Source organism: Halichoerus grypus, chromosome 8 (assembly GCF_964656455.1).
Source record: "Halichoerus grypus chromosome 8, mHalGry1.hap1.1, whole genome shotgun sequence".
In the NCBI taxonomy this organism is placed as follows: Eukaryota; Metazoa; Chordata; class Mammalia; order Carnivora; family Phocidae; genus Halichoerus; species Halichoerus grypus.
Window position 1 is genome coordinate 85,093,906 of NC_135719.1, and position 1,127,888 is coordinate 86,221,793.

Below are 1,127,888 nucleotides of genomic sequence, written 5' to 3' on the forward strand. Positions count from 1 at the left end.
AATTGTATTAAAGCACAGGTAAGTCATGTTACTTATCTGCCCTTAAACTTCCAATGGCTCCCATCTCACTAGAATAAAATCTGTTCTTCACCATGTCGCTAAAGGCCCTCCATGATATTGACTCTATTTCCCTGACTCTCTACCTATGAATCCTGGCTCACCATTTTTTAGCTACCTTGACTCCTTCTTATTTCCCAAATAAGCCAAGCATGCTTCCAAAGTAGGGCATTTCCATGCTTTGAGAGATACTTTCCTTGACCACTAAGTCATTCTCAATCCATTAGCGTGATTCATTTTTCTTTATAGAAATGTCACCTCCTGGGTGGCTCAGTCCATTAAGTGGCTGCCTTTGGCTCAGGTCCAGGTATCAAGCCCAGCATCAAGCTCCATGTTCAGCGCGGACCCCCTCTGCTTCTCCTTCTCCTCCGGCCCCTCCCCGCCACTCATGCTCTCTCTCTCAAATAAATAAATAAAATCTTAAAAGAAAAGAAAAGAATGGCACCTCCTAATTCGTATTAAGTATGAATTTATTTTTATCTCTTCCCATTAGAATGTAAATTCCATGAGAGCAGGGTCTTGTTCATCGTTAGTTTATATCCATTGCAATTTCCTTTTCCTTTAAATTATCACCATCTTGGGTGGCTCAGTTGGTTAAGCATCTGCAGTCGGCTCAGGTCATTATCCCAGAGTCCCAAGATTGAGTCCTGCCATCAGGCTCTCCCACTCACCGGGGAGTCTGCTTCTCCCTCTGACCCTTCCCCCTCTTGTGCTCTTTCTCACTCCCTCTCTCTCAAATAAATAAAATCTTTAAAAAAATAATCACCATCCTTTTACCTATTCTTCTAATCAGATATAAATGACTAATATTTATTTTTTTGAAAGGTAACTTTTCATCACTGAGATGTATTTTTCCTCAACCATGATACTTTAATTTCCCCCCCTCAAGAGAACATGTTCTTTATAATAGTTTTACTTTCTCTCCTCCTATCCACTAGTTGTTTTTTTTTTGTTCCTTTTCCATGATACCTTTAGAATACATTTACTTCCTCCCTCTTGACCTTCATTTCCTAGCATTTTTCTTTCCTGATCATTCATGTCTGATAGAAATTTTCTTAATTTCTGATTCAGAAAACTTTCCTTAATATTGGTATTATATATTTTTAAAGAGACTATCTTTATTCATTAAATACCTATAGTCTGTCAAGGTTCACATCATACCACTATTTCCTCTGCTGTTAATCTTTCCCCATGTTGAGATCTCTGTTTTGGTTTCTTCATTATTTTGGGTGAACTCTTTCCTCAAGTACTTGAGTAATAAAATTTCTCCATTTTTTAAATAACCCCTTATAATTTTCCCCCTTCCCATGCCAGGTATGGTATTGTTGGAATAAAATCTTTTTCTCTCTCATTTTCTCATTTCTCTCATTTTTTCTCTGGATTCATTGTTTTCTACATTCTATTTTTGCAAATGAGAAGTTCAGTGCTAGTTTTTTAGTTTTTTTGTGGCCCCTTGAATTTGAGTCATATGTTTTAAATATCATTAAGGGTAGAATCTCCCATTTGGTAAAAGGCAGAAAAATTAATCACTCTCTCCAGACCATTTTCAACATTAAGAACACCAACCTATTCACTCCTGTTGAAGTTCTCTTTAGATGTAGGTACTCAGACTAAGCTCTTCCTGATGTCTATTGCCTCCAGCTCTGCCCCAGCTTTCTACTGATTTTTTCCCCCAAGACTACTAAGGAGGGAATCCTTTGGAAATTTAATAGAGGTAATGCCACTACAAGTTTTCTAGTTTTAGCGGAATCCTGGCTAAGAAGATACAAGTAAATTGTAGTTAGGATTGGAGGGTAAGGAAGGTATACTTAGGTTTTCATATTCCTGGAATCCTTCAGCAAGAAAGGATCTCTTGTTAACAGCAGGATGTTGAGATTAAACAAGATATGGTTTTTCTATCCTCATAGTGATTTCCAAACAAAACAATAAATTATAAAGTGTTTATATTGAGAATATTTACTTTCAAGTGATTAGATTATTAGCTATGGGAATTATTTATTCCATAAAATAAGCCTTTTGTTGGAATAATGAAAATGATTAAACTTTAGTTCAAAATGAAGGTAAGAACAAAAATAAATTTAATTGTTAAACATTGAGTGGGTACACTAATGTTATTATAAATCACAATGACTTTTACAAGTGAACTTTTGAGCAAAGAAAGGTTAACCTAATTATTCTGTTCTGGCAAGATTTTTTTTTTTTATCTGAAAAGAAAGAGGTAGGAAATCTAATTAAGAAAAATTCATGGACTTCAGAGAAAGATAGTAGCATAGGAATAGACTTACAAAGGTGTTCTTTAAAAATCTGACCTAAATGATTAAAAAAAGATGAAGATATTTAAAATTATTTTAGCATCATGGAAACTAAAAATCCTTTCTAACTATGAGTTTGAATCTCATGCAGTTGCTAATATTCAACCATTTTTGATTTACAAAAATAGTAATTTCATTATCGTTCAGCTTAATATCAAATACATCCTTAGGGAAAATTCTACAGACACACTATAGCTTGATGACATATGATAGAAGAAATACAAAACTAATATTATGTAGAGAATTATTCATTGTTGTAGGAAGTTTTAAAAATGTAATAAGTATTAAGTTTTTCATGACACCACTACCCTATTATAATTTCTTAATTTTAATTAGTTGGCTAGATTGTTCAAAACATTTGTTCTTCTTTTCAGAAAGGATATGTGAATGCTATCTTTTCATAACTCCTGAGAATTTAAGAGTATATGTCTTATATTTCAGTTATATAATATGAGAAATGTTGTTCTCCATCAAAACTTTGGACATAATCTTTGTTTTTCCTTCTTCAGAGGCAAATTCCATGGACAAAATAATTCTTTATAGAATCTTTTTTAATCCATTTGGATCAGCATGCCCGCTCATTAGGATATGTCTTAACCATTATGCTCTTTTTGTGTGTGTGTGTGTATATTGGATACTTTTTATCTAAATTTTCAGGCATTCTTTATCTCAGGAAAATTTCATTAAATTTTGAAAGTTTTTTCCTGTACCCATTTTTTCTTTTTTTTTTTTTTTTAAGATTTTATTTATTTGAGAGAGAGAAAGAGAGAGCACAGGAGTGGGGGGGAGGGGCAGAGGTAGAGGGGCAAGCAGGCTACCTGCTGAGCAGGGAACACAATGTGGGGCTCCATCCCAGGACCCTGGGATCATGACCTGAGCCAAAGGCAGATGCTTAATGACTGAGCCACCCAGGCACCCTGTACCCATTCTTTTCCTGTTGTCTTCAGAAATACTAATTATCTCTATACTGAATCTTAGTTTTCTGTCCTCCATAATGATCATCGTCTTACTAAATCCCTTTAATTCTACTGGAAATTTACTCTGATTTTCTGATTTTTCTCAAGTTTTTCATTTACTACTTTAAAGAATATTTTTACTGCATAATATATTCTCTAGCATTGCTTATAGCAGAGGAAATTAATACTGTTCAAATAATAATATAAATACATATGTATTTACAAACTCTGAAGAAAAAGTACATGGACTTTTAAAGTGTACATGAGAAGAATCTTACATTTTTCAGGTGAAATATGAGGAAAATTAATAGGAACTTACTAGCAAAGGTAGTAAGAAGAAAAGACATCTCCACACAGTGAGAGAATTGAGTGGAAGATCCTGAGATGGGAAGGATCACTTCACATTAGAAAAAATCCTACCATGAAGCTAGTGCTGCTAGACTACAGAGATAGAGTGGGAATTCTTACAAACAGCAGGAAAAAAAAAAAAAAATAGGGCATTTGGGGCATTGTTTGTTTACTTAAATTTTAATCTAAAACCAATGAGAAACAATTATAATCAGGGGTATAATCAGACTTTAAGAATGTATCACTCAAGCTGCAGTACTAAGAATGAATCTGATGGAGGAGCAGAGGAGGATGACTATTTAGAAGTCTATTGAGGTAGTAAAGTGAGAATTAGCAGAATACAGAAATAGAACATAGCATAGAATAGCTCTATGGTATTAATGTTATTTTTCCAGTAGAGTTCAAATATCCAGACAAAGTCATAGACAAAATATGTTTGATTTCATTCGTATTTGAAATATAGACACATAATTACAGTGATAAAGCTTATGGAAATGATATTCCATAGAATCTAATCTGGAAAATACAGGTAAAATGAGAAAAGGATATAAACTGACACAAAAAAGGAAAGATTAAAATAAACTGGAGTTTTCAATACTTTGCAGATGGCTTATATAATTATCACCACAACACTGTAAGTTAAGTACTAGTATTATCCTAAATATATAGATGAGGGAAATAAAGTACAGAGATATTAAGTCACATGTTTTAGCTTGTAAATTTGAGACATGGTATAAATCAGACAAAGCACAAAGAGAAGAAGAGAGAAGGAAACCGGACTGAACATCACATCTTTACTGGAGAGCTGATATAGGCAACACATATCCATGTTCCCCATAAACCACAGTGGGATAGTCTTGGTGTAGTTACAATTTTTTCTCTTCTCAATTCTAGTAACTTCCCTTTACTCTCTCATTCCATTTTACTATAACGCCTTTTTTGGTTTCTTATTTCATACCTACCATGAACTATAAAAATTCTCTTACAGATCAAAGCAGTAGAATGTTTCTTCTGTTTTCTAAACTAAATCATCTTTCAAAGTGGTCTCTTCTTTTGCTGTTGTTGCTTTTCTTGTTTTTGTTTTTTAGCATACCGTATTCCTCTTCCATTTTGAAGAGATTCCATATTGTAGCTTTTCTCTCATATGACTGATACTTCCATGAGGTGGCATTCATGTAGATTATGAAGTATATGGTGCTTCATAACTCATGCAGTGAGTGTGCCCTGCATTTGGTCTTCCCATTTTAATAAGAGCAATATAAAAGTATTTTTCCTCATCCCAACAGGCTGGTTTACTTAACTTTAGGGGTTCTTGCCTAAACATTGAACTATAAAATGGCTTTTTTAAATGTCATTTAGGGTTTAAGTTACTAGGGAGAAAATTGGAGTAATTACAGTCTCCACAGCTGTTACCCTTCATTTATCAGCTCTTTTGCTTTATCATATCTATTCTTGGTAGAAAAGGGATGCCTCCCTTCCAGCACTCACACCTGCTCACCTGCTTCTTTGCAAGTTTACCCTTTCTCTGACACAAGGCCAAGAGTAAACCCTTTCAAGAGGTTAGACCATTGTGTCAAACATTTGTGTCAAACAGACTTAAACAAAACAAAAATTGAGGGACCACTAAGCCTTCTTTTCAGCCTGTCTCCCTTGTTATTGAACTTCATCACAATTTAAAACATTTGCACTTTAAAAGGTACTATTATTTACTTTTCCCTGTAAGTACTATTTCCATCTTTGTACTTCTCCTTATATTAATCCCTCAAACTATGAAGTCCTTCCCTCTTTTCTCTACTGTAAAATCCTTCTTGCTCATTAATATTCAGATCAAATACCATTTTCTCTAAGAACACTATTCTGATTTCCAATGTAGAATTAAATAATTCTCTTTCCTCCCAAATACTTAAAATCATCCCTTAACACTGACAATTAGTTTAGTACTGAATATATCCTGCTGCATCTTACAGTTTCTTTAAGTTACAATCTGGTGGCCAACAAGCGCGTGATCCCTTGAGGAGAGATCATGTCCCCTTTTTTATTTTAATTTACCACAATATTAAGCATATTGGTTTGTTCATTGGTTAAATAATGATTCTTTTTATAGATAGCAAATAAATAAATCAATACAGCCAATACTTCTCTCTTACTTAACCGAATAAAAGAGTCAATATAAAAATTCAGTTTCATAGGTATAACTGGAAATAGTGCCAGTCTCTACATTTGAAAACGATGCAAATCAATCTAAATTTAGACTGTTAAAACAAAACAAATTGTAAATAAATAGATGAAAATAGATTAAAAATAGATTAAATAGGTTAAAAAATGTTTCCTGGTCTTCTGTAACTGAAAGCTTAATTTAGGACCCCTATTTCTTGGAATCACCCTCAGTAATTGTCTACAAAATGAACTGAATCTTGACACTGTGTAACACAGTTATCCTTGTACAATGGGATCTTTTACTTTTCATGAGAAAAACATTGAAAACAAGCCAGCATTATGAGGAATTATGAATCATAAAGGTAATTCACTTTTTATTTGAAAAGCCAAGTAGGATTTATAAAATGTCCACTAGCTAAAATACAATTAAGTAAGCTAATTCTAGAAATGCATCCTAAATAAACAATTTAAGATGTAGACAAAGATTGATGTGTAAGATTGTTCCCTGAAATATCACTATGGCAAAAAGTGAAAATAATAGGCCAAATATCTTCTTTTGCACCTCCAATTTGTTCTCCATCCTTCCTGACCCTGCTTGGACTTGGGATACTGACTTGTAAGGATTATATCAAAAGACTCCCCTTGCCTGCTGGCTTCGGGTTAGGTTCAGTCTGTGAGGACCCTTGGCAGGAGATAGAAAGAATAGAAGAGTGAGATATCATAGTATTTATTTTGCTGATTCGTCCCCTATGAGGTCTCCTTAGCTAGGTGTGTCTTTCCACAGAAAGGCATTGTTCTTGAGGCAGCCCATTCTACAGCTCCCTTTTCTTTCCAGGTTTTACTAATCTCTTCTTTTCTCATCTAGCCCCAGTTCCAGATTTATTGCTTGTAATTTCCTTACGCTCCTTCCTTTGTATTATAACATTCCTCAAGTTGTTCTTAATTGTTTACCATCTGTTTCCTATAGAGACTCTGACTAAGACAAAATGTAAAAACTCTGAGAGTCAGGTCATGCTTCCTTATGTTCCCGTTCTCCTATTTCTGTGACCATAGAGACATGTGTCAAATGGATTCTCCAGCAGCTTGGATCCCTGACTGACTACATTGGAAGGAGGAGCCCCTCCTTGTCCTATTAGGACATGTAGTATACACTAAAAATAACCTTTTATAAACCACTGATATTTGAGGTGTTTCTTATGATTGTATAATAGCCAAGTCTATCATGATTAATAAACATTCCACTGTCAGGTAATGTTCTAAGTGTTGTGAATAAAATAAAAAACAAACCCAAGTTCCTGCCCTCAGGGAGTTTACATTCTACTAGGTGACAAAGATAATAAAAAAAATAGAGAATATGCTATCTATTTTTGAGTAATAAGTATTATGATGAAAAATAAGAGTAGAGGTAGTTTGCATATGTTACTATTTGTATTAGTTACCTAGGGATACTGTACAAAGTACCGTACACTTAGTTGCTGAAACAACAGAAATTTATACTCTCACAGGCTATTAGTCCAAGATCAAGCTATTGGCAGCACAGTGCTCCCTCTGAAATCTGTAGGGGAAAATTCTTTTTTGCCTGTTACTAGCTTCTGGTGGCAGTCATCAATGCTTTGAATTACTTGGCTTGCATTTGCATCATTCCAATTTCTGCCTTTGTTGTCAGATGGCGTTCTCCCTGTGCTTCTATGCCCTCTTCTTATAAGGATACTGCTCTACTCCCATATGACCTCATATGGTCACATTTATAATGACCCTATTTCTAAAAAAGTTACATTCTGCAGTACTGGATGTTAATACTTCAATATATCTTTTTGGGGGACACAATTTAACACATAACTCTACTAGGGTTGGTATTTCTAAATGCAATAATGTAATAATAGCTATTAAAATAAATATTCAAATGAAGAACATACTCCATTTGATATATAACTATAAAATAATTTGTAATTTCTAAAGACCTCATTGCTATCATATAATATTTACAACAAACCACTGTTCTTCATGTTCCTATAAATATTTTTTTGGTTGTTACAACCACAATGTCCTCACCAAACTTTTATATGTAGAGAAGTGTCCTGAGAACTTTCATCAGGACCCAGTCTTTTAACAAGTTGAAAACATAAGAAATAATTCAACTTGTCCTGAGAATGTTTTGTTTTTATTTCTTTGGACTGAGTATCCCTGTGATTGACAGGATGAAGTGTTTAACTATGAAAAAGATCCATATTTCTTATTGTGACATTCATCACTGGGTAATTTTACTTTTAATTGTATTTTGCTTGGAAACAAAAATTCACTGAATATTACAGCATATAAATGTTAATACACCCTTAAGGATTATATCTTCTGAATAATAAAAGCATATTTAATTGATACCTTTATCTATTAGAAAAGATCCAAGCTAAGTTAGAAGTTATTAGAAATGCACCTGAAAAAGAAATAACATGGAAGAAAAAATTAGGAAATTTTTATATATTTAAAACAAATAAATTGCATATTACCGAGACAGTATGCTTGGCTTGCAGCATGTTTTTTGTTTGTTTGCTTATTTCTATTAATTAGTAGGTTTTATTTATTAGAGCAGCTATAGTTTACAGAAAAATTCAGTAGAAAGTATAGAGTTTTCATATACCCTCCCCCTTTACATCCCCCCATTTTTCTATTATTAACATTTTGCGTTGATGTGGTGCATTCATTATAATTGATGAACCAATATTGATACATTGTTATTAGCCAAAGCCCATAGTTCAAAGTTCACTCTTTTTTTTAAAGATTTTATTTATTCATTTGAGACAGAGAGATACCAAGAGAGCATGAGCAGCGGGAGAGGCAGAGGGAGAGGGAGAAGCAGACTCCCTGCTGAGCCTGGAGCCGATGTGGGGTTCGATCCCAGGAACGAGGATCATGACCTGAGCCAAAGGCAGACGCTTAGTCATCTGAGCCACCCAGGCGCCCCCAAAGTTCATTCTTAATATAATATAGTTCCATGGGTTTTGCCAAATGTGTAATGTTATGTATCCACCAGAGAGTATGACACACAATAGTTTCATTGCCCTGAAAATCCCGTGTTACACCTGTTCATCCCCCCCACACGCACATTCTGGCAATTACTGATTTTTTAACATCTCTTTTTCGCTTTTTTCCAGGAGGTCATATAGAATCATGTAATAGGCAGACTTTTCAGATGCTTCTTTCACTAAGCATTATGCATTCAAGATTCTTCCATGTCTTATGACTAGACAGCTTATGTCTGTTTAATTCCTGAATGATATTCCACTGTGTTGGGGTTAATGTAGAGCATGAAATCATTCATAATACCTGGCTTGCTAAAATGTAGCACAGAGGCCGCTGGGGTTGAGGGAAGGTTTTGGAGAAGGGTGTAGGCTTTTGGAATGCCAAGGCCTGCTTAACCACTCAGCGCTGGAATGCCCCAGGGAGTTGCCTTCCCCGAAGCTGTCCTAGTGCAAACAGCCGTCCTGGGATCTAAGAGATGTATGCATTGTCCCTTAGGCTATGTTTAGCAGAACTCGTGGAACATGCAGATTAGCATATCGCATTTTTCCCGTAAACAGATCCTCCCAGTTCCAGTAAGACCCCTTTCCACACATCCCATGCTTGAGTAACAGTGATAAGGATTTGTGATTCTCCTGAAGGACCAATAAAAGCCAGAGCAAAGAAGATCAAAGGGTCTTCGTCTCTGAGTGTTGACCCCCCCTTGCCTTCTCCTCTCTTTCACGTCAAAGTTTGGAGTCATCTTTCAGCCATTGGTAGTTAGTACAGGGGTTGCTGGCCATATCTGGCACACTGTATGGATGTACCTGAGTTTATTCATTGTTTATCCTTTACCTATTGAAGGACATCTTGATTGCTTCCAAGTTTTGACAATTGTGAGTAGAGCTACAATAAACATTTTTGTGCAAGTTTTGTATGTATGCATGGTACAGTATGCTTTTTCTTTGTTCTTAAATAATACTATATAAACCAATCCGCAGCAAGCATTGCATTGCTGGCTGGTGTTGGTTCCTAATCCTAAAAGCAACTTGTTGTTATAATTTTTGAAGAGAGATTTTTTTACTGCCAATTTTGTAAAATAATATACTTTTCTGGCCTTGACATAACAATGTACTATGGTTCACTTTCTGTTCTTAATATGTCAAGAAATGAGACAGCAACCATATCCTTAGACCAGCATCCAGATCACAAGACTATCACAGAAGCAATAAATAAAGGTAGAATAAAATCTTTTCTTATTCTTAATTGATCTAGCAGATAACATCTTGCTTAAAGTAACAATAATAATGTATTGGGTGATTACAGCATATAAATAAATGAAATAAATGGCAACAGTGTCATAAAGAATGGGAAGGAGGAATTGAGAATACTCTGTTATAAAGTATTCATATTATGCGTGGAGTGATATTTGTGTTATTTGATTTATTTGAAGTGTTATTTGAAGGTGGACTGAGATTAGTTAAAACTGTATATTAGAAACCCTAGGGCAACCACTAAAAAATATTTTTAAGTATATTAGCATTCTAAGGAAAGAGATGCAGTGGAATCATGTAAAATGTCAATTGAAACCGGACAAGGCAGAAAAAAGAGGGGAAGGGGCAGAACGAATGATATTAATGGAGAACAGCTACAAACATGGTAGATCTCAATCTAAATACATCAGTAATCACTTTAAATGTACATGGTTGAAATACACCAACTGAAAGACAGATATTTTCAGAACAAATAAAAATATAAGACCCAACATCTAGTTGGCAGGTTTCCCTTTATTTATTTAATAAACTCAACTATCATTTCAAATCTAATTCCTAAATTTAAAATAAAATCTCATGTTGATGAATGTACTTTGTCTTATATGGTTCAATAATATTTATACAACTGATCTTTCACATTTAAAAGCACAGCATATATGTGACACGGTAGTCTTTCTTGTGGCTATCTGCTGGGAGCTTACTTTAAATCTCTTCCCTACTGAAATTCCATGAAGGTCATGGATTGAAAAAAATATAAATATATTCATATTGAGGTAAAAATAAAGCTTATCCCTAAAAAATGTCTACATATCCAATTTTTACTTGCTCTTCTATAACAGATTCTAGAGAGAATTACTTTTAGAAAAATCACATAAATTTTAAGAAACTCTGAGCCTTTAAAATATGAGATTCCATATTTTGTGTTTATTCTGTCATTTACAAGAACTGCATATTACTTTTATATTTTTTCCCTCATGTTTAGCATTGATCCATGGTTTCTGTATCAAGGGAGGTAATTTATTTATTTAACAAGGCATTTATTCAACAAAGTTTGAGTGACCACAATGCACATATAGAAAACTGATCAACTAGCTTCTTTCTGCTTTTTTTTATTATTAAGTAAATACTTATAACATATGAAGAATGACAGAAAGTAATGTGAGAGAAGGAATATGAGGGATAGTTGATTGAAGAGAGATATGTTGGAAAATATGGAATTGGTTAATGTACAACTCAGTAGTTTTGAAACCTACTTGCTATTCTATGCTGAATCGTGTGTGAATTTTATCAGGCTAAAGTGGTCTTTTGTGCCAGAAATGATAGTGTAGAAATAGTAGAAATGTTTTGTATTTCTAAGTAGTAATAATAAGAAATAGATAGATCTCTTCTTTAGAGTTAAAAAAAAAAAAGTCAATAACACCCTAAATCTATAGGCACACCAGTGTGTCTGATTTACACCTTTACAAAGCATTCACATTATTGTCTCCTAGAAATGATGATTATTGAGCCTATGGAAATGTGATGGAAATAAGAAAAGGGACCCTTAGTCATAGGCACATAAGGGGAAACACATAGGTGACAGAATACAGACCTTGGCCCTAAAGTCTGCTGTAGTGCCCAAGTCTCCCAGTTAATGTTTGACTTCATCGGTGTTTTTATGAAGAACATTAGCTAATTTAAGTACTAGGGACCATTTGTTTAGGAAGAGCATCTTCAGTGCATGCCAATTCTATGTAAGCTTCTTTATTGACCTCCTTTCAAGCAATGAGAACTTTCTGGAAAAGAAAGATGCTTTTTTGGCAGATCCATGGAACGATCCACAGTTTATAGTTGTCATTGGTCTCTTACAACACCCATATTAATACTCAGGTAGAAAGTAAACCAAAAGTCAAAAGAAGTAGCTGAAAGCTAATTTTATCCTCAATTTGGGCAAACTTATGTAAAAATTGATACAGTAACCATGACATCTAGAAAAAATAGGTAATTGGAAAGAGCATTTGACAAACCTAAAATATTATTATGGATTTAATTTTTTTCTTTCAATTTATTTAGAAATAAAAGCCAAACACATCATCCACAGTAACCACATAGGAACTAATTACATTGAAATCTTACATTGACCCACCTAGCTGACTGAGAATGAAGAGTCAGAAATTCATGCCAGAGGGGCGCCTGGGTGGCTCAGTCGTTAAGCGTCTGCCTTTGGCTCAGGTCATGATCCCGGGGTCCCGGGATCGAGTCCCACATCGGGCTCCCTGCTCGGCGGGAAGCCTGCTTCTCCCTCTCCCACTCCCCCCTGCTTGTGTTCCTGCTCTCGCTCTCGCTCTCTCTGTAAAATAAATAAAATCCTTAAAAAAAAAAAAAAAAAAGTTCATGCCAGAAACAGAAAGACCTTGAATTTCTTGGTCATATAATAATCTGAATTTCAATCAACTTGGAATCATAGGATGGGGCTATCATTCAATGGAGAATATTAAAACTAGTTTTCTCACTTTTGCAGTGATTTTATACAGAAGAAGAAACATCATTTACATAAGTTTCTACATATGAAAATACATTTTGCTTGTGAAATCTGTACTATTTTACATTTTGCTAAGTATATTTAACCACTTGACAAAGATAGAACAAAAGCTATATTTTGATTTGTCTTCTGTCTTCATAGATTCTAAAGGTTGAGGTAGGATTCAGAAAAAAACATAAAGCACTTAGTGAATTTGAATGTTGTATTCTAAATAAGACCAGGCTGATTTGATCTTGCCCTTTGCTGTTCTAATGCATTAGAGTAGCAAATTAAAGTTTCTATTGCTATAAAGGATAACTAATTATTGCCAAAAAATCTGTCATTTTTTTCAATGGTTGCAACAACCTTTAATTATCAGTACAAGAAAAGCAAGTTATTTCCCACACATGAAAATATTATGTATCTTAGGAGTATAATGCATAAAAAATGATTAAGTATAATTCAATGAGTATTTTGATTTAAAGAAAAATGAACAAAGAACTTTAGACTACACTTCTGATATAGGCACACTGCCAAAATATTAGCAATCTGACTTAAAATATATTTTCATCTCATTATATAATAAACATTGCACATCTCCTATGCAAAAGATGAATTTGTTGGGAATAATGCTTTGAAGGCGTTATTTTATTTCTCTCCTTCTAGAGTAGCTATTCCTCCCATTCTTATAAGTAGAAATTGATTTATTTTATGCAGAAATGCAAACACTTATTTCTAAATGCTATCTGAAAAAAATTATACTTGAATATATATCGTATTGTTATTCAGCAAGTTTAAGGTACTTCAGGTGTATAAACTTATATTCTAAGTTATAGGGAAAAGATATTTTTCAGATTTAGAATTGTGGGAAGATGGCAGCAGAGTAGGAGATCCTAGGCTCATCTCATCCCATGGACACAACTAGATAACTATCAAATCATCTAAATATCCCAGAAAATGACTTGAAGACTGACAGAACAAACTGCACAACTAAAGGGAGAGAAGAGGCCACATCAAAGAAGGTAGGAAGGGCAGAGACATGACTTGGGGGAGAAACGGATTGTGGATGCTACGGAGGGGAGTGAACTGTGGTTGCAGAGAAGGGCGAGAGAGAGAGAAGCACACAGGGAAATGCACAAGGAAAACATTCCCCAAAGCTGTTGGCTTAGAAAAGGAGAAGGGCTGAATTTCGTGAGTTCTTACAACCAGTGGGACTTAAAGCCTGGAGTTTTAAAGATCAGTGGGCTTGGCTGGGATAGAGCTGGGAGGATAGTGCCCTGCTCTGGGAGAGAAGGCAGGCAAACAACCTGGGGGCAGACAGCATGGAAACAGCGATCTGAAGAATGCCTAGGGTACATATTGTGGAGAGTTTATTCCTTCTCAGAGCATGTCCCTGAGAAAAAGTGTTCACAGAGATGACTCTCCAGGAACAAAGTTGCTGACCAGCACCATTTCCCTCCCCTGCCCCTCAGCATAAGCATAGAGCCACCTGCTGGAAGCAGCTCAGCACAGACACTGGCTGCCTAACTTGCTTACTCCAAGCCCCACTGGTGCTCTGGAGGAAGTACCCTTCTCAGTCAAACTTGCCTCAGTCCCATTGAGGTGGGCCCCTCCCTCAAGACCAGCACCAGCCCCTGCCCACACCACCTCTCCCCACCAGAGGGTTCTGCAGGGCCCCACTTGTGATGGACTTGGTGCCAGGTCTCATTTCACAAGCAAACAAGAACACACCTAGTTAAAAGTCATCACATTCAGGCCAGGGACCAAACACTGCCCATAGCAGACAAGGAGAGCCTCTGCAGACAACTGCACTGAAGGACAGAGCAGCAGAGCACACACAGCACACACCAGAGATACTCCCTGAAGCACCAGGCCCTAGGCACTCCATGACCTCTTCTTCATAAGGCCAGTACTTTCAGGAGCAGGAAACATAACTGACTTTTCTAACACAGAGAAGAAAGCAGAGACATAGACAAAATGTCAAGAGGGAGGAATTTATCCAGGTTGAAAGAACAAGATAAGGCCATGGCCAGAGATCTAAGTGAAAGGGATATAGTAACATGCCTGATGGAGAATTTAAAGCAACAATCATAAGGATAATCACTGGGCTTGAGAAAAGAATAGAAGACATCAGGGTGTCCCTTACCACAGAGATAAAAGAGAATCAATCAGAGATGAAGAATGAGATAACTGAGATTGGAAACAGGTTTGATGCAGTGAACAGCAGGCTGGAAGAAGCAGAGGAACAAATTAATGACCTAGAAGACAAAATAATGGGAAATAATGAAGCTGAACAAAAGAAAGAAAAATTATGCAACACGAGAATAGACTTAGCGAACTCAGTGACTCCATCAAATATAATAACATTTGTATTATAGGAGTCCCAGAAGAAGAAGAGAGATAAAATGGGGAAGAAAATTTATTTCAAGAAATAATAGCAGAAAACTTCTCTAATTTGGAGAAGGAAAGAGATATCCAGATCTAGGAGGCATAGAAAACTCCCATCAAAATCAACAAAAGCAGGCCAACACCAAAATATACTCTAAATTTGCAAAATAGAGTGATAAAGAAAAAAATCTTAAAAGCAGCAAGACAAAATAAGTCCTAATTTACAAGGGAAAACCCATAAGGCTAGCTGGAGATTTCTCAACAGAAAACTTGGCAAGCTAGAAGAGAGTAGCATAATATATTCAAAATACTGAATGGGAAAATTTTGCAGTCAAAAATACTCTATCCAGCAAGGCTATCATTGAGAATAGAATAAGATATAAAAGTTTCCCAAACAAAAACTAAAGGAGTTTGTGACTAGCAAACCAGCCTAGCAAGAAATATGAAAGGGGACTCTTTCAGTACAAAGGAGATATCAAAAGTGACAATGACAAGAAAGGATCAGAGAAAATCTCCAGACACAAGGACAAAACAACTAATAAAATTACAATAAATACATATGTATCAATAATTACTTTGAATGTAATTAGACTAAATGCTCCAATCAAAAGACGTAGGGTGTCAGAATGCATAAAAAAACAAGACCCATCTATATGCTGCCTTGTTTTAGACCTAAAGACCCATGAATTGAAAGTGAGGGGGTGGAGAAACATCATGCAATTGGATGTCAAAAGAAAGCCAGGGTAGCAATACTTACATTGGACAAACTGGACCTTTTTGTTCGTGTATTGTTTCTATTCTGCTTTGGTATTAGGGTAATACTGTCCTCATAGAATGATTTTGGATGTGTTTATTCCCTATATTTCATTATCTGTAAGATTTTGATAAAGATTGTTATTGTTTTTTTTTAAATCTTTGGTGAAATTCACCAATGAAACCATATAGTATTGAGCTATTCTGTGCTGGCAGATTTCTTATTCCTAATTCAACTTTCATTCTTGATATTGGTCTAAGAAGATTTCCTATTTTGGGAGTTCAAGATTCATAATTCAATCTTGGTAACTTATGTGTTTTTTAGGAATTATCTGGGTTTTTTAAAATCTAAATTATCTGATTTGTTAGTATATAATTGTTCATAGTAATCTATTATCACACTATGTATTTCTATGGTTATCGGTTGTATTATTTTCTATTCCATTTCTCATTTTGGTTTTTGAGTCTTCTCTTTTTTTTTCTTAGTTAATGTAATTAAGGCATTACCAATTTTGTTTATTTTTTGGAAAAAAATGGTCATTACTTTCAATTTTATGCTATTGTTTATTCTGGTCTCTGTTTCTGGTTTTTCTTTGTTATTTTCTTCCTCTACTAAATTTCAGCTAAGTTTCTTCTTTTTCTAGTTCCTTGTGATGTAATGTTGTTTATTTGAAATTTTTTCTTAATACAAGCATTTACAGCATAAATTTCACTCTAACATCTACTTTTGTTGCATCACATAGGTTTTGGAATATTGTGTTTCTTTTTCTTTTGTTTTGAGGCATATTTTGATTTGCCATTTGATTTCTTATTTGACCCATTGCTTATACAGTAGTGTGTTATTTAATACTTACATATTAAATATATAATATTTACAGTGTTAAAAAAAGGTGATATATATGTATATATACAATGGAATATTACTCAGCCATAAAAAGAATGGAATCTTGCCATTTGTAACAACATGCATGGATCTAGAGGGTATAATGCTAAATGCAATAAGTCAGTCAGAGAAAGATAAATATCATATGGTTTCACTCATCTGGGGAATGTAAGAAACAAAAGAAAGAAAGAAAGAAAAAAAGAGACAAATGAAGAGACAGACTTTTAAATATAGAGAAGAAAGTGATGGTTACCAGAGGGATAGTTGAAATGGAAGGGGATTAAGAGTATACCTTTTGTGATGAACACTGAGTAATGCATAGAATTGTTGAATCACTATATTGTACACCTGAAATTAATATAACACTGTATGTTAATTAATTTATTTATTGTTTTAAAGATCCTATTTATTTATTTGTCAGAAAGAGAGAGAGAGAGAAAGCACAAGCAGGGGGAGCGGCAGGCAGAAGGAGAAGTAGGTTCCCCGCCAAGCAGGGAGCCCAATGTGGAACTCGATCCCAGGACCACGGGATCATGACCTGAGCCGAAGGCAGACGCTCAATCAACTGAGCTATCCAGGCGTCCCACTGTATGCTAATTTAAAACACACGCACACGCACACACACACACACACACAGATATTTCCAGTAACATTAAGACCTATATAAATTTGGATAATTTGTAGGTCAGGATTCTAATAAGTGGTAAGTGAAAAATTACTTATTTGTGTCCATTGCATGCTTGAATCTTTACAATAAATAAAGTTTTATCCTTTTCATGGTTTCCAACTAAGAAAGTTAGGGAACAAAACTGCTACATATATGTAGGAAATAATATATGAACAATACTAAATTATACAACTATTTTATTCATCAAATAACATTTTTTGAGCAACAACTTTGTTAGGTGCTGCAGGAATAAGGAAATGAAACAAGTGTGCATTTAAGGAAGGATAATGAAAAAGAAAGCAAAAAAAATAAGGCAGAATCAAATAAAGCATGAAGAATATACATGCAAAAAGTGAAAAATCATTTCTTTGGGAAAGTGATAAATCTTTATGATGAAATTGCACTTAATTTGGACTTAGGGTGAAAGAAATGCTTTTAATTCTAAAGGTATAAAATAATCTGAAGTACAGAGGGAACATAAAATGAGTAATTACTTCAGGAAATATTCATTCACTCATTCACTCACTATGCATGCATAAATCTAGAAGGGGAAAAAAAGAATTCTCTTATGACTGGAGCATGAAGGGGGAAAAAGTAGTAAGGGCTAGAAAAGGACAGGATGAAACCAGTGGGTAGAGAGTCTTAAATGCTTTCCTAAATGAATGTGCTATAATCTGTAGGCAAGTTAGGGCCAGTTCAGTCTATTCTAGGCCTCATCGTAACAGTCTGGAAACTCCCAGGAGATAAAATGAGCACAGAAAACAAATTAGTATGAATGCAGGCCAGTTTACACCAGATACCTTATTTCAGACCATTGTACTTCCAAACAGTAATACAAGGAGTATAACAATTAAAATAATACTGATAATATGCTTTATTAATTATTTTGATTCGATCATAGTCTATCCAAGAAGTAATGGGCTATTCGAGCTCAGAATGTTTCTACAGCAGATGATCTCAAAGAAATTCTAATCTGTATAACTAAAATTCTTCCACTTCATAATCAAAGCCCTCCTAAACTGTACCCCAGCCTTCCCCCAAGGTGGGACACAAATTACGATTGTGCTCTTTGAAATAGAGCATCCAATGCCAGAACCCAATCTGGGCTAAAGAGAATCTGGTGCAGAACTTTGGTTTTAATTGTACGGATAGAAAGCTTTTCTTAGCACTAAATTCAAAGTGAGTGAGATATTATATGGTCCTATACATGAGGGAAATGTTTCTGTGAAAATGGGTCCAACCACATGGAAGGATAGATGACAAAAATAAGCTGAATTCTGATTACTTCTTTTGGACCCTGACAACACCTTTACCTGAATCCAGATCACCCCTGGGCTTCGTTATATAAGTCAATTTTTTTTTTCTCATTTATGTTAATTGCCACCAAAAGAGTCTTTTCTTTTTTGTCTGAAAATGTCTTTTATTTTCACTTTTTCAAAATGTTATTGAGGTATAATTGATTTACAAAACACTGCACATAGTTAATGAATACGATTTGATGAGTTTGGGCATATGGGCATAAATACTCATGATACCACAATCAAAATAATAAACATATCCATCACTCCCAAAAGTTTCCTATGTCTCTTTTTGTTTGTTTTTTACGCTAAGAACACTCTACATGAGACCTAACTTTTTAACAAAATTTGAAGTGCACAATGCAGTATTAACCAGAGGCATTATGCTGTACAGCACAGATCTTATTCATCTTGTATAACTGTAATTTTATACCCGTTGCATAACTTCTCATTTCTCCCTCCCCCCATCACCTGGCAAGCACCTTTCCATTCTCTGCTTCTATAAGTTTGACTATTTTAGATACCTCATATAAGTGGAATCATGAAGTATTTGTCCTTGTGTGACTGACTTATTTCACTTAGCATGTCTTCTAGGTCCATTCATGTTGTTGCAAATGGTGGGATTTCCCACTATTTTGAAGCTGAACAGGGATAGATGGTCATTTAGGTACAGGCCTCAGAAGAATACTCAGGATGTGAAGAATCACTTCTAAGAGAATGGTAATAAGATGATTATCCAGTGACAGGATGGATAAAGGAAATACATTTGAAGAAGTTCTATATTTCATGAACAGGCAGAGAAAGAGAAACCAATGAACAGCTAGTGGAGGAGCAGTAATTAGAAGGGAAGGGAAAACTAATTTCTTTGAAATTTATATGTGTTGGTTATTTTTTATCTTTTCAATCTCTTTATTCATATTTAACAGACTTGAAATTCCAGCTCTATTACTGATCTTTCCTAGTTGAAACTACGCTTTTCCAAATAGAAATGGGGAACTATATTCTATTGAGGAAGCTGTTATTTTCACTGTTCTAAAATAGAGCTGTTTTTCTAAGCTTTCAAAACTATTTTGTAAGATCAAAGAGCAAAATAAAACAAAATGTCAGCATATATGAGTTTAAACATTCAGACTTAAGAGAGTCAAGGATCATCATCAATTTCTGCCACAGGTATTGTTCGAAAAGAGAACTTTATTCTTTATTTTCCTATTTGCTAGAGGCAACCACCGGTAATTTACTTCGTTTATTATTTCCTTTCAATAGTTGTTCCTAGCAGGACAGAATCTCTGAGAGTGAAAGAGCCATTGAGGGCTGAGGAAAATGAAATAATTTAAGTACAGATATAAAAGCACCTTCATAATCACAATTCATTCATTAGGTATGCCATCTTAAATTGTGTCTTGGAGAATAAGCAGGGATCTTACTTTCTATACAGGCAGTCCTAACCTAATCATGGGAATTCTTTAAAAGCAGAGTTTTCTCGGGCTTGCAGTAGGAATAGTCACAGAGATTTGAAGCGTAAGGATTTAGTGCCTCGGTGCTGTTTTAAAGATGGAAAGGATTTCATGCAAGGATCAGGGAATGTCCTCTAGCAGCTGAGACTGATCCCCAGCTGACAACCAGAAAGGAAATGAGATCCTCAGGGTTACAACCATTAGGAACTGAATACTTCCAGGAACCTAAAGAGCTTAATGGTGACTTTCTCCCCAGAGCTTCCAGGTAAGTACCAGCCTTACTGGTAGCTTGGATTTGGGCCTTGTGAGTTTCTAAGAATCCAGTAGGACCTGCCTGGACTTCTGGTCTACAAAACTGTGAGATAATAATTGGATATTATTTTAAGTTACTAAGTTTGTGTAAATTTGTTATGGTGCAGTAGAAAACATGGGGAATGGAACCTATGTAATCATTTTGTTAATTTTTAGATGGATTTCAAAACAAATAGGCAGAAATATGTAATTATATATTTTGTCATGATTTGTTTCCTACTATTCCCTATGCTAATAAATTCAAATATCCTAAAATACCCCTCCACAGAGTTGGTGAGAACATATACACTTATATTTTGAAAAATGATTGTGTATTTTATATTTGAGTTATGGGTTTTCAGTTGTAGTACTATTCCTTCCATATTTTTCTTATTTTTTATAAATATGACAATTGATTCTTTGGTCAAATACAGCCAATAAACTAGAAAATAATTAGTATCATACAAAATCAATTTTGTATATGTTTTTAAGTATTGATTTATGTCCTATAGTCAACACTCATTGAAATCTTTTTGTATTCTGTGACATTGCAGCTTTCCAGTTTTGTTTCTATTTTTTGAAGTTTTTATTGTGTTCTCTTCATTGACTCATTTTATTTCTCTAATCTGTGTCTGGGGGACATTCACTAGGGCTCTGTCTTTCCATCTTCACTGTGAATTCATTTCACCCACCCAAGTTAATTTCTTCTCCACTTTTCCATTATACTAAGTGATACTCTCTTTGGTTTTGAAATCCCGTGTCACACTGAAGATTACACCCATTTTCTTTTAATTTCTCCTTTTTCCATTGCTCCTTTCATAAGTCTTATCTAATCAACCAAATTGTAAAGAAGCATTGTATTGACAATTATCATGCTTATCTACATTCCTGTAGTCAGTGTCTCTTTCAAACCTTATTATTTTATTCCTGAATTGCCAAATTCTAGACTGCACTTTACTCTAAGACAGAGTAAATATAACCACTGGAAGAAATTAACTATCAATGTCAACTTTGAAAATTTTTAACCTAAGTTTGGGGAAATGATCAGAGATGGATATAATCATTAAATATATTAGCTTGATCCTTGTCAATCAGAAACAAGTATTAAATAAGTTTAAAACCTGAGGAAAATAATAGGCTTGCACCAAAAAACAAACAGTAAGAACAATAAGAAACAACAAACAAAAACAAAACAGTAATCACTAGCATAAGAGGACAGAAAAGAAGAGCTAGACCAATTTAATACTTTCTGACATTAATCAGAAAGAACAGGATATTCTATCTCTATACTCTGCAGAATTTGCAACAGAGAAATAAAATAAGATGCTTTTCCCCAGATATTTTGGCCAGAGAACATATCTGAAAAATTTAAATACCTTGAAATTCATTTACATTTCCTATATGGCCAGCATATGGTCATTTTATTTTGTAAAGCATCCTGTATGCTCTTGAAGAGAATGTGCCTTCTGTATTTATGTCAATTAAGTTAAGTCAAAACGAAATTCTAACTACAAAAGCTGATCACCTACAGAGGACTGAAAATGAGCTTTATATCAAGTTTTGATACTTGCAACCTAGATGCAGGAAGATAATGGGATATTATTGAAGTATTGAAGGAAAATAACTCTGATGTAGAATTTTATATACAACTAAAATGCTAGTGAACATTGACAATATTAAAAAATATTCTCAGACACATTCAGCCTCAATTGGTTTAGTATATAAAACATATACCAAAAATATTTTAAAGTATTCAAATAAGAAAATCAAATATAGATGGTATGCCAAGAGATATAAGATGTACAAATCATGAAATGTCTTAATAAAATTTATTGTTACTTCTTAATTTCTTTTTAATAAATGTTTTATTGATGTTTCACATGCATAGAAAAATACACACAAGCTATAAATACATATCTTAATGGATACTGTATAATAAACATTTCAATGGATATCACAAAATAAAAAGAAAAGCAGACCAGAATTTTGCAACAAACGTAAGTTAACAGCTACCTAAGCCAGAAAATTAAACATGACTAGCAACCCAGAATCCCTTTCAACTCCTTCCCAGGATAATTTGCTCCTACCTTTTCTGGGTAACTAATAGTCTGAATCTCAAAAATATCTATATGATGCTTTGTAGGTTTCTATTTTGAGGACTTATACTCTATTAATAATTCCTGGATAATTGATATTTCTGATTTTATTTTAAGTAGCATAATATTTTCAAACTTTATTTTTGTAAGCTCCTTTTTTCTGATAAATGGAAATGCAATTGATTTTCCATATTATCTTGTAGCTAACTATCTTGTAAATTTATTCATATATTAAAAGTTTATCTATAAATTACTTAAGATTTTCTGTGAAAAATGAGAACCATTTCTTCCTTTCAAGTTCTTACATCTTTTTTCTTTTTGCCTTTTTCAGAATCTATATTGTCGAGTATAATGTTGAACAAAATTGATGATAGAGGGTATAATTATTTTGTTCCCAATATCAGGAGGGAAGTGTCCAATAGGTCACCATTACAAAAGATGTTTGTTACAGCCATTTTGTAGATAACCTATAATAAATTAGGGATGTTTTCTTCCCATTTATAGTTTGGTAGTAGTTTTTGTCATGAAGAACTTTGGAATTTATTTAGTGTTATTTACTTATGGAGAATTTCATATGATTTTTCTCTTTATACTGTTAAGGTGATGAACACATTCATTCCTATAGAGTGTAACGATGTTGATGGTTTATATGTTGCTGGATTAGATGTATAATATTTAATTTAGAATTATTGCATCTCTATTCATAAGAGGAATTGGTCATAATTGTCTTTCTTGTAATGTTCTTCTCAGGTTTCCATATTAAAGTTATGCTAGATTCATAAAACAAACTGTGAAGTATTTCCTTTTTATCTCTGGAAATATGCCTATAAGATTGGTTTTATGGCCTTCTTAAATGTTTTGAAGAATTCAGTCTCATAAATGTTTTGAAGAATTTACTATTGAAGCATCTGGACCTAGAATTTTTGCATATGTATGACAAAATTATTTATTATGCATTAATTATTTTAATAGGGATAAGAATACTTTCATTTTCACATCTCCCAAAGTCAGTTTTGATAAATGGTAATTTTCAAGAATTTTTTCCATTTAATTTAAATTGTTACACATGTTAACATCTCATATCTTATAAATTCCTTAATTCTGTAGGATCTGTAGTTATACTGTGTTTTAAAATTACTGCACATTCTCCTGTCCTGCTGCTCCCTCATCACCCCACCCCCAAGTTTTGCAGAAGATTAGTAATTTTATTTTTCTTTACAAGGGAACAACTTTTAAAAAAATCCTTGATTATGTGATTCATAGTGTACCCACTTCTGTTACTATCTTAATTTTTAAATGGCTTCTATTTTCATTGGATTTGATTTACTATTTGGTTTCTAGCTTCTTTAAGATTTTTGGGCTTACTCTGTTTTCAACTGTTGATTTAAGTATTTAGATTATTGAATTTCACCTTTCTTGTTCCTTTTTTTTTTCTTGTTCCTTTTTAATATATACCATTAAGGTTATAAATTTTCTTGAGTTTCAATGTCATATTTTCATTCTCATTCATTCAAAAATGTTTTCATTTTTTTTGTTAATTTTCATTGAGATTTATTTTGTGAATTATAGATCATTTAGAAATAGACTGCCTGACTTTAACACATTGGGGGGATTTTTATGTTGTCATTTATAATTGATTTCTAGCTTAATTCAACTGGTGTCAGAAAATATATTATTTCATTCCTTTAAAATTTGTCAAGACTTGCTTTATGGGACAGCATATGGTGCATTTGAATAAATATTAAATGTGCACATCAAAGAATGCATTTGGCAATGATCGAATACAATGGTCTATATATGTTAATTATGTCAAAGTTTTAATAGAGATATATAAATCTAAACTCTTACTGATAATTTTTTTTATTTCTTCCAATAGTTAATAAGAGAAGTAGATAAAAATTTCTAATATGATTATGGATTCATATGTTTCTCCCACTGTTACATGCATACAAATTTTAAATTGCCATATCTTCCTGGTATACTGCTCCTTTATCATGCTGAAAAATATTTCTTTATCCTTAGTACTCATTCTTGCCATGAAATTTACTTTTATCTTTTATTACTATAGCTACTCTCAATTTTCTTTGTTTATGTTAACATGATAGAAAATTTTTTAACTTTTTATTTCCAGACTTTCTGTATACTCACATTTTGTGTGTGTAAAAATACTGTGTAAAAAGTATTGAAATATTTTTAAAATTAATTTTGGAAATTCCCCTTAATTGGAGTATTAAAATCATTTACATTTAGCTAAAGATACTTAGATTTTAATCTACTGCCTTGTTATTTTACCCATCTGTTATATGTTCTTTTTATTCTCTTTCCTTGCTTGCTTTTTTTTTTTTTTTAAGTTTTATTTATGAGGGCAATCTCTACACCCAACATGGGGCTCAAGCTCACCACCCCGAGCTTACGAGTTGTACGCTCTACTGACTGAGCCAGCCAGGCACCCCTTACCTTCTTTTTTATTAAGCATTTTTATTCTTCAATTTGCCCTTTTATTATCCTACCAGTTTAATAACTTTTGATTTTACCCTAGATATTATATATGACTCCTTCACTTATTAATGTCTAATATAAAGTAAAATTTTAATCACTTGTTTTAAACTATAAAGATCTAGAATACTTTGGATGTGTTTTATTAGGTAGTTTTTGTCAATTTTTATTTAAAATTTTACATTGTAGCATTTTTTGTTTATATGGTCAATATTCACTTGGCTTTATCCACATATTTTATCCTTCCCTTCCATGATATTTGTTTCTGAATTTCTATGTCTATACTTAGATTTTTTTTTTTTTTTTTGCCTGAGGAAAACTCCTATTTCCTTTCATGTAGTGTATATCTGTTGTAGACAAATACCACATCTTTTGTTTTTCTGAAATGTCTTTTTTTCCCCCTTTTAAAGGATATTTTCAGTGTGTATAGAATTCTAGTTGGTTGGGAGCCTGGGTGGCTCAGTCGTTAAGCATCTGCCTTCGGCTCAGGTCATGATCCCAGGGTCCTGGGATCGAGTCCCACATCGGGCTCCCTGCTCGGCAAGAGGCCTGCTTCTCCCTCACCCACTCCCCCTGCTTGTGTTCCTGCTCTTGCTATCTCTCTCTCTGTCAAATAAATAAATAAAATCTTTAAAAAAAAAAAAAAAGAATTCTAGTTGGCATTTGACTTTCATCTGAGAAGTCATCTCTAAGTCATATTGTCACTTCTTTGAAAATAACATCGTTTTCTAGAACTACTTTTGTTTTTAGAACTACTTTTAAGATAGTCTCTGTCATTAGTTTTCCTTAGTTTTACAATCCTAGCTATGTAATTATCTCTGTTTTTATCCTGCTTCATTGTGGTATTTCTTGAATCTGTGACTTTTTCAGCACTTCAGAAAATTCTAAGTCTTACCTATTTAAATGTTGCTTTTGCCCATTATATCTCATATCTCCTTCTGGAATTCTACTTACTAGTTAATTCTGGTTAATTCTAAACATATGTTACTATATATAAATGCCATTAGGCCTATCTTTTCATTTCTTAATATTGATTACTATTTTAAGCTTAGAATTTCTATGTATTTCTTTATTGAATTACAAGTACTTAATGTCTAAGTCTGCTAACCTGAGTATTTGGATCTGGACTTGTTCCTATTGTAAATATTTTTTCTTAGCTTTTAGTCAAACTCATCTTTTATTTTTTTATTGTATATATACATATTACATACCCCTATATACACACATATATTTAAATGATGTTCATTGCTTATGAAAAATTGTTTGATAAGGTAAAAAATTCTGGTTTATTTTTCTCTGAACTAATTTTGTTTTTTGGGGACGGTCTAGGGGTCAGTGCAGATCACTTTCAAGCAAGTAGCAGTTAAGCTGATTTGCAGTTGGGTTACAGTTCTTGTAAAGAATAATTTGTTTCATTTCTATCCTTGTTCTTAGGTCTTTGGTGTTTTCTGATGAAACACTTAGATGTTTTAAAAGGGGCCTTCGGGGCACCTGAGTGGCTCAGTCGTTAAGCGTCTGCCTTCGGCTCAGGTCATGATCCCAGGGTCCTGGGATCAAGCCCCACATCGGGCTCCCCGCTCGGCGGGAAGCCTGCTTCTCCCTCTCCCACTCCCCCTGCTTGTGTTCCCTCTCTTGCTGTGTCTCTCTCTGTCAAATAAAGAAATAAATAAAAATAAATAAATAATAAATAAATAAATAAATAAAAGGGGCCTTCCTCCGTGTGAGTTCTGAACCATATTTTTTATCCCTCTCAGCACTATAAGACTATCAACATTCTGCTTAGTTTCTCAGCCTATCAGTAGACATTTATAGATGGGAAAATCCTTCAAGAGGCAAAGGATAATCAACAGTGCTTATCTCCTCTCTGAAGTGACCTTTTCTTCAGTATTTTAGCCCTACAATCTTTAATGGCTTGGTATGTTTTTGACCCCATATATATTTTTAATACAGTTTTTCTCAAGTAGAGAGTTAAATCTAGAGTTAGTTTATGATTGTTTAAAGAAAAAGGTAATTCAAGAACAAGAAAATAAAGAGGGTAAAATTTATTTATTTATTTATTATTTATTTATTTTTAAGATTTTATTTATTTGACACAGAGAGAGAGAGAGAATGCACAAGCAGGGGGCGCAGCAGAGGGAGAGGGAGAAGCAGGTTCTCCACTGAGCAGGAAGTCGAATGAGGGGCCAGATCCCAGGACTCTGGGATCACCACCCGAGCTGAAGACAGACCCTCAACCGACTGAGCCACCCAGGCACCCCAAGAGGGTAAAATTTAAAAAAAAACAAAAAACAATTGAAATTAGAGGAATGTTAGGATTTTTATCTACTAGATTAGGGAAACTTTCTTTTTTTTTTTTTTAAGATTTTATTTATTTGAGAGAGAGAGAGTGTGTGCACGTGCATGGGTGGGGGGAGCGTAGAGGGAGAGGGAGAAACAGACTCCCTGCTTAGCATCGATGCAGGCCTCGATCCCAGAACCCTGAGATCATGACCTGAGCACTGTTGGATTCTTAACCAACTGAGCCACCCAGGCACCCCTAGGGAATCTTTCTTGAAAAAATTTTATAGAACCATGAAAGACAAAAATGAAGTTGCACTGAGTGACATCACAAAGACTGGTTTGTTTTTATGAAAACATTGTATCATTGCTCTGTTAATTTTCACCAATTTTAATTTCCTGAGTTCTTTCTATTTTTGTTATGTAGAAATATAAGTTCTGAGATGTATCCAAGATATCAGAGAATTATTAGTAATGATATTGAGAAGTATCAACATATAATTTTAATTTGGAATTATAATCAAATTGTTATAACCCAATTGTACTTCTGTCTTTTCAAACTGATATACAGCTAACCCTTGAACAACACGGGTTTCAACTGCACAGGTTCACTTACATGCAGATTGTTTTTGACAAATACAGTACAGTACTGTAAATGTATTTTCTCTTCCATATGTTTTTCTAAATAACATTTCCTTTTCTCTAGCTTACTTTAGTATAAGAATACAGTATATAATTCATAAAACATAACGTATGTGTTAATTGACTGTTCATATTATTGCTAAGGCTTCTGTCAACAGGGTATTATTAGTTAAGTTTTGGGGCGAGTCAAAGTTATATATAGATTTTTTACTTTTTTTGGGTGATTTTAGTATTCAGTTGTTTTTTATTTTCTGCCACTACTGTGGGTTTTTGTGGTAACTGAGATGTATTATTTATGTATATAGCACAGACCCCTGAGCCATTGTAGTTCAACACTAAAATAACAATGAAGGGAAATGGTACTAATAAAATCTTTTTAAAAATCAACAGAAAACATAATAAACCCAAATGGTGGTTCTTAAGTGGATAAGAGTAAAAGAAAATTATAAACAAAACAAAGAATGTATGTTTACCTGTCATTATATTTCATCACAAGTAAAGAAATTCCATGAGCAGTATTGAGTATATTGGACTTTCAGGTTCAGAAAGTTGGAGTTTCTTTTTTTTTCAGTAGGTTGATATTCAGGCATTACCAATTGAGAGAATCATCAGGATCTTTACATTCTGTGTAAATTCAAAGGGGGCTGACCAATTGGTTAAAAAAAATTGATAGATTGACAATTCCCTGATTTCTTTCATAACTATTCACTCAGATTACTAACTGTAATCATATATATACATAGATAGATATACATACACACACATACACATATATATACACACGTGTATATATGTGACTGCATAGTTGTTAGATTTTTCAGAAATAAAGAGATACATTAGAAAAGCACACACAATAATTTGAATGTTACAACCTTTTTTTTCTTTTTTAAATCTTGCAGCTGAGTGCAGACTGTGCTGTTTCACCTTTTATTACAAGACTCAATGAATAAAACATATTTGATAGCTTGGCAATAGAAGAAAACTTTATATTTAAATGAGGACAGAAGACATTGGGAGAAATTGATATTATTATACCACAACTGATGAGTCATAACTAATGACACAGTCTAGTGCTCCTGAAGCAAATCTGCTGATGGGAGGGAGAGGAATGCAATCAGTAAGCCTGGAGGTGTGCACAAGGGAGACAGGAGCACATCCACACGTGTGGCAGGGGATTCTTTAACAGAAAGCTTGTTCCTAATGGTGTATCTGTGGAAAACAATTTGTTTTGTTTCTCAATAAAGGTCTTTGGAGTGAAAGATATTATATATCGTGAAACAAACACAAAAAAATTGAGTCTAAAGTATAATATAATCTCACTGATATGAGGAATTCTTAATCTCAGGAAACAAACTGAGGGTTGCTGGAGTGGTGGGGGGTGGGAGGGATGGGGTGGCTGGGTGATAGACATTGGGGAGGGTATGTGCTATGGTGAGCACTGTGAATTGTGCAAGACTGTTGAATCACAGACCTGTACCTCTGAAACAAATAATACATTATATGTTAAAAAAAAAAAAAAGATAGCAGGAAGGGAAGAATGAAGGGGGCAGAAATCAGAGGGGGAGACGAACCATGAGAGACTATGGACTCTGAGAAACAAACTGAGGGTTCTAGAGGGGAGGGGGTGGGGGGATGGGTTAGCCTGGTGATGGGTATTAAAGAGGGCACGTTCTGCATGGAGCACTGGGTGTTATACGCAAACAATGAATCATGGAACACTACATCAAAAACTAATGATGTACTGTATGGTGACTAACATAACATAATAAAATAAAATTAAAAAAAACTCTAAAAAAAAATTTGAGTCTAATAGCATTTGAAAATACACTGGTCTTGAAATACAGATAAAGACAAATATGATGGATAGCCAACAGAAAGGGTTTGGATATTTAAAAATCAGATTTCATTTTCTGTCCTCTTATATATAATAGTGAAATGATGAATAAAAAATTATAAATTTTTCAGAAATAGCCACTCTTACCTTTATCATACATTTTGAATGATTCAACATTGACATTGTATTATTACTTTCTTCTTTCTTATTGAAGTTTGTCTCCTATCTTGTCTAATATTTTTCTATTCTTCTGATCATTTACACATGATTAGAAGAAAACACTAACAGTCCTGTATTTTGTTGTCCCTATCCTGAGAAACCCTCTATGGGAATATATTGTTCTTTTTCTATGTTTATATCTAGGACCGAGTAGGATGCCTTGTTCATTGTAGTTGAAACATAATAAATTTGGAATGCCTGTTAAAAAAAAAAAAAAAGAGCACATATGAAAACAGCTTGAACATGAGAAGAAACTTCGGATATTTATATTATAGACATCTGTTTTATTTTTTCCTAAAGCAAAGCTATTGCTATTAGTTAGAGATTGTATTAATATAAATTCCCTTATTAAAAAAAAAAAAAAAACAGAATAAAACTAGTGGATTAAAAAAATAGCTTCCCTTCTTCATTCTTCTTACCCCTGAAAAGATGTTTGGAATTGCTAGTCCAGGACTGGTGCAAGGATGAGCAAGGACATGATTGAGAACCAAGACTCTTGAAATCTTCTCACTCCAGTATTCTTAGAGTCTTACTTAGTCCTCAGTTTACATCACTTAACATTGCATCTATAGCCTAGGCAATAAGAAGACAGAGGGACAAAGGGCAATCTATGCTGGATAATTCTATTTCCTTTTAAAGAACTTTCCCAGAAGTATCACCTAGTATCTTTTATTTGCACAACGACATCAGGTCTCCTCCTAACTGCCTAGGTGATTGGGAAGTGTTTTTTTTTTGTTTTTTTTTTTTTGACATTTTCACACCACCACAAACACAATCAGGCTTCTCTTAATAGATAGAAAAAAAGAATTGATTGGGGAGGCAACTGATGGTGTCTATCGCAGTCATTGTTGACTCAAATAGGCTTCTCCATTAATTTCCTTGTTGACAGGGAATTATTTTGCATGGATATGGGGAAGAATGTTCTTTGATTACCCTGTCAGGGGACATTTGGCAATATCTGGAGAAATATCTGGTGTCACAAATGTGCAAGGGGTGCCATTGGAATCTAGTGTATAGAGACCAGGGATGCTGCTAAACATTTTATCAAATGCAGGACATCCTCCAACAACAAGTAATTTCTGGCCTGAAATACAAATAGTGCTGAGGTTGAGAAAACCTGGTCTATACCACCTGGCATTGGTATATGATCTCCAAAAGAAATCTTAAAAGAAATGCCAGGTGAAGAAGCAAGTGGGGTAGCATAACCATAGCTACCAAGATCAACCACAAAACTTAATGATCTCCAAATATCTAAGACAGACTTGTTAAAAATAGAAGCAGTATTTTAGCAGTATTGTTTCAGATAGCAAACCTAAAACAATTTGAAAAGCTTTAATTATGAATATATTAAAATCATACAATCATTGGGACTGTCCAATGGTAAAATATTAGGCACCTTTACAGTATTCACTGTAATTAGAGAATATTGTTGTGACCATTTGTGAAGAATTCTTTATATTAAGAAATCTTGAAATGTATGAGCATTTGAACCAAATCAACACAAAGATCATTTTCTAACTCTTTAACATAAACTACTTTTAGACGAGAAAAGCTATCAGTGTAGGTCTATGCGGGCCACTAGTCTGTGCTCCAGATAATTTATACAAGAGAAATGTGAATGAGGAATAGAGTAATGGCCTTCTCCTGGTCTCTCCTGTACATGCTGGTGGAAGAGGAAGAGGAGCGGCTGTTCTTAATCCCCTCTGCACAACTATACTAGCCTAGTCTCTGAATCACCTAGAAATACTGAGCTGAGTTAGCACTGTGTTTCAGTTAACAATGAGAATTACATATTGGAAACAATGTGGTAAAACTTTGACCTTATCAGAAGCATTCTCATGCCAGCGAATGATTTTTCTGTCCTTGCCTCTTTTTAAATCCAAGCTAAGACAGGCTAACAGTAGACTCAGACTGCAAGTGCACAGACTCCCATTGTTTTAAGTCAGCAGTAAGAGCAGAATTAAAAATTTAATGCAGGAACTAGGAATATTACTACTGCCTTTCCCTTACGGTCTCTTTCTTCGTCTTTCCCTTTGTAGTTATTTGCTCTTTCTCATTAATTTCTGGTGGAATGGGTGATTATGATTTATAATAAAATATGCTTGAGAATACAACTGCATAACCCTTCTATATAATTATAATCAGCAAATGCAATTCTTTAATATATTTATGTTAAACATCAGTCTACATAACATTTGTGATCCATATAGGAATTCGTTTATAAGCATATGTTAAAAACAAAATCAATTCCTTTTGTACTTCAGTGACTCAGCTTAATGAGGGTGATGTAATTGACAAAATAAATGCATTTTTAAAGTTTTTATAATTCAGTATACTTTTTAAAAACTGTATCTTCTAAAATGAGCAAATAATATCCACTGATACATACTATCATTTTCATAATTTTCACTTTTAACCAATAATCTTCATGTCAGAATTTATCTTTTATAGCATGTCAGCTTTGTTTGCTGTTTAAATGCAAAAATTTAACTTGTGTGTGTGAGAGAGAGAGAACTGGGAAGTTCCTACTTATTTCCTCTGCATCCCTTTCCATTCATTGGCCATGATAGCATTTATATTATGCCTCTTTCTATTGAAACAGTGGGCTAAATTTTTGAAATGTGATAATACAGTCTCAGTTTGCAAAAAGATACTTGAATGAACAGAGAACTTTTTATTAAGGTATAAGATGGTCACATTATTTGGTGATCTATGACAACTCACCTCTGAAGTACATCATGTTATAACACAGAGCCATTTACTCTGGACAAAGTCACTTTCAGGAATGGTTTTATTACCATGAAAATGAATAGATGTACTGGCTCTAAAGTGCCACCATTGCCCTTTATGAGAATGGTGAACTAGATTAGTTGGCACGCTTGCTTCCTTCACTCTTTATGAGTCTACGTGTTTGGGGATATTTTCAACATTTTTATCTGGATGATGTTATTTTCAGAAAAATCCTATAACAGTTTTCACATAAGCAAGGAAAAAGTAAACACTGAACTTGTTTAATAAAAATTCAGCCATGAAAATGCATGTGAATACATTTGTTTAGCAATCCTAACATAGTGATCTTTAGACTTTGCCCAGAGAAATCTTGTGAGGTTTCATGTTATGGTAACTTACAAAATCATGAATGTAGAAAAAAAATGATAGGAAAAAAAGAGGCTTAAAATGATAGGGAATATGTTTATTTGGTTCCCTGATTAAAATTAAGTTTTTCAGTTATGCAGAATATAGATATATTTGAATAGTCATATAAAAGCAAGTATAAGACAGAAGTTATTGGTATGTCTAAGCAGAGAAAAGGCAGGGTGGGTTTTTGTTGTGGCAGTGGTGGTTAGCATTAATACATGTATATTGAATGAATATCTTATTCTCAAATCAATTCAACAGTGCTTTCCATATACCTGGCATTTTACATAATACACTAAAGGAAACACTGTTCATGCAAAAAGAGAATTACAGAGAAGAAATTGGTAAGTGTAATTCGTGAAAAATAATTTTGTGGGATGAATATTTTTCAGATATTCTTGTGGAAATTGATTTGTCTAAAATTTTAAGGAGATAATCTTCCCCTACATCATTTGTACTGCCACTTTTGAAAGAAGCTAACAGTAGTACTTAATTCTTTAGCTTGCTAAGACTTTTTTTTCATTTTACTCTGTATATCCGATACTTCACTGATTGTGTGTGCAAAGAGTTCTCTATCCAGAAAGTGTCAACATGAAAGTCTTCTTCCTACTGAGGAGTCCCTCCATTACTGAAGATCAGTTGGTAGAGGTTATTATGTCCCCAGTAATAACCGTTTGATCCTTTGTTAGACTTTTGTTCACTCCATTGTTAAATGAACCTGTTGAAAATTATGAAATCAAAACTACAGTACCTTAATAACAGAGAAGGAATGTGGTGAGGCAGTCTCTCACCATCAAAGCATCAGGGGTGTGTCTTTTCAAAGTGAAAAATATAGCTTATCTAGTTAACAAAAAGGGCAGCAAGTTCTTTTATAGGTGTGAAGTGGAATCAGCAAAGTGGTGCTTGTCAAGCAGATGCCAAAGTTCCAACTTCTATGTTAGATGATCAAATATGTATCTAGTCTGCATTAAAAAAGCTATTATTAAAGGATCCAACACACTGTATCAAAAAGAGGCAAGTCCTCATCCCAAGTAGAGGAATTTTCTTTTTGCCTTTCTTTCTGTACTTAGAGACCTCTCAACCGGAGTGGAGAAAAATAGGGGGAAAATAGTTCAAATTAAGTCTTGAAGGATGAGGACAGTAAGTGAAGTCAATGCCATTACATAAAGGCTTAAAAACATGATATTGTGTGTGACCTTTGTGTAAGGGTGGGGCATTTCCGCACTAGAGATGAGAACAAGTGGACTTTTATATTCTGCACCCTAAATTTACAACTGCATAAGCCTTCTCTCTTGGTCCCTTCGTTGACATTATTTCACTAAATTGGCCAACAAAGTGTTTAGGTCTTCTTTTATTGAACTTTTGTTTATTTATATGCATTCCACAAGTGTACATAGTCCATCCCTCCTTTTCACAAAGTAGCTGATGTGTGTAATCCATGTGACCCAGATGTGTAAAGGGATATATGCAATCAACTGAGGGTTGATTGAGGGTAAATTTTGAAGTTTTGAAGAAATTATATGAGTCCCTATATCAGTTGCTTAGTAAGCTAGTGGTAAAGATATATACAACTTAGGTCAAAGCAATGCTAAGATTCAGTTGTAAAGTATGACGTTTCTATATCAGGATGTCACCAATTAAGCATACAGATAATTTCTATTTTGAGTTTAAACTTTGGAGCAGCAACTTAATCGAAAAGTCTGTGATGATGGAAATGTCTATGATATAGAAACAGCCTTTTAAATATGGGTAGCGCTGTGGAAGGCCATTTTTTATTTCATTTAATTTTGATTAAATATAAATGTAAATAGGTGCATGTGTCTAATGGCTATTTTACTGAAGAGCACATCTTTAGAACATCAATAAGACTGATGCAGATCCACAAATAGTTGTAAATATAGGATACCAAATGTATTGAAACAAATAGATAGGACATACACTTATTTTTGAATAAAATTAAGATGACACTTATATTTGCTTAGCCATGACCATATGTAGCAACCTCATCAACAGTGTTGCCTAGTAAGCATACGACTAAAGGAATTCTAAATATATTTGGCTAAAAGCAAGGCAAACAAATTCATCGAACACACTTTTATTAGGAATCCTGAGAATTCATTGATCAATTGAAGGTAGGTCCTGATTTCAAGAAACTAATTATTCAGTGAAGACAAAACAAATAAAAAATCAAGTAAGGTAAATACAGATGAAATAAGATCTCTATTATAGATCAAGCATAGTATTCTGGGAGAACAAGAGTATTTAATTCCATGGTCAGATAAAATAAACCATTTTTCTCGAAAGAGTGATATTTGTGGTGAACTTTGAAGGATGAGGAGAATAAAAGAAGTAAATGACATAGTAAAAAGACCAGAGGTATGAAATAGCATATTATATTCATGGAAGTTTCAGAGTGATTGGAAAGTTGTAGTTTAAAGTGATGCTAATAGGCAATCTGGTACCAGGACAAGAAGGGTCCTTGATGTTATGCCTAGAAATTTGAAACTTATTCTGTGGAGCCCACAGATATTTTAATGGGTAAAGCAACATGATTTCATCTATGCCTTAGGAAGCAAACGCCATGACAATGTATGGGGTGACTGCTAGGGTAAGAAATTAGAGCCAGAAAACCCAGTGTAGAAGCTACTAACTATATCCAAGCAAGAAGATACTAGTAGCCTGAATCAGGCTAGTAATTTAGAAGGAACGTAAAACAGTATCTTTGTGGGACAGCGCAGAGTTTGGAGTTGATTATTTAAGTTAAACATCTTCAGGAGCGGGAGAGGTTAGACATGGTTCATGTCATCTCATTTCAAGGCCTGCATAAAAGGTGATGTCCTTAAGGTTTGGTTTTAGTTTGCTTACTTCCTTATTTTGCTTCTTTTTATTTTTTGGTTTCTTTAACTGGTGGGATTCTGATATTATTGCAAAGTCAGTGCAGAAACTGATCATTAAGGAGAGAGGACATAAGTTAAAGAGACATACAATTCACAAAGTAGAATCCCAATTATAGTTATATTTTTAAGAAAAATATTATGGAGGTAATGCAAATCAAGTTGAAAAATACAAGCAATACAAAGGTGTAAAGCAAAATGAAAAGCAAAATGAAAAGCAAAATTAAGCTCACCTCTACCTCTTCCACCATCCTACCTATGAGGATTTCCATGGTTGATAATTTGCAGTTTTTACTACCATAAATTTTTCTACATAAATATAAACATATGTATACATTTTTAAATGGTAACAATTTCTCTTCACTGTGTAATTGTATGCAGAAATGTCTATAATGCATACATAATAGCATTACTGAATTATATACCTGCTAGAGTTGCATAATGCTATAGTTCTGCAGGTATATTAATTTATTTATACAAATAGAATGAAATTCAGTCAAAGAAACAATTTATCAATTTATCAGATACTCCTTCTGTGTCAGCATGTATAGATCCATGTATGTCATTATTTTCAATGGTTTGTAGCATGGATGTATCACTATTTACTTATTCTCTTTGTAGTGCACAATTAGGTTGTTTAAAATGTGTTTATGTTAAATAATGCAATATATGTTAAGAAAGAAAAAAAGAAGAAGAAGAATGTAGCAGGAGGGGAAGAATGAAGGGGGGGAAATCGGAGGGGGAGAAGAACCATGAGAGACAATGGACTCTGAAAAACAAACTGAGGGTTCTAGAGGGGAGGGGGGTGGGAGGATGGGTTAGCCTGGTGATGGGTATTGAGGAGGGCACGTTCTGCATGGAGCACTGGGTGTTATGCACAAACAATGAATCATGGAACACTATATCTAAAACTAATGATGTAATGTATGGGGATTAACATAACAATAAAAAATTTAAAAAAAAATGTGTTTATGTTATAAATAATGGTGATAATTTAATACCTTGGTATCTTTAAGGATGTGTTCGTTGTTAAAAAACAAGAGTCTTGATTTAATATAAGTCCTACTGGGAAATATATAAATTAGGCAACATTCAAATGTCAACATGGAAATAAAAATTCTAACATATTTGCAGCTACTTGTAGTTTTTAGAAGCTCTCCTGAAACAACAGAGACAATGGTAGAAATTATCAGATATAAAAATTCTAAAATTTTTAAAAATTTGCTCTGTATTATTTCCAGTGAAGATACAATCTCATTTTTAATTATTCAAGTCATGTTATATATGCATGTGGTTTTAAGTTTTATATTTAGCCATTCATACAGCTTCCAGGCAACACTGACACGCACCACATACACGTGTTCACACAAACTTCAGGTCTTTTTACAATATATCATTTAAAAGTGATATGTTTTGTTTGAGGTTCAGTCTATGAAATAGCCACCCAATTGCAGTTCAGAGAATTTCCATTTGAAAAGAGGTGAACACGTTTTTCACCTTGTGAATATTCAGAAATTGAATCTCAGGAAGAAATTTACTCCCAGGAAACATTGTTTTTATACGGAAAATGAGGACCTAGGAAGTGGCTATTTTCAGAATGATGCAAATCTACAAACACAACTAGAAATATGTTATAGCTTAGTGGGAATTGCAAAGAACTTTCTACTTGTGTAAATGTAATTCTTCCCTGGCAGGGAATTCGACACTGCAGTTTCTCTTTAACTTCATTCAACTTAATTCAAATCTGTAATTACCACTTCCCCCCAAAAGAATAATAATCTGTTCTTCTGAAGATAGAAAGATGAAACTATAATCAACTAATTATCAATATTTTGGAAGCCATATCTGTAAATTATATAAATCCAAATCATTCTCTGTCAATCCTGTGACCCTCTATGTCTCAAATTGCTGAAAACAGAGACTTATGCAATTATTTGCTCATATTTGAGATCCCTAAATGTTGGAGTCAGAGATAAGTAAGTCTTAATTTTTTCATACACAAACTAAAACTTAAAAAAACAAACCAGACCCCCAACTCATGGGGTCTTCATGTGCCTTAATATACTGCCCTCCTATGTGACTATACAAGCGTATCCACTGTACACATGGCTTTGAAATGCTTTACTATGCAAAAGATACAAGTGTAATTTGGTCAGCCATAGGGGATTCCATATATCAGGGTTTTTATTTTTGTTGCTGTTGTTGTTGTTGTTTTTTTACTGCCAAACCCCTCCAAAAAGATTCTAATAAGTCTCCCAATGCAACTTCTGTGTTGCTATACTGAATTTGAAAGTTTTAGCATATACTAAGTTCAAAAATCCTTCATTTTTTGAATTGGAATTCAGCAGAGTGAAAACCCAGAAATGCCCTGATAGTTCTAGAATCTCTTCAGCTTTAAGCTTGTGGGCACAGCTAGAAAAAGATGCAATTTTCTTACACAAGTCCAATTAGAATACAAAAGCTTTCTGTTAATTATAAGATTCAATACATTTTACAGAGGTTTAACAGAAATTATATGACCCTCAGTGCCTATCAATAAAGAACTAGCTAAATAAATTTTGGCATATTATGGAATGAAATATTAGGCAATTTGAAGAAGGAAGAGGAGGGAGCAGACAAGAAAAAAATCTATATATGCCTTTGGGAATGAGCCCCCAAATGTGGAGAAATACAGGGAAAGAAAGGGAGAGGTATGTGTACATGCTCTCTCTCTCTCTCTCACACACATGCACACACACACACACACACAAACACCATTTTAAAAAGAAGATAATGACCACATTCAGATGTGTGTGTACATGCACACAAAAATATGAGAAATTAAAACAAGAAAGAAATAGCAGTTGCTGCTGAGGAGAAATCTGTACACATACTCAGAGAAAGCCTTCCTTTTCCTGGCCAATCATTTGGCACTATTTTTTTTATCTCCTTCATGAATCACTTGTCTAATCAAAATTTGGATTTTTAATAAAAACAACACATCTCTAGAAATCTGGATATTAATTGCTTCCCTTTTTTTTTTACATATTAAAGTAAGTAAAGTAATATGCGTACAAGTACTTCATGTTTCAATTTTGAGATGTTAACAAATTAAAAGAATGCTACTAACCTGTTATCATTATAATAGATTTATTCACTTCTCTTCTAAAAATAGTGTTTCTTAGTGATTTTTCAACCTATGATTTATCCATTGTTGTTAAACTATGTTCCTTTGGTTTCTAAAACACTGCATCGGGGCGCCTGGGTGGCTCAGTCGTTAAGCGTCTGCCTTCGGCTCAGGTCATGATCCCAGGGTCCTGGGATCGAGCCCCACATCAGGCTCTCCGCTCAGCGGGGAGCCTGCTTCTCCCTCTCCCACTCCCCCTGCTTGTGTTCCCTCTCTTGCTGTGTTTCTCTCTGTCAAATAAATAAATAAAATCTTTAAAAAAATAAATAAATAAATAAAACACTGCATCTTTCTTGCACTTTCTAATCCCTTATACTACTATGACTTAACTTTTTATTTGATTTATATTTGTAATCCACAACAAAATAGAAATATTTATTCAGTAATAATTTGTATTCTCTGTCTCTCTCTCCTCAAACATACACACACATGCACACCCACACAGACTCACATAATCCCGTGAAGTAGATAATATTACCCCCAATTTGTGGATGAATAAAATGAAGCTGAGAGGAAAGTCTGAGATGACATAGCACATACTGAAGCCAAACATGAACACTATTCAGTCTGATTTCAGAGACTATGTTCTCTCATAATACCACCCTGCATCTTCCTTTAATGATGGCATTTCTCAACATTCTTACTGTCATCATTTATAATTACCCTTTTAGAAATCTCATCCACTCTTAAGATTTGAATGTCCATTTTTCTGTGAATGACACTTAAAGCTATATCTTCAGTCGTGGCATTTCCCACATATTGCAGCCTCGCAGTGACAAGTGCATTGACTCTCAATAGTCACAGAAATGTCCAGCCATTAAGCTCAAAATTATTTTGTCTTAACTGGACATCATCCCAAGTCATTTTCCCCCCCAACAGTCCTGTAGCACTTGTTACACAAATCTTCCCATCGCTCAGGCTAGACATTTTGAAACCTTTTTCTTTCATCATTCTTCACTGTAAAATTTAATTTATTATTGAGTTATTTTTAAATTATTTTTAAATTTTTTAAAAATTATCATACGGTGTTATATTAGTTTCAGGTGTAAAATACAGTGATTCAGCGATTCTATACATTACTCAGTGCTCATCAAGATAAGTGCACTCTTAATCCCCTTTATTTCACTCTCCCAACTTCACCTACCTCTCCTCTGGCAACCACCAGCTTGTTCTCTGTATGTAAGAGTTGTTTTTGTTTGTTTGTTTCTCTTTTTTTCTTTGTTTATTCTAATGTTTTGCCTCTTACATTTCACATGTGTGAAATCATGATATTTGTCTTTCTCTGCTTGACTTATTTCACATTAGCACTCTAGGTCCATCCATGTTGTTGCAAATGGCAAGATCTCATTCTTTTTTGCAGCTGAGTAATATTCCATTCTCTCTCTCTCTCTCTCTCTCTCTCTCTCTCTCTATATATATATATATATATATATATGTTATATACATATTGGGTTGGTTCCATATCTTGGCTATTCAAATAATGCTGCAATAAACATGGGGATGCATATATCTTTTCAAATTAGTGTTTTTATTTTCTTTGGGTAAAATAGTGAAATTTCCCAGTAGTGAAATTACCAGATCATATGGTAATTATATATTTAATTTTTTGAGCAACTTCCATACTAATCCCTTTTCCACAGGGGCTGAACCAATTTGCATTCTAACCAACAGTGCAAGTGTTCCTTTTTCTCCACATCCTCACCAACACCTGTTATTCCTTATGTTTTTTATATTAGCCATTCTGACAAGTGTGAAGTGATATTGCATTGTGGTTTTGCTTTGCATTTCCCTGATTAGTGATATTGAGCATCTTTTCATGTGTCTGTTGGCCATTTTGTATGTCTTTGGAAAAACATCTATTCAGGTCCTCTGCCGATTTTTAACTGGATTTGGGAGGGGGGATTTATGGGTTGTATAAGTTATTTATACATTTTAGATATTAACCCCTTATTAGATATATCATTTGCAAATACTTTTTCCCATTCAGTAGGTTGTCTTGTCACATTGTTGATGGTTTCCACCACTGTGCAAATGCTTTGAATTCTGGTGTAGTCCCAATAGTTTAGTTTTGCTTTTGTTTCTCTTGCCTGAGGAGACATATCTAGAAAAATGTTTCAACAGCCAATGTCAAAGAAATTATTGCCTATTTTCTTCTAGAGGCTTTATGGTTTCAGATCTCACATTTAGATCTTTAATCCATTCTGAGTTTCTTTTTGTGTACAATATAAGAAAGTGGTCCAGTTTTATTCTTTTGCATGTAGCTCTCCATTTCTTCATCATTTGTTGAAGAAGCTGTCTTTTCCCTATTGTATATTCTTGCCTCTGTGGTCATAGATTAATTGACCATATAATTGGGGGTTTATTTCTGGGCTCTATTCTGTTCCATGGATCTATGTGTCTAGTTTTGTGCCAGTACCATACTGTTTTGACTCCTATAGCTTTGCAGTGTAAATTGAAGTCTGAGTTTTCATTCTCTCTATTCTTTATTCTTCACTATAAAATTTAATCTATGACTGAGTTCTTCCACTTATCACTTTAACCTCTTTCACATTTGTCTCTTCTTATCCACTTTTACTTTCAAGATTTTTACCTAAGGCCTTTATCCCCAACATTTTTATTAATAAAATGATCTTCCAATTAGTCTTCCTAGATCTAAATTCTGCCTTCAAACCTATGTCTTATAAAATTGTCAATATTTTAGGGCGCCTGGGTGGCTCAGTTGGTTAAGCGACTGCCTTCGGCTCAGGTCATGATCCTGGAGTCCTGGGATCGAGTCCTACATTGGGCTCCCGGCTCAGCGGGGAGCCTGCTTCTCCCTCTGACCCTGCCCCTCTCATGCTGTTTCTCTCTCTCTCTCTCAAATAAATAAATAAATAAAATCTTTAAAAAAATAAAAATAAAATAAAATAAAATTGTCAATATTTTGGGCTCCTGGGTGGCTCAGTCGTTAAGCATCTGCCTTCGGCTCAGGTCATGATCCCGGGGTCCTGGGATCGAGTCCCACATCGGGCTCCCTGCTCGGCAGGAAGCCTGCTTCTCCCTCTCCCACTCCCCCTGCTTGTGTTCCTGCTCTCGCTATCTCTCTCTCTGTCAAATAAATAAATAAAATCTTTTAAAAAAAATTGTCAATATTTCTGTCAATATGCTTTTGATTGCATTCAAATTTTTATTTTTTGGACAAAAAACTTAGGACAATGATTTTAAACAATAAAATGTGGTATATTCTAAACCCTTTTTTTAGACAGTTTATTAAATTTGGGTTCCTCCAGTTCTATTATAATGGTTTCTTCAACATTTGTATTATTTCTTACCATTTTATCGTCACCCTAAACTTGCTAAACAAAGAATCACTCTGCTTAATGAAGCTTCCACTTTAAGGAAATAACCCACTACCACATAAAACGCATACACAGTCATTTTTAAAATATTTACAAAATATAAGAAATCTTTCTAGCCATTTTGGTTTTGTTTTTATATTACATTGTTGATACTGAGATCAGCAAGAAGCTAAGTAATAAGATTTCACTTCAGCAGTGCAAGGGATAGAAATCAAAGGCTTTTGAAGAAAAGTAGGGTCATCAATTTTGACAAGAGGTCCATATGAAAAGCTAATATAAAAACTGAAAATAGTTAACTGGACTTGAAACAAAGGAGATATTGGTGTTCTTTAGAAGAATAGTTTAAGGGGAGGTGTAGAAGTAGAAACAAGTTGGAGTGAAAGAGTGGGGCATAAGCAGCTGTAGTCTGAGTTAGTAGAACAGTGGTTTCAAATCTGGCCATCTATTAGAATCACATGGGAGTTTACAAATAAAATACCAATGCCTGTGCTCTACTCTAGACCAATTGAGTCAGAATTTCTGGGGTAGGGGATTGGGCATCAGTATGGTCCCAAAGCTCCCCATGTGATTCTAATATATAGTCAGGTTTGAAAACCATTGCATAGAGTATTCTTTTCAGGAACTTGACTGTAGATGGAAAGAGAGGAAACAGAGAGAGGAAAGTAAGAGACTTGACAATACAAAATATGAGAGAGCCAACTGTGTCTGAACAGAAGTTGAAAATACATGAGGTTAGGGTCAGGTTATGGAATAACTACAAGTACAGAGATCAAGGCACTGGTGGAGAAATCATCCCTAAAAAGAAAATGATGAACAGCTCATCCTCCGTGACTGGTAAAAAGGTGTGAAAGTGAGTAGTTATAATCCTATTGTTTTTCTTTATGTGTAATATAAGGAAATCAGGATAAGAAATTGAGGGAATTTGACTGATAGCCACAATTTTCCCTAAGATTATATTTATCTTCTTCAGTAGTGGCAATAAGGTGAGGGATTTGAACAGATTGGTAAAAGTTTGGAATAATTTACATGGGGAAAGGTAACTGATCAAGATAATTTTCAAGTAGTGCATACTGACCAGGTGAGATTTAGAGCACTATAAGCTACATAAATATATGACATTTTCTCCAATATTACTCTGATATCAGGATATAAGAGGAGAAAAAGAGATTGGTTGGAGAGATCCAATACTTGTCCTTATCAGGGAAAATAGGACACAAGGATAAGAGATTTAAACATTGAGAATACTGGTATGAAGTTGCTTCAAATAGACCATTATTTCAGTAGATGAAATGCTGAAGTTTCAAATTTGAATTTTTTTTATATTTTATTTATTTGAGAGAGAGAGAGACAGAGAGAGAACATGAGCGGGGGGGGGGGGATAGGGGAAGAGGGAGAAGCAGGCTTTCTGCTCAGGCTCGATCCCAGGACCTCAGGATCATGACCTAAGCCAAAGGCAGATGCTTAACTAACTGAGCCACCCAGGGGTTCCTCAGTTGGTTTTGTATGAAGTAATATCCAAGACATTAATAAACCAAGAGACTGGTTCTCTGTTGTGAAGTATGGGGAAAATATGTCAAAGTGTTTGAAATCACATTATTTATGTTTATCAACCTAAATATTATCCATGATGAAAGCAATAGTTAGATTGGAAAGAGGTAGTAAATATCCAATGAGAGAGACAGAGGAAAGGAATGAGAGAGAGGGAGAGGAATGAAGAAGGAAGGAAAGGAGCAGAGAGGGAGAGGGGGAGAAGGTGAAAGGCAGAGGGAGGGAGGGAGATGAGAGAATATGAATAACCTGAGTACATGATTCTTAGCTTTCCAAATCCCTTTGTTTTTCTGTATTTAGTTGACTCTTCATCCTCTTCCTTCCTCTGAAATGTCATTGTTTCCTGAGCTTTTGCTCTTGGCCCTTTTCTTCTTTCTTTATAAGGGTCCCAATGATTCCCTTCTCTCTTCAGTGTTCCATTATTATAAATATATTTCTGTAATCCAGGTTTTATATCTAGACTTGTGCTCTATAGCTTCAGATTCATAGTCAAGTGTCTACTAAGTACTTCCAGCTGGGTGTCCCAGAACCCATTCAAATCCAGTATTGCTTTCCAGCAACAGCTCCTTCCCCTGAACTACTCTTCTCCTTGTGTCAAGACTCTCAACCCTGACTCACATGAGAATCAGCTGGAGAAATTTAAAAATCTGGAACCCACTTTTGCAGATGTTGATTTAATCAACCTGGGGTGCTACCTGTGTATTGTAGGAGTAAAAAAAAAAGTTTCAGGTGCCTCTAATATTCAGGTGAGGGTAAGAAGCACCATAATGATTCTAATATCAAGGTTCTAAAGTCTAGCTTCATATTAGAATTGGCAGGGGAGCAATTTTTAAGTACCATTCTAGACCCAACCCCTTAGCAATTGAATAAAAATCCCTGATGTTGTATCTCAGGCATTAGTATATTTTTTTAATTGAAGTATAGTTGACACACAATGTTACATTCGTTTCAAGGCATTAGTATTTTTAGAAGCTCCCCAGATGATGTTCATGGGTAGCCAAGATTGAGAACCATTGCTGTAGTTGTTCCAATCTCAATGAATGACTATAACATTAATGACCTGTACTCAGGCCTGGGAGTCATGATAAACCCTGAATTTATCCCCACCTTCCTCTCATTCTACACTCAATTAAAAACCAAGTCTTGTGCATTCTGCCTTTGTAAAAGATGCCTTAAAAACATCTCCTCTTGAATGTCTAATAGCCATTTTATGTTTAACATGTATAAAACCAAATTTTTGATAATTGCCTGTCAAAGCTAAGCTTGCAAATTTCAGAAGATCATTTTGATATTACTCTACCTGAAATGGTACTACAGGAAAAAAAAAATCAATATTGTTAATTTGATTAAAGCTAACTTATTTGAATGGTAGGGATTTAAAAAATCTGGCAGGGCAAAATTTTTCTTTGGATTTTGTGTATCTTTTTTCCCTCAGGATAAATCCTTAGATAATAATATTTAAGATTCTAGTACCTTAAGTATACTTTCATAGAATGACAGAAGAAGAAATTTATATAACTTGTTTTTGAAAGAAAAGAGCCTATAAATCTGCTGCTTCATCTCTTTGTCATGAGTCAGGCACAGAAATTTTAAGTGCCAATGAATTGCCAAAGGAAATTTGATCCATAATAAGATACAGGAAGAAGTAGGATTGTTGAGTTTGAGCTTCCTTGAACTTGAGAAGTTTTCATGCCTGCTTGTTATCTTTTTTTAAAAAATATTTTAAGCTTAGAGCAATCATAAAAGTTGTATTGCCCTCTTTGCCATTAATATTGACCCATATAATTTCTGAGTATGACACTGCTTTGTTTAAAGCAAAATGAATATTACCCCAATGTGGGTTTCTAACACAGCTTTTCAATACCTTTATGCCCAAGTCAATGAATTCCGTCTGCTGTGATAATATTGTAGCCATGACATAGACCAGTCACTGCAAGGAAAAAACGAATTTTTAATAAAAGAAATATGTACATATTTGTGCAACTACCAGGATCTATCACATCCAGTGTTTATTTGGCAGTTGTTAATATATAATATTCCATTGCTTACTCTTCCATAAATTTGTAAATAGGCAAAGGGAAAGAAAAAAAATAAAAGTATTCTTCTAGTCACACAAGTGGCTAAAAAGGCCTAATCAATATTACCTTTACAGTTTCCCCATAATACTCTATGTTTAGCTTTTGGAAATCTGTCTTTTAAGTATGCGATTTTTCTTAATTTTGTGTTAATCAACTAAAATAGGTTCATCCCTTTCATTTCATCAGGACCACGAAGTGACTCTCTGGGAGCCTGAGTTCTAATGAGGCAGCCATTCCAAACACGTACAGACAAAGCAGTGGTTTCCCTGGCAACGAGCACCATGAAAAAGCTCTTAGAATAGTTATTCCCACCCTTACACATGAGTCCTTTTCATTTCAGTAAAGCTTCCTGTCAGAATGCATTCATCAATGTAATTTACCAACGAAGTTTGAGAGATTAAATCCCTCTCCCCACAAGAATTAAAAAATAAAAACTGCAACTAAAAATCAGCAGCTATGCTGGAATTGTACTTGTGTTGCCAAATGATGCTTCAAAGGAAGTAAAGGACATCATAAGATTCCCGAATTCAGTTAACATCACTTTGAACGTGAGATTAATTTTCATTTGATTTTTATCTGAGGACATAGAAGGTAGATGTATCAGGAGGAGGGGTAAGTGCATTTAATCACTACCTCTAAAAGTAGTATGATCCAAAAGCAATTCTCATTCAATAGTAAAAGTTCATAAAAAACTTAAATCAATATATCAAATTAAGATTTATGGTATTCCTCATAAGGATTAAATCTTTTTTAGGGATGTTTACCAAGAAAAGCAAATTCTGAAAACATGATGTTATCTCGTCAACTGATGGAATTAAGTAAAAGATTTTTGAATGAGGTACTTGGACCTACTTTCCATCTTTGTTCACAATATAAAAAGGCACACAAAACAGGCAGCATCTTGTGTTATATGGTATTTCAAACAAGGAGAAAAAACACATCAGGAAATAAAAGGAGTTCAGTTGAAAGATTTGCCCATAAATAAAACAATCGCAACACTTTATTTGGCTTTCTTACTAGAAATCAAATTCCTTGAGTTTAAAATACACCCACCATATGTAATACAAAATGAGAATAACACACTTTCATCATTTCTCAAAATGTTAGCATCCAACAGATGCCGACATAGTTTATATGCTAGTGATCCACCCCGGTCTCTTCACTGAGCATGTATCTATGCCTGTTTTTCAGCCAGCACGCTACAGCAAAGGACCATTCATGTTGCCCAGGGCTATTTCTTTAAACAGTATCAAAATTACTTTTACCATAGATTAGATTGTGTTTTAGTGCTGAGGAAAGTCTATCTTGCCTTCATTTTTAACCCATGACACACTTAGCCTTATAATAGCATTATGAGGTCAAAGCTACCATTGCAAAATAAAACAAAACACACACGATTTCTTAAGAGGTAAGAAGAGAAATTTATATCAGACAAGGAAAGCAGGGCAAAAAAAAAAAAAAGGAAAGCAGGGCCTTCTCACTGTTTTTTTCACCTGAAGATTGAAAAGGAAATTCATTTCAGTTTGTAACATTGCATGGATTGCTCCAGACATAAAATGAATCAGGTCTCCTGTTGGATTATGTGGGTGGTAGTTCTTCTCTTCCCTAGTGAAATAATTCTTTGCTTATAGCTGTGGCATGCAAACTCAAATACTGTCTTTCTCGGAGTAGTTTTGAACAGTGGGTTCCCATTTTACTGTTGTTTGGGCATAATAAAATCACAAATTTCATTAAGCATCAAAAAGAATATGGAATAAAATAACAGTGTAAAAGAAGTGACAATTTAGGATACAATAGATGAGAATTTTATTCAATGAATATCTATCAATTACTTAGAAGTTGCATATTATATACAGGCTACAAGAAAAAAAATGTAGTCTGTGTTTAAACCTCAAAATATTTCTTCCTGCTGCTTTATCTTTTCAGCATAGGAAAACATCCACATTATAAAATATAGAACACATACTTTTAAACATTCAAATCTGTGTTCTAATCTAACCAATCTGTATCCGTAATTTATATTAGTTATCAAACCTTTTTAAAAAGATAAAGCACAAGGATTTTGTTTATTACAATTATTTTTTTTAAATGGACATTCATAATTTTATGCCTATAAGACAATCCATAATTCAAGTACTTCCATGCAATAAAGTACCATAATACACAGTTCTCTATAATTAAACTTACAGTGCAAAACCTCAGCTGAAAATTACTTATAAAACTTCCAATTACAGTTTTACTAGTTTAGGTATTTTCTTCACAGCTGAGAAATAGAATGCAAATAAAAGTTGAGTGTGCTTCTGTGCCTTTCCAACTACAGCATAAAGTTGATCTTCCATGTCATGTTTCTTAAAAGTAACTCTAAAATAAGTTTGCTCCAGATCCTCTAAATTATTCTCTTTCCCTAATGGCTTGTTGTGTTGTTCCCCAGCAGAATGACTAGAAAAGCCCTACTGCACTTAATCTAATTAGGGATTTTCAGAGAAACAGAGGTTACATAGTTCTCATTAACTGACTAAAAAAAACTGTACCATCTCCAGAGGTATAGAAACAAAACAACAACAAAAAAAAAAAAAAAAAAAAAAGAGAGAGAGAGAGAGAGAGAAGAAAAAAAAAAAGGATGATTCCTTTTAAAGTTCCAGAAATGAGTGTAAGTGTTCATATTCTGGTACATTAACAGTTTGTTCCAGTACATTGATATTTTATGTGGAAGCCCTACTCTGCAATTAATATGCCTGATGCAAATTGAAAAACCCATAATCCATCCTTCTCTGTTGGAATGTAAGAGTATATTATTATTGAGAAGCTACAGGATACCAGAACCATTTTTTAAACTTGAGTGCTCATTACCTTAAATCTGCATATAAAACAGTTTTGCATTCAGACGAGGTAATACATAATGGAATATATTGTGGCGCATATAAAAAAAAGTGCTCCAAATAAAAACGACCTGTGGGCTTCCTTTGTAGAAGAAATTTATGCCGTTCCAGGCATTAGGGATTAATGAGAGCTAACAGCGAAAGAGGAGGAATGAACATTAAAATACTGTGCCTAACTTTCCTGACTACCCCAAGGCTACAGGACAAACAGAATTGTCTAAATTTTCTTAAAAGTAAGGACTAGGTATTTATCATTAAGCAAATATGGTATTTGGGTATTGCATCTGATTTTGTCACATTAGTATTCAGGAATATTTCTTATAGCTTTAAAGGAGAAAGGACAACATTAATGGAAGTAAGAGAAGAAAGAAAGAAAAAGATATCCTTTGTTTCTAACAGCTCAGAGAATCTCTTTCCTTGTATCTTGTTTCCAAAATTACACATAGTTATTCACAGGACAAATAATTCTGCTGTTGTCTTCTATGATGAACAGAATCCATGATTTTAATGAAAGTTTTATTGTAATTATTTTAAAGGGAAGATTAATCACACACCACTAAAGAAAGAGATTCAAATGTATTATGTTCTCATTGAAAGATCCCATGAATACAAGTTTAGTTCACGGATCTCTCCTAAATACGTTCAATCCACTTGATTCCTATTCATTTTAATTCATTTAAAACTTGTTCAGTTTATTTACGTCCATCACCACCACCTGAGATCTGAGCCTCGTTAGCATTTTAGCATTTGCATGGACCCTTCTTAGTCCTCTTACTATCTGTTGTTTAGGACACATAATGCTTCCTACTGGCAGTTACCTATAATTGTTTTATTTTACTTACCAAGTGATAAGATTCTTAAGGCAAGAAGCTGTGTGATATGGCCTGTGTCTTTCAAAAAAAGCAGAGGGGCAGAAAAATTTTCCCTTCTTCCCTTCTTAGTTATTTGGCTGGTCTAATTATTAAATGGAAGTAAGATGAACAGGAAAAAATATTTTGTATGTACATGAGCCTCATAAAAATATGAGACACAATAGGCCACCAGGTAATTGAGACTTGCACACAACATCCTGAGCTTAGGAAAGAGGTAGGGGTCTAGGAATAGAAAGGGCAGGAAGGCCATTTACAGGAAGATAAGAGATGTTTGCAAAACAAAGGTTGCTCTCTTCAGATAAGTTTCTTATGTAAAAAGAAATTTCTGGCAACAGCTCTCTTCCTGGTACAGACCCTTTTCCAGGGTAAATTTAGGCATTTGAAGGGGTTGGGTTAGGGGTGGATGTAAAGAGCTTTTCCTGAATCTGCTGGATTTTGATTGCCTTTAGCTCAAAATAATGCTCATGCTAAAGTCACCTATGACAAGGTGACAAGTTCTGCTCCTCTTGAGTCCTGCCTTTGAAACTTCCGATAAATTTCACAGTACAGAAGCTAAATTGAGACATTGCTCCATATCTCATTAGACCAGTCTGTGTTGAGAATAGGCCAGTTCAGTTAAACAGTTGTGTTTCATTTCAGAAGGAAGGGGTGCCACTGGTCTCCCAAAGTTAGGCCTATATTGTGTAAGCAGTCAGGTAATTAATATGTGGCATTTCTATGGGAATAAAAGAAACACAAAGGGTAACAGTTGGGGCAGATTAAAACCCAGTGACAGGGGTGCCTGGCTGGCTCAGTTGGTTAAGCGACTGCCTTCAGCTCAGGTCATGATCCTTGAGTCCCAGGATCGAGCCCTGCAGCGGTCTCCCTGCTCAGCAGGGAGCCTGCTTCTCCTTCTGACCTCCCCCCTCTCATGCTCATTCTCTCTCTCAAATAAATAAATAAATAAAAATCTTTAAAAACAACAACAACAACAAAAACAACCCAGTGACAGTCCTGAGAGCTGCCAGTCAGGATTTCTAGATGTCATGCCCAAAGCATCTTCAAATAGAAGAAGGGCAGGCAGTGGCAATCTGACAGATTTTTCTAGTCCACAGTTTGAATGTCTCTGATGATGTCTTTGGGTACACTGGTAAACTTTGACTGGTCCAAAGAAGATTGTGTGAACATAAGTTATTGTGGCATTTCTCTAAAGTTTATATCAAGCGTTTAGCTTCAGTTGGCAGTGTTTCAGGAAAAAGGGCAGTTTTAGTTCTCAATCATTCTAAGTCAAAAGGATGGGGTTGGAAATTGGGGACATTAGTTTGAAGTGCCATAGCCAGATATTGGAGGAAACTGGAAGAATTCATGATCCAGCCAGTTTATAGGTAAATAGCAAAACCTCAAAGCCAATAACAGCACTAGATTCTAATAGTCACAAAATGTGTGGCTGACGCATAATTTTTCTCACTAAAATCACCTTCATTTTGACCAGAAATAGCCAAATTAACACTAATTTGTTTGTAAAATAACTCTAGTTTTGATAAACTAGGCCTGATTACTTATATACATGTAGCAAGAATAGTGAATGGCCAGATAGACTCAAAGTTTCCTTTGCTGGAATTTTTTCACAAGGAATCTCAGATTGAACTTCCAAAAACCTCTTGAGGCCAGGAAACCAAGCCAAGGACTTGCTATCAGACTTCACCTGCAATACCTATAGATTTATGTGAATTCCTCTCTTCGAGGTCCCAAATATATCCCAAGGTTCTTGCACGTGCCAGAAAGTGACCTTTCTTACTCACCTGGTCAGGTTGTCAGAAACTCTGTAAGTAAGGGACTTTATTGGCTCCATAAAGTCAGCCTTAGTTACCTAAAGTTGTGGCATATCTGCTTCTATGCTCATCTCTCATCGCTCATCTCATTACATTCCAGTCAAAGCTTTGGTAATATAACCATTGTTACCAACTTTGTCCTGTCACAAGGAGAATAGATTCTTATCGAACTTATGCAAATAAATATATTGCCATGAAATAAGAATATTTACTAAGATTTTCCAAATTCTGGAGGGATCAGGTAGGGAGATAAAGTAATTGTTTCAGCTTTGTTTACAAAGGTACACATAACCAAGTTTGTCTAAAACATAGGCATCTTAAGAGAAAAAGTTTCCTTAAGTCTGGAAAAGCAAAACATTAAAGAGTCAGCAATGTTTCAAACAAAAAGGTCATAAAAATTATAACCATCTTATCAGTTCATTCATTCCCATTAATTCATTCTTGTTCTTTTTCTTTTTTTAAAGATTGTATTTATTTATTTGAGAGAGAGAGAGTGCGAGAGAGCATGCACATGCATGAGAGTGGGGAGAGGGGCAGAGGGAGAGAATCTCAAGCCGACTCCACGCTGAGTGTGGAGCCTGACGCAGAGCTCAGTCCCATGACCCATGAGATCATGATGTGAGCCGAAATCAGGAGTTGGCTGCTCAAACGACTGAGCCATGCAGGCACCCCTCATTCTTGTTCTTGAATCCAGTTTTTCCATTAGTTCTGAAAAATCCTTACCCAGTTTAGTTTTATGACCTTAAAGTTAGAAACTTGTGCTTGCCAGAGGCCTTTCCATGAATCCCCTTGAATGAAGCACTTTTACCAGACTACTTTTGCACAGGCATCAGAGTAAAACAGTAACTGTAAACAATGACAAAATATTTTAACATGTCAATTGTTAAAGACCATGTGATCCATTCGACATGATAATACAATTGACAAAAAATGTGGTTACTTCTATGACATACCATATTTTAAGAAAACTAGATATACAAGTTTTAACTTGTATTCTGTTTATAACAAGTTTTAACTTGTATAATTCTGTTTATAACAGAATTTTAGGAATTTCATACAATTTCTAAAACACATACATACTTGTAAAATATGACATAAAAAGGCTTAGCATTACTTCTTATTTGACAATGCTTCCCATGTAATTTAACATATTAAGTAAGCCTAGTATAACATCTTCCTTCTTATAAAGAGAAAGCACACATCTTTTGCTATGTCCCATGGACCCTCTGGAAAATTCCAAAGCTGGTTGAAGGTTAAGAAGACTTCATTTAGGGCGCCTGGGTGGCTCAGTCGTTAAGCGTCTGCCTTCGGCTCAGGTCATGATCCCAGCGTCCTGGGATCGAGTCCCACATCGGGCTCCCTGCTCCGCGGGAAGCCTGCTTCTCCCTCTCCTACTCCCCCTGCTTGTGTTCCTGCTCTCACTATGTCTCTCTCTGTCAAATAAATAAATAAAATTAAAAAAAAAAAAAAAAAAAGAAGACTTCATTTAGACATTTGGAGTTTGATTTTGGGAAGTTTATAAAGTATATTGAAAGGTTTGGACACTTGAAGCCCCTCATAGTAAGGAGAGAGAAAACAAAGATTGCTCTATAATATAAAAACTTTCTTAGGTAAAAGGGAATATGTGGTAATAGCTCTCTTCCTGGTACAGGCTCCTTTTGCAATGTTAATTTAGGTAGTTGAAGGGGGAGGCAAAGCTCTTTTCCTGAATATGCTGGGTTTTGATAGTCTTGAGCTCAAAATAATGCCCATGCCAAAGTGACCTATTTAGGGGTAACAAAGTATTCTCCCTTTCCAAGCAATAACATTAATCTGCATGATTTGCACAATAAATTTTTGTTGAAAAAAAGTTTTATTTTTATCCATTTTGGAATACAGATTTTATATCCAGAACAAAAAAAGGAATATTAAGTGCCTCCATATTCTACTTTGTCACCTAATTTTAAAAGGCATGGGGAAAAAAGTCAAATGGGACTTCTCAGCATGGAGATTAAACATTGTTGTAGGAAAACAAAACAAAACAAAACAGGAGTATGATATTGGCAGGGAACAAGAATCCCTGACCCTTCAAAGGTCCTTCCTTCTAGCTGGACTATGAATCAAATCAACATCAGACAAATCAGCAGGAGAAAATCAAGTTTAATAGTGTACATATGGAGAATCCACACAGACATGGAAATTCCAAAGACACTGAGGAGAAATAAGGTATATATGTCATCCTGAACTAAAGAGAAGGTGGTAGGGGTCTGGGACTTCAGAGGAAAGAAATGCAATTCATAGGGCAATTAGAAGAGCAGATGTTTGGTAATTAGATGTTTGCCTGACCATACAGATAGGTCACTCAGATAAAATTTATCTCTGGTAATAACACTTATTCTGTAAAAGACTCCCCTGCCCATCACTATAGATTCTTCTAGTTAAGGGAAGGACAGAAGTTTCTCTTGAACCCATAGCGTCTTAATCGCCTTTACCTCAGAATAATTTCATGCCAAAGTGGCTCATCTTGGGGCAGCTTGCCTTTGGTTCCTACAATATGATAATGTTTATGGTCAACAATTAAATTTTCACCTGCTGCTTTTCTCATGTGGTAGGCTAGGACAAAAAAATCAACTAGAGCTTCATCAGTGTGGTCAAGTTCACATGTTAAGTTAGTTGCAGAGTTAAATTTCTTCCTCTCATTGCAATGTATTTTTTTATTTTACAATGATGCCACTATCAGGAAAAAAATACATACTAGATTTTATGAGAATAACATGTATTTTTATAGTTTAGATCAGCATATAATTTCACACTGACTTGGAAAGACAATAGTTTATATCACATGACTACACAAACCCACAACTAACTTTGGCTCCAATAAAATAGGTTTGGGTGGTTCACATATTTTCTCTCTCTTGCAAATGTTTAGAGAGTGCTCAAGAGATCTTTTATGTGAAATTTCTTTTGATAAACTAAAGTTCATTTTCTTCAAACTGACTAACATAGTTATTACTCAAAAAATTCTTTGGGAAGGAAGTGAAAATAAGAATGTAAAAATTGAGGGGAAAAAAGAGTAAGGCATGGGAGGAAAGAGGTTCTCCCACAGATCAAGTTCATTGCATATGTATGTGTAATCAGAGAATCAAATTGACTGCCATGTGATTCGATTCTGCTAAAATGACTTTCAATATGAGAAATATCTTTTTTAATAGCCTTCCACAGTGTTTGACATTTTCACCATTAAAACAAAACCTTTGGTTTAAGATACTGCATCTATGACATCTTTGTTACATAAAGAGTAAAATTAAAGGAGGAAGGTAGATAGTATAACAACTCCGCAGGCTATTGCAGACGATTGAGGGAGAAAGGGAAAAGAGAACTGGAAAAAAACTGTCCTGAATACAGCTGAATATTTTAGTTTAGACATAGAGTATTCTGAATGTAAATAACATTACGTATAATGCCAAGGGAAGTTGTGGAATTGCCTTCCCATGACAATTTTTAAGAATAGTACAGCTTCACAGCTGGCTAAGGTGTAAGAATAGAGATGTGGGCAAGATAAAAATCCTTAATGACAAATCCAAACACTATATAGTTCTTTTCAACTGGTATGGTGCTTTTTTTCATACAGATAATCACTTTGTATATTTCATTAAACTGTTTTCAAAATCTCTGTGAATGTCATGAGTAGAGTTTTAAAGGCAAGTAATGCTTTCTGTAACCTAATAAAAGTAGTTTACAACAACCAAGGTGAACTGGCACTATAATGGAATAACTTTTACTCTTTTATTATTAAAAGTATACACACACACACACACACATGCATATTCATATAAAATTCACTGGCATAGAATACAAATAAATACAGGAGGGGACTTCCAATAGTGAGCAGCTGTTCTTTCTCTCCACTGAGAACAAGAGAGTAGGAATGTTTTCCATTTACAACAGGAACAGTTTACATTGAGACGTTAAGTATATTATTTTGATGGTTAAGGTTGTTAGACCTTGTGATACATGACTGCAGGATGTTTGGAAGCTTCCTTTGGATATGTTCTATGTTTAAGTAATTTTCTCTTTTTGATGTGTTTAATCAGAAGTTCTTGAAATAGAGGACTATTTAAATATGATCTCTCAGACTCACTTCCAACACAATTATTATTTGATAAATAAAACTGAAAGTAGTTTCAAAAAATAAAATGGAACATGGTTTCTATCTTATGCTTGGTAGATTATACCATAAAATCAAAGTGTTTCTGCTTCATTGGATATTCCTACCAGTTAGGCTGATGTGTATTGTTGAAGTCTAGTCACTTTGTCTAATTCCCACATGTAAACACTTTTAATGCCTTGGATATATAGAAAAGTCACTGCTCTGTTTCATCATTACCTAATTGTGGCATATATTCTTCTCCAAATAAACTTAACATAGAAAAACTCCAACCCACTCACCTAGGAAACTATATTTTCTATACAGAATAACTCCTACATTTTATCAGTGTGATAATTCAAAGAATCAAAATGTCAAATCAGACACCTATGACCCAGGGATTTTACTAATCATTCTGATAACAAAAGTGACTAGGATCTAGAGGCCCAGGGAGAAGCAGAGAGATCATGACTCTCTGGGTCTTTTCTTACTGCATCAAATAGACTCTGGTACATTACACGAAAAGTAAACAGTATCAGTTATGAAACATTTCCATTTTATATTCATATGGGCACATAACCTATTTTCCAGGAATCTATGCCCCATATATACACAGATTATAGGTTCGTTTAACATAAGGAATGCTAGGCAATCAGGTGCATCTGCTAAAATCATCCCCTAGATAAGAACTCTTCCACCAGCTAATACTGTTAGCTTGTTTGCCAAGAAGTCTGTTATTAGTATATTTACAAGCGTATTAGTCTGCTAGGATGCCATAGTAAAGTATCACAGACAGGGTGGCTTAAATAAGAGAAACTTAGTCACAGTTCTGGAGAGGGAAGTCCAAGATCAAAGTGTCAGCAGATTCGGTTTCTCCTGAGGCCTCTCTTCTGGGCTTGCAGGTGACCACCTCCTCACTGTGTCTTCATAGGACCTTTTCTCTATACTTGTCCACCCCATCATCTCTTCCTCTTTTTATAAGGAAAACAGTCCTATTGGATTAGGGCCCTATTCTTATGACCTCATTTAATCTTACTTAACTCCTTAAAGGCCTTATCTTCAAATAGTTACATGGGAATTAGGGCTTCAACATATGAATTTGGGGGGGGGGGAGCACTATCTAGTCCATAGCAAAAAAGATACAACCTTTTTTTGTTTTTTTTTTTTTTAGGATACAATTTTTTAAATTTCCTAGGTGTCCCCCAGATAAAGGGAGAATATGGATAGAAGACCTGCTTCTTATCTCTTAACTTCTAATGCTTCAAAATCCTGTAGAATAGAGGAACTTTGAAAGGACAACTAGAAGTGGTGAACATAGAGATAGGCTAAATCTTCTCAAAGGCTATATTAAAACAAAAAAGAATGTTTACCACCAGAGAATTCTGAGGTGATATAAAATATTTCATTTATAATCAAACCTGAATTTATGTGTAGTAAAAATATAAAATTCATTTTTTGAGAGCTACCAAAATATCTCTTCCTCTAAAAACAAATGTATTCCTGACAGTAATTCCTCTGTAGTAAAGTGTCCACCATTTTAATTATAGCTTTGAATTTAGCAAATCTTAAGAAACCTGTGTCATAATATAGACCATAACACAAAATGTGGATTCGCACAGTAACCCATCTCACTTTTACACCATGATAAAGTCATTAGTTTTCCAAGTCATTTCTACAATTACAACAGATACGTTTAATCAGGTATTCAAAATCTTAGGTTATCAAGTAGTTAGCTGCCATTTTGGAAACACAGAAATTAGAGCTACAAAACCAATTCTCATACAGATAAATTTTAATAGGTACAGTAAAGTAGATCAGCCACAAATATGGAGTGGGAGCATTCAGTGAATGCCTTTAATAGAATTCTTTTTTTTTTTTTCCTCTAATAGAATTCTTAAGAAAACAAAGTGTAATGGACATGCTGGTTGCCTAACCCATGGGCAGATTTCTTTGTTAACAAGACCCAAACTTCATTCAGATGTGTGCATAGTCCCTGTGTCTTGGGAAGGGTTGACCTTATTTCCTAGATTCAGAATCGAACCTAATTCCTCTAAGGCAATCCTGGCAATTCCTTTCCATTGCTCATGATTATTTCAGAAATCAGACCTAAGTCAATCAGTATGTGAATTTGTCCAGTTGTTATGCAGGGATAAGTAGATTAATTTATCTCAATTATATTGAAGCAAAAGACTTATTCATAAAAGAGTAATACCCCTTACCTTTTATTCTCTGGCTTTGAATGTGAAATCCTTTAGTACTCTTGACTTACTCATGGCAACTATTACCAGGGGAACCAGATGCAGGATGAAGCTGATGGGCAGATTGCAGAATAGAGAGCATAAAGAATGCGGTTTCTTGCTAGTATATGGGAACCATGAATTGACCAGAGCTGAAAACTTTACCTATTTACTTTTTAATATGTAATCTCTTCATTACTGAGGTAGGCTTTCTTTTACTTTCAGCTAAAAGCAAGTTATATAAGGTATAATGAAGAACCAAGGATGTAAATAAATGTGCCCAATAGAGAAGAGCAATAAAAATTTTCATTAGACCATGCAGAAATTTTACTAAATCCCTTAATTCTTGAGAAAATCAGGACTTGTTTTATTTTTCCAAAGAAAATCCCACAAATCTGGAGATTTTCCTATTTTTATACTTATTTTAATCTCCCAGGTTTGGAACTTCACTGTCTGCTTGTACTCTTTCCTGGTCTTTCCTCAGTATACAACCATTGGCAAATGGTGTACATTTTCTCACCACAATACCTTTCCCAAATTATGTCCATTCTATTCTGTGCTATCACCATATTTCAGATGTTTATTACTCCCTATCTCTTCTCATTCTAATTAATCCTTTAAAACATGATAGGCTATTTGGTAATAATGCTCCAGAAGTGAAATATAAAAATATCGTACATGAACAGAGAGATGGTAAATGGAAAATAATAGAAAATCCAGAAACAGCTAAATACTAAATCTCAAATCAGTGAAGAAAAATGAGTTGCCATTTTGCAGGAAAATAATATGAGTGAATCCATACCTTTTATTGCTTATAATAAGATTATTTCCAACAGATTAAAACATTGACTGTAGAAAAATTAAACCATAGAGGCTCTAGAAGAAAACATGGGAAATTTCCTTAATGACCTTGAAGTAGTTAAGATCTATTTAATTATGACTAGAAGTCCAGAAGTCATATGATTAAAGATGGATAAATATGAATACATTAAAAAACAAATTTATTTTAAAAAACAGTATGGAAAAACAAAGTGAAACTACAAATGATCAATTGAGAAACAATATTTACTCCTTATACAGTATAATTTCTCTAATACATGACGGGTTTCTAGAAATAGATGAGCAAAAGATTCACAACCCAAGAGAAAAATAGGCAAACACAAACAATTTATTGATAAGTAAATTCTTTTAAACATTTGAAAGAATATTCAAGTTCACTCAAAATAAGAAAAGTGTAATTAAAACTGTAGTTTGATTATATTCTTCTACCTTCAGAATGATACATCATTTGATAACCTAAGCTTCTGCAAATATATAGAGAAACGGGTATTCCTATTCATGTGAACCCATGGTTGGAATATAAACTGGTACACATTTGTCTATTGGCAACTTGATAATGTTTACCAAAGTAAGAAATTCATATATGCATTTCCAATTAATTAGACTTGAGGTAAGTTATCCTAAATAAATACTTACATATGAAGTGACATATATAAATATATTCATGGCAAAAAAAGATATATTGCAAAATTCTGGAAACAAGATCATCAATACAGTGTTACTTAAATAAATCATACTTCCCTTTGATGAAATATTCTGTAACTGTAAAAAGTAATGATAATCTCTATTTGTATTAGTATGAAAACTCTTCAAGAAATATTGTTAATGAAAACAAGGTGCAGAAAGGACATATAATATGCTCCCAAAATAAGGGGTATTGATCATTTATATTGCTATTTCTTATATGTGCATAGAACTCTTAAGACACAAAGAACAATATTCACTTATGGTTAAGAGGCAACAACTTAGCAGATGAGAGCCCAGGATAAAATGGAGAGTTTTTTTCTAATTTTGAATCATGTAAATATATCAGCTATTCAAAATATAAAATAATGTTCAGTTGTCCTCTACACTTACTAATATCCAAATTCTTTAGCTAGTGCCAGTTATTTATAGCCCTTCATATTGTTCTAGTAGTATTTCTTCTTTATTGCCCATGCTAAACCACCTGCTCATCAGACTCTTCAATGCCTTAAATTTACCTAGCATTTTTCTACCCATTTAATGTTGCACAAATACTCCTTTCAATGTTCTGTCCATCTATCCATTATCACCCATAGAAATCCTACATGTCTTTTGTGACATATCTCAAAAGACAGCTCTTTCAAAAACCCTTCTCTGATCACCCAAGTAGAAATGATTTTTCCTTCATCAAACTCCCTAGTGTACTTGTACTCTTTCCTACACATAAGGTATATTCTTATACAAGAAGACTATCTTCTTATTAGTTTTGAAGGTCCTTAACAAGAAGGATGCTTTTTATCTATCTTTATTTTTCAAAGTATTATATGAAGGGTACTATGCTAGAAACCACATTTTCTCAAAAATTTTAGCTTAAAGAATAAAAAATAATTCAAAATGGAGTAGTAAGTTGTTTCATCTTTATACATTAAGAAATAGCATCAACAGTATCTACACCAACAAACTGATAGCTGAACAGATGATGAAAGAAGATGAGTTTCCATAGAAATGTTAATGGACTCTGGTGTCAAGTCTATTAATAGACTATTAATAGACAAAAACAGAAAAACAGGAAGAATCAGGGACAAGATTTGCCATCAGTCTTAAGATTATCAAAATCTGGGGACCTCACTAAAGACCCAAGCAAACCCTGGCTTTTCTGGGAGCTATAGCTTATGTTAAATAATGAATTTGCAGGATGTGCCTCCTAGAATTTGATATTTCCTTCTTGAGAATATGCCAATAATTTCCACAAAGAGTGGATGGATTATGGTCATTATTTGCAAATGTATGTTTAATCCATTAGCAAATGATTGATACCTAGTACATTTTTAAAATTAAAAAATCTACAATGTACTCTAGAATTTCTTGATTCTGGTAACTGTATATGACATCTCCAATTAACTCACAAATGGTTCAGAAAGGAGAGTATGAGAGATAGCTGACAGTACATCAAAATGTAATCAAAAGTGAATCTGGATGGGGCGCCTGGTGGCTCAGTTGTTTGAGCGATGGACTCTTGATTTCAGCTCAGGTCATGATCTCAGGGTCCTGAGACTGAGCCCCGGGGCAGTCTCCACACTTAGCAGGAAGTTTGCTTGAGATTCTCTCCCTCTGTGCACACCCCCCCCCAACCCCCACCACCACCAGCTCTCTCTCCAAAATAAATAAATCTTTTTTTTTTTTTAAGTGAATCTGGATGAAGAGTATATGGTTTATTCTTATAACTTTTTATAAGCTTAAAATTATACCAAAGTAAGAATTACACACACATGTACATGTACAACCAGGCAAAATGAATCTAAAATTTAGTTAAAATTGAATGTTAAAATTCAGGATAATTGCTATCTTTGATGACAGAGTTGGAAGTAAATAGTGACAAGAAGGGAGAGTTAGGAGGTCTTCATGGGAAATCTCAAGACTCTGTTTCTTAATCTACGTCTGATTACCAAAAAGTATCATTCACTTGATGAAATTTCATCAAATTGTGCATTTATAATCAGTATATATGTATTGTCATGTTTTCTGTATGTATATTATCCTTTAATAAAGTTCAAGAAAAATACTACCAAAAGAGGAAAAAAGGATTTTCACTTGATTAACTATTACAGAATGTTTTAAATATCTTCCTATGGTAATAAGAGAAAGGAAAGAAAATCTCAAATAGGATTTAAAGAACTTTTAAAGAAAAAAATCCCAAATAGGATTTAAAGGAATATAACCAGATATAAATGCCACTTTTGCTTAAAGTGTTTTAGTCAATACCAGACTTGGTGGCCTCCTACCTAAATTAAAATTCACAATAAACCATCTATATATTTATTCTGCTGATTCTAAAACATTCCAAGTAATCAAAGTGTGTATGAAAGTTATAGTATTGGGGGATACCTGGGTGGCTTCTGGGATCGAGCTCCGCATTGGGCTTCCTGCCCAGCAGGAAGCCTACTTCTCCCTCTCCCACTCCCCCTGCTTATGTTCCCTCTCTCTCTGTGTGTCTCTCTCTCTGTCAAATAAATAAATAAAATCTTAAAAAACGTTATAGTATTGGGACATGATAGTCTTTATTCATTCTCACTACTTGACACATATTTACATATATTTATATCCTGAAAGTTTCCACAAATAAAAGTGGGCATACTTACATTTGAATTATTACATATGTATCTACATGCCTTTACAGGACATTTTTTTAATGAAACTTTTAAATTTCTACTTTTGGTCCAAACTATAACAAAAGGTTTTACTTTTCTTTGTTCTTTTGTTTTTCTTTTCTTCTGTCCTTTCATTTATCTGAATATACTTAAGAAACTTTAATGTGACTTTTACCTGACAGTATATTTTTATGTATACAGCATCATGTAAATAGAAAACATTTTTAAAAATGCATCCATTATCCTAACTCAAACTATGAGGTCTAAAGGAAGCATTTAAAGGTTGTGGTGTATGTGCATTTTTTTTTTTTTTTTTTCTGAAAAACCCGGACAGAAAGATTAACTTTCTTTGGAATTGGTATGAAATATAAGTTATCTTTCCACTCAGAAGAGAAGTCAGAATATACCATGATGAGTTCATTGGCTTCCAAAATTTTAGACAATTACTTTCAGGTGGATCTTCTCACCTGCTAGGGCCTTGTATTCTTTTTCCTAAAAAGGGCCCCCACATTTTATAAGCTTCAGTTCCCACTCAGCTTGGATCCCTTCCCTTCAAAACTGATCTAGATAAATTTTAATTGGGAAACCAGAAGTGGAACACTCCTAAAATGAAATGAATATATGGAAAAATGTTCTCAGAACCTCACACTAAACTTCCGCCAGTGGAAATGGAGATTGAAACCAAAAAAGTATTTTGTAACCTAAAACACAATATGTATACATTGTGTCCAAACCTGCATGCTCCCTCCTAGATTGAGCATAACAGTGCACTGGAACATGCTGGTTATGATTTTACTGTGTACCTAGTCCTTAGCACAGAGCAGGCATATAGGCATAGAGTAGCTGAACAATAAATATGTACAAAATTGATGAATCAGCATTTCTCTGCCCTGCCATTACCCTGTTTGTGGAAAATCTCTAAAATGCCTCTGACTCCGGGATATCCTCCTATCTTCCTAGGACAGAAAGTAAAGACCTCAATGGTAGGAGGCCCCATGATCCTCAGTAGGTGATAATCAACCCAAGGGGATAGAGGAGCAAAGCTGGAAGACCCTGTGATACTCTTTTCAAGTAATTTTTATTCATAGTCAATTGATTGTTAAAGCACCCCAGGGCTTGATTTCTTCCGAGGCTTTTTAATTTTTTTTCTACAACAAATGAGGAATTACTCACTATTGATTGGGCACATATCAAAAAGCAAAAAGGAAACGAAATGAACAGTTGCATTTCAATTGTGGCCACTACATAACTAACGGTTATTGTAATTCTCAAGGGTTTGGTCCCAAATGCTCCTACAGGTTCACCCTTTGCTGACCTCTTAGAATCTGTCTGTCAGCATTTTGAATGTTACTGATTCTGTGAGTAGTACTCGCCATAAAGGTCAGGCAGGCCAGTAAGTTCAGCGTGCCCTCTCGCTCATGAATTCCCCTTCTTTTATGGCTTTTCACCATGAGTTCACGTGTCACGGCCGCTACATCCCAAACTGCAGTAAGCAAATTCCAATCCCAAGAAAAAAAGAGAAAAAAGCAAATCCTACTGGACTATTGCTAGCTTGTTTACACCCTAGGTCTAGAGCAAGCTCAAATCAACAGGGTATAAATAAAAGAAAGTCCCCTTGCCGTAACATACACACAGTTTCAGATTCTTAGTCAAAATGCAGTTTTTTATTTGTCACTAGCACGGCATTGTTATCAGAGGATTGATACGCTTGTAGCTGTCAGATGTGTCAGCAGCTTGAGCTGTTTCCTATTGCTTAGTCCATGTATGGCCTGGATGAAATGTGGGTGGACACAAAGCTGATGAGAACTCAGGCCCACAGGATTTGCCCCGCTAATGATCTGCGTAAATACTTCCGATCCTTGCTGCTAATACCCCTGAATGCAAACAGAGACCTGTGCTGCCTTCTCTGGAGATGCACAGCAATCTCCTTCCAATGATGAAGCCAATGAAAATCCCCTTGTTGCCGATCTTCCAGAGTGCAGTGACCTGAAAATCAATGCTAGCATAGGTTTTACTTCTTTTTCTGAGCTTTAATCTAGGGATGATGACAATGATAATGCTCTTTCATTACACAGTTAGAGAAAGAAAGAAAAGCCCAACAAACCAAGATATACAGGATGAAAGAATAAGGTCTGTGTGGCTGCCTTGCTGTTTGCTTTGGCTTTTAAAATATCTTGCTACTTTTCCTGGCAGCTGCAGTTGCTACAGTTGCGGTCTGCAGAGAGTGAAACCTTAATCGCATACTCACACTGAAACATGTTAACAAAGGTAAAACTAATAGACACAGTAAGCAAGATGTATTTCTCTGGAATCATTAATATGCTTCAGAATTTTAAAGCAAATGTGTTTTTTATGCTTTCAACACATTGGAATTAGATTTGGAGTCATGTCAAGATGTTCCCATTGTCGAAGACATGAGGAGGTTAAAATGGTTCTGTGTAGGGCAGTAACCTCAGGAGAAAAAGAACTAATAGAAAATAAACGGCATTTTTTTTTTTTTTTTTTGCCATCTTTTGTATGATAAGCTTATAATGTACTGGTTTCAATGCAGAAAGCCCAGAGAAAAAAAATAAATATGTGCTCACCACATTGTAGACAAAGCACTAAGCACGTATGTTGTCAGAAATTCAATATCCCTTGCTTTCCTCTATATCCTCTACCAAACAGAAGATTTCACATAAATCAGAGACTTTAGATGTCTATGTGACTTGAGTATAATTTTCTTTTTCTTTGTTTTTCCTTGCTTACTCTTTTCCTTTTATTCTTGCCTGAGACTTAGAGAATGCAAGATAAAACTGTAAAATCAGCCCCTTTTTTCTAGGTAATTTAGAATAAATTATCCAAAACATAAAGAGGATAATGATAGCACTGCATGAATTTTAAAACCAAAGTTTTCTAGACCAAATCTTTTATTTTACCTGGATAATGGTTCACTTCTGATTGGGAACAATTAATAAGTTTGAATAAATGAAAAGTAGTTTTAGTAGTACAGCAACAACAAATAGTCTTCATGAGTTATCTTATTTAATCCAAATATGTAATTTTTATAATTTGCACAAAATCTCAATTAGAATGTAATTATTTTCTCTACAAAGAAATCAGAATAGAATTATTTTAATTAAGAAACTGAACACATAAATTATTCTATAGCCATACGATATTTTTTTGCAGAAGACATTTATATAAAAATGTCAGTGGTCAAACACTGTAGCACAAAAACAATATTAAAATTTTAAAACCAAGCATTATAACAGAAAAGTAGATGCAAAAAGAATCAGGCACTCCTCTTATAATTATGGTGCTTTACAATATTTATAAAATACTTTCATAAATATCCTTTGCCTTTTATTCTCACGAAATTTGTGTCCCATTTTATCTCTATAAAACTGAGACTCAGAAGAAATGTGCTCCCCAGAATTATGTAATAATTAGGGGCCAGAAACAGTGTCTGCATATTTTCAAATCACATTTTGTTTGGCTTAAGTGTACTCTTACTTTTGGGGCTACTCATTTCATTTCACTGTTCATACCTTTTATATTCTTATAGCAAAGTAATTGACAAACTCCATTTTTGGGGATCATAAATAAGGATCTGAAAGCTACCAATTGCTGATGCTTTATCACTGGCTGTCTGATAATTCAGAAAAAGGCACTAAGGAAGATATTCATCATAGATTCATCCTACAGAACACAAATATAAATCCTGGCTTAATCAATAACTGATTAGATTCTTGAAATTTTAAAATTATTCAAAGAAATTTGCATAAGGGGGAGTAACTTAAACAAGAAAATAGACATGAGTGATATGGATGCCATGAAAATTTTAAAGTAAACTAAACTAAGCTTTCTCTGATAAGATGGAAAAGTGACATGAAATGTTCTCCCTTCCATGAATACAACCCTGGAAATGTCACAGAAATAAGAGAAAGGCTGATGCACCTAATAGTGAAGATTTGAGAAGCCCTCGGAGTTAGGAACTACAGTGAGGTCATGAGGAGAGAAGAACAGCAGGGAGCAGAAAAGTAAGCTCTAAGGATACCAATGTAGGCTGAGATACAGGTTTTTAGTTTTACCAATTTCTTTTCCTTGCATTCATTTTTTTTTCCTGCTCATTCAAAATTTAGAGCACTCACTATGTACAAAGTATTCTAAGTGGTGAGAATACAATAGAGAGCAAAAAAAAAACCCCAAAAAACAAAAAACAAAAAAAAACCCCAAACTCCTGCTCAAATGGAGCTGCTATTCTAGTGGGAGTGGAGTTCAAAGGGACCATTGCCAACTACTTCAAAGTCATTTTGGAGTCTGCCAGGCAGGATGTTACAAATAGAGTGAAACTCAACCCAGCTTGAAAATGAGGGAATAATGACAAGTGAAGAAAAACTATCTGAACCCAGAGCATTCTTTTCTAAACCTGCAGCCACACACACTGAGAGCAAGGTGGCTGATTACAACTGAGGGAGGGCACTCTGGACAAAAAGCAATACCTTGGGGGCATGTATGTATCAAATTTCAGAATGGAGTGGTTATAGGGGAAGAAGGCAAAGTAGAATCTAGCTATTTTCCTAAGGTGTCCCTCATTCTAAATTCACTATGAAGGGGCCAAGCTTGGTCCTACTTTTATTTCCCTCTGCCATGTTTCCTTTTCTACCTCAACATAATAAAGTTCACAAAAAAAAAAAAAAAGAGAGAGAGAGAGAGAGAGAGAGGGAGAGACCTCAGAATTCAACCATGTTAAAAGAAAGTCAATGTATAACAAAACGAGCCAGATAAATGTAGCCAAAATGTCAGCAATGTATAATATGTATATCAAATGTTCTCAAAGATATAAAGGAGGATACAGGCATACTTCAGAGATTCTGTGGGTTCAGGTCCAGACCACTGCAGTAAACTGAATATTACAATAGAGCAAGTCAAACGAGCTTTTTTTTATTCCCAGTGCATATAAAACTTATGTTTACACTGTACTATATAGTCTATCAAGTGTGAAATACCATTATGTCTAAAAAACAATGTACATGCCTTAAATACCTTATTGCTAAAAAATGCTAACCATTATTTGAATTTTCAGCAAGTCAGAATCACGGATCATGGATCATCATAACAAATACAATAATAATAAAATTTGAAATATTGCAAGAATTACCAAAATGCAATGCAGAGACCCAAAGTGAGCCAATGTGTTAGAAAAATAGTGCCAGTAGACTTGCTCGCCACAGGGTTGCCACCAAACCTTCAATTTGTAAAAAATGTAGTATCTACAAAGTACAATAAAGTGAAGCTCAATAAACTGAGGTGTGCCTGTATTTGAAAACTGAAAAAGAAACAGTCATAAGACAGGTATCAAATATGAAAACCATATCTCCTGAAATGAAGGATGAAATGTATGGTGTAAATAGAAGGGATCAGTTTGAGGGGCACATTTGCAAGGCAAAAGGTGAAATTCAGATAGCCAGCAGATACCAAAATTTCAGGAAAATAGAACACGTGTGCACTGCTGAGGGGAGTACAGACACACAGCTATACTGGAAAGCAATCTGCAAGTACTTAGTGAAATGAAACCTAGAGCTATGAAATAGCAATCCTAGTCCTGATCTACTTGCCAGAGAAACTCCCACCTAAATCTATAAAAAGGACATAGTGGTGTGCATTAAAAATGTATTTGTTGCAAAAAGTCCAAGAGAACCAAAGAATTCATCACTATGAGAACTTTACATATATGGAAAATTATGTAGCATAAAAAAATAGAGATATACACAAAAACTAGGATAGATCTCAATAATATGTTGAATGAAAACAAGTAAAAAAACCAAACAAAAACGAACAAATTCCCCCAAACTTCGCGAAATACATACATACATCTTGAAGGGCCTACAAACACATTAGTGTAATTGGAGTGGGAGGGAAAGGCAGAGGGAAGCTAGAGTAAAGATGAGATATTAGGGCAAGAAAAACAATTAAATGAGTACAGAAATGTACATGTTACTCACCAGGATAAGAATGTACTTTAAGAATTATATGACTAACTCAATTCTTGAATGAATGAATGAATGAATGAATGAATGAATATCAGTAAGACTTGATTTGTTACTTCCATGATATGCTTCAGGCTTTGCGCAACCACCTTAGGCTTCCAATTAATCCACTTCCTTTATATTTGACACATGGACTCATTTCTATTTAAAGTCCGTTATGACCATTGGTGGACAGCTCCCTCAAGTACCCATAGTTCTCCCCTTCTCACGTTTTCCTATATTTGGTCCTCAACCATTCTTGGATTTTCAAGAGCCTCATTATCCAAACTAAACTTTCCACCACAACTTTAAATCCAATCTCCTTTCATATCTAGAATCACATCTTTGTTTATAAACTTTAAGCTGTTAAAAGTCACTGCAGAAGGTAGAAAAAACGTGAATGAAGGGTTATGTATTGTTTCTCAGTGTATGGCCTATTTTTAAAGTAGCACACAAGGTGTTTCGCAAGCAAATCTCACCACCAAATAAAATTATATACAGGAAAATCCTCACGTTGAACTTGAAGAATTCCCCATTTCTTACTGACATATGCATAAAGTGATACTGTCCACTGATATCTTTCTGTAACTATTTAGTGTATTATTTTCATTAACATGTATGTATGTTACTATGCAAACTTTTCCCAAGGTTATATTTTCATTTTCTACTTTTTAAAAAAGTTTCTGTCTTTTTATCTAATGTTGGTTCAATTTTGGTATTTTACCCAGCTGTCTAATACTCCTGCCATTCAGCATATTTATCCCCCCACCCTTGCACCTGAGTGTAGTACCCTTAAAAAAGAGTAAGTTATCAGAAAAGCAAGAGGTAAATATTTCAAGAAAGTATATATATACTATATATTATATGTAAGAAGTTGTATATAAGAAATTATATAAAAGAAATGTATATATGTATATATAGAGAGAGAGTAAGAGAGAAAGAGAGAGGCCATGAACAATGAACTGTAAAGTCACAGTAAGTTGAACATATGGTGATTTATAAAATTTTACAGGATATTATTAAGAATAGGCCATTTAGAGTAGCCTATTTTAGTCCCCTAAAAATCAAGGAAGCAAAATACATAAAGTATCTAAGTTTTGTACAGGCTTAGATGTTGCCTTCTGTAATTTTTTTTTTTTTTAAAGATTTATTTATTTATTTGAGAGAGCGAGAATGAGAAAGAGAGAGTACATGAGAGGGGGGAGGGTCAGAGGGAGAAGCAGACTCCCTGCTGAGCAGGGAGCCCGACGCGGGACTCGATCCCGGGACTCCAGGATCATGACCTGAGCTGAAGGCAGTCGCTTAACCAACTGAGCCACCCAGGCGCCCCTGTAATGTTTTTTAAAGAAGTGATATGTATAACTTAAAATCATTAGGCCATGAAACCCATGGTAGAGAATATTATAGCATCAGTAACAATGTGCAGTGATATCATGATTGTTACTATTTTTTATTTCAGCATATAACATTATTAGTAATTATTTAAATAGTTAAGTACAGTTTATTCAGTGAGTCAGTAAACAGTAAACCACTATGGAAGGGTAAAGCACCTTTTAAAAGTGTTTTGGAAAAAGTAATAAAAAATCAATATAAGATCAGTAAGAATTCCTATACATTCATTGAGGAATTGGAATCATCAGTATAAGAAACATGTGATTTAGCCCATATTATTTGGGCTAGAAAAGTTTTACTTGCAGCCTTCTGCTCATTGTGGTGTTTCTACTCAAGTCACATTTAGAATCCTTTGACTTGAAATCAGTTGACCCTCCTTAGCAGTGATGCCCATACCCATCTTTTGGTTTAATGTTAAGCAGATATTAATGAGTTTAAAAGACATACAGTGATGTACTTTTTGTATATGAACATGACCAAACACTACAAATTAGTTAATAATGTGTTTTCTGTGGTGAAGGTTTAGCTTCTATATCTCTGTACAGGTTTAGATATTGCCTTCTGTATTGTTATTTAAAGAAATGATATGTATAACTTAAAATCATTAGGCCATGAAACCCCATGGTAGAGAATATTTAAGAATCAGTAACAACCTGGGGCGCCTGGGTGGCTCAGTTGGTTAAGCGACTGCCTTCGGATCAGGTCATGATCCTGGAGTCCCTGGATCGAGTCCCACATCAGGCTCCCTGCTTGGCAGGGAGTCTGCTTCTCCCTCTGACCCTCCCCCCTCTCATGTGCTCTCTCTTTCATTCTCTCTCTCTCAAATAAATAAATAAAATCTTTAAAAAAAAAAAAGATCAGTAACAACCTGCAGTGATGTCATGATTGTTGTTATTTTTTATTTCACCATACAACATTATTAGCAATTTGTGTAGCTTTTATATCTCTGAACTGTAAATCTGAGTGATTTTCTATAAACATTTCAAAGTCTGACCATTACGGAATTAAGTAGGGGATAAACATTACAAATAGGGCACCATGTCTCCTTGGAAGGGACATACAAATCATGAAAATATTTTATTAAAAAGGACTCCACTGGAACTAAAATATAGATGAAAAGATTCAAAGCAAATTCTGCAACTGTACTGAATAATCCTACAGATACCATAAAGGCAATTTTCTAAATGTTTCCACATTCTTGGAGTGGCAGATAGTGTGGTAACATTATCTAATAAATATTAGCTAATGAGCACTAGCTAAAATAAATATTCTCTGGTACATGTGAATATATTTCTTGCCCTTTCATTAAAGAAAACAATAATCATCTTGTGAGAACAACAGAAATGGATCCATTTTTACTTGAAACTTTTATATAAATAAAAATTTTTTAAAATAATTTTGTACCTATAATGGGTACAATCTTCTTTACTTATGTTCATAAAGTAGATTCACTCAGAAGAAAGAGCAATCGGTATTAGAAAGGAGTAAGAAATTCACAGCAGAGTTGCAGTTAAAATATATTTAGCTAAAACTCTCTCTGAGGAAGCTTTTAAAGTTTGATGTCCTTCTTTCTACTTTTCCCACATTTTGTTTCTTTTCATCTCCATTTTTCCCCAGTAGTTAATGATTATCAATGATAGTCTTAATGTCTGAATGGTTTAGGATGAAAAGACTATTCACTTATATCCTAGAAATAGGATAGAACTTTTCTGAGATGACTGGCTTTCTAAAATATCTAACATAAACTCTTTATTACTTCCCCTGCTCTTTAAGCATTTTACTTATTCAGTTACAAACTTAATTCTCTCATGGATGCCTTCACTTATTTTTATAAGCACAATATCTTATTTTTCTATCATTCTATCTTCCATATGTAACTATTAGTTTATTGATATTTCTATTAAGATTTTTTTTAAAGATTTTATTTATTTATTTGAGAGAGAGATAGAGATGAGAGAGCACACACAGAGGGAGAAGTAGGCTCCCCTCTCCCCTCTCCCCACCAAGCAGGGAGCTGGTACTGGGACTATGACCTGAGCCGAAGGCAGACACCCAACCGACTGAGCTACCCAGGCGCCCCTCTACTAAGATTTTTATTAACTGTCAATATTGAAATAATTATAGATTTAAAGAAAGTTGCACTCTTGTACAAAGAGGCCCCTCATATCCTTCACCCAGTTTCCCCAATGGTTATATTTTTAGTTACTATAGAATAATGTCAAAACAGGAAATTGACATTAATATAATGTATACATATAACTCTATGTCATTTTATCACATGTGTAGATTCCTCTAACCACCACTGCTATCAAAATACTGAATACTTCTAGTGATAAGTAAAGTCCTCACCTCTTTCAAAATCTCTTTCTCTTTACCCACCCCTGTTTACTATATTTATAAATCTTTCCTTTAGATACATGGAGAACCACATCAGGCAATGTTACTTCTTATTTTGCTTCAAGTCAAAGAATTTAGAAAACTTACAAGAAGAGGAAAAATCTGTTATATTTACTCATATTTTTGCTCTTGTTTATGCTTTCTTCCTGGTGATTTTAGACACCTTCTTTTGTCATTGTTTTTCTGTTTCAAGAACTTGCTTTAGCCATTCTTTTGGTGACAGGTCTGCTAATGGCAAATTCTGTTTTCCCTCTTCTGAGAATGTCTTTAATCTTCCTTCATTCCTAAAGGACAGTTTTGCCCAATACAGAATTCTGAGTTGACTGTTTTTGCCTTTCAATACTTGAAACGTCAGTCACTTATTTCTGGCCTTCATGGTTTCTGATGAGAAATCCACTGTCATTCAAATAGATTTTCCCCTACAGATAAAGTGTTTTTTTATTCTCACTGCTTTCAAGATTTTTTTCTCTCCTTTATTTTCTGAAGTTGTGTGTTTGTATTCTCTTTTGGTGTGGATGTCTCTTGGTTTATCCCTTTGGAGTTTGCTCAGTTCTTGAATCTGTAAACTTATGTCTTTAGCCAAACTTGGAAATTTTCCAGTCACTTCTTTAAATACATATTCAGCCTCACCCTCTTCATCCTTTCTTTCTCAGACTCTGAGGATGTGAATATTAGATTTTTTGTTATAGTCCCACAGTTCCTTGGAGCTCTGTTTTTGTTGTTCTTTGTAGTCTATTTTTCCTCTGTTCCTCAGATTGTATAATGTGTTTTGTTCCTTTTTTAAAGGTTTTATTTATTTATTTGAAAGGATTGAAAGCGAGACAGCATAAGCAGTGGGGAGGGGCAGATGGAAAGGGAGAGGGAGAAGCAGACTCCCCACTGAGCAGGGAGCCTGGTGCGGGGCTTGATCCCAGGACCCTGAGATCATGACCTGAGCTGAAGGCAGATGCTTAACCGAATGAGCCACCCAGGTGCCCCTTGTATTGTTCCATTTTCAAGTTCACTTATTCTTTTCTCTGTTCTTTCCATTCTGTTATTGAGACTATCATAGTTTTAAAAATTTTTAGTTATTGTAATTTTCATTGCCAAAATTTCCACTTTTTCTTTTGTATTTTCTGTTACTTCGTAAAGCTTTCCATTTGTTTTGAACATATTCATAATTGCTTATTAAAATATTTTTATGGTTGTGGCTTTAAAATCCCTGTTGGCTACATCTAATGCATGTATCACCTCCATGTTGCTGTGTGTTATCTTCTCATTAAAGATGTGATTTTTCTCCTTCTTGGTATGCTGAATAATTTTCAATGTATCCAGGGCATTTTGAATATTATGAGACTGCATTTTATTTAAATTTTAGTTAGTAAACCTCTTCTGACATGACACAGGGTGAAAGTGGGGGCTGCCTTGTTATTGTGAGATTAGTGTTGAAAGTCCTGGTTCCCCACTCAACCTCTTTTGGAAAGTGATGCTTCTTAATTTTGCTCCTATATGACTTCACTGATGGGAGGGCAAGTATCGCCTTGGTATTGTTACCACTGGATGGTAGTGAAAGTTCCAGTTTCTTACTTGGTCTCCTATACACTGTGGTGAGAAAGGAGAGGGGCACACTGTTACCACTCAGTAGGAAGAAAAGTCCTGTATTCCCACTGGCCCTTCTCAGATACCACCAGTGCAGAGGTATACTAGTTTGTGGGCTTTTGGTTTGTTTGTTTTTTATTACACATTACCAAGTAGAATAGTTTTGCATAAATATATGCTAAACTAAAAGGTAGACCCCCTCAAGATATGTAATTAAAATTATAGTGTATATTTATAGGTCATTTTCATAGATGCATTCAGTGTGTGTTTTAAAAAGGAAATGAAAAGTTTAGTCTTGGAGCGCCTGGGTGGCTCAGTCAGTTAAGCCTCTGACTCTTGATTTCAGCTCAGGTCATGATCTCAGTGTCATGAGATTGAGCCCTGCATGCAGCTCCATGCTTAGTGTAGTCTGCCTCTCTCCCTCTCCCTCTGCCCCTTCCTGCTTGCTCTCTCAAATAAATAAATAAATAAATAAATCTTAAAAAAAAAAGTTTCGTCTTAGCCATCATGGTAGAAGAATTTAAAATGTATAGAATGGTATAAAAATGGAAGTCCTATTTAAGATCTCAAGTATTTTTCATTGTATAACATGAAATTTTAGTTATCTGTTGCTTTTCAGTAGTCACTTTTTTCCAAGTTTGAATAATATATATTGAGATTACTATTTTCATTAATCCCAATAGTATTGGTACTATTCATATTGCATTTACATTATGAGAACATATGTTTCAAGCAATCATTTATTTTTCATTTCTTCAAAATATATCAAAAGCAGTATACTGTATAAAAGGAAGCTATTCACTGTTCTAAAGCAGCTTGTAAAATGCAATGTACAAATTGGACAAAATACATAAAAAAAAATGGGGAAAATCTTTCTAAGCAACTCTACTGAAAAAGAGGAGATACAATCTCTCAATTGAGTGGATTCACTAAGGGTCAGTGCATGTAGTAGTCAGTGGAATAAAAACCAATAAAAATATGATAAATGAGTGGAATGAAAAGTATCCAAGGGTCAAGTGCCAAATCTTTTCTGCTGATTCTGGTGGATATATATTTTTTAACACATAGGAAGACATTCTGCTAAAGACTCACATATGTATCAGACGTAATAGTTTTCATTTGCAATTTTCATTTTATTTGCACTTTTGGTTTTCCCATTTCTGTCCAGATTTCTTCTCATTGGTTGTCTCACCATTTCTGCTATGTGCTGAATTCTGCCTTCACCAGTGTTGAGCATATATACATTTAAAAGTATATTAATCTACTTGTCCTCCTCATGAACAATATAACATATATAAAAGGCAAACTTAGTATTATGTGTCATGTTTATCCCTACTTTTGTCCAGAGCTTATTTTAACTTTTAAGTTTATTACAGAAAACTAATATCAAATATTGCCATGGATTTAACTGTTTATTGTAGCATGAGCACAAGAGAGCAAATGAAACTTTGTGAAGCCTATATTCCATCACTCTAAAGTATCTATACAGATCATTATATATTCCTCACCATAGGCCAGTTGCTTAGTGACCAGAGAAGTAGAGAACTACTAACTGAAAGTATTCAGTATTGTTGGCAAGGCTTGGTGCAGGACATTGAGCTTAGAAATAGCAGAGACTTTCTCAGATAAAAATGTAGCAGGGGATGAAAGAAAACCAGTTGCAATATTATCTATCTAGAAGTGGTTATCATTTGCTTATATATAATAAATTTTGTTTGCAAAATATTTTGCTGTGTTTCTTTCTCATGAAAAGTAACTAAAATAGATTTTATCATTAAGTGTCAACTGCACAGAGTAAAAATCCGAGTTATATAGCATTTATTGAAAAGAAAAAAAAAAAAGAAGACAAAGGAGGAAGAGAAAAAGAGGAAGAAGGAGAAGAAGTAGCACTAAGTTAGACCCAGCTTCCTTGAGGTTAGTAACAATATCTGTATGGACTTTTCTGTTTGTGTATTATATTTCATAATAAAAACAAAGGAGGAAGAAGAGGGAAGAAGGAAGAACAAAAAGGGAGAAGAAGAAAAGAAACAATGTCAAGTATGTAGGGGAAAGAAAATTAGAAAGAAAAAAAGAAAAAAGGTAACAATACTGTAGATGAATTTATTCAAAACACTACATATTCACAGAAAATAAATGAGTGATCATTGTAGGTCCTTCATTTAATAGAAAAGACTAGGACAGAGAAAGAAAATGTCCTTCATAAGACCAAGACTAAGTTACCAAATTAGCTCAGTTCCCTTGTTAGCTTATTTGCTACAAGACATCTAATATAATTCCATATTTATGGACTCTCACTGTCCAGAAGCATACATGCATAAGTGTGTGTGTGTGTGTGTGTGTGTGTGTGTGTGTGTGTGAGAGAGAGAGAGATATTTGAATAATTTTTTCATAAGAGTTCATGTGTTGCAATAGTCAGTTGTCAATTGTATCTTTAAACAGATTATATCTAATAATGGCTGAAGACAGCATATACATTAATTCTATGTCTGCTCACCTGCTGGTTAACTATACATCTTATGTGGATTGCAAATATTTTAAAAAATTGGCACAGAGCTAAATGTTTAAAACCACAACTAATCAGAATGTAATTGTTAATATCCAGACACCATATCAAGACATAGAGTCATTATGAATATGAATTGTCTCCAGTGATTGAAGATAAAGGAGGTAACATAAGAGATGGTCTTAGTCTATGCTGTACCAGTGATACAACCTTTTAAAATAAATCCTAGAGATTAGGTTATCATTTGTCTGTTTCTCATAAAAGGTGAGTATAAAACACACTAAAAATCAAGATCAGCTCTTTGTATTCTGGCTATACCTATGCGTAATTTAAATATAAACTTTTATTTGGTTGTTCATGAACAGCAGTCTCTATTTACATACAAGTAGCATGCATTTTTTTCCCAAAGATTTAAAGTTAATGAAACACAGGAGAGTTGATCAAAATTCTGAATAGCTGAACAGAAGTTCAAATGCCTTTGCTATAACATACCAACTGACATTCTATCCAGAATCTGTTCTGTCTATCCTTGTTTTAAAAATAAATACTTGAAGGGGGCCTCGGTGTATCAATCGGTTGGGCATCTGCCTTCAGCTCAGGTCATGATCCCAGAGTCGTGGGATCAAGTCCCACATCGGGCTCCCTGGTCAGTGGGGAGCCTGCTTCTCCCTCTGCCTGCTGCTTCCCCTGCTTGTGTGCTCTCTCTCTCTCTCTGTCAAAAAAAATAAATACTTGACGATATTACTAGATGATTATAACTTTTCTGTTGCTGCATAACAAACCACTTCAAAACATAACAGCTTAAAACAACTAAGCAGTAAGCATTTATCTGCTCACAGTTCTATAATCTGAGCTGGACACAGCTGTGTGGCTTGTTTTTCCTCCAGATGGTATTGGTGAGGTTCTCCCATGTGTTTGTATTCAGTGAGTAGCTTCACTGGATGGAACTGGTGGATCCAAGATGGCCCCATTCATAAGTCAGCCTGGACTGACTGATGCTGACCAGGCTTTCCTCTCTGGCATCTTGGTCTTTCATTCTCCTGGTCTTTCATTCCCCTTTTCCACCATGGGGCTTCTCATCCTCAAGGAAGCTAACTGAATATCTTTACACAGTGGCTGAGGGCTAAGAGGGAGTAGATGGAAGCTATGAAGCCTCCTTTCGACCTAGTACAGGAACTTGTACAGTGTCACTTCTGCTGTGTCTCTTGGATCAAGTAACTCATTAGGATAATCTATGTTCAGGTTGGGAGGTCACTGCAAGGATATGAATTCAAGAGGCATCATGATTCACTGGGGACCATTTGGTAATATGTGTTAAGGTAAAAAAATTGTTGGAATAGAACATGTATATAAAAGCAGTATATCCTTATATTTGGTCCCTACCATTGTCATAACAAATTACCACAAACCTGGTGGCTTGAATTAATAGAAATTCATTCTCTTGCAGTTCTAGGAGGCAGAGGTCTGAAGTCTAAGTGTTTGTGCTATTGGTTCTTTACAGAAGGCTCTGAGAGAGAACCCATTTCATGCTGCCAGGAATTCTTGGTGTTCCTGGGTTTATAGGCATATCACTTCGATCTCTGCCTCTGTCATCACATGACTTTCTCCTTCTGTCTCTGTCTATTCTATCTCTTATAAGAACATTCATCATTGGATTTAGAACTCATTATAATCCAGGACAATTGCAATTTAGATCCTTACCTTAATTACATCTTCAAAGACACTTATTCCAAATAAGGTCACCTTGTAAAGTTCCAGGTGGCCATGCCTTTTGGGGGAACACCTTTCAATCTACTACAATTCTCTGTCAAACTTTATAATTACCCCCCCCCCATGCTTTGTCAGAAATTCCTACTACAAAGAATCTGGATTTGGAAAACCTTATACCCACACATATTTAGAGCAGCATTTCTCAAAGCATATTCCTCACGAAACTAGTGCTAAGAGTTCTTCAAAGAGTAAAGGGTTTCTTGGTCACATAATTTTAGAAAGTACTGCTTGCTATTAACACTTCCTGGAGAGTCACATTGTACATTAATTTATTAAAGAGAAACTGTAGGAAAAAATACCAAATTTTTAAGAAGCACTTGCTTTTCCTTAACATGGACCGAGAACACCTCCATTTTTATTCAAGTAATACCTATCAGTACCTCACAGAACTGGGGTTATATGTATCAAAGATTCTGATATGAACTGTGGTGTAAACTACATATTAGTTACAAAATGTAAAACAAAATCAACCCGTACATTATTGAACATTTTAATAATCTGCCTCCTGGCCCCTGAACTTTTGATGCCTGGAATGTTCTTTCTCCTTTTTCTGATTAACTCCTACTTGTCTGTTAGAACTCTGATTAGAGTTCATTATCAAATGATAACTTTTCTTAACTACCCAAAGATGCAGTTAGATGTTCTTCCAGTGTTGTTGTTTTTTTCTCCCTGTTCCTAATGTTAACGTATCACTAAGGCATTCTATTACAATTACCTTGGTTTGTGTTCTTTATTTAGTCTTCAACCATATGTTTGTTGGGGGTAAGAATCTTATTTGTCATTGATTTCTCAGACAGAACTGGTATCCAATACTTGTTGAATGTATGGATAAGAAAATTTGACATTGTGTAGAAATAGATCAACATAGCTCAGTGGTATACATAATCCTAAAAGAGCATTCAGTTATGGAATATTTTGCATGGAAATCACTTTATGCTTTCAGAATAATGTCATCTGAAGTGTTTTATTTTCCACAGTTTGCAACAATCATCCTCAGAACTTAACTCTCTTGTGTTGTGAATGCCCAACACTAAACAATGGGTCAGTGGAATTGTTACAAAAAAAACATCAAATAGATCATAGAAGGTACTTGGTAAAATAATTTAAAAAAATGAAATCCCTTTGATTCAATTAATCAAGACTGACTCTATTTATATTACTCAGATAATCAGTTTTCTCCAAGAAACAGTGCTAAATTTGGTCAAGCTACGCATTAAGAAGAAAAAAAATATTTCTCTTTTAACAGCCCCTGCATAAGTAAGTTTATACCTCTTTCTATAGTCTTTAGAAACAAAAGCTCTGTTGTTTTCTATACTCATTCAGAATTACCCAAACGTGTAAGCCATTAAGCAACAAAGTTATGGCAGTCTCATTAACTGAGTCAACAAGAGAAGGAAATTTTAGACAGTGGGCATATCATCCCACTGGTGAGATATTTACCTCCAGCCTTTCTGCCCCTATACCACTAATACGCACTCACCATTAGATAAAACTTATTTAATTACATATAACTAATTAAGAACTCTATGTTCAGAGGTTTCCAGAATTTCATATCTAAATACTTCTCTCAATATAAGATTTCACAGCATGAGGGCAAGTTTGCACAGGGATCATTCTCTTTTACATGGGTTGAAAATAAGTCTTAATGAAAGTCATTTCTAATAAATAATGTGTCAAGGAATAAAAACCATTTTCTTGATGTAAATATTTCATCCATTTGAGTATATTATCCCTGAAATCTAGGTTTCAATTAAACAAAGCAGATTTATCAGTTCACTGAATATTACTTAAGGAAAAAACGAAATAGTCCAAAAAAGTAATTTACCCGGTTTATCCCAAGATTTATACTATTAATTTTCTTGAGTACAAGTTGAGGACTAGAATATATAGTACGTTCCTAAAACTCTGCCAAATGTTATTTGTACTGAGTAGAATTAAAGTAAATCATTGTGTTAACTTTTTAAATTCTTTTTTAAAGACTTTTCCCATTTATTCTTCTCCTACTTTGGATATAATAGCAAAACTAAATGTATATCCCTCGTTGCCCTCTTATCAATTATAGCTGGGCTGCACCTTCCTAAGTATTGTTCTATAATAAATGCAAGGTAAGCAAATTCATTTTTAACTCTCAGGACTTCATAGAATAGAATTTTGGAGCACTTAGGCCTCAGAAAGGTAATATTTTTAGCATTTTGTGTTTGCTCTTGTTCTTTAGATATACAACTTATGAAAGCCCACCTAAATGAAACCACAGGCAATCTTTCAGTAAACTGATTTCCACAGATTTCTTCAGTTCATAGAAGTATTTTCTTGCTTAATTTGCCAAGAGAGACCTGACCTGAGAAAGGCTAGGTACTATTTTATGAAGTGAGAAAACATGTATGTGAGACTCTTTGTTTCCCCTTGTCATAATCACATGCCATCCCAAGTAGAGAGTTATAAACTAAATTTAAAAAAAATGGTTTACATCATACCCAATAATGAAAAACCTCACAAACCTGTAGCTGTTTTGTGGCCCCAGAATTCATCACTTGGTAATTTGCAAAATCTAAAATAATCCATTACACGTAGCAAATTTGAAATTTGTAGAACATACTTAGTTTGCTTAAGCCTCTTCTGATGGGGTTCATTATCTATTCTACATTGTAAGACAGTTAGTAGACCCAGCAGAAAGGACTTCAAAATATTTTTGTTTCCTATGGAAGTTTGGAAATCTGTTGACTCCCTAGATGTTCTGTTTATAAGTCTTCCATGCATTGTTTTCCCTTACTTATTTCTCCTCACACAAATGCAAGCTATTTTCTTTTCTACTGTGTGTACTTGGCAGATTTTCTGGGCACTGTGCCCAGTTGGTTTAATGTGTGCTTATTATTTTCTATAGCATCTTTGATTCTGTTTTGGAGATGGGCATTCTATAAATTATTAATGATTATTATTGTACTTTAGATTCCACTTTCCTTTTGGAATTTAGAAACAAAGAATGAACATTAAACCCAATTGGCAACAACCAAGAATATCAAAGCTATACCCAATGTTCAACTGTGAGATAGGAGAATAAAGAATGTTTTGTAGTGATTAAAACAGGATTATTCCTATAAATAGTTAAAATAAACAGATGTAAACATAAAAGACTAAATTTATCAATTGACAAAATCCTCACCCATTTCACCATCCAAACATTACCAATAAGTATTATGATCAATGTTTCCATGGGTAAACATATCCTTTATATATATGGAGCTGAGAAAGTGCTAACTTTCTCCTCCAATTCACAAGAATTTGTGCACTTGATGTAGTAAGTATGACATACTATCAAACACTTAATAGGACATTGTTGAATTCTGTCAGATAGTAAAAGCAATTTGAATTTAGCTATCATTTCAAAGAAGAAAAAATGTCACATTTATACATAATTTATACACACACACATTTTTAAAGGAGTCAATACCAAAGAAAAAAAGACAGAGAAAAGTATGTGGGGAAAAAGCCTCTGGAGGTACAGAAGAAGAAAAAAAATTTTTATTGGCAGTGAAATATAGCTACTAATCTACTGCACAAAAGTGAAATTTGGGTGTTTACCTTATAGCTGTAATGATTCACATTTTGAAATTAGAGTTTACCTAAAGGACAATATATCCCCAATAAAGTGGAGCTAAGAAGATGTCATAAGAATTGTGAAGTAAGTACTGTCTTATTATTTTTATACTGGAAGTGTATTGATTCTCAATTATTTTCATTCTAATGTAAAAAAAATGAAATTACATTTTATTTTCCAAAATCATCCTCCCCCAATCATATAACTTTTTTCTTCTTTCTCTCTCTTTATCTGTCTTTCTTTTGAGCATTGTAAATACTTTTTTAATCCATTCTCCTGAAATTGGATCTGGATCTAGTGTTTTGATATACTTTGCTGTAAGTCTTTGTTTTCTTTAAATAAAAATATTTTCTACATTTTCATTATTCTAATATTGATTCAGCTTTAGGGTTAATTTATATGCAAAGCAAATAATTTACCCAAACTTGTAAGGGATATGCATTATCAGAACACAACACCTGCAGGACAAAAGAGAGGTTAATTTCATTGTTGCTCCGAAGCAAAAGGAGATCATTATGGAGCCTGCAGGAACCAAGCTCTGTGAAATAGCTGCATTAGTCATTAACTTTCCAGCACTAAATTTCATATCAAACTCAATTAACTACTACATAGCTTTTAATGACAATATTTTTTCAGATGCAGCTCTTGTTTACTAATAAGATTTCACATCACGACTATCTGTTCCATTACTTTCTCCATGTTAATATTCAAGTCTTGATTTTCTCCAAAGAAAATGGGGCAATGAAAATTGCATTTGCTAGTAGTTCTCTTTGAATTATGCTTCAACATTTCAAGTGTGTTAATTTAATGGTTTAGAAGCTAAAGGGAACGATTATATAGGAAGCCAAAGTCCTCTATGTCTATCCCCAGGATTGATTAAATTTGCTGTTTATGCATATTTCCCCACAACGTTGCTTCTGTGTTGGAATTTATCAGGATCAGAACTATCTAAATTGGAAATGTCCCTTAGTATATTTTTATCACAGTGGAAGTCAAAGCCCAGAATAACAAAAAGGCACAAAATTAATGTCATCAGGAAACAATTTACGCAGCTAATTAGCATAGCATTCTCATATAAAAAGACAGATGGATTAAGGGATCAGGTCATTCATAGCCTGCAGTAAACTGCTTCAGTCTTTAATCCCCTGCTGTTACCTATCAACGGGTGCTCCTTTTATGGCCTTAGATGGATCCTTGGAAAGATTTAGATTCTTCCATTAGATTGATTCACCTTGTTCCTTTAACTTTTATTGATGATATATTTCATTATTTTCTTATGAAAGAACTCGAATTTAGTTAACAGCTGGAGAATTGAAATAAAAAAAATCTCTGAACATTTCCCATACAATAGCTTCTACAACAGAGACACACACACACACACACACACACACACGCACGCACGCACGCACGCACACACACACACACACACACACACACTGCTCAGTCCTACTAAGAAACAGGCCTTGGTTTGAAGGCAACGTAGAAGAGTTATTTCCTACTTCAACAAGAGTTGGAATTATTTTTCAAGTGATAGACACAGCATCCGAGAAAATGAGCAGCCGCTAATGATCAACCATGAAAAACATCAAATTCTTTAAAGAGAAGCAGTCAATCAGAATAGATTGATTTCCATAACTCTTCTTTAAAATGTTTATAGGAATAATGTCTTCTTAAGAAAAGTATCACTAAAGATATTTGATCTAGTATATATAAAACCCACACCAACAAATGAAAAAAAATTGTCTTTTTTTTAAGTTGCAGAACATAGAGAGATAAATTATTTCCTTTGATTATTGCATTAATTTCCTAGGACTGACATAACAAAGTCCCACAATGTGGGTGTCTTAAAACAATAAAAATTTATCATCTTATGGTTCTGGAGAGAAGAATTTTGAAACCAAGTGTTGACAAGGTTGATTCCTTCTGGAGAACTGAGGGACTGTCCACTCCATGCCTCTCTCCTAGTTTCTGGTGGATGCCAGTAATCCTTATTTTTGTATTCATAGGTGCAATCTGCCTCTGTCATCACATAGCATTTTTCCCTATATGTCTCTGTTTCTCTGTGTCTAAATTTCCTCTTTTTATAAGGACACTAGTCATTCAATTAGGGCCAACCCTAATCCAATATGACCTCATCTTAATTTGATTACATCTGTTAAGACCCTATTTCCAAATAAGGTCACATTCACAAGTACTGGGGTTAGGATTTCAACATACCCTTTTGGAGATATAATTCAACCCATAACAACAAAAATGCCATCAGAATGTTAGTTTATTAATTTATAAGAAGAACTATATTATATGAAATAAAATTCTTACTCCAGCATGTCAAAGGCACACCTGTATGGGAAAACAAAATATAGTCACATGAGAGCTGGGTATGTATTGTACCAAAATAAAACAAAATATAGTCACATGAGAGCTGGGTATGTATTGTACAAAAAAAAAATTAGATAACTAGAATATTTTATGCCATCAAGCTAAAAATAAATGGACACATGCATTTTAAGGCTTGCCAAGGGAATTTCCCTAGAAAGTCTAACTTTCTCCCTATTTCAGAACTTGGAATTATACTTGAAGAAAATGCAGATTTATACCTTAGGGGCTCATCTGCACCTCAGTTTCTGTAGGTGACTAACTCTCCTGTGATTGACAGACTTTCTTTAGCTATGTTGATGAATTCAGTCCCAACGCTACACAACTTCTTGGCTTTAGATCCTTTAGTTTGCTTTAAAAAGCCTAAGTCTCAGATGGCATTCTTCCTTCTCTTAGTTTTTGGGATTACGTTTTTGCAGTTCTTCTCCCTGTGACACCCTGTGCTAGGAATTTGCCTCTCTATATAGAATATATATATATATATATGTGTGTGTGTGTGTATATATGTGTATATATATATATATATATATACACACACATTCATACAAATTGTCCCATTTGGAGAGCCATGAAAGTATTCCTTTCCCCCCCCCCATTTTCTCTCTTTAACAATGATACGCAACCCTGTACCTATCTATACATTTGTAACTGTATATATATAATACATATTTTTGTATCTGTATATATAATATGTATTTTATATGCTTATATATTATATATTTTTTGTATCTGTATATAAAGTATATATATAATCACTGTTATCATTTATTGAGAACATAGTATTTACCACAATATATATGATGTACTTTGCATTCATTGTCCTGTTTAATTCTTAATATCTCAATGGGATAATTATCATTTCTCTTTCAAAGATAAGGAAACCAGGGCTCATATTGCTGTTCTACATTGCTCATTTTCTTCATAGCAGGCATAATAGAAATTAAAATTCATAGTTTTTCCACAATTTCAAAGGTTTTGCATCATGTTACTTTCCCTTTAGCAACCTGCATTATTCCCAACTTTATTTACTTTACGACCTGGGAGTTTTGCACCTCCATGCCTTTGTCTTTGCCTTTCCCATATGTAAAATGTTTCATTTCAACATATCTAACTCCTGGCTATTTTTTAAGGTAAAGTGAAAGTGAAAATATCAACTTTTCCAAGAGGTTTTTAGAAATAAGTTGAAATTAATAACCCCCTGTTCTGTACTCACTTAGCCCTTTGTTTATAATAATATTAAGCATCCTATTATCCCATGCCATTAATAGTCATTTGTTGTATATATTTATCTCCTTCAATAGAGTTTAAAGTCCATTAGAGGGTGCCTGGGTGGCTCAGTTGGTTAGGCATCTGCCTTTGGCTCAGGTCATGATCCCAAGATCCTGGGATCAAGTCCCACATTGTGCTCCTTGCTTAGCGGGGAGTCTGCTTCTCCCTCTGCCTGCCACTCCCCCTGCTTTGTGCTCATGCTCTCTCTCTCTCTGTCAAATAAATAAATAAATCTTTAAAAAAAAAGTCCATTAGAGACTTGCTTCTTAATTTACTAATTATTCAACAAATATTGGAGGGACTATCTAGAATAACTGGTATATTATTAAACACTGGATATACTGATATGAACAAAAGAGGTAAAATTCCTTCCTTCATAATATGTAAATCTTAGGGAATATGACATTTGTCGGATAAGCATACAGATAAATAAAATTATATAGAAGCTGGAAGTAAATTATACATTTAATAAATATTTTACTGAATATTTAGTTTAAAATTAAAAATAATATCAAGTAGTTATTTTGGTTTAAATGCATTTATCTTTTTTTTTAAGAATCTTTTTTTAAATTTTATTTTATTATGTTATGTTAGTCACCATACAGTACATCATTAGTTTTTGATGTAGTGTTCCATGATTCATTGTTTGCATATAACACCCAGTGCTCCATTCAGTACGTGCCCTCTTTAATACCCATCACCGGGCTCACCCATCCACCCACTACCCTCCCCTCTAGAACCCTCAGTTTGTTTCTCAGAGTCTATAGTCTCTCATGGTTCTTCTCCTCCTCTGAATCCCCCCCCCTTCATTTTTCCCTTCCTTCTCCTAATGTCCTCCATGCTATTCCTTATGTTCCACAAATAAGTGAAACCATATGATAATTGACTTTCTCTGTTTGACTTATTTCACTTAGCATAATCTCCTCCAGTTCCATCCATGTTGATGTGAAAGTTGGGTATTCATCCTTTCGATGGCCAAGTAATATTCCATTGTATATATGAACTGCATCTTCTTTATCCATTTGTCTGTTGAAGGGCATCTTGGCTCTTTCCACAGTTTGGCTATTGTGGACATTGCTGCTGTGAACATTGGGATGCATATGGCCCTTCTTTGCACTACATCTTTGGGGTAAATACCCAGTAGTAAATGCATTTATCTTAAATTAATATTCAATCAAAAATAATTCATAATTTATTCATATATAGCTTTAAAATAATGACTAAAATAAAATAAAATTATGAATAGATCATTTTCTTCCAACAATAGGATATATTTGTTTATGTTATTGCCACTTTGCTATCATCAGGTTAAGGAAAAAGAAAGCATTTTATATTGTACTGCCATAGAAGAAAGAGTTACATAGGAAGCACATAAAAGAAGTTCATTCTTCATGTTTCTGTATCTGTAGATATAATTAAGAACAGAGTCAGGTCATGTATCTTTATGATAATAATGATCTTGTGTAATCTTTGTTCTCTACACGTTGTTGCTGTTGTTGTTTTACTTGTAAATATTACAGATATCTGAAAATTATTGTCAGTACCTAGCAATAAATAAGAAATGTGTAATTTTTGTGAATACACAATAGTATTTCGATTGACAGAGCTCATCTTTTATTTTCCTACCAATAAAGTAAATTGGAGATTAAATTTTGGAGATTGTATAACTGGGAAGGAACTTCAAGATTATTCAGTCCAGAGATTTTATTTTATAGATGGAACAAATGGGGCTTGTAGAAAAAGTTACTTAAACAAACTTGCAGACCCAGTGAGGGATATAGCAGTAGCTCAGACCTGTATTTTTTCACTTTAAGTCGACAATTAGGAAAATCAGCTATGACTGATCAATAACATGTAAGAATTATAGAAAATTATATAGATAAATATTTGTACTTTTAAAAAGAATACATTAAAGCACTGTAATTTATCAGTTTTTGCTGTCAACATCTTATCAGCTTTTTGGAGAACTCACATTTTCTATATATTATTTTCCATTTTCACTAGCAGTGATGCATTTGAAAGACATCTTGGAGGGCAAAAGTAGAGTACTATTATGTTTTACATTAAAGTTGTGGTTCTGTTTGTCCTCTTCCTGATGCTCTTTATATTTGATTCATTTAAAAAAAAAAAAAATCTGGATCCTATGTTAACCTAGGAAGATAATGTGTTTTCAGAAAGAAACATGTAATTGATTTCTAGCATACGTTCCATAGATAAAATTTCACCTTATACAAAACTGTTGTCTTTTTTATGGCAGAGAAAATCATCCTTTGTCACAGAGCAATGCAAATACTAGTCTCCTTGTGTAATGTGACCTGTCCAAACTCAGGGAACTCAGGTGGGTGTCTCAGTACTGTTTCAGGCTTGGACCATGACCATATATCATCAATACATGTCCCAGCAGGAGTATCAGCTGTGTTGAGTTAGGGTACCACTATAAAGCTAGTAAGTAATTCCCCATTGACTTCCTTTGTGTCCTTTCTACAGGTTAAAACCAGAAGAGGGGAAGGGTAAATAGGCATGCAGATCTACCACACATCATCCCGGCTGGGAACTGATGCAGGTCTCTGCATGGAGCTAACATGGGAGGCACAGCATCCCCCATGTGAAGGCTGTTAGTGAACTTCCTATATGTGACATTGTCCTGTGTGCACTGGAGTTGCTTGGAATCACAGCAGTGCAGAAGTAAGTAACTGTTTTTGAGGAAATCTTTAAAGTTCAATTCAAATAAGCAGAGTGCTATATACCAGATTTTCAGCCTATGTTGTTGCAGCGGTTTGTGCTACATCGGATTACTTTTAGTGTTTATTATATTTTTTTTAGCCATAATTCCAAACCAGATGGTAAGTTTTAAACTAAACTGAGTACAACAGGCTTGGACCTTTGCTTGTTAGGTCTGGGCACTGTTACCAAGGAATTAAATTAGCAACCCCCATTTATCTTGTTCAGAATTACATTTCAGGCCAAAGAAGGAAATACACAAGTATTAGATATATTGATCATTTCCCCAGATTCCTGGTATTACCTCTTCCCTTTCTTGCTAAAAAAAAAACAGGGTATCAAGTTTGTTTAATAAACTGATAATATTTATGTCTTCAGAAACCTATACTGTTATAGAAACATTGTAGAGGGGTGCCTGGGTGGCTCAGTCGGTTAAGCGACTGTCTTCGGCTCAGGTCATGATCCCAGGGTCCTGGGATGGAGCCCAGGGCTCCATGCTCGGCAGGGGGCCTGCTTCTGGCTCTCCCTCTGCCGCTTTCCTGCTCTTTCTCCCTGTCAAATAAATAAATAAAATCCTCAAAAAAAGAATCATTGTAGAGTGGCATGTTTTATTTGTAAATAGTTAAAGATAAATAGAATTTTTCTGAAGGGGCATAAATGTACATTTTGTTGGGTTGGAGTAGAAAAATAAAACTGAATAATTATAAATCAAATAATAAGAAATTGATAATGTTTAGAACTCACTGTCTCTATGTAGCAGTCATAAAGAGACACACAAGAAGATTTAAAAGATACTTTTTGGTCTTCACACATAGTGGTCAAGCTTGAAGAACAACCTTTCTTTAAGAGAGAATTTGAGGCTGAGGCTTGACATATATGAATGTGGAAAGGAGAAGCACTTATAGCTCAGGGAGGGTAAAAATGCCATTTATGTGGATTCAGAATCCACTGACCTCCAATCTCTTACTGTGTGAGATTCTACAAGAAATAATCTAAAGTATATTAGGGGAAACATAGGCCCCGAACATAGAGGAAAAAGTAAAGAGAGGGAGAGAGATGAAAGTTTTTTGGACGAGTAAGTAACGTCAGACCTACACATGTGAGAGAAAGAATGAAATAAACATAGAAAAGAGTTGAAAGGTTTAGGGAACAACAGAGAAGCACTTTCCACTGCTACAGGAAGAGAATCAGATAGGAGTCTCCCATGCTGGCACGAGAATGATACAAGTTTTTCAAGATCTAAAAAGTCTAAAATTTGAGGGCAGGAAAGATTTCAAGGATCACTGGAAATACTGATCTTCTCTGGGTATCTGTGGACACAAACTATCAATAATATCTTGAAGCCAAAAGCTTTATAGGTGATTCTCTATTTGTGGTTAAATGGAAAAAAAGACAAAGGGATTTCCTTTGATATGAGAACCTTGGAACACAAAGACAGAAAGGCAAGAATTGGGATATAGGCAAAGTTAGAAGAAATGGTTATAAATGCTAGTTACCCACAAGAGATGAAGGTAGTGTGGAGGTATGGACATATTTCATACTAAATTCAGAACCCAGGTAAACGTGGAAGACTTAGTAGGGAAATGCAAACATAGGTGTTTAAACTAGAGCTGGAATATTGAACAGGGGAACCTTTTTTGTCCTAAGAGGCAGTGTGGCCTTGATGTGGATCTAGACCTTTTAAGAACCTCCAATGGCAGCACTGAGCTCATAGGAATTAGGAGAATATATCAATGAAGAGGCCTTATGAGAGTGGGTATGGATTTGTCTATGTCAATCTCCTTTATCCCAAAACAAATAACCACACATTGGTTGATGATAGCCCTATTATTTAGGCTCAGTATACTGAAAGGCAGGGGAGACCATTTCTTTCTTCATGTTATTTGCTGAGTGAAGAGAGACTTCTACCTCAAACTCCAGACGAAGTGTTTTTGCAGTGTCCTTAAATATCCTCTGTCTACTTTATCTACGAGAAAGGAATTACTAATTTTTGGCAACAGATTCATAAAAACCTCTTACTTTTTATTGAATATTTAATTTATTCAGTACATTTGCATATGGCATGGCTACCTGTGTCCTGTTCCTTGACAAGCTAGGTTTTAGGCTGTGGGCTTGACTTGTGTTTATATTTTGTATGTGGTGAGCAGACAAGGGTAGACCTTTCTCTGCATTGCCTAGTTCTGTCTTATTCTCTCCTTCTCAGTTTATCAGTCTCTAATTGGGTAGCTTAGTCTGAGACACTAGCTCTGTCAATTTATGGTAGGGATTTAGTGCCTTACCCTTTGTACAGACCTTTTAAATTTATATTGGTAAGTAAGGAGTTTTTCAATAGAGCCATTAAAGAAATACCTTGCATATTGGGGGTAATGGGATTGTTTCTTTGGCCTAAGACAGCTTACATTTTACTCATATATGTCATTAATTCTTGATTGATTTGTGTTGACTAGGTTGACTAAAACCTAGATCTTGAAAGGGATTTATTTCAGTTCCTTCTACATCCAAATTTTACATATTCTGCCGTATGCCTATATGTTTTACAAAACTTTTCCATTTGACTTCAGTTATTTGGGGAAAAACCAGAATTAACTAGAAATCAACCATCAGATAAAAAGAGTTCCCCAGCTTGGAGAAATCATTTCCCCTTAAAAATCCTGCCAAATTTGTGGAAGGGATTGTAAATTTGAATATAGCCTACTGAATAAATGAGAATTTACTCAAAGAAAATCTTCATTTAGTTATTCCTTAGGTAGAGCGTACTTAATAAGATATTTACATGTATTTCCATTTGAACAAAACTTATTTCACTAAAACCAAGAATCCTTAGTGTCATGATATGGTATTTTATTTATCCTTTTTTTAATGAGAATATGGAGGGATTTCTGTAGATTGGTAATTTTTGGAACCATTCTTGAAAAAATGATCCTTTTATCCTTGAAAACTGTACTTTTAAAAACATAATTGGAGTGCCTGGGTGGCTCAGTTGGTTAAACGTCTGACTCTTGGTTTCAGCTCAGGTCATGATCTCAGGGTCATGAGATCAAGCCCTGTGCCAGGCTCCACACTCAGTGCAGCATCTGCTGAAGATTCTCTCTCTCCCTCTCTCTCCTCTGTCCCTCCCTGCACGTGCATGTGTGCTCTCTCTCTAAAATAAATAAATACAATTAAAAAAACCCCACACAATTAAATCAATTTTTGTAGAAACCTTGGCCATATAAAATATAGCATTGTAATTTTGACTTTTATATAATAAACGAATATTATAAGTGGATAGAAACCCACATTTTAAGTAATTAATGCAATACCTTTTATTGGAGAATTATATTAGAAACCAGACACGGAAACTAGGTTTGCTCGCTGCTGCTAGATACTTGCCGCTCCTAACATTCTCAGCTGACAGAGCAAGGAAAGATAGCCTGTGTATATATACACAATTGTAAATATTTCTATAAATAACCATGCATATCTCTATTAAGCTAAGCATGAGTTCATACTGATATCTTCATCTTAAATACATTACCATGTGGTGCATTCTAGCCTTCTCACCTTGTTTTTTTCACTCAAACAGTGAAAAATATGGCTTCCACTATCCAGCATCAATTAATCGTTCATTTGCAATGTACATGTATTGTGTTATCACAATGATTAGCCTGTACCCCTGGGAGGGGGAATTTCATTAACTGAAGTACTGTGCTTATATACAATTTCTTTACCTATAATCTTATAGTCTCCTCTCATTTCCAAAGCTACTTAATTAAGCACATTTCCCTCACCCACTTCAGTGAGATTGTTTCATACGTTTTAAGAGTTATATATTTTTGTCATATCCTGCATTCCAACATTTTGTAATCTCTCTACTTCCTAATTGATAATTTTTAAAAACTACGTAAATGAAGGTTTACTCTTCATGCTCAAAAATTCTATGGATATCAACAAATAATGTCATGTATTCACCATTACAATATCATACAGTTTCAACTTCCTAAAAAATCCCTGGTGTTTCACTTCTTTAACCCTCTTCACTCTACTCTCCCCTCTGATACCACTGATCTTTTTACTGTCTATAGTTTTACCTTTTACCAACGTCATATAGGTAGAATCATACAGCATTAGCATTTTCAGACAAATTTCTGTCACAGAGCAATAGGTATTTAATAATCATTGATTCCTTCTTGCAGCCTGAAAGTTTGTTTTTGTTTTTGTTTTTTAAGTGCTGAATAATAGTCTATCATATGGGTGTACCACAGTTTATCAATTAACCTTTTTATGGTCATTTTATATGTTAATCTGGTAGGAGTTGGGCTATATATAATGTTTGGTGTAACTCCAGGTGTCAGAGATTTCAAATTCCTCTAGTGTCCTTGTTTGTTTTTTCCTTCTCTCTTGACTTTGGGCTTCCCTAAGCACTTCTCTCCAAAAAGTGTCTACGTCTGCAGCTCTTTCAGCTGTAATCCTGTTGTTATACTGGAGTCCTATTGGTTTTAGTTGTAAGGTGTGGAAACATTATAATGTTATAATTAAATCTCAGCCTGTGTACTTTTATGACCTTTACAAGTATTTCTCCACTAGAATATCTTTTGTTTCCTTCTCTTAAGTGAGACAAGATTAGGCAGAGAAGGATGCCCTCCCTCAAATGTGATAACTCTGGTAATGTCTTTTAACCTGGACTGTAAGTCTTTCCTATGAAGAAGGCAGGTATTTCATAATTACTCTTCCTTTGCCCTTCCAGAGCCCTAAAGAATCTTTCTCAGTCTTTACCATAAGAACTCACTGGGGTTTTTGGAGATAAAACCCATGAAAGTTTGGGGGTATCCATAAAATTGCCCCACAGCAGCTTCTCCTCTCGCATTAATCCATACTCCATCTCTAGTAACTAGTCAAAATTACCACTTAAGTGTTCCTCCAAAGTTTGGCTTTAACTTTTACCCCAGTAAGTAGATCTTGGCTGATTTGCCTATCTCTCTCAATTTTGCAGTGATATTTGCTCTGCAGTCTCAGTTCTCTGATAGATTCAAGAAAAGTCATTAATTTTCAATTTGTTCAGATTTTTCTCATGGTAAGGACAGGAGTGACAACTCCTGAGTACTTTGAATGTTAAGAGTACATTCAGATATCTTTCTGTAATATATTTCTTCTCTCAGTTTTGAGAGATAACACAGTTTGAGGCTGTGTTATTAGGGTCTCTTTTCCCTAAAAAAAAAAAATGCATTAAATATGATCTAGATTTTTCTACCCTCATGAGAAAGGTTATTCTGTACATTCAGAAGTAGCATAAATATCATTGCTTTGGATATAGTAGGTAATGAGAGATCTTACTGTTAGTCAAAATCCAAGTATAAATTTAGATCATAATTTTAAGTTGGTTATTCTTCAAAGCTGACATAGTTTTAACTTACAATGTGGACTCAAGAGTGAAAGAGCATTAAATAACTCATTGATCCATAAAGGCAATTTCAAATTTTACAGTAGATAGTGATGTGAAAATTTTCCATATTTGGATGTTTAATTTATCAGTGTTTAAAAATATTTAATCAGTTAAGAAGAATAGTCAGCAATTATTTATTTAAAAGGTGGCTTATGTATTTTTCTTACAAGAAAGGCTTGTTGTAGATAGTCTGGAGCCAGTATGCTGCCTCTAAGATAGCATCATCACCCCGATCATTCCATCTTTCTGCTCAGTCATATTCAATTTGTGTTTATTTCTTCATGGTCACAAAATGGATGATCTTCCTCAACCATTGTATATATATTCCAGGCAGGAAGAAAGAGAAAGACAAAGGTTTGCATTGTTGTCCCATCAAAGTATAGGAAGTTTATTTGATATGAAAATCAACTGCTAAAAAATACCTTGTAAAAAACAGAGTAAATACAGGCTACGTAAAAACGAAACATGGGACTTTGTAAAACTGTGAAATCTATTAAGGATTTTGTGAATTTTTTGGTTTGTTTTTCTCTGCTCCTAAATTAAATCAGTCAAAATTTTGTTCAAAACACATAGTTGACAGAACATAAATGTACTAGAAGAGTGCAATTTATAAGTAAAATAACTCTGAATATTTACCTGAAATAGTTTAAAAACTTCTGAAAAATTAATGTCATTATTGTTTATCTAGTCAACATATTTCTCAGTGGGAGAATTTACCATTTGGTATAAAAAATTACTGTCTGAAACTTCTCTTGGAAACTTCACATGGGAAAATGGGTAGGTATTCTAAGCAGAAGCAAAGTTTGGTAAACAGAATAAATAGAAATTTTAATATTTAATATTGTCAAATGATTTTTGAAGGATTATAAAAACATTCTTATTTCAAAGTCCAGATTTATATATCTATTAAGATATAAATTATATTATACAATATATCTATTAGAGTGCTGACATAAAAGGACAATTCAGTATTAAAAATTTCAATGCTGAAAGATGGATAAAGAATTGAAAACAAATTGTTTTTCCAAATGAGAAATTTGGTTGACATATTTGAAATTATGGGAAAGCAAAAGGAAACAAATGCACTCCAGACTTACCCTAGGATGGAGTGTGTATGTGTATTTATGTGTGTGTTTCTGTTAAGTGCAGAAGAAGGTAGCAGAGAAAAATGGATTAGATTTCCACTTCCAATTGAGAATGGGTAAAGACAGAGAAGATCAAGAAAAATCTGCATAATGTTAAAGTCCTATCAATCTATGTGACTTTGATTTTACCAATTTTTTAAAGGTTTTATTTATTTATTTATTTATTGTAATTTATTTATTTAACACAGAGAGAGAACGCCCACAAGCAGCAGGCAGTGGGAGAGGGAGAAGTAGGCTCCCCACTGAGCAAGGAGCCCGATGCCAGGCTTCATGTGGGGGCTCGATCTCAGGATCATGGGACAGTGACCTGTGAAGCTTAACTGACTGAGCCACCCAGGAGCCCATGATTTTACCAATCTTTTAAGTAGTTATCAATTTCTTTAATTTTTTAATGCACCAACTTGTACATATAGTGGGTTTTTTTCTAGTTTTTTTTTTTCTATTTCACTGATTTCTCTCATTCTTATTTTCATCTTTCTTTGGTTTAATTTGCCCTTTTTTTTTTCATTGCTTCTTATGTGGAATTTTTAATCTTTCTTTTATCTTCTAATATAAACACTTAAAACTATACAATTTCCTCTTATCAGTACTTTAGCTATATTCCACATATAGATACATTGTGTATTCTTTATCATTCGATTCAGTCTTTCCCCAATTTTCTTTGTGATTCATTCTTTGATCCATTCATGAAGCATTTACAGTTTATAAAGTGCCTTCAATTTCAGATATTTTATTAGGTTATTTTCATTCTTCCGTGGAACACAGGAATATCTTCCGTTCTAATTTTTGTATTTTCATCTTTTTGGAAAACAGTTTTAAAAACAATACATCAGGCCAAGATATCTTCACTAGAAAATTAATTTAAATGTTTAGTAAAGAAATGATTGTTATTTATTTCAGAAAATTGAGGAGGGACCATTTACCAATTTATTATGAGTCATCATAAGACTAACACCAGACATTGCCAAGAACTTATGAGAAGAGAAAATCATAAATAATCTTCATGAACTTAGATACAAATATCCCTAAGAATATATTAACATACTAAATCCAGAAAGACATAAAAACAAAAAATAATTTTGACTAAGTGGGGTTATTGCAGGAATACAAGATTTAGTTTGTATTCAAAAATCAATCATTGTAATTGGACACATTGATAGTATAAAGGCAAAAGAAATGCTCATCGCAGTAGACACAGGAAAAAAATTGACAATAATCAACCCTTCTTCATGTTAGAGAGTCTCAGAATATTGGGAATAGGAAGAAATTACCTCAATTTGATAGAAGACATGTAAAATTCTGTAGCAAATATCATACTTAAAGGTAAAATATTATGCATGTCCCATTTAAGATTATCTAATCTCAAAAAGTCACATCACCCAATTTGAAAAAGAGAAAAATTATTTGCACACTTTCACACACACACAAATGATATACAAGTAGTCAATGAGCTCATGAAAAGATGATCAATATAATTAGATATTAGGAAAATATGATTAGAATTAGAATGAGATTCCACTGCAGTTTCAGTAGGATTTCTAAAATAAAAACAATACCAAATGATGACTAGGATAAGGAGCAACTAAATCTCTCATACATTACTGGTTGAAATGTAAATTCTACAGTCACTTTGGAAAATAGTTTGGGAAACAAACATATACAAGTCTCAATTCTAGCAACTACAATTTTAGACAAAAAATTAAAACATATGTTTGCTAAAAGACCTGTACAAGGATGCTTATGGTAGCTTTATTCATAATGGCCCAAATCCGGAAACAACCCAAATGTCCATCAACCAGAGAATGTGTAAACAAACTGTGGGTTATTCACACAAGGAATACTTCTCTGCAATAGCAAGTGAGAAAGGCACTGGGATACACAAACACGTGGAAACATTTCTTAAAACATCATGTTGAAGAAAAGAAATCAGACCCCAAAGAGTACATAGTTTACAATTTCATTTAAAGAAAGTTTAGGAACAAGTAAAACTACACCATAAGAATTGTAAAGTGAATAGTGGGTGCCTATAGTTGGGGAGGGATTGGACTGGGAAAAGATTCAAGAAAACATTTTAAGGGCTGTTAATGCTCTATAACTCTCCTGGGGTGTTGGGTATGTTGAGGAGGAAAAATAATTTCCCCTCTACCCTTCTAGGTTCTTGGCTGAGACCCCCCCACCCCATAATAAAATACAGATTAACAGGAGGAAAACAAACAGGAGTCTAATAACATATATACTTGCTATATACATGGGAGAGCACCAAGAAAACTGCGTAAATCTCCAAAATGGCTCAAACCACCACTTTAGATACTATCTCCAGCTAGTGATAGAAAGATGGTGGTGGCAGGAGAACAGAGGGGCAGTTATGGAAGGTTTTCAGGCAAAACACAATTAAAAGAGGGTATAGTTATACAGATTTAAGTCCCTGCCTTCTTCACTGGTAAGTTTCTAGAGATTTAACATCATCTCTTCTTCCTGGTGTGGCGAGGAAGACACCCTTACAAGTGGAGAGTTTCCTTATAAGTGTAAATGTCTTTTATAAAAGGGTAACTTCTACTAAGTTTTCAGAGCTTTTCCTGTGTCTGAAGTTTCTTAAAAATAACCAGCTCAAAATAATCCTTATGTCAAAGAGGTATATTTTGTTTTGGGGTCACATATTCTGCTCTCCTTCAAGTATATGGGCATACATTTTTTAAACTTAATATTTGTGTACTTTACAGTATGCTTTTATGTCTAAATTTTTAAAATGCTCTCTTAAAATCTGTTTAAAATCAGGTATCTTGAGTTTTCTATATTTTAGTATAGAGAGATTACTTTTATTTGTTCAGTGATATTTTAATTTCTTCTTTTATAAATTGCTCATGTCACATATTTATTATTAATTTTTCCTCACAACTTTTTTCCAGTTAGATATTTTAATATATGTAAATTTTCACAAGTTTAGAATACATAAAATGAGGGTAAAGTATCGGTTTATTTTAAAGGCATAGCTTTAGTGCCTGATTGGTTATATTCAAATCTGACTCTGCTACATGCTTTCTTCATTTGTAAAATTGGGATGAAAATAAATTGGGATAAAATTGGGATAATAACCTTATCAGGCTGTTATAACTATTAAATATATTGACATAAAAGTTCATAAAATAGTTCCAGCACATACTAAGTGCTATAATTTTTTACCATTAATTTTTGTACATGCATATACATGCAAACCACACAAACATTACATATATATATACAGATATATATATTCTTGCTTTTTGCATAATTGGAATAAAGAATAAATTATATTGGAAACATGCATATTTCTACTTAGAAGTATTGCTTAATCATTTTACCTTGACTCTGAAACACAGCTTTCCCCTGTTCATTAGGAAATACCATTTCTACCATTAGGGTTTTAAGTCATCACTGTGTTTAAAAAATACAAATAGTCCTGTGGCCAAATAATTTTGGGAGGTCTAGGTGAAACACTGTTCGGAAGGCTTTTTAAATAAAGATATGACTGAGGCTTTAATATGATAAGGTGCATTGTGAATATGCAAATGGAGAATTTAGAGTGTGCAACATCTCCCAACTACATTAGTTTTAAAAGAAATTTTTAAGTGAAATATCTTAAATATTTAAGGTTCTGCAATGGGAACTTTAGAAAATCACATTCCAGGTGCAAAATTAGCACAGTGTCTGGCACATAGAAATGTAGTAAGTCAGAGCATAGGCACTGGTGTCAAAAATAGCTGGATTCAAAATTGTCCCTGTGCAACTGTGTGAACTGGGACAAGATGTTCATCGTCTCTAACCACCACTCACACAGCAGAGTAATGAGAGCAGAGTGATTGGACTCTAGGAAGCTCACAGTAAAAACTGTTTGTATCACATTATCATCTAAGTAATATTTGTTGAGTTTGGGTTAGATATTTGTTCTGGTTCCCATTTACAATTAAGGAGGTCATTATGGAAAACCATTGATTAAAATAGTTGATTTGTAGTTTTCTGCTGATTCTCAGTAAACTGGGAAGTTCTTTCCATTCCACGAGTTAGCAGGATTGTGCAACAAATCACAGAATTCCCTAGATTATTTTGACTGTAGAGAGAAACAATCTGGCTGAAATAGTCTAAGCACATTGAAAAGTGTAATCTAGTTTTGAGCATTGATAAACAGAAAGTGATGTTAAATCTGTTCACACAGATGTTAAAAAAGTTACATAAACTGACATTACACTCACTATTTTTCTTCACATCCATATTTATATTGTAATTTTATTAAAATTCCTTCTCATATCATGGTTTCTCAGAACTCTCTGCAATTCTTCACTCCTGGAATGCTTTAATATCTGATTACTTCTTTTCAAAATATGGGGAAGAAAACTGCTTTCTCTCTCAAATCACCTCTGACTTCTTGAGGCCCCAATAGCCATGATTCTGCATTTATATGTATATTTTATCATGTATATATTAGTTTTAATAACAATAGAAACATCATGTTGTAATTGCTTCTTTACGTGTCAGTTTTCCTACTAAACTCTATTTCTTGAAGTCACAAGCATTTTTTAAGTGTTTATGTTCCCAATGCATACTATACATTATAGGTATTCAAAAATGCTTGTGATTAATGACTTCTAATTTTTTTCATATTTTATTAATAGTTAAGTGATGGTAAGTCCTCTTTCCAGAAATTCATTGTTTTCCTTCCTTGCTTTAAATATACAAATTTCAGGGTGCCTGGGTGGCTCAGTAAGTTAAGTATCAGACTTTTGATTTTGGCTCAAGTCATGATCTCAGGGTCATGAGACTGAGCCCAGTGTTGGGCTCTGGGCTCAGTGGGGAGTCTGCTTGGGATTCCCTCTTTCTCTCTCTCTCTCTCCCTTTGCCCCTCCCCCCCATTTTCTCTCTCACTCTCTCTCAGAAAATAAAATAAAAATAAATGAATATACAAATTTGATGTGTTCGTAACTTGTTTTTACACCATATTGTTTCCCAGATATATAAGCTTAATTTCTTTTTTGAGTAAAGATAAGTATATATACTTCTATCATCTCTATTTTCTTATTCAAAAAGAATAGCTAATTCACATGTATTTGAAATTCTGAATTATACTGTGATGGTATTAATATTATATTGAAGATACACACACACACACACACACACACACACACACACACACACACAGATCATCAGTATAAAACTCAATGAAGTAGAAACGGAATACCTCCATGAAACCTCCCAGATCAAGAAATAGAAAATTACCAGAGTCATAAAAGCTTCCCTCTACAAGTTGCCTTCCTCCAATCACAAATTCCTGCACTCTAAAGAAACATCTATTTTCTCTTCAGAATGAGATAAACCAGTGGATTCATTTTGCCTGTTGTTAAACTCTATGTAGATGGAATCACACACTACAGGCTCTTTAATGACTATCATCTTTTACTCGGCATTATATTTGTGAGATTTATTCATGATATTTTAGTAGTGATTCTAGTCGTTCTTTTATTTACAGTGTTCCATAGTTGTTTCATTTAAACTTATCACCATTCATTTATCTACTATGCAGTGGATTTTTTTTTTTTTTTGAGGTGCTTCCATTTGATAGTATTAAAAGGAGTGCCATCAAGCACACACTTTTACATATCTTATGGTGTATATATGCAAGCATACCTAAGAATGCAGTTGCTGGGTCATCACGTATGTGTCTGTTCAGCTTTATACTAAAGATATCACTACACGGTTTTCTTACGAGGTACACCAAATTTCATTTTCACCAGTAGCATAAAAGACTCCACTTGGCCTACATCTTCTTCAAACTTGGTATTATCCATCTTTTATTGTTTTCCAATTTTACATGTAGATATATATTCATACGTTATACCTTTTTCATATGTAGGCATGTATTTTGTATATCTCTATATACATATTTTGTATCTATATATAAATACTACAACTCCTAGGAGTTTAGCTCCATGCATTATTACAAAGCTAACGCATTCATATAAAGAGCACCCAGTTCAAGAAACAGAGCGTTACCATTACCTCAGATACCCATTTGTGCCCTCCAGCAGTCACTTGCCTTCACAAAATAATCAGTATTCTGAAATCATAACTGTATCAACTTTCTTTTGATTAGGGTTTGCATGGAATATTTATTCTTTTAATTTCAAACTTTCTGTATTTTTATTTTTGAAGTATGTCCTATAACTATCCATTTCTTTTTAATCAAGAAGGGATAAGCATATTAATTTATGTTAGATTTAATATGGCAAGGTTGTATAGTAACATAACTACTAAAAGTATAGTAAGAGAATGTAATACTACCATGCTGTAGAAGTAAAAGTAAAAGGAAATCATAAAAAATATTTGACTCATCCTAAAGGACACAAAACAGGAGAGAAAAACAAATAGACCAGGTGGGAAAAATAGAAACCACATAATAAAATGCCAGATCAAAATCTTAATATTTTAATAATTACATTGAATATATATGGGCAACATACTCCAATTAGAAGACAAAAACAATTTATTCTCTTTGTTGCTATGTCTGATATTACTATTTTTCATCTGGACCTTTGATTTCTTTAAGTTGTTTTGTTTTTCAATCCCTAAGTTGTTTCTTTTCCAGAGATGCCTTTCCTCTAACTGTGGACTTTGCATTAGAATGTTCTGTCTGTTTTCACTGGCTACTTATGACTTCTACCCCCTAAAATTATCAGAAAAGTTACTTCTTTTAGGAGTATATATATGCATGCACATTTCCAAAAACATCAATGTATTGAAAGATTGCTCAGAGAACATTAATTGTTGTGTATTGATTAAATTTATCATTAATATAAATAATATTTTTGGAATAGATTTCATGGTTACTACTAAGAAAACATAGCTTGCATCTTCAAGTAGAAGACATCTCACTGTAAAAAGAATGGACTACGGATTTTTTAAAACAAATTTTATTTATTTATTTATTTATTTATTTATTTATTTATTTGTTAGAGAGAGAGCGCACAAGCAGGTGGAGGGGCAGGTAGAGGGAGAATCAGGCTCCCAACTGAACAAGGAGCCCGATGCAGGACTTGATCCCAGGACCCCGGGATCATGACCTAAGCTGAAGGCAGATGCTTAACTGTCCAGGCATCCCAGGACTATGGACCTTAATACAATATACACTTTGTATCTCTCCCTCTCATCTTTCTATCCATTTGTCCGTCCATCCATCCATCCATTCACCTCTCTCTATCTATCCTGTATGTGTAATAGTGGCAGATCCTATCTGTGGTATTCTCTTAGGGAGGATTTGATTACAAACTAACCAATAAATTTAAGTAAACTCATTTAGTAATAGAGGTTGGCCAACTCCTATTATTAATTGTTAGCTGTTTCCTAAGCAATAACCCCTCTCAGCTTAAACTCTACATACACATTACAAGAATTTTAATGACTTACAACATATATAACTGAATAATATATTCAGTTTTTAAATAACCATAAATCTAATATAGATATTAAAATGACAGAAATGAAAGTAATTTAATTTTTAAGTAATGCAACTTGTTCTAAAAAATGAAAATGTGATGATGCATTGATATGGCAATTCTGAATCCTGTCCTCAGGCAGCAGCTGAACATTGTGCTTTATTAGCCACCGACAATCTGCTGTACATGTGGATGGTTTAAAGACAGCGATGTTAATGCTATGTTCAAAGTGTCAGTCTGGAGGGAAGGCATTAATTGACCTCATGAGATTTAACTATAAAAATAGTATCTTTTATTTTGGGTATTTCAATTATAGACAGAGCTTCAGCCCTTGGTAAAATGTTAGTAACATAATCCAAAACTGATTTTCTCTCAAAGTTTACCTTAGAGAAATTGTTTTCACTTAGACTCTAAAAGTGAGAAGAAAGCAGGAAGTGTTAAGTATGGAATGTCTTTCTCTCCCACCTTTCTCCTTTGCAGGGTTCACCCATGACATATACCTTGCTATATCCCCATGTGTGGGGTGTGTGTGTGTCTCCTTGCAGATCATTTACCTCATTTGATTGGATTTCACCTTCCTCTTATAATATGAGAAGAGGGGCGCCTGGGTGGCTCTGTCGGTTAAGCATCTGCCTTCGGCTCAGGTCATGATCCCAGGGTCCTGGGATGGAGTCCTGCATTGGGCTCCCTGCTCAGCGGACAGCGTGCTTCTTCCTCTCCGTCTGCTGCTCCCCCTGCTGTGTTCTCTCTCTCGCTCTCTCTGTCAAATAAATAAATAAAATCTTTAAAAAAATAATAAGATGAGAAGAAATCCTGAAATCATGGAAAAATACATATGGACTATATCATGCTGTGAACTACTATCAATCATTGATTTTACCTTTTTTTTTTTTTTTCTTTTTACATTTCTGAATAAGCTGTGGACGATTTATTCTATAACTTGATTATTCCAAAACTTAATTTTAAAAATAGATTCACATTTCTCCTCCTCCTTTCTAAAACACTGGACAGTACAGTCAGAAAACAAAAACATATGAAACTGTAATACTTCTATGGTTGTATTATTTATGTATGCCTCTTTGGTTCCACAAAGGATATGAGAAAACATCTGCCTATGGTTTTAAAATTTCTAAAAGTAGCCCATATCAATTATCTCATTCATTATCATAACTTGTGAAATAAATATTTTCATCCTAAAGTAATATCTAAGAAGTCTTATATGCCTGTAATACCTGAACCTGAAAACCTGAAAAGCTGGAGTTTAGCTAGCTACTACATACTAAGACTGGAGCCTCAGGCTGGCTCATCGGATTCTGAAAAGAGTTTTGCTATGAAAGTGCTACAGGCAATAAAACATTTAATTCTATACCTTCACATAAAAAAAATATATATCATTGAACACCAAACCACACTGTTTAGCTTTCACGGTCTGTTTTTCATTTCTCTTTTTTGTTAATACATGTAATTTAGATAATAACAAATACCCAGAGATACCTTAAAAGCAATTAGTTAAAGCTGAACCTAACATCGTATCGAGATCTATAGAATGCTTCTAGTACCAGAGAAGTCATTGCTTCAGATGGTATTTGGGGGCGCATGTGCTGGTAGTAAATAAAAAATAAATTACCCTATAATAGAAAATAATATTCATCTCCCATTACAAGAGGGAAAATTCAACTTTGGAAGCCGTATAAGATGAACTTTGACAAATTAAGTTTATCAAATGCAATTGATAATTGATGAAAGATCTGGAAACCCTGAAAAATGGGCTACAGTGGAGTTCATTAAAGATTGCTTGCTTTGAAAAGAGAGGTACAGCGACATGATACTGGTCATATGGCATTTGAAAGCATGTTATGTGATAGAGCAATTAGATACTGAGATTGGCTACTAAAACCTTTGGATAGCTATTCAGATCTTGGTTGAGTATAAAATCTAAACTTTCTATCAGTTCTAGCTCTCAAAAATCAAATAACCTGCCTCCTAAATGAAAAATGTCTTCCAACATGGAAATGTTAGGTCAAAGTCACAATTCAAGTAATGTAAATATGGCGTTAATCAATTTCCAAGGTGCTTTCCAAACTTGAAGTGTTGTACAAGTACTTTTTAAAAAAAATCCTTCATTTCAATTAACTTTAGCCACTTTTATTATTTTTGAGGGTTTTTTTTTCCCATGTTTCCTTTTTTTTAATCTCACAGAGTGTTATTTTACCTTTTAGAGTAAAATACAAAAACAAATGTACATCAAGACATAATGTGGCAAATCTTCCCCAGAAACTTGGGTTTATTGATGTTGACAGTATTTGAAAAGATGGGTATGCCACCACAGCAGTGCTTGGGTGCACTTACGCTTTTGGCCTCTCTTATGTGTTCTGCTCCACATATTTTAAGAGAGTTTAATGTGGGTTTTCCAATTCAATCTCAATAGAGTACTATGTATATTATTGTTACTAAATCTTGTCTTCATAATAATTCCTGTGTTATGTGGCCTATTGAAAAGCACACATTTATATCTTTAGGAGGATAAGTGGGAAGTCACAGATCTAGAACAATAATCAACTTGAGCTCATGCTGCTAGCACAGGTATGGATTTTTAATATAATCTCAGGCAGGGAAACACTTTCAGGCATGTTTCTCAGTCGGGAGCTGAGGAGAGCATATGCACAATGGCAGACGTCAGAAACTAGCCTTTGGCTGGTGAGCGATAGACTCACTGTAACCTTGGCTTTTAAACCAAACGTTGTGCTGGATGCTGTCTGGACTTAGGCTTACAATGCACACCTTGTTTTAGAAGGAAGGTTGATAGTCACAGAAGTAAATAACTAAAAAAGCTGTCACTGTATATTACCTATTCTTTATAATGACTGACAATTGATATTCCAAAGACCTCGGTTTCCCTTGAATTGAAATTCTGTTTCTTTTGAGCAATTAATAGACTTATCTATGGGCATGATTTTAAAAGCTTAATAAATAAAAGAATGGAAATTAAACTCTATATAATAAAAATTTAGTTACTTGCTCCCGATTGATCTTTTACTATGAAGACGAGGAGCAGAATCCTTTCCTATTTTACCTAAAAAAATATGGTCATTGTCAACAATTATCTGTGTATATCTGTGTCTTAAATATAACTATGTAACTCTGAAAAATGCCTATATTTCTTAGATATCTGTGCTGAGACCCGTGAATTTTACCCAAGAAAACAGGGTCATCTAAAATTGTGTTAATTGATAATTTAAGAGGAAAATGCCAATGAAAAATTTCTCATTTTGTCCATCAAAATAAGCAGCAGTGATAAGTTTACCTGCAACATAAACTATATATTAGCAAACTTATTTTTTAACTAGTAAAATTTTATATGTATATATATATATATATATTTTTTTTTTTTTCCTACTCTAAGTTCAGAGGTGTAAAGAGAAAGCCATTCACACTGGCATAGGTCAAAGTGTGAAAGATTTTCTCATAAAGTTAGAATCTATATTCATTTTTTAAGAACTAGGTATGAAAATGTTAAGAACTGAACTAAAATTTTACTAATATACTTTTGTCAATATCTATCTTCTATGTTTCTTATTTAAATTGTCAAATTGCTACATGTCATTGAAAAATGAATGATCTTTTATATATATTAAAATTCTATTCTAGGTATAATTTTGTTCTGCATTAAGTACTCATGATATGAAAAAAAATCAATGACAAAGAAAAAATTGAGACTGAATTTGTAAAATTGAATCCTTTGAACAAGTCATAGAATTAACATGAGAGAACAGTCTGATTGTGTCATTAGTAATGTTAGAAATTTGTGTATGGGGATTGGTATAAACAACATCCTGAAACACAGGTCTTCTATAGTTAAATACTTCCTTCAGCATCTGTTCCACATAGGTCCAAAATGAACATACTGATGTTCATCTGATCTGATGATGTGGGGGAAGACGATAATGATCACAGGTCTCAGCTAATGAGTGTATAAATGTCCTTATTATCACAGGTTATGCATATCAATTATTTAACGCTCACTATAGTCTAAGAAGGACTTTAAGGGAATGCCTAATACACAATAGAGCCACATAAATGTTACTGATTCAATATCATAAGTTATTGTCACCATTTTGGTATAAAATAACTATGGCTTAAAGTTTTGTCTGATACCATACAGTGAGTTAGGAGTCATGATGTAGAACCAAGATGTCCCAACTTCAGTATTTTTCACTCAATCATGCATCCCTAATAATTTAGGATAATGTCTCCTCTTAAAACCCTCTTCCTTTTCCTCTTTGAGCCTAATCGAAGGCCAGAAGACAAGACTGAAATAGCATACAGGATATAATATTTTCATTTGCTTCAGATTGAACGTTGTTTGCAGCCCAAAGTGGTAACTGTGTATGGTGATAATTTCGGGGCGTTGTACATAAGCTCACTGCTTGCAGCTTGCTGTGAACCTGAGGAAAGAATTTCCTATCTACAGCATCTGTGTTTTTGATTCAACTTTAGATAATTTGGGGTCAAAAATGATGCTTTGGAGAAATAGTATGAAATATAGGATCTTTATCAATGATACCTTTCCATTTTTCTAAGGAGATGAGAATTTATTTTATGTTTGCCGAATTCTATGTGTAATATAAAATTCTGCTTTAAATAAGTATATTCTTAATTTTCAGCTACAGAACGGTTCTCTTTTTCCTGCCTTTAACTTTTCCACAGTTACAATGAACTGTCAGAAGCAAATACACTACTAAGACAACCAGAGCTTTATGAAATATTCCACAGTAGTGTGATACTATAACTTACTTTGTCTGTCAGCATTATCCTTTTATTTCTCATAGACCCTTGCACTTGGGAGAAATAAAATGGTCTACATCATTAATTTCTATGCCCAAATAAAGAGTTTCTCAGCAGGTTGCACATGAGCTATTTAAACTGGAGTGGCGGTAAGACAGTCATTAATTATCCAGAAATGAATCTTAAGAATGTGAAAATTGCATTCGTAAGAGTGCATATCCTCTGAGAGGGGCTGGCTAAATGCCGGACAATGATGTACTGGTACCATCCAGCAAAAAATAGAGTGTTATTTCACACAGCTAGGGACTTTAGGCCATGGGTTTGCCATTTAAGATGATCTTAGAGCAGAGGGTGGGAGTGGCCCATGTGTAATGCATTTCATCTCTGTCTAACCAAAAGTCATGAGTGTTATTTGCTTTTACATATAGATATATGTACATATATATATGAGTAAATATAAGATTTAAAATATACAAAACAAAACAAGCATAGTCATCAATTCATCTGGAATTCCTGGATTGTGTATCTTTTTATCCCTTAGAATAACCAGGATGTGTAGTACTTCATGTTTGTTCTTCTATTAGCACTTAGCATATATTAATTCATTTAATACTCAAAACAACCCCACGAGCTAGGCATCTAATAACAGTCCCGTTTAACAAGTGAGAAATTAAAGCAGAAGTTAAGTTACTTCTGAGAGCTGAAATTTGGACCCAGGTAGTCAGGCTCCAGAATCTATATTAACCAGTACACATGGATATAGCATATAAGCCTGCTTCTTTTGACCTGACCTGAGGGTCTTTTGGATCTCTGTTCCACTTTTACTAATCTTTTGTGTTCAGCAAATCATTAGTTCTAAGCAGTGAACATTATGAATCCTCTGGTAAAAATGGTAATGTCAGAGACAGAGTAGTAGAAGATAATTTACCTCCAAAAAAAGACAATTTAGCTATTTCTAGGACTCCTTTGCTTTTTTGTTTCATTTTTACTCTACTTGTCTAATGAAAGGGGGCAGAATTTCTTTTGAAGACTTTTCTAGTTAGAAGTCAAAACTCCTCTAGGTTTATAAAGTACCTTGTCAACTTGCTACTAAATGTTTTTTTAATCATTCTTTATTTTAATTTCTCTGACAGAAGCCTTATAAAGAATATACAGATGTAATGAATATTTCATAAAGATATGATTTATTAGGACTTCTCTGCCTTTGCTTCAAAAATTATCCATCCTTCAGAAAGCAAATATACAAAAACTACCCGCTGGTATAGTAACTAAACCAAATCCCCTGAAGGCAAACCCAGATTTCATAATAACTTCTGGGCCTTATAGACTGTGGAAAAGATAGTTAGTCAATGTTCTATTAATATTTTAGCTGGCAAAGGACTATAGTTCTAAGCTACCACATGTGGTGTCAGAACTGTCAGGTATGCCACTGTAAAATTATTAATGATTTAATTTTTTATGAGCTCCGTATCTTTTTATATGAAAATAAAATTGATTTAAGGGCTTGAGGTAAAGAAAATGCTTAGAACAGTTCCTTAGGGTCCCTTACCAATCCCGCCAATTCCTTTCCAAATACTCTCTGTAACTGGTTACTTCTCCACCCTTGGTAATTACACATACATGGATCTGGCCTATTCGTTTATGAATAGAGTTGCCTTCAAATGAACCCCTTTTACTTTTACTACAATATTAATATTATGGCATGGTCTCTGTTATCTACAGTGAATTCAGGCACAATTTGTCACCATTATTAATTATTATTTATAGAATATTCACTAGATAAATGCCTTAAAGGGCAACAGAAATACCTAAAGCACAAATGAAGACAAATAACTGTAATCTATCTCATTCTTCTTTCGTGTGACTCTGATTTAATATCTGACTCATTCTCAGGTTGTGGTGCACATCACTTTTAACAAAAATATACTATTGAAGGCCAAATTTAAAATTGCCTCATTGGTGCCTGGAACATTTCTCTTATTCCCAATATGCAATTGGAGGTATTTATTTGTTACAAACACTTCTTAAGGTACTCATTTAGTTGATGTGTTGGAATACACAATTAGTGATTTTGTTCTGACAAAGAAAGAGACAGACCTACATATGTCACTTTTTAGACACCCCAAAATACCTTAGGTGTATCCTGAAGTTAAACATTAATGATTCAAATATTGCTTCTACTTGCTATTTTAAGAATTCTGCTTTGGCCTGTTAATAATATTACTGAAAAGCACATAAAGTGACATTACTTAAAAGCACCAAAAAAGAGAAAAAAATTGGATATAAAGCATTTGCTACATTTTGCTGAAACAGAATATGCTAAAATTATATTCCCCTTGGGCAGTGGTTCTCACACTTTAGTATGCCCAAGGATGTTTTAAAATACAGATTTCTGGACTTCACCCCTAGATGTTTAAATTCTTTCAGTCTGAGGTGTGGCCCAAGAATTTGCATTCCTAAAAATGTCCAGGTAATACTGGTACTGCTGGTCCTGAGAATATACTTTGAGCACTGCTGTCTTAAGAGACTGGATGTAAACACTGATTGTTCTGCTATGAGGGCATAAATGTTCCCATCACAATCACAGATAGTGACATAACATAAGTAACTTGACACTATAGGAGAAGAAAAAACAATGAAATTAGAGACTCAATGTGATCTAATTCAGATTAATATTGTTCATGTCTTGAACATCATTGGATAAGGAAAGAAATCAAGTTAAATAGGGAAAGAAAACACACTGATTTAATGCAAGCCATATTACTAACATAAAATAAGGAAATTAAATGAATATGCATTAGGAAATATGTTTTTTTAAAAGATAAAGATGTTACATTTAGATATTGAAACTGAAATGAGATAACTATAGTTATTTTATGTTTCTTGATAGGCTTTTTTAATAAAATATATGAAAAGTAAAGGCATGAGAACAACACTGAAACAAGGAAGATCATTTGGTATGTAAGATGAGTCTTATAAAAGAAATGCCAATCCAACAATTAAACCTGCATCGTAGAGATTGGCTCTGCAGGTGGTAGGATTTTTCGGTTACCAAATGTGCTTCATCTACGACCTCTGCAAAATCTACCACCATAGGGTATAGCTAATGTCAGTGCAATGTCGTTGTGAGAAAGACCACTAGTAACCACTCATGGATGGCCAACTCATTCTCAGCCACAGCGGGTTTCTAAAAAGCTATTACTGTTTCTACTGACCAAGGGATCACTTACATTTCTAAGAAAGACCTCTTTAATGTGTCACTTCTCCAGTTTTGTATAACATCAGTTCCACTCCAACCCAATTATTCAGCATTTTTTTTTTTTGAACTATCAAATTGGAAAGCTCTGACTTTTCTATTACTGAGCAACACAACTTTCTCTTATACTGGACAGGGAAATTTTAATATATTAATTTAATCATTCATAAATCACTGTAAGACCTGGGGAAGACAATGGCAGTTTGCCTCTGAGTCTAGACTGACTTATTCTTTTACTAATTCATACATTTATTCAATCAACCTAAATTTGATAAGTACCTATTTCTTGCCAGTCTCCAATATAGGCAGTGTGTGTACAAGGATGAATAAGGCAGGAGGACAGTATGCTTTTTAACCTCAATTAGCAAATGGTTTCATTGGGCCAGAGGGAAGATAACAGTTTTATAGCCTGCTGTGTTGTTAGGCAGGGACATGTGACTAATTCCGACCAACAGGTAATACTCAGAAAGGATTTGGTTCCCATTTGAACTAGAGTACTTGCAAGACCCTTCAAAGTCCTTTCTGTTACCATTAAAACAGATGATTTCTTGTATTACATTTTTGAAATAGTCAAATCAGTTCTTCGTTGAACTTTTCACTTGAAAATTATGATTTTGAGACTATTTTAACTTTGGAGAGTATACTATGGAATATAAATCCTTGATAGCCAGTTTGTCCCACACTAAGGCTTATGTGGGGAGAGAGAAGACCAAGGAAATGGGTGAGATGAGCCTTCAAGGTCTGGTTTAATACAATCATTGTGTTTTGCAAACATTAGTTTAACCCAGAACCCAAATTCTCCTAGATTTCAGACCTTGAAGTGGAATGGGAAACCTTGGTGGGTAGAGGCTGCTTTTGCCCTTAACTCTTGGACAGTCTGAGAAGAATGCCTGTGCTGATCTTGTTGCTTTCTGTGACTGTTTTTCTTCCCTGTTCTTGTGGGTAGAAGAGGTGCTTTGAGTGGTGTCCCTTGCCCCTCCCTGAAAGAGGCAGGAGTCACATCAATTTGTAATGCTTTTTTTTGCTCAGAGTCCGTTGTGGTACTTCCAAGAACAAGGGAAAAGAAAAAATACGTCCAATATTACATAATCCTAGCTTTCCAGAGGGAATAAAATTTTCAGGAAATGAATCAAAATTTTGTAATATATCACATAATTATGTGATATAATTTTGACTATTTCATAATTTAAAAAGCAACACACAAAAAGCAACACATAATTTAAAAAGCAACACCCAGGTGCCCCATAAAATACTTTAAGGGGCACCTGGGTGGCTCATTCGGTTAGCATCCAGACTCTTGATTTCGGCTCAAGTCATGGTCTCAGGGTTATGAGATCAAGCCCAGTGTCGGGTTCTGCACTGGGCGTGGAGCCTGTTTGGAATTCTCTATCTCTCCCTTCCCTCTGTCCCTCCCCACCACCTCTCTCTCTCTCTCTCTCCCCCCCCAAAAAAAATTACTTTAAGAATGGTTAATATAATGAATAAACTGGAATGTGGCAAATAGTCAAAAGTTACCACATTTGTATATTAAAATCATGAAGTTCAACTGAAGTTGTATTTGTTGAACTAAAAGCACCTATCATATAAAGTAAAGTTTGTAGAAACACAAATATTACTATCACTATTTTATTGAAAATCCTTAAGTGGCTTCCCATTTTGTACAATATGTATGAGAACCAAAAGTCTGAGCATGGCTTCAGAGCATGTGAATGGTGCAGAAATTGCTGGTATTTTCTGCCTTATCTCACAGAACTCTCCTTCCCCTGGCTTCTGTAGCTATGTTGCCCTTACTTCACTTTCAGAATTACTCCATGGTTCTTCCTTTATTGGGAATTTGCTCATGTTACTATCCTTTTGCTGGAATTACCTACTACAATACATGGTAACTTCTCATTAGGTCTGAAATAATCAGGTGTATATGTGTATTATGTATATTATGTATTAATGTGTGTATACATGCACTTATGTGTAAATATATATGTATACATACAGTTTCAATAATGAAAAGTACCAATTAACCCTTAGGATCTTAAATTTTATATCCAAATTTCATGGGTTCAAATCCAAGCTCCATCACTTGTTAGCTATGAGAGTTTAGGTTGTTATTTATTGTATTTTTATCCCAGTTTTCTTATTGGTTAAATGAAATCAGTAATATACCTATCTCATAGGTTTTAAAAGCTAAATAGTTTATGGGGTGCCTGGGCAGCTCAGTCAGTTAAGCATCTGCCTTCAGCTCAGGTCACGAACTCAGGGTCCTGGGATCAAGCCCTGCATGGGGCTCCCTGCTCAGTGGGGAGTCTGCTTCTCCCCCCCCCCCCCGCTTACCCTTTCTCTCTCGTGCTCTTTCAACATAAAAATCTTAAAAAAAAACTAGTTTAATTAATACTTAGAATGATATTGAGTACATGCTGAGACTTCAATAAGTAATAGCTATTAGATGATAAAAATAATATTTATTATTATTAATTTACAGAATAGAATAGTCCTCAGAATAGCCTTCCTCGTCTATCCACCCAGGCTTGCCTTCTTATATCATCTCCAAAAATCTTATGGTTTTCTTTGAAGTATTTATCTGTATTTTAATAATATATTTGTGTGTCATCTGCTTACTATCTCACCAAACACAATGAAAGACACATACAAGCATTAAGCTTATTTGGTTTGTTCAAAAATATATCTCCAATGCTTTATGCAGTGCCTAGTAAGTCCTCAATATATATGTGTTAGATAACTATATTCATTAAACTTCAAATAGCCATAAAAATCCCAAGGAGTTAATAAATCTACCTTGATAATAATACTGAGATAAGAAAAATTTATCACATTTTGAAATTGAATATCTTATAATAAAGTGAATAAAAGGTACATAAACACCTAAAAGTAATCAATTTGATGATTAATTTGGCAGAGAAAAAAATAAGTTATTTTTATATAATCTGTAATTTCCTGTGTAATTAATTCTTTTCTATTCCTGAGGTTGTATAAATCTGTGTCATAAGTAATTCTCAATTTGTTTCCTTCTGGACTGGATTATAATTTCTGTATAAGAAACCATTCTAAAATTTATCAGCTTAAAATTACAATTATTTATTACTCCTAACTAACCAGCAGGTTGGCTGGGGACAGCTGATCTTGGCTGCATTAGTTGGAGCTGCCCTACCCCATGCATCTCTCTGTCCTAGGACCAACTTACTAGCCTGGGTGTGTGTGTGTGTGTATGTATCTGAACAGACTGAAAAACCAATAACCTTCCTTGCATCCATAACAAGGGAGAACAGAGGACAAACCACTGCCCAAAAGATTGGAGAGAGAGACAGGCAAATATAAGGAGTCATTGCTTACTGGAGCAGAGACTCACAGGTGGAAACCAGAAACAGCACAGGAATCATTGTCAGGTAAGGGATACCTAAACATTAATCTGTAGAGTGTTATTTGAGAGTAGTACATCAATAGTAGTACACAAATACCCCACATAACACAAATTTGCCATTTTAGCCATTTGTAAGTACATTGTTCAGTATTGTTAAGTATATTTGCATTATTGTGAACCAGATCTCCAGAGCTTTTTCATCTTGCAAATCTGAAATTCTATACCTATTAAACAATTCACCTATTCTCCTCTTCTCTAATCCTTGATAACCACACTCTACTTTCCATTTCTATGAATTTGACTACTTTAGATAACTCATATAAGTGGAATCATACAGTATTTGTCTTTTTGTGACTGGTTTATTACACCCAGCATGATGTCCTCAAGGATCATCCATGTGTTGTCATATATCAAAATTTCCTTCCTTTTTAAGGCTGAAAAATACTCTATTTTATGTATATACCACATTTTATCTATCCATTCATCCACTAATGGATATTTGGGATTGCTTCCACCTCTTGGCTATTGTGAATAGTTCTGCTGTGAACACAGATGTGCAAATATCTCTCTGTGACACTACTTTAAATTATTTTGGATGTAAACCTAGAAATGGGATTGCTATAATATAAGGTAGTTCTATTTTTAATTTTTTGAAGAAATTCCATACTATTTTCCAAATGGATGCACCATTTTACAATCCCACCAACATACAGAGATTCTAGTTTCTCCACATCCTTGCTAACAGTTATTTTCTGTTGGTTTTTTTTTTTTTTTTTTTTTGATAGTAGTCATCCTAATGGGTGTTAGGTGATATTTCATAGTGCTTTTGATTTGCACTTCTCTAATGATTAGTAATGCTGAGCATCTTTTCATATGCATTTTAGCCATTTGCATACGATTTTTAGAGAAATGTCTGTTTAAATCCCTTACACATTTTTAATCAGTTTATTTCATTTTTTGTTGTAGAGTTATAGGAGTTCTTTATATATTCTGGATTTTAACCTCTTATCAGATATGTGATTTGCAAATACTTTCTCCAAATCCCTAGGTTTCCTTTTCATTCTGTTGATTGTGTCCTTTGATGCATAGAAGTTTTTAAGTTTGATGTAGCTTAGTTTGTCTATTTTTTACTTTTTTTTTATGATGTTAGGTTAATCACCATACATTGCATCATTAGTTTTTGATGTAGTGTTCCATGATTCATTGTTTGTGTATAACACCCAGTGCTCCATGCAGAACGTGCCCTCTTTAATACCCATCACCAGGCTAACCCATCCTCCCACTCCCCTCTCCTCTACAACCCTCAGTTTGTTTTTGAGAGTCCATCATCTCTCATGATTCGTCATCTCCCCCTCTGATTTCCCCCCCTTCATTCTGCCCCTCCTGCTATCTTCTTCTTTTCTTTTTTTTTTTTTAACATATAATGTATTATTTGTTTCAGAGGTACAGATCTGTGATTCAACAGTCTTGCACAATTCACAGTGCTCACCATAGCACATACCCTCCCCAATGTCTATCACCCAGCCACCCCATCCCTCCCACTCCCCACCACTCCAGCAACCCTCAGTTTGTTTCCTGAGATTAAGAATTCCTCATATCAGTGAGGTCATATGATATATGTCTTTCTCTGATTGACTTATTTTGCTCAGCATAATACCCTCCAGTTCCATCCACGTTTGCTGCAAATGGCAAGATTTCATTCCTTTTGATGGCTGCATAATATTCCATTGTATATATATATACACCACATCTTCTTTATCCATTCATCTGTCGATGGACATCTTGGCTCTTGATGTCTGTGCTTTTCATGTCATGTCCAAGAAATCATTGCTAATTCCAATATTATGAAGATTTCTTCTGTCTTTTCTTTTAGGAGTTTTAAAGTTTTAGTTCTTATGTTTAGGTCATTAATCCACTTTGGGTTACTTTTTGCATATGAAGTAAGTTAAAGGTCCAACTTTATTATTTTGCAAGTGGATAACCAGTTTTCCTAACACCATTTGTTGAAGAGACTGTTTTTTCTCCCATTGACTACACTTCATACCCTTGTAGAAGATAATCTGACCATTTATATATTGATTCATTTCTTGGCTTTCTATGTTATTCTATTGGTCTAGGTTTCTGTCTTTATGCCATTTTGATTCCTGTATATTTTTCCCACACTGTTTTTGATTCCTGTATATTTTTAATATGTTTTAAAATCAAGAAGTATGAATCTTCCAGTTTTGTTCTTTTTCATAGATTTTTTGGCTTTTTGGGATCCATATATATGAATTTATACCTCATCCAAGTCTACTCTCAAATAACACTCTACAGATTAAAGTGTAGGTATCCCTTACCTGGCATCGATTTCTGTGGCTGTTTCTGGTTTCCACCTGTGAGTCTCTGCTCCAGTAAGCAATGACTCCTTATATTTGCCTGCCTCTGTCTCCAATCTTTTGGGCAGTGGTTTGTCCTCTATTCTCCCTTGTGTTATGGATGCAAGGAAGGTTATTGATTTTTCAGTCTGTTTATCTTTGTCCTTTCTGTTAGAATACAGTGGTGACTCTCAAGTCCTTAAATGAGGAAACAAATTGTTGTTGTTTGTTTTTTTGAGTGTACCTCCATCTTATAGAATCTAATAATATGTGGCCAAAAGAAGCTAGTTCATGCTTTCAACATTCTGCCTGGCAATAATCTGCTTCAGTTCTTTAAGTACATTTTATGTATATACCACATTTTATTTGGTATTTATTTTAGTATTTTATTTTAGTTACTGTGGGTGAAACAGGACAGGTTTCTATTTTTCAAGCTTCCAGTAATAGTTTTATCATGCTTCTCATGTCTTCACTTGTTCTCACTTCCAAAGCCAGTGCTACCTATTTTAGGATTTTATTATCACAGCTCTCCATTTCTAGTTGCCAATTTTAGTAATGGTTGGCTATTGATACATAACAAAACACTCCCAAGTTCAACTGAAGGTTAGTTGATCCAAGATGGACTCAATCAAATGTATCTGATCCATATTTTTCTCATACTTTTTGTATCAACAGGCTAGATCTTAAATGTTTTTCTCAGTTAAATGTTTTTCTTAGGGTGATGGCAGAAGTTCAAGAGGGATTAGTAGTACATGTGTTTTTAAGCCTTTGTCACTTTATACCTGCCATATTCTACTGACAAATGCAAACATGACTGATCTTAGGATCAAGTTTGGCAGTATATCTTCTGCCCAGAGATGGAGGACAGTTGAAGTAAATATTTTTGAATAGTTATCAAATCTGCAACAACTTTTTTTCCATATTGGCATATATGCTTTTAAATAAAACTTTCATTTATGTCTCTGTCTCTCTCTTTCAAAAAACATACATGCATGCAAGTGTGCACACACACACATAACGAGCTACTACTAGCCCATGTGCAAATGAGGAAACAAGGGGTTCTTTCTTGTGAGTGGACACATTTCTGATGTACAAGGTTTGGTAAGTGAAGTGACTGCTAATTTAATTGTCATTCTTACCCTCATACTGATAGGTCCTCATGGACTGAATCAGTTGCACTGCTAAGTATCGATATCTTACATGAACACAAATCTAACAACAGAAATTACAAGTGTATTCTTAACAACTCATAGCTTCCTGGACTTGTGGTATGTAAATTCTTCTGCCAGCTTCTCTAAACTACATTTTTTTCACATGAATCGCCAATAACACATTCAAAATAGGATCTTTTACATTGAGAGAACATTATGTTTTGTTACTATGGGAACTGTCTGCTCTTCCTGAAAAGCTTTCACAGTTCTTTCCTCCTGCACCCCTCCAACCCCCGCTTTCTGCATGTTTTACCCCTCATATTCTCTAGCTGCCACTTTGTATCTGCCTTTGCTCTGACTTTGATGGAGTGGAGTTTTATGACCTTTATACTCCTAGTATAATCATTTCTTTGATCTGAAATTTTGCTTTCTTTTCCAAGAAGGAAGAGTTTAATAATTATTTGTCATTTATTTCTACTATATCTTTAATTTTTTAGGTAGAAAATTGTCATACTCTAAATAAATCTTTTGCAGGAATAAATATTTAAGTAGATAAAATAATTGCTAGTCACTGGACATAGATTATATGATCATTTTCCATCTTTCTTTGGAATGATAAAGCATTAATCAGAAACTTTAACACAGCCAAGAAAGCCCTGCAAGCCCTGATTTTCCCTAAGGCATTTGTGAGTGATATAAATACTGCCAGAAATTGTGGCAATGGACTGCTTAAAAGATTTGAGACACTCCAAGTATTAAAACCTAAGAATGCTTCAGTAGAGTGTTTTGTCTATAAAAACATGACTTACTTGGGAATAAGATGAGAGCAATAGGTCTATCAACATTTTTGGAAAGAGAATGAACCCTCTACTTTCCTGTCTTATATAATGTTTACTCATGAAGTTTTTTGAAATATTAGATCATACTCTGGATTTGAAGATCATTTTCAAAGAATTAGCCAAATATCTATGAATAATGGAATATTTATAGGGACAAGGTAAAGGATGTCAATTCCATATTTAAATAGAGTTGTGATATGCTTTTTAATTATTCATACACTTTTTTTTTTTTTTGGCATGGTGACTTTCTGTTTAGAACACAACAGCTTGTAATTGTAAATTACATGTGTCAACTTGGCTAGCTTATGGTATCCACTTGTTTGGTTAAATGGTAGTCTAGATGTTGCTGTGAAGGTATTTTGTAGATCTGACTAACATTTACAGTTAGTTGACTTTAAGTAAAGGAGATTATGTTCAGTAATGTGAGTGGGCCTCATCTAATCAGTTAAAGGCCTTTTAAGCAAAAATTGAGGTTTCTGGAGAAAAAGGAATTCTACCTCAAAACTGTAATGTAGAAATCCTACCTAAATTTACATTTTGTCAACCTGCCCTGTAGATTTTGGATTCAACACTGCAACTTCAGTCCTTTCCTGAATTTCCATCTTGCTAGTCTGCTCTTCAGATTTTTGATTTGTTAACCCTCAGAATCTTATCAGCCAGTTCCTTAAACTAAGTCTCTTTCTCTCTATATATTTACATCTCACTGGTTCTGGTTTTTTTGTTTGTTTTTGTTTTGTTTAGTAGTCTTAAAGGAAAAAATATTCTGACACTTGTTAAAATGGAAGACTTTATTAAGACTGTTGCAATAGAGGAGAGAGCTCAGGTTCTACTCCAAATACAAGGACAAGTGGGAATTTATGGCCAACAAACAGGGTGAGAGGGTGAGGGACTCAATGGGTGGAAAATTACTAAGAAGAGACATCCGAGGGTGGGTGGGGTTCTTGCTAAACCAACTTAACAAGATTCTTCTGGAAAGCACACTGGATGATTAGATATCAAGGGTGGGAGGAATTTTTGCTAAACTGACGAATAGGATTCCTGATAAAATTGGATTTGTCTAGAACACAGAAGCCCAATGTTGAGGACTAGTAGTGAAGAGGGCTCAGAGGAGCCTAGCTAAACCCCAGTCAGGGAGAGTCATTGGCAGAAACCATACTGATGCAGTGAGTGCTTCCCCCCACCTCCAGATATCTTTTATTTATGCACCTAAAAAGCATAAGCACATTTTAGCCACATTTTCTAGAAGAACATGAAGTATGACATAAAATATAAATCTTAGTTAAAGAGTTTGTGTATATGCACCAAGATTTGAGAATTCCAGCCTTTTTATAAGTAATTGGCTAAACAGAAATATTTAAGCATCCATGGAAATATCTACTTGCCCACAATGAGTAGAAATTTCACATCTATGAGGGTAAATGTAGGACAATTTTATTCATTTTTTTAAGCAGAGCATATTTTAAATATATGGACCAAGTTTTAATCTTATTATGTAGAATGGTAAACTATGTTCTCTTTCTTATTATGCCAAATAATAGTATTCTATATTATTAAATATTTCTTTAAGTGGCAGCAGCTGGCTTACTGCTGTGTAAAGTGCAATCTCAGCTACATCCATTATTTTGAAATTGCTAGAATTGGAACTGAAAATAAGAGTAGATAAAACTTTATTAGCAAATACACAAAAATGTACTCACTTAAATATAGGCACATAATTCTAAGGAATGGTTTAATAGTATATATGAAGACCAACTTAGTAAGTGGTGAAGCTGTAAATACTCATCTCTGCACTACTATCTATAACAATGAGCCATTTCTATTATCAAGATGAAGAGGTAATAATAGTGTCAAGGGATTCTATGTAAATGAATCTCCTAGGCATTGTAACAGCACATAATAGAAATGACTTTCTCACCTGGTAAATGACTTTCTAAAAGGCCAGTAGTGGCACAAATTCAATTATTGCAAATCTGAGTTTCTTTCCTCTCTCCTAGTTAGTATGTCTTTTTTGTTTCCTTAATAATAGGAAAGTGTTTGTAAAGTAGTAATGGAGAAAAAAATTATGGTTGGCTGATATAAGGAAGTGAGAAATGGAATATATCTCATTATATAGCAAATTTGCCACTCTCCTTTGAAGTGGTGGAGATTATTTCTAAGACAATAAATAACCAAGAGGCTTCGTGTGCATTTATTATATTACTTTTTAAGAGAGTACATGAATAGATGAGTTTTCTGTCAGCCTGGAACTTTCTTGTGCAGTATTTCAGATCCCAAATATTTGCTAAAAAATAACAGGTCTTTGTAAGTGATAGGAGATAAAGTCACCACCTACAAGACTTAATGTACAAAGCAGATCACTGTGAAACCCTCCATTAAAACAATAAACCATCCACTTTTACACTGTAGAAAAAGTGAATACATTTACTATATTAATATACATTATGATCTGCAAATAAATATAACTTGTAAAATTTCAAAGGCTTTATTTTTTAACCAGACCTTCTCATGATGCTAGTATCTAATAATTAAATGTTATAGACTGAATTATTGTAACCAATGATTGGCTCCCTTGCCTGTAAAAAAATGACTCATTTGTATCAGGAGCTATGTTAACTGGAAGAACCTCATTGTGAAGGGAAGGTGGGTATATTCTTGCCCGGTTGACTTGAGGCTTAGCAGTATGACTTGCTTTGTTGGATGAAATGTGGGTAGAAATGATACAGGCTTAGCAGGAGGGCAAGTTTTAAGAGCCATTTTATGGATTGTCCATACCCCCTTTTCTCCTCCAAGAGGTCATAATTGATTGAGGATGTTCTTTTAGCCTGGATCATAGAAGGAAGAGGAACCTGGAAGAGAGCAGCAGGCAATCCTCTAAGGGTGTGTATTATGAGAGAAGTAAACACCTTTGTTGTAGATTGCTAACATTATTGGGTTATTTGTTACAACAACATAAAATATGTTGGCTATATATACTTTGGGAAAAATTTATCCTAAGTGAGTATTTGTGTACTACACAACCACAGAATTTACAAATTTAATATTAAAAGTGTGACATCACTGTTACTACAATCATCCAAATGTATATTGGTCATATAAATTTATCTTAATATATTAGGCTCCAGTTACTGTACAGTGTCAAAAAGACACAATCTGGCTTTAAGTAGATTCCAGACAAATAGAGAATATACATTTTGAATAATGTGAACACATTAATTATATAAACTCAAACTTGTATAAATAATATTCTTCATATAGTAAATATAAATATGTATAAAATGTTATTTATTCATAACGAAGATTTTGTATCATTAGTGGAGATAGCATTATTTAACATGATTAGATAGCAATAAAAATTAGAAGAAAGTTTTCTAAAATAAATATTAATAATTAATATACCTATCATATATAGTTACCTAAAACTTAATCAAAAACCTATTACTAAATTACTGGTCTATGGTAACTCCATTCTCAACCCCATCCAGATACTTTTAATGCTTTTTCTTGTCTATACGTTAAATCTTAGAGTTGTTGGCCAGACAGTTTAAGCATTAGTTCCAAATTATTTTTCTTAATCTAATGGAAAAAATTTTCTCTTGTATTACTTTTCATGACTCACATTTCTGGCCAAACTAGAGATTTTCTAGCCAATTTTAGGTTTTCTGATAAAATTCAAAATCCAATTTTTGATACCAATTTTTTATGCTTTACAATTCTCAGGATGTCCAACACTTCTTATGGGATGCTTGCCATCTATTTTTCTTTGTCTCATTGTACTTATTCTTCATGTCTCAGTACCAGTATGACCCTCCCAATGAAAACTTATTTGATTCCACCAACTAGAAGCACTAACTGTGTGCGAAAATATTTTCTCTTAAAGGACTCATAATTTTTCCCTTATATTATAATCTTATGTGCTTGCCATCCATTCTGTTATACTGCTATTTCCTTCAGGATTGTAGTTACTCTTTATGTTACACTCAGATACTAGGCTATATTTTACAGGATGAGTTCTATTTTCTACATACCCTGTCTTAGAATTCCATGTTATGCATGGTATGCATATTGAATAAAAGAATGAATTAGAAGTCAGCATGCCTTGTACACAAATATTAATTTTATCCTTTTATACATTAGACCACTGAAAAAAGTCTAATTTGAGAATTCACTTTACTGAAACACAGCTTTACGTATTGATTCTATAATTTCGTGAGTTAAAAAATGAATTTTATAGATATGATATTGTAGGTTATTTATACAAGGATTGGAAATTAATAAGCCTTTTCTGATTTTAGCAGGACTTTATATATGCTTGATTAAAACTATCAGATACACAAAACTTCCTTTTTCATAATAACTAATCATCAGCTGTGGATGAGGAAAAAGTTTCCTGAGTTTTATTTTATTCCCTTGAAATGAACATAAGGACAGTTATATATTCATCTCTTAAACATTTTTCTCTGGCTAGTAATAGTGTATAAAATACATCATTTATTTATGTGACTATAATAATTTTAGTATTTCTCTATACTTTATTATTTTTTGCTCTGAAACAGAAAATTAGAATTTGCTAAATTCTGGAAAAGACATTTTTCTTGTTCAAGTATCAAAATACACTAAAGGGAAAATCATTCATTTAACAATCTCATAAGGCAATGTACAACAGCTTGAGTTTTATATTCTGTACTTCCATTTCAATTTCCCTGTCATGGGCACCAAATTAATATAAATGTTGGTGCACATATTGGTGCTATTCTATCCGAGAGATACTGAATGAAAATCCAGTCATATAAAAAATAAATAAATATAGTTAAATAATATTGGTTATCCATATTTGATAATGTAAACAATTTATTCTAGTTATATTGCTAATATTATCAGACATGTGCAAAAAAGATAAAATGTTTTAATTTGGAGCTTATTTCTAACACTTATATTGTATCAGCCAATTCAAGGGCCCACCATTAGAGTATAAAAGAAAAAAAATTTAAAAATCTTAACAGTACACACTGAAAAAATGATTAAAAAATAGAGAACAGGAGAGAAAACAAAAATCCAAATGAATTTGACATGTTGACAAAAAAGTAGTGAGCAATAAAACCAGTTAAACTCCTATTACTCCTTCAGAAGGAAATTTTGGAAGGAAATAGGAACTTAATTAATAGTGAACGTATTTTGTCCATTTCTTTAAAAGTAGAAAGACAATTAGAAATACTGTTAAACTCTCCTTAGAGCTTCTTTTGAATTTGCCTACATTGGTTTTCTATCACTGCCATACAAATTGTATGAACCTGGCAGCTTAAACAATACCTACTTATTATATCACAATTCTGTAGCTTTCAAATCTGACATGAGGCTCACCAGGCTAGAATCAAGATACTGCAGGGCTGCATCTGTACTGAAGGCTCTGAGAAAAAACAAATGTTTTAGGTTGTTAGCCAAATTCAGTTCTTTGCAGTTATAGGACTGATGTCCCCATTTTCTTGCTGGCTGTCAGCCAGAGACCTCGCTTAGCTACAAGAAACTTCTCTCCAGTCTTTGCACATGGGTCCCTGCAACTCAGAATCAGCAATGGCAATTGGAATTCTTCTCATGCATGGAATCTTCTTGACTTTTCTTTCTGCTGTAAAGGTTTCCAAAGACTTTCATTAACTTGGAGACCAAGGAAATAATGTACCATGAATTTAATCTGAAGCATAATGGAAAATTCTAGTGTTCGTGGGGTTAGGGCCACTCTTATCTGGTTATTTAGCCAGGACACAGGTATTGATGCAACAGATATTTAAAAAAAAAAAACATTCCATATGCTGAACTTGGTCTCAATATGTTATTTAATAGATAAAGGCAGAAAGATTAATAAGTGCACATATGAACAGAATAATTAATAAGCTTAATTAAGCCACATGCAGAATCTGCACCTAAGAAAAAGAAAATGCACAGAATGGCATAAACAGAGGTGTTTAACTGCTGGAATTCTTCAAAGAAAAGTAGACATTCTTCTATATTTGTGTCATTTTGTTTTAGGGATACATCTCTGTTTTGATAATTTTTCAGAAAACTATCAATGCTGATTTAGATTTAATTTTTTAAAAAATATCAATATATCTGTCTATTTTTTAGTTTACTTTCATTAGCATTTCTGTCACACATCAGGGAAAAGGCAAGTGGAGTATTACATCCTTAATTCTCTACCATCTAACACTAGAATCTACTATATTCCTTTATTTTAAATTAAACCTTGACCAGATAACTAATAGAAGATAAGTAAAGAAGTATTTTATGTCAGAAAGGGTCATTTATAGTAAAATAAAAAGTGTGACAAGAGCTTTAGAGAATACTGCGAGGACGTTTTATTTGGGGCTTTGTCTTTTGTTTCAATCAAGTCAGTTTTATAAGGCTTCTTTCCCCAAGAGATAATAAATGATCTTGTTTTTTACTCCTTAGAAGAATGTAGATGGTATTGCAGAAACTAAAAATGTTTGTAGGGTACTCAAAATTACTGATACTTAAAAGAAAGTTTTATTCTATACATTAACCTGTATGATCCAGATAAGATTAAAGCACATATCACTGTGACTAAAATTACAAGGTCTAAACAAGTGATAATTACAAATTTGCCAAGAATCAGCCCTCCCAAAAAAGCACAATTCTGTTGTGATTTTAATGAGGCAAGTTTCACTTTACTTTTATGTCCTTGATTAAATGTCTATAATGGATTAAAATGAAATTAAGCAAAATCATCTGTACTATTTATCATCATGATAAAATACTTCATGAACACCCTCAAACAAAACATGCAATCATATATAACAAATGTAGACAATTGGCTTTCACTTCAAATCTGGATTATTTTCTCCTTCTAACAAAATGGAATTAACATTGAAGTTACAAAGTAGCTTTTTAAAAATTTTATAATATGATTATCGTCATGAATCCTAGAATAAATCTTACTATCCAATGAGGATTAATCACTTGAAAGCTAGAAGAGTTGATTTCAGGCAGAAGTGGGACAAAATTATAATCAGTTATGTTACTTTAAAATATTATTTAGTAAATAATTCTTATATAGTTATTAGAAATAGTGGTATTCTTCTTGGAGAATGGTAGGAAGAGGAGGAGAGAAAATGGAATCAAATGGAGTATGGGCAGAGTTTTAGAATATGTGTACACATGGGGTGACTTATCTTCCTCTAAAATTTACCCCTTAAACACAACCACATATATATACAAACACATACACATATAGAAGTTATGAAAAACTATATTTGTTGCTAGAATCTATTATAGATGGGCAGGTATAGATATCCATATGTTTTATGAACAAAAAACCAAGTGTAAATGAAAGTAGGAATGAATCAAGGACATCTATGTCTAATCTGACATAATATTTTTAGATATGTATTATTTGTCTGAATCCCTTGTGTTCACATATTAAAAAAAATCTTTCTGAAAACTTGCAATGATTAGCCCCAAATTTTGGTAACCATATGGGAAAATATTGAATTTGAAACTGGAAATGATTCTCCTTTCATAAAAAAGGAAAAACAGGGGTGCTTGGGTGGCTTAGTCAGTTAGGTTAAGCATCTGCCTTTGGCTCAGGTCATGATTCCAGGGTCCTGGGGTCCAGCCGCATTTTGTGCTCCCTGCTCAGCGGGGAGTTTGCTTCTCCCTCTCCCCTGCTCATGCTCTCTCTCTCTCTCTCACTCATTCTCTTAATCTCTCTCTCTCTCTCTCTCAAATAAATAAATAAAATCTTTAAAAAAACAAGGAAAAACATATCTTCGGGGCGGTGGCTTCCGAGTACACTGTGTGTTTGCATGTGTAAATGCATGCAAGGTGGTACATATCATAAGTGGCTTTTACCCTCTAAAACAGTTGGAAATACATGTATAATTTTGACTCCCCAAAAACTTAACTACTAATAGCTTACTGCTGACCAGGGCCCTTACTGTTAACATAGCCAATTAACACATTTTATGTTATATGTATTATATACTGTATTTGTACAATAAACTAGAGGAAAAGTGTTATTAAGAAAGTCATAAGAGAAAACGCATTTACAGTACTCTACTGTATTTATAAAAAAAAAATCTGTGTATGAGTGGACCATGTAGTTCAAACCCCTGTTGTTCAAGGATCAACTGTACTCCAAAATATATAGATTATAAATAATTTTATGAAAACAAATTTACAAATTAAGTTGAATCATATTTGAAAAATATAATTCTTTAAAATAGACACCTAAAGAAGTAGGAAATTTAATTAGTTCTATAACTGTTAAATAATTGAAATATTATTTTAAAATCTTCCCCCAGGATCACCTGGGTGGTACAGTCGATTGAGTGTTGGACTCTTGATTTCAGCTCAGGTCATGATCTCAGGGTCGTGAGATCGAGCCCCACGGGGAGCTCTGTGCTCAGCAGGGAGTCTGCTTGAGATTCTCTCTTTCCCTCTCCCTCTGCCCCTCTCCCCTGTGTGTGTGTGTGCTCTCTCTCTAAAAATACATAAACAAATCTTTAAAAAAATAAAATAAAGACTCCCCCCAGTGAAACCTTGGGGATAACGTAGTTTCACCAGTGCATTCTACTACAATTTTAAAGAAGTTGATAGAAACAAAGCGAACATAATCTAAATCAGTTTATGAGACCCATCTTATCTTTATATAAAGACCTTAAAAGGCAATCACAGCATGGGCTATTATATGCCAAACACTTATTCAAATTCGATATCCCTTAGACAACAAATCAGAACAAAGATATTTGAAATATGCGATATGAAGATTTGCGGGGCAGGGAGCAGACAACCAATCCAGGTGCTTCTCAGCTATGCCACACAGCTATTCTCTGTCAAGTCTGGACCTCAATCCCCAGCCTTTTTACAGCGAGGGGGCATGGTGGTGAGGTCACAGGGTAGTTCTCTAAAGTGGCACCATGTACCAGAGGATCTCTACTAGGATCGTTATCTAAAGTGGAGCCTTCCATGTGCCACTTTAGGGAAGATCTGAACAAGCCTTACAGCATTCTAATCAGGGCATTCATTAACCTCCACAGTGCCTGGAAAATGTAGCCCCAAGGGAGGTCATTGCACAGGCAAGAAAAAGATGTAGGGCCAAAGATGGAGTCAGTGTTGTAAGCACTCCTATGAAGTTCTGGGTGAATAAATTTAAAAATGACTTGGAAGTTGGATATTGATTTATGAAGTGTTGCTGAGAGTAAAAGGGAGGGAGGCAGAGAGACTTTGGATTTGTCCTTTTCTTCACTCAGTGATTTAACCATGAAAATACTATCCAGTTCATGTCTATATTTTAACTACACACACATACACCCACCCACCCACCCACCCATACACACACACACACACACACACACACACTATGCACATATAATATTGTTTAGTAGGTGTTTTCAATTTTTATCAATTTCTATAAATATAATAATGAGTTATGATATTTGAATTTTTCACCCAACATTAAACTTCCTAGATACCTATGGGGATACATATAGATTTGTTTAATGGGTTATAACTCCTAAATATAAATATGGAAATATATCAAAATGTATTTGCTCATTCTTCTAATTATTGGCACCTCACTTATATCTAGTATTTCTCCATTATAAATAATGCTGCTATGAACATCTTTGCACATGACTCCTTATATGTTCTCTGGGGCATATAACTAGATACGGAGTTTCTTGGCTATAGCATATGTCCACTGAAAACTCGACTAGATATTGCAAAAATGGTCTCTGAAAAGATTTTACCAATTGTCTCTATAACTGACAATGATTGAAATTTCCTATTCTCTTATATGTAAACAAGAGGTATTTTAATGGAGTGGAGGGACAAAATGCAGATTGGAGTTTGAAAAAGAAAAAGTGGGAGATGAAATGTAGAAATACTGTACACAAACATTTACTTTGTGACATGCCATAGGAAAGAGGAGAGAGTTATTTTATGTTATTAATTATTCTCTAGGTATTGAGATAACAGCTGTGTTTCTGCCTTTTGGGGACTTACTTCGTTGTTAGGGACACAGAATATAATCAAATAACTATATATGTTAATGTCATTAATAAATATTATAAAGAGGAATAAAATATATAAGATGGAGATACTGGATAGAGATGATTTACAGATGAGGCACAGATACGGGTGATAGAATGCTCCAGTAAGGCCTCAGTGAGGAGGTGATATGTGAAGGAATATACCTAAATGGTGAGTATAGCAGGCTATACCAGGTGACTATACAGAGGACATTCTAATGGTGCATGCAAAGGCTTTAAGGCAGAAAGATGTTTGAAGTGTTCAAGGCATGACAAAAAGAGCAGTGTGGTTGGATTGGTGAGCAAGGTAGAGGGCCTTAGGAGATGAAGTTAAAGACTGGCAGAGGTCTGCTCACATAGGGTCTTTTGGATATATTATAAACTTCAAATGTTATTCCAAGTGTGACCTAACATCCTGAGAGTTGAAAGCACTCATGATCTCTTTTCCTTTTAAGTATCTTACATTCAAGGTAGTAGAGAAAAATTATAGGGAGATAGAACAGAGTGGAAATAAGAGGCTAGGGTAGATTCAATTACTGTAGTTGAGGGGAAAAATCATTATGGCTTAGAAAACAAACCAGAAATGGAAGAACCAAACTTGATAGAATTAACAGTACAGTTTCATAGTATTTGCTGAAGGATTGGTTGAAAAGTAGGACATAAAGAGAGGAATAACTTTTTGCCATGAGCATCTGGGATAAAGGCAATGACATTACCTTTGGTGGGAAGGCTTGGTGCAGGGGATATGAGGAGGCAAAGGAAGAAGTAAGAGTTGTGATTTACATGTTAAACGTGAGATGTTTCTTAAGCATCAAAGGGTGGATGCCAAGTAGAAGTTTAGATGTTAGTCTGGAACTCAAAGGGGAGCTCAGGGATGGAGATAATCTGGAAGACCATTGGTTTATTTAAACCCATTGGAAAGTATGAGATCATCAAGGAAGGAGGGGGTGTAGATAGAGATGAGAAAAACTCACAATGGATCCCTGGACTCTCCAAATTGCTGGAAGACAAGAAGCAATAGCACAAGCTCTGAGAAACTGTCACTATGCAAGTAGCAATAAAACCAAGAGGGCATGGCACCCTGTGGGCTAAATAAAAATATGGTGTTTGTTTTATTCCTGGATATCTCCTGTTTCTTATTTGTCTTTTTTTCTATGTAGCCAATAGCCTATGAGCTCTTTAAAGGAGCTTTGGTTCCTAGAACTTGGCGTCAGTGACTTGCACCCAGGGTCTACTCAATTTATGTTGAATAAATGAAAAAGCAGATGTCAAGGTATAAATAATTCTAGACTGTGTAGCACATGATTTTGAATGAAGAATGAAAATAGTACGCAAAGTGTCTTAAGAACTTAGCCTAGGAAACATGATAGAGCTGAATGAAGATGTGCTACTCTGGGAGAAGAGTATAAAAGAGGGAGGCTGAAAATTGTACAGGCAAATTTCAAACACCTCACAGCTTTGCCTTTGGCTAAACCTGGGGCTGAGACTCTTAGATTTAGCAAAAAGAGGTAGCAAGTATTAGAATTTTGGAATATAAATTACTAGAAGCCTAGATAGTTATAGATTATTGTAGTTTTTTTATGTATAATATATCTGCCATGTTGGTTACCTGCCAATTTCTTAAAGAGATAATAAAAGCCTTCATTTTCCACTTTGATACTTTGAGAATGTATCATAGATTCATGAAGGTTAGTAGGTGATACTTTCCAATAATATATGCATAGTAGATAACCCCAAATCTTATAAGTAAGATTTTTTTTCAGGCAAAATTTGATTAAACTAGATTCAGCCTAAAGCAAAATTTCATTTATGATTTATTGATATTTTTGGTCGGTTAAATCTCTGCAGGGAAATTATGTTAGAAAAGCAGTTTGTGTCATCCTAGTGAAACTTAACCCTGTATCCAATAAATGACAAGCAGCACTTATATTTCACTTTGCTAGGTACCAGAGAGCTGGGATTTATAAACTATTCTGAATATAAACGCTTCTTTTACCTTGGAGCAATACTAAAGAACATAAAGGCATCAACATACCAAATACAATAAAATATAAGGTTCTACTTTAATTAGTGATCTGGCATCATTTAAGATGTTTTTATGTCAAGGAATAACTGCACATTATAGGATAAATAATGAAAATTATTCTTTTGAAATGTCTCTAGAAGGGCTAAAATAATAAACAAGGCAATTTCGTTCTTTAGTGTTCTTCCTACATAATAAAATTGAATGAATCATTATCAGTGAAATATAAAATATGTATAGGATTTTTCTGGACTTACTAATAAAAAATGTTTTAATGTTAAATTAATCAGTATATTTTAGTTTTAGATAATTAATATCTTGAAGTGCAGGTGTGCATGCATAAAATGAAGGACATGGTGAATATTTACAACATTTAGATAAGGTAGGTAGCTATATGCAAACATTTAAAAGCATAAAAAGTATGTAAGGGAAGAATATAGGTTCTAAAATAAGACAGATCAGCATTTAATAGAAGTATCAGCAACTATAAGGCCTGAGGAATTATCTGAGTTTCAGTTTCTTCATTGCCATTTAATGAGGGAAAAAATACGTGTATCTTTCAGTTAAATGAAGATAAAGAAAATTGTGAAGTAAAATTGACCAGATTTGACTAAATTATAGAATTAACTAAGAAAGTATGTCTTGTAAAGTGCCAAATTTCATTTGGTATTGCAAAGCATTAAATGATCTTTGAATTGAAAATGATTTCATAGAGTATTTTCCCAAAGGGAACTATGCAGATAAAACCTTGGTCTGTAGGAGTTCACAAACTTTCTTATGTGTCTTGAAATCAATAAATGGAGGGCAGTGTGTTTTATTAAAGAACAATCTTGAATTATTGAGTTTTTAAAAATCTATCCAATTACTCATCAAGTCTATGTTAGAGCATAGTTTTGACGCAGGCTGAATATAGGGTTGCCAGATAATAAACAAAATGATCAGTTATATTTGGATCTCAGAATATAACACGTTTTTTAGTATAATTTTGTCCCATGAAATAGTACACAATTATACTAAAAACTTATTCCTCATTTATCTGAAATTCAAATTTAACTGGGTCTCATATATGTATATTTGCTAAATATGGCAGCCCTAACTATGAAGTTTCCAGGTTTTAGAAACAATGCAGGATAGTATTGCAGAATAGCCATAATATTGCAGAGAGTAAATGAATCTGATTGTCAATTCTCCCTTTTCCTCCTACTGTTAGTGGAGTGATTTAAATTGTCTGGGTCATGTTCACCTTATTTACTGAAAAAAGTATAGTAATTCAAAAATTATTTGTAGATGAGTATGTACTTGCCTAAGGATAAACATACAGAGTAATAAAAATGGATGGAAATTTCAGAAATAAACCTTTATATTTATGGTCAATTGATTTTAGACAGGGAGTCAAAACAATTTAATAAGGGAAAGTAAAGTATTTTCAACAAATAGTTCTGGGGCAACTGGATATCTACATGCAAAAGAATGAGACCTGATTCCCAGCACACATATGCAAAATATAACTCAAAATGAATCGTAGACCATATTTAATATATAAAACTATAAAAATCTTAGGAGAAACCATAGGAGTAAATCTTTGAGACATTAGATTAGGCAATGGTTTCTTAGATATGATACCAAAAGCAAAAGCAACAGAAGCAAAAAAAAAAAAAGATAAATTGAACTTCATCAAAGTTAAAAATCTTTGTGCTTTAAAAGATACTACCAATAAAATGAAAAGACAATCCACTGATTCAGAGACAATATTTGCAAATCATGTATATAACAAGTAACTTGTTTCTAGAATATATAAAAAAGTCTTACAGATGAACATTAAAAATTGGGCAAAGATTTGAAAAGATATTTTTCCAAAAAAGATATACAAATGGCCAATGAGCACATGAACAGATGCTCAACATCATTAGTCATTCATTAGGGACATGCAAAACAAAACCATAATGAGATATAATTCAAACCCACTAGGATTGCTATAATAAAAAAAAGCTGGACACTAACAAGTGTTAGAAAGGATATGGAGACATTTTTACCTTCATAAATAATTGGTGAAAATGTAAAATGATGCAGCCACTTTGGAAAACAGTTTGGCAGTTCTCAGAAAGTTATACACAGAGTTACCATAAAACCCAATAGTTGCACTCCTAGGATTATATACAAGAGATCTAAAACATGAACATAGCAAAACTGGTACACAGGTATTCACAACATCATTATTAATAATAGCCAAAAAGTGTAAAAATCTCACATTTCCATGAATTGATGAATAGATTAAAAAATGCAGTATATCCATACAATGGAATATTATTCAGCAAAAAAGGGAATGTACTAGCAAAATTTGCTACAACATAAATGAGCCTTGAAAACATTATGTTAAGTGAAAAAAGCCAAATACAAAAAAACAAAACAAAACAAAAAAAATTTTGTATGATTCCATTGATATCATATCTAAAGTAGGCAAATCAATAAAGGCAAAAAAAGATTGTGAATAGACCAAAAAAAAAAAAAAAAGCAATAGTCAAGTTCTGGGAGAGGGAATAATGGAAAGTGATTGTAAATGAATACGGGGTTCCATTTTGGGGTGCTGAAAATATTCTAAAAGTAGATAGTGCTGAGGGCTACACATCTCTGTGAGTATACCATAAGCCACTGAATTGTATACTTTAAATGGGTATATTTCATGGATTAGTATTTTATCTCAATAAAACTGTTATAAAAATAGAAAAGAATGGGTGCCTGTGCGGCTCAGTTGGTTAAGCGACTGCCTTCGGCTCAGGTCATGATCCTGGAGTCCCGGGATCGAGTCCTGCATCAGGCTCCCCGCTCAGCGGGGAGTCTGCTTCTCCCTCTGACCCTCCCCCCTCTCATGTGCTCTCTCTCTCCTTCTCTCTCTCTCAAATAAATAAATAAAATCTTAAAAAAAAAATAGAAAAGAATGACTTTTGAAATGAAAGTTGTTCACCTTGTTGACTAACATAAATTTTTTAAGAGATGCTGATTTACTTTACAGTTAGCATAGGTGTATAGAAGTCCACCTGAGAAGTTGGAAATCAATACATCTGTGAAATTCTTGTGCAACAGGAGACTGAGTCAAACTAGATTATGCTGCATAACCAGGCTCTTGGTTGGTTATGTCTCCAGATAATCTTCCCACTGTTGACTGCCCTGGTGTTTTGTTTGTTTGTTTTTCTTATAGTACTTTGCATTTGTATAACTAGTGGTCTCCTACATGCACTTTAGAAGAGCATAATATAATAAAAACAGGAAGATAAAGTTGGACAATCTATTTGTATATATTTAATTAAAATTTAAAAAGGTTTACTTAAATTTAATATGCAGGTGGTATGAACTGATTAATGTCATTGATATGTTGAAGATCTAATCCCCAATGCAAAGGTATGTGGAGGTGGGACTTTTGGGAGATTATTAGGTCATGGGATGGGAGTCCTCATAAGTGGGATTACTGTCCTTAAAAGAAAAGACAAGAGAGAGAGGAACTCTTTTTCCACCATATAAGGCAAGGAGTCTAGCTCCCCTAGAAAGAGGGCCCTTGCTGGGAACTAAATTGGCCAGTACCTTGATCTTAGGACTTACCAGTCTCTAGAACTGTAAGAGTAACTATCTGTTGTTTAAGCTACCCAGTCTATGATACCTTGTTACAGCTGCCTGAACTAGGAGAGGGGGCAACACCCACACCCTTCTACTATGTATGATAAACCCTCTGATTCATAAATACCTAAGTGAAATTTCTGCAAACATACTCTCCATATATCTTACATATACATATACACACAGATACAGATAAGATACATATGATATATAAGATATGAAATATATATACATATATACTCTATATAGAGTCATGAATTATATTATGTAATTTTTAACTAAATATTACCAAACAGAAAAGCAGCATAAAAATATCTCTGCACAAAAACATGGATTAGAGAAAATACTAACAGTTCAATCAAAAAGAAACAGTGACAGAAAGTAAGCTGAACACTACTATCCCTAGAAAGAGCTCTTGGTTAGCCAAGATTATAAAGTATAAAACGTGAGAGGGCAAGATAATATTAAAAAATATAAAATTTAAAACTGCTCTGCAGTGTAAGTATGATAATAAAAGAGATTATAAGTTTTTTTTTTCAAAGAATAACCCTTATATTACAGAGAGGACAATTTAGAAACATTTTGGAAATAGTTCCATTATTATATGTTAGTATGCCCCAAGGAAGTATAAGGATGTCACCATTTTATGAAATCTACAATTGAACATTTGAAAGACATAGAAAATATTTTTTAATCTTCTAAAAAATCTTTTAACCAAAGAAATTCTACTAGTTTTGTAATTTTTTTTAAGTATAAAACTCCAACACTCTGCAATCAGTTTTAAAAAATCATTGATTTGCATTGGGAAATTGATATTCAGTAGTCAACTTTCAATGATAAGAAAAACCAGTAATTGGTTAGCATGACTGAAAAAATGAATATCATAAGTACTCACAGAGTACAATGTCCCTTTACAATTTGGCACATCTTTGAAAAAGCATTGTTTTCATTTATGATGAACTTAAGGTTAAAACAATGAATTTAGACTCAGACCTTTTAATCACTTTTGAATGAAGTTAAGAAGGGAGACAGAATCAGTGACTTACTGTCATCGTAAGTGTTCATAGGATGAATATTATCTTCATTTTGCAGAGGGAAGGCTAAGCTTCAGATACTTTGAATAACTTTCCCAAGTTGACACAGTTATTGATCCAGGGTTCAAACCCGTGCTTCCTGACTCCCAGTCAGCTTTGCTGAACTTCCCTTAGAAATTACTGTTCCTGGGGCGCTTGGGTGGCTCAGATGGTTAAGCGTCTGCCTTCGGCTCAGGTCCTGATCCCGGGGTCCTGGGATCGAACCCCACATCGGGCTCCTGGCTCAGTGGGAACCCTGCTTCTCCCTCTCCCTCTTCCTCTCCCCCTGCTCATGCTCTCTCTCTCTCTGTATCTCTGTGTCTCAAATGAATAAATAAAGTATTTTAAAAAAATAAAAAAGGAATTCCCTCGAATAGAAAATATTTCACTCTGTTATGTACAAGTTAGGTAGAAGTTAGGGAGAAGTATGTTTTCCCTACTTATAATTCATCTTATAGGTTTGTGAGTTCCTGTCTCATTGACTTTAGGCTTGGCCAGATGACACGCTTTGGCCAACAAGACGCTTGGTCATAGAACAGCATTGCCCCACCAGAGCGGACGCTTTAAATATGATTGTGTGATCCCCTCACTCTCTTGTGCTCCTCCCCTTTACCACGAGGCTACTAAGCCTGGAGAGTAGTTGCTGTTTCAGTCCAGGTCCTGGATGAGGAGACACAGAAATCTTGGTAGAGTCCAGTGGAACCACAGCCAATACAAGGAGACCTACTATGTATTACACTTAATCGGAACTGATTTTGCCTTTATAGGTGAAGAATATTATCTTGCAATTATACTATTTATAATAGAGGAATTTAGAAAATAGCTGAGTAAATGTTTATTGGCATTTCTGTGGTTTAGATCACTGGGGAGAATAAGTATCTTATGTTTCTGTTATCACTTTTAGGGTGCGTAGCAAGATTTGTTGTCAGGAGTATCTAATCTTCCCTGCAATCCTCGGGAATACAGTGAGCAAGTGTGCAAACAAAACTTTTATGTGCACCAGTTGTGCTTAGGATGACAAAAACAATAGTTACAATCAAACAATATTTAGAGAAAGTAATTGCCATAAAACATTCTATAGTTGAAATTTACTTACTCATTGGTTGCAGTCAGATCAGCAAAAACTCATTATTCAGATCTCACTGGCCCACTAACAGAACTGTTTACCCAAAATGTAATTCTACATGATATTGCCAATTGATATTAAGTGCCATTAGAAGAAAAACAAATACAGTCTCATGAAACTCATTCTACCTGTGTCTCTTTTAAGAATAATTTGAAGATGTTGTTTATTACACAGCAGAGAAATTTCTGTCTGCAATTTGTGCAAAGAATAATATACTTCTCATTGGTAAATGGTTTGTTTTGATCTCATCTTTGCAGTAAATTTGTCTAACTAACCAGGTACCTTTTGTTTCATTGAAACTAAAAATCTTACACCTAAATTTGGCATCTGTTTTTCTTAGCTATATTTTTCCTGTATGTCTATGGCACTACATTCTTTTTCCTTGTTTCTTTTATTTTAATTTTATATATCATGCTAAATTTTGTGTATGATTGTAAATTCTTTAGAACCTTTCCAGAACAAATTATAGCATCATTATAGAAATGTATTTTTATAATTCTGACATGAATCCATATACATTGGTATCTGTAAAAAAGCATTATGCGGGGGCCTGGGTGGCTCAGTCGTTAAGCATCTGCCTTCAGCTTGGGTCATGATCCCAGGGTCCTGGGATTGAGCCCCGCATCGGGCTCCCTGCTCCGCAGGAAGCCTGCTACTTCCTCTCCCACTCCCCCTGCTTGTGTTCCCTCTCTCGCTGTCTCACTCTCTGTCAAATAAATAAATAAAATCTTTTTAAAAAAAAAGAAAGCATTATGCTTTCTCAAAATACCGATAGCAATACCAGTAAGTGACAAAATAATATATCTTTAGTTTTCTCATGTAAAAATAGGATTACTAATGATCTAATATCTAAGGTCTTTTTTAAGCCCAAATAATATAAGACTCTATGAACTCTTCTTCTTAAGCAAAAGCAACAATTACCCAGTCCTTTCCATCCCCACCTAATACCAGTAAGAACTAATATAGGAATAAACTGTTCTTGTATAATATCTCCTTCATCACCTTGTTCTCAGTAAGATCATGCTTCTCTCACTTTTGTGTGCATATTAGCTTCCCTAGGATCTTCAGTTTCTGATTCTGTAGTTATGGAGGGGTCTGAGATTCTGCATTTCTTAGGCTGACACTGCTTGTCAGCAAACCACACGTGAAAGGGATTAGACTCAACTAAATGTTGTGGAAAATAATTTGATGTTAGCAAGTCAAGCCGGAAAAATTTTACAGGTGCTCTCAAAATTGAAAAATGTATCAGGGACCTGTCACCACATTATAGGTCTGATGTCCCCAAAAAGGGTAAAAATGCCACATTTAACTGGCTGTTAACCTGAAATTACCCTATTTTCAATAAAGTGGATATTTGCATTGTATAATTTATAAAACCAAAACAATATGCAGCACAGGAACCTAAAGAATAATAAATGAGTAAGCATTCTTCACCTTGAGAAAAAAGAAACATAAAAGGAAGTGGCTAGGACCAGAATCAGAATTTTAAAATTACTAAATTTCAGCATATTATAAAAATAAGTTCTAGAATTTAGGTTGTATAGTTAGCTTAAAGAAGATGTGATTGTTTATGCATTTTGTTTTGGTTTAAACAAATCTGTTGGCATTCTGCAAAGAGAAACAGAGACAAATGGTTTAAACAGAGCTTTGCTCTGTGTTTCAGCACACTGCCATAAAACAAGTTAGATGAAATTAAGCATGCAGTAAGATGGAAAAATTTTGCTGGCGTTATCACAAGTGCTTACCATAAATATATTATAGTACATGCAAAAAGACTGCAGGGAAAGCTAGTGCTATCAAACTGTGAATTGATTTCATCCATACTTTTCATACTGGCTGCTTTTGTTTGTTTATTTTGGTTTGCTTTGTTTTGTGTGATTATCATTCATGACTGAAATATGCAGAAAAACACACCATTAATTCTCTCCATTATTTGTGAAGCATTAATGAGGAATTATGTAAACATTGATATTTTTAATGAAGACAGCTTTCCTTTTAGTGAATTTATTGGGGCTGGGGGATAAGAGTGTTTCATATTATTAAAAATAAATCTGCAGAAAAAATATGCCTGCCTTGACACTCTAGACTGTGATCTTCTTAGGGGATTTTCATTTTATTCATCTTTGGACCCTCAGAACCTAGCATAACTGTTGGTAAGTAATTATTCGCTACATCATTGCTTCTTCATGCTGTATCATATGATAATAAGAAAAATCTTATTAGGTCAAATTAATGCTGTATTAAACTCAGGTTTCTGTTATTTAGAGTATCCTCTAAGCCAAATTATAGAAGAATAGAACAGCAATGAAGGAAGTTAGGACAGAAACATGTTGCCATATGATTTATTTTTTTATTATAGAAACGAGTTCTATGATCAATGGAAAAGTCAAACTCTTTACTTCTCTTTTTAATTTCATGAACTATATAGGACCACTCTTGGCTTATAACAAATATATTATGATATTATTTTCATGATGCTCTGGGTTCTTATTTTGTCCCTTTATTTGACCACCATAAAGCCTATAGGCCAAGGGATTGGAGACCTTTCCTATAGTCATACACTCAAAAACTTTGTTTCTTTTCAATTTTATCAGTTTTCTTCCTCTCTTGATTATTAATGTTGATCATGTAGATACAACATCTGCATATATTGTACAACTGATTTTTAAAAATTTATTGAATGCCTATTTGTGGCAATTACTGTACCAATGAATGAGACCCAAGTCTGCCTTAATAGTGAACATAATGCAGTGGGCACTACCAGACTTTTCATTGCTTTTCTGAACTTGTGGTTCATGATCTTGCTAAAAGCAAAAGTCTAATTTTGTGATTCTCTGAATTTTTTTCTTTATTAAAATTTTATACTTCTTCATATTAGCACTTGTAACAATCCCACTAATTTTACACTTTTAACTCACCTTAGACTTCAATATTTACTACATACCTCAACATTAAGGACAAATTCAGCAAAAGAACTCTGTTGACTGGTGAGTGCGTCTCCACCAGAGCTATTAAATCAGATTCACTCAGAGAGCATTTAAAAGTATTTATGCATGATAAACTTAACAAGAGTGTCTAAAATATATATGAGGAAAAATATAAAACACTCCTAAAAGATATAAAACTGGAATTGAAAAGTGAAAAAAAAACTATGCTGTGCTTGAATAATGATAGACATAACAGATATTAAAATATTTTATAAAGTCCCTTTAATCAAAGTTAATTCATTAATATATCAAATGGGTAGCAATGGAATATTCAAAAGTAGATTGAAGTAAACATTTAACATATGAAAGGGTAGCAAATAAATCAGTGGGAAATAGGGACACCTGGGTGGCTCAGTTGGTTAAGTGTCCAACTCTTGATTTTGGCTCAGGTCATGATCTCAGGGTCATGAGATCAAGCTCCGTGTGGGGCTGTACACTCAGCAGGGAGTCTGCTTGGGATTCTCTCTCTCTCCCTCTCCTTCTGCGCCTCCCACTTCTCGTACATGTGTGCTCTCTCTCTCTCTCAAATAAATAAATAGATCTTAAAAAAAATCAGTGGGAAATGAAAGATGTTTTAAGAGGTCTTAGATAATTTGGTATTTGTATGGAGAAATTAAAATGTGATCTGGTTCAGATACCACATACAAGAAAATAGATAATTTATAAGTGGATTAGAGATATGCAGATAAAAGTAACAATTTATGATTAGTAGAAAAGTTTGGGCAATTTTTTTTATAAGATGGCTGTGGGGAAATGTACTCAAATAAGGCTCAAATTCAGGAGTAATACTAGAAAGAATAACATACATGACTAAATAGAAATAAACAAAAATTACATATAGAAATACACCAAGATAAAAGTAAAAAAAACAACAGTGATTTGGAATTGCTGGATCATATGATTACTGTCTGTTTAACTTTTTGAGAAACTATCAAACTGTTTTCCGAAGTGTCTATACCTTTTTACATTCCTACCAGCAATGTATGAGGGTCCCAATTTCTTCACATCCTCATCAACACTTACTACTTAAAAAAAATTATTATTATAGCCATTCTAGTGGATGTGAAGTGGTTTTGATTTGTATTCCCTAATGACTAATGATGTCATTTAAAAATAATAATAATAAAAATTATATAGTGTTGTTCAAAAAAAAAAAGTAAAAAAAACAAATGGAATACTGAGGGAAAACTGCAATGATATAACAGAGTTAATATGATGAATATATTATAGAATATGGATAAGATATGGACACAGAAACTGTTCTCATTTATAATTAGGAGAGATGTACATTAATATTACATGAAATACTACATTTTACCCATTGATACATTTGTCATTTACAACATCCTTGATGAGCTAATGGGGAACAAGTAAGCTTCTACACTATTGGTGGTAATACAAAATGTTATAACCTCCTATGGAGGTGAATTTGGCTATCTCAAACAAAATTACACCTGTATTCACCTTTTAACCCAGTAATTCTATGTCCAGGAATTCATTCCAAAGATACATTGCAAAAATTCAAACTGACTATAGGCTAAAGGCTATTAATTACAGTGCTATTTAAAACAGTAAAAGACAAAAAGAACCCAAATGTTCATCCATAATGGAATGTATAAGAAATTATTATACATAGATACCATGGTACCACCTTTAAAAGGGACAATGTCTACATAACGCTTTGGGTTGATCTCCAGGATTTGCTATTCCAAAAAATGTAAATAGTATAATATCTTTAATAAGAAATTGATGGAATGAAAAAATATGTATGTATTTGTTTATAAATCCAAATAACTCAATTGAAAGATGAACAGCATTAATAAAAGTAGTTAATTAAGGGAGTGGAGGGTATCAGCTGGAAGGGATATTTTGGAAGCTAGACTCTGAATGTATCTTGTGTAATACTGACCTTAAGATCATGTAAAAGTTTTACATATTAAAAAATACTGAAACAAAATGAAAAAGAACAACTCTGTGTATTGAGATAGTAGCTTAACTACATAGGGGGTTATTTTCTGTTTCTTTAAAATATAGAATTTGATTGAATATACCTGATGAGATATATCCTAGGAAAAATTAACAACTGCAAATAATCTTAGCCTGTATTCAGAATTCATGTTTTAATAATAATATTGATATTTGTAATCTTCATTAATGTGTGTGTGCATAATATAGTAGATATCCACTACGTGTGTATTGTATTATATTATATATATATATATGTATATATATAATTATATATTGGTTAATTCTATATGGTTAATTTTATGCATCACCTTGACTGGGCTAAGGAATTAAGATAGCTGTCAAAACATTATTTCTGGATGTGTCTGTGAGGATGTTTCTGAAAAAGATTAAGATTTGAATTGGTGAACTGTGTAAAGCTGATGGTCTTCCCCAATGTGGTAGGCATCATCCAATGTGTTCAGTGCCCCTGAATAGAAGAAAAAGGCAGAGGAAGGGCAAATTTACCATCTTGTTTGCGCTGAGACATCCACTTTCTTCCCTCTGATGTCAGTACTTCTGGTTCTTGGGCTTTTGACTCAGATGGGGACTTAAACCATTGGGCCCATAAATCTCAAGCTTTTGGACTAGTATTGATTTACACTACTGGTTTTCCTGGTTCTACAGCTTACAGATGGCAGATCATGGGACTTCTCAATCTTCATTACCATGTGAGTAAATTCCTGTCATAAATCTCCTCTGAGATATATATATATATCTTATTGGTTTTGTTTCTCTGGAGAACCCTGACAAGATATATACAAGAAAAAAAAAAAAAAAATATATATATATATATACACATACACACACACACCACACACACACTCTACTTGTACATAAAATGAATGATTATGCTGACATTGTCAAAACAAAGATTTTTAAGCATAAAATAAAAACTTGATATATTTTTAATCAGATTATTAAGTACAACACCATAATCTTAACTTTGATTTGAATATGCATTCATGCAGTATTTTTCTCTTTCAAAAAAATTGTAATTCTTATCTCTGTTTCCTTTAAAGGTATAGATGCAGTGACTAACCTTTTAGCAATAAGCACCTTTAGTGCTTATCTTATGATCTCTAATTACTATTGTTTCATCCAAAAAAAGAAACAAGTCTCTTTAAAGAAATAGTAGGACATGTACAACATGAAACTAGAACTTCATGTTCTAGAAACTAGAAACCAAGGAAGCTATTAAAATTCCAGTGTTGTGCCATAAGAGGACAGATGCTCCTGTGAAGAGGCTTCCACTAGCTATAGTGTTGCAATATGAAGACCATAAAAACACCTATGGAGTATTTTTGCCAAAAAATAAAATATGATCTAGTTTCTAGATAAATCAATTTACAAAAACCAGGTGGAAGAAAATGTTAAGTGACACCACAAGTATACAATCAGGGACATGTGCATATGGGGTATTCTATAAGACAAATGAGAAGAATAAAAAGGAAGCAAATCTCTTATGAAAGAGTTTTAAAATGCATGTAGTGTTTGAACCATGTTTGATCTATGATTTGAAAAAACTTTTAAATTGCATTTCTTTTTTTTTTTAAGATTTTATTTATTTATTTGACAGAGAGGGAGAGACAGCGAGAGCAGGAACACAAGCAGGGGGAGTGGGAGAGGGAGAAGCAGGCTTCCTGCGGAGCAGGGAGCCCGATGCGGGGCTCGATCCCAGGACCCTGGGATCATGACCTGAGCTGAAGGCAGATGCTTAACGACTGAGCCACCCAGGCACCCCTTAAATTGCATTTCTAAGAAAATCAAGGCTCTGTGAACTTAACAGGATATTTGATGCTATTAAAGACATTATTGTTAAAAAATCTAGGTGTGATACTGTTATTATGGTACTGTTTTTGAAAGTGTCCTTGTTTAGCAATATGTATCAAGTTATTTAGAATGATGTCATTTCCAAATTTGCTTTACAATTACCCAGCAAGTGTGTGTGTGCATGTGGGGTGGAGAGGAAGAAAGATAAAAAGATGAAATAAGTATGGCCATATATTAATGGCTGTTGGAGAAGTGTCCCAAGGTTTATTGTATTATACTTTCTACTCATGGGTGCATGTTTGAAAGTTTTCATAATGAAAACTTGAAAAATAAATAAGCAAACAAACTATTGAATGTTGCAAAACAAATAAAACAACAAAATAACCTAATGAATCAGTATTCTTAGAAGTAGGGCCTAACAGACACATGAAAAGGTGCTCAACATCACTAATCATCAGAGAAATGCAAATCAGAACCACAATGAGATATCACCTTCCACCTGTCAGAATGGCTAGTATCAAAAAGATAAGAAATAACAAATGTAGGCAAGGATATGGTAAAAAAAGAACCCTCGTGATGTGTTGATAGAATGTAAATTGGTACAACCACTATGGAAAACAGTGTGGAGTTTCCTCAAAATACTTAAAAATAGAGATATCATATGATATAGTAATTGCACTACTGGGTATTTACCCGAAGAAAACAAAACAAAACAAAACAAAAAAGATATATATATCCCTCTGTTTATTACAGCATTATTTACAATAGCCAAGACATGAAAGCAATCTAAGTGTCCGTTGGTAGATGAATGGATAAAGAAGATGTGATATATGTGTGTGTGTGTGTGTGTGTGTGTGTGTGTGTGTGTATACACACACAATGGAATATTTAGCCATAAAAAAAGAATGAAATCTTGCATTTGTGACAACATGGACAGACCTAGAAGATGTTATGCTAAAGGAAATAGGTCAGACAGAGAAAGACAAATCCCATATGATTTTGCTTATACATGGAATCTAAAAACAAAACAAACACAAAATGAGCAGAAACAGAACCACAAATATAGAAAACAGACTGGTGGTTGTCAGAGGGAAGGGGATGGGGGTGGGCAAAATGGGTGAAGGAGAGTGAGAGGTTCAGGTTTTCAGTTACAGGATGAGTAAGTCACAGGAATGAAAGGCACAGCATAGAGATGGTAGACAATGGTATTACAATAGCATTGTATGGTGACAGATGGGTGCTACACTTGTGGTGAGCATAGCCTCATGTGTAGAGTTGTCGAATCACTGTGTGATACACCTAAAACTAACATAACATTAACTATACTTCAATTAAAAAAGAGATTAGAAAACTTAAAAATAAAAAAAAAGAAGTAGGGCTTGAATGTTTATGTTTTAGGAGTTCCCAGATAATTTAAATGTGCAAACAGAGTTAAAGACCACCACTAAGAAACAACAAGGCAGCCAAGGTTGAAGTGACCACGAACAACAACATATCTGTTGATGTGAGCTGGTTGGACACATTATAGCTTTATTTGTGATATGAATATTAAATAAGACATTTCCTGTCCTGTGAGATTTTTCAAAGGCACTAAAAACTGATAACAAAGCAATAGCTTTCAAATAAAGTTCTTTTTTGGCATCTGTGAAGTAACTGAGCCAAAATCAGTTTTACAAACCTGAACTCACCTTTCTCCCCAGGGCTTTTTAAGCCAATTGAGAATTCTGTAGAGTGAGGAAAAATTAAAGAGTAAGAGCTTTAGAGTGAGCTAGAGGTATGTGTGGTGTTTTCCTTAGACATTTAGGAGAAAAGAGGTGTACTTTCCCTTCTTCTCAAACCAAGTGAAGGTATCTTTAAGGCAAAATTAGGAGATATTGGCTGGTGCTAGTTGAAGTTGATGGGACATATGGACCGACATAGGCACTGCAGGGACAAGTATAAATGCAAAGGACTATGGCCCTAATGGCTTGAGATGGCCAAAAAAAGAAAAAGAAAAAGAAAAGGAAGAAAGGCACTGCTAGAAGTCAACGCTTCCCTACTTAGACCTGCCCATTTGCAAAGGACCAGATGTGGATCTGCCAGGAGATTTTAAAAGGAATTCTATCCAGGAGGATACCTGGAAGGGCAAGGAAATCTCAATGAAATGGTGAACTGCTAAAGGTCCAGGACTAAGAGAGTACTGTAAAGCAGTTAGCTAGAGGAAGTACAAAACTACTATAGTTGGAGGTCTCGGAGCTTCATCAAAAATCTACACACACACACACACACACACACACACACACGGGGCGCCCGGGTGGCTCAGATGGTTAAGCATCTACCTTCGGCTCAGGTCATGATCTCAGGGTCCTAGGATCAAACCCCACGTCAGGCTCTCTGCTCAGTGGGGAGCCTGCTTCTCCCTCTCCCTCTGCTACTCCCTCTGCTTGTGCTCTCTCGCTCTCTCTGTCAAATAAATAAATAAATAAAATCTTAAAAAAAAATATCTACACACACACAAAATGTCAGAGAAAAAGACTCAGCAACTAAACACCCAGCACCTACAGGGCACAAGCACCCAGACTGGAAGTAGAAAAAGTAGTTTTTCTACTTTTCTACTCTTTTTGGAATCTATCCAAGAGGAGCCAAGATACTTGGGTGGTACAGAGTTTTGGAGTTAGGGCATAATAACCAGCTTATCAAGCTCCTCTCTCCACTTTAGGCCTTCAAGCCTAGATTAGGCATGAGCAGCAGAAGGGAAAAAGTTTGAAGTTTTCATGTGTTTTGAACATTCCTATGATATAGGCCAGTACTTTTCATTTATGAACTGAGGCAATTTTTGTGACTGAAGAGTGATGTGGTTTGGAGTGGTGGTGTTGGGGTCTGGAGCCCACGGGCAAAAAGAATTCTTGAGACCTCTTTGGTGCAAAAAGGTGGTTTTATTAAAGCACAGGGACAGGACCTGTGGACAGAAAGAGCTGCTGCACTGGGGCTGTGAGGGGTGACTGCTTATATACTTGGGATTGGGGGAGAGGTAGGCTAAAAGGGAGATTTCCAAAAGGACTTCCATATGCTTAAAGAAGACTCACAGGACCCTGGGGGCCTGGCTATAGTCAAGCTAAGGTGGTTTTCTCCCCCCCGCCCCCATAAGGCATTAATGTTAAGAGTTGCGAGTTTCCTGGAGGAATGTTATACTCTGCCTATTTCAAGTATTTGTCAATGGGCTACAGGTTATAAAGAAATTTAATTTTATTTACATTCCCTTCTGCCTTTGTTTCCCACATCTCTGTGGAGGGGAGGGTAATGTTAGAGCTCCAGGAAATTGAGTCTATGGGTCTTTGAAAGTTAGGCTATTGATAGGAATGCTTTTTTCTTATAAATTACTAAGACATTTGTAAACTGATGGGGACTCTTGTCCTGCGGGACTGTGATCTCTATCAGTTAAAACATTTGGTTTGGTTTTGCTTTTTCCTTCCCTTAGCTTTAGTGCAGCCAGGAGTGCCTGAGGAATGTCACACATATCCCACCTGGGGGCAGAAGGGGTTGCAGGGTTTTAGCTTGTGCTTTGCCCTCCGTTCACCTTCTGCTCCCTCATCGAATAGTATCTAAAAAGCAGTAAGTCCTCCTCGAGATTTCATCCAAGTTTGGTAGACATGGAGACTAGAAATCAGATTTGTGAAAAGAGAAAAAATAAGTAAAATGTACTGAACAATTTTTATAACAAGTTATAAATATGTAAGTAAAAGAGATATCACACTTGCTTATTTGACTAATATCTGTGTGACATCTAAAAGAACTAGAGAGAATGAGAAATATTCAGTTTCAAAACGATTTTTCTGAACTAATGTAAAAAATTAAATATCCATTAAAAGTCTAAGAATTCTTTTTTTTTTTTTAAGAGGTTTACCTTTTTCAGACTCTCCCATGAGCCCCTTGAAGTTGACAACGGCAGGATTTTATTTTATTTATTTTTTTAAGATCTTTATTTATTTGACAGAGAGAGACACAGCGAGAGAGGGAACACAAGCAGGGGGAGTGGGAGAGGGAGAAGCAGGCTTCCCGTGGAGCAGGGAGCCCGATGCAGGGCTCGATCCCAGGACCCTGGGATCATGACCTGAGCCGAAGGCAGACGCTTAACGACTGAGCCACCCAGGCGCCCCAAGTCTAAGAATTCTTAACATAAGAACATTACGTACACCCCCTACCCTATGAGGCTGTGTGTGTGAAAGAGGGGGCGGGGGGGAGAGGGAGAGAGAGAGAGACTGAGACTTCATTCAGACATTGAAGGAGAAAAATGTGGGAGAATATAAAGCGCACCTGGATCTTAATCTCATGGAGTTACATAAACGTGCTTTGGGCCTCTCATCATAGAAATTCGCAAAGGGTTGATGGTGAGTCTGATCTCATATATATGAATCTCTGAACTAGTGTTCCACAAAGACACAGAAAGGGATCAACCAAAGAACAGCAGAGGAACCATGCTGGTGTTCAATGAATGCACTAACTGCTTTTTTACAGTGTTCCTCAATGTGTTACTTCTATCATGCTGGGACCTGCATAAAAATGAAATGTCATACTTCACTACCCTTCCAGCCAGTGGTACAGTTTATTTTCTTGTCTTCTGATAGAGTTCACAAATTTAATAACTGCCTTTTATCCTGGTCTCTATACTCCCTTTCAGCTTCCTATTCAGTCTTCTCTCTCTGCAGGCTTGCAGGAAATGCCTCATTTTAGGTTTTCTATAAAGGACATAATAGACAAGAAAAGCAAAAAAGGAGAGGATATTATCTGTCATTTAGAAATGGACAAGGGGCAATCAGACCATTTTAATAGAGAGAGTGGGGGGGGAAGCTCCTTGCTATTGTAGTATTTACCATGTTCTTTTGGACGAGACAATTTAGACTGAAATAAATTGAGCAGTTTGTGTTGAAAAGTATGTTATGATTCTTCTGATCAGTGTCCATTTTGAAAAAAAAAGTAATTGATCCTTAATCAAAAAAATAATAGGGTTATTTTCAGGGAAATCTGACAAAATGGGACTGATTTTTCAGCTAATTAAGAAATACAGTGATGGATTTGAGTGTTTCTGCTTTGATGCATGTGGCTATAATTAATAATGACTTTGCAGGTCTCCACATGTTTCCTAAATGACAATGACAATATCATTAATGAGGTGCATTATTGTACAGATTTTTTTGGAAGTTGGGAAATAATAGAGTAAGGTTCAGGAAATATTTCTAAAGAAATATCATCTGCTGGTGAAACCAATAATCCTTCATTTACATTCTCATTAAGGTCTGAATAGGCAGCACACCACATTTGAGTTCCTTGTAAACATGCAGGCAAGCACATTACTAGCAAATTGCAAGAGTGAGTTTGTAACTAGACATCTTTGTTCCTGTCCCATGCTCTATACCTTTCACCTCTTTGATTAAAAACACAGCATGTAGGAATGAATCATTGTTAATCTCAGAGAAAATGGCTTCTAACATTGAATTATTTAAATGCTAATTGCAGTGCATTGCCTACAAATAATCAACCGGAACTTTTAACTAGATGATGTTTAATTCTCTTTTGAAATACCAAGTGCCTCTCAATACTTCCATAGTTCTTCTTGCATCCCAATAAGTAAACATCAAAGTGTGTACTTTAGAAGAAGTACGAGATTGACAATTGCTGGAATTATTTTCTATCATATCCTATTCTTACTCTATGGCATTAGAATTCAGGAACATAATGTTGTCCTATGTACTCATAAAAATTTCAATACCAGATACATTTGATATGAATGTACTCTTATTATAATCTTCAGAATTTCATCAGAATGCATCTCATGCCATTTTATTTTTTCTCTTGCAATGCTAAAGATATAACGGGCTTTGTAAGAAAATTGTGAGGTGGCTCATAGTTAAATCATTCTCTCAGTGAAATTTTCAAAGAGTTGATGAAAGGCGATATTTTTAAGTTGGAATATTAAGAAGCTGTTCTTAAATTTCGGTGTGCATAAGGCTCATTTGAGGAATCCATTAAAATTACATATTCCTGGGCTGCATCTCTAGAGATTTGGAATAAATATTTTGGCAGGAATCCCCAGACTTTGCATTTTAATTGTCAACTCCTTATGTGATTCTGTTACATTTACAAAAACACATTTTGAGAATTTGTTTTTCATTACAATAGCAACACTTTTATTTATTTTTTATTTTTATTTTTTTATTATGTTAATCACCATACATTACATCATTAGTTTTTGATGTAGTGTTCCATGATTCATTGTTTGCATATAACACCCAGTGCTCCATGTAGTACGTGCCCTCCTTAATACCCATCACCAGGCTAACCCATCCCCCCACCCCCCTCCCCTCTAGAACCCTCAGTTTGTTTCTCAGAGTCCATAGTCCCTCATGGTTCATCTCCCCCTCTGATTTCTGCCCCCTTCATTCTTCCCTTCCTGCTATCTTCTTCTTTTTTTTTAACATATAATGTATTATTTGTTTCAGAGGTACAGGTCTGTGATTCATTAGTCTTACACAACTCACAGCGCTCACCATAGCACATATCCTCCCCAATGTCTATCACCCAGCCACCCATCCCTCCCACCCCCCACCACTCCAGCAACCCTCAGTTTGTTTCCTGAGATTAAGAATTCCTCATATCAGTGAGGTCATATGATACATGTCTTTCTCTGATTGACTTATTTTGCTCAGCATAATACCCTCCAGTCCATCCACGTCGTACAATAGCAACACTTTTAAATATCTTTATATCTTAAATACTATCATAACATTTCCAGTTCTTCTGAATTTACCAGTTTACTTCATTTTATTCTTTCTTTCCCTAGTCTTAAAACTGCTTCTTCTCTCCTTAAAATAACTTTTAACTTATTATCTATTTTTTGTGCTTATATAACACAGCATCTACCTGGTTGACTTTCCTATGCCATTTTTCTCTCTCAATACATTATAAATATTGTTATTAAAACAATTCTTAAATTTATTTAATATCTGTTGAGCCACATTATTGCCAAAGCAATTATGCATAGATTAACACAACTGCTTTCAAATGTCAAGACTATGACTCACAATAAGAATGCCATTTATAATGTGATGGTATATACATATATATATTACCGCAGTACACATATACATATGTAAAATTTGTTTTGTGAAGCAGTACTTACCCCAGTCATATGTGATTCAATTCTTTTATACTGTTTTATTTCATCCTTTGATTTTTTAAATTATTGATAAAAGTTTACCTAAATTGACCCACAAATAGCTTTTGACTTGCATTTTGACTATTGGCCATAGACATTAGTGACCACCTCCAAGAGTCACTTTCTATGTGGAGACTTTATTTTTAATTGCTACTTACTGTTCAGGAAGTCATTGCAGGGAAATGTAAATTTATTTGATGGTGAAACAGAAGGCTTGGTTTTGTCCTGGTTTTCTAAGTACTGGAACACTGCAAATATATATTAGTTTATATTCCCTGAGACTTTATTCTGTAAATATTGTAGTATATTATCCACAAGTGATCAGTTCATTTTCTCAAAGGGATTATGATTTTATTATTCACCAGTAACCTAATTCCTTTGGTTATTTGCTATTCTCAGCACTTTAATTTACCTAAAGCCGGTACTTATACCTATTTTTACTAATAAACCCTTCTCCCCAGGAAATCAGTATTGTAGACATACTATAATCTGAATTTCATAGAATGTCAGAGTTTTGGGGCACCTGAGAAGCCAACTATTCCTATGATTCATGAGTTTCCTCAACAATGTCTCCAATAGATACTGATTGTAGTTGAAACACTTCCAGAGACAGAGGGAACAATGATCAGACAGAAAAATGGAAGTTACCTGATATGGGGAACAAAGGCAAAAGAAATGTAGATAAAATTATATTTTCATATAATCTGCAGCGCATTGACAAACACTTGAGGCAAGCAGAGTATAACATTCCTCCAGGACACTCCCAACTGTCTTACTGTTAATGCTTTGCTAGAGGAAAGACAACCTTAGCTTGACAATAGCTAGGCCTCCAGGATCCTGGGAGCATTCTTTAGCATATGAAAATCCTTTTGGAAACTTCCCTTGTCTTTACCTCCCCCAACTCCATGGTATATAATCAGTTGCTCTTCACAATCCCAGCTCAGCCCTTTCTGCTTGTAAGTCCTGTCCCTGTGCTTTAATAAAACTACCTTTTGCACTGGAAACATCTCAAGAATTCTTGGCCATCAGCTCTGAACCCCAACATTTCCACATCATTACCTAAAAGAGACTAGAAAGACAAAATAGAGTAAAACTTGTCTGAAAAAAATATCAATTACATACTTAAAAGTAGGAATTTAGGGGCTCCTGGGTCACACAGTTGGTTATGCATCCAACCGTTGGTTGTGGCTCAGGATGTGGTCTCAGGGTTGTGAGATCAAGCCCTGCATCAGGCTCCATGCTTAGCATGGAGTCGGCTTGAGTTTCTCTCTTCTACTCCCTCTGCCTGCCACCCCCATCTCAAATAAATAAATCTTAAAAAAAAAAAAAAAGGGGTTTAAAAAATAGAAATAACAAATTTAGAAAAATAACATATAAATCAATAAAAATTAAGTGGATTTAGTGTCAAGATTCTCTTTTCTATCTTGTACTGTTGTAGATCCTTGGATCCATCACTCAGTAGCTGGCATTTTTCAACTTTCGACCAACTTTAGATTTTCATGTTTATATATGAATCCCTGAAGTAAATTCCAATAATGAATACACTGACCTACTCTTAATTAAAATATTATCTTTCATATAATGATTAGTGTGTTTCAGCAGACTAATTAAACTGGCAATAGACTTTTCATTTTCAATTCTTTGTATTTGATAGCTTTGGTTTGCCTCACTCCCCACCACCCACCCCCAGGTTTGATTTTCAATGCTTTTCAATTTGTGTCAGAGGCTTGTGAAAATAGTTTCTTGTGGTTGATTCTTCAGGTCCCTTGGGTTGTAAATGTTTTTCTGTCTTCCACCAGAAATTTCTGGTTTGATATTTTTTTTAACTATTTTCAAGATGTGGGTTAGATGTCAACATTCTGTAATTGTTCCTGTGAATTCAGCTAGAAAACTTTTCATCTGATGAAGATATTCAACCTATTTGCAGTATAATTGTATTCATGAAAATGAATTATCATGCATGATAATCCAGGCATTTCCACTGGTAGGAAATATAATTCTTTCTATGTTAATTATTTTAAGTAATACATTGTTGACATTTCCTTCAGTGAACAAAACAATTAAAAAGGCAAAAAATAAAAAGGCAACATTAGAGGTAGAGAGTGAACTAATATAAAATCATTTAAAAGCATCATATCATAATATTTACGAATAAATTATTCATTTACCTTCACTTTTGCCTGCGTGAAGCAAATATAATGCTTCCTCAATTAAATCAAAACTGAAAATTCTTATTTAAAAAAGTTGCTAAGAAAAAAATGACTTCTTATGAAATTGTCTGACGAATTAATTATCCTTTTATGTCAATAATATTGTAATTTACTATATTCCTTGTCAGCAAAACAGTATTTTTAAAAGGTGAAGCCTGACAGAGTAGTTTCCAAATCAGATATATAAATTCCTTATGGGTTTATATACTGACTTGATATAAAATACATTTCACATTAGGCAAAGTATTAACAAGATTACAAATAACCTAACAGTGGATATTAATGATGTATATGTAGAATTTAACATTTTAATATAGTGTTAACAACTAAGTCATTGCTAAATACATTTCTAATAGATAACAAAAATTCTTTGCAATATCAAGCCTTCAAGTCATCTCTTTCAGCGTACACACACACACACACACACACACACACACACACATTTGCAATTCATGCATTCAGAGTTTTAGAAATTTTCATTATTAAAGTTTCAGAAGACTGAGTAATATTATGAATTTGTCAGATTAATGCATATGCATATTTGATTGATGAATTATATTTTCTTAACTCTTTCAAATTTAGTTTTTCCTTTTAATGGGGTGGGTGGACTTGAATGAACATAAATAAATATAAATTCATTCTAAACCACCATGTGTTCAACAGTCCTTCTCATGACATCTCATATAGTTAAAAATGTTTCCAGTGAAGAGTAAACAAACAGGCTAACAAACCACTATGAAATAATTCTAAATTAAATTTTTAGCTACTCAGCTGTTGCATTCATGGATTTTGATGATTTAAGTTAGAAAGTTTGTATTTCTGATGCATATGATTGTGGTTAAAGAAAAATAATCATTTTGGAGTTATAGTTGGCTTTTCAAAGTAATCATTTTCTTTGTTTCATACAAATAAAACAAATAACTTAGTTTAGATCTGATAGTTTAATTTGTGTGGACTTATCATATATTTATTATCCCAATTTTCCAGTCAAAATGGGTTGCACCCAGCAGTGGCATCCCAAGAGAAGGACAATGTAAGCAATCGGCTACCATGCAGAGAAGCAGCGCTCTATCAAGACAATGTTCAAAACTGCCAAGACCGTCTTTTAGTTGGTCTTAATATTGTTTTAAAATTTTCAACATAAAACACACTTCTTATTACGTGTGCCCTTGGTCCTTCCATTACCTATGTTACGTAGTTGTTAAGATTAAATACAACTTTGTGGACCTCGTATTCTGATATTGTCGTAGACATTTTTCTTATCTTAAAACTATTAAGAAAACCTAGACATAATTATAGTTTTAATATTTGGAATAGCATTTCTTTTGTAATCTTACTATATGTTTTTAAAGTAAAAACCTAGGATTGTCTCCTTTTGTTCAATTTGAACTGTAAGATTGGTCATGATTCAAAATATGTTCAGAAGATACCTGAAAACAAAACATGTTTGCCAAATTAGTCCTAATGAAAATAGTTTTTTCCTAAACTTTCCAGATAGTTAGCTCTTAACTAGTACATGTGTTATGAACTTAGAGTTAGGCCATAATTTTATTTTATTATTTTATTTTATTTTTTAAAGATTTTATTTATTTGTTTGAGAAAGAGAGCACAGAGGGAGAGTGAGAGGGAGAAGCAGACTCCCCACTGAGCAGGGAGCCTGACGCAGGGCTTGAACCCAGGACCCGAGCCGAAGGCAGCTGCCTAACCAACTGAGCCACCCAGGTGCCCCTAGGCCATAATTTAGAGCATATCTATGTCTACTGATGACTGATGATACTGAATACCATTTCATATGCTTATTGGCAATTTAGATCTCCTTTGCTAAGGGCCTATTGAAGCCTTTTGTCCCTTTCAAAAATTAGGTTGTTGATGTTTTTATTGATTGATTGATAGGAGTTTATATATATGAGGATATATGGTTGGATATGAGTCCTTTTTCTTACATACATACGGAAGATATCTTCCCCCATTTGTTGCTTTGCATTCTCACTTTGTTAATAGTGTCTTTGAGGAACAGAAATTTCCTTTTAACAAAGTACAGTTTATTGGCCAGATCCTTTATGATTAATGTCTTTAATGTTTTTCTAGCCTATTCATAAAATCTTTACCTAGCCCAATGTTAGGAAAATATTCCATCTATCTTCTACAAACATAATTGGCTTACTCCAAATTAATTTTATAATCCATATAAATTTGCTTTTTTGTATATGGCATTAGATAAAGTTACATTTGTATGGAGAACCAATTATTATAGTTAGCTTGTTGAAAAAAATCATCCTTTCCTTCCTGTGCTATAGGAATATCTTTATCATAATTCTGGTGATCAGATATGCATGGGTCTGTTTCTGAACTCTCTGTTCTATTGTATTGGTCTATTTGTCTCTCTTTGCACCAATTCCTCACTGTTTAATTTTCTTTGAAATAAGTCTTGAGGGGCACCTGGGTGGCTCAGTTGGTGAATCTGACTCTCGATTTCAGCTCAGGTCATGATCTCAGGGTCATGAGATGGAGCCCCAGGTTGGGCTCTGTGCTCAGCAGGGGGTCTGCTTGAGATTCTTTCCCTCTGTCCCTCCCTTGCTCCTGTGCATATGCTCTCTCTCTCTCTAGAATGAATAAATTTTAAAAAAATAATAAAATTAAATAAAATAAGTTTGATATTTGGTGGTGTATGTTCTTCAGCTTTGTTCTTCATCAAATGTGTCTTTGATTCTTTTTTGCCTTTCCATTGCCATATATACTTTAACATCAGCTGGTCAGTTAAAAAGCTTCTGGGATTTTGATTGGAATTGATTAAGTCTATAGATCAATTTGGGGGAAGTTTTCATCTTAACAATATCAAGATTTCTAATTGATGAACATACTGTGTTTTCCAATGGATTTATGTCTTCAATTGATAGTCTTTTTTTAAGAAGCATTTTAATGGTTCCTCTAGAATCAACAACTTGCATTAGGGCCTACCTTAAATTATAACTGTTACTAATGCCAGACATGGCAAAAACCTTAAAACAGTTTAAAATTTCTTCCCCACTTTTCTCTTTTATACTATTACTGTCATAAAATGTATTTCTACATATATCCTAAATCCAAGAAACAGTATTATCAAACTAAATGTATTTATTGAATTCCTAATTTTAGCCATGGTCAAAAGATCTAACATACATGTAAATATCCAATTTCATCACTTGGAAGGTCTACCTTTTACAAAAGACTTGATTACAAACACAATTCAGCCAAATTCTTTGCCACTTTATGACAAGGATTGCCTTTCTCCATTGTCCAATAACCTGTTCCTCATTCAATCTGAGACTTCATCAAAATGGCTTTAACTGTGCATATTCCTATCCACATCTGTCCACGATTATGTATTCTCTGAGAAGATGGACACTTTCTTGGCATCTTTCCTGTCCCTTCTGATCTCTCACCAGAATCACCTTAAAATGTCCCGTCACAACAGTCTCCACTTCAAGCCTAAATTCCAGTGTCTACTCAATTCCAAAGTCACTTCCACAATTTTTAGTTTTTTATAGCAGCAGCCAACTTCTCAGTACCAATTTCTCAGTCACTTTGGCTACTATGATAAGGTACCATGGACTGAGTGGCTTAAACAACAAACCTTTCTCTCTCACAGTTCTGGAGGTCATAGATTTAAGATCAGGGTGCCAGCATACTTGGGTTCTTGCTGAGTGCCTCTTTCTAGTTGACAGAGGACTATATTCTTGCTGTATCCTCACATAATAGAAAAAGATCTAGTTAACTTTTCTTATAAAATTCCTAATACCATTCATGACATTTCTATCCTCATGATCTTGGGTTGCTTCCATGTTTTAAGTATTGTGAATAATGCTACTATGAACATGAGTATACAAACATATCTTCGAGACTCTGCTTTCAATTATTTGGGGTATATGCCCAGAAGTAGAATTGCTGTGCCATACAGTAAGGTAATTCTATTTTTATTTTATTTTTTTGAGAAACCATCATATTTTTTCCTACAGCAGCTGTACTATTTTGCATTTCTACCAACAGGCAACAAGGGTTCCAATTTCTCCACATCCTCATCAACACATTATTTTCTGGGTTTTTTTGTTTGTTTGTTTGTTTTTGACAGTAACCATCCCAATGGGTATGAAATGGTATGTCATTCTAGTTTCTAATTGCATTTACCTATGATTAATGATGTTGAACATTTTTTATGTGTTTACTGGTCTTTGTATAACTTCTTTGGAGCAATGTCTATTTAAGGCCTTTGGTTATGCTTGAATCAAGTTGTTTGTATTTTTGTTGTTGAGTTTTAGGAGTTCTCTATATATTCTGGTTACTAATCCCTTATCAGGTATACAATTTGCAAATATTTTCTCCCATTCTGTGGGTTACCCTTTTACTCTGTTGCTATTGTCTTTTTTTTAAATTTTATTTTATTACATTAATCACCATACATCATCTTTTGATGCACAATTTTAAAAATTTTTTGTGGAGTTCAATTTGTTGAATTTTTTTTTCCTGTATCTCGTATCTGTTTCCTGTATCTTTGGTGTCATATCCAAGAAATCACTGCCAAATCCAATGTCATAAAGGTTTTGTTCTATGTTTTCTTCTAAGAGTTTTATAGTTTTAGGTCTTATATTTAGGTCTTTCATCCATTTGAGTTAATTTTTATATATGGTGTTAGGTGAGTGTCCAACTTCATTTTTGTACATGTGGCTGGATATGTAGTTTTCCCCATACCATTTCTGGACAAAACTGCCCTTTCCCCATTGAATGATGTTGACCCTTGTCAAAAATAATTTAGGTGTTAGATTTTGAAATAAAACAATATAGTTTATATGTAGAAACATAGTATATGTGGTAGTTACTAGAGCTGATCATAAATTCTAGTTATCTGTCTTATGAGAACCTGGTAAGTTTGCATGTTTCTGCTATATCTGTATGCGTTTTGTCAGGAAATCAGAATCTTTCTAAGTATTCTTTTTCTTTTAAATCTATTCTTTTTAAAAATTTTATTTAACTTTTAACATTTTTAAAAACTTATTTTTGAAGTATCATTGACATGTATTATTTTTGTTTTGTATTATATTTGTTTCAGGTGTATAACATAGTGATTTGACATTTATATACATTACAAAATAATCACCATAAGTCTAATTGCCATCTGTCATCATACAAAGTTTTTATAATATTATTGCCTATATTTCCAATGCTATACATTACATACATATTTTAATATACTCCCCTTTCCTCTAGCAGCCATCAAGTATCTATGAATCTGTTTCAGTTTTGTTTTGTTTGTTCATTTTGCTTTTTAGATTCCACATATAAGTAAAATCATATGGTATTTGTGTTTATCTGACTTACTTCACTTAGCATAAAACCCTCTATGTCTATTGTTGTCACAAATGGCAACATTTCATTGTTTTTATGGATGGGTAATATGTAAGTGTATATATATATATAAGTATATATAATATATATGTTATTACATCTAAGATATCTATATCTATATATATCTTCTTACCATCTTCTTCACATCTTCCTTATCCATTCATCTACAAATGCACACTGACATTGCTTCCATATCTTGGCTCTGATAATGTCATGATAAACAATGCTGTGAATAATGCTGTGAAAAACAGGGGTGCATATATCTTTTTGAATTAGTGTTTTCATTTTTTTGGAAAAAAACTCTGAAGAGGTATTGCTGAGTCATATGGTAGTTCTATTTTTAATTTTTTGAGGAAACTCCATACTGTTTTCCACAGTGGCTGTACCAGTTTACATTCCCACCAACAGTGCGCAAGGAATATGAGCTCAGGGTCCTTCTATGCTACATCTGGAACACTTTCTACCTTCTAAGTATTCTGAATATAAAGTAATACAGAAATTGAGGTTTATTTTAAATGTGGAAGTAATAAGGGAGCAAAACACAGGGAAGTTTTTATGAAAAGGCAGAGAAGTTGCCACCATAAGGTTAGGGAAACAGAGCTGAACCCCTGGCATGACATATTGAAGAAGGTGTTTTTCAAAAACTAAGTGGAAATTATAGCCTTTTTTAAAGGAATTTCTAAGAAATCTCCCACCACTATGTCAGTTGGCAACAGTGTAGTGGTTGTTCTCAATTCTCACCAAAAAGCAGCTGTGAATCTCACATCTGCTCACTTGTGTGCTTGTAATCACTTCCAGGGAATAATGACCTCTGATTCTCTCCTGCTTTCTAAAGGAGGATTCTAGGAAAATATAGTTCGTAGCTTCTCTACTGTTATGTAGAGGTTTTAAAAGAATTTGGTGATTATATTGAATTGCTAACAGAGAATTGAAATATCCCACCAATTTGAAATTAGATGTAGCTGTATGATTTCCTTTGACCAATGAAATATGTAAAGTTATTTGTATCATTTCTGGGCAACACACTATTGCTAAGAGTCTAAGAATAGGGGAGGCTTCCCTCATACTTTCCCCACCAGGAGATGATAGAAGTATGTGTCAAGATAGACCACCATCAGCCTGGGTCTCAGAACAAAGCTGCCTTGAAAACCTACATTGGACATGTTGGCTGCATTTTATGGGACAAAGCAAATCACAAGAATGCACTTAACTTCCAGAATGCAGGGAAAGTAATCCTATCATAAGCGTGGAAGAAAAGTGAACTATAGTATTTATTAATATTCCTAATTATTGTCACAGTGGCATGAAACGCAAAGAGATAATACATTACAATTAGAGGTTTTTGAAAGGATTTTCACAAGCTGGAAAGATAAATTGGTTACAGGATATAAAATTCAAGAGGGATATAAATAAAGTTTCATATTCAGTTCCCCAGAAATAAACTCTTCAAGTTCTCAACAAACTGCACAAGTAATCAACTAACAAACCAAATACACAAAGCATTTTTAATTAAAAATAAACGAATTTAAGCCCAGAATACTGGTGTTACTTCTTAAAAAAGTTTTAATTCCTAGTAGTACATTATCTTTAAAGAACAAAAGTTGTTCCATATTCTCATACATTTCTAAGATAGTCCTGCCATTTCTAAGCACTATATTCTAAGGGGTATAACAGTATCCCAGACTGTGATTGAGCAAAAGGTATTCTAACATAATTTGGGAGGAGTGATGGAATGAATTGTTGAAAAAAACCAGAAATGATTATTCTCTAGAATAAATATTTCTCAATTTAATAACAGCTATTTGGAGATACTTGGAAGAGAATTGTACTTGCTCTTTATTCAAAGTAAAGAAAGAAAAAATGTATAGAAATAATGAGAGTGATTTTAATCTAGTATAAGGAAGAATTTTAAGACACCTTTTAAAGCAAAAAACAAACAACAAGAATAGCAATAACAATAAAAGAGAAAACAGACCCTGGTAGAAAATACCATCTGTAAGTAATTTAAAAAGTAAGTGCTCAGTATCAAGCACTGTCATATTGATGTTATTAAAATATTCCTATTGTATGAGAGTTGGTTATGTCTGAGATGGTTAGATATTATGTTACATGAGGCATTCAAAAAAGCAAATTATAGGTCAAGCAGAATAAATAGCAAGTGAAAATGGAGATAATTTTGAACTTCAGAATTTTAGATTTCTTGATTGTCAGACAAAGTAGTTTCATATGCAATTATTATGTCATCTGGGCAAAGAAGTGTAATTCTCATATTTTAAAATCTTAAGAATCAGGCTAAAACAAAAATAAATTATATTTTAGGCAAGAAAAAGTATTGGCAATGATTAATGTTCATTTTAATATGACTGTGCATGTGAAAATTAGAGGCCAATATTTTGCAATTTATAAATGTGTTTTAAAATGGACATAGCAAAACATCTGTTCTCAAATATGTTTTAATATATTTATTCTTTCTTAAACTATGAAATATCTAATGAACAATCATATATTTTGCATAGAATATACTTTAAGCAATGAAAAGTGATCTAAATATTAGACACTATTGCCTTAGGAGAAAATGATACTCATTTTATAAAAGTAAGAACATGAATTTTAGTAGATGCACACTTTCACTTATATGTCCTCATAATCACATGATATAGTTAGCTTTACATTTATTTTCCTTATAAGGGTGAATGACAGCTTCTAGAGATACATCATTGAGGAGTTCCTTAACAAGGAATTGTATCTTTTCTGTATAAAAGATCTTTACACTATTGGTCAAGGTTAAGAATAATACATTCTTTTACTGAATCATAAAATGGTCATGCAGTCAGTCTTAAAAAGCCTAATACTCATGCAGATAAATAAACTGTATCTATCCAGATTAGAATTGACAAAAAGGTCGTTTCTATTCAACATTATTACAGGCATAATGATGTAAAACAGTCGTTGAGGGTCATATAATGGATTTGAAGAGTGTATTGATGGTAAGGCTATGGTTAGGGTTTGGGCTGCTATAACAAAATACCACAGACAGGGTAGCTTATAAACCACAGAAATGTACTGCTTATAGTTCTGAAAGCTGGAAGGTCAAGATCAGGCACCATGGTCACCTTCTGGTGAGGAACCTCTTTTTGGTGCAGAGCTGGAACCTTTTCCCTATGTCCTCACATGGTTGAAGAGATGAGAGATTCTCTGGAGCCTCTTTTATAAGAGCATAATCCTGTTCCCGAGGATTTACCCTCATAGCTGAAGCACCCCCCAAAGTCCATGCCTCCTACACCCAGGGGGTTAGGATTTCAACATATGAATTTTGGAGGGACACATTCAGACCATAGCATGCATTTTTTTTTAAGTTAAAAGGCAAAAATTCTAACATATTTTTGTTCCTAAATACATTCATGTTTTCCACCACAGAGATAATGAAAACTTAAGTTTTTTACTAGTTAGGAAATAGACCACATAAAACCATGTAACAGGTCACTGATATGATATCTAGTATCAATATAAATTCTAAGTGTAAAGTGAAGGTGGAAAATATTTGAATATGTATTAATTAGAAAACTTTTAATGAAATGTCTTCAAGAAAATGAGTTGTTTATTATTTTAAAATAAATGAAATTCAAGAAGCTAATACTTACACAGGTAAAACATATATATAGCATTACAACAATAGAATTTATGATTAATTTTTTTCCAACTTCAAGAAATCACAGATGACATGACAGTGAAATTTAAATTGGACCTATGCTAACTGGGATAATTATATTCCATAACCTGAAAACTGAATGTCTTTAATAAATCAGTTGTGGGTCCTCTGTGTCATGATTGCTGTATATCGTCCACTTATTAATGTGTGGAATCATTTTTAAAAAAGGAGTTGTATATCATATCCAATGAAGAACTGAAAGCGATTATTGTAATCACATGACAATTCTTCAGTTCACAATAATTTTTCCTAATTTTCTTTGGAAGATTTGTAGCTGCTACTCTATTGCTAATGTAGACTGAAATCATTAGATGAAATCATTAGATGCTTTTACAAAATCAGCATACAATATATATTTTAAGTGAAAACCCTGCATTTCCCCATTGTAATAGAGAACTAAAAAGCTCTAATTTGAATAATTAATCATAAACTCAGTACCATTATAATTATTGGTGGAGTGCAAATGTGACATTTGGTTTCACCCCAAAAAAGATTCTACAGTGTTACTGGGAAATCGGGACTTATGGCAAAAAACCAACTGCTGTTTTATCAAAGAATGTTAGAGTTGCAAGTTCCCTTAAATACCATATAACTTGGCTTTCTTATTTTGCACAATGAACAGGAGCAAAAAAAAAAAAAAAAAATATATATATATGTTTAGGAACTTTCTCAATGTCATTCAGTCATTTGGTCAGAAATTAATGACCAAAACAAGAGTAAGACCCAGGTGGGAAGCAGAATGTGGTAGGCAGTGTTATTGATTTCATAGTGAGAAAATTTCTGAAATGACCACTTCATGTTGTAAGAGTATGACTCACCCTTAAACTCACTGAGCCTCAGTTGCCTCCTATATAACCCTCCTGTTACTATCTGAATTATGTCCCTCCAAAACTCATGTCTTAAAATCCTAACCCCCAGTACCTCAGAATGTGACTGTATTTGGAGATAGGGCTTTTCAAGAGGTAATTAAGGTAAAAATAGGACTTTTGAAAATAGGGCTTTAAAGATGTAATTTAGTTAAAATTAGTTTATATGAGTTGGGCCACAATCCAATATGACTCGTGCCCTTATAAGAAGAGGTTAAGACACAGATAGACACAGAAGACCAAGTGAAGACATAGGAAGAAGACAGCCATCTACCAAGCAAGGAGAGAGGCCCTTAGAAGAAACCAACCCTGCCAGCACCTTGATCTCAGACTTCCAGTCTACAGAACTGTGAGGAAATAAATGTCTGTTGTTTAAGCCAGCTAGTCTGCAGTACTATGTTATGGCAGCCCTTGCAAACTAATAAACCTTTAAAAGCATAGAGCTGACAGTGATGATGAAATAGGATTATATGTAAACCACATAGCCTATAAAAGGTGATCAATCTGTTTTAGTTACTTTGCCCTCTCTAATACTCCCTTCTTTTTTTCTCCCTCTTCCCCTCCTGCCCTCCTCCTTCTCTACTTCCTCTTCTCCTCCTCCTCCTTCAAAAAAAAAAAAAAAAAAAAGCCTGAGATGAAGAATTCCCAGCATATCCAAAAAACTCAATAGGCAAAAAATTTACAGGTGAAGATGTTCAATTGTCTCAAACCTGCAGAGAAGGAAAATAGGAAGAGCACCAAAGAGATAATTATACTTATCATTTCAGAACCAGTTGGTCACCTTTCCAAAAGGAGCTGAAATTACATTTCTGAATTGATCAGGACATTGCAGAGGTGAATTTGGTGTAGTATTCCTAAACATGGATTCAAATAGGTGTGGAAAAGCTAAATAAGGGTCAACGGAGCTCCTTCCTGTTATCTTCTCAAAATGAGTTACTAGGAAATATTTTATCTTTTATCAAAACATCATATTTGAAAACATTGCTAAACATCCTAAAAGCTTATGAGTTGAAAACAAGTAAAAAGTAGTCTAATGTTAATGTTTTCAAGTTTCAGAAAAAGATCAAGACATGATTTTTCCTTTGTCCAATCAATCTTCTCATTGACTAATTATTATTGACTAGAGATAATTACTTTTTAAAAATCCTTTATTTCTTTTATGCTTATCCTAGGCCCTCCAGGGAGTCTTGTATATTAACTAGGCAAACAACTTGAGATATTGCCTCAAGATAGATTTATTTAAAATAAACAGATACCATTAATCTGACCATTAATCTGGCCAGGCAGATATTTCTGTTTAAGTGTGCAATTGCATACTGCTGAGCCGTCATGCTGGGATGCAGAATAGAGTTCTGATGTTTGAATTTAGTAAAGTGTATCCCCTCAGGTCTCCAAGAGATGAGAAGGTAAATTTGACATATGGAACACTGTCTTTATGACCCATCAGCACCTTCTATAACACAGTGCTATGTCCAGGAGACTATGAAATATGCCCTATGAAATATCCTTTATATCTAACATGACTTTTCTTGCAAAAAGACAAGGAAAGTATATAAAAATTTTCTCAATACATTGCCTTTCTTTTTTAAAAAAAATAAAGAATAATTCTTTAGTATATATTGTACAAACAGACTGGTTAAATTGGCTGCGCTTTTCTCTGAATTGGAAGATCAAAGACAAACCAAAGCCAAAAAAATAAAATAAGATCAAACACATCATGATATGATGCTAAAGTTAGATCAATCTCTGTTCACTGATTATTGTGTGATCAGATGGGCCCTTTGGGAAGGGTAAGACATTTGAGAGTCTTGCAGTCTGAACCGATGAACACCAGTTGGTCTTTCTAAGAGTTATCTAGATCTAGGTCTCTAGATCTAGGAGCCAACAGCAATGACCCATTACAACTTCAGGCAGTGTATTTTTTTTTTTTTAAGATTTTATTTATTTATTTGACAGAGAGAGCACAAGCAGGGGGAACAGCAGAGGGAGAGGGAGAAGCAGGCTCTCTACTGAGCAGGGAGCCCCATCTGGGGCTCGATCCCAGGACCCTGGGATCATGACCTGAGTCGAAGGCTGACACTTAACTGACTGAGCCACCCAGGTGCCCCCAGGCAATGTATTTTTTTTATCATTTTTTTTTAATTTTTTTATTGTTATGTTAATCCCCATACATTACATCATTGGTTTTAGATATAGTGTTCCATGATTCATTGTTTGTGCATAACACCCAGTGCTCCATGCAGAACGTGCCCTCCTCAATACCCATCACCAGGCTAACCCATCCTCCCAACCCCCTCCCCTCTAGAACCCTCAGTTTGTTTTTCAGAGTCCATTGTCTCTCATGGTTCTTCTCCCCCTCCGATTTCCCCCCCTTCATTCTTCCCCTCCTGCTACATTCTTCTTCTTCTTTTTTTCTTTCTTAACATCTATTGCATTATTTGTTTCAGAGGTACAGATCTGAGATTCAACAGTCTTGCACAATTCACAGCACTTACCAGAACACATACCCTCCCCAGTGTCCATCACCCAGTCACCCCATCCCTCCCACCCCACCCCCCACTCCAGCAACCCTCAGTTTGTTTCCTGAGATTAAGAATTCCTCATATCAGTGAGGTCATATGATACATGTCTTTCTCTGTTTGACTTATTTCGCTCAGCATAATACCCTCCAGTTCCATCCACGTCGTTGCAAATGGCAAGATCTTATTCCTTTTGATGGCTGCATAATATTCCATTGTATATATATATCTTAATAAGATTTAAAATGAAATTATGATACAATTATAATAGTGAGTCAGGAGCAAAAAATGTAAATATAATAGGTTATCTGAAAACTCACTGGATGAAATGTCTAACAGAACACTTTTTTTTTTTTTAAGATTTTGTTTGTTTGTTTATTTGAGAGAGAGAGAGAGATGAGAGAGGGAGAGAGCATGAGCCAAGGGGAGAGGCAGAGGGAAAGGGAGAAGCAGGCTAGCCGCTAAGCAGGGAGCTGATGTTGGGCTTGATCCAGGAACTCTGTGATCATGACCTGAGCTGAAAGCAAAAATGGTTAACCAACTGAGCCACCCAGGCACCCCACAGAACACTTTTTATTATGATTTTGTGGACTTACACAACATAACGGCATATGCATAGTAAGATAGGGATAATTAATCAATGAAAACACAATTTCTTGAGATTTATCATGTGCAAGACACTGTACCTAATACCGTAGAAGCTGATAATTTTTTGCCAATAGTTAGTAGATGAGAAAACTGAATTATTGGGGCAAATAATTTACCCAAGGACATAAGTGTTAGGACCTAGATTTCAGGACCTGGATTGAAAGCTGGGTTTGTCAAACTTCAGAGCTAATATTCTTAGCCAACATGGTTTGAGTGTAAATCCCCAGAAAATATATGCAAAAATAAAATTAGCCAACATATCATGGGCAAATGGAAGTTTATTCTCTCAGGTAAAAGCAGTGTTCTTGAATGTTCTCAAATTTCTCTTTTCAGTTGTACTAAGAAAGGCCAAAGTCTTAGTTTACATGTACAATGATTCTTACTTAAACAACACACACACACACACATCCCCATATATATGTGTATAGATAGATAAATGAAGGAGAGGGAGTTTAGTTAGGGTTCTCCAGGGAATCAGAATTAATAGGAAATATATATATATATATAATATATAATATACAAAAATATATAATAAGGAATTATCTCATGCAATAATGGAGGCTAACAAGCCCCAAGATCTACAGTCCATAAGCTAGAGAACCAGAAGAGTTGATGGTGTAGTTCTAGTGCAAAGGCCAGCAAACCTGAGATCCAGGAAGAGCTAATGTTTCAGTTTAAGTCTAAAGGCAGGAAAAAAATCTAAGGCCCAGTTGAAAGGCAGTCATGCAGGAAAAATTCCCTTTATTCACTGGGGGATCAGACTTTTGTTCTATTCAGGCCTTCAATTGGTTATATGAGGCGCACACACATTGGGAAGGGCAGTCTGCTTTACTCAGTCATTTACTCACAAGTCAGTTTGCTTATTTAAATATTGAACTCATTCAAAAACACCCTTACAGAAACACCCAGAATAATATTTAACTGAATATCTGAGTACCTTGTGGCTCAGACATGTTGACACATAAAGTTGACCCTTGCAGACAGTTATATGGATAGATAGATACAGATGGAAGGAAGGAAGGAAGGAAGGAAGGAAGGAAGGAAGGAAGGAAGGAAGGAAGGAAGGAAGGTGGGAAGGAAGGAAGGAAGGGAGAAAGGAAGGAAAGAGGGAAGGGAAGGAAGGAAGAAAAGAAGATATACAAACCCAAAATTGGCTTCAACATACAGAGAAATCACAGATACAGCAAATAGAAACTGTAGTAAGATTAACAGTGCTCATTCCCTAGAAATATCAAAAGTTTAGACCATGCATAAATGAAGTTAGTATAATCTCCAATCTAGCTTTATTTTTAAATCTCTAATTTTCAGTCTGATTTTAATATTTTTATTCTATTTAATGGAAGATTATCTGGCTTTGCAAATATTTTTCATTAATCAAAGAATTTTTGTGTTGTTAAGTAGATATCATTAGGGCCAATTCTATTGGAAAGATAAAAGGTCTCATGCGTTGAAATTTCATTCCCTTGACATTAGAGCCATTGATTTTTCTTAAAAGATGTTTATACACATCAATTTTACAGCTTTTTAGAGGAGAGAATATAATTAAGTATTGACATTCTGAAATGCATATATTAAAATAGAAGATTTATAATTAAAAAATTTTAATGGTCAAAAATAAAAAGATTTGGGATATTTCTTGCTATTCATGATGATGTTCATTTGCTCCTATATTCTGCTTCAAAGCAGATCATGATTAATTCATTGCAAAAATCCATAGAGGATTTCTTGCAATTACAATTAAACATTTTTGTCTTTATCAGATTCTTAAAAAAAAAAGATGATTGATTTTTAACCCAGGGAATTGCTTCATGTGTCAAACATCAAGACACATTTCTTTATTGAGAAAGACATTATTCAATATATATTGGAATAAAAGATCATGGATATCCTATTACATTTTTATAAATTTTTCCTCCCTCCTGGTCTTTCTCCATGAATTTCAGTCTTACAGTTTTTATATATGTAAAACTTAATTATTTGATATAAGATAGAGAGGAGCCAATTTACCTGCCAGTGAAAAAGCTTTAATTACTTCCATCTTTGTCTTGTTCCTCCGCCTCCCAGCATACAGAATTTGATGTAAGCATTTATCATTTAATCCCATGGAATCAAAAATTAATTAATATTTCCCTGTCCCCCATCTCTCCACGTATTTCCCCAGGAACTTCAACTGTGAAATGGGCTCTTCTGATATCAATCCCAGAAGAAATAGGAAGAAATTGTGCACTATTAATAGAAATTTATTTCTTGATAACGTAATTTATCATATTATTTGAGAACCTAGTAAAATGTATATAAATACTGTACACTGTAGTGGAGCATAGTCATTGGAGGTAAATTGCCTAGGTTTGAATTCTGTTTCTGTCCTTGCTAGTTGTGTGACCCTTCTGTGTCTCCATTTTCTCATCTTTAAAATATGGATAAAAATATTAACTGTGGTATTAATTGTAGTATTACAACATTAATGAAAGGCTGAAATGAGTTAATTAGAGGTAGGTATTTGGTAGACTGCCTGCTAAAAAAGTACTCTTTCCATGTTTGCTACCATATTATTAATTATTTGAACAATGCACTTAATATTATATGTCTATTTCTGTATAGGAACAATGCATCTCTGTTAAGCACAGGTTTGGTTAAGGTATTTGTGCTTGAAACACCACAGAAAGACATTTTCATGCATCATCCCATTTAAAAAATTAAGAAGGAACTGCCAACCCTAAGCAATAAAATTCTTGGATCTCAATATTTGATTTAACCCATTATTTGACTCTGATCACATAGATAAAAGTGAAAGTAATTTCCTCTGATTACACATTTTGTTATAAGGAGATAAATAATTTTATTGATTTTTGGGGGAGACAAAAACTTATTACAGCTGGGCTGCATTTAGTATAAAGAGCATCTCTGTACTTGTACTTTTTTTATTAATTAGGTTTTATGTTTAAATGCATGTGTATGACAGAAAATGAAAAGACTTTGGGTGGATAATTAATCAAAAATTAGCAAATTTTTAGTTTGATTATGTCAGCAAATTTTTACGTACTCCTAAAATGTTAAGACATTTTACAAAGGCCTTATCAGCATAATATTTTCATATATAATTATTTGTGGGTGGAGAAATATGTCTTTTTGTATCTTGTTATATGTATTTTGTTTACATTTTAAATTATTGGTTAATACTCCTAATTCAAAGCCATCCAAATGTGGCTTTTCTCTTATGCATAAATTTGTTCAGTTGCTGATGAATCATGAAGAGTTTAGATTAAATGAATTGAACTAGTTTTTTCTTCTTCATGGAAACTAAGAACAAGTTTATATAAATAAGCTGCAAAAGTTTCTAGTTTTTATTTAAACCTCTGACCATTTGGGCAAAATTTTTAACTTATCCTTGGTCCATACACATTTTATTATAATTAGTGACACGTAAACTAGTTTTATCAAAATAGAGTTTTAATTTTGATTTCTGAAACTCACTATCTTTACATCTCTGTTGTATTTTTTTGAAATACAAGTGATTACTAAGAATAATAGACCATAAACAAAGAAATCTGTTATTAGTATGTGTATAGGAAAATGCTGAAAATCTACCATCAAATATTAAAAAGTAGCATTGAATATCAGATCATATACAACAGAAATTACATCTTAAGTTGTGCTTGGACCAGTGTAAATAGGTTCAGATAACCTGTACTCTGACCTGAAAAATTCATGTTTATCTGGGTATTGAATGGAGTTTCTTGTCAATAGAGTAAACAGAAATATTTTGATGGCATCTCAAAACTAAGCATGACGCTCAAGGGCTATACTTCAAGATTTTCTGCTGCTTTTACCATGAAATATAGCACTATTGTATTAGTCCCTAAATAAATAATTGAATGCCCAATTCTACTGGGATAGTCCAAATTTAAGCACAAGAGCTTTATGTTTAATATAAGATTAGTGGGGTAAGAATGCTACATGCATTCTGTAACACTGTATGTTTTGTTGGGTAGAGATGAACTGTAAAAATAGAGGAATGGATTTATACATGTACTTCTGGCCCACTTTCTAGTCAGCTCCTTATGTTACTTATGGATTTTTCTTTAATATAAAAGAAGAGAAAATACTTCACAGTGATGTCTTAATTCACTTAAAATATAATCTATAGGGTGCCTGGGTGGCTCAGTTGGTTAAACGACTGCCTTCGGCTCAGGTCGTGATCCTGGAGTCCCGGGATCCAGTCCCGCATCGGGCTCCCTGCTCGGCGGGGAGTCTGCTTCTCCCTCTGACCCTCCCCCCTCTCATGTGCTCTCTCTCTCTCATTCTCTCTCTCAAATAAATAAAATCTTAAAAAAAAAAAATCTATAAAAATGTCACAATATTTTTTAAATGATTATTAGAGCACTTATTTTTATTTATTTGTTTTTATTTTTTTTAAGATTTTATTTATTTATTTGACAGAGAGAGAGCGTGCGCACCAGTGGGGGGAGAAGCAGAGGCCGGGGAAGAAGCAGAGGCTGAGGGAGAAGCAGGCTCCCTGCTGAGCAGAGAGCCCAACGTGGGGCAGATCCCAGGACCCTGGGATCATGACCTGAGCAGAAGGCAGACACTTAGCGAACTGAGGCACCAGGTACCCCGTAGAACACTTATTTTTAGGTATCTCTTCAGTTGTTTGAAGGGAAAGGTAGAATGATGTATGTGAGGGTGTTGGTAAATCCCCTTTCCAAAAACCAACTATAACTACTGAACAGTATTGCTGAAAACAAACACTTAAGGGCTCTAGAGATTGACCAAACACAAATAAATGCATTCTTGAAAAACTATTGAACTTTGAGTAAGAACAATGTGGCATACTTGACTGAGGCCATTTCCATCTATCCAGTGCAGTAGGGCTGTAGTTCTACTGGGTTAGAGAAAGACACAAAACCCCTCAGCTTCAGTACCAGAAGTGACTCACTTGATTTAGAGTGGAAGGCAGGAAAAAGCCATGCTCAGGTTGTAGTAAAAGTAGCAATCCCAGCGGCAAGTGAATGGACACATGAGCAGCTCTGATGGCCTGAGGTTGCAGTTCCAATTAGAGCAAGCAGGGAATCAGGGAACTAGCAAGAATTTTAACAGGGAAACCCTGAAAAGAAATAGCCTTATATAAGGTCTCCACACATCCCAGGCCACCTTTTGCATGCACAAGACCTAGAGGGTGTCAAAGATAAACACATCCCTGGATGACCAGCAGGCTTACATGTGTGGAGGTGATGCAAAAGGGCTCAGAGAAAAGCCTGACAGGTCTGAAAACTGCCAGGGGTTTGAAGGCACTCTCTGACTATCTTGAGCACAGGTTCTGACAAATAGATCATTGTCCTGACCACCAAGCAATGCAGACTAAAGAATGACCCCTAAAATGCCAGGTTCAGAAAAAATAAAAAGAATAAATATGTAGAATTGAGCAGAGACATTAATAGCCACACACTGCTGTGGAGACAGATTTTACAGATTTATTACAGGAAAAACATTAAATAATAAAAACAGCAATAGCAAATCTTAAGGGGGAAGTTAAAATCCAAAGTTGCTTATATATGTATAAGATTTTTAAAAAGACTTATTTATTTATTGTAGAGAGAGAGAGAGAGCAGGGTGGGGAGAGGGAGAGAGAAACTTAAGCAGACTCTGCACTGAGCACGGGGCCCAAGGCGGGGCTCAATCTCACAACCCTGAGGTAGATCACAACCTGAGCCAAAACCAAGAGTTGGCTGCTTAACCAGCTGCACCACCCAGGCACCCCTTGAAGTTGCTAAAATGTATTACCTAAGTGTACTTTTAAGTGTTCAGATTTCAAGAAAAAATCATAAGATATGCCAAGAAACAAGAACATGTAACATATACTTATGGAAAGTCAATAAAAACTGTTTTTTAGTGGGCCCACATAGGAATTAGCAGACAATGACTAAATATATATATATAGCTAAAAATGTTCAAAAGTTACAGGAAAGTATAATGTCAAGGCCTCCACAAAGGAAGAATTTTAATAGAAAATTAGAAACATAAAATAATGGAAATTTTGGAATTAAAAAGCATAATTTTGAAAAGTACATGTTGGTAGACATAAATTTTCTCATCTCAGGACTTTTTATGTAGGTACATAAATGAGTGTAACATTGTATTAGGCACGTAGATAAATGGAACAAAATAAAGTCTAAAAATATATCCACAGATATATATTTAATTTTCACTAAAAACACTATTCAATAAGTAATTTGCCAGGGGATTTTTCACCAAATGCTGCTGGAAAAACTAGATGAATTTATGGAGGAAAAAATAAAAAAAAACTTTGATCTTTGCACCATCCACAACAAATTAATGTAAAATGTGTCATAGACCTGAGTAAAAACTACAACTATTATTTCTTGGAAGATTATAGGATAATATTTTGGACACTTTGGGTAGGCAAAAATGTTTCAAACAGGTCACAAACACACTAGACATACCAAAAAATGTAAAAATAAACCTATTCACCATAAATATTCACACTGAAATATGTACAAATTTGTATATAGCAATGTTATTTATGATAGCCAAAATGGGATACAACCCAAATGTCTATCGACAGGTAATAAGATTTAAAAAATTGCAGTGTATTCATACAATGGAGTATTACTCAGCAGTGAATAGGAATGAATTCTTGGCATGCAACAACAGGAATAAAAATATTATATGAATGAGACAAAACAGACATAAAAAAGAGCATATACTGTATGAATTAATTTATATGGGCCATCTAACAGCAAAACTGTAGTAATAAAAATCAGATCAGTGGTTGTTTAGGGTGAGGCATGGAAGTTTGGGAAAGGGTATGAGAAAAAAATTCTGGATGATGGCAGTTTTTTATATCTTAATTTGGCTGTTTGCAGTAGTGTATACATTTTTTACAATTGACCAAACTGTATACTTGAAGTATGTGCACTTTATGTAAATCATGCCTCAATAACCAACTTTAAAGAAAAAAACATACGCAGTCTCATCCATAGTCATGGTTTCAAAACTTACCAAACTATGGCTCAAATCTTAATTTCTTTTGGACTCTGTATCATGTATCTTTCTCTTTGACTTATAAATTTCAATATCAAACAGTATTCTTAAACTTATCTAAAAAATAACCAAATAAACAAAAATATCAGTTTGTTTGCCTACAACTTTCACCATCTCTATTAATGGTACTTGTATCTATCTACCATATCTGTTTTATCTATCATCTACCTATCCTCAAATCAGAAACCTGCCAGCTATTCTTGATATTTTTTCTCTCCTTTATTTTTTACATCTAATTTGTGTTTAAAGAATTAATGGAAAGTATGATGACAATGACTCAACAGAGAATTTCAGATTGGTATTTTTCACATCTATTCTTGTTGATATACCTCTATGTTATCCACTGTAGCCCTAGTCACTGTCTCTTCTTCCAGAATTATTGTCCTCATCTTGGTCTTCCTGTTTCTTTTCTCAGCCTATTTAAAACCATTCTCCATATAACAACAGCACAGATATTTGGAAAGTGTAAATGAGGTCATAAAAACGACTGTTTATATCCATTTCATAGATTTTCATTAAATTTCAAATAAAATGCAAACTCCTATCTGTATGAGGTGTACCTCTCCAATATGAAAAACAACTTTCCTAGTATTCACTACATTGCATAGATTTATCTTCAGAGAGATTCCATTATAAAGAGTAATATTCATCATCTAGTAGACACCTGATAAATATCTATTGAATTAATAAATTAATAAATTCTTGTAATCTATTTCAAAATACCCCAAACCCTCCTTTTATGGTATTTATCACATATAGTAAATATTTATATTTAAATTTAGTATTAAACATTTAAAATACACAGAAATGTTCAGGAAACAATGCATTACATATCTATATGCCAAATTAACAAGATAAGAGAAGGGTTAACATTTTGCCATATTTGCTACATTTCACTCTTTATCTTTTCGTCTCCCTCTCCTTTTCCCTCTTTCCCTCTCTCTTTTTAAAAATACAAATGTACAAATAAAGGCAAAGTCTGTTCCCTACTTTGCTGTTATCACTGCTGTTCACCAAATATCTGACCCCTCTGAACCTGTGGTAAGATTGCACTTCCTGGCATCCTTCTTGTTTGATAGAGCTATACCCATGGTTCTGGCCCATGAGTTGTGAGTTTAAGTGATGCCTGTCACTTCTGGACCTGGCAGTTGAATTACCCATGTAATCTTGTTTCCTTTGGCACAGTGAATAGTGATAGTTGAGATGCTGCTGCTCAGTTGAGCTTGAGTCACTGAGTATGAGCAAAACCATTCCCTTTCCACTCCTAATCCACAATAGGTAGTAGCATGTATGAAAAAGGTTTTGTTGTTTAAAGATACTAAAAGTTGGAAGTTGTTTTGTTCTGCAGAATAGTCTCTCCTCACTGGTAAAGTCTTTGTCTCCTTATCCTTTCTCCATCCCTATGTGAAAACGAGTCCAATGTTTATCCATTAAAATATACTATTATTTTAAGCATATGATATATATATCATATATAAGCATATGTATATATATATATATATATATATATACACACACACACACCTTTCTTTTTTCACTTTACCTTTTATTTTTAAAAACTAGCAAAATTACACTATTGTATAATTTTTTTTGTGGCAAATAACATTTCTTTATCCATTCACCTCCTGAAGCCTGGTTGTTTTCCTTTCTCAGTAGCAAAGCTTAGGAGTAAAAAGCTGTGCAAAGGATTCCTTTTGCATATGTGCAAGAATTTCCCTAGACTAAAAGCTAAATATATAATGGACCAAGTTTTGGATCACTTTTTCAACTTTACCAATTTTTCTGCGAGGTTATTGTATCAGTTTAGGTTCTCATTAGTAATATATGGCAGTTCCCATTTCCTATATCCTGTCGGGTCACAAGGGAAAGAGTGAGAATCTCAAGCACCCTCCCCACTGAGCACGGAGCCTGATGTGGGGCTTGATCTGACGACCCTGAGATCATGAACTGAGCTGAAATCAAGAGTCGGATCCTCAAGTGACTGAACCACCCAGGCACCCAGTAGAATGTTTTTAATATAGCTTGGATACCAAAAAAATTCTGATACTTAATCTTATACTAAATGTTGTATTTTTACTTCCCCTTCATAATCTTTTAATAAATGTTTCTATCTGGTAAGGAGAATCTCTGCTTGGAATTATTATTGAAAATTATCTTGATCATTCTTACCCTTTCCCTTTACATTTAAGTTTAGGATTAGTCAAATTTCATGGAATTCCAAGGTATTTATAGATTAATTAGGGGAGAATTTTCATCTGTGTATTATTGAAGACTGTTATTTCAATTGATCTAGATCTTGTTCTATGTCTTTTGTTTTATTCAATGTTAAAATTTTCTTTATATAATTATTTCACATATTTAAAAGTTTATCATAAGTAACATATAATTGTTGCTATTGTTTATGGCATATTTTAAATTTTACATTTTATAATTTTCTTAAAGCTACTATATATCGAGAAAACTTGCCATTAACTTACACACACACATATATATGCATAGCTAAATTATATTTGCCCTTATTTAATTTAGGATTTTTATATTCACATTATTAAGTGATATTTTTCTTTCTCATACAGTCCTCATATGAGTTGTTATATAAACTTCATAAAATAACTTGAAGTTCTTTTTCTATCTTCTTATTCTGTATAGGTTATTTCCTTGCAGTTTTGGTAGAATTAACTGGTAAAAGCAAATGGGAATGGAATGGTGACGGAAGGGGGATCCCAGGATATGTGGAAGATTTTTGATTAGTGGTTTATTTTCATTATTGGTCACAGGTCTTTTCTGGTTTTCTTTTTCTTATCAAATATATTTTTAAAATTGTTTTTCCAGGAAATTATCTTCTTGGATAAAATAGATAATATTGATTTAAATATTCACTTGTGACTTAGCTTTAATGATACCCAAGATTTGTTTTAATCAGGTATGGTAAGACATGCAGTTGTGAAATGCTTGTCATAAATGACATTTTCATTCTACTTACAGTCCCCAGGAGACAGGAGGAAAGGCACACTTATGTCGGGTCACATGCGAAAGCACAGAGGTATGATGAGCAGGCAGAGAAAGAGAAAAGAACTGCTTGCTGGTGCTTTTATCGTGGTTTTCATGGGAAGGAATGGGGGAGGCAAAGCAATACATACTGTTAAGTAGATTTAGGATTGGATAATTTTAGTAATTTTGGTGAGTTCTGAGATGTAGGAGTGGTCCCTAAATATCAGGGACCTGGCCCTGGAGTTATGAGGGCAGGGCAATATTGTCCCAGGGTGGGAGAGCCCTTTACAAGGAGGAGGTTGAGGTAAGGGCTCTGGATTGGTTGGTTTACATATTAAAGGCATGCTCCTTAACATCCCTTTTACTACCTCTAGCAGTTAGCTAATCCTGGGAGGGACAGGACCTCCTGAGTCAGCAAGGCCCCAAGCAAGTCAGCAACATGTTAGTGCATCAAGAATAGAAAAAAAAAGGGGGCGCCTGAGTGGCTCAGTCGTTAAGCGACTGCCTTCGGCTCAGGTCATGATCCCAGGGTCCTGGGATTGAGCCCCACATCGGGCTCCCTGCTCACTGGGAAGCCTGCTTCTCCCTCTCCTACTCCCCCTGCTTGTGTTCCTGCTCTCGCTATCTCCCTGTCAAATAAATAAATAAAATCTTTAAAAAAAAAAATAGTTGATACAGATGATTTTTTCTTGCAATTGTTTTTTATTTATTTACATTTATCTCTGCTTTCTATCTCTATCACAACACTAAATATCCTTGAAGGCAGTGTTCACACTTGGTTTTTATATCTATCACCTCATACAATGCTTAATGCACAGTAATACCAAACTAACATTTGTTGAATGAATGAGGAAACGAATAGTATTTTCTTTTATATTCTATTATATCTTGTATTATTTTGCTTTTAGTCTGCTGCTTAATTTAATTAACTTTATTTTTCTATAGAAATTGTGCTCTTCTTTTCAATTTTCTGGAGAATAAAAAAAGCTGGATTTAAGAATGTAACTTTTTAACTAGAAGAGACTTTGACTTCCATCTTTTGGAATTGCCATTGGACAGATTTGCAGAGCCAACCCTGCCTATAAAATTTATATTTGATGATAGAGATAGGGAAAAAAAAAAGAAAATATTAAACCTACCTCCAAAATGTCTCTTTTCTTTGGAGAAACTGGTATGGAAAGGAAAAAAAAAAAAAAAGCTGTGAGGAAAGAGGACATAAGATATTCTTTGGCTCACACATAGCCCGAAGGATAGATCTCAAGCTATTTGGCCTGTTAGATAACTCTACCCCTGAAACACAAAGTTTATAGTTTTAAGATGTGCAAAGCAGCTTTTAATTGGAAAACAAATGTTTGGTTATGATTTTTGTGAAACCCACAATTTTTTTAGAAGAAAAAAGACAACATAAGAAGAAATTATAGAAACATCAATATTGTGAAATATCATGGTTTATAATACACTACAGAAGTATAGAGATTTTCATTAAAACTAAAGCAAAAAACTGGCACTGCCAATAAAGAGTAATAATAAATTATTCTTACAAAGTCATGGCAAGAGCAACAATCTTTACAGGGTCAAAGATATCTAACATTGCACAATGACAAGAAGCAGCTAGTAAACTATAGTATTGTGATGGCAAATGAGTGTGATTTTTTTTCCCTAACCTACAAAATTATAAATAATACTCATTTTTTAAGAAGAAAAATAACAATTCTCCTGCATCTCGAAAATGTGAAACTTAGTATGCTTGAATAAAGAATAGTTTCCCATGTCACATGAACCTTATTGCTCATAACTTTATTGATGGTATTTTTTATTAGTTCCCAATTCAATTCTACTTGTAAGAGGAAAAAATAATTTATTTCATCATTTCAGCTCTTAACATATTATGACCTTCATCTTTCACTACAAATACATTTATCCTACCTTGCAAAGCTGTAAGCCCCATGTTAAAAGGAACAATACATTCTTCTTTAAAGTGGGGAACAGACTGAGATCCTTCCTAGAAATATTGCCTTTTTATGCTATAATCTGTCCCCCCATACACCATATGTGATGTTGGCAAGTAGTGATGTTAGTCAGAGTAATAATTGTCAGCAATTGGTGAGTATCCTAACAATGACATTGAACTTTAAGGTTCTCAGAATGTTTGCAGTTTAGCAAGTTAACACATATGATAAGTTTGTCTCCATTTTTTAGAGTAAATTTCCTTAACACACTCTGCTATCATATTTAATTCTTTCCTGCATTGTATGTATACCAGAATAAATGCCTTTTTGGAGGCATAGAAAGGCAACGGGTTAGCCAGATTTAAGTCATGACTTGATGGCTACTTGGTTTAAGTATTTCTAATTTATAACATGTGCAGTGAATTTTTCAACATGGAACCTTGGAATCAAAGGGATAAGGAACCAAAGCATAACTTTGGAGAACTTCAGGTCTCATTACTTTAAACATACGTACAGGCATAATGCCTGTTTGGCTGCCAAATTTTCATAGTAAGGGTTGGTGAAAATGTGTAGCCAATGGAGGTTAGGGACAGATCTATTTTCTTCATGGGCATCTTCTTTTAATTTAAGCAGAACAACAAGTTGAATAAACAAGATGGTCAATTTCTTTGACCGTATCTCTGGAAATTTGCAGAGCTACAGAGACCCTTGGAACTTTTCCTGTACTTGCATATATAACTATCTTGACTATGTAATGTTGACTTCCAGACCTCTTATGTCCATTTTTTCATCACTAGCCCTACTGCCACTGTTTCAGTTCAGTCACAAAGCCTTCCTTTTGTGGCTTACTCTAACAGTTTCCTCTACCCACTCCTACCCATATCTTCTTTTTTTTTTTTAAAGATTTTTATTTTTATTTATTTGACAGAGAGAGACACAGCGAGAGCAGGAACACAAGCAGGGGGAGTGGGAGAGGGAGAAGCAGGCTTCCCACCGAGCAGGGAGCCCAATGCGGGGCTCGATCCCAGGACCCTGGGATCACGACCTGAGCCGAAAGCAGATGCTTAACGACTGAGCCACTCAGGCGCCCCCCTACCCATATCTTCTACACACCTTAATAATTTGGTCATTTCATGAATACTTAGTATCAGATTTACCTTGTTCTTCAAATATGTTAATTCCTCCTTGTCTCTATTTTCTCAAACTGGGGTACTCTATACCCTACAATGGGCCAAGAGGCACTTGAATTCAAAGGACACACATGGCACACAGCTATTGAGTGTCAGGGTTTTTGTTGTTACTGTTTGCTTGCTATTTAGTATTTATGGAAGAAAATATTGTTATTATATGAAAATTATACCTACATATGAAATAAAATGTAAAATGGGCATTTATTTAAAGGTCACTGTAAATTCAAGATTTACTTTCGGCTAACCATGTGGATGATGGGTTTTATGTATTCCTATTATCGGTTTAAAATCTTCATGTGTTGGGATGCCTGGGTGGCTCAGCTGGTTAAGCGTAGGACTCGTGATTTTGGCTCAGGTCAAGATCTCATGGGTGGTGAGATGGAGGCTGCCTCCCCACCCCTAGGGCTTGGCCTGGGATTGTCTTTCTCCCTCTCCCCCTGCCCCTCCCCTCGCTTGCTCTCTCTCTCTCTCTCTCATTCTCACTGTCTCTGAAATAAATAAATAAATCTTAAAACAAACAAACAAACAAACTTCATGTGTTAGTTACTACTGTTTTGCTCATGTTATAAACAAAGTACTGGAGCCCAGCTGTGGCAGGAGCAGGGAGCTGCAGAGGAGGGGGAGGAGAGCAGCGGGAGGAAAGAAGCTAGAGCTGCGGCACTGAGAGAGAGGAGCTACAGGAAGAGCTGCTGAGGAGGAGAGTTTGTGTCTTTTTTGTTTATAATCATTTAATGACTGTTCCAAATACACCCTTCACTGAGCTGCAGGTGAAGTTCATGATGAAGAAAGAAAATTCACAAGGATACAGTCTCAGCAAACTATAGACTCAGGAGCTTAGCTCTTAACCAATGACAAATGGTCTTATTGAAATTTTGTTTTAGGAGAGATTTGAGAATTCACCTCCCTTTATCTCCACCTCCCTCAGCCTTCACCTCCCTCTACCTTCACCTTATATAAGGTTATGCTTCTACTCTCTGCTGCCCTTGCAGTATTGTGCAAGGGACATTTGAAAAGCACTGTCTATTTCATTTCATGCTACACAAAGGCCTTTAGGAGATGGCCCCTGCACACATGTTCAATGTCATCTTCAGGATCCTATGTCTACACACTCTAATTCTACTGACACTTCTTGCCTCATTTTCTTATACTTTGGCGTCACTGACAATGCTATTCCTGCTGCTTAAAATCATTTCTCCCCTCTCCATTTAGTTAATTTTTATTTACTGCCCAACTTTCATCTCAAATGATACCTCATCGACGAATCCCTCATCCTTGAAAAACAACTCATTTCAGCATTAATTCCAAGACATCTTGTACTAAAGAAAGGAGTCCAGCATTAGACAGAATAAAAATAAAGATAAAACCAAAAAGGTGTGGGATGCTGGTAAAATGGAAAAGATAATCTGAGAAAAGAACTAGGATGGCTCAAAATAGCAAAAATAAACTATCATGCACCTCCTGATGCTAGGACACAATACCATTCATAAACTTGCCAATGTAATTAAACCTGAGCATGAGCAAAATTCTGGATCTAGCTCATTCTTTGCGGGTGATAGAACAGAAAAACATGTCAAAGTGCACTGTGAGAATGAATCTGCAAAAGTAAGACTGGAAAACTCTACAGGTCAAATGGCCTAGTTTTTCAACACATGAATTCTAAGGAAAAGGAATGAAGGGAGAACCCATGGATTATAAGAAACATGAAATACATAATGAGTTTAAGATTGGGCAAGGCTAAACTATAATGTCAAAGAATGCACATGGGTGTAGTAACAGCTAAGAAATCTAAGGAAGTAATTACTAAACTAGCCAAGAGAGTGGATACTTTTGGAGAGAATAAAGAGGCTGTGAATAAGAATAGGAATATAAGAATGTTCATATATAATAATTCATTAACACATTTTTGTATTGTGGGTTTTTCTGGCTAGAGGCTGGTCAATTCCCCTTTTTGAGCAGCTGATTAATTCCATACCCCAAACCCTTCCTTTATCTCTGTATGGAGCCACTATGCACCTGTACCAATTACCCAAGGGCTAGGTACCAGACGGCTAGCCATACTCCTGTTCCCCAGAGCCTGAGAAATTGTTCAAATTAGCAATCTACAAGGAGCCTGTAAATTTTAGTTAACCCCATCATGCTTGCCATATATAAACTGCCTCCCTACAGCTCCAGCTTGATGATATTCTGTCACCAGATGCTACCCTTTTGGTGAGGTCCTACATGGCAGCCTTCTCTTGGGGTTATAAGTAAGAGTTTTGTCTTTCCTCCACTCAGGTGTCATTATGTATTATTTTACCAAAAGAACCTTTTGGGGCGCCTGGGTGGCTCAGTTGTTAAGCGACTGCCTTCGGCTCAGGTCATGATCCCAGGGTCCTGGGATCGAGCCCCGCATCGGGCTCCCTGCTCGGCAGGGAACCTGCTTCTCCCTCTCCCACTCCCCCTGCTTGTGTTCCTTCTCTTGCTGTGTCTCTCTCTGTCAAATAAATAAATAAATAAAATCTTAAAAAAAAAAAAAAGAGTTTAAAAAAAAGAACCTTTTAATCTATAAAAACAATATGTAATCTCATCAACTGTACTTGAGTGCATTCTACTGTAGAAATTCAGTAGAGGATATGTGTCACACAGTAAGACCCAGACAGAAAGACAGAAGGTCCTGGAAAAGTGAGGTTTAACCCAAGGGACAGATGAAGAGAAATGTGAGGTGACATCTATACAATAAAACTAAAGAGCAACTTGTCAGGATGGGAGAAGGACCATGAGCTCTGGGAGGGCAGTTCTTGGGACAAGGGAGGGTGGGGTAATGATGTGATACAGTATTTGGAAAATACATTGCTAGTTTATTTACAGGTCTGTTGAGGCAGGGAGAAAAAGAGGTTGGAAAAGTGAAGACAATTTTTAAAAATAATTAAGAAAAAAAGAAAAAATCAACTTATAATTTTGATTCTGTTGCAACAATATTTACATATAAAGATTAATGTAACATTGGTCATTTAACCAGTGGACAATAGATATAACTACACTAGGAAGATGGAAGGAGGGCAAAGAAGGGTGTAGAATAGAAACTTCAAACATAGGAAGAGGAATTCAGTAGAAAATTTGATGAACCAAGAAACAGCATTCTACAGACATTATATAGAAATAGACAAATATCAGAACAAACAACTAAAAGAATTGAGAACATTTGGCTCCAAGAGTGGGACTATAAACTCAAAATCACAAACATTTCCACTCTCAGTAAAATGGCAACAGACTTGTTAGCTAAATCATTATTTAAAGTGATTAGAATATTTTCCAGTATTCTCTTAAACTTCCTAAGCAATAATGTTTTGTTTTGTTTTTTTCATATTTGGTTTTGTTTTACCCTTTTTTGTTATAGATACTTTAGTCATGCCTGGACTTCCCCAAACTGAAAACATTAAAAGTTTATATATGACCTAATAAGTTCATATATGATCTAACTGGAATATCTAAAGGATGTATGCAATTTTGAATTAGTATCAGCATTTCATATTTCTATTTTCTGAATAAAAAGAAAATATACTTTCCTGTTATGAAGTAGATAAATCCTAAATGCTGTTTTCCCATATTGGTTTGAGTAATAGAAGTAGATTTGGTCCATGGAGCAAGACCATCTGCATTTAGTTTTAAGAATCACAACAAATGATAGGATTACAAACCAACTCAGATTTTAGAAATGCCCACCATTTTGTTGTACCATTCCATAGAGGAGAACCCAAGGCTGACTTTTTCCATTACAAAGAAATAAGAATTTTCTGGGTAGTTAAAATAGTGAATTTTGTTTTGCATTTTGTCCATGAACTCAGGGACCCAGAGATGAGTATATTTTCAGAAAGTCAAATGAAATAAGTAGAAGTAGGTTATTTCATAATTGGAAATATCATACTGCTCAAAAAAATTATAGACAAGGAGAGAGGAAAAGAAAGAGGCTAAAAACATGGACTGTAATCCTTCTTACTATATTATTCATTTTATTTTTAGCCAATAATCCAAAACAGATCATCAAGGCTGAGATGCCTATTTCATGGTATGTACATAACACAAAAATTAATTAGCATATATATATGTATACACACACATATATACATCTATTCATGTATTTGAATAAGCTCAAAGCTCAAATATCTTAAGGCTGTGTTTTGGAATCCAATTGAATCATTTAATTTCAAATGTTTTATGCAGCAATATCCGAAGTCACAGGCAATATTTCAATTACTAAATCCTCGAGGAGACTGTGTGTGGTGTGTGTGTGTGTGTGTGTGTGTGTGTGAATCTGACTTGGACATAGAAAAAGTTGGAAAAATACCATTACCTAATGGTTGTCCAATAATAGCTTTAAGTAAGCAAGAAAACAGAACACAGAAGTTTTAGCAGGGTCAGGAAAAAGATTCTCTGACCAATTATTATGAGGTCTTAGGATGCACATAGCAGATTGTAGGGGCCTGGAACCCATTTATAGTTAAGATAGGACTGCAAGTAGAAGGTGAAAAAAATCATCTATAAAGTTGTTGAAATAGGCCAGATAGATACATAGATACACAGGTTTGGGAGGCAAAGCCTGATACTGTGACTCTCAAACTTCAATGTGCATGAGAATCACCTGGATGGTTTGTTAGACTTTAGCTGCTTCAACACAATTCCAGAGTTTTTGATTCAGTAGGTCTAGGGTAGAATCCGAAAATACTGAACATTATGTGAACCCTGTGCCCCCAGAAAATAGTAATGAATAAGAAATACTCCCAAAATTTTGTTTCCCAAGTTCCCCCCTCCCTTTTGGATTCTAAGAAATGGGTTCTTGGAAAGAACCACTGATTTCCATATGACTTAGAAAAGACTCACTGTCCACACCTTCTCATAACTCACTTAGACTTGCAGATGACTCTTGTTAGTTTGCGTCAAGGCCAAACACAGGTCGTCCAACTTTGTGTTCTTTGTCTCATGAATGATTAGCTAATGTTAGAACTGTTTGTCCCCTTAAAACTAGCTATATGCAGACACAAGTTCCTGTTCAGCTGACTGAGACATCCCCTGATTGCAAAACAATTACAAATGTAAATCAACGGTTCCATAGCTTGTGTTCCTCTCACTGCAGAAGTCTAAGGAGAAACCACCCTGCTGTGACATTGTGATCTTCTGTCTTCAGTGTTTGCACTATGGCAGTAGTCTGAATAAAATCAGTCTCCTTACTTACGTTTTCATCCTTAATAAGCCCCCAATTTTACATTTATAACAAGTACCTGGATGATGCGCATGCTGCTGACTTGGGGGCCACGCTTTGGAATGCAATTATAAGCAATTGGAAGAATATTCGATTCACACTGTTCAGTCAAAAGGACGCTAAGTATGTGAAGCTGGTGAGTAATTGAGCTAAGTAACAATGTTTATCAGGTGAAAATTAGGACCTGATATAAAAATGGAGGAACCGCCTCCCAGTTCTTTCTGGTGAATGGGTGAGGTTACCTTTAAGATTATGACTTTGCGACCTTTCTCTCAGTTGTAAGGGGTCATCCCCGTAAGGAGTGTGATTTCCTGCCCACAAAGAAGGCTAGGGGCCCGAAGGCCTGGAGAACCTGAAGAAGGAAAAGAGTCCTTCAAAATTCAATAAGTAGTGCTAGACCTAGAGAATTCAGCTTTATGCCTCCATTATTATTGCCACTAAAGTAGTGAAGTAACTGATATTTTCTTCATTTCTGAAGGCATTTTTATCTCCGATTTGAGCAACATTTCTATATCCTCTCAGATAAACACCAAAACAAAACAAAAAGAGCCCCAAACTCTATTTTAACTTGAGAAAACAGAGCTGAAAATGCCTAACAGAATTCATGCTTAACTAAACACTCAGCAATGTTTTAACTATTGCCTCTGTATTCATCTTTCATGACAGCAGAGTTAACAATTTTGGTGCTGTAGCTGAGAACAGCGGTGCAGGCGTTCGCTTGCGTTACAGACCTCCTGGCATGACATTTCTATCTTTGGCCCAGTGTTAATGATGTTCCATGCTGACCCTCCTGTGTGAAGGCAGAGCTGGAGAGCACAGCTTTGATAGCAGTGTTTACATGAATGTTTGATAAGCATCTGTCAGCTCCTAGCATTCTACAAGCCTGGGAACACAAAAGAAGCCAGGGAACCCTGGAGCTTTTGCCACCTGAAAGCATAATCTGGTGTGTTTGCTGAATTTCAAATCAGCACTGAGATTGTTCCCTTTGTAGCTCGGATTGTAATTTATGTATTATTTACTCAAAAAATAGAATGAACGATAAAAGACAATTACTTTTTCTTAAAAAGGGTTTTGAGTATGGAGGCCAGAATTCTTTTAACGTGTACTTATTTGCTATGTTTTGTTTGATCCCACTGGACACAAAATATCATGAATATTGAAGTATATTTGACAGACTAAGCAGTTTTAAGAACATTGACTGGGTTCCTCTTCACCCCACCTTCCCACCCCCACCCCACCTCCAAATCATAATGTATTTCTCCCTTAAAAGAAAAGATGGTACTTAGGAAAGACTTCGTATATACACAGAGCAATCTGTATTTTAGGTGTCTCAATGTGGGCAATACAGAAAAAAAAATTGTGCATATTAATTGGCTTTGAAACTGTCGAGACCCCTACACCTTTATTTTGGCTATGCACTTTGATCAGTAATTCATGACTCTTGATCTAGGACTGGAGACACCTTTTTGTTTTTGACGGTTTAGGTATGTAGAAAGTTAAAAATTTTGTGGTGCCAGAAATACCAACTTCATTCCCTTAAAATAATATCTGCAAATTTAGTGGCATTTCAGCCAAAGAGAAAATGTATAAAATAGCTTACTGGTGTCTGGTATTCTATAAATAAGAGATAAAAATATTATAAAAACCCTGCAATTAGTATTGCAATGGTCTGTACATTTTGTCCTGATAAAGTTGTATATGTAAGTGTGCTTTCATTAATAGGAAGTTGCTCAAAAATAAAAGGGAAATAGTAAAAAGAAAGGACAAGGCATGAAATCTGATGATCTGGAGATCTCTCTCAACTTTCTTGCTGACTAGTTCTGTTAAACTGACCGCGTTGTGTGATCTCTGTCAGCTTGATAAAATTACTTGAATTTCTGGGTCAAGATGTTCCCGAAGCTAGTACTATCCCTTTTCTAGTTTACTTAAGCCAATGCATTCTTTAAAATACAACAACAACACTTAAACTAGATTGAGATGATTTTAATTTGCAAAAGAAAGACTTATGAATAATATACAATATTCATTTTAGGGTGAGTTCACCAATATAATTTTATTAGGTAGTGAATTTCATCTTTTTAAAAATTTTTTACCAATCTATTTCCTCTTTCTATTATGATTTGGATTTCCTTATAGATATGGGTTAGAATTGGCCATTTATACTCTACAAATATTTTCAGTATTGTATATCTTTGAAAATTCTTTAACTAGCATTCTTTTTCTGTATTGACTTTCTGCATGGGGATATGCTGGGCTATGATATCACATACACATACATTCTGGCATATAAGAGCTATCAGAGAAAGTTAATTCTAATTAATAAATTGGAATTCTGTTGACATAAACTACTCCTATGAGCAAGATTTAGGTTTATATAAAACCATTGAAAGACAACTTCCTACTAGATTAATAGGACAATATCAGGTTTCTGATCAATGTTTTAAGGCTCAACCCTGTAAAATGGTAGATTCACTATAAAATGACTACCTTCCTACCTCCCATCCTTACTGTGGCTCCTGTTTGAATATATTACCAGCCTTAATTCTGTATCATTCCAATTTTAGTATATGTGCTGCCGAAGCGAGCACCAGCCTTAATTCTGAAAAGGAAGCATGCCTCAGCTATCTGAGCATGATTTTTAATAAGCTATTTCTTTTACATCTTTACAACATAGGTGTGGAAAAGTAGGAACAATGTGTTTTTTCAAAAGTTGTTTTTTAGATATCACCTGAAAAAAAAGTCAAAAGAATAGGTAAGCTTGAGAAATGCTAAGTTCTATTCTATTAGATGTTCTTTGTTTTTTTGTTTTTTTTTTAATTAAATTACACCTAGGGTATTGAGGGCACTTGTTGTGATGAGCACCAAGTGTTGTATGTAAGTGATGAATCACTAAATTCTACACCTGAAACTAACATTACACTGTATGTTAACTAACTGGAATTTAAATAAAAACTTGGGAACAAAAAAATTACATCTAAAAATGGCTAAGACTTTTTGAATATCCAAGACCTAATTTGACCATAGCACTTTTTTTTTTTTTTTTCCAATGGAATGTCTTGAGTGTACTTGGGAAAGATTTGACAAGAGTGAGGGTTGCATGAAAAATAGTAGTGGTCATGAGGACTAAATAGTTTGCAGCCAACTCATACATAGCCTTGAATTCAGGCCAAATACTTCATATTTTATTTCTTTGTAAAGTAAGAAGTTACTAAAGCTTTAGGATTGGGTGTGATACTTCCAGATTTGCACCCAAGGATGACTATTCTGAGAAGCCTTACAGAATTAAATATATATCATGGTACCAATCCCTTAAAAGTCAAATTATGTTTTTTTTTCTCTAGGTGATGATGAGAGCATACACAAAAATTTTGTTTAGTCTATTCTTCCATACTTTTGAAGTTTTACATAGTAAGCAATTTTACTATTTAAGTTTAAAAAGTTGAAACTCTTCATTTAAGAAACATCAAAAGCCTTAGTTTTAGAACAGTGAACTAAATATTGAGGAAAGATGGGAAAATGGGTGCAAAATAATAGGAAAAATTTATAATGACCTAGATATTCAAGGAAATGAATAATTGTAAAATGTCTTGAAAATGTATATGTGTTAACTGATAGTTAGACTTGGCAAAGGATGGGATGACTAGGTTTCTTGGACTGTGTAGAGATGAAGATAAATCACTGCCATCAAAAAGTTACTTGAAGAAAGCAAACTAATATACATGAATCCACTTAACATGTGTAAATGCTACATTGTGTAGAATTGACTAGAAGAGGAAGTAGAGTTTATAGAAGTGGAGATCAATGTTAGAAAATCCTAAAGAGAAAGAAATAGGAGGTAAGCAGGTTTAAAAGTGAGATTGGTATCAGAGAAGGTGCGACGCAAGGGTGACTGAGCACAGCTGACGAAACAGCCTGGAGTCTGAATGAGGATGGCAGACAGAGAAGAGACCCAAGTCCGATCTTGCTGACACTGGTGTTCTTAAGATCTAATGCATGTCACCAGGGAACAAACCAGCAAAAAACTTTTTTGCGGGGGGGGGGGGGGGGTCGGAGATACTTGATTCATCTATTCCCTTGGAAAGTTTGACTAATTTAATTAGGTATCTCTTCCTTAAATGTTACATCTGAGTCCTCAGCGGGTTCCTTTGAAGAATGAAGGGGCTGATCCACCAGTCTAAGAAAAGAGCTTGGAAGTGTTTAGGGACCTAACATAGTAACATAACCAAGCACAGTGATAAAGCAGAAGGAGCTGTGAACCTGAGAAAGGTTTGGAGAGAATATCAAGAGTGACCTCAAGCAGGCTATAGGGATGATAAAATTTGAAATTCTACTTTAAATGGAATGGGAGGACATTGGAGAATATTTAGAATATTATAAGTCATTGGCGAGTATTAAGGCAGAAACAACCTTATTTACATTCCATAAAGCTTAATCTATATACTGAATAACAAATTGAACAAAGAATAAAAAGGTGGAAATGGGGTCAGCTTGAAGGTCAGTACTAAGCTCTGAAAAAAAGATGCCAAAGGACTGGTTGAAAGACCTGCTAACATATAATAAAGACCGTGGAAAGACTGGTGATAGATGTTTTAGGTAAATCATCAGAGCTCAATGATGTGGATGGAGGGTGAGGGAGAAGAAATCATCAAGAGTAATTTCAGGTCTTTCAGGTTAGTAACTGGGTGACTATTGGTGGTTAACATTTATTGCAAAGGAAGAAATTGATTAAATATGGTGAATAATTTTAAACAATTCTAGATGTTTTAAGAAATTTTAAAGTACACGCACAAACACGAAGATGTTACTGGAGTTAGTATACAAGATATTGAAAGAAGGGAGAACATTTTTACAGCAGAAGCATTTGGGAATATGGACCTGGATCAATATTGTGGGTGGAAGTGGGAATTTGTAGAAAAAAAAAAAGTGGCTCTTAGAGGAACATCTTTTTTTTTTTTAAAGATTTTATTTATTTATTTGAGAGAGAGAGAATGAGAGAGAGCACAGGAGAGGGGGGAGGGTCAGAGGGAGAAGCAGACTCCCTGCCGAGCAGGGAGCCCGATGCGGGACTCGATCCAGGGACTCCAGGATCATGACCTGAGCCGAAGGCAGTCGCTTAACCAACTGAGCCACCCAGGCGCCCCCATCTTTTTTTTTTTTAAAGATTTTATTTATTTATTTGACAGAGAGAGACAGCGAGAGAGGGAACACAAGCAGGGGGAGTGGGAGAGGGAGAAGCAGGCTTCCCGCCGAGCAGGGAGCCCGATGCAGGGCTCGATCCCAGGACCCTGGGATCATGACCTGAGCCGAAGGCAGACGCTTAACGACTGAGCCACCCAGGCACCCCTCTTAGAGGAACATCTTAAGAAGTTCCAGGAAAAGTTACCTATGATATCTTCCTTATCATTTACTCGGAGGATTAATGATTTATCTGTAGTCATTTGGCAAGTTTAACCTTTGGAAAGTCCTTCCCCTTCAGCTGTTTCCTTAATCTTGAGAGGATAAATAAGAAGATATACCTCATCAAGCACTAGACAGATTTAGTTTCTGAACCAAATGATAAATTTAGTCTTTCCTTGTATGTTAGTGGAAAGAAATCACATACCTTGAACAAGTCTGTAAAAGATTCAGGATTAACAACCGAGATTTACTCTCTGATAATAGGTTGGGGATTTGTAGAGATGATTTCTGAAGGCAATTAATACAATATATATCAATAAATAGGCAAACAACACTTCAATGAGCTTTAAGAGCATTTTTTTCTAAAATACCGAAGTTGTTGGGCGCCTGGGTGGCTCAGTTGGTTGGGAGACTGCCATCGGCTCAGGTCATGATCTGGGAGTCCTGGGATCAGGTCCCACATTGGGCTCCCTGCTCAGTGGGTAGCTCCCTGCTTCTCCCTCTACCCCTCTCCCCTCTCAAGCTCTCTGTCAAATAAATGAATAAAATCTTTAAAAAACCTATACTGTTGCTAAAAGTAAGGTGTACACTTTGCAACATAATATATATTAAACATTTAATATTACTATAAATTCCTTTAAAGTGACTTAGAGAAGACAGATCAGAATTAAAAGCCTACCAAAAAATAGTTTTCATGGTGGAGTTATGTTACTTTAGTGTGCATATAACTTTTCAAAATAATAAAAATTTGCTATACATTGTATACCCAAATATGTTTAATGAGCTGAAAAGGATCACTTTAAGTTAGTATATAGCACTATTGGCAAACATCTTTGAGTGCATTTAAATTATTTCCAAGTTCATGAAGAAAAAGTTTTCATATAAAAAAAATTCACCCCCAAACAAGTGTATAAAACAATAAGTTTGTTTACTATAAAATAGGTAAATATTATTTTCCCAGCATTCTCTGAATTAAAACCAATTTCAAGTCACTGAAATTTGTGTTCACCAACTATTCTATGAATGATCATTTAATATTTTAATGTTCATAAATGAGAAGCAGAGCATTTTTCTTAATGAAGGGTTTCTATTCAGATATATTAGAGCTTAAAACGTAAATCAGTTTTAAAATTGGCATTAAAACAAAATATTAACTTAAAATCAGAAACTATGTAGACCTTTTGTTTGACATATTTCTTTAATACTTTTTAATCAGCTAAAAATATATTTATTTTCACCCCCATGGGTAATAATTTATATAGTGTGTATTATCAGTTAAAATTTTTTTTGTGCCAGCTCTTTAGAATGCACACAGACAAACCCAGGAGGAAATTTAAATAGTCTATATTATTTTTCCTGGAAGAATAAACACTAAAATGCTAATTGATATTTGTTCTGTTCTACAAGCTGTGAAATAAATTGGGCATTATATACTATACAACTAGCTTAGAGTAACAAACTCCAGGAGGGGGTAAACTCTAAGAGTTATATGTAGATACAATTTTTCTATATAGATGTATACATAATCTATGTAGGCATATTTGTCAGCATATATATTCATTATTATTCATAAAAGTCTTAGAAAATGTCTATTATTTCTATTAGAAACTTTATGAAAACTCAGGCCATTTCGAAATATTATTTCCAACACTACTTTAAAATGCTAAAAAGCAAAAGCAATGTGGAAATGCATTAAATAAAACCCAGAATGATGACCTTCAAAAGATTTCATTCTTTATGTGTGGAAGTGCAAATCTCCAGAAACTCCTTACCTTGTCTCTGTTTCTTAAACCTATGCTTGCTTCTAAAACAAACAAAAAAACAAACAAACAAAAACTAGTAATCCAGGAATTCTGGTAGTGTGCCCACATGACTTGAGTTCCTTCTATATACCATACGACTTCCCTGAACAAACTCTGACGTTGCCTGTGTTATCTATAGGAAGCCCAGCCTCCTTTACAAGTAAGGCTCTGAGGAAAGTGGTCTCTGCTAACACCTCCAATGTCCATTCCCCACCACTCTGTATCATCCCATACCGCAGGAAGACCAGCCACTGGGATGATCTCATGTTTCTTTCTTATACTATTTTCTTCACCTGGAATTTCCTCCCCATGGATAAGTTCATTTTGTTATTGTGAATAAATTCAGGTACCATCTCCTCAGGAAACCTTTGCTAATATCTCTGCCTTACCACCTATTTGTGCTTGCTTTTTCTTCTGCTCTCATAAACTCTTGTATATGTTGCTAGCATTTTACTACCCAGAGCATAGTATGTCTATCTCTTTAAAATTAATATACTCTAGGGCACCTGGGTGGCTCAGTTGGTTAAGCGACTGCCTTCGGCTCAGGTCATGATCCTGGAGTCCCTGGATCGAGGCCCGCATCGGGCTCCCTGCTCGGCAGGGAGTCTGCTTCTCCCTCTGACCCTAACCCCTCTCATGTGCTTTCTCTCATTCTCTCTCTCTCATATAAATAAATAAAATCTTTAAAAAAATAAAATTAAATTAAATTAATATACTCTATTTATTAAGCAGTTTTAGGTTTACAAAAAGAGTGTGAACTACAGAGAGTTCTAATATACCCTCCCCCCCTTCCATTATCTTTCATTAGTGTAGTACATCTGTTACAGTGAGGAGCCAATACTGATATATTACCAGCATTGTCCATGGTTACATTAGGTTCAGTTATTGTATACATCTTAGAGGTCTTGACAAATGTATAATGACAGGTATCCACTGGATAATTCAGAATAATTTCATTGCCCTAAAAATTCCCTATGCTCTACCTATTCATCCGTCCCTCTTTCTACCTACACCTTTGAAAATCAGTGATCTCTTTGCTTTTGAATCATACAGTATGTTGCATTTTCATATTGGTTGCTTTCACTTAGCAATATGCATTTAAGTTTCCTCCATGTCTTTTCATGGCTTAATAGCTCATTTCTTTTTATTGGTATTCACATTTTATTGGTATTCACATTCAATTTTGCGGATGTACTACAGTTTTCTTACCCATTCATCTATTGAAGGACATTTAGATTGCTTCCAAGTTTTGCTAATTATGAGAAAGTACCTGTAAACATTCATGTGAAGGTTTTTGTGTAAACATAAATTTTGAACTCCTTTGAGTAAATACGAGGGAGTGTAATTGCTGGATTATATGGTAAGAGTATAAGATTTGTAAGAAATTGCCAATTTTTTCCAAAGTGGCTGTACCATTTTGTATTCCCATTAAAAATTAATGAGAATTCCTCTTTTCCCATATCTTCATCAGCATTTGGTGTTGTCAATGTTTTTTGATTCTATTTATTCTAATAGATGTGTAATGGTATCTCATTATAGTTTCAATTTGCAATTCCCAAATGGCATAGGATGATGAGCATGTATTCATGTTTAATTGCCTTTTATATTTCTTCTCTGGTGAGATATCTGTCCAGACCTTTGGCCTATTCAGTTGCGTTGGTTGTTTTCTTACTGCTGAGCTTACTGCTGAGCTTTAATCACATATTTTTTATACCAATTCTTTATCAGATAGGTTTTGCAAAGATTTTTCTCCCAGTCTGCGGCCTGTCTTTTTATTCCCTTAACAGTATCTTTAGCAGAGCTGAACTTTATTTTTTAATGGAATCAACCTACTAATTTTTCTTTCATGAATTGTATTTCAGATGTTACACTTTCAAAGTCGTCAACCATACGCAAGGCCACCTAGATTATCTCCAGTTCTCGGATAGGAGTTTTATAGTTGTGCATTTTATGTTTAGATCTAGAATCCGTTTGGGGTTTGGGGTTAATATTTGTTAAAATGTAAGGTGTGTGTCTAGACTAATTTTTTTTGCATATGGATATCCAGTTCCAGTATTATTTATTAGGAAGATTTTCCCCCCCCCCATTGGATTGCCATTGCTCCTTTGTCAAAGATCCATTGATTATATTTTTCTGGATTTTTCTGTGTTCATTTCCCATTAATCTATTTGTATAGTCTTTCACCAGTACCACATTGTGTTAATTAATGTAGTTTAAAATTATGTCTTGAAGTTGAGTGTCAGTGCTCCAACTTTGTTCAACGTTATTTTGACTTTTCTGGGTCTTTTGTCTTTACATAAGACTTTAGAATCAGTTTGTCAATAACCACATGATTCTTTGCTGGAATTTGAATTGGGATTGCATTGTGTCTTTAGATCAGGTTGATAATAGGGAATATCCTCCATTTCTTTAGATCTTCCTTGTTTTCTTTGAACAGTTTTTTTGTAAATTTTCTCATAGAGATTTTGTACATATTTTGTTAGGTTTATACCTAAGGACTTCATTTTTTAGGGGGGGCTAATGTAGATGCTATTGTGTTTTTAATTTCAAATTCCAAGAGTCATTGCTAGTATATTAGAAAGCAATTAATTTTGTGTATTCAACTTAAGTTCTTCAACCTTGCTGTAATTGCTAATTAGTTCAAATAGATTTTGTTGTTGAATCTTTGGGATTTCTGCACAATCATATCATTTGTAAATACAAGTTTTATTTCTTCCTTCCATTTATTTTCTTGTTTTATTGCATTTGCCAGGACTTTTAGTACAATGTTGAAAAGGAGTGGTGAGAAGTGTGTATATTTTCATTGTTCCTCATATTAACAGGAAAACCTCTAATTAGGTTTGATATTTGCTTTACGGTTTTTTCTCTAGATGTTATTTAATGAACTGAGGAAGCCTCCCTCTATTCTTAGTTTGCTGAGTTTTTTTATCATGAATGTATGTTGGCTTTTTTTCAATGCTTTTTTTTGGCCTCTATTGATATGATCATATGATTTTTCTTCTTTAGTCTGTTGATGTGATGTATTACTTTAAATGATTTTTGAATCAATTAATGTAATACATTAATTTTATGTGATGTATTACATTAATTGATTTTTGAACCAGACTTGCATACCTGGAATAAATACCACTTGTTTTGGTATATATCTCTTCTTATACATTGTTGGAATAATTTGCTGGTATTTTGAGGATTTTGGCATCTAAGTTCATGAGAGAGATTATGTTTTCTACTTACTGCCCTTGTTCCTTTTTTCTTTTTTTGTTTTTAAATCTTCCACTTTCTTTCTGCTTTCTGATTTTGAGCATTTTAAATGATTCCATTTTTTCCCCTACCCTCTTAGAATATAAGTTGTCCTTCTTTCACTTTTTAGTGGCTGCCCTGGAGTTTGCAATATACAATTTACAAATAATCCAAACTTTTCAAGTTATACCAAACCATTTCACATGTAGTGCAAGTAACTTATAACAGAATATTCCTAATTTCTTCCTTCTTTTCATCCCTTATGTCATTGTTTCATTTGTTTAACTTATCCATAAGCTATAATCACCAAATACATTGTTGCTATTAATGTTTTGAAAAGCTGTTATGTTAGTCAATCAGAAAAATACTTTTTTTTTATCTTATTTCTTCTCAGGTTCCTCCTTTCCTTAAGTAGACCTAAGTTTCTGACCTATATAATTTTCCTTATTGCTAAATAATTTCAACATTTCCTGAAAAATAGGCCTACTTGTGACAAATTTACTCAATTTTTGATTATCTGCACTTCCTTTTTCACTTTTTTTTAAGATTTTATTTGAAAGAGAAAAGCGTGAGCACACAAATGCTTGCGTGTATGCCTGCACAAACACAAGCACGGGGGAGCGGCAGGCAGAGGGAGAAGCAGGCTCCCTGCTGAGCAGGGAGTCCTATGTGGGGATCTATCCCAGGACCCTGAGGTCATGACCTGAGGTGAAGGCAGATGCTTAATGGACTGAGCCACCCAGCTGGCCCCCACTTCTTCACTTTTAAAGGATAATTTTGATAGATATAGAATTCTAGGTTGCTCAGGTTTTTTTGTTTTGTTTTGTTTTGTTTTGTTTTTCCTTCTAACACTTAAAACCCTTCACTTTATTCACTTCTTGGTGGTATAGTGTCTGAAACACAGTCCAGTGTAATTCTTAACCTTGGTCCTTTATAAGCAAGGTCCATCCCCATCTTCCCATCCCTAGCTTCTTAAAGATTTCCTCTTTGTTTTTGAGATTTTGCAAGTTGAATAGGATACGCCTATACGTAGATTTTTTTTTTTAATATTTTTTTTGCTTGTTCTCTAAGATTTCTTGGTTTGTGGTTTGATGTCTATCAATTTTGGAACACTTAGAGTCATTAATGTTTCAAATATTCTGTTCCTTTTTCTCTTTTCTTTCTGATAATCCCATTATGTATATGTTACCACTCTGTAGTTATCCCACTCTGGGGGGGATCTTTTTTATTTTATTTAATTTATTATTTAATTTTACTTTTCTCTTTGCATTTATATTTTGGGAGTTTCTATTGACATTTCTTCAAGCTCCCTGATTCTTTCCTCAGAATTCTGTCCAGTATATTCATGAGTCCATCAAAGGCATTCTTCATTTCTGCTACAGTGTTTTTAATCTCTAGCATTCCTTTTAATTCTAAGAATTCCCATCTCTATGTTTGCATTATCAATATATTTTCATTTGCTATCCACTTTTTCCATTAGAGCCCTTAGCATGCTAATCATAGTTGTTTTAACTTCCTGTTACGATAATTCCAACATCTCTCATATCCAAGTCTGATTCTGATGCTTGTTCTTTCTCAACAAACTGTGTTTTTGTGTGTGCTTTAGTATGCCTTAAATATATATATATTTTTTTAAAGTACAGGACATACAGGTAAAAAGAACTGAGGTAAATATACTTTTAGTATGAGGTTTTATGTCTAGGGTTCACTGTAGCTGTGGGTATCTGAGGCTAAAATCCCCTCTAATGTTCTTGTTTTTGTCTCCCCTGTTGTGAGTTTCCCTAGAGTGTTGTAGGGAAAAGGTCTAAGATGTGCCATTCTTCTGCTTGTTTTCCTCGTTATTATACCAGAGCGCCACTGATATCATGGTAAGCTGTGGGAGGGGAAGCTTTCCATAGTCCTATGATTAGGTCTCAGTCTTTTAGTGAGGCTGTGCCCCTCGGCTGTGACCTTCACAAGTGCTTCTGACCCTCCACCTCTGGCACACTTAGGTGAGACAGGAAGGATAGAAGGGATTGGTGTTGGCTCTTTCTGGCCCCTCACCCAGTCACTTAGAAGCAGGAGGTGGCTGGGGTCAGTTTTTCTTTTTCCCAAGGTCAGTTGAGCTTTGATAAAATAATTCATCTTGAGGACATTCCTTGTTAAGGAGAATCAAATGTTCTGGGGGTATTTCAAAATGGCTACTTTCTCTTTCTCTGGTGGAAGCATAGGGGATTTTTCTGATATTTACTGTAAAGACTTATAGGACTACAGAATGTAAAACTCCTACAAGTGAAGGACCTCCCTAAGACTGCCCCCTCCACCTGTCCCAGAATTTTTAACTCTAAAACATGCCCACACTGAACCTCCAGTCATGTATCAATCACCATTTAGATTTATCTAGCCAGTGCAGGTTCCTGTGGAGATTTCTGTTCCTGGGTTTCTGCTCTGCTGTTTTGAGTCTCTACATCTGCCTCTGTCTCCGACTTTGGGGGCAGTGGTTTGCTTTGTGGCCTTAACTAGCCAGTGGATCTAAGAAGAATTGTTGATTTTTTTTTTTAAGTTTAGCTTATTTCCTGTGAAAATTAGAGTGATGATTTCCAAGCCCCTTATGAGCCAGACTGGAAACCAGAAGTCTTATATGTACCTTTCCATGCCTGGTACCTCTGAAGGACCAGAAGGTCATAAAATGTATGTAGAGTGCAAAAATTGGTTCTCTGTGACCACTAATCACTAATGTCAGATTAAATTCCTTAAGATGTAGAGCATTTTTTTATTTCCCATATGCCAATACACAGCATCTAAAAGCATTTTCAGTGAATAATTGAACTTGATTTAAGAGCACGCCTTGGTGGTATGAACCAATGCCCCTAGATATGCTTCAACTTGTGCAAAAGAACAAAATGCACTAAAAAATTGACTTCACATCATATTACTAGAAAGATAGGTACTGGCCACCATAAAAATGATGAGACACTAAAGGATGCCCTGATAAACAGATAACTTTTCTATTGTGAGATTCTCTACTTAAAATTTTGTACACAGCTTTGCAGGAAATAATTAAAATTAAATTCATAAATACAAATTAAAATAGGTGAAGATAAAGAGTTATCGATCAAGAAATAGTTAGGTGATTCTATTTAGTTTACAATCTTTCTTTCACTGCCTAGTCTCAATCTATAAAGACTGGATTCCTGGGGTACAAAATGTCTCTCTTTATGCTTCCTCACCATTTAGCATCCTTATGAGGGGATTCACCACAGAGTTCTTCAAAGGGAAGCAATTCAGCACCCCAGGGCCAGGCCAGCAACAGCGCTTCCCAAACCATCATCAGGCACTTTTAAGGATGAACAACAGCTCCCCGGGAGGTGTAGTGCAAATCCAGCCCTTTAAACTCATTTACTTTAATTGCGCAACATTTTAAATACTGCACGCCAGTGAGAGGCAGGTGGATCAGCAGGTGCAATGTGGCGATCTGCCAATAATGGCATCAGAAAAACAGTCCCTCACAGAGGCAAGAAGCAAAAGAGACTGAGTGAAGAACTCCTCTGAGCTTAATGTCTATTTCATCCGGTAATTGCAGCAGAGGGGAGGATTTCCAAGCAATCTAAACCAAAGCTGTTTTATTCATTTTTAGCTATGCCTTTTTTTTTTTTTTTTAACAGGGGAGGTCTCAGAAATAGAAATTTAGTTCAAATTCAGCCAAATCCTTTGCATGCACCCAACTGAAACCCATGTATGGGTAAAGATGTGAAAGAAAAGAGAAATCATGAAAACAAATGTTTTCTTTCTAAAACTTTTCCCGTGAACAATCTGAAGCATATCCTGCCATATTTTGTATTTGGGTATTAATTTAACCCAAGTAAAATTTGAAGTCAAATTATTAAAAGAATTTATGACCTTAATTTCTAAACTAATAATGAACTTTAAACTTTCTATTTTCCTTTTATTGGCACTTTTATGTATAAGGGAGAAAAATAGTATAAAGTATAAAAAAGAGTATATTATCTAAAGTTAGATACTTGTAGAAATACCCAAATAGGAGATTAGAGATAGGTAAATGAACACAGATTTGTTCTTATTTGTTTATGTAAAAAGGCAACTCATTATAGGTACTGTTTTTTTTTTTTGGTTTTGTTTTTGTTTTTAATCGCAGGCATGATTGAATGACTCTTTACATTTTGACCAAATTGAACTCTGAAAATAAAGCAGTAGTGGTGAGTGGAGGAAGAATGATTTTTTCTTTCCTATTTCAGGCTTCCCTTTTGCTGAAGTGGCATTCTTTAAAAGTTTATAAAGAATTGGCAATTAACAATGTATCATCAGATATCATACCCTCATCAACAGTCCCAAACCATTCAGGATAAGACCGAGGAGGGCAAAATAGAAAGGACCAGTTGCTAAAATTTAAGAGCTATTTTCCAGGCCTGTGGTTTATCTGTTTTATCTACATATTGTGAGGGTGTATATTACTGTTTTTACTTTTCACTTTCTTTGTACTTGTTACTTGTGTTAACTGAGGCTAAGAGGTGTTAGCCCCACCCATATAGCTGTTGGGTTGTAAAGAACAGTTTTAAACACTTTTGTCTTTATGCCACAGTGAGCTGCTGGCTTGGCACATACACTTCCCAAGATAAATCAATAATTGAATTTAGGGATTTTGTGCTAGAAATGAGAGTATATCTTCATATGTTTTTATTACCAAGATGATGGCAGTAATGAAAGCTCCAAGAAGAAGATAGGTCTGAAGAAAACTATAAACTGTTATCAGAGTGCTGCCTACATGTAAGATAAAAAGAGGCTGTTGTCTAATTTTTTTCATTTCTGTACTTTCTAGTAATAAAAATACTTGGGCCACCTAAGTCAGAAAACACATCCCATATAAAAACATTCAGTCCCTAATATTGTACTAGCATTTCTTTCTGGCCACTGTGCAATCCAGTATTTTCTTTTAACTTACACTCTTTTCACATCATCGTTCAGGGTATTTTTTCAGTGATGGCAGGACACAGGGAAGAAATCAGGCAAAACAGGGATATGAGGGTATGTGTATTTCACACCAAAATAGAAGTGAGATCAGAAAAAGGAACTTGTATAATGAAAAACTATCCATAATGTTAACCTTAGAAATAAAGGCGTTTCTACCAGCAAATAAAGTTTTTTTTTGTTTTGTTTTGTTTTGTTTTGTTTTTTTTCAGGAATAGGCGATAACTGCAATTGGGGACAAGCAAGCTATGGTGAAACCTTAGGCAAATCCCATAAACAAAGACAGGAGTCTTACTTTATGGAAAAGGGGAAATTAGGGAGGGGTTGTTTTGAATGAAAATTCATTGGAGAAAAGTAAGAGTTCAGGGTAATAATGGTTTCTCATTGGCTGAGTTGCAGGGGTAGTCAATTTTTTGAAGGAGACATTAGTACTTGTTTACTGGTTGGGACCTGTAATTGATGATTCTTTCCTGTACTTGACACTGAGTGGTACAGTTCCTCTCTCCAGCCTCTCTGATCATCCCAAGTCCACTTTAGTGAGCTTTCCATTTACTAATTTTCACAACAGCATAACTGTGTTCCCGTTTAGATTTTCAAAAGTAATTAGAATTGCCGTTTGCACAATTTTCCTGAAATGATGTCTAGAGTGACTTATTCTTGTTTCTGAGACTGAAAACTTTCTCTGGCGATATTATCGTATCTCTCCTTTCTGTCCTGGCACTTTGAGTGCCTTGAATCATCTTCCCTGCAGCAGGGGTCATAAAGCTAAGTTAGGCAGATGCCAGAAGGAACATTCCTGATTGCTGATGAGGCCTCCTAGGAACCATAGATCTGTTTTGTAGGGATTTGAGGCTTCTTACCAGATACCTGGTGAGAACAAAAGACTGGTTTAAAGTCAGTAATACTCTGTCATTTGAGGGGTGAGAGGCTGGGTAAATGAAGATGCAGTTTGTGGATTACCCAGATTCTGACTCCATCATCCCAATCTTCGGTAGTAAAACACATTTTATTCCTTTAGGAAGATAAAGGGGAGAAATAATCAGTCTATTTTTTCATTAAGCAAAATTCTGGGTAAAAGAAGCTAAAACCACATCAAAAATCATATTGACGTAAAAGAGGGATTTGATTTATCAGATTCTAACATTATATTGAATGACAGAGTTTGCCATATTCATGTGGTAAAAGTGTGGTAAAAGACAGTATGTCTGGTCGGTAAGAAAAGTGCAGCATAATTTTTGCTTTCATTGTTTACAACAGGATTTGTCTTAACATGGGAGATAGAGAAGTCAGAAAGGCTAGGTTAATTTCCATTACAAGGGGCAGAAAGTTCCTAGGCATAAGGTGTGGGTAAATCTAAGAGTGCAAGAAGAAGGATTTGAATGAAATAAAATAGAGACAATGAGTTTTGAGAAATTTGGAGGATGTTGGCAGAAGTTAAACATCTTGTATGTTTAAACATATTTTGAACTCACAATAAATAACACTTGCAGAATTATAACCAGATTATAGTCCATGCATTGGGGTTTAGTATAAGTAAAACTTCTTGGGGGTCATGATAAAATACAAATAACCATGTTAGAAATTAAAGGATGAATGTTTGACTCAATATTATGAGTCAAAATTTGTTAAAATGTTGTTTGTTAAAATGCAAAAATTCAGACTCTGTTCAAGATTGACATTTGTTTTCGAATTAGTACATTTAGTAAAATCCGTGGCATGAGAAACTGTTTGGAATATACCTTCAAGGCTCCTTGGTGATAAATGAGCCTTAAAAGGTTTAGTTAAATCCATCTGCCTCACTCTGTGCTCAGCATTCATTAAATCTATTGGATTGGAAAGTCTCAAAATAATAAGGAAAAATCCAGAACTATTTTCCATTTATCAATTCCTTTGTGACAAAGAATTTCAGTGATTGAAAGTTGAGGCTTTTCAAAATGTGATTTTTGTATTTTTACCTATTGAAATCATTGGCATGTAATAATTTTCAGGTATATGACATAATGATTTGGTCTATGTATATGTTGTGAAATGATCATCACAGTAAGTCTGTCACCACAGATAATTCTTTTTTTTCCTTGGGATGAGAACTTTTAAGATCTACTCTCAAAGCAACTTTCAAATATGCAGTATCGTTAACTATAGTCACCATGCTGTACCTAACATCCCCAGGACTTACTATTTTATAACTAGAAGTTTGTACTCTTCCACCTTAACCCATTTTGCTTTTACACCCTCTTTTGGCAAGCACCACTCTGTTTTCTGTATCTGAGTTTAGTTTCATTTTTATTTTTAGATTCTACATGTGCGATCATACAATACTTGTCTTTGTGAGACTTATTTTACTTAGGATAATGCCCTCAAGCTCCATCCATGTTGTTGGAAACATCTGGATTTCCTTCTTTTTTTCTGGCCAGATAACATTTCAGTGTGTGTGTGTGTGTGTGTGAGAGAGAGAGCGAGCTAGTGAGAGAGAGAGAGAGAGAGAGATAACTTATCCATTGGTGGACACTTAGGTTGTTTCTATGTCTTGTCTATTGTGAATATGCTGGAATAAACATGGGTGTGATATCTTTTTGAATGCTTTTGTTTCCTTTAGATAAATAGAAGTGGAATTGCTGAATCATATGGTAATTTTAATTATTTTTTGAACAATCTCTATTTTTTAATGGTGGTTACACCAATTTATATGCCTGCCAGGAGTGCATAAGGGGTCCCTTTTCTTCACATCTTTGCCAGCAGTTGTCATTTCTTGTCTTGTTGAGAATAGCCATTTTAACAAGTGTGAGGTGGTATCTCACTGTGGTTTTGATTTATATTTCCATGATAATTGATGTTAAGCAATTTTCATGTGCTTGTTGACCATTTATAGGTCTTTTTTGAGAAAAGGTCTATTCAGATCCTTTGCCCATTTTTAATCAGCTTTTTTGGGGAGTTGGTATTTATTAAAAATTTGCTACTGAGTGGGCGCCTGGATGGCTCAGATGGTTAACCGTCTGCCTTCGGCTCAGGTCATGGTCCCAGGGTCCTGGGATCAAGTCCCGCATCGGGCTCCCTGCTCCTTGGGAGCCTGCTTCTCCCTCTGCCTCTCTGTCTCTCTCTCATGAATAAATAAATAAAATCTTTAAAAAAAAAAAAATTTGCTACTGAGTTATACATGTTCTTCATATATTTTCTATATTAACCTCTTACCCAACTATGACTTGCAAATACTTTCTCCCATTGCACTGATTGAGTTTTAACTTTTTTAATGTTTTTTTTGCTGTACAGAAGCTTTTAGTTTGATATAACTCCACTTGTTTGATTTTGCTTTTGTTGCCAAATCCAAAAAAAATATCGTGAAGACTGATGTTAAGTATCTTACCCTGTATGTTTTCTTCTAGGAGTTTGATTTCAGGTCTAATGTTCAAGTCTTTAATCCATTTTGAGTTGATTTTGGAGTATGCTAGAAGTTAGTGGTTCAGTTTCATTCTTTTGCATGGAGCTTTCCAATTTTCCTAACACCATTCATTAGGGAAACTATAAAGGTATTTTTATATACTGTGGGTATGTAAATTTTATTAAATGTCTTCTTTTCCCCCCCATCTGATGAAAGATGATTTGGTAGTTGTCTATTTGGTGTACTGTTCTGCATTAATAGATTATTTTTATACTGGACTATTCTTTTAGTGTTAGGATAAATACAACAGTTCATTCTTTTTTTTTTTTTTAATTTTATTTATTTATTTGACAGAGAGAGACACAGCGAGAGAGGGAACACAAGCAGGGGGAGTGGGAGAGGGAGAAGCAGGCTTCCCGCAGAGCAGGGAGCCTGATGTGGGGCTCGATCCCAGGACCCTGGGATCATGACCTGAGCCAAAGGCAGATGCCTAACAACTGAGCCACCTAGGCGCCCCTGCAACAGTTCATTCTAATTTGTTAATTTAAATTTAGTATTTATGATTTTGACAAATAGGTACATACATACACACACATATATGTTGTGTTTTAGTTCCTGTGTGCATATATTATCTGTTTTGAGTATCAATTCTTAATTGTGGAGTGATTTGGTAATGTAATATCTCTTTCCTACATTTGAATATATTCTGTATTCTATACATCTTGATTTTTCTATTTCCTTGTTGTGTAGAACAATTCACAAGAAAACAAGGCTGACTTGTTGTTCCATTAACTAATTCATTCTTACACTTACTCAAAAATATATTAAGGCAAGGCATCCAAAACATAGAGTAATGTGATGCTCTTTTTGACTTCAAGAAACTTAAAATTTGTGAAACACACATAAGAGAAAATATAATTTAATGTCCTGGTTAATATTTTTAAAGGGCACTATGAAAAAGATAGGGAGAAGAGATGAATAGCCTCCAAGTACATTGATCAATCCATGGGAGGCCCAGATATCACCTGCCTCTTGATGTGATGAAATAGAAAATAACAACACTGTGTAGTATTCTTAGTTACAAACAAATAGTAATAAATGAACTTCATTCATACTAGTCCCTCAATGACAGGGTAAAGAGACAATTTGAACAATACGGTATGGAATCAGACAAATCCAGAATTTGGGACATTCCTGAGTGCAAACGGTCTTAAAATTGGGTTCTTAAAATGACATTTAAAAAGTAAGGTGTAAAAAAAAATTGTTATGAAGTAAAGGATACTTAAAAACAGGCAAACAATGCAGTGTGTATACCTTGTTTGATCCTGATTTAAACAAATCAACTATAGAGATATTTGTGAGACAATCTTAGAGATTTTAATACATTCTGGGTATTGGATGATAACTTTGACAAGTGTGATAACATGGCTTCATGCTTAAACATATTTAGAAATATTAAGAATTAAAGGTAAAAGAATGGTTATGTGGGATTTACTCTAAAATGCCAAATCACAACAATGATACAGAGATTTAGATAAAATTGGCAAAATAGATTTATTGGGAAGGTTTAATAGGTACATCAGGGTTCACTATACTTTTCTGTCATTTTTTAGATATTTGAAATTTTCCATGAGAGAATTTAAAAAATAATGAAAGACCTGAGGGAAAGATAAACCTCTGTTCTGAAAGAATAAGGAAACATTTCTTCATAGTGTTCAAAATATTTATGTAAATGGACATTTTTTTTTTTTTTGTAACCTGCTAAGACTCATGCTATGCTATTTAGAATCAATGGTTATATGCCATCTGAAAATAATCTTTGAAGAGACACTACCCAGACATTATACAAATAACATTCAAAAGCCCTCATTCAAGATTCTTGTTTGGATTATAAAACACAATTTTATTAAATTATTATGGACTGTGGAGAAAGAAAGGATATAACAATTGAAGTGCCGTTTTCTCCCCATCAGTGTTAATACAGATAAAAATTTGTTTACTTTGTATTTTTCCAAAAAAAGTATAAAATAGTACCTAAACATTATTATGCTTTTTTTAAAATAATAGATAACTTTGATCTGAAAACAGAAAACACAGCAAAAAGCTTCAAATGTATGGAACTACATTCAATATTTAAAAATTACTCTTAAATAACTTAGGTTATCATGCCCTGGAGTAAAAGCACCCCCAGCAACTGTGCTAACATAATCCACCTTTCTGAGAAGGAACTTCAAGAGTAGGTATTTTCCATGATTTATTTTTTCTAATAAGTGAAATCATGTTAACTTCTATCACCCAATGAAGACATGACTTTGTACAGAAGACTTTTTTTTTTTTTAAGATTTTATTTATTTATTTGACAGAGAGAGAGATAGAGAACGCAGGAACACAAGCAGGGGGAGTGGGTGAGGGAGAAGCAGGCCTCCTGCCGAGCAGGGAGCCCGATGTGGGACTCGATCCCAGGACCCTGGGATCATGACCTGAGCCGAAGGCAGACGCTTAACGACTGAGCCACCCAGGCTCCCCAGACTTTTTGTATCATGAATCTTCTCTCCATGGTTGAGGGCCACATTGGAAAGTCCAGGGAGTTAGAGAATTGCCATAGATTATGTATGCTAAACATTTTTCACTGGAAAGTTAGTAATGCTTGGACAGGAGGAGGAGGAGGCAAGAAAGAAGGGGATAAGAAATAGTCCAACTCATTAAAAGAATAGATGATCAAAGTGGATTCCTCAGATGATGAAAGGCCAACTGTGACCCAATATATAACTGACAAAAGTAAAATCATTTTTTTTTTTTTTTTTTTTAATATTGAGAGAGAGCATGTGCGCATGGGGAGAGGCAGAGGGAGAAAGAATCTCAAACAGACTCCATGCTGAGTGCAGAGCCCAAGGTGGGGCTCCATCCCTGGACCCTGAGATCATGACTTCAGTGCAACCAAGTGTCCCACGCTCAACTGACCAAGTCATGCTGGCAGCCCTAAAATCTTTTTTTAAAAAACCTTTTTTTTTTTTTTTTAAAGATTTTATTTATTTGACAGAGAGAGAGCGGGAGAGAACCGGAGAGAACACACAAGCAGGGTAAGCGGGAGAGGGAGAAGCAGGCTCCCTGCTCAGCAGGGAGCTCAACATGGGGCTTGATCCCAGGACTCTGGGATCATGACCTGAACCGGAGGCAGACGCTTAATGACAGCCACGCAGGCGTCCCCAACCCCCCCCCTTTTTTTAATCAGAGCCGATTTTTCTACATGAAATTTCTCTAAGTAGTTTCAGAAAATATATATGGACATTCCTTACTACAGAAATTCCAGAAAATTCTTGAATACCAGGAAGTTTCCCTACTATAGAATGGAAAGAGTTTAATGAAAGATATTTAGGCCAGTAGTACCTGATTATCTTTCCTGAATCATTCATTACTATAACCATGAAGGCATCAGAGATAGCTTAATGGGAACACAAATTGCAGCATATATTCCAGCTTTGCCAGACTCTTTGAACAATTTAAACCAAGTTTAAATCTACAAAATAGTAAATTAAGGACAAATGAGATAAAAAGAATGAGGCTTCTGTGGTTGAAACATTCAAAAATATCAGCGGTAGCTCCTCCCACAGAGCAGAGTGCCTTTTGACAGGTGAGAGCTCACAGGTCCTCGCCCTCATCAGTAGGACTCTGTGCATCCAATCACGCGGTAGTCAATCCTCTGACAGGGCGAGGAGCCGCAGAACGCGGAGTAGCCCACAGGCACTAACTCTTCAGGGCATGGGGGGGGGGGGTGCGCTTTGTGCCAATTTTATAGACGTTTGTGCACTTTTTCTCCTGGGGCGGGGCAGGGAAAGCCTCAAAAAAAGCACTAGGGTGCAAAGTAGATTTTACAGAAGATTCTTGGGGCACCGAAATGAGGATTTATGCCACACACTAAAAAGCGAACAACCTAGTAAAACATTTTTAGATTTGTATTTCCCTCCGCATTCCTCTTTTACTTAGGGGCCACCAAGCCCCTCCTCTTTCTTCCCTGAGTGCTCCCCACAAGATAACATCCCTTGCTTTTCTCTAACTGGAGCTATTTGAGGACTTACAGGTCCTACAGGCCCAATTCAGAGCAGGTTTATCAAATCATTCATCTAATGAACTCCTCTAACTGCCTAGAGGGACGCTGCTGCTGAGAAAACTCAGTTTTGTTTGTCATTATCTTTGTGTCCTGGAATGTGAAAGAAGCAGTTGTTAGGACAGAGGCTGGAGGGGCCCTCAGTGAAGTGCAGGCAAAGGAGGTATGCTTTCCTGACCTGCAGAAAGCCTGTGCACACCAACCACTGTCCTGCCTTGTTTAGAGACAAACTCCCCTCATAGCAAGAGAACCAAGCAAGTGGAGGGAGGGGAAGTGATCTATACTGCAAAGCTGATTCCCACAAATGTCTGCCTTATCTAGGCTCCCGGGCCCGTCACTTGCAGAGGCCATTTAGGTGTTGTGAGTTGGCTGGGCTACGCAGCGTTTCTCTAACCTTGAATGTGCACACGAGTCACCTGGGGATTTTGTCAAAATGCAGATTCTGATTGTCTAGGTCTGAGCTGTGGCCTAAGGTTTGACGTTTTAAACGAATTTCCATTCTTCTGGTCTGTGGATTACACCAGGAGAGTGTCCTAATAAGGGTGGAGGTGGGGACAGAATGGTGGAGAGAAGGGTTAGCAACTTGGAATTAGAAGGCATTTCTGTGGAAACTGGTAAGTTAACTAAAGGGAAAGATATTTCTATTTCTAGGGTGTCAGTAACTTATTTTGATTTCTTTACTCATTCTAAATACTGTATCCATCTTGTGACTAATTTTGTATTTGCGATTTCATATTCTTGGCCTTGAAGAGGACCCATAAAATTGTATAGGCTTCAGGCTCCATAAAACCTGCATCTCTCATTGTTGGACACCAGAAATTTGATTTGGAAATGCATACATTCACTTAGATTCCTACTCTCAGATGTTTACCATGAGGCTATTAGTAGGAATAGGTCAGTAAGGAGGCAAAAAAAAAATCTCTGTATATGCCAAAAACAAAGCCTAGAAATATTTTTCAGTCAAGCCTGAGTAAAAGATAGGAAGTTAAAAAGCAATCTATGGCTTATTTTTCTGAACGTGGAATTTTTTCCTTTTCCCTAGATGGAATTTTTCAAGACTTTCATGGTTTTGATTTCTTATATTTGACCCATCATTTAGTCCCTTTTTTCCTTTCTCCTAAGGAAAAAATTCCACGTTCAGAAAAATAAGCACAATGTATAGAGAATGTTAAATAAAATTACATGATACCAAGTTACAACCTCAGAATATAAACATTAAAACCTGGCCTCAGGTATCCGGGCCGAAAGGAGGTTACTTTTGCTATAGTGTGTCACTTACATGAAAAGACACTGATAGAACTGATAAGTCTGAAAGCCACTTTAAGCAAACCTATCAGGTAATTGTAGAAAATGTACACTTAATCAAACAACTGAAATTCAAAATGGAAATTATGAAGTCTTTTAGTAGAAACAGAAACTCATGTCCAACTTCTTTAAAGGGAAAAAGGTGAATATAATTGCTGATATTGGATTATATCATAGAAAACTGCAAAAAGATTATGAAAGGACAGGGATGATAAACTAAAATGGTGTGGAAATGTTGGGGTTTGGAGCAAATGATCAAGGAAGAATTCTTGAGACCTCTTTCATGCAAAAAGGTGGTTTTATGAAAGCATGGGGACAGGACCCGTGGGCAGACAGAGCTGCACTGGGGTTGTGAGGAGTGGCAGGTTGTATACTTTGAAGTTGAGAGTGGGTTAGGGACAGCACAAGCCTCCCAGGTATTTTGCAAACAAAGTTTCCAGGACCCTGAGTAGGCTAGCTATTGTTAGGAAGAGGTCATTTATTACTGTTTAGTAAAACCTCAGTCATGAGGTCCTCCAGATGTGTGTCGGTGGGCCATATGCTTGGGGGATGACTGCCAGCATAAATCTTGGAGGGTAGAGACAAAGGAAGTTTCCAAAGGAATTTCTGTATATTTAAAGTAGACTCACTGGATCCGAGTGGGGGTGGGTGGGTTGTGTCCGGCTAAGATTGCCTTTTGCCCCGAGCAAAGTGTCAGCATTGAGGCCGCTGAGCTCTCAGAGGAAGGTCACTCGGCCTGTTTCAAGGACTTTGTCAGTGGGCTGTCAGTCGTAAGGAAATGTAATTTTTCTCTTTTGCCTTTGTTTCCTACATCATAAAACAAGAGCCTTCAGGTCAGAAAGCTTCTCCTTAGGGGTTGGGTACTTAAGGGCTTTATTTTAAGAGCTGTAGCTTATTTACCAGGACTGATTTTTTTTATTTATTTTTTACAGCTTAACTCCCATAAAACTTGTGTCAGTTGCTTATGATTTTGATTTCTGATAATTCACTATAAAAAAACAACGAGAAATCTTGTGGAGTCATGCACTTGTGTTTTTTGGGTCTTTTGTTTTGTTTTCTTTTTAACAATATATTATCTGAGGCTGTACGCAACCCCAATCTAAGTTTCTAGAGGTTGCTTTCCCTGGAATAATTGGGCAACTGTGTCTGGGAAAGTCCAGCATTTTCAAGCACATATATACTCTATAATGTTAACTCAGGCAAGTGGATGCATTAGACCTAACTTGACAAAGGATACGTTATTCCAAGAGAATGGGAACAACAGGAGTTGATATGTGGGATTATCAGATACACTGAGATTTTTAGCTACTCTGTAGCTCTATTCCAATGGCCACGGGCCCACAGTTTGATTATTAGCACACTGACTGGAGGTTGCAAGTAAATCCGGGCCTTATACGTAAAAATATTTCTCACCAGGTGGTTTTAAATCTTTTACCACAAGAGAAAACCTGTCCTTTAACAAAGTTAAAAGTTAGCATGCTATTTTCTTCCTGGTTTTGTACATGAGCCCCCGTGGATTTGAACATGAACATCTTGGTTACCTTGATTTAGGCCATAAGGAATAGTAATAGACTTTAATCTGTACCTTTCTATAATATGCAAGAGTGTTTCAGTCTTAGGAGTCACCTGCCCAAGACCTACCTATTGTGTTTTATTGTTTCACTGTATAAATAGGTCCGTCAACTGCCCAGTCTAGGATTAGGGACACTCACTATTCCTACCCAATTCAGGGAGGAAATACAAACAAATGAGACCTTTGAAATCACATAGCAAGCTGGTAGACTTAAATCATGTTAAATATGACTTCCACTTCTGGGCAATATGGAGCAATAGGAACTGGATTTATCCTCTCTCCTGAAACAACTAAATAAATACAAAATAACAGGTTTCAGGCATTAGCGTCAGGTGGTAAAGAACAGTGATTCCTAACACAAGGAAAATGAGTTCTACAACTGCTGCAGCTACTGTCTGGAGAGACTTGTCTAGGCTATGTTGAGATAAGTGGGAACCCAAGCAGACCTGTGACGCCTCTCTCAGTTGAGGAGACATGTGAGAGTCTGTGAAGGCCATAATGGCTAGGGATCACAAGCCAAATAGTGTATGTTGGATCTGTGCATTTACCTCTACTAACGTCTGCCTCAATTAGAAAACTCTAAAGAAAAAAAGTTATCTAAAGGTATAATTGAAAGAGTGGTACGAGCGTAAGACTAGACAGAAAGATCAGTAAAACAGAATGGATAGTTTGGGATCCTATTCCAGTATTTGAAATAAAGGTGATAACACAAATCAGTGAGAAAAACTTAAGAATATTTGAGATGGCATTAGGTTTTTAAGGAACAGTGAAATTGTAATCACATAACATTAATTGCCAAATGCTAAATTAAGTAATGCATTTTACCTGTAAGTGTTAGGTGTGTAGGATATTAGGAGTTCTGCTAGATTCTAAGAGTCAAACGTGGAATAGGGAGAAACTTAGTTTCTGCCATCAGAGATTACAGTCTAGATACGAGGGTGAGGGTAACAAAAGTGTGACAAACCATTTAGAAAGAGAAAGTATGAAGTTCACAGAGAGTGCATTTCAGTTGAGCCCGTCCTAGTTCTAGAGTCAAGGAAGGTTTTCCTGTAGTAATTTGTTTAAATAGATACTTCAAAGAGTTACCAAAAGTATGAGCAAGGAGGTCAGGAGAGTGTCTCAGTCAGCAGTAGGTTCATACATGAAGGCTCTTAGATAATACAAAGTTTTAGAACTGAAAAAACAATTACGAACATACAGATTTTAATAAAGTACCATATGTCTGAAGCTAAAAGGCAGGAGAAAGTATTGTGAGATCTGATGATAGATTGCTAGGAATAAGTTGATAGCAAGTAACTTTTGAAGTCTTGTGATAACAAGAGGCTCATTTTTCTCACATAAAATGAAATTACTCTCTCATTAGTTGATCTGCTCAAATACTGCAAGAGCTACCCAGGCTATTTCTGTCTTTATGGCTCTGCCATTCTTAATGTTTGCCTTTTGCCCTCCTTTTAAAGCCTCATAGTCCCAGGATGGTCACCGTAACCCCAACCATCTTTTCCCCATTCAAGGCAAAAAGAGTGATAATGCCCTTTATCAGGAAAGTTAAACGAACTCATTGTTCCTTAAATACCTAACTCCTATCTTAACCCAACCCCACAAACAGCATATGTTACATTACTAATTTTAGTTTCACCTTAAATACACATATACCTATATGTGTAGGAAAATGTCCATGTTGAAAGGCTTCCCACTTGACAGAGAAGCTGGTAAAGTGAGTAGCTTTTGCAGCAAGGAGAAATTGTGTTGGAAATGGTTGTGGATTACCCAAACCACAGTGTCTGCCACAAAGAAGGCTGAAGCTTGATCCTGGAGGGCTTGCATTTCTTAAGGACTTAAGTCTTTATCTTTAAGAGAAATTAAGAGATATTAAAAAACTCTAGGCTGGGACTACTGGGTGGCTCAGTCGTTAAGCGTCTGCCTTTGGCTCGGGTCATGATCCCAGGGTCCTGGGATCAAGCCCCACCTCGGTCTCCCTGATCCATGGGGAGCCTGCTTCTCCCTCTCCCACTCCCCCTGCTTGTGTTCCCTCTCTCTCTGTGTCTCTCTCTGTCAAATAAATAAAATCCTTAAAAACAAACAAAAAAAAGCTTTAGGCTTGGGGGGTGGGAAAAGCTTTAGGTGTGAGAATTTCACAATCTGATGTGTTTTTGGAAAGCATGTTATTGTTGCAGGAGTACAGAGAAGAGAGAAATATGGCATGGGGTAGATGATGAAGGTAGTAGAAAAGGATGTAAAATGATAATTGGAGAGAGATTAAGAAATGGCATCACCAAGGTATAAAGATCGATGGGATTTCAGGAGTAAAACAGATGAGGTGAATGATTTTCAGGTCTTCTGTTTGAATATTTGAGGGGACTTTAGTGCTGTGGATTCATATAGGAACCACAGCTGGATGGAAAATAGGTTTGAGGTGTAGAGAATATGGACTTCTCTTTAGTAACTGAATTTGAGTGCCTCAAAGAAGTCCACCTAGAGATGATACTTAGAGAGCTATTTGGAATTGGAATTCAAAGGAGATCTTGAAATATGTGCATTAATAAATATGCCATAGAGTGTTGACTGCCATGCATAAGAGGACCTCAGAAAGAGCTTTAAGAAAGTACAATAAAAAACTGATTGGTGAACAAGTCAACAAAAGAAATTGAGAATGTATAAAGTAGAAGAAAACCAGGACTGAGGATTCCACAGGAATCAAAGAAAGTGAGTTGAGAAAGAACTGATCAGCATGCCAAAGGCTGTTCTGATGTAAAGAAATTAAAGGAAGAGTAAAGAGAAAAGTGTACCTCACAGAGACGTTGTAACGGGAGAGATTGCAGTTGAATGGTAATGATCCCTATGTGTTACAATTTGTTTCTGAAAGAGTGCAGGGGAAGCAAATGAATGGAAAAGGCTTTTTTTTTTTAAATACATTTCATGGTTAAAGCAAGTAAACAGAGGGGGGAAATGGAACCAGCTTGAGGAAAAGGTATGTCTGTGCTTTTCATGAGTTCAGAGAATTAAATATGAAATAAAGGCTGAGGAAAGCCAATTAGGAGATGGAGGGACAGCCCTGGTGTGGGCGTGGCAAAAGGATAAAAGAGGATAGGATGAAGTAAGCTGCTTTGAATATATGAACACAGACGGGGCGCCTGGGTGTCTCAGTCATTTAAGTGTCTGCCTTCGGCTCAGGTCATGATCCCAGAGCCCTGGCATTGAGCCCGACATTGGGCTCCCTGCTCAGTGAGGAGCCTGCTTCTCCCTCTCCCTCTGCAGCTCCCCCTGCTTGTTCTCTCTCTCTGTCAAATAAAGTCTTAAAAAATATGCACATGGAATGTTGTGAGTTTTCTTCCCTTATTCTGGCTAGTTTTCTTTCTGAAGTAGAGGCAAAGCCATCTTCTGACTAGAAGAGAGGATGAAGGGTTTGAAGAGAGTAGAAGTTTGAAAGTCATTTTGAAGAATGAGAGAAACGTCTGACAAGGAGAAAACAGTTGCCAGAAAGTTTGAAAATCTGGTTGATGCTGAACCATAAATTTATACTGGCAGCTGGGTTAACAACCCAGGTGCAAGCTTAGAGAAGGCAGCTAATCGGATTTGTCCAGCTCTGTAGTTTTGCCAGGCAGGTGTGTTGAAAGGACAAAGGCTCAAAAGATAGTGTAAATTTTGCAGATTGTGGTTGAAATGATGAAACATGGAATCTAAAATATCTGGGGGATGGGTTACATGATGATTTTTATTTTCATAATTTTCAAAGTCGCCAAATTGTCTAGAAATGAACATATTTCTTTTAAATGCAGCAGGTCAATTTTCAGTAGTTTAAAAATTTTGAGTAGCTCAAGAATACAGGCAATGTCTGACAAATATTACTAGACAGCCTGTAACACTACAGATTCCTGAATATCAATAGTTATATCTCTATGTCGCTCACCCTCCTCTGCAGCCAAGAAGATTTGATCCCTTCCTTGGGGACAGCATGTTTATCTTGAACTTCACTGCCTTTCCTGTTCAGGTCATAGACTTGCAGTTTGTTCTGGTCATCATTTTTATATGCAGCTCACAATCTGTCTTTAGACTGTCTGTGAGGTAGCTTCAATGGTCAGTGTAGCTCATCCTTCTCTCTCTGTAGTCCCTACTCCAAGTATCCATCAGCTAGAAAAATACTCTGAGTCTTGTTCCCACTGGCTTTTCATCTACTCCTCTCATGGCTGTCTCTGGTCCTGCATCCTAACTGTTTTAAGAGAGGTTGTATTTCTACCTTTTGAAATGCATATGCCAGTTAGTGGTTGCTACCTCTATAAGCTCAAAGACTCTCTGATTTATCCAAAGGCATTGGAAATCCCATTCATTTAACAGTGGTTGCCATCTTGTTTTTATTTCTGTGTCTTCCTTTTTGTTACCCAGAAAACTTCATTATATATCCTTTCATCATAATTAGATCTCCGAGGGCCTCCCTATTTCTAGATTCTTAATTTTCTCAGTCTGTTCTTTCTAATAGTATTATTTGGAAGTTTGACTACTTTTATAATTTAAAATTTTCTTTGCTGATTTCTTATTTAATATTTGAACAGTTAATTTAAAAAATGATAGCCTGTATCAGTAATACTGAGAAGAATGAAGGAAACACTTTTTAATCCATAATTGAGCAAGGTTTTAAATTTGTACATTTATTTAGAGAAGTTTACTTTTTTTAGAAAAAGCAAATGACAGAAGCAAATACAATAACCTGTATGTCGACCAGCAGAGAGCTACTTTTAGTGCCTCTCTCAGTCTCCTTCCAGAAATACTATGCAGATACTGACAAATGTATGAGATCAAGATATACTTTTATTTCTTGGTTTGGTCATTTACCTAGAAATTTTGAAACTCTTGGATTTATACTGCATTGTTAAAAAAAAAAAAACTGGATGACAGATCATTTTCATTAAGGGTTTTTTTCTTCTAGGAATCCTACAAGGCAGCGGACCTAAGAATTCCTTTCAAGGTTCTCTAAGTCAGTTATGGACGTCTGTCTTTATTCATGGGATGATAACCTGTTGGAATAGCAGAAGTCAAGGATATGTTATGGGAAGGCCCAATAATTTTAGTCACAAATTCCTGTGAAGATTCAGAGTTGATTCCCAACAACTACAGGACTAGAAAAATGGAACAATTCAAAATGTAAGTTATTTTATTTGTATAGGTGGAAAAAGACATAATAAGGAAAACTTAAATGCACTTTTTAAATATATTTTTGTCATGTTAACATTTAAAAATGATCATGAATGTAATTCTACTCTCTTCGGTTAGAAGTGTTTTATGACTTACAAAATAATTTTAAAGGTTGCATAGTATTCTATTGGATGCATAGGACTTGTAATATCCATCTATTATTGGACATTTATCTTTTTCTAATTAATTTTTATGTGATGAATAATAACCAACATACTTTATTACTTGGATGAGCCTCAGGTAATTTCATTAGGATGAATTCCTAAAAATAGAATTGCAAAGTCAAAGTCATGCACATAATAAGAATTTTGGCCTACGTTGCCAATTGGCTTCTGGAAAACTCCTTCCAAATTTTGTTTCCATAGGCAGTACATGATTTTAATGGAAAATTAATGGACAGTGTAATTCTTTTGTCTGAGCATGATGATAACCACTGTTAGGGAAACCTCAGGACAAAGTAAAAACCATGTGGAATGAGTTAAATCCATTTCTACTTCTCCATCTTTCTTTTAGAAACCATGAAGGGGTGTGACATCTTTGTGTTGCTGTTGATGATGATGTCATTCATAACATAAGGAAATCTATCTATATATACATGTATAATGGGAGAAGGTTTCATTCTTCATAGAGTATATGCTTTGTTTTCAGCTCTGACAAATCTTTGCTTCCTGGTAGAGCCTTTTCACATATAGGGGTGTGTGTGTGTGTGTGTGTGTGTGTAATACATATATGTGTGTATATATAACCTACACATACCTTGTTGAGGCTCTATGTAAATTTAAGTGAGGAAATTTCAGGAAGAACATGTTTTTAGAAGGCAACAGTTAGTCATGTTCAGCACATCTGAACTTACCTGCACAGGAAGGTGGGAAAGACAACAAATAGTCATGGAGGTTGTTGCATGGCACAAGCACCATTGGATCATTATTTACTATGCGCGGAGGGAAGAAGAAAGATGGTTTCCAGGAAGTATCTCACATTACGCTTTCTGTTATACCCATACACAAACCAGACAACTCCAGTACAGGTCAAATAAGCGGTCTTTTACTCAAATCTCTAACCTGTCAGTAATCTCAACTGTGCAAATTAAATCAAAATTCTGTTTTAAGGGCTCCCATAGAAGGTTGTTCTATACTTTTTCTCAGGAGTTTATTTAGAAAGTTTTCCCCCTGTAACGAATCTAAACTCACTGTCTCTTGGGATCTCTTAAGTACTTTTGCATTGTGTTTCTTTCCTGGTTTCAAATAATGCATTCTCTAATCTTAAGATTATCCTTCATTTAAATTCATTTCCAAGATCTATGTTAATCTGAATAGATTTTTTCCCTCTCTACAAATCAAATTAAAAATATCTTTTGTTGCTTTACAACCAAAATTTTTAATACCTCTTCTAAATGAAATTTCACTTATTAACCCTCATTTTCAATATTCTCTACAAATCTAAGTGGTTGTTTAAGTTTGAATAATTCACTTGAATATTTCAATTGTAATTCAAAGCTAATGGATATGAAATATGTGTGCCTTGGTGAATGTAAAAATATGTCTAGGAATATTTCATATGCAGAATAGAAATATTAATTTATGATAAAGCATGCCATATTAAAACAATATAAGAGCATGTGAGTCAGACTGTACAAGAGAAATGCATCAGTTAGATGTTTACTTAAAATTAAAATTTAGATATATTTACTTTAATATTGGTATTCTTATATTCAGTTTCTGCATTAAAGAGATTGAATAAAGTATACTTTGCCGGTAACAAACTATTATGATGAGTCATTTGGAGCCTAAAATGTCAGTTTTAATTTAGTCTCCTTATGGAGATCTGAAAATGGTTTTAGGCACTGTTAATATTTCTGCATTAGAAAATTGTTTACTTTCAAATGACTCTTACAGGCATAAAACTCACAAACAATGAGAAACTCATAAAGTTTTAGAAATTTTCAGTGTTAGTTTCTGAGAAAGCTACTAAATGAATAAAGAAAGTTTGGATATTACCATTGTTTTTTTAAAAAAATATTTTGGTATTACAGAGTTCATCGGCTCAATAAGGAGAGGGGGAAAAGAAACACAACACTTGATAAATTAAAGGCTGATTATTATTATTATCCATACTCTTCCTCCCATTTTTGTTTTATAATTAGAGGAAATGGAAAAATGAAAAAAATCTTCAAACTCCTTTTTTTTTGTTTTGGATATAATGATTGATGCAATTAAAATTCTATAGAAGGAAGATGAGGATTTAATTTTTTTTTTAATTCTTATTTATTTATTTGACACAGAGAGAGAGAGAGACAGCGAGAGAGGGAACACAAGCAGGGGGAGTGGGAGAGGGAGAAGCAGGCTCCTGGCAGAGCAGGGAGCCCAATGCGGGGCTCGATCCCAGGACCCTGTGATCATGACCTGAGCCGAAGGCAGACGCTTAACGACTGAGCCACCCAGGAGCCCCATGAGGATTTAATTTTTGGAGTCCTTTTTCCTGCTTTCACTTTTACTCATTACCATGGATGATTGAAAATTAATTATACAATATATCTCTCAACGTACTCTCATAAAATTGCCACAATCTCTAACTTGTCATCTTCTATGTACTGTTCGTACTCTGTATCACTGTGATGACATCAGATGTCATCTGGTTCTCTTATTTTTATTCTTTCTAACTAAATCTTCCCTTAGTATAAAATATGCACAGTGTCTTTCCATAGGTAAAACTGGTGTGTCTAGTGAATGTGTCTTTTGAAAAATGTCAAAATTTGATGGGGTGGAAATGTTTAATGCTTTTTTTCTATGCTGTCAAAATGTTGACATCTGACAGAGTGGGAAAAACTTTAGTATTATTCCTGGAAGGCGTTTGTAATTCTTGCCTAAGAAGATTTCATTTTTTTTCCTATAACCCCATTTTTACCCCATAAAACTTTAATCGTCAAGTAGAAGGCCATGGGTAATTGTTTTGACTCTGAGATGCTGAAAAGTGCAACAATGTGTCATTCATTCTGCAATGCCGTAGTTAGAGCAAACGTCTGTTCTTGTTGGATAATATGATGTAAAAATTGATCTTTCAATGGCATTTTTTTGTGTGTGGTAATAGAATCTTCTGTAAGTATTGATGCAACAGAACTGTGGAACTGTCGTTTTGCAGTTGTGTAATACTATCGTTCCCAGCCCTATTATTATGCAAAGACTAACAGAAATTTTAAAAGCAGAGTTGCCCCAAGGAAAAATATCTAGAGGATTGTACCAATTTATCTTAAAATATTAAGATGAATGTGTGTGGCTAGAGAGATTAGTGAAGAGAGCTAGAAATTGTTACAAGTCATTTTGGGATCGAGGTAGTAGACAAACTGTGGACAATTTTAAAGCAGTGAAAGAGTTTTCACAATCATAAAGAAATAAACATTTGCAACAAATGGTAATAAAATAGATAGGTTGTATATTTGTAATTCTGCATGGTGTAGCAGGGTAGCAGTGATTTTATGTTGGTGTTTGATATGGTTTGTTCAGTTTTTTTTGTTGAAATAGTTGCCGGACCATTAGTCTGAGAAGTTCTATACCTTTAGATTCATTGATTCTTCTCTGGTAGCAGCAAAGTATTAACTTTTGTTTTTAAATTGGAGTATAATTAAGTTAACATTGTTTTGTAACGCAAGAACAACCTTAAAAAATTGAAGCTGATGAAGGATAAGGAGAAAAAAAGTTCCAGGGCTAGAGCATAGATACCTAATAGCAAAGAACAAAGGTTTAAAGTGATACATGTTATCATTCCAGTTGTCAATGAATTTCTACACCTATTCAAAACATAGCTAGGTACGGATACAGAGACAGCTCTAGCTTAATCTTTGATCCAGGGACTAAAGAGATACTAATTAATACATTAAAATACATTAACAAGCTCTTGAATGATCTCGTGAACAAGAATTTGTTTTAAAAGAATTACTATGACCATGTAATGTTCTGTAGGCTGGTACTCTCCTTATTAATGCCACTTTGGATTTCTTGAGACAAGCATATGGGAGAGAGCTAGATAACTGAGGAAAAACTGAAGACTTTTAGGCTTGATAACATGCATTCTATTCTGTTAAATGTAATAATATCCAAAATAACACAGTGAAATAGTATCATGGATCTTAGACCCTAGACCGAATCATAAAAATATTTCAAAAGCTATCCTATCTTTTGCAACTCAGATTTGACACTATGGCTTTGGCATGTACCATGAGCCATCATGGATAGGTTTTATAAAAGGTATTTGTAGATTTGATGGTTTAGAATTTTTTAATCAATTATTTTCAAGGCAGTCCATACAGTTGATGGGATTTATTAAAAGAAACTGCCATGTATACAACAAATAAAAATCAAGATTTTAATATCTTTTTAAATTAATTGTTTTACCCCAGGTAGATAGAGAACTCAAAGAGTACTTGATAATAAAACTTGCTGATAATGACTTGCACATTTGCTGATACAATTTCCTCAGTGAACATGAAAAAAGCCAGAGAACTTTCTATAGATACTAATGTAAATTTTGATTCCTTAAATATGGATACCTTATATCCAATTGTATGCTTGTACAAAGCTTTATGGAGTCAGCAGAAGTATTTCAAGAACTGTTGTAAGCATCCAGGAAAAATTAGGTGTAGATCTGAGCCATCAACCTCAGTTAAACTCTAAATATTGAATAAAAAGAAATGTGTACAAAACTATTTAAATGTGTTGTATTAAAAAAAAAATTGAAAGACTCCAAATTTAAGGCACTTCATTAACTAATAAAAGGAAAGACCCCAAATGTAAGGCACTTTATTAACTAATGAAAGAAAAAATAATTAAGTATCATGTTATTCTAGATAAAGCAATAGGCAATTAGAATATAAAGGCTAGCCCATCCCTTATTCATTGTAGTGGAAAAGAAGACATAAAAACCTGCAGCTGATGAATGTGACAAGTGAGCATTTTAAAATTAGATAAAAGTTTTTTGGAAGACCAAAAGTAATTTTGCCTCAGAGGAAAGGAGAGAAATAACACTAAATTAGTACCTAAAGGGTAAAAAGCATTTCAGCTAAGCCAGATGCAGGGGGAAACATCAGAATCAAAGTGAACAGAGGCAAATAATATTAATTATTATTAATTATTAATATTAATATATTTCTAAAAATTAACATTTGAATTCTAACTGTATTAATAGTAATACCATTGCTATTAATTATTATGTCTGGTACTTATGGAACACTTACCATGTACTAGTGCTGTGCTACACAATAATTCATCTAATCTTCAACCCTATTTGATAGGAACTATAATCAATCTTTAATGATGAAAAAAATTGAGGTACAGAGAAGTTATGTAACTCTCCCCAGATCACATAGTGGTAAGAGATAGAACCCAGGTAGGGATGCTGATAGTTTCTAACTTTTATAATTTCAAATAGACCATAATAACAGAATAGCAGTCTGAAGTAACATCTGTTAATACGTTGATAAAATATTTATCAATCCTCTTATATTCTAGTGTTGTCCTAGATATTGGTACACAAATATCTGTTCTTTGAAAGCATGCATTTTACCTGGGCATATGTACACAGGTAATTATACTATAATATGCTAAGTAATAGCTAACACTTATATAGTTTTTAATATTCAAAATGCTTTACATATATTAGTTGATTCAGTGTTGATAATCATTCTAGGTCAGAAGAACTATTATCAGCCTAATTTTTCACTTAAGGAGATTGAGACCCAGTGGCGTGAAATGACCTAAGACCACACAGCTGGTAAATAATGGAACCTTGCTAGAAACCCCAGCAGGGTGGATGCAAAGCCAATGCAGTCACAAGAGATACTGGTTCTATTACAGCATCCTCAGATGAGGAGAAAAAATATACTTAAATAGTTGGTTTCAGCTTGGAGAAGGAAATTGGAAAAAAAAACCCTGCAAATTCTCAGGTGAATAATAGTAACAACAACAAATAATAATGCCAGATAAAACCTCTTACAACTTTCTTGACCCCAGGATAATGAATTAGCCCAGAATTTAAGGGGACACAGCTTACCTGGGCACTGGCTTGCTTAGCAACTTGAAGCTAGACACTGGTTAAGAGTTCAATTAGGATAATTAACAAATCTGTGGAGGATAGTCACATGTGTGATGGTAAGAGAAAGAGAAGGTCCTTTACTCTCTGAATCCTCCAGGTACTCACAAATAACAAATACAATTCATATGAAAAATGAAGGAATACATATGTAGGTAGATAGGTAGTTAGGTGGATGGAGGGTTGATAGAAAAAGCACTAACAAAAGCTCTTTCCTGCTGCAGAATTGGGTGAGAGGAACAGCTCTTGGGAAAAGAGTGGGGAGAATGTCCGGAAACTCCACTAGGAAACTTTTTCCAATATCTCACTTACAGATCAAAATCCTTAGTCTGTGAGAGTAAGGACAACGAACATGGTTGCCATTAGGACATACGTGAAAGTCCATTGCCATGACAAAAGGGAACAGAAAGCAAACCTTCTATCCTATTCCGGGCTTACAACTAGACCAAGGGTGTGGCAGGACCACTAAGAATACCAACTCCCTGACACTTGGGATCTGGTTCCCACTTAAAACAGAGAATTGATAAAAACTAGTTAGAATGCACTTCCCACCCACATCTTCATCTTCAGGGTGAAAATTATTTTGTACCAAATACCTTGCAAGATATTTCTCTGGTTGTGTAGCATAAAGGAGAGACCTAAGGCTGAAGGTAGAATAAACATTGGAGAGGAAAGAAAAACACTCGAATAACCCAGTTCCTACCATGCCAGGTATAACTGAAGAGATTTAGAATGGAGGGTATACTAAGGGTAAACATAGTAGTGTCAACTTCTCGAACTTCTAATTGGATGAATTGTAACCTCCCACACCAAAGGCCTAGCAGAAGTGACATGACCATTTCTGGTTGTAAAGGCTATTTGCCTCAGTCTCTAATATCCTTTACAGGATGTCCATTTTTTTTTTTTTTTAATGACGGTTTCTTGGGTGACAGTAGTGTTCTATATTTTGATGGGGGTTTGGGTACACAGGTATGTTAAGACTCAGAAAATGTACACTTAAGATTTTACATTTCATTGTGTATAAATTACACATCAAAAGAAAAATTGAACTGAAATTCGTAGGTGACAATTGGTTGATGCCTACAATTAACCTTTTCTTCTTTTTGATCTATAATGTATAACATATTAGTTTTAGATATAACATGATTTGATATTTGTATATGTTGCAAAATGATTACCACAGAAGTCTAGTTAACATCCATCACTGTACATAGTTAAATCATTTTTTCTTGTGATGAGAACTTTTCAGATCTACTCTTAGCAACTTTCAAATACACAATCCAGTATTATTAACTATAGTCATCATGCTCTCCATTACATCCCCTTGACTTTTTACTGGAAATTTGTATCTTTTCATTGCCTTGACCCATTTCACACACCTCTCAGCCCCTGCCTCTGGTGACCACAAATCTGTTCTCTGTATCTATAAGCATAGTTTTTGTTTTATAGTCTACATATGAGACCATACAGTATTTGCCTTACTCTGTCTGATTTACTTCACTTATAATACCCTCAGGTACCTTTCATGTCACAAATCTCAAGATTCGTTTCTTTTTGGCCAAATAATCCAGGGTATGTGTCTGTACCATTCATCCATTGATGGGCACTTGGATTGCTTCTGTGTCTTGGCTGTTATAGTGATGCCATGAATATGGGAGTGTATACATTTTTTCAAGTAAGGATTTTCATTTCTCTCAGATTTCTGGATTATATGGTAGTTCTATTTTTAATTTTTTAATGAACTTCCATGCCATTTTCCATCTTTCAACAAAAAATGACAAAACACTACATTTCAAGGAGACAAAACTGTTATCAAAACTAGACTAAAAAAACAAACAAACAAAAAACCCTCCAAAAAACTTGACTCAGATATGACAAAGATCTTAGAACTGTCTGACAGGGAATTTAAAGAAATATGATATGTTAAAGGCTCAAATGGGAAAGATGGACAACATGCAAGATCATATAGTTAATTGTAGCAGAGAAGAAAACAATAAAATAATCGAATGGTAAGGCTGGATTGAAACATAGTAACAAGATGAAAAATGCCTTTGGTGGCTCATCATTAGACTAAGCAGAGGAAATCAGGTGAATTTAAAAGGTGTATTGAAATTGTGCAGACAGAAACAAAAGAGGGAGAGCGTAGACCCAAAGCCTTTAGGACAACATTAGATGGTCTTTCATATATGAAATCAGAATCCCAGTAGAAGAGAAAACCAGGCCAAAGAAATACTTGTAGAAACAAAAATTTTCCCAGAATAACAGATCCAAACTACAAATCCATGAACTCCTAGGAAAAAAAAAAACAAAAAACAAAAAAAACACATACCCGCCCCCGCCCCCAGGATTAAAAAAAAAATCCAGGCATCTTATATTTCAAAAAATGGGAAACTTGAAATATTATCTTGAAGGCACTCAGATGAGACACCTTACATTAAAGGAATAAAGAATTACTACTAGTTCTTAGCAAACATATTTCACCAAGTAAGTTATACAGATGGCAAATTTATGAAGAGATAAACAATGTTATCTTTCATCAGGGAACTGTAAGTTAAACCACATCTATTAGAATGGATTAAAAAAAGGCAACACCAAGTGCTAGAGAAGGTATATTGTTCATGGGAATGCAAAAGGGAAGAGCCATTTTAAAAAACATTTTAGCTATTTTTTAAAAGCTAAACATAAACATAAACTCAAATATGCAGGAATTCCACTTCAAAGTATTTACACTGGGAAGTCAAAACTTATGTTGACACAAAATATTGTACATCGTGTGTGTGGCAGCTTTGTTCATCATTGCCAAGGAGTAGAAACAACTCCTATGCCCTTCATCAGGTGAATGATAAACCAGATTAGTCACACAATGGTATACTATTCAGCAATAAAGGAACAGATTATTAACCTGAAACATAGATGAATCTAGATATATTTTACTAAATGAAATGACTTGGACACAAGAGTACATGCTGTAGGATTCTATTGATAGGACATTCTGGAAAAGCAGAAGTGTAAGGATGGTAAACAGATCGTTGGTTTGCAGGGATACGGAGTGGAAGAGGGATTAATTACAAAGTGTTAGCATGGGAGAAATTTTGGAGTGATGGAACCCTTCATGAATATTACATGGTGGTAGAAACAGGATTTTAATATTTGTCAAATTCTTCAGAATTGAACACTTAGTTTTACTGTATGCAAATTAAAAAAAAAAAAAGGATGTCAGGGGGAATCCAAGAGGGAATGCAGACTATGACAAATGAATCTACTTGTATTACAAATGAATGATAAAGCCACAATAAAGGAGATATAGAGGAGAGTAGAACTAATCTAATTAACTTTGGGAAATATTTGTTTTGAGTTGATTCTATAAGGCTAAAGAAAAAAAAACCATAAACAAATACTTTATTGGTTTTGTTTTTTTCCCCATGCGCATTTGTTTATGTATGTGTAAACAATTGTGAAAATACCTGAATAAAAACTAAATGGGGATAGGGTACAGAGGGTCTGGGAGTGTGGTTTTGCTGGATTTTGTTTTTTGTTCCAGTGTGGGACGTAATGTACTTGTTTAGAGAACCGCTGAAGAGGTCTAACACAGGGAAAAGGGAGCTGGGTCCTTGTGTAATCCTAGAGCGGTTAAGAGGGAGAGAAGCAAAGAGCTTAGAGAGTAGGTTTTGAGCAGTAGAGGCTCATATTCTGGAGCTAGAACAGAATGAAACTAAGTGTGAGAGAGGAAGACAAAGAACTTAAAGAGGCAGAAATGAGGAAGCTCATGCTTACTGACTTCAATTCGCTCAATAAAATAGAAGGAAAAAACATCTCTGAGAATGAAAAGTGATGACCTGTCCAGTATGGTACAATCCTTATTGAAAAAAATATCCCGAAAGATAAGACTAATACAGTCTTCTATTGAATGTTCTGGGATAGGCAATTAATTTTATTTGAATATCTAGGAAAGTATCTGCCCACTAGAGCAAAAACAAAGACCTTTTTATTCAACAGAAACAAAGATGTAGTCTATTCAGTGACTTGGCTTGCTTGATATTTTTAAGCAAGTGTTTAAACCATCTTTAAATTTGCAAACAAAGAAGCAACACTGGAAAAGTTCATGCCTACCATACTTGGGGAGGATTAAGTAAAACAGGACATTGCATAAGTCTCTGTATCTATTAAGTCAAATTATGTTTTTCTGAAGTAAATATTTTAACCTGAAATATTCAGTGTTTTCAAATGGTGGGCTTCTTAAAGAGGATCCAAGGGGTGCATTAGTTCAAGAAAAGGAAGCTTAGTGTGCATATGTTGAGCATCTAAATTTACCTAAGATCTCCAGAAGCTACCCATTTCAAAGTGGAAAGGGATAGTGTAACTAAATGCATATGATTGAGATGTTGAAATGACAGACTTCAGATTTGGAAAGAGGTAATATCCTCTTAAAAAAAAAAAAAAAGCAATAAATATCACATGGTAGCAATTTAAAGATGTTGACCACCCAATGCAATACAACTAACTAAGAGAATCCCAGTACAATTTCATCCTCTTCCCTTCATTAGCTAATTAATAGCCAGTTGATATGCCTAACATGGAAGAATTTACCAAACCAATTTCAGTGGCAGTCTCTGTGGATCACAGGGTTAAATGGTGTGGAACTATGGTAGGCGTGAATTCTGTACAGTTTACTCAAGCTTATGTGAAGCCACAGTATAATTCAAAGAACATTTTAATTTTCTTATATTTTTCTGGTCAATGTTAAGCTTACTTCACTTCAAAATATTTTATTAAATCCAATTAACAGAGTTTCAGTGTAACATGCTTAGATTATATTTCAATTTCATGTAACAATATAAAATGTTCTAATAGTTATCAATTATACATCAGTTGCTAAATTAACAATTCTTAAGTGCTGATTCATTTTCATGAATCTCAATCTTTCTAAATACAATTCAGTTAATTTTCTATTAAAAAATACTTGCCATCCTTTTTGTCACAAAACCAAAAATTAATATTGCTCAATCTACCTTTCTAAAAATGTCTAATTTTTAAGTGGTGCATTCTTGGATATCCATGTTTAAATGAACATCCTTAAGAATGTGAAATAATTTGTACAGAGACAATTAGTGGTTTTAAGTCATTAATATAATTTATTTTAAATATAATGTCTAAGTGGAATTTGCTTAATTGTAAGGGACAATAGCTCAGGTTTTAAAATGCATGCTCTTATATTTAAGCACTAATGGAGAGATAAAGCAATCAACTGGTTCTGTTTCTGGTTATAAATGCAAATATTCTAATCTATTTCCTGAAAAGTTTCCAAGGCACATATGTGTTTGTTTCCTATATCCTAAGTGATTTTTTTTTCAGTTTCTTTGAAATTCCAGTATAAGCAGGTTATGCAACAGTCAGATTGTATGTAACTGTTTCCTTTCAAAATGAAGTCCAATCTCTGAATTACTGCCAATTTGGAGTAAATTCGTATTATCTGTTTCTCAAAGCTGTGTTCTGCCTGCAAGGACATACACTCCAACATCTATAGGTTACACGGTGCCCAGCAAGTGTAGCGTTGCCTTGGTGGATCTGGCTAGTCCCAGAATCTCTCGCTAATCTGGTACCCTACAACCAAGTCCATAACTGGCAAGTTTTCTTGTTCTATTTGGTGGTGGAATTCTATAATTATTAAACTAAATGCTAATAAATTATAAAATTGCATTAGGATCTTAACATTCATACAAGATGATAAAGAACTATGCAAGGCAACTAGGCTTTTTGTTATAAGGCCACTATGGTAGGAATAGGACAAATGTTTGAGGGAAGCCTAGGAGTTTACAAGCTATTATCTACAGCAGAGTCTTTGGGAATTATTATAGATAGTACTTAAAATGGTACCAGCATAAACATGGCTTGTCATTATTTAGTAAGATTAAAACCAAAATATAGTCCAATGAGCACTTGTCAAGATTTTCCATCAAATAGCAAAAGGTGAGGGGTGCCTGTGTGGCTCAGTCAGTAAAGCATCTGACTCTTGATCTCAACTCAGGTCCTGATCTCAGGGTCATGAGCTCAAGCCCCATGTTGGGCTCCACAGTGGGCATGGAGCCTACTTAAAAAACAAAACAAAAAACAAATAGTAAAAAGTGATAATTATTCATAATGGAGAAAAAAGGTTAAAGTTTTAAAGTCTTTACATAGCTGTAATTATTCTGTTATTCGAGGGCATACCTCCTACAATTTTGCAACAATTGTCAGATGGGGAAGTGCAGAAAAAATTCCTGGCTCACATATGTGTTGCTCCCAGTGCAAAATCTTGTGTTACAAAGCAGCCTGTTTGAAATACTATATCTCTTGTGCAGAAAATGGCTATCTATGCTGTGCAAGTTGGCATGGAGGTTTTGTTTCTATGAAACTGAAATTTAAGAGTGTCACATATGGTAGATCATGTGTTTCAAAGTCTAACTCAAGTGATCAAAATCAGCTGAATATATGTTAAATCTGTGTAAGAAACAAAGGAACTCCTACTCAATGATAACTTTGTAGAATCTATATGAATAAGATCAGGATGTAAAATTTATAAGGTTAAAATCTTTTGAACTCCAGTATAACATACAGTGTTAGTTTCAGGTGTACAATATAGTGATTCAGCAATTCTATGTTAATCAGTGCTCATCACATTAAATGTATTCTCTAATCCCCTTCACTTATTTCACCCATTGTCCCACCACCTCCCTTTGGTAACCATCAATTCTCTATACTTAAGAGTCTTTTTTTTTTTTCCCTTCCTTCCTTCCCTCTCCCCCCCCCCCCCCCTTCAATTCCACATACGGGTGAAATTATATGGTATTTGTCTTTCTTTGACTGACTTAATTCACTTAGCATTATATCCTGTAGATCCATCCCTGTTGTTGCCTGTGGCAAGATTTTATTCTTTATTCTTATCCCATTGTTTATACACTACTTCTTTATTCATCTATCGATGGACAGAGGGCTGCTTCCATAATCTGGCTATTGTTAATAATGCTGCAAAAAACATAGGAGTGCATATATCTTTTCAATTAGTGTTTCTGTAAATATCCAGTAGTGGAATTACTAGATGATATGGTAGTTCTACCTTTAATTTTTTGATGAGCCTCCATATTGTTTTTCACAGTGGCTGTACCAGTTTGCATTCCTACCAACAGTGCAAGAGAGTTCCTTTTTCTTCGCATCCTCACCAACATTTATTTCTTGTGTTTTTGATATTAGCCATTCTGACAGGTATGAGGTGATATCTCATTGTGGTTTTGATTTGCATTTCCCTGATGAGTGCTTTTGAACATCTTTTCATGTGTCTATTGGCCATCTGTATGTCTTTGGATTGCAGCATTTAGTCCATTTACATTCAAAGAAATTGTTCATAGGTATGTACTTACTGCTATTTCGTTATTTGTTTTATGGTTGTTTTAATAGTTCCTTTCTGTTCCTTCTCTTGCTCTCTTTTCTTGGTTTCTTGGATTTCTTAGTGTTATACTTGGATTCTTTTTATTTTTTGCATATCTATCACTGGTTTTTGATTTGTGGTTACCACTGGGTTTGAAAGCAGTCTAACTTAAGTTGATGTTTGCTTAAGTTTGAACCCATTCTAAAAGCACTAAATTTTAACTCCTCTCCCCAGTTTTAGGTATATAGCATTATACTTTATACCCTCTTATTTTGTGAATCCCTTGACTGATTTCTACAGATACACTTAATTTTAGTGCTTTGGTGCTTCCTACTTTTGTTACTCCTACTTACGGTCTTTCTTTCCACTTGAAGAATCTTCTTTAACCCTTCTTGTGGGGCTGGCTTAGTGGTCATGAATTCCTTTAACTTTTATTTTTCTGGGAAATTTTCTCTTCTATTCTTAAGGATAGCATTGCTGGATAGAGAATTCTTGGCTACATTTTTTTTTCCCCCTTTCAGCACTTTGAATGTATCATGCCACTCTCTCTTGAGCTGCACAGTTTCTGCTGAAAAATCTGATCGCCTTATGCTGGTTTCTCCTTGTATGTAACAGTCTTCTTTTCTCTTGCAGCTTTTAAAATTCTCTATCACTACTTTTTGACATTTTAATTACTGTGTGTCTTAGTGTGGACCTTACTTCGATTGATTTTGCTGGGGGATCTCTGTGCTTTCTGGATCTGTATTTGTTTCCTTCCCCAGATTTGGATAGTTTTCAGCTATTATTTCTTCCAATAAATTGTCTGCCTCCTTTTCTCTTCTTCTGGGATCCCTACAATGTGAATGTTATTACGGTGGATGGTGTTGCTGAGGTCCCTTAATCTATTTTCACATTCCATTACTATTTTTTCTCTCAGCTGTTCAGCTCGTTTGCTTTCCATTACTGTGTCCTCTAGGTTGCTGATCAATTCTTCTGCTTCTCGTCTACTATTTATTCTATCTACTGTATTTTTAATTTTAGTTAATGAGTTCTTCATCTCCTTTTTGTTCTTTTTATGTTTTGTACCTCTTTGTTGAGATCCTCCACTCTTTTCTCAAATCCAATGAGTATCTTTGTAACCATTATTTTGAATTCTCAAGCATATTACACATCTTTGTTTTGTTTAGGTCTCTTGTGATTTTGTCCTATTCCTTCATTTGGGACATCACATGTCTCATCATTTTGTCTAACTCCCCATGTCTGTCTATGTGTTAGAAAGTCAGCTATATCTCTTGCTTTTGAAAATAGTTACCTTATAAAGAAGACCTGGGGGTGCCTGGGTGGCTCAGTCTGTTGAGCGGCCGGCTCTTGGTTTTGGCTCAGGTCATGATCTCAGGGTCCTGAGACTGAGCCCCATGTCTGGCCCTGTGCTCAGTGGGGAATCTTCTTCAGGATTCTCTCTCTTCCTCTGCCCCTCTCCCTACTTGCTTGCTGTCTCTCTAAGATAAATCTTTAAAAAATTTTAAAAAATAAAGAAGTCCTATAGTGCAATGTTTTTTGTTCACTATAACCTGGGGCTTCAGGGGTGTCTCCTATGTTTGTCACATGCACCCTACTGGTGGGGCTGCACTGCGTTTGCCTTTAGTCATATGCAGTGTCTCTCTTTGCCTGTTGATCATACAGGCAATCTGTGCCTGTTTGATCCCTCTGGTATTAATGGGCCAGTTTGGGGCTGCCTTGGGCTTGATTTAGGTCAGACAGGCATTTCCCAGAGCTTCAGTGACACTGAACTATAGGGTGCTCTCCATGTGTTGTCCCCTGAGAAGCTTTAGTTGGTGGGCAGGTCCTTCAGTTGCACTAGATGTCTTCCCCTAGCCCACTGCTGGGGCTACAAGTGGAAGTGGTAAGTGTGGTTTTCTTCCCCTCTCCCCAGGGCAGGAGTTACTTTGGAATGGTGCTGGCCTGTGTCAAGGCTGCTTTGCTGTGTATTCCAGCCAAGAGCATGTTGGAGGGAGTGGGTCCCCAGAAAAGCATTGGGATGGGGTGCGCTGTTAGCAAGTTAAGTGGAGAGTGTTCATGCTGTGCTGATTCCTGCAGGTGTCCCTGTATCTAGGCTGGGGGTGTGGGAGGGAAACTGTGCGCACCAGCTCTTTTGTTCTTGGAGAAGTCTCCCAAAGATACCTTGCCCTCTAGCACATGCTCTTCTTCCTGTATACTCTAGGCCTTTTTCAATGCTGCTTCTATGCTGTATCTCAGTGAGGTTGTTTGTTTTGCTGTATTGTTAAGGACAGGGACTCTGTGTCCTATCTCCTTGCCCTTTGGCTCTCCCAGAGGTGAGTATGCTGATTTTTAAAGTTTTCAGGTGTTAAGACCCCCAGATTATAAGAACATTTTAAGTCAGGCCCCTCTGGTCTTCAAAGCCAAATGTTATGGGAATTTGTCTTCCCAGTGTGGGTCTCTTGTACCTGCAGTATCTGGTGTGGGGTCTGCTCCTCTCCCTTCTCCAAGTCCGCAGAATCCCTTCCTCCTGTGGAGAAGTCGTGGCACTTAACCACATCTCTGCCCTTCCTACCCCCTCTTGTGTGGCCCTTTTTTAACATTTAGCTGTGGAGAGTCTGTTCTACCAGTCTTCAGGTCATTTTCTGGGTTATTTACTATGATGTGGGTGTTACCTAGGTGTATCCATGGGACTTAAAAATTATTTTGGAGGGTATAATGTTGAGGAAGATGCTGATCTAACATCTCCCAGGGTTCCTTTGTTTGTGGCTGGACAAATGCTATTGACTTGCACTCTGCAGATGGGAAAAGAAAGTTCCAGATTATTGCTGTCATTTTATTTAAAAATATTACATGGGCCATTAAGAAATGGAAAAATGCTCTTTTATTTTCTTAATGTGTTAAGAGAGGTATATGATGTATCCATTAAGGGAACATTATTATAATAATCATAACCATAATCATAAATAATCATCTTTGTAAAGTGACTATTGGCCAAGATTTATCTACACGCTTACATTTATTGTTACTGTCAGGTAGGTGTAGTATTGACCATAAAGCCCAGTGTCTTCTCTGGAGTTGAATTTTACCTTGTATAAGTACCTAAGTAATGCATCTGTGTTTTAGGATGTTTTGGTAAAAGGGCACTTCTGTTCCTCTCTCACAATATTAATTAAATATTTTTTAATATTTTCTTTTGTGTGCTCTATTTAATCTCACTACTGACATTGAAAATGTTTATTGTCTAATTAATATTATCTCTATATCAGTTTGTCTAGCATCTAAAGGATTGTTGGTGCTTAACAGATATGTGTTGAATTAAATTTAACTGAAAGTAGCATTTACTTCCAGGTAAGATTTTGGTTTTTTGTTTTTGTTTTTTAATTAATTTATTTATTTGACAGACAGAGAGAGAGAGCACACAAGTGTCAACACATAAGCCGGGTCAGTGGCAAGCACAGGTAGAGGGAGAAGCAGGCTCCCTGCTCATCAGGGAGCCCGACACCCGGCTCAATGTGTGGCTCAATGCATGGGGCCCCATCCCAGGATCCTGGGATCATAACCTGAGCCAAAGGCAAATGCTTAACTGACTGCCACCCGGGCACCCCAAGATTTTGTATTTTTTAATGAGAAGAGCTTTCCTGTTAGTTTCTTTTCAGAGGAGAGAGACTTCACTGGTAAATTTTATGAATGTTTAAGGGAGATATTCAGTTGCCTAAATCAGTTGAGAGAATACTACCTAAAATTAATTTGTGCTGGCAAGGACTCCCTAAATAAATAAGAAATAAGAAATAAGAAATACAGAATTTGCTGATTCTTTTCCCCCATTCAGAAAACCACATGATGTGAACAAGGGGCCTCTCAAACTATTCCAGTAGAGAAAAAACCTAATACTTTGAAATAGTCTTTGGCCAGTGAAGTATTCTTGCAACACAGGCATCTTTCTGAGATTAATAAAGTATTGTTTTCAAGTGTGTTAATAAGGTCAACTGGCACTTATATTACGTTAAGTCAAATCATTATTTTCAACATTCTTTGCTGAGTTGAGATTTAATTTTCATTCAATTCTAAAAATTTAATCATGTCAACTTTAAATTTTAACCCTTTCTCGAAGACAGAAGTTTTTAATAATGACTTTTCTAACTAAAATTGCTCATATTCATCCTGAGACATATGTCATTGGTGATGCTGATGCATTATATGTGTATGTGTGCACATGGACACACACTAAAGTTTGTGAAAATATAAAACAATCATATTGATAATGGTGGTTAGGTGTGCATTTTGATAGTATTTCATGTGATCCATCACCACTTGGTATATTAGCTAGCCAGAGTCACAGGGCTTTTGAGAAAAGTGAAAAAAAGTTTTCCCTAAAGAATGAGCCTGCTCCCAAGGAAGTAGATGAATTTTAATATACATAAAAGCGGTTCAGCAAATGTATTATGTGTACACTGTGTAGCTGGGAGGCCACATTTTGCCAAAGTATGTCTTAATTACAGTGAGCACTATTTCAAAGTTAATGATAACAACAAATATATATATATATATATATAACCTCTAAGTGACCCAGCATTATGCCAAAAAATTTATGAAGGTAGATGTTTAGAAAATGTATTCTAATGTAAGATTCTAGGTGCTGATATAGAGACTGTTTGTAATTTGTTTATTGCAATCCTTTAGCTTTTAGAGACCTATGTTCTTTTGGACTAATGATCTCTTTGCTAGTACAAAAACTATATTCTATTTCAATTTTTTTTTTGTCCTAGATTCAGATCATTATATTTGACTTAAGATTATTCTATATAAAAATATTTTTTCAGAGATCCGAATATCAGGAACAATACATGGATGCCTGCTTTTACTACTTCCATTCAACACAGTACTTAGAAGTTATAGCCAGGAAAATTAGGACAAAGGCATAAAAGATGTTTAAATAAGAAAGGAAGAAGTAAAATTATCTCTGTTAGCAGAATACATGATTTTATATGTGTAATATCCTAAGATTCTCCCAAAAACCAAAAAACCTGTTAAGAGTAATAAATTAATTTAGCGCCATTGTGGAATACAAAGTCACTAAACAAAACTCAGTGTTGTTTCTACATACTACCAATGAATAATCCAAAAAGGAAGTTAAGAGAACAATTCCACTGATAATAGCATCAAAAAAAGTAAAATAGGAATAAACTTAACCAAAGAGGTGAAACACTTGTACAATGAAAACTACAAGATGTTACTGAAAGAAATTAGACACAAATAAATGGAAAGACATCCTGTGCACATGGATTAAAAGACTTACTATTGTTACGATGTTAACATCACCCAAAGCAATCTATAGATTCAAAATACAATATCAAAATTCCAATGGTGTTCTTTTGCAAAAATAGAAAAATCCATCATAAAATGCATATGGAATCTGGAAGGATGCCAGGAGCCAAAGAAGTTGGAAAAGGACACATTTGGAGTTCTCACTTTTCCTGTTTGCAAAACCAATTACAAAGCTACAGTAATCAGAACAGTGTGATATTGGCATAAAGACAAGATGAATGAAATAGCCCAGAAATAACCCTAATAATGTACATGGTCAAATGATTTTCAACAAGAGTCCTAAGACCATTCAGTGGAGAAAGGCCAATCTTCTCAACAAATGTTGTTCCACATGGATATCCACAAATGAAAATCCACATGGAATAAATAAAGTTGGACCCTTATAGACAAAAAGTGATTCAACATGGATCAAAGATTTAAAGAACTAAAACTATAGGTTTTTAGAAGGAAATATAGGATAAAATCTTTATGACATTGGATTTGACAATGATTCCTTGGATGTGATACAAGAAGCACAAGCAAAAAAAGAAAAAATAGACAAATTAGATTTCATGAAAATTTAAAACTTTTGTGCATCAAGGGACGTAACAATGAAAAGGCAAGTCACAGCATGGGTGAAAATCTTTGCAAGTGATATATCTGACGGGGGTTAATATCTAAAATATGTAAAGAATTCCTATGCTCAAGAACAAAAACACAAACAGATGCCTGGGTGGTTCAGTTGGTTAAGCATCTGCCTTTGGCTCAGGTCATGATCCTGGGGTCCTGGGACGAGTCCCACATCCGGCTCCTTGCTCAGCAGGGAGCCTGCCACTCCCCCTGCTTGTGCGTTCTCTCTCTCTCTCTAAAAAATAAATAAAATCTTCAAAAAACAACAATAACAACAAAATAAAACAAACCCTAGTTTTAAAAAAAAGAGGCAGGTGTGCCTGGGTGGCTCAATAGGTTAAGAGTCGGACTCTTGATCTCCACTCAGGTCTTGATCTCAGGGTTGAGAGTTCAAGCTCCACATTGGGCTCTAGTCTCAGTGTAGAGCCTAGTTAAAAAAAAAAAAAAAAAAAAGGACAAAAGATTTAAATATTTCCATTCATTCTTCTCTCCTTGATTTGAATTCTTTAGTGGTTTCCTTAACCACTTTGTTCATGTTCTGTATACACTTTGCATTTGCTCAGTGACAATATATTTTTCCAATAAGTGTTCTTTATCTGTTTTTTTCTTCCTTGAGCTTATCTTCTATCATCATCTTTGTAGATCTGTTTTTTTTCAATATGTTACCTTTGAACAAAGTGAATTCTTACTAATATAACTGGCAGCAGTTAATACTGGTTTGTACTATACACTACTTTTCCTATAAAACATAAATGTGTGTATGTTTTTGTGTATGTAAAAGAGTCTTTTTTTTTTTTTTTAAGTAATCTATATCCCAAACATGGCACTCTAACTCAAACCCAAGATCAAGAGTCCGATGCTCTACTGACCGAGCTAGCCAGGGGCCCCTGTAAGAGTCATTTTAATCCTTGTTTCTTTCACCTAAATGAGATTAGCATTTGTACGTTGTTCATTGTTTACCAACTAAAAATGACCTTGCTGATGTGCTGCATACTAAAAAGATTGTGGCTTTGTGTTTACTTATTCAGCACCACCTCCCATATACTCAGTAGACCCAAGAGGGTCCAGGGAAATGTTCACCACCAGCCCGGGCACTCTATGCTTGTTTTGGCCCTCAGGATATTCCTCCTTGGGGAATTGCATTCTACCATTTGTATCTGAAATCAGCTGCAATCATCCTTTCCTGACATTTTCCATGCTCATTTGATTTTTCCTGTTTTTGGCAGCCTACAAATATTTTGGTTTGGGACTACAGATGTAGTTCCTTCAGAGAGGAGGTTTTTATTTCTGTTTCTGGTTTTGCTGTTTACTTGGAGATTATTTCTAAGAGAATGTGGCAAAGACTACTAATTCTTCCACTTAAAAAAAAAGAAGATCACCATTCTTTGTAAAGATCTATTTTTCAATATTATTTAAAAATATATATTAATGCTGTACCCAAAATTTTAGAAAACTTTAAGATACCAAATTATGTCTTTTTCATTCTCCACAATGAGTCTGCTTCTATTCTGTTTGTGTTGGAATTCTTCCTAATGATTTTTTGGTGTTACTGAATGATACCATCATAGATTTCTTGTGCTCCTCCTGAGCGTGACAAAGTAACTTAAACACGGTTGTTGTTCAAGTCCTAGCTGGAAAACTTTTGTAAAATTTTGTTTTTAATCAGAAAAATTTAAGAATGGTCTGTTTTGAATAATATTTGCACACACATGCATTTATCTACTGTAAATTATTATTACATGTAAGGCTTGCTCATCCTTCGTATATACGTAAAATAGGAAATCAACTATACAGTATTGGTTTCAACCTCATGCAAAATTTTAGCTTGTTAAGAACATCTTAATGATCATCTGATCATCAATTGTATTTTGTGGCTTAAGAGGGAGAAATTTGATATATAACAGTTCTCATCACTTCAACCAGTGAGCATTGCACATTCATTTAATGTGTCACATAAGTGATAATATTCAGTACTTGTGAAATTCTGAACTGCCAACAGATGCCACCAATTTCTGCCTGAATGAGTCATATCTGACCCTTCCAAGCATGAGTGGATCATATTTTCCTTAGTTCATTAAATATGCAGCCATCGCATTTATCTGTTTCAGAGTCATTTATACATTCACTAATAAGCCATTGAAAATACCACCAATTTTACTAATCACTGGGAGGTGCATAGAAATCATACATTCCAGCCTCCTATCCATTGCAGGAAGACCTGATACAATGTGTTGATTTCAGCTTTTGTTTGAATCCAGATAGGAATGTTGAATTTGGATATTACTTTTAAAAAAACAGTTTAACACCAAACATTTAATACTTTAGAGAGCCATAGTAGTAGTAGTATTAGCAGTGGCAGTAATGATGGTGATGGTGGGGGCACCTGGGTGGCTCAGTGGTTAAGCGACTGCCTTCGGCTCAGGTCATGATTCCGGAGTCCTGGGATCGAGTCCTGCATCGGGCTCCCTGTTTGGCGGGGAGTCTGCTTCTCCCTCTGACCTTCTCCCCTCTCATGCTCTCTCTCTCTCTCAGATAAATAAATAAAATCTTTAAAAAAATGATGGAAATTGTGGTAGTGGTGATAGTAATAGTACATGTAGTCAGGACTTGAATTCATTGAATGTCAATGCACTTTACCTTGATTATTTTACTTAATGCTTTCCACAAATCTAAGACTTCTGTACTGTTATTTTCCTCATTTTGTGAATGAGAAAACTTAGAAACAAGAAGGTTAAATTTAAAGGGTAAAGTTAAAATTAAATTCCAGGGCAAATAATATTTGGAGTAGCCAGTTCTTGAGGGCAGGCATTCTCTTTCCAGGGCCTGTTTTGTGTCTGTTCTGCCTCCTTTTATGCTAAGCCATGTACTTTTCTAGTTCCATTAAAATATTTTGTAGTGATTGACAGCAACTTGTTTTAGAGTTTTGAGAATCAAAAAAAGTTTTTTTCATTCATGTTGGAAAGAAAGTCAACTTTTTTCTACTCCTAATTTTCAAACACTGTGCTGTTTTTTGTAATTTTTTTAAGAATGGCTGACAGTAGTTGAACTCTCCTAAGGGTGTATTCTGTCTAGGATGTAGTTCATCTGAGTCTGAAGTCCTGTTGGAACTTTCATATTATTTATTTGCTTCTCATGGATTGAATTGCTTCTGAAACATGCTTATTCTACCCTTTCTAATTTTGAAATTCTCTCAGAAACAGTATTGGGTAATTCTTTTTTCATTCTGCCACCAATTATCTTTATCTCATCACAGAAAAATTGAGTCTTACGCTTTATTTACCCTGTTGCCTTGGATACTGCTTTTAAAAAGCACTGTTTTACTGTCTTTAGATTATTTTGGTCTTTTTAAAATTTTCCTAACAACATACTCTAAACATTCCTTGTGAGTCTTTGATTCTCCTTTGGTCAAATGCACATTCTCAAATAAAATTATTATATACTTTTAAGTTCAGGGAATTCCCTAGAGTTTTTTTTCTTTTTCTTTTCTTTCCTTTCCTTTCCTTTTTTTTTTGATGGGGGGGGTCCTCGTTTATTTCCTTTATGTTCTTTTTAAATGTATTGCTAGAAATCTATTTTTGAGAATGCCCAGAGGACTTTTGTATAGTCCTATCTTTTTCAGTTATGGAATCTTAGCTATCTACTCATACATATAAAAAAAACCTGCTTCCCTGTGGTGGAGATTAAATGCCCTACGATGCTCACAGATTCTTTACTAATTTAATGTGTATTAAAATTTCATGATCATTTTGTTACCAGCATTCTGTTTTCTAATTTATCAAAAAGTTTTTTCTCAATTTTATTAAAATTCAGATTTACAGGTTTTCTTACTGCTAAGTATACTTTAGTAAGTTGTCATCAATGGCAACTTAAAAAATATGTATTTGTTCTGCTTTTCCTAAAATAATTCTAATTGTTATTATCTAATTATTATGTAATAATTCTAATTAGAGGCTTAATATTAATATAATGTTGATATGCCGTCTGTTGAAATTTTGTTATATTGATTAGGAGATAATCATCCATACTTACCATCTGGTCAAGTGTTTTATATCGTGTTCTCGAACTGCCTTAATTCTATTTCCTTTCAATTCTAACCTAGTATTTCCACCAAATACTTGATTCATCTCTGCAGAACAGGATTGATATTTTTGTTATATAGAGACTCCAACCTCAGCCTTTCTGATTGATGTGTTTTATTGGAACATGACCTCCCTCACATATGCAATTTGACCTGTGGATCTGTCTCATTAAATCATAGTGCTAAGTAGAGGATTACATTAGTATCTTTGAAAACAAAAAAAACTTGTTTGATTTATTGCAGTGTAGCTGTACAGTGGCTTCTAGAGACTTGAGTTTGTAAGTCCTTTCCAGATCTTCTCTTCTATAATATATTCCTTTCAATTATTGGACTCCTCATCTGTTGTTTCTTTTTAAATATTATATTTCCATTCAGAGTGTCTAAATGACAATTTTTTCTCAGCTCCACAAATTTAAATTTGACAGAACAATTTTCAACATCAATTTTGGATGAGAAGCAACCATTTAATGAGTAGTAAACATATATATGTTGACAATGAAGATACATTTATTACATGTGGTTACATGAGGAAAAAAAACAGATTATTAACTATTATGCTTTTGTTTTTAGAGTAGATCAGAAGAAAGGAAAAGACAAGCTACCTCAAGGAAGATGGGTGGAGGCAGGGGAGAAGGGCCGTTATTCCGAGGGAAACATGTGGACCACAAATAGCACTGGAGACTCAGGGAGCTAAGCACTTTTGTGGCCTGGTCTCTCCAGCGTCCCTTTGCTGCATTCTCCTCTTTACACCAATTAACACTCTGTATTAACGCATAGATACTCCTTCCTTGCATTGGTTTCACATGGATTTTTTTTTTTAGATTTTTAAAATTTATTTATGAGAGAGAGAAAAAAAGAGAAAGCAGGGAGGGAGGAAGAGGGAGAAGGAGAGGGAGACTCTCAAGCAGACTCCACACTGAGAGTTGAGCTGGATGCGGGGCTCGATCTCACCACCCTGAGATCATGACCTGAGCTGAATTCAAGAGTCTGACGCTTAGCCAACAGAGTCACCCAGATACCCCTGGCTTTGCATAGCTTTAAATAGCTGCATTCAGTTGTATTTTGTTGTTTTTTGTTTTGTTTTGTTTTCCTAATATCCTTTCTACATCATAATCTTTCTGCTTTCAGTTACTCTGCTACTGACAGGTTCTTAGTAACCCAAGTCTGAAGTCTGAAGAAAGAATCTGGCTGACCTACCTCATCTTTGCATATTTTACACAAAGAGGTCACAAGGCAACCTAATAGATCAATAGATTGACTCTCCATAGTTCATGTACCCAACCTGTAGACAAATCAGCTGTGGCCCGGGCAAGACAGTTATATGAAGAGTACGTTTGTTTAGATATCAGGAGGAAGCAGGCAGATGAGGATGCCCTTTGCAGATGCTTAAGCCAGCTAGACATTAATTGATGTCCCTTTGTCCATATTCACACATTATCTGCTTCACAAAACAAACCCATATATATATACCCCTTTTCAACAGGATCTACCTACCACTGAAATACCCTCACTTTCTTAAAAAGGAAACATCTGACACTAATGCTGGGATGATACCAGAGGCAGAGTCACAGGCCAGGTGAATATCTGCTGTCAGTCTCTGGATCTACACTTTCCAGCCGGTACCCATGTATCTTCTTTCTCTGGCACAATCTTCTGGTACATTCTCCACACCTGGTCTAAATATGATGCTTAAACTGCAAATTTAACCACTAGTAATATTCCTTTTTAAAAAAATCATAGGGCGCCTGGGTGGCTCAGTTGGTTAAGTGACTGCCTTCGGCTCAGGTCATGATCCTGGAGTCCCGGGATCGAGTCCCACATCGGGCTCCCTGCTCAGCAGGGAGTCTGCTTCTCCCTCTGACCCTCTTCCCTCTCATGCTCTCTGTCTCTCATTCTCTCTCACAAATAAATAAAATCTTAAAAAAAAAAATTAAAAAAAAATCATAATGCCATTTAGAAAATAAAGAAAATCTTCTGAATTTCTGTGCCGAAGAACAACAAGTTGCCCTGCAATGTAATCCCCCATTTAAGACTATTAATAGCAACATTATTGTTAAAGCATGGTCTAAGACGGGTGAATCCCATGGATATCTGATTGTTGCCTCATTCAGTGAAAGTAGAGTCTGTCCCTTGGTCCACAGTGCTAATTCTTCCACATTCTCCTTTTTGGGGGATTGATTTCCCCCAAGGGGACTCTCTAGCGAGAAGTGACTTGGATTGCTAAAACATCTCTTATAACCTGGTCAAGAAATTGCTGAGCATCTAAGATTTGGTAAAGATTTGAGGCCATCTTATTAAACTATGCATCACACAACCATGTTAATTTGACCAGTGAAGCATAACTACTGTGAAGGGGCCTGGAGTATTATATCTGCAAGTTTCATGTTGCTTAGGGACAACCCAGTCCTCAAAAATCCATCTTCCTAGTAATGGTAAATAATCCATGATCTTTGAGGGTGGGATATAGAGACACAGCATCAGAGAGCCTTCATTTACATTTGACTATTGCTCTTTGGATCTCACTATATTCAAGCCTTAGGCCCTAACTGATAAATTTGGAAATACCTACATTTATCAGGGATTGGTAGGTTGCTGAATCTGAGTAAAAAAAAAAAAAAAAAGGGAGGGTTTCATTCACTTTGATCCTCCTTCCTAGTACAACGGGTATGTTAGGATAGAAACGTTTCAGAAAGGTTGGAGTTTTGTGGAGGGTCCAGCCCCTCCTGTGAACCTCTCTCTGTACTAAGATTCTAGCCTTCAACATACCAGGAATTAATTTTTAACCATTGTAACATTAGTGGAAATTTGTTTGAATTCAGTAATGTGCATAATGAGTTTTTAATGATTTCAGAATTTGCCTACAAGCAGGAAGTGTTTCCAGAAACAGAGTCAGAAGCTATCTCTGCCTTTTCTTATCTGTTTCGAGCAGGCAACATGGTCTGCAGTTAATCCCTTTCTCACCAGTGCGTGCCTTATTCTCTTGGAACTTTTCTCAAACATTAGCTACAAGGTCCTTCAGAACCTTACACTCAATGGGCATGCGATCCTTACACTATAGGTGGACAGCTTAATTACTACACTGTATATATCAGCACAGGATTGAGAGGGGTATCTCCTGATTGTATACTTCACCACCATCCATAGTCAACAACTTTTAGTTAGTAAGTTTAATTTTCTGTTTTAGATTCCTCTGGTCATAAGGATAGAAGCCTACTAAAGTTACTTCAGAAGATTAAATGAATCTATTATGACAGCAGGTTTTGAATTTAGTCCCTAACTTAGGTCTAAACAAACCTAAGGTCTAAAAGAATTATAGGTCTAAAAAATTCTGTCTTTATTTTCTAAAAACAACTTTAATTTTCATTCTGTGATGCCTTTTACTTGGAGGGAAATATAACTTACTTTTGTAACAGCACATCTCTCTCCTAAGTTTATGTCACAGTCCAGGATCCCCTGGACACTTCCAGATGTTACAGAAAGGGAACTATTCAGGCCCTTAATCATCTGTCATGTTGTTACTACTGGGAAATCCACTGTCACTGATGCTTAGATCCCTTCAGATCTTTTCCTACTGATTGCAAACCACTCTTAGGGCAGAAGAATTTTTTGTGCCTATGGACCTGTCTGTCAAGAGAAAGCATGTAGTTAGACCCTTTCTGCAGCTTGCTCTATGAATCCCCTGGTGGCACTGCCTGTTTTAGTTCACATGCTCCTCTACTCTTAGGAGCCATAGACCCCTTTCTGGTGGGGACTTAATGGTGTAACTTTCAATTCAATAGACCCCTTTTTGGTGGGGACTTAATGGTGTAACTATATGTTGAGGTTGTAACCTCTAGTCCCTCAGAGTGTGACTGTTTTTGGAGATAGGACCTTTAAAGGGTAAGTTAAAGTGAGGTCATATAATGGACCAATATGACTGGTGTCCTTATAAGAGAAGATTAGGACACAGGCACAGAGAGAAGACAGTGTGAATACAGAAGACAACCATCTATAAGCCAAGGAACAAGCTTGCTTTTTTTCTCTTTTTCCTCACCCTTCCTCTCACCTGTACCTGGAGTAATAGAAGAGGTAGATTTATTTTATCTTTTTTTTTTTTTTGTATACACACATTATTTCTTTTTTGTGGCCAACATGCTTCACGCATGCCCACAGATTCCTTTCCCCTTAACTCCTCTAATAAACTTATTAAGTTCTCCTAATATATAGTTCGGGAAACTAAAAACAAACATAAAAAAGCACGTATATCTCTAAGCTATATCTTCTTTCTGCCCTACTGAAACTCCTACCTTTCTCAAAGTAATGTGCACAGAGCTATATATTTGCTTGAATAGAGGTAGGGGAAAGGGAAACAGAAAAAAATGCAAACAATTCAAACTATTTTCCTTCTACAACTGGAAGGACACATATAAGATAAAACTGCAAACTGAAAAATACAGAAAGATTTACAAAAAGTAATCCAACTCCTCAGATATCTTTTATAATTACCTATGTGGATTTCTTTTCTCTGTCTTTATGGTCCACTTTCGTTTCTTTACTAATTGGTGTCATTTTCTTTTTCATAATTTTACTCCCCCACAGCATGGTCTTTTTCTTATCCTATGTTGGCTACCATCTGATTTATAGATGAATCTTTTATGTATATAATGGTCCTAGTAGTTCCATTCTCATTGTCAACTGATGGAGCCCCAGAATTTAAGTTGTTTGGCTATGGGTCAAGTACCAATTACAGAAGGATAAGACTGAGGATACAGAATACAGCACACCGTTCTGTCATAGTATAGTGCTCTGGTAGGGCTGGTGGCAAGGAGGAGAAGGTCTGGAAGTGTCCAGCATGACATGAGGAATAGAGAAGGTAAAAATAAGAAACATCCAGAGATGGGGAGAAGATTTCATGATTGACCAAAAATGGTATAGATAGATAGGTAGCTGCCATGAATGTTGTTTTGGGAGAAGAAATTAAGTTTGGTATGCCTCTAGGAAACTTTTTCTGGGGTGAAAAACCTACAAGTTACACCCTTAAAACTTGTTAATATCTGCATTAATCCTCAAGGTATATTTTAGATATGTGTTTTTTGTTTTTTTTTAATGTGTCTCTAAGCTAAGAAAAGGACCCTATAATTAGAGTTGTATTTTGGGGGCTAATGTCAGTATTTAGCACCTCATAAGTAGTGTTCAGCTACCTTGTAGGTAAAATGTTTAACCTTAGACATAAACTAAGAGCATCTTTGACAATGACTTCCCAGTCGGAGGATTCAAGGTAAAAAGGAGTTGTGGGATGAATAAATACATGCTGTTGTGCTTCTTGGAAACACAACTGAAAAGTCACAGAGACTTTATAGGGTTGGTGATGATGGAGTCAGAATTATTTTAGAAATAAATACATTTGGTAACACTATGGTCTAGAATAAGATGATTCAGATCAAAGATCAGGTTAAGGCGATATTATGAAAATATATTGAATTTAGGTATAAAAATCTCACGAAATGGAGGCTGTATTTTTTTTTACCCACATCTCAAATAACAAATTTTATCAGGAAAAAAAGTGCTGCTTTTAATAGTAAAAAAAAGTCTTTGTCAGACATTTTCATAATAGATCAAGGCTACTAAACAAATTCACCACACAAGACTTAGTACACTTGAGTATCTAACAGCTACTGTAGAACCTATGATAAATATAAATGAGGCTATGGGAATATGGTACAGACTAAATTTCTCTCAGAAACTTGAGAAATTAATGGGAAGTACCATGCCATGAAAATCAGTATAGGATTTTGATTTATCATTAGGACTTGACTGAAAATTGCACAGAGATACACTAATACATAAGTGAGGGTGTATGTCAAGGCTCTACAGATTTATATGCTTAAAAGGGTTAGGAAGGCAGTGTAAATAAGTAAATTGATCGAGTTTAATATAATAATGATAGAGATGGTAGTAAACTTAATATTTCTTGCCAGAGGTGAAGGGGAAATTGCTGTGAAATAGATTTTGTTGCTATAAGGGAATACATGTCCAGTTTTGGTATCTTTTCTAATAAAACTAGAAGTCAATCCACATTTTGTGAGAAATATTTGAATCTTTACACGTTGGCAACTAAACAAATTTATTAAATAATTGGTTTGCCAAAAACATATTTGTAGACCAAATCTGGTCTGCAAATAGTCCCTCAATTAAGTCATTTTAGGGCTGCAGATTTGGCTACGTAGTGTTATTCATAGAACCAAACTCATATCAAATTCTATTTCTTTAGGGCACTGCCTCCTTTCATTGGACCATGTCTATGAAGGGTGGACAGTAGCCAGAATTAATGGGTCAAGTACATGCATTGGCATCATTCCCAGGGAGAAAAAGATTTAGGCTCTGTAGTCATTTTGAACAAAATTACTCTTTAACTGTCCACTAGAGGTCACTTGAAAGGACATGGTACCTTAGAGGTATCTGAATAAAGTTCACGTGGGAACAATTTATAATGAGGTCAAAATTTTAACTACTAAAATTGAGGCTTTGAAACCATTTACTGCATTCTTTCTATAAGTGCCTTTATCTTTATTCATACAATTATCCTCTTACTGGATACCAAAGTAGGAGTTAAATGGGTCTTAAAATTGCCACAAAGATATCTCGGTCTCCTTTTTAAAGCAAGCTTTTTCAAGTTGAAAAGGCTTTCTTCTGACATGGTCAGAGCCTAGAGTCCAAGTTGTGAGTCATAACCAGGCTCCATTAAGTTTTACGGAAGGCCAACTCTTTTTCTGGGAATTTAGTTGGCAGGGAATCAGTCTTGAATGACTTAACTCTTCTTACTTTAGAGTAAAGCTAGATTAAGAGTACAAAGGAAATGACTGGCATTTAGAAAAGACATTCTTGCCACAAAACTTGTCTTTCAAGACAATTTTCTCACTATATGTTTAAAAGAGTAACCTTAGAAGACTCAAAGAGATCTGTTGCTAGTTCTAGTATCAGTCATTTCCGTGGACCATGAGCTCTAGATTCATATATTCATCTTGCTTATCAGTATCTATAGTGGACATGTAATAGGCATCTCAAGTTTGGTACATGTACAATAGATCTCTTGATTTCTGGTCAATATCCATGCCAATCCTGAGTCATCCCAACATCTTTTCCATCCTCGTAATTGCCACCTCTATTCACCAGTTAAATTAGGTTAAACAAAAAAGTCAGTCTCAATTAATCTAATAATCTTATTATAACTCCTACCCAATCAATCAGCAGCTGAATCTAAATATAACTTTTTAGATCTGTCTCAGTGTGACCATTACATCATCTTGACAGGTACTCTGAATGTCTGGCCTCCATTACTAAAATAGCCTCATGATTTCTCTGCTTTTCTTGACTCTTTAGACTGCTATTTTAGAACAGATTCTAGAGTCTAGAATAACAGTTTAAATATGTATGTCATATGTTTCTTTTTTTTTTAAATTTGACCCCCTTCACCAATTTCTCCCCACCAACACTCCCCCATGGCAACCACCAGTCTGTTCCCTGTCTCTGTTTTTCCCCCATATAACAGAGATAATATGGTATTTGTCTTTCTCTGTCAGACTCATTTCACTTAGCATAAGGCCCTCAAGCTCCATCCATGTTGTCACAAATGGCAAGATTTCATTCTTTTTTTTATAGCTGAATAATACTCCATTGTATGTATTTATGTATGTATGTGTGTATGTATGTGTATATACACACACACACACACACACACCATGTTTTCTTGATCCCTTCACACAATGATGGACTCAGATTGTTCTCATATTTTGTTTGCTGTAAATAGTGCTACAGTGAACATGGGGGTGCATGTATCTTTTTGAGTTAGTGTTTTGTTTTCTTCAGATATATACCTAGAAGTGGAATTGCTGGATCATATGGTAGTCCTATTTTAATATTTTGAGAAAACTCCATACTGTTTTACATAGTGGCTGTACCAATTTACATTCCTACTAAGAGAGCACAAGGGTTCCCTTTTTTCCACATCCTTGCCAACACTTGTTATTTCTTGTCTTTTTGATAATAGCCATCCTAACAAGTGAGAGATGATATTTCATTGTGATTTTGGTTTACATTTCCGTGAAGATTAATGATGTTGAACACATTTCCATGCACTGGTTGCATTGGTATGTGTTCTTTGGAAAAATTCAGATCTGCTCATTGTTTATATTGAATGAATTCTTTATATATTTTGGATATTAATCCCTTATCAGATACATGATTTGCAAATATTTTCCACCATGCAGTAGGTTGTCTTTTCATTTTGTTGATAATTTTCTGTGCAAAAGATTTTTAGTTTGGTGTAGTCCCACTTATTTTTGTATTTGTTGCTTTTACTTTTGGTGTCAGATTCAAAAAGTCATCAACATGACTTATGTTAAGTAGATTACCACCTATGTTTTCTTCTAGGAGTTTATGGTTTCATGGCTTGTGTTCTAGTCTTTAATCCATTTTGATTTAGTTTTGTATGTAATGTAAGATAGTGGTCCAGTTTCATTCTTTTGCATGTGATTGTCCAGGTTTCCAGCATTATTTATTGAAGATAAATGAAGAAAAACTATTATTCCTATAATATATCATTGGCACATTTGTCATAAATTGACCATATGTGCTTGTGTTTATTTCTGGGCTCTATTCTTTTCCATTGATGTATGTGTTTTATGCCAATATCATACTGTTTTAATTACTATGGCTTTGTAATAGGATTTGAAATCAGGGAGCATGATGCTTCAGTTTTGTTCTTCTTTCTCAAGATCACTTTAGGTATTTGGGGTTTTGTGGTTCCATACAAATTTAGGATTGTTTGTGCTTTTTTTGTGAAAAATGCCATTGGAATTTTGATAGGGATTGCACTTAAACTGTAGATTTCTTTAGGTAGTAGGGACATTTTAACAATATTAATTCTTTCATTTCATGAGCACAGCTTATCTTTCCATTTATTTGTGTTGTCTTCTATTTCTTTCCTTAAGGTTTTATAGTTTTCAGTGTATAGGTCTTTCACCTACTTGGTAAAATTTATTCTGAAGGATGCCACAAGAAAATATAATTGCAAATGAGATCGTTATCTTAATTTCTTTTTTGATCATTATTTGTGTATAAAAATGCAACAGATTTTTGTATATTGATTTTGTATTCTGTAACATTACTAAATTTATTAGTTTTAATAATAGAGTCTTCAGGGGTTTTTATATATAATATGTCATCTGCAAATAGTGACAGTTTCGTCTCTTCCTTTTCAATATGGATGGTTTTCTTTTTCTTTCCTAATTGCCCTGACTAGAATTTTCAATAGTATGTTCAATAAAAGTGGTGAGAGTGGGCATCATGTCTTGTCCCTGATCTTAGAGGAAAAGCTTTGAGTTTTCACCTTTAAGTATAACATTAGCTGTGGGTTTGTCGCATATGGTCTTTGTTAAGTTGAGGTAATTCCCTTTCTAACCACTTTGTTGGGAGTTTTTATCATAAATGGATGTTGAATTTTGTCAAGTGCTTTCCTACATCTATTGAGATTATCATATGATTTTTATCCTTCATTTTGCTACTGTGGTAGAACACATTGACTGTCCTCCATATGTTGAACCAGGCTTGTGTCCCTGGAATAAATTCCACTTAGGTATGATCCTTTTAATATATTGTTGAATTTGGTTTGCTAAATTCAAATTGTTGAGGATTTTCACATATTTTTATCAGGGATATTGCTGTAATTTTTTTTCCTCTTAAACTTAAGACTTGTTTGGTGGCTTAACATATGATCGATCGATCGATCGATCGATCTATCTATCTATCCTATTTATCTTTTTCAAGATTTATTTACTTGAGAGAAAGAGAAATCGAGAAAGCATGGGGGGAGGGGTGGAGGTACAGGGAGAGAGAGTCTTAAGCAGACTTCATGTGGAGCATGGAGCCCAATGCGGGGCTCGATCTCACTACCCTGAGATCATGACAGGAGCTGAAATCAAGAGTCCCACACTCAACTGACTGGACCACCCAGGTGCCCCTATCCTGGAGAATGTTCTATATACACTTGAAGTATGTGTATTTATTGTTGCCTTTGGATTAAATGTTCTGTAGGTATCTGTTACAGTTTTCCAGTCTAATGTGTCATTTAAGGACTGATGTTTTCTTTTTTTTAAAAATTTTTTATTGTTATGTTAATCACCATACATTACATCATTAGTTTTTCATGTAGTGTTCCATGATTCATTGTTTGTGTATAACACCCAGTGCTCCATGCAGAGCATGCCCTCTTTAATACCCATCACCAGGCTAACCCATCCTCCTAACCCCCCCAGAACCCTCAGTTTGTTTTGCAGAGTCCATCGTCTCTCATGATTTGTCTCCCCTTCCGATTTCCCCCCTTCATTCTTCCCTTCCTGCTATTTTCTTCTTTTTTTCTTTAACATATATTGTATTATTTGTTTCAGAGGTAGATCTGTGATTCAACAGTCTTGCGCAATTCACAGCGCTCACCATAGCACATACCCTCCCCAATGTCTATCACCCAGCCACCCCATCCCTCCCACCCCCCACCACTTCAGCAACCCTCAGTTTGTTTCCTGAGATTAAGAATTCCTCATATCAGTGAGGTCATATGATACATGTCTTTCTCTGATTGATTTATTTCGCTCAGCATAATACCCTCCAGTTCCATCCACGTCATTGTAAATGGCAAGATCTCATTCCTTTTGATGGCTGCATAATATTCCATTGTATATATATACCACCTCTTCTTTATCCATTCATCTGTCGATGGACATCTTGGCTCTTTCCACAGTTTGGCTATTGTGGACATTGCTGCTATAAACATCAGGGTGCACATACCCCTTCGGATCCCTACATTTGTATCTTTGGGGTAAATACCCAGTAGTGCAATTGCTGGATTGTATGGTAGCTCTATTTTAAACTTTTTGAGGAACCTCCATACTGTTTTCCAGAGTGGCTGCATCAGCTTGCATTCCCACCAACAGTGTAGGAGAGTTCCCCTTTCTCCGCATCCCCACCAACATCTGTCATATCCTGACTTGTTAATTTTACCCATTCTGACTGGTGTGAGGTGACATCTCATTGAGGTTTTGATTTGGATTTCCCTGATGCTGAGCGATGTTGAGCACTTTTTCATGTGTCTGTTGGCCATTTGGATGTCTTCTTTGGAAAAATGTCTGTTCATGTCTTCTGCCCATTTCTTGATTGGATCATTTGTTCTTTGGGTGTTGAGCTTAAGAAGTTCTTTATAGATTTTGGATACTAGCCCTTTATCTGATATGTCATCTGCAAATATCTTCTCCCATTCTGTCAGTTGTCTTCTGGTTTTCTTGACTGTTTCTTTTGCTGTGCAAAAGCTTTTTATCTTGATGAAGTCCCAATAGTTCATTTTTGCCCTGGCTTCCCTTGCCTTTGGCGATGTTTCTAGGAAGAAGTTGCTGCGGCTGAGGTCGAAGAGGTTGCTGCCTGTGTTCTCCTTTAGGATTTTGATGGACTCCTGTCTCACATTGAGGTCTTTCAACCATTTGGAGTCTATTTTTGTGTGTGGTGTAAGGAAATGGTCCAGTTTCATTCTTCTGCATGTGGCTGTCCAATTTTCCCAACACCATTTGTTGAAGAGACTGGCTTTTTTCCATTGGACATTCTTTCCTGCTTTGTCAAAGATTAGTTGACCATAGAGTTGAGGGTCCATTTCTGGGCTCTCTATTCTGTTCCATTGATCTATGTGTCTGTTTTTGTGCCAGTACCATACTGTCTTGATGATGACAGCTTTGTAATAGAGCTGGAAGTCCGGAATTGTGATGCCGCCAGCTTTGCTTTTCTTTTTCAACATTCCTCTGGCTATTCGGGGTCTTTTCTGGTTCCATAGAAATTTTAGGATTGTTTGTTCCATTTTTTTGAAAAAAGTGGATGGTATTTTGATGGGGATTGCATTGAATGTGTAGATTGCTCTAGGTAGCATTGACATCTTCACAATATTTGTTCTTCCAATACATGAGCATGGAACGTTTTTCCATTTCTTTGTGTCTTCCTCAATTTCTTTCATGAGTATTTTATAGTTTTCTGAGTACAGATCCTTTGCCTCTTTGGTTGGATTTATTCCTAGGTATCTTACAGTTTTGGGTGCAATTGTAAATGGGATCGACTCCTTAATTTGTCTTTCTTCCGTCTTGTTGTTGGTGTGTAGGAATGCCACTGATTTCTGTGCATTGATTTTATATCCTGCCACTTTACTGGATTCCTGTATGAGTTCTAGCAGTTTTGGGGTGGAGTCTTTTGGGTTTTCCACATAAAGTATCATATCATCTGCAAAGAGTAAGAGTTTGACTTCTTCTTTGCCAATTTGGATGCCTTTTATTTGTTTTTGTTGTCTGATTGCTGTGGCTAGGACTTCTAATACTATGTTGAATAGCAGTGGTGATAGTGGACATCCCTGCCATGTTCCTGACCTTAGGTGGAAAGCTCTCAGTTTTTCCCCATTGAGAATTCACTGTGGATTTTTCATAAATTGGCTTTTATGATATTGAGGTATGTACCCTCTAACCCTATACTCTGAAGAGTTTTGATCAAGAAAGGATGCTGTACTTTGTCAAATGCTTTTACTGCATCTATTGAGAGGATCATATGGTTCTTGTTCTTTCTTTTGTTAATGTATTGTATCACGTTGATTGATTTGCAGATGTTGAACCAACCTTGCAGTGCAGGGATAAATTCCACTTGGTCGTGGTGAATAATCCTTTTAATGTACTGTTGTATCCTGTTGGCTAGTATTTTAGTGAGAATTTTTGTATCCATGTTCATCAAGGATATTGGTCTGTAATTCTCCTTTTTGATGGGGTCTTTGTCCAGTTTGGGGATCAAGGTAATGGTGGCCTCATAAAATGAGTTTGGAAGTTTTCCTTCCATTTCTATTTTTTGGAACAGTTTCAGAAGAATAGGTATTAATTCTTCTTTAAATGTTTGGTAGAATTCCCCTGGGAAACCATCTGGCCCCGGGCTTTTGTTTGTTGGGAGATTTTTGATGACTGCTTCAATTTCCTTAGTGGTTATAGGTCTGTTCAGGTTTTCTATTTCTTCCTGGTTCAGTTTTGGTAGTTGATACATCTCTAGGAATACATCCATTTCTTCCAGGTTATCTAATTTACTGGCATATAGTTGCTCATAATATGTTCTTATAATTGTTTGTATTTCTTTGGTGTTGGTTGTGATCTCTCCTCTTTCATTCATGATTTTGTTGATTTGGGTCCTTTCTCTTTTCTTTTTGATAAGTCTGGCCAGGGGTTTATCAATCTTGTTAATTCTTTCAAAGAACCAGCTCCTAGTTTCATTGATCTGTTCCACTGTTCTTTTAAGGACTGATGTTTTCTTAGTGATCTTGTGTCTGGAAGGTCTATCCATTGATGCAAGAGGGGTATTAAAGTCTTATACTATTATTGTATTGCTGTCTATTCTTCCCTTTCAGATCTGAGGTCTGTTAATATTTGCTTTATATATTTAGGTGTTCCTATGTTGGGTATACAAACATTTTGAAATGCTCTATATTCATGTGGATTAGCCACTTTATCATTAGTAATGCCCTTCTTTTGTTTCTTATTACAGTTCGTTAAAATACTTAGAATGTAATCCAAACTCTTCAACATCGTCTAATGGGCCCCATATAATGGAATGCCTGTTTTCCTCTCCAACCCTGTATACGATTGCTCCTGCTCTTTCTCAGTGTGCTGCAGTGATCCTAACCTGGTCATTGAAACACCCCAAGTTCATCTCCACCTGTCAGCTTTTGCTGCCTAAAACCCAGTTCCCAAGTCTTTGGATGGCTTATATCTTTAGTCCAATTAGGTATCTGATCAAAGAATTTTTCTGAATTCCTTACTTAAAACTTTTCTTTCCTTCTATTGCCCAAGTTATTTTCTAACTTATGTTCCCCTTTTATTTTTTATTATAGCACTTACCAAAATAATTTTTGTACATTTATTTGTTTTTGTTTGTTGAAGATTTCCCCTATTTCATAGAAATTTATTATTTTTTTTCTTTGTTATGCCTCTAGTTATCCATATTTCTCATCCTTAAGTCTTTTTTTTACCTGCTATTTTTCCTGGTTAATTTCACTGGATATTTGATAATAGTATTCATCTTCTCAAGGAACAATTTTTTTATCTCGTATCTTTGCTTTCTTCCTTAATAGTATCTGTTATTTGTATTATTTCCTGCATTATAGACTATTACATTTATTTATTCTTCTGAATTCTTGAGTTGTGGAATGGCTCACTTAATTTTGCCCATTTCCTCCTAATATGACCACTTAAAGTTATACATTACCCCCCAAAGAACCACCTTATCTGAATCATACAAGTTTGCTATGTTTTATGACCATTTTATTCAGTTTTATTCAGTTCTACATATTTTATAATTCTCAGTATAATAGCTAATTTGACCAATGAGTTATTTAAAGTTATTTGAAGTATGTGTGTTTTTGTATTTCTTAGTTATTCATTTAAAATTACATTAGAATCCATATTTTGGTATATTAACTTCTTGATATGTGTTGCAATTGCATCATGGCCTAGTACATGGTCAATTTTTATAATTATTCCATGTGTCCTAGAGGAGCACATGCACTTATCAGTCTCTGGATACAAAATTCGATGTATTCCCCATATTAATGATTTGTTCAAATATTCTATGTTCTTACTAATTTTTTTCGCCTATGAATTATCAAGAAAAATTTCTTGAAATCCCCAGTATGATGGCAGAATTTTTTGTTTCTTGCATTATTTTGATAATTTTATATATATACATTATATATATATATATATTAAAGATTTATTCATTTGAGAGAGTGAGGGTGCAAGTGGTGGGGGGGCAGGGTGGGGACAGGCAGAGGGAAAGAATCCCAAGTAGACTCCCTGCTGAGCACAGAATTGAATATAGGGCTCAATCCCACCACCCCATGATCATGACCTGAGCTGAAATCAAGAGTCCGACACTTAACCGACTGAACCATCCAGGCACCCCTAGTCCTATATTTTTAAATAAAATTTTTATATTACCCTAATTTTAAATTTACAAAAACGTTGCAAAGATAGCATAGAGGTTCCCATATACTCCATACCCACTATCCTCCATTATTTGCATCTTAAGTTAATATAGTACGCTGATCATAATTACTGGATCCATACTGATACATTATTATTAACTAAAGTCTATACTTGTCAAATTTACTGATTTTTTTTTTTTTTTAGCTGGTCTAATTTTTCAATTATCATATATTCTATCCTGGGTACTATTACATTTAGTCATTGTGTCTCTTCAGGTTCTTCTTGTCTATGACTGTTCCTAAGTTTTTGAGGAGTTTTAAGGCAGTTTTGAAGAGGTCTGGTCAGGTATTTTGTAGAATGTCTTTCAGTTGGGATTATCTGATTTTTTTCTTATGTTTAGGTTCAAGTTATGAGTATTTGGGAGAAAGACTACAGAGGTAAATTGTCATTCTTATTACATCTTATTACATTCTTATACATTCTTATTACTGTATGTACAGTCAATACTGCTTAATCTTGATATCGATCAATTGACTGAGGATCACATCTGTCAGGATTCTCCACTGTGAATTTCCTCTATTTCTCCCTTTCTACTACATTCTTTGGAAGGAAGTCATTAAGTATAGCTCACATTTAAGGGAGTTGTGTTCCACCTCACTGAGAACAGAATATCAACATAAACTATTTGTAATTCCTCTGCATTGGAGATCTTTTTCTTCTCCCAATTTATTTCTTTAATAATTATATAAATACAGCCTTATAGAAAATAGTTTTATATTTAGGGTTATGATCAAATATTACGTTTTTTATTTTTGCTTCTTAAATTATTCCAGCTCTGGTCATCAAATATTGAGCTCTTTTTTTTTTAATTTTTTTTATTATTATTATGTTAATCACCATACATTACATCATGAGTTTTTGATGTAGTGTTCCATGATTCATTGTTTGCATATAACACCCAGTGCTCCCTGCAGAATGTGCCCTCTTTAATACCCATCACCAGGCTAACCCATCCCCCCACCCTCCTCCCCTCTGGAACCCTCAGTTTGTTTCTCAGAGTCCATAGTCTCTCATGGTTTGTCTCCCCCTCCGATTTCTCCCCATTCATTTTTCCCTTCCTGCTATCGCTATCATCTTCTTCTTCTTCTTCTTCTTCTTCTTCTTCTTCTTCTTCTTCTTCTTTTACATATTATGTATTATTGTTTCAGAGGTATGGGGTGGCTTGGAGATATTGAGCTCTTTTATTTGAATTCTGTGTTCCTTTAACCTAGCCCCATAATTGTGGATGGGTTTTTGTTTGTTTTTGTTTTTATTTTTTTTTAGCATTTCCATATTTTCTGCCACTACAAGATGCACCAGTTCATCATCTTGTATATTTCTTGCTCCACTCCTAGAATAGTTATTTCTCCAGAGATCTCTGATTCCTTTAATTGGACCATGGTATTCAAAACCAAGATTTGGGTGCTCAGTATACTCGTTGCAGCTGAGGTATCTTTCCCTCCTTCTAGGCTTTCTCAGTGGACAGTGGAAGGAAATATGTGTGTGTGTGTACTAATCCATATATGTATATTTTTCTATAAATACTTCTCTGTGTAGCCATCTATATTTACATTAAGTTTTAAGCATGAGTTCATAGTGATATATTGAATTTTAATCCATTACCACATGGATCATTCTAGGCTTCTGTTCTTGCCTGTCTATAAGCTCCCACTCCAACAGTGAAAAACCTGGCTCCCATGATCATCATTCATTTACTGAATTTTTAATTCTAGTATACATGTATTGCAGTGTCAGGATTGTTAATCTGTACTCTTGTAGAAAACAAGTTTGTCAATAGAATTCAGTGCTTATGTGAAGTTCCTTTCTTTTTAGTCTGGTATCAGTCAACTTCAAGTTTGGATGGAGCACCATCTCTCCCTCCACCCACTTCAGTGAGGTTGTTTCACATACTTTTAAGACAGATTATTGATAACATTATGAATTTGATCCTGTTACGCCCCCACCACCTAAAGGATTTTTTTATTTGCAATAATTAAGGTTCATTCTGCACTGTGTGTTTTGGTTTTCACAAATGCATAGTGTTATATATCCACAATTATGGTATCATACTGAATAGTTTCATTTCTCTGAAAAATCTCCTGTGTTAACATCTATTCAGCTCCTTCTTCCTAAATTCCTGGCAACCACTGATATTTTCACTTTCTCTATAGATTTGCTGTTTTTAGAATATCATATATTTGGAATTACATATTATGTACCCTTAACAGCCTGGCTTCATCCACTTAAGATTCATCCATGTCTTTTCATGTCTGATATTTCATTTTTTATTTTTTGATTAAAATACTTTATATTTTAATTTTAGAGCATTTTTAGATTCACAACAAAATTACTGAATTTTAAATTCCTAAATAACATTCCATTGTATGAATGTACCACAGTTTGTTTGTTCATGCACCTGTTGAAGGACATCTTTGTTGCTTCCAGTTTAGAGTGACTATAAATAAAGCTACTGTGCCCTGTTTGTGCCCTGTTTTTGTCTGAACATAAGCTTTCAGATAAGTTGGGTAAATATCTAGGAGTATGATTGCTGGATAACATGGCAAGCCAATGTTTAGCTTTGTAAGAAACTTCTAAACTGTCTTCAAAGGGGTTGTACCAGCCTGCATTGTCACTGGCGTGTAAGTTCCTTCCATGCCATGTCTTTTTTTTTTTTTTTAAGATTTATTTACTTATTTATTTGAGAGAACGAAATAACACGTACAAGCACAAGTAGGGGGAGGGGCAGATGCAGAAGGAGAGAAGCAGACTCCCTGCTGAGCATGGAGCTTGACATGGGGCTCAATCTCCCCACCCTGAGATCATGAACTGAGCCGAAATAGAGTCGATGCTTAACTGACTGAGCCACCCAAGTGCCCTTTGTACTACGTTGCTATGTTTTTGTCAGCATCTGGTGTTGTCCATTCTTGAGCCGTTCTAATAATGTGCATTGTTATTATTTTTGTTTTGTTTAAGTAGCAGTTCCCTAATGGCAAATGATTATGAGCATCTTTTCATGTGCTTATTTGCCATTTGTATAATCTTACTTTCTGGGATGTATGTTCAGAATTGTTCATTTTTATTTTATTTTTTTAATTTTTTTTATTTTATTATGTTATGTTAGTCACCACACTGTTGTTCATTTTTAAATTGGTTGTTGTTTTTGATGAGTTTTAAGAGTTCCTTCTATGTTGTAGATACACAACTGTAATCCAATATGCTCTGCAAATATTTTCTCCCATTGTATGATTTGTCTTTCTACTCTGTCTACAGTTTCTTTCACGAAACAGAAGTTTTTAACTTGAATAAAATTCCAATGATCAATTTTTATTTAATGAATTGTGCTTTGATGTTATACGTAAAACTTCTGCACTAAACCCTAGGTCACGTAAACTTTCTCCTACTTCTAGGAATTTTATAGCTTTGCATTTTTATATTTTGATATAATTCATTTTGAGTTACTTTTTACCAATTGGGCAAGGTCTGTATCTAGGTTCTTTTTTTTTTTTTTTTTTTTGCATATAGATGTCCAATTATTCAGGTTTTTTGTTAAAAAGACTATCCTTTCTCCATTGAATTGCCTTTGCCATTTTGTTAAAGATCAGTTGACTGTATTTGTATGAGTCTACTTCTGGTCTCTATTTTGTTCCCTTCTTCCATTTGTCTATCCTTTCACCAATACAACGCTGTCTTGATTACTGTAGCTTTATAGTACATTTAGAAATTGAGTAGTGTGAGTTTTCAGCTGCTACCACCTTCTTTCCCCTCCTCTTCCTTCCCTTTTTGTTCATCAGTATTGTATTGGCTATTCAAGGTCTTTTTGCCTTTACATTTAGAAATTAAAATTAGTTTGTCCATATCTAAAAACTAGCTTGCTGGAATTTTTATTGGAAATCTGTAAGTTGTTGAATTTGTCATTAAATCTGTAGATCAAGTTAAGAAGAAATAATATCTTCACAATATTGAGACTTCCAATCCTTGGACATGAAATATCTCTTCATTTATGTAGATCTTTGGTTATTTTTATCAGTGTTTTATAGTTTTCTGCATATTAACTGTATATTTATATTGTTAGATTTACATCTGAGTATATAACATTTGTGTGTTATTATGCTATACATATAATGTATGTACATATATATATATATTTAAGTTCAAATTCTAATTATTCATTGCTGGTATATAGTGAGTTAGGTTTTGTACATTAACCTTGAATTTTGAGACCTTGTTAAACTTGTTTATTACTTTCAGGAGATTGTGTGTTGACTTATTAGAACTTTCTACATACACAATCATGTCTTCTGAAAATAAAGGAAGTTCTATTTCTTCTTTTAAACTGTCACCTTTTATTTATTTTTCTTACTTACTAGCTAGAACTGGCAGTATATATTAAACAAGCTGATAGTGAATGCAGATTGGGCTTTTTGGGGGTCTTTCTCCCTATTTCAGGAGAAAAGCAACCAATCCCTCAATATTATGTATGATGTTAGCTGTAGGTTGTTTTGAATATGCTCTTAATCAAGTTGTGGACATTTCCCTCTATTCTTAATTTCTTAAGAGTTTTTAATCATAGTGGCGCCTGCCTGGGTGGCTCAGTCGTTAAGTGTCTGCCTTCGGCTCAGGTCATGATCCCAGGGTCCTGGGATTGAGCCCTGCAACGGGCTCCCTGCTCCGCGGGGAGCCTGCTTCTCCCTCTCCCACTCCCCCTGCTTGTGTTCCCTCTCTTGCTGTGTCTCTCTCTGTCAAATAAATAAATAAAATCTTTTTTTTAAAAAAAGTTTTTAATCATAAATGAGTGCTGAATTTTGTGAAGTACTCTTTCTTCATCAATTGATAAGATCATATAATTTTTCTACTTTAGCCTGATGATGTGGATTATATTGATTGATTTTTGAATGTTGAACTAGTCTTACATATGTGGAATAAATTCCACTTTGTTGTGGTGTATAATTCTTTTTCTACATTGTTGGATTTAATTTCTAAATACTTGTTGATAATTTTTGCATCTATATTCATTCATGAGAGATGCTGATCTGTAGTTTTCCTTTTGTGCAATGTCCTTATCTGCTTTTGGTATTAGGGTAATGCATAAAATGAGTTGAGAAGTGCATTCTATTTTCTGGAAGAGATGATGGAGAATTGTACAATTTCTTCCATAAGTGTTAGATAAAATTTACCAGTGAAACCATCTGAACTTGATGCTTTCTTTCAGAAAGTTATTAATTATTGATAAAATGGGGTGTGTGTGTGTGCATGCGTGCGTGTATAGTTCTATTCAGGTTACTTCCTTCTCCTTATATGAATTTTGGTATTTTTTATCTTTTAAGGAATTGGTCAATTTTGTATAATTATCAAATTTGTGGTGATATAGTTGTAGAGTTACTTTATTATCCTTTTAATGTCCATATGATCAGTAGTGCTAACTTTATTTCTAGTAATGGTAATTTGTCTCTTTTCTCTTTTCTTTGTTAGCCTGGCTAGATATAACATTAGTTGGCTAGTGTGGCTGTGACAGAAAACCACAGACTGGGTGACTATTAAAACAACAGAATTTATTTTCTCTCACAGCTCTGGAGGCTGGAACTCCAAGGTCAAGGCATCAGCAGGATTGATTTCTGGTGAAGCTTCTCTCCTTGGCTTGCAGATGGTTGCTTTCTCACTGTGTCTTCACATGGCCTTTCCTCTGTGCATGTGCACTTCGTGTGTCTCTTCCTCTTCTTAAAAAGACACTAATCCTCTTGGTTAGGGCCCCACTCTTATGACCTCATTTAACTGTATTTATGACATTAAAATCCCGATCTCTAAAAATAGTCACATTGAGAGTTAGTACTTCAACATGCGAATTTTGGGAATGTGGGACACAATTCAGTCCATAACAGAACCTTATTAGTTTTATTGATGTTTTCAAAAAGCCAGCTTTTGATTTTATTTCATTGATTTTCCCCATTGTTTTCCTGTTTTCAATTGTATTGTGTTTTGCTCTAATTTTTATTATTTGTATTCTTCTGCTTGCTTTAGACTGATTGTTTTTCTTCCCTAATTTGCTGAAGTTGAAGCCTAGTTACTAATTTTAGATCTTTCTTCTTTTCTAATGGATGTATTTATTGATATAAATTTTTCTTTATGTACTACTTTCTCTACATCCCAAAATTTTGGGGAGATAAATTTTCATTTTTATTTAATTCAAAATATTAATTTCTCTTGAGATTTCTTATTTAACCCCTGGATTATTTAAATAAAAACTTTAACAAGAAAATAAGATTTCTTATTAAAACCCCTGTCTAAGAAAGTAGTTTCTCATCTTTGAAGGATAATTTTACTGGGTATAGTAGTCTAAGTTAGTGAGTTTTTGTCTTTTGCTCAATTTCTAGAGATGGGGGATGTTTCCAGCTATCTTTCTGTTACTGATTTGTAGTTCAATTCCATTGTGGTCTAAGAATATACTTTCTATGTGTTCTATTTATTTAAATGTTTTGTGGTGTGCTTTGTGGTATATCTTAATGAATAAAACATGAGAGCTTGAGAAGAAAAGTGCATTCTGCTCTTGTTGGATGGATTATTGTAAAAGTATCAGATCAAGTTGATTGTGCCAATAGATCATTTAAATCTGTGCTGATTTTTTTTATTATGTTATGTTAATCACCATACATTACATCATGAGTTTTTGATGTAGTGTTCCATGATTCATTGTTTGCGTATAACACCCAGTGCTCCATTCAGTACGTGCCCTCTTCAATACCCATCACCAGGCTAACCCATTCCCCCACCCTCCTCCCCTCTGGAACCCTCAGTTTGTTTCTCAGAGTCCATAGTCTCTCATGGTTCATCTCCCCCTCCGATTTCCCCCCCCTTCATTTTTCCCTTCCTGCTATCTGTGCTGATTTTTAAAAAAGATTTTATTTATTTATTTGAGAGCGAGAGCACACACAAGCAGGGGGAAGGGGCAGACGGAGAGGGAGAAGCCAACTCCCCACTGAGCAGGAAGCCTCACTACGACGCAGGGCTGGATCCCAGGACCCAGAGATCATGACCTGAGCCTAAGGCAGGCGCTTAACTGACTGAGCCACCCAGGTGCCCCAATCTGTGTTGATTTTTGACTGCTTAATCTACCACTTCCTGTCATAGAGATATTAAAGTCTCTTAATGTAATAGTGGATTTTTCTGATTTTCCATTTAGTACTATTAGTATTTGCCTGATGTATTTTGACTCTCTTTGGTTTGGTAGATGCATGTTAAAGATTGTTATGTCTTCTTGGAAAATGGACCTGTTTATCATTATGTAATGCTCCTTTTTATTCCAAATAATCATCCTTGTCCTGAAATCAGCTTTGTCTGACATTAATATAGCTACTCTTATTTGCTTTCAGTTAGTGTTAGCATGTTATATGTTTCATCCTTTTTTATTCAACCTAAATATATTTTTATACTTAACAAAGTGGGTTTCTTATGGGCAACGTACAGCTGGGTCATGATTTTTGTACTTACTCTATAATTCCGTCTTTTAAGTGGTGGATTGAGGTCATTCACATTTAAAATGATTGTTGAGGGGCGCCTGGGTGGCTCATTTGGTTAAGTGATTGGCTCTTGATTTTGGCTCAGGTCATGATCTCAGGGTTCTGGGATTGAGCTCTGTGTGGGGCTCCTTGCTCAGCAGGGAGTCTGCCTGGGGATTCTCTCCCTCTGCCCCTCCCCCTGCATGCTCTCTCTTTCTCTCTCTCATTTAAATAAATAAATCTTTAAAAAAATAAAGTGATTATTGAAATAGCTGGGTTAATACCCACCATGTTTGTGTTTGCATTTGTTCTTTTTTTCCACTTTTTGTTTTGCCTTCTCAAGTTTTACTGAGAATTTTATAAGCTTAAACTACTACCTACTTACCTAGCATATTAATTAGACTTCTTTCACTAATTTTGGGTGGAAACTGAGTACTAGATTTCCCAGTATACATTTCTATCTAAGGCCACCTTCAAATAACACTATACTACTTTGTGTAGCGTAGCTGCCTTATATCACATATTTGTAGTTCTTCCCACTGTCTCATCTGACATTGAGTTACTCATTTCACTTATCCACATGCTATAATCACCAAATAAATTAATACTATTATTACTTTAAACAGTCATATTTTAGATCAGTTAAGGATCAAACATTATTTTACCTTCTTTTCCTCTATTTATGATGTTCTTTTCTTTATATAGATCCAAGTTTCTAACCTGTATCATTTCCTTCTGACTCATGAACTTTTAAAGATTCTCCTTTCAGGTTGCTGGTGATGAATTCTTCTGCTTGTCTAAGAAAGTAGTTTCTCATCTTTGAAGGATAATTTTACTGGGTATAGTATTCTAAGTTAGTGAGTTTTTGTCTTTCGATACTATATTTACCTTCCCTGTATTCTTGCATATATGATTCCTAATGGGAAGTCCATTGTAATACTTACTCCTTTTTTTTCTCCACATACAAGTTTTCTTTTTTTTCTCTAAATTCTTTTAAGTTTTCTTTGTCTTTAGTTTTCTGCATTGGAATATATTACGCCTGTTTTTTGTTTTAACTTTGTTCGGTTTTATTTGGTATTTCTCTTTCTCAGTCTTCCCTGATCCTCTTGGGTCTTTGGCTTGGTGTCTGTCAATTTTGGAAAGGTTTTCCTCACTATTTTTAATATTTCTTCCCCCACTTCCTTTTTCATTTCCTTCTGCTCTTCCAACTGCATGTATATTATACCTTTTGAAATAATTCTATAGTCCTTGGATGTTCTGTCTCATCCCCCCACTCCTATTTTCTCCTTGACTTTTGGTTTGGGAAGTTTCTAGTGATCCATCTTACAAGTCATTGGATCTTTCCTTGGCTTTGTGCTGTCTATTGGTTAGCCCATCAGAGGCTCTCTTCATTACTCTGTGTGTGTGTGTGTGTGTGTTTTCTTAATTTCCAGCATTTCCTTTTGATAATTCCTTGGAGTTTCTGTTTATATTACCTATCTGTTCTTATATGTTGTCTACTTTTACTATTATTGTTTTTAACATATTAATCATAGTTATTTAAAATTCCCTATCTGATCATTTCAATGTCTGTGTCATGAGTCTAGTTATAATACTTGCTTTGTATCTTTAAGCTGTTTTTTCCCTTTTTTTTTTTGTGGTCATTCTTCTTAATTATTTATTGAAAGCCAACACACTGTATCAGATAAGAGGAACTGAGGCAAATAGGACTCTTATATGAAATTTTATGTCAGTCTGGTTAGGAATGGGGCTGTGTTTGATGTTTCTGTAGCTACAGGTGGCAGAGGCCTTCAAATACTTCTAATATCTGTGTTTTTGTCTCTCCTCTTAACATTTTGCTTCCATAAGCACTCCTCTTCAAAGTCAGTCTGTGTCTTACAGTTCTCTCTCTGTTACAATCTACTGTTAGGATGATGAGACCCTAATTGTTGTGGTAGTAATATTTGGGAAAGAGAAATAATCTTTGGATTAAATCTCAGTGTTTCAATGGGCCTGGGTCTTGGGGCTTGTTGTAAATAAGGGTTTTTCTAGTGGTTTAGCTTCTTTTCCCTACTGATTGTCACTCTCTTTCCTGGCTTCACTATTCCCAGTCTGTTTATTTGAAGTCTTGACCCCAGTTAACTATGTTTCTCCTTCCTTTAGGTAAAAGAGGAAAGCTTTGGTGAATTAACATTTTCCCTAGCTCTGATAAGGCTCTACTAAAGTATTTTACTCTGGATAGTAGGCATTTCTCAAGAAGGTCCTGGGCCTATTTCTTAATGGTCTTCCTTCCTTTCTGCTTCCAGGGCCACAGTGCAATCTTTCTCAATCCTAAGTATTTGAAGTTGGTGGGAGATAGTGCCCATAGATATATGGCTGTACCCCTATGATCATAGCCTCCAGGAATTTCTCATTCTCATCCTAGTTCATACTCAGCTTCCAGCAATTCCTTGAAATTATAATTTGTGTTCCTACCAGTGATTTTCTGCTATAGTGGTTTCTGCCCCAGGAAAGCAAATTTGCAGATTTCTTTTACTATATCTCTCTGAATCTGCCTATCTCTCTAGATTATTGGAGTGGCAGTTATCCCTGAGACTTTAATTCTCTGATGGGTACAAGAAGGTCACCGATTTTTAGTTTGTCCAACTTTTCCTTTTCTAAGGATAGGAGTGACATCTTCTAAGCTCTTTACATGTTGAAGCCGAAACTGAAAGTCCCCATGTTCTTGTATTTCTGTGTTTGAATGGATTATTTTCCCAAGAGGGGAGGAGAATAAACTATAAGCATTTATGTTGCTGAATACTTCTTTTACTCTCTTTTGAGCTCACCTATGCAAAAGAAAATATTTAATACTGCTCTCTAATAGTAGGCCAGATAGTCTCAATGTGTGAACTTCTTACTTATGATAGATGCTGATGTTTGCTAGTGAAATTTGAGGAAGAGAAGAAAGTGGCTTCACCAGCTCTCTATGACTAAAACAGCAAGTGGAGCTCCTATTCATAGTGTCAAGGCAGAGTTGAGAATGTAAGAAAATGAATGTCTGCCCCAATCTCTTGAGATTGGAAGTAGACAAGTGAGGTGCTATTGTGTGTATGGGGAAGGCTCAATCTGAAAGCCCAAGAAACAACCCTGAATTTAAGTTGGAAACTAAGGTTGCTAATTTCCAGGTTTGGGGTAGCAAAGTAATGCATAAACCAAATTATTTTGGTTGCTTAGACAGTTCTATCTGTTATCATGAGGCACAGACATAATTGGGATCAATATAATGATTACTTCTGAAATTTTCAAACTTTGAATTTGGAAAGAACTCCAAACCTGTCATAAGTGTGGCAGTGAAGGATAGCTTGGAGTAGACTATATAGAGATACTTCCCTATTGCTAGTTCACTATCTCCTCAGGCCACTTCTGAGTTAACCAATGGGTGTTTTAAATAGTTGCTAGTACTCTGGTAGCTTCCCAATTCAAGTCCCTGAGCCTCTGCTTATCCATCTGGGAGATTTCTCTAGTGCCAGCGGACTTGGGTCAGCTCACATGCTTGACATCACAGAAATGCCAGGTATTTGCCAGGTATTGAATGCCCCAGCCATAATCTTCAACTAGTGAAGGTTGGGAGTCAGTGGAAAAGTGAAAAATAAACCAGCTACCTTTTTGCTTTATAGGAAAATTATGGGAACTGCTCCACAAAGCTTTTCCAAGGGTTTGCAGAGAGGTACTATCTCAGTGGCACACATTGGCAACTTGATTATTAATATAAATTTTAGTATCCTTCCGGGCGCCTGGGTGGCTCAGATGGTTAAGCGTCTGCCTTCGGCTCAGGTCATGATCTCAGGGTCCTGGGATCGAGTCCCACATCGGGCTCCCTGCTCCTTGGGAGTCTGCTTCTCCCTCTGCCTCTCTCTCTCTCTCTCTCTCTCTCTGTCTCTCATGAATAAATAAATAAAATCTTTAAAAAAAAAAAAAAATTTTAGTATCCTTCCATGCGCTCTTTCTCACTTTCCTTCCTTACTCACTGTGCCACTAGGGATAACCACCTAGATAAATTAAATACACATTCCTTGAAGGGACTTAAAATTATGTAATTCTTTTCCTGACAGAACTCAGTGGCTGCAGCACATTCCTCAACTTTTAGAAACACACATCTGTGGCCTAGAGATGATAAATGTAATACTAGCATAATGCCCCTTAGGTTTTTATCTACATTTTCCAGCTCCAAGAATTTCAAGAAGGAAACTCAAATGACACAGTAAAGCTTAGCTTACCAGTGTCTTTAGCATCACCTTATGGGGAATGTAAAAAGATAACCATGCATACTCGAATTAGATGAGCCTCTGGAAGTCCTAAGTAGGTATGATAGTCTCTGTGTATATGCACCAAGTTTTCACTGGAGAGAGCTATTATATGGGTCATTTCTTTCCAGCTAATTTATTCTATATTTTTTTTAAAAATCAAGAATAAGATTCAGAGGCAGACAAGGCTATGTTTCTTAAGGTTTTCCTCATTTTACTCTAAGAAGAAGAAGGTGGTACGGAGAGTATGCAGAAATCCCAGAATGGTTAGTCTGGTTGGGATGGAGAGGTTATAGGGAACCAGAAGTCTCAGCAGACACATCAAGCCTGGAGACATGTGGGGAGCAAATGTGGAATTATGGAATGGAATGGTGGGTCAATATGGCAACCCCATGGACAAAAGAACACAGGGGGATTTCCAGTAGTTTTCCTCACTGGGAAATAGCAATTGTACAGTGGACTAGGCACCATTGTCAAAAATAGTTAGCCATAAGTGTATGAGTTTATTTCAGGACTTGCAATTCTATTCCATTGGTCTATGTGTCTATCCTTATGCCAGGACCATACTGTCTTGATTACTGTGACATTGTAGTTTTGAAATCAGAAAGTGTGAGCACTCCAACTTTGTTCTTTATCAAGACTATTTTGTCCATTTGGGGCCCCTTTGGATTCCATATGAATTTGAAGGTTATTCTCCATTTCTGTGAAAAAGGCTATTGGAACTTTGATAGGAATTGCATTGAAACTATAGATTGCTTTAAGTGGTATTGACATCTTAAAAATATTAAATATTCTTGACCATGAAAATAGGATGTCTCTTAAGTGTTTTTTAATTTCTTTTAGCAACACTTTTCAGTTTCTGGTATATATCTTTCACCTCCTTGGTTAAATTTAATCTAGATATTGTATACTTTATTTTTTTCCTTTTTTTTTTATTAGGTATTGTATACTTTAAATGCTGGTGAAAATAGAATTGCTTTCTTAATTTCCTTTTTTGGATTGTTCATTACAAGTGTACAAAAACACAACGAATGTTTGTGTGTCGATTTTGTACCCTGAAGCTTTGCTGATTTTTTTTTTTTTGAGCTCTAGTAGCTTTTTGTGGATTCTTAAGAGTTTTCTAAAACTAGAATCCTATCATCAGAGAATCAAAATTTTATTTTTCCCTTTCCAATATGGATGCTTTTTACTTATTTTTCTTGCTTAATTGCTCTGGCTAGAATGGTAAGTATGGTGTTGAACAAAAGTGGTAAAAGTGGGCATCCTTGTCTTGTTCCTAATCTTAATGAAGCTTTTAGTCTTTCACCATTGAATATATTAGTGGTGGATTTTTCAAAAATGTCTTTCATCAGGGTGCCTCGGTGGCTCAGTCGTTAAGCGTCTGCCTTCGGCTCAGGTCATGATCCCAGGCTCCTGGGATCAAGCCCCGTATCGGGTTCCCTGCTCAGTGGGAAGCCTGCTTCTCCGTCTCCCACTCCCCCTGCTTGTGTTTCCTCTCTCACTGGTCTCTCTCTGTCAAATAAATAAATAAAATCTTTAAAAAAAAAATGTCTTTCATCATGTTGAGGAAAGTTCCTTCTATTCCTAGACATTCCTATTGAGTTCTTATAAAGAATACTGTATTTATTGATAAAAGCCATGATTTCAGTCACTTAAGCCTTAATGCGTGAAACATGTTATTTAACATCATTAATATAACCTGTGGTTTAGTTCCTCATTTCCATGAAAATTAAGGAAGAGATGCACAGATTCTTCAGTTGCCTATCCAAATTCCAAAAATACCAAAGAGGCAGTCCAGATTATTTTGGATGTCTCCTTCAATCCCTCTGTAAAAACAAAACAGGTTACAGCTTTTGGATTTGATGTCTTAGAAGACTATTGTAACTACAGTATAGTTAGCCATGTATATATCTAGACCTCTCTCCACATTCTTTAGTCTCTCAAGATTTCCTTTAAATTTTTCGTATCTTTATCATTCAGACTGCCTTGTGAACTACCTCATTCCCTAAATGGTTTGCTTGTCTTATATGTATGAAATTGGTTATTTCTTCATCTGTATTTTAAACTACACACCTTATTTTTACTCCTTGCATGGTGTTTGTCACATTTTACCTGTTTGTCTCTACCACTACATAACTTCCTCAATGGTGGGGTGGTAGGCAACTTTTCATTTTCTATCCACCTCCATATGTTTGCCTTTAGTCTGGAAATGTACCTGTTCTCCTAATTCAGCATCTGTGGAATTGATTCCCAGTCACCATCAGCATAACTCAACCTTTTAATCAACATAAGTTATTGAAGGATTGGTATATGCCTCAGCCTTAAGCAAATTACTGTATCACATTACCTAACCAATTTGACTGTTGAAGGTGATGGTCAGCAAACTTTTTCTAAAAAGGGCCACATAAATATTTTAGGCTTTGCAGACTGTAGTGTTCTCTGTTGCATATCCTTCTTGCTTTTTATTTATAATCATTTAAAAATGTAAAAATCATTCTGAATTTCCCCTAGGAAAACAGATCACTTGCTGGATTTTATCCAAGGGCTGTAGTTTGGTGATCTCTGTAAGGAAATATGACCTAAACCATTGTGAGCAGAGTCAGGACTTTTACTAGCGTGCTGGCTTAAAAACCCTTTCTTCTGCCAGGAAAAGAGAACGTTTATCTCCCAAAGCTACTGGAAGCTGTCTTGAAATTATGAAGGATTCAAACTATAAGTATATTTAATACTAAGATTTCAAAGAAGCAAAAGAAATAAAGTTAATCCATGTTGAGCTATAGAGTAAACTCTCTCCATCAGTTATTTCTACACACAAATTTTACAATTTAAGTGAGCCAATAATTTCCACTTATTTTTTAGAATCATACTTTTAATTTTATTTTTAATCAAAATTACTTTAACTGATAAATGTAGTAATCTTTATGATCCTAGCACATAGGACAAGAAACATTTGATGAATGTTAGTTGTATATTTATGGGAAAAGCTGCATACTTATTCTTTAGTTCCTTTGGCAATGAATGTTAAAACCTTTTATATATGTGTTTTAGGGATTGTGGTCAACAGATTTTGCTCAATGAGCTTTGAAACTCAAGTAATGCCACATGCTATACCAAGAGAGATGAAGATACAAGTAAATGAAGTCAGAGTCTACATTCAAATGGTAATGGGAACATAATCAAATGTCAAGTCCACAGAGACTGAAGCATGATCAAAATCAGGATCAGATTATTTTCTGTCAGAATTGGGAATATGGGAATTAGACAGTCATAAAATGAGGGCAATACAGAAACAAATTCTTGTAGTTCGAAACAGTTCCCTAAAACTTTTTTATATAGGCCCATGAAGGTGATTGTTTTAAAGTTTTTGAAGATTTTCTTGTATTTAAAGCTCTATTACTCTGGATTCTTGCATTTATTTTCTAGACAGTGTTAGGTCAAATCACCTCAGCTTTTCTATGTATTGATTTTGGCTACAAACTCAGCCCAAAAATACTCTTCATTTTATTTATTTTTATTTTTTTAAAGGTTTTATTTATTTATTTTTCAGAGAGAGAGAGAGAGTGAGCGTGCACACACAAGCAGGGGGAGGGGCAGAGGGAGAAGCAGGCTTCCTGCGGAGCAGGGAGCCCAGTGTGGGACTCCGTCCCAGGACACTGGGATCATGACCCGAGCCGAAGGCAGACGCTTAACCAACTGAGCCACCCAGGCATCCCTACTCTTAATTTTGGTTTTCATTTTGAAGAATGTATGTTGCCTTTAAAAAATGGTTGTTTGTTCTAATTTTATGGTTTTATAAATCTGTAGTTCAGAGGCTCGGGTATATGTAGAATCAGGTGGTTCAGGAAAAAGAATAAATATCAGATTGTGTTCCTATCCTTCAATCTTAAACCTTCTTCCTAATCCTGAAAAAAATGCAAAGATTCATTGCATATGGAATCATAAAAATCCTCGTTGTAACCCAAAAAGGGTAAAACAAACTTTCTTTGGTGTTAGCAGTAATAGTGGAAATAACGAAAGAAGAAAGAACAGGACAATAGAAAAAAAATTACTCTGAACACTTGAAATAGGGGAGAGGACTTCCTTCTTTTGAAAGAAGAGTTAGAACTTCAAGGAGCATTTCACAACTAGGAGTAGCTCACATTAGTTTGAGAACTTTACATTTAATAGAATATGATATTTAAAGAATATATAGGGTTGCCTGGGTGGCTCAGTCAGTTAAGTGGCTGACTCTTGGTTTCCGCTCAGGTCATGATCTCAGAGTTGTAGGATTGAGCCCCGCCTCAGACTCTGCAGTCAGCATGGACTCTGCTTGGAATTCTCTGTCTCCCCCTCTTCCGCTGCCCCTTCCCCTGCTTGTGCGCTCTCTCTCTCTCAAATAAATAAATAAATAAATAAATAAAATCTTTTATAAACATAAAGAATAGTTAAAGAAACTTTTAAAATTAATTTCTTTATAACTGAACATTTTCAAAGGTCAACTCATAAAAATAAAAAATTGAACATGATTGTTTCTGTCATAATAAAATATTATATTAAGAAAGACCAACTGTCATCTGTATAAACTGATGAAAATTTAGATATGTACTATAATACTGTTATTTCAAATGCAGTTGAAAATCAGTACAGATTATTAATTTTTTAAAGATTTTTATTTATTTGATGGGGGGAAGAGCAGGGGATGAGAGGGAGAGAATCCCAAGCAGACTCCTTCCTGAGCATGGAGCCCAGCATGGTGCTCAGTCTCATGACCTGAGCCGAAATCAAGAGTCCAGCGCCCAACCCACTGAGCCACCTAGGCGCCCCCACAGTACAGATTATTAAACTGGATTTTTCCTTCCTTCTCTATTTTCTTCACAATTCTTTATTTTCAAACCTGGATTATCTAGATAATTTTCTCAGGTCATTGCTATGTGATTTATCTACATGATAGCAATCTATCTCAAGTACAAAGTGTGGCAGGTGTATTGAAGTGCACTGCCATGTTTTTATTTAAAACACAAATGAATAATTCTATGGATACTAGAAGGATTAATTGCCTGAGGCTGTCTTTATAACCTGGAGTGTAATATGGTATTCTACATACAGTAGGTGCTCAATTAATAACTACAGAATGGTTTTCCATTATGATTAATATTAAACTTAGGTAACTGAGAGTGTGAATTTTGAAAGAATCTCTAAAATATTTGCAGCACAGTCCTTATCAATACACAATACTCTGCATTAACATACATGTTACATGCCATAAAATTGAAATCTATTTTGCTGAAATACTTAAATGGCATTCATATAATTTATGGTGAAAAAGAGAAATAGGATTTATGGAAAAAAGATAACCTCATTTAGGGCTGTAAGGTCACCTATGAGTTTGTTATTGGTAGAAAGACTGTTAGAACTTTGGAGTTTTTCATCACTTTTGACCAACATGCCTGTGGAATAGAGCATTCTGATACTGCATTTGTTAAAGGACATTGGGAATGGATTTCATCTTACTATGCCAGTTATCAGCACTGCCTTGTGATTTTCATCTGCTACACATTTTCTTTGCCCGTCTTCAAAATCTCACTTTAGTATTATCGCCTTGGCCTGTTGACATAGGCCACTGGTCTAGCAGAAAGCATACTATCAATCTAAACACAATAACAAAGAACAGATTACAAAAGAGAAAGATAGTTGTCATAGCCACTTTCTTGAATTTCATTCCCATAGGCTCTGGACTCAAAAGATTCCCTTGGCCCATCAGCTGAACCCATGTTGTAGAGTAATACCATATCAATGTTATAATCTAATCTATAGATGAAAATATTTCCTCCTTGGAGACTTGATATATTCTGACTTTATTTCTAATCTCTTTCTCCTGCTTATCCTTTATCACAGAAGGAAGAACTTGTCAAACTCATTAATTCTCTTCCATTTGAGTGAAATAATGTTATCAGTGGGTACACTTGTGAAATTTTAAATGTTGATTTGTTCCTTTTGGGGGATAGGCCACACAATGTCATTAAGGTCTTTAAATGCTTTCATATAAATACTTTTCTTATATACTTGTGCATAAATTACAGTGACTACTAAAAGCAGAGTTTAATCACAAATCGGTGGAACTTCTTAGCGTGGTAAAATAAATTTGCTGTAAAGGTTTATTGTCAGTTATTCCAAATGTAATTTAGTTTTATATTCTAATTGGCTTAATATAAAAGAATACTTCATATTAATCCTATTTGAAAAAAGTGCTATTATAAGATATTCCATTTCTCTTTGCTTCTGGTTTTTTTCTCCACCTCACCTCCCTTACTGTGTTGGTGAGTTTACACCTGCTTTCCTCTAGTGAAAAAATTAAAAATGTCTTCCTTAATATTCATCCAAAACCCAACTGTCACTCTTATCTGCTACTTTTGAATGAATATAAAAGAAAAATGCCTGGTAATTGTATAAGGCAATGCCACACTTGCTTTCACCTTACTGTTTTTCCTTAGTTCCTGATTCCTATACAGTTTATCTGCTTTAGGCTCTTCAGTTTGTGGGAAACTTTCAGACACTATTCAGTAGCTAACAGGATTTGTCACTGTTTGAATTTAGTTCAGAATATTCTGACATTGGACCTTGGTCTTATGCATAAACTTGGAAAAAAAACTGATAAAGAAAATTGATGGCATATTGCATATTTCTTTCCTTTTATTTCATGAGTATATTAGGTTTTCCATTATGATGTTTGATATGCTAGTGGTTTCTAAGTGAAAGTTTCCCATCCATGTCCCCTACTAAAACGGTACACCTTCTGTGGATGGTTTGCTCCAGCCACAGTTTATTAGATTAACCCTGGGTTCTTGCCATAGAGATAGCAGACATACAGGTGGGAGAATGAACTGATGTTACCTGGGGAAACAAACAGAACAACCATGACTTTGATCAATCCATATCTCCCTATGAAATTTGAAATGAAAAACACATAGAAAATAAGGCAATTAGAAATGATTTCTATAGATGAAAGTTTCTTTAAAAAGACATGGCAAAAGGAGAGAGGAATAAAAAAAGATAGAGTAAGAATAACAGATGATATCTGGATGCTTGGCTTCAGAAATCAGACCAAAGACCCCAGATGGAAGTGTGTACCCAGGGATCACCTATTTCCCACCAGTTTCCCAGGCTCAAAGAGCCTGAGGTCTAGGGATAATACAGTATTATTAGTGAGGGAATGACCCAGAAATGACACCAGAAGGGATAAAATATATTCACAGAGGAAATGCAATGTCCGCATCCATGTCAGCTGTGGTCCAGCATAGGTAGCAGCTCGTCAAGTACAGACACTAAGACACCAGAGAGAGCTGTTGCTTAACCCTTTCTGTCTGACACATATTTTCCTTGTTTTCTTAATTGAATCCCAGTTTCTTGAACTACAAAGACCCTAATTTAAATATAAACAATGTGCATTTTTTTTTTCAGGAAACAACAAATTAAAATGATAAAATAATTGTTAAAAAATGTGGTTTTTAGACTGTGTGCATCAGAATCATGTAGCATGTTTATGAAAAATAGAGATTCCTGAGCCTCCCTCAAACCTGAGAAACCTAAAGACTTAGAATCTCCAAAGGAATGGCTCGGGAATAAACATTTTTTAACAATTTATAGGTGATTCTTTTTATGTATTTATTTTTGGTGTATTGAAACAACACCCATTTATTATCTTACAAGTTCTGTGGGTTAGAAGGCTGGGCACAGAATAACTGGGTTCTCTGCTCAGAGTCTTTCACAAAATCAAGGTGTCAGGAGAGCTGTATTCCCATCTGGAGTTGCGGGTTCTCTTGCACACTTCCAACTCTGATTGTTGGCAGAATTTAGCTTCTTGGGGTTGTGGACCGAACCTCATTTTCTTGATGACTATTGGCAGTGGTCGCTTTCAGCTCCTAAAGCTGCTCTCGGTCCTAGCTATATGATCTACTTTGTAGGAAGTTCAAAACATGGCCGTTTGTTTTCAACCAGACAAAAACAGGGTGTCTGTTGTTGCTTCTTGTCTCTTTTCAGAGCTTAGGTCAGGTCCAGCCAAGATAATCTCCTTTTTGATTTATTGTGTTAGATATTGTCCTTTTGACTCCCCGTATTTACTCAACCATGTATTTAAAGCCTGGCCTCAATGATTGCAACAAGAAGGAAAGTTGGGGTGTGAAGACTACCCTGGTGGGCTGTAGAGGAAGGAGCTGGGAGACTCAGAGAGCTGGAAATACTGGAATATATCCATTGCAAGTTATTTAGATACCTCCTAACCAAACTACCCTCTCCCATATGAGAGAGATCGGAGTGAATGCCTTTCACCAAGTTTTAGAAATAGAAGCAACAAGAACCCCAGTAACCTGGAAATTCTTTTCTGGTGGCATTCTTCTGGGCAAGATATATCAGTGGGAGAGTCTATAATTTCTTTCTACCTAATGTGGGAACACAATTAATGTGATCCCAGAATGGTAGAGGCCAAGTGGTGGCTATTTACTCTAGAGGCAAAGATAAACATCAACAAACGGGGCATTAATCAGTGTTTTGACGTAAAGTGGTGGTTCTCAACTGGAGATTTTTGCCCTCAGGGAACATTTGGCACTATCTGGAGATGTATGGTTATCACAACTGGGGAGTGATGGATGCTACTTGCATCTACTAAATAGAGGCCAATAATGTTGCTGGATATCTTATGATGCACTGGAGAGCCCACCTCAGCAAAGAGTTATTTGGTCCTGTATTGCTGAAGGCTGAGGCTGAGAAACTCTCACCTGAAAGAAAAACAATAAATGAATAGACATAACACAAAAACAAATTACTGACAAAGTTGTAAGGCAAATAGCATAATACAATGGTAAACAATTTTTAAAATAAGAGAGAAGATTATTAATACATAGTACTACAAAAAAGGAGAATCACAAACTGTTTCTTTGAATCTCTGAAGAAGCAAGCCAAACAAATGAAAACTGAAAATGATTCTCAAGTGAAAATACGATAGCCCAGTGATGAGTATTAAAGAGGGCACATTCTGCATGGAGCACTGGGTGTTATACGAAAACAATGAATCATGGAACACTACATCAAAAACTAATCATGTACTTTATGGTGACTAACATAACATAATAAAATAAAATGAAATTAAAAAAAAAAGAAAGTACAGGATACTTTCTCTGAATTCAACAGAACAGAGATAGCAGGTAACAAAATGCCTTCAATAGTGCCGGAAAACTGCATCAGAATGATCAACTTTTGAGATACATCCTAGTCATGTGATTCAATTTAAAAAATGTAAAATATTCAGGATTCCAGGCTGAGAAATGCAAGAGCTTGGGAAAAAAATGCGGTAATCTGAAATTTCTTCAGAGCTGCATCCATGGTCTGAAGTGAATAGATAAATGTCTACAAAGTGCTAAGGGAAAGAAAATAGGATTCAAGTGTATTGTATCCAGCCGCCTTGTCGATAAAGTGGAAAGGGAACAAGCACTTATTTCCAAATGTAGAAACTATCAAGGAATATAGCACCCAAGAGAGGTGCCAAAAAAAAAAAAAATCCAGCCAAACCAGGAGCTCTAGTTAGAGGACCAGTGATCACAAGAATACCAAGAATGTTTAGTACTATAGAACTACGACAGCTTATTAGATTGATAGTATGGAGGTTTTCTTCACTGAAGAATATTCAAAGCTCCCTAAATTATGAAGCACATCATTAAAACTGAAATATTAAATATTTAAAATTGGGAGGTAGTGGTGAATGGATTTCTAATTCTCTCATTGTTTATATTTGACTCTGCAAGTGTATCCTGTGTTTTCTTGGAGCCTTTAAACTAAAAAATACAAGCTTGAACAATATAGTGAGAAAATGGGCAAAAGACATGGACAGATATTTCAATGAAAAGGGATTACAGATGGCAAGTAAGCACATACAAAGATGTTTAACATCATGTGTTGTTATTAAAATGCAAATTAAAACTACAATGAAATCTCAGTACAAACCTATCCGAATGGTTAAAATTAAAAAAAAAAAAAAAAGATAAAACTGAAAGCTGGTGAGAGTATGGAGAAACTCCTTGCAATAGGTGTTTGACTCCATTATTTGTTTGACTGCTGACAACTTTTAAGCTCCACAGTTTTGTGCCAGAGGCATATTTCTTAATCTCCAAAGAAATATACACTGCTATTGCATACCAAGTATCATTCCCCATTATTTGCTTAATACAGTGCTGATTTTGATTTTTATTAAAGCATCAATTATACCCAACTTAAAACTCCATTTCCTAGCTTCCCTTTCAGGTAGGAGTTATAGTTGATGCGATCAATGGCAAAAGTCAGCTGAATGACTTCTGGAAAATGCTTGTGTTCTTGATAGAGGCTCTGCTTCTACCTCTTCTCGTTCATCTCTTCCTGCCTATAATGTTGGTCTTATGTCTTAGGGAAGAACACAATTTTGCAACTATGAAGGTGAAACTGAATGCTAATAGATTAAAGGAGTCTAAGTCCTTGAGGACTGACTTAAGCAAGGACATGAATCCCTGAATTGTGTACTGTCTGACCTTGTTTTATGAGAAAAATCAACACCCCAATTTTTTGGAGTGGTGGTGGTGTTATGGAGAGCCAAATGCATTTCTTTAAGTCTCAGTTTCTCACCTGTAAATGAGATTAAAAAACACATTACACAAATACACAAATTTTTTGGAAATAGGATTGGCTTGTTTAGTCATTATTATTTCTATTTCTTACTATTAGCAGCAAAAGCTTATTTTAGCTGTCACACTAGATTTGGTCACTGCAGTATCCACTACAAATAGCCTGACACATAGTAGGCATTAAGTATACATTTATATAAACTCATACTATCTGTGTGAATGAATCCCACTGAGAAATTGTGTTAATAAATTTTTCGCTTCTTTATACAACTTTCAGTAATTGCTGGTAAAGATAAATATTATGGTATGAAGTTAATACAGGCATACCTTGTAGATAATGCAGGTTTTATTCCAGACCACCACAATAAAGTGAATAACACAATAAAGTGAGTCAAATGACTTTTTTTTTGTTTCTCAGTGCATCTAAAAGTTATGGTTACACTGAACTGTAGTCTATTAAGTGTGTGATAGCGTTATGCCCAAAAAATCAATATACGTACCTTAGTTAAAAAATACTTAATTGCTAAAACATACTAGCCATTATCTGAGCTTTCAGCAAGTTGTTATCTTTTGGGTCCTGGAGGGTCTAGCCATATTGATGGCTGCTGACTGATCAGGTTAGTGGTTGCTGAGGGCTAGGGTGGCTGTGGCAATTTCTTATAATAAGAGAACAGTGAAGTTTGCCACATAGATGGGCTCTTCTTTTCACGAATGAGTTCTCTGTAGTATATGATGCTGTTTGACAGCATTTTACCCACAGTAGAACTTCTTTTGAAACTGGAGTCAATCCTCAAAACTTTCCACTGATTTACTAAATTATGTCATATTGTAAATCCTTTGTTGTCATTTCTACAATCTTCACAGCATCTTCATCAGGAGTAGATTCCATTTCAAGGAAGCGTTTTCTTTGCTCATCCTTAAGCAACTCCTTATCCATTCGAGTTGTATCATGAGATTGCAACAACTCAGTGACATCTTCCAGGCTGCACTTCTGATTCTAGTTCTCTTGCTGTTTCTTCCACATCTGCAGTTACTTCCTCCACTGAAGTCTTGAACCTCTCAAATTCACTTACGATTTTTGAAATTAATTTCTTTTTTTTTTTTAAGATTTTATTTATTTGAGAGCAAGAGAGCACAAGTGGGGGGGGGCCGAGTGGCAGAGGCAGAGGGAGGAGCAGACTCCCCACTGAGCAGGGAGCCGGATGTGGGACTCCATCCCAGGACCCTGAGATCCTGACCTGAGCTGAAGGCAGACGCTTAACTGACTGAGTCACCCAGGTGCCCAGTTGGCATTAATTTCTTCCAAGTTCCTGTTAATGTTTTGACCCCTTCCCATGAATCGTGAATAGTCTTAATGGCATCTAGAATGGTAAATGCCTTCCAGAAGGTTTTCAGTTTACTTTGCCCAGATCTATCAGGGGAATCACTATCTATGGCAGCTATCACCTTATAAAATATATTTATTAAATCATAAGACTTGAAAGTAGAAATTGCTCCTTGATCCATGGGCTGCAGAATGAATGTTGTGTTAGCAGGCATGAAAACATTAATCTCATTGTACGTCTCCATCGGATTTTTTGAGTGACCAGGTACATTTTGAATGAGCAATGATTATTTTTTTTTAAATATTTTACTTATTTGAGAGAGAACACAAGTGAGGGGAGAGGCAAAGAGTGAGAAAGAGACCCCCCTTACCTCCCCTCCCCCCAGCAGGGAGCCCCATGTGGGCCTTGATCTCAGGACCCTGGGGATCATGACCTGAGCCAAAGGCAAATGCTTAACTGATTGAGTCACCCAGGTGCCTTTCAGCAGCAATATTTTAAAAGGAAACTTTTTTTTTTTTTTTTTAGCATTATGCCTCAGTAGTGGACTTAAACTACTCTATAAACCATATTGTAAACAGATGTGCTATCATCAGCTTTGTTGTTTTATTTATAGAGCACTGGCAGAGTAGATTTAAAATAATTCTTAAGGGCCCTATGATTTTTGGAATGGTCAATGAGCATTGGTTTCAACTTAGTCACCAGCTGCATTAACCTCTAACTAGAGAGTCAGCCTGTTTAAAGCTTTGAAGCTAGGCATTGCTATATCTCCTATCTATGAAAATTCTAGATGGTATCTTCTTTCAATAGAAGGCTGTTTTGTCTACACCAAAAAATTTGTTGTTTAGTGTAGTCACTTCATTATCTTAGCTAGATCTTCTGGTGCAAGAGTGCTAACTTTTAGCCTCCTAGCTTTCAACATATCTTCCTCAATAAGCTAAATCATTTCTAGCTTTTGATTTAAAATGAGAGATGTGTGACTCTCTTCCTTTCACTTGAACACCTAGAGGGCTCTATAGAGTTATTAACTGGCCTAATTTTAAAATTGTTGTATCTAAGGTAATGGGGAGGCCAATGGAAAGGGGGAGAGAGAGAGCTGGAGAATGGCGGTGGGTCAGTAGTCAGAACACATACAACAGGGGTGCCTGGGTGGCTCAGTTGTTAAGCATCTGCCTTCGGCTCAGGTCATGATCCCAGGGTCCTGGGATTGAGCCCCGCATCGGGCTCCCTGCTCAGCGGGGAGTCTGCTTCTCCCTCTCCCTCTCCCCCTGCTTGTGTTCTCTCTTTCACTGTGTCTCTCTCTGTCAAATAAATAAATAAAAATCTTAAAAAAAAAAAAAAAGAACACATACAACATTGATCAATTAAGTGTGTTTCTTACATGGGTGTGGTTTGTGGTACCTCCAAACAATGACAATAGTAATATCACAGATCACTGATCATAGATCCCCATAATAGTTATAATAATGATGAAGAAGTCTAAAATATTATAAGAATTATCAAAATGTGACAGACATGAAGTGAGCAAATGCTATGGGAAAAATGGGTCCAATAGACTTGCTCAATACAGGGTTATCATAAACCTTCAATTTGTAAAAAATGTAGTATGTGTGAAATGCAAGAACGTGAAGCTCATTAAAACAAATTATATACCTGTATCAATTGTTAAGTTATTCTTTTCTTCATGTAAATATCCTATTTCTTTACAATTAAACTGGTATTACAGAAGAAAAAAATACCTCTTTTTGGGACATTTATACCAAGGAAGATAAAATGATATGAACAAAGAAAATGCATTCCAAAATGTGTCTATTATGAAGTAATGTAGAAAATGAAAATATTTAATGGCATATATGAAACACGGATTTGGACTTACCTTTTACTTTATCTTTTAGCAGTCAAATGGGTAATAAACACATTGTTTAAATATTTAAAACAATATATTTTTTAAAAACTTCATCCCCATTTTAGATATAACAGAATTCTTATTAGCATTTATATAATTCTATTTATGTTTGGTTTATCCAAAAGATAAATGATAGGGTGAAATCTTTACACAAACTCTCCATATGTCAATTCTCTTAATAATGGATAGTTCACACACATTTAAAAAGTTTGACATTATTAAATTTATGTCTATGAAACAGTGGTGACACAGCAGTAAACAGACAGCATAGGACCTCCTCTTTTCTTTTTAAAGAGGGTTACAGAGACTGAACAAGAGTATATTTCCTCACCATGGCTACTTTTAACAGAAGAACATGTCCTATTCTGAGGTAGGTGAAATTCTTTCTTAGATGAAAGGAGAGACGGTAGAGTCGAGTCTTGGGTCCTAAGATTGAAAGCTCTGCATGAAGTGCCCACTTTCTTTTAGACAACATTGAGATAGCCCCAGATGGAGGAAGATGAGGGCTCATCCATAATAATAAGGGTCATTCCACATACATAAGAGATCCCTGCACTGAGTGGTTATGTTATTGATAGTTGATCTTCAAGTTGAAAAATAACATGAAGATAATATTGGCTAAAAATGTCTGATTAAAATGATGGTGATAGAAACTTGATAGAATGTTTAGCTTCTAGGCCCTGCTTTTTCCTATTTGCCGAAGAGAAAGTGAAGAAAATCTGAGTTTATTAGCTCAGTGTAATTTCAAGTCAATTATGCATCCACAACTTTTCAAGTGATGCATTGAATAACCATCCACATTCTCATAATACTCTTGACAGCAAAAATCCACCAAAAGAAAACCAACAAATTAGATAAGAAATTCTTGTAATATTGACAATAGAAAATTATAAAGTGACAATATGAATAGTTAATAGGATACAATGATGTATGCTTATTAACTCACTGTACTTATTAACATGGGCAAAGTATCCATGCTTTCAAGAGGAATGAAAACAGAAATAAGTTCTTAGTAGTCTGTAAAGTACCCTTATTTTGGGCAGTTAAGGAAAAGGAAATTCTAAGATAGTTAGATAATTTATGTATCTACCTGACATCTCTTATAATCCAGGTGGGCACAATAAAGACTTTCTTAAATTCAAAACATGAACATTTACAAGATCTATATATTTGTTACCAGTTCCTAGATAATCTTTCCACATTCTTATTTTGTTACCTTTGAGTTAACTTACGTTTTAAAAAATGCTATCAACCAAATTCCTGGAAGTGGAGCAAAAGTGGTTGGGTGATGACCGGTTTGGGGGTTGTTAATTTTTAGTCTTATTTGTGGTTGTGCTGATAATTCTCTTTTCTTTCACAGCTTTCTGTTTCCCATCCCATTCTGACTTCCTCTTAATAGACTGGCAAACTCCATTTAATGAATATCAAAGGTACATTGGTATCAATCTTGTTTATTCATCGGCTAACATATTTTTTGTCTTTTTAAATATAAATTGAAAAATAGTTCAAAGAAAAAATGTTTTTCTTTGGAAAAAGACTGAAAGGACAAAAGGGAATTACTACGCAAATTGCCCCAGGTAAACTTGCTTAAGTGATTAATGTGGAATATTTCTTTTCATGTCAAAAGTGTACAGTAATAGGTTCTTATCTCCTTTATTCTTTCTTCACATAGCATTAATTTAATTTTGGACCAACTGGTAAGGAACAGGAGACAGCTGGTTAGGCAAATTTTTGTAAATCCTGGAAGACTTTCTCCGTCCATGTTTCAGAGGAATACTTGTACATCTGCTTATTTTCCTTTTTCAAGGCAAAAACTCAGGTGGATATTTCCTCCCCATTTACCTTCACATTTAGAACAGATATGAGTGTTTGACATAATTAAGATGACTTATAAAAATGGTGGGTTACTGTTATTTTGCCAAGGCAGGTATGTCACGGTAACAGCGATGTTTGGTGGGGCTTTTTGAGCAAATTATTTTTTGCTTGTGATTCCAGGGCGAATATGAATAAAGAAAAATAAGAGAAACCCTCAGAGATCTCCAAGGAACTGTGTCTGGTGTGTCAGACTAGGAACCCTTGGATCTTCATGTTGAATTCTATAAACCATCAATTACTGAGAAATCTTACTTTTATATTATTTCCTAGGATGACACTGGCACTGTTTCTGTAACATAGGCTTACTTATCCTACAAATATTTTCAGTATCTCTTAAGACAATAGAACATAATATTAATTGTCAGGATTATTGCCAATAATATTTTTTGATAGCTCATTTGCCATTCACTTTCCATATGTAACAGGAGTTAAAATGAAACTGTTGGTGAGAGCTCTAGAAATGTGCATAATAGTTTCCTCAGTGTGGTACCAGCCTAAGGTGAGAATGTAAAAAGTCAGTGCTCAACTTGTCTATTGAAACACACACACACACACACACACACACACAACTTGACTCTTAAACTTCTCATCCACACTGAGGCTATAGGATTGTGGGAAAGTGATAATTAGGAGGATTTTTGAATCAGATTTTTGGAGCTGCTGTGGTTCCCAAAAACAGGCATCCTGAAAGAGGGAGGGTAGAGTTTGCCTAGATCGCACCTAAAGCCTGTGAGAGGAGCTTCAGCCTGACTTTTGTCCCTGCTATGTGGGCATAGAGTGACCTATTATTTTGCACTTTCCTGGAAAATTTTAGAGTCAGAAAAAAAAAGTGGCTCAGTGCTGATGGGCCAGCTTGAACACAAATGGCTGAATTGAGGATGGGCCTGCACACTGGATCTTGTCAGGGCAAACAGGGCTTGAGTATTTCACAGGAAAGATGTAAGAACCAGAAATAAGTTGAGACTGTTTGTGTGGATTCCTGTATGTTCTGCCTATGGTGTTTGACCAGAAAGCAATTAGTCATCAGCTGATAAAGGCTAGAGGGGAGGAAAGTGACCAGATAGCAGAAATTTATCCATTCTGACTAATAGTGACATCACTGACAGGAAGATTCAGCTTTGGATGCCTACCAAGCTTATAACATGATGCAACATGCAAGGTCCTTACCACGGTGTCAGAATGTTGCCTCCGCAACAGCTTTCTTGCCCTCTAGTCCTGAAGGAGTCCAGGACAGCATCTTGAAAGTGAGGGAGAAGGTGGGTACAGAGGAAACAAGCCAAACATATCCTCTTCCCTACTCAGGTTACCCATACATAGCCAGCTCAAGCAAAGAGAAATTTAACTTGAAATCCAGTTCAGAATATTGATTAATATTGGACTTGATATTCTAATATCAGAATCAGTATATTATTTTGTAAATGAAAGTGATAGATGATTTATTATATAAAAACAGCAGTTATCAACCTTAGCTGCACCTTGGGAGTTTTTAGAATCCACATACATGTAGGCCCTTTACCTACAAATTTTGACTTGTTCAATGATGGGCCTGGGCATCAGAGTTTTTAAGAGTTCCCTGTGTGACTTTACAGCCAGTGTTGAGAACCACTGATTTAAAGAAACAGCGAAATCATGGGGTCTGTTAGAGTTTTCAACCGGGAAAGCAGAAACAATGGACCCCTGTAAACAAACTTAGGATTATAATGTGAGACAAAAATGAGGTGCTTTATGAATGTACCACATGAGTTGTGTTCTCTCAGGTTACCGTTACACATTTATTATCCCATTTGATTCCTGTACCAACACCACGAAGAAGTGTTTAATACCTCCTCTCATGACACACTGATAGGAAATCTGAGTACAAAGACAAGGTCTGTGCTCTTTTTACCCAAGCATTGCTGCATCTCAGCATAAAAGTTAAACAGAAATAGTGTTTGGATTCAGGGACAAAAAATTGAGAATAGGTTTAAAAAAAAAAAAAAAAAGATGTGAAGATTAAACTTGTGCTCTTTGCCTTCTTACCCAGAGATGTGGCTTCCTCTGTGTAACCTTATCTGTTAGAATGCCCCAGGTCAGAGTCTCTTTTATGTCTTCTGGTTTTCAGCATCATAATTCCACCCTGCTTCTATGTCTACAGAACTCCCTTCTCAACATGGGACTTGGGCCAAGGAAATACCTCTGGTAACAGAGCACCCTTATCTTCTAAGAAAGCTGCAGCAGAGGACATCAAGGAGTTCAGGCTAATGGTTTGCACCCACATTTACCATGACGACGTTAAATATGAATACAATTTCTGTCAACGTAAATGAATAGCAAAGAGCTGCAACCAGAGTTTCCAGGCTGACTTTCTCCCTTTCTCAAATTGTCACTTATTAAAATGACATTACATTTTTTTTCAAATGTCTTATGAGAAGAATTGTCATTAAATAAAAAGTAAACTCAAGGTTAGCTTATTAGGTGGATAAAAGTACAGACATTATTCAAGGTGTATTTGTTGTTTATTGTGTACAGCAACTGACTCATTTGAAAGGATAAGAAAATACCATGCCACTGGTGGGACTTTCCTCTGATTTGAATTCAAATGAGCTTTTCTTTTTTTCAACTGTTACTCCACAATAGAATAAGGACTGTACGGATCATTTGTGTGGATATTGAGACCTGTTGTGTTCCCTAAATACAAACCCAGCACTGCAGGCTTCCCTGTCTCTTCCCATAGGGTCAGTGCTGGGAGACAGTTCTCCATAGGTATTTTGGCATTTCTGCACAGTCCAAGATGTCTGAGCAAAGAGCCCTAAAAACAAGGTTAGAGATGATTGAATGGCAGCCATGCCTTAGAAGTCAGAGATATGTATTGCTCCAAGAGATTTAGAAACTTGACTTTTCTCCTCCAGATCCATTTGCTCATATTCTAAGAGAGAGATCTTATTTTCTCCTAACAGGAAAAGATTTGTTTATATTCCAGAATGAAGGTCTCTCTTTGTTTCCTCTCCCTGGAAAGGAGAAGGGGCAGGTGTGTCGGCTACCCATACGTGCTCTGGGTTTCATAGTTTAGGCTTCCTTTGCAGTGCTGCAAGCCTGCTCCACACTCAGGTGACCATCTGGCCCACGTTGTGCTGTCCTTGGGGAACCGGAGCATAGGAACTGCTGTTAAAGTGCGTTGTGAGTGATACTCAGCATCTACTCGGATCCAGTCATTTCACATTTCCTGACAGAATAGGAAAATCCATATATATATGCATACACACATAGATAACATGCATGCATGCATGCATACATATGTAAGACACTGTTCCCCCCTTTGGAAATACCCACTTCCTAGCTCTTCATCCAGCTTTTCTGCCTGGACAATCCTATTCTTCATCTAATCTGTTAGTGTCCCCCCTCGAGTAAAGTTATGCCAAGGAATTCCGAGGTAGTTGTCACCAATTCATGTCGTAGCTCTTTGTATCTCCTCAAGTACTTACCACTCTGTATTACAATACTGAGGTTAAGAATAAGTCTTTCCTTTTAGAATTAGAGTCCTGAAAGGTAACAACCATATTCTATTTACTGTTTCATTCTCAAAGTTAGCTCATTCTCCAGAATATAATAAGTGATGAAGAAACAATGAATAAAGGCTAAGGCAGCAGCCATAGAAGTCATTGGGTCACAAAAGATCATAATCTCTGCAATCTCTAGGTCGCTAACCAATTTTTATGGGGACGAAATTTTTTAAAAACCCTGAGCATGCTAGTGAGTAAATGTACCATAAGCAGAAGGTACAGGCAAAACGATTCTTAGGTATTACTGATGGTGACAGATTTGCCAGTTGGTTCGTCGATTTCAAAATGAAGATGTTAAATTGGCTAATTGTGAAAGAGGTACAGAGTCTCCTTAGCTAACCTAATAGACCCTTGTTTTCACTCTAAAACCACCCTCTGAGCTCATTATCTAAACTCTATAAACCAGACCCTGATCCAGTATATATATTAGTAATGACTGATTTTTCTTGGTAAACTATAGTTAGATCATGCCTTGATGAAGAGGGGCCCACAACAAGACTCTTCTTTAATAAGAGGCTTGTTGGGGCACCTACGTGGCTCAGTCCTTAAGCGTCTGCCTGCCTTCGGCTTAGGTCATGATCCCAGGGTCCTGGGATTGAGTCCTGCATCAGGCTGCCTGTTCAGCGGGAAGCCTGCTTCTCCCTCTCCCACTCCCCCTGCTTGTGTTCCCTCTCTTGCTGTCTCTCTGTCAAATAAATAAATAAATAAAATCTTAAAAAAGAGAGGCTTCTTAATATTTTACCAGAGTTTAAACAGCAAAAATATAAGGTAAGTTCCCAATTTCTGAAAGAATATATTTCTTCAAATACCTGCTGTTAATATATAAAGCTTGTGTAGTTTTTAAATAGTTGTTTTTCCACAGCACCATAACATTTTTAGGTGAGAAGTTAATTCATAAGTTTCACTCATGCTGCCTTCTTCTCTTTATGACCTGATTTTCACTTGAACGATGAGGTATGGATTAATTTGATTAAGAAAGAGGTAAACAATCTTAGATGCTGTTAAGATCAGTGACAAAAGCGACTGATCTTGTGGCTATTTTTTTTTTTTTAATTCCATGAAAGAAGAATAAGAGAAAAATAGAGAATAGGCTATTTTTTTTAATTCCATGAAAGAAGAATAAGAGAAAAATAGAGAATAAAACAGATTCTCTTTGCAGGCAATAAATGGATACATGATAAAACAAAAATAAAAGTAAGAGTACTTCAAAATCTTCAAACATATTTTCAGAAGGGTGTTGACCATAACATATTATCAATGCTACCAATACTTATTCAAAATATATGGTGCCCTGGACTCAATCCTCCATATTTTCAGATATGAACCATAATACACAGAAAAAATACTACACAGAAAAAAAAGGGATATTACATTTAAACAATAAAAATTTATAGAAAAGGAGAATTTTATAGATGAGGGATTATGGATTCCTACTTGGACCTTCTAATGTTGCTCATTTGCAAACTTCCAAGTGCAGCTCAGTTGACGTCATGGCATTTACTAGTCATCACATTCAGTTGGCAGAGTCTGAATTGGCCCTGTGACCACATCACTTCTTCTAAAAGAGTAACACCAAATATCCTCATTCACTCTTAAATTTATAAAGCATTTTCTATTTTCCTATAACTAGCTTCTCCCTTACTCTTCCAAGTTAGCCCTTTAGCTTTAATGTAAAAACGACTAAGGTCCAGCTGGATTAATGAGGCTCAATTTACTTTGTGACACTGTTTTCCCTAAAATTACACTTGTTTTTCAGAATAAATGTGTGTATATATAAAGTGAATGCAAAATGCTGATGTGTGTATATATAAACTTATGTGTGTACATATACATATACTAAATGCTGATGTGTGTATAAACTTATATGTGTACATATATACATATATGTAAAATGATAAGAATTAGTACTCCCCTATCGCATTCCAAAATAAGCTACTGATAGATCTCCCTTGCTCTTAGAGAGTTTGTATTACACCACTTTGCTTTTACAAAAGACCTACATTATTATTAAGGGGAGCACGTATTGCATGGAGCACTGGGTGTTATACGCGAACCATGAATCATGGAACACTACATCAAAAAAAAAAACCAAAACCCTACATTATTACTGTTTCGCTAAGCAAAAGAAATATGAAAAGGATTTTTGCTTTTATGAGAAAAGGTGAGAAAAAAATAGTGTTCAGCATTTGTTTTGCCCTGAGCCATTATAGAGACAGGGCACAGCCCTAAGCGGTGAGAGGGACATAGCCGAGCTCCTTCCCCAGGAACTGCACTTAGCATGTCAGCGTCAAGCTGCCACAGCTTTGAACGGTGTCTGTGAGCATCTGTGCTTTATCGCGATTTATTTTGTGCATTCATTAGCAAGATGTGTCCTAAGGTAACAGAAAAGCCTAGGAGAGGTTATTTTTCGGGTCTGGGAACACACACAAATTTTCCCATATGAATTAATGGTAATTGCTTCTTTGCTTTAAGCCATTTCTGCTTACCAGGGTCTTCATAGGAATGCTCTACTTTCAGGTAGTGGGGGAAATCTGTGTTCTAAATGATTGTGGAGGAAGAAATGATAGATGGGAGTGGGGGAAAAAATGGGAAAAAAGTCTGAATTCACTTCAGTCACTTTGATTAAAGGTTTTAAGTTTTCACTCTGCATTAAAAATGAAACAGGTGAGGTCAACCAATGACATGTAACAGAACATCACTGCTTTAAAGCATCATCCACTTTGAACCTTCATTTTCATGTTATAATTTTCCTTCCTTTTCATTGTGAGCTCTTATAGAAAATGACTTTTAATACATGCAGCGCTTTGGCTATTATAGAGACGCCTGCTATTATACATTATAGGTCCAGCTATTCTGCATTTTATCTTCCATGACTTCCCTTTAATGATAGAGCATTGTGAAGAAGTGAGCACATGTCTGTATGCTTCAGGGGAATATATTGGAATTGTTCAAAGCTACTGTGTATGGCAAGTAGGCTTGTAATAGATGAGTGATGTTTCTCAGTGCAATTTGGAAAGACTCAGTGGCTGATAGAGAAAGAGCTTAGAGAGACTTTTCTGTCATGCAGGAATAGAGGGGTTTTACCTTTGTCCTGTTACCCAGCTGCCCAGAGAGTAGATAACAGTGGTCAGAGATAGCCCTATTATCCAAATTGAAGCAATAGTGGCCTGTTCATCTGCTATTCCCAGCGCACAGAAGGCCCTTTTATTTGTCTCTCTAATTCTCCGTCTTCCTCCCTGGGATTATCAAAAGAATTGCTCCTTATAATATACACACATTACCATTCTACACCAGTCTATTCTCCAGGCAGTTATAAATGCATACAAAGATTCTTGTTACTGCGTGATCTACACAACAAACTAGAAAATACCTCTAAATTTTGTGTAATTGTCTTTTCAGGATATTCAGTTCTCTATAGCCTAGCAATTCTGAATTTCGGTATTCTTTTCATCATGGTATCTGTTTTGTACTCTGACACCATTTTTTTTCTGCCCTTCAAGAAATAGCATTATTTTAAAATGTAATATATCAATATATCAAAATGAGTTATTTCTGTACTTCAAATGATGTATCCCTTCTGTATTTAAATCTTAATTCAACAGTTGATTTACCTGAACATTCAAGGTTCATTAGAATAGAAGTTTAACTTTCTACAAATGAAAGTTAACTATCCTTCCAACTCTTCTTTTTTTAATTAAAATAATAACATTTTTGGAACTGAAAGTTACCTAGGATCCACAGCCTGAGCTACTGAGAGTAGGAGAGTGCCACAGAGAGAAATAAGCTGTTTACAAGGGAACGATGATTAATTTGAAAACAGTGGCATACAGACACTATATTGATTATCTTACACCAAGAGGTCTTATTATCTTAACTATTTAATATATTATTAAGTATATCTTAAGTATTATCTTTACTTATTAATTCTAACAGCATGGGCATAGTTCCTTTGGAATTATCTGCATATGACAATCATGACATCCTTGAATACAGTAATATATTTTACTTCTTTCTTCTGAAATTTTAACATTTCATTTATTTTATCTCCAGGGAAATGTTGACTAGAAAATGAATGGTGAACAATCTTTTCTTATGCTAGACTCCAACGGGGAAATCTTTTGATATTTCACCACTAAGATTACTGCTAGCCCCTTTTTAAAATATTTTTTTAACTTTTATTTATTTATTTTAAGATCTCTATATCAGGTTAAGTAAATCTCTCTATTCTAAGGTTGTTGAGAGGGTTTTGTTGTTACTCGAGTCACAAAAAGAATTTTAATTATCTCAAATGGTTCTGCTCCCCAGAAAATATGACTTATCTCCTTTTTTCTATTAATATGTTGAATTGTGATATTTAATTTTCATATGTTATACATCTCTTCTTTCCTAAGATAAATCTCACTTTGTATGATAATTTTTTTATACATAACTAGATTCAATTTGGTAGTATTTCATTTAAGATTTTTTATTTTGCTTACAGAGATATTACTTTCTTTTTCTTGATACAACTAATTCTGTTTTTTTTTTCTTTTTTTATTTTATTATGTTATGTTAATCACCATACATTACATCATTAGTTTTTGATGTAGTGTTCCATGATTCATTGTTTGCGTATAACACCCAGTGTTCCATTCAATACATGCCCTCTTTAATACCCATCACCAGGCTAACCCATCCCCCCATTAACCTCCCCTCTAGAACCCTAAGTTTGTTTCTCAGCGTCCATAGTCTCTCATGGTTTCGTCTCCCCCTCCAATATCCCCCCTTCATTTTTCCTTTCCTACTATCTTCTTCTTTTTTTTAAAACATATAATGTATTATTTGTTTCAGGGGTACAGGTCTGTGATTCATCAGTCTTACACAATTCACAGCGCTCACCATACCACATACCCTCCCCAATGTCTATCACCCAGACCCCCCATCCCTCCCACCTACCACCACTCCAGCAACCCTCAGTTTCTTTACTGAGATTAAGAATTCCTCAATATCAGTGAGAGCATATGATACATGTCTTTCTCTGATTGACTTATTTCCCTAAGCATAATACCCTCCACTTTCATCCATGTCATTGCAAATGTCAAGATTTCATTCCTTTTGATGGCTGCATAATATTCCATTGTATATATATACCACCTCTTCTTTATCCATTCATCTGTTGATGGACATCTTGGCTCTTTCCAAAGTTTGGCTATTATGGACACTGATGCTATAAAAATCGCGGGCGCCTGGGTGGCTCAGATGGTTAAGCGTCTGCCTTCGGCTCAGGTCATGATCCCAGAGACCTGGGATCGAGTCCCGCATCAGGCTCCCTGCTCCTTGGGAGCCTGTTTCTCCCTCTGCCTCTCTCTCTCATTCTGTCTCTCATGAATAAATAAATAAAATCTTTTAAAAAAAAAAAAATCGGGCTGCACATACCCCTTCAGATCACTACATTTGTATCTTTGATGTAAATACCCAAGTGCAATTGCTGGGTAGTATGGTAGATCTATTTTCAACTTTTTGAGGAACCTCCATACCATTTTCCAGAGTGGCTGCACCAGCTTGCATTCCCACCAACAGTGTAGGAGGGTTCCCCTTTCTCCACATCCCTGCCAACATCTGTCGTTTCATGACTTGTTAATTTTGGCCGTTCTGACTGGTGTGAGGTGGTATCTCACTGAGGTTTTGATTTGGATTTCCCTGATGCCCAGTGATGTTGAGCACTTTTTCATGTGTCTGTTGGCCATTTGGATGTCTTCTTTGGAAAAATGTCTGTTCATATCTTCTGTCCATTTCGTGATTGGATTATTTGTTCTTTGGGTGTTGAGTTTGATAAGTTCTTTATAGATTTTGGATACTAGCCCTTTATCTGATATGTCATTTGCAAACATCTTCTCCCATTCTGTCGGTTGTCTTGGTTTTGTTGACTGTGACTTTTGCTGTGCAAAAGCTTTTTATCCTGAAGAAGTCCCCATAGTTCATTTTTGCCCTTGCTTCCCTTGCCTTTGGCGATGTTTCTAGGAAGAAGTTGCTACGGCTGAGGTTGAAGAGGTTGCTGCCTGTGTTCTCCTTTAGGATTTTGATGGATTCCTGACTCACATTTAGGTCTTTCAACCATTTGGAGTCTATTTTTGTGTGTGGTGTAAGGAAATGGTCCAGTTTCATTCTTCTGCATGTGGCGGTCCAATTTTCCCAACACCATTTGTTGAAGAGACTGTCCTTTTTTCCACTGACATTCTTTCCTGCTTTGTTGAAGATTAGTTGATCATAGAGTTGAGGGTCCATTTCTGGGCTCTCTATTGTGTTCCATTGATCTATGTGTCTGTTTTTGTGCCAGTACCATACTGTCTTGATGATGACAGCTTTGTAATAGAGCTGGAAGTCCGGAATTGTGATGCCACCAGCTTTGCTTTTCTTTTTCAACATTCCTCTGGCTATTCGGGGTCTTTTCTGGTTCCATACAAATTTTAGGATTGTTTGTTCCATTTCTTTGAAAAAAGTGGATGGTATTTTGATGGGGATTGCATTGAATGTGTAGATTGCTCTAGGTAGCATTGACATCTTCACAATATTTGTTCTTCCAATCCGTGAGCATGGAACGTTTTTCCATTTCTTTGTGTCTTCCTCAATTTCTTTCCTGAGTATTTTATAGTTTTCTGAGTACAGATTCTTTGCCTCTTTGGTTAGATTTATTCCTAGGTATCTTATAGTTTTGGGTGCAATTGTAAATGGGACCGACTCCTTAATTTCTCTTTCTTCTGTCTTGTTGTTGGTGTATAGGAATGCCACTGACTTCCGTGCATTAATTTTATATCCTGCCACTTTACTGAATTCCTGTATGAGTTCTAGCAGTTTTGGGGTGGAGTCTTTTGGATTTTCCACATAAAGTATCATATCATCTGCAAAGAGTGAGAGTTTGACTTCTTCTTTGCCGATTCGGATGCCTTTTATTTCTTTTTGTTGTCTGATTGCTGTGGCTAGGACTTCTAGTACTATGTTGAATAGCAGTGGTGATAGTGGACATCCCTGCCATGTTCCTGACCTTGGGGAAAGCTCTCAGTTTTTCCCCATTGAGAATGATATTTGCTGTGGGTTTTTTATACATGGCTTTTATGATATTGAGGTATGTACCCTCTATGCCTATACTCTGAAGAGTTTTGATCAAGAAAGGATGCTGTACTTTGTCAAATGCTTTTTGTGCATCTATTGAAAGGATAATATGGTTCTTGTTCCTTCTTTTGTTAATGTATTGTATCACATTGATTGATTTGTGGATGTTGAATCAACCTTGCAGGAATAAATCCCACTTGGTCGTAGTGAATAATCCTCTTAATGTACTTTTGGATCCTCTTGGCTAGTATTTTGGTAAGAGTTTTTGCATCCATGTTCATCAGGGATACTGGTCTGTAATTCTCCTTTTTTATGGGGTCTTTGTCTGATTTGGGATCAAGGCAATGCTGACCTCATAAAACAAGTTTGGAATTTTTCCTTCCATTTCTATTTTTTGGAACAGTTTCAGAAGAATAGGTATTAATTCTTCTTTAAATGTTTGGTAGAATTCTTCTGGGAAGCCATCTTGCCCTGGGCTTTTGTTTGTTGGGAGATTTTTGATGACTTCTTCAGTTTCCTTTGTGGTTATAGGTCTGTTCAGGTTTTCTATTTCTTCCTGGTTCAGTTTTGGTAGTTGACACATCTCTAGGAATGCATCCATTTCTTCCAGAGTATCTAATTTGCTGGCATAGAGTTGCTCATAATATGTTCTTATAATTGTTTGTATTTCTTTGGTGTTGGTTGTGATCTCTCCTCTTTCATTCATGATTTTATTTATTTGGGTCCTTTCTCTTTTCTTTTTCATAAGTCCAGCCAGGGGTTATCAATCTTGTTAATTCTTTCAAAGAACCAGCTTCTAGTCTCGATTTGTTCTACTGTTCTTTTGGTTTCTATTTCATTGATTTCTGCTCTGATCTTTATTATTTCTCTTCTCCTGCTGGGTTTAGGCTTTATTTGCTGTTCTCTCTCCAGCTCCTTTAGGTGTAGGGTTAGGTTGTGTATTTGAGACCTTTCTTGTTTCTTGAGAAAGGCATGTATTGCTATATACTTTCCTCTTAGGACTGCCCTTGCTGCATCCCAAAGATTTTGAATAGTTGTGTTTTCATTTTCATTGGTTTCCATGATTTTTTAAATTCTTCTTTAATTTCCTGGTTGACCCATTCATTCTTTAGTAGGATGCTCTTTAGCCTCCATATATTTGAGTTCCTTCCAACTTTCCTCTTGTGATTGAGTTCTAGTTTCAAAGCATTATGGTCTGAAAATATGCAGGGAATCATCCCAGTCTTTTGGTACTGGTTGAGACCTGATTTGTGACCTAGGATGTGATCTATTCTGGAGAATGTTCCATGGGCACTAGAGAAGAATGTGTATTCTGTTGCTTTGGGATGGAATGTTCTGAATACATCCATGAAGTCCATTTGGTCCAGTGTGTCATTTAAAGTCTTTATTTCCTTGTTGATCTTTTGCTTAGATGATCTGTCCATTTCAGTAAGGGGGTGTTAAAGTCCCCCACTATTATTGTATTGTTGTCGATGTGTTTCTTTGCTTTTGTTATTAATTGGCTTATATAATTGGCTGCTCCCATGTTAGGGGCATAGATATTTACACTTGTTAGATTTTCTTGTTGGATAGACCCTTTAAGTAGGATGTAGTGTCCTTCCTCATCTCTTATTATAGTCTTTGGTTTAAAATCTAATTTGTCTGATATAAGGATTGCCACCCCAGCTTTCTTTCAGTGTCCATTAGCATGGTAAATGGTTTTCCACCCCCTCACTTTCAATCTGGGGGTGTCTTTGGGTCTAAAATGAGTTTCTTGCAGACAGCATATTGATGGGTCTTGTTTTTTTTATCCAATCTGTTACCCCGTGTCTTTTGATTGGGGCATTTAGCCCATTTACAGTCAGGGTAACTATTGAAAGATATGAATTTAGTTCCATTGTATTGCCTGTAAGGTGACTGTTACTGTATATTGTCTCTGTTCCTTTCTGGTCTATGTTACTTTTAGGCTCTCTCTTTGCTTAGGGGACCCCTTTCAATATTTCTTGTAGGGCTGGTTTCGTGTTTGCAAATTTCTCTAGTTTTTGTTTGTCCTGGAAGCTTTTTATCTCTCCTTCTATTTTCAATGACAGCCTAGCTGGATATAGTATTCTTGGCTACATATTTTTCTCATTTAGTGCTCTGAAGATATCTTGCCAGTCCTTTCTGGCCTGCCAGGTGTCTGTGGATAGGTCTATTGCCAATCTAATGTTTCTACCATTGTAGGTTACAGATCTCTTGTCCTGTGCTGCTTTCAGGATTTTCTCTTTGTCTCTGAGACTTGCAAGTTTTACTATTAGATGTTGGGGTGTTGACCTATTTTTATTGCTTTTGAGGGGGGTTCTCTGTGCCTCCTGGATTTTGATGCCTGTTTCCTTCCCCAAATTAGGGAAGTTCTCTGCTATCATTTGCTCCAATATGACTTCTGCCCCTCTCTCTCTTTCTTCTTCTTCTGGGATCCCAATTATTCTAATATTGTTTTGTCTTATGGGATCACTTATCTCTCAAATTCTGCCCTCATGATCCAGTAGTTGTTTATCTCTCTTTTTCTCAGCTTCTTGATTTTCCATCATTTGGTCTTCTATATCACTAATTCTCTCTTCTGCCTCATTTATCCCAGCAGTTAGAGCCTCTATTTTTGATTGCACATCATTAATAGCCTTTTTGATTTCGACTTGGCTAGATTTTAGTTCTTTTATTTCTCCAGAAAGGGTTTCTCTAATATCTTCCATGCTTTTTTCAAGCCCAGCTGGTATCTTTATGATCATCATTCTGAACTCTAGTTCCAACATCTTACTAATGTCCATATTGATTAGGTCCCTGGCAGTTGGTAATGCTTCTTGTTCTTTTTTTTTTGAGGTGATTTTTTCCGTCTTGTCATTTTGTCCAGAGGAGAATAGATGAATGAGAGAACAAAATGCTAATAGGGTAACAATGTCCCCAGAAAAATATACATTAAACAAATCAGAAGAGATCTGAAACCAGGGGAAAAGAAAGGGAAAGAAAGAAAAAAAAAGAAAAAGGTTAAAAAAAAAAAGATCAAATATGATCAGGCTGGTGCAGAGATCAGTGCCACACACTAGATTTTGGGCGTATTTTGGTCTGTTAGACAAAAGTGCCTCCCAAAATTTTAAAGAAAGAATAACTTATATGTGTACAAAAATAAGAGTAAATACGATGAAGGGATGGAATATGACTGTAAGGATGAAAATTTTAAAAGACTTTATTGAAGGAATTGATTAGATAAGTTGGTTGAAAAAAGAAAGAAGAGGAATTTAAAAAAAAAGGAGAGAATGTGATCAGGCAGGAGACTAGAACAAAGCCATACACTAGAGATTTAGGGTATATTTTGGTCTGTTAGAAGAAGCTGTATCCCAAAATTTTAGAGAGAGAACAACTTATATATATATAAGTATATGTACCAAAAATTAGGTTAACTACTATGAAGGGATAGAATATGACTCTAAAAATGAAAAAAGATTTTTAAATAAGGGATTGATAAGATGTTGGTTGAAAAGGGAAAAAGAAAAATTCAAAAAAAAAGAAAAAGAAAAAAAGAAAATTAAAAAAATTAACTTTGAAAGACTAAAGAATGAGGGGGAAAAAGCCATGAATTCTATATGTTGTATTAACCTAGTGCTGGCATTCTGCCATTCTCATTGATTGGTAAACTTGGTCTTGGCTGGCTGTTCTTGTTGATCTTCTGGGGGAGGGGCCTGTTGCCGTGGTTCCCAAATGTCTTTGCCAGAGGTGGAATTGCCCCACCCTTGTCAGGTCTGGGCTAAGTAATCTGCTCTGGTTTGCTCTCAGGAGCTTTTATTCCCTGCAAGCTTTCCGTACAGCTTTGGAGGACAAGAGTGAAAATAGCTGCCTCCCAACCTCCACCCAGGAGGAGCTGAGAACTCAGGGCCCTGCTCCTCAGTGAGCCCCAGAGAAAAGCAGTCAATCACTCCTGTCTCCCTGGTCTCTGGCTGCACTCCATGGTCACCCAGCCTGTGACTGAGTGTTTCTATCTCTGGCACCCGACCCCATTTGGAGTCTGCAACCTTAGCAGATTCCTGTGGTGTGCTCCCGGGCTGCTCCTCCCGAGAGAGGAAGGGGAGTCTCCCCTGATCTGCCACTTGTTGGGTCCCTGCTGGAGGAGCAGTGGCCTGACTGTGCCACAGATCACGGTTTATGGCAACCCCGAGTTGAGAGCCCACTCCTCGGCTCCGTCTCTGCAGCTGGCTTCCCCGCTCTGATACCTGGGAGCTCTGCCACACTCAGGCACCCCTGGTCTTTCTGTGACCCCGAGGGTCCTGAGACCACACTCTCCCAGCAAGGGTTCCACGCCTGCTTAGCCACTGGAGCAACATCCATCATCGGAGCAGACTTCCAGAAGTTCCGATTTTGTGCTCCACTGCTCTATCACTTGCTGGTAGCGGCTGATGGAGGCTCCCTCCCCCCCGCCTTCTATCTTCCCGAATATCACCTCGGATTCACTTCTCTGCACATCCTACCTTCCAGAAAGTGATCGCTTCTCTGTTCAGAGAGTTGCTGTTATTCTTTTCTTTGATCTCCTGTTGAGTTCATAGGTGTTCAGAATGGTTTGATCCCTATCTAGCTGAATTCCTAGGACCAGACGGAATTTAGGTCTTCTACTCCTCTGCCATCTTGCTCCTCCCCCCAGAGATATTACTTTTAATTTTTCTTTTTTGCATTGCTCTTGTCAGGTGTTGGCACAAGATTATGCTGACTTCATAAAATCAGGATATTTTCACTCCATTTCAATTTTCAGAAAAAAAAAATGTTTGGAATTGATACTAATATTTCATTAAATATTTGGAAAAAGTTAGCAGTAAAGTAATCTGGTCAGGGATGGTGATTTTGTGGTATGGTTTGAATTAAAGATAAAATTTGACAGATTTATGACTATTTAGATTTTCTATTTTTTCTTATTTCAGTTTTATTAATTTCATTTTTAAGTAATTTGTCCATTTCATCTACATTGTAAAATATATTTACATAAAATTTTTTATACCTTTTTATTTTGTTTTATATTTATATTTTGTGTGTAGGTTGTGCCTTTTTAAAAATTCCTATATGGGTATTTATGATTTTTATTTGTTTGATAACTCTGGCTAGAGGTATGTTAAATTTATTAATCTTTCGAAAGAACAAACTTTTAAATACCTTGAGTTTAATTTTATACACACTTTTTATTTGACTAATACTGATTTATACTCTTATGTCTATCACTTCCTTCTACTTACTTTAGACACATTGTAAATTCACAAATAAAATGGGGGGTTTATTTTTAATTGCATGGTGGTTTGAGAACAAACTTGTATGATTCAGTTGCTTTGAAATTTACCTTAGCTAGCTTTATGGGTCAGCATATGGTTTACTTTGTATACTTGAAAAGAATAGTTCTTCTATAAATGTAGAATCTGATGTGTTATACGTGTCTCTTACTTCAATTTCGTTGATTGGATTTTTCAAATTCTTTTAAGCCTTACTGATTTTTTTAATCTGCTTCTATCAATTACTTTAAGAATTGTTTGCAAATATCAGAAAGTTTCTACCACACCTTTTTAATTGTTTACTTTTGAGCACACGGTATTTTAAATAAATTTAGAAATGCTACATTTTCCTACTGAGTTAGCATGTTATAATTATGAGATGTACCTCTTAAACATTAGTAATTCTTTTCTTCCTTCCTTTCTTTCTTTTTTTTTTTTTTTTAAGATTTTACTTATTTGAGAGAAAAAGAGAGAACATGAGCAGGTGGAGCAGCAGAGGGAGAGGGAGAAGCAAACCCCCTGCTGAGCAGAGAGCCCGAAGCAGTACTCCATGCTTGATCCCAGAACCCTGAGGTCACGACCTGAGCTGAAGTCATATGTTTAACCGACTTGAGCCACCCAGGCACCCCTCATTAGTAATTCTTCTTAAATCCACTTTTTCTAAGGATGGGGAAGGTTGTACTGAGACAAGTTGCTTCATCAGAGTGATGAATAGAATTGAATGTATACATTCATATCTCTTACATGTTTCTTAAACATTTCTGACTGATACACTTTTAATTTATCAAAGTTTAAAGTTTTTATTATATCTAACTTATGTAATTGAAATATTCTCTTAATATTTCACCTTGCAATCAGTTTAGACCCCCTTGAAAAATTCTTCATGTAGCTGTATAATAATATTTCTAAAAAAAAATCTGATCACTTTGCTTCCCTATTTAAAAACCATCTTTGAAGTCCATTACCCTTAAAATAAAATCAAAACCTATAGCACAATTTATAGGAATTTCAGCGTTTAGCTATTTTGCTAAACTTTTTTTTTGGAATTTTTAGTTAAATTCTAGTTATTAATCTGGAGTGTAATATTGGTTTCAGGGTTAGGATTTTGTGATTCACCCCCTACATATAATATCCAGTGCTCAGCACAAGTGCCATCCTTAATACCTATTTCCCATTTAGCCCATCCCCCCCCAGCTCCCCTCCATCAACCCTATTCTCGTTAAGAGTCTCTGTGGTGTTTTTCTCAATCTCTCTCTCTTTCTCTCATTCTCTCTCTTTCCATTCCCCTATGTTCATCTGTTTTGTGTCTTAAATTCCCCATGAGTGAAATTGATATGGTATTTATCTTTCTCTGACTGACTTATTTCTCTTAACATAATATACTCACTCCATCCACATCATTGCAAGTGGCAAGATTTCATTCTTTTGGATGGCTTCTTTATCCATTCATTTGTCAATAGACATTTGGGTTCTTTCCATAATTATGTTATTATTGATAATGTTGCTATAAACATCAGCTTCTGCTTAATTTTTTAAACTCATCTCTTACCACTACTCTATTTTACCTCATTCCATTCACAGCAAATGAAATGCATCATGATCCAAGAGGTCTCCAGGTAGTCACATATAATATACAATAGGACTTATAATATCCTTCCTATACCAGCCACTCCAATCTGCTTGGTGTTACTTTCTCTTCCCTACAGTGCTCACATATCAACTTTAAAATTTCTTGACTCTTCCCCATATTTAGCTCCCACTCATCTATAAATCAAGTTGACAACTTTTTCTCTCTTCTCCACATAGCACCCTATCCATACTTCTATTACAACACTTACAATAATATAAAGCAATTGCTTTTTTGCGTGTCTGCCTTTCTAATGACACCAAGCAACTCAAGGAAAAGCTTATTTATATATTAGTTTGATATTAGAATATCAAAAATTTAACCAGGACAGATTCTGAAACTCTATATTTTTTAAACAAATTAAGGGACAGCCCCCATTTTATTTTACCAACATGTTGCTAAAATGGTTAGACAAAACTGTATACTTCTTAAAGTGATAGACATTTAAGATACAAGTACATTTGACTCAATGGCTTTACCATTAGGTAGCAATGTAACATTGAGTTAGTTACTTCCCTTTTTGTAGTCTCTGTTATGGACTGAATCGCATCCCCCAAAATTCATCTGTTGAAGTTCTAAACCCCACTACCTCAGAATGTGACTATTGTGGGAGACAGTGTCTTTAAAAAGATAATTAAGGTTAAATGAGATCATTGGATGGGCCTTAATCCAAAAAGACTGATTTCTTTTTAAGAGGAGATAAGGACACAGACATGCACAGAAGAAAGACCATGTGAAGATTGAGTGAGAAAACAGCCATCTTCAATAAGGAGAAAGGCTTCAGAATGAACACAATCCTGCTACAACTTGGTGTTGGCTTCTAAACTATAGAACTGTGAGGAAATAAATTTCTGCTGTTCAAGCCACTCTGTTGTATTTATTATGGCAGCACTAGCAAACTAATACAGTCTCCTGTGAATTTCATGATGGTTGCCTGAAAAAGAAGTTACATTTTTTGTGTGTGTGTGAATTTCTAGTATATAGTATTTTACTCAGTAAGTTAAGTAAGAAGTGTTCTGAATTTTAAATTAGTCAATTTTTAATTGTTTTTAACTTCTCTATCGTTTTTGAGTTTCTTTAATTCCAATATAGTTAACATACAGTGTTATATGAGTGTCAGGTATGCAATATAGTGATTCAACAATTCTATACATCATTAATCAATGCTCATCATGATGAGTGTACTCTTGATCTCCTTCACCCAATTTATCAATCCTTCCATGCCCCCACTCTGATATACTTTATTTTAAACAAGTACCCTCAGTTAAAGTTACTTTTTTTCAACAAGAACATTTTTTTACTTGAAGCATACTTCAGAATATATAGTTCTAAAAGATAGATATAAAGCATTCCATCCAAAAAACATAGAAGATACATTTTCTTCAAGAACACACAGAAGAATCCCCTGGTTAAATCACAAAAAAAAAGAGACATAAAAAATATTACAAATTTAAGAAGACTGCAATCATACCAAGTATATTTTCGAAACACAATGGTACAAAACCAAAGATCAACAATAAAACAAAGCTGGAAAATCTACAATATAAATATTAAATATTTTTATGTAAATATTAACACACTACTGCACAAGCAGTCGTCCAAATAAGAAATCAAACAGCAAGTCAAAATATGTCTCAAAACAAAAGAAAAAAAAGATACAATATTCCAAAACCTATGGGATGCAGCAAAAGCAGAGTGAAATTTATGCCATAAATGCTTGTATTAAGAAAAAAAGTTCAGATAAACATTATACCACAAGGAGCTAGAAAAAGAAACTTAGCTGAAATTTAGTAGAGGAAGAAAACAACAAAGAAAAATCAGAAATAAAATAGAGACCAGAATAAACAATAACATTGAAAATAATGACCAATTTTTCCAAAAAAATAAACAAAATTGGCAATTCTTTAATTGCATTAAGAAAAAAAAAGGACTCGGAAACCAAAATGAGAAATGGAAAAGAGTACAACAGGTAATCATAGGAATACATAGTGCGATAACAGATTACCGTAAATAATTATATATTAACAAATCTGATAACTTAGAAGAAAAAAGATAATTCCTAAAAAACATAAGTTACCAAGATCAAATCATGAATCTTGAATTCAAGAAGTAGGAAATCTTCTTAAACCAGAAACAAGAATGAAAATTGAAATAAGAATAAAAAATCTCCCAGTATAGAAGAGCCCATGACCACATGGTTGCATTGTTGAATTCTACCAAACATTTAAAAAAATAATTAAGGGCAATCTTTATCAAAATCTTACAAATAATGGAATAGAGGGAACATATTCAAAATTATTCCATGAGGCCATTATGACCCTGATACCAAAGCAGGATAAAAACAATACAAGAACAAAAAAGTCTAGATTGTCCAATGTAAGTCTTGCTACTCTGACTTTATTTGGTCATCCATTTGCATGATAAATGTTTTTTCACCCCCCCACTTTCAATCTGCAGGTGTCTTTAGATCTAAAATCAGTCTCTTGTAGGCAGCAGATAGATAATAGATGTGTCTTATTTTATTTTTTTGTCCATTCTGACACCCTGTGTCTTTTCACTGGACTGTTACTCCATTTACATTCAAAGTAATTACTGATAGATATGTATTTATTGTCATTTTATTCTGTCATTTGTTTCTGGAGATTTTCTCTGATTCTTTCTTGTCTTTGTCAGTTTTGGTCTGTCCTTTGCACTCAAGGAGTCCCTTTTAATATTTCTTACAGGGCTGGTTTAGTGGTCATGAACTCCTCTAATTTGTTTGTCTGGGAAACTGTCTCCTGTTCTGAAAGATAGTCTTGCTGGATAGAATATTCTTGGCTGCAGATTTTCCCCTTCAACATGTAGAATATATGATGCCATTCTCTTCTGGCTTGCTAAGTTTCTTTTCAAAGATTTTATTTACTTGTTTGAGAGAGAGCAAGAGTGAGAGAGTGGCAGAGGGAGAAGGAGAGAGAGAAGCAGGTTCCCCTCTGAGCAGGGAGCCTGATGTGGGGTTTGATCCAAGGACCCTAGGATCATGACCTGAGCCAAAGGCAGACACTTAACTGACTGAGCCACCCAGGCTCCCCAATGGCTTGCTAAATTTCTGTTGAGAAATCTCCAGCTAGCTTTATGGGTTTTCCCTTGTAAGTCAAGGACTTTTGTCTTGCTGCCTTTTTTTTTAATTTTTTTTTTTTTAAGATTTTATTTATCTATTTGACAGAGAGAGACACAGCGAGAAAGGGAACACAAGCAGGGGCAGTGGGAGAGGGAGAAGCAGACTTCCCGCAGAGCAGGGAGCCCGATGGAGGGCTCGATCCCAGGACCCTGGGATCATGACCTGAGCCCGTGGAAGACGCTTAATGGCTGAGCCACCCAGGTGCCCCTGTCTTGCTGCCATTAAGATCTTTTTACTTTATCAATATATTTTGCAAGCTTAATTATAATATGTCTTGGTGTTGGCCTGCTTTTGTTGATTTTGATGGGAGTTTTCTGTGCCTCTGGATCTGGATGTCTGTTTCTTTCCCTAGATTAGGGAAATTTTCTGCTACTATTTCTTCAAATGAATGTTCTGCCCCTATTCTCACTCTTCTTCTGGAACTCCTATAATATGAATGTTATTACATTTGATGGAGTCACTGAGTTCCCTAAGCATAAACACAGAGCCACCTGAGGGAAGCAGCATGGCACCAACACTGGCTGCCTAATTTGCTTACAGAAGCACCCTCCCCCCCCCCCCCATGCTCTGGTGGGACTGTCCTTCTCAGTCAAGCTTGCCTCAGTCTCACCGTGGCAGGCCCCTCCCCCAGAAGACCAGCACAAACCCCTGTCCCCACCAGAGAGTTCTGCAGGGCCTTGGCTCTGATGGAGTTGGTGTTAGGTCCCATTTCACAAACAGAATAGAGCACACCTAGTTAAAAGTTGCCACATTCAGGCCAGGGACCAAACACTGCCCACAGCAGGCAAGGAGAGCCTCTGCAGACAACTGCACTGAAGGACAGAGCAGCTAAAACACAACAGCAGAGCACACACAGCACATACCAGAGACACTCCTTGAAGCACCAGACCCTGGGCACTCCATGACCTCTTCTTCATAAGGCCAGTACTTGAAGCAGAAGATATAACTGGTCTTTTCTAACATAGTGAAGAAGGCAGAGACTTGGACAAAATGCCAAAAGGGAGGAAATTATCTGGGTTGAAAGAATAAGATAAGGCCATGGCCAGAGATCTAAGTGAAACAGGTATAAGTAATATGCCTGATGGAGAATTTAAAGCAACAGTCATAAGGATACTGGGCTTGAGAAAAGAATGGAAGACATCAGGAAGATCCTTACCACAGAGATAAAAGTGTTTAAAAAAAGAATCAATTGGAGATGAAGAATGAAATAACTGAGATTAGAAACACACTCAATGCAATGAACAGCAGGCTGAAAAAGCATAAGAATGAAATAGTGACCTAGAAGATAAAATAATGGAAAATAAGCTAAACAAAAGAAAGAAGGCTTATGCAACATGAGAACAAACTTCTTTATCACTTTTAAATAAACATTTTATTGGGCGCCTGGGTGGCTCAGTTGGTTAAGCGACTGCCTTCGGCTCAGGTCATGATCCTGGAGTCCCGGGATCGAGTCCCGCATCGGGCTCCCTGCTCGGCAGGGAGTCTGCTTCTCCCTCTGACCCTCCCCCCTCTCATGTACTCGCTCTCTCTCATTCTCTCTCTCTCAAATAAATAAATAAAAATCTTAAAAAAAAAAAATCATTAAATAAACATTTTATTTTAGAACGGTTTTAGATTTACAGGATTATTGCAAAGATAGTAGAGAATTCCAGTACACTCTACACTCAGTTGTTCCCTGTTATTAACATCTTACATTCATACATTTTTTGGCAAAATTAGTGAAACAATATTAATGCATTATTATGAATTAAGTTCATTTTTTAGGTGAGCCTTGGTGGCTTAGTCAGCTAAGCATCCTTGATTTCAGGTCATGATCTCAGAATTGTGAGATTGAGTCCTTCATCAGGCTCCATGCTGGGCGTGGAGCCTGCTTAAGATTCTCTCTCTCTCCCTCTCTTTCTGTCTCTCTGCTGCCCCCCCGCTAAAAAAAAAAGTCCACTTTTTAATACACCTAAAAATGTTTATTGTATACCTGTTATTTTATATTTATAATGTTAGAGTTAAAAGACTCTTAGAGATGTTACTTCAACCTGCTTTCTGACCAACAATAAATCAGCAGTAGACAAAGATAAAATAGCTTTTTTTAAGATTTATTATTTAAGAGAGAGGGAGTGTGTGAGTGTGGGGGGAGCAGAGGGAGAGAGAGAGAGTGAGACTCAAGTAGACTCCCTGCTGACTGTAGAGCCCTATGCAGGGCTTGAGCTCATGACCCTGAGATCATGACCTGAGTCAAAACCAAGAGTCCAACACCTAACTGACCGAGCCACCCAGGAGTCCTAAGATAAAAATTTTTTATGTCTAAAATACGTATGTTTGATTAGAGACAAAGTTTTAGTTTCCTTATTCAAAGGCCAGAATTATTTTCTTATGCCTGGCAGTACTGGTTACATGTTTAAATGACCTGCTCTTTCCTTTGAACAATTAATTGATGAATTAACTCAATGTAAAATTCCCACTGTTATCTTAACATCTCTCTCAAATTTCTTTAATTGTAAAATTTGACTAGTATTTTTTTTTTTCGCTTCTTGCCTTTGAAAAGCTGAACCATCTTCCATATGCTTATCTACAGAAGCCACTCATCACCCTTCTCACCACGCCATTCTCCAGTTTTCCATCATGTTCCACACTAAATGAAGAAAACCAAAACTCCAATAGTAGACTAAAATTTGGCTCCTTCTTTCTGAGCTTTTGAACCTTGTAGCTTTTTTTTTTAGTCTCTATTTACAATTGCTTTCTCTTACCAATCTTCTACCTTCCACCTCTTCATTATCATCACTATTCTCTGGGATCCTCCTCTCTTGCCCCAGGGTCAATTTCAGTGTTAACATGAAGTGACAGATTATTGTCACCAGAATCGTTAGCAGCGGCAGCATCTTTTTCTCAGTACATCACAGTCTAACATATACTTTTCTGATGGTTTGCCTTCTCTCAGACTTTTAAGTTTAGAATACATTTTTGTGCAAATAGCCTTCTGAAATTTTAGAGATAGAACATTTATGCAATTCTAGATTAGGAATGACTACATCGTGCCATCCATCTATCTTCAATATTATCCATGGGATAATATTCCTTACAGATAATTTATTTACTTACTATATAAGTGGGGTTATATTAATATAAAGAAATAAGAAGAAAGTGGAAACTAATTAATTTAGATTGGTGATGTGCAATTCTGTGTCAATAGAATATAATGATTCTATTATATAAATATTATGTATTTACATATACATAAAATACATAAAATATGTTACATATAAATTTAAAAAATTGTGTATATATTCATTCCCCTCCCCATGTATTTCCAGGTTCCACTTGCAAGCAGCTATGAGAATTGAGACCTGGAATCTTTATTTAGAAAAAGCTCCTCAAATGATTTAATGATAGCTATGTTCGTTAAGCAGTAGTTTAGGGGTAACTATTTGTAATTCCAAAGTCAAATAGTCACCTCAACCATGCTATTATCTACAGAGTATGGATATTCCAGTACCCACTGAAGGTATCTGAGAAGAATTTTTTTTCCCCCCTGCAGTTACCTCTGGTCCCAAGGTCTTCCTTTCTCTGAAGTAATTCAGTTTAGGGATGTATCTCACCATCTCACATGTGTGTCTATTATTCCTTACTGCATAAACACAGATGTAGAATGAAACACTTTTCCTTCTTTTATAAACACATGCACACACACAAACATATATACACAGAAGACATTTGTGTATTAAATTTTATTGAATATCTACTTATGTAATAAGAAATTACAGCAAACAAATAATGGAAAGATAAATATTTAACAATTTTCTTGAAGAAGAAACCATTAATTTCCCTCATCTATTTTGTGGTTTGGGCTCTGATCTTCTGCCAATTATTAGTCACCTTTTCAGTCTTCTGTCAGTCTTCCTTTCCATAAAGAAAACAAAATCCTCTTTTATTTTTTGTGAAATTATGATGTTTCCTAAATATGTGTCCTATAAAGTATCTACCCTTGGATGATATTTCAGGTCAAGTGTGCAGCTTACTAGAGAATCAGTACCATGATAGCTGTGAATGAGCTTATTAGTTTTGCATGTCAAATACCTTACGAACACATTCTATTTTTAAAGTTTTCATTTAAGTTCCAGTTAACATACAGTGTAATATTAGTTTCAGGTATACAGTATAGTGATTCAACACTTGGATACATCACCCAGTGCTCATCATGACAAGTGCACTCCTTAATCCCTATCACTTATTTCACCCATCCTCCAACCCACTTCCCCTCATAACCATCAGTTTGTTCTCTATGGTTAAGAGTCGGCTTCCTTGTTGTGCCTCTCTTTTCCCCTACTTTTCTCATTTGTTTTGTTTTTAAATTCCTCATATGAGTAAAATCATATGGTATTTGTCTTTCTCTGACTGACTTATTTAGCATATTATTGTACTGCCTAGCCCCATCTATGTCATTGCAAATGGCAAGATTTCTTTTTTTTATAGTGGAATAATATCCCCTTGTTTATGTGTATATGTATATATCTATAAACACATACCACATTTTCTTTATCCATTCACCAATAGATGGGCACTTGTTCTGTTTCCATAATTCGGCTATTGTAGAAAATGCTGCTATAGACATTGGGGTGCATGTATCCCTTTGATTTGGAATTTATGTAGTACTATACCTAGTAGTGCGATTGCTGAGTCAGAGGGTAATTCTATTTTTAATTTTTTGAGGAACCTCCGTACTGTTTGCCAGAGTGACTGCACCAGTTTGCATTCCCACCAACAGTGCAAGAGGTTTCCCCTTTCTCCACATCCTCACCACTACCTGTTGTTTCTTATGTTGTTGATTTTACCCATTCTGACAGGTGTGAGGGTGATAGCTCATTGTAGTTTTGATTTGCATTTCTCTGATGATAAGTGATGTTGAGGATCTTTTCATGTGTCTGTTGGCCATCTGAATGTCTTCTTCGGAAAAATGCTTATTTATGGCTTCTGCCCATTTTTAATTGGATTATTTATTTTTGGGGTGTTGAGTTTTATAAGTTCTTTATGTATTTTGGATATTAACCCTTTATCAGATATGCATTTGCAAATATCTTCTTCCATTCAGTAGGTTGCCTTTTAATTTTATTAATTGTTTCCTTCACTTCTTCCTTGCTGATTATTTCTTGATGTTGTCTGATTGCTGTGGCTAGAACTTCCAATACTATGTTAAGTAAAAGTGGCAAAGTGGACATCCTTGTCTTATTCCTGATGTTAGGGGAAAAGCTGTCAGGTTTTCCCTATTTAGGATATTAGCTGTGGATTTTTCATATATGGCTTTTATTATACTGAGGTATATTCCCTCTAAACCTAATTTGTTGAGGATTTTTTAAAATCATGAATCAATGTTGTACTTGGTCAAATTCTTTTTCTGCAGCTATTGAAAGGACCATATGGTTTTTATCCTTTCTTTTATTAATGTGATGTATCATGTTGATTGATTTGTGAATACTGAACCACCCTTGCAACCCAAGAATAAATTCCACTTGATTGTGGTGAATGATTTTTCTTAATGTACTATTGGATTTGATAGGCTAGAATTTTTGCATCTATGTTCATCAGAGATACTGGCCAGTAGTTCTCTGTTTTTGTGGTATCTTTATTTGGTTTTGGCATCAGAGTAATGCTGGCCTCATAGAATGAAATTAGAGGTTTTCCTTTCCTTTCCTTTTCTTTTCCTTTCTTTTCTTTTTTCTTTTCTTGTTTTTTCTTTTCTTTTCTTTCTTTCTTTCTTTTTTTTGTAATAGTTTGAGAAGTATATGTATTAACTCTTCTTTAAATGTTTGGTAGAATTCACCTGTGAAGCTGTCTGGTCCTGGACTTTGGTTGTTGGGAGTTTTTTGATGACCAATTCAATTTCATTGCTGGTTATCAGTCTGTTTAAATTTCCTATTTCTTCCCATTTCAATTTTTATAATTTATATGCTTCTATGAATTTATCCATTTCTTCTAGGTTGTCCAATTCATTGGCATACAGATTTTCATAATATTCTCCTATGACTGATTCTATTTCTATGGCACTGTGATCTCTCCTCCCTTATTTATGATTTTATTTATTTGGGTCCTTTCTCTTTTTGATAAGTCTGGTAAGAGGTTTATCAATTTTATTCATTTTTCAAAAATGATCTGGTTTTATCAGTCTATTGTTTTTTTTTAGTTCATATATCATTTATTTCTGCTCTAATCTTTATTATGTCCTTCCTTCTGCTGGCTTTAGGCTTTATTTGTTGTTCTTTTTCTAGCTCCTTTAGGTGTAAGGTTAGGTTGTTAATTTGAGGTTTTTCTTGCTTTTAATGTAGTCCTGTTTTGCTAAATACTTACCTTTTAGGACTACTTTTGCTGCATCCCAAAGGTTTTGAATCATTGTGTTTTCATTTTCATTTGTTTCCCATATATTTTTAAATTTTGTCTTTGAATTCCTGGTTGACCCATTCATTGTTTAGTAGCTTGTTATTTAACCTCCATGTATTTGTGGTTTTTCAAGATTTTTTCCTGTGGTTGACTTCTAGTTTCATGGCATTTTGATCAGAAAAGGTGCATGGCCTGACTTCGGTCTTCTGGTATTTTTTGAGGCCTGTTTTATGGCCTAATATGTGATCTATTCTGGAGAATGTTCCATGTGCACTTGAGAAGAATGTGCATTCTGCTGGTTTAGAATGGAATGTTGTAAATACATCTGTTAAGTCTGTCTGATCCATTGTGCCATTAAAAACCATTGTTTTGTTGTTGATTTTCTGTTTAGATGATCTGTCTGTCCATCGATGTAGGTGGGATGTTTAAGTCCCCTGCTCTAATTGTATTATTAACAATTAGTTCCTTTATGTTTGTTTTTAGCTGTTTTATGTATTTGGATGCTCCCATGTTGGGTGCATAAATATTTACAATTACAATATCTTCTTGTTAGGTTGCCCCCCTTATTATTATATAGTGTCCTTCTCTGTCTCTTGTTTATAGTCTTTTTAACCTACAGTTTGTCTAATATAAGTATTGCTACCCGGCTTTCTTTTGGCATTCACTTACATGATAAATATTTCTCCATCCCCTCACTTTAAATGTGCAGGTGTCTTTCAGTCTGAAATGAGTCTCTTGTAGGCAGCATACAGATGGGTCTTGACTTTTTATCCACTGTGTCATCCTGTATCTTGTGATTGGAGCATTTAGTCTATTTACTTATATATACTTATGGATAGATATGTACTTATTGCCATTTTATTACCTGTTTTGTAGTTGTTTCTGGAGATTTCTGAACATGTCTGGTCTTTTTCATATTTTGCTAACTTTCTTTAGTGATTTATTCAGATTTCTTTCTCTTTATTGCATGTTTATTTGTGGTTTTTAAAAAGTTTTTATCTAAATTCCAGTCAGTTAACATACAGTGTTATATTAGTGGTTTTTGACATATGGTTACTATTAGGTTTTTGTATAACCTCTTCTGCATATAGGAGTCTATATTAAGTTGTTGTTCATTGAAGTTCGAGCCCATTCTTTTCTCCTCTCCTCCCCACATTTTAGGTATATGTTATTATATTTATATATATTTTTTGTGAATTCTTTGACTGATTTTTTAGAGAAATATTAGTATTTCCTACTCGTGTGTTTCCTACTTTCATACTGTCACTTTTGGTTCTTCTTTCCTCCGAAAGAGTTCCTGCATGACTGGTTTAGTGGTCCTGAGCTCCTTTAGTTTTTGTTTGTCTGGGAAACTCTTCATCTCTCCTTCTATTCTGAATAGATAGCCTTGCTGAATAGAGCATTCTTGGCTGCAAGTTTTTGCCTTTCAGCACTTTGCTTATATTATGCCACTTTCTTTTGGCTTTCACAGTTTCTGTTGAAAATCTCCTGCAAGCCATATGGGTTTTTCCTTGAAAGTTACTGACTTCTTTTGTTTTGCTGCTTTTAAGATTTTTTTTTCTTTATCAGTATATTTTGCAAATTTAGTTACAATATACCTTGGTGTAGACCTGCTTTTGTTGGTTTTGATGGGAGTTCTCTGTGCCTTCCTGAGGATCTGGATGTCTGTTTCCTTCCCCAGATTAGGGAAGTTTTTAGCTATTATTTCTTGAAATAAACTTTCTGCCCCCTTCTCTCTCCTCTTTCTGGGACTCCTATAATACAAATGTTATTACATGTGATGGAGTCACTGAGTTCCCTAAGTCTATGTTCCCAAGTCCTGTTGCATCATTGTTTTTTTCTCTCTTTTGTTCAGTTTCATTGCTTTCCATTACTTCATCTTCTAGGTCATTAATTCATTCCTCTGCTTCTTCCAGCCTGCTGTTCATTGCATCAAGTGTGTTTCTAATCTCATATATTGTGCTCTTCATCTCTGATTGATTCTTTTTTAACTCTTTTATGATTGTGGTAAGGATCTCCCTGATGTCTTCCATTCTTTTCTCAAGCCCAGTGAGAATCCTTAGGATTGTTACTTTAAATTCTTCATCAGGCATATTACTTATACCTGTTTTACTTAGATCTCTGGCCATGTCCTTGTTCTTTGAACTGGGATAAATTTATCCCTCTTGGCATTTTGTCTAAGTCTTCTACCTCCTTCTGTGTGTTACAAAAGCCATTTTTGTTTCCTGCTCCTGGAAGTACTGGCCTTATGAAGAAGAGGTCATGGAGTGCACAGGATCTGGCACTTTAGGGAGTGTCTCTGGTGTGTGCTGTGTGTGCTCTGCTGTTGTGTTTTAGCTGCTCTGTCCTTCAGTGCAGTTGTCTGCAGAGGCTCTCCTTGCCTGCTGTGGGCAGTGTTTGGTCCCTGGCCTGAATGTGGCAACTTTTAACTAGGTGTGCTCTGGTCTGTTTATGAAATGGGACATGACGCCATCTCCATCAGAGCCAAGGCCCTGCAGAACTCTCTGGTGGGGAGAGGTGGTGTGGGTAAGGGTTTGTGCTGGTCTTCTGGGGGAGGGGCCTGCCACTCTGGGACTAAGGCAAACTGGACTAAGAAGGGCAGTTCCACTGGAGCACAGGGGGTGGGGGTGAGTGTAAGCAATTTAGGCAGCCAGTGTTGGTGCTGAGCTGTTTCCCTTAGGTGGCTCTGTGTTTATGCTGAGCAGTGAAGGGAAATGGTGCTGGGTAGTTCCTTTGTTCCTGGAGAGGTATTTTCATGAATGCTGCCTCTCAGAGACATGGTCTGAGAAGAGCAAATAATCCCCCTACTGTGTGTTCCAGATGCACTTCAGATTGCTGTTTCCACACTGTCTGCCCCAGGTTGTTTGGTTTTCTTCTCTCCAGAAACAGCACAGTGCCTTCTGGCTCTATCCTAGCCCAGACCTTTGAACTCTAGGCTATAAGCCTCGCTGGTCACAAGAACTCATGAAATTCAGCCCATTTCATTTTCCAAGCCAGTGGCTGTGGGGGAATGTTCTCCTTGTGAATTCCTTTGTATGCTCTTCTCTCTCTCTCTCTCTTTCCTCTCCCTCCCTCCCGCTCCCTCCTCCTCCCTCCCTTTTCCTCCATCCCTTTTCCATAACCATGGCTCCCTCCCCTCCACAGCAGCCAGGATCCATTTCTCCCCTAGCCCATATTTCCATACTTCCTACCTTCTTCAGTGTGGCCTCTTCTCTCCCTTTTGTTGTGGAATTTGTTTGGTCAGTCTTTAGGTAGATTTCTTGGGTATTTAGGATAATTTGATATTTATCCACCTGTATTTATGGGAGGAGCTGAGCCTCCGGTCCTCTTACTCTGCTGCCGTCTTCCTTAGAGTCACCCACATTCCTTTTTTTAATCCCTCATGAAAATGCTGTGAGCTAAATGTGTTTTCTCATTGTGCAGATAAGGAAACTGAAGTACCAATAGTTGAAACAAATAGAAGCAGTCACGCATTTGTTAAAATGTTTGAGGATAAGAATTTGCAGTCAAATACAACTCTAAAGCCCAGATTCCTTTTACATCTACACTTCACTTCTTCAGACGTTTAAAATGATTCTTCTGGTGCTACTTCCCACCACCAATTGTGCTTGAGCCTGCTGAGCATGTAATGGACAGAGCAGCATATTTCCCAGGAAAGTTGAAGCAATCTGGGCAGTGGCAGGGATGCAAATTGGCAAAATTAATGGCGATGACCAAGAGGAGTATTTGTTGCCATTTTAACAGATGTAGCAGCTACTGGCATTAATTCATCTGTAGACTTTGCACCTATACCAACTACTAGTATTAACACCATCCAAAACGGGTTGGATGATGGGGCTAGAATTATGAATATGACAAAACTTCTTGTTCCACTACAACTGCCTGGATAGGTATTATGTGGTCACCATACGCTCTCCTAAATTAGAATTTGTATGTATTTATAAGCAACACAGTTTCTCTTTGCAAAGAACAACTCTTCGTTTTAGGCTTCCATTATACATAACTGATCCAAGGATCTGATTTGTACTCTATGATCTTTAGTAACAACCCAAACACAGATGAATAAGCTCCAGTCCATCAAGAAATGTACCATTTTAGAGAGATCTGGAGAAATCTTACTTCTTTATATGATTAAAGGTTCTGAAAATAATTTAGTTTAACTGACCACTTTGCCTTATATTCAATTTTACATGAAGCTTGTGAATATTCTTATAATACAAATTCATAGGAGGTTATTTTGCTAACATATAAGCAAAACATTAGGTATACTTGGGAGATTTCCTCAAATAAATCTTGACTTTAAAATTAGTATTTTTAAAAAGAATTTGCAATTATAACAATGAAGCATCTATATAGAAATAATGTTTTGTGATAAGATTAAAAACACTTGTGCAACATTTTCATTTTTCTTCTGGCTATTCTTATTTTCTCTGTAGTTTTCATAGCTAGCTATCATAGTATGTAGGAGAGATCAATGTTGTTTCTCCATGTCATATATGATGGTTATGCTAGGTAAGCAATTTGATGAAGGTTACGTAGGCTTCAGAATCTCTGCAGGAGCACAGAGCTATAAAGTGCTTAGTACAATGTCTGACCCACTCAATAAACCCTGAGTAATTGATAGCTATTACTACTGAATATTTGACTATATATAGCACTTGTTTTTCTTTTTTATAGAAATCTAGAACTAAAGAAAATATACACCTTTTTTTTTTTTTTTAAGATTTTATTTATTTATTTGACAGAGAGAGAGATAGTGAGAGCAGGAACACAAGCAGGGGGAATGGGAGAGGGAGAAGCAGGCTTCTTGCCGAGCAGGGAACCCAATGTGGGACTCAATCCCAAGACCCCGGGATCATGACCTGAGCCGAAGGCAGACGCTTAACGACTGAGCCACCCAGGCGCCCAAGAAAATATACACCTTTAATGAAGAAATAAACTATGTATAAATTCCATACCTAGAAATTGAATTTCCTTCTGTTCAGATAGTGTTCCTTTTATTAACTATCGTGATACCTGTTTAGATAACCTAAATGTAAGACAGAAGCTTATGATTTTTCTACATCTTACACTATATGGATGGGTAACTGTTCACTCTTAACCATTTCCTTTAGAATTGTTTTACAGTTGATAGATGCAGAAAAAGCATTTGACAAAGTACAGCATCCTTTCTTGATCAAAACTCTTCAGAGTATAGGCATAGAGGGTACATACCTCAATATCATAAAAGCCATCTATGAAAAACCTACAGCAAATATCATTCTCAATGGGGAAAAACTGAGAGCTTTCCCCCTAAGGTCAGGAACATGGCAGGGATGTCCACTATCACCACTGCTATTCAACATAGTATTAGAAGTCCTAGCCACAGCAATCAGACAACAAAAACAAATAAAAGGCATCCAAATTGGCAAAGAAGAAGTCAAACTCTCACTCTTTGCAGATGATATGATACTTTATGTGGAAAACCCAAAAGACTTCAGCCAAAAACTGCTAGAACTCATACAGGAATTCAGTAAAGTGGCAGGATATAAAATTAATGCACAGAAGTCAGTGGCATTCCTATACACCAACAACAAGACAGAAGAAAGAGAAATTAAGGAGTCGGTCCCATTTACAATTGCACCCAAAACTATAAGATACCTAGGAATAAATCTAACCAAAGAGGCAAAGAATCTGTACTCAGAAAACTATAAAATACTCAGGAAAGAAATTGAGGAAGACACAAAGAAATGGAAAAACGTTCCATGCTCACGGATTGGAAGAACAAATATTGTGAAGATGTCAATGCTACCTAGAGCAATCTACACATTCAATGCAATCCCCATCAAAATACCATCCACTTTTTTCAAAGAAATGGAACAAACAATCCTAAAATTTGTATGGAACCAGAAAAGACCCCGAATAGCCAGAGGAATGTTGAAAAAGAAAAGCAAAGCTGGTGGCATCACAATTCCGGACTTCCAGCTCTATTACAAAGCTGTCATCATCAAGACAGTATGGTACTGGCACAAAAACAGACACATAGATCAATGGAACACAATAGAGAGCCCAGAAATGGACCCTCAACTCTATGGTCAACTAATCTTGGACAAAGCAGGAAAGAATGTTCAATGGAAAAAAGACAGTCTCTTCAACAAATGGTGTTGGGAAAATTGGACAGCCACATGCAGAAGAATGAAACTGGACCATTTCCTTACACCACACACAAAAATAGACTCCAAATGGTTGAAAGACCTCAATGTGAGACAGAAGTCCATCAAAATCCTAAAGGAGAACACAGGCAGCAACCTCTTTGACCTCAGCCGCAGCAACTTCTTCCTAGAAACATCGCCAAAGGCAAGGGAAGCAAGGGCAAAAATGAACCATTGGGACTTCATCAAGATAAAAAGCTTTTGCAAAGCAAAGGAAACAGTCAACAAAACCAAAAGACAACCGACAGAATGGGAGAAGATATTTGCAAATGACATATCAGATAAAGGCCTGGTATCCAAAATCTATAAAGAACTCATCAAACTCAACACCCAAAGAACAAAGAATCCAATCAAGAAATGGGCAGAAGACATGAACAGACATTTTTCCAAAGAACACATCCAAATGGCCAACAGACACATGAAAAAGTGCTCAATATCACTCGGCATCAGGGAAATCCAAATCAAAACCTCAATGAGATACCACCTCACACCATTCAGAATGGTTAAAATTAACAAGTCAGGAAATGACAGATGTTGGCGGGGATGCGGAGAAAGGGGAACCCTCCTACACTGTTGGTGGGAATGCAAGCTGATGCAGCCACTCTGGAAAACAGTATGGAGGTTCCTCAAAAAGTTGAAAATAGAGCTACCATATGATCCATCAATTGCACTACTGGGTATTTACCCCAAAGATACAAAAGTAGGGATCCGAAAGGGTACGTGCACCCCGATGTTTATAGCAGCAATGTCCACAATAGCCAAACTGTGGAAAGAGCCAAGATGTCCATCGACAGATGAATGGATAAAGAAGAGGTGGTATATATATACAATGGAATATTATGCAGCCATCAAAAGGAATGAGATCTTGCCATTTGCAATGACGTGGTTGGAACTGGAGGGTATTATGCTTAGGGAAATAAGTCAAACAGAGAAAGACATGTATCATATGACCTCACTGATATGAGGAATTCTTAATCTCAGGAAACAAACTGAGGGTTGCTGGAGTGGGGGGTGGGGTGGGAGGGATGGGGTGACTGGGTGATAGACACTGGGGAGGGTATGTGCTCTGGTAAGCGCTGTGAATTGTGCAAGACTGTTGAATCTCAGATCTGTACCTCTGAAACAAATAATGCAATATATGTTAAGAAAAAAAAAAAAGAAGAAGATAGCAGGAGGGGAAGAATGAAGGGGGGGAAATTGGAGGGGTAGACGAACCATGAGAGACAATGGACTCTGAAAAACAAACTGAGGGTTCTAGAGGGGAGGGGGGTGGGAGGATGGGTTAGCCTGGTGATGGGTATTGAGGAGGGCACGTTCTGCATGGAGCACTGGGTGTTATGCACAAACAATGAATCATGGAACACTATATCTAAAACTAATGATGTAATATATGGGGATTAACATAACAATAAAAAAATTAAATAAAAAAATATTAAAACCACAAAAAAAAAAGAATTGTTTTACAGTTGAAAGAACTTTAGGTTAATTGGAGTTAATAAAGTTAGTTAATGACACATTAAATTCAAAGGAACTGCAAGGTATTTTCACACACATAGATTCAGCACTCATCTCTCAGGTAGTTTTTCTTTTTCTAATACTGGCCATAGAGCAGACATTTTCATTATAACACTGTAGCCATTTGTTGAACTTTACTCCTATTTAAGAGGCAGATGTAGAATTTTATTTTTTGCTAACAAAAGCAAGATGGGAAGTCATCTTCGAAATGAGTGACTATTGACGGCTTCTACAAACAGCCACTGTGTTTCTGCAGCTGGTGACAATGCCTAACGCTGCAGCTCCATAGACTTGTACTGGCTGGGGTCCAACCTGCCTGCTGGATTTCAAAGAACCCATCTGGATAACGCTCCCCTGAAACTGACCTGAATGGAGATCACAGACTGGCACAGTCCTTCAGATTCTAGGTATTGTGCACCTTTATAAATGGCAGGCCATGACACTGACAAAAGAAAAAATATATTATCTGTATTGACAGATTCTTTTCTATTGTTACAGATGTGAAAGAAGAGATAGAAATCAAAATAAAGAGCCAAAAATAGAAAAATCCTTTGTCTTGAACATAAATTGTTTATATTTTATGCTTATGTTCATAAAAATTTTTTTCCCAAAGATTTTCATTTAAATTAGGGATTTAAACAGCATTGTGTTAGGAGATGGGATACTTACATGAAGAAAAACTGTTTTATAGTTTAGATATTACTCTCCACGTATTATCATCAGCTTTAGTGAGGCATTAGATGAAAAGTTAGGAAACATGATTATGTACAACTTTTTGTTTAATTGCAAAGTAATTGAATATTTGCACGCTTTATTCCTCTGCCTTAAGGAATGTAGGAGAAGCTGCAGAAGGTTTCTTGAGTTAAGTCCTGGTAAGCCATCATTCAGGAAGAACAGTGCAGGTCTCCAACCTTTAAAAGCTACTGCAGCCTGCCTATGAGCAATCAATATATAAAGTCTCTTAAGCTCCATGAGTCATTTCCTGGGAGCCCCATTACATGACATAGCATCAAAAGTCAGGGAGCAATTTTCTCACAAAAAAAACATACTTAGAAAAATTTTGGCTCAAGAGGCAGAGAGTAACAAGACTTACCCCACTGTGGCTTCCTATTGACCATAGTTACTGCCTCTATCAGTCAAGATAGGCTAGGTTATATGGTAGTACCTAATCCATTCAAATTCCTCGTGGCTTATATCAGTGGAGATGTATTTCTTAAATTACATGGGTATTTTAGGTACAGTGTGGTATGCATTTGGGTTTTCTTCCTACTGGAAAACAGGGTCAGTCTGAAATGTTGGTTATTGTATCAGAGGGAAAAGAAGATAAAAGCTAACTATGATATTGCTCTGAAAGTTTCTGCTCAGAAGTGACGTTACTGTTGCTTACATTTTATTGACTAAAACAAGTCACCATGAAGCCCCAGTTAACATTTTCTAAATGGTACAAAAAATGACAAGCCATTTTTTTCTAGTTCAAGGTGTTTTTAGGCTAGCGTTATGCCCAGGTGCCTGAGAGAAACAAATGTAAATCATTTTCAGAGGATAAATTTTCATTTTAGGTCCTTATGAGGTCAGACCTTCAAATAACTTTTCAAAAGAGATGGTCAGTTCAGTCAGATATTACCAAGAACAAAGGAAAAGCTATGAGAACCAACGAACAAAAAAACCCAACCTAGCATAAGCAGATTCCTAAAACTTCAGATATCTAAACGATCACAGTAATGTAAAGAATGTAAAGTGAGTTTACAATGTTTGAAAAAAAAAAAAAACTAGTGTGAAAACATGTGCAGGAAATAGTAACACACCACTTTTAAAATTTTAAGGAGAATTTGAAAAAAAAAAATTTAAATAGTTTCCAAAGATGAGAAAATAATTTTACCTTGATTCACAATAAAACTAGCAAACTAGGAATAGAAGAGGATTTACTTAACCTGAAAAATGGTGACTTCAAATTCCTAAAATAACCTTCTTTATATATGTTGATACATGGAGGGCTTTCTCTTTGAGACCAGTAGTACAGCAAAGATGCTTATTCACACTGTATCAATTATACGTTGTATTGGAGGTAGTAGCCAGGTCATTAAGAAAAGAAAAAGTAAGTGGATTACGGGGAAAAAAAAACCCATCTGCCATTATTTGCAGATAATGTAACTGGGTTTGCAGAAAATCCAGTATACCTTTAGAAAGAAATTTACTAACTTAAATGATAGCAATTTTTAAGATACACAGTTAATATGTTAAAATCAACTAAATTCCTGTAATCCAATTATATCCTATCAATAGCATAAAACATAGAATAATTTGGGGCGCCTGGATGGCTCGTCAGTTAAGTGCCTGCCTTCAGCTCAAGTAATGATCCTGGAGTCCTGGGATCTAGCCCTGCGTGGGTCTCCCTGCTCAGTGGGGAGTGTACTTCTCCCTCTCCCTTGGCCCCTCCCTGCCTCATGCTCTCTCTCTCTCTCACTTTCTCTCTCTCCAATAAAATCTTTAAAAAAAATAGAATAATTTTACTAATAATCTTACTGTTGATTAGCATCAACTTTATAAATTACATAGAAGTGAATTTAACAGAAATCACACATAAGAAAAATTACTTTAAAATACAGAAAAACGGGCACCTGGGTGGCTCAGTTGGTTGGGCATCTGCCTTGGCTCAGGTCATGGTCCCAGGATCCTGGGATCAAGTCCCACATTGGACTCCTTGCTTAGTGGGGTACCTGCTTCTCCCTCTCCCTCTGCTTGCTGCTCCTCCAGCCTGTGATCTCTCTGTCTCTCTCTGTGTCAAATAACTAAGTAAAATTTTTTTTAAAAATAAGGTAAAATAAAATAGAGAAAAACATTAAAGAAGATATAAACAGTAAAATTTATTTTCTTACTATGGAAGACTTAATATTGTATAGTTATCAGTTCTTCCTAAAATGTTCTATAGAGCCAATGCATTCTAAATCAGAATCTCAATTGGTTTATTTTTATGGACCTGACAAGCTGATTTTATTTTATTTTATTTTATTTATTTATTTTTTTTTTTTAAAGATTTTATTTATTTATTTGAGAGAGAGAGAATGAGAGACAGAGAGCATGAGAGGGAGGAGGGTCAGAGGGAGAAGCAGACTCCCTGCCGAGCAGGGAGCCCGATGCGGGACTCGATCCCGGGACTCCAGGATCATGACCTGAGCCGAAGGCAGTCGCTTAACCAACTGAGCCACCCAGGCGCCCCTGACAAGCTGATTTTAAACTTACATAAACTCCTTAAGGATCAAGAATAACTAAGACACTATTCTGAAAAAAAAAAAAAAAGAGGTTGGAGGACTTAGCCAAATAGATGTAAAAATTTAGTAGAAAGCTGTAATACTGTCAGTGTGTTATTCATGTAGAGATATAGAAGATCCAGAAACTCATCCATAATATATTGACATATATATTATTACTTCCTAGGGCTGTTAGAAAAGTACCACAAGAAAATTTATTGCCTCACTGTTCTACTGGCTAAATCTGAAATCAAGATATTGGCAGGGGCATACTCTGTGTGAAACCTGTGGAGGAATCCTTTCTTAACTCTTACTAGTTTCTTAGAGTTGGCTAGCAATTTTTGGTGACTGGCTTGTAGATGCTTCAGTCCAATCATTTGGCTTCACATGACATTCTTCCTGTATCTTTATCTTCACATGGCCATCTTCTTATAAGGATACTAGTTATGTTGTATTAGTGCTCCAGCCTACTCTACTAGGATATCAGCTTAACTTGTTACACCTGCAATGTTCCTATTTCCAAAAAAAGTCTGAGGTATGGGGGCTTAGAACGTAAACATAAGAATATCTGGGGGACTCAATTCAACCCATAGCAATAACATTCGAAGAATTCCTTAAGATTTCTTAACACACTCAGTATGTTGAAGGAATATGGCTAGTCTGGAAATGTAGTGAGTGCCCTTATTGTTTAGAAGCGAACATTTTTCAACAGCATGACATTGTATTCCCTAGCTGCCTTTGCTTGCCTTCTATTAACAGAAATCAGCAAGATATAGTATGTGTCTCAAACAACAAAAGTGGTGATTTAAAAAATTGTTTACTGACTCACCACAGATAATGAGGTCAAAGAGAAAAGTTAAAGCACAATACTGCCGTTAAATAATAATTTGTCTCAACCTTCCATCTGGGAGAGATATATGAGCAGTTTGTTCTGCCTGATATTGGAATTTTACCGACAAGATAAGTAAGTGAATTATTGAGGAGGTTTTTGTTTTTTGTTTTTTTTTTAAATAGGACATTTTCATAGTTGTGGATATGATTGCCCAATTTGATTATTTTTAGGTGTTATTTAAAAAAATAAGAATACTTTCAAAATAACAAAAAGTAAATCACCTCCTTTAGATTAGAGCATGTAATTGGAAAAATGAACGTATTAGTCAGGTAAAACTTTTGAATATCCATGACACGTTAATGGTTTTCCATTTAGCTTCAAATATATTTGAAAGAGAAAATTCAACAACACTCAATCATCCACCCACCCCACCCCAACCAGAATAAATTGTGATATTTCCTCACCATCTCACTTGCTAAACTTACTTCATTATGGTAACTGAACTGCACTGCATTTTCCTATGTTATATGGACATAATGATAATGCCTTTTGCTTAGAGCATTATAACTCTGTATATCCTTTGATTGATTTAATTTTTTTTTATTATAATCAAACTTAGTAAGTAATCCTATATTTTCTAGTCACCTACATTTGGTCTTAGGAATCTTAGGCTACTCTCCTAGAACTGTTTAAACTAATACCTAAAAATAATATGACATCAGCCAATTAGATCTACCAGCAACTACTGATTTGAAAACACCAATTTTAGCACCATTAAAAGATAATCATAACCTTCTGTACTCCAGCTTGACTCTGACTTTCACTTTCTCTTACAGAGATTTATATTCTAATCACTTTACTTCAAAAACTTTAGAAATGATATGCTTTAAAAAACTTTTGGAACTTTGTTGTTGTTGTTGTTGTTTTTTCTTATTTAATGGGAAAATATTTCCACTGATCAACTTAGGCTTTGAAAATCTTTTGTATTATCTTAATGATTTTAACTCTAACAACCAATTCTGTGTTTAATCTTTACCTACAGACATTAATTTATTATATCCCTTTGGGTATTTTACAACCATTATTACATCTTTGCAAATCCCTTGGTCAAGAAAGCAGTTCTTTAATCTTCTTGCTAATTATCTTATATTTAATTATGGTGAAATCATGGTTGGATATGTTATTTTGTTTATCTTTTTCTTTTTTAAAATCTAGTTCTGCAGGACTTTGAGAAACCACATTAAGGGAATTTTTCCCATTAGTCAGGAGTCCTTGGTGCATTCAGCCAGTATGTATGTAAAGTTTAGTGTTTTGTGGCTATTATTACGGTTTGCATTTTATGTTTTCAGGATAGAAATCGAAGGTATGACAAATGCATTTGTAGAAGAGAAGGGGTAGGAATGCCAGATTAAACACATGACACCCAATTAAATTTGAATTTCACATAAACAATGAATGATAGATGTTTTTAGTGTAAGTATAACCCATACATTTTTACCATGCTATGTTTGATGCAAATATAACATGGGACCTGAAAAAATCATTCACTTAAAATTGTCTGAAACAACCTCACTATTGAGGGTGGGGAGAAAATAAACAACACGCTGAGCTAACTTTGGAAATGAATGGAATCTCTGACTCAGTCCATGAAAAACTACACGTAAGCCCTATACTCAAGTCGGTGAAGTTGTTTTCTTTGGCAATAGGTTAACAAATGTGATACCAATATACACTGGAATTAAACTCTTAAATGAATGGATGACAGTTGCTGGCAACAGTTTTCTCACTGTTGGAGTCAGAGATTACAATAAGGGGAGAAGGTTAGAAAGATCATATGCTAACATATCTAAGGAGAAACATCAGTATGGATTCATGTTCACCTCTTTTTTGGTGTTGAGTTATTTATGCATTATAGATATGAACCTCCTGTTGGATATATCATTTGCAAATATCTTCTCCCATTCAGTAGGTTGCTTTTTCATTTTGTTGATAACTCCTCCACTTTTAAGAACCCTTGTAGTTAATTGGGCCCAACTAGAAAATCCAAGATAATCTTCGTATTTTGAGGTCAGTTGATATCTGTGAGAGTTCTTATTGTGCCTACCACATCATTCAAGGACATAGAATATAACTTCCCTACCCCTTGAGTGTGGTCTGGGCACAGTGGCTTCCTGCCAAAGAGTATATTATGGAAAGAGAGTAAATAACTTTACTGTTGGATAAACCTCATCCATATTTTCTCAAAAACATGATGAAGATTAACATTAACAATGATGTCAAGTTGACAGTATGTATCCTTGATGTGATGTTATGAAAATGAGATTTTACCTCTGTGGTCTTCCTCCCCAAAATGCAGAACCCTAGTTTAATCACAAGAAAAATGTGAGACACATTCCAACTGAGAGGCATTTTACAAAACTTCTGAACAGTGCTTCTAAAAACTGCCAAGGTCATCAAAAACAAGAAAGCCTGAGAAGCTGTCATAGCCAAGAGGAGGGTAAAGAAACACGATGAATAAACATAATGTGTATCCTGGATGAAATCCTGGTACAGAAAAGGGGCATTAGGAAATACTTAGGAAATATGAATGAAGTATGGACTTTAGTCAATAATAGTATGTCCATATTGGCTCATTAGTTATAAAAATTGTGCCATACAAATATAAGATGCTTATAATAGGGGAAACTTAGTGTGAGTATGTAGAAACTCTTTTTAGATTCCACCTATAAGTAAAATCATATGGGATTTGTCTTTCTGTGTCTGACTTATTTTAGTTAGCTTTACATCCTCGAGGCCCATCCATATTGTCACAAATATATTCACAATTTTTCCATAAATCTGAAACTGTTCTAAAATTAAAGTTTTCTTTTTAATGACATGTAAAGCCGTAAATATGCTGCTAGGGAAGGCAAGTGAAGTACCTAACCCAATTTGAAAGTTTGTAAACATTGCCTCCTTCCAGTGGAGTTAGCTTATGAAGAGAATGTTGTGGGATGAAAAAAAGTAAGCTATGTGAGTCCCGATGCTATTCCAGATAGAGAGGATATTAATTCATGAGATGGCATGTCTGAGCTCAACCAGGGCTATCTAAATAATGGCAAATGAGACAGAATCATGAAACAGAGTTTAGTGAGAGAGTATGAAGTAAAAGCAGGAGAGTAGGGGGAAACAAATGGGGGCCCAATGTTAAGGAGCTTTGGGTTAGGTACTGTAAGGGAATACAACTTATTTCCAATTAAGAAGAAAAACAAAACTAAAAACCACAGCCTCCTTTGACAGAGGTGTATACTTATGTTCAACCATAAATCCAACCCATTGAGGTTTAAGCCACTTCTGCTTCATTTGTCTTCAGTAAAGCAACTTGAGTCAAACACTGAGTCACTTGAAAAACTAGACCTTCCATATATTTATTTCCCTCATCAGTGGTTCCCTCACACCCAGCCTAGCCAAACAACAGGCCTATATGTGGCTGGATACCTGTTTCAAAGCCTAAAGTATTTCCTCTCTGGCTCTTGAAGAAGCATTTGCTGATCCTATCCTAGAGATGACTTTCCTTTACTAAAAAGTGACCTAGAAATCAACAGTGTAAATTATATTAAAATATAGGTTTTCCCTATTATCTAAACATCTGGAATATTTTATTTACATAGGCTTGCAAATTCTGTTTGCGGGCATGAAGCATATTAGGTTTTTGTCCTTATTTGTTCCATAATGCTCTTGCAATAATATCATCATGAAGGGGTTACTAAAGTCACTATTTTAGATAAACTAACAAAAGGAATAATGGTTTCTAGAAGAATGAATGAAGAAAATAATGAAAATGAATAAAAGAATGAAGAAAACTACATTTTATGTTCAGAGAGGAGTTCTAGATTTCTAGGACATGTGATGTTCTCATATTTTACAAAGCCAGATTTCTAAACGAATGTTCTAAGGAGGAACTTGATGATTCATACTTGTGTTCTTTCTCCGCTAATACCTACTGAAGGTAATTCAAGGAATCCCAATATGGGAACTGCCTCTGCCCTTCAGTGGGAATAACTTTTGCTTGATTTATATATAGACTGGAGGGTGGGCAACTTGGAACATAAAACAAGATGCAGAAATAGAATCTCTTTCCCCACTGAAAACCAGTAATAATTATGTATACATACATGTGTGTATGTACTACATATATACATGTATTTATATATTTACATATAATTATGAGAAAATATTTTTTACCATTTTCTGTCCTGACCAGTTACTGTATTTAGAAATATTTGATTACTGTAACTGTTGTGGTTTGAAGGATTTTTAAAATTTTTTATTAGTAAGGTTCGGTAGAAATAATCAACCATCTACTTGTATTGTGTAAATAGGGAGAAAAAGGACTTTTAAATTGGGAAGTGCACCCAAATCCATTCAATAGCAGGTATTAATATTTTTAAAATGAGTCTATGATGATTTTTGCCCCAATGAACAGGGCAGCTTCTTTCTTTCTGGGAATATTTATTCTAGTGAGATTTATTTTTAAATTTCTTACTTGAAGTTAGAAGCCTCTGTATGGGTTTTCTTCCCTCTGTGTCTGTAGTTCCTTGTTTGTTTAATCACAATGCATTTTGTTTAATATTTCAGTGCTGTTTATCGAGACACTTTAATTTGTTTCCTTTCGTATTTGTCTTCACCAGGTGTTTCTTGACTGGAGCACATTTCCCACATGATAAAATTAAAGGTCTAATTAATGCCTTTAAGGACATTGGTGCACAATTCAGCACCTAATTTTCTGCAGGGGGCATATTTAGGTGTTTAACTAGGTGGAACTCTGTGCCAAGGATTGCATTTGCATACAAAGTCCCTCTTATTTCTTTGTAAACACCCTTCAATACAGAAACAAAGAATGCATTCACATTAGTTGGTATGCACTTTTCTAGCAAGGAAAGAGTACAGAAAACAAATGTATCTAAGCCACATTTCATCAGAGCAGAAACAAAAATCCTATTAGATGAGGTGTTGAAATATGAGGTCCATTTCTTTGGAGCAGTGAGGATAATACTCAGCATCGGAAAATGGAGGGGCAACCTGCAAAAGCACTGCATGAAAAACGAATGCTTTGAAAAATCACATCTGAGATGTAGAGGATCTTAAGAAAAATATGGCATCACATTAAGCACAAAAAGGAAAGCTAAATCACCAGCAGGCAACTGCCGGCAAAGAGCAGGCGGGGAAACAAAACTCATTGATCTATCTACAGGCTACAAGGACCGGAAAAAAGGCCATCTATGTAAAGATGTTTCTAATCTCATTTCATTTCACTTTCGGTCTACTTTGAAACATAAATTGTGAACAAGTTGTGGATGCCTTAGAATTATTGCTAATAAAATATTTGATTATTAGCATATTAAATCTATTAAAATTTACATTTCATCCAATGTCCTCAAAAAACAAGATTTGTCAGATATGGGGATAAAATTTTAGCCCAATTTCCACATACCCTCTACAAAAGCATAATCTTTGTCAGCACTTCACTTTTTTTTTTTTTGAAGATTTTTATTTATTTATTTGAGAGAGAGGGAGAGAATGCTCGACACAAGTGTGGGGAGGAGCAGAGGGAGAGGGACAAGCAGACTGCCCATTGAGCGTGAAGCCCCTGACGGGGCTCAGTCTCGCAACCCTGAGACCATGACCTGATCTGAAATCAAGAGTCAGATGCTTAACTGACTGAGCCACCCAGGTGCCCCCATCACTTCACTTTTGACATGAACAACAGACATTTGCTCAATATTTGTAAAATGTTAGTGTCAAAGCAAAAATTGCTCCAACTAAAGGACAGAGCTCAACAGGCAAGGGAGACTGCATTCAAGGGTGTTGCAGTGGGGGCTAGAAATCAGTACTCAGTCTGAGCTCAACTGCACTGAAACAAAAGGCTGAGGAGTTTTTAAGAGCTGGTGTTGGGGGACTATAGGCCATCAGTGTTTGTTAATTGGCTTTACTGAAAGGAGAAGTAATCTTTCTTGTATCTTTATCACGGGAAGTAGTTTCACAACTTGGACAGACACCCCACCGAAGTTGGGCTCCTACCGTCCCACAGAAACTTGGGAGTTTGAGGCTCTACCTTACTTAATGTTTATATGCCAAAGGGGCAGAGAAAGAATTTTAAGTGTTCTAAAGTAAATTCTCTAAGAAAAGGGAAGTTAGGGGTCTAGCATCGAGAAGAAGCTTGTCTAAAGTTGAGTCAACCTGAAGCGAACTTTAAAATGACCTTTGTCACTAGGCAAATATAAATTTTAAAGAAATCCAGCACACCCGCCCCTTCTAATCTTATCTTTGCTTCTATGTCTCACCTAAATAGAAACGTTGGAGTCTCTGCTTTTTAATCTCCATTGTTAGAACAACAATTTCTTCTAGGATATTTACTATGTCATATTATGTAAGTACTATATAGGATTCAGTAAGGCAGATTTTAAAACAGGTATCAGATATTTAAATAGAATTTATAGTAATCCCAATTATCAAGTAATATGAGTTACAATATTTCATATTCTTGTTTTCCCTTTATATTACAACTATACATTAGTCCAGAAGAGTTTCTCAGAAACGCTAGGGTTCAGAGGATAACAATGAGAAAACGTGAACTTCAAATTCTCTTTCCAGTGCTGGACTGGCTACATAAATTATGGTGCCTAGCTCAAAATGACAATATGGGACCACTTGTTGAAAATAATTTAGAATTTCAAGATAGCAACCATGGATTATTAAACCAAGTACAAGGCCTTTCTGGTTAACCACAGAGGTCTTATACCCATGAAGCTTGTAGTTCTCAAATGCTAATTTTCCTTTAAGAATATTTTTATCATTCTTACCCACATATGACTACCCATTTTTATGACATCTCATGGTACTTTGTTCTTTTGTTTTGCCACGTATCCATAATTTGTAATCACTTCTTCTGTTCCTTATTACATTGGTGCCACTTGAGAGCAGAGTGCATGTCTTATTTCTCTCTCTAAACTGTGCAACACTTTTATTTTGCTTTTGCTTCTGTTTACATTAATCCCCAAATAAGTAATATATAATATGGTTCAAAAAGCACGATAAGTAAAGCATCTACTGCAAAGTTTGTCTCATCCTGCCTCATCCACCTTATTTCTAACTCGTCCCCCACCTCTGTAGATAATCAGTAGTTTATGGGTGCATTCTTCTGGAGTTTCTTTAAGCGAATGTTAGCACGTATGAGTATATATTTCTAGTTATTCTCTTTCTTACAAAATTGCAATATATTTTTGCACACACATACACACACTGTTCTGAACTTGATTTTTTCACTTAACCATACAACTAAAGAATGTTCCATATCCTACATAGAGAATTTCCTTATGTGCCATAGATTACTTAACCAGTTTCAGCAGGTGGATACTTGGATTATTTCCAATCTCTTGTTATTACAAACAATGTAGCAATGAATATTATACATAAGTTATTTAATGTATGAATGCATATTTATAGGATAATGCCTAGTAGTAAAAATGAAAGCATAATCATAATTTTGATTGTTTTTGCCAATTTATCTCCTATAGAGATTATAATATTTGACAGTCACCTCAACAGTGTATGAAAAGGCCTTTTTCTCCCTGCCTACAACCTTATCATTGTATTTTTTTTTTTTTTTTAAAGATTTTATTTATTTATCTGACAGAGAGAGAGAGAGAGAGACAGGAGAGAGGGAACACAAGTAGGGGGAGTGGGAGAGGGAGAAGCAGGCTTCCCGCCGAGCAGGGAGCCCGATGCGGGGCTCGATCCCAGGACCCTGGGATCATGACCTGAGCCGAAGGCAGCCGCTTAACCGACTGAGCCACCCAGGCGCCCCCTTATCATTGTATTTTGTCAAATATTTGGAACTTAATACTTTCATATGCTATTTGGTTCATGAATATTTATAACTATTATTCTTTATTATTAACTGTGTGTATTCATAAAATGCCCTCCTTTTTCTTCTAATATATTTGGGGCTTACTTCTACCATATCTGATTTTAAGAATGTGGCCCCAGTTTTTCTTAAAATTAGTTAAATTTTTATTGCAGTACAACTAACATACAATGTTAGTTTCAAGGGTACAGCATATTAATTAATTCAATAATTCTATACATTACTCAGTGCTTACAATGATAAGTGTAGCTACCTTCTCTCACCATACAATGTTATTACAGTATTATTGACTATATCCCCTATGCTTACTTTTCATCTCCATGACATTTATTTTCTAACTGAAAGTTTGTACCTCTTCATCCCTTTAACTATATCAGACATCCCCCCACTTACTCCCTTCTGGCAACCACCAGTTCTATGTACTTAAGAATCTGTTTTCTGTTGGAATTATTTTTATTTATTCACTTATTTACTTTTTTTATTGAAATATAATTAACATCCAATGTTATATTAATTTCAGGTGCATAACATAACAATTCAACAATTCTATATGTTATTCAGTGTTCAACATAAGTGTAGTCACCACTTGTTACCAAAGTTATTACAACATTATTGACCATATTTCCTATGAGATACTTTGTATCTCTGTTTCTTTCTTATTTTATTTTATTTCTTAAAAAAATTTTACTTATTTATTTATTGACAGAGAGAGAGAGAGAGAGCGCGCGAGAGCAGGAACACAAGCAGGAGGGGTGGGAGAGGGAGAAGCACACTCCCCGCTGAGCTGGGAGCCCAATGTGGGACTTGATCCCAGGACCCTAAGATCATGACCTGAGCCCAAGGCAGATGCTTAACCAACTGAGCCACCCAGGTGTCCCTCTTTCTTATTTTATAACTGGAAGTTTGTACCTCTTTTTATTTATTTTTTGAGTATCATTGACACATAGTGCTAAATTAGTTTCCAGTGTACAACATAGTGATTCAACATCTTTATAGGTTAGGCTGTGCTTATCACAAGTGTAGCTACCATCTGTCACCCTACAGCACTATTTCAGTAACATTGCTTATACTCCAGTGCTATACCTATTATTCCCATGACTTAATCATTCCATAACTGGAAGCCTGTATGTTTCATTTCTCCACCCATTTTGCCCAACCCCCACTCCCCTTCCTTCTGGCAACCCTCAGTTTGTTCTTATACTTCTAGGTCTGGTTCTGCTTTTTGTTTGTTTTTCAGATTCTATATATAACTAAAATCATGTGGTATTTGCCTTTCTCTGACTTATTTTACTTAGCATTATGCTCTCTGGATCCATCCATCTTGTTGCAAATGACAAGGTCTCATCCTTTTGTATGACTTAGTAATATTCCACTGTGTGTGTGTGTGTGTGTGTGTGTGTGTGTGTGTGTGTGTGTATACACATTTTCTTTATCCATTCTTCTATGATGAACATTTAGGTTGCTTCCATATCTTGGCTATTATAAATAATGCTACAATAAACATAGGGGTGCATATGTCTTTTCAAATTAGTGTTTTTGTTTTCTTTGGATAAATACCCAGTAGTTCAATTATTGAATGATATGGTAATTCTATTTTTAATTTTTTGAGGAATGTCCATACTTTGTCCACAATAGTTGCACCAATCTACATTCCCAGGAACAGTGCATGAGTGTTTCCTTTTCTCCACATTTTCACTAACACTTGGTATTTCTTGTCTTTTTGATGTAAGCCATTCTGATTGATGTGAAGTGATATCTTTAATTTGCATTTTCCCTGATGATTAGTTATGCTGAACATGTTTTCATGTGTCTGTTGGCCATGTGTCTGTATGTCTTCTTTGGAAAAATGTCTATTCAAGTCCTCTGACCACTCTTCTACGGGAGTGTTTGTTGATTTTGGCATTCAGTTGTATAAGTTCTTTATACATTTTGGATATTAATCCCTTACTGTATATATCATTTGCAAATATCTTCTCCCAATCAGTAGGTTGTTTGCCATGTAAAAGTTTTTATTTTAGTGTAGCCCCGATAGTTTATTTTTGTTTCCTTTGCTTGAGGAGGCATATCTAGAAAATGTTGCTAAAGAAGCTGATGTCAAAGAGATTACTGCCTATGTTTTCTTCTAGGAATTTTATGGTTTCAGGTCTTACATTTAGGTGTTGGATCCATTTTGAGTTTATTTTTGCATATGGTATAAGAAAGTGGTCCAGTTTCAGTCTTTTGCATGGGACTGTCCAGTTTTCCCAACAACATTTATTGGATAGGCTAGACTATCTTTTCCCCATTGTATATTTTTGCTTCCTTTGTTGTAGATTAATTGACCACATAGGTGTGGGTTTATTTCTGAGCTCTCTATTCTGTTATATTGATCTATGCTCAATTTTGTGCTGGTACAATACTGTTTTGGTTATTACAGCTTTGTAGTATATCTTGAAATCTGGGAATATGATACCTCCAGCTTTATTCTTTCTCAAGATTCCTTTGGCTGTTTGGGGTCTATTGCAGTTCCATACAAATATTAGGATTATTTGTTCCAGTTCTGTGAAAAATGCTGTTGATATTTTGATAGGGGTTACATTGAATCTGTAGATTGCTTTGGGTAGTACGGACATTTTTAACAGTATTCTTCCAATCCATGAGCATGGTGTATCTTTCCATTTATTTGTGTCCTGTTCAGTCTCTTCTATCAATGTCTTACAGTTTTCAGAGTATAGGTCTTTTATCCCTTTGGTTAAGTTCATTTCTAGGTATTTTATTCTTCTTGGTGTAATCATAAATAGAATTATTTTCTTAATTTCTGCTACTTCACAATTAGTGTATAGAAATGCAACATATTTCTGTATATTAATTTTGTATCCTGCAATTTTACTGGATTTTTTAATCAGTTCTAATGGTTTTTTGATGGAGCCTTTAGAGTTTTCTATATAGAGTATCATATCATTTGGAAATAGTGACAGTTTTACTTATTCCTTACCAATTTGGATGCCTTTTATTTTTTATCTGCATGGTGCAGGCAGGACTTCCAGTACTGTATTGAATAAAAATGGTGAGAGTGGACATCTTGGTCCTATTCTTGTTCTTAGCAGAAAAACTTTCAGTTTTTCACCATTGATTATGATGGTAGCTGTGGAAATGTCTTTTATCGCTTTTATTATGAGGGGGTATGTTCTCTCTAAACCTACTTGTTTCCCATGACCCTGTCTTCCAGCTCATTGATCCATTCTTCTGCATCCTCTAATCTGTTGTTGGTTCTCTTTAATGTATTTTTATCTCAGTTACTGAATTCTTCAGCTCTGGCTGGCCCTTTTTTTTATTTTCTACCTTTGTTGAAGCTCTGAATGAGATCATCCACTCTTTTCTCAAGTATAGTGAGTATCTTTATGACTGTTACTTTGAATTCTTCATCAGACATATTGCTTTAGCTCTCCTACTGTGATTTGTGTTGTTGTTTCTCTTTCATTTAGGACATCATTTCGGTCTCCTCATTTTTCTTCTTTGTTTCATTTTTTTTTATTATGTTATGTTAGTCACCATACAGTATATCATTAGGTTTGATGTAGTGTTCCATGATTCATTGTTTGTGTATAACACCCAGTGCTCCATGCAATATGTGCTTTGTTTCATTTTTATGTATGAGGTATGTATGAGGTAGGTCGGCTGCATCTCCTGATCTTGAAAGCAGTGGCCTTGTTTAGAAGATGTGCTGTTGTGCCCTGTAGCACAATTGACACTGACCTCAAGAGTCAGGTGCTCTAGGCTGTCCCCTGTGTAGGTTGCACACCCCCACTGCCTTCAGTCTGGCTGGCTGCAGTTGACCTGCTTTGCCTGCTGTGGGCACACTGGGCAGGGTTTGGTCACTGCACTGTTAAGAGACTCTTCTGAGGCTGCAATAGACTCATTTGTGGGCGGGCTGCTGGTTGGCCTTGGTGTCTGCAATTAGCTCTCTGCCACAGCTGCCGTCATACCACAGGGCAAATCTTGTTGCCTGTGAAGCTGCCTAAGCGGCCAGGCTGCTGCAACTGCAGGCATGCTGATGTGTGGGGTCATTTCCCTTTCCCCTCTCCCTTTCCCCCCCAAAGCTGGAGTCATTTTGGAGTGGTGCCAGTCCTGACCAGGGCTGCCTGCATTGTATGGAGGGGCAGGAGCCATTTTGCAGGTATACCTGCTCAGAGAAGTGGGTTGGATGAGGTGAATCGGCAGGAGGGGGTGGGTCATGCAGTGCTAACAAGGTAGATGGAGAGTGTTAGCACTGGCTCCTGTAAGCATCCAACTATCTCAGCCGGGCAGGGGAAAAGAAACAGCCCACCAGCACTTTTGTCCCCGGACAAATCTCCTGAATCTCTCTGCCCCTCCAGCACATGTTCTAGGATTAGTCAATAAATCTCCTTCACATAAACCCCAGGCACTTTCTAAACTGCTGCTTCTGTGCCGTGTCTCAGGAGTTGTGACTTAGTGTGCTGGCTCTTTAATGATGAGGACTCAGTTTCTTATCACCCTGTTGCTCTCCCACAGTTAAGTCCTGCTGGGTTTCAAAGCCTCATGTTCCAGGGACTCGCCTTCCCAGTGTGGGTCTCTAGTACCAGGGGTGCCCAGGGTGGGGTCTGATCCTCTTGCTTCTCTGTGTTTATGGTGTCCCTCCCATTTGGGGTTAGTCTTGTGAGGGGTTTGGTGCTCGAACGCATCTATGCCCTTTCTACCCTTTTTGATGTGGCCTATTTTCCACAATTAGCTGTGGGAGGTCTTTTCTGCCAGTCTTCAGGTCATTTACAAACTTATTTGCTGTAACGTTGATGTGTCCATGGGAGCTTAGGATCCTACTCCACCATCTTCCCTGTGCTCCAGTTTTTATTTGCATTTGCCTGGTATATATTTTCTCGTTTTATTTTTAACATTTATAAATTATGTTATTTTAGTCAATTACCTTATTTAGCATAGATATGAGTTTGGGTTTTTAATTTAGTTTTATATATTTTATTTTAATGTACAAGTTAAGCCCATTTATGTAACAGATGTTTCAATTTAGTTCTATCAGGGATTTTTTTTGATATATACACATATACACAACATAAAACTTAGTTTGAATTTTCAGGGGCGCCTGGGTGGCTCAGTCAGTTAAGCATCTGCTTTCTGCTCAGGTCATGATCCCAGTGTCCTGGGATCAATCCCCGCATGGGACTCCCTGCTTGGTGGGGAGCTTTCTTCTCCCTTTCCCTTTGCTCCTGCTCCTGCTCTCTCTCTCTCTCAAATAAATAAATAAAATCTTTAAAAAAAATTAGTTTGAATTTTCTTATATCCTCTCTCCTCTCCTTAATCATGTAATTTTAGTTAATACAATTAATGTTCTTGGTGTTTACTCTTATATATTTTTAAAATTTTACCACTTATTTTTCTGCTCTAAATGATACCTTAAATATAATTATATGTAGATTATATGCAGATATATTTATATTGTAGATGTCTATATTATAGGTGTTAGTTGAAGTGAGGCAAACTTTCAATATCGCTTATCCTTTCCTCATTTAATAATAGTATAATTACCCTATTGTCAAAGTGTATAATATTTACAACACATTTTGTCACACTTTCCCATTTTTTGGCAGATTAAAAAATGTCCATAGCTTGTGTAATTGAAGGAGAACTTGGCTAGTTATGAAATCTTTGTCTCACTTTTCTTTCTTTAGTAACTTGTGGGTGGTACTTCACTGTCCTATCATACTGAATGTTGCTATAAAGAAAACTGATGTCAGGAGGATTTTCATTCATCTACAAGTGAATTTTATTTTTTTCCAGCTGCCCAAAGGATTATTGCTTTTTACAAACCTAATAAATTTACTAGAATATGCTTCAGCTTGGTTAATGTCTTGTGCCCTTTTAATATATAGACTCATTATTTTTAAGAAAAATGCTTATATTACATTCATTTCTTTTAGTTTTCTTCTCTGTGAATTCCACTTACATGTAAATTAATCTTTGTAATCTGAATTTCATATTTTTCCTAATCATTAATCTTTCATGTCCTTTCTTTTGTTTCATTTTGTTAATTTTTCTCAATTTTCACAATTTTTTCCTTTGCTTTTCAGCACTGTATTCTCCATCTTGCCCCTTTTAATTTAGAATTTCTGGAACAGTTTTGCCTGTCTATTTTTTCAGCTGTTTCCCTAAATTTTAACATTTCTTTTCCTTCTGCTATCTAGCCATATCTTTCCTGAGTGCTTGTATTTCTGTTTTGAAGACTTACTTGGTAATGATTTCACTAAGATTTTTTTTTTTTGAGTCCTGTTGGAATAATCAGCCTATACTTTGTGTAAGTATTTCAAATGAAATAGTCTTCTAGTGAGTTTTGCTTATTCATTGTTGTCTGTATGCTAGTATTCCCATTTTTCTTATATCTTTTTTTAGGGATACCATATTTATACTTTTTGTTATTTTTATTTGAGTTAGTTTAATTTCCTTGGGACATATATTAATGTAATGTCATTGGAAGAATGGAGGGGCCACAGACTTTATCAGATTTTTCTGTTCAAGACCTCTCTCTTCTTTTGCTATAATGGCACATGATTCTGATTATGAGACTGACGCATTGCCCACTGTGCCAAGAGGGCCCTGTAAGGACACATTCTTATTTATAAAATGGCTGTTCTGTTTGACGATATAACCTTTATCTCTCACTCAGGATCTGATACAGATTGGGAGATCTTCTATTCTTAACTTACCTCAAACCCTGGTAGCCTCTGTTTCTTTCAAATGTTCCCTTTACTTTCAGAGGCATTTCTTCCTTTCCCATGAGTCAAATCTTGGACCCCAGATTCTTTCTACCGGTACTTTCTCTGCTTTTACTTCTCTAGGGAATGAACTCTGTTAGATTCAATCTGTCTCATTAACACTTCAGACTCTGAAATTATATACTTTCCAGGAGAATGTATTTGCTATGAATCTTAGACCCCTACACATATCCTGATGTTCCTAGCATACTGCCACACAATTTTGACTGCCCACATCAGTTGTGCTGGTCTCAATTGTTTTTGATCACACTTAAATTTAGAGTGTGGGTCTGTTCCATGAGCTAGTCTCATTGAAGAAGTAGTTTGTAATTTTTTCTCCTTTTTTTTTTTTTGTTCCATATGATTTTCAGGCAAAAATGTAGGAAAATTGGGAATAAATTGCTGCTGTGTTCTTACTAGACTTGGATGTGTCCATCTAGCTCTTGTTAAACATGGTACAAAACAAGTTTCAGGAGAGATTTTCATGATCTTATCACTCAACCCTTCTATTTTAGAAATTCCCTACTGAGAAAGCTGTTTTTAAAGAACAATAATCAAATGGAAACAAGATACCACTTTATTAAGTGCAAGGAAGTACTCAATCCATCCTAATGCAGAACTTCCATAACCTTGGAATGGAGATTGCTGTTTTAAACTGTGCTCTTTCTTTCCCCTTCATTTAACAATTAAGATAGGTAAGTCTGCATTAAATTCTGGCATCAGCTCTTCACTCTGTTGTGGGTGACTGCCAGAGAACAGCTAGAACAGGATAGGGTATAGTCGGATCCTCTGCAAGTGAGCAAGTGATCCAAAGCACAAGAGAAAGACTGAAGATAGGTTTGCTATCTAAGGCAAAGCAATTACCCTATCTGGTAAAACATGGCTAATCTTGGAGTCAGGATTTGTATGAATGTAGTAAGAGGGTAGAGAGTATGTTAAAAGCATGGGAAAGAGAATGGAAGTATGAAATATGTGTCTTCTATTGAAGAATGAACAAATGTGGGAAGAAAGGAAGGAATTTTTCTTCCTCTACCACCTGACGTATAATAAACACTGAATAAATATTTATTAAAACAGTTTATTTTTAACATGTTTCAACATTTATATGGGAAAGTCACTCCCCAACATTTATATGAAAAAGCCACTCCCCAAAATTAAATCACCTTTGAAAATTTAGCCCAAGTAACTTCATTTTTATGTAATTTCTTACTTTGGGCATTTATTCATAAATGTTCCTTAATTAATTACACTTAATTAATTAATGGACATGGATCACTCAAACCCAGTCATTTCTTGTCCTAGGAAATGCTGACCTATATAAAGCCCTGCCATAGCATAGACCTGCCGTTACTGCCTTCCAAAATCAGGTCCTCTTGTAGGACAATCCTGATTAAGAGGTCTAGGACAGTATAAAGGGACTCATTTTCATTAGAAGAAATATTTTAGGAGCTTCTAAAGGCAAATTAATGTGATGATAATTCATCTCCTAATGTTGTATATAATCAACAATTGGTCAATATCCATAAATTATAAGAATATCTCCATATTCCTCTTAGAAAATTATTTCTCTTTTTCTCAGTACTATTTAGTGGAAAATAGGAAAAAACAATAATCTCAGTAATACAATTTAAACTTGCATACAGAAGCATAATTTCTCATTTGGATAGTTTCAATAAGCAGCCAAATTATAATGGGCTAAGAGTCTACATTTATCATATCTGGTGTACTTGCTTTGATCTCTGGTTGCACAGATTAAGTTCCCTCCCAATCCTGCTAATGGGTTGTTTTGTGGGTTGAGGATAGTTAAGCAAAAAAATAGAGGGCGCTCTTATCCAGGAAGATGGTCCTGCCTGCAAAAGTTCATGGTGAGATCGGGATAAAAGCCAAACAAAACAAAAAGCAAAAATCATGAGTAAAATAAAAAGTACTAAAAAATACAAGCTACCATGTTTTAGTGTGTTAATATATGCCAGTATGGGTTTTAACAGCTCCATTTTAAAGATAAAGAAATTTAAATGCAAAGTGTTTCATCCAAGATCACACAACAAGCAAAAGGCAGAGCAGGGACTTGGGCCCAGCTACTTTGCATTTCATAAACCAAGGCTTTCTTTTTTGCCACACTGGCTCTTCTAGAAGGCTCTGGATAAGCAAGTGCCAATTTGGACCATGAACAAAAAAGAATGCTGGAGATTCCATTTTATGTGGTGTTTTGTGAAAAATACATATGTGGCTAGAAGAGCTTAAAGAAATAGGTCCAGCTGGTTAGCTTATAAGATTTCAAACTTACATGTCTAAAAATGAAGTCAACATATTTCCCCAAGTCTTTTTTGCTATGTGTCTCCTTCCTTAATGAGAAATACCAACAGCTACTGTATTTTAGAAACAAAATCTAGGAAGTCCTCCCTAACTCTTCCCTCACCTATGCCACCCTTTATATATATATTATCAAATCCACTCAGATTTCCTTAATAAGTCTCAAGCCTGGATGCCTCTCATGATCTCCACTCTACTGTATTGTTTAAGGAAATCACCACCTTTGGATTACTACAATAACATCCCAAATGTTTCTCCCCTATGTGTGTCCTTCCCATGCTCAGTCCATCTCCACCCAGTGCTTCACCCTATAATTCAGAATGATTTTTCAGTGCTAGTTTTATCATGTTACTCTACTGTTTACAGTCCTTCTCAACTCCCTCAACCACAAAGGTAGTTGAAGCAACATCCAAAAATACCAGCTCCCAGGAGCTGTTAGTTCTGTGCTTTATCTCAGGATAAAATCCAAATGGTATAGTGTATAACAAAGATGAGAGTTCACCTTACATTCTCCAGTTGAGGAAGAAAAGTAAATTCAATTGTTGAGGAGGGGTGGTGAAGATGATCAGTTCAGGCTTGGACTTCTTTATTGAAGTGCTTATGGTATATTCCGTTGGAAATGTCCATCTGCCATTTAGATATATGTATGTTAGCTGGTCTTTGCTCTCAAACAAGAAAGAAACCAGGCCAAGTTTTTTATAGGAAAATACTAGTAACACTGTTATCACTCATCCCAGGAGCATTTCTTTTGCATTAAACAATTTTGAGAAAATATTAATTCATACATACAAAGTAATTTCAAAACATAGAACCTCAAGCACAGCGGAATGGGGTTGGAGAGATTTTTAAAGGGTGGGTTTTGGTCCTTTAAATCATGATGCTTGTGTATTTCATATATGAGATAAGAGGTGCTCATTTTAGAGAAACTGCTGGAAAATTCACCGTGGCTGAAACATGCAAATCAGCACAGAATGTTTGCTGGAGGGTAAATCAGAGCAATGCCATTGAAGTAGCCTGTATATGCATATCTCATTGGTGACATCTTGAGCTCTGTTAATCAATTCCTATTTGAGATAAATGCATCTGCTTGTATCTCAAAAGACTAGATTCACAGAACCGTGACTAAGATATTTCATAGATGCTCTCCAAGGACTTTAAAAGATAGACGACAGGAAATTTACTAAATCCATACAGCTAACCTGGAGAAAAGGTTAAGCAAAACTCAGAATCCTCCTTTACAGTCTGCAAATTTTGATAAACAGTGTCATAACTTTGTCCACCTATTTCTAGAGATATTTCATTGTAATGATATCTGTATTACCAGGACTTAGAAGAGGTGCTAATTCCTGTCCCAGAAAATAATATATCTCAGAATTTCATTCCCCCATTGGCAATTTCCCTCCAAATATTTTAGAAGCAGCACTTCTATGTTTAGGAAAAACGGAACAAAAAATATCTGACAAGATAACAGAGAATGGTAGGATTTTTATTCAGAAGGAAGTACTAGAGAATGTGGCTCACCATTATGCACAGAACTCCTAAGCGCTATCTATGACATCTTTACGTTAGATTATTTCTCTCCTAAATCATCGATAATAGAGGCCCCGGGCATTGTGAAGTAAACCCTAAAGCTCAGTGCACACAGACTCTAAGGGGTATCATTTTCATGGTTCAGTGAACAAGAGCAGTGAAACTCACGCCATTATTTGACTTACTTAAAATGTACCCTTTTTGTGTTTTAAGCTCTCCTATCCCATGTATTCACAATTATTTGACCCTTAGCATTCTCCTTGAAACTGTCCTCCTCTGCCTGTTTCTCCTCTTGTTCCCTATGACAATTTTTACACCATAGCTTCCAGCTATCCCTCAACCACAAAGGTAGTTGAAGCAACATCCAAAAATACCAGCTCCCAGGAGCTGTTAGTTCTGTGCTTAGAGTATAAAACGGGTCTCAAGCCTGGGTAATAACTGAATTCATGAATCTCAATTCCCAGATGACATTAATAGCAGCATAGAGCAGGAAGCGGAGTTATGTTAATTTCTGCAGGTAATGTGTGAAAGCAGATAGGGAAAGCTTGAAAGGTCAACATCTGCTGTCATGCAGGAGTGTTGCAAAATGTGATTGGCCAGTAAATGTCAACACCATGTTCTAAAATCTACATGCCACCCCTTCAATTTAATCTTAGCTTGCAGCCCAGCTAACAATCATGCAGCATGTTTCAAAAGCCCTTGAATTCTAAAATGGAATTGTATGATTGCATTCCCATGGCAATAAGACACCTGTAAATTACAAACTTGTCATTTAATCAGCATAAATATAGGGAGTTTTGCCACCACCAGAATTTTTTTCATATCTATTTTCAGGGAAGGCTGAAGACCTCTTAATGATTATATACCGTAACGGACTGCAGGTCTAACTGTTGCCATGGTATTATGTACTTCTTTTCTTTTAAAGAAGTGACTGGAATGTAGAGCAGATAATGAATCTAATTGATTGTCTCCTGCTCCACACAGATATACTTTATATTCTCTCCCTTTTGTGCTTTTCCTCCCTTTCACTCCAGACTGGATTCACAGGTATACATTTGTTCAATGACAAGAATGGCTGTTCTACAGAGCAACTCCCACCTTATAAAAAGAAATAAATATAAAATAATCTGCTTTGAGAAATATCTATAATAAGATGTATGTATAAAGAACATAGAAGAAAAAAATTAGCATTCACCACACAAACCGTCAGTTTAAATCAATGAAGAGAAAGATAATGGGATTTTTGGTTGAACAAAAAGTATATAGTCGGTACACTCATAGTGCCCAAGGTTATATATAAGAAGTTCTCTTTAATTTAATATGAACTTAAGTTCGTGAATCTTAAACTTTCCAGATACACAAATTCAATTAATCATTAGCATATTTGATAGGCAACTGGGTTTTTAGATTATAATTATTAACGTGCATTTGCCAACTGGATCCATTTACAACACAAGCACAAAATTTAATACAATTGACATTTATTCTCATACCATTTGCAAATACACCCAAAATAGAATTAAATTTTTTTTTAGTTGATACACAATGCCACATTAATTTCAGGTGTACAACACACTGATTCAACTTCTTTGTATGTTATGCTCACCACAAATGTAGCTGCCATCTGTCACCATGCTATTACAATATCATTGACTATATTTCCTACATATGCCTTTTATTCTTGTGACTTATTCCATTACTGGCAGCCTGTATCTCCGACTCCCCTTAACCCATTTTGCTTATACCCCCCCTCCCCCTCCCTGATAGCCATCAGTTCTCTGTCAAAAATAAAATTTCAATAGAGGTGTTTTAGCTTGGGTAATTATTTTGGATAGAATTATAAATACATGGCTTCAGACTACCCAGTCTTTCCCCATACAAAATAGACTTACAGACCCGAGATAGCAGAAAATGGGTCCTGATAATTTTCTTTGAATGAGATAAAAATTTACAGATGAATGAATGTAGTCATTAGAGAGATTTGGCCAAAGCCACACAGTCTGGTGAGGAGACCGGCTGGAACTGTTTTTCTGACTCCTCATTGAAAACTCTTGCTCCTTAGAGTCCAGGTAACATTTTTACATCTCTCAAAATAAAAATAAATTTTAAGAGGTAACTTTTTCCTTTTTATTTTTTATTTTTAAAGATTTATTTATTTTTTTAAGATTTTATTTATTTATTAGAGAGTATGAGCAGGGAAGAGGGGGAGAAGGAGAGGGAGAGGGAGAAGCAGACTCCCCGCTAAGCAGGGAGCCTGACGTGGGGCTTGATCCTAGGACCCTGAGATTATGACCTGAGCCAAAGGCAGACACTTAACCCACCGAGCCACCCAGGTGCCCCTATTTATTTATTTTAGAGAGTGAACGAGTGTGAGTGGGGCGGGGAGGGGCAGAGGGAGAGGGAGAGAGAATCCTCAAACAGACTGCCCGCTGAGCAAGGAGCTTGATCCCAGGACCCTGAGATCATGACCTGAGCCTAAATCAAGAGTTGAATGCTTAACAGGCTGAGCCACCCAGGTGCCCCAACTTTTTCCTTTTTGAAAGGAAATGGATACAGGTACATATCTCCTGAGTCACTGCTTAGTGTCTTTAGGTTATGCTAGAGCATAAATGGTGTGCTCACATTTAATGGGTTAGGTGCTCCTATTAGGGGTTACAAAAGTTTAGATTAAAAACAACAGAGGCTATACTTTTAGGGTTCATTTCTATAGTTTGTTACTAGAGAAGTTTCTCTGAAAATGTAGAATATCCAGAAAACAAAAACAAAAACATTGTTTTAAATAAGAAAAGGACCACCAAATAGAAAATACTGAATTATCACAAAACTCTTTGATTTTATTGACAACTTAAAATACAAATTTAATGCCTTCTTGTGAATATGTAAAATGTATTTCCTTTATGTTAGTGATGATATGCTATTAAAGATAAAGCACTGGTTAAAAGATCCCTACCTTTTATTTTGCTCAAACACTTGTTAAGCACATACATTAATCAGCACAACTTTCTACTTTCCACCATGAACTAGTTGGACAGGCTTTTAATAATGCTAAGAAACCTTTAATCACAGTGTGAGAGTGGGATGCTGACTCCCTAATGTTGGCTATGGAACTTTGGGCAAGATGAGCCATATGGGTTGTCCTTTGCCAGTTGATGTCTAATTCAAGCGTGTGACTGACCAGTGAGTATTTCACTATCCTTTCATGCTTAAACTAGCAGATGTTATGGATGAATATATAGTTGAATGAATCAATATTAACAATGCCACATTTTACAGAAATCTTAATAATGCAGCTATACATGGGGCAGAAAGTGGGTAGGACCAAGGACCACTACACAATGGCATCAGCAAAATATTTTCTAAGACAAACCAGATGTAGCCATCCCATTCAGTCTGGTAAAGACTTTGACTTTCATTTTCAGCAACAAAGGGTAAGCTGGTTTTCCAATTCAGGGGGATTGGACAATTTCAGAACTGGAACTGAATCTGAGAAGAATGATGCCTTGCCATAGAAAGAGAAACCTTTTGCCTATTACTTTTATCTTGCCCCATTTCCCTTCTATTATTTCCGAGATCATTTCGTTCTCTGCAAATGTTACACAGTAGTGTGGGGGCCTACTGTGATAGAGGATATGGGGTCAATGTATAATATTTGCATTTATTGGTGGTGCCTGGATATAATGAAATAGTTGAAAAACAGGCAAAAGTAGGGCTCCTGGGTGGCTCAGTCGGTTAAGTGTCTGCCTTCGGCTCAGGTTATGATCCCAGGGGCCTGGGATCGAGTCCCGCATCGGGTTCCTTGCTTGGTGGGGAGTCTGCTTCTCCCTTTACCCCCCATCCCCATTCATGATCTCTCTCTCAAGCTCTCTCTCTCAAATAAATTTAAAAAAATAAAATAAAAAAAAAAACAGGCAAAAGTAGAATATATTTTGAATCAGGAAGCCCTTTGGCAGTTGATACATGTATAGCTTCTTGCTCCACTGTATAGACTACTGGCTCTTTTATTAGCATACGTTCTGGAGAATAGTGAGGAGGAGTTAAAAGCAGACATGTCTCAGCAGTGATGATGAGATTAGGCCATCTAGTCAAAGGGTTGAGGTACTGTTTCCACCTGTTTCAAAAAAGGGTTGAAATGTCAAGAGACTAGTGTTAGTTGAACAGTTTATGACATCTCCTTCTTTGCAACCGTTTCATATAGAATTATCCCATGGAATACTCATAGAATGATGATCAAGCACCAAAGTTGAACCGAAATAAGGAATGGGGCTAAATCTCTTACCTTTTAAGTATATCATTCTAAAAACTGTGAAATTGGTTAAAATCAACAATTTTGACAATGAGACTCTTTACTGAGGATGTGCTTAAGAGCCATCCGTTTCCCCATATTGCTTCTGTCAGCCAATTACACATTTTATTTTCCTGCTCAACAAATAGCATGTTAAACTGACTTGTAAAATACATTTTGATGTTGTAGAATTTCATTGTCAAATATCTTACCCAAATACACACACTTGCATACACACTTCTTCCAAATATGGAAGAGAAGCAATGATCCTAAATTCAACTATCAAATACTATTAGCTACATTTTTACTCGACTGTAATTTAGAAACATTTTCAAGAATCCTGACCCCTTTTTCTCATCTGGCAGAGAAGATTGAATGGGTCTCCTCACTATACTGATGATAAGAAGGCAAAGATAAACCAGAGAAGTCATGCTTGCCTTTAGGGATTCACCTGGTAAATTGCTGCTTAAAGAGTGCTGTCAATAAGTTAACTTCTTTACTGTCGGGAGCAATTCTCTACTGGCGGTGAGATGGACAAGATGACTGAATAGATCTTTTTTCATCTCAAGATCCAAAGTTTCTTTTCAAGGAATTGTGACTGGAGAACAGAAACAGTATTTAGGGCCTGTTCACAAACTTTTAACTTTAAAAGAACCTGCATTTTATTATGTTCTTTCTTTAGTGAACTTATGTAAAATCTCTAAAAAAAAAAAAAAAAATCTTTATTCACATTTTGCATCGCTTTATTTATTTATTTCTATATTTATTGTTTAAATAATGATAATGGTTAAGAGCCATTCTAGGACTTGATATTTTAGGGTGAAGATTTCCTCTTGCACCTTTTTTGTTCTCCTAGTATCTTAAAAGGAAGACTTTCCTCTTCCATTTCTCTTTTAGTCAGCAGAGAGATACAGTGAAATGGCTAAAAACAGAATTTAGAACCAGGTTGGGTGTTTATTATTTATTTATTTTAATTGCAGTATAATTAACATACAGTGTTACATTAATTTCAGTGTACAACCTACTGATTCAATAATTCCATACATTACTCATTACTCACCATGATAAGTGCAGTTGCCATCTGTTACCATAAATGTTATCATGTTATTTACCATATTCTTTTTTTTTTTATTGACCATATTCTTTATGCTGTACTTTTCATCTCGGTGACTTATTTATTCTATAACTAGAATCGTGTTACCTCTTTATCCCCTTTATCCATTTCACCCATCCTCCCACCCACCTTTCCTCTGGCAACCACCAGTTTGTTCTCTGTATTTAAGAGTCTATATTTTGGTTGGTTTGTTCATTTGTTTTTTAGATTCTACATATAAGTGAAAGTATATGGCACTTGTCTTTGTCTGCCTTATTTTACTTAGCATAATATCCTCAAGATTTATCCATGTTGTCGTAAATGGCAAGATCTATTCTTTTTTATGGCTGAGTAATCCATTGTATGTCTGTGTATACACATATACACACATATATATACCATATCTTCATTCATTCATTGATTCATTTATTTTAAAACCAGTATAGTTAACATACAGTGTTATATTAATTTCTGGTATAAAATATAGTGATTCAACAATTCTGTCGATTACTCAGTTCTCACCAAGATAAGTGCACTCTTTCTTCATCACCATCATGTACTTTACACATGCTCCCACCTCCCTCCCTCCTGGTAACCATCAGCTTGTTCTCTGTACTTAAGAGTCTGTTTTTGTTTTTTGTTGTTGTTGTTTATCTCTTTTTTACCATGTCTTCTTTATCTATTCGTCTGTTAATGGACACTTGGGTTGGTTCCATATCATGGCTATTATAAATAATGCTGCTATAAACATAGGGATGCATATATCTTTTCAAATTAGTGTTTTTGTTTTCTTTAGGTAAATACCCAGTCGTGGAATTACTGGATCATTTGATATTTATATTTTTAATTTTTGAGGAACCTTCATACTGTTGTCCACAGTGGTTTCACCAATTGAATTTCCACCGACAGTGCGTAGGTGTTCCCTTTACTCCACGTCCTTGCCAACACTTGCTATTTCATGTCTTTTTGAGTCCACCCATTTTGACAGGTGTAAGATGATATCTCATTGTGCTTTTAATTTGCATTTCCCTGATGATGATCGATGTTGAACACCTTTTCATGTGTCTTGGCCATCTGTATATCTTTGGAAAAATGTCTGTTCAGGTTTTCTGCCCATTTTACAATGTCTATGTTGAAAGCACAGACTTTAGAACCAAGTTGGGTTTTTAAATATAACCCTGTCACCTATTAGCTATGTGACCTTGAACAACTAACACCAACCTCTTTCTTCCTCAGTTTACTTATCTGTAAAAGGGAAAAAATAGCACTTATCTTATATGGCTATTGTGAGAATAAAATGAGTTAATACATTAAAAGGATACCTGGCACATGCTAAGTGTTGAATAGGCGTTTGATTCTGTTGCTTTTATTATGAGGATGGTTATTATTGTGGCAGTTCTCTCTTTTTTTTTAAAAGATTTTATTTATTCATTTGCGAGAGAGAGCATGAGTGCGGTGATGAACAGAGGGAGAAGCAGACTCCCTGCCAAGCAGGGAGCCCGGGACCATGCCCAAGTGGAAGGCAAATGCCCAACCGACTTGAGCCACCCAGGCTGCTCTGTGGCAGTTCTTATTAAATGTACTATTTTTTTTAAGATTTTATTTATTTTGAGAGAGCGCATGAGAGAGAGAGCACAAACAGTGGGGAGGGGCAGAGGGAGAGGGAGAATCAGACTCCCTGCTGAGTGGGGGAGCCCTACAGGGGACTCTATCCCAGGACCCTGGGATCATGACCTGAGCCGAAGGCAGGTGCTTACCTGACTGAGCCACCCAGGTGCCATAAATGCACTATTCTTAAGAATGTTAAATTATTCTCTAATTATATACATTAGAAAAATCAGTTTCAGAAATCATGACGCATTAAGACTGCACATTAGCTGAGTGATGGAGTGGTTTTTGCATTAACCTTGCTAAGTTAGGATGATAATGTTGGAGAAATAAGAAAGCTGCAAATCGTAGAGGCCTTTGTAATTGAAACAGTGGAGTTATCTTGCCTGAGTAAGGGAAAGAAGCGTGTGCCACCATCACTTTACTTCTCTGAGTTCTTACTCACTGGCCATAGTAGGAATGTGGCTTCCATTTCATTCCCAGAGCTCATTGAGTCCTCAGGTGCATAACTTATTTATGGTATTATCTTGTTCAGGGACTGAGCCTCTTGTTGACTAGACTGTGAGTCACTTATGAGTAGTAACGACATTTCTTTAATCTTTGTAGTTCTCAACATCTAACACACAGGTACAGAGTAGGTTTTTAGTAAATATTTGTTGAATAAAGGCATCAATAAATGTCATCTGGCACTTAAAATTAATGTTTAAGACTACTTATTCCCCCAGTGTGATGTCAGCATGGTCGTTTGTCCTCATGCATTTTATTATTGAGGTAGAAAAAAAGTGAAATGGTTGCATATGACTTAGTAAATATGAATTTACACTACAGAACTGGGATTTGCCTTTTAGGTTCTTCAACTTTCACAGATTCAATATATAGTCACATTTTCAGTGTATACAAATGTCTACTTATTCCCAGAAATCCTGGAAACTGTTGCTGCCATATAATTTTGTGCTGTGAAATCTCTTCCTAAAATCTCTGGATCTGGGTACATATGGACAAAGTCAAACTGTTAGTAAGTATATTTCATGGTGCATAAAATATATCAAATGCATAATTTATATTTTGATCTGAGTTTCCTGTATTATTGACCATGAGTTTTCTATAGCCTATAATTACCTTGCTTATTTGTAAGCTAAAATTAGAAGAAAGACAGTGTTCTTTTTTTTTTTAAAGATTTATTTATTTGACAGAGAGACACAGCGAGAGAGGGAACACAAGCAGGGGGGTGGGAGAGGGAGAAGCAGGCTTCCTGCGGAGCAGGGAGCCCGATGAGGGGCTCGATCCCAGGACCCTGGGGCCACGACCTGAGCCGAAGGCAGACGCTTAACGACTGAGCCACCCAGGTGCCCCAAGAAAGACAGTGTTCTAGTACCTCTTTCCCTTTACTCTCATATACCAAAAGAATGGTTTCTGAAGGTACAGATAATTAACATATATTTCTACATTCTGTCTTTTTTGGGAAGAAAGCAAATTCCAAAATAAGGGAGGATGCTGAGGTTGCAAATTCTTTACATAGAGAGTTTCCAGCTCAGGTTTTTCAGGGGGGAAAATATGCTTGAGAAATATCTTCCTATTTTTGCCCCTAAGGAAATAAAGTTACAACCACAGTCAACTAATCTAATCACTTTTCTTATTCCTTTCATAGATTCATCTCACAGGTGGACTGGTTTTCCTCATTTTCATTCTTTTCATGGATTCTCTTTTAGCCTCTGATTCCCTATTGATATCTATTGAAAAGTGCACAATTGCAATTTTAGCATTAAATTTCTCTATAATACTGCTTGTCTCTTTACCTCTCATTGATCCAAAGCTGTGTGCCAAGTCAATGGAGCAAAGTAAGTTTAATTCTTCCCTTGGCTTGTTTACCTACCTTCTTCATCAACCAGCAGCAATTAAAAGACACAACACCTCAGTCCTTTTCTTTGATATAATTAGATGAGTAATTCTTAAGAAGATCCGCTTATTATTGATTCCTTTCAACTTTTCTCCTTTCCCCCATTCTCACTGCATCCCACTTCACTTTCTCCAAAGTTAGCCACAGAAGTGGGACATCTGCTCAGAAAAACATTTAGATTGCTAATGATTCTTTTTAACATCTGTTACACTGCTACTGAACAGTTGTTGTTTCTTTAAGGAGGCTCAAGGGACAAGACCTATGTCACCTTAATAGTGGGTACTTTTTGGAAGTAGTAAGCCCTGTGCCTTTGGGAGCTATCCAAAAGTGCTATTGTATACATACATAAACTTAATGTTTCCAGTCTTACATTTCTTTTTTGTCCAGGGCAGTATTTCTGATTACTTTGTGTCTGGTTATTGTTGGTACTTGACAGGGTTTTTTTTTTTTTCTTTGTCTTATTCCATTGCTCATTACAGTTGCACTTTTAAAGAGAGACACTATTAAGCACAAAACCTATCTCATATCCCCTACTGAATTGGATGTGAGCTTTTTATAAAAAAAAAAATTTAAATAGGCTTTGATACCAACAACTCAATCTGTATGATAATTCACAATAAGAAAATGACTTGAGAATATGGTCTGAGACCAAATTTTTCTTTTCTGTTCAGTAAATGCATCTGTACTTATTCACAGACACTTTGCATGAGAAGAAATAAAAAAAGAATTGCTTTTAAATATATCTTCCCAGGTTATCCTGGAAATATTCTCCTGTCCTCATGTTGCCAAAGATGTTATTCACACCTTCAGACCACAGGGACCAGAAATTACTGGTGAGACTAGATGTGGTTCACATAAAAACTAGCTCTCTGGTAATTCAAAAAAGTGGTGAAAGATCTAAAAGGAATTTAAGAAGTCAGGCTTCACAAAGGAAGGAAAAAAAAAAACCTGATAACTGAAACAGAACTTAAAATAAGAATAAAATGATTATGTTTTGCTAATTTGTCTTCCATTTAAGTTTAGATCAAGCTAAATTTAATATCTACTTTTGACTTTTATTTATTAGATCTGTTTTACATACAAATATATATGGATAAATAGATGACAGATAGTAGAGAGATGGCTAGTTTTCTCATATTCTGCACAGTCTTGATATTTCCCATTGTCTTTCAACAGCAAAAAGCCCTATGGCAACCTCTGGTGGATGAATTAATTATGATACTGGAGAAAATAACCTACTATCTTTAGAGGAATTTATATAACTATAAAGAATTTTATTTCACATAACAAATAAAAACTCTTATATCAATAATGGAAAATGCAAGTTATTTTTCATCTGACACCTTGAGGTAAATATCATGGTTTGAGGTTGTTTTGTTTTGATTTTTCTGTTTGGTTTTTACCATCTTAGGAAAATCCAAGTAAAAAACAAAAGCAACAATCAAATTAACTCAGCTCCCTGGATTATTCCATTTTTGACTTTTCGTTCAGCTATAACTAGGTTGGATATAAGTGCTCTGATACTTTAGGAATTTTGTTATGGAGATTATTCATAAAAGTAAATCATCTGTAGTTTATTAAGCCAATTAAAGGAGCGCTAATCTCGTACAAGTTTTCTCTAGGATGGATAATGCAATTTTGCATCAAGGCATAGAATTTAAAAGCTAAATGTTTTTTTTGTTCCTTCTTTCCTAAATATTGTTCAGTAAGTGATATATCACTTAATAAGTAATTAAAAGTGTTGTAGACAAGAGACGTTAATTGGCATAAAAGAAATAATGGTACAGCTTAAACAGATCACGCAGTCGTATAAAAAGTAGCACTGGAAGAAACTAGTACAAAACAAAATATGTCAAATAGTAACACTTTGTGACTGATCCTAGATCTAAGATTCCCTGACTCCAACACCATTATGTTTTTCAAATACATTAAAATTGTGCTTCATAATTGAGTTTCAGTTTAGTTACATAAAATGAAATTCCTGTATGAAAAGTTTACATACTTGGACAGTTTATAATTTTACTTTCTTTTTTTAAAAAACATTTCTTTTCTATTTATTAGAGCAAGCACGAGCAGTGGGGAGGAACAGAGGGTGAGGCAGAAGCAGACTCCCCACTGAGCAGGGAGCCTGATGTGGGGCTTGATCCCAGGACCCTGGGATCATGACCTGAGCTGAAGGTCGATGCTTAACTAACTGAGCCACCCAGGCACCTCTTATTTTACTTTCTTAAATTTTAATTTTTAAGAGATAATGGTAAACTTTTGAATTAAAATGAATATAAATCTCATTGTGCAATCTATCCCCCTTCATTTTACACATACCTCAGTACAAGACCACTCAAGTCCCTATCCAACGAGGAGTTTCAGATAAGATATGGGAGACTTCAGAATAATCCAACAAAGTCTGATTCTACCCAAGGCTCTAACAGTGGTTTTCTAAGCCTTTTTACATTTTCATATATCTGAAATTTATATGCAACCTACCATTAATGACATATCATAGTTTAATGATTTCTTTCTTAGCGAACATAAAATCATGGTACATCTTACCATTAATGACATCTTAGGGTCAATAAACGTAAGTAGGTACAAAAGAATATATTGAATTTAGGAAGAACCCATCAGTCAGATTATGCAGAATATTCCTTTTTAAGCAGTAGCTAACATTTGATGCTCTTTATCCTTCTTGTTGTTATATTATCTAGAATCCATCCAAGTCACTCACTAAAATTTTTAAGCTGATTACTTTTTCAAACTTCATTTTCCTATCAGCCAATTCTCCAAAGTATAGCTTTATGAGAGAAAACAGTGACCCTGGAATAGATCATATCTGTTAGACTGGGTGACAACAGTACAGATAATGTATGTGAGATTTGTGGAACATTATCAATGAGGCACTCGAGTGGATTTTTATAGCGCAGCACTCGAAATAACCTATATGCTCAGGTGGTATTTCATCATGTAAACAGATTTTCCTTTATATATCTTAAACTTTAAAAATATCCAGCCAGTCAGGGAAACTTTCTTAATATATAAACGCAACATTCTTCCAGACTTCACACAGCAAAATTTATGCTTAAGACCTATGTGTTCTTGTATTTTAGCTTCTGCACATCCAGTCAGCAAAGCATCAGTTCCATGGCTCCTGGCACTACACTGTGTTTCTTGCCATTGGTATCGCTGGGGGGAAATTGTATTAAGTTATGTAAGTGGTAAGGTCCTGAGTTTGTTGTGTGTTCAGAACTCAGTAGGACAAAAGGCCTGTTTGGGTAAACCTTTCCAAAAAATCTAACGTCACTAGCAATGATGAGTGCCATCCATTAGTCCATTCTTCATTCATATGCAGGAGGAGGCAAGGAATTGAAATTGGCAAGCCAATTTCTGCCTTTTCTCAACCTTTATTATTTTTATTCAAGGGATATGGCAGCCCTTTCCATTTAGCACCACTCAGGATCCCTTGGGTGTGTCGCTGTCACCTTGGTGAGACTCAGCTGCCTTGAGATGTCTCATCTTGCTAACCTAAGTGTCAGGTACTCTATCTCAAAGGGCTTGTGTGTGTGTGTGTGTGTGTGTGTGTGTGTGTGTACAGCCCCAACATAAACACATAATATTATGAAGTTTGAATCCAGTATTTCAAAGTGAATTTAATGAGCACACACAACACAAAAAAATAACTAGCATGTCTATTCAGACACAAAGCAAGCAAAAGCAATAGAATTGTATACAGTGGCCCTGAATTATATTTATTCTAGAATAAGCAATATTTAAAAACTCATTTTAATCATTCAACTCCTTAGAAAGGTCAAGATCATTATATGTTTTTCTTGGAGTGTTTAATTTATTGTTCCCATTTACACGGCTGCCTTCATTACTATGCAGATATAAAATGATAGGAAAAATTTATGGAGGGAGGCTATCTTCAAAATATTCATTAGTACAAAGAATTAGTAATATTCATTATCGCCTATAAAAATGGGACTATTCAGTAGAACTTATGTTCAAATGTTCAGTAGAACTATATGTTCAAAATATAGTTTGGAAAAGGTACTAGGATAACAAGGAATAAAGAAAGGAAATAGAGAAATCACTATTAAACCACTTTCTTTAACTGTATTTATTATATTTGATCCTCAAATTTTAGAGAAAAAGCCTTCCAATCTCAAGGTATGCATATTAGCAACAAGGAATAAATATACCGTGTTATTTCATTCAATTTTAAAGCAAGCCTACTTTATGTCTTTGTTCACACTGAGCTAGGGGGAGGGAAAAAAAAAAAGCGAAGGCCAGTTCTTAAGCCACTCAAACGTTTTACTCCCACCTTGTGGCAGTGTGCTGCATGGCTACTTTTCCAAATTTGAGAGTTCAGAATTTGACTTATTTTCATATTGTCTTAACCACTGATGAAAATAAGATTGATTGGGAAAGGAGCTTTGTGATTTACCAAAGACGGAGGTCTGTGATACAGGGCTTTTGCAGCATGCAAATCAGCAAAGAGTGATATGAACGGTGCTACAGAATAAGTAGGCTTCCTTTCTCTACCTTGGACATAGAATTTGAAAAGAAATTTTGAGACTCCTCTTTTTGACCCACTACACTGAGACACTTTGATTCAAAATGTTTTTAAATACCAAAATAATTTTCACAAGCCAAATTTAGAGTGTTAACAAAAGCACATCTCATCTAGTTTCTTTTAACATTAAAAACAAAAAAACATGCAAAGAAATACATTGGATATCTCTCCAAAAAGATACTACATGAATTGTCTGCAAAACTACAAAGAAAACTGAACTCGAATGCTTATTTACACAATTTTCTTTCTTTCTCTTTTTCCTTTATGTGGATTGAGAAATAAATGGAAGAAATACCTCTGGCTGGTAAGTTAGAGAAATAGATCTGAGTATGTTGTTTATCTCCTTAGACTTCTGCTTATTCCACAGTTTACTACCTTAAACTATTAGCCAAAACTATCCTATCAAATTCTTCTTCCTGGATTGATTTTACTCTTTCCCTGGTTGAGTTTAGCATCCACCTTTATTAGAAAAAAACATTCAGCTTCTTTGAGCCAGAATAAAATAAAAGCATCTTAGTTTCAGGATGAAACAACCCTAGAACCAGGGACTCTTTCTTCCATACTACAGCTGGGGACTTCCTCAAAGGCATCCGTGAGTCCTGCCTTACTGTGTTTCAGCATGGTCTGGCAATTTCTGAAGACAACCAGCTTTATATTTTCCAAAGGCTCTCCCCACCAAAAGCTGTGCTTGTGTCAGCATGATTTAACTTATGACTGACAGCCTCTATTTGAGAACTGTCTTTCCATTCAAACTTATCAGATCGAGTTCAGGGAGATTTAGTTAAATAGATTTTATTGTTTCACAAAAGTGGGAAAATATGAGTAAGGAGTTAGCCTAATTTATGAAACAGAATTCCTAACTGATTTGAAATTGGATATTCCCTTTTAAAAACATAAAATAAATCCATTCAAATTATTTTTATTATTTGTAAGATATACAATGATTTATATATACATATACATGAATGAACACAGATACATACACACACAGAATGTTTTTACTCTTTCCAATTTTTGAGGATCACTAATAAAAGTACTATAATTTAACTATATTTCAATCCTCAGAGTACCTAGATTGTGTAATAAATAAACTTTGTTCTTTATCCAGGTGTTTGCAATTTTTTTGTCCCTTAAAAATAAGTAATAGAAAGAGATGAGTTTTTACTATCTAATTGTTATTTGCTACCAATTAATGTTACTAAATTGGAAAAATAATTCATTTTCCTCATGATTATCTTAATATTCTTTAAAAAAAGAACAAACCAATTTCAGACATTTGAAATCTTGACCAGAAGAAACTCCTTCCAAGTTTATAAATGATGAGATTAATTTCAAAATGCCAGCCACATAGCTGCTCAACATTTCAAGCTGAAGATGCATATGGGATTAAATATTAGACATGTCTCTAGTATCTACGTTATTTCACATGTAACATTAACTTCTAGATAACATGTTCATTTCCTCTAAAAGCATATAAAGGAGCTTTCCTATTAAACATCTTTAGAGACAGAAAAAAATATCTATCTCCTATTTTCTTTTTTAACACTTGTTTCTGTTATATGTGTAGGGGATTTTTTTCTCTGCAAAACTTGAGTTAGGAACCAGCCAGCTCTGTATATCTCCTCACACTCTCCACCTGCATCCTTATCTGAATGTCTCATCTGGGAGAATTTGAATTTTGTTTATCGATGTTGCATTTGTAACTGACTGCATGTTAAGCCAGGCTGCCATCCCTTTAGGAGCTAAACCACAGTAATAAATGAAGTTGAAATTCTTTATTCCTCATCTGGCACAAGTCATTAGTTTTCCTAAGTAAAGAAGCATTTGTAAGGTTTCATTCCAGTCTTTCTCAAGCCCTAATTTTTTTTTTTTCCATTGTGAAAATTTCTTCCATTTACTTTATTTTCTATCCATTTAAAATTTAATCTTAGGAATTCTCACATAAGACTGAGGAAAAAAAAATTTTTTTTTTTTTTTTACTTTGTGTCAAAATGTCCCTCCAAGATTTACAAATGCTGAAGTTGCTCAAAATAGTAAATCAAAATTGTCCTTTTCTCTTCAATATCCAAATAAGAGAATATCTCTGGATCACATTGGGCATACTCCAAAATAGCTAAGAATATGTTCCTTCTCATCACAAACAGGGATCTCAGACTCAAAATAATGGACACTTAAAAATTAAATTTTATTTTTGCCCTTCTCTGTTATATAGACAATAGAAACTATATAACTCAAGCCAATTATTAATGGTTTTGTTTTCCTAAGTTTATTAGGAAATTTAATTTTTTGATAATTATACATGAAGAGTATATCATTTTAGAAAAACTGGAAAATAAGCACAAGGGAGTGAATAGCAACAACAATGAAACTATAGCCTAAAGAAAACACTGTCCTTTGATATTAAACAATGGTAGGTGAAATTTTACCAGGCTTAGTTAGTGCCTTCTGGAATCCATTGCCCTGACAGAATTGAGTAAGACATTTGGATTTAATAATAAGAAAGAATTGAGTCCCATTTTCCTGTGATTTCAAACTGACTTCATGTATACCGGCTACATGGAGGTCTATTGCATGCTTTATCGCTTACTAAGAAGAAGAGCGTGGACAAAACCCAAACATACACGTGTATATGTACATAAAAATCCAGATGTACCCCCCCCATCAAGTGGTGGTATGTTTGTGCCCCCTGCCAAATTCGTACAATGAGACCCTAACTACAAAGTGATGGTATTTAGAGGTGGGGCCTTTGGGAAGTATTCAGGTTTAGAGGGTGTCACAAGGGTAGAGCTCTTGTGATGGTATCAGAGTCTTTACAGGAAGTGAAAGAGACTAGAGCTCTATGGCTCTAGAGTAATAGTCATGGCTGTCTGTAAACCAGGAAGTGGGCTCTCACCAGCCACCTGATCTGCCAGGACCCTGATCTTGGACTTTCTAGCCTTCACAGCTGTGAGAAATAAATGTCCATTGTTTAAGCCACCCGGGCTATGATATTTATTATAGCACAGCACCTTCGTCAAGACAAGTGGTATTCCAAATTTTAAGAGCTAAGATGCCATGTTAAAAATCTTTCAGATTTGTCATACCCTTAGTTTCCTTAATTCCTATTTAGCACATTTAAAAAGTCTCACATTTTAGAATAATAGAACATATAATTTTATTTAGCAATAGTTGAAATAGATACGGAATTTGACAGCTTAAAATACAGGTTTCTTTTTTCCTGGACTCCTTCAACATTATACAAAAGATATTTTTCTTAGTATTATTTTGTTTGCTTAGTCAAAATTTGTGAAGTGACTACTGTTGGGCTTAGGCATGTTACTTTGACAATATACAAAAGTGAAATATTTTCTCTGTTCCAAATTGCGAGTGTACAGTTGGGCCTCCCAAGAGTAAGATGAAAATTATTGCAAAGTATGACAAGGTCTCAATAAAGATATGCCCTTGTTTTGTCAGGGTGACATGAAGAAGAGCATGTAGACGACACTTGTGGGGAAAGGTCATGGTGTTCTGGGTGATAGCCCACCAACTCTGAGTTTTCAAAGAATACTCTTTAAATTTTTTTTGGACACAGTTTTAATAAGAAAGCTCTCTTCAAACAGGAGAAACAATAGAACATATTCATTTTAATGTATAACTATGCTTATTTTAATGCAAAATTATGAACTGCCAAATGACCTGAGCGGTCTTGTGAACTTCCTCAAGAGAATGGCACGACTATTTTTTGAGCCCCTAGTATATAGGAGGCATTTTATTAAGAAAAATATAGAAAGAAAAAGGTTTTCAATTTCCGCAGTTCAAAACTTTGTCTACACAAGCCACATGGAATAAAGATTTGAGTAAAAACCTATCTAGATAATTTGATCGAGGTAGAAATCCTTTCTATGATTACTCTAGTGTAAATACAAGCCACTTTGACCCTCTGAGGACCAGAACCGTGTGCATTATCTCAGTCTGAAACAGAACACTGTGGGAGATCTGAAAAGGCAATTGAAACCACAGTGGGGAAACTTGTTATTGGATTTTTTTTTTTTTAGGTCTCATGCCTTGTGACATACTAGCATTTGGGAAGGTCAGCCTTGTAGGGGCGGGGATAAACAGCGTCTCTTCATAACAAACTTCACTTGATACTGTTGACTTCACATCTGTGAGATTTTTATTACTGTGGATTTTTATCAACACTTCACCCAACATCCTAACTTCCCACTGAATAATGCCTTGTGAGTATCACGGATCTGAGATTACAAAGTGAGCTATGTGGTTGATAGCGTCTGTTATAGGACCATTGCCAATATATAAATATGATGGAAAAAAATGTGCAAGGTGCTGGTATTTGACCCTTGCAGCAGTTATCTGTTTATATCACTGTGCTACTGGCAAAGAATGACTTTTCCTTCCCTGGCATCTTCATGAGTCATCGTGAACTCCTACAGAAATGAACTAAGACATCAACTTTCTGGAAAACTTCTTGTAAGAAACTGCCAAATTCTCCTAACTTAAAACAGTTTTGATCAGTTCTCTTTACAATATTGTTTATAAAGATTCCCATGAATTAGAAAGTAAACCTTCCCTTTAAGATGAGGTTAGAAAGACTAACAGAAGTTATGTGGTTGAGTTGAAATGTCAAGCTTTCTTTTATACAGGCTTTCTCTTACGCAGAGTCCCTACACAACGCCTGAGAGGGAAAGGTGAGTGAATGGATGCTTAAAGAATGCTCCAAAGATACTTAAGCAAGCCAGAGAACAAATGTCAGGCAGAATCCTTTCCCCCAGATTACCTAATTAGCAGGTATCTAATAAGCACACCATCTCCTCTGGTAAAACTAGCAGGAAGAATCACAGCACAGTCAAGGTAGGTAACCTCGAGACCAAGCCAAATTCGAGCAGGCAGGAATCTGGTGCAATCTTGTGCAAAGTCTTTCAGAGACAGAAAGGCTGAAATTTGGCTTTGATTGGCAATACAGTATTAAGATCAGCAAGTAAAGGAAATCAGAAAGAAAACATAACTGAGGAGGGCAACGAAGAAAACAAAATCAAATCAGTTTTCCCCTTAGTGATCCCACATAAATACAGTTACTGTTCTATTCATTCCTACAACATTTTCTAAACAAAAAGGTCTATATTTATATAGAAAAAGGGGAACATTGTCATTCCTCTTCACTATAAAATTCCTTCTCTATGAAAACCCAGATCTGTATCAGTGACAACATCTTACACTACCCAATACATCAGAGGGTAAAAAAAGACCATTGCTATTAATTAGGCACCTACTATGTGCTAGAGACAACAGAGATCAATTACTTAAATCTTCAGTTGCTCTGTGACGTGGCCATTATCTGTCTTTTACAGATAACAAAAACAAGACTCATAAATTCTATACATTGTTCAACTTCAGTTTATCAGGAGCTAAGTCAGCATTTGACTGATATTTAGATGGACACCAAAGTCCGTATTTTGTCACTCATCTGACATTGTAGGTACTGAGAGCTGCTGACTACACAAGGCCAGCCATTTAATTAATGTTGTAGGTGGACTAATTGATTTTGGTCAGTGAATGTTTAACGATTATTTCACTTTCCCCCTTGACTACTTTAGTTGTAGTTAACGCACCAAGAAGGCACTGATTATTCTGAAACACTAAAAAATATAAAAGATAAATTGTTAAGGAGTGCTACCTCTATGAGGTATACATAATTTTCTGTAATTACATTATTATGATGATCATAATCTTTTTCAAATGAGTCATTCTAATATAATATTCTCTGTCCCAAAGTAAAGGCACTGCAACTAACACCTTAATTCTTGCCAATACATGACGCAAAATATATATTGGTGAGGAAGGATAATCTAAGGTTACCTACTAACTTTCCTAAATTTGAAAATTGTGAATATTGAAATTTATTTTAAGGGGAGGAGTGTGGGGAGATGAGTGAACTAGATAGAAGGGGTTGTGAGTACACTTAACTTGATGAGCGCTATGAAAAGTTTAGAATTGGTAAATCACTATGTTGTATACTTGAAGCTAACATAACATTGTATGTTAATTTAGACTTAAAAAAAACAGGATAGCAAAAACTTATAATAGATGATGCTCTGCGTAGGTGGTTAAATTGCTCCTCTTTACTGTGTTTACTTGCCTTTGAAGAGGCAGCTACTAAACAGGGTATGATGACACTTCTTTAGATTCCAGAACGAACATCTTAAAGCTACCAACATCCTTACTTCATTTTCACTATTATTTATCTAGAATCTATCATTTTATTACTTGTTCATCTAGAAAATCTGATCATGCAAGTGATTAAAGACATAGGCATTGGGATCAGTTAAACATAGATTTGTATTTATTTTTAAATTCCAGTATCATTAACATACAGTGTTATATCAGTTTCAGGTGTACAATATAGTGATTCAGTAATTCTGTACATTAGTGCTCATCAAGATAAGTGTTCTGGTAAGCGCTGTGAATTGTGCAAGACTGTTGAATCTCAGATCTGTACCTCTGAAACAAATAATGCAATATATGTTAAGAAAGAAAAAAAGAAGAAGAAGAATGTAGCAGGAGGGGAAGAATGAAGGGGGGGAAATCGGAGGGGGAGAAGAACCATGAGAGACAATGGACTCTGAAAAACAAACTGAGGGTTCTAGAGGGGAGGGAGTTGGGAGGATGGGTTAGCCTAGTGATGGGTATTGAGGAGGGCACGTTCTGCATGGAGCACTGGGTGTTATGCACAAACAATGAATCATGGAACACTGTATCTAAAACTAATGATGTAATGTATGGGGATTAACATAACAATAAAAAAATTAAAAAAAAAAAGATAAGTGTACTCTTAATCCCCTTCACCTGTTCCACACACCCCTCCCCCCCCACACACACACACCTCACTTCTGGTAACTATTAGTTTGTTCTCTATAGTTAACAGACTGGTTTTTAGTTTGTCTCTTTTTTTCTTTGTTCGTGTGTTTTGTTTCTTAAATTCCTTGCATGAGCGAAAACATATGGTATTTGTCTTTCTCTGACTTATTTCACTTAGCATTCATTATAGCCTCTAGATTCATTCATGTTGTTGCAAAATGGCAAGATTTCATTCTTTTTTATGGCTAATATTCCATTGTATATATATTTACACCACTTCTTTATCCATTCATCTATTGATAGACACTTAGGCTGCTTCCATAGTTTGGCTACTGTAAATATGCTGCAATAAACATAGGGATGCATATATCTTTTTGAGTTAGTGTTTTTATATTCTTTGGGTAAATACCCAGTAGTGAAATTACTGGATCACATGGTAATTCTATTTTAATTTTTTTTGAGGAAGCTCCACATTGTTTTACACAGTGGCTACACCAATTTAAATTCCAACCGACAGTGCATGAGAGTTCCTTTTTCTCCACCTCGTCCCCAACACTTGATGTTTTTTGTGCTTTCGATTTTAGCCATTCTGACCCATGTGAGGTGATATCTCATGGTGGTTTTGATTTGCATTTCCCTGATGATAAGTGGTGTCGAGCATCTTTTCATGTGTCTCTTGGCCATCTGTATATCTTCTTTGGAGAAATGTCTGTTCATGTCTTCTGCCCATTTTTTAATTGGATTGTTTTTTGGGTATTGAGTTGTATCAGGTCTTTATATATTTTGGATAGTAACTCTTTATGGGATATGTCATTTGCAAATATCTTTTCCCATTCAGTAGGTTGCCTTTTAGTTTTGTTGATTGTTTCCTTTGCTGTGCAGAAGCTTATTTTTCTGATGAAGTCCCAATATTTTATTTTTGCTTTTGTTTCCCTTGCCTCAGAAGACATATCTAGAAAAATGTTGCTACAGCCAATGTCAAAGAAATTACTGCCTGTGCTCTCTTCTAGGATTTTTATAGTTTCTGATCTCACATTGAAGTCTTTAATCCATTTTGAATATATTTTTGTGTATGGTGTGAGAAAGTGGTCCAGTTTCATTCTTTTGCATGTAGCTGACCAGTTCTCCCAACACCATTTGCTGAAGAGACTGTTTCCCATGGCATGTTCTTGCCTCTTTTGTAGAAGATTAACTGACCATATAACTGTGGGTTTATTTCTGAGCTGTCTGTTCTGTTCCATTGATCTATGTGTCTATTTTTGTGCCAGTACCATACTGTCTTGATTACTACAGCTTTGTAATGTATCTTGAAATTTGGGATTGTGATAGCTCCTGTTTTGTTTTTCTTTTTCAAGATTGCTGTGGTTATTTGGTTTTTTTGTGGTTCCATACAAATTTTAGGATTGTTTGTTCTAGTTCTGTGAAAAATGCTGTCAGTATGATGATAGGGATTGCATTAAATCTGTAAATTGCTTTGGGTAGTATGACGATTTTAACAATATTTCTTCTCCCAACCCATGAGTGTGGAATATCTTTACATTTGTTTGTGTCATCTTGAGTTGGGTTTGTATCTTAAATATCTTATACTGGATGTAGACTCCTCCATTTCTTAACTTCTTGGATCCAACATTTTCTTAACTATAAATTAGATTATATGTATGTGTGTCTGTGTGTGTGTGTGTGTGTGTGCATACACAATTCATATCCCTTCCTCTTCTGTTATATCATTATTTTCATCATCATCAGTACCATGTTTATTTCTCAGTCTATGAAACAAACTACACATAAGCAGTAATTTTAAGCTATTAAGAAAAAATATATATTTCTAATCCATCATAAAGTAAGTACTGGTATAAACATATTTTATAAATTACCGTAAATTTTATGAGATGGATTCTTTCAGACAGGCTAAAATTTCCTCTGAAAAATCCCCTAACTTCTCTTATTCACCTCATAACACTGTATTCCACTACATCCTTGCCTTTATCTTATCTTCACCTTCTTCCTTTTCTTTGTTTGGCTATCTGATTTTTGCTCTAATTGCTGTAACTGATCCTTCTCAAACTCTTCCTTTTCCTTTGATTTCTAAAGTATTTTCAGTCCCCATTTGCTCTTATCCAGCTAATCTCTTATACACAATAACTTTATCTCTTTCACTGCTTGCTTTTATTCAAAATTTATTAAAATCCTTAGTTATTTTTTGCTTGCTCATTATAATTCTAATTTAAGACAAGTATCAGTTTCCTTTACATTGAGATTTTCCCTTTTTTAATAAAGGCATTTATTTTTTTTAATTTTTTTAATCATAAAAGCATTTGAATTTAACATTATCACTTGAGTATAAGCTTTTCTTTGTTTTATAGATTTTGACATGAAATTTTTCTTTTATGGCTTTCTAGAGATATACTAATTTCTTCTTTGATTTTTACTTTGAATCAAATGTTATATTTAAGAAGTTGCTTTTAATTTCCAATCATTAAAGATTTCTGTGTCTTTCTTTATTATGCATTTCTAATTATATTTGATTGTGTTCAGAGAACAGGGCTATAAATCTCTACTTCAAAAATGATTACAGTCTTCCTTATTGCACTTTTGTAAATGTCTCTATAAATGGCAAAGATACTCTTTTTTTTTCCAGCTTTATTGAGGTGTGATGGACAAATAATAATTGTATACATTTAGGTTGTAAAATGTGATTTTTCTAAAGATGTACATCATGATGATTTAATACACATATACATTGTGAAATGATTTCACAATCAAGTTAATTAACACATCCATCACCTCACATAGTTACCACATTTTGTGTGTGTGTGGTGAGAACACTTAAGATTTTTCTCTTAGCAACTTTCAAGTATACTTTCAAGTAATTACTTTCAAGTAATATTAACTATAACCAGCATGTTGTTAATAGATTCCCAGAACTTATTCATCTTATATGAATGTTTGTACCCGATGAACAGCACCTCCCCATTTTCCTCACACCCCAGCCTCTGTCAACCGCGGTTCTACTCTTGTTCTTTGAGTTCAACTTTTTTTAGATTCCACATATAAGTGAAATCATACAGTATTTATTTGCCTTTCTGTGTCTGTCCTATTTCACTTAGCGTACCATCTTCCAGCTTCACAAATGACAGGATTCTCTTCTTTTTTAAATGACAGAATAATATTCCATTATATAAAGAGATAGACATGGGTATGCATAAAGATACAGATATATCACATTTTCTTTACCCATTCATCTGTCAATGGACACTTGGGTTGGTTCCATATCTTGGTTATTGTGAATAATGCTGCAAAGATATAGGGAGTGCAGGTATCTTTTAGAGGTACTGATTCTTGATTCTTTTGGATATATGCCCAGAAGTGGGATTGCTGGATCATATGGGGGAACTCCATCCAGTTTTCTAAAATGGCTGTACTAATTAACATTCCCACCTACAGTGTAGAAGGGTACCCTTTTCACCATACTCTTGTCAATACGTAATCTCTTGTCTTTTTGATAATGCCCATCCTAAAAGTTGTAAGGTGATTTCCCATTTTGCTTTTGATTCGCATTTCCTTGATGATTAGTGATGTTGAACACATTTTCAAATACCTGTTGGCCATTTGTATGTGTTTTTTGTAAAAATGTCTATTCAGGTCCTCTGCCCAGTTTTTAATTGGGTTATTTCTTTGCCCTTGAGTTGTTAGGAGTTCCTTATATGTTTTGGATATCGACTCCTTATCAGAAATAGGGTTTGCAAATATTTTCTCTTGTTCCTTAGAAATCTTTTCATTTTATTTATATGGAAGCTTTTTAGTTTGATATAGTCCCACTTGTTTACTTTTGCTTTTGTTGCCTGTGCTTGTGTGAGCCCAGAAAATCATTGCCAAGACCAATGTCAACAAACATTTAGTTTTATGGCTTACATAAAATCATAAAACATTTAGTTTTTTTCTTATTATGTTCAGTTAGCCACTGTATAGTACATAATTAGTCATTGATGCAGTGTTCAAGGATTCATTAGTTAAGCATAACACCCAGGGCTCATCGCAGCACATGCCCCCCTTAATACCCATCACCCTGTCACCCCCTCCCCCTCTCTCCTTCCCTCTAAAACCCCCAGATTGTTTCTCGAGGTCCATAGTCTCCCACGGTTCATTTCCCTCTCTGATTTCTCCCCCTTTGGATTTCCCTCCCTTCCCCTATGGTCCTCCGTGCTATTGCTTATGGAGGGATTATGTTAAGTGAAAACATTTAGTTTTATTTAGTTTTATGGCTTACATCTTTAACCTATGGTTTAATTTATAGTGTACGTTTTTTAATCCATTTCAAGTTAATATTTGTGAATGGTGTGAGATAGGTCCATTACAGTCTTTTGCACATACTTACCCAGTTTTACGAACACCATTTATTGAAGACACTGTCCTTTCTCCTTTGATTATTTTGGTCATTTTGTTAAAAATTAGCTAATCCTTATGTATGGGTTTATTTCTGGGCTGTCTATTCTGTTCCATTGTTTATGTGTCTGGTTTTATGCCAGTACCATATTTTTTGACTACTATAGCTTTGTAATATAGTCTAATATCAGGAAGTGTGGTACCTCAAGTTTTGTTCTTCTTTCTCAATATTGCTTCAGTTATTTAGTCTTTTATGGTTCCAAACAAATTTAGGACTGTTTTTTAAATTTCTATAAAAAATGTCATTTGAATTTTGATAGGGATTTCATTAAATCTATAGATGGCTTTGGGCAGTATGGACATTTTAATAACGTTATTTCTTCCAAAATGAATATAAAGTATCTCCATTTATTTGTGTCTTCTTTAATTTCTTTCATCACTATCCTATAGTTTTCAGCATACAGATCTTTCACCTCCTTGGTTAGTTCATTACTAGGTGTTTTTTTTAATGCAATTCTAAATAAGATTAATTTATCTTTCTGGCGGTTTGTTACTAGTGAATAGAAATGCAACAGATGTTTGTATATTGATTTCATATCCTGCAATGTTACTAAATTTATTTATTCTAACATATTTTGGTGGAGTTATTAGGGTTTTCTATATATGCTGGGAATGGCTAGCACTCCCTGTACTAACGGATGAAAGGTTACTCTGAACTTTGCTGTGAAAGAGAGGAGAAGGCAAGGGGTCAATGCTCAGAGACAAGACCCTTTGCTCTTCTTTGCTCCCACCTTTATTTGTCCTTCAGGATAATCATAAATCTTTATCACTCTTTCTCAAACAAGTGATGTGTGACAAGGGGTCTTGCTGGAACTAGGAGGATCTGTTTAAGGGAAAGATAGGATGTGCTAATCTTCCTGTTCTATGAGTTCTGATAAACATAGCCTAGGGGACAATGCATACATCTCTTTGATAACAGGGCGGCTGTTTGGGCTAAGAAAGCTTCAGAGAGCCTGGATGGCTCAGATGGTTGGGCATCTGCCTTCGGCTCAGGTCATGATCTCCAGGTCCTGGAATCCAGCCCCACATTGGGCTCCCTGCTCAGTGGGGAGCCTGCTTCCCCCTCTCCCTTTGCCTCTCCCCCTGTTTGTGCTCTCTCTGTCTCTCTCTCTCAAATAAATAAATAAAATCTTAAAAAAAAAAAAAGAAAGAAATCTTCGGGGAAGGCAACTGGCAGAGTGGTCACGCCCACCTCCACCTTCCAAAGGCCTACGCCCTTCTCTGAAAACTTCCCTTCCCCCAGTGGCCTCCATGTTACATTTTACAAGCCAGGTATTATGGATAATTTCATGCTCTACATTAACCCCAACATATATATAAAGTTGTCATCTACAAACAGATGATTTTACTTCTTCCTTTCCAATTGAGAACACTTTTGTTTGTTGTTTCTTTCTTTTTCTTTTCTTTTTTTTTTTTTTTTTGGTCTAATTGCTATGTCTAGAATTTCTAGTACAATGTAGAAGTGGTGAGAATGGCCATGCTTATCTTGTTCCTTATCTTAGAGGAAAAGCTTCAAGCTTTTCACAGTTGAGTGGAATGTGGGCTTGTCAGAGATGGCCCTTATGATGAGTTAATTTCTTCTATTCTTTGTTGAGAGTTTTCATCATGAAAGAATGTTGAATTTTGACAAATGCCTTTTTCTGCATTTATTGAGATGCTATTATAATTTTTATCATGAACCAAACAGTGGTAGCTCTACCTGCTTCCAGATGTTTTTGTTGTCAAACTAAATAAATCCCTATTTAATCTCAATCCACTTTCAGATGATACTCATTATTATGTAAACTTCACAAGGACAGGGCTTTTGTTTGCTTCCTCTTCAGAGATGTACTACTGGTTCCAAGAACATTGCTTAGCCTAAAATAAGTGCTCAGTAAATATTTGTTTAATAAATGAGTTAATATTATGTTTACTGCAAATGGGAAAGATTTATATATCTTTTCATTACATTTATATTTTAATGTAATTTAATCTAATATTAATATCACTGCCACTGCATTTTGTTTGTATTTTAGTGCTCTTTGTCTACATTTTCATTTTCAACCTTTTTGTATCTTTGTTTTAAGTTTGTTACTTAAAACTATATATTTTTTTAATCATTCTATTTTATTTTATCATGATTAGTATAGTCTTTAATCCCCATCCCTTATTTTCTCCATCCCCCAATCACTCCCCTCTGGTAACCATCAGTTTGTTCTCTATAGTTAAGAGTGTGCTTCTTGGTTTGTCTCTCTTTTTTTGCTTCCTATGCTCATTTATTTTGTTTCTTAAATTCCACATTGAGTGAGATCATATGGTATTTGTCTTTCTCTGACTTATTTTGCTTTAGCATATACTCTCTAGCTCTATCCATGTTGTTGCAAATGATAAGATTTCATTCATTTCTATGGTTGAATAATATTTTTTGTATATATATACCACTTCTTGTTTCTCCATTCACCAATCAGTGGACACTTGAGCTGCTTCCATAGTTTGGCTGTTGTAAATAATGCTGCTATAAACATTGGGGTGTATGTATGACTTTGAATTAGTATTTTTGTAATTTTGGGGTAAATACCAAGTAGTGTGATTGTTGGATCATAGGGTAGTTCTGTTTTTAATTTTTTGAGTGACCTCCATACTGTTTTCCACAGTGGCTGCACCAATGTGCATTCCCACCAACAGTGCATGAAGGTTCCTTTTTCTCCACATCCTTACCAACACTTGTTTCTTGTGTTGTTGATCTGAGCCATTCTGATAGGTGTGAGGCATTGTGGTTTTGATTTACATTTCCCTGATGATGAGTGATGTTGAGTATCTTTTCATGTGTCCATCGGCCATCTGTATGTCTTCTTTGAAGAAATGTCTGTTCATGTCTTCTGCCCATTTTTTAATCGGATTAATTTTGGGAGGGTATTGAGATGTGTCAGATCTTTATATAATTTGGATGCTAACCCTTTATATGTGATTTGCATATATCTTCTCCCATTCAGTAGGTTGCCTTTTAGATTCTTTTAAGGTTTTATTTAAATAATTCCAGTTAGTGACATACAGTATAATATTATTTTCAGGTGTACAATATAGTCATTCCACACTTCCATGAAACACCTGGTACTCCTCCTAACAAGTGTACTCCTTAATCCCCATCACCTATTTAACCCATCTCCCCACCCACCTCCCCTCTGGTAACCATCGATTTGTTTTCTATAGTTAAGAGTTAAGATTGTGTTTCTCAGTTTGCCCCCCCTTTCTTTTCTTTCTTTCTTTCCTTTTTTTCTTTTCTTTCTTTTCTTTTTTTCTTTTTTACTTTTTCTCTTTCTTTCTTTCTTTCTTTCTTTCTTTCTTTCTTTTTCTTTCTTCTTTCTCCCCTTTGCTTGTTGATTTTGTTTCTTAAATTCCACTTTTGAGTGAAATCATACAGTCTTTCTCTGACTTATTTCGCTTAACATAATACTCTCTACCTCCATTCATCATGTTGCAAATGGCAAGATTCAACATTTTTTATGGCTGAGTGAAATTCTGTGTGTGTGTATCATATCTTTTTTTCTTCTCAGATCTAGGATTAGAGTTAGGGTTATGGACAGGTTTAGAGTGAGGGTATGTGCCTGGTATCCTGCTGTTTAGAGAGCTCTCCACAGGGTTAGAGGTTAGGGTTAGTGCACTATTGTTAGTGTTAGGATTAGAGTTAGGGTATATGCCTGGTTGCCTTTTAGTTTTGTTGTTTCCTTTGCTGTGCAGAAGCTTTTTATCTTGATGAAGTCCCAAAAGTTTATTTTTGCTGTTGTTTTCCTTGCCTCAGGAGACACAGAAAACTGTTGCTATGGCCCATGTCAGAGAGATTATGGCCTGTGCTCTCTTCAAGAAGTTTTATGGTTTCAGGTCTTACATAGATCTTTAATCCATTAAAATTTATTTTGCTTATGGTGTAAGAATATGGTCCAGTTTCATTCTTTTGCATGTGGCTGTCCACTAGTTCCAAACACTATTTGTTGAAGAGACTTTTTCCAGGTGCATATTCATTCATTCTTTGTCAAAGATAAATTGACCGTATAATTGTGGGTTCATTTCTGAGTCTTCTGTTGTATTTCATTGATCTATGTATCTCTTTCTATGCCAGCACCACACTGTTTTAACTACTACTGCTTTGTAATATAACTTGAAATCCTGAATTGTGATGCCTCCTGCTTTACTTTTCTTTTTCACGGTTGCTTTGACTATTTGGGATCTTTTGTCATTCCATACAAATTTTAGGATTGTTTGTTCTAGTTTTGTGAAAAATGCTGTTGGTATTTTGATAGAAATTGCATTAAATGTCTTGATTGCTTTGGGTAACATAGACATTTTAACAATATTTGTTTTTCCAACCCAAAAGCATGGAATGTCTTTGCATTTCTTTGCATTGTCTTGAATTTCTTTCATCAGTATTTTACAGTTTTCAGTGTACAGGTCCGTCACCTCTTTGGTTAAGTTTATTCCTACTTTGTTTTTGGTGCAATTATGAATGGGATGCTTTCTTAATTTCACTTTCTGCTGCTTCATTATTAGTGTATAGGAATGCAACAGATTCTGTACATTGATTTTGTATCCTAAGACTTTATTGAATTCATTTATCATTTTAGCAGGGTTTTTTTGGTGGGGTTGTTAGGGTTCTATATATAGTATCATGTCATCTGCAAATAGTGAAAGTTTTATTTCATTATTAATATGGGTGCTTTCTATTTCTTTATGTTGTCTAATTGCTGTGGCTAGTACTTCCAGGACTGTGTTGAATAAAAGTGGTAAGATTGGAATCCTTGTCTTGTTCCTGACCTTAGGGGAAAAGCTTTCAGTTTTTCACCATTGAGTATGATGTTGGCTATGGGTTTTTCATATATGGCCTTTATTATATTTAGATATATTTCCTCCAGACTGACTTTGCAGAGGGTTTTTATCCTGAATGGTTGTTGTACTTTGTCAAATGCTTTTTCTGCATTTATTGAAATGATCATATGGTTTTTATTCTTTCTCTTATTGATGTGATGTATTACATTGTTTTGCAAATCTTAAACCACTCTTGTATCCAGGGAATAAATCTCACTTGATTGTGGTGTATTTTTTAAAATATATTGTTGGATTCGGTTTGCTAATATTTTGTTTAAGATTTTTGCATCTGTATTCATGAGAGATATTACCCTGTAGTTCTCTTTTTTTGTGTGGTGTCTTTATCTGGTTTTGGTGAGACTGGCCTCAGAGAATGAGTTTGGAAGTTTCCTTCCTCTTGTATTTTTTGAAATAGTTTGAAAAGAATGAGTATTAACCCTTTAAATGTTTGGTAGAATTCACCTGCGAAGCTGTTTGGTCCTGGATTTTTGATTTTTGGGAGTTTTTTTGATTACTGATTCAATTTCATTGCTGGTAATCAGTTGGTTCAAATTTTTTATTTCTTCTGGATTCAAATTTGGTAGGTTATATGTTTCCAGGAATTTATCCATTTCTTCTAAGTTGCCCAATTTGTTGGCATACAGGTTTTTATAATAGTCTGTTGCCAATATTTGTATTTCTGTGGTGTTGGTTTTTATTTCTCCTCTTTCATTAGTAATTTTATTTGGGTCCTTTCTCTCTCCCTCTCTTTTTAATGAGTCTTGCTAGAGGTTTATCAATTTTGTTGATCTTTTCAAAGAACCAGCTCCTGGTTTCATTGATCTGTTCCATTCTTTTTTTTTTTTTTTAGTTTCTGTATCATTTACTTCTGCTCTAATATTTATTTCTTTCCTTGTACTGGCATTAGGCTTTGTTTGTTGTTCTTTTTCTAGTTCCTTTAGGGATAAGGTTAGTTTGTTTTTTGAGATTTTTCTTACTTTTTGAGGTAGGCCTATGTTGCTATAAACTTCCCTCCAGAACCACCTTTGCTGTGTCCCAAAGAATTTTGACCCTTGTATTTTCATTTTCATTTGTTTTCATGTAATTTTTGATTTCTTTGATTTATTGGTTGACCCATTCATTGTTTAATACCATGTTATTTAACCTCTATGTATTTGCACTTTTTCCAGATTTTTCTTATGGCTGATTTCTAGTTTCATAGCATTGTGGTCAGAAAAGATGCACGGTATGACTTCAGTGTTTTTAATCCATTGAGACTTGTATTTTGGCCTAATATGTGATCTATTCTGGTAATGTTCTGTGTGCACTTGAATGTAAAACTGAGTAGTTTTAATTTTTTTCTTCCAAGTTTTTATTTAAATTCCAGTTAGTTAACATACAGTGTAATATTAACTTCAGGTGTAGGATTTAGTGATTCAACACTTACATATAACACCCAGTACACATCACAAGTGCCCTCCTTACTACCCATCACCCACTGAACCCTTCCCCCTGCCCACCTGCCCTCCAGCATCCCTCAGTTTATTCTCTAGAGTTGTCTTTTTTATGGGGCGCCTGGGTGGCTCAGTCGCTAAGCATCTGCCTTCGGCTCAGGTCATGATCCCAGGGTCCTGGGATTGAGCCCTGCATCGGGCTCCCTGCTTGGTGGGAGGCCTGCTTCTCCCTCTCCCACTCCCCCTGCTTGTGTTCCCTCTCTCGCTGTGTCTCTGTCAAATAAATAAATAAGATCTTTTAAAAAAAAGTCTTTTTTATGTTTTTCCTCTTTTTTCCATGTTCATCTGTTACATTTCTTAAATTCCACATATGAATGGAATCATATGGTATTTGTCTTTCTCTGACTGACTTATTTCGCTTAGCATAATACTCTTGAGCTCCATCCATGTCATTGCAAATGGCTAGATTTCATTCCTTTTTATGGCTAATATTCCATCATATACGTATACCACATCTTCTTGATCCATTCAACACTTGATGGACATTTGGGCTCTTTCCATAATTTGGCTATTGTTGAAATGCTGCTATAAACATCAGGGTTCATGTATCCCTTTGAATCAGCATTTTTGTATCCTTTGAGTAAATACCCAGTAGTGCAATTGCTAGGTCATAAGGTAGTTCTATTTTTAACTTTTTGAGGAACCTCCATACTGTTTTCCAGAATGGCTGCATCAGTTTGCATTCCCACCAACAGTGTACGAGGGTTCCCCTTTCCCTGCATTCTAGCCTACATCTGTTGTTTCCTGTGTAAAACTGAGTAGTTTTTAGACTTATCCCAACAGTTTCCAAATTTCAGTTGAAAATTTCAGCTCATTCTTATTTTGTTTAAGATAATTTCTTTACTTATCTTACTGTGTGTTTATTAGGGGGTTCTCTGAGTACTTTTTTCTTGTATTTCCTTAAATTTATTCTTTAATGACTTGATCTAGTTGCTAGACCCTTGAATTTCTCCCTTATTAACCAAAAGAACTATGTGATATTCAGTATAAAATATGTATTTCTCTATTACATAGTAAGTGGATACCAACTATTTTTCCAACAAAGGTATTCTAATGTGTTTGTTCTTTTTGATTTTACCCCAAATAAGATAAGCCTTTTAGACTATATTCTCATTCTCACTTTTCTCTCAGCACTTTGCAAATGTGATGTTTGAAGCATGTTTTGTTCTCTATGATCCTGAGACGTTTAGTGTATTTAACTATTCACTACTATAATTTTTCTTGAAATATATATCTTTCAGGAATCCTGATGTAAGGGAATAGTCTTACAAATTAGATACAACTATATTGCTCACCACTGTTTTATCTTTTCTCTACCTCAAGATCTCTGGTTTAATTCACGTGTAATTTGGTTAGGGTTTTATTTTGTTCTTATCAAGAACTTACCTAGATGAACCAGTTTGGGTACTTTCTGGATCCTTCCAGATCTGTGAGTATCTTTTGTTCTAACTAATGAATGATATATGTATGGACTGTGCGTAGTTTTCTCTCAGTAGTCTGTAATGTCTCCAAACTATTTTCAAGCTGCCAGATATGCATGTAAGAGCTTTAATACTATCTGATCATTTTTTCTTTATAGGAAATCTGTGTTGTGATTATACATACACATACATATAATGCACACACACACGCACACACACACACACACACACACACACACACCCCAGAATTATGCCAGAAAGTGCTGAGGCATATATATTTATCCATCAATGTTTCCTGGATTTTTATGAGTCATTTTGATCTATAAAATCAGTTTTTAATAGAGTTCTTCACAGAGAAGTTTTACACTGTTTTTTGTGTTTTGTTCTTTTTCACATGGAAAGTTTCTGAATCTATATTTAAGTCTTACCTTTTTCACTATGATTTAATTATAATTGCATTTTTGTTTTTTGAGTTGAACTACTTCTCATTATTGATTTTTCAAACATAAGCTTTGATTTCCGCAAGGACCTTCCGTTTCTAAAACTTATTTACTGTATGTTTCAGTTTGAAAATCATGGTTTTAGAACCATAATACTATTTTATGTGTTTAATTGAAATATACTTAGGTATTCTTAGTAAGTGATAATTGGAATATACAATGGAACAGATTGCAGAAGTGTTTGATCTGCAAGTTGTTTTTATACCTGTCTTAAAATGTAAAGACATTTTAATTGTCCTGGTTAAAATCTACTTTTTGACATTTCAGAGGGACCTAAAGAAAAAAGTAAACAAAATCCACCCACTAAAGCAAAGTGGCAAGAAGATGTAAATTTAGAGGAAATTTAGGAAGAATGTAACTGGCACTCTCACAATGAGAGGAAAAAAGATCAAAATTATTTATGGTAATCAAAACACATTGTTTCCAGAGGTGTCAAGGAAATTCTTTGGAAGATATTTTCTGTAATTTATTTTGAATAATTCTAAAATAGACATCACTCTTGGGCTAGTAATCAGACATAACAGTAAAATAATATGAAGAAAAATAGATGAAATAAAAATTGGCTCTGTTTTTAAAGCTATATTACACATAGGAAAATGTTGGATGCAAATAATAGTCAAAACTTGAATTTGTAATATTAGAGTGAGGATATGTTAGTGTTGGTTTTTTTCACAATAGTGAACTCCACAGAATTAGACCAGTCACTAAGACCATGTGTAGAAAGAGAAAAATGAGGAGGAAAATATGTTTATATTTTTCACACTTTAATAATTGGATAAAACAAAAACACTGTTGGACTTTGGCACAATGAAGCAGAATTGAACCAAGGCTAGATTAAGCAAACAGAATTCTAGTACCTTGGCAATACCTCTTACATAATTATGACATAACAATGAGAATGTGTGGAATAATTAAAATCAGGTAACATTTGTCAGGGTTTCCTTCCCTAAAGGGAACCTCGGGGGAAGGAATCTAAGAAAAATTGGCAGGTATATTTTATGTCACATAGATAAGATGAGATCATAGTTTGAATTATGTATGAAGCATTTATTTTTGTTTTGTTTTGTTTTTGTTTTAAAGATTTTATTTATTTATTTGACAGAGAGAGAGAGACAGTGAGAGAGGGAACACAAGCAGGGGGAGGGGCAGAGGGAGAAACAGACTCCCCACGGAGCGGGGAGCCCGATGCGGGGCTCGATCCCAGGACCCTGGGATCATGACCTGAGCTGAAGGCAGACGCTTAAAGACTGAGCCACCCAGGTGCCCCTGTATGAAGCATTTAAATCTGGTGTGCATGCATAGTATCACCTCAGGATAACCAATATCTATTTTTTGTCCAATGCATTTTAATCTCAGTCTTACAGTTAGTTGCATGTCAGTATTGTGTCTCTAGCTCTATCCTTTAGTATCACTGCCTAGAAGGATTTTGAAAGATTTTTCCTCCTGGTAACCAGGATGGAGTGGCTGAGAATGAACCAGTGGTTAGACCCTGTCACTCACTTGCTTCTAGAAGATATAGACATATAAACTGTTACTGTAGATGCAAATACTGGAAAGCAGATCATTGTTTTTTATGCCTTCAAAAACTGAGTGTATTGCTACTTCAGAGATGTTAAAATGTGAATCCGAAACATGGAAACCACCATTAGCCAAGTTTAAACCTTGTTTTGACAATAACTTCCTTGTGTTTCTTGCCTCTAATTTTATTCTCTCCAATTTCATTCAATACCCTGCTACCAGATTAATTCTGTCTAAAGCATATCTCTGGTTATGTTAGTACTGTCTATAAAAACCTTATTGTCTCCCTATCAGTATACAAAATAAAATACAGGATTCTTAGAGTTTTTACTATATTTTTTGTAATACTTAAGGAAGATGGGTGAAGTTTGAATGAAATCCTGTTGATCAGTCATAATAGTGCCATGCATTCTGTACTCCAGTGAGATGATATTTCTGGTGTACACATATGCTGTGAGCATCCATACCATCAATATTTCACAAGATAACACTTTCTTCCATCTCTACCTTTTAACCTTTCTTATGCATCTCCACAAATTTTCTCGATGCATACTCTGCCTCTTCATCATTCTAAGTATCTCTCTTACAGCACTTAACAATTGCCTAGTTTGAGTTGCTTGCAGTATTTTTGTATCTTATCTCATCATTCGTCTTTAAGTTTTTTGAGGGCAAGATCTATATCTGATTTACAATTTTTTCCCACTCCAAGGGCCTGATGTGAGAGATGCTTGACAAATATTTGTCAAATGTATGCTGTTGTTCATAAACATTATGTTATCATATTTGTTAGTTTGGCAACACAAAACATACCCAGTACCTAACATAATGCCTTTTGTATATGAAATACCCCCAAATTTTTGAATGAGGTAATTAATCAAAATATGAATATTGGTTTTGTTTTGTTAGATATGTTTTCTTTGAGGTCACTTATTCACTGACATGCCTAGCTTTTCATTTTCCAAGTGTGAAATCTTGTCAGGGAGAATGGCAATTTGTTCCTTAGGCATTAAGGGAGTATCAAGTTAACCTCTGGGGATTTTTAACAGTTCTGTCTGGTTTGCAGTAGTGAGAAACTCCAGCAAAAAAGTTAAGTCACCCTGCAATCTCCTATGGGCTAATACTGGTCCTATTGGGTTTAGAGCCTATGAGCCCAATACCATTCTACAAAAGGATAGACAAAATAGTCTGTAAAAAACCTTAGAACTTCCTTTAAGTTTAAAGGGAAGATCTAGGACATGATCATACCTTTTGGGTTTGGCTTAAGATTAAACAGAGTTTTGATCATAGGGTATCACTTGTCAAGTAATTAAGACTACTTTTTTACACAAAAGCATAAGCAGCATTCCAAAAGATAATAACCTTTACAAATATAGAAAAATCCATATTCCTTATTCAAATTTGTGTTTTTTCTAATTGTTATTCCTTAAAAGCTTATCCATCCTAGACACTCAGTAACATTTACATTATTTATAGATGATAGCATTACAAAACAGCATTATAAAATTAATTTCCTATAAACCACTTCTTCAGAAGATTATATTTTCCAATGTTCTGGCTGCCATGCACTAATACACTTGCCAAACTTTTTTTTTTTAATTTTTTTATTGTTATGTTAATCCCCATACCTTACATCATTAGTTTTAGATATAGTGTTCCATGATTCATTGTTTGTGCATAACACCCAGTGCTCCATGCAGAACGTGCCCTCCTCAATACCCATCACCAGGCTAACCCATCCTCCCAACCCCCTCCCCTCTAGAACCCTCAGTTTGTTTTTCAGAGTCCATCGTCTCTCATGGTTCTTCTCCCCCTCCGACTTCCCCCCCTTCATTCTTCCCCTCCTGTTACATTCTTCTTCTTCTTTTTTTCTTTCTTAACATATATTGCATTATTTGTTTCAGAGGTACAGATCTGAGATTCAACAGTCTTGCACAATTCACAGCGCTTACCAGAACACATACCCTCCCCAGTGTCCATCACCCAGTCACCCCATCCCTCCCACCCCACCCCCCACTCCAGCAACCCTCAGTTTGTTGAATTACCTATGAAAGTTCATGGTAAAACCACAGTCTGCATTTCTCTTTCTCAGACATAGATCACTTGAACAATTTTTAAGTCTAAACCAGCAAGAATAAAAATTTATAATACAATTTCTTTGGAAATTGAACAAGAATTAGCTTAAATAGAAAAAAAGTGTTCGTTAAATAGACAAAATGAACCTCACTTGCATTGCCTATCAAACTGAGAGTAGTTATTTTCCCTAGCTGGTGCAGATACACGCAAGAATGTTGCTTCTTGCTCAGAACTTCAGACTTTGCATAAATATGACTCCTATTTGTCATGTTTCAGTTAGATGGCATAAGGTTATGATGCCAACTAGCAGTAAAAACATATTACATGTCATTGTGCTCTACATTTTGCATGTAATATCTCACTTAGGATTCAAAACAGATCAAAAAATATATTATTATTTCTCCATTTTACTTACAGGAAACTGAGGCATAGAGAGACATAGTAACTTGCCATGGGCTAGATGCCTACTAAATCAGAGAGCTGAGATTTCAATCCAGTTCTGTCTAATCTCACAGTGTGGACTCCATGTTATTACAGAATATTGTGAATGACTAATTCTCAAGTTCTATAACCTGACAATTGAAACTTCATAAAAAATTGAATGATGTTAGAAATTTATATAATAGAGGCAGCTTTGTTCTGAGGACTAAACAAAGATTTAAGAGAATAGGATTCAGTGTCAATGAATAGTTGTTTTAGTTCTGTTATTCATTCCCTCTCAGTCTGACTCTCTTATTGTCCTTTTTCCCACATAATGATAAGGATTAATATTTGAGTGTATGGGGAAGTGGCTGATAGGACACTAAACGTGCAACCCTTTAAAGCACAATATAAAATGAATGTACCATAAAATCAAATTACATTTAAAGTGTTTTTTGAAATGTATTAATATTATGCAAAAATAAGTTGGTGTTGCTTATAAAATTCTAATATTAGAAATAATTTTAAGTATCTCCTGTTCATCTTCACTCTAAAATCTCACAGCAATATGTATTCCTATCTCAGGCATTCTTCACCAGTTCAGCCATCAAGTCTTTGTTGCTAGTCTGTTTTGATTGGTTGACATCCACTTTAACTTGTTTATGCGTATACTGTACTAGTTGTTAAATATTTTTTTAATAACACTACTGGTCTTATGATTTCCCTTAGGAATTTTGAAATCAATATTGCATGGAAGAGGAGTTGGTCCTGTTCAATCAAAAAAAAACAGATGCTGAGATAGAATTACATTAAATAAATTTTAATAAGAGAAAATGCCTATGAAAGAAAATAGGGAGTTGGGATGACTGAGACAGTTACTTTTGCACTATGGTCTAATAGCTAACCTAGTCATCCCAGCTGCCTCTCTTATAATCTAAAAATAATAATAATAATAACTTTAAAATAATGTTTCTATATATAATCAGTGTTCTCCATTGTCAATTCTATTATGAAATCTATTATGAAAACTGGCTAGTTTGGGAATGATTATCTTTAAGCATATTCTTAGAAACTTATTCCCCCCCCAAAAATCATAGGAGATGAAACATCTAGTTACCCCCTAAAAATATTGATAGATTAACAGTTGCATCCTAGATAATAAAAACTGCATTCATTGTTAATATACATTTATTTATTTATACTAAGAATATAAATGGAAAAAACCTCATAATTGGCCTTTTTGTTGTGGTTTTTGACAGATGGAAGAAAAAAGCACAATAAAAATAAACTGGGACATTTGGCCACAATTTACTATTTACATTTATCTAATTCTGGTATCCAAGAAACAATTGGCAAGGATTTGAAATACAGAATTCTGTTTCAAATAAGTGTGGCTTTCTGGTAGTAATATTTGAAAATTATAAATGAATTTAAATTCCTTGGTCTACAACATCAAACAATAACAACAAGCAAACACTTCAGAGCTAGCAGTTCTCCATTATCATTTGATTTGGTAAAGGAGTAATACGTTTTTCTTTTTTCAAACTGAGATTAGAGGGTAAGTGAACCAGCAAAAGACAATTAAGTTGGAGCTACACGTGCTTTCTCAAGTACTCAGCAATATGAATGCAGGCATAATGCTGTTTTTATTCACCAGGCACGCAAATAAATCAACTTTAATGTCAATAAAGTCAGTAATGATAGATTTCATCACTAAAATATAACTAAGCAATAATGACCAGGAAGAAAGTAAGTGGCTCACAGCAGCAAAAGCCATTTCTTTTTTGTCCTAGGTGAAGTCAAGGGTATCTGAAAAGACTGGCCTTTCCCCCTCTATTATTAACTGCAAATCATTCTTGTCATGTTAGAAAGCAGATTGTTTTTTTCAAGTGTTATACACCATTATGTTTGGATCACATAACCTGACCTTATTCCAGGCAACTTAAATTCCATTTCCAATTAGCAAGAATGCTTCTAGTAGAGATGAAGTCTATCTGCCTATTAAGCCTTTCTTATTATTTCAATTTGAGCAGAAATTTATATTCTCTATTCCCCCCGTGCTGATGTTACCTTGTGGCCAAACGTCCCCATTTATTTTCACTGCTGGTTTTTTTTTGCCCCCATCTGCCAAAAACTACAACCAAAGGCCAATTTTGAGGTTTTTAAATTTTTCTTAGCTGAAAAATTTGTCATATCACAGTAGAGGAATTGCAAGGTGGGATAAAGTGTTGGTTTATGCAGTTAAAACAAATTTAATGCAACAGTCACATCTGGGACTTAACTAAAACCACCACTCGAGGAAAGATGCTATAAATTGTACAGTTCACTCAAATTTTGTCTTAAAACAATGCACCACCATTTTATGTATGGAGTGTTTAGCCCTTGGTCCTTGGCACTCAGTGGCCATGTGTCAGAATTTTTGGCTGACATTCAACCAATGTCTACACAGATGATAATGCATTTAGTTCAGTTAGTCCACCCATCTGTCCTTTGCAGATGCCTATCCTTTGGAAAGCTCTTATTAAAAGCAACAATATTTCTTCCAACTTCATCTTTGCCATTGTGATCTTGTGGAAGGAGAAGGTACAACAATCCCATGCTAACCATATTATAAATAATCTTTAATTTGAAAAAATAAAGTTTTAAAAAATTTAGATCTCAAATACGAATGAACAGACTATTTTTCCCCACATGATGGTTCCTTTTTTTTTTTTTTTGAGATTATTTATTTATTTGACAGAGAGATAGACAGCACAAGTAGACAGAGAGGCAGGCAGAGGGAGAGGGAGAAGCAGGCTCTCTGCTGAGCAGAGAGCCCGATGCAGGGCTCTTTCCCAGGACCCTGGGATCATGACCTGAGCCGAACGAAGCCACCCAACTGACTGAGCCACCCAGGCGCCCTCCACATGATAGTTATAAACCGTCTAATTCTGCCTTTATGCCATTTTATACTCCACTAGAATAGAATTAAATAGAAAAGTAGATGGAATACTTATTGAAAATGTTTTCATTAAAATAGCTTAAATTTACTATAATGCAGTTGAATCCTTTAAGCCCAAATATGACTTACAGTTTCAATTTTTATCTTGATTCATTCCTTAAATAATGAGGAAATTACTATTAAAAAATAAGGAATAATTTGCCATGAAACTGAAAATGACTAGCTAAGTGAAGTTTAAATGCAGTCGTTGGTATATAATGGTAAAATTTAATATTGGACAAAAATAAATGTTCAACAAAATGAAACTCTTCTCAAATAATATTTCATAATAATTATGCATTTGCATGTGACAACTACAAATTCTATCTTCTATGAATATATTATCAAATGGTATTGTAGGGGTCTAAATATGAGAGAATATGTTAATCCCAAGAGCCCCCTTTCTTATATCACTTTACATATTACCTTACCATAAATTTTATTTCATTCAATTCAACTTCTATGTGGTTTGTATTAATGCAAGTGAATGGAATTTCTAAATCGCAGTATGTTTGTGATGCTTCATCTTAAAGTTTATTATTTAAGCTACTGTGGCAAAAAAAAAAAGAATTCCAACAACACTGTTCCAAAGAAATATAGGTAGCTCTATACTACAGAGACCATAATTATATTTTTTCCAATAACAAATAAATTAGGAAATCCATCATATCTTTCCAGATTACACTGCTTTAATATTTCTTATTGCTACTTGGAAAAAATCAATACACAGATTACCTTATAATGGATATGAAAACTTAATAAATTTAGGCGTTAGGTGGTAAGATTCTTTTTTTTTATTATGTTCTATACAATTAATGTAGGCAAATGCCATGTTCTCTATAAAAGATAGTTTTAAAAAATTGCTCCCAGATTTGGTTTCCAGCATTGTAAGCTCCTCTTAACACAGCAGTTCTCCATAAGATAACAAATTAAAACTCTGAAAAAAAAAAAAACAACAACAATATGAAACAATATGATGTCTTAGGAGAAAAAGCAGGTAGATTTTGGAAGGGAGTCCAAATTTTCAAGAAGGGACTGATATATGGTAAATTTCCCAAGTTATGGCTTTCTCCTGAGGGCAGACAACAAGGCATGGTTCAGGGTACTAAAACTAAGGTAGTACACCCTACCTATTTCATAAAGAACAAAACAAAACAAAAACAACAGAGGACAGGGACCAGAGCAACTGGAAGAGCTAGAAAGGGAAGAAGGAGTGAATTATTTAATTATTTTTTTAATTTAAAGAAAATTTGTATTGAGAATTAATAGCGAGCATCAAATTAGTTTCAGCCTTATTACATAATGATTGGATATAGGTGTATATTTCCAAGTCATCACTACAATAAATTTCACTTAACATCTATCACCAAATATATTTACAAAAAATTTTTTCTTGTGATAACTTTTAAGACTTGCTCTATTACCAACTTTCATAAATGCAATACAGTATTAACTAGAGTCACCATGCTGTACATTATATCATCATCATGACTTACTTTATAACTGGAAGTTTGTAACTTTGTAACTTTTGACTACCTTCACCCATTTTGCCCACTCCCTACCCCACCTCCACTCTGGCAACTGTGAATCAATCTGTTCTTTGTATCTATGAGCTTGGTTTTTGTTTTGTTTTGTTTTTAGATTGCATTTATAAGTGGGATTATGTAAGTGAGATTTCTCTGACTTATTTCACTTAGCAAAATGCTCACAAGGTCCATCCATGTGGTTACAACTAGTAAGATTTCATTCTTTTTTATGGTTGACTAACATTCCTCTGTGTGTGTGTGTGTGTGTGTGTGTGTGTGTGTATGTGTGTGTGTGTACTACATTTTCCTTATCCATTAATCCATGGATTAGGTTGCTTCTACATCTTGACTGCTAAAATAATGTGTCAATAAATATGGGGGTGCATATATCTTTTAGAGTGAGGGTTTTTTCTTTGGATAAACACTGAGAAGTAGAATTGTTGAATCATATGGTAGTTGTATTTTTAATTTTTGAGGCACCTCTATAATGTTTTCCATAGTGGCTGAACCAACAGTACAAATGAGTTCCCTTTTCTCCACATCCTCACCAATACTTATTATTTATTATCTTTTGATAATAGCTGTTCTAACAAATGTAAGGTGATGATTTTATTGTGATTTTGATTTGCATTTCCTCGATGATTACTGATGTTGAACTTTCATGTGCCCCTTAGCCATCTGTGTGTCTTCTTTAGAAAAACATCAGTTCAGATACTCTACCAGTCTTTAAATCTGCTTGTTGGTTAGTTGGTCAGTTTTTTGCTTTTGAATTGTATGAGATCTTTATATATTTTGAATATTACTCTCTTATCAGACACATGATTTGCAATACTTTCTCCCATTCAGTAGATTGCCTTTTCATTTTGTTGATGGTTTCCCTTGATACACAAAAGCTTTTCAGTTTGATGTGGTTCCACTTGTTTTTTATTTGCTTTTGTTGCTTTTGCTTTTGGTGTCAAATCCAAAAAATAACAGCCAAGACCAATGTCAAGGACTTTATTGCCCATGTTTCCTTCAAGGAGTTTTATGGTTTCAGTCTTATGTTCAGGTCTTTAATCCATTTTGAGTTAACTTTTATATATGGTATAAGACAGCAATCCAATTTCATCATTTTGTATGTGGCTATCCAGTTTTCTTGCTATCATTTGCAGAGGAGCCTGTCTTTTCCCCATTGTATTTTAGGCTCCTTTGTAGTAAATTCATTGCTAATATATGTGTGGGTTTACTTCTGAGCTCTATTCTGTTCTTTAATCTCTGTGTCTGTTTTTGTACAAAAACCATACTGCTTTGATTCCTATAGCTTTGTAGTATGGTTTGAAATCAGGGGGCATGAAGCCTCTAGCACTGTTCTTCTGAATCAAGATTGGATTGGCTATTTGGGTTTTTTTTTTTTTTTTGTGGTTACATACAAATTTAGGATTGTTTGTTGTATTTCTGTGAGAAATGCCATTGCAATTTCGATAGGGATTGCATTGAATCTGTAGATTGCTTTGGAAAATATGGACATTTTCTTAAGAGTAATTTTTTCAATCCATGATCATAAAATATCTTTCTACTTTGTTATCTTCAATTTTTTATCAATGTCATAGTTTTCAGTGTATGTTATCTTTGTAACAATACAGAACATCATTCTATTTTTTAATGCATTGTAATGTTTCCTATTAATAAGGAAATCAAATCTTTCATACAGAATGTAATGATACACATTAGATTTATTCCTACCATTTTTATATATGTTTAAAAGTTTTAACTTGCATTATTTTGTTTTTTTTTTTAAGTTATGGTTTGATCAAATTCTAATTGTTCTATTTCCTCTTTTTTTGAAGTCCCTTATTCTAATGTTATGTTCTTCGCCTTCTCTTGCATTGCTCTCATTAATAAAGCATATGTTCCTATATTATAATAGAAAAAGAATATCCTATTTTCCCCACTATTCCATGACTTTCACTAATTCCCATCCAGAGGGAGAACTCAGTACATCCATTCAATTCTCTCTTGGCCTCTTTGGGACCAGGGAAAATGGTGACTTTCAGGAAAGCCTCTGTCAACCTTAGCTCACAGCTTCAAAGATCTCTATAGTCCAACGTCTTCCCAGTATCTTCATCTTTCTGGTCTTTTCTCCTGTCCTCTCTGACACTTTATTATCTGACCCAGTGCAGAGGAGAGATAGCCCCATGCAATGCTCTGAGCTAGACTTAAAGACAGTCTAAGATTTCACATTCCCACAGTGATGATAAGCCTGAGAATCTGTTTGGAAGTGGGAAGGAAAATGCCACATTTTTTTCTTTCTTCCCACAATTCAGTTATTTATTTCACACACACACACAATTTGACTATATGTGATAAACCTATAGATAGATGTATATAGTGACTCAACTAAGATGGCTTTATTTTTTTAAGATTTTATTCATTTATTTGAGAGAGAGTACATGAGCAGAGGGGAGGGTCAGAGGGAGAAGGAGAAGCAGACTCCCCACTGAGTAGGGGAGCCTGACACGGGGCTAGATCCCAGGACCACGGGATCCTGACCTGAGCTGAAGGCAGATGCTTAACCAACTGAGCCACCCAGGCGTCCCTCAACTAAGATTGCTTTTAATTGAAATTGAATATTAGCCATTTTGCATAAATTGACAAACTTAAATGTTCATATATGTTTAGGTTCATGTTATTCTATGGAATGCCTGGATGCACATTAGATATACCCTTTTCTACCATCATTAGCCTACATATCAATCTCTATTATTTGAGTGATATTATGCATTGAGATATGTCTTCTCTTCAAACTCATTCTGGGTTTACTATGTGAAATGAAATGTGCATTTATTTTGGTAGCCTAGGTATAATTCTTAAAACATAGTTTTTGTACCTAGGTATAATATTTTATTATTCATCTGAAACAAAGGATCATTTTAAAATGAAGTTAAATTTTCCCATGAAACAAAGTTCTGATTGGATAAGATAGCCAAGTACTCTGTATTTAAAATAAAAAGAGCCTGATTTTCTTACTACTTGAAATTGGTAATCTATATATCATATCTTTATATTTGGGGAAATCTGTTCTAATTACATGAATTTAAATTGAATCCAAATTTCAACTGTTTGAGGACTGTTTCTGAAGCATCCCTTTAATTTTACTAATAGGGAATGTAAGAAGCAAATAATAAAATTAGAGTTGTGATTCTCTTTAATATATAGAGGTAGAACAGGAGACAGATGCAAAAGTCTTATCCTTTATTTAATGGTTGAGTTAGTCCATATTTGAGTGTTCATACTTATAATTTCTACAAAGAAAAAGGCAAAAATGGCAACAGTTAGAATGTGCCAAAAAACATTATTTCTTGGAACTGCATTATATTTCACAATAGTTACAATTTAAAGGAAGAAAAGCTATTCCTAATATTGTTTCCAAAAATTAATGTACATTTTTTTAAATTGAATTTTTATTTTTAACTCCTTATTTATTAAGTAACTATGGTGAGCAATTATGGAGAAAAACATAACATTTTTATTCTGTTCTTAAAGTATACTTATATTTTATTCTGTTCTTAAAGTCAGAGTTAGAGGGCAGATACATAAATGCCTGGTATAGGGCAATTAACTCTACTTGGGAGATTCAGTGATATCTCCACAGAGGAGACTTTTCATTTGGTGTTTAATGATACATATGAGTTTTCCAGGAAGAATTTAGGAAAGATAATTAAAGCAATTACAAGAAGAATAAAGTGCATGTGTGAAATCATAAAAAAGAGAATGTTCATGATGTTTTGAAAATGAGACATTTAGTGTGACTACAGCATATTGTGCCAAGGGTATGTAGTGGGGGCTACAACTTATATGTAGCTATTCAGATAGATGATAGGTGACTTCCTATGAAGAGATGAGGAAAAGTTCTCCTCAAGCTTCAAACACATATAAATATTTAAAAACTAATTTAAAAAATACATAGCTTGTGGACAAAGGCAGTCTCTCAACAAACTGTGTTGGGAAAACTGGACAGCAACATGCAAAAGAATGAAACTGAATCACTTTCTTATATCATACACAAAAATAAATTCAAACTGGATGAGAGACCTAAATGTGAGATAGGAAACCATCAAAATCCTAGAGAACACAGGCAGCAAACTCTTTGACCTCAGCCATAGAACTTCTTACCAGACACATCTCTGGAAGCAAGGGAAACAAAGCAAAAAAGAACTATTGGGACTTCATCAAAAATGAAAAGCTTCTGCACAGTGAGGGAAACAATCAACAAAACTAAAAAGCAACCTACAGAATAGGAAAAGATATTTGCAAATTACGTATTTGATAAGGGTTAGTAGCCAAAATCTATAAAGAACTTTTCAAACTAAAGAGAAGTCTACACTACACTAAAAGAGCTAGTGTAGTATGCTAAGTGAAATAAGTCAGTCAGAGAAAGACAAATACCATCTGATTTCACTCATATGTGGAATTCAAGAAACAAAACAGATGAACATCCGGGGAAAAAAGAGATAGAGGCAAACCATAAAAGAGACTCTTAACTATAAAGAACAAATAGGGTTGCTGGAGGCGAGGTGGGTGGGGGGATGGGCTAAATGGGTGATGGGTATTAAGGAGGGCACTTGTTTTGATGAGCACTGGGTGTTATATGTAAGTGATGAATCACTAAATTCTACTTCTGAAGCTAATATTATACAATATGTTAACTAATTGAAATTTAAATAAAAACTTGAAAGAAAAAAAATACATAACCAGGTGTGAAAATAAGAAACAGGAATGGTAAAGTGTGAGTGGGGAATAGGATTAGGAAGACTGAAAGAGAGTTGAATAGAGACTGAACCTATAAGGTTATGATGCTAGTCAAACTTGGCATACCCCAGGAGCAAAGAGCTATTATTTTAAAGGTGTTAAGAGGATCCTTCCTATTGCAATTGTGCCTTGCTTCAAACTAGGAAGTATTTTTCAGTTATTCCAACCAAATAAATTAATTTAAAACTAGTTTAAAAATGGTAGACAGAATCCCGGGAGTACCAGATGAAAACAATTATACAGGGGTGATAAAAATGCCTTAGAACATAGAAAACAGAGATTGCATGGAAAATAACCCCTCTGAAGGTGAATTCACAGTCAAAAATTACAAACCACATAATGAAGAATAACACCATTAAGAAGAAACACTTTAGAAAAAAAAATAATTCTTACATCAAGAATTAAATATAATAAAATATTTGGGAAGATAAGTATATTTAACATCCACAAGAAGAAACAACAAGGCATAGAAACCAAAAGTCAGTAAAAAAAAAAAAAAAAAAGTAAAACATTGAGAGAAAAAAACAAATCTTGCTACAAAAATAGGTACAAATATTTTAGAAACCTTAATGAAATGATATAAGCAGGATACTACACGCAGGGGAAGGATTAAACCATTGGTAGATAGCTTTGGGAATCACTCAGAATGCAACACAGATAGGAAAACTATAAAAGAATAGTGAAGAGACATGGTAAATAGATTGATGGGATCTATCACACATTTATTCATTCAATAAATATTTATATTCTACGTGCCAGCCTGCATTCAAAGCACTTGAATACATCTGTGCACAAAATAGACTCCCATCATTGGGAAATTTACATTCTAGCGAGGTGTGAGAGTAAGGGCCAATTATAGTATTTGGTATGGTGTTCAGGAAAGAACTCTGAGGAATATGAAAGAAAATATTGAAAAGACTAAGGGATTTAGTCAAATAGATAGCTATTAGAGTTGTACTTCAGGAAGAAGGAAGATGTAGAGCAAATGCTCTATGTTGAGAGCATATATGGTATATTGAAAATAAGCAAGGAGGTAGGAATAGAGAGATTGTGAAAAACAGGAATAAGAGATGGGGTCCGATACCATATCCTGTAAGGAATTATAGGAATTAGAAAGGAATTCAATTTAGTATAGAGGTATCTGTGGGTCTTGAAAAGCAAAGGAATAGGATTTGAGACCAGATATATGTTAAAGGATCGTTCTAGCTGATACATTGGAAGTGGACCACTGAGGGAAGGCAAGTAGAAGTTTGGAGCCTGTTATGAGGCTATTACAGTAATTCAATTCCCAAGACAGGTGACAGTGAAAACTGGGAGAGATTATATTCAAAGAGATAATTAAGAATATTGCAGAATTAAGAAAAAAATGAATCATGAGATTGAAACAGTGTATGGAGTCATCTCTTTGCCTTTTTGTCTCTGTCTCACATACACACCTTAAAGCTAGATACATTATAGGAAAATTGAAGAAAACCAATGAAAATGAGAGCAATTAAAAGCAATCAGAATTTACCTATAAAAATGATAATTAGACCAAAGTGTATTGCTCATTAGCAAAAATAGAATTCAGAAGGCAATTGTATAATATCTTCAAAGTTTAAAATCACTGCAGGTTCTGGTAATAGGTGATATCAGACTAAACATCTCTCTGATAGTAATTGTAAACTCTGGGCAAAATATTTTAAAACTCAACTATTTGAAGGCATTGAAGCACAACTAAATCTGGCAGAAAATGGAATTGATTTGACCTTCAAAATAAGGAAACAAAACAGGGTGAGAGCTATACTTATATGGTTCAGAGTGCAATCCTCAGTCCATATAGAGTGGGTCAGTTAAACTCAAGGAGAAAATTCCAGATTTTAGGCTTAAAGTGTCAGAAGAAAGAATTTGGGGCTGCCAGAAGACTGGAAATTGAGGAAAATACTCGGGAAAATAGTTCAGGGAATAGAGGTCCAAAATTGGACTATAAACCCCTCAAATTCTTGACTGATTTTTGAAATAGGAATGCAGGGGGCTCCAAGGAGCACTGTGGAAAGCAATTGAAAATCTACAGGATTAAAAGCTAAGCAGAAATTTCAGCTCCAATTTTACTCTAAATGAAGACAATAATAATTCTACATTATTGTTTAGAGTTGGACTTATTTAGTATATTTCCTAGAAACAGTATTCTCAAACAGATGCATCAAGAAAGAACCCCTGGATGGGGATGAAAAAAAATATGAAAACATAAAATTCATAAGGCATTTTAGTCAAATATTTTACATGAAGCAAATATATAAACTCACAGTAGTCTACCATATATTACAAGCTCCTGCCCAATTTTTTAAATCTAGTTAACAAAATGCACTTTCCCTGCCTATAAGCCCTAATAACCCAGTTCTGTCTCCCTCTTCTGCAAATTCATACCTCTACCTTCTCTTCAAAATTCTGTACTTTTAAAATTCTGCCACATAAAAATCTTATCAATTTCCTATAAAACCTCATGGTGAAATGTTTTCATTTCCTCTGGAAAAATGTACAGCTACAAAATTTTGGTGTTAAATTTATAATTTATCTTTTTCTTTCATGTTTCTTTTGCTGTATTTGTCCATACTGGTATACAGGCATATATTAGTAATTAATGCCTATAAGAGATTTAATTTATCATAATATAGAAACATAGTAAATTATATTAGGCTCTCCAATGCTGTGAGAGTCTTATTGTCATAAAAATCACAAAAGTTAGAAGAAGAGATACCAGTTATCTTTTTTGCTGACTTTTACTTTTACACTTTTTAAAATATTTTTATTTATTTATTTGACAGAGAGAGAGAGAGCACGAGCACAAGCAGGGATAGTGGCAGGCAGAGGGAGAGGGAGAAGCAAGCTCCCTGCTGAGCAAGGAGCCCGACGGGGCTCAATCCCAGAACTGGATCATGACCTGAGCCGAAGGCAGATGCTTCACTGACTAAGTCACCCAGGCACCCCATTTACATATATTTCTTTTTGTATTGAGATATAATTGACAGATAACATTATCTTAGTTTCAGATGCACAGCATGCTGATGTATTATTTGTATACACTGTGCAATGATCACAATAATAAGCCTAGTTCACATCTGTCACTATACATAGTTGCAAATTTTATTTATTCTGATAACTTTTAAGATCTACTTTCCTAGCAACTTTTAAATAGATAATACAGTATTATAAATAATAGTTACCATGCTGTACACTATATCACCATGACTTACTTATTTTATAACTAGAAGCTTGTAATATTTTCATATCTTTCACTCATTATACCTTTCTCTACAACCCCTGCAACCACCAGTCTGTTCTCTGTATCTGAGCTTTTTTTTTTTTTTAGATACCACATATAAGTAAGATCAAACTGCATTTCTCTTTCTCTGTGTGACTTATTTCACTTACTAAAATGCCTACAAGCTCCATCCACGTATTCACAAATGGCAGGATACTGTTTTATTATGGCTGAATAATATATAGAATTTGGATTTCTTTCTTTCTTTTTCTTACCTTAATTGCTCTAGGTAGGATTTCTAGTATTATGTACAATAGAAGTGGTGAGAGTGGGCAACCTTATCTTGATGATTTCAAAGGAAAAGCTTTCAGATTTTCACCTTTGATTATGATGCTAGCTATGGGCTTGTTATATATGGACTTAACTATGTAGAGGCAATTTCTTCCATTCCTAGTTTTTTGAGGGATTTTTTTTTTTTTTTAATCATGAACTGGTATTGAATTTAGTCAAATGCTTTTTCTGTATCAATTGAAAGGATCGTATGATTTTTATCCTTCATTTTGTTAATATGGTGTATCATACTGATTGATTTGCAGAGGTTGAACCATCCTTGCATCCCTGGACTAAATCCCACTTGATCCTGGTGCATGACCCTTTTAATGCATTGTTGAATTCAGTTTGCTAATATTTTTTTGAGAATTTTTGCATCTGTGTTCATCAGGGATAATAGCCTGTAATTTTCTTGTGGTATCCTTGTCTGGTTTTGGTGTCAGGATAATGCTGGCCTTGCAAAATGAGTTGAGATGTATTCCATCCTCTGCCATTTTTGGAAAAATCACCACTGAAGCCATCTCGTCCTGAACTTTCTGTTTGTTGGGGATTTCTGATTACTGATTCATTTTCCTTATTAGTAATTGGTTTGTTCAGATATCTATTTTTCATGATCCAGTCTTAGTAGGTTTTTTGGTTCTAGGAACTTACCTATTTCTTCTAGGGGTCAAGGGCATATATTGGTCATAATAGTGTATGATCTTCTGTATTTCTGTGGTAACAGTTAAATTTTTTCCTCATTAAGTCTAGCTAAGGATTTGTCAATTTTGTTTACCTTTTTTATTTTAATTGGCTCTAATTCCATATTATCTTTGTTATTTTCTTCTAACTAGGATTTTTTCTAGTTCCTTGAGGTGTAAAGTTAGGCAGTTTATTTAAAATTTTTCTTTTGTGTAAGGTAGGCATTTATCACTGTGTATTTCCCTCTTAGAACTGCTTTTGCTACATCCCATAAGTTTTGAAATATTGTAGTTCTATTTTCACTTAGTTTTTTCTTTGATTTCTTCTTTGATCCACTGGCTGTTCAATATCATGTTGTTTAATCTCCACATAATTGTGAATTTTCCAGTTTTCTTTTTTTTTTAATTTTATTATGTTTTGTTAGTCACCGTACAATACATCATTGGTTTTTGATGTGGTGATCCATGATCCATTGTTTTCATATAACACCCAGTGCTCCATGCAGTACATGCCCTCCTTAATACCCATCACCGGGCTAACCAATTCTCCCTTCCCCCTCCCCTCTAAAACCCTGTTTGTTTTCTCAGAGTCCATAGTCTCTCATGGTTCATCTCTCCCTCCAATTCACCCCCCTTTTCCCTTCCTTCTCCTAATGTCCTCCATGCTATTCCTTATGTTCCACAAATAAGTGAAACCATATGATAATTGACTTCCTGTGCTTGACTTATTTCACTTAGCATAATCTCCTCCAGTCCCATCCATGTTGATGTAAAAGTTGGGTATTCATCCTTTCTGATGGCTGAGTAATATATGGACCACATCTTCCTTATCCATTCATCTGTTGAAGGGCATCTCGGCTCTTTCCACAGTTTGGCTATTGCGGACATTGCTGCTATGAACATTGGGGTGCATATGGCCCTTCTTTTCACTACATCTGTGTCTTTGGGGTAAATACCCAGGAGTGCAATTGCTGGGTCATAGGGTAGATCTATTTTTAATTTTTGGAGGCACCTCCACACTGTTTTCCAAAGTGGCTGTACCAACTTGCATTCCCACCAGCAGTGTAAGAGGGTTCCCCTTTCTCCACAACCACTCCAACATTTGTTGTTTCTTTCCCTGTCCATTTTTACCATTCTAACTGGTGTAAGGTGGTATCTCAGTGTGGTTTTGATTTGGATTTCCCTGATGGCTAATGATGATGAACACTTTTTCATGTGTCTGTTAGCCATTTGTATGTCTTCTTCAGAGAAGTGTCTTTTCATATCTTCTGCCCACTTTTGACTTGATTATTTGTTTTTTGGGTGTTGAGTTTGAGAAGTTCTTTATAAATCTTGGATACCAGCCCTTTATCTGTAGTGTCATTTGCAAATATCTTCTCCCATTCTGTGGGTTGCCTCTTTGTTTTGTTGACTGTTTCCTTTGCTGTGCAGAAGCTTTTTATCTTGATGAAGTCCCAAAAGTTCATTTTTGCTTTTGTTTCACTAGCTTTTGGAGATGTATCTTGAAAGAAGTTGCTGTGGCCGATGTCAAAGAGGTTACTGCCTATGTTCTCCTCTAGGATTTTGATGGATTCCTGTCTCACATTGAGGTCTTTCATCCACTTTGAGTTTATCTTTGTGAATGGTGTTAGAGAATGGTGGAGTTTCATTCTTCTCATGTGGCTGTCCAATTTTCCCAGCACCGTTTATTGAAGAGACTGTCTTTTTTCCATTGCATGTTTTTTCCTGCTTTGTCAAAGATTATTTGACTGTAGAGTTAAGGGTCCATATCTGGGTTCTCCATTCTGTTCCATTGGTCTATATGTCTGTTTTTGTGCCAGTACCATGCTGGCTTGGTGATCACAGCTTTGTAATATAGTTTGAAATCGGGCAACGTGATGTCCCCAGCTTTGTTTTTCTTTTTCAACATTTCCTTGGTGATTCGGGGTCTTTTCTGATTCCATACAAATTTTAGGATTGTTTGTTCCAGCACTTTGAAAAATGTCATTGGAATTTTGATCGGGATGGCATTGAAGGTATAGATTGCTCTGGGTAGCATAGACATTTTAACAATGTTTATTCTTCTGATCCATGAACATGGAATATTTTTCCATCTTTTTGTGTCTTCTTCAATTTCTTTCATGAGTGTTCTGTAGTTCCTAGAGTATAGATCCTTTACCTCTTTGTCGGTTTATTCCGAGGTATCTTATGGTTTTCGGTGCTATTGTAAATGGAATCGTTTCTCTAATTTCTCTTTCCACAGTCGCATTGTTAGTGTATAAGAAAGCAACTGATTTCTGTGCATTGATTTTGTATCCTGCCACATTACTGAATTGCTGGATGAGTTCTAGTAATTTGGGGGTGGAGTCTTTTGGGTTTTCCACATAAAGTATCATGTCGTCTGCGAAAAGAGTTTGACTTCTTCTTTGCCAATATGGATACATTTTATTTCTTTTTGTTGTCTGATTGCTGTTGCTAGGACTTCTAGTACTATGTTGAACAATAGTGGTGAGAGTGGGCATCCTTGACGTGTTCCTGATGTTAAGGGAAAGGCTCTCAGCTTTTCCCCGTTGAGGATGATATTTGCTGTGGGTTTTTCATAGATGGATTTTATGAACTTGAGGAATGTTCCCTCTATCCCTATACTCTGGAGAGTTTTAATCAGGAAAGGATGTTGTATTTTGTCAAATGCTTTTTCTGCATCAATTGAGAGGACCATATGGTTCCAGTTTTCTTCTTGGAATTAATTTCTAGTTTCATACCATTTGGTCCCAAATGATCCTGGATAGGATTTTAATCTTCTTAAATTTATTGATACTTGCTATGTGGCCTAACATATGATCTGTCCTGGAGAAAATTCCATAAGTGCTTAGGAAGAATTCTCTAGCTGTTGGATGGAATGTTCTGTATACATCTATTAGGTCTATCTGGTCTAATGTGTCACTTAATGCCAATGTGTTTTTATTCATATGCTATCTGGATGATCTACTACTTGGCAAAAGTGGGGTATTAAAGTCCCTTATTATTATTGTATTGCTGTCTACTTATTCCTTTAGGTCTGTTAATATTTGTTTTATGTATTTAGGTACTCCTCTGTTGGGTACATAAATATTTATAAATGTTATGCCCTCTTGTGGGATTGTTCCCTTTATCATTATGTAATGCCTATCTTTATCTCTGCTTACAGTCTTGTTTTAAAGTCTATTTTGTCTAAGTATAGCTACACCAGATTTGTTTCCATTTGCATAGAATATTTTTTTTTCATCCCTTCACTTTCAGTCTATGTATGTCCTTATATCTGAATTTAGTCTCTTGTAGGCAGCATGTACATGGGTTGTATTTTTCTCAATTCAGTCACTGTGTCTTTTAATTTCTTAATTTAATCCCTTTACATTTAAAGTTATTACTGATAGGTATGCACATATTGCCATTTTGTTCATTTTTTTGTGGTAGTTTTATAGTTTTTTCTGTCTTGTGATTTGATGATTTTTTTTGTAGTTCTATGCTTAGATTACTTTCTCTTCTGTGTATCTACTTTGTGCTTTGTTGTTTTCATAAGGCTTACATATAACAACTTAAAATTGTAATAATCTATTTTAAGTTGGTAGTATCTTGCGTTTCAGTGAATTATAGAGCTCTACATTTCTCCTCACCTCCCCACATTTTGTTTTTATATCACAATTTATATCTTTTTTCTTGTATATCCCTGAACTGATTATTATGGTTGTAATTATTTTTACTACTTTTATCTTTACCAGTGAAATGTATACTTCCATATTTATTAATTTTTTTAAAAGATTTTATTTATTTGTCAGAGAGAGTGAGAGAGCACAAGTAGGGGGAGCAGCAGGTAGACAGAGAAGCAGGCTCCCCGCTGAGCAAGGAGCCTGACATGGGGCTGGATCCCAAGACCCTGGGATCATGACCTGAACCGAAGGCAGATCCTTAACCAACTGGGCCATCCAGGCATCCCTATTTAATTATTAGCATCATTTCATTTCAGTATAAAAAGTTCCTTTAACATTTTGTAGGAGACTGGTCTAGTCATAAAAGAACTTTAGTTTTTACTGTTGAAAAACTCTCTCTCCTTCAATTCTGAATGATGACTTTGCCCCGTAGGGTATTTTTGGTTGGAAGCTTTTTCTTTTAGTACTTTGAATATATTGTGCCCTTCCCTTTTGGCTTACAATGTTTATGCTGAAAAACCTGATAGTCTTATGGCAGTTCCTTTATACATAAGAATTTTTCTCATGATGCTTTTAAGATTTTCTCTTTAATTAAAATATCAAAAGTTAAAGACCATTTTTTTGTTTGTGTGTGAGTCTCCGGGTTCATCTTATTTGGAGCTCTCTAATGTTCATGGATCTGGATGTCCATTTCCTTCCTCCATTTAGGGATGTTTTCAGCCATTATTTCTTTGAGTAAGTTTTTTGCCCCTTTCCTTCCCTCTTCTCCTTCTGGGACCATGGTAATGAAAATTTTGGTCCATTTGATATTGTCTCATAAGTCACTTAAGCTACCTTTTTAAAAAATTCTAGTTTCTACTACATCAAAAACTAATGGTGTAATGTATGGTGATTAACATAATAAAATAAAAATTTTTTAAAAAATCTTGTTTTTTTTTTGCTGCTCTGATTGGGCAAATTCCACTCTCTTGTCTTTGGGTGAGTTCACACATGACCCTTTAAGAACTGTTTCTTGGGGCACCTGGGTGGCTCAGTTGGTTAAGTATCTGACTTTTGATTTTGGGTCAGGTCATGATCTCAGGGTGGTGAGGTCGAGCCCCACATTGGGCTCCATGCTGAGCAGGGAGTCTACCTGAGATTCTCTCTCATATTCTCTCTCTCTAAAATAAATAAAATCTTAAAAAAAGGACTGTTCCTCATTTTCTTATATATATATATATATATTTATTTTATTCATTTGTTTGTCAGAGAACACAAGTAGGGGGAATGGCAGGCAGAGGGAGAAGCAGGCTCCCCGCTGAGCAGGGAGCCAGCTGCCAGACTCGATCGCAGGACCTGGGGATCATGACCTGAGCCAAAGGCAGACGCCCAACCGACTGAGCCACCCAGGTGTCCTGTTTCTCATTTTGCTGTGGGCATGACCCCCATTGGCTTTCAAACATAGATGCTTTGGGGGGCTTGTCTCTTAGATACAGGTCTTTAAATTTGGGATGCCTAATGTGGGGTTCAAACACTTTGCTCCTCAGGGTGAAGTTCTGGATTTTGTGCTCCTTCCCAGTTGTGACTCACAGTGCTGGGATTTATAGTGAAATTCTATCTCTTTCCTACCTGTTGCAATGAAGGTTTTCTTTGTTTGCCAAATATATAGGAGTTACTCAGCTATCCCTTCCCTGACCAAGGCCACTTTTCCATATGTGGCTGTAGATTTTTTTTGTGTCCATGTGTAGAGTGGAAAAATCTTCCTACTTCACCATCTTGAACTAGCTTCTTTATTATGTTTAAAGCCCTGTATTAATTGATGCTAATAAGGATTAGTTTATCAACCTTGTAAGATACATGCTATTATCAGCCCCTTCTATAAATGATAAAACTGAAGATGAGAGAGGCTAAATAATTGACCTAAGCTTACAGAGAAAGATTGAAAGCCAGTACATCTAGTTCTGTAGCCTGCCATCTTCATCACTTCATACACTTTGAAATTTTCAAAATTCTTGTTTAGGAAAAAAATAAATAGGTGATGGGGATTAAGGAGTGCACATCTTATAATGAACACCGGGTGTTGTATATAAGTGTTGAATCACTAAATTGTACACCTGAAACTAATATGACATTGTATTTTAACTAACTAGAATTTAAATAAAAACTTGAAAAAGAAAAAGAAAAGGGGGGGAGCCTGGGTGGCTCAGTCAGTTAAGTGTCTGACTCCTGATTTCAGCCAGGTCATGATCTCAGGGTTCTGGGATTGAGCCCTGTGTTGGGCTCCAAGCTCAGCCACAGTCTTCTTGGGATTCTCTCACTCTCCCTCTCTCCCTTCCCCTGCTCCCACTCTCTCTCTAAAATAAAAAATAAAATCTTAAAAAAGAAACAAGCAGAGGGAAAAAATAAGAGAAAAAAATGAGGGGGGCGGATCAAGACACAGACTCTTAATTACAGAGAACAAACTGATGGTTTCCAGAGGGGAGGTGGGTTAAACAGGTAATGGTGATTAAGGAGTGCACTTGTTGTGATGGGCACAGGGTGTTATATGGAAGTGCTGAATCACTATGTTGTACACTTGAAACTAATATAACACTGTATGTTAACTAACTAGAATTAAAATAAAAGAAATTACATTATTCAAACCCCTGATTGTTGAATCTGAAGTCCAGGAAAGTTATATGACTTTACCTAGATGTTCTTGAAAAACCATTAAACTTTCTTCAATTTCTCATCTTTTTTTGCTGTTACTATGACAACAGTGTCTCTTACTCTTAGCTGTACAATAAGGAAAAGCTTGTAGGTATAAGATGAAAACTTGGAGGATGATAATTAAATTTAGTTACCATCACCAATTTTTATGTGTAGCATTATTTTGTATTTGTATACCCTTCAAAGTATTTGCCAAAATTTTAATATAAACATTTATATGTGAAAAGAACTGCATTTCAAATAAACATAACTATACTACAAGTAAGAAAAACTGAATAAGAACAATTCAAGTAACTGTGAAGAAATAACTGGACAATATGTTCTCTGGCTAAAGTCAAAAGCCACTCTAAATAAATAGTATGATCAAATTCATAGGCATTTCTCTTGCTTGCTTTTTTTTTCAGTAGCATAGAATAGCAATGCAGAAACTACTTTTTATACATTCTAAAAATGAGGAAATACGTAAATATATATGTAGTTGTGCCAGTTTTGAACTGTTGCAGAGAATCACAAATACGGAAATGAGTAAGAATTAAAAGAACACAGCAGTGTTGAACTGGAATTGGAGATATCAATGCGAATCTCGGGAAGATAGATATGTATATATGTACATGCTCTATTTGAGAGGATCTAGAAGCAATGATATATAGTAGCAGTGAGCAAATATAGTGTCCAAATACATTGGTTTTTATATACCATTCTCCAGTAAAATGACTGGGGTTTCTAGGATAGTGGCTGGCTCAAGAGCTGGGCAGGGCAAGAATAAAATGAACCTGGAATGCTTTGCTGTGCTACAAGACTTAAATAATGATAAGGACATGTTAAGAGGACACCAGGGCCAGTTTAAACAGGTTACCACTGGCCAAATATGAGATAGCTGGAGAAGCAAAATTACCAGTAATAATAATATACTATAATTTATACAGTAAAATTAGAATCCACAAAACCATAGAAATACTAATCAATAGTGGTACAGAGATTTTTCCTAACAGAAAATCAACTAAAAATGGAGAAAGAATAATATAACTAGAGAATAACCATTTTTAAACATCATCATATTAAGAATCCTCAATGGATATAACAATTAATGAGTAAAATTTGGAACAGTAAGAAGATATTATATAGTCTCAAAGCATCTCCCCAACAGATACTCATTAATGACAAAGAGTAAAAGTAGTGTGGGCGCCTGGGTGGCTCAGTTGGTTAAGCAACTGCCTTCAGCTCAGGTCATGATCCTGGAGTCCTGGGATCAAGTCCCGCATCGGGCTCCCTGCTCAGCAAGGATCCTGCTTCTCCCTCTGACCCTTCCCCCTCTCATGTACTCTCTCTCATTCTCGCTCTCTCAAATAAGTAAATAAATCTTTAAAAAAAAAAGAGTAAAAATAATGGTGATACATGGCAGGTATGACCTTAAGCAAATTATCAAATATAACTTTATGGTAATGAGACCACTGGCAGAAAGGGCTTTCTGTATGATGTCATGTGAAAAACTCAGCATCACTTCGGCATCCTTGTCAAAAGGGAATAAGCTGGATCTAATCATGAGGAAACATGAGACAGACCTAAATTGAGAACAGTTTTATAAAATACTTGGGCTGTATTCTTCAAGTAGGTCAAAGTCATGAAATACTAAGAAAGACTGAGGAAATGATTCAGAATAAAGGACACAAAAGAGAAATGACAATGTAATGTAACCCATTCTCTTATATTTTCTTTCATTGTAAAGGACATTATTGGTACAATTGGCAAAATCTCAATGAAGTCTTTATATTGGATAATAGTACAATATCAATGTTAATTATCTGATTTTGACAATTTTATTTTGATTACATAGAATTCCTCAATTTTAGAACTACATAATGAAGTACTTAGGAATAAAAGGATGTTTTGTCTGCAACTCACTCTGACGTCTCAGAAAAGATACATATACATTTGTATTGAAGATAGAATAAAGCATATATGTAAAATGAAAAATGAAAAGTATCTGGGAACTCTTTGTGCTATTCTTGTAATTTTTCTGTAAGGCTAAAATTATGTCAAAATTAAAAAGTAAAGTTACAATCTTAAATGATAATAAATGCTCTAATAGTAAATAATTGAATAGGTTTTGTTAAGTTTAGTAAAAACATTGAGAATGTATTATGTATACATAATAACAAGTAGAGTTCTCCAAGCATTGTTGAGACAGAAATTTATTAAGTGACACATACTGCAGTTGTGATAGAAACTCCTGTATCACATATCCAGTAAGAGATCAGACATAAGATATTTTGTTACACTTTTAAATTGCAGATACTTTAGTGGGGGTAAGTGAAAACCAAAGCACTGTAACCTAAACTTTATATATTAAGCAGGTTAATATGTGAGCTTCATATGTTAAACTTTACATACTAAACTTTATATATTCCATTTGACATGAAATTGATATAGAAAATACAACAAAAATAAAGGTAGTTACACCTTTTCAAGTAATTTCAAACAAATATTTTCCAAATCAATAAAAATGATAAATGATATATTTTAGCACATTGACAGAATCTGTTAAAATTTAGTAATTTTTAAAAAATCAGGTATCTGCCAATTATTATAGTATCCTTTTAAATAGTTATCCATCAATTGATTTTTTCTATCCACAATAAGAACTTGAACATAGGGCACCTGGATGGCTGTCAGTGAAGCGTCTGCCTTCGGCTCAGGTCATGATCCCGGGGTCCTGGGATTGAGTCCGATGTCAGCCTCCCTGTGCAGCCGGGAGCCTGCCTCTCCCCCTGCTTGCACTCGCATGCGCTGTTAAATAAATAAATAAAATCTTAAAGAAAAAGAACTTGAACATAAATATGTATATATTATGATATCCCACATGCAACAAAAAGGCATAGTTAGGATTGTTTTTTAATCTAATCAAAAAAGATTGTGACAAATACATGGGTAGATAGATCTACATATCATTGAATTTTGAACATGATGTACAGAGATATTTATATGTATCTATATTATATTAGCTCTATATCAATCTACCTAACTATCCAGCTAGTAATCTAATTTCTTAGTAATTCTGCCTTTTTTTTTTTTTTTTGGAACACTGATACATTGTTCAATTGGAAAGTTATGAACACTTATTTCTTCATAAGAATTTTTTACAATGATTTTATAAAAGATGATCTCTTAAATAGAGCAGAAGCAAATACATGCAAACAATTATATGCAAATGTAAATATAACTGGATATACTCTTGCTTAATTTATTGAAGATGTGTTTAGGAACATAAAGACCAAGTTGTATAAAAACATGGACTGACAAGTGCTTGCCTTTAACAGCTATAAACAATCCAGATTCAAAGAACAGAGTTAACAAGCTAGGCTTTGTGACAATGATTAATTTTTGTGTGTGTGTACTGCAGCACATCTTATTTTTGTGTTATGACACATCTTGAAATTTTCATGTAATCTGTTTAAAATTATAAGTCTGATCATGGATGTGGTTCTTGCATTATTTATCTTATTACTTAAATCTAAGGTGGTGACATTTTGCAAAGGCATTTTACTTGAGGTATTAATTGCATCATTCAATAGGAACTGCTTTACATTAAAATTATTACATCTTGGGTACACCTGGGTGGCACAGTCAGTTGAGTGTCCAACTCTTGGTTTTGGTTCAGGTCATGATCTCAGGTTCATGAGAAGGAGCCACACGGGCTCTGTGCCGAGCATGGAGTCTGCTTGAGATTCTCTCTCTCCTGCTCCTCCTCCTCCCACATTCTCTCTCTCTCTCTGTCAAATAAATAAATAAAATCTTGGAAAACAGTGTGGAGGTTCCTCAAAAATTTAAAAATAGAGCTACCCTATGACCCAGCAATTGCACTACTGGGTATTTACCCCAAAGACACAGATGTAGTGAAAAGAAGGGCCATATGCACCCCAATGTTCATAGCAGCAATGTCCACAATAGCCAAACTGTGGAAAGAGCCGAGATGCCCTTCAACAGATGAATGGATAAAGAAGATGTGGTCCATATATACAATGGAATATTACACAGCCATCAGAAAGGATGAATACGCAACTTTTACATGGGTGGGACTGGAGGAGATTATGCTAAGTGAAATAAATCAAGCACAGAAAGTCAATTATCATATGGTTTCACTTACTTGTGGAACATAAGGAATAGCATGAAGGACATTAGGAGAAGGAAGGGAAAAATGAAGGGGGGGTAGAAATTGGAGGGAGAGATGAACCATGAGAGACTATGAACTCTGAGAAACAAACAGGGTTTTAGAGGGGAGGGGGGATTGGTTAGCCTGGTGATGGGTATTCAGGAGGGCACATAGTGCATGGAGCACTGGGTGTTATACGAAAACAATGGATCATGGATCACCACTTCAAAAACTAATGATGTATGGTGACTAACATAACATAATAAAATTTTTTAAAAAATCTTTAAAAAAAAATTACTACATCTTGGTGATAGTAATTACTGACCACAGTTCAAATTTGTGCTTGATAATTTAGATTAACCAGTGTTTAATAGATTACATATAGATTAAATGATTTTATTTTTTTTTAAAGATTTTATTTATTTGACAGAGAGAGAAACACACACAGTGAGAGAGGAAACACAAGCAGGGGGAGTGGGATATGGAGAAGCAGGCTTCCTGCGAAGCAGGGAGCCCGATGCGGGGCTCAATCCCAGGACCCTGGGATCATGACCTGAGCCAAAGGCAGACGTTTAATGACTGAGCCACCCAGGCGTCCCTAGATTAAATGGTTTAATAATGTGTGATGCACAGAGATGTTTGGAACTGACTAAAAGTTTTTAAAACTTTCTGAGTGACATTGCAACTTATATAAATAATTATGTCCAGAATATTTTTACATATGTATGATTAAATTTGGTAGTTATCAGTCATAAGACTCAATTTTTAAAATCTCATTTGCCTACATAAAAGATAGTTTTTGAATTGTGACATAATTGTCCAGAAGTGAAAAAAAGTTGCAACATACAGACTAAAATAGTTGAGTTGAGACTATTTCTTAATATATACTTGAAGGTGGTATATTAATAGTATATAATTACTTTATTTATGAAAATAATATTATACCAAAAATACCATTCTATTTATGTTTGCAATTAAAAATACATGTTATGGAGAATGTTCGGGGGTGGGAGGCTGGAACAGTTTTGCTAATAGCCAAATAAGGTAGCGTCTTTGATACACAGTAGTCTGATATGGTCCAGTGTTTATGTGTTTGTGGCAGATGCACAAATATACACTAGGTCACACATAAAAGCATGTACTTCTTATTTCAGCTAATAATAATGTAAGTTTTCTTCAGTTTTTAAAAAATTAACAGTTGACATACAGTATTTTCAGGTGAACAACATAGTGATTTATTAATTATATATATTAGAAAATGCTTACCGTGATAAATGTAGTTACCATCTGTCACAATAAAAAGTTATTAAATAATATTGATTATATTCCCTATCCTATACTTTTTATCCCTGTGACTTATTTATAAATGGAAGTTTGTAACTCTTAATCGCCTTTACCTATTTCACACATACCCCATTTTACCCCCCTAGCAACTACCAGTTTGTTCTCTGTATTTATAGGTCTTATTCAGCTTTGTGTTTGTTTTTTAGATTCCACATATAAGTGTAAAATCATATGATGTTTTTCTCTTTCTGACTTACTGCACTCAGCATAGTACCCTCTAGGTCTATCCATGTTGTCACTAATGACAAGAATTTATTCTTTTTTTTTTTATGACTGAACAACATAACTTTGTGTATATATACCACTTCTTTATTCATCTATGAATGGATACTTGGATCACTTCCATATCTTGACTACTGTAAATAATGCTGCAAGGAACATAGGGATGCATTATCTTTTCAAATTAGTGTTTTTGTTTTCTTTGGGTAAATACCCAGAAGTGGAATAACTGGGTCATATGGTATTTCTGTTAAGTTTTTGAGGAGCCTCCATACATTTTCCTAGTGGCTGCACCAACTTACAGTCCTACCAACAGGGCACAAAATTCCCCATTTTCTCCACATCCTTTCCAGCTCTTGTTATTTTTTGTGTTTTTGACTTAGCCATTCTGATTGGTATAATAAGTTAACACATTATGGTTTTGACTTGCACTACTGATGTTGACCATTTTTCATGTGTGCTGGCTGTATGTCTTCTTTGCAAAAATGTCTACTCAGGTCTTCTACTCATTTTTAATTACTTGGGTTTTTTGGTATCTAGCTTTATGGATTTTTTTTTTAAAGATTTTATTTATTTATTTGACAGAGAGAGACACAGCGAGAGAGGGAACACAAGCAGGGGGAGTGGGAGAGGGAGAAGCAGGCTTCCCGCTGAGCAGGGAGCCCGAGGTGGGGCTCCATCCCAGGATCCTGAGATCATGACCTGAGCCAAAGGCAGATGCTTAACGACTGAGCCACCCAGGCGCCCCAGCTTTGTGGATTTTTTTACATTTTTGGATATTAACCACTTATTGGATATATAACTTGCAAATAACTTCTCCCATTCACTAGGTTGCCTTTTTGTTTTGCTGATGGTTTCCTCTGCTGTGCAAAAGGTTTTTAGTTTGATGTAGCTAATTGTTTAGTTTTGCTTTTATTTCCCTTGCTAATGAGACACATCCAGAAAAGTGCTGCAAAATCTGATGCTCAAGAGATAACTGCCTGTGTTTTCTTTTAGGAGTTTTATGGTTTCAAGTTTTAAATTTAGGTACTGAACCCATTTTGAATTTATTTTTTGTGTGTGGTGTAAGAAAGTGGTCCAGGTTCATTCATTCCTTTGCATGTAGCTGCCCAACGCCATTTATTGAAAAAACTGTCTTTTTCCCATTACATATTCTTGTCTCCTTTGTAGTAGATTAATTGAACACGTAAGTGTGGGTTTATTTCTTGGCTCTCTGTTCCACTGATCTATATGTCTGTTTTTGCACCAATACCATACTGTTTCAGTTACTTAACCTTTGTAGTATAGTTTAATACCTAGGATTGTGATACCTCCAGTCTTATTCTTCTTTCTCAAAATTGCTTTTCTATCAAGGTCTTTAGTGGTCCCATACAAATTTTAGGGTTATTTGTTCTAATTCTATGAAAAATACTATTGGTATTTTGATAGGAATTGCATTCAATCTAAAGATTGCTTTGGGTAGTATGGACAGTTTAATGATATTCTTCTAATCCATGAGCATGGTATATCTTTCCATTTAATTGTGTCATCTTCAATTTCTTTCATCAATGTCTTCTTTTCAGAATACCAGGTCTGTATTGGTTAAATTTATTCCTAGGTATTTTATTATCTTTATGCAATTCTAAATGAAATTGTTTTCTTAATTTCTTTTTCTGCTAGTTCATTATATAGAAATCAGTTTCATTGCTATACACTAATATTGATTACATAACCTACAACTTTACTGAATTTTTGTATTCATTCTAATAGTTTTTTGGTGGAGTCTCTAGTATATTCTATATACAGTATCATGTCATCTGCAAATAGGGATAGTTTTATTTCTTACCAATTTTCATTCTATTTATTTTTCTTCTTTGATTGCTGCAGTTAGGACTTCCAGTACCGTCTGTTGAATAAAACTGGTAAGGGTGGGCAAACTTGTCTTTTTCCTGATCTTAGAGGAAAAGGTTTCAGCTTTTCATAACTGAATATGATGTTAGCTGTGAATTTGTCATATATGGCCTTTATTCTGTTGGGGTATGTTTTCTCTAAACCCAATTTGTTGAGGGTTTTTAATCATCAGTAGATGTTGAATTTTGTCAAATGGTTTTTCTGCGTCTCCTGAGATGATCACATGATTTTTACCTTCATTTGGTTAATGTTGTGTATCATGTTGCTTCATTTGCATATATTGAACCATCCTTCCATCTCTGGAATAAATTCCAACCAATTGTGGGTGAATGATCCTTTCAGTGCATTGTTGAATTCAGTTTGCTCCTATTTTGTTAAGGATTTTTTTTTTTTAAAGATTTTATTTATTTGACAGAGAGAGACACAGCGAGAGAGGGAACACAAGCAGGGGGAGTGGGAGAGGGAGGAGCAGGCTTCCCGCTGAGCAGGGAGCCCGATGCAGGGCTCGATCCCAGGACCCTGGGATCATGACCTGAGCTGAAGGCAGACGCTTAACGACTGAGCCACCCAGGCGCCCTGTTAAGGATTTTTGGATCTATGTTCATCAGAGATATTAGCCTGTAATTAATTAATTCTTTTCTCTTTCCTTTCTTTCTTTCTTTCCTTTTTTTCTTCCCTTCTTTTCTTTACCCCTCCCTCCCTTTCTATTTCTTTTCTTTCATTTTTTGTAGTGTCTTTGTCTCGTTTTGGTATCAGGGTAATTCTGGCCTCACAGAATGAATTTGGAAGAGTGCTTTCCTGTTCTATTTTTTGGAATAGTTTGAAAAGAATAGTTATTAACTCTACTTTAGTGTTCAATAGAATTCACCTGAAAAGCCACCTCTGGCCATGCACTTTTGTTTGGAGTTTTTCGAACACTGATACAATTTTGTTACTCCTAATTGGGTGTTCAGATTTTCTGTTTTTTCTTGACTGAGTCTTGGAAGAGTATATGTTTCTAGGAATTTATCCATTTCTTCTAGGTTGCATAATTTGTTGGCATATATTTTTTTGTTGTACTCTCATAATGGTTTCTATTTCTGTGGTACTGACTATACTTCTCTTTCTCATTTTATTTATTGGAGTCCTTGTTTTCTTGATGAGTCTAGATAAAGGTATATAAATTTTATCTTTTCAGAGAACGAGCTTAGTTTCACTCTTTTTTTTTTTTTTTTTAAAGATTGTATTTGAGGGAAAAAGAGTGCGAGAGAGCACAAGCAGGGGCGGGGCAGAGGGAGAGGGAGGGGCAGGCTCTTGGCTGAGCAGGGAGCTGGACATGGGGCTCAATCCCAAGACCCCAGGATCATGACCTGAGCCGAAGGCAGATGCTTAAGAGACTGAGCCACCCAGGCGCACCTCATTGATCTTTATTATGTCTTTCCTTCTATTAACTTTGAGCTTTGGTCTTATTTTTCTAGTTCTTTTAGGTGTAAGGTGCAATTGTTTACTTGAGATTCTTCTTGTTTCTTGAGGTAGGCCTAGAATACTATAAACTTCCCTTTTAGAACTGCTTTTGCTGTGTCTCAAAGACTTGGAACTGCTGTGTTTTCATTGTTATTTATCTCCATGTACTTTGTAATTTTGTATTTCTTGGTTGACCCATAAGCTATTCGGTAGCAGGTTTAGCCTCCATGTGTTCATGCTTTCCCCACCCTCCAGTTGTTTCTTATAATTGATTTCTAGTTTGATACTGCTGTGGTTGGAAAAGATGCTTGATATGATTTCAATCTTAAATTTAGTACGACATGTTTTGTTTTGTAGCCTATACTTGAACTATTCTGGAGAATGTTCAATGTCACTGGAAGAGAATGTGTATTGTGCTGGTTTTGGATGTAATGTTCTGTACATATCTGTTACATCTCTCTGGTCTAATGTGTCATTCAAAACCTTTGTTTCCTTGTTGATTTTTCTGTCTAGATCTATCCATTGTGGTAAATGGGGTATTAAAGTCCCCTACCATTACTGTATTGTCAATTTCTCCCTTTATGTCTGTTAATATTTGCTATATATGTTAAGTTGCTCCTATGTTGGGTGCACAGATATTTACAATTGTTATATCCTATTGTTGGATTAACCCCTCATTATGTAATTCCTTTTTTTGTCTTGTTAGTGGCTTTGTTTTAATTTTTTCACTTGCAGTTCAGGGTATGTCTCTTTTCATCCCTTTACTTTCAGTCTATACATGTCATTAGGTTTTATGTGAGTCCTTTTAGGCAGCATATAGATGGGCCTGGTTGTTTTTTTTTTTTTTAATCCATTTGGTCACCCTCTATCTTTTGATTGGAGGATTTAGTTCATTTATATTTAAAGTTAATATTGTTAGATATGTACCTACTGTAATTTTGTTCATAGTTTTATGGATGTTTTATAGTTTTTTTGTTGCTGTGTCTCCTTGTGATTGATAGCTTTCTTTAATGCTATTCTTAAATACAAAAATATATAGGGAGAAGAATTTAAGTTTTTAGTTTGTGGTTAGCATGAGGTTTATATATAACATCCTAAGTATACAGCAGTTTCTATTAAATTAATGTCACTTAAGTGCAAACACATTGTAAAAGAACCACATTTTATTTCTCTTTCTCCTTCATGTTTTATTTATATAGTATCATATTTTAAATCTGTTTGTGTGTCCTTTGACTAATATTTGTAGATAAAATTGATTTTACTACCTTTGTCTTTTAACTTTCAAATTAGCTTTATAAGTGATTGGTCTACTAACTTTACTCTGTATTTGCTTTTGCCAGTTAAATTTTTTCCTGTCATAATTTTCTCATTTGTAGGTAGGGCCTTTTCTGCTTAAAGAAGCCCCTTTAAAATGTCTTATAAGGCCAGTTTAGTGTTGATGAACTTCTTTAACTTTTGTCTGGGAAACTCTCTCTCTCTCCTTTCATTTGAGTGATTGTTTTGCTAGGTACAGTGTTCTTGGTTGTAATGTTTTTGTTTTTGTTTTCTTTCAGCATTTTGTGTAGGCCGGAAAGGAGTAGCATAATATTTTCAAAGTTTCTGCTGGAAAAAAACAGCTGATAGCTTTATGGGGTTTCCCTTATACATAACTGTTTGATTTTTTTTTCTTGCTGTTTTTAAGATTCTCTCTTTAATTTTTGTGATTTTCATTATTATGTGTCTTTTGTGGATCTATTTGGGTTCATCTAGTTTGGTGTTCTCTGTGCTTCCTGAATCTGGATGTCTGTTTCTTACCACAGACTAGGAAAGTTTTCAGCTATTATTTCTTCAAAAAAATCTTCTGCCCCTTTCTCTATTTTCTCCTTCTGGGACCCTTATAATGTAAAGGTTAATACACTTGATGTTGTCCCAGAGGTCTCTTAACCTATCCTCAATTTTTTATTCTTTTTTGTTGGTAATGGAAGGAACCCATCTCCTCCAGATTGCTGATCCATTCTTGTGCATCCTCTAATCTGTTGCTGATTCCATCTAATTCAAATGAATTAGAATTTCATTTGGAGTTGAAAAGAGGGTTGAATCCCTCTTTTTCATTTACTTCACCTCTGATTGGTTCCCTTTTTATGTTTTTTATCTCTTGTTGTGATGTTATTAGTTCATCCACTCTTCTCTCAAGTCCAGCGAGCATCTTTATGTCCATTACTTCAAACACTTTATCAAGTAGGTTGCTCATTTCCATATTTAAGTCTTCTGAAATTTTGTCATTTCATTTGAAGCATATTCTTCTGTCTTCTCATTTTATTTGTCTTTCTGTTTGTTTCTTTGAGTTAGGCAAGTAGCTATTTCTCCCAGTCTTGAAGGAGCGGTCTTGTATAAGAATCTCCCCTGTGTAGAAATATATGCCTAGCAGCTTAGGCTGGCTGGTTGGAGCTGTAGTGGACATGAAGCAGGACACTATACACAGGAGGTACCCTGTGAGGATGACTGGGGCTGGAGCTGAAGCAGGCATGGACTGTAGTATCTCAAGGTGTTTTGTGGCTGGCCTGCCTTGGTCAGACAGTGGGAGCTGGTGTGGGCTAGGGACCTGTGGCTCAATGAGGTGGCAGTCCAGCTACACTAACAGTCTGCACTATCATGGCAGAGAGGGAACATAAATGAAAGTACTGACTAGCACCTCCATCCCTGGAGAGAGCTTCAGCAGTTTCCCCATGCTTGGTGGACACTCGGGTTTAACAAATGGATTTTGTTCCCATATAGTCTAATTTCCTCTTAAGCTGCTGTGTTTTTGTTTTGTTTTGTGTTTGGTCTGCACATGAACCCCTCAGTGAGATCATTCCCTATTGAGAATGGAGTTCCCATGTTTCCATCTCTCCTGCTATTCTCTATGTGGTCCCTCTCCCTTTGTTGTGCAAAAACTGTTTGATCACCCCTCGGCATTTCAGGAAGAATTTCTCTCTCTATAGAGATAGATTCAGTGTGTCCAAGAGTGGAGGTGAGTTCAGGGTCTTCCTATCTTGGACTCTAAGTCAATGATATTTTAGTTCTCCTAGAAATCACTGTGATCCTTTGTCTCTACATTAGGTATTCAGCTACTGGCAACTTTTTTGAGTGGCCTTTCTCATTCTTCTCCTTCTTCTTGTGATAGTTTAAAATAACCAAGAGAAGGGGAAATCTTTACCAGGAAAGTTGTATATGTTGCTAAATTAATACTGCTAGTGTGAAAACAGGGTTGTAATTGAAAGGTATTATGCTGCAATGCAGTGTGTTAATAAATTATACATATGGTCAAGCAAAAATTGTCAGACAAAGACTTTATTCAAAGCTATTGCAATAAAGAGGGGAGTAAAGAAGGCAGTCTAAACTACACTGATGGGGGGGGGGTTTAAGTCAGAGGTGTGCTAGTAGAGAAGTTTTGGAGATATTAGTGAGGAAGTTGATCAATGGATAATGTCAAGCACATTGAGTTAGTTCCAAATTGACACCCAAAAAAGTTAGACTCCTATACATCCAACAGGGACTGGGAAATAAGGGAGCTTATCTTAGATGATGACTACATTAAAAGCAATTGCTTTCAGGTCCCTAGGATACACGTTCATAGGTTGTAAAACTGCAACAGGCTTATAAAAAGATGTACTCAGATCTCAAATGGCCAGAGACAATATTTAGAACTTTTTCTAAAGAAAATACCCTAAAAACAAAGGATTTCGGGATCCAGTTTCAGGAAGAAGCCTGTATAAAGTTTAGTTAAACTGAAGGAAACATTAAGGCTGTTTTGGTCAACATGATAAAACTGAATTAGAGTAATTATGAAAAAGTTTTATGCATAATTATTTAAGAAAAATCACTGTCCTAAGATCCTATCCCTCTTTGCAAGTATGCAGGTTTGTAAACTGCTGGTTTTAATGATAAAACTAAACATAAATAAATAGTACTTCTTGAAATAGGACCTGTTTCAGCATAACAGATGCACTTTGAAAAAGGGAAAAAGAAAAACTAAACTTGAATTTTTTAGTATGGGGAAAATATTTGTTTTTAAATCCCAAATCAAAGGAATTATTAAATAATATTTCTACTTTTCAATTTATATTTTGTCAATTTGAAATAAAATCTTAATATTCATGGTTATATTATGCTATATGCAGAAACAGTCAACACAAAACAATTATTTAGTAACTCTAAAAAACAAAGAATGATTTCTCACTCATCTTACATGTCCATTAAGTGTTTTTTTTCATCCTCACCCCTGGATTCAGGTTAATGGATCTACCTGGGACACTGTAGGAGAGAATAGTAGAGACTAAAAAATTGTTCACTGGATTTTTAAGCATCTGCCTTAATAATACTTCCACTCATGTTTCATTGACTGAAGTGTTCCATGATATTTAACTTCAAAGGGTGAGGTCTGCCTGGAAATCAGAGAGAGTAAAGTATTTGGTATAAAGTATTAGTGACTATCACTCATCACTAAATATTTTTCATCATGCTATATAACAAACATATGGAAAGACAGAAATCTCACTTTTAAGTTGTGTGTGATGATGGGATTTTGATTTGGTCAAATGTAAGGAGATATATACAATTTCCTCAAGGAAACATTAATATCCCTACCCCCTACTTCAAAATGAGGTCACAATTTGAATTTCTAAGTGACGAAGATAACAGCCTTTGGCTGAACTATGCTGGGTATGCAACATAAATATTCCTATTCATAGACTATAACTAGTTTTTTAAATAAGGTGGTAGGACATAGTGTTATTACTGTAGCTAAATCCAGGCCATTCAGACTAGCACAACTACTTATAATATAGCCCAGTAAAAATAACAGAAATATTTATTCTTTCAACAAATCTGTTCAATAATCTAAATTTATTAGTTTTGCTTATAATTCTTTGTTCATCTGTTTGGCTACTTGGGAAGCAGCCCACAGAGAAGACAAAGTTTATGCACAATGCTATTTCCATGAAGTATGTTTAGATTTTTACAATATTTGGTTTCACCAAGAATCTCCTTTGGCACTTAATTTTTTCCGGCAACTAGGTGAGTAAGCTAACCAGACAAGAGATTAGAAACTAGGTCTGTTAGAAATGGATATGCATGTATATACTACATATGTAAATATCATATTGCACATTCTAGATATGCTTTGGATTTATAAGAAGTTAACTTAAAGGGGCCCAAAATGCTGGTATAGGAACATCCTGAATTTACCTCCACCCAAAGACACACAAAATCTACAGCTACATATTATTCATTTCCCTCTAAAAAAAGATCTGGAAAGTAGATGAACTGCTTTCCACAACAAAGAATAAAAGGACCACACGGAGATAGGTAGAACAGGAAGAGACCTGGTCTTGTGAACTTCATCCCCTATGCAGTGACACACAACAGGGAAGGGCCTCACCAAACAGGCACTTCTGCTGAAGCAATGAGAGGCTGGTGCCCTACATCAATCACCCCAGCCCCTACCTAGCATCTGCACTGGGTAAAAAAGACCCCACAAGTTTGGCTTCAGAAATCAATGGGACTAATGTTCAGGGGTTCCAAAATGCTGTACAGAAATGAGATTCCCTTCTTGGAGGGATTATGTGCAGTCTCAATTGCCCCAAAACCTATCAAAAAACCCCACCATTTAAAAAAATATAATTAACATACAGTGTTATATTAAGTTCAGGTATAGAATACAAGGATTCAAAAATTCTATGCACTTCTTAGTGCTCATCAAGATAAATATACCCTTAATCCCCTTTACTTCACACATTCCCCCACCCCCACCCCCATCCAGCAACCACCAGTTTTGTTCTCTTTATTTATGACCCTGTTTTGTCTCTGTTGTTTGTTTTGCTTTTAAATTCCATGTATGAGTGTAATCATAGGGTATCTATCTCACTGAGTGATTTAATTCACTTAGCATTATACCCTCTAGGTTCATCCATGTTGTTGCATTTGGCAGGATTTCATTCTTTTTTATGGCTGAGTAATAGTCCATTGTGTATGTATACCACATCTTTATCCATTAATCTATCGATGGACAGTTGGGTTGTTTCCATATCTTGGCTATTGTAAATAATGCTGCAATAAACATGGGGTGCCCATATCCTTTTTTTTTTTTTTTTTGAGTAGGCTCCACATCCAGCACAGAGCCCAACATGGGGCTTGAATCACAACCTGAGATCAAGACCTGAGCTGAGATCAAGAGTCAGACGCTCAACTGACTGAGCCACCCAGGCACTCTTGCACGTGTCTTTTTAAATTAATGTTTTCATTTTCCTTGGGTAAATACCTAGTAGTGGAACTACTGGATCATATGGTAATTCTATTTTTAATTTTTTATTTATAAATATTATTTATATTTAAAATCAATTAGCCAACATATAGTGAACACAGATATAGTGTTCAATAATTCATCAGTTGCATATAACACCCAGTGCTCATCACATGCCCTTTTTAATGTCCATCACCCAATTACCCCATCCCCCCATCCACATCCCCTCCAGCAACCGTCAGTTTGTTTCCTATAGAAAAGAGTCTTTCATGGTTTTTCTCCCTCTCGGATGACTTCTGGCACAGCCACTCTGGAAAACAGTATGGAGGTTCCTCAAGAAGTTAAAAATAGAGCTACCCTATGACCCAGCAATTGCACCACTAGGTATTTTTAATTTTTTTGAGGACCCTCCATAGTGTTTTACACAGTGGTTTCACTAATTTAAATTCCCACCAACAGTGCATGAGAGTTCCTTTATCTTCACATCATTGCCAACACTTGTTTCTTGTGATTTTGATAAAAGATATTCTCATAGGTATAAGGATATATCTCATGATTTTAATTTGCATTTCCCTTGATGATTAGTGATGTTGAGCACTTTTCATGTGTCTCTTGGCAATCTGTATGCCTTCTTTGGAAAAATGTCTCTTTAGGTCCTCTGACCATTTTATAATCAGATTATTTGTGGGGTTTTTTGGTGAAGTTCCTTATATCCCATAAGGCATTAATATCCAAATATATATCATTTGCAAATATCTTCTCCCATTCAGTAGGCTTCCTTTTTGTTTTCTTGATGATTTATTTTGCTGTGCAAAAGCATTTTATTTTGGTGTAGTCCCAATAGTTTAATTTTGCTTTTATTCCCCTTGCTGGGGAGATATAACTAGAAAAATATTTCTATGGCCAGTGTCAAAGAAATTATTGCCTATGTTTTCTTCCAGGAATTTCATGGCTTCAGAATTCACATTTAGATATTGATTCCATTTTGAGTTTATTTTTAGGTACGATGTAAGAAAGTGGTCTAGTTTCATTCTTTTGCATGTAGCTGTCCAATTTCCCTAATACCATTTGCTAAAGAGACTGTCTTTTTCCCATCAAATACTCTTGCCTCCTTTGTCAAAGATGAATTGGCCAGAGAGTGTGGGTTTATTTCTGGACTCTGTATTCTGTTCCATTGCTCTGTGTGTCTGTTTTTTTTGCCGGTACCATATCATTTTGTTTACTATAGCTTTGTAATATCTCTAAATCTGGGATTGTGGTACCTCCAGCTTTGTTCTTCTTTTCAAGATTGCTTTGGCTATTCAGGGTTTTTTATCATTCCATACAAACTTTAGGATTTTTGTTTAAGTTCTATGAAAAATGTTGGTTTTTGATAGAAATTGCATTGGGTAGTAAGGACATTTTAACAATATTACTTCTTCCAATCCCTGAGTATGGTTTATCTTTCCATTGGTTTTTGTTATCTTCAATTTATTTTATCAATATTACATAGTTTTTGGAGTACAGATTTTTGCCTCCTTTGTAAGTTTATTCCTAGGTCTTTTATTTATTTTTTTGATGCAATAATAAATGGCATTGTTTTCTTAATTTCCATATATTAATTTTGTGTCCTGTGACATTACTGCATTCATTAATTTGTTCTATTTGTGCTTTGGTGGAGTCTTTAGGGTTTTCCACGGATAGTATGTTATCTGCAAATAGTGACAGTTTTACTTCTTTCTTACTAATTTGGGTGTGTTATATATCTTATCCAGTTGCTGTGCCAAGGAGTTCCAATACTATGTTGATTAAAGTCATGAAAGTAGATCTCCTTGTCCTGTTTCTGAGCTTAGGGGAGAAGCTCTCAGTTTTTCACCATTGAGTATATGTTGGCTGTGGGTTTTCATATATGGACTTTATTATGTTGATGTATATTCCCTCTAAACCTACTTCTCCTGTTGAGGGTTTTTATCATGAATGGATGTTGTATTTTGTCAAATGATTTGAGATGATCTTATAATTTTTATCCTTCCCCTGGTTAATGTAATGTTCCACACTGATTGATGTGCAAATATTGAGCCAACCTTGCAACCAACCATGGGTTAAATCCCACTTGATTGTAGTGTATTATTTTTTAATGTACTGTTGAATTCAGTTTGCTAATATTTTGTTGAGGATTTTTGCATCTAAGGTCATCAAAGACACAGGCCTATAGTTTTTTCATAGTCTTGTATCAGGATAATGTAGGCCTCATAAAATGAATTTGGAAGTTTTCTTCTATTTTTTGGAATAAGTTGAGAAGAATCGGTATTAACTATTCCCTAAATGATTGGTAGACAGGAAACCATCAAAATCCTAGAGGAGAATACAGGCAGCAACCTCTTTGACCTCAGCCATAGAACTTCTTACCAGACACATCTCTGGAAGCAAGGGAAACAAAAGCAAAAAAGAACTATTGGGACTTCATCAAAATAAAAATCTTCTACACAGTGAGCGAAACATTCAGCAAAACTAAAAGGCAACCTACAGAATGGGAAAAGATATTTGCACATGACATATCTGATAAGAGTTAGTAGCCAACATTATAAAGAACTTCTCAAACTTAGGGCCCCAAAACAAATAATCCAGTTAAGAAATGGGCAGAAGACATAAAATAAGACATTTTTCCAAAGAAGACATACAGATGGCTAACAGACATATGAAAAGGTGCTTGTCATCACTGATCATCAGGGAAATACAAATCAAAACTACAATCAGATATTACCTCATACCTGTCAGAATGGCTAAAATTAACAACACAGGGAACAACAGAAGTTGGCAAGGATGTGGTGAAAGAAAGGGGAACACTCTTACACTGTTGGTGGGAATGCAAACTATATATTAACAAAAATTTGAATAAAATCTTAAATAAAATGATTGGTAGAAGTTACTGTGAAGTTAGCTGTTCCTGGTCTTTTTGTTTGTTATGAGTTTTTTGATTCAATGAAATTGAATCAGTAATCTGTTAAAATTTTCTTGCTTCCTAATTCATTTTTGGAAGATTATATGTTCCTAGGAATTTATTCATTTTTTAAGTTGTCCAGTTTGTTGGCATTTTTCATAATATTCTTTTCTAATCCTTTATATTTCTGTGGTGGTATTTTTGAGTCCTCCCTCCTCCTTTTTTGATGATCTTGCTATAGGTTTTTATTTTTTCAAAGTACCAGCTCCTGGTTTCATTGATCTCTTCTATTAACTCTCTATTTCATTTATTTTTGTTCTAATCTTTATTATTTCCTCCCTCCTACCAGCTTTTGGCTTTGTTCTTTGAGAATTTTCTTGCTTCTTGAGGCAGCCCTGTATTGCTATAAACTTTCCTCTTAGAATCACTAATGCTGCATCCCAAAGATTTTGGACCACTGTGTCTTCATTTGTCTCCAGTATTTTTTATTTCTTACTTGATTTCTTGGTTGACCCATTCATGTTCAGTAACATGTTATTTAGCTTCAGTGTATGTGTGTTCTTTCTAGATTTTTTCTTGTGGTTGATTTCTACTTTTATACATTACTGGTTGGAAAAGTTGCATGGTATTATTTCAGTCTTTCAATTTATTAGGCTTGTTTTGTGGCCTAACATGTAATCTATTCTGCTGAATGTCCATGTATACATGGAAAGTATGCGTATTCTGCTGTTTTAGCATGTGATGCTTAAAGATCTCTGTTAGATCCATCTAGTCCAATGTGTCATTCAAAGCCACTACTGCCTTGTTGATTTTCTGTCTGGCTGATCTAACCATTGATGTAATGGGGTTTTATTTTATTTTATATTTATTTTTTATTTTTTTTAAGTTTTTTTTAATTTATTTGACAGAGAGAGACACAGCGAGAGGGGGAACACAAGCAAGGGGAGCGGGAGAGGGAGAAGCAGGCTTTCTGCTGAGCAGAGAGCCCGATGTGGGGCTTAATCCCAGGACCCTGGGATCATGACCTGAGCTGAAGGCAGACGCTTAACAACTGAGCCACCCAGGTACCCCTGTAATGGGGTTTTAAAGTGCCCCCTATTATTGTATTACTTTCAATTTCTCTCTTTAGGTTTATGAATATTGGCTTTATTTGTTTAGGTGATGTTATAGTGTGTGCACAGATGCTTACAATTATTATAACCTATTGTTGGATTGATCCCTTATTATGTAATGCCCTTCTTTGTCCCTTGTTACAATCTTGAAGTCCCTTTTGCCCACTTTCTTTTTCCTTCCATTTGTCTGGTAAATGTTTTTCCATTACTTCACTTTCAGTTGGCATGTGTCTTGAGATATGAAATGTGTTTCTTGAAGGCAACATATTGATGTGTCTTGCATTTTTATCTATTCTGCCACCCCATTTCTTTTGACTAGAACATTTAGTCTGTTTATATTCAAAGTAATTATTGATAGGTATATACTTTTTGCCATTTTGTTTTTCTCTGTTCCTATCTTTTCTTGCTCTCTTGTGGTTTTCTTTAGTGATAAGCTTGGATTCCTTTTTTTTTTTTTTTTTGCATATCTTAAAGGATTTTGATTTGTCATCACCATTAGGCTCAGATAGATCATCTTATGCATATACCAGCCTATATTAAGTTGATGGTTGCTTAAGTTTGAACCTATTCCAAAAGCACTAAATTTTTACTCACCCCCCCATAGGTTATGTATATGATGTCATACTTTATATCCTTTCATTTTGTGAATTCCTTGGTTTTTATAGATATAATTGATTTTACTGCTTTATGCTTTAACCTCTGTACTAGTTTTAAAAGTGATTATATACCACTTTTATTAGGTTTTTATGTACCCGTGAAATTTTTTTCCTTTCTAATTTTTTTTTTTTTTACTGCTCATTATGGCCTTTTCTTTCCAAAGAATTTCCTTTAATGTTTTTTTAAGGATGCTTTAGTGCTAATGAACTCCATGAAGTTTTGTTTATCTGGGAAACTCTAGCTCTCCTAGTCTGAATGATAGCCTTGACGGGTTGGAGTATTGTTGTCAAGGGTTTTTTCCTTTCAACACTTTGCAGGCTAGAGGGAGTGGCATGATGTATTCAAAGTTTCTGCTGGAAAATCAGCTGTTAACTTTATAGAGTTTCACAGGTATATAACTGTTTTCTTTTCTCTTGCTGCTTTTAAAATTCTCTCTTTATCCCTGCTTTTGCCATTTTAATTATGTGCCTAGGTGTGGACTTTCTTGTGTTGATGTGGTTGGGGGCTTTCTGTGCCTCCTGGATCTAGATGTCAGTTTCCTTCCCCAGATCGGGGTACTTTGGCTATTATTCAAGTTCAGTTTTCTGCCCCCTCTCTCTTGTTTTATAGAAATCCCAGAAGGAGGAGAACGTTACTATGCTTGATGATGTCATTGAGTTTCCTTAACCTAGTATCATTTTTTTTCCATTACTTTGTCTTCTACCTTGCATTCTTCTGCCTTTTCTAAGCTACTATTGATTCCTTCTAGTATATTTTTAATGTTTGGTTTGGTTCTTTTCTATATTTTCTATCCTTTTCTTGAAGGTCTCACTGAGATTCTCCACTTGTTTCTCAGGTCTGGTAAGCATATTTATGACCATTACTTTGAATTCTCTATTGGGCAAAGTTTGGTCCCTGTACTGTTAAAATTCCAGTCTAGGGCCGCCATGGGCTTGCAGTTGGGTAGTGTCAGCAATGAGACCAGATGCTTGCCCTGAGCTCATTTGCTGAGGCTGCAGTGTCCCAAGAAACGTTTTTGTTAGTGGGACAGGCAGTCTGCCCCCAGGCCATGTGTGCAGCTCCAAACACAAGGATCAGTAGGGCACTCTCTTGACACTGCCAGTTTTAAGGTTTGGCTGCTGGAACTACAGTTGAACTGGTGTGTTTGGTTATCTTACCCTCTCCCCAGGGCAGGAGTCACTTTGGAGTGGTGCTGGTGCCAGCCAGGACTGGTTATAAGATGAGGTGCACCATATTGTTTGTGCTGGATCCCAAGAACAGAGGGGCAAAGTGTGTGGTGTTAGCAAGTTATATGTAGTGTTTGCATGGGCTCCTGTAGGTGTCCATCTATGTAGGATGGGGGGTGGGAGAGAAATAGTGCCTGCCAGCTCTTTTGTTCTTGGAGAAGTCTCCTAAAGATTCCTGGCCCTCCAGCATGCCTTCTGAGATCAGTAAATAAATCTTTTACACATACCCCGGTGCTTTTCAAACTGCTGCTTCCATGCTGTGTCCCAGTGGGACTTTTATTAATGCTGTCTTTTTAAGAGTGGGGACTCAGTTTTCTCTCATCCTAAGGCTCTTCCCCTAACCCACCCTGCTGATTATTAAAATAACCAGAGCTAAGCCCTACTGGCTTTCAAAGCCAAATGTTATGGGGACTTGTCTTCCCAGCGCAGGTCCCCCATGCCAGGGTACCTGGTGTGGGATCTGCTTCTCTCCCTTCTCTGTGCTTGTGGTGTCCCTCCCATTTGTGGTTAGTCTTGCTATAAGTTTGGTTCCTGCTGCATCTTCTCCCCTCCTACCCTTTTCAGTGTATCCTTCTCTCTACAATTAACTGAAAAGTCTGTGCTGCCACTCCTCAGGTCATTTTCTGGGTTAGTTGCACTGATGTGGCTGTTCTCTAGGTGTGTACATGGGACCAAGTGAGATTAGTATCCTCCTACATCACCTTCCCAGAATAAAAAAAGAAAAAAAACAGCAGTATAAAAAGAACATATATTATACATGAGGGAAATTCATTTGCTGATCTGAGGGCATTGACTGGAGGGCCAGGAGACAGTTGATAGGTTCTTTAAAAAGGAGATGCTAATGGATAACATTTTTTCACTCCACATAGCCTGCTAGCTCAGGGATGCAAACTATCACACAGCACCTTCATGATACATTGCTGAGACTGGCACTGGAAAGTGGTCCCAACACTTGCTGAGGCCAGTGAGTATGCTCTGTCCCAAATAATCTCCAGTTGTCTTGTTAAAGCCAGGGGTTGAACACAGTCCATGTAGGAGAAACCCCTGGATTGCCTCATCCTGGAAGCTTACAATGCAGCCATTCCAGAGCTCTAGGGGACTGTAAAAACTGGAAGGATACTTCATGGCAGAGGGCCACTCCCAGGGCACTATACAGACAATAGACTGCAACACAGTCCAGTCCTTCTGTGAAAAAGACCAATTTTTTTTTTTTTTAGCCTGGAGCTTCAGCCTATGGGATAGGCTTTAGATTTCTCCCACATCTAGAGGTCAAGGAGGCACTCACATAGAACATAAGCAGAGAGACACCATCTTTGCAATCCTCTTAGTCTTCATACAGCTTGAGGAGATGGACCTCCCAGAAAGGAGCTTGTTCATACACCTGGAATCCTGATTTTTGCAACTATTACTCAGGGGACACCTCCAGATCTCCTGGTTTGGAGACCAGCAGAAATTACAATTGTTACCACAAAGGACTGTATATAATTGCATAGTTTAGAAGCCAGGCCCTCAAGCAGCAAATTATAATCAGCCTGAAAGTAGTTGCTAAATGAGACTCTTCTCCTTGGGTCATAGGCCTTTACACAGCCTCAGCAATGGGGACATATGTCAAGAAAAAAAATCAGATGGTTTAAGCAATCACAAAGGTTCAAGAGACAACCATATGCTAGGACAAGGTTGAACATTATGGATCATCACCTCTGCATGGCCACTCCTTAGGGACTGAGAGAGGTAGTTGTTTTACCTAATCCATAGAAACAAACAGGGAGTCAAGAAACATGAGGAAACAGAATTATGTATCAAATGAAAGAGCAAAATAAAACCTCAAGAAAAAAAGACTTTAATGATACAGAGATAAGGAAAGAATTCAAAGTAATGGTCACAAGGATGTTTACTAAACTCAGGAGAAGAATGGATGAACACAGTGAGACCTTCAGAAAAAAACAAGTGATAAATGAAAATTACAGAGGTGAACATACAGTAACTGAAATGAAAAATACATTAGATGGATTCAACAAGACTACAGTAGAATAAGCAGAAAAATGAATCAGGGAGCTGAATTAAGCAATAGAACTCACCCAGACAGAATAGCAGAAAGAATTTTTAAAATAAGTATTAAGGGACATCTGTGACAACATCAAACAATACATCTGCAGTATAAGGATCCTAGAAGAATAGAAAGAGGGACAGAAAAGTTTTAGAAACAATAATAGTTGAAAATTTCTTGAGCCTAGGGAAGGAAACAACTATCCAGATAAAAGAAGCCCAGGGTGTTCCAAATAATATGAACCAAAAAGGATTCACATGAAGACACATTATAATTAAAATGACAAAAGTTAAAGAGAGATTCATAAAAGCAGCAAGATAAAAACAAATTGTAATATATAAGAGAACCCCCATAAGACCATCAACTGATTTTAAGCAGAAATCCTGTAAGCAAAAGAGAATGGCAGGGTATATTCACAATAATGAAAGAGAAACTTCCAACCAAGAATACTGTACTTGATAATGCTATTCAGATTTGAAGGGGAGATAAAGAATTTTCAAGACAATCAAAAGATAAATCCATTACAACAACCTTAGGAGAAATATTAAAGGGACTTCAATGGTAATGATTTATAATAACAAAGTAATACTCATGGGAAAAGGTCAGTAAAAAGACAAAATTAGTAAAATCAAAACTACAATAATATAAAGGACACATATCTACATATTTTTGAATGTGTTCAAATTTGTTACTATCAACTTTAAAAAGACTGTCATATCCATAGTATGAAATGTGTGAACTTCATAGTAATCCACAAGCAAAATCTTATGGTAACACACAAAAGAAAATGCAAAATGAATATAAATGTAACACTAAAGGAAGCCATCAAACCGCAAAAGAACAGAGAGGAACTACAAAAACAGCAAACTATTAAAGTAGCAATAAGTACATACCATCAATAATTATTACTTTATATGTAAATGGACCAATTGTCCCATCAAAAGACAGTGTGGGAGAGAGCTAAGAAAATGGCAGAGTAGGATCCTGAACTCATCTGGTCCAATAGACACACTGAGATACAAGCTACATCTATGTAATTAACTCTCAGAATGATCTGAGGCAAAACAGGCTTTTCACAGCTAATTTTACAAGAGGTAGAGATACAATTGGGAACCAAACTCAAGGCAACCACAAACACACAAACTGGAGGGGTATCACAAGCATGGAGAAGAGGACCAGACTCCACACAGGACACCCCTGGCACTGATTAATCTTAGAATATGTGCTAAAGCGGCAGGGGTTCTTAGGAGATTTCTTCAGGAACAAAAAACCTGGGTAGAGGAAGAGAAACAGAGACCATCAGCAGTGATAGCTGGATGCTTATAGGAGCCAGTGCTAACACTTTGTAACCCATCAAACCCACTGTCTTCACAGGCATCCCTCCAAAACAGCTCCTGCCGCACCACACACTGCAGGCAGCCAAGGTCAGGAATGGCACCACTTCCAAGTGACTCCAGTATTGGGGAGAGGGGGTGATAGCCCCACACATCACCATGCCTGAAGTTGCAGCAACCATATATCTTAAGTAGCTATACAGGAAGCAAGCCCTATATACCAACAAGCCCATGGTGGCATGAGAGATGGCTCTCAAAAACACAGGAACCACACCCACAGTAGGCAAAGCAGGTCATTGCAGACTCTTAAACTCTAAGAATTGGTAATTACTAGATGGTAGGGCTATGGGTATATGGGTGAAACAGATAAAAGTGATCAATAGGTAAAAACTTCTACTTTTACATAAGTCATGGAGATGAAAAGTATGTTGGTGGAAGAGGGTGACTACCCTTATCATTGTGAGCATTGAGTAATGTATAGTATTGTTGAATCAGTATGTTGCATGCCGGGAACTAACTTAACATTGTATGCTAACTATACTTCAAAACACAAAACATATAGTGGCTAAATTAATAAAAACAGTAAGACTCAGAACTAAAGACACACAAACACTGAAAATGAATGATTAAAAGAAGATATTTCATACAAAGGGAAAGGAAAAGAAAGCTCATGTGGTTATATTCATATCAGACAATATAGATTTAAAAACAAAGACTACAGTAAAATACGAAAGGGGTACTATATAATGATAAAGGAGTAAATCTAGCAAGGAGATGTAACATTTATAAATACATGCACTCAACGTAATAGCACCAAAATATATTAAGACATACTAACAGTCCTAAAGTTTAAAATTGACAACAATAGTAAGAACTTTAGTACTCCACTTACATCAACAGATAAATCAGACAGAAAAATAAATGAGAACATCAGCCTTAAATAACACAATAGATCAGGTGGAATTAATAGATACATGTAGGATATTCCATTCAAAACAGCAGCATATATGTTTTTCCCAAGTACACATAATACATAGATTACATATTAAACTACTATATAAAGTCTTAATAAATTCACAAAGATTGAAACTATACCTAGCATCTTTTGCTACCAGAATGGTATTAAACTAGAATGAATTACAAGAGAAAACTGGAAAAACTACAAATATGTGGAGATTAAACCACATGGTACTGTGTAACTAATGAGTCATAGAAAAACATCAAAGAAGTAAAAATATACCGAGAGGTAAATTTATAGCAATACAGGCCTACCTCAAGAAATAAACAACAGAGATCTCCAATGAACAATTTAACTTTATACCAAAAGAAACTAGGAAAAAAACAAATGAAACCAAAACTTAGTAAAGGAGGAAATAATAAAGATCACAGCAAAAACAAGTGAAAGAGACTAAAGACAATAAAAAAAGACAAATGAAACCAAGAGCTCTTTCTCTGAAGAGAAAAACAGAGGAATTTTTAGCTAGAATTACTAAGAAAAGAAGGCTAAAATAAAATCACAAATAATAGAGAAGTTACAACTGACACCACAGAAATAGTCATAAGAGACTACTACAGTTACATGCCAAAGATTTAAACAACATAAAGTAAATGGACAAATTCCTAGAAACATGAAACCTTCCAAGACCAAATTATAAAGAAATAGAAAATTTGAGCAGTGGGAGGAGCAGGATGGCGGAGGAGTAGGAGACCTAAATTTCGTCTGGTCCCAGGAATTCAGCTACATAGGGATCAAACCATTCTGAACACCTACAAACTCAAAAGGAGATCAAAGAAAAGAATAGCAGCAACTCTCTGAACAGAAAAGCAACCACTTTCTGGAAGGTAGGATGTGTGGAGAAGTGAATCTGAGGCGATATTTGGGAAGATGGACGGCGGGGGAGGGGGCCTCCATCAGCTGCTACTGGTAAGTGATAGAGCAGCAGAGCACAAAATTACAACATTTAGAAGTCGGCTCCACTGAGGGACATCGCTCCAGTGGCTAAGTGGGGGGTGGAACCCTCATTGGGACAGTGTAGTCTCAGGACCCTCAGGGTCACAGAAGGACCATGGGTGCCTGAGTGTGGCAGGGCTCCCAGGTATTGGAGCAGGGAAGCCAGCTGCAGAGAAGGAGCCAAGGAGTGGGCTCTCAGCTTGGGGTTGTCATAAACTGTGATTTGTGGCACAGTGGGGTCCTGCTCCTCCAGCAGGGACCCAACAAGCGGTAGATCCCAGGGCACTTCCCTTCCTCCCTTGGGAGGAGCTGCGTGGGGCGCACCGCAGGGATCTGCTGGGTTTGGAGACTCCACACGGAGTCTGGTGCCAGAGATAGAAACCCTCAGTCATAGGCCGTGTGAGCACAGAGTGCAGCCAGAAACCAGGGAGATGGGAGTGATTGACTGCTTTTCTCTGGGGGCTCACTGAGTGGGGCCCCCAAGTTCTTGGATCCTCCAGGTCAGAGATTGAGAGGCTGTCATTTCACTCTCCTCCAAAGCTGTGCGGAAAGCTTGCAGGGAACAAAAGCTCCCGAGAGCAAACCTGAGCAGATTACTTAGCCTGGCCCCAAGAAGGGCGGGGCAATTCCACCTCCAGCAAAGACATTTGGGAACCACGGCAACAGGTTCTGCCCCCAGAAGATCAGGAAGAACAGCCAGCCAAAATCAAGTTTACTGATCAATGAGAATGGCAGAACTCCAGAGCTAGGGGAATACTGCACATAGAATTCATGGCTTTTTTACCATGATTCTTCAGTCTTTCAAAGTAAATTTTTAACTTTTTCTTTTTTTTTTTAAATTTTCTTTTTCCCTTTTTCAACCAACATCTTATCAATCCCTTTTTTAAAAAATCTTTTTTATTTTTTTCATTTTTAGAGTCATATTCTATCGCTTCATAGTAGTTAACCTTATTTTTGGTGTGTGTGTGTGTGTGTGTGTGTATATATATATATAAAGTTGTTCTCTCTTTAAAATTTTGGGATACAGTTTCTTCTAACAGACCAAAATATACCCTAAGTCTCTAGTGTATGGCTTTGTTCTAGTCTCCTGACTGATCACATTCTTTTTTTTTTTTTTTAAATCCTCTTCTTTCTTTTTTCAATCAACTTCTTATCAATTCCTTTTATAAGTTCTTTTATAATTTTCATCTTTACAGTCATATTCCATCCCTTCATTGTGTTTACCCTTATATAAGTTTTTCTTTCTTTAAAATTTTGGGAGGCAATTTCTTCTAACAGACCAAAATATGTCCAAAAGTTAGTGTGTGGCACTGATCTATGCACCAGCCTGATCATATTTGATCATATTCTGTTTTTTATGTTTGTTTGGTTGGTTGGGTTTTTTTTTTTAATCTTTTTCTTTTTCTTTCTTTCCCTTTTTTTCCCCCCAGTATCAGGACTCTTCTGATTTGTTTAGTGTATATTTTTCTGGGGTCATTGTTACCCTGTTAGCATTTTGTTCTCTCATTCATCTATTCTCTTCTGGACAAAATGACAAGACGGAAAAAATCACCTCAAAAAAAAAAGAACAAGAGGTAGTACCGACTGCCAGGGACCTAATCAATACGGACATTAGTAAGATCTTGGAACTAGAGTTCAGAATGACGATTTTAAAGATAACAGCTGGGCTTCAAAAAAGCATGGAAGATATTAGAGAAACCCTTTCTGGAGAAATAAAAGACCTAAAATCTAACCAAGTTGAAATCAAAAAGGCTACTAATGAGGCGCAATAAAAAATGGAGGCTCTTACCGCTAGGATAAATGAGGCAAAAGAGAGAATCAGTGATATAGAAGACCAAATGATGGAAAATCAAGAAGCTGAGAAAAAGAGAGATCAACAACTACTGGATCACGAGGGAGGAATTCGAGAGATAAGTGATACCATAAAACAAAACAATATTAGAATAATTGGGATCCCAGAAGAAGAAGAAAGAGAGAGAGGGGCAGAATGTATACTGGAGCAAATTATAGCAGAGAACTTCCCTAATTTGGGGAAGGAAACAGGCATCAAAATCCAGGAGGCACAGAGAACCCTCCTCAAACTCAATAAAAATAGGTCAACACCCCGACATCTAATAGTAAAACTTACGAGTCTCAGAGACAAAGAGAAAATCCTGAAAGCAGCTCGGGACAAGAGGTCTGTAACCTACAATGGTAGAAACATTAGACTGGCAACAGACCTATCCACAGAGACCTGGCAGGCCAGAAAGGACTGGCATGATATCTTCAGAGCACTAAATGAGAAAAATATGCATCCAAGAATACTATATCCAGCTAGGCTGTCATTGAAAATAGAAGGAGAGATAAAAAGCTTCCGGGACAAAAAAAACTAAAGGAATTTGCAAATACGAAACCAGCCCTACAAGAAATATTAAAGGGGGTCCTCGAAGCAAAGAGAGAGCCTAAAAGTAACATAGACCAGAAAGGAACACAGACAATATACAGTAACAGTCACCTTACAGACAATACAATAGCACTAAATTCATATCTTTCAATAGTTACCCTGAATGTAAATGGGCTAAATGCCCCAATAAAAAGACATGGGCTATCAGACCGGATAAAAAAACAAGACCAATTGACATGCTGTCTGTAAGAGACTCATTTTAGACCCAAAGACACCCCCAGATTGAAAGTGAGGGGTGGAAAACCATTGACCATGCTAATGGACACCAAAAGAAAGCTGGGGTGGCAATCCTTATATCAGACAAATTAGATTTTAAATCAAAGACTATAATAAGAGATGAAGAAGGACACTATATCATATTTAAAGGGCCTAACCAACAAGAAGATCTAACAATTGTAAATATCTATGCCCCTAACATGGGAGCAGCCAATTATATAAGGCAATTAATAACAAAAGCAAAGAAACACATTGACAACAATACAATAATAGTGGGGGACTTTGACACGCCCCTCACTGAAATGGACAGATCATCTAAGCAAAAGATCAACAAGGAAATAAAGACTTTAAATGACACCCTGGACCAAATGGACTTCACAGATCTATTCAGAACATTCCATCCCAAAGCAACGGAATACACATTCTTCTCTAGTGCCCATGGAACATTCTCCAGAGTAGATCACATCCTAGGTCACAAATCAGGTCTCAACTGGTACCAAAAGATTGGGATCATTCCCTACATATGTTCAGACCACAGTGCTTTGAAACTAGAACTCAGTCACAAGAGGAAAGTTGGAAACAACTCAAATACATGGAGGCTAAAGAGCATCCTACTAAAGAATGAATGGGTCAACCAGGAAATTAAAGAAGAATTTAAAAAATTCATGGAAACAAATGAAAATGAAAACACAACTGTTCAAAATCTTTGGGATGCAGCAAAGGCAGTCCTAAGAGGAAAGTATATAGCAATACAAGCCTTTCTCAAGAAACAAGAAAGGTCTCAAATACACAACCTAACTCTACATTTAAGGAGCTGGAGAAAGAACAGTAGAACAGATCAATTAAACTAGGAGCTGGTTCTTTGAAAGAATTAACAAAATTGATAAACCCCTGGCCAGACTTATCAAAAAGAAAAGAGAAATGACCCAAATCAACAAAATCATGAATGAAAGAGATCACAACCAACATCAAAGAAATACAATTATAAGAACATATTATGAGCAACTATAGGCCAGCAAATTAGATAATCTGGAAGAAACGGATGCATTCCTAGAGATGTATAAACTACCAAAACTGAACCAGGAAGAAATAGAAAACCTGAACAGACCTATAACCACTAAGGAAATTGAAGGAGTCACCAAAAATCTCCCAACAAACAAAAGCCCAGGGACATATGGCTTCCCACGGGAATTCGACCAACATTTAAAGAAGAATTAATACTTATTCTTCTAAAACTGTTCCAAAAAAGAGAAATGGAAGGAAAACTTCCAAACTCCTTTTATGAGGCCACCATTACTCTGATTTCAAAACCAAAGACTCCATCAAAAAGGAGAATTACAGACCAGTATCCCTGATGAACATGGATGCAAAAATTCTCACCAAAATGCTAGCCAATAGGATCCAACAGTACATTAAAATGATTTCCACCACGACCAAGTGGGATTTATCCCTGCACTGCAAGGTTCATTCAACATGCGCAAATCTATCAATGTGTACAATACATTAATAAAAGAAAGAACAAGAACCATATGATCCTCTCAATAGATGCAGAAAAAGCATTTGACAAAGTACAGCATCCTTTCTTGATCAAAACTCTTCAGAGTATAGGGTTAGAGGGTACATACCTCAATATCATAAAAGCCATCTATGAAAAACCTACAGCGAATATCATTCTCAATGGGGAAAAACTGAGAGCTTTCCCCCTAAGGTCAGGAACACGGCAGGGATGTCCACTATCACCACTGCTATTCAACATAGTACTAGAAGTCCTAGCCACAGCAATCAGAAAACAAAAAGAAAATAAAAGGCATCCAAATCAGCAAAGAAGAAGTCAAACTCTCACTGTTTGCAGATGATATGATACTTTATGTGGAAAACCCAAAAGACTCCAGCCAAAAACTGCTAGAACTCATACAGGAATTCAGTAAAGTGGCAAGATATAAAATCAATGCACAGAAATCAGTGGCATTCCTATACACCAACAACAAGACAGAAGAAAGACAAATTAAAGAGTTGATCCTATTTACAACTGCACCCAAAACCATAAGATACCTAGGAATAAATCTAACCAAAGAGGCAAAGAATCTGTACTCAGAAAACTATAAAATACTCAGGAAAGAAATTGAGGAAGACACAAAGAAATGGAAAAACGTTCCATGCTCATGGATTGGAAGAACAAATGTGAAGATGTCAACGCTACCTAGAGCAATGTACACATTCAATGCAATCCCTATCAAAATACCATCCACTTTTTTCAAAGAAATGGAACAAATAATCCTACAATTTGTATGGAACCAGAAAAGACCCCGAATAGCCAGAGGAATGTTGAAAAAGAAAAGCAAAGTTGGCGGCATCACAATTCCGGACTTCAAGCTCTATTACAAAGCTGTCATCATCAAGACAGTATGGTACTGGCACAAAAACAGAAACATAGATCAATGGAACACAATAGAGAAACCAGAAATGGACCCTCAACTCTATGGGCAACTAATCTTTGACAAAGCAGGAAAGAATGTCCAATGGAAAAAAGACAGTCTCTTCAACAAATGGTGTTGGGAAAATTGGACCATCACATGCAGAAGAAGGAAACGGGACCATTTCCTTACACCACACACAAAAATAGACTCCAAATGGTTGAACGACCTCAATGTGAGACAGGAGTCCATCAAAATCCTAAAGGAGAACACAGGCAGCAACCTCTTTGACCTCAGCCGCAGCAACTTCTTCCTAGAAACATCGCCAAAGGCAAGGGAAGCGAGGTCAAAAATGAACTATGGGGACTTCATCAAGATAAAAAGCTTTTGCTCAGCAAAAGAATCAGTCAACAAAACCAAAAGACAACCGACAGAATGGGAGAAGATATTTGCAAATGACATATCAGATAAAGTGCTAGTATCCAAAATCTATAAAGAACTTATCAAACTCAACACCCAAAGAACAAATGATCCAATCAAGAAATGGGCAGAAGACATGAACAGACATTTTTCCAAAGAACACATCCAAATGGCCAACAGACACATGAAAAAGGTCTCAACATCGCTCGGCATCAGGGAAATCCAAATCAAAACCTCAATGAGATACCACCTCACACCAGTCAGAATGGTTAAAATTAAAACTCAGTAAACAACAGATGTTGGCAGGGATGTAGAGAAAGGGGAACCCTCCTGCACTGTTGGTGGGAATGCAAGCTGGTGCAGCCACTCTGGAAAACAATATGGAGGTTCCTCAAAAAGTTGAAAATAGAGCTACCCTACGACCCAGCAATTGCACTACTGGGTATTTACCCCAAAGATACAAATGTAGGGATCCAAAGGGGTACGTGCACCCCAACGTTTATAGCAGCAATGCCCACAATAGCCAAACTACGGAAAGAGCCAAGCTGTCCATCGACAGATGAATGGATAAAGAAGATGTGGTATATATCTACAATGGAATATTATGCAGCCATCAAAAGGAATGAAATCTTGCCATTGGCAACGACGTGGATGGAACTGGACGGTATTATCATATGACCTCACTGATATGAGGAATTCTTAATCTCAGGAAACAAACTGAGGTTTGCTGGTGTGGTGGGGGTGGGAGGGATGGGGTGGCTGTGTGATAGAGATTGGGTGGGTATGTGCTATGGTGAGAGCTGTGAATTGTGTAAGATTGTTGAATCACAGACCTGTACCTCAGAAACAAATAATACATTATATGTTTAAAAAAAAGAAGAAGATAGTAGGAAGGGAATAATGAAGTGGGGGTATCGGAGGGGGAGACAAACCATGAGAGAATATGGTCCTGAGAAACAAACTGAGGGTTCTAGAGGGGAGGGAGTGGGGGAAGGGTTAGCCTGGTGATGGGTATTAAAGAGGGCACGTTCTGCATGGAGCACTGGGTGTTATAAGCAAATAATGAATCATGGAACACTACATCAAAAAGTAATGATGTAATGTATGGTGATTAACATAACAATAAAAATAGAAAATTTGAAAAGACTGATTACTTGCAAAAGGATTGAATCATTATTCAAAAACCTCTCAACAACACAATCTGGACCAATTGGCTTCAGCAATGAATTCTACCAAACAGTCAAAGAAGATTTAATACATATTCTTTTCAAAGTCTTCCAAACTCATTTTATGAAACCAGCTGATAACAAGATCAAATGAAAAGTAAAAAAGCAAAACACCAAACCAGTAAAAAGAAATATTTCTGTAAAAATCAGTCAAGGGATTTATAAAATAAAAGGATACAAAATATGATCACATATACCTAAAATATGGGAAGGAGATGAGTAAAGAATGGGTTTTAATTTAAGTGACCATCAACTTAATTTCGCTGCTATATGCAGGAGATATGCAAAGAATAAAGAGAAAGGGATCTAAGTATATCATTAAAGAAAGCAAACAAACCATGAGAGCAAGAGAAGAAAGGATCAGAGAAAATCTATAGAACCAACCACAAAACAAGTGATAAAATGGCAATACATACATACCTATCAATAATTAGGTTGAACGTAAATGGACTAAATTCTCCAAACAAAAGATACAGGGTGACACAGTGGAATAATAAACAAACCCAAAACCTATGTATTATGCCTACAAGAGACTCATTTCAGATGAAAAGAAACCTGAAGATTGAAAGTAAGGGGATGGAGAAACAGCTATCATGGATGCCAAAAGAAAACTGGGGTAGCAAAACTTAGTAAGGGACTTTAACACCCCATTTACATCAATGGATGGATCATCCAAACAGAAAATCGATAAGATCACAGTGGCTTACAATACACATTGAACCATTTGGACCTAACAGAGATACTGAAGCATTCTGTGCTAAAACTGCAGAAAACACATTCTTTTCAAATGCACATGGAACATTCTCCAGTTAATGCATGTTAAGTCACAAAACAAATATCAAAAACTCAAATAGATTGAAGTCATATCATGCTATCATGCATCTTTTCAAACCACAAAGCTATGAAACTAGAAATCAAGCAAGAGAAAAAATCTGGAAAGAAGATACATGCATGGAGGTTAAATAAGAGCTACTAAACAGTGAAGGGGTTGAAGAATTTAAAAATGCATGGAAACAAATGAAAACACAATGATCCAAAACGTTTGGGATATACCGAAAGTGGTCCTAAGAGGAAAATTAATAGCAATACAGGCCTACCTCAAAATCAAGAAATATGTCAAAGAAACCTAACCTTACAACTAAAGGAGCTAGAAAAAGAACAACAAAGTCTAAAGCGAGTAGAAGAAGGGAAAAAAATATGAAGTTTAGAGTAGAATTAAATGATATATAAACTAAAAAAAAAAAAAAAAAAAAAAAAAACAATGAAACCAGGAGCTGGGTCTTCAAAAAAGGTAGTAAAATTGATAACCCCCTAGCCGGACTTATCAAGAAAAAAAGAGAAAGGACTCAAATAAATAAAATCACAAATGAGAGAAGAGAAATAGCAACCACCACCACCAAAATACAAACAATTCTAAGAGAATATTATGAAAAACTATATGCCAACAAATTGGACAACATGGAAGAAATAGATAAATTCCTAGAAACATATGAACTACCATAACTGGAACAGGAAGAACTAGAAAACCTGAACAGACCCATAACCAGCAAAGAAATTGATTCAGTAATCAAAAGACTCCCAACAAACAAAAGTCCAAAGCCAGATGTCTTCACAGGGAAATTTTACCAAGCATTTAAAGAAGAGTTAATACCTATTCTCAAACTGTTCCAAAAAATAGAAATGGAAGGAAAACTTCCAAATTCTTTCTATGTGGCCAGCATTACCCTGATACCAAAACCAGGGAAAGAAGCCATTAAACAAGAGAACTACAGGCCAATATTCCTGAGAACATGGATGCAAAAATTCTCAATAAAATACCAGCAAATGGAAACCACCAATACATTAAAAAAATCAATCACCACAATCAAGTGGAAATTATTCCTGGGCTGCAAGTGTGGTTCAGTATTCGCAAATCAATCAACGTGATACACCACATTAATACAAGAAAGGATAAGAGCCATATGATCTTTTCAATAGATGCAGAAAAAGCATTTGACAAAGTACACCCATTCATGATAAAAATCCTCAACAAAGTAGGGATTAAGAAAAGGTCATATATGTAAAAACCCACAGCTAATATCATCATCAATGGGGAAAATTGAGAGCTTTTCCTCTATGGTTAGGAACAATACAGAAATGTCTACTCTCACCACTTTATGTAACATAGTATTGGAAGGACTAGCCTCAGCGTTCAGACAACAAAAAGAAATAAAAGGCATCCAAATCAACAAGGAAGAAGTCAAACTTTCACTCTTTGCAGATGACATGATATTCTATATAGAAAACACACTCACAAAAAACCCACCCCAAACCTGCCAAAATAGATACATAATTTCAGCAAAGCCACAGGATAAAAAAATCAATGTACAGAAATCTTTTGCATTTCTATACACCAAAAATGAAATGGCAGAAAGAAAAATCAAGCAATCAATCCCATTTACAATTGCACCCAAAACTCTAAGATACCTAGGAATAAACCTAACCAAAGAGGTAAAAGATCTGTACTCTGAAAACTATAAAACACTGATGAAAGAAAAATTGAAGATGACACAAAGAAATGGAAAAACATTCCATGCTCATGGATTGGAAGAATATTTTTAAAATGTTTTTACCCAAAGCATACTACACATTTAATGCAATCCCTATCAAAATACCACCAGCATTTTTCACAGAGCTAATATAAACAATCCTAAAATTTGTATGAAACCACAAAAGACTGAATAGCCAAAGCAATCTTGAAATCAAAACAAAACAAACAGACAAACAAAAACCTGGTGGCATCACAATTCTGGACTTCAAGCTATATTACAAAGCTGTAATGATCAAGACAGCATGGTACTGGCACAAAAATAGAAACAGAGATCAATGGAACAGAATAGAAAACCCAGAAACAAACACGGTCAATTAATCTTCAACAAAGCAGGACAAACTATCCAATGGGAAAAAGATAGTCTCTTCAACAAATTTTGTTGGGAAAACTGGACAGCAACATGCAAAAGAATGAAACTGGATCACTTTCTCATACCATACACAAAAATAAATTCCAAATGAATGAAAGACAAAAATATGAGACAGGAAACCATCAAAATCCTAGAGGAGAACAAAGGCAGCAACCTGACATCGGCCATATTAACTTCTAGATATGTCTACTGAGGCAAGGGAAACAAAAGCAGAAATAAACTATTGGGACTTCAAAATAAAAAGCTTTTGCACAGTGAAGGAAGCACTTAACAAAACTAAATGGCAATTTACAGAATGGGAGAAGAAATTTAAATATGATGTATCTTATAAAGGGTTCGTATCCAAAATATATTAAGGACTTATAAAACTCAACACCCCAAAAACAAATAATCCAGTTAAGAAATGGGCAGAAGACGTGAATAGATACTTTTCCAAAGAAGACATCCAGATGGCTTACAGACCCATGAAAAGATGCTTAGTATCACTCATCATCAGGGAAACACAAATCAAAACCACAATGAGATACTGCCTCACATCAGTCAGAATGGCTAAAATTAACAACACAGGAAACAAGGGTGTTGGCAAGGGTGCCAAAAAAGGGGAACTCTCTTATGCTGTTGATGGGAATGCAAACTGGTACAGCAGTCTGGAAAACAGTATGGAGGTTCCTCAAAAAGTTAACAATAGAACTACCCTATGATCCAGCAATCACACTACTAAGTATTTACCCAAAGAATACAAAAATACTAATTCAAAGGCATACATGCACCCCAGTGTTTACAGCAGCTTTATCAAGAATAGCCACATTATGGAAAGAGCCCAAATGTCCATTGGCTGATGAATGGATAAAGAAGACGTGGTATACATATACATATAGAATATTACTCAGCCATAAGAAGAATGAAATCTTGCCATTTGCAATGACATGGAGGCAGCTAGAGACATTATGCTAAGTGAAATAAGTCAGAGAAAGACAAATACCATATGATTTCACTCTTATGTGGAATTTAGGAAACAAAACAAACATAGGAAAAAAGAGGATATCCAAGAAACAGACTCTTAACTAGAGACAACAAGTTGCTGGTTACTGGAGGGGAGGTGGCTGGGAGGATGAGTTAAATAGATGATGGGGATTAAGGAGGGTACTGGTTGTGATGAACACCGGATGTTGTATATAAGAGATGAATCACTGAATTCTACAATGGAAACTATTACACTGTATGTTAACTAACTGGAATTTAAATAAAAACTTGAGAAAAATAGTCATACAAAGGACATACAACAGACACATAAAATTTTATGCTCAACATCACTAATCACAATCGGGGAAATGGGAATCAAAACCACAATAAGACATCACTTCACACTTGAGAATAGCTATAGTAAAAAACACAAGAAACTCAAGGATCAACAAGTGTTGGCAAGCATGTGGAGAAAAAGGAACCCTCCTTCACTGTTGGTGGGAATGCAAATTGGTGCAGCCACTGTGGAAAACAGTATGGAGGGTTTTCAAAAAATATTTAAAAAATACAATTACCATACAATCCAGTAATTCCACTATTGGGTGTTTACCCAGAGAAAATGAAAACACCAATTCAAAAAGATATATGCACCCTTATGTTTGTTGCAGCATTATTTACAATAGCCAAGATATGGAAGTGACCCAAGTATCCATCCATAGATGAATGGATAAAGAAGAAATTGTATATATACACACACAATGGAATATTTACTCAGCCATAAAAACAAATTAGATCTTGCCATTTGCAACAACATGAATAGACTTAGAGGGTATAATGCTACGTGAAATAAATTGAGAAAAACAGACACTATATGATTTCACTGATATGTAAAATTGAAGAAACAAAACAAACAGAAAAAAGTGACAAATAGCAGACTCTTAAATACGGAGAACAAGCTGGTGGATGCCAGAGAGAAGGTGGGCGAGGAAATGGGTGAAATGGATAAAGGATATTATGAGAACTCTTATCAAGTGATAAGTACTAAGTAATGTATAGAGTGGTTGAATCATTATATTGTGAAACCTGAAAATAATATAACACTGTATGTTAATTATACAAGAAAAAAAAATCTTTGGGAAAATCACATTATATTTATGTTAAAGGAACACTGCATTATGAAGTAAAAATTCAAATGTCATTAGAAAATACTAAGGAAACAAGGAATTTCAATGAGGCTCTTATTTATTATAACCCAAAGTCCCAAGAAACAAAATTTACTCTTTACTACCTTGTGGGATTTAACAGTAAAAAAACTTTTAAGATAGAAATAAACCATGCTGAATTCATTAAATATACTGTACAGACTTTAAAATTATATTTAAACTGATAGGATAAGGAAAGGTCTATTAAGTATTATTTAGTCTGAATATTTATATATTGAGTGACATAATAGTTGTAGTACATTATGAGATTTGATCATGATAATTATACTATTATTTTTTACTTTTTAAATTCTAGAACCCAGGAAAAGACAAGTTACATAATTGGACCAAATTCTTTCAATTCATGAATGAGCCAGGTCCTGGACCCAGGCCTGATGGTTTCTAAAAGATGTGCTCATACTCATTGCTACACTACCTTGATTTTTTAATTGTTCAATGGAATGGCATAATATAAAGTTACATTTATAATGTAATCTCAATTGTGTTTGTATTTCCCAAATAACATTAAAAAATTTGTATAATTATTAACATTTATTACAAGGTGCTGGAATAATTGATTTTTCTATATATATGTATATATATGCCTCTATATTTGATGAATAAAATTGCTTTTATAATTATAAAAATTGTTTTATGCTTTCACAGGATGTCTTCAAAATATATCTCACTTGCACACAGAGTGAGCAATTCACAAATTAACTTGAAATGTTACTTTTGGGTTTTAAAGGTTTGGGCCTAATTGTGAGGAACAGGGGAAATTTTTCTTAAATTGCTTCATTCTATAGCTATTTTTAGGGCTCTACAGAAAGAAAAGATCTTAAAAATCTTCCACCTTAACAAGAACTCATTTCATTGGCTGATAAATAGAGCATGAAAAGGTTTTAAAATAGAATCACAGAGTATTTGGGCTGGCAGATATCTTTGAGGTCATTGAGCTCAAATTCTACAATGCTGTAAAGAGACCAGTATAGCAATAGCTTAGGCATCTTGGCATCCATCTTCTGTTTGGACACTTCCATTGACAGGTTGCTCATGATTATCTCAGAACATAGTCCATTCCAAAGTTGGTCAGTTATAATTACTGAGAAGTTTCTCTTTATTCTAAGTTGAAGCTTCCTTTCTTATTACATCCACCTAAGTATAATTGTTTTTCCAGAATGCCAGTCTATCAAATACTAGACATCTAATACTTTTTCCTTAAAATACTTTAGTTTTTAATTACTCAAAATATCTTCATTTGAAATGACTTTAACATCTCAGAACATGTTTATGCACTTGATAGTGTCCTCTTAAATATGATACCCGTAACTGAAAATAGTACTCCAGGTGATGTATGATCAATGCACAAAACAGTAGAACTATTTCCTTCTTTATTCAGAATACTACCTTTCTAGTAATATAACCTAATACATTAGCTGTCTTTTGACAGCCATGTCACACTGTTGACTCTCAGTGAAATCATTGTTAATAAAACTTCTAGCTCGTTTACACATGGAAAGTGATTAAATCAGACTTCAAGAATGCAGAAATTTTAAGAAAAAACAATAAGAATAAAGTGGAAATTTCTCAGAAGCAGATCAGACAACCATGAGTCACCCTGATGTTATTTTAAAAAAGAAAGGGAGGGAAAGTAACTTCAAAGATAATACTAGATACATCAGTAACTTTTCCCTGACATCACAGACAGGAAGGATATGTGTAGAGTTCTGGATAAAGTAACAATGAAAGCATGCTCTCCTCTTTTGATTAGTATTAGCATCGTGTATCTTTATCAATCCCTTTACTTTTAACCTGAATTTTAAATTGATTTTTTAAAATTTTTTGCAGAGAACTTGCTTATTCAATCTGAGAATTTCTGTCTTTTAATGGCTACATTTAGATCACACATTTACAGTGTTTATTAAGCTAGATTAATATTTACCATCTTGTAACAATTTTCTATTTGTTACATTTCTTCTTAGTTTTTTTCAGTATCTTATTTAGTTTTAAGTAAGAGCTTAATATAATTCAATCTTATCTGCTCTGTTAGCATGCCATTTATGTTTTTTATTTTTTCCCACTTGCCTTGAGTTTACAACATGCATTTTAAATGAAGTCCACTTGTCAATATACTTTATGACTTTATATAGTATTTTATAATAGCAGTATCCCAATTCCTCCCTCCTATCCCTTATGACATTGCCACGATTCACTGCACTTATCCATATAATTATGTAATACATCGCAATTATTACTTTAGAAAGTTATATTTTAAATAAAATAAAAAATAAAAGATTATATTTTACCTTCATTTAGTGTCTGACACACTTCCTTTCTTTATGTGATCCCAATTTCTTATCTGTGTAATTCTCGTGAGTTACTTTTTAATTTCACTGGCTACAGAATTCTAGGTTTTTCTTGTTGTTTTATTGTTTTACTTTCAACACTTAAAGATATCATTTTACTCACTTCTTGATTGCATGATTACCGAAGAGAAGTCTGATGTAATTCTTATTCTCATTCCTGAATAGTTAAGATATTTTGTTTTGCCTTGCCTACCTTCAAGATTTTATCTCAGATTTCCTGCTGCCTGAATATGCCTACTCTGTGTGTGTGTGTGTGTGTGTTTTGTATTTTGTATTTATTACAAGCTCTCTTTACATGTTAGAGCTGAAAGTGGAGATCCACATGTTCTGTTAACTCAAATTCCCATGGGAATAATAAAAATAATAAATGAAAAACATTTACTATGTGCTATTATATGCTAGGCCCTGACACATATAGTGTATACATATATGTAAATAGATGATTTAATCCTTACAATAACTCTATTGGTGGCTATTATCTGCATTTCACAAAAATAAAAAATAAAGCCTGAAGAGGTTTAACAATTTGCCTAAGTCCACAAAGCTAAATAACTGGCAGAGTCTGAATTCAAATGTAGGCAGTTAAATTTTAGAATTTGTACTATTTGATCACTCCATTGTATTGCCTGTGCAACCGAATACACAAGTAGTTTCTAGCTCTAGACCATAAGTAGAAGCTGTGGCTGAGTGCTATCCACAGGTCAGAACCTCTGAGGAATATTTGGCACAATTGGTACAGCTGAGATTACCCTCAAACAAGAGATAACGGGTTAATGTGCAACTATCCTGTGAAAAGGAAACTTAATGGGTGTAAAGTCAAGGACAAAGACACTGGTAGCAATTAGCTGACATCCCATAACCCAAAGAGTTAAGTTTAGGCTTCAGGGTCCTTTGGAGACAAAAATTCTCCTGTCTCTGGAAATTGGTATAATTTAGATCCCAACAAGGGTCTGTGTGATCTCAGATATTCTCCCACTGAGGGTCATCCTGAGCAGAGAGCAAATTCTGTTAAACCTTGCTCTGTTAGTGAATACTCACACCAAGCCCAGAACACAGAGACTAAGACACTTCCGTGGTTCCAACAGCCTCCTCACTTCTCTCAGCTTTCTAGATCTCACTAGTAATAATAAATAAATGACTGCAAAAATTATTTTTCATTTAAATTTGAAGTATTCAAGCTATACAAGTCTCCTATTTAAATATAAGCCAAAATTAGGCAAGTGCAACCTTCTTTATCCAAGGAGTCACTAATGGTGAGAAACCATTCGTTTAATGAGAAAATATGACAGTTTATAAAGGCAAACTGTGAGTCAAAAACATCTTTCTAAGTATAATTTTTGCAAGAAAAAAAGGTAACATTTTATAAAATGCCCTATGCATAATTCTTTAAGTATTTTCTGTCCAGAATAAGTTTGAGCTCATGTATTTAAAAACTACTTAAAAAAATAAAAAAAATTAAAACTACTTAAATGATCAAATAAACTTAATAGGACAAATTAAATATTCCAGCAAGAAGCCAGAGAATATCATCAAATATTGACATTTCAAGGAATTGGATATAAATTAAAGCAGAATAAAAGATAGAACAATTGACCAAGGAGAATCAGGAATCTGACTGAAAATGAGCATTGGGATTAAGGGTAAAATGCAAGGACCCCACCTAATAATTTTTTAAAATATAACTTAGATAAAAGTGCTGACTCAGAGTGGGTACTGAAATCTGAATTTTTGAAATCCAGCTTGTATTGTGAACATGTGTGTCTTAGGGAGAAGGCCTTATACTAGAGGGATATTTGCCCAGAGCATCTTTTTATAACTCTGCTAAAGTTTATTTTTCTGCTATTCCCTAAGATAATGACAGAACCCATGACCTAGATATCAGGGTGTGAGGAGCTGCAGTAAGTAAGGTAAGGCAAGAAATGGGATGCAAATATTGGATCTGATGGAATCTGTTGTAATTGAATAATTAACAACCTGTTAAAAACAATAGATAACAAATAACAGATATAATAATCTGTTGCAACTAAACAATTGTTCTATATACAGTAGTCTGGAATCCTACCCAACGTACTACATACATCTTTTACATACTATAAAAAACATTTTTGTAAACATTTGGCCTTCCTATGGATGTCACCTGTTAAGGGCAGTTAGAACATCTCATCATTTAGTTTAGGCTTCAATGATCATTTTGGAAGACAGAATACTTTGAGAGTATTCTCCATGCCTGTATGTCCATCCTTTCTTAGTAACGACTCTAAAATCCATAAATAGATGGAAAATCATTAGAGAATTGCCTCCTTTTCCTTTTGCCTATGCGAGAATAAGATCCTTTGACAAAATCCACAGCAATTCCAAATTCTATGCATTCACAGACCCTTTGCTAACAGAGGGAGTAGGCTGATTCAGGAGTTTAAAGAGAGGGCCTAATATATGAGATTCTAACAAATGTCTTTTGTTAAAAATAACTTAGAAAAAGAAGTTAAAAAAAGTCTTAAAATTTACATTTTTAATGTGATTCAAAAGGCCATTTTCAACAACATGGATGGAGCTAGAGAGTATTATACTAAGCAAAATAAGTCAGTCAGAGAAAGACAAATACCATATGATGTCACTCATATGTGGAATTTAAGAAACAAAAATAGGAAAAGGAAAAAGAGAGAGAGAGATAGACCAAGAAACAGACTCTTAACTATAGAAAACAGACTGATGGTTACCAGAAGGGAAGCACTGGGAGGATGGATGAAATAGGTCATGGGCAAAAAGGAGTGCACTTGTGATCAGCACCAGGTGTTGTATGGAAGTGTTGAAGCACGATATTATACACCTGAAACTAATATTTCAGTGTATGCTAACTAACTGGTTAAAAAAATAAAAGAATAGTGCACAAAAAAGGGGGGGGTTGCATGTATATTTTTTTAAAAAGCTACAGGGAAAAAAGAAAACAGAAATAATCATAGAGATGAAAAACATTACTGAATTCGATGAAGTTATGCCAACAGTACTTAATAGAAGTAGTGAAGACTGGCATGATAAATTATTTCAGAATGTAGAGAAGATAAAGAACTATGAGCATGAAAATTCCCCGTGTTTACCATTTTCTAAAGAGAAAAATTCTCAGAAAAATGATTCTATCCTTTCAAATAAACTTAAAAAATCTTAAAGTACTATAGAAAAAATAGAAGCAATAAGTAAAATAAGATTTAATTTGTATTAAAAGTGAAAAGTACTATTATCAACTAAATTCCCAGAATTTTTCTGATCACTGTAAAAATTACATGATAGTTTGTCTAATGTACTTATTTGAACACTTGGTACATAGTAAAGCATTACCAAATAAATTATTTTGTTATAATTATTATCACTATTATTAAGAAGAATGTCAACCACTGCCTCAAGCTTCAGACAAGGAGAAAGTATTCACAACACGTGTAAGTATGTATACAAAAGTATATATAAGTCTGACAAAGGACTTAGATTCAGAACATATGAAGAACACCCACAAGTCAATAATGAAAAACAATTCATTAAAAATAAGGAAAAAGATAAAACAAGCATACGGGAACTTCCTGAATTGATGAAGTGTGGGTTACATAAGTTGTTGCATTCATCAGAAGTCATTGATTTGTGCAATGATTTGTGCAATCTGTATATTTCGTTCTGTGTAAATAAATTTAACTTTAAAAAAAAAAAGCAAAAAGACTTTTACAAAGAGTTCACAAATAAAGATGTATGAATGGCCAATAAGCTCATAGGAAGGCACTGAATACCATTAGCTGTCAGATAAATGCAAATTAGGACCACAAAGACATAAAACTGCATGTTCTCAAGAATGGCTAAATTAAAAGGACTGCCAGCAACAGTTTTTAGTGAAGAAAGGAAATGGTTTATATTATTGATAGGAGGGTAAAAGATGAAATTGACTTTAGAAAAAATTTTTGCAATTTCTTGCAAAATTAAACATGCATTTACTCTATGACCATACAATTCTTTAAATTTTATTATGTTAATCACCATATATTACATCATTAGTTTTTGATGTAGTGTTGCATGATTCATTGTTTGCATATAACACCCAGTGCTCCATTCATCCCCTCTTTAATACCCATCACCAGGCTAACACATCCCTCCACCCCCCTTTCCCTCTAGAACCCTCAGTTTGTTTCTCAGAGTCCATAGTCTCTCATGGTTCATCTCCCCCTCTGATACCCCCACTTCATTATTCCCTTCCTACTATCTTCTTTTTTTTTTTTTTTTAAAGATTTTATTTATTTATTTGACAGAGACAGAGATAGCAAGAGCAGGAACACAAGCAGGGGGAGTGGGAGAGGGAGAAGCAGGCTTCCCGCTGAGCGGGGAGCAGGATGCGGGGCTCGACCCCAGAATCCTGGGATCATGACCTGAGCTGAAGGCAGACGCTTAACGACTGAGCCACCCAGGTGCCCCTATCTTCTTCTTTTTTTTAAACATATAATGTATTATTTGTTTCAGAGGTACAGGTCTGTGATTCAACAGCCTTACACAATTCACAGCGCTCACCACAGCACATACCCTCCCCAATGTCTATCACCCAGCCACCCCATCCCTCCCACCCCCTTCTATTCCTACTTACATTTCAAAGAGAAATAAAAAAATATATCCCTGCAAGAAAGAATTGTAAGAGCATGTTCACAGGAATTTATTCACAATAGGAAAACCAGAACAACCCAAATATCCTACAATAAACATACTTTAGTGTACTTGTTCAATACTACTCAACAGGAAAATGGGCAAAACAAAATGGAAGATTTCAAATACACACTAGGAAGAAAAAAAAAAAAAAACCCTGGATACAAAAGAGTACATACTGTATGATTCCATTTATATGAAGTTCTAAAACATGTATATGGCTGTTGCCCTGTCAGAAGGGGCAGGAAGGAACCTTTTAGAATGATAAAAATGTTTTTATAATAAGCATATGGTTAATATTGGTTAAATTTATGTAAGGCAAAATGCACAAACCAAAAAAATATACTGAAAAAAAACTGAACTCCTTTGAGTTGATTTCCTTTTCACTGTAGTATGCTTAAAAATTCTGAAACTATTTTTTATGTATTATCTATTGAGCAATTATGTATTAAGGATTATAGAAGCCAGATTTCTCATAGTTGGAAACAAGTATTACAAATATGAAAAAACAGAATATTAGTGTATACCCTGTTGTGTTTGGAATCAGAGGTGCTATATTAGTATAAAATCATGGTTTTCAGTATATTCTAGCTCTGTTTGCTGGGAGAGGCTAGAGATGATAACACACATGTGCCATTGAATTTATCTAGCACTTGCTTACTAAATACCACATTTTGCTAAAAAGAACTAAGACTCAGAGAAACATTATTTCATGGCTGGAGGAGGGTAAGTACAAGAAGAGCGTGGAATAATTTTTGCATGTAGAAGTTGGAAAATGCTCCTAAAATTACTTAGAAATATAAAAAGGACATAAAAGTTACCTTGAAGGGGCTTCCACTGGCTAAATTTGGGGAAATTTGATCATTAAAGTAAATAATTTTGCTAATGAATGATAACCCACTCTAAGAAATAGGAATCCATGATTTGGATATCCTTAATATAAACAAATGCATGAAATATCAAGTAGATGTGGGAGAAAAAACATACTCTGACTGTAGAATACTAGCTAACTGCAGTTGAGAACCATCAAAAGATGATAAAACTAGCGTGTGATAGTTTAATGAATGAAGAACACTATATTTACATAGTTTCAAAATATCTGCCCACTATCAGAGAAACAAAATTACAGCAAAAACTTAACAATATCCACTTTAAGAAAATGATTAAAATTAACATAATTATTTTATTGGGACAAACTGATGTCACGTTTCCAAATGGAAACATCATTTCTGTGGTATTCCTGCCAAAATACGTAACCTGAAATGAGTACTAAAGAAATGTGAGCTAAACCAAATTGAGGAACGGTCAACAAAATAATTGGCCTGTATTCATCAAAATATCAAGGTCAGGACATCTGGGTGGCTCAGATGTTTAAGTGGCAGATTCTTGATTTGGGCTCGGGTCATGATCTCAGGGTCCTGGGATGGAGCCCCAGGTCGGGCTCCATGCTCAGCAGGGAGTCTGCTTCAGGATTCTCCCTCTCCCTTTGCCCTTCCCCCCACTCACAAACTTCCTCTCTCTAAAATAAATAAATAAATCTTTTAAAAAATGTCAAGGTCAAGAAATACAAAGAAAAATTGAGGGATATTCTAGATTAAAAGAGGCTAGAAACATGACTAAAGTGAATTTTTCATCTTTGATTCTTGCATTCTTTACTCTTTATTGCATCTTAGTTTTGTTTTGTTTTTTTAAGCTGTAAAGGTAATCACTGAAACAAATGATGCAATTTGAATATTGGGTAGAGTTGTGGGTAAACTAATACTACTGTATCAATATCAAATTTTCTGATTTGACAAGAGTACAATACTAAGAATAACCTTGTTCTTTAGAATTATATGCTGCAATATTTAGAGGTAAATAAACACAGTGTCTCCCACAGTGTCTCCCAGATTTAGAGAAACAAAATTTCCATATATACCTTGAAAGGTGGCCTCCAAAAGGGTTCTCATGATCCCTGCTTCCTGGTACTTCATTGACTAGACTTGGCTATTTGCTTCTATGGACCCGAATAAGACAGAGTTATAGTATATGTCATGAAGACTGGGTCACAAGTGTCAGTGTGGTGTGACGGTCTCTTACTTTCTCTTGGAATTGATCCTCCAGCCCCTTTGGACTGCAGCCTCAACACATATAATGAATACAGCCTCTAGAGAGACCCTGAGCAGAGAATTTAATAAAAATCTAGAGGACTAAATAACCATGCTTTCAATGGAAAATTCATAGTAAAAAAATAATTTTTAACAATAAGCTTGGAGTAAAAATAAAAACATAAGGCAAAAATATTCAATTAGGGAATTGACAGAACAAAATACAGAAACTTAAAAAAGGAAAATAATGAATATTAAAATGGCAAGAAATACCTATAATTAATGTGTTTATAAAACATAAAATAGAGAGCTTGTTCTTTGAGTAGAACCATAAAATTATAAAATTATATATTAAATAAAATCAAGGGCAGAAAATAGTAAAAAATAAAAATAACCCAAAACTAAACAATTATAAACTAATTATAAATCAAAATGATTTATTTTTAATACTCTGATTGCATAAGTTCTGGGAATTCAGGCACTGCCTTGACTTTGCTCACTATTATACAAAATAGGTAGTCAATTGATACTATTATATATGTACATATATCAGTGCATAAATGAGAATTCCCTTACAAATTGATTAAAGAGGAAAAAGCAACATATTCCTATTGATAGAGAAACACAAATGAAAACAATGATTATACATATTTCATACATTTAATTAGCAAAATCACATTTTAAAGATCAGTTGTTTTGAAATTTGCATGAAAATAGTCATTTCATACACAGCTGCTGGGAGTTTGAATTGGTAGAGGCTCTTTGGTGGGAGATGTGGAAATATTATATTAAATGTTCCTCTATTCTTTCATATCAAAATCACATTTATATGTATCACCTCTAGAAAATATTCAAATATGGGCACAATATGCATATAGAGAATATCTCAACAACATGGTCAATAATAACCCAAGGAAGAGGAAATATTTCTAAAGACAACTAACATCTATACACATGGACCTGGCTAAATAAATTATATAACATTCATCCATGGATGCTGTCTATGCAGCAGTTCGAAAGACGGAAGAACTCAATGTATTGAGGAAGGTCTTCAAGATGTATTAACCAAAAAGGAAAAAAAAAAAAAAAACATTGCAGAAAAATATAAAGGTATTTACGTAAACAATAAAATGAAGTATGTATTACTTTGGAAGTATATGAATGTTTTTAAATACAGACTCCTGAAACATATTATCCATACACTGCCATCATCTTACTGCCCTAAATATATTTAGAATAAGATGTATGTATAATATACCTTAGGTGAAACCTCTAAAGAAACGGGAGATTTGATTAGTGAAAGGCACTTGCAGACTTTTCAATACTAAAAGTCAATATAATCTATATTGTTCACTTCTTTTCATGTTGAATTTTGTCCTTTTAAATATCCTTTGCCTAAGAAAATGTTTTAAAATTACTTTTCAGCTTACATAGTTTAGATATGAATTCTACAATAAGTAGCATTTTAGGGCTGTCAAATATGAAGAATAAACATCTATATAGTGGGCAGATTTTCTGCTTCCCAAGTTGTAAAAACTACTTTGCAATAATTATCTTGTCTGATCATACATATATTTATTTCCTATAAAATGATTTAATACATTTTCTTAAATAGTTGGCATTGAGAAGTCTTCATGATACATGTGTATGTATATGAAAAGTGAGTTGATTTACTTGAATTTTTTATTCAGTTTCCTTAGAGGAATTTTTCTTTTTTATTTGATTTCATTCAATTGGAGATATTTATGAACTCTTTTAATTTGCTGCAGAATTATAATCCAGTTTGTACTATCCAATGCACATGTATATTTTAAAAACTACATTTGTGAAATGCTGTACTTAACACAGAGTGTCCTGCTGCTGAACATTGACTTAATCTTAGGATATCAGGGATGGAAAAGTAAAGAACTAGCCAAACTTAAATAGTCAGACTGTTGAATGCTTCAATTCACCTGCAGCTAATCCACCAAGTGGGACACCCTATTTGTTGAGAAATGCTGTGCCAAGGATATCACATTTAATGGCTTTGGCAAGAAGAATGATTTTCATCAGCTGTAACAAACAAGTTCCTCATCTCCAACCCTACCATCTGTCCTCCTGGTTCCCACCCAGAACTCTATATATGGGCTCAATTGAACAGGTTTTAGACTGCCTAAGGTCACTGCACAATCAACCTTAACAGATGGCATCACAGCGAACATCTAAACTGTAGCAGCGGCCAAATGCAGAGGATAATCCTCATTGCTGAGGAAGAATGCCCTCTGTGCATGGCGCCCTGATGTTCTGATTCTACTAAACATTTCATATGAAAATAAGGCTCCATAGTCTATATTAATAGCTTAAGTGGATCAATCTTTATACTAATTTTCCAGTGCATTTTTTATCTTAAATCTTGTTTCTCTTATTTTCATTGTTTTGTTATAATTAGATAAAGATAATACTCTGTGATAATATCTACTCCTAATGACCATGAGAATATTACATATGTATTTAAGTGGAGAAGTAGGCATGCCTATTTTGTTTTAAGACATTAGTGGGTACTGAAAAACAGTACCGTCACTATTAAAATAGTCACACACAGCTTAAGATAACCATAAGTAATTGATGATAAGCACAACATCTCTTTAACTCCAAATTTAGTCCTACTTAAGTAATACCCATATGCACATACTTATCTCAAGTATATTCCTATTCCTATCTCAAGTTATATTCCTATTTTTTTTAAAAAAAGGTTTTATTTATTTGAGAGAGAAAGTGGGGCGGGGGGGCAGTAGGGAGTGGGACAAGCAGACTCCGTGCTGAGCATGAGCCCGACTAAGGACTTGATCTCACGACCCTGAGATCATGACATGAGCTGAAAGCAAGAGTCAGCAGCTTAACTGATTAAGCCACCGAGGCACCCTTCAGTTGACTTATATCCTTACTTGACTTCTCAACATCACTTCTAATTTAACAGCAAAGGCATTCTTCTTGCTCTCACAGTAGCTTTAATCCCTAATTTTCATTTATCTGTTATGGGTAGTTTTATTCCATCATTTGCCTACCTATAATATTTGGAGACAAAAAATGCTGGAATTTAAAGCTCATCCAGACTCTTCCCCCCACCCCCAATTAACACTTTAGCCACTTATCCTATCATGTTCCAAGATTCCTGGAAGCCAAATTTATATCCTCCAAGTGGGAAATGAAGACATTCTTTCTGAAAAAGCAGACTAGCCCAAGAGAAATACCTATAGATACTGAAATCTCCAAACTCATAATCAAATGAGTCAGAAGTCCCACTTCACAACAAGAGCACATCTAGTTAACAGTCACCACATTCAGGCCAGGGACCATACACTACCCATAGGAGGGAAAGAGAGCCTCTGCAGACAACCTGCCTGAAGGACAGAACAGCCAAATCATAATAGTAAAGCATGCACAGTACACACTGGAGACACTCCCTGAAGTATAAGGCCCTGGGAACTACATGACCTCTTCTTCATCAAGCCATTACTTTCAGGAGAAGACATAACTAGCTTTTCTAACACAAAGAAAAAGGCAGAGACTTAGATAAAATGTCAAGATGGAGGAATTTTTTCCAAATGAAAGAACAAGATAAGGCCATGGGCAGAGATCTAAGCGAAACAGATATAAGTAACATGACTGATGGAGAATTTAAAGCAGTAATTATAAGGATACTCACTGGGCTTGAGAAAAGAATAGAAGACATCAAGGAGACCCCTACCACAGAGATAAACAAGTTAAAAAAAAAAAAAAGAACCAATCAGAGATGAAGAATGCAATAACTGAGATTGGAAACAGGCTTGATGCAATGAACAGCAGGCTAGAAAAAGCAGAAGACTGAATTAATTACCAAGAAGACAAAATAATGAAAATAATGAAGCTGAACAAAAGAAAAAAGAATTATGGAACACTAGAATAGACTTAGGAAACTCAGTGACTCCCTCAAATCTAATAACATTCATAGTTTAGGAGTCCCAGAAGAGGAAGAGAGAGAAAAGAGGACCTAAAGTTTATTTCAAGTAAGAGCTGAGAACTTCTCTAATCTGTTGGGGAAGGAAATGGGAGGCAAAGAAAAGGCCCATCAAAATCAACAAAAGCAGGCCAACACTAAGATATATTGTAATTAAATTTGCAAAATACAGTGATAAAGAAAAAATCTTAAAGCAGCAAGACAATGTAAGCCCTTATCTTACAGGGGAAAACCCACAAAGCTTGCTGGAGATTTCTCAAGAGAAACTGGGCAAGCCAGGGGTGCCTGGGTGGCTCAGTTGGTTAAGTTCTGAAGTTCTTTTCAATAAAACATAGGATATAAACCAAGAAAGAGAAGACATAGTATGAAATCACTGGTCCTTGGGCTCAGGTCATGATCACAGGGTCCTGAGATTGAGCCTCACATTGGGCTCCCTGCTCAACAGGGAGGTGCTTCACCCTCTTCTGCTCCCCCTGCTTGTGCTCTCTCTTCCTGTCAAATAAATAAATAAAATCTAAAAAAAAAAAAAAAAAGAAAGAAAGAAAGAAAAGAAATTGGGCAAGCCAGAGGGAATGGCATGATACATTGAATGTGCTGAATGGGAAAAACCTGCAGTCAATAATACTCTATCCAGTAAGGTTGTCATTCAGAATAGAAAGAGAGAGAGAGAGTTTCCCAGAAACTCAAAAACTAAAGGAAATTGTGACCACTAAACCAGCCCTGCAAGAAATATTAAAGGGGACTCTTTAAGTGCAAAGGAGAGATGAAAGGTGACAAAGACAAAAAAGGATTAGAGAAAATCTCTAGAAACAATGACAAAGCAAGCAAAAAAATGGCAATAAATACATATCTATCAGTAATTACTTTGAATGTAAACAGACTAAATGCTCCAATACAAAGACATAGGGTTTCAGAATGGATAAAATAACAAGACCCATCCATATGCTGCCTACAAGAGACTCATTTTGGACCTAAAGTCACCTGCAGATTGAAAGTGAGGGGGTGGAGAAACATTTATCACGTGAATTGATGTCAAAGGAAACCTGGAACAGCAATACTTTTATCTAACAAACTAAACCAAAGACTCTATGAAGAGATGAAGATGGGCAATGTATCATCAGAAGGGGGACTATCCAACAAGAAGATCGAACAATTTTATTTATGACCCCAACTTGGGAGTACCCAAATATATAAAACAACTAATAACAAACATAAAGGAACTAATTGATAATAATACAATAATAGCAGGGGACCTTAACATTCCACTTATATCAATCAACAGATCATCCAAGCAGAAAACAAACAAGGAAACAATGACTTTGAATTACACACTGGATCAGATGGACTTAACATATATTCAGAACATTCCATACTAAAGCAGTGGAATACACATTCTTTTTAAGTGCACATAGAACATTCTCCAGAATAGATCATGTATTAGGTCACAAAACAGGCCTCAACAAATACAGAAAGATTGAGATCATACCATGCACCTTTTCTGACCAAGACACTATGACACTAGAAGTCAACCACAAGAAAAACTTCGGAAAGTCCACAAATACATGGAGGCTAAACAACATGCTACTAAACAGTGAACAGGTCAACCAGGAAATCAAAGACGACATAAAAAAAATACATGGAAACAAATGAAAATGAAAACACAGTTGTCTAAGACCTTTGGGATGTACCAAAAGTGGTCCTAAGAGGGAAGCATATAGCAATACAAGCCTACCTTGAGAAGCAAGAAAGATGTCAAATAACCTAACCTTACATTTACAGGAACTAAGAAAAGAACACTAAACAAATCCTAAAGCCAGCAGAAAGAAGGAAGTAATAAAGATTAGAGCAGAAATAAAGGATATAGAAATTTAAAAAAAAATAGAATGGATCAATGAAATCAGGAGATGAGTCTTTGAAAAAATTAATAAAATTGATAAACCCACAGCCAGACTTATCAAAAAGAAAAAGGACCCAAATAAATAAATTAATAATGAGAGAGGATAAATAATCAATACCACAGAAGTATAAGCAATTATAAGATTATAAATCAATGAAAGATGAGAGAAAAATTAAAGAAATTATAACATCATCTCAGGAATATCAAAAGCTGTATAATAGGAAATCTAAAAAAAAAACAAAGGAGAGGAAATTATGAAGACTTTAAATAAATTTTCTAGAATTTAAGAACATTAGTTTTCAGACTAATACGGTTTGTCAAGTGCCACTGAAGTCCTACACTGATGGAATTTCATCATGAAATTTCAGGATAGGAGGGAAGTGGAGAGATCATGAAAGCTGCCAGAGAGAATAGAACAGGTCATATACAAGGATAAAAAGTCAGAATAGCAGCATTGGAAGCTAGAAGACAATAGATAATGCCTTCTTATATAGGGGAAAATACTTAGATATCTGAAAAGGGAAAAATAATCAATGAATTGTATGAATACAACAAAGACGCTTTCTGATAAGCAAATTATCAAACATTTACCCTCAAAAGTTCTGAAGTTCTTTTCAATAAAACATAGGATATAAACCAAGAAAGAGAAGACATAGTATGAAATCACTGGTCCAGATCATAGGACTAAAAGGAGAGGACAAGAAGAAGGTCTTCAGGAAAATTTAAATCAAAAACAAAACCTGTAGAATTCCTCATGCGTTTAACCATGTGTAAGATAACATATTCAGAGAGGTTTTATAATTCTTTTCTAAATTTGGGAAGAAATTACATAGAAAATTAAGCAAAAAGAAAGCAAGAGATTGTAAACTTTGGGAACAACAAAGGAAAGCATACCTTACTATATCAGTGTCTTATGATAGTCATCATCAATATAAAGCAAACATTACATACTGTGTTTAATCAAAATTGCAATATATGTTATTGGGAGGAGTAAGGGAAGTTAAGTAAGAACTTCAGGGTGGTAGTTAAGCAAGATAAATTCTTATCATGGTAGGAAATCAATAAAAAATGTCTAAAATTGTTAAAGGAGTATTTGAAGAATATAGTTTACAAATAGGTAAGTAGATATCAGAACAAACAATTGAAGATCAAAGAGAACACAGAGTTAAGATGTAACTATCCTATTAGTCACAGAGTATCATTTTTTCTTAAAATCATGCTTATGTAATAAAATAATTATAAATATCAATGGAAAAATAAAATATAAAATTAATATATAACACTAGATGCTTACAGGAGACAGAAGATGAATAGAAGATGAAAACATAATAAAACAGATTTAAAAAGGGGTTATATACGAATTCCAAATCTTACAGTAGGAAATAAAAAAGGACTCCACTAAATCCAATTATCTTAACCTGTGATAAGAGAAAGAGAGGAGGGGAAAGAAACAAGAAGTAGAGAGCTCAAGAAAATAAAAAGGAAGAGTATTTTAAGTATAAATGCCCCTATATCAGCAGAGTCAGAAAACTCTGGGTAAGTTATTAGACAGAGTGGGGGTGACATGGGAGTATAATGTATTTCAAGAGGGAATAAAAATTTTTCTTGTGTGAAAACTCTAGCTAGTATCTCCAGTATGCATTTTTGACCACTATTGCAGGAAAGGAAAGACCATCAAAAACAAACTTATGTGTACAAAAATAAGATCCTATATAAATGAGTAAAAGTTGACTTGTTTTTGCTTAAGTGGGAATAAAACCCTCAATTACTCTCTCTCTCCCCCATCCACCTCACCTCACCCCCCCGCCACATTTCAAGGCAGTTATTATACTAGTCTGGAACCATAGATATTGGAACATTGAGAATGCAGAAGTAAAACTGACAATCTAAAGCAGTTCAGGATTTGTATTAAACTGAGCATGGATAATATATATGATTTATCCAAATTTATTGAGTAGAATTTAGTCCAATGTCCTATTACCCAGTTCTATATTTTTCCCTCAAATGTGAACATTTTGGAGAAATTTTCCTGTTTTCATTTCTCTTTTCATTTAACTCAGTTTAATCCAGAGACTCTTAGTTGGTCTCTCTTTTTAAAATTTATTTATTTTAGACAGAGAGCAAGGTCATGAGCAGGAGCTGCAGAGGGAGAGGGAGAGACAATCTCAAGCAGACTCTGCGCTGAGTGTGGAGCCCAACACGGGGCTCCATCTCATGACCCTGAGATCATGACCTGAGCCGAAACCAAGAAGTCAGACGCTTAACTGACTGTGCCACTTAGGTGCCCCTGGTCTCTTAATTTACCTTCTCCCACATAAAATGTATTTTCACATCTCTCAACCAAATCCTTTTTTTTTTTTTTTAAGATTTTAATTATTTATTTGAGAGAGACAGAGAGAGTGACAGAGAGCACAGGTGGGGAGGAGAGGGAGAAGCAGGCTCCCCCCTGAGCAGGGAGCCTGACATGGGGCTCAATCTCAGAACCCTGGAATCCTGACCTGAGCCAAAGGCAGACGCTTAACCAACTGAACCACCTATCCATTTTTTTTTAAATACTATTTCCAACATGATATTAACCATGTTATTTCTGTGTGTGTGTGTGTGTGTGTGTGTGCTAACTTTGTCAAGCTCAACAATCAGGTTATAATAGTGTTCATACAACTGTTTGCATGGTGCTAGTCTTTTTTATACTACTGAAAAGGTGGGTGGGATGATGGGTTATATAGGTGATGAGGATTAAGGAAGACACTTGTGATGAGCACTGGGTGTTGTATGGAAGGGCTGAACCACTATATTGTACACCTGAAACTAATATTACACTGTATATTAACTGGAATTTGCATAAAAATATACAAAAAAAGAAATGTAATCTGTTCCTTAAATAATTTTCTCTAAATGTAATGTACCATTTTGTATCTAATTGAATGTATTAATATTTGTAGTTATTGCTCAGGTTTTTATGTTGTATTGAACCAATATAAGGGAAAATAATATACAGGTATTTTCTACTTTATTACCATAAAAAGGTGTTATTCTTTTATATTTTTGTAAGCTTTGTCATATATATTTTCTTTCTTTTTTTTTTTTTGCTTTTTTTCATTAATTGAATTTGTTGATGTTGTTTATTAGTTTCTTCAACAGGCTTGTAGATTTATTCACTACGTTTTTTCTGCTCAATAATCCAATATATATTTTCATTAAAATGAAAGTTATTTTTTTCTGACAATGAAGTACACAATAAATTAATAAAAGTTAAATGATAAATTGGAAAAAAAAATAGGAAATGGCTCAAACTCCCAGAAATAACCAGGACTAATGCATTGGTGTATGGTCTTCCCATCTTTGTTTTGAGAATATATTTATTTATTTCTGAGTGTGCATTTGTATATATGCTGAGAGAACAAGAGATGAAGAGCACCACAAACAGAAAGAGAAAAAATATTACTTGTTTTACAAAGTGAAGAACCTACTCTACAACCTTTTATTTTGACTTAACAATATATTAAGGATATAGTTAAAAATCCATATATACACCTACATATCTTACCTCATAAAAAAACAATCTTTTTTTGACTTATTTTATTTTGACTTAACAGTATATTAAGGATACATTTAAAAATCCATAAAAAAGGATATATTTAAAAATCCTACATATCTTACCTCATAAAAAAACAATCATAACTATATTATAAGAATTCAACCCTATTATTTAACCTTGTTTTTTTGACATTTCAGTTATTTATAAGTTTCTTCCGTAATTAGTATTACATTAAAATTAATGTTGATAGATACATGTTTGCACACACTGGTAAATATATATTTAGGATAAACTCTTAGAAGTAAAATGCCATCTAGCTACTGAACAATCAAGGGGTCAAAGAAGAAATCAAAAGTAAAATAAAAAATTACCTTGAGACAAAAAAAAAAAAAGGAAACACAACAAACCAAAATTTAGGGAATACAGCAAAAGCAATTCCAACAGGGAACTTGACAGTGATAAGTGCCTACCTTGAGAAATAAAATCTCAAATAAACAATGTAACTTTGCACTACAAGGAACTAAGATACAAATAACAAAGCCCAAAGTTAGTACAAGGGAGAAAATAACAGAGTGGATATAAATGAAATAAAGACTACAAAGACAATAGAAAAGATCAGTGAAAATAAGAACTTGTTCTTTGAAAAGATCAACAAAATTGATTAACACTTAAGCAGACTCACCAAGAAGATAAAGAACTCAAATCAGAAATGAAAGAGGAGAAATTACAACAGATGCCATGGAACAACAAAGGATCATGACACTACTATGGACATCATGTCAAAAATTTGAATTTCTAGAAGAAGCAGATCAATTCCTAGAAACATAAAACCTAAGAGGACTGAATCATGAGGAAATAAAAAATCTGAACAGAGGAATTACTAGTAAGGAGATTGAACCAGTAATCAAAAAGTCCCAACAAATACAAGTCCAAGAGCAGATGGCTTCATTGGTGAATTCTATAAAACATTCAAAGAATTAATTCCATTCCTTCTCAACCTCTATCAAAAAAATAAAAGGGGAATGAACACTTCCAAACTCACGTTATGAGTCTAGCATTAATCCAACACCAAAACAAGGATGCCACAACAACTAAAAAATTACAGGTCAACATCCCTAATGAACATAAATGCAAATATCCTCAGTAATTATTAGCAAACCAAATTCAACAATGCACTAAAAAAATATACACTATAATCAACTGGGATTTATTCCAGAAATGCAAGAATGTTTCAGTGTCTACAAATCAATGTGATATACCACATTAACAAAATGAAGGATAAAAATCCCATAATCAATCATCTCAATAGAAGCAGAAAAAGCATTTGGCAAAGTTCAACATCCATTATAAAAACTCTCAACAGAGTGAGGATGGAGCGAACATACCTCAACACAATAAAAACTATATAAGACAAGCCCATAGTTAACATCATACTCTATGGTAAAAAGCTGAAAGCTTTTCCTCCAAGATCAGGAACAAGACAAGGATGTCCACTCTCATCACTTGTATTTAACAAAGTATTAGAAGTCCTAGTCCGAGCAGTTAGGACAGAAATAGGGAGGGGAAAAAAGCATTCAAATTGGAAAGGAAAAACCAAAACTGTCACTATTTGTAGATGACCCGATACTACATATAGAAAACCTTAAAGATTCCACTAAAAATGTTATAACTAATAAACAAATTCAGTAAAATTACAGGATACAAAATCAACATTCCAGAATCTGTGTTTCTATAAACTAATAATGAACTATCAGAAAAAGAAATTAAGAAAACAATCCCATATTCAATTGCATGATAAAGAATAAAATACCTAGGATAGGAATAAATTTAACTACTATGGTGAAAGGCCTGTACACTGAAAATTAAGACATTAATGGAAGAAATTGAAGAAGTCACAAATAGAAAGATACTGTATTATCTTGGGTTGGTAGAATACTGTTAAAATGTCAGTACTGCTCAAAGCAATATAAAGATTCAATGCAATCTTTATACAAGTTCCAATGACATTTTTTTACAGAAATAGAACAAACAATCCTAAAATTTGTATGGAACTACAAAATCCCCTGCATAGACAAATTAATCTTGAAAAAGAAGAACACAGTTGGAGACCTCACATTCCCTGATTTCAAACCATATTACAAAAATATAGTAAGCAGAGTATGATATGTGCATAAAAAACAGACACAGACCAAAAGAACAGAATACAGAGCCCAGAAATAAACTCATTTATATACAGTCAATTAATTTATAACAAAGGAGGCAAAAATATACAATGGGGTAAAGACAGTCTGTTCTATAACTGATGTTGGGAAAACTGGATAGCCACATGCAAAAGAAGGAAATTGGACTACTATCTAAACCATCACAAGTCCATTAACTAAAATGGATTAAAAATGTGAACCGAAGACCTGAAACAATATAATACTTCAAAGAAAACATAGGTGGCAAACTAGTTGGCATCATTCTTGGTGATCATTTTTTGAATCTGACAACAAAAACAGAGGCAACAAAATATAAACAAGTCAAACTAAAAAGCTTCTGCACAGCAAAGGGAACCAATAACAAAATGAAAAGGCAACCTACTGAATAGGAAAAAGCATTTGCAAACCATTTATCTGATAAGGAGTTAATATCCAAAATATATAAATACCTCATTCAATGAGTAACAAAAAAACAATCCAATTAAGAAATGGGCAGAGAATCTGAATAGACATGTTTTCAAAGAAGACATATAGCCACAGGATGAAAAGATGCTCAATGTCACTGATCATCAGGGACGTGCAAGTCAAAACCACAATGAAATGTCACCTCACATCTGTTAGAATGGCTATTAGAAAAGACAAGAAGTTACAAGTGTTCCTGAGGATGTGGAGAAAAGGGAATCCTGGTGCACTGTTGGTGGGAATGTAAATTGGTACAATTGCTATGGAAAACAGTTTGGAGGGTCTCAAAAAATTAAAAATGGAACGACTATATGATTCAGGAATCCACTTCTGGGAATTTATCTAAGGAAAATAAAAACACCAACTCAAAAAAATAAATCTACCCTCACATTTATTGTAGCATTATTTACAACAGCCAAGATATGAAAGCAATCTAGTTGTTCATTGGTAAATGAATAAAGGAAATATGAAATACACATATGAGTATTATTCAGCCACCAAAAGAATGAAATCTTGCCATTTGCACAAAAAATGGATGGATCTTGAGGGCATTAAGCAAGATAAGTGGTCAGGAAAAGACAAGTACCATATGATCTCACTTATATGTGAAATCTAAAAAAAAAATAAATAAAAAAATAAATTAAAATACCAGGCTCATACATACAGAGAACAGATTGGTGGTTTCCAGAGTCAAGGCATAAGTGACTGAAGTAGGTGGATGGGGTTAACAGATACAAACTTCCAATTACAAAATAAATAAGTCATGGGGATATAATGTCTAGCATGGTGACTATAGTTAATAATACTTTACTGCATATTTGAAAGTTGCTAAGAGAGTAGATCAAAAAGTTTTCATTACAAGAAAAAAATGTGTAATTATGTATGGTGATGGATGTTAACTAGACTTATCATGACCATTTTGAAATATATTCAAATATCAAATGATTATGTTATATGCCTGGAACTAATATATTGTCATATTCAATTAAACCTCAATAAAAAATTCATCTATAAACTATTTTTATATAAGTACAAAATTGTCTTCTACCAATTTTAATATCCATGTGGGTTTTTCAAAATGAGAAAAGAAATAGTATTTATATTTTTAACTTGCTAATAATGAGATTTACTATTGAGAATTGAACCTTTTTACACAAAACATTTAAGCTTTTATTATTTTTTTTACTTTATTTTTTTAAAAGCAATATTCTCTTTTTAACTAATATGAAAAAGTGATTTATATATGAAGGGCAGTCAATATTTTCCAACTCTATTTCAAAGACTCATTTACAATTTGTTGACTGTCTCTTTTTTATTTTTTATTTTTTAAGATTTATTTATTTATTTGAGAGAGACAGACAGACAGATAGAGAGCAGGGTGGAGGGGCAGAGGGAGAGGGAGAGAGAATCCTAAATAGTCTCCGCACTGAACTTAGAGCCCCATGTGGAGCTCAATCTCATGACCCTGAGATCACGACCTGAGCCAAAACCAAGAGTTGGACACTTAACCAATTATGCCACCCAGGCACCCTGTCTTTTAAAAACAATCAAAATTTGATACACTTTCAATATTAAAGTGAAATTTATAATGCAATCAATTTCAGTGTTAGCCTCCATGCTCTGTAGTTTTAATGAAATGTTTAGAAAGGCCTATTTCTATGAGTACATAAATATTTGCTTATGTTTTATTCTAATATTTTATTATTTCATTTTATCTTTCTGGCATTAATTTTGATTTGTGACTTAAAATTGTTTTAACTTAATTTATCCTAAGAGGTTTTATTTTTCTCCAACACCAGTGAATAAGCCATTAATTTTCTACTACTTCGCCCTAAAATCCTAATTGTATACTGTTTTTCTATGATAAATCAGTTAGCAAATGCCATTGGCAAATGGGAGAGTGATATCAGTATAATATAGGACACTCATTGGTTCATGCATTACATGAATTTTTCAGCCCATTAATGTTCTATGATATCAAATAATAGCAGCTGAACATAATACAGCTTAATATGTTATGTTACAGAGGACTGACCATTAACATTAGTTATTGACCCTGTGTCCATTCTGTCTCAATTTGGCCATTGTTCTGCCTTGCTAGTATAGTTCATTCCAACTGTTTTATATTTTTTTCTTACCTTCACAAATTAGCAGACTCAACCCTTATATACAAATTCATTTTTATCCATTAGAAACACTTATGTGAGAGTTAGAAGGAGGACATCATATGGAGGCCTGATCCTCATTTTTTTTTATTATGTTATGTTAGTCACCACACATTACATCATTAGTTTTAGATGTAGTGTTCCATGATTCATTGTTTGCGTATAACACCCAGTGCTCCATGCAGAACGTGCCCTCTTTAATACCCATCACCAGGCTAACCCATCCCCCACCCCCCTCCCCTCTAGAACCCTCAGTTTATTTCTCAGAGTCCATAGTCTCTCATGGTTCGTCTCCCCCTCCGATTCCCCCCCTTCATTCTTCCCCTCCTGCTATCATCTTCTTCTTCTTTCTTCTTCTTCTTCTTCTTCTTCTTCTTCTTCTTCTTCCTCTTCCTCTTCCTCTTCCTCTTCCTCTTCCTCTTCTTCTTCTTCTTCTTCTTCCTTCTTCTTTTTTTTTTAACATATAATGTATTATTTGTTTCAGAGGTACAGGTCTGTGATTCAACAGTCTTGCACAATTCACAGTGCTCACCATAGCACACACCCTCCCCAGTGTCTATCACCCAGCCACCCCATCCCTCCCACCCCCCACCACTCCAGCAACCCTCAGTTTGTTTCCTGAAATTAAGAATTCCCTTATTTATTTATTTGACAGAGAGAGAGAGCACAAGCAGGGGAAGCTGCAGGCAGAGGGAGAGGGAGAAGCAGGCTCCCTGCTGAGCCGAGAGCCCAATGCAGGACTCAATCCCAAGACCCTGGGATCATGACCTGAGCTGAAGGCAGACACTTAACCGACTGAGCTACCCAGGCACCCTATCCTCTTTCTGGAAGCCCACAGTCAAGGATGTACACTTGTGAGACTTGGACAGCCACACTCAAAATCCCTGTCCAGACTCAGCATCAAGACTCCTGAGAGATGGTGATAGTATCGGCGCTATGCAAACTTTGAGTCTAGTTTGCAACTACAGAGATTATATTCTCCAGTGGTATTTCATGGTTTCCAATTCTTTCCAACAATTTTGGAAGCACCAAATGTCTTATATTATTATAGTTGTATTGTCTCAAATATCTAGAATGATACCTGTTTGCTGCATTGTCTAAGAACTATTTACTACTCGTTATGAGTCACTTTACTCATCAAAGCATATGGGAAAGCAACAACAAAAAACAAACAACAATAATAACAAAAATCTTGGGTAAATGGGTAAAGTCCACAAATAGGAAAATAAACGATACATCTGTTAGCTCAGAACAGAAAAAGTTAGTTGGCAATGTAATCACGGCTTTGGAACACATGACCAAATGCTTATAATGACAATAGTAATGATGGTCACTGAGTAAAAGAACATCATGCACTGAAAGTGAGAGAGATTCCATGAGATTTTTTTTTTTTTAAATCTCAAGTTACTGACTAAGGGATAGAAAACCTGAGTGGCTAATGATATAGGTATAAAATTTGGGTCCCTAAAGAACTTCAAGAATAAAAAACTCCCAACAATCTGCCCTTAATTATTAGAATAGCCTGAAGGGAGGGTATGGATTAGGATCCCTGAAATTTTTTCAATGTCTGTTGTCCAAGCATAAGGAGGATAGAATTTATACTTGATATAGAAAATGCATGTACTCCTTTCTGACATATTTGTCATTCTTACCTGAAAAACATTAGTGACATCAGTAAGATATTTGGTTTCTGTTATGGTATAGATATTATAGTCCAAAAGTCTTCTAAAGGGAAATACCTAGGAAACAAATTTAAATCCCCAAAGAAAAACATTCAAAAAATTCAGGCAGTCGGTATTTTGAAGACGCTTATTATCTTATTTCAGTAATGATTGTTGATTATGGTAATTGATCATTTCAATAATTTCTTATATAGATAATTGGTAAGAGTAATTTAAGTACACTCCTATTTTAAATATTCTTAATTAGTAAAGCACATTTAAATAAATTACCATATTATTGAAGGTCACACATAAGTATGGTTCACCGAAATTTTATAAAGTGATAGCAAATTATATTCTGTGAAATTTATCTTTAAGAATAGCTCAGCAAAATATAAATCAGACATTTTAGGGGTAAACAATTTTTATAATAGAGCATTTCTCAGTGTTACAACCGAAATCAAGCATATTTGGCCATCCAATCTTTTATGTTCTACTTTTGGCCAAAGATTGGTCACTTTACACAAAAAAGTAGTAATGTTTTTTTCTTTGTGTTTAGCAATATACACAGAAGTTGAGAGAATGAAGATGTTGGAGAGACTACAATGATGGACAAACAAATGAACAAACAGCACTTCTCTCTCTACTCAGATCACCTAAGTTAGCCAAGATGATAAACTGGGAAACACATTTTTTTTTTTTTTTTAATTTTTTTATTGTTATGTTAATCCCCATACATTACATCATTAGTTTTAGATTTAGTGTTCCATGATTCATTGTTTGTGCATAACACCCAGTGCTCCATGCAGAACATGCCCTCCTCAATACCCATCACCAGGCTAACCCATCCTCCCAACCCCCTCCCCTCTAGAACCCTCAGTTTGTTTTTCAGAGTCCATCGTCTCTCATGGTTCTTCTCCCCCTCCGATTTCCCCCCCTTCATTCTTCCCCTCCTGCTACATTCTTCTTCTTCTTCTTTTCTTTCTTAACATATATTGCATTATTTGTTTCAGAGGTACAGATCTGAGATTCAACAGTCTTGCACAATTCACAGCGCTTACCAGAACACATACCCTCCCCAGTGTCCATCACCCAGTCACCCCATCCCTCCCACCCCACCCCCCACTCCAGCAACCCTCAGTTTGTTTCCTGAGATTAAGAATTCCTCATATCAGTGAGATCATATGATACATGTCTTTCTCTGTTTGACTTATTTCGCTCAGCATAATACCCTCCAGTTCCATCCACGTCGTTGCAAATGGCAAGATCTTATTCCTTTTGATGGCTGCATAATATTCCATTGTATATATATACCACATCTTCTTTATCCATTCATCTGTTGATGGACATCTTGGCTCTTTCCACAGTTTGGCTATTGTGGACATTGCTGCTATAAACATCGGGGTGCACGTAGCCTTTCGGGTCCCTACTTTTGTATCTTTGGGGTAAATACCCAGTAGTGCAATTGCTGGATCATATGGTAGCTCTATTTTCAACTTTTTGAGGAACCTCCATACTGTTTTCCAGAGTGGCTGCACCAGCTTGCATTCCCACCAACAGTGTAGGAGGGTTCCCCTTTCGCCGCATCCCCGCCAACATCTGTCATTTCCTGACTTGTTAATTTTAGCCATTCTGACTGGTGTGAGGTGGTATCTCATTGAGGTTTTGATTTGGATTTCCCTGATGCCGAGCGATATTGAACACTTTTTCATGTGTCTGTTGGCCATTTGGATGTCTTCTTTGGAAAAATGTCTGTTCATGTCTTCTGCCCATTTCTTGATTGGATTCTTTGTTCTTTGGGTGTTGAGTTTGATGAGTTCTTTATAGATTTTGGATACTAGCCCTTTATCTGATATGTCATTTGCAAATATCTTCTCCCATTCTGTCGGTTGTCTTTTGGTTTTGTTGACTGTTTCCTTTGCTTTGCAAAAGCTTTTTATCTTGATGAAGTCCCAATAGTTCATTTTTGCCCTTGCTTCCCTTGCCTTTGGCGATGTTTCTAGGAAGAAGTTGCTGCGGCTGAGGTCGAAGAGGTTGCTGCCTGTGTTCTCCTTTAGGATTTTGATGGACTCCTGTCTCACATTGAGGTCTTTCAACCATTTGGAGTCTATTTTTGTGTGTGGTGTAAGGAAATGGTCCAGTTTCATTCTTCTGCATGTGGCTGTCCAATTTTCCCAACACCATTTGTTGAAGAGACTGTCTTTTTTCCATTGGACATTCTTTCCTGCTTTGTCAAAGATTAGTTGACCATATAGTTGAGGGTCCATTTCTGGGCTCTCTATTCTGTTCCATTGATCGATGTGTCTGTTTTTGTGCCAGTACCATACTGTCTTGATGATGACAGCTTTGTAGTAGAGCTGGAAGTCTGGAATTGTGATGCCGCCAGCTTTGCTTTTCTTTTTCAACATTCCTCTGGCTATGCGGGGTCTTTTCTGGTTCCATACAAATTTTAGGATTATTTGTTCCATTTCTTTGAAGAAAGTGGATGGTATTTTGATGGGGATTGCATTGAATGTGTAGATTGCTCTAGGTAGGATTGACATCTTCACAATATTTGTTCTTCCAATCCATGAGCATGGAATGTTTTTCCATTTCTTTGTGTCTTCCTCAATTTCTTTCATGAGTATTTGGGAAACACATTTTTATTATATGGTATACACTTGAAGAAAGGAAGGCAGGGAGAAATGGTGGGAAGGAGAAAATGATGGAGGAAAAATGTTTACTATATATGGACTATACATAAGTCACTTTATAAGAGTAGGTATAGGACATAACTAATATAACTAATATAAAATACATATATGGTCAACTAATAATTGACAAAGAAGCCAATAACACTCAATGGGGAAAGAACTGTCTCTTCAACAGAGTGCTAAAATCCTAGACAAGTACACAAGGAAAAATCAGATTGAATCACTGACACCACTCACAAAAATTAGCTCAAAATGAATTAAAATCCCAAACATTACACCTGATATAAAACTCCTAGAAGAAAACAGAGGAGAAGCTCCTTGACATTGGTCTTAATTTTTTGATTGTGACATCAAAAGCACACACAAAAGCAAAAATAAACACAACTACATCAAATGAAAATGCTTCTGCACAGTGTAAGTGTGTCATTCAAAGCTATTATTTTCTTGTTGATTTTCTGCTTAGATGATCCCTAGAAGGATTATTTTTTTAAATATCAAATTATATCTGTATTTAAAATGAAACTTCAAAATTTTCTCATATTTTTTTTATTTTTTTTAAAGATTTTATTTATTTATTTGACAGAGAGAGATAGCAAGAGCAGGAACACAAGCAGGGGGAGTGGGAGAGGGAGAAGCAAGCTTCCTGCGGAGCAGGGAGCCCAATGCGGGGCTCGATTCCAGGACCCTGGGATCATGACCTGAGCCCACCGCAGACGCTTAACGACTGAGTCACCCAGGTGCCCCTTCTCATATATTTATTTCTAACCACCAAGTTGACCAAAATTGGTAAAGTTTTGGTAGGAGTTTGGTATATAGTCTAGGTATAGGAACTAAAAACGCCATTTTCAAACTTCTATTTTTTAATGCCTATATCTTATGATAAAAGTTATTTTTTAAAGTTTTCAAGAGATATCTGCAACTGATTTATTCATTGTGCTATAACAAAAAACATAATTGCTTTTAAATATAATACCTTTTGAAATGAAGAGATTTATCATTATGAGGATCGGTTTCTTTTTACAATGAGTTTTTTAAAGTAAAATAATGAAGGGCTATATCTTGTTATATATCAGAAGAAAGAATTTACCCTCAAGCTTTAGCTCAAATTATCCAATTAATATCAATAAATAATCAAGAAGCATGAAGATGATATATTCTTAGATAACAATCATTTATATTATTTTGGAGAGGTAGCAACTCAATAATGGGGTTTACCAATTAGAATAGTATTTCCTCAACATGAAAGCTTACATTATAAAAAAATACAGTGCACAATGTTTATGTTAAAATGTTAAACATCTTCATAGGTTATAAATTATTTTTAGATTCATATATTATGTTTCTAACTAAAATATTCCAGCTATATCAAAAGAATAAATCATTAAACTATATATATAACTTACAAATCCTTTGAAAGAATAAATGAAGTGCTAGATATTGTTAAAAATACAATTTAGAGTTTCAAAAAACTATAAATGACATTTAATGAAAATATAAAAGAAGGAAATAGCTTGGTAGCCTCCAAGGAAATCAGTGGTACTGATAACTAAATAATTAGAATTGGGATTTTGTGAACATCTTTATTAACCTTATATTAATTTGTAAAGTGAGGATAAAAAATAGAGAAAGGCTGATTCCCAGAAGTTACCTTGAACAATGCACAAAATAAATAGGAATCATAATAAAAGTGATGCTCATAAACAAAATGAAACCTTATAGTTTCTTACAATCAAACTTCTAAAATGGGATTTTTTTTTACACAGAATAGTGAATCTTATAAATTTCTCCTGTAGAAGTTGAACAGATTGTTTGATATAATAATAGTAGATATAGTGGGAGAAAAATACATGTATGTGTGCATAGGTATAAGTTTATACCTAAATATATATGTCAAAATATATACACCATGTCTCTAGGACCATGATAAATTTCTAAACTAACTTATTGCTATACATGTTTCTCAGGGATGTGAATGATGAATGAAAGTGACATACATGTTTTAAACAAAGCCACATGGTCATAATGTAGCTATAGGCTTACAAAAATAATTAATGTAGTTGGAATGAAAAGGCATAATTAAATTTCTAGAGAATTTAGAGTGACATTATCATGTATTTCATGGAAGTTATTTTTTCTTGTGTTACTTATGTTTAATTTCTTTGCTGTCCATAAACAGAGAGAGGAATACTAGAATATACATTCAACAGAATCACCTACTACTACTACCTACTACTACTAATTCTGCAGTCAGTGTGAAGGAACCTAAATGTTTCCCTAAATATGCAGCCTCACGAAGAGTGGCTATTATTACCACTGCTTTCCTCATATATTTATGAAATAATTTTGTTAAAACTAAATAATTTGGTGATGGGTATTAAGGAGGGCACGTATTGCATGGAGCACTGGGTGTTATATGCAAACAATGAATCATGGAACACTACATCAAAAACTAATGATGTAATTTAGGGTGACTAACATAACATAATTAAATTAAATTTAAAACACTAAATAATTCTAAAAATATGATCATTGGAAATAAGAAATTAAAATCTGGTCAGTTATCAACTAAAATATATCCAGTCAACATTACCATCCACAAATCAGGATTCGAGGATCACTAATACCCCATTTACTAAAAATATTATAGTTGTCCAAACTACTGTACCCTATAGATAACTTGCCAACTTCATTTACCTCAAGGCTATCTGAAAGAATGAGTATTTCTGTTTTTATTCATCTTATACTATGGACAGAAAAAATGATGGCAAAAGTCATGGCTGATGGACTTAGTGTATTGTCATTATCACAATGTATATTTTGAAACACTTTTTTAAGTTTCATGAACCATTTTTTTAAATGCTTCATATGCATTATCCCTTTTAACCCTCAAAATCTTGCAATGGGAAATATTATTTATCACATTGCACAAATAAAGAACCTGGGGCTTAAACAGGTATGTTAAGTCACTTGTTTGAAATTAATTAAATTAACAACAGGTCTAGAATATCTTGGCATCTCTTAGTCCAAAACCTGTGTTCCTACTGACTGTGCATGTTAATAGTGAAATTATCTTACCATTTTACAGATAAAGTTGAATCCTGATGTTTTATAACTTGTCTAAAGTCAAGTAGAAAGAGAACTAAATTAGATTCTAAATCAAGTGATTTCTTAGTCTATGGCTATTTCTTATATAATGATTTATTTTGAGCACATTTTGTCATCAAGATATTTTTATCTAGGGCCACCTGGGTGGCTCAGTTGTTAAGCGTCTGCCTTCGGCTCAGGTCATGATCCCAGGGTCCTGGGATCGAGCCCCGCATCGGGCTCCCTGCTCTGCGGGAGGCCTGCTTCTCCCTCTCCCTCTGTCCCTGCTTGTGTTCCCTCTCTCCCTGTGTTTCTCTCTCTGTCAAATAAATAAATAAAATCTTTAAAAAAAAAAGATGTTTTATCTAGAAAAATAAATTAAAGAAACATTATTTAGAAATTGAGTAGACTAATTAAAATCTCATTTTCCCCTTAGTTGAAAGTAAAAAAAGTAAATTCGTTACTCTCAAATTTATTCATTCTCCCAAATTAAATTTGTGCTACTGGGAAAAATTGTCATTTATATTTAATCCAATTGAAACTATGAAAAGGAGGACATTTAGAAGATAAATATCAGCATTTCCATGATTGGACTGTATAGTCCCAAATCTCTGGAATCTCAGGCAATACTCTAAGAACTTTATATATACTTTAATCTCCATACTACTTTAAGGCACAGAATTTATCTTCATTTTACAGATAAGGAAACTGAATTTTAGAGAAGGTTAAGTCACATACCAAAACCATATAGCTAAAACAGAAGAAACAACTGTCAAACCCAAATCCACTTCCTTTTTAAATTCTTTCCATATGCTCAACATTATTTCTTACCTCAGGAAGAGTGGTACAAAGGAATAATGTATTTTTGTAATAGAGATATAACATTTCACCTTTTAAAAAGGTATTGTTAAACTACCAAGAGAATGCATATTTAATTATGAAAACACAGCTTAATTATGTTATCTCATTAATGAGTTCCAAAAGGTCAGTAAGGTGCTACCACCAAGAGACACCTCATATCAGAATACTGATCACAATTTAATGAATAGGAAAACTCGAAATGTATACTAATATAAATATACTTTAAACCTTTAGAGTTCTCTGCCATGTCAATAATACAGTGAATTAAAAATTTAGGTTTTTGATACTCTACTGCCTCATGGGGTATTACTATATAATATAAAGTGGTTTAATTATAAATAGAACCGCATCTTCTACATGGGGCTTAGAGAATCAGTCTTATTGTCACAGTTTCCCTGATTTTCACCACACACAAAAAAACAATTTCCTTAAATGATCACTCACTTTATTAATGCTGTTATGACAACTTTGACTGTTTACAAAATATGGAATTTATCCTCAAAATCAACACTTTCAAAATATTCAAATGAAAGAAATATTTTTTTAACTCAAAAAAGGAAATTTTCAAAAATAGTGAGAAGACAGATTACTGTTATTAAATGCACTATATAGTTTTGGAAGGCAACTACTTTGAAACCATCAATATACAGATGTGTCATTTCTGATATTTACTTTTTAAAATATAGTACTTTTATTTTAATATAGTCATAAATCAGACATTCAAGGTATTTACTATCAATTTTTTAATGCCATAATTGTCTAATAAGCTCAATACTGACCCCTTGGAAAGACCTAGTAATAGTCTGGTTATTCTTGATTTGTTCCCCAGGTTCATTCTCTACCTTTCTCTGTCTCCTTCATGACCAGGAGGATTGTATCACCCATATTAAGTTTTTCATTAGGTTCTGTGAATGCAAGTCACCAGCTGAAAACCAGACTAGGAAGAAGACAGTGGTTGGCATATTTTTCTGCATACTCCTGCTCTGCCCCATCAGATCTCTGGAAGTATCTAAGGCTCCAGTTGAGCAGATCCTCCATACCTCTAACTGCCACACTGCTTCAGTTGTATCATTCCCTCCCTTTGTCCCTTCAACCCATGGGTGGAAATTGCCTTCCACTGTTGCTAACTTCTGGATGTCTCACCATCCCTTACTGGTTCTCTTAATGTGTTTCAGCCACTATAGATCCTCTTCAGTTCAACCTTTCTGAGTGTATCATCTGTTTCTAGTGCATGACACATATGTATGAATACACAAAATATACATATTTATATATATTATTTTTATTAGATATATATATAATTCTTTTGTAGCACAATTTCCTAGGTATACAGACATGAAAAAAAAAAAAAAAAAAAACATAGAATGCCTGTCCTCACAGAATTCACATTCTGACTGAGGAAACAATCATCAAACTCATAGTATGCAGGATGGTGACAGTACACAGGAGATATATAAGGAAGGGGCATAGGAAATATCAGAGGTTGGATATGGTGATGTTAGATGGGTTGTCTAGGAATAGCCTCGCTGAGAACTTGGCAGTTGAGAAAATACTTAAAGGAAGTTGTGCAGATATCTGGAATAAGGGGCACCTGGGTGGCTCAGTCAGTTGGGCATCTGCCTTCAGCTCGGGTCATGATCCCAGGGTACTGGGATTGAGTCCTGCATTGGGCTCCCTGCTCAGTGGGAAGCCTGCTTCTCCCTCTCCCACTCCCCCTGCTTATGTTCCCTCTCTCGCTGTGTCTCTCTCTGTCAAATAAATAAATACAATTTTTAAGAGTATAGACTTTCTTTAGTATTTCTTGTAAGGCAAATTTGTGTGTAACAACTTCTCTTTGTTCAACTGAAAATATATTTTATCTTCATTTCTGAAGGACAGCTTTACTATATATAGAATTCTAGAATGGTATATTTTCAGCAATTTGAATGTATTGCCCCACTGACCTTAGGTCTTCATTATTTCTGAAAAGTTGTTTTGCTTTTGCAGCTTTCAAGATTTTCTCTTTCCTCTAACAGTTGAGTATGATGTCCTATATGTGGATCTCTTTATTTTTATTCTTTTTGTTTTACTTTTTGCATCTGTAGACTGTTTTTTAATCAAAATTGGGACATTTGCAACCATTATGTACCTAATAGTTTTTTTCCTCCCTTCGCTCTCTTTTATTGGATTCCTAATGCATATATGTTGGCCGTGTTTCATGGTCTCTGAGGCTTGTTCATTTTTCTTTATCTTTTCATTATTTAGATTAGATAATTATTACTGATTTGTCTTCAAGTTAATTTATTTTATATTCTGCCTCAAATGTGCTGTTTAAACACATCTGGTAAAACACATTTTATTTCATTTGTTCTATTTTCACATTAAAATTGTCATTTTTTTCAATGCTTTCGATCTCTTCATTGAAATTCTCTTTGTGTTTAGTCAGTGTCATCATGCTTTCGTATAAATGTAGTTTCCTTTACATCACTGAATACATAATAGCTTCTTTGGAAGTCTGGGCCAATTCAAAGAAGTCTGGGCTGACTTTTTTTTCTGAGTATGAATCATCCTTTCATATTTATTTTTATGTCTTATAATTTTTTGTTTTAAGGTGGACATTTTAGTTAATATACTTTAACAGCTCTGCATTCTTTTCAATACCTCAAGGATAGTTTTTGCTGTATTTGTTTGCTGCTTTAGAAATGTGTCAGGATTGATTCTGCTGAGTCCATCTCCTCTGCAGTGATTGGCCACTGATGTCTCTATTTTAAGTCTGGATTCCTAGAATTTGCCCCTGTGTATATAAAGCTTCAGAGACAGCAAATGACTGGTGAGTTGTTCTTCTTAAAAAGCTCAAGCCAACAGAGTTTCTACTATTTGCTGATGGGTCTCTGTTTAGATTGTGTGCAGCTCCTGTGCCTGTGTGTGCAGCCCCTTGGTCAGCTAAAGATATGTGGACACCTTTGGTCCTCTCCTTTCTTCCCTGCGCATGCATACAGAAGGTAGTCATGTATATGTAGAAAGTTTATCATGGTCTATAAAGCTGTCATATACCCAGGATATCCCTATTAAATACCTGGTTAGTCTGATGGTTTACTGCTTGTCTCAAATGATAATGCAACCTCAGGCCAGCATAACCTCTGGTCTTCCTTATTTGCTTGCCACTGAGATTTCTACCTTTTCTGACAAAGCCACCAGGCATGGCTTTTTCACAGATTTTTTTGCCACAGTTTTCATGTCTGTGGCAAACTGTGGCCACTGTGCCATTGTCTGTGGCAGAGTTTGCCACAGAAACTCACAGATACTCATTGCTCTTACTTGGAGATGAGTTTTGCATAAATAAATGCTTCTGAATTTCTTGTTGACTTTGGTCAATCTCCAGAGACCCAAAATGACTTTTTTTTTTGACAATTTTGTCCAGCTTTTTAGTTATCTGTGGAGAGTATTTTCCAAGCTCCTCACTACACCATACTAGAATCCTACCTCCCAATAAAGGGTTTTGACTAGAGGATGGCATGACTGGCCTGTGTTTTAAATAATTACTATGAATACATTTATCTTTTTTTTTTTTAAAGATTTTATTTATTTATTTGACAGAGAGAGACACAGCAAGAGAGGGAACACAAGCAAGGGGAGTGGGAGAGGGAGAAGCAGGCCCCCCGCGGAGCAGAGAGCCCGACGCGGGGCTCGATCCCCAGACCCTGGGATCATGACCTGAGCCAAAGGCAGACGCCCAATGACTGAGCCACCCAGGCACCCCTGAATACATTTATCTTAAGTGAAAAAGATGAAAGGGAGAGAGAGAGAGAGAGAGAGAGAAAGAAGAAAGAAGAAAGAAAGAAAGAAAGAAGAAAGAAAGAAAGAAAGAAAGAAAGAAAGAAAGAAAGAAAGAAAGAAAAAGAAAGAAAGAAAGAAAGAAAGAAAGAAAGAAAGAAAGAAAGAAAGAAAGAAAGAAAGAAAGAAAGACAAACCTATTACAGTAATCCAAACAACAAATGTTGCTGATTTACACAAAGGTAACAGTAGTGAACATTGTGAGATGTGGTCACACTCTGGTATCTTTAAAGAGTTTGCTGATGGATGGCTATGCAGTAACAGAGAAAGACTCAAAGGATAACTCTAAGACTTATGCCCACACATTAAGAATGGAGTTTTCATTTACTATAATGGAAGAATCTGCAAGAGGGGTAAACTTGGCGGGGGGGGGGGGGTATTTATGACTGTCAGCACGTCAGTTTGGAGTCTATGAAGTTTTTTTAGAGAGGGAGGGAGGGTAGGAGCAGAGGGAGAGGGAGAGAAAGAATCCCAGGTGGGCTCCACACCCAGCATGGAGCCCAATGCAGGGCTGGATCTCACAATCCTGGGATTATGACCTGAGCTGAAATCAAGAGTCGGACGCTTAACCAAATGAGCCATCCAGGCACCCAGGGGCCTATAAAGTTTTAATACTTATTTTACTTCTAGAGATATCAAGTCAACAGTTAAATATGTAAGTTTGGAATTTAGGGAAGAGGTCAAAATGTAGATAAAAATATAGCATGCATCAGAATATGGGTGGTATTTAAAACCATTGAATGAGATTATAAAAAAAAAGTAGGAATACATCAAAAGAAGAGATTCAAAAATTGATGTATGGGTCATACCAATGTTTAGAAGTCATAAAGATTAGTAAGAAAAATCAGTGGAGACTGATAAGGAGCATCCAAAGGGGGAGTTCCTAATCTTGGCAAGTCTACTGGAATCCAAGTGATTTCAAGGAGAGAAGGATTAACTTTATCAAACATTCTGTTAGATTAAGCAAGATAAGGCCTGAAAAACTATTCCATTTAGCAATGCAAAAGTTCCTGGTGACCTCAATAAGAATAATTGTGAGGCAAGGGGTGCCTGGGTAGCTCAGTCAGTTAAATGTCCAACTCTTGATTTTGGCTCAGGTCATGATCTCAGGGTCATGAGATTGAGCCCTGTGTCAGGCTCCACCCTGGGTATGGAGCCCACTTGGGATTTTCTCTCTCCCTCTCCCTCTGACCCTACCCCACCTCATTCTCTCTCTCTCTCACGTTTTCTCCCCCTCCCTCTAAAAAAAAAAAAAAGAAAAGAAAAGAACAGTTGTGAGGCAAAAGCCTGACTGGACTTGTTTAGGAAGTAAATGGGAGGTGAATTGGAAACATAATTTATGGGAATTTTTTTTTTTCAGTTTTCTGTTATAAGGGAAGAAGAGATGCAATAGGATTGTAGTTGGAGTACTGGGTTACTGGAGGAATGTTTGTTGTTGCTTTTAAATATGAGAGAAAATAATGTGTTTTATAGGGAATGACTGATTACTGTGGAGGAAAATAACAACTGAAGAAAGAAGGGATATTTAGTAGAAAAATAATCAGAAGGGGGATGAGATTTAGTGCACTAGTGAGGTTGTTTACCTGGACAAGGAGTAATGGAAATTTAACCATAGGGAAACATAGAATATATGGGTAGAGATGCACACAGGCATGGTGGTAGGAACTAATCTATTAGATATTGGTAAAATAAGTGAGTAAAGACAGGCCAATATTGGAAATTTGAGGAAAGAGAGGATAAGTTATGAGATACTCATCTAGGAGAAAAAAAAAGAACAAATGAACAAAGGGAACAAATAGTTTAAAAGGTAACTTTAATGGTCCACTTGAAACTAAAATTTGCAAATTTAAAGTCAGATCAGAAAATATGATCACATGTTTTAACCCAGTCATGTTTAACTTTTCAGATGCAGTCACAAAGTAGAAGGCATAGTGTTTGATTTTCAGTGTTTTGACTTTGCTAAGAGAGAACTACAAAGCAAATGGTCAAGTTAGTAAAGTATGTATACTGTAAATAACGTAATTATCAGTGAAATTGAAGATAGAGAAGGAAAAGAGTGAGGCTCTGGGGGGTGGAGGGGGATTAGGAACAGAGCAAAGATGATAGCATTAAGAAATTACAGGTCCAGTATGGTCACAGAAGTTTAGAAGCTGAAATACTAGGAGTGAACAAAAAGGCCAGAGGTGGAGGCCAGAGACTGGGATGTTTAGATTCAGATCACAGGTTGTAGTCACTGATAATGACCAGGAGCATCAAAGTGGGCAGCTAAGGAAGGAGGGTAAAAACGATCTTTGGATCTTTCTAAAAAGAAAGCTATTTTAAAAGATCACCTAAATGGACACTGAAATGAACAAAATTTGTGTCAAGAAGTATTGCAGACCACTTCACACCCATTTGGATGGTTATTATTAAAAATAAAATAGTGGAAAATAACAAGTGTTATCAAGGATGTGGAAAAATTGGAATGCTTTGTGCATTGCTGGTGGGAATATGAAGTTGTGCTGTCACTGTAGATTTGATACGGAGATTCCTCAAAAAATTAAAGATAGAATTACTGTATGATCCAGCAATTCCACTTCTAGGTATATACCCCCAAAAATGAAATGAGGGATTTGAGCAATATTTGTATATCCATGTTCATAGCAGCATTATTCACAATGACCAAAAGGTAGAATCATCCCAATTGTCCAACAACGGATGAATAAACAAAATGTGGTGTACACATACAATGGAATATTATTCAGTCGTAAAAAGGAAAGAAATTTTGGCACTTGCTACAATATAGATGAACCTTGAAGACATTATGCCAAGTGAAGTAATCCAGATACAAGAGTACAAATATTGTAGGAGGCCACTTATATGAGGTACCTAGGGTAGTAAAATTTATAGAGGCAGAAAGCGGAGTGGTGGTTGCCAGGGGCTGAGAGGAGAAGAGTCGGGAGTTATTGTTAATGGGTACAGAAATTCAGTTTGGGAAGATGAAATCATTCTAAAGCCAGATTGGATGGTGGGGATGGTTCCACAACAACATGAATGTATTTCATGTCCCTGAACAGTACACTTTAAAATAATTAAAATGGTAAATTTTATGTTATATATTTTACCAAAATAAATTAAACACACATACACTCAACAACCAAAAATTAAGTATTGGAGAAAGCATGAGCAGGATCTAGAATTTTTGAGGAAGAAGAAAAATTGATCTTTTCCATTATCAGAGGTACCTTTAAAAAATGGGGTTCTACACTAGATTAAGTTTAAAAACCTGGAAATTATAGAAACATAATTACATGAACAAAGCATGATAATTATAAGAATTTGAGGAACTGCCTTGCAGATCTTAATTTTCTTAAACTGGAAAAAATGTGATTTTCTGAGAGTGCTAAGAGGAAGTAATGGCATATTTTGGTAATAAACTTGAAAGTAGAGAAGTTTTGGTTACTCTATTTGAAGAATGTAGAAATGAGCTAACCAACAGATGTGTCTATCCCAATTTAGATCCTCCTGTTTGAGCTTTAATGAGCGCTATTAGCACTAATCTACTGTGTGCTATCATTTTTATTTAGCAGTACCAAACACCACATATGCAAAGATGACAAATACATGAATGAAAGAAAATACAATCAATGAAATGATGGTATGCATCCTACATGTGTTCTCTTTCATACACACCCACAATATTGTGCATTTCATTTCCTTTATATATTACTCTGGAAACTCATTTAACATAGTTTCTCTTTCCAGGGGTCCCTGAATAGAGCATAAAGGTTCTTAAGAGTTGTATCTAGATATATTATTGTGCATTAAGTCAATAACACACACGTATGTACACCCACACATGCATACACATGTATGCATCTGTGCAAATTGCCTTGAGTAAGTGCATCGCACATGAAAGGCACTCACCAAATGTTGTGGGATATATGCTGAATGAATACCAAGGTAAAAGAGGAAACCAAGAAATGAGATCTTACAACTTTGGGTGCAGTTCTCTTTCCATTATACCCCATGATTTTCCCTAAAGCAATTCTATAATTAACAACTAGGCTAACTATATGCTATCTAAACAGGTCCAAACATATTATGATACTAATTCCCCATTGGAAAAAAAAGTTAGTTTCAGTTATACTGTTACTTATACCAATATTTAAAATTTATTTACAAAAATTTCCATAAATTAAAAGTATATAATGGAGTTCAAATTGTTCATCTTAAAAATGAACTAGAAAATTTATACAACTAAAGTTATATCAATTTAATTTAAAAAAAGCTAAAAACTGTTCTCTGAATTTTGTTCTAAGTTATATTTACAACTGCAACTCTGTTTTCAATTCACAACTAACTGAATTCATAGTTCACAGTACTTGTGACTATAGGGAGCAAGTAAGAATCCTAAAAGCATTTATGTTGAGGACAATTCTTCATTTTCATCCTTTGAGGCTAATAAACAAAAAGGAAGGATAGTTTTGTAATAGAAGCCATACTGGGGCACCTGGGTGGCTCAGTCGTTAAGCGTCTGCCTTCGGCTCAGGTCATGATCCCGGGGTCCTGGGATCGAGGCCCGCATCGGGCTCCCTGCTCCGCGGGAAGCCTGCTTCTCCCTCTCCCACTCCCCCGGCTTGTGTTCCCTCTCTCGCTCCCTCTCTCTGTCAAATAAATAAAAATTAAAAAAAAAAAAGAAAGCCATACTGAATACTAATCTAATGAGCTAAAGTAAAATCTTAGCTCAGTGGCTGAATGTATCTATCTCTTTGCCAATCATTGTTTTTGTTAACTAGATAATTAGCATTTTTATATTAAAAGAGCTTAATTATATTAGTCCATATTTTAAAGTATACAGAAGAATATGAATATGGTTCATTTCAGAATTGAAGAGTAGGTTTGTACACTTGAGAATATTTTACTTCCAAATTAAATTAAGATATGAAACTCAAAGAAACCAGTAAACAAGATAAATTGAAGGTTGACATTTTAACATCATGGCACTTAAAAGCACATTAAATTAAATTCATATATTAAAATATATGAATATTACTTCTGCCAGTCTGATATACATGTGTTTCTCTTTTTACATACACACATAAACAGAAACATGAATAATATATATATATAATACAATACCAATTCCACATACATATGGCAGCAATCTCCAATATATTTAAATATACTTTATTTGTGACAGTGAAGATTCAATTATGCCATATGTCAAAAGCCAAAGATATGCTCCTTGTGGCACTGCATACATTTCAGTGTGGCCCATCCAACACAAGCAATATGCTCTTTACATAAGAAATCTTACTTAACTTCTTCACTCATTGTTCTCTTCTGACATGTCTAGGTACACATAAGTTGAATATTTTATATATCTGTTAAACTGTTTCCCCAGCAACACCTTCTTCAGAACTAAGATGTGTTGCACGCTTTGCTTATATATTCATAGTACTTCACAAGTAATCAAAGTTGCTTCTTAACTCAAATTGTATTTAACAATAAGAAAGAAGCAAATGGCATAAAAATTTTAAAACAAAAACTTTTGGGGGGTTATTTGAATATACTGTATCATCTGCTTGCTCTTCTCTTTCTGGAATAATCTAAACAAATTAAATAAGGTAGCTCAAAGGTTTCTCTGCTCTAATGTTTGACTTCCATTCTGGCACAGTGACACTGGACTCTCCACTGATTTCTAAATTGCTTTATTGTGTAATTTGGGAGGACTAGAGGAAAAGAATCTACAATCAGAGGCAGCTGGTCGAAACAGGTGTTGCAGAAAATTATAATCCTACTTTGATTAATCCTGTTTTTTACAGCCGCCCTCCAGTTATGCATGACAGGTATCCAAATAATCAAACATACAGTCTTCATTGCAACAATCTGAGTTACTGTCAGGAGAAACATCAGGAATTACCGAAGCATTGATGCCAAAGTAATGTGTGTTTCATGCAATCGGCTTTTGTTATTCCATCATTTCTTGAATTTTCTGGGGAAAAATGCACATGCACACACACACACACCATTGTAAAGCTGTGCATTTTTCTGTTCATAATGGTGGTTTTCAATAACCCACAAAATCTGCTTTTTCAAAACCATTTTAAAATGCAGCTTAGTGTTAACAGGTCCATGGTAATCATTATATGCAGCATCTGGATTTATAAATGCATCTGTAACAAGGCATATACAATATTAAGAATCTCTATATAGTTATTAAAGTACTGTATTGTTTTCATGTGTGTGTCAATATGCTATTAAAGCATTCCTTCTCCTGATCTGCTTTATTTCCTAACACATAGCAATCACATCCTGACACACATGGCTCACTGGAGCTGTCCAGCATTCAGTCTTTTTGAGAATGGTGGTGTTAGTATATTTGGTATGAGGATTAGCTCATAAGTGAGTTCATGTGATTGAAGTTAATCCTCTCAGTACAGCCAAGGAATGAAAAAAAATTTCCCTGACTCATTTTATAAATCAACACTAGTTAAGTAAATGAATCATTAAGATAAAAACAGAAGTTAAAATACGTACAAACAACTATTAGATTTAACCAGTGAAGTACCTTAGTCATTTCTAAATCTTTGACCCAGCTTTCCTTGATCTTGACTAAATATGATGCTTTAGTGATATGTGGTGTTCACTAACATATATTATTGATATATTATTAATATATTTCACTTACATATATTTTCAATGTGAAAGTTAGAGATTCCATACTATTAATGCCTCAAAATTGTTATATTATTACTTTTAATATTTCACAAAATGTTTTAACTTTCAATTTTGCTTATATAGAATGCATCAGCACCATGATACTGGGAGCAATATCAAATTTTGCATCTGAAAAGGAGATACCCTTGATTTGACCAATATCATAAGGATTATATTAGAACTCTGATTTCAGCTCTTTAGCAACCAATGGAAAGTTTTAAAAAATGAAATGAAGCTTAGCATTTGAAATGCTTTTGAAATATCCATCTAATTGTTTTTGAGTCACTATTTTTTTAAAAAGATTTTATTTATTTGAGAGAGAGAGAGAGAGAAACAGAGAGTGAGAGCACAAGCTGGCGGGGGCGGGGGGGCGGTTGTTGAGGCAGAGGGAGAAGCAGACTCCCTGCTGAGCAGGGAGTCTGACGACTTGGTGCTGGATCCCAGAATCCTGGGATCATGACCTGAGTTGAAGGCAGATGCTTAACCAACAGAGCCACCCAGGCGCCCTCTTGAGTCACTATTTTTAAACAAAGATTTAAGATATATAAAATGGATATGTCATTGAAATTAAATGTCATTGTCACATATGATATGTGTCACATATGCCACTGGCTATATTTGTAAAATTCAATTATTGATTGTTTGGAATTTACCTATTTTCACTTTATTCTTCTCCTTCCACTACTACAACGGTCAACCTATCAAAGTTATATATAAATTGTGAATTGGACCAAGATAGACTTCATATTTGTTATAATCTATTTCAGTAAAAATACTTTTTCAGGGGCACCTGGGTGGCTCAGTCGGTTAAGTATGTCTAGAGGGAACATATCTTGACATAACACAAAAATCAATGTACACTGGGACACCTGGATGGCTCAGTGGATTAAGCATCTGCCTTTGGCTCGGGTCATGATCCCAGGGTCCTGGGATCAAGTCCCACATAGGGCTCCCTGCTCAGTGGGGAGTCTGCTTCTCCCTCTGCCTCTCCCCTTGCTCATGCTCACTTTCTCTCTCTCTCAATAGGGCTTCAAGTGAAGCGTCAATCTGAAACTTAAACGTAAGAGTTTGTCAAATCTTCTTGCTTTAGTAAATTTGGAATCACTATTTAGATTAGTGTTTTCATTAAATATGAAGGATCATTTATCTGCAATCCAATTCCAGGAGCATTATTTTTAGAAAGCTCTTAAAATACTTGGAGATTTTTTTTTTTTACTGTTTCTGAGAGAAATAATCATGTTAATGTGACCTTCTAGGTAACAAATATGTAAATAGTAAATGTAGACATTTCTGTACTCACGGTCTAACTCTTTTCCTATTTGCTTTTAAATCCTATTTCCTCAGGAGTTTGGCCCACACTAATCCACAGAAATGGCTCTTAATCTAGGTCAGCAGTGACCCCCACAATCTAGTGGTCATCATTGTACACAACCCCTACCAGTAACTGAACAGAGCAGTCTTTCCTTCCTGGATGTGCATTCTTCACTTGGATTCAAGCATTCTATTCCCTCTGCATTCTCTCTTATTAGACTTGTTTTGTCTTAGTCTCCTCTCCTTGTTCTTCTTCAAATCCCATAAATCTTAACTTCAGTGTACCCAGGGACTAAGCATTAGAACATCTTGTCTTTACGCTTGCTAATTCTCTTGGTCAACATATTCATCACCAACCTTTTAAATGACATTTATGTATTTTTAAAAACCTGAGAATATAGATCTCAAACTGGAACTCTCCCCTGAAATATAAATTATAGGCTACTATACAATTTATACACCTTCAACCAGAAGTATAATGATCATTTCAGATGTAACATGTTCAAAATTAATTTTAAAATATTCCTTCAAAATCTTGTTCACTCACATAGATTTATCTGTCTTGGTGAATGCCAATTCTTTACTTTTTATTGCGTCAGCCAAAAATATTGACATTATCCTTAGCTTCTTGTTTTCATTTACAATCTACCTTCTGTCCAAAAACTACTTCTGTTGGGCTCTATGTTCAATATATATACAAAATCTGGCTGCTTCTCATGACCTACATCAGTACCACCACTTCCAAAATATCATCTGTCATCTGGATAACTGTAATAGTCTCCTAACTGGTTTCCTCATCTCCTCTTGCCTCTTTATACTCTGTTCTAACCAGAATAGTCAGAAGAATACTTTAAAAATATGAGGTCTGGTTATCCCTTTGCTCATTTGTTCTGTTTTTTAAATCCCACATGTGAGTGAAATCATATGATGTTTGTCTTCCTTTGACTGACTTATTTCTTTTAGCATAATAGTCTTTATCTCCATTCACATCATTGCAAATAGCAAGATTTCATTCCTCTTCATGGATGTGTAATATTCCATTGTGTATATATATCTATCACATCTTCTTTATCCAATGGATGGGTTAAATAGGTGATGGGGATTAAGGAGTGCACTTGTTGTGGTGAGCACTAGGTGTTGTATGGAAGGGTTGAATCACTATATTGTACACCTGAAACTAATACTACACTGTATGTTAACTAACTGAATTTAAATAAAAACTTAAGGGGTTCCTGGGTGGCTCAGTCAGGCATCTGACTCCTGATTTTGGCTCAGGTCATGATCTCAGGGTCATGAGATCGAGCCCCACCTCGGGCTCCATGCTCAACGGGAAGGCTGCATGAGATGTTCTCTCTCCCTTTCCCTCTGCTCCTTCTCCCAAAGGAGTTCTCACTCTCTCTCTCTAAAAATAAATAAATCTTTTTAAAAAAACCAAAAATACATAAAGTCTGATTATATTGCTTTTCTGCTCAAAACCCTCTACTGGCCTGCTATTTTCCAAGATAAAATTCTCCCCTCCCCCCATCCAAAAAAACCCAAACCATTTCCTATAAGGTTTTATATGATCTGTTCCACACTCTTATTCATGGGTGCAATTTAATATTGTTCTCCCCCTTCTAACTTCACTCCAGACAGAAAGATCTCCTCACTGCTTTTCTGACATTTATCTCTTCCCAGATCTCCACAGGATTTATTCCTTTCCACAAACAGATCCTTGTGCAAATGCCACCTTCATAGTAAGTACTTCCCTAATTTCCCTGTTTAATCCTACAGCTCCCAGCACTGCTTTTCTCCCACCAATACTTTAAATATTTTCATTCGTGTTACTTTGAGATAATTTCAGAATTACAAAAAAGTTGCATAGGTATACAGAGATTTTTATATATCCTTCACCGAGATTCCTCTAATGTTAACAATATACATAACCATAGTATCTTTCCCAAAACTAGAAAAAAAAACTAATATTGGTACTGTACTACTAGCTCAATAACATTGAAAGAGTACTATTAAATAAACTATAGTCATTTAGATATTGCCAGTTTTTCAACTACTAATGTTTTTTACTGTTTCAGAATCTAATTCAGGACACCACAGTGCATTTAGACATCATGCGGTCATGCATTAATCTCACTGATGTCCTCTTATCTGTGGTCATTCCTCAGTTTTTCCATGTTTGTCAGGACCTTGACACCCTTGAGGAATACTAATCAGGCACCTTGTAAACTATCCCTCAATTTGATTTGGCTAAAGTTTTCTCACAATTTAGACTGAGGTTATGGAGTTTTTTTATTTTTTTGGTAAGAAGAGGTGAAAGATGTCTATGTATATTATTTGGATTTCCTCTAACAGGAATGTTTATTTCTTCTTCCTCATTTATCCATTTAATCACTTATCATTTAATCAGTATGCATTTATTTATTTATTTATTTTTTTTTTTAGATTTTATTTATTTATTTGAGAGAGAGAGAATGAGAGAGAGCGAGTACATGAGAGGGGGGAGGGTCAGAGGGAGAAGCAGACTCCCTGCCGAGCAGGGAGCCCGATGTGGGACTCGATCCAGGGACTCCAGGATCATGACCTGAGCCGAAGGCAGTCGCTCAACCAACTGAGCCACCCAGGCGCCCAATCAGTATGCATTTATTGATACTTTATTACTTGATATATAATACTGCCTTTGTTTTGTTGATCAAATTGTTCTAGATTTTGCCAGTGGGAGGTCTTTAAGGTTGGCTCTGTGTCTTTGTTTTTTGTGGCTTTTTGGTGGTTTGTGTGTTTTTTTGTTTTAGCACTTCCTAACTTTTTGGCAATGCAAGATACTTCAGTCTCATTTTGTATTTTTGCTTCCACAGTACTAAACTCAACAATTTCTGCAAGAAATTGCTGATTCTAGGCTTTCTCAGTTGATAGATCTAAGAAATATATGGTATCTACCAACCCATGAATATACATCCACACACATCTAGATTTATTTCTGTATTTGTCTATCTGTATAAATATTAGAGTGAACATGAGCTCATATTGGTATCTCCAACATTAATTCCTCCAGAACCACAGGGTTCATTCTACCTTTTCTTCCTTTCTCTGAAGATGAAAATCTCTGAAGATTTCCATTAACTATGATTTATTTACTTATTTGTTCAATCCTAGTATACATGTAAAGTAATTTTGGAAATGCTGTGAGAAAAAATGAGAGTGTGGTATTTATGTTTAATCTTTTGCATCCAGTCTTAAAATAGCCAGTTAAAATACTGCTCTTTACTTTCATCAGCTTTTTTTTCTGCCCTCTTAAGATTATAGTTTGTATTTGTAACATTCATTTGGCACAGTCTGCATTCCATCCTGTGTACCCTAAAATCAGACTGTAATTATGTTATTATTGTTGCTGTTTTCCCCATTTGTGGTGTACAAGTGTATGGGTTTTTTAAAAAAGGATGGAATCATGTGTCTACTAACCTAGTATTGTGTAGAAGTCTTCTATCACTCTAAAAATTCCTTTTTGAAGCCTCTTTGTAATCAATCCCTTACCTGCCCTCCAGTACCTGTAGTGGTGAAGGATATTAATCTCTCGGGGGCCTTGGATGGAACATGAGATGAGGCAATTAATTGGCTGTTTACAGGGGTCTTCATCCTGTCATCTCATTTCAGCCTAAGTCCCTACTTACTGAGGTACAGAGTACTAGGATTTTGCTTCATAAAATGAACTCCTTCTTTTGGACTTCCCTTCTTTTGTTTAAATATATATATATATATATATTTATATATATCTTTTTAAATATATATGTTTATATATATCTTTTTAAATATATGTATTTATATATATTTTTATATATATTTATATATATCTTTTTAAATATATAAGTATATTTTTAAAAATATATATATAAATTTAAATCCAGTTAGCCAATGTATGGTACATTAGTTTTTGATACACTGTTCAATGATTCTAATGAATCATTGGCCTTCCCTTCTTCCATCATCCTGCTACCTTAAGTTTTAGCTTTCTTTAGTTCACTGTACTTAAACCCATGTTATTTTGCCTCACACTCTTTGCTATTACCCCAAGTTACATTCCTTTTTTTTTTTTTTTTTTGGAGTATATTTCTTTACTAAAATTTTTCTGGAGTTTAAGGAGGAAACAAAGCTATATATGTGTGTTTAATCTGTCTTATTTAACTAGAAGCATACAACATGGACAGATTTTGAAAATGAAGTTGTTGAGTGAAAAAAATCAAGTTCCTAAAATGTACATTACGCTACCATTTATGTAAAATATATATATATATATTCAATTGATATATATGTTCAGTTCAATTGATATGTATGTCAATTCAATATATATATTAATTCAAGTGATATATATATTCAATTGTGTGTGTGTGTGTGTGTGTGTGTGTGTGTGTGTGTATTTATTTATTTATTTTTTAGGACTGGATGAGTATATACAAGTATAATCAGAACATTTTCCTCTAAGAATGGTGAGGGAGATGCCTGAGTAGAGGAACAGAAAGAACTTCAATGTTTACTGCAATGTCCTGTTTCTTTGTTTAAAAACTCCTGAGTTAAAAAATTATATTTCAATTAGGATAGTGAGTATATGGATATTTGCTATGTTATGGCTTATGACTTTTTATGTGTTTTAAGTTTTCCATAATTTTAAAAGTAAAATTTACCTACACCTGAAACTAGTATTACATTGTATGTTAACTAACTGGAATTTAAATAAAAACTTGGGGAAAAATTTTAAAAAATAAAATAAAAGTAAAATTTACCATTGTTGTTTTCTTAATGGTCAATAACATGTTTTATTACAAGACAACTTCCAGGAATTTTTACTATCAGATAAGAGAAAATATCATATTTCTATCTTTTGTCCACTATCTTTTATTTTCCAAAGTTAAAAATGTCATTAATTAAGACATAGAGGAAATAAAATTAAAGATTACATTTTCTTAAAGACTAAGCTGAGACAACCTTTTTATCAAGATGGTAAATGACAGTGATAAGATTTAAGTATGCAGCCTAATTGCAAAAAGAACAAAATATCTGGTCTTTTAGACAGATAGACAATAGATATGTACTTTGAGATCTTTCTTCTTCATTAAGGATCCTATGATAACGCAGGGTTATTTTGCTATTATAAACACATAGAAAGAAGGCTAGAAACTCCTACATGCTTAATTTTTCCTATGTGGAATACCAAATTTTTCACAGGTTTTAAAGTTTACCTATGTCCTTAAGATCTTTAACAGTTATGAAATGGAATGGGAAAAAAAAAAAAAAAAAACAGATGCATAGCAAACTTTTTTGACTCCAGTAATAATATCTCATAGATACAGAACACATATGCCCATGATTTTAATCACTGTAGCTAGTAAGTTCTCATTGTCACTGGCCAGGTGGCAGATCTGTTTACATTCCAAAAATTTACTTTTGAAGACCCCCACAAAGGGCTCCCCTTGGCATTAGTCAACAGCAGAGGATGCCTGCTTTAATGTGAACACTTGGTCTCAACATCTGTCATTTTCTTTGTGGCTCTCACCCTGCAACCATGCTTTTTCTCTTTGCTTCCAAACATTTGCTATCTATATTATGTTGCCTTGCTTTCATCTTTTCATGCGTTTTAGAAGCTATTTATTTTAGTAATAGTATCTTTAATTTTCCTGCTATGAATGTAATCAATGCTGATTAAAACTTTCAAATAATGCAGACATTTATAAAATTGAATATAAAATGTTCTTGAATAAGTTTTATTGGTTGCAACCATATGATGAATATACTACATGCTATCTACAAAAGATTCACTTTAATCTCAATGGCACAAACAGGCTGAAAGTACAAGGATGGGAAAGAATTATGCTATACGAACAGTAACTAAAAGAGAGCTGGTGTTGCTATACCAATATCAAACAAAAGAGACTTCAGGACAAAAACTGTTTTGAGAAGCAAAGAAAGACATTATATAATGATAAAAATGAATATATTGAAAATGGAGAACAATTATAAACATATGCACCTAATAAGAGAGCCCCAAAATACATTAAACAATGGACAGATTTGAGAGGAAAAATAGCAAGTTTACCAATACTAGTTGAAGACATCACTACCCCACTTTCAACAGTGAATAGAAAAAGTAGGTAAAAAATCAGACAGGAATTAGAAGAAACTAATAACAATACAAACCAAATGGAACTACAAGATATCTATGGTGTATAGGAATGCCACTGTGCATTGATTTTATATCCTGCCACTTTACTGAATTCCTGTATGAGTTCTAGCAGTTTTGGGGTGGAGTCTTTTGGGTTTTCCACATAAAGTATCATATCATCGGCAAAGAGTGAGAGTTTGACTTCTTCTTTGCCAATTCAGATGCCTTTTATTTCTTTTTGTTGTCTGATTGCTGTGGCTAGGACTTCTAGTACTATGTTGACATGTATCATATGATCTCACTGATATGAGGAATTCTTAATCTCAGGAAACAAACTGAGGGTTGCTGGAGCAGTGGGGGGTGGAAGGGATGGGGCGGCTGGGTGATAGACATTGGGGAGGGTATGTGCTATAGTGAGCACTGTGAATTGTGCAAGACTGCTGAATCACAGATCTGTACCTCTGAAACAAATAATACATTATATGTCAAAAAAAAAAAAAAAGAAGAAGAAGAAGATAGCAGGAGGGGCAGAATGAAGGGGGGGAAATCGGAGGGGGAGATGAACCATGAGAGACAATGGACTCTGAAAAACAAACTGAGGGTTCTAGAGGGAAGGGGGCTGGGAGGATGGGTTAGTCTGCTGATGGGTATTAAAAAGGGCATGTTCTGCATGGAGCACATACGCAAATAATGAATCATGGAACACTACATCAAAAACTAATGATGTAATGTATGGTGATTAACATAACATAATAAAATTTAAAAAATAAAATAAAATGTAAGGTAGATCAAAAAAAGAAAAAAAGATATCTATGTAACACTCCACCCAACAACAGCAAAATACACATTCTGATCAACTATGCATGGAACACTCTCCAGAACAGACCGTATGATAGGTCACAAAACTAATCTCAGTAATTTTAAAAGACTGAAATAACTAAAAGCATGTTCTATGAACAAATGAAATGAAATTAAAAATTAGTAAGAAGAGAATTTGAAAAATTCACAAATGTGGGAATTATGATCCAACAATCCCACTGCTGGGTGTGTATCCAAAGTAAATGAAATCAGAATCTCTAATAGGTATCTGCACTACCATGTTCATTAGAGTAGGTGAATTATAGCCAAGATATGGAAATAACTGAACTGTCCTTCAATGCATGAAGAAAGAAAATGTGGTCTATATATAAAATGGAATATTAGCTATAAGAAAAGAAGAAATTTGAGATGACATGGGTGAACCTGGAGGATGTTATGCTAAGTAAATTAAGCCAAAGACAAATATTGTATGTGAAATATATGTGAAATAATAATAAATAACAACAATAATAATAATAGCCAATTTCATAGAAACAGAAAATAGAATGATGGTTGCCAGGAGCTGAGGGGAGGAGGAAATGGGGAAATGTAGGTGAAGGGTACAAACTTTCAGTTATAAGAATAAGTCCTAATGATCTAATGTACAGAATAACGATTACAGCTAATACAGTATCCATATTCCCTGTGAAACCAGCAGTGGAATCATTCCTTGCCTCTCCCTAACTAATGATGGTTTTCTGGCAATCCTTGATGTTCCTTGAACTGTAACTACATATCTCCGATCGATGTTTTATGGTTACAAGGCATTGTCCTTATGAGTCTTTTTGTTTGTTTTTGTTTTTTTGTTTTGTAAAGATTTTGTGTTTAGAGAGAGAGAGCACAAGCAGTGGGGAGCAACAGAGGGAGAGAGAGAAGCAGGTCTCCCACTGAGCAGGGAGCCCTACACGGAGCTCTATCCCAGGACCCCAGAATCCTGACCTGAGCTGAACACAGATGCTTAACAGAATGAGCCACCCAGGCGCCCCTAGTTTTGTTGTTGTTGTTGTTGTTGTTTTAAGACTTACTGATTTATTTAAGAGAGAGAGGGGTGAAAGGGGGCAAAGGGAGAGGGAGAGAGAATTCCAAGCTGACTCCCTGAGTGCAGAGCCTGACTGGGGCTCCAACTGATGACCCCAAGGTCATAACCTGAGCTGAAATCAAGGATGCTTAACCGACTGAGCCACCCAAGTGCCCCCTTATGAATCTGTTTTCACATGACTGTCTTCTCATAAGGACATTGGTCAACTTAGATTAGGGGCCCACCCTTATTCCTCTATGATCTTATTTTAACTAATTACCTCTGCAACAACTCTATTTCCTAATAAGGTCATATTCTGTGATAGTGGGGGTTAGGATTTCAATGTATCTTTTTGGGGGGATATTATTCATTCCAATAACACACTCCAGAGTAATGAATGGGTCAAAGAACAAATCTCAGAAGAAATTAGGAAAAATAACAACTATGACAGATGAATATCCCTTATCAATACTGATATAAAAATCCTTAAAACAATAGTAAACTGAATCCCACAGCATATTAAAAGGATTAGACACTATGACCTTCTAGGATTTAGTCCAGTTTTCAAGGTTAACTCAACATATGAAGAACAGTCAATGTAATACACCATATGAATAGAATAAAAGAAGTAAAAACAGTCATATCAATAGATATAGAAGAGTGCTTGAAAAAATACACCATTCCATTATAAAAACACTCAAGTTAGGAACAGAAGGGAACTTCCCCAATCTGATAAAGAGCATCTATAAAAACGTAGAAGTAACATCACACTTAATGATAAATGATAGAAAAATTTCCCCAAGATGAGAAATCTTTAGACATGATATCTGTTGTTGTTGCTTTAACATTTTAGTTGAAAAAAAAATTTCTCATTTTCAGAAGTACCCTGATGTATGAAGTAAAAAGTTAAATCCCTGAGTTTGTACAACTACTCTAGCTTCCGAAAATAATTTTATATATGAATTTAAGATATTTTGTTTTGTATATAATAATCTAACCTATTAACATTGTATTAAAACATGTTTCCACATTATTCCTAACACTTTAAGAATGTAATGTTTTCTAATATTATTAGTGAAACGGTATCTTATTATTTTGATTTGCATTTTTGTCATTTGTGTGGCATACTTTTTTTTATTATGTTGTGTTAATCACCATACATTACATCATTAGTTTTTGATGTAGTGTTCCATGATTCATTGGTTGTGTATAACACCCAGTGCTCCATTCAGTACATGCCCTCTTTAATACCCATCACCAGGCTAACCCATCCCCCCACCACCACCCCCTAGAACCCTTGGTTTGTTTCTCGGAGTCCATAGTCTCTCATGGTTCATCTCCCCCTCCGATTTCCCCCCCTTCATTTTTCCCTTCCTGCTGTCTTCTTCTTCTTCTTCTTTTCTTTAACATATAATGTATTATTTGTTTCAGAGGTACAGGTCTGTGATTCAACAGTCTTACACATGATACTTTTTGTATGTATATTATTATTTGCATTTTTTTGTGAATAACTTTTTCATAGCCTTTGTCCATATTTCCATTTGGTTAATTATCTATGTCTTCATTTATATATGTGAATTAATAATAATAACTATAGCTTCATTTTATCCCAATTTTTGTATTTATCTTTTGATCAGGCTCATGATATTTTTTTTTCAGATGATATATTTAAATGTTTTTGGAGTAAAATCTGACAATATTTTTTTCTATATAGCTAATGAGTTTCAAATCTGTCTAAAAACATTATGTTTTCCCAAGACTATAAAAACACCCTATATTTTTTATTAGTTTGTTGTATATTATTAATATTTTGAAGTTTATTGCTTCTGGAACTTATTTTATACACTCTGAATCATGTACCTAACTAAAAATTTCTTCAAATGGACATTATAGCATCTTTAATAAATATTACAAGTATCTTAAAACATCATTGTAGACATTTTCACCATTTTAATATATCTGTATGTCATTTACACAGTAATTTATTTAAATCAGCTTAACTTAATTTCCTTAATATATCCATGTGTTAAATTATAATGCTTATGATTTTGGGGGGCAATAGGTGAATTGAGGCACTTGTTATATAAATTTCTTCTATCAGTTAGAACAAATGGTTTTTAAAATTTATATTATTCTAAAAAAAATTTATATTATTCTCCAAACCACATAAAATAATCTTGTTTACTTTTGTTTTTACATAAATCACTCCTGGGGGAATGTTAACATTTCCCAAAGGATTCAAAATGCTGTCTTTCCTAGTCACCAGATTTTCAACTATGCATGCTGTTTTTGATATTTTTTTCATTTTCACATTGTATTCTTATACTAAAATCTTCTGTTTTTTGTGTTTTATTTTGTGTAGAGTTTGTTATTTTAAACCATAGCTTTATTGATACTTTATTGATTTCTTTAATTAGTCTTTACTTTCAATTGGATAGTTTTGATAAATTATAGATGAACTTTAAATCAATTTGTCAAGCTATACAACAAATCCTTATTGAATTGACCATATGGAATTATCAATCACAAACTGATTTATTTTCACAATATTGGCATCATACAATTTTTTCAGTATAATGGTAGGTCTCTCCATTTATCTATATTTTCTGTAAGATCCTTTAATAAATATATGTATTTATCAAGTGGTTCTATTACATTTATTATAAAGTTTACTCCTAACTGTTTTACTTTTTTCTTTCTGTAATGCTTAGCATTTTCCTCCAATTAATAGTGTCAGTTTATTTCTGGTATGCAGCAAAGCTATTAATTTGTATGTTTCCATATATTTAAAAAATCGTTTATCTGTTTGTACTGATTTTATCATTTCTAATAACTTTTCAGTTGATTCTCATTTAAAAAATAATATGTTGATAAAATAGTTTAATACTTTATTTTTTCCAATAATTAGAGACAATTTTGTTTTTTTTTTTCCTTATTAGGATAAACAAAGATTTCCAAAAGAAACCTTAATGACAATAAAGAGCAGCAGCAGCAACAGTGGCAACATTGGCAGCATATTTGTCTTGTTTCTAATTTTAATGGCAATAACTGCCTTTATTTTTTATCAATGTGAATATTAAATACATTTTTAGCCTTTTGCTCTCCCTTCAGGAAACAGTATTTTAAGCACAATTTACACCCTCTCCTTGACTTCCATATCCTTTATATTATGTAATTGTGTTTTGATATTATGAAACATTTTCCTGTAATATGCCTTTGATTTAAAAATTGATCACTTAACAAACTGGTGGTTACCAGGTTGGTGGGGGTGGGTGAAATAGATGATGGGGATTAAGGAGTGCACTTGTGATGAGCACTGGGTGTTGTATGTAAGTGTTGAATCACTAAATTGTGTACGTAAAACTAATATTACACTGTATGTTAACTAAAGTTTAAATTAAAAGTTAAAAAATTAAAAAATTTGATCTCTTAATCATCACTTTTACCTTTACACATCTATTATTAAAACACTGTGTACAATTATATGTTCTGATAGTTTTATTGCTCATTCATCTTTTCAGAATACTGTTGTCTTAGCATTTCATTCTTTCCTTTTATTCATTCAGCCGGAGTATGTCCTCAATTTTATTCTCAGAGATAGTACACATTTACATATATTTTTCTGGACTTTTGCATATTAATATTTTTCATGTATCTTCAAAGAAAAATTAAGTGTATATATAATTCTATACTCATAATTCGTATCTCTCAGAAAGCTAGTTTTCAAGAATTTATGCTGCTGAGATTGAAACTCTATTGCTAGTCTGCCATTCATCTGTGTAATTTTTTTGCCTAATAACTTACAATATTATAACTTACAATAGTTAAAATAGTTTTTATATATGCATATTAAAATTTCAGCAGTGGGTAACTTTTGGAGGACAAAGACCAAATTGATACTGGCATTCTAATGAGAATAAAGATAAAATTGGAGCTATGAGGGTCTCAACTCATGGACATTTTTCCTCGTGAAGGCATTTGCGGAGTTGTGTAGGAAGGCTGAAAACTAAGAGGACATACTAAGAAAGAAAAAATATTGAGCTTTTGGCAATCTTGTAATGCCAAAAAACAAGGATTTTTTGTGAACACACCAGGATTTTAGTTGAAAGGCTTATGGAACTATGTGCTTCGAACAATTTTAAACCAGAAATAATTTGAGACTTACCAAAACTGCAAGCTAGTCTCAAATCAGTTCTACCTCTAGCTGGATTAAGGTAATCAGTCTCTATCTCCTTAGCAGAGAAAAGGACAGATACTCTCTAGCAATATATTTTTTTTTAAATCATCTGAAACCTCTGCAACTTTTTCTTATATACAACATGTATCTGTCATCAATCAAAAATTAGTTGGCTGTCAAGAGACAGGACCAAACAAAGACAAATAAATAAGCATAAAAACAGACCACAGGATGGGGTGCCTGGGTGGTGCAGTCTGTTAAGCATCTGACTCTTGGTCTCGGCTCAGGTCCAGATCTCATGGTCCTGAGATCAAGCTCTGCATCAGCTCTGTGCTTATTGCAGAATCTCCTTGAGATTCTCTCTCTCTCCCTCTAGCCCTCCCTCCACTTGTGCTCTCTCTCTAAAATAAATAAGTCTTAAAAAAAAAAAAAAAAGACCACAGGTAATCCATATATAGATATGAGCAGATAAGAATTTTTTTTTAAGATTTTTATTTATTTATTTGACAGAGATAGAAGGAGCACAAGTAAGCAGAGCGGCAGACAAAGGGAGGGAGAGAAGCAGGCTCCCCTCTGAGCAGAGAACCTGATGCAGGGCTTGATCCCAGGACTCTGGGATTATGACCTGAGCCGAAGGCAGATACTTAACGAACTGAGCCACCCAGGTGCCCTGAGCAGACAAGAATTTTAATAAACTCCATTAAAGCAAAATGGACAAAATTTCACAAGGGATCTACATCTAAAACAATATACAGAAATTACCTATCAACCCATGTCAACACAGATGCACAGGAAAGGGAATAAAAGATAATAATATTCTATATCTTGATGAGGCATGGTTTATATGGATGTGTGGATTTTTCAAAATTGACTTAACTATATATTAAGATCTGTGCATTTCACTGTATGAAAATTATACCTCAATAAAAATATTGGAGACAGGAACACAGTATGGATATTATATAATGAGAAAACAAATACATGAAATTAGAAAATGACTGGATATGTGTAAGAGTGGATTTTACAATGAGAAGATAGATCAATAGAAAATATCCAAACTGAAACAAAGAAACAAAGTTAGAATATTCAGAAAATGTATACAAGACATGAGCAATAGAGTAAAAAGTTTTAACAAATGCTACTCAGAGTTTCAGAAGGAGGAGAGAGAACTAGGCAAAATAAATATTTGATAAAACAGTATTTGCCAAAAAGTTCCCAAAGTTGGGAAAAACAACCTACAGATCCAAGAAGTAAACCCCAAGAATGAAGAACCATACATACAGACTGTTCAACCATCGGAAACCCAAAGATAAAGGAAAATTGTAAAACCATCAGAGAAAATCATATGATGTATAGGGAACCAACTCTAGATATAATAATTAAATTATTTTTAGAAAAAAAAATGCAAGCCATAAGACAAACAGGTAAGATATTTTGAGTATTGCTGAAAGGACAATGGATGAAATAAAACAGAATAACAGATAATGTTAATAGAAACAATTCAGGAAATTAAGAGCAGAAAAAAAAAACATATGGAAAAAATAGAAAGCAATAGCAGGATGGTAGTCTTATTCTGAGTCATGAATAATCATATTAATATAATGGACTGAATGTTTCATTTTAATTTAAAACATATCTGACTAATGATAAAAAGCCAGTTTATCATAAAGATATAGATCTAAATATGTATGCACCTTAAAAAAAAAAAAAAAACCTTCAAAAAGCATGAAGCAAAAACTGAGAGAAACAAAAGAAGGAATAGAAAATCCACAATCATAGTTGGAGATTTTGGCAGTACTTTCTCTGTAATAGATGGAATATACATAATTAGAGGACATAAAAATTTGAACAACACTATTTACCAACTAGACTTAACTGGTATTTTTTAGTACACTAAATTTAGTACACTAAAACCAACATCTGCAAAATACTTTTCAAGTGCACATAGGATTTTCATCAAAACATTACAAATGGTTGGCCAACATCTCTCAATGTATTAAAAACATTGCTATCATGCAGAGATTTCTGATTACAAAAAGAGTTAAGTGATCAATAATAGCAAGATATTAAAGAAATCCCAAAATGTTTAAAAATAAAACAGTAGTCTTCTAATCAATCCATGGATAAAAGAATACCTTTGGGCAATTAGAAAATGTATCAATTGATGGAAAACCAGACATCATATCAAAAGTTGTGTGGTTTACAAAATAAGCTAGAGAAAGACAAATATCATATGATTTCACTCATATGTAGAATTTAAGAAACAAAACAGATGATCACAGGGGAAAAAAGAGAGAGAGATGAACCAAGAAACAGACTTTTACCTATGGAGAACAAACTGATGGTTACGAGAAGGGACACGGGTAGGGGGATGGATGAAATAGGTGATCAGGATTAAGGACTGCACTTGTGATGAGTACTGGGTGTTGTATATAAGTGATGAATCACTAAATTCTACACTTGAAACTAATATTACACTGTATGTTAACTAACCGGAACTTAAAGAAAAACTTAAAAATAATGTTGTAGGCTTTAGAAAAGAATTTAGACATAAATTTATAATTTAAAATGATTTTATTAAAAATAAATAAAACGAGATTAATAAAATAGAAAATAAAAATAGAGAAATTAACAAAAATTTGTTCTTTGAAAATATTAATACAATTAATACAATTAACTAATATAATTTTATCCTCTAGCAAGACTGATCAAGACTAGCAAAGATAATATCAAATGCTGGGAAGAATGTGGAACAATTCCAACTACCTGCTTGTGGGAAGGTAAACACTGTAAAACTGATAATAATTATCTAAAATTAAACTTATGCATGCCCTATGACCCAGATATTTCACACTCAGCTGTAAGACATGACCCAGAATGTTCACAGCAGGACCATCCATAATAGTTAAAAATGAAAAAATGCCCAAACACTCATGTCCACTAAGAGTAGAATGGATAAATTATAATATATTCATACAATAGAATATTATAAATTTATGAGACTATATTAACTACTACTACAAGCATTGTCAGGAAGGAATCTTGAAAGTACAATATTCTGGGTCAACCAAGAAATCAAAGAAGAAATCAACAATTACATGAAAACAAATGAAAATGAAACCACAATGGTCCAAAATCTTTGGGATGCAGCAAAAGTGGTTCTAAGAGGAAAGTTTATAGCAACATAGGCCTACCTCAAGAAGAAAAATCTCAAACAACCCAACCTTACACCTAAAGGAGCTAGAAAAAGAAGAACAAACAAAACCCAAACCCAGCAAAAGGAATAATAAAGATTAGAGCAGAAATAAATGATCTAAAATGAACTTAAAAAAACAATAAAACAGATCAATGAAACCAGGAGCTGGGTCTCTGAAAAGATCAGTATAATTGATAAACCTCTAGGAAGACTCATTAAAAGAGAGGGGGGACCCAAATAAACAAAATTACTAATCAAAGAAGAGAGATAACTACCAACACCACAGAAATACATACAATTTTAACAGAGTATTATGAAAACCTTTATGCTGAAATATTGTACAACTTAGAAGAAATGGATGAATTCCTAGAAACATATAACTTACCAAAACTAAAGCAGGAAGAAATAGAAAATCTGAACAGACCAATCACCAGCAATAAAATTAAATCAGTTATCAAAAAAACTCCCCAAAACAAAAGTCCAAGACCAGACAGCTTCACAGGCAAATTCTTTCAAACCTTGAAAGAAGAGTTAATAACTGTTCTTCTCAAACTATTTCAAAAAATACAAGAGGAAGGAAAACTTCCAAATTCATTCTATGAGACTGGTATCATTCTGATACCAAAACTAGATAAAGGCACCACAAAAAAAAGAGAACTATAGGCCATATCTCTTATGAATATAGATGCAAAAATCCTCAACAAAATATTAGCAAACCAAATCCAAAAACATATTTTAAAAAAGTCATATACTATGATGAAGTGGGATTTGTTCCTGGATGCAAGTGTAGTTTAATGTATGCAAAGCATTCGACATGATAAGTCACATCGATAAGAGAAAGGATAACAAATATACGATCATTTCAATAGATGCAAAAAAAAAGTATTAAAAGTACATCTATGATAAAAACCCTCTGCAAAATATGTCTAGAGGGAACATATCTTGACATAATACAAAAATCAATGTACACTGGGACACCTGGATGGCTCAGTGGGTTAAGCATCTGCCTTTGGCTCAGGTCATGATCCCAGGGTCCTGGGATCGAGTCCCACATCAGGCTCCTTGCTCAGCGGGGAGCCCGCTTCTCACTCTGCTTACTGCTCTCCCTCCTTGTGCTCTCTCTTGCTCTCTCTCACTCCCTCTCTGGCAAATAAATAAAATCTTTATTAAAAAATCAATGCACCAAAATCTGTTGCATTCCTATACACTTAATAATGAAGCAGAAAAAAGTGATATTAATAAAACAATCCCATTTACAATTGCACCAAAAACAATAAATTATCTAGGAATAAACGTAACCAAAGAGGTGAAAGATGTGTACTCCAAGGAAAGAAATTCAAGATGACACAAAGAAATGGAAAGACATTCCACACTCATGGGTTGGAAGAATATTGTTAAAATGTCTATGTTACCTAAAGCAATCTACAAATTTAATGCAATCCGTACTAAAATGCCAACAACATTTTTCACAGAACTAGAACAAACAATCCTAAAATTTGTATGGATCCACAAAAGACCTCAAAGAGCCAAAGCAATCTTGAAAAAAAAAAAAAAAAAAAAAACAGAAGAAAAGAAAGCTGGAGGTTATCACATACATACAACAGAATATTATTCAGCCATAAAAAGAATGAAATCTTTCCATTTGCTACACCAGGGATAGAGCTAGAGTATAATGCTAAGTGAAATAAGTCTGTCAGAGAAAGACAAATACCATATGATCTCACTCATATGTGGAATATAAGGAACAAAACAAACAACACAGGAAAAAAAACAGAGACACAAACCAAGAAACAGACTCTTAGAACAAAGTATGGTTTCCAGAGGGGGTGGGGGGCAGGACAGATGGGGATTAAAGAGTACACTTATCACGATGAAAAAAAAATAAAATTGTAAAACAGTTCAATATTAAACAAAAGAAAACTATTACTACATTTAAAGTAAATCATAAGCTGATAGTGTTAGAAATGACATTAGTCGTGACACTTTCTCAGGTGGTAGTAACTAAAAACCTAGGTGAGAGTAATTTCCAGGTTACTGATAAGCTCATTTCTTTTTCTTCTTTTTTCCCCATGGTAACAACCAAAACTGTTTATTTGTAATAGCCAAAACTGCAAAACAACTACAATGTCCCTTAGTAGGGAAATGGTCAATGGTGGTACATCCATATCAGGGATCTTACTCAGCAATGAAAAAAAGTGAGCTATTAATACATGCTACAACTTGGATGGATCCAGGGAATAATGCTCGGTGATAAAAGCCAATCCCAAAAGATCATATGCTCCATAATTATATATTGCATTTATATAATATTCTTGAAATAAAATTACAGTGATGGAAAACAGATGAGGTGATGAGGTGGATGTGGGTATAAAGAGATAGCATGAGAAAAATCTTTGTGTGGATGCTTAGATTTCTTGATCCAGGTGCTAATGATTAGATATATTCTTTTTGTTAAAATTCTTAGATTTTTATACTTTGAGTTATGCACTTTTCTCTATGGCATATACTTAATAAAAGTTTTCTTAAAAACTGATCATAGTCTGCTGTGATGGGGAAAGCATATTTATGATAGACAGACAACTATAAAATGATGCAATGGGACAAATTCCATTGTGGCTTGTTGCCTTCAGTTTCATTACTTCACAATTATAAGATGAATAATACTATAGTTAGAAAGTTAATCTCCTATATTTATTAATGATAAATGAATCTTTTTATGTTCTTAATATTCACTTTTCGAAAGAAACAATGCTAATTCAAAAAATTACCCTGCCTGTTTTTTACAGATCTTGCTAAAGTAATCAGACCTAGCACGAAGAGTCCTTTAATTTGAAACACCCCAACTTTCTTTCATTTAGAAATATTTTATTACTAATTCAGATTTATCCTATTTCTGCAGTTCTGTCCAACAGAGGTTTGTGTGATAGTGGAAGCACTCCAATAAAATGGCTTCTGGTCACATGTGGCATTGGGTACTTAAAATGTGACTACTGCTACTAGTCACTCAATTTTTAAGTTCATTCAGTGTAACCTAATGTAAATTGAAAAAGTCACATATAGCTACTGACTACCATATTGGGCAGTGTGTATCTAGAGCTTCTATTAAAAAAAGGTATTTGATATTCTAAATTCTATTCTAATGTTTTCTAAATATAGAAATAATATTTCTAAATTCTAATATTTTCTTTTCCTTATTGGTATTTTGTTACGTATTTAAAAAACAGAACAAACAAAAAGCAAAGTCTTCCTTGAATTGGTGTTTGGAATTCCTAATTCAGTTTTCAAAAGTACTTTTATAGCAAGTCACTGACATTACTTTTTTTAATGTTATCTTTGGGTACACACCTTTACTGATGAATTGCTATTACAGGGTTTCTGAAACTCTGGCTTTTGAAGTTCCTGATTCATAGGAGCTTCCATAGAACATCACATGTAGTTTTTTTGTTTTTTTTTTTACATGCAGTTTCTGGAGAGCCCCATCTAGATTACCAAATGAGAATTACAGCAATGGAATCTTGAAGTTTGCAGTTTTGCATTTTTAACTGTCTCCCCAGTGATTCTTATGCAAACCAATATTTAAAAGTCTCTAATCTACAACATTCACTATTTTAACTGATGCTCTGTTTTAGCGCCCTATAATGTCAGTTTACTACAGCATTCACATAATAAATGTGAAGAGTGTTTTTCCCGAAAGACACAAGGTGGACATCTAGCCAAAAGCTTTCTTTCTTAAGTATGTGATTTACTAGGCAAGGGGATGGCTTACACAAATCTTTCTATTTTTACAGAAACCCAAATATCCCCAAATGTGTGTAGAATATTCATCTCTGTGTAAGCTTCATGGGTTAAATAATATGGGTGGGAACTTTAGAGCGCAAGAGTCCAGGCCACATTAAGTTTCAAATAATTTTTAAGAACTATATCCCCTTAGTTCAGTGGTTTTTAAACCTTGGTGACTATTCGGATCACCTGTCAAACTTGGCGAAAATGCATAGATCTAGTCTCCATCCTATTTCAATGAGCCTCCTCTCTGCGTCCTTTACTCTAAGGTAACTGATATATTTGAGAACTCTAACCTTTGAGAACCTCTGTTCTAGCTATCCAAGCCAAAAAGGAAATTGGTTCTTTTGAGAATACTTATTTAAGATACAGATTACTTTTATATATAAGGTATATTTAAAAGTTCTATTTTCTTCTCACCACCACACAATTAGTATAGTTCTTCTTATACATTGTCTTCATCACAGTACTTTATATTGTCATTTAAAAACATAAAATGATTCAAACAATACTACTTTCCCTCTTATACAGATGAGATTAACTCTATCATGGTATAGCCAACAGTGGTCCCTAATATTAATTGCATTAATTATTTTAGGTACGAAAACTTCCAGCCTTTCTCAGTATCATGTTGTCATGTTGTATTTTTGTTCTCTGCCCACATACTTTTTTTCTATTTATCAATCTATAAATAAGAAGGGTTGCCCTTTGCTTTACTCTCATCAGCTTATGAAAACGGACTTTTCCACTCAGATTAATGGCCAGGGGAGAAATGGATATACATAGCTCCTCATCCACTTCCCACATACAAATATGTTTTACCTGGTGTTTCTTCTCTTTCACTCCTATACACTGAATAAACTTTGCTCATAAAATACTTCAATTCCCAGCACCAATTACTACTATGGTTCTTCTGAACTCTGACTTGTGATGAATTATTTGTAAAGCTAAAATTTCCAAAATATAATGTGCCACTGCCAATTCCTACCTCACCCCTGTTTCCTGTTAAATTGTTTTCTGGGAATTACTATTTCTGATTGGCATAAAAGATAACTAGCAGAACTTAAAAATTATCCTAATAAAGCAATTAGTGAATAGCAAATAATCCAGTAAAAGAACAGACAGAGAATATCAATAGGCAATCACAAAAAAGGAAATACAAATGGCAAGATGTTTAACTTCACTAGAAATTGACAAAAAATAAAACATTACTGCTTTCAGATTAGCAAAAGTTGAAAAAAAGTTCAAAAATTTTATTTTGGCAAGTATATAGATAAATGGATACTCTCATCCATTTCTGGCATGAAGCCAGATTGATAAAGCAGCTTAATGGTATCATTTCTAGAGAAATATTCATTACACGAACAAATGCTTGACTTAGGCACTATAATTAAAAAAAATAGGAATACCTTAAAGCCTTTATGTAAACAAGGAAGTGGTTAACAAAACCACAGGACATCAATATTACAGACTATAGTGCAGAAATTCTTTTCATTGACAAAAAGATGGCCTAAGACACATGTATATGTTATTCATTAAAAAAAGCAACAACCAAGAGATTCCAAGTGATACATACTGCATGGTTTTATTTGTGACAACAAAGAATGTTTTGTATATGTGTGTATATAAATACATACTTTTATGGTATATATATATATGTACATATATTTATATGTATGAAAATGCATAGTAAAATAATCTACCATGGCAAACCAAGTCAGTAATAGGGACACTTTCACAGAGGAGAGTGTGACTGAATAGAATACAAGTGAGTCTTTTTCCTTTACCAGTATACTGTGAATTCATAAGTGAAAATATATTTTTTCTATTACTAATGCAATTAAAAAAAAGTGCTGAGCAGGGAAGGCCATGCTGATCAGACTGCCTTAGAAACTGGTTCCTGGGGGGCATAAGTACAGTTGCCCAATATTCTGGTTGATAAAGACACTGAGTCAGAATGTAGGGAACAGAGGGGTGTTCTGATGTCTTTCTTTTCTCAGATCATCTGAACATGCTTTTCTCAATCTGGTTTCACCTACACTCAATGTATTTTATATTTCTCCCAGATTTTAGCCTTAGGTAAACTGTCAGTGTTAGGGTTGGGAATATTGATCTCTTTTCTCTTCTTATGTTTTCCAATGTGAAGCTGAGGAAGCCAGCATCAGAGCTGCAAAGCCAGTTATCACATTAAATCACAAGTCAAATAAAATATTTACAAGATGCATTTGAATTTGAAATATCCCCCTTGGAAATTCATCCTGAGAGCCCCCTTTGATACTAGACTAGTACAAAACTATTAAACAAGGTGGAAAATACAGTACACCAAGAATCATTATGTTGCCTGCTAGAAGTTGAAACTAGTGGTGAGCATGGGAAGGGGGACAGGTTTGAGGGGGAAAGTATGGCAAAAGACCCTCCAGGATCAGTGTCTGAATGCTACCAGGAAAGACTCAGAGCACTCAAGCCAAGAACGACTTGTCACAAGGCAAGTGGGCTTCCTTCTCAAGGAAAAACTTAGAAAAAGATCAACAGAATTAAGCTGGCAGATCAAGAACTCTACAGAGTACCATAAAAAACTTTTTTCCCCCAGATTTTATAAATGACCTCTCCTTTATACCTGAACAAGAACAAAGTTGAGACTTTGAATAATCTTATTTTGCATTTGAAGAGAGCTACCGAATACGGAGAATTGTTACTGCCCCTTAAATTTTTATTGAGAATTATACTTGCCCTATATAAATTTTAATCTCCTTCATAGTCCCTGAAGGACCAACTTAAAAACTAACCTCCAGATGTGCCATGACTATGAAATCTCTCCAGTCAACATAATGACCGGCCAAGCTCTATTATTTTCTTTGTTCCTTTACTTTACACTCTGCTTAGCTTTTCTTTTTCTGACAAATGTTTAACCAAGTCCCTTAGCAATGACTCAGTTCCTTAAAGACCTACAACTCATCACAAACTGGGAAATCTCCGGTTTGCATCAGATATTAGTAGTATCCAGTGGAATATCTCTGTGCATTTAAGACAGAGCAAGGAAATGCTTAATGGGAAGTGGTTTCATTATAACAAGCTGCTGAATTATTTACACCAATAAAAATTTATCTGCTGGAGTCGCCTGAAAAAAAATTATCCTCTTGGTATATAGAATTGTTGTCTGCAGTGAAATAAGGATGCACAGCACTACCATCCTACAAGCACCACAGGAACATTTAAATTATTCTCCTATCTCTCATTGTCTTTTTGTGTTTGGTAAAGGGAATTTAAGGAAATTAATGCCTAGTTGGACTGAAAGTAATGACCACAAAGCAGTATCATTATCTCTAGAAGATTTTGCAGATTACATGGTTTTAACAAATAGTTAAAACTCCCAAGTCTCACTATGTGTGTGTATAGACACACACAGGTGCACACACACACCTGTATCCATATCTATATCCATATGTCTATCTATATATATATATATTTTTTTTTTTTTGAAATAACCATTACAGTGTATAGGGCTCCTATCCATGAGAAAAAAATAGGCCACATATTTTTCTTATATATGTTAGATAGTAGGATAGAAAATAAAGAATTTGGATTGCCATTAAGTTAAGAAAAAATTCTTATAGAGTTGGGGTTTAAAAACGTTATAAATTCTTATTTCATTTTAGTTGTATTGATTTTCTCCTTTAGACTCATGGAAAGTTTTCTACAGAAATATTAATTAGAAAATAGGCCAGGTAAGGAATATTGTCCATTCTGAAAATTAAACATTCACTATCAAAACTGTTAGGTTCTGCACCAAGATGGCAATATAAGTAAACTCCTGAATTTTTCCCCTCCCCTAGATGCACCAAATGTACAGCTATACCTGGAGCAATTTCCCTTGAAATTCAGAAACTAGCTGAGTAACTCCTACACATAGGGAGAATGAGAAAATATCCATACTGAAATGGGTAGGAAAGGCTGAGATACACTCACTATAAGCCCCACCCCCAGCACAGCACCATAAAATAAAAGGTGGAAGGTTCGGACCATACATTTGGCACTCCAATTTTTAAGGCTCCCAGCAAAGAAATCAGTCCCAAAACACCTCGATCTAAAAGCCAACAGAGTTAAAGCCAACAGTTTGTGTTATTGAGTCCACAGGACTACAACAAAAAAGCAGTTATTAATGGGAGCATGAGCACTCACCAAGGCTATCCACCCAGCCCTGAGGACAGAGGGAGAAGGTAACGGTGCCTATCTCCCAATCTTTCCCTGGAAGGGGTTTGGCTGCATATTTTTTAAGCTACAGCCTGAGGGTGCAGCTGCTAATTAGCAAGCATCCAGGTGCTCACTGTGATCCTCCTAAGAGCCCAAAAGAGTCAAAAGACACTTTCCCTACCTTCTCCCTATGGTTCACTTCAATAATAAAAACAGGATGCCAGTACCCCCCTGGAAGGAGCAGATCCACACATCTAGAGCTTTATCATTTATGGCTTCCATCCCAGGGATAGGCTCCAACATTATCTAGCTTTGATAACCAATAAGGTTTGCATTCCTGAGTGGAAGGCAGACGCTTAACCATCTGAGCCACCCAGGCATCCCAAGGAAGTGGTTATTAAATGAGCACAGGAGAACTAGCCCAGGCTATATACATGAGCCCAACATAGAGGAAACTGAAAAGACCAAATACTAATAAGGATGCTTAATCAGTTATCAAAAACCTCTTAACAAAAAAAAGTCCAGGATCAGATGGCTATATAGATGAATTCTACCAACCATTCAAAGAATTAGTACCAATTCTTATCAAATTCTTCCAAAAAAAAATAATAATAATAAGACAGGAAGGAACACTTCCAAAATCATTATACAGAAGCCAGCATTACACTGATACCAAAGCCTGATAAGGACACTAAAAGGGAAAAAAAATTACAGGCCAATATTCCTGATGAACATAAATGCAAAAATCTTCAAGAAAATACTAGCAAACCAAATTTAGCAAGACATGAAAAGGCTCATACACCACAATCAAGTGGCACTTTTTTCTAAGATGGCAAGGATGGCTCAATATATGCACAGTAAGCGTGGTACACCACATTAACAAAATGAAAGATTGAAATATGATCATTTCAATAAATGCAGAAAAAATATTTGACAAATTAAATCATGTTTCATGATAAAAAAAACTGGGTGATAGACATTAAGGAGGGCACGTGATGTAATGAGCACTGTTTATTATTTAAGACTGATGAATCACTGACCTCTACCTCTGAAATGAATAATATATTATATGTTAATTAAATGAATTTAAATTTAAAAAATGGAAAAATAGGGGAGGAGCAAGATGGCAGAGGAGTAGGAGACTTAAATTTCCTCTGGTCCCAAGAATTAAGCTAGATAGGGATCAAACCATTCTGAACACCTAAGAATTCAAAAGGAGATCGAAGAAAAGAATAGCAGCAACTCTCTGAACAGAAAAGCGACCACTTTCTGGAAGGTAGGACGTGTGGAGAAGTGAATCCGAGGCGATATTTGGGAAGATAGACGGTGGGGGAGGGGGCCTCTGTCAGCTGCTACTGACAAGTGATAGAGCAGCAGAGCACAAAATCGGAACTTTTAGAAGTCAGCTCTGCTGAGGGATGTTGCTCCCGTGGCTAAGCAGGGGGTGGAACACTCGCGGGACAGTGTGGTATCAGGACCCTTGGGGTCACAGAAAGACCAGGGGTGCCTGAGTGTGGCAGAGCTCCCAGGTATCGGAGCTGGGAAGCTGGCTGCAGAGTCGGAGCAGAGGAGCAGGCTCTCAGCCCGGGGTTGCCATAAACTGTGATCCCCGGCACAGTCAGGCCACTGCTCCTCCAGCAGGGACCCAACAAGTGGCAGATCCGGGGAGACTCCCCTTCCTCCCCCGGGAGGAGTGGCACGGGAGTGCACCGCAGGGATCTGCTGGGTTTGGAGACTCCACACGGGGTCGTGTGCCAGAGATAGAAATGCTCGGTCACAGGCCAGGTGAGCACAGAGTGCGGCCGGAGACCGGGGAGATGGGAGTGATTGACTGCTTTTCTCTGGGAGGGCACTGGGGAGTGGGGCCCCGAGTTCTCAGCTCCTCCAGGGCGGAGATTGGGAGGCCGCCATTTTCACTTTCCTCCTCCAAAGCTGTGAGGAAAGCTTGCAGGGAACAACCTGACAAGGGCGGGGCAATTCCGCCTCCCGCAAAAACATCTGAGAACCACGGCAACAGGCCCCTCTCCCAGAAGATCAACAAGAACAGGCAGCCAAGACCAAGTTTACCAGTCAATGAGAACAGCAGAACTCCAGCACTAGGGGAATACAGCACCTAGAATTCATGGCTTTTTCCACCTGATTCTTTAGTCTTTCAAAGTTAATTGTTTTAATTTTCTTTTTTTCCTTTTTCTTCTTTTTTTTTTTTTTTGAATTTTTCTTTTTCCCTTTTTCAACCAACTTCTTATCAATCCCTCTTTTAAAAATCTTTTTTTATTTTTCATTTTTTGAGTCATATTCCATCCCTTCATAGTAGTTAACCTTATTTTTGGTAAATATATATAAGTTATTCTGACTTTAAAATTTTGGGATACAGTTTCCCCTAACAGACCAAAATATACCCTAACTCTCTAGTGTATGGCTTTGTTCTAGTCTCCTGCCTGATCACATTTTCTCCCTTTTTTTTTTTTTAAATCCTCTTCTTTCTTTTTTCAACCAACTTATCAATTCCTTTTATAAAATCTTTTATAATTTTCATCTTTACAGTCATATTCCATCCTTTCATCGTGTTTATCCTTATTTTTGTGAATATATAAGTTTTTCTTTCTTTTAAATTTTGGGAGGCACTTTCTCCTAACAGACCAAAATACTCCCAAAATCTAGTGTGTGGCACTGATCTCTGCACCAGCCTGATCATATTTGATCATATTCTGTTTTTCTGTTTGTCTTTTGTTTTTTTCTTCTTCTTTTTTTCTTTCTTTCCCTTTATTTTCCCCAAGTTTCAGGTCTCTTCTGATTCGTTTAGTGTATATTATTCTGGGGTCATTGTTACCCTGTCAGCATTTTGTTCTCTCATTCATCTATACTCCTCTGGACAAAATGACAAGATGGAAAAAATCACCTCAAAAAAAAAGGACAAGAGGCAGTACTAACTGCCAGGGACCTAATCAATATGGACATTAGTAAGATGGTGGAACTAGAGTTCAGAATGACGATTTCAAAGATAATAGCTGAGCTTGAAAAAAGCATGGAAGATATTAGAGAAACCCTTCCTGGAGAAATAAAAGAACTAAAATCTAACCAAGTCGAAATCAAAAAGGCTATTAAAGAGGTGCAAAAAAAAAAAAAAAAAAATGGAGGCTCTAACTGCTAGGATAAATGAGGCAGAAGAGAAAATGAGTGATACAGAAGACCAACTGATGGAAAAATCAAGAAGCTGAGAAAAAGAGAGATAAACAACTACTGGATCACGAGGCAGAATTCAAGAGATAAGTGATACCATAAGATGAAACAATATTAGAATAATTGGGATCCCAGAAGAAGAAGAAAGAGAGAGAGGGGCAGAAGGTATAATGGAGCAAATTATAGCAGAGAACTTCCCTAATTTGGGGAAGGAAACAGGCATCAAAATCCAGGAGGCACAGAGAACCCCTCTCAAAATCAATAAAAATAGGTCAACACCCTGACATCTAATAGTAAAACTTACGAATCTCAGAGACAAAGAGAAAATCCTGAAAGCAGCTCGGGAGAAGAGATATGTAACCTACAATGGTAGAAACATTAGACTGGCAACAGACTTATCCACAGAGACCTGGCAGGCCAGAAAGGACTGGCAGGACATATTCAGAGCACTAAATGAGAAAAATATGCAGCCAAGAATACTACATCCAGCTAGGCTGTCATTGAAAATAGAAGGAGAGATAAAAAGCTTCCAGGACAAACAAAAACTAAAGGAATTTGCAAACACGAAACAGCCCTACAAGAAATATTGAAAGGGGCCCTCTAAGTAAAGAGAGAGCCTAAAAGCAACATAGACCAGAAAGGAACACAGACAATACACAGTAACAGTCACCTTACAGGCAATACAATGGCACCAAATTCATATCTTTCAATAGTTACCCTGAATGTAAATGGGCTAAATGCTCCAATCAAAAGACACAGGCTATCACTCTGGAAAACAGTATGGAGGTTCCTCAAAAAGTTGAAAATAGAGCTACCATATGATCCAGCAATTGCACTACTGGGTATTTACCCCAAAGATACAAAAGTAGGGACCCGAAAGGGTACGTGCACCCTGATGTTTATAGCAGCAATGTCCACAATAGCCAAACTGTGGAAAGAGCCAAGATGTCCATCAACAGATGAATGGATAAAGAAGAGGTGGTATATATATATACAATGGAATATTATGCAGCCATCAAAAGGAATGAGATCTTGCCATTTGCAATGACGTGGATGGAACTGGAGGGTATTATGCTGAGCGAAATAAGTCAAACAGAGAAAGACATGTATCATATGATCTCACTGTTATGAGGAATTCTTAATCTCAGGAAACAAACTGAGGGTTGCTGGAGTGGGGGGTGGGGTGGGAGGGATGGGGTGACTGGGTGATGGACACTGGGGAGGGTATGTGTTCTGGTAAGCACTGTGAATTGTGCAACGCTGTTGAATCTCAGCTCTGTACCTCTGAAACAAATAATGCAATAGATGTTAAGAAAGAAAAAAAGAAGAAGAAGAATGTAGCAGGAGGGGAAGAATGAAGGGGGGGAAATCAGAGGGGGAGAAGAACCATGAGAGACGATGGACTCTGAAAAACAAACTGAGGGTTCTAGAGGGGAGGGGGGTGGGAGGATGGGTTAGCCTGGTGATGGGTATTGAGGAGGGCACGTTCTGCATGGAGCACTGGGTGTTATGCACAAACAATGAATCATGGAACACTATATCTAAAACTAATGATGTAATGTATGGGGATTAACATAACAATAAAAAAAAATTAAAAAAAAAAAGACACAGGCTATCAAACTGGATAAAAAAACAAGACCCATCGATTCTGCAAGAGACTCATTTTAGACCCAAAGACACCCCCAGATTGAAAGTGAGGGGGTGGAAAACCATTTACCATGCTAGTGGACACCAAAAGAAAGCTGGGGTAGCAATCCTTATATCAGACAAATTAGATTTTAAACCAAAGACTGTAATAAGAGATGAGGAAGGACACTATATCCTACTTAAAGGGTCTATCCAACAAGAAATTCTAACAAGTGTAAATATCTATGCCCCTAACATGGGAGCAGCCAATTATATAAGGCAATTAATAACAAAAGCAAAGAAACACATCAACAACAATACAATAATAGTGGGGGACTTTGACACCCCCCTCACTGAAATGGAGAGATCATCTAAGCAAAAGATCAACAAGGAAATAAAGACTTTAAATGACACACTGGACCAAATGGACTTCACAGATCTATTCAGAACATTCTATCCCAAAGCAAAAGAATACACATTGTTCTCTAGTGCCCATGGAACATTCTCCAGAATAGATCACATCCTAGGTCACAAATCAGGTCTCAACGGGTACCAAAAGATTGGGATCATTCCCTGCATATTTTCAGATCACAATGCTTTGAAACTAGAGCTCAATCACAAGAGGAAAGTCGGGAAGAACTCAAATACATGGAGGCTAAAGAGCATCCTACTGAAGAATGAAAGGGTCAACCAGGAAATTAAAGAAGAATTAAAAAAATTCATGGAAACTAATGAAAATGAAAACACAACTATTCAAAATCTTTGGGATGCAGCAAGGGCAGTCCTAAGCGGAAAATATACGGCAATACAAGCCTTTCTCAAGAAATAAGAAAGGTCTCAAATACACAACCTAACCCTACACCTAAAGGAGCTAAAGAAAGAACAGCAAATAAAGCCTAAACCCAGCAGGAGAAGAGAAATAATAAAGATCAGAGCAGAAATCAATGAAATAGAAACCAAAAGAACAGTAGAACAGAGCAATGAAACAAGGAGCTGGTTCTTTGAAAGAATTAACAAGATTGATAAACCCCTGGCCAGACTTATCAAAAAGAAAAGGGAAATGACCCAAATCAACAAAATCATGAATGAAAGAGGAGAGATCACAACCAACACCAAAGAAATACAAACAATTATAAGAACATATTATGAGCAACTCTATGCCAGCAAATTAGATACTCTGGAAGAAATGGATGCATTCCTAGACATGTATCAACTGCCAAACTGAACCAGGAAGAAATAGAAAACCTGAACAGACCTATAACCACTAAGGAAATTGAAGCAGTCATCAAAAATCTCCCAACAAAAGCCCAGGGCCAGATGGCTTCCCAGGGGAATTCTACCAAACATTTCAAGAAGAATTAATACCTATTCTTCTGAAACTGTTCCAAAAAAGAGAAATGGAAAGAAAACTTCTAAACTCGTTTTATGAGGCCAGCATTACCTTGATCCCAAAACCAAACAAAGACCTCATCCAAAAGGAGAATTACAGACCAATATCCCTGATGAACATGGATGCAAAAATTCTCACCAAAATACTAGCCAAGAAGTTCCAACATTACATTAAAAGGATTATTCACCACAACCAAGTGGGATTTATCCCTGGGCTGCAAGGTTGGTTCAACATCCACAAATCAATCAATGTGATACAATACATTAATAAAAGAAAGAACAAGAACCATATGATCCTCTCAATAGATGCAGAAAAAGCATTTGACAAAGTACAGCATCCTTTCTTGATCAAAACTCTTCAGAGTATAGGGTTAGAGGGTACATACCTCAATATCATAAAAGTCATCTATGAAAAACCCACAGCGAATATCATTCTAAGGGGGAAAAACTGAGAGCTTTCCCCCTAAGGTCAGGAAAGTGGCAGGGATGTCCACTATCACCACTGCTATTCAACATAGTATTAGAAGTCCTAGCCACAGCAATCAGACAACAAAAGGAAATAAAAGGCATCCAAATCGACAAAAAAGAAGTCAAACTCTCACTCTTTGCAGATGATATGATACTTTATGTGGAAAATCCCAAAGACTCCACCCCAAAACTGCTAGAACTCATACAGGAATTCAGTAAAGTGGCAGGATATAAAATCAATGCACAGAAATCAGTGGCATTCCTATACACCACCACCAAGACAGAAGAAAGAGAAATTAAGGAGTTGATCCCATTTACTATTGTATCCAAAACCATAAGATACCTAGGAATAAATCTAACCAAAGAGGCAAAGGATCTGCACTCAGGAAACTATAAAATACTCAGGAAAGAAATTGAGGAAGACACAAAGAAATGGAAAAACGTTCCATGCTCATGGATTGGAAGAACAAATATTGTGAAGATGTCAATGCTACCAGAGCAATCTACACATTCAATGCAATCCCTATCAAAATACGTTCCACTCTTTTCAAAGAAATGGAATAAATAATCCTAAAATTTGTATGGAACGAGAAAAGACCCCGAATAGCCAGAGAATTGTTGAAAAAGAAAAGCCAAGCTGGCGGCATCACAATTCTGGACTTCAAGCTCTATTACGAAGCTGTCATCATCCAGACAGTATGGTACTGGCATAAAAACAGACACATAGATCAATGGAACAGAATAGAGAGCCCAGAAATGGACCCTCAACTCTATGGTCAACTAATCTTTGACAAAGCAGGAAAGAATGTCCCATGGAAAAAAGACAGTCTCTTCAACAAATGGTGTTGGGAAAATTGGACAGCCATATGCAGAAGAATGAAACTGGACCATTTCCTTACACCACACACAAAAATAGACTCAAAATGGTTGAAAGAACTAAATGTGAGACAGGAGTCCATCAAAATCCTAGAGGAGAACACAGTCAGCAACCTCTTCGACCTCAGCCGCAGCAACTTCTTCCTAGAAACATTGCCAAAGGCAAGGGAAGCAAGGGCAAAAATGAACTATTGGGACTTCATCAAGATAAAAAGCTTTTGCACAGCAAAAGAAACAGTCAACAAAACCAAAAGACAACCGACAGAATGGGAGAAGATATTTGCAAATGACATATCAGATAAAGGGCTAGTATCCAAAATCTATAAAGAACTTATTAAACTCAACACCCAAAGAACAATGATCCAATCAAGAAATGGGCAGAAGACATGAACTGACATTTTTCCAAAGAAGACATCCAAATGGCCAACAGACACATGAAAAAGTGTTCAACATCGCTCAGCATCAGGGAAATCCAAATCAAAACCTCAATGAGATACCACCTCACACCAGTCAGAATGGCTAAAATTAACAAGTCAGGAAACAACAGATGTTGGTGGGGATGTGGAGAATGGAGAAAGGGGAACCCTCTTACACTGTTGGTGGGAATGCAAGCTGGTGCAGCCACTCTGGAAAACAGTATGGCGGTTCCTCAAAAAGTTGAAAATAGAGATACCATATGACCCAGCAATTGCACTACTAGGTATTTACCCCAAAGATACAAATGTAGGGATCCAAAGGGTATGTGCACCCCGATATTTATAGCAGCAATATCCACAATAGCCAAACTATGGGAAGAGCCAAGATGTCCATCGACAGATGAATGGATAAAGAAGATGTGGTGTATATATATACAATGGAATCTTAGGCAGCCATCAAAAGGAATGAAATCTTGCCATTTGCAACAACGTGGATGGAACTGGAGGGTATTATGCTGAGCGAAATAAGTCAATCAGAGAAAGACATGTATCATATGCTCTCACTGATTGAGGAACTCTTAATCTCAGGAAACAAACTGAGGGTTGCTGGAGTGGTGGGGAGTGGGAGAGATGGGGTGGCTGGGTGATGGACATTGGGGAGGATATGTGCTATGGTGAGCACTGTGAATTGTGTAAGACTGTTGAATCACAGACCTGTACCTCTGAAACAAATAACACATTATATGTTAAAAAAAAAATAAGAAGATAGCAGTAAGGAAAAAATGAAGGGGGGGGAATCAGAGGGGGAGAAGAACCATGAGGGACTATGGACTCTGAGAATCAAACTGAGGGTTCTGGGTGGGGGGATGGGTTAGCCTGGTGATGGGTATTAAAGAGGGCAGGTACTGAATGGAGCACTGGGTGTTATACGCCAGCAATGAATCATGGAATACTATATCAAAAACTAATGATGTAATGTATGGTGATTAACATAACATAATAAGAATAAATAAATAAATAAAATAAAATATATAAGATATGGATATATCAAAAAATGGAAAAATAAAAACAAAAATAAAATAAATGATAAACTTAAAGAACACACATGGCTATTTTAATTAAATTATAATGAATTGTGATCTATTTTTGATGTACTTAGCAAAGTCTCAAGGTTTCTTTTGAAAAAGTTTTCATAGTAGTGAAACCTAGAAGCTCTATAACTACTGTGATGACATCATCTAAATAAAAAAAAATCTTATTGTTTCACTTATTTGTGGAACATAAGGAATAGCGTGGAGGACATTAGGAGAAGGAAGGGAAAAATGAAGCAGGGGTAATTGGAGAGGGAGACGAACCATGAAAGACTATGGATTTCGAGAAATAAACTGAGGGTTTTAGAGGGGAGGGGGTTGGGGGGATGGGTTAGCCCTGTGATGGGTATTAAGGAGGGCATGTATTTCATGGAGCACTGGGTGTTATATGAAAACAATGAATCATGGAACACTACATCAAAAACGAATGATGTACTGTATGGTGACTAACATAACATAATAAAATTAAATTAAATTAAAAAAAATAAAAAATGTTTTTAAGTGTTTAATTTTAATAAAACATGTAAGTGATTTTTTTGCATCATTTTGCAGTACATGTACCAATTATCAATACCCATACCTTATTTCATGTTCTGTTGACAGTTCCATTACATTTCTGATAGTTACAAGAACTGTCTTAACTCTGGAACTCTAATGTTTTCTGTGATCTACCATGCTTCTTACAAAATGCTTATTTCTAAGTAAAAAACAACAAAAAAACAAAAACACCTCTCAACAACCTAGGAATGGAAGAAGTTTCCTCAACATAATAAAGGCCATATATGATAAGCCCACAGCTAATATCATTCTCCATGGTGCAAAGCTAAAAGCTTTTCCTCTAGGATCAGGACCAAAACAAGTTTGCCCAGTGTCACCACTTTTATTCAACATAGTACTGGAAGTCCTAGTCAGAGCATTTAGGCAAGAAAAAGAAATAAAACATCCAAATTGGAAAGCAAGAAGTAAAACTGCCTCTGTTTGCAGATAACACAATTTATATACTGAAACCCTAAAAACTCCACTAAATTTTTTTAGAATAAATGAATTCAGTAAATATACAGGATACAAAATCAATATACAAAAATCAGTTGTGTTTCTATATACTAACAGTGAACTGTTGGAAAAAGAAATTAATAATCCCATATACAGTAGCATCAAAAAGAATAAAATACTTAGCAATAAATTTAACCAAGAATGTGAAACTCTGAAAACTATAAAACAATGATGAAAGAAATGGGAGAAAACATGAATAAATGGAAAGATTTTCCATGTTCATGGATTGGAAGAATTTATATTGTTAATACATACTATCCAAAGTGATCTACTGATTCAATGAAATCCCCATCAAAATTCCAATGGCACTTTTCACAGAAACAGGAAAAAGCAATCCTACATTGTGTGGAACCACAAAAGCCCTGAATATCAGAGCAATTTTCAGTAAAAACAGGCAAAGCTGGAGGTATTATGCTTCCTGTTTTCACACTATATTACAAAAGTAGAATAACTAAAACAGCTGGTACTGACATAAAAACAGACACACAGATCAATGGTACAGAAGGAAAGTTCAGAAATAAACCCATGCATTTATGATCATTTATGAGAAAAGAACCAAGAATATACAATGGGAAAAAAGATAGATTCCTCAATAAATGTTGCTGCGAAAATTATATGTCCACATGCAAAGGAATAAAAGTAGACCCCTATCTTATGCCACACACAAAAATCAACTCAAAATGGATTAAAGACTTGAATATATGACTTGAAAACATAAAATTCCTGTAAGGAAAGATAAGCCAGAAGCTTCTTGACTGCACAGCAAAGGAAATCATAAAGATAGAAGGCAATGTGTGGAATGGGAGAAACTATTTGCAAACCACAAATCTGATAAGGGGTTAATATCTAAAATATACAAGGAATTCGTGCAACCCAATAGCAAAAAATAATAACCCACTTTTAAAAATGGGCAAAGGATCTGGAGACATTTTTTCAAAGAAAACGTACAAATGGCCAAAATGAATATGAAAAGGTGCTCAAAATCACTAATCATCATGAAAAGGTAACTCAAAACCACAAAGATATCACCTCACACCTGTTAGAAGGGTGAACAAGCAGAAGAAAAGAAATAAATGCTTGCAAGTATTGAAGGAATCCTTATATAGTGTTGGTGGGAATGTAAACTGATGCCACCATTATGGAAAACAGTATGAAGCTCCTCAAAAAATTAAAAGTAGAATTACCATATGATCCATCAATTTTACTTTTGCATACACAGTATATACAAAACAACAAAATCACTATCTTGAAGATCTATCAGTACTCCTGTGTTACAGCATCATTCACAATAGCTAGGTATTATATATCCTCAGATGTTATTTATCTGAGGATGTAAAGTATAACGTGGTTACTATGGTTGGTAAGACCGTGATGGATATATTAGTTTAAATGTTGGAATCATTTCAAAAAGTCTGTATATCAAATTATAAAGTTGTACACTTTAAATACATTGCAACTTTGTCAATTATACCTCAATAAGGTGAGAAAATGAACTGTGTGTTATTGGGGAAAAACAAACACAGAAAACCGAGCTGTCAAAACTTAACACCTCATTTAATCTCTTTCTGATTTAAAGACAATGATGAGATACTAAGTGCTTTAGTTTACTCCTAGAATATGAGACCTCCTGCTTAAGATCTGAAAGAGTTCTAAGAAATTCTTTAGATATGCCCTTGTGAGTATGTGATAGATAATATGCTTCTTAAAATAAGCCATTATCAAAATAGTATATCCTTAGAACAATGGCTTTCAAATGGGAAGGATTTTACCCCTCAGGAGGCATTTGGCACTTTCAGGAGACATTTTTTGGTTGTTACAACTTTGGGTAGGAAGTTTCTAGTGCCTAGAGGCCAAGAATATGGCTAAATCTATAATGCACAGGAAAACCCTGTACAAAAAGAATCATCAGTCCAAAATGTCAGTAGTGCCAGAGGAGAAAAATCTTGTTTTGGAATACTGTCTTCTTTAACTCCTTTTTCTATTTATCTATTTTAGTCTAAACCTAAAATACTTAAGAATTCTCAAACTCTAAACCCTAGAGCATTAAATTCATGAATACCAAGACTTCCTATCATTCTTTGGCCTATGAAAAAAAACATGACCTGTAGTTCAAACTAATCCTTTAAAAAAACAACTCTGACATTTCATATTCTTTTAAAATTATACTCTGAACATATTTTATTTGTAGAAAGAAATCTCTTATTAGGAATTAAGAGAATGAGGAGATAAGCTACAGACTGGTAGAAAATATTAATAATGGACATTGTGGATAAAGTACTATTATCCAAAATATGCAAAGAAATCTTAAAGCTCAACAATAAGAAAATGAAAAACTTGATTTTAAAAAAGGTTGAAAATCTGACCAGATACCTCACCAAAGAAGATACACAGATGGCAGATAAGCCTGTGAAAAAATACTTAACATCATAGTTCATCAGAGTAATACAAATTAAAATAATGAGATAGCACTACAGGCCTATGAGAATGCCAGAAATCCAGAACAGTAACACCAGATGCTAGCAAGAAAGTGGGGCAAGAGAAACACTCATTCACTGATGCTGGGAATGCAAAATGGTACAGTTACTTTCAAAGACAGTGTGGTTATTCCTTAGAAAACTAAACATAGTCTTAACATGCAATCCAACAATTGAGCTCCCTGATATTTACCCCAATGGGTTGAAAACTATGCCTCCACAAAAACCTGCACACGGATATTTACAACAGCCTTATTCATAATTTCCAAAACTTAGAAACAACCAAGATGTTCTTTAGTAGATGAATGGATAATAAACTGCGGTACATCTAAATAATGGACTATTACTCATCATGAAAAAGAAATGAGCTATTGGTTCATGAAAAGACATGGAAGTGCATATTATAAGTGCAACTTATAGTGCATATTATAAGTGAAAGCAGCCAATCTGAAAGCCTACACATACTGTATGATTCCAGTACTATGATATTCTGGAAAAGGCAAACTAGAGAGACAGTAAAAAGATCACTGATATCCAGGGGTCGGGAGGGAAGTACTGAGCCAGCAGAACTCAGAGGATTTGGGGGACAGTGAAACCACTCTGTATGATACTAGAATGGAGCATATGTCATTATACATGTTTCAAAATCCATAGAATGTACACTCCCAAGAGTAAGCCCGAATGTAAACTATAAACTTTGGATGATAGTGACATGTAGGTTCATTGATTGTAACCAATTTATTGCCCTGGTGCAGGCTGTTCATGATCTGAGAGGCCACGCCTGCAGAGAGCCAGGGAGTGTACAGGCGCTCCGTACTTCCTGCTCAAAATTGTTGTGAATCTTTACCCTAAAAGTAAAGTTCATTGCATAAATAATAATTACTAGTAACATAAGTCAGGATAAATCATTCAAGTTTGTTTTCTACTCTTTTCCTTTTAGGTATCTCTTCAGAAAAGAAAAGCTTTTATTTTCCATGCGTATGCATAAAGGCATAATTTAGTTTTGAGTTAGGATATGTTTATTTGGCAAATAACTCCCAACTCTGAAGCTCATATAGCCTCCATAAACAAATTTCTAGGTGGGAAGAGTCAAGAATATCTATGTGGCATTATATAGTTTGCTAGAATTCAGATTCTTTAGGATTTAGCCATGGCTATCTCTTCCAAATGTTCATTCAATTTCTCCTAATTGCCAGTGGTGGTGCTGGTCATCTGGCTCTTGAAGACAGAAGAGGAGTTCCTGATTTGCAGCACTTGCTAATCTTCATGATGGGCATACTCCCACCATGGCCTATGTCTAGGTACAAGCTATACAAGGCTCACAAAATTTTCCCTCCTATTCTTATCTCATGTTATAGTTCACCCAACTCCTTTATTTTGTCTTCTCTTTGTTTCTATCCTTAAGTTTAAAAAGCATATCCACTGTTCCTGAAGCTGATTTTCAAAACTATAAGATTTCAATATTCAGAAATAAGTGGAATAGTTTGTTGGATCTCCTTACCTGGCCAAACTGTTGGAATTTAAAGTATGTAACTTAAGAGTTAAGAAAGAAAATAATCATTTAAAATATTTTGGTCCTAATCACATTTTTCAGGAAAGTGAAATAAAGCTGTAAAGGAGCAGAGAAAATAACTCACGTTTAAGGAGCACAATCACATGACAGATAAGGAGTTACCATTTCCCCCTGCCATGATGCATGAGATGGATGAGGTTTCTATGTGGCTCATTTTGGTGTACATTTCAGGGACCTCTAGCATTTAACTACTCCACCTTCCAAATAATGATATGTGAATAAAGCAGAAGTGGTAATATCCAACGATTATTTTGAATCTACTCTCATTTGTATAAAAACCATTTGTAAGTTTTAGAACATTAATAAGTAATGGTATGAAAACTCATAATAGATTGCCATGATCTGATTTGTTTTAAAATAGGTCTCTAAAGTGGACATTATTATTTCCATATGACTTGATAAGAAAAATAGCATTGAGAAAGATAAAACAACACTGAGTGGTTTCTTTAAGATTTTATTTATTTATTTGACAGAGAGAGTACAAGCAGGGGGAGTGGCAGGCAAAGGGAGAAGCAGATTCCCTGCTGAGCAGAGAGCTCAATGTGGGGCTTAATCCCAGAACCTCAGGATCATGACTTGAGCCAAAGGCAGATGCTTAACCGACTGAGCCACCCAGGCACCCAACACTGAGTGGTTTTAAGTTCTTTTTTACCCAAAGTCACATAGCCAATGAATGATAGAACAAAAATCCAGTCATTCATTCAACAGAAATTTTATTCAGTGCCCACATTATCACATATAAAAAGGTCTCTGTTCTGTTCAGCTTACAGTCTGAGGGACAAATAATATGAATTCATGATCACAACACAGTAATAAATGCTGTGGTACAAGTATGCCTATTACACTCTTGGAACACATAAGTGGGCACCTAAATAATACTGAGGACAAGAGAAGGCAGTAAAACATAAGCTGAAATTTAAAGAACTATTAGAAGTTAGGTAGATAAATAATGTTAGGAAGGACATGCCCAGAGGTAACAACACACTGAAAAGCAGTGAAAAAATATGGTCAATTTGAATAACTTCCCTGACTTCAATGTAACTGGATGAGAGAATGCATAAATCTGAATGGTGAGAAATAAAGTTTGAGAGGTAGGCAGAGGCCAAAAATGTAAGTAACTTCATCTTTTATTTTTTGCCCAAAATACCTCACTTGAAAAATAAGTATTCCACTTAGCACCTGCATCTATTACAGCAATGATTCTAAATTGATAATATGAACAGAGGACATCTCAGACAATGCAGAGTTTCTGGCTGTTAAAATCCTCTCAGAAAGCTAAATGGGGCCTATTGATGGATTTTGAGCAGGGAAATGACAGTCAAATATGAAATTTAGAAAAGGTATTTCAACAGCAACACAGAGGATTGGAGGAGCAGACAGTAGAAATATTGGTCAGAATACATTTGTGATAATTCAAATGAGAAGTACTGATAGTTTTCGTTAAGCCTGTGATGAGGGGAATGTAGCAGAAGATTCAAATATTAATCTGTACATGTTGATACCTGATAGAATATAGAGATTTAGTAATGTAGAATAGAATGGCTGTTTCTGATTTATTTCTATAACACCATATTCTGAACATTTTGGGGGTCACAGACTTGTTTAAGAATCTAACTCCTGTCCTATGACTAATAGGAACTCATACTATTTCATGAGTTCCATGAATCTATCTAAAACTCCAGGCTAATTAACACTACACTGGATTAATCTATGAAAATATGAATATACAAAAATAGTTTGGAGAGGAAGGATAATAGTTCATTCATTCTAGACACATTTAATGTGCTTATAGAACAACCCAAACGAGATATTAAGAACTTGGTTATATTGGTCTGAAAGACAAAAGTTGTTGGTGAAGAGTATTAACTATCTCATCTGAAGGCACTGTGTAGAGTGAACAAAATGATAATAAAGGGTTTGAGTTCTTCAACCATGATCATGTAAGGAGTGATCAAAGGACAGATACACACATGGGAAGGAAGAGCAAAAAGAGAAATCTGAACATCAAAGTTGGGGATTTCAATTACCACAATCAGAATTTGGAGATTAAACTCAATACCATGTGTGGATTTATAGACCTCTCCAAAATTTTGACCCAACAGATATTTTGGTAATGTTTAATGCTCTGGGTGTTACTTTATACATGTTATATGAGTATGTTTGTTTCCTAAAATTTTAAATATTACCTTATACTTGATATGTGAGAGAGAGAGAGTGTGTGTGTGTGTATGTGTAGCTACTTAATCTCCAAGCGCCTATTTTATAAGTAAAGATAATGCAGCTTATGTTCAAACCTGGATATGGCTCCAGCCTAAGGAATCTTCCTATTTTATCACAAAAGAGAAAGATAAATGTAATTGGTTTAGAGTCTATTTAACACTGCTAATTATTGCTGTGTAATGGTGGGTGAATCACTGTTTAATACGCTGTATTGTGTTTAAAAACAATTAAGAGAAGCAAAGTCCAAGAAAGTTTCCTCTCCACCGCACCTGTTTTATAGAACTAGACTATAGTCTTCCTGTATAAATGGGTAGGAAGCTAATATGTAAAAAAATAAAGTGAATGGTAGCATTCAGGATATAGGTAATGAATTTGTATAATAAAGTGTTCAGACATTTTAGATTTTAAAAATTTCTCTTGACAAGTTCAAAATACATTGAAACCTTTCCTCAAGATCTATGCAATATTTTGTAAAAATATGGATGACAGTAATGTATATTGATATACTTTTCATTTTTCAAGTCAACACACACTATCATTTGATACTTAGAATTCCTTTGAGCTATATAGGTAATACTCTTGATGAAAATGGAAGCCTAAGAGAACTGCATAGCAATATAAATTTATTAAGAGCTAGGACCCAGCCCTTCTGACTTCAGTCAACTATACTTATCTTTGAGTCTCGCTGACTTTCTAATACCATAAATGACATTACTGTGTTCTATTCAGGGAACTTCCCTTTAAAGTTCAAGCTCAGAACATTGTTTTGAGTGCTGTTTAATTGTGGTCATATAACAAAGTTTCAGTAAAATGCATAAAAATGGTAGTTCAGCATAACAAATAGTGACCATTAATCCAGTATACCTAGGTAAACTGTCTAAAAATAAGAGAAACTCGGGAATTTTTGTTACATTTATGAAGTCACTATGGTGACATTTTAAAGTTTTAATTCTGTCAAATGATAACGGTAGCATTAAAGTGTCATTTTCTCAAAGAATGAATAATGCCACATTACTCAGAAGGAAAACAAATAGGATGTAACATTTGGTTTATCTTTCAGTTGGATCTACATGACTACTTCACTCCGCCAAGGTTAAAACAGGTCACCTGGCTTGGTGTATTCCTCAGGCTAGCATACCAAATAGAACTACTGAGAACCTCAAAATGGCCCTATGGAGAAAGTGAATGTATATGCAAGTACCTGGTCAGAGAAAAATCAGGGTCTCCAAGAGAAACAGCAAATCTAATTTTAGAAATCTGAAGATGACTTATCTTGAGCTCTGATAGTCGATGTTTTATTTCCTTAAAGTTTCTAAAGAGATCTGTTTCTGCCCATGTCTCAAAGTCACAAGGTCAAACTTAGACTATTGACAGGAATTTGACTACATCACAAGTCCATTCTCAGTGGCTTTGTTGTACCAAGGAAAATTGGTCTGTGACAAAAAGTGTCTTCTACAGACACCTCTTACCAGATCACATCATGTGAAAGAAAGAGGGGCAGAATAGTTGATTTAAGAATTTTAGGTCCAGTGGGGGATTTTGAGAACCTAAATATGGCTGAGTATTACCACTAATATTAAAAAAAGTTTTTACTCTTCTTGTTACAGGGGACCTGTCAAAAAGATCTTTGAGTCAATCATCTATAACATGACAGTGCAATAGAAGAGTTCAAAAGTCCTTTCCATCATCCATCTCAATGACTGTAAGTATCATATACTTAATAAAGATTTTGTGAACACCAGTTTTCAAATTTTTCCATACACTGATCTCCTATAGCATTTGCTTCACCTTACTTATCAGAACTCAATTGTAAATTCCTCGGTATTTTTCTTCATTTTTTCCTATTTTTAAATGTCATAACTCTGTAAGGTCATTAAAAAAACATTTTTATACATCTATTATACTTCCCAAAGTAGCTAACTGGTGTCACTAAAATATATTTTTAAACTACATAATTTAAAAATGTCAGATATAATTATCAGCCATAAACCTTTAAAAATTCTTGAAAGGAAATTTCAGTGTTTCTTGAAAACGGAATCTAATATCTCAAAATTCAGAAAGTGATTTTTTTCCTAATGAAAATTACGCATTACTTCATGAAATATTCTCAGTGAAATTAAATGCTATACATTTTACTCTCTAGGCTACATCATATATACTACCTCCTTTCCATAAGCCCCTTTATCTAATTCAGTAATTATTTCCATTATTACATCTGATCTTTTTCCATGTTTGCCTTTTTCCAATTGCAGAGGCCCTTATTAGAACACAATGTGAATTTCAGGAATTGAGGACTAGACCTGTTCGGTTTTAAGTTTCTTATAATGCACCCACTGTGCTTTCAACATTAGAGAAGCTCATAGCATTTTATACATGAATGAATGAATCATGCCTTCATAATACACTGCTAATAATTATTTTACAAGCAGCATAAAAAATGAGTTTGCCCCACCTTAATGTTTTGAGGGAAATGACTACAAATTATTTAAAGGTAGACAATAATAGACATTGATATGTTCTCAAGAGGGAGATCTATTCAATCATCTAATTTTTCTGGTTGCATAGCGACATGTTACAATCTATAAAGTTAAAGAACAAATACCGAAGTAATAATCTTTAACCCACTCACAATTTATGGACAGTCACTTCATTTTTTAAAACCCTACACTTTGAAAACAAAAAAGAGAGTGGGAGAGAAACAGAAAAAGGAGAAAGGAAGAGAGAAGGAGGGAAGGCGGGAGGAAGGAAGGAAGGAGGGGAGGGGCACAGAGGAGAGAGACGAGGGAAATGGTGTGTGTGGGGAGAGAGGGGGAAAGAGAGAGAGATGAGGAAGAGGGGAAAAAAAGAAATTAAGTGAAGCCCAAATAAACATAATAGGACTAAACACTTTCGATTACAGTATCTGATATTGGTAAGGTAAATAATTTAATGTATAGAAGTACCACACAGTGTTCTGTACAATTTAAGCTCTTGTAATTAACTCTGAAGGTAAAAGTACCACACAGTTAACCAAAATCTAGTCTCTCATAAATCTGTCAAAAAAAAAATCTGTCCACAATAAAGAAGAATTCATTTCCAAGTGAATTACAAACATTTTCAACATTGCAAAATAAGCTAAACTCATTTAGGCATTTAACTCAATTAGAAATAATATATTGTTGATTATGTATGTGCAGTTTATTCATTCATTTGAATGTCTAGCACTCACAACTGATTAAATCAGATTGTGCACTCTGAATATTAAACACATTAGATAATATTTCAAGATTTTACTGCTGTAAATTGAGGAACTCAATTTCATTTAAAAGCAGGTAACAATTAAAATGAAGTTTTAAGATAATGTATCACAGTCCACACAAAATTGGTTTTTATAGGTAGTCTTCTGATAATTTCTTTAGATCTCAATTCTACAGTAATGTCATCAAATACATTAGGCAAAAATCCAGGAGGGGAATAAAAATGCAATGGGGATGGTAAAATGTAATAATCCTGGCCCAGTAAAGAATTAAATTTGATGAGATCACAAACCCTTTCCTCATTTCTTACATTTGTTCCAACTTAGCTGCTTAGAGATTGACAGCTGAAAATAATAAAAGTCCAATTATTTTGATGAGTGCTGCATACTACATTTGGTATCTGGAACCAAATTCAAGAAAAAAAATTTTGGTCCATTCTCTATACTGCCTAATATCCCCAAATTCATATGATTCACATCTATAGGACTATCATACTATGAGATGAAGGAGAATCAAGACATTATAATGTAACATAAAAGGTCAGTGGAGTCAGATGATTTAAAATCAAGGCTTATGACATTAGTTTTATGAATAAAAATGTTTTTTAGATTCTCTGGACTTCTGATTCATTCAACACAAAATGTCAATGACAACATTTATCTGCTCTGTTTCTTCACAGAGTTAATTCACAAGTTATATTAAATAATGTCAATGAAAATGATTTTTAAAATATTAGACTTCAGTAAAATGTGGACAGTTGTAATGGCAATATAAACTGTAATACAAAAAAAATGACAATGTCAAAGAAGGAGAAGAAAGAAATAGAGATTTCTGGAGCTCAGTTAAATTCTTCAAACTTGACAATTTAAGAAAGCAACATTCTCCATAACAATTGAGTAATAAAATACCCTGCCATATAAATGTGTAGCAGCACTTTCTATAGCAGAAATTATGTTCTATTTTATTTTCATGGACAAGTGAATTGCCTATTAGGGTTATATACATGTTAAAGCTGATCTTTAATTTGTCCTAGGATTTTCACCAAATACTTACATCAAAAAAAAAAGAAAAAAACAAAAACCCTTACCTCACCTTCCCACTCTTGGTCAATTGCCCCTACATGTGCTTCAATAGCATATATGGCATAATATCTTAAGCCATTCACAAACTTTGTCACAGTAATGTAATCATGGATTTCTCAATCTAGACTAAGCTTCCTGGGGTCAGGAACTCATACTTTGTACCTTGGAAGTCTGACTCCTAGTAAGAATCTATTAAGTAATCCAAAGTGTTGATCAGTACATTGGTTAAATGAGAGTATGCTGCCAGATATAACAAATAAAATGCAGACGTCCAGGTAAATTTGAATTTCAGATACACAACACAAACTTGGGACATACTTATATGAAATATTTATTCATTGTTTATCTGAAATTCAAATATATCTAGGTGTCCTATATTTTATCTGACAATGCTAAATGAGAAGGGAAAATGTTTGATTGCTTCAAGGCAATTGAATTCAGATAACTACATCAAGAAATCATTTAAATTCAACTTTAAGTTAGAAATAATACATGTAAGGAATAACAAAATCTTCTAAGTTAAAAAGTGAATTTACTGCTCAAAGAAGCACAAAACTTTCTAGTATACTCATCTAACAAGACAGGAAACAACAAAGATGTCGCCCTTCAAATCAGGATATCAATTTTGCCATTGTTGCAGATTAGATTATTGCTTAGCAAATACTCACATCTCCATTTCTTTGAAGGTGGACTTGAACAATTAATTTGCTTTGGTTGATTTCCCATGTGTGTAATAACAGTGTGTCAATTTCAAACCTAGGTCTTAAGAAGTTGAGAGTGTTTTTGCTTATCCTTCTGGGAGCGCAACCTTTACTATGAAAATAATATGGCCCAGATAGTTGTTGCCTACTTAGCCTACACTCTGGAGCAAAACAGAGAGTGCCAAACTCAGAGACCTACAGTTTGAGACAGAGTCACTCCAGCTGACAAACAGCAGACCTATGATTAAGGAACACGTGTGTAATGTTGAATGCCACTAAAATTTTGTTGATGTTTATTATGTAGAATTCCTACAACAATGTGTACAACAAGAAGCAACTGATACAGCCATGATTCTCACAAAAACAGTCTTCCTCTCTTAGTCCAAGGCAAATCTGGACAGTTGGTACCCTCATCACAGCTAAAGGATGTGTTTAAAACATTTTCCCCTATTATCCTATGTCAGAGGGGGAGAAAAACTCACTTCTTTGTCCATCTCTTATACTGTATATCAAAGTAATAGTGCATTCCTGGGACATATTTGTAAAACAGTAATTGTTTAGGTCTTGCACCTAATGTGAATTAACTTTTAAAAAAATGCATTTTACATAATGAGGAATCAGGGATCTCAAAAAAAGTGATAGCATCACCTTATACTCTATAATAATCTTACTGACAGAAAAAGAATCATTAATCCCAGTATTCATGTTTTTCATACACAAAATCATGAGACAGAGAATGTGTTTTTATTTCCAGGAGAGAATTTTTTTTTCTTTAGAGGAACTCCTAGGGAATATTTGATTTTCTTCCTAAGTATTTGAAGCTGTATAAATGCTAGGAAATTACCCAGGAACTATTACGCACATAGTCTGTATTTGCTAGGAAATCAAAGGATATAAAAGCTTCACTTATTCAGGCATTTTGCAGAGCTCCAACTGAGTGCAACACACCGTATTAGAAACCAGGTCAAATTACAGAAGATGTAGAAACCATCTCCCTCAAAATGGAGAACTGATAAAATAAAGCAAATGAACTCTCTTGCTTTTTAAACAAATTATGCTGAGAATCCGTAAATGGAGTATTCTTTTTTCCCCATCTGTACATTGAGTTAGTCTTTTCATACTGAATTTTTGTAACATATAGTATCTTTGTCTACCGTGTGTGTTTCCAGTAATGTTATGAACTGAATGTTTGCATCTTCCCAAAATTCATATGTTAAAGCCTATAACCCCTAATGTGATATTAGGAGGTGGAGACTTAGGGAGGTAATTAGGTGTAGATGAGATCATGAGGTTGGAGTACTCATGGAGGGACAGGTACCCTTCTAAGAAGAAAAAGAGACACCAGAGCTTCATGTGAGATTATAGCAAGAAGGCAACCACCTGCAAGCCAGAAAGAGGCCCTCACCATGAATTGAATCTATGGACAACTTGAGCTTGGACTTTCCAGCCTCCAGAACTAAGAGAAGTCAATGTCTATTGTTTTACCCACCCAGCCTATAGTATTTGGTTATAGCAGCCCAAGCCAAGATATGTAATACTGGGAGGACACAAACAGAAATGGTTATTACACAAGATAATAGACTTTTCTATGTTTCTATGTTTCATTGTGGCTCTTAGTCTGGGAGACCAAGTTATTTCATCTCTGCATCCTTATTATCAAGAATATTGCATAGTAGATGAAAGTTCCTGGGTATGAATATGTGGAATGAATATTCTATAGCAATTTCTGAGGACCAATCCTGAACTGAAAGTACAGATATTTAAGATACTTTAGCTATACATTCTAGAAATTAGTGTCAAATATTAACCTAATCCCAAACTTGAATTCAAATCTCAATAATTTGCTATCTACTTTTGGTTTAATTGTTAACTTTATTTGCTACTCTAAGACCACTACCACTTTCAGGACCCACAGCAGCACTTAGTCTAGTTCTGCTAATAGTTCTTCTAACTATGCTCCAAGATTTACACCTAGACTCCTGTTCCTGAGGGCCAGCTATGAAACAGAGGCCCTGAGATTTTCTTGCCAGTTTCTTTCTGAGGGATGGAAATCTTGTCTCTGAGCCTTGATGTGATATTTGGAGCCCCACCACATATAGACAGGCTTTCCTGATGAGAAGAGCCTACTTAGGCCAATTTTTAATTTGGGTGACCCATGTAATAATTGCTCTATTTTTCCCTTGTGATCTCCCTTGGTCACATTATGCACCTGTATTATTAAATACATGCCTAACTGACCCTACTGCAATTCAAATAACTCTACCTGTAAAAGAGAATTGTGTTCCCATATCTAGTAAATATGGTGATTTCCATGTGCAGACCCCTCCCAGTTTGGCTGTGCAGTTAAGATATTCTCCCACCTAATTTCTGATTAGTATGCTCACATTTAAACAATTTTATTTATTTTAAAGATTTTTATTTATTTATTTATTTGACAGAGAGAGACACAGTGAGAGAGGGAACATAAGCAGGGGGAGTAGGAGAGGGAGAAGCAGGCTTCCTGCTGAGCAGGGAGCCTGATGCAGGGCTCCATCCCAGGACCTGGGATCATGACCTGAGCCGAAGGCAGATGCCCAACTGACTGAGCCACCCAGGAGCCCCCTTAAACAAATTTAAATAATTTATTGGTCAGCATACATAAATATCTTTGTAACAAGATATTTAGGGCAACTTTCATTACAACAGGTTTATTATATGCAAACTATGTTAATTCATCTTAACTTTAAAATAGGGTATTGTAGACATTGAAATTTCTCTAAAGATGTTTGTTTCTATGATTTGGAGGAACACTCTTTGAGGGAAAGAATCATAAACAGAATTACCCATCTGGTCAATTCTGAAAAGGAAAGATTAGGTTTTTATATCACTGAAGAAAAACTGTACACTGATAATGGATGCCCTCATATTTCCTACCATTTTCTTGATTTGTCTGTTCCTCAAACATGAGTGTATTTTGTTTTTCTCTTTTCCTTTGTGAAACAAATCAATATTTTCTGTGAAAACAATTTTCAAACTCCCTATAAACTCTTTCTACACTCTCTCAAATTAATTTCGGGGGGGCGGAGCAAGATGGCGGAGGAGTAGGAGACCTGGATTTCGTCTCCTCTCAGGAATTCAGCTGGATAGGGATCAAACCATTCTGAACACCTATGAACTCAACAGGAGATCGAAGAAAAGAATAGCAACAACTCTCTGAACAGAAAAGCGACCACTTTCTGGAAGGTAGGACGTGCAGAGAAGTGAATCCGAGGCGATATTCGGGAGGATAGACGGCGGGGGAGGGGCCTCCATCGGCCGCTTCTGGCAAGTGATAGAGCCGCGGAGCACAAAATCGGAACTTTTAGAAGTCTGCTCCACTGAGGGACGTCACTCTGGTGGCTAAGTGGGGGGTGGAACCCTCGCGGGACAGTGTGGTCTCAGGACCCTCGGGGTCACAGAAAGACCGGGGGTGCCTGAGTGAAGCAGAGCTCCCAGGTATCGGAGCAGGGAAGCCGGCTGCAGAGATGGAGCCCAGGCGCGGGCTCTCAGCTCGGGGTTGCCATAAACCGTGATCCGTGGCACAGTCGGGCCACTGCTCCAGCAGGGACCCAACAAGCGGCAGATCCGGGGAGACTCACCTTCTTCCTCTGGGAGGAGCGGCGCAGGAGCGCACCGTGGGGATCTGCTGGGTTTGGAGACTCCACCCGGGGTTGGGTGCCAGAGATAGAAACGCGCGGTCACAGGCCGGGTGAGCACAGAGTGCGGCCGGAGACCGGGGACACGGGAGTGACTGATGGCTTTTCTCTGGGGGCTCACTGAGGAGCGGGACCCCAAGTTCTCGGCTCCTCCGGGGCGGAGACTGGGAGGCTCGCCATTTTCACTCTCTGCCTCCAAAGCTGTACGGAAAGCTTGCAGGGAACAAAAGCTCCCGAGAGCAAACCCGAGCAGATTACTTAGCCCGGACCAGGCAAGGGCGGGGCAATTCCGCCTCCAGCAAAGACATTTGGGAACCACGGCAACAGGCCCCTCCCCCAGAAGATCAGCGAGAACAGCCAGCCAAGACCAGGTTTACTGATCAGTGAGAACAGCAGAACTCCAGCGCTAGGGGAATACTGCACATAGAATTCATGGCTTTTTTACCATGATTCTTTAGTCTTTCAAAGTTAATTATTTTTTTTAACTGTCTTTTTTTCTTTTTTCTTTTTTTGAATTTTTCTTTTTCCCTTTTTCAACCAACATCTTATCAATCCCTTTTTTAAAAAAAATTTTTATTTTTCATTTTTAGAGTCATATTCTATCCCTTCATAGTAGTTATCCATATTTTTGGCATATATATATAAGTTGTTCTCTCTTTAAAATTTTGAGATAGTTTCTTCTAACAGATCAAAATATACCCTAAATCTCTAGTGTATGGTTTTTTTCTACTTCCCTGCCTGATCACATTCTCTCCCTTTTCTCTCTTTTTTGTTTTTAAATCCACTTCTTTCTTTTTTCAAACAACTTATCAATTCCTCTTATAAAATTTTTTTATAATTTCCATCTTTACAGTCATATTCCATCCCTTCATCATATCAACCCTTATTTTTGTACATATATAAGTTTTTCTTTCTTTAAAATTTTGGGAGTCACTTTCTTTTAGCAGACCAAAATACACCCAAAATCTAGTGTGTGGCACTAATCTATAAACCAGCCTGATCATATTTGATCACATTCTGTTTTTGTTTTGTTTTGTTTTGTTCTGTTTTTGTTTGTTTTTATCTTTATCTTTTTCTTTTTTCTTTTTTTCTTTCTTTTTCTTTTTTTTCTCTCTTTCCCTTTCTTTTCCCACTGCTTCAGGTCTTTTCTGATTTGTTTAGAGTATATTTTCTGGGGACGTTGTTACCCTTCTAGCATTTTGTTCTCTCATTATTCTATTCTCCTCTGCACAAAATGACAAGACGGAAAAAATCACCTCAACAAAAAGAACAAGAGGTAGTACCGACTGCCAGGGACCTACTCAATACGGACATTAGTACGATGTCAGATCTAGAGTTCAGAATCATCACTTTAAAGATACTAGCTGGGCTTGAAAAAAGCATGGAAGTTATTAGAGAAACCCTTTCTGGAGAAGTAAAAGAACTAAAATCTAACCAAGTCGAAATCAAAAAGGCTATTAATGAGGTGCAATCAAATATGGGGGCGCTAACTGCTAGGATAAATGAGGCAGAAGAAAGAATCAGTGAGATAGAAGACCAAATGATGGAAAATAAAGAAGCTGAGAAAAAGAGAGATAAACAACTACTGGATCACGAGGGCAGAATTCGAGAGATAAACGATACCATAAGACGAAACAACATTAGAATAATTGGGATCCCAGAAGAAGAAGAAAGAGAGAGAGGGGCAGAAGGTATAATGGAGCAAATTATAGCAGAGAACTTCCCTAATTTGGGGAAGGAAACAGGCATCAATATCCAGGAGGCACAGAGAACCCCTCTCAAAATCAATAAAAATAGGTCAACACCCCAACATCTAATAGTAAAACTTACAAATCTCAGAGACAAAGAGAAAATCCTGAAAGCAGCTCGGGAGAAGAGATATGTAACCTACAATGGTAGAAACATTAGACTGGCAACAGACTTATCCACAGAGACCTGGCAGGCCAGAAAGGACTGGCAGGACATATTCAGAGCACTAAATGAGAAAAATATGCAGCCAAGAACACTATATCCAGCTAGACTGTCATTGAAAATGGAAAGTGAGATAAAAAGCTTCCAGGACAAACAAAAACTAAAGGAATTTGCAAACACAAAACCAGCGCTTCAAGAAATCTTGAAAGGGGTCCTCTAAGCAAAGAGAGAGCCTAAAAGCAACATAGACCAGAAAGGAACACAAACAATATACAGTAACAGTCACTTTACAGGCAATACAATGGCACTAAATTCCTACCTTTCAATAGTTACCCTGAATGTAAATGGGCTCAATGCCCCAATCAAAAGACACAGGCTATCAGATTGGATTAAAAAACAAGACCCATCGATACGCTGTCTGCAAGAGACTCATTTTAGAACCAAAGACACTCCCAGATTGAAAGGGAGGGGGTGGAAAACCATTTACCATGCTAATGGACACCAAAAGAAAGCTGGGGTGGCAATCCTTATATCAGACAAATTAGATTTTAAACCAAAGACTGTAATAAGAGATGAGGAAGGACACTATATCCTACTTAAAGGGTCTATCCAACAAGAAGATCTAACAATTGTAAATATCTATGCCCCTAACATGGGAGCAGCCAATTATATAAGGCAATTAATAACAAAAGCAAAGAAACACATTGACAACAATACAATAATAGTGGGGGACTTTAACACCCCCCTCACTGAAATGGACAGATCGTCTAAGCAAAAGATCAACAAGGAAATAAAGACTTTAAATGACACACTGGACCAAATGGACTTCACAGACATATTCAGAACATTCCATCCCAAAGCAACGGAATACACATTCTTCTCTAGTGCCCATGGAACATTCTCCAGAATAGATCACATCCTAGGTCATAAATCAGGTCTCAACCGGTACCAAAAGATTGGGATCATTCCTTGCCTATTTTCAGACCACAATGCTTTGAAACTAGAACTCAATCACAAGAGGAAAGTCGGAAAGAACTCAAATACATGGAGGCTAAAGAGCATCCTACTGAAGAATGAATGGGTCAACCAGGAAATTAAAGAAGAATTAAAAAAATTCATGGAAACCAATGAAAATGAAAACACAACTATTCAAAATCTTTGGGATACAGCAAAGGCAGTCCTAAGAGGAAAGTATATAGCAATACAAGCCTTTCTCAAGAAACAAGAAAGGTCTCAAGTACACACCTAACCCTACACCTAAAGGAGCTGGAGAAAGAACAGCAAATAAAGCCTAAACCCAGCAGGAGAAGAGAAATAATAAAGATCAGAGCAGAAATCAATGAAATAGAAACCAAAAGAACAGTAGAACAGATCAACAAAACTAGGAGGTGGTTCTTTGAAAAATTAACAAGATTGATAAACCCCTGGCCAGACTTATCAAAAAGAAAAGGGAAATGACCCAAATCAACAAAATCATGAATGAAAGAGGAGAAATCACAACCAACACCAAAGAAATACAAACAATTATAAGAACATATTATGAGCAACTCTATGCCAGCAAATTAGATACTCTGGAAGAAATGGATGCATTCCTAGAGATGTATCAACTACTAAAACTGAACCAGGAAGAAATAGAAAACCTGAACAGACCTATAACCACTAAGGAAATTGAAGCAGTCATCAAAAATCTCCCAAAAAACAAAAGCCCAGGGCCAGATGGCTTCCCAGGGGAATTCTACCAAACATTTCAAGAAGAATTAATACCTATTCTTCTGAAACTGTTCCAAAAAAGAGAAATGGAAGGAAAACTTCCAAACTCATTTTATGAGGCCAGCATTACCTTGATCCCAAAACCAGACAAAGACCCCATCAAAAAGGAGAATTATAGACCAATATCCCTGATGAAAATGGATGCCAAAATTCTCACCAAAATACTAGCCAATAGGATCCAACAGGACATTAAAAGGATTATTCACCACGACCAAGTGGGATTTATCCCTGGGCTGCAAGGTTGGTTCAACATCCGCAAATCAATCAACGTGATACAATACATTAACAAAAGAAAGAACAAGAATCATATGATCCTCTCAATAGATGCAGAAAAAGCATTTGACAAAGTACAGCATCCTTTCTTGATCAAAACTCTTCAGAGTATAAGGTTAGAGGGTACATACCTCAATATCATAAAAGCCATCTATGAAAAACCAACAGCGAATATCATTCTCAATGGGGAAAAACTGAGAGCTTTCCCCCTAAGGTCAGGAATGCGGCAGGGATGTCCACTATCACCACTGCTATTCAACATAGTATTGGAAGTCCTAGCCACAGCAATCAGACAACAAAAAGAAATAAAAGGCATCCAAATCGGCAAAGAAGAAGTCAAACTATCACTCTTTGCAGATGATATGATACTTTATGTGGAAAATCCCAAAGACTCCACCCCAAAACTGCTAGAACTCATACAGGAATTCAGTAAAGTGGCAGGATATAAAATCAATGCACAGAAGTCAGTGGCATTCCTATACACCAACAAGTCAGAAGAAAGAGAAATTAAGGAGTCGATCCCATTTACAAATGCACCCAAAACCATAAGATACCTAGGAATAAATCTAACCAAAGAGGCAAAGGATCTGTACTCAGAAAACTATAAAATACTCAGGAAAGAAATTGAGGAAGACACAAAGAAATGGAAAAACGTACCATGCTCATGGGTTGGAAGAACAAATATTGTGAAGATGTCAATGCTACCTAGAGCAATCTACACATTCAATGCAATCCCCATCAAAATACCATCCACTTTTTTCAAAGAAATGGAACAAACAATCCTAAAATTTGTATGGAACCAGAAAAGACCCCGCATAGCCAGAGGAATGTTGAAAAAGAAAAGCAAAGCTGGCGGCATCACAATTCCGGACTTCCAGCTCTACTACAAAGCTGTCATCATCAAGACAGTATGGTACTGGCACAAAAACAGGCACATAGATCAAGGGAAAAGAATAGAGAGCCCAGAAATGGACCCTCAACTCTATGGTCAACTAATCTTTGACAAAGCAGGAAAGAATGTCCAATGGAAAAAAGACAGTCTCTTCAACAAATGGTGTTGGGAAAATTGGACAGCCACATGCAGAAGAATGAAACTGGACCATTTCCTTACACCACACACAAAAATAGACTCAAAATGGTTGAAAGACCTCAATGTGAGACAGGAGTCCATCAAAATCCTAAAGGAGAACACAGGCAGCAACCTCTTCGACCTCAGCCGCAGCAACTTCTTCCTAGAAACCTCGCCAAAGGCAAGGGAAGCAAGGGCAAAAATGAACTATTGGGACTTCATCAAGATAAAAAGCTTTTGCAAAGCAAAGGAAACAGTCAACAAAACCAAAAGACAACTGACAGAATGGGAGAAGATATTTGCAAATGACATATCAGATAAAGGGCTAGTATCCAAAATCTATAAAGAACTCATCAAACTCAACACCAAAAGAACAAAGAATCCAATCAAGAAATAGGCAGAAGACATGAACAGACATTTTTCCAAAGAAGACATCCAAATGGCCAACAGACACATGAAAAAGTGCTCAATATCGCTCGGCATCAGGGAAATCCAAATCAAAACCTCAATGAGATACCACCTCACACCAGTCAGAATGGCTAAAATTAACAAGTCAGGAAATGACAGATGTTGGCGGGGATGCGGAGAAAGGGGAACCCTCCTACACTGTTGGTGGGAATGCAAGCTGGTGCAGCCACTCTGGAAAACAGTATGGCGGTTCCTCAAAAAGTTGAAAATAGAGCTACCATATGATCCAGCAATTGCACTACTGGGTATTTACCCCAAAGATACAAAAGTAGGGATCCGAAAGGGTACGTGCATCCTGATGTTTATAGCAGCAATGTCCACAATAGCCAAACTGTGGAAAGAGCCAAGATGTCCATCAACAGATGAATGGATAAAGAAGAAGTGGTATATATATACAATGGAATATTATGCAGCCATCAAAAGGAATGAGATCTTGCCATTTGCAACGACGTGGATGGAACTGGAGGGTATTATGCTGAGCGAAATAAGTCAAACAGGGAAAGTCATGTATCATATGACCTCACTGTTATGAGGAATTCTTAATTCTTAATCTCAGGAAACAAACTGAGGGTTGCTGGAGTGGGGGGTGGGGTGGGAGGGATGGGGTGACTGGGTGATAGACACTGGGGAGGGTATGTGCTCTGGTAAGCGCTGTGAACTGTGCAAGACTGTTGAATCTCAGATCTGTACCTCTGAAACAAATAATGCAATATATGTTAAGAAAGAAAAAAAGAAGAAGAAGAATGTAGCAGGAGGGGAAGCATGAAGGGGGGGAAATCGGAGGGGTAGACGAACCATGAGAGACGATGGACTCTGAAAAACAAACTGAGGGTTCTAGAGGGGAGGGGGGTGGGAGGATGGGTTAGCCTGGTGATGGGTATTGGGGAGGGCACGTTCTGCATGGAGCACTGGGTGTTATGCACAAACAATGAATCATGGAACACTATATCTAAAACTAATGATGTAATGTATGGGGATTAACATAACAATAAAAAAATTAAAAAATAAAAAAAAATTAATTTCCCCTATATCCACCTTATTTCCTAATCATCACTTTCAACATTTTGAGTAAAAAAATATATGTCCACCATTAGGCATTTTCTAATTAAGTTAGAACTGCATTTCACCTTTGCCTTCTCAGAGCAAGCAACTTTTTCCAACTTCCTCTGGATAGTTGTTCACACACATTATTAGTACTCATATATATTTACATTTTGTCACTCATCTTACCAAACTCATGAAAAGAACCCTTGTATTATTATCCAGATATCTAAGGGAACTCTTACCCCATTATTTTCCAACTTAAGTACTTATTTATATACATTTGGTAAATGTCTTCTCCACTAGAAGATAAGTTTTATTATGGCAGTGATCTTGCCTATCTTGTCCTCATTTTACTCTTGGCATCTGGTTATGTTCCCAGCATATATATGTTCAGTAAATATTGATTAAATCTGTAGTGAATGTGGGCAGTAATGATATAATGCTACTCTCTTATAATTTATTATATCCTTAGGTGCACCATAGATATCAATTAAGATGTTTTTAAAACACGAATTACCACGTAGTCATTTATGTATATGTGAAATTCATGTGGACATAGAATTTTGATCAAGTGGTTTCAAATGATGAGTGTAGTTCTTCCAAAAGCAATAGTCCAAGCCATGACCTTCACATTACTAGGTATAATACCAGGAGGATTTTTCTCATAGTAGGTACTCAAAAAGGACTTATTTTCATGATGGATAGTAAACAGTCATGAGACTAAATAATATTTCATTAAACTGACTTACATGATTTGTTTGGAAGAAACTAGTAGCTGTTATATATAAAATTTGACTCAGGATAAAAGAGTCAAATGAGAACTTCCTATTTTTACATAATAATCAGTATAGTATAATAATTTGCAAAAAACAAACAATAACATGCAGTTATTTTAGACCTGCATATTTGTATGGGAGTAAACATTTTGAAGGCCTAACACTTAAGTAAATAGACTTGGTTAAGCCAGTAAACCTACTCATGGAAAGACTACGAGTCATTACAGGCAGTCAAGAAATTGATATTTTCAGAAAAAGAACACACGCATGTTATTTTTGCCTGTCAGACTATTTTAACAGTTCATGTATAATTGTAAGAATAAATAGGTGGTGGTGCATCTTTGAGATGCTGGTATAATTTTATGATAAAAATACACTTAAACTGCTGTTTTGGGAGTTAATTATGATGCTTCACTATAGCAGTGTCAATATATACATTTTTTGTGCCCTCAGTAAAATATTAGATGTGAATAATTCCCCAGTACCAAAATCTCTCATGCAAGAAAGAATTATCATTTGATTACATGGGATTGTTTGGCAAGTTGTCAGAAAAACAAAACAAAAAAGTTTTATTCATTTATTTTATGCACAACTCTAAGTACATTAGATATTATTACAGTAATTCTGAAGTTTCATATACGTCAGTATAATTATTTGTTCCCATTAAAGACAAGTTTCCTATTCAAAACTAACCTAGGATCTTTGTAAAATAACTGTGGAGTAGAACATCTTTAATAATATGTTGCAAAGTTGCTTTCATGTACAATTGATCAATAAATTCCACAGGGACTGGAACATTTCATTAATACAGTACAGGCCTAATTTTCCTTTAATCCATTTAACATGTTTAAGATAAACAAGTGTGGAAGAACAGTTGAGTCAGAGGGGTGTTTGTAATGTGAAATAAAATCCTTGTTTCTTGAAATAAGAACATTTCCCTTAGACAAAGTTCTAAGATTCAAGTTTAGTGCTATGATACATTATTGAGACACTACAATAAGTAAAACCATCAAAATAGGTGACATCAGTTCATGTAAAGAAATTATTGTCCATAGATTTTTTTTTAAATATAATGCTTCTGGTTGAAGAGTTTTAATCTAGTAACCTGTCATAGTAAAGTTCAGTGGAATAAAAGTCTATGAAATTATTTCCCAGAGAATCAAAATATGAGTGAATTATTCTATTCTTCAGAATCTACTTATATAAATTTTATCCTTTGCAGTTGAAATTTTCAACCAAACCATCTGTCAGGATAAGTAGGATAAGGTTTTAATTACTTACAGCAATGCAATTATGCCATTAATGTTCAGCTAAAATTGAACCCATTCAATTTAATTAGGAATGCAGCTGTGAGTGGAAAGAGATGGATACTTTCAGAAAGCCAACACAAGAGGTTATAAAAGCTCCTTTTTCTTTCTTCTTTGTTTGTTTGTTTTTATTTGCCAGGACTTTGTCCTGGCATAATCCCTATTCTGCTGTACTACTTTTTGAATATGTGTGTGTATGTGTGTGTACATAGTGTATGGTAGATATATTTATATATGTCTTTTCTGACAGTTTGTGGTGTCATGTATGCACTATATATATATATATATATATATATATATATATATATATATATAACATACATAATAACCAAATAATTCCATATGCACACATATACCTTTAGAAAAGCAAGTCATCTCCTATTTGTGGCCATGATTTTTTATCTGCCCCACATATGCCATGGAAATGGAATTAATTCAACTCACTGAGAAACAATCTTCCTTTCAATTAAAATTAATGTTTTGGTTAACACATTCTCATTACAATAACTACACTAGTCATGGGCTAAGGTGAAAATAAAAGATAAGCATAAAATTTATCTAATCATCTGAAAATGCCTACAATCTATTTGAAGAGATGAGACATTTATGTATATGGCAGTTAAATAAAAATGCAAGAAACACACTTGTAAGATACAAGATAATTGAACAAAACAAACAATATGTATCCTAATATTTTGTAGAGAAAAAATAATGTAGGCTTGAGAAGAATAAAATTTAGAGTTTTTCTGAACTTCAAGAAATGGTTTAGATATTAATAAGCATGTATATAAGGGAAAGAACACTTCAGGTTGAGATAGCATCTGGTGGATGGCCTGAAGACGTAGTGAGAAAGGTGAGTCCAAAGGGAACTCAGGAATCAGGCCTTCTGGATAGAAGGCTCATGTTAGGAAATGAGGGTAAGTAACCTGGATTAGAGAGCCCTGATAGCACTCTAAGGAGAGCCATTATAAAATTTGCTTCTTCCAAAAAGCTTTTGTAAACTAACTAAACTCCTGAAAGTAAAGCAACTAATTACTATTCTTTGATCTTGCTAACACTTATGTTTTCTAAATGGAAATATTTTTTAAATGTTAACATCATGAACATAAGGAAGGGATTAACAGGGTCAGATTTGTGAAGTTTCTCCTATCACATACCTCACAGTTGCTATAGCAATGTTTTCACAAGCAAAGCCAGAAGAGAGAAAACTGGCATGTTTGGAAAATGGACCAGAATTTTTTCAACTCAAGATGGAAATAAATGAAGAGGCAGCAGAGTATATTAAGATCATGGACTCTGGGTCTGCTATGCCTGAGTTCAAACCCTACTAATATGTAGCTGTGTCGGCTGAGAGCTAATTAGTTAAGTCTATATTTCATTCTCATCTATGAAATAACTAATAATACTTCATAGGGTTGTTGAAAGAATTGAATACTATTTTAGGTGAAGCTCTTACAATGGTGGCTGGCAAATAATTATTATATGTCAGCTATTATAAAAAAATGAATTTCACAAATAACATTTAATAAGTAAATTCCCAAATTATTCTAATAACCAAACAACTAGAGAATTTTCTAACTGTGCATATATCATCTTCAACAAGAATCACCTTTAGGTTCTAATTCTGTGAATGACTACGTCAATTATACCTTAAATTCCACCACTAAGTTCTATGCAATAAGTTGGAACAAGTTTTAAAAAGTAGAATCTAGATGTATAATCTGAATTCTTATAGTCTTATTTTATCTATATAGATGCCTTTACAGTTCAGACACTTAAAATAATTTTGTGAGGCTGCAGGAACACAGCAATAGGGAAGCTCAAGGGCTGCGATGGGATGGAGAAGATGTCCCTATCAGAAAGCAGTGGGATTTGGCTATACATACTGTGTTTGTAGGCTGAATTTGGCTATCACATCATTCAGGTTACAAACCCATTAATGCTTCATCTGAAGAAGGAAGAGCTTCCCTGGTATTTGATTATCCATTGTTGCAGGAAACACCTTACTTAAACTTTCTTCAGGAAGGGAGGAAAGCATTGATTTTTGTGATATTCTCTCACTCTTCCCTCAGAGAATAAAAACATTGTCGGTATCAAGGAAAAATAATTTTTCTCCCTCATATTTGTTTTCCTCTGCTTTACTAAGTAAGTGGAGAAGTGTTCTTTTAGCAATCATCTATGCAGATGTGATCATGATAAAGGAAGAATGCCTAACAAATTCTGAAGCTTTTACCTTGTAGATTATTCACCCACTAGATATATTGAATATATAAATGTTAAAACAATCAAGGATTATAGAAACATTCTTTGCTGAATTTCGTTAGTCATCAGTCCAAGATGAAATAAACCATCTAGATAAACCTACTAGAGATGACCTCATCCGTCCATTGCCTTTACAAACAACTAAATGAATTTTGAGTCAAGAAACTAGTGACTAAAATTTGCTGGAGTAACTAATCATTACAGACAAAGACTAAAAGCAACCCAATAGTTCATCATTAAGGGATGAATCAAGTAAACTAGGAAACATCTATAAAATAGAATATTTTGCACCTATAAAAGAAATAAGAAACATTTCTAATTACTGCTATGTAGATCCTCTGGGATATGTAAGTGAAATACATCAAAGTGGAGGAAAATGTGTTTATTATGTTAAAATAAGCTACCATTTATCCAAGAAAGTATGGAGATACATAAACACTGAAGCAAAAAGTTTACCGATGGAGATGGGAAAAAAATAGGTATAGGTGTTGGGGGACAGGTATAAAAAGTTAGAATTCTTTTGAATTTTAATTTTTAATGTAAATTTAAATATACATATGTCTACATATTTGTAAAATATATACATATATATGAAATATATATGTACACATCTGTCTATACATAAAATGCATTATAAGTAAAAATAAACAAATGAACATAATAGTGTACAGAGCTGATAGACAAATTACACAGAGTAGTTGTGGTAAGAGAGTGAAATTTTTAACATTCAAAAAACTTCAAATTGCTGATAGTTTTCATTAATTATATCAGTTCTGGTAATAATACTGTATTGTGATAACAAATTATGTTAATGCCACTAGAAACAAAGATTTTCAGATAAGGGAAAAGAAACACAATGGAAAAAAATCAAAGAAATTAATCAAAAGCCCTGTAAATGTTAAGTTTGAACTGAAAATATCTGTAGGAACTCATATTTTTCTTTAAAAATACAGCTTTCTTGGTCAACTAATCTTTGACAAAGCAGGAGAGAATATCCAATGGAAAACAGCCAGCTTTCAATAAATGGCTTGGGAAAATTGGACAGCCACATGCAGAAGAATGAAACTGAATCATTTTCTTATACCATACACTAAAATAAATTCAAAATGGATGAAAGACCTAAATGTGAGATGGTAAACCATAAAAATCCTAGAGGAGAACACAGGCAGCAACCTCTTTGACATTGGCCAAAGGAAATTCTTACTAGACCTGTCTCTGCACACAAGAGAAACAAAAGCAAAAAAGAACTACTGGGGCTTCATCAGGATAAAAAGCTTCTATGAAATAAATAATAAATAAATAAATAAATAAATAAAAATAAATAAAATCTTCTACATAACAAAGGAAACAATCAACAAAACTAAAAGGCAACCTTTGAGATGAGAGAAGATATTTGCAAATGATATATCCGATACAGGGATAGTATCTAATATCTGTAAATAACTTATCAAATTCAGCACCCAAAAAACAAAACAAAAAAAAATCCAGTTAAGAAATGGGCAGAAGACATGAATAAACATTTTCCAAAGAAGACATACAGACAGCTAACAGGCACATGAAAAGATGCTCAACATCACTCATCATCAGGGAAATGCAAATCAAAACCACAATGATACACCACCTCACACTTGTCAGAATGGCTAAAATTATACGAAAACAATGAGTCATGGATCACTACATCAAAAACTAATGATGTATTGTATGGTGACTAACAATAAAATAAAATAAAATTTAAAAAAAGAATGGCTAAAATTAACAACACAGGAAACAACAGATGTTGGCGACGATGTAGAGAAAGGGAAACCCTCTTACACTGTTGGTGGGAATGCAAACTGGTGCAGCCACTCTGGAAAACAATATGGATATTTCTCCAAGTTAAGAATAGAACCACCTTACTATCCAGCAATTGCACTAGTAGGTATTTAACCAAAGGATACAAAAATACTAATGCAAAGGGGCATGTGTTCCCCAATGTTTATAGTAGCATTATCAACAACAGCCAAATTATGGAAAGAGCCCAAATATTCATCAAGTGATGAATAAAGATGTAGTATGCATATATGATGGAATATAAACCATAAAAAAGAAAGAAATCTTGTTATTTGCAACAATGTGCATGGAGCTAGAGTATATTATGCTAAGTGAAATCAGTCAAAGACAAATACCATATGATTTCACTGCTATGTGGAATTTAAGAAACTAAACAGATGAACATAGGGGGAAAATGAGAGAAGCAAACCATAAAACAGACTCTTAACTATAGAGAACAAATTGAAGGTCTCTGGAGGGGAGGTGGGGGGGTGGGCCAAATGGGTAATGGGTATTAAGGAGAGCACTTGTGATAAGCACTGGATGTTATAAGTGACGAATCACTAAATTCTACTCCTGAAACTAATATTACACCATATGTTAACTAACTAGAAATTAAATAAAAACTTGAAACATAGAAAAAAAAATAGTTTAAAAAGCCAAAAAAACAAACAAACAAACAAACAGATTTCGTCCACTCAAAAGGTCAAGAAATGATAAATCCACCCACAAAGATCATTTCCATTCCCAGGAGTGGGTCTCTAAATAACATTCTTCACTATAAGGAACCAGGATTTCTTGGAGAAAAGGTCTAAATTCCAGGTTGGTGGAAAAAATCTATAGTATGAGCTTGGACTAGTTTTTGTACCCAAAACGAAGGAAGTTCTGACAGACTACTGTTTTCATGGTTTGAGGGACTTTTGATTTTAACTTGAGCAGCTTCCCTAAGCCCAGATTAGAACATTTTGATTAACCTTAAAGACATAACTATAATGGATTGAGATATATATTTATGAGCCTATGAGCTTCTGATACTTTCAAGAATTAACAAATCAATTTATTATTTTAAAATGGGTAAAATTGGTAATTAAGAAAAATCAACATTAAAATGTTCTCTCTGCTTTTGAAATATTTCATAATAAAAACATAAAGCAATTTTCTGGCTGAAAAAAATCTTGTTACAAAAATATAATAGTTGACCGAACAAATAATATTTTGCCCAAAAGCTACAATATCTGATTTTGACACCTCTCTGGGAAACGGATACTCAGAAACATAAGAGATAAAGACAGAAAAAGAAAACCTGATAGAAAATACCTAGGGGGGGAGGAGCAAGATGGCAGAGGAGTAGGAGACCTAAATTTCGTCTGGTCCCAGGAATTCAACTAGATAGGGATCAAACCATTCTGAACACCTACGAACTCAACAGAAGATCGAAGAAAAGAATAGCAGCAACTCTCTGAACAGAAAAGCGACCACTTTCTGGAAGGTAGGACATGCGGAGAAGTGAATCCGAGGCGATATTCGGGAAGATAGACAGTGGGGGAGGGGGCCTCCGTCAGCCACTTCTGGCAAGTGATAGAGCAGAAGAGCATAAAATCGGAACTTTTAGAAGTCGGCTCCGCAGAGGGACGTCGCTCCAGTGGCTAAGCGGCGATGGAACACACACTGGGACAGTGTGGTCTCAGGACCTGGGGTCACAGAAAGACCTGGGGTGCCTGAGTGCGGCAGAGCTCCCAGGCGTCAGAGCAGCAGAGCTGGCCACAAAGACGGAGCAGAGGAGTGGGCTCTCAGCTTGGGGTTGCCATAAACCATGATCCGCGGCACAGTCAGGCCACCGCTCCTCCAACAGGGACCCAACGAGCGGCAGATCCGGGGAGACTCCCCTTCCTCCCCCGGGAGGAGCGGCGCGGGAGTGCACCGCAGGGATCTCCTGGGTTTGGAGACTCCACACGGGGTCGTGTGCCAGAGATAGAAACGCTCGGTCACAGGCCGGGTGAGCATGGAGTGCGGCTGGAGACTGGGGAGACAGGAGTGACTGACTGCTTTTCTCTGGGGGCGCACTGAGGAGTGGGGGCCCTGAGGTCTCGGCTCCTCCAGGGAGGAGACTGGGAGGCCACCATTTCACTCTCATCCTCCAAAGCTGTACGGAAAGCTTGCAGGGAACAAAAGCTCCCGAGAGCAAACCCGAGCAGATTACTTAGCCTGCACCCAGCAAGGGCGGGGTAATTCTGCCTCTGGCAAAGACATTTGGGAACCACGGCAACAGGCCCCTCCCCCAGAAGATCAGCAAGAACAGCCAGCCAAGACCGTTTACCGATCAATGAGAACAGCAAAACTCCAGCGCTAAGAGAATACTGCACATAGAATTCATGGCTTTTTCCCCATGATTCTTTAGTCTTTCAAAGTTAATTTTTAACTTTCTCTTTTTTTTTGAATTTTTCTTTTTCCCTTTTTCAACCAACATCTTACCAATCCCTTTTTAAAAAATCTTTTTTATTTTTCATTTTTAGAGTAATATTCTATCTCTTCATAGTAGTTAACCTTATTTTTGGTATATATATATATATAAGTTGTTCTCTCTTTAAAATTTTGGGATACAGTTTCTTCTAACAGACCAAAATATACCCTAAATCTCTAGTGTATGACTTTGTTCTAGTCTCCTGCCTGATCACATTCTCCCTTTTTTTTTTTTAAATCCTCTTCTTTCTTTATTCAACTTATCTTATCAATTCCGTTTATAAAATCTTTTATATTTTTCATCTTTACAGTCTAATTGCATCCCTTCATCATATTAACCCTTATTTTTGTACATACATAAGTTTTTCTTTCTTTAAAATTTTGGGAGGCACTTTCTTCTAACAGACCAAAATACTCCCAAAATCTAGTGTGTGGCACTGATCTCTGCACCAGCCTGATCATATCTGATCATATTCTGGGTTTTTTGTTTTTGTTTTTATTTTTTCTTTTACTTTTTTCTTTCTTTCTCTTTCTTTTCCCCTGGTTTCAGGTCTCTTCTGATTTGTTTAGTGTATATTTTCTGGGGACATTGTTACCCTGTTAGCATTTTGTTCTCTCATTCATTTATTCTCTGGACAAAATGACAAGATGGAAAATATCACCTCAAAAAAAAGAACAAGAGGCAGTACCGACTGCTAGGGACCTAATCAATACGGACATTAGTAAGATGTTGGAACTAGAGTTCAGAATGATAATTTTAAAGATACTAGCTGGGCTTGAAAAAAGCATGGAAGATATTAGAGAAACTCTTTCTGGAGAAATAAAAGACCTAAAATCTAAGCAAGTTGAAATCAAAAAGGCTACTAATGAGGTGCAATTAAAAATGGAGGCTCTAACTACTAGGATAAATGAGGCAGAAGAAAGAATCAGTGAGATAGAAGACCAAATGATGGAAAATCAAGAAGCTGAGAAAAAGAGAGATAAACAACTACTGGATCACTAGGGCAGAATTCGAGAGATAAGTGATACCATAAAACAAAACAATATTAGAATAATTGGGATCCCAGAAGAAGAAGAAAGAGAGAGAGGGGCAGAGGTATATAGGAGCAAATTATAGCAGAGAACTTCCCTAATTTGGGGAAGGAAACAGGCAGCAAAATCCAGGAGGCACAGAGAACCCCCTCAAAATCAATAAAAGTAGGTAAAAACCCCGACATCTAATATTAAAACTTACAAGTCTCAGAGACAAAGAGAAAATCCTGAAAGCAGCTCAGGAAAAGAGATCTATAACCTACAATAGTAGAAACATTAGATTGGCAACAGACCTATCCACAGAGACCTGGCAGGCAAGAAAGGACTGGCATGATATATTCAGAGCACTAAATGAGAAAAATATGCAGCCAAGAATACTACATCCAGCTAGGCTGTCATTGAAAATAGAAGGAGAGATAAAAAGCTTCCAGGACAAACAAAAACTAAAGAAATTTGCAAACACGAAACAGCCCTACAAGAAATCTTGAAAGGGGCCCTCTAAGCAAAGAGAGAGCCTAAAAGCAACACAGACCAGAAAGGAACACAGACAATATATGGTAACAGTCACCTTACAGGCAATACAATGGCAGCAAATTCATATCTTTCAATAGTTACCCTGAATGTAAATGGGCTAAATGCCCCAATCAAAAGACACAGGCTATCAGACTGGATAAAAAAACAAGACCCACCGATATGCTGTCTGCAAGAGACTCATTTTAGACCCAAAGACACCCCCAGATTGAAAGTGAGGGGGTGGAAAACCATTTACCATGCTAGTGGACACCAACAGAAAGCTGGGGTGGCAATCCTTATATCAGACAAATTAGATTTTAAACCAAAGACTATAATAAGAGATGAGGAAGGACACTATATCACTTAATGGGTCTATCCAACAAGAAGATCTAACAAGTGTAAATATCTAGGCCCCTAACATGGGAACAGCCAATTATATAAGGCAATTAATAACAAAAGCAAAGAAACACATCGACAACAATACAATAATAGTGGAGGACTTTAACACCCCCCTCACTGAAATGGACAGATCATCTAAGCAAAAGGTCAATGAGGAAATAAAGACTTTAAATGACACACTGGACCAAATGGACTTCACAGATCTATTCAGAACATTCCATCCCAAAGCAACAGAATACACATTCTTCTCTAGTGCCCATGGAACATTCTCCAGAGTAGATCACATCCTAGGTCACAAATTAGGTCTCAACTGGTACCAAAAGATTGGGATCATTCCCTGCATATTTTCAGACCACAATGCTTTGAAACTAGAACTCAATCACAAGAGGAAAGTCGGAAGGAACTCAAATACATGGAGGCTAAAGAGCATCCTACTAAAGAATGAATGGGTCAACCAGGAAATGAAAGAAGAATTAAAAAAATTCATGGAAACTAATGAAAATGAAAACACAACTGTTCAAAATCTTTGGGATGCAGCAAGGGCAGTCCTAAGAGGAAAGTATACGGCAATACAAGCCTTTCTCAAGAAATAAGAAAGGTCTCAAATACACAACCTAACCCTACACCTAAAGGAGCTAGAGAAAAAACAGCAAATAAAGCCTAAACCCAGCAGGAGAAGAGAAATAATAAAGATCAGAGCAGAAATCAATGAAATAGAAACTAAAAGAACAGTAGAACAGAGGAACAAGGAGCTGGTTCTTTGAAAGAATTAACAAGATTGATAAACCCCTGGCCAGACTTATCAAAAAGAAAAATGACCCAAATCAACAAAATCATGAATGAAAGAGGAGAAATCACAACCAACACCAAAGAAATACAAACAATTATAAGAACATATTATGAGCAACTCTATGCCAGCAAATTAGATACTCTGGAAGAAATGGATGCATTCCTAGACATGTATCAACTGCCAAATTGAACCAGGAAGAAATAGAAAACCTGAACAGACCTATAACCACTAAGGAAATTGAAGCAGTCATCAAAAATCTCCCAACAAACAAAAGCCCAGGGTCAGATGGCTTCCCAGGGGAATTTTACCAAACATTTAAAGAAGAATTAATACCTATTCTTCTGAAACTGTTCCAAAAAAGAGAAATGGACGGAAAACTTCCAAACTCGTTTTATGAGGCCACCATTACCTTCATCCCAAAACCAGACAAAGACCTCATCCAAAAGGAGAATTACAGACCAATATCCTTGATGAACATGTATGCAAAAATTCTCACCAAAATACTAGCCAAGAGGATGCAACATTACATTAAAAGGATTCTTCACTACGACCAAGTGGGATTTATCCCTGCACTGCAAGGTTGGTTCAACATCCACAAAGCAATCAATGTGATACAATACATTAATAAAAGAAATAACAAGAACCATATCATCCTTTCAATAGATGTACAAAAAGCATTTGACAAAGTACAGCACCCTTTCTTGATCAAAACTCTTTATAGAGTATAGGGATAAAGGGTACATACCTCAATATCATAAAAGCCATCTATGAAAAACCCACAGTGAATATCATTCTCAATGGGGAAAAACTGAGAGCTTTCCCCCTAAGGTCAGGAACATGGCAGGGATGTCCACTATCACCACTGCTATTCAACATAGTATTAGAAGTCCTAGCCACAGCAATCAGACAACAAAAAGAAATAAAAGGCATCCGAATCTGCAAAGAAGTCAAATTCTCATCTTTGCAGATGATATGATACTTTATGTTGAAAACCCAAAAGACTCCACCCCAAAACTGCTAGAACTCATACAGGAATTCAGTCAAGTGGCAGGATATAAAATCAATGCACAGAAATCAGTGGCATTTCTATACACCAACAACAAGACAGAAGAAAGACAAATTAAGGAGTCAATCCCATTTACAATTGCACCCAAAACCATAAGATACCTAGGAATAAATCTAACCAAAGAGGCAAAGAATCTGTACTCAGAAAACTATAAAATACTCAGGAAAGAAATTGAGGAAGACACAAAGAAATGGAAAAATTTGCCATGCTCATGGATTGGAAGAACAAATATTGTGAAGATGTCAATGCTACCTAGAGCAATCTACACATTCAATGCAATCCCTATCAAAATACCATCCACTTTTTTCAAAGAAATGGAATAAACAATCCTAAAATTTGTATGGAACCAGAAAAGACCCTGAATAGCCAGAGGAATGTTGAAAAAGAAAAGCAAAGCTGGTGGCATCACAATTCCCGACTTTAAGCTCTATTACAAAGCTATCATCATCCAGACAGTATGGTACTGGCACAAAAACAGACACGTAGATCAATGGAACAGAATAGAGAGCCCAGAAATGGACCCTCAACTCTATGGTCAACTCATCTTCGACAAAGCAGGAAAGAATGTCCAATGGAAAAAAGACAGTCTCTTCAACAAATGGTGTTGGGAAAATTGGACAGCCACATGCAGAAGAAGGAAACTGGACATTTCCTTACAGCACACACAAAAATAGACTCAAAATGGTTGAAAGACCTAAATGTGAGACAGGAGTCCATCAATATCCTAAAGGAGAACACAGGCAGCAACCTCTTCGACCTCAGCCACAGCAACTTCTTCCTAGAAACATCGCCAAAGGCAAGGGAAGCAAGGGCAAAAATGAACTATTGGGACTTCATCAAGATAAGAAGCTTCTGCACAGCAAAAGAAACAGTCAACAAAACCAAAAGACAACTGACAGAATGGGAGAAGATATTTGCAAATGACATATCAGCTAAAGGGCTAGTATCCAAAATCTATAAAGAACCTATCAAACTCAACACCCAAAGAACAAATGATCCAATCAAGAAATGGGCAGAAGACATGAACAGACATTTCTGTAAAGAAGACATCCAAATGGCCAACAGACACATGAAAAAGTGCTCAACATCGCTCAGCATCAGGGAAATCCAAATCAAAACCTCAATGAGATACCACCTCACACTAGTCAGAATGGCTAAAATTAACAAGTGAGGAAACGACAGATGTTGGTGGGAATGCAGAGAAAGGGGGACCCTCCTACACTGTTGGTGGAAATGCAAGCTGGCACAGCCACTCTGGAAAACAGTATGGAGGTTCTTCAAAAAGTTGAAAATAGAGCTAACCTACGACCCAGCTATTGCACTACTGGGTATTTACCCCAAAGATACAAATGTAGGGATCTGAAGGGGTACGTGCACCCTGATGTTTATAGCAGCAATGTCCACAATAGCCAAACTGTGGAAAGAGCCAAGATGTCCATTGACAGATGAATGGATAAAGAAGATGTGGTATATATATACAATGGAATATTATGCAGCCATCAGAAGGAATGAAATCTTGCCATTTGCAACAACGTGGATGGAACTGGAGGGTATTATGGTGAGAGAAATAAGTCAATCAGAGAAAGAGATGTATCATATGACCTCACTGATATGAGGAATTCTTAATCTCAGGAAACAAACTGAGGGTTGCTGGAGTGGTGGGGGGTGGGAGGGATGGAGGGGCTGGGTGATAGACTTTGGGGATGGTATGTTCTATGGTGAGTGCTGTGAATTGTGTAAGTCTGTTGAATCACAGTCCTGTACCTCTGAAACAATACATTATATATTGAAAAAAAAAGAAGATAGCAGGAGGGGAAGAATTAAGGGGGGTAAATTGGAGTGGGAGATGAACCATGAGAGACTATGGATTCTGAGAAACAAACTGAGGGTTCCAGAGGGGGGATGGGTTAGCCTGGTGATGGGTATTAAAGAGGGCATGTACTTCATGGAGCACTGGGTGTTATACGCAAACAACCAATCATGGAACACTACATCAAAAAGTAATGATGTAATGGATGGTGATTAACATAACATAATAATAATAATAATAATAATAATAAAAAAGAAAATACCTAGCAACCTGCTTAACCCTTACCCAAGGTAAACTTTTTTTTTAAGAAGTTTGAGGAAATGTTAATACTTTTTACAATGAGATAGCTAAGATACATTGGAAGTACTTGTGACACATTTGTATTGAAACCCAATTGGTCTACTGAGTTCCATTTTTAAAAAACATGATGCAATTTTATCATGAGTAGAACTTACTTTACTAGAGCAATAGAAAATTCATCCGTATTGCCCTAATTCCCTCAGTCTTATTATCACTGAATAAATGAGGGTAAAATCAGCACAAGTATTGTCATTAGATGGTCTAGAAATTGAATCCAGTCCTCCCTCACCCTCTGGCATAGAATGTAGTTTAACTTAGACGTGCTTCATTTTACTGTATGATGAGTATAACAGTTTCTAATTTAGAGAGGGTTACTTATAATGAAATTATATAGGTTCAGCCTTTACCTCAGTGACGGGCACATAGTGTATGTTCTCCTGTGAGTTCCCTTCTCCAGAACAAGATCTATAGTTACTGTTCACAGGGAGGTTTGAAGAGTGACAGTTAGGAGTAGCTTTGAAGATAATTCTTAACTTCCAGTGAATTGGAATAATTCAATTATTTAATGTTAACTATATTTCAAGCCTGCTGCATTCCGAATCAACATATGTTAGAAAATAGAAATAGAGGGGAACGTATACACGGTGGCTCCATTTTAGTTTGAGGGTACCAGACTCTCCCTTGCTGCCTTTTGATTTGTTATTTGCACATCTGGTGCCATTGACATTTATAAAGTGACCTCTTTTTTCCTTTCTTCCACATGCACACACCCAGTGCAGGGTGTTGAACAGTCATACATGCAATGAACACAGTATTTCATGGTTAATGTACCATCCTTTATGAGAATATGCTAGCATAATGATAGAGGACTGAAGCATGTAATCTATAATTAATACAAAGTGAACTGTCGTGTAGGGCAAAATGGGCCTTTCTGCAGAAGTATAAGTGCAGTCATGGAAACGGCTATAGCTCCTTGATTGTAATTATTCAGCCTCACTAGGGGTCTGCAGCTAGCTATTAAAGTGCTAGTGGTCCCTCATGGAGTAGTCTACTATCCAATTAAACTTTCACAAGTCTATTCAGGAGGCACACTTCAGGCTGTCAAGACATTGTGGGACACCACTGTGTTCCATTAAATAGTGTCAAGCACCTGCATTTCTAATAGAACATAATGTTTTTGGTTACCTTTTGCATATAGAATTTGATCAGAGAATTTTCTTGGTCTGATTTGAACACTTTGAATCTCTAGACAGATAAAACATTTGTAATTGGAATAGATAAAGGTCTTTCATATCTGATACTTAGCAGGACTGTACTAATTTACCATTTTCTCTCCTCTACAAAAGAAAAGCATATGCAGAAGTCAGTGAGAAACAAAGAAAAGTTAAATGTTTGGGATAATTAGCAAAATAAATGCAGTTGAAGTTAAAAATCAATAAACAAAATATTTCCGTGCATATTTAAAAGTTTGTACAGCCATATTAGATACAAATCCCCGAATCTAGGAAAAATACATAATGTCAACACCAAAACATTCTATGGTTTTATGAGTTAAGGACCTCCATTAAAACTATTGCAAATTCTACTGCAAACTTCAAAACAAAAATGGGCTGAATTGCCAATATGTGAAATGAAAATGATTTTGAAAAACCCTGCAGATGCAACATAATATACTGGAAAAGAGTCTTGATTGACAAGTAGGTTACTCACATATTTATATTTATATATTTAATCACCCATGATAATAATCAAATATTTGTTATACTTCATTTAAAATCTTCTGAGCCTTACTTTCTACTCCTGGCAGTGGTTTATAATCATCTGTCATACACAGGTTTTCACCAGCTTCTGGCACATAAATCAAGTCTATGTTTCAGCTCTGCATGAGCCTCCCACTTTTTACATTCTTCTCAGGAATCTCTCTGACTCACCGCCAAGAGACATTAGCATGAAAATATTCGTTACTCATGATATGCACCACAGAAACATGAGGGACTTAAATTCTTGGGGCCACATTTAACCACTGGGGTATAAAGGAAAGCCAATGGATAAATACTGGTCCCATTTGCCCCTGAGTAGACAGGCTCAAAAATTAGTCTTCTGTAGCCGTTTCTAACTGGACAACAGAATGTTGTATAGCTTTCTACCGTGCAACCTTTCACTTCCCGATCCTCAGTCCTCCCCCATGGAATCACCTCCCAAGTAAACGAGCCTTATATAAGCCTCTTTCTCTGGCCTTTCTTCTGGGGAAACTAGGCTAAGAAAATACAGTTCCCAGCTCTACTCTGTACTAGTTCTATAGTCCTATATAAGTAGCTTCATCTCTTTATGTCACCATTTTCTAATTTAACTGAGGTACTTAGGCAAAACAAGCTTTAAAACTCTGAAACAGTGACTTTATTAAAAAGAAGCAGCCAATCTTGAAAATATGTAATTTTGGTAAGAATAAGCAGACCTCAGGGAAGGAAAGATCTATCTTCATACTTTTTGCTATCAACTTTTGCTTGTCACTTAGTTTCATTTCATTTTGTTTTTGCATTAGGAGGTAAATGGCTAGTCAGTCATTAACATGGTATGTTCAGAGATATAAGCAGATTATGTTAAATTACAATTGTACACAGGTATTTTATCTGTTCCCTGGAGTCCATAACAATAAAAAATTAAAAAATTTTAAAAAACCAAAAAAACTGCACACCCCTTCCTCCATGGAGTGGATACCACTTTGGAGAAAGCTAGAGTGCTTTTGCATCACTTCCCTCCACAACACCATTACTATGATTGTTCAGGGAATAGTGTTCTCAAAAGAACCAAATAGGATGCAGAGAGAGCATAAGAAGTGAAGAATGATCAATTGAAGTGTAATAGTCAGAGACAGGAAGAAGCTTGGTAGACAAAATAGAAAGGAACCATAGGGAGGCTGTTCAAGGTAATTCACTGGGTCCATGTCAGAAAAGCAGGTCTATATGAAAATGTGTAGACACCAGGAACTTTGTAAAAAGCTAACCCCTATGCACTTGTATTTTACTTCTTAAAAGTCCAAGACAAAATTAACAAAGACTGTTTACTCACAAAACCTGTAGCAAGGAAATCTTTCAGTCATCATTTCATTTCATTTCAGCAAGGGATCAAAGGTGTTGGGGAAAAAAAAGGTAAATTTTATAGAGTGAAAAAAAGAAAAATCTGAGTCTCTGGCAAGCATTCTATTAAGGGGAATTTTTTATTTCTGGAAGTGGGGGAGACTTGCTAAATGGTCTTCAGGTACATTGATTGGTATTTGGTTGGTTGCAGTGGGACAACAAGGTAACTTGAGGACATTTTTTTAAATGGAAGGATTGTTTAATATTAGGGTGAATGGTTTTCTGTGGCCTGTAATTTCCTGGAAAAAGTGGGAGCCAATTGGATCCTTTTTCAGAGGCAAACTGTCCTTATGAGAGGAGGGGGATGGCTACTATAGCAGGCAGTTTGTTGAGTTTTACTCAGCCATTCAAAAAAAAATCTAGAAATTTCTAATGGTATACAACAATGTTAACTTAATAAAAGCCTTGGTCATATAGGTAGATATTACATATGATAGATACTATAGATGATACATGTTCTACATACAGTACATAGCATGATAATAGATATATAGATAGATCCCAGTTAGTCACTCAACAAAGCTTTACTTTTCTCACTTGTAAAATATGCTAATACCCACTTCACAGGGTCATTTCAAGTTTTTATAATACATAGCAGAAAAGTGCTTATCATACAGTGCATAACACACATGCATTCATATACACCTGTCATATCCAGAAGGATTGTTAATGCTACACAAAATGTATCACAGTAATTCTGGGGTGATGAAATTACCTCAGTTTGCCCCCAATTTTCCCCATTTTAAAGCTGAAAGTTCTAAATCACAGGAGCTTCCTTAGTCCTGGGTGAAGAAGGACTGTTGCTCACCTGAAGTAGTTCATATGGAGTGGTTGAAATTAAATTTACTTTTAGCTCAAACTCTAAGAACGAATAATCCCTTCCTAATAAACCCATGACTTTAAAAACCATAATTGAGATTAATGTAATAATATATGTAGTTTTCTGACCCCAAAACATCCCCACCACTAAGAGAACACAACTGCAGATAAGAGTCAGAGCTACCCAACTATGCAGCCATTTTTGGTTGGCAAACAAAACTAACTCTTTGGGATCAAAATAAAACGTGCTAATGTAGGTAGGATATATACAAATTGAGACTAGAGTAATTGGAGCCATAACAAAAAGAGATACAGAGAAAACACAAACTGACCATCCATAAGATCATACCCTAACACATTGATGAAGATCATCATTAATTCCTTGTAAGGATATATAAAAACTGATGCCAGACCTCCATATTTTTATAAATATTGTATATGCATATATACAGAATACATACTATATACATATAATAAAATGGTCTGGGTGTTTTAGTGTTTTTTTTTTTAATCCTCAACCAATCATTCCCATGTTTTGTTAATCATTTTATTCCTGATACATAAATGACAATACATGCAGGATAAATATATTTAATTGAAAAAAAGAGAAATGAATAACTTGGTGGCCAAAATAAATTCCTTACTTAACAATTCCCTTTGGGCATGATTTATAGCTATATGAAGTCCAGATCCTTTAGTCCAAAGTAGGAAAAAACAATTTCCATTTATAGAAGATTGTTTTTGTCATGTATGATACATATCCTCATATTTTTATATACACATATGTTGTATTGTATTAAAACTAGGATAACCAAAGGATTAATAATACTATCCAAAAATGAAAATAAAATAAATGATAAAAGTGTGGTGTTAAACCACCTCCCTATAATCAAGGGGATTAGTGAAGATTTCTCTGAATATACTCAACTAATGCTGTGTTTCTACTCTGTATTGAATGGGTTAACCCTAACCAAGGAGGCATTTTTCATGGTAATAATACTTGCAAATGTTATTGACTTCTTACCATGTGCTAAGGTATTTGATACATTTTTTTCATTAATTTATTCCATGTAATCCCAAAACAAAACTATGAGGTAGTATTTCAACTGCCTATATTCTCAGAAGAGAAAATTAGTCTTAGAAAGATAAAGTAATTTATTCTAAGTCAAACAGTGAAGTTGGGATTTAAACTGTCTTATTCTGAAATTAAATAAAATTCATAAATAGAAAACTATTAAAACAGATGTTTAGAATAGCATATTCAATTATGAGCACAGAGCCACATTTCCTACTCTCTCAGAATGGGGAAAAAATCAAGTGTCTCCAGTTAATTCCTCAGTATTTCCCAAGGAAATAAATTTCTGAGGAAACCACTTAGAGTACATATTCAGCTGGCTGTAGTGCATTTCAGGATCTCTGAAGTTACTCATCCTGCTTGCTACAGTTCCAAGAAGTTTGTTCCAAATTAATTAAGAAGTTCTTTCTCTAAATGAACTAAGATGAGACCAACATCAAAAGGATTCTCCCACTAAGGAATTTCTAATGCAGGCCTCATCTGAACAGACTCATAAGACTGAGTGAAAAGCCTTTTCAATAATATGCACTGTTCCTTTCACAAGATGTTTCTTCTGATTTGTTGTATAAATATCTGGCATTTGAGAACAGAAAAAAGTCTTTTGCTGTTTCAGTTCATTTTGTGTAAACTATTTTGAAAATTCCACTGTCAGTAGACTTTTGCAAGATGATGGCATAGGAAAACCCTGAACATAACTCCTCCCATCGACACACCAAATCTACAATTACATATGGATCATATGAAAAATATCTAAAAATTACATAAACTGCTTCTTCACAACAAAGGATAAAAAGACCGCATTGAGACATGTAGGAGTGAAAAAGACACAATCTTGCCAAAAACTCCACACCCAATGAGGCAAAACACAATAGGGAAGAATCTCACCTGAGAGGTGTTTTTCCCAGAGGAGCAAGGAGTTGCTGTCCCACATCAGGCACCCCAATTCCTGGGATCTGCACTGGAGAGAGGAGCCACCAAATGTTTGCTTTAGAAAACCAATGAGGCTGAAGTCCAAGGGACCCAAAGTGATACAGGAAAATGAAATTCTCTTTTTAAAGGCTCTTGTATGGTCTCACTTGACTGAGACCCAGTGAAAATACAGCAGTTTGAAAAGTACCTAAAACTGTATATCAAAGAAAAAGGTTTGCTAATTTAAAAACATCTGCTGGAGGTACAGGGGAAAGTTAAAACTCTACCTCCAGAGACAGAAGTGCTGTCAGATACCATTTTTGGTATTTCTCTACCTACACTGCTAGCACAGGTGGATGAGCTCGGACATGGTATCTATCCCACTGTCAAGATGAAGCTGAAGAGCACCCTAGGTTGCAGCACTCCCCCTTCTCTGGCTGGGGCAGAGGTAAGAGCAAATGGTTGTGGCGTGCCCCTGCTTCCTAGTTAAAGTCTGCACTCATGGGTGGTTTGGGCACTCCACTATTCCCTGGCAGGGGTTGTTGAGTATGAGAGGTCTTGGCATTCTCCAACTCCCAGCCTAAAGCTGCTGCCTACACTCTCAAAACTGCATCTCTGAAGCCTGGGGGCACATGCAATCAAAACCTTTTCCTGCCGCCTTTCTGCAGCAGGTCAACATGCCCCATCCCTATGCTCTCCAGCTGCTCAGCTAAAGCCAGCAGGAATATGCAGTCCATAGAGAGGATGCCTCTTGATTGCTTGGCCTTCGTGACCAAGGAGACTGCTGTTCCAGCGCTCCGTAGGAAGGTAACAATTGGAAAGACAGTTCTTGGCAGGCCACCACTGCCCAGGGCACAACACAGACAGCAGACAAAAACACAAACCCAGATGTCCTATCAAAAAAACCTATTTACTTAGCCTGGAGCTTCAGCCTGAGAATCAAACATTAGTTTTTCCACGCATCTAGAGCCTAAGGAGGTATTCCCAGGGAATGTAAGCAGGGAGACACCACCTTTGTGCACTCCCTTGGTGTCACTACAGCTTGACAAAACCTTTCAGAAAGGAGCTTACACACTCATCTGAAGCCCTGAGTTTTTAATTTTCACCCAGGGGACACCTCCAGATCTCCTGGTCTGAAGGCCATCAGGGATTATGATCACAGCCCCATAGGGCTGTATATATTTGCATACATTAAAAGCTGCTGCATGGGGGTCTGGCTTTCAATCAGCCTGAAACTGGTGCTAAATGAAATTCCTCTCCTTGGAACACTGGCAGTTCTTCGCACACCCTCAACAGCAGGGACATATTATCAAGAAAATATCAGGCAGTTCAGACAATCATTAAAGTTCAAAAGACAACCAAGAGCTAGGAAAAACTGAATGAAAAAGTTTATTACCTACACAAGGCCACTCCTTCAAGACTAAGAATGGTAGCTGATTCACCTAATTTATAGAAACACAGAAAGTTAAGCAAAATAAGCAAACAGAGTAATAGATTCCAAATGAAGGAACTAGATAAAACATCAGAAAAAGAACTTAATGAAATGGAGATAAGTTACTTATCTGATAAGAATTCAAAGCAATTGTCATAAAGATGCTACTCAATTCAGGAAAGGAATGGATGAACAGAACTTCAATGAAGAAATAGAAATATAAGAAAGTACCAAAGTAAAGACAGAGGAGAAGAATACAATAACCGAACTGAAAAAATACACTTAGAGGGGCTCAACTGAATAAGCAGAAATACAGATCAGGGAGCTGGAAGACAAAGCAATGGAACTCACCCAGACAGGGCAGCAGAAAGAAAAAAATAATCTTTAAAAATGAGGATAACCTAAAGGATCTCTGGGACAGCATCAAGAATAACGTTCATATTATAGGGTTCCCAGAAGAAAGAGAGAGAGAGAGAAAAAGGGGCACAAAACTTATTTGAGGAAATAATTGCTGAAAACTTCCCTAACCTAGAGAAGGAAACAAGACATCCAGTTCCAGAAATCCCAGGAAGCTCCAAATAAAACGAACCTAAAGAAATCCACACCAAGACACATTATAATTAAAGCATCAAAAGTTAAGCAGAGAATCTTTAAGGCAGCATGAGAAAAACAAATTTTTATAAACAAAGAAAACCCCAAAAGGCTATCAACAGAAGTTTTCATCAGAAATTTTGCAGGCCAGAAAGGAGAAGCATGACATATTCAAAGGGCTGAAGGGAAAAACTTCCTATGAAGAACACTCTATCCATCAAGGTTATCATTCAAAACTGAAGGAGAGATCAAGACTTTTCTCAATAAACCAAGCTCTATAGTACTAAGCTAGCCTTACAAGAAACGTTAAGGGGACTTTTTTTAAGCTGAAAAGAAGTGGCATTAATTAATAAGAAAACATACAACAGTAAAAATCTCAGTGGAAAAGGGAAATATATAGAATAAGTAGTGAATTAATCACTTATAAAGCTACTCTGACAGTTCAAAGGCAAAAGTAATAAAATTAACTAAAACTGAAACATTTAGTTAAGAGATAAAAAGATGTAAAATGTGACATCAAAAACAAAACAAAATGGGGGAGAAGGAGTAAAAATGTAGAGCTTCAAAATGTCAAATTTAAGTTGCTATCAATTTAAAATAGATTATATACATAAAATGATATATATGAATCTCTTGGTAACCACAAAGCAAACATTTATAGTAGATACACAAAAGAAAGTGAGAAAGAAATCTAAACATAACAGAAGAAAGTCATCAAACCACAAGAGAAGAGAGAGAAAGAAGAAAGGAACAGAAAGGAACTACAAACACAGCCAAAAAACAATTAACAAAAAAGCAATAAGTGCATACCTATCAATAATTACTTTAAATGTAAATAGACTAAATTGTCCAATCAAAAGATATACAGTGGCTGAACGGATAAAAATTTAAGAACCATCCATATACTGCCTACAAGAGATTCACTTCAGATGTAAAGATACACACAGACGGAAAGTAAAGGGATGGGAAAAAGATATTCCATGGAAATGGAAACAAAATGAATGCTAGTGTAGCTATTCTCATCTCAGACAAAATAGACTTTATTTTTTTTAAGATTATTTATTTATTTATTTATTTGACAGAGAGAGAGACAGCACACAAGCAAGGGGAACAGGAGAGGGAGACGCAGTCTCCCCACTGAGCAGGGAGCCTGATGTGGGGCTTGATCCCAGGACCCTGAGATCATGACCTGAGCTGAAGGCAGACACTTAACTGACAGAGCCACCCAGCACCCCCAAAATAGACTTTAAAACAAAGACTAATAAAAGACAATGAGGGGCACTACATAATGATAAAGGGGTGAATCCAGGAAGGAAATATTTATAAACATATATGCATCCAACATAGGTGCACCAAAATATAAAAGGCAAATATTAACAGACTGAAAGGGAGAAATTGAAACAATACAAATAGAAGACTTTTAACTCTCTTATGTCAATGGTAGATCATCAGACAGAAAATCAGTAAGAAAACATCAGACTAAATAACACATTACACCAGATGGACTTAACAAAACAGTCCATCCAGAATTAGCAGAATACACATTCTTCTCAAGTGCACATGGATCAGTCTCCAGAATAAAGCAAATGTTAGAACACAAAACAAGTCTTAATAAATTCAGTAAGATTGAAGTAAGATTGAAATCATATCAAGCCTCTTTTCTTACCACAATAGTATGAAACTAGAAATCAATTACAAGAAGAAAATTGGGAAAACTACAGATACATGGAGATTGAACAACACATTGCTGAACAACTACAGGGCCATAGAGGAAATCAAAGGAAAAATAAAAGAAATACCCAGAGGTAAATGAAAATAAATATGACATATCACAATCTATGGGATGTTACAAAAGCAATTTTAAGAGGGAAGGAAATTCATAGCAATACAGGCCTACCTCAAGAAATAAGCAAAATCTCAACCAATTTATCTTTATGCCTAAAATAATAAATCCAAAACTAGCAGAATGAAAGAAATACAGATCAGGATAAAAATAAATGAAAATGAGTCTAAATGAAATAGTCTAAAAAGACAATAGAAAATGCCAGTGAAACTAAAAATTGGTTCTTGGAAAAGATAAACAATACTAATAAACCCTTAGCCAGACTCACCAAGAAGAAAAGAGAGAGGGCTCAAGTAAGTAAAAATCGGTAATGCAAAACAACTTACTACTGATACTACAGAAATACAAATGTTCATGAGACACTACTGTGGACAATTATACACCAACAAATTGGACAACCTAGAAGAATGGATGAAGTCCTATAGTTTTACAATCTTCCATGAGTGAATCATGAAGAAACAGAAAATATGAATAGACTGATTTCTAGTAAGGATTGGATCAATAATCAAAAACTTTTCAACAAACAAGGTCAAGGACCAGGCAGCTTCAAAGGTGAATTCTATAAAATATTCAAAGATTTAATAGCTACCCTTTTGAAAAGGAAGGAAACTCATTTTACTAACACCAAAGTAAGACAAGGACACCACAAGAAAAGTACAGAACAATATCCTTGATGAACAGAGATACAAGAATCCTCAACAAAATATTAGTACACTGAATTAAAAAACACATTAAAAGGATTAGATACTATGATCAAGTGGGACTTATTCCAGGGATACAAAGATGGTTTGACATCTGCCATCAATGTGACATACCACAATAAGAAAATGAAAGATAAAAATCATATGATCATGTCAACAGAAATAGAAAAAACATTTGACAAAATTCAATATCCATTTATGATAAAAACTATCAACAAAGTGGGTATAGAGGGAATGTACCTCAACATAATAAAGGCCATATATGACAAAGGCCAGAGTTAATATACTCAACAGTGAAAAGATGAAAGCTCTTCCTCTAACCTAAGGAAAAAGACAAGGATGCCCACTATCCCCCCTTTTATTCAAGAAGTATTGGAAATCCTAGCCATAGTAATTAGACAAATAAAAGGCATACAAATTGGAAAAGAAGAAGTAAAACTGCCGCTATTTGCAGATGACATGATACTATATATAGAAAACTCAAAAGACTTTATCAAAACACTATTAGAAATAATATATGAATTCAGTAAATTTGTAGGATACAAAATTAATGTACAAAAATCTGTTGCATTTCTATACATTAATAATGAACTATCTTATCAGACATACATATCAAGAAAGCAATCCCATTTATAATAACATAAAAAAGAAATAAAATACTTAGGAATAAATTTAACCAAAGAGGTAAAAGGCCTGTACACTGAAAACTATAAGACACTGATGAAAGAATTTGAAGAACACAGAAATATATGAAAAGATATTTGGTGGTTATAGATTGGAAGGATAAATATTGTTAAAATGTCCATACTACCCAATGCACTATTGGTGCAATCTCTATCAAAATTCCAATGTCATTTTTCACAGAAATAGAACAAATAATTCTAAAATTTATATGGAACCAAAAATGACCCTAACTAGCCAAAACAACCTAGAGAAAGAACAAAGCCAGAGTTATCACAAACCTGATTTCAAACTATACTACAAAGCTATAATAATTAAATTAGTACAGTATTGACATAAAACAGACACATGTATCAATGAAATGAGGGAATGGAGTATCTAAAAATAAACCCACACACATCTAGTCAATTAATTTACAACAAAGAAGGCAAGAATATACAATGCATAAAGGAAAGTGTCTTCAATAAATGGTGCTGGAAACACTGTATATCTACATTCAAAAGAATGAAACTGGACACTATCCTATAGCACATGCAAAAATTAACTCAAAATGTAAGTGGACTTGAACTTAAGACCTTAAACTATAAAACTTCTAGAAGAAAACCTAGCTCATAATCTGAATAGAAAAAAAAAAAAAAAAAATCCAGTGCTGGAGTTGTTATTTTACTTTCTTCCCTAACTTTTTTTTTTTTTTTTTTTTTTTTTTTTTTTTTTTAAAGATTTTATTTATTTATTTGACAGAGACAGACACAGCGAGAGAGGGAACACAAGCAGGCGGAGGGAGAGGCAGAAGCAGGCTTCCCGTGGAGCAGGGAGCCCGATGCGGGGCTCGATCCCAGGACCCTGGGATCATGACCTGAGCCGAAGGCAGACGCTTAACGGCTGAGCCACCCAGGCGCCCCTCTTCCCTAACTTTTTGAGAGTTCTATGCCTTTAAACATCAGAGTAAGAATTGCTTCACAGCTTATAGATTATCTTTAAAGGTTGCACCACCACATTTTTTAGAAACAGTCTCACCTAATACCAGCTGACCTTGTGGTGTGTCAATCGGCTTAAATCAAGGATTGGCAAACATTACAAATGAATCCCCCCTCAAGGCACAGTGCCTGCACTATTGACACCTGCCTCACCTTGTGCTGCCAGAGTGCGGGCAGATTTCAGAATATCTTACTCAGAGAATTACCCTCTTGATAGTTGTAGAATTTGAGAGCAAGAAAAAACAAGAATAAAATGAACAAAATGTTGAAAAGAAATGCCAGAATTATTATTGGGGGTGGGGGAGAGATAGCCCTCCAACTTCCTCCTTATAAGACAGTCTGGGGCGCCTGGGTGGCTCAGTTGGTTAAGCGACTGCCTTCAGCTCAGGTCATGATCCTGGAGTCCTGGGATCGAGTCCCACATCAGGCTCCCTGCTCAGCAGGGAGTCTGCTTCTCCCTCTCCCGCTCCCCCCTCTTGTGCTCTTTCTCTCTCTCACTCTCTCTCTCAAATAAATAAATAAAATCTTTAAAAGAAAAAAAAAAAACAGACAGTCTGAGCTTTTTATCTCCTTCTCAAAAGTACTGCCACGTCCAACATCAAGAATTAAAAACGCTAAGTTTGAAGGACCATACATCCTGCAACCATATTATACTTCTCAGTAAATTTTAATTAGCAAAGGGATATAGATATTTCAAGGCTGTCTCTATGTTGTATTTCTAGGTCTAGAAATATCAGCTATGCTATATTAGTAACAAATCTTGTGCTCCTTTATTGGTCCCAAATAAGCTCTGTTTTTATTAACAGACCTAGTATTCCATCAGTTAAAATAGCAACACAAATTATGCTCCAAGAATTGCTTCCAGTCATCATACTCTTGACTGATAGCTAACACCAAAGATCAGCTTGTCAAATCAGATTCCCGTAGATCACAGAACCTACCCAGTATCAAGATTTACTAATAAAGCATACAGGCATTCAAGAGGTCTGGATGAAGCAAGAAGAGGTCTGGGACTTCCTGTGTTGATTCCACATCCTTTTTTTACAACATCAGGAATTCTCTCCTTGGCTCAGAAAAATAATAATAAAAATGTTCTCTCAGAGAGATACCTGAGTGAGGTGCCTGGATGGCTCAGTCAGTTAAGCATTGGACTCTTGATTTTGGCTCAGGTCATGATCTAAGTGTTGTGGGATCAAGCCCTGTATCGAGCCATGCTGGGGGCATGGAGTCTGCTTAGGATTCTCCCTCTGCTTCTCTCTCTGCCCCCACCATTTTTTGCCCCTCCAAAAAGAAAAAAGAAAAAAAGATAGGTACCTGAGATCCCTCAGACAACAGTGAGCATTTAAGTCATTAAATGTCATAAAATGTCACCATTTTATACCTTAGAGAATTGTATGAAAGCCATGTCTCAAAAGTCCATAGATTATTGGTTTTTGTTAATCACAAATAATCCTAAATTTAGGACATTCTGTCCAATCACTGTATAGATAAGGACTCCTATCCTTACAAAATTTATTAGTCTACTTGCCCAGAGGCCTAGCTATCATATTCCTAAGAAGAAACCTAGCCACCTGCCCTCTTTCCTTTTCTCTGGAAACACACACTCACTCAAAACCCCATACCCAGCAACTGGAGAATAAATGAATCATAGGGCACCTTTCAACTTTTTCTGTTAGCAGTTAACCTTGGAGAAACTCATTGACAACTCATCAAGATGGTGAGGATTCACTGGCCCAGTGACTAAGTAGACTTTTTAGGTCACAGGCTCCATGACCACAAAGAGAAAATGTTCCCTCCCTTTTAGAATTCCTACTTACTCTTGAATTTTTTTTATTTTTTATTTTTTTTATTTTTTGGCAGGGGTAGTGTGGGGGGAAGCAAGAGCAAGTGACCATCCACATTCTGTTTTATGAATTTTCTAGTGAATATATCCTATTGACCTTATTACTAAAAGCTAATCCTGTGAATTATGAGCAGCCATGTCGGAATTGAATTCCTAGAATGCAATCTCACTTGTTATATTTAACTCATCTTGTAAAATAAGACAGGTATAAATCAAGATACATGATTTCTGATTTTGTTAAATAAATGAACATTTAGTGATAGTGCACTTCACACATCATACCTCAGTTTGCTAAATGTTCTAATCCTAGAAAAAGCTAGTTTTAGGTAGAGATCAAACTATTTACCATGCTTGAAAGCAACCATTTTAAAACCTGTTCATCTCCAATATGAAGGTTACATTTATTTCCTGATCATTGACACTTGATAATACATTAGTACTGCCTATTGCTATCCATTCTTTTCAACAGAATAAAAATACAAATAAGTTTTATTTAGTTCCTAGTATTTGCCAAGGCTTTGTGTCGGATGCTTTGACTCAATCATTAAATTCAGTTAAATGCTGTTCTCTTTGATGCCAAATAAAGCTGCATTTAGAGGGTATACAAAGTTCATCATGACAAGTCTTTACTGCCGTAACTCTATGATGCACCCTTCCTTAAAATCTCAGTGGCATTCAAAAACCAATAAAAATGATCAAAATTCAATTCCATTGAGTTGCAACCCCTTAAGCAAATGCAAAGAGGAATTTTATTTATTTTTTTATTAACATATAATTATTATTTGCTTCAGGGGTACAGGTCTGTGATTCGTCAGTCTTACACAATTCACAGCGCTCGTCATAGCACATACCCTCCCCAATGTCCATCACCCAGTCACCCCATCCCTCCCACCCCCCTCCACTCCAGCAACCCCTAGTTTGTTTCCTGAGATTAAGAGTCTCTTACAGTTTGTCTCCCTCTCTGGTTTCATCTTGTTTCATTTTTCCCTCCCTTGCCCTATGATCCTCTGCCTTGTTTCTCAAATTCCTCGTATCAGTGAGATCATATGATTCTTGTCTTTCTCTGATTGACTTATTTCGCTTAGCATAATACCATCCAGTTCCACCCATGTCATTGCAAATGGCAAGATTTCAATTTTTTGATGGCTGCGTAATATTCCATTGTATATATATCCCACATCTTCTTTTTTTTTTTTTTTTTTTTTTTTTAAAGATTTTATTTATTTATTTGACAGAGAGAGACACAGCGAGAGAGGGAACACAAGCAGGGGGAGTGGGAGAAGGAGAAGCAGGCTTCCCGCGGAGCAGAGAGCCCGATGCGGGGCTCGATCCCAGGACGCTGGGATCATGACCTGAGCCGAAGGCAGACGCTTAACGACTGAGCCACCCAGGCGCCCCTCCCACATCTTCTTTATCCATTCATCTGTTGATGGACATCTAGGCTCTTTCCATAATTTGGCTATTGTGGATATTGCTGCTATAAACATCGGGGTGCACATGCCCCTTCGGATCACTACATTTGTATCTTTGGGGTAAATACCCAGTAGTGCAATTGCTGGGTCATAGGGTAGCTCTATTTTCAACTTTTTGAGGAACCTCCATACTGTTCTCCAGAGTGGCTACACCAGCTTGCATTCCCACCAACAGTGTAGGAGGGTTCCCACAAAGAGGGATTTTAAATGATACATAACTTCTGAGTTTGTTGACTTTTAAAAAGTTTTATCATCATTTCAATCAGTTGCATATTAAATTCTTCTTATACTTTAATTTCTTATGGTTTGTTATTGGTTTCCCTCCCCATTCCTTCTCACTCATATCATCACCTTCTCTCCATAACCTACTAGGTTTAGAAAAGATAAATATATTTTTTTTTGTTCAGATGAACAAGTCATCTTATCCTATGGGTTTACCACCAATGTGAGACTGAAGATTCCATTAGTAAATATTTACTATCTATTATAGTTTGAACTATTTTAATAGTCAAGAGATTATTTGCATTTGAAAATTTTTATTATTAAGGAAGAATTACCTTTCTAATAGATAATTTGATTCCCAAATTAAATTTTAAAAACAGACACTTGCCTAAACTTCAGCAGAACACTACTCAAATTCCATTCCTAATTTCTTGACAGTGTATTTCTTCCTAGAATTCTGCATTTTAGCCTGATAATTTTTAGATTATTTTTTTCTCTTCTTAGCAAAGATCTACAGGGAAGCTTTCATCAATTTGCATTAACTTATAAATAAAACTGCTCTTCACAACCTAGACATTTTATAATATAGTGCAGACATATAGTAGAAAAATATAGCAGAAACTATGTCTTTGCATTGTTTGATCTGCCAACTCATATCATTATATTTTTTAAAGAGGCAATTTCATGCAACTGATGAATAACTTAACTCTACCTCTGAAACGAATGATACACTATATGTTAATTAATTGAATTTAAGTAAAATAAAATTTAATTAAAAAATTAAAAAATAAAAAGGCAATTAAAGAATTCCATATGAGTCTTTAATGCTCTTTTCAACATCCTTAGTAATTTTTCTTTAAATTATTTGAATGATGTATTAAATATCTCAACCTGAAGTTCAAAGATTAAACACAGTATTAGGTTAATAATGTATCAGTAATTATTCCATACAACTTATGTTACATTGAAATATAGTTTACGATAACAAATAGGGAAATTCATGTGAGATGTTTAAGTTCTTATTTAAGAATTGATCCATAAAATTAAACTCATTTATTGCTGAGATAGTATGGAAAACTGGCCAAGCAACTCAAATTTTAAGAATGCTAAATATTGTACTTATTTTTATTTCTGCCAAAATAATCCCATTTCTACTGAAAGCCCTAACTAGGAATATCCAGTAACAATTATACAAATATTCAAACTTCAAACTGTTTCTCTGAACTTAGGCTTCCTCTAATGACTTTTGGGAGAAGTCTGAGAAAGCAAAGTTCAATAGTTTTTATCAATAGGCAGAAGGTGAATTACAGAACTATAGGGATGATGATAATTTCAGGCAGAAAATTATTGCACAGGTAACCAAAGGTTTTTACTCTTTGTGTGTGACTGAAGATTGATATATGAAATTGTTAGTTATTGGAAACATAGGTTTCTGAGGAGCTTTTAAAATGATAGATCCACTAGGTACCACTTAAAATTCTGATTCATTAAGTCTGGAGTAAGATAACTAAATTTTCTTCCTCAGGTAATCCTGCTTATCCAGCAGGATCCTGAACCACTGCTTTCATTTAAATGCTAACCTATAAGTGCCATGATTTTTAAACACGAATGATAAGTACCACAGGACAACCATTTGGAGGGAATGCTCCTGCCTCGCTCCTGTTTCATACTGTGAAGAGTAATTTTCCAAATCAACCCTACTCCTTTTACTTCCCCAAGAAGAGAGTCTAATCTCCTCGTTAACTGGCATATAGTGATTAGTCCATAGTTCTCTAGTGAACAGAATTCATCTAACAGAAACCCAGAGCATAAAAAGATTTGGTCTTTTTCCTCCTTCTTTTGTAGCAAGACCAGAGGCCACTGCAACCTGGCTGAGTTTTTCTTCTGCAGGCAGATACTTTACTCTTAGAAAATTGTTGCAATGTCTCAAATGGAGAAGAAGAGACAAGATTGTTGCAAGGTCTCAGTGGGAGGAGAGCCCCGGCAAGCCAATTGTGATACTGTGCTGCCTTCTCTAAATTTGTATTTATGATGAAGTGATATCACAAGCATGTGTCTTATTTTTCACCTGGGTTAGAGCACGTAGAAAACAGGGGTGCTGTATACAGAACCTCCTCAAAACTCTAACAAAAATAAATTATGATTGAAGTTGAAATACAAAAGCATGAAGTAATTGAATATATTATTTTAGAAATGTAAAATCCCAGTAGTGTTCAGGGCAGGCAATTTTGTTTCAGTGAATTCCAGTGGAATTTTAGTGAATTTCAGTGGAATGGAAACATACATTTGAATTCTTAGCTTGAAAAAACATCATTAAATATATGCAATAAAAATGTTCTGTGTGAGAACAACAAGAGCCAGTCAGAATATCTAGTTATACCCACTTGTTCCATTTGATCATATATTATCCCTCAAAACTTTTAAAGCATAACATGATATGGATTATACAAATTTTTCCATAAAAGTCTAGATATTCCTTGCATGAGATGTAATGTAAAAACCTGTGAGATCACAATACATATGAGATATCTTATTCTTTATGAATAATTGTGCTTCATATTTGTTATTTTCTGAATTTTTAAAAAGAAATACTTTCAAATACCATTATGAGTAAGTGAAGTTTTGTCTCAGAAAAAATAAACCGTATACACAATCTAGAATTTATTTCTCCCTGTGTAGTAGATATCTGGGTGTTCCATTTTTTGTCAAACTTATTCTAAATACGCTTTTGTTTCTGAATTCCTTAGGTCATCTTGAATTTCTCATTTTCCTCAAGCATTCAATCACAAGTCCTATTGACTGTACCTCTGCAAATGTCTCTCTGAACTAATGCAATAGCTTATCTAATCTTCAAATTTCTCAATATTTCCATATTCTATTCAGTATTTACACAATTACCAGACTAATCTTCCTAAAATGCAAATTTCATCATGTTCCTTTTCCACTCCTCATTTTTAAAACTTTCAACAGTTCCACATTTTTTTTTTTACATAGTAAAATATAAATCTTTTAGAATGGAACTCAAAATACCATTCCACTTAGTTTGTAGTACTTTGTCACTGCTGTGTCACCATTCTGCCTCTCTGGAGTTAGTGCTGTAATTACATAGACACACCAAAAATTCACTGAGTATGCCACTCATGTGAATGTCCCTCTTTTTGTAAAGAGTGCATATCCTTTTTCTATTTGGTAAAGTTGTAACACATCTTTAAAACCCAACACATCTTTAAAACCCCATCTTTAAAACACATCTTTAAAACCCAATGGAGGTATTACCTCCATTGAAAAGCCTTTTCTGAGTCTCCCATGTTATAGACTAATCACATTCTGCTCCTCTGGGATTTGGTTTTTTTGTTTGTTTGTTTAAGTAGGCTCCATGCCCAACATGAAACTTGAACTCACAACCCTGAGATGAAGAGTCACATGCTCTACCAACTGAGCCAGCAGGTGCCCCACTCCGCTGGGATTTTATAGTGTCTTTCATGTTGCCTATGAATTTCCCCTTTAAACAAGAGGCCACGCAGCAAGAACAGAATCTTTTTTTTTTTTGTCCCTACAATAATTAGCACACTGACAGTAACACTGACTAGAATCTTAATCACCGTTTCCCTGAAATTTATTTTCCTAATATATACAAGAAAGACGACCAGCCTTCAGATTACTGTATAGTTTAAATGAAATGTACATGCAAAAAATCTCTATCATAACATGTAGCACATAAGTAACATTCAATAAGTATTAAAGTTGGAATATGTGATATTTCCAGAGTAGCATTCAGTCACAAATTTGCTAGGCATACATTAAAATGGGTGCTATATATATAGGGTAACCTCGACACTAACAAAGATACATTATAATTAAAGTTGGAACACAAATGTAAGTGCAAAATAACTGAATACATTATTTAATAAATGCATATTCTCACAACAAATGTGAGCTAGGTATGATAAAGAATATGCATAGCAAAATGCCTTTATAAAATACTATTTTAATATAATGGATGAAAACAGGAAATTAAATAAATATTTCAGTTGGTTAACTAAAAAAATGCACAAATCCTTGCACAACATGTTGCCCTCCATGTACTGCCTTATTCTTCATTCTTCTCTGCAACAAAATTTATCAAGGAGCTGTCTGTTGTCACCACTTCCTAATGTTCCATTCCTTCCCCAACTCATTCCACCCCTATTCTTTCCACTCGACTAAATCCATAGCTATAAGTTTACTACAATCTCCATGTGGATTGGTTTATTGCCTTCCTCGTCCACCACCCATTCAGCCACGATGTAAGTCCTATGAAACAAGAGCCTTTTTACATCTAGTTTACAACTATTTAATGAATGCCCAAAACTGCCTGTAACGCAGTAAATCAATAAATATTTGTTCAATGAATACAAGCTGAAAAAATGAACTGAACTTTAACAAAAATGTACTTTACTCAAGAATTAAAGAGACTTTTTGTGTAGATCATATATTGAAGTAGTTATTGATAATATATTAACTTTTCTTAGGGGGTCCTCATAGCTCTCAAGGCTTTCCAACATTCTTGGTGATTCTCAACCAGCCTCCAGTTTCTGCAATGATTTTGGACCCTTACACCTGCAGGAACCAATGCTCCACTACTTGCTGAATATGCCTTCCATGACCCCCTGAACAACTCCATGTGCACATGATAAGCCAGTTCGATTCTGCCATCATTTTTTTTAACTTGATTGTGTGTGAGCAACTCAATTAACTCAGATATGTACAAACCCATTATGAATTTAAGAAGAAAATCCCTTTAGAGCGTTATGTTAAGTAGAGTAAGTCAGAAAAAGAAAGACAGACACTGTATGATCTCACTTACATGTGGATTCTAAAAAAGCCAAACTCATAGAAACAGAGTATAATAAAGGTTACCTGGGGCTTAGAGATGGGAGAAATGAGAATAGGTTGGTTAGAGAGTATAATCTTCCAGATATAAGTTCTGGGGACCTAATGCACATTACTGTGACTATAGTGAACAACACTGTATTATGTACTTGAAAGTTGCTAAAAGAGTAGATTTTTAATGTTCTCACCACACACACACACACACACACACACACACACACAGTAATTAGGTGATTAGGTGATGGGATGGGTGTGTCTTCTTGTGGTAATTATTTCATAACATCTGTGTGTATCAAATCATCACATTGGATACCTTAAACTTGTTGTAGGTATGTTGTATGTCTCAATATATTATGTTTCAATAAAGCTGGGGGCGGGGGGAGAAAGAACTATACAAAAAAGGAAGAAAAGGAAGGAGGACAAAGATGATGGAAGTGGGCTCAATCACTACTCAATAATTGTCCAGGGAAAACATTAAACAAATATTAAACACAGGTCTTAGGAGTCCAAGAATACCTCCTATCTTCATGCTGTGAGCTCCTAAAGAAGTTAAGAAAATAAGACGTTTCATTCTTGATGTTTTAATGAGGAATACTTCTATCTGCATGTAACAGAATGCCTGACCAATAGTCCAGAGGTAGAGAGACTCCAATTGGCCTGAAAGTTCAATCACAACACCAAGAGAAGACATATAGATGACAATGACAAATGAAAAAATGCTCAACATCACTCATCATCAGGGAAATACAAATCAAAACCACAATGAGATACCACCTTACATCTGTCAGAATGGCTAAAATCAACAACACAGGAAACAAACAGTTGTTGGCAAGGATACAGGGAAAGGAGAATCCTCCTACACTGTTGGTGGGAATGCAAACTGGTGCAGCCACTCTGGAGAACAGTATGGAGGTTCCTCAAAATGTTAAAAATACAACTACCCTATGACCCAGCAATTGCACTACTAGGTATTTACCCAAAGGATACAAAAATATTGATTCAAAGGGGCACATGCACCCCAATGTTTATAGCAGCATTATCGACAATAGCCAAATTATGGAAAGAGCCCAAATGTCCATTGAATGATGAGTGGATAAAGAAGTGGAATATATATATTACTCAGCCAAAAAGAATGAAAATGTTCCCACTTGCAATAATTGTAGATGGACCTAGAGTATATAATGTAAGTGAAATAAGTCAGTCAGAGAAAGCCAAATACCATATGATCTCACTGTTATGTGGAATTTAAGAAACAAAACAGATGAACATAGGAATGAATATAAAGAACAAAAGAGGGAAAGGGAGAGAGAGAGAAAAGCAAGACAGTAAACAGACTCTTAATTATAGAGAACAAACTGAAGATTGCTGGAGAGGAGGTGGGCAAGTGGAAGGGCTAAATGGATGATGGGCATTAAAGGAGGGCACTTGTGATGAGCACTGGGTGTTATATGTAAGTGATGAATCAGTGAATTCTACTCCTGAAACTAATATTACCCTGTATGTTAACTAATTGGAATTTAACTACAAGCTTGAAACTAGAGAAAAAAAATTAAAAATGTAAAAAAAAAAAAAAAAAAAAAAAAGAGGTTGTATTGCTGTCCTTGGGCTAGTTACCTAAAATTCAAATCAGGGCAGCTGTCCATCCTTTTACATTGAGCAAGTTTTCACAGAAACTACACTCAGAATCCTTCCACTTCATCCCAAACTGGAATACTATCTAATCTTAACTTCAAAGGAGACTGGTCAACTATTTAGATCCTGTCAACTCAAAATTCATATATATCCTTCTCTCCATTACACAGAACACTCCTACCCACTATTCAAAAGAGCCCCAAAGTTCATCCAGCCACTGAATCCAGCTTGCATGCCCAAAAGACAACTAATCTGCCAATAACATCTACAATATACAATGGTTGAGAAGTAACTACAATAAAAAATCCTATTTGGAAAAAAGGAGTGTAAGAAATATATAGCAGAATTCAATCTGTATCACATATCAAAATCAACGTATGTCTGAACTAGCTGATAGGATTAGTGAGACTCCCTGCCCTACAATAGAATAATTTTCTTGATCAGACATACTGGAAGTTTTTACATCTACTCTGTGTAAAAATCTTCCTTTTTCATTATCCTCCAAGGTAACACCTCACGTAAAGGGGATAGGGATATCTTTCCAGCAACCTGCATGGCTACAACAGCTTTTTCCCCAGTCTGTGCAATTTAAGATATATAACATTTGTATTAAGGATTGAAAAATCAGGGGCTGTAGCTGGCCAGGCCTGCAGTTTCCTAAAAAACTCCGATCTCAAAAATATATATGATCTCACTGATAGGAGGAATTTGAGAAACAAGACAGAGGATCATAGGGCAAGGGAGGGAAAAATGAAACAAGATGAAACCAGAGAGGGAGACACTCATAAGAGACTCTTAATCTCAGGAAACAAACTAAGGGTTGCTGGAGCGGAGGGGGGTGGGAGGGATGGGGTGACTGGGTGATGGACATTGGGGAGGGTATGTACTATGTATGGTGAGCACTGTGAATTGTGTAAGACTGATGAATCACAGACCTGTACCCCTGAAACAAATAATATATTATGTGTTAATTATATATATATATATATATATATATATATATATATATATATATATATATATAGCCAACTTGCAGTCCTTACACTTTCGGTCAATTCATTTTACATGCAAACACAGTCAAACTAACTATCTAGGCACAACTTTACACCTAGTAATTTTAACTTTTAAGCACAGACTTCTGTATACTCCCCTCAAACCCACCAGGCAGTCTATCACATAAATTTCATTGGCCAGAATCATATGAGGTCCTGAGCTGTGAGAGATAATAGACAATTGAAATTTTTAGTTTCCTGGGCTATATAGAGAGGAAGGCAGAGAAGAAAAATGGTCGTGAATAGGGTTTGGGTGGGCAAATTTGATGACTGTCTTTTTGGGTTCCAGAAAGAGCCATTCTCCTTTCATTGTCTATTTCAAAAGGAGACACTATACTTCTATCTTTAATGTTAGGTTTCTGGGATTTGGTGAACAACAATACTCACCTGATTTTATAGGGTTTAATAATAACCAATATATTCATTTAGCCTGACTAGTGTTAAGTCTTAAAAGAAAAAGATTACATGAATATCATAAAGGCATTGGGGAGGGTATGTGCTATGGTGAGTGTTGTGAATTGTGTAAGACTGATGAATCACAGACCTGTACCCCTGAAATAAATAATACATGTTAATTTAAAAAATAAAGAAAAATAGATGACATATAAATAGCTAGGTATATAGGCAGATGTATATACATACACTACATGTGTGTATATATAGATATATGTGTGTATATTCATATATATTTGTATACACACATATATGCATACTTACAAGCACATATATTCAGAAATCTGGTTTTGGTAATAGATCAGACAAGTTGAAAAAAAGACTCAAGTTGTATAATAAGTATTACATTATAAACTTTCTTCTATATAACTAGATGAGCTCACCAAAAAAAGTAAAGAATATTACTGGATATTACTAGAGACCAGAAATGAAGACAGAGCTAAAAGTAAAGGCATTAAGTGTATGAGCTGACTCAATGATTATCTTGGGAGCCTTTGTTGGGGAAGGTCAGTATTTCTCAATGAGATGCCAGTGGCATTCAGGGAAGGCCAATTCCTTATTTTGTAGTTCTATGTAATTGGACTTCAGGATGATTAGTATCTCTGGCTCACAACTTCAAATTATCTGCCATAATTATCAATCTCAGTCATTGTGACAATCCCAAGCCTTGACTAGAGTGTGGTACCAAATGTACTTGAGAATCACTAGCCCAAGTAACCTGAGGGGTTTATGTTTTAACACCAAGATGTGGACAGGAGATGAAGTCTTGGGGCAAGTTAAGACACGGATTTAGGACTGAAATTCTCATAAAAGCCAGGATCCTCAAGGGGTGCAACTTTAATGAAAGACTGAGTAAGAAAAGTATCTATACTCTGGTAAAATGGTATGACAATGAAAGTGGTCTGTTTTGGCTATACTCTGATATATTTCCCCTGAGATCTTGAAACCATGTGGTTGAGCATAATAGATCTGGGGTTAAATTTATCAACCATACATGGTCTATGACCCTCCAGGAAAAGAAATTAACACAAATATCAGACTCAATCCATTGAGAAACTTAAGTTATTTGGGGGGAAAAGCAAATGTGGAAATATCAGAGAAGGAGAGACTCCCACCAGTACCCAGTATTCTCACTTGGATCCCCAGTGAAGATAATGACATCTATAATTTCAAAATATACAGCGAAACCATCAACCTTGATTAAGATTCATAAGATATAAATAACATCAATATTAAGCCACTATGAACAAATTATCTGTTATACATGAAATAATTAAATAAATAAGAATTTAAGAAACATTAGGAAAGACCAGAGATTGTGAAAAAGAGGCATATATAGAAAAATACATATATAATCACTGAAATGCAATATTCAATACATGAAACACATAGTAAATTAGACAGCTAAGGATAAAATTCATAAACTAAATAAAGATGGGAGGAAATTATTCTAAATGCACACAGCTATATAAAAAAGGAAGTACTAAGAAAGGGAGAGTAAGGGGCATGAAGAATAGATAAATGTGATCCAACATTTGTCTAATGTGAATTCCAAAGGAGAAAATCAATAATAGAGAATAGAGAATAAGTAGGTAGAGATTAAGGATTAATAATGAATCTTAAGTAGGATACACAGAATAAATCCATGGCTAGATAAACAGTAAAACTTAGAATACAACCCACAAAGAGAATATCTTTAGGGAACTGAAGTCAAACACTGTATCTTTAAAAATAAAATACACACACACATACAAAGCTTCTCACAAGCAAAAGCAGAGGCCATAGGACAATAAAATAATATTAGGAAAGTAATGACAGAAAATGATTATTGACCCAAATTTTATGTGCAAGTAAACAATAATTCAATAGAGAGAGCAAATGAAGGACATATTTAGACAACCAAAGGCAGTAAGAATTCGTCACTAAAAACACTAGCTAGAAAAATTACCAAAGGATAAACTTCAGTAAGGGGATTTCAACTGAGAAGGAAAAACAACAAAAGCAATTTTGAGCAAATAAATAGGTGAGTTGATCTAACTAAAAATCAGTTGTAAAAAATAATAATAAATATCTTGAACAATTTGAAAACAAACTGGAAACCATATACTGGAAAGCAGTAACAAATCAGAGTGAAGAAGTGAGAGGAGATGGGAAATAAAAAATTCTGGAGTCTTTCTAACATTTGAGAGACAAGAATATCAATATGTATTCACTCAACTTTAAGTTAAAATTACAGATAACATTTTTTTAAGTACCAATCAAATACATGTACTCCAGACTAGCAAAGAGGAAAAGGTGAGCGAAGAAGAAAACTTGATCAATTCATTGAAAAAAAAAAAGGTGGGGGGGGGGGACAAAAACACAAAGAAAGCAAAGAATAAAAGAAAAATCAAAATGTATCTACAATCACAATAAATACAAATGGAATAAACTCACCTCTTAAAGAACTCATTTCCAGATTCAATTATTATTTACAAAAGTTATCCCTAGGTGCACTTGTGATGAGCACTGGGTGATGTATGGAAGTGTTGAATCAGTACTTTGTTAAACCTGAAACTAATATTATACTGTATGTTAACTAACTTGAATTGAAATAAAAACTTTAGAAAAAGCTATCCCTAAAGCCTAATGACATAGAAAAACATTTATGAGGGGAATATATGATATATAAGAGGCAAACAGTTAAGTAGAAGAAAATAGTGACGGGGCGCCTGGGTGGCTCAGTCGTTAAGCGTCTGCCTTCGGCTCAGGTCATGATCCCAGGGTCCTGGGATCGAGCCCCGCATCGGGCTCCCTGCTCGGCGGGAAGCCTGCTTCCTACTCCCCCTGCTGTGTTCCCTCTCTCGCTGTGTCTCTCTCTGTCAAATAAATAAATAAAATCTTTAAAAAAAAAAAAAAAAAAAAGAAGAAAATAGTGACAAGTACGTTCACAGATGATAATGCAGACGTAGGGTACAAAAAGCACTATTAGGCTTTCAAAGTGGTAATATTAAAAGACATAATTTACTAGGAAGATTTAACAATCCTGTTTGGATGTAATACATTGTACAGCCCACCAAACACAATTTGCAAAGATAAAATCCAGGTGAATCAATACTTAAAAACTTACATTTCTGAAAGAAACTAGAATCACTTTATAGAATGTTATCTCAAGAAAATAAAAGATCTCAAAAAAACAGAAGCAGCAAAAAAAAAGGTATAAAAGTTTGATACATTTGATTTTAATAAATTCAAAACTTCAATACAACAAAATTATAAATTAATTATGACAAATGATAGATTTAAGAGAACGTATACACTTGGCAAATGATTAACAATGAAATATATTAAGCATCAATATAACCCAATTGGCAAGACGGCAAGAAGTAAAATCAGTAAGATGGTGGAAAAAGAGGTCCCAGCAGTAGACTTTCCAAAGAAATCAAATTCAACAACTATCCACAGATGAAAATACCTTTGTAAGAACTCTGGAGTAAATTTGAGAAGTTCCAACATGCTGATAGAATAGAAAATTCAAAAAGAGCCACATTGAAAAGGGTGAAGTTTCACTTTACCCCCAACAAGCCTTCCCCAAGCCAGCACAACACAATGCTGAGAGAGACTCTCTTGGCCAGTGATCTCTCCTGCAGGGGAGAGAGTGAAGTAGGCATCCAATTCCCTCGGTCTTTCAAGGCATTACCTGAGGAGTCCATTTATGTCTCACCATTCAACAAAGAGACAGCAACACTAAAAAAGAATCAAACAAATTCTGGAATTGAAGCAAATGGGATGATATAGTCAAAGTGCTAAAAGAAAAAAAAAAAAAACTGCCAACCAAGAATACAAACTATACTTAGTAAAAATTGTCTTTTAAAAATGAAGAACTAGACTTTCCCAGAAAAACAAAACTGAAGGAGTTTGTAACCACTGCTTTACAAGAAGTGCTAAAGAAATTTCTTCAAGTTGAAACAAAAGGATCATAAAGAGCAATACAATAGGATATGGAAATATAAATCTCACTATTAAAGGTAAATATATAAATACAGAATAAAATACTATGTAAAGATGACACACTGAGCACTTTTAATCCTAGTATAAGAGTTAGAAGACTACAGTACTGTTAATAACTGTAACTATAAAATGTGCTAATGGACATATAAAGATGTTATTGATGTCACAATATACAAATTGTATTATGAAGGGAGAAACAAAGATATAGAGTCCTTGTTTGTAATTGAAGTTATTATCAGCTTAAACTAGATTGTTAAAACTCTCTTATCTTTTTTGTAAGCCTTGGGGTAACCACAAAGAAAATACCTAAAGAAGATACACAAAAGAAAACTAGGAAGGAATCAAAGAATACCAATATATATTTAAAAAGTCACCGGGGCGCCTGGGGGGCTCAGTCATTAAGCGTCTGCCTTCGGCTCAGGTCATGATCCCAGGGTCCTGAGATCGAGCCCCGCATTGGGCTCCCTGCTGGGCGGGAAGCCTGCTTCTCCCTCTCCCACTCCCCCTGCTTGTGTTCCCTCTCTCGCTTTCTCTGTCTCTGTCAAATAAATAAATAAAATCTTTAAAAAAATAAATAAATAAAAATAAAAAGTCACCAAATCACAAAAAAACAGCAAGAGAAGAAGCAACAGAAGAACCACAAAACAGATAGAAAATGATTAACAAAGTGGAAATAATAAGTTCTTACCTACCCATAATTACTTTAAATGTAGGTGATTTAAACTCCACAATAAAAAAACAGTTGGCTGAATGGCTATAACAATAAGATCCATCTATATGCTGTCTACAGGACAGTCACTTTATTTTTTTATTTTTTTTTTTATTTTTTATTTTTTTTAAAGATTTTATTTTTATTTATTTGAGAGAGAGAGAATGAGAGAGAGCGAGTACATGAGAAGGGGGAGGGTCAGAGGGAGAAGCAGACTCCCTGCCGAGCAGGGAGCCCGATGTGGGACTCGATCCCGGGACTCCAGGATCATGACCTGAGCCGAAGGCAGTCGCTTAACCAACTGAGCCACCCAGGCGCCCAGTCACTTTATTTTTTTAAAATATTTTATTTATTTATTTGAGAGAGAGAGTGCACGTGAGAGCGCACAAGGTGGGGGGAGGGGCAAAGAAGAGGGGGAAGCAGACTCCCCATTGAACAGGCTCAATCCCAGGACCTGGAGATCATGACCAGAGCCAAAGGCAGACACTTAACCACCTGAGCCACCCAGGCACCCCAGGAGAGTCACTTTAGATTTAAAAACAGCCATAGCCTATAGGAAACAAGCTGAGGGCTGCTGAAGGGGAGGTGGGTGGAGAGATGGAGTAACTGGATGATGGGCATTAAGGAGGGCATGTGATGTAATGAGCACTGCGTGTTATATGCAATTGATGAATAACTGAACTTTACATCAGAAACTAATGATACACTATGTTAATTAATTGAATTTAATTAAAATAAGGTTAAAAAAAAAAAAGAACAGCCATAGCCTGAAAATGAAGAGATAGAAAAAGATACTGTACGAAAATGATAAGCAAAAGGAAGCAGGAGTGGCCATACTTCTATCAGACAAAATAGAGTTGAAGTAAAAAATGTCCCAAGAGAGAAAGAAGGTCGTTATATAATTATAAAAGAGTCAATTCAACAGGAAGATATAACAATTATTAATACATATGCACCCAACATCAGATTAAGTTAATATATAAGATAGGTATATAAAGCAACACTGACAGATCTGAAGGGAGAAATACACAGCAATACAATACATATGGGAGATTTCATTACCTCACTTTCAATAGTGCATACAACATCCACACAGAAGATCAATCAGGAAACACCAGACTTGACCAACACTATAGAACAAATGGATATGAGGCTTACACAGAACATTGTACCCCAGAGCCTCAAAATACACATTCTTCTATAGCACATACAGAAAATTCTATAGGAGACATCACATTAGGTCACAAAAGAAGTCTTAATAAATTTTAAAAGACAAATCATCTCAAGTATTTTTCCAACCGAACTGGAATGAAATTAAAAATCAGTAATATTTTAAAAATTAAAATTTCACATATATATAGAAATTAAATATACTCTAGTTTTTTATTTTTAAATTTTAAACAACATACTCTTGATCAAACATAAAGTAGAATCAAAAGAGAAATTAAAAAATATCTCAAGACAAAAATGGAAACATAACATACTTTCTTGGTTACAGCAAAAGTATTATTGAGTGATGTTAATAGCAATAAATACCTTGATTAAAAAAGAAGAAAGATTTCAAATACAAACCTAACTTTACACCTCAAAGAAGTAAAGAACTAAGCCCAAACAGATCAGAGGAAATGATAAATTTTAGAGCAGAAATAAATCAAACAGAAAATAGAAAAAACAGAAAAATAACTAGGAGTTTTTTTAAAATATCGACAAAATTGACAAAACTTTAGCTAGACTAAGAAAAAGAAGACTCAAAATCAGAAACTAACTAGGAAACATTACAATTGATGTCACAGAATTTTTTTAAAAGAGGCTATTATGAACAATTATACACCAACAAATTGGACAACATAGAAGAAATGGATAAATTCTAAGAAATATACAACCTACCAAGACTGAATTGTAAAAAAAAAAACCAAAAATCTGAACAGACCTATAACTCATAAGAAGAGTGAATCAGTAAACAAAACCTCCCAAAAAAGAAAATACCAGGACCAGAAGGTTCAAGGTGAATTCTAACAAATTTTAAATAATTAACACCAATCCTTCTCAAACTCTTGCAAAAATTAAAGAGAAGCAAAAACTTCCAAAATAATTATAGGGCCAGAACTGATTACCCTCATATAAAATCCAGATAAGGACACTACAAGAAAAAGAAAACTAGGGGTCACTATTCCTGATAAATATGGATGCAAAAATCCTCAACAAGATATTAGCCAACTGAATTCACCTGCACATTAAAAGAATCACACATTATGATCAAGTGAGATGTAACCTGGGGACACATATGAAAATTAAGCAATATAATCCACCACATTAACAGAATGGAAGATAAAAATCACATGATCACCTCAACAGGTCCAGAAAAAACAATTGAAAAAAGTAAATACCCATGATAAAAAATGCTCAACAAACAAGAAATAGAAGGAAATTACTTAATAATAAAGGTCATATATACTGTGCCCACAGGGGATATGTACTCACCAATGAAAACCTGAAAGTGTCTTTCTCCTCTAAGATCAGGAACAAGGATGCCCTCTCTCACAACTTCTATTCAACATAGTACCAGAAGTCCTAGACAGAAAAAAATTAAGCAAGAAAAGATATAAATCATCCAAATCCAAATCTCTGTTTGCAGATGATAAGCTGTCACATTATATAGAAAACCTAAAAGATTCCACCAAGCAAAATAAAAATGTCAGAACTAATCAATGAAAGTGGCAGTACACAAAATCATCATACTGCATGGAGCACTGGGTGTTATACGCAAACAATGAATCATGGAACACTACATCAAAAACTAATGGTGTAATGTATGGTGATTAACATAACATAATAAAATAAAAAAATTAAAAAAATCAGTTGCAACAAAAAAGCAATCTGGAAATTAAGGAAATAATCCTATTTACAATAGTATCATGAAGAATAAAACACTTAGGAATAAACTTAACCAAGGAGGTGAAATGCTTCTATGCATGAAACTATAAATCATCCATCAAAGAAATTTAAGAAGATACAAAAAAATGAGAAAGATGTCCCATGTTCACAATTGAAAGACTTAATATTGTTACAATGCCCACACTACCCAAAGTGACCTCTATCAAAATTCCAATGTTATTTTTCACAGAAATAGAAAAAACAATCCTAAAATTTATATGGAACCTTGAAGGACCTTGAATAGCCAAAACAATCTTGAGAAAGAAGAACAAAGCTGGAGAGCTCACACTTCCTGATTTCAAAACACATTACAAAGCTACAGTAACCAAAACAGTGATACTAATCTAACAATAGACATATAGACCAATAAAACAGAATAGAGAACCCAGAAATAAACCTCCACATACATGGTCAAATGAATTTCAGCAATGGTGCCAAGACTATGTATGGACAAGGATGGTTTTTTCAAAAAACGGTGCTGATAAAACTTCATATTCACTTGCAAAAAAATTAAATTGAACCTTTACCCTTTACCACACACAAAAATCAACTCAAATGAAATAAAGCCTTAAATGTTAAGACCTGAAACTATAAAACTCCTAGAAGAAAACAGGAGAAAAGCTTCTTCAGAGTGACTCTGGCAATGATTTCTTGGGTATGATGCCAAAAGCACAAGGAACAAAAGCAAAAACAGACAAATGAGATTATGTTAATCTAAAAATCTTTTGCACAGCAAAGAGTATAATAAAATGAAAGGCAACCTATGGAATGAGAGAAAATACTTGCAAACCATATATACGATAGAGTTAGCATCCAAAGCATAGAAGGAACTCCTATAATTTCATAGAAAAAATAATAATCCAATTTTTTAAAATGGCAAAGGGTCTGAATGATAGTTCTCCAAAGAAGTTAAATAAAATACCAACAGGTATTTGTAAAGGTGCTCAGTATCATTAAGCTTGAGAGAAATGCAAATCAAAATGTAATGATGACAAATCACCTTACACCTGCTAGGATGGCTATTATCAAAAAACAAAAGATAATAAACATTGACAAGGATGTGGAGCAAAGGGAATCATTAAGTACAGCTGGTGGGAATGTAAACTGGTGTAGCTACTATGGAAAACAGTACAAAAGTTCCTCAAAAGATTAAAAATACAACTACCATGTGATGCAGCAATCCAACTTCTAGGTATATATCCCAAAGAATTAAAATCAAGATCTTGAAGATATCTGAATTCCCATGTTTCCTGAGCATTATTCACAATAGTCAACACAAGGAAGCACTTTAAATGCCCATCAGAGATGAATGGATAAAGAAAATGGAATGGAAATTAGTATTAAAAAAAAAGAAAATTCTCTCATATGCAACAGCAATGTCCTATCCTTGGACCATGCCTAATTTCTTGGACAAACTCCAATTTCATTAAATTTTTCTTTAGTTGTATTGGCCTGAATCAAAATGCAGATATAAATTTACTAGAATTAACATAAATATGGGAGCACCTGGGTGGCTCAGTCGTTAAGCGTCTGCCTTCGGCTCAGGTCATGATCCCAGGGTCCTGGGATCGAGCCCCACATCGGGCTCCCTGCTCCACAGAAAGCCTGCTTCTCCCTCTCCCACTCCCCCTGCTTGTGTTCCCTCTCTCGCTGTGTGTCTCTCTCTGTCAAATAAATAAAATCTTTAAAAAAAATAGAATTAACATAAATATGGAATAATATTTTAAATTTTCTGTGTAATACTTTACCTCATGTTATTAAAAATTGTATTGGGCATTTCTGGTCACAGGAATATTGAGCGCTGATTTTATTCAGGGACTTGCCATGACTCTTCCAAACATCCTTAAAAAATGAGTAGTTTGGAGACCACCAACCTAAAAATACTGTTTAAGTCTGTGTTTATGTATAAGGCATTGCGCTGAGATGTCCAATACTGGAATTCATTTACCATGTTTTGACTACTCTTACAGGATCCTGAAGATATCCTGGTTATTCTCAACAGCTTGGCATTCCAGTCAAAGTTGGGAATTTTATTGTGCATTTCCTCTAACAGATAGTGCATATGAATGCTAAATAAAACTGGCCAAATTGTTATCTCTGGTGAATTTCTGCTGATACTTATGCTGCTCCTGCCAGAGAAGTGTCTATTTATCCTTTCTATTTGATTCCTCTTTGTAAAATATTCCCCCCTAGCTTCTGACATCTATTTTTATTTAAATAGCCTTTGCTGTGAACATTTATCAAAGATTTCTTGAAAGTTTCTATCAGTCACCTGCAACAGTTGCCTGTTTGTATGAAATATCCATCAAATTAAAAATAGTTAGGTTGTTACAATCTCTGCCTGGGCTTCCCCTGCATATCTTCTATAAAGACAGAATCTTTATTTACCAATATAGCTTAACACAGATTCTTTCAAGTAAGCTTTCAAAAAATTAGTGCATATTTGAGTATTCCATTATCATTTCTTTGATTTTTGACAGTTACAAAAATAATTATGTGTAAAATGAAACTAAATTGTTAAATTGTAGCCTCTTCAAGGCTTATAAATGTACAAGATTGGCAAAGTGTTGAGTTGTCAGATTTAACAAATGAAAATAAAGCCAGCTAAATTTTAAGGATAAATTTTAGCATAAATATGCCTCCAAATATTTCATGGGATATATTTATATTAAAGAGAAAAATAACATCTTTACTTGAAATTAGATCTCATTAGCATCTTGAATTTTATCTGGCCACCCTATGAATTGGTATTCTTTTTTTTTTTTTTTTTTTTTACGGATTGGTATTCTGTAGCTCAGTGTGCTTGTTACTATTTTAAAGAATAATAATTTATTATCAACCAAAAGATTTCCTTTACAACTTTAAGAACGGTATCATACAGCCCAGGTAATCGGTCTTCATTTAGTTTACTAATTAGGTCTAGAACAGCCTGTCCATATACTAATTTGTAATCTAGTACTGCAACCCTATCTGTTTCAGGCTACTTTTGAACTGAAATTTTTCTTTACAACATTCCTATTAAAAATTAAGGCAAACTTTCAGTATAATGGTATTTCTGTTTTCCTGAGTATAAATTTTCTTCTCTTTATCATCTAATTTTACATAATTGCTTTAGTTTAAAGGTATCTTTAAATATTATTTGATTTTGGTGTCTAATTTAAAATACACCTGTTACTTTTATCAGTAGTACCTCTTCCCTTTGCCTCCCTACTTCCAGGCAAAAATAATAAATGTATGATTTTTTTCTTTTTCCAGTTTCCCTGAGCTTTTACCTAACAAAAGGCTAGTAACAAAATGTAGTGACAGCTTCTGGCAACAGAAGAATATTAATAGAATACTGAATAAACTCAATACTCATTTTCAGTGTTTTAAATGTTAATCTTTTTTCTGTAATTAAAAATAAACTTAATGTGAATTTAGGAGGAAATGTTAGGCAACACTCACCAGAAATGATTTTAAATTGATTTCCTTATTTAGTAAGGTAACTTCAGACTTCCTGTTATTTTTAAGTAATCGCCCTTTCCATTTTTCTTTAATACTATAATTTTGAAATTGATAGACTCCATTTTTTTTAGAGCAATAGTAGGTTCACAAAAAAACTGAGTGGAAATACAGACTTCTCATATACTCCTTTACCCGCCCCAACACCGCAGACACACACACAGATCCCCCTATTATTAACATCTTGCATTAGTGTGGTACATTTGTTACAATTGGTGAGCCAAAATCGAAACACTATTATTAACTAAAATACATAGCTTATATTAGGCTTCACTCTTTGTATTGAACATTCTATAGTGTTGTGTTTTTTTTAAAAGATTTTATTTATTTGACAGAGCACAAGCAGGGAGAGCAGCAGGCAGAGGGAGAGGGAGAAGCAGGCTCCCCGCGGAACAGGGAGCCTGATTCGGGGCTTCATCCCAGGACCCTGGGATCATGACCTGAGTCGAAGGCAGCTGCTTAACGGACTGAGCCACCCAGGCGTCCCTCTATAGGATTTCAATATAGAATGCCATATACCCAACATTACTGTATCATACAGAATAGCTTCACTGCCCTAAAAATGCCTTGTACTTCATCTACTCATCCGCTTCTCCCACTCCCTGAACCCCCTGGCAACCACTGATCTGTCTCCATGATGTAGCCTTTTCCCAAAAGTCACTCAAGTCGTAAAAATAGAACATGCAGCCTTTGAGACTGACATCTTTGATTCTGTAGTATGCAATTAAGGATCCTCCATGTCTTTTCATGGCAAGGTAGCTCCTTTCTTTTTATTGCTGAATAATATTCCATTGTAAGGATGTACCAAAATTCCTTTATCATTTCTTGAGAGACACTGTGATTGCTTCCAAAGTTAGGCAATTATGAATAAAGCTGCTATAAACATTTGTGTGCAGGTTTTTGTGTGGACAAACATAGGACTTTACCAATGATTTTGGATCTTTCCTTCTCTTACCTGGATGTCAAATTCATTTAAGTTATGATCACCATTACATGACAGTTGATGTACAATTATCTTCTCTATCAATTCTTGTTCACCTCTCAGGACAGGGACTAATTCAGAGGATTATAGTATCCCTCTCTGTGCCTCCACAGGTATTGTGCTGTTTTTGGTTTCTCTATCAGTCTTGTAATGCAGTAGCTCTACACTGCAGTTATCATGGCAAAATAAAAAGTGTTGGCCAAGATGTCCATTGACAGATGGATGGATAAAGATGTGGTGTGTGTGTATATATATATGTGTGTGTGTGTATATATATATATATATATATATATATATATAGGAATATTATGCAGCCATTAAAAGGAATGAAATCTTGCCATTTGCAACGACGTGGATGGAACTGGAGGGTATTATGCTGAGAGAAATAAGTCAATCAGAGAAAGACATGTATCATATGACCTCACTGATATGAGGAATTCTTAATCTCAGGAAACAAACTGAGGGTTGCTGGAGTGGTGGGGGGTGGGAGGCATGGGGTGGCTGGGTGATAGACATTAGGGAGGGTATGTGCTATGGTGACTACTGTGAATTGTGTGAGACTGTTGAATCACAGACCTGCACCTCTGAAACAAAATACACTATATGTTAAAAAAAAAAAAAGAAGATAGCAGGAAGGGAAAAATGAAGGGGGGAAATCGGAGTGGGTGAGGAACCATGACAGACTATGGACTCTGAGAAACAAACTGAGGGTTCTAGAGGGAAGTGGGGGGAGGGGGATGGGTTAGCCTGGTGATGGGTATTAAAGAGGGCATGTACTGAATGGAGCACTGGATGTTATACGCAATGAATCATGGAACACTACATCAAAAACTAATGATGTAATGTATGGTGATTAACATAATAAAATTTAAAAAAAGAAGAAAAAAAGGTGTTGGAACCTTTATTTGGGAGGGGAGAATAGTAAAGAGGATGCTTATGAATAGTCTCACTTGACAAGAACAAGATAAGCTCTCAAGAGTCTTCAATATTATCCTTAGTTGAGTTGATACATAACACCAAACAAAAAGCTATGAATATCCAATCAAGTATGTTTTCAAATATCATATTTCATTATTTTGTATTCCTATGTGTTACATAAGGGAGCATATGAAGAAAATTAAGCCATATTATTTTGTATTCCTATGTGTTACATAGGGAGCATATGAAGAAACAGACAACTGTTCAAATACTGGAATATTCAAATGTTAGAATTATTCCTAATAAAGAGCTTAAAATATGAGATAATCTCCATTTTTCATATTAAGATAATTATATACTGCATTTGTCGCTTTTGCAAACATAGCTGTAATTACTCCTGGCATTGTACTGCTTACTGTCTTTTTTCCCCCCACTTATTAAAGCTATTTATTTACAACAAGTGCTTTGTATGCAAACATTAGTCTGCTGTTAACAAAAGTGAAGCCCAAATTTGTAATTAGCTACAGCTGTACATGCTGCTTCCTTTATTCAAAAGTCTTCTATCACTTTGAAGCTGGTTAGCTCATTTTATTCTTTGTGGCAACCAATCATGGATACTAGATAAAGCCTCGTTCTCCATATGCTGAGTTCCAGTCAGCCATTATTTGTTCCAGTTGGGATGGGGGCACAGTTCATAGCAATAGCTGGATTGAAGGGAAGAGAAGGAAAAGGCCTTAAGCAAACTTGTGCATATTGTATTAAATAAGTATGAATATTATACATCGGTAATTTAAACACCAATTCAAAGTTCCATGTCTAAGTTATATATATCTTAAATTCCAATTAAAATTAAGTGCTTCTCTTCTATCATAGAATCAAAATATGACCTGATGTTTTTTCAATATCATTTAATCCTATCTCATGTATAGCCCATTGATATAATCTCATATAAATTAGCCTGGGCTCTGTGACTGGGAAGTTACCTAACCTCTCTACTCTTCAGTTTATTCATGTATAAAATGGAGATAATAATAGCATATACTTCATTGGGCTTTAGTGAGGATTAACTGAGTTAACATTGATCAAACACTTCAAACGCTGCCTAATACACAGTAAGTGATATTAGTGTTAAATTATTTTAAGACCTAGTGTATTTTAGGAAGTACTTTTTTTCTATCCATTATTGATGCTTTTGATCAAAGTCTACAAATATAAAGACATCTCTATTAAGTTAAACTGATAGCTTATAAAAGGGAAAAATTGGTCAAAAGAAGAAGATATTTTCTCCAATATTTTGTTTATTTATGGTTGAAAACCCTAGTAGGGGAATATGCCCTACCACTCTTTCTGAGGATTTGGTATTTTTGTAATCATACATGTATTTAACTACACTGGCTTACTTCACTTCTTCTATTATCACAGAATAATTGACACTTTTACTTTCCAAATTACCACTCCAGATATGCCCAGAAAAGAAACTTACAAAACCTGGTAAGGTTGGGCTTTCACTAATAGCAGTTAAAATTTTCCAGAGATAATTCTGTTTGGTATTTGACAGATAAACATCAAAGAAAGGAGTAAAGAATAGAAAAAAATGGCATTATTTTAAAAAACTCACTTGAAAAGATTTATGTGTGAAGTTCAAAAGTTAGAATTTCAAATTATCAATGGAGTTTGTTCAGATTAAAAGATATATTCTACTAAATTGGGCTTCCATAAACAATAGTATTTTCTTATTTTAATTTTTCTATAACTCATACATATATAAATCTCAATAAAATCTTGTGATTTTTTAGGCAGAATTTACAGGGTAACACATCAATTAAGACAATCCCGTATTTTATTTATTTTTTTTGAGAAAGGCTCCTAATTTAAAATCAAGTTGACACTGGAAAAAAAAACACCTCTAAATATGTGTCAATTCTTTTAGTAACTATTAAAACTAAACCCAATATTAACTAATGACCAAGAAAATATTGATGCAAAGTGGAAAGTACTGTCAGAATTGAGTAACTAGAACACGTCAGGTTTTGCATTTGTTAGTTCCAAGGTAAGATGGTCATGTGCGTGTGGGTGCATTTTTACAAGGTGAGTGTTGACAAGGAGAGAAAGACAGACAAGATTAGAAGCAGTTGGGTCTTTGATTCCTGCCTCAAACAGTTATTTTCTGCAGTACAAACTCCAAAACAGCAATCAAACTAATGTGGTTCTTAACTACTTTGGTTTATTAATAATGTGCTGACAAAACCCCAACACCAAGCAGCAATGATGAATGGCACTCAAACACAAAAGCAGGTTGAATCAGGATCCATAACTTGGATTTTTTGCAGATAGCAAATTTTTAACACCTATTTAGAAAAGATTTCTTTTGAAAGACTAATTGGTTTCTACATTCTTTAAAATTCAGAATTCATTCCAACAGTTGGCAGTTTGAATTTATTTTGCCTCCATATGACACTTAAGGCCACCATCAGTCCTGACAGCATTAACATAAAAGATACAACTCTTACAATTATCTTACCAACTCAAGTTTCCTAAGAATAGCTTGAGATCTGATAAGCACTTCCAGCTGGGAGTGATCAGCACTCAAGGCACTAAAGGCAAAAATACCTCTAGGGCCTTGGAGCGCACAATATCCATCCTTTTCTTTCTTCAAAACTATTGTTGCCTGTCCGCGGATAGTGGCATGCAGAGACAACTGTGGCAGTTGCCAGAGCTCCCATGGCTTACCATTTGCCTACTGATTCTGAATTGTTTTCCTGACCATAACTCTTCCCTAACGGACCTTGGTCATCACATTGGACTTCCTTCTGGAATCACGCCTAAACTTGCTGTGTTCTCTGAACTCTGCCTGGGGACAACTGGTTGCTTTAGTTGTACAACCTTGTTAGTTGGACAGCAACTAGCTGAGCTGCTCCTGTCTTTCTCCATTTCTCCATCCTTCATACTATGGAGAGTCTAGCTTGTTTTGCACCTTTCCCCTCTCGAGTCAAAGAGTTACTATAACTGCCTCCAGTAGTAATACCTCGGCTTCATTGCCACAGTAATTTTTCATCACATTATTGGGTACTGAATTTAAGAAGGTTCCTCTAATATCTACCTTAATAAATTTGTTTCCCCTTATTTAAATAGTTAACAAATGCGATTATTGAGTGTTCCTACTTACCAGCTGTTTAATTTTTTTAAAAAACTGGTGAAAAGTGGTTTTGTGTTTACCATAAAACAATTCTATCTTGCCACAATGAAAGTATAATATTTTTACAAGACAATCACAATAAAAAATAATGAAGAAATATTTAAAAACTCTAATGGGATGGCTGTACTCATACTTGAAATCTTTATCTGTTAGGTATATCAGACTATGACCCAGACCTTAACAGAAACAAAATAAAGATCTGTCTACCTGTGACAAGCTTATTTAAAAAAAGAAAAAGTAAATTAAAGAGAATATGTTTTATTCAACTGGACTGTAATTAGAGTTGGTTGCATGGTAGTTTTCCTAAAATGGCCTACCCTTAAAGTTTTACCTACCAGGAAAGGTATACATTTAATCATGATGAAAACAACAAGATATACTGGAGTCAAAGTGCTGAAAAACCAGTATCAGGGCCAGATGCAATTATAAAAGGATAGAACTAAGAAACACTTAGATATCAAAAACATGAAATCACAGGTCACACAGGCAGAAGCCCAGGTCAAAGCCCGTGGCATACTTCCGATGTTCTAAACATGGCAAGGCCCTAAGCACAACAGATGTAAACTAGAATAATACTCGTCCAGTTCCCACTTTCAATCTATTGAAGAGAAAGGGGACTAAGAGCTGCTTGAAAATAACTCTTGTGGTCCAAAATACAATTCCTGCCACAAGGCCTGAAAATCCATTCATTCTTGTTTAAGACATTTGAAGATGTTCACATCTTTGATTCTACTCATTCCACAATTGGGCCCTTTCCATATTTACTTTTTCTCTGTGAATCCTAGGCCCTGTAATACCTAGCTCTCTGGTTTCTGGACCGCTTATCATTTGGAATTGATTTAATTAAATGCAAATTAAAGGAAAAAGTAACAGTAATTTTGAGTTAGCCCCCAAGAAAGGGTCACTAATATCTCAATAGGATCTCACTGTTGTGTGGTCATATTATTATCTAACTCCTCACAACAGCTAGTAGGAGCCTCACCAGTCTCTACCATCACTTACTCTAAATCTCAATATACAACTTCACCTGTTTCTTTATGGCAAAACAGAAGCTAGGAGATAAGAAATTCCTCAACGTCTCAATCCCTCCTGCCACTGAAAACAAATTGGAACCTCCTCTCTATTTATGTCCTTATAGCCTCCTTTTCAGGGCAAACTTCTCCTCCTGTCATATGAATTTCATTTTTCTCCAATCTTCATGAACATTTATCATTTATCAGTTATCTCTTCTCTCTCCTGAATTCCTAACAAGCCATTCTCCTGCAGTAGTACTCAAACTTGGCTTCAGATTGGAATCACATGGAGAACTTAAAAACTATTGCTGTGTTTCATTTCCAAATATTTCTATGTCATTGGTGGGAAGTGTAGCCTGGGCATTATCATATTTAAAAGCTCTTCAGGTGATTTTGATGTGAAGCCAAGACTCAAAGTCACTTTGGCTCTACTGGCTCATTTTCCCTAAACACAAAACATTCAAAATTATCTTTTTTGTTTTTTTTTTTTTTTAAAGATTTATTTGAGAGGGAGAGCGAGCGAGCAAGCAAGGGGGGAAGGGGCGGGGGGAGAGAGAGAGAGAGAGAAGCAGACTCCCCCTGAGCCAGAAGCCTGACCCTGGGCCGGGGGCTGGGGGGCTCTGGATCCCAGGACTCTGGGATCATGACCTAAGCCTAAGGCAGACCCTTAACCAACTGAGCCACCCAGGCACCCCTGTGTTTACTTTTAAAAAGCCACTTTTTATCTTTTCTGATGAGCACTGGGTGTTGTACGTAACTAGTGAATTATTGAACACTTTATCAAAAACTAATGATTTACTATACAGTGGCCAACTGAACATAATTTAAAAAAGCCACTTTTCTAAATATTTGCCTCCTTCCTTTCTGTGCAGTCCAACTTCTCAAAAGGATAGAATCCATTTGTTTTCTTCCATCATTTGCTTTCTTTTCTCAAGCCTATGTATTTGAATTCTGCTTTTAATATTCTACTGAAACCACTCCTACCAGTATCATCTCTGGCTTTTACTAAATTCAACAAAAACTATTGTTTCTATGCATCATTAGTCTTCCTTCTGAATGCTGTAATATAATGTTTTCCTGGTTTTTCCTCTTTTATGCACCAGATACATTCTAGGGCCAGGAGATCCAGTGGTGAACAAGATAGAGCAAGTTCTTGCTCTCATGAAGGTTGCATTCAACTGTGGGAAAACAGATGACAAAGGAGTAACAGACAAACAAGATTGTTGGATAATAGGATAACACACTGGGTTGTTTGACAGAGAATGACTGGACAAGGGAAATGTGCATGAAGGATGATTTTAAATAGGTAGGTAAGAGAAAGCCTCTCTAAGTTCTATTTGAGCTGAGAAAGTTCAGAAAATGTGGTAGAAGGCACTCCTGGCAAGAGCAGCAGCAAGTCAAATGGCCTGAGCTTTGAACACACTTGATGTGTTTGAAGAAGAGAAAGAAGAGTGGCGTAGCTGAAGCAGGGTGATCAAGGAGCAGCAAGGTGGAAACAGTAGCACATAAGGAGTTTGGATTTTACACCAGTTGTAATAGAAAGCTATTGGCATGTCCTGATCAAAGCCAGTGGGGCTTTCTGATTCACATTTTAAGGTGAAAGTGGTGCTTCCTTTTATTCCCATCCCTTAAGAATAATGTTGTATGATTATTGTATTAGTACTGCCTAAGTATTCCATCATAGACTCTCCACTCTTCTTTCAGTACGCATATTCCTTTGATGATCCACCTTGTGATTTTATCTAACCCTTATATTTACTGATGACTGTCCAGGATCTCTTTTGAGCTCCAAACCTATTGTCTAGCTGTCAATATACATTGGCATAGACTCAGTGGTCTCCTCAGCCCAGCTTTCTCCTTTCTGCATTCCCTAATTTAGTGAAAGAGACCAGCATCCAGTCAGAATCATTGTAGGTAGCCTTGGTTATTCCATACACTTAGTCAATAATCTTATCACATAAAATCTCCTCATTAAAAATCTATTTTATTTGTCTCTTTCCTCTGCCTGCACTTTAGTACTAATACCCTGCTATCTTTGCAACACCTCTCAACCAATAAACCTCAAATGCCTGGTTTCCCTGTTTCTAGTTTAAGCTCTGTCATATACAATCCATTTTGCTTACTGCTGCCAGATGTATATCTAAAAAAAAAAAAAAAACACAGATTTGATCAAAAGGGACTCATGCTTAGACATATTTGATTAAGGGAGTTCTTTTCAATGTGTCTTTGTTTGTTTTTATGGTGATAATTTATTGAGTGATTGCTATAGGACAGTTCCTGATCTAACAGTTATATATGCATTAACCCATTTCTCACATTAACTGTAAGAGGTAGGTTCTATTATTACTTCCACTTTACAAATCAGGTAACTGATGCACAGAGAGCTTGAGTAACCTGACCATAGTATAGAGCCAGTAAGCCCTAGGATTTAAACTTAACCTGATTCCAGAGTTGTTGCTGACTAGATTCAAATTTATTAGTACAACATACAAGTGTCTGCGTGGTTACCCTTTGAAAACTTCCCAGCCTTCATTTCTCAAACATTTCTCTTATATCACATTCTCAGGCTATACTGAACATATTATAGGTCCCTTACTAACATCATTCTCTCATCTTCTATGCCAGGTCCTTCTGGCTGTGATAACTCTCTTCTCTTTGTTACCCAATTAAAGCTGCTTTGTCTTTTAAGACTGTCAAAGTCTATTTTGTCTACCTCCAGGAAATCTCCCAGTTAATGTTGTCTATTAGTGCATTATCAATATGTGCCTTCCTCTACTATAGTAATTAATCCCCTCTATGTCATCTCAATGTTTGCTTATTTATATTCCCCTTAACGTTAAAATTTCTTAAGAGTGGTAAATCTTCCATTTTTATATCCCAGTAACTTGTGTAATGATTGGTTCATAATATATCATTTTTTAATAAATGAATACCACCGCCATCCATTGCTATATCATTACAATTCAGTTTCATATTTATCTAGTAGAGAAGATGGTCCTTAAAAATGGGGTACATAATACGAGAATTTTGAAAAATAAGATGAGAACATCTCTAAGCATAGGGAAGCAACCCAGTTCTTGACATATAGGCAGGAACAATTGTTAGTTACCAAGAGACTACCATCGGGACATTGCATGTTGGAGGGGACGGAAGTTAGAATGCTATGAAGGAGAAAAAGGATACATTAAAGATTGTATACTAGACTCAACCAAGAGCTTAATAACTATCTTGTGCTATTACACTAATTACTACATTTCCTGGGAAAGAAACCAACTAGCCACAACCATCTCACCACACTGAACTGTTTTCTTTGTTCTACCAGCCTATAGGTATTCAGCTACAAATAGAAAAAAAAAAATCTGTCAATCACTTTGCCAAGTGGAATTAAACTTGGAATTAAACTTATGATTTTTACAGTTAAATAAATTGACTAGGGAGATAGCTTTATAGAGAGAACTAGTGGGGTGTTTTTGGAAAGAAGCATTTAAAGAAGAGTAGAGGTGGTAGAAAAGAGGGCTCAAGAGCCTGAAAATCCAGCCAAAACTAAAGCTTCAACATTTAAAGAAGATTGGTACTTGGAAAGCTATTCACTAGTGCAGTGTTCCAGCCTGGTAAGGTGGAAAATAAAATGCTGTTTACAAGTTTTCTCTGGTTTGTTATATAAAATGTGTTGTGCATGTGATATCTAAATTTAAAGTAACATGATTTAAACTACACTACGTGATGAAGAGTCCTCTGAGGTCACTAAAGCTTTGATTTTCCAGTTAGCTTATTTTATAGCTAGTGCTTTGGAAGCCATCAAGTCCATAACGAGATAGATCAATCAGATTGTTTTTATTGGTCTACTGCGTACCATACACTATACACAGCAGTATTCATTGAATCAGACTGCTTGGGAACAGCAGCTTTAACCTTGAGACTAGAGCAGAGAAAATAACAGCTTCAAAATTAAATCTCCATGAATTATATATATTCTTATATAAAATTGAATTTTTAAACAGTGTCAATTGAAATCCGTTGGTAATGAACCAAGTACAGTTATTTCAAAGAGGAATTGTGGTCAAAACATCACATGTTCACTGATTTAAAATAGCTTTCTAAACTTGATATTCAAACATCAGACTTTGCAGTGGTACAAAGAAACCCAGGTTTGTAAAATGGCCTCAGTAATATACTATTTTAAAGGTAAAGTAAAAAGAAATAGATGACCTCCAGAAGTTGCTTCAGATGCCTATGATTTTACATTTGTTTATCCCCTTTCAAAAAAGAATCTAAGGTAAATTAAAAGAGCTAAGGTAAGCCAGTCATACAATAAATGGCACACTCATGGGATTCAACAGATGTTAATTATTTTCTCCAGATTTTTGAGAAAGCTCAAAAGTTGATATTAAAAAAAAAAAATCAATAAATTGCCTGACCTACTGGCTTCCTAAGTACAAATCCTTAGCTTCATCAATGTTCAGTTTCTTCCGCAAAAACTCAATTGGCAATCAAGGGGAAACTGGAGAAATTGGTGCAAGGATCACAAAGCAGAAATAGCATATCCTCAAGACCAGGTTAGGAGTTCACATTACAATATCTAAGTATAAACAGGGGTAGAATTCTTATCCAAAGGATCTGACCTGTGGAATGCAGAGATGGAATGAGAGTCTGTGGAGTTGAGGACTCACAGGTGGCTGAGACTTTTTCAGTTCTAAACAAGTCCTCCAAGTTGAAGTAAATGTACACCCAAACTTGTCATTTAGGGAAAAATTAAATCTTTTAAGTTAGCTGGTAAGGAATTAACCAGTGGCCAGTACCTTAGAGAAAAAGCTAAAATTCATGGTGCAGCTCCCATCTTAGCAGGCAGCTCGATGCAAATCCGGAACTAGTAAACAAGTACTTGGCTCCAAGGAGACTTCATAGAATACACCATTGTGGTTGAGAAACCAAATTCCAAAATACTTATGATGCATACAAGTAGTGTACGTAATTCCAAACATAGTATGAATTTGGTTTACATTAACCCAGGCATGGGGGAGGCTGAAATTTCACGATGGTCTCTCAGACCTCATCAACAAGGCGGGGGCAAACACAGAGCTATCATAGAGTTGCCCAGAGCACTAAACTGTCAAGATTCTCCTGTCCCATCTGATACCATGACGGGAACTAACAGTTTCTTATGATAATGTTCAGACATTCCCAAGGCTTACCTCTCAGCCTCTATCAGGAAGAATTTCACTAAGAAATACTCTCAATATTTCAAGGCCTCAAAATTAAAACATTACTTCTAAATTTTTGACTAGACTGACAAGGGGTGAAAAATTATATTCAACTTGCAGATGAGATAAAATTTTTTCTGCTTCATCTTGCTTTTTTTTCCTTCTCTGCCACCAGATTATAAATTCCACAAGTGCAGAGCCAAGTCTATTATATCCACCATTATACACCCATAACCTAGTAGATGCTCATCTAATATTTATAGAATGGTAAATGTATGAAGAGATGGAAAAATGTTGCTGCTGAATTAAAAAAAATAAATAAACCTGCTCTTGAGTTTTTCGGGGCAACTCTTAGTGACTCTCTTTTCCTATAGCAATCTCTTTAAAATAGCCCTTCACAACTTGGCACCAACTTGGTTTTTTGGTGTTATCTTTTGCAACATTTTTTAATGCTTCTTGGTATTCACTGAAAATATTCAATATTTTTCTACATTAAATGCTTTTCTTACAATAAAGCAAGCACCAAACACTTGTTGAGAAAATCCTGTGACTACTATTTATGATAAGTTATCAAATCATCTTTTTTAGTCTCCCCTGCTATACTGTGATTTTGTTAGACCAGAAATAGGGTCTTAAATTAATCTCTGGCTTTCTCCAAGCCTAACTCAGTATCTTCTACATGGTGGGTATTCAAAAAAAATATTTGTGGATTGAAAGATGAATAATAATACTTTCACTAGGTACTAGTGTAAGATAACCACAGTAATTAATAATTTGACCAAATAAAATCTATGGTTTTATTCAATACAATAGAACTACTGATTGTGAGCTGAGACATTGGGGTCTTAAAGAAGGACCAATAAATAGCTAGAGGCAAAACATATGGTCAAAGTCACAGAATGATGGCGCCTAAGGACCACTGTCTAAACAGAAGGCATCTCGTTGGCATTTTTCTTCAAACTTCTCTGAGCCTGTGGCAGTATGGCAAGGAGACTGCGAGACATATTAATAGAGCTCGCAGCATATAAGGAAGTAAATGTGACAGCTGCAATTTAAACCAGCCTTGGGGCAAAACTTAGGGATAAAAGAGAGGCATGCTTAACAAAGCTTCATATTTAAGAAAAAGTCCCCAAAAGTGCACAAAATGCACAATTGGGTAAAACTAAGTTTTATAATAGATACTTGTCCATAGAAACTGACAGAGAGTTTATGATGGAAGAAAATGGTCCATGCATTTTCTGTGACTCAGACATCATTCTTCTCTGCCCTCTTTGCTCTGAGCCATGGGGTTATTTGGTGACAGAGAATGCAAATCAGAAAGAGACACTGCTCACCAGAGCAAGACACCCTAATGTGGCGGGTGTCCTCAGGTATGTTCACAAAGTAGGGAAAGGTGCTACCATGGAATGATTCCTTCAACTGATGTTCTCTGTGACTCCTGAGTTTAATCCAGTTCAAGAAATATTTATTGACTACCTATCATGCAGCATACACTGAAGCAGCTTTGTAGAACAGTAAAGTAGGCAAAAATAGCTTGCAGATACAAACTTCAGCTTCAATCCATGTCTCAACACATTAGCTGCATGAGTTCTTTTAATAATAATGGTAATAATAATGACAGTATTTTTTGCGAAGTTACTAATCATCAGACACTGTGCTAAGGGTTATATAATTTAATACTCATAACCAACTAATGAGATAGATATGATGATTATGATCCCTCTTGTAGAAATGAGGAAATTGCAGCCTAAACAGGTGAACTAATTTTCCTAATGTGACACAATTAATACATAACAAAGCTGGGATGTGAATTCATGCAATCTGACTCTACACACAAGATCTTAATCATCACTTTATATTATTTCCCAATTCATTTATAATTTCTGGTACTGTTTCCTCATCTGAAAAAAGAAAACTGATAGAAAAAACTTCCTTGCTGCATTATCATGAAAATTAAAAATACTGTAATTTTAATGACAGGAATAAGGTACAGAAAGCATCTAATATAGCAGAGTCACTAAATTATCTCCATTATAATTCAGTATTATATTTTCCATTGATTTTTCCCATTCTTGAAATTTCACATACTTCATGGCTTAAACTATACAATTTAAAATTCACTTACACTATCTTTTTAAGTTTTTTTTTACTTGAGTATAGTTGAACCTCAATGTTGTATTAGTTTCAGGTGTGCAGAGAGATTCAGCTTCTCTATACATTATGCTATGCTAACAGGTGTAATGACCATCTGTCACCATACAACACTATTACAATACTATTGAGTATATTCCCTATGCTGTACCTTTTTTTCCTGTGAGTTATTCATTCCTGAACAGGAAGCCTGTACCTTCCACTCCCCTTCACCCGTTTTGTCCATCCCCCACCCCTCTACCCTCCGGCAACCATCAGTTTTTTCCCTGTATTTACAGGTTCGATCTGCCTTTTGTTATTTGCTTGTTTTTTATTCATTTGTTTTGTTTTTTAGATTCTACATAAAATTTACTATTATACTATTTTGTCTTACTTGCTATTATTTTCAGCACATTATAGCCTTCTTTTCCTACATGGTTAATTAATACATTTATGGATGAAACCGTAACTCATATAGCATACACCCCACTTAATTTAGCCACTCTCAGTTAAACTTACCTTCAATTCATTTCTCTATTGCCTTCTGACTGATTTGTGGGATCTGGGTTCTTGAAGTGCCAAGTACGCATTTCTCCACTATACAAATAAGCCATCACACTCAATCTTTCCATTTGGATGGCTGCCCTAAGGCCTATATTTGTGGGACAGGAAAGACTGGCAAATCCATTTGATGACCATGATGCACGGTCTCAGGCATGCATAGTTTTTGGGCCAGAACCCATTGCCCACCACCTGGCCAGGCAAGGCACCTCTGCACTGTGAATCTGATAGAGAACGGGGTGTACGGTGGGTGTACGAATCATCTAAGGAGCACTGGGGTCTGTACCATCGGTAGTGTGAGCCAGACTCCTTACGGACAAGTCTGCAACATGGACCCTCGACGCCCAGAGCATCCAAGTGATTCTGATCTCAGGACTCCACCTACCAGCCTTAAGTAGATCTCCTGTGATCCTTCAAGATCAGGCGTCCGCTGGGAGGGGAGTTCTCACCTGTAGCACCTCAAGCCTGATTCTGCCATCCTCTGAACTCCCCTGACCATCCCAGTCCATCCCCTCCCTGCCGCTCCCTTAGGACCTGCATTTCTCCCACACACCTGAGGCCACATAGCGCACCCTGGGGGGCTCCACTTGTGCCTTGCTTGCCTTCCTAGGAAACTCCATGTTCCACTAGCCCAACCACGCCCCAGCCTGGCCCGTGGGCGTCCCCATGGTGTTCAAAAGAAAAAAAAAATCGTACCTGAATCATGTTCACCAAAAGCAGTTTTGGTAATAAAGATACATTTAATATCTAGTTGCTTAATTCCTACTTCTGTTAGGTTGGTTCTAATCTCCAGATAGGTAAAGGGGGAGGGGTTAAATATTAAATCTTTAACCATCCCCCCCACCATCCACATCTAACTAGAATACTTTTTACTGCACGCTTGTGGCTTAAAAACTACATTTGAAATTTGAAACTACATTTGAAACTACATTACTACTTCGATAGCTGACAAATAATAATTCTAACTTTTTTTTCCTTTTGCTTATTGCAAAATCTGTCTTGTTTCTCACTATGCTAAGAAATGACTTAGGTAAGAGTATCTGCAAAGTTCTTAATACATAACTGGTATTTAATCAATCTAATTTCCTTTTTTTCCCATCCTAGGTATAAAACATAGTTTTTAGTACAAAAAAAAACCAGTTCTGTTTAAAATGGCTGGCTAACCAAGTGTGCTTGAAACTCACATCTTTGTTTTGTTCTCACAATGTTTATCTCACATGGAAAGCTTTTTAAATCTTTTGGCATGCTTTATAACCAGGAGTTCCTTTGTATGAATCATGGTTAATGGTAAGGTGCAGTTGTAAACAATCTCTATCAATTAGTTCAACAGCAAGATCCTGTGAGAAGCTGCCATTTGCCTTCTCTGAACGTCCGATAGACATCTGGGTCCTTTTGCAAATCTCAGTCCAGCTTGCTTCCCGTTTGAACTTCTGTACTTCCAACATTAAAAAGTTGAGAACTGTACTTCTGAGACCCTTTTCAAATAGGCTTCTGGAGTCTAATTAGTTCCCACCAATTAGATAGCTGAACACAATATTTGGAAGGTAAAAATAACTCGGGAGCTTGCTTCCTGCCACTTTCTCTATTGCTGCTACTAAAATAGTTCATGGACATGTTCATTTTTGCTGCAGTGTTCCACTCTTAAGCTTCATAGGTAACAAAGACCTGATTGCCGCGGTGGTGACAGGATTCAGCCTCCTGGTGAACGGTCAGCGGCTACCTGGGAATCAAGAGGAAGCCGGAACAGTAGTGTTAGTTTTCAATACCTGGACTGGAGCTGTAGTGGGGTCTTAAACTGATCAGTTTCAGTATTGTCCTCACATTTCACTTTCCCGAGTAACTGTAGCATATATTTCTGAGTGTCCTTGGAGGACCAACCTAAAGCTTCATTCAACTCCTCCATTTATTTTATAATCATTCAATTTTTAATATTAAATGACTTTCTGTTTAAAATTATAGCAGTATTTTCTGATTCCTGAAATGATCCTTGACTGCTACAAAACTTCTCAAGTTTAATTCTTGAGTCTGTGCTGATTTTGCAGAATTAAAGACTTATTTTCTAAAGCACTTTCATTTTTTATATATTTTGGCACTACTCTGAAAAGCCTGAAAGGACTATTTTTCATTCAATACTTTAGATTTGTAAGTGAAATGTCATGGATGGGTCACTATAGCAAGAAATTACCTAATAGTCTATTTCTACTATCACAGGTGTATAGAATTTGAAGTCAGACATTATTGACGGACATACAAGTTGTGCATAATTTAAGAGGCATTAAATATAAAATTAGCAGATATGGATAGATTTTTATATAACCATATATAATGTTTTAAATGTTAATAACATTAAGTAAATGTTAATAAATGTATCTTCTATCAATTTTTTAAGGGTTACAGGAACCCAAAGACATTCAAATTTCATCAATAAAATAACTTTATTAAAAAGAGACTAGCAGAAAGGTTATTTAGCTTTGGAAAGGATCAGAACCTAACCTTTACAAAAGAAAGAGAATGCTCCTATATACACATATTTTTTCTAGCTGCTACATTTTTGGGGCCATTTCTGATGCTAACAGAACCAGATGTCAGCTGCTAGAAAAGCAAACCAAAATAATGGAATTTTTAAAACTCTGAGTGAGGGCGCCTGGGTGGCTCAGTCGTTAAGTGTCTGCCTTCGGCTCAGGTCATGATCCCAGAGTCCTGGGATCGAGTCCCACATCGGGCTCCCTGCTCGGCAGGAAGCCTGCTTCTCCCTCTCCCACTCCCCCTGCTTGTGTTCCTGCTCTCGCTCTATCTCTCTCTGTCAAATAAATAAATAAAATCTTTAAAAAGAAAAAACTGAGTGAAAAGCAAAACAAGGCAATAGGCAATGAAAAGAGTATGGGTGGGAGGAAGAGGGGAATAAATTCAATCAAAACTTGAAACACATCTGTATCTTTGAACTGTCTTTGCCCTAGCCATGGTCAATGAGCTCATAGGATCTTAGTTAATTTTAACTGATTTGGTGTTATTTAGAATATTCTTTTTCATCATACCAACTCTTATCTAAAGTTAACAAGACTATACTCCACATAAAATTTAGCTTTGGTTAGGTTATTATACTTAATGGGTAGAAACAATCAATAGAATTCCTATGATGAAAGACATCTCTCTATAGATGTAAATCAAAGTTTGAAACATCTTTTTGCATTTTGTTTTCCTGATTTAAATATAACCTGAACTTTATCAAAACAGTAGTATGAATACAGAATAGATTGAAACCTGAGATCAGATTTTATATGTAAACCAAGAATCCATCAAAGGAAAAGGTAAGTACAATGTAAAACAGACATATTTGTGATTTGCAGCATTAAGGAGGTTTATTCATCAAGGTTTTACAATCATTACTGAGTTTATTTTTCATAGAATGGCTAGAATATGTTCCACTTGTTATATATTGATTGGTTACTTTTTATATTTCATTACAATAACATGTTAGGAAATAGATTTCCAACATTTTATGTTGCTGGGTAAATTGCAAGCTGCCAGAGCCAGGAGATCTTCTAATACAAATTTCAAGATTCTGCAAATATAGAGACTGTATTTAGGTTTATTTTAGAAACAAGATTGCAGGGTCTAGACAGGGTGAAATAGGGTTCTAAAGGACAAAAATTTGGACCTGAGGTAGCCAATCACCTTGTCACTCTTCCAAGACATTTTTCCCACTTACTGGCTTATAGTGCCCAAGATTGGTATTTAGTTTTTAAGTATGGGCTTCAATAAAGAATTAGAGTTGATAGGGAGCCTTATGGGAGAAGAAAAAGACAAGATAATGGATAATTTGTACTGTAGGCGTGTTGTACCATTGATTTTACTACGTTTTATTTAAAATATAGACTCCTTCAACTTCTGCCTGAAAATTCAGGTCTATGTTATTTCCTTGCCTAAATACACTTAAAAGTTATCATATAACATCAATTAAACTTTGTCACTTCGAAATCTTGACATTAAAATAAAGAAAGAAGAAACTAAAGATATCTGCTTATAAAAGGGATTGGCCTAAGTCACATGTTGAGTTTTTATAATTTAATCCTAGATTTCTCATGTATGATTCCTATCAACTGGATAAATGGCATTGAATAACAGCCCATCCTAGGCATAGAGTGCCACATCAGGGCTTTTCAGAGTTTTGCATCCATTCCACCATAAAATGCCCTTCTACTTTTTCTTCAAAGGACATGCTTCCTATATATATTTATATTTTCAATCAAATGCAAGGGTGTTTCCTTTAATCAGGACTCCTGAAAACCAGAAATGAACTAATCATGTATAATAAGTCTTACATTTCTCAACCATTGAAAGGGAAAAAAAGTGTTGATTTATCCTGTCAACAAAATCACAGTAGGGGGCGCCTGGGTGGCTCAGTTGGTTAAGCGACTGCCTTCGGCTCAGGTCATGATCCTGGAGTCCTGGGATCGAGTCCCGCATCGGGCTCCCTGCTCGGCAGGGAGTCTGCTTCGTCCTCTGACCCTATCCCCTCTCATGTGTTCTCTCTCTCTCATTCTCTCTCTCTCAAATAAATAAATAAAATCTTTAAAAAAAAAAAATCACAGTAGGGATATCCTATTAGAGAATACAAATGTTAAGGACAAATATGTCAGAGCACCTGAGAACAGTTGTGAAGGCCAAGGCATGCCATAATCTGTATAATTTTATTGAAGTTTATAATCAGGCTTGGAGCCCAATTTGTATTTGTATGGCTTGAAGCCCTATTTTATTTTTTTTTTTAATTTTTTTATTGTTATGTTAATCCCCATACATTACATCATTAGTTTTAGATATAGTGTTCCATGATTCATTGTTTGTGCATAACACCCAGTGCTCCATGCAGAACGTGCCCTCCTCAATACCCATCACCAGGCTGACCCATCCTCCCAACCCCCTCCCCTCTAGAACCCTCAGTTTGTTTTTCAGAGTCCATTGTCTCTCATGGTTCTTCTCCCCCTCCGATTTCCCCCCCTTCATTCTTCCCCTCCTGCTACATTCTTCTTCTTCTTTTTTCTTGAAGCCCTATTTTAAAATGTGACTCAATACAAATTTTATTTTCAAATTACTAAATCAAATTTGCATACGTATCTTGATTAGTCAATGGAAAGAAACAATAAAATAAGTTTTCTGGCTCTGATAGGAAACAAAATATTATGAAAATACTGTGATAAATATTTGCTTGATGTTCTGTTTATTGATTATTCAAAGATTACTTTTCTCCCCATAGGAAGTATGACAAGAAGTAAGTAGTCATTATCTTTTATATAATTAGTGGACTCTAACAAAAAATGACTGTATCTTTGAACCGTCTTTCTAGCCATGGTCAATGAGCTCATAGGATCTTAGTTAATTTTAACTGATTTGGTGTTATTTAGAATATTCTTTTTCATCATACCATCTCTTATCTAAAGTTAAGAAGACTATACACCACATAATTTAGCTTTGGTTAGGTTATTATAGTTAATGGGTAGAAACAATCAATAGAATTCCTATGATGAAAGACATCTCCCTATAGATGTAAATCAAAGTTTGAAACATCTTTTTGCATTTTGTTTTCCTGATTTAAATATAACCTATGTTTTCACTTGAAATATATTTTTTTCTCATTTTCAAACTCATTCCTCACTTTAACTTTCTAGTCAGTTTCATTCATTTAATGCTCATTGAGTTCCTACTCTGAGCCGTATCCTATATACTCTTCCATACCAAGCACCCTAGAAACCTTGATGTGCCCTTCGCTGATTATAGGATACTTCCTCCCCAGAGGTAACCATCCTAGCAAATTTTGTGATAATCAGTTACTCATTTTTCTTTAGTTTCCCAATCTGTGTATATGTTGTTAATTATTATAGTTCTAGTTTGATTTTATCACATTTTGAAAATGGAATCATAAAGTATTTTTTTTGCAACTTGAATATTTTATTCTTTTGCTCAAAATTATGTTTTATATATTTATCCATGTTGCATGGTATACTTGTAGTTTGTTCATTTTAATTGCTGTTTATTACATGTTTTAATATATCACAATTTCTCTAGTCTACTGTTGATGAAATTTCAGTTTTTCCAACTTTTTCCCATATAAAAATAGTGACAGAAGGAACATTTTTGCATGTGTACATTCTTGTGTATACAAAATTAACATAATATATATACATAAATACATATGAATGTTTCAGTATATAATATTTTATATATAATCTTTTTATATATCTTCTTGCATATATGTAGAGCTTTGCTGGAATGGAATTAGTGGGTCACAGGGTATGTGAACCTTTAATTTTTTCAGCAAACTGTTTTTTAATTATGTGGTAAAATCAACAGTTTATGTGAGTACCCAATGTTCCACAATTTTGCCAACACTTGATTTTCTTAGATTTTTAAATTTTTGACAATCTGGTGGGTATGTAATGCTATCTTGTTATGTTTTAATTTGCATTCACCTGATTACAAATGAGTTGAGTGTCTTCTCATGTTTATTCAATCATATTATGTTCTAAATGCTTTCCTGTTTTTCCATTCACAAGTGAGGTTTTTAATATACTTAGAAATTATCTTTATAATAGGAAGTTTGTGACAGGTTTTATTTTTTTCTGTACATTTACCCTATTTATTGAAAATTTATTGAAAACTGTCCTGTGCATGTTGATCTGCACCATGATCTCTTCGTGGTATTGTACATTCATATACATATAGGTCTGTTTCTAGGTCTCCTATTACTTCATTTGCTCCAATTTTCCATCTGTGTGCTAATACAATAGACTTAAATACTCCAAATTTAGAGTTGGTAGGCATTTGGGCTATACTGCAGAAGCAGAATAGACCCACACCCAAAATTTGGTTTGCATGTGATACTCATGATACCACACACAGAGCAAGAGTATATGAAAAGGTTTAGTACTTATAAATGATTCTTTCTGAGAAGATCAGAGCAGGCTTCCCAAACAGGCTCATAATAGCTTGAGAGAATGAGAAGATACTCTGGACCCCGGGAACCAAACTGAGGGTTACAGAAGGGAAGGGGGTGGGAGGATGGGGTAGCCGGGTGATGGGTATTAAGGAGGGCATGTGTTGTGATGAGCACTGGGTGTTATACACAACTAATGAATCGTTGAGCACTACATCAAAAACTAATGATGTACTATATGCTGGCTAACTGAATATAATAAAAAATATTTAAATAAAAAAAAAGAAGAAAATGAGTCTTGGTTAAGGTTTTTACTGAGTTAGGGAGTGAGGCCAGGTTAAGTGTTCCCACATGTGGGCAGGGGTTTACATGACTTAAATCTCCTGCTGAGGCCAAGAGTGAGTGTATTCTTATCATCTTGCCTAGATGTGGGGCAGAATTGGAAGAGGGAAAAGGGAAGCAGTCAGCAGTTAAACGTTAAATTATGGAGTCAGATTCTTTATTATAATTTACTCCTGATATTTACAGATTCCTAGATATGCCATGTTTCATTTAATTGAATTTGAATTTAAGTCATTATGATGTTCTATGAAGCCTACAGCCTAAAGTCTGTAAAGTAGGTAAAAGTTCCATTGAATGCTTTGTCCAAGAGCCCAGCATTATGTATTTCACTGAGAAGTGAAATGAGTGTCTTGGTTATGATCAGTAATGTCTGAAACTCCAAAAGAGATAGAGTGTCTTTCTGAGACCTTGTATTATGACTTTAGTATATGTAGACGCATGTGTGACCTTGATTTATATTTGGAGTATCTGCAAGGCAAGAGATTCCCAGAATCTTTACCACAAAGGGGGAAACCTTAGATAAGGATTTGTTTTGCTGCATTGGCTGGACCCACACCCAGACTATTTGCAATGTCCCATATGCATAAAAATATGCATATGCAGTCTATTGTCCAGGACATTCAGTGCTAAGATGACTGCCTGAAATGTGGTCATTTGTGCTGGCCTAGAGTCCCATCATTTATCAGGGACATGCTAGGAATGAAAACAGCAACTCTCTACTGAGTTCTATCACATGCAATGATGTTGCACTATCCATAAATGCATGAACTCCCCTTGTTATTCATTTACTAAATTGCAAAGAGTCACCTGGCTGGCCAAGGAATCCTCTGGCACTAGGGCAATTGGCAAAGGACTGAATGTGGGGAAGACCATCCCCTCCTGCTGGTGGGATATGGTAGAGGGCTCAGGTTTATCTCTCATCACATAGTGAGGAGGCCTTGGTAGCCATGCTGAGCTTATAGTGAGCCACTTCCATGACCTAACATGTAATAGGCAGCTATGTATGGACAGTCACAGGCTGAAGGTCTATGCAAGTTTCTATTTCCAGGACAGTCCAGTATATGGACAATGATTGCCACTCTAATAGCACATAGCATGAGACAAAGACGGACAGTTTCTTGCATCAGAAAACCATGGGCAAATTATGGCCTCAATGTGGGATTATAAGCAGCATGAGAGGCTGTTGCTAAAGCCTCTAAAAGGAAGGTTTAGCTAGGACTCCTTTAAGCACTATCACGAGTGCCTGTTGTATTTCAATTTGGACAGAGTCTAGAGCCTTTTGTTGGACAGTCCCACTGAAAAGTGGGTTCATTTATAAGGAACAGCATGGATGATTTAATTAAACATAATTGTGGAATAGATGGCCTCCAGATCCCAAAAAAGCCTAAAAGATATTGTGGGTATTGAGAGGGTTGACAGCTATTTCTTTATGGTGTCAAAGATAAGAGGGCCTCAGTTTACCAAATAATTTTCAGGAACTTAACTAATATAACAGGGGCTTACACAATGTGTGAGTCAATGGCTCATCTTTTTTTTGTGAGCTTTTTAGTATATGCATGTTCTGAAGGAGTGTGTGAAATGAAACTCCTCAGGAAAGGGTCTTATCAAGGTAAGGTCTTACCTGTGCTCTTGGAGAAATATGCATACATTTAACATCTTGCCTGCAAAGGTGTATTTATGTCCCTACAGAAGTTAAGGCATTTTTCTATAGATACTTCTATTAAACTATCATGTTGTACACCTTGAACTTCATAATGTTGTACATCAATTAAATCTCAATAAAGCTGGGAAAAAAAAGAAGTTAAGGCAAATTATAGTTGAAAGCTGTTGAAATAGGCACTGAACAGAACATATTAGCTAAATCTATAATAGCAAAACATTTACCAATTGCTGATAATTGGTAAAATTAGAAGGAATCAGTAATTTCAAATTTCAAAAACATTGGGTAGTGGGGCTTGATAGGGCCCACAGTATCAAGGTTGTGGTAATCTACTATGAGATGGTACTCTTTTTTTTTGTAGGTTTAGGAGCAGGCCAAATTGGACTACTGAATGGAGAAGCTGTGAGGATAATCATGCTTTCTCGAAAAGAGTTTTGTATAATGAGTTTCAATCCTTGAAGGCTTTGATTTAATTTGCATTTGGTCATATTAATTATTTTAACTAGGGGAGAGAGGACATATTTATGGGGTTCCATTTTGCCAAACCAATTTTTAAGTGACAAATATTCTATTTAATTTTATTACTTATTGGGTCAGAATGTCCATGTTTACTATAGGGATACTATTATCATGGAAAATTTAGGCCACGTAATAGTTCTGATGATTAACATGAGGTGTACCTTTCTGTCCTCCACTGTACATCTTGTAATTCCTCTAACGGTATGGGGAGTGGGTACCCTATTTAAATTTAGTGAAGCTCCTGGATATAATATAACTTAACTCCACTTTTAATTAAGGCCATGAGATTTGCCAATTGGTGCATTTAGTGGGTGTTCATAATCCATGTTGTCTTGTCATAGAGGTGCAAAAGCCAATCAGCATCCTATCTTTTTGCAATATAAATTATTTTAGTAAATTTTGGATTTTGATTGGGTCAAATTGTGGACTTCAGTTTCAGTTGTTGGTTTCCTCCTTTAGTATCCAGGTTTCTTTCTTTCTCCACCCTCCACCTTTTTTTGTCATTACTAGATCGATTTTGTGGTGGAGGAGGTCCTCTCTAGCCTGTTTATAAGTTACTTCCAGAGGACCTCAAATCAGTATTGTCAGGAGGAGAGCCCACCATGTCAAGGGTTTCTTCATAGGGTTTAAAGACCTGGGGACAAAGTAAGGTTTGAATTAACTCCCTTTCTGGTACCACAGGGGTGTTATGGTTTTTTCCCCTATAAGCTTTGGGATTCGGATCTTTTGTGGAGTTAGAGGCATGGGCAGCAGCAACAATAGCAAAGGCAATCTATAGGGTCCTAATAGGCCATCTACCTTTACGATCATAGACCTCAACAATTCAAATCTTCAAACAGTAACCAATGTTCAAATAGTGTCTGCTCTTCCTCCACATGAGTAATCACCCAATGGGCCTATATGTAGCCAAGGATATAGTCTTTCTCATGAATGCTCTACAGCATGAGGCCAATACTTGGTTGAGACTCATAAGCAGTTGGTCACAGATTAAGAGTCTATCCCCTGATCCTAATGTCAGCCACAGCTTACAATGGAATAAAGACACATGGTACAATCTAAGACACACATATAAGTAGAGGCTGAAACACATGATACAGAGCTACTTTTATGTGTGTCCCAATCCTACACCTCTGTCCTTAAATGCCAATTAATGATTGAACTGACTTAGTTTGGTTAAATCTGTGATAGAGTGCCTGAGTCAGTTTGATCAGCTATAGAAGAATACTATAAACTGGGTAGCTTAAAAAGCAAACATTTCTCACAGTTTGGAACACTGAAGTCTGAGATCAGAATGCCAGCATGGTTGGGTTCTTTGTGAGACTTCTACCTGGTTATGTCTTCACATGGCCTTTCTCAGGCATGCATGCATAGCGAGACCTTCTGTCTCTTCCTCTTTTTATAAGGGTATTAATTTCATCATAAGGGGCCCACCCTTGTGACCTAGTCCAATCCTGATTACCTCCCAAGGTTATACCTCCAAATGCAATCGCACTGGAGATTAGAGTTTCAACATGTGGATTTTGTGGGTCACAAACTGCAATTCATAGCTCAGAGCCATAAGAGAACCCAGCAAATGTAGCACAGAGCAGCATAGCTCAAAGTGCAAGCTGGCAGGCTGACAGTAGATCAAAATGTATGCATACCACCAGACAGCAAAGCCAGTAAGCAAACAAAAGCAAAAGAACAAAGACCCCTGGTGGTGATAGACATCCTACTCATAGTGCTAATGCTTGTGTCCACCCATAAGAAGCCGTACAGACCCCAACCCAAAATTTGGTTATAATGTCAAGACTGATGATGTCATATCCACACCAAGAGTAGGTGAAAATATTTACTACTTATTAAATGAGGCTTTCTGGGGACAGCAAGTCAGAGTTCCCAAGGAGATCCAAAAATGGCTTCAGAAAGTGAGGTAAGGAGACTTGTTTGGGGTTTTTATTGTGATAAGTCCTTGGGGCAAGGCTAAGAGTTCCTACATTTGGGCAGATGTTTCAAAGGTTTGAATCTCCATCTAGCACCAAAAGAAGGAAACCCAGCCTTTCTTATTAGTCTGATCATTTGTGTGGCTGAGGGGAAGAGGGAAGGATGAAACTTAAAAGCACTCAAAATCAAATAACAAAACATGGAATACTTTCTTGAGTAAGACATCTTCCCACTTACATAATATGCTTTGCTGGGATTCTCTTTGTGTTCATCCTTCTTGGAGCTTGTCGGGCCTCTTAGATATATACATTCAATTCATGTCTTCACATATGGAAAGTTTTTGACTATTATTTACTCAAATATTTTCCCCCTGTTCCCAGTCTCCTCTCCTCTGGGTCTCCATATATTCATATGTTGCTATACTTGATGGTATCCCATAGTCTCTTAGACTCTGTTCATTTTTCTTCATTCTTTTTTCTCTTCAGAGAAGATAATTTAAATGAACTTATAATCCAGTTTGTTCTTTTTTTCTTCTGTTTATTCAAATCTGCTATTTAAAAACCTGTCATGAATTTCTCATTTCGGTTATTGTACTTTTTAGCTCCAGAATTTCTGTTTGGTTCTTTTTATAATTTCTATCTCTTGGTTTAATATTTTTTTTTGAGAGGTCATTCTTCTGATTTCCTTTAGCTCTTAGAGCATACTTAAAATACTTGATGTAGTCTTTGTCTAGTAAACCCATTGTCTGTGCTTCCTCAGGAATAGTTTTTGTTAATCTCTCCTATAAATTGGCCATACTTTCTTGTTAATATGCATGCTTCATAATTTTTTGTTGAAAACAGCGTTTTGAATACTATAATATTCTAACTCTGAAAATCAGATTCTTCTTTCTCCTCAGTGTTCTTTATTGTTGCTTGCTGTGAATGTAGTAGCTTGTTTAATGACTTTTCTAAACTATTTTGTAGTCTGTATTCATTGTAATGTTTTGACACTCACGTCTCTGTTCCTTTAGCTTGTGGTCAGTTAGTGTTTTGAAAGAGATTTTCTTGAATGCTTGGAACCAAAATTTAGTTTTTAAAAAAAGTTAAAGAAAATCTCTTCTAGTCTTTGCAGATTGGTTCTGTGTTAAAATATCTTTCAGTGCTTAGCCAGGCCATTTACAAGTCAACCTTAGCCTTCACTTCCTGCTGTGCTGAACCAACAAATCTGCCAAAAGTAGAAGTCTTAAGGGTATAATTTTTGTATGTTCATTATTGCTTGATTTTCTTCTGCTTTTCTCTTGTTTTTCACCTCTTTGTCTAACTGACTTACTTTATATTTCAATTCTTTGTAAAAAAAAGACTATCATATTTAAATTAACAAAAGATTTTTTTTTGTTCTATTCATTAATTTTTTCCTTTCTCATAACAGCTTGCTCTTCTTTATGGTGATTTTATTTCTTATTTCTTTAAGGTGTCATTCTACTGCTTGTATTTTCTCTTTATTTTCTTTTTCCCTCTTTGATTGCTTGTTGGCCCTGAGGGTTATTTTGTATTCATGAAAGTCTATTAAAGACAAATATTTTATTTTTTAAGAATTAATATTTAATTTATTAATGCTATTACTTTAATTTCTTAAGGCTTTAAATACATTTTATAAATCAATTATAAATTTAGAAGTCTTTGAACAACATATGTTCAATTTCAAAGGAAGTTAATCATAAACTTTAAATTGCATTTATACATGTTATATTTTTAATTTCCTTCTAAATTACTTCAATTGTCTGATTAAAACAAAACCTTCTTGTGTATTTAAATGATTTATAAATCTAATAAAGTAAACTTATGAATATGATTAATCCAAAGTTCTCTCAGAGTTTAACGCTGAGTATATGTTTAATAAGATTACATCTCTAAATCAAAAACCTAAATCAATTATTTAATAATAATTAGAAGACTGTCACTCTAATAGGCCAAATTCTCTTAAAGATTATAAGTGCATAAAATACCATAAATGTAGGTACAAATCCAAGTGGCCTAGGAAACTCATTCCCTTTTTCCTTTCTGTACTTTGCCGAATATAAAGCTCAGCAGATCTAAAGTGGCACAATAGAAAAACACAAAGTTCTCCAGATGCTCCACCTTCCCAACAAGGATATCTCCCCCCTCAAGAAGCTCCTATTGTTATGTAGTCAATGAGGTGATCCCTACCTTTTTCTAGCTCCATCATGATTATGCACAGAAACATAGAAATGGGCCCCCTCTACTGCCTCCCTTACATATTGTCTTTCTCTGATGGACCTACACAAGATTTTCTGTGGGATAATTAGAACTCAAAAGTTATATGCACCGTACTGCAGAGTTCTGTGCCTGCAAGCTACTCCAATAAACCTTGTTGGCTTTAATAATAATGTCAACACACAATTTCTCTAACAGAAATATATACTTACCATGATTTTATATACAAGGGAAGACAGGTCATCTCAGTTTATTGAAATAACTTACTAGTTTATAGTTGCTTTGTTTTGAGCTTCAAAATTTCAACAGCACTTGGTCTTGGATATTATAAAATCAGTGTCCCTGCATTTATTAGGAAATTTTACATTCAGATACACCAAATTCTACGGTCAGTCCCTATTAAACTTTTATATGAATAATGAAAACATATTCTTGTCATAAGGAAAATTATGGTTAAGGTAGACTATAAACATCAAGGAGGTTAATGTCTTCTAAGGAGGAGAACGTAATTTGAGTTGTGGTAATAATATCAGATTATTCTGTATTTCTGGTAGTCTTGAAAAAGAGGGAGGATAGAGGATGCTCAAAATGGTGGAAATATCAGAAGAAAAAATAAGTTGTGACATTTGTGAATGTTTTTAGCTCTAACTAAATTTAAAAACATTGCAACTGTAGCAATGTGGAGAGAACTTTGCGAAATTTAAAATAATAGGTTTATTATAGCAAGTCCTTCTGTATTAATAGTAATTAACCATCTGCAGTTTTCATATCACAAGCAGAAACTCATGATAATTCCCTGTTCACTAAGGCATGCAAAAGCTATTATTTACTCATTAGCACATTAGTTTAGTATTGTTCCTTTAATTACCAAATTTTGAGATATAAAGTAATACAAGTTTTCTTTCAATTTAACTTACAAAATATAGAATATGTATTTGTTCATATGCTGCCAATGAATATATATCCCCTGACTGATTATTTTAAAATTTTATGTCTAGAAAGAATTAAATGTTGACAACTCAAGTTTTCCTGCTAGAAGAAAATAGATTTCCCGTCAATGCTTGGGTGACGTCACACACTCCAGAATACACATTAAAAATACATTAATTTCATATCTGATATGTCTGGCACAGATATTTCTGAAAGGCAGAAGGCATGTAAAATGTAAAAACTCCTGGAAAAATGCTAAATGCTGTAATCCAATCTGTCATAACTGTATTGCTGTTTAAAGATATTGCCTGAAAAGAACATTTAGAAAACTCTTGGGTTAGTAAATCAAAATGCTTCACTATTCTCAGTAGCCAATCAAATCAATATAATTTCACTCCTAAATATAGTGCTGTATATATAGAAGTGGGGGTGTGGGAGCTGAATTTTTCTGATTTTTATTTATTTTTGCTTCTTCCTTCAGAAAATTTACTCTTCTATTAGATAAAAAGAATAGGGAAGACATGTTTAAGGATGTCACCCAGCTCAATTTTAAAATTCATAGCTATTTTCAAAAAAACCTGACTGCACAACTTGTAGGGCCCAGTATAATATAAAAATGCAGGACTTCTTCAAAATGATTAAGAATTTCAAGATGGCATCAATTCAGTCACAGGGTCTTCCTAAGCTTGGAGATCATTGTTAATGCACAAATCACATGCCCTGTTTGTATATAAATAGAATTTTATGGATTATGCAGTTTAATATTCTCAATTTACAAATGAAGCATAAACCCAGAGAGGTTCATGGCTCACCCATGATTACAGAAGATAGGAAGTTATGAAATACCCTAGGTTCCAGCCTTCAAAATAAATCTGGTATTGCTTTTTCTTCAGGTATATGTGAACATCTCGTACATTAAATAAATTTTATAAGTAGAGACAGAATAGGAAACAAAACCACAGTGTTTTCAAAGATTATTGATATCTAAAATATATAATAGTATTATTAACTATTCACCTAATGGATAGTGTGGTAGTTGGACAACATCGTGAATGTACTTAATGCCAATGAAATGTAAACTCAAAAATGGTTAAAATGATAAATTTTACATTCTGTAAATTTTGCCACAATTTTAAAAAAAAGTCTGTGTAATGGTTAAATTTATGTGTCAACCTGACTAGGCTCAGGAATGCCTGGATAACTAGCAAAACATTTCTCTGGTTGTGTCTGTGGGGGTGTTTTTGAAAGAGATTAGCATTTGAATTGGTAGACTGAGTAAAGAAGACTGCCCTTACCAATACAGGTGGGCATCAACTAATCTGTTGGTCTTAATAAAACAAAATGGCGGAGGAAGGGCAAATTTGCTCTCCTGAGCTGGGACACTGATTTTCTCCTGCCATTAGGCAATGGTACTCTGGTTCTCAGGCCTTCAGATTCAAACTAGGATATTACCACTGACTGTCCTGGTTTTCAGGTCTTTGAGTTTGGGCTAAACTATACCACCAGTTTCTGGTGGGTCTGGGTCTCTGGCTTGAGGATGGCAGATTGTGAAACCTCCATAATCGTGTGAGCCAATCCCTCTTAAAAACTCTCTTTCTATATCTTTCTATATATATTATTGGTTCTGGATTGGTTTTTTTGTTGTTGTTGTTTTGTTTTTTTTCGTTTTTTAGAATCTTCTGAGATCTATTTATGATAATGATGATGATGATGATGATGATATCAACTTTCAAGACCATTTAACCCTCCATTTTAGTCTTAAAAGATTCTCTATCACCTCCTCATATCTGTTTGGTGGCCATAACAAGTAAAGCATCCTTACCTAAATTATATGAACTTTCCTATATCCATGTCTTTGCTTGATCTGTTTTTCAGACTAAAATACTCTTCCTTTCTGACATATCCTCTTTATCCCTGATTCAGGAAGCCAACTTTTTTCCCTCTTCACAAATACACATACTCTCTTAAGTCAGTTTTTGAAATCTAGCTTATGCGTCAAAATCCAAGTAAAAGGTAATTTCCAAGAAGTGTTTCTTATGTTCAATAATAAACAAATATTCCATTTCTGCAGTCATAATGTCATTGTTTTTCTCTTAGTCTGCAATTAATTACAATTAGTTATATACATATCTGTCTCATTATCTCAAATTGCCTTGGAGTCAGAAAATTCAGCAAATATTTTATAATAATATTTGCCTTTGATTCACCATAATAAAAAGATTTTTTTAAAAAAGCACTCTAACCTTGCCTTACCTTCTAAAACTTAACTGATAAACTGTACGTCTCATGAACTTACAGGGCTTTATAGCACACATGAACCTACAAATAATCTATTTATTTAATACTTGAAAACATTAAAATTTCACATTTACTTTCTAAAGTTATAGATTAAGAGAAAACAAAGTATCAAGTCTTTTCTTATACCCATGAGTATGCACTATGAATACAACACTTTTCTATGGGTGTTAGATTTCTATCAGAATATTTGTTGTTTAAGTGCTAGAGATAGATTTAAGTTTTCTTTAATTTTTCTTTAATTAACTTCAACTTAGAATTAGTTTTAATAACTTTTCTCTGAACTTGAGTGAAAAATTCAGAGAGGCATTTTTCCAATGCATCCTTTTGCAAACAGATGTTACTTTATGCTTATAATCCCATGACACAAATGAGCATAGCATTATTATAACGAGCCAGCCTGGTCTTTCCTTTTAATTCTTTTGGAAAATTGGGCATGTTCTACTAAATCTGAAGAAAAAACTGTATAACTCCCCCTGAACTAATTTCTTAATAATAAAATTCCCATTTGATTACATTCCAATTGAGATCTATTTCACTAAGACCATAAATATTAAGCCTAAAAGACCAAGTTAAAATAGTTATCTCATTAAACCAGATACAATATTGACTGATAAAAACAAGAAAACTTGACATCAAGGCCACTTAGTCCTACATTAATAAGATTTTGAAGAAATATAGGTTCCCTGTTTTAAATGATTTACATTATTTCCTTATTTTAGCAACTGGTGACTAAGAATTAATTGACTTTTATAAAGTCCTTCAGGAGTATTAATTTAACTTAGTGCAATTCCAAGTTAATGAAGTATGAGCAGTATGCATCTCATTTTTAATTTATATTTAGTCCTTAAAACTAAAATAATTTTAATTAACATTTTTCTGGAAATGAAACGTAGTTGCTTTTGGCTTACTAAAGTCTGATACAGATTCCAATCTAATTAAAATTAGTCATTCTCACATTGAAGAAATATTTTATAGATTTAATCTAGGATTTGGGAAATTAAAATAATTTAGAATTAGAAATTCTTGATGTGTGCTTATTTAAATAGCTTTATTTTGTGATTATTATACATATAAATGCATGCCTATTTCTATAAGAATAAGATTATACCCAAAAATATAAAGTGGAGGAAGAAAATCCCAAATATTCCACTTCTAGAAAATATGTTTTTGTACTTAAACATTATTATGTCCTTTAAGTATGATGTGTGTATGTGTGTACTAGAATTTCTAAGGACTGAAAAAGATCAAAAATCTCCTATTATGATTGGAAAGCTGTCCATTTGCAGCTGTAATTGCGTTGAAATTTGAATTAAAAATGGTAATGGTTTATAATTTCAAGTATTAAAATCATGAGTAGATATATTTATTGTGATAGGCAGTATGGAATACTGGTCAAGATCATAGTCAATACATCTCAAATCATTGGGTTAAAGAGGAACTTTTAATTTTTTTAAAGATTTTTTTAATCTCTATGCCTAACATGCGGCTCAAACTCATGACCCTAAGATCAAGAGTTGCATGCTCTATCGACTGAACCAGCTGCGTGCCCCAGAACTTTTAATTTTTTAAATTCTTTTAATTTTTAATTGTTCATTGAAGTATAGTTGACAATGTTACTAATTTCAGGTGTACAACATAGTGATTCTACACCTCTATACATTATACTATGCTCACCATAAGTGTAGGTACCATCTGTTACCATACAACACTATTACAATACCATTGACTATTCCCTTTTATTCCATGAATTATTCATTCCATAACCGGAAGACAGTATCTCCTACTTCCCATCACCCATTTTTGCCCATCTCCCTCCCCCCCCCCCCGCTTCTCCCCACTAGCAACCATCAGTTAGTTCTTTGTATTTATGGATCTGTTTCTGTTTTTTGTTTGCTTGTTCATTTGTTTTATTTTCTTTTTTTAGACTCCGCATGTAAGTGTAATCATATGATATTTGCCTTTCCCTATCTGACTTATTTCACTTAGCATATTACTCCCTAGGTCCACCCATGTTGTCACAAATGGCAAGATCTCAGTCTTTTTTGTGGCTAAATAATATTCCAGTGTGTGTGTGTGTGTGTGTGTGTGTGTGTGTGTGTGTATGTGCACATGTGCGTGTGTTTTCTTTATCCATTCATCAATCGACGGACACTTGGGTTTCTTCCATATCTGGGCTATTGTAAATAAAGCTGTGATAAACATAGGAGTGTATATATCATTTCAAATTAGGATTTTCATTTTCCTTGTGTAAATAGTAGTGGAATTATTGGATCATATGATATTTCTATTTTTAATTTTTTGAGGAACCTCCATACAGTTTTTCATAGTGGCTACACTAATTTACATTCCCATCAGCAGTGCACAAGGGTTCTTTTTTCTCTACATCCTCACCAACACTTGCTATTTCTTGTCTTTTTGATTCTAGCCATTCTGACCTGTGTAAGGTAAAATCTCATTGTGGTTTTGTTTTGCATTTCCCTGATGATGAGTGATATTGACCATCTTTCATGTGTCCGTTGGCCATCTGTATGTCTTCTTTGGAGAAATATTTGCTCATGTCTTCTGCCCAATTTTAATTGGATTATTTGATTTTTTTTGGTATGGTTGTATAAACTCTTCATATATTTTTGATATTGACTCATCAGAAATGTCATTTGCGTGTATCTTCTTCCATGTGGTAGGTTGCCTCTGTTCCGTTGAGAGTTTCCTTTGTTGTTCAAAAGTTCTTTGGGGTACCTGGGTGGTTCATTTGGTAGGCTAAGTATCTGATTCTTTATCTCAGCTGAGGTCTTGATCTCAGGGTCATGAATTTGGGCCCCACACAGGGCTCTCTGCTGGGCATGGAGCTACTTTAAAAAATATATATATATATTTTATTTTGGTGTATTCCCAATAGTTTATTTTTGCTTTTGTTTCCCTTGTCTGAGGAGCTATATCTAGAAAAATGTTGCTAAGGCCAATGTCAAAGACACTACTGCCTACACTTTTTTCTAAGGGTTTTATAGTTTTAGGTCTCACATTTAAGTTTTCAATCCATTCTCAGTTTATTTCTGTGTATGGTGTAAACAAATGGTCTAATTTCATTCTTTTGCATGTAGCTGTCCAGTTTTCCCAGCACTGTTTATTGAAGAGACTTTTCTCCATTGTAAATTCTTACCTCCTTTGTCACAGATTAATTGACCAAATAAGCTTGGGTTTATCTCTGGACTCTCTATTCTGTTCCATTGAAAATATAAACATCTGAGTAAACAATTTAGTAACTACTGGATAGCCATTTGGAAAAACAAATTTTGATCCACATATATTATATACCAAAAATTCCACAGAGAGCCAAAAAAAAAAAAGTAAAATAAATAAATACATAAAATCATACAATCATTAAAAGAAAATAGGGACAACTTCCTTTAAAACCTGGAAGTAGATATGGTCTCTCTAGGCCTCAAAGGCCAGAAGCCATTAAGAGAAAAATAAAATTAATTTGACTAGCTAAAATCAAAATTTCTATTTTGCCAAAAGCATGAAATATTAATATATCAAAAGATCTACGACTAACTTGGAAACAATGTTTGCTAGTTTTTTCATAGACAAAGAGCTAGAAATGCAGAACAAAATAGCCCAATACAAAAATACATAATTAGGGGCGCCTGGGTGGCTCAGTTGGTTAAGCGACTGCCTTCGGCTCAGGTCATGATCCTGGAGTCCCGGGATTGAGTCCCACATCGGGCTCCCTGCTCAGCAGGGAGTCTGCTTCTCCCTCTGACCCTCCTCCCTCTCATGCTCTCTGTCTCTCATTCTCTCTCTCGCAAATAAATAAAATCTTAAAAAAAAAAAAAAAAATACATAATTGACATTTTCAGAAATTCATTGAAAGAAATACAAATGATATTAAATAAATGGAAAGTTTCTCAAACTCAGTCATAATGTGAGAAATACAAATTGAAAGTACTAAGATAACATTTCTCAACTATTCAATTGAAAAAAAGCCAAACATAAAGAAATCCCTTAAATAGAAAAGAATTCCCCAAATGGATAAAGTTAACTATGCATCAAATTAGAAACTAAACCAGAGAAAGTATTCTTTGCAAATAAGGCAGTTTTATAATTATTTTATATTTAGTAAGGTATATTGTAAAAACAAATTCTTCAAAAAGTTTTTAATAAAAATAAATTTCTAGTTTATTGGTAGGTATTTTTTAAAATTTAGTTTATTGGTATGCAGGAATTGATATGTTTTATACATTGTAGCAGAGAATAAATAAGTTTATACTATCAATATTTTCAGAAGATAATAAAATTAGAAAATTAGTTTTGCTGTATGCTAAAACTGAACTGTAAATATTTTAAACTATGATATATATTTTTTCTTGCTCTAAACTTTGAAATGGCTTAGAAATCACATTACATTGCAATTAGTACCTCAAAATTTGCATTTTGCACTTCAAAACCATTTATAGCTAAAAATACATAGGTTTTGGTAAGGAAAAGAATAGAAGACTGGGATATCTTATTGTGACAGAAAACAGGGAACCTTTTTTAAAAGGCTATGACAAAAGGACTGGTGAGCCAAGTTCAAAGAACCCAGAATGGAAAAGGCTGTGACAATTTTAGCATCAAAAGAATAAGAATTTCAGTTGAAACACTTTAAATCTATGAATATCCAAAATAAATAAATAAATAAATCTATGAATATCTAGAAATTTTAAAAGATACTTTGAAAAGAAAAACCAGGAAAATACCTTTCTTACCACCCAAGATGGTATATAACCAAATTTTTATTTTGAAAAATGGAAAAGGAAAAAAATAATTAATGTAGTCTGCCTTTGCATAGGAATTAGGCTTCATAGTAACCAAATATTCTAAGCTATTAAGGGAAAAACAGATTTAGAAAAATAGCTAGCTAATAAATGTGCAAGAAACAATAATATTAGGAAATTATCAATATACATCTCTAATAAAATGATTCATCCATACAAGCTTTATTAATAGGAACTAAAATCATTAGGAGAATGGTTCATGTGGAACTGGGTGTTCATGTGAAGAACTTAACAAAAAAAGGATTATGTTGACCCTACCTTGAATCACCTTAGTATTATTGATGGTAAAACAATGAAATAGGATGAATATCCTCATGTATACTATACAATGTGAACTATACATCATTAATTATTTAATGTTACCAATATAATTTTACTTGAATTTTACCAACTCTTAGATATAATTTCCTGCTTCAAGAAATAGTAGGGGTTTAGGGGATAAACTAAATGACCCCAGAAGGAAAGTATCACATAAATAAAATTGGGACATTCTATAAGGCTGGTCTCCATAGTAAATAGGGCCATTAATAAAGAACTTTTATAAATTAGAAGAGACCTCAAGGATATATCAACCAGGCACAATGTACACTGCTGGATTGGCTAAATGTACTAAAAAGGACATTTTGGAGATAACTAGAAAAATGAACTAACTTCTAGATGATACTAGAATTATTGTTAATTAGGTGTGACTATATCATTTTGTCTGAGAAGGAAATAGCTCTATGTTTTGGAAAATAAATGGTAAAATATCTAAGGATAAGATATTATGATATTTGCGATCACTTTAAAATACTTAAATTAAGGAAAATAATAATTATAATGCTGGTGAAGCCAGACTGTTTTTAAATTGTGACCTTGGCACTTTGTACCTGTATGACTTTAAGTATGTTGTTGACAAACTCTTATTCTTATCCTCATCTTTGAAATGGGGATGGTGATAATACTCCCTATCTCAAGCTTATTTTGATTAAGTAATTTCATAAATATAAATATTGAAAAACACTGACTGATCCATAGGAATCAATATATAACAATTGGCTATTAGAGTATGTTATAGCACTCATCGTTTTGAAGAAAGGGTTTTTTAAATTTTTTATTTATTTATTTGAGACAGAGAGAGAAAGAAAGAGCTCAGGGAAGGGGCAGAGGCAGAGGGAGAAGCAGGCTCCCCTCTGAGCAGGGAGCCCGATGTGAGGCTGGATCCCAGGACCCTGGGATCATGACCTGAACCGATGTTTAACTGAGTGAGCCACCCAGGTGTCCCAAAGAAAGGGTTTTGTCTCTAAATTTGACATGTGTCAATTTACTGAATTTAGGATGAGTAAATTGTTATTGGCCCATTTCATGTATACCTAGGCAATAAATAAGTTCCTGTGTAGAACACAGGATTGGGTGCTTTAAATTCTCTTGTCACCCATTATCTGCTGGTACAGTTAGAAAGGAGACAATGTCATCTATTAACAGGGATTTCCTGTCTACTCAATTTATAAATTACTATAAACTTCTACAATGGGTTCAGCACTACGACATAGAGGCCTATATTTTTTTGTGGGGTTCAAAGATTGAATTTTCTTTTTCTTTTAGGGTAAACTATCAATGAAGTGAGAAATCAGCTTAAAGAATGGTCCTTTAAACCATAAACTTTTGGGTTGTTGTACCAGTATATAACTTCTTTACTCAATGGTCTTCGCTACTGCTAGATCTTGCTTTAAATAGCCACATGGTTTTCCATCTTTGCTACCAAAGGAAAAAAAATGTTGATGTATAATTGTTCTTTGTATGATTGTTACACATGTTGAAAGCAATTTATGGGATGGAGACATTCTATTCTTCTTTCTGATTTGTGTAATCTGTAGTTCTACTCTCTCCATATCAGAGCAGTCATGCTTTTCTTATTACCTTTTATGAATTTCCCCCAATTTTCATGGCATTATCCAGAAGAGAATATATATGTTGCACTTTTCAGTTTTGTTAATTCATTTTGTTCCAAATAATTTGATATGTGCATAGTATTTCTCAATATTTAAAACATAAGGTTTGGATTCTTTCCATGGGTTAATGACATTTTCTTTACAATTTATTTATGTATTTATTTATTTGCCTTTTATTTTGGACAGTGTATGATATAGTAGTTTTACTTTGTCTTGTTTTTTAACTTAACCTTATGCCACCATTTTTTCTAGTAATGATCTGATCTAGTAGAGATCTTTAGATCAATAATCTAAAATTTTGCCATTATCACCTTTGGAATATCCACAACAAGAAAAGCTTAAATAAATCAATGGTATGACAATCTTGATTGGTCATCTCCTATAAAGAGTATCTAAATGCCATTACCAAGATTTAAGAGCCAACCAGGAGTGATATTAACAAAATGGCAGAATAGAAAGTCCAGGTTTTTATTTCCCCAAAGAAATACTAATTTACTAATATACAGACGAAAATGCCTTTAAGAGAATTCCAAAATCTAGGTAAGAAGGTATAGTACTCTAGGCAAGCACAAATCAAGAAAAACTACATTGAAATATGTAAGAAAAGCAATTTCATTTTAATCACATCAGCCCCTCCCCAAGCCAGCACAGTGCAGTACCAAGAGAGAGCACCCAGGTCTTCACTTCTTGCTTGGGAGGAAAGAGAAGAGTAGAGTATGCATCCAGTATCTGGGCTTTCTAGAGGACTGTCTGAGGAACTGAATTCTGTCTTGCTCTACTCTGACTGCTGATGGAACTGGCATAGTTTAGACATCTGAGGACTGCTGAGCAAAAAAGAACACTGTGGGCAGCTTGCTGTAGCCAGCAAGGCTTGGCACAATCAAGATAAGGAGAACAACTCGAAGCTTCTCCCTGGGAGGGTAGAAGAAGGGAGGTGGAGCACGCATCCAGCTTCTGGCTTTTCAGAGGGTTGCCTGGAGGACTGGTTATCTCTCTTACCTAATTCAGAGTGCTGATGACAAGTCAATATATTTTGGATGCCTGATGGCTGTTGAAACATATGACAGTGTGGAGTCTTGCTGCTATAGAATGAGAGAACTTTCAGTGACGAGCAGACACCAGCAGGAGCAAGAGATTATAAATTCCTGAAAGTAGAACCCACAAGCCTTCGTAATTGAGAATTTGTATGGACGGGCCAAGAGAAGTTGCACCCTGTGCCACCCTCACCTCCAAGAAAGGATTTGAGAGGCCACAAAAATCTCTAGGTAGGCTGATTGGTGAGAGTCTTCCTCGGTACAAAGCCAATCCATAAAGACTAGTAAAAATTTGTTTTTGTTTTTGTTTCTTGTTTTTTAATCAAATGAATAGAACCCAACACAAAATTATGAGACACATGAGGAAACAGGGAAATACGGTCCCAATGACAACAACAAATCCAGAAATTGATCCTAAAGAAATGGAGGTATATGAATTATCTGGCAAAGAATTAAATAAACATTAAAAGATGTTCAACTAACTCAAATGATACAGGAACAAAATGAGAATATAAGCAAAGAGATAGAAAATATAAAAAATAAACCTACCAGAAATTTTGGTACTAAAGAATATATTAAAAAACTAAAAATTGCACTAAAGGAGTTCAACAGGAGACTTGTTCAAGCAGAAGAGAGAATCAGCAAGTTCAAAGACAGGTTATTTTAAATTATCCAGTCCAAGTAACAAAAAGAAAAAAGGATAGAAAAGAATGAAAAAGGCCTAAGGAAGGTTTGGAAACCATTCAGTGGACCCATACTCACATTATGGGAGTTCCAGAAGGAAAAGAGGGAAAGGGCAGAAGCTTACTTAAATACATACTGGTCATAAAGTTCCCAATCTGGAAATGAAAATGCACATACAGACTAAAGACGAACCGAGTCCAACCAGGAAGAATGCAAAGAAATCTACAGAGAGACATATTAAAAGCAAATTGTCAAAAGTCAAAGAAAAAGACGAGAATTTTGAAAGCAGCAAAAGAAAAGTGCCTTGTCACATACAATGGAAGCCTAAGACTCTATGCAGATTTCTCAGCAGCAGTCTTGCAGCCTAGAAGGGAAAAAGATGATACATTCAAAGTGCTGAAAGAAAAAATCCGCCAAGAAAACTATATCTGGCAAAACTACATTTCTAAAATTAAGGAGAAATAAAGGCTGTCAGACAAAAGTTGAGAGAATTCATGACTTGCTTTACAAGAAATGCTAAAAGGAGTCCTGCAAGTTGAAAAAAAAAAAAAAAGGACACTAAAAAGAAGAACAAAAACACATGAAAATACAAAACTTTTTGGTAAAGTTAACATATAGACAAATACAAATTACTATATTGTAATGGTGGTGTGTATTACACTTTTAAATCTGGTATAGTAGTTGGGAGAAGGAAAGATGGCGGAGGAGTAGGGGACCCTATTTCAACTGGTCCCCGGAATTGAGCTGGATATCTACCAGACCACTCTGAGCACCCACAAAACCAGCCTGAGATGTAAGAAGATCTGGATCTCTATAAACAGAATATCTCAGGTGGTTGGTTTCAAGGTACAAAGCAGGGAGCCGTGATTCTGCAGGCAGATATTGGAGGATAAACGGCAGCAGGAGGGTGCCTGGCTGTGGGCATCCTACACCGCCAGTGAGTGACAGCCTCACGCAGGGCACAGACTTGTAGACCAGTAGCGGCGGGGAAAGGACTTTAGGGCAGCCCCCAGGGCGGAAACCCGGAGCGGCAGGGTCACGCCTGCGAACTGGGAGCAGCTGGCGGTTTTAGAAACACAAAGGGCAGAGACGTGCCCCAACCTGGAGGCAGGACTGGGAGTGCTGCAGAGGGGCGCACAACCCAGGATGTTGCAGTTTATACCAGCACAGACAGAAATGGAGATGGTGTGGCCTGGAGAGCTCACTGAAGAACAGACTGCAGTCTCTCTGCTCTGAGGCAGAGGGTTGGAAACGGTCTCTTCTGCTCTGACTCGCGGAAGAGATGCGGAAAGCCACCAGGGAAAGCCGCCAGAGAACAAAAGCCCCCAAAACTGATTCCAGTTGAGCCCATCCCCCGCCACAGGGGGGCAGGGCAACTCCGCCCAAACAGGGTTGCCTGACTAACAGTGCAGCAGGCCCCTCCCCCAGAAGACAGGCTGGGAAAACAAGAGGCCAGCAACCCTAAGGTCCCTAGAAAACAGGTGCATCTTGCTTGGGTTCTGGTCAATAATTTGGACTCTATATTCCCTCAAACACCCATCAACAGAATGACTAAGAGGAGGAACCCCCAAAATAGAAAAGACTCAGAGATTATGACTTATGCTGCAGATTTACAAATGGATGCAGATATAACCAAGATGTCGGAAATGGAATTCAGGCTAGCAATTGTGAAGATAATGGCTAGAATGGAGAAATCAATTAATGGCAACAAAGAGTCTCTAAAGGCAGAAATGAAAGCTGAATTGGCAGAACTGAAAAATGCTATCAATGAGATCCAATCCAATCTAGATAATCTAACAGCTAGGGTAATTGAGGCAGAAGAGCGAATAAGTGACCTGGAAGACAATATAATAGATAAAAAGGGAAAAGAGGAGGCCAGGAAAAAACAACTCAGAATTCATGAAAATAGAATCAGAGAAATAAGTGACACCATGAAGCGTTCCAATGTCAGAATAATTGGAATCCCGGAGGGAGTGGAGAGAGAGAGGACTAGAAGATGTAGTTGAGCAAATCGTAGCTGAGAACTTCCCTAATCTGGGGAATGAAACAAACATTCGTGTCCTAGAGGCAGAGAGGACCCCTCCCAAGATAAAGGAAAACAGGCCAACACCCCGGCATGTAATAGTAAAACTGGCAAATCTTAGAACTAAGGAAACCATCTTAAGGGCAGTTAGGGGGAAGAGATTCCTTACGTACAGAGGGAGGAACATCAGAATAACGTCAGACCTATCCACAGAGACCTGGCAAGCCAGAAAGGCCTGGCAAGACATATTCAGGGTACTAAATGAGAAGAACATGCAGCCAAGAATACTTTATCTGGCAAGGCTCTCATTTAGGATGGATGGAGAGATGCAGAGCTTCCAAGATCGGCAGAAACTGAAAGAATATGTGACCACTAAGCCAGCCCTGCAAGAAATATTAAGGGGGGTTCTATAAAGGAGAAGACCCCAAGAGTGATATACAACAGAAATTTACAGGGACAATCTATAAAAACAACATCTTCACAGGCAACATGATGACAATTAATTCATATCTTTCAATAATCACTCTCAACATGAATGGCCTAAACGCTCCCATAAAACGGCACAGGGTTGCAGATTGGATAAAAAGACAGGACCCATCCATATGCTGCCTACAAGAGACTCATTTTGAACCTAAAGATACATCCAGACTGAAAATGAAGGGATGGAGATCCATCTTCCATGCCAGCGGACCTCAAAAGAAAGCTGGGGTAGCAATTCTTATATCAGACAAATTAGATTTTAAACTAAAGTCTGTAATTAGAGGCACAGAAGAACACCATATCATTCTTAAAGGGTCTATCCAACAAGAAGATCTAACAATTGTAAATATCTATGCCCCCAACATGGGAGCAGCTATCTACATAAGCCAACTGTTAACCAAAATAAAGAGTCATACTGATAACAGTACGTTAATTGTAGGAGACCTCAATACTCCACTCTCAGCAATGAACAGATCATCTAAGCAGAAAATCAACAAGGAAACAAGAGCTTTGAATGATACACTGGACCAGATGGACCTCATAGATATTTACAGAACATTCCACCCTAAAACAACAGAATACTCATTCTTCTCGAGCGCACATGGATCTTTCTCCAGAATAGACCACATACTGGGTCACAAATCAGGTCTCAACCGATACCAAAAGATTGAGATTATTCCCTGCATATTCTCAGACCACAATGCTTTAAAACTGGAACTCAATCACAAGAAAAATTTGGCAGAAATTCAAACACTTGGAAGCTAAAGACCTCTCTGCTCAAGAATGTTTGGGTCAACCAGGAAATCAAAGAAGAACTTAAACAATTCATGGAAATCAATGAGAACGAAAACACATCAGTCCAAAACCTATGGGATACTGCAAAGGCGGTCCTAAGGGGGAAATACATAGCCATCCAAGCCTCACTCAAAAAAGTAGAAAAATTCCGAATTCACCAACTAACTCTACACCTTAATGAACTAGAGAAAAAGCAACAAACGATGCCTAAGCCACACATTAGAAGAGAAATAATTAAAATTAGAGCAGAGATCAATGATATGAAACCAGAAACACAGTAGATCAGATCAACAAAACTAGAAGTTGATTCTTTGAAAGAATTAATAAGATCGATAAACCACTGGCTAGACTTATCCAAAAGAAAAGAGATAGGACCCAAATTAATAAAATTATGAATGAAAGGGGAGAGATCACCACTAACACCAAGGAAATAGAAACAATTATTAGAAATTATTATCAACAACTATATACCAATAAACTGAACAATCTGGATGAAATGGAGGCCTTCCTGGAAACCTATAAGCTGCCAAGACTGAAACAGGAAGAAATTGACAACCTGAATAGGCCAATAACCAGTAACGAGATTGAAGCAGTGATCAAAAACCTCCCAAAAAACAAGAGTCCAGGGCCTGATGGACTCCCTGGGGAATTCTACCAAACATTCAAAGAAGAAATAATACCTATTCTACTGAAGCTGTTTCAAAAAATAGAAACAGAAGGAAAACTTCCAAACTCATTCTATGAGGCCAGCATTACCTTAATCCCCAAACCAGGCAAAGACCCCATCAAAAAGGAGAATTTCAGACTGATATCCCTGATGAATATGGATTCTAAAATCCTCAACAAAATCCTAGCTAATAGGATCCAACAATACATTAAAAGGATCATCCACCATGACCAAGTGGGATTTATCCCCAGGATGCAAGTGTGGTTCAACAGTCGCAAATCAATCAGTGTGATAGAACACATTAATAAGAGGAGGGAGAAGAACCATATAGTCCTCTCAATTGATGCAGAAAAAGCATTTGACAAAATACAACATCCTTTCCTGATCAAAACTCTTCAGAATATAGGAATAGAGGGAACATTCCTCAAGTTCATAAAATCCATCTATGAAAAACCCACAGCAAATATCATCTTCAATGGGGGAAAGCTGAGAGCCTTTCCCTTAACATCAGGAACACGTCAAGGATGCCCACTCTCGCCACTATTATTCAACATAGTACTAGAAGTCCTAGCAACAGCAATCAGACAACAAAAAGAAATAAAAGGTATTCAAATTGGCAAAGAAGAGGTCAAACTCTCTCCTTTCACAGACGACATGATACTTTATGTGGAAAACCCAAAAGACTCCACCCCCAAATTACTAGAACTCATACAGCAATTCAGTAATGTGGCAGGATACAAAATCAATGCACAGAAATCAGTTGTGTTCTTATACACTAACAACGTAACTATAGAAAGAGAAATTAGAGAAACGATTCCATTTACAATAGCACCAAAAACCATAAGATACATCAAAATAAACCTAACCAAAGAGGTAAAGGATCTATACTCTAGGAACTACAGAACACTCATGAAAGAAATTGAAGAAGTCACAAGAAGATGGAAAAATATTCCATGCTCATGGATCGGAAGAATAAACATTGTTAAAATGTCTATGCTACCCAGAGCAATCTATACCTTCAATGCCATCCCGATCAAAATTCCAATGACATTTTTCAAAGTGCTGGAACAAACAATCCTAAAATTTGTATGGAATCAGAAAAGACCCCAAATCGCCAAGGAAATGTTGAAAAAGAAAAACAAAGCTGGGGGCATCACATTGCCTGATTTCAAGCTATATTATGAAGCTGTGATCACCAAGCCAGCATGGTACTGGCACAAAAACAGACATATAGACCAATGGAACAGAATGGAGAACCCAGATATGGACCCTCAACTCTATGGTCAAATAATCTTTGACAAAGCAGGAAAAACATGCAATGGAAAAAAGACAATCTCTTCAATAAATGATGCTGGGAAAATTGGACAGCCACATGCAGAAGAATGAAACTCCACCATTCTCTAACACCATTCACAAAGATAAACTCAAAGTGGATGAAAGACCTCAACGTGAGATAGGAATCCATCAAAATCCTAGAGGAGAACATAGGCAGTAACCTCTTTGACATCGGCCACAGCAACTTCTTTCAAGATACATCTCCAAAAGCTAGTGAAACAAAAGCAAAAATGAACTTTTGGGACTTCATCAAGATAAAAAGCTTCTGCACAGCAAAGGAAACAGTCAACAAAACAAAGAGGCAACCCACAGAATGGGAGAAGATATTTGCAAATGACACTACAGATAAAGGGCTGGTATCCAAGATCTATAAAGAACTTCTCAAACTCAACACCCTAAAAAAAATAATCAAGTCAAAAAATGGGCAGAAGATATGAAAAGACACTTCTCTGAAGAAGACATACAAATGGCTAACGGACACATGAAAAAATGTTCATCATCATTAGCCATCAGGGAAATTCAAATCAAAACCACACTGAGATACCACGTTACACCAGTTAGAATGGCAAAAATGGACAGGGAAAGAAACAACAAATGTTGGAGAGGTTGTGGAGAAAGAGGAACCCTCTTACACTGTTGGTAGGAATGCAAGTTGGTACAGCCACTTTGCAAAACAATGTGGAGGTTCCTCAAAAATTTAAAAATAGAGCTACCCTATGACCCAGCAATTGCACTACTGGGTATTTACCCCAAAGACACAGATGTAGTGAAAAGAAGGGCCATATGCACCCCAGTGTTCATAGCAACAATGTCCGCAATAGCCAAACTGTGGAAAGAGCCGAGATGCCCTTCAACAGATGAATGGATAAAGAAGATGTGGTCCATATATACAATGGAATGTTACTCAGCCATCAGAAAGGATGAATACCCAACTTTTACATCAACATGGATGGGACTGGAGGAGATTATGCTAAGTGAAATAAGTCAAGCAGAGAAAGTCAATTATCATATGGTTTCACTTATTTGTGGAACATAAGGAATAGCATGGAGGACACTAGGAAAAGGAAAGGAAAAATGAAGGGGGGGAAATTGGAGGGAGAGATGAACCAAGAGCGACTATGGACTCTAAGAAACAAACTGAGGGTTCTAGAGGGGAGGGGGGAGGGGGTATGGGGTAGCCCGGTGATGGGTATTAAGGAGGGCATGTACTGCATGGAGCACTGGGTGTTATACGAAAACAATGGATCGTGGATCACCACATCAAAAACTAATGATGTATTGTATGGTGACTAACATAACATAATAAAATTAAAAAAAAAAAGTAAAAAAAAAATTGGTATAGTAGTTAAAAGGCAAAAGTATAAAAAAAACTTTAACAATAGGTTAATAGATACACAATATATAAAGACAATTTGACCAACAACATAAAGTATATTGGGAGGAGTGAAAGTATAGGGTATTTGTACATGATTACAGTTAAGTTACTATCAGCTTATGAAAGACTGTCATAACTATAAGATGTTTGCCCATTGTGGGGCTTGAATTCACCCCCCTGAGATTAAGACCTGAGCTGAGTTCAAAAGTCAGATTGAGCCACCCAGGCACCCCTATAAGATGTTTTTTATAAGCCCCATGGTAACTCCAAAGAAAATACCTATTGAAGATACACAAAGATGAAGAAATTCAAGAATTCAAGCAAGGAAGCAAGAAAGAAAGAAAGAAAAGAGGGACAAAACAGTTATAGAGAAGATTTAAAAATTTAGCAAAATGGCACCTGTGAGTTTTTACCTACCAATGTAAATGGATTAAACTCTCCAATCAAAACAGATAGAATGGATAAATGGATTTAAAAATAAGGTCCAACTATAGGCTATTTCCAAACGTCTCACTTGAGATTTAAGGACATACACAGGCTGAAAGTGAAGGGATAGGAAAAGATATTCCATGCAAATGGTGACCAAAAGAAAGTATGGGTAACTATATTTATATCAGACAAAATAGACTTTGTCAAAAATTGCCAAAAAAGAGAAAGATCATTACAAATCTACAAAAAGATCAATTTAATAGGAATATTTAAAAAGTATAAATATATATGCACCCAATATCACAGCACCCAAATATATGAAGCAAGCATTGACATAACTGAAGAGAGAAATTGATCACAGTACAATAATAGAAGGGGTTTTATTACCTCCCGTTTAATAATGAGTAGAACATTCATAGAGATGATCAATAAGGAAGCAGCAAATTTAAACAATACTATAGACTACATGGACTTAGACATACAGATTATTCCACTATAGCAACAGGATATTCTGAAGCACGCATGGAACATTTTCCAGTATAGATCATATAAATCACAAAATAACTCTTAAACGTTCTACAAGATTCAAATTATACCAAGTATATTTTCCAAAAACAACTAGGGGAAACACACAATTATTGGCAGAAGGAAAACTAGAAAATTCACAAATGTGGAAATTAAACAAAATCCCCTTGAACAATCAATAGAATAAATAAAAATAAATTCAGAGAAATTAGAAAATATCTTGAGACAAACAAAAAACAAAACAACATACCAAAACTTATGGGATACTACAAAAGCAGTACTAAGAGGGAAATTTATGGGGATAAGCTCCTATATTTAAAAAAAGGAAGATCTCAAAAACAAACAAAACAAACAAACAAAAAACCTTAAACAAAAATTGGCAGAAGGACATAACAAAGATTAGAGAAGAAACAAACAAAACAGAAAAGAGAAAACAATAGAAAAAATTCAACAAGACTAAGAGTTGTGTTTTGAAAAAATCAACAAAACTGAGAAAATATTAGCTAGACTAAGGAAAGAGAGAGAAGATGGAAATAAAATCATAAATGAAAGAGGAAACATTACAAATGATACCACAGAAATAAAAAAGGATTATGAGACTACTGCTAACAATCACCCACCAACAAAGGATAACCTATAAAAAATGGATACATTCCTAGAAACATAACCTACCAAGACAGAATCACAAAGAAATAGAAAATCTAAACAGACCAATAATGAATAAAGAGACTGAAGCTGTGATCAAAAATCCTTCAACAAAGAAAAGCCCAGAACCAGAGGGCTCCCATAGGTGAATTCTACCAAACATTTAAAGAAGAATTAATATCAATCCTTCTAAAATCTTCCAAAAGGATTAAAGAGGATGGAACACTTCCAAACTCATTCTTTGAGGCCAACATTACCTTGATATCAAAGTCAGGAAAACTACAGGCTATTATCTTGGAGGAATATAGATACAAAAATCTTCAACAAATTCTAGCAAGCTAAATTTAACAGCATATTAAAGGATCATATACCATGATCAAGTGAGATGTATCTGTGGAAGGCAAGGTGTTTCAATATATGAAAATAAATCATTGTGATACACCAAATTAATAGAATGAAGGATTAAAGTCAAATGATCATATCAGTAGGGTGCTTGGGTGGCTCAGTCAGTTAAGCATCTGCCTTTGGCTCAGGTCATGATCCCAGGGTTCTGGGATCGAGTCCCACATCTGGCTCCCTGCTCTGTGGGGAGCCCGCTTCTCCCTCTCCCTCAGCCTGCTGCTCCCCCTGCTTGTGCTCTCTCTCTCTCTTTCAAATCAATCAATCAATCTTTTTTAAAAATGATCGTATCAATAGATACAGGAAAGAAAATTTGACAAGTGGGCAAAAGATAGTTTCTTCAACAGTGGCATTAGGAAAACTGGATATCCACTTGCAAAAGAATTGAATTAGACCCCTGTCTTACACCACACACAAAACAATCAACTCAAAATATATTAAAGACTTAAACATAAGACCCAAAATACAAAATTTCAGGCAATACATAGGGGTAAGTCGGAATAACATCGGTGTTAAGAATGATTTCTGGATATGACACTAAAAGCATAGGTGACAAAAGCATAGGTAAGTAGGACTACATCAAATGAAATCTGTACAGCAAAGGAAATAACAGAGTGTTAAAGGCAACCTACAGAATGTGAGAAAATATTTGCAAGCCTATGTCTGATAAGGCATTAATATCCAAAAAGAAGTAAGAAACTCCTATACTTCCATAGCAAACAAAAAACAAAATAAACCCATATAACAAAAAACCTAATTTAAAGATGGGCAAAGGTCTTTAATAGACTTTACTCCAAATCTAAATGGCCAGTAGATATTTGGAAAGGTAGTCAAAATCACCAACCATAAGTGAGATTAAAACCACAATGAAGTATCGTCTCACATCTGTTAGGATGGATATTATCTAAAAACAAACAAACAAACAAACCCACAGAAAATAACAAATCTTGATGAGGATGTAGAGAAATCAGAATTATTATGCACTGTAAGTAGGAATGTAAAATGGTACAGTCACTATAGAAAACTGTATGGAAGTTATTCAAAATTTGAAAATAGAACTACCATATTATCCAACAATTTCCCTTTTGTGTATTTATCCAAAAATATTGAAATCAGGCTCTCAAAGAGATATTGGCATTTCATGTTCATTGCAGCATTATTCACATTAGCCAAGAGGTGGAGACAACTTGACTGTCCATCAAGGGATGAAGAGATAAAAAAAAAAAAATGTGATATCTACATACAATGGAATATTATTCAGCCATACAAATGAAGAATATTCTGTCCTATGCTACAACATGGATGAACATTGAGGCTATTATGCTAAGTGAAGTAAGGCAGTCATAGAATTAGCACTGCAAAATATCCCTTACGTTAGGTGTATAAATTATTCAAACTCTTAGAAACAGAAAGAATAATAGTTGCAAGGCACTGGGTTGGGGAGGGGGAAACGGGGTGTTACTATTTGCTATATACAGAGTTTTAGTCATGCAGTTTGAGGAAGTTATAGAGACATGCTGTACAACATTGTGCTTTTAGTTAACAATACTGTACTGTACACTTAAAAATTTGTTAACAGGGTAGATCTCATGTTATATGTTTTTTTTTTAACCACAATAAATAAAAGAGCTAAACAGAAAAGTGTTGGTCATAATAAATCGCTTTTTTTTTTTTTTTTCAGTTTCCTTCTGTTCACTTGCAATACAGAACTTCAGGCCTAATGCCTTTGTAAATTTATAATCTGCTAAGTTATTCAAATGTGGAACTAAAATGAGTTAGGTTCCAAGAAATAATAAACAGTAAATCCACTATTACATTTTAAAAAATTGTGCTCCTTCAACATGTACCTGCCTATTTTCATGCAAATACTGATATTATTTACCTGAACAAATCTCAGAAGGCCTCCTCAAAAACTGAGTGTATTTTTTTCCTAATGCCTTAACATATTAAGGAAAAGAAAATTAAAAATGAAATTAATATATTCAAACACTTGGGTGTATATGGGGCACTGTGGTTTAATCTATGTATCATACTTTTTAATTCTTAAGTGCCTTATTCTTTTGGGTGCTTATCATTGAAAACACAAGCAATCACATGAACTCCTCTGCAGATTTTATATAGGTTTTAAATAAAGGACTACTGAAAAGGCCTGTCCATCCTCTACTGAAAATTTGCATGTTTGGTATAAAGTTCCCCAAGGAAATGGACCTGGTATGCCTTTTTCATTTCTTAGCATCTAAAAATGTGGGCAAAGAACATTCAATATGCGTGTAAAATTAAATATTAAGTGCTGCACTAGAATGAAATAGAGCAGGGAAGCAGGGAGGGAAAGAGGAGGAGGGAGGAAGAATCTGAAAAGAATAGGAAATATAAATATACATTCAGTAAATTCAGATCAACATGTGAATCCCATGTTTGCCCTGAAACTTAAGTAGTGTCTCTTTTTACCATGGCTGATCTAGAATTCACTGGAGAATTTGATATCAGACATTCATCTCTTAAAAACTCTTAAGTATAGATAGCTTTGCTTTATTTAGAAAACCCTGAACAGAATAATTCCAGAATAACTACAGACCCAAATATATGCTATAATAAGCCTTGTCATTAACCTTGTATTAAAGGAACCAACATTTTGATAGTTCTTTCCTAAATGTCTCAAAAATAAAATGAATGCTTCTTCCATTTAAATGCCAAGCACAACAAATAACTAAAGACTCAAGTCAACAATGGTGAAACAGTAAATATATGTATGTATGTTTATACACAAAAACATGAATGTGAACATATTTATATGAGCATATTGATAATAATGCAGCTTCAAAGCTATATTTCAGTCAGTAATAATAGATAATAGGTGATGATTTCATTTTCAAATAATGTATTTCTATCTATATTTTCCACTTACTTTCCCCAAATTCATTATCCAGTATATGATGCTAATCCATACTGAAAATGTATAATTCTTAACTTGCTAATAATCTAGTAATAATATTATCTGGATGGAATGTGATCCTTAATTTATCATTATCATAGACAAATTAGGGTGATTATATGACTTATGCTGACATCTGTCAGTAAGAATTGTGGTTAAGATCAGGAATGACCTGCTATGTTGTCATGAATATATGCTATGTAAGTGAGCATACTAAATTATATGTTGCATCTATGTTTTAGCAAATGTACTTGAAACTCTTTCATCAAATACATTTCTAATTATTCCTTAAGACTTAACTCAAATAGCACCCCCCATGGGATGTTTTATCTGACTCCCCTAGCTGGCTTTGCCATTGTGCTTCTCTCATACTTTACATAATTCTGCATATTTCTCTCTCTCTCTCTTTCTCTCTCTCTCATTAGACAGGACCCTCTAGAGCCATCTCTGTATAATAGTCTTCTTTGAATTTCTGCTATTTAGCATAGTATTTGGCATATGGTCATTTCTTAACAATGCTTTTTGAGTAAATTTAGTGGATATACCTCTAGTATGTTAATATTGAAATATTTTACATGAATGTCAGGCAAAAGATGGAGAATCAACCTCATAGATAAGTTTCTAGTGCACTCACATTTGGGGAGGAAGACTGTTAAGACATTGTGCTGTGTTTATAGGAAAGTAGTTAAAGAACAATCTATAGTAGTCCCAGGGATTTTAGGTATTAACAGAAAAGGGCATGAATTTACTTTATACCTAGTTATCTGATAGTCACAGGGTGGCAAGGTACAAATTCTACCTTTTGGTCCTGAACTAGATATCTAGTCACCCTTAACTCTTTTTGATAATTTAACACAGAACAGTAGTCTTATAAAAATTCTATCTACCTTGTGCAATGCCTAGACAAAATTATGTAGGTTTTCACCATTCATTGCTTAAATATTTCCCTGAAAAATGTCAAAGGTGTACTCCCACCCTAGCCAAATAGAAACCATTATCAGGAGCCCAGCTAAACTGTTCCTTCAATTTCCAGAGCAGCACTAATGTCAAGGTAGCTGCTCCTAAGAAAATCATGGCCTTTATTTATTTTTTTAAAGTTGATCAAAATCTTTACAATAGTAGTAAGAGCCAAGAAATAGTTAATACATACATCACTCCTACCCTAGCACTGCAAGATTTTTATTTCCCTCACAACACTTCAATCATTTCAGTGTGTCATCGTCAACCACTAGAAGTTCATGAAAATGCAAAGGATTAAATCATTTGGCTCTAAATCATAATGTGATATGGCCTTGTCAATCTTTTCAAAGAAATTTATATTCTTTGGGATTTTTCAGCAGATTCTGCAGAGTCTCCAAAAGGATTAATGGTGACTTGCATTGCACAAGCTTGCAAGAAGGCAGGAAAATACAGAATGAGGCTGATAATTGGGCTTAATATCAGAGTACTCTACTCCAGGCAGTAAACATCTTACCTCAGCCTTTAACACTTTCTCGAGTATTTGATTGAGCCACAGGGAACAGCATCACATACTCATTGCTGAACTGCTCTTCTCAATGTCTCTTTCACTTTCCAATACCTTTGAACTCCTACAGCACTCCATGTTTTGCAAAGGAGTGCTGCATTCACTTTCAAAAATGATTTGGTGGGGATGAAGTCTAAATATTTAGTACGACTCAAGTCTGATTCCTTTATGCCAAACATAACTCAGTATTAAAGATTTAAGAATATACACACTCAGTGTACACTATGGCTTAATAGCTACTGATTAATGAGTTTTTTTATGCATTGATTGTGGAATTTTTAAAGAATTTTTTGAAAGAAGTATATCCTGTTTTTAGGTGCATTTCAGACTATGCTTTACCTAAATTAAGATATTTATATTAAATTGTCGAGACGCTGTCTAATAATAGTAAAATCTTCCATTTTCTAATATGCTAGGAAAGCTTATATTTACGTGGTAAACTGGTCAGGAGTCTGGAAATGTTATACTATAAATAGAATTAGGGAGAATTTATATTTTAATTCATTTTGTAGAGCAGTGTAGTTTTTGAAAATGTATCCTTTATCTTTCCTCAAAGCTTACAATTTTCTTATATTTCTATTATACCTCTGAGTTTATTTTACACATTATGGGCTGAATAAATGTTTGCTGTATTGTAGCATGAACAATGATTCTTGAAGAAAGAAAAGCATTTCCAGTGCAGATTATATACAGGATTATTAACAAAATATTACCAATATTCTTTTTTTAAAGATTTTATTTATTTATTTGAGACAGAGAGAGAGAGAGAGCATGAAAGGAGGGAGGGGTTAGGAAGAGGGAGAAGCAGGCTCCCTGCTGAGCAGGGAGTGGGCCGTGGGGCTCGATCCCAAGACCCTGGGATCATGACCTGAGCCGAAGGCAGATGCTTAACTGACTGAGCCACCCAGGCCCCCCAAAATATTACCAATATTCTATAAAAATAAACATGGTATCTTTATCCATACCTAAAAGGTATAGGTTATTAAAACTGCTATAACATAATTAATATAATAACATAAAATTTTCTGAGATAATATAAATACTTCAGAAAGATCTGTGAGTGATTATGGTGTTTAAGTGATATATAACTGTAGGGGCATCAGGTGGTTCAGTCGGTTAAACCTCTCGATTCTGGCTCATGATCTCAGGGTCCTGAGATCAAGCCCCATGTTGGGCTCCATGCTGGGTGTGGAACCTGCTTAAGATTCTCTCTCTACCTCTCCCTCTGTCCCTCCCCACTCTCTCTCTCTCTCAAAAAAAAAAAAAAAAAAAAAGTGTTATATAACTATGGAATAAATCCCCATGCAATTTTTAATTTATAGGGATATAAGTATAAAGATACTCACTTTTATATTAAAGGATAAATATACTTACTAATCATTTACAAGTACTCCATACATGGTGTGTCACTGTATCAGTTGTGCGTTTTGAAGCTTGGTTTTACATGTGTGTGTGTGTGTGTATGTTTGTATTTACCTCTATATGGAAATGCATATACATGTGAAATTCATATTTTGAATTTGCATTTATATTCCTTTTCCTACATCAAGATTTTATTATTAAATCATCTTTCAATTCAACCACCAGTAGTTTAACTGGCTCACAAACTTTTAATATCAGAAGTTGACAGGTTCATTAGTCATGTTGCTGGATTAACACAAACTACAATCCTAAATCTGTCATAATAATCATATATATCATAGGTATTTGTTGTTCACTGCTAAAGGAGGAAAACTGAGATTTTCTATCATTCTTCAAAGTAAAACTGAAGGAATTAAATAAAATAATTTTAAAATAATTTAGCTTTTTTGGAATGTAAAGAAATACAGAAGATCATTGTTACTAACAATAAAGAAAATTGAAGTATAAATTGATATGAAAATAAGTTAATATATATTTAGTAAGTACCAACACTTTTTACTGTTCTGTGGATAACTCTTAAGATTTACAATCTGATTGAGTCACCAAATATTTAATGTAAAATTATTAAAGTATTGTTGTTTGGCCATAATTTTCCACTATAAAAATGGGAGTTCAAAATATGAACTGATGAATATAGACTGGAATTTTCAAAGCAGTACTCAATAACCATGTGGAATCTAATGCTCTCAGCCTTAAAGAATAAATGATCTCTGGATCCACTGAGAAACTATGAAGATGGGAGGGACAGCCTGAACAAAAATACAAGGACACTAAGAAAAATGGTGTAGGTAAGAATCGAAAAGTGATACATTAATAGAGAAATATAAAAATTTTATGAGTAATCCATGGACTCAGTGAGGTTCTGAGACCATACAAGGTGGTGTGTGAAAAATCTCAAGTATGATTTTAGAAAATATTTTCTATTTTATTATAAATCAGACCAAGGGGAAACTAATGTTTCTTAATAATGAAAACAATTTAAGAATACAAAAAATATGAACTAGGGCCTGTGAATATCTTTCACTTTATAATTCAGGATAATACAAACATACACAATTGAATAGCATACGGTACATATAAATAAGAAGTAAAACAGCAAACATACATTTTTAACAGCTAAACCTTAGTTAAAGAACCACCCAAGTCTGCTTTATCTTCTAACTTTACTTTTCAGGTTAACAGTTACACTTTGAGTGTAACATATTTATCATTTCTCCTTTAGTGAATCACTGCATTTATATACTGACTCACTCAACATAGTACATTCCCAATAGGTACTTGTTGAAGAGATAAATAAATTGGATGCTGTTCTCTTAATGATAACATGTGCAAACACATTGACAATCTTCAGCTTTTTAAAAAGTATATGTTACAGATTAGAGTAGTTATAATCATGGGACCCCAAATATTTTGAAAAAGATATCTCAGTTTTTGCTTTTCTGAACCAACTGTTAATTTCTCCAAGAATTAAGATTGCCTATTGGATACAGAACTGGGTAGGTAATTCTTTTTGATGATTACTGCTCTGAAGAGTTGATATGTAAATGTAAATATGTTTGTACAATACACACATTATAATAAAAAAGTTATCAAAATATATAATTATTTAATAATCTATTTTCCATGTTGAGTACGAGAAACTTCAAAAAAGAAATTAATGTCACTTGCTCTTTGTTATTTTTTTGAAAAAATGAACAAGTAAATAAAAAACAGGAAAAAATTAGAAATGGTAAGTTTTTTTCTAATGTTCAAATGATCTATTATGATTTTACTATAAGAAAATGAACTTTAAAATAAACTCACAATACACAGAATTAAAAATCAAATCACACATTTTTGTTTTTGTTGTTTCTCCTAACTTAATACAGGATCGAATTGTCACATTGGACTCACATGAATCAGAGTTCTGACTCAGTATAAAACTTTACTAATAATTTCAAGAATACAGTCTATCCATAGACATTGACAAAGCAGTGAAAAGACAGACACATCAAGGAGAATGTTCCAGGTCCCAGCGTCCAGCATCAGATATACATCTTCATGAAATCTCTAACACAATGGGAGCATTTGCATCATAAACTGTCTTCATTCTATACCCCCAGAAAGTTATAAAGCTTAAACATTCTCCAAATAGCTATGTATCACAGATCCTAGATTCTATTTACTAGTTATACTTCTAAAAGCATTCAGAGATAAAGTATCTTGTTTCTATAAAATATCATTCATCTATTTATTTACCCAGAAGTCCAGCTGACAAGAAAAATTGCCAGGTCACCTACCTCCTTTTCTTTCTCCTGAGGCATCCCGCCTCCCCACCCAGGAAAGGAAGAGAAAGCATATCATTCTAACTATTTTATCTCCTTCCTTTACACATATTTACACATATAGAAAGCATATCATTTAACTATTTTATCTCCTTCCTTTACACATTACCTGCTTTATAAGAACTTATAAAATTCAACACAAAAAATTGAATAATCCAATCAAAAATGGGCAGAAGACATGAATAGATATTTTTCCAAAGAAGACATGCTTATGGCCAACAGACATATGAAAAGATGCTCACATCACTGACCATCAGGGAAATACAAATCAAAACTACAATAAGATACTCTCACCTGTTAGAATGGCTAAAATCAACAACACAAGAAACAATAGGTATTGGCAAGGATTTAGTGAAAGGGAAACCCTCTTGCCCTGTTGGTAGGAATACAAACTCATGTAGCCACTCTGGAAAACAGTATGGAGGTTCCTCAAAAACTTAAAAATAGAACTACCCTATGATCCAGCAATTGCACTACCAGGTATTTACCCAAAGAATACAAAAATACGAATTCAAAGGGATACATGAGCGCCTATGTTTATAGCAGCATTATCTACAACAGCCAAATTATGGAAACAGCCTGTGTCCATCAACTGATAAATGGATAAAGAAGAGGTGGCATATATACACAATGGAATATTAGCCATAAAATAGAATGAAATCTTGCTGTTTACAAGGACATGGATGGAGCTAGAGTGTATTATGCTAAGCGAAATAAATCAGAGAAAGACAAATACCATATGATTCCACACACATGTGGAATTTAAGAAACAAAACAGATGAACATAGGGGGAAAAAAGAGAGGCAAACCATAAAATGGACTCTTAACTATAGAGAACAAACTGAGGGTTGCTGGGGGGGGTGGTGGAGAATGGAGTAAATGGGTGATGGGTATTAAGGAGGGCATTTGTTGGGAGGAGCACTGGGTATTATATGTAAGTGACGAATCACTAAATTCTATTCCTGAAACCAATATTGCACTGTTAACTAACTGGAATTTAAATTAAAACTTGAAACAATAAATAAATAAAGATGCTGCTTGACTGTTCCATTCTTTTCATGAAATATCTGCTGGTAGGCCTATATTTGCTCCTTTGCGTGTAATATCCATTGTTTTTTCTCTGTCTCCTGATTAGAATTTTTCATTATTACTCATCATGTGTACATTGGTTATAATGTGACAGTCCAGTTTTCTTCATTTTTTTTTTCTTGTGATTGGGATTTATTAGCCTTCTTAGAACTGGGGGTATAATTTTAATCAAATTTGGAAATTTTTCAGCCATTATTTCCTTAACTATTTTTCCATCACTTCCTCTCTTTTCTCTTCATTTGGAATTCCAATTCCACGTGTTTTAGGTTGCTTAGAGTTGTCCCTCAGCTGACCAATCTTCATTTTTTTTTAATCTTTTTCTTTTGATGTTTCATTCTGGGTAGTGTTTATTACTATGTCTTCAAATTCACTAACAGTTTCTTCTTCCCTCTCTAATCTGCTGTTACTCATCCACTGTATTTTTCATCTCAGCTTTTGACATCTTCATCTCAAGAGCTTCATCTAAGTGTATGTGGTGAATGTGTGTGTGTGTGTGTGTGTGTATAAAACACTATAACACAATAAACCACTTTATATTAAAAAACACTATATATATATGAAACACTACCTCGTTACTTTCTATTTTATCACTCTACTTAACTTTTAAAACATAGGGAATAGAGTCATAATGAATGTGTTAATACCCTTGTTTGCTAATTTAACATCTGTTTCACTGGGTAAATTTTTGATTGATAGATTTTCCTCCTCCAATCCTTTGGGTGCTTCTTTCTCCCAAGCTCAGTCGTTCCTTATATATGTACTGATTAGTACTGGTTAAATATTTGAGGAGGACACTGCAGCTCTCTACACTCTGCAGTTTTCTGTCTCTGCAGCTCTTTCTTGTCTGGTGCTTTTCCCTGAGAACTCTGGCTGCATTTGGTCTCCCAGTCTCTATAGTCCATCTCCTCACTTCAGGGAGTAAGCCAGTTCCTGCATGTATCCCCCTCCCTGTGCCACAGCCTGGAAATTTTCTCAAGGTAATAAAGTGAAGAAGTTTTAGAGATCATATCATTGGTTTCCAGTCTCAGAAATAATTGTCATTCACTGTTTATGTTCAGTACTCTTTCATATATTTTGTCATTTTTTTATTGTTATGGTATATCTAGTTCCTGTTACTCCATCTTGGCCAGAAGCAGAGTCATCACTAGGCAACTCTTTAATTAATAGATTATATACAAGCAGGAAAAATCTTTTACTATGCTACAAAGTAGAAAAATTAGAAAACATATGATTACATATGGGTAGAAAAAGATAAAGATAAGAAAGGAAATATACCACAATACAGTAATAGTAGTATTTAAATAACAGATTTGTAGTAATGTTTTTTCATTTTTCCTCCACTTTCCAAATTTTCTCTGAGCATCATGGATGACTGATTCTTTAAGTATACAGTGAGAGTCTCTTTTGAGTGAAGTAATTGGATTTGCTTAACAGAATGCTTTAAAATTTCAGCTTCTGTAGAAGAGCCCTTTATTTAGAAAATATGGTGCTAATGTAGCAAAATCTCTGTAACAGTTCTCTTAGTAACTCAGGAGTAAATCACTCTTCCAGCAATCGAGTGAATTACTATCTCCAGCCTTTGCCATTTGGGCTTCTATAACCCTATAAACATCTCTAAATATGCCTTTTGCTATTTGTTTTATCGTACAAATTGAAAAAAGATGTAAATGGCTATTTCTCTTTTTTTTAAGTCACCTTATTAAGAAAAAAAGAAAAAATTGCTCATAGAAATAACTTAAATGGATATTAGCTCCAATTAACCTAACAAACTGATATCTTTTCTCATTTTTATACTAATCCCTCATTAGTCTAAAGGAATAAAAATACTCATCTTTGAACAACATGTTTTTTGTTCACAGTATCATTAGTGATAAAAGAGTTAGGGTAAAAATAATGTCTAACTTTAATCTATTTGGTAAGTGCTTCATTTATTTACTTACTCAGCAGATATTTATTTAGAGTCTACCATGTGCAAGGTCCTGTGTTTGGCATTATGTATATATCATGCTGAATAAATCATACATAAATCCTGCCCCCATTAAAAAAAAAATCCTGCCCCCAAAGTGCTTCTGATCCAGTTGAAGAACACAAAAATGCATGTTTCAAGTTATTTATTTAATTATTCATAAAGATACTTCTATCACCTTACTCTTATAGGGCTCTGTACTATAGTCCTATTGATGGAGCCATCTGCATTCACTTGTTTTTGTTTCCTGGCATATCATGGCCAGACCTCAGATTTTTCTATATTGAGCCTTATTAGCTCATGCAGTAGTTAAAACCAGGTCTGAGCTGAAAACGTTCACAAATCTGCCTTAATTCTGCTTCCTGGATTCATTAAAAGTTCAGAGTTCCTGTGACTTCCTGAATCCAATAAGCATATACACACATCTGTGCTTTGGGACATTCCAGCAATATCTGGTTAGTCATTTCTGCAACCCCCAGTTTGTATTTTCCCAGCATTGCTGGCATTTTAGAACAATGAGATCTTTCACACAAATTGTCTAGAAATGGATTTAAAATTTAAATTCAAGCAGGCAGCCTATGCTTACTTTATCCATTATTATGATACAGTTTTATAATGTATTTATTTCCTTCCTTCTTAAATGGAGAATATATACAAGGTTTTTCTTGATGACTCATCCATTTATTCTTTCTTTAAACGGTCATATATTGAGATTCTACTACTTGCCTGAATCTTTGGAGAAAAATGTTAGATGGATTTAAAGATATAATACATTATCTTTGATTGTACAATTCATAGTTGAGGAGATGGCTAAGAGACAGGTGTGTCAATAGTTGTTTCCTTTTTTAACCAGGCTTTAATTATAAATATGAGGCCCAGATTGAGGAAAGAGAAAAGAATCCACAATGAAAATTGTTACCTTAGGGACTAGATAATAATTTGTAATATAAGGTACATGATAAAGAAAAAGACAAAATACAGACAACAAAATTCAAAAATGGTTTTAGATCAGGACATTAAGAACTGGATGCCAAGACCGAGAGATTAGATTTTTTTTTCTGTACGGAATTGGGTTTTATTGGGATGTTACAAGATCATATTTGTGTCTAGAAATATAACTGTGAAGATGGTTCAATCAGTTATTATCTCAATGGAATTATATAATATTTTTTCTTAATAAAGCAAGTTAAATAAATAAATTATCAAATCCACCCTTATATATTACTTCTTTAGAAACATATATTGCCTACGTTCTGTATGGTTCTTGTTTGCCAGTCACCAATATGAGAATTCTTAAATAGCTCCTGGCAGGGTTTCCAAAAACCACTAACACAAGCCAGACATCCAGAAAATGCATGTCTTTTTTGATTTTCCTAAGTCTCAGGTAGGTGGTAATCGCATATTATCTCACAGAAAAAAAAAAAAAAACTGCTCACTCAGAGTGTTTATGAATTCGCCATATGGTATTTAAAACCTCAAGTCAAAGTAGTGTTAGAAATTGTATAGACAGAATCAGAGCATGCTGGTTAATGTTGTTCTCCATTCAGGGACCATGGAGATTACTTTGTGTGCCAAAAACTGAAGCCAAAGCATCTTAATATTTGACTTTTACTCTATTTTTTTAATCAACTGCACAAACCAAGAATTACATTAAGAGCCTGGAGGTTTTTTTTTCCTCACATAAAAGTTACACATAGAAACATAATTTTTCCAAATCTACCCCATACAAGAATGCTTCCACCTAATTTATGTAGCACTATGTCTGTTCATGTGCCTAATTATCTTCACTGATTATTTGCAGGTGTCAATGAATGAGAAGCCAGGGAATGGGTCCATTGGTTTATAATAAATATTGAAATGACTTGTAAAATATATTGTGAATGATCCACATGTTGGAAAAAAGGAAAATATAAATATTTGTATAATTCTTAACAAGATGCTTTTACATAACAAAGATTATGAATGTGAGAATTACGGGACCTGTTCTGATTATTGGATAAAAGAAATCTGTGATGGAAGATGGTCTGAGATTATGGGGACTCACTTTCTTCCCTCATGAATAGAAAATACATTTACATTATGTCATGTGAAATTATTGAACAGCTGCTTGGAAAGAGAGAAAACAAGAACAACAGCCTGCCAAGGGGATGCAGTGCCGACATGAGATCAGATGCATAGAGTAAATAGAAATGGCATTCAGGAAAGGTGATAAGCAATCAAGTAAAGACCAAAGTGAGATGCTCTGACCTTATATTTAGCATCCGTGCCAAATTAGCATAGCTGTGCAGTGTACTAGAAAATTAAGTGGAAAAAAAGGACAAAGTAAGTGTAAAATCAAAGCAGAAGTTGCACATGTTTGGAATATCTGAAATAATTATGCTCTATTTCATATCCAGAGGGCTACACTGTGGTCAGCTTATCTTTTCATGAGGAGCCTCAAGTTCAAAAGAAAATACTATGAGTTTGACCTATACTAATTAAACAGAAGCAGCGTGCTCTCTCTGGGTCTTGGCCTAGATAAGTCTGAGTGGTCTCAGGGTAAAGAGGTGACTTAAAGAGAGGAACAGAGATCCTTAGCTTCATTCATTGTGCTACCCTCATTTTCTTCGCTGCTCAGCCACAGTTCATTAACTCAGCAAGTTTTCTTTCCACATATTGTGTGAGGCAGTGTACCCAGTTCAACATATATGGACTCACAATTGGTCTGATAGCCTCAAGGAAAGAAACAGTGAGGTAAATCAGTCCTTTGCGCTCTATTCCTCCACCAGGATGCTAATCATTTCTTGACTATGTAAATGAATTTCCTGGATGCCCTAAAGCTTCCTGAAGTAAGTTATTTGAGCAGAGGTAATTGATTCCAAGAGAGAGAAAGAGCAAGAGTCATTCAATTTGTCTTTTATTCTTAACATTAAATCAAAGCTATTCAGATAGATGAAAGAAAATCAAAGTCCTGTTTCATTCAAGTAGTGGACACCAAGTTCAAATCTGATCACAGACTGTCCAAAGAGCACAGCACATAGAATGTTTTAAAAGAACCAATGGCTATTTTTCTAACACAGAGATCCCTTAGCAGACTGCCACCTGTCCTTTTGCAGCTGGCTCCTATGAAAAAAAATCCATAATGAGGATAATCAGTCCTATTTCCCAGCATCCTAACATACAATAGAATCTGCAATAGGCCACCTACCAGGACAGCATAAACTTATTTTCTGTGGCTTATTTTTTTTTCTTTTAAGAGAGAGATCAACTAATCACAGTCAGTTTTTCTCAGCAGGAATCATAGGAATGATTTACACTTGGAAAGGAAAAGAGACTAACATTCTAGAGCCAAATTTGCTAGGGGTCCACATTCTGGGGTGTCACTGGGCAAATACATCCTCAAACAGCATCTGGCTCCACATAAGTTTCTTTTTTCTTCACATTACTAGTGCTTCCTCATGTGACTTTCAAGTAAGTTCAAAAGTAAAAAGAAATAAAGGCAGATCCACATGCTATCTTTGTACCCCAATATCACTTATGTTGTAAATAGAGTCAGAGAGACTTGTGATTGTCAAGACTAGAAAATACTGTAAAATTGAATATTTTTTGTTTTCCTATTTCTTTTCCAAGAACTGTGACACCTCTTTTCAGGTTCCTGTCTCTCATTAACTAGACAAGAAGCTTTTTCCTTTCTTTTCTTTCTCCCTAAAATTTTAGGAAGATAAGTCTTTCACAGGGTCCAAAATGCTCAACATTCTCTCCTACCAGGTATGACTCTGCCATGGACCTCTGCTCTGGGAAATGGTGCTAGGTCATCCTCTATGCATGGGTAACCTCTGAATGGATCACCAAAGCTCTAATTGCCCATTGTGATGTTGCCTATAGAAAGGTTGCCTTCAGTCCATTGAAGACAATGAGTTGAGCTAATTGACATATCTCTCTTGGATTTTGACTGAAGAATACAAAGATAAGTGGATAATTTGTAGTGGGAGAATAAATCAAGAATAAAGTAAATGACAGAATGGTTTGTGAAAAAGCAATCAAAAGGTTGAGAGAGATCAAGAGAGAGAAGGAAAGAGCATTTCCAGGAAATGCCCTCTGTCTCCTTCCTGTCCTATTCTACACAAGAAATAACAGTTATAATAAAATCTCTTTTTTCATGACATAGCTTATATAATTCTCTTCTTTCATGATCAAAATCATTTAACACAGGAAACCTGTTCTGCTCACTCATTACTCTGATTCTATTTCCACAGTCTTATGGAAGCCTGTGAGGCAGTGGTCCTCAAAGTATGGCTTCTCAAACAGTCACATCAGCATTACTTGGAAAGTATTAAAAGTGAAAATTCTTAAGACCAATTCCATACCCACTCAATCAATTAAATAAATTCTGTGAATGGGGTCCAAAAATCTGTCTTTAGAAAAATCTCCAAAGGGGCACCGGGGCGGCTCAGTCAGTTAAGTGCCTTCCTTTTGGGTCAAATCATGATCCTGGGGTCCTGGAATGGAGCTGCTTCTCCCTCTCCCTCTTCCTCTGCCCCCCACCCCCACTTGTGCTCCCTCTCTCTCAAATAAATAAAAATATTTAAAAAAGAAAGAAAACTCTCCAAAGATGCCAACTAAAATTTAACAGCAATAGCACTAGGACATTGAAAATGATTGGACTAGATTTTCCCTAAATTCTATTCTAGGTTTCAAAAGAGTATATAACTTGAATTACATAATGTTAAATGTATCAAAAACTGGTGCCTAGCTATTGAAGACAAAAATATTTGTTAATGAATCATTGGTATTAAAAGACTGTTCTATGACTTTGTCTCCCAAGACACATTCCTTGATATACTTTTCCATATTCCCTACCCCAGCCTCACACAAAAAAGATTTTAAAAAATGTATACTTTATTTTTTCTTAAGGATTCATAACTCACATTAATGAATGATACTAAGGAAAAATCTTTAAGAATAAAACTTGCTTTACTTTTAACAACCCATTTTTCCCAAATTTATTCGATTATGGACCATTTTTTTCTTTTCTATTTTACATCTCAATAGTTTTAAAAATTTCCTGTCATACAACTATCACAAGTCAATTTTAGAACATTTCATCACCCCAATAAGATCCTTTCTGTTCATTTGCTGCTAATCCTCATTATCCCACCATCACCACTCCCAGGAAAAACATTAATCAACTTTCTGTCTCTATGGATTTGCCTTTTCTAAACATTCTTTTAATCTTTCAACTGCAAATTTGTATCCTTTGTACATTTCCTCAATTTCTTCATCCCCAGTCCCTGATAACCACCATACTACTTTTTGCTTCTACAAATTTGGCTTTTATAGATTCTACTTATAAAATGTTATCATACAGCTTTTGTCTGTCTCTGACTTGTCTCACTGGGCATAATGCCTTCAAGGTCTATCTATGTTGTAGCAAATGGTACAGTTTTCTTCTTTTTCATGGCTGAATAATATTCCATTGTGTAGTGCATGTATGCGTGTGTGTGTGTGTGTGTGTGTGTTTCCACAACTTTATTCATCAATCCATTGACTAACAGGGTTCCACATATTGTTTTCAAACCTTGACTATTGTGAATAATGCTGCAATAAACAAGAGAGTTAAAGCATATTTTCAATATGCTGTTTTCATTTTCTTTGATTATATATCCAGAAGTGGGATTGCTGGAACATATGGTACTTCAATTTTTAATTTTTTGAGGAAGCCCCAAACTGTTTTCAGTACTGGCTGAAATTTACTTCCCACCAACAGTGCACAAGGATTCACTTTTCTCTGCATCCTAGCCAATCCTTGTTATCTCTTGTCTTCTTAATGATTGTCATTCTAACAGGTGTGAGATGATATCTCATTGCGGTTTTGATTTGCATTTCTCTGATTAGTGATATTGAGCATCTTTTCACAGTAGTATTTTATAATCCTATGTATTTATGTGGTATCAGTTGAAATGTTTTCTTTTTCATTTATGATTTTTAGTCTTTTTTTTAGTTTAGCTATAGATTTGTTAATTTTATTTATCTTTAAAAAAAAAAACAGCCCTTTGCTTCATTGATCTTTTCCACTGTTTTTCTGGTCTCGATTTCGTTGACTTGAACTCTGATTGTTGCTACATCTCTTCTTGTGCTACCTTTAGACTTAGTTTGTTCTTTTTCTCATCCCCTGTAGTATAAAGTTAGGATATTTGTTTGAGATGTTTCTTTTTTCTTAATATATGTATTTATTGATATAAGTCTCCTTCTAAGAATCTTAAAGCATCTCATAGGTTTTGTTGTGTTGTTTAAACAAAGGGAACACTATTTGATGCTGTCTTCGCCACATTTAGCCAGTTTTCGTAGCCAAAGAATCAGAATAAAAATGCTTGATCCATCTTGGTTTGGTCTAACATTAAATCAAAAAGAAATTTGGGAAAAAAAAGTTTTCTTGTATGTTTAAAAATAAGTGGTGTCCATCAACACACAGAACACTACATCTAAATTAATGATGTACTGTATGTTGGCTAATTGAACATAATAATACAAATAAATAAATAAATGGTGTCTTCTTTTTGTTGACTTTGCCTCATTTTACCAAACTCTCTTCATAATTGAAGGTGGTGCTTTGATCTGTTTATTGAGCATTATTTGCTGATAAGCCTTATATCACAGTTTCTTTGGCTTTCTCTTCTTTCTGCATAGCTCTGGTTTTAGAGGCTTAGCTTTCCGTGATCCACTGACCCTCAGTTGAGAAGAACAACACATGTAATTATTCTTTTTATTCGATTTTCATCCCAGTAAATGTCCAACAAAAAGATGACTTTTAAAATGTCTGTCAGTTTCCACGCTCTTATAGTCTCATAATGTCTTTTACAACCTTTACATGAGGATAACAACAATGGACTGAAGGTGCCAACTTTAGTGTCAAACTGTCTAGGTTTGAAATCTGGATTTGACACTTACCAAATGTAACCTTGGGCAAGTTGATTAATTCCCTGTGCCTTAATTTCCTCATCTATCAAATTGGGTGGTAATAATACCTACCTTGTAAAACTGTTGTAGAGATCAAATAATTAAATCAATGGAAAAATCATTAGAGCAATACCTACATATGAGAGAAATATGTAAAATCAGCTGCTATCATGATCTCTTCTGCATCATGCAGGGAGAGTCATAATAATCAAAAACTACATCAAAAACTAATGATGTAATGTATGGTGATTAACATAACAATAAAAAATAAATTTAAAAAAAAGGCAACCAGACAATAGCAATGGAGGGTACTTTCATCCAATTATACAGATTAAGATGTTCTGAAATAGGGCTTTTCTCTCTGTGAGAGCAAGTGATTGCTGATTTGCCTTCACTCCTAGGATTTTTGCCTTTTAGAATCCTCACTGAAAGTATGTCGGCTTAACTAAACTATCCCTTCTTGGTGTGACCAGGACTCCATTTTTTTTCTTCCTATCCCATCGATCCTTTGAGGTTCATGGTAGCTCCACTTTCTAGTCTCTTGGTCACATTATTAGGGGATCTGGCAGATTCTTCCTAGGGAGAAGCTACCCCAAAAGGCAGACTGATAACTCTAGATTTCCTTTTTCTTTTGAAATTTGTTGGCTTGTAAGCACCCAGATGTCATCAATCTATAGTCTATTTTTAGTTATCACTATCAAGAATATTGGATCACATTTCCTAATCTTTCATTGATTCAAGTGAAAATTGTACATTACTTTTAAATACAAATAATTGACGTGTTTCCACACAAAAATGTTTGGGATTTTTTGTTTGTTTGTTTTGTTTTGTTTTTCTATTTTTGTGGTAGGAAGAGCATTGACGATGAAGGATTTCTTGAGTATTCCATCCCTGTTTCTATGTTTTTTCTTTGACGATGCTGACACTCATCCTGTAAGTTTTCATCTGGCACTTTCTCATTTTAATAACATATGAGATTTTTTTCCCTGTTGAAATTTAAGTCTTTGGATGTTAAGCGGTTTCCATTCAAAATGTGCACAAAGTTTTATAAATCGACGTGTAACATATTAATGACTGACTGATACCAAGCATGAATTAGACACCAACTTCTAGTGGCTTTGAAATTTCCTTCATTTACTCAGAAGGATTTGGTAATTTCACCTACCTTCAATTCATACAACATATGCAATTGTACCAATTCAGTTTAAGTGATAAGCAAATAAATAGCTCTAACCAAGTTTGCATATGGACAAAGGCAGTAATATCATGATTGCTGTCTAAACAAAAGTGATTAAAAAGAACTCTGATGTTAGATAAGTTAAATTGTGAAAAGAATTTGTGAAACACGGTATTTTTCATGGTATAGTCTGCGGAAATCAGCCTATCATTCATTTAATCATTTAATTATTAAACACATTTTAACAGAATGGCTGTTCTGGACTAGGGAGAAACATAGCCAGTGGGGACGTAGGAAAAAGCAGCTCTCTCTAAGCACAGTTTTTGAATATTGGTTCTAAAAAAAAAAAGGTACTATATTGACATTACTGTTGTTAGGTTTACAAGGCACAATTCTGTTCAACATTTTACTAGAATACTCACAATGTCAAGAAATATGTTTAGATAAAACATTTAGGGAAAAAAGATGTTAATAGAAAATAGCTTTCAATTAAACTGGTAGTTATGTTTTACAGTGATTTGAGTTTTAGGAAATCATATTAAATAAGAGTGAGGAGGAATAAGTTAGAAACTTGTTATGCTGTTAATCTCAAAAAGAGGTGACACTTTGGCCTAATTTTGGTTTCATCTGCATGGCTGTAACATAACAAAGCCAAAAGGACTGTCCCTGTTTCTGCTCTACTCTGGCTAATCCTCTTATGTTACCCTTTGGGCACTGAATAAATTACAGCTAATCTACAAACAACAGGAGGATTTATGCAATTTCAGCTTTTAAAAGCAAAGAGAGAAAAATTTTCTAGAGGAATGATAAGTAAGGAATAATGAACACCATTCTACAATACTGTACTTTTAAAGAAAGGTGAAACTATATGTTCAATCTTCAGCAAATATGTTTTGGGGGGGAACCCACAGAGGTATACAATTTCCTTTAGTCACTGGTAAGTATAATATATTCTGTTCTTCAAAATGCTGAAGGAAGAAAATCCATTGCAGGGGACTGATTTAATTGGACTGATACAGATACTACTGGGGGAGGTAGGTATTAGAAATCTTCCCGAGATGGCAAAGATATATCCACATCAAAAAGGAAGACAAGTCACATTAAATTTGACAAGTGGTATAAAAACTTTTCCAGCCAAGAGAAGAAAGCAAGTGTCCACCCCTGTTGAAATTGTATAGGACTCTGGACACCTCCCCCATCCATCTACCTTTGGCTCAAGGATTACTACAATAGCCATCAGAATTCAGTCATAAGATTAAAGACAAATACTCTCCTAGAATTCTAGGACATAGGGATTGTTGATATTTTGGAAAATGTTCTTTTCACATTTGTTAGTCTACTTCTGTCTTCTCTAAATTGCCTCTCTCTATTCTTTGCCCACTTTCTAATGAGAGATTTGGCTTTTAATTGCTTATTGATGCATTAGATCTCTTTATAGTCTGAGGATGTTAAATAGATGTCTGACATGTAGTTGCAGATACTTTCCTTCATTTACTTTTAGATTTTTAATAATGCTTATGTTTTTGCTCATAATACACTTTATGAATTTTTGTTTTTTATATATCCACAGCTATTAATAACATTCTTCACAATTTCTGCCTTTGGTGTCTTATATAAATGTTTTCTTACCACTGAGTTTATAATAAATATTCATCTATTTTTTCTAGAGAGATAAATATTCATCTCAATTTTTTCAAAATGTTTTCTCAACATCATTATTTATATTTAAACTTTAAATCTATTTGAAATTGCTTTTGAATAAAATGCGATAAGCTTCTAATTTATTTTTTAAGGGTAGATAATTATCAATCAGACAATTTTCTCATCTATGATTTACAGTATAACCATTATAATATGGTAAATTTTGATTTTTATCTCAGTGTTCCATTTTATTTTACTGGCTCATGCAAGTTTTAGAAAAGAGTTTTAATATTTAATAATATTAGACTTTCCTGTTGTTTTTTAACTTCTGCATTAAGGTATAACTGATACACATTAAATTGCACATGTTTCAACTGTACAATTTGATAAGTTTAAAATATATAAACATCCACTAAATCATCTCCAGGACAATAATTAGCACGTCCCTCAACCCCAAAAGTTTCCTCATGCCTCTTTGTAATCTTCTTGTCTTCCCAGCCCACCCAGTTTCCACACCACTTTTAGGCAACCATTGATCTGTGTTCTCTTCTGTCACTATAGATAGCTTTCAATTTTCTAGAATTTTATATAAAAGCAGTCATTCAGAATGTAATATTTGGGGAAGGTGTCTGGCTCTTTTTATTTGCCATAATTATTTTTAGATTCATATATATTGTTGCATGTATCAATAGTTTTTTTTTTTTCTTGCTACACAGTATTTTGTTGTATTTTTATACTACAATGTGTCTATCCATTCACCTGTTGATGGATATTTGAGTTGTTTCCAGTTTTTGGCTATTAGATATAATACTGCTTTGGTATCTGTGTACAAGTATTTGTACGAATGTATGCTTTAATTTTCTTGACTAAATACTTATATGAGAAAATGTCTGGATTGTATGATTGATATATGTTGAAACTTCCCAGAAACTGTTAAATTATTTCCAAAGTGGTTTTACCATTTTACATTCCTACCATCAGTGTATATCTTCTTTGTAGACAATCTATTCAAATATTTTGCTCAATTACTTTCTTGAGTTGTTTTCTTTCTTATTCCTAAATTTTGAGGGTTTTTTTCCTATATATTCTGGATACAAGTCCTTTGTCTGATATATTATTTGTAAATAGTTTTCCCCAGTTTGTGATTTGTTTGCATATTCTCTTAACATTGTTTCACACAGAGTGAATATTTTTGGTTTTAATGAAGTCTAAAAAATATTTGACTGCCTTAAGATAACAAATTTGTTCCTGTATGTTGTCTCCTTGGAGTTTGATAGTTTTACATTTAGTTCTGTGGTGTGTTTTGATTAATTTTTTAGTATAAATTGTGAATTATAGGTCAAGGTTTATTATTTTGTATATGGATGCCCAACTGTTCTAGCATCATTTGCTGAAAAAGACTAACCTTTCTCCATTGAATTGCCTTGGCACCTGTCAAAAATCTATTAATATATATGTATGGATCTATTTTTGGATAACCTGTATTATTCTATTGATAAATTTGTCTATGTAAATGCCACACTGACTTGATTACTAAAGCTTTATAAATAAGTCTTTAAATCAGATAGTATAAGTCCTTCAACTTTATCCTTACCTTTCAAAACTATTTTTAGCTATTCTAGGTCCTTTGCATCTTCACATAAATTTTATAATTAACTTGTCAATTTCTACTAAAAAAATCCTCCTGTGATTTTGATTGGGATTGGGTTGAATTCATAGATCAATTTAAGAAGTAAGATAATAATATTGCATCTTCTGATGCATTGCATATCTCTTACCATTTATGTAGGACTTCTTCAACTTCTCTTATATTATTTTGTAGTTTTTACTGTGCAGCTCTTGAATATCTCTCCTTGAACTTACCCCAAAGTATCTCTTATTTCTGACGCTATTGTAAACAGTTTCTTTTCTATTTTTGAATATTTGTTCCTAGTATGTAGAGATAAAATAGATTTTTCTATCTTGATTATCTTGAAATATTGCCAAAGTTATTTATTCTGGTAGCTTTTTGTAGATTCCATAGATTCATTTATATGTAGATGAACTTGTATTTTGCAAGTAGAAACATTTCTTCCTTTCAAATCTGAATGAAATTTATTTTTCTTACCTGATTACACTAGCTAGAACTTTCAGTTCAATGCTGAATAGCAGTGAATAGGCAATTATCCTCTTATTGCTGATTTTTGGTGAAAAATATTTAGTGTTTTGGCATTCAGTATAACATTAGCTGTAGAATTTTTTTGGAGATGCCTTTGCTCAGATTGAGGAAAATCCATTTTATTTTGAGTTTTCTGTGAGAGATTACTGTGAGTAGAAATGACTTCTTTTTCAGGTGCTTTTTTTGGCATCTATTGGGATGATTATTTTTTTTTTTTTGGTTTGTTTATTCAGTCCATTTATATGGTGAATTACATGACAGAAATTGTAATTTTGTCTATTTGTATCTGCAGTTTTATAAATTTTTGCTTTATTTATTTGATGTTCTGTTATTAAGTACATATCCATTTGGATTCCCATGTCTTCTTGAAGAAATCTGGCCACTTTACTATTATTCCTGGAAACATTTTTGCTCATAAATCTAAATTGTTTCATAATAATAAAGCTATTCTAATTTTCTTTTGATTAATATTAGGATAAAGTATCTTTTTTCTATTATTTTAGTTTATTTCTGCCTATATATCAGCAGTATATTTTTGTCTCTTTTTTTGTCAGAACAATCTCTTACATTTTATTTTGTTTGTGTTTTTTAGTGCATATTTTAGGTTTGATAGTATTCATTTTTAACTTATCCCAATCTACTTGGCAAGTAATATTTTTCACCCCGTGTGTATAAGAACCATATAACAGTGTACTCACATTTCTTCAACCCATATTATGTGCTATTGTTGTCACACAGTTTATTTCTACTTACATTAAAAATTACACACTACATTTTTTTTTGCTTGAAGGATTAATTTTTAAAAGGTTAATATTTAAGAAAAAGTATTTCATGCTTACTCACATATTTACAATTTCTGGTATTCTGTGTTTGTGTGAAAATAGAACACACAATTACCATATGATCTAACAATTCTGCCCCTACATATATCACCCTGAAAACTGAAAACAGGTATTCAAGCCAACACTTGTACACAGATGTTCATAATAGCATCATTCAAAATAGCCAAAAGTTGAAACAAGCTAAATGTCCATCATCTAATGAATGGATAAACAAAATGTGGTATGCCCATAGGATGTAATATTGTCTAGTCATAAGAAGGAATGCAGTACTGTATATTCTATAACATTGATGAACACTAAAAACATTATGCTAATTAAAAGAAGTCAAACAAAAAAGTCCACATATTGCATGATTTAATTTATGTGATATATCCAGAATAGGAAAACCCATAGAGATAGAAAGAAGGTTGCTGTTTGCCACAGGTTGGAAAGGGTGGGAGAATGGGGAGTGACTCCTTAATGTGTGAGACTTTACTTTTGGGGTAATAAAATTTTCTGGAGTTAGACGATGATTATGGTTACATATCATAGTAAATATACTTAACAACACTGAATTGTACATTTTTAAATGGTTAAAATGGTCAACTTTATGTTATATGTATTTTACTATGATACTCAAAAAAGGTTGATATCCTGATTATATTCTTACTACCATTTTCTCATTCTTCCAAGAATATTTTGGAATAGAAATTAAAGAAACTATATTATAGGGCTTTTCTCCATCTTTCCAACCATGTACCATGTAATTTCAGAGAATTTATAAGGATAGAGGATAACTTGGTGGTCTCTTGGCTATCTGTCTAATTTAAAAATGAAGGCAAAGCCCTAAAGACATCAAGAAACAAACACATGGCAAAATAAGGATAAGAATTCAAGACTCTTGACCCTCAGAGTAAGATTATGTTCACTATTATAGAATCCTGCTTCATACCAGCAAATATGCACATATAAATTATTTGTTACAAATAAATCTTTGTTGATTAATTTTCTATTTCATTTGATGCATTTACAAATTATTTTTGGTATAACTAATAAATGAGAAGGGTAAAGAAAATAGAGGGGAGTTTGTAAAATTAGGTAGAAAAGATAAAATTAACACATACACTATTAAATTCATAAAGGTTTTTCTAGAGGTAGGCTAAAATGTAGTCTTTGAGCCTTTTGGAATTCAAATAAAAGAAACTTAACTAATGATGGAAGGTATTTTTAAGATGAAAATATGTATGTTTGTATATATATTAACATTTATAGTATATTAACTTTTATTATGTGTTATATATATTTATATATAAATGTGCTGGGTGGAAATATTAATAACAATGAGACTTGAAATATGTTTCCTCTCATGGATTCCCAATAAAATATCTTACATAATATATAGAACATAATCCATCATCCCCATGTTTTTTGATACTTTTCATAGCATGTTCTTTAATTCATCATGCTTATGATGTACAGTTTTATAGCATTTTTTGTAACATATAGGCTAAAAGCATAACTCCAAGTAGCTTTCAGATTTTAGCAACTGTTACACATTTAGTGAGGTAATTTGAAGAAAACAAATTTTAGCACCTCGAATTTTAGCACCCAAAGAAAATAATCATCAAAGTTTTATTGCATTTTTTCAGTTTTTTATGCATAGGATATTAATGTAGTTATAATTACATGCTACATAAAATTATATATCCCAATTCCCAGTGTTTTCTTTTTTCACATAATATACCAATATTCTAAGCATCTTACACATAGGCATAGTATCCTTTCATTTTGTTTTGTTTTGTTTTAACAGGCTCTATGCCCAGCATGGAGCCCAACATGGGGCTTGAACTCAAGACCCTGAAATCAAAACCTTAGCTGAGATCAAGAGTCAGATGCTTAACCAACTGAGCCACCCAGATACCCCAAGGCAAAGTATCCTTAAACAATTTTTGGTGACCGCATTATAGCCTATATAATGAATTTGTACTGTTATAATAATCAACTTCCTATTGCTGGACATTTAGTGATAGATTGCTTCTAATTATTCAGTATTATCCATAATACTGAGATGATAACTCAGTAACTTTTCTTTTAAGAATTATTTCCTTAGGATAGAATATTGTCAAAATGCATGAACATTTTTTAGGCTCTTGATATATATATATATGGTCAAATTTGTTATCAAAAAGATAATCTAATTTATAGCCCCAACAGTAATGTTTGCTATATCCCATCTCTCCACATTCTCTATAATATTCAATATTAACTTTATTTAATCATCTAACTTGGTAGGTAAAATGATGAATGCATTTCTTTGGATACTATTGAGGCTGAACATTTTTTTTGTTCAATTTAATGATTATTTTTTCTCTTATTTTTTTTTCTTTTAACTTCTTTTATCTATTGTCTTTAGAGTCATCCCTTAACTGTATTATCAGTACATGTGACAACATGATTTACTGGTTAATAGCTATTCAAATTTTGATATATAGTTCAACTTATAAACAGAAATCCTCATTCATACAGTAATAGGCATATTGAATAAGTGGGAATATAAGGTGCAATAAGAAAGCAATTTAAATCCCCACCCTTGCTTCCATTCAAAACCATTTTGTAAGGTGAACTGTTGCCTGCCAAATTGTAGACAGGTGCCATTAACAAATCTGGCCACTCTTGGTTAATGAAAAGTCCTTCTATGACTTTTAGTGATAAAAACAACCTCACAAAGATAATTAAAATTTTAACTCCACATAATAATCAAAATCTGAATTTTTTTCATTAAAAGTTAAAACTTCTCAACAAAACTAAAAGGGAACCTACAGAATGGGAGAAGAAATTTGCAAATGTCTTACCAGATAAAGGGCTAGTATCCAAAATCTATAAAGAACTTATCAAACTCAACACCCAAAAAACAAAAAATCCAGTCAAGAAATGGGCAGAAGACATGAACAGACATTTCTCCAAAGAAGACAAATGGCCAACAGACACATGAAAAAAAAAAAAGCTCCATATCACTTGTCATCAGGGAAATACAAATCAAAACCACAATGAGTGCCTCACACAGATCAGAATGGCTAAAATTAACAATAGTCAAAATATGGAAACAGTCCAGATGCCCATTGACAGATGAATGGATACGTTATATACATATATACACACATATACATATATATATATTTCACTTAGCATAACATCACACATACATAAATATATGGTATTATGCTAAGTGAAATAAGTCAGTCAGAGAAAGACAAATACCATATGATTTCATTCATATGTGGGATTTAAAAAACAGAGCAGATGAAATAGGGGAAGGGAAGGGAAAATAAAATAAGATGAAAACAGAGAGGGAGACAAACCATAAGAGACTCAACTCTAGGAAATAAATTGAGGATTGCTGGAGGGAAGGTGGGTGGGAGGAATGGGTAATTGGGTGATGGGTATTAAGGAGGGCACTTGATGTAATGAGCACTGGGTGTTATATGCAACTGATGAATCACAAAATTCTATCTTTAAACTAATAAAATAAGTTAAAACTTCTCTGTTCCAATGATAACCTGCTCCAGGTGGGAAACTTGCAGAAGAAAAACATGTACAGATTGTTTTTTTCTCCATTAGGGTTGGAGTTGAGTTATGCATTACAGAGAATGTTAATTTAACAGCATATTTAAGAGCACTGACTTGAGCCATATCACCTTGGAAGGAATCTCAGATTTGACATTTACTAAATCTGTGAGCTTGATAAATAATCACTATTATTAAATTGTTGTCTGGGTCAAGTAAATTAATATATATACAGCACTTAGAAGAATGCCTGGAATATAATAAGGGTTACCTATAGAATATTTGTTTCCTAGCCTTTGCCCTGATAGTCATCACCTTTCCTTACTAGCAAGCCATGATACTTACCCCCTCTAGGGTTGGGGTGGGTTATTGGTAGGTAGAAGGGAGAAAAGTATTAGAGCAGAAAACATTTGTAATGTAAAGGAAACTGATATTAATTTCCTCTGCCCAAGGTAACTTTTTAAAGCTAACTTTCTTTTATGGGATCTTTATGGATTTTTCAGTGAACATGTAACTAAGAATGTCTCACTGAAACTTCCTTGATGCAGGCAAAATGTATTTTGTCGACCTGATCCTCACACACCTTCCAGGATCTTTCTTTTATGATCTCATTGCTCTTCTTTCTTACTCTTTTATAGAGTAATTATAATAACCCCAGGCAGGCTTGCTTGCTTGCTTGGCCCATATTTACTCATCACAAACACATGTATCTACCTGTTCACCATAGGAGGGCAATAACTTTCCAAATGCAGCCTCTGCTTTTCTGCCACAGATCACTTTAGTGAGCTACTCACCTATAGACATTTCGTTGAACACGTGTCGTTGATTAATCTATTTGGTGTTTCCCAAATTACAGAGGATATATTAGCTATCCAAATGGTCCCACTAATGTCCTTCCCTTGATTTGAACTGAGCAGGAAGCATCTCTCACTGCTCCACTACATCATGTGGAGGTGGAATATGGGAGAGCAACAGCACAAATTCCTCCAAAACAAGTCCCAGTTTTCCAGCTTTCAGCCTCTTGTATGTGGTAGGTAAACATTAAGCTAATGGTGATAGTTTTGGGAGATCTGCTATGCCTGCTTACCTGATCTAGCACTAAATAGGAATCAAGGATACTTAGCTCTATTTTACTGGGGCCACAGTAATAAACAGAGGTAAAATTGTTGTCAAACAGAATTCTTATATAATCAAATTTATATTTCTAAACATGGTAAATTAAGGGAAAACATTATTTGAATAATAATTTTGAAGATTTTAATAAATACTATTGAATTTATTCTATATTTATTAAGCATCTTCTATTTTCTATGCACATCAGGCAAATATTCTGCTCTTATGGGGCAGAATTATAGTGAAATAGTTAACACTTACTGAAATATTTTATGCCATAAGATGTAGGGGACTATACTTTTTCTGAAGAACGTTGTAACTCTGCACTTCCATTGGCAAGGCATTCCTATGCTGCTAATCTAGACCTCACACTGTTTCAGGGCTATTAGTACTAATAGTTCTTTCAATGGTAATAATGATACCTTTGCATTTGGTATGAACAAACAAAAATGTCACAGAGAAGCTTCTTTGAGGGTAAACATAAGGATACAGGTAAAACTTATTCGTCATGCCACAGGTTATAAGCATTCACTTGTCTGGCATAGTGGAAAACAAGAGATCTGAGACTCATACAACTGTTTGAAATAAAAAAGTGCACGGCTATGGGTTTGGTGGACTTTTGGTATAGTAGACTTTGCAGAACTGACATATGTCAATACTGTTAAACAGTGTGACTGGAGAAAAAGAACTATGAGTCCAAACTCACCATTTAAATATTATTGTATCAATGAATGTTAGTAGTTACTTCAGTAAACATAAAACATATAATATATAATTAAAATATAAAATTATAAAATATATATAACATAAAATATATAAAACATAATATATATGTAAATATATAAATATATATATATTTATAATATATATATATATATTAGTGAATGTTATAGGACTATAAAGAATGCTTATTCATTTACCAATCTCAAACTATGCTAAACTAAACTAAACCAACCATTCAAACAAAAGAGATTCTATTTCATCATAAATGTATTATTGGTGGCATGTCTTAAGCAAATAAACTTAAGCAAATGAAGCAGAAGAAAGAGAAATCAAGGAATTGATCCCATTTACAATTACACCAAAAACCATAAAATACCTAGGAATAAACCTAACCAAAGAAGTAAAGTACCTGTACTCTGAAAACTATAGAACTTTGAAAGAAATTGAGGAAGACACAAAGAAATGGAAAAACATTCTATGTTCTTGGATTGGAAGAAGTTAATCTTTTTTTTACATTTTAATTTAAATTCCAGTTAGTTAAATAATATTAGTTTCAGGTGTACAATATAGCGATTCAACAGTTCCATACATCACCGAGTGCTTATCACAAGTGTGCTTCTTAGTCCCCATCACCTATTTAACCCATCTGCCCATTCACCTCCCCTTTGGTAACCATTAGTTTGTTTTCTATAGTTAAAAATCTATTTCTTGGTTTGCCTGCTCTCTCATTTTTCTTTCCCTTTGTTCATTTGTTTTGTTTCTTAAATTCCACATATGAATGAAATCATATGGTATTTGTCTTTCTCTGACTGACTTATTTCGCTTAGCATAATACCCTCTAGGGCCATCCATGTCATTGCAAATGGCAAGATTTCATTCTTTTTGATGGCTGAGTAATCTTCCATTATATATATATATATATATATATATATATATATATATATATATATATATCACATCTTCTTTATCCATTCATCTGTCAATGGACATCTGGGCTCTTTCCATATTTTGGCTATTGCAGACATTGCTGCTATAAACACTGGGGTGCATGTGCCCCTTAGAATCACTGTTCATATCCTTTGGATAAATACCTGGTAATGCAATCGCTGGGTCATAGGGTAGCTCTATTTTTTAACTTTTTGAGGAATCTTCATACTGTTTTCCAGAGCGGCTGCACCAGTTTGCATTCCCACCAACAGTGTGAGAGGGTTCCCCTTTCTCTGCATCCTCGCCAACATCTATTGTGTCCCAAGTTGTTAATTTTAGCCATTCTGACTGGTGTGAGGTGGTAGCTCATTGTGGTTTTGATTTGTATTTCCCTGATGTCAAGTGATGTTGAACATATTTTCATGTGTCTGTTGGCTATTTGTATGTCTTCTTTGGAGAAATGTCTGTTCATGTCTTCTGCCCATTTCTTTACTGGATTTTTTTGTTTTTTGGGTGTTGAGTTTGAGAAGTTCTTTATAGGTTTTGGATATTAGCCCTTTATTTGATGAGTTATTTGCAAATTTCTTCTCCCATTCCGTCAGTTGCTTTTTAGTTCCATTGACTGTTTCCTTTGCTGTGCAGAAGTTGTTTATCTTGATGAAGTCCAAATAGTTCCTTTTTGCTTTTCCTTCCCTTACTTTGGGAGACAAGTCTAGCAAGAAGTTGCTGTGGCCAAAGTCACAGAGGTTGCTGCCTGTGTTCTCCTCTAGGATTTGTTGGATTCCTGCCTCACATTTAGGTCTTTCATCCATTCTGAGTTTTTTTGTGTGTGTGTATGGTGTAAGAAAATGGTCCAGTTTCAACCTTCTACATGTGGCTGTCCAGTTTTCCCAACACCATTTGTTGAAGAGACTGTCTTTTTTTCCATTAGATATTCTTTCCTGCTTTGTTGAAGATTAGTTGACCATAAAGTTGAGGGTCCATTTCTGGGTTCTCTATTCTGTTCCATTGGTCTACATGTCTGTTTTTATGCCAGTACCATACTGTCTTGATGATTACAGGTTTGTAAAGGAGCTTGAAGTCCGGAATTGTGATGCCTCCAGCTTTGGTTTTCTTTTTCAACATTCCTTTGGCTACTGGGGGTCTTTTCTGTTTCTATACAAATTTTAAGATTGTTTGTTTCATCTCTGTTAAAAATGCTGATGGTATTTTGATAGGGATTGCCTTGAATGTGTAGATTGCATAGACAGTTTCACAGTATTTCTTCTTCCAATCCAAGAACATGGAATGTTTTTCCATTTCTTCGTGTCTTCCTCAATTTCTTTCAAAGTTCTATAGTTTTCCGAGTACAGATAATTTACTTCTTTGGTTAGGTTTATTCCTAGGTATTTTATGGTTTTGGTGCAATTGTAAATGGGATCAATTCCTTGATTTCTCTTTCTTCTGCTTCATTGTTAGTGTATAGAAATACAACTGACTTCTGTGCATTGATTTTATATCCTCCAATGTTGCTGAATTCCTGTATGAGTTCTAGCAATTTTTTGGTGGAGTCTTTTGGGTTTTCTACATAGAGTATCATGTCATCTGCAAAGAGGAAAGTTTGACTTATTTGCCAATTTGAATGTGTTTTATATCTTTTTGTTGTCTGATTGCTGAGGCTGGTACTTCCAGTACTATGTTGAACAACAGTGGTGAGAGTGGACATCCCTACTGTGTTCCTTACATTAGGGGAAAAGTTCCCAGGTTTTCCCCATTGAGAATGATATTCACTGTGGGTCTTTTGTGTATAGCTTTTATGATATTGTGGTATGTTCCCTCTATTCCTATGGAGGAGGGTTTTTAATCAAGAAAGGATGCTGTATTTTGTCAAATGCTTTTCCTGCATCTATTGAGAGGATCATATGGCTCTTGTCCTTTCTTTTATTTATGTAGTGTATCACATTGATTGATTTGTGGGTGTTGAACCATCCCTGCAGCCCAGGAATCAATCGCACTTGGTCGTGGTCAATAATCCTTTAATGTACCATTGGATCCTATTAGCTAGTATCTTCCTGAGAATTTTTGCGTTCGTATTCATCAGGGATATTAGTCTGTAATCCTCCTTTTTAGTGGGGTCTTTGTCTGGTTTTAGGATCAAGGTAATGCTGGCCTCACAGAATGAGTTTAGAAGTTTTCCTTCCATATCTCTCTTTTGGAACAGTTTCAGAAGAATAGGTATTAATTCTTCTTTAAATGTTTGGTAGAAGTCACCTGGGAAGCCATCTGACCCAGGACTCTTGTTTTTTGGGATGTTTTTGATTACTGATTCAATTTCTTTGCTGGCTATGGGACTGTTCATGTTTTCTATTTCTTCCTGTTTCAGTTTGGTAGTTTATATGTTTCTAGGAATTTATCCATTTCTTCCAGATTGCCTAATTTGTTGACATATAATTGCTCATAATATTCTCTTATAGTTGTATTTCTTTGGTGTTGGTTGTGACCTCTCCTCTTTCACTCATGATTTTATTTATTTGAGTTCTTTCTCTTTTCTTTTTCTTCTTTTTGTTATTAACTGATTTCTATATTTGGATGCTCCCAAGTTAGGGGCATAAATATTTACAATTGTCAGATTTTCTTGTTGGATAGACCCCTTTATAATGATATAGTGTCCGTTTTTCCTCTATTATTACAGTCTTTGGTTTAAAATCTAGTTTGTCTGGTATAAGGATGGCTACTCCAGCTTTCTTTTTATGTCCCTTAGCATGATAAATGGTTCTCCACCCCTTCACTTTCAATCTGGAGGTGTCTTTAAGTTTTCTCAGAGATCTCAGAGTCGCTCAGGAAACAGAACGCCACATCTTTGGGTCTAAAATGAGTCTCTTATAAGCAGCATATCAATGGGTCTTGTTTTGTTTTTTTTTTTTAATCCATTCTGATAATCTTTGTCTTTTGACTGGAGCATTTAGCCCATTTACATTCAGTAATTATTGAAAGATATGAATTCAGTGCCATTGTACTGCCTGTAAAGTCACTGTTCCTGTAGATTGTCTCTGTTCCTTTCTGGTCTTTGTTACTTGGGCTCTCCACCAAAAGTATCACTTCTAATATTTCTTGCAGGGCTGGTTCAGTGTTCACGAACTCCTTTAGGTTTTCTTTGTCCTGGAAACTCTTTATCTCTCTTTCTATTCTGAATGACAGCCTTGCTGGATAAAGTACACTTGGCTGCATATTTTTCCCATTTAGCATGTTGACTATATCATGCCAGTCTTTTCTGGCCTACCAGGTCTCCATGGACAGGTCTGCTGCCAACCTTATGTGTCTGCCCCTGTAGGTTAAGGATCTCTTGTCCTGAGCTGCTTTCAGGATTTCCTCTTTATCTTTGAAATTTGCAATCTTCAGTATAATATGTCAAGGTATTGGCCTATTTTTGTTGATTTTGAGGGGGGCTTCTCTATGTCTCCTGGATTTGAATGTCTGTTTCTTTCCCCAGATTAGAGAAGTTCTCAGCTATAATTTGTTCAAATAAACCTTCTGCCCCTTTCTCCTGCTCTTCATCTTCTGGGACCCTTATTATCCAAATATTATTTTGCTTTATGGAATTCCTGAGTTCTCTAAGTCTCCCTTTGTGATATAGTAGTTTCTTTCTTTCTTCTTTTAGCTTCCTTATTTTCCATCATTTTATCTTCTATATCACTGATTTGCTCTTCTGTTTCATTCATCCTCTTTTTTATGGCCTTCAAGTGGGACTGCATCTCGGTAAAAGCATTTTTAATTTTGACCTGACTAGATTTTAGTTCTCTTATTTCTACAGTAAGGGATTCTCTAGTGTCTTCTATGCTGTTTTTCAAGCCCAGGTAGTATCTTTATAATCATTTTAAATTCTAGTTCAGACATCTTACTTATATCCATTTTGATTAAATCCCTGGCAGTGAGTACTATGTCCTGTTCTTTCTTTCGGGGTGAATTTCTCTATCTCACCACTTTGTCCAGAAAAAAAAAAAGAAAAAAAAACAACAACAATAACAACCACAACAACAGAAGGAAAAAAAAAAACAAAACCTAGATCCTCGCTGTGTTTTGGTCTGCTTATTAAAAGAAACTAGATCCCAAAATAAGAAAGAAAGAAAAGGGATGCCTGGGTGCCTCAGTCAGTTAAGCATCTGTCTTTAGCTCAGGTCATGATCCCAGGGTCCTGGGATGGATTTCCACATTGGGCTCCTTGCTCAGTGGGGAGCCTGCTTCTCCCTCTACCTGCTGCTCCCCCTGCTTGTGCTCAATCTCTCTCTCTCTCTCTCTCTCAATGACAAATAAATAAATAAAATCTTTTTTAAAAAAGAAAGAATATATATACACACATATACATACACACACACATAATGAAAGGGAACAAAATATATATAAAGTATATATAAAAATAAAAATTTAAAAAGAATTGTAAAAATAAGAAAATAACTGGAAAAATAATACTAAAAGACTAAAGAATAAAAATACAAAGAATACTATATACTGTTTTCCCCAAGAGATGAATCTTTGCAGCCATCTATGATCAGTAAACTTGATGCTAGTGAGTTGTTTGTGCTGGTCTTCCGGAGGAGGGCCCTGTTGCACTGATTCCCAGGTGGACTTGCCCTATTGCAAATGCTCCCCTTGCATGCAGAAGCAGGGCTCAGGGTAAACAGCTACGGATTCCTATGTGGTACTGTTTTGCTCCCTGAAGGCTTTCAGCACTGATGGGCAGGATGAATATGGCTGCCCCCACTCTCTGGCCCCAGAGCTGAAAATTCATGCACACCCCCACTCTTCAGTGAGCCCTCACAGAAAGGCAATCACTTTTGTCTCTTTGGTTTCCATCAGAACTCTGTGTTCACCAGGACTGTGACCAAGTGTTTCTATCTCAGGCCCACGACTGGGTTCCAAAACTCCAAATTTTATGGACTCCTGCAGCGCAGACCTGTGCTGTTCCTCCCAGTGGAGGAGGGGGGTTTGTCTTGCCATGCTTCTGCCTTTTGCTGGACCCCTCCCAGGAAAGCAGTGGCATGACCATGCAGCAGAAGCAAAGTGGAATTATTCTGGTATTTTTAAAATCTTTTTAAAGGTTCAAAATTTCTTTTGCTATTTAAATTTAAGATTTCAAAAACATTTTTAAGAAAAATTCAGTTGAAACCTCAGTTAATAAGAATCCAGCTAAATAGAACAAATCATATCTACAAAATTTTCAAAGAAAGAGGAAGATTGGTATAAAATACATTTAAAATCTAGCAATAATATGAACCACATAAGACTTAGTCCAGATTAAAATGGATCACATATACCTTATCCATCTATTGGGAGCCTGAAGGCATTGTAATCTCGAAAATTAAACGATGTTTTCATTATCTTTACCTTACTACTCTTATCAAGGTTAAAAGTAGACTAATAAAAATTTTGAAACACTTGTTTATTTTTTTAAAGATTTTATTTATTTATTTGATAAAGAGGGCACAAATGGTGGGGAGGGACAAAGGGAGAGGGAGACGCAGACTCCCCTCTGAGTAGAAAGCCTAATGTGGGGCTGGATCCCAGGACCTGGATATCGTGACCTGAGCGGAAGGCAGACATTTAACTGACTGAGCCACCCAGGTGCCCCAAAAATTTTGGAACATTTAAAACATGAGAGTTTCTGAGCAAAAAGCCCTCAACTCACCAGAAAATAAAGTTGAAGAATGCTTCATCTACTAAGAATTCTGATTAACTAAGGTTATAATCAAGAGTTTAGCTTAAAAATATCACAACTACAAAATGTATTTCCATTGTAAGAATAAAGTCTTAGTTCTTAAGTATCAATGTTTTTTCCTTCTCATTTACACTTTGTAATTAACTTCAAAATTTTAGTTACCCCCACACAAGCCTGAGAAGAAAAGCTATCAAATATGTTCATTAGATGGTCAAGAGAATTCAGCTATTTAAGACCAGCAGCAAGGGCAGTGATATTGGGTGGGTGTAGAAAGACTCTCACTCACTTGACTAGTCCACCTGTCTCCAGTCTCTCTTGATATCCTTATCACAGCCTCTGTGCTAAAAAGAAAAGAACCAACAGCTGTTCTTCTGCCCTACTTCTATTCTGAGTTTTGAATTTGTTGGTTGTCATCTATTTTGGAGTGAAAGCCAGATAATCAAGCCTCTTCAAACTGTGTCTTAAATAATTAGAGTCATAATGAATCTATTATGGTATTTCTAAAACTTATAAGCCAAGAGGCAAATTCGTAAGTTTTGAAACAATGACTTTATTGGCTACTCAGAGGTATTATTTCCTATGCATTTAACATTTTAAAGATTTTGGTAATGTTACATTAATGACATCTGGAACAGGACGTTTTTACTGTATGTGATGCTTATTGGTAGGCTGTTCAATTTCATAGACATAGTTTTTGTGAATGGCTTCCTAACTGAAAGCAATAACCTCCAAATATGTAAGATAATCTTATAATTTAAGGACAGTATGTTACTTATGTTGAGATACTAAATTCAAAAATTTGTTTTATCATGTTTTTGAATGGGAAGAAAAGAGTGCATAGAGAAAAACTTATCCACAGAATCTAAGTTAGAAAAGAGGATGAAGAAATTATATGACACCACTGGAAAAAATGGCCCAATATTTGCATGATGTTCATTGTTATTTAAATTCAGTCTATCCATGTAAATTCTCTTGAAATTGGAACCTATGCCACATGGCAAAGATTTGACCAAATCCTATGCAGTCAACCAGCCAGCCTAGCAGATGGACATGAGAAGCATCAACCCAGGATGCACTTGCTCCTTGCCCATCAGCTATGAGGTGTATATTAAGTCCATTATTTCCTGGCAAGCAATTCAAAACATCTGTCTATCTGGGGTGCTATTTCACCAGTTGGAAGCTTGTAACAACCACTAAAAAAAAGTCTTTGAATGGCTTCCTGGATTACCAAACAAAATCATTTATAGCTGTATGTTGAGATGAAGGTGATTAGTCTTATTTAGAACATTTTTTCTTAAAAATTTCTAAAGATAACAACAAATATAACAGTATTTGTTTAGAGGGTTTTATTAATAAGATATTCTACTTTTATAATGACTGCATCCTTTCTGTCCTCAAAACTATTACTATTGGAAGTAAGCACATTAAAAACCTGATATAACTAATGAATAACCTAATGCACATACCTCCTAGAGTGTTTCTTAAATATGTCCAGATTATCCATTGGTGTTAGGGCCAACCACTTCACCAAATCTACCAAATTAATCAAGAGTTCTCACCTTATCCACCTTTGTGCCCCACTCCAAATACTATAATTATGACTACTGGCTAAATAAATGACATTGGAAATCCACAGGCCTCACTGTGTGTAAGTCCCAACCAAATCTCTAGCCTTCTGTCTCACTGATAAAAGGCTCAATCTACTGTCTTTGTCTCATTATTATTCTAAATATTTAAGAAATTTTTAAAAAATATCTTTTAGAAATGGTTTCTCTGTATAATTAATAACTCCAAATAAGTTCAGTCTTCATGTTTTTGGGTTACCACATAATGTTATAAAATCCTCTCACAGCTTGGGGCACCTGGGTGGTGCAGTTGGTTAAGCGACCTACTCTTGGTTTCAGCTCAGATGGTGATCCCAGGGTCATGATCTGAGGGTCATAATCTCAGTGTCATGAGATTGAGCCCTCATCAGTCTCTGTGCTCAGTGCAGGTCCTGCTTGGGAGATTCACTCCCTCTCTCTCTGCCCCTCTCTCTCAAATAAATAAATAAATCTTTTTAAAAATCCTCTCACAGCTATACTCAATGATAATGACTCTGTTTTATTTTGGTCTTGAGGCTGTATAAGCCCACAGCAGTTATTTTCTTCCCATCAGCTGGTAAATTATTTGGTAAGTGATATGCAAAGCTACAAAGGATATTCACACACTTAAAATTTAGCAGTTGCCTGGATTTGCTGTCTGTGCCATCCACTCACTGCTTTAGTAATTGTGCTATTGTACTTCTTAGGTACAAAGTAGGTCTTCATGGAAAATTCACCTCTGGTCCCCATCATAATGGTCAACTATTCCAGTCTTTGACACAATCTTTTTCCAGGCTCCTCATCCCCGTGGCTGGGTGGCAATATTAAGATAGTCCATAATGAGGAAAATGGGAAGAGGAAAAAGTAGAAAGTATAGAAACCCCCTTTCCTCTTCCTTATACTTACTGCACCTCTGCTGCACACCCCTCACTCACTTCCACACACAAAGCAACATGGTGTGAGTATTAAGGATTGATGTAGAGTTCTGGGTTTACACTGGTAACTTCATAGCTATCAATCAAGAGATTTTCAAGAGCCCTCCATCTCTGTTGCTAGACTGATATTCCTTGATAATGAATTGAATGTATATGAGACACTGCAGAGTCTGACCAGTACAACAGTGTAGGCAATGAGTTACTGGATTTAAACAGGACTTGGGCAATGCCAACATTTCAAAGTGAAGGGTTATAACCTCAGGGTAGAGAAAGTTTCTGAAGAGAACTTCTGAGATGACATCAGAGGAATGAAGGTGAGATTCACATAAAATCCAGGAAAGCTAGGACTGTAAAAACCTACTAATAATTGTAGAGTTGCTACAAGGTGTCAGCTATTTCAGGGGCAAATGTTTCAGAATCTGATGTGCAATGCTGGTTAGCAAATGGTTGGCTTCTTCAAAGTTTATACACAGGAATTAGCTCAACAGCTTTAAATTCTCATTAGGAGCTTCACGAATTATGAAAGAAATATGGATCATCCAGGCCCAAATTATTTGAGGATTGAGGGAGTTCTCTCAGGATAGAATCAATTATAACACCCTACTTACAGTTGAAAAGGACAGTTTGAAAAAAAATAATGAAGATTATGCTGCAAAACATGTGACATACTAAATTAAAATTTTAAAAATTTCCATGAACATTTAGAAATAGGGAAAAGCAAGGTATGACAATATACTTTATAAAAGTATTCCTATACATTAAAAATATAACTCAATTATCTATATTATAAAATATCAATTTATAACCATCTTACGAATATATGAATTGTACAATGTGAGAGGCTTTTGATTTTACACCTAGGTCACACAGAAACCGAGCCTTTTAAATCCTATATACATAAAGTAAATTTAAAAACAAAAATCTCAGGGATGGTATAATTTTCACAATCGAAAAGATTCTAACTGGAGGTACTATTCTGTTACTATTGGACAGTAACTGCTTTTCCAAACACTGCCTGATAGATAAATTCAAAATATTACTATTTTGAATATTACTGAGTTATTGCTGAGAATAGAATAGGACTGATCCCAGTAGGATCAATCTTATAAATTTCCTCAAACACAAATCTCTTTAATTACTTCTCTGCCTTTGAGATGGAGAATAATCCATTGGTTAGTCTGTTAAAATATTCTTAGACTAGGTTTCCATCACATTCTTGAGCTATTTGACACTATAGTCTCAGTCCTGGATTCCAACAATATACAGCCTTCATATGGGACAGATTCTTAAAGAAAATGGAAACTCCAGCTTCCAGTTTTATAATAATAATGTGTATATGTACATATGTATATATGTCTGTGTAAGTTATACCTACTTATGTGGCATTGTATGTTTGTATAACATGTATAGATTTCATGTAACAGTGGTTACATATCCACAAAGCATAGGAGAATATCTTTGTACAAACTCAGTGTAGTTTTTTTTTAATAAGCGGATTCACTGTTTGCTGCATCATTTGTGATAAGCCTCCTTATAAAAGTATGACTTTGACAATATCAATGTAAACAAACTAAAGTATTTCTTCAAATGGAATCTCTTGTACCCATCAGTGAAAGGATGTGTAGGAAACTTGTTTCATAGCTCAGAGAATTTCTGTGTCATCTTGACTTTTATGTCTCCAGGTTCTTTATTCTGCTTTTCACTTTACTTTGCTTATTTCTTATTTCACCTCAGTAAATGAATTTAGTTTCTCAGTTAGGCTCAAGAGATCTGTTTTTATAACCTTTTCTCATCTTATCTTAATTCCTTAGGGGTTGACTGCACTTATTCATTGCCAAGGTATTATCAGGGGATTTTCACCTTTTCCAAGGGATATCAAGATGTACATTTTATGAGATGTCAACAATAGTAATGGGAATAACTGTTATTTTATTATTACAGAGTTTTCACAGAGATTACACTGTATTTCTAATTGCCATTCTGCATATAACCTTTGATTAAAATTTTTCTTTTTTATTTCATGATGTTCTTTTAGATATACAAATTGGATTAATAATAATTGGGTTATACAGTTTCAACCATATAGTCAAGCTTCATTGAGTTATGATGATTTAACATGCATTCTTCCTTTTTTTTCAATCTAGTGTCTCTTTTTGTTGGTTCTCATAATTTGGTGCCTTCAGAAGGTGAGAAAGATAAAAGTTGAAACTATTGCTTATCTAATGTCATTCATTGGAAATTCTGATAAGTTTTGGTGACTATGGAAATAATTATCTAAGGAAAGGATGTTTGAAAGTTATCATATACTTCTATTTACTATTCAAGCACTTTTTATTTCTCACTTCTATTGACAATTGATTTTCATCATTGTAAATTAGAAATTTTAAATTTAAAAATATTTTTATTATGGTTTTAATAGCTCTTGTAATTTGGATACTTAGCACTTCTGATTCCTTGAACCTGAAATATTTAATAGTTTTCAACTAAAGAAAAGATTAAATTTTAAACATAATGTATAAGTTAAATTTATTTTATTACAATTGATACTTATATACATAAAAATGATTACATAAGTAAAATATAATTCTGCCACATAACTTTATAGATTGTAAGGATTCTTTCTTCAAAAATTAAATTAAATTAAATTTGCTATGTAATTTTGGAAAATGTTTACAGTATGCATTGTAAGAAAAATAAACAAACATCAAGAGAATAAGAAGACAAACCACAGACTAGGAGAAAATATTTTCAAAAGACACATCTTGTAATGGACTGTTATCCAAAATATACATAAAAGTCTAAAAACTCACTTAAAAAAGAAAAAAGTCTAAAAACTCAACAATAAGGAAATGAAAAATACAATTTTAAAAAGTGCTCAAAAGACTTTGAACAGATACTTTACCATAGAAGATACAAAGATAGCAAATAATCGTATGAAAAGATGTTCAACATCACATCATTAGGAACTGCAAATTAAAACAACAATGAGATACCACTGCATACTATAAGAATGACCAAGATCCAGAACACTGATAATTCCAAATGCTGACAACGCTGTGGAGTAACAGGAACTCTCAGTTACTGCTGATGCAAATACAAAAAGTTATAGCCACTTTGGAAGACAGTTTGGAAATGCTTACAAAACTACACATATTTTTACTATGTGATGTAGTAATCATACTCCTTGGTGTGTACCCCCATAAATTGAAATTTTAGTTCCACCAAAAAAATCTGCACAGAGATGTTTATAGCAGCTTTGTTCATAATTGCCAAAACTTGGAACCAATGAAGATGTCTTTCCATAGGTGAACAGTTGAATAAACTGTGATATATCCAGCCAATAAAATATTATTTAGCACTAAAGAAATGAGCTTCAAAAGTAAAGGAGAAATAAAGACTTTCTTGGATCAACAAAAATTGAGGGTATCTGTTGCATTAGACCTGCCTTGCAGTAAATGAAAAAAAAAAGTTTTTAGAGAGAAGGAAAATGATATAAATCATAAAAACAATCTACATAAAGAAAGGAAGAGCGTCAGAGAAGGAATAAATTAAGGTAAAATAAAAACTTATTTTTAATTGATTTAATAGTTTGTTCAAAGTAATAGCAATAATACATTTGAATACATATATGTAATGTATAAGTGAAATAAATGGCAGCCATATATAAGTGAAATGAATAACAGCTATGATACAAGGGAAGGGGAGGAAGAATTAGGATTATTTTGTTATTATAAGGTACTCACATTACCCATAAAGTGCTAAGTGTTATTTGAAAGTAGTCTTGAATTATTTGTAAATATATATTGCAAACTCTATAGTAACCACTAAAAAAAAGTTAAAAAACAAAACAAAAAAACTACAATTGATATGCTAAGGAGTAAAAATAGAATCATAAAATACTCAAATAAAAAAGATATAGTTTGAGGAGAAAAGTTCTTAACTCTTCTTTAAACTATTGGGACTACACTAAAATAAAGTGTTTCTGCACAGCAAAAGAAACCATCAACAAAATAAGAAAAAGCAACCTTCTGAATGGGAGAAGATGTTGGCAAATGATATATCCACTAAGTGGTTAATATCCAAAATATATGAAGAACTTCTATAACTCAACACCAAAAGAACAAATAATTCAATTAAAATGGTCAGAAGACCTGAATAGACATTTTTTCAAAGAAGACATACAGATGGCTACCAGACACATGAAAAGATGCTCAACATCACTCATCATCAGGGAAATTCAAGATAAAACCACAATGAGATATCATTTTACACCTGTCAGAATGGCTAAAGTAAAAAACACAAGAAATAACAAGTGTTGACAAGGTGGAGAAAAAGGAATCCTCCTGCACTGTTGGTGGAAATGCAAATTTGTGCAGCCACTGTGGAAAACAGTATGGTCGTTCCTCAAAAAAATAAATTAATTAAATAAAATAACCATATAATCCAGTAATTCCACTACTGGGTGTTTACCCAAAGAAAATGAAAAGACTAATTTGAAAGATATATCCATCCCTTTGTTTTTTGCAGCATTATTTACAATAGCCAAGACATGGGAGCAACCCAAGTGTCCATCAATAGATGAAAGGATAAAGATACGCATATATATATAACAGACACTGTGGAATATTACTCAGCCGAAGGCAGATCCTTGATGACTGAGCCACCCAGGTACCCCACGAGATTTTTTTTTTTTTATCATGAATGGGTATTAGATTTTGTCAAATGATTTTTCTGCATTGATTGATGTATTCATGTGATTTTTCTTCTTTAGCCTGTTGGTATGATAGATTAATTTTTGAATGTTGAACCAGCCTTGCATACGTGGGATAAATCCCACTTCGTAGTGGTATATTATCCTTTTAAAATATTAACAAACTTGATTTTCTAATATTTTGTTGAGTATTTCACATCTGTGTTCATTAGTGATATTGGTCTATAGTTTTGTTTTCTTGTAATGTCTTTTTCTGAGCTTTGGCATTATGGTAATGCTGGCTCCATACAGTGAGTTGAGCAATATTCCTCTGCTTTTATGTTCTGAAGCAGAGAATTGTATGTAGTTGTAGAGAAATAGTTTAATTTCTTCCTTAAAAGGCAAGCAAACTTTTTGGGGCCTGGTCCTTTTTATTTTGGAAGGTTATTGATTTCTTTAATGAATAGAGGTCTATTCAGGTTGTCTGTTTTTTCATGTGTGAATTTTGGCACTCATTCAAGGAATTGGTGCATTTCATATAGGTAATCAAATTTGTGGGTATAGTTATTCAATGCATTCCATTATTACCCTTTTAATGTCAGTGAGAACTGTAGTGATGTCGCCTCTTCTGTTATTAAAATTAGTAATTTGTACTCTTTTTTTCTTACTTATAGTTAGCCTGGTTAGAGGATTGTCACTTTTATTGATCTTTTTAAGGGACCAGCTCTTAGTTTCCTTGATTTTCTTCATTGATTTCCTGTTTTAAATCTTAATGAGCTATACTCTAATTTTTACTATTTCCTTTCTTTCACTTACTTTAGCTTTTATTTTCTCTTCTTTTCTAGTTTTCTAATGCAAAATATTAGATTATTAATTTTAGGCATTTTTCTTTTCTAATATATGCATTAAATGCTAAAATTTTCCCTCTAAGCATTGTTTTCACTGGATCACACAAAGTTTATGTGTGTTTTTGCTTAATTCAAAATATATTTTTTAAAATTTTTCTCTTGAAATTTCTTCTTTAATCCATGTGTTATTTGAAATGTGTTGTTTAATCTCCAAGTATTTGGGGATTTTCTAAGCTATTGTTAGATTTTCAATCTCATTTAATTCTACTGTAGTCTGACAGCAGAAATTATATGAATTTTTCTCTCATTTATTCACTGCTGTATCCTCAGTGCACATATTAATGCATGTGGTAGGTGCTCAATATATATTCAATTAAAGAATCAATGAATGAATACAAATGGATAGTCTTGGAAGGATTTTATAAGATAAATTAATATAAATAAAATAATTTATAACTAAATATGCTTGACAAAGAATCACTGCTTCTGGACGTTCTGCCATATTACCTTAATGTTCAAGATATAGTTGGATCAAAAGACTTGGATTCAAGTCACGTATCAGTTACTTACTCTCTGTGTGATCTTCAGAAGGTTCTTACATTTTTTAATTCTGATTTCATCTCTATAATTAGAATGTATATTTCATGGGTTTGTGAGAATTGAGTTAATATATATGAGATAGCACTTGTAGATTACAAAATACCATGTGAATTAAAATTCAATATTTTTAAGGCATTTCTTTCTATAGTGCATTTTATGGGCCACAGAATTTACTTAGTTTCCTTTTATGAAGTACTTCCAATATGCTGGCATATCTTTATGAAGTACTTCCAATATGCTGGAATCTTCCAATATGCTGGCAGAAAAAAAAAACTCATTTTTGAGCCTCATGATGACATCAGAATGAGCAGTTAACTAAAATTTAATTTTTTCAGTGAGTCTTATCTGAGTGCCATCTTGTAACTACATAATAGAATATCAGATAGTAAATAGAAATCACTGTCCAAGAAATTCCATAGTAGCCACATATTTTGCTATTGTACAATAGCTCAGATTTATCATTTTCTATTTTCTGACTAGAGTAAAATTCTCATAAAGGATTAGCTAGTCAGAAGTGTTCTGTGAAATATAAGTATTAACTGCTCTGTTTTATAGAGTATACTGATCAAAATAGAAAAGAGATATTTTTAAAGAATTGTTTATTGTGAAGCATTCACTGTAACAAAATAAAATACAATTAGCTAGAACATCCATCTGCTAGGACATGAAATTATTTATAGTTATATCCTAACTGATGTAATATTAAAAATCGTGTAGTGTAAAGAAAGACCTTGGTTTCCAATCCTGGCTGTACAGCCTTAGGGAAGTTAACGAACATTTCTGAAACTTAGTATCTGAATATTCTCAATATGAGCATAATGATAACTATCTTTCAGGGGTATTGTAAAGATTAAATAAGAAATAGGTTTCTGTCACTACCTCAAAGTAGAACATTCTTATGAAATGTTTCTTAAGAAACCCTAAGCCAAAATGGCATAAAATGAAGAAGAGTATCCCCTGCTTTCTGGAAGTTGCGTTATGCTACTTAACTTTACAAAAGACCTATATTAGTACCTGTTTTTTCTAATCAAAAGAAATCCAAAGAATATTTTACTTTTATAGAAAAAAAAGTTGTTACCATACTAATGTAGGTCTTTCATAAAACATAAGTGGTATAACACCAACATTCAGAAAGCAGGTGATACTTGTATATGTAAATGGATCTATCATACTAACTATCTTGTGGGAGACATCCAAATATATTTCTTCCCTTCCCCCCTCATTCTTTTCCTCATATTCTTTTAAACTTTTATTTCAAATTTTAATCATGGATCAAGGGGTAGACATTGTTTTAGGGTGAAACAGGAATAAAACAAGAGAGTTTGACTAAGAACACTTATCTTCTCCACATCTATGTTGACCATGACCATCTCTAGTTCTTATAATTTTAAAGTGTTCAAGTCAACTTAATAGTTACAAGTATTTTTCATGCATAGTTATCTCATTACATTCTCACAACATCATGAAAAATATATTTTAACTACAGAGATAGATCAGAATTCAAAAATTTTAGAAGAGAAAGAAAGAAATTGCCAGTGAACAAAATAAGAAAGAGATGATGGGTATAAATTGCTATTATATAAAGACATGATACTTTTCCAAAGAGAACATCTGCCATCTTGTCTTTCAGTTCTACACTTAGGTCTTTTAAATGAGTGCAATAAATTCTAGGACTAAAGATCAGAAATAGCAAAGATTTTAACAAGATAAATGTTTAATTCTTTTTTTTCTAACATAAAAAGTAGGCAATTCTCAGTATAGTAGCTCCATGCGACATCAGTGACATGGCCTCCTGCTATCCTTGTGCTCTACCATTCTTAGCCCAGGGAGTTTCTGTCAATGCAGCATTACAGTCTTAGATGATTGCTGAATTCCAGAAATCCTGTCTGAATTATGAACATGGATGGGTTGAGGAGGATGTCAAAAAAGCACATATGCTTACTGTGTGGTACCACTCTTAATAAGTTTTCATTAGATAGAGTACCACCCAATAATTTCTACTCATATTTTACTGTCCACCTTGAAGTACAAGAGAAGCTGGAATATTGCCATTTAACTGGGCACATTGCTACCCAGAATAAAGTCAGAGTCCTATCACTAAGAAAGAATTGTTATTGTAAAAGCAACAGGAAGACTCTGCCTCAAGGGACTAATTTTTATTTAATGGAAAGTTGAGGCTTTGGAGAACTTGAAATAGTGACATGGGAAACTTCTATCAAGTAGCATTAAGAGAAAGAATATGGGTGACAGCTATCACCCCAATCAGCCAACTCAGGTACTGTATTTCATTGGTTTAGACTTTGCTGTATTAGTGTGATTTATTATTCTCCACCATTTAAGCATCTTTAATGAAATTGACAGGAAAACTTCATTAACTTTCATTTAATTAACCTTATCTGATAATTAATAAAAAATGTTTCTCTCTCCATTTATAATTTAATTACAGAGTTAGATAATAAAGTTCACTCTGATTTTCATTTTTCCATACCAACAAAATACAGTTTATTTTTTTAAAGATTTATTTATTTTAGAGAGAGAGTGAGCAGGGGGAGAGGCAGAGGGAAAGGAAGGGGAAAGAATTTCAAGTACACTCCCCACTGAGTATGGATCCTGGCTCAATCACAGGATCCTGAGATCATAACCTGAGCCAAAATCAAAAGACAGACGCTTAAACAGCTGAGCCACCCAGGCACCCAAAAATACAGTTTATTTATAAATATCTAGTAATACATATTGGAAACTAAGTTATAACTTTCAAGAGTTCTAGAATTTGAATCAATTATTTAAAACATTTGTTTTCGGAGGGGAGAAAAGATGGCAGAGGAGTAGGGGACCCTATTCCAACTGGCCCCTGGAATTGAGCTGGATATCTACCAGACCACTCTGAGCACCCACGAAATCAGCCTGAGATGTAAGAAAATAGATCTGGATCTCTACAAGCAGAATATCCTGCGCAGTTAGTTTCAAGGTATGAAGGGTGGAGCCGTGATTCTGTGGACAGATATCAGAGGATAATCAGCAGAGGGAGGGAGCCTGGCCTTGGGGATCCTACACCACCGGTGAGCGACAGCCTCTCGCGCTGGGGACCGGGCACAGACTCGCAGACCGGTAGCAGCGGGGAAAGGACTTTAGGGTAGCCCCCTGGATGGAAACGCAGGGTGGCGGGGTCGCATGTGCGAACTGGAAGCAGCTGGTGGTTTTAGAAGCACAAAGGGCAGAGACGAGCCCTGACCTGGAGGCAGGACGGGGGGCGCTGCGGAGGGGTGCACAACCCAGGATGCTGCAGTTTATACCAGCACGGACAGAAACAGAGATAGTGTGGCCTGGAGAGCTCACTAAAGAACAGACTGCGATCTCTCTGCTCTGAGGCAGAGGGTTGGAAATGGTCTCTTCTGCTCTGACTCATGGAAGAGACGCGGAAAGCCACCAGGGAACGCCACCCGAGAACAAGAGCCCCAAAAAAACTGGTTCCCACTGAGCCCATCCCCCACCACAGGGGGGCAGGGCAACTCTGCCCAAACACGGTTGCCTGACTAACAGCATGGCAGGCCCCTCCCGCAGAAGACAGGCTGGGGAAACAAGAGGCCAGCAATCCTAAGGTCCCTAGAAAACAGGTGCATCTTGCTTGGGTTCTGGTCAATAATTTGGACTCTATACATTCCCTCAACCACCCATCAACAGAATGACTAGAAGGAGGAACCCCCAAAATAGAAAAGACTCAGAGATTATGACTTATGCAGCAGATTTACAAATGGATGCAGATATAACCAAGATGTCGAAGATGGAATTCAGGCTAGCAATTGTGAAGACAATAGCTAGAATGGAGAAATCAATTGATGGCTACATAGAGTTTCTAAGGGCAGAAATGAAAGCTGAATTGGCAGAACTTAAAAATGCTATCAATGAGATCCAATCTAATCTAGATAATCTAACAGCTAGGGTAAGTGAGGCAGAAGAACGAATAAGTGACCTGGAAGACAAGGGAAAAGAGGGGGCCAGGGGGAAAAAACTCAGAATTCATGAAAATAGAATCAGAGAAATAAGTGACACCATGAAGCATTCCATTGTCAGAATAATTGGAATCCCAGAGGGAGTGGAGAGAGAGAGAGGTCTAGAAGATATATTTGAGCAAATCGTAGCTGAGACCTTCCCTAATCTGGGGAATGAAACAAACATTCGAGTCCTAGAGGCAGAGAGGACCCCTCCCAAGATCAAGGAAAACAGGCCAACACTCCGGCATGTAATAAAAAAACTTGCAAATCTTAGAACCAAGGAAATCATCTTAAGGGTAGTTAGGGGGAAGAGATTCCTTATGTACAGAGGGAGGAACATCAGAATAACGTCAGACCTATCTACAGAGATAGGCCTGGCAAGACATATTCAGGGTACTAAACGAGAAGAACATGCAGCCAAGAATACTTTATCCGGCAAGGCTGTCATTTAGAATGGATGGAGAGATGCAGAGCTTCTAAGACCGGCAGAAACTGAAAGAGTATGTGACCACTAAGCCAGCCCTGCAAGAAATATTAAGGGGGGTCCTATAAAAGGAGAAAGACCCCAAGAGTGATATACAACAGAAATTTACAGGGATAATCTATAAAAACAACGTCTTCACAGGCAACATGATGACAATTAATTCATATCTTTCAATAATCACTCTCAATGTGAATGGCCTAAATGCTCCCATAAAACGGCACAGGGTTGCAGACTGGATAAAAAGACAGGACCCATCCATATGCTGTCTACAAGAGACTCATTTTGAACCTAGAGATACATCCAGACTGAAAGTGAAGGGATGGAGATCCATCCTCCATGCCAGCGGACCTCAAAAGAAAGCTGGGGTAGCAATTCTTGTATCAGACAAATTAGATTTTAAACTAAAGTCTGTAGTTAAAGACACAGAAGGACACTATATCATTCTTAAAGGGTCTATCCAACAAGAAGATCTAACAATTATAAATATCTATGCCCCCAACATGGGAGCAGCATCTACATATGCCAACTGTTAACCAAAATAAATAGTCATATTGATAACAATACGTTAATTGTAGGAGACCTCAATACTCCACTCTCAGCAATGGACAGATCATCTAAGCAGACAATCAACAAAGAAACAAGAGCTTTGAATGACACACTGGACCAGATAGACCTCATAGATATATGTAGAACATTTCATGCTAAAACAACAGAATACTCATTCTTCTCGAGCACACATGGAACTTTCTCCAGAATAGACCACATACTGGGTCACAAATCAGGTCTCAACTGACACCAAAAGATTGAGATTATTCCCTGCATATTCTCAGACCACAATGCTTTAAAACTGGAACTCAATCACAAGAAAAATTTGGCAGAAATTCAAACACTTGGAAGCTAAAGACCTCTCTGCTCAAGAATGTTTGGGTCAACCAGGAAATCAAAGAAGAACTTAAACAATTCATGGAAATCAATAACGAAAACACATCAGTTCAAAACCTATGGGATACTGCAAAGGCGGTCCTAAGGGGGAAATACAAAGCCATCCTAGCCTCACTCAAAAAAAATAGAAAACTCCCGAATTCACCAACTAACTCTACACCTTAAAGAACTAGAGAAAAAGCAACAAACGATGCCTAAGCCACACATTAGAAGAGAAATAATTAAGATTAGAGCAAAGATTAATGAATTAGAAACCAGAAACACAGTAGATCAGATCAACAAAACTAGAAGTTGGTTCTTTGAAAGAATTAATAAGATCGATAAACCACTGGCCAGACTTATCCGAAAGAAAAGAGAAAGTACCCAAATTAATAAAATTATGAATGAAAGGGGAGAGATCACGACTAACACCAAGGAAATAGAAACAATTATTAGAAATTATTATCAACAACTACATACCAATAAAATGAGCAATCTGGATGAAATGGAGGCCTTCCTGGAAACCTATAAGCTGCCAAGACTGAAACAGGAAGAAATTGACAACCTGAATAGGCCAATAACCAGTAATGAGATTGAAGCAGTGATCAAAAACCTCCCAAAAAACAAGAGTCCAGGGCCTGATGGATCCCCTGGGGAATTCTACCAAACATTCAAAGAAGAAATAATACCTATTCTACTGAAGCTGTTTCAAAAAATAGAAACAGAAGGAAAACTTCCAAACTCATTCTATGAGGCCAGCATTACCTTAATCCCCAAACCAGGCAAAGACCCCATCAAAAAGGAGAATTTCAGACTGATATCACTGATGAATATGGATTCCAAAATCCTCAATGAAATCCTAGCTAATAGGACCCAACAATACATTAAAAGGATCATCCACCATGACCAAGTGGGATTTATCCCCGGGATGCAAGGGAGGTTCAACATTCGCAAATCAATCAGTGTGATAGAACACATTAATAAGAGGAGGGAGAAGAACCATATGGTCCTCTCAATTCATGCAGAAAAAGCATTTGACAAAATACAGCATCCTTTCCTGATTAAAACTCTTTAGAGTATATGGATAGAGGGAACATTCCTCAAGTTCATAAAATCCATCTATGAAAAACCCACAGCAAATATCATCCTCAATGGGGAAAAGCTGAGAGCCTTTCCCTTAAGATCAGGAACATGTCAAGGGTGCCCACTTTCACCACTATTGTTCAACATAGTACTAGAAATTCTAGCAACAGCAATCAGACAACAAAAAGCAATAAAATGTATTCAAATTAGCAAAGAAGAAGTCAAACTCTCTCTTTTCGCAGATGACATGATACTTTATGTGGAAAATCCAAAAGACTCCACCCCTAAATTACTAGAACTCATACAGCAATTCAGTAATGTGGCAGGATACAAAATCAATGCACAGAAATCAGTTGCTTTCTTATACACTAACAACACAACTGTAGAAAGAGAAATTAGAGAAACAATTCCATTTACAATAGCACCAAAAACCATAAGATACCTCGGAATAAACCTAACCAAAGAGGTAAAGGATCTATACTCTAGGAACTACAGAACACTCATGAAAGAAACTGAAGAAGACTCAAGAAGATGGAAAAATATTCCATGCTCATGGATCAGAAGAATAAACATTGTTAAAATGTCTATGCTACCCAGAGCAATCTATACCTTCAATGCCATCCCGATCAAAATTCTAATGACATTTTTCAAAGTGCTGGAACAATCCTAAAATTCGTATGGAATCAGAAAAGACCCCGAATTGCCAAGAAAATGTTGAAAAAGAAAAACAAAGCTGGGGCATCAAGTTGCCTCATTTCAAGCTATATTACAAAGCTGTGATCACCAAGACAGCATGGTACTGGCACAATAACAGACATATAGACCAACGGAACAGAATAGAGAACCCAGATATGGACCCTCAACTCTACAGTCAAATAATCTTCAACAAAGCAGGAAAAAACATGCAATGGAAAAAAGACAGTCTCTTCAATAAATGGTGCTGGGAAAATTGGACAGCCACATGCAGAAGAATGAAACTCCACCATTCTCTAACACCATACACAAAGAAAAACTCAAAGTGGATGAAAGACCTCAATGTGAGACAGGAATCCATCAAAATCCTAGAGGTGAACATAGGCGGTAACCTCTTTGACATCGCCCACAGCAACTTCTCTCAAGATACATCTCCAAAGACTAGTGAAACAAAAGCAAAAATGAACTTTTGGAACTTCATCAAGATAAAAACTTCTGCACAGCAAAGGAAACAGTCAACAAAACAAAGAGGCAACCCACAGAATGGGAGAAGATATTTGCAAATGACACTACAGATAAAGGTCTGGTATCCAAGATCTATAAAGAACTTCTCAAACTCAACACCCAAAAAACAAATAATCAAGTCAAAAAGTGGGCAGAAGATATGAAAAGACACTTCTCTGAAGAAGACATACAAATGGCTAACAGACACGTGAAAAAGTGTTCATCATTAGCCATCAGGGAAATTCAAATCAAAACCACATTGAGATACCACGTTACACCAGTTAGAATTGCAAAAATGGACAGGGAAAGAAACAACAAATGTTGGAGTGGTTGTGGAGAAAGGGGAACCCTCTTACACTGTTGGTGGGAATGCAAGTTGGTACAGCCACTTTGCAAAACAGTGTGGAGGTTCCTCAAAAATTTAAAAATAGAGCTACCCTATGACCCAGCAATTGCACTCCTGGGTATTTACCCCAAAGACACAGGTGTAGTGAAAAGAAGGGCCATATGCACCCCAATGTTCATAGCAGCAATGTCTGCAATAGCCAAACTGTGGAAAGAGCCGAGATGCCCTTCAACAGATGAATGGATAAAGAAGATGTGGTCCATATATACAATGGAATGTTACTCAGCCATCACAAAGGATGATTACCCAACTTTTACATCAACATGGATGGGACTGGAGGAGGTTATGCTAAGTGAAATAAGTCAAGCAGAGAAAGTCAATTATCATATGGTTTCACTTATTTGTGGAACATAAGGAATAGCATGGAGGACATTAGGAGAAGGAAGGGAAAAATGAAGAGGGGGGAATATCGGAGGGAGAGATGAACCATAAGAGACTGTGGACTCTGAGAAACAAACAGGGTTTTAGAGGGGAGGGGGGAGGGGGGATTGGTTAGCCCAGTGATGGGTATTAAAGAGGGCATGTTCTGCATGGAACACTGGGTGTTATGCACAAACAATGAATCATGGAACACTACATCAAAAACTAATGATGTAATGTATGGTGATTAACATAACAATAAAAAATTAAAAAAAAACTAATGATGTATGGTGACTAACATAATAAAATTATAAATAAATAAATAAATAAATAAATATTTGTTTTCTTGTTTGGTCATTATTACATTACTTACTAATTAGTAATCTTTAGTTCAGTAATATATCCATTGCTACTACTAACAATAAAATTAAAAATAATAGTAATAGCTATATGTTGCTTGTTTACTATGTGCCAGACATTTTATCATTAATATTTATAAAAATCTTAAAGAATATCATTATTATTGTAATTACATAAATGAGGAAGATGAAGTTTAAAGAGGCCACACTTCTGGGCCAAGTTCTGAATGTAGGAAGGCCTATATTGTTATACACCGTATAATTGATTCCAAGTTCTGATGACATTAAAGCCCTAGCCCAAGACTAGAACCACTATCTTCAGGTTTCTTGTAACATAAAAAAAAAAAAAATCATTACTGTCTAGGGCATATTACCATGATATCTTGTTATCTGTAGCATGCTAACATATTTATGTACATCTCTGAACAAAAATCTATTTTTTATATTACACACAAACAGGATAAAAACTATAATTATAGACTAGTGTAAAGCAAGACAGTTTTTACTATAAAGTTCACAAAAACTAAAGAAATATTAGGTCAGATTACTAAATCATAATATTTCCAAGCCAAAAATGGAATACACTTTAACAAATCTGAAAAAAATATTTTTGTAATTTTAAATTTGTTCATATTAAATATTTTATAAGGTTAGAGGTATTACTTATACTTATCAGCACCATATTTTTAATTAGAGCTTAATGATTTTAATCAAGTACTTATATGTTTAATTGATTTCAGTGAATATCATCAGACTTCTTACATCTTTGCTATCCTTATTCTTGAGTTATTTTTATTTGCCAATTAGTAATCACAACATAAATGTCTTGAGCTTTTTTTTTTTTCAAATGTAACATCTGGAAGGTAACTGAGCTACATGAAAATAATTTTTGGACCACAATCATTTTTCACTGAAAGCTATGAAAACAGTGTTTTATCTTTGCCACTTACTGTTTTAAAAAGTTCTGCCTGTCTTTATTTTCAAGTAAACATTTTTTTTAATTCAAAAACTTTTAGAAGTCTGTGTGTTTGTGTATTCTTTTTCTTTAATTATGTTGTAACACACTAAATGTGTCTAAAATCCATCTGGTCTTTGTGAGATTTGAAATATGTTTAACTTTTTTTCTATTCATATTATTTTAATTATAATTCCTGTTCCATGTGCTCACTATGATTGTATTTTCATGATTTGTTCTCCATTGTCTACTATCATCATTCGACTCCTTTTCATTATTTTATCTCCATTTTTTGTGTATTCTGGAAAAGTTTCCCACATTTATTTGTGTATCATTACTCTGATATTTACTGCCTCAAACTTTAGCTCCTGGTTTCATTATTATTTCTCATTATCTAATCTTGATTTCTTTTTATGTTGTTCTATTGTGGTTTAATAGGAAGGCAATGTGCACAGTGGTTAGGCACATGGTTTCTGGAGCTATCCGCACTTATCAGTTGGCTCCTAGGGCAAGTTAGTGACCTCTGTACATCAATTCCTTATCTATAAAACAGAAGAGTAATGGCAATTTCCTCAAAAGTAGTTAGAGATAAATGAGTTATAATATGTAAAGTTATTAGAATGTCTTACATATGGTACTGCTATATAAATGTGCATTATTACTAATAGATACAACATACCTCTATATCTGAATATTAAATTGCTCACATTTAATATTTTTTATTATTATGTTATGTTAATCACCATACATTACATCATTAGTTTTTTACGTAGTGTTCCATGATTCATTGTTTGTGTATAACACCCAGTGCTCCATGCAGAACGTGCCCTCTTTAATATTTACCTATGTTTCCTGAACTAACTATTCCTGAGAAAGACTTTTTTAATAGGGTACTCAGAAAAATTTTTTTTAATTGGAAATTTTTCATTATGCACATGAACCAAGAAATTCATATAAAGAGAGTTCTAAATATTCTGGATTTAGAAAATATAAGGAACTGTGCTAACTCCTATTCTAAAATCAAACCTTGGATTAAGAATCCAGGAATACTCTTTATAGAAGGAGATCTTACAGTTCTAATAAGGCTTTATAATATCCATTCTTCTTTTTTATGTGTTCAATGAAACCCCTACTTTCACACACCTAATACATGTCAAATATTGTTCTAGGCATTAATGTCCCTCTTTCTTGGAGTTTAAACATTTAAGTTTAGAGAGACAGATGATGATCATGATCATGATAATACATTTTCATTAATGGTAAGTGCTACAAAAATACAACCTAGAAAATGGAATATAGAATGATTCTAAGTGCAGGGCTGACCACCTTAGAAAAAAAAATAGTCATGAAAAATATATCTTAATGAAGCATCAGTTGAAGAAAGAACTGAATAACAAGAAGTAGTCAAATTATAGAAACATTTCTGGAGAAGGCCTTCCAGTTACTGACATGAGAATGAATCTACTGGGTTCAAAAAAAAAAAAAAAAAAACATGGTCAAGGGAGGGAGACTTGACAGGGATCAAATGAGATATAGAAAGTGGAAATCATGTAGTAAATTATAGATAAAGACAAAAAAATGTATTTTATTTTAAAAGGCTATAGTGATTGATGATACAATCATTATGGTGTATTACATGGATTATAAGTGCAAGTATGGAAGCATGAAAAATCATTGAAGAGAATATTATTGTTGATGAAATGAGATATGGTAATACCAATGGGTGGTAACAGTTAAATGCTGGAGAGTAAGTTGTGAGCCTACAGGAACTCAGAAAGAACTAGTAGGGAAGAAGAAGGGAAGAGAGGAAACAAGGCTGACTCATATATAAACATATGCACACAGATACATACATATATATGTAAATATAAATAGGTATAGATATGTACACATACATATTTCTTATTTACAGATATTCATACTATTTAAAAAAATCTCATCAAGCTCTCTATTCTATAAGAGAATCCTAATACAGGAGGTATAATAGTAGGAAGTCCAAGTAAGAGAAGACTAAGATTGAAATAGGGTCAGGAATAGAAGGATTAAAAGTAAAATATAAATGTTAGAGAAACTAAGAAAAAAAATCATCAGGAAGTAGTAACTGAATAATCATATTGGGATAGGAGGGATTTGGTCATATAGAACAAAAAACCCCAAAATTTAGAGGCTGCATGCTTTGAAGCTAAGAGTGGGTGTCAGTTTGGGAGAGAAGGCCATGAGTCTTGTTTTAAACATATTGAATTTGAAATAAAAAGATAAACAAATAGAAATGCTCTTTGGGCATGTGGCATCATCTCTCAGGAGAGAATGAGACTAAAGTATCTGCATATAAGTGATGGCTAAAGAATCCAAATGAGTAAGGTCCCTGTAAGAGAGAATAGCGAAAGGATCAGAGAACAAAGATAACATTTCTAAAAGTATTATGCCTTTTCCCTTTCTGTTCCTTTTTATGTAGTCACAAATATTTAAGAGCAAATACAGGAGTAAATGTGGAATGGATTAGCTATTTTAAATTCTTATTTAAGAATTTAATTACTGCTTGAAGTATAACTACCACCAAATTCATGTACTTTATAAGTAAGGATAAGACAAGTGTGAATGGATTTCTCGTGGTAATTTCAATTTATGGGCAAGTTTTGTTGTAGATTTTTCTTTTATTTAGCACACATATTTTAATGTCTAGTTCTCTGTGATAGCAGCTTATAAAGGGTAAACTAAAATGATATAGAAAATTTGATATGAACTATTATTTTTCTTAAAAGGAACTGGACCTTTATGATTTTCTGTCAGAATAAATTAAACTATTTTTTATAGGAGTAAATTCCATAATTTTATACTATCTTACTTTCTTCGACTGCTTTGGAAGAAAAAAAAATTAGCCACACTCTTCAGCTTATGGCTTTCAATAATACTGTGCCTTGAACTCTCAAGAATGATGGCACTAGAAGAAATCAATAGAGATAATCTGTTCCATATACTATCTTCTAAACTAAAATCTCTCAGATAATAAGTATTTATTGTGTAGATCTCAAATTTTAAGGTACATCAATCAGACTCACTTAAGGTGCTCCTTAATAATAGAGAATCTCGGGCTTTGCCCTCAGAGATCCTAACTCCAAAGACACAAAGTGAGGCTAAAAATCTGTATTAAGGCTGTTAAGGCTGTTTCATCTGGTAGACCAGTCAATTAAAGTTACTGATTTATTAAATCTTCACAGATTGCCCAACATTGTATTCAATGACATAACTAAAATTCCTAAATAGGTGATTTTGTTTAATCATCAATTCTGCAAAAATTCTCTGCTTATGTTGGGACAGGAGAGATTTAAGCTAGATTAAAGGCCTCTGACTGAGGATCAGTTCAAAGAGAAAGAAGGCAGGCACATTAGACTTCTGGAAAAGCATATGAAGTAGGGGCACCTGGGTGGCTCAGTCAGTTGACTGACTCTTGATTTCAGCTCAGGTCATGATCTCAGGGCAGTGAGATCGAGCCCTGCATCTGGCTCCACACTCAGCAGGGAGTCTGCTTGAGATTCTCTCTGTCCCTTCCCTCTGTCCCTCCCCTCCATCTTTCAAAATAAATGGACAAATCTTTTTTTTAAAAAAACTACAATAATTAGCTAAGGGATACTTAAAATAAGATAAATGTGACATCAAAAACATGAAATGTAGGCTGGAGGGAGTAAAAATGCAGTTTTTGAATGTGTTCATATTTAAGTTGTTAATCTATTTAAAATACATTTATATACACAGGATGATATATGTGAACCTCACAGTAACCACAAAACAAAAACTTATAAATACACAAAAGAAAATGAAAGAGAAATCTAAACATAACACTAAAGAAATTCATCAAATCACAAGGGAAGAAAGAGAAGAAAAAAGAAACAGAGAAGAATTACAAAAATAGTGAGCAAAAAATCAACAAAATGGCAATGAGTACATATCTATTAATAATTAAATGTAAATGGACTAGAGTCCCCAATTAAAAGACATAAAGTGGCTGAATGGATAAAAGACAAGACATATCTATATGCTACCTACAAGAGACTGACTTCAAAAGTAGGACCTACACAGACTGAAAGTGAAAGTTTAGAAAAAAATAGTCTATGAAAATTAAAAGAAAGCTATTGTAACTATATTCCTATCAGACAAAACAGACTTTAAAATAAAGACTATACTGGACTTCTGTGGAAGATGGTGGAGTAGGAAGATCCTAAGCTCACCTCATCCCATGGATACCACTAGGTAACACCCACCTCAGGGTAATTAACCCAGAAAATGACCCAAACACTAGCGGAACAGACTCTCCAGAGGTAGATGTAAAGAAGATGCCATATCAAAGAAGGTAGGAAAGGCAAAGATGCAGTCACAGCAGGACTGTCCTCAGGAGAGAGGAACACCACAGGTGCCTGGAAAGGGAAAAGAAACAGATCCTCACAGCAGGCAGCCCACGGATAAAGAAGCACATTCAAAAGGCTATAGCTATACATTTGTATTTATGTGGACTCCTGGAAAATCAAAACTATAGAGAACAAACTGATGGTTACCAGAGGGAAGGTGGATAGGCGGATGGGTTAATCAGGTAATAGGAATTAAGGAGTGCACTTATGATGAGAACTGGGTATTGTATGGAAGTATTGAATCACTATATTGTACACCTGAAACTAATATTACACTGTATATTAACTAATTGGGATTTAAATCAAAACTTAAAAAAAACATGAAATAAAATTTGAAAGGATATACGCAATCCAGGTTTATTGCAGTATTATTTACTATAGCCAAATTATGAAAGCAACCCAAGTGTCCATCAATAGATACACATGCACACACACACACACACACACACACACACTGAAATATTACTCAGCCATAAAAAAGAATGAAATCTTGCCATTTGTAACATAGATGGAGCTAGACAGTATAATGTTAAGGGAAATAAGCCAGTCAGACAAAGACAAATGCCATATGATTTCTCTGATATGTGTAATTTAACAAACAAAACAAAGAAAGGGAAAAAGGAGAGAGAAAGAGAAATCAAGAAACAGATCTTTAATTATAGAGAACAAATTGATGGTTGCCAGAGAGGAGGGGGTTAAATAGGTGATGGGGATTAAGGGGTGCACTTGTCATGATGTGCACTGGGTGATGTATGGAAGTGTTGAATCAGTATATTATATGCCTGAAACTAATATAACACTGTATGTTAACTGGAATTAAAATAAAAACTTAAAAAAAAAAAATAGAGTAAAAACCTATACTTCATCCATGATGCCTAATAAGAATGTTTAATTCAAGATATAATTACAGGACACCTAACATAATGTGTGATGGTAAACTGTAGTTGTATGGTCTATAAGAATAACATATTATTTTGGAACTTCACATTTCATGCAGGTATAAAATGTAAAGAGGTAATAATCAATTGGAAGAATTAACATTCATCTTTAAGTATAACAAAATAATTATTTTAAGACTGTTTTTAAAATCTTTGCCTGGTTATTTAATCCTAGTAAAATTTATGTTGATACATTAGCCAGTTAAAAATTTGTGAAACACATTTTAGATGTAAGATCATCATATTAATTTTATAGGATTAGGGTAATAATTATCATAATGAAAATAAGATTTTTCTCCTGATGATGTATTCTGTCTACTTCCTTGATAGAAGTCTTAGTGAGCAGGTCTCTTCTTATTCATAAACCCACATAAATCTCCAGACCAACAGACTGGTCTGGCTCACGTTCATACGGCACTGCCTCGCACCTACGCACTCTAATTAGTCAAGGTCATTTAAATACATTTTGCATGAAGCACCTAAAGCTCAATGTGCCATTTTGTGTATTTATCAAATTACTAATCAATATGCTACACCACAGTTACAGCAGGCCTTCAGCTACCGGAGGATGCTACATGAATTAAAATTGTCCAGGCCATCATCTGCATAAACAAAATTAGTGTATGCCATTATTTTTCATGATAGAGGGCAATGGAATGTGTTCTAAATAGAAATAAATCACCATCAGTATCTTACGTAAGCTTAAAATGCTTTATTTTAAACTTTAAAAAACCTAGCATTAAAGTGGCTTCAGTTTCACTTTCTCTCTTCAACATATTACCTCCACTCTACTGGTAAAGTAATTTATTCCATCCTCTGTGGAGAGCCAGGATCTTATTTGCCAGCATATTTATCTTTTCTGCCACTGCACTGTCATTCATCTGCAATCTCCACAGAGGACCAAACCTGTGCAGAATTGCAATTAGGATTGATTCAACTAAATCCAGGCCACAGAACTGATGCTGACAGGGTGACCTCAAGAGAATTTAAGATGCTGGGTTAGAAAACACACAGCACATGCTAACACACACACACACACACACACACACTCTTTCTCTCTCTCTCTCTCTCTCTCTCTCTCTCTCTGTCTCTCTCTCTCATTCCATCACTCATTGGGCTTTGCATGTACTTATTATACTGACCAGAACAGACATTTTTAAAAAATGTTTGTATTACAATGAAAAAGTAAACTGTTTCTCAGCAATTTTTTCTTTTTTCTTTTCAAATTTTATTATATTATGTTAATCACCATACATTACATCATTAGTTTTTGATGTAGTGTTCCATGATTCATGGTTTGCGTATAACACCCAGTGCTCCATTCAATATGTGCCCTCTTTAATACCCATCACCAGGCTAATCCACCCCCCACCCCCTCCCCTCTAGAATCCTCAGTTTATTTCTCAGAGTTCATAGTCTCGTATGGCTCGTCTCCCCCTCCAATTCCCCCTCTTCATTTTTCCCTTTCTACTATCTTCCTTTTTTTTTTTTTTTTAACATATAATGTATTATTTGTTTCAGAGGTACAGGTCTGTGATTCAACAGTCTTACACAATTCACAGTGCTCACCATATCACATACCCTCCCCAGTGTCTATCACCCAGCCACCCCATCCCTCCCACCCCCCACCAGTCTCAGCAATTTTGAAAACCTAGAGAAAAAAAAAACTTCCATAGATTGGGGCACCTGGGTGGCTCAGTCGTTAAGCATCTGCCTTCGGCTCAGGTCATGATCCCAGGGTCCTGGGATTGAGCCCCACATCGGGCTCCCTGCTTTGCAGGAAGCCTGCTTCTCCCTCTCCTACTCCCTCTGTTTGTGTTCCTGCTCTCGCTATCTCTCTCTCTGTCAAATAAATAAAATAAATTTTAAGAAAATTAAAAAAAAAAACTTTCACAGAAATTTCTATGTTGAGGTTTAAATGGCAGTTTGTAAAGAACAGAAACCTAATTTCCACTAAGGCTATGTACCTTTAGCTTTCTCTTCAATCTGTGCAGAATTGAAATAGAATGCAAAGCAATAAGGATAAAGTTGCTCTGTTCTCACATTCTTGTTGTCCCAGATCTTCAACAGTTCCATCATAATCACCAAAAGAGCATCACCTGTGTGTCAGTTAAATGCTCTAATACAATTTCCCAAATAATTCTTGGTTCAGTGGGACAGTTTCATGGATTCAAAAGGCAGTAGCTGCAAGCACAAGCAATAAGCTATGAGTTTCTCTGACCTATCATATATAACATGTCTTATCAATCCTGAGGTTTTGCACCTTACATTAGGAGTCATCTATTATAGATGACCTGTCCCCATTCTTATTACATAGAAGGGAGGAAAGTTTGCCATGAGGGAATGAGTCAAACTTACTCCTTAAAGTAAAAAGGAAACTGGAAATGGATAATAACAGTAGCTGAGTAATCTTCTCTAAGTAGATTTTCTTTACATTTTTCTCTCAGGAGACAGAATTTTGCTCTCCCAAAGGGATAATGTTGGATGGGTAAGAACAATCTGATTTAATCTAATAAGGGAAATGAGAACATCGCAGAAAGCAAAATTCAATAAAGGAAAATCAAACTGAGCAAAGGAAAGGATTATGTAGTTTGGTTAATAGAATAGAGGATGAGGTGTCAAAACTCCCTCATTCTTTTTTCCTGCTTAACCAAATCACTTCAAGAAAAAGTTCAATAAAAGAAAAAGAGCTCCTCCTCCCCCACAATATAGTCAAAGTCTATCAAAACATGTTGTAGTGGGCATTAAGATTTTAAATTTCTTAAAAAATGCACTGCATTAATTTTGTGAGAGAAATAATAATGAATTCCATTCTCCCCACATGAAGACCATGAAGACCAGATTTTTTTCCCTTCTTATAGTAGAAACTATAATAGGCATTCTATACTATCTTTCCACTCTGGGTCAAGAAAACCACTAAAATGGCAGCTGACATTTTACATATAATTCTCAGAATTGTCCATAAGAATGCAAGAAGGAAAAAGTAAGGTCTCATCCAATATCATTGAGCCTCTTTGAATGTGGGTTTACTGAAATTTTTATTTCCAGACTTTAAAGGAAAACTCTACAACATATATCTCTCATCTTCACAGCAGTATCATACATATAAATACTTTTAGAGAATAATGAGCCAGATTGTCTATAAGACATATTGCTATTCATACTACCTGAAAAGCATGATACCATTTAGCATCTTACTACTTTTCATATTTTATCACTGCTAATCAGAAAAAGTGTCTAGTAAGTACAAGAAAAATTTTGTTCATATAATTTATCCTTTGGTATAAAGTATCAATGTGCTTTAATTCACAGTAACAGATGAAGAGGTATTATGTCCCTACTTACAAAGGAAAATTATTTCCTGTTTCTGTTTATAACTATTAAACTGCTTTTATGAAGTATTCAGAACCTCCATTCTAAATGAAATTACAGAAGAATAACATTCCAGCAGTTAAGATAATTATTAAAACAGAAAGAAAAAGATGTTTCATTAAGTATTTGTGGCAGTCGGGGTACTACACAATCCAAGTTGGATTTTGAGTTTTACATCACAGAAGCTGAGTTTTATTACCATGAGGTGATTTTGAACAAGTAAATAAATCATATTAACCACACCGCCTAAAACATTGATTCATACACCTGAATATTTATGTTTTTTTACCTGAGAATATGGGATATATATTTCCAGTTACCAAAAGTGAATCAATTTGTTTTCTATAACACGATCATCTCAAAATTAAGATATTTAAAAAAACCAAACTTAGAATTATAAAGTAGTTATGCATGTGTGAAGTCAGAATAAAGGTAGTTTCATGGTTTTACCTGCTATTTGATCCCATGTGGTAAAGCTGGAAGAATTTTTAATGGTAGTGTCGATCAGATACAGCAGCTAAATAAATACTTAAAAGATCTTACTATCCACTTCCAATATTTGTTATTACTCAACAAAATCTTCTATTATTAGCACATTTCTATATAATAAACATCTTTTCATTATAGATTTTTTATTAATTACACTTCAATTGTTGCCTTTTTTCCACACAGATATACTTCAAATCTCTCATAAGACTGAAGAAGGAACTTCAATCCAATCACAAATATGAATTGCTTTATAGTTTTATATGCTTCAGAAGCTTTTTAGAGGTGGCTTATCTTATCTACTTTATGTTAAGTATTTTTATTTTTAGCTTCTGAATACTTTTTAAATTTTGGGGTGTTTACCCTACTAAAACCTGCAGCCTGCTATGTACCGCTGACTCAAGTATTATCTGTGTGGGCAGGAAAGATTCATAAAATATTTTTATGCATCACTGATTTTTAAATAGCATTTATTATGTTATTATTGACTATAAAAGAAACTTGTGTTTTATAAGCTTAAATATTTCTAAGTGTAGATAACAGACAACCCATCTTAAATTGGTTTAAATAGTAAGAGTACTATTTCATATAACAAGAAATGCAGAGCAGGCATAATTCCGGGGCTAGTTTATTCACTGACTCAATGACATAATCAAGAACTTATGTATTTATGATCTTTCAGCTCAACCAACCTCAGTATCAGTGCTATTCTAATGGTGGCCAGATAGATAAATATGTAGACCAGGAATCATTTTCAACATATTAATAAGCCGGCCATGAAATATTCCTTCTTGTTCATTATTTTATGAGTATCTTTCCCAAATGCTTCTTTAGCATATTCCTCTCACATTTCATTGACTCATACTATATTTTGTGCCCATATCTAAATTAATCATTGGCAAGGCAATGAAATCAAAGTAATGGCTTTAGAAAAATTAATGATTTCCAAACTTTACTATGCATCAGAATCACCTAAAGGAATTGTAAAAACACAGATCATGAGTTCCCACCAAAATGTTCACATCAGTATGTCTTTGGTGGGTAAGATAAGTTCCAGTTTCATAAGTCCACAGATGATACTAATGCTTTCAGTCCTGGAGCCACACTTTGAGAACTGTTGTTCTAGTGTATACATTTGAAGATCTTCTGAAAGACTATACATGAGTTCAAAAATCCCCTTATAGGATCAAGATGTAACTTTTGCATCAGAAGAATCAAATTCAGTGACCATTATCGTATCATACGCACAAAAGTTTCAAGCTAAGGTTTATTAGGAAAGCCCAGGAATGGAACCTTTAGGCAAAGTTTTGCTATGCAAGATTATTACAATCTGTTGAATGTAAATATTAAGAAAATGCATTGTATTTTGAGCATGTGCTCAAGCTAAAACTGAGCGCTTTTGAAATCTAGGAAATCTAAAAACAAGCAAAAAATCAAATAAAATTTAAAAGCTACAAGGATTTTTTTTTTTAGTTTACAAATAGAAAATAATTTGTTTGAGACCAATAGTTTGAGAAAAACAATCTTAAGAGCCATGTGAAGAATTTGCAATGCAAGTGACATGTGTGTGTATATATATATATATATACACTCTTCTGAATATATATAATTAAAATATATAATTCAGAAGAGAATTGCATGGCTGGGTCTGGAGTAGGCTGAGATCAAGATTTTGAAAGTTTCAGTCTATAGGTAATAGTTATAACCATTGGGGTTCATCCAACAGTTATCAAGTGAGAGGGAAAGGGATAAGAAGAAAGTTATAACTAATATTAGTACTTCAGGGGCTTATTGAGAAAAATCATCTAACAAAAACATATAGGAAATAATGATCAGAGAAGTGAGTTTAAAGTGAGTTTAAAATGGATGGCAATTATTTAGAAGAGAGCAGTCAAAGGACCCAGAGGTCAAGTAAGCGAGGGACTGACTATAACTCATTGTACTGGGTTATTAGGAAATCACTGCTGACCTTGGCCCAGGAAAAAAAAAAAATGGAAGTGGGATAAAAAGATAAATTAAGCTCTTTTAAAGAGGAAAATAATAGTGTGAGTATGAAAGAATATGGTGGGGATTATATATACAAAGGATTATAACATTTACAGAGAAAGGCAATATGTGGTGGAGACCTAATGGATGACCTCGAGGGATATATTTAACCTAGTGCAAACTCCCAAGAGCAAGGAATTTAGCTAACAGTTCCACATTATCAGACCATTTGGATTTACATTTGAAAGTGTGTCAAGTAGAAGAAGAAAAAAAAAACCGTAGAACTGCTAAGAATATTTTTGATCAGTCCACCAGGCTAAGACATTTCATGAATAAAATCTGAAATAAGCTGCAAAAGCAGGGTACACAGTGACACGGTTAAAAAGATATTGTGAAATAGCAACTCATCTAGAAATGAGACGATAGGTTTAAGTGTCTGCCAAATTATTTGATTTAGAGGTAGAGAAGAGTTTTAATTGATGTAAGGAAGAGCTGAAAACTTGCTAAAAATGTGGTTTAAGAACTCCACAGAAAGTCGTATGTAGTTAGTGTTTCGAATCCTGACAGAATAATGCCATTCTATCATCAGGTATAGGACAAGCAAGGACACATGCATGCGGATTGTCCAAGAGCAGGAGACACTTAGAACCAAACCAACCTCCAAGGCCCAGACATAAAACTGAAAATGGAATATATGGGCTTCTAACATTGGCTCAGTAAAAGAGAGGTAAGTGGTAATAGGAGAAGGGCAGATTAAGGGAACGGGAAGACAGTAAAATGGAGTTTCCACGGAAAATAACATTTGTATTCAGAGACTGGAACAATGGACAAACTGACATTAGATGAAAATAACCCAAGTTAGAGTGTGGGCCTGCTTTGGAAAATATAATTACATGCCATGCCTATAAAAACCAGCTTTTGTTAAGAGGAATGGGGAAACACCTAGGGAAATTTCTGAAGAAAACACAGAACTAACTATAGATTCTCATGAATTCTTACCAAAGTAAAAAAAAAAAGAAGAAGAAAATGGAGCAATAGAAATAAAGGAGTTAAAGAAAAGACCATGTACACACACACACACACACACACACACACACACACACACACAATTCTGTAGATTATAGACCAAAACAGGAGCATGTAAAATAAGTTAAATACAAAGCAGGCTGAGGAAACTGCCTACCATAATTAAGGGAAGAACTGGAGAAATAGGAAGAAATGGATGGAATTAGGTCTATTGTTTTCATGAACCACTGGGATATGATTGAATGCATAGGTAAATTTGTTTTGCTTGTACAGTGTCAAGCTTAAGAATTGTAAATGAGTTACACACAATGGCATTTTTATTTTTAAAAATATACTGCTGAAAATCAAAGGGGATAATGCAAGTGAAAGTGTTTTGATGAAGTTAAGAGTTCTATGTGGAAGGTGCAATTATTATCTTTACCTTGTAATTCCAGTGCTGGTTTTCAGTCCTTAAACCTTTGCTCATATCTAAGCAATTTGAATTCATTCTATGGCTAAGATGTCATTATCTTGTATCTAAGGCTCTACTAAATTCTAAATATATTTCGTCTAAGTGTGCACCTTCTGTCAACTCATTCGCAAAGCTATCAAGAAAATCCATCAATTTTTCTAGCTTGTTTTTGATTAAAAGAAAAATAATTTTCCATGTACTCTTTTCAAGAAAGAACATGCTTATTTTTTAAATATTTGTATTCCTATTTCAACAAGAAAAAAAAGAGAGGTTATACATCAAAAGCCCTATTTTAGTAGGTTTAAAAACACAAGTAAAATAAATCAATACTATGCATTTCAGAGCTCTGTTATAAATATTCCTACCAAAACACAACTCTATCTTCCAGTTCATATTAAAAGTGATGAATGGGGAAGTCATTTGTGTTTTAACTGTATCTGCAATAGTCTATTTTTTCAAAATAATAAGTGAAACAAAAAGCAAATTTTTTTTAAGTTGGACGTTGATAATATGTATTTCATTGTCTTGGTCTCTATACATTTTCCCATATTGTGAACCTTTTCTTATTAAAAATAGAAACAGTAAAGGCCATGTTTTTAAAAAATGAGAAATCATGTAAGTAATGTAATGAAGATTATAAAATAATGATAGCATTACTTCACAGAAATATAAGGAGATAAAAAAAAGTGGTATACATATATGTGCTACATTTCCTCTTTTCTTAAAAATTAATTTAGAAAATTGTCAGGCCACTCACAGTGAAAAAAATATTATGTTTGAACTATACGAAATTGCCAGTACTTAATTATGTTTTGGCCAACAAAGTGTAAATTTCTTATGGTTAGCCTGTATGAAATATCTCTGACTACTTAGCATTTTTGAAAAGTTTCATATTAATTACAATTTAAGATAAATCTGAAACCTTAATTTTTTTAAGATTTATTTATTTGAGAGAACTAGAGAGAGAGGGAGGGAAGAAGCATGAGCAGGAGGAGGAGTAGAAGGGGAAGGAGAGGAAAGGCGAAGGAATCTCAAGCAGACTCTGCGCTGAGTTGAGCATGAGCCCCATGTGGGGCTTGATCTCATGACTTGAGATCATGAGCTGAGCTGAAACCAAGAGCTGGTTGCTTAACCAACTGATCCACCAGGCACCCCTGGATCCTTAACGCTTTAATGTGATGGAAACATTCTGTTAAATTTTTAAGATAACCACCTGATATATTTATATAGCATTTATTTTCCAATGGATTTGATTTAGTTATATTAAAATTTTCTTAGTGCTAGCTGTCTTTATGACAATTTAGACATATTTTAATTTTATAGAGAGAGTCATCTTAAAAAGAAGTGAGCCTCAACAAGCCTAGAACCTGGAACTTATGCCTCTGCTTTTCTTATCAACAGAGACAATTTGTTAAATTTTGCATATAACCTAAAAAGCTGCCTACATACGAAAAAGAAAAAGAAAAAATACCTGTCATCCTAAAATTAGGAAATTTCAAAGGACTCTGACTGTAAAAAGTCAGAATTATCCAAATCCCTTGCAGATGAATAAAAAATGAGCACATTCAATGATCATGTTACTTCTCAAGCAAATGTTGCATAAGGAGCAAAGGTAGATGATTTCATCTATAAGTAAAAAATTACTATCAATTTTATGAACTTTTCACAAAGCTGCTGTGAAATAAGAGGTCTAATGGCCATTTGAAATTCCTTCAGAGCCATCTAAAATTCTTTTGAAAATGTTCTTATTAAAGCCATACATTAAAGTTATATTTCATCATGACCAGGTGAGGTTTATTCCAGATATACAAGACTGATTCAACATTGGAAAATCAATCAAAGTAGTCCTCCATATTAACAAGCCGATAAAGAAAAATCATACACTCTGAATTGACTCAAAAGAAAAAAAAAAAAAAGAAATTAACAGGGGCACATGGGTGGATCAGACACTTGAGGGTATGACTCTTGATTTCAGCTCAGGTCATGATCTTGGGGTCAGGAGATCAAGCCCCAAGATGGGCTCCACACTCCATGCAGTCTGCTTGCAATTCTTTCCCTCTCCCTCTGCCCCTCTTCCTGCTCATGCTCTCTTTCTCTCTCTCTCTGTCTCAAATAAATAAAATCTTTTTAAAAAATTGACAAAAACCAACACCTATTTTCAGCAAGTTAGGAATAGAGGGGAATTATCTCAATTTAATAAAGACCATCTACATAAACCTGTAGTTAACCTCATACTAATGACTGAAAGACTGAATATATTTTTCCTAAAATAGGGAACAAGGCAAGGGTGTCTGCTTTCACTATTCTAAACAATGGAAGTTCTGAGTGAGTACAATAAGACAAAAAAAGAAAATGGATACAGATTAGAAAGGAAGAAATAAAACTGATCTATTTAAAGATGACATAATTTTCTACATAAGAAAATCCCAAGGAATTTACCAAAATAAAAAAACCTCCTATACCTAATAAGTGAGTTTACCAATGTCATAGGATCAAGACAAAAATCAATTGCATTTCTGTATACTAACAATGAACATGTAGGAACTGAAATTAAAAACACAATACTCTTTATAATCACTCTGAAGAAAATTAAATACCTAAGTATGCACTTAATAAAATATGTATAGAACCTTAATTTGAAAATTATAAAATGCTGACAAAAGAAATCAAAGACCTAAATAAATAGAGAAATATTTCATTGTCATTGATTGGAAGACTCAACATAGTAAAAATGTCATTTCCCCCAAAATTGATTAATAGGTTTGATGAAATTTCTGCCAAAATTCCAGCAAAGTTTTTGGTAGGCATTAACAAGTTAATTCTAGAATTTATATAGAAAGGTATAGGCCATAGACCTTACAGTTCCAGGACTAGCTAAAATAATATTGACAAAGAAGATAAAGGAGGGATCATTCTACTTGATATTAAGGCCTACTATATAGCCAAATTAATCAAAATAGTGTAATTTTGGTAGAGGTCTAGACACATTGATCAATAAGATAGAATAAAGGTGTTCTAATTCATATCAATATGCCCCACTGATTTTTTTTAAGATTTTATTTATTTATTTGTCAGAGACCGAGAAAGAGAGAGAGAGCACAAGCAGGAAGAGGGGCAGAGGGAGAGCGAGAAGCCTGCTCCCCGCTGAGCAAGGAGCCCGATGCGGGACTTGATCCCAGGACACTGGGATCATGATCTGAGCTGAAGGCAGACGCTTAACTGACTGAGCCACCCAGGTGTCCCTGCCCAACTGATTTTTGATAAAGATGTAAAAACAATTCAATGGAAGAAAGATAGCCTTTTCAACATGTGGTAATGGAAAAATTAGAAATCCATAAGCAAAAATATGAATTTTCATCTAAGCTTCTTACTTATTCAAAAATTACTTCAAAGTGATCATGGTTCTAAATGTAAAGTGTAAAACTAAACTCTAAACTCTAAACCTTTTAGAAAAAATATGAGAAATCTTCAGGATCTAGGGCTAGTCAGAGTTTTTAGACTTGACACAAAAAGTATGACCATTAAAGGAAAAATTGGTACATTGGATCTCATCAAAATTAAAAATTTTGCTCTATAAAATCCCATGTGAAGAGAATTAAAACACAAGCTATAGAATTGTAGAAAATATTTGAATACCACATATCCAGCAAAGGACAAGTAACTGAAGTATATTAAAACCTTTAAAATTTAACAGGAAAAATTCAACCTGATAATAAAATAGGCAAAAAATGTGAAAAGACAGCTTGCTGAAAAATATATACAGATGGAAAATAAGAATAAGAAAATATATTCAATATTAGGAAAATGTAAAGAAAAAACACAATGAGATATCACTATATACCTGTCATAAAATAGTAAATCATAAAAATATCAAAAAGTGAAAATACCAGGATTCAGGGAAATTGACTATTCTTATATTTATGGTGGAAATGCAAAATGGTATGACAACACTGGAAAACAGTTACAAAGTTTCTTATAAGTGTAAATATGCAATCACCATAAAATCCAGCAATTGTACTCTTGGGCATTTACCCCAGAGAAATAAAACTGTGTTACCCAAAACTCATAAATCAATGTAGCACTTTTATTAATAATAGCAGTTTTAGTCATAATATAATTCATAATAGCCAAAACCTGGATAGCCAAATACCAGAATAGCCAAATACTAGATATAGCCAAGTACTAGATACCATTTAACATGTGACTGTAGAAACAATATGTGAATGATTAAACTATTACATACATGCCATGGAATACTACTTAGCAATAAAAACCAACAATTGTTGATTCAAGCAACAACTTTGAAGAATCTCCAGGGTATTAAGATGAGTTAAAAGTGGTTATCCTAAGAGATAGATGCTGTATGATTCTATTTGTATAACATTGTGAAATGGCAAAATTTCAGAAATGGAGAGGAGTAGTTGTTGGCAGGAGTTAGGTGACATAGTGGGTAGGGGTACAGGGAAGAGAGGTGGGTGTGATGATCAAAGGATAAGAGCCACATGAGCAATCCTTGTTATGAAACCACTCAGTATCTTGACTAAAATAAATAAATAAACCTAAACATTTGACAAAATTATATAGAACTAAAATACACACACAATTAGAAATGAGTATAGGTAAAACTAGGCAAATCTGAATTACATGAGTAAATTGCATCAGTGTCAATATCCTAATGTGATGTTCTACTATAGTTTTTGCAAAAAATTTTACCATTATGGGACACTGGGTGAAGAGTACAATGAGATATCTCTGCATTATTTTTTTACAATGCATAGAAAATCTACATTTGAGAGATAAAAACTCAATATATTTTCATTGGTATTGCCATTTTTCTCCCAGTTTTATTTACAAAACACTTTGTTTTTGGGTTTTAATTTGCAAAATAATTTAGTATTGAGTAATTTTACTTTGGAGGAAATAATTTATACATAGGTACATATGCATTCACTGTGTTAGGTGATAGGTCAGTATAATCTGCAACACTGACAAGTTGTGACATCATTAATTCCAACCAGCTATGACTTAATCTATACGTCTTCATGTATGAGGCCTTAACTTATTTAATATTTTATAGGCATTTAAAAACATTCCACCTGCAGAAAATCTTTCCTAAAAGACCATGTAGTAAAGACAGACAGTTAGCTGGTACATCAGGCACCACATTCATGACAAGGGAAAGTGCTGAGCGTTGTAGTAAGTGTATAAATGAGCCAGAGCTCTTGAAGGCTCTGCAATCAATCTCACTTTAAAATGAATGGGTTATCTTGATGATAGTTTTGTTTGTGTGTTTGGTACTCAACTGAATCCGTTTGGATAAGTAAAACTTGGAAGGAGGCATTCTATCTCTTTTCAACAATCAAACATCTTATCGATAAGCTAGTTTTCAGAACTGAATTTAATTTATTTAATCTATTAACATCAAACTTATTTGTAACTCATAGGAAGAAAAATAGAATAGTGAGGATTCTGCTCATTTAAGTTCAGTTATGTTAAATTATGTATCAGCGGAACATCTATACCGTAGGTTTTGCTGGCATGAGTCAGAACGCACATGTCCCCAAAATCATCTCCTTCCTCTCCTGTAAATTCTAAGACCTTCACAACTAATATTAGTGGAAGGGAGTACTGGGTAATCTACAGCTTTTAATTATCTGTGCCACTGCTGCACTCCTATCATTAGCTTCGTGATAAGTAGACAAGTGGGGAAATCTATATTCATGATGAATGATATAGTCTATATCTCTGGGGAAAGGGGGTGAGCCAATTAACTTATTGAAGGGAGAGCCTTAGCCACAGTGAAAGCAATCTTAGCTAACCTTCCTACAAATCCACAACAACCATAGGCAAAGATTTGTTTTGGTGCCGAACACTTCAAGAAAGAGAAAATGAGTATTAATAGCTTCAAACTAGTTGGAGGAACTTAGCAGATAATTTGAAATAGAAAATATTTTTAATTAGCTAACACTGAAGAACTTAAATGATAATAATAATAAATAAAACCACACTGTGAGTGGCTTAACATCTCATTCGAAGTTTTTATTTTTCCTCACTTTGGCTAATTGGATCATTTCCACATGAATGAAATACATGCTAAATTATTTACAGATAATTACATGGCTATGCTGTTGCTAAAATATTAAGACACAGTTGTCCCACAGGAAACATTGCAACAGACACAGTCACATGAAGAAATGAATAGCCAAGGAGGTAATGAAGGGGAATTAAAAGAAAACCCTATAGAACTAGAGCCGTGTTATTAAAATTAATTTATTTTCAAAATATTATAGGCACTTATTTTTTTCATCTCCCCTACCTTTCTCTTCAAAATTAATGGCTCAAATATCAGCCCCTTAAATTTGCTTAATCTGAAAACCTCTATCAGAAGTTACACAACAAATACATTTAAATTAGATTCATAACCAATATTCTACTCCCAATGAACATGCTATCAACCACAACTTCAGAAAGGAAGGGTTCTATTTTCTACAGTTTAAAGTGAGCCAGCTTTTCATTTAATAATGCCATTATTAATATCTAAACAAAGTGCTGCAGATCACACTAGTGGGCATTGAAACTAAGTGCATCTTGACTAATCATAAGTGGTAGTTTTAGGTATTCCATTCCTCAGGCACTGTGGGCACTAATTAAGTACATTTTTGCATCATTGATCTTTAGTTAACAGTTCATTTGATGCCATTTTTTGAGCTAAAGAAATTGGGTACTAGGTCAGAGATGTAACCTAAGAAACAGCAACTTCTCATGTTTGAAGTTATTATGGGGTAAAAATAAAATTTATTATATTACATGCCTGCAATCTATTCTTCTGACTCTCCACTGCCAACTCTTAAAAATAATTCTGTTTTTCTCTCTTGACTTCACTACATTCCTCCATCATTCAAGAGAGGTTTAGCCAGCCTACTTAAAGGACTTATGTGCTTTAGAATCAATAGGATAGAAAGACAGATAGAAACCCTCTAAGCTGGGATGTAGGATTTTTTTCATACATATGGGTGTTAGTATATCCCTATACTAAAAAAAAGAAAGAAAGAAAGAAAAACTATAGACAGAACAAAAGTGGAAACAAAGTGAGGAAACAAGAGCCTTAAATCCAAGTTTTTAGGAGAGATCGGGGGGGCAGGGGCGGTGGATTGTTATGTTACTGTTTTGTTTTCTACATTATTAGTTATTAATTTAGGAATAAAACTTAGAGACTTCAGTGAATCTGCAAGTTAAAAAAGATACTGAAGAGTGGGTGAGGAAAGACCATTTTAGGAAATAATACTATGGATTATGAATAGGCTCACTTTTTTTTTAACATATTCATGGTTTTTATTTGTTGCTTTTATAAGTGTGTATTTCCATTAGTTTTTTTTCTACCAAAATTTTACTTTCTTAGAGTAGTTTTAGGTTCATAGTAAAAGTGAAGAGAAAGGTATAGATATCTCATATACTCCCTGCCCTATACAAGCATATCCCCCATTATCAACGTCTCCCACCAAAGTAGTACATTTGTTACAATGGTTGAATCTAGATTGACACATCATAATCACCCAAACTCCACAGTTGACCTTAGAGTTCACTCTTGGTGTTATACATTAACTGGGTTTGGACAAATCTGTAATTAAATGTACCCATTATTATGATATCATACAGAGTATTTTCATTGCCCTCTGAGTCCTCAATGCTCCACTTATCAGTGGCAATCACTGATCTTTTTACTGTCCCCATAGTTTGCCTTTTCCATAACATCATATAGTTGGAATCATACAGCATAGGCTTACTTTTGATAATTTCTTAGAGATGTCAGTAAACACTGGAAGGATTTTAAGTACTTTGGGGCCCAATAGTTAGGTTCCCAGGTCATCAACTTTATCCCTGCCACTTTTCCTTTCCCTCTAAATAGAAATTTGAATGCCCCCTCTTAATATGAAAAGATTCCTTTCCTTCTTGATTTGCTTTGTAATTCTAGAAGTGTTCATCTCCTTGCAGCCCTTACTTCTGGACCCATTACTGAGGGATCACAAATCTTGGTTTTCCATGCCATCCTCCAACAAAGGGAATAATGGCCCTTGGAGAAAAACTGACGCTAGGACATGGGCAGAAAATATGCAAAATTTCCCCAGGAGCATACTGTAGTGGTAGCAAGTAAGAAAATGCTCAAATTAATAATAATAATTATTATAAATTATAAAATACACAATGATGGTAGTTTGCCAAAGAGAAATAGGAGCCAACTGAAAAAGCTCCTAAGGACCAAAGCTGGAATAATTTCAGCAACAAAATATAGTATTGTTTTATTATCCAAAGTATAACATAAAGCCCATCCTGAAAACAACAATAAAAAGAGTGAAGAATTGAATAAATATGGGAGAAGAGACAAATCTCCCATGCAGAAAAAAACACAATTAATTTGTGTAGATGCTCCACCTTTTTGAAGGTGGAACATAACTCCCCACTCGTTAACTGAGAGCTACACATAATGATGGCCTTCCAAAGAGTACAGTATGGAAAGGGAGAAAAATATTTTTATAGTGGAGAAACCTGACAACCTCTGCTTCAGCCAGATGCTTAAGGTCAACATCAACAGTCACAAACCATGTTGATAGAATGTACCTTTGATATGGTATGAGGAAAATGTCACTTTATCCGTGTGATCTTCCTTCCCCAAAACACCTAACCATAGCCTGACCATGAAAAAAAAAAAAAAAAAAATCAGACAAATACCAATTGAGAGACATTCTACAAAACACATGATTGTATGACTCAACACTTTCAAGGTCATCAAAAACAAGGAAAGTCCAAGAAACTGTCAGAGCCAAGAGAAGCTTTAGGAGACAAAACAAAATGTAATAGAATGTCCAGGATGGGATCCTGCAACAGAAAAAAAAAAAAAGTAGGGGGTCATTAGGTATAAACTGAGGAAATATGAAGAAAGTATGAGCTTTAGTGAATAATAATGTATCTATGTTGGTTATTAATTATAACAAATGTAGCATATTAATGTAACAGGCTAATAATAGGGGAAACTGAATGTGAAGTATATGGAAACTGTATTATCTTTATAATTTTTCTTTGAATCTGAAATTGTCCTTAAATTACAAAGGTTATTTTTAAAAAAACACATGACAAACTTCATAAAATTATTCCCTATTATTGTCATTAAAAAAGGAACAAATAATTAATATGCCCCATGGCTTTCTATATTTTCCTATCATATTTACCTGTAGTACAGATATAAACCTTACACAACTTCTGTCTTGCCACCAGGAGAAAACAGGCATAAAGATACACATAAGGGGGGGGGGGGCGGAGCAAGATGGCGGAGGAGTAGGAGACCTGGATTTCGTCTCCTCTCAGGAATTCAGCTGGATAGGGATCAAACCATTCTGAACACCTACAAACTCAACAGGAGATCGAAGAAAAGAATAGCAACAACTGTCTGAACAGAAAAGCGACCACTTTCTGGAAGGTAGGACGTGCGGAGAAGTGAATCCGAGGCGATATTTGGGAGGATAGACAGCGGGGGAGGGGCCTCCGTCGGCCGCTTCTGGCAAGTGATAGAGCCGCAGAGCACAAAATCAGAACTTTTAGAAGTCGGCTCCGCTGAGGGACGTCACTCTGGTGGCGAAGTGGGGGGTGGAACCCTCGGGGGCAGTGTGGTCTCAGGACCCTCGGGGTCACAGAAAGACCGGGGGTGCCTGAGTGCAGCAGAGCTCCCAGGTATCGGAGCAGGGAAGCCGGCTGCAGAGACGGAGCCAAGGAGCGGGCTCTCAGCTCGGGGTTGCCATAAACCGTGATCCGTGGCACAGTTGGGCCACTGCTCCTCCAGCAGGGACCCAACAAGCGGCAGATCCGGGGAGAATCACCTTCTTCCCCTGGGAGAAGAGGTGCGGGAGCACACCACGGGGATCTGCTGGGTTTGGAGACTCCACCCGGGGTCGGGTGCCAGATAAAAAGGCGCGGTCACAGGCCGGGTGAGCGCGGAGTGTGGCCGGAGACCGGGGAGACGGGAGTGACTGACTGCTTTTCTCTGGGGGCTCGCTGAGGAGCGGGACCCCGAGTTCTCGGCTCCTCCGGGGCGGAGACTGGGAGGCCACCATTTTCACTCTCGGCCTCCAAAGCTGTACGGAAAGCTTGCAGTGAACAAAAGCTCCGGAGAGCAAACCCGAGCAGATTACTTAGCCTGGACCAGGCAAGGGCGGGGCAATTCTGCCTCCAGCAAAGACATTTGGGAACCACGGCAACAGGCCCCTCCCCCAGAAGATCAGCGAGAACAGCTGGCCAAGACCAAGTTTACTGATCAATGAGAACGGCAGAACTCCAGCGCTAGGGGAATACAGCACAGAATTCATTGCTTTTGTCCCCATGATTCTTTAGTCTTTCAAAGTAAATTATTTTTTTAACTGTCTTTTTTCTTTTTTCTTTTTTTCTTTTTTTTTGAATTTTTCTTTTTCCCTTTTTCAACCAACATCTTATCAATCCCTTTTTTAAAAAAAAAAACATTTTTATTTTTCATTTTTAAAGTCATGTTCTATCCCTTCATAGTAGTTACCTGTATTTTTGGCATATATATATAAGTTGTTCTCTCTTTAAAATTTTGAGATAGTTTGTTCTAACAGATCAAAATATACTCTAAATCTCTAGTGTATGGTTTTTTTCTACTCCCCTGCCTGATCACATTCTCTCCCTTTTTTGTTTCTTTCTTTTTTTTTTTTATCCTCTTCTTTCTTTTTTCAAACAACTTATCAAATCCTTTTATAAAATTTTTTATAATATCCATCTTTACAGTCATATTCCATCCCTTCATCATATCAACCCTTATTTTTGTACATATATAAGTTTTTCTTTCTTTAAAATTTTGGGAGGGACTTTCTTTTGACAGACCAAAATACACCCAAAATCTAGTGTGTGGCACTGATCTATAAACCAGCCTGATCATATTTGATCACATTCTGTTTTTGTTTTGTTTTGTTTTGTTCTGCTTTTGTTTGTTTTTATCTTTATCTTTATCTTTTTCTTTTTTCTTTTTTTCTTTCTTTTTCTTTTTTCTCTCTTTCCCTTTCTTTTCCCACTGCTTCAGGTCTTTTCTGATTTGTTTAGAGTATATTTTCTGGGGACGTTGTTACCCTGCTAGCATTTTGTTCTCTCATTAATCTATTCTCCTCTGCACAAAATGACAAGATGGAAAAAATCACCTCAACAAAAAGAACAAGAGGTAGTACCGACTGCCAGGGACCTACTCAATACGGACATTAGTACGATGTCAGATCTAGAGTTCAGAATCATCACTTTAAAGATACTAGCTGGGCTTGAAAAAAGCATGGAAGTTATTAGAGAAACCCTATCTGGAGAAGTAAAAGAACTAAAATCGAACCAAGTAGAAATCAAAAAGGCTATTAATGAGGTACAATCAAATATGGGGGCGCTAACTGCTAGGATAAATGAGGCAGAAGAAAGAATCAGTGAGATAGAAGACCAAATGATGGAAAATAAAGAAGCTGAGAAAAAGAGAGATAAACAACTACTGGATCATGAGGGCAGAATTCGAGAGATAAACGATACCATAAGACGAAACAACATTAGAATAATTGGGACCCAGAAGAAGAAGAAAGAGAGAGAGGGGCAGAAGGTATAATGGAGCAAATTATAGCAGAGAACTTCCCTAATTTGGGGAAGGAAACAGGCATCAAAATCCAGGAAGCACAGAGAACCCCTCTCAAAATCAATAAAAATAGGTCAACACCCCGACATCTAATAGTAAAACTTACGAGTCTCAGAGACAAAGAGAAAATCCTGAAAGAAGCTCGGGAGAAGAGATATGTAACCTACAATGGTAGAAACATTAGATTGGCAACAGACTTATCCACAGAGACCTGGCAGGCCAGAAAGGACTGGCAGGACATATTCAGAGCACTAAATGAGAAAAATATGCAGCCAAGAATACTATATCCAGCTAGGCTGTCATTGAAAATTGAAGGAGAGATAAAAAGCTTCCAGGACAAACAAAAACTAAAGGAATTTGCAAACACGAAACCAGCCCTACAAGAAATCTTGAAAGGGGTCCTCTAAGCAAAGAGAGAGCCTAAAAGCAACATAGATCAGAAAGGAACACAAACAATATACAGTAACAGTCACTTTACAGGCAATACAATGGCACTAAATTCCTATCTTTCAATAGTTACCCTGAATGTAAATGGGCTAAATGCCCCAATCAAAAGACACAGGGTATCAGATTGGATTAAAAAACAAGACCCATCGATACGCTGTCTGCAAGAGACTCATTTTAGAACCAAAGACACCCCCAGATTGAAAGTGAGGGGGTGGAAAACCATTTACCATGCTAATGGACACCAAAAGAAAGCTGGGGTGGCAATCTTTATATCAGACAAATTAGATTTTAAACCAAAGACTGTAATAAGAGATGAGGAAGGACACTATATCCTACTTAAAGGGTCTATCCAACAAGAAGATCTAACAATTGTAAATATCTATGCCCCTCACATGGGAGCAGCCAATTATATAAGGCAATTAATAACAAAAGCAAAGAAACACATCAACAACAATACAATAATAGTGGGGGACTTTAACACCCCCCTCACTGAAATGGACAGATCGTCTAAGCAAAAGATCAACAAGGAAATAAAGACTTTAAATGACACACTGGACCAGATGGACTTCACGGACATATTCAGAACATTCCATCCCAAAGCAACAGAATACACATTCTTCTCTAGTGCCCATGGAACATTCTCCAGAATAGATCACATCCTAGGTCATAAATCAGGTCTCAACCGGTACCAGAAGATTGGGATCATCCCCTGCATATTTTCAGACCACAATGCTTTGAAACTAGAACTCAATCACAAGAGGAAAGTCGGAAAGAACTCAAATACATGGAGGCTAAAGAGCATCCTACTGAAGAATGAATGGGTCAACCAGGAAATTAAAGAAGAATTAAAAAAATTCATGGAAACCAATGAAAATGAAAACACAACTATTCAAAATCTTTGGGATACAACAAAGGCAGTCCTAAGAGGAAAGTATATAGCAATACAAGCCTTTCTCAAGAAACAAGAAAGGTCTCAAGTACACAACCTAACCATACACCTAAAGGAGCTGGAGAAAGAACAGCAAATAAAGCCTAAACCCAGCAGGAGAAGAGAAATAATAAAGATCAGAGCAGAAATCAATGAAATAGAAACCGAAAGAACAGTAGAACAGATCAACAAAACTAGGAGCTGGTTCTTTGAAAGAATTAACAAGATTGATAAACCCCTGGCCAGACTTATCAAAAAGAAAAGAGAAATGACCCAAATCAACAAAATCATGAATGTAAGAGGAGAAATCACAACCAACACCAAAGAAATACAAACAATTATAAGAACATATTATGAGCAACTCTATGCCAGCAAATTAGATAACCTGGAAGTAATGGATGCATTCCTAGAGATGTATCAACTACCAAAACTGAACCAGGAAGAAATAGAAAACCTGACCTACAACCACTAAGGAAATTGAAGCAGTCATCAAAAATCTCCCAACAAACAAAAGCCCAAGGCCAGATGGCTTCCCAGGGGAATTCTACCAAACATTTAAAGAAGAATTAATACCTATCCTTCTGAAACTGTTCCAAAAAAGAGAAATGGAAGGAAAACTTCCAAACTCATTTTATGAGGCCAGCATTACCTTGATCCCAAAACCAGACAAAGACCCCATCAAAAAGGAGAATTACAGACCAATATCCCTGATGAACATGGATGCCAAAATTCTCACCAAAATACTAGCCAATAGGATCCAACAGGACATTAAAAGGATTATTCACCACGACCAAGTGGGATTTATCCCTGGGCTGCAAGGTTGGTTCAACATCCGCAAATCAATCAACGTGATACAATACATTAACAAAAGAAAGAACAAGAATCATATGATCCTCTCAATAGATGCAGAAAAAGCATTTGACAAGGTACAGCATCCTTTCTTGATCAAAACTCTTCAGAGTATAGGGATAGAGGGTACATACCTCAATATCATAAAAGCCATCTATGAAAAACCTACAGCGAATATCATTCTCAATGGGGAAAAACTGAGAGCTTTCCCCCTAAGATCAGGAATGCGTCAGGGATGTCCACTATCACCACTGCTATTCAACATAGTATTGGAAGTCCTAGCCACAGCAATCAGACAACAAAAAGAAATCAAAGGCATCCAAATTGGCAAAGAAGAAGTCAAACTCTCACTCTTTGCAGATGATATGATACTTTATGTGGAAAATCCCAAAGACTCCACCCCAAAACTGCTAGAACTCATACAGGAATTCAGTCAAGTGGCAGGATATAAAATCAATGCACAGAAGTCAGTGGCATTCCTATACACCAACAACAAGACAGAAGAAAGACAAATTAAGGAGTCAAGCCCATTTACAATTGCACCCAAAACCATAAGATACCTAGCAATAAATCTAACCAAAGAGGCAAAGAATCTGTACTCAGAAAACTATAAAATACTCAGGAAAGAAATTGAGGAAGACACAAAGAAATGGAAAAACGTTCCATGCTCATGGATTGGAAGAACAAATATTGTGAAGATGTCAATGCTACCTAGAGCAATCTACACATTCAATGCAATCCCCATCAAAATACCATCCACTTTCTTCAAAGAAATGGAACAAATAATCCTAAAATTTGTATGGAACCAGAAAAGACCCCGCATAGCCAGAGGAATGTTGAAAAAGAAAAGCAAAGCTGGCGGCATCACAATTCCGAACTTCCAGCTCTACTACAAAGCTGTCATCATCAAGACAGTATGGTACTGGCACAAAAACAGACACATAGATCAATGGAACAGAATAGAGAGCCCAGAAATGGACCCTCAACTCTATGGGCAACTAATCTTTGACAAAGCAGGAAAGAATGTCCAATGGAAAAAAGACAGTCTCTTCAACAAATGGTGTTGGGAAAATTGGACAGCCACATGCAGAAGAATGAAACTGGACCATTTCCTTACACCACACACAAAAATAGACTCCAAATGGTTGAAAGACCTCAATGTGAGACAGGAGTCCATCAAAATCCTAAAGGAGAACACAGGCAGCAACCTCTTCGACCTCAGTCGCAGTAACTTCTTCCTAGAAACATCGCCAAAGGCAAGGGAAGCAAGGGCAAAAATGAACTATTGGGACTTCATCAGGATAAAAAGCTTTTGCAAAGCAAAGGAAACAGTCAACAAAACCAAAAGACAACTGAGAGAATGGGAGAAGATATTTGCAAATGACATATCAGATAAAGGGCTAGTATCCAAAATCTATAAAGAACTCATCAAACTCAACACCCAAAGAACAAAGAATCCAATCAAGAAATGGGCAGAAGACATGAACAGACATTTTTCCAATGAAGACATCCAAACGGCCAACAGACACATGAAAAAGTGTTCAAAATACTCGGCATCAGGGAAATCCAAATCAAAACCTCAATGAGATACCACCTCACACCAGTCAGAATGGCTAAAATTAACAAGTCAGGAAATGACAGAATTTGGCGGGGATGCGGAGAAAGGGGAATCCTCCTACACTGTTGGTGGGAATGCAAGCTGGTGCAGCCACTCTGGAAAACAGTATGGCGGTTCCTCAGAAAGTTGAAAATAGAGCTACCATACGATCCAGCAATTGCACTACTGGGTATTTACCCCAAAGATACAAAAGTAGGGATCCGAAAGGGTACATGCATCCCGATGTTTATAGCAGCAATGTCCACAATAGCCAAACTGTGGAAAGAGCCAAGATGTCCATCAACAGATGAATGGATAAAGAAGAGGTGGTATATATATACAATGGAATATTATGCAGCCATCAAAAGGAATGAGATCTTGCCATTTGCAATGACGTGGATGGAACTGGAGGGTATTATGCTGAGCGAAATAAGTCAAACAGAGAAAGACATGTATCATATGACCTCACTGATATGAGGAATTCTTAATCCCAGGAAACAAACTGAGGGTTGTTGGAGTGGGGGGTGGGGTGGGAGGGATGGGGTGACTGGGTGATGGACACTGGGGAGGGTATGTGCTCTGGTAAGCGCTGTGAATTGTGCAAGACTGTTGAATCTCAGATCTGTACCTCTGAAACAAATAATGCAATATATGTTAAGAAAGAAAAAAGGAAGAAGAAGAATGTAGCAGGAGGGGAAGAATGAAGGGGGGGAATCGGAGGGGGAGAAGAACCATGAGAGACGATGGACTCTGAAAAACAAACTGAGGGTTCTAGAGGGGAGGGGGGTGGGAGGATGGGTTAGCCTGGTGATGGGTATTGAGGAGGGCACGTTCTGCATGGAGCACTGGGTGTTATGCACAAACAATGAATCATGGAACACTATATCTAAAACTAATGATGTAATGTATGGGGTTTAACATAACAATAAAAAAATTAAAAATAAAAATTAAAAAAAAAAAGATACACATAAGGATGGAGAAGTAGAAAGATGAGAAGAACCTGAATTCATGATAGCATCACTGAACTGCCTTTTTTATTTCTGAACTTCCTACCTTCAGACTTCTTATTTCCTGAAACAATAAATGTCCATCTTTTTATGTGATGAATACTCCAAAGGACCAGCAAATGTACCCTATGAGAAGAAAGGCCAAGGATTATGGTTCTGCCATAAACGTGGTATTATAACAGTACCAGTACTTTTCCTTTCTCTCCCTTATGCCACAATCTCAAACATCCAAATGCAACAATTAATTCAGACTGAGAAGGGAGAGCTGGGAAGGAGAAAGCAGCTGATCCTACCTCCCAAACCACTGAAGGCTTCCGGCTGCATCAAGCCTGGCTTAGGGGAGAGAAGAGAGTTTTATTTAGTTTTCAGAAATTTGATATTATAATGTATAGACTTGAATTATATTACACCAAACTAGAGTTTTATTATCTCAAAGTCATGAGAAATTTCTAGGATTTCCCCAAATTTTATCCAAGGGAAGAGGAAGAATGAGTCTCGGGAATGGGACTGAAGAGATATTGGGAACCCATTTAAAGTTATTCATTTGTTCCCCACCAAATCCAGCACATTGAATAAATTAGTTACATAGGTTTACAGAAAATTTAGGGAGAGTCCTGTCTTCTGGTAGCTTGTGTTTTCTAAATATCAAAAACTCTTAAGGAAAGCAGTAAGAAGAGCTTATTTATATATCTACCTGTAACAAAAGGGAGAAGATGACCTATATCTCAACAACAGCAACAATGACAAAACTTTCTAATGTGTTGGTATACAGTCAAGTTTAAAAATACTAAAAATTAAACTGTCTAAGCTCCTGCTTATGAAGTTTAATTTATAGTTGGCTTTCTTTTGCTTTTTAGATAAATTTTATTATTAAAACCTTTTCATCTTTTTCTTCTACATCTTTTGAAATTATCATTCTTTTTTTTTATTTAATGTAATTCATTTAGATATATAAAGGCCATCTTTCTCTAGGGGGGGAGGGATAGATTAATAAAACTAATAAATTAATAAATAACAAATTAATTATTAAATTAATAAAACTTTTCTTTTTGCCAATCTTTGTGGCAGATAAGAAAGAAAGAAAATAAAAGTTTTGTTTTATCTCTATCATCCATATTTTTCTGTCAGCCCTAAGTCTTTTGCACCTCTTGCTCTGAACATATATTTAAATTTTCATAGGTTGGTCCTTACTAATTTTTATGGATGTATGTTTCTTTTGGACTTTAGCCTTTCTAATGTTATGCTTACAGGTCTATAAAATCATTTTATAAACATCCTTGATTATACTCTCTTATTCTCTCTCTCTCTTCCTCTCCCTCCCTCTCTCCCTTTTTTACCTTTTGTCTTTTCTAGACGTCCATTGAAACATAAGCATTTTGGCCAGCTATGTATACAAGCCTGTGAGAAATACTTCCAACTAGTTTCAGAAGCCATCCATAAAGTATAATCAATTAATCAAAATATTAGTCAATTCCACAATGGTATGAAACTAGAGATCAACAAGAGGAAAGATGAAAAACCTACAAATATGTGGAAATTAAACAACAGACTTCTGAACAACCAATAGATCAAAGAAGAAATCAAAAAAGAAAGAAAAATTTATCTTAATAGAATAAAAACACAATGTAGCTTATGGGATACAGCAAAAGTAGTTCTGAGAGGAAAATATATAGCGGTAAATGCACATATTAAGAAATTAGAAAGATTTCAAACAAAGAATCTACCTTTATGCTTCAAAGCAATAGAAAAAGAAGACGTTAAGCCCAAAGGTAGCAGAAGGAAAGAAATAATAAAGATCAGAGTAGAAATAAATGAAATGGACACCAGAACAACAAGAGAAATAATCAATGAAAGTAAGAGCACATTTTTTAAAAGATAAACAAAATTGACAAACCTTTATCTAGACTAAAGAAGAAAAATAGAAGACTCAAATAAATAATAATAGAAATCAAAGAGGAGACACTACAACTGATAACTACAGAAATGCATAAGATCATAAGAAACTACTATGAACAATTATATGCCAACAAGTTACATAACTGAGAGAAACTAACAAATTTCTAGAATGCACAACTTACCAAGACTGAACCAGGAAGAAACAGAAAATCTGAACAGACCAATGAGTAAAGAAACTGAATCAGTAATCAAAAACCTCCCCACAGAGAAAACCCCAGGACCAGATGGCTTCACTAGAAAATTCTACCAAACGTTTAGTGAAGGATTAATGTCAATCCTTCTCAAAATCTTCCAAAAATTTGAAGAGGAGAAAACACTCCCAAACTCATTCTACAAGGTCAACATTACCTTGATACTAAAGCCAGATGCAGACAATACAAGAAAACTATAGACCAACATTTCTGATGAATACAGATGCAAAAATTCTCAACAAAATATCAAAACAAATTCAAGAACACATTAAAAGAATTACATATCATGGCCAAGTGGGATTTATCCCTGGAACACAAGAATGTTTCAATATATGCAAATTGATCAATGCAATGAAAGATAAAAATCACATAATCATCTCAAAAGATGTGGAAAAAGCATTTGAGAAAATGCAACTTTCTTTCATGATAAAACCTTCAAGAGATTGGGTATAGAAAGGAATATACCTGATCATGATAAAGGCCATATATGACAACTAACATTGAACAATTATGTAACACAGCTAACATTATACTCAATGGAGGAAAATTGAAAGCTTTTTCCTCTAAAATCAGAAATAAGACAAGGATGCCCACTGTCATCATTCTTATTCACTATAGTAGTAGAAGCACTAGCTAGAGCAATTAGGAAAGTCAAAGAAATAAAAGACATCCAAATCAGAAAGGAAGAAGTAAAACAGTCACTATTTGCTGATGATATGATTTTGTATTTAGAACATCCCAAAGACAACCAAACAACTGCAGGAACTAATCAATGATTTCAATAAAGTTGCAGGATATAAAATTAAAAAAAAACAAAACAGAAATTAGTTGCATTTCTATACACTAATAATGAAACATCCAAAAAAAATAAACTATCCCATTCATGACAACTTCAAAAACAATAAAATAACTAGGAATAAATTTGACCAAGGAAAGGAAAGATCTATACAGTGAAAACTACAAGAAATGAAAGAAATTGAAAAATAAAAAACAAATGGAAAGAGATGTCATCTTAATGGATCAGAAGAATATTTTAAAATATCCATACTATCTAAAGCCATGTATAGATTTAATGCAATCCTCATCAAAATTCTAATGCCATTCCTTACCAAAAACGAAAACAAACAAATAAGCAAAAACACCTTAAATTTGTATGGAAACAGAAAAATCCTGAATAGCCAAAGCAATGATGAAAGAGAAGAACAAAGCTGGAGGCATCACACTTGCTGATTTCCTGATTTCAAACTATACTACAAAGCTATGGTAATTAAAAAGGTAAGGTACTGGCATAAAAATAGACACATAGACAAATGGAACAAAATGAAGACCCCAGAATTAAACCCCTGCATATACCTCTGCATAGTCAACTAACATTCAACAAGGGAGCCAAGAACACCAAATGGGAAAAGGATGGTCTCTTTAACAAAAGGTACTTGGAAAACTGGAAAACACATGCAAAAAAATGAAATTGGACCCCTATCTTACACCACTTACAAAATTAACTTAAAATGGATCAAAGACTTAAACATAAGACCTGATATAAAACTTCTAAAAGAAAACATAGGAAAGAGGCTCCTTAACACTGGTCTTAGAAATTTTTTTTTTTTTGGATATGACACCAAAACCACAAAAAACAAAAGCAAAAATCAATAAATGGGATTACATCAAACGTAAAAGCTTCTGCACAACAAAAGAAACAATTAAAAACATGAAAACACAACCTCCAGAATGGGAGAAAAATTTTGCAAACTATATATCAGATAAGGGATTAATATCCAACTAAATTGTTTCTATACCTTTGCTATTGTGAATAACGCTGAAATAAACATGGGAGTGTTTCATTTCTCTTGGATATATACTCAGAAATGAAATTGCTGAATCACATGGTTCTATTTTTAATTTTTAAAATTTTAATCTTAATCTCCAAGATTTATAAAGAACTCATACAATTCAACAACAAATCCCCAATCTGATTTTAAAAATGGCAGAAGAACTAAATAGACATTTTCCCAAAAAAAGACATCCAAATACCCAATAGGTACATGAAAAGGTGCTCAACACCACTAATAATCTGATCAATAAAATAAATAGTAGTACTGAACTATAATTCATACTATAAAATAAATATATATTAGTCTACACTGACTGATGCAAATAAATGATCTAACTAGTTAATTTGAAAAGAAGATGAGAAGAGATAAAACTTCCTTATGGAGGAATTAAAAATATATATATATTAATATATACACACACACACACACACACACAAATATATTACATATATGCAGATTCCATCCCCCCACCCCACCTCGATAGGAGTTGGAGCTTAATTCTTCTTCATCCTGAGTGTGGGCTAAACTTCATAAGTGCTTTCAAAATATGGAAAGGGAAGAATTTGGAAAGGGAAAATTAGTAACTTAATACTATCGGAGAAACCTGGAAGACACTACTTTATTCAAGTGATCAAGATTAATTCATCATATGTGCATAGAATGTAATGTGACAGGATATGAAATTTCCTTCACCTCTGTGGTTTTATTTCTAATAATCCATAACCCCAGTCTAAGGATGAAAAAAAAATATCAGACAAACCCAAAACCAAACCGAGGAACATTCTACAAAATGACTTACCAGCACTCCTCAAACTTTCAAAGTAATAAAAAAATGAATAAAAAAAAAAAAGGAAAGACTAAAAAACCATTGGAGACCATTCAAGACTAGGAAGACATGACAAGTAAATGCAGTGTGGTATCCTGGGTTGGATCTTAAACAGAAAAATGTTGTTAACTGAAAAAAAATTGAAATTTTAATTAAGTCTAGAATTTAACATAGTGCTGTTTATTTCTTAATTTTGATAAAAGTATCATAGTAATGTAAGAAAATAACATTAGGGGCGCCTGGGTGGCTCAGTCATTAAGCGTCTGCCTTCGGCTCAGGTCATGATCCCAGGGTCCTGGGATCGAGCCCCACATCGGGCTCTCTGCTCCGCGGGAAGCCTGCTTCTCCCTCTCCCACTCCCCCTGCTTGTGTTCCCTCTCTGGCTGTGTCTCTCTCTGTCAAATAAATAAAATCTAAAAAAAATAAAAAAATAAAAAAAATAACATTAGGAAAACTAAATCTAGGTGAGGAGTACCTTGCAAGTTTCTTTAAAAATCTAAAAACTTTCTGAAGGGGAGGAAACAATTTACCATGCTAATGGACACCAAAAGAAACCTGGGGTGGCAATCCTTATATGAGACAAATTAGATTTTAAACCAAAGACTGTAATAAGAGATGAGGAAGGACACTATATCATACTTAAAGGGTCTATCCAACAAGAAGATCTAACAAGTGTAAATATCTATGCCACTAACATGGGAGCAGCCAATTATAGAAGCCAATTAATAACAAAATCAAAGAAACACATCAACAACAATACAATAATAGTGGGGGACTTTAACACTCCCCTCACTGAAATGGACAGATCATCTAAGCAAAAGATCAACAAGGAAATAAAGACTTTAAATGACACACTGGACCAGATGGACTTCACAGACATATTCAGAACATTCCATCCCAAAGCAACAGAATACACATTCTTCTCTAATGCCCATGGAACATTCTCCACAACAGATCACATCCTAGGTCACAAATCAGGTCTCAACTGGTACCAAAAGATTGGGATCATTCCCTGCCTATTTTCAGACCACAATGCTTTGAAACTAGAACTCAATCACAAGAGGAAAGTCGAAAAGAACTCAAATACATGGAGGCTAAAGAGCATCCTACTGAAGAATGAAAGGGTCAACCAGGAAATTAAAGAAGAAGTTTAAAAATTCATGGAAAGAAATGAAAATGAAAACACAACTGTTCAAAATCTTTGGGATACAGCAAAGGCAGTCCTAAGAGGAAAGTATATAGCAATACAAGCCTTTCTCAAGAAACAAGAAAGGTCTCAAATACACAACCTAACCCTACATCTAAAGGAGCTGGAGAGAGAACAGCAAACAAAGCCTAAACCCAGCAGGAGAAGAGAAATAATAAAGATCAGAGCAGAAATCAATGAAATAGAAACTAAAAGAACAGTAGAACAGAGCAACGAAACAAGGTGCTGGTTCTTTCAAAGAATTAACAAGATTGATAAATCCCTGGCCAGACTTATCAAAAAGAAAAGGGAAATGACGTAAATCAACAAAATCATGAATGAAAGAGGAGAGATCACAACCAACACCAAAGAAATACAAACAATTATAAGAACATATTATAAGCAACTCTATGCCAGCAAAATAGATAATCTGGAAGAAATGGATGCATTCCTAGAGATGTATCAACTACCAAAACTGAACCAGGAAGAAATAGAAAACCTGAACAGACCTATAACCACTAAGGAAATTGAAGCAGTCATCAAAAATCTCCCAACAAACAAAAGCCCAGGGCCAGATGGCTTCCCAGGGGAATTCTACCAAACATTTAAAGAAGAATTAATACCTATTCTTCTGAAACTGTTCCAAAAAATAGAAATGGAAGGAAAACTTCCAAACTCGTTTTATGAGGGCACCATTACCTTGATCCCAAAACCAGACAAAGACCCCATCAAAAAGGAGAATTACAGACCATATTCTTGATGAACATGGATGCAAAAATTCTCACGAAAATACTAGCCAATAGGATCCAACAGTACATTAAAAGGATTATTCACCACGACCAAGTGGGATTTATCCCTGGGCTGCAAGGTTGGTTCAACATCTGCAAATCAATCAACGTGATAAAATACATTAACAAAAGAAAGAACAAGAATCATATGATCCTCTCAATAGATGCAGAAAAAGCATTTGACAAGGTACAGCATCCTTTCTTGATCAAAACTCTTCAGAGTATAGGGATAGAGGGTACATATCTCAATATCATATAAGCCATCTATGAAATAACCACAGCGAATATCATTCTCAATGGGGAAAAATTGAGAGCTTTCCCCCTAAGGTCAGGAACACGGCAGGGATGTCCACTTTCACCACTGCTATTCAACATAGTATTAGAAGTCCTAGCCACAGCAATCAGACAACAAAAAGAAATAAAAGGCATCCGAATCCACAAAGAAGTCAAACTCTCACTCTTTGCAGTTGATATGATACTTTATGTGGAAAACCCCAAAGACTCCACCCCAAAACTGCTAGAACTCATACAGGAATTCAGTAAAGTGGCAGGATATAAAATCAATGCACAGAAATCAGTGGCATTTCTATACACCAACAACAAGACAGAAGAAAGACAAATTAAGGAGTCAAGCCCATTTACAATTGCACCCAAAACCATAAGATACCTAGGAATAAATCTAACCAAAGAGGCAAAGGATCTGCACTCAGGAAACTATAAAATACTCATGAAAGAAATTGAGGAAGACACAAAGAAATGGAAAAACGTTCCATGCTCATGGATTGGAAGAACAAATATTGTGAAGATGTCAATGCTACCTAGAGCAATCTACACATTCAATGCAATCCCCATCAAAATACCATCCACTTTTTTCAAAGAAATGGAACAAATAATCCTAAAATTTGTATGGAACCAGAAAAGACCCCGAATAGCCAGAGGAATGTTGAAAAAGAAAAGCCAAGCTGGTGGCATCACAATTCCAGACTTCCAGCTCTATTACAAAGCTGTCATCATCAAGACAGTATGGTACTGGCACAAAAACAGACACATAGATCAATGGAACAGAATAGAGAGCCCAGAAATGGACCCTCAACTCTATGGTCAACTAATCTTGGACAAAGCAGGAAAGAATGTTCAATGGAAAAAAGACAGTCTCTTCAACAAATGGTGTTGGGAAAATTGGACAGCCACATGCAGAAGAATCAAACTGGACATTTCCTTACAGCACACACAAAAATAGACTCAAAATGGTTGAAAGACCTAAATGTGAGACAGGAGTCCATCAAAATCCTAGAGGAGAACACAGGCAGCAACCTCTTTGACCTCAGCTGCAGCAACTTCTTCCTAGAAACATCGCCAAAGGCAAGGGAAGAAAGGGCAAAAATGAACTATTGGAACCTCATCAAGATAAAAAGCTTTTGCACAGCAAAAGAAACAGTCAACAAAACCAAAAGACAACTGGCAGAATGGGAGAAGATATTTGCAAATGACATATCAGATAAAGGGCTAGTATCCAAAATCTATAAAGAACTTCTTAAACTCAACACCCAAAGAACAAATGATCTGATCAAGAAATGGGAAGAAGACATGAACAGACATTTCTGCAAAGAAGACATCCAAATGGCCAACAGACACATGAAAAAGTGCTCAACATCACTTGGCATCAGGGAAATCCAAATCAAAACCCCAATGAGATATCACCTCACACCAGTCAGAATGGCTAAAATTAACAAGTCAGGAAACGACAGATGTTGGCAGGGATGCGGAGAAAGGGGAACCCTCCAACACTCTTGGTGGGAATGCAAGCTGGTGCAGCCACTCTGGAAAACAGTATGGAGGTTCTTCAAAAAGTTGAAAATAGAGCTACCATATGATCCAGCAATTGCACTACTGGGTATTTACCTCAAAGATACAAGTAGGGATCTGAAGGGGTACATGCACCCCGATGTTTATAGCAGCAATGTCCACAATAGCCAAACTATGGAAAGAGCCAAGATGTCCATCGACAGATGAATGGATAAAGAAGAGGTGGTATATATACACAATGGAATATTATGCAGCCATCAAAAAGAATGAAATCTTGCCATTTGCAATGACATGGATGGAACTGGAGGGTATTATGCTCAGTGAAATAAGTCAATCAGAGAAAGACATGTATCATATGACCTCACTGATATGAGGAATTCTTAATCTCAGGAAACAAACTGAGGGTTGCTGGAGTGGTGGGGGGTGGGAGGGATGGGGTGGCTGAATGATAGACATTGGGGAGGGTATGTGCTATGGTGAGCGCTGTGAAGTGTGCAAGACTCTTGAATCACAGATCTGTACCTCTGAAGCAAATAATACATTATATGTTAAAAAGAAGAAGAAGAAGAAGATAGCAGGAGGGGAAGAATGAAGGGGGGGAAATCGGAGGGGGAGACGAACCATGCGAGACGATGGACTCTGAAAAACAAACTGAGGGTTCTAGAGGGGAGGGGGGTGGGAGGATGGGTTAGCCTGGTGATGGGTATTAAAGAGGGCACGTTCTGCATAGAGCCCTGGGTGTTATGCACAAACAATGAATCATGGAACACTACATCTAAAACTAATGATGTAATGTATGGTGATTAACATAACAATAAAAAATTTATTAAAAAACTTTCCAAAATAAAATTTTCAAAATAAAAATATAATCATATATGTTATAGTATAGTTTATTTAAACTATAATATTTAAATATTTAACTAATAGGTAATTTATTCTAAAACCCCTTTTGGAGTGCTTTATATATAGTTTCAATGTGCTGGGGAGATTAGAGACATAATGGGACTACATTTGACCTGTACTTATAGATTAGCACTGTCCAGTAGGACTTTGTGATGATTAAATGTTCTTTACCTGTGCTATCCAATACTGGAGTCACTAACTACACATGACTGTGGAGCACCTGAAATGTGACTAATGAGACTGAGAAAATGTAGTTAATTTTTATTTAATAATCACTTGCAACTAGTGGCTACTGTGTTGGACAACACAGTTCTAGATAATCCATCAGATGGCATGTTCCCTCAAAGCAAGGAATCACCATCATAATTAATTTATAAATCACCATCATAATTAATTTATATTTTTAATAGAGCTGCTTTAATATATTAAGCAAACAAATATTATATTTAATAGAAATACTATCACTTTAACACATATAAACAGAAAGATAAACAATTATAGTTGTTAGTCAATAGTCATTTCAAATTTAAGTATATTTGATACACAGAGAAGTGCATTTGATCTACAGATAGGTTAGCTTTTCTCTAATCCTAAGAAGTTGATGTTTTCTTGCTTCTGTGCTTCTGGATGAAGCATGCTGTTTTGAACTAGATAATCTTATATTCTCCATTTTCTTGAGATACAGTCTGATGTGACCTGATGAAATGTGACATGCTTGTCACTTTTTGTTAAAAGTGAGTATAAATGGGCAAATATCCATGTAACTTGAATGTTTTCCCATTAGTCATTCCTGGCAGGTAATAGTCTACTAGCACAACCCTACATGGAAAACAAAAAAGCATTTTCATTAAAAGCAGCTGATGCCTTAACAAAAACCAGTTAAAATATTAAATTCAAGAGAAACTGTTTCTATATTCTCAGGATTCTGTCTTGCTTCCCCATAGTCTTATTTGAAAGGTTGAATAATAATTACTTCTTAAGCAAATGATCAGAATATATATGTGGAGTGAGATGAGGAACAGACAGGACCGGTACACCAGTATTGTTCTTTTGTGGAAAGCATATTTAGTGAAAAGGGAGAGAAATTGTGCAGACAGTGTATGATATATAACTAGAATTGTTTCTTATTAGAATACTTTTCTGACTTGTCCAGGAGGCATTATACTTTAAGCCATGTTCTTAGTGATGCAGAAAATTTCTACTTATAATGCCATATGAGCTCCACCTTCTACCATTATGAAAATGAGCAGTAACGGAAAGATACTCCATTTTCTTTCTGTCACTCTCAAAAATATTAAGGTAATAATATGAAAAAATATTTATCTAAATGGCTATCATTTTTTAAAGTCCATGCAAGGCAAGAAATAGCCCAATGCAATTTGATTTAATTTATACATGGTTGACAAGAGATAACATACAGCTGAAAGAATGTATTTTAGCTAGTAAAAGTAGAAATCATTTCAAGGAGGCCAAATATTCTAGATTTACCTTTAACTGTCACAGATAAAAAGGATTAATTAATGAAGTCTGCACTCAATAGATAAAGGGCTCCATTGGTACTCTGTTAATTTTCCTGAAAGAGAAAGATAGTCCAGGTTGAATTTCCTCTTTAGCCTGAAATGGATTCCAGCTCTTCCTTCTTAATATCAGGAGAAAAAGAAAAAGCAGAATATAAAAGCTAAAAATTAATCATAAATATTACATCAGTAGTATCCTTTAAAAACTGCCTAAGTATGCAATGTATATTTAAAGTCATGAATCTCATATACTTCACAAGGTATCATCTAAAATTTTTTTAAAAATCAAAGAATCTGAAATCTGTTATAGTTCATATGATTTATGGTACCAAAGAATATTAACATTATATAGTGCTACATTAGTCAAATTAGATTCCATGCACATAATGACGGAATAGAATCTCTCATATTACTCATTTTATTTTTTAGTGGAAACAATGCAAATTTACCATCTATTGTAAATGTCTTCTCAACATTGTGTGAAATATTCTTAACAGTACCTGTGATGTAGGTTGAACTTACATAGAGAATAAATTAGTGATATTCCTTAAAGGAAATAACATTCAACTTTGGAAAGACTCACTAGGAAATAGTCTTACAGATGTTATGAAAATGTCAGGGCCCACAATAATCAATGACAACCTATAAAATTAGATTTAAGGTCTGACAAAAAAATGAAGGTTAACCCCAAACAATGCTTTAAGAGTTTCAAGTTGCTGTTATCAAATGTGTTAAAAATTAAGCTGTTATTAAAAACATGAGAAAATTATTTTTAAAGTGAAATTTTTTTCCCCACAACATGTAGAATGCTTTTGCATGATAAAATGAAGATATACTATATAGGTGAGAATTAGTCCCAAATTTTATCTCCAGTCTGGATCTCTCTTCTGATGATCAGAGTTATAGATCCAAATCATCAGTTAGATGCTTAATAGGTAACTCAAATAGGTACCTTAATGTATCCAAAAATAAACTCTTGATTTATCCTTCAAAACTTGCTCTTCTCAAAGTCTTGCTTCCCTACAGTATCCACTATCTCAGGAAATGGCAACCTTCTTGAGTTATTTCACAACCTTAGTGTTTGTGTCCTTGACTTCTTTCATATTTTCAGATAAGATATCCAATCCATCAGCAAATTCTGCTTCAAATAGTATCCAGAATACAACCACATCTCCCTACCTCCACTATACTATTATCTCTGTCTTAAGTTATTGCAATAATAACTGGTCTCTTTGCTTCAGCCTTTGCTCCACACCTCAAATATATTCCATTCTCAATACATGTAATGCTTCTAATGTATAAGGTGGATTTTTGTCACATCTCTCTTCAAAATTGTCCAGTGGCTTTTCAAGTGGAAAACCCCAAATCCTTATGATGGCTTATAAGCATATACATATTTGAGCACCCCACCTTTCTTTGGTCTCGTCTTCTACTATTTCTTTTTTATCCATCTGCTTCAGACAGAACTGCTTCTTCTTGAGAAGAGTAAGCATCTTCCTTTTCCCTTATTGTTCTCTCCACCTGAATGATCTTTCCCCAGATATCCTACACAGCTTCTTGCATGACTACCTTAGCACTTCTCATAAATGTCACTTTATCCATTTACCTTTCTTGATGACAATTTTAAAAACAGTATCTCACATTATCTATACCCCTTCTCTGTTTTATTTTTCCTTACAGTACTTATTATATATTTTTAGTGTGTTTCCCCTAAAAAATTATGTTATTTAAGGACAGAAATTTATCTCTCTTTTATTAACCATTCTATCCCCAGTTCTTCAAACAAATGCCAATTATGTGGATGCTCAATAAATTTTTGATGAATAAATAATTTATATGTGAATAACATATAACCATTTGATTATAATTTTATTTACCTAAGATATCACACATCTACTGTGGTCTCTTCAGCCAGTTTCATATTTAAACTTCTGATTCAAGATCTATAGTGTAGTGATCATGTTTGCCTATAGCATTTTAATTTCAAGAAAACCAGCAAACATTTGTTTTGTTTTACTATACAAAATCACTGTGCTAAGTATTCTGGAATAAAAATGTAATAAAAACTCAAAGAGGTTATTTTTTAATTAAAAATACAGTCCTAGGGGTGCCTGGGTGGCTGAGTTGGTTAAGCAGCCAACTCTTGATTTCTGTTCAGGTCATGCTCTCAGGGTTGTGGGATCGAGCCCCACCACCACCCTCTGCCCCTTGCCCCCATGAGGATCCATGCTCAGTGGGGTGTCTGCTTGAGAGTTCTCTCTCTCCCTCTCCCTCTCCCCCTGCCCCTGCTCTCTTGCTCTCTCTCTCTCTCAAATAAATCTTTAAAAAAATAAAAATACAGTCCTAGCATTATTTACTTTATAGATAAATGGAAGGAAATGCATGTAGGAACACAATTATTATTAGCATCTCTTCATAGATACAGAGCATGGGTAGGGAAGTTAGTCATTGTTATCACATTCTAGCTTTGAGTATACTGACATTATATGAGTATGTTTCCAGGAAAACATGCCTAGAATGTAATGATTGAAAGCTGTGATCACAACTTCAAAGACTATGGGGTACATCATGCAAAATAATGCATGGGATATAAATATTAAACTTCTTGAGGTGCAATTTAGCATAATGATTCCAAAATTATATTTCTTTTAAAACACATTGCAGACCAAATGAAATATAGAAAGAAAATCACACAAAGACAAAATGTACAGCATGGCCCAGGAACAACCCATTCGTGATTTCTGATCTAAAGGAATTGCAACATACTTAAGTTTTTCTTCTTCATTGTTAACCATCTTTTGTATTAAAAGAGTGATAGTTGACAAATGGTTTATGTGTGATCCAAAAAAAATGTAGGCAAGACCCAAAAATATGCCAATATTTATCTAATTCTATCATGGGGAAGAAGGATCTGTGATTCTAGGCAACCAAGTCTAGTTTTTAAGGAGGAAAAACTGCTATTATGGAACAGTATAATTTATCCAATTGCCTTACCTTGGGATTACTAAAAGGAAAAGGAAGAGGAGAAGGGGTGGGAGGAGATGAAGATGAAGAAAACAAAGATAAAGATGAAAAAAAAGTACAAAAAGAGGAAAAAGGCAAAGATGGTGATCCCAATAAACTTTCAATCCTTTTATTCTCAAACTCTAATCACCACATATGGCAATAAATTGGCTTGTGGTTTGTAAGAATTAATAGCAATGATCCATTTAATTATTTTTATTCATTCAACAGATAGTTTTGAGCACTTGCTACGTGCAAGGCTCAACTACATGTACTCAACTCTGGGTCATCTGGAGAATATTATACACAGCTCTTGCCTTCATGCAGCAATACTGTGGTAGACTTTCTCCTTAGGAAGGTGTGCCCAGTCCTGAATGCTAAATGATGACTGTGTTTTTAAACCAAGTATTTATTTTCTAATGAAAATAAATGACATCTGATTTATCAAGCATCAGTTGCTTGTGAGGTCATTTAATGTTAACCAGTGAAATGTAGCCAGATTACTCATGGATAAAAAAAAAATTAAAGTCTTATTTCTAGAATAACAGCTCAATGAATCTGTTGAGAAACCTTGGTCTGTGATAGTCTTATCCAAGTACTGTCATTCTATGGGGCCTGACAGGGGCAGTCTTAATCTCTCTTTGTTCCATCTTCTCTCAAATGCTGCATGGTATATATATTTTTAAAACCTATGGACACAGTAGAAGAGTTATAGGTTTGGATTAATTGTGAATACTGGAGAAAAATTCACTTAACAGAGAGCAGCTGGACTGGACTAGATGAGCAGTTGATAGGAAGAAAGAGGGTCAGTGTCTTTCCAGGCTAAAAAGCAACATGACAAAACATGCATTACCTCACATGGACATGGTGCAGGGTCTGAAGTGGCATAGCACAGACTGTGCAGAAGCTATGAAGGGATGGTAGGAATCAGTCTATATTCTACAGAACTTTGGATGTCATTTAAGAGAATTACATGGATAGTAGTCAGCTGCTTTTTAATGCAGAGTGGCAATAATGAGCAGAATAAATTAGATGAGCAAGAGATGAAACAGAGGATAGCTGATAAAGACAACAGACTAATTCTCTGAAAGCCATTTTGTTGAAGGACACTTTTCTGGCAGAAAGGGATACGGCTTACCAAATGACCAATTCATTTAATGACCAATTCAAAAGAAGACCAATTCACCAAATTGTTTTAGCCCTTCCCCCCAAAAGGAACTCTACTGATTACTTATAAAATGCACAATAATTTCTGTTGCAGTGGAAGGTTTCAACAAGCTTTACAAACATTTTCCTCCCAGAGATTTGGTTTTGATATAATCATTTTGCCTACTTGTTTTGTCCCAGTTGCTGTACCAGAAAGAGCAGTATTAAATAAATTTGTTTTTCCATAGTTACTATTTTTAAAACAATGAAATGGGTCAGTCTCTCCCAGACATTTTTAATGTATATACTATCTTTCTCCCTTTTCTTAATATAGAGATTTTTAAATGGATCTATCAAATTAATTGTTCATATTTTTCTCATTTCATGAATCCCATGCATCATGCCATTCAGTATCATATACATGAAATGATAAATTTGTTCAAGTGAAATTTAATAGCTGTTTTATTTCCTCTATGTTTATAGACTTCGTCAGTCAGCAAACAAAATTTATGTGTACATGTACATTTTCACATATCACTGTTAACTTTTTCATTTATCAAAATTCTTAACCTGTGGGAGTTGTACTACAAATTAGACACATATTTCATATAAGTTAGTACAGACATAAATTCACAAAACATAGAGAAAACAGGAAACTGTACTGAAGTGGAAGTCTACCAATTTTCATATAAAATGTTGATTATTCAAGAAGTGCTCAGAGGTGACATCACCAAAATGGCAACATAGGTTGTTCCCAACTTCACTCTACCTCACAGAACAGTTAACAACTATTCATAGACAAGACACCATTGAGAATCCTAAAACATGGGAGGGAGGCTGAAGTACTCCCTGCCCCACAGAGATCAAGACAGACCACATTAGAAGGGTAAGAGGAGCAGCAACATGCTGATCATATTGCCCCTCCCCCTGGCCAGTGCAGCACTACACTGCCTGCAGTTTGTCCAGTAGGAAAAGAGAGTAGGGTGGACACCAAGTTCCCCAGCATTGTGAGTCACTTCTTGGAAATGAGTCACTTCTCGGAACCCCCTATTCCTGTCTTGCCCCATGAGGATTGTGGGGAAATCTGTAGGCCTTGACCACTGGGGATCTCTTTGTGACAGATGTGATGGGGAAGAGAAGTAAAAGTGCAAGGTTTAGGAATTCTATTGAAGATATTTTATGTAAGCTTCATGGTAACCACAAGAGAAAAACTTATACTAATTACATAAAAGACAATGATAAAAAACCAAAACATACTTATACCAAAAGACATCAAAACATTTAAAAAAGAGAGAGAGAGAGATCAGGATATAAACAAGGAACAAAGAATCTACAAAACACCCCAAAAACAATTAACATAATGACAACAGTAAGCCCTTACCTATCAATAATTACTGTAGATATAAATAGGTTAAATTCTCTAATAAAAAAATAGAGAATGGCTGAATGGATTAAAAAAAATAAGACCCACTGACATGTTGCCTACAAAAGAATCACTTGAGTCCTAAACATACACTTTGACTCAAAGTGGAGGGACAGAAAAACATATTTCAAACAAATGATACCCAAGACAAACAGCAGCAACAACAACAATAAAAAAGAGGTAGTTAATGGTAAAAATGGTAAAAAGAGACAAAGAAGGTCATTATATAATGATAAAGGTATCAATCCATCAAGATATAAAAATGTATACAGACAACATGGGAACACACAGATATATAAAGTAAAAGTGAACAGAGCTAAAGGAGAAATAAACAGTAATACAATAACAGTTGGGTACTTTAACACCCCATTCTCAACAATGTATAGATTATCCAGACAGAGAAATAGAAAGGAAATGGTGGATTTGAACATTACTAAGGACCAAATAGATCTAGCAGACATGTACAAAACATTCTATTCCACAACAGCAAAATACACATTCTACTCAAGTGCACATGGAACATTTTCTAGGACAGACCATATGTTAAGCCACAAAAAAATGTCTTAGCAAATGCAAACATTCTGAGATAATACCAACCATCTCCTCTTACTACCTTAGTATGCAACTAGAAATCATTATTAACAGGAAGAAAACTGGAAATTCAGGAATACATAGAAATTAAGCTCTCCTGAATGACCACTGAACCAAAGAAGAAATTAAAGAGGAAATAAAGTATCTTGAAAAAAACAAAAATGAAATCACAACATACCAAATTAATAGCATGCAGCAAAAGCAAGCATAAGAGGAAAGTTCCTATAACATAGGAAATGCCTATGGTGAATTTTACCAAGCTTTTAAAGCATTAACACTAATCCTTTCCAAACTCTTCCAAAAAAATTAAAGAGGAGGGAATACCGCCAAATTCATTTTACAAGTGCAGAATTACCCTATAACTGAAGCCAGAAAAGGACACTACAAGAAAACTACAGGTCAACATCCCTGATGAATATACATGCAAAATCGCTCAATAAAGTATTAACAAACTGAATTCGGCAGCTCATTAAAAAGATAATTCACCATGATCAAGTGAGATTTATCCCTAGGATGCAACGGCAGTTCAACATATACAAATTCATCAATATGATACATCATGTTAATAAAATGAAAAAAAAAAACATATGATCATCTTAACAGGAAAAAATTTCGGACAAAATTCAACATCCATTCATGGTAAAAATCCTTAACAAATTAAGTATACAAGGATTATACCTATGATAATAAAGGTCATATGACAAGCCCATAGCTAACATTATATTCAATGCTTAAAGTTTGAAAGCTTTTTCTCTAGGATTGGGAACAAAACAGGGGTACCCATTCTCAACACTCCTATTCAAAATAGTACTGGAAGGTCTAGCCAGAGCAATCAGGCAAGAAAAAAAAAAAAAAAAGACATCATAATTGGAAAGGAAAAAGTAAAGTTATCTCTATTTGCAGATAATATAATTTTTTTTTTAAGATTTTATTTATTTGAGAGAGAGAGAATGAGAGACAGAGAGCATGAGAGGGAGGAGGGTCAGAGGGAGAAGCAGACTCCCCGGCTGAGCGGGGAGCCCGATGCGGGACTCGATCCTGGGACTCCAGGATCATGACCTGAGCCAAAGGCAGTCGCTTAACCAACTGAGCCACCCAGGCGCCCTGCAGATAATATAATTTTATGTATAGTAAAATCTAAAGACAGCACTGAAAAACTCTTAGATCTAATCAATGAATTTAGTAAGATTAAAGGATACAAAATTAACATAGAAAAATTAGTAGCATTTTATAAGACCAAAAAAGACAATAGAAAAGATCAATTAGATTGTGATCTGTTTTTTAAAAATGATAAACATAATTGACAAACCCTCAGCTAGACTCATCAAGAAAAAAAGATAGAATAAATAACAATAAATAAATAATAAATAAATAAATAAAATCAGAAATAAAAGAGGAGACATTACAAATGACATCATAGAAATACAAAGGCTCATGAGACTAGCAATTATACATCAACAAATTAGACAACCTAAAGAAATAGATAAATGTCTAGAACCATGGCCTACAAGACTGAATCATGAAAAAATAGAAAACATGAACAATTACTAGTAAGGAGATCAAATCAGTAACCAAAAATGTCCCAAAAACAAAACTCCAAAACCAGATGGCTTTACTGATGAATTCTACCAAACATTCAAAAGAAAATAAATACCAATTCTCCTAAAACTCTTCCAAAAAGTAGAAGAGGAAGAAATATTTCCTAACTCATTTTATGAGTCCAGCATTACCCTGATAACAAAATGGGACAAGGATGCCATAAGAAAATACAAGTATAGGGCAATATCCTTTGTAAATACAGATGCAAAATCCTCAACAAAATGCTAGCAAACTAAATTCAACAATACATTTTTTAAAAATTATATACCATGACCAAGTGGAATTCATTCAAAGGACATAAGGATGATACAACATGGGCCAATCAATAAATGTGATACACTACATTTAAAAAATTAAGGGCGGAAATCACATAATCATCTCAATAGATACAGAAAAGCAACTGCAAAATTCAACACCTCATTGTGATAGAAGTTCCCAACAAAGTGGGTATAGAGGTAACATAATTCAATATAATAAAGGCCAGGGGCACCTGGGTGACTCAGTCAGTTAAGCATCTTACTCGATTTCAGTTCAGGTCATGATCTCAGGGTTGTGGGATTGAGCACCATGTGAGGCTCCATACTCAGTGCAGAGTTTGTTTGTCCTCTCCCTCTACTCCTCCCCCTGCTCCCTCTCTCTTAAATAAAATCTTTTAAAAATATATAATAAAGGCCACATATGACAAGCCCACAGCTAACATCATACTCAACAGTGATTATCTGCATGCTTCTCCTCTAAGATCAGAAATAAAACAAGCATGCATGCTGTCCCCATTTTTATTCAACACAGTATTGGAAATACTGGCCAAAGCAATTAGGCAAGAAAAAGAAATAAAATGATCCAAATCAGAAATGGAGAAGTTTAAATTGTCTCTATTTGTAGATAACATGATATCATATATAGAAACTGCTAAAGACTCCACCAAGAAATTGTTAGAACTAATAAATGATTCAGTAAAACTTCAGAATACGAAGTCAATATAAAAAATTTTGTTGTGTTTCTATACACTAATTAACTATAAGGAAGTTAAGAAAACAACCTCACTTACAGTTGTATCAAAAAGAATAAAATACCTAGGAATAAATTTAACCAAGGAGGTGAAAGACTTTCACATTATAACCTATACATAAAAGTTACTGATGAAAGAAATTGAAGAAGACACAAATAAATGGAAAGATATTCTGTGCTCATGTACTGGAAAAATTAATATTGTTAAAATGTCCAAATAACCCAAAGCACTCTATAGATTCAATGTAACCTTTGTCATAATTACAATGGCATTTGTCTCACAGCAATAGATGAAACAATCCTAAAATTTTTATGGAACCAGAAAAGATCCCAAATAACTAAAGCCATCCTCAGAAAGAAAAACAAAGCAGGAGGCATGCCTCCTAATTTCAAGCTATATTACCAAATCATAGTAAATCAAAACAATATGGTACTAGCATAAAAATAGGTACATAGATCAATGGAACAGATCAAGAGCCCAGAAATAAACCCATGCATATATGGTCAACTAATATTTGGGAAAGTATCCAAGAATATTCAATAGAGAAAAGATAATCTCTTCAATAAACAGTGCTGGGAAAATTGAATATTCACATGTATAAAAATGAAACTAGACCTCTATCTTGTAACACTCACAAAAATTAACATAAAATGAATTAAAGACTGAATTGTAAAACAAAATGATAAAACTCCTTTAAAAAAAAAAAAAAAGCCTTGGTGATAAGCATCAGTGGATTAAGCATCCACTCTTGATTTTGGCTCAGGTCATGACCTCAGGGTTGTGAGATCGAGCCCCACATTGGGCTCCACACTGGTGTGGAGCCTGCTTAAGATTCTCTCTCTCCCTCTCCCTCTGCCCTTACCCCCCTCTAAAAATAATAATAATAAATAAAAATTAAAAAATAAAAGGCTTTGGTGATAAAAAAGCTCCTTGCAATGGGTCTTGGCAATGATTTCTTTGGATATGACACTGAAAGTACACCAACAAAATAAAAAATAAGCCAGTGGTCTACAATGAACTAATAGCTTCTGCACAGCAAGAGAAATGATCAACAAAATGAAAAGATACCCTATAGAATGGGAAAAAATATTTATAAGCCATATATCTGATAAGGGGTTGATATCCAAAATATGTAAAGTACTCATACAAGCCAATTACAAAAAAAAAATAATAATGAAATAATCCAATTAAAAATGGGCAATGGACCTGAATAGACATTTTTCCAAAGACAATATATGAATAGCCAAGAGTCTAAATGAAAAGGTGCTCTGCATCACCAGTCACTAGGGAAATGCAAATCAGTAACACAATGAGATATCCTCTCACACCTGTTAAGAATAACTATCATCAAAAAGACAAGAAGTAAGAATCGCTGGCAAGGATGTAGAGAAAAGGACACGGTTGTGCACTGTTGGTAGGATTTTAAATTGGTACTGTCACTATGGAAAAAGTAGAGATTCCTCAAAAAATTAAAAATAGAACTACCATATGATCTAGCAAATTCACTTCTGAGTATTTATCCAAACAAAGTGAAAACACTATACCAAGGATATATCTATACCCCATTTATAGCAGCATTATTAATAATAGCCAAGAAAAGAAAACAATCAGTGTCTGTTGATGAATGAATAAAGAAAATGTGTTATATATATGCAATGGAATATTATTCATCCATAAAAGGAAAGAAATCTTGCCATTTGTGACAATATGATGGACCTTGAGAGCATTATGCTGAGTGAAATAAGTCAGACAGAGAAAGACAAATACTGTAACTGTATGATCTTACTTATATGTAGAATCTAAAAAAATAAAAGAAAGAAAAAAACCAAACACATAGAAAAAGAGATCAGTTTTGTGGTTACCAGAGGCAAGGAATGTGAGGAGGGGGAATTAGATAAAGGTGGTTAAGAGATACAAACTTCCAATTGTAAGATAAATAAGTACTAGAATGAAATGTAAAACATGAGTACTTTAGCTAACACTGCTAACACTACTATACGATACATATGAAAGTTAAGAGAGTAGATGCCAGGAGTTCTCATCAAAAGAGGGGAGAAAACATTTTGTTTTATTTAAAAAAAGAAAGAAAGAAAAGAAAAAGTGACCAGTGTCTGATTTTAAGGATATGCTAAAACAGACTTTCATTGAACTCAACTCACATGAATTAAAAAGAAACTGAAACATCAGGGCACTGGATCGAAAATGTGATGGAAGTGAAATAATCCACCCCATTATTCATTAATTTCTTATTATTTGAGATACATGTTGTCTGAAATTTAAAATATTAGTATTTCTTGTTTCAATACTAAATGGTCAAAGTTTGTTGAAGCAGCCCATGGGAGAAAAAAGTAATATAAACTTTTTAAATAGATATAAAAACTATGGGGGGGTTAATTATAAATTGTAGAATTGATCATTATGTAAGTTCTTAACTGAAAAGGATTTTTAAATATTACAGAGAAAATATAATGGGCTCTTGAATTATGTTTGAAGCCATTAGAATGAATACTAGAAAGCCTATTAACAGAACCTGGAATATTGATTGGAGACATTGGTTGAGGAAGAACAGTTAATAGATTTTGCTCCTAGGTCACTGAGAGGTCAGAGTTACTCTTATCAAAGGTTGAAACAAGAAGAAGAAAAAAATTTGTCAGGAAAGATAATGAGGAATTAAGGGCATGTAGAGTATGACATATTGGAATGACATGGTCAAATATCCATCAAAGAATGAAAAATCTGGGCCCTAGAGCTCAGGATAAAATTCATCAGAATAATTAGAAAAGAAGAATATAGTTAACCAATATTATTATACATCTACAATGTATCAGGTGCTAAGGCAAGCATTTTAAATACATATACTGATATTACTCTCAATGACAACATTTTAGAATGACTTGCTATCCTCAATTTATCTTCAATTAATAAACCAAGACTTTAAAAAGTATAAGTTACTGTTATAAGTATAGATAAGCTCAAGATGGATGAAAGATCTCAATGTGAGAGTGGAATCCATCAAAATCCTAGAGGAGAACATAGGCGGTAACCTCTTCAACATTGGCCACAACAACTTCTTTCAAGATACATCTCCAAAGACTACTGAAACAAAAGCAAAAATGAACTTTTGGGACTTCATCAAGATAAAAAAAACTTCTGCACAGCAAAGGAAACAGTCAACAAAACAAAGAGGCAACACACAGAATGGGAGAAGATATTTGCAAATGACACTACAGACAAAGCACTGATTTCCAAGATCTAAAAAGAACTTCTTAAACTCAACACCCAAAAAACAAATAATCAAGTCAAAAAGTGGGCAGAAGACATGAACAGACACTTCTCCAAAGAGGACATACAGATGGCTAACAGACGCATGAAAAAATGTTCATCATCATTAGCCATCAGGGAAATTCAAATCAAAACCACATTGAGATACCACCTTACACCAGTTAGAATCGCAAAAAATGACAAGGCAAGAAACAACAAATGTTGGAGAAGTTGTGGAGAAAGGGAAACCCTCTTACACTGTTGGTGGGAATGCAAGTTGATACAGTCACTTTGGAAAACAGTGTGGCGGTTCCTCAAAAAATTAAAATTAGAGCTACCCTATGACCCAGCAATTGCACTACTGGGTATTTACCCCAAAGAAACAGATGTAGTGAAAAGAAGGGCCATATGCACCCCAATGTTCATAGCAGCAATGTCCACAATAGCCAAACTGTGGAAAGAGCCGAGATGCCCTTCAACAGATGAATGGATAAAGAAGATGCAGTTCATATATACAATGGAATATTACTCAGCCATCAGAAAGGATGAATACCCAACTTTCACATCAATATGGATGGGACTGGAGGAGGTTATGCTAAGTGAAATAAGTCAAGCAGAGAAAGTTAATTATCATATGGTTTCACTTATTTGTGGAACATAAGGAATAGAATGGAGGACATTAGGAGAAGGAAGGGAAAAATGAAGGGAGGTAAATGGAAGGGGAGACTAACCATGAGAGACTATGGACTCTGAGAAACAAACTGAGGGTTTTAGAGGGGAGGGGGGTGGGGGGATGGGTTAGGCCGGTGATGGGTATTAAGGAGGGCACATATTGCATGGAGCACTGGGTGTTATTCGAAAAAAAATGAATCATGGAACACTACATAAAAACTAATGATGTACTGTATGGGGACTAACATAACAAAATTAAATTAAATTAAATTTTTAAAAAGTATATTTTTTATAGGTTATATTATTGTTTCCAATTTTGTGTCTCCTTCCCAGTGGAGGGATTATATATTCCTGCCCCTTGCCATACGATTTGCTATACCTCCCTAAGGAAGGAGTATATTTCTGCAAATCATGAACATCATGCTTGTCTATGTGACTTGCTCTAGACATTTATGTATGCTATATTCAATTAGAAACTTTAAGAATGATCACATGGAATGATCACATGGACTTGTTATTTTCCTTTTCCTTTTTCCAGAAGACAGGATTTCTTCCCCTCAGTTTGGATCCAGTAGAAAGAAGGCATATAAAACAAGAGAGACAACATCTGATATAAAATATAAGCAAGAAAACAAAATTTGTGTTATAATCTACTAAAACTCAAGGGTTGTTTTTTATGCAACATAACCTAGTAAAAGTCAACTAATATAGTGGTAAGTCATGGAGCTCATTGTCAAAGTAAGTTCTATCTGGCTTTAAATCCCATGCATAATCTATGAAATCATTCTCTCTCTCATTATATGATATATAAAGCCATGTGTAGATGATGTAATTCAGAACTGAGTCTAAATGTTCAAGGACAATCTTGGGAAATCTCCATTTTGTCAATACACAAAGTATGAGGAAATAGAAAGGAGACTAGGAAAAAAAATAAGTGCCGTGGTAGAACAGTTAATGCAGGAAAAAATTTCAAGAAGGGAGTAATCTGCAATATCAAATATTCAAGAAAATGGAAAGAAGAATTTAAGAAGAAACTTCTGGTTTTAGAAATCAGATCATTTATCATCTTCAAAGCTTGCTTGACATATTTGTAGAACTAAGATGTAAAGGGAAGGCAAGTGTTCATAACCTCAGTCTAAGAACCTTTTGGTATGGATCTTTGGATTACATGAATATGAATCATTAAATATACTGACTTTATATTGTTTATGTAACAAGTAACTACTAAGTTAGTTTAAAACAACCCCAATTTATTAGCTCACAGTTTCTATGGGTGAGAAATCTGACACAAGACTCACTGGGCTAAAATCAAGTTGTGAACAGAGCTATGTTACTTACTGGAAGCTCAAGAGAAGAATCCATTTCCAAGCTCATTTAGGCTTTGGCCAAATTCATTTCCTTAACAGTTGTATGACTTAGGACCCACTGCCTTGCTGGCTGTCAGCCAGGAACTGTCCTTAACTCCTAAAGACCTTACATACTCTTTGTACATGGCCCCCTACATCTCAGAACAAGTAAGGTACATCACAGCCTTTGAATATTTGGAATTTCTCCTAACTTCCCCTTCTTTTGAATCTCTTTTGCCTTATTCTTTTGGCCCCATTCTCTGACTCATTTTTGCTTTCCATTTCTGCTTTTAAGGCTTATATGATTAGAGTGATTGGGCTCACTCTAATAATCCAAGATAATATCTTTATTTTAAGGTCAGCTGACTACAAACCATACTTCCATCTGTAAAGTGTCCTCACAGCAGAATCTAGACTAGTGTTTAATTGAATAAACAGAAGACAGGAAATGAGGGGAAATTTTTAGAATTCTACCATACCAAGGACATTTATTAAAAATATAAATTTCTAAGGCTCTCCTCCAAAGTTCCGTGAACAAAATTCTAGGATAAGACACTGGTTTACATTTATACAAGCCTTTTCAGTAATTCTTTTGCAGAATAAAACTTAAAAACAGCTTATCTATGAGGTCTATGGTGAGCTTCATTGTATCTAATATCTGAAATTTTATGGAAAACATTTTCATCATATGCATTTTTCTAAGGTTAGTTTACCTATTTTAAAAGCTAGAAAGTTCCTATGACCCACAATACTTAAGAATAACTAATTTAAGGAATGAGTGAATATGAAAAGGATGCAAGAGAGTAGCTTACACTTGACAACTTTGACAACAAAGTAAAGGAAATGTATGGGATGGTAGTTTGAGAAGGAAGCCTGTTTGAGGGAATTTTTTTAGGATAGATAAGAATCCGGCATTTGGAGGGAAAACAGTTCCTGGATGGGAGCATTCAAAAGTAGAATGAACATGTGTCTGTTAGCTTATTTGTGCAACATAGGAATAGCATGGAGGACATTAGGAGAAGGAAGGGAAAAATGAATTGGGAGAATCGGAGGGAGAGATGGACCATGAGAGACTATGGACTCTGAGAAACAAACTGAGGGCTTTAGAGGAGAGGGGGTGGGGGGATGGGTTAGCCCAGTGATGGGTATTAAGGAGGGCACGTACTGCATGGAGCACTGGGTGATATATGAAAACAATGAATCGTGGATCACTACATCAAAAAGTAATGATGTATTGTATGGTGACTAATATAACATAATAAAATAAAACTTTAAAAAAAAAAAAAGCAAGATGAAGACACCTGAAGTAGCAAATTACCTACAGGAATGAGATTAAGAGAACAGCTGGAAGTTTTAATTTTGTAATAGAATAGAAAAAAGTTTTCTCTAAGAGAAAAGAAAAAGTGGACAAGTAAAGATGCAGAGAAACACTAAAATGGCATGGCCATCACCTCCTCAATTAAGTAGGAGCAATATTGCCTACATTTGTAGGGATTAGAGGGCTTGACCAACATGGACTGAGTTAGAAAAGAAGAACTGGAAAAAACCTCAGGATTAGTCAAAGGTAAAAATAAAATGAATGGACTTTCAATGCTGCCTATTAAGAATATATACTACAGATCTGAACGAAAAAAAATTTCAATAATAAAATTGTTTACTTTTTATTTCACCATTCTCTGCTGTGGTCATATAATTCAAATGACTAAAGTATGAAAAAAATCAAGTATATGGAAGCTATTACTGAATTAACAATTTAGATCATATTTAATAGGATATAGCTATACTGAGATGCAAAATCCCGTATTTAAATCTTAAATTTAGTACTAAGTTTGTTAAGTAACTTTAGTCAAATCAGTTTATTTTATTTATTTTATTTTTTTTTAAGATTTTTATTTATTTATCTAACAGAGAGAGAGAGAGCGAGAGCACAAAGTAGGCAGAGCGGCAGACAGAGGGAGAGGGAGAAGCAGGCTTCCCGCTGAGCAGGGAGCCCAGTGCGGGACTCAATCCCAGAACCCTGGGATCATGACCTGAGCCAAAGGCAGCCACTTAACCGACTGAGCCACCCAGCCGCCCCCAAGTCAGTTTATTTTAAACTGTCTAAGCTTTTTCACTGGCCAAATGGGGATAATACTATGTGTCCCATGTAACCTACAGGGTAACTTCGTGAAGAAATAAGAGAACTATAATGTATTTTTTAGAATTAAAAGATAAATTAACTGCATCTTACAAGTTTATTGGTAGCTGTGAGAAGTACCAAAAAATAGGGTATTAGTATAACACCAGATATCCTTCTGCACTACTAACTAAACAGAAGCTTTTTTGAATAAAGAAAAAAAATCAATGTTAAAAGAAAAGAAAAGTTCTGAAGCTAAACTTCCAATTCCAGCAAAATGGCAGACAGCATAATTTTAAATGCCCCTATTTCATTCACCAAAAATAGTGGATGAAATATGAAAACACTCATCATCTTTGGTAAAATAGTTTCCAATTGGCTGCACTGAAAGAAACATCTTAAATTTATAGAAGTAGACTTACAATTTGCTTCATTAAAGAGGAAAAGATTATCATTTAAATGCAAAAATAGGAAAAACCCACAAAACTGACAATTAAAAAAAAAAGACTTCCCATTAACTATCATTAGGTTTATCCATTCAACCAAGAAAATAACTATCACAGAATCTTAGAAACAATAAACAAAAAGAACAGTTAACTATCTAATTGTATTTTCCTAAAATGAAGAAAGCATGTATATAATTTTTTAATTGGCCAAAATTGCACATAAAAACATTACAATTTAAATCCTTTATATTCAATCTCAATGCACTGAAAATTATAGACTTTCATTTGGCTTAACTCTTGCAAGTCTTTTGTGTTTCTTTGGATCTCTAAAATCCTATAATTCACATAATCCTAAATTCTTTGTTAATCAGAAAAGTCTGACTGAAAAATATATTATTCAAAGACTCAATAACTAAATATATACATGATGAAATACTACACATATTTAGTAAAAGTGTTAATTTTGCAAAGTGAAGTGCCTTTCTCTAATATGGTAATCAGGAATAATATCCTTAAACATCAGCCCATCCTCACTTAAAAATTATACCTAGGTATAATACCTAGTACTCCAAGGGACAAACCATAGGCTGAAGCACACTGTGGGGCAGGTAATTGTGCTAAGTATTGCCTAAAGCCCAGAGAGGAACAGGGATTAAATATGGGACTTTAGTATCTAGTAAACCCAGAAAAATATTTTTATCTAAGGAAAACTAATTGATGAAACTCAATTTGAAAGTGAAGAGAATATTTCCAATGAATTTAAGGCAAAATTACTATTATTAATGTAATAAATACAAACATTGCTATTTCATAATCAAACACTCTTCCTTATGATAATTACTGATTAAAGATAGTGCTGAAAAATCTCTATTCAAAATTTGAACGCAGGGTCAAGAAATGGCAGCTGAGATGGGGACCAATATTCGCAACACTATTGTTTCCTGGTGGAGTGACCTCGAACTGTTAAATACTTTTTAAAGATTTTGTTTATTTTTTTGACAGAGAGAGAGCACAAGCAGAGGGAGTGTCAGGCAGAGGGAGAGGGAGAAGCGGGCTCCCCACTGAGGAGCCTGACATGGGGGATCATGACCTGAGCTGAAGGCAGACTTTTAACCGAATGAGCCACCCAGGCGCCCCAAACTCTTCAATACTTCTTAGCTCTGCAATCAGCTGGCTAGAGTAGATAACCCTTATATTTCTTAAATTTTTAAAATTCTATTTTAAATGAATAAAGTGTGACTTATTTGGAAAAATGTCTATTTAGAGCTTCTGTCCATTTTTTGACTGGATTGTTTCTTTTTTTGCTACTGAATTGTATGAGTTTTTTATATATTTTGGTTATTAACCCCTTATCAGATGTATGATTTGCAAGTATTTTCAAATATTTTCTCCAATTCACTGTGTTGCCTTTTCATTTTGCTGGTAATTTCCTTTGCTGTGCAGAAGCTTTTTAGTTTGATGTAGTCCCACTTGTTTGCTTTTGCTTTTGTTGCCTTTCTTTTTGGAGTAAGATCCCGAAAATCGTCACCAAGACTGATGTCAAGGGCCTGCCTATGTTTTCTTCTAGGAGTTTTATGGTTTCAGGCCTTATATTCAAATTTTTAATTCATTTTGAGTTAATTTTCATGTATGGTTTAACATAGTAGTAGTCTAGTTTTATTCTTTTGCATGTGACTGTCCAGTTTTCCCAACACTATTTATTAAAGAGACTGTCCTTTCCTCATTGTATATTCCTGGCTTCTTCATCAGAAATTAATTGACCATATATACATGGGTTTATTTCTGAGATCTCTATTCTGTCCCATTGACCTGTTTTTATGGCAATACTACACTATTTTGATTACTAGAGCTTTGGATTATATTTTTTAATAAAATCAATTCAAATATTACATTCATCATCAATGTCATGGTCCAACATTCTTATAGGATTCAACCATGTGTGTTTTCCCTGAAACTGCCCTACTTTTGGTTTGGAACAGATTTGCAAACTGACTCTTTGTGTGTTCCTTATATCTTCCAGATATACAGTTACACTTATTTCCTTCATGTGCGCTAAATTCTCTCCTAGATTCAAGCATGACTACAGTTTTCCCCCATGTTGTCCTTTTATGATTTCATTGGCAACTTGGGAAAGGAAGAATTAAATTTCAAGACTTTAATTGCTTCCTCTCCTATAACGTTCTACTTACACTTAAGACACTAGTGTTGTGTGGGACAACAGTAACTAATATGGAATGCAGATAGATAGCTATAGGCCCTTTCTAGATACAGACTCTGTTTATTCCTCTAGATGCAAAAGTAATGATAATGCTACTTATTAGCTTTTGGAATAATTAAGTACAAGATTCATGTCTAGGAATAGGTTAGATGTTCTATATTAATACAAATTCATTAGTAAAAAAAAAAACTAAAGTAGACCATTTTTTACAGTGCAAATCATTTGTCCTTTTCATGTCAATGTTAAGGCAATATTTTATAAAATATGTTAATAACTATAGAATTCACTATATTAAACACCTCTCAATCTTCCCTAAGGCAACATTAGAAAACCTGTTTTTTTTTAGAGATATGAGTAAAATCTATATATTCAGATCTTAAGGAAAGAGAAGACATGGTCACAAAAATTGTTTAAAAAGATAAAGCAAATTTTGTGAAGAAATGCATATTCTAGTAGGAAAAAAAGGTATTTACAAGTGGAGAGCATTTAGATTTTTAATGGCCAAAATAAACTCCTAAATATTCACATTATAGATTCAATGCAGTCTCAAACATATATAAAGAATCCAAAACTAAGTTAAAATGATCACTACCTAATATAATACTGAAGTATGGCCATTAAAACTTCAAAAATGATATCCAAATGTTTTGACATATATAAAGCACATTTTAAATGTTTTAGAGTTTACAAATTAAATTGTGAAAACTAGCACTGTCTGCACATGTTTTACCACATGATTACTGGGTACTATGATACTACAGTTTAAAATGCAGCTCTAAAGTGAAATAAGTCAAGCAGAGAAAGTCAATTATCATATGGTTTCACTTATTTGTGGAACATAAGGAATAGCATGGAAGACATTAGGAGAAGGAAGGGAAAAATGAAGGGGGGGGAATTGGAGGGGGAGACGAACCATGAGAGACTATGGACTCACAGAAACAAACTGAGGGTTTTGGGGTGGGGGGAGGGACGGGTTAGCCCAGGGATGAGTATTTTTTTTTTAAGATTTTTTAATGTATTTATTTGACAGAAACACAGCGAGAGAGGGATCACAAGCAGGGGGAGAGGGAGAGGGAGAAGCAGGCTTCCCGCTGAGCAGGGAGCCCGATGCGGGGCTCGATGCGGGGCTCAATCCCAGGACCCTGGGACCATGACCTGAGCCGAAGGCAGACCCTTAACGACTGAGCCACCCAGGTGCCCCAGGAATGAGTATTAAGGAGGGCACGTACTGCATGGAGCACTGGGTGTTATAGAAAACAATGAATCATGGAACACTACATCAAAAACTAATGATGTATTGTATGGTGACTAACATAACATAATAAAATTAAATTAAATTGAAAAAATAATAATAAAAATAAAAAATAAAATAAAATGCAGCTCTAGAGTCTTTTCTCGGTATATTATTTACAAAGTAATTTTGTGGCAACATGTTTGTTTCTTGTCAACATTTTTTATGGCACCTCCAGTGAAAACATAAAGTAAAATTTTCCCAGAATGAAAATATTTTATCTTTCAAAGCCATACCTGAGCCTTCTCTGAAAATATAACCATAGTCCAGTTATCATGCTTCAGGCAAGTTGTCTTAATCTTTCCATTTTTAAGAGTGTGTATATACATGTGTGTGTATATATGTACACACATCTGCAAATGTAAAATTCCTGTGTAAAAAGCAACTGTATGAAGGTATGATGATTATCTACTCAGACTCCATATGCTCAGGATGATGGAATTTGTTGTATGTTATAGAATGATACAGTGTTGAAGAGAAGTCAGTACTCCAGAGGAAAGCAACAGCATAATACATTGGATTCATGGTTTATGGCAGAGGAAACATAAATGGACTTGAGTATATTTATGAATGAACATTAAACCCTATTTTATAATGAAAATGAAAACATCACAAAAGGCTATTTGGGATTTTTAGCATACCTGGATGTTGTTGCTAGAGTAGTAAGTTCTTAAGGACTGTGAATCAATGGCTTCAAAATAGTTGGAAACTTATATATGGCAAACATATATTATAAGACCAATTTTTGCTGCAGAAATCTATATATCAAGCAGGTTCACTGGAAGCAAATGATAAAATGAATATAGCTCTAGAAAGGGAGTACTCAAGATGGTGTGCTATCAGCCAAGGTGACATACATTATGAAAGACAACTGAGGTGCAAAGCAATGGAAAGATAATCAATTTTTCTGATGGTGTACAGTGACTCATCTGTTGTCTTTTTAATATGCTGTCAAATAAGCAATGGATATTTGTTAGTCAGTGAAATTTTTGGACCAGTAGCAGTATTGCAAGAATCGCCAATAACTGCCTTTCCAAAATGTTTAAAGTGTGGAAACCTAACAAGCAAACCAAATTCTTCTAACATGATTAATCACTAATACAAAGGCACAAATACAGCATCTTCTCTGATTCTTTTATAATGTTTTTGATTCCTACATAAGGGAGGATGAATTTAACTTCCAACTTAATCCTATAATCAGAATATTCTTCATTTTATAATTAGAACAGAACAAAACCAAAATTTTTGTAAGGCATCAATTTTTATTTAGCATCTTTAAAAATTGTCATCTTACTCTTAGAAAACTTCAGTGCTAATATGTAAGGTGTATAGTAATGTATTTTTGAAGGGCATAAATTTGTGGGCTGTTTTCTATCTTTATTTTCCCCTATCTTTAAATAACTAATGACAAATAAATCATGTGTGGTCAGGGTGCCTGGGTGGTTCAGTTGGTTAAGCGACAGCCTTCAGCTCAGGTCATGGATCCTGGAGTCTCGGGATTGAGTCCCGCATCGGGCTCCCTGCTCAGCAGGGAGTCTGCTTCTCCCTCTGATCCTCCCCCCTCTCATGCTCTCTCTCTGTCTCATTCTTTCTCTCTCAAATAAATGAATAAAATATTTTTTTTAAAAATCATGTATGGTCAAAGAAACTGGCATACTAATTTCAGAGCTAAGTTTTTCCTTTTGTAATTAACTTTTTTAAAAGTGAAAATTAGAGTGTTCAGCATTTGAGAAATGTAAATGGAATAGCCACCATTAAGTGCCCATTGTCTTTTAAGCTAACAATCTACATTCTATATGGAATGTAGTTCCAAAGCTCTACAATTTACCAATAAGTCAATATTATAAAAATGTTCTTTATCACCTTCTGTCTAAAACTGTGAAGTCATTAAGACTTTTTTCCAGCATGTTAGTTTCTTTCAATTTACAAGCAGAATTTTGTGGCGAGCTTTTGCTACCACTCTCACCCACCAGTAATCAAAAGCATACACCGAATTTGGGGGCAAGTTACTGAAACCAGTAAATATATACATTTGCATCACATAAACCTGAGGTGTTTATAGAAATCTAAACTTATTTACAAAAGTAACTATACTTAGATGGCAATTTTCCTATATAGAAATCACACAAAATCAATTCTCCAAAGTTAATTCATAACTACAATGGGAAAGTAACAAAGACAATAATTTCTCAGATAATCTATAGATTTAGAAGAGAATAATGCTATTGTAATTTTTTTTTAAAGTCTCTCTTAAACCTGACACTTTTTTTTTTTAATTTTTTTTTTTTTTTTTTTTTTTTAGATTTTATTTATTTATTTGACAGAGAGAGACACAGTGAGAGAGGAACACAAGCAGGGGGAGTGGAAGAGGGAGAAGCAGGCTTCCCGCGGAGCAGGGAGCCCGATGCGGGGCTCCATCCCAGGATGCTGGGATCATGACCTGAGCCGAAGGCAGGCGCTTAACGACTGAGCCACCCAGGCGCCCCCTGACACTTATTTTTTAATGGTTAAAGGCTAAGCCCATTTCTTGAGGAAGCTCTTACGGTGTTCAAATTGACTTTAGATTCTACTAAATCCAAATCACTATGAGTTCAAGTTTACTGAGGAACTGAAATATGGTTAAGTTTTCCAAGTATAAGAACCATGATTTTTTTTTGTTCTAACTAAAACATGGCCTTTTAAACTTCATAAATGTGAATGATACTAGAAAAAAATAATTATTTCTCTTTCAAAGTATTTGAAATAAATTTATGACACCAAATTAAAGAAAAACTACAAAATGGGTTGAGTTAATAAAGATGTTTATGATTGCCGAATTCTCTCATATTTGTAACAGTCTTCACTGTCATTAGTCCTGGCACTCATCCATCACAGAAAGGAGCAAAATGGAGATTTTATTATCACATTGCAAGTTTGTGTTTGTCTTCTGTCAGTCCATAATTTCTTTGCCAAGTACTACAACTAGACTCCATCTGGTATATTTACCACCTCAATTTAAATTCTGCAGAAAAATTCCAGCTAATGATGAGAAATAAAGAGATTTGGTATTTGTTTTACTTCATTTTTAGCATGATGGTCATTACCAGAAATTCCTGATTGTCAGTTTTCTTAGGCTACAAATAGATTGCATATTAGAGAAGTCCTAAATTTTTCTTGAGTTAAGAATTTTTTAAAAAAGAAGGTATGCACTTTAAAGCTAAAATTCATGGTAATATAATGAGCACGCTGTTACGGAATATTTTCAAACAGTGGTTTTATGGCCATCTGTTAGAATCCCTGACTGGGTTGAATCTTTTTCACTATCTAAAAATCTAAAATAACTTCTAAAAAAGACTCAAGAATTATAATGAAAGAGGCATCCCTGACTCTTAACAATGTCAGGGCTTTATGAAAGAAATTGCCTAAAATACAAGGGATTATGAAAATACAGAATTTTCTAAATGGATGAGGTTTTAGCTGGCAGTCATAATAAACACTATTGTTAAGCATCAAGTATCAATTACCTCGATGCATAAATAGCATATTGTTACATATTTAGGATTTTGTAATACTAAAGCCAACCAATCGTCTGAGTTTATTACTTGCCACTGCATTCACTGGACCCTATGTCCTGAGTAAGCAGCTGTGTGCAATAAATTGTATACCAAAAAAGAAAAAGAGAAGGAAGGAAAAAGAAAAAAGCCAACCATAGATGGTTAAATTCAAGACATACAATTCTCTGTGCCCTGAGGTGGAATGAAGTACCATCTCCACTAGGTGATATAGTACAACAAACATCGCACCTACAAGACATCTGTTTTCCAGCTGACAATGGGCCAAAACAACACTTCAGAGCTGGGGAAAAAAATGCTTTCCTCTCAGAGCAGTGCTGACATAAATCCTAATGACCTGATACTTTTAACTACCTCCTTTTAACAACCTCTTGTACTATTCTCCATCAAGGTCTTAAAATGAACTGAGAGGAAAATGCTACCCACAGCACTTAAATCCTATGTGGGGCCTAATAACAGTTTTTTCTCAAGCCCCTGTTTCTACTCTGTCTTCCTAATTATTGTCATCAGTGTGCATTTTTTTTTTCCTTGAGAGGAAATATTGACATTTTTGGAGTGAAATATTGAAATGGTGCATTTGTTTTATTGATGATTCTGCAGCAGCTAACATTCACAGAACTAAAGATTGCAAAACTTTGTTGATGAGGCCAAAAAAATTAGGAGCAAATTACACAGAGGAGTAAAATAGGATGTAATAATTAATTAGAATTTTTCTAATCTTCCCTACACAAGAATATAGGTATATAAAATAAATCTTGATGTCTGGTACTGATTAAGGTTACAAGTTACCAAACAAAACTAAAACAACTCTTTATTTATACACACTAATGTGTTTTTAAAAACTTCTGAACTTAACAGTTGTTAATTTTTGTAAACATGAGCAAGCTTTTAACAGTTCAACTTCTACTCCTCAGCCGGATTAATGAGCAAGCTTTAAGGAAGGAACTATGATAAGGTACATATTAAAGGAGATTTGGAAGCCCCATTAGCCTTCTGCAGCCTGTATATGTTGATTTCTTATGCAATGTCCTTTAATGTTGACATTGCTATGATGGTCTTGCATTTCCAAATATTCTGACATAATTCATATAATAAATACTGAACCTAAACTTTTTCACATAAAAGCTCTCACAACCCTCATCTCGCCCCATCTTCTGGGTGTTATAAAGACTTCTCAGTTTTTAACTGAAGTCATATTGCAGTAGAAACTTAATATTCTTGATCTTGCCTACCTCAGGCTTAGGTGAACTGTTTTATTATATCCTGGTAAACTGGTCACATCACAATACATACTTTCTTACAGAACTTAAGTTTGATCTAGGGTATTCATAGCCAAGGGAGTCGTATTAACAACAGATGTTCATTTACTAAAATAAGACAAGTTTATTTCTATTCTTCAAAAAAGAATTCTGGAATAATTATTTTAACTGTAGGTTTTAGAAACACCACAGCAGGAATCAAAGTATCATTTGAAACAATTGCTTTTCAAAGTATTGTATTTACAATTAGAGTTTTATTCCTTATAACAACACACACACACAAATGCTCTTAATAGAAACATGTTTTTGGATTTCAGAGCCTCCCCTCATAAAAGTTCCCTTTTAAACAGCAACCTAAAGGAAAGCCTGATATACAAACTCCTTAGACAAATCTCTTCTCAATATGGTTTCCCTTGAGAAGTGGTCATTTCATCTCCAAATCTCTCTATAATTATGGATATAAGGACTGAAGTGCAGGGGGCAGTGGGTGCCTGAGTGGCTCAGTTGGTTGAGTGTCTGACTCTTGATGTCAGCTCAGGTCATGATCTCAGGGTCATGAGATCTAGCCCCAGGTCAAGCTCCCTGCTCAGCAAGAAGTCTGCTTGAGATTCTCTCATTCCCTCACCGTCTGCCCTCCCCCTAGTCTCTCTCTCTCTTTCTCTCTCCCTTAAATAAATAAATCTTTAAAAAAGAAAAAAAGGACTGAAGTGAGGAATGATGATGTACTGATACTATTGCTTAACTGTCAACCTACTAAAATGGATGCAGTTTCAAAGTGCCTTTCAGATAACCATTCAGGTTCCATCTCCTTTTAGGGAATTAAGCCTTGATTAAATTCATTGTATGTTTAGATCTTAAAAGTTAGAACCATAAGATGCAAAATGTCTCTCTGTTCCACGGCTCAATCTACTGAGGGAGGAAGATGTAAAACAGGAAATATTAAATGTCTGATGTGAACTGATACAGAAAAGAAGTAAGTGGATAATTCCCTGGAAAAGTAAACATTTATCATGGCAAAGTCATATATATGTTGGAAGGTTAGCACCCAGTACCTTTATTTATAAAAACATGAAAGCACACCTTTCAGTTTCCATCAGTAGGAAAACAGTCTTTGCAAATGGCTTAGGAATTTTTTAAGCCTGTTTTCTGCTGCTCTCCCACTACAGTTTTTTTGGGACAATTTATATATATATATATATATATATATATATATATATATATATATATATAAATTGTGTGTGTGTGTGTGTGTGTGTGTATATATGTGTATGTGTATAAGAATGTGTGTGTGTTGGGGCGCCTGGGTGGCTCAGTTGGTTAAGCAACTGCCTTCGGCTCAGGTCATGATCCTGGAGTCCCGGGATCGAGTCCCGCATCGGACTCCCTGCTCAGCAGGGAGTCTGCTTCTCCCTCTGATCCTCCCCCCTCTCATGCTCTCTCTCTCTCTGTCTCATTCTCTCTCTCAAATAAATAAATAAAATCTTTAAAAAAAAAAAAAAGAATGTATGTGTGTGTGTGTGTGTGTGTATAGTATCCTAAATTGTATTTATGATCTTTTCTAATGGAGAAAGCCATACCTTTCTCAAGGGAAATGGAATGCAATCTCCCCCTACTCTTTCTCCACCTCTATGTTCATCCTCTCTTAGTGGCAGCATTCCTATAAAGAGAACAGTACTGAAATTGCCACAGGACAATGAAAAAAAACAGTGTGTTTAAAAAAAAAAAAAAAAAAACTTTGCTAGAGAAATATCCTAAAAATTACAATCACCTAAGATCTGCTGATTCAGAATCTCTGGGATAAAAGGCTCAAAAATCCCTAGTAGAATTATTAAGAATTTATACAACATCAAAGATCAAAAACAAAAGAAGTACCCATCAAGTATTTAAGAAAAAATCCCATTGTTCACTCAAGAGTGAGGGAACTAGATAATAGGAATTGAGAGTGCAATGCAAATTTTTGTAGCATATCTTCTCAAGTTAATCTTAACATGACAAAATTTTATCACAGTTCAGCTCTCTCCTTTCTTTACTTCTATCCTTGAGCAGCTTAGGTGTGATGTGATGTCATTTCAAAACGTTTTGCCAGTAGTCTCTACTGCCTCAGCCCCTCTGTCTCTTCATCATATCCACTTAAACAAACTCTAAATGACTCTAGCTACCCACTTTCTCTAAATCTATTCTGAAGCAGCTAATCACTACAAAAGAAAAAAGGAAGGAAGGGTGGGCACCTGGATGGCTCAGTCTGTTAAGTGGCCAACTCTTGATTTTGGCTCAGGTCTTGTCAGGGTCCTGGGATGGAGCCTTGCAATTGGCTCCAAACTCATTGGACATCTGCTTCTCTCCCTCTTCCTGTCCCCCTCCCCCTACTGACATGCTCTCTCTCTCCCAAATAAATAATCTGAAAGAAAGAAAGAGATAAGAGAAGAAAGAGAAAAAAAGAAACTTAGCATCACTAAGTTCCTCATTAGCAAACCCAAATGGACTACCAGAATGGCCCAACAATCACTGAATGGTCCACCATCTCTGCCATCTCCCCGACATAGTTCTCATTTACAGTGTATCAGCAAAAATGTATTTACTTCCTCAATATCTTTCAAAACCTCACTTTTCAAAAATTTTTATAAAGCTTGCTTCTCCTTCTCCCACTCCCCCTGCTTGTGTTCCCTCTCTTGCTGTGTCACTCTCTGTCAAATAAATAAAATCTTTAAAGTAGGTCACTTTTAACATATAAAACTCAAGTTGGGGTTGTCTTGTGGCTCAGTCAGTTAAGCATCTGCCTTCAACTCAGGTCATGATCTTGGGGTCCTGGAATCAAGCCCCCTATCAGGCTCCCTGCTCAGCAAGGAGTCTGATTCTCCTTCTCCCTCTGCCCCTCCCCCCCTGCTCATGCTCACATGCTCTCACTCTCTCAAGTAAATAAAATCTTTTTAAATAAATAATAAATAAATAAATAAAAATAAAACAAAACTCAAATTGGGACAGTAAAAGATAGCATAAGCAAAACAAAATACAGGCAGTTGTTTTGGAAACAAATATTTATATAATACAGAATGCTCATTGAAAAGGTTAAGATCTATAATACGAAAAATGTTAAGACAAATTGCAAAAATGAGACCAAAGGGGGAAAAAAACACAATAAATGGGTAAATGACACAATGAGACAAAATAGGAGAGACAATTCAAATGGCCCAAAACAACATTCTTGAATATCTCATTTATCAGGGAAATATAAATTAAGTAGCAATAAGAAACGTTTGCACATATTAGCCTCACTAAAATGTCATAATGTGTTCATATATATTGTGTGGGATGTGGAGAAAGCAAACTCTCATTATTGAAGAAAATATGAATTATTGGTACCTCTATCAAAAACAATCTGGAAATATCTATAAAAATTAAAAATGCAGAGGGGCATCTGGGTGGCTCATTCGTTTCTGTCTGCCTTCAACTCAGGTCATGATCTCAGGGTCCTGGGATTGACGCCACATCGAGCTCCTTGCTCAGCAAGGAGTCCGAATCTCTCTCTCCCTCTCCCCTTCCACCTGCTTGTGCTCTCTCTCTCTCACTTTCAAATAAATAAATAAAGTACTATTTTTTAAAACATTAAAAATGCAGAGACCCATTGATCCACCAAATTCACTCTTGAGAATGTATTCCATACTAATGAATCATTAAAAATTAGGGTAAATATGTACAACAATGAAGCTTTTGTTTCTTTCTTTTTTTTTTAGTTTCAAGTTTTTATTTAAATTCAAGTTAGTTAACATATAGTGTAATATTAGTTTCAGGAGTAGAATTTAGTGATTCATCACTTACATATAAAACCCAGTGCTTATCCCAACAAGTGCCCTCCTTAATACCCATTTAACCCATCCTCCCATCCACCTGCCCTCTAGCAACCTGTTTGTTCCCCACAGTTAAGAGTCTGTTCCTTGATGAGCACTGGGTGTTATATGCAATTAATGAATCATTGAACATTACATCAAAAACTAATGATGTACTATATATTGGCTAATTGAATTTTTTTAAAAAAGTCTGTTCCTGGGTTTGTCTCTCTCTTTCTTTTTTTTCCATTTGTTCATTTGTTTTGTTTCCTAAATTCCACATATGAATGAAATTATATGGTATTTGTCTTTCTCTGATTGACTTATTTTGCTTAGCATAATCCACGTCCTTGCAAATGGCAAGATTTCATTCTTTTTACAGCTGAGTAATAGTCCATTATATATATAATAAAGTATATATAATAAAATTATATAAATAATTATAAATATATATTATATATAATAAAATATATATAATGGAATATTAATGGAATAATATTGGAATATACCAATGTATATTGGAATGGTATATGGCATATTGGAATATACAAGGATATATTGGAATGGTATAACAGAATAATACTGGAATATACCAATATTACATAATGGGATATATACATATATATATTACATCTTTTTTAAAACATTTCATTTTTTTTTTTAAAGATTTCATTTATTTATTTGACAGAGAGACAGCGAGAGAGGGAACACAAGCAGGGGGAGTGGGAAAGGGAGAAGCAGGCTTCCCGCCAAGCAGGGAGCCTGATGCGGAGCTCGATCCCAGGACCCTGAGATCATGACCCAAGCCGAAGGCAGTCGCTTATCCAACTGAGCCACCCAGGTGCCCCAGGGTTGTGAGATCTTTTTTTATTTTTTTATGTAATGTTAATCACCATACATTACATCATTAGTTTTTGATGTAGTGTTCCATGATTCATTGTTTGTGTATAACACCCAGTGCTCCATGCAGAACGTGCCCTCTTTAATACCCATCACCAGGTTAACCCATCCCCCCATCCCCCTCCCCTCTAGAACCCTGAGTTTGTTTCTCAGAGTCCATAGTCTCTCATGGTTCATCTCCAAAAAAAAAAAGATCTCACAACCGAGATCAAGACCTGTGCTGAGGCCAAGTCACACACTTAATCAACTGAGCCACCCAGGTGCCCCTATATTAAAATCATCTTTAATCAAATTAACCAACACAAAAAAGAACTACAGGACAAAAAACAAGAATTGTTTCACTATTTTTTCTTTATAAACATATCATTTTAACAATTGAAGTGGATGGACTCTCACACATATAAAAACATACATATTTATTTCTGTCTGTATAATTTGAATGAGATAGATGTCATCCAAAGACAACTGTATATTTTGTTGTTAATCTATTGCAATTTAAAACAGTAAGAGTAGAAATTATGTTTATTAGTAAGTGTTTTGTGTCTGCTTTTAGAAACTTCTCTAGCTTTCAAAACTTAATTAACTGACTCATTTGTCTAAGATCTTAAGATTAAATAAGGATTGGGAAATTATAATTTAGTTAAATCTGTAGCTTTATAAAAATTTAATAAAATTTAAAACTAAAAAAAAAACATTTCATCCACTTGAGAGAGAGAGAGCACGAGCGAGGCAAGAGGAGCAGAGGGAGAGGGAGAAGCAGACTCCCCGCTGAGCAGGGAGCCCACTGCAATGCAGGGCTTGATCCCAGGACCCCAAGATCATGACCTGAGCTGAAGGTAGATGCTTAACTGACTGAGCCACGCAGGGGCCTCTATAACACATCTTCTTTACTCATTCATCAGTTGATGGACATCTAGGCTCTTTCCATAATTTGGCTATTGTTGATAATACTGCTATAAACATCAGAGTACATGTATCTTTTTGGGTCAGTTTTTTCATATTCTTTGTGTAAATAGCTATGAAATTTTTAATTTTTTTTAAAGATTCTATTTATTTGACAGAGAGAGAGAGAGCACAAGCAGATGGAGTGGCAGGCAGAGGCAGAGGGAGAAGCAGGCTCCCCACAGAGCAGGAGAAGCCCGATGCTGGACTCGATCCCAGGACCCTGGGACCATGACCTGAGCCAAAGGCAGTCACTTAACCAACTGAACCACCCAGGTGCCCTGAAGCTTTTTTATAGCGGGAAAAACAACTGTATATAAAGTAAATGCTATCCAGTGGAAGTGGTTGAATAAATTACATTCATACCATGAAATATTTTGTAGCCATTGAAAGAATGAATTATACTTAGATTAATTGATTTAGATAATTTTTCATAAGACACTGAGAGAAAGGAACATAAAGTAGAAACTGAAATATCCCATTTTTGTCAAATAATAATGTCTTCTACATATATATAAATTCATGGAGGAAAATAAAAGTTTTTAACATGGGATTTCTGGGATTGGGAATATTGATGGAGAATGTGGTAAGATTAAAATAAAAAAATCTAAAATACAAAATTACATAAAAGAAATATACCTTTACAAAAATAGTTTTATTACTTTATCACATTCAGACATTTATAAAAATGTTCATTAGGCATGTGGGTAAAAACTAAAAATATCAAATAATAAAGATGGACTAGATGGTTGAAAATCTGATCTTTACTGTCCTATCAAATTATACCCTATCTTTGAGTGCAGTGACCATACTGTTCATGGTTTATCTCCCCATTTGGAAGAAGAGAGACCATGTTCAGTCATTTTTCTTTAAGGCATCCTAAACAGTTCTTTGTACATAAATCTCTGTTCTTGAGTATATCTTAAAATCAAATTAACCTAGTAAAATGTATTGAATGACAAATCAGTTAGCTTTAGGCCTTAAAAAATAAAAATAGAGATACATTAGAATAAAATAAAGTACATAGAAATGAAAATTAAAAGAGTCATGGAGAACCCAGAGAAAATAAAATAAAAATAAATGTAAAAAATAAAGTTATAAAAATGAATTTAGAAAAGACAGATACAGAAAATATGACTAAAGAAGTTACCAGTCTACAGAAAAATAATGAAATAGAAGAGAAAAAATATTCTAAAATAAAAGAAGAAAACTTTCTTAACCAAAGACTTAAATCTGTCAATTGAAAGGAAATGCCATGCTGATGGAAAAATTAACACAAAATAATCAACATGAAACTCTAGCCCAGTGAAGTTCCAGAAATATATGAGCATCCAAGTTAAAGCATCAAATCACTTACAAGGACTGGAGAGAAGAAGAGATCATACTGTCTTAAGAATTTTCCAGAGCAGTCTTTAAGGCCAGAAGACAGAAATCAATGTCTGCACATTCTGAGGATAAGGATATAATCCAAAAGTGTAATACATTGCCAAATAATGTTGCAATTATAAAAAGAGCAAAAATATAGCCTTGAGAACATGAGAACTGCAGGAATATGGCATTTTGTAAAACATAAACAAATAATAACAGCCAAAAACATTTACTGAAATCTAGTCAAACAAAAAAAGAAATCAATATAAAGAATGCAGGCCTGGAGACTGTTGCTAAAGGATTAGAAACAAAAATTAAATAAGGTTAAGAATTGATTTATATCTATGGTCAAATGAAGTGAAATCAACTGTGAAAATTATGGTTTCACAGTCAAAGGCAAACAAAAGAGAAACTCTTAAAGGAGACTGTATCCATTTTGAGTTTATCTTTGTGTATGGGGTTAGAGAATGGTTGAGTTTCATTCTTCTGTATATAGCTATCCAATTTTCCCAGCACCATTTATTGAAGAGACTGTCTTTTTTCCATTGCATATTTTTTCCTGCTTGTCGAAGATTATTTGACCATAGATGAAAGACCTCAATGTGAGACAGGAATCCACCAAAATCCTAAAGGAGAACATAGGCAGTAACCTCTTCGACATCAGCCACAGCAACTTCTTTCAAGATACATCTCCAAAGACTACTGAAACAAAAGCAAAAATGAACTTTTGGGACTTCATCAAGATAAAAAGCTTCTGCACAGTAAAGGAAACAGTCAACAAAACAAAGAGGCAACACACAGAATGGGAGAAGATATTTGCAAATGACACTACAGACAAAGCGCTGATTTCCAAGATCTATAAAGAACTTCTCAAATTCAACACCCAAAAAACAAATAATCAAGTCAAAAAGTGGGCAGAAGACATGAACAGACACTTCTCCAAAGAAGACATACAAATGGCTAACAGACGCATGAAAAAATGTTCATCATCATTAGCCATCAGGGAAATTCAAATCAAAACCACATTGAGATACCACCTTACACCAGTTAGAATCGCAAAAAATGACAAGGCAAGAAACAACAAATGTTGGAGAAGTTGTGGAGAAAGGGGAACCCTCTTACACTGTTGGTGGGAATGCAAGCTGATACAGCCACTTTGGAAAACAGTGTGGAGGTTCCTCAAAAAATTAAAAATAGAGCTACCCTATGACCCAGCCATTGCACTACTGGATATTTACCCCAAAGACACAGATGTAGTGAAAAGAAGGGCCATATGCACCCCAATGTTCATAGCAGCAATATCCGCAATAGCCAAACTGTGGAAAGAGCCGAGATGCCCTTCAACAGACGAATGGATAAAGAAGATGTGGTCCATATATACAATGGAATATTATGCAGCCATCAGAAAGGATGAATACCCAACTTTTACATCAATATGGATGGGACTGGAGGAGGTTATGCTAAATGAAATAAGTCAGGCAGAGAAAGTCAATTATCATATGGTTTCACTTATTTGTGGAACATAAGGAATAGCATGGAGGACATTAGGAGAAGGAAGGGAAAAATGAAGGGGGGAAAATTGGAGGGGGAGATGAACCATGAGAGACTATGGACTCTGAGAAACAAACTGAGGGTTTTAGAGGGGAGGGGGGTGGGGGGATGGGTTAGCCCAGTGATGGGTATTAAGGAGGGGACGTACTGCATGGAGCACTGGGTGTTATTCGAAAACAATGAATCATGGATCACTACATCAAAAACTAACGATGTATTGTATGGTGACTAACATAACATAATAAAGTAAAGTAAAATTAAAAAGAAAAGGAGACTGCATACATTATGAGAATTTTAGTGGCATGTTTTGATTGCACCTGCTCTAGGCTAATGCTAGCCCAGGTACTGTGACTCAGAAAATCATATTGGTCTCCTAGGATGTCTAGTCACAACCATGTTAAGTTGCTTCCCTATTGGACTGAAGTTACTATAATCTGTTCCTCTGTAAGATATATATTCTTTTAATTAAGTATCAGACATGGTGTCAAATTCATGGGAAGATCTAAGAGTTACCCCAGTGGGAATAACACTAATGTACCACTGTGAAGTGAATGAACTAATCAGTTTTAATGTCCAAGCTCTAGAAGCTATTTATAAGAGTACAGTAACAAAGTAGACAGCTGCAATAATATCGTACCTTCCCTCTTTCTCCCTACCTTGTTCCCACGGTAATACACAATGTTGATTGAATGTCTGCTACTCTCATGGTTGGTTGTGGCAAAAAATAAAGGTGAAAGTATTTATTGTTCTTTGGATAGTTGTGATTCCTCAATATTTCCTATTTTGCTGGGTAAAGCCAAGGAACAGATAACACAAAACAAAAGGGCAGAACAGTATTCAGAGCTGGCTATGAATTTTTGGGGAGGAATAAGAGGAGCATGTTGTATATCCAGAAAATATCTTTTAAAATATGTGTAAGGAACTGGTAACAAAAATCACTTCCAAGAAAGAGATTTTTGGATTAGGGGTGCCTGGGTGGTGCAGTCGTTTAAGCATCCAATTCTTGGTTTCAGCTCAGGTCGTGATCTTAGGGTCACAAGATCGAGCCCCTTGCTAGGCTCTGCACTCAGTATGGAATCTGCATGAGTTTCTCTCTCCTTCTCCCTCTACCCCTCCCCACCACACTCTCTAAAATAAATAAATAGGGCGCCTGGGCGGCTCAGTTGGTTAAGCGACTGCCTTTGGCTCAGGTCGTGATCCCGGAGTCCTGGGATCGAGTCCCACATCAGGCTCCCTGCTCGGCGGGGAGTCTGCTTCTCCGTCTAACCCTACCCCCTCTTGTGCTCTCTCTCTCACTCTCTCTCTCTCTCTCAAATAAATAAATAAATAAATCTTTAAAAAAAATATTAAAATAAATAAATAAATCTTTATTTTAAAAAAAGACAATTACACATTGTCTATAAGAAACCCATTTTATTTTATTTTTTATTTAATTATTTTTTAAGTAGGCTCCATGCCCAGCATGGAGCCCAACATAGGGCTTGAACTCATGACCATGAGATCAAGACCTGAACTGAGATCAACAGTAGGACACAACAAACTGAGCCACCCAGGAGCCCCATGAAACCCATTTTAAATATAAATATATAATGCATAATGGAGAAAGATATTTCATGCTAACACTAATCAAAAGAAAGCTGAAGTAGCTATATTAATTTCAGACAAAGCCAACTTTAAAACAAGAAAAATTATCAGGATAAAGATGCACATTACATAATAATAAAGGGACAATTCTCCAAAAGTACATAACAATCCTTAATATATATGCACCTAACAAGAGAATATCAAAATACATGAGGGAAAATAGAAGTGCAAGGAGAAATAGACAAATCCACTATTAGAGTTGGAGACTACAACATGCCTCTTTCAGTAATTGATAGATACAGCAGGCAGAAAATTAGTAATTATATAGTTAAACTGAAAAGCACCATTAATCAACAGAATCTAGTTGATGTTTTTGGAATACTTCATCCAAAAATAGCACAATACACATTCTTCACATCTCAGTTGGAACATTTAACAACATAGACCATATTCATGATGCTAAAATATACTTTAACAAATCTAGAAGAACAGAAATTCATACACATATATGTTATTAAACTACAGTGCAATTAAACTAGAAATTAATAACTGGGAGATAGCTAGAAAATCCCAAAATATTTGGAAAATAAACAATATACTTCAAAATAACAAGGTCAAAGTAGTCACAAGAGATCAAGCTAAATAAAGACATATTTTGTGGGATGCAGCAAAAAGAGTATTTAGAAAGAAACTGATAACAATGAATGTATACACTAGAAAAGTAAAAGATCCAAAAATCAATAGCTAACCCTCCATCTTATGAAACTAGAGATAGAAGAGCAAGTTAAGTAAGGAAAAGAAAAGAAATAATAAAAAATAGAATATAAATAAATTAAATTCAAAACAAGACATCAACAGAGAAAAATCAATAAGACCAAAAGCTGGTACTTTGAAAGGATCAATAAAATTGATAAATCTATAGCCAGGCTAATGAAAGAAAGAAAGAAAGAAAGAAAGAAAGAAAGAAAGAAAGAAAGAAAGAAAGAAAGAAAGAAAGAAAAGAAAAGAAAAAAGGAACAAATTACTAATATCAGACATGAAAGAGAGGCCACCACTACTGATCACATGGACATTAAGAGGATAATAAAAGAATATTACCAACAGCACAGTTCTGCCCATAAATTTGATAACTTAGATGAGATGGACCAATTACTTGAAAAACAAAAATTACCAAAATTCACACAAAAAGAAACAGATAACCAGAATAGGCTTATAACTATTAAAGAAATTAATTCAATAATGAATTAGCTTTCAAAAAAGAAAGCAATCAAACCAGATGATTCATTGGTGAATTTTACATTAATGGAAGAATATTAATTCTCTACAATCTCATCTAGAAAAAGAAAAGCAAAAGAAATTTTTCTGACTCATTCTGAGTTTGACATTACCCTAACATCTAATGCACATAAGGACATTATAAGGAAGGAAAACTACACACAGACCATTATTTCTTATGATTATAAATGTAATAATTTTTAACAAAATACTAGCAAATCAAATTCAGTAATAAAATTAATTAAACACTACACGTAGGTGCAAGTTTCCCCAGGTGTGCAAGGCTGATTCAACATTTGAAAATCAATTCCACACACATCATTACCTCAAAAGCCTAAAGAGTAAGAATCATATTTTCATATCATATGATACAGAAAATAATTTGACAAAATCCAGTACCCATTCATGACAAAAACTCTCAGCAAATTTGGAATACAAGGAGATTCTTCAACATGATAAATAACATCTACAAAAAACTAATAGCTAACATCATACTGAAGTGTGAGAAAGTGGATGCTATCCCCCCTGAAATAAAAAACAAGGAATATGTCCCCTCTCACTACTCCTATTAAACATCATACTAGATATCCCAGCTAATGCAGTAAGAAAAGAAAAGGTAGATGAACTGGGAAGGAAGAAATAAAATGGTCTTTGTTCATAGATGACATGACTGTTTATATAGAAAATCCCAAAAAAATCAAGAAAAAAAGAAACCCCAGAACTAATTAATGAGCATAGCAAATTTACAAGATACAAGGCTAATAAAGTCATTTGCTTTTCTATATGCCACTAATGAACAATTGGAATTTGAAAATAAAAACAGAGTATCATTTTTATGAACATCAAAAAAACGGAGTATAAATCTAACAAAATATGTCCAAGATCAGGTGGCTCTGAAAAAATTAAAAATCTAAGTAAACAGAGAGAAACTCTGTGTTCATGAATTGAAAAATTCAGTATTGTCAAGATGTCAATTCTTCCTAACTTTATCTATAGATCCAATGCAGTTCCAATCCAATGCAGTAAAAATCTTAGTAAGATATTTTGTGGATATCAAGATGATTCTAAAGTTTAGATGAAAATGAAAAGCTTCTACACAGCAAAGAAAACCATCAACAAAATGAAAAGACAACCTACAAGAGGAGAAAATCTTTGCATATATCTGATAAGGGGCTAATACCCAAAATACATAAAGAACACACACAACTCAGTAACAAAAGAAACAAACAAACAATTGGTTAAAAAATGGGGAAATGATCTAAATGATATTTTCCCAAAGAAAACATACAGGTGGCCAACAGGCACACAAAACGATTCTCTACATCATCAATCATCAGGGAAGTACAAATCAAAATGACAATGAGTTATCACCTCACACTTGTTAGACTGGCTATTATAAAAAAAGGCAAGAAACGACAACTGTTGTCAAGGACATGGAGAAAAAGAAATGCTTGTATACGGTTGGTGGGAATGTAAACTGGTACAGCCACTACAGAAATCAGTACAGAGGTTTCTCAAAAAATTAAAAATAGAACCACCATATGAACTACCAATTCCACTTTTGGACATTCATCCAAAGAAAGCAAAAACACTAATTTGAAACAATATATGCATCCCATGTTCACTGTAGCTTTATTTACAAGAGCCAAGATATGGAAGCAACCTAAGTGTCCATTGATGGATGAGTGGATAAAAAAATTGTGATGTATATACACCACAGAATATTATTCAGCTATAAAAAAGAATGAAATCTTGCCATCTGCAACAACATGGATGAATCTCAAGGGTGTTATGCTAAATGAATTAAGTCAGACAGGGAAAGACGTATATGATCTCTCTTATATGTGGAATCTAAATATGTATATTCAAGCTCATAGATACAGAAAATACATTTGTAGTTGCCAGATGCAAGGGATGGGAGTGGGAGAAATGGGTGAACTGTTTTGTTTTGGTTTGGGTTTTAGCTTAAATAAATTGGAAAAAAATTTAGAGAGGATAACATGATATACCATTAGTATAAAAACACAGTCATGCCAACCAATATCAGCAGGTAATATAAAAGCCTCATTGTTTGGGGGTTTTTGACCCTGAGACCAAACTGGTCTTTATAATCCTCCTCTATTCATAGGGATTCTAAACCGTCCTGAGAAACATCCAAAAATAGGAAGTAAAACAAAACAGACAATAGAACAAAATGATTGATGGTGGAAAGCCTAGAGGGCAGGGGGAAGGTTCCAGACCAAGAGACCTGGGGCAGCCTGGGAAAAAAGAGATGGTTAGAAAGAGGGTGATTTGTGGAGTGATCTCAACAAAGGTGAATGTCAATCTGTCATGCCACTGAGAAACAATGAGGATGAAAAATAGCATGTATTTTCTATATTCTCTAATGTGGACTCTTCAAAAAAAATTAAAATAAAATGGAAAATATTTAAAAATATAGTATAATAGTAAAATAAAAAATTAAAAAATCAAGTTCATATGAAAATGAAAAAATCCGGAATAGATAACAAAATATTAAAGAAGAACAAAGTTTGAGGACTGGCATTGTCTGATTTAAGACTTCCTAAAGAGCTATAGCAAACAGGAGAGCATGATACCTGGGAAAGAGTAGACACGTGGATCAGAGGAACAGAATAAAAGGCCCAGAAATAGACCCACACAAATATGATCAACCAATCTTTGATAAATAACAAAGGCAATTCGATGAAGAAAGGAGAGTCTTGTCAAAATATAATGCTAGAACAATTAGCTAACCATATGCAAAATATATATACACACACAGACCTTACACATTCCACAAAAATTAACTCAAAATATATTATAAACCAAAATGTAAAATGAAACTTCTAGAAGATAACTAGACCTTTCGGCCTAGTGACCTTGGGTTTGGCAATGACTTTTTAAATATAAAACCAAAAGCATATTCCATGAAAACAACTGGTAAGTTGGACATTCTAAATTAAAAACTTCTGTCCTACAAAAGACATTGTTGAGAGAATGAAAAGACAAGCCATCGACTAGGAGAAAATCTTTGTAAAACAGATCTGATAAAAGACTAGCATCCACAATATATAAAAAATCTTAAGAAACAAGCAACCCAATTTTTAAAATGGGCAAAATATCTGAATAGACATTTCAACAAAGGATATATACAACTGATAAAAAAGCATATAAAAGACGCTTAACATACTTTGTCACTAGGGAGCTGCAAATGAAAACAGTGAGATACCACTACACATCTATTAAAATGGCTAAAATCCAAAAATCTGACAATACCAATTTCTGGAGAGGATGCAGAGAACAACAGGAACTGTCACCGCCTGCTTCATTGCTGGAGGAAATGCAAAATGGTACAGTCACTTTGGAAGATCATTTTGCAGTTGCTTACAAAACTGAAGTCTTACCATATAATCAATCACACTCAGGTATTTATCTAATTGAGTTGAAAGTTTATGTACACATACACACACATACACACACACACACACACACACACACTTGCACAAGAATGTTTATAAAAGCTTTATTCATAATAGCCAAAAACTGGAAACAGTATGTCCTTCAATAGGTGAATGCATAAATAAACTGTATGCACCTATGCAGTTGAGAGTTATTCAGTGATATAAGGAAATAAACTGTCAACCCACAAAAAAACACAGAGAAGCCTTAAGTGAATGCTGCTCATAATGCTAAATGAAAGAAGCCACCTTGAAAAGGCTACATACTTAATGATTCCAATTTTATAGCATTCTGCAATGCTATAAAGTTTGAGATAGTGCCAGTAGTTTGAAGAAGGGGGGAGGAATGAATAGGTGAAGTACAGAGCATTTTTAGGACAATGAAACTATTGTGTATGATACTGTAATGCTGGATATATGGCATTACATATTTATCAAAAACTACAAAAGTTTACAACACAGAGAGTAAAGCTTGATGTATGCATATAAAAAAATAAATCATTTATATGATCATGGGATCCCAAGAAAGAATGTGGACTGTGATAGAGAATCTATTACAAATGTATAAAACCACCTTACTGAAGGGTGTGGAAAAGGTGCTGACCTAATTAATTTGGGATATAAATGGAGTCTGTAAGACTAAGGCAAAAGAAACTACACATAGTCCTTCACTTTAGTCAACAAAATTGTTTCCCACATGGGTATGTTAATAATTCTGATACTGCTACACATGTATACTAGAATTGAACGATTTTAGTAAATGTATGGCAGATGGTATGCTCCATCACTGTTGGAATGGAAAATTACAAATAAGCAAAAGGAGAGGACAAGAATAATCCATGTGGTAATGGACTAGAGTTGGAGACATCAGTAAGAACTCATGTTTAACTTAATATAGATACCAATGGTTACATATGGAAGGAAATACTTACAGATTTGTGAATATACATGGGTTAATATACACAGGTATATTTATTTGATCTGTTACCTGAGAGGGCCTGAAAGAAACAACACCCCAGTAGCAAAAAGCATACCTAGCTCCCAGACCTCAGTTTCTAATACCATTCTCCAATAAAATAATTCAGGGGAATTTTTTCTTTGGAGAAATGGCTGATTCTAATGTCTTGCAGAGAATATACAATATAAGCCTGGAACATCCTGAAGTGACAGAAGTTAAGTGCTTTAAAACACACACACACACACACACACACACACGGGAGTGTGTGAAAGGGGCACCGGAACCAACTGAAGAGCTCCCAATGGCCTAAATAGGGAAAATATTAACAAGAAAATACTGAAAGTAGTATTGGCTTAAAATTTAATGTATAAAATAAATATCCATGAGCCTATAGTGATATAAATAAGTGATTGATAAATTAACAAATGGGGAAGTAGAGACAAATCTCCCATGCAAAGGAATTCCAAATAAATTATATAGATACCCCACCCTAATGGAAGGGAAGCATGACTTCCCACTCTTTTTAAGTGTGCTGTACATGGTGACTTCCTTCCAAAGAAAATTCCAAAGAATATAGTATAAGAGTAACTTTACAGTGGAGAAAACTGAGAAACTCTACTTAAGCCAGGTGATCAACATCAACACCAATAGTCAGAAATCATGTTGATAGTGTGTACTCTTGATATGATGTGATGAAAGTGGCACTTTATTTCTGTGATCTTCCTCCTGAAAAACCCACAACATCAGTCTAGGGGTGAGGAAAACATCAGAAAAATTCTAACAGAAAAATGGACATGTACAATACATCTGACCAGTACTCATTTAAATTGTCAAGATTATAAAAAACAAGGAAACAAAGAATGTCAGAATCACTCACAGCCAAGAGCCTAAGGAGACAAGACAAGCAAATGTAGTGTGGTATCTGGGATGGGACCCTGGAGGAGAAAAGGGACATTTGGTAAAAAATGAAAGAAATCTGAATAAAGTATGGACTTTTCTTAATAATAATGTACCAGTATTAGCTTATAACTATAACAAATGCACCATACTAATCATACTAATGTAAGATGTCTAATAATTGTATAAACTGTGTTTGGGGTGGGGTATATTATAAGACATCTCTACTATCTTCTCAATTTTTCTGTGATACACAACTCTTATAAAAAAATAAAGTCTATTAATAAAACTAAAAGATAAAAATATGAAAGAAATGATCACTGTTTGGGAAAATAATTTCTTTACTGTAGAATTATATGGAAGACTGAGGGCTCTAGAATGCAAAGAGCTATTACTTGGCATAGCCAGAGAATGGGGGTTTCTGGATGGTCATATAGTCATTGTTATGTATAACCTACACATGAAGTATCCATTTGTACTTTTATTTAAGGCTCTAAATTTAATAAAAATTTAATGAATTTAAAGATATAAAGAAGAGTTATCATAATTGCCACTATTAAGTACAGTCTCTGTTACAGCCAAACTCTACTGATTCCAGGCACTGGACAACATCTTGGAATGTCCACCAATGTTGATGCTGGAAATTGGGTCTATCATCTGCTGGTCTTGCTAAAATAGACTGTGCAGAACCTGCTTGTTTGGGTCACCAGTTTCTGAATCAGATACTTCTGATTGGTAGAACCTAGGTCACATGATGATGCTTTAGCTATAAAGAAGGTTGAGAGATTTTCTCTCCGCTTTTCATAATGAGAAGCTGGGACTCTAATAATGGGGGATTTTCCAAACACAGAAGGAACACTTAGAGTTTGGTTGGTTTTTTTAAATTTATATTTAAATTCTCTTTAGTTAACATATAATGTAATATTGGTTTCAGGAGTAGAATTTAGTGATTCACTTACATATAACACCAGCGCTCATCACAAGTGCCCTCCCCAATACCATCCACCGTTTAGCCCATCCCCTGCCCATCTCCCCTCTAGCAACCCTCAGTTTGTTCTCTATGGTCACATGTGAGTGAAATTATATATTTGTCTTTCTCTGACTGACTGATTTTGGTTAGCATAATACACTCTAGCTCCATCAATGTCATTGTAAATGGCAAAATTTAATTCTTTCTGATGGCTGAGTACTATTGCATTGTATATGTATACCACTCTTTCTTTATCCATTTATCAGTCAATGGACTTTTGGGCTCTTTCCATAGTTTGGCTATTGTTGATAGTGCTGCTATAGATATCAGGGTGCATGTGCTCCTTTGAATCAGTATTTTTGTATCTTCTGGGTAAATACCTAGTAGTACAATTGCTGGGTCTAGGGTATTCTATTTTTAACTTTTTGAGAAACATCCATACTGTTTTCCAGAGTTGCTGCACCAGTTTGCATTCCCAAAAACAGAGGAACACTTACAATTAAAAATAAAAAGCTATAACGTGTTCAATAGTTATTATGAGGAAAAAACAAGAAGAACCATCAGATGTTTTGAATTTACTATTTAAAATCCACTTTATATTAATTTTATAAAGCTTAGAAATGATCATTCAAGATGCTCTTTTCATAGTACATAGTGATGAGAAGCACATGATCTTCTGCCAAAAAGGTGGCCATAATATTTTGTTTTCTCTGTAATGTGAATTGATGTGAGAGGACTCATTATAACATGATAAATTGATAATCATATTTTTGCCTCACCAACACTCAAAGTGTTTAGCCCTCTGATTAGAAGGGTTCCTTAGTACTCCCTCTACCCTAGACACCTAATGTCTCTTTAATCAAATAACCCACTATAGCACAAATCTATCCCTACAGCCCTAGAAAAGAAAATAACTGGTGGAAAAGCAAAGTAAGAAAAACATATTGTGCATTACTCTATACAGTACATGGTAAAATAATGAAAACAAAGGTGATATAGATGAAAGTGAATGCTCCCTTCATGTCCTATTCTGTCTCTCTGTCTCACTCTCTCTTACACCCACACCCACCCACCCACCCACACACACACACACACACACACACACACACTGCCTGACACTTTTAACGGTCTGAGTTTGAAAAATGCTATTTTATGATATTGTATCTTCTTGCAGTCTAAGAAGTCACACCTGGGGCCTAGAGAGAAAGGGCTTACCAGTTTCCCTTGGCCTCTTCCAAAAACGAGAAAGTGGCCATTTCTACACAGGTTTCTTCCATTACTTCAAATTCAGCCAACGCTGGGAACATTTCTGGCCTTGACCTAAGTTATTTCCACAAAAGCCAATGAAGAATGTCAGAAAACCAGTTAAGTCCATCTCCTCTCAGCTTCTGTAGGACTTCAGTACAAGGACATCCTGGGCTTTCTTGTTAGTAAAATTAGAAAGTCTCTTCCTCATAGGATTACCCTGTGCATTAAATGAGGTAATGTATGTAAAGAACACAGTCCAGAATCTGGTACTTCACTTCCTGCACCTTTCATTCAGAGACTGACTCATACTGCTGCCATCTTTAGTCTGGTAGTATGAATGAACTAATTTGTTTTAAAGATTTTATTTATTTATTTGAGAGAGAGAGAGAAAGCACAAGCTGGGAGGAGGGGCATAGGGAGAAGCAGGATCCCCGCTGAGCAGGGAGCCCAAAACCCTGAGATCACAACCTGAGCCAAAGGCATGGGCCCAACCAACTGACCCACCCAGGTGCCCCCTGAATGAACTTTCTGTTGTTGGTTCCAACTTGCTCTCCTCTCCCTCCTTGAACTTCTCTTTTCTTGATCAAAACAAAGTTTCTGTTTCTATTTAAGTTTCTGTTTCTTCGTGCTTAATCAGTGAATAATATCTGTTGAAGGCTCACTGCATTGAGTGCTTTGGGATAATTTTTAAATACCATGAAGAGCTAAAGAACCTTTCCTTTCTCTTTTAGTATGTGTGTTATTTTACAAACTAATAGTTTTTTCAAGTGTTATGTAAAATGAGTTCAATTTCTCTACAATATGACAACAGAATAGTCAATTCGTATGGCCAGTGCTGTGAGCCTATGGTCTGACTCTTTGTAATTTATACTAACATTTACTGTGAAATGCATGCCAAGCAGATTACTAAGAGTTTTAGGAAATTATATTAACATATGCTAATCCTCATAATAATATAAATATTTGCTATTATTATCATCATCATTTACTCAAATATGCAATTTAAAATATTAATGTTATGCAACGTCCCCAAAACAAATAATTAATAATTAGAACTGGCATTCCAACCTCTACATACCTGAAATCAAAGCCCACCAGACCATACAGCCTCAATAATAAAGTCACAAAATCTAAGTCTAAAGCTGTCTGCTCTTTCCATGAAACTTTTCTCAACAATGTAGAACAATAACCCTGAGAATTCCAGAATCAATCTAAAAAGTAATGTCTCCCATCTTCCCGAGTGGCTGCTTTCACAACATATAGCTAATGGTGCCCATTACAGCAGAGACAGAGACAGCCAACAGTAAATCTTTCTCTTTTACAGCTAGCTCTGGTTTAAGAAGATTTACTTTTATAACAGCTGTGAAGACTTCTACCTTATCAACCTCTACTCTTTTAATACGTTTTCTCCCAAACCTTTTTTACAGTCTCTCATAGTAATGATAGGTCCTAAGGGTCAGAACTAGAAATACTTTCTTTGTAACTCTAAAAGTGCTTGGTTTTGACAAATTACTTTTATTGTCTTAGTTCGGTTTTGGAATATCCCTTTGAAAAGTTTTTACAATGTGGATTCTGGCATGTGAAATTAAAGTGATTTTTAATTTTGCTTTTGATTGTAAACCTCCAATTTCCTTATTGTTTCTATTGTTTACATCAATACAAATCCCTCTCCTATATAGTCTAAATTCATGGGTTATATATCATCTAAATCTCTTAATCTGGTAAAAGACTAATTCTGATTTCAGAACTTGTGCTGGATCAGATTCTTTTCCCTTAGATAAGTGTCACTTCACTGAGAGATAAAAGTCTATAAAAAAACACTCTGCAGGGTAAAAAAGAGGCTCCTCAAAGTGGAAAGAGGACTTACGGGTTTCAATTTCTCACACATCCAACTATAGCTTACTGCAGCATAGAAGGAGGAAAGCAAACAAGAAGAGAGGTCACACTTTTTACTGACTATAAAATATTTATGCTATGGGTTTGGAACATGCTCTGTTGATCTAGTGCCCTGGAAAGATAACTGCACCATCCTTCTCAATGGACCAGCTGAGTACAGACCTTATTTGTACTAAAAATAGCCAGTATATAAAATAGCCTTATTTTTACTAAGAGGAGCCTAATCATGTTCAGAGTAAGCAAGGGTTTAGCACACCAACCATTACCAGATATTCAGGACTGAGCAACACAGTAAAAATAAACCATCAAGCCTATCTAATATGTATCTTGAAAGCCATCATCCACATACATTTTGACCCATAGCACCAGTAATAAGTGCAAAAGGTTATATTATAATCAAATTGCTTTATATCTATGGCCTATAGTCTTTAAATAACTTATAGTACTTTAAATACTATTAGTTTACTTTAAATACTTTAGTACTAAAGAACAAATTTCTTATTACAAAATACTATTTTCTTTGGAGGGCATAGTACAAAGGAAGAAGATTGCCCCAAGGATACCTTAGCAAGAGTTCAAGCTTAAAAACATGTGGCTGATTGTTTGCTAGTATGTATTTTTTTTTCCATTCTCTTAAGATGATAAAAACTTTTTGGATTTTTTTTATTAATAATGTGGAAGAAGAAGTTAGAACAACCCAATAGCATGTACTAAGGGATTCTAAACAATGCCTAATGAAAGCATTTATGCATTATGATTTTATCATGATCAAGATAAAATAACACTGCAACCTCAAATTTTTTAAATATTAAAGATAAAAAACAAATACAGATTAAAATACAATAAATATTTATTTAGTTATATATGTATGTATGTATGTATTTTAGTGGGGGGGGGCAGAGGGGCAGAGGGAGAGGGAGAGAGAGAGAGTCTTAAGCAGACTCCATGCCTTGCATGGAGCCCAACGCAGGGCTTGATCTCACATCCCTGAGATCAAGACCTACGCTGAAATCAAGTCAGACACTTAACTGACTGAATCACCCAGGTGACCCCAAAAAATATCATATTTAAATATTATTATTCCATCAGCCCCATTTAATAAAACACTCAATTTATGAATAGGTTGTTTTTGTTAAATACAAGTTTGAAATATACTGGCTTTTTTAATTTAAATGACCATGTGTTACTCTTTTTTCCCAAGTTCCCAACTATAAAAGTTAACATAAATGCTTAACAATTTAGCATGACACTTACATTAGTGGATTAGTTCACGTTTATAAATCACTTTGAAGACCTAATTTGGTTAGTACTCAGTTTATAATTGTACATATGAGTCTGATGGTCAGTGTCCAATAGGAAGTCTTTCACCCTCTTAATTCTAGGAACTACAGAGCAGAGAGAAAACTAAAAGATATCATGTTTCATGCAAAATTATTGGGGGACATGACATTTACTGCCAGCGACTTTCTCAAAAGATACTTACCTTGCCTGGAGTTGACTTAGAAACAAACCACACACGTATCTCTGAAGGTACTATCCATTTTATCAAATGTCCCTCTATCCTATATCTGTGCCATTCACAGTTTCCATGACTTAGGATTCTCCTTATACCATCCACTTTCTTTACTTAGCAAACTCTGGTGCATCTGTCACAATTACTTCTATATATCCCTCTGAGCTTCCTTCACAGAGTTAAACATCCTCTTCTCTACACTATCTCAATACTTTCTATAAAACTATTTTAAGATAATTCAATACTTATCAATTTAGTCTACCTTATTGTAACATCTGTTGTATTATAAGAGTGCATTTGGATGCTGTGACAGCATGATCTGTGACCTGGAAAAAAAATCAGTGTTATATGAACCAAGCCAACCTAAACATTTTTACAGTTATTACTTCAATAAACCCACACAACAAATATATGATGTTAATGATATGAAATGCACTTAATAGATGAGGTGACAGTCTAAGCAAGGTTAAATAAATTGTCTAACTTTACGCAGTGCAAAACAGGGCTGATTACTGAGCCCTGAGCCCTGCTGAGGTGGGTACTTCCAGTACTATATTGAATAACAGTGGTAAGAATGGATGTTTCTGTCATGTTCCTGACCTTAGGGAAAAATCTCTCAGTTTTTCCCCATTGAGGATGATATTCACTGTGGGTCTTTTGTATATGGCCTTTATGATGTCGAGGTATGTTCCTTCTATCCGTACTTTCTTGAGGTGTTTTATCAAGAAAGGTTGCTGTATTTTGTCAAATGCTTTTCCTGCATCTATTGAAAGGATTATATGGTTTTTATCCTTTCTTTTATTAACGTGGTGTATCACATTGATTGATTTGTGGATATTGAACCACCCCTGAAGCCTAGGAATAAGTCCCACTTGATCATAGTGAATAATCCCTTTTTTAAAAATTTTTTATTGTTATGTTAATCACCATACATCATTAGTTTTAGATAGTGTTCCATGATTCATTGTTTGTGCATAACACCCAGTGCCCCATGCAGAATGTGTCCTCTTTAAGACCTATCACCAGGCTAACCCATCCTCCCGCCCCCCTCCCCTCTAAAACCCTCAGTTTGTTTTTCAGAGTCCATCGTCTCTCATGGTTCGTCTCCCCCTCTGATTTCCCCCCTTCATTCTTCCCCTCCTGCTATCTTCTTTTTTTTTTTTCTTAACATATATTGCATTATTTGTTCCAGAGGTACAGATCTGAGATTCAACGGTCTTGCACAATTCACGGCGCTTACCAGAGCACATACCCTCCCCAGTGTCTATCACCCAGTCACCCCATCCCTCCCACCCCATCCCCCACTCCAGCAACCCTAGTTTGTTTCCTGAGATTAAGAATTCCTCATATCAGTGAGGTCATATGATACACGTCTTTCTCTGTTTGACTTATTTCGCTCAGCATAATACCCTCCAGTTCCATCCACATCATTGCAAATGGCAAGATCTCATTCCTTTTGATGGCTGCATAATATTCCATTGTATATATATACCACCTCTTCTTTATCCATTCTTCTGTCGATGGACATCTTCGCTCTTTCCACAGTTTGGCTATTGTGGACATTGCTGCTATAAACATCGGGGTGCACATACCCTTCGGATCCCTACATTTGTATCTTTGGGGTAAATACCCAGTAGAGCAATTGCTGGGTCATAGGGTAGCTCTATTTTCAACTTTTTGAGGAACCTCCATACTGTTTTCCAGAGTGGCTACACCAACTTGCATTCTCACCAACAGTGTAGGAGGGTTCCTCTTTCTCCACATCCCCGCCAACATCTGTCATTTCCTGACTTGTTAATTTTAGCCATTCTGACTGGTGTGAGGTGGTATCTCATTGAGGATTTGATTTGGATTTCCCTGATGTGGAGCGATGTTGAGCACTTCTTCCTGTGTCTGTTGGCCATTTGGATGTCTTCTTTGCAGAAATGTCTGTTCATGTCTTCTGCCCATTTTTTGATTGGATTCTGTGTTCTTTGGGTGTTGAGTTTGATAAGTTCTTTATAGATTTTGGATACTAGCCCTTTATCTGATATGTCATTTGCAAATATCTTCTCCCATTCTGTCGGTTGTCTTTTGGTTTTGTTGACTGTTTCTTTTGCTGTGCAAAAGTTTTTATCTTGATGAAGTCCCAATAGTTCATTTTTGCCCTTGCTTCCCTTACCTTTGGCGAGGTTTCTAGGAAGAAGTTGCTGCGGCTGAGGTCGAAGAGGTTGCTGCCTGTGTTCTCCTTTACAATTTTGATGGACTCCTGTCTCACATTTAGGTCTTTCAACTATTTTGAGTCTATTTTTGTGTGTGCTGTAAGGAAATGGTCCAGTTTCATTCTTCTGCATGTGGCTGTCCAATTTTCCCAACACCATTTGTTGAAGAGACTGTCTTTTTTCCATTGGACATTCTTTCCTGCTTTATCAAAGATTAGTGGACCATAGAGGTGAGGGTCCATTTCTGGGTTCTCTAGTCTGTTCCACTGATCTCTGTGTCTGTTTTTGTGCCAGTACCATACTGTCTTGATGATGACAGCCTTGTAATAGAGCTGGAAGTCCGGAATTGTGATGCTGCCAGCTTTGCTTTTCTTTTTCAACATTCCTCTGGCTATGCGGGGTCTTTTCTGGTTCCATACAAATTTTAGGATTGTTTGTTCCATTTCTTTGAAAAAAGTGGATGGTATTTTGATGGGAATTGCATTGAATGTGTAGACTGCTCTAGGTAGCATTGACATCTTCACAATATTTGTTCTTCCAATCCATGAGCATGGAACGTTTTTCCATTTCTTTGTGTCTTCCTCAATTTCTTTCCTGAGTATTTTATAGTTTTCTGAGTACAGATCCTTTGCCTCTTCGGTTAGATTTATTCCTAGGTATCTTATGGTTTTGGGTGCAATTGTAAATGGGATCGACTCCTTGATTTCTCTTCCTTCTGTCTTGTTGTTAGTGTATAGGAATGCCACTGATTTCTGTGCATTGATTTCATATCCTGCCATTTTACTGAATTCCTGTATGAGTTCTAGCAGTTTTGGGGTGGAGTCTTCTGGGTTTTCCACATAAAGTATCATATCATCTGCAAAGAGTGAGAGTTTGACTTCTTCTTTGCCGATTTGGATGCTTTTTATTTCTTTTTGTTGTCTGATTGCTGTGGCTAGGACTTCCAGTACTATGTTGAATAGCAGTGGTGATAGTGGACATCCCTGCCGCGTTCCTGACCTTAGGGGGAAAGCTCTCAGTTTTTCCCCATTGAGAATGATATTCGCTGTAGGTTTTTCATAGATGGCTTTTATGATACTGAGGTATGTTCCCTCTATCCCTATACTCTGAAGAGTTTTGATCAAGAAAGGATGCTGTACTTTGTCAAATGCTTTTTGTGCATCTATTGAGAGGATCATATGATTCTTGTTCTTTCTTTTGTTAATGTATTGTATCACGTTGATTGATTTGCGGATATTGAACCAACCTGGCATCCCAGGGATAAATCCCACTTGGTCGTGATGAAGAATCCTTTTAATGTACTGTTGGATCCTATTGGCTAGTATTTTGGTGGGAATTTTTGCATCCATGTTCATCAGGGATATTGGTCTATAATTCTCCTTTTTGATGGGGTCTTTGTCTGGTTTTGGGATCAAGGTAATGCTGGCCTCATAAAATGAGTTTGGAAGTTTTCCTTCCTTTTCTATTTTTGGAACAGTTTCAGAAGGATAGGTATTAATTCTTCTTGAAATGTTTGGTAGAATTCCCCTGGGAAGCCATCTGGCCCTGGGCTTTTGTTGGGAGATTTTTGATGACTGCTTCAATTTCCTTAGTGGTTATAGATCTGTTCAGGTTTTCTGTTTCTTCCTGGTTCAGTTTTGGTAGTTGATACATCTCTAGGAATGCATCCATTTCTTCCAGGTTATCTAATTTGCTAGCATAGAGTTGCTCATAATATGTTCTTATAATTGTTTGTATTTCTTTGGTGTTGGTTGTGATCTCTCCTCTTTCATTCATGATTTTGTTGATTTGGGTCATTTCCCTTTTCTTTTTGATAAGTCTGGCCAGGGGTTTATCAATCTTGTTAATTCTTTCAAAGAACCAGCTCCTAGTTTCGTTGATCGGTTCTACTGTTCTTTTGGTTTATATTTCATTGATTTCTGCTCTGATCTTTATTATTTCTCTTCTCCTGCTGGGTTTAGGCTTTATTTGCTGTTCTTTCTCCAGCTCTTTTAGGTGTAGGGTTAGGTTGTGTCTTTGAGACCTTTCTTGTTTCTTGAGAAAGGCTTGTATTGCTATATACTTTCCTCTTAGGACTGCTTTGGCTGCATCCCAAAGATTTTGAATAGTTGTGTTTTCATTTTCATTGGTTTCCATGAATTTTTTTAAATCTTCTTTAATTTCCTGGTTGACCCATTCATTCTTTAGTAGGATGCTCTTTAGCCTCCATGTATTTGAGTTCTTTCCGACTTTCCTCTTGTGATTGAGTTCTAGTTTCAAAGCATTGTGGTCTGAAAATAGGCAGGGAATGATCCCAATCTTTTGGTACCGGTTGAGACCTGATTTATGACCTAAGATGTGATCGATTCTGGAGAATGTTCCATAAGCACTAGAGAAGAACGTGTATTCTGTTGCTTTGGGATGGAATGTTCTGAATATGTCTGTGAAGTCCATTTGGTCCAGTGTGTCATTTAAAGCCTTTATTTCCTTGTTGATCTTTTGCTTAGATGATCTGTCCATTTCAGTGAGGGGGGTGTTAAAGTCCCCCACTATTATTGTATTGTTGTTGATGTGTTTCTTTGCTTTTGTTATCAATTGGCTTATATAATTAGCTGCTCCCATGTTAGGGGCATAGATATTTACAATTGTTAGATCTTCTTGTTGGATAGACCCTTTAAGTAGGATATAGTGTCCTTCCTCATCTCTTATTACAGTCTTTGGTTTAAAATCTAGTTTGTCTGATATAAGGATTGCCACCCCAGCTTTCTTTTGGTGTCCATTAGCATGGTAAATGGTTTTCCACCCCCTCACTTTCAATCTGGGGGTGTCTTTGGTTCTAAAATGAGTCTTTGCAGACAGCATATCGATGGGTCATGTTTTTTTATCCAATCTGATAGCCTGTGTCTTTTGATTGGGGCATTGAGCCCATTTACATTCAGGGTAACTATTGAAAGATAGGAATTTAGTGCCATTGTATTGCCTGTAAGGTGACTGTTACTGTATATTGTCTGTGTTCCTTTCTGGTCTATGTTGCTTTTAGGCTCTCTCTTTGCTTAGAGGACCCCTTTCAAGATTTCTGGTAGGCTGGTTTCGTGTTTGCAAATTCCTTTAGTTTTTGTTTGTCCTGGAAGCTTTTTATCTCTCCTTCAATTTTCAATGACAGCCTAGCTGGATATAGTATTCTTGGGTGCATATTTTTCTCATTTAATGTTCTGAATATATCCTGCCAGTCCTTTCTGGCATGCCAGGTCTCTGTGGATAGGTCTGTTGCCAATCTAATGTTTCTAGCATTGTAGGTTACATATCTCTTCTCCCGAGCTGCTTTCAGGATTTTCTCTGTCTCTGAGACTCGTAAGTTTTACTATTAAATGTCGGGGTGTTGACATAATTTTATTGATTTTGAGAGGGGTTCTTTGTGCTTCCTGGATTTTGATGCCTGTTTCCTTCCCCAAATTAAGGAAGTTCTCGCTATAATTTGCTCCAATATACCTTCTGCCCCTCTCTCTCTTTCTTCCTCTTCTGGGATCCCAGTTATTCTAATGTTGTTTCGTCTTATGGTATCGCTTATCTCTCGAATTCTGCCCTCGTGATCCAGTAGTTGTTTATCTCTCTTTTTCTCAGCTTCTTTATTTTCCATCATTTGGTCTTCTATCTCACTGATTCTCTCTTCTGCCTCATTTATCCTAGCAGTTAGCGCCCCCATATTTGATTACACCTCATTAATAGCCTTTTTGATTTCGACTTGGTTAGATTTTAGTTCTTTTATTTCTCCAGAAAGGCTTTCTCTAATAACTTCCATGCTTTTTTCAAGCCCAGCTAGTATCTTTAAAGTGATGATTCTGAACTCTTGATCCGACATCGTCTAATGTCTGTATTGAGTAGGTCCCTGGCAGTCGGTACTGCCTCTTATTCTTTTTGTTGAAGTGATTTCTTCCATCTTGTCATTTTGTCCAGAGGAGATTAGATTAATGAGAGAACAAAATGCTAACAGGGTAACAACATCCCCAGAAAATATACTCTAAACAAATCAGAAAAGACCTGAAGCAGGGGGAAAAGAAAGGGAAAGAGAGAAAAAAGAAAAAGAAAAAGAAAAAAAAAAAGAAAAAGATAAAGATAAAAACAAACAAAAACAGGACAGAACAAAAAAAAAAAAACAGAATATGATCAAATATGATCAGGCTGGTACATAGATCAGTGCCACACACTAGATTTTGGGTGTATTTTGGTCTGTTAGAAGAAAGTGCCTCCCAAAATTTTAAAGAAAGAAAAACTTATATATGTACAAAAATAAGGGTTGATATGATGAAGGGATGGAATATGACTGTAAAGATGGAAAGTATAAAAAAATTTTTATAAAAGGAATTGATAAGAAGTTGTTTGAAAAAAGAAAGAAGAGGATTTAAAAAAAAAAGAAAGAAAGAGAAAAAGGGAGAGAATGTGAGCAGGCAGGAGAGTAGAAAAAAAACATACACTAGAGATTTAGGGTATATTTTGATCTGTTAGAAGAAACTATCTCAAAATTTTAAAGAGAGAACAACTTATATATATATGCCAAAATACGGGTAACCACTATGAAGGGATAGAATATGACTCTAAAAATGAAAAATAAAAATGTTTTTTAAAAAAGGGATTGATAAGATGTTGGTTGAAAAAGGGAAAAAGAAAAATTAAAAAAAAAAAAGACAGTTAAAAAAAAATTAACTTTGAAAGACTAAAGAATCATGGTAAAAAAGCCATGAATTCTATGTGCAGTATTCCCCTAGCGCTGGAGTTCTGCCATTCTCATTGATCGGTAAACTTGGTCTTGGCCGGCTGTTCTTGCTGATCTTCTGAGGGAGGGGCCTGTTGCCGTGGTTCCCAAATGTCTTTGCCGGAGGCGGAATTGCCCCGCCCTTGCCAGTCTGGGCTAAGTAATCTGCTCGGGTTTGCTCTCGGGAGCTTTTGTTCCCTGCAAGCTTTCCGTACAGCTTTGGAGGACGAGAGTGAAAATGGCGGCCTCCCAATCTCCGCCCCAGAGGAGCCAAGAACTCAGGGCCCCCCTCCTCAGTGCGCCCCCAGAGAAAAGCAGTCAGTCACTCCCATCTCCCCAGTCTCCGGCTGCACTCCGTGCTCACCCGGCCTGTGACTGAGCATTTCTATCTCTGGCATCCGACGCCGTGCGGAGTCTCCAAACCCAGCAGATCCCTGTGGTGCGCTCCCGCGTGGCTCCTCCCGGGGGAGGAAGGGGAGTCTCCCCGGATCTGCCGCTTGTTGGGTCCCTGCTGGAGGAGCAGTGGCCCGACTATGCCGGGGATCATGGTTTATGGCAACCCCGAGCTGAGAGCCCACGCCTCGGCTCTGTCTCTGCAGCCGGCTTCCCCGCTCCGATACGTGGGAGCTCTGCCACACTCAGGTACTCCCGGTCCTTCTGTGACCCCGAGGGTCCTGAGACCACACTGTCCCACAAGGGTTCCACCCCCAGCTTAGCCACCAGAGTGACGTCCCTCAGCGGAGCTGACTTTTAAAAGTTCCGATTTTGTGCTCCGCAGCTCTATCACTTGCCAGAAGCAGCCGATGGAGGCCCCCTCCCACACCATCTATCCTCCCGAATATCGCCTTGGATTCACTTCTTCGCACGTCCTACCTTCCAGAAAGTGGTCGCTTTTCTGTTCAGAGTTGTTGCTATTCTTTTCTTTGTTCTTCTGTTGAGTTTGTAGGTGTTCAGAATGGTTTGATCCCCATCCAGCTGAATTCCTGAGAGGAGATGAAATCCAGGTCTCCTACTCCTCTGCCATCTTGCTCCGCCCCTGTGAATAATCCTTTTAATGTACTGTTGGATTCAATTAACTAGTTTTGTGTTGAGAATTTTTGCATCCATGTTCAAGAGGGATATTAGTCTGTAATTCTTTTCAGTGGGGTCTTTGTCCAGTTTGGGGATTAAGGTAATGCTTGTCTCTTTGAATGAGTTTGGAAGTTTTCCTCCATTTCTATTTTTTGGAACAGCTTCAGAAGAATAGATATTAATTCTTCTTTAAATGTTTGGTAGAATTCACCTGGGAAGCCATCCAGCCCTGGACTCTCGTTTGTCGGGAATCTTTTGATTACTGATTCAATTTATTTTCTGGTCATGGGTCTGTTCAGGTATTCTATTTCTTCCTGGTTCAGTTTTGGTAGTTTATATATATTTCTAGGAATTTATCTATTTCTTCCTGATTGCCCAATTTGTTTGCATATAATTGCTCATAATATTCTCTTATAGTTTGTATTTTTGTGGTGTTGGTTGTGATCTCTCCTATTTCATTCATTATTTTATTTATTTGGGTCCTTTCTCTTTTCTTTTTGATAAGTCTGGCTAAGGGTTTTTCAGTTTTGTTAATTCTTTCAAAGAACAAGCTCCTAGTTTCATTGATCTGTTCTACTGGTTTTTTGTTTTGTTTTGTTTTGTTTTACTTCTATATCATTGATTTCTGCTCTAATCTTAATTATTTCCCTTCTGCTGGTTTTAGGCTTTATTTTCTCTTCTTTTTCTACCTCCTTTAGGTGTAGGTTTAGGTGAGACTTTTCTTGCTTCTTGAGGAAGGCCTGAATTGCTATACAATTCCCTCTTATGACTGCCTTTGCTGCATCCCAAAGGTTTTGGACAGTCATGTTTTCATTTTCATTTGCTTCCATGTATTTATTTTATTTTATTTTTTTCTTCAATTTTCTGGTTAACCCAGTCATCTAAACATGGGAGAATTTTCAATGTCACATATAATTCTTTTCTAAAATTAGATTATTATCCTTTGTAATGCCTTAGTCTTTTATTCTTTATTTTCTTTTTGTGTTAATTCTTTGGTCTAAGACTTATATTTTGATTCTTTGAAGACATTCCTCAACAATCATTAGTACAAATCCTAAAGTGTTAATGACTAATAAATGCAAACCCAAAAATATACCTTTGTCTTAATCCAAAGGAAATATCTAGTAGCACAAGGAAATTAGTTGCCTTTATTGAATTATATAGGCTTTGATCTGACTACAATATTAAGTGGAGTCCAATTTATGGTGTAAGCAGGATACTGACGTAAGGAAACAACAAGTAAAATGATGGACAAGATGACCTGGTAAATCTCTTCCTAGACTAAGCCGTAGGATCCCATGGAATGACACTATAATTACATGGAAAGTAATTGTCATCTATTTGCCAAGAAATTACATGGTTGACAGTACTCTTTGAAAATTGTTCTGCATTTCTACTGCCAACAGCTATGTTAGCAGAAAATGAAATTAGAAACAACCACAGGAGGTGTTTTCTTCTCATTTAGAAAACTATTTCATTTAGGAACTAAAATTTAATTTACAAGTAAATATTATAAAACTAAAAATAAAATGGAATTACTTAGAAATGTTCCTAAAAGTTATTGCTATTTGGTATAATGTTGGCTTTGTGGGGGAAAAAAGTCATTTACTACATGTCAAGCTAATCATATATTCTATTTTGCAAGTGCCAGTACTATAAAGCCATCTTTCCCAAGTTATTCCTTACTAACAAATGAATGTTAGATTCCAAGAGGCACAGATAGGAGTTATAACACCCTTCCCAAAATAACATAAAAGCCTTCTTTTACAAATTCTAAGAGTTAATACTGTAAGATAAGAATAGTTTAACTATCTTGAAATTAGCAAATGAGTGGTTTTATATTCTTGCATTGCCATGGCATAAATGAGGACCTCTTAGTAACGAAAAGCACCAACTAAAACTAAGACAGCTTACAAACAATCATTTTCCCCAAATTTGCTGAAACTGTTAGTTGGCAAAAACTCGAGTTATTAATCGTACAAACTCAGTGTAAATAAAATGTACTTAAACTGATTTCTTACTCAATATATCTGGTCCCTTCATAAACTTTAACACTACTCTCAAGTCTTACCCTCATGACAAAACTTAAAACAGTTACATTTAAACATGTTCTCAACAATTTATTTCAGGTTATATAATGAATTATTTTCTCTAGCCAGAGTATTTAATTAATATAATAGGTTATCATATTCCCTAAATATGAACATATTTCCTTTGTTAGTTAAGTCAAAATATATGTCAACTAAGTAAGATATTTAGTGTCAATGAAATCAGGTTCTTCTCATTTTTGACTTTACATTTCATTCAGGAGGTTAATTTTATTGCCAAAGTTAAGATAAAATGCTCTGTAGTGTGGTACAAAAAAGCAGTGTATAAAGTATTATTTATAGTAGCTAACATTTTTAAAAGAAAACAGCTATAAAGAGGATTATATGTAGAAAATTTTACCTCCACATACATAACATATCTGAAGGATTACATAAGAAATTAACAATGCTGATTATTTCTAGGAAGGATTACTGAGTAGTTGGGACACAGGAGTGAGCAAGAGACTTAAATTTCATGAAGATTTTTTTACAACTCTTTAAATTTTATCCCATGTCCATAAATTATTTACTTCAAAATAAATTAAAAATAGGTATGTGCTATGGTGAGCACTGTGAATTGCTTAAGACTGATGAATCACAGACCTGTACCCTTGAAACAAATAATACATAATATGTTAATTTAAAAAATGTAAAGCTTCTGGAAAGTAGGGTGGGAGGCTTGGGCTTATCAGGATATTTTCCTATGGATAAAAATGGGATAGACAAATGAATAAAATTATGATTCTTTTAAGAAGGAAAATAAATAAATAAATAATAACTTTAAAAAATAGGAAGCAAATAAGTGTGGCCTTCTCTTTAGTGAAAGGACTACAGAACTGGGATCAAAGGTTCAAATTAGAAGACTGTAGAACTTTAAGAGAGAAGAAAATCATTCTTTGGATTCTAAGGAAAATGAGCACTTCTCATTTTGCCAAGCATCATAAAAAACAAAAAAAAATTTCTGAGGGTGCATAAGCAATTAGAAAAATAAAGTACTTGAAAGAGAAAGTGTCATCTATGTCCGGAGTCACATGGGATAAAGATGAACATGGGACATAAACAAAAAGGTTGAGTAGCAAATGTTTAACTTAGGAAAAGGAAGAGATTGGGTTCAAGATGGCCACATAGGAAGATCCTGAGCTTATTCCCTCCCATGGATACAACAAGTATACAACTACATATGGAAATACTTCCTCCAAAAAAGTGTAGAAAACTGGATGAACACAGTCTCCACAACAAAGGACAAAAATGAGAGCATCAAGACGGGTAGGAGAGGCAGAGACACTATCTCATCAAAATTCTCAACCTCAAGCATGGCAATCCACCAGCAGGACGGACTCTAAAAATAGAGAACTTTTCCCTGAGAGGTGAGGGGTTTGTGATCCACATCAGGAACTCTAGATACTGCACAAGAGAGATGAGCCCCTAAACACCAGACTTTGAGAATCAACAGGAATTATATCCAAGAACTATGGAACTGTAAGGAGTGGAGAACCTGCTCTTAAAGGGCTCACACAAAAGCTCACTCACCCAGGAACCCAGTGCAAAACAAAAACAACAACACCAATTTGAAATGCCCTAGACAATATGTGGAAGAGACACTTACTAATCTTAAAGCATCTACTGGGCGGGAGGGTAGCAAACTGTTGGGATTTTCTCTAAGTGACAGACACCCTGGCAGGTGCTATATTTGCAACTTCAATTTACCTTACTAAGATTGGTGCCAGCAAGCACCACTTTGGAACCATTCCTCTAAACTGCTTAAAGCAGGTGAGCATGCCAGCTGAGAAACCCAACCACACCCACAGTGCAACAACCCCTTGTAGCTGAGACTGGCAACAGTCTAGCCCACCTTCATGTACCAGTGCAGCAATGCATCACAGCTGGCTGGGCGTAAGTCCTGCCTACCCCCATACTGCAGCACATTACAGCCAGCCTGGTGCAGACCCACCCACTCCTGCACCATAGTGCAGCTGCATGGTACAGGATCACCAACACCAGCCCTGCCAATCCTTGTGTCACAGACAGGGCCCCACCACAGTAGCCACACAGAAGATACCTCTTGAACACCTCACTTTTGTAGCCTGATGGGATTGGACTTCTGAGCTCCATGTGACATCTACACAAGGCCACTGCTTCAAGACTGAGAGAGGTAGTTGATTTGCCTAATATATAGAAACAAACAGGTACAGGCAAAATGAGGAGACAGGAATACATCCCAAATAAAAGAACAAAAAAAAAATCATAAAAAGATATTAATGAAATGGAAATAATCAATCTACCTGATAAGGGGTCAAATAATGGTCATAAAGATGCTCACTGAACTTGAAAGAAGATGAACACAGTGAGATCCTCAACAAAGAGATATAAAATATGTGGACGTTTCAAAGAGCAGTTACAGAGCTAAAGAACACAATAACTAAACTAAAAAATACACTAGAGGGATTCAACAGCAGACTAGATAAAGCTGTAGATTAGATCAGCAAGCTGGAAGACAAAGCAATAGAACTCACCCAGAAAGGCAACAGAAAGAAAAGATAATTTAAAATAAAGCAAAATGAAAAAACTCGAAGGACCTTTGGGAAACATCAAGCAGAATAACATTTGCATAATGGGGGTCCCAGAAGGAGAAGAGAGAAAAAGGCCAGAAAACTTATCTGAAGAAATCATGGAAGAAAATGTCCCTGATTTGGAGAAGGAAACAGACATATAGGTCCAGGAATCCCAGAGAGTTCCAATAAAATGAACCCAAAGAGATTCACACCAAAAGACCATATAATTAAAGGAATAAAAATTAAGAGTAGCAAGAGAAAAACAACTTATTACATACAAGGGAAAACCCATAAGGTTACAGGCAGAAACTTTGCAAGACAGAAGAGAGTAGCATGACATATTCAAATTGCTAAAGGGAAAAACTTCCAACCAAGAATCTATATCTGACAAGGTTATCATTTAGAATTGAAGAACACACTAAGAGTTTTCCAGATAAGCAAAAGCTAAAGAAGCTCTTCACCACTAAACTGTCCCTTCAAGAAATGTTAAAGGGACTTCTCTAAACTGAAAAGAAATGGTACTAAGAACAAGAAAACATACACGAGTAAAAATCTCACTGGAATAAGGAAATATATAATAAAGTAGTTAATCAAAAATAATAAAGCAAGTATTAAGGTTAAAAGACAAAAGAGTAAAATTAACTAAAACTACAATAATTAGTTAAGGGGTGCATAAAATAAAAAGGTGAAACTGTGACATCAAAACAAAACATAGTAAGGGGAGAAAAATGTAAAGTTTTGTAATGTGTTCAAAATTAAATTGCTATCACTCAAAACAGACTAGTATTTACACAAGAAATTACATATGAACCCCACAGTAATTACAAAGCAAAAACTTAGAGTAAATTCACACAAAAAATTAGAAAGGAATCTAAACATAGCACTAAGGAAATTCTCATGATTAATTTAGAGTAATAGAATTACTACAATTCTTGCAGACTCTGTGCACTTAGAGATACATATTTGGCAATCTTAAAGTACAGAGCTATAGTGAAAGAAGTGTCCTACTAGCTACATGGAGGTTGAGAGACAGCATAGAATTATGTGGAAAGGAAGGAAAATTTTTCAGAATAGTTTTGAGGTTTAAAACAATGACCCAACTATTTTGTGAAACAAAAAAACAAAGGGAGAACATAGTTCAAAGACATATATGGTCTCCATATCCCCTTGCAAAGTGTATGAGAACTTGAAATAGAGAAATGAGTTATTTTGAATTTATCCTTTGACATTTAAATTATTCTTCTTTGGTGTTAGACAGTCTGAGTGAGGTTCTTCCTGTCTGAGTTACAAACAGAAAGTGATTTGCGTGATTATTTTCCTGGTCCTCCCAAGGGTAATACACATGATACTCCATGCTAGATGCATAGGAAAATGAAGTTAATTCATACATAAAAATGGAGGCCTGAGTGCATTAACTGGGACTTAATTCCCTCAAGAAATCCCAGTTAAGAATGCTCTAGAGTGAATCAAAATTTTATAGGATAACTTCACAGAAACCAAGGGTAAAAGTACAGCCAGGCTTTTGGAATCTGACATTTCCCGACAAAAGAAGCAGATTGATCTTGTTTTAACTAGGCTTATTTCAAAGAGTTCGTGCCATGAAGCAAAATCTGGCTACTGGGGGCTCACCTGGGAGAGGAACTGTTCGTAAGATCATTGTGAGCTAGCCAATGTCACAGACACTCAAAAAAGAGTTTTTTTGTGTGCATGTGTGTGCATGTGTGTTTGAGGGGGCTGGCTCCCCCTCAATCATTTGTTGTTCATTTATATAATTTGGAAAAGGTAGGCTGACGTAAGTTTGTTAAGCTAAATACAAAAGTGGTTAATAAACAGTTATTTTGGAGGTTTTTTTCTATAGGACAAAAATCATTTGCATCTCTTTTGAACAACATATGTAAAACTTAAGATGCACATTCACAGAGTGTGTACCCTAATAAATAGTTAATGGACAGATACACATCCCTAGAGAATTAAATAAGCCTCAGGTGGGAGTCTTAGCCCATACTTCAATATGAACTTGAAAAATATGTCATTGTTACGTATCTTTGTAACATCATTGATAAACTGTCTCAAGCAATTGATTCCTAAAGCATCAGGCAGAAGATGGCCCTCTAGTTTATTACCTTAACCCAGAATATGAAACAAAGTCATCATATATCATTGCAAACCATGTTTATCCCAGTTTGTTTCTCTCTAAAAATTAAATTGTCCTTGTTCACCTCAAAAAAAAGGGGGGGCCCACCTCATGGAGATCCAGGTGAACGGAGGCATAGTGGCTGAGAAGCTGGACTGGGCCCACAAGAGGCTGGAGCAGCAGGTGCCTGTGAACCAAGTGTCTGGACAGAATGAGATGATCGTTGTCATCGGTGTTATCAAGGGCAAAGGCTACAAAGGGGTCACCAGCCACTGGCACAGCAGGAAGTCACCCCACAAGACTCACCAGGGGCTGCATAAGATTGCCTATATTGGGGCATGGCATTCTGCCCCATGGCCTTCTCTGTGGCTCAGGATTGCTCAGTATCATTACAATAGAACTTTAGAACACTTCAGTTCCTCCCAAAAGAAACTCATACCCAGTAGCTGTCCCATCCCTATTCCGAGCCCTAAGCAAGTCATTTTCTGTCTCTATGGAGTCACCTCATTACATTTCATATAAATGGAACCATACTATAAATGGTGCTTTGTGGCTGGTTTCTTTCACACTTAGTGTATTTTCCAAGTTCATGCATGTTGTAGCATGCATCAGTACCTCATTTCTTTTTATTGCCAATTGTACTCAATTCCACCTTTCAACATCATGAAAAATGCTGTGAGGAGAATAAGTTTTCATATGGATATATGTTTTCATTTCTCCCAGGTAGAAACGGAATTGTTGGGTAATAAGGTAACTCTGTGTTTACTTTTTTGAGTGGTTGCCAAACTGCTTCTCAAAGTAGCTACATTCCCACCAGCAATGTATATTTCAGTTTCTCCATAACCTTTCCAGCATTTATTATGTCTTTTTTGTAATTGCCATCCTAGTGGATGTGAAGTTTTCCAGTTTTGGTTTTCCCTAATGACTAATGATTTTCAGCATCTTCTCATATGCTTATTGGCCATCTGTATATATTTTTTGGAGAAATGTCTATTCAAATCCTTTTCTCATTTTTAATTGTGATTGTCTTTTTATTGTTGAACTATAAGAGTTCTTCAGGTACTCTAGATTTAAGGCCCTTATCATGTTTGAAAAATCAATTTCTGGGATACCTGGGTGGCTCAGTCAGTTAAACATTTGACTTTTTAAATTTAAATTCAATTAGCCAACATATAGTACATCATTAGTTTCAATGTAGTGTTCTATAATTCACCAGTTGCATATAACACCCAGTGTTCATCACATCACATGCCCTAGCCTTAATGCCCATCACCCAAATACCCCATCCCCCCACCAACCTCCCCTCCAGCAATCCTCAGTTTGTTTCCTATAGTTAAGAGTCTCTTACCGTTTTTCTCCCTTTTTGATGACTTCCCATTCAGTTTTCCCTCCATTCCCCTATGATTCTCTGTGCTCTTCTTATATTCCACATATGAGTGAAACCATATGATAATCGTCTTTCTGTGATTAACTTATTTAAGCATTTAACTCTTGATTTCAGCTCAGGTCATGATCTGAGGGTTGTGAGAGTGAGCCCCACATCGGGCTTCATTCTGGGCTTAGAGCCTATTTAAGATTCTCTTTCTCCCTCTCCCTCTACCCCTCCCCCATCCCTCTCTTTTAAAAAAATCAATTTCTGTTAAAAAATAAAAGCCAGCTGAACTTTTGATATGGATTGCTTTGAATCTATAGTTCAGTTTGGGGAGTTTTGCTTTGCTAAACATTATTTCCACTAGTGTGTGCGCATATTGCTAAACTTATTAGTTCCAATGTGTGCATATTCCTTATGATATTCTATATACAGGACCATGTCATCTGCAATGCAGATAGTCTTACTTCTTCCTTCATCTTCTGCATGATTTTTATTTCTTTATCCTGCCTAATAAACCTAGCTAGGATGTTCAGTACAATGTTAAATAGAAATGGCAAGAGCAGACTTCTCTTGTTTCTGATCTGAAGTGTAATGTTAGTTGTGGACTTTTTGTAGATGGTCTATTTTTGTATATTGGTAAGGAAGGTCTCTTCTATTTATAGTTTCTTGAGTAGTTGTTTGGTTTTGTTTTAGAGAGAGAGAGAGAAAATGAGTGGAGGGAGGCAGAGAGGGTCCCAAGCAGACTTTACACTGGGCACAGAGCTCCATGCAAGGCTCAATGCCACAACCATGAGATCACGACCTGAGCCAAAACTAAGAGTCAGATGCTCAAACAACTGAGCCACCCAGGCACCCCTTGAGTAGTTTTATCATGAAGTTTGTTGAATTACTTCAAGTGTTTTCCACATATATTTAGATGATAATAGGGGTTTTATACTTTACTCAATTAATAAGGTATATTAATTGATTTCCAGATGTTAATCCTTGCATTCCTGAGATCAATTCCACTTAGTCATGGTGTACAACTATTTGTATATTACTGGATTCGGTCTGATAGTATTTTGTTGAGAAGTTTTGAGTGTATCTTAATATTCATAAGGGATATTGGCCTGTAGTTCTCTTTGTGATGTCTTTGGTTTTGGTATACTGATTAAAATGGCGTCATATGACAAGTTAATAAATCTTCCCTCCTTTTCTATATTTCAGAAGACTATGGGAAGTATTGGTGTTAATTCTTCTTTGAATGTTTGGTAGAATTCACCAATGAAGTTATCTGGACTGGACTATTCTTTTTTAAAGGTTTTATTTATTTATTAGAGACAGAGAGTGAGAGAGCACGAGAAGAGGGTGGGGCAAAGGGTGAGGGAGAAGCAGACTCTCCACTGAGCGGGGAGCCCAATGTGAGACTCAACCCCAGGACCTTCGGATCATGACCTGAGCCGAAGGCAGACGCTTAACCAATTGAGCCACCCAGGTGCTGCAAGGGCCTGGACTTTTCTTTGTGGAAAGCTTTAAGTTACTATGCTGATCTATTCACCTATTTTAGGCCTCTTCATATTTTCAATCAAGGGAAGAATGGGCACTAAATATGCAATTATATGGTCTTTTAAAATTACCTACACAATTCCCTCTTTAAAAAGATAATTATTATACTCTGGTTTCTCTTCAGATCGTATAAATCTTTCCTCTTTTAAAAAGATAATTTTTTTAAATTTTTTATTTAAATTCAATTAACATAGACTGTATTATTAGTTTCAGAGGTAGAATTCAGTGATTCATCAGTTGCATACAACACCCAGTGATCATTACTTCAACTGCCCTCCTTAATGCCCATCAGCCCAGTTACCCCATCCCCACACCCATCTCCCCTCCAGCAACCCTCAGTTTGTTCCCTTTAGTTAAGAGTCTCTTATGGCTTGCCTCCTTGTTTTCCTCTTATTTTATTTTTCCTTCGCTTCCCCTATGTTCATCTGTTTTGTTTCTTAAATTCCACATATGAGTGAAATCATATGATATTTGTCTTTCTCTGCCTGACTTATTTTGCTTAGCATAATACCCTTAGTTCCATCCACATTGTTGCAAATGGCAAGATTCCATTCTTTTTTTTTTTTTTTTTTTTTTTGAGAGAGAGAGAGAAAGAGAGCACAAGCAAGGGGAGCAGCAGAGGGAGGGACAGGAGCCCCAGGAGAGGAAGCCTGATGCGGGACTCAATCCCAGGACCCCGAGATCATGACCTGAGCAGAAGGCAGATGCTTAACCAATGAGCCACCCAGGTGTCCCAGATTCCATTCTTTTTGATGACTGAGTAATATATATATATGCACATACCACATCTTCTTTATATTCATCTGTCGATGGACATCTGGGCTCTTTCCATATTTTGGCTATTGTGGACATTGCTTCTATAAACATTAGGATGCAGATGCCTCTTTGAATCACTATGTTAGTATCCTTTGGATAAATACCTACTAGTGCAATTGCTGGGTTTTACGGTAGCTCTATTTTTAACTCTTTTTGAGGAACCTCCATACTGTTTTCCAGAGTGGCTGCACAAGTTTGCATTACACCCACAGTATAAGAGTGTTCTCCTTTGGGGGCGGAGAAAGATGGCGGAGGAGTAGGAGACCTGGATTTCCTCTCCTCTCAGGAATTCAGCTGGATAGGGATCAAACCATTCTGAACACCTACAAACTCAACAGGAGATTGAAGAAAAGAATAGCAACAATTCTCTGAACAGAAAAGCGACCACTTTCTGGAAGGTAGGACATGCGGAGAAGTGAATCCAAGGCGATATTCGGGAGGATAGACGGCGGGGGAGGGGCCTCCATCGGCCGCTTCTGGCAAGTGATAGAGCCGCGGAGCACAAAATCGGAACTTTTAGAAGTCTGATCCGCTGAGGGACGTCACTCTGGTGGCTAAGCTGGGGGTAGAACCCTCGTGGGACAGTGTGGTCTCAGGACCCTCGGGGTCACAGAAAGACCGGGGGTGCCTGAGTGTGGCAGAGCTCCCAGGTATCAGAGCGGGGAAGCCGGCTGCAGAGACGGAGCCCAGGCATGGGTTCTCACCTTGGGGCTGCCATAAACCATGATCTGTGGCACAGTCGGGCCACTGCTCCTCCAGCAGGGACCCAACAAGTGGCAGATCCGGGGAGACTCCCCTTCCTCCCCTGGGAGGAGCGGCGCAAGAGCGCACTGCAGGGATCTGCTGGGTTTGGAGACTCCAACCGGGGTCGGGTGCCAGAGATAGAAACGCGCGGTCACAGGCCGGGTGAGCACGGAGTGCAGCCAGGGACCGGGGACAAGGGAGTGACTGACGGCTTTTCTCTGGGGGCTCACTGAGGAGGGGGCCCCAAGTTCTCGGCTCCTCTGGGGCGGAGATTGGGAGGCCGCCATTTTCACTCTCCACCTCCAAAGCTGTACGGAAAGCTTGCAGGGAACAAAAGCCCCCGAGAGCAAACCCGAGCAGATGACTTAGCCCAGACCAGGCAAGGGCGGGGCAATTCCTCCTCCGGCAAAGACATTTGCGAACCATGGCAACAGGCCCCTCCCCCAGAAGATCAGCGAGAACAGCCAGCCAAGACCAAGTTTACTGATCCATGAGAATGGCAGAACTCCAGCGCTAGGGGAATACTGCACATAGAATTCATGGCTTTTCTACCATGATTCTTTAGTCTTTCAAAGTTAATTATTTTTTTTTTTAACTGTCTTTCTTTCTTCCTTTTTTTTTTTTTTGAATTTTTCTTTTTCTCTTTTTCAACCAACATCTTATCAATCCCTTTTTTAAAAACATTTTTATTTTTCATTTTAAGAGTCATATTCTATCCCTTCATAGTAGTTACCCGTATTTTGGGCATATATATATAAGTTGTTCTCTCTTTAAAATTTTGAGATAGTTTCTTCTAACAGATCAAAATATACCCTAAATCTCTAGTGTATGGTTTTTTCTACTCCCCTGCCTGATCACATTCTCTCACTTTATTTTCTTTTTTTTTTTAAATCCTCTTCTTTCTTTTTTCAAACAACTTATCAATTCCTTTTATAAAATTTTTTATAATTTCCATCTTTACAGTCATATTCCATCCCTTCATCATATCAACCCTTATTTTTGTACATATATAAGTTTTTCTTTCTTTAAAATTTTGGGAGGCACTTTCTCTTAACAGACCAAAATACACCCAAAATCTAGTGTGTGGCACTGATCTATATACCAGCCTGATCATATTTGATCACATTCTGTTTTTGTTTTGTTTTGTTTTGTTCTGTTTTTGTTTGTTTTTATCTTTATCTTTTTCTTTTTCTTTTTTCTCTCTTTCCATTTTTTTCCCCCTGCTTCAGGTCTTTTCTGATTTGTTTAGAGTATATTTTCTGGGGACGTTGTTACCCTGCTAGCATTTTGTTCTCTCATTAATCTATTTTCCTCTGCACAAAATGACAAGACGGAAAAAATCACCTCAACAAAAAGAACAAGAGGTAGTACCAACTGCCAGAGACCTACTCAATACGGACATTAGTACGATGTCAGATCTAGAGTTCAGAATCATCACTTTAAAGATACTAGCTGGGCTTGAAAAAAGCATGGAAGTTATTACAGAAACCCTTTCTGGAGAAGTAAAAGAACTAAAATCTAACCAAGTCGAAATCAAAAAGGCTATTAATGAGGTGCAATCAAATATGGGGGCGCTAACTGCTAGGATAAATGAGGCAGAAGAAAGAATCAGTGAGATAGAAGACCAAATGATGGAAAATAAAGAAGCTGAGAAAAAGAGAGATAAACAACTACTGGATCACGAGGGCAGAATTCAAGAGATAAATGATACCATAAGATGAAACAACATTAGAATAATTGGGATCCCAGAAGAAGAAGAAAGAGAGCGGGGGGCAGAAGGTATAATGGAGCAAATTATAGCACAGAACTTCCCTAATTTGGGGAAGGAAACAGGCATCAAAATCCAGGAAGCACAGAGAACCCCTCTCAAAATCAGTAAAAATAGGTCAACACCCTGACATCTAATAGTAAAACTTACGAGTCTCAGAGACAAAGAGAAAATCCTGAAAGCAGCTCGGGAGAAGAGATATGTAACCTACAATGCTAGAAACATTAGATTGGCAACAGACCTATCCACAGAGACCTGGCAGGCAAGAAAGGACTGGCAGGATATATTCAGAGCACTAAATGAGAAAAATATGCAGCCAAGAATACTATATCCACCTAGGCTTTCATTGAAAATTGAAGGAGAGATAAAAAGCTTCCAGGACAAACAAAAACTAAAGGAATTTGCAAACACGAAACCAGCCCTACAAGAAATCTTGAAAGGGGTCCTCTAAGCAAAGAGAGAGCCTAAAAGCAACATAGACCAGAAAGGAACACAGACAATATACAGTAACAGTCACCTTACAGGCAATACAATGGCACTAAATTCCTATCTTTCAATAGTTACCCTGAATGTAAATGGGCTCAATGCCCCAATCAAAAGACACAGGCTATCAGATTGGATTAAAAAACAAGACCCATCGATATGCTGTCTGCAAAGACTCATTTTAGAACCAAAGACACCCCCAGATTGAAAGTGAGGGGGTGGAAAACCATTTACCATGCTAATGGACACCAAAAGAAAGCTGGGGTGGCAATCTTTATATCAGACAAATTAGATTTTAAACCAAAGACTGTAATAAGAGATGAGGAAGGACACTATATCCTACTTAAAGGGTCTATCCAACAAGAAGATCTAACAAGTGTAAATATCTATGCCCCTAACACGGGAGCAGCCAATTATATAAGGCAATTAATAACAAAAGCAAAGAAACACATCGACAACAATACAATAATAGTGGGGGACTTTAACAACCCCCTCACTGAAATGGACAGATCGTCTAAGCAAAAGATCAACAAGGAAATAAAGACTTTAAATGACACACTGGACCAAATGGACTTCACAGACGTATTCAGAACATTCCATCCCAAAGCAACGGAATACACATTCTTCTCTAGTGCCCATGGAACATTCTCCAGAATAGATCACATCCTAGGTCATAAATCAGGTCTCAACCGGTACCAAAAGATTGGGATCATTCCCTGCCTATTTTCAGACCACAGTGCTTTGAAACTAGAACTCAATCACAAGAGGAAAATCAGAAAGAACTCAAATACATGGAGGCTAAAGAGCATCCTACTAAAGAATGAATGGGTCAACCAGGAAATTAAAGAAGAATTTAAAAAATTCATGGAAACCAATGAAAATGAAAACACAACTATTCAAAATCTTTGGGATGCAGCTAAGGCAGTCCTAAGAGGAATGTATATAGCAATAGAAGCCTTTCTCAAGAAACAAGAAAGGTCTCAAGTACACAACCTAACCCTACACCTAAAGGAGCTGGAGAAAGAACAGCAAATAAAGCCTAAACCCAGCAGGAGAAGAGAAATAATAAAGATCAGAGCAGAAATCAATGAAATAGAAACCAAAAGAACAGTAGAACAGATCAACGAAACTAGGAGCTGGTTCTTTGAAAGAATTAACAAGATTGATAAACCCCTGGCCAGACTTATCAAAAAGAAAAGAGAAAGGATCCAAATCAACAAAATCATGAATGAAAGAGGAGAGATCACAACCAACACCAAAGAAATACAAACAATTATAAGAACATATTATGATCAACTCTATGCCAGCAAATTAGATACTCTGGAAGAAATGGATGCATTCCTAGAGATGTATCAACTACCAAAACTGAACCAGGAAGAAATAGAAAACCTGAACAGACCTATAACCACTAAGGAAATTGAAGCAGTCATCAAAAATCTCCCAACAAACAAAAGCCCAAGGCCAGATGGCTTCCCAGGGGAATTCTACCAAACATTTAAAGAAGAATTAATACCCATTCTTCTGAAACTGTTCCAAAAAATAGAAATGGAAGGAAAACTTCCAAACTCATTTTATGAGGCCACCATTACCTTGATCCCAAAACCAGACAAAGACCCCATCAAAAAGGAGATTACAGACCAATATCCCTGATGAACATGGATGCAAAAATTCTCACCAAAGTACTAGCCAATAGGATCCAACAGTACATTAAAAGGATTCTTCATCACAACCAAGTGGGATTTATCCCTGGGCTGCAAGGTTGGTTCAACATCCGCAAATCAATCCACGTGATACAATACATTAACAAAAGAAAGAACAAGAATCATATGATCCTCTCAATAGATGCACAAAAAGCATTTGACAAAGTACAGCATCCTTTCTTGATCAAAACTCTTCAGAGTATAGGGTTAGAGGGTACATACCTCAATATCATAAAAGCCATCTATGAAAAACCTACAGCGAATATCATTCTCAATGGGGAAAAACTGAGAGCTTTCCCCCTAAGGTCAGGAATGCGGCAGGGATGTCCACTATCACCACTGCTATTCAACATAGTATTGGAAGTCCTAGCCACAGCAATCAGACAACAAAAAGAAATAAAAGGCATCCAAATCAGCAAAGAAGAAGTCAAACTCTCACTCTTTGCAGATGATATGATACTTTATGTGGAAAATTCCAAAGACTCCACCCCAAAACTGCTAGAACTCATACAGGAATTCAGTACAGTGGCAGGATATAAAATCAATGCACAGAAGTCAGTGGCATTCCTATACACCAACAACAAGACAGAAGAAAGAGAAATTAAGGAGTCAATCCCATTTATAATTGCACCCAAAACCATAAGATACCTAGGAATAAATCTAACCAAAGAGGCAAAGAATCTGTACTCAGAGAACTATAAAATATTCATGAAAGAAATTGAGGAAGACACAAAGAAATGGAAAAACGTTCCATGCTCATGGATTGGAAGAACAAATATTGTGAAGATGTCAATGCTACCTAGAGCAATCTACACATTCAATGCAATCCCCATCAAAATACCATCCACTTTTTTCAAAAATGGAACAAACAATCCTAAAATTTGTATGGAACCAGAAAAGACCCCGCATAGCCAGAGGAATGTTGAAAAAGAAAAGCAAAGCTGGCAGCATCACAATTCCGGACTTCGAGCTCTATTACAAGGCTGTCATCATCAAGACAGTATGGTACTGGCACAAAAACAGGCACATAGATCAATGGAACAGAATAGAGAGCCCAGAAATGGACCCTCAACTCTATGGTCAACTAATCTTTGACAAAGCAGGAAAGAATGTCCAATGGAAAAAAGACAGTCTCTTCAACAAATGGTGTTGGGAAAATTGGACAGCCACATGCAGAAGAATGAAACTGGACCATTTCCTTACACCACACACAAAAATAGACTCCAAATGGTTGAAAGATCTCAATGTGAGACAGGAGTCCATCAAAATCCTAGAGGAGAACACAGGCAGCAACCTCTTCGACCTCAGCCGCAGCAACTTCTTCCTAGAAACATCGCCAAAGGCAAGGGAAGCAAGGGCAAAAATGAACTATTGGGACTTCATCAAGATAAAAAGCTTTGCAAAGCAAAGGAAACAGTCAACAAAACCAAAAGACAACTGACAGAATGGGAGAAGATATTTGCAAATGACATATCAGATAAAGGGCTAGTATCCAAAATCTATAAAGAACTCATCAAACTCAACACCAAAAGAACAAAGAATCCAATCAAGAAATGGGCAGAAGACATGAACAGACATTTTTCCAAAGAAGACATCCAAATGGCCAACAGACACATGAAAAAGTGTTCAATATTGCTCGGCATCAGGGAAATCCAAATCAAAACCTCAGTGAGATACCACCTCACACCAGTCAGAATGGCTAAAATTAACAAGTCAGGAAATGACAGATGTTGGCGGGGATGTGGAGAAAGAGGAACCCTCCTACACTGTTGGTGGGAATGCAAGCTGATGCAGCCACTCTGGAAAACAGTATGGAGGTTCCTCAAAAAGTTGAAAATAGAGCTACCATACGATCCAGCAATTGCACTACTGGGTATTTACCCCAAAGATACAAAAGTAGGGATCCGAAAGGGTACGTGCACCCCGATGTTTATAGCAGCAATGTCCACAATAGCCAAACTGTGGAAAGAGCCAAGATGTCCATCAACAGATGAATGGATAAAGAAGAAGTGGTATATATATACAATGGAATATTATGCAGCCATCAAAAGGAATGAGATCTTGCCATTTGCAACGACGTGGATGGAACTGGAGGGTGTTATGCTGAGCGAAATAAGTCAATCAGAGAAAGACATGTATCATATGACCTCACTGATATGAGGAATTCTTAATCTCAGGAAACAAACTGAGGGTTGCTGGAGTGGGGGGTGGGGTGGGAGGGATGGGGTGACTGGGTGATGGACACTGGGGAGGGTATGTGCTCTGGTAAGCGCTGTGAATTGTGCAAGACTGTTGAATCTCAGATCTGTACCTCTGAAACAAATAATGCAATATATGTTAAGAAAGAAAAAAAAAAGAAGAATGTAGCAGGAGGGGAAGAATGAAGGGGGGGAAATCGGAGGGGTAGACGAACCATGAGAGACGATGGACTCTGAAAAACAAACTGAGGGTTCTAGAGGGGAGGGGGGTGGGAGGATGGGTTAGCCTGGTGATGGGTATTGAGGAGGGCACGTTCTGCATGGAGCACTGGGTGTTATGCATAAACAATGAATCATGGAACACTATATCTAAAACTAATGATGCAATGTATGGGGATTAACATAACAATAAAAAAATTTAAAAAATAAAAAAAACTAATGATGTAATGTATGGTGATTAACGTAACAATAAAGTCATAAATAAATAAATAAATAAATAAATAAGAGGGTTCTCCTTTCCCTGCATCCTCACCAACATCTGTCATTTCCTGTGTTATAAATTTTAGCCATTCTGACCGGTGTGACGTGGTATCTCATTGTGGTTTTGATTTGTATTTCCCTGGTGCCAAGTGATGTTGAGCATTTTTGATGTGTCTGTTGGCCATTTGGATGAGTTCTTTGGAGAAATGTCAGTTCATGTCTTCTGCCTATTTCTTGACTGGATTTTTGTTTTTTGGGTGTTGAGTTTTAAAAGTTCTTTATAGATTTTGGATATTAGCCCTTTATCTGATAAGACATTTGCAAATATCTTTTCCCATTCCATAGGTTGCCTTTTAGTTTTGTTGACTGTTTCCTTTGCTGTGCAGTTGTTTATCTTGATGAGGTCCCAATAGTTCATTTTTTGCTTTTGTTTCCCTTGCCTTTGGAAACATGTCATTGCTTTCTGAGATCCATTGCTTTGATGAAAAGTTGGCTGTTAATCTTATTTTGATTTTTTTTTTTTTTTTTTTCCTTGTGCATGATGCACCATTTGTCTCTCACAGCTTTCAAGGTATTTTATTTTTGGCTTTCAACATTTTGACTATTATGTGTCTGGATGTGGATTTTTTTTTTTTTTTGCATTTTTTTTCTACTTGGGGCTTTTAACTTCTTAAGTGGGTACATTATGATTTTCCTTACATTTGCAAAGTTTTCAGCCATTATTTCTTCAAATATTTTTTATGTCCCTCTCTTGCTCTTCTGGTATTCCACACATTTGTTGACACACTTAATGGTGTCCCACACTTCTCTGAATCTGTTAATTTTCATTTTTTCTTTTCTGTTGTTCACACTGCACAATCACATTCTATCTTCATACTTACTGATTCTTTCTTCATACTTACTGATTCTTTCTTGTGCGTCATCAAACTTACTCAAGCCCACCTAGTGATTTTTTTTCATTGCTGTTACTGAGGTTTTCAACTCAAAAATTTGTTGATGGCTTGGACTTTTATATAATATATTGTACCAACTCCAGACACTTATTTCTTCTCCACAGGAGGTTGTTTTGTAAGCCTGGTGACTTATCCATTAAACAAATTTAAACTAATTCTGCAAAGTCTATTTTCTCCATAGTGTGCACTTCTGATATGTCTACTCAGAAATTTTTCTGGCTATCTAATGGTCACCAATGGGTCAGCATAAGCCACTTACTGATCAATATTTGTGTGTAAGTCATTTTAGCCGGTTATATTTTTTCTCTTTACCACTGGAAATATGTGTGTCTTGGAGACTGCTATCACAATACAGATAGGGTACATTATTTTTTGCCTCAAGTTCAAGCAGATACTAATACGCCAGAGGTTCCCTGTCTGATCACTCCTGAAAGGGCACAGCCTTAGGCCTGCACAAATCTTCCTGACTGCCAGGAATGGTTCTGATGTTATTTTTAACCTGGATTACTAAGAATTTCCCTTGGGTCAGAGAATCTTATTGGGCAGTCAGTGTTTGGTCAGAACTTGTGCTTAAGCTGTTTGGTCCAGTAAGGTTTCTACCCTAATTTGATGGATCTGTTTGCAGCTTGAGAATGCTTTCAAGTCTACCCTCAAATCCTTCTCCTGATTGGGCACAGTCTAACACATGCCCACACACTTCTCAGCTACCAGAGTTCACTGGGATCCCAGAAGGACTCTTGTCTGTTTCTGGTCCAATCTATTATCACACACAATACTAGGTGACAGGAATGTAAGTTTCTTGAATCTTAATTTGCCTATGTATAATATTTAAATATCCCCATAATTGTTCCTCCTCTAGCATTGTCTAACTGTGTGACTTTCCTGCTTCTAAAAATTCTTAGTTGTTGTTCATTGCTCTAAAGACACATTTTAAAGTTCTTAAAAAGTCCTTACTAATTCCATTTCTGGTTACATATCCAAAATAATTCAAAGCAGAGTCTCAAAAAAGGTATCTGTATACCCGTATTCATGGCAGCATTTTTCACATTAGCCAAGAGGTGAAAGCAATTCAAGTACACATTATGTGGATGAACAGATAAACAAAATGTGATATATACATTCTAAGGAATATTATTCAGCCTTAAAAAGGAAGAGAATTCTGAGACATGCTGCAACATTTATGAGCCTTGAGGACATTATGCTAAGTGAAATAAGTCAGTCACAAAAAGACAAATACTGCACGATTCAACTCATAGGAGGTACATAGTCAAACTCAGAAAAACAGAAAGACTGGTGGTTGCCAGGGGCTAGGGATGGATGGGAAAGGGGAATTGTTTAATAAGTACAGTTTCAGCTTTGCATGATGAAAAAAGTTCATGGAAAGTTCTGGAAATTGTTGTACAATAATGTGATTATATTTAACACTGCTGAATTATATACTAAAAATGGTTGAGATAATAAGCTTATGGTATGTGTATTTTACCACAATTAAAAAATTTTTGAAGACTTACTACATTCTTCATGATCTTACCCAGTTTCTCTCTCCAGCTCCACTTCTAGCCTTCTCTGGGACCATTCCCTGAACCCTATATGTCAGCACTGATCAGTTGCATGCCATTTAGCAAACTCTCCTTGCTCTCTGCCCTAACTCCCTATAGATAACTTTGACTTGGAAAGCCTACTTTTTTTTTTAATCTGCTCTAGAAAAGGATTTCTTTTTTTAATTTTTTTAAAATTTTAGTTCCAGTATAGTTAACATACAGTGTTAGTTTCCAGTGTACAATATACTGATTCAACAATTCCATACATCACTCAGTGCTCATCATGACAAGTGTACTCCTTAATTCCCATCACCTATTTCATCCATCAACAACTTTCACATGCCATACAATTCACCCATTTAAACTGCGTAATTCAATGAGCTTTAGTATAATCACAGATAAGTGTAACTATCACCATAGTCAATTTTAGAACATTTTCATCACCCCAAAGTGATACCCTCTACCCTTTAGTTATCACTCTCCAATCTCAGAATCCTCCTAACCCAGTTCTAGGCAACCACTAATCCACTTTCTGTCTCTACAGATTTGCCTATTCTGGATATTTCGTATCAGTGGAATCATGTAAGGTATGTTTTTGGTTACTGGCGTCCTTGGTACATCCATACCATGGAATATTTAGCCATAAAAAGGAATGAAGTATTGATACATACTGCAACACGGGTGAAACTTGAAAGCCTGCTTATACTTCATTCCAAAGATTTGAAATCTCTTTCCCTAAAAAGCATTCCTTGACACCCCAAACTTTGTTTAAATGACCCCTCAAATCCTACTTACCTCTATTTTAATCCTTAATTCGCCAGGTGTCCCCACTGGACTTGAATATTTTTGACAACTGTAAAATCTTATACAAGTTTATGTGAACATACTATTTTATCCACTTTTTTTTCCTCTTCCTCACAAGAACTCATTAGTTTAAAAACAAACAAATCAAGATTAGTGTTTCTCAATACTAACTTTACAATAAAATGACCTAGAGAGATCTTAAAAATTCAATACCTGTGCCCCAACTCAGGTCAATTATATCACAATCTCAGGAAGGAGGTCTGGGGACTGAGACAACAGTATTGTTTTAAAATTTCCCAGGTGATCCACAGCCGATCAAAAACTGCTAATTTAGACACAGAAAAGCCTTAGTCATCTTCTACTACAATATGTTGTATGTGTAAATTAACAGAACTGTACTAATTAGGTCATGATTTATAGCATTTATTTCTCTATAATGACCTTAAATATTGTAAAATAAAATAACTTTTTATAAGATAGCAAACATACTATGTGCAGAATTGTATAAAACACATCAGTTTTTCTGGATACTTTTAACTTTTTGACCTTCAAGCAGAAATACCTAGCAAATACTTAAATACCCACAAATCAACCATTCTGTTGCCCCTCAAAATAGAACACATGCATATATCTCATCTATTAATATTAGTTGTATCTTCTTTTTAAAGTTTATACACCTACTTGAGTATAAGAAGTCAGTCAAACTCTATTCTTTAAAAACACATAATGCCATTAGCCAGTGGTATCTTTGGGGGGGGTGGTTTCTTGAATATTTTATTTTATTTTTTATGTAAGCTCTATGCCCATTGTGGGGCTGGAACTCACAACCCTGAGATCAAGAGTCACATGCTCTACTGACTGAGCCAGCCAGGCACCCCACAAGTGGTATCTTTAGATTGTTAAAATTTCTGTCAGGTATGGTAATGAATACAGACTGCACTGAAAAGATCTTTCCCTAGTTCTTCCATGTTTAGAAAGGGACAAGCAGGGAAGGCAGAATTTTAAAAGCTTCTTGGATATTTCTGATAGGTTTTACCCAGTTGATAGCTTTTTGCCAAGAATTTATCTTCAGTTTTCTAGACTGACGTGTATGTTTCACATCATGAAATTTGAATACCTCATTCCAAGAAAAACATTGATACTGAAAGTCAAATCTCTTAAAACATCTCTGACAAATACAGTTGAAGATTTTAAGTGAGGTAAAAGAGTGATTTCTATATATCCTATATATTAAAATACAACAAAATGATATTTTATCCTTATAATAATAGAGACTCCATAGGTTAAGAATTGGTTAAATACCAAGAAGGTGACAGAGGAAAGGAAGAATAACACACATGTACTCAATTTTGTTAATAAATTTAAAGAAAAATTGAATAGCACAGATGGGAGGATATTTTTAATAGTAACATCCATAAGATTCAATCTTTAAAATGAATGATGTTTATGATCACACATTAACATTTTCTTGTAATAAAAAGACATATTTATGATCATGGTAGAGATGTTCCTTCTACCTTAAGAAAAAATAAAATTACCCCCTAATGACATACAGTATAATCTTTAGACCTGGGGCATGTTATGTCAAAAAAATATTTTCCCTATGATTTCAAATGATAAATAGTCACAAAAGCCTAATCTTACTTGGTACTAGATATATGGAGTGCCCCTGGGCATGAACATTGTAATGTTGGAGTCTCTTTCCATCTTTCTTCATCTGCTTTAGCATTTGTTAAAAAACTTATATTGAGTTAATTTACACAGAATTTATGAATTTTAGGAAAATGAAAACTGAATCTATTCTGTCCACCTGTCCTTGAAATGTCCTTTTTGAAGTTTTCCAAACCATTTCTGATGAAAGGCATGTAATAATGTTTATATGTCCTCTGGACTTTCTCTTTTATTTTAGTCCTTAGTGCGCTCTCATATATTTTTTTTTTACCTCAACAGCTACATAGGAAAATAAAAGAATGATCCAATATTTGACATTTCTCCTTTTCCCTAACCTGTATACCTTTCCAAATAGCTAATGTTACAGACCTCAGTCACATTATGCATCCCAAGTGATGCAGAGCTGGGCTCTAAACAGGTGGACACATCTGTTCCAGTCCATCAGACTTGACTTACACTGACTGCGTTCTGTAATCATTATGGTTTTTATCCCAAATTACAGTGTCAATCTGTTCAGAATTAATATGTATTACTCCACCGCTTGTTACAAAATTTTCAGTTTATTTATTGGACCAAATCCTGCCCTAATCACTTAGGCACAATTCCCATTGAAAACCTAAAAGAGAAAATGCGTATCCAGAGGTTATGTTTTCATTGCATGTCAAAAGATATTTTTGCATAAGTGGATGTTATTGCAATTCCCAATGAATGCTCTTTCTGTGTCAATAGTGAAAACTATTTAAAATTTTAGTGTGCTAGTTTGGATCATTTTTAATCACTTCTTCCAACACATGTTGTATCCCAGTGTGGATGTTCACATAATGAAGAGGGGGTTGACAAGTTATTTTCCTCACACAGAACGTAGCTTATATTTTTAATACTCGGGAAATTATAGTTTTAATTCCCTCTTCCCATTGTGTTGGGTAGTTTTTGAAGACTAGGAGTCCTTGAAACCACAGCTCTGTTTTATTATAACATGATGAATTATTTCACTGCGATTTTATTTCCATTTCCTCATCTATTTTCCCTGAAGCTAACTAAATACATGGATTTTATTCAAGAGGAAAAAAAGTTATTAATTCATAATTATTATATAAAGGTTAATCTGGCCAGCACCCTCCAAATGACTTTCCCACCAGCTGGTGATTTTATTCTATTTTTTTTTTTTCTCTCCTGGTGGACAATGGAGAAAGGTAAGGCTCAGAAGGTGATGAAAATTAAAAGCAAAATCTTAAAAAATAAATGGGTCAGAAATCTGATGGAAGAAAAAGACCAAATGATACACTAAAATATTAATGTATAGTTTAAGTTTCCAAAGCCATGGAAAATAAAAAGAACAAACAATAGCAACAACTAGTGTGTGTGATTTTAAAACAAAAAAACAAACACAAATGCACCAACCTTTGTCTCCAAGGTCAGGCTGAGCAGGTAGAGGTGACTGTATTACCACGTTTCTAATCAGCACCTCCACTTGCCAGCTATAGCATATGAAATGGCAACAGTGCCTATGACAATACAAATCCTATTAACTGGATGCATCATACATGATGAAGTTATAACCCAAGTTTAAACAAGATCAGAAAAGGATGATCAAAATTCAGCCAAAGGGAGGGAGGGAAGAGGGAGGGAGGAAAGAAAGAAAGAAAGAGAGAAAAAGAAAAAAAGAAAAAGAAAAAGAAAGAAAGAAAAAGAAAGAAAGAGAAAGAAAGCCAGCCAGCCCTCATCTCTGTGCTTTCTTTGACTTCTCCTTGGTTATAACAGGCAACACAAAGGGAAAGTTATCCCCAGGTGTTATGGATTGAATGCTAGACTCTGCCCAATAACCTGCCTGAGTCTATCATGGTAACTATGGAAGGCCTGCCCAAATTATTTGAACAAATTGCTTTGCAATTATTAGATATGTTATGAGAAAGTATGAACAGCTTGACCAGCAAAATTTCAATATATCTTCCCCCTCAGGCAAGACTAAAACTTAAAAATAAAACTCCAGAGACACTGACATTCTTCTCATCATATAACACACACCGGTAGAGAATAAAAAGAAGAAAAAAAGGACATGAATATTTGAAAAGGCCTTTTGAATCTTGCAGGCATAAAGTAGAAGTATATATCATTCTCACAGACCCGGAGTCCATGCAGATACACATTGAAAGACACGCTTTGTACCATCATCCTCTGCTGATATGTCAGAGGAAAAGCATTCATTCTCACCTTTTCAGGGTGTCTGTCATTAGGTATATTAATATGGATGAACCACCACAAAATCAAAAGGCAGTAAGAGAGGTGAGCTTAAAGGGATAAAGGCTTTAAACTGCATTTAAGTTGGACTTCAATTGAAGACTAAACTTTGGGTTTCTATAATTACTTTCCCTTCTCTACATGCCTACGAAGGAAAAAAAAAACCAATTAGATATGCTCTCAAGTCCATTTGTCAGCATTTCACTAAACATTTCTCAAGTTCTCCTACAAATGAAGGCATTGACTGATGCTGACATGAGTTGAACAAGATTTCCTTTTTTCTGTCAAAACATCCCTTATTTTGATGTATCACACTTGAAAATAGAACACAAAAGTATTTGCTTTCCAATTCATTCTATAACTAAAAATCATGTTAACTCAAAATCAGTTGAGTAGCAAGCCAAATACATTTTATTAACATAAAAATACTTATCAAAATGTCAATGATAAGCACAGATATTTCTATAACATTGAATATTAAAAAATAAGTTTCAGTTCATTCCTATCCCATTTCTGTACACAGTTCAATATTTAAGTCATAACTGTACTAAATTATTCTATACATAATATCATTTGGGAGAAAAATTTAGTCATTAAAACACTGACATTTTCTTTAATATCTAGGCAATGAATTTGATACAGAAGAAAAATAAGAGAATAATATAATGTTATTGAAAGGGCAACAGAGCATAACTTGAGATTTTATCCTAAGTTTTCCTTACATGTCAACCAAGTTACTACTGGAATTTGTAAGGTCAAATTGTTTTTCATTTTATCAAACTGTAATAGAAGAACTCAAATTTTGCTGATCTCAGATTTACTAAAAAAAATTAAAATAAAATATAAGAAAATTGTTTCTTCTTGCTAATTTCTGAACCTATGAAATAGATTGTCAAATGGATAGATTGTATTTAATATTTAATATAATGCCTCAGTATTTATTTTGAAGTTTCAGTCTAAAAAGAAATGAGGTTATTTTAAAGTCTGATCTCAACAGCTAATTTTAACAAGAATTATGGCATTACCCAGAAATGTCTAGTAAATTATAGTATTTATATACTTGTATCTGACACACTGCAAATTGAACAGATATAGGATATTAAATCTGTCTCCTAGATTAGTGGTTTTAGAGTATCTTGTCTGGATCAAATGCAAAATTTCAGAACAGACAGTTTTAGACCGTCTTTCTTGACTTTTAAATTTTATAAAGGGGGGCACCTGGGTGGCTCAGTCATGGTTAAGTGGCCAACTCTTGGTTGCAGCTCAGGTCATGATGTCATGGTCTAGATCGAGCCCCATGTGGGGCTCCGTGCTCAGCACAGATTCAGCTTAAGATTCTCTTTCTCCCTCTCCCTTTGCCCCTCCCCCTGTTCATGTACTCTCTCTCTCCTCTCTGTCTCTCTCTCTCTCGAATAAATCTTTAAAAAACTTTTATAAAGAAAATGTGTTATTAACTCAATTTGGTGAATCCTTTCACCATATATATGTATGCCAAACTATCAAGTTGTACACCTTAAATATTTTACAATTTAATTGGTCAATTATACCTCAATAAAACTGGGGAAAAACTGGGGCGCCTGGGTGGCTCAGTTGGTTAAGCGACTGCCTTCGGCTCAGGTCATGGTCCTGGAGTCCCGGGATCGAGTGCCACATCGGGCTCCCTGCTCAGCAGGGAGTCTGCTTCTCCCTCTGACCCTCCTCCCTCTCATGCTCTCTGTCTCTCGTTCTCTCTCTCTCAAATAAATAAATAAAATCTTTAAGAAAAAAAAAAACTGGGGAAAAACTGATTTGTTGATGATGACCTCTGCTTTAGCAAAAATTATTTTTAGATTTCCCAGACCTTCAAAAGGAAAAAAAAAAAAGTGGCGATAATGCAATAAATAGCACGTGCAGTTAGTCGTATATTTAAAAAACTTAAGCTTGAGGTTGACAGAACATTCATTCAAAAAATGACTCTGGAAAAAAAATTTTTGATGGGCGTGTCTTGCTTTTACCCTCACTCATCCACTACCTACCCTCGAGAGAGCAGATACATCCATCCCTTTCCAACCAAAGTCGTATCACAAGAGACCTCACGCAGAATCCTGAAATGGCCCCTCAATCTCCCTCACAGAAAAAGCCAAACTTCTTACAATGATGGCCTACTGTGCCCTCTGTCATTCCCCCGCACCCCACATTCATCTAAAACACTCTTCTCCCCTCAGTAGCTATAGACAGCCTGGCCACTTTGCTCTTCCTTAAACCTGTGTCAAGCATGTTTCCAATCTTGGGCCTTCCCACTGCCTGTTCTCTCTACCTGGAGTTCTCTTCTCCCGGGTATAGCCACAGTCAATTGCCTCACATTCTTTAAGGCTTTGCTTTTAAATATCACCTTTCAATTAGAATGGCCTTTATAATGTAAAAGTCCACCCTGTTTACTGCAAAGCCCCCTTTTTCCTGACTAATCATTTTTGATAGTGTTCATCACCTTCTAATGTATTATAAAATTTATATATTTGCTATTTTTGTTCATTGTCTGCCTCCCTCCACTGCACTATTAGCACCATGAAGACAGTGATTTTTTTCCTCCAAGTTTTTATTTAAATTCCACCCAGTTAACATACAGTGCAATACTAGTTTCAGATGTAGAATTTAGTGATTCATCACTGTAATCCCCAGTGCTCATCCCAAGTGCCCTCCTTAATACCCATCACCTGTTTAACCCATAACCCCACACTGACCTCCCCTCCAGTAACCATCAGTTTGTTCGCTATAGCTGAGTCTGTTTTTTGGTATGCCTCTGTTTCCCCCTAGGTTTATTTGTTTTGTTTCTTAAATTCCACATGAGTGAAATCATATATTTGTCTTTCTCTGACTTATTTTGCTTAGCATAATACTCTAACTGCAACCACATCACTGCAAATGGCAAGATTTCGTTCTTTTTGATGGCTGAGTAATATTCCATTGTGGATGTATGCCACATCTTTATCCATTCATTAGTCAATGGACATTTGGGCTCTTTCCATAGTTTGGCTATTGTTGATAAAAAAATACCAGGTGCATGTATCCTTTTGAATCAATATTTTTGTATCCTTTGGGTAAAAACCTAGTAGTATGATTGCTGGGTCGTAGACAGTTCTATTTTTAACTTTTTGAGGAACCTCCATACTGTTTTCCAGAGTGACTGCACCAGTTTGCATTCCCACCAACAGTGTAGGAGGGTTCCCTTTTCTCCGCATCCTTGGCAACATTTGTTGTTTCCTGTCTTGTTAATTTTAGCCATTCTGCCTGGTGTGATGGGATATGTCATTGTAGTTTTGATTTGTATTTCCCTGATGATGAGGGATGTTGAGCATCTTTTCATGTGTCTGTTGGCCATCTGGATGTCTTCTTTAGAAAAATGTCTATTCATGTCTTCTGTCCATTTTTTAACTCTATTGTTTGTTTTTTGGGTGTTGAGTTCTTTATTGATTTTGGATACTAACCCTTTATCAGATATGTCATTTACAAATATCTTCTCCCATTCTGTAGGTTGTCTTTTAGTTTTATTGATTGTTTCTTTCATTGTGCAGAAGCTTTTTATTTTGAGGAAGTCCCAAGAGTTTATTTTTGCTTTTGTTTCCTTTACCTCAGGAGATGTGTCTGGTAAGAAGTTGCTATGGCTGATGTCAAAGAGGTTGCTGCCTGGAAGGCAGTAATTTTGTCTTTTTTTCACTGACCTGCCCCAGGCCTATACTAGTTACTTGATTAATATGGTTTTTTAAAAGATTTTATTTATTTATTTGACAGAGAGAGAGACAGCAAGAGAGGGAACACAAGCAGGGGGAGTGGGAGAGGGAAAAGCAGTCTTCCCACTGAGCAGGGAGCCTGATGCAGGGCTCCATCCCAGGACCCTGGGATCATGACCTGAGCCAAAGGCAGATGCTTAACCGACTGAGCCACCCAGGCACCCCTTGATTAATATGTTTGAATTTTTTAATTTTAAATTATTTTACTAAAGTGAATCTGAAGCAGTTTATGCTAAGTAACATAAACTTTTAACTTTTTTAACAAACTTTTTAACTGGGAATAATTTTAGTTTATTATTTTAGATAATATAAAGAGCCCCCATATATACTTTACCCAGCTTTCTTTAATGTTAACATTTTACATAACCACAGTAATCTGTCAAAGCTAAGAAATTAACACTGGTTCAATGCCACTAAACTATGTAGATTTTATTCAGATTTCACCTTTTTTTTTTTGTTGTTAATGTCTCTTTTCTCTTCCAAGATCTAACCAAGAATACCATATTGCACTTAGTCATCATGTCAAATTGTCTCCTTCACTCTGTGACAATTTCTCAGTCTTTCCTTATCTTTCACAACCTTCATACTTTGGAAGAGTACTGGCCAGATATTTTATCTTCTGTTGCTCAATTTGAGTGTGTTTGAGGTTTTCTTATGATTAGACTGGGCTTTGGTTTGGCGGGAAGAAGGCCCCAGAGGTGAGGTATCTTTCTTATTACCTCATATCAACATGATTCCTCATCAGTGATGTTAGCTTTGATCACTTGGTTAAGATGATGTCTGCCTTGTTTCTATACAGTCGAGGTACCGTTCCTTTCTCATACTCTATGCTGTGTAAGCAATTTTAGGTCTAGCCCACACTGAAAGGGAGGGAAATTAAGTTCCATCTCCCAGATATAAGAGTATCTACATATATTATTTGGAATGCCTCTCTAAGGAACAAAAATTCTGTCTTATTTACTTATTTACTTACTTTATAGGTATGAACTCATGGATATCTTTTATATTCTTTGAGTTAGAGTAGAATATAATCAGTATTTATTTTGTTGTTAAATTATTCCAGCTTTGGCCTTTGGAGGGGTCTTCAAGTTTTGCTTCTGTCCTTTAAAATATTAATAAAATGTTTTCACATTCTCCACAGTATTTCTGAAAATTTCTGTGAGCTTAAATTATGATAGTCACCTTTTACTTGACATTCCCCAGAAGACTCACACAAAGCATTAGATTTAGTATGTCTCTCCTTCAGCTTCAGTTAGTAGAAGCTACACAGCACATAGGATAACTTAGGATGAAATATTACACAGTCTTGGTCTCAAAACAAAATTCCCTCAGCTGCAGCCCATGTGGACATTTTCTCATGAGTCCGCTTCTCCCCCGTTGTTCTCCAGTCTCCTGTGGCCTTTTGATCCCTCAAGAGAGTTCTCACATTTGTCCTCCTCTTGTAAACCTTGCAATCCTGAAATATCCACTTTGTTTTTTAGGCGGTCAATTTAGCTTTGTCACTGTCTGCAGTGACCTTACAGATAATTCCATGGGACCTTATCTTTGGCAACAAACACAAACTATCAAGGTATTTTGCTATAGAATTCAATCTTCTTCCTTAAAGGCAGGATATATTGTGGTTAGTCGTAGTTTGAAATAATCTTTTCTCTAATATTTATATTTTGAAATATTCAGAGGGAAAAAAAAACATCTAAGGAGTCTCCAGCAAGAAGCTATAGACCTGAGACTTCTGAAAATGATTTCTAAAAAATAAAGATACCGTATTTTAGTTTTCTTTTAGTGTAGTGGTAAAGAGGTAAGTTAGGACAAAGAAAGTAGAATGCCCTCAAAATTAGTGTCAGAATAATTTTGGGGGACATATAAAAAGATTCCCATTATTTTAATACACTGATGACCTTTCACTAATTTTCTCTTCCTAGCACTGTAGCAAAATAGCATGGAGAAGGGAACTTACATATACCTTAGAGAGGCCTAAATCCTTGCAAATAACATTTCCTATTTAATTCAATAGGCTTTTCCCATAAGATGGACTGAAAGCACAGCCTGGTGGGAATATGCGATGGAACAGGCTTGGGGGAAAAGTGCAGACTGAGCAAATTTCAAAGACTGATGAAATCATTCCTGGAGTAGATTATAAAAGTAAAGATCTATAGCAAGCCAAACTGGCAAAAAGAAAATAGGTCTGGGAGAGATGCCAAACAGAGTGAGTTTTAAGGTGAAGATAGGGTCAACTCACAAATAAGGAAAATACAGTCTGGAACTTAAAGACTTCATGTTTTCAACATATTTGGCAAGATTGCAGGAGGTGAACTTGGAGTTAGATTTCCTCTATGAACTATTTTGGATACGTTGTAGGAAGAAGCATCCATAATCAAATAAAATTATTTAGCAGAACTATGGAATCCATAACAGCATTTGGCCAGTATTACCTAGAGCAGCCTATCCAACTTCCCACTGAAAAGCCTATGAAGAGTCAAAATTACAAAAATTCACATCCGAATTAACAAGATGAGAAAGAGTCTAAGGACAGAATATGGAATAAATCTTCACTAAGCCTAAAGTAGGGTTTTTTGGTTAAAAAATTCACCCATTTTTTATTTAACAAAACAGTATTGACAACCTGGAAAATGGAAGAGAGCCAGTTCATACCCCTTCAACTGACATCAAGTAACCGAAGTCTACACCATGATGCTGTATATAGGAACTTAAAATTTTGGTAGATTGGAGGAAGTATGCAGACAGAAAGGAGAATAGCTTGGGAAATTTTATAGAGACTTTTTTACACAATAATAGTTGGAGAACAATTAGACCAACCTGCCTAATATCAAAAGTGGCAAAATATAGAAAATGCCTAACCCTAAGGTAGAACATAGAAAATTCAAGAAGGACCTTAAAAATGAGCTAGACTTTTAAAAATGAGTAAGTTATGTATGTGATTAACATAACATAATAAAATAAAATTTTAAAAAATGAGTAAGTTAATAAAAACAGAGAAAGGAGTCAGGATAATTACGCAGAAGGAATAATGAACATAAAGACAGAGATACGGATGCAAAATGCACTGATAAAGTACAGGGGTTGCTCTCTCAGGAGTGAAAAGTTTAAAACATATTTTAGAAAAAAAAAACAAAAACATATTTTAGGACCAGAAAAAATAAACTGGAGTCAAAGTAAAGATGACTTTGAGTGTCCTAATAAAAGTTTTAGGCAAAGTATGTCTATGACATACAGAATGATACTTGAAAGAGGTAAGGATACAAATTAAGATTGTTTTTACTAACCAGGAACAAGGTAGTGAATAAGAGGATAAAAGAAATAGAGGTCAAAAGAATTAACTGAGTCAAATATGAATCAGAGGTTTGAGTCTCAGTGGCTAGAATTGTGAAATTAGAAAAATTAGAAGAGATTTTGGTTACAAAAATAAATTCTATTGATAAATGTTTCATTTTATATCTTTAAAATATATACCTGTAAATGTAGAACAAGTATAGGAAGACTGGATTCCAGATGTAGACTTGGAAATCACCTACGTGGAGGTGGTAACAGATGCTGTGAATAGGGAAAGTACAAGGTGATAGGAGAACAGAAGTGCTTGGGCTAAAGTTCAAAGAATACGAACCTCCAGCTGCAAGAGCAGAAAGAATGAATCTAGAAGATAGGAAAGGAGGGGCGCCTGGCTAGCTCAGTCAGTGGAGCATGTGACTCGTGACCTCAGCGTTGTGAGTTGGAGGCCTGTGTTGGGTGTGGGGATTACTTTAAAAAAACAAAATCTTAAAAAAGAAGAAACAAGAAGAAACAAGAAAGAAGGAAGAAGAAGAAAAAGAAGAAGAAGAAGAAGAAGAAGAAGAAGAAGAAAGGAAGGAAGGAAGAGGCTGCGGCAGTGGAGAAGGAAGAAAAGGAGAAGTAAGAGAAGAAGAAGAGAGGAAAGGAATCCTCAATTCTCACTGCCAGTTGCACTGATTTGTATTTCCAAGACTGGGGAAAATAGATATGAGCAGATGAAAATCAGAAAACCAAATGAAAATAAAATTGCTTATTTTCTCTAAAATATCTAGTTAACATTTGTCTGTTTTTCTTGACCTGATATTTAGAGATTCTCGGTAGTTCTAGCACTCGAGATATGCGTTTTGTTTTGTTGTTGTTGTTGTTGTTGTTGTTGTTTAAGTCTAAGGACATGAAATATGGACGACTGTAAGCCAAGCACTTTCGAAGGCATGTGATTGTTTGCTCCTCACAAATTAAAATTAAACTAAACAGAAATTATTAAATGCCTTCCATTAATTAAGGAAGATTCTCCTTCTGTGAGTACACACTAAATATACTGTGAACTCATTCTAAAAAGTTCAAACACCCAGCTCACCTATTTTAGACGATCCCCAGTCATCGCACAAATACACTGAAATTTCCCCTATTCCTGAAAGGTCCAACTTCTCCCAGGCTGCCTGCTGACCTGCCCTGTTCCTTTCTCTTCTCTCTCTTCTTCTGTACTCCTTTCTCCTTGCCCACCCCATCCCTTTATCAGTGCAAGTCTCTCCTCAGATGAAAGTAATTGTTAGTAACATTTACCATCACTTTCAATCTGATCCTTTGACTATTTGAGTAGAAGCATTTTAATCAACTTAAATACAATCATTCAATGAATGTATATTCAGAATTTACTACCTATGACAGGCACTATACTGTTACAGAAAAACAAGTTACTATGAGGAGCTCAGTCTATTGCAGGATATACCATTTTTCTCGAATATTGTTTGAATTATCAGATAAATAACAGTTATGCAAATAGACAAGCAACAGATAAAGAAGGCTAGACAAATCAGCATACTATCTGAAGGACTACAGTTGGGTGAACTTCACACTGCAAAAATGTATGGCTAAATTTTGTTTCCTAAATGTTACGGACGTGAAGGGAAACATTTCATTATGAATCCACTCTTTTTAAGCCATATGTCAATGGTTTGCAGTTTCTAAGACAAAAATAGTTAATTTTATATTAATGCAATTTGAAACATTTCTGGCCTTGCTAATTATTTCTAAATTTCTTATTTTCTATTGAATGCAAATAAAGGATAATAAGGCATCTGTATATTCGGTTCTTATAAAAAGCACAATACAATATCTTTTTTGCCATCAGAGGCCATTTCAAAACTTATGAGTAGGCAATATAAATATTCTAGGTTGTATCAATATCTCAAATAAGTTATTTTTCCTATTTCCCATTGCTAGAGAAAATTCCATCTGAGGAATTAAGTTGCTGATAGATTTGCTCTTTATCAATACCGAATTGTATCATCTATATATTACTAATACTTTTCTGTAAAATAAGAATTTTAGTAATTTCAAGTTCTTATTGATTACTGTTTTACATAAACCAGGGGTAGAATTATTTTATCTGAATATTTTAATTCTATTTTTACTACTAAATGTTTACCTAGCTGATAATGCATGTATAGTGGTTGTAATTGGTGTGGTTTATAATTATGCATATCCAGATTAAACAAGACAAATGGCAGAGCTGGTAATGGCATCATATTAAGAATATAAATATATTAAAAAATCGATTTAAAAGTATAATTATAAAAAGGGAATGAGAGCTTTTTTAAACTCTTTTCTAGGTATAAATAATCACATTTACCAAAGGGTATTACAGAAATCACATAAGCAAAAGATATTACAAAGTATTATTTAGAGAAACAATTGGAACTCAGACTTCTTAATAACTACTTGCTACTGCTGGCCAAATACAAAATGAGTGTAATCTACCATGATTAATTGCTTGTGTTTTTTTCCCACTCTGTGTAATTGAGAAACAGTGTAATCAATGATATAAATGTAACTCTAATGTATCTTTCACACACAGCCTTAATGGCTTTTATTCTCTCCAACTTTTCCTATACATAAAAGCAAACTATATCTGCAAAAGTTTGGTTTCTATTATTGCTCTTATCCCAGGTGACTTGTAAGTGAATTTTTTTTTATCACATCAAGCACAGAAATGGATTTTAAGATGAAAATATACTTTATTTTGATATTCCTAGTGATTAATGTGGCAAATGGGCTTTAAAACATAATGTGCTCTACAAATGTAAGAAATTATATCTTAATAAAAGCATAAGTTAAATAAATGATCTGACTTTCTGTACTTTGTGCAGTTTCTCAACTGCTACAGAAACAGATTGGCTAGGGAGTTGACTTCTGCCCTTCTAACTGATGCACCTTCTCCGCCGTCCTTCAACACTATCCTAGTGGCAAACCAGGAGCACCACTCAGGAGTCACTGACATCAGCTGAATGACCCTTCATCACCACCAGTCCCCTCTTAAAACTTCCATTAAAAGAGGTCAAATGCTGCCTCACAGCCTGTTAGCAGCTCCCACCTGAAAGTCACCCAATTTTCATTTACAATTTGTTAGTCATTTGTGATGTATTTTTCATCAGTGCTCTTATTTCAGCTTCCAATTCTTTCAGTGTCTTTTCTCCACCTGCTCAGAGAACTGCCTGTGATTGGAAAAGTTAAGGTGATAGTGAGGAAAGTTTAATTTACTTCCACCTTTACCCTTTAAGATTTCTTCCCTTTCTGGCTCCTAGGTGATGAGACAACATTCCCAACAACTATAAAGCTCCCCTTTCTGTGATTAATAAATTCAGTATCATCCCAGAATATCTGTTTAATATTAAAGAGTTGATAGCAATCTGTGTTATCAAGTAAGATCTCTCAAATATATACTTTCTTTTCCTAAATAAATCTGCATGATTTTATCTCCTGTAATCTGCCATAAATACAGAAGATGACACATAAAGAATTATTTCAAAATATTAGTGTTTTCTTATTCCAGGGTAAGTACAGGAAGCTCTAAGAGCATTCAAATAGTGATTGGTATATATGATATTATTGCAACCAATTTTTCTACCGGTCTAAGATTCATTACTGAAGCACCTAGCTTAAAGTGTTTACAAAATGAAAGAGCCACCTCTCTGTATAAAAATAATCTCTGTAGTTATGCCAGCAAAGATAAAATTTATGATGACTCTCAATTGTAAGGCTCCCAAGTCCGCACTCACAGTCAATTGCACTTTTCAACCAATGATCTCCAAGTGCTTTACCAATAAGGGTTATTGAAAGTGTTTCACACAAGAGCAAATACAAGTGACTGATCAAAATCATGGAGCAAATTTCAAACCAGCTCATGAGCTAAACTCTCTATCTCTGCCCATCTCTCTTTCTCTATATATTTTTCATATCTATGTTTATGTATTTCTTTTAATGTTCACAACATGATGGCCACTTCTTCATTTTTTTCAATTAAGGCCTATTTATATTAATAAGTATTATAAAATCATAGCATGTGGTTACTTATCCATTGTAAAGACCACAAATATATATGTATATACACACACATATATATACAATGCATCTATTACTCAATTTTTTATCTAACATTTCATTAAAATGCATAGGATTCTATTTCAGAAATGTGGATAGTAAAAAGCAGGTGTAAGATATAGTGAATTCTCAAATACCTGAATGGAAGAAGAAAGTACATGGGTTGTCTAAACCTACAAATGTTTTAAGTATCGATATTTCCCTTAAAGCCTTTAAATACATTTTGGTGTTTGGATGTCCAAGTATTTGCATTCTGGAAAGACAGAACTGTCAAACTGAATTGTAAAAACATGCTGTACAGACACAATGTGAGAATAGCCATGCACTGGTCAGCTTCTCTGCACGCTATCTGAGTGCAGTTCCTGCCTCTGCCCCAGGCTGCCCAGAAGTGCAATCATCTCCTGGACAAAAGACACTTGTCTTCTTTCTTTCTAAGTTTGCACTTTTCCTGGCTGATACCTTTCCTGTAAAGGAAATGGCTCTTATGTATTTTTGGTAGTAAGTTTATCTTTCATTCAAATCCTCTGGGCTAATAACTACAATTGAAGTATAGACCACTGTCCCAGTTCTATTATAGTATATATCTATTGCACTATTATTACTAATAGCCATGTCTGCTTTTCTGTGAGATGGAACCACGTTTATTCCCTCTTGTAAACCTTGGTGCCATGCATTGTACCCAGCATAAGGGTGGCACTTGGGGAGAATTGGAAAATGGATAAAAGAACAGGTAGAATAATGAATAATAAAGATTTACATTTGCTCATGTCAACTTTGGGTCTATTTTGCCCAGTAACACCTCCAAGGATTACAAATAGAAAAGCACTCTTTCAAGCCATCTCTGATGCTTACTCCACACATGTTTGAAGAAGCAGCTTAATACACCATGAATCTGACATTCTTTCTATAACAAACTGCAAACCAAAAGCAAATAGTAAAGCCGGTGTAGGTATTTTATGAAGTGCAATGTCTGAGGTGAAAAAAAAACAAAACTTATATTTATCTATAGAGAGATCTAGTATATATTTGGTTCACGACTTCATTTCATTATAATACCAGAAAATTTTTATCTTGCTTTTCCTTTTTTCTTTCTTTTTTTCAATCCTGCAATTGAGGGAACTCTTCCTTCTAACCTTCTACAGGGCGACCAGTCTGCAGACAACTCCAGACTCACATTTCATAATACAAATCTAGGAACCCGGTGGCCACAGAAAAGCCTTCATTGTTATTAGTTTCAGGACCTCTGGGATATTAATTCATCATGCACCCTCTCATCACTCCATCCATTATGCTTGTCTATATAGCTCACGTGGAGCAAAGAATGATGCAAATTCCCACTAAAGCAATAGCGTGAGATTACCAACACAATTACTTTCAGTGCGGGTAGGGAATTTTCTATACCAGCAGAAATGACTACAATCTGCTTTAGAAATATCCTTGTTGCTGCGGCCTTTTAAAGCTGCTACATAAGTGAGATTAGTAATATTAATGTATTCTTTAGCGAGGGAAGATATTGTGTGTGGAAAATTAAATAGGACCATCCATTTTAGAATTGAAATGCTAAGCTAAAACCTTCTTTTGCAGCCTCATCCTTTTTCTAGAGTGTGGTACATGTGTCAATGTTAGAGGAAAGCATCCTAGCTCTTTTCCTTTGTTTGGATCTGATTTTATAAACAACCGTAGTATCCATTTCCCCGGCTTACAGAATCTGCGAACAAGCAAGGCAGAGAGAATCAGCCATTTTATTCTTCCTTCAAAATGCATGAAAATATCAGCTGCCTTTTCCATGCTTTCATATACAACATCAATGCCCTGATACAAAGCAAATAAGTGTACCTAGTTAACCAATTAATGTTGTTGGTTTTTTTTTTTTTTTCATGTTCCTGTGAGTTAACTCGCAAAATTCACTTGCAAAATTCAGGGATTACCAACTAGTCTTTGAATGAACTAGAAATGTAATTTTGTCTCTCACAAATACAGAGGCTTTGTGCTAACAAAGATTTTTCTCTGAACACTGCTTTTCACCCCCTTAAAATGAATGGTAATAAGTAGAGGCTGAAGAACTAGCGACTCACTCCTTTTTTGAGACAGAAGCCGAGCGCCATCTGCTGGTTTCAGGTATCCCTGACATTCTGAGCATCATGACAGGAATTAAAGGATTGTAATGGCTCTCGTGTTGTTTTTAGGAGTAAAAACCAGTCTTGACTTATGTAAGAAAACCTAATGAGCACCAACTTCGTATTTGAGTACGATAATACACTAAGGGCAATGATCCCCACAAAAGCACATTTCTACATCATTGAATTTATTCTTATCCTGCTCACCTGTTTGGAAGTTGCATTGTTCAACTAGGGTTCTCTGCATTTCCTTTAAAGAGTAAGCAGTAGGGGTACAGAATGAAGGAGTAAACATTCTACCGGATCTCCTCCCTATGTAAGTGGACGTTAATAACCCTCACACTAGAAGCCCATTTTTCACAAATTCTTTAATCTGTTTAACTATTTACATAATCAAAATATTAGAATGTCACCACTTTATACAGAAAAAAATGCAGAATGCTATCTTACTGGTACTATTACATCATTTTTTTTTTATTTTGGTATTTTTTCCTATTGTCTCTATAGTCAATTCTGGACTGAGAGTCCTGCTATAGTGTGCACTGAATTTGCATTTTCATTATTTTTCATACCATGGGATTCTGTTCTTCATCTTTAGCACAACAGCTATACAACAATATAAGCTAAACAGTTTATCCTCACATAGGAGCATGGTTAAAACAAACTGTGTAAATTGAAATATATTCATTGTCCCATTCTGTATGTTAGCCAAATATATATATATATATATATATATATATATATATATATATATACCTAGATACCTCAATATATTAAGGAATAGAAACCAGGCAGATAAAGGACTTTTAAATAAGTGTTTAAAAATTAATGTTATAATTTGTTTTTCTGTTGCTTTTTCAAAGGAAACTTTTACAGATAGGGGTGGAAGGAGCAAGAAAGCTTTAGATCTCAACAAGAAAAATCATTCTTGCAGTGGCTTTACCTTGCTATCATTTTAGAGTCCAAACCTGTCATAATAAATGCAACCATAAATCAACGGCCAGTGACTGAACCTATCAGCTTCACAAGGAAGCATTTCCAAACCATAAATATAGGCTGATTGAAAGGCAAGGTCAGGTCTTCATGAGGATTTATAAAGCTATTTAAGGAAACTGTCTAAGACTTAATCCCAATGAACAAGAACAATTTCCACAAATGTGAATGTACCTTACATGGAAATATTTGAATAAATAGAAGGGCACATAATAGAGTTTTTAAGCTATGTTCTCTCCATTTTGTGGACAAAAGGCAGTGGAGAGGAAGATAAAAAACAAACTTAAAATACCACCAGAAGTAAAGATTGAAGAAATGGGACAATAGCACTGCTCAACGAGAGAACCAGAGTCTATTTCTGGGAAGACACAGTCATCCTGTGAGGATCCATTCACCCCTGCCCTCTTCAGTCAGGAACTCCTTCTCCTATCAGCTCAATCTTCACTTCCTTGTGATAGTTTTGACTGACCTCTCTGACTAGGTCAAATTACCTTATTATATGCTTCACAGCACATGGACCTCAACTTCAGAGCTTTTATCATAAATGCAGGTTTATGGGTTTATTTGATTAATTTCTGTCTCTCATATTGAACAGTCATAGGCTTCATAAATATAGCATTCTACCCTGCTAGGATGCAACACTGTGTCTAGAATTTTTTTTAAATAATCTCAAAGGACAGGTGTTTAATAAGTGAGTGAATTAAAGAATAAGTGGGAAAAAAAAGTAAAGAATTGGTTTGACATTGATTCAAGTTTATATCTTATTAGGATTCTTGTCTTTATGTATTCTATACTAAGTTCTTGTTCCCAAACTACAAATGAAAAAATTTAACAATAGCAAATGGAATTGAGCCAAATTCTCAGGAATGTAAGACACCCATTTGAAATTAATTAAGTTCTTGAGGAAGCCTTGTAAACTATCTTAGGTCATTAAGTTAGTAGCCTCCTAATGTTCCCACAGATTGCGTGTTGTCCGTTTCGATCTTTCCCCTACCCTAGCATGTCAAGTGGCTGACTTAATTTTTTTTTTATTTTGCTTGTTAATATTAGCCAGGATAATAACATTTCTATTTTATGTTAAATGTTTGCTAAACTCAACTCAATGCTCTAAATAGATGAGTGACACTGATATTTGCAGAAAATATTGCTTTCATAGTCCTAAATGCGAGGGTTGGATAGTGGTAAGCAATTAATATTGAAACAGCATTTTTTTAAAAGCTGAACGAGAACAGGATTTAATAGGAGGGAAGAAGTATATCACATAAAAATCATTGCATCAAATATTTTCCCAGATATATTTTTGTCTGTGTGTGCTCCCATACATTGGTGAGATGTAAAATAGAGTTATTCCCTTAGGAACCAATCAAAAAAAGTGTGAAAGCCATGGAGCATAAGCAAGGGTCAGCAAACTTTTTCTGTAAAAATCCAGATAGTAAAAAATGTTACATTTTGCGAGCCATACAATCTCCATTGGAACAACTCATCTCTGCTTTCCTAGCATGAAAACAGCCATAGACAATACATAAACAAACAGGTGTAGCTGTGTTCCAATAAAACATTTTTTTTACAAAAACAGGCAGTCAGTGGATTTGGCCCACAGGCTAGAAGATCAAAAGAAATGAGGCTCTTTCCACGTAGCCTCTCCACAAAAGAGAAAAAAAAAAAAAAAAAAACAGGTATTAACTTGACACCAAAAAACTGCTCTATCAGTCATAAAGTAATTTATATTTGAAACAACAGGGACAGAATGGGACACTTTTAACAGTGTCCTAATATGCTCTCTACCTCTTATCTTCCATTTTATCTTTTCTGACACAAGATACTACACCAGTGTCCAAAGGTTTTCTAAAGTAATTCCTACTTTTCCCTACTGAAAACCCTGAAATTACTGATTTCCAACTCAATTCTTTCATTTACTTCATATGATTTAAAAAAAAAAAAAAAGATCTTATTTATTTGAGACAGAAAGAGAAAGTGACCAGGGGGAGGAGCAGAGGGAGAGAGAGAATCTCAAGCAGACTCTGAAAGCCCAACTCCAGCCTCGATCCCACAACCCTGAGATCATGACCTGAGCTGAAATCAAGAGTCAGATGCTTAAATGACTGTGCCACCCAGGTGCCCCTACTTCATATGCTTTTTCAGAAGTCTAAGATGCCTGCCTTCTTTCATTTCAACTGATCTTCATCAGCATTTCACAACTAATGATATTACCTCAACTGGGCCCTCAGTGCTTCCTAGCTTTATTTATTAGACTTTATCCCTTCTCTGGTATATAGCATATGACTTTGGGGCTGCTCAACACACTGTGAAAATAATAATACTAAAATAAACCCACAAACATGTAACTGTAGCTTTTCTCTGTTTCTATTTCCCTAGAGATCTTGGTAGTTGAGAGCTCCCTGTGTGAGGAAATTCAACTGGCTCAAGAGAATTACTTAGAAGGCCAATAGCTGGCAAGATTCTCTAGAAAATTATAGTCACACATCAAGGATAATAAATGACACAATTTCATGGATCTTGGGAGGGTTACAGAAAAATGTGCTAATGTCTGTTCTGCGGTGTTGGTCACCAGGCCTTAGAAAAGATCTGAGAAAGACCACAAAAGAGATATGAGAAATCATTCCTTTTGGAAAGTCTTTAAAAATAGGTATTTTAGAAAAGTGCTCAAGGAACTTATTAAGGTTATCTCATAAAGAATAGGAGTTCTGTGAAAACATAATATGGCTTTCATTGACACAAAAGAGTTGATTAAGGACCGCCAGGATAATCTATTCCTCATATTTAGAAGGCCAACATTCAAGAATCAATTTTAAGAGTAAGGAAATTTTTATATATCTCAAGATGGGTCTCTCAAAGCCTATTTAAAAAGATCAGAAAATCTTCAGAAAAGACTTAACTTGTATCAAATTAATTTCTACTAATTCTGGCTTAATTTCTACTACTAAAAGACTTCATTTCTAATAGTATATTTCTACTAACTTAAATTCTATTAATAATTATAATTTATGCCTCCCCCCGAAAACTTGGTTATCTTGATATTTAACTAAATATTTCCAGCTTATTCAACACACAAAACAAAGCTATTATAACAATGATCAAACTCTTCTTCAGAGTCCAGACAGCTCAAAGACCAACAGGTAGGAAGAAACTCAACCTCAGAGTTATAACTGGGTTTGTTATTAAAGACTTGGTTTCCATAATAGTTATCCATCAGTCAGCTATGATATACAACAACCTTAAAATCTCAGCAGATTACAAACAGCAAGCATGTGCAGCTTGCTCATGCATCTCAGATTTCCTGGGGCAGCTCTGCTCCCAGAGGTCCCGTTCAGTTCTACTCCAAGAGTCTCTCACTCCAGGAGCCTGGCCAAAGGAATACAACGACACAGGTCTTCTCATGGTGCAGGACAGGAGCATGGAATAATGAACAGAAACACACAGTACTTTTTCAAGTCCGCTCTGCACAAGCACACTGAAGTGTGTTCCCCATTTCTCATTGGACAAAGTCCATGGGCAAACTTAAAGTCAATGGGGTGAGGAAAGATGCTCCACCCACAAAGGAACCTCAGCAAGGGCAGGGAATGATTACAAAGGATACCATCTTCAAGAGGTGGCACAGAAAATCTATCACAATAGACTTTATATAAAATCATGATGTGAATACCCAATTTTTATGAAAGACTTTTGTGGAAAAAGAATATGAAAACAAGTGCCAGGAAGGCACCAACATGACAAATTGCCATGAAAGCCAAAGAATTTTGTATTTGATAATGACAATTCCCAGGAGCACAAAGAGCAGACAGTTGTTGCAGCATGTAATTCCTTCAGCCTGAACGAGGGTATAGAGAAAAAAGAAGAAATGTAATTTCCATTTCACTGGGAAACTTCATGACAGATTTGTTTTTTAAAAAAAAGGAAGAAAGAAATAAAAATGGCTTCGAGATGTATAAACTAATGACTAGTTAAGAGAGCCATTTGGGCATACAAAGAGATGTCAAGTTCAATTTGGAACACATGGAATTTGAGATGTCAGATCATTTATTTGGATTTTTTTTTTCTGAAAACTTTTGGAAAAATGAATTTGAACCATGGGCCAGGGCTGAAGATGTAAAGGTAGGAATCAGGTATCTGAATGTGTTAATTAAAGCTGTGGGCATAGTGATGCCATTAAAGAAGTAAAAAGGGACCAAAAAATCAACCCAGAGGTCTCAGTGACATCCAGCCTTAGAAGTAGAAGCAAAGAAAGATAACAAAAATGAGAAAGGAAAGAAATTATCTGTTATGGACCGAATATGCCTTTCCCCCAAATTCATATGTTGTAACCCAACCCCCCAATGTGCTGGTATGAGGAAGTGGGGCCTTTGAGAGGTAATTAGGATTAGATAAGGTCGTGAGAGCGCAGTGCTCAAGAATGGGATTAGTACCCTTACAGGAGTCATGAGAAAGCTTGCTTCCCTCGCCCCCTGTACCCACCGTGTGAGGATACACACATAGATGTATCTGCAGACCAGAAGTTGTGTCTCTCCAGAATCTGACTATGCTGGCACCCTGAGCTTGGACTTGTAGCCTCCAAAACTGTGAGGAACATGTTTCTGTTGTTTATAAACCACACGGTCTATAGTATTTTGTTACAGCAGCCCCAAACAAGACACCGCTCAAATAAGTGTGTCCTAAAACGAGTTACTCGTGAGACACACGGGAAACAGGATCGAGTACTGGCTGTGGCATCAGACACACCAGATGTTGAATCCTGACACTGTCCAGTGCTGACACACTGGGGAAGGGACTTCACTGAGACTTCAGTCTCCACATAAAATGCACCACAGCATCTATTTAACAGTCTAGTTTAGACATGTATTTCCTGTTCATTAAACAATGGTTTTACAAATGAATAGACAAACAAAAAGCAGAATCAGACCTATAAATACAGAGAACAAACTAATGATTGCCAGAGAGAAGGGGGATGGGAGGTTGGGCAAAATGAGGGAAGGGGAGTGGGAGATACAGGATTCCAGTTATGGAATGAATAAGTCATGGGAATAAAATGCACAGCGTAGGGAATATAGTGTTGTAATAATATTGTGATAGTGTTGTATGGTGACCCCATTATTTTCCTTCATAGCACCCATCTTCATTTATTTATTGTGTGTTTCCATCACATCTGTCTTCCTTACTAGCCAGTCAAGAGTAAAATTCATACCATTTGTGACACCACCTCATTCTCAAGATACCATCATGTTTATTACTTTAGAGATCAATGCTAACAGATGCAAATCCTCTCAACTTCCCACTTTATTATTTACATTTTCACGTTCTTCTCTCCTAAAGAAAGAAGTATTTTTTCTTTTAATTAAGGTTGATTCTTCACATTCCTCACATGTGCTCTTTATGTTCTCTAAGACTTCATAGTGTCTCTCTCTCTCTCTCTCTCATTTTTAACCTTTCTTCTTCTGGGTCCTTCTACAGAGATTAAAAACATGCCAAGTCTTTCTCATCTTAAAATAATTTCTCCTCTCAACTTCCTTCTGTGCAGGTATATGTGTTTCTCTGGTTATTTGGACAACACCACTCCTCTCGAGAGCACTCCAGGATTACTGTACCCACTTGCTGAGTACTGATTACCCAGTGCTCCCCAATCCACTACAGTAGGTTCCATCCACAGCACTTTAATGAAACTGGTTTGGCAACAATCATCAATAATTTTGATTAAAATAAAAATACAAAAAAATAAAATAAAATAAAACAAAAATACACATCCTCCAGTTAGTTTTCTTGACCTTACAGTGACATTTGACAGTTAAGCACACTATTCTTAAAATTATTTCACTCTGCTTCTGTGATGTCACTCTCTCCTGGTTTTCCTCCCACGTGTCTTAATAGTTCCTACTAAGCTCCTTTTGCTGATTTATCTTTATCTACATACTTGTTCTTTAATATTGGTAATTACCAGAGTTCTGCTTCTTCTGACTTTAAAAGGTTCTTTCTGAATTACACAGTGGCGTCCAAGACACAAAGAGGTGTCATGGAAATTTTTAAACAAGAAATGAAGTTAGAGCTACTGTCTAGAAATTGTACATAAATCTACAACCTATTCTATCTATATTCTTAACAGTTACCAAGCATATGCATATAATGATCATGTAAAAATAAATAAACCCACATTCATGATTCTAAACTTTATTAACATACTCTAGATCTGATCTATAGACTACAAGTTTCAATGACTATTACATAAATGTACCTTAGTTGCCTCACAAACAGTAGGTACCAACTGAAATCAAACTTTCTACCAAAATTTTTCTTCCTTGTGTATTCTCTATCTCAATAAATGGACCACCACTGCCCCCAGAAGCAAAATTAAAAATCTGGGAGTCAGTCAAAGCTCCTATTTCTTTCTCTCTATATACTTCTAACCAGTAACAAATCTAATTGATTAGACTTCCTTAATATCTCTTACATTGACCATGCTGGCCATGTGCTATTTTTGCTTGCCTTCCCAAAATATAAGAACCACCATCTTAGATATCCATAAAGTCATGGGTTAAAAGTTTTAAACACTGTGTGACAGGAAGCCATTAGGTATGGCAAAAAAAAAAAAAAAAAAAAAAAAAGGAGGGTCAGCAAGAGAAAATCTTCAGTTGATTGGTTGATTGATGGAATCAGAATCCAGATTATAATGAATGCAATAGGCATAAACCATACTTCTGGGGCACTATGTGTCTTTGTAAATAAAGGAATTTGGTAGTCCATGAAGTTATATAAAATGAGGAAACTTAATTATATTTCATTTTGTACATAAGAGGTAAATATTAGTGTCTAATCCCTGTTTTAGATTTTTAAAGATCTTATTCCAGATCCATTTTTCCAATTAGGTTTGTATATATATAAATCTGCAAATGCTAATTCAGATTTAAAATGCTATGATAATGGTGGCAAAATATAAACTCCAAAGCTGAAACTCATATATTCCCTCTGAGACTTCTTTAGAGCTTACTAATAAGTGAATCCAGACACTGCTATTATTGTCCTAGGACTTATTATGTTCTAGAAATGTTGCTATATACATGGATTATTCTGCCTAATCCCTACAAAAACTTGTCAGATACCTATTGTTTTATTACTAGTATTGTCTCATGAAGATGAGGAAACTTAAGAGAGAAAGCTAGACCCTTCCTCAACATATTTTCAGTGTGAAGTTCTAGCAGCTAGGCTTCTGCAGCTTTGCTCACATCTATTTTGATATTTTAATTTACCTAATTCATTTTATATTGGCATTTTCATTTTAGTATAATAAAGCAGCATTAATCTTAAACTATTTATAGTTCCTATTTTGATTAAAACAGACCAGTTTTTATCTTCCTAATTGTCTCCTTTATATCTTCCTCATTGTTAAAACTAGTCAAATTTTACTATATACTTTATCATGCTACACATTCTTTTGGTGTCCACTACTCAAACTTCATAAAATATAGACCCCAAATAAGCAAAGACATTGTCTTTCTAAATACACTATACTCAAGATCCAGGGTTGAGGCCTGAAGGCACTAATATTTGTATATTTTTAAATTATCAATTAATTATTACCTCTGATGAATAATATCAGAAATATAAACTGAGATCAGTTAGATAGACAAATAAGTAGGTAGGCAGAAAGATAAACAAAAATATTCTAAAAACATGATGATACTAATTTGTCTGAATTTATTAGGATAATTCTATTATACAAACTTTTTATTCATCCTTACTTCCAATGTCAACAGTGATGGATGGTAGGTTCCCTATAGACCTTCAAACAATGGAACAAGCAAAAATATTAGCTATGATAGTCTCTCACAAGTTTAAAAGAAAAGGGGGTATGATAATTCCATGTAGAACCTAATTTTCGAATCACCTTCTTACCTATTTTGAGAATCACCCACATTTCCAAATAGCACCTGCCTCCACCCTCACACCCTCACGTTACTCTTCCCTGTTAAGAAAGTAATCAGCTCCTAAACAATTTACCTGGTTTTTCTTCTGGAAGGACCAGGACTCCTGGAGGGGAATCAACATAACCAAAGTAGCACAGAGTGAAACATAATTTCTCTTGCAGCTGTCAGACTCGGAGAGATTTGGGGCGCTTGCCTGGCTGAAGCTGAGTTGTCTATGACAGTAAATAGCCTGGCACAGCAGTGACTACCGAGTGCTATCTGTTTTTTCTCTGTGCATTGTGTGGGTTCGGGTTTTTCATTTCATACTTCATTTGCACCTGCTGAGTGATACCACAGAATGGCAATACTTCCCATCTCCTAACATGTAGGAAGCAGCACATTACATGTAGCAGTGGCACCCATGCCACTCATCAAGGCCCAGCCTAATCCTTGTTTTGGGATGTGTAGCTATCTTCCTTTTGCAGTCCTGCATAGGTGATAAAAGGAAAAAGGTACTATGATTTGATTAATAGGAGTACAAAACAAAACGTAACATGCAATTCAATCTCTCTTTTTAAATTACATACTCACTCAAGCTATAGTTTTCATCAAATGCTCTTTTTGGAAAGAAAAAATATCCTTTAAACATGGAGAGTAATTAACAAATACTCAAGAGAGGGAGAGATGAGAATCACACTTTTAAAAGCTTGGGAATACCCAGGTTTTACTTGTATGATAAATATTTTTAATCTAAATATTTACTGAACATATAAACATGATTTGAAAACATGAGCATATTAATGTTCACAACAACCTAACTATATTTAGAACACCCACCTTACACTCAGGATGTTCTCACATTCACTAGTGGAAAAGCATGCCTGGAATATTAAGGACTGCTTTATGGGTAGGCTTGGTGGAAGATATATATCACATTAAAATTAAATAATTTCTGAAAAAAAAATAAGGAATAAAAACAAAGAACCTAGATTTATAAGCCATGCCTTCAAAGAGCCCAAAAGACATCTTGGCCTCTTGAATGAGTGCAATTAACCCATCATTGTTAAGCTCTATATATAACATTAAGGGAAACAAGACAAACACCTAAAAAATAACAATTATACACATAAAGCACATGTGTTCCGTTCAGAGAATTAACTTAAAAGCATGTTAAACACAATCTAGAAGCAATGGAGTCCAATCCATTATATGATTCATAATATAAAGAATGTCATTGATAGAGAACATATAAAATATATGATTATGTAACAGATGATGCTTTCCATTATAAAAGAGTAGGTCATTTCATAATTAAAAGACCCTTCATGATTTGGGGAACAAGGGCATAGACAAGACTTAGACTTCATGCAAGGAGCTCTGGGAATGAGACACGGGAGTTTATAAATAAAATGCCAAATTTTATCCTTGTAAAGATGATCTTTCTTGAGAGATTTGAACAATCTGGAAAATTTAAGTTAACTACTATGATGTTTAGTGATTATGTAGAAGCCAATTCATTGTTAATCACAAGATTTAAATTAAACTTTTAAAAAGTTAACACAAACTAGCTGCTGTAAATGCAAATATCCCTTCACCCTTGCATTTTAGTATTCTCAATCTTACAGACAGTGAATCTCAAACTTTTGTAGATTTCAAGTTTCATTAAAAGAGCATAGTTAGGTAACAGGAGCATTCTAATTAATGAAATATTAACTGAATGTTCTGGTAAAATTTTATAAAATTCCACCAAATGTCAATTATCACTATTAAGGAATGAGAATTAAATAGAGCACATATACACGTTATGACAAACTCATATTTAAAACCGTCTTTGATGATTCAGAAGATGCCTCATCACCTTGAAGCCCTTGGGAGTATCATTATAGGTTGCTATATACTGAAAACTGATTTTATTAGGTTATCATATTTAGCTCCATTAACTCCCTTGTTCTTTCTTTTTTATTTTTTCATTATGTTATGTTAATCACCATACATTACATCATTAGTTTTTGATGTAGTGTTCCATGATTCATTGCTTGTGTATAACACCCAGTGCTCCATGCAGAACGTGCCCTCTTTAATACCTATCACCCTCTAGAACCCTCAGTTTGTTTCTCAGAGTCCATAGTCTCTCATGGTTCCTCTCCCCCTCCAATTCCCCCCCTTCATTTTTCCCTTCCTGCTATCTTCTTCTTTCTTTTTTTTTTAACAAAAAAGTATTATTTGTTTCAGAGGTACAGGTCTGTGATTCAACAGTCTTACACAATTCACAGCACTCACCATAGCTTTATTCTTTCAACAAAGGTTTTTTGAAGGCCTGCTCCATCTCGGGCATTGAGCTGGTGCCTGCCCTGAGAAGCTGTACTGACTCTTCTCTGACCCTACCCTCAAGTACCTTACGCTCTAACACTGAAGATCAATGGAAACTTGAACTCATGACTGCAGTTTTATGGGCTTCAAGGAATGTTAATCCATACACCTTCCTCAAGAAGACTCACACCAACACATCACAGTCATCACCTCTTTTGGCAAATATCTGGCTGTGTTTCACAAACAAGTTGATTAGGGAATTTCACTAAATATTGTTAAACATCCCAGATATGCATGTAGCAGGTTTATTAAAGTGTTAAATCATAGTTGCTATTCCTGACATATTTCTTTTCATCCTTTACAATGAGGTGGGGTTTTTTTGCTTAGGGACTTTTGCTGAGCTGAAAGCAAAAGCTTTTTTTTTTTGAGAATAAACACTTCTTACTGCCTTTTGTAAAAGTTTAAACTCCTTGAAGAGATTACTCCAAGTGGGTTAGATAGGGAAGGGAGAAAATTGATTCTTCTGAGGGTCACAAGAGAGAAGAAAAGATGGCCCTGAAATTAGGAAATGGTAAGAAATGCATAGTCCCTTCCCCTGCAGGGAAGCCAGTGCCAGTGCTTGAGGGAGGTGACAGTTTTCAGGACATGAACACTGTGTGGTCCACAGAACAAGGCCCCCCTGCTATCGATGTGGCACCAAAAAAGGAACAGTGGGAAGTCTGAGGGGCCATAGAGGCTGCCACCACTGATGTCTCAGAAGTAATCAGTGGGGACCTACAACTAGAAGAGATTCTACCATGTTTCAGTATTTCACAGAAACCAGAGACTTTGTACAATTTTGTAAGGGAGAGGAAATCTTAATAACTGAGGTTAAATTGCTCTCAGAAAATATTTGAGTTGATTTAAAGAAAATGATATAATATAGCTCTTGCTAACCTGAGTTTGTAGGCTAAAATTTATTCTTTCTAGAATTGTAACTCATTTCTTCTGGTTCTAGTCTTTAAAAAGAATAATGTATTAACCATGTGGTGCTTATTGTTTTATTTTTTTTTAGTAGTCAGTGCATGCACATGGTACAAAATTAAGATTTGGCAGGAATTTAAAATAATGTTTTTCCAGAATAAACCCATAGTTAATGAAGAAGAAATTAAGTCAGAGAGAAATTAAGTCTCTCATGCCAGTTTTGGGATCACTAATTGAATACTTTAGTCACAGTCTTACCATTTATAATGTGGGTGTATTTCTCATTATTATCTTGGTTTCTTTTTATATATATTTAAATTAGGGTACTTATTTATTCTTTTTTGTGTGATCATGGTTGGCAAGATGACTTCTGGACAGCTTTTCCTGTTGACAACATAGTTGCCAAATCTAGAAAGCTTGAAATGACCTATAAGTCTGGGTTGTAGTCAACAGAATAACATAAAAGAATTCTGTTCAAGGTATATGTTTCTATAGTTACCTATTTTAGAAAGTTCCTGTAGTAAGCACATAAGCACCAAATTTGGAAATAGATCTAGACCATCAGCATACTTACTAACAGTTACAAAAAGTCAAGAAATAAGTTTATTGGAAAGGCAACAGGGACTCACTGTTTACATACAGAGAGGAGGGACCAACTAAATTCTCAACTATCCATAAGCTATACCTATTGGTTGCAATAAAACTATAAACAGAGGATTGGGAAGGAAACGTCCACTTCAGGATGTGGTTTAAAGATACTTTAACTGGGGTTGTCACAGGATTGTGGTGATATGATGAAAGTGGAGAATGGGAGTGTCCAATGCTCCCCAAAACAGTTTGAAAGGAAGAAGATGTAGAATGGTAGCCCTGAATCATGATAGCCCGAAGTCTACACATGAGGAGAAATGTTTATGGGAATCTTGTGTACAGAGTTCATATTCACAGACCATATCAGTAATTTTAATTGCTGTCCCCAAAGTAGGAAATAAAATAGAGATTAGGGAATGAATGAGTTTAATTTGCAATTTAAGGCAGTGTGGTCATCAAAAATGATTTTGAACCCTCCAACGTTGTGTTGTGAGGGAAAGATGGTTATGTTACCATTCCTTCCATACTTCATTATCTAAGGAAAAGCAAATACAGGAACCAGGACCCTTGTCTCAGAAACAGGATTTGAAAAGGGGGCCTGGAAAATTACTTTGGACCAAAATTATAGATGCTTTAGTAAATGGTAACATTTGGGACATACTTAGGACACTGACTTTCTGTGCAGAGGCTTCAGAAGAATGGGAGATGTTTCCATGTGTTTGTTTTCAGGCCGTCAGGAGGAAGGACCCATGCACCATGAACAAACAGATTTTTATATGCATGGGTTGTAAACCTTGCATAGTAGGTGAACTGGAAAATTCTGCAAAGTTGTGAAAGTGAACATATAGAGGCAAGTTTGCGTCCTCAGTGAGCATTGTTTACCTTCACCCTGGTGATTTAATAACAAGCCTAAAAAGGACTATTTGGTCATAATATCATTAATGTATAAATTACAAAAGAGCCCTTATACTTAAATGATACAGTGAAATTAGCACTTCGTAAATAGATTCTAACAAGTCCCAAGAATATTGATACAGGGTTGTAATCAGTTCAGCTTTCCAGTATTTTTCACTAAGAGAAAAATGTTTACACAGAATACCTAACTTAATATATCAGAAGTCTCATAAAATAATTAGCATCAAGCATTCCTTTAAAGGCTTTGAATCTAGATAAAATAGCTGATAATAAAAGCTTTTGTTAAGCCCTTGGTACACATATAAGAAAAATATCATATTTGTAATAGAAGTTAGATAAATTATTTTAAAGAATAAGAAAGCATTTGCAGCAAAAAGTGTAGCTTCAGGAATAGAGCTAATCTTCACAAAGGGCCCTAGCTGAATTATAATCAGCTCTATTCTTTAAAAAATATATATAAAGATATGTTTTTGCTATATGGCTTTTTTGTTCAAACATGGATTTTTAAAATCTACATTAGAGGAGGCACTGAGAAAAAAGTAGGATAAATTTGTAAATTGCAGAGTAGTCATGTGTATTCCTAGTCATATGTCATTTTATGTTTATATTTATAAAGTATTTAATTTAAAGAGCTAATGAAAGGAGGATTTGTAGCATTTTCCCTGATCATTACTGGCTCTAGCAATAATTTTTGACATGCAAAAGCATTGAAAATCATTACTTGAGCTTAGTAGAGAAGAAAGAGAAAGAAAAAGAAAGGCATTCTAAATGTGATATTTGTGGACAATTTTGAATTTTTGTAAATAAAAGTTCTGACTGTAATCATAGTGTTCATTGATTCACAGCTCATTCTCTTTCTTACTCTGTGGCTCTCTCCCCCTTTCTCTCTCTCTCTCTCTCTCTCTCTCTCTCTCCACACACACACACACACACACACACACACACAGGGCCCAACATCTGTAGCTTGTACTTTGCTTCAAGTAGACCTATTAGTACTAAACTTCCCATTACAAAGGCAGTTGGCATTCATGGTCTGGGCATATGTCCTTCCCTAGAAACATAATTTTGTCTTAATTTATATGATATATAGTTATTAAAAATAAACACCCTTCAGAATGGCTGGATATACTTAAAAAGCATATTGTAATCAGAGCCAATTTTGGTTGTTTTTGTTTTGAGGACTTTCTTAAATGGAATAATTCAGACATATCCAAAAATATAAAAATTGCAGATTAAGTATCTATGAATCCAAAATACAGCTTAAGAAATGAAATATAAACACAGTTGAAATTCCTTGTGTCCCTCTTCCAAATTATATTTCCCTCCCTTCGCCTCAAAAGTAAATATCCTTCAGGATTAAATGTTTATCATTTTCATGTATACCTATATACCTATATTGTTACTACTTACATACATTATTAAAATTAAATATTTGGGATAATACTGTGTATACTCTTTTCCAAAAAGTTTTTTTTTTCACTCAGCACTGTGTTTGGAAGATTGACCCATAATGATACAAATCATTCTAGTACAGTTCATTCATTTCCATTGCTTTAACATATTCCACCATATGACTTTTCCATAATTTACTTATTCGTGCTACTGATGGTGGTAATCTACATTTTCTCAATTGTTTTTTTCAGACTCATAAATACAGAGATAAAACTGATGCTTGCCAGGGGCGAGAGAGAGGGAGGATGGCAAAATAGGTAAAGAGGATTAGGAGGTACAAATGTCTAGTTAAAAAATAAGTCATGAGAATGAAAAATACAGCATAGGAAATACTATTGTATTTATACTTATGTATTTATATTATTTATGTATTTATATTATAGTCAATTTATGTATTTATATTATTATGTATTTATATTATAGTCAATAATATTGTAATAACTTTATATGATGACAGATGGTAACTACACTTATAGTGGTAAACATTACATCATGTACATAATTCTTGAATTACTATGTTATACACCTAAAACTAATACAACACTGTATGTCAACTACACATATAATCCTATACATATATCAATAAAAAATATATTTCCTGTTTCAAACAATAAGCTATAAACATTCTTGTACATATCTCTTTCTGAAGGTGCAATATTATCTTTAGAATAAGTATCTAGGAATTTCTGGAATAAATGTATGTGCATTACCAAGTTTATTATGTAATAACCACTTGCTCTCTCTTTAAAATGATTTTATCAATTTACAATCCCAGGAGTACTGTCTACAAGTATCATTTGCTGCATATCACTATCAACACATTACATGTTTAACTTCAGAGCAAACCATAACATGGTACCTTATTGTGGTTATAATCAGCATTTTCTTGTTTACTAATGTTTCTTTTTTTTAAGGTTTTATTTATTCATGAGAGAGAGAGAGAACCAGAGAGTGAGAGAGAACATGGTGGGGGGTGGGGCAGAGGAAGAAGCAGACTCCCCGCTGAGCAGGGAGTCTGATGCCGGCTGAATCTCAGGACCCCAGGATAATGACCTGAGCTGAAAGCAGACACATAACCAACTAAGTCACCAGGCACCCCTTTACTAATTTTTCACATAATTTCATGTATTTACTGACCAGTGAGATGTCATCTTCTTGTTTCTCTCTCTCTTTTTTTTTTTTTTTTTATCATTTCTCATTGGAGTATTTGACTATAATACTATTGATTCATAGAAAACACTGAGGTCTTCTTGGTAGTAATCCCTGTCAGGTTTATGCATTGCAAATAACTTCATCTCATCAGTTCACTTGCCTTTTCTTTTACAAATTTTTAGAAGTGTTTAACTTTGCTGTTGTTCATCTTATCAACTATGACCTGTATGTTCTAGGCTTTTGTTCGCTGTTCAAAAAATTCTTCATTACTACCAGACTTCTGAGGAAGATGGCAGAGGAGGAGGACACTAAGTCACCTCGTCCCATGGATACAACTAGGTAACACTGACATCAGTGTAAATAAACCAGAAAATGAGCCCAAGACTGGCAGAACAGACTCTCCAAAGCTAAATGTAAAGAGGCCACATTGAAGAAGACAGGAAGGGCAGAGATGCAGTCAGGAGCTAAATCGATCTGTGGGACTGTCCTCAGGAGGGAAGGACATGGTGGGCACAGAGAGTTGACAGGGACAGACCATCAAACCAAGCACCCCAGGCACAGGGAACCCACATGAAAACCAGAGGGGCATAATTTCACAAGTTCTCACAATCGGCAGAGCTTAACACCTGGAACTTTAAAAATCAGCAGGCTAGGCTCTATGAGGGCCAAGAGGGCCAAAGGAAACAGAGTTCCCACCTTAAAGAGACAGTACAGCAAACAGCCACAGAGAGATACAGCATAGAAGCAGCAGTTTGAAAAATGCCTGGAGCAGACAGGAGGGAGATATGTTTACTAATCTCAGAGCCTGTGCTAGAAGGGCAGGGATCTTTGGGAGGATTCTCCAGGGACAAAGTAACTGGTGGGTGCCATTTCCTCACTCAGCCCTCCACCTAGACATGCACGTATCTGTGGGAACCAGCACAGCACCAACACTTGCTACCAAACATGCTAACAGTGCACCCTGCCTCCATGTTCTCCTGCAGACAAACCCCCTCCAATACACCTTTGGCCAGAGCCCATCCAAAGCAGTGCCACAAGCCTAGGAGGGTGCAAGCAGCCCCATCAGGGACCAGCCATCTGTAAAGTGACTCCTACCCAGGAGAGAGGGGAAGATAACCACACATACCAGTCCAACTGTGGCCTCAGCAGTGGGCTGGGGAAAACATCTGGTCTGGATGCAGGCCCCCCACCAATGAAAGCTTCTCAGGGAACACACAGGGAAAGCACCTGGAAGTTTGTGCTACTACATCTCTGGAAAACTCCTGGTCTGACTCAACTCAAGGCCAAGGCAGCTGCAGACTGGTCCACTAACAGGGACCAAGCACTGCCCACACAGGCAAAGAGAGCCACTTCAGACAGCTGGACTAAATGCAAAAGTGGTTCAGCCACAACAGTAGGGCACATGCAACACACAAAGGAGACACTCCTAAAGAGTCAAGTTCTGGTGAACAGGGAACACTGCACTGCAGGGCACTATAGGACCTCTTCTTTACACGGCCACTGCTTTTAGGAGCAAATGTAGCTGACTTCCCTAACATGTAGAAACAGACACAGAGAATTAGATAAAATGAGGAAACAAAGAAATATGTCCCAAATGAAAGGACAGGACAAAATCACAGCAAGAGAGCTAAATGGAATGAAGATAAGTAATATCCCTGATAGAGAATTTAAAGTAATGGTCATGGGGTGCCTGGGTGGCTCAGTTATTAAGCGGCTGCCTTCGGCTCAGGTCATGATCCCAGGGTCCTGGAATCAAGCCCCACATCATCGTCCCTGCTCGTGAAGGGACCTGCAAGAGAAGAGAAGAGAAGGGACCTCGGCGGGAAGCCTGCTTCTCCTTCTCCCATCCCCCCTGCTTGTGTTCTCTCTCTCACTATATCGCTCTCTGTCAAATGAATAAATAAAATCTTTTAAAAAAAATAATGGTTATAAAGATACTCACTGGACTTGCGGAAAGAGTGGAAGACCTAAGTGTGACCCTTAACAAAGAGGTAGAAAATATAAGAAAGAACCAATCAGAGATGAAGAACACAATAACTGGAATTACAAATACACCAGATGGAATAAACAGTAGACTAAAGGAAGAAAAAGAACAGATCAGCAACCTGAAGGACAGAATAATGGAAAGCAATCACATTGAGCAGGTGAGAGAAAAATAATAATAATAAATGAAAATAGACATAAGGAACTCAGCCACATCATCACACATAGTAACATTCATATTATAAGGATCCCAGGAGAAGGAGACAGAGAAAAGGGTGCAGAAAAGTTATTTGAAGAAATAATACGTGAAAACTTCCCAAATCTGCGTAAGGAAACAGAACCCAGATCCAGGGGGCACAGAGAGCCTCCAATAAATCAACCCAAGGAGGTCCACACCAAGACACACAGTAATTAAAATGGCAAAAAGTAGTGAGAGAGAATTTTAAAAGCAGCAAAAGAAATAAAACAGTTATATACAAGGGAAATCCCATATGCATATCTGTTGATTTTTCAGCAGAAACTTTGCAGGCCAGGAGGGAGGGGATGATGTATTAGAAGTACTGAAAGAAAATAAAAAGACAGCCAAGAATATGTTATCTAACAAGGCTATCATTCAGAATAGAGGAAGAGATAAAGAGTTTCCCAGACAAACAAAAGTTAAAGAAATTCAAACCTCTACACCAACCCTGCAAGAAATGTTAAAGGGGACTCTGAGTGGAAAAGAAAAACTATAGCAGGAATAAGAAAAGTAGGAAGCATAAAAGCAATAAAATTAAGTATATCTCTAAAAATCAGTCAAGGTATTCACAAAATAAAAGGGTGTAACATATGACACCATATACCTAAACCATGGGAGGGAAAGAATGGGTTCAAACTTAAGTGACCATCAACTTACTATAGACTGCTATACGCAGATGTTATATACAAACCTAGTGGTAACCACGAATCAAAAACCATGGGGCACTTGGCTGACTCAGTTGGTAGAGCATGCATCTCTTGATCACAGGGTTTTAAGTTCAAGCCCCATGTTGGGCACAGAGATTACTTAAAAATAAAATCTTAAAAAACACTAATAGATATGCAAAAAAATAAAGAGAAAGGAATCCAAGTATATCATTAAAGGAAGCCAGCAAACCATGAGAGAACAGAGCAAGAGAAGAAAGGAACAGAGATGAACTACAAGAACAACCATAAAACAAGTAACACAACAGCAATAAGTACATACCTATCAATAATTACTTTCAATGTAAATGAACTAAATGTTCCAATCACAAGATAGGGTGACAGAATGCATAAAAAAGCAAGACTAATCTATATGCTGCCTACAAGAGACTAATTTCAGACCTAAAGACACACGAAGATTGAAAGTGAAGAGATGGAAAAGCATTTATCATGCATAGAAGTGAAAAGCAAGTCAGGGTAGCAATATTTTATCTGACAAAATAGATATTTAAAGATAGAATGTAACAAGAGACAAAGAAAGACACTATATAATCATAAGAAGAATGATCCACAAGAAGATGTAACAATTATAAATATGTATGTACCCAACACAGGAGCACCCAAATACATAAAACAGTAAGTAGCAAACATAAAGGAAGTAATAGACAGTGATACAATAATAGTTAAGGACTTTACACCCACTTACATCAATGGATAGCACCCAAACAGAAAACCAACAAGGAAACAGGGACTTTCAAAGACACATTGAACCAGATGGGCCTAACATATATGCAAAACATTCTACCCTAAAACAGCAGGATGCACATTGTTTTCAAATGCATGGTACATTCTCCAGAATAGTTCACATATTATGCCCAAAACAAGTCTCAACAAATTCAAAAAGATCAAAATCTTACCATGCATCTTTTCTGAACACAACACTATGAAACTAGACATCAACCACAAGAAAAAATCTGGAAACAGCACAAATATATGGAGGTTAAATAACATGTGACTAAACAATGAATAGGTCAACCAAGAAATCAAAGAAGAAATTGAAAATTACATGGAAACAAATGAAAATGAAAGCACAATGGTCCAAAATCTTTGGGATGCAGCAAAAGCAGTTCTAAGAGAAAAATCTGAAATAAAAAAACCTAACCTTACACCCAAAAAGGTTAGAAAAAGAAGAACAAACAAAACCTCAAACCAGCAGAAGGAAGGAAATAATAACAATTAGAGCAGAAATAAATTATATAAAAACCAAAAAGCAAACAAAAAATAAAACAGATCAGTGAAGCCAGAAGCTGGTTAGCTGGTTCTTAGAAGAGATTGACAAAATTGATAAACTTCTAACCAGACCCATCAAAGAGAGAGAGACAGAGAGAGAGAAGAGGACTCAAATTAATAAAATCAGAAATTAAAAAAGAAAAATAACAACCAACACCACAAAAATATAATTATAAGAGAATATGATGAAAAAATATATGCCAACAAACTGAACCTAGAAAAAAATGGATAAATTCCTAGAAATATTTAACATCCTAAAACTGAATCAAGAAGAAATAGAAATTTTGAACAGATTGATTTCCAGCAATGCCCAGGACCAAATGGCTTCACACGTGAGTTCTACCAACTTTTAAAGAAGAACTAATATGTATGCTTTTCAAACTATCCAAAAAATAGAAGAAAAGCTTCCAAATTCATTTTATGAGGCCAGCGTTATCATATCAAAACCAGATAAAGACACTACAAAAATGAGAACCACAGGACAATACCTCTGATGACCAAAGATGCAAAAATCCTCAAAAAAAATATTGTCCAAACAAATCAAATAATACATTAAAATCACTCACTACAATTAAGTGGGATTTATTCTTGAGATGCAAGAGTGATTCAATATGGGCAAATTAATCAATAGGATACATCACATCAAGAGAAAGGATAAAAATCACATGATCATTTCAAAAATGAAGAAAACATATTTGACAAAGAACAACATCCATTAATGATAAAACCCTCAATAAAGCAGGTTTAGAGGAACATATAACAACATAATAAAGGCTGAATATGAAAAACATGCAACTGACATTATGATCAATGATGAAAAACTGAGAAATTCTCCTCTGAGATCAGGAATCCACTCTCACCACTTTTATTCAACATATACTAGAAGTCCTAACCACATCAATCAGATAAGAAAAAGAAGTAAAGGGCATCTGAATTGGTAAGGAAGAAATAAAACTTTCATTATTTGCAGATGACATGATACTATACATAGAAAATCCTAAAGATTCCACCAAAAAACTACTAGAATTGATAAATGAATTCAGTAAGGTTGCAAGATACAGAATCAATATACAGAAATCCGTTGCATTTCTATACACTAATAATGAAGTAGCAGAAAGAGAAATTAACAAAACAATCACATTTACAAATATACCAAAATTAATAAAATACCTGGGAATAAACTTAATCAAGGAGTTGAACGACCTGTACTCTGAAAACTATAAAATACTGATGAGAGAAATTCAAGATGACACAAACAAATTGAAAGATATCCCATGCTCATAGAATGGAAGAACAAATGTTGTGAAAATGTCCTTTCCACCCAAAGTAATCTACAGATTTAATGCAATCCCTATCAAAATACCAACAGCATTTTTCACAGGACTAGAACAAATAATCCTAAAACATGTATGGAACCATGAAAGATCCTGAATAGCCAAAGCAATCTTGAGAAAGGATAACAAAACTGGAGGTATCAAGGGATGCCTCAGTGGTTCAGTTGGTTAAGCATCTGCCTTTGGCTCAGGTCATGATCTCAGGGTCCTGGGATCGAGCCCCACATCAGGGCTCTCCCTCTCCCTCTGCCGGTGACACCCCCTGCTTGTTCTCTCTCTCTCTCTCTGTCAAATAAATAAATAAAATCTTTTTAAATTTTTTTTAAAAGACTGTTAAGAAATAAAATAGTTAATATCTTTAAAAAAATACTGGAGGTACCACAATCCCATATTTCAAGATATACTACAAAGCTGAAGTAATCAAAATAATATGGTACTGGCACAAAAACAGACACCTAGATCAACAGAACAGAGAGCCCAGAAATAAACCCACAATTATATCGTTACTTAATCTTTGACACAGCAGGAAAGAACATGCAATGGAAAAAAGATGGTCTCTTTAACAAAAGGTTAAAACTGGACAGTTACATGCAAAAGAATGAAAGTGGACCACTTTCTTATACCATACACAAAAATAAACTCAAAATGGATTAAGGACCTAAATGTGAGACCTGAAACCATAAAAATCCTAGAAGAGAACACAGGCAGTAATTTCTCTGACATTGGCCATAGTGACATTTTTCTAAATATGTCTCCTGTGGCGAGGGAAAACAAAAGCAAAAATAAACTATTAGGGTTACATCAAAATAAAAACCTTCTGGACAGCGAAGGAAACCATCAACAGAACTAAAAGACAACCTATTGAATGGGAAAAGATATTTGCAAAGAACATATCCAAAAAGGGTTAGTATCTAAAATATATAAAGAACTTATACAACTCAACACCCCCAAAACAAACAATCTGATTAAAAAATGATCAGAAGACATGAACAAACATTTCTCCAAAGAAGACATACAGGTGGCCAACAGACATGAAAAGATGCTCAGCATCACTCAGCATCAGGGAAATACAAATCAAAACCATAATGAGATATCACCTCACACCTGTCAGAATGGCTAAAATTGAAAGCACAAGAAACATCAAGTGTTGGGGCGAAGGTGGAGAAAAAGAAACCCTCAGGGACTGTTGGTGGGAATGCAAACCAGTGCATCCACTGTGGAAAACAGTATGGAAGTTCCTTAGTAAATTTAAAAACAGAATGACTAGATAATCCAGTAATTTCACTACTAGGTATTTACCTAAAGAATACGAAAGCACTAATTCAAAAATATATAGGCACCGCTATGTTTACTGCAACATTGTTTACAATAGCCAAATTATGGAAGCAGCCCAAGTGTCCATAGACAGATAAGGAAGTAGTATATATATATATATATATATATATATATATATAATGGAATATTATTCAGTCATGAAGAATGAAATCTTGCCATTTGCAACAACATGGATGGATCTAGGGGGTATAATGCTAAGTGAAAAAAATAGAGAAAGACAAATATCATGATTTTGATCACATGTGGAATTTAATAAACCAGACATATGGTCAAAGAAAAAAAAAGAGACTAGCCAAAAAACAGACTCTTAACTATAGAGAACAAACTGATGGTTGCCACAGGGGAAGTGGGTGGGTGGATGGGTGAAAAAGGTGAAGGAGAGTAAGAGTACACTTACCTTGATGAGCCCTGACTAATGTATAGAATTGTTGAATCCCTATACTGTACACCTGAAACTAATATAATAGTATATATTAACTATACTGCTATTTTAAAAAATTATAAAATTTTTTTAAAAGAAATTCTTCATTACTATAAAATAAAGAGGTACCTTTCTTCATTTGCCTCATGAAGTCTTCAAGTTTTGGTTTAGGTTTTTATTCAACAGAGAATTTTTGTTGTTTTTGTTGTTATTTGTAATCAAAGATAAAGATTCTATTTTTTTCCATAAGGGTTTTTTATAAAAAGTTCACCCTTCCCCACTGATTTGCAGAGCCTTGTCTCTCATGTATCAACTTCATACACAGTTTTGTATCTGGGCTTTCCATCTGTCTCCATTGGTCCATTATTCTATTCCCATGTCAACATCACCTCTTCTTGATTGCTATCACTTTACAATGTCTTCATATATTGGTAGGAAACCTCTCCAATATGTTCTCTTTCATAGCTGTCTCAGCTTCTTTCCCCTTTGTTCTTCTAAGCGAATGTTAGAATCATCTCAAGTTCCATGAAAACACTAGTGAGATTTTTATTGGAATAATGCTTTGAATCTATACACAAATTGAGATAATTTACATCTTTAGTATTTTGACTCTATCACACTCTCTCTCCATTTATCTAGTTCTTCTTTAATGATTTTCAATAAGGTTTTATAATTATCTCCATAAAAGTCTTGTACACCTTTTGTTAGATTTATTCCTACTGCTTTACATTTTAGTTGCTATTAAATGCTATTCTTTTAAAATTACATTTTCAAATGTTTTTTGCTGGATTTGATATATAATAAACCTGTGGAAATATCTTCTTATTTTAACAATTTAATTGTAGAGTCTCTTGGGCTGCTTATTGCACTCAAATATAGAGTATGGTTTCTCCCTTTTCAATCCTTATATTTTCTTACTCTAATTTCTGGGCTTCCTCGGCCGGCCAGCACAATGCAAAATATGACATGCTTTTTTCATGCCTGGTTTTAAAGGGAATGTTTCTAATGTTTCATTGCTTTGAGTAAGATTTCATCAATTAAGGAAGTTTTCCTCTATTCCCAATTTTCTAAGTAGTTTGATCATAAAAGAACACTGGATTTTGGGGCACCTGGGTGACGCAGTCAGTTGAGGTCCAACTCTTTGTTTCAGCTCAGGTCGTGATCTCCAGGTCATGAGATTGAGCCCCGTGTGAGGCTCTGCTCTCAGTTTAGAGTCTGCTTGAGATTCTCTCTCCCTCTCCCTCTGCCCCACCCACTTGTGCTCTCTCGGTCTCTCTCTAAAATAAATAAATCTATATAAAAAAAAGAACATTGGATTTTGTTGACTTTTCTATTTTTATTGAGAAACCCCTGTGATTTTTCTACATTAATCCGTTAATGGACTGAATTTCATTAATGGTTTTTCCAATAATATATCATCCTCACATTCCTGGGATAAAACCCATATGAGCATGATGCAATTTTTTAAATATTTTGGGTTTTGGTCATTAATTAATTGCTTTAAGATTTTTTTACTTATAAGTGGATCCAACAGTCTAGCTTGTAATTTTTCACTTGCAGCTTATTACACTTCGGTTAAACTGTTCTATTTTATTGTATTTTATTTTTCAAAAATTTATTTGAGATAGAGAGCATGTTTACATTGCAGGGGTAGGGGGAGAGAAAGAGCAAATCTTAAGCAGACTCCACACTGAGCACAGAGCCCAGTGCCGGGCTTGATCTCACAACCCTGAGACCATGACTTGAACAGAAATCAAGAGTCAGAGGCTTAACTGACTGTGCCACCCAGGTGCCCCAACCTGTTCTATTTTAAAATTTCTATTTTAAAAGCAGTCATCTTGCTTCTTCTGGTCTCTGAAACAATCTGTTTATGACAATACTGAGTTAAAAGTTATCTTTTACTTGAATATTTGATATAACTTGCCTATAAACCCAGCTTGCTTTGTAGCTATGAGGGAGAAAGAATGGGAGGTAGGTTAATTAGTGGTAGATGTTTTAAATACTGTTTCAATTTATTAAGTAGGTAGGGATATTTTCATGTTTTCTATTGTTTAAATCAGACTTTGACAACTTCTATTCTCCTAATAAATTGTGCCTTTTACCCAACTTTTCAAAATTATTGGCAATAAGATCACCATATTTTTTAATGTCAGCTTTGTGTGTGATTATGTCACCTTGGTTATTTATTTATTTATGCCTTCTCTTTTTGTCAGTCTTACTTTTTTATATTACTTTGAATTTATTATGTTGTTCTCTCTGTAGCTTCTTAAGCTGGACACTGAGCTCATATTTTTCAGCCTTTTTGTGCAATAAATTAGTTTCTGAGCACTGTTTTAGCCATATCCCATAACTTGTGATATATTGTGTTTTCTTTATTTCAGTTATATTGTCTAATTTCCATTATGATTTCTTCTTTGAGATATATAGAAGCATGTTATTTTCAAACATAAAAAGGTTTCTATTCCCATAAGGTGATTTTTTTTTCTTATCAGTTCTTTTGTTAAGAATTTAGCACTGTGGGGGGGGAAGATGGCAGAGGAGTAGGGGACCCTATTTCAACTGGTCCCCGGAATTGAGCTGGATATCTACCAGACCACTCTGAGCACCCACGAAACCAGCCTGAGATGTAAGAAGATCTGGATCTCTACAAGCAGAATATCGCAGGCGGTTGGTTTTGAGGTATGAAGCGGGGAGCCCTGATTCCATGGGCAGATATCGGAGGATAAATGGCAGCAGGAGGGTGCCTGGCCGTGGGGATCCTACACTGCCGGTGAGTGACAGCCTCGTGCACTGCGGACGGGCACAGACTCGCAGACCAGTAGCGGTGGGGAAAGGACTTTAGGGCCGCCCCAGGGGCGGAAACCCAGAGTGGCGGGGTCGCGCACATGAACTGGGAGCAGCTGGCAGTTTTAGAAGCACAAAGGGCAGAGACATGCCCCGACCTGGAGGCAGGACTGGGAGCACTGCAGAGGGGCGCACAACCGAGGCCGCTGCAGTTTATAGCAGCACGGACAGAAACGGAGATGGTGTGGCCTGGAGAGCTCACTGAAGAACAGACTGCAGTCTCTCTGCTCTGAGGCAGAGGGTTGGAAACGGTCTCTTCTGCTCTGACTCGCGGAAGAGACGCGGAAAGCCGCCAGGGAAAGGCGCCAGAGAACAAAAGCCCCAAAGACTGATTCCCACTGAGCCCATCCCCCACCACAGGGGCTCAGGGCAACTCCGCCCAAACAGGGTTGCCTGAGTAACAGCGTGGCAGGCCCCTCCCGCAGAAGAAGGCTGGGAAAACAAGAGGCCAGCAACCCTAAGGTCCCAAGAAAACAGGTGCATCTTGCCTGGGTTCTGGTCAGTAATTTGGACTCTATACATTCCCTCAAACACCCATCAACAGAATGACAAGGAGGAGGAGCCCCCAAAATAGAAAAGACTCAGAGATTATGACTTATGCTGCAGATTTACAAATGGATGCAGATATAACCAAGATGTCGGAATTCAGGCTAGCAATTGTGAAGACAATGGCTAGAATGGAGAAATCAATTAATGGCAACATAGAGTCTCTAAGGGCAGAAATGAAAGCTGAATTGGCAGAACTGAAAAATGCTATCAATGAGATCCAATCCAATCTAGATAATCTAACAGCTAGGGTAACTGAGGCAGAAGAGCGAATAAGTGACCTGGAAGACAATATAATGGATAAAAAGGGAAAAGAGGAGGCCAGGGAAAAACAACTCAGAATCCATGAAAATAGAATCAGAGAAATAAGTGACACCATGAAGCATTCCAATGTCAGAATAATTGGAATCCTGGAGGGAGTGGAGAGAGAGAGAGGACTAGAAGATATATTTGAGCAAATCGTAGCTGAGAACTTCCCTAATCTGGGGAATGAAACAAACATTCGAGTCCTAGAGGCAGAGAGGACCCCTCCTAAGATCAAGGAAAACAGGCCAACACCCCGGCATGTAATAGTAAAACTGGCAAATCTTAGAACCAAGGAAACCATCGTAAGGGCAGTTAGGGGGAAGAGATTCCTTACGTACAGAGGGAGGAACATCAGAATAACGTCAGACCTATCCACAGAGACCTGGCAAGCCAGAAAGGCCTGGCAAGACATATTCCGGGTACTAAATGAGAAGAACATGCAGCCAAGAATACTTTATCTGGCAAGGCTTTCATTTAGAATGGATGGAGAGATGCAGAGCTTCCACGACTGGCAGAAACTGAAAGAATATGTGACCACTAAGCCGGCCCTGCAAGAAATATTAAGGGGGGTTCTATAAAAGGAGAAAGACCCCAAGAGTGATATACAATGGAAATTTACAAGGACAATCTATAAAAACAACGTCTTCACAGGCAACATGATGACAATTAATTCATATCTTTCAATAATCACTCTCAACGTGAATGGCCTCAACGCTCCCATAAAATGGCACAGGGTTGCAGATTGGATAAAAAAACAGGACCCATCCATATGCTGCCTACAAGAGACTCATTTTGAACCTAAAGATACATCCAAACTGAAAGTGAAGGGATGGAGATCCATCTTCCATGCCAGCGGACTTCAAAAGAAAGCTGGGGTAGCAATTCTTGTATCAGACAAATTAGATTTTAAACTAAAGTCTGTAGTTAGAGACACAGAAGGACACTATATCATTCTTAAAGGGTCTATCCAACAAGAAGATCTAACAATTGTAAATATCTATGCCCCCAACATGGGAGCAGCCATCTACATAAGTCAACTGTTAACCAAAATAAAGAGTCATACTGATAACAATACGTTAATTGTAGGAGACCTCAATACTCCACTCTCAGCAATGGACAGATCATCTAAGCAGAAAATCAACAAGGAAACAAGAGCTTTGAATGATACATTGGACCAGATGGACTTCATAGATATTTACAGAACATTCTACCCTAAAACAACAGAATGCCCATTCTTCTCGAGCGCACATGGAACTTTCTCCAGAATAGACCATATACTGGGTCACAAATCAGGTCTCAACTGATACCAAAAGACTGAGATTATTCCCTGCATATTCTCAGACCACAATGCTCTGAAACTGGAACTCAATCACAAGAAAAATTTGGCAGAAATTCAAACAGTTGGAAGCTAAAGACCACTCTGCTCAAGAATGTTTGGGTCAACCAGGAAATCAAAGAAGAATTTAAACAATTCATGGAAATCAATGAGAACGAGAACACATCGGTCCAAAACCTATGGGATACTGCAAAGGTGGTCCTAAGGGGGAAATACATAGCCATCCTAGCCTCACTCAAAAAAAATAGAAAAATCCTGAATTCACCAACTAACTCTACACCTTAAAGAACTAGAGAAAAAGCAACAAACGACGCCTAAGCCACGCATTAGAAGAGAAATAATTAAAATTAGAGCAGAAATCAATGAATTAGAAACCAGAAACACAGTAGGTCAGATCAACGAAACTAGAAGTTGGTTCTTTGAAAGATTTAATAAGATCGATAAACCACTGGCCAGACTTATCCAAAAGAAAAGAGAAAGGACCCAAATTAATAAAATTATGAATGAAAGGGGAGAGATCACCACTAACACCAATGAAATAGAAACAATTATTAGAAATTATTATCAACAACTATATGCCAATAAACTGGGCAATCTGGATGAAATGGAGGCCTTCCTGGAAACCTGTAAGCTGCCAAGACCGAAACAGGAAGAAATTGACAAACTGAATAGGCCAATAACCAGTAACGAGATTGAAGCAGTGATCAAAAACCTCCCAAAAAACAAGAGTCCAGGGCCTGATGGACTCCCTGGGGAATTCTAGCAAACATTCAAAGAAGAAATAATACCTATTCTACTGAAGCTCTTTCAAAAAATAGAAACAGAAGGAAAACTTCCAAACTCATTCTATGAGGCCAGCATTGCCCTAATCTCCACACCAGGCAAAGACCCCATCAAAAAGGAGAATTTCAGACCGATATCCCTGATGAATATGGATTCCAAAATCCTCAACAAAATCCTAGCTAATAGGATCCAACAATACATTAAAAGGATCATCCACCACGACCAAGTGGGATTTATCCCCGGGATGCAAGCGTGGTTCAACATTTGCAAATCAATCAATGTGATTGAACACATTAATAAGAGGAGGGAGAAGAACCATATGGTCCTCTCAATTGATGCAGAAAAAGCATTTGACAAAATACAACATCCTTTCCTGATTAAAACTCTCCAGAGTATAGGGATAGAGGGAACATTCCTCAAGTTCATAAAATCCATCTATGAAAAATCCACAGCGAATATCATCCTCAATGGGGAAAAGCTGAGAGCCTTTCCCTTAAGATCAGGAACACGTCAAGGATGCCCACTCTCACCACTATTGTTCAACATAGTACTAGAAGTCCTAGCAACAGCAATCAGACAACAAAAAGAAATAAAAGGTATTCAAACTGGCAAAGAAGAAGTCAAACTCTCTCTTTTCGCAGACGACATGATACTTTATGTGGAAAACCCAAAAGACTCCACCCCCAAATTACTAGAACTCACCCAGCAATTCAGTAATGTGGCAGGATACAAAATCAATGCACAGAAATCAGTTGTTTTCTTATACACTAACAACGCAACTGTAGAAAGAGAAATTAGAGAAAGATTCCTTTTACAATAGCACCGAAAACCATGAGATACCTCAGAATAAACCTAACCAAAGAGGGAAAGGATCTATACTCTAGGAACTACAGAACACTCATGAAAGAAATTGAAGAAGACACAAAAAGATGGAAAAATATTCCATGCTCATGGATCGGAAGAATAAACATTGTTAAAATGTCTATGCTACCCAGAGCAATCTATACCTTCAATGCCATCCCGATCAAAATTCCAATGACATTTTTCAAAGTGCTGGAACAAACAATCCTAAAATTATGTATGGAATCAGAAAAGACCCCAAATCGCCAAGAAAATGTTGGAAAAGAAAAACAAGGCTGGGGGCAACACATTGCCCAATTTCAAGCTATATTACAAAGCTGTGATCACCAAGAGAGCATGGTACTGGCACAAAAACAGACATACAGACCAATGGAACAGAATAGAGAGCCCAGATATGGACCCTCAACTCTATGGTCAAATAATCTTTGACAAAGCAGGAAAAAACATGCAATGGGAAAAAGACAGTCTCTTCAATAAATGGTGCTGGGAAAATTGGACAGCCACATGCACAAGAATGAAACTCGACCATTCTCTAACACCATTCACAAAGACAAACTCAAAGTGGATGAAAGACCTCAATGTGAGACAGGAATCCATCAAAATCCTAGAGGAGAACATAGGCAGTAACCTCCCTGACATCGCCCACAGCAACTTCTTTCAAGATACATCTCAAAAAGCTAGTGAAACAAAAGCAAAAAGGAACTTTTGGGACTTCATCAAGATAAAAAGCTTCTGCACAGCAAAGGAAACAGTCAACAAAACAAAGAGGCAACGTACAGAATGGGAGACGATATTGGCAAATGACACTACAGATAAAGGGCTGGTATCCAAGATCTATAAAGAACTTCTCAAACTCAACACCCAAAAAATAAATAATCAAGTCAAAAAGTGGGCAGAAGATATGAAAAGACACTTCTCTGAAGAAGACATACAAATGGCTAACAGACGCATGAAAAAATGTTCATCATCATCAGCCATCAGGGAAATCCAAATCAAAACCACAATGAGATACCACCTTACACCAGTTAGAATGGCAAAAATGGACAGGGAAAGAAACAACAAATGTTGGAGAGGTTGTGGAGAAAGGGGAACCCTCTTACACTGTTGGTGGGAATGCAAGTTGGTACAGCCACTTTGGAAAACAGTGTGGAGGTTCCTCAAAAATTTAAAAATAGAGCTACCCTACAACCCAGCAATTGCACTCCTGGGTATTTACCCCAAAGACACAGATGTAGTGAAAAGAAGGGCCATATGCACCCCAATGTTCATAGCAGCAATGTCCACAATAGCCAAACTGTGGAAAGAGCCGAGATGCCCTTAAACAGATGAATGGATAAAGAAGATGTGGTCCATATATACAATGGAATATTACTCAGCCATCAGAAAGGATGAATACCCAACTTTTACATCAACATGGATGGGACTGGAGGAGATTATGCTAAGTGAAATAAGTCAAGCAGAGAAAGTCAATTATCATATGGTTTCACTTATTTGTGGAACATAAGGAATAGCATGGAGGACATTAGGAGAAGGAAGGGAAAAATGGGGGGGGGGAATTGGAGGGAGAGATGAACCATGAGAGACTATGGACTCTGAGAAACAAACAGGGTTTTAGAGGGGAGGGGGGAGGGGGGATTCGTTAGCCCAGTGATGGGTATTAAGGAGGGCACATACTGCGTGGAGCACTGGGTGTTGTATGAAAACAATGGATCGTGGATCACCACATCAAAAACCAATGATGTATTGTATGGTGACTAACATAACATAATAAAATTTTTAAAAAAAGAATTTAGCACTGTTTTAGAAGCCTGATCCAAGTGTCACCTTATTCAATCCAAAGTCCTTGACTCTTTTAGTGAAGCAACCAAAACCCAACAACCTTGGGATTGGCAATACCCACAAGACAATCTCTGTAGTAGGAAGAGCTTATTATTTTGGCTTTCCAGTCCTTTTTTGCTTTGAGCCCTTGTAGTCCTTAACTATCTTGCAAGCTAAATTATACATTTTTTAATGTTTTTCAGTACAAAATTTTCAGACTATCTAGTCAACCACACTGCCAGAAATAAAAGTCTGAGGATGGGTGTTCATTTACATGCTGTAGTCTGAGAAGATTGTAGAGGCAGGAAATTTTTCCAAAACTGACACTTTTTGCTTAGTAAATACAATTCTCAGAGGAATATTAATTTATCAGTGGGGTCTGTGTATGACAATATTGGACCATTATCTCACACCATACACAAAAATAAAGTCAAAATAGATTAAAGACTTAAATGTAAGGCCTGAAACCATAAAACTCCTAGAAGAAAACATAGAGGGAAATCTTGATATTGGTCTTGATGATGAATTTTTAGATTTGAAACCAAAAGCAAAGGCAACAAAAGCAATAATAAACAAGTGGGAACACATCCAACTGAAAAGCTTCTGCACAGCAAAGGAAAGCATCATCAAAATAAAAAGGAAACCTATTAAATGGCAGAAGGTATTTGCAAATTATACATCTGATAAGAGATTAATATCTGAAATACAGAGAGAGCTCACACAATTCAATAGCAAAAAACAAATGATCCAATTTCAAAAAGGGACAGAGGATCTGAGTAGACATTTTCCCAAAGAAGACATACAGATGTCAAACAGGTGTCAAACATGAAAAGGTGCTCAACATCACTAATGATCAGGAAAATGCAAATCAAAACCACAATGAGATATCACCTCAATACCGGTTATAATGGCTAGCATCAAAAAGACAAGAAATAACAAGTGTTGGAGAGGATGTGGAGAAAAGAGAACCCTCATGCTCTGTTCGTAGGAATACAAATTGGTGAAGTCTCTATAGAAAACACTATGGAGGTTTCTCATCAAATTAAAAATAAACTACCCTATGATTCAGCAATTCCACCCCTGGGTATTTGCCTAAAGGAAATGAAAACACTAATTTGAAAAGATATCTACATCCCCATGTTCACTGCATCATTATTTATAATAGCCAAGACATGGAAACAACCTAAGTGTCCACTATGGATTAATGGATAAAGAGATTGTGATGTATATATATATTATACCAATTACACACACATATATATACATACACACACACACACACACACACACACACACACACACACAATGGAATATTATTCAGTCATAAAAAAGAATTACATCCTACCATTGGCAACAACATGGATGGAACTAGAGTTAAGTAAACTTGAGTTAAGCTAAGTGAAATAAGTCGGATAGAAAAAAACAAATACCACATTATCTCACTTATATGTGGACTCTAAAAAAAGGGGGGTGGTGGGGACAAAAAAACCCAGAACTCACATATTAGAACAGACTGGTGGTTGCCAGAGCCAGAGGGTATAGGCTGGGTGAAAGGGATGAAGGTGATCAAACTGTACAAATTTCCAGTTATAAAATAAGTTGGGGCAATGTAATGGGCAGCATGATGACTATAGTTAATAATGCTGCATTGTATATTTCAAAGTTGCTGAAAGAGTAGATCTTCAAAGTTCTCATCATAAGAAAAACAAATTATAACTACATTTGGTGATGGTATCAACTAGATTTACTATGGTAATTATTTTTCAATATGTAAAAATATCAAATCATTATGTTGTACACCTGAAACTAGTATATTGTTATGTATCAATTATATCATTAAAAAATTAACAGCAAAATATTCCAGTAAAGAAAAGAAAATGTACGGGATGTCTGGGTGGTTCAGTCAGTTAATTGTCTGCCTTAGGCTCAGGTCATGATCCCAGGGTCCTGGGATTGAGCCCTGAGTTGGGCTCCCTGCTCCGCGGGGAGTTTGCTTCTCCCTCTCCCTCTGCCCCTCCTCCCCTGCATGTGCGCGAGCATGCTCTCACACGCTCTCTCTCTCTAATAAAATCTTAAAAAAAAGAAAGAAAAGAACATGTACATATGGGGGGGGACAGTAAAAAAATAAGTAATTGAGAAAGTTTAGGGACAGGAAGACAGGAAGAATTGGGTAGAAAATAATAAATCCAAGGATAAAATCATCATGCTAAAGCAGTGTCATACTGTGCTGTACAGTTACTAGCAGTGAATCAAATTTGCTATTGCAAAAGGAAAAAAAGTAAAGAGGGAAACATTATCCATCACAAAAATCAAAATGTCCCTAGGATTAAAATAGGCCAGTTGTCAAGGCATTGGATCAAATATGGCATTATAATAAAGCAAAGCCACATCTAGCCCTGGGTAAATTCTAACACACTATTATATAAGCTGAAACATCTGCCCTGGGCAAAAACAAAGAACATCTAGCCAGTGATGTGTCGAGGGCTGTAAAAGATATACTAATTGAGGGATGTTAGAGAATTTTCTCTCTGTTCTCTGTAGAGATTAGATCAAGGTGTATCTCTTGTGGAAACTTTGGATGTGTTTTCCATAGTGGAATCATTAGGTTAATCTTTCAAATATCTATGAGTCACAATATAAAAGTATAGTTAGTTTGGTTTTATGGCAAAAGTTGGTATCAGGATTATATTCATGCCTGCGTACGTAGAAAGTAAAAGCCAGATACTAAGAATTCTATTCAGTCTTTAACCATTAAAATGTTGGGGTGTTATGCCAAGGTTACTGTGTCCTATTCTGATATTTATAAAAAGATCAAAATAAGCCTTGAGTAACTTACCGTATACTATAGATGAAATTAGAGAACATAGTAAATGGAAGTCAATAGAAATTTTACACTTTATCTCTAACAGGTTGGTGCCTCTGATGAATGAAATCATACTAACTTTAAAATATGAAAGAAAATTAGAGAACATTTTCAAAGAAGTATAAAATACCATGCAAATTTATATGTAGATAGAGGTATGTTTGGAAAGTAGCTAGTTCTAGGAAGGTGGAAACAAGACAGTAAGGTGACACTGAATTACCCTGGGAAAAGGTATACTTTCAAAAGGAGTCAAGTTTTCAACAAACTTGTATGAAAGAGATGAAATGGCAAAGAGGTGATAGAAAAGCACAGTACACTAAAATGGCATGGGAATAAATGAGCTGCATGCTGGTACCAGCAATAAGACTTCCCTTAATTGAGATGGAGAGAATGAGTTGAGAATAATGCTTGGAGAAATGCTGCAAAAAAGCAAAACGACAGAAGGCCTTGATTTTAGAGACCATAAGTGGTTGAATCAAGGCAGTGCTACAATCATAAATAATTTTTAATCCTTAAGTAATAGAGTTTATCTAGTTACATCTTGAATACATTGTGGAGTCTAGAAACCAGGTAATTGCTGAATTAACCAAATAATCATGAAAGCTCAATTAAAAGCAATTTCTATGAAAGGGACGGAGGAGAGAAAGAGGTTAATCTGTTTGATATTGAAAAATAAGAAATAAAGAATTTGCTTGATGGTAAGGGTTGAAGATACATCCCAAAAAGAGAGGAGCAAAATAATGTTACCAATGTTTCCACTATACTGAACTGTAAGGTTGGTGATACAAATGACAGTGAAAGGAAGAATTCTGGCTGGAGGAAGGGATGTTAATATGTATGCGCAATCTTCAACTAGCTCATCAGGATACAGAAATGAGTTTAATTTTTCAACCTAGGAAAATGATAGCGATTCTTAAAATTAAACAAAGGAATTTGCCGCCATCTGGTGGCCAATTTGGAAATTACAGCTTGTTTTAGTATTTTTAGGTTCTCCGACTTTCAAACCTATGCCTCTAAATGATTTATTTATTTAAAAGATTCTCACAAAGCCATTCTCCTTGTTTACAAAGAAATTATATGTTTTCTATATGTATTAAACTTCAACTTCAACTCCATTAGTAGTCAAGTGAGAAAATATTTAGAGAATACACACTCTAACGTATTGATTTTTAAAAAAAGCTACACAAAAATTTGTAAACCAAATAAAAATTAATTATAGTGACATACTTCTTTATCATCAACTTCATGGTCTCCAGCAAAAAAAAAAAGTAAAATGAACAGGAATCTTTTGGGATATAATGAAAGATTATGCTTTGAGATGTTACATAATGGTATTGGAAGAACTGACTTCTAACTTTGCCTTTATATTTAGCAGTTCTGTGGCTTCATGCATATTATTTAGTGGTTGGTACCTGTTCTTCTCTGTGAACCTGTCCCATAGAAATGAGGATCGAATGAAATGACATACATAAAAGTACTCTGAAAGCTGTAAAAATCTGTTTAGAAATAAAAAGAGAATTAAACTGATAGAGAAGGCAGAAGATAGCATAGGATGTGTGCCTCAGCAGAGAAGGGAACGTGACTTGGAGTAAGACACTTTTCTCTATGTGAGATGAATTAGAACAACTCAAAATATAGATATTTTACATCTAATAAATATCAAACACCTGTTATATATGAAGGGTATTAAGAAAACTTAAATCAGAAGAGCTACTCCAAAACAACTCACAAGTCTAATGGGAGTTACAGTCCATTTTTTATTATTATTATTATTATTGCAAAAAGATGTAAAAATGCTAAAGTTAACTGTCTGCAAAGTTTGGTGAGTGGTTCCAACAAATGTATGGCTCTATTATTATTTCTACTTAAAATGTAATATTAGCTTTAGGTAGTGGGAAAAGGCATAAAATTTAATTCATGAAATAAACCATGCCTGTGGATACCTGATGCTAGAAGTGGGGATAAAAGCTTAAACATTCTTTAAGTTATATAAAAAAGTTCCAGAACATCTGTGTATTTCTTATGATCAGTATCAATACTTTCTTCAAGGAAAATCATCAATTCCACTATTTGAAACAGATTAGGTAAAGAAATCCACTAGATTCGGTGCATTTGAGAACCCTGAGACTTGCACTAACTGCTCCGTCCTTCACCACCACACTTTCCCGGGCCCCCGAGGCAGGTCTGAGGAGTCCTGTGAACCCACTGACTTAGTTCCACCAGGAATTGGGAAGACTGACTAATCGAGAGAATTTTTATTTCATATCCAGGGGGGAAAGAGGTTAAGATATAAGGGAGTTACAAAGAAGTTTATTGGTCCCTTAAGAGAATTTCTTAGAGAAAATAAATCACCTCTTCACAATGTCTAATAAGACTAGTCCTTTTGCATCCTGTGTTACTCATGGTAACTCTTCTAAAAGAAATATAAATCCAATTGTAGTAACTTGAAGAAAAGTGTCCATCAATAGATAACAAAATGTTAAAGTGGGCATTTTGACCAAAATGATAAGATAATAGATATCCAACACCAAAGTGAAGTATTCCATCAGAATGCAAATATTCAAAGAAGAAACAGAGCCTCTCTGGAGCTGCAGAGTCTTTTTCCTGAAAAATTGGAGGACAGATGATGTATTAGTCAGGATTCTCCCAAGAAACAGAACGAATAGGATATCATATGTATTTGTACAGAGAGAAAGAGAGAGAGAAATATTTAATATACAGAATTGGCTCACACAATTATGAAGGCTGAGACATCCCACCACCTGTCATCTGCAAGCTGGACGCTCAGGAAAGCCGGCAATATAGTTTCAGTTCAAGCCTGAAGGCCTGACAATCAGGGGAGCCAATGGTTTAAATTCATGTCCAAGCACAGGAAAAGACCCAGGTCCCAGTTTAGTAGACAGGCAGAGGGAACCAATGCTCTCTTCCTCCACTCTTCTGTTCTATTCAAGCCCTCAAATGATGAGATGATGGCCACCCACACTGGGAAGGGCAATGTGCTTTACTCAGTCTACCGAGCCAAGTCAAATGCTGATCTCACCCAGAAACACCCTCCCAGACACACCCAGAAATAACATTTAGCCAAATATCTGGACACCCCATGATCCAGTCAAATTGACACACAAAATTAGCTATCATATGCATTTCATAATTCAATTTTAATTTTAGAAAGATCATATAGTATACATTATATAACACCCTCAATGGTTATTATATATCAACATTTCTACAGTAAGATGTATGCATATTCCCACCAAGTGGGATTTTTAAAAGGTTATAAAGATTATAAATAGCCTCATGTTAATTTAAGTCAAGTATTCCTGCCAAATACATATGCAAAACATACACACATGTATAAAGAAATATAGATATGTTCATCATTTTTTATTTTTTAAAGAACTTCTTAGATTTCAGAATTAAAAAGATAGTAGTCAAAAGCCACACATACTATACTATGTCTTTTATCTTGCATGGAAAAGACAATTTGAAGAGGACTTCTTTGGAGAGTAAGTGGGAAACACAGGAGAAATACTTGCTAGTTTTCCGTAGGAACTTTCGGAAGAATGATTGCCCCTTTCATTAGGAGGATATTCTGGACTGGCGCCTAGCTCTTGCCTGGGAAACACAAATGGGAAGAGACGGATCATCTGGAATAAGATTAGTGACATGGAGATCAGCCTGCATTTCCAAAGTCTATCAGGACAAAATATGCATAAATATTTCTCATGGGGCACATGTGGCCATGTGATTCTTCTAGAACCTAACCAGTGAAATCACCTAGAGGGGTAGAGCAGTGATTCACTTCTGTGGAATCACTACAAACTGTGGCTTACAACAATTTCTTATTTCCTCCCAGCTTTGTGCATTGACAGGGCTAACTGATTCAGTCAGCTTGCAGCTTGGATGTAGCAGGATTGGGTAAGATGGCCTCACTTCTACTTCAGGAGGCTCAACTCCTGATGAGTGATGAGAAAATTGGGATGGTGGAGCTGGTCTCCCTCTCTATCCAACTTGTCTTTCATCTCAAGCATCTTCACATGACTGCAGAAGTATTCCAAGGGGATGAGGCCAAACTCAGAAGTTAGTTACACAGTGTCACTTCCAGAACATTCTACTTTATCAAAGCAAGCCACAAGGCCAACCCACATTCACAGAATAGGGAAGTGGATTCTGCCTTATGATAAGGGGAGCTGCAAAGAATTTGAGGCCATATTTAGTATACCACAAGGGGCAAAAGGATTTCAGCTGTGAGAACCTGCAAGCAAGTCACCAATTCCCCAAAGGCCAAAAGAAGTCATAAGCTATAAGTCAGAGGAGGGTTCATTTACCTGAATCAGGAAAATGGATGATGAGTGTCCCCAACAATGGCAGAGTATTCTAAGAAGCAAGGAAAATACCCAGAGAAACATCAGCCAAAGCCAGAGTCCAAGAAGATCCCTGCTCTGCACCTTTCACCTTTCTTTCCCCTGCTTCAACAAAGTTAGGAAATGGAGGAAAATGGGAGAACAAGGGCAGAAACAAAAGGCTGGGAAAGAGAAAAAGGAGCCAGCCCTCTTCTTAAACTTTCTATTTGCAAAAGGTCCCAGCTGGGGAAAAATTTAACTTTATATCAGATTCAAAGTTTGATTATAAGATTATAAGATAGTACTGGCTACTTCTAATTATAAAATAGTTACCTTTGAAACTTAAAATGACCATATTTTTTTTTTCCAAAGAGCAAAATGAAAATACATGGATCTGCCTGACTTTTCATTCATGAAAGGGGATAACTGCCACTACTGAGTAACTATTCCAGGGAAGATGAAACACAAAAATAAGGATACTTTCTGGGTGGCTACTATTGCTATTGATCTTGAAATTGGAGCTTTAACATGTATATTTGGTAGTGAGAAATGCGATCCATATCCTGTGAGATCTGTTAGTTCAACATATTAATTTTTCTTGAAGGAATGGTGAATGAGAGTAATATATTACATTAAAAGCAGCAAAATATCCTGAAAATTAGCTTGATACTTGCCCTTTCCCAGAGTTTCATATGTCAAGATGCTTATTTAAAAAAGTTTTAAAAGGGAACAGCAGAATTAAAAATGACCTAAATAAAATAGGAGTGATATTCAGTTATATCCAAGTGACAGTTAACTTGACATGGAGAACCATGCTTTGCAGATGAAAAATGATAAATGACTAGTTACAGCTATGGAGAAAAGGATCTACTTTTAGAACATTATAATGCTCATAGATAAATAATTTGAAGTTGCATTTGCATTAATCAAAATATCAGAAACTAAGGCTTTCTCAAATCTCAATATATTGTGACAGGTTAGGAAAAGATGGTGGCACTGCATTCTGAAGATGCAATTTGAAGATCTAGATCAACAAATTATTTTAAATAATTATCAAAATACTCCAGATTGGCAAAAGCAAGATTCCAATGTACCAAATTATCAATTATCAAGATTTGCCATTCACTGAAAATGCTCCCAAATTGATCATGGTGAGGCGCAAAACTGTGAATATATTATAAACCAGTGAATTGTATAATTTTATGTGTGTGAACTCTATAGTATGTGGATTAAATCTCAATAAAGCTGTTACCAAAAAAAAAAAATTGCCACTTACACATTTGAAATTGCTTATAGGTTTATAGAATAATACCATATAAATCATTCAACATTCAGTACTCATTAGAAAGTATTAAGAGAGCATCTACTATATAATAGGAACTCTATCGAGCTCTAAGAGATACACAGTTACAAGCAGAAATAGACCTTGCCTTCATATTGTAGTCTAGGATTCTGACAAATAGATAATTATTAAGCTCCACAACATGTGCTCTGATAAGGGAAGTACAAGATGTGGGGGTTGGGGGGCACATAGGAGGAGAATTTAATCCATATCTGAGGGAAAGGTGGCAGTCAGGGAAACTTCCAGGAGGAAACAGCATGTAAATAAAAACTTTAAGACTCAACATTAAAAAGAATGATACAAATAAAAAGCTAATCCTAATTCACATCAGAAGGGATACATAAGCAAATATCTGAAGATTTTAAAAAGTGTGATGCATTTTAAGAATTGAATCAGTGTGAAGAAAACAGGGAAATGTGCCAGAGACAATACTGGAGAAGTTAGAGCCTCATGTGAAGTCTGGCTAATCAGCCACTGGGAGGCAGTAAGCAAAGGTGTGGCAGCATTCAATTTGCAGTTTTCTTTTTTTAATTATTATTATGTTAGTTATATTAGTTAGTTATGTTAGTCATGATACAGTACATCATTAGTTTTTGATGAAGTGTTCCATGATTCTTTGTTGCAGTTTTCAAAGGTGACTCTGGTTTCAATGCTGAGGGTAGAATGAATGGAGAGAGCTGAGAGAGGAAACTGAGGCCCTAGCGGAATGGGGAATGATTGGAACTGGGGTGACAGAAAGGGTAGAGAGAACGCTCTCCCCAGATTACCTCTGTTTTCCCTGGGAAGTGGAAGAAACTCTGTCTCTGGGAAAATCCTGACGGGGTAGGGAGCAGGAGTGAAGAGTTTCCAGATCCAGGTTTGAGGAAAGCAGTGACGATTTGATAGTGTCACCATGGAGATTGTCATCTGGACCTCACCAAGAAAATACAAAAAGGTTACCAGGTAACACTGATTGCTTGATTGTGTGTTGAGACCAGAAGTCAGAGTAGAACCATTAAAGTAACGAATTTTTACCCTGAAAATGTGTTCCTCTTTCTTCAGTGACCCCTCTCTTAATGAATGGCATCACCAAACATGCGACTGTCAGAAACATGGGCTCATCTAGGACTCAAATCCTTACTTTTTCTCTCCTTCACATTTCTCAAATTCACCTACTTTCCGGCAATTTCATGGCCTCTCCCTTTAGCCCAACCTGGATTCCTGTAGCAGCTTCCTCCCTGGCTTTGCCTTAAGCACTGTTCTCTCTAGTGCCAAATCATAATGTGGTCCTTTGCTGCCAGCACGTGAGGCTGCTTAAGACTATTATTGACATTCTCTATTGACTGTTAGAGTTGAAGGAGGCAAAGAGTGCCACATTAGACAGAGTTTGAGGCCCCTTGCTCCCTCTAACACTTCCTATGCCTCATCCCCTCCCTTACCCATCAGCTACCCATTTTGTGGTCTGCTTAAGAACAGGAAGGACTGGAGTAGAATGAGACAATGAGAGCTGGACCTAGACCCGTTACTGAGTGTGAGTGAAGGACAAGCTTGCTCATTTTTGCTATCTTACTGGGGTCACAGGCAGAATGACTAGAAAAAGTATTTATTATGCTCAGTACTGAGTCCACTGGGAAGCCAGTCCAAAATAGGGCATGCCAGGACACGATGCAGACCAGAGGAGAGCCCCTGCCATAGTTTTTGAAGGATGATTTGAAAGTGGGCAGCTGTGCCGGGGTTTGCTGGAACCCGATTCTATCATATCAGCTCAGTATCTGATAGCTTTTTGATGAGTATTTATTTATTCATTTATCTTCTCAAATACCTTCCATGTGTCAAAATATTTCACCATGAGAATTCAAATATGAGTAAGACTCTGTCCCTGCCCTCACAGTCTTGGTAGAGAGATAGCTGCAAACAGACAATTCTAGCAGATTCTGCAAATGTATTTCAGTGGAATCAAGTACAAGTTTCCAAGAGACCATAGGAAAAGGAACACAGGAATGGACTTTATACATGTTTTCTAGATAATAGAATGTCCAAACTGAATCGTCAGTGATTGGCAAGTATTAAGGTCTTTTTATAATGTACTCCATGTACTACAGCCATGAAAAAATATGCAATTATATATACACACTACTATCAACAGTTAATAGTTAATGAAACACAAATTAAAGATACTGTGGGGTTTATTAAGAATATTATATGTAATATCCTATGTTTTTTCTGAAGAATTTCAATATTGGGAGTATTATCTACTAATTGTCTTTTACTTTGTGTGTCATGACTGAAAAAAAAAAAAGCTCATACTCACAAAAGGCCATGTGCTTTGTTCTTTTCTTGCCATTTGCTCATGCTTGCAATTAACCGTTATCTTTAGAGGTTTTTTTTTCCAGGAAACTTTTTATGACTCTTGCCCATTTTGTGAGAATTAGTTTATTTAGAATAGAAGAGTAGACCCATAAAGCCACTTAACTGGGTGTGGATAAACAGTAAAACATTGTACCATACAGTGTGTGAACAAGAGTGAGAGATTTGCCATGTTCTCTCCTCACTGTAGAAACTCCTCTCTTTCTGAAAGCCCTCAAGGACATCAAGGGCACAGTGTCAAGTCAGAGTGCATGCTTCCAAAGTTTTACTTTTTTTCTACTTTGTAGATAGAAACACAGAAATTGAAGGTGTAATATTTTTTCCCCACATTTCAATGGATCATTCCATGCAAACAACACTTCAGCCCTTCTAGAAGACTACTATAGTAGGTGTTAGCCCGGCACTGGGAGTTTGTGCAAAGGTTTTGAGATGAGAGAACATCGTTTCTTTGGAGAATCTATTATGAGCTTTGAAACTGGGGTTTCTAGGCCTAGTTCTGGCTGTGACTGGGAGCAAGATCTCGCATTGTCAGCATCTTAGTTTCTTTTTGTTGATAAAATAGGGATAATCGTGCTTAATAATCAAAATAATATGATAGTCAAAAATAACAATGTAGCAAAATCATAGGATCAAGATACAATTAATGTTGGGTTTGGTGTATTTTTTGCTTCCAGAACAGGCAGTCTAGAATAAAGAAGGGGGAGAAGGAAAAGGAGGAGGAGGAAGAAAATGAGGAGGAGGAGCTTTTCACAGCCAAAGTAGTAAGTTTGGAGAGACTAGAATAAAAACCAGATGATCCCACTCATACTTCCTAGAAAAAATAGAGATGAGCCACTTGAACTTCCTGGGGAGGGACAGGGGAAGCTGTGGATGGAATGGGACCTCACTGGAAGTCAAAGGCAGGGAGAGAAGGAACTGAAACTGAGGGGACTAGATGGAAAGGATACATACAGAGACTCAAACACTTTCAGGGGCCTACTACTCAGAGCATGTGGAGGTCAAGCCAACCACCATCAGGGACTGCTGTTTACCCTGACAGAGAGAAGCCATGCCAGCCACTCATCTCCTTAATGAAGAATGTGGGCCTCTGGTCAAGAGGTGTCCCTATGAGAGACTTTGCTGAACTCCATGCAGACTGTCTCTGTGTTCATGTGGACTCTCTTTTGAAAGTCCAAAATATTCTAAGATTCCCAAGAGATAAAGAAGAGGTCCTTTATTCCCAGAAGACAGAGTGTTATCGAAGGGAAAACCCTAGGACTGAGTAAGTACAACTACTTAGGTAGACTGAACAACGGGAAATTCCATTCTACTATAACAATAGTCATCATCCTCATAATAGCCAACATTGTACAGAGCAATGACCATGTTATCAGGCATATTATGTGTACTGCATGATTTAACCAGGGTCTTCATCTCTACACCACACCACTCTTAACATCTACACTCTGCTCCCTCCCAGATAAAATGAGATTATGGATGTATAGTATTTAAAGCTGCGCCTGGTGTATATGCTGCTTGCTTACCATTATGACTTCAATATCATGGGAAGGAATGGGAGAAGACAGGCAACAGGTTGATTATCTGCTGTGATACCAAAAGTAAGACTGTACCTGAAACTTCTAAGGTTCAGACATCAAAGTTCAGAAAAGTTTATTTCATTTTCCAGAGGGTGTATTTTTTTTGTAATTTCCATAGTTTATTCTTCTAACCTCATGCCTGACCATAAGGAGATGGAGCAAGAATCTAAAGTGTTTCCCTTCTTGAACATGGTCCTTGTTTTTTAATCTCTATGTGGAAAGACAGGAAATGACTGCTAAGGCTTACTGTCCTCACCCCATTTACTCCCTCCATCTTTAAGAGCTCTTGAATCATCTCTATACCCTATCCCAGCATTTTCCCCATTGAGGTGTTCCCCACTTCTCAGGTATCCACTGATCAAAAGTACTTTTACTCCACTTTGCTGCCAAGTAGGGAACTGACTAAGCTGGTAAGCTTGAGATGAGTGATGGTGAGAAATTAGTAACATCACTTTGGCCACACATTTAAGCCATGTCCTCCAACCCACGTCTGACTTGTGGATATATCTCTCTATTGATTGTACAGTAGGGAAGGAAAGAGTGTTATTTATTGGTGTGCCAAAGCCACACAATGTACACAAAGCAAAATGCTCTAACAGTAGTGTATGTTTTAAGAATATGTTAAAATTGTAATTAAACATTAGGAAATTGTATAAATAATACAAAGTAGTGCTTTATAAAATGCATTCATTCAACAACCATTTCCTGAGCCCCCAACACATACTGGGCACCAAGGATATAAGGATGAAAAAAACCAGACAAAATCCCTGTAGTTACGGAGCGTGCAGTTTAGTGGCAGAGACAGATAGTAATCAAATAATCAAAAATAAATGTGAGGACTGTCTCACATTTAGGTCTTTCATCCATTTTGAGTCTATTTTTGTGTGAAACTACAATGGTGACACTTATTAAAAAGGAATGTTACATGGTGTTTGGAAAGCACATTATGGAGAACTCAAGCTAGTCAGGTCAGGAAAGGCTTCCCTAAGGAAACGGAAACTGAGCTTAAATCTAAAGAATGATCTTTCCAGTTGAGAGGACTAATATATATTCAGTATCCACAATGCAGATCCCAATTATACCATTTCAAAGCTCTGGTCTCTGCTCTTCTGTATGAATTTGTTAAAAATGAAAACAGAACTACAGATACACATATATAAGATCACATTAGACTTAAGAAGCTCCTTTCCAGTGCAGCTAGCAGGGCAGAATACCTAATCCTGAAGCTAGCTAAGAAAACCTTGCTCAAAATATCACCACCAATGGGACAAAAATCAAATGTCAGCCTGGAAATGTAGGAGTTAGAGAATGAGTATTAGGAAAACAGTATACGATAGCTGTACACAGGAGTAAATAAAACATTGGAAAGATAAACTAATTTCAACCTTTCTGACATGTATGGGTTTTTCAGAATTCCAGGGAGTCCTTGTATTTGGGCATAGCCTTAAAGAATGTTTTCATTAACTTCTACAGACTTACCTTGGCACATAAATGCTAAACAATGGTTATTTCCTAGGATGAAACTGTTTCCGCATCTGTACATGCAGATGTATCCAGCAAATCATTGAACCCTAAAGCAAACCGAAAAAAGCCATGACCTACACAAAACAAAACTGGAAACTTCTTCCAACAAATGCATGCTTACAAAAACAGTTTCTAAAATAAGCGTTATATATATGCCAAGGTGTTACCATGGTTCAATTGTGGTATTTATTTGTTCCTTTAAGGTATTATTAATTTTCCTATTTTTAAATTCCCTATACAGTTGCAGACTACAAGATTATTTTGATTACGTAATAGATTATAAATGCAATAAAATGTTATTTTGAAAGTATCATCCCCCCCCTGCATGTTACTGCTCCCCAAAGGACCTAAATAATTTTTATCAGTGAGCAATTCCTCCAAATGCTACTTACCAAATGAGAACTTTAAGCTAAAAAAGAACTTTAATAAAGCCAAATTTAAAATTGCTGTGCTTCATTCAATGCAAACATGACATTTAAATTAATAGCATTTATCTCTATCCCTTAGGACAGACAGTATAGTTTTTAAAACTACAGATGGTGTATATTTACTTCTGTCTCTCTTTCTGATGTAGACGCATTGTTAATGGGAATTTTTAAATAGTGTTTTTGCAGTTACTCTATTTCATCACCACCATGTTGAATTTAAAAATTAATATGGACTTAGTAAAGCACATTACATCATTAAGGAACTATGAAGAAAATAAACAGTGATATATAAGCTTTACTCTGTGAGCAAACAATACCCATGATGCCTTTCTTTCCTAAACCAGTTCTCATCATGAAAAGGGAAACATGTGCAAAATGTTTTTCACCTGTGTCAAGAAGTATCTCAGCTTCTGGGACATTTTGTAAGCTTTATAAGCAAGAGAAATATTGCATATAAATGATATCACACCCTACGTTTTAGCTAGTTATGCCTAAATCCTTTGTTGATTATAGGCCATAGAACTTCAGGCAGACAAAAGAAAAATAATCCCTATCATGTTGAATGCCAGTCTGTGGTGTTTATGAGTACCGCCTGCTGTGTTAAATGGCTCAAACATCTGTCAGGTGTGCTACATTATAGCCACAGGAAAATCTCAGACAGGTTGTGTGCCAGGCAAAATGCTTTGTCTAAGACATTGTCAATCCCGCTGATGGATGAGTTCAGTATTCTAAGGAGTAAGATTCTAAATATGTTTCTACTTTGCCGGATCCCTGGATCACATCAGGAGGCACAAATCTCAGACGATTGGAAAGAATAAGATCATTTTTAAAGGACAGTACTTCCCCTGACTCATACAAATGTGTGGGTTTTAAGCTATCCTGGTGAGATGGTCTCCTACCCCTTTGTAATCCTTTTTTTTATAAGCTTCATTTAACAGACTAATTTCCGTTTACTCAAAACAAATTAATTCCAAACAATTTGCAAAGGCTACCATACTTCTGAAGAGCATTAGTTACCGTTAGCTTTACATTTTGCACAGCACAATGTCTACAATCAATGGGTTTGCAGACACATTATTTAGTGAATTGTATTTTAAGCTGTGCTAACAGTCACTAAATCAGGTGATATTGTTTGGGTGGGATGCTATACATGTGTTCTCATGGCCTTTCATATTCTAATATAAAAACAGGTTTTTTTTTTTAATTGACTTTGGGAAGAGCATTATAGTAAACATTGTCTATTATATACCAACCATTTGCTTAAAAATCGCATGATATTCATATCCTAGTCTACATAAAGGTTTAAGTCCTGTCCTTTTAATAATGTAAAGGTTAATATTTTGTAAAATTGACATTCAAAGTTTACTATTTTTAAACTCTACATAACATCTAACATGAACTCTAGTAAATTCTATTCCAAACAAGACAAAAACACGTCTTTAATGGAGATATAGTGAGATGAACAAAGATAATAAAAACAATGAGCCATCAGTTAGAAATTACAAATCAGGGGCGCCTGGATGGCTGTCAGTTAAATGTCTGCCTTCAGCTCAGGCCACGATCCGGAGTCCTGGGGTCTAGCCTCGTGTGGGCTCCCGGCTCAGCAGGGAGTCTGCTTCTCCCTCTCCCTCTGCCTCTCCCACCTGCTTGTGCTCTCTCACTCTCGCTTTCTCTCCCTCCCTCTGTCAAATAAATAAAATCTTAAAAAAAAAAAGAAATTACAAATCAATCTTTATCTATTCAAAATGTTGCACTACTTAATGTAACTTAGTGAGAAAAACTCACTAAGACCATTATTTCTTTCCAAGAAAACAACTTCAGCTAATGCCCTCAAAAATTCCATAACCTATATATTAGCCTTTACAATTAGGTCAACACAGTTCTGAGGCTAGTAATTTAGCAGCACAAAAAAGGGAATTTTAATAGCATTAATGGATAGTAAATATAGAGATTATTCATTAATCACAAAAGAAGATTTTTCTGGGTCATTTATTGATTTACACATTCATTGATTTATTCATATTATCACAAACACTACAGAAAGAATACTGAAAGTTCTAAATATCTAGCCAGATTTTGCCGTTTTGCTGATTGGGTCAATTCACAGATTAAAATTATAGTGTATACTAATCAGCAAACAATATTTATGACAAGACTTAATTTTTAGTTTTCAAATCTTTTTACTGATTAAAGTTATACAGATACAGATACATGTTTACTATAGATCATTTAGGGAAAAAATTAAAGATAGGAGTCAAAATAAAGTGATCCACAATCCTACCACACACATTTAGTAAAAGGCACCCCCTCCACTACCATGCAGATTCCTAAACCAGTTGACATACATATATAGTCCATATCTGATCTTTGTGGTCTGCACCAATGAAACACAAACAAAATACCAGTTGTGGAAATCTGAATAAAGGACTTGATCAGGCAATTCAAAAAAGAGGCAACCAAATGGCCAACATGAAAAAGGTGGCAAACTTCGGTAGTCATGAGGGGAATAAAATTTAAAACAATTTAATATTCTCTAGAATGGCTACATGAAAAGGAGAGAAAATTCCAAGTGCTGGAAAGGATTTGGAGAAACTGAAACTTGCTTACAGTACTAGTGGGAGTACATATTGGTATAATGACTCTGAAAATTGTTGGGCAGGGTCTCCTAAAGCTAATTATATGCATAGTTTATGATTCAACAATTAATCTCATAGATATAAATATATTCAACTGAAACAAAATATGTATGTTCACCCAATTCATGTACACGAATATGTAGCAGCTCTATTCACAACAGACCCAAACTGGAAACATCCCCAAAATCCAATAACAGTAGAATAAATAAATAGCAGTATAGCGATAAATGATATTCTCTTCACCAATAATAATGAACAAACTATACCCAAAACAACATGGAAGTGTTTCAAACATACTGCTGAGTAAAAGAAAATAGGTATCAAAGTTTAAACTGCTCTGCCCAGATCCCATACCACCATCTGCCTTATGGAACAAAAGCCTTAAACTGCTAGGAGAAGGGCAGCAAATCTTATTGCCCTTTAAAGTACTACCAAAAATGTCTCTTAATGGCAATGGTGTATCTGAAGGAAGGAAACAAAATAGTCCCTCTACCCCTGCAGGAGGAGAAAAATTAATTCTTGGCTGAAACCTACAATTGGGGGAAAAGGGGAAATCACTGAAAAAGTCCCCCCATCCCACCAAGAATCTAGGAACATAGAGCCTACCTAAGAAGAAAGGAGAAAGTCTTCCTCTTCCTGTGCCTACCACCAAACTAATGGAGCATCAAGTGACACCACTCTTCTGCTTGGAAAAGGGCAAGAAGATAAAGACCCTCTCTGGTACACAAGTTCAAAGGGAAGACCTAAAGCTGAAAAAAAAGCAAATATTGAGAAAAACCCTGTGGCAAACCAGCCCCCACCTAAAACTCAAGGTAATTCTAAAGGAATTTGAAGCCTGTGGTGCACAGAGGTTAACCATAGTTACATCACAGACCAAACTCAGTTCAATTCCTAATAAATTGGCTCAACCCTCCATCCAGAGACCTAGCAATATGGATCCATTTCCAGGCATAAAAATCTGTTTAGTTCAGTCTCTATTATCCTATACAAGGTATCAGTTGTCAACAAAAAATTGAAAGCATAAAAGGAAATTAAAAAAAAATTTACTTTCAAGAGATAAAATAATCAACAAAATAAAACTTCCTAAATATGAAAACTATAACAAAGAAAATGTAAAGTAACTGAACATACTTGAATAGAAACATACATGAAGAACGCCTTTGCGAGATTTATCAGTAGACTCAACTCAGCACAGGAGTCAGTGAACTCGAAAACAGATCAACAGAAATAACTCAAACTGAAACATTAATAGGGAGGAGTAGGGGTACCTGGGTGGCTCAGTCTGTTAAGTGTCCATCTCTTGTTCTCAGCTCAGGTATCAATCTCAGGGTCATGAGTACAAGCCCCATGTTGGGCTCCACACTGGCTGTGGAGCCTACTTCAAAACAAAGCAAAAAACAGGAAAGAGGAGAACAAAAAAATCAAAGGAGAGCATCTAAGAGCTCTGAGATGGTATCAACAGACGGATATATAGGTCATTAGAACTATAAAAGAAGATGGGGAAGTAGGAAAAGTAAATGTTTGAAGAAATAACAGCTAACAGTTTTCCAAAACACAGATCCAAGAATCTCAATGAACATTAGGCACAAATTAGGATAAATGCAAAACACACACACACTTAGACATAGCATATTCAAACTCCTCAAAAGCAAAGAAGAGAATATCTTGAAAAAAAGCCAGAGACTAAAGGTGTATAACATAGATAAGGCACAAAGATAAGAATTATGGCAAACTTATCACAATAATCAATACAAGCCACTTAAAAAATATAGTGACGTCTTTAAAATGCTGAAAGAAAAAAAAAGAAACTGTTAATGAAGAATGTGCTTTATTGTACAAGTATAAGGTTCTACAATAATAGCACAAAAGAAGAAAGGAAAAAATTTAGAGTATCCTCTCTTTGTGGTCCCTAAAGTACATATGAAGTGGTTCAATATTATTTGAAGATATGTTCTGATTAAAGATAACATATTGTAAATTCTAAGGCAATCTCTGTAAAAAAAAAAAGAGATATGAATAATAAGACAATAATGGAGTAAAAATGGAATTATAAAAATTACTCAATCCAAAGAAGTTATGAGAGAGAAAAAAATACAATTATCAGATGACACTAATAGAAAACTGTTAGGAGAATGGTAGATTTCAATCCAACCATATCAGTAACACATTGAGGTAAAAGTACAGGAGAAGATAAGTCAAGGAAAAACTAATCAAAATAAAGATGAAATGGTTATATTTATGTAAGATAAAGTCAATATTCAAGAAGAAATAATAATCTTAAATGTCTATAGAACAACAGAGCTTCACAACCCTTGAGGCAAAACTGATAAAACTGGAAGAAGAAATAGAAAAATCCACAGTTAACAGTTGGAAACTTTGACACTCCTCTCTCAGTAACTGAGAGAAAACGTAAACGGAAATTCAGTAACTACAGAGAAGATCTAAACTATGTCATAAATCAAATTGACTTATTTGCCATTTATAGAACACGCCACTAAATAATAGCAGTATATTATTTTCAAAAGCATATGAAACACTTTCCAAGACAGACCATATAAAACCAAATGTCAACAAAATTAAAGGATTTAAACTAAGTATGTTTTCTAACAATCATAGATTAAAATTAGGAATCAATAGCAATAAATTATCTAGTAAATCCCCCAAATATTTTTAAATTAATACAATTCTAATGGGTCAGGAGGGTCAAAAAGGATATAACAGAGTTAGGGTGCCTGGGTGGCTCAGTTGGTTAAGCGACTGTCTTCGGCTCAGGTCATGATCCTGGAGTCCCGGGATCGAGTCCTGCATCGGGCTCCCTGCTCTGCAGGGAGTCTGCTTCTCCCTCTCCCGCTCCTCCCTCTTGTGCTCTCTCTCTCAAATAAATAAATAAAATCTTAAAAAAAAAAAAAAGGATATAACAGAGCTAAACATATTTTACACCAAAATGACAATGAAAATATGTTAGACGATGCCAGAAGCTAAAGCAGTGCTTGGGGGAAATTTATACATTAAATGCTTATCTTAGATGAGAGAAAAAATATCTCAAATCAATATTCTAAAGTTTCCACTCTAAGAAACTTGAAGATAAAAGAGAACATTAAGTCCCAAGCAAGTAGAAGAAAGAAAATAAGTAAAACAGAAGTCAATGAACATGAGGGCAACAAAAAGTGGAAAAAATACATAAAACACTTGTCCCTTGGTGGAGCAGAGTGGGGAAGGGGGAAGTTCAGTAAAACTGGTAAACTCTAGGCAAGCAAATCAAAAAAAAAGAGAGAGAGAGAGAGAAAGAGAGACAGAAAATACATTATGAATGTCAGAAATCAAAGAGACAATATCACGACAGATTAATAAGAACACTACAAACAACTCCACACCCATAAAATTAACAACTTAGAGGAAATAATAAAATTCTTTGAAAGAGACAAACTCTGAAATCTCACTGAAGAAGGTTGTATTTAGATCTGCCATTTTGCTGTTTTTCTATTTGCCATCTATTTCTTTTTAATCTGTTCTTTCTCCTTTCCTGCCTTATTTTATGTTAAATTATCTTGAGTATTCCATTTTCTCTCTTGGCCTACTAGCTTTAACTATTTGCATTTCCTTTTAGTGTTTGCAGGGCATTACAACATCCATCTTTAATTTAGTGCAAACTTCTTAGAGTTAATGTTTAATTATTTAAGTTAAATATTGGAAACTTGGAGCAATATTTCTACAGTTATTCCACACTCCTTGTGTTACTGTTGTCATATATATTATATCTATTTTGTCTATATTTTATAAACCCAATATTCAGTTATAACTTTAGCTCTGAGCCACAATACACCTTTTAAAACACTTGATAGAAAAAGAAAAATGAAATCTTTTATATTTACCAACATATTTATTATTTCTTGTGTACTTCATTTCTTCTTATAGATCTGAGTCACCATCTATGTCCTTTCCCTTCAGTCTAAAGCACTCCTTTAGAAATTAAAGCAGTTATGTTAGAATCAATAAATATAAAATTATTAATGGACAATTTTGACAATTTGAACGTGTCTTTCCAATATTTTATGGACTTTTGTTACTGATAAGAAGTCAATCATTAACTGTACTGCTGTTCCCTTGCATGTAATTTGTTATACTTTTCTAGCTGCTTTCAATGCTTTTATTGATCACTGACTTTCAGCAGTTTGACTAAAATATCCCCAAGTGGGATTTTCTGTTTCATCTTACTTGAGTTTTAGTAAAAATTTTTGAATCTTCATTTTTACATTTTTCCCCACCAATTTGGGAAGATTCTGGCTTTTATAACTTCAAGATTCTTTTGAAGACTTGAGACTCTCTCTCCTTCCTCCTGAGACTCTCAGTCTCCCTCTTCCCCTCCTAGTACGTAAATTACACATGTGTTGGACTGTTGGATATTGTTCCACAGCTCCCTAAGATTCTGCTTAGTTTTCTTTAAATAGATTTTCTTCTGTTATTCACATTAGGTAGTTTTTATTGATCTAATTTCAAGTTTACCAATATTTTTTCTACCACCTCCAAATGTTGAACCTATCCATCAATTTTTCCTGTTAATTATTGTACTTTACAGGTCTAGAATACTTTTTCAATTGTTTCTGTTTCTATGTTGATATTTCTCTAACTCTTCACTCAGAAGATCAATTTTTCCTTTATTATCTGAGCATATTTGCCTTTAATTTTTTAACACATTTATAATAAGTGTTTTTGATATCTTCATTTGCTAAATCTAATTTCTGGACGCACTAAAAGTCAACTTCTACTGATTTCTTTTTTGACCCCAAAGCATAGGTCACATTTTCCTGGTTTTTTGGCAGGTCTAGTAATTTTTAGTTGAAAATGACAGTGTAGATATTGTAATCCGTAATCTTCTCCTGAGGATTGTTTTTTGTTGCTTCCTTTGTTTTCTGTATTTTGTTGTTGTTCTAATACACAGTTACCTATTCCAGATTCAAAGTGAAAACTTGTCTACACTGCATTTTGCAACAGGTGATATCTCTGCTTGATTTTTATAAATTCCCAAAGCTACATTTTTTAGCCTGAGAGTGTCCCCTGCATCTGCTGTTGAGCAGTTAGCCAAGCCAAGTATTTGAGTAGAGTATAGACATGGAGTTGAGGGCTCACTGTGTCTAGGATCACATGGCTTAAGTGATCCCCTCAAGTTTCAGCTGTTCTTCCAGTTTCAGGTCCTGTCCTCCGATGCCTCAAGCCTATTATGCTTCAGCTGCCTGCCACCAAGTGTGCATAGTTTGGGAAATATACTCAGTTAAAATAGCAGCAAACACAAATCTCATCCAGTGCATCTCTGTCTTTCAAGGCTTATTTTCTTCTCCAATCTCTACTTGTTTGGGGAGTAGTCCCTCTAGGTTCTTCTCTGCATATGCGTAGTTTAGTATCAGAGATTTAGCCAATATACACTGGTGGGTCTGTAATTCTCACAGGATTTCCCTCTTAAAATTACAGCAATCCTTCCAGCCATGACCTGTTTTTTTGTGTTGTTTTGCTTTGTTTTGTTTTCTTGTCATCTCCACCCACAAACATGTAGTTTTCTGCTGCCATAGACATAGTGGTTGAGAAGAACATACAGGAAAAATAATTACAAAAGCTCAATTTTTACCCTGTACACTTACAATTTTTCAAGAGTAAAATCTTCTCCAATTTTTACAGAATTTAAATGTTTTCCAGTGCTTCTATAATTTTTTGTACAGCTTTTACAACTGCTACCCCCAAAGAGTTGGCATTAATAGTTAATTCTATTGCCAATACTCTAAAGAGTATTTAAAGAGTTGTTGTTTTCATTGTTATTATAGAAACTAAATATGTTTATTAGAGTAAATTTAGAAAATGTAGGTAAGTGAAGAGAAGAAAATGAAAATTACTTGTAATCTAACTATCTGTAGGTAAACATGGATAATATTTTGCAGTCTATCATTTCTGCAATGAGATTACTGATTTTCAACCATAAACATTCCTGAAAGGTGTGCAAAAGTCATTTTAAGAATGACTTTTATAAGATACCAAACTTGGATATATGAAAAGAACAATAAAGAAATATTATGAGAAACCTTATGCCCAAAAGAGTGACAGCCTAAACAAAACAGCCAAATACCTTTAAAGAAAAAAATTACCAAACTTTAAAAATCTGTGGAGAGCAGAGGTAGTCAGTTTTAGACATTGATGCAACTCGGTATCTTTCTGGAAGTTTATAAAGAAAATCAGGGCTGCATTAATAGATTTTGCAGTTATCAGTAGCTACATAAAACTGGATAGAGACCATATCCTGTTGGCCCTTGTAGGACATGTGATTGTCTTTATTCTAAAAGCAATAGAAGCCACTACAGGTTTTATGCAAGAGGTTGACGTAAGATTTGCCTAGAGAGAAGTTCAGTAACTGCACTACAAAGCCTTTATTGGAGGAGAAACGGAGTATGCAGGGAAATAATGATTATTTCAGTAGGTCAGATGAAAATGATGGCCTATAGAGATTTTGATGAAAGTAGGAAGATTTATGAGATAACTGAAAAGGTAAAATCAAAAGGGTTTGTTGATGGATTTGATGTTTAGAATGAAAAGCAGTTTCTTCTGGCCCATGTATCTACACGGGAGATTGCCATTCACTGAACGAAGGAAAGTGCACACCATACATTCATTTTTTTTATTTGTATCTACTGGGAAAGTGTGTGAACCTCAAGAGGAATTTTTCTTACACATTTAAAACACTTGATCTCAAAATTAACAAATATAGAGGGAACAGATCTCAACATTTAAAGGCCCTATACGATAAACCCTCAGCTAACATCATACTCAGTGATGAAATGCTGAAAGCTTTTCCTCTAAGATTAGGAACAAGGCGAGTGTCCACTCTCACTACTTTTATTCAACACAGGATTGGAATTCCTAGCCAATAAGGCAAGAAAAAGAAATAAAAGGCATCCAAATTGGTAAAGAACAAGTAAAACTGTCACTATTTGCAGAAGGCATAATACTATATATATAGGAAACCCTAAAAACTTACCAAAAAAACATTAGAACTAATAAATGAATTCAGTAAAGTTGCAGGATACAAAACTAATATGCAGTAGTCTGTTGTGTTTCCATAAACGAATAACAAACTAGCAGAAAAAGAAATTAAGCAAATAATCCCATTTACAATCGCATCAAAAAGAATAAAATAGGAATAAATTTAACCAACAAGGTGAAAGACCTGGCCTCTGAAAACTGTAAGATATTGATGAAAGAAATTGAAGATGACACAAATAAATGGAAAGATATTCTATGCTCATAGAAGAACACATATTATTAATAGGTCGATACTACCCAAAGAAATCTATAGGTTAAATGCAACCCATATCAAAACACCAATAGCAGTTTTCACAGAACTTAAACAATCCTAAAAGACCCCAAATAGCCCCAAAAGTCCCTCTTGAGAAAAAAGAACAAAGCTAGAGCTATCACAATCTCAGACTTCAACATATACTACAAAGCTCTAGTAATTAAAAGAGATACTGGCACAAAAAATAGACACAAAGATCAATAAAACAAGATACAGAGCCCAGAAATAAACCTATGTTTATAATGACAACAAAGAAGGCAAGAATATACACGGAGGAAAAGATACTATCTTGAACAAATTGTGCAGGGAAAACAGGACAGCCACATGCAAAAGAATGAAACTGGACCACTATCTTACAACATATACAAAATAAACTCAAAATAAATTAATGACCTAAATCTAAGACCTAAAACTCCTAAAAGAAAACATAGGCAGTAAACCCTTGGACATTGACCTTAGCAACCTTTTTCTGGATAGTTCTCCCCAGGTAGGGAAAACAAAAGCAAAAATTAACAATTGGGACTACATCAAACTAAAAACCTTTGCAAGTGAAGGAAACCATCGACAAAATGAACAGGCAACCAACTGAATGGGAAAAGATGTATTTGATAAGGATTTAACATCCAAAATACATAAAGAACTCCCACAACTCAACATGAAAAGAACAAATAATCTGATTAAAAATGACCAAAAATCCCGGCCTTCATGGAACTCTCATTAAGAGGATTATAATATTTGTTGAACTTGCTATTAACAAAGAAGGAAAAGTAGCACCATCCACAAATCTCTCCCTTGGTATCAGGGCAAGAGGAGAAATTGTTTGGCAATAAAAATGATGCCATGGCTCCTTTTGGGTCATGATATGGACATAGGTGGGCTACCACTTCTGCTATTTGTCCAGGGAAAGCTGAGGAGTTGAATTAAGTCTCACAAAAGAACCTGAAATAGCAGGTTGCAAAGCCAGGGTAGACTGCCTGGTGACCTTGGCAATCTTTTTACCTTGTTTCTCTCTTGTTCCTGTCTTCATAAATGAGAGCTTGTGTTTCGCTAATCCATCTCTCCTAACCTAAAGCAGCACGTACTGCTCAATGCCCCCAAGTGCAACTGTAATTTCTTAGTGTAACAAAGTAGAGGGATATCAAGAACGATCACATTTTTTTCAGCCATTAGGCAGGCAGAATTTCTTAATGAGAACCAATTTATTTTTACTTTTGCAAAACATTGGGAGTACATAAATGTGCTGACACCTGATCTCTCCTGACTTACTAGTGTGAGTAATTATAAATCAACACTTTGAAACTCCCCTAGCCAACTCTAACATTGTAAGATAAGTTCCATGAAGGCAGGGATTTTTGGTCTGCTTTGTTTGCTGCTGTACCCCTAGGGCCTAAAATTGTGTTTGATACATATTGGATTTTCAAGATTTTAAATTAATCAACACCAGTGACTTAGCTCCAGATAAAATGTATTAAGTGCCACTGATACTTAAAACGAGAACAGTGTATTTCAAGTACCCCAGGAGAGTAGTAGTGAGCATTCCAGGCTTAGAGAGAGGGATATTTAAAATAAATCCTGAAAAATAAAAAGGATGTGGGTCATTAAGAGATAAAAAGAAAGGACCAGTCCAGGTAGAAGTCAACAACATCATCTAAGGAACATATTGTGTGTACAAAGAAGAGCAAGTGATGAAGTGAATTCATGAAATGGAAAATGAAAGAGAGAAAAGAGAATGAACACTGGAAAGACAGGTTATGGTTGAGGTTGACGTAAGGCAAATACAGAGACTCGAATGGCAAGCCACAGGATATGCATTTTATTCTCTTAGAGTGGAGAAGCTGCTTTCTTTTCTGAACATGAAAATGAAAGTCCTATCTGAGTCCTGGAAAAATTAATCAAGCAGCAGTCCAGACTGATGAGGATAGAACTGAAGACAAAATGTACAATAGAAAGGCGGGTCATACCCTTCCTGAATAATCTAAAAAACAACACCTGACAGCAAGGGGTGGCCTCTTCCAATTGAATCTATCTGATTTTAAAGAACATGAATTTGTCATGACAAACCATGAGAGACTATGGACTCTGAGAAACAAACTGAGGGTTCTAGAGGGGAGGGGGGTGGGAGGATGGGTTAGCCTGGTGATGGGTATTAAGGAGGGCACGTTCTGCATGGAGCACTGGGTGTTATACGCAAACAATGAATCATGGAACACTACATCAAAAACTAATGATGTAATGTATGGTGATTAACATAACCTAATAAAAATATATATGTATATATAAAATAAAAATAAAAATAAAGAACATGAATTTGTATAACTCACTTCAGATGGGCAGTAAGATTAAAGGAAAAAATGCTATAAAACCAGGAACTTTGGTTTTTTTAGATCTGTCAAAAATTGATTTTTTCCGTTATTCTTAAAGGATTTTAGGTACCAACTGTAGAATAGTAAAACCAAAGAGTAAAAATAGCTTTTAGTACAATAGGTAGAAACACAAAGAGAAAGGAAAAGCCCAATGGCAATAGACCGCAATGATACAAGAAAGGTGTGTTTGGCAGAAAGAGCAAAAAGCAAGTAGGAGATGAGAAAACAGTGTGGCACAACCCCTAGAAGTGTATTCTGAAGGAAATAGTCCATGATAAACTACAAAATCCACAGGATGCATATATTATGGAAAGAGAGAGTTCAGAAAAAAATGAAATTCAGCTATAAGAATTTATACAAAGGGCAGTACAGCCCTAGTAATTGATTATCCAAATCCCAAGCAAATAGGAGGATTAGCCTGTCATCTCCCTACAATCCCCAGGAAGAAATCACAAGGGCCAAAACACTCAGGGCACAAGAGCAGAAATAAAATTTTGATCTAGCAATGTTCGGATAGAGAGAAATTACTGAAACTCAAGGTGAGGTTAGATGGCAAAACTAAATTCACTTTTATAAAGTATAGGCACCAATTTGTAATGCCTAACTTAAATACAAAGTAACTCTTTTTTATTAAAATTCAATTAGCCAACATATACATTAGTTTCATATGTAGAGTTCAGTAATTCATCAGTTGCATATAACACCCAGTGCTAATGACATCATGTGCCCTCCTTAATACCCATCACCCAATTACCCCATCCCCCCCACGCCCTCCCCTCCAGCAACCCTCAGTTTGTTTCCTATAGCAAAGAGTCTCTCGTGGTTTTTCTCCCTCTAATGACTTCCCATTTTGTTTTCCTTCCCTTCCCCTATGATCCTCTGTGCTGTTTCCTATATTCCACTTATGAGTGAAACCATATGATAATTATCTTTCTCTGACTGACTTATTTCACTCAGCATAATACCCTCCAGTTCCATCCATGTCGATGTAAATGGTAAATATTCATCCTTTCTGATGGCTGAGTAATATTCCATTGTGTGTGTATGTGTATGTGTGTGTGTGTGTGTGTACCACATCTTCTTTATCCATTCATCTATCGATGGACATCTCAGCCCTTTCCACAGTTTGGCTATTGTAGACACTGCTGCTATAAACATTAGGGTGCAGGTGCCCCTTTGGATCAATATATTAAATACAAAGTAACTCTTGAGCATAATTTTATCTCACACTATTCATTTTTGTTTGAAACTTCAATTGTACTGTTTTTCCATTTTCTACGAATCCTTAGTTATCATTTAAAGGAGAAATGTCTAAATATGGTTATGCTCCACCAAATACCTTTTCACTTGAACTGGTGCTCAGGTAACATTGGATATACACACACGATTGGGTCTCTAGGCTTTAGAGAGGAAAGTATGAGAAGAGTGACTATCTGATTGGCATTCTGAGAGGATGGCAACATGAAATGCACATTATATGTTAATCTCTTCCTTTCACATATGAAAAGGTTGGAGATTATTCTGTCCCTTCCTTACCCAGAACATGCAAAGAGTTTGACCGTGATCTCTGGTCCATTACCTGATGATGTTCATGCATTGCTATACTTATTTTTAAGATTGAATCCTCTGCATAAGAAGCAACATGTCATTGATACACATCATATACAATAGCCTGGAAATTGTTCTTACTTTCCTCTTGTGAACCAAGCTTCTATGAGTGGACGGGAGTCAGATGAAATCACCATTTCTTGGCCATGAAAAGAGAGCAGAACATGAGAAACCAACCACAGGGAGGGGAGCACAAGCTTTTACCCAAAGGGAGAGCAGAGCATGTAATTCATTGGAGGCTATTAAGAACCAGACAGAGGGCAGGAGAGAGATGTTCTCCAGGAAGAACTGGGAGGAGAAGGATACCCAAAAGGCTGTTTACTGAAACGGAAGTTGAGTTAACCTGAAAGGGACTACATTTTAAGCCACTAATTGACTTAAATGGATAAACGGAATTCTTTCACACACATTCACATATCTCGCCCCACTCCTGAGAGAAATGAACTGACACACTAATCAGAGATCATATCCATTAGCATGCTTTACTAAATAATTTCAGGTAGACATTAAATCAAGAGGTTCAGGTAAAATAAAAAGAATCATCAAAGGCAGCTCCCCAGGTCTTTTCTTCCCATCTAGAACAAAATGAAGGAAGTTCGGGGAGTTCCTCACACAGCAGAAAGCGTTTGGATTATAAACCATGTCTATTTTATACTCCGGAGTGTTGAAAAGCCTTTGTGATGTTCTCCAGGAAGCCAGGCCTTAACCTCTGGGTTCTACTTACTATAGCTAATGCTCACCTAGGGACATTCTGCTAAGGGCATTTCAGAGATAAAAATACATTAGTGTATTTGTTCAGAAGTCCATTTGAGATTAGACAGTGTCGCCTGATTGTTTTCTTCTCCCCACAAGATCTCCCTCACCACACCCATGCAAGGACAGATGGCAGGTCGGCTGCTCTGACTCCCTCCCATGCAGTTAAGTGCAACTGTTACAGAAGAATAAGAGTAAAGAAAGTTTTACTTCCTGCACCTATGTGGCATTGATTCCAATTTCATGTGATCTAACTAGTTCAATTTTGACCATGATCTGTCTTCTCATTTAAACGCGATCTTGCCATTTATTTCTTGAGACAGCAGGGTCCTCTACATTAGTCTTCTTTCCATAAAAATCCTAAATAATGCCTATCAGTTTGAGCTCCTATTTTGGAAATCTTAATAAGGTCCTTACATTTCGAGGAATATTGAAACTGACTTCAAGATAGAGCATATTTAAGCACGTAAAACTGCAGTAACTTATTTTTCAGGTTAAAAACATTGTCAAATATATTCTATTAAGAAAAGTCACCCTAAAATGTGTTATGAAAACATTTTCAATGCAACATAGAAAGTGGGCAGTTCTTACTGTCTACATACATAGGATGCATTTAAGACTAAAAAGGGATTCTAAAAATGCCGTAAGTCAGAGTCTTGCTAAAATTAGTTAAAGGATGGTCATAAGCAAGCCAACAGGTGTATGGTCCAAAAGTAAATGCTAAAATTAAGACTTCACAGTTAAAAGTCTTTTTAAAATTTACTCAAGGTATTGCATTTTTTTCTGGCAATAGTTGGAATAGATGTTACTTTTTGCCCTGAGAGTTTGATATTTCTTTAGTGTCCCTTACACAATTCTACATGGTAACATGATGACAATGCAGTGCTGCCTACTTGACTATTTCCTACATTTTAAAAGAAACTCCTAGCTCTGTACTGTTTCTTTAACCCATTTTTTACTTTTTTTTATTGGTTTTTATTGGTTCGAGTAACTAATGATTAATAAATACCTTTTCTTCAGGTTGAACCCCATTTGGAAATCATTAGAATTCACTGGTTTTTTTTGTTTTTTTTGTTTTTTTTGTTTTTAGAATTCACTGTTTTTTACTTAACATTTGGACTCAGATAAATAGTATGATGGGAATTTTCTTCAAAATAATCTGGAATGATAACATTATTCCAACAAGATCTGAAATGAGTTGATAGTTATTTGAAGCTGGCTTATGAGTGCAGGAAGTTCATTATATTATTCCTCTACTTGAAAATGTATGCTTGATTTTTTTTTTTGTAACAAAAGTTTTTAAATATCTTAATGGGCTATGAAATTCTCATCAGGATACTCTCTCAGTATTGTAGTACCTTCATTCTAGTCACTAGGAGAGACGACGTCACCATTTATTGCCAAGAATTTTCTTTCTTAGCCCTGAATTAACACTATAAGTAAAAAATATTTGATGAGCTATTCATCTTGTCATTTATGATGATATGGCATTCTGTCCCATCCCTCTGAGTCTCTCAATGCTGGCTAAAAAAGTTAATTCCTAGAACACCTCAGGAGAGAGCTTCAGATATTCCAATTTTGTTATTATTTTAGAAGAAAAGAGACTTAAAAACTTGTTCAAGGTCACAAGTAATTTGCTGTAAGAATCAGCCCAGGAAACCAAAACTACATGGTGCTGGAAATGAGTTCTAATTACTGGAGGTTTTCTGGATCAAGACTAAACTTGAATCATTGCTTTGATTGAGACTAAATTAGATTATAGACAGGCCTGTACTTTTCCGAGTTAGTGTTCTCTTCTCTGAGAGTCATTGGTAGTTATGCACTAATTCAAATGAATCATCTCCAAATTTAAATCAAAAACGTGTTTGGCAATAACCACAGGCTTTATGGATCTATGCAGAAACTTGCTGGCAGCGCTCTTCATCAGTCATAGGTTTATGACTCATATCAGTCATCATGAGTAAGGACTGTCACGGTCACTAACATAGACCGTGGCTGAATAATCAGTGTTATGCACCTTAGTGAGGTAAGTTATAGTAGTTAATGAGATTGATGTTGTCATATCCATAAGAATAGTGAAGTTCTTACGATTATTTTTAGAGCAGATAGGGAGAGTATTTCCTGTTCTGATAGTTATAATCTTTCTCTCATAAATAACCAAATATTTTGAGTCTATACATTCAGCTTTGACTGCAATATGTTCCAGAATTGGTACCAAGAATATTTCATTAAAATAGATTTCCCAGGAAACAAAATGCCAATGCATTGCCCTGAAGAAAATGTTGCGATAGAAAAAGTGTTTATATTTCTTATTTGCCCTTAATTAGTGAACTATAGTATAGAACATTTTAATTTAAAGTTTCATGAAGGCTCATAAATATCATGAAATTATTTCATACGTGGCCCTGAAGAGGGGAAATGAAGTAATCATTTCCAATTAAATGACCTGTTAGTTTTCTTTTTTTTTTTTTTTTTTTTTTAAAGATTCCATTTATTTGACAGAGAGAAAGACAGCGAGAGAGGGAACACAAGCAGGGGGAGTGGGAGAGGGAGAAGCAGGCTTCCCGCTGAGCGGGGAGCCCGATGCGGGGCTCGATCCCAGGACCCTGGGTTCATGACCTGAGCCGAAGGCAGACGCTTAAGGACTGAGCCACCCAGGCGCCCCAATGACCTGTTAGTTTTCAATTGCCACATAACAAATGATCACAAACTCAGAGGCTTAGGACAGCCCCCATTTATTTACTTACAGTGCTGCAGGTCAGAAGGCCAGCCCAGCATGGTTCGGTTCTGTGCTCAAAATATCACAAGGCTGAAATCAAGGTATAAGCCAAGCTGAGTTCTTGTTAGGAGGATCTGGGAAAAAGCCAATTCCATACTCAGTCTTGGAAGTAGTGGAGTTCACCTCCTTGCTAAGGTAGACCTGAGGTCTTGTTTCCTTGCTCACTATCAGCCAAAATGAACAACCTTTGCTTCTGAGGGCTGCCCACATGTTTTGCCATGCAGCCTTCTTCATCTTCGGTTCAGAAACAGCATGTCCAGTCTTTCTCCTGCTTTGTGTCTCTAAATTCTGTGACCAGCCAGAGAAAAATCCCTGCTTTTAAAGAGCTCATTAGAGTAAATATGTCACCCCTGAATAATCTCCCTATCCCAGGGTCAACTCATTTGGCACCTTAACTGAATCAGTAAATATCTTAACAGCAGTACCTAGATTCTTATTTAATTAAATAACTGGGAAAAGATGTGTGTGCACCTGGGGCCAGAATCTTAAGGGGCCACCCTAGAATTCTGCCCATCCTGAATGGTACTGTATAAAATGAAATTTTACTGCATCTAAGTATTGATAACAAATTATCTAAATGACAGTCTTTAAATTCCCTTATATACCTTGTTAAGTCTTAGTCCATTTGGACTGCTATAAAAGAGTACCCTAGACTGGGCAGCTTATAAACAACAGAAACTTATTTTTTGCAGTTCTGGAGGGTGGGGCATCCAAGATCAAGACAGATTTGGTGTCTGGAGAGAGCCCTCACCTGGCTCACAGACAGTTGTCTTCTTGCTGTATTCATACGTGGTGGAAGGGGCAAGGGAGCACTATGGGGTCTTTTTTATGAAGGCACTAATCCTATTCATGAAGGCTCCACCCTCATGACCTAATCAACTCCCAAAGGTCTCATCTCAAAATACCACCACATTCAGTGATAGGGTTGAATATGTGAATTTGGGGAGAAACAATATTCAGTTGGTAATACCTATTAATACATACACACAAGTCTTGTGCATCAGAATTTTTGTTTTACTTTTATTTTTTCGGTTTGATTTTTTTTATTTCTTTTTTATTGAAGTATAGTTGAAATACAACATTAGTTTCAGGTGTACAGAATAGTGATTCAACAATTCTGTACATTATGCTATGCTCACCCTAAGTGTAGTTATCATCTGTCACCATACAACGTTATTACAGTATTATTGACTATGTTACCTAAGCTGTACTCTTCATCCTGTGACTTATCTTACAACTGGAAGTTTGTACCTTTCAGTCACCTTCACCTATTTCACCCATCCCCCCAAACCCTTCCCCTGTGGCAACCACCAGTTTGTTCGCTGTATTTATGATTCTGTTCCTGAGTTTTATTTGTTTATTCATTTATTTTTTTAAGATTTTATTTATTTATTTGACAGAGGGAGACACAGCGAGAGAGGGAACACAAGCAGGGGGAGAAGGAGAGGGAGAAGCAGGCTTCCCGTGGAGCAGGGAGCCCGATGTGGGGCTCAATCCCAGGACCCTGGGATCATGACCTGAGCTGAAGGCAGATGCTTAATGACTAAGCCACCCAGGCGCCCCTGTTTATTCATTTACTTGTTTTGTTATTTAGATTCCACATATAAGTGAAATTACATGGTATTTGTCTTTGTCTGATTTATTTCACTTAGCATAATACCTGCTAAGTTCATCCATGTTGTCACAAATGGCAAGATCTCATTTTTTGTGGCTGAGTAATATTCCATTGTGTGTATATGTGTGTACACATTTTCTTTATCCATTAATCTATCAGTGGACACTTAAGTTGCTTCCGTATCTTGGCTATTATAAATAATACTGCAATAAACATAGGGATGCATGTATCTTTTTGTATTAGTGTTTTCTTTGGGTAAATACCCAGTAGTGGAAATACTAAATTGTATGGCAGTTCTATTTTTAACTTTTTGAGGAACCTCCATAGTGTTTTCCATAATGCTGTACTAATTTGCATTCCCACCAACAGGGCACAGAGTTTCCCTTTTCTTCACCCCCTCATCAACACTTGTAATTTCTTGTCTTCTTGATACTAGCCATTCTGACAGGTATGAAGTGATATCTTATTGTGGTTTTGTTTTGCATTTCCATGAAGATTAGTGATGTTGAGCATCTTTTCTTGTGTCTGATGGCCATCTATCTGTCTTTGAAAAAGTGTCTATTTAGGTACTCTGCCCAAGGGAGCTACTGTTGAAGGATGGGGGGCTGACACCAAAACATGGCAAAATGATGTTCTCAAAAAGCTTTGTTTGTTACTATGAATAAAATACACTTGATTTTTAATATTGATCTTACATCCTGAGACCTTCCTAAACATGTTATTTAGTTCTAGTTATTTTGGGGATTTTCTGTTTACACCAACATATCTGACAATAAAGACAGTTTTATTTCTCCCTTTCCAACATAAATGCCTTTAGCCACTCACCTTCCAATATTTTTTGCCTTGTGAGTCAGCCAACTTCTTCTACAAAGGATTAAGTAGTAAATATTTGAGGTCTAGCCAGTCGCACGTTCTCTATCACAACCTCAACTCTGTTGTATCAAGAAAGCAGCTATAAACAATATGTAAACAAAAGGTATCAACTGACCAAAAAAAATTACAAATATAGTGGCAGACCATATTGGGTTCATGGGATATAGTTAGCTGACCCCTGACTTATTGCACTGACTAAAACCTCTTTAAATGTTGAATAAAAGTGGAAAGAATGAACATCTGTTCCTGATCTTGGGAGAAAAAAGTTTAGTCTTTCTCCATTAAATATGATGTTAGTTGTAGGTTTTTTGCAGATGCCCTTTAGTTGCCTTTTATTGGAAGTTTGCTGAGAGTATTTATGTAAATGGTAGTTGGAGTTTGTCAAACTCCTTTTCTGTGTCTCATGAGATGACATCATAATTTTCCCCTTTATTCTATTAATAAATTGAATGACTTATAATGTAAAACTTGTGAAAAACTGCTACTTTCTCTTTAAATATTTGATATAATTCACTAGTGAAGCTATCTGGACCTGGGATTTTATTTGTAGGAATGTTTTTCACTACTAAGTCAATTTTTACTTGTTACGTATCTATTCGGATTTTCTATTTCTTCCTGACTTACAGTTTTACTAATTTCTGGGTTTTTTAGAAATTTTTGCATTTTACAAAAGTCCATAAACACATTCATAATTTTCTATTCATTTAATTTCCATAAGTTTGTGATGTCCCTCTTTTTTTTTCTCATTAACCTTTTGTTTTACGGGGTCTCAAAATTCTGTGATAGTTTTCTGGTCAGGTTGTTTCCATTAAAAAGTACTGATTTTAAAAACTAATAACTTAGAACTGCCACAGACACACAAAAATACAAATGATCCACAAAGCATTCTCCTTTCCTTCTGAAGGTTTTATGGTGCCCCCTCTTTCATTCCTGATTTTGTTAGTTTGTGTCTTTAGTCATTTATTTTCTTGGTCACTATAGTTAAAGTTTCCCAGTTTTGTTTTTCTCTTCATTACCAATTTTGACTTTATTGATTATCTCTATTGTTTTTCTGTTTTATTTCATTGTTCTATCACATTCTAGTCTATACTATTTCATTCCTTCTGCCCGCTTTGGGTTAAGTGGGTCTTTAACTAGTTTGTTAAGGTACAAGTTTAGATTTTTATTTTAGAATTTTTCTCTTTTTAAATATAGGTGTCTCAAGTTATAAATTTTCCTCTAAACACTGATTTAAATGCATCCACCAAATTTTATGTTGTATTTCACTTTTGTTCAGATAAAATATTTTTATCTTGTGATTAAATCTTTGACTCATAAGTTACTTAGAAATGTGTGTAATTTTGAAATATTTGCCAATTTCCCCAATTTTTTCTTTTGTTGATTTCTAATTGACTCATATGTGTTCATTTGATTTAATGCTTTTTAATTTATTGAGATTTGTGTTATGGTCCAATATATGGCCTATTTGAATTTTTTCCATATGTGTTTTAAAAGAATGTTTATTCTCCTGTCATGATGCAGAGTGATGATATAAATTTGAGTTAGGTAAAGTTGATTCTTAGACTTGATTAGATCTACTGTATTCTTTCCAATTTTCTGCTCAGTTGTTCTATTAATTTTTCAGATTTAAGAATTAAACTCTCCAATTATTTGTTGAATTGTCTATTTCTCCTTTCAATTTTTTTCTGGTTTGCTTTACTTATATCTATTGTTAAGTGTGTTCCCATCTATAATTGCTATATATTCATGATGTATTGATTTTTTATCATTAGGTAAAATCTCTCTGTCACATGTAATATTCTTGGCTGAATGTATACTTTGTCTGATATGAAAATAACCACTCCAGATCTCCAATGGTTACTTTTTACATGGTATATTTTTCCATCCTTTATTTTCTACCTACTTTTGTCTTGAATCTATACTTTGTCTCTTATAGAGAGCAGATGGTTATCCAATCTGATGATCTCTGCCTTTTGATATGAGCCTCTCTAAGTAAATTTTTAGCTATTGTATTCTTCAAATCCAGAATTTCCATTTGGTTTCTCTTTTTATAGTTTTTAATCTCCTTATCAAAACCTCTATTTACCCAGCAAGTGTCACCATGCTGTTCTTTCAGTCTTTAAACTTGTTTCCCTTAATTCTTTGAACATCATTATTATAGCTCCTTTGAAATCTTTATTTTCTAAATTTCAACATCTGGGCTAACTCACAGTCTCTAATTGCTTCTTTTTTCCTGATTAGAGTTACACTTTCTTGTTTCTTTTCCTTTCTCATAACTTTTGATTTAAACTACCATTTTAGATACTGTTATATACTATAAACACTCTAGATTCTGATATTATCCTCCCAAGGGTTGTAGTTATTGTTGTTTGGTTGTTTGTGTCATGAGCATGCTATGAAGGCACACACGAGTTGTGTCAATGTCAGCTTTATTCAATCATAAAGCAAGGTTAACATAACTGAAAAGCAGTTTCAGGATTCCAAATTCAATGACACTCCACTACATGTTTAACTTGGCTTCTTACACATCACGCAAAGCAAAGCACAATATAAAGTCATACAACAAGGGGTGCCTGGCTGGCTCAGTCAGAGGAGCATGCACCTCTTGATCTCAGGGTCATGAGTTTAAGCCCCATGTTGGGGGAGTTTGCTTAAATAAATTTTAAAAAAAAGCTACACAAGATACAACAAGGTATAGAAGTTTTTTATTATTATTTAAATTCAAGTTAGTTAACAAATAGTGTATTATTAGTTTCTGAGGTAGAGTTCAGTGATCCATCAGTTGCATATAACACCCAGTGCTCATTTGATCACTTGTCCTCTTTAATGCCCAACACCCAGTTACCTCATCCCCCTACCCACCTCCTTTCAAGCAACCCTCAGTCTGTTTCCTAACTCTCTCTCTCTCTGATTTCATCTTATTTTTTCCTCCCTTCAAGGGTTAGGAAGTTAACGAACCAAATGTAAAGTCAGTCTGTAAGCATGCAGTTGAGATCAGGCCTCCATGCCCTCAAGATCAGTTCTTATGCTGTTTATTATGTTCAAGTAGTGGAGAACCTCTGTTATGTTCAGAGATCAATTGGGCAGATCCTTTGGTGGCAGTTGCCCTTTTGACGTGGTCAGACGTAAAAGGGTCAACGTCTGGAAAGTCTGACAGCTGCAAAAAACTCTCCCTTTTAAAAGGAGTTTAATCAGTCTTGGGACTTTGGGGACCTCCTCTGGTTCTGCTGGTTATCACTTCTGGATGTTGTCAGCCTTTGCTGGTGTCGGAGATATCTAGTCTTGGCCGCAATGCCCTTGGCTGCTTGCATCACTGCTGGACATGAGTGACTCCATCTTGCTCTCTACAGTTTGCTTATTTAGTAATCTGCCTGGATTAAATCTGCGGAATATGTCTCACTTGCAGGACAACACTGCTGATGTCTATACTCAGGGAGAATTTTAAATTCTTGTTTTAATTTTTAAGATTGGCTTCCTAGGAACTGGTTCTATATCTGCATAGATTATGGTCAGCTAGTTATTGGCCGTAGGTTGTGCACAAACACCTTAATCCAAGAAAGGCTTCTACCCTCTGCCCAAGGATCTGTGTACAGGTTGGGGAACACATTAAAAGTTCAGCATTTTTCAGGTATGCTCCTGGTTTTACTTTCCATCAGGCCCTCTTATGTACTACCTGTGCATGAACACAGCGTCCCAGACCAGCTGTGATTTGTTAAAACTCTGGAAACTTTTCACTATCCCATGAACATTTACATGGACTTCCAGTTAGCCAGGGATGTGTAGAAAGTTTATCAAGTCCTCCTACGTCTACCTCATTTCCTGGATGTCCTTGTTAAATTTCTGTCTAGGTCATTGTCTACTGCTTGCTGCAGCCAGAATGACAACCTCAGACTAGCCCAGCTGTTGGCCTTCCCTGGTGACGTGCCATCAAGATCACTACTTTTACTGACAACACTGCTGAGCAGGGTTTTCACCTTCCACTCCAAATCAAGATAAACTCCTCCAAAGTCAAGTTTCCGGTGTTTCTAAGTCTTCCTGCCCTGGTAGAATAAAATGCAACGTCCCAACTAGGTTGCAAGGGAATAGCCATAGGCAAGAATGCCACTGATTCCTACTGATCTTTTCTGAAGTTCAGTAATTTTTTATGAATTAACACTTCTCAATTTGTTGCATGACTTTGGTAGATTTCCAGAGCTCTAAAATGGTTGTTTTTGACAATATGTCCAGTTTTATAGTTGCCTTTTGAGGAAAGAATTTTCTGATCTCTTTGTGTTGCCAAACCAAAAGTTTCACCTCAGGCATAACTTTTTGATCTAAGGTCAAAAGCTCTCTTATCTCCATAATACTTTTAAGCAAAGTACTGCCATGTTTATGGTTTTTCTTCATTTAAATGGAGATACTGAGAGGAAGCAATTTTCACTTTCATTACCCAACTGAATGAGAACAACTCAGTGGCAAAAACAAGTACCAATTAGCTAAATGAAAAGTTCAAGCTGTGAATTTATCTTCAGGGCAAACTGCAATGATTTGAAGGGCAGCAGTGGGAGGCAAAGTATACAAGCAAGACAAAATAGATACTCTGGAGGTGGGACTTTCCTTTGTTGTTCATTATAAATTATAGATAGATTGACTGATTTTATATCTACATTTATGATATACAATCATATAATTTATTTAGACTGTAGCTTGAACTGAATGCAGGTCACTGAATTAATTTGAATAAGTTCACCTAAACAAGGTATTTATAGAATAGTTATCAAGCTTAATCCTTTTACTTAAGAGTATAACATGTTTAAGAAAAGTTTTTTCAAACCTATCCAACATCCAGGGGCGCCTGGGTGGCTCTGCCTTTGGCTCAGGTCATGATCCCAGGGTCCTGGGATCGAGCCCCACATCAGGCTCCCTGCCCCGCGGGAAGCCTGGTTCTCCCTCTCCCACTCCCCCTGCTTGTGTTCCCTCTCTCATTTTGTCTCTCTCTGTCAAATAAATAAATAAAATTAAAAAAAAAAAAAAAAACCAAACCTATCTACCATCCATTTAACATAGTAAAAATGATGCCTGGTAAAATATAAACCAAATTACATGCTTGTCAAGAAAATTAAAGATATACAATACAACAATTTGATTTTAAAAACTGAAAATAATTAAAAGTTGGGGCGCCTGGGTGGCTCAGTCAGTTAAGCATCCTGATTCTTGGTTTCAGCTCAGGTCATGATCTCAGGGTCCTGAGATCTTGTTCAGAGTCCAGCCCACACTCAGCAGCATGGAGTCTGCTTGTCCCTCTCCCTCCCCCTCTGCTCCTCCCACCAGCCCCTACATGTGTGATTGTGCTCTCTCTTTCAAATAAATAAATAAACAAATAAACAAATAAATAAAATCTTTAAAAAAAGAAAATTAAAGGTTAGGGGGAAAGAAATTTTTAAAAAATCTATTACTACCAAATATTGCCAAAGCTGTGGAAACTCACAGGAACTCTCTACATGCTGGTGGGAGAATACATTACCACTGCCACTTTGGAGAACAATTGCATGTTACCTAATAAAGTCTTTAAAAGCCCAATTATACAACCCAGTAATTCTATTTCTTCCTTGGAGACATAAACAAGAAAAATCAATTAAAATAAATGCACTAGATCTAAATGTATCAAAACAGAATACATTTAAAATATAACAATAAGTAAAAATAAAAAACAAGTTGTAGAAAGATATTGAGTATGTTACATTTATTTTTTAATGTATTTGTTTATGTATAAATATAAGAAGTTAATTTTAATATGGTTAAGTAGAGGAACATATTACAAATTCATAGTAGAGCTTGATTCTGGGGAGGGCATGAGGAGAATATGGTATGGGGAAGGAGGAGAAAGGGACTTCAAATCTCTCAGTGAAGATTTATGAGTTTAGAAAAGAAATGGAAATATTGACCCTGTTAATCCTCACTCATAGTACTCGGTGTACCTAATATTTTTCTCTATACTCCTAGCTTTAAAAATATGTAACTTCTTTTTTTAATGTGGTAAGATAATATCAAAAACAAATGGAGCTATCATACATGACTATTTGTTGTACCCATCTAAATTACCAGCTAATAGTACCAACTAATATATTTCCAAAGTATTGCTTTAAGGAATGTAGGTGAGTTATGGAATATTCAATAAGTTCACCTATACTGACTCTTCTATAGCACTTATATTAATATATTATCTACATTCAGCACATAATTATTCGGGGTACTCAACTTGGTACAAAAGCATTTTCATAGAGATACAATCAAAGTAAAACTTGACATATGATTGATTTCATCTTTACAAAATATATGCATTAACAAGAGTCTAGATGAGTTATAGACTTCTCTTATTCCTCTAATATTTGAGAAATGAAAATGAAAAGCTGCACCAGGGCCAGCATTCTTTTTGACCAACAATACAATTTGCCTCTAGTGCTCACCACCCCCTCCGTGAAGTCCTACCATGTTGCCCTATCTAATCCCTATTTCATAGCAGTACTATAATCCTGAAAACAAAGTTTTTTGTGTCCAAAGAATTGAGAGGGCAATTTAACCTTTTTGAATAGATTAAATAATTGATATTTTGCTCTAAAGCATGATTCTTTTCACCCGACCTGGAAGTCAGGAGACCTACGTCACAGCTCTGGATTTCTACTTTGGGAACCTGAACAAATTTGGGCCTTATCAAATAGGGGGCAAAAAAGGGTGTGGGGCAGTAAGGTAACTTTAATTACCTTCCCAACATAAAATATGCATCAACTTACTTGAGCAAGTCACTTAACATGGCTACACTTCAATTCCCTTATCTTCAAAATACTAACTGACCTATCAAGAAGGATAGTGTACAGTTTAAAAAGATAATAAATATAAAGTATACTTGGAACTTGGGGCGCCTGGGTGGCTCAGTCAGTTAAGCGGCTGCCTTCGGCTCAGGTCATGATCCCAGGGTCCTGGATCAAGCCCCGCGTCAGGCTCCCTGCTCAGTGGAGAGTCTGCTTCTCCCTCTCTCTCTGCCTACTTGTGCTCTCTCTCTATCTCTCTGTCAAATAAATAAATAAAATCTTTAAAAAAAAAAAAGTATACTTGGAACAGTGTCTGGTTTGTAACAAATGTTCATTAAGTGTTTGCTATGATCATTATCACCATCATCACTATTTTTATTAGTATCAGTAAGAGTTTTAATAACCCCAAAACCTAGTTTTATAAAAGTCATTAGAAACATTCACTTAGGGGCACCTGGGTGGCTCAGTTGGTTAAGCGACTGCCTTCGGCTCAGGTCATGATCCTGGAGTCCCGGGATCGAGTCCCACATCGGGCTCCCTGCTCGGCAGGGAGTCTGCTTCTCCCTCTGACCCTCTCTCATGCTCTATCTCATTCTCTCTCTCAAATAAATAAATAAAATCTTTAAAAAAAATAAAAAAAAAAAAGAAACATTCACTTATTGCATCTTTCAACAATTCATTCAACTACTTTAAACTTTCTATGTTTTTATGTAGATCAATGATGCACATCCAAGGAATAAGATATTTAAGACAGCAATTATAATTAAACCACCTCAATTTCTCTGTGGAAAAATATGCAAGACAAAAATACACAAATGCATTGAGTGTGAAATTATAGTATGTTTTATTCTAATAGGAAAGTATGTAAAGTTATAAGTAAATACTAGTGAGATTTATAAGACTGATCTTCACTTAAGTAATTAGTTTTATGTTCCTTAACCATTTATTCCACTTCTTTTTTTTTTAAGATTTTATTTATTTCAGAGAGAGAGAGCAAGCAAGCGGGAGGAGGGAGAGGGACAAGCAGACTCCGAGCTGAGTGGGGAGCCCAATGTGGGGCTTGATCTCACTCACGACCCTGAGATCATGACCTGAGCTGAAATCAAGAGTCAGTCGCTCCGCTGACTGAGCCACCCAGGTGCCCCCACTTATTCCACTTCCATTACTAGAACTCTTCTCGTGTTACTTCTTATATAAGAACAAACTCCTTTCCCAAATTCACAAATAATCTTTCTTCCCTTCTCTCAAATAACAATTATATAAAAGAATGATATTCTTGGGGCACCTGGGTGGCTCAGTCGTTAAGCGTCTGCCTTCGGTTCAGGTCACGATCCCAGGGTCTTGGGATGGAGCCCCGCATCAGGCTCCCTGCTCGGCAGGAAGCCTGCTTCTCCCTCTCCTGCTCCCCCTGCTTGTGTTCCCTCTCTCGCTGTGTCTCTCTGTCAAATAAATAAATAAAATCTTTAAAAAAAAAATAAAAAAAATTTTAAAAAGAATGATATTCTTTTTTTTAAGATTTATTTATTTATTTTAGAGAGAGTGAGTGCACAAGTGGGGGGAGGGGCAGAGGGAGAGAATCCAAAGCAGACTCCCCACTGAGCACGGAGACCAAGGCAGGGCTCAATGCCACCACCCTGAGAGCATGACCTGAGCTGAAACCAAGAATCCGATGCACCCCAGGATGATACTCTTATAAGAAAACTCAATCTGACCAAGGGCAGGAGCCAGAATCTTTCAACACAATTACCAAAGGACTATAATCCATCTCCACATTTCACAGTGTAGGCTGATGATAATCTGTATCAATAATTGTTGTTTCCTATAGGCTCATTTAGTTGTGTGACAGAGGCATTTACTATACACTCTATCCATGTGCTCACCCACATTTCAGAATGCTCCTACAGTTTGGCCCAGTGCCAGAGGACTAGTTCTGGCCAACAGACTATGCACAGAAATAATAAGTATTCTTTCCAGATTGAAGCATTTAAAAGCCAATATATAAACCTTCTGCTATCCCTTTACCTGCTGAGGCAACAGTGGAATCCACTTACTGAGATGGCAATATCACAAGATTAAAACAGCCTAGATTTTGGGGCACCTGGGGGGCTCAGTCGATTAAACATCTGCCTTCGGCTCAGGTCATGATCCTGGAGTCCTGGGATCGAGCCCCACATTGGGCTCCCTGCTCAGCAGGGAGTCTGCTTCTCCCTCTGCCCCTCAGCACACTCGTGCTCTCTCTCTCTCTCTCACTCTCTCCATCTCTCTCTCAAAGAAATAAATAAAATCTTTAAAAAAAACAAAAACAAAAGGGCTCCTAGGTGGCTCAGTCCGTTAAGCATCTGCCTTTGGCTCAGGTCACGATCTCCAGGTCCTGGGATCGAGTCCCACATTGGGCTCCCTGCTCAGCGGAGAGCCTGCATCTCCCTCTGCCTGCCTAGCACTCTCTCCCTCTCTCTCTCTCTGTCAAATAAATAAATAAAATCTTTAAAAAAAAAATCTTAAAAGAAAACACCCTAGATTTCTAAGTCCATCTTTAGAAGGCAGCCCTCCCATATAACTGCAGACTTAATGTGAGAGAGAAATTAACTTGCATATGTTAAGCCACAAAAATTTCAATTTTGTTTTCTTAGCAGAGCATAATCACTTTGAAGTGCTATAAGTTGCCCATCTCCATAAGCTAGTTGGCAACTGTCATATAACTTATGTTCCGAGGTACATAGATGTCATGAACAAGTAGTGTTCTTTGAATAAAATATTTTGTCACATTGAGATTATGGTAGCACATTGCTAGGGAAAAAGAGAGGAAGAAATTGGCAATTTCAGAAAGAAAAGATGTATCCCAAGATAATGACCACTCACTTCACATAAATCCTGTTTCCCTGAATAAATTTATACAAAATATAAAGGGGCGCCTCGGTGGCTTCGTCGGTTGAGCATCCAACTCTTGCTTTCAGCTCAGGTCATGATTGCAGGGTTGTGGGATCAAGCGCCACATTGGGCTCCATGCTCAGCGGGGAGTCTGCTTGAGATTCTCTCTCCCTGTCCCTCTGCCCCTCCTCCCGCACTCTCACTCATGCTCTCTCTCTGCCCCAATATATATATTGGGGCACCTGGATGGCTCAGTCAGGTGGGTGTCTGGCTCTTGGTGTCAGCTCTGGTCATTATCTTATGGGTCGTGGGATGGAGCCCCATGCCAGCCAACATGGTCAGCAGGGAGTCTGCTTGAAAATTCTCTCCCTCTGCCCCTCCCCCAACTCACACTGGCACTCTCTCTCTCTCTAAAATGAATGGATAAATCTTTGAAAAATATATATATATAAATATAAAACATATCTCAGATTTATAATGAAGCTATCTATTCTTCTAAATATCAATCTTTCCTCTTAGAACTCCAGATAGAAATTTAAAGATTTCAAAATTTATTTCAAGAAATACCCTTTCCCATATATCCCTCTTCCACATATACATATGGATTGGGAATTAGTAGCATAAATGTGATTCAGAGGTAACCTGAGAAAAATAATTGGAAGATAATAAATTAGTAGATTACATAACTATGAGTTTTTCTAGTTTACTGTTTTTCCTACCAACTGCAAAAGGATCTGTAGGTGTTTTAATATTTCCTACAGAGAACTTGAACACCAAAATTAAAAGCAAGTGTGTGTTGGGGTCAGCAATCAATTATTCTATCCTAAAATAGCTATTTAACAGTTATCCTTTATAACAGCTCCTTGTTATAAGTCTTAATGATGAATTGTTTCATAATGCATTAAATGTGTAAGAACAAGTAAAGCTTTCCTTTAGATTTCCAAATGAATTTCTGTTGTGATCTCTGTTACATTCCATTTTTGACTCAGATCAAAAGTTTCCAAATAGAATCACATGTTTTTTTCTAGTTTGCAAATTTATTTTGGAAAGGAAGAAAAGAGAGAGAGAGGATAAGATCCCAAACACATATCACTGTCATTTACTAAGAAGCTTTATATTATGATGAAAGTATTGCTCTGTAAATTTGCAAATAAGTTGTAGGTCAATCAAATGACAAAGATTATGTTTTCTTCCAATTTTGGCCATTCTATATGACGACTTTTAATATGTTTTAATAATATGATGTTATGAACATTTTGAGAATTGCAATTTCAAGTCTTCAGGGAAAAGGTATTTCTTGTATGATTAAAAAAAAAAAAAAAACTTTGGAAGACTATATTTCTACCAGTCCATTTTCAAAAGTATATAACATCAAAAGATTTTTGGCTCCAACAGACATCTAGTTTTCTGCCAAGATCAATTCTACAATCTGTAAGTGACAATTTTCTCCTTATATAAAGAAAGCAGTGAAAAATCATAATTTATCTAATTAACATCCTTCCCCAGTTTGCTCTCAATACTGCAGCTATTAACTAGTACTCTGCTACCAATCAGTCACCAACTCCTACCATCCCTGCAGGTTGTAGTGATGCCAAGCCAGGTCCCAATTCAACTGCTCTTTTCAGGACCCTGCTCCAGTGTGGCTGCCAGCCCCCCACCCCTCTCCCTCCCTGCTACCACCACTTCTATTATTGCCTTAACCACTAGTGTCACAATTCCTCCAATCTCCCAAAGAGAAGATATTTCTTCTTAAGTAGAATAGTTATTTCAATACATTAAGAGATATTACAACCTTTTTATTTGGCACCAACAATAATAGCACTACCCTTTCAGAGTTGTATGTCCCCTAGACAATGAGGTTTCATCATATTCGTGAGGTACTGGACAAGGAATAATTTGTGTGCCAATAATTTGTCAAGGGCTCTGCTTTTCTCAACACTAATACCCAGAAGCAATCCCATGTTGTCCAAGAGCTCTCTTGCTAAATGATGAAAGAACAAGCCTTCATATTAACTCACTGCTTTCATGTTCAAGCAATTAGGTCCAACCCAAGTTTCTTTCAAAAAAACTCCATGCCAATCAGTTGACCCGCCATAGTTATAAACAAGTCATTACATTGCCTTCATTATCTATTCAACAAAATTTCAAATATAAGATATTTATGAATTATCTCAAATTTGGTCCATTTGTCAATGTTATTACAATTTTCCAAATTTGGAAGATATATGTGGGTATTTGGGGCTTGCTATTGTGTACCCTTTGTTTTTTATGAGGACTATATGAGGTAGTGCATTTAAAGAAATGTGTGCTAAACATTAATAAACACTAAACATTAGTTGTCATTATTACTAGTTATCATTATCCAAATTCTTTCTCCCACATGTAGTAGGATTCCACATGTTATAATTTATATCTAAATAAATTCCTAATTCCCCTGAATTTTATATCTCATATCTTCTTTATCCATTCATCTATCAATGGATTTTTGGGTTGCCTCCATATCTTGGCTATTGTAAATAATGCTACATTATTTACTGCATATATCTTTTCAAATTAGTGTTTTCATGTTCTTTGGGCAAATACCCAGTACTGGAATTGCTGGATCATATGTTAATTCTAATTTTAATTTTTTGAGGAAACTCCATACTGTTTTCCAGAGTGGCTACACCAGTTTGCATTCTCACCAAGATTGCACGAGTGTTACTTGTTCTTCACATCCTTGTCAACACTTGTTATTTCTTGTGTTTTTGATTTTAGCCATTCTGACAGGTGTGAGGTAGTATCCCATTGTGGTTTTGATTTGCACTTCCCTGATGAGTGATGTTGAGCGCCTTTCCATGTGTGTTAGCTATCTGTGTATCTTTGGGAAAATGTCTATTTAGGTTGTCTGCCCATTTTTTAATTGGGTTCTTTGTCTTTCTGGTGTTTTGTTGTAGAAGTTCTTTATATATGTTGAATATTAACCCTTTATTGGATATATCATCCTCAAATATCTTCTCCCATTCATCAGGTTGCCTTTTGTTTTGTTGATAGTTTCCTTTGCTGTGCAGAAGTTTTTCACTTTGATGTAGTCCCACTTGTTTATTTTTACTTTTGTTGCCTTCGTTTCTGGTATCAGCACCAAAAACTCATTGCCAAGACTGATATCAAGGAGCTTACTGACTATGCTTTCTTCTAGGAATATAATGGTGTCAAGTCTTACACTCAAGTCTTTAATCCATTTTGATTTAATTTTTATGTATAAGATAGTGGTCCAGTTTCATTCTTTTGCATAAATACCCTTTATTGAAGAGACTGTTCCTTTCTCATTGTTTATTCACGGCTCCTTTGGCATAAATTAATTAACTGTATGTGTGTGGGTTTATTTCTGGGCTCTATTCTGTTCCATTGGTCTATGTGTTTGTTTTTATGTCAATAACATAATGTTTTGATTACAATAGCTTTGTAATGTAGTTTAAAACCAGGGTGCATGATGCCTCCAGCTTTGTTCTTCTTTCTCAGGATTGCTTTGGCTATTTGAGATCTTTTGTGGTTCCATATCAATTTTAGGATTATTTGTTCTATTTCTGTGAAAAATACCATTGAAATTTTGATAGGGATTGCATTGAATCTATAGATTGCTTTGAGTAGAATGAACATTTTAACAATATTGAGTCTTCCAATCCATGAAGACAGAATATCTTTCCATTTATTTGTGTCCTTTAAAATTCCTTTTCTTAATGACTTACAGTTTTCAGTGTACAGATCTTTCATTTCCTTGGTTAAATTTTGTCCTAGATATTTTATTCCTTTTGATGCAGTTTGTAGAAATGCAACAGATATTTGTATATTGATTTTGTAGCCTGCAACTTTTCTGTATTTGTTTATTAATTCTAACAACTTTTTGGTAGAGTCTTTAGAGTTTTCTAAATCTTTCTAAATATCATGTCATCTGCAAATAGTGAAATTTTACTTGTTCCTTTCTGATTTGGATTTGTCTTTTATTTCTTTTTCTTGCCTAATTCTTCTGGCTAGGACTTCCAATACTATGTTGAATAAAAGTGGCATCTTTGTCTTGTCCTGGTCTTAGAGGAAAAGCTTTCAGCTCTTCACCACTGAGTATGATGTTAGCTGTGGGCTCGTCTTATATGGCTTTTATTAAGCCATCACCCATTTAATAAAAGAGCAAAGCTTGTTGGACTGAGATTTTGGAGGCAGATGTATCTGTGTTTGAAACTTGATTTTGTAATCTACTAGTTGTGTAAACTTGGGTAAGTTATTTTATTTCTCTGAATTGTTCTCCAATCTGTAAAATGTGAATATTAGATATATTATATGTTAATTTGGGGATTAGTAGAATAATGTATATAGAGTATACAGTGGAATGCAATTGTATTTGGAAATAGGACCTTTAAAGAGGTTATTACATTAAAATGAGGCCCTAGTCCAATCTGATTGATGTCCTTAGAAAAAGAAGATATCTGACAGAGAGAGACAGCAAGGATTTACATGAGCAGGGGAAAGGAAACAGCAAGAAGATAGCAATCTGCAAGCCAAGGAGAAAGGCCTCAGAAGAAATCCAACCTTGATCTTGGACTTTTAGACTCTAGAACTGTGAGAAAATTAATTTCTTTTGTTTAAGCCACTCAGTCTGTAGTATTTTGTTATGGCAGCCCTAGCAAACTAGTAGAAGATAAGGAATTCTAGCGATCTACCTGTTTTAAGGAATATGAGAATTATAAGTTAGGAAATTGCATAATATATTCATAAAGAAACTATAAATGTCTTCAATATGTAAAGTCTATTAAAATGTCCAGAATTTCCTTTCAAAAACTTCACAGATTTCTCCACTTAATTCTATAAATGAATTCCTTCTCCTTGAGCATGAAAATGGAATATAAATAAGAAATTCAAGCTTAGTTTTCAGTTTTAATTCATATTTCCACAACTGAATTGTTTTCATCTATTTTCTATTTGACAAGATTTAAGCTACATTATGGACTAAATTATTTTCTGAATTGGGCAGAAGAAAAAATGTCAATTATAACATTGTTTATTTGAAAAATATATTGTAAGTTTCAAACAACCATTTTAACGTCAAATTTTCAGAATACAACCAAATGTCATTTAGGAACTACCTTGTACCTTAATGTGCATATGCTGTGATATAAACTTATTAAGTCCCCTAGCATACCTTAAAAGTATGCTAATTGTACATAACATCTGACCAAATTTTTTTATTACAAGGATCCTAGATTTATTTTTTTAATTGATATCCCCCTTAAATCAGTGCTGTGAAGAACACAATTCAGTTAGAAGCTGTATTTAGATGAATTTAGTTTGCTTTTAGTACTTTGCTTTTAGTTTTTACTATTATTCTTTGTCTTACTTATAGTAACAAAATTGTTCTCTGACCTTTTTTCTCACTCTTCTATCATCTACCACAGCCTGTGAAAGGACCATGAGGGGATTTGTTGGTAAGATACCTACTGACATCATCTGAGTTCCTAAATATTGAAGACTGAGTTTATTTCTTCCTCTTTAATACCTGCATATGTTTTGTTTCATGGTTTATCTATGGCATCATTAAATACCTGAAGTGTCCTCAAAAGGAAGTTGTTATTACTGGCATTTAATTATTGAGTACTAAATTAACCTAGATGACATGTGAGCATATCATTCCAGCTGCTCAAAAATATACAAGGTACAACCAAGTCCATTTCAAATAATGGAGAAAAATCACTCTATATTTTCTTAAAATCTGTCATATTTTTTTTTATTTTTACAAAAGCCTCCTCCTTACTGGAATTATTAATCCCAAGAAACCAAAGGACAGAACATCAGGCAATCAACATGTACAAAGGATATGTTCTTATTTCTTCTACCTGTGATTGATATTTTAATAGACACCTCCTACTTTTGTGTCTTTCCTGGAATGCACTCAAATGTCACTTCTCTGCTGTCACTGTGTTGTGTTTTTAAAAGCCACGTGTTGATTTAATTTCCACACACTACAGTTTTCAATACTAGGGGAACTCTTCATTTTTCCTCCATGTTTTACTTTAATACATTTACATCTATAGAAAATGGAACTGTAGCACGGTGATGAGAGCTGTCTCTGTACCATCTCAAAAACAAACTTGTTTAACTAAGAACAGGAGAAAATTTATGTTCAGATTATTGACATGTAAGTATATAAAAAGCAAGACTACCATTATTTACAAGTGGTTTATTACTTTCTTTTCTGAATAAATGTAGAGAGGTTGGTTAATTATATACTGAAAATGTGGAAGAGTTTTTTATACCTCTTGAATGCTATTTTTTCACATAATTACCTTTAAAGTAAGATAAGCATCTTTGTACTTCCTTAACTATAATAAATGTATATTCTCTAACGTATTTTATATACCCTAAATACATTCATTAAATATTAAAACTTTGTCATCAGAAATTCATTTTCCTATTCTAAGACTTGTACAAGTGTAAAGGCTCAAATGTGGTGAGGTTTCACTATAATACTTTTTCTCAGACTATACTTCAAATACAACACATAGTCATTAAGAGCCTATGCAAGGCACTATTCTAAAACTTTAAAAGAATCAGAGATAATTAAGACATTGTTCCTATTCTCTGTGGCAGTAAAACTGACACTACCTTGCTGCCACTATGAAATAAATCCTATATGAAATGGTATGCCAATACTTGAAAATAGATGCTTTTAAGAAAAAATTTAAGTGACTAATATATCAAAAGAGAAAAAACTACATAAAAGTAATTGAAGAATTCATAAAACATATAGCCCCTAAGATGAACCAGTTGCAGGTAGTTTTATAGGTGAATTGCATGCGTTCATCAAAAAAAGGAAATACATTACATGAAGAGATCATAGGAAAAAAGCTACACAGTCAGTTATGGACACAGATGCTGAAAATACATTTTATAAACATGAACAAGTAGTCTTAATTTTAAAATGTCTTTAAATTTGTCTTTTTTTTTAAATTTTTTATTGTTATGTTAATCACCATGCATTACATCATTAGTTTTAGATGTAGTGTTCCATGATTCATTGTTTGCACATAACACCCAGTGCTCCATGCAGAACGTGCCCTCTTTAATACCCATCACCAGGCTAACCCATCCTCCCACCCCCCTCCCCTCTAGAACCCTCAGTTTGTTTTTCAGAGTCCATCGTCTCTCATGGTTCGTCTCCCCCTCCGATATCCCCCCCTTCATTTAAATTTGTCTTTTAAATGTCCTAAATAAATTAGGATAGAATGAAAATGCCTTAATATTTTAAAGTATACAAAAATAAAGAATAAACACTGATCTTAATAAAACACATGAGGCATTTATGGGGCACCCAGTGGCTGAGCCAGTTAAGTGTCCAACTCTTGGTTTTGGCTCAGGTCATGATCTCAGGGTCATGGGATCAAGCCCCGAGTTGGGCTCTGCACTCAGCACAAAGTCTGCTCAAGATTCTCTCCCTCTTTCTGGCCCTCCCCCTTGCTCACACACTCTCTCTCTCTCTCTAAAATAAATAAATAAATCTTGTATAAAAAACAATAAATAAATAGGGGTGCCAGGGTGGCTCAGTCGGTTAAGCTTCTGCCTTCAGCTCAGGTCAGGATCCTGGAGTTCCTGGATAAAGCCCTGCATCGGGCTCCCTGCTCAGTGGGGAGTCTGCTTCTCCCTCTGCCCCTCAACCTACTCATGTTCTCTCTCTCTCTTGCTCTTTCTGTCTCTCTCTCAAATAAATAAATGAAAGCTTTAAGAAAAAAAAAACAATAGATAAATAAATAAATAAATAAATAAATAAATAAAACACATGAGGCATTTCTGTCTAAAGTCAGAATCAATATCAGGAGGCCACTATCATCAATACTATCCAGCAGTTTTCTTGAGGACCTAGTTGATATACAAATAAAACAAAATAAAAATATTTTATACTATAGGGGAGAAAGTTTCACAATAAACATTATTTGTGGATTTTTTAGAGTTTCAACCAAAAATCCCAAAAGAATCAAGCAAGAAGTTAAAGTAGTCATTTAAAAGAGAAAATAAGTAACCACCTTTAATATATCTTATAGTCAGTCATGGTCCAGGAACCCCTAGAGAACAATGACTTTGGCAATCACCCATGGATGAGAGAGCCTTTGTAGAAGTCCAGGTTTCCAGAGAAGTTCCAACACTCCATTACTCCATATACATATTTATATATATAAAGTCAAATCCTGAGTTGGGCTCTACACTCAGCACAGAGTCTGCTTGAGATTCTCTCTCTCTCCCTCTGCCCCTTCCCTCTGCTCACACACTCTCTTTGACTTTACCTATATTACTCTTCCCCTAAGGTGGCACAGCTTAGGGCCAAGAAGGTTCTTCTTGGACCCATTATTTGTCCCAGAGGAAAAGGGAAATTGTGTGAATGAGCACCCAGCTTCCCCAGATGTGTGGGATACTGCCAAAGAGGCTCATTTCACTCTCAAGCCATCCAGAGTACTGAATCATGACTTAGACATGATGAGGAGCTGGAAGAGGTGGGGGAGTAGCAGACAGAACCCTCAGAGGACATCAGAGAGATGTGGATGCTAACTGTATCACTCATTCTATTAAGAAGCACTTTTTCCATGAGCTGCTGGTAATATTTCACTTGCAGATCCCCCCAAATGGCCCACAGGTACCCACAGTACTCCATATGCCTCAACTACACACATTCCCATCCCATGACCAGCTCCCTGGGTGTGTTCTCAGCAGCAGTATGAGTGAGTTTTGTCAAACAGCTAGTGAGCAAGAACAGAAAGTCAGCTGAATCTGCAGGCCAGAAGAGCCCACAAACTCGAGCCTTAACCCCATCTTTGGGAAAACAGAACAAAATAAAAACCCTCAGCCTTGTCCATTGCTGGTTCCAGAGAAGGCATATAAACTTAAGAATTCTGCCACAAGAGTGACCAAGAAGCCTGAAGCAGGTGTACCCACAGAAGTTTGGGATAGCCTCAGAATCTTAGCAGGGGTAACTGTCTTTGGTAACTCCAAAGACAGTTAGTAAGGACTGGAGAAGGTAAGTACTACTTCAAATGTGAAGAAAGCAATGTAAGACTTCAAAGAACACACACACACACACACACACACACACACACACACAAACAAGGTAATATGATACCACCAAAGAATGACAATCTTCTGGTAACTGAATACAAAGACTTCTGCACTTTAAGATATGTTCTGCAGATAAAGATTTCAAAATAGCTGTTTTAAGGAAACTCAATGAGCTACAAAAACACAGAAAGACAATCCAGTGATATCAAGAAAACAATATAGGTAAAAAAATAAGAAGGTTAACAAAGAGATCAAAGAAAGCATAAAAAAGAACCAAATTTCAGAACTGAAGAACAGAATGAATGAAATGAAAAATGCCACAGAAAGCATTGCTATCAGACTTGATCTAGCAGAAGAAAGAATCTGTGAGATTGACGATAGAACTTTGAAATTATCCACTCACAGGAAAACAATAAAAAAAGAATGAAAAGGAGTGAAGAAAGCCTACTTGATCTATGAGATATATCAAAAGGACCAATTTATAATTTATTGAAGTTCCAGAGAAAAGAGAAAGAAGGGGAAAAGAAAACTTATTTAAAGAAATAATTACCAATAACTTCCCAAATCTGCACAGAGATTTGGATATCCACATTCAGTAATTTTGTACATGACCAACAAAATCAACTAAAAAGAAACCTTGTCTAAGACACATTGTAATAAAACTGTGAACAAAGACAAATAGAGAATCTTAAAAACAACAAGAGAAAAAAGTTTATAACTTTAAAGGGAACCTCTACAAGGCTATCAGCAGATTTCTCAGCAGAAATCGTACAGGCTGGAAAAGAGTATGATATATTTAAAGAGCTGAAAAGACCTGCAAACCAAGAACATTTTACCTGGCAAAGCTATCCTTCAGAAATGAAGGAAAAATAAAGACTTTCCCAGACAAACAAAAGCTGAGGGAATTCATTACCGATGGACCTGTCTTACAAGAAATGCTGAAAAGATTTCCTCAAGCTGTAATGAAAGGAAGCTAACAAATAACATAAAAACATATGAAAATATACAACACTCTGATAGAAGTAATAATATAGTCAAATTTAGGATACCCCAAAACTATACTCTATGGTATAATATTGTGACATGTTCACCATTTAACTTTAGTATAAAGTTTAAATGATAAAGTATTGAAAATACCTATAGCTACAATAATTTGTAAATAAATATACAATATAAAAAGAGATAAACAGAGACATTAAAAACATAAAAGGGGGGGAGGGGCAGAGTTTTTGTATGCAATTGAAGTAAATTTGTTATCAACATAAAAGAGACTATTATATTTATAAAATGCTTAATGTAAGCCTCATGGTTATTGCTAAATAGCAAAAACCTACAGTAGAGTCACAAAAATAAAGAGAACAGAATCAAAGTGTACCACCACAGAAAATCATTTTGCAAAGGATGGCAAGAGGAAGAAAGGAACATGGGACAAAAGAGCCAAAAAATAATTAATAAAATGGCATTCATTGAAGGATACAAAATCAACATACAGAAATCAATTGTGCTTCTATATACTAACAATAAAACATCTGAAAAAAAATGGTTAACTATTCATTTACAATAACATTGAAACAATAAATGCTTAGGAATAAATTTAACCAAGAAAGTAAAAGATCTGTATGATAAAAACTACAAGATTTTCTATTAGAAGCCACAGCAATCAGACAACAAAAAGAAATAAAAGGCATCTGAATCAGCAAAGAAGAAGTCAGACTCTCACTCTTTGCAGATGATATGATACTTTATGTGGAAAACCCAAAAGACTCCACCCCAAAACTGCTAGAACTCATACAGGAATTCAGTAAAGTGGCAGGATATAAAATCAATGCACAGAAATCAGTGGCATTTCTATACACCAACAACAAGACAGAAGAAAGACAAATTAAGGAGTCAATCCCATTTACAATTGCACCCAAAACTATAAGATACCTAGGAATAAATCTAACCAAAGAGGCAAAGAATCTCTATTCAGAAAGGTATAAAATACCCATGAAAGAAATTGAGGAAGACACAAAGAAATGGAAAAACGTTCCATGCTCATAGATTGGAAGAACAAATATTGTGAAGATGTCAATGCTACCTAGAGCAATCAACACATTTAATGCAATCTCTATCAAAATACCATCAACTTTTTTCAAAGAAATGGAAAAATAATCCTAAAATTTGTATGGAGCCAGAAAAGACCCCAAATAGCCAGAGGAATGTTGAAAAAGAAAAGCAAAGCTGGTGGCATCACAATTCCGAACTTTGAGCTCTATTACAAAGCTGTCATCATCAAGACAGTATGGTACTGGCACAAAAACAGACACATAGATCAATGGAACAGAATAGAGAGCCCAGAAATGGACCCTCAACTCTATGGGCAACTAATCTTTGACAAAGCAGGAAAGAATGTTCAATGGAAAAAGGACAGTCTCTTCAATAAATGGTGTTGGGAAATTGGACAGCCACATGCAGAATGAAACTGGACCATTTCCTTACACCACACACAAAAATAGACTCAAAATAGTTGAAAGACCTAAATGTGAGATCAAAATCCTAGAGGAGAACACAGGCAGCAACCTCTTCGACCTCAGCCGCAGCAACTTCTTCCTAGAAACATCGCCAAAGGCAAGGGAAGCAAGGGCAAAAATGAACTATTGGGACTTCATCAAGATAAAAAGCACAGCAAAGGAAACAGTCAACAAAACCAAAAGACAACCGACAGAATGGGAGAAGATATTTGCAAATGACATATCAGATAAAGGGCTAGTATCCAAAATCTATAAAGAACTTATCAAAGTCTACACCCAAAGAACAAATGACCCAATCAAGAAATGGGCAGAAGACATGAACAGACATTTTTCCAAAGAAGACATCCAAATGGCCAACAGACACATGAAAAAGTGCTCAACATCGCTCGGCATCAGGGAAATCCAAATCAAAACCTCAATGAGATACCACCTCACACCAGTCAGAATGGCTAAAATTAACAAGTCAGGAAACGACAGATGCTGGCGGGGACGCGGAGAAAGGGGAACCCTCCTACACTGTTGGTGGGAATGCAAGCTGGTGCAGCCACTCTGGAAAACAGTATGGAGGTTCCTCAGAAAGTTGAAAATAGAGCTACCATACGACCCAGCAATTGCACTACTGGGTATTTACCCCAAAGATACAAATGTAGGGATCCGAAGGGGTACGTGCACCCCGATGTTTATAGCAGCAATGTCCACAATAGCCAAACTATGGAAAGAGCCAAGATGTCCATTGACAGATGAATGGATAAAGATGTGGTACAGGGGTGCCTGGGTGGCTCAGTTGGTTAAGCGACTGCCTTTGGCTCAGGTCATGATCCTGGAGTCCCGGGATCGAGTCCCACATCAGGCTCCCTGCTCAGCAGAGAGTCTGCTTCTCCCTCTGACCCTCCCCCCTCTCATGTGCTCTCTCTCTCTCTCTCTCTCATTCTCTCTCTCAAATAAATAAATAAAATCTTTAAAAAAAAAAGAAGATGTGGTACATATATACAATGGAATACTATGCAACCATCAAAAGGAATGAAATCTTGCCATTTGCAACAACGTGGATGGAACTGGAGGGTATTATGCTGAGCGAAATAAGTCAATCAGAGAAAGACATGTATCATATGATGTCACTGATATGAGGAATTCTTAATCTCAGGAAACAAACTGAGGGTTGCTGGAGTGGTGGGGGTTGGGAAGGGTGGGGTGGCTGGGTGATAGACATTGGGGAGGGTATGTGCTATGGTGAGCGCTGTGAATTGTGTAAGACTGTTGAATCACAGTCCTGTACCTCTGAAACAAATAATACATTATATGTTAAAAAAAAAAAAAAAGAAGAAGATAGTAGGAAGGGAGAAATGAAGGGGGGAAATCAGTGGGGGAGACAAACCATGAGAGACTATGGACTCTGAGAAACAAACTGAGGGTTCTATAGGGGAGGGGGTGGGGGGATGTGTTAGCCTGGTGATGGGTATTAAAGAGGGCACGTACTGCATGGAGCACTGGGTGTTATATGCAAACAATGAATCATGGAACACTACATCAAAAACTAATGATGTAATGTATGGTGATTAACATAACATAATAAAATTTTAAAAAAAAACTACGAGATTTTCATAAAAGATACTGAAGAAAGTGCAAATAAATGAAAAGATATCCCATGCTTATAACTGGAAAAATTAGTTGTTAAAATGTCCTTACTACCCAAAGAAATCTACAGATTTAATGTAATCCCTATCAAAATACCAATAGCATTTTTTACAGAACTAGAACAAATAATCCTAAAATTTGACCTGGAATAACCAAAGCAATATTGAGAAAGAACAAAGCTGAAGGTATCATGCTCCCAAATTTCAAACAATACTACAAAACTATAGTTCAAAACAGTCAGTTACTGGCACAAAAACAGGCACATTGAACAAAGAGTCCAGAAATAAATTCACACTCTATGATAAATTAATCTACAAAAGAGGAGACAAGAATATACAATGGGGAATGCAGTCTCTTAAATGGCATTGGGAAAACTGGACAGCCACGTGCAAAAGAATGAAACTGTACCACTATCTCACACGCTATGCAAGTTTAGCTCAAAATGGATTAAAGACTTGAATGTAAGACCTAAAACTATAAAACTCCTAGAAGAAAACATAAGTGGTAAGCAACTTAACATTGGTCTTAGTGACTTTTTTTTTTTGGACCTGACTCCATCAGCAAGTGCAACAAAAACAAAAATAAACTATTGGGACTATATCAAACTAAAAGGCTTTTGCACAGCAAAGGAAACCATTAGCAAAATGAAAAGGCAACCTCCTGACTGGGAAAAAACATTTGCAAATGATATATCTGATAGGCAGCTAATATCCAAAATATATAAAGAACTCATACAACTCAATAGCAAAAGAATAAACAGTCTGATAAAAAAAATGAGCAGAAGATCTGAAAAGACATTTTTCCAAAGAAGATATATAGATGCCCAAAAAACACATGAAAAGATGCTCAACATCATTAATCTTCAGGGAAATACCAAACAAAACAAAAATCACAATGAAACATCACCTCACACCTGTCAGAATGGCTAAAATCAAAAAGATAAAACATAAGTGTTGGCAAAAAGAGAACCCTTGTGCCCTGTCAGTGTAGCCATCATGGAAAAAATTATGAAGATTCCTCAAAAAATTAAAAACAGAACTACCATATGATCCAGCAATTCCATTTACAGGTAGTCATTTGAAGAGAATGAAAACACTAACTTGAAAAATATATGAACCCCTATGTTCATTGCAGCATTATTTATAATAGCCAAGATGTGGAAGCAACTAAGTGTCCAGCAATAAATGAATGGATAAAGATATGATATGTATGCACAATGGAATATTAGTGAGCCACAAAAAAAGAATGAAATCTTGCCATTTGCAGCAATATGGATAGACCTTGAGGGTTTTACACTAGGGGAAATAATTCAGAGAAAAACAAAATTATTTCCCTCACATGTGAAATCTAAAAAACAAAATAAACAAGACAAAGCCAGACTCATAGAGAACAGACTAATAGTTGCCAGAGGAGAAGAGGTTGGGGGTGGGAGGGAAATAGGTGAAAGGTACAAACTCCCAGTTATAAAGCAAATAAGTCATGGGGATGTATTGTACATTATGGGGAATATAGTCAATAATATCGTGTTAACTTTGTATGGTGACAGCCGGTAAGTAGATGCATTATGGTGATCATTTCACAATATATATAAATGTCAAATCACTGTGTTGTACACCTGAAACCAATATGATACTGTATTTCAATTACACTTCAATGTAAAAAGTTGTTTATATTGTTCTTGCCATATATTCATACATTTGGAATTATTGCAAAATAAAACGTTAGCATTTAAAAAAGGAGAATATGACTAAATATTTCTTAAGATAACACTCATAATATTGTATAGACGGCAGTTAAAATATAGGAAGGGGGACATGAACTGAAAAAAATCTCCAAAAACAGTTATTTTTCCTTTAAACTATTCATATAATATAATGATCTAGTTTTTAAATGGGATGTTACATTCTTACTGTTTTTTATTTTATGGTTAATAATGTGGCTTTATATTACATAGATTATTTTGTATGTTTCAGATATTACGTTGAAAAATTTTCTAAGATATATCCCCCTAAAGTATACACTGAATTATGTAAATATAAAAATGCAGAATCCCAAACAAAATTAACAGTATCCTTCAAAAAAACAAAATTAATGATTTCAACTTTTAAAATCACTGTAAGTTTCCCTAGCTTTTTATGTGAATTGGTCATTTGGGATCTTTTATAAAATACAATTCCACCCAAAGGGAAGATAAATATATTAGATGAAGGATTTTTAATGACTATTTTAAAAAATAACTAATTATCAGTGACTTCTGAAAATGACAAAATATTCAGCAAATGGTATCAGTGTATAATAGACAGTATGAAATTTAAGTACATGCACCAAAAAAACACATTTAGTAACAAAAGAACACCATTTTTAAGGAATTTGATATTTCCCAAAGAATCAAAATAGGATTCATCAAAAAATACAACTTTGTTGAATTGCCCCATACTTGTTTTATGATGTAGTACTGATTTTAATCACCAGAATATAAACATAAGAACAAGTCATTTTTTGTACTGTTTGTCTCCAGCACTTAGAACAATACCTGAGCAGATGTTCAAAATCAGTTTTGAATGAATCACATCTGGAGATGATGCACTAAAATCTTTTTAATGCTTACGACACCTAAATAGTTATAAGTCAGCTCCAGCCACAAAAATATACTGTGCTATATTTCAAATATCAATAAAAAAATAATTTGAAATGTTTCTCTTTTTCATTTACAAAATTAACAGAGTTATGTCAGTGAAAAATAATTCCACTTTTCATGGCCTCTATTCAATAGTCTTTCCATCTTTGTTCTTTTTAAAATTAGGCATTAGCCCATATAGAAGGAGAAACCAGAAAGACCTAAATTTGATATGTTCATTCTTGTTATGGATCAGACAGCATGAGTGCCTTTGAGGAAAAGAAATTAAGTTGCAAGGTGCTGTAGTAGTGGATTGTGGGAAGAGTGGAGAAGGACAAAGAGGCAGGAGATTTTTAATCATAGGCTTTAGTTTAAATCAGAAATTTCTGCTGAGAATTCCTTTGATAATTGCTTCTAATTTCTCTATCATTTGTCTTCTATGTTTTTAGCTATGTTCATTATGGGGAAGATTTTAAATTTAAAATAATTGTGCATACTGAATTCTCTATTGCCTCAATTTTCATTTCATTACATTCCTTTAATATTATAATGAACAATGTATTCTCATGCATCCAGTTATTAAGGAACATTTGACTAGTCAAATACAACTTTAGAAACCTTACATTCTATTATTTTGGTATTCTATTTTAATGCATTCTTATAGCTTTTATTGTTTTTATTATACCAGTTTTCAGATCTAATTAATGCTGCCAGCACAATAGCTTGTTAAAATGCTTTGAGACAGTAAACAGTGGAGATGTATGCTGTATATATATATATACACAAATGGTTTGATTATTTTAAGTAAAGTGATTGGATGTTAATTACTTAAAATGAGTAAATTCATTCAAAACAGTTAAACCTGCTGTGTGCATAAAAAAACTGCAAGATCAAAATAAAAATATTGGGAGCTCCATATAATGCTACTCCCTCCTAATAATATTCAAAAACAAGCAGTACATTTTATATTGTACCCAGAAGGATTGTCATCCAGTTTCTAGTTACAAGGGATCACACCTTATTTCTAGATAGTATATTGATATTGGCTATCTATTGTATTAGGATGTAAGTTTAGCCTAAATGAAAACTGACTTAGACAAGGCAGATGGCAGTATCTAGGCTGACACATTAGATCTTCTGTTTAAAGTGACCAGATGTTTAGGTTCCTTCTTTCTTGTTTTTACCATCCATCAAGTGTTATACTTTCCCTTTAAAGTATAAACTGGAAGTTGCACACATGACTTCCACTCACAACCCAGTGGAAGATCAATGGCCACACCGAGCTGCAAGGGAGGCTGCCAAGCAGTGTTTACTCTAAGCAACCGTAGCCCAACTAAAACTTGAGAGAATAAGCAGTAATCTCTTTCATAAGAGGTAAATGCAATGAAAGCTCACGAATTTATAAAATTACATTTTTAAAAAATGTAAAAGTTTACAGTTTTCAGTTATATGACTCAGAATTTAGAGCCTCCACATTAAGGGGTCATAACTGAATTTCAAAAAAGGAAGTAATAATCAGGGAACAATATTAATTTTCTTCAACATGATTTTGAATATTGCTCAAAGTAATATTAATCCAAATGGGAGTCAAACTTTATTAGAATGTGCTATCCACAAAAATTTATCATTAAAACATAGTGATATGTTTCTGTTTTCTTATATTTCCTTTCCTGTGTTGGACACTGATAATCACCCAGCATCCTTTCTTCCTTTCTCCTCTTTCCTAAATAATCCCTGTTTAATTCAAGTATTCACAGAGAAAGTCTCTCTCTCTCTGTGTCACACACACATACACACACACACGCACACACGACAAGAACAAAAAACACAGCAGCTACTTCACAATCGTGAAGAAAACTAGCCTGTGTGTAAAGCTGCTGTTGCAGGCAGTAGAGTGGAGCATCTAAAAGAACTTGGATCCTTGATGAGAAGATTGAGCTGCTGAATCAATCTACCTCAATGCCATCCATCATAGGTAATACATTTTTTTAAACTGGCTTAAGTCAATTTTTCAATCACAAAGCATCCTAACTGATGTGTATTCCTACATAATGCTCTTCACTACTTACAAAAGCATTGAGCAATATGGTTTCTAGAATAAACACAACTCTGAAAGAAAAATTTTAAAACCCAAAATTGTCACATTTTCATGGAAAATTTCATATATATTCTGAATAAGTGTGAATAGGACTAAAATGATACAACTTAAGTTTTAGATGATCAAATCAAAACATTGTAATTTTTCAAGGCATTGATTCCAATAAGAATTCACTGAAATCTGTAAAATTTCTCATCTAACCATGTATCAGTGTGACCCTCTGAATTTCAACTGAATACAGAAACACAGCCATTAAATCAAGGACAGATGCCTGTTTGTCCAGCACTAAAAAACCAAGTGTTTTCCTGCTAAGGTATGTCTACCAATGTACTTTCTTTAAGGCTTTTTTTTCTTCTTTAGGTTTATCTTCCACAAGAAGAATCCTGGAAGCTTATTTATTTTCATAGGCCAGAAGTGCTGAATTATTTAAATGGAACTTCAAATGTTCTCACTCTGCAGTAGGAATTGTCCTTAAAGGATCTTATAATAGTTAGATTCTATTGCAAACAAGCATTTATTTCCCTGACTGAAAGAAGAAACTAGTGTATACTATCTGACTGGGGTTTTTTTTCTCGGCCTTCTTTCTTTTTTGTGATTACTATTCGTGACTTATTTACAATTTATTACTCTTTGTATCACGAGACACATCATTATAACTGTCAGTCCTATTTAAGGTTTTGAAAGAGAGTGAAAAAGATAGATGTTTCAGACCTCTGAATAAGAAGTGAAGTAATATTAACATGTGACTGAATGTTGGCTGCTTGCGTAAAACAGATGATCTGATGATTTCTAAAGGGAACACATACTGGGCTGAGATAAGGTTAACATAACTAACTAAGGCCTCCTGAAAGAATGAAAATAAACATATATGTGCTACTTATAACTTCAAGGTGGAACACAGTTCTCCCTTCACTGCAATTTACCAGAAATTTACCAGAAATTCCCTACCTGTTAAAAGCAAAAGATAAAAAGCATTGATATATTCTAGCATACATGCTAGCAAATCATATAACTGAATTACAGTCTCAGATTGAAACAAAAGAAAAAGTTAATATCACAGCTTCTTAGTTTTACAAAGGATAAAGAAATAGAAATTGTAGATGTGGATGAAGGAGAAAATGATACATTTGTTTGAACACATGGAAAGGTGAATTTTTTCCTTAGTAAACATAAATAAATAAGGACATAATACAGTTCACATAATTAAGTAATGCTTTCAGAAATCATTATGACAAGATGCCAATATTACAGCCGGTTAAGAGCATAAAACCAGAATACTGGGGTTTAAATCTTGGGCCTACCACTTATTGATTGTGCACCTTTAAGCAAACTAATGAACATCTCTGGTCCTCAATTTCCTCACCTGCAAGATGGGGATAATGATAATAATAGTAAATCGTTTATAGGGTTGTTACAAAGATTAAAGAGTAAGTATAGGTAATTATTTAGCGCAGTACATGTACTCAAAAAACATAAACTATTATTAATAACTTCATACGCAAGAAAATTGTCAATTCATTCTGTAGACGTAAGAAATGTTAACTAAAAGCATACTTTTATGTTTTTCTATTTCAACTTTCAGTGGTTATACAAGTACTTAATGATATGTGAGTCTATTTGATAGCCTTGTTGAGAGCAAAATGTAAACCTGCAGTCTATTTCCTTACTTATCTAAATATTGATTTCTTCCAGTATATATTTTTTAAATAATGAATATGCTGGTTATAGTCACAAAGTATAAACACCTTAAATATCTAAAAAGTCTTCTTTTAAATATATTCATTACATTTAACATATTCCAATCACTTATGTGGCACATTATCAAAAATAAAAATATTTACTAGATATTTCAACTAGTATATTGGGTATTTTATTTTCACTTAGTTCAGATTTTTTTTTTAAGAGAAAGAGAGTGGGGGTGGGGGGGCAGAAGGATAGGGAGAGAGAGAATTTTAAGCAGGCTCCATACCCAGCATGGAGCCAGACATGGGGCTCGATCTCACAACCTTAAGATCATGACCCGAGCCAAAATCAAGAGTCAGATGCTTAACCAATCGAGCCACACAGGCACTCCCTGATTGCTTTTAAATAACAACAATTTCTCTTTGACCTAAGTAAACAAAATTCATGTATTTTAATCACATTGCTCCCAAATCAATCTGCTTCCCAAATTATAAATATTGAGATACCACGGTATTTCCATATAGCATGTGTTACTTTGCATTTGGAAGTCAAACATTGTTCATAATCATCAAATATTTATTACATACCAGCCAGATTCAAGGCATCTCTTGGGCTGCAGGTAAATAAGCCAAAGAACCTTAGAACTGGAAGGACCTCAGAATGTGTTTGACAACTTCCTCTTTTCATTGGTGAAGAAACTGATGCTCATAAAATGACTCAAGACAAGAGAGAAGCTAGAGGTCACTAACTTTGGCCAGGCAGAATTTTCAGATTCCTGTTCACTACTTTCCACTGCTTAATATTTGCAGAGTCCCTGTCCTCAGGTTATGGCCAAGTAACTAGAAAACTTGCTTTTCTGTAGAACAGCAAATGGATTTGATTCTAAAGGTATTGTTATGGCCTTTTACAAAGTTATATTGAGACCTACCCTAGGTCCTATCTTCAATTCCACTAAAGCTACAGTGCTATTAATAGATCAAAAAAAAAAAAAATTGGTGATATCCATAGTCCTATCTAAAGTTTGTGATAGAATCATTATGTTATCCTGATTAAAGAAATTGCTCTCCTTTGGTCAATCTGCCCCAGCTATTATCTGAGAACATGTAATCAAAAAGTGCTGGATGACATGTTCTAACAAGAAAAGATGCAGTTGTGTTATTAGAAGATGGTGGTTGAAAAAAAAACTGTAAGAAAAAAACAAACTGCAATAAGATATTCTTGAATCCTGACATATTTCTTGGAAGACACAATTTTAATCTTTTAATCAATCAGAATATTTGTATTATCTATCTTCATTTTACTTTACACACAGTGACAATTAGAGAACAATCTTTTCTGAAGAGTAAAGAAGAGGGTTAAGCATCTACCTAATGAATGGTATCTGTGTAGAGACCAAACCCTAGAATTCTGTAGGAAATTTCACTTATTTTTCAATTGCTCTTTTTAAGCTGAACATTCTGATTAATTGCCTTAATATCCAATTCTCTTTGTTAATATAAATTCAACCACGGAAAGGCCAGTAATTAAGAAGCACTTAAAATGGGGAGAATTTCCATACCTCCTTGACTCCTATTTGACAAAATGGTTTTTTGCTATTTCTTAAGACCCATTTGTATCACTGTAATTGGTGAAAGTAACACGCACACTTACATACAAATTTGGCAGAATATGAATGTTTAAATAATTTTAATATGCACAACCCCTTTGTTACTCACCTCTCTCTTCACCATACTAGACAGATAGTGTACTATCCCTTCCTTCCTGGAATGTTTTAAAAATTATGCCCTTTGGTTCAAGAAAAATAGATAATATCTTTGTCGGTAATGATTCAGATTCTAGTTTTAATGGTAATCAATGTCAAATGTAAACAAATAAAGGGAAAGTAGAGCTTAAGAGAGGATGTGGATTGGAGATTCCTCTAAATGTGAAATAAGAGAGGTCTGGAGATCCAGAGCAGTGAGGAAACTCACCCATTACCCTGGAAAAATTCTTCAGGGGAAGACTATGAGACCCAAGAGAGGAACGGCTGTGTGGTCCATCTAAGAAGTTTGTACCGAAGGCACAACTCAGCCAACTGAGCTGATGCTGGGTTGATCAATGTTCTGTGACCTAAGAAAAATACAGAAGCAGCAATAAGCTGATAGACCTGAAACAACCATTCGTAATGGTAACCAGTATTGATGGATGATTAATGACTTGCAATTCTCCTCCTACCTCCAAACCGTGACACAATTCTCATTGAAGCTTGAGAAGGAAAAACTTTGTTTCACTGTTCACCGGCTGGTCAGGCTGTGCTTGATAGAATATGACATGAGTGCAGCCAAGCTTAAAAGGCAAATAAGTGACACCCAGGGAAGAGACTAGTGCAATATTCAGGGTTGCTGAAAACAGATAATATGCACACCAGACCAAGTGGTACTATATTAACTTACAGCAAGAAAGGAGAGAGAGTGTACACAAGATCTAATCCCTTGCTGTGCACCACCCCTGGCCCAACAAATCCATTCCACAGGCATCACAGGCAGTGTGGCTGCGTGCACCCCAATTTTTGCTGCAGTATAAGGACCGCTACCTCTCCCCTATTGGGTCTGAAATACAGAAAGCTAGAGGTGTGCCTGTGGGCCATTGAAACATGTCTTTATTTTTTTTTAAGATTTTATTTATTTTGAGAGAGAGTGCACAAGCAGGGGGGAGGGGCAGACAGAGGGAGAGGGAGAAGCAGACTCCCCACTGAGCAGGGAGCCTGATGAGGGACTGGATCTCAAGACCCTGGGATCACGACCTGAGCCGAAGGCAGATGTTTAACATACTGAGCCACTCAGGTGCCCCTGAAACATGTCTTTAAATAGAACAAAGGAGTACACATTGAGTCTGACACAGGGAAAGATATTCCCACCCAAGGTGATAAGCCCAACAAGCCATTGTGGGCTCCCTATCTCTTAGTAAGGGAAGTATTCCAAGCCAAGACCCATTCTTAGGCAGCCAAACTGGGATTGAAATACTGCATGCAGGAGACTGCCTTTCCTAACAAGTTTCAAGAAGCATAGCTAGGTCATGACATCATCAATTTAACTGCTTTTTTTAAAGATTTTATTTATTTATTTATTTATTTGACAGAGAGAGAGAGAGAGAGAGCACAAGCAGGTGGAGTGGCAGAGGGAGAAGGAGGCTCCCCGCTGAGCAGGGAGCCCAATGCGGGACTCGATCCCAGGACTCTGGGATCATGACCTGCGCTGAAGACAGACGCTTAACCAACTGAGCCACCCAGGTACCCCAATTTAACTGCTTTTTAAATAAATAAATGTGATGTCTCCTGCAGAAATTAAAACCTCCCCAACACACATGCAGCTGACAACAGCAACAAAATGGTTCTCTCATCCATCTTCTGCATCTGCTCTTACTCCTTTTTCTCTATAACCCATTAAAATTTAAAAAGCCATCCTAGTCTCCTAGGCTTCATCAACCTTCTATCCAGTTTTTGCTCATGTCCATGGCTAACCTCTAGGGAAACATGATGACCATCTACCTGTATCTTACCTCTCTCACCATCCTTAACATCCTCACTACTTCTCATTACTTCTACTTCTCACTACTTCTAGTCACTTCCTCTCACTAAATTCTCACTACTTAACATCTTGCAGTCTGCTTCAGTGGATAAGTGATAGTGAAAACCAATAACAAAAACTACAGGTTTTCCCCACTCTCTGAGAATAGAGTGCTCCTATGAAAGCTTTCATTAACTGAAACGGCATAAAACGGAGAAGCAATCACCACTGTGTAAAAGTGAAAATTCTCTTCGCATTTCCTTTGGGTTAGTGAAAGCTGGTATTAATGAAGGTCTTTTGTAGAAGTGAACTCTAGGAAAGCAAAGGAAACCTATATTTGTGTCTGTGCAAAAAATTGGTTGGTTATGTATGCCCACATATTCTAATAATGTTTTACTTAATATCAGTGACTCTTTTGGACTATCTCTTTTTCTTATTCTTTCTTCTTCATCATCCCATTCTAATCTACTGACTTTCCAAATGTACCCCCCAACACACACACGGAGCTGTGTACCTACACAAACATGCATGCACATGAACATGCAGAGTCAGTTCATCCACTTTGACTTAGTGATTTACAATGACTATTTTTATGGAGAAAAAATTTAAGACCAGTTATAAATAATAATAGTGTCTTTAAATACACAATATGAGTTCACAATTTCACATAATTATATAGCCTGCCAGCACAGATTGCTTGATTGACTAAACTCAGAAAATAAATGGTTAAAATAGTTTAAAAATAGTTGTTTGCTATTTTATTGTAGGCTATAATAATTATTTGGAGAGACGACTCATGCTGGTGGTAGTTACTGGTTATCAATAATTAATCCCCTTTGGGCTCTAAGGGATTAACCACTTCTTAACTTCCTCTTCATCATTTATCTTGAACTCTTTTGCTCTACCTTTCCTTCACACACGCACATACACAAGTCCTCTTTCTATCACAGGCAATGTTAATCATACAAGAACAGAAAATCTTCTCATTAAAGCCCTGAAGCTCATTAGGGAACTTTAAGTTATTCTAACACTTCCCTGATATTGTTGTATCCATGCAGTCAAGAGTGCTGACTTTCCTGCCAGTTAATTGTCTTATATGAGCTAACCTAAAGACCAAAGTGTATTTTCTATGCTGAGCAGAAGACAGAGTTCTGGCTGTTTTTACTAAAGCAACTAATTAAAAAGTTCTCTGCCAAAACACTATTCTTCCTTTAGTGCGATTACATTAGCACATGCTTGTAAGCTTGTTGCAGATATGCTTTATTTTATACAACTGATGCATTTCTGGAAAGTCAAGGATATTTGGAACCCATCTGAGGTGCAGAGATTTCAGGCTAACAGAAACCTATGCAAAAGTTCTAAGTCTTTCAAACTAAAGAGTAAATAGCATGACAAATGTGAATTTTTTTAAGTTGCAGGGCAACCACTGGATTAAACAAGCTAAACGAGTATAATTTTTCTGCAAGCCTTTACTTTTTAAGTATGGTAGCATATATGGTAAATCTTCAACAGAAAGAGTATTTTCCAAATTTAAGCCACAGAAATATTTGCTACAATTATTTCCAGGGGGTAAAGATCAGAGCACCATAAATTATTATAAAGTTATACTAAAATCCAAATAAAAATTATATTAAAAATGACATTAGCAGACAGGAAATACTTAAGTCTAAGCAGTTGATTAAATTTTATTTAAAATCAAAATTTCGAATATTCATGTGGGACTGGACACATGGCTGGTGTAGAATGATGTCTGGTTTTGACAAGGCTGTGAAGAGAAGAAAGGCACTGTGTGCCAACTAGAAAAAATAATGGGCTTTACTATGGCTAACAGTACCAAAGCATTAAGAAATATATAGACAGTGTCTTCCTCCTGACTGATCTCTGGAGTGTTCTGTCTTAGAGCTGCCAGTGGCAAGATGTCTTCAGGAGATGTCAAAATTGGGCATCCTGCCCCCAACTTCAAAGCCATGGTTGTTATGCCAGATGGCCAGTTCAAAGACATCAGCCTATTTGACTACAAAGGAAAATATATTGTGTTCTTCTTTTACCCTCTTCACTTCACCTTTGTGTGCCCCACAGAGATCATTTCTTTCAATGACAAGGCAGAAGAATTTAAGAAACCCAACTGCCAAGTGATTGGTGTTTCTGTGGATTCTCATTTCTATTGCCTAGTGTGGATCAACACACCCAAGAAACAAGGAGGACTGGGACCCACAAACATTCCCTTGGTATCAGACCCCACGCATACCATCACTCAGGACTATGGAGTCTTAGAGGCTGATGAAGACATCTTGTTCAGGGACCTCTTTACTATTGATGATAAAGGTATCCTTCAGCAGATCACTATGAATGACCTCCCGATGGACCAGATGAGACTCTGAGACTTCCAGTTAACTCACAAGCATGGGGAAGTGTGCCCAGCTGGTTGGAAGCCTGGCAGTGGTACCATTAAGCCTGATTTCCAGAAGAGCAAAGAATATTTCTCCAAGCAGAAGTGAGCACTGGGCCATTTTAGGGCCAGGCTGCAGAGGGCAGCCATGAAAACAGAAACTTGTTTGTACTACTGTGGTCATGCTTAAAACACACAACTTTAGACTCAGTGCAGATGCGGTATAGGACAGGACAGGCCTTTCCTGAAGGGCTTGGGGAGGCCAGCTTTCTTCCTCCAGGGAAAATGGCCTGAGCTGTGCTATGGGCCAGGTCAACTGATATATAGTTTAGTGGGGCATTACTTTTGATCTTTTGTTGTTTCTATTAAACTTGAACTGAGAAAAAAAAATATAGACAGATGAATTCTATATGGCTGTTTGACATCCTTCAGATTAAAATTTAGATGAATGCATGTAGTCACAAACTTCTATAGGCTTGAGCATGAAAAACAAAAGATAGAAAAGGTCTAACTCCCAGGGAAACTACTGTAGTTTCCTTAGCACATCCCAAATATCACATACCTTGTAAAATGTTCTTTACTATTTATATACATTGTTGCTTCATACAACATGGAAATTCCTGTTATAAAAGCCTCAAACTTTTCAATTACCAACTATAGACAGGATCCTATTTCAACAAATATATAACCAATATGAGTTGTGGTCTTAGGCCAGATTTTTTACTTAAAACTCAGATTTTGACCTAAGCACCTGAGTGGGTAGTGAACAAGGGAAATTTGAGGGGAAAGGATGAGGGGTTGAGGAGTTCAGTTTTGCCATATGGTACATTTAGGTGAAAATTTTCAGTAAGCAACTGAACAACCACATCTGAAGCTCAAAAATAAGTAGACTAAAGGTAAAGATTTGGGTTTCATTAACAAATGATAGAAACTGAAGCCAACGAAGTAGTGAAGATCATTCAGATGGGCTGTTCAAATGGACAATGTACAGTAATATGAGAAAAAGTCTAGGAGGAAGAAAACACCTTAAAGAAAAAAAAACTCATTATTTAATGCTTAGCCAGAGAAAAATAAGAATTCCTTACAGAATGACAATTTAACAAAGGCTGCATCATATTATTGCCTTTCATTTTCAGTTTATTTTCTCAGTCCTTGCAAATCACACATACACACACACACACACACACACACACACACACATGCAGAGTTCATAATTGTGGTTATGGTATAATAATACCATAATAGCAAAAAAATGTTTGTGAAATATTTACTATGTGCCAGGCAATGTGCTAAGTGTTTTATATACATTAAATCATTTTAATCTTTGTAACAGCCTGTTCTAGTTATTTGTTGCCATTAATAAACTGAACCAAAACTTGGTGTTTTAAAACAACAGCCATTTATTATATTTCATGATTAATGAAATCAGGTTAAAAAATCAGTAGGGTTAGAATTGGTGATACTTATACTCCACATGGAGTCAGCTGAGATCACTATGTGGTATCCAGTTAGTAGATGGGCTGTTCTGAAGGGTCCCAGAGGCTTAACCCACATGTCAGGTGCCTTGGCCGGAATGGCTAGAAAGCTGACTTCAGCTGGTACTGGTAACCAGAGCACCGACATGTGGTATCTCCAGCGTGGCTGTCTAAGGGTAGTCAAAGTTCTTATATGATTGGCTAAGGACTCTGAGAGACAGTTTTCCAAGAGCAAGAATTCAAATAGGGATGAGCTAAAGTTGCAGAGCATTAGATCTAGCCTTAAAAGTCCCAGAATCTCACTTCCATTGCAGTCTATTCATTAAGAGCATCACAAAGACCAATTCAGACTCGAAGAGATGAAAATTGGACTTCATCTCTCAAAGGAAGGGTAGCAAGTATTTATAGCCATCTTTAATCTATCACAGAGCCCTGTATGATAAATATGATTACCATTCCCTTTTATAGATGAGAAAACTGAGTCCTCTGTGGTTAATAAATTGCAACAATTCCACTGCTGGTAAGTAGTTAAACCAGTAATTTAAAAATGGCAGTCCTAACTCCAGTGCCTTAGCCCTTACCTGCTGTTCTAGAAATAGCTGATTATGTATCATATTTGAGGAGCTATTTTGGTTGTCAATCAGTAGATCTAACATAAATAGTGAAATTAGTGGGCCCCTGGGTGGCTCAGTGGGTTAAGCATCTGCCTTCAGCTCAAGCAAGATCCCAGGGTCCGGGGATCGAGCCCGCATCAGACTCCCTGCTCAGCAGGGGAGTCCGCTTCTCCCTCTCCCTCTGCCCCTGCTCCTGTGCTCTCTCACTCATACTCTCTCTCAAATAAATAAATAAATATAATCTTTAAAAAAAATAGTGAAACTATAAAAATCTTTGGTAATTTGAAAGGTACAAAGTATATTTTTAAAATATTTTTGTGTACAGAGCATTCATAGATTTAGCAGAGGATACAAGATGTACCAACATATAGCCCTTAAAAAGTTTATATTTTAGTGAAGAGAATGAGGGTAACAACCTTAATACAAAATTATTAATACATATTGTGAAGCAATTGCTGTAGAATAGCTGTGGCCATTCAGAGGTGGAAAATAGTCTGATTTGCACTGATACTTTATACAGAATATGCTCTCTGCCATGACTATCCTTCCAATACACAATGCAGCTGCATGACCACCTTTCAAGGTTCAACCTCAAATATCACATCCTCCTGAAGGCAATCCTCAATCTCCAAACTGTGTGCAAGCTCTCTGCACTTTGCACTTTATTATATATTGTTTACATTTATCTCAGAATACTCACCTTACCCCACTTAATATTATAGTTATATTTGCACTTGTCTCATCTCTCCTCTGTTAACCAGACTATTTGTTTTACTCATCCCTGGCTCTTCTTTAGTACATAGCATTTAAGAAATGAATCAGTAATTACTTATGAATTAATGTTGAATTTGAATCTATTAAGGAAGTATCGAATATCCATTTAATATTTACTTATTGCTTACTATATGCCAGAAACTAGGTACAGAAAGGTTAATAAAACATGGCCCATCACTTTACAAGAGTTGACAATGTAGTTATCTGTTAGATTAATGTCTAAAACTTAGAGTTCAAGGATTCACACAGAACAGTTATTGGCAACCATAACAATGTCTTAAATCCAATTTAAAGTGAGAGAATTCAGATGATATGATTCTTTATGTGGAAAACCCAAAACACTCCACCCCAAAACTGCTAGAACTCATACAGGAATTCAGTAAAGTGGCAGGATATAAAATCAATGCACAGAAATCAGTGGCATTCCCATACACCAACAACAACACAGAAGAAAGACAAATTAAGGAGTCGAACCCATTTACAATTGCACCCAAAACCATAAGATACCTAGGAATAAATCTAACCAAAGAGGCAAAGAATCTGTACTCAGAAAACTATAGAATACTCATGAAAGAAATTGAAGAAGACACAAAGAAATGGAAAAACATTCCATGCTCATGGATTGGAAGAACAAATATTTTGAAAATGTCAATGCTACCTAGAGCAATCAACACATTTAATGCAATCTCTATCAAAATACCATCAATTTTTTTCAAAGAAATGGAACAAACAATCCTAAAATTTGTATGGAACAAGAAAAGAACGTGAATAGCCAAAGGATGTTGAAAAAGAAAAGCAAAGCTGGCAACATCACAATTCCGGACTTCAAGCTCTATTACAAAGCTGTCATCATCAAGACAGTATGGTACTGGCACAAAAACAGACACATAGATCAATGGAACAGAATAGAGAGCCCAGAAATGGACCCTCAACTCTATGGTCAACTAATCTTTGACAAAGCAGGAAAGAATGTCCAATGGAAAAAAGACAATCTCTTCAATAAATGGTGTTGGGAAATTGGACAGCCACATGCAGAAGAATAAAACTGGACCATTTCCTTACACCACACACAAAAATAGACTCAAAATGGATGAAAGACCTAAATGTGAGACAGGAGTCCATCAAAATCCTAAAGGAGAACACAGGCAGCAACCTCTTTGACCTCAGCCACAGCAACTTCTTCCTAGACATATCGCCAAAGACAAGGGAAGCAAGGGCAAAAATGAACTATTGGGACTTCATCAAGATAAAAAGCTTTTGCACAGCAAAGGAAACAGTCGACAAAACCAAAAGACAACTGACAGAATGGGAGAAGATATTTGCAAATGACATATCAGATAAAGGGCTAGTATCCAAAATCTATAAAGAACTTATCAAACTCAACACCCAAAGAACAAATAATCCAATCAAGAAATGGGCAGAAGACATGAACAGACATTTCTACAAAGAAGACATCCAAATGGCCAACAGACACCTGAAAAATTGTTCAACATCACTCGGCATCAGGGAAATCCAAATCAAAACCTCAGTGAGATACCACCTCACACCAGTCAGAATGGCTAAAATTAACAAGTCAGGAAACAACAGATGTTGGCAAGGCTGCGGAGAAAGGGGAACCCTCCTACACTGTTTGTGGGAATGCAAGCTGGTGCAGCCACTCTGGAAAACAATATGGAGGTTCCTCAAAAAGTTGAAAATAGAGCTACTGTATGACCCAGCAATTGCACTACTGGGTATTTACCCCAAAGATACAAATGTAGTGATCCGAAAGGGCATGTGCACCCCAATGTTTACAGCAGCAACGTCCACAATAGCCAAACTATGGAAAGAGCCAAGATGTCCATCAACAGATGAATGGATATAGAAGATGTGGTATATATATATATATACAATGGAATATTAAGCGGCCATCAAAAAAACAAAATCTTGCCATTTGCAACAACGTGGATAGAACTAGAGGGTATTATGCTAAGCGAAATAAGTCAATCAGAGAAAGAGAAGTATCATATGATCTCACTGATATGAGGAATTTGAGAAACAAGACAGAGGATCATAGGGGAAGAGAGGAAAAAATGAAACAAGATGAAACCACAGAGGGTGACAAACCATAAGACTCTTAATCTCAGGAAAGAAACTAAGGGTTGCTGGAGTGGTGGGGGGTGGGAGGGATGGGGTGACTGGGTGATGGACATTGGGGAGGGTATGTGCTATGGTCAGTGCTGTGAATTGTGTAAGACTAATGAATCACAGACCTGTACCTCTGAAACAAATAATACATTATATGTTAAAAAAAAAAAAAAAAAGAAGAAGAAGAAGAAGATAGTAGGAAGGGAAAAATGAAGGGGGGGAATCTGAGAGGGAGATGAACCATGAGAGACTATGGACTCTGAGAAACAAACTGAGGGTTTTAGAGGGGAGGGGGGAGTGGAGATGGGTTAGCCCGGTGATGGGTATTAAGGAGGGCACATTCTGCATGGAGCACTGGGTGTTATATGTAAACAATGAATCATGGAACACTACATCAAAAACTAATGATGTAATGTATGGTGATTAACATAACATAATAAAATTTTTTTTAAATGTCAATTAAATAAAAATATCAATTTTCCAAAAAAATTACCAATAATAATTTTCTAACTTAAAAAATGAGGACTAAAAATTATGTTGCATGCCTTTTGCACATAATAAATTCTTTTAGTGGGCATGATTGGCTCTAATTTATCCTCTATAAATCAGTTAGAACTCAAAGTGACCCTCCGTGAAGAACAATTCCACAAATTAAACTCATCTTTCAAGGATAAAATCGTTTTGTGGCCATTTCCCTAATCAGTGAACCTGTTCACAGCTACTTCAAGTATCCTGCTTGCTCATATCAAAGTGAAACCTCAAGAAACTCAAGAACAAATTTAGCCAAAATAAAATATAAAATGATTATAAGGTTTAAAGAGTTAATTTCCCAGAGATAGTTGTGTTTTAGCAAAGCAAACCCTTCAGCCAAAACAAATAATTTCTAATTGAGAATTTAAGCATACGCTAGTAAGTGGAAATGTTAATGGGTAATGAGGGGTTTCTTGGGTCTGTTGGAGTCTTATTACACACAAAAATTCATGTTACATCAAAACATAAATTTGATCATACTATAAAATTAGAGAATAATCACTACCCTACACAAATGGACACCATCCTCTTTTCTAACTATAAGGTATCTAATATTCTATCTCAGTAGAAGAATGAGTTATTAACCATAAAGAATGCCTTATGTTTTATTTCTCTGGTAAACAGCCATTAAAAGTTACCTGTACTCTAGGTTACTTTAAAAGAGCACACATTAGAAGTTATCTACTAAGCAATGCTTAAATTGAGCACTGATTCAGGAAGAAAGGAGATTAAAATGTGTTTTGATCTACTAAGAACTTATTTTTCATTGCAGAGTTAATAGTAGAAGCTGGCTTTTTTCCTTCTAAAAGAACTAGAAACAGATTCACAAGACATAGGTAAATCATGGCGCCTGGGTGGCTCAGTTGGTTAAGCGACTGCCTTCAGTTCAGGTCATGATCCTTGAGTCCTAGATCAAGTCCCGCATTGGGCTCCCTGCTCGGCAGGGAGTCTGCTTCTCCCTCTGACCCTCCCCCCTCTCATGTGCTCGCTCTCTCATTCTCTCTCTCAAATAAATAAATAAAATCTTTAAAAAAAAAAAAGACATAGGTAAATCACAATTTTTAATATTGCTTCCTATTCTTCTGAAATCAAATAAGTTAAAAAAAAAGAGTAGAGAGGATCCTATTCAAAGAAAGATTAAAATTTCTCACCATTATAGTCAGGATGTAATAATGCACAGTCTGCAGAAAAATAAAGGTGGTATTATTTCTCCAGTTTAAGGGTCCATACAGAAACTATATTAATTCTTACCCTTTCCAGGAAAAAAAAAACCAAAAACCTGCATGTAATCAGGAAACCTTACCACGATCAAAAGAAATAGCACACACCATAAGGCAAAGACTGTTACTTGTCTACCAAAACTATTTTCCCTTTATGCCTAGACCCAAAACTAAACAGAATTTTACAGCCTCCTTTTCATAATGAAGTCCTATGACTCTTTTTCTCCATAGAATATAATGTGATATATGCCTCTTATGGACCTAAGTCTTGGGACCATGACCATATATCCACCATGTTGTCTTTCTCCTTATCATCAGCTGGGATTTACAAAGACCCTTCCTCTACCATGCAGAGGTTAACAGCTCTAGGGCATGATAGGGCAACCAGTGGAAAGAACCTGGGTTTCTGAATGACCTCATAGAATAGAGCTGAACCACTCAGTTTGAACTCTTACGTAAAGAAGAAATCAACTTCTATTTTATTTAACTTACTGAATCATTGTTCTCTTTTTTACAGCATGCTACTCTAACCCTAACTTAGAGAGACCAATTTTCCTATTCACAGAAGCTATCCAAGAAATACCAGCATGAGTACTTTTCTTCATTATTTTTTAAGTAATTTCTATGCCTAACATGGGGCTCGAACTCATGACCCCAAGATCAAGAATCACATGTTCTATTGACTGAGCCAGCCACGTACCCCAATTATTCTTGATCAATATAAGCCTGACTCTAATTGAGAGTGGCAAGGCATTCATATATCTAAGTAAAAGCTAAAAGCCAACCCCCAAACCCCACCAATATAATCCATATATAGTAATAATACCTAAATTCAGCTGTATATAAAGTTTCATGATTTGACTTTATATAAAAACTTGAAACTTCTACATTGCTTTAGGGCACAGTCTGGTGACCAAAAAAGTAAAGACTTACTATTAAGTGACATTTGATTTTTTTTAAAAATCATTTAAATAATTTTCAACAAGCAGATATTAATAACCAATTTAGGTTTCGGTTTTATTTTAAGGTTTGTTTGATATACAGGTAAATTATTTCCAACCTAATTTATTATATTTCAGGACTTCCTGAAAAGATCACTTCCCAATTTCCCAAAGTATGCCTTGCTTACTCAAAAATGCCTAGATTTCTTTTAATAGAGTAAAATGTCTAATAAAGGGAAGATAAGATTTGAGATAATCTTCTGAGGAGTAGAAAAAACAAACTGAATTTACATCCAGTTATAAGTGATTGATTTCAGATGTTCTTCTAAAAATAGTTTTTACTGAGGTGTCTGGCTGGCTCGGTTGGTGGAGTGAGCAACTCTTGATCTTGGAGTTGTAAGTTCAAGCCCCACATTGGGTGTAAAGCTCACTTAAAAATAAAATCTTCAAAAATATAAAAATAAATAAAAATAAAAGAATAAAAATAGTCCTTACTGAAAGATAGGATACATGAAAAGTAGAAAGGAAGGAGGTATTTCTTAGAATGAAAAGATATAACTCATCTAATTTTCAATTCTGTCTAGAATTGATTGACACTACTGCAAATAAAGAGTAAAAAGAAAAGAAATCAACAGATAGAGTAAATAACCAATGATAGACAGGAGGGACACAGCACCATTAACAGAAGACGTGTGATTATATCTACAGGTAGGAATCAGTATTATGTGGAAGCAGTTAACTACCCATTATGTTTTTTCTAGGATTCATATAAGGAAATCTGTCTCCCTGAAATTCACCCCACTTTCTCATTGATAAATCATTTTGTTAAATTGACAATAATCTAGGATACTTAATATCTCTAAGCCAGCTTCCTTATCTGTAAAATAACAAAAATGATACCTACATTATAAACTAATTTTTAGGTTAAAGAAAATTATATATGTGGAATGCCAACACAACTCCTAACATTCAGCAGGAATTCAATAATTTTGTTTTTTTGTTTTTCACTCTTTCATTATTATATAAAATGTAAAGTTCTTCATGTACTTCCTTTGCCTAAGCCAAATACCAGAATCCAGGAAAAGGTATTCTATAATCACTATGAATATACTAACCTTGGATTGCCAACTTTTCATTACAACAACAGCCAACATTTGAAGAATGCTTATAATTTTATGCCAAAATCTTTAAAAGGTTTTATAGATCTTTAAAAGGTTTATATAGGGGCGCCTGGGTGGCTCAGTCATTAAGCATCTGCCTTCGGCTCAAGTCATGATCCCAGGGTCCTGGGATCAAGCCCTGCATCGGACTCCCTGCTCGGCAGGAAGCCTGCTTCTCCCTCTTCCACTCCCCCCTGCTTGTGTTCCTGCTCTTGCTATCTCTCTCTGTCAAATAAATAAATAAAATCTTAAAAATAAATAAATAAATAAATAAATAAATAAATAAATAAAAGGTTTATATAGTTTATAGAAACTGAAATTTAGATAGGTTAAGACTTCCAAATATTACACAGCTAATAATTTGAACAGCTGCCATTTTCACTTAGGGAATTAACTTCTAAAGCCCATACCTTTAATCACTATGTTGTAGTGCCTCTCAATTTTGTTTTCATAATATCTGCCTGGATATAAAATTGTCCTATTTTCATATTTACTGTCTAACAGTTCTTGAAAATACCCACTCTGACCTATCTCTTTATAAACCCTATATTGTACACAGCCTTCTTTTCATAATTTTTATTTTGTTATATTATTGGCCTTAATATATTTTACAAATATTGCCTCAGTTAATCTGAGTCAACTTTCTTATGATAAGTATAATGAAAAAGAGATTTAGAAATTATTAAACATTAGAGCAGAAGGGAGTTTTTTAAAAAAGTTGGGGCACCTGGTGACTCAGTCAGTTAAGCTTTGACTCTTGATTTCGTTTCAGGTCATGATCCCTGGGTCATGTGGGGAGTCCGCTTGTCTCCCTCTCCTGCTGCCCCTCCCCCTGCTCTCTCTCTCAAATAAATAAATCTTTTTAAAAAATGTTGACTCTTGCTTCTAGATTGTACATGACTCTTAACCATTCAGAACATACAATGGTGAGCATTTAAATCTCTTAGTTGCAGGGCGGAGCAAGATGGCAGAGGAGTAGGAGACCTGGATTTCGTCTGGTCTCAGGAATTCAGCTGGCTAGGGATCAAACCATTCTGAACACCTACAAACTCAACAGGAGATCAAAGAAAAGAATAGCAACAACTCTCTGAACAGAAAAGCGACCACTTTCTGGAAGGTAGGACGTGAGAAGAAGTGAATCCGAGGCAATATTCGGGAGGATAGATGGCGTGGGAGGGGGCCTCTGTCAGCCGCTTCTCCTAAGTGATAGAACCGCGGAGCACAAAATCCGAACTTTTAGAAGTCGGCTCTGCTGAGGGACGTCGCTCCAGTGGCTAAGCGGGGGGTGGGACCCTCACAGGAGAGTGTGGTCTCAGGACCCTCGGGGTCACAGAAAGACCGGGGGTGCCTGAGTGTGGCAGAGCTCCCAGGTATCGGAGCAGGGAAGCCGGCTGCAGAGACGGAGCCAAGGAGCGGGCTCTCAGCTCGGGGTTGCCATAAACTGTGATCCGTGGCACAGTCAGGCCACTGCTCCTCCAGCAGGGACCCAACAAGCGGCAGATCCGGGGAGACTCACCTTCTTCCCCCGGGAGGAGCGGCGCGGGAGTGCACTGCAGGGATCTGCTGGGTTTGGAGACTCCACACGGGGTCAGGTGCCAGAGATAGAAACGTTCTGTCAGAGGCCGGGTGAGCACAGAGTGCGGCTGGAGACCAGGGAGACGGGAGTAACTGACTGCTTTTCTCTGGGGGCTCACTGAGGAGCGGGGCCCCAAGTTCTCGGCTCCTCCAGGGCAGAGATTAGGAGGCCATCATTTTCACTCTCAGCCTCCAAAGCTGTACGGAAAGCTTGCAGGGAACAAAAGCTCCTGAGAGCAAACCCGAGCAGATGACTTAGCCCGGACTGGCAAGGGTGGGGCAATTCCTCCTCCGGCAAAGACATTTGGGAACCACGGCAACAGGCCCCTCCCCCAGAAGATCAGCGAGAACAGCCAGCCAAGACCAAGTTTACCCATCAATGAGAACGGCAGAACTCCAGCGCTAGGGGAATACTGCACATAGAATCCATGGCTTTTTTACCATGATCCTTTAGTCTCCCAAAGTTAATTTTTTTTAACTGTCTTTTTTTTTTTTGAATTTTTCTTTTTCCCTTTTTCAACCAACATCTTATCAATCCCTTTTTTAAAAAACATTTTTATTTTTCATTTTTAGAGTCATATTCTATCCCTTCATAGTAGTTACCCGTATTTTGGGCATATATATATAAGTTGTTCTCTCTTTAAAATTTTGAGACAGTTTCTTCTAACAGATCAAAATATACCCTAAATCTCTAGTGTATGGTTTTTTTCTACTCTCCTGCCCGCTCACATTCTCTCCCTTTTTTTTCTTTTTTTTTAAATCCTCTTCTTTCTTTTTTCAAACAACTTCTTATCAATTCCTTTTATAAAATTTTTTATAATTTTCATCTTTACAGTCATATTCCATGCCTTCATCATAGCAACCCTTATTTTTTGTACATATATAAGTTTTTCTTTCTTTAAAATTTTGGGAGACACTTTATTCTAACAGACCAAAATACACCCAAAATCTAGTCTGTGGCACTGATCTATGTACCAGCCTGATCACATTTGATCATATTCTGGTTTTTTTTTGTTTTGTTCTGTTTTTGTTTGTTTTTATCTTTATCTTTTTCTTTTTCCTTTTTTTTCTTTTTCTCTTTTCTCTCTTTCCCTTTCTTTTCCCCCTGCTTCAGGTCTTTTCTGATTTGTTTAGAGTATATTTTCTGGGGACATTGTTACCCTGTTAGCATTTTGTTCTCTCATTAATCTGTTCTCCTCTGGACAAACTGACAAGGCACAAAAAAATCACCTCAACATAAAGAACAAGAGGTAGTACCGACTGCCAGGGACCTACTCAATATGGACATTAGTACAATGTCGGATCTAGAGTTCAGAATCATCACTTTAAAGATACTAGCTGGGCTTGAAAAAAGCATGGAGGTTATTAGAGAAACCCTTTCTGGAGAAATAAAGGAACTAAAATCTAACCAAGTTGAAATCAAAAAGGCTATTAATGAGGTGCAATCAAATATGGGGGCGCTAACTGCTAGGATATATGAGGCAGAAGAAAGAATCAGTGAGATAGAAGACCAAATGATGGAAAATAAAGAAGCTGAGAAAAAGAGAGATAAACAACTACTGGATCACGAGGGCAGAATTCGAGAGATAAGCGATACCATAAGATGAAACATTAGAATAATTGGGATCCCAGAAGAAGAAGAAAGAGAGAGAGGGGCAGAAGGTATATTGGAGCAAATTATAGCAGAGAACTTCCCTAATTTGGGGAAGGAAACAGGCATCAAAATCCAGGAAGCACAAAGAACCCCTCTCAAAATCAATAAAAAGAGGTAACACCCCGACATTGAATAGTAAAACTTACGAGTCTCAGAGACAAAGAGAAAATCCTGAAAGCAACTCGGGAGGAGAGATATGTAACCTACAATGGTAGAAACATTAGATTGGCAACAGACCTATCCACAGAGACCTGGCATGCCAGAAAGGACTGGCATGATACATTCAGAGCACTAAATGAGAAAAATATGCAGCCAAGAATACTATATCCAGCTAGGCTGTCATTGAAAATAGAAGGAGAGATAAAAGGCTTCCAGGACAAACAAAATCTAAAGGAATTTGCAAACACAAAACCAGCCCTACAAGAAATCTTGAAAGGGGTCCTCTAAGCAAAGAGAGACCCTAAAAGCAACATAGAACAGAAAGGAACACAGACAATATACAGTAACAGTCACCTTACAGCAATACAATGGCACTAAATTCATATCTTTCAATAGTTACCCTGAAGGTAAATGGGCTAAATGCCCCAATCAAAAGACACAGGCTATCAGATTGGATTAAAAAAAAGACCCATCGATATGCTGTCTGCAAGAGACTCATTTTAGACCCAAAGACACCCCCAGATTGAAAGTGAAGGGGTGGAAAACCATTTACCATGCTAATGGACACCAAAAGAAAGCTGGGGTGGCAATCCTTATATCAGACAAATTAGATTTTAAACCAAAGACTGTAATAAGAGATGAGGAAGGACACTATATCCTACTTAAAGGGTCTATCCAAAAAGAAGTTCTAACAATTGTAAATATCTATGCCCCTAACATGGGAGCAGCCAATTATATAAGCCAATTAATAACAACAGCAAAGAAACACATCGACAACAATACAATAATAGTGGGGGACTTTAACACCCCCCTCACTGAAATGGACAGATCATCTAAGCAAAAGATCAACAAGAAAATAAAGACTTTAAATGACACACTGGACCAAATGGACTTCACAGACATATTCAGAACATTCCATCCCAAAGCAACAGAATACACACTCTTCTCTAGTGCCCATGGAACATTCTCCAGAATAGATCACATCCTAGGTCATAAATCAGGTCTTAACTGGTACCAAAAGATTGGGATCATTCCCTGCCAATTTTCAGACCACAGTGCTTTGAAAGTAGAACTCAATCACAAGAGGAAAGTTGGAAAGAACTCAAATACATGGAGGCTAAAGAGCATCCTACTAAAGAATGAATGGGCCAACCAGGAAATTAAAGAAGAATTAAAAAAATTCATGGAAACCAATGAAAATGAAAACACAACTATTCAAAATCTTTGGGATGCAGCAAAGGCAGTCCTAAGAGGAAAGTATATAGCAATACAAGCCTTACTCAAGAAACAAGAAAGGTCTCAAGTACACAACCTAACCCTACACCTAAAGGAGCTGGAGAAAGAACAGCAAATAAAGCCTAAACCCAGCAGGAGAAGAGAAATCATAAAGTTCAGAGCAGAAATCAATGAAATAGAAACTAAAAGAACAGTAGAACAGATCAACGAAACTAGGAGCTGGTTCTTTGAAAGAATTAACAAGATTGATAAACCCCTGGCCAGACTTATCAAAAAGAAAAGAGAAAGGACCCAAATCAACAAAATCATGAATGAAAGAGGAGAGATCACAACCAACACCAAAGAAATACAAACAATTATAAGAACATATTATGAGCAACTCTATGCCAGCAAATTCGATAATCCGGAAGAAATGGATGCATTCCTAGAGATGTATCAACTACCAAAACTGAACCAGGAAGAAATAGAAAACCTGAACAGACCTATAACCACTAAGGAAATTGAAGCAGTCATCAAAAATCTCCCAACAAACAAAAGCCCAGGGCCAGATGGCTTCCCAGGGGAATTCTACCAAACATTTAAAGAAGAATTAATACCCATTCTTCTGAAACTGTTCCAAAAAATAGAAATGGAAGGAAAACTTCCAAACTCGTTTTATGAGGCCACCATTACCTTGATCCCAAAACCAGACAAAGACCCCATCAAAAAGGAGAATTACAGACCAATATCCCTGATGAACATGGATGCAAAAATTCTCACCAAAATACTAGCCAATAGGATCCAACAGTACATTAAAAGGATTATTCACCACGACCAAGTGGGATTTATCCCTGGGATGCAAGGTTGGTTCAACATCCGCAAATCAATCAATGTGATACAATACATTAACCAAAGAAAGAACAAGAATCATATGATCCTCTCAATAGATGCAGAAAAACCATTTGACAAAGTACAGCATCCTTTCTTGATCAAAACTCTTCAGAGTATAGGGATAGAGGTTACATACCTCAGTATCATAAAAGCCATCTATGAAAAACCTACAGCAAATATCATTCTCAATGGGGAAAAACTGAGAGCTTTCCCCCTAAGGTCAGGAACGCGGAAGGGATGTCCACTGTCACCACTGCTATTCAACATAGTACTAGAAGTCCGAGCCACAGCAATCAGACAACAAAAAGAAATAAGAAGCATCCAAATTGTCAAAGAAGAAGTCAAACTCTCACTCTTTGCAGATGATATGATACTTTAGGTGGAAAACCCAAAAGACTCCACCCCAAAACTGCTAGAACTCATACAGGAATTCAGTAAAGTGGCAGGATATAAAATCAATGCACAGAAATCAGTGGCATTCATATACACCAACAACAAGACAGAAGAAAGAGAAATCAAGGAGTCGATCCCATTTACAATTGCACCCAAAACCATAAGATACCTAGGAATAAATCTAACCAAAGAGGCAAAGGATCTGCACTCAGGAAACTATAAAATACTCTTGAAAGAATTTGAAGAAGACACAAAGAAATGGAAAAACGTTCCATGCTCATGGATTGGAAGAACAAATATTTTGAAGATGTCAATGCTACCTAGAGCAATCAACACATTCAATGCAATCCCCATCAATATACCATCCACTTTTTTCAAAGAAATGGAACAAATAATCCTAAAATTTGTATGGAACCAGAAAAGACCCCAAATAGCCAGAGGAATGTTGAAAAAGAAAAGCAAAGCTGGTGGCATCACAATTCCGGACTTCCAGCTCTATTACAAAGCTGTCATCATCAAGACAGTATGGTACTGGCACAAAAACAGACACATAGATCAATGGAACAGAATAGAGAGCCCAGAAATGGACCCTCAATGCTATGGGCAACTAATCTTTGACAAAGCAGGAAAGAATGTCCAATGGAAAAAAGACAGTCTCTTCAACAAATGGTGTTGGGAAAATTGGACAGCCACATGCAGAAGAATGAAACTGGACCATTTCCTTACACCACACACAAAAATAGACTCCAAATGGTTGAAAGACCTCAATGTGAGACAGGAGTCCATCAAAATCCTAGAAGAGAACACAGGCAGCAACCTCTTTGACCTCAGCCACAGCAACTTCTTCCTAGAAACATCACCAAAGGCAAGGGAAGCAAGGGCAAAAATGAACTATTGGGACTTCATCAAGATAAAAAGCTTTTGCACAGCAAAAGAAACAGTCAACAAAACCAAAAGACAACCAACAGAATGGGAGAAGGTATTTGCAAATGACATATCAGATAAAGGGCTAGTATCCAAAATCTGTAAAGAACTTATCAAACTCAACACCCAAAGAACAAATAATCCAATCAAGAAATGGGCAGAAGACATGAACAGACATTTCTGCAAAGAAGACATCCAAATGGCCAACAGACATGAAAAAGTGCTCAACATCGCTCGGCATCAGGGAAATCCAAATCAAAACCTCAATGAGATACCACCTCACACCAGTCGGAATGGCTAAAATTAACAAGTCAGGAAATGACAGATGTTGGCGGGGATGCAGAGAAAGGGGAACCCTCCTACACTGTTAGTGGGAATGCAAGCTGGAGCAGCCACTCTGGAAAACAGTATGGAGGTTCCTCAAAAAGTTGAAAATAGAGCTACCATACAACATTGCACTACTGGGTATTTACCCCAAAGATACAAAATAGGGATCCGAAGGGGTACGTGCACCCCGATGTTTATAGCAGCAATGTCCACAATAGCCAAACTGTGGAAAGAGCCAAGATGTCCATCGACAGATGAAGGGATAAACAAGAGGTGGTATATATATACAATGGAATATTAATCAAAAGGAATGAGATCTTGCCATTTGCAACGACGTGGATGGAACTGGAGGATATTATGCTGAGCGAAATAAGTCAAACAGAGAAAGACATGTATCATATGACCTCACTGATATGAGGAATTCTTAATCTCAGGAAACAAACTGAGGGTTGCTGGAGTGGGGGGTGGGGTTGGAGGGATGGGGTGACTGGGTGATAGACACTGGGGAGGGTATGTGCTCTGGTAAGCACTGTGAATTGTGCAAGACTGTTGAATCTCAGATCTGTACCTCTGAAACAAATAATGCAATATATGTTAAGGAAAAAAAAAAGAAGAAGAAGATAACAGGAGGGGAAGAATGAAGGGGGAGAAATTGGAGGGGGAGACGAACCATGAGAGACGATGGACTCTGAAAAACAAACTGAGGGTTCTGGAGGGGAGGGGGGTGGGAGGATAGGTTAGCCTGGTGATGGGTATTAAAGAGGGCATGTTCTGCATGGAGCACTGTGTGTTATACACAAACAATGAATCATGGAACACTACATCTAAAATTAATGATGTAATGTATGGTGATTAACATAACAATAAAAAATTTAAAAATAAATAAACAAATCTCTTAGTTGCTTTACTTAACCCATTATCTTCCGAAATTAATTATTTAAATTATGCTTTTTCACAGTGATCTCCAAATCTCCTGAATTCGTCATTGTTTTTTTCTGCTATGAAATCTTTCTTCTCTTATAATCTTGCAGAACTGTACATCATTCCAGGAAAATATTGTCTTAATGAACTGTGGCATCCCTTATTGCATAGCGAATTAAACAAAAGTAGAAACAGACTAGACTTTAATTATAAGCTATGACACATCTTATTTTATTTTAGCATTTCAAAGATTATCATCCAATTATTTTCTTGCTTCCACTGTTTTGGTTTTTTTGTTTTTTGGGGTTTTTTTAGTGAGAAAATAGCTGATAATCTTATCTTGTCTTTATTAGCTCCTTGAAAGGTAATGTCTTTTTTTTCTGGCTGCCTTTAAGATTTTCTTTTTATCTGTGGTTTTCATAAGTTTTATCACCATTTGCCTAGGAATGTTTTTTGTTTTGTTTTGCGTTGAATTTATCCTATTTGGACATTTCTTGCCTTGATATTTTTCATCAATTTTGGAAATTTCTTCTATACTATCTCTTTATTATTTCTTCCTTATCTTCACTCTGATCTTTCTCCTTTAGATCAGATCCTCATTATCAATATGAACTCTTTCAAAAGCCTTCTAGGGGCGCCTGGGTGGCTCAGTCGTTAAGCGTCTGCCTTCGGCTCAGGTCATGATCCCACAGTCCTGGGATCGAGCCCCGCATCGGGCTCCCTGCTCTGTGGGAAGCCTGCTTCTCCCTCTCCCACTCCCCCTGCTTGTGTTCCCTCTCTCGCTGTGTCTCTCTCTGTCAAATAAATAAATAAAATCTAAAAAAAAAAAAAAAAAAGCCTTCTAACTTTCCTCCCTGCCTCTAGTCTGTAAATATATCTCCCTCACATAATCATACTACTTTCACAATTAAAACACTCAGTGCCTGTAAGATAAAGTCTAAAGTTCTCAATAAATGTATCTATAAGGCCCTCATCATATAAAATGCCTAGCACTAATGGAGAAATAACAGACCAATTCTTCAGAGTTGAAAGATAAGAGCACTTAAAGTATAAAATGGCAGGCTGAATTATTGTAATTAAGATCCCCACCTAGAGAAGATCATAAAAGCTTCAAAGATTAAAACAGGTTATCTAAAAAAGAGTGAGAATGGGTTGACTTAGACTTACCACCAACACTGAATACTAAGAAAATAGATCAATGTCTTCTACTTTACACAGAAAATTTTTTGACTCTAGAATGATGTACCCAGTCCAATCTCCCCACCTCTGTCTTCCCCCCCCCCACACACACACACAGAGAAAGAGAGAGAGCAGAATAAAGGCTTTTGCCTATATGATATGTACTTATCACATACCTTTCCTTAGTTGCTTTATGATGGTGACTAGAAAAATAAAGGACAAAAAAAGAGAGAGAAAGAGGAAGAGGAGAGATAGGATTTAGAAACTGTAGATTCCACCCAGGAAAGCACTGGAGGAAATGACTGGAGAGAGGCTGTACCTCAGTCCTAGAAAGCAATTGATTCAGACAAGAGTGGGATAATCTATGGTTCCAGGAGGAAGGCATTTGGGAAAAGATACCAGTTTGAGAAGATATGGGGAGAATATGTGAAAATGCATATCACCTTTTTTAAAACAAGAAAAGTCAATTGCTAACCCAAAGCATGGGTTGGGCATGGAGATAAAGCTGTGTAAAAAGCCATGACTCAAATGTGGAGAAAATACATCTTTGGCATGTTTTTAAGTAATTGATAGTTAAAAGAGAATCCATTTCATAATAGCACAGTACATGACCAGCATAGTCATAGAAATGTAAACTTTCAGAGTCAATTAATGCAGAAAGAGTGCAAACCTTGATTGCATGTCTCATATCAAATTACAAATGATAAGAATCATAACAAAATAAAAATAATAGGGTAGTTGATAAGTGGTGGAGAATGATAAAGTCAAAAGATGGAGGAAACCATAGAGGTGATACTATCTCCTCTTAACAATGTATCAGGTCATTATTTATTATCACAAAAGCAGCCTATAGAAGTAATAAAATGATAAGTAACTCTAAAAGACACTAAGGAGATCTAATTGTAATTTAGTAATATGGAAGAACCACCAAAAGAAATGGAAGCAAAATATTCAAAAGAGCTTGCCCATAGGAAGCAAATTAGCTGTTGAATAGAATGATCCTGTTTCTTTGATTATAAAATCTTCTAAATCATTTTAGTATTGTTACATGTCCATGTATACCATTTATAGTTATATTCTAGATTTTTTTGAAGAGAGATCTTAGTAGCATTAGGCTTTCCAGAAAGCCTCCCCTAAATCTGAAGATCCAAGTGGTTTTCCTCTGTGTTTCCATAGTACCCAATGCATACCCTCTAATGTGGTACTAATTTTACTGTACACATATGACTATGTGTTCATCTCCTCCACTATAATCTGAGTTCTTTTAGAGAAGGAACAAAATTTAATTCATCCTCTACATTCACCATCTGGTACATTATCTGGTGCAGAGTAGGTAATGATTATATGTTTGCTTAATGAATAAACAATCGACCATATTGGGTAATCTATTTTTTTAAGTAAGCTCTACACCTAACATGGGGCTTGAACTCACAACTCCAAGTTCAAGAGTCACATGCTCTACTGACTGAGCCACCCAAGCGCCCCCATATTGGGTAATCTATATTAAAGTCAATATTTCAATCCATGTATGGGAATTAATATAGATATTCATGAGATACTGAATTCCTTCCTTACCTCACTGCATATTTTAACTTCATAATGACAGTAAATGGAATAGAGATCATGTTAAGCCACATGTTTCCAAACCATTAGTATTTAACAGACACTGCAAAAAAAACTTTAATCATAATGTAATATTCAAAATTCTCACACCTACAATTTAAAAATAAATCAAGGGGCGCCTGGGTGGCTCAGTCGTTAAGCATCTGCCTTTGGCTCAGGTCATGATCCCGGGGTCCTGGGATTGAGCCCCTCATCGGGCTCCCTGCTCTGCGGGGAGCCTGCTTCTCCCTCTCCCACTCCCCCTGCTTGTGTTCCCTTTCTCACTGTGTCTCTCTCTGTCAAAAAATCTTTAAAAAATAAATAAATAAATAAATAAATAAATAAATCAAAAGTTGGTTCTAAGCCTACCTCGTTTTAAATCAACTTACTAAGTTCAAAAATGTTAATATCCCTCACTAACTCACAGCATGCCACTATCAGCCTTAATTTGGTATTATTTCACAGAAATGTTGCAATTACAATTTAGTCCACATTGATCAGCTAAAGTTAAAGGGCAAAATTAATTAATGGAAATAGTAAAGGGCAAAAAATTAATATGATGACACATCTAAAATGCTGAGAGTAAGAGAGGCACTGTTATTTTGAGATTATCCACATTGATTTGCAAAAGAAGAGAAGGAGAAATCTGTGAATAAAACTGAATATCAACACACTAAATTGTATGTCAGCATTTTAAAAAATAATTACAAAAAATGACAGCCACATTATAGATTTGAAACTTCTGACTAATAGACCTAACAATGACTAATGACATTACAAATAAGCTGTGAAGAAAATGTACAGCAGCTGCATTAAAACCATGCCTTCCAAGTTGATGTGTGGATTTATATCAAAACCTCATATAAAAAATATGACTCATTTTTTACTAAAATGTATGAAAAGTTTTAGATATTATATAAAGTATGTAATATTTTTTAAGTTTTCAAGATTTTCTGGTAATAGTTATTTTGAATACTTAAGGAAAAGTATAATATTCAAACAATTAATTCAACATACTTGTAGAATATATGAGGACTTTAGATCAATCAAAGGTAAGTAGTTGGTGACAATGAATATTCTTACCTTTTGGTGGGGGTTGGGGGTTGTGTGACTTTCAGAATCCCAACATAAATCAAATCAGAAATAAAATCAGAGTATCACATTTGCTATTTATATACCTCCATCACTTACATCTCCTTTACTCTTGAGAATAAATTTCAGAGTTAGACCTGGCGGGTGTTTTGAACTCCATTTCAGATAGAAGGAACATGAGAGAGATTAGAATGAGAAGCCCTACATCACACAGTTATTAAGTAACAGAATGGACTCTAGGATTGAGTCTTCTGATACTCAATGGTCTTTCCACTAAATGCTGGTTCCCAGTCCTTGTCAGCTACTAAAACATGCATACCCTATCAGGTCTCAATTAAGAGTCATTTTGTAGGGCGTCTGGGTTAGTTAAGCGTCTGCCTTCGGCTCAGGTCATGATCCCAGAGTCCTGGGATCGAGTCCCACATCAGCTTCCTTGCTCAGCAGTCTGCTTCTCCCTCTCCCTTTGCTCCTCCCCATGCTCCTGCTCTCTCTCTCTCTGTCAAATAAATAAAATCTTTAAAAAAAGAGTCATTTTGTAAAATACTGAAATCTGTGTTGAGCCATTTTCAACCTAAGTAATTTTTAAAGCCTCTTTCATTTCTCCATCCCAAGAAATGGCTCACCACAAGTACAGTAAATGGGAGAAATGATAGAAGCTTCATATAACAGCTACAGCAATATTTTACACTTGCCTAATAAAGCAGTTAGGAATGATAGTGAGGTCTAATAAGTTATGAAAGAAGTTTAAGAAACACATTTTTATAAGCTACACTTAGAAAGCTACCTACAATATCTTTGTTTAAAATGTTCTTTTTGATCAATTTGAGGAAACACAAATGTAACTCTGTGTTATTTTAAAATTTAGCAAGTGTGTGTGTGTGTGTCTGTCTGTCTGTCTATCTTTTGGCTGTATTTACTTGACTTGGTTATAGTTATATCTCTTTGAAAGAACATATTTGGCTTTTACCTTAGAACATTTTTTTCTTTTTTTTTTAAGATTTTATTTATTTATTTGACAGAGAGAGACACAGCGAGAGAGGGAACACAAGTGAGGGAGAGGGAGAAGCAGGCTTCCTGCTGAGCAGGGAGCCCGATGTGGGACTCGAACCCAGGACCCTGGGCGTGACCTGAGCCGAAGGCAGACGCTTAACGACTGAGCCACCCAGGCGCCCCTAGAACATTTTTTTTTCTAATTACATTCTAGGAATATTAGAACAAAACAAAACAAAATTAGTACTTCAAACTGAGTTGTAAGCTATCTGGTATCTTTGATTCAAGATGTTCAGTTACCCTAAGATCCATGTGACCCATGCCCGTAAGCAGGCAAACATCTAGACTATGTTTTCTCATCCCTATGGGCTTTAGTATTAATATTTCAGATCTATCGAGGCATTCCAAAATCATAAATGCACAATCCATATATGGTGAGCAGTAAAAACAGATGTTTTTCCGCATCTGGGGGATGGTTTGTAATAGAAAAATAGGAACCATTAGACGGAAAGTGTGTTCTTGTTTCCCAGAGTAAAGGTAGCAATTTGATAGAAAAACAAGACTTCTGACCTGAAACAATGAAATTTCCTAGTGGAAATAAATAGCCCCTTCAATCATGTCAGAAGACAGTTTCAAAAGAACAAGCTATGCAATAATCAAAAAGCAGACAATGTGACTATCTCAAGAGAGATACTAGCACATGGTGTGAGTTCCATGGTAGAAGAATAGCAGCCATGGAAAGTCAGTGGTGGTTCAGGGTTTAGAATTGAAAGCAGAACAGGAGAGCAAATGTGACAGAAAGGCAGCCCAGGGCTTCTTAACACAAAGAAAATCCAAAAACTACATTGTAAGTATGGTGTCCAGAGAGAACTGGGAGAATAGAGTTAGCATCAAGATTTAATAGTAATCAAAAAAAAAAAAAAAGATTTAATAGTAATCAAATCATATCCCAGTCCTAGAGCACAGAGACATGGGTTTGACACCAATCTCCACCATCTATGCATGCTCTCAGATTAGTTACATAGACTGTTTTCTCACCTGTAGTCTAAGGTGAAAAATGACCAAAGAAATAATAAAAGCATTTACTTTATGGGTGCCATAGTTTAAAAAGAGATAACAAAACAGTTAATTAGCACAGGGCACTCAATAAAAGGCAGCTATTGGCATTATTAATAGAGCAGGAAATCACTGAGTCCCTTGTGACTTAATAACAAATATGACACAAGAAATCCAGGAAAAGGACAAAACATTGACTTAGTCACCCCTAAGTAGCGGTTGTAGCCATATGGTAGTGATTGAGAGCATGGATTTAGGAACCTTACTTACCAGGAAACGTAGGGCAAATTCCTTAATCTCTGTGTCTCAGTTTCCTCATCCATAGACAAAGGGCTATAAAACAACAACAACATGGTATTATAGGCCTAGAGTAAATTGGTCTTAAAGCTCTTAGAATAGTGACTGGCATTTATTGTCTTTAAGAAATATGTAAAGGATATCAATGCCTTCAAGAAGAGAAATTGGTGATCAAGATTAATGAATATTTTCTTAATTGTTATTCTTACTTAGCATACTTCATAAATTTATTTTTAGAGATTAGACACAGTGTGATTTATTTATTCTTTAGTATCTTTTCCATTACTTCTGGTGGAACTAAGACCATAATATATTTCTCCTAAGTATACCAGGCTATTTCACTAACATATTACCAAATACCTTTTTTCTTTTTTTAATTTTATTTTATTTAAATTCAATTAATTAACATATAGTGTATCATTAGTTTCAGAGATGGAGTTCAGTTATTCATCAGTTGCATATAACACCCAGTGCTCATTACATCATCTGCCCTTCTTAATGCCCATCACCCAGTTACTCCATCCCCCCACCCACCTCCCCGCCAGCAACCCTCAGTTTGTTTCCTATAGTTAAAAGTCTCTTAGGTTTGTCTCCCTCTCTGATTTCATCTTATTTTCCCTCCCTTCCTCTATGATCCTGTTTTGTTTCTTAAATTCCACATACGAGTGAAATCATATGATAATTGTCTTTCTCTGAATGACTTATTTCGCTTAGCATAATACCCTCTAGTTCCATCCACATCGCTGCAAATGGTAAGATTTCATTTTTTTGATGGTGAGTAGTATTCCATTGTATATATATACCACTTCTTCTTTATCCATTCATCTGTCAATGGACATCTGGGCTCTTTCCATAGTTTGCCTATTGTGGATATTGCTGCTATAAACATTGAGGTGCTGGTGCCTCTTCAGATCACTACATTTGTGTCCTTTGGGTAAATACCTAGTAGTGCAATTGCTGAGTCATAGGGTAGCTCTATTTTTAACTTTTTGAGGAACCTCCATACTGTTTTCCAGAGTGGCTATACTTCCCACCACAGCATCCTTGCCAACATCTGTTGTTTCCCGACTTGTTCATTTTAGCCATTCTGACTGGTGTGAGGTGGTATCTCATTGTGGTTTTGATTTGGATTTCCCTGATGCTGAGTGATGCTGAGCATTTTTTCATGTGTCTGTTGGTCATTTGTACGTCTTCCTTGGAGAAATGTCTGTTCATGTCTTCTGCCCATTTCTTGACTGGATTATTTGTTTTTTGGGTGTTGAGTTTGCTAAGTTCTTTATAGATCTTGGGTACTAACCCTTTATCTGATAAGACATTTGCAAATATCTTCTTCCATTCTGTCGGTTGTCTGTTGGTTTTTTCGACTGTTTCCTTTACTGTGCGAAAGCTTTTTATCTTGATGAAGTCCCAATGGTTCATTTTTGCTTTTGTTTCCCACCTAAGACCTTAAAAAAAAATTAAGTAATCTCTACACCCAACGTGGGTCTCAAACTCATGACCCCAAAATCAAGAGTCCCATGTTCTTCCCACTGAGCCAGCCAGGCACCCCAATTTTTTTTTTTGCATTACTATAAATAATTTAAGGCAAACCCATAGGCCTTTCTTTTCAAACATGTGCTCTGCTGGAAGCTTCCTTAAATTTCCTCCATGATTATAACTTGCCTGCATTATAAGCATCAAAGTCCCTCTTACTGTCAAACTGCAGTCTATCAACACTTTGGTAGTTGGTACATCACTTAGAAGGCCCCAACCAGTAAGTTTTTAAATAGAATACAATATAATAGAAAATATCAAAGTGCATCACAAGGGTATAATTACATAAATCTTTTGTTTCAGTTGCACAGGTGTGTGTATGTAGACCCACACATTTGTGATCTGGTTCATGATGTAAACTGTGTTTCTTATTACGTTGGTCTCATAAACTGAATATGGAAGTTTCCCTTCCTCTTCTATTTTTTGGAAAAGTTTGAGAAGAGTAGGTAGTTATCTCTTTAAGTGTTTGGTAGAGTTCACTTGTGAAGCTGTGTGGTCCTGGACTTTTTATTTGTTGAGAGTTTTTTGATTACTGATTCAATTTCATTGCTAGTAAGCAGTCAATTCAAATCTTCCATTTCTTCCTGATTCAGTTTTGGTAGATTTTATGTTTCCAGGAATTTATCCATTTCTTCTAGGTTGTCCAGTTTGTTGGCATATGTGTTTTTCTCACTATGGTTTGAGGGAAGAGCATTTTCTCTAAGAGAGATAGTAACATTGAAATCTTAACCCAAGTGGAATTAGCTTACCAAAGTAGTTAATGGATGACTCAGTAGGAATGAACCCCTCACATGCAGTTTTTAATGAAGGAAACCTGAGAGATGAGAAAATTAGGATACATGGGTATGCCCCATGAAATTGGGAGGAAGACTGCAATGGCAACATGGAACAACCATGAGGCAGCACAGGGTGCTGAGTTGAGTCGAGGAAGCTAATAGTCATAGAGAGAAATAATGATTGGAGTGAATAATAAATTTCAACTTCGTTTTACAACTTTATCCAGGGATCCTTCCTCCATGCCTACCTCTGTACATCTAGATATAAAACAAAGATATTAATTCCTGCCCTTTCTTCTCTCATAGGTGTACCAGTGGATCCAGGAACTATGGATATGCTTTGAGTTTGTCAAAATAAATCATTGCAATGACAGTTACCTTCAGCCCACCAGGAGCTAGAGATTATGATCACCTGACTTCCCCCTAACACTTTATAAAGTATAGCCTTGAGATTATCACAATACCAGTTTTTTAAAAAGGCTTGTAACATATTAATCTATTCTAAGAATTTACCACAGTACATGGCAGGTCATCAATATGTGCTTTTTACTTTTCACTCCTCCCTGATATACTCTTTTCCCTTCTTACAAGCTTAAATTCAAAGACCAGTCATTACAATAACTTCTTCATTTATTCCAATTCCTTTTCCTCCCTCACTTCATATTCATTTTGGCTGAATCACAATGTTGGTCATATATACTTTTCTGGAACTCCTGCAACTAACATGACTGGAGAAAACATACAGCATGTAAACTGGTCTCATTTAATGAAGTCATGAACGTGAATCTCAGGTAGGACCATAATGCTGCCTGGAAATCATGTACATATGCCTAGTCAGTTTGCTCTCCAGCTCTCCTGAATAAGTATTTCATACCTTATCCTTCCTCCTCGCACTCACACACTTCCACTATCAGTCTTAGCTGACTTTGCTTCTTAGTTCATTGAGAGAACTGAAGCAATCAGAGGAGAATATCCACAACTTTCTCTACCCGTGTACTTTGCTGTTCTTCCTAGAATGAAAGATGGCTATTGCTACTCCTATCTAAGTGCAACCCTTCCCATCTTGGGCTCTTGATCTCATCTCACTTCCCCATTCAAGGACATGCCTGTAGCAATTCTTTCCTTTTTCTCCTATATCATCAAATTCTCTCTCTCTACTGGATCACTTCCATCAGCAATTAAACATAGTTTTTCTTTTTAAAAACAAACAATCAAAAACACTCTCTCAGATCCACATTCCCCTAATGCCTCTTCTATCATTTCTCTTTTAGCAAAACTGCTCAATAAATTGTCTATGCTCTATCTCAAATTCTTCTATTTCCATTCATTTTTAATCATCACTCAAGAGACTTTCATCTCCGCCGTTCTAATGAATCTGTTCCCCTCATGGCCACCAATGACTTCTATTGTGCTAAGTCAAAACAATTTTCTGTCTTTATCTTACTGGGACCATCAGCAGCACTTGATACAATTGACCACCCACACTCCTTTTCTTGGCTTCTAAGTCACTGTGTACTCTTGGTTTTTATCTAACCTCAGCTATTGCTTTTTCTCACTCTACCATTCATTCTCCCCTTCTTCCCAACCTCTTACTATTAGAGTCTGCTGGACTCAGTTCTTGGTCTTCTTCTCTATTTACTACTCCCTTTGTGATCTCATCTAGCCTTACTGGCTTTAAATGTCTTCTATTTGTGCTAGAAACTCACAAATGTGTATCTCCAGCCCAGAACTAATTATGAACTCCAGACTCACATATCTGTTATTTGACATTTCTACTTGGATGTCAACTACACATCTTAAACTTAACATAACCAAAGCCAATTATCTGATGTCATGTCCAAACCTGATGCCCCCAAAGTCTCATTTTCAGTAAACTGAAACTCTATAGTTTTCCCACTGTTCAAGCCAAAATTTTCTAATCAATGTTGACAATGTTGACACCTTTCTTTCTTTCACATCTCATGTTTATCCCATCAGGCAAATCTATAGATTTCAAAATACCTACAAAACACAAACTTTTTTTTACCACTTCCACTGCTAGTGACCTAGTCCAAGATACCCATAACTCTCACCTGAAGTTTTGCAATATCTTCTAACTTGTCCACTAGCTTCCCACAATGATCCTCTATAATTTATTCTCAGTAGGGTAGCAGGAGGAACTATTTTAAAGTGTTAGATTATATTATTCATCTGCTCAAAATCCTCCACAATGGCCTCATCCATGCATCAATTTTACTGATATTAAAGTTGAAGTCTTTACAATGACCTACAAGAGTCTACATAATACCCTGCCTTCCTTTGTCTCTCATCTCCTCAGTGTTTCTATTCAGCTACACAGATCTCCCTCTCCAATCTTGCTGTTGTTTACACATGCCACATGCTTCAATTTTATGGTCTTGCAAGGGCTATTCTTCCTGCCTGAAATACACTTCTCCCAGTTACCCACATGACTCATTCTAAATCCCTTAATGTCTGTTCAAATATCACTTTTTCTGTGATAGGCAAGATTCTAAGAGGTCCCCAAGATTTCTGCTCCCTGGAATACACACACTGTATAATTCCCTTCCCTTAAGTGTGGGTGGATTTGCGAATATAATGGAGTATCACTCATGATTGAGTTTTTAAGCAGTTGACTATCAGTTAATCAAGAGTGGTTATTCAGATTATGGGAGGTGGGCCTGATGTAACAAGCCTTTTAAAAAAAGTGAAGTGTCAAAGAGACGCTCTAGCTGGCCTCAAAGAAGATACAAACCACTGTGTTATGAATAATTGCCCATGGGGGTCACATGCCAATAAAATGTGGGTGGCCTCTAGGAGTTGAGAGTGACTTCAGTCAAGAGTTAGCAAGAAAACAGGCACTTCAGTCCTACAACCACCAGGAACTGAATTCTACCAACACCCTGAATGACCTGGGAAGATGACCATGAGTTGTGGATGAGATCCATGAGAACCAGAACAGTCAATACGTTGATTTCAGCCTTGTGAAGCTGTGAGCAAAGGATCCAGGTTGCCTGTGCCTGAACTCTTGACCTGACCCACAGAAAATATAAAGTAATAAACATGTGTTGTTTTAAGCCACTAAGTCTGTGGTAATTTTTTGACAGCAATAGAAATCTAATACAATCAGTGGTCTCTCCTGGCTAACCTACTGAAAATGTTAACCACTCTCTCTTACACTCCTTATCCCCTCTATTCTCCATTATATTTTTCATGACACTAATTTATTTTGTTTATTACCTCTCTCCAAATGGAACATAAGCTCCACAAAAAGCAAAGTTTCTTATCTGTCTTATTCACTATTTGTTCAACTGGCACATAGTAGAAGTTCAATAAATACATCTTGAATGAATGAATAAAACTGTTAGACACATGAACAAAGAGACTTAATAGGATTTCCTCCAGAATAATCAAATTAATCACTTATTTATTTACTTAACTTCTAAGACTATGTATCCAAAATCTCAGATAATTTGAAGTTTAGCTAACAAAACATATTAGTATTCAATTTACACTTACCTCTGGATGTGTAAAATATTATTTTTATTATTAAAAGCAATGAAAAATCTTTAAAATCATAAAGTTGAATACTATAAGTAATAATGCAAATGACAAACGTTTATTTTATGCTTACCATTTCCCTATTAATTGCATAAGTACCTTCTTTATAATTTTGTTATTTTATCCTCATAAAAACATATGAGATAGTTACCATTATTATTCTCATTTTACACTTAGTGAAACTAAAGAACAGAGAGGTTTAATAATTTACCCAAGGTCACATACCTAGAAAGTGATGGAATCAGATTCAAAGCCTGGCAGTGTAACCCTAGAGCTTCAGGTTTTTAGCCATCGTGCATTTAAACGTTGAGGTTTTAACCCCATTAAGTTTTGAACATCTGAATATACATAACACTTACATTTTTCCATAACCAAAAGTATAAAGTGAGAAGACCAATGAAAGATTGTAAAACATATTTAGGCTGGATGACAAAGGGTTAATATTCTTTATTAGAAAACCCTTAAAAGTTAATAACAAAAGCATGATATTTTAACAAAAAAATAAAAAAGACCAAACAGCACAAAAATAGACAAAAGACATAAAGATAGATAACAGAAGAAGAAATAAAAAATGTGAATAACACTTGAAAAACTTCATTTAATCTTGTTGGTAGATAAAGAAATACACATTAAAACAAGTTTTAGATATTTTTTCCTCTTAAACTAACAAAAGAAGAGTTAGTATTTAATAATGGTTCAATAAGACAGATACTTTGATAGACTGCCAGTGTAAGATTCGTTAGTGCAATTCTAATGAAATACAACTGAACAATATGTGGCAACTGTCTTTTAAAAATTCATACCGTGAAACCCAAAAAATTCATCCCCTAAAAAAAATCTATAAAAAGGAAATAGAGTCATAGAAATATCTCGTCATTTTAATGATGAAAAGGAAGAAACAACCTAAATGTGATTCAATGGTTATACTATTTATTTCCAATCTATAAATTAATATAAACATGTTAATCCATAAGTTAATAGTAGTTTTCAAAAATGAAAACAGTGATGAGGAAATCCTCATGGTAAAACATTGAATGAAAAAAGGTGGAACACAAAGCATACACACAGGACAATCCAAATTATTTAAAATGTACTACATAGTATGGTATATTTATACATAGGAAAAGGCCTGGTTTTTAAAAATTATGTAAAATGATAACTGAAGTTACCTCTGGGTTTGTTTTAATAGGTGATTTATATTTACTTTCTTCTTTAAATATACTGGAAAATTTTATATGGCAAGTCTGTGTTAAGCTGAAATCGGAAATAAGCAAAATTTAAAGATTTTATAAAATACTTTATTAAAAAATATACACATTTTTAAATTTATTTTATTATGTTATGTTAATCACCATACATTACATCATTAGTTTCTGATGTAGTGTTCCATGACTCATTGTTTGCATATATCACCAAGTGTTCCATTCAATACGTGCTCTCTTTAATACCCATCACCAGGCTAAGGCATCCCCCCAACACCCTCCCCTCTAGAACCCTCAATTTGCTTCTCAGAGTCCATAGTCTCTCATGGTTCATCTCCCCTTCCGATTCCCCCCCTTCATTTTTCCCTTCCTACTATCTTCTTTTTTTTAACATACAATGTATCATTTCAAAGGTACACGTCTGTGATTCATCAGTCTTACACAATTCACAGCGTTCACCATAGCACATACCATCCCAATGTCCATCACCCAGCCACCCCATCCTTCCCAACCCCCACCACTCCAGCAACCCTCAGTTTGTTTCCTGAGATTAAGAATTCCTCATATCAGTGAGATCATATGAAACATGTCTTTCTCTGATTGACTTATTTTGCTCAGCATAATACCCTCTAGTTCCAACCACGTCGTTGCAGATGGCAAGATTTCGTTGGTTTTTTTTGATGGCTGCATAATATTCCATTGTATAATTATACCACATCTTCCTTATCCATTCATCTGTTGATGGACATCTTGGCTCTTTACATAGTTTGGCTATTGTGGACATTGCTGCTATAAACATTGGGGTACACGTACCCCTTCGGATCACTACATTTGTATCTTTGGGGTAAATACCCAGTAGTGCAATTGCTGGGTTGTACAATAGCTCTATTTTCAACTTTTTGAGGAACCTCCATACTGTTTTCCAGAGTGGCTGCACCAGCTTGCATTCCCACGAACAGTGCAGGAGGTCCCCCTTTCTCCGCATCCTCACCAACATCTGTTGTTTCCTGACTTATTAATTTTAGCCATTCTGACTGGTGTGAGGTGATATCTCACTGAGGTTTTGATCTGGATTTCCCTGATGCTGAGCGATGTTGAGCACTTTTTCATGTGTCTGTTGGCCATTTGGATGTCTTCTTTGGAAAAATGCCTGTTCATGTCTGATATATCATTGGCAAATATCTTCTCCCATTCCGTCGGTTGTCTTTTGGTTTTGTTAACTGTTTCCTTTGCTGTGCAAAAAGCTTTTTATCTTGATGAAGTCCCAGTAATTCATTTTTGCCCTTGCTTCCCTTGCCTTTGGCGAGGTTTCTAGGAAGAAGTTGCTGTGGCTGAGGTCGAAGAGGTAGCTGCCTGTGTTCTCTTCTAGGATTTTGATGGACTCCTGTCTCACATTTAGGTCTTTCATCCATTTTGAGTCTATTTTTGTGCGTGGTGTAAGGAAATGGTCCAGTTTCATTCTTCTGCATGTGGCTGTCCAATTTTCCCAACACCATTTGTTGAAGAGACTGTCTTTTTTCCATTGAACATTCTTTCCTGCTTTGTTGAAGATTAGTTGACCATAGTGTTGAGGGTCCATTTCTGGGCTCTCTATTCTGTTCCATTGATCTATGTGTCTGTTTTTGTGCCAGTACCATACTGTCTTGATGATGACAGCTTTGTAATAGAGCTTGAAGTCCGGAATTGTGATGCCACCAGCTTTGCTTTTCTTTTTCAACATTCCTCTGGCTATTCAGGGTCGTTTCTGGTTCCATACAAATTTTAGGATTATTTGTTCCATTTCCTTGAAAAAAGTTGACGGTATTTTGATAAGGATTGCATTAAATGTGTAGATTGCTCTAGGTAGCATTGACATTTTCACAATATTTGTTCTTCCAATCCATGAGCATGGAATGTTTTTCCATTTCTTTGTGTCTTCCTCAATTTCTTTCATGAGTATGTTATAGCTTTCTGAGTAGAGATTCTTTGCCTCTTTGGTTAGATTTATTCCTAGGTATCTTATGGTTTTGGGTGCAATTGTAAATGGGATCGACTCCTTATTTTCTCTTTCTTCTGTCTTGTTGTTGGTGTATAGGAATGCCACTGATTTCTGTGCATTGATTTTATATCCTGCCACTTTACTGAATTCCTGTATGAGTTCTAGCAGTTTTGGGGTGGAGTCTTTTGGGTTTTCCACCTAAAGTATCATATCATCTGCAAAGAGTGAGAGTCTGACTTCTTCTTTGCTGATTTGGATGCCTTTTATTTCTTTTTGTTGTCTGATTGCTGTGACTAGGACTTCTAATACTATGTTGAATAGCAGTGGTGATAGTGGACATCCCTGCCATGTTCCTGGCCTTAGGGGGAAGCTCTCAGTTTTTCCTCCTTGAGAATATTTGCTGTGGGTTTTTCATAGATGGCTTTTATGATATTGAGGTATATACCCTCTTTCCCTACACTCTGAAGAGTTTTAATCAAGACAGGATGTGGTACTTTGTCAAATGCTTTTTGTGCATCTATTGAGAGGATGATATGGTTCTTGTTCTTTCTTTTATTAATGTATTGTATCACATTGAAAGGGGTCCTCTAAGCAAAGAGAGAGCCTAAAAGTAACATAGACCAGAAAGGAACACAGACAATATACAGTAACAGTCACCTTACCGGCAATACAATGGCACTAAATTCCTATCTTTCAATAGTTACCCTGAATGTAAATGGGCTAAATGCCCCAATCAAAAGACACAGGCTATCAGATTGGATTAAAAAAAAAGACCCATTGATATGCTGTCTGAAAGAGACTCATTTTAGACCCCAAAACACCTCCAGATTGAAAGTGAGGGGGTGGAAAACCATTTACCATGCTAATGGACACCAAAAGAAAGCTGGGGTGGCAATCCTTATATCAGACCAATTAGATTTTAAACCAAAGACTATAATAAGAGATGAGGAAGGGCACTATATCCTACTTACAGGGTCTATCCAACAAAAAGATCTAACAATTGTAAATATCTATGCCCCTAACATGGGAGCAGCCAATTATATAAGCCAATTAATAACAAAAGCAAAGAAACACATTGACAACAATACAATAATAGTGGGGGACTTTAACACCCCCCTCACTGAAATGGACAGATCACCTAAGCAAAAGGTCAATGAGGAAATAAAGACCTTAAATGACACACTGGACCAAATGGACTTCACAGATATATTCAGAACACTCTATCCCAAAGCAACAGAATACACATTCTTCTCTAGTGCCCATGGAACATTCTCCAGAATAGATCACATCCTAGGTCACAAATCAGGTCTCAACTGGTACCAAAAGATTGGGATCATTCCCTGCATATTTTCAGACCACAGTGCTTTGAAACTAGAACTCAATCACAAGAGGAAAGTTGGAAAGAACTCAAATACATGGAGGCTAAAGAGCATCCTACTAAAGAATGAATGGGTCAACCAGGAAATTAAAGAAGAATTAAAAAATTCATGGAAACCAATGAAAATGAAAACACAACTGTTCAAAATCTTTGGGATACAGTGAAGGCAGTCTTAAGAGGAAAGTATATAGCAATACAAGCCTTTCTCAAGAAACAAGAAAGGTCTCAAATACACAACCTAACCTTACACATAAAGGAGCTGGAGAAAGAACAGCAAATAAAGCCTAAACCCAGCAGTAGAAGAGAAATAATAAAGATCAGAGCAGAAATCAATGAAATAGAAACTAAAAGAACAGTAGAACAGATCAACGAAACTAGGAGCTGGTTCTTTGAAAGAATTAACAAGATTGATAAACCCCTGGCCAGACTTATCAAAAAGAAAAGAGAAAGGACCCAAATCAACAAAATCATGAATGAAAGAGGAGAGATCACAACCAACACCAAAGAAATACAATTATAAGAACATATTATGAGCAACTCTATGCCAGCAAATTCGATAACCTGAAAGAAATGGATGCATTCCTAGAGATGTATCAACTACCAAAACTGAACCATGAAGAAATAGAAAACTGGAACGGACCCAAAACCACTAAGGAAATTGAAGCAGAAATCAAAAATCTCCCAACAAACAAGAGTCCAGGGCCAGATGGCTTCCCAGGGGAATTCTACCAAACATTTAAAGAAGAATTAATACCTATTCTTCTGAAACTGTTCCAAAAAATAGAAATGGAAGGAAAACTTCCAAACTCATTTTATGAGGCCAGCATTACCTTGATCCCAAAATCAGACAAAGACCCTATAAAAAAGGAGAATTACAGACCAGTATCCCTGATGAACATGGATGCAAAAATTCTCACCAAAATACTAGCCAAGAGGATCCAACAGTACATTAAGAGGATTATTTTCCACGACCAAGTGGGATTTATTCTTGGGCTGCAAGGTTGGCTCAACATCCACAAAGCAATCAATGTGATACAATACATTAATAAAAGAAAGAACAAGAACCATATCATCCTTTCAAAAGATGCACAAAAAGCATTTGACAAAGTACAGCATCCTTTCTTGATTAAAACTCTTCAGAGTATAGAGAAAGAGGGTACATACCTCAATATCATAAAAGCCATCTATGAAAAACCCACAGCGAATATCATTCGCAAGGAGGAAAAACTGAGAGCTTTCCCCCTAAGGTCAGGAACATGGCAGGGATGTCCACTATCACCACTGCTATTCAACATAGTACTAGAAGTCCGAGCCACAGCAATCAGACAACAAAAAGAAATAAAAGGCATCCAAATCAGCAAAGAAGAAGTCAGACTCTCACTCTTTGCAGATGATATGATACTTTAGGTGGAAAACCCAAAAGACTCCACCCCAAAACTGCTAGAACTCACACAGGAATTGAGTAAAGTGGCAGGATATAAAATCAATGCACAGAAATCAGTGGCATTCCTATACACCAACAAGACAGAAGAAAGAGAAATTAAGGAGTCGATCCCATTTACAATTGCACCCAAAACTGTAAGATACCTAGGAATAAATCTAACCAAAGAGGCAAAGACTCTCTACTCAGAAAGCTATAAAATACTCATGAAAGAAATTGAGGAAGACACAAAGAAATGGAAAAACATTCCATGCTCATGGATTGGAAGAACAAATATTGTGAAGATGTCAATGCTACCTAGAGCAATCTACACATTCAATGCAATCTCTATCAAAATATCATCAACCTTTTTCAAAGAAACAGAGCAAATAATCCTAAAATTTGTATGGAGCCAGAAAAGACCCCAAATAGCCAGAGGAATGTTGAAAAAGAAAAGCAAAGCTGGTGGCATCACAATTCCGGACTTCAAGCTCTATTACAAAGCTGTCATCATCAAGACAGTATGGTACTGGCACAAAAACAGACACATAGATCAATGGAACAGAATAGAGAGCCCAGAAATGGACCCTCAACTCTATAGTCAACTAATCTTCGACAAAGCAGGAAAGAATGTTCAATGGAAAAAAGACAGTCTCTTCAACAAATGGTGTTGGGAAAATTGGACAGCCACATGCAGAAGAATGAAACTGGACCATTTCCTTACACCACACACAAAAATAGACTCAAAATGGATGAAAGATCTTAATGTGAGACAGGAGTCCATCAAAATCCTAGAAGAGAACACAGGCAGCTACCTCTTTGACCTCAGCCACAGCAACTTCTTCCTAGAAACCTCGCCAAAGGCAAGGGAAGCAAGGGCAAAAATGAACTATTGGGACTTCATCAAGATAAAAAGCTTTTTTGCACAGCAAAGGAAACAGTCAAGAAAACCAAAAGACAACCAACAGAATGGGAGAAGATATTTGCAAATGACATATCAGATAAAGGGCTAGTATCCAAAATCTATAAAGAACTTATCAAGCTCAACATCCAAAGAACAAATACTCCAATCAAGAAATGGGCAGAAGACATGAACAGACATTTCTGCAAAGAAGACATCCAAATGGCCAACAGACAGATGAAAAAGTGTTCAACATCGCTTGGCGTCAGCGAAATCCAAATCAAAACCTCAGTGAGATACCACCTCATACCAGTCAGAATGGCTAAAATTAACAAGTCAGGAAACAACAGATGTTGGCGAGGATGCGGAGAAAGGGGAACCCTCCTACACTGTTGGTGGGAATGCAAGCTGGTGCAGCCACTCTGGAAAACAGTATGGAGGTTCCTCAAAAAGTTGAAAATAGAGCTACCGTATGACCCAGCAATTGCACTACTGGGTATTTACCCCAAAGATACAAATGTAGTGATCCGAAGGGGTACATGTACCCCAATGTTTATAGCAGCAATGTCCACAATGGCCAAACTATGTAAAGAGCCAAGATGTCCTTCAACAGATGAATGGATAAAGAAGATGTGGTGTGTATATATATACATACACACACACACACACACACACACACGGAATATTATGCAGCCATAAAAAAAAAAAAAAAAAAAACACGAAATCTTGCCATCTGCAATGACGTGGATGGAACTAGAGGGTATTATGCTAAGCGAAATAAGTCAATCAGAGAAAGACATGTTTCATATGATCTCACTGATATGAGGAATTCTTAATCTCAGGAAACAAACTGAGGGTTGCTGGAGTGGTGGGGGGTGGGAGGGATGGGATGACTGGGTGATAGACACTGGGGAGGGTATGTGCTAGGGTGAGCACTATGAATTGTGTAAGACTGTTGAATCACAGACCTGTACCTCTGAAACAAATAATACATTATATGTTAAAAAAAAAAAAAAAAAGATGAAGAAGAAGAAGATAGTAGGAAGGGAAAAATGAAGGGAGGGAAATCGGAGGGGGTGATGAACCATGAGAGACTATGGACTCTGAGAAACAAACTGAGGGTTCTAGAGGGGAGGAGGGTGGGGGGATGGGTTAGCCTGGTGATGGGTATTAAAGAGGGCATGTACTGAATGGAGCACTGGGTGTTATACGCAAACAATGAATCATGGAACACTACATGAAAAAGTAAAGATGTAATGTGTGGTGATTAACATAACATAATAAAATAAAATTACGTGTAATTAATGCCAATACTACTTTGTTATTTTGTTTTTCTTTTGTTTTCTTTCCAAACAGTTTTTTCTAAACAAATTTTTCACCTGGAACAATCACTCATTTCAAACAGTCCTGGTAGAGAAGAGAAGACGAGGTAATTTTTACCTGCTTAATTGTGTTTGATAATTCTGCCATACAGGCAAGGAAAAACTTATTCTGTTTGGCCAGTGGTATCTATTAGAGCTAATCTGTGGGAAAAGGTAAAAGACATAGAAAGAAAATATAATAAAAACAAAGGGTAAAGGAAAGAGTAGCAGAGCCCATCATGGAGGGCAGCAATAGCAGGGGCTTCCCTGACAACTATTACAGGGGGTGACAAGATGGTGATCACCAGACATTTTAACATGACAGAAGACTGCAATAGAATCAAAAGATGAAACATCTTCACTGCTGAGAGATCCATATTCTCATCAGCATCAGTTATTTTTATAGGCCCATACTATATTCACGGTAAATTTATGAATGAATGAATGAATGAATGAATGAATGAATGAATGAAAAACACTGAATATTTGTAGCATACACAGCTCTCTAACCTCTGATTATGCCTCTCTTAATCTTAATACCAACACTCTTAAAAACATGGATTATAAGTCCATTTACGATAGGACATATGGTAATACTATATTTCCTTAAAGAACATTTTGATTATTAATTTGTTTTATGTTTATCTTTCCCAACTAAGAAGCAAGCTCAATAAAGGCAGAGCATTATTTTGCTTTTTTTTGTTATTGTTTTGTTTTGTTTTGTTTTGTTTTCTGTGGGGGGCTTTTTTTGTCTTCTTTTTCCAATGCTGTATTCTCAGCACCAAAAGTAAGGCCTGGCATATATCATAACATACGTAGTGCCTGAGAGATGTTTGTTGAATAAATGAGAAAGTGTACATATTACTTAGACACTTCGTAAAATTCACTGTATCTTTATAACATTAAAGATAAAATGTTTAATATTCCTTAAGACTGAGTAAGTACAGCAAGTTCAGAAGTTTATGGCCTAGTTTGATGTCAGCTGACGTGTATTTCAGCTTGATAATTAAATAGGTTTACAATTTAAAGAAGTCCTTCCAGGGGTGCCTGGGTGGCTCAGTCGTTAAGCGTCTGCCTTCGGCTCAGGTCATGATCCCAGGGTCCTGGGATCAAGCCCTGCATCGGGCTCCCTGCTCTGCGGGAAGCCTGATTCTCCCTCTCCCACTCCCTCTGCATGTGTTCCCTCTTTCGCTGTGTCTCTCTCTGTCAAATAAATAAATAAAATCTTAAAAAAAATAAAAATAAAGAAGTCCTTCCAAATACTCTAGCACAAATACTTAAAGTCAGATACACTCCTTCACAGCCCATCAGCAAACTTGTAGGACGTGAGAACATGGGATAAGAAGACACAGAGGAGCCTGGGTTTGATTTTTTAGTGCTACAAAAACCATGTATAGTGTGGTTAATAGAGCTCTCGTCTCTCATTTGGAGCCAGGGTTGCTCTGGGTTAGTTAGCACAGATGCAGCAGGCTAGGTGGCTCTAGGGGCTGAGTGCCAGTGGAGGGCAGCAGAGAGCTACTTGAGAGACAATACATTCAAGAGGAAGATTTAACAGCTCCCAGCTGAGACTGCGGTCCTTAGCCAGATCTACACAGTGCTACTCAAGAGGCAGCCCATTTGGAAAACCAGACCACAGGATAGCAAGCAAGAATGGAGTTCCCAATTACATTAATGTAGAAAGCCAAGAAGCAAAGGAGATGGGCAGGAAACAACACCAGGAGACTCAGGATAATCTGGACTCCAACTAAGCACAACTCCCAGGAGCCATTGATTCAGACAGTGATCTCTCTCCAGAGCTGCTGAAACAGATGATGTCTTACATTCATTCTGACTCCAAAATCTTGGATCCCAAGACATTAACAACATGTTTGGAGTACAATATTTTTGCAAAGATTACCTCTTTTGCAGAAAACATAAATATTAATAATATAAAATTGTTAGCATAAAGACGATAAAATCATACATGAATGAAGCCTAACAAGCACAGACTCTCTCTTGTTCAAGGAGTCCCTAAAGCCCTCCAAAAGTTGAAACTTCTCAAATATGTGTGGCAGAATCTTAATAAGGCCTGATGAACAGCAACAGGTTCAATGGGTTACCCTGGTCTCAGTACAAGGAACCCCACCCTGAGGACAGCCAGGAGTGAGATGCAGCCTATCCAAGGCCAAGATTCATGTTCCTTTTCTGTGTGTTCCTAGTGGTGTGAGCTTAGGTGAGCCATTTAGCCTCTCTAGGTCAATTTCCTCACTTCTAAAATAACATAATAACTGTCTCTACTGGGTCTAAAGGAATTCACAGAAGAAAGCATGCCTTGTTAATTTTATACAAATACAGTGTATTTTTATCACCAGTCTGAGTAGTAGGAAGAGCGGGAAGATATCTAGAGAACAGAAAGGCATCTAAAAAGTAAACCTTTGGCAGATTCAGAATTTTATTTGTAATGAACCCTGTTCCTTCTACCAATCCAAGTCAGCATAGTTCTGATTCTTTTTGTATATGTCTTCAGCCTCACTGGGACTCACATTAAATGATGAGTACATTTGCATTATGGAGTAATATTTGCCTCCTGTTAACAGTCTTCTCCTTGTTAAATGTGTATAGTGATGTTCCAAGCCAGACAGAAGTGGGAGATATTTTGCTGCCCCCTCCTGAAGGAATTTATTCATATGGCCACAGAAGCAGGGAGGAAATGTAGGCTATTTGCAGCCAGAATACTTTGGCTCTGGTCTCCCCCCCAAAAAAATTAATAGTAATAATAATCATTACCATAAGGATATGGGAACACTTTAGAGAAACTCAAATACAGCTGCCTCATCTTTGTGTTCAGTTTAGTCCCATTTCTATGCTGTGATTTTTCTGGATGGACAGCAAGAGAGAACTGAGTGCATGCCAATGCCTGAGTGAATGTTAACTGGAAAGTCTAAGATTTCTGTCATTTTTAAAATCAAATAAAGGGGAAGATGGGAGGGACATGAAGAAGAAGATTTTGTCAATTCTTTTGATCCTTATTTCTGATGAGATGCCTAACTGGAAATTTCAGAATTGACATTGGAGAGTCACAAATGACAAGAGAGATACCAACAGAGGATCTTCCCAAATGAGGGTTGATGATTTATTGATTTACAGATCTTTTGAACTATAAGGGACAATGGAGAGTTCAACTTTCTCATTTTGTATATGAGGAAACTAAGGTTAAGAGAAGTGGTGTGACTAGCTCAAATTCTCCAAGCTGTTAACAAGTCCAGTTATCTTCTTATTTTCGAATACTACCTGGCTAAAATAGCTAGCATGACACTCAGTGACCAAACTCCACAGGAAAAGCACAGAAAATGTTGGTCAAAAATAAAATGGAATAAACAAAATTGGCTTCCTTTAAAGTTACGAACATGGATCCATATATTCCAGTAGTCACCAGCTGCTTTGCTAATAGGAAATTAAACACACTTATGCTTCAGTGAGTGCATGCACAAACGCCTACACACATGGCCAATTTATAAAGTCATAGAGAATGAGATGAATTCTTCTTTTACCTCTGTCTAAAGTGTTAAATGCCAAGCAAATGCTAAAATTGTTATTCTGAAAAGTCTTGGGCCATTGCTAAGTCTCTGCTATTGTTAAAACTTCACCCGTGCCCAGATATTCCACTTAATCTTTGCTATAAAAAGAAGAGATGGAGTCCATCTGGGAATGGGAATCCCATTTCTTTGAATTCCAAAATATTTTGAGCAAAGGTGATATAGGCAGAGCATACTTGGGACAACTTAAAGGAGAGGTTATCTTTAATCAGTTTCCTGATATTGACTAGACAGCAATCTCAAATCAACTAAATGATTGATCCACACAAAAGGAAATCTCAGAAATTTCTACCTTTTCCAATTTTACTAAATATTTATGCAATAATACATTTGATTATAATTTGGAAAATTGGTTAAATAAGGTACAACACACAAAATTATTTTTTAGAACTAGTATCCTAACATGGCATTTAAAGCATGAAAAGAATGTTCATATAAATTGTAATTGCCCTGTGTGCAGACTTGAGGTAAACATCTTTTCCTTTCTGTATATTATTACCATAACACGAACACAGTAAAACATCCTTTGATATCAAGAGAGTACTGTTTTCCAGACAATCAAGATTTATTAGAAAAACTATGATGTCTCTCTCCTGTGAAAATCCATTCCTCAGTTAACTATCCCACACCTTCTTCAATATTATTGAGTATTATGGTCAGTAGATGTCGCTGCTGTCGTTTGAATAAGATTTTCTTCCTGCTGCCTAAAAAAAAAAAAAAAAAAATTCTTATGGTTTGGGGAATTGTTTTTTATTGTTGTTGAGGTTTCAGTAAGTGGATGTTATTTTATATATTCATGGATACAAATCACTTATTTATCAGATGAGGAGAGAAAGAACTAGAACGCTGATGTAACTTGCCTAAGAATCCATAGGAAGAGAATGGTAGACCCAGAGTTGTAAAACTCTATCTTCATGTCTATATTTTACAGGCTTTTAAAAAGCAAAAATGTTCCAGATGGGATCCATGAAGACAATCATCTTTTAAACTAAGACCCAATGAATGATACTTACTACATATTAAGTTAGTTTTGTTGTATTTTCTCCCTGATGGCCTTCTCCTTGGAAACTAGATACATATGAATCATGAAAACACAAGATTTTCCCAGGCCAGACTTTAAAAAGTAAGAGAACATGACAAAAGCCATCATCTAGCTTCAGGTGATTCCTTCCTTCAGAGAGTCTCCTTCATAAAGTGACTAAAACTAGACAAACATACAAGACACACACAATCCTAGACAGACAGCAACCAAGAGAAAAAGAAAACCAGCAGTTTTCTTCAGAAGGCTAGAGCTAAGAAGGACACAGAGGCAGCTGTGAGAGCAATCCTGAGCTGCTTTCACAAGCTGAAGTGAGGAGGAGAAAGGCAAAGATGAAGGCAAGTTAACTGACAGAGGCAACTAAGTGCCATAGCTGAAGCTTCCATTTATTCCTGCTCCTAAGGAAAAACCAAAAATTCACAACCCCTTGGGTGGGTTGGCAGGCAAGAGATAGAGGAGGAAGCTCTCACACACTTGCTCAAAGTTGTTGGACCCCCTTTTTTCAGCCCCTGGAGTGGGAGGGAGGAATGGACGTGCCCTGAAAAGAAAAGAAAAAGGAGCCGGCGTCGCTACCAGCCTTGGGAAAATCTCCACAGATGAGCATTTTTGTTGCGTTAAGTGGCCCGCATTAGCAGCCTAAACACGTAGGGGGAGGCTAACATCGCCTGTTAATATGATGCGGGAGAGCAATGACAGACCTGGCATTTGAGAGTGGAAGCGCCAGTTTTACATAAAACAAAATGAAACATTTCTGAGGATTTAAGTCCTGGGGTTTGGGTGGAGTGAGTTTTGGGGCGTGCCTCATTCCATAGGCAAGGCATGTCCTGGGGCATCAGTTTGAGAGGCTTGTTATGTTATATATTATACACACACACACACACACACACACACACACTCTTATTTCAACTATCTTTAAAACAATAATTCCTACAGTATGGAAAAAGCTTCTTAGTCCCTGGTTCTAAGGTTGCTTCTGGGAGAGAGGGGAGGAAGTGTCATCCCCGATGTCTCCTTTAAACTCCAGGGTTGGAACTGAGAACCAACAAGGCGGTTCTGAAACTCTCCTTAAAAATGGTTACCTCCACCCTTCTCAAACTGTTGCTTTTCTCTTTCACCCATAGAGATAGGGATAGGGATATGGACAGGAATATGGATAGGGATAAGGGATGGGGGAGGGGAAAAAGAGAGAGAAGATGGAAGGGAAAGGTGAGAAATCGAGAGAAGAAAGGAAGAAAAAGAAGGAAGGGGAAACTGAAGAAATTAAACTCAATTGAATTCCAATTATTTATGAGGTTTTTTTCTTCCCCTCAAACGAATTAAACGTGCTTGTTCCTTCCTCTCCTTTCTAGCAAACTTCCAGCTTGAACAGTGTTCCAGATACATGAAAGCAAACAAAACAAAACTTTGGACGGGTTGGGGGGTAAAAATGCATGAAAGCCCGCGCGCTAATGTCAACAGTCTGCTTGCTGCTCGGATGTCAACCAGTCGTGGAGCGCACGGATCATCCCCGTTACTTTTCTTTCCACAGCCCCCTCACCCTCGCTTAGCATCTCCTTCCTCCAAGATTTGCTTGAGAGCAGCCAGGCAAGATCCAGGAGTGAGGCTGGCTTTTTCTGCGAAAGAAGCCGATAGGATCCACCGAGACTAAAATGCGGAAAGGCCCCTAGTTCCTGCGGGCCCAGCCTCAAATTCCCCCGCACACTGTGAAAGTTTCTCGAAACTCCGCGACTCAGTGTAAAGACCTGGGGTTTCTCCTGGGTTGGTCTCCCAGGCCACAGGGGTCACGCATCCAAATCTAGCCTCCCCCGTAATGCCTTTACCTCAGTACATCAAGCAACCCATTTGGGAAATCGAAGGACCCTTTGGGCTCGAAGAACTGATTAGAGAGAGCCGGGATCTCAGATCTTCGTGTTTGGGGGTGGAGGGGAGCATGGACTGACGAGAAGTCGGGAAAAGCCCCGCAGTAAGCAACTGGCCGACAGAGGAATCCGGGCTGTGTTCTCTAAGAAAGCCCTAAAAAAGCACTGGAATGTGGTGGTGTCGGCATCAGACGTTGCTTTATGAGACCCGAATTCAGGCTGCTCTAGACGATTTTTGGATAAGAATGGATTATCTCTCCAGACCCAAATATTCCCTGACCTGTTTCCCAACGCGCTCTGGCTTTTTGCTGGGAGAGCACCGCGCTGCCGGAGACTTGGCGCTTCTGTCAATTGCACAGAGCAATTACTAAGAAAATATTGTGACGATGTTGTAGGGCGGAAGGGGATGTGAGGGGGTGTGGGAGGGGGGAGTTAGTTTGGAGAGCGATTTGCAAAGGAATATTAAGTTTGATTCCCGAGGTCACCGCGGGAAAACGGGTTGGCGTTGGGTGAGCTGCAGAGCTCTTCCTCTAGGTGGCGGACGTTGGTACCCAACAACAGTTAGGCGGGTGCTGACTCCAAACACAGGATTAAGCTTCTTGCTGGTTAAAAAAAAAAAAATAGTAATAATATAGAGGTGTGGGGCTGTTTTTCCCCCTTTGGGATATTTATTTATTGTAGGGAAAAGTCATTGATTTTCCTAAGCAAACTGTGTTTCTCCTTCACTTGGTGGAAAATAAAAACTGTTTGAATAAATAAGTTATTTCTGAACATTTTGTTGTCAAAGTGTTAAATGTTCCCGTCATTTTTATTCAAACACTAACATGATTACAGCCAATTATATATTCACCAGTGTTCTTTATTTTAGAGTAATTGTACTTGTCACTAATAAAACAGAGGCATAATGGATCGCTACTGTTCTGGATTTTCAAGCAATTTTGTGTAATTTGATTGAATTATACATCTTATCTGCTACTTTTTTATTTTTATATTTGGGGATCCTATTTTCTTGAAAATTGCAGCTCTATGCTTGTTTTGTTGTTTCTCCAGTAACGTACACTTCGGTAACACTGATAAATAGAAAGAGTCCTTTTGAAATGTCGAAAATCAGCTGTTTCTTTCCCCACCCCTATCCCCACCCCCTCTCTGCACTTCAGCGCGGGGAAGACCTGAACTCTGGCTGCCAGGCAGTCCTGAACCAGTGTTGTGCTTACCCGAAAAGTCCAACGCCAAGACAAACTCCCCATTCACCCCAAAGGCAGCCGTCTCCCTGCCTGGAGTCTTTGGGGTTTTGTCTCTTTCCTGTAATGATACTGTTGGGTGTCTGGAGCTTCAAACATGCCAAGACAAGCCGACCATGGGTTCAGTTCATGTGCAATATGTATCAAGGGAAAGAGTATGCACAGCACAGCCGAAAGATAAACTGTATATATTACTCCAATTACACAACCCCCAAGTGTCTTACCTACCCAACCAGCACCACCAGGAAACCCCTACCCAGCCCATAATTACAATTATCTGTCTACTCGCCTATGTTCTTTTTGGTTTCAGATATACCTAGAGAACTGGGATCAATAGTTTCTCCCTCCTTTTTAAAAAGACAATTTCAATAAAAAGATACATGAAAAGATGCAAGCATCTACCCAATGTTCACGCAGCTGAACAAATCAAGAAATAAACGTGACAGCAGACAGGACATAGGATTTTAAGAGATCATCTCTGCAACTGAAGGAACAGAGAATGTGCAATTCTTCTCCCAATAAATCCCTCCAGTTCCTAGGACACAACTCAAACCCCGGCTAGGAGCTGCAGCTGCGAGATTGAGCCAAAGTCTCTGACAAGTGCCTTGTGTATGACCCAATATTTATCAATAACAACAACAACAAAATCAAGTGAAACCAAGGCTGGGGATTTTGAACTGTTTCTAAAGCCCTGGCGTGGATACGCATGTGGGCGAAAAACATCGCTGGAGATGACTTGGCTCCATTTGTCCGCCCTGGGGAGCAACCTTGGGGCAAAATCCACTGCTAATTGATCCCAACCAGCCATACTATCAGCTGAAAATGCTTGAGGAGACAAAGAATGAGGAGCGTGTGCTAAAGATACTCTAAGCATTTTTCAAGTAAATCGCGGTGCGTAATCAATAGCGTGTACATACATATAAATAGGGAAAGGGGATTACTTCTATTTAATGAGAAAAATAATGTTTCATGTGTAACTCCAGACTTCTCTAAAATCTAGTGTCTCCCATCCTTTGATTGTTTTGTGGTCGGACTTCCAACTTCCTCCAGGAAAACCTGCGGGCCCAGTTTAGTGTTAGGAGCTAAGGAGCAGACACTCAGCCCAATTAGGGGCCATTCTCGCATCTTCTGGGCTGTTTACTCCAAGGCCAAAGGGTAGGCTGCTTGGGCAGCGATCCCAGCGCAGTGTTGGGTGTCGCCGGCTGCCGCGGAGGCAGGAGTTGGGACAGCTCCGGAGCAAGCCCTGCGCCGCTCAGCTCCTAGACAGCGCTCGGCCGCCGTCTGCCAGGCAGCTCTCCAAAAGAACTGGGCTTTTTCAGCGTTTCCACTTCCTCGTGGTCTCATCTATCTTATCTTACAAGTTCACGCTCCAAAGAGAAAAGGAAAGAGTGAGAAAAAAAGAAAACCTCTTCACCGTGGTGATTCATAGTTCACACGCTCACGAGCCAAACTTTGCCGACCGTGCTTTTTTCGTGAACATTACTTTCTCTCCTGCGTGCCTTAGGACAAACCCAGAAGGAAGATACTAAAATTGGTAAACAAGAATCTAGGATTGTTTTTAAAATAAAAGTGACCATCCCCACCCCCCACTACCTTTGTTGTAGATTCTGAAACGGAGGAGTCGGGGTGTTTTGTTTTCACACGCTAACGGAAACTTGTTCCTGACGCGATTCTGCGTCTAGCTTACCCGGGCCGCTCCTCTCCTCCCCGAATGCGGCTCCTTCCAAAGGGCTGGAGAGAAATAGGGGTATAACTGGTCTCCCCTACTGGGTTCAACACCCCTGACATGTAACTGAATATTCGAATTAACTTCACCTACACGTACCCTAGTCTTTTAACTCGGAGCTGTGCTTTATACAAATAATAAGCTTAAAACCATTAACTGGTCTTTTTTGCGCGTTCATCGTAGCACATGACCTCTTAGCCCCCAAAACATTGATCTGTGTGCATTCTTCCGGCGTGATGTGCAAACACGAGACATCTCCTCTGGAAAGGTAACTATAAAGGGGGAAAATCCGGAAACGAAACCTAAAAGCAAGTCCTCTAGCTAGATTGCGCTCGGCAGGCTCCGCGACAAAGGAGCTCGGGGCAGGCGCGCGGGTGTGCGCGGGGAGGAGCGGCGGGGCCGGGAGCCGGGCTCCGCAGACGCTCCTCGCCGGGATCTGTCCGGGTTAAAGCCTCCAGGGGTGAGCGGGGGAGGGAGAAGATCAGGACCTTTTGGGAAACGCTGCTCCAATAGATTTTCCATCGCTCTTAGGAGGGGGCGGGGGAAGACCTACAGGAACCGCAGTTCGAGAGTGAGGAGGCAGGTGGGTAGGAGATAGGCTAGAAGTCAAAACTGGCTCATTGGTTTGTCCATCTGGGTTTTTAGAAAAGGAGTTGATGTACTGGATTAGCAAACAGTTTACTTTCTCTCATTTGACTTTCCCCATGAGAAGAGGGAATCTGTGATGGAGGATTCTCAGCGTGCCTTCTGGCCTGCCCACCCCAACGCTTGCAAGTTTTCTCTCTCCTCATTCCTTCACAGACCATTAGTGGGTACGAGCATTTTCTCAAATACACTCATCACTCTCCTATACGGACCATGGGCTGTTCAGTGCTCTTCGTGTACCTTTAAGAGTTGACCACCTAAAAATGGCAACTAACACCGATCCATCTTTCCTCACAACGACTGGAGTTTGTGGGGCCTGTTAGAAGGGTGCTTCAAAATAGAGGAGACTGGATGCACCACATTCTCCGAAGAGTGCTATAACACTTCCCAAAGTAGATTATTCAGGCTCCTACGGGGAAATCAAATTGAAGCTCCAACTAATTAAGGAGAACAGTGACAGGATAGTTAGGAGCTCAGCATTTTGAGGCCTGTAAGTTCTTCTTTCAGCCTGATATATATTTATGAAGTCTTTCTTTTTCTCCCTCTTTTGGTGTCCCGCTGATGGAAAATCCATTATCTTGTGTGCTGACTTTTGCCAAGTCTCAATTCCTCCCTTTTCAGATAGACTCCAGGGTTAAAGCTAAAGACCTCCATCATTCTCATCATTCTCCTTTACCATCACCCTCCAACTCTTTGTCTTTCTCTTTAGCATTTCCTGACCCCTTTGAAGGAAGAGCTGTGCCATTTCCTTGGGCAAGGAGAGGAGAAAAAGGACCTCTCAGAGCACACTTGCCCAAAAGGTGTGGGATCATATCTTCCAATTGGATCAGGTCAAGAAATGGAACAGGCTTGTCCTCACACTATTAGGGACTCAACTCTTTCCGAAAATTGTCTACCCCCAGAAGTCTTGAGGGAGCTGGCAAATAACTGGAAATAAGTAAAGGGTAGTGGGCATTTTATATTTATGAAAAATGTGTAGAGTATTTGAAAGGCTCCGAGAGACTTTTTAAAAAGTCCTTGGCCCTGGGGTGGTAATACTTCATTGTCCATCTCTCTCTGCCTGGCTCTCCAATGGGAAGAAGCTACTCCCGACTGTATTTTGTTGCAGATCTCCTGCGGTTTCTTTGATGAGTATGTACTTGCCTTCAGAGAGCTTGGAACCTCTGACAGCATCATAGAAACCTGCCTGGGGAGTCCCAGGGGTCTCTATCCAGGCCTTCTTCTTCCTTCACCTTGGACTTTCTCACTTCCGAAGCTTCGATAGCTTACACCAGTTAAACATTTCGATTCTCAAATAGGAGGCTCTCCCATAGTTTTTTTTTTTTTTTTCTCGAGGTTCTCAAGCAAAATTGCCGGTGCCACAATGTTATGATGGAAGGATGCTGAAATGACAGGCCTAGTAGACGCTTGTCTTAATCATCGGCTTCTTAATTTAGTTTTAGTGCGGTGTGTGTGTCTGTGTGTGTCTGTGCTTGTGCGCGCGCACACACACGCTCGCACACATGTGCGCGCCCCCGGGGATATTGGGGGTGCGCGCGTGTGTGCTGAGAGCAGCCGCTTGACAACCTGCAGCTCCCTAATGAGTGACGAGGCAGGGCTGCTGCAGAAAAGTAACACTTCCCTGGTGTGAAGACCTCTTACTGAGAAGTTTAGTTCACTACTGTTCTCGCAAACCTAATCGTATAACCTGTAACCAAAACCCACAGAACAAGGATACAACACGCTAAAGAGTAACTTATAATCACTAAATGTTAGCACCATTACCTGCTGTTAGGAAGGGATTGCAGACCTCGCTCGTCAGTCTCTGGAAATACCTGGATGCCTCTGCATGAGCTCCACTTGTTCCCAAACGTCTCAGGGTCAGGGACTCCCTACGCATCTGCAGGAAGAGAGCTTTAGCCAGAGCTTGGTGCCACTCCAAGGACACTCTGTCCAGGGAGCTGAAAGCAAAGTGGATTTTAGGTAAAAAATGGCCCACCCTCCTTTAACCAGCAGGTAACAAGGGAAAAAGAAGTGAAAAACCAACAGAAAGCAGGAAAAGGGCCTTATGTAAGACTTAATGTAACACCCCAAATGAAAAAACTAAATGTGCTGCTCCCTACTCAGATGCAATAGTCTGTGGAGCCTTGGTTATTAATTAAAACTAGAGATGAAATAATCTAATTCATTTCCCAAGCAATTCTTCTGTTGGAACTGCTCACTCTTTACAAGGCCTGTCCTCTTTTCGGGGGAGGTGGTGGGGTGGGACAGCAGACAGAGAAGGACAGATGTTTACTACTTTATATACCAGAAAATTACATTTGCTTTGACTTATGCTTTGATTCGTTAACAGTGTACATTTACAGATGTGTGTAATTTCATGTGTGAGGGATCAAGATTAAGCTGATGATGAGAAACTAGTAGAATGATACAGAATTTGCTTTAGATCTGAGACCACTGGATGTCCTCTGTCTTCTGAAAGTAATCATAGGGACTGAGTGAGGTGGAAATACAGAGTTGGGGCTTCATGTGTTTAGGACAGAAGCCCGAAGTGGACGCGGGCAGTCCTTCAAATCCAATTTGCACCCAAATTGACCGGTAGGATTTACAAAGCTCCATCCACGGACTTTCAACTTGCACAATGCTCTGCCCAAGTACCCCCTCCCCCTCCATTTCATCTAGTAGCAGCTCTAAAAAGAAGCCATTGCTGAGACAAATGTGGGCTGCTGAGTAAATAGTGCATGTTTTGTTGAACCTACCCCCCCATATATAGATAGATAGATAGATGATAGATAGATAGATAGATAGTACTCTATCTCACCATAAAGTCCATTAAAATTATTAAAAGGATAATAAAATCATTTTCCTCCGGATTGCAAATGACCTCTGTTATTAGGGAGGATAGATCTTTAGAGTGATTATATCAAAGTATAATCTATTTATTCCTACACAAATATCCCATTTTGAGACTTGCATCCATGCAATCCTTAAAATAATACAACACATTCTTAATTTGCATGCAAAATATTTTCCCAGTCAATATAAGCTCCTGGCACATCAAACCAGATTATTACAGCTCTCATTAGCAGACCCCAGTTTTTGCTTTTTGAAAGTAAACAAAAGAAAAACTTATTTCACCTGCTAAAATTTTATGCAAGATTACAAAACAATGCACACTCAGCTTTGACCTAAGAAACACCTTTAAAACATTAAAAATTCATCAGTCAGTGCTGGTGTTGTATTCAAGGAATGCTCCTCCAGTTTGCTGCTGAGCTCAGATTTGAATAAAATGTCCAATGTTAACAAACAATACCCACGTTTGGCACTTTGTGTATTAAATTGATCAAACAGATTTTAGGAGGCACAATGCACAATTTGTACAGACCTGATTGAGTTAATATAATATCAGCAAATTTTACATCGAAATGATTCTGTTTCTTTTCTTTGTGTTTAAAACCAGCACAGATTACAAATTTTAATGATCTGAAAATGTTTGGTATACAAAATCATGCTTATTTCAGTATTAGCAAAAACACAAGAAATTTTTCAACACAAACACCCAGCTGTGTCTATTTTAAAAGCAGTTCAATGACAGCTTGCACTTATGAGCATGCAATCAGCTAATTTCGCTTTTTTTTCTTCTGTGTTAATCAACACTTTCCTTCCTGCATATCAGAGTACAAATAGTATAGTTACTCCACATCAGTAAATGTTTACGTAACCTGTCCTTTCCCAAGAATCCGGTTACACCGAATCATTTCACGCTAGACCGACTACGAAAACGTACCGGGCCGTCCACCTCAGAGGGAGCCCTTGTGTGCCATTATAAGTGGTGATGAGAAGGGGGGTTGTAGGGGGAGAAATGGGGAGGAGTAGGTGGAGGAATGGAGTGAGGGAGAGGAATAGACGGAGGAGAAGGGGGGGTAGCGAGTGGGGAGGAGGGAGGAAGAGGGGAGGAGGGAGGAAAGTGAGTTGAGGAAAAGTAGGAATAACAGGCCTGAGGAGGGGAGAAGAGTGAAAGGAGGAAAGTAAGCAGAAAGAAGAGGAAGGCTCACAGATCTCTCCAACCGGTCCACAAAGCCCATTAGCTCACTCAGCTCTGTAAGAAACTGGAGCTTAGAAGTCAGTGTTTGGGGCCATGTCACTATCAACGTTGATAGCTCGGACCCTTGAACTTTCCCACATATAAATATAGCTTAAGTAAGGAAATATGTAGAAATGGGAGGGGGGATACATACATACGGTGGAAGGATAGATGAGGTTAGTCCAATATTCAAAGTTTCTTTATGGTATTCCTAATAGAGATTTTTAAAATCACTAGCTATTTGTAATTGTTATTCTCTTCAGAGTTTATTCTCTCTTTCTCTTCCTCAGGATTTCAAGGTAGGGAGTGGGGTGGGGAGAGTGCAGTAACTCCATATTAACCTGAGTATTCTTGTATTCATCAACTGCATTCTTTATATTAGAATTGAACTTTAATATCACACATAGGCATCACTTTTTCTTCCTTCCTTTTCTTAAATACTAAATCTGCCAGACAATTTAATTGATAGTTTATCAAAGTGAGTAAATGTTTACATTTTATGATTATTTTACAGAGGAGGGGGAAAGTGCCTTTCATTTATGCTTCTCTCCACCTCCCTCTTCTCTAGGGCTACATCCTCCGTAAAATGTGGTATGTTTCGTACCCATGTGGGATGAAACAGCCTTTGATCAGTGTGCTCCGCACCAAATTCCAATCCCTGGGAAATGCTGGGCCTTAGCCCTGCCCCTGGCCACGGGATCCTTTTAAAGCCCCCGAATCACAATCTCCCCACTCACTTCAGCCCTCAGCCGAACCTTCCCAGTTCTAAAGCCCAAGAAGCTGGGCTTGTGGGACCCACGTACCCAAGGCTTCTAGTTGCCTTCCATCTGCATTCAGGGTGGGAAAGGGCTGGCTTGAGCATGCGGTTATTTCAGCATTAAGGCCCGCACAAATCAAAAGCATTTGAGAAACGGAAAGAAAAAAGAAAAGAGGGAGTGAAAACAGGAAGGCTTAAAAAAAAAAAAAAAAAAAGGAAAGAAATAGCCGCCCACCCTTATTTTCCCTCCCATGTCAACAAGCAAAATGAAACATTTCCAGGGTGATCGCTCGCGGCTACTCGCTTCCAATTCGGATTAGAAGCTGAGGAGACGCTCGAGCGGCGAAGAGAAAACGACACCGAGTCACCCAGCGTGTGAGCGACGGTCTGGAGCAGGAGAGAAGGGGAAGGAAGAGACACATATACATAGCATGTGTTACCTGGTTTATTTCGAGATTGTTTGGTATTGTTTTCTCTCTGAGCACCCCTCATTTCGGAAGGCTATCATAGGCGCCCACCACTGAGCCGCCCCCGCCCGCCGCCGCAGCGCCGGGAGCCCCAGGCCCGGCTTCCCCGCGGCGCCCGAGCTCCGAGCTCGCCGCCGCCCGGCCGCAGGAACTGAGTAAGTAACCCCTGTTTGGCCCCGCGCTCGCCAGCCCACTTCCTCCTCCTCAGCCCTCCGTTTCCAAACCCCATCCAGACCCTCCTCCCCCAAGGTGCAGGACACCCCCCTCCCCACGCCAGGGGTGGGCCTTCCCTCCCCAACCATCCAAAGCCTCGCTGGAGTGTTACCTACAAGGGGCACAATTTTCCTACGGGCTCAGAAATGCCGACCCGGGCCTGCAGGGCCGACTCGGGAAAGTAGCGCCTCGCCTCTTCCTCCTCCATTTCCTGCCCTGTCCTAGCATCCTCTCCCTGCACTCCCACTCTTTGCTCCACCACCGCTGCCGCCGCCGCCCCCGCTTTTAAAAAAATAAAATTGAATACAAACTTTAATCAATAACGACAAATATTGACGCTCAAAAGAAAATGACCCAGTACAGTAAGAAGGCAGCCGGAAATGTGAGATATTTGCCCTACGAGGGGGATTTCGGTTGAGCAGCCCCGCAGGGTGGAGGGGGTGGAGGGGGCGCAGAGAAGGGCCGCGGCAGCAGCGTGCTCCCGGCGGCGTATCCTTACGCGGTTCCGCGCGGCCGGGAGGCCCAGGCCCGCGGTGAGGGGGAGGCGAGCGCCGAGGGGGCGGGAGCCGGCGGGCGGGGCGGGGGTGGGTGGGCCCAGATCCGCCGATTGGTCGACGGCAGGAGAGACGCTCCCGCACGCCGCCGGCTCTGATTGGCCCAGCGGTAGGAAAGGTTAAACCAAAAATTTTTTTACAGCCCTAGTGTGCGCCTGTAGCTCGGAAAATTAATTGTGGCTATAGCCGCCTCGATCGCTGTCTCCCCAGCCTCGCCGCGGCCGCTCCGGGACGCGCCCGCCCGCCGCCCGGCTCTCCCCCCCTTTGGGCTGCTGCTGCTGCTGCTGTGACTGCTGCTGCGAGAGGAGGAGGAGGAGGAAGCAGCAGAAGGGGGGGGGAGCGGGGGGTGGGGGGGAGACCAAGAAGTAGAGTTGGGAGCGAGGGAGCTTCACCCCCGGGGCGGTGGTTGTTTCTTTTTTCTCTTTCTTTCTTTTTTTCTTTTCCTTTTTTTTTCTTCTAATTCCTGAGGGGTGGTTGCTGCTTTTGCTACATGACTTGCCAGCGCCGGAGCCTGCGGTCCAACTGCGCTGCTGCCGGAGCGCTCAGTGCCACCGCCGCCGCCCGCGCCGCCCGCGCCCCGCTCGGCACCCACCGGTCGCCGCCGCCCGCCGCGCCGCTGTCCCGCTCCCGCGCCGCCGCCGCCGTTTCCCCCCCGACGACTGGGTGATGCTGGACATGGGAGATAGGAAAGAGGTGAAAATGATCCCCAAGTCCTCGTTCAGCATCAACAGCCTGGTGCCAGAGGCGGTCCAGAACGACAACCACCACGCGAGCCACGGTCACCACAACAGCCACCACCCCCAGCACCACCACCACCACCACCATCACCACCACCACCCGCCGCCGCCCGCCCCGCAACCGCCGCCGCCACCGCAGCAGCAGCCGCCGCCGCCGCCGCCGCCCCAGGCACCGCAGCCCCCCCAGGCGCGGGGCGCCCCGGCAGCCGACGACGACAAGGGCCCCCAGCAGCTGCTGCTCCCGCCGCCGCCGCCGCCGCCACCGGCCGCCGCCCTGGACGGGGCCAAAGCGGACGGGCTGGGCGGCAAGGGCGAGCCGGGCGGCGGGCCCGGGGAGCTGGCGCCCGTCGGGCCGGACGAGAAGGAGAAGGGCGCCGGCGCCGGGGGGGAGGAGAAGAAGGGGGCGGGCGAGGGCGGCAAGGACGGGGAGGGGGGCAAGGAGGGCGAGAAGAAGAACGGCAAGTACGAGAAGCCGCCGTTCAGCTACAACGCGCTCATCATGATGGCCATCCGGCAGAGCCCGGAGAAGCGGCTCACGCTCAACGGCATCTACGAGTTCATCATGAAGAACTTCCCCTACTACCGCGAGAACAAGCAGGGCTGGCAGAACTCCATCCGCCACAACCTGTCCCTCAACAAGTGCTTCGTGAAGGTGCCCCGCCACTACGACGACCCGGGCAAGGGCAACTACTGGATGCTGGACCCGTCGAGCGACGACGTGTTCATCGGCGGCACCACGGGCAAGCTGCGGCGCCGCTCGACCACGTCGCGGGCCAAGCTGGCCTTCAAGCGCGGGGCGCGCCTCACCTCCACCGGCCTCACCTTCATGGACCGCGCCGGCTCCCTCTACTGGCCCATGTCGCCCTTCCTGTCCCTGCACCACCCCCGCGCCAGCAGCACTTTGAGTTACAACGGCACCACGTCGGCCTACCCTAGCCACCCCATGCCCTACAGCTCCGTGTTGACTCAGAACTCGCTGGGCAACAACCACTCCTTCTCCACGGCCAACGGCCTGAGCGTGGACCGGCTGGTCAACGGGGAGATCCCGTACGCCACGCACCACCTCACGGCCGCCGCGCTCGCTGCCTCGGTGCCCTGCGGCCTGTCGGTGCCCTGCTCCGGGACCTACTCCCTCAACCCTTGCTCGGTCAACCTGCTTGCGGGCCAGACCAGTTACTTTTTCCCCCACGTCCCGCACCCGTCAATGACTTCGCAGAGCAGCACGTCCATGAGCGCCCGGGCCGCGTCGTCCTCCACATCTCCGCAGGCCCCCTCGACCCTGCCCTGTGAGTCTTTAAGACCCTCTTTGCCAAGTTTCACGACGGGACTGTCCGGGGGACTGTCTGATTATTTCACACATCAAAATCAGGGGTCTTCTTCCAACCCTTTAATACATTAACATCCCTGGGACCAGACTGTAAGTGAACGTTTTACACACATTTGCATTGTAAATGATAATTAAAAAATAAGTCCAGGTATTTTTTATTAAGCCCCCCCCCCATTTCTGTACGTTTGTTCAGTCTTTAGGATTGTTTATTATTCTAACAAGGTGTGGAGTGTCAGCGAGGTGCAATGTGGGGAGAATACATTGTAGAATATAAGGTTTGGAAGTCAAAATTATAGTAGAATGTGTATCTAAATAGTGACTGCTTTGCCATTTCATTCAAACCTGACAAGTCTATCTCTAAGAGCCGCCAGATTTCCATGTGTGCAGTATTATAAGTTATCATGGATCTTTATGGTGGACGCAGACCTTGAGAACAACCTAAATTATGGGGAGAGTTTTAAAATGTTAAATTGTAATTTGTATTTAAGAAGCATTCGTAGTAAAGGTGCCCAAGAAATTATTTTGGCCATTTATTGTTTTGTCCTTTTCTTTTAAAAAACTGTTTTTTTCTTTTGTTTACTTTTAGACCAAAGATTGGGTTCTAAAATGCACTTGGTATGCTAAGTATTAAAAAAAAAAAAAAAAACAAAAAAAAGGAAAGTTGTTTCAGTTGGCAGCACTGCCCATTCAAATGAATCGGAAGGGGACAAAATTAATGATTGCCTTCAGTTTGTGTTGTGTATATTTTGATGTATGTGGTCACTAACAGGTCACTTTTATTTTTTCTAAATGTAGTGAAATGTTAATACCTATTGTACTTATAGGTAAACCTTGCAAATATGTAACCTGTGTTGCGCAAATGCCGCAAAAATTTGAGTGATTGTTAATGTTGTCTTAAAATTTCTTGATTGTGATACTGTGGTCATATGCCCGTGTTTGTCACTTACAAAAATGTTTACTATGAACACACAGAAATAAAAAATAGGCTAAATTCATATATATCTTGATACTTTTGTCTCTTTTATTAAATAGAGCTAATTTTTAAAAGACCATTAAAGTTCTAGGGAATTCAAAGGCTTTTTCAGCCAACTAAAATTAACTGCTCCTTTCATTTGAATTGAGACTTTAAAAATTAAAATAGTATTTTTTTTCCATTGTGGAATCAAATTTTACAAGGAGCAGGCTATTTAATAAACACTAGCTTTAAAGAAAGTATAGGCTTTTCAGCTGATATCTTCATGTTTCTGTAGATATACAGCAAAAAAAAAATGATAATTTTATGTGCATAGCTATTTACCTTGTGTTTATTTTCAAATCAGTTGATAGAATGCTTTTTATATATTTTGTTTCAGGTATCTTGTTTATAGCATTTGGCAAATTATAAATAAATATATGTATATGGTTAGATAGAAGTGAATATAATGCACACATATGTAATATATATATATATATATATATATAGACACACAGAGCCCTTCAGTTCAGGTACAATTTGCGCTATGAATGCTGCAAATATTTTTGTTTAAATATTTGTATTTATACTTTCTAAGTCAGCATTTATTTTTGTGGCTGTTTACCCACAATGAAAGAGTTCTAATAAAGATGTGCTGAAGTTGCAATATAGATTTGCTGAAGTGATCACCTGTTGTAATGACTTGCAGATCAATGTTTATATTTTATTTTTCATTATAACAACTTAAAATTCTAGATGTTCAGAAGAAGTAAAATGCCTCTCTCTCCTTTTCTTTCATTTTTATAACATAGAGGTATTTATTTGATTCCCTTTTAAATGTCTGTATAATTTAATCTAGAGATTTGTTCCTTTTGCTTACAGTCATAATTTTGTTTTAACTTACAGTATACATATGCATGCATATATATGCATATATATCAATCTGAAACAAAATGAAAACATTTTTTGAATTGTTTCAGCATCCCAATTGCTATGGCTCCAGAAAATAATTAGAAAACCTAAGTAAAAGGTTTCGTAACTAATTGGATCCTGTGGAGAGTCTATGGAGGACAAGTTGTTCATTTGTTACAATTGTATAGTCTGAAATGTGTTCTGCAGTAATGCAATAAGCTGGCTACTTCTTACAATGGGCCCAATGAAAAATAATCTGTCCCCAAGATGTTATCGGCAAACACTTAGAGAGTTGCTCAGGGAAAAAGAAAAAAAAGAAAAAAAGAAAAAGCTTAGGAGAGAAGCAAGCTGACTCAAATAGATTGAAATAGAAATGCAGAATAGTTAATATTGGGATATAAGGATGGGTGGGTTGTGGAAGGGAGAGAGAGAGGAAGAGAGAGACAGAGAAGAAAGGGAAAGAGGATCTTTGGGGGGGAGAGAGCATCTCCCACTACCAAAAAGAAATAAAGAAAGAAAGAGGACAGAGAATGCTATCTAAGAAAGATAGAAAGATAAAGTCCAGGAAAATTAAAAGAGCTGGAACCAAATATACACAAATGGGAAAGTGACTAAAATAGACCAAGACAGCTAGTTTAATTATCTCCTTTAAGTAGACTGGACATGATTTTATTTTCTTAGTAAGAGAGCAGTTTCACCAGAGGTCCAACTTTCTTGAAATGTAACAGTTCTTCAGAATGAAGCATGAAAGAAAATTCCACAAATAAATTGTTTTAGAAGCCAAATTTATGATTGATATTAAAAATAGTAATAGAGTCCAAGTGAATGGGGTTAGGCAAGGGAAATCCCCATTACATATTTGTGAACAAAAACAGCTCAAAGAAAACATGTGTTTAGACTGAAAAAGGTGATGATGTATTGTTTGCTTTTACCATGGATTTTATTTGTGGAATGAGAATGTATTGGCACAGAAGAAATAGTCTTTTGCCTACCAAAAGTTAAAAAGTTGAACTCTTGTATTGTGGTAAAAGGGACATAGAGAAGAAAGAGTTCCCCCATGAGGTTTTTTTTTTTTTTTTTTTTTTTTTCTGGCCATATTAAATAAGTATACTTATTTGTGATAAATGTTTATTTGCATGATTGAGAAATCGAATTTCAATGGCAAACTCCATAATTTGAGGTCAAGCATAAAATTGACTTCTTTGAACTCATAGGACCTAAGGACTGGAGTGGAAGTTCTATTTGGATACATCTCCAAGTTACATATATAATGGATGTGACTAGAAGTAAGAATAGCTTGTTGAATACGCATACAAGATAGGGAGGAGGATAAACAGAGAGAGAAATTTGTGAAGGCCTCCTGAAGCCCAATATGAACATTTCATTTATCTCAATCTGTCCCATCATCTCTCAAGTTATCTTTTTCAAAGGCATACAGTGTTCTAGGATAGCATCTAATAGACTTTTTTTGCAACAAATTGGTCATAATGTTGTGTTGATATTTGTTGTCACCAACCTTTGCCAGTTAAAATTAGCTTATGCCAGAAAAACACTTCAAAACTTTTTGAAGTTTTTCTTCTTTCATACTTATAATTATTTTTAATGAGATGAAGGTTGCTCTTTTTGAGATTTTGGAGCTGAAAATGATCATAACTTAAAACTTGAAATCCCAAACTGCAGTTTATCTCCAGGTTTAAAGTATTTTACTTGAATGTGTCTGATACAAAGTTAATACAGATTATTAATATATAAAACATTGAGAAAATCATTTAAACTAGAGCAGTAAGAGAAATCTTCCAAATATGTTTCTCCAACTTGTTACAAAATTGGAAGTCCTGTGAACATGAAGTCCAGAACTAACAAGTTTCAATACAAGTATCTTTATGGCAATGGAAGATTTCATGTGGTTTATATGACTTGCATAAAATCAAGTGTAGAGAGACCAAAAAAATGAGTCTTGTAGAGTGTTGATATAATTGTCTATATTTAGGTTGGTGGATATTTCACCCAAATAGGTGGATAAATTGAATATATTTAGATGTGGTTTTTACAAAGTGTTTCCTACAACATTGTTGAGGAATTTGCTTGTGTTGAAATAATTTTGCTTCTGAGAAATTAATTTTATAAATATCTAAAGTGGCTAGTTGTGTTTGGAACTAAATGCCTGCTGGAGAAATAGGCTAACAAAGGGTGAAGGTGAAGATCATTAGAGGTTTTAGAGCTGGCTGAGACGGGTTGTGGGGTTGTATAACTGTGCCTAGAGGGCGGGGTTCCTGTACATTCCTACTTCACCAGATAACCTGCCCCCAACACCACTCCAGCTTCTGCCAGACAGATGGAACTCTCCAACGTGAAAATCTGCGCAGCCATTCCAACAAGCGGGGTAGGTGAAATTTGAATTAAAATTCTTCCCTCCCCCCCCCACTTGAAGCCAATTGAGGCCAGATCCTGTAGATATGGAAAGAATAGGGGTCATCTAGATTTTCCTTTCGCGAGTACACACGTCTGCATTCTTCCTAAGAACTACCTACCTGTAAGAGTTCAAAGGGGCTTTCATTCTCGATTTTCTTTTGCGTGTTTCTCTTTTGCGTGTTCTCATCCCAATCATTCCCCTTTCCCTACCCTCCCTCTAGGGCCTCCCCTCCCCCCAACCACCAGCAGTTAAAATAATCCACCTCTTAGTTTTTGGCCCCCAAATCGACCTTTTCCCCATTCTAGCGGTCAGTTCGACTGGACCATGTCCTGAGGATGTAGGCCAAAGTGGCTGCGGGGAATATATGATGTAATGTTGTGTTTGAGTCTCTTTTCTCCCTTCCGATTTCTATTTGTTTTTTCCCTTCACCCAAGACTCCGCCTGGTGTTGGCCGAAGGATGCCGAAGAAAAAGCTTTAAGGACTGGGACGCTCTTACCCCAAGATTGGTAAGTGCAAGTGCTTTTCGGAGGGAGGAGAGCTATGCCAGATTGCTTTTGACTAAGGCTTAAACCGCGACTTTGAGGTCCGGGGCTAAAGTGCTCCTCTATTTTTTTGAAAAATTTCCTTAGCGGGCGCGCTATCAACAGAAGTAGCTGAAAGAATGCATGATTTTTCCACGTCGGCAGAAAGTCACCGTAGATCCCTAAGTAAAGAGGATGAAGACATGGCAAAGAGGGGTGAAGAGCAAACGAGTCGAATTTATGCGTAGGAGGAGATAGTGGGAGACTGAAATAGGTCCCAAAGTGCAGAGTAATTCAATTCGTGGAAATAAGATTTCTGAGTCTTGCCGCAGCTTCCAGAATACCCTAACGGACCTTTCTTAACGTTCAAACTCTCACGCATTTGTTCTCCCTATTTGAGACAAAGCTCTTTGCTCCAGAGCCAAGGACTTGTCTAATTCTAAAGTTCTTTTTTCTTTTCTTCTTCTCTACCCTCGCCACTTTTTTTTTTTTTTTTTTTTTTTTTTTGTAGTACGCCCCTCCTCCCCCTATTTTCACACTAACTTTGCCAACCTCTGCCAGATCTGGCCCTCCGCCCCCAGCTCCTTGGCCTAGGTCAGGCGAGGGTCCCCGCGGGATTTAGCGGAACTGCTCCAGGTACAGTGCGGCTGGACCGCGGTGGGAGGCTACTCCTCCGCCCGTTCGGAGGACTCGGGAAAAGCGCACCGTTCTGGGCTTGACTTTGTCCCTGATGGGAATACCCCAGTTCCCCGGCTTTGGGAATCTCAGGCAAATAATTGATTCTTAATGCACACTTAGGAGACGGCGGTGTAAGCTCGAGAGCCTGGCTGTCCCGAGAGTGCCTGAAGCGCGCCAGACGCACGTTAGCTTCACCCGAAGCGAATTTGGGGCCCTCGCCGCGATTTCCTGTTAGCCTTCCCGGCGCCTCAGGGACTCCCGGGTGAAGCTGGAGAAGGGCACGGTGGCGCGGCAGGGACCCAGCGGCGTTGTTTTCTCGGCCTTTGGAATCAAGTAGAAAAGTGATTTAGGCTGCTGAGTCGGGGCGGCGCTGGCGGCGGGTAGCGGGGTAGGAGAGGCGCTTCGGGAAGTGGCGGTCGAGATTCCGGCGGACGCGAAGCCCGACGCTGAGCAGGGAGCAACAAGGTGAGGGCGCTCTTGCCCAGGACAAGGAGAGCTTTGCGTTTGGTAGCGCACACTGGCTGATGCCAGGAAAATTGACTCCACAGCCTTCCTTGGCTGGCGCGCTTCCCCACCTTTTTTCTTTTTATTCTTGTTTTTACCCCACCCTTTCCCCCTGAAAGTTGTTTCTTTTTGTTTACCTGGTGCGGTTTCAGATCTCAGCACTTATCTGCTAGTTGATAAAACTGTTTTCTCTGTAATAGACATCTTTTCTCTTTTCCACTCCCTTCCCCTGTTCTATTTCGCTTTCTACCCCATTTTCCTTCCTGTCCAAGCCTGTGGGCCAAGGTGAAGGGTTCTTAAAGGAAAAGAGCTGGCCTTGGGATAGGAGTTACCTAAATACTACGGGTGGCCCTGTGTTGGAGACAGGGTGGCCGGGGATTTGGGTGGGCAGAGAGCATCCCGCGGGCGCGGGAGATTGTCTGGCGGTGGTTCAGCCTTGGAAAGAGGAAGGGGAGAAAAGGACAGGCAAAAGAGAGCTCGTCCACTTCCGACTGCCCCCCATCCCCCCTCATAAGACCCAATTTCGGTGCTTAACTCCATCCTCACCTGGCCTTCTATCAAAACTTGAGGTAGGCAGAAATCTTGAAATTGTCATCAGAAAATGCATTTAAAATAATATCAAATAACTCTCAAAATTGTGTCTGTGTGGGTGAGAAGGGAGATAAAACGCCCCACGTCCTTTCGGTGGTCTGTTGCTTAACCCGTATGATCCTCTCCCCTGGTCTTTGGCCTTGCGGAAAAGCTGCACGGGGAGGAAAACATATTGCACGTTGCGAGATTTGGGGATTCGTGTCCGAATGAAATAAAGTGTTCCGTTGCCAGACATGTTTGGTTATGCATTTTCGCCTTAGGTTGAATTTTCCTACAGGGCTAGCACTCCCTGAATTGGGTTGTCTTCTTCAGTTTTATCCTCCCCCCCTTCTGTTCCCCTTAGTGTCTCATTCTTTGAATCAGAACACGTTTAAAGTGCAAATGTATCTTACTCCACGTCTGTAGGGCAGACGTTGTTGATGCCGTTGATTGGGCAGAAACACCAAAAACTAGCGGAGTTAGGGAGAGTTGTTTCTCGGTTCTTTCATTTTCTCACTGCTCTGAAATGTAATGACCTGATCATTGTTGTTTGGAGTTAAATTATCTGTTAAATTAGCCCTAAACAATAACTGATGATATTTTCCATTTGGGTCTGGCTGCCCCTGGATGGGAAAGAGAGGAGTCAGAGAATGCTTGGTCACCTAATAATATAATCAAAACCCATGTTTAGGTGCTATTATGTAAGAAAGATCACTTTCAAAGAAGCTGAATTTCATAACTAAGAAATTCTTTTAAAGGCCTGTGCCCCAGAAGGACCACAGTAATTCAAGGATGAATGTAAATAAGCATCTTTGTTGATTAAGAAAAAAACACGAACACCGTATTTTCATTACTCTTCAGAACCTAAATACTCAAAATCATCATACACTGGTTCTTGCTAATCTAAATTAATTCTGCCCTCCAAGGATAAATAGTCTGAAAAAGGAAATTTAATGTTAAGCAAAATCTGAACCATTCTAGATATGGATTTCTAGAAATCCAAGGCATATTTATTTCTTTCAGTCAGACACTGTTTTGCAATCATTGTATGAAACAGTTTTGGAATAACGCAGATGCTTTTTCCCCCTTTCTTGTTTCAGATTGCTTGTATATGCAGGCATAGGTGTGAGAGCTTCAGGGTATATTGAAAAAATTACATTTTTCTTATTCATTTTAACAAAAGGACCAAAAAATCTTTAAACCCAAAGTATCATAGTAGTTGGGAAAAAAATCTTTAAAAATAGTAAGCAGTATTGTGTTTCCTATTAAAATGTGCTGAATAATTAGAGGCTATGATAAAGGTTGGAAATTCAGAACAAGGAAAAGGAGATAATATTATTATTTGATACTTTTATAATTTTTATAATTAATAATGTTTTAGAGTTTGACAAAGCTTTCTTAGAAAAAGTGGACTACTTCTCCCACCCCTTCAGAAATACTCTAGATGGGCTAAAGTAGGATCAGGTAGAACTGGCAGCAAGCAGGGCTTGTTTATTTATTTTCCCAGTAGTAGTAGTAGTAGTAGTAGTAGTAGTAGTAGTAGTAGTAGTAGAGTTGAAAATTTTACTTTTAATTATACATTGCAAGCTCTGATTGCAGGTTGGAAGACTAAAATCGATCATTCTTACATCGATAGTGTTGTCTATTACTGCATTGATTTGTGTTTATTTATGCAGAGGCTTTCAGTTATTTACTTACATATTTCAGCATCTGCCTCTTGATTATTATTGCAGGTTGGTTTTAATGAAAGAGCTTGTACAGGAAACACATTTGACAGATCAATTTTAAGTAAACTTGATAGTGAATTATAGCAACCCAAGGAGTTTACAAAATTACTTATTCGTACTTGCTTTTTAGCAATTAGAAACCTGTTTCTGATTAAAACCTCATGCTACTTGAAAACTTCCATTCTTCTCTTCACATATTGTATTGATGTTTCAATAAAATAGAAAAACAGATGATTTTATTATCTCAGATATGATAGAGTGAAACCGATGAGTGAGCCTTGTCTTTTTCCGTTGGCATGACTGGATTTTCCTCATAACAATAAGCTGGCCGCTGGGTTTACTAAGGATGTAGATGAAAAATCAAGGGGGAGTGGGATTTGAATATAGAAATGGTATTGTTAACTTTAAGTTATTGGGGGGGGATACTCATGCTGAATAGGATATTCCAGAATTCTTCAGTATATATTAAATGCATATATACACTCATCTGTTCTATTATTTAGTATATACCTGCGATTACACCGTATGAAGATAGGCATTTCTCTTGAACTAATAGCTCACACGTGAATGTTATATATCAGGGCTCATTTGAAGAAATACAACAGCTAAAGACCACGGGGTGTGTCTTTTATAGGTACAGGCAATTGTGGGAGATTGAGATTCATTCGTGTTTGTGCTTATTATCATCACAAAATGTTGAAAGATGACTTGGAAATTGAGAAAAAAAGGGGTCTCATTTATCGAGGGCTATTTACTCCTCGTTTTATAGGATTTTGCTTGCAGTTTGGAAGATGAGTCTTTCTTTCCTAGTAATTTGGAAGACATCTACCAATTATGGTTAACAGTCATATTCTTCATCTCTTGCATCCCCTACTCCTGCCACTCCCTCCAGTATTTGAGAGAAATATAGAAAGGAAAAGTAACCGAATTCTTTCTTGAGAACGAAAGGGCCTTGGGAGATGGAAAGGGAATTAATCTCTTCACCCTGGTGAGTTTTCCTGAAACTACTTATCCTCAGCTTCCGCGACGTGAGAGGTGGAGCCTCACAGTCCGGCAGCTGCAGGCAAAAGGTGGCCGAGCCCGGGGACCTCAAGCTTTGCAGAAGGTTGAAAGGAGGGAGAGATTTGAGTTTGTTTATTTGGTTTATTTTATTTTTCTATCCTGTGCCAAGCCCTTGAAGTTAACACAGCGACATAGCCTTTTAAGACCAAGCACTCTTGGCATTCTTTCGAGATTGAGATTCCAGAGCATCGGATGAACAGGATTTATAGCTAAAGCGTGCTCACCCACCCCTCCCTCCGTCTTTTTACGCACGCACCAGCTCGTCCTCACGTGCACGGGGTAGTGGACAGTGTTGACTTGAATTGCTCTCGCTTGCTCCAAGCCTTTCCTGTGAATGAACCCGAAAACACTCGACAGGTCGTGAATAATCGTTTTAATGAGTGTGCAAAGCGTGCGACGGAGTGCACCGAGCTGTCGGGTTAAACAAACAACTTGTACCCTGACCAAATCCGATTGTTAAAGTGCAAAGTGATGTCAGTACCATTTCCATTGCCCTTCGGAAAACCACAGATCTGACACGCGGGAGTCCAATTTTCCCCATTAAAAAAAAATAACAATATTTTCCAACCGTGTATGTGATCTTCTTTAAAATATTAATCTGAGCCAAAGGAAACCTCATTTGAGAGTCAGAGAAGTAGTCATGTCACTGCTTCAAAAACAAATCGAAAGGGAAAACGAGGAAGAAATCAGAACAAATGTAGTCTCAAAGAGGATTTCTTTTTGATAGCTCACATGTCATTGCTGATCGATATTGTAAAAATCTTACACATATATAAAATTTTATAGCTCACCACAAGCAAATATCAAGGTAAGTGTATCTAACCAACTGGGATTGGTAATTTGCTTCTGTACTAAGACTGAATCTCTGTACCTGTAAAAACTTTTTCTGTTGAAAATTTAACTAAAATATTTGCTGTTATATATTAGCCTGTGAGAGAATGAAGGGACAAGTAGTTTCCACATTTATGCTCTCAAGGAAAACATTTTGGAGGAAAGTAATGGGAAAGGAACCCTGATGGGCCACCATCTAAAACAATAACAAAAAGCACAAGTGAGCTCTTGACGGATCACACACTTTTCCCTTTCTTTGCACAACTGCAGTGGGGAAGTATTTTTGTTTCTTTCCATCCAGTTAAACGATCTACTTGGAATCAGCCACATGTTCTCCTTTCCTTGTTCATTCTTTTATCTTCTTTCACAATTCCAAACACCAAATACTACATGAAGAGTAAGAAAATTAAACCTCAAAAGATGTAAAAGAAATCCCTTTTACATATCCCCTCTAAAAATTTTGTGGAGAAATATGTAAAATGCTTCCCCTGCCAGCACCTCATGCACACTCAGGAGTCAAGCAAAATGGCCAAGATGCTCGGAAATCAGTGTATTAGTTCTAAATAACTAGCTTCTTCAACCAGTAACAATATGGGAAGATTAAAGTTTATATTTTCACTGGATTAAGAATCACAGGTTATGTATTTTTCTTTATTAAAGACTGAAAGTATATCATGTACTATAGTCTGAAAGGTTATTTGTCCTCTTATAGTTGCAATCAGCTTGTAGCAATGAAATGTTAGGGATATGGTACATTTGAATATGGGAGTTCAGAAGCATTTGCTCACTTAACTCCTACTAGCCATATTGTCCTCTACATATCTTTCTTTCTGACCCTCTTTCACATATGAATAGTTAATATACAACCAATTGCAACTAAATGAAATAATCCACCTAAAACATGACTGAGGTGTTTGATGGAGTAAGCAATTTCTATGAAAGTCATTGTAGTTTTGTCTATTATGGTTGCTAGTTTTGATACATCTGTGTTAATTTAGCACCAATTGGATAAAATGGAAGGTATTGAAATTCAGTTTCCATCATCAAAACTTGGAAAAGACAACCAGTAGTTTAGGACTGTGTTTTTGTTGATTTTGACTGTTATCTAGTGAATGTCTGTATCAGAATATCAATTCAGAATATCCTTTATTTTCTAGGAAATTTGACAAAAAATGACGATCAAAAACTAGGGGCTTGCATTTTTTATTGTTTTAAATATTTCTGGGCACACAACAGACTGTGCAGTTATTACCTAAACAGATTTCTTCTCTGTGGGCTGACTGAGTTGAGGAATTTTAGGAGTCACTGAAAGAGCCACATCCATTTCTGTTTTAAATGCACAAACAGCAAAGCTAGAGGGTGCGTCTGTTTTTGTGTGTATATATGTAGTTAAAGAACTACACTATCAAAACATTAATTATATTTGAAAGAGAGCAGAGAGCTTGTTGTGGAGAGAATTGCATTATTGAATTTATATTCCATGGAATCTGTCTGTGGAGAGGGCTGAAATTGTATACCTGTCTTATATGATGCACCCTCTCCAATGAGGTGCATAACAAGAGCAAAGAGAGGCAAACTTGGAGGGGAGTGAGCTTAGATATTTGGATGTCCTAACCAAGGGAATCCACGTGCAAATGCAAATCACATGAAGAATAAGCATGGGGTCTTTGTTCTCTGTCAACAAAAGCAAATATAGTATTTTTCCTCTATCAAGCAAATCAAAGAATGATCTTAGCTGAATTTGGAGGAGGGGAAGAGGTTGAGTGACTAAGAATATTTCAATTACCATATTTCTGATCCCCAAGTCCTGTTTATTTCACAGCTGCCAAATTTTATATCCAAAATTTAGACTCTCTTCCTCCCAAATCCTACATTGGTATGAATCATCCCTGATCATTTTTAGTTTTTTGGCTTAATTACCAGTTTTCAGCTTTAAATTACCAATAAACTAATTAATCTGACTAATCTTTCTAAACTTCTGTTGAATAGTATAATAGCTGCAATAACAACAAAAATAAAATAACAAAAACTGCAGCAATAATGACAGAAATAAATTGTTAATAATAATGCCAACAATAATAGCAGAAACAATTTTAAAATAATTTCTCTGGTTGACAGGATGAAGATGGACTCCATTTCAGTCTGAAATGTGTTTCATGGCTACAATCGGGCATTCCTCTGATTTGTTTCACTGGTTAGATGGATGATCCATTCCAGTCCAACTCAAGTGTTCTAATAAAGACTCCCTTGGTCTAATATGGTAGGTCTTTTTAATAGCACTAAGTGCTTTTGTACCCATTCCTCTTCATTGCTATAGGCATGTCCCCCTTGGACACGATTCCCAAGTAAATCAGTCTGGGATGGAGACTGTAAACAGAGGCAGACATGTGAAGGGATTCTTGGGTAGAAAGACCTGGTGCCTTCTGGCTGGTGAATGGGCAAGTTGTCATATTTGGGAATCATGTTCACAAAGCTGAGGAGTTTCAGAAGGACGAAGTAACTAAGGTTCCTTTGAGTCTAAAGAGAACACTGGCCCTGAGGAACTCATCCCAAAGGGCAAGACACAAAAATCAGGAACTAGGTTCCCCGATCACCAACTCTTTTGATTCCTTTCCGGATAAAAAGACAGAAAGGGGACAATAAAATGAGGGAAGTAGAAGTGAAAGGAAGAACTCAGGTTGAAGATGTTAATAACTAGTGGTGATCCAGCCAGTAAAGCTAAGCCTGTCTCCTTAGGAGGAGGTAGAGGTGCTTTTGTCAGTTGTAAACCTGCCAAGGTTTACTGTCCTACGTGCAAGAACAGCCACCAGTTCCTGAGTCTAGGTTCTAAAGAAATCTACCAGTGAGTTTGTACCTGCAGGGATCTAACTCCTCTCAGCCGAATGTTCTCCCCATCTCCTAAGCCTCTGTCCCTCCTCCCACCCCAAGAAAAAGGAAATGAAAGAAAATAAAAATCAGGTGGGGAGGGAATGAGACTCTGTTTGTCCAGCAGATGTTGGGGTTAAAGCAGGTTGTTTGATAATTGCCTTCATTTGTGAAGGGGAAAGAAAGCTGGTTAGGAGATGAAGGGCAGTTACAGGAGAGGAGAGCAGGACTGAGATAGAAATTCCTCAGCAGCCCAGCAGCTAAGGCCAAATGGAAACAGACTTTAGTTCTAGAAGAACAGACTGGGAGCACGGAAGGGTGACTGTTAAATCTTTAGGCTTTGTTGTGTCTTCCTGCAAATCAACGTAGCCCTGAAAATTTATGAGAAAATAAGATCTGTATGCCTTGTTAAAAAACAAATTACAAAAGAAAAGCATAACTATCACTAGCCAGTTTTGTCTTCTAGAAAACTTTTTTCTTTAGATATTGTCTTCAACTTCACATATGCACACAGTCCATAACTAAACCCAACAGTAGTTGAAGGAAGCAAGGGAGGGGAAAGAAAGGAAGGGCCGGCTTCCCTGCTGGTAGTACCGGGCTTCTATCTCTGCACCTTTCACAGCAGGGAGGCTGAACAATCTTTTTTTCGTTTCTGTCTAGTTTTTTTTTTCATTTTAAAAAATATGAAAATATTCCTGTTCATGAGAATATTATTTCACTAAAGATCGACCAAGACTGAGGAACTTTCATTTCTAGGGATAAGTTCACTGAGGTGATGCTCATTCCGCAACGGGAGTAAGGTGACTTTGGCTGAAACTGTGTATCGCTTTGCTCTTCAGTGGTTCCCCAGGCTTTCTCCGTGCACTAATAATAACTAATAACTACTAAGTTCACTTCAGCTCTTCTGGAAGTACAGCTCTGCAACTTGAAATCAAACTGGAGCTTTCCATATAAAATCCAGTTCTAATTAAAATCATATTTTAAGGAAAATATTCTGTTATTGTGATTTTTATTTGAATTTTTCCTTTGATTCAGAGACAAGTGTCATTTGTTTCAGGAAGAAAATTAAAAGAAATCAATATTTCCAGTAAAAGTGCCCTCAATCTTGTTACATACACCCCCAAAGTATGGCTTTTAAGAATTTATTTTCAAACACTTTGGCTTTAATTGTATATAACTGAGAACCTCTGAGTCACTGGAGACATGCCTAACTAAAAGACACTAAATTAATACTTTTATAATGGGAATATTGGACAGAAAGTAAAGATACAACAAAAGCAGTTATTTCACAAAGTAGTAAAAGTCATGCAGACATTTGCGTGCACTCAGTTTATGCACTTATTTAACAAAATTAATAGGCTTCTATATACCAATATCTTGAAAAATCTTTAACCAACATAAACCAGATATTCAAATGTTTATGCATTTATATACACATATATATACATTATATATGCCATGTTGCATATAGTTCAAATATGTATGTTCATTTTTTATAGAAACTAAGAACTAAACAAATATTAGCATTTGTAACTTTTTACCACCAGTAATTGGGGTTTATGATCTGTAAACAATGAAGGAAAGCCAGAACCACTACATTCTGCTTAGACTGTATTAAGAAGCAAATATAGGTTTCTTTCTGTCTTGGGCTGTTGCAAGAATAAGGAATTTAGGGATGAGTGGAATTGTGATCTATATATGTTTTCAATAAACCAAGATGTAGTAATTTCATCCTTTAAACATTAACAGCCTACTATTAAAGAAAAGACATAAACAGTTTCAAAGATAGTGGAAGTAAGCCCAAGTCAAGTGATATTTTGAAAGGAATGGTTTCAAATGATGCTAATATTTTTTTCCAACAAAGAACTTTTCAAGGCCGATACAGCCAGCTCTGTTGCACAAGTGGCAAAGCAAATATTTTAGAAATGGGCTGTGGGGGGACTTAATGGACTGACACACTTTGAATATTTATGAAGAGTAATATTCCTTTGAAGAGGGTCAGGATTGTCTATCATGCTCCTTAAAAATGGGGAACAGGTAGAGGGGGAGATTTGGGGGAGGAAAAGTTCAAGCATCCTAACTATTGCTAATGGTGAAAGAATATGACCTGTGTAGAACAGGAAAGTTTTCCATGCCATGAGAGAACCTGCAAAAGTCTATTGGTCCTGTCATGTTTAGTCTCTTTTAGGTACACATTTCAAAAACATAGCCTTTCCACTAGGCTCTCATCTGCAGTTACGGCTCACAGACAGCAACCAGTTTGTATTAAAGTGTAGTCCAATGCATCAATCCAGTTTGGAAAACAGTGGACAGGAAAAATAAAGGTACAGTTTTATCAATGAAATTCTCATTGGCAGTTGGAGAATAGGAAAGAGGGAGGCTTCAAAACAGGGCGGTGGGAGGAGAGTAATATTCTTTAGGTGAGTTTTGGGAAGATGCTAAGTAAAATGTTCAGAAATTGGGATTAATCGAGCAGTTTAAATACAAATCTGCCGGAAATCATGCTCTGTGCGAATGAAAATGAAGGAATTTATGCATATTCTAATTTTCCTTCTTTGGCTGCTATTTTGGAGGAAGAGACTTCTTTTGCTGATGGTGGGACTTTTTTGTTCCGCACAGGAAATGTGTAAATGAACACAAATGTTATTTTTTTTCCTCCTTTCCATTTCTCTCCTCCCACCCTCCCTCCTCCCCCTTTCAACAATTATAACTTGTTAGGGTCCTCAGTTCTGTGGCCACAGATCCCAGGGTTTCTCCCCATTTCCAGGATGCCAGAGGGCAGGCAGTGCAGGGAAGGGGAGTTAGGGTTCCTCTGGGTCCCTAGACTTTTGGAAATTAACCTACAGCTTCCATTTCATTTTTGGACATTCAAAGACAGCAGAAACGTAAAGTCATACGTTTAATGTGATGAAAATTCATCTCAAAAGCTATTTCCTCTCACGACTGAATTCTCAGTGAAACTGAATTGAGGAGAGCTTAAAAGTGATCTCATAAACCAAGTTACGGAGATCTATTGACCTTCAGCGCGGAGTCGAGCTTTTCCCTCTCATGCCTTTGGGAACAAACAGTACTGGTGCATTTTAATTATATTAAGACCAGCAAGAAACTCTTGGTTAGCCTATTCTGATGTAAGTCGCCTAATGCTGAGATGAAGTGAAGTGGAACGCTGTGGTGGTTTTGTGTTTTGTGGCATATATGAGGGACTCCTGAGATGGTTCAATGAGGTGCGTGGGGTGAAGGTAGGGGCGGGGGCGATTCTGTCCACGGGGAGAGAAAGAGGGAGCGGGAGACCGAGAGCTTGAGAGAGAGAAGAAGAGGTGCTCTCTTTCCTCCGGGTCCCGCATTGGCAGGCCACGCTGAGAGCTCCAGAATTAATTCGGGGACGGGGAAGACATACTGAGACTCCGAGTTCCTATCTTCTTTTCTACCCTCTAGATAAAAGTCTCGGAGCCAACGTTATTCTTCACAATTTAACTTGAAAAGAGCCCCGTGGTGCACTCCCCACTCCCCCCGCCCCCGGCTCCCTCAGCCGCTCACACAACGCCGCCCCAGCCCCGGCTTCCGCAAAGGCCAGAGCGCCTCTGCCCGCTGCACTAGCAGCCCAGCCGAACCCGGCCGGGGCCTCCGCGAAGGAGGGCGGCGAGAACGAAGCCCCTCCCCCCCGGCCCCCAACCCCCCGCCATCCCCGCCCCAACCCTAACACGAGCCCCTTCCTCCCACACATTTTCAGTGCCCCCATCGGAACCGCGGTGCCCCAGAGTGCCTGCTTTCTAACATTCCGTCCGCCAGGACCCCGTCCCGCCTCCCACTTCAGTCTTCCTCTCTCAGGAAGGGGGCGCCGCTCGGCAAGCGCCGGGCAGGTCAGCACGCCGCTCGCGTGACTCGAGGCCGAGCGCCCGTTCCCCTCCCCGTTCGGGTGTGGGGGGTGCAGAGTCGCCTAGAAAAAAGCTGCCAGAGGAGCGCGGCCCCTTCCCTGCACAACTCACGTCAAGCTTACAGCCACATTTAGGAACCTCTTCGGGAAAGCTCAAAAATCCCCATTTTGCAGAAAGCCTGCTATGATGTGATGGGACCTTGTGGTCAGAGAAACCCTGAGGGGCTTCGAACGACCTCGGTTCTAGAGTCAAACCCTGCTCAGGGCAATTTCTCCCGCGCACTCCAGATCTTGCACTTCCGGTCTTCCTGTGGGGCCCTGACCGGCTCCTACCCCCGCACTTCCGCCGAATCACGTGGCTGAGGGATATATGGAGAGCCTTTTTGAATGCCTTTCTGTAGCTGCTGGGGCGTTCACGCGTTTTCCCGTCATTTCTCTTTATTCTGAATTTCCTTTAATTTCGTCGCTCCCCCCGCCACCCCGTGGGGAGTGGAGTGGAGGAGGGCCAGAGGTTGAGAGAAAAGGCCCATTGAAGATAACCGTTTTTTTGTCTTTTCAGAGCACCTGCCCCTTTCTGAATTCCCTGGAGGAATTCACATCAGCAACTAAGACTCAGGCATCTTTGTTTTACCCCAGGGCCTACACTAGTATCTGTACTTAGTAGGCATGCAATAAATGTAGAAAGAATTACTGAATATGCTGCTGCTTTGGGCACAGGTGGTTAGGGTTAGTGAATAGCCTCAGAAATCAGCTGACCTCTGACTTGGGTTTTGTTGAAGAGTGTTGAGAGGTTGATAGATAAATGAATTTTACAGGCATTTTGATTTTTTTTTTTTAAGGGACTTCCCCAAACCAGTGAAAGGAAATCTCTTAGAGTTGTTGAAAATGTTTTCTCGGACTTACTCGTGTGTATGAAGTAAAATGCTGTGATTTTTAGAATTTGGGGGTATATCAGCCCTTCTGTGGTTTTTCCTTTCCATTTTGCTTTCTTTTACTTTCTATGATGAGAGGTCAAGATCTTACGAAGTTAATCTCTTGTACCCAATTTGAGGCAGTAACTAATTTCTCTTTTGCTTTCCTGCTGTGTCATAATTTAACCTTTGGAAACCTTAATTGACTTCTGCGTTGTGTCTTCTGTATCATTCAGCTGTTCTTGTTCTTTACAAAAACATTTGTTTTTAAATGCCCTAAGAACTTTAGAAACAGGAGAGAAATTTTATAGTTGTGAAGTTGTGAGACTGAATTCGGTCAGTCAGCATATATTAAATGAATGTTCTACTAAGCACCGGTTGTGTAACCCATAGATTAGCCCCTAGAGTATTTAATGTCCCACTTTCATTGACTATAAAATAGTGAAAATATCTAATGAATGTTAGTAACCATGAACGGAATTTGAAAGGTTACAATTGCTAATCAAATTTAAAGCGTATTTATTAGCATCATTATTAAGAGGCATCAGAGGGATACAAATAAGACCTGTTCTTATCCTCTGGGAACTTACAGTCTAGTTGAGCATAAATAATGTGAACATAAATTGATAGAAATAACTACTAAGCAATATTCAGTGTCTGGCATACTGAAAACATTCAGTAAACAATTGCTCACGTATTAACTTGCAGTCACGCCATTCTTCTAACAGAAATATGATATTGATAAGAAATAAAGGAAGGATTAATTAGGAAAACTTTCATGGAGGAAATGAGTTTGTCCTTTATGTGCCACATAGGAAGATGAGCATATGCAAGATGTTTGTGTTTGAGGGGGTAAAGGTGATATAAATAGAGAATGAGAAAGGTGTTTGGTGAGATGCAGTTCGGTGGTAATTTGTAGGAAACCTTAAAGACCACGTAGAGGAGTTTGTATTTGATAACAGAAGTGATAGAGACCTATTGTGACCCTATGCGCAGAGGATGACTTTATTAAAATTGAGATTTATATTTAGAATGATTCTAGTTAGCAACTGAGTATAGTGAAAATTGAGGTAGAAAGTAGGAAAACAGATTCTGGTGCAGTTCTGGAATGGGATGCTACTACAGACACAGAGCTATGACAAGGCCCTTTCTCCCCAGTTTTTATACAGTGGGAATTACATTGAAATGATAAGATCAATAATGAGCCTTGAATGGAGCAAGAGCCTTGAACGGAGCAAGAGTACCCCTGAAATCCAGTACTACTCCTTTATTTCTTCATTGTTGGTGGTACTAGGAGATATTAGGTGTTGACTGATGGAAACTAATATCACGATATCTTCATCACCAGTTAAGCTCAAGATACCTTTCTCAGAGCATCTTTACTCATTATTCAACTGTAGTGGTTCTTAACTGTCTCAACTGGGTGTGATTTTGACACCCTTCCACCCTCCCTGCCCCCACCTCAGGAACATTTGGCAATGTCTGGAGACATTTTTAGTTTTAACAACTAGGAGGCCACTACTGGCTTCTAGCAAGTAGAAGCCAGGGATAGATATTGCTAAACATGTTACAATGCATGGGAGAGCCCTCCACAGCAACACATTATCTAGTCCAAAATGTCAATAGGGCTGAGGTTGAGAAACCGTCAGGTATGGGAATGAAGCATGAGCTCTAACTCTGAGAGCTACACAATGAGTCCCAGAACCTAACTTCTATTATATAACAACTTCAATTGGCAAAATGTTTTATTTGTTTAGTGAGTCCAGTGTACCTCTGAAAATAGCAGTGGCTCTGTCTAGCCCTGAGGCCTTAGAAACAGGAAAATCAGAAGGGTACCTGCTTGGATTTTCTACTTTTTATAAAATGGAGTTAGAAATCTTCCTTAAGGATTTGTCATCTAAATGTTATTTATTAAATTGATAAAATGTGCCTTTGGAGTTGCTTAGCAACTTATGGAAAGCTTGCTTTTTAGAAGTTCATTTGTTTGTTTAAAACTAGGGTAGGTTGCATATTATTAGCTACATTACATAAATCAACAAAGAAATGTACACTGAAAATGGAATAAGATGTTTCAACACATTTTGTGTTCTCCGTGTCTGGCAATTAAAACACTCTAATTGTCTGGTAGAATTGCATGAAGTATTTGACAAACATTATTTATGTATGAAACTTCAACATAATATTGAGTATGTAAGAGAACCAAAGGGGAAAAATTAAGCAGGTTTGTCATAAAGTATGTGTTTATCTTAACCTTTCTTCTTCAAAAATCTTATCTACTAAGTACTTTTATCAGACACTAATTATACTCTTTCAGAAAAGAATTTCTCCCAACACCCTTCAGTGCCTGCACCCTTTAATCATATCTCATTACATCTACCTAATCCATATCTTTTTCACATTGCCAGGGCTCATTAACAGTTTTAAAAGCCAATCTTGGACATTATTATTCCTTGTAATCGAGATGAAAATAATGCCAATAATATTTTATTTCTAAAATGTAATGGATCATTTAAAATTTGTTCTGAAGCCATTTCTACTTTAAATATTAATGAGAAATTAACTTTCAAACATGCATTAAGCTAGCAGGAATGGTGAGATGTGTCTGAAAACCCTGAAGCACCTTTTCGAAGGAGAAGTTATTTTTATAAGCTGTTTTAACAGTGGATCATCAGTCACTTTGAAGGGAAGTGATCCTTGATTAACAGTTGGCTGATATTGTGCTTCCACAGATGTGTAGCAGCAATACAGGTGCTACCTGTGAAACAGGACAGGTAATTCTCCAGATCTGACCATCTTCTTTTTTTTTTTAAGATTTTATTTATTTATTTGAGAGAGAGAGAGTGAGAGAGAGAATGAGAAGGGAGAGGGTCAGAGGGAGAAGCAGATCCCCACTGAGCTGGGAGCTGGATGCTGACTGGATCCCTCCTGGGACTCTGGGATCATGACAGTTGCTTAACCAACCGAAGCCACCCAGGCGCCCCTGAGCATCTTCTTTGTCTGATTGAAAATGTAAAAAAGTTTGAATGGGCCTTCATTTTTGTGTATTGCCCCATTTAATTGTTGTAGACAAGACAAACCAAATGCCCCACTCAAATAATGAACTATACATGGACATCATATTTCCCATATATTTAAAGAAAATATTGTAAGTATGGGTAGTCCTTTATTCTTTTTGATATCGCATTTTTAGAAAAGGAAACCTGGATCAAATTTGCAGTTACATAGAGCCTCTTGATAATTACTTTTTAGGACTTGAAAGTCAAATCCTGCCTCTTGGGATATAGCTACATATGACTAATACGTTATTCTCAAAAATGGAAGCTTCCTCCACCATTATAATTGAGTTTGAGATTCTTTCTTGAAAATTATCATTAAGAGTTTTAGGAAAAGGGGTGCCTGGGTGGCTCAGTCGGTTAGGCGTCAGCCTTCGGCTCAGGTCATGATCCCAGGGTCCTGGGATCCAGCCTGGCATCGGACTCCTGGCTCAGCGGGGAGTCTGCTTCTCCCTCTCCTCTGCTGCTGCGTTGTGCTCTCTCTCTCTCTCTCTCTCTGTCAAATAAATAGATGAAATCTTTAAAAAAAGTTTTAGGAAAAGCTTTATGGTCCATTATTTATTTATTGTGCATATACTATTAAGCTATAGTGTTTGGAAAAAGAAACACAAACCTAAAGTCATTGTTCCAAAAAAAAACAGCTTTTGTACAAGTACCTCAAGCTGTTATCCAGTAGTAATGGAGATGCAATAAAGCTTTCATTCAGCTTTGATTTTTTTTCATTTATTAGTTCTGCCAGACAGTAATTAGCTCTTATTTGGGACGTTTTATTAGATACTTTTTTATTTTTTTCTTTGGAATATATATTTTTTCTTTTAGAGTTTTATGTTTCTTTTGATTTCTCTCCACTAATATGGTTTAGCTTGTTGTTGACTACAGTAAACTGTTAAGAACAAAGTGAAACCATATGATAGTTGGTGAGTTTGGTGTGCTGTGTCTTATTTTTTATAGTTGCTAAAGATAGAGTAAGATAATTAGAATTTTAGGATCCCTCATATTTTAAAAAATACTCTTGACCTTTTTTCTTTTAAATTCTTTAAAATTTTTTATTCATAATTTTTGGGGAGGGTAACTTTGTGTATGCGCAATTATGCACAACAATTTTTCATGTGTTTTCTTTTTTGCTTTACTGAAATAGTTTGTGTATTCAGATCTTACCAAACTTTTACAGTGACACCATAGACAATGCTTACTTCAATGGAATTTCCCTCATTTTATTATCACTTAAATTAGTTCTACTAATAAAAATAAAATTTGGTGAATGTAACAACATGCTATAATAGTACAAGAATTTAAAGAATTACAAATATGGTATTAATATAGTTTAAAAATTTTTTTGCTTTTGTAACTTAATTTTTATCTTTGTCTATTTATCTCTTATTATTAAGAAGTTTTGCCTTTTCTGTATTGATCATTTATTTTCTTGTCCTTTTCATGTTGTTATTTTCAGAGGTTTCTCATTGGCCAGTACAATGAAGGTTGATGGCATGATCATTCACTTCACATCAAAGGATATCTACTCATCAGTGAGCTGTTGTCAGTCAGAGGTTTCCAAGTATGTTCTCCAACTCAAAGAAAAGTAGCTGGATCCAGGCAGAAACGTGTCTGGGAACTCCATAACTATGCATGCTGTGTCTCCAGAGAAAGCTGCTTCAGCATTCTTCCTGGTTTTTGTTTTTGGAATACTTCTCTCTACAGTATTCTCCAGACTCTAAACTACTAGAATAGTTCCTAAATTCATCCAGATCTTTCCCATGTCTGAATTCTTTTTTTTTTTTTAAGATTTTATTTATTTATTTGACAGAGAGAGAGGGAGAGAGCACAACGGGGGGAGTGGGAGAGGGAGAAGCAGGGAGCCCGATGTAGGGCTCGATCCCAGGACCCTGACATCATGACCTGAGAGGAAGGCAGTCGCTTAACCAACTGAGCCACCCAGGCGCCACCCCCCCCCCCACCATGTTTGAATTCTTGGTCCTCTTCCTACCCCCTGGCTCACAGATAAAAGAGAAACAACAGTAAAAGAATAAAAATTGTTTGTTTCTGTCTGACTGAATCATTCCAGTCTTGAAGCACCCTGGTGGTTTAATAAACCTTGTTATTGCATTTATTATCTCCCACATACTTGTTTGTGGGAAAGTGCTCCCTTGGCATTCGCCTACTTGGAAAAAGGAACACCAGGACCGTAGCAGTAGACTTTGCTCTTGAAGTGCATGGCATGGTTGCAGCATAAAGATTGAACAAGTTTAGTTTTTCACTGATGGGGTGCAACTGGCATAGCCCCATCTTTCGCTGACACTGTATGGCAACTTTGATGAATTCTGAGCCATGCTTCCTTTCAGAGCAACAGTTCTAGCTTACCATGGGGTTTGGTACCATTATAAAGAGAAACATGGTGCCTCTTGTAGGAGGAGTTTGGAGAGCTTTACCCCAGCAATCAAGATGTGTGTTAAAAAAAAAAAAAATTAACTGAATCCTGTGGATACACTGCTTCTACACTATGTGAAAGAAAAAGAGAACAGCTGCTATTATTTATCTTCACTAATTTCTCATAAATAGGCAGGATTTTTCAGTGAGCATTATCTTATCCTGGGATTAACTTTTTCAATTCTTGTCTTTTTTTTAATTATTCCTATAGACTATTATGAGAGAGGTATTGGCAAAAGATCTGAAATAAAGGACGCAAGATGAGGTTGCCTTTGGATTGTTGAATTTCAAGATCAATCAAAATAGATCAGTACAAGGATGTGCAAAGTTCTCTTAAAAGAACAGATAAATTCCTGTGCAGCAGGGTTTGACATAAACTAGTTTAAGGTATTGACATATCCACAGAAAGAATTTTAGCCATGAAAGCAGATAATAGGAAAGTCAAAAGCAATATGGGCAAAGCCTATCCAAATATGGTGCAGAGATGAGGCAGTGGGACTTAATTCCATTGAACCTCAGTCCCAAAGACAAAGTTATTCATATTGTGAATGATTATCAAGCTATTTATAGTTGATGCTATTAAACATTCTATTCACAAAAATATCTTCATTCTGAATCCATATTTTTCAAGTAATATTCTGATTATTTGGCTTCCAAAGTATCTCTGCTCCAAGGATACATACTAATCACATGAATTTCATATGTATCATTTATTATATTTATATAATAATATAAATATATTATATATTATAAATAATATAAATATATTATAAATAATATAAATAATAATATATATATATATTTTAAGTAGGTTCCATGCCCAGTGTTGAGCCCAATACAGGGCTTGAACTCAGGACCCTGAGATCAAGACCTGAGCTGAGATCAACAGTCAGATTCTTAACTGAGTGAGCCACCCAGGCGCCCCTTATATATATCATTTATAATGGTAGTTATTTTTAGGTGAGTAATTAACTATATTCCAGGCCTTCAATGAAGTTTTTTTTTTTTTCATTTAAATTATTCATCATAACTGAATAATTTGATTTTTGGGTCAAAACATTAGTGATTACCGTGTATCTACCCTTAATAGATAGATGGATTTTTGGCATGTTGATAAAATCAGGGTGTAAGGTTTTCACTATGAGGGGCAGATCCAAGATGATAATATATTTGCTAAGATCAACTCTTCCTATTGGCCTTTTTTGTGATGTGCAAAATGAACGAACAACTATATGATTCTGTTTGTGGGTAGGAAAGTAGTTGAAGTAAATTATCATTGCTCAAACAGTAATTGTTTGAAACCAAATATTACACTTAATGCAATGTTGTATATTAATAGGGTGGCCATGGAGGCAAAAAGACCTTTGAATTCTGGATTCACCACTTACTAGCTGTGAGATCATCTTAACTTTCATGGACATCAGTTTCCTCTGTAAAATGAGTATATTGTTAAAACTCTCTCATAGGGTAACTTTGAAATTAAATGAGATAGTTAATATAAAGTGCTAAGCACTATTCTCAGAGTATGGCAAGAAATGAATGGTAGCTAATGCTTTAAGCATTTATTACTAATATTTATAATATCATAATAAGATGATATAAATTAAGCATACAACTGGGGAAGCAAGAGTTTGACAGGGACCAATTGCAGAATACTTCAGATCATATACAACTGACACTTGAACAATGCCCGGGTCAGGGGCACCAACCCCAGTGCAGTCGAAAATCTGTGTCTAACTTTGACTCCTCCAAAATTTGACTAAATACCCTACTGTTGACTGAGTGGATGCCTTACTGATAACATAAAGTCAATTAATACATGTTTTATATGTTATATGTATTATATATACTCTATTCTTGTAATAAACTAAGCTAGAGAAAAGAAAATGTTATTAAGAAAATCATAAGGAAGAGGGACACCTGGGTGGCTCAGTCGTTAAGTGTCTGCCTTCAGCTCAGGTCATGATCCCGGGGTCCTGGGATTGAGGGCCACATTGGGCTCCCTGCTTGGCGGGAAACCTGCTTCGCCCTCTCCCACTCCCCCTGCTTGTGTTTCCTCTCTCGCTATGTCTCTCTCTGTCAAATAAATAAATAAAATCTTTAAAAAAAAAGAAAGAAAATCATAAGGAAGAGAAAATACATTTATAGCACTGTACTGTATTTATTAAAAAAATCCACATATGAGTGAACCTGTGTAGTTCAAATCTGTATTGTTCAAGGGTGAACTGTACTTCCTAAAAACTATTCCTAATCTAATATTTAGATCAATACAATAACCATTTTTGCCCTCCTCTGTAGTACTAAATTTTATTTTTATCCCCTGTAATTCTTATTCATAATATTTGAGAAACAGATACGTTCATGAATGAATAATCTTCTGGCCTTTCCCAAGTTTCAGAGGCTTAACACTATAAAGAATTTTTACTCCTCTATGTCACATTCCAGTATGGGTCAGATAGAGAATATTCCATTATGTCACTCAGGGACTCACTCTGCCATCTTATAGAGCCCTGGAGTCCTGGATACTCTGTACTAGATATGGAGGGAAGAAAGCTTGTTGAGGATTCTGAAAGATAATACTACCCACTGGCCCAAAGTCAGTCACATGGCCCAACCTAATCGCACAGGAGGTTTGGGAATGTAATTTAGTTATGTGTTAAGGAAGAAAAATAAATGGGTTTACCTCTGAAACAAATAATACATTATATGTTAAAAAAAAAAAGAAGATAGCAGGAGGGGAAGAATGATGGGGGGGAAATTGGAGGGGGACATGACTCATGAGAAACGATGGTCTCTGAAAAACAAACTGAGGGTTCTAGAGGGGAGGTGGTGGGGGATGGGTTAGCCTGGTGATGGGTATTAAGGAGGGCACATATTGAATGGAGCACTGGGTGTTATACGCAAACAATGAATCATGGAACACTACATCAAAAACTAATGATGTAATGTATGGTAATTAACATAACATAATAAAAAAATACATAATGAAAATTCAATCTTTTGTAATAAAATTACAGTCAACAATTTATTATATTTCAATTTATTATATTTAAAAAAATAAATGGGTTTGCTGAATATATAGCATTATCTCTGCTTTACCAACTGTCTAACACTTCCACCAACAAAACTAAGTTTTATGATTCTTCCTCTAAGTTTTCATTAACAATGGTAAGGAACTTTTGCTTACAAAATTTATTTGCACATAATTTTGTAGAGCAAAATATCTCATATTAGAAAGGGTTTATCAATAGGGATTGGAATCTCAGAAGGCTTTCTACACACTTTGATAGGTTTTGTTCTATAGGAATTCTCTGGGTAATTTTTGTAGAACATTTCTCCTACTTCATGTCTACTTAAAGCTCATATATGTGAAAGAGATTATATCCTCAAATGAGCATTTTCCTTGCTTTTATCATTTTGTGTCATTATCTCTACATTCTTTTTTTTTTAAGATTTTATTTATTTATTTGACAGAGAGAGACACAGCGAGAGAGGGAACAAGGCAGGGGAAGTGGGAGAGGGAGAAGCAGGCTTCCCGCTGAGCAGGGAGCCTGATGGGGGGCTTGATCCCAGGACCCTGGGATCATGACCTGAGCATTAGGCAGATGCTTAGCAACTGAGCCACCCAGGCGCCCCTCTACATTCTTTTATTATAGTTGTTATTGAGAGCATACTTTCAGATTTAGCACGGAGATTAACTGTAAAATAAGTAAATAGTGAATTGTTTTGTTAGAATGAAGTGTAAAAAGTCAATGCTCTTAAGAGGTTTTTTCATTGTTAACTGCTAATTCTAAGTGACTACAATACTCAAAAAACTGCAGATTGACAACCTTAGATTTAAGAATTTTTTCCTATGAAGAATTGCTGTGACAGTAAAATTTACACATGGTGCAAGCTTTGCTGTGATACTTCAAAATATGACTTTTTCTAAAGTTTCACTTTACCGATAAGAGAGTTCCTTATATTAAAACCTATGTACACATGGGTTCCCAGGCATTCTCCAAAAGACAGACTTAAAATGTTTTCTTGATGGTGCTTATTCATCATGGCTAGGAAATAGAGTAAAACTTCCTATTTATCTTACACTTTAGCCAACAAATCACAAATGATAGCAACTAGTACTCAACAGTCACATTTTAGTAATACTAATAATCTGTTGGAGACTGGTTATGTATATTAATGATTTCATTTCCACTAAGAGTATTTTAAATTATATTGATACTATTTATTTAGAAGGTATAAATATTTTAATTATTTTCTCATAATTAATATGCATATGAGAAATTGGTCTTTTGTTTTGATATTTTATTAGAAATCAAAATAAAAACTTAAAGAAACTATCCCTTATCCTTGTTTTTAAAATTTTTTTTAAAAATATTTTATTTATTTATTTGAGAGAGAGAGAGCAGAGCGAGTGAGGGAGAGAGAGAGAGAGAGCACAAATAGGGGTGTGGGGCAGAGGGAGAAGGACAAGCAGACTCCCTGCTGAGCAGGAAGCCCAATGCAGAGCTTGATCCCAGGACCCTGAGATGATGACCTGAGCTGAAGGCAGATGCTTAACAGCACTCCCCTCCCTTATTCTTGTTTAATCAAAAGATATATTTGTGATACTCATTAAGGTACATTCTTAAATGGCCATTTTATTTTTTTAAGCCTTTTTAAAAATTTGTAAAGATTTTATTTTATTTTATTTTATTTTTAACTAGGCTCCATGTCCAATATGGGGTTCAAACTCATGACCCTGAGATCAAGAGTTGTATGCTTTACCAACTGAACCAGCCAGATGCCCTTAAATGGCCATTTTAGTAATTAAGTGAAGTCAAAGACTGACATTCTTTGGATGATTATATATTTATGCACAAACTTCCGTTTTTAATGGTTATTACACTAATTAGTAATTCTTACATGAAATACTTGTTTTCCAACTGCTTTTTTAGTGCATTCTATAATTTTTTCTGTAATTACCTGTTTTCAAATTAAAAGGTTATAGAATTGAAAATAGCATCATGATTTTTAAAAAAGATTTATTTATTTAATTGCGAGAGAGCATGCACATGGCAGAAGGAGCAGAGAGAGAATCTCCAAGCAGACTTTCTGCTGAGCGTGGGGTCCCATGTGGGGCTGGAGCTTGATCTCATGACCCACGACATCATGACCTGAGCTGAAACTCAAGAGTCATTGGCTTAACCAACTGAGCCACCCTGGTGCCGCTAACATCATAATTTTTATTTCCATGATAGCCTAAGCAACTTTAGTCTTTATTAAATAAATTAATTTAAAAAAATGAGTATCCCTAACTATATTAGTTCTTTACCTGGAAATGCATATTATCTAATTGAACAATTCTGTGAGAGAAAAGGCAAATATACATTCAAAAAAGTAGAAAATGGCATTTTTAGTATTTTATTAAGTAAAATAAGTTACTAACTGTGTAGTCATATAAGAACTATGATTAAATATTTTAGATGTTATAGGGGCACCTGGGTGGCTCAGTCATTAAGCGTCTGCCTTCGGCTCAGGTCATGATCCCAGGGTTCTTGGGATTGACCCCGCATCCGGCTCCCTGCTCAGCGGGAAGCCTGCTTCTCCCTCTCCCACTCCCCCTGCTTGTGTTCCCTCTCTCACTGTGTCTTTCTATGTCAAATAAATATATAAAAATCTTTATAAAAAATAAAATGAAAAAATAAAAAATAAATATTTTAGATGTTATATATTATAAATTCAGTTGTTTTGCATTATCTATCATTGTATATAGTCTTTTATTAATTATAGTGTTTGTGTTCTATAAATTGTTTTCTTTATATTTTAGAATAATGATTGATGAAGATGAGGAAGCATTTACTGAGAAAATAATTTCAGTTATTTTAACCTTTACACAAGCATCCTAAACTTTCATTTACTCTAGTAAATGTGAACCTCTAGAAAAATTTCTAAGTTTCAGTCTACTTGGACATAGATGTTATTGAATATTCATATAAGAAATTATCACCTTGAGTGCTGCATATTCTTTATGAGATTTCATATCATGTATTAAAGATTATGAAGGTTTAAGTGCTCTAGACTTTAGACTATTTTGTTCCTTTTGTTTCATAACTGAAGTTGGTATGCTACTTTTAAATCACTAAACTTTTATATTATAGGACGTAGACATTTTAGCTTAAGGTTTTATGCATATTTGACAAAAATAACTTTAGTCCTATAGTAGTTAAGTACAAATTGTTTAGCATTTGCAGTTGTAACATAAATGCTAATTATAATTCACTGGCAAACCATTTAAGATTTTATGTAAGTTGACTTCAAGACATTTTCTTCCAAAACAGTTGTTACATTTCCCCATGTTTCCTGCATGGTGGATTTGAATTTAGCATCTGACATGTTTTCTCAACTACTGGTTTATAATGAAAACATGTAGGTACTCGAGGGAATGTGTTAAAAGCAAAAATTCTATGATCCTTGAAAGGTAAATGACAGCGCTGAGATTGTCACATCTGGATCAGAAATGTCTCATCTGTTTATCTATCTAAACAAACACAAATAAGATAATTAAGATCCTAACAATGCATGTTTTGAAAAACAACTTATGGTTTTGATTAGGTCAGAACTCAGCGATATTTTTAAAAATTTTTCTTTGTTCCCACATATGAGTATAAATGGATTGACCTTCAACAATAGGTGCCTTTGAATGATTACAATTATTTCATATTTTGAAATCTGAAAGTAAAATTAATCCTCAGCTTTCAAACAATCATATATATATATCATATACTTAAACATACATATTTTTATACATATACACATAAATACACATGCATACACACATATATAATTCTGTATATTATAGGATGCCTAATTATTCAGCTAAATTTACCTTAACATATTTTCATTCTTATTAGAACAGAGCTAATATATTTCAGAGTTGCTAACCTGTGGCAGTGAAAAATCAGTCACACACAAAAGCAAAATGAATCCCTTGGAAAATCACAATTGTTTACATTTAAATAAGTTTTTAGCATCATAGTAAGCTGTTTCTTGACTTTTAAATTTAGCTTTGTATGTAGATTATTAAGTTAATGAAGAAATTTTAATGTAAGCTAATATGTTCTAAATTGTATTAGTTTAAACTCCTAAAAATACCTTTTTGAGATTTCAAAGATAGGAAATTAAAATACTTGTTTACATTCCAATCAATTTTAAATTAGTATAATCATACTTTCTTGTTGAATTGAAAACATTTTCTTTAAATTCTAGTCATATGGCTTGCTATTAAATTAATATAATCATATTCTCTTGTCCAGGTAGTAGTAAAGTAGTTGTTTAATTAAACATGTCATTTGTTTACAATGTAGTGTTTCAGAAATGCTAGTTCAAAAGATAGGATAAGGATTTATATCAAACATTTCAATCTGACAAGTAAATTACATTTCTTCCACCATAAATAGGAAAGCAGAAAACTGTAACAGTGATAAAAAGACATATTCTTATTACTTAGAGATATGATATGCACCAGTCTACAAAATATGAACCTTTCCACCCTCAAGATTAAGACAAAATCTCGACAACCACTAAAATAAGAATTTGTCTTGACTTTTAGTATTTTAAATATTGTATTAAAATTGTCCCTCCTTTTCTTAGTCAACTCAGAAGGTAAAAAAATTAGCAGGATGGATTTTGATATGAAAATCTGAATAAAATGAAATCCATGAGTTATTGTACATATGTGAAAAATGAGAAATCTCAGTCAATGCCGTTCAAAATGTCTCCCATTTGCCAAAGCAGAATTAGGAGAACTGTTTATGTTTTTTACAATTTATATTTTGTTAAGTAGCCTTTGTTGTAATTTCTCCTTTACATAGAACATTTGTTGTTATAACAATTACCATTACTTTCACTACAGTAAAAGGATTCACCTAACTTTTAGTTAAACTTCTGAAATGAAAAAAGCTCAATAAAAATTATATATGTAAGGTAAAAATTTTATATAGTGCTTAATTTGCAAAGAAATTTGGATAATTTTCTAAAGCCCTATGGAACAAGAGGACAGGTTTTATATTTTGGTTATTTTTTATATAACTAAAATATAATAACTGTTCCTGAAAAAAATATTTCTGGTTTTCATTTTCTCATCAAAATTAAAACATTATATGGGAAAACTAAAAGATTGCTAATAGTTATGAATGAATTTCTAGTTTATTGGAACAAGGCATACCGATGGTGCTGTGTCACAAAACATGAACAATCTGATTTTCTGTTCTTCACTCAAAATTCAGCTATCATGAGCTTGTTAAATATGTTTTCAAAGTTACTGAAATACTGCCTCTTTATGAATTCAAGGTAAATACAAACATCTATTTCTTCATTTTCTATGAGATTCTCTCCATCCTTTGTTAGGTTTTAAAAATTATTATGATAGGAATATTGTTATTAACTAATATTTATTGAGTGATTATTATGTGCAAGACACTTTACATGTTTACTATTTGGATACATTTGGTCATATCTCCATAAACAGGCACATTGTTATGCTCACAACATACTTATATTCTACTGAATAGATTAAAATTATATATGAAAGAGAAACTAGGAGCCAGTCTTTATTAATTAAGTTAATAAAAAGGGATGTTAAAATGTGGTAAAACCAATCTGGTATTATTTTATTTTGGCAGTTATATTTTTTCTCTCCTTGGTGAACCACAAAGGAAGAAGATGTGTATGATTTTTACAGGGGTGAAATAGGTTGTCTGTCAGTTGGGTCTAGGCGACAGTCTGTCTGCAAGCCGTAAGATGATCTGCAGAGCGCCAGAGGAAAGCAGGCAGGATGCCTGGCTTGCAAGAATAGATATTGATCTACCTTAGCCACCTAAACAATGCCTCACCTGTTTGCCTTGTCCATACCTTATTTTACGCAGTCTAATGCTTGTTTTGTTTGACTTTTCTTTTATTTCTCTGGATCTGAGCTTTGATACACTTTGGGGAGTACATAAACACAGTGTTGTACTTGAACATCACCATACTTCTGAGTCCTCTGGTGGTTTAGGACCACCCCTCCCTCTTGAATAGCTCTGTTATTGAAAATTATGAACTAGAGCTAAATTACTAGGCCTCCTACAGAAGTAGTTGATCCAGCAGCCTAGTGTCCAATAACACTGAACGTGAGATGCTACTAATTACTGCCTATGGACCTCGTTGAAAATTTCTTAAATTTCAGCTTGTAAAAGGCTTATTATTAATTCTTTTTTTTCCTTAGCAGATAGTTGAAAGATAAGTTACTACAGTATTTAGAATTCTATCCATTTTTTTGGAGCACAACTATGTTACTATGTACTGCCTCAAGCACTAATGAAATACAAAACTACATTCAGCTTCCCAGTAAACTATAATATAAATATTTTACCAGCACTTATTATTAGTTTGCCATTTCCTGCTGACAGCTATTCCAACTTTGCCAGCAGGCACTGGATCTCACAATTGTATTATGTTTTGAACAAATAGCGACAAACAAAAATTCTCACAAAATAAATGAACAAGATTTCCTGGGAAAAAAAAGCCTCTTCCAATGTTAAGTGAATATTTCTTTCAAACTCTGACATGTAATATTATTTAATTTGCATATTGCACATTTCACTTTTACTGGAAAACAATTACCTTAACGAGGAACAAATAATGTGCACTCAGGGATAATTTAATATTACTTGTTATTTGATTTTAAGGTTTTGTTTTTTTTTTTAACTTTTTGCTGTTTTAGAGAAGCCCACATCTGAATACTTATACTGATAATGGAGCACTCGTTTTCAAATGATAACAGTTTAAAGAACTAGCAGTAATAAAGCATCCTTTTTAGAACCACAAAATAAGAAGGTTCATATAAAACTTTGTGTTTTTTCTGTGCTGTCAAGGAAGACCATAAAACTTAGCAATTGATGAAATATGGAAGTGTTTAAAATATGTCTTGGCTTTAAACTGGAATAACTTTCTACTAATGCTACTTATATCAGTGATAATAACTCACTAGCAAACATTATCCTCTCCTTTGCCCTACTCTTGCTTCATTACAGTTCACTTGGATAAAGCACCACCTTTGTTAAATCAAACCCTTAACTTACTCAATATTTCCCCACTTGCAATTGACTGTGGCTGGAGAAAAAAAATACAAAACAATGTTGACTGATATCACCTTAAGTTTGGGATCAATTTTCTCAAGTAACTCTTTAATACTGTGTAGCACTCATTTTCCTAGTTCATTCATAAGATGCAGATGATTATTTTACATCTTCTCTCCTCAAAATCTCCAGTATGTCTTTCCTCATCTTCATCCTCAACTGCTGACCATAATTTCTACCCCACAAAGAATGAAACAGAACAGCATTTCCATGAGCTAATACTTCTTTTTTTTAAATTTTAGTTAGCCAACATATAGTACATCATTAGTTTTGGATGTAGTGTTCAATAATTCATCAGTTGCATATAACACCCAGTGCTCATCACATCAAGTACCCTTCTTAATACCCATCACCCAATTACCCCATCCCCCAACCCACCTCCCCTCCAGCAACCCTCAGTTTGTTTCCTATAGTTAAGAGTCTCTCATGGTTTTTCTCCCTCTCTGATGACTTCCCATTTGGTTTTTCCTCCCTTCCCCTATGATCCTCTGTGCTCTTTCTTATATTCCACATCTGAGTGAAACCATATGATAATTGTCTTTCTCTGACTGACTTATTTCACGCAGCATAATACCCTCCAGTTCCATCCACATTGATGTTAAGTGGAAAGTATTCATCCCTTCTGATGGCTAAGTAGTATTCCATGGTATATATATACCACATCTTCTTTTTCCATTCATCTTTCGATGGACATCTCGTATGAGCTCCTACTTCCACCTATTTATATTTGTGCAAATTTACTTGAATTTTTTATTACCATATTCCTAGAAAAAGTCTAGCTTTCTACTTGTTTACTAGATTCTATCCTCCTGTCCCTTACTCTACAACATGAATCTAACAATTCTCTCTTCTCTTTCTTGCACCACATGTACTTCCCTTGATACTGAGTGGTTCACATCAGCACACACACACACACACACACACACAGGCTATTTCTTGCACTTCTAAAAAACTCACTTTTGACTCCACTTCTCTTTCTGGCTCATTCTCTTTACAACCTCTCCTCTTCTCTCATTTCTTTTTAAAAGAATTCCCTGAAAAAGAGTTTTTATATGCAGTTTCCAATTTCTCCTATTCTTTCTTTAATCCAAACAGACATTTACTGCCAAAACTTCACCAAATGGCTTTTATCAAGGTTGTCGGTGAACTCCATGTTGCTAAATCAAATGGTGAATTCTCAAGCCTCATCTAACTTGAACTCTCATTAATATTTGACAAAATTGATCACCATCGCCTTCTTACAACACTTGCTTTATTTGGCTTGTAGGAAGACAAACTTACATGTTGTTTTGTTTTATGTTTGTTTGTTTTCCTACATCTGGATGTTCCATCTCAGATTTTTTTATATTTCCTCCCAGTTTCCCTGACTTCTAAATAGTGCAGTGCTTCTGGGTTCAGTACTCACATCAATTCTTTTTTTGACTCGTAATAATTACTTTGTCAAAGTCGTCCACTCTCAAGGCTTTGATATGCTGATTTAATATATAATGTATAAATAATATATGTAATATATAATATATAAATCTATAATATAATAATATAAAAACATACAAATATATATTATAAAATATATTTATATTGTAAAATATATTATATAAATATATAGTACATAAACCTATAGACATGTTGTATATAAATCAACATATAAATATAAGTGACTGATTTAGATTTCTTTTGTGAATTACATTCTTTACAGCTACCCACAAGATAAGTCCACTTGGATAGCAAATATACATCTTAAATTTAACACGTCCAAAGATAACCTTTTGGTATTCTCCCATAACCTGCTCTTCACCCATTCTTTTTCTGGTCAGGGAAAGTCAACTCCATTCTTCTAATTACACAAACTAAAATTCCTTAGCATGGCCTTTGGCTATTAACTTTCTTGCACATGCAACATCCAGTCTGTCAGTGATTTATGTAGGTGCTATTCTCAAAATGTATCCAAAAGTCAACCATTCCTTGTCACCCTCATTGGCACAACTTGGGTCCAAGCCATTTATCATATCTCACCTGGATTATTAAAATAGCCTCCGCTTCTGTCCTTGTCTCTCTTTAGTTTTACTCAACCAGTAACCAGGAAATGTTCAAATCTAACTCAGGTAATCTCAGTTTTCTGTTCAACTTCCTACTGCTTTCTTATTTTAGTCAGGCTAAAAGCCAAAATCCTTGCAAAGATTATAAGGCCTTGCATGACCTGTGCTCTTCCTTACCCTTCTGACTTCATAGCCACTTCCTCTCTCCCTCCATTACTCTGTCTGGCCACTCTAGCCTACTAGCTGTTTCTCAAAGGTACAAGAATTGCTCCCATAACAGGACCTTCACATTTCCTATCCCCTCTCCTGGGTAAGCTCCCCCTGCCCCAGCCACACACATATGTAACAAACAAATGGCTGACTCCCCACTTCCTTTACACAGATTTCAATGAGTCCTTCCCAAACTATACTATCAAAAATTTCAACCCTTCTCCCACACTTCCTATGACTTTTCCCTGCATTATTTTTCTCCTTACCATTTAACAAACATACTGTATATTTTACTTGTTTATTGTTTCTCTTTCCCACTAGAATACAAGCTCCATGATGTCAGGGGTTTTGTCTTTTTCATCTTATTTTGTCTGTGATAAATTTCCAGTGCTTAAAACATGGCCTAAGATAAGGTTGATAAGTATCTGTTTAATGAATATATAAATGAATGAATAAATGAATGAATGAGTGAAGATTTGGGAAAAGCTGTGTAAAGAAAGTATTTTATTAAACTTTAATTTTTGGTAATTATTTACAAATTGTGTGATGTCTGATGAATTGAGGAAACAATTAATAATGTATTTTTCTTCTCTGATTCTTCTGGTCTGACCTGCCAACTCTGTCATTGCAGTGGTTGATTTCTAAGGCTTTGATATCAGGCATATAATAATTAATCTTCTTATATATCCTAGATTTCCCACTTGAAAAAGGATGCCAGTTAGTGCCTATTTATCAAATTCATTATGGATGAATGAAAGTAATTTAAGATGACCTATTCTGGAATTTTAAAAATTACAATGAGAAGGAATGTGTGATGATCTCTTTCCCCTCTGGACCTTTGTATCTACTTTTCTTTTGGCCTAGTATGCTTTTACTCTTTTCTCAACTTTTCAATCTCTGTCCTTGAAGTCTCAGCTTAGATGTCACTTTCTTGATAAAATCTTCTGTTAACCACTTCCATCTCTGTAAATGGGATTAAGGGCCATACTTACCTCTATCATGAAACTACACATTGGTGAAAATGTTTATTTTTCAGTCTCATAGTAAATAGACTTCAAACGAATTGAAGGTAAGGCTCTTGTCTTATTTTGTTTTGTATACATCTCAAAAACTCAATGGCTAAAATATGAACAGACATTTAATAATGGTTTATTATTTTAGGCACTTCTGCCCTCTAGAGATAGGACTTACTCAGTTAAATTGAGACTCAATTTAGGAGCTGTGTCTGTTTTGGTCATTTTTGCATTTTGTGTCTGTGCATAATAAGTATTTAATGCATGGTGTTGAATCCAATTCTATGTAGTGAAATTAATAATGAATATAGGCACATACCATTGTTTTCTACTGTCAGTGTTGGTAAGACTCAAAAGGTCTTCAAGAACCATCACCCAATAAATGTACTCTGTTAACACAGAACAAGCTTATCACACTGACCTAGGTTTTTGGTACTTTCCTTTACAAGAATCTATTTGAGGAAGATCATTTTCCCAAAAGCCAATTTGCATTTGTCAAGTTCGTTTCTTTTAATTTTTCAATGTTAGCAGTCAAGTTTTTATTTTGTCATTATAATAGCATTTTAAGTAATGTCCAAGTGCTCTCTATCTCAGCTCCCTGTTTGCATATGTAGACTGAGGGGCAGAGGGTGGAGGAGATAGAGAATGTGGAGAAACTGAGGAAAACTCAAAATTTCTTTTCACCAACTTCATATTATTTGTGTAATATGAAAACATGCATGTTACTCAACTGCACAAGCTGGATTTGCTCTGTTCTAGTCTCAAGTGCAAGATAATTGTCAAGTGAATGAATATCCCTTCCCAGCACCCCCCCCCCAACAATCACTTCCCATAGCTCTATCCTAAAAATGTAATTAAATTTTAGGTTAAAAGAATATTCTGACCCACAGATTGGGAGAAAATATCTATAAGTCACATATATAACAAAGAACATGTATCTGGAACATATAAAGAACTCTTACAACTCCACAATAAAAAGTAAATTATTTTAAAGATGGACAAAAAATTTGAATAGTTGTTTCTCTAAAGGAGTATTCGAATGGTCAATAATCCCATGAAAAGATGTCCAATAACATTAGTCACTAGGGAAATGCAAATCAAAACCACTGTGAGATATCATTTCACACCCATGAGGATGGCTAAGATAAAAAAGATGAACAATAAGAAGTGTTGATGAGTATGTGGAGAAATTGGGACTCTCATATATTGCTGGAGGAATGGTGAAATGGTACAGCACTTTGTAAAACAATTTGGCAATTCCTCAAAATGCTACCTTTGCCTCTTTCCTGAATTTGACTCCCTGTTTATGGATTGCTAGACTCCGTTTCCTTGACTCACTTCTTTGAGTTGGTGGAATAGGTCCTTTAATCGCTTCCTGAGAAAGGCTACCTGAAAGGTAAGTTATTTGAGATATTATCTGGAAAGAAGTTATTCTATTCTTATACTTGATTGATAGTCTCGTAGGAAAACTTTTTTCTCAGTATCTTTAAGTTATTTTTCTATTGTTTTCCACTTCCTATTGAGTGATGCTATTGAGCTGTTGAATCCTATTTGTGTTTTAACTGTTTTTTGTTGTTTACTTGTTTATACTACAAAATATAATTAATGCCCCTAATTTCTCTTGGGCAGGTCTACTCATTCAAAGTGAAGTGGAACATTTCTACAATGATGGGGAATGTGGGATAGTTTAAAATCCAATTTAATAGTCTAGACAATGTATATTCCTCAATGAATTTGTCCAATAAACTAATTGGACTTTTCTAACTTTTGCTAGCTTTATTGGCATTTCTTTTGATACACATTAGATGACATTTTAATTCCACTTAGAATAGTGTCAGATGGTCGTTAACACGTGGTGGGAGATCATTAACTAAAATGAAATCCTCTTCTGTAAAACATTTTTTCTTTAAAGTTATGACAAAGTCATTCCATGGAGAAAAAAAGCTTTCAACTGCCAAAGTAAAGTGATCAGGGAACAGGAGTTTAGAGCAAATACTAAAAAGAGAAGATAATTTTTGACCTGACAACCCATTTATTTATATTTACCAGATAATTACTTTACCTCCTGCAACACTTTGATTATGAAATAAAGGACTGAGGAAATTAACTGGATTAATTGAGTCAAGAAAATTGTCAGTTTTTATGTAAATTGTTTCCAGAGGTTTTCAGTCAGGTGGGTAGGTGAAAAGATATTCTCTATCCTTTTGCCCTGGGAGTATATCAGAGTCTCAGCAATGGCAGTTGAGAATATAGGGCTGTGTGGTAAGAAGAGAAGGGAGATGCATATATTTTGTAAGAGGTCCCCAGGGGATTCAGATACACCTCCATGCTGGTTTAACCAAAGCAGGCTTGTATTTCTACTTTACAGTAACCACTTTACTCAGTCTCTCAATTGCCTTTTATCTACCTAGCCCTGCTACTACGTCCTCCCTCCCCTCCATTTTCAAAAGGGAAACTAATTGTGATTAAGTGAGACATTTTGTAGTGAGAAGGATACAGTTTTAATACTTTTAAAACATTTCAAAAAGCAATACAATTAGCTAAGCACTTATGTTTTATTAGTAATAGCAAGCAAAATTAATAAGTAAATTCAACTAAAAATGATTATGTGTCAGAGTGTATAGTTTTTACATTGACATTTCACATAATCTGACTTTGCTTAGAAGAGAAATCACTCGGCTGTTAAAATTACTTTTAAAGAGCTGTCAAAATTGGAAAACCTGCTGTCAAAAATATGATGAGAAAAGTTTAAAAATGGTAAAGTATGTTGACTTAGACAAAAAATATTACCTTCATGAAGGAAAACTTGAATATTTATCATGATCTTCAAAAAGGATGATTTTTCCCCCTGAAATTGGACATCTTTGTTTTAAAATTTATATCTTGACACATGTATTTTCACTCTAATAGCAACATGGATGAAACCATTTATATTTGTACCACAATGAGAACTTGTCTAGGTGCTAGAAAATGCTAAAATATTAATGCCATCTATGATCCTTCTTGCCATTATTTATTTTGCTTCATTTTTTAAAATACATTTTATTTATTTTCGAGAGAGAAAGAGTGTGAGTGAGGGGAGGGGCAGAGGGAGAGGGAGACAGATCATCTCAAGCAGACTCTCCACTGAGCATGGAGCCAAGAAGCCAGGCTCGATCTCACAATCCTGAGATCATAACCTGAACCAAAGGCAGACGCTTAACCCACTGAGCCACCCAGGTGCCCCTGTTTTGGTTCATTTTTAATTGAAGAGGAATTTTAACCCTTGTCCTTGTTTTCAGCTTCTTGAACTTCTTATATATGTATTTATGAAATAAATACTTTTTAACTAATAGAAGGATGCAAATCTATGTTTTCTGGAAAGCTTGGTGAGATTTTTATATTTTTATTCTGCCTGTTCAAATTACAAGAAAATAATATTATCTCCCCTATGTCAGATGCTCAGTTATGCACCACTGAGAGTTTGAATTCCAAATGGTTAATTTTGAAACTTCACACTAATCTTTGCTTAAAGATTGATCCTTCTGTCCCTATCATAATATAATTCAAAAGACATTAATATTTGAGGGCCTTGGAATTGAGGAAAGATACATTAGTAAAACTGAGCCTCTTTTAAACTCTTTCCATTTTACCATGAGTAAAATCTGTCAATTTAAATCTCAAAGAGTTGAATTTCTCTTTGAAATAGTCACTAGGAGTCTCCAGAATATGTTAAACATTAGATTATCAGTTCTTAACAAAAATAAATAAGGATTTGTATTTGGGAGAATAAAATATATGAATATGAAATAAAACACAAGATTTTCCCCCTATTTTTCTGCCTATACAAATAATATAAGACTTAAAGTTGGTAGGCTGAGTGACTACTTTGTACATTTTTTACTGTTGTGTGACCTCAGGTATTTGCCTCTTTCTCCATATGTAAACTACAAGTAATCAGAGTTATCCCCAATCTGGCACATTCACAAAAATGTTATGAGGATTAGCTTAAAAACGATTGTAAAGAACTTTGTAAATGTACATGTTTAAAGAGCCCTGTTTTACAAAGAAGGAAAACAAAGATACAGCTATAATAGAGTGGATTATTTGAGCTGGAATTGTGGAAGAAAAAAAATTTTCCCTGCAAAAAGAATAACAATACAATTGTTCCTAATGAGCAAATAATATTGTTTTATGATAGTTACTATTTTATTGTTACGTGAAATAATTTATGGCTGGCTATTAGATATCCTCATGTTTACATAACCTTCTATTTTATTGCCACTAGATTTAATCATCAAAATTTTAAAAATTGAATTTCATGCACGACATAATACATGTATCCCAAAACATACAAGCTTAAACAATAAAGATACTTAAAAACATTGCCATGAGTGAGAGAAATTAATTTCATGGCATTGACTTGAATGCCAGAATAATTTTAGGAGATGTCAACTATATAGAAAATTAAGTGTGAGACTTGCAAATTTAAACATATTCGAATCTGAATATATAAATCTCATTGTTCTCAGAATCATGCTGACATACCCTTATTACGCACATGCATAAGAAACTGTAAATTTAGAACTATAACTGGTAATCCAAAATACAGTATGTGTACATTGAAGAAAAGTTTGTGTTGCTATGGGAACTTTGGCTTTGTTTACATTATATTGCAAACTATATTAGGTGCCTTGGTTCACCTTAATGACTACCTTCAGATATTGCTAATTATACTATTTTCCCTCATTCACTCTGATGATTAACTCCTTAAGGTTAATACTGCTCATCTTTATTGAGTTAGTTCATATTTTTCTTGAATACAGAAATATGAACTTACATTTACCTTCATTTGTGAAAATTGCATTATGCATGTCGCCATCACCTGTTCATTACATTAAGTAAAAGGAGTTTTAGCTTTTATGAAATTTGCAAAATTACATTTATGAAAATTATAAGCTTGACCTTGTTTGCCTATAGATACAACATATTCCAAATTGTAGAAAATAAAATTTTTTTGGATATAAAAATGTATAATTTCCTTATTCAGAATTTCTCATAGCATTTTTAAAGAGGAAATCTAGGCCATTAAAAAAATTGTTCACACTTTCAATGTATAAGCAAAGACATGATGAAATATTCATTACATGTATGCAGAATCACTTCTGAGTTAGTAGGACTCTATAGAGCTAGTTAGTAATGAATGTGCTATCATAAATATACCTATACAAGATACTGAATCTCAAGGCTTTAGTTACCTTTCCACATTTTCCAATTAAAAAACTTGAAAATCAGAAAAATTTTAGAATGAAAACTATGTATGGTTATTTTAATTAGGATAAACTGGGATTGCTATCTTTATTCAGAAATGATCCCGGGGTTTCTACTGTGTGCTAGATATGTGCTGGGCATGGGTGTTCATGGTAATATAGATAAGCTGTCATGAGGTTATAAATATTCAAGGAAGGAATTACAATATAGCCATTCAGATCCTGTATTTTATAAAGCTATTGTTAAATCCCTTAGGATTTTTTTTTTTTCCCTTCAGGAGCATATTTATTCTGTTTGAGAAGATACATCAAGTGGTCTCTGAGCTACAAAGGGTAAAAAAAAATTCTCTTATTACAAGTTGACATAAGTAAAAGGTAAAACATTTTCTCCAACAGTATGAACCACATAGCCAGAAAGAGATATATGTTTAGTATAAATAACTTCATTCCTGATCCTCTATGTCTACTTTTATAACTTCAAGCAGATAATAAATTAAGTCAAAATGCACTATAATACACACACACACACACACACACTACATATGTATAATATAAGATATAAAATGCACTCTAATATTTGGTAAACTTCAGGACCAGTATCCTTAGTACACCACAACATACACTTTAATATCCCAAAGAATGAAGACTTGCAAGTAGATATTTTAAACATACTAATCTACAGCTACAAAATTTTACTCTTGATAGCATTTACCCTTTGGGGGAGTCTTTCAGTCTCCAAGGGATAAAAGCAGAGAAAAGAAGTATGTACACTAGAGGGGTTCAGAACAATTCTCCCCAAAATGTGCTACTTTGGCATGTGGATTATTTTGAGCTGAAGGCAATCAAGACCCAGCAGACTCAAGAAAAACTTTTACCTCTCCCTTAAACTACCTAAAAAAATTTACATAGGGGGCCTAGCCCAGTTAAAGAGCTATAACCAAGAGATAATTTTTTATCTGAATGACTCATCTGTATGGCAGGACAAACATCTAATTGCTAAACATCTGCTCTTTTTATCCTGTGAATCACCCTCCTCCCCTTGGAAGTCCCTGGCCTCTATCTCATTCCTCTGGTGGAGATGGCATATAAGCCTCAACTGCCTGACTTATCCCCACATCTCATATTTTTATGGGATCTCCATATGCATGTAATTAAATTTGTTTTTCTCCCATTCATCTGTTTTATGTTAATTTGATTATTAGACCAGCCAATGAAACCCAGAACAGTAGAAGGAAAAATCTTTCCTCCCCAACAACAACAGTCCACATTGCAAAGGCTATAAAGATTTGTAGCACAGGGGCACCTGGCTGGCTCAGTCAGTAGAGCATGCAACACCTAGTCTCAGGGTTGTAGTTTTGAGCCTATGTTGAGTGCAGAGATTACTTAAAAATAAAATCTTTAAAAATTAAAAAAGGTTTGCAGTACAGTAAGAAGGTGTCCCTATTCCTTCACATTGCATAGAAATTATGTGAATTATGTTGCCTATCTCTTGCCACGTTCTGCTCTGTTGGTCAAATACTAAGAAGCAATGCTTCCAACTGGAGTATCTGCAGAGTTGCAGTCTGCCAAAGGGAACAACTCAACAGCAAAATCTTTGAAATTGTCAAAGTGGGACTCCAGTTGTCTTTAAGGATATTCATTTTATTTTTTTTTAAGATTTTATTTATTTATTTGACATATAGAGACACAGAGATAGAGGGAACACAAGCAGGGGGAACTGGAGAGGGAGAGGCTTCCCGCTGAGCAGGGAGCCCAATGTGGGGCTTGATCCCAGGACCCTGGGATCATGACCTGAGCTGAAGGCAGACGCTTAACGACTGAGCCACCCAGGCGCCCCTCCTCTTTTTATTTATTTTTTATTTTATTATTTATTTATTTATTTATTTATTTTTCTTTAAGGATATTCAGACAGGCAAGTCCTTGACTACTAATGTTGCAGTGATAGATTCTGGTGTGAAAAGTAACTTTTGGTGGCTTAAATAGATAATTGGATGAAAATGTGATATCCAGAAAAACCACACCACCTTCATGCACGCAATCTGGTGGACCAAACACAGTTAATCTCCATTCATAAATGTTATCTCCTTTGGGCCCAGCATGGTGGTAGGGAGGAGGAACATGGATGACTTCAGTTAGCTCCTTCTGAAGTCTTTTCACATTAGCAGGTAATTCAGCAGTGATTTTTCTAGAGAGTTTGGTGCTTTTTGTTTTTGTTTTGTTTTGTTTTTTGTTTTTTCCTGGGTGACAGAAGACTTTCTTTATTCTTTTTTTCAGGCTCTGGAGCAGCAAGGTCTCTTTGATCTGCCTCTGAACTACCACTGCTGGTGCTGGGGCTATCAACATTGAATCTTTGCCTATCATCAGACATGTTAGTCAAGTTACTTCTTGGAAAATTCGACTGCTCATCTGGCCTATTCATACAGTCCTACAGTGTGGGAGGAAGAGAGTGGGGAAAAACCCTTCCTTAAGGAAATGCAGGCAGCTGGGAGTGGGGGTTGAGAGAGTAGGGAAAAAAAGAAGCCAAGGAGATTTGGGCTGAGGAGTGTGTAAAATTAAAAGTAGGGGGGATTGTGCCCCTTAGGAATTTTTTTAAGGATAATTATTTTTTTTAAGGGCATGGCCATTGATGATATTTGCAGGCAGGTTGGTTCAGGTCAAGAAGCAGGGGTTTGTGGAGAGAAGTTTTATGTATGATTCAGGAGTGATAGATACACAATATTCTGCCTTTGTCAAAACCCATAGGACTTTTTATAGCACTAGAATGAATTTTAATGTATGCAAATAAAAAAAATCTTTTAGAAGGTTGGGAGATCTCAGAATGGAATGCATACTGTCACAAAACAGTCTAACTGTATGACATTAACAAAACAACCTCATTGCAGGGATGGGTGGTAAAGGTTCTGGCCTTTGTAAGTTTGGAAATCAGTGGAGTCTGTAAGACCAAAAGCAAAGGAATTGCACATAAACAATTATAACTTCAGTTAATATTTGTTTTCCATAAAGGTATGGGCTAACAAATCTGAAGCCACTATGCATATATATTAAAATTGAACAGTTAGGTAGATGGATGGCAGATGGTAGAAGCCAAGTTTCTCACTGTTAGAGCTGGAGAATACAGGCAAATAAGAAAAGGCTAGTATGATCTATTTGGTAATAAAATAGAATAGGAGACATCAACATACATTCATTTTAGCTTAATATAGAGACAGAAGGATACATATAGAATATTTATAGATATGTGTATATACAAAATTAATATAAACCCATGTATTTTCTTACTCTGTTAGATGAGAGGGCCTAGAAGCAAGAACACCTATTAGCAACAAGCACACTTAGCACACTTAACATGTAGATCTTGGTTTCTAGAGCCACTCTCTGATTAAAGGAACTAGGGCTCCTTGGAGAAAAAGCTGATTCTAGGACTGGGAAGGGAATATACAAGATGAGCCTGGAGAAGCTTATAGTGTCATAAAGTAAGGAAGTACTCACCACACACACACACAGTGATGGCAGTATGTCAAAGGATACAGAAGCCAACTGAAATAGCTCCTGATGGCCAAAGCTGAAATGATTTGAGCATCAAAATACATAGTAGTGAATTATAATCCAAAGTATAAGATAAATATCCATGAATCAATCCTGATATAAATTGTTGAGTAAATAAACAAATGGGGGTGAATAGACAAATCTGTGTAGTAGAATTCCAAATGATTTATGTAGAGACTCTACCCTCAAGGAGATGGAGTATAACTCCTTATATCTTAAGTGTGGGCTACACATAGTGACTTCCTTCCAAAAGGTACAGAATGAAAAGGTGGGGAAAAAGAGTAATTTCACAGTGGAGAAACCTGACCAATACTGCCTGAGCCAGGTGATCAAGGTTAACAGAAACAGTGACAAGTCATATCAATAGTATGTATTCGTGATATATGATAAGAATGTCACTGCAGCCTTGTGATCTTCCTCTCTAAAACATATAACCCCACACTAGAGGGACATTGAATAAAATAACTTACCAGCATTCCTCCCATCTGGCAGGATCATCAAACACAAGGAAAGGTGAGTAACTGTCACAACCAAGAGGAACTAACCTCAGGAGACCCGACAGCTATTGTGATGTCTTGGGTGGAACTGTGGAATAGAAAAGAGCCTTTGGCAAACAATAAGGAAATATGAATAAAACATGGACTTTAGTTAATAATAATGGATCAGTATTTGTTCATTAATTGCGACATATGTACTATACTAATATAAGATGTTTATAATAGGAGAAACAATATGTAGTATATGGTAGTTCTCTGTACTACTTCTGAAACTTTTCAGTAAATCTAAAACTATTCTAAAATAAAAGGTTATATAGACAAATCTTTACTAAACACTCTATTGGATCCCATTCCTGCATTCTATCAAGCCAGACTGTCTTTCATTCTTTATTTCCAGTGAACCTGAGGTGTGCAGGTCTGGCTCAGTCAGATCAACTCTCACCAAGGGTAGAGGGAATGTGAAAGCAGCTTAAGCTGACAGAGTCCATCAGGCTTTCTTTTAAAAAATTTCTGGTGCTATATATCTATCCTGTCTCTTCTGTTCTTCTCCCTTGGTTGCTTTATAACTTCTCATTTTTCATAACTTTCTTGTCATGGATTGTTTACCATTATCTGCATCTATAGCCCTGATAGTGACTACTTGCAGACTTTGTTTTTGTTTTTTGGGTTTTCTTTTTTCCTTTAAAATTTTATTTAAATTCTAGTTAGTTAACATATAGTGTAATATTGGTTTTAGAAGTAGAATTTAGTGATTCATCACTTACATTAACACCCAGTGCTCATCACACCAAGTGCCCTCCTTAATGCCCATCACCCATTTAGCCCACACCCCATTCCCCTCCCCTCCAGCAACCCTTAGTTTGTTCTCTATAGTTAAGAGTCTCTTATGGTTTGCTTCCCTCTCTTTTTTTCCCCTCCCCTATGTTCATCTGTTTTGTTTCTTAAATTCCACATATGAGTGAAATATTATGGTATTTATCTTTCTCTGACTTATTTCACTTAGCATAATACACTCTAGCTCCATCCACATTGTTGCAACTGGCAAGATTTCATTCTTTTTGATGGCTGAGTAATACTCCATTGTATATGTTTACCACCTTTTCTTTATCCATTCATCAGTCGATGGACATTTGTGCTCTTTCCACAATTTGGCTATCGCTGATAATGCTTACTTGCAGACTTTGAATGTACTACATGCTTAAGCCTTTCTATTTAAGTAGGTGTGTATGTGTTTGTGTGTGTGTGTGTCTGTGTGTGTGTATTGGTAATGTTTTATTTATTTAAAGTAAGTCTCTTTCCTACCTCTCTCCATAGCATCCCGTTCCACCAATTTTGAATATTTTGTTTTGATTTTTATTATTTTACCTTCACCAGACTTTGATCACACTATATCTTTATACAATAATTTATTAAATACTTGATAAGAAAGATAAGGAATTTTATGTAAGTACCCTGTCTCTCAATTTTTATCTCCCATGCTATATTTTTTTAGTTTTATTATATTGTTATCATAGTATTTGCTACATTAACTGCTATGCTATTCACCACATACTTGTAAATGACATACTTAAACCAATTTTTGAAAAAACTTTAAATTTACAGAAATGTTATAAGAATAGTACAGAAAATGTCTAGATATTTTTATATTTACCAATTTTAAAAATTTTAATATTTTACCACATTTTCTGTATCACCTCATGCATACTTTCTCTCTCTCATATATATGTATGATTTATTTTTCTAACTCATTTGAGAGTTGGTTATATATATATATATGAAGACTTTTCCTCCTTTAAAACTTGTGTAATTAGTGTTTGTTTCTTAGGAAAAAATTTCTCTTATGTAATCCAAGTATAGTTATCAAATTTAAGAAACTTAACTCTGATAGAATGTTTTTATGCCTTTTAAAAAATGCTCCCAATAATGTCTTTTACAGTATTTTATTTAAAGTTTATTTTTTTAGTAATCTCTACACCCAGCATAGGGCTTGAACTCATAACCCCCAGAACAAGAGTCACATGGTCTTCCAAATGAGCCAACCAGGCACCCCTTTTATAATATTTCCTAACACTGGTAGAGTATACACTCTAGGATCGTGTATTATATTTAATTTCTATGTCTTTTTCATTTGTTTACTTTAAGTTGGAAACTTCCTCAGACATTGAAAATATATTTTTTAATATATTTTTAAATATTTTATTTTTATGTAATCTCTATACCCAATGTGGGGTTCAAACTCAAAACCTTAAGATCAAGAGTCACATGCTCTACTGACTCAGCCAGCCAGGCACCCCCAGACTTTTTAAAAATCTTTCATAACATTGACCTATTTTAAGGCCATTTATTCTATAGAATGTTCCTCAATTTAGAGTTGTCTGATTTTTCTTTATGATTAGACTTAGGTTGTGCCCACCTGGCTGGAATACAACAAAAGAGAGATCCTTTTCATGATATCATATTCATGGGTCCATATTGTTGATATTAATTTTGATCATCTGGTTCTCCACTGCATGATTACTATTCTCTTCTTGTACCCAATAAGCAATTCTGCAGGGAGGCATTTAAGAACCATGTAAATATCTTGCTGTTTATCATAATTTTACCTTTAGATTTAGCATCCATTGGCGATTCTTATTTGAACCACTCTTAACTATGAGGGTTGCAAAACAACAATTTTCCAGTTCTGTCATTCTGTCTGTATTTGTGGTATCATCTTACTGTAATGGAGATAATGTTCTTCCTATCTGCCTGTCTATATGTATGTATGTATGTATCTGTCATCTCTCTATCATCTATCATCATTTCTCTCCATCTCTCCACCTATCATCTATTTATCAATCTATCATCTATCTATTTATCATCTTTCATCAGTATGGACTTATGGATTCTATTTTAATCATTGGGTTGTACTCCATTACTGCCTTATTTATTTTGAGTCTCAAATTGTTCCAGATTTGACCAACAGGAGACTCTGTGCTCTGGCTTCTCTATCTTGGCATTTGTCTCATCCTTTTTTTGGATACTATCCCCTTACACGATAAGATGTTTTAGACTCATTTTGTACTTTTGTTGACTCACCTTTGATCCTTTTGTGGCAGTAGATATGCTCATTATTGGTGATTATTGCCTCCAGACCCTTTCAACAGAGCTATGATATGTATGTATATACGAAATTAAGAGTGCATACTGATGCCTTCAATTGCAAACCGAACCTATAGGGTTTTTTTTTTTTTAAAGATTTTATTTATTTGAGAGAGAGAGAGCATGAGAGAGGGGAGGGTCAGAGGGAGAAGCAGACTCCCCGCCGAGCAGGGAGCCCGATGCGGGACTCGATCCCGGGACGCCAGGATCATGCCCTGAGCCGAAGGCAGTCGCTTAACCAACTGAGCCACTCAGGCGCCCCCGAACCTATAGGGTTTTTTATATTTGTATCTCCCTTCTTCCACAGGGAAAACCCTAACTCACAACAATATCAACTCATTTGTTCGATTTTCTGTACATAGAATAACAAATGTACTAAGAAGAGTTCAAAATTTCTTAGTTCTTTCTCTTCCCTAGAGTGACAGTATATAACCAGAGCGTTGTGTCCAAAACTTACTTGCATTATTATATTTTCCTTCTTCAGTGCATTTATGTCCTTTATTTGAAATACTCTTGGGTTCTTCCTTCCTTCCTTCCTTTCTTATTTATTTATTTATTTGGTTTGCATTGGTTTTAGGTGTTTACCCCCATTCTTGTTAAGTGTTGATTTAGTTTAAGTTTTTGATTATGAATACTTCCAAATAGAAACTATTAAAGGTACACTCAGAACAGTCTCACTCCATCCCTTATTCCTTCCATGTGATTCTTTCCACTCTGTATATATAGATAACCAGTTTATCATTCTGTTTTATATTTCATGTTTTTATTTAAAAAAAACAGATTTTATATATTTTCTTTATACTATACTTACCCTGTTCAAACTGCTGTGTGGTTTCTCTCTCCTGTTTAGATTCTGACTGACACACTTTCATCACAGTATATCTTCAAATAATAGTATACCATTTCCCTTCTACCGTTTTTGTGCTATTTTTGCCATACATTTTATTTCTACCTAAAATTTTAAATGAATTTTTAATATTTGTTTTAATCACTTAATTTTCTTCTACAGAAGTTAAAATATTTTATGTCTAATTCATTGTTCATCTAGTGAATTTATCTTTTCACATATTGTATTTATTTCTCTAGAGTTTTATATTTTTGTTATGTACTTCATGTTTTACCTCATTATGTTCATGTTACTCTTTAAATTCTTGAACATATTCTTTTATACCTATTTGAAAGTTAGTTTATTCTAATTTTTTCATCTTTGTCACTTGTGGTCTTTTTGTGCTGATTTTTCTTTTAGCTACAGATTTAATTTTCTTGCTTTCTCACATATGTAACAATATTTTATTGAATGCTCTACATTATAAACTTCATGCTGCTGAGTGTTGTATTTTTTAAATTTTACTTCCAATTGTTTGTTATTATGTAACTTTGTTCTCCCAGGCAGTTAAGTTCCTTACAGTTCTGTTTTATCCTATCAGGACTTTCTTTGAAGCTGTGGTAGAGTAGTTTGGGACAGTCTTTACATTAGACCTAGTTTAGCTCTCTTGGTGTCTCTATTGAATGCTCTAGGTGTTCAGTGAATGAGGAATCTACACTCTGATTTTTGGGAACTTGAACTTTTCACACCCCTTTGTAATTTCTGGGAATTGTTTGACACACACTCCCTGTTGTCTTTGCCTCAAACTACACCTGTATGACTGAACTCTGCTTGGGATCTACCTCTGCACAGTATGGTCCAGAAAGTTCTTCCAGGCAGAAATCCAGTTTGATTATAAAGCTCACTTAATTTTTTCTCTTAGTGATCAGAGTCATATGATGCCTGTTGTACAATGTCTAAAAGCACTTTATTTGTATTTTCCCATTTTCCTAGTTGGTAATGGTAGGTGGTAAGTCCTGTACTGTTTTCTCCATCATGGTAGAAGCATAAACCTCTGTAGTCATCTGAATTCTGTCTTGAAACAGTGGCAGTTTTTTTCTTCTAATTCTCTTCCAAATACCGTCAGCTTACAATTTATTTCCTTCTGTTCTTTTGCCATCTCTTCTTTGAGTTCTGTATTTCTGTCTTCCTTCAGAGGGGAGTTTGTTTTATTATGTTTTTAAAATTTTTGCCAAAATGTTTTGCTACAATTGTATTTTCTCTGTAGTATTTTTTTTCCTGCTGAGTATTCTCTTTGTTGTCTATGTTGTACTTTTTTCTCCTTTTAATGTCTGTGCTATTTATTTTTTATTATTCATCACTGACTGATTTTGTATTTCCTCAACTAGCTATTTACGGGAGATTTTTAGGCTGGGGAACAGTCAGAATAGATTTGTAAGTTTGCTAGGTTTTCACAACACAAAGTCTCTTCTACTCAAATGCCAGAGAAAGACATTTTCAGAACATGTGCAGCGTTTGTTATTCTTTGTATCTTCCTGCCTCCTCTGTTCTTGGCACCAGACTGGGTCAGTAATGTTATTGCTGACACAGTCCAGCTCACCTCAGTACATGTACCCACAACAGAAATAAGAGTATAGTTTTTGCATTTCAGTGCATAGCTCTTTCCTTCAGGGCTTGTATTTTTTGGTGGAACTTTTTGAGATTTGATGTTACAAGGTGATCTTCCTACTAAGATTCCGTAACTTCTTAAAAATTTTTAAATTTTTTAAAAAGATTTTATTTTATTTATTTTAGAGAGAGAGCAGGGGGGAGAGGAGAAGGAGAGGGAGAGAGAGAATCTTCAGCAGTCTCCTTGCTAAGGGCATAACTCCACATTAGGCTCGATCTCATCACCCTGAGATCATGACTTGAACCAAAGTCAAAAGCCAGACATTTAAGCTATTGGGCCACACATGTGCCTCATCCATAACTTTTTATTTTTATTTTATCTCACATGGCTTTGAGATCTTGCTCATCAATTTGGAAACTCTAGATTATAAGTGTCTTCCAATTTAGCAATTGTGACAGTTTTTTTAAATTTTTTTAATTGAGTTTCAATTATTTTTAAGGGAAGAAATAGAGAATGCTGATTCATATAGCTATATTAATACCAGAGGTAAGAATCAATTTGTTGATTGTTTAATGCCTTTTAAATGTCATGCTTTAATGCCTTTATGCAGTTGCAATTTATAAAATGGAACATACATCTTGAATGTACTGTAGATGCTGGATGATCAGTGGTATGAGACTAAAATTATGGGATCAAAGACCCCAGATGGAGGTTGGTAATGTAGTGCATAATGACGATGAATACACTGTCAAAAATGAAGGAGAATGTCAAGAATGGTATTGAAGAAGGAACAGAAATGTCAGAGTTGAATGACTACTTACAAACTGAGAAACATGCAGAAGGCAGTTATCCACATGGGATAATTAATCCAGGCCAGGTGAGGGGAAGAGATACTATGTCAATGACAAAAGAACTTGGAACTCAGAGAAAGCCTATGATCTTTTTCCACCATAGTAAGAACCAACAGCACCTTAGCCAGTGTGGTGCCAACACAGGTGTGCATTTATATATGGCTAATACTCCTTGGCAATAGTGCTATGCTAAGCATACTGGGAGTTTCAAAGAGTTTGTCTGTGTTTGTGTCCATGATAGAGAAAGGTTTTAAAAAGTATCCTTTTATTTCTCTTTCTATATGTTATTCTGTTCCATGGTACCAATAAGCTTTATACTTCTAGTTTATGGATATAAGTTAACTGCCTTTATGGCATAATTTCCAGACTAATACAGTCATACCAGATCTTTACTTTTGTGAAATTGCTCAGGAAGATTATTTGAAGTTTATGGCAAGAATAACTTAAGTGGGGAGAGGGGCGGAGCAAGATGGCGGAAGAGTAGGAGACCTAGATTTCCTCTGGTCTCAGGAATTCAGCTGGATGGGGATCAAACCATTCTGAACACCTACAAACTCAACAGGAGATCGGAGAAAAGAATAGCAACAACTCTCTGAACAGAAAAGCGACCACTTTCTGGAAGGTAGGACGTGCGGAGAAGTGAATCTGAGGCAATATTTGATATTTGGGAGGATAGACAGCGGGGGAGGGGCCTCCATCGGCCGCTTCTGGCAAGAAGAAGCCACGGAGCACAAAATCAGAACTTTTAGAAGTCGGCTCCGCTGAGGGACGTCGCTCCAGTGGCTAAGCGGGGGGTGGAACCCTCGTGGGACAGTGTGGTCTCAGGACCCTCGGGGTCACAGAAAGACCCGGGGTGCCTGAGTGCGGCAGAGCTCCCAGGTATCAGAGCGGGGAAGCCGGCTGCAGAGACGGAGCCCAGGCGCGGGCTCTCAGCTCGGGGTTGCCATAAACCGTGATCCGCGGCACAGTCGGACCACTGCTCCTCCAGCAGGGACCCAACAAGCGGCAGATCCGGGGAGACTCACCTTCTTCCCCCGGGAGGAGAGGCGCGGGAGCGCACTGCAGGGATCTGCGGGGTTTGGAGACTCCACACGGGGTCGGGTGCCAGAGATAGAAACGCGGGGTCACAGGCTGCGTGAGCACGGAGTGAGGCCGGAGATGGGGGAGACGGGAGTGACTGACTGCTTTTCTCTGGGAGCTCACTGAGGAGCAGGGCCCCGAGTTCTCAGCTCCTCCGAGGCGGAGATTGGGAGGCCGCCATTTTCACTCTCAGCCTCCAAAGCTGTACGGAAAGCTTGCAGGGAACAAAAGTTCCAGAGAGCAAACCCCAGCCGATTACTTAGCCCGAACCGGGCAAGGGCGGGGCAATTCCGCCTCCGGCAAAGACATTTGGGAACCACGGCAACAGGCCCCTCCCCCAGAAGTTCAGTGAGAACAGCCAGCCAAGACCAAGTTTACCAATCAATGAGAACGGCAGAACTCCAGCGCTAGGGGAATACTGCACATAGAATCCATGGCTTTTTACCATGATTCTTTAGTCTTTCAAAGTTAATTTTTTTTTAACTGTCTTTTTTTTTTTTAATTTTTCTTTTTCCCTTTTTCAACCAACATCTTATCAATCCCTTTTTTTAAAAAAACATTTTTATTTTTCATTTTTAGAGTCATATTCTATCCCTTCATAGTAGTTACCCGTATTTTTGGCATATATATATAAGTTGTTCTCTCTTTAAAATTTTGAGATAGTTTCTTCTAACAGATCAAAATATACCCTATATCTCTAGTGTATGGTTTTTTTCTACTCCTCTGCCTGATCACATTCTCTCCTTTTTCTTTTCTTTTTTTTTAAATCCTCTTCTTTCTTTTTTCAAACAACTTCTTATCAATTCCTTCTATAAAATTTTTTATAATTTCCATCTTTAGTCATATTCCATCCCTTCATCATATCAACCCTTATTTTTGTACATATATAAGTTTTTCTTTCTTTAAAATTTTGGGAGGCACTTTCTTCTAACAGACCAAAATACACCCAAAATCTAGTGTGTGGCACTGATCTATATACCAGCCTGATCATATTTGATCATATTCTGTTTTTTTTGTTTTGTTTTGTTCTGTTTTTGTTTGTTTTTATCTTTATCTTTTTCTTTTTTTCTTTTTTTTTTCTTTTTCCTTTTTTCTCTCTTTCCCTTTCTTTTCCCCCTGCTTGAGGTCTTTTCTGATTCATTTAGAGTATATTTTCTGGGGACGTTGTTACCCTGTTAGCATTTTGTTCTCTCATTCATCTATTCTCCTCTGGACAAAATGACAAGACGGAAAAAATCACCTCAACAAAAAGAATAAGAGGTAGTACCGACTGCCAGGGACCTACTCAATACGGACATTAGTACAATGTTGGATCTAGAGTTCAGAATCATCACTTTAAAGGTACTAGCTGGGCTTGAAAAAAACATGGAAGTTATTACAGAAACCCTTTCTGGAGAAGTAAAAGGACTAAAATCTAACCAAGTCGAAATCAAAAAGGCTATTAATGAGGTGCAATCAAATATGGGGGCGCTAACTGCTAGGATAAATGAGGCAGAAGAGAGAATCAGTGAGATAGAAGACCAAATGATGGAAAATAAAGAAGGTGAGAAAAAGAGAGATAAACAACTACTGGATCACAAGGGTAGAATTCGAGAGATAAGCGATACCATAAGACGCTTAGATAAGCGATACCATAAGACCAATTAGAATAATTGGGATCCCAGAAGAAGAAGAAAGAGAGAGAGGGGCAGAAGGTATAATGGAGCAAATTATAGCAGAGAACTTCCCTAATTTGGGGAAGGAAACAGGCATCAAAATCCAGGAAGCACAGAGAACCCCTCTCAAAATCAATAAAAATAGGTCAACACCCCGACATCTAATAGTAAAACTTACGAGTCTCAGAGACAAAGAGAAAATCCTGAAAGCAGCTCGGGAGAAGAGATATAACCTACAATGGTAGAAACATTAGATTGGCAACAGACCTATCCACAGAGACCTGGCAGGCCAGAAAGGACTGGCAGGATATATTCAGAGCACTAAATGAGAAAAATATGCAGCCAAGAATACTATATCCAGCTAGGCTTTCATTGAAAATTGAAGGAGAGATAAAAAGCTTCCAGGACAAACAAAAACTAAAGGAATTTGCAAGCACAAAACCAGCCCTACAAGAAATCTTGAAAGGGGTCCTCTAAGCAAAGAGAGACCCTAAAAGCAACATAGACCAGAAAGGAACACAGACAATATACAGTAACAGTCACCTTATCAGCAATACAATGGCACTAAATTCCTATCTTTCAATAGTTACCCTGAATGTAAATGGGCTAAACGCCCCAATCAAAAGACACAAGCTATCAGATTGGATTAAAAAACAAGACCCATAGATATGCTGTCTGCAAGAGACTCATTTTAAACCCAAAGACACCCCCAGATTGAAAGTGAGGGGGTGGAAAACCATTTACCATGCTAATGGACACCAAAAGAAAGCTGGGGTGGCAATCCTTATATCAGACAAATTAGATTTTAAACCAAAGACTGTAATAAGAGATGAGGAAGGACACTATATCCTACTTAAAGGGTCTATCCAACAAGAAGTTCTAACAATTGTAAATATCTATGCCCCTAACATGGGAGCAGCCAATTATATAAGCCAATTAATAACAACAGCAAAGAAACACATCGACAACAATACAATAATAGTGGGGGATTTAACACCCCCCTCACTGAAATGGACAGATCATCTAAGCAAAAGATCAACAAGGAAATAAAGACTTTAAATGACACACTGGACCAAATGGACTTCACAGACATATTCAGAACATTCCATCCCAAAGCAACGGAATACACATTCTTCTCTAGTACCCATGGAACATTCTCCAGAATCGATCACATCCTAGGTCATAAATCAGGTCTCAACCGGTACCAAAAGATTGGGATCATTCCCTGCCTGTTATCAGACCACAATGCTTTGAAACTAGAACTCAATCACAAGAGGAAAGTTGGAAAGAACTCAAATACATGGAGGCTAAAGAGCATCCTACTAAAGAACGAATGGGTCAACCAGGAAATTAAAGAAGAATTAAAAAAATTCATGGAAACCAAAGAAAATGAAAACACAACTGTTCAAAATCTTTGGGATACAGTGAAGGCAGTCCTAAGAGGAAAGTATATAGCAATACAAGCCTTTCTCAAGAAACAAGAAAGGTCTCAAGTACACAACCTAACCCTACACCTAAAGAGGCTGGAGAAAGAACAGCAAATAAAGCCTAAACCCAGCAGGAGAAGAGAAATAATAAAGATCAGAGCAGAAATCAATGGAATAGAAACCAAAAGAACAGTAGAACACATCAACGAAACTAGGAGCTGGTTCTTTGAAAGAATTAACAAGATTGATAAACCCCTGGCCAGACTTATCAAAAAGAAAAGAGAAAGGACCCAAATCAACAAAATCATGAATGAAAGAGGAGAGATCACAACCAACACCAAAGAAATACAAACAATTATAAGAACATATTATGAGCAACTCTATGCCAGCAAATTCAATAATCTGGAAGAAATGGATGCATTCCTAGAGATGTATCAACTACCAAAACTGAACCAGGAAGAAATAGAAAACCTGAACAGACCTATAACCACTAAGGAAATTGAAGCAGTCATCAAAAATCTCCCAACAAACAAAAGCCCAGGGCCAGATGGCTTCCCAGGGGAATTCTACCAAACATTTCAAGAAGAATTAATACCTATTCTTCTGAAACTGTTCAAAAAATAGAAATGGAAGGAAAACTTCCAAACTCGTTTTATGAGGCCACCATTACCTTGATCCCAAAACCAGACAAAGACCCCATCAAAAAGGAGAATTACAGACCAATATCCCTGATGAACATGGATGCAAAAATTCTCACCAAAATACTAGCCAATAGGATCCAACAGTACATTAAAAGGATTATTCACCACGACCAAGTGGGATTTATCCCTGGGCTGCAAGGTTGGTTCACAATTGCACCCAAAACCATAAGATACCTAGGAATAAATCTAACGAAAGAGGCAAAGGATCTGTACTCAGAAAACTATAAAATACTCATGAAAGAAATTGAGGAAGACACAAAGAAATGGAAACACGTTCCATGCTCATGGATTGGAAGAACAAATATTGTGAAGATGTCAATGCTACCTAGAGCAATCTACACATTCAATGCAATCCCCATCAAAATTCCATCCACTTTTTTCAAAGAAGTGGAACAAATAATCCTAAAATTTGTATGGAACCAGAAAAGACCCCAAATAGCCAGAGGAATGTTGAAAAAGAAAAGCAAAGCTGGCGGCATCACAATTCCGGACTTCCAGCTCTATTACAAAGCTGTCATCTCAGGACAGTATGGTACTGGCACAAAAACAGACACATAGATCAATGGAACAGAATAGAGAACCCAGAAATGGACCCTCAACTCTATGGTCAACTAATCTTTGACAAAGCAGGAAAGAATGTCCAATGGAAAAAAGACAGTCTCTTCAACAAATGGTGTTGGGAAAATTGGACAGCCACATGCAGAAGAATGAAACTGGACCATTTCCTTACACCACACACAAAAATAGACTCAAAATGGTTGAAAGACCTAAATGTGAGTCAGGAATCCATCAAAATCCTAAAGGAGAACACAGGCAGCAACCTCTTCGACCTCAGCCGCAGCAACTTCTTCCTAGAAACCTCGCCAAAGGCAAGGGAAGCAAGGGCAAAAATGAACTATTGGGACTTCATCAAGATAAAAAGCTTTTGCACAGCAAAAGAAACAGTCAACAAAACCAAAAGACAACCGACAGAATGGGAGATTTTTGCAAATGACATATCAGATCAAGGGCTAGTATCCAAAATCAATAAAGAACTTATCAAACTCAACACCCAAAGAACAAATGATCCAATCAAGAAATGGGCAGAAGACATGAACAGACATTTTTCCAAAGAAGACATCCAACTGGCCAACAGACACATGAAAAAGTCCTCAACATCACTCGGCATCAGGGAAATCCAAATCAAAACCTCAGTGAGATATCACCTCACACCAGTCAGAATGGCTAAAATTAACAAGTCAGGAAATGACAGATGTTGTCGGGGATGCAGAGAAAGGGGAACCCTCCTACACTGTTGGTGGGAATGCAAGCTGGAGCAGCCACTCTGGAAAACAGTATGGAGGTTCCTCAAAAAGTTGAAAATAGAGCTACCATATGATCCAGCAATTGCACTACTGGGTATTTACCCCAAAGATACAAAAGTAGGGATCAGAAAGGGTACGTGCACCCCGATGTTTATAGCAGCAATGTCCACAATAGCCAAACTGTGGAAAGAGCAAGATGTCCATCGACAGATGAATGGATAAAGAAGATGTGGTACATAAATACAATGGAATATTATGCAGCCATCAAAAGGAATGAGATCTTGCCATTTGCAACGACGTGGATGGAACTGGAGGGTATTATGCTGAGCGAAATAAGTCAATCAGAGAAAGACATGTATCATATGACCTCTCTGATATGAGGAATTCTTCATCTCAGGAAACAAACTGCGGGTTGCTGGAGTGGGGCGTGGAGTGGAAGGGATGGGGTGACTGGGTGATAGATACTGGGGAGGGTATGTGCTCTGGTAAGTGCTGTGAATTGTGCAAGACTGTTGAATCTCAGATCTGTACCTATGAAACAAATAATGCAATATATGTTAAGAAAAAAAAAAAAGAAGAGGATAGCAGGAGGGGAAGAATGAAGGGGGGGAAATCGGAGGGGTAGACAAACCATGAGAGACGATGGACTCTGAAAAACAAACTGAGGGTTCTGGGGTGGGGGGAGGAGGATGGGTTAGCCTGGTGATGGGTATTAAAGAGGGCACGTTCTGCATGGAGCACTGGGTGTTATGCACAATGAATCATGGAACACTACATCTAAAACTAATGATGTAATGTATGGGGATTAACATAACAATAAAAAAATTTTTAAAAAAAGAATAACTTAAGTGGGACAGATCTTTACAAGATTTTTCAAAATTCGAGGGAATTACAACTTAAATAAGGTAAATATCTATAAGATCCTAGAAGATATGTCCATAATTTAGAAGGTCGATATACTTTTTTTTTTAAGATTTATTTATTTATTTGACAGAGAGAGACATAGTAAGAGAGGGAACACAAGTAGAGGGAGTGGGAGAGGGAGAAGTAGGCTTCCCGCTGAGTGGGGAGCCCGATGTGGGGCTCGATCCCAGGACCCTGGGATCATGACCTGAGCCAAAGGCTGACACTTAACAACTGAGCCACCCAGGCGCCTCCCAATATACTTTTAAAAGAAGGAAATAAAACACTATAGTTTGAAGTTTAGAAGCTTTAGGAAGAATGTCTGTAATTGCAGTGTGATTCCCTAATAATGGTATTTTAGAGGACAAGTTTACAGCTACCTTTAGACAGTGTGAAAGAAGCTCACAAGTAATCTCCCAAGAGATGACATTGAAAGGAGTGGGGCACCAAGACAGATATTAAACTTTAATGAGTTTAAGTATTATATCTATTTATCTTTAAAGTAGTCACCTCTTTAAAATAATGTGATAAAAATATAGCATAATAGGAAAATATATCCTCTTTTAGAAATATAGCAAAGCAGGCTGCCCAATGCAAAATTGTGAGTGAGATAATTTGAAACTGAGAAAATATAAATACAGTATGAGCCCACATACCATGAAAAGTTAACAAATAGGGAAGAGAAGCAGCGGGGGAAACCCCAGGGCATTTAATCTTATTTTATGGTGGCATTCATGTACTGAAAAGAGTGAAAGAACAGCCCCCACACTTCCAGAAGTGAGTCAGTTTCATGTCTCAAGCTGATTATAAACCATTCAAGGGCGGCAGCCTCCCACAGCTGACTTTAACTGTGATTAGAATAGAAGATGGTGGCTAGTTTGGGCTTACCATATGTACCCTAAAGCGTCAAAGCCTGATAGGTAAACTCAGAGTTTCTCTGGGACCAAAACATTGGCTTACAAATAACTTTCCATTTATATATTCTGAAGAAGACAGCTCATCAACTGGCCAGTCATATATGCTTAAACCATGATCCATACTCTCTGGAATACACTTGGCATACTAGACAGATTTCAAGAGTTTAGGAACTCCATCTTAACTTTTAACCCTTTCAACTCTCCATTCTTATTCCCATCACAAAGAACGGTATTGCGTCTGATGGATGTAGGTCATACTATTCTGCATAAATTCCCAGTTTTTTGTGAGAATCAGAATTTTTATCAAACAGTCCATACTGTTCATGGTCTAGAAAGGGAGAAAACTTTCTAGTTAATGTCATGGTCTTTGATGACAAAACACTGGGTAGAGGTGCTTTTGAAAACATTACAAAAATGTTTTTTTTCTTTTCCAATCACATAGGGGATTTCATATTTAGAGATTTCCTTTTAATTCTTTCTTCTGAACAGTTCACTTAGAAGACACATAATAAGGGATAAAAACAAAACAAAACAAAAGTCTGCTTTGCAGGATGGAGAGAATTTCTACATTTTTCCTTAACTAAAAATAGAAGTCCTAAAACTTGCTTGAGGTGTTCCTATTTCTGCTACGTTTTCAAGTGTTGAGACAGCAGTGAAACTACCTCTTATTATTGAAGTTACATGACCAACTTTGATTAAAACAATTGTGAGTGTATCAGAGCTACAAGACAGTAAGTATGTTCTCTATTATCTGGCAGACGATGGAAACAATATATACTGGATGTTCCATATTCTGGCATATAGAACAGGTTAATAAAATCATATAGATTAAAAACTTTACAGGCTGTAATTTAAGAAAATTGTTTTTTCTTCTTCACAAAATTACCATCTTATTTAAAACAAAATGTGGAAATATTTCCTGGTATAATTTGTGGCCACTTTATACCAAACATTAAATACTCTTATTTAATTGTGTGAAAATTCACTGAAAGCATGAAAGGTTGAAGAGAAATATGTTAGTTTTTTAAGTTATTATCGTTTTCCTGAGCTCAATTTAACCTATTAAATCTGGTTTAAAAAATGAAAAATCTGGAACAACTGTAGTGGAAAAATCAGAAAGCAAAATCCTTTTTTCCCCTGTGCTTATCAAAATGCAAGCCAATTAAAAGAGCATAGTGATATTCAAAAGGAAATTTCAAATTCTGAAGATGTGTAACATAATATGGGAGTTATATGTACTGTTTTTTCAAGTAGCTCCTTAGTTTTGTTCTCAGATGAACATTTCTAAAAAGTAAGTTGAGTTATTAAGGCTCCAGGAGATTTATTTATTTTTTTTATTTCTATTTTTTTTAAAGATTTTATTTATTTATTTGACAGAGAGAGACATAGCGAGAGAGGGAACACAGGGGGAGTAGGAGAGGGAGAAGCAGGCTTCCCGCCGAGCGGGGAGCCTGATGTGGAGCTCGATCCCAGAACCCTGGGATCACGACCTGAGCCGAAGGCAGTCGCTTAACGACGGAGCCACCCAGGAGCACCAGGGCTTCAGGAGATTTAAAACTCCAACTATCCCATCCATATCCCACTAACTTGACAATAATGTATATAATGGGATCTACTCAAACACAAATACATTTTTCATTTTTCCTGGGAGGAGGTTTATAGCAAAATTAAATTTTAACTTATTTTCCTTGCAAAGTAAAAAGTAAGAATGGTCGCTATGCCACTTCATATTCCTCCCAAAGAAAAAATAAATAAAGCACATAATTAATCCAGGACAAGTGATCCAGGATTCACATAAGTGGCACTACACATTTCTGAAATGTCCTCCAAACTAAAGGTTTATAATGAGTGAGACAAGAAATTATAATTCACTCTATCAAAAATCTGAAGAGGGAGGGAATATTTTTGCTATGCACAAGCTGAATCAAGTTAATGAGGCATCTAACATTGCAAAAAGAACGTTGTCTATAAATAAATTCCGTCTGATTGGGATGTATTAGTTGTCTGATAATATTCTGTAGCCTACAGATGCTTTGGGTGGAATGTAGATTTCTTAAAAAAGAAAGGCGAATGGAATTACTTCTGTAAAGCTCCAGGTCAATTCTTGTAAGTTGCATTAAAAGAAATTTTCCCTTTAAAACATGGCTTAGCGTTCATGATATTTCCAACATAATAAATTTCACATAAGACAAATGTATTCTTCAGAGAAATATACTTGAACCTTGGAATTTGGGGAAAATATCCTCCCACTCACTCATTTTTTTTTCCCATTGAAATTAGCACGTTAAGGTGCTACCCATAGGCTGCATACGTGAATTCTGGAGGCTAAAAAGAGGATATAATTAGATTAGAATCTCAGCCTATGCCTACAACCTTGTACATAGACTTGTGCTTATTGTTGAGAGGACTGTACTTTTATTAATGAGTACATGTTATTTCTGATTAGCTGCCAGGTGTCTCTACAGAGTGGTGTGAATCAAATTTTTTCAGTCAAACTGCAAGTTCAGGTTTCCAGGAACTTGTTTTTTATAGGATTGGAGGGTGTAGAGATAGAATACATTTTACATTGGCTAACCTTTTCTTTTCCTTCAAGGAGCTCCTAATTTGTTCATGTACTCAGATTTATAACTCTAAAGATATGTCTCCTTGAAAACATCCAGTACAAATTTATTTCCATCACTTTTATCCTTTTGGAATTGTTTTTAAAATGTAAAATGTGTACATCTTTACCTTAAAAAGTTCAAAGAGTAGGGAAAGGCACAAAGTGAAAAACAGAAGTCCCCCCACCACCACCTTTCCACAAACCCAGTCTTTACCTCTAAAATTTTCTATTATTAGGGCTTTATTGTGTATTACAAAAAATCTGAAAAATGTTATGAATTATTAGGGAGCTTCTTTAGTTTTATTGACAGATTTTACAGGTTTTGACTTGGAGTTCTGGGAGTTTTATAGACTTTCTTAGTGATGAAATTTTTTCCTCTAATTTTTATTCTTTTTAAAATTCCATATTAGTGTCAGAATGAGGGATATAATAAGAATATCTTCATACTGACATCTTTTATTGAAAGTTCCTTTGCTTCCCATTCTTTTAAATAATTCTCCTTATTCTGCCTTAATTGCAAAATTAAAAATTTTTTTGTTGTACAAGAGTTCTTTCCAGTTACACCTACTTCTTCATCTAATCATTTTCCTGCCTTCAATTCTTAGGAACCCCACAATGTTAGAGTAGAAAGAGGCTTTTAAAATGTGCAATCCAGCCTTTAATAGAAGAGTAAGTTCTTCCTGTGATATTCTCCATAATTGTTTTACAATCTCTGCTTGAGAACAAATGATAAGAAATCTCCTACCTTGTGACAAGTCCATTTTATTGTCTGCTTTTCTGGAACTACCATTCATGGCTCCTGGTTACACCTTCTGGAGATTTACAAGGTAAGTCTAATTCATCTTCTCGTACAACTGCATACATTTGAAAGCTTGTGTCTCATTTTCTGAACATAAATTTTCTAGATGGTAGGATAAAACATTTCAAGTTCTTTCAAACATTTATAAATGGCATAGCTTTCCATCCTTTCAGGATTTTAATTCACTCCACATACCATTTATTGAGCACTTACTCTGTGAAAAGTCTGTGCTAGGTGCTGCTTCACAAGGACTGTTAGATGGTCTCAAACCTGGAAGAGCTCGTCTAGGTCACTATCCATTTCCAGCAGTGAAAGGGGGTCAGCAAAGTGTAAAGAAGCACATGCTCATTAAAACATTATGTGAATAAAGAGGATTGTGACCAAATAAGTTTAATGTTGGGCTAAGGGTGACTTCTGATTGTGTTAGGAATAAAAATCCAAATTTCTTTTTGGTGGCCCATGAACTCCTGCATGCTCTGGCCCTGGCCGGCTTCTGCATCCTCATCCTTATGGTTCTCATGACACCACTACGTGTCAGCCATATCAGCTTAATGTAAGTTCTTCAAGCAAGCCCTTTGTTTTTTCTTGCCCTGGAAGAAATTTTGCCTAGAACGCCCTGAACTCTGTCAGGGCTCAATATATATTTGTTAAATGAATGAATACATAAATAAACAAAATTTTCTCCCTTCAAATCCTGGACCCCTCAGAGCTTTTAGTACACAAATATACAATCCAAATTTCTAAGAGGATGTTACGGTATGTTGTGATTCCCAAATTTATTTGATCATAGATTTTTTTTCATGAAGGGAATAATTTATCATGCACATATTTTGAGAATTATGGTAGCACAAAAATAGGATTTGAATCCTGGCTGGTACCAATTAATTTATGTGATTTGGGGTAAGATACTGAATCTCTCACAATCTCCTATTTGAACCTCTGTGGGAGACTAGTAAAGAGCCAACTTTTATTTTTCCTGGTTCTCGAAAAACAGGCGTAAGCAACAAAGAACAAGATGGAAATTAAAACATTTTATTTTTAATGGATGTCAGTGGGAAGACAGAGCTTAGTGTGAATTACAAATGAAACTATGAAGTGAATCTCAGTCACAGGCACTGATGGACCATTTCAGGGCACACAGTTTTTCCATTAATGAAGTATACTGTCTGTGGCCAGAGGAAATGATCCATAGGAAGCTCCAGCCCAAGCGAAACATAAGATGGGAAGGCATAGAGCATTCCCAAGAGGGGAAAACAAGAAAAGAACTCTGCAAGGCATGCCTAGGTAAGCTTTCTGAAATTAAGACAATCTTCCTGTCTGGTGTGTCACATCATTGCAAGGAAGGAAACAGAAAAGGCGGGTAAACATTTTATTCTAATTAAGTTGCCTCATCTGTAAAATGTTGAAACTACCTATTACATGTTGTAAATAAGGACCTGGGATAGTCTACAGTGGCTACTTTCAGAGTGTCAAATCCCTTTCCTTCCCTTTTTACATGTTCAAATACCTCTTCCCATTTTACATGTTCAAATACCTCCCTAGGTAGAGAATTGAGCACTTGAATCCTTTAAATTCAGCTCCACTCATCAAGTACTGAATCTGAGCAAGTCTTAAAAGCAAGTAGATTAGAAGCCATTATTGTAATGTCCAGAATTTTGCAGTTTTCCATACATCTGGTATCTGGTCTCCCTAATACACATAAGTGCCGACTAAGAGATAGCTTTCCTCACCCTTCTCTGGGCTTACTTAGTCCAAACAATTTGGCTTTCATCTTTATTTCTTGCTTAGCATACCATTACCCTTCTAGGATTAGAGATTTGTTCTGACCACCTTTATTATTGAATGTAGCCTTGATCTGCTTAAGCTACATGTGAGTTATGAAAGAAAATGTTTTGAATTGACTGTGATTTTTGACTGAAAACTAGAAGAGTGCTAGTTGGTAGGTGCTAATGGTGAGCAGTAGGTCTCTGTTCAGAAGTTACCCTTTCAGAAAGACTTTGCTGACCATTTTAAATAAAATAATCATGTCTTTCACCATCCTAGTCTGCTTTCTTTTCATTAAAAAATTATTGGGAGGGGCACCTGGGTGGCTGTCAGTTAAGCATCTGACTCTTGATTTTGGCTCAGGCTATGATCTCAGGGTCATGAAATTGAGCCCCATATTGGGCTCCATGCTCAGCCTGGAGTCTGCTTGAGATTGTCTCTCTCCCTCTCCCTTTTCCCCTCCCCCTGGCTCTCTCTCTCCCTCTCTCAAAAGAAAAGTCTTAAAAATTATTGAGAAACCTGTTATTTCATTTGCTTTAATTTCTTTACATTATAACCTGAGAATATATTATTTGATTTATTTCCTTGTTTATTATCTCCTCTAATAGAATGACATGAGGGCAGAGACTTTGTCTTGCCTAGTGTGTTATCTCTAGAACTGAAAAGAGTACCTGAGATGTAATACATGCTCAATAATATTGGTCCAATAAAGGAATGATTGGAAAGAAGATTGGAAAGAGGAGACAGTGGAGGATAGAAGATGTACCTGATATCAATTTATTGCTTCTCAGCTCCAAATTCACCCTTCAATATCTGCAGCTGTAACTTCTTTGATAAAGTCTGAACCACAGTCTTGTGAAAGGAGCCCTCAGTCCAAGTTTTCACTTCTTTAGGTACTCCCCCATACCTGTAAGAAGAAGAACAGACTTTTCTTACATCTTTTATCATACGTTAGTAATTATTTATATTAAAATTCTGCTTGAAACACTGTGTTGTTTCTAGTCTCCTGGTTGGACCCAAACTGATTCAGAATGGGTACAAGAAGTTGACGGGTCTCAGGAGGCAGACGCCTGAAGATGAGATTTTGAGATTGTTTGGCCATGCCTTGAGCTTTAGCACAGTGCTGAGCATTTTTGTCAATGGGAAATGGATGCTAGTAATCCATGACTTAGAGTGGCATCACAGTTAATTAAGCTACCAACTGTGGTTGATTGTAATGAAGTGCCAACTGAAGCACATTTCTTGGGAACTCGAGTGGCTGTTACACTTGACCAGATGGAAGTAATGAATTCTATAATGACTAGAATGTGAGATGAAATATTTTTGTGTGTACTTGAGCACTTATATAGAGGAAATAACATTCTTAGCTTCATTATTTCTAAACTTAACTTACAACTTCATAACCAGAGAGTTTCTCCTAAAAATATCTTATTTCTTGTAGCCACATGACTGATAGTGGTGAAAATGAAATGCAAAATGTTATTGTGTGAGTTGCTAAATTACAATGACAGGTAAATCAATACTCTTGTTAAGTTTCTCATGGGAAAGTGGAAAAGAACAAAATTCTGAAACTTGCAATGGGGACATCTGGTTGGATCTAAATGAAACTGACAGTCTTGAACCCACATACCATTCTGAGACTCCCTTGTTAGTGAAAGTAGCTTGCTCTCCAGTGTTAAAAAAGGCTAGACTTTTCTGCTTTGAAAAGCCTTGTGATAATCACATTTGAACAGATGCCTTGGAAGGGGATGCTTCTTCTTAAGATCTACCACAACTACCCCTGTTGCCACTATACCTGAAACTAATGTCAAATCTCACCATTTTCCATGTTGGATTTTCTCATCCTCAGCCTACTGACATTTTGAACTGGATAATTCTTTCTTGTGTGGGCTGTCCTGTGTGTCCAGGATATGTAGCAATATCCTGGTGTCTACCCACTAGATACCAGGACATTCCTCCCTCCCTCAGTTGTACAATCAAAGATGTCTCCAGCAATTGTCAAATTTTTCTGGGGGAAAAATAACCATCAGTTGAGAATCACCACTCCAGGGCAAACAGTTATACCATATGAGCTAGGAAGAAATAGCTTATATACTAAAGAAATCATAAGACTTAAGTTAATATATATCAGCAAAAGCCTAGGAAACATGTATGAGAATGGATTCTAAGGTATTAGACCCAAGAAGGCATAATATAACACCAAATTTATTGATATTATTTACAAGAAATTCAAATTTAATATGTTAGCTCATATAGCTGGAGGGCCTCTAAGAGCTTACTTGTGTTGACCGAAACTTGGACTCAATATTGGCCCACACATAGTGAGATTATGATTCTAGGACCTCTCTGGCATGATGTGTAGGAAAGGATCCAATAGTTTATGAAGACAGTAAAGTTGGACTGGATTTAACATGTGCCATCTATACATCCACCTTCTAATACGTTCCATAAGAAATCCTGGAGGATACTTGCTTCATTGAGACATTACTATTAGTAAGAAAAGTACCTGCATCCTCGAAAAACTCTATGATTGGTCTTCTTTTGTAGGCCAGATATGACTGTAGGGAATGCCAACAACAAGATGGGTTCTCTAATTTCAGTTGAGGTGACATAATCCAGAATAGCAGAAGCTAAATGGCCACACTTTATTGCCAAAGACAAAGTGATCATGCCAACTGCTAAAGGTCAGCAAAGGCTTCCCAGAAATAATGTATTTTCTCATAGAGATCTTTGGAAGTGGCTAATTTATCACAGAGTCTCTAGGAATGAAATGAATAGAATTGGAGCCTCCAGGAAACTCCAGGAAAGAAAAATATTCTGTAAGAAATAATTTTCTAAATATGTAGCAAAAGAAAACGTATTATGATTTTGGGCAATTGATAAAAATGTAGGGAAAAAAATGATTGATCCTGGTATTTGTAATATTCTACTTTGAGCAGCAGAGCTTTAGTAACCTAAATACATTTCCACAGGTACAAACATATTCTGTGGTATAGTGAATAATATGATTTACAAAGAATAGCATATAATATTATATATATATAAATTTTTGAATTCTTGTAATATATTTGTATATCTGTAAAATTATATACATATATGTGTAATAAGATTTTTAAGCTTTTAATAAAAGCTAAATATGTTACTGCTTCTTAAGTGTCTTGGAAGATTTGGAAAATTTGGAGGGTCTGAATTAATAAACTTTTAATAAAATTAATAAATTGGAAATGAATTATTTGGAGTGTTCTTAGTGTCAGAATCAGATACAGAGGAAGAAAACATATGGCATAACTTAAGAATTTATTTAATAATAATTCTGGTAGCGGCTGTTGCTTTGAAAGCTTCTGATTTCTAGTTTGAAACCTCAATTAGGGGAAGGAAAATTTTTTGCTTAACCTTAGAAAGTGTTGATAAAATTATCAAAACATTATTGTACTGGTCAAAAAGTCCACACCTTTATCAATATCAGATTCAGAAATGAGTAGAAGCTGTTTAAGTATGAACTTTCATTGGATGATAATATATACCACTTAGATTATGAATGTATGGGATGAGGAAAATCAAGAAAAGTGTAATCTCATTCACATTAGCAGAAGTTGAAGTTTGGAAGCTGATCAGGTTGGTGAAAGAGATAAAGAATAGCACTGGAATAGCATTGGAAAAAAAAGAAAAATTCAATTCACTGGGGCAAGTAAGTGCCCACCTGAAATATATTCAAAATCAAACCATTCACCTAATTATTTTGTAGGATTTTACAACATTAACCACTTTGCCTTTTTTTGCGTACAACTTCTCTAAAATGAGATGGAATAACATTAATTTATAACATTTTCATTTGCAAACAGAGGAAACAGATACCACATTCTGTTGGTACAATTGTATATTCACGTAGAGCAGTACAACATCATTTTTAACACAAAAAATCTTGATGTACATACCTTATGAAAATCTGACATCTTATTATTTTTCTCCTTTTTGGTTTGTCTTTTTAAAGTAATAAACATGTTCGGAAATGGGGGAGCAAGATGGCGGACGAGTAGGAGACCTGGATTTCATCTGGTCTCAGGAATTCATATGGATAGGGATCAAACCATTCTGAACACCTACAAACTCAACAGGAGATTGAAGAAAAGAATAGCAACAACTCTCTGAACAGAAAAGCGACCACTTTCTGGAAGGTAGGACGTGCAGAGAAGTGAATCTGAGGCGATATTTGGGAGGATAGACGGTGGGGGAGGGGGCCTCCGTCCGTTGCTTCTGGCAAGTGATAGAACCGCGGAGCACAAAATCGGAACTTTTAGAAGTCCGCGGTGCTGAGGGACGTCGCTCCAGTGGCTAAGTGGGGGGTGGAACTCTCGCTGGGACAGTGTGGTCTCAGGACCCTTAGGGTCACAGAAAGACCGGGGGTGCCTGAGTGCAGCAGAACTCCCAGGTATCAGAGTGGGGAAGCAGGCTGCAGAGATGGAGCCAAGGCGCGGGCTCTCAGCTCGGGGTTGCCATAAACTGTGATCTGGGGCACAGTCGGACCACTGCTCCTCCAGCAGGGAACCAATAAGTGGCAGATCTGGGGAGACTCCCCTTCCTCCCCCAGGAGGATTGGCGCGGGAACGCACCACAGGGATCTGCTGGGTTTGGAGACTCCACACGGGGTTGTGTGCCAGAGATAGAAATGCTCGGTCACAGGCCGGGTGAGCACGGAGTGTAGCCGGAGACCGGGGAGACGGGAGTGATTGACTGCTTTTCTCTGGGGGCGCACTGAGGAGCAGGGCCCTGAGTTCTTGGCTCCTCAGGCTGGAGATTGGGAGGCCGCCATTTTCACTCTCGTCCTCCAAAGCCCTATGGAAAGCTTGCAGGGAACAAAAGCTCCCGAGAGCAAACCTGAGCAGATTTCTTAGCCAGGACCAGCAAGGGTGGGGCAATTCCACCTCTGGAAAAGACATTTGGGAACCACGGCAACAGGCCCCTCCCCCAGAAGATCAGCGAGAACAGCTGGCCAAGACCAAGTTTACTGATCAATGAGAATGGCAGAACTCCAGCAGTAGGGGAATACTGCACATAGAATTCATGGCTTTTTCCCCCTGATTCTTTAGTCTTTCAAAGTTAATCTTTTTAATTTTCTTTTTTCGTTTTCTGTTTTTTTGAGTTCTTCTTTTTCCCTTTTTCAACCAACATCTTATCAATCCCTTTTTTAAAAAACATTTTTATTTTTCATTTTTAGAGTCATATTTTATCCCTTCATAGTAGTTACCCGTATTTTTGGCATATATATATGTAAATTAAAATTTTGAGATACAGTTTCTTCTAATTCCTTTTATAAAATTTTTTATAATTTTCATCTTTACAGTCATATTCCATCCCTTCATCATATTAACCCTTATTTTTGTACATATATAAGTTTTTCTTTCTTTAAAATTTTGGGAGGCATTTTCTTCTAACAGACCAAAATACACCCAAAGTCTAGTGTGTGGCACTGATCTATGCACCAGCCTGATCATATTTGATCATATTCTGTTTTTTTTTTTTGTTTTGGTCTGTTTTTGTTTGTTTTTATCTTTTTCTTTCACCTTCTTTTTTCTTTCTTTCCCTTTCTTTTCCCCCGGTTTCAGGTCTTTTCTGATTTGTTTAGAGTATATTTTCTGGGGACGTTGTTACCCTGTTAGCATTTTGTTCTCTCATTCATCTATTCTCCTCTGGACAAAATGACAAGATGGAAAAAATCACCTCAACAAAAAGAACAAGAGGCAGTACTGACTGCCAAGGACCTACTCAATACGGACATTAGTAAGATGTCGGAACTAGAGTTCAGAATGATGATTTTAAAGATACTAGCTGGGCTTGAAAAAAGCATGGAAATTCTTAGAGAAACCTTTCTGGAGAAATAAAAGAACTAAAATCTAACCAAGTTGAAATCAAAAAGGCTATTAATGAGGTGCAATAAAAAATGGGGGCACTAACTGCTAGGATAAATGAGGCAGAAGAGAGAATCAGTGAGATAGAAGACCAAATGATGGAAAATAAAGAAGCTGAGAAAAAGACAGATAAACAACTACTGGATCACGAGGGCAGAACTGGAGAGATAAGCGATACCATAAGACGAAACAACATTAGAATAATTGGGATCCCAGAAGAAGAAGAAAGAGAGAGAGGGGCAGAAGGTATATTGGAGCAAATTATAGCAGAGAACTTCCCTAATTTGGGGAAGGAAACAGGCATCAAAATCCAGGAAGCACAAAGAACCCCTCTCAAAATCAATAAAAAGAGGTCAATACCCTGACATCGAATAGTAAAACTTATGAGTCTCAGAGACAAAGAGAAAATCCTGAAAGCAGCTGGGGAGGAGAGATATGTAACCTACAATGGTAGAAACATTAGATTGGCAACAGACCTATCCACAGAGACCTGGCATGCCAGAAAGGACTGGCATGATACATTCAGAGCACTAAATGAGAAAAATATGCAGCCAAGAATACTACATCCAGCTAGGCTGTCATTGAAAATAGAAGGAGAGATAAAAAGCTTCCAGGACAAACAAAAACTAAAGGAATTTGCAAACACAAAGCCAGCCCTACAAGAAATCTTGAAAGGGGTCCTCTAAGCAAAGAGAGACCCTAAAAGCAACATAGACCAGAAAGGAACACAGACAATATACAGTAACAGTCACCTTATCAGCAATACAATGGCACTAAATTCCTATCTTTCAATAGTTACCCTGAATGTAAATGGGCTAAATGCCCCAATCAAAAGACACAGGCTATCAGATTGGATTAAAAAACAAGATCCATCGATATGCTGTCTGCAAGAGACTCATTTTAGACCCAAAGACACCCCCAGATTGAAAGTGAGGGGGTGGAAAACCATTTACCATGCTAATGGACACCAAAAGAAAGCTGGGGTGGCAATCCTTATATCAGACAAATTAGATTTTAAACCAAAGACTGTAATAAGAGATGAGGAAGGACACTATATCCTACTTAAAGGGTCTATCCAACAAGAAGATCTAACAATTGTAAATATCTATGCCCCTAACATGGGAGCAGCCAATTATATAAGGCAATTAATAACAAAAGCAAAGAAACACATCAACAACAATACAATAATAGTGGGGGACTTTAACACCCCCCTCACTGAAATGGACAGATCATCTAAGCAAAAGATCAACAAGGAAATAAAGACTTTAAATGACACACTGGACCAAATGGACTTCACAGATATATTCAGAACATTCCATCCCAAAGCAACAGAATACACATTCTTCTCTAGTACCCATGGAACATTCTCCAGAATAGATCACATCCTAGGTCACAAATCAGGTCTCAAGCAGTACCAAAAGATGGGGATCATTCCCTGCATATTTTTGGACCACAATGCTTTGAAACTAGAACTCAATCACAAGAGGAAAGTTGGAAAGAACTCAAATACATGGAGGCTAAAGAGCATCCTACTAAAGAATGAATGGGTCAACCAGGAAATTAAAAAAGAATTAAAAATTCATGGAAACCAATGAAAATGAAAACACAACTGTTCAAAATCTTTGGGATACAGCGAAGGCAGTCTTAAGAGGAAAGTGTATAGCAATACAAGCCTTACTCAAGAAACAAGAAAGGTCTCAAATACACAACCTAACCCTATACGTAAAGGAGCTGGAGAAAGAACAGCAAATAAAGCCTAAACCCAGCAGGAGAAGAGAAATAATAAAGATCAGAGCAGAAATCAATGAAATAGAAACCAAAAGAACAGTAGAACACATCAATGAAACTAGGAGCTGGTTCTTTGAAAGAATTAACAAGATTGATAAACCCCTGGCCAGACTTATCAAAAAGAAAAGAGAAATGACCCAAATCAACAAAATCATGAATGAAAGAGGAGAGATCACAACCAACACCAAAGAAATACAAACAATTATAAGAAAATATTATGAGTAACTATATGCCAGCAAATTAGATACTCTGGAAGAAATGGATGCATTCCTAGAGATGTATCAACTACCAAAACTGAACCAGGAAGAAATAGAAAACCTGAACAGACCTATAACCACTAAGGAAATTGAAGCAGTCATCAAAAATTTCCCAACAAACAAAAGCCCAGGGCCAGATGGCTTCCCAGGGGAATTCTACCAAACATTTAAAGAAGAATTAAACTTCTGAAACTGTTCCAAAAAAGAGAAATGGAAGGAAACTTCCAAACTCATTTTATGAGGCCAGCATTACCTTGATCCCCAAACCAGACAAAGACCCCATCAAAAAGGAGAATTACAGACCAATATCCTTGATGAACATGGATGCAAAAATTCTCACCAAAATAACTAGCCAATAGATCCAACAGTACATTAAAAGGATTATTCACCACGACCAAGTGGGATTTATCCCTGGGCTGCAAGGTTGGTTCAACATCCGCAAATCAATCAATGTGATACAACACATTAACAAAAGAAAGAACAAGAATCATATGATCCTCTCAATAGATGCAGAAAAACCATTTGACAAAGTACAGCATCCTTTCTTGATCAAAACTCGTCAGAGTATAGGGATAGAGGGTACATACCTCAATATCATAAAAGCCATCTATGAAAAACCCACAGCGAATATTATTCTCAATGGGGAAAAACTGAGAGCTTTCCCCCTAAGGTCAGGAAGGCAGCAAGGATGTCCACTATCACCACTGCTATTCAACATAGTATTAGAAGTCCTAGCCACAGCAATCAGACAACAAAAGAAATAAAAGGCATCCAAATCAGCAAAGAAGTCAAACTCTCACTCTTTGCAGATGATATGACACTTTATGTGGAAAACCCAAAAGACTCCAGCCCAAAACTGCTAGAACTCATACAGGAATTCAGTAAAGTGACAGGATATAAAATCAATGCACAGAAATCAGTGGCATTCCTATACACCAACAACAAGACAGAAGAAAGAGAAATTAAGGAGTCGATCCCATTTACAATTGCACCCAAAACTGTAAGATACCTAGGAATAAATCTAACCAAAGAGGCAAAGGATCTGTACTCAGAAAACTATAAAATACTCATGAAAGAAATTGAGGAAGACAAAGAAATGGAAAAACGTTCCATGCTCATGGGTTGGAAGAACAAATATTGTGAAGATGTCAATGCTACCTAGAGCAATCTACACATTCAATGCAATCCCCAACAAAATACCATCCACTTTTTTCAAAGAAATGGAACAAACAATCCTAAAATTTGTATGGAATCAGAAAAGACCCCGAATAGCCAGAGGAATGTTGAAAAAGAAAAGCAAAGCTGGCGGCATCACAATTCCGGACTTCCAGCTCTATTACAAAGCTGTCGTCATCAGGACAGTATGGTACTGGCACAAAAACAGACACATAGATCAATGGAACAGAATAGAGAGCCCAGAAATGGACCCTCAACTCTATAGTCAACTAATCTTCGACAAAGCAGGAAAGAATGTCCAATAGAAAAAAGACAGTCTCTTCAACAAATGGTGTTGGGAAAATTGGACAGCCACATGCAGAAGAATGAAACTGGACCATTTCCTTACACCACACACAAAAATAGACTCAAAATAGATGAAAGACCTAAATGTGAGACAGAAGTCCATCAAAATCCTAAAGGAGAACACAGGCAGCAACCTCTTCGACCTCAGCCGCAGCAACTTCTTCCTAGACACATCGCCAAAGGCAAGGGAAGCAAGGGCAAAAATGAACTATTGGGACTTCATCAAGATAAAAAGCTTTTGCACAGCAAAAGAAACAGTCCACAAAACCAAAAGACAACTGACAGAATGGGAGAAGATATTTGCAAATGACATATCAGATAAAGGGCTAGTATCCAAAATCTATAAAGAACTTCTTAAACTCAACACCCAAAGAACAAATGATCCAATCAAGAAATGGGCAGAAGACATGAACAGACATTTTTCCAAAGAAGACTTCCAAATGGCCAACAGACCCATGAAAAAGTGCTCAACATCGCTCGGCATCAGGGAAATCCAAATCAAAACCTCAATGAGATATCACCTCACACCAGTCAGAATGGCTAAAATTAACAAGTCAGGATACGACAGATGTTGGCGGGGATGCGGAGAAAGGGGAACCCTCCTACACTGTTGGTGGGAATGCAGGCTGGAGCAGCCACTCTGGAAAACAGTATGGAGGTTCCTCAAAAAGTTGAAAATAGAGCTACCATATGATCCAGCAATTGCACTACTGGGTATTTACCCCAAAGATACAAAAGTAGGGATCCGAAGGGGTATGTGCACCCCGATGTTTATAGCAGCAATGTCCACAATAGCCAAACTATGGAAAGGGCCAAGATGTCCATCGACAGATGAATGGATAAAGAAGATGTGGTACATAAACACAATGGAATATTATGCAGCCATCAAAAGGAATGAAATCTTGCCATTTGCAATGACGTGGATGGAACTGGATGGTTATGCTGAGCGAAATAAGTCAATCAGAGAAAGACATGTATCATATGATCTCACTGATATGAGGAATTCTTAATCTCAGGAAACAAACTGAGGGTTGCTGGAGTGTTGGGGGGTGGGAGGGATGGGGTGGCTGGGTGATAGACACTGGGGAGGGTATGTGCTATGGTGAGCGCTGTGAATTGTGCAAGACTGTTGAATCACAGATTTGTACCTCTGAATCAAATAATACAATATATGTTAAAAAAAAAAAAAAAAGATAGCAGGAGGGGAAGAATGAAGGGGGGAAATCGGAGGGGGAGATGAACCATGAGAGAGGATGGACTCTGAGAAACAAACTGAGGGTTCTAGAGGGGAGGGGGGTGGGAGGATGGGTTAGCCTGGTGATGGGTATTAAAGAGGGCACGTTCTGCATGGAGCACTGTGTGTTATACACAAACAATGAATCATGGAACACTACATCAAGAACAAATGATGTAATGTATGGTGATTAACATAACAATAAAAAATTAAAAAAAAATAAAGTAATAAACATGTTCAAGATTTTAACAAAAGAAAGCCATAAAGGTTCTTGACTAGCTGAAGACAATTCAGAACAGTTGTTACTTGAATCATCACGTCCTCAAGGCTAGCAGTTGATTCTTTGCTTTTCCAAATCATTTTTATTAAAAATGCTCCAACCATCAGCTTTCCAAAATCTCTATAACAAGCCCAAGAGCAAGGTGTTAAGGTGAAAAAAAAACAATTGAGGTACTTTTTCTTTTTCTTTTTTTTTGGAGGGGGAGTGTGTATGTGCTTTTATTTAGCACGCTGGGACAACATGGTTCTATAAATTTTTATTCCTTCCAATGTTTATTTATTTATTTATTTATTTTTATTTATTTTTAAAGATTTTATTTATTTGACAGACAGAGAGAGAGAATACAAGCAGGGAAAGTGGCAGGCAGAGGGAGAGGGAGAAGCAGGCTCCCTGCTCAGCAGGGAGTCCGATGTGGGGCTTGATCCTAGGACCCTGGGATCACGAGCCAAAGGCAGATGCCTAACCATCTGAGCCACCCAAGCACCCTTCCTTCCATTGTTTTTTAAAGAAAGAAATAATTTTAGTGGATAATCATAATTGATATATACAAATATATTTAGACAAATACATTCTAAGAATATCCCTTCTTTCCTTCTTTTTTGCTTCATGAATTCTTTGTTTTCTTCTTCAAAATTCTAAGACAAGTACTATGAACTTTCTCATCCTTTTGATTAATCAAGTATAGGTTAAAGCCAATTTTTGTGTTTGCATTTGTGTGACAGGTACTGCTTTTCCTGGAAGATACATAGACGAATGTTCCTAGGAAAAGGAAAGAGAAAGAATGGGGCCAGTGAAGAGAACAGAAGACTTGGAGAAGAGATAGAGAAGCAGATAATTGTATGCAGCGTGCAGAAACTGGCTTCAAATTGGTGAAGCAGAGAATAATGGGTATGTGAGTTTGAGGTAATGAGAGATAATTTATCTTTCTAAAAGATAGTATGTCTTTTGTTGATATACATAGGTTATCCAGAGCTGCTGTTAGTATCGAGTGGAATAAAGCCCCATCCCAGATACCCTCCCTCCCCCTACCATGAATTTTTTGTGGATGCCTTTGAAGTTTTCTCTTTAAACTATTTGACTGTCCCAGATGACAGTATTTTTTAAAGATTTTTTTTTTTTTTTTTTTTTTTTGAGAGAGAGAGAGAATGAGAGACAGAGAGCATGAGAGGGAGGAGGGTCAGAGGGAGAAGCAGACTCCCTGCCAAGCAGGGAGCCCAACGCGGGACTCGATCCTGGGACTCCAGGATCATGACCTGAGCCGAAGGCAGTCGCTTAACCAACTGAGCCACCCAGGCGCCCCCAGATGACAGTATTAAAGTATCGATCCTTCAGTGTGTTCAAAGAAAAAAATACAAATGATTAAGAAATTTAATTTAGCCAAATTATCTGATACATAAATTCTTTGAAGTTTCTTTATATACAATTAGACTGCCTCAAAATAACTTGATCTTTTATTTTTAAAAATATTCATTTATTTATATTAGAGAGAGAGAGAAAGTGCACGAGCAGGGTGAGGGGCAGAGAGAGAGAGAGAGGGCATCTCAAACAGACTCCCTGCTGAGTGCAGAGCCCCATGCAGAGCTCAATCCCATGACCCTGAGATCATGACCTGAGCCAGAGGCAGAGGCTTAACAGACTGAGCCATCCAGGCGTCCCATATCTTGGTCTTTTAAATGTTGAGCATTTAAAGTGTTAAGTGGGAAAAAACACTTAAAAATTGAAGTTACTCAAATTATAAGATATATTATTTCAAAAACATATTAAGGCTTCAGATACTCTGTGCATTCTGAACATATTTCTCCCTTTAATACCTACACAGATGTACAGAGACTTATTATCCAGCAAAAAAAGAAAAGAAAAAAAGAGGATGTGAAGTTTTCTTTGCTTTAAACATAGTCAACTCTACTAGCCCAACTAAATAAGATGGTGTCATGAAAGTTATGTAGTATATCATGGGGGTGTTAGTGCACATGGCTGGAAGCCTCCAAAATCTCTGGTGGGGGGCATGGGGCTGGGGAGGTCTCTACCTGGTGCTCTGTTGGTCTGGTGAAACTGGTCTGACTCCCCTCCCTCCCTTCTTAATACCTAATATTCTCAGGGCGTCTTTAAAGTTTCTGCATGCACTTGGTCAATTTCCTATTGCTTAGGAAGGTCTTTTGGTTGTTCCCTGTTTTATTTGGCTGTGTTTGATCTTATTCTATCAGTTTTAGCAAGACTACATTCATCTGTTGTTCTGTTGGTGCTTCTGGAGCCACGATTGCTGTGATGGAAGGGGACTTCCTGAGAATACTTCTTGTTCTTCTGCTTCAGCAGAGATAGTCTTCCTGATCTTGTGCTGTGCAGTTTGGCTGGTAAAGAAATGCATGATAATTAGGAGGACATGACAAATTCTGCACTGTTTAAGGCTTGCAGTTCAATCATGGTTTTGCTGTACTTGCTGGCTCACAGGGCCACGCTGATATGGACTTTGAGTTTTACCCTTTCTTGGGTTAAACTCATTTCTTCTCTGAGTTTCTTTGGATGATAATGATGATGAAGAAATGGACTGACCTAGTCAGGGGGAATGGAAAGGAGTTTTGGGAGCAGATAGCAAAGGAGAGGCAGGGGTATGGGTAAGGATCCTCCAGCCACAGATTTTGGAGACAGCATCGACATCCCTTTCAAAAGATACCAAGTGCATGAGGTTCAACATTGAGATCAGATTGACATGTTGATTAATAGCCAGCATATCGTTTCCAAAGGTTTTATACAGATTCTTAATAATCTCTGCCTTATCAGAGATAAGTGGTGTGGGCCTCAATTATGTTCTTCAAGATGATTTTTTTCAAGGTTTTAAATGTCCACATCTTGAAGCAGTGAGGTTACCTTGGTCCCTGAATCATGTTTAATTTTCTTTAAGTTTCTTCCTCTTGATACATCTTCTGCCCAGGCAACAGTAGGCTGATATTTCCAGAGGAATTTCTTCAGCTAGTTTGATCTCATTAGCCCTTTCTGAATGATTTCAAGCATTGAGGCATGCTTCAGAGGTTCTGTCTGGGGGGATGTTTCCTCCATCACCTTGGATGGTGACAGACTTCCCTGAATCCTAGAATCCTCCTCTTTATGGATGTTCACACCAGAGAGATTTGGTTTAAAACTATTTTTACTAGCCATGTTTTCTAATAATTGCACAAACCAGTCTGTGAGGCCCAGGATCTACAGAGAAAAAGCAATCTGTTTGAAATAAGATCCCCTGTGGGGAAATTCTTGTTCCTTGAAGGAGGGTGTGCTGATGGGGCAAAAGGAACTCACTAATTTACTCAGGATATAGGAAATCTGGACAGAGTTGTTCTCAAACTGATGAATACTTACCTACTCAGTGGATATTTTTACATCTTTATCCACTGCACATGTTATAATAACAATGGCAGTTTCTGTATTAGAAACTGTATCAAGTATAGACTTGATCCCCATTTTTTATTGTTCCATACTGTGCCAAAAGTCCATGCAACACCTACGAAGGCAGGTAAGGAGAGCTTGTCTTTTTTTTTTTTTTTTTTAGGATTTAAAAAACTGCTTTATTAAGTTATACTTTATATACAACAAACTGAATATATTTAATGTTGGTGATTTAGCATGTTTTAACATAGGTATGTACTCATGAAATTATCAACCACAATCAAAATGATAAACATGTTCATCACCTCAAAAAGTTTCCTTGTGCCATTTTTGAATCTAAATTTTTTTGCCCTTTAACTTTAGGGGATTGAGAAATCAACTCTCATAATTCCCAATGTAATTCCACATTATCCAAGAGAGTGTGAATAGAACAAATGACATAATTCTGACAGAAGTAGCTAGACTTGAGCAGGACTCATTCAGCCAAAGGCAGCTTCCTATCTTGGACTCCTTGTCTCCTTTTCTGTTCTTTCTTTTTTTTGTCTCATTGTTCTTATTTTTGTTGTTGTTCTCCTTCTTCTCTTCCTCTTCTACTTTCTCCTCCTTCTCTTCTTCTTCTTCCTCCACTTTTTCTTTCTCTATCTTCTCCTCTGTGCACCTCTCATCCTGGTCTTCTGCCTATCCACTGCCACCTCCCCCCAACCCAGCCTAGCTACCCCCCCAGAGCAGAAGAAAACTCTTTCTATATTTTATACTATATGAATAGTAGATGTTCAAATCTATTCGAAAAAGAGAAATTTAAAGTACCATACTTTCAAAAAAAAAAGTAAGTACCATGCTTTCCAGAAGCAAGCACTCCTAATACTAATTTGAGCAAATGGTATCGTTCTCTCCATATAGTTTTGCAATGAGTTATATTTGCTTCACTATATCTAGTATACTGTATCTTATCACTATGCATAGAACTAACCCATTTTTAATCTTTAAATACCTGGGTAATGTTCAATCAGTTTCCTGTCAAATAATCTTTTTGCATTAAACAGTGCTGCTACTAAAATCCTTAAACATATATCTTTGTATGTGTGTATCTACTGTAACCAATGGAACCCACTGTTGCATGGAAATATAAATTTTATGAAAATATTTTTTGATAAATTTAGCAATTTTCCCTCAAAAATGTTGCACAAATTTATACTCTAGCAACATGATAATAATATGAAATATCATTTCAAAAAATAAAATTATCAAACTACATATGGTCAGTACAACATAATAATTTTGGTTAATATAAAATATTTTGAACATTAGAAAATGTTTCAGACATTTACAAAAGCAAGCCATCCAGAAACTTCACTTTAATAAGGATTTCATTTTTGAAAAGGCAGATGAAACCTGGGTGAATGTTTATACTTATTGACCTTAAATACCTAAGGGCTGGGATTTGTTGGAATGTTTTGATGAAACAGATTTGTCTTCGTTTTTGCTTTTTGGAAAAATGACATTGTGGTGTAGGCAAATTTTAGAAAGGATTTTGGGAGGAAAGAAAGAGTTTAGGCTTATAGAAAAGAGGTTTTAGTTAGTAGTAATAACTGAGCAAAAAGTCAGACATGAGAGTGAGACACATATACTCTGGAAGTTAATCAGCAATTACTTGCTAGACTGGAAAATTTGATTGGGAATAATCAGGCAAAGAAAACAATAGTTTTGGTAGGCAGGTTTGAATTTTTCCACACCTTGTAGAAAATATTTAGAAGTTCATATGTAGAACAAAAAGAAGTTGAAAGCCACTGTGTCTTTCTAAGAGAGGGAATGATGTTATCCAAACAACATTTACGGAAGATTATTCTAGCAGCTGTGTTGGACTTCTTTAGTTGCCTTTCAGTTTATTGCCTGATTGCAAGTAACATTTTAAAAGAAACATATGGGAAGTTGATCTAAAATGTCTCATCTGTAAAAAGCCATAACATACTGGTAAAGTATATGGTATATATATTTTAAGACAAATTAAACATTCGAATAATGTGATTATAATCCATGCCCCTCAGAATAGTGAAGTAACCCAAGCAGTGTTTCTACAAATTTCTTCCTAAATTACATGTATAATAAATAAATTATGCTCTCAAATATGCTCCAAACATTGAGCAGGTGCCTGATACAGACCTCTTCTCCATTTTCAAAGCAGTGAAATTTCTTGAATTACTTTCCATGGATTCATTTAGAAGGAAATACCATAGGAATAATTTTGCTTTATTTGAGTCCTCCCCACAATTTTGGAAATGACTGTCCTGAGTCTGGACAGGAATACAACTTATGGAGGGCTATTTAATTAAATGTATTTACACCTTTAAAAATGCTTATAACTATTGGTTATGGGGTGAATTGTGTACCCTCAAAAGTTCATTTGTTGAAGTTCTAATCCCCAGTACTTCAAATGTGACTGTATTCAGAGATAGGATATTTAAAGAGGTAATTAAGTTAAAATGATGTCATTAGGGTGAGCCCTAATAAAATATGACTGGTGTCTTTACAAGAAGAAGATATTTGGACTCATGGACGATGGAAGACAATATGAAAACGTAGGAAGGAGATGGTAATCTACAAGCCAAGGAGAGGGGCCTGGAACAGATCCCTCCCTCTCAGCCTCAGAAGGAACCAACTCAGTAGACACTTTGATTCTCAGATTTCCAGCTTCCCAAATTGTGAGACAATACATTTCTGTTGTTTAAACCACTGGTCTGTGGTATCTTGTTTTGGCTCTAGAAAGCTAATAAAATGCTATAACTAATCCCAATTCTAAATGTTCTAAATAAATGTGAAGGATATTAAACAAATCTGTTTAACAGAATTTATTATAGTGCTATTTAGAATACTGACAAATGAAATTAACTTGTGAAATTCACTGTATAGAAGAATGGTTATATAATTTCTGAAACAAACTTATAAAACCATTAAAAATATTTTAAAAGAGTGCTTAATGACATAGGAAAATGATTTAAAATGCTAAATGGAAAAGCAGTTGATTACATTATTTACACAATGATCCTACTTTAGTAAAAATATTTTAATTGCTTTTGTTTAGACAAAAGAGTAGAAATAAATCTATCAAAAGGTAACATGCTGATATTATTTCTTAGCAGTGATATTTATTTTCTTCTCTTAATCTTTCTGCACTTTTGTATGTCTACTTGAAAATGTATTTTTAACATTATAAAGTATTCTTATTTAGATAAAATAAACAGAAATGGAAAACAAGCAATTAAGATTGAAATAATTATTATTATTCTATCTCAAAGTTCAGCAAACCTCTCTCCTGCCATCTACAGTCTTCCACCTCATCCAGGGAATTTTAAAACTTCAGCTACTGTACTGTTCAGTTTTAGAATTTTCATTTCTTATAATTTCTATTCTCTGTTGAGATTCTCCATCTGTTGACTTGTGAGCATATTTTTTCCTTTAAGTTCTTGAACCTATTAATAATAGCTGCTTCAAAGTCACTGCCTGCTGATTCCTATGCTTGACTATGTTTGCATTCACTTTCGGTCATTATTTTTTATATCTACTAGCTTTTTTATAACATGTTCCACATGTTACTTGGGTGACTGTACACTGGAGAAAGGGGAATATGCATACATTGAGGAATATTAGATACAGGGTATGAATTGACATTGATATTTGGAAACTTAAAGTTTCATTAAGTTTCTTTCTTTAGAATGGAGACTTCAGGGTGCGATGTAATAAATGGGATGCTGGCCTAAAGTCAAGCTTGCAGTGTTTCCACTATGCTTGTGAACACATCCAGTACCCATTTCCTAAGTCTCTGAATGTATAATTTGAATTGATATGCTTGGCAATTGGAGTAATCCCCACATTTGTTCTTTGGACTATTGGGAAGAGCTGTAACAGTGGAGAAGGCCAAATGGAAACCTCTGATACATTCCATGCCCTCTCCTCCCCACCAAAATAGTAGACTAAAAACAATATCATATTTTGTGAGAGATGGTAGAGATTAATGTAACAATTAAAGACCTAAAAGACGCAGGTGAAGTTGTCCCTTTCATTATCTATTTAACTAGACAGGTTTGGTCCTAATAGAAACCAGATGAGGGCTAGAGAATGACCATAGATCTCAATTGCAGGTACCATGATGGAGTTGGTATGATTGTTAGAACAGATGAATACTATCTCAAGCATATGGTATATGGCTAAAAATTTGCCAAATGCATCCTTTCCTGTTCTAATTTGCAAAGAAAACCATACATAGTTTGCATTTACATGTGATGGACAGTAATATTGATTTACATTTTGCCTCAGTACTGCTAATACTCCCACCCAATGGCATGAAATAGCCCAAAAATATCTCGACTGCCTGGACATCTCACAGACCATCATGCTGATAAATTACATCAATGACATCATGCTGATTGGTCCAGATAAATAAGAGATGACTAATAACAGAAGACCTTGGTAAGGCACTAATATTCCAGAGGATGAAATGTAAACTCCATGAAGATTCAAGGACCACTTCAGGGAAGACTTTGGATTTATAGTGGTCAGGGGCATGCCACAATTTCCCTCCAAAGAGAAAGACAAATCCCCAAATCTTCCACCTCCTACCACAAGGTAGGAAGCACATCACCTAGTAGGCCTCTTTGGTGCTATAGGCAATAGATTTCACATATAGGTTTATTTTTCTGGTCTATATACTGGGTGACACAGAAGGCTGCCACATTTGAGTGGGGTCTGGAGCATTAAGGATTGCAGAGTCCAAACTATAATACAAGCTACCTTGCTTCTTGGATCATACGATCTGGCAGATAGACTCTATGACTTTGGAGGTGTAAGATGCACTATGGGGTTTATGGAAAGCCCCAGTAGAAAAAATGATACTGCCGCTATTGGGGTAATGGGGCAAGATCTTGCCATTCACAGTAGAAAATTAAATGCCTTTGAGAAACATTTCCTGTCATGTTACTGGGTCCTGGTAGAAACAGAACATTTGACCATGGGTCATTAAATGACCATGCATCTGGAACTGTCCAGTATGAGTTGACTTCCATGGATCCATCAGGTCATAAAGTGAGATGGGCCTAGAATTAGTTCATCAAAAATCAATTCATCATCATAATCAGTTCATCATAAATTGGAAATGGTATATCTGGAATTGAGCCTGAGCATGACAGGAGGATACAAGAAAGCTGCCTGAATGAGATTTTCATGCTAACCACCGTAGCTGTCCATCTCTCAGCCTTTAGTTATGGCTATAAGGGGAGGGGGTGTTCATACCACCAGCTGAAGGAAGAGAAAAAAAAAAGCCAGGGTAATTATTTTGCTCATTGAGTTTATCAGCAAATTATCCAAGAGAGGCACCATATTTTTTAACTACATAGATAAGCAACCCTATTGCTAATATGGCAGAGAAGGTCTCTGCAGTAATCACATATATTTCTTTGGACAGAAAATATAAGATATGCTAAGTTCCAAGGACATAGGGTCCTATTCCACTAGTTTTGGGTAGAGGAACTGGAAGAATTCCTTGGGGATCAGCACAAACGAACTTTCCCTCCGTATTCAGGAGGAGGTTGTACAAGGGCAAGACTTGGCTGCCCTATGTGAAAGGTTCTTGTTGCCTGCAATACCCCTGGACTGAGGAAGGCTGCTTTCTTCATGCAAGGGGCTGCTGTGGCAATTGCAGAAAGCACCACCTGGGACAGCATGGTCAGTGAAGGTCCATACAGCAGCATCCGTGTCCTAGTGACAGGCTTCCATCAAACACATCCAGGATGCAACTGATCTGGAGAAGTCACAGCAGGCACTGGTTCAAAAGTGCCATTACCTTTTTGACATCCAGTGGAATAACACTGCTATGACATTGGAGCTTACTTACCAGGAATGGCTGCATAGAGTATACAAGGAGGTAAAAAAAAACACTTGGACTATCATATCTGTGTACAACATGATGCATTGAAAGGAACAAGAGCACATGATAAACTGGGTGGAGAAACTTGTGGTGCAGAGAGTCTCTACACAGCAGGAAAAGGAGATAATTGTCAAGTACATTGCAGATCTAAAGCTGCTGGCAAAGAAGGCTCGAACACAGCCAGTTCTGTAAATGTATCTATCCCAGTGGAGACAGCTAGAAGCAATTGACTAAGGAAACCAGTCCATGTGACAAAAATCTTTCTGCATTGCTATATACTGAAGTTACACTTAACCCATATGGTGAGAGAATTAAAACCATCTATTGGCCAGTGAGGTGTTTTTCATCCTTCTTCTGTATTTTGAGTTGTTCCATGATCACTTTTGAATAAACAGTTTGCTTTTAATAAAATTTTGTTGCCTGACCGAAAAAAAAAGCCAGAGGTATAGATTCCAGATGGGTTGACTTGATATGTGAGTGTAAGTTGAAAATGGACAGTGGCTATAGTATAGCCACGTTCAGAGGGAACCTTGAAAAAGAGTGAAGAAGAAACACCTTCTCAGTGGGCAGAGCTACAAGCCATGGACCTTGCCATTCACTATATGCAGAATAAGTGATGTGAGATGAGGATCTAGAGATCTGGGGAAGTGACCTGATGTTGTAGAATAATTAAGAAACTTGAGAGGTGCCTGGATGGCTCAGTTGGTTGAACGGCCGGCTCTTGATTTTGGCTCAGATCATGGTCTCAGGGTCCTGGGATCGAGCCCACATCAGACTCATGCCTAGCGGGGAGTCTGCTTCAGGATTCTCTCCCTCTGCCTCTCCCCCCACCTCTCTCTAAAAACAAATAAATAAATCTTTTTTAAAAAGCCGGAGACAAAGAGGTCTGGGGGAGAGGCATGTGAATGGATATATGATTGGGGTTGTGGAGTGTGAAGATTCTTGAATCTGATGTTAATGGCCATCAGAAAACATCTAACATGAAGGAGGCACTGAACAACAAAGCAGACAAAATGACTCATCCAGTTGAAAACAGGCTTTGTCACTAGATGCTCCCGAATTGGAGATATGAATAGAGAGGCACAGTGACAGAGGTAGAGGCTACATATGCTGGTACCAAGGTATGTACTTCCACTTAACTAAAGACAATCTAGATTGTTATTGTCCCTGAATATCCAGTATGTCAGCAACAGAGACCAGTGCTAAGCTCTCCATATGTCACTATTCCTTGAGGAGACTAACTGGTCACATGATGGCAAGTCCACTACATTGGGCTCCTTCCATCCTGGAAGGCTCAGGAGTTCATCTTCCATGGATAGATATCTAATCCAGGAATATGTCTGCTTTTCCTGCCTTTAGAACCTTAGTCAGTACCACTATGCAAGGACAATTGAATGCTTAATTCACAGACAGAGAATCACACATAGCATTTGACTAGGAAGTCTACTTTATATCAGAAATGTGGGAGTAGGCTCATGACCATGAGATCCATTGGTTATGTTATATATGTTATATATTGCATCATCCAGAAGCAGCTGGTCTCAGAGAGTGCTAAATTGGTTTTATAAATGCATAGCTTATGAACCAGCTTGGAGGTAACATTCTAGAAAATAGAGTACTATCGTTCAGATTGCAATATGTACACTAAATCAGGGGCTTATATGTAAATATACATATCTATCTGTCTGTCTGTCTATGGGGAGAGAGACAGAGAGAAAGAGAGGGCAAGGGAGGGCTCACAAAGTTCTCCCCAACATAATCCAATCATGGCAAATGAAATGTTAAACATGGGCCAAGCAGAAGAGAATCTGGATGATAGCTTTTGTGTATGACTTTGGAATCATCTTTGACTTGTCTGGCACCTCACTTGTGTGGTCACCAAATCCTGGCAATGTTTCCTCAGTTCCTTTATTCTTGCTGCCACTTTCCTTACCAAATCTCATGTAGACTAAAGCCATTAGCTCAGTGGTTCACAACCTGTTTGGCACAACACAATCATTGATTCAGTGGTGTGCTCACACATCAGTATTTTTTAAGTCCCTAAGGTACCTCTAAAGTACAGTCAAAGTTGAGAAACATTGTTAATTGACTTCTCTGCCTCTGGTCTCTACCTTCTTTAAGCCCTCTTTTACAATAATGATTTATTTTTGTAACACACAGATTTTTAAATATAACTATTCTGTTTAAAACATTTAATTTGCTTTCAATAGTCAGAAAAGTTCCAAACTCTAAATATACATTTAAAGTTTTCAAGCTTCTGAATCTAATCAACATTTTCAGTTTAATATGTTCTCTTATACAGTCTAGGTCTCAGTCAGACTGGAGCACTCACCGCTGCTGGAACATGCCATTCATTCATTCTCATGCCTAGTCTGTACCATGGATTCTCATACTCTGGTGTGCATTATAGAGTATGGAGAAGAGCTGATTAAAAATGCAAATTCCAAGTTCCTATACTGCATTATGACCCAAACCTTACTGCTACAACACAACCATGTACTTTATAAAATCTTCGTTTACTATGCATTGCTGAAGTGACAGAAGTAAGGGAATTACCAAGGGCACCCCCTACAGGGGGGAAAATAATATATTTGCTGCTTCTGATGTGGGGTCAGTGAGCAGCAAGCAAATGAGAACTGCGAAGCTTCCCTGAAGGCAAATGCCAATATTAGCGCTGCCATCAGGAAAGTCTTGAGCAGGCCCCAGAGGAAGTATTGCTGAACCATAGGCTCTTGCATTAACTGGAGGCTCTAGAAAGAAATTTAGGTAGTTTCAGGTGGATAAGTCTCCTTGTCATTAAGCGCTAACTTCAAGGAAAAGGACCTGAAACTTAGACTCTTATATTAGAAAGGGACTCTAGAAAGAACTTGAACTGATTTCAGGTTGATAATCTCCTACTACATAATTAAATGCTAATTTGATGAAGGAGAGAAGACAGGGTTGGTACTATGAAGAAACTTAGGCTTCAACAGTAGAAAGAAAGAAATATGATCTGCTCTAATAGGAGAAGCTGAATGCTCACAACATGCTATGGTTGCACAGAGGCATCTAAGATTCTTACAAATTAAGTTCAAGCAAACATGAGCTCTTAATCAAAGATCCCCAAGCATGCCAGAAAACAAACCATTGTGTATGAATCAATAGAAACAACCAATAGTAGAGTTGTTCCCAGAGATTTCAGGTATTGACATTGTGAGGATCAAAGTATAAAATTTCTGCAAATGAAATGTTTAAGACAATAGTAGAGGCAATCACAAACATGCAGAGAGTAACAAAAACATGAGTGGATGTTTCAAAGGGGGCCAAATTGAAATTTTAGAAATAGAAAATGTAATTTTGAAGTTAAAAACCAAAGGGGAATGTTTAATAGATGAGATTGAGCTGAAGTGAGAATTAGTGAGTGGCCAGATAGGTCTGAAGAAATTCAGAATAAAGTACAGAGACTAAGAAGATGAAAAATAGGAACAATAAGTTCCAAATATAAAGGATAGAATGAGACATCATATAATTAATTGAAATCCTAGAAAAAAAGAATGAATGAGAGGAAATTTTGCAGATTGTTGCTGACACTTTTTCAGCATTGATGAAAAATATGAATCTACCAGCCATCAACAAGAGCACAGATAAATTGTGTTAAATTCACATAATGAAATATTATGAAGCAGTGAAAATGAACAACTATACAAATCAACATAAATGATCCTTAGTAACATAATGTTGAATTAAAAAAAAAACAAGTAGCAGGAGATGATGTACATAATTATTCCATTCTTATAAAGTTCATTGGTACAATTCTTTTAATTACATTACTGAATTTGATTTGTTACTATTTGAGGATTTTTGTATCCATGTTCCTGAGGGATTTTGGTCAATAATTTTCTTTTGTTATGATGTCTTTTCTGATTTTGGTATCAGGGTCATGCTGGCCTCATAGAATGAGTTAGGAGGTTCCCTCTGCTTATATATATATATTTTAAAGATTTTATTTATTTGACAGAGAGAGATACAGCGAGTGAGGGAACACAAGCAGGGGAAGTGGGAGAGGGAGAAGCAGGCTTCCCACAAGCAGGGAGCCCGATGTGGGGCCCGATCCCAGGACCCCGGGATCATGACCTGAGCCGAAGGCAGACGCTTAGCGACTGAGCCACCCAGGCGCCCCTCCCTCTGCTTATATTTTCTGGATGAGATTTTAGAAGCTTGGTGTCATTCTTTCCTCAATGTTTGGCAAGCTTTACCAGTGAAAGCATCTGGGCCTGGTACTTTCTGTTTTGGTAGATTATTATTTTTTAAAAGATTATTTATTTGTTTATTTGTGAGAGAGAGAGAGCGCACACACAAGCTGGGGAAGTGGTAAGCAGAGGGAGAAGCAGGCTCTCCACTGAGCAAGGAGCCCAATGTGGGACTCGATCCTAGGACCCTGGGATCATGACCTGAGCTGAAGGCAGACACTTAACACACTGAGTCACCCAGGCATTCCTGTTTTGGTAGATTATTAATTGTTGATTCAATTTCTACGATGTAGGCCTATTCAGTTTATTTGTTTATTTATTCAGTTTATTATTTATTGTTTATTTCTTCTTATGAATGTTTTAGTAGATTTTTGTCTTTCAAGGAATTGGTCCATTTCATATAAGTTATCAAATTTGTGGGCTTAGAATTGCTCATAATATTCCTTTATTATCTTTTCAACATCTGTAAGTTTACAAGTAATGGCCCATCTTTCTTCTTTTTTTCTCATTTTTGGCAATAGACATTTTTGGATCTCATAAATTTTAGTAATGGCATTGAGTTTAACTCAGTTATCTACTTGTATACGTTGGTAAGGGACCTCTACATTTGTACCATTTGCCTGCTGAGTGTCTTCTAGGTTATCACCCTCAGCCCCAGAAGTTTGTTTGGCAAAATTCAAGCAAAAATGCTCCAATCACAACCTGTGCTGCTTTTTTTTCTATGGATTTTCAATATGTCTATTAGTGGTCTACTTTTTTTTTTAAGGGTTTTTTCTCCTAATTTTTATTTATGAGTTACAGTTTTTAAGTTTTTTTTCTTCTTTTTCAATTTTAAAACCCAGGTATAACTAACATCCAGTGTTATATTAGCTTTGGGTATACAATATAATGATTCAACAATTCTATACATTACTCATAGTGTTCATCATGATACATGTACTCTTAATCCCCTTCACCTATTTCACCCATTTCCCCACCCACTTGCCCTCTAGCAACCACCAGTTTGTTTTCTAAATTTAAGAGTGTTTTTTTGTCTCTTTTTTTAATTTTATTTTTTAAAAATTAACATATAATGTATGATTGGTTTCAGAGGTACAGGTCTGTGATTCATCAGTCTTATATTGTTTGTCTCTTTTTTCTGTTTTTTTTTTCTTAAATTCTACATGAGTGAAATCATTGGGTATTTGACTTTTTCTGACTGACTTATTTCACTTAGTATTATACCCTCTAGATCCATCCATGTTGTTACAAATGGCAAGACTTCACTCTTTTTTATGGCTGAGTAATGTTTCAGTGTGTGTGTGTGTAACATATCTTCTTTATCCATTAATCTATGGATAGACACTTGGGTCACTTCCATATCTTGGTTGTTGTAAGTAATGCTGCAATAAACATAGCAGTGCATCTATCTTTTTGAATGTATTTTCATTTTCTTTTGGTGAATACCCAGTAGTGGAATTACTGGATCATTTCATTTCTAATATTAGTAATTGGTGTTTTATCTCTTTTTTTCCTTGGTTAGCCTAGTTAGAGATTATCCATATTATTAATATTTTTCAAAGAACCAGCCTTTTTTTCATTGATTTTCTGTATTAATTTCCTCTTTTCAACTTCATTGATTTATGTTCTGAGTTTCATTACTGTTCTTCTATTGCTTTGGATTTAATTTGCTCTTCTTTTTCTAGTTTCCTTAGGTGGAAGCTTAAATTATTGGTTTTCTAATCTAATCCATGTATTTAATGCTATGCATTTTCCTCTAAGCTCTTCTTTGGCTGCATTCCACAAAATTTTCCAAGTTGTATTTTTAATTTAATTTTACTATACTCACATATGCTGAGAAATGTAGAGTTTTTAAAAAAAATATTTTATTTATTTATTTGACAGACAGAGACACAGTGAGAGAGGGAACACAAGCAGGGGGAGTGGGAGAGGGAGAAGCAGGCTTCCCGCTGAGCAGGAAGCCCGATGTGGGGCTCGATCCCAGGACCCTGGGATCATGATCTGAGCCGAAGGCAGATGCTTAATGACTGAGCCACCCAGGCACCCAAGCTTTTTTTGTTTTGTTTTGTTTTGTTTTAGAAAATTCTATTTCTAGGGGCACCTGGGTGGCTCAGTCGTTAAGCATCTGCCTTCGGCTCAGGTCATGATCCCAGGGTCCTGGGATCGAGTCCCACATCGGGCTCCCTGCTCGGTGGGAAGCCTGCTTCTCCCTCTCCCACTCCCCCTGCTTGTGTTCCTGCTCTCGCTATCTCTCTCTCTGTCAAATAAATAAATAAAATCTTTAAAAAAAAAAAGAAAAAGAAAATTCTATTTCTAGAGCTGATCTGATTTTTTATGTGTTTTTTATGTGGTCCAAACTTTGCTGTATGTTGAACAACAAAACAATTAAAAAACATTTAAAAAAAATCTATGAGCTTAATCTATTCCAATAATTTAATGAATTTCTTTAAGTGTATGTTTTCTTTCTAATCTGTTGGATCAGGTAAATATTCATTTTGTTTTTACCAAGGGAGACAAATTTTCATCCTTATGATGGAGACTAGGATTTTTAGAACTGGTGTAGTCAAGCCCTTCTGTCTTGGTATTCTCTGAATCTTCCCTGGATTGGCTAGGAATGATTAGTCTAAGCTTCTCTCTAGACCGGGGCCTGCTGAGTCCAGGTTGTGCCATTCTTGGGCATTCCTCCTGCCCTATGTTAATGGATCCTGCCACTGGTATAACACATGACCCGGTCTTTGGGCTTGATCAGGACCTACCATTTCTTCCTGGCCAAACCAAGTCCCACCTCAGCTTTTGCTAGTGTTGTAGACCTCTCCAATTCTTTTTTTTTTTTTTTAATTTGATTAGCCAACATATAGTACATCATTAGTCTTAGATGTAGTGCTCAGTAATTTATCAGTTGCATATAACACCCAGTGCTCATCACATAATTTGCCCTCCTTAATGCCCATCACCCAATTACCCCATTCCTCCACCCACCCCCCCTCCAGCAACCCTCAGTTTGTTTCCTATATTAAGAGTCTCTCATGGCTTTTCTCCCTCTCTGATGACTTCCCATTCAGTTTCCTTCCCTATGATCTTCTGTGCTGTTTCCTATAGAACATAGATGAGTGAAACCATATGATAATTGTCTTTCTCTGCTTGACTTATTTCACTCAGAATAACACCCTCCAGTTCCATCCACATCAATGCAAACCGTGGGTAGTCATCCTTTCTGATGGCTGAGTAATATTCCATTTTGTGTGCCTGTGTGTATATATATATATATATATATATATATATATATATATATATATATATATCTCACATCTTCTTTATCCATTCATCTATCTATGGACACCTCAGCTCTTTCTGTAGTTTGTAGCAATTGCTGGGTCATAGGGTAACTCTATTTTCAACTTTTTGAGGAACTTCCATACTGTTTTCCAGAGTGGCTGCACCAGCTTGCATTCCCACCAACAGTGTAGGAGGGTTCCCCTTTCTCCACATCCTTGTCAACATCTGTCATTTCCTGACTTGTTAATTTTAGCCATTCTGACTGGTGTAAGGTGGTATCTCATTGTGGTTTTGATTTGTATTTCCCTGATGCTGAGCGATATTGAGTACTTTTTCATGTATCTGTTGGCCATTTGAATGTCTTCTTTGCAGAAATGTCTGTTCATGTCTTCTGCCCATTTCTTGACTGGATTATTTGTTTTTTTGGGTGTTGAGTTTGGTAAATTCTTTACAGATCTTAGATACTAGCCCATTATCTGATAAGACATTTGCAAATATCTTCTCCCATTCCATATGTTGCCTTTTAATTTTGTTGACTCATTTCCTTAGCTGTGCAAAAGCTTTTTATCTTGATGAAGTCCCAGTAGTTCATTCTTGCTTTTATTTTCTTTGCTTTTGGAGATGTATGTAGCAAGAAGTTGCTGTGGCCGAGGTCGAAGGGGTTGTTGCCTGTGTTCTCTCCAACAAAAAGTCCATTTTGATGGATTCCTGTCTCACACTTAGTTCTTTCATTCAATTTGAGTTTATCTTTGTATATGGTGTAAGATAAAGGTCCAGTTTCATTCTTCTGCATGTGGCTATGTCTACCTCAATATCATAAAAGCCATCTACGAAAAGCCCACAGCGAATATCATTCTCAATGGGGAAAAACTGAGAGCTATTGCCCTAAGGTCAGAAACACGACAGAGATGCCCACTCTCACCACTGTTGTTCAACATAGTACTAGAAGTCCTAGCCTCAGCAATCAGACAACAACAACAAAAAATAAAAGGCATTCAAATTGGCAAAGAAGAAGTCAAACTCTCACTCTTCACAGATGACATGATCCTTTATATGGAAAACCCAAAAGACTCCACCCTAAAATTGCTAGAACTCATACAGGAACTCAGTGAAGTGGCAGGATATAAAATCAATGAACAGAAATCAGTTGCATTTCTATACACTAACAATGAGACTGAAAAAATAGAAATTAAGGAATCGATCTCATTTACAATTGCACCAAAAACCATAAGACACCTAGGAATAAACCTAACTAAAGAGGTAGAGGATCTGTACTCTAAAAACCACAGAACACTTATGAAAGAAATTGGGGAAGACATAAAGAAATGGAAAAGCATTCAATGTTCATGGATTGGAAGAATAAGTATTGTTAAAATGTCTATGCAACCCAGAGCAATCTGCACATTTAATGCAATCCTTATCAAAATACCATTGACATTTTTCACAGAGCTGGAACAAATAATCTAAAATTTGTATGGAACAAGAAAAGACCCTGAATAGCCAAAGGAATGTTGAAAAAGAAAACCAAACCTGGTGGCACCACAATGCCTGACTTCAAGCAATATTACAAAGCTGTGATCATCAAGACAGTATGGTACTGGCACGAAAACAGACACACAGATCAATGGAACAGAATAGAGAACCCAGAAATGGACCCCCAACTCTATGGTCAACTAATCTTCAACAAAGCAGGAAAGAATATCCAATGAAAAAAGGACGGTCTCTTCAATAAATGGTGCTGGGAAAATTGGACAGCCACATGCAGAAGAATGAGACCTCTCCAATTCTATGTCACATCTTCCATTCAGCTTCCAGTCTATGATGGATACATCATACCCTATATTATGGGGGGTATATTGAATCCTATCACATAGGCCCACTTGTAGGTTTCTAAATATCCATTTAACGTCTTTGTCCCAATCCAAAAATTATGGTAAGTCCTGAGTACTTCCCATATTATGCAGCAGCTGAAAATGACTCTAAGACCCCTTCTCTACTTCCATGCAGTGCTACCAAGTTTTGTTGTGGACATCTCCATATTGGCATGAGGACAGACTTTAATCTATTAGCTCCCAAGTGGGATGATAGGTAGAAACTTCAGAGAGTTTGGATGGCTGATAACATCCATAAACCCTATATTTCAGTATTTTGTATGCTAATATTACAGAAGGTATAATATTTTTAAAAAATTAAACATGCTTTTCTCAGTTCATCTAATACTTGGACTCTTGCCCAAAGGTAAAAAAAGACATGTCTGACTACCTCCTTTGTCTTGCTTTGTCCATCTTCTTCATTCCATAATCCATCTTTGCCAGAAGGTATAGATTTATTCAGAATTCCTTTGTACCTTATATTAACCTCTGTGGCCAAACTGGCAGGACTCTCTCTCGAAAAATCAAGAGATAAAAATAGGATAATTAAGAAAAAGCTTTTCTTTCCTTTAAAGTCATGGTTTCAAACCTACCTTATTGTTTTTTTTTAAATTTTATTATGTTATGTTAGTCACCATACAATACATCATTAGTTTTTGATGTAGTGATCCATGATCCATTGTTTTCATATAACACCCAGTACTCCATGCAATACGTGCCCTCCTTAATACCCATCACCGGGCTAACCCATCCCCCCACCTCCCTCCCCTCTAAAACCCTGTTTGTTTCTCAGAGTCCATAGTCTCTCATGGTTCATCTCTCCCTCCGATTTCGCTCCCTTCATTTTTCCCTTCCTTCTCCTAATGTCCTCCATGCTATTCCTTATGTTCCACAAATAAGTGAAACCATATGATAATTGACTTTCTCTGCTTGACTTATTTCACTTAGCATAATCTCCTCCAGTCCCATCCATGTTGATGTAAAAGTTGGGTATTCATCCTTTCTGATGGCTGAGTAATATTCCATTGTAGATATGGACCACATCTTCTTTATCCATTCATCTGTTGAAGGGCATCTTGGCTCTTTCCACAGTTTGGCTATTGCAGACATTGTTGCTATGAACATTGGGGTGCATATGGCCCTTCTTTTCACTACATCTGTGTCAAACCTACTTTAATACTTGAAAATAGTTTTCAAATGTTTTGGAGTTAATTTTATTTTGGATATCTTAGCTGAAAAATCTTTCTTTCCCTCTGCATTTCTGTAATTACAGTCTTATATCTCATATCTCATTCCTCTTTGTCTGTTCATTCCCCTTCCATCCTTCCTGCAGATGACTGCCTTGGTTCTCCCGGAAAGAGATCATCTGCAGAAAAGTACAAAAGAGGACATATTAAAATATTTTTAAAAATATCACTACCTGTAGTTTAAGTAGACAAAATACTAAAATTTATGCTTCGTGGATATTATTAGCCCTCTAGTCTTTATAGCCAGAGATAAAGGAAAAAGATGTTTTTGGTCATGTCACCACATATTTGTAAGTCTGAGGACTAACAATTTTTATTTACTTACATAGGTTTAGGTCATCTCACTGTGACCCATCATGCTTTGTGCTAGAAGACAAAAAAAATAAAAGGCTTTTTCTAATCAGTTTGTCTTAAAAAATACCTCTGAAAGTGGAGAAAATAATATATCAATTTATATAGAATGAGAGAGAAGATCTAGTGGTTACAAGCACATTCTGGAGATAGAAGGGCTGTGGATAGATCCTACTTCCAACACTCACAATATGTATGAGCTCAGAACAGTTGTTTGATTTATTTGAACCTCAATTTTCTCATCTGAAAAGTGGGGACAATTTAAGAGGATTAAATTAGCTTGAGTGAATCCATGTGAAGCATTTGAAACACAGCCTAAACATAATAAGTACACACACATACACACACACACGCATCTATCATAATTGCTATCATAATTGCTAGTGCTATTGTATAAGGGATTTGAGAAAGGATTGCTAATTGTGAAAATATGCTAAACAAGCTAAAGAGATCTTAAATTAAAAGTGATTATATTAAAGATTATGAAACATCTCTTTAATCTTTTGATGGATAAATTTGATGCATTTTAACAAGTAGGAAAAATTAGACTATAAGCCCTTTGGGGATAGGGCTTCTCTTTCTTTCTTTAACATATTAATTATTTAACATATCCTGTTCAATTACACCACTGTATACTAAATAATAGCATTATTTAAAGAGTACTGCACAGTGATTCAGTACAGGCTTTGTAGTTTGCAGGCTTAGGTGTGAATTCTACTTAAATTCTAAAATTTAGGTAATTTTGGGTAACCTGTTTAACTTCATGAAGACCCATGTTTCTCATCTATAAAACAGGAATAGTAATAGAATCAACTTTCTAGATTATTTATAGGAATTTATATAATATATGTAAAGTTCCAAGAGAGTACCTGTGTTTGTTAACTACAAGACGAATTCTAACGACAAAAATTATAACAGAGTTTATCACAGAAAATCTGTTTAATCTATTTTTAAAAACTTTAAACTTAGGGCTGGAAGATATCTACAGAAAATTGAATGAAAAATTATTATACCCATATCTACAAATCCAGGGGAAGAGCTGCCATACAGTTATGGGGTTTGTTCATATAATGTAGTCTCCACATGATCCATTTTTACCTGTATGTTAAAGAAAGGTTCTTAAAGACCAGATCAAATTTTTGTATTTAGCTTCTTAAAGCGGCAACCTAGCCCAGCTGGCATTCTGGGACTCCTTCCATCTCTGCTTTGACTTGATGATTCAGTGAAGTACATACTGTTCTTGCATCAGAAGTAGCAGTGTTAATTCTATTATGCCAAATACTTTCACAGTAGCTCAGGCTGAGTTCCCTGTATGATTGCTTATTGCAGAATCACTGAAGCAGCTGGTGGAAAAGTCCATGTCAATCCCTTTGAGACCTGTGTCTTTGGAAAACATTCTGAGTTGGTCTGCTTTCAAAGGAGCAAGTAACATGATACAAAACTACCAGGGAATCTCCATTTGTTCTTCACTGGCTTGTAGGAACTCCATGGAAAGTTCGTTAGCATATAGACTTAGGTCGATTGTATAATTTTTCATCCAAGGAATACTCTTGAGAGTGAAAGGGGACACAGTTAATAATTAAGATGGGACAACAAATGTAAAATGAGACTATGCTGAGTGAACTGGGTTGTGTAGTCACTCTACTGGACTTCACAGTCCCTGATCTTTTTTTCAATTCAGTTCCAAACCTGTTCCTTTGCCTGCTGTGAACTGTGGAAGAATGTCCCAGAATAGCCTATAACTAGTTTTTGTTTCCTTGCTACAGCATTACTTTTGCTACTGCAAGAGAGCATTCATATTTCTCCTTGGTTCTCATCAGCTCATCCAAAACTAGCCTCATTTCAAAGATAATGCTATGGATATCTTCCAGTAGCCATTCTAATCATCTATTCATTCCATAGGTATTTTATTGAGTGATTATTTTAAAGTAGAGACTGTTCTAAATGCAGGAAAATAATGCACATGACTGACAATGTGCCTGCCTTATGGAGCTTATGTGGACTGTATGTGCAAGCCAAAATCAAGAGTTGGACACTTAACTGACTGAGCCACCCAGGAGCCCCTAGTTGTCTGCCAATTTTAAATATGGTTATCTGACTCTAGAAGAATCTAATTGGTTCTTTTTATAGGAAGTTATCCCTTTGGGGACAGATTTATAGTATCTGGGAGGAGATTGGCTCAAGTGAATTTCCAGTTTAGTCAACAATATTTATTGGGTTCTGTATAACAGAACACAATACCAGGTTTTATATGGGAATAGTCCAAAAAGGAAGGTAGGGTGCAGGATTCCTGCCCACAGAACCCTTTGACATACATCAAAAGGCTTGGGTATATGCTTTTATTAACCAGAGTTGCATAAGTACCAAGAAAATACCAAGTGGAGGTGTAATTATAATCAGGTGGGATTAATCATGAAAAACTTTCCAGAGAGAATTAGTTTTAACCCAGGCTTTTAAGTAATTCAGAACTATTTAATGGAAAGAAGGGGGACTAATAAACTCACCAGAAGGGAATTAAATGTCATTCAACACATACTGAATGCCTTGTATGTGCAAGGCACTGTGCACAGAACTTGGTTGATATGCAGAAGACCCCAACACTGTGCCTGCCCTCAAGGTCTCTCCATCTAGTGTGGGATACATAGAGGCAAACAATGGCCTATGCCAAGATTCAGGAGCAGACACGTACATCAAATGTTCAGCCAATGGAAAGGCATTTTCCTGCACTAAAGATTCCATAGAGAAGAATAAAAATTAGTTTATGAGAAGATTTGGAGGTGGTCTCAGTTGGCAGATGATCTTGAAAGCATGTGTATCAGCTAGAAAGAGTTACAATCCTGAAAGCTTTCAGTCAGAAACTCCAAAATGTCATCAATGTCTCGGTTTTCTTCTTTCTTTCTACTCCATGATTCGTAATGTGAAACTGTAGAACTCATGATCACAATATATCTTCAGCCAAAGGTATTGGAACTATAATCCAAGCCAGAAGAACCACAAATAGGTGGCTGGGCCATTTTTCCTGTCCCTTCTGAGGAACTTTTATGAAAGACTCAACCTACGACTTCCAGTTATATCTTTTTGAACCATACTGTGTTCCTAACTACTAGGAAGTCTGCTCCTGTGGTTTTGCACTAGTCACATCACCACTCCCAGCAAATCAGTTATGCAATACAGAAGGTGAGAATGAATATGGGATAGGCAGCCAATAATCTTTACCAAAGCAAGGTTGAGGTTCTTTTTTTTTTTTTAAGATAATGGCTATTAAGGAGGGCGCGTACTGCATGGAGCACTGGGTGTTATACGAAAACAATGAATCGTGGATCACCACATCAGAAACTAATGATGTATTGTATGGTGACTAACATAATAAAATTAAATTTAAAAAAAGATATTTATTTAAGAGAGAGAGCACTCGCGTGAGCATGAGCAGGGAGAGGGACGAGGGGCAGAGGGAGAGGGAGAAGCAGACTCCCTGCGGAGCAGGGAACCCAGACATGGGGCTCAATCCCAGGACCCTGGGATCATGACCTGAGCTGAAGGTAGACACTTAACTGACTGAGCCACCCAGGAGACCCAAGACATTCTTGTTTAGAAAGCACTGGACTGGAGCAGGAAAGTGCTGAGGAAACATTATGAAAACAATAACTGACAGAGATTGTGTTAACAATTGTATGTGAGTGTTTATTTTTTAAAAAGGAATAGACACATGATTATTTTTAGCCTATTGAATTAGAGAGCTGAGGTATCCTCAATTCAAATAGTTTTAGATAGACTCTGGAAATGGTAAACGTAAGAGATTACCTGAGGAAACAATCCTGAACATTTGTTAATGAAAAATATAAGAGTCAAAAGAATGTGTGCTGTGGGTGGGAGAGAGAGAGAGAGAGAATCTAGATTTGCATTTAGTTAGTGATCATTTAGTTGTTTAAATTCCAAAGACTGTGGTGCAATTGTGAAAAGTGAAGAAATCACAAATCTTTGAAACAGGAAGAAGGCAAAGATTATTAAGAGGGAAAGACACATAAATAGCAGTTTCTTCTTTTTTATATTTAATAAGTTTGTAACAGCGATTAGAATGGGTCCATCTCCTCTGAGGCTACAAAGATAGCTGCAGAAGTGGAAACATAATAGGCCTTGACTTCCCTCTAGCATGTGTACATGTTCATGCTCACACACACACACACACACACACACACACACACGCACACAGGCGCGGATGTACGCTTTCTCCATCTTGGTTAACTGGCACCCCATAAACCCATACTCAAAATGTAGGGATCATCTTTCTTTCTGCTTCTCACCACTTGTACCTAATCAGCAGCAATTCTTGTGAACATTGCACCCAAAATACTTCTCGAATTTGGCCATTTTTACTTCACTACTACTACCATCCTTGTTCAAACCTCCAACATCTCTTACTAGGTCTACTACAGTAGTATTTTTTTCAAGTATAATTAATATGCAGTGTTATATTAGTTTTGGTTTATGCAATATAATGATTCAACAATTATTTACATTACTCAGTGTTCTTCATGAAAAGTGTACTCTTTAATCCCCATCACCTATTTCCTCCCCTACACCCCCCACCCACTTCCCCTCAGGCAACCACTGGTTTGTTCTCTGTATTTAAGAGTCTGTATTTTACCTGCTCACCCTGAACTCTTATCTCTCACAACATATCTCTTCCTGAAAACTAGAGTGATCTTTCAAAGCTCATATGCCTAAAACTGTTCAATAGCTTTTGTGGCACCTGGGTGGCACAGTTGGTTAAGTGTCCAACTCTTGGTTTCAGCTCAGGTCATGATCTCAGGGTCGTGAGATTCAGCTCTGCCTCGGCTCTGTGTTCAGCAGGGAGTCTGCTTGAAGAGGCTCTCCCTCTCCCCCTCGCCCCCCACTCTCTCTCTCTAATAAATAAATAAATCTTTTTAAAAAAAGAATCATGTGTTTGATATTCAGGAATACAAGAATTTTTGAAAACATTAGTGAATGAATGCGAACAAGCTGAAAAAGCACAAATCATTTACTTTGCTCAGTATGGGCACAAATATGCTATGATCTGCAATACTTTTTATTCAAAGACAATTGATCATAAACTTATTTCAACTTTCCAAAGTTACTTGAACTAAGGGCAGTTACAAATTTCGGCACATTACAGGATCTATCTAATTCCCTGGTTTGAACAGTTTTGAAAGAAAAAAGTATAACATAATAAAGGAATTTGAGGAAACAAAACATAATTTCCACTTAACAATAATCTAAAGGTTAAATAGATGAGAACTTAAGATTTGAATTAATTTCCCAGAACAGTGCTTTATTACCAAAATAAACTTGAGACCACCACTTAACTGCAAAGAAAAGTCAACAAGGGATCTAGTCATTAATCATCCTAAATAAACAGTACTTTTAAAGGGCCTGTTTGGCATACATTTTGTCCTTAGAAATATGCCTCAGATTTCTATCATACACCTACATAACTTAACGTAATGCCTGAGCACTCAAGGATTTAATATCTGAGAACAGAAATTGGTAAAAACAAATTCTGAATCTATGAGAGACCAAAGTAGCCATGGGAATATTTTGTGGACTTTCTCCTAGTTTCAGTGTGAAATTTTTTGTTATTTTATCTATTAAGAAGTTCCGAGAAATTTGAAATATTTGGTTATTTTTAACTGACTAACGCTACATATAACTGCTTTCAAAGTTTGTTTTAACAAATTATATTTGTCTTAGTCTATTTCTTAGTACAGATTTCCATGGGAAATATAAGGCCATGCTATTTACTTAAACAGTCACAGAATTGAAACTTTATATTTTAGGCAATTTCTGAATGACATGGGTTGATTAGTACTCTCCCATAAATTTATAGCAACCATGCCTTTTATAGCATTTTCCTTGTATTTATTTTTATGTTTACTAATGTTTCATAGAATTCTATCCTTCACAGACTTACCAAAAAAGAAACGGGCAATTCTTGGGATTTTACCTTTTTCCCTCCTAAAATATCTAATCTCCTTTTTATGTATATAGCAGCAGGCAACATCCAAATATAGCATGCCAGATATTATTTTCTGTTTTGTTTTTTATTCCTAGTCACCTCATTTCCCATTAAAAGACACACTAAATATACTCTGTGCAACAACTTGTAATTGCAATATATTGACCTGAAAAACCGATAAACATCATTACTATAAGTGACAAGAACTGATATGCTGTCATACCATATTTTGGCAATTTATGTATTGAAAGCCTCAGTTTATCCAATATAATGGATATTTATTGAATATCAAATATATGTTTAGCATTGGTTAAAAGTTAAATGAGACATTTATTCTGTTTTCAGGATCCTACAATCTAGCCAATAAAACACAGATCTCCACAAAGGTGTTTAGCAGCCCTGTAAATCATAATCTTTTGACATGAAACATTAAGATATGATCTAGAGTCTAAAGAATATTGAGCTCTAATTTTGTCTTAGTCATCAATTGTTTGTCTAAAAAGTAAGCCTCAATGTGATAAAAATATTTGTCCTCAACAACCTTCAAAAGTTAATCAAGATGTATGAGTTCCTTTGTATACTCAACGTATTAAATGCTTAAGGGTAGAGTTCACCATCAAATTACATGTACTGAGCTCACTGGAAAAAGATATTGATACACAAATTATTCATATCATTATGTATGCAAATATTATTATACGCCTTATGTTACTATTGTAATATATGCAAGTCAAGTAATATATGCAATAATAATGCAAATCATTGCTATCCACAATGGAAGGGTAAACTACTATCTAACATTTAGCAGAAGTTATTTTCATTGAATCAAGTTAGTAGGAAATCCTCACTAAAATGTTGACAAGTGCTTTAAGCTTCTAAAAAAAAAAAAATAGAAATGGAAATAATTGGGCTGCCATTATGTAAATGAGATATAACAGGGAAGCACAAGGCATGCAAAAACAACAGGGAATGGAACTTTATCAACCAAAATATCTATGATATATTCTTTCTAATGAATGACATGGGCCTTTCTCATATGAACAAATCTGAGTGCAAATCTTGTAGTCATTCAGGAAAAATAAGTGGCTGCCATTGTGACATATACATTGCATGGCACACGTGTCACTTCCTTTTTATTTTCTTACATCTGTTACTTCTTAATTAAAAGGGCCATGAAGCACTTACAGTACTTACATTACTTTAAGGGGACACATGTTTGAAGGAGATGACCATTTTAACCATTATTTCGTTATTGCCATGTCATGCAAAGGTCTTTTTCCTTAACTTTATTTTAAATTCCAAAGTTGAATTTGTTGATGGGAAACAAGGAGGAAAAGGTTCTGTTTGTGGAAATGGAAAGGAGTGTACATGAGGGGCAGGGTGTGTTTTGCTTGGCAGTTCTTTTTCTACCATTTTGTTTTTGTGTTTAGTGCTGGAGGGCAGCAAATTGGCAGGTGTAAATAAGGCTCTAGCTAGTTTCATACTGTATTTACAATCAGTTATTATGGGTTAAAATGTCTGTAGTGCATAGGGAATTAGGCACGCAACTTCTGTTAAGAATGAGGGCTTAGTGTCTAATTTCAGACATTGCATGAATATACTCTGTCAGCCTAATGTTGTAATTATTTCTCCCAACTCTTTTAAAGTGTACAAAAATGGATTATTTTATACTTGCTTCATGTTGGAAATTTTGAATATGTATTTTTTCTCTACAATTCTAACATAGCCTATCATTTTCCATAACAAAAAAACTGGTAGGTAAGAAATAAATATTCCTCTACAGCGAACTTGAGAAAAAGAGAGAGATTCCTCAGTTTAAAAGATGGTTTGTTTTATGGTATCCATAGAACATATTGTTATAACTTCCAATTTTTGAAAAATTTTGAAAATAGCAAATAGCTATTTGCCTATCTAGTTTGATGTAAAATGGAATAATTTTATGATATAGTTTGCACTTTACTAGGATTTGCATGTACCACATGTCAAATCATGTCCCAGAAACAGCAACCACTAGCAGAGAAAGCCTAATGTCACATGATTACACAGAACACAAAGGTTATAACGTTTGTGCAGATATTGCTTTTTAATAAGGAATTTAACAAAGAATCTCCATTTCAAGGGAAGGGAAGTAAGAACAGTTTTATAAAAAATTTAGAGTGGACAACATTTCCACAATACACTGATCCGTAACAACTTTTTTGAAAGCTCCTGGGAGCATGAATTCCCCATGTCTCTATACTTGCTCTGTGCATTCAGACAAAGAGCCAAGATAATCTTGACTTTGAGGAGGAACGGTGGAAAAAGATGACAGAGAGGGGTATGAAATAAATAATAAATAAATAAGCGACTGTTGAATAAAACAATTAGTTTTGCCCCAGGCTTCTGCAATAGCTTATGAATTCTTACCAGCATTAGTTTACAGCTGTAACTTCAGGATATAATAAGAGATTGAATCTTATACAGGCAATGAAACAGATGATCAAATTCACAAGGGATTGTGTCAGGCTTTTTCCAGTACTAAAGAAACATATTAATCCTTGTCACTGTTTTCAGAAACGCTGTGACAGAAATAAACCTGTACTGTAACTTGGCCCTTTTAATGAGCTTCTGGAGTGTGGGCTTTCCACTCAGCACCTGAAAAACACAACAAAACACCTTTTATATTAAAGATGTGAGGTTTGCTGCTGGCTAAATTTGTACACAGAAGTCTATAAACCAGTGCTCAGCCAGCTGGGAAGCAAGAAAGCAAATTCAGATTCTGCCATGAACTTCACAGACCAATTATCTACTTGGAATCATGGGAGTTTAACAAACAAATACCAGCCCCTGCTGAGCCTTTTCAGACCAGCAGCTTATGGGTGATTCAGTTGCATCCGAGGCTTTTAGACTGATCAATTCTTAATCACAAAGCGCAAAAATTATTCTCAGACTCATGTCAGTTTCTTTGGACACGTTTGTTAACAATCTGCTTCAAATCATTTTTTTAAAAGAAACTGCAGACACTGTTTTTATTGACTCCCCACTTGTAAAATGTTTATAGCTTGTTAATTTATATTTACCCCTTTACTTTTGCCTGCAAATCAACATCACTTAGCACAGTTTGGTTACACTTTGTCCAAAGGAAATTACAGAAGCCTGCTATGGGGCTAAAATGAAGGAAAGCTGCGGAAAATCAATACACTGCTGATTAAACAGATCGTAGCAAATTCACGGCTGTATGCTACAGCATGGAGACATCAGTGTGATGCCTATCTAGCAGTTAATGTGCTTTCAGTCAGGTGAAGAAAATTTCAGAATAAGGCAAAATCACTCAGAAAAACAAGAACTACCTTACACAAGAATGTATGTGCTTATATGAAACCTACATTTTGTGTAAAGTAGTATTTCACTTGAGGAATAAATAGGATGCATTTATTTTGCGAAAGAAAGCAGTACAGTACCTATGACATTTACTCTTTGTATTATGAAAGGAACTAATGCCATCGCAAGATACCACCTATTCGCTACCACAAGTCAAGTTTTTTGTTTTCCTTTTTATGAAATATTAGGTTTATCAACGTTTTCTTGTATAATTTCAATTTGACAATAAATCAAATGACTGAAAGGTAGATTATTTGTAGAGGATGTTCCAAAAGTCACAATGATATCCAATGAAAATATTGTAAGCAATTCAGAATCATTTAATTTACAATTTTAGAGTAGAAGAATAAACACGAAATAAATCAGGTATAAAAAGGGAATGCAGTTCATACACAATTTTTTAATGTTTTGGGAATAGGTAATATTAACACAACATAGCTGTAAAGACCAACAGTTGTTTGTAAGTCATAGACAAAGGCAGCATTGGCATTACAGGGAAGAACTAAGGTATCCTGACTAAAGCAAAGGTACTCTGAGTTAAGGCATAAACTTTTATTTCCATGCTATCCAATTCGTGGGCTCTGCAAACCAAATACTCTGAAGACTGTAGGAAAATAAGCATATCCTACAGACTGTTTAAGAGGTGGCCCCTACTTGAAGAAGAACACTGTATTGCTTGTGAGGTAAGGAAGTGAGAAACAAACAAAAGTTTAAATACAAGCTTTCTGGAAAAGTGTAATAGAAGAAATTTTGTTTCAACTTTTGTTACGCTTTTTAGTTGACATACACATTTGTCTATTTAGAGTACTGTAATGCTATAGCAAGATTTTTTTTTTTTTAAACTAGATATACTAGGCTGAAATTTGTGGCTCTACTTACCATTGTTCCTTCAGGATTGCTGTAGCTTTGATACGTTATGATATCCTGGCAGATAAATTTCAGTAGTAAATCCTTATACTGAAAAATATACTTGAGAAAATTATGTTCTATACACAAAAGCCAACTTTAGTTTCAATCTCTGTTGTTTTTAATTCTCTCTCTTTCAAAATATCAAAGTCTTTCAAATGGTAACATGGTTAAGTTCTTTGCCAAATCCCATGTGCTAAAATGAAGGTGTTTTTGAGTCATCAAAGCTTATAAAAAGACCTTTAACAAGTAAACAGCTTTTCTCTTTTTTTTTTTTTTTTTAAACTGGAAGATGTGGTATAAGAAAACACATTCATGGACACCATATGTGAACCAAGTTTCATCCCAAGATTTTGAGATTTTTGAGAATTCCTAGAAAATGAGAGATTTAAATTTATAGTCTGAAGAAGCTCAGTGACACTATTTTCCTATTGATATATGTATATGATTTATACTGACTCATACTGATTTGTATGTATATATAAAACTCAGAATAACTCAATATATCTTTTGGTTATTCTGTTTAAAAATCTTTGATAATCTTGTTTAGGACAAAAGAGGCCATCAATAGCTCAGGAACGTGAAAAATAATCATTACTCCTGTAATGTAATGTAAATATTAACTTACTTTTTTTGTGTTGTGGTAAACTATCAACTTTTTTCACAAGTAAGTTTCAAAAACTGAGATTATTTATACTTACATAATTATGATTTTGTGACATTAAGAGAAAAAAGCAATAGATGCCAACGGGAAGAGCAAGTATTTTAGAAAATACAGAACGATACTTATGTTTGATATACATATTGGTTTGCTAGGTTAATTGTGCTCTTGAGTATGTATTTTAAGATTTTTCTTTCTTTGTGCCATTGAAGGAAAACTAAAATTGAAGTGACAGAATAGAAGGAGATAATGGCCAGACTGGATAATGCAAGTATAAACTTCTGAGCAAAAATTATTTTCTAAGTCTCACAGTTTCTGAAGATATTTTCACATTTCTGTAGTTCCAATAAGCTAACAAATGGTTGTTTGTAAACATGTTTTACTCTATTTAAAGTCCGTGCACTGTAGAAATCTGAGAGTTGGCAGGGGTTTGAATACCCTTTGGTAGAAACCCACTTTTTCTTATTAATACATGGTAATTTATCACCATTAAGTATATGATCCCTCTGGAAAAAAATTGATGCACATTGCTCTCTAGACTATAATTTCAGTGTTCATGATATTAATCTTTAATTAAATTACAGTTATTTTAGAAATGTATATCCTTAATTAAATTATACTGTGCGCTTAAAGAAGAAATGGCTACGGCATGATTAAAATATGTTTAAAAATGTACCACTGAATTTTGAATGCTGTCTGTCATCCCCAAAGTATGACTAACTAGGCTTCAGAAATGACTAGAAAGTCAACTGAAAAATTGCCAAGTAAAACTGTTTGGCTCTTTAAAGAACTGTGCATTAAAATTTTGGACAGTTTCTCTATTAAATCTAAAAGTACTTCTTATAGTATATACAGTATTACATTTCTAAATTAATTGCCATACTCCCATTTGTTAAAGAATTTCACTCCATGTGAAAAGCAAAGTCTCACTAGATGTGAATTTTACACTGTGCTAGATCAATCCCAATACCAGTAAATGGATATTATTAAACAGCATGGGGTAGTGCAAACTGGGAAAGAAAACTTGTAGTGTGCTGCCTTTGAGCAGACCTGGCTTGCATGCTGTGACAGGGCAATTGTCGACATGCTTTTTCATGCCAATCTGCAGCTTTTTCAACTCTAGATGCTATGGCAACCAGGGTTTAACAGACTAAGCAGCTAACAAGCTTCCCTGATGGAATTGTCTGGTTGTGTGATTGCCTTGTCTTAGGGAAAATATAAAATAGAATGAAGACGCTTGTGGACATTTGTCAAACTGATTATAATTTGGACAGTTGAATCATAATTGTCTGTTGTGTACTGTACAGTAGTGACATATGTTATTTTCCACGTTCCTTGCAGAGTACACCATTGCATTCCCGCGTAGGCTACGTTTCCCTTGGGAACAATGGGTCCTGGTTGCTGTGGGTCTGGTGCAACATGGCAGTCCGCATCTCGCACCAGATCATTTGGGAAAGAAAAGAACAGTGAACAGTTCTAATGTTTTTTTCTCTTTGAAAAGGCTTGTGTTTGATTTGGACTATATTTGTATGAATATAATGAACACAAGTTGATGTGAAAAGATATTTCTCTTTTATAAAATGTTCGTGTTCATAGGGTAAGTTGTAGATCAAAATATGCAGGTGAATTAATTTGTTATTTATGATTGGGCATAATTTTAGTTCTTTGGGAATATTGATTTTTTAAATTTGCAACCACTTAAACATGTATTTGTGTCACCAATCATATGCATAATTTAAAACACTGAGGAAATAATCAAGCTTCTCTGATGGAATGGTCTTGTTTTAATACTGCCTTGTCCTATTGAAAATGAATAGAAGATAGTCTCTTTATTGTTTTAAATGATTAAAAGCCTACTAATAAAATTTCAGTCTCTTTAAACAGTCAAAGGCATTGTATTTTCAAGCTCATTTGATACCAAATCTATTTTTTTTTCTCGAAAGGGATACATCTTTTAAAAAAAATTAAAATCATCAGAACATTTCAAATGAAATGTGAATTTTCATAAAACAAAATCTAGGTTTGCACTTTATAGATAGACATATTAAATACAATGAACTATTTTGCCAGACAACCTTACTAATTATTTATAGAACATTGTGAAATAGATTATTTTGTACTTGGAAAAAATCAATGTTATGTCATGAGGATGAAAATTTGATGGTATTTTCAGTAGGCTCTGAATTAGTTGAGGTTTAAGTATAAGTTGAGGGTAAAAAGATTTTGGCAAGTGCATAGCAAGGGTGCAAATGATTATGTTAGCATATTCATCATGGCTGCATCTCACCAACCACAGTGTTCTGCTGGCTTTTTGTTTTCTTGTTTCAATTTTGAAATACTTCAGATTGATGCCCTTGCTTTGAGATGCCAAGGCTTTCAGGAAAAGTAGGATTCCTCCTTCCTCTGTTTCAGAAGAATGGGTAGCAATCCAAGTTGCCTTTAAAAAAAAAAAAAACTTTCAGAGTCACATACAATGACTTTTGTCTAGATGGTGCAATTCCTAGAACAGGTCCATTCCCAGTTTGAGAGACCTATTCTTTTTCTTAAACAGAAAGATCTCAGAGTGAGAACACCTTCTTCTATGATGAGTGGTGCACCCAAGAAGGGTGAGAAATGAAATTGGGAACATTTTGCTCTCTTCATAAAGAACCTTCTCTAGCCTAAGTTGTAAAAAATATTTTTTGCAGACTTACGGTGTACCGAAATTAATAAGCCAAGAATTACTGCCATAACAGTTTACTTTATAGGAGCATCAATCATTTTTCACAAAAATAGTCTTTATTTACTGGGCTACCCAGGTCTTACCCTCTAATTCTTCGTTTTGAAATTAGCCTCTTTTATGAGTCACCTCTGTGCCGGCCATCTTCCTGTTGTCAGCTGGTGTTGCACTTGAGAGACCTCTGTTCCATTTATTGCCCTGAAGAATGTCACTTTTTCCTTATCTAATGGGAAGCTTAAATTGAGTCACATGCTACATTAATGTCACCTGAAATGAAGGAAAATCCTTTGTTTTCAGTGGAATGAGAATTTTGATTCTATCGTTTCTTTTGAATATCAAGGATTCAGATTTGATAGATTTTACTTTTGAATTCATTAAAACTCTTTTTTATCCAGTAGATTCAAGTGTACAACATGTTAGATGGTACCTACCTACTTTGGAGTTTAAAGAACTATGCTTGAAAGCGAAGTCATTCTTACAGTCACTACAGAGCAGAGGTGAGAGTCAGGGTGCTTTATGTTAATTCAATGACAACTTTTCAGAGGATAAAGAAATTATGGTTCAAGGTGCAAGTATTTTCCTTCCACTTAGGAAATAAAGGCATATAAGGAGATGGTATTTACTCAGTTACTAAAGTAAATTCCAGCAATGTACAGAGATCAACATTACATTGTGAAACATTTTATATCTACAAAATGTGCTTTATACCCACTGTTTGGAGTTATCATCTATCACTTGAAATAGGCAAAGACTGATAAGCCCATTTTAAAGCTTAGAATAAAATGAAAACCTTAAGTTTGTGTATTTACTCAAGAGGATACCTAATTACTAAAAGACACATCTCTTTTTAAATATTTTCCTTTTTTATTCCTAAACTTCACCAGGAATTATAATATGCCGTTAGTTCTGTAACGTTAAGGTCAATTCTCCATTTTGAAAGGCACCATTAAGCTACACCATCCATACAATCTCTTACAGTGGCTTTTTGGTGAAAAATCTTATCATTCTTCTATTAAACTAAGGCACTAAATTATGTCATTTATAATGAAAACATTATATGGAAGCCATTAATGTTTTAGTATAAATTAGTTTCGACCATTATCATCTTGGTAATACTACCAAAGTTCCACTTGGAGTTCTGTAGAGGGTCAACTCCAACTCCTTACTCAACCATATCTATGCAAAATTCATATCCTGAGGGACAATAGGGGCGGGGCGGCAGAGAAAGGCAGCAATGATGGTGGTGTGCTATTCTTCTCAAGCATCTTATGAATACCTGACTTCTGTGAAGTGAACAAAGATTAAAAATAGAAGTGAAACTTTTTCCTGGAAACAAGCATATCTCCTCCTCGAGTATGTCAGAATGGGAATTTTGAGGAAAAGATAAAGTGTGCAATAACAAGTATGCAATAAGACCTAGCAGCACTCAAGTATTTTTACAAATGTGACTATTCTCATAGTCGCAGGCAGGAAACGTGATGTTTCGATTTTGAGTCATTTTTTTTCCCATAAGGTAGAGTTGGATTGTAGTGATAGTCACTTAGATTACTAGACCTCTATCAACCAGGAGAGGCTATCGCTATATTGTGGAAACCTGTGACTTTTAAAATGTCCCTGTTTTAAGTTCCACATTTTTCCAATAATAGACTGAGTGCATATTTTAGGTAAATTTTTGTTTTGTGTGAAATTTTCAGTTGAGCTAAGCTTTCTAAAATATATCATATGGAGAAAAGTTATATGTATATATTTTTTTCTCCTAGAGTGTAGAGTAGGCTTTCTTGGTTATACACTGCTGCTTAGCCCCTTGGCAAATTCTCTCAAACGCAAGAATTTCGACCCTTGTTGAAGAGTTTAGAGTATCAGTGAAACTAAGTAATTCGGTAAAGAAACTTTTGAGAATTCTGGCCAATGATTGGCACATTTGGAGTGATACTGGAGGACACTGTAGGGAGATGGGGGGATATTGAGGACAGCGGTCTGGAGAGGCAGGGAGCGTGATCACTCGAGGATAGGACCACAGAAGTAGCTACATGCCTTTCTTTTCTCATGAAGACATTCTGTTCATATTAGCCTCAGAGTGATTAACAGTTATATATCTTCAATCAGATTCAGAAATATTGAAGCAGTTTTTGACATTTCTAGCTCTGAAATTTACCCACACACATTTAGCCTCTTTCTGAGATTCTTCTTCCTTTCCTTATTATTCCTAAAATAATTCGCTAAAAAAACCATTGGGAAATTACTTTAAAATATCATCCAGTAGTAATAGTGGTATTTTTGTTTTTAACTTTCCTTTTTTTAAATTTTATTTTATTTATTTGACAGAGCGCGCGAGCACAAGCAGGGGGAGGGGCTAAGGGAGAGGGAGAGGTAGGTTCCCTGCTGAGCAGGGAGCCAGATGCGGTGCTCCATTCCAGGACCCCGGGATCATGACTTGAGCCAAAGGTAGATGCTTAACTGACTGAGTGACCCAGGCACCCGGTGGTTTTTAACTTTCAAAACTTTTTCCTCCTAAAGAACAAAAAATTAATGTACTAATAATAGTATTAAGCATAAACATGTTAATGAAAATAGCTAACCTTTACTCAGCACTTACTATATTCTGGACTTCCTTTTATTTTTTTTAAGATTTTATTTATTCATTTGACAGAGAGAGACACAGTCAGAGGGGGAACACAAGCAGGGCGAGTGGGAGAGGGAGAAGCAGGTTTTCCGCCGAGCAGGGAGCCCAGTGTGGGGCTCTATCCCAGGACCCTGGGATCATGACCTGAGCCAAAGGCAGAGGCTTAACAACTGAGCCACCCAGGAGCCCACTGGGTTTCCTTTTAATGACTTTAATGTAATCCTTTCAACAATCCTCAGAGGAAGGTATTATCCTTTCTAGGATATAGATGATGAAACTGAGGCATTAGAGAAGTTACTGATTCGCTCGATGTCACACATGTAGTAAGTGTAGACCAGGAATCTTAACCCAGTGTATCTGACTCCAGCGGCAGAACTCTTAACTTGCAGAAATCTTCTCTTGGTAATTCAAAAGCCGTATTCTAATCCCAGGTACTTATGAGTAGATTTCATTGCGTGCATTTACTACCAATATTACACTCGATGAAGATGGCAAAGTTTGTGTCCTGACATCATCTGATTATGCGTCCTTGATGCTTATTCTTATGTAGAACACTTTGCAAAGCACTGCACAGAGCGCAGCTTAGGAAAGTCAATCCTAAAACTGTATCAATATAATTATACTTATGTGGCACGATTATAATACCATTTTTTGAGTACCCACAATGTTCTTGCTCTTGTGCTAGGTGCTTCAGTGATTCTTATGCCAATACCATAAAGGAGGTATTAGTTTCCCTATCTGCACATAACACTGAGGCATAAAGAAATTTTCACACAAAATTAGTAAATAACTAGAAATGAGTTTCTAAACAAGGTATATCTGAAGATACAGGTTTCTCCCAAGGTTTATTATACTTAAACCTAAGGTATTTTATATTGTAGAATTCAAAAACTGTGGAAATGAGAATTTAAAACTTTCTCCAGTTTTACCAGTGATAAAGCTAAAAGGAGAGGCGGACATTGGTGACTTCATTCAGGTAGTACAGATTCGGTCTTTCATCTTTACCCTGTAGTACGGGTGACAATTTACACATAAGATGTTAAAAAAACAAAAAGGTAGTTAACCTTTATTACATACTGATCTTGTTCTGGAGCCTAAGCCCCGTTGTTGAAAGAAACAAGTTTTAGTTTGTTAATTATAGATAGCTCATTTCTTTCAGTTTAAAACAGTTGTTGTGGTTGTAAAACATGTCCACGTATTCTTTTGAAGGGATACTTTTTCTTCAAAAGGTGGAACCTAATTTCCCTTCCCTGAACTTGGGCTGGCTTAGTGACTTGCTTCGAAAGTAAAGAATATGGTGGAATTGACAATGTGTAACTTCTGAGTTTAAGACATAAAGGCATTGTAGTTTCCTCTTTGCTCTTTCTCTGGTGTCACTCACTTTGAGGGAAGCCAAGTGCCATGTTATGAGGATACTCAAAAGCCATAGAGAGACCCATGTGGCAAGGAACTGAGGCCTTTAGCCAATAGTTAGTGAGAAGTGAGGCCTCCTGCCAACAGCCATGTGAATGAGCTTGGAAGCAGATCCTGAAGCCCGAATCAAGACTTCAGAAGACAGAAGCCTTGGCTGACATTTTGTTTGCAATCTTATGTGAGACCCAGAGCCAGAAGCACCCAGCTAAGCCATTCTGAAATTACTGAGCCATATATATTTTGAGATAATAAGTGTTTGTTGTTTTAAACCACTAAGGTTTGGTGTAATTTGTTGCACAGCAATACATAATTAATATGGTAGTCTCTGTAAGGTAACATTTACTCAATTTTAAATTCAAACTACCTGATAGTTGTAGCTCTCCCAAGTTCTTCAACGAGTGTCTCTTTCCCCATCTACCTTTCAAGATGGAAGATTTCCAGGGGAAATCTTACAATAGATGTGTTTTGTACTGTTCTCTAAGGCTCTGCCCCTTTTGCTGAGAGGACCCGCTTTCTACCTGGACGCTTTTTTTCAATGCAGTCCACTGAAGAACTGGTCCCGTTTGAACATCCTTCTGTAATCTTCCGACGGTGAACTTGGTCACAATGCACTGTCAGTCTTTGCAGTGCCCATAGGCCTCCTTTGATTGACTTGTATTTTCAGCTGTTGAGGATATGAAAACTCTGGATGCCCCACGTATCAGGTATGGGCCCCAAGGCACCTGATGCTCTACCCCCAGACAGCCCCTGACCTGTAGCACTTGAAGCAGCATGCTTTCAGCGCCCCATTTCCTGCAGAGTCTGCCATGATGCTTGACGCTTTCCAGGGATACATCTGGAGGACACAGGAACAAATTCTTTCACTGGGAATCCCTTAAAATTGTCTTCATAAAATGTGAAATACTGGAAACAACCTAAAAGCCCATACATAGGAAAGTAATTGAATAAACTATGGTACATCTACACAATGGAGTACTATGCATCTCTAAATAAGCATGAGAAAGGCCTTTTCAGGATATATTGTTCTGTGATAAAAGCAAAACGTTATCTATAGTATATGACCATCTAAGCAAGAAGGAATAATAAGAGAATATAAAGCATCTGGTCCTTTGTGGAAAAGACACATAGGAAGGATAAAACAAAAACAAAAAAGACTGGTTACATACAGGGGTGTGTGTAATGGGAACATGGTATAGGGTTGAAGAAGATGCAATACTTTTGCAAATATACATTTTTTATAGCTTTTATTTTTAGAATCATGGTATTATTTTGCATACCTCCCAAATAAATAAGTGACTGAATAAACCAGGATGTGAGTAGAACCCAGAATGGAAACAAACAGTACCAAATGAACCCAACCGTATTATAAATGAATAAAATAACCACAGTGAAGAGGGTGGGGATAAAGGAAGGAATGTAAGTAACTTCAGAAAGCAGTATTTTGACTAAAGTTTAAAAACAAACAATCAAAAACCAATGATGTATTGTATGGTGACTAACATAACATAATAAAATTTAAAAAAATAAAAAATAAAAACAAACAAAAAAACACGCTTTCCACAATTGTACTCTGTATAGTAAATTTGTGTCTAACATGGGTATACATCAGCAATTCTGAAACTATTTTATGTTCATACTAGGTTTGAACAATGAGCAAATATATTATTTATAACAAGAACCATGTTGCTCACTGTCAGAGAAAGAGGTTACAAATGAAAATGGAGGAAAGACTGAAATGAACCCTGTCATGTTAAATTAGAATAAAAGGTATCAGTATGAACTCATAATTTTTCATATATATACTGATGGATATAGGAATAAACAGGCGTATTCATGTGTTATTTTACATAAATATATTTCCTAGCACTGTTCTCTGAGAGGGCCTAGAAACCATCATACCTCTAGTAGCAATGAGTACACTCAGCTTTTAGATCTTGGACTGTAAATGTCGTTTTCCAGTGAAAGGGACCAGGGCTCCTTGGAGAAACGGCTGATGCTAGGAAGGACCAGGGCAGGGAAAATACAAGATAAGAATGGAATATTCCGAGGTAACAAGAAGTACTCATAAAATGATGGAGGCATCTCAAAAAACCCACAAAAAACACATTCAAAGAGCTCCCAATGGCCAAAGTTGGGCCAATTGTAGAACAAATCAAATAATCCTAGATTTGAATTTGAATTTGTGCCTCTAGGTTAAAATAATTATCAATGACTCCACACAGATATAAATATATGAATGGAAAAGTAAATAGATAGAAGAGAGTACTATCCTTTACAGTAGAATGTATATTAATAAATCTACAAGGAGTCAGGGAAATAGAAAATCACCATTAAACAAACACCACAGTAATATTTGTTGTATCTACCCATCTGTATACATGTTGTTCAAACCATCGGTGACTGCTAAAACTAGTGTGATGAGAAACAGGGTACTTAACATAGTTTTAAAGTGTTTCCTCACAATATACTTATTACAAAGTGAAAATATTAAAATATTACAATGAAGCTTGGCAGACACAGTTTAGTCATGTGATTAGAGTTAACATTATTATCAGTAATAAGATAGAATGTCATCATATACCCCATTAGGTGATGTATTGAGAAGGATATAACATCACTTCAGTTTTATTTTTGGCAAAAAAAATTGTAACATCTAACTTGTAACTCTAAAGTATAAGATCTAAAATTGTAACTCTAATTACAAGAAAGCATAAAATAAACAAAAATTGAGGGATATTCTATAAAATAACTGGCATGTACTTTCCAAAAGTGTTAAGAACATGAAATACTGAGGAACTGTCACAGATTGAAGAACCCTAAAGTGACATGACAACTAAATGCAATATGGGACCTTGGATTGGGTGTTGGACCAGAAGAAAAGATATTAGGGAAAAACTGACAAAATTCTAATAAGGTCTGTATATTAGTTAATGATATGGTATCTGTGTTAGTTTCTTGGTTTTAAGCATTAAACTACGTTTACAGAAGATGATCATATTTGGGAAGCTGGGTGAAGAGTACAAAGAATTCTCTGTACTGTTTGCACAACTCTTCTGTAAGTCTAAGTTATTTTTTTAATGTTAAAAAAACTTGGCAGAAGTTAAACTCTAGTGAATTTGCCTCAGCTAAAATAATCCAAGTATTCTGAGAGAATGCTTTCAGTGTGTGTCAAGGTTAGTTAGTTCCAATGGTCTGAAAAACAGTATCATGTCAACTGAACCACCACAAGTTAAACTAGCATTCTGGCCAAATTGAAATAAATACTCTACCATGACTCAACACACACACACACATACACACACACACCCTCTGTTACATACCACTCCTGGCTCCCCTCCACTCTCTGGAGAATGGGGAATGGTAAGAAAGGATGTTCATAATTGACTTCATGCCTTTTTCTTCATTCTTTCTTTCTCGACTTCCTCCCCTAGGGATAGAAGGTTTTTTTTATTTCCCAGTCCCATAGTAACTGCCTCCTTCCATGCCCTGCTCCTTCCTTAGGTGGCATTCACTTTATCCTTTCCTGGGACAAAGTAGCAAAAGTGTTGCAGGGAAGAAAACCCATTTATGAGTACCTCTCAAGATGCACAGAGATGTACTTAAAAATAGTACCCCTGACATACTTATAGACGGCTCTGTACATTTTAATACCTGATTATCCTCCTGAGTTAGTTCCCTGAAGTTCAACTTTATCTTCCTGGTTACATTGTAATGTCCTTGAAGGCCAGACTGAGATCTTACACATCATTTGCATCCCCACAGCATGCAACAAACACTAACTAGTCAGTGCATATTTTGTTGACTGTTTGAAGTAAATCATCACAAATCTTTTTGGGTATGGTATTAAAGAAGTGTGGAGGACTGATCTATGAAGAGCAAAAGTCCACGGTTCAAATTCCTGCTTGGTTTTGAAAGGTATGCCAATCCTAATGGAAAAGTGCTCACTGTCCACTTTAAGTATGCCTCTTTATAAAGGTTTTCAGCTATGGAAAAGCATCAGACATACCCTCTATTTAAAGATCATACATATTATAAATAACTTCAGGATCTTCTATGGGAAGATGACGAATAAAATATGTTGTAGTTTGAGGGCATATGGTTGAAAAAGCTATTCATGACCTGAAGCTATTCATGCTTCAAAAATTTAAAAAAAAAAAAAAACTATTTCTATCATAAGAATCCCAGCTCCATCCTTTGAAATGTGAGCAATTTAAAGAAATTTTCATTTAAATCTAAGATGGGATCAAAAGGTGACTGTGGACAAATAGAGTAATACATGTGAAGATTTAATAGCATACAATATTAGAGTTTGTTGAGAAATCAAAGCCTTAGAGTCAAATACATAGGCATTTTGGAAGGTACAGAGAAGAGGGAAATCTGAAAATATTTACTTTAAAAATATCATGATTTTATTTTCTAATTTTTGTAACTTTTAAAGTATGATTTTTTGAGTGTGTGCTGAGATGCTAAGAATGAACTTGTATTTTTTACAGGATTATATACTTTTTAATCTTACTGAAAATTCTATATTCACACTGAACAGAAATGGTGAACTATTTGCTGGAAAAAAGAGGACATTTCATTTTGAAGGTATCTGTTACTTTTACAAACAGTCTTGAGAGCATTGTTATTTTTTATAAAGACTTTTCTTTTTTTCCAAGATTACATCATAGGTGGGCAATAGTGATTTTTTTTTTCAATGTTCCTTATTTTGGAGTTAGGGTTTACTGTAAAAACACAACTTTTGGACAATTTAATTTAGAGTAAATAGCTGCAATTTGGATATTTACTGTATTTTAAAGACAAAACAATTGTTAATTTCTTGTGAAATTCTCTCACCCAATTATGGGTGGTTATGTTTGAGAAAAAGATAACATTTTAGCTTTACTGGGTATTGTTTGTGTATGAGAATAGCAGTGTCAATCCCAGACCAATTATTAAGTGCTCCTTTACCTGAGAGACACCGTCCCTCTATCTTGTATCTTTGGTAGCCAACTGAATGTTTGTTGGATTTTTTTTATTGCTAAATGTTACAATAGCAACATTTAACATTATAAATGTTATTACTGATAATGAAGAAATAATTTGCCATTACTGTTTATAGACTCAGAAAGAGATGGACTGTTACTATGTTGAAGGTATAATTAACTAAACAGAAAGCGGACATATTTGGGTAGGGACAGACTCTGAAAAACAATAAATTATTCAGTATATTCCTAGCAGGTGAAACAAGTGTACCCTTGTGTCAGCCGATCAAGGGGTTTATACTCAAGATGGAAACAAGTAATGAAAAGATAACATTGTTTATCTAACATAATTATGATGGATGATGAATGGTGATAGCTAACATACACTAAGGGCTTACTATGTGCCAGACACTATGTTAAGTCCTTTTTATACATGATCTTATATAACATTTTATATGGTCCCAGTATAACATGAAAGCTGCTTTCAAAGAGTTCTCTGAAAAAAACTCATTTGTTTCATGATTTTGTTTGTACTGTTAACAGAAGCAGCCATAGTATATTTTCTCAGTGTAATTCTTTTATATGATGTTTAAGTTATCCACTCTGTATTTGAGAATTAGGTTTTGATTTTCAATGAATCTGGTCAAGATTTAATTCATTCTTGTATTTTTAAAAATTTATTTTTCTAAAATGATAATCTCAGCATAAACATTTGTCATTGGAATGTCTACTTTTAATGTTCAAGAAATAAAGCAATATGTTGGATTTGCTATTAAATCAAAATTTCGAGAAAAAAAGTACATAAAGTTACAAGTTCAAAGTAAACAAGTCCCCAAATAAGTTTTATTTAGCTTACAAAAAATTGAATCAATCAAAGTTTAATGGATTATCAAAAATAACAGCATCAATATCTTCATTTTCAATAATAACAATAATTGGAAATGTGTTTTATATTCCTAAAAGTTCTTTAATTTCAAAAGGTTTAGTCATCCTGCCTCAAATTGCAAGAATTCGTATGCTTCCTTTAATTATGATTTTTACAAAATATGCTTTCTATTATTATCCTATATGTATTATATACTATGCAAATGCACATATATAACAGTTATAAGCAAGAGTGATTGGTTTTAATTTTCAGGCTCTTCTGAGGTAAGATATGCAATTGAACAATTTATATTTTGAAGATAGTTTTGTGATATTATGGATATCAAAATTCTCCTTTCATATAAGAGTATTTTCCTGTAATATCTACTCAACTTATGCTGTTATTTCCTAGTTTGTGAGTGTTAGCAAAAAATGTTGTACTGAGTTAAATGGATTTCTGATTTACTCTGGTAAAATATATATGAAGGACATAATGAAACCAACAAACATGTTAAAAATGATAACTAGTTTGTATTTTAGTGTTTAATATATGCCAGGCACTGTTACATGGATTTTATCAGTTAAATCTAATCTTCTCTGGTAGTTAATGTTATCATTATCATCACATTTTATAAATAAGGGAAGGTATTTAGAGAGGTAAAGCGATTTTCCTAAGGTGACACATAGTAAAAATGCTAGAACAGGATTTAAATCCAAGTATTTTAGCTCTAGAGTACATGCTAGAGTATTAACATCTCATTGAATATACACAAGATAAAGTCATTCTAAGGCTCAGATGGGATACGCTCATCAAGTTACTACCTAATCAGAGTCCCTGCTTATGTTACTGTGGTATCAGGGTCAACTTAAAGCTGTTAGTAGATTCTAAAAAAGTTTGATCATTTATTTCTAACAAGTTTCATTCATACCAAATAGGGACACTTTTTCCATCAGTAGATGATAGTCTTAGGGTAGCTGTTCAAAATGGTAGTTTTGGTGAAATGGGTCTGGGAGAGGCTGGGCAGAGCGACTCAGCAAACTCCAGTGGTACAGGATCATGTCGACTTTCGTGTACATGCTATCCCAGAAATCAGAATTCGTTTGTATTCTTCCTCAGGTTTGGGTCTGCCCGCTTTAGACCAGACCAATCAAGACAATGTGAAATCTTAGGAGGACATTTCAGATATGCTAATTCTGGACCAATTTCTTGGAAATAGTATGGTATCCAGTTTTATATTTGAAATGTGTAACATCCATGCTCATCCTCCTTTAAGTAAATTCCCTGTTCAAACTGTCCCATTTTACTCTTCAGGGTTTCTTGCCTGAAACCAGTTGTGCATCTGAATAATACAAATAACTTCAGAATGTAATCTGTTGACATTAATAATTCATGCACTGCAGGTGTGTTAGCGAAGAAAAATAAGTTAGCAACAAGTTTTTAGTTTTAGAGACTCAAGAACATGATAAACATCCATTGGAAGTTCTTGGTTATGTGCTTAAGGATCTACAGTAGAATCCTCCTGTATGGTAGTTTAATCTCTAGGTACTGGGTCTGGGTTTAACTTAGGATATAAATTCAGATTCATTGTCCTGCAGTCCAAATATCTGATCTCTTCTGAGAGCAGCATTAGAACGAGTCTTCACATTTGGTTAAACATATATGGCAGTAAGTAATGGAGCACAGCGATGTAATGGCATGAGGAGGAAAGTAGAAACCTACTCAAGATCTATTCAAGAAAGAGATATTACAAACACACTCCAAAGATCACATGCTGGAGTGTCTGAAATATCTTAAAGCTCAGGAATAAAAGATGATGGAAAACTGTTAGGCTGCTTCTCTGTTTGCAAAAACCAGGGCTTGCCAAATTCCACCCACTTTTGTGGCACTCTCCCCGAATAAATAAATTTTGTTTCTGTAAGTAGGAATTCATTTCCACTGTCATTAAATACATTCTTGCTAAAAATTGGGAAGATGGACTTGTATTTTGAGATTGAGATTAAAAAATGATTGAATTTAATGACACTAAAATTATAACTTTAATTAACATGCTCATTTCTCAGTACTGAGACTTATTTGTGTTTTTTATTCAGTTATGTTGTATCAATAGTAAATAATATGGTAACAGTAAATAAAGCAAAAGTAAATAAATATTTGATAATTTAAATAGGTCTGTAATTAGTTTGATGATATAAGAAGGCAAAGGGAATGAAGTACCCAATATTACCTTCATATTCTATATTTTCATTATAGATAAGTCAGTTTCATATTATTAATATGAATCATTTTATTAAAGATGTTATAAGGTTTGTAAGTGAATGTAAGTATGTGACAAGTTTTTTTTTTTTTTTTTTTTGAGAGAGAGAGGAGAGCACAAGTGGGAGTGGAGGGAAGTGGAGGAGGAGAAAGAGAGAGAGAGAGAATCTTAAGCAGCTCCATGCTAAGCACCCAGCCCCGACACGGGGCTTGATCCCAGGACCCTGAGACCATGACCTGAGCCGAAATCAAGAGTCAGACACTTAACTGAGTCACCCAGGCGCCCCGATAGAAGTTTTTAATAGAAAGATTTATATTTCTCAATTAATGTTTGGCAAGAAGTGGCCATTTGATTTTTTTTATTTTTATTATTTATTTATTTGAGAGAGAGAGTGAGAGAGAGAGAGAGAGCACAAGAGGGGGGAGCGGGAGAGGGAGAAGCAGACTCCCTGTTTAGCAGGGAGCCCGATGCGGGACTCGATCCCGGGACTCCAGGATCATGACCTGAGCCGAAGGCAGTCGCCCAACCAACTGAGCCACCCAGGCGCCCGCCATTTGATTTTCTAATTAGCATCAAGTAGGTCCTTTCTGAGAAATATTCTCTGTATGTTCACCAAGAAAAAAGCTTGAAATTTCGAATGTAAATAAAATGTAAATTTAAAAAAATCCTACTGTAGTATTGAAATAGTTCCATCTCAATTCAATCAGACCAACTCAATCAGTCGGTCAACACACACCTGGAGTGCACACATTCTTTCTAGGCACTGTATCTGATGATAGGAATGGAGCAATCTGTGAGGGACACGGTCCTTACCTCTGTGGAGCTGGCAATATAGACTGGCTACCTGATCTACTTTACTTTCAAGTAGGAGTAAAATAAGGCTTTGTATGTCTTCAATACATACTGTTTAATAAATAGCATGGATTGTATACTGAAAGAAGTATTTGAGACTTTTGAATTACACTTTTTTAGGTGTATTGGTGCCATGAAAAGGGTTGAAATTATACAAACTTCTCATTTTATAATTTTAAAACAATAGCAGTATTAAAATATCTTTTAATATTCTATAGAAAATTAAAATGTGGATATAGTTTTCATCATTTGAAAATTCAACTTGTACTTGATTCTCTGAAGTAGCTGGTGTACAATGATCCCATGCAATATCAATGTGCTCAGTGATAGAGAAGATGGTAATTGTGTACTAAGGGAATTTAGGCTGTATTTTGATGATGTGGTCAATTACTTGGCCTTTGTGAACATTCATGGAATAATTGGTTTTATTTAATAAGTCCATTTGTGAAAATAGCCACTGTTGTACATTGGTGCTTATCAAAAGCATTTTTCCTTGAAGAGATTGCACATGCAAAGCACCAAACTACCAATTAATGTAATTTGTTTAGAGCTATTTTTCTTTCTGTACCATCAAGGCATTAGCTATCAAAGGTGAACGGTAAAATACCCAGCCCAAAATGGGTTGTATGGCTACCCCAACAACTTAAACAAAGAGAGTAAGAGAGAACACATGTGTTACATTTACCCAGATCTTCCCTTTAACTGAAGCTTTTAAACTAAGATTGATAGAAAACAGTGTTTAGGAAGAAATAATGCATACTGATTTATATAAAATGCTATTCGCTGTATTTTTCTTTTTGTATTAGCTTTAATGAATAGATATGCCTTTTTATTTTGTGGTACCCTACCATTAAATGATACCATCATTTTTTTTCTGCCTAAATAAATTCAAATTCTTGTCACCTACTATCTGTACAGGAAGATTTGAGACATTATTCCTAATTGAGATTTTTACTGAATATCTTTTAAAGATAAATTTGTTTTATTCTTTCACCCACTATTTAAAAGGATTTTCACATTTTTATCTTCTAAAGGAATTGTCAATGAGAAACTAAAACTGCATAGACTATACATTAAAATCACTTTAGTTTTTAAGCTGTCATGAACTGTTTCAAAAAATGCTAAGTTGCTATTGTTTAATGTCTGTCATTTTATAATGCTTTAGAAGTTATCTATCCTGTAAAATTATTAACTGATGCTAAAATTGCCTTGTAAGTATTAGGACAATAGCAATTTTGTAACAGCTGGGACACTGCCAATGTAAGATAAGTACATTTTGCTCTGTAGATTCATAAAGTGCTTTGAAATGGTTTGTAACTGATGGATGGATGCATTTTCTAAGTGTAGAAAGCAATATTTTGTAGAAGGAAATGGCTTGAAAGCTGACACACATGCATGCAAATGCCATTCTCTTCAGTAAGTAATTTGCTTTTTCTTTCAAAAGCATAAATGGCATAGTTAGACACATTATTTTGTATATTGCACATAACAATACAAGATGCACAAAAACAGCAAGTACAAAACATTTCATATTGATAGAGGAACCCATGGCTGTGGTATATGATTAGCATAAATGTATACACACTGAAGTAATGCCTTCAGAATTAAAAAGTGAAACTGAAAAAAATAGGAAAGTTCTACTAAACTTCAGGAATGACAATATTTATTATGCTTTCCCTCTTTCAACTTCATTGTACTACTTGATTGGAATGCTATATCACTTTAAATGGATATATTTTCCTTAAAGCACTAAATATTAATCATGGTGCCTCTGCAAGGTTACAAAGCTATCATATTGTTCTGCATACCTACTTAGGATAGCTAACATTTTCCAGCTTTTTAAAAATAAAAGTGAACAATAGCTTTTCCTGTACTACAAGCAGTCACATAGGACTAGTTTTTGTCAAGTTCAAATTGTTCTCTGGCCTGAATTGGATGTTTAAGATTCTGAGTTCCCAGAACAGACTGGCAGAAAGTATGTAACCGATCAATATTCATATCATGAATTTCTGAAAGCCTGTACCAAGAAGACTAAGTTTGAATTGTCTTTTAGAGACACGTGATTTAAAACCTCCCTTAGCAACTCTGTATTTTTTAAAGAACGCAAACTTTGGAGCCAGGATGGTTGGGTTTGATCCTGGAATCAACATTATTACCCTTATGAACTCAGGTCAGGCTTGACACTTTGCTAAGCTCCAGCTTCTTGCTATAAATGACATGAAAAAAGTAACATCCACTTCTCAAGGTTGTTATGAGGAGCAAATCTGTATCAGGTGCTTTTGCACAATGTCAGGCACTTAGCCCTTGATAAGTTAGAGCTTTTGCATATGCAATTATTATTGTCACACCTCCATCAGTAACCACATTATTATTTTGTTTGCTGCATCAATATAGAACTATCTCAGTTCTTTAAAATGTCCTCAGTTTCTTCCTTGATTTGGACAGTTTCTGTGAAAATCACTCACATGAACTTGACTCATTAATGGGAGTTGCATATGATTAGAGAGGAAACCACACCCTCAAACTTTAACATGCTTTTAATTTTATTTTCCTGAATCAAATTTTTTCCTCTTTGATATATATTTCTTTCAACATGTTCTAAGGAAATGTAGAAATTAATAAAACCTACTGGTTTGGGTAGTATTGTGGATGAGAGTAAGGCAAAATTTCCAATTTGTACTTTGGAATGTGCCCCTTGTTGGGTATTTTTCTCAGAGAGCAGACATTAGAGCACCTGGACATCTTTGGAGCCATCGGTCAGTAGAAGATGTTATACAGGATGAATTCATTGATTAATAGGTCTGAAACTTAGTGAAATTCTCTACCTTCTCATATGGTGCATTCATGACTTACCTGGAAAATTTTGTCACAAAGATATGCCAAAGGAATGCTTTTAGGCCACAGGTGTTTACATCTGAGTTATTTCCACTTGAGGCCTCTGATGGGACTCCTTAACGAGAAAGACTCCGGACACAAGAATGGAAACAAATATTGGTTCTTTGACTGAAAATATTACAGGCCAATTTTGAAGACTTATAATTTTATGAATTTTGTAAAACATGTAGCTTATTAAGAAATTTTGTCTCTTATTTTATTCATGCAGTTTCTTATTTTACTTTGTTGTACCTTTAACTCTTGATGAGGAAGTCTGTGTTTACATACATAGTTTCAGTTAGAGCTGTGCCACTTGGTGTTTAGGATATCACATGTGTCATTATAATAGTACTCCCCCAAATCCTTCATGGGTACAAATGACACAAGAGAATTTTCCTAACTAACTTCATGTCAGATGGAGGTCATATAAATTCATTACCATAAGCCCAAAGCTCCAGGAAATATCAGTGGTGTTTAGTGACATTGTTGATTGTGGTCCTAGAGATGGGGTCTCCTACTTTTTCTCTTATTGGTATGGATCCACTGAAGAATAATGTACTTTTCTGCTGGCCACCTTCCTCTCTCTTTAGCAAATTCATCTGATAGAGGGTAAGATCATATGATCCTTACAGTAGATTATTAGATTTTTCATCTCAAAAGCCTGTCACTTACAGCCTGGGTTCCTTGGGTATTTCTATCTTATAACCAGTGATAGGCAGACTTCGGGCACTTATGCTATTATGGAGACTCTCTATACTCTGTCATCTTGTGGATAAATCTATGAGAACAACATAAGTTTGTTCACACCTTTTCTTTACCTTTGATTCCATGAGCCGGCAGTGCCTTTGGGATAACCTATAATAATGTGATTTAAAGCCTTAGTTATTAATGCTTATATAAAACCTTTTACTGCCCTGTGAAGTAAGTGTTGACAAGAAGCTTCATGGCAGATGTTCTAGTGGGATAAACCAGTTTTGTGTTCTGCGATCCCTCGTCTTTATGTTATATGACTTAATGTATGAGTTGGATAAATGACTCTCTACTCTCTACTATAAAGGAAGAAAAGATAGGCATTCTATATGTTGTCCATAAGATCTTAATTGTTATAAACTTGCAGAGCTCTGACTTACAAACTGATCCTGCTCAATATTTATTTCCAGAAAAAAACAGTGCTACCAAATTGCTATTTTTTTGCTCAAAAATGTATCTTGAGGGGCATCTGGGTGGCTCAGGCAGTTAAGAATCTGACTCTTGATCTCAGCTCATGTCTTTATCTCAGGGTCGTGAGTTCAAGCCCGGCATTGGGCTCAATACTGGGTGTGGAGCCTACTAAATGAAAGATAGATTATAGATAGATAGATAGATACCTTGCAAGTCTTTTATCAGTGCACATAGTTCTACTTTATTTATTTTGACTGCTGCACAGGCGGATAGATAATACTTTGCCATACCTCTACTGATAGACATTTAGGTTAATTACAATTTTGTGGTACAATTCTGAAATGAACATCCTCGTATATGTCCTCTAGTGTGTATGTGTGGATTTTCACCTAGGGTGCATAAAAAAAAGAGTTTACTAGTTTGTATAGATTCTGTCAAACTGACTTTTCAATTTATACTCTCATATTTGATACAACATAGTACTTATTTCCCTATGTATTAGACATACTGGAGATCAACTTTTTAATTCTTGCTAACCTGATGATGAACTAAGATACCCTCTCTTGGGGCACCTGGTTGGCTCAGTTGGTTAAGCATCTGACTCTTGATTTCGGCTCAGGTCATGATCTCAGGGTCCTGGGATCAAACCCTGTATTGGGCTTTGTGCCCAGCTGGGAGTCTGCTTGAGGATTCTCTCTCCCTCTGCCCCTGCTTTCTCTCTCTCAAATAAATAAATCTTTTTTAAAAAAAGATACCCTCTTTTTTTTTAACTTATATTTCTTTTTACCATTAATTTAATCATCTTTCATATGTTTATTTGACATTTGTATTTATTCTTCTGTGATTTTCCTATTCACATTTGCATATTTTTCTGTGGTAGGCCACCCTACAAATGAACAGGAAAAAAACTATTACTCAGTTGCATATCTTTATTACTGAACTATATGTCTTTTTACCTTTGACAATCAATGTCCTGTTAAACCATACAGACTGCCTTTAATTTGTAAGATATAATTATATTCTCTGCACTTTAAAACCTGTCTAAAGCTTGGTTTTTTAATAAAATATGTTTGGAAACTTAGTATTAAATATTTAATCCCTTCCATTACTTACACACTTTAAATTTTATCTTTGGATTATGCCAGTCCTTCAGAGAGATTCCTATGTGGCTTGCATTCTTTTGGCTACTGTGGCCTGAATTGAAGGCAATTATTTTTTAAAAAGGGTTCTATAAAAGGTATTACTTTAATGTTATAATTGTAACATCTATAGAAAAATTACAGCTGTTGTTCATTCAGTCATACTGTCAAGTTCATGATCACTAACAGTAAAACTATTTTTTAAATCTTGTTATCATAAATAAATCTGAATAATTGCTTTTTAAAAAGTGCCCATTATTTAGTTCGTTTCCTTCTTCATCCTAGCTGCCAGCAAGCTAAGAGCAAAATTTATAGCCCATCAGAAGATAAGTCCAAAGCAATTATTAAGACACCTAGTATATTTTTTAAAATTTTGTATACTTTGTTATTTTTTTACACTTATTTTCCCTCTGTCATAATTTCCATCCTTGTTTTTTACAAAGTATGTTGCATATATAATTGTAAGTTATGTAAAGTTTTTGCACATGAATTTTAGGTAAGTAGATAGATACAACCTGCCTTTAAACAGATGTTATATTGAAATTCATATTCTATTGTGCCAAAGATTTAAAGTTTTGGCTCATGTTTGAATTTTATATTGTATAAAACAAGGAAATATCCTCAATTATTAAATAGAAAAAATATAAAAGGATAATCTTGTTCCTACACCTAGTATATTTACCTTTTAATGATATGTTAGTTAAAGATTAAAAAAGTGGCCAAGGTTTGCGTTCATTGATGTTATAAAACATGACTAAAAATTCACTTTGTCATGGAGCTATTTTCTTTCATAAACATATTGCCTCAGTTATTAATAAAGTAAATATTTTATAAGTATGAAATCAACTATTAATAAATAATAAAGTAATGATTTGCAGAAATAGAAAATGGATTTTAGGACTAGTTACTGTAGGGGATTATTGGTGATGGAATTGTGTTCCCCTAAAAGATATGTTAAATCCTAAATCCCAGTACTTGTGGATGTGACCTTATTTAGAAATAGGGTAACTGTAGATGTAAACAAGTTAGGATGAGGTCATAACGGATGAGTGGAGTCCTTATAAGATGACGGAAATCTGGACACAGACACCTGGAGAATGCCATGAGAGTACAGAGGCAGAGATAGGAGTGATATATCCACAAGCCAAGGAATGTCAAGGATTGCAACCACAAGAAGCTGGGAAGATGCAAGGAAAGATCCTCCTCTAGAGCCTCTGGAGAGAAACCAGTCTTGTCAGCAACTTGATTTTGGACTTCTAGCCTCTAGAATTGGGAGATAATGAGTATCTGTTGCTTTGAGCCATCCAAGGTTGTGGTAATTTGTTTTGGCAGTCCTAGGAAACTCACCATGGTCATTATTTCTAGATATAATTATATTACAATCCAATGCCTAAGGGAGAACGTATTAGGGACTAGTAATATTTTGTGTTCTCCATTTTGTTTCTATAGAAGTGAAATAATAAAAGATGCATGTTTGTGAATGACGAGACTAAAATGTTAAATTCTGATACACACAAATGTCAGTTAGACTGGAAATTTGGAAGAAAATTTGAAGAAAATTTATTGTATGAGTAAATGTCAAAAGAGCTTCAATGTTCAAATTATAAAGAATATATTAGGAAAATATGTAAATTTAGGTCAGAAAAGTATCTGATCTCTACAAATGAAGGTTAATTGTCATATGTTTAAAAAGTGAGTACTGTAGATTTAATGCTAATAAGGGTTTTGTCCACAATATGACAAAAATAATTTACCTTATTTGTCCATTATTTGTAGTTCTGTATTGACATTAAAAAAAAAAATCACGGAAGCTTTTCTTTACTTTCAGTTGACGGTTTTAAGAGTTTATTATATTTTTTACTTAATCATTAGAGTCCAAAAAGCTGTCATGGGCTATTCTTAAGTTAAATGTCATAAATTCACTTCTACTGCTTATGTAAGTAAGGACTGCATGGTCTCATGACTGACAATGTCAATACCTGAATGACCTTTATTATTTCTGAAAGATTGATACTATTGGGCTTATAAAGATACCAATTCAAAGAAGCATCAGTCTCTCACTGGTTACTGGAGTATGTTAATAGCTTTTGGAAAGAAAATAAATAGTATTTATTAATTATTATTTTCAGAATATAGAGATATTATAATCTTTTATGATCATATATAAAGCTACCTTGGATAGATGATCTTGTCACTTAAGTATGGAATTTTTATGTTCAGGATTGTTTCTGTTTCCCTAAAAGTTCATGTGAGACATACCATAGTTGTACTTTGCCTCAGGTAGTTTTAACTTCTTCACAATGCATCCCAGACATGAAACTCATTAATCAAATTAGATGGGAGAAGACAAGTTTCCCATGGCTTGATCTTAAGTTGTATTCATGACAATTAATCATTGCACAACAGGGGTGAGGTCAGTGGAAATATGCCATTCTCATAGTCCACCATTTAAGTTCAAAGAGACAAACAATAGCAGAGTAATGGTCTAGCAAGAATACTTTTAAAAATGATTCATAGTAAGAAGCCCCCAAATTTTCTTTAGAATGTATCAGTGAATAATAGTTTTATTTCTTCTTTGGGATTTTTAGCTATTTTTTCTATGGAGATGTTTATTACTTTTAAATGCTTTCATAAAATTTTTTCATACGTGTATCCGGTTTAGTAACAGTTTTTGCATAATTTCATAGGAGGAAGGTTTATTATAAAAGTGATTTTGGCACATGTTACCTTATATTAGTAACTCATATTTGTACAGCCCTTACAGATTTCAAAGTGTTAATTATTCTGTTCCCAAATTTGATGACATTTTTTTTCTTTTTGTGGCAAGTTCTTAGAGATTCATAGTTGAGAAATAATTTTGAACAGACATTAGATTGGCCACAGTGTGGATTACTCAACATTTCTGACACAATAGGATAAATAACAAAATCAAAAGCTATAGATGATACACTTAATATCCATGCATTTCACTATATGTCAATTTAGCTTCAGTTTTAAAAAAAATCTACATGTGAAGATTTATTAATTCTCTATTAACAAAAATTTGCTATGGAAAAATGAGAGATTAAAATTTCCAAATATAATCATTTATTACATATTCCCAAACACTTTATAAATGATGGTCTGATTTCCTTGCAACATACGCCATTCTGAAACGATAGAGACATTTGCTTGCAAAATAGCAACTACTGCAATTATTTCCATGAAGAGACCCAGAAAAATAAGGGCTTTTGTGATGGGGTACTTAACACCTCTCTAACTTCATTTTTCATGATCTCTTGGTGCTCCCATATTACCAAAGTACATTCTTACATTTATTTATTCTTTTATTCTTTCTACATTATCACATGCCTTAACATCACTGTTATGTAACTGTCTATGCAATAATCTTGTCTTCAAATACTCACCTGCGAGGCAGTCTCCATGTTCAACATTTTCCTTTTTGCCAAATTCAGGGGATGTTTCTCAGTCTGTATCTTACTTCATTTCTCAGCAGATTTCAATGTGGACTCCTCCCTCCTTTGAAGAAAATTCATCCCTATGGCGACACCACTATGTCCTGAGTTTCCTTTTGTCTACTTCTCATTTTTTTTTTAAAGATTTTTTATTTATTTGGGAGAGAGAGGGAGAGTGAGCATGAGGCATGAGAGAGAGAGAGAAGAGTGAGTACCAGAGGGAGGGGAGGCAGAGGGAGAGGGAGAAGCAGACTCCCCCTGAGCAGGGAGCCGGCTGTGGAACTCGATTCCAGGAACCTGTCTTTTCATTCTTTCTTACTCCTGTACCTCTTTTTCAATTTTTGGTGATACTAATTCTCAATCTTCTGATAACTTCATCTTGGGACTCCTCTTATCTACTCATGAAATTTGGAAACAGACACCCTGTGTGCAAATTCCAGATTTAACTTATTAGCTGTGCAACTTTGGGCAAGTCTCTTATTCTTTTGTGCTTCAGTTTTATTATCTGTAAAATGGGGGTATTAATAGTACCTGCTTCATAGAGTTACTGTATTAAGTGAGATCATATAAACAGAATGCTTAGGATAGTGCTTGACACTTGTTCAGTGCTGTGTAAGTGCTAGGGAGGCTTATTATTACACTTTTACACTTTCTCCTTAGAATATTTTCTCTAATGTCATGGCTTTGGTACCATTTCCATGCTGATAACAACCAAATTTATATTTACCCTAAACTTCCCACACAGTTTTCCAATATATATTTTTAATTGCAATTTGATATTTCCACTTGTACGTCAAAAAGCCTATCAAACTTCACAAGTACAAAATGGAAATCATGATACCTTCTTTCAAACCAATTTCATTCTGTTTTGACACTACCATCAATTCAATTGCTGAAGTAAAAAACCTTGGAGTAATTTTTCATTCTTTTCTTTCTCTTACTTCCACATGCATTCCATCAGCAATTCCTATTTGTCCTACCCTAGTCAGTAGATTAAACCCATCCATGTCTCTGAATCTTTAATTGCAATCAGTCTAGTCAAAGCAACCAGCACTGCACACCTGGCATTATGTAATAGCAGCAAGTTCTCCTGCCTCTACTCTTGCCCTTTGCAATTCATCTGTATATATCTGCTCTAATAAACTCTCTGAAACATAGATTATATCATATAACCGCGCTGAGTACATGGTAGCAGTTCAATTGATATTTGTTGAATGAATAAATGAATGAATGAGTATGTTATTAATTGGGTGGCATAGAATCTTAGTGGTTTTAAAAAATCAAATATTTTCTTAAGATTAAGAGCTTACTATGGAGTAAAAAAGTATTATGAGGGCACCTGGGTGGCTCAGTCATAAAGCGGCTGCCTTCAGCTCAGGTCATGATCCCAGGGTCCTGGGATCAAGCCCCGCATCGGGCTCCCTGCTCTGCAGGAAGCCTGCTTCTCCCTCTTCCACTCCCCTTGCTTGTGTTCCCTCTCTCGCTGTATCTCTCTGTGTCAAATAAATAATTAAAATCTTTAAAAATAAAAAAGAGTATTGATTTTGTATCCTGCCACATTACTGAATTGCTGTATGAGTTCTAGTAATTTGGGGGTGGAGTCTTTTGGGTTTTCCACATTAAGTATCATGTCATCTGCGAAAAGAGAGAGTTTGACTTCTTTGCCAATTTTAATACCTTTTATTTCTTTTTGTTGTCTGATTGCTGTTGCTAGGACTTCTAGTACTATGTTGAACAATAGTGGCGAGAGTGGGCATCCTTGACGTGTTCCTGATCTTAAGGGAAAGGCTCTCAGCTTTTCCCCATTGAGGATGATATTCGCTGTGTGTTTTTCATAGACGGATTTTATGAACTTGAGGAATGTTCCCTCTATCCCTATACTCTGAAGAGTTTTAATCAGGAAAGGATGCTGTATTTTGTCAAATGCTTTTTCTGCATCAATTGAGAGGACCATATGGTTCTTCTCTCTCCTCTTATTAATGTATTCTATCACATTGATTGATTTGCGAATGTTGAACCACCCTTGCATCCTGGGGATAAATCCCACTTGGTCGTGGTGGATGATCCTTTTAATGTATTGTTGGATCCTATTAGCTAGGATTTTGTTGAGGATTTTGGAATCCATATTCATCAGGGATATCGGTCTGAAATTCTCCTTTTTGATGGGGTCTTTGCCCGGTTTGGGGATTAACCCAAAGACACAGATGTAGTGAAAAGAAGGGCCATATGCACCCCAATGTTCATAGCAGCAATGTCCACAATAGCCAAACTGTGGAAGGAGCCGAGATGCCCTTCAACAGATGAATGGATAAAGAAGATGTGGTCCATATATACAATGGAATATTACTCAGCCATCAGAAAGGATGAATACCCAACTTTTACATCAACATGGATGGGACTGGAGATTATGCTAAGTGAAATAAGTCAAGCAGAGAAAGTCAATTATCATACGGTTTCACTTATTTGTGGAACATAAGGAATAGCATGGAGGACATTAGGAGAAGGAAGGGAAAAATGAAGGGGGGGGAATCGGAGGGAGAGATGAACCATGAGAGACTATGGACTCTGAGAAACAAACTGAGGGTTCTGGAGGGGAGGGGTGTGGGGGGATGGGTTAGCCTGGTGAGGGGTATTAAGGAGCGCACATACTGCATGGAGCACTGGGTGTTATATGAAAACAATGAATCGTGAATCACTACATCAAAAACTAATGATGTATTGTATGGTGACTAACATAACATAATAAAATTTAAAAAAAGAGTATTATGAGACAGAATAACCTGGAGACAGGAAATATACTTAAAACAAGATGGCTAAGAAATTCACTCTGAGCCAGGTATATTTTAAATAGACACTGTACACTCTAGAAGGAGCTACTCCAGTGAAGACTGCATACAAAGAACTCCAGGCAGAGGATCTCTGGCAGGGGAAGCTCTTGCCTATTTCACAAAACTCAGATGGTCAATGTGCCTGAACCTCTGTAAGGGAGAGAAATAAGTTTGGAAATCTGGCAGGAGACAGATCTTATTGGACCTTAGTCTGGTAATTGGTAGTGATTTTTTATTAGCTACAATGAGACCACCAGACATTTCAAGCAGGGGCGTTACACAATCCAATTTGTGTTTGTAAAAGATAAGGACTGGCTTCTTTGTGGAAGGACTGGAAGGAAATGAGTGAAAACAAGGATACTATTGAAGTAGGCCAAAAGAGAGGACAGTCACCGTGGAGATACATTTTGGAGATAAAATCAGGTATCAAGAAGACTACTGATGTATGGCCATGGAGAATGGGGAAAGGAAACCATTAAGGATGATTGCCAGGTTTCTGGCTTGAGCTACTGTGTAGATATTGATGCCAGTTAATGACCTGGGTAGTGAGAAGTTATATATTTGACCCTGGAGTTCAAAGTTTGCGTTAGAGATAGGTTTGGAAATATTAAAGATATAGATGTCACTTATGACCAAGGAAATAACTGAAGCGTCCTAGAAAGAAAGTACTGAGGAAGAAGAGGGGAGTGACTCCAGTTTTTAAAGTCTGATAGAAAGGGGCTATCAAGAATGTTACCACATTTGCCATATTATTTTTCTACATCGATTCTTTGCACAGTAACACCTTCATAATCTGCTTGGCATACTCCATCATCTGTAACATAAAAAAGGCTACCTCTACACTTACCTCTACTTTAAATAATGATTATTATTTAACCAACATTTATCAAGTGATGATTAATACCAAATGTACTTTAATATGTGTGCTGAACACATTATCCCATTTAACCCTTATTAAAACAACTCTGTGAGGTAGACACTATTATACTATTTTAAAGATGAGAAACCTAAAGTAACTTAAAACTAGTTACCAATGGAAGTGGAAGTTGAGGCCAGACTTTCAGCAGTTTAAATCTATGGATGTAATTTCTACATTGTATTGTTTTATATGTATCTGGTATTTTATCTTCACAATGTAGTGTATTTTGTATATGCACATTAGTATGAATATAACAAAAGGAAACAGGAATCTAAACAGAAATTCATACCTATTTTTTCTTTGCCTTTTCTTTTACTAAAATATGAGCAAGTTGAAGGTAGAATCCATGGGTTACTAAATTTTGTAGCTTCCGGGCCACCGTGGCGTCTGATATATCGCAGATGTCATAGATACTTGTTACATCATTAAATGAATGCAGATCCTTGATTTTGAGAGCTAATTCTTATAAACTTTTAAGTTCTTCTGCTTCATCCCTTGTTTACATATCCATATATTCACTAATTCAATGTTAGAGGTGGAATCCAATTTCCATAAATGGAATTTGGAATCTAAGCTACAAACTAAGTTTATTAGATCTATGATTTGCTGTGTGCATCTTCTCTCTACCAAAATTACTTTTTCAAGATTACGTCACCAAAATATCATGCTGGTTGTTTATTAAATTATTTTATGTAATTTGTTCTAAGTTGTTATTTCATGCAATTTGTTCAAGCCTATCTTTTTTTTTTCTGGATTCCCCACCATTTTGAAGTAGTCTTCTATTACTAAGATTTTAATTTCATGCTGCTCTCAAGTATCTTGAATGGAGACCAAAATGTGTGTGACTTTTGGAATGGTAAAATACTAATTTTGTATAATTCACCAAAGATAACTGTGTTAAATGTTCCTTGCTGTAAAAATGCAATAGAAAAAAGATAAAGAAATATTCTTTTTAAGTAATATTCAGCAAACTACCTTTTATTGTTAGAATTATGAAAGAATACAGTTTAAAATGGACTAGAATTATTACTGAATTAAAAGATAAATTGTCTCAATTTTAACAATGACTAGTTTCTGCTTCAGAAAAGTTGACATCATTAAAATGTTTCACTTTGTCAGGCAATTTCCAGTTTCTGTTATTAAGAAGCTTTCATTGCTTTGACACACTTTCCAAAATGCATACTGTTTTCCCATATAACTGAAACCAAAACACTCCAAAACAAAATGTTTCCATGCAGTGCTATATTTTACAATCACTAGGTGTATCTATTATTTCAAATGTACAGACCAACAACTTTTTCTATTTTATTTGCAGGACAGTTTTGCATTCCTCCCCTCCCCCAGGTATACAAAGCTCTAAACTGGGATTCACAGTTAGTGGGCTATTTTTGGATACAGAAAGAAATCACGGAAGGCAATTTTATACCCCTTCAAAGGGGTTTTGATTTGGAGATAAATTTTAAATTGAACCACCTCATTATTACCTAGTCCCTGTTTTGATACCTAAGAATATCTACTTGGCAGTCGAACTTCCTCCTAATCGCTCACCCCCCCAAAAAAATATATCAATACATTCACCATAACTTAACCATTTTCTAAAGACACTTTGTATCTGGCAGGAGATGAGTCACTTTTGAGGTTATATATCCTCTAAGTAGTTACTACACCCCAGCCAGTTCTATCACCAGGGATATCATAAATCATAAGGTGATTTTATATGTTGTGGCCATCTGCTTGGCTATTTGCTTACCTTTAAACTAGCTATTCTATAAAGTGCACAGAATGGTAGATGAATTTCTATTTTCTAATTTATTACTTGCTATCCCAACTCCTTCATTTCTTTCACTTCTGTGGAACTTACTTCTCATCCTCACTATGAATTTAGCTTCCCATTTGCACAATTCTATTGCTCTACTTTTGCTAAACTGGAATCTTTATCATAACCATTCAAAGAAACTCTTAGCATTATCAAATATATTATCTCTCTGACTTGGTATCTCCAGACTTATTAGGATTACCAACATTACCTCAAATAATCTCCACCTTCCATGTGTTATACTACATGTCCAAGCTGGACAGCTGTATTTAAGAATATTATTAACCACATGTATAAAGTCCACTATAAAGGCGTATTAGTCAACTTTATCTTGATCCACATCAGAACAATCATATTTTTATTTCTCAGAAAGCTTTTTATTCCCTGCTAACTACAGTGAGTTTAGAATTTTGCATAACCAAACTTATATTGGTTCTCATCATACCTAGACAACAAAGTATCTCATCTCATATTTTTAAAATCAAAGGCAATGAAGTATATTCTGCCCTATTCTATCCTCCCCTTTATTAAAATATATCTGTGTATTTATTATTTCTATTTCATATTCTTTCTCAGAAGAAAAGGTCTTCCTTCTCCTTCATGAGCTTGACCATGTCCCTGTGCTCTTGTTATATTCCCATTTATCCCTCTTGTGATTTATCTTTCATTGCATCATCAATCTCTCCCCACTGGATCATCTTCTTTTATCTACAAAGAGACTAAGGACTCTTCCAGCCTAAAAATACTCCAGTTTCTTCCACTGTCTTTTTTTTTTTTCCTGACAAAATACCTGGGAGACTAGGAACCATTTGTAGCTTTCTCTTTTCCACACACAATTGCCTTTCTTTTCCCACCATTCTTCAGAAACTACTTTCTGGAAAGTGTCTAATGACTTCTCTGGAGTATTTAATCTTTTGCCAACCTGTTTTCCATGCTGTCTTTCCTTGACTCTCCAATACCGTCTCCTTCAACCTCTCTGATCATTAGTTACCTCTTCTTTCTGTATCTTTTTCTATTCTTGTCCTTTACAATAAGTGTTTACCATAAACCTATTCTGAGCCCTCCTCTCTTTTCTTTAATGCTTTCTTCCTTCTTTATGTACCATTTCTATGTATATTTATCATTTCTAGGTGTATAATCCCCAAATCACTATCTCCAGGCCTACCTGCCAGGTGAGACTATCTAGCTATTTGCTGAAACTATAGTACATATATCTGCTTAAAGCCTTTAATTCATTTAAGTATTGAAGGCCTTCTATTATCTGCCCATAACATGAATGCTCTTCACATCACAGTAAGTAGCCCCTTCAGGCACTTGACACGTTTAGTCAAATTCAACAATTTTGCCTTTCAGCAAACACTTGTTTCACTCAATGAGTGTTTTTCTTCATTTTCTATTTGCTCCTACATCCTTTTCTCTCTGTGAAGTACTCATGGCTCGGTGAGTCCATGTGCCTCCTACTTTGAATTCTCCCTAAGGATGATGGGATATTCTCTTCCTATGAACTCTCAGTGTTTTCTTACCTTCTTATTTGTGACCTATGCACAATAGTCAAATTTCAAAATTTAAGTGAAGAGAAGCTATCAGTTTTACTTGCTGAATTCTACTGGTATTTTAATTATTTGTGTTCAGAATTCAGCCTCTGGACCACGGACTCCTAGAGTCTAGAAAAGGAGTTTTCTTACCCAAATTTATATCCCTCCAAAGCTTCTGGCATAGTGTTTTTTCATCTACTATTGGGGCATTTAATATAAATATACAGGAATATATAAATATTCAGTTTGCTACACATGAACTTATCATTTAGGTTAGAAAAACAACTTGTTTTCTCTCTCCTCACTCTCACTCAGTGAACAACTTTCCACATATTCCTGCAAAATTGCTGTTCTGACTTTATTATTCTTCTGCTTACCATTGGGAAAGCTGTCAAAATACATCAATACCTATTACCCTTTCCATTAAAAAATCCTGGATACAAAGATGCAGTTAGCTGACTGTGTTATCAAATTTTTCAATGGAAGAAAAATCCTCCTCCAAAGCATTGTTAACTAATTGGTTATCACTGACTGAGTTCTACAAACAGATGGGCTGCATCTGCATTCTGTCCAGTAGGATACCTTATGGATGGAGATACTGTTTATTTTTTCAGTGAGTACAATATTGTAAGGTTTAATTTTAAAATTTAAAGAGTTTTGGTGAATGATACCTTTAAATCAATAAATGCTTAAGATATGTGGAGTGGCCAGTATTGGCTACAGTATCAATGAGATAACCAGAAAATGCCTCTTAGAGAACAATAATCATAAAGTTTATTAGAGGCTTGAAAGAAAGTAATAATAAAGGATTTAAAGAAATGAAAAGATATTTCTGATTGAAATGGATGTAGTAATAAATCCTCAAGGCATGAATATTAAGGCCTCATACTGAAAGAAATACATACATGTCTCCAAAGAAAGTGTATGGAGATGCTTTTTTAATTGTGACATGTTCTGCAGAAGATATCTTACAAATCTGTGTAGTTTATGTGGGAGAAAAAGCCAAATAACCTGGTGTACATCAAGAGCAAATGATGTCGAAGAGGTTGCTGCCTGTGTTCTCCTTTAGGATTTTGATGGACTATCCAATCAAGAAATGGGCAGAAGACATGAACAGACATTTTTCCAAAGAACACATCCAAATGGCCAACAGACACATGAAAAAGTGCTCAATATTGCTCGGCATCAGGGAAATCCAAATCAAAACCTCAATGAGATACCACCTCACACCAGTCAGAATGGCTAAAATTAACAAGTCAGGAAATGACAAATGTTGGCGGGGATGTGGAGAAAGGGGAACCCTCCTACACTGTTGGTGGGAATGCAAGCTGGTGCAGCCACTCTGGAAAACAGTATGGAGGTTCCTCAAAAAGTTGAAAATAGAGCTACCATATGACCCAGCAATTGCACTACTGGGTATTTACCCCAAAGATACAAAAGTAGGGATCCGAAAGGGTACGTGCACCCCGATGTTTATAGCAGCAATGTCCACAATAGCCAAACTGTGGAAAGAGCCAAGATGTCCATCGACAGATGAATGGATAAAGAAGAGGTGGTATATTTATACAATGGAATATTATGCAGCCATCAAAAGGAATGAGATCTTGCCATTTGCAACGACGTGGATGGAACTGGAGGGTATTATGCTGAGCGAAATAAGTCAAACAGAGAAAGACATGTATCATATGACCTCACTGATATGAGGAATTCTTAATCTCAGGAAACAAACTGAGGGTTGCTGGAGTGGGGGGTGGGGTGGGAGGGATGGGGTGACTGGGTGATAGACACTGGGGAGGTATGTGCTCTGGTAAGCGCTGTGAATTGTGCAAGACTGTTGAATCTCAGACCTGTACCTCTGAAACAAATAATGCAATATTTGTTAAGAAAAAAAAAAAAGAAGAAGATAGCAGGAGGGGAAGAATGAAGGGGGGGAAATCGGAGGGGTAGACGAACCATGAGAGACGATGGACTCTGAAAAACAAACTGAGGGTTCTCAGGGGAGGGGGGTGGGAGGATGGGTTAGCCTGGTGATGGGTATTGAGGAGGGCACGTTCTGCATGGAGCACTGGGTGTTATGCACAAACAATGAATCATGGAACACTACATCTAAAACTAATGATGTAATGTATGGGGATTAATATAACAATAAAAAATTTTAAAAAAAGAGCAAATGATGAAACCATTTCAATCTGAAACAGATAAATCACAAAGAAGTGATTTCTATAAACTTATTCTTGTATTTACCGATGAGTTTGAGCACTGTAATTTTACAGACTTTATTTGTAATAATTCCTGGAGTCACTTGTGTCATTGATTGAGAAATTAAAATAAAATTCAGTGTATCCTGGCTGTGACAAGAACAAATCATTCTTTACTTTTCCAATGGGATAGTTTCTAGGAAGTTAGATTACTTTTACATTGACATTATAACAAAAATCTTTTATCTTTCTAATGATCTTTAAAAGTGAGGTACTTAAAGCTTATAAAAAATGATCATATTCTTTGGGGGTACTGGGCTAAACACACAATAGTAAATTGATAAATTGATGACCTAGTGGTATTATTTTTAGGAGCTTTGATTTCAAGTATTATATTTCCTAATTTTTAAATGTTCTTAGGGCCCATTTCCTTCTCTAACCATCACTCCTTGTAACGAAACCGTTAAATGAAACTGTAGCTATTGCTATTTTGCAGACATTAATAGGGCTCTAGTATGGTACATATATAAAGGTATATGTCAAGGATGCTTGAATATCCCCTTGCCCCAGGGTGAAAGAATTTTAATGAAATGATTCAGAATTATCTCCACTCACCATTTTGCCTTATCTGTGTCCTAAAATATTAGCTCAGGGCAGTGATTAAGTGCATGTAAGGCTCTATGGATTCATCTCTTAGCTCCGACAGCTATTAGCTATTTGGCCTTGAGAATGGTTCTTAACCCCTTGTGTTTCAACTTTTCTTGTCTGCACATTTGTGGAAACAGTACCTATCTCACAGTGTTGTGAGGATCAGATAATTTTTACTTCAAATTTATTTGAATTATGACTTAAGTTTAAATGACTAAACTCTATAGCCAATAACTGATGGAATCATGACCAAAATCTGGTCTCTGTTTTTTGGGGGCAAAATTTGAGATTATTTTTCACAATCATAAACCAAGAAACAAAAATTATAAATCTCATTTTAGACTGAGGTATAATTCGGTTGGATCCCCAATCAAATGTCCTATTTGAAGGGAATGAAATGGCTAGCAGGAGTCATTTATGTATCTTTGAGCTAAACTCCTTTTAATGGGTTTAATAAAGACCAGAAATTTATGCACATAACTCCAAGTTTAGGACCATTTCAGCAAGTGTGTGGATCACGGAACAACAGTCATTTGGGATCTTAAGAAACAACAGGCACCTTATTTCTTTTTCTAAGAAAGGAGAAATCAATGTAAATTATTAAAAATATAAAACATTTAATTACTCTGATATTTATGCATTGTCTTTTTATTGGTACTCCTTTAAATGAGGAGTGTAAGTGGTGGTGATTATAAAGCCAAATACAATAAGGACCAACCACTGAAAAGTTTGTTCTGCTCCATGGGATTTGAGGGTGTTTGAAAGAAATAAAAGCAAGTCTGCATTATAATGCTATATATCGGGCGCCTGGGTGGCTCAGTTGGTTAAGCGACTGCCTTCGGCTCAGGTCATGATCCTGGAGTCCGGGGATCGAGTCCCACATCGGGCTCCCTGCTCAGCAGGGAGTCTGCTTCTCCCTCTGACCCTCCTCCCTCTCATGCTCTCTCTCATTCTCTCTCTCGCAAATAAATTAAAAAAAACTCAAAATAAAAAAAAATAAAAAATATAATGCTATGTATCCATAGGTAGGAACTCAGCAGAATAATCTTTAACCACCTGCCACAGTATGTAAGACTATATGTATAGGAGATGAATACAGTATATGTGATTTGAATCTAAAATGCTTGTCTATTAGTTATAAAAATCTTTGAAAACCTTTTTTCTGTTGAAGTAGAAATTACATAAATTAATAATAATCAGAGCCATTATGACTTAAGCTATAGACTTTTAGTCCCTTTTTCTGTTTTTTTGTTTGTTTGTTTGTTTTTTGTTTTTACAGGAAAAGATACATAAATTCTCAAAACTACTCTTTTAAAAAATGTTTTGGTTCTTTCTTTCCCCATTTTTTTTTACCTCAGTTTTGCCAAATTCTGATCTTACAGTCCATTTCCTCTTGCTATTAATGTTTCATTCCCTTCAAATATGACATTTGATAGGATCCAGATTTTGGTCATGATTCCATCAGTTATTGGCTGTAGAGTTTAGTCATTCAAACTTAATTTTTACTTAAATTTATTTCAACACACAAAATGTGAAGATATAATTGAATCTTCTGAGAATCATCTCAAAAGGGTCAGGAGGTAGAAGTCATGGCATTTTACAAAACTTAAAGCTTTGAGAATCTAAGTAAGTTAGTTTTGAGTTTTCACAGCAACATTTTTTGGGGGGCGGGCAAACATTAAGCCTAAGATAGGTTTAAGTTTTTAGAAAAAAAGCTCAACTGGGTGTTATATGAAGTGATGAGTCACTAAATTCTACTCCTGAAACCAGTATTACACTATATGTTAACTAACTAGAACTTAAATAAAACTTAAAAAAGAAAAGAAAAAGCTCATGGCCTAACACATTCTAGAGATCCACTCATCATGTACTTGATTTTTTGGGTTTTTTGTTTGTTTGTTTTAATCAGCTTTAAAAATCAAACTTGTAAAATATGTTTACAAAGAATAATATGATCAAGTGTTCCACAAAAATAAATATAAATAGTAAAAAAGAAAAAAAAAGATATAATAGGTTCCTCTCCATAGGGACAACGATTTTGGAGATGACACTGAAGGGGCATGCTGAGGAAGGTGAGAATAAAAATGCAGTAAAAAAAAATAAATAAACATTGTACTTAGCATTTACAATGAAGATATACAAGGAATTTACATTGTTCATATAAAACTGAGAATATATGGTTGACCTGATGTAGCAAAGTCTTGTTAGAATGAGAGTAGCGATTATACTTTATTAAGATGGAGGGCAGATTACTTTATTAAAAGAATCAACATTATACTTGATGTTGAGATCCTTGGACTGCAGTTAAAATTTTAGCATAGTTTCACAGGGTTTATACTAAATAAACTTGCTGTACCTGGATTCGCTTTCTTATTTGTACAAGTGATAAATCTACCTATTCTTTTACCTTTGGAGATGGCTTTAAAAGGCTATATGTTTCATAAGATAATACAGGATAAAAACAGCAGCATATTTTTATGATATCTGGAAAAAAATTAAAAAGATAAAACAAGGTGAAGATTTAGCCAACAATTTATAACAACATGATATCTGTAAGAAAACATCTGTCAGGGCGCCTGGGTGGCTCAGTCGTTAAGCGTCTGCCTTCGGCTCAGGTCATGAACCCAGGGTCCTGGGATCGAGCCCCACGTGGGGCTCCCCACTCTGCAGGAAGTCTGCTTCTCCCTCTCCCACTCCCCCTGCTTGTGCTCCCTCTCTCACTGTCTCTCTCTCTGTCAAAATAAATAAATAAAATCTTAAAAAAAAAGAGAAATTCTGGTATAGCACTGGAGAGATTATTAATATAATTCATTACATTAGTATGAAAGATAGTAAAAAAAATTATCTCAATAGATGAGAAAAAGTGATAAGATTCTACATCTATTCTTGATTAAAACACCAAAAATTATGTTTAGAGTATTTCTTTCTTAGCATGACAAAGAGTACATATTTAAAACCGAGCGCTAACATTGTACTTAGTGGAGAAACATGGTTATTTTCTTTAAAAACAGGGATTTTTCTGTTCTCTTTAAAAACAGAGGGGCACCTGGGTGGCTCAGTCAGTTGAACATCTGCCTTTGGCTCAGGTCATGATCTCAGGGTCCTGAGATTGAGCCCCGTGTCGGGCTCCCTGCTCGGCAGGGAGTCTGCTTGTCCTTCTGCCCTTTCCACTACTCATTCTCTCTCTCTCTCCCAAATAAATAAATACAATATTAAAAAAAAATAAAAACAGGAATAAGATAAGAATATACTCTATACCAACTCTTACTTAATAACATACCAGAACATACCGAGCCATAACTATCCAAGAAGGACAATAATTAAGATACAAATACAGGAAAAAATTTTAAAATAAAAAAAGCTTTTTGTGAACAAAATCATTATGTACCTAAACTCAAAAAAATCAAGCAGAAAATATCCAAGGCAATAAAATGATAAGAAAGCCTCTATAAACAGCTAAATAACATGGTATACATGGAAACTAACTGTGTGGAGGCAAAAATACGAGAAGCTGGTAGCTCTACTTTTTCCACACCCATTTCAATTTATGGTGAATTTATAGGATGTACTTTGAACTAGACTCAGAAGCCAAGATATAGCTAATGCATTGGCATCTCCAAATTATCAGCACACAACTCACCATCTGTACATATGCTTTGTGGGAGAAGGGTGACATTTGTTCCCGAACGCTCACTCAACCACGCATAAACACAAATGCATGCACATAAAACATATACACCCACTCACAAGTACACACATGAAAACACAAACATACATTTATACACAAACACACATATACACTCATATATGTTTGCACGTGTACATATAAAATGCATATACACACATGCCCCTGTCTTCTCTTAGAGGGATATTTGGCAAACATCCAAAAGGATTAAAATCAGAATTTTCATGGACAAAAGCTAGAAGGTGATGGGAGTAGAGTTCACATCCCCATAGTCTGCCTATGGAATCCATGCTACTAATCACAGTACTTTGGGGCCACCTCTATAAACAGAGAGTGAGAATATCTGCCTTAACAGCGTTTATTAAGGGTTAGGAGTGATAACATTTATAAAGTGATTAACACAATGCTGGCACATAGTACCTACTTAACTGAATGTGAGACATTGTTTTACTAGTAGTACTCTTTCCCATGTAATGTCATTATCTAAAATTCACGTGACAGCTCCACAGCAGTCTACAATCATTGTGACTTCTCTAAATCTTAAGGACCTGGAGATCTATCAAAAGGAGAAAGTTGTAACCATTGAAGATCAAGTATTTTATTCCTGGACCAATGTTTTCTCACTATAACATAGTGATGACTGTCAGGGGGAAATGTGTTTAGTCCCCAGTCTGGGTAGGTTGAGTGGTAGTGAAAGGGAGCATTATAAAACAGTATTAAAGTCAGTAAGTAAAAATGTGGAGGAGCAATGCTTCAAAGGGATAGAGAAGAAGGTAGTGAATGTAGGATATAATGAAAGCAGTAGCATTTGCTACATTTGATTTGAAGAGAAGGTGAATGAAAAAGAATTCAAAGGTGCTCTGGAGGTACATATAAGGAAACACTGGTATTTGAGGGAAATTTGATAAAGTTGTTATTCAAGTGTTGAGGATGAAGAGACAGCAGACTATTCAAAATCAATATCCAAATGAATAAGGTAGATTTGATGGAGTGTAAAGTTTTAGACCTTGAATCCGACGACTTGCATTTACTGTAGATCCTGTCACAAGTCATTTAACTTGAGTACCAATTTTCACAAGTGTAAAATGGAGAAAATAATTCTTTCTTATCTAAGAGATTTGTTGTGGATTACAAATATTTATTTACCTTGAAATAATTTTAATTGTAAAAGTTCTTTAATGTAAGAATTGAAATACCACCCATTTGTTTCCATAATTAGACCTGTTTCCAGTATTGGATATTGTGGATGTAGTTTTATTTTTTAACAACTTGCCTAGAACCTAGTAAAAAAAAAAAAATTGTCAAATGAACAAGTTGTTATAAAATGGAGAATTTAAAAAATGGATGCTGACCTATATCTGCAAGAAATAAGGAAAACCTATAAAATAATTAGGTATGTGGATGGATAGATGAGTAAGTGATTTTTATTATATGCTTTTTTTTCCCCTGTCTTTGGTTTTCATTTTTCTTCCATACACTCAACCTGACACTTTAAGACTCTTGATTATCAGGTTTACTCAATGTGGAATTATTTTTACCCCAAGCGCAGTTGTATTAGGCTAATAAGAATGTTGTGGGATCTGTTTATTACCTTGGCCGGCTCATTAATGAGACTCATGTGGCTTTCAGTGTGTAATTATCCACCTTAAGGGAATGAGGTGGTTTCCTGCCTGGGAGTCAATCTGGCTACCAGTGAAGAGTAGCATTATTCCATCCCAGCAGTTCTATTCTCCTTGGAGATAATAATATAAATGACATAATATCATGCTCATAATTCTCAGTGTATTTTATCAACATTAACTGATTTATATTTAACAAGGTTGTTTGCTGATCTGAGAATCCAGTTACTAATGTAATCTTAAAAAAGGTGCTTTTTGAAGATGGGAGGGATGGGGTGGCTGGGTGATAGACATTGGGGAGGGTATGTGCTATGGTGAGCGCTGTGAATTGTGTAAGACTGATGAATCACAGACCTGTATCTCTAAAACAAATAACACATTATATGTTAAAATAAAAAAAAGAGAAGACAGTAGGAAGGGAAAAATGACAGGGGAGGGAATCGGAGGGGGAGATGAACCATGAGAGACTATGGACCCTGAGAAACAAACTGAGGGTTCTAGAGGGGAGAGGGGTGGGGGGATGGGTTAGCCTGGTGATGGGTATTAAAGAGGGCACATACTGCATGGAGCACTGGGTGTTATATGCAAACAATGAATCATGGAACACTACATCTAAAACTAATGATGTAATGTATGGTGATTAACGTAACATAATAAAAAATTTTTAAAAAAAGGTAGGGAAGTTAGATGACTGCCTTGGATTTAGAAAACAGTGTAAACTATCCATGATGCTTCTTATTTAAAGGACTCAACAAATTATAGGTAGTTTTTGAATTGCAGTAAAGCTCTGTTCTAAAAGTGTGGTTACTAGTCATTTTTAAGGAATGCAGTATTCATTTTCTTGAGAAATCTACTTAAAATGCTGTTTAGGCACTCAGGCCCACCGAAGTACATTTACTGTTTAGTGGACTGGAAATATAGGTAGTAATTCACCTATTTCATAGACTAACCCCAGTGATTTTGTGGGAAAACATATCCCAAACTTCAACTTTGATATTACAATATATGGTATTGAGAAAAGAAACCCCCATTCCATATTCACTTAACTCTCATCTGTAGAGTAGAATTAGAGTCTCTTCTGGTCCCTGGAGAGTAGTAGCAGCTCTAGTTAGGAGGGCAAAGGTGTTAAATACTCTAGGGCACAGACTGGCAAGCTTTTTATGTAAAAGGCCAGATAGTAAATATCTTGGCTTCGTGGGCCAAGAGGCAAAATCAAAGCTATTACGTAGGTATTTATAACAGCAGAGAAAACAAACTTCCACATTTTTATTGACAAATTAAAAATATAATAATTGAGCACTTTTTGTAACTCAGGTCTACTAATAAAAGAATGAAATTCTATTTTAGGATAGCATTTTGCTTAATTTTGTTTCAGTTAATATTTCCTATCACTAAAATAACAGCAAATACTCCTCTGTTAAAGCTGATCTGTAAGGAGATTTTTACATATTTCATCTTAAAAAAAGCTTTTTCACACAGATCAGTATTGACAAATACTGGTAGCAGTCCATGAGTTATGACCTTAAACATACTTTTTCACTTGGAAGGCATTTATAGGATTCTATTATTCTTTTGTCATGAACCATTTACCATATCATTACTGTGTAGATTAGTCACTTACAAAAGAAAATTAGGTGATGCTCCTCAATTGCACAGTTAAATGGATTCTGAAATACAGAAATTTCTTTGGCGCTTGTAGTGAGGTCTGAAAATGCTACTGAAATTGTAGTTTGAGTTCCTAAAATATAACCACTAAAATATTTTGTGAAAATGGACATCTTGCATCTTGTTTTAACGTCTGATATTGTAGGAAGTGTATAAATCAGTTTGATTTACCTGTAATCCACAGGGGCTGCTGTAGCAAAAGGCAAGATTTCATTCCTTTTTATGGTTAAATAATATTCCATTTATAGATCATATCTTCTTTATCCATTCATCTATCAGTGGACACTTGGGCTGCTTCCATAATTTGGCTATTGTAGATAATGTTGCAATAAACACAGGGATGCATGTATCCCTTTGAACTGGTGTTTTCATATTCTTTTGAGTAAATAGCCAGTAGTATGTTAACTGGATTGTAGGGTAATTCTATTTTTAATTTTCTGAGGAACCTCCGTACTGTTTTCCACAGTGGCCAACCAGTTCGCATTCCCAGCAGTGTACAAGGGTTCCTTTTTCTTCACATCCATGCCCACACTTGTTTCTTGTGTTATTTTAGCCCTTCTGACAGGTGTGAGGTGACATCGCATTGTGATTTTGATCTGCATTTCCCTGATGATGAGTGATGCTGAACATCTCTTCATGTGTCTGCTGGCCATCTGTAGGTCTTCTTTGGAGAAATGTCTGTTCATCTTCTGCCCATTTTTAAATTTGATTATTTGTTTTCTGGGGTGTTGAGTTGTAGAAGTTCTTTGAATATTTTGGATACTAACTCTTTATTGGATAGGTCATTTGCAAGTATGTTCTCCCACTGCATAGGTTGTCTTTTTGTTTTGTTGACTGTTTCCTTTGCTGTTCAGAAGTTTTTTATTTTGATATATTGGGGAAAAAAAACCAGTCTTTTCAAAAATGGTGTTGGGAAAACTGGACAGCTACATGCAAAAGAATGAAACTGGACCACTTATACCATACACACAAATAAACTCAAAATGGATTAAAGACCTACATGTGAGACCTGATGCTATAAAAATCCTAGAAGAAAGCACATGCAGTAATTTCTCTGACATTGTCCATAGCAACATTTTTCTAGATATGCCTCCCGAGGCAAGAGAAATAACAGCAAAAATAAACTATTGTGACTATATCTTGCATCTTTTTCTTGCGAGGACTTTCCAGTATGATGTTGAGGCTTTGTTGTTTAAAAACAAACTGAGGGTTCTAGAGGGGAGGGGGGTGGGGGATGGGTTAGTCTGGTGATGGGTATTAAGGAGGGCACATTCTGCATGGAACACTGGGTGTTATACGCAAACAATGAATCATGGAACACTACATCAAAAACTAATGATGTTATGTATGGGGATTAACATAACATCATAATAAAAAAATTTTTAAAAATTTCTTATTTATTGGTCTAATTCAATAACAAAATAATCTCCACTCTACTGTGTCTTTAAAATACAACGTTAAGTCCACTTTTCCCTTCTTTTTCTGTTTTAACATAATGCATATGCACTGGTAATAAAAATACTAAAGGCTATGGGATGGAGATATGTGTGGCACTTAAAACACTGAGAATTTATAACTGCATTACTGTAACTGGTAGTACCTTGAGCAGTAGTGTGAAACAAAGAGAGCCACATGTGGTCTCTGCTGAAACTACCCAACCCTGCTACTGTAACCCAAACAGCCTTAGAAAATATTAGATAAGTGAGTATGGCTGTGTTCCAACAATAAAACTTTATCTATGAATATGAAATATGAATTCATGTAATTTTCACACATCATGAAATATTATCCTTCTTTTGATTTTTCTCAGACCATCTAGAAAGGTATGCACCATTCTTAGCTCTCAGACAATATAAAAACAGGTGGCAGACTGGATTTGGCCCATAGGCTGAGATTTGCTGACTGCTGATCTTAGTGATATGAAGTATCTAGGGAGGGTGAAGAGGAGGAATAAAGGTTTCATAGAAAGACATAAACCTAGGGCTAGGCCAATACCTTACCATATATTCTTCTGAGAGAGTGCAAGTCTGTGTATATGTATGTATACTGTGTGTGTATGTGTATATATGGGTGAGTGTTTAAGTATGGGCAAATGTACGCATACATATGTGTTTGTGTCTATGTGTGTGTGTTAATATGTGCCTAAGTGTTTTTTAAATACATGTTTGTGTGTTCATGTGCATTTGACTAAGGACTCAGGAGGAAATCATAATTACCCCCCCACACAAGGTGTATAAACAAATAGCTGTGTATTGATAATTTAAAGATGTCATGTATCAGTTATATCTTGACTTTACAATCTACCTCAAAATTATACTTTGTTACCTGCTTCCAAAAGAGTCTAGATAGGTCTCTTTCAATAGCATTGTTCTTTTGACCAGCTAGCCAGAAACTGAACTGCCATGTAACTATTCAGACAACTACATCACATTTAGTGTCAAAATTTAAATGTCCATACCTCCCAGGCATGTCTCCGTTTACTCCTAATTTTTTAAAAATCTCATCTTAAAATTTCACCCTGGGAGTTATACAACTTAATTTGTCTTATTTTTTTTTTAAAGAATTTATTTATTTGACAGAGACACAGCAAGAGAGGGAACACAAGCAGGGGGATTGGGAGAAGCAGGCTTCCCGCTGAGCAGGGAGCCCAATGCGGGGCTCGATCCCAGGACCCTGGGATCATGACCTGAGCCGAAGGCAGACGCTTAATGACTGAGCCACCCAGGCACCCCTTAATTTGTCTTATTAAACTTAATACAGTTTCATTTTTTGTCTTGTCTTTCAAATATGTTCTTTAACCTTCTGAAATGTTTGGAGGCACTCTGGATAAAGGGGAAAAATATCAAGTGAAAAAGTTTTTTTCATCCGGTATGACTATATGCAGGGGGTGACAGGTCAGCACACATTTTCTTGCCAATTCCATATGTGAAATTCATGGGATACTTAGAAATAGTGTGTGCCTCAATCTACTCAGCTGGACAGTAGGATTTAAAAAAATGGCGTGCAGAGAGAATATGGAAGGTATGGTGCCTGGCAATTGAAGTGGACTGTAGGAGATTCCCAACACATTACATGTCTCAAATGATGAGCACTCCAAGTAATATAACAAGGAGAGAAAGGTTATTATCAAATACAGCCTTAGTCAACAAGAGCACTTCCTGCTGTCTGTGGACATAGAGGGATGAGAAAACATGAAGTCACAGTGAGTACTGTTTGCTCTACGATATTTAGAAGTAATTTTATCATAAAATTTACTTCTATACTCTAAGCTGCCAGAAACCTCTGAAACAAAGCTTTGGGCAAAGGAACAGTCCCTGGATCCATCATGTAAATATCTCTTCTGATAATATACTTTTCATTTATTCAACATCTAATTATTTCATGTCTGTGGGCTGGCTTTTTTTGGGGGGGGGCATTTCTGACTTCTGTTTATACAAAAAATTTTCTTTTATTTCCAAGAAATATTCTAATGACTGCTTTTTACCCTTTTTTGAAATTATAGCATTTTTTTCTTATGTTATGCTTCTAGTAATACATAGCAAAACAGGAAATCAACTTGATAAATAATGTATCGAAACTTTCACCTTTCACAAGTGACTTGCCTGCCTCAAAAAGAACAGATTTGTACCTATAATTAAATATAAAAAAAAACGGCTGTCTTCCAAATACATATATGTGCCTCTGCTCCCCAGACACAGAAAAATAAGTCAGCCTGATAAATTATAACAAGAGTGAATATATCAGTCATTATATGTAACTCTAAATAAGTATAGAGGACACAACATATTAGATACTATATGGGAAAGATGGAAAATATCCCAGTTATGGTGTCAGTGAATGATCTTTAAATGTACAATTTCTGCTGACCAGAATTGTTTCTATGCTAAAATTACCAGTAATATGGGTTTCCAGAATCTGTGGAAAATAGATTCTGAATTGCAACTGAAGGTGGGTGTTTACTTCTATTCCTATTTAGATCTGAAAGTCAATTCTGTTACAGGTCAGGTTTGCAAAGCTAAATAAAGTTAATATATGCTTCCCCCAACCAAATGGTTCAAATACCTGTGATTCTATGTACCTCACCAGTATATGAAGATTTCACAACTCTAAGTTTTTGGCATCCTTGAGAAGGAAAGAAGTAAAAGCAGGAGAGCTAGACAAAATCTACACTACACTACATTGTACTAATCTTGATTAGCTCATAGATTGATCAGACATTGATCTCTTGAGTAAACTTTGGGTGACTTACCCTACCTATTCCCAGATTGGACCTTTGTAATCAGCCACTATTTCAGAAATGTACATGGCCCATGACTGCGTCTCTGTCTCTTTCAATATCTCAGTCTAACTTAAAAACGGGTGAGATTACAACAAAAACTTAATCAAAATATAGATTTAATGCTTGATCTTAGCTTAACCTAACTATGAGTTTTCTTTCTAAGGAGGTTTTCTCTTAAACTGTTAGATTTTATCATCTATAGGACATATATATTTTCATCTCTATACTATAAAAACATCCATATGGATATGCATCATTGCTTTTCAGGTGTCAAAATTTGTTGATAAATATATAGTTTATATGAAGCTTACAAGTGGCATATAAACAACTGTGACTATTAAACGAATATGAAATTCAAATAAAGGTGCATGTGTGGTCTAAAAAATAAAGCTGATGGCCCAGGTTCAAACTTAGGAATGAGCTAGTTCTGTGGGTGAAACCATTTTACCTAGCTATGCCTTTAAGACAGTAAGAAAAAAAAGAAATTATTGAATATTACAAACTAAATTTGGGGTCTTGATAAATCAGTTAACATCCTTTGTACTGAAATTCTCTCTTCTTCCAACACGATTGTTTCCAGTTCATGTTATGCTCACAGAGGATGGACTTTTCAGCACATCGAATGGTTTAATTTGGTTAATTGTGTTTCTTTCTCAATATACCATCTGTTTGAGTCAGGGTTAAGTTGTAGATAAACTGAAACTACTCTGGTTATTTTAAGCAGAAAAGGATTTAATATAAGAATTCAG

At 35.7% G+C, this 1,127,888-nt stretch overlaps 1 protein-coding gene, 3 long non-coding RNA genes and 3 pseudogenes across 12 annotated transcripts in view; 4 read left to right on the forward strand and 3 right to left on the reverse strand.

The window, feature by feature from the left end:
- Positions 1–340,112: 340,112 nt before the first annotated feature.
- Positions 340,113–340,208, forward strand: LOC118536192 (small nucleolar RNA U3; annotated as a pseudogene).
- A 55,818-nt stretch (positions 340,209–396,026) lies between these two features.
- On the reverse strand, positions 396,027–971,710 carry LOC118530254 (uncharacterized). 2 transcript variants are annotated; one of them, XR_013440647.1, is made up of 7 exons: positions 971,006–971,710; positions 967,510–967,624; positions 941,527–941,589; positions 914,473–914,611; positions 576,596–576,685; positions 571,848–571,965; positions 396,027–397,127 (listed from the first exon to the last, which is right to left on the reverse strand). It is a non-coding gene; the product is annotated as an uncharacterized LOC118530254 (long non-coding RNA). The 2 variants fall into 2 exon arrangements; XR_013440646.1 differs by lacking the exon at positions 971,006–971,710 and adding an exon at positions 970,612–970,854.
- On the forward strand, positions 917,964–918,545 carry LOC118530253 (peroxiredoxin-1 pseudogene; annotated as a pseudogene).
- A 667-nt stretch (positions 971,711–972,377) lies between the features above and the next one.
- FOXG1 (forkhead box G1) lies at positions 972,378–974,858 on the forward strand. Its single transcript, XM_036083615.2, has one exon. It carries the CDS (start codon positions 972,466–972,468, stop codon positions 973,933–973,935), a length of 1,470 nt encoding a protein of 489 aa, XP_035939508.2. The 5' UTR covers positions 972,378–972,465; the 3' UTR covers positions 973,936–974,858.
- Positions 974,859–977,945: 3,087 nt separating this feature from the next.
- Positions 977,946–998,182, forward strand: LOC144378842 (uncharacterized). Its single transcript, XR_013440648.1, has 4 exons — positions 977,946–978,110; positions 978,575–978,647; positions 986,153–986,294; positions 996,188–998,182. It is a non-coding gene; the product is annotated as an uncharacterized LOC144378842 (long non-coding RNA).
- Positions 998,183–1,017,308: 19,126 nt separating this feature from the next.
- Positions 1,017,309–1,018,404, reverse strand: LOC118530240 (ubiquitin-conjugating enzyme E2 E3 pseudogene; annotated as a pseudogene).
- Positions 1,018,405–1,084,482: 66,078 nt separating this feature from the next.
- LOC118530243 (uncharacterized) overlaps positions 1,084,483–1,127,888 on the reverse strand; it is a 449,173-nt gene continuing 405,767 nt past the window's right edge. For 4 of the 8 annotated variants that reach the window (XR_013440652.1, XR_013440653.1, XR_013440649.1 and 1 more), the window contains 3 exons: positions 1,091,701–1,091,807; positions 1,090,280–1,090,376; positions 1,086,963–1,089,294 (listed from right to left, as the gene is read on the reverse strand). This is a non-coding gene — a long non-coding RNA (uncharacterized LOC118530243). Of the gene's footprint in view, positions 1,084,612–1,086,962; positions 1,089,295–1,090,279; positions 1,090,377–1,091,700; positions 1,091,808–1,118,319; positions 1,118,376–1,127,888 lie in introns of those variants that run through there. The other 4 variants (XR_013440656.1, XR_013440654.1, XR_013440650.1 and 1 more) reach the window with 3 other exon arrangements.

What these genes read in the sequence shown, in the direction of transcription:
- FOXG1 (XM_036083615.2), top strand. Translation starts at nt 972,466, where the DNA reads ATGCTGGACATGGGAGATAGGAAAGAGGTGAAAATGATCCCCAAGTCC.